Raw genomic sequence first — 1,106,562 nt, 5'->3', positions numbered from 1 at the left:
ACATCTGCCAATGTGGTATACTGCATCCACTGTACCCGGTGTGGCTTCCTCTACATTGGGGAAACCAAGCGGAAGCTTGGGGACCGCTTTACAGAACACCTCCGCTCGGTTCGCAATAAACAACTGCACCTCCCAGTCGCAAACCATTTCCACTCCCCCTCCCATTCTTTAGATGACATGTCCATCATGGGCCTCCTGCAGTGCCACAATGATGCCACCCGAAGGTTGCAGGAACAGCAACTCTTATTCCGCTTGGGAACCCTGCAGCCCAATGGTATCAATGTGGACATCACCAGCTTCAAAATCTCCCCTTCCCCCACCACATCCCAAAACCAGCCCAGTTCGTCCCCTCCCCCCACTGCACCATACAACCAGCCCAGCTCTTGCCCTCCACCCACTGCATCCCAAAACCAGTCCAACCAGTCTCTGCCTCCCTAACCTGTTCTTCTTCTCACCCATCCCTTCCTCCCACCCCAAGCCGCACCTCCATCTCCTACCTACTAACCTCATCTCACCTCCTTGACCTGTCCGTCTTCCCTGGACTGACCTATCTCCTCCCTACCTCCCCACCTATACTCTCGTCTTCACTTATCTTGTTTTCTCTCCATCTTCGGTCCGCCTCTCCCTCTCTCCCTATTTATTCCAGTTCCCTCCCCCCATCCCCCTCTCTAATGAAGGGTCTAGGCCCGAAACGTCAGCTGTTGTGCTCCTGAGATGCTGCTGGCCTGCTGTGTTCATCCAGCCTCACATTTTATTATCTATTAATTATTGTCATTCCTAGTTGCCCTTGAGAAGGTTGAGCTGCTTCTTGAATGCTGCAGTCCATGTGCTGTAGCTAGACCCACTGGTGCTAGGAAGGGAATACCAGGAATTTGACCTAGTGACACTGAAGGAACAATACATTTCACAGTCAGGATAGTGAGTGCCTCAGAGGGGAAATTGCAGATGGTGGTGTCCACATGTGTCTGATGCCTTTATCCTTGTAGATGGTAGTGGTCACCTGTTTGGAAGGTGCTTCCTTCGAAGCCTTGGTGAAATTTTGCAGTGCATCTATAGATGGTATACCCTCTGCTCTAAGCATGAGCAGTGGATGGAATGAATGTTTGTGGAGATGGTGTAGTCAAACGGGCTATTTTGTCCTGGTCTGGGTCAAACTACTTCAGTGTTGTTGGAGCTGCACCCATCCAGCCAAGTATGGAATATTCCATCACAGTCCTGACTTGTGCCTTGTAGATGGTGGACAGGGTTTGAGGAGTCAGCAGGTGAGTTATTGACCACAGTATTCCCAGCCTCTGACCTAGTCTTTTCATTGCAGTATTTATATGGTTAGTCCATTCCAGTTTCTGGTCAATGGTAATCCCAAGATGTTGATAGCAGGGGATGCAGTGATGTTAATATCCCATTTAATTTCAAGGGAGGCTGGTTAGATTCTTTACTGCCAGAGAGGTCATTTCCTGGCATTTGTGTGGCCTGAAGGTTATTTGCCACTTGTCAGTCCAAGACTAAATATTTCACAAAGAGGATCCCCCTCGTTCTCACACACCACCCTACCAACCTCTGGATACAACGCATCATCCTCCGACACTTCCGCCAGTTACAATCCGACCCCACCACCCAAGACATTTTTCCATCCCCACCCCTGTCTGCTTTCCGGAGAGACCACTCTCTCCGTGACTCCCTTGTTCGCTCCACACTGCCCTCCAATCCCACCACACCCGGCACCTTCCCCTGCAACCGCAGGAAATGCTACACTTGCCCCCACACCTCCTCCCTCACCCCTATCCCAGGCCCCAAGATGACATTCCACATTAAGCAGAGGTTCACCTGCACATCTGCCAATGTGGTATACTGCATCCACTGTACCCGGTGTGCCTTCCTCTACATTGGGGAAACCAAGCGGAGGCTTGAAGACCGCTTTGCAGAATACCTCCGCTCAGTTCGCAACAAACAACTGCACCTCCCAGTCGCAAACCATTTCCACTCCCCCTCCCATTCTTTAGATGACATGTCCATCATGGGCCTCCTGCAGTGCCACAATGATGCCACCCGAAGGTTGCAGGAACAGCAACTCATATTCCGCCTGGGAACCCTGCAGCCTAATGGTATCAATGTGGACTTCACCAGTTTAAAAATCTCCCCTTCCCCAACTGCATCCCTAAACCAGCCCAGTTTGTCCCCTCCCCCCACTGCACCACACAACCAGCCCAGCTCTTCCCCCCCCACCCACTGCATCCCAAAACCAGTCCAACCTGTCTCTGCCTCCCTAACCGGTTCTTCCTCTCACCCATCCCTTCCTCCCACCCCAAGCCGCACCCCCATCTACCTACTAACCTCATCCCACCTCCTTGACCTGTCCGTCTTCCCTGGACTGACCTATCCCCTCCCTACGTCCCCACCTATACTCTCTCCACCTATCTTCTTTACTCTCCATCTTCGGTCCGCCTCCCCCTCTCTCCCTATTTATTCCAGTTCCCTCTCCCCATCCCCCTCTCTGATGAAGGGTCTAGGCCCGAAACGTCAGCTTTTGTGCTCCTGAGATGCTGCTTGGCCTGCTGTGTTCATCCAGCCTCACATTTTATTATTTCACAGATCTTGTTGCATTTGGGCATGGATTGATTCAGTATCTGAGGAGCTGTGAATGGGACTGAATCTTGTGCAATCATACCCATGTCTGACCTTTATATTATAAGGAAGGTCATTGAAGAAGCAGATGAAGATGGTTGGGCCTGGTTTGAGTGAACCTACACCAAATGGTCCCCAGAGGTACAAGAAGGCAGCCCAGCCCCACCTTCTGAAGGGTAACTATCGACGGGCTGCATGCTGGCCCAGACAGTAATGTTAACATATGGTGAGTAATTTAAAGAAAACCATATACATGATTGGGGATGTCTTGCAGACCTGTGCCATTTTTGGTGAGATCTGTCCCCAGGGAATTATAGTTGCTGGTGCACTGCCGTCATGTAGTAATCAGGCTAAATTCTATAAGCTAAGCGACTTAAATTCGTCCTGAGGAAAACAGAGTTTTGACAGGTTTTGTGACCGAAATCAATGACATATTTAATGAGTGTAATGCTGAGACACTTGGTAAGATCTGTCTTCATTGCATCTGCCGCTTAATGTGTAATTTATAAGTTATAATTGACTGCAAATATCCTGTTAATTTATGTTTAACTTATTCTAGGTTTTAAAGTGTAGAAGGTTACCTCAGGTAGTATTTGATATTTACTGTTTAACTCTTGTAAAGTAAACATTCTCTTACTGTAAACTCTGGAATCTTGTGGCTTTATTATTTCAGAAATTAACTGATTTTTTTTAAAGAAACCAATTGTGCAACCTGTAATTGAAAACCTGGTTGTTGACCAGAACAAGATGATTACACACTCAAAACCAGAAATTGATGGTAAAACTCAACAGGTCAGGCAGTATCTGCAGAGAGAAAGCCAACTTTTCCAAGATACTTCCAGTTTTGAAGAAGTGCAATCGGACCCAAAACAATAACTCTGCCTTCTCTCCACAGATGTTGACGGACCTGCTGAGTTCTCCCAGCAATTTCTGGTTTTGTTTCTGATTTCCAGCATCTGCAGCTCTTTAGATTTTTGTAAGATGATTCCACTTGCTTACTGGAGAAAATGCTGCAACCTTGACCTAACACATGATGACATTTCAGGGAGCATGTTTTCCAGAGAGATTGTTCTTTTTTTCCCCTTTGGAGAATAGAAAGTAGTTTAGAGTGGATCTGAGAAAAAAATATTTTCTGCCATAGGGTAGTGGAAATGTCGAATATGCTACCTAAGTAACAGGGATGCCTTGGTGGCTCAGTGGTTAGCCCCTGCTGCCTTACAGCACCAGGGACCCGGGTTTGATTCCACCCTCGGGTGACTGTGTGGGTTTGCTCCAGTTTCCTCCCACAGTCCAAAGATGTGCAGGCTAGGTGAATTGGCCATGTTAAATTGTCTGTAGTGTTCAGGGATGTGTAGGTTAGGTGGGTTTATAGGGGATTGGGTCTGGGTGGGGATGCACTGAGCGGCGGTGTGGACTTGTTGGGCCGAAGGACCTGTTTCCACACAGTAGGGATTCTATCTATGATGCCACACAAATGCCAGGCTATGACTATGACCAACAAGAGACAGTCTAACCACTGCCCTTTGACATTCAACAGTGTTGCCGTCACTGAATCTCCCACTATCAACATCTTGGGGATTACCATTGACCAGAAACTCAACTAGATTCACCGCATTAACAGAGTGGCTACAAGAGCTAGTCAGAAGCTAGGAATACTGTAGTGAGTAACTCTCCTTCTGACTCCCCAGAGCCTGTCTACCAGCTACAAGGTACAAGTCAGGAGTGTGATGGAACACTCCCCACTTGCCTGAATGGGTGCAGCCCCAACAACACTCAAGAAGCTTGACACCATCCAGGACAAAGCAGCCTGTTTGATTGGCACCACATCTATAAGCATCCACTCCCTCCACCACCGACACTCAGTAGCAGCAGTGTGTACTATCTACAAGATGCACCGCAGAAATTCGCCAAAGATCCTCAGACAGCACCTTCCAAACCCATGAACACTTCCATCTAGAAGGACAAGGACAGCAGATACATGGGAACACCACCATCTTCAAGTTCCCCTCCAAGCGATTAACCTTCCTGAATTGGAAATATATCGTCATTTCTTCACTGTTTTTGGGTCAACATCCTGGAATTCCCTCTCTAATGCACTATGAGTCAACTTTCAACAGGGGGGCCTGCAGCAATTCAAGAAAGCAGGTCAGCACCACCTTCTCAAGGGCAACTAGGGATGAGCAATAAATGCTGGCCAACCAGTGACACCCACATCCCACAAATGAATCGGAAAAAAAGGTCGTGGTAGCAGGTACAAGGTGTAAGATTAATATGCATAAGCATTGGCTATTGTCCAAGCACAAGTAAATGGGATTAGTGTTTAGTATTTGTTGACAGACATGGACACGATGGGTCCAAAGGCCTGTTTCTATGCTGAGTGACTCTAAGATTAACTGTCATTACTTACTGATTTCTTTTTTGGAACTTGATTCATGCTGCAGAGGTAGCTGCGTGTCACTGTTTCATAGCAGAAAGGTCATTGCTGAAACTCATTTTTGTCTTGTCTGATGAAAATAGCTTTGGAAATTTCATGCATGGGGGAAAGCTTTGTGAAATTTTAGTCAAATTGTATGGGCTGCTATTAATTCCTTTTGGGCCCAAAATGCTCCCTGTTAAATTGCTGATGCACTATCCAGACCCTCTGATGCCTTCAGCCTTTATTTGTCCACCTGGTTCACTGCTACATTTTTTTGATACGCTGCCAATGTTCACACACACTTGAGAGATTTCAAAGACCAGCTTGTTTCTCTGAATTCTAAGAAATTACAATTCTTCTATTCATATAGGTCAGAAGTAGAAGGTACATTCCACTGACTGAATTTGCTCAGTACTGCTTGGTTTTGTGTGTAAGGCAGGAACATTATTGAGGAATTTCATGGGATTGTGGATATATAGAAACTAATTCCATAAGTGGCCAGTTACGCTCAATGCTATTTAGAACTTCAGTGGAGTATTTGCATAGTTATTTTTCTATACTTGTTCATGGCAGGTGGGTATCACTAGCCAAGCTGGGATATATTGTCAGTATCTAATTGCTCAGATGGCAGCCAAGAGTCAACAGCATTGCTCAGGTTTGGAATCACATGTACACCAGACCAGGTAAGGATTAGCAGATTTCCTTCACTAAAGGACATTAGTGAAGCAGATGGGGTTGTCTTGATGACAGTCGACAATGTTTACATGGTTGCTATTAGGATATATTTTTAATCCCAGATTTTCGTTGAATTCATATTTCACCATCTGCCGTAGTGGGATTTGAACCCACATCCCTGGAACATTAGCCTTGAGTTCTGGATTTCTAGCCCAATGACATTACCACAGCTCCTAAGCGAGTTGCAAACAAGGAGCCGGAATGTCATCTTCTGACAGGTGAACAGAGGTCCTCAGTCAAAACTTTAGGCCTTCTCTCTCAGCATGACAGAGATTGGATAACAGTTTGAGAGGAGTTCACATCGCATTGCCATTTTAAGTCATTGTGTGGATATTTCATGTGTGTGGGTGGGTTCAGAATCCAATATTGGCCGAATTAACATTCAAAACAGACCAGCCAATGATGTAATCAGTGCTGCAACTGTTTTGTAACCAGGAAAATCAAGAGCACTACACTGAATAAAAGATACCAGCAAAATCTGATTGCACATCTAAGGGCAGCTGCCAGAGATCCAAGGTGAATTTTCAGATTCTATATTTTCATCAATATGGATCAGAATAAATAGAAATCCAGGACTGAATTAATCCTTGGGTCACCTTCCAAATGTGTGGCTACGTTTGGGTTTCTATCCCTACCCCAAGAATCACTGGCACCTTTACTGTTCCAATGACAACTCTTTAGGAGTTCAAATGTCCCAGTGGGAGGAGAGAGTAAGACAGTTATAAACATGACAGACACTAGAGTGCTTACTTTAGCAGGAAGGCAGGATACCAGCCCTTCTATATATCCTTACGCTATGAGTTGCCTTCTCTGCGGGCAGATACAGGGGGCAGCCTTTGGCTACTGAAGGTATTAGTTCAAGTCAAGAAATTTCCCAACTCACCCGACTTGCTCTGGGGAAAGTAAATGATCTTTGTTTTAGGGAGGTGAGCTCAAGGTAGATTCAGTCCCGCCAATGTCAGAAGCAGAATGCTGGTGGCTACTGGTGGTTAATTGCTGATACAGGTTAGAAGACCCATCTTACTTCTCCATAACTTTGTCTCAGTTCCTTAGAAAATTATAGATCCTTAGCACGTGTACACCCATGCTTCCCTTCCCCCAACCAGACCACCCATGGCCACTCATATCATTCATGCCCCCAGCCATCCCATAGTTCTCTTATTTTCTCAAAGCAACTCAATCACTCCATCACCCCCAAGGTCCCTCATTATCCATGCCAACTCATGCCCCTTTGATTTTCCCAGAATGCACTACTTACATAAACAATAAGCGATAACAATGGAAAATGTGACATTGCTGAAAGAAAAAGTAAACATCAATCGCAAATCATGCTTTTAAAAAGCAAAAAACTGTCTTGCCTAAATCACATGTAGGTGTCAATCAGATAGGTCATTAAACAATCAATAATAGAAACATTAAATACTTCACACCTCTTAATTTTATCCAAACGAATATTGAGCCATTGACAGAAGAGATCACAGAAAAACTTACATATAATGGCCTCTTAAAGATGTCAATCAAGCAAGGTCAGTAATTCACGTCAACTCTCAAAGCCAATCACCTACCTGAGTAATACTTCTATTGTTCTAGGCTTCATAGAAAAACCTGATCAGGTAAATATATACTTAGCCATGATTCAGAAGTGTGGAATGTCTGAATGCTCTGTTATTAATACTTTGTATGTCTGATTGCTGTTCCTTCAGCCTTATAAAAGTGCAAGCCTCTTTTTTTGAAAGATTTGTGTAAGACTATATTTATTGTCTCGGCAATTCTATACTTGTTATTGTTATCTCGCTCAATGTTTACCTGAGTCAGGTAGGTCAGTTGGCTGTTTGGCTGGTTTGAAACAGCATCAAAACACAGGTTCAATTCTTAGGCCAACTGAGGTCACCATCAATGTCCTTTTTAAGCCTCACTTCTTGCCTGTTATGTGGTGACTCTCACGTTAAACCACCACCAGTCATCTCTATTGAGAGAGTGGGACTATGGTGACTTTACCATTTCACTACACACTGGATGAATAGCCAGGGAAGTAGTTAGTGGAATTCGTGTTGGCGTAGACAGTGTGAATAGTAATGCTCAAGGGGTAGATGGGGTCATGGGTCGGCTTGTGTAGAATGATGGGGGAATAGGGGCAAAAAAAAAGACTTTTTGAACATACTTTTCACAAAGTTCCCATATCCACTCTGTAACTCATGACAATGAGGGGCCGAGAACCACAGTCATCAAGAAACAGGCCCAAGTCCATGGTACTGCCAGAGGAGAAGCTAAGAGATGTCAAACACTTTGTGAGAATTGAGAATATAGAATGCAGGCTCACTTCCCACATCATTATCCCATAAAGAGTGCCAGCACTGGGAATGAGGGCAGCAATACTAAATCCCAGCTAATTGCTGCCCACCATTTTTAAAGAGCGCAATGCAACAAAAATCTGGGCGGAAATCTCTGACACTGATTTTAAAGGGTGAGCGAGAGAGCTGGGAACGACAGATACAAATGCCAACATGGGTGGTGCACATGGTGGGTTTGGGGATGAGGTTGGTAAGTGACTCCTGTAAAACAGATGCTCCTGAAGGTGCATTTGGACATCTCACTGAATATGTTACCTTTCTACCAGGCTAACAGGAGGGGGTAAGAATCCAGCAGCGAAAGCAGAAGACCAAGCCATTTTGGGATGGTCATTGAGAGGAAGGTTCGCAAAGGGATCAGCCAAAGGAAAAAAATAGTCATACTTGGAAATGAACATCCTAGATCTCAATTTTGAAGGTGTTTGGGCCCAGTTTCTGCCCTTTGCAAGATTTACTGTCTTTTCCATCTCAGCAGGCACTAGGGAGGCCTAAGGATTGATTACAGAGCATGGATAAAACTCTCAGAAACAAAAAAAATACAGTTGTGAAGAGGCTCTTCAGCCCATCAAATCTGTACTGCCAAAAATATACTACTACCTACACGAGTCGCCCTTTCCCACATGAGGCCTACTCCTGTTCCTCTCGGCTCCTGAAGAGTTCTGATGGCACTTGGATCCGGCCAAGTGTGTCCGAGTTATCTCGGGCATGGTTCTGCTGCTAAACTGCAGATATCCCTTTGATTTTAAGTGAATGTGAAAACATAATACAAATGATGACATTGGGCTATGACTTTGATTTAAAAAAAAGAAGTGTGCACTTGGCTATAGATGGAACCTCAATTCATATGAAAATTGGCAAAGGTAAAATGGTGCAGGAAAAGAGTGACTTCAGGCTGGTAAATGGACTCAGCTTAATTTTACTCCCTCCCACGCACTGAACTCAAATTTCACAGGGCGGAAACTCAGGAACTAAACTAGCATCTCGTGACTCCATTTGGCATTAACCAAAAGAAGCATAGGAAAATTTCTTATTCAGCATCGCTTTTATCAGTTTAAAAAAAATGTAAGGTAATTTATCAATATATTCCATGAATGAACCTTAGGGGTTATTTATAAAAAGAACTTTGTGTCTCGAATTTTAGCTTAAGGGTAAATTAAATCTGTTCTGCTAAGACAGGAACATATGAAGCCATTTTTCAAAACCAGGTGTTCTGGGTTACACATAATCATCTTGTCATCATTTTTCCATTTTCTTGTAATATTCCTTGGCTTGTACAATGCACTGTCTGTGCAAGGTAAACGTGATCTGTAATTTTATAAATGATTTTACAGAATGTAATTTTTTTAATGTTCTTTTCTTCTTGGCATGTATTCTGATGCAAAAATGTAATATGGTTCAAATAAAATAAACCAAGTTTTGTATTCTTTAGCAAAGGATAGTTCAAACACTCAAAACAATGAACCTGTGGATTGTTTCAGACTCTAATTTCCAAATTCCAAATTCCATATTTTGTTTGATCTGTTGGCCAGTAAAAGTACATTCACTGGAAATGCTATACAACATTTGGACTAGTGATAGCTGTTTTCAGGAGAATAATATTGAAGAAAAGATACTGAGCCACTCTTTGTTAAATGAGAATTTGTTTGTGGCAAAGTGGACTGCATATTGAGAAGAGTCTCAATTTTCTTCCTAAGTAATTAAGCATCTTAAGACAAACGTGCATCTTCAATAAAATGTTCATGTATCTGTTCTTTCTTCCTTTGTGCAATATTAACACTTCTATAAAAATTAAATCACTGACGTCGGGGTCAATTGGACAGCGTTTTTTTTCTGCTTTTATGCCAATGGGTAAGACCAACTTTTTTGTGTGTGTTATATAACAATATAACAGGGCTGTGTAAAGATGCCTGCATTGTTGCATCATTGTCATTATCCTGTTTTTTGAGGGAATTTATTTAATTGTCCTCCAACTACACACACAATACATCTGGATTGTTAAATTATTCCCATTTTGAAGTAAGTTACAGAGTCATAGAGATGTCTAGCACAGAAATAGACGCTTTGGTCCAACTCATCAATGCTGAATAGATATCCTAAATGAATCTAGTCCTATTTGCCAGCATTTGGCACATATCCCTCTTAGCCCTTCCTGTTGATATACCCATCTGGATGCCTTTTAAACGTTGTAATTGTACCAGGCTCTACCACTTCCCCTGGCAGCTCATTCCACACATGCACCACCCTTTCCATTGAAAAGGTTGTCCCTTAAGGTCCCTTTTTAAATCTTTCCCATCTCATCTTAAACCTATGCCCACTAGTTTTGGACTCCCCACCCTGATTAAAAGACCTTGGCTATTCACCCTATCCATGCCCCTCATGATTTTATAGGCTTCTATAAGGTCACCCTTCAGCCTCTGATGCTCCAGGGAACATAGACTCAGCCTATTCAGCCTCTCCCTATAGCTCAAAACCCTCCAGCCCTGGCAACATGCTTGTAAATCTTTTCTGAACCCTACTGCAGGGAGACCAAAATTGAATGCAGTATTCTAAAAGTAGCCTAGCCAATGTGCTGTACAGCTGCAACATGACCTTCCAACTCTTATTTATTTTATTATTTTTGCTTTAATTGCTACTCTTAACTGTAGTAATTCAGCCAATTGAGTTACATTTGTTGTCCTCTTTGTCATTTTCAATTTTCTGCGATTGGTATTTTCAAGGTGTTAGGACACACCGTTAGAGCAAGTAGGACTTGAACCCAGGTTCAGAGGTGGGAAGAGCACCAGTTCACTGAAAGAGCCCTCACTATGTTGCCCTGCTGGCAACAGCATCAGTGAATGCATCTGGGCGTTGATAACCGAACTCTATGGTACACTTTGTTATAATTCACAATGACATTAAGCCCCACAGCTCTCATGTTAGCATCCTCAAAGGGCTGCTCTTTACTCGGACAGGTTATTTCAATGTTATTTACTTACTTAAACGATCTGCCTTTTCAACTGAGCGGTAGCTAAACAACAATTACATTTATCCAGCAACTTTAAAGCAGAGAAGATTCCTAAAATTCTTCACAGAAGCATAATTACACAGCAATAGACATAAACCATGAAGGGAGATATTGGGCTGGTAAAAGTTTGCTCAAAGAGGTGGATTCCAGGAGTATTTAAATATTTGATGGTGTTGGCTACTTGTATAGGAATAATTATCTTTTGATGACATATACTATTTAGATGATTTTACTGAGTTGGGGTCCATTGATTGTGCCTGCATGTAATGGTTCAATACACTTGCAACCAACACTCCTCCCCATATTATACTGAGAATTCCCATGGATTTACTGTGTTGATGCCACATCTAGAATGATATGAACCCGTTTAGAGTCACAGAGTCACACAGCACAGACCCTTGCGTCCAACTTGTCCAGGCCGACCAGACATGCCAATCTGACCTAATCCCATTTACCAGCATTCGGCCTATATCCATCTAAACCCTTCCTATTTATATACCCATCCAGATGCCTTTAAATGTAATTGTACCAGCCTCCAGCACATTCTCTGGCAGCTTGTTCCATACATGCACCACACTCAGTGAGAAAAAGGTACCCCTCAGGTCCACTTTAAATCTTTCTCCTCTCATCTTAAACCTATGCCTTCAGGTTTTGGACTCCCATACCCTCAGCCTCTGATGCTCCAAGGAAAATAGCCCCAGTCTGTTCTGCTACTCCCTATAGGTCAAACACTCGAGTCCTGGCAACATCCTTGGAAATCTTTTCTGCACCCTCTCAACATCTTTCCTGTAGAAGGACAACCAGAATCATATACATTTACAACTTCCTCAGAATACAAAAGTTGTCTGTCTAACTGTAATTTACTATTGCAGAAGTCTGCATTTATTTGCATTAAGAATAGTCAGTTGTTGGAGTGGCTTGGAGGAGAACTTGCAGATGGTGGTGTTCCCATGTATCTGCTGCCCTTGTCTAACCACATTAATGGGTTGTCAACCTTTTCAGAATCAAGGCTTACTTCAATGACACAAAGAATTCCATCGTGAGCCCACGTTTTTTCAGCTGAATTGATTACTCATGAATGTCATATTTATTTTTCTTTACCATGGTTATGACCATACAGAAGTTTGCATCATAGTGCATACAACAAGCTACAGAAGAATCGGAAGCTTTCATGTTTCAAATCCGCTGGGAAAAAATACGGTGTCTCTGACAGTGAGCACATTTTCCAAATCTGCTCAACTCAACTATCTCTAAGTTTTTATGATCAGAGCAAAATGCAGAGTTGAGTAGATTGCAATTTACCAGATTAATGGGAAACCTGGGCCTGTTGTATTGCATGGAGTCTTTTGATCCAGGGACAGATTGATGAGTGGATCACCCACAAATCCTGCTCCACTGACATGCCCTCGCTCCTACTGTTTTTCATGTCACCCAGATTGAAAATGCTTGCTTGTGGAGATATGGTGTCACAAATGGCAGGAGTACAGCAACAGCATGGTCAGAGGTTGTTGGGTTTTCGTGTTCCGCAGTCAGCCAAAACACGGACACCTCTCAAGATTTTAGTTTCATTGTGCAGTCCATCCAGCAATTAGCACTGAAAGGCTGTTGAAAGGAGACTTTGGACATGAGGGCAGAATCCTAACTCACTGGCCCAGGCTGCAGCTCAGAGCTACTCTTGTGGTCCCTAACGTTGCACCTTCCTGCATGCTCACTGTGCCCTTGCCTTGCCCTGCCACGCTGGGTCAATTAGCGTAGTCACAGAACCAGGCAGTTCACTTTGCTGCCCAGCAGGTCTCAGTCAATGGGAGTGCATTATCTTGCTGTACAGCAGTGTGCTCTGTCAATCTTACAGCAGCACCATGTGCCAGCAACTTTACACAGCAAACACACAAGGCATGAGCAGCAAGGAAGCAGCCAGGTCTCAAAGTCTTATGGGAGGAGTCCTCACTGAATGTCATGAAGGCACTTCTCAGTCGGGGGTCAAAATACACGAAGTCAAGGGAAGCCTCCAATATTGCTCAAGGTGATTGGTCATGGTGAGGCGTCCAGTCGGGAGTGTTCTCAGTCAAGGTGCCCACCCCTCTGTAGTCTAGACAATGGTAATCGTCTGTCCTGTGTCTCCATAGTGGCCAGTGCCAGAGTTAAGCTTAATACAGTAGGGAGATGTATAAGCACCAATCAGGGGTCCGGGCACTTCCCTGCTTTCTAGTTAGGTCAATTGGTTGTGGGGTGGGGGGGGTGCAGTTTAGGGAATGGAGGTGGGCCACAGTCAGTCAATTAGATTCATCCACAAATGAAAGGGTTTGGGGAGGTGCACTTGGACAAGGAGGACATTGCCATGGGAAGGAGACACTGGAACCTACTCATTGGGATTAGGGGAGGCAGAGGCATGGCCTTCCTAAAAGTGAGCAACTGTATTTGTAAAGTGGTGGGGAAATGGGTTACAGTAAACCATGTACAGGAATGGGATTTGTCCAAGGTCAGGAGCACTCTGTTTTCAAGGAAGGACAGGGTATGACCACACCTGGCACAGTCACCAGGGATTGGAGGCTAAGGGGTGGGTTTGGAGGGTGGGCAGCTGGAAGCTTGTGTAACCGGTTTGGGTGGGGATCTGGTGAGTTGTGATAAGAGTTTGTAGGAAGGGCTATCATGGAGAGAATCTGTGTTCTCCAGACCCTCACCAACATGTAAAGAGTGCTCAGTCAAAGAGACATAGAGATCTACAGCCCAGAAAAAGGCCCTTTGACCCACTGCATCCGTACCAGTCAAAAACAAGCCCCTAGCTATTCTAAGATAATAAAATGCGAGGCTGGATGAACACAGCAGGCCAAGCAGCATCTCAGGAGCACAAAAGCTGACGTTTCGGGCCTAGACCCTTCATCAGAGAGGGGGATGGGGGGAGGGAACTGGAATAAATAGGGAGAGAGGGGGAGGCGGACCGAAGATGGAGAGTAAAGAAGATAGGTGGAGAGAGTGTAGGTGGGGAGGTAGGGAGGGGATAGGTCAGTCCAGGGAAGACGGACAGGTCAAGGAGGTGGGATGAGGTTAGTAGGTAGCGGGGGGTGCGGCTTGGGGTGGGAGGAAGGGATGGGTGAGAGGAAGAACTGGTTAGGGAGGCAGAGACAGGTTGGACTGGTTTTGGGATGTAGTGGGTGGGGGGGAAGAGCTGGGCTGGTTGTGTGGTGCAGTGGGGGGAGGGGATGAACTGGGCTGGTTTAGGGATGCAGTAGGGGAAGGGGAGATTTTGAAACTGGTGAAGTCCACATTGATACCATATGGCTGCAGGGTTCCCAGGCAGAATATGAGTTGCTCTTCCTGCAACCTTCGGGTGGCATCATTGTGGCAGTGCAGGAGGCCCATGATGGACATGTCATCAAGAGAATGGGAGGGGGAGTGGAAATGGTTTGCGACTGGGAGGTGCAGTTGTTTGTTGCGAACTGAGCGGAGGTGTTCTGCAAAGCGGTCCCCAAGCCTCCGCTTGGTTTCCCCAATGTAGAGGAAGCCGCACCGGGTACAGTGGATGCAGTATACCACATTGGCAGATGTGCAGGTGAACCTCTGCTTGATGTGGAATGTCATCTTGGGGCCTGGGATGGGGGTGAGGGAGGAGGTGTGGGGACAAGTGTAGCATTTCCTGCGGTTGCAGGGGAAGGTGCCGGGTGTGGTGGGGTTGGAGGGCAGTGTGGAGCGAACAAGGGAGTCACGGAGAGAGTGGTCTCTCCGGAAAGCAGACAGGGGAGGGGATGGAAAAATGTCTTGGGTGGTGGGGTCGGATTGTAAATGGCGGAAGTGTCGGAGGATAATACATTGTATCCGGAGGTTGGTAGGGTGGTGTGTGAGAACGAGGGGGATCCTCTTGGGGCGGTTGTGGCGGGGGCGGGGTGTGAGGGATGTGTCGCGGGAAATGCGGGAGACGTCCGTGACACCACCCACGCCCTCCACCTCCTCCAGGACTTCCAATTCCCTGGCCCCCAACACCTCATATTCACCATGGACGTCCAGTCCCTGTACACCTGCATTCCGCATGGAGATGGCCTCAAGGCCCTCCGCTTCTTCCTGTCCCGCAGGCCCGACCAGTCCCCCTCCACCGACACTCTCATCCGCCTAGCTGAACTCGTCCTCACACTCAACAACTTCTCTTTTGACTCCTCCCACTTCCTACAGACTAAGGGGGTGGCCATGGGCACCCGCATGGGCCCCAGCTATGCCTGCCTCTTTGTAGGTTACGTGGAACAGTCCCTCTTCCGCACCTACACAGGCCCCAAACCCCACCTCTTCCTCCGGTACATTGATGACTGTATCGGCGCCGCCTCTTGCTCCCCAGAGGAGCTCGAACAGTTCATCCACTTCACCAACACCTTCCACCCCAACCTTCAGTTCACCTTGGCCATCTCCAGCACATCCCTCACCTTCCTGGACCTCTCAGTCTCCATCTCAGGCAACCAGCTTGTAACTGATGTCCATTTCAAGCCCACCGACTCCCACAGCTACCTAGAATACACCTCCTCCCACCCACCCTCCTGCAAAAATTCCATCCCCTATTCCCAATTCCTCCGCCTCCGCCGCATCTGCTCCCACGATAAGACATTCCACTCCCGCACATCCCAGATGTCCAAGTTCTTTAAGGACCGCAACTTTCCCGCCACGGTGATCGAGAACGCCCTTGACCGCGTCTCCCGCATTTCCCGCGACACATCCCTCACACCCTGCCCCCGCCACAACCGCCCCAAGAGGATCCCCCTCGTTCTCACACACCACCCTACCAACCTCCGGATACAACGTATTATCCTCCGACACTTCCGCCATTTACAATCCGACCCCACCACCCAAGACATTTTTCCATCCCCTCCCCTGTCTGCTTTCCGGAGAGACCACTCTCTCCGTGACTCCCTTGTTCGCTCCACACTGCCCTCCAACCCCACCACACCCGGCACCTTCCCCTGCAACCGCAGGAAATGCTACACTTGTCCCCACACCTCCTCCCTCACCCCCATCCCAGGCCCCAAGATGACATTCCACATCAAGCAGAGGTTCACCTGCACATCTGCCAATGTGGTATACTGCATCCACTGTACCCGGTGCGGCTTTCTCTACATTGGGGAAACCAAGCGGAGGCTTGGGGACCGCTTTGCAGAACACCTCCGCTCAGTTCGCAACAAACAACTGCACCTCCCAGTCGCAAACCATTTCCACTCCCCCTCCCATTCTCTTGATGACATGTCCATCATGGGCCTCCTGCACTGCCACAATGATGCCACCCGAAGGTTGCAGGAAGAGCAACTCATATTCTGCCTGGGAACCCTGCAGCCATATGGTATCAATGTGGACTTCACCAGTTTCAAAATCTCCCCTTCCCCTACTGCATCCCTAAACCAGCCCAGTTCATCCCCTCCCCCCACTGCACCACACAACCAGCCCAGCTCTTCCCCCCCCACCCACTACATCCCAAAACCAGTCCAACCTGTCTCTGCCTCCCTAACCGGTTCTTCCTCTCACCCATCCCTTCCTCCCACCCCAAGCCGCACCCCCCGCTACCTACTACCTCATCCCACCTCCTTGACCTGTCCGTCTTCCTTGGACTGACCTATCCCCTCCCTACCTCCCCACCTACACTCTCTCCACCTATCTTCTTTACTCTCCATCTTCGGTCCGCCTCCCCCTCCCTCCCTATTTATTCCAGTTCCCTCCCCCCATCCCCCTCTCTGATGAAGAGTCTAGGCCCGAAACGTCAGCTTTTGTGCTCCTGAGATGCTGCTTTGCCTGCTGTGTTCATCCAGCCTCGCATTTTATTATCTTGGAATCTCCAGCATCTGCAGTTCCCATTATCCCTAGCTATTCTAATCCCATTTTCCAGTACTTGGCCCAGTACGGTGTATTCCATGAATTCATAAGTGCACACCCAAATATTTTTTCAATGTTCAATACCACTCTTATAGGCAGTGAGTTCCTCAATCTCCTCTAAACCTCTTGTTCCTCACCTTAAATCTATGGCCCCTGCTCAATGATCCCTCCAACAAGGGAAGAATGTTTCTTCCAGTCTACCCTATCTAGGTCCCTTCTAATATTATCTCAGTCACGTTCCCTCTCAATCTCCTCTAAGGAAAACCACCTCAGGCTGTCCAATTTTTCTCATAACTAGAACTCTCCAGCCCACACAACTACCTTCCATCATGCTAGAATTCGAAAGTACGCAATAGGAAATGGCAGTGGCCACTTCGGGAGTGGGCAGGGCAAGTGTCTCGACCTGTAGGGGAGGGGCCTGCAGGACCCACCAATCTGAGGCCCTTTGGAGGGCAAAAGAATTACACTCAGACCCTGACCCTGTACAGGACACAGACCTGCAGGGTCCCTAATTCCTGGCAATCCCAACGCACTGGTCCCCTGTGTACTCTACATCTCCCTGCCCTATACAACACTGACCACTTCATTGAGCGCCAACACTTTGGGCAGTGAAGGGATGTTGCAGGATAAGAGGAAATGGTGTCAGCAATACCCATTGCCCTATGTATGCCTCAATCCTCTTGTTTCCACTTTCTGTAGCAGCTTCTCAACACTGATACTGATCCACAGTATACCCTGTATCAACATGAAACTAGACATAATGCTGCAACAGTCACGTTCAGGGCTACAAAGACAGGCTAATAAAGAGATGTAGTGCCAAAACAATTCAATTTATACAAAAGTGAGATCTTGTCACTTTAATCGTGCTCACAATAGGTTTTCTTCTTTCTCTCACTCCCACTATGTCTCTTTGCAATACTTAGTCCCACAGCTGGGTGGAAGGAGCAGACCGTTCTGCTCAGCCACAGCCTGAGAGATTTAATCAGCCAATCTCAGGAGCATTTGTGCCCCCAAGAGACAAGCAGACCTGCCTCAGCTTCAATTTCCAAGGGTTGAAGTTGGAGAACCCAGCCACCTCTGCACTGTCCTGAGAGGAGACATCTGATGTTCCTCGTCCAGCTGGGTCCCTCCAGGCACTGCCCTGTCTCCTTGTGAGGAAGGAGCACCTGGAGTGGGCACCAGGCTCCCCATCCCCTGGTCACAGTGCCTCCGGTCCTGAGGACCAATGTCTAGAACAATGGAGTGTGGGTGTGTGTTCCTCTCCAGCAGCCCCTGAGAGTGCTGTGTCTGGCTCTCCATGGCACTGCCAACCTGTCCATGGAGGCAGCATTACTCACTGTGTTGCTGCAGCCTCTGGGCAACGGGGACCATTGTGCCCCACATCCCTGCCTGCTGCATCTGCCTGCGCATGTGGACAAAGTCCCTGATTACCCACACCACAGGGCCCTCTCATGCCTGGGGCAGAGCAGGAGCCTGGTCTCTGGCACACATCCGAGTGCCACTGGCCTGTGTCGATTCTCCCTCTGCCAGCTGTGAAGCTGTCACAGTGAGGTGCCCACCAGATTGGATAGTCACACCCTCCATTCCCAATGTTCCCACTGAGGTGTCGGTATCTGAGCTGGTAGGGGCTGCAGGAGGCAGTCTTGCCGGTGCTTCCTCTGAGAACTCAGTACTTTGACCCTCAGAGGTCAATGAGGTGGCTCTGCCGAAGTGTTGGACATCTTTATAGTACATGCAAGACAAAAGAGAATGAAGCAGTGAATATGGTTAGAAGTGATGTGCAATGAACGACACAGCTGTGGGGTTAATGTGACAGATACAGTAGAATGAAGAGTGTACTTGGTTATCAGTGGAACATGGATATCTTAGCGTCACTGCAGGAGCAGCTAGAGTAGGGTCCAAAGAGTATAATTTTGAGCGTATTCAGGTCCTTTCCATCCTATGGTGGACTATCTTCTCCTGCAATGAGAGAAAGGGAAGGATTGAATGAGATGGAAGTCTCACACAACGATTGAGTGGGTGTAGGTGGTGAGGTGTTCTGATGGAGTGGAGTAGGCAGCACAAAGACCACGAAGTAGTTATGGTGGGGTGGGGGGGGGGTGGCGGTGGTTTGGGATGGCTGAGGATGAGTGAGGGAAGATGTTACAGGTGATATTGTGATCAGCAGAGCATAAGCTTTAGTAGGAAATGGGTGCATCAGCAGAGGCAGAGTGAATTGAGGTAGCAGAGAGGAGGAGGTAATTGAGCTCCTTGAGGCACTGCTTTCTTGGATGGAGTCAATTGTATGGAGTCAGCTCTGAGTTATGTAAGAATCTCAGACCAAACTGCCAGGGTCTGCTTCCAATGGTTCTCCGCTGGTGCGCTGGGAAGAACAATTCCAGTCTCCTGTGAGAGAATCACAGTGCCATCTTTGCACTGAGTGCATCATGGAACAGGACAGCTTCAGATGACATTGTTTGTCCAGGTGCACAGCAGTCTTTTAAAGAATTGCCCTAGATGCCAGTGATACTGATGTTTTGGTGGATATGCAGTTAGTACTGCTCTTCCAGGAATGGTGTGTCTTAAGATAGAGCTAGAATCAGATATGGGACACGTCATAATGTCAGTGTGGGTCAGTAATGAGTCAAGTTTGATAATATATTGTGATAAATCTCACCAGGTCTCATGATGAGATACTCTACAAAAATAAACACAATGCAACTTACACTTACAGAAAAAAAATAAAGTTCACGACTTTCTAAATTTTGTTGCCAGCTTCTAGATGTTAATAAAGTATTATTACAAATTTACCATAACTGACAGCATAGGCACTTTGCAAACAGAACTGCTACCCTCTGCAAACATTTAATGTCAAGGATGTGGTTTAGTGTCACATTAATATTACAGTTTTGTGCCAATATTTTCCCCATTTATATTAGACTTTTTTCCGCTTTTAATCAAACTGTTCAGATGTGTTGTAACACACATGTGGAGTAGGAAGAACTGGACTCCAGGTCCCATGGCTCAGAGGCAGGGACGTTATCACTGCACCGCAGGAGCACTACATTCACCAATGTAGGTTTGTGAAGGTAATTACACCTCCCTGTCATTGGTGGTGTTGCGGTGGGATGTTCCAGCTCTTTAGCCCATCCTACAGGGAAGTGCCAATGTTTATCCTTGACTATTATAATGCAACAGAATAGCAACAGGTTTGACAGAAAGGACTTTTCTAGGAAGACTGAGACGACAGGTAGATAACGGTTGCATTTATAGGTAGAAGAAGATAAGACATCAAGGAAAAAGATAAAACAGATTGTTGGTGACTGAATAAACAGCCTAGGGATCATGATTAATCAGACTCAGTTTCCAAGACTAAACAAATATTTGAAGGGGAGGAAGGCACAGGCCTATGGAAAAAGTGTGGGCAGTGTTTTTCTTTTGTGATCAAAGAGCTGACAGAGATAGCATGGGAAAATAAACATTTTACTGTGCAGTAAAAGCACAGGGTTCATTGGGATAATGTTAGTGCTGCTCTGACAAGGGAATGATGCTGCGTGACAACTTGCTATCTCACACTGTCAAGGGTAGCATTGTGGAGACAAACATTTATTTGTCGTCTAAAAGAGTTTTGAGAAACTGTTATCACTGCCTTGTGACCACATTGTACAAAGTCAAGGTGGTGTGACTGGTGAGAGTGCACGAGGAATAATAGTGATATAGAACTCACATATCTGTGACATCATTTCATCGGTGCTATAGCGACGTGGACTTATCAACCAGCAGGAGAGGAAAAATTCGCTTATACAGAGCGACCATCTCACCAGGGTGCTCAGGTGATCTCACAACCTAGCATAAAAATTTACAGTTATTGGTTATATGACCACTTTGTCGAATTATGATGTACTTACTGTTTTTACTTTGGGAGCTATGGAATATTCCAGGGTCAATTCGCTTTCAGTTTTATGACAGCTTCTGTCAGCAGGTAACACTCAGTTCTGGGTCAGATACTTGTGGATTCAAACGCCATCAGGATGAAGCTAAGGTGAAACTTTGGTGCCATACTGAGGGAATGCTGTACAGTTGGAGGTTCCATTCTTCAGACAGCATGGTTAATGGCGGTCTCATACACTGAAACAATGACTGAAAAGTCCCACGACATTCAGTGAAGAAGGGCAGATGAGGTCTGCTGATCGCCTGGCTCATATTATTCCCTTGATTGATAATGGCAAAAACAATGGTTATTTTGGCCCTATTTGAGTCATCTTGCTCAATATAAACTGGGCTTCTGCATTGTCTAAATAACTTCAAAAATAATTGGGGAAAGATGTAGTAGCACTATCACAAGATGAGTATTTGAGGCTCTCAGGCCAAAATTCTCGCAACAAAAACAATGTGGTTTCTCCTTCATTGGGGAAACAAAACATAGGCTGGGTGACCGCTTTGCAGAATATCTACATTCAGCTTGCGAAAAAGGCCCCGAGTTTCCAGTTGCCCGCCACTTTAACAGACCACCCTGTTCTCTGACCAACATCTCTGTCTCTGGCTTGCTGCAATGTTCCAGTGAAGCTCAATGCAAGCTGGAAGAACAACACCTCATTTTCCGCTTGAGAACCCTACAGCCCTCCACACTCAATATTGAGTTCAATAATTTTAGGGCTTAATCTCTCTCATGCCCTAGCCCCCCACCCCACACACCAGGCCTTGTTATCACAAAGCCTGCCATTACACACTACCTATTGTTAGTCACCAACAGTCCTCTTTAACAACTATTCATCCTCCTAGCCAGATCGTTATCAACTCCCTTGTCTGTCCAACTGCTCTTCTCTCTCTGTGGGCTCTATCCTATCATTTACTCCCTACTCCATTCCCTTCCCTATTTTCTGCATATAAACCAACATTTGCCCAGCTACCATTAGTTCTGAGGAAGGGTCATTGAACTCGAAACGTTAACTTTGATTTTTGTTTTCTTCACAGATGCTGCCAGACCTGCTTTTCCAGTAACTTCAGTTTTTGTTCCTGGCTTACAGCATCTGCAGTTCTTTCAGATTTTACAAAGTTCTAGCAATGTATGTTCAAATCCTACAACAGCAACTGGTGGAATTTAGAAGCCTGTCTCAGGAATGGTGACATGATACTATCGTTGATTGCTATAAAAACTTTTCTAGTTACCTCCTGTTCTTTAGGGGAGGATCTGGTCTGCCCTACATGTGACTCCAGACACAGTGTAATGTGGTTGATTTTTGACTGCCTTCCGAAATGGCCTGTCAAGCTACTCATTTCAAAAGTGATTAGAGACGGGCATCAAATGCTTGGCCTTGCCACTACCATCATATACCATTAAAACAAAGCTTAAAAAGACAATCAGCTGTGAAACAGTTTTGAAATATGGTCAGAATGTTCTGTCTTAGAAGCTGATCTGGATGCATGCCCATGTTTTGCACAATGCCATGTTTGAACCACTCCATTCAGGTTGTTGCAATGAAACAGTATACATCAAAGTCACAAATGACACCCTGTGTCACAGTGACCGTGGTGAATGATCCTCCTGCTCCTTCTCAACCTGCCAACTGTCTTTGACTGGACTGAACTCACCATCCTAGTGGAAATGCTATTGGTTTGTTCACAGCCTTAGTTTTATACTTAACCCTGAACTTATTCCACCCTGTCAGCCAATGCTTCCTCTTCCACCTCAAAGCAAAGGCCTGTTTGCCTGGCTTTAGCTGATCTGCTGCTGAAACCCTGAACCATCTCTGTAAATAGTGGATCAGTGCCACAGGGATCAATGCTCAGTCAGTTATTTACCTTATCAATTCACAACTTGGGTGAGGAAAATTAAGGTGTTATTACCAGTTTGTGGATGACACAAAGTCGGTGGAAAGGCAAGTGGTGAAGATGACAAGAGTGTGCAGAGCTAAGTGGACAGGTTAGATGCTGGTACAGTTAACAATATTTAAAAGACATTTGGATAAGTACAAGAATAAGAAAGGTTTAGAGGGATATGGGCAGGCAGGTGGGACTAGTTTAGTTTTGAAATATGGTCAGCGTGCATTAGTTGGATTGAAGGGTCTGTTTCCAGGCTATATGACTGAACGACTCTATGTCCTTTGGGTATTAGACACTATTCCAGTGTATTCCTGGCTGGTGTCCCACCTTCTATCCTCTGTACACTTGAGCTCATGTACTCTGCTGCTTACATTTTAATCCACATCAGATCCAAATCACCCACTACTCCTGATCTGGCTGACGTTGTTGTATTGTCAGTCCAGAACTACTCTTGTTTCCAAATCAACCTAATCTATATATCAATTTGATCCTTTCCTATTTCTGAACCCTGCTGTAGCCCTCCAAAATCAGCAATTATGGCCTCTATACAGTCCTGATTTGAATCACACCACACCTGTCTTTTTTTTAAGTTCACTTTTTTTTGGGTGAGTCGTCCAGGATTTTGACCCACAAACATTGATGTGATGATGATAAATTTTTAAGTCAGGTCTATGTGTCTATGCTGATGTGGGTGGTCCCTCCAGTTTATCTTTATTCAACTTTGTTGCAACTTTTGATACCTGAATGACTATTTCAGACATCCCCATTGTGGTACGGAGTCAAATGTGAGCCAGGCCAGGTAAGGACAGCAGACTGCCTTCTCTCGAGGACATTATTGAACCACACTGTCTTTTGCGGTTGAAACCCTATGAAATAACTCCACAGGGGTGAGTATCCCTCTCCAAGTCACCCTTTATTTACACATGAATAGTCTTTGACTCTAGTGCTTCCTCATACAGGCTACAGTACCAGAGTGTCACTACCTCTGACACTCAACCTATTTATGTCAGGCAGGGCACCCTGATTGGACCAGATTAACAGCTCCAAACAGGAAACACATATATTCCAAGATGTTCAGCTGGCTGACCTGTTAGTAATCACTACAGCCAACTTGACATGCATATGAATTAGGAGGAGGCCATTCAGCCCTTCAAATTCTGCTCAGCTATTCTTACCATCATGCCTGATCTGACTGTAATTTCAAATCCACATTCCCATCTATTTCTGAAAAGCTTTCACCTGCTTTGCTTACCAAGAATCTACCTCTGCCTTAAAAAAAATCAAGAACTCTGCTTCTTTTACAGCAAGAGGGTTCCAAAGGCCTCACCACCTTCTGGAATTCTGTGCCCAACCTCAATGCTTCCCCATATCACTTTCCATCCTGGTGATCTTCTATTTGTTATAGACCAGACCAAACTGCCTCTAAAATATTCAGAAGATAGCGCAAATCCTAACTTTTTCTTACTTTAAAGTAAAATGTAAGGTGTTGCGTTCCTGATGCAATTTGATTGGTCAAACTACTCGACCTTAATCAAAACACACTTTATTCATACACTCTAGTTAAAATACAAGAAAATAATGAATAAAGAAAATTGACTTAACTGTAACTCTATTGGGAAATTTCACGGAATAATAGATTGTTTAACTATGAAACAGTAACTCTTCTGATATAGTAATATCCCATAAACACACCCAGCAGCCAAGAAGGAAAAACATCAAGAGAAAGGGACGGCACGGTGGCTCAGTGGTTATCAGTGCAGCCTCACAGCGCAAGGGACCTGGATTCAATTCCAACATCGGGTAACTGTCTGTGTGGAGTTTGCACATTCTCCCTGTGTCTGCGTGGGTTTTTGCCAGGTGCCCCAGTTTCCTCCCACAGTCCAAAGATGTGCAGGCTAGGTGGATCAGTGGCACTAAATTGCATGTAGTGTTCAGGGGTGCGTGGGTTATAGGGGTATGGGTCTGGGTGGCATGCTCCAAGGGGCAGTGTGGTGTTGTTGGGCCGAAGGGCCTGTTCCCACACTGTAGGGAAGCTAATCTAATCTAATCTGAACTCTCAGAGAGGATATAGCAGCTTCCAACCCTGCTGAGATCCCAGCAACAACTGCTACTGCTGTAACTGAAAAAAAATCCTGGTTCTGGAGGAGTCTGACCGCATCCATTCAGACTGCTCCTATTGTTCCAAATTTTAAAAAAGGCCTCACAAACTATTTACACTCGTGGCTCTGGTAGACTGCTCTATACCTCTGCTTGACAACCTCTCTTCAAAAAAAAACCCAGGACAAAATACACTTCTTAAAGCCACAGTACTATCACATATTTTAATACGATTTCATAACATTCCTGTAAAGGGCCTTCGGGTGACTTTACTTCCATCACAGGGTCTATGTAAATGAAGTTGCTTTTTGTTGCTGTGAGAGTCGGTGCACAACTGGACTGTCTTTACACTAGCACTCCATCAAAACCACATTATGAATGCATTGCCCCTAATGCTGAATATTCATTTTTTTATTCATTCATGGGATGAGGGCGTTGCTTGCTAGGCCATCCTGATTTACTGCCCATCCCTAATTGCCCAGAGGGCAGTTAAGAGTCAACCACATTACTGTGGGTTCTGGAGTCACATGTAGGCCAGACCAGGTAAGGATGGCAGTTTCCTTCATGCATTTTTCCTGACAATTTATTCATGGTCATCATTAAACTCTTAATTCCAGACATTTATTGAATTCAAATTCCACTATCTGCCATAAAGGATTTGAACCTAGGTTCACTGAACATTAAATAAAAACCGAAAGAACTGAGGAAGGGTCACTGGGCCTAAAACGTTAGCTCTGATTTTCTCTTCGCAGATGCTGCAGACCTGCTGAGCTTTTCCAGCAACTGCTGTTTCAGTCCCCAGAACATTAGCTGTTTGGATTAACAGTGCAGTGACAATATCACTAGGCCATCAGCTCCCATCAGGGCTGGCGAGAAACCCCGGGATTACACAATAGCAACGTTAAACTGAGAAAATACAGCAAAAACCTCCTGCAGCTCTGCATTCACTCTGATCAGGTACACAGAACGGGCACTGTGCAGCTATCACTGCGCGTCAAAAGGGGTGGGTTCAACTGGTGGATTATCCTGACCTAGTTTTTATGATGACTGGGCCTTTGTGCAGTCTTCATTATTGAATATCTATGGCACAATTACAATCCTCTAATTTGAAATATTTCTCCATAAAGATATATATATATAAATAAGTGTGAATTTACCATTTGAGTTCTGTGATTGGTTTCCTGATGCCTGTTACTTTGCCTCAGCAGTGAATTATTAACTAGTGTTAATCAGCTTGGAATCGGGCTGTAAGTATGCGAGAGAGCTGTGGAAGAGTTGTGGGAACAGTTTTGCTGGAAGGTGGAATGAGCGTGTTTTGCTGCGAGCGGGAGATAGTAACAGGAAAGGTTGCATTTTTGTTTTGTTTCCATTTCAGTGCTCATCATCCGATTGGAAACTGGCCTGGCGGTCCCCTGATGTTACTAGGCATTGGATGAAAAGCTGCAGTGAACTGATTATAAACCAGTTTCCCCAGGTCAGGTAAAGTTAACTGTTGCTTGTTTTCTTTTTGGAAAAGTAACTTTTTAAGAACGAATCTCGCAATTACAATGTTCAATCATGTGAACTTTTTCACGTTTTAATTGGAATTTTCGCCAGAATGAGTCAGTGTGTTTTCACTTGTTTGATGGTTTCATTACTAGGTGTAGGATGTAGCCATTTCCGGTTTTACTTGGGAAAGAAAAATGTATTTTTCGTTGGATTCATTCATATTTTTGAAACATAGAACATAGAACATTACAGCACAGTACAGGCCCTTCGGCCCTCGATGTTGTGCCGACCTGTCATACCGATCTGAAGCCCATCTAACCTACACTGTTCCATGTACGTCCATATGCTTATCCAATGACGCCTTAAACGTACCTAAAGTTGGCGAATCTACTACCGTTGCAGGCAAAGCGTTCCATTCCCTTACTACTCTCTGAGTAAAGAAACTACCTCTGACATCTGTCCTGTATCTTTCACCCCCCAATTTAAAGCTATGCCCCCTCGTGCTTGCTGTCACCATCCTAGGAAAAAGGCTCTCCCTATCCACCCTATCTAACCCTCTGATTATTTTATATGTCTCAATTAAGTCACCTCTCAACCTTCTTCTCTCTAATGAAAACAGCCTCAAGTCCCTCAGCAGCCTTTCCTCGTAAGACCTTCCCTCCATATCAGGCAACATCCTCGTAAATCTCCTCTGCACCCTTTCCAAAGCTTCCACATCCTTCTTATAATGCTGTGACCAGAACTGTACACAATACTCCAAGTGCGGCCGCACCAGAGTTTTGTACAGCTTCACCATAACCTCTTGGTTCTGGAACTCGATCCCTCTATTAATAAAACCTAACGCACCACAAGCCTTCTTAACAGCCCTGTCAACCTGGATGTATTGAGAAAAACAAGCCCTGTTATATTGTTCAACCGCGTTACGAACTTGAGTTATTAGTCATGTCAGTGTCGTTAACTTATTAATTATTGCACTGGTGTACAATGAATGGAGTGTTTAACCATTTAATGTGGTCAGGTCATTCTTTTCCCAACAATTTGGGCCTGTTGGATCATCTATTAACTCTGATTTAACTTTTATAGTGTGTTTTGTAAATTGTTTAACAGGGTGAGTTGGATTGTACCTACTCAGTACAATCGGTTATTTTTTTCATTTAAAAAAAATCAAATGTGTTTAGTGGTGCAAATATGGAATTTTGACAAATCTAGATGAATTTCATAGCCACCCGGTCACTGTACGGAAGCCTGTGGTGAGGATTTCATAGATCCAGCAAGCTGTTCCATAAACTCAATCCATATCTAGAATGAGCACTGACCTTGAATGTAAATCTTAATATTCCTATATGGAGTCTCAGTATGAGTAGGGCTGAATGATGTACCACACAGAAATAAAGCTACATGTGGAATATTGAGAAGGAGAAATCAGACTCTAATATTCTAATTTAGCCAGTTTTTATTAGGCCAAGATAAATAACTTTACTTAAAAATAATTTTGGGCATTGCTGACAAGGCATTTATTGCTTGTCTTGAGAAGTGAGTTGACATACTTTGTGAACAAACCTACGAGTTTGGAGCAGGAGGTTACATAGTTCCTTGAACCTGCTCTGCTATTTAGTTACATAATGTTGGGTCGGAGTAAGTTCAATAACCCAAAGCTAGGTATTGGACACTCTAATCTTATTATGAAATACGCATATTTATAAGAACCGTCTCATGGTAGTTTTGCTCTGTGTAACTTTCTCTCAGACTATCCAGTCATATGAGTGTATGCCACTGTCTTGTAGACGAGCACAATTAACCCTTTATGGGGACCTCTATTATGCTACCAATTCCTGTTCTTGTCAAGTGCTGCCCTGATATCAAGGGTCATTTGATATTGAACACATCTTTGGAGCAAGGCTAGTAATGAGGCCAAGAGCCAAGTGACCCTGGTAGAAGCTGCACCAAACATTGTGAGCAAGTTATTGATGAATTAGGTTCTGACTGATAACACCATTGACAGCACCTTCCATTACTTTGTGGATGTAAAAAGTGTTGAATCTAACATTGACCTTTCTAGATATTAATCCACACTTCCAGATAAGTCATCCACTGAACCGTGTTAATTCGAAGGGTCTAGGCCCGAAACGTCAGCTTTTGTGCTCCTGAGATGCTGCTTGGCCTGCTGTGTTCATCCAGCCTCACATTTTATTATCTTGGAATTCTCCAGCATCTGCAGTTTCCATTATCTCTGATACTATAATTTCCTTCAGATGGATTTATAGGATAAAGTCTACAGATCAAGAAGGATTGCTGCATGGGCAACATGGTGGCATGCTGGTTAGCACTGCTACCTCGCAATGCCAAGGACTGGGTTTAATTTCAACCATGGGTGACTGGGTAAGTTTGCATGTTCTCACCACGTCTTTGGGGGTTTTTGCAGATGCTGTAGTTTTCTCCTGCAATCTGAAGATGTGCGGGTTGGGTGGATTAGCCATGGTAAATGTGGGGCTCTTTGGAGATTTGAAGCAGACTCAATGGGCCAAATGGCCTCTACCTGCAGTGTAGGGATTCTATGATCTCGGGAACCGTGGTGGATTGTCCACCTCAAACTAGGGACATCATAATTTTATATCTCCTAAACTATGCACGAGCAGGGCCAGGATCAAGGCCCAGTAGTTAATTCATCATAATTCGTAGCACTACGGAACTCCAGCAGCAATGTGGGACAGAGTAAGAAAGTGGAATTGATGTAAAAGATCAACAGTAATCTGATTTAATTGAATGACTGAGTTGTGTTAAAGGTTTGGTTGACTGACTGCTAATATAAGAAATAGGCCATTGAGCCTTTCAAGTCTGTTCTGCCATTCAATGAGATCATGACTGGTCTGATAATCCACCACTCCACTTCCTGCCTTTCACCAACCCTTGATTCCTTACTCATTAAAAATCTGTCTACTTCAGCCTTGCATATACTTCACAACATAGCCTCTAAAGCCCTATGCTAAAGAATTCTACAGATTCACTACTCTCTAAAAGAAGAAATTCCTCTTCAACTCTGTCTTAAATGGGCAACCCCTTACTTTGAGATTGTCCTCGTGGCCTAGACTGTCCCACAGGGGGTCACAAACCAACAATGTTTCTAGTGAGTTGAGAAGATTTGTAGGTCAGGTTGAGGTTCTGGATGTGAGTTTACTCGCTGAGCTGGAAGGTTAGTTTTCAGATGTTTCGTCACCTTTTTTTATTTGAAAAAATATACTTTATTCATAGAATGTACAAAAAATAAAACATTTATACACCTACCCAGTCATGCAAGCCACTCCAGGTTACCCGGGGGTACGTACACCAAAAAAAGGAAAAAACAAAACAAAGAAAAAAAAACAAGGCAAAGAAAATACCCCGGCAGTCGTCTCCCCTCACAGTCCCCGTTGGCCCCCTGACCAGTTGGGGAAGGCGCCAGCTGGGCCCTGTTACCAGATAGGGCCCTTGTTTCTATTCTGGACGAGGAGTTTCATACCGTGGTCTTTCCCCACCGCGCCTTGGCGGCGGCGGCTGCCCCAAGCTTTAACGCGTCCCTCAGCACGTAGTCCTGGACCTTGGAGTGCACCAGTCTGCAACATTTGATCAGGGTCAGTTCTTTCAACGGGCAGAGCAAAGAGCATCTTTCACCGCATTGATGGTCCTCCAGGCACAGTTGATGTTGGTCTCGGTGTGTGTCCCGGGAAACAGCCCGTAGAGCACGGAGTCCCGTGTCACGGAGCTGCTCGGGACGAACCTTGACAAATACCACTGCATCCCCCTCCAGACCTCGTGCACATAGGCACGTTCCAGAAGGAGATGATAGATGGTCTCATCCCCCCCGCAGCTGCCTTGAGGAAGGTCAGGACATCAACTGCTGGCACATGCCAGTTGTACATGTGTACAGTGACCATACGGCTCCTCTGCACCAGCATCACAAACAGCGGGACAGCGGTCAATACAGAGAGAGGGCCCACACCTCCTTTCTCCTTGAAAACCTCCTGGAAGCGCTCACAAAGCTTGGAACTCCTGAAGGTTACATCGTAAAAAACCTCCTCCAGGGAAATCCTGCAGGCAGTAAATGTCTGCAGCAGTGAACCCACAACAGTCCAACAGGACCCTCTTCATGAAGGTGCGGTCCACAGGTGCACCTTCATCTACCTTCTTCACGGAAACGCGGATGGTGTTCCGGACCCCCTGACCCAGGGCACAAGCACTCGCAGCAGCCATCGTTGCAGGTTGGTTGCTCCCCTGAACCAGCGTTAGGCCGAAGCCAGCATTAAGATCCACCGGTTGCAAGGGTGCACAGCCAACCCGACGTCTTCCTTCCACCTCCAACACAGTCATGTTCTCCTCCTCTCTGTCCACAAAAGAATGGGTCTTTATTTTGTTCCGGATGTAAGCTGGTTCACTGAGCTGGAAGTTTCGTTCCCAGATGTTTTGTCACCATTCTAGGTAACATCATCAGTGAGCCTCCGACAAAGCGCTGGTGTTATGTCCCGCTTTCTATTTATCTGTTTAGGTTTCCTTGGGTTGGTGATGTCATTTCCTGTTCTTTCTCTCAGAGGATGGTAGATAGGCTCCAAATCAATGTCATTTACAAAATACCTTGCAAGAACTGTGACAAACACTACATTGGACAAACAGGCAGAAAACTAGCCACCAGGATACACAAACATCAACTAGCCACAAAACGACATGACCCACTGTCACTCGTATCCTTACATACAGATGAGGAAGGACACCACTTTGATTGGGACAACACATCCATCCTAGGACAAGCCAAACAGAGACACGCACGAGAATTCCTAGAAGCATGGCATTCCAACCGGAACTCCATCAACAAACACATAGGCTCCAAATCAATCTGAAAACGAACTTCCAGCTCAGTGAGCAAACTCACATCCAAAACAATGTTTCCACATCTACTCTGTCACATCCTCAAAGAATCTTGTATGTTTCAATTAAGTTGCCCCTCACTTCTAACCTCCTATGAGTACAAGCCCAACCTATTCAATCTCCTCATAAGAAAACGCTTCTATATCCAGGACCAACCTTGGTGAACTTTCTCTGGACTGTCTCCAATGCCAGTATATCTTTCTATGGATAGGGGACAGAAATTGTTCCCAGTATTCTAGGTGTGGTTTGATTTTTGTGCCATGTGTTGTTTTAGTGAGACTTCTGTTTGTATTCTCTTTCATTTGAAGTAATGGTCAGTATTCCAATTGCTTTCCCTGTTACCTGCTGATCTAAGATGTTGGCTGAAATAACTCCACATAGGCCGGTATCCCATCATCAAGTCACCCTTTATTTATGCTTGAACAGAACTTGACAGTAGTGATCCAGTTCCCTCAGAGCCATCTCTGAGTGAGCAGAACATCTGATACTCCTGTTTATATGTGTCAGCAGGGCTCCCTGATTGGACCAGGTTAACAGCCCTAGTCGGGCAACTCGTTGAGAGATCCACCTTGCTGACCTCATCACAATCACTGCATTGGCTTTTTGTGACTTTATGCATAGGAACGTTCAAATCACTCTGTGCTGCAATTTTCTGCAATCTTTACTCGTTTAAATAATCACCTCCTCTATTCTCCCTGCTATATTTCCCCACATTATATTCCATCTGCCAAGTTTTTACTCACTCACTTAACCTGTCTGTATCCCTCTGCTGACTCTTTTGTGTCATCCTGACCACATGCCTTTCGATTTATTTTTGTAATCCACAAACCTAGCTACAGTACATTCACTTCATTCATCCAAGACATTAATATATATTCTTGAGTAATTGTGAGCCCAGCACTGATCTGTATGACACTTCGTTAGGCATTCATATACAATACTTGCAATTGCATCCAGTCATATACCCGTGCATACATCCATAATGATGCACACATTCATTTAACACATAAGCTGTATTTAAAAATTACTTGCATTTTAACAAACTATTTTAACATAAAATCATTTAATCTCTGAACTGGATGTTAGATATATTTTTATTGTTTGTATGTGTGTTGGTGGTTAGTTTCAAGTATTATATTCTGAGATAATTTGATTATCTCCGTTGATCATTTGTGGGAAAATGTTGATCATTTATACAGTTACAGAGGAATAAAGATAACAATTACATACTGCAACTAAAAACAATTTTATTTAAACAATTAAATAAAAGAATAATGTAATAATTGTTTTGGGTCTGACCAGATAGTGTGCCATATGAAGTTGTGTGCATCTGCAATTATATTTTTCCTGCAAATTATCAAAGTTTATTTAAGAAAAGATATTTTGCCAAAGGGAAGAGTGTTAAATTGATGCCATTTAACAATCCGTATTTGTCAGTGTGACTCAAAGAATGGATTCTGATGTTGATGATATTGTTGTACTGGTTGTAAAGGCATACTCTAGATTAAATATTTGCACCCACATTACAGGCAATTTTTATATAACTAGACTTTATATAGCGCGATTGTACAATATAGACCACTGCCATATTTCATTGCTTTATGTGTAATATCAGGTTTCTTGAGCTAGGCAAAAGTCTTTTGCACCTTTCTGTTAATGTCTCAGGTCCACACTAATCAATCAAGTTTAAGGAATGACATTTAGTCAGCACAGAATTCCATTATCAGTACATTTATCAAACATAGAAGTAGTTGTATGGTGAAAGTGATGAAGCTGTTCTTGGCGCAGAGAAAGTAAAGGAGGTGGTTTAAAATGGTATTCAAAACCAGTGGCAGAAAAGGGATTTAAGAGAATTGGCAAAGGAACTAGAGATAACACGCAACTGTTTCCAAGTCTGGCTTATGTTACCTTAAGCAGATAGTAGAAGCTGATTCAATAATAATTTTCTGAAGGGAATTCGATTAATAGTTGAAGGAAAGAAACATTTGGGGAGCGATGGAATCAAAGCAGGAAATAACCTGTTTCTGTGCTGTATCATTCTGTGATTCAGTAAGATAGGTGGGTCCTGCTTCGAAGCAGAAACAAAGCATACAGCGAGAGTGCGCTTTGCTGAGCACCGCTTTCACTGGTGCCATGATTCTGTTTTGCAGGAAAGAAAGAATGAAAGGTTTGTATTTTGGCAGCTTTCACAACCTTGGAATGTTCCAATGTGCTTTTATTTGAAGTGTAGTCACTGTAAAAAATATAGTAAATTTACATACAACAAAATCTCTCAAACAATGTGTCCTGCATATCTCACCCAAGTTTCTGCTGTGAGCTCCGAATCAGAGATATTTGTGGAGGCTCCTGACATCAGAACTCGGACATTGTCTGCATGCTGTTTAACTAATGTTGGAAGAAGGAAGAGTAATGGCCTGGTAAGAATGCCCCTGCTGTCCTTTGAAATAATGCCTTGACATACAGGAACCAATTCCAATATAAGAAGTTCTTTGAGCACTTTTTGCTGCTGCAGGTAAAGCTTTTGTTGGGAAGTTTTATGATTAGAAATGTCAGCATTTTGAAAATGGTGTACAGTAATACATTATTAGTCTGTAGCAGATATTTAAATAATTCATAAATGTAATTCCTTCTATCTCCATTTGCAGCCAGCTATTATATTCATGAAAGTTTGGCACAGTAGCTAGCCCTTCTGTCTCTGAGCCAGGAGACTCTCTGGATTCAAGACCTGCACCAGAGCTTGGTGGTGATTGGAGATTAGAATCAGGCTTGGTTTCTGGGGGTGTGGTTAGGTTGTGTGATTGCAGTGTCTGCTATGGTGCTCAGTCGATTATTTTAGATAATCAGTGACACACTAATTATTAACCAGTGTACTATTTCCTTGGTAAGGATACAGTTGAGTCCTTTTTGTCTGGCTTAAATCACAGCTTTGAGCTCAGTATCAAAGAGATTTTCGGTGGGTCCCAGGCAACAGATATAAGCCTATTGGAAATTTAAACTTCCTGGACAATTACAATGTACATCACTGTATCATGAATTCCACAGTGTCCTGATGTCTATCTCCCAACTGAAGTTCCAACTTTGACCATACAAGCAGCGGAAGATTTAGAACAAAGCCTCAAAGTTTTTCTGGTAGAATAGTAGGGCTGTCCCTTATCCAGGCCCCAAATTCTTCTCTGTTTTTGTATTTTATTATTTATTTTGACAAGCAATTGGTTGCAAGGAAAGTTGGAATAGCTCTGACTCTAATGGTGTCTAGAGACTCTTTGATGGGAAGGAGAAGTTATTGTAATCTCGGAAATGAGGAGCTCAAGCCCTGAAGCACTGTTGGAACTGAGGGAGCCCTTTGGCAGATATGGAGCTGTGTGATTAATGCCGGAGCTGTACTGGGTATCAAAAGGTGAGACACTGTTCACATTTCCAGCTGGAAGGTAGTACTCAAACAAGTGAAATATTAAGTCAAGTTTTACATTTGTGGCATTGATTGTACTTCACTTTTAGATTTGCTTAAGGAAAAATAGATTTATTGTCACTTTGCTATCCAAGACATTACTTGGGAGAAAAAAGATTGTTTTCACCAGCACAGAAAAAAAAGCCACAGTATCCAAGGATCAATCAGTAACAATATCGAAGAGGTGATGAGATCGCAACACCATAATTGTTATTAGATTATCCTTTGTTCTGTCACCATGTACAGTAAAGATTTTCTGAATACGTTTCTTTCAAAGATGTTGTTCCATTTTTTAAATTCAAAATATTGTATTCCAGATAATTCAATATTTCCTTGATCAAGAAGCCAAAGAAAATCAGGACTAGCCAGTAAAGACTGTGACGTTGTAACAGATTAGCCACACTGCTGATTGAGGGAGTGGAGGAAGATCAGGGTGGGGGTGTTGGAGATATGGGCTAGCATGCATCCAGAAACAGGAGCTCCCTCACAGAGAAGAAAAGTGGCCCCTCACTCCAGCCATGAATTAGAGACAGACGCATGTTGCAGTGTCCTTAACAGCTTTAGCCACAAGAACATCCAACAACAGCCCTGCTCACCAGCACAACTGTATCAACACGTTTGGGAAAAACACTGAGACCACAAATAACTGACCCATCTCATCTGACTCAATGCCCAGGACCAAAAAGTGTACTAATGTTGGTAAAGGATGATAAACTTTGATATATTAGTGCCCACCATAAGCTGGTAGCTGTTGCTGTTTTGGAGGGATATGGGTCATGAGCATGCAGGTGGGATTAGTTTATTTTGGGGGTCATGATTGGCATGGACTGTTTGGACCGAAGGGTCTGTTTCCGTGCTGTATGACTCTATCACTTTATTTTGAGGTTTGTTATTAAGCTATGTAGTGAACAGTCGGACTTTGTTATTCACTTGTGGGACGTGGGGATTGCTGGCTGGATCAACATGTATTGCCCATACCCAGTTGCCTTTGAGAAGGTAGTGGTGAGCTACTTTCTTGAACTGCAATGCCATTAGGAAGGGAGTTCCAGGATTTTTACCCAGTGACGGTAAAGGAACAGTAATGCATTTCTGAATCGGGGTGGTGAGCAGTTTGAAGGGGAGTTTGTAGGTGGTGGTGTTCCCATTTATCTGCTGCCTCTTTAGATAGTAGTAGTCATGGGTTTGGAAGGTGCTGTCTAAGGAGTCTTAGTCAGTTTCTGCAGTACATCTTTCAGATGGTCCACGCTGCCACTACTGAGGAGAGATGGATTATGGTAGATGTGGTACCAATCAAGCGATTTCAAGCTGGTTCATTTTGGTTTAATTTTCAGAATTCTCTGTGCATTTGTCTTCCCTATTATCATATCATGTTGTATCTTGAGAACCCCATGCAATTGCCCAAGTGAGTCTTAACAGTAAATGATAGCAAATTCATGAAGGTAACACAGCTGAGCTCAAACATATTCAAACATGCCAAGACTGAGTTGGGGGTTACTGCATTGAGTTCAGTAGAATGCAGAGTTGCCAGCTATTGCATATTCACCCTGGATGAGATCAAGTAGCTCTTGCCATCTTCTTCCTTGTTGGTTTGGCAAATTATCCATGATTTATCCACAATATATTTTCACACAAAGGTGAAGTAAGTGAAGCTGAAGATGTGCAATTCATTCCACAATCCACAAAATTGCTTGTTTTATGTTGCTTTATCTCAACCCATTCCCATTAAAATGCTGCCACACAATCTGCCTTTGTGCTCATTGACACTTTCTGATATCGTACAGATTACTATTCTCTCTTCTTGAGTGACCATCAGCACTGTTTCTGGAATCTCCTAATGATGTAATTCTGATGTTTCCTATATATATATAATCTGTATGTAGCTCCTCAGTCATGTTTTGGAAAAATCACTTCAATTTACGTATGTATACTAAAGACACCTAGCTCTGTCTCATAATCACCACTTTCAATCCTGGTATGCTGTCTTTATGATATCCAGTCATGAGTGAGCTGAAATAAGGAGTGACAATGGCCTGGTGGTATTATTGCTAGACTGTTAATCCGTAGACCCAGTAATGCTCAGGGCCCCTGAGTTCAAACCCTGCCATGACAGATGGTAGAATTTAAATTCAATAAAAAAAAGACCTGCAATTAAAAATCTAATGTTGATTGTTGGAAAAGGGAAGAAAACAGCCATCCTTACCTGGTCTGGCCTGTATGTGACTCCATACCTGTAGCAATGTGGTAGATGCTCCCCTCTGGGCAATGCCCTGGGAATAGGCAATAAGTGCTAGCCTAGCCAGCTGCCCACACCCTGTGAATGAATTTTTTAAAAATCAGTTAATCATTGACAAAGCCAAAACCATTCTCTTTAGCCTACATGCTGCCATAATTAAACCAGAATGATCAGAGTTGGCCCTGAACTGAGTATCCAACTCTAAGCCATCTCCATCACCAACACTCTACTTTCAAGACATCACCCACTCTGTTTCTGCCTGTCTCTAGCTACTGAAACTTTCTTCCACATTTTTAAAAATTTTTTTGGCTGTCTTGTTCCATCGTCATCCTGGTCTGCCTCTTGTTTATGCCGCATCAACATAAACTCATCCTAATCTCTCCTGCTCATATCCTAACCAGCTCCAACTCTCATTCACCTTCAACATCAATAACAACATCAAAAACAAAGTTGCTGGAAAAGCTCAGCAGGTCCGGCAGCATCTGTGGAGGAGAAAACAGAGTTAACGCTTCGGGTCCAGTGACCCTTCCTCAGAACTTCTCGTTCAACTTTCCCCATATCACTCCCATCCATCCGCTCTTTGATTTAAAATTTCTCATCATCATAACCCCTGGTCTTCTATGGCTTCATCCCTCCCAATCTTCGTAACCGCTTCTGCTTTTAACTTTTTTGAGATCTCTGTGCACTTGCAGTTTTAGCCTCTCATGCATCCCCAACTTCCTTCACCCCCATTGTTTACAGCCGTTTCTTCGGCTGACTAAAGTCTAACTCTGAAATTCTCACCTGAATCTTTCCATCTCTCTCCACATCTCTTACATCGTTTAAGCAGGCCCTTATAATGTATCACTTCGACCAAGGTTTGCCTATCTACCTTTATGTCTATCTTCGGTACATTAGCAAATTTTTCATCTCTGTGAAGTCTTGGGTCATTTTACAGCTGGAAGGAAGAGCTATCTATGTGTAAGTGATTGCCAATGTTATATTTTTATTGAATAGACTGTGCCTATACAGGCCTGGCTTTATATACACAAAACAAGTAATTTATGTTTTCACCCCCTTTTAAGGTGGATACCTCATTAATGACTTCAGTGTCTCCATTTGGAATAGATGGAAGTATTGTGAATTGGACAAAATGCTTTTGACGCTCAGTTACCATGAAGGCTGATAACTTACAGGCAACAGAGTGTCAGTTGAACAATGTATGTTACAATTCGCCAAATGCCAGCTGGTCTGTCAACCTGCTGTCAGAGAATGTACAGAAGCCACAATATGTGGTAGAGGGTTCAGGCAGCGATGGACATCTGCCGTCATCAGTGACCGTGACCAGCAGTATTTCTAGGTTAGTTCCTATAGTCACTAAATACGCTCAGACCGTGCAAGTGGGAAATGCCTACCAATTTATAGAATGCCTGCAGTGTGGAAGCAGGCCATTTGGCCCATCAAGTCCACACCAACTTTCTGAACAGCATGCCACCCAGACCCAGCCCCCTACCTATTGCTAATCTATTTAACCTACACATCCCTCGACACTATGGACAATTAATATGGCCTGGCCAATCCACTGATCCTGCGCATCTTTGGATTGTGGGAGGAAACCCACGCAGACATGAGGAGAATGTGCAGACTCCACACAGACAGTCACCTGAGGGTGGAGTTGAGCCTGGGTCCCTAGCGCTGTGAGGGAACAGTGCTAACCACTGAGCCACCATTTCACCTCCAGGATTTTTTTAAACATGATATTTTGTTCCACTGGTGTGTACTGGGTGAGGAGAAGTCAGACAACTGGGAAATCCCAAGATTCTAGCATGTTTTGCACCCCATGTTAAGGCAGACCAAGTCCCCCAATGCCATTCTTTTTTGTCTACAAAATACTAAGATCTGTATTATTATAATGGAAGAGCATACAAATGAAAGAATTATGATTTAACACTTTATTGAAGTTCAGAAAGGTGAGGTAGTGAGGAAGGGAGGGGCTGGTATTAAAAATACGTTAGTGACTAAAAACAGAAAATGCTAGAGAAATTCAGCAATTCTGGCAGCCCTTACACAAAAGGAAACAGCTTCTTCGAGTTAAGTCAAACTTTCCGAGAAGTCATAATTACACAAAATCTTAACTCTGTTTCTCTCTCCACAGATGCTGCACAAATTGCTGAGTCCCTCCGGCACTTTATTTTTGTTTCAGATTTCTAGCACTGGCAGTATTTTGCTTTTATCTTAAAGATATATTACCACTTCACTCCCAACAAGATAAAGGAAGTACAATTATAGGCGTGTCCACAGCAAGATCACAGGTGGTATGGTAAGGGGCCCAGATATATCACCGTGACAGCTTGTACCAGCCACTGTTCCAATGGGTGCATTCCTTGGCAAGTTCATTTTGCCAAAATGTATTTAAATATATGAACAAAAACATTTTGACATGGACATTACAGCATTTGCAATAAAATTGAGAAAACTGATGCCCTAGGAACTTGGGTTCAAATCCTACCACTGTAGTTGGGGGAATTTAGATTTTGGGTGGCACGATGGTTAACATTGCTGCTTCACAGCACCAGGGACCCAGGTTTGATCCCACCCTCAGGTGACGTGCTGACCCCACATGGACATTCTCCCTGTGTCTACGTGGGTTTTGTCTGGGTGCTCCAGTTTCCTTCCACAGTCCCAAGATATGCATGTTAGGTAGATTGGCCATGCTGAATTGCCTCATAGTGTTGAGAGATGTGCAGGCTAGATAGATTGGCTGTGGGAAGTGCAGGGTTATGGGAATAGGGTAGGTGGGAAGCTCTCCGGAGGGGTGGTATGGACTCAATGAGCCAAATGGCCTGCTTCCATAATGTAAGATTCAGGATGTTCCAAGGCAAGATCTCCCACTCAGCTTATTGTAAAAAGCTTAAAATTTACAAAATGGATTCCATATCAGGCACACAGCCCAAGGGCAGTACATTTCAAATTGCAATTAAGAGAGTGCGATAGGTGTAAAGTTCTCCAAAGAACATATTTCACTCTAAGGTGCCTCAATACCTTTTTAATGCTCATGATTAACAACGTGCAGGTGTTAAGTTTCCTGTGGTGTACGAGGTCTGAAAGGTCATGGAGTTCTACTGCATCGAAAATGTTCTTCAGCCCAGATATATCACCGTGACAGCTTGTACCAGCCACTGTTCCAACGGGTGCATTCCTTGGCAAGTTCGTGTCCGTACTGATCATCAAGCACCTATCCACTCTAATCCCATTTCCCAGTACCCTGTATGCTATAGTATTTCAAGTGTTCAACTAAATGTTTTTAAACATTATGACAGTTTCTGCCTCTTACCACCCTTTTGAGGCAGTCACTTCCATATACCCACTTCCTTCTGGGTGAGCAAAAATCTGCTAAATCCTGTCTAAACCTCCTGAACTTTACCTTAAATCTAAGCCCTCTGGTAATGCCCCCTCATACGTGTACACTTCAATCAGCTCTTCCGCCCCCCCCACAGCCTCTAAGGAAAACAACCCTAACCTTCATAGTTGAATCATTCCAGCCTAGGCAATACCCTGGTGAATTTCCGTTGTACCATTTTCTATTGCAATTCCTACAGTGTAGTGATCAGGATTACACACAGTGCTCCAGTTGTGGCCTAACTAATACTATATACAGCTCCAAATTAAGCTCCTGGCTCTTGTATATGATACCTTGATTAATAAAAGCAAGTATCCCTCATGTCGTCTTAGCCTACCCTTCAAGGAGCTATGTACATACATACCAAGGCCCCACTGATCTTGCCCTCCTAGGGGCACTATCATTTATCATGTAGTCCCTTACCTTGTTAGACCTGCCTGAATGCATCACTTCACGCTTTTCCAGATTAAACTCCTGGGCGTATCCGGGAAATTGATTCCACAGCAATTCACCTGTTTGGAGATCTGTGGCATCTGCTGCAAAAGGACTGCAGCCAAACTGCAGACAGGATACCATAAACCCTTAGGCTTCCAAGTGGGGAGAGATGGACTGGTTCCCTTTTGATTATCGACTTAACCCATTACAGTGAGTTTATTAATTGTTAAATGTGAGAAGAATCAGTAACATTAAACACATACACAAATTAGAAATAATTCTGGTCACCACATTACAGAAGGGATGTGGAAGTGTTTGGAGGGAAATTGGCCATGGGACTGGATTAACTTAGGATATCTCAGCATAGACAAGTTGGACCAAAGGGTCCGTTTCTGTGCTGCATAACTCCATAATCCTAAGGGAGTGATGTGAGCAATGTTCACTCACCTCTGTCCAAGGATGCTTCATTCTTGACTCAGAGTTGCCCTGTAAGGGTTGGGGAAGAGTTTTCCCCTTGTGTACCACTTCGCCTCCTATAAAACTTAGAGGGGAGGTTTCTGAATTTTCTGTAGGAAGGGAGGTTCAGGAGTCTTTTGACTCATTTTGTGTCCTTAAAACTTCTCTGAAGTGAATTGTAGGGCAGGACATATAACCTTGTAAAGAGTCTGCCTCTGGGGTTACAGCATGTCTGGCTAACGCCATCTCAACAAGATGCCAAGAAAATAAAATAATCAAGAGGGCGATCAACCTGTTACATTAAAGCAAGGTCTGATTGTTTCAATCACATGAACCTCAGCGGGGAGAGAGGGGAACTAGCTGCTCACACACATGCTTTGTGTCCCAAGTTAATCTTGGGGCTTGTGTACTTGAAAAATAAGTTAGTGACACTTTTTTGCAATACTAGAGTGAGTAATACTGGCTTCTACTGTTTATTCACCTGTTTTAAATTAATAGAAACCACTTGTGGATCAGAGCCATTCGCTCTGCAAGGAAAGTATTTTCAGTAAACATTGTGAAGGGAGGCAAGTGTTGGATGGTCATATTCCAGCAGCTAGAGTAGGGAGTTGACGTCCTCATTCCAGTTGCTTGGATTTATTTATATTTGATTAAAACAAGGTTTACTTGGGAGCAGAAGTGGTGTGAGGCCTGTCATGGAGATTGGTTGGTGACTCTGAACATTAGTGAGATAACATTCATAACCTCGGTGTAACCTCAATGTTCTGTGCTACATTGACTGATCCTCTCAGGGGCAACAGTTTTGAAGAAATAAAATGTGGATCTGTTCCTGATTGCTGTCAAATGATACTATGTGATGTTGGCTGAGAAAGGGAGAAGTTTCAGCAAAGTAAGCCCATGTTCCGATGATCTATCAACATTCATCTACAACCGCTCACTTTCTTAAAATGTATTCATGGGAGGTGGGCATCACTGACAAGGCCTGTGCTTGTTGCTTCTTCTTCTTAGCCCTTCAATTGTGACCTGAATTCTATTTCTATGCTTACCCAACTATGTTCACAGATAATGACATTGGATCCAGCATGAGCAGTCAATGCAAAAAGCCATTGAGCTTGCTATGCTAGGTGTTTAGTTTAAAGATCCCATGAAACTGGATAATCCCTACTCCCAGGTATTTTGCAAAACTATTTGGAGTCAGTGAATTCCCGAACAGAGTAGGAGGCTATTCGGCATTGTTTACGTATCAGCGTTTTGAAAAATCTAACAGTCATACAGCATGGAAACAGACCCTTTGGTCCAACTTGCCCATGCTGACGAGATATTCTGAATAAATCTAGTCTATTTGTCAGTATTTGGCCCATATCCCGCTAAACCCTTCTTATTCATATACCCATCCAGATGCCTTTTAAATGTTGTAACTGTACCAGGCTCCACCACTTCATCTAGCAACTTACTCCATACACACAGCACCCTCTCTCTGTGGAAAAAGTTGCCCCTTAGGTCCCTTTTAAAATCTTCTCCCTCTCACCTTGAACCTGTGCCCTCTAGTTTTGGACTCCCCTACCCTAGCGAAAAGACTTTGGCTAGTCACCCTTTCCATGCCCCTCATAATTTTATAAACCTCTATAAGGTCACCTCTCAACCTCCAACATGCCAGAGAAAATAGCCCCAGCCTATTCAGCTTACTACCTGCTCCCCCACCCCCATAGCTCAAACCCTCCAACCCTGGCAACATCCTTGTAAACCATTTCTGAACCTTTTCATGTTTTAGAACATCTCTCCTAAAGCAGGGACACAGTCAGTTGGTCTCACTACCCTACTTGATTTTTTTTTTGCAGAGTTTTTTCTCTCCCTTTTGAGTACATGTCCAGTGCCATTTTGAAAGTTATATTGAATCTACTTCTGTTTCCCTTGCAGAAAGTCCATTCCAGATTACATCTTACTGATTTTTTTTTGAAAAAGGCTCTTCATTTCCGCAATGGAAACAGTTTCATCCTCCCTGCGAGAACAAACTCCTATAACTTTAAAGCTCTTATTAAATCTTCCCCTGGCCTTCTCTGCTGAAATGAGAGTTATCCAGGTTTCCTGTCCCTTTGTAACTGTGGCTCCTTATTTGCCCAATTGACTAGTTGTCTTGCAAATATTTCATGAGCAAAACAACAGCGCCTCAATGGAGTCTACACAGTACTGAAAATGTCACCTAGAAGGGGGATGAAATGTTTGCACCAAAACCAGTCAGCTCAGCAAACCAGCCATAACCTGTGCAACAGATCTTCACTAAAGCATTGAGGTTCCTTATTCCTGATACTGATCCAGCGAACCTCCGCTGGATAGCCTTAACATTCTTCCCGACGTATGCTGTCCTGAATTGGGTGCACTTGAAGCCTAACCAATGATTTATAAAGAGATTTAAAGTTAATGTTTTGGAACAATTTGAAATAAATAAAAATTTGAGGCGATATAAATGTACTCTTTGAATGGGTGGGGCAGAAATTGGCCTTGGACAGTAAGCATAGAACAGGCACCACCACAGTGACAGCCAGTTTTGCACAATGACCAATTGCCATATAAGTGGGAGTGGTATAAAACTGGCTGGGAATGACTTCAGTCTTGAAGATTGCTGAGTGGTTAGAGGAAGATATTTGTCTTCGCTAATGAAAAGATCAGTGACGAGCAATACTTTGAAATTAATGTACCGTTCATATGTGTCCTCCATTCTGAAGTAGATCAGAAATGTTGACAGATATCATTTATAATAGTTACTGTTTCTTTTCTCCTTCTGTGTTCTTATTCAGTTCTTCAGTTGACTTCAATTTTACAGTTGAATTGTTTTGAATGAAGTATCACAGTTGTCTTTTTTCCCCTTTCGCTTTACACAGTGATATTCCAATCTGCAGAATTTGCCACGAACCCAGTGATAAAGAGAGCCTTCTCTCGCCGTGCGAGTGTGCTGGGACTCTGGGGACAGTTCATCGCAGTTGTCTCGAGCAATGGCTTGCAGCTTCCTGTTCCAATCACTGTGAAGTATGTCACTTTGAATTTGCTTTGGAGAGAATGCCGAGACCACTGACGGAGGTAAATATTACACTGTTGTAATGTTTTCTTAATGCAAAATAGAAGGAAGGCTGTGAAATGTAAGACTGCTGGCTCAGCCAGCTCATTAACATTTTAGGCTACATAACTTGGTGGCATGTGACTCCCCGAACCTTAAAGGTGTTTGTTAAAGTTGTCTGAGGTTTACTAATTGTTATGTGGAATTTAAACAGAATTCCTATGCTGTGGAGTACACAAGAGTACTTGGGGAGGTGATGGCCCAGAGGTATTATCACCAAACTATTAAGCCAGAAACTGGGAACACCAGTTTGAATCCTGCCATAGCAGATGGTGGAAGTCTGGAATTAGGAGTCTATTGGTAACCATGAAACCATTGTCAATTGTCAAGAAAACATCCATCTGGTTCACGAATGCCCTTCAGGGAAGGAAACTGCCATCCTACCTGGTCTGGCCTACATGTCACTCCAGGACCACAGCAATGTGGTTGACGCTTAACTGCCCTCTGGGCAATTAGGGATGGGCAGTAAATGCTGACTCAGCCAGTGACACCCAAATCCCATGAATGAATGAGAAAAAAATAAGACATTTTAAAGGGATTGGAAAGTCTGGACATTGCGTACAATGACTTGGCCTCAGCTCTTTTAAACAGTTACAGGGGGATGGTGATCTTCAGAATACTTATGACTTACTATGCATTCAAGGAGACTTAATATAAGCAGAGATAATGGGAACTGTAGATGCTGGAGAATCCAAGATAATAAAGTGTGAAGCTGGACGAACACAGCAGGGCGAGCAGCATCTTAGGAACACAAAAGCTGATGTTTTGGGCGTAGACCTGCCGATAAAGGGTCTAGGCCCAAAATGTCAGCTTTTGTGCTCCTGAGATGCTGCTTGGCCTGCTGTGTTCATCCAGCTTCACACTTTGTTATCTTGACTTAACAGAAGCAGTAAGTTTAATAGATAGCAGCTAGGAAAATTAAACAGGGAAACAATATGATACTTAAAATAAGTTTTCAGTAAATTCAGTTTGTAAAAGATTGACTTTTTTTATTCCATTGCGATATTATCACAATATGTCAGTGAATTTTTAAAGTTTAAATTTAACACTGTCGTCTTCAGAATGACGAAACGATAGGAACACATTGAACAATGGAAATTGGTATTTTCAGTCAGTTTATTCAGAGATGTCACTACACACCTCTGATTCAGGTGGGATTTGAATCTGGATCTCCTGATGCAGAGGTGGGATCACTATTAGTACTACATAGGAGCCCTCAACATGGGAAACATAATTATGTACATATGGAAAGTAGAGGAGGGAATGGAAAATTTGAATACTGGAAGCAAAGTGAAGTTGAAAGGAAGCATCAGCAGCTAAACCTAAATTGAAACCTGAAACAGTGTCTAAACCTATGAAATATAAATGATTAGCTTAGGCCCATTGAAGACCCCAGGCAAAATCATTATGCACAGGCAGTAGGCATGGCGAACGTCCTTTGCAACTGTCTTCATCTTCGTGAAAGAGCAGCGAGACGTTATGGACAGGATAATACTTACTGAAAAAGATTAGCATTGCTGAAAGTTAGTAAATCATTGGGTCCAGATGGAATACATCCTAGTCTGCTGAAAGCCGAGGCAATTCTATCCTGATTGGATACAGCCTAGGACTGGACAGGTGCTAATGTTTGACGAGCAAACAGAAAAAAAGGAGCAGGCTAAGCCAGGAAAATAGTGGCCAGCCAGTCCCTATTGCTGGTGGGGAATTATGGGAATCATTAGGGACAGTATAATCTTATTTGGAAAGGCTTGGGCTAACCAAACAGTCTGTGATTCCTTCAAGGAGTATGTAACAAGATGTTGGGGTCTTGCATAAATGTCTTTAAATATTTAGTTTCAAATTTATTTATTTATTTGTCCCATGTGCTATGAATAGGAATACATAAGTACAGTGAAAAGTACACAAAGTCGCCATTCGCTGGCGCCCACTCGGTTACAAAACCAAGAATTGAAAGATTTTAACAGAGCCAAAAGGTAAGGAAGAGAAAAAGGAAAGTCCATATCTCAGAGTCCCGAGTCCCATCCCCAGAAAGGTGCAGGCACCGCTCCAATGAATAGGACACTGGCCCCTCCTCACACCGGCTCCTCCTGTCACGGCCCACCGCTGCCCCCTCACCGGCCCCTCCTCTCACGGCCCACCGCTGCCCCCTCACCGGCCCCTCCTCTCACGGCCCACTGCTGCCCCCACACCGGCCCCTCCTCTCACTGCCCACCACTGCCCCCTCACCGGCCCCTCCTCTCACGGCCCACCGATGCCCACTCACCAACCCCTCCTCTCACCGGCCCTTCCTCTCACGGCCCACCGCTGCCCCCTCACCAGCCCCTCCTCTCACAGCCCACCGCTGCCCACTCACCGACCCCTCCTCCGACTGCCCACTGCTGCCCCCACACCGGCCCCTCCTCTCACGGCCACCGCTGCCCCCTCACCGGCCCCTCCTCTCACTACCCACCGCTGCCCCCTCACCGGCCCCTCCTCTCACCTCTCACCACTGCCCCCACACATGCCTGGCTCTCACCCCAACCTCACCGGCCCTGCTCTCACGGTACGCTGCCCTCTTATGGGCCCACTCTCACTGCCCATTGCCATCTCTCTAACCCACCCTGCCCCCTCACTGGCCCTGCTATCACTGCCCTTCTCCCCCTCACTGACCCCAATCTCACCGCCCAGCGCTGCCCCGTCACCAGCCCCTCCTGTCACTGCCCACCGTTGCCCCGCCTCTCACCGGCCTCCTTCTCACCACCCACCGCTGCTCTCTCACCGGCCCCTCCTCTCACTGTCCTCTCCTCTCACCGCCCACCACTGCCCCCTCACCGGCCCCTCCTCCCTCTGGTCCCTCCTCTCACCGGCCACTGCTGCCCCCTCACCGGCCCCTCCTCTCACGGCCCACCGCAGCCCCCTCACCAGCCCCTCATCTCACTGGCCCCTTCCCTCACGGCCCACCACTGCCCCCTCACCGGCCCCTCCTCTCACCGCCCACTGCTGCCCCCTCACCGGCCCCTCCTCTCACCTCTCACCACTGCCCCCACACATGCCTGGCTCTCACCCCAACCTCACCGGCCCTGCCCTCACGGTACGCTGCCCTCTTATGGGCCCACTCTCACTGCCCATTGCCATCTCTCTAACCCACCCTGCCCCCTCACTGGCCCTGCTATCACTGCCCTTCTCCCCCTCACCGACCCCACTCTCACCGCCCAGCGCTGCCCCGTCACCGGCCCCTCCTGTCACTGCCCACCGCTGCCCCGCCTCTCACCGGCCTCCTTCTCACCACCCACCGCTGCTCTCTCACCGGCCCCTCCTCTCACCACCCACCGCTGCTCCTCTCACTGTCCCCTCCTCTCACGGCCCACCGCTGCCCCCTCACCGGCCCCTCCTCTCACGGCCCACCGCTGCCCCCACACCGGCCCCTCCTCTCACGGCCCACCGCTGCCCCCTCACCGGCCCCTCCTCTCACGGCCCACCGCTGCCCCCTCACCGGCCCCTCCTCTCACGGCCCACCGCTGCCCCCACACCGGCCCCTCCTCTCACTGCCCACCGCTGCCCCCTCACCAGCCCCTCCTCTCACGGCCCACCGCTGCCCACTCACTGACCTCTCCTCTCACTGCCCACTGCTGCCCCCACACCGGCCCCTCCTCTCATGGCCACCGCTGCCCCCACACCGGCTCCTCCTCTCACGGCCCACCGCTGCCCACTCACCGGCCCCTCCTCTCACCGCCCACCGCTGCCCACTCACCGGCCCCTCCTCTCACGGCCACCGCTGCCCCCACACCGGCCCCTCCTCTCACAGCCCGCTGCTGCCCCCTCACCAGCCCCTCCTCTCACCGCCCACTGCTGCCCCCACACCGGTCCCTCCTCTCACAGCCCACTGCTGCCCCCTCACCAGCCCCTCCTCTCACCGCCCACCGCTGCCCCCTCACCAGCCCCTCCTCTCACCGCCCACTGCTGCCCCCACACCGGTCCCTACTCTCACCGCCCACTGCTGCCCCCACACCGGTCCCTCCTCTCACCGCCCACTGCTGCCCCCTCACCGGCCCCTCCTCTCACCGCCCACCGCTGCCCCCTCACCGGCCCCTCCTCTCACCTCTCACCACTGCCCCCACACATGCCTGGCTCTCACCCCAACCTCACCGGCCCTGCCCTCACGGTACGCTGCCCTCTTATGGGCCCACTCTCACTGCCCATTGCCATCTCTCTAACCCACCCTGCCCCCTCACTGGCCCTGCTATCACTGCCCTTCTCCCCCTCACCGACCCCACTCTCACCGCCCAGTGCTGCCCCGTCACCGGCCCCTCCTGTCACTGCCCACCGCTGCCCCGCCTCTCACCGGCCTCCTTCTCACCACCCACCGCTGCTCTCTCACCGGCCCCTCCTCTCACCACCCACCGCTGCTCCTCTCACTGTCCCCTCCTCTCACGGCCCACCGCTGCCCCCTCACCGGCCCCTCCTCTCACGGCCCACCGCTGCCCCCACACCGGCCCCTCCTCTCACTGCCCACTGCTGCCCCCTCACCGGCCCCTCCTCTCACGGCCCACCGCTGCCCCCTCACCGGCCCCTCCTCTCACGGCCCACCGCTGCCCCCACACCGGCCCCTCCTCTCACGGCCCACCGCTGCCCCCTCACCAGCCCCTCCTCTCACGGCCCACCGCTGCCCACTCACCGACCTCTCCTCTCACTGCCCACTGCTGCCCCCACACCGGCCCCTCCTCTCACGGCCACCGCTGCCCCCACACCGGCTCCTCCTCTCACTCCCCACCGCTGCCCACTCACCGGCCCCTCCTCTCACCGCCCACTGCTGCCCCCACACCGGCCCCTCCTCTCACGGCCACCGCTGCCCCCACACCGGCCCCTCCTCTCACAGCCCACTGCTGCCCCCTCACCAGCCCCTCCTCTCACCGCCCACTGCTGCCCCCACACCAGCCCCTCCTCTCACCGCCCACTGCTGCCCCCACACCGGCCCCTCCTCTCACAGCCCACTGCTGCCCCCTCACCAGCCCCTCCTCTCACCGCCCACTGCTGCCCCCTCACCAGCCCCTCCTCTCACCGCCCACTGCTGCCCCCTCACCAGCCCCTCCTCTCACCGCCCACTGCTTCCCCCACACCGGTCCCTCCTCTCACCGCCCACTGCTGCCCCCACACCGGTCCCTCCTCTCACCGCCCACTGCTGCCCCCTCACCGGCCCCTCCTCTCACCGCCCACCGCTGCCCCCTCACCGGCCCCTCCTCTCACCTCTCACCACTGCCCCCACACATGCCTGGCTCTCACCCCAACCTCACCGGCCCTGCCCTCACGGTACGCTGCCCTCTTATGGGCCCACTCTCACTGCCCATTGCCATCTCTCTAACCCACCCTGCCCCCTCCCTGGCCCTGCTATCACTGCCCTTCTCCCCCTCACCGACCCCACTCTCACCGCCCAGCGCTGCCCCGTCACCGGCCCCCTCTGTCACTGCCCACCGCTGCCCCGCCTCTCACAGGCCGCCTTCTCACCACCCACCGCTGCTCTCTCACCGGCCCCTCCTCTCACTGTCCCCTCCTCTCACCGCCCATCGCTGCCGCCTCACCGGCCCCTCCTCTCACCGTCCCTTCCTCTCACCGCCCACCTCTGCCCACTCACCGACCCCTCCTCTCACTGCCCACTGCTGCCCACTCACCGGTCCCTCCTCTCACCGCCCACTGCTGCCCCCTCACCGGCCCCTCCTCTCACCGCCCACTGCTGCCCCCTCACCAGCCCCTCCTCTCACCTCTCACCACTGCCCCCACACGTGCCTGGCTCTCACCCCAACCTCACAGGCCCTGCTCTCACGGTACGCTGCCCTCTCATGGGCCCACTCTCACTGCCCATTGCCACCTCTCTAACCCACCCTGCCCCCTCACTGGCCCTGCTATCACTGCCCTTCTCCCCCTCACCGACCCCACTCTCACCGCCCAGCGCTGCCCCGTCACCGGCCCCTCCTGTCACTGCCCACCGCTGCCCCACTTCTCACCGGCCTCCTTCTCACCACCCACCGCTGCTCTCTCACCAGCCTCTCCTCTCACTGTCCCCTCCTCTCACCACCCACCGCTGCTCTCTCACCGGCCCCTCCTCTCACCGCCCACTGCTGCCCCCTCACCGGCCCTTCCTCTCACGGCCCACTGCTGCCCCCTCACCGGCCCTTCCTCTCACGGCCCACTGCTGCCCCCTCACCCGCCCCTCCTCTCACCGGCCCTTCCTCTCACCGCCCACCGCTGCCCCCTCACCTGCCCCTCCTCTCACCGCCCACCGCTGCCGCCTCACCGGCCCCTCCTCTCACCGCCCACCGCTGCCCCCTCACTTTCCCCCCACTGGCCCCTCCTCTCACCACTCACCACTGTCAGCTCACATGCCTGGCTCTCACCCCAACCTCACCGGCCCTGCTCTCACGGTACGCTGCACCCTCATGGGGCCACTCTCAGTGCCCATTGCCCCCTCTCTAACCCACCCTGCCCCCTCACTGGCCCTGCTATCACTGCCCCCTTCCCCCTCACCGACCCCACTCTCACTGCCCACCGCTGCCCCCTCACCGGCCCCTCCTGTCACCGCCTACCGCTGGCCCCGCTCTCACCGGCCTCCCTCTCACCCGCCCACCCTGCCCCCTCACTGGCCCTGCTATCACTTCCCCCTTCCCCCTCACCGACCTCACTCTCACCGCCTACCGCTGCCCCCTCACCGGCCCCACTTGTCCCCGCTCTCACCAGCCTCCCTCTCACTGCCCGCTCACATACCCAGCTCTCACCGCCCACCGCTGCCCCCTCACCGGCCCCTCCTCTCACCGCCCACCGCTGCCCCCTCACCGGTCCCTCCTCTCACCGCCCACCGCTGCCCCCTCACCGGTCCCTCCTCTCACCGCCCATGCTGCCTCCTCACATGCCCGGCTCTCACCACTCCCCCCCTCCCCCACCACCGGCCCCGCTCTCAGTGCCCATTGCCCACCTCACCAGCCCCGCTCTCAGCGCCTGCCGCCCTCCTCACTGGCCCATGGTCAATCCACTGTCACTGCAGGGCACGGCCTGTGTGGTCAGCTCCCGCCACATGGTTCCAGGCCGTGGCCCACCTCCTTAGGTAGGTAGTTTAAATGGGTTGGGGTGGGTGGGGGATAGAATTTCTGCAGAGAGGAGAGAGATAAGGAGAAAAAGAAAGAAAAATGAAAGGGAACTGGTGAGCAGAGTAGAACGCTGAAGAGAGTGACTTACCCTGTCACTATCTTATCATTTAAAAGACATTTACATCGGGGCAATATATTCACAGATATTTCAGGAAGACATTTCTTAAAAGGCCTGACATTAGGAAAATATTAAGCAATCCCAGTTTCACAGTCATTGGGAGCAGCTGTCCTGAACATTGAGAACCTTGCAGGTTTATGACTGAAAATAGGGTGTGAGATTAAGCATGGCTGCGATTTCAAAGATTCGGAACAAGCCAAATGTGGTACATGGTTTCTCTATATAGTGCAGGTTTCTGTGATTTTTACATTTTAGAACATAGAACATAGAACATTACAGCACAGTACAGGCCCTTCGGCCCTTGATGTTGTGCCGACCTGTCATACCGATCTCAAGCCCATCTAACCTACACTATTCCATGTACGTCCATATGCTTATCCAATGACAACTTAAATGTACCTAAAGTTGGCGAATCTACTACTGTTGCAGGCAAAGCATTCCATTCCCTTACTACTCTCTGAGTAAAGAAACTACCTCTGACATCTGTCCTATATCTTTCACCCCTCAATTTAAAGCTATGCCCCTCATGCTTGCCGTCACCATCCTGGGAAAAAGGCTCTCCCTATCCACCCTATCTAACCCTCTGATTATTTTATATGTTTCAATTAAGTCACCTCTCAACCTTCTCTCTAATGAAAACAGCCTCAAGTCCCTTAGCCTTTCCTCGTAAGACCTTCCCTCCATACCAGGCAACATCCTAGTAAATCTCCTCTGCACCCTTTCCAAAGCTTCCACATCCTTCTTATAATGCGGTGACCAGAACTGTACGCAATACTCCAAGTGCGGCCGCACCAGAGTTTTGTACAGCTTCACCATAACCTCTTGGTTCTGGAACTCGATCCCTCTATTAATAAAGGCTAAAACACTGTATGCCTTCTTAACAGCCCTGTCAACCTGGGTGGCAACTTTCAAGGATCTGTGTACATGGACACCGAGATCTCTCTGCTCATCTACACTATTAAGAATCTTACCTTTAGCCCTGTACTTTGCCTTCTGGTTACTCCTACCAAAGTGCATCACCTCACACTTGTCTGCATTAAACTCCATTTGCCACCTCTCAGCCCAGCTCTGCAGCTTATCTATGTCTCTCTGCAACCTACAGCATCCTTCGTCACTATCCACAACTCCACCGACCTTAGTGTCGTCTGCAAATTTACTAACCCATCCTTCTACGCCCTCATCCAGGTCATTTATAAAAATGACAAACAGCAGTGGACCCAACACCGACCCTTGTGGTACACCACTAGTAACTGGTCTCCAGGATGAATATTTCCCATCAACTACCACCATCTGTCTTCTTTCAGCAAGCCAATTTCCGATCCAAACTGCTATATCTCCGACAATTCCATTCCTCCGCATTTTGTATAATAGCCTATTGTGGCGAACCTTATCGAACGCCTTGCTGAAATCCATATACACCACATCAGCCGGTTTACTCTCATCTACCTGTTTGGTCACCTTCTCAAAGAACTCAATAAGGTTTGTGAGGCACGACCTTCCCTTCACAAAACCGTGCTGACTATCTCTAATCAATTTATTCTTTTCTAGATGATTCTAAATCCTATCCCTTATAACCTTTTCCAACACTTTACCAACAACTGAGGTAAGGCTCACTGGTCTATAATTACCAGGGTTGTCTCTACTCCCCTTCTTGAACAGGGGAACCACATTTGCTATCCTCCAGTCATCTGGCACTATTCCTGTAGACAATGACGAGTTAAAGATCAGTGCCAAAGGCTCGGCAATCTCCTCCCTGGCTTCCCAGAGGATCCTAGGATAAATCCCATCCGGCCCAGGGGACTTATCTGTCTTCACCGTCTGTGGGATTTCTAATACCTCTTCCTTGTGAACCTCAGTCCCACCTAGTCTAGTAGCCTGTATCTCTCTCCTCTTATGCTGCCAGACCTGCTGACTTTCTCTGCCATGTTGTAAAATTATTTCATATCTGTCAGCGCATTATATCCTACCTCAGTCTCACAACTGGGGAAGGGGCAGGGACAGATCAACAGGTATTAGAACTCACCATAACGGGAGGCGTAGTCTGCTCGTGGAATCAGGATGATTCGATCATAAACCTTAAAGAGCGGTTTCAGTTCGGCATCAAATGGGCGGCTTGATGTTCCCACCAACAAAACACGGTCCTCAGCTTTTATCTGTTTCAGCAACTTTGGCAAATTCTTCTTCAAGCGTTTTGGCTCCAACTGTCACAGAGCAGCCACGTTAGTGACAGGTCACACGGGCAGGAACCTGACAGTCCAATCCTCATCACCACTGCACAGCAAGCAAGCACTGTAACGGGACTGTAATCACCACTGCACAGCAACCTGGCACTGTAATGGGACTGTAATCACCACTGCACAGCAACCTGGCACTGTAATGGGACTGTAATCACCACCTGTCTACAACCTAGCACTGTAATGGGACTGTAATCACAACCTCACAGCAACCTGGTACTGTAATGGGACTGTAATCACCACCTGTCTACAACCTGGCACTGTAATGGGACTGTAATCACCACTGCACAGCAACCTGGCACTGTAATGGGACTGTAATCACCACCTGTCTACAACCTAGCACTGTAATGGGACTGTAATCACAACCTCACAGCAACCTGGTACTGTAATGGGACTGTAATCACCACCTGTCTACAATCTAGCACTGTAATGGGACTGTAATCACAACCTCACAGCAACCTGGTACTGTAATGGGACTGTAATCACCACCTGTCTACAATCTAGCACTGTAATGGGACTGTAATCACCACTGCACAGCAACCTGGCACTGTAATGGGACTTTAATCACCACTGCACAGCAACCTGGCACTGTATTGGGACTGTAATCACAACCTCACAGCAACCTAGCACTGTATTGGGACTGTAATCACAACCTCACAGCAACCTAGCACTGTAATGGGACTGTAATCACCACCGCACAGCAATCTAGCACTGTAATGGGACTGTAATCACTACCTCTCTACAACCTGGCACTGTAATGGGACTGTAATAACCACCTCTCTACAACCTGGCACTGTAATGGGACTGTAATCACTACCTCTCTACAACTTGGCACTGTAATGGTACTGTAATAACCACCTCTCTACAACCTGGCACTGTAATGGGACTGTAATCACTACCTCTCTACAACCTGGCACAGTAATGGAACTGTAATCACTACCTCTCTACAACCTGGCACTGTAAAGAGATTGCAATAACCACCTCACTACAACCTGGCACTGTAATGTGACTGTAATAACCACCTCACTACAACCTGGCACTGTAATGTGACTGTAATAACCACCTCACTACAAGCTGGCACGGTAATCAGATTGTAATAACCACCTATCTGCAACCTGGCACTGCAAAAAAACTGAAATAACCACCTTACTACAACCTGGCACTGTAATGGGACTTTACCACCTCCCTACAAGCTGGCACTGTAATAGGACTGTAATAATCACCTCTCTACAACTGAAGTCAGATTGTAATAATCACCTCTCTGCAACCTGGCACAGTAACGTTGAAATCACTTCGACGTGGCACAGTAATGGGACTGTAATTGGGACTGTAATAACCACCTTGTAGCGATGAAGCAGTGGGGTGAGAGATGTGAGGATGGTTATCGTTGTGATGGGGACAGGAGGGGGACAGAGTGTGACGAGTGAGGGAATGGGAATAGGTTGAATGGTGGGGAGATGGCAGATGAGGTAGAGTGAGTGGCAGAGGATTTGGGAGGAAGACTGAGTTGTGTTGGGTGAGGTTGGGGTGAGGGGTGATAGTTGTAGCGTTTCAGTGGTGTTTGATGGGTGAGGACTGGGTGAGGGGTACTGGGTTGGGGGTGGGGTTTCAGGGGGTGTGCACTGACCGCTCTCTCCTCTTTCGGCACTTTCTTCATGAAAGTTTTCTCAGCATCATCGATCCACAAGATTTTGTTAATGAATAGTTTTGTGTTCAGGCTGTATCCATTCACTCCTCACAGGCCTCAATTGAAATATGTAACTTAAGATGATAAGCGTCAGTGAATGATCTTCAACGAGTGATAAAAAGAGTCTGGTTTTATTCCAATATTGGTGCTCCTACTGAAATTCTCTCAGCAAATGGCTTGTATTTGAATCTAAGGTGGCCACTTCTGCATAGGGGATGGGTGAGATTTGCCTTTTTGAACTGATTTCTGGTTTAGCAGCTCTGAGACACTGTCTTCCGTGATCCATCATTGAATATCTGTTTCATATTTCTGATTTTAAAAAATAGTTACAAAGGGCAGGAGTTTTCAAACAATATAATTGGTTTATCTAGTTCTACAAATGATTGACCTTGAAAAAGCAATTTTGAAAATATAATTTTTTTTATTGGAGAATGAATTCATAATTATATCTTTTCAATTGATGTAATCATTCAATTTTTGAATCTCTGTAAAAATAGAAGTGAGACATTTGACTCTAGGCTCTTTATTTTAAATCAAATTCTGAAAGCCCAGATCTTATGAGTCAGCTATCAGTGTTTGTGCTCATAAATCTGCTTTTTGTAGACTAGCAGAAAACAATTGTCTCCGTTGCAAATAAAACTGTTGAAGTCAATACTAACTTCTATAAATAACAATCACTTTGCCAATGTTTCCAGCCTGTCATGTATATATCTGCTATGTTTCAGGCTTCATATATTTACAGATGCAAAGTCTCTATCGCATCCTGCAAATGCCTGTGTTCATCTAATTTTGAACAAATAGATATTTGTTCCATGCACAAGAGGTAGCCCAACTGCAACGACTGAAGGCTATTTCCGCCGATAAAGCTAGGGTTCTTTACTCTTGCCTCTGTGGCCACTTACATCAGTTGTGCTTTCTTCATCTTCATCATATCTCTACAGTATGGTAACAGCCCTTCGGCCCAACAAGTCTGCACCAACCCCTAGATCATCCCACCCAGACCCATCCCCCTATAACCCACTTAATCTACGCATCCCCGAACAGTACAGGCAATTTAGCGTGGCCAATCCACCTAGCCTGCACATCTCTGGACTGTGGGAGGAAACCGGAGCACCCGGAGGAAACCCACACAGACACGGGGAGAATGTGCAAACTCTACACAAAAAGGGTAGATAGCCAATCTGTAGCAGCAGCACATTGCATGTTTTGCATATTAAAATTATTTTAATCTCACGAAATAATTTACCGTTTGCAATAATGTGAGTAGTGGCGTAGGAGGGCATTATGTTCTGGTACGTTATGTTTTGCAACATTTCTGGTAACATGCTGGCAGTTGAGAACTTATTACTGATCAGAACATTGCACAGAACTTTTCTCACAGTGTCGTACACACACTGGCGGCCTGAACAAAGTGCAGCTCTTTCTATGGATCTGTTTGTTGACACCAATTGTGTTTGTGCATGCAATATTAAGTATCTTTTCATAATTAAGATGTGCTTTGCTTAACAGTTTATTTCTGTGACCCAATGTACTAGAGTCATACAATATGGAAAGAGACCCTTCAGTCCAACTAGTCCATGCGAACCATAATCCCAAACTAAACTAGTCCCACCTGCCTGCACTTAACCCATATCCCTCCAAACATTTCTTATTCATGTACCTACCTAAATGGCGTTTTAAATGTTATAACTGTACCCACACCTACCACTTCCTTGGGAAGTTTATTCCACACATGACCCACTCTGTATCAAACAAAAAAAAATTCCCTCATGCCTTTTTTAAATCTCCTCTCACCTTAAAAAAATATGCCCCCTAGACTTGAAATCCCCCAGCCTGCAGAGAGGACTCCTGCCACTCACCTTATCTCTACTCATTATTTTATAAACCTCTATAAGATCACCTCTCAACCTCCTCTGCTCCAGTGGAAAAAGTCCCAGCATCTCCTTTCAACCGAAACCTTCTATTCCTGGCAACATCCCAGTAAATCTCTTTTGAACCATCTCCAGCTTAATAACATCCTTCCTACAGCAAGATATCGAAACTGGACACGATATTCCAGAAGAGGCCTTACTGTTTTGCTTTAATTGATTTTTGGAAATATTTGTTGCTATTTTTGAGAAAGATCACAGCAATTGAGTATTCTCCTTGGTGTCAGCAAATATTGCCTACTTTTTAACCTATATGCACATTTATTTTTTCTCCCCTCCCCCCAGTGGCTGAAGGATCCTGCCCTGCAACAAAAGCGGAGGATGCTGTGTGGAGACATTATCTGTTTTCTTTTCATTACTCCTTTGGCCAGTTTGTCAGGCTGGCTGTGTGTTCAAGGAACTGTTGACCATTTCTACTTCAGTAGTAGTGTAGAAGCAGTTGGACTTCTTATCCTTTCAGCTGTTCTAATTACAATCTACCTACTTTGGACTACGGTGAGTATCCTTTGTAAACGCATGTACCGTATGAAATTTGTAGAGGTGCTTTTATGCAAACAGTACATTGAACCTAGCACGTAATGTTTCAATGCCACTTCCGGAAGATTTTTGAGAAATGGGCAAACACTGAATTTGCCAAGTAGAAGTCAACAGGACACAGCTCATGTTTACAAAAATCTAACTCCATTCAAATTCCAAAGTTGATTTCAAACCTAATGTACCTTGCTTATTTTTGGCTCCAGGCTTCTTTTCGTTATCACTTTCGACTGCTTAAAGATTGGAGACGGACCAACCAGAATGTGAAGCTGCTCATTCCAAAATCACAAGTATTATTTGGTAACAAAGCCAATCTTCTGGCTCAAAATTCAAGCATAATCGTTTCTAAAGAGACTATTGTCTAACTTTTGAAAAGAATTGCCTTGAATGCTGAGATGTACTATGCTGGCAGGAGGGACCAATCTTCCGAATTGTTGTAGAAACCAAGAAGGATGTATTATTTAGTAATGTGAAGATGGGTGAGAAATGTAAGCAGTTTACTGTGATTTTTCAATGAACAAGGCTAGTTCCCAATCAGCTTGTGGTATTTGTACTGGGGACTGTTTACTATTCCCTTTCTAATGGCAGGAAAGGCAAAGATGAATGTTTTGAATTGGTGGAAAACCCAGAGTTCTTTTTCCCTTTTGTGTGAATCCCTGTTTTGCAGATAGACATGTAATTCTTTGACGTTTGAGAGTTCTCATGTTAATTGATCGAAGAGCTTGTGCATTTTTTTTGGGAGTGGGGGTTGGGGAAAGAATGTACTTTTCTCCTTGAGAAAACAAAAATGACTAGGATGTAGCTGACCCTCATTCACATGTGGAGCTGCTAAACCCTGTGGCATTGTGTCTTCTCAAAAGATTTTGCTGCAACTGTCACCTTCCCTGGCGCAAGCATCACGTTGGTGGTGACAGTGAGTGGTCAGCAAACACATTGCTCCATTTAGACCCCTGCTGCCCATCCAGAACCACCTTCAAAGCATTTAAACAATTCATTACTGTTCCAGTGTGACATAATGAACAAAAAAAATTGCTTATAGGTCCAATATGACGTGTGTATTTTTTCTCTCCTTCGAAATGAAAACTTTGCTTGTCTGAATGAACCACAAGCCCAGGGAAATAGAAATTTCAAAATGACATTTATGAATTACCCAAGGATTTGTTAACCACATTAATCTTTCATTTTAATCCTGGTTTCAACTTCATCTTGGGTTCCACTGGCTGTTGCTCTGTAAGTGATTGATTTGTTAATTTGTAAAATGCTAAAGTGATTCATATTGCTCAATTTTGCACCTTCTTTAGCCAGGTTCTGGACAGTGAACGTTGTCAGGAACATGACCACTTTAGCCACAGTAACTTTGCAATCACTCATGGTGACAAAGGAACACCAAATAGGCAGTAAATAATTTGCATTGTGTTGCCATTAAAATAAATATTGACATTCAAAGTGGTTTAAGACTAAAAATGGTTTAAGACTAAAAATAGCTTGAAAGTGGATTGCTTTTTGTATATGTGAATGATAAATTGAAAATAAATGTCAAAATAGTCATGGAAAAGAATGAGGAGCAATTTTTGGTAAGTTACTTAATGTAAGTGAGATGTGAACCTGTTCCAGCTGGATGAATCAAAGACTGGCAGGCAATGTTAGCTGCCTTAACCGAGGACGTAGTTCAAGTGCAGCCATAGCAGCAATGAATTCCCGGGGAGCTGGCCAAGCACGCCGTGTCGGAGGGTACAGAGGCGGTGATCAAGTACACCAGCTCCAAGTGAAACACCACGTTGTGCTGAAAAAAAATAGCAGCAATGAATTGTACAGCACAGACACAGACCCTTTGGTCCAAATTACCCACGTCAATTACATATCCTAAATAAATCTAGTCCCATTTGCCAATATTTGACCCATATCTCTCTCAACCCTTCCTATTCATATACCCATCCAGATGCCTTTTAAATGATGTGATTGTACCAGCCTTTACTAATTCACCGCCCCCACCCCTGCACGCCCCCGCACGCGCGCCCCCCCCCCCCCCCCCCCCACCCCCCACCGAGCATGAAGATTGCCTCCTGGGTCCTGTTTGAATCGTTCTCCTGTCACCTTAAACCTAAGCCCTCTCATTTTGGACTCCCTTACCCTGGGAAAAAGACCTTAACTATTCACCTAATCCATTCAGGTCATGGTTTTATAAATCCCTATCAGGGCACCCTTCACCGTCTCACGCTCCAGGGAAAATAACCCTAGCCTATTCAGCCTCTCCCTATAGCTCAAACACTCCATGCCTGGTAACATCCTCATAAATCTTTTCTGTACTCTTTCAAGTTTCACAACATCCTTCCTATAGCAGGGAGACCAGAATTGAATGCAGTATCCCAAAAGTGGCCTAACCAATTTCCAGTATAGTCCCACAAGACCTCCCATCTCCTACACTCAATTCACTGACCAATAAAGACAAGCATAACAAACACCATCCTGTCTACTTGCAATTCCAGTTTCAAGCAACAATGAACCTAAACTCTAAGGTACTTTTCCATGAGGGGGGAAATGGTAATGCAACCAAAGCCAGAGATAGCAGCCACTCTCCCCTCCCCCATATGTACTTTTAAACACTGGAGGTAGATAGCTTGTTTGATCATCAGCCATAAAAACTTAGAAGAAATTGAGACAGTAGACATTTAAAGTTTCACAAGTTTATTGTGGCAGTGTTTCTCTAATACATTGTGAGCAGGACATTGCCAATCCATTCCCACATTTGATGCAGAGGCTTTGCTTTGGAAGACTCCTGGTATTCATGTGTAAGTCTCAAACCTGCACTTGGCAGCTGTCTAATGCGATGGTCAGGAGTTGGTCAGAGAGCTAAGCTTCCTTGGGTCCAGATATCACCTTGACAATAAATGGTCAACTGCATGCAAATGTTAAAACTGCAAAAAGGATAAATATGAAAAGTGCGCAAATATTTAAGGTAAATTGAGAAAACTGTAAATCAACCTTCAACTTAACACATGTAGTTAGACAGAAAATGAGCCCCCTGAAAAAGAACCCGCTCCTACAGTGTTGCACCTGATACTACAATAGGATAAACCTGATCCCACTTTGTACGTAGAAAGTATTAGCTGTAGATTTTTCTTAAAATATCAAGGATAGCACAGTATTCAGCTACGTGTACAGACGTTTTTGTTTTCTAGAATTGCAATCATATGTGCCCTATGGGAGCTGTATCTCATGTTGCAACCTATGGATCGTTATGTATTTGCACTAATGTTTAGTTATCATTTAACTACAGCTCCAAACAGAATAATGGAAACTTGACAAGTACCTACAAAGATACTAATCTACTATGAAGCCCAGAATTTAACTGTAACCCTGTACATGAGCTAATGGTGGGGTTTGAATTTCTTGATTAGTCTGAGCTTGGTACACCATTTTAAGGATCAGAGGGGTGTTAAAATCGGTTTTGCCGAGACCATGCATGAAGGAAAAAGCCTGCCTCCTCAGACTAAGTGTATTATAGGGGCATTAAAGTCACCATAGTCTTACCAGACAATAAGGGTGCTCTCTCATTATGTGATGGTAGTATAAGGGTCACCACGCCTCAAGCAAAGGAAGGGGTTGAGGAGGACAGTCCTTCATGGAAATTGAATCCACACTGTTGGCATCACTCTTTGCACTGCAAATCAGCCATCCAATCAACTGAGCTAAAGCAATTTCCAACTGGGACAGTGATAACCCACCAACCCATTGACCTACACTCTTGCCACTGAAGACAACTTTATTACCTCAGTGCACTTTGATGTAATAAGAGATTGGCAAGATATTCATGGTAGAGCAACAGATCCTCTTATGGTTGTTTGTACTAATGAAAATAAGTAAAATGAAACACCACAGTATAACCATAAAAAGGTATTTATTTATAGAAGTGAATTTTAACCTTCCAAGTTAATATTGGTTCATAAATAATTTGAATACTCTGTAAAATCCTCATTTATCTAATGCTCATAGATAAAGAATATAGAAATAAGATATTTGAATCACAAATCTGTTTAAACAGTACTACAACTGGATTTGTGCAACTTCTCCCCCCTCCTGGAGGATGAGAGGGGGAGGGTGATAGACAAGATAAAGAATGGAGTTAAAGAAACAGTAAAATTGAGGGTTTGTAGGTAGTAAGTAACAAGTAGACAAGCAAATAAGTTTAACAGCTGGGTGAAATTAAGTATCTAATTCCGGGAGAATATTCAGAGATCTAAAAATTTTGTCAGGAATTAAGGAACAAAGAAATGCAACATTTAAACACAATGGTGACAGATTTGAAATTGTGTGTGGGAAGGGTGAGGGTGAAAGTTAGAGAAGGACACTGCTCAAATAAAACAGACCCAAATCACTCCTAAAATGAAGCACATTTAAAAAGATCATTTCAAATTTTATGTCAGTCGTCACAATTTGCAGCAATGAACATTTCATGATATTTATGCATCATTTTTGTTCAAACAACTGTCTGAATGAACCACACAAGTGAAAAAAACTTCTCGATTATTACAACTCAGCAGCAATTTGATGAAAACATACAATGAGACTGTAATAGGTCCTCATCACAGGCAGCATCTCTCTGAAGGGACAGTTATTTGGAAGAATCCATTTCCCATGTATTGAAAATGGAAACAATAATAGTTTATATTAAACAGATAGCAGTTAGAGTTAAAGTTAAAAAGTGAGAGTTGGCTCCATTCCAAGTCTGAATGTAATTGTTTTGATGTTAGATTACATTACATGTGAAGCAAAATGTTTATTTTTCAGTCAGCAGTATCCAAAAAGGACTGCTGTTGCCCCCCCTCGAATAAATGAATACTTAGTAGATTTCTCAAACTGAAAACATAATTGTTTAAGCAGATTTTTACATAACATTTTGCAGATGGTAAATAACAATTAATACAACTGCACTTACCAAATGTTCTTACCACGTACCGAGACAATGTTTTATTATCTGTACAGTACTTGGTTAACAGAAACATTTCAATGCTGAGATTACTTCACTCAATGGAGGTGCTCCCATTAAGCAATCACTTTTTAAAAATCAAATATTCCTCTGAAACGGACACACTGTGTCACAGTGTACAAAAAAAACTAATCAGAAATAATCTGAAGGATTCAGTTGTGACCAATGGAGGTTTTCACTGTTACATTATACTGCAACTTGGATCTTCATTCTCAGCATGGCCCTGCAAAACAAGAGACACCATACACTTATGAAATGGATTAAACAAAAAGGTTACGACCACCTGAAATATTTCTGTTCATAACAGATGATACTGACTGTGTCCCTATTACATGCTATGAAACACCAGATTTAATTTCTGCATGGAGTTAGCTATCAGAGCAGGAATTACAGGATCAATTAGCCTGTAGATCAGTGAAGGAAGGAGGCAGGTGGAAAAAAAACCAAACCAAAGTTTCAGGCTTCGGTGACACTCATTAGAAAGCATTCAACTTATATTTCTGATTTGATGAAAGGTACGCAGGAGCCGAACAGCGGAGATTAGAGAATGTCATCACATTGAGCAGGATCAAACATAAAAGGGTGAATTCACTAACTCAAAAACAGGATCCAGCTCTATGCAAGAATGACCAAATATAAATACAGTTCTAGGAATCAGTTCTCCATTCGTAATGCTTTCATCAAAATTTAAAAAGCATCAGTGCAATTCCTAATTTGTACACTATTTAAAAGGCATCTAATGGGTAGATGAATAGTAAGGATTTGGAGGGATACGGGTCAAATGCTGGCAAACAAGATGAGATTAATTTATGATGTCTGGTCAGCATGGATGAGTTGGACCGAAGGGTCTATTTCCATGCTGTAGGATTATGAAAGACTCTGAATACAGGTATCTGTACTTTGTCTTTTCTGTGTAATTAATAACTTTGACATTATAAATATGTTGTACGTTTACATGCCCATTGTTTACAAAGAAATGCTGCTTGGTGATCCAACTTACAATCAGGAGGGTGAATCTGAGGGCGGTTGAGAGTCATCACAGTGGTATTCCAGGAGACACTGCCAGCCACATGACTGTACAGCAGGTCACAGAGAACCTGGTGTCAAGGTGTGGTTACATCCGAAACACTACATTGGTGTCTCCCACCCTCCCTTGTCCTCTGACCAAAAGAAAAAGATGGTAAGGAGTACAAATGGTAAGGTAAAGGTGTACGAGGGAGCAGCCATTAAGAGAGTGCGCCAGTGTCAGAGTGGAAGTACTGAGGCCTTTGCTTGAGCGGTTTCAGTGTGAGGTTGAGCATAGGTACAGATAAGAGCAGGCAACAGCTCTTTAACACTCTGATGAAGGGTCTAGGCCCGAAACGTCAGCTTTTGTGCTCCTGAGATGCTGCTTGGCCTGCTGTGTTCATCCAGCCTCACATTTTATTAGCTCTTTAACACTGCTTTCTTTCTGAATAGACTGAAGGCAGTGGGAATGACATGGCAGTGGCATGCTCCTGTAGCAGGATATGGGAGATCAGGGAGACTTCCAGTATAACTGTGTGGCTACACCTGTGAGAAGAGCACCAAGCTGCAGCCCCTGACAGACAGTGTTAGGGAACTGAAGTTGGAGCTGGATGCACTCAGGATCATCCGGGGTGCACAGAACATCATTGATAAGATTTATGGTGCAGTGGTTGCTCCTAAAATGCAGACTGCAGGTAGCTGGCTGACTACCAGAAGATTGGGGTGAGGGGGTTGGGTAGTGCACAGATCCCCTGTGACCATTCCCCTCAGTAACAGGTATGCCGCTTTGGATACTGTTGGGGCACTGGGGTGGGGGTGGGGGGGGGGGGGAAGCAGAAGAAATGACATTTCAGGAGCTTGCAGTGGCACCCGAGGCTCAGAGAAAAGGTGCGGTCAGACAAAGCAATGACAGCCGTAACAGAAACACGCTGACAGCTCAGTGTCCCAGGATACAGAACCTACAGATGTAAGTGAGGAGGGGGCTTTGCTCTTTTGATAAGAGAGGACAAAGCAACTGCTTAGAGAATATTCCTAAGGGGTCATCAAATGAGGCCATATTGTTAGAACTCAAAAACAAGCAGGGGATGGTCACTCTGTTGGAACTGTATTATTATAGTCTAACTAGCCAGCAGGTACTAGAGGAGCAGAAATGTAGAGAAACTGCAGATACCTGTAGGAATTATAGAGTAGTATTGCTTGGAGATTTTAATTTACCCTGTATTGACTGGGCCACCCAGAGTGCAAAAGGCTCAGACAGGGTGAAATTTGTCAAATGTGTCCAAGAAACTTGCCTAGAGCAATATGTAGAGGACCCAACATGGGAGGGTGCAACTCTGGACCTCCTCTTAGGAAACGAGGTCAGGCCAGTGACTGAAGTAAGTGTCAGTGGGAGAGCACTTTGGGTCCAGTGACCACAACTCTCAGTTTTATCATAGCTATGGAAAAAGGGTTGGATAGGTCCACAGGTTAAGGTGCTAAATTAAAAGGGAGCAATTTTGGGGCCATTAGGCAGGATCTAGCAGAGTCGATTGGATGAGTCTGTTTCAAGAAACAGGAAAGACTGGCAAATGGGAATCTTTTAGAAGTGTGATGTTAAGATTCCAGGCACTGTATGTCCAAATTAGGGTGAAGGGAAAAGTTGTCAGGTTTAGGGATCCCTAGTTAACGAGGGATATTGAGGCAGTGGTCACGATAAACAAGAAAGCATACATTGGGTTCAAGCCATCACACTTGAGTGAGTCCCGAGATGACTATAAAAAGTGTAGGAGCACATTCCAGGGGGGAAAATCAGAAGAGCAAAATGAGAGAGAGAGAGAGAAATAGATCTGACAGGTAAGGTTAAAGATAATCCCAAGAGTTTCTGGAGCTATATTAAGAGTAAAAGCATGGTTAGGGAGAGAATACATCCCCTTAAAGATCAGCATGGCTACTGAGGATAGAATCATGGATGCTAAGGGAATAAAGGAAACAAGTGGTGCTGTTTTCTACTGCATACATATCACCAGAGAAGTGGTGTTTGGAGCCTTAAATCCCCTGGGCCTGATCAAGTCCATCCTTGGGCATTATGGGAGGCTAGGGAAGAAGTTGCAGAGGCCCTTGTGGAGATTTTTGCTTCATCTTTAGCCACTGCTGAAGTTCGAGAAGACTGGAGGGTGGCTCATGTTATTCCACTGTTTAAGAAAGGTAGTAAAGACAAGTCAAGGAACTATGGGCCAGTGAGCCTGATATCAATGATAGGCAAGTTACTGGAGAGGATGCTGAGGGACAGAATCACCTAACATTTGGATACTCAAGGTCTGATTAGGAGGAGTCAAAATAAATTTGGGTGTGGGAAATGATGTCTGGCAAATCTTTTAGAGTTTTTCAAATAGATAGAGGAGGGTAGAGCAGTGGATGTTGTCTATATAGACTTTAATAAGGCCTTCGACAAAGTACTGCATGTCAGGCTAGCCATGAAGGTTAGATTGCATAGGAAGCAGGGACAGCTCACTAATTGGATTCAAAATTGTCTCAAATGGTAGGAAGCAGAGAATGATGGTTGAAGGTTATTTTTTGGACTGAAGGCCTGTGACTAGTGGTGTGCCATAGGGGTCGGTGCTGGGACCTTTGTTATTTGTTATTGACATAGAAGTGATCTGGATGTGAATGTACAAGGCATGATTAGTATGGTTGGGGATCATACAAAATTAGGGGGTATCATTGACGGCAAAGAAGGTTATCAAAAATTACAGAGGGATCTTGATCAGCTGGGGAAGTGGGCCGAAGATTAGCAAATGCAATTCAATACAGATAAGTGTGAGGTGTTGCAATTCGGAAAGTCAAACCAAGGTAGGACTTATACAGGAAATGGTAAGGTCAATGTGGAACAGAGGGAGCTAAGAGTAAAAGTACATAGTTCATTGTAAGCAGCATCACAGGTGGACAGGGTGGTGAGGAAGGCATTTAGCATGCTGGCCTACATCGGTCAAGGCATTGAGTATAGGAGATGGGACATTATGTTACAGTTGTATAAGTCATTGGAGTATTGTGTACAGTTTTGGTTGCCCTATCATAGGAAAGACATAGTTAAACTGGAAAACATGCAAAGATGATTTACAAGGATGTTGCCAGGACTGGTAGGCCCGTGTTATAGGGAGAGGTTGGCCAGGACTGGACTTTATTCCTCGGAACATAAGAAAATGAGGGGTGACCTAATTGAGGTGTGTAAAGTCGTGAGGGGCATAAATAGGATGAATGCATGCAGTCTTTTTTCCAGGAATGAGAAATTGAAAACCAGGGTCAAAGGTTTAGGGCGAGAGGGGAAAGGTTTAAGAAGGACCTGAGTGGCAACTTCTTCACACAGAGTGTGGTGCATATCTGGAAAGGGCTGCCAGAGAAAGTGGTTGAAGAAGGTACAATAACAACATTTAAAAAACACCTGGATGGGTACATGGATGGGAAAGGTTGAGAGGGATACAGACCAAATGTGGGTAATTGGAACTAGCTGAGTGGGCAGCATGGACCAGTTTGGGCTGAAGGGCCTGTTTCCATGCTGTATTACTCTATGACTCTCTGTTATAAACAAAAAGCAGGAAACTGTCAGATTTAAAAAGAAATAATTGGGGGTTGTGAAAAATAATAACAAAAAGCACAAAACCCAGAATACCACTGACAGATTAGAAACAGGAACTGATCTGTTTCTGGGATTTAAGACCATAATTTGTCTGCGATCTTATCAAATCCAACTGATTGATAATGCACATTGGCATTTTTATGCAGAATTTACGTATGATAAAAATACCTTATTTGTTAGACCATAAGAAATACTTCTATTCCAGAATAGATAAACACCTAAAACTGCCACACAAGTTATGTTTCAAAGGTTATATCCAAATGTTTTCTAATACAAGTTCAGATGTTCTGTGGCCTAGCAAATATGGCGACAATATAAATCAAAATAGATCTAATTCTTGTTGTATGCCATTTGTGGTCGACAACTTCTGACATTCCTCTTCACAAGGTAAGCTTTACAAACAAAAACACAAGCTATTAACAGTCACTATTTTAATGAGCAAAGTACACATTGTCTCAGTAACACTTGCACATTCCCTCTGAATTTTATTGACCATGTTAATTTAAGAAACTGAATACATTTTCATCTTCCACGCCACATTTGCAAAATAAGGTTTTTAAAAGCTTGGTAGAGACCGTAAGTTTTATTTAAGAAGATCCAAAATCCAGTTTTTACTGAAACAATAAAACCAGAAAGCTTCCATGAATTAAAACAAAAGTATCTTTTTTGAAAATACAAAAGTCAAACAAAGCTGATTCTGAACACAATCTTACCCAGCTGCCTGTAATCTAAAACGCAAAGTCCACACATTAGAACTGTATTCACAGGCAAAGTGTGGTCAGCATTAAACTATAAATTACACATTATACAGCAGGTACAACTAAGACATCTCACTATGTGGTCCACTCAGCATATCTTACATAGTCCATTAAAAAGTCTGTCTTCCTGATTAATAATTTCAGCTCTAGTTCTTGCAGGATCTGCCCTGCTTACAGCTGTACACAACCAGAGTTCAACAGGTATAGTGTTTGCTGAAAACAGCACATGTTGGCAGATTGTTTTCAATTCTGATTAGAATCATATGATCACTGCAGTGTGGAAGCATGACATTTGGGCAGTCAAGTCCACACTGCCCCTCCAAAGAACAGCCCACCCTGATCCATCCCCCTACATTATCCCTACAAACCCTGAATTTCCCATTGCTAATGCACCTAGCCTGCACACCCATACACACTACTGGCAATTTAGCATGGCTAATCCACATAACTTGCGCATCTTTGAGTTGTGGAAGGAAACTGGAGCACCGAGAGGAAACCCACACAGACACAGGGAGAATGTGTAAATTCCACACGGGCAGTTGCCCGAGGCTGGAATTGAACCTGGTTCCCTGTCTGGATAGCACAGACTCACCAGTGTTGTTTTTTTATAAAAAGAACAGAAACAACAGAATCTTTGTCTATTCTCAGCTTCTGAATCCTCACATCTCCCATCGCAATACTAGAATCATCATCCTCTGCATCTTTTTATACCTTTCAATTAGCTTCAACCTCTCCAGACATTTTGGTTTCTAACCTCATTATCAGTCCTTCCAGTTTCTTTCCCTAATTTTACATTTTTTGGTTAGGGTCTGTCTCAAAGCAGTGGGACCACGATTCCACTACACAGTAGCCAATAAACCTTCAAGATAAACTAACTCAATCAGCATCCCAACAGCTGGCAGTACCTTCTGAGTTTTCGTATGGAATCGCAACGTTAATTCTGTACCCCTCTCCACAGGTGCTGACAAACCCCCAAGCTTCTCCAGAACTTTGCTTCTAATCATGCATTCAAAATATTGATTTTAAACCCCTGCTTCATGCTGTTGAAACGGAATCAACAAAAATGTTAGCAAATTTTAGGGAGGACAGAATGCAGTAAATCAGTGACAACATGGAAAATAATATTTGATCAAGAGATAGTAGAAACTGCAGACGCTGGAGAATCTGAGATAACAAGGTGTAGAGCTGGATGAACACAGCAGGCCAAGCAGCATCAAAGGAGCAGGAAAGCTAACATTGCGGGCCTAGACCATTCTTCAGAAAAAGCATTTGATCAAACTTGTTATTGACATGACTGCAACATAATCAACATCTGACTTCACTCGAACTAATGCTCACAATTGTTGAGATTCACTTTAAAGTATAGCTTGGTCTTGAACTTCTCAATTCACAACACATAAGCAGTATTCACAAATTCATAGTGAGAGATAACAAAGTGTGGAGCTGGAGTAACACAGCAGGCCAGCCAGCAGAGGAACAAGAAAGCTGACATTTTGGGTTGGGACATTTCTGAAGAAGGGTCCTGGCCCAAAACATCAGCTTTCCTGTTCCTCTGATACTGCCTGGCCTGCTATGTTCCTCCAGCTCCACACTTTTGTCCCGGACTTCAGCATCTGCAGTTCTTGCTATCTTCACAGTGGGAGAGTTTTTTTTATTAAAAGAAATGACAATCCTAGTTGCAAAGCAGAACACAGGATAACACCAAGAACAAAAGGGGAAAGTCAGTTTTTATTCACATCTATATTTTCAACATATTTGCATAGCCCAAAGTGCATTTGATACTTTGATCATGTGTAATACCAACAACTGTGATAATTAATCCAGGCCCAGCAGTGTTTCAGAAAGAGCAATGAGAATTGACCAGGGAAATCTCCCATCACTTTCAAACAGTGGCTGCAAAAGATCACTTCACACCAAGTGGACAGAACCTCTCATGTTTCATCTGAAAGAAAACACTTGGACCGACAACCAGTTGCCTTAGATGCAAAATGAGCCAAGGCTCAAAGGAAATGAGCTTAGACTGATCTAGACAGGACTGTGCAGCAAAAAGTGAGGAATTCAAAATCTTATTAATTCATTTATAGGAGATAGGAATCACTGGCAAGTCCAATGTGTATTGCCCTGGAGAAGTGGTGTTGAACTGCTGCAGGTCATGGGATACAAGAATGTCCATGGGGCATCAAACATCCTAGACCTTTGACGCGGCAACAATAAAAGCAACAGCAATATACATGCAAGTCAGGATACTATGGAACATTGTGGAGAACATTAAGGCAGTGATATTCTCAGGCATCTGCCGCTCCTATTCTTATCAATGGAAGAGTTTGGAAAGATAAAATCTTGCGATGCATCTTGTGGATGGTACACACTGCTGCCACTGTGCACTGGTAGAGTGACTGAATGTGCAGTATTGTGGCTGGCCCAGTTTGTTTTCCTGGCAGTGCTGACTGATCGTTAGCATCTCCTTTGTCTGCCCAACTGCCTTTCTCTCTCTTTGGGCTCTGTCCTATTGTTTACACTCGACACCACCCACCTCCCTATTTTGTGCATATAAACTGACGTTTTCCTAGCCACCATCAGCTCTGAGGAAGGGTCACTGGACCCGAAACGTTAACTCGGTTTTCTCCTCCACAGATGCTGCCAGACCTGCTGAGCTTTTCCAGCAACTTTGTTTGGCACAAAAAGTCAGTCAGTCATCATTTAACTCCATGTATCAGTTTACCTTTCAGCAGTAAAATGAACTTATTTCCCCCACGGATGGGAAGATCTTCCATACACACCACTCTGATGAGCTGAAAGACAAATGGGATTGGAATCCAGTTCCTTGAACATCCAGCAAAGTTGTACAGAGTGAATAAAGCTGGATGCCAGGGATCCTTTGCCAAGACCATTAGAATTAGAATGGAAAAGGAGGGCACAAAAGAGAAAGGTAGCAAAGACAGGCCTTTTGCTCTTAGCCAGAGCAAAGAAATGAAATGGGTTAAAAATAATTATAGCAAATTAAAACTGATTTCTTAATAAAAGTCTCCACCTAAATCATAGTCTAAACACAAAATGTGACACGATCATCTAAATAGGATGTTTATACAACTGGGTGAATAGGACCTCATACAACACAAAGTCATTTGTTATTGGTTAACTTTAATTATAATGTAACCGTATCTCCTCTGTCCTGCTTGTGATACTTCCACCAGTAATTGCTCTATAGCAGAATTGCCAGTAATAATTTAAAATGTTTGCATATATTAGGTCACCTTCCTTATTTTAAAAAACACAGCTGGCACGATTCACAATTCACTTACCTTCCAACTTAAAAAGGTGAGAACGTCAATTCTGAGCCAAGGTTGCGTAGCAACAAGAATACTAAAGGGTGAAACAGACATCACAACATTCCCCAAAATCCCACTCCTGCTTTCCATATCAGTTGTTCACCTTTCACTTCAACAGAATTATGAACTTCATTTAAAATTGGACACAGCTTGCACTCACCTCTTAACAATCCAAAGCCACCAGTACTGATGGCAGAAATGCAACCAATTGCTTCATCAAAAGTAGATTCAATACTGAATCCATGTTTGTAACTGAGCTGGCTGTCTAATTCCTAGCTGTGTTAACACTTCTGAATTGGGTTGGAAAAGTGGTTTCAGTACACCATAGGAACAGTGTTCTGCCAGAGCTTGTGCTCCTCATCAGTATCCAGTGAACTCTGCTACTCTGTGCCCATGGTCCTATGCCAGCTGGAGGACAGAATTGGGAGTCAACCACAATTTGTCCCCCATGAACGAACAAAGAATCTCCATTGATGGGACACGCACAACTTTAGCAAGTGGATATGGTGAATGACCAATCAATGTAGCTCAGTTTAACAACAGACAATGCCAGAAATAAGTTCAGAATCATGAATCAAGTTAGATTTCTCAATATTCAGTTAACCACATTGATACAGCCTTAGTGGAATTTCCATTCAATTGCCTCATGTCTGATTACAATCCGAAGATTAAACTGGGGGGTGGCAAGAAAAGGCTAGATTACGCAGCAAGATACAATGTTAAGGTCAGCATCAGTGAGAGCAGACAGATAGCAAGCCATGAACTTGAGATGGTTGGCATCTTGTCAGCTGGTGAAACACCTCTGCTGCCTCTTCCAGGATGTATCCACTGAATGGAATCATATTGAGAAGTTAGTGAGGTCACTAGTGGGCCTTGCACTTGGGACCAAGACCTTGGTGGAGGATGTCTTACCTGGCAAGACTTACTGAACAATCAGATGCCAACAGCTCTTGCACAGGTCCATGCCACTGAAGAGGCCGTATCTGCTGCTGGAAGCAGAGCACCCAGGTTCAAGGAGGAACAGACTTTGTATGTTTTGTTGGGGTATGCAGATGTCACTGAGACAGACTGACGGGGTCAGATGCAAGGGCAGGAAAGTAGCAATCAGCAGAACCTCCCCAACCCCACATTCTGTCCTTTAGTCAGCTACTTAGTACTTTGATCAAGGAAGACAATCCATCTTCGCCTGCTCCATTTTCTATTAGGGCTAATGGGATCAAAGGGATCAAAGAACTGGGAACGGGGTACGGAGTTGTATGATCAGCTATGATCATATTGAACGATGGAGTAGGCTCAAAGGCTAAATGGCCTACATCTGCTTCTATTTTCTACGTTTTGATGTCTGCACATTTTGCTGTGCTCAATACAAAGGCCATTCAAAGTCAGAATAATCCCAATGGCATTGGGCTGGAGCCCCAAAAATGGTCCTTTATTGGTCACTTAAAAACTATTAGGGGAAGGATGAGTCAGTCAACCATAGACCTCCCCATCTGGAACTTTATTCTGAGTGAGGGGAAAAGGCAGCTGGATTTGTTCATCTTTTACTTAAACAAAATTGTGAACTTCAATTTAAATTGGACATAGCTTGCATTAAACTCTCAAAGATGATCTTCCAAAACCATCAGTACAGATGGCAAAAATGCAACCATTTGTTTTATCAAAGTAGATTAAATAAACTAAATTAAGTGGCCCTCCCACTTCCAAATCCTGCAACCTCTTGAGGTGTAAGACATTCTGCTTGGATATTAACAATTCCAGAAATGTTAGTGAAACTCTTGATGATCTTTGAGCAACAAGATCTAATAACAGAGGAAACAGTGAAAACTATCTGGCCTTTTCAACTGTATATATTCAGAAGGGGTGTTGTAATTGTTTTTTTTTTGCATGACTTAAAAGAGTCACAATTTTGCAGGACAGGAATGGTCCATTTGGCCAATGAAGCCTCTGCTAACTCCTTAACAGAGCTACACAATAGTCCACCTGTCCTGTGTTTTCTCCATAACCCCGAAAATGTTATTCTCTCCTAACTGACTGGTGATGGGAGGAGAGCAGCAGCAGTATAGGTGTCCTGTAATAGTACAGTCAGTTCTGATAGAACATGATAGTTCCACTCTCATGCAATGCTGGATTATAAGAAAGTTGTGCAATAGTCACACTATTTAAACTAACGTGGCCAGAATCACACTATAGCCAATACAGGTAAGGAAAGTTTGCATTCTACAAATAGCAGTCTAAATTTTTCAATTGTGTTAAGGCCAATTTGTGTTGAAGAAACACGCATTATATCAGAATTGACTGTATGTCTTAACACTAGACTCTTAAGTATGTAATGATATATTTGAATTGGATAATCACGTGTGTTAGTTTGAATAGGATTAGATAATATATTCTCGTACTGTCATGGATATGCAGCATTGAAACAGTCCAACTCCTCCATGTGGATCAGATAATCTGAATAAATCTAGTCCCATTTGCCAGCATTTAGCCCATATCCCTCTAAACCCTTCTTATTCACATACCCATCCAGATGCCTTTTAAATGTTGTAATTGTACCAGCCTCCACCACTTCCTCTGGTAGATCATTCCATACACACACCACCCTTTGTGTGGAAACATTGCCCCCAATGTCCCTTTTAAATCTTTCCTCTCTCACCTTAGACCTACAGCCTACAGCTTTGGACTCAGCCACCCAGAGGAAAAGACCAGTCTATTTACCCTATCCATGCCCCTCATGATTTTATAAACCTCTATAAGATGACCCCTAAGTCTCTGAAACTCCAGAGAAAATAACTCCAGCCTACTCAGCCTTTCCCTACAGCTCAAGCCCTCCAACCCTGGCAACATCCTTGTAAATCTTTTCTGAACACTTTCAAGCTTCACAGCATCCTTCCTATAGCAGGGAGGCCAGAATTGCACACAGTGTTGCAAAAGTGGCCTAACCAATGCCCTGTACCGCTGCACCATGACCTCCCAACTCCTACACTCAATGTGCTGACCAATAAAAGACCCTACTCTGTCTACCTCCAAATCAACTTTCAAGCAACTATGAACCTGCACTCCAAGGTCTTTGTCCAGCAGCACTCCCAGGACCTTACCATTAAGATGCTCAAGTCCTGTCCTGATTTGCCTTTCCAAAATGCAGCACCTCACATTTATCAAAATTAAACTCCATCTGCCATTCCTCAGCCTATTGGCCCATCTGATCAAGGCCCCTTTGTACTCCAGAGCTGACCTTCTTCCACTACACTTTCAATTTTGGCATCATCTACAAACTTACTAACCATACTTCTTATGTTCACATCCAGAACCATTTCTATAAATGACAAAAAGCTGTGGACCCAGCATCGATCCTTGTGGCACACCACTGGTCACAGGCCTCCAGTCTAAGAGTGTATCAGCTTAAATGTCATTGAACAATATAGTTATTTATAAACAGCTTGCAGCGTGAATTATCGAATCAGGGCTGGATAGTGACAGAAGCGAGTTAAGTGTGTAAAAGTTTTGTTTGGAAATTATTCTCTGCGAGAATAGTCAATTGGAAGCTTGTTACCTGTAAAATTGGCATTAAAATCTTTGTTTTCATTAAAAAAAATTTGAACTGTACAACATGTTTTTTGACATGTACACCTCCCATGCATGCATGAATAAACATTTAAAGAAAGAGATCAGAGTCTTGCCTGGTTTACAGACGAAATACAAGAAACACTTCCTTTCAAAATATGTACTCGTTTCCATTTGTAGAAGTGGTTTCCACTACTTCTTCAAATGATGCATTCCAGATCATCATTACTCACTCCACAAAATAGTTCCCCCATCTCTGACTCTTTTGCCAATTATCTTAAATCTGTGTCCGCAGGTTGCTGGCCCTTTGTAAATTAGCAATGATTTCTCAATTGTCTCCATGGTTTTGAAGATCTTTATTAAATTTTGCCCCAGCTGTCTCAAAAGGATAGCAATCATATCTTCTCTGATTGCTACACATAACCAAAGTTCCTATCCCATATATCATTTAGGGAAATTCCCTCTGCAGCCTCTCAAAAGTATCAGTATCTTCCTGAAAACACAGTGCATTTTCTTCAGCTACCCGATACATGATAGCCAATTTTATGGTTTTATAATAGGAAGTCTTCCAGATAGCATTCTTATTGGTCATAAAATGTTATTGTCCAACTGAAGCACTAATCCAAACAAGACCTTTTAATTATACATGATTTGCACATTATTATGACATATACTAGTGGGGTCAAATAGAGCTGTTCTGTATTCTTACTTGTTTACATTACCAGATTTGTTTTCTATTACAAATGTAAAATCATCAGCATGCTTTAAGAGCTGCAGTTTGCACACCCAATGAAAAGTAGCATTTTTTTTTTGAACATTCATACCGTTGGGCTATATTCAATTCGCCTGCTGTCCTGACTGGCATCTTCGTAGTCCTCATCTCTAGATTTACTTTCCGATATTCCCGGTATTTGCACAACCGTCCGTGAAGCCATCTCCTGTGAAATTAGAATGGTTAGCTGGTGAAAAGGTTACACAGAACAGAGAACAGGCTAAAGAGGGCCTCCCTTAAGATGCTATTATGCAAGATTATGACATCTTTTAAATTATCCGAAAGGAATTCCTGCCTGTTTTATATCTAAAACGGGGCTCAAGGCTTAACCAAGCCCATAAATGGGTTTCAGCTCCTCCATGACTCTAGCCACGTTAGACTTCTAATATGATTTTGCTTTTCAATTTAAATGCTTTCCTTGAGCTATTCACTCTCACTCTACAATTTCCCCCTCCCCAGACATCAAATTATGTGAAAAGATTACTAAAAGGCACAAGTTTCAAACATTTCCTTCTTATATTAGAAATTTCACAAAGAATTTTACAATGATCCAATGTCACAGTGAATTATATAGGTCTCTAAATCTCTCCATTCAATTACATATTTATCTCAAGTGAATAATCTCTGCCTACAAGTTTGATCAAGCTTTCAGCGCAAGGTTTTGTTTGATTTATTCACACAAAGTGCTTGGAGCATGATACTGCTAAATGAAAAATACATTCCTGTGAAAGCATTTATAAAACTCAGGAAAATAGCACACTGACTGAAGCAAATTATCAGAGAAGTACAAATTTAAGTCAATAACCAAATAGGTGACATAATGGAAATATTTCTGTTTCAGTACAAACTGTCTTATATATTATATTGAGTCAGATCCACTAGACACACGGGGTTTATAGTAATTGAGAATTTGATTAGGAATGTCGTTGAAATTTGAAATAGCAAAATTAAAATACAAGTATTACTCAGTTATATCTTTTTATGAATTCGCAATTGGTAATTTTAAAATAAATTTGAAAAATTATTTTGCACTATTTCACCAATCAGGAAAATTAGAAAAATACACCATGACTATATTTTTAATTATACTTCCTTGACTCAAAAGCACCACAACTGATGTCAATTCAGCAAAACCTACAAGCATTTTCATTTCTTAATGTTCGCCACATTCTCAAAAAGGATTTTTACACATCATTTAAAAAAATACACTTCTTTTGCGAAATGCCACGAGTACTTCTACTGGCTGGCTACAGCAAATTAGACTGGGCAGGAAATGAATACTCTGTTTGCTTAACATCACAGATTAGTAAGGCTAACTGTCAAAATTAGGTAATAAACTATTTGAGCCTGAATTAGTATTCATTAACAGTGCATTCATCTCTATGTATTTTGGACACATATCTTTGTGTTTGTGTCGTACTTATAAAAAAGAATTAGCACACACCTCTCCATTAGCATTGAGGAGAACTACCCGTATATCATCCCCTGTTCCCCAGGATTTCTGGTCCCTCCATACCAGGTCAACTGAAGGACACTGGGCAACATCAGAACTTGCAGTCCATATCTAACACAAAAAGGAAGGCAATAGAAAAATTAAATACTTCAGGACTCACTAAAAAATTTGCACCAGTACATTGTTGCAACTAACGTAAAATTAATTCTGGCAAAATTCACTGGATTCCCTACAGAGGAGTAAGAGTAGTCAACACTCACTGTACTTTTAGATGAACTTCCTACAAAAAAATTATAATAATACATCAGAAAAAGTATCCACTTACAGCAGGTGGCTTAAAAGTACATTAAGTTAACAGAGATGAATATTCAGATCAGTTTGACAAGTTAAAGTACCCTGGGTAAAAAGCTATTGACAATGTTCCCACCACTCTCCTTCAGCAGCTTGTCTGATTTGGCATGCTACTCAGAGTCAGAGATCTGCAGCACAGGGAAGAAAAAAGGTCTTTGGCCCATCACGTCCATGTTGATCAAAAACAACCACCTAAGAATTCTAATCCCATTTTTCAACACATATCCTCGTATGCCTAAGCATCTCAAGTGGCCATCTAAATACATCTTAAATATTACGAAGGTTTCTGCCTCTGCCACCCTTTCAGGCTGAAAGATCCAGGTGCCCACTCTCCAGGTCAAAATGTTTTTCCATGCATCCCCTCTAAACCTTCTGGCCTTTACCTTAAATATGTGCCCCCTAGTCACTGATCCCTCCATCAAGGAGAAAAGTTTGACACCCTCATCCCATGAATGAATAAAAAAAGTTATACATCTCAATCATGTCCACTCTCAACTTACTCTGCTCTAGGGAAAACCACCCCAGCCTGCCCAATCTCTCTTCATTGCAAATGTTCTCCAGCACAGGCAACATCCTGGTAAATCTCCACTGTTCCTTCTCCAGTAGGATCACTTCCCTCCCCTAATGTGGTTCCAGAAGGGCATGCAATACATCAGCTGTGGCCTAACTAATGTTACAATTTCCAGCATAATCTCCCTGCTCTTAAACTCTGCCTTGACTAATAAGGGCAATTATACCATAGACCTTCTTAGCCACTTTATCCACTTGCCCTGATGCCTTAAGGGACGGTGCAAACCAAGGTCCCTCTGATTACTAATGCTTCCCAGGGTCCTACCATTATTCATGCATTCCTTTGCCTTGTTCATCCTGCCAAAGTACATCACTATTTACCACTGACCAGTCCATCTATATCCTCCTGTAATCTTTGATTTGATTTAGCTACTGTCACATATTGTCTTGTTATAAAATACAATTTGAAAAAGTGTTTTACAGATCATCTTAAAACACAGAAGAATAAAGCAAAACAGAACACACAGGCAGAAAAATGAAGAAATAAAGAAAGCGTCCAATTTTACATTCCTTCTTGTTATGGCTATCTTCTATTTACAGCCCCATCAATTTTTGTATCACCTGCAAACTTACTGATCAACTCTCCTACAGTGAAGCCTAAATCACTTATATAAACAAGAAACAGCAAGGGCCCCAATACTCACTTCTATGGAACACTACTGGGCACAGCCCTCCACCATCACCCTCTGCTCCTGCCACTTAGCCAACTGTAGATCCAACTGGCCATATGTCCTTGGATCCCACGGGCTCTTAGCTTTGCTCTCAGTCTCCCATGTGGGACCTCATCAAAAGCCTTGCTGAAGTCCAAGTAGGCTGTATCAAAAACACTGCCCTCCTCTACACACCCGGTCACCTCTTCAAAAAAAAAATCAAATTAAATTGGTTAGGCATGGCCTCCCCTTAACAAAAACCATGCAGACTGTTCATGATGAATCCCTGCCTCTCCAACCACAAATTAATTCTGTCCCTGAGAATCACTTCCAATAGTTTCCCCACCATCGAGGAAAAGCCGACCAGCCTACAGTTTCCTGGATTATCCGTTCTCGCAGCACCATACTGTCCGTCCTCCAGTCCTCTGGCACCTCTCCTGTGGTCAGAAAGGAATCGAAAACTATTACCTGCACACCTGCCTCACTTAATAGCCTGGGATACATTTGAGATTTATTTGGAGACATATCAATAATTAAGCCTGCCAGTCCACTCAGAACCTCCTCTACGCTAATTTGTATCACAGGTTTTCTCTACTTTTTCCACAAGTTATAATTTTAATTTAGGATTTTACTTTAGATTACCTGCTAGTCCTTTCATAATCCCTTTCAGCTCTCATAAGCTCGGTTTTAAATTTCCTCTTACACATTCAATAATTCTGCTCGGGTTTCTGCTGTATCATAGCACAGCTTACTAAGTGCACCCATATCTGGGAGTAACCGGCTTATGCAGAAACTTTGTCAGAATAAAAGTCCTTCAAGCACCTGCCATCCTAGTCCCTGTATCTGCAACATGACGTAGCTAGGAAAAATATCAAGTGCTTGTAGAATCGTCGACCAAAATAAATCAACCCATCACAAGCATGTAGGTAGCATGTCATAATCCCTTTAAATAGCAACAGAGGAGCTTCCATTCTGCTGCTGAATGTGTGTTGAGATGAATGAAGTTATGGGGACAGCACAGAACTCCAAAACAATCATCCATTTGACGAAAAGGAATCAGCATACTTCAGATACTATAGACTTTCTCTTTATAAGGGCTTGACAAACATTCACTGTACAATCCTTCGTGACTGCAATGGGCATGTAGGGGCACCATTTTGAGTCTCAAAGATCCACAATTCAGCCGAAATATGTGCGATAACATGCCCAATTTCTCTGAGTTTGACAATTACCCTTTTGGAAAGGATGGCAGGTTTTGATCAAATGCCCACACATTTCAACCCAGTTTCCAGATGCTACAAACACTTTTGTTCACATTGAATGCTTACTGAAGGAAAAAAAAACACCTGGAAGCAGATAGATGGAAATGCTTACAAGATTAACTCAGCCAAGTTCAGATGGTGGTTGGAAGCACAGGCAATTTAGATCAGTTATCCTGATACCTAAATTAATAAGAACACTCTGAGCAGAGTTCCCATGCAAACAAGTAATTGTTCTCATGTTTCCATGAAGTATGTTGTAATAAAGCTTAAAAAAAATTGAGGACATTATTTAGCACTATGCAATGGAAGATGGGAAATTAGCCACAAATACAAGTAATACAATTATACCAAAATGCTGTGTACGAAAGACATTTTCTAGTGGCAGTAACCTTCTCTGATCTGGATATTTTATATGGAAAGTACTGAAGGCTCTAGGTAAATACTCACAGTTACAGCTTGCTTAGGTTTAAGTGTAAAATGTGCAGGAAATCTGTACGTAAGTTGGGTCATATCCTGAAACTGTCTCCTTATTGCCCATCCACTTAATGGCTGATCCTATAAAGAATGTTGACAAATATTTCACACTTGAAAAACTGAGAATACAAAGCAACAACTTGTTCAAAACTGACTTTTCACAGGATATTTTCTGAAATGTATGTTTCATTAAAAATAGTCATTTTGTCCATTTTTCATAGAATAGCATCACAGAATCCTTACAATGTGGAAGCAGGCCATTTGGCCCATTGAGTCCGCACCAACCCTCCAAACAGCACCGCACCCACACCCACCCTGTCCCAGTAACCCTGCATTCCACATGGCCAATCCACCCAACCTACACATCTTTGGACTGTGGGAGTCTAAGTGTCTGAGGAGAGATTGACTATCCCTGTATTCTATTGAGTTGAGAAGAATGAGACGGATCTCACAGAAACTTATAATATTAAGAAGGGATAGACAGGGTAGATGTAGATGAGTAATTTCTCTTGGCTGTGGGATCTAGAACTAGAGTACAGTCTTTGAATAAAAGGGAAGCCTTTTAAGGGAGCTATAATTAGTAGGAAATACTTCTAGAGTGTGGAAGGAGGCTCAAAAGGGCTGTATCGATTATTCCAGCTCCAAGGTTCCTAATTAGCAAATCAACAATTGCACTTTGCTGCTGGAAGATAAAGGCAACAAACTCAAGATGGATCTTTACCTCATCAGAAATATTCTTTAATTTGACAAATTTTCCTTCGTTATCAATTTCTTCTAAGATAATTTTCCCTATGGAGAACACATGTTCACGTGTTTCATAACTGCAGCTGGCAACCTCTGCTTCGGACAATTTGCGCTTCGTTCCTCGGAATGTTGGGACACTGCTCGAGGTGCGGACCACATTACGTGAAGCCGGAGTAGGAGTCAAATCGAGTCTGTAACATTGGACAATACTTCAGAGGTTAAGAAGCATTTCTTGCGCAGATGCTTCCCAAATTCACTCTCTATAGGTTTCACATTGCCACTGGAAATTTACTGACAAAACCTCACTAAACGTGAAGTCACATTACAGCATGAAGAACCTTCCTTGCTGCTTTTTTTTAAAAAATTCTTTCATCGGACATTGGTGTCACTGGCAAGGCCAGTGAGAGTTGCTTAGCCCTAATTGCACTTCAAATGAACGGCTTCCCAGGCAGTTAAGAGTCAACCCTGTTGCCACAGATCTGAAGTCATATGTAAGACCAGCTGACATAAGGGCAGCACAGTTAGAAAACCAGACGGGTCTTTATGAAAATTGAGGTTAATCTTAAGGCAGCATTGTGGAGATCTTTTGTTCCAGACTTTATTAATAGAGGTTGAATTCCATCATCTGCGGTGGAATGATATTTTCAATGCAAGGAATGATCAATATATGGAATGATTCAGCAAAAGTAGCTGTTGAATGAAGTTCCATCATCTGCAGCGATGGGAACTGACATCATGTCTTTCTAATACTATTTAAGCCTCTGGATTCCTAGTTCAGTGGCATTATTTAATACCAGAAGAATTATTACATTTTCTAGTTTCTATTTCAAATAATTTTGGTACAGGCCATGGATATTTGTTTATGTTAGCTCCTGTTGGAACTGTATCTCCAATCCTACTTTCTGCCAATGCTTTAATCATTGTCACATTTTCCTTACTTCTATTTAAATGTGAATTTAGTCAACTTCATGCAACAGCTATATTTTCCGAATAATTTTGTATTTTGATTATTCTGCGCATTGGAAACTATCACACTGCTGCACCAATTAATTCAAAACTGATTGTCGAACTACTGATTAGTGCTATCGCATACTTGTTGAATGTTTGCTATTCTTTAGCTGACAGCAGCATTTCTACACTGTAGAGATACAGCAGTCAATTAAATCAGGAGAAAGGTACTTCGTGCTTCCGTTATGTCATAAAGGTTGCCCCTAGCTTTGACATTCTGCCTCTTCTTTTCTAAGAGAAAGGCTTCGGATTTCATGACAGTTCAGTTCTTTTGATTTATATAAACAAAGGAAAGAAAATGGAACAGCAGCATGACCCAAGAGCCTGAGTTAGAGGCATTATGGTCACTTTGATGATCCAATGTGATTCCATTTTCTTAGTCATTCTAAACTGTCATTCATTCAAATAATCCCACACAAGTCCAGAGGAACTACAGCTAAAATTTGAGATTTGGAAAATTATGGGATGGGATGGGTAGAAATTTCAGTCACTTAAATACAGGAAACAGACGCCACGGTTTGTGGCCACATTTCAAAATCTGTTCCCTTGCACTCATCTCACTGCACCCCCTGGTGAATGTCCAGGGTCAACCTGTTTACAACCTTATCATTATATGCAACTCCACTGAGGTTCCTACCATATTTACAGCATCTCAAACACTGCAAAACTATCCAACTTTGACCTTACCTCAGCTTCTCTGCTATGGAAATCTTCAACATGCCTTTGTTACCGCTCGACTCAAACATTCTCACCCACCTGGGTCTATCCTCTGCAAACTTGGGATCATTCAAACTCCGCTCCACAATTCCTAACTTGCACTAATTTTCAACGCCATGTCTCCAGTGTTCTTCTATCTATACTGACTCTCAGTTAAGAAAATGGCTTGATTCTAAAAGTCTTATCCACATTTCCAAATTTAGCTACAGTCTCTGATCTCTTTCAGACTAATACAGCAACCACATGCTGCCAACCGAATCCTATCTCTTACCGACATGGTTACACTCTGCCAATTTTGGCCTCTTCATATTCCATAATGAATGCCATAACTGTTGTCAACCTGGTGAACCCTTTCTGGGCTGCATTCAAAGCCAGTATATTTTTCCTTAGATGAGGGGCTCAAACTGGTCCCAGCATTCTAGCTGTTGCCCTCGCATAATTTTAAGCAAAAGATCCCTACTTTTATTAACTCCCTGCTGAAATTAGTCAGAAGGCAAGGTCTGAGGGTGACAAAGAGTCTCCAAAGGGGTATAGAAAGATTAAGTAGGCAAAAATTTGGCAGATTGAATATAATGTAGGAAAATATGAAGTTATGCAGTCTGGCAGAAAGAATAGAGGAGCTGATTATTATTTAAATAGAGAAACATTGCAGAAAGCTATTGAACAGAAGGATGTAGGAGTACATATCCAAGAATCACAAAAAGCTAGCATCCAAGTTCAGTCAGTAATAGGGAAAGCTAACAGAATGCTGGCCTTTATTTCAAAGGCAATGGAGTAAACGAGTAGGATGATTTGCTATAAAGATACAAAGCAATACTCAGATCATAGATGTGAACAGTTTTGGGTCACTTATCTCCAGAAAGATATACTTGCATTGGAGACAGTCCAGAGAGGGTTCATTTAGCTGATAGAAGGTATGGAAGGGTTATCATAGGAGCAGAGATTTAATGGGTTGGATATGTACTCATTGAAATATAGCAGAATGAGATGTGACCTTATTGAAACATACAAGATTCTTAGGGGAAAAGGCAAGGAAGTGGAGCTGCTGAAGTCTGCTTCACCATTCAATAAGGCTGCTGTTGATCTGATAACACCAACTCCACTTTCTATCTTTTCCCCACAACTCTTGATCCCCTTACAGATTAGAAATCTGTCTATCACAACCTTGCATATACTGTGCCTCAACAGCCCTCTGCGGTAAAGAATTCCACAGACTCACAACCAGAGAGAAGAAATTCCTCATCTCCGTCTGAAAATGAGAGACCCCCTTACTCTGCAATTACGACCTTTGGGTCTGGACTCTCCCAAATGGAGAAACACTTCCGCATTTACTCTAATTTCCACTAAGAATCTTGTATGTTTCAATAAGGTCACTTCTCATTCTTCTATGAGCACTTACCCAACCCATTCAATCTTTCTTCCCATGACAGTCCCTCCACACCTAGTATCAGCTCAATGAACCTTCTCTGGACTGTCACCAATGCCAGTACATCTTTCGTTAGATAAGTGGCCCAAAGCTGTTCACAGCATTCCATGTGATCTGACCTGTGCTTTGTATCTTTATAGCAAAACCACAGATTTGCATATAGATAAGAAAGCGATACAAAAGATGGAAAAATAGGCGCATCATGTAACATAACATAGGAGTGTACTTTGTAAGGAATTAGAGCAATGTAGGTTCACACAAGGCCAATAAAGACCATTGAAACTCACACAATGCTCAACAGAAACAACAAAATAAGTAGAATCTCCAACAGAAGCATTGTTTCGGATAGATTTCTAAGCAATGAAATATTGCTGATGGTGTTGATGTCAGTGCATAGAAGTCAACCTTCAGTTCATCAACAAGTCCTTCTGAAAAGAAAGGTGTGGAGTGTTGACATGTATGCTAAGGATAGGAGCACACTGCAGATGTGAGTGGTCATCGTTTTGAAATGGCACTGGTTTCTGATGCAAAAAAGAAGTGTGTAGGTCTTCAACTCCAATGCATCTTGTCAACACACCCCCACGTCACATACTTGATTTCTGTGCCCTGTTAGAAAAAGTACCAGGGTTAGAAGATGAGGTACGTCATGGCCAAAATGGGGAGGGGCTGATTTAAATGCCAAGTAATGAAAAAACAATTTTTTGGGGCCATAAAGAAAGAGCCAGTAAACAAAGCACTTATACAAGGAGCTCACCTTTGCTCCTCTCCCTCTAGCATCGTCCTATAAGCATTTATTTCCATGTCCAAAGCCAATTTCACACCCAATAGCTCTTCATACTCCTCCAACTGGACCAGCATTTTCTCACGAATTTCAGCAACTTCTTGGTCCTTGTCTACCAGCCGTTGCTGGCTAACTGCCTTTTCATGGTCTACTGTTGTTTCCAAATCCTGAACTTTAGCTTTCAGGGTAGAAATCTGAGAAAAATCAAAGAATTAAAAAAAAGGGGAGGCAAGATAAAAGACAACTTAAAAAAAGGTCTGCAAGAACAAAGCTCCTCTTAAACCTAACTATCCATTCTGTGGACAAGAATTGAGTTCCCGAACACCCCAAAAAAAACCTTGCTAGAAAATAACTTCGAAGAGTAATTATCAAAAGAAATGCAACCAATTAAGCAAAGTCTTTTTGCAAACCAAGCCTGGAATACCCTTTCAGAATGTCGAATCATAGAATCCCTAAAGTGAGGAGGCAGACCATTCAGCCCATCAAGTTCACACTAACCCTCCAGCGAGTATTCCACCCAGACCGACTCCTCTCCCACCCGATCCCTGAGACCTGCTAACCTACACAATCTCCAGGTATTATGAGCTATTTAGCATGGCCAAAACCACCTAACCTTATTGGTGTAGGAGAAAGGTCCAATTAAACCATTCAAAAGGGGAAATAGGGCTACTACATGAAGAGAAAGAATGGTCAAGGTAGTGGTGAAAAGCTGTAAAAATTGCACTGAGTTAGTTGCTCATTTGGAGAGCCAGTGTTGAAATGATGGGCTAAATGGTTTCCTTCTGTGTTGGACTAGTTCTCCAATTCTGTGAAGAACTCAGAGAAGCAAAGGTCAATCATTCAAATTAGGCCCTATCCAGCCCTCTTTCTTTTAAAACAAGCATTAAAACTTGGTCACATAACAATCTTGAGTAAAAGCATTTAGTTTTGGGCAGTAACTATGCCTTTTGTGGACAAAAATGAGACTATGAAAGAATCCTACGTATCTTCTGAAATCTTTAAAGAAGAAACTCTAACATAAACCATCTTTGTATCAATTTATTACAGAAACAATTTAAAATTGAACCTGTTTTATCAACCCCTTTTGCATCCACAACTGGAAATCCATAGATCATTCAAAGAATCCCTACAGCGTGGAAACAGGCCCTTAGGCCCAACACATCCACATCAACCTCAGAGCATGCCACCCAGACCCATTTTCCCAAAGCCCACCTAATCTACACAACCCTGAACACTACGGTAATTTAGCATGGCCGATCCACCTAGCCTGCACATCTTTGGACTGTGGGAGGAAACCGGAGCACCCGGACAAAACCCATGCAGACACGGGGAGAATGTGAAAACTCCACACAGACAGTCACTCGAAGGTGGAATTGAACCTGGGTCTCTGACGCTGTTAGGCACAAGTGCTAACCAGCGAGCCACCATGCCACCCCAAATAGAATGCCATTTCATTTTCCCACTAGCAACAAATGAAAGGCGAATTAACAGAGAAAATGAACAGATAGATAAGTCCAATAGTAGTGGCAGGAAAACCATTTTAAAAAATTCAGGAACAGAATTAATCTCCACTTCAAGGATTATTCAAGGACAGTCAACCTGGCTTTGTCAGCGTGAGGTCATGTCATACAAAGCAGATTGAATATTTCATAATGTGTGTAATATGTGCGTAAATGAGGGTAGTGCAGTTGATATAATCTGCACAAACTTCAGTAAGGCTTTTATAAAGGTCTTGCATTGCAGACTGGTTAGGAAACTAAGAGCCTATGGGATCCAGAGAAATTTAGCAAACAAGATCTCTGTGATCTTTATAAATGACTTGGATGAGGAAGTGGAAGGGTGGGTTAGTAAGTTTGCCTATGGCACGAAGGTTGGTAGAGTTGTGGACAGCGTGGAGGGCTGCTGTATGTTGCAGTGGGACAATGATAGGATGCAGAGCTGAGTAAAGAAGTGGCAGATGGAATTCAACCCAGAAAAGTGTGAAGTGATTCATTTTGGAAGGTTGAATTTTAATGCAGAATACAGGGTGGAGGAACAGAGGGATCTTGGGGCAGACGTCCATAGATCCCTCAAAGTTGCTACCAAGTTGATAGGGTTGTTAAGAGGATGTATGGTGTGTTGGCTTTCATTGGCAGGGGAATTGAGTCTAAGAGCCGTGAGGTTATGCTGCAGCTCTATAAAACCCTGGTTAGGCCACACTTGGAATATTGCGTTCAATTCTGGTCACCTCATTAGAGGAAAGATGGAGAAGCTTTAGAGAGAGTGCACGGCTTTGTGAGGGGTAGGTCATGCCTTACAAACCTTATCGAGTTTTTTGAGGATGTGACTAGAAAGGTTGATGAGGGTCGAGCTGTGGATGTGGTGTATATGGACTTCAGTAAGGCATTTGATAAGGTTCCCCATGGTAGGCTCATTCAGAAGGTCAGGAGGAATGGGATACAGGGGAACCTAGCTGCTTGGATACAGAATTGGCTGGCCAACAGAAGACAGCGAGTGGTAGTAGAAGGGAAATATTCTGCCTGGAAGTCAGTGGTGAGTGGAGTTCCACAGGGCTCTGTCCTTGGGCCTCTACTGTTTGTAATTTTTATTAATGACTTGGATGAGGGAATTGAAGGATGGGTCAGCAAGTTTGCAGACGACACAAAGGTCGGAGGTGTCGTTGACAGTATAGAGGGCTGTTGTAGGCTGCAGCGGGACATTGACAGGATGCAGAGATGGGCTGAGAGGTGGCAGATGGAGTTCAACCTGGATAAATGCGAGGTGATGCATTTTGGAAGGTCGAATTTGAAAGCTGAGTACAGGATTAAGGATAGGATTCTTGGCAGCGTGGAGGAACAGAGGGATCTTGGTGTGCAGATACATAGATCCCTTAAAATGGCCACCCAAGTGGACAGGGTTGTTAAGAAAGCATATGGTGTTTTGGCTTTCATTAACAGGGGGATTGAGTTTAAGAGTCGTGAGATCTTGTTGCAGCTCTATAAAACTTTGGTTAGACCGCACTTGGAATACTGCGTCCAGTTCTGGGCGCCCTATTATAGGAAAGATGTGGATGCTTTGGAGAGGGTTCAGAGGAGGTTTACCAGGATGCTGCCTGGACTGGAGGGCTTATCTTATGAAGAGAGGTTGTCTGAGCTCGGTCTCTTTTCATTGGAGAAAAGGAGGAGGAGAGGGGACCTAATTGAGGTATACAAGATAATGAGAGGCATAGATAGATTGATAGCCAGAGACTATTTCCCAGGGCAGAAATGGCTAGCACGAGGGGTCATAGTTTTAAGCTGGTTGGAGGAAAGTATAGAGGGGATGTCAGAGGCAGGTTCTTTACGCAGAGAGTTGTGAGAGCATGGAATGCGTTGCCAGCAGCAGTTGTGGAAGCAAGGTCATTGGGGTCATTTAAGAGACTGCTGGACATGTACATGGTCACAGAAATTTGAGGGTGCATACATGAGGATCAATGGTCGGCACAACATTGTGGGCTGAAGGGCCTGTTCTGTGCTGTACTGTTCTATGTTCTATGTTCTATGTTCTATGTTCTATGTTCTATGAGATGTTCTATGTCCAGGATGCTGCCTGGACTGGAGGGCAGGTCTTATAAGGAAAGGCTGAGGGAGCTAGGGCTTTTTTCATTGGAGTGAAGAAGGATGAGAGGTGGCCTGATAAAGGTGTACAAGATGGTGAGTGGCATAGATGCAGTGGATACCCAGATACTTTTTCCCAGGGCAGAAATGACTATTACGAGGGGGGATAATTTTAAGGTGATTGGAGGAAGGTACCGGGGGATGTCAGAGGTAGGTTCTTCACACAGAGACTGATGGGTGTGTGGAACGTGCTGCCAGCAGTGGTAGTGGAGTCAGATACTTTAGGGACTTTTAAGAAACTCTTGGATAGGCACATGGATGATAGTAAAATGTAGGGTATGCAGGGTAGGTTGATCTTAGTAGGATAATAGGTCGGCACAACATCGTGGGCCGAAAGACCTGAACTGTTCTATGTTCTATGTACGAAGATCCAAAACTGGCTTAGTGGCAGGAAGCAGGGGGTAATGGTTGAAGGGGTTTTTTGTCAATGTATGTCTGTCCCTGGTGGTGGACTGCAGGGCTCACAGAATCACTACAGCGTGGAAGCAGGCCATTTGGTCCATCGTGTCCACTTCGACTCCCCAAAGAGCATTCCCACCCAGATCCAAACATCTAGCTATCCCTGTAACCAATATTAACCATGGCCAATCCACCTAGCCTGCACATGGTTGGACTGTCAGAGGAAACCAGAGCACCTGGCGCAGACATGGAGAGTATGTGCAAACTCCACACAGACAGCTGCCCAAGGCTGGAATCGAACCCGGGTCCCTAGCACTGTGAGGCAGCAATGCTAACTACTGAGCCACCATGCCACTCAGTGCTGGGTCCTTGCTGTTTGTACTGTACGTTAAAAAAATTGAACATGGGGGATACAATCAGTTATCACAGATGTCAAAATTTTATGGTGTGATAAACACCGGGTAGGAAAGCTGGCATAGATGAGCTGCACAATGGCAAATGGAATTTAATCCTGAAAAGGTATGAGCTGATGAGGAGGATAACAAGGCAGGGGAGTACATTCTGAATGGTCAGACCCTCGGAAATAAGGGGAGCAGAGGTGTGCATGCCCATAGATCCTAGAAGGCTATAGGACTGGTAGATAAGGTGGTTAAGGTGGCACATGGAATACTTGCCTTTATTACTCAAGGCCTCAAATACAAGAGTAAGGAGGTCACGATAGATTGTACATAATGTTAGTTAGACCATAGCTGGAGTATAGCACATAGTTCCATTCACCTCACGATAGAAAGGAAGGGAGTGATTGCACGAGAGAGGGTGAGGAGGAGATTCACCACAATGTGGTCTGGGCTAGAACAATTCTGCCTTGAAGACAAGCTATATAGGCTGGGTTGTTCTGCTTGGAGCAGTGAAAGCTGAGGGGTGAAGTACTGACTGAAATGCACCAAGTTATGAGGGGCATAAATAGGAAGAGGTTTTCCCCATAGTAGATAGCCAAAGGGCACAGTTTTAAAGGTGAGGTACCGGAGGTTTAGAGGGGATTTGAAGAAAAGGATGGTGGCTATCTGGAACCCATTGCATGAGAAGTTGGTAGAGGCAGATATCTCAAGATTTGCAAGGATGAACACTTGAAACTCCACAGTTAACAAGACTGTGGGCCAAGTGCTGGAAAATGGAATTAATACAGATTGATGCTTGATGACGGTCATCAACAAGAAGGGCCAAATGGTCTCCTCCCAGGCTGTAATATTTCAATGAATATCCATGACACTATGGCATGATCTAAACCAGTCTTAAAACCCAGACTTACTATTCCTGTGCTGCGGAAGAAATACTTCAGCTACCTTCACAATGCTTGATGACAACCTCAATGTATGCCCTTTGGAGTCAGCCCCCTGCTCAGGGTCAGCCTGCCTCACTATGTCAGACACTGGGCCAAGCTGTTGTCTGTCTATCAGCTCTGCAAAGCACTAATAGATCAATAAACATGGACCAGTTCTAAGTCAAAAGCTCAAGTTCAGTTAAAAGTCACTTAACAGATTAGTGGCCAAATGAAACAACGGATTAAAGCAAATGTTTCAATTTTTTTTCCTGACAGCCTGCTTTGAACTTTCTCATGGACCACTGGACAGTTGTGACCCTCAGATGAAAACCCCTGGACTACATCATTTAACTTTGATGGTTCACGTCGCTAAAATAACAGAAACATCATAACACCCATGATTATATGCATGGAGAATTACAGTATTGGTTTATAATAACTACAAGGGTTGAGAATTTAATGGTACAGATTTAAGATAGTTACCACACTGACTCAAGTGCAGAGTAAAGAAACACAATTCAAGCAAACATTTATGAACCAGAAAGCAATACCTTGAAGGGTGGCAGAAGGAACTTCAATATTAATTGTTAGAAAGAAACTGAATATAGATCTTGCTTAAATAAAAAAAAGAGAAATTTTGCAGGATTGTGGAGAAGACCGGGGATGTTAAACCAACAGGACAGCAATTCTGAAAAACAGACAGAGCACAAATGATTTCTTTCCATTCCATACGATTCTATAGCTGTAACTTTCCAGCAAAAATTTCTCCATCCTGCAGAAGGATTAAAAGTCTGCTTACTTGATAGCTTTGAAAAAGATAACCTATGGAATAAAGTGAGGTTTTACCTGACTGCAGTACTGATGAAGCTGAGATGTTAGATCGTCCGTCCTCATTTTTGCTGCTGCCAATTCTTCCTTTGCAGCATTAGCAAATTCTCTGCTTTTTGCAGCAGCCAGCTGGGCACTCTCGAGCTGTAACACATGAGATGCAGACAGAGGAGGAAATCATGGTACTGAAAACAACAGGCATCTATTACAACTAACTGTTATCTACAGGCATTACATTCTGCGAGCACCTAAGAGTCGTTAAGAGTCAACTATTGTAGGTCTGGAATCACTTATAACCCAGAAAACTCAATGATGGCCTATTTCATTTCCCAAGTGACTGTGAACCAGATGTGCATTTATGGCAATTGACAATGAATAGATATTACTGGAATTATTTTCCTCAGAAATATAGGGAAATCCTCTATTTTTACTGTACCAACACAAGAAAACCACAAAGTATGATCATACATGGCAACAGCATTGTAACTACTACAAATTTCTAAGCCATTTACACAAGGAAAATAGATAATCACAAGAAAGGCATGGCATGGAAATAATATTGTCAGGAAAAGTTCAAGTTCAGAATTGGTCAAATAGAATGCATCTTGGAGAAACTAATTCATTAGACACAGTATTGCTTCCAAAGTAGATACCAAATCTCAAGCTATATAAACAAATAATATTTTGCATACAGCTGGGTGCATAGCTGATGATGTTCCAGTTTACTAAAGTGCAAAAGAAGCAACCGACACATTTGATGAAGAACTGAAAGATTTTGATGATTGCTTTAACCTTGGAACAAATAAAAAGCCTGAATCTAATAGAGAAGTTCAGCATCTAGTGGAGTTTGTAGATGATTAATCATAGAATCCCTACAGTGTGGAAACAGGTCCTTCAACCCAACAAGTCCACACTGACCCTCGGAGCATCCCACCCAGACCCATCCCCCTATAACCCACCTAACGTACACATCCCTGAAAACTATGTGGGCAATTTAACTCGGCTGATCCACCTAGCCTGCACATTTTTGGACTATAGGATGAAACCGGAGCACCCGGAGGAAACCCACGCAGACACGGGGAGAATATGCAAACTCCACACAGACAGCTGCTCGAGGCTGGAATCAAACCCGGGTCCCTGGCACTGTGTGGCAGCAGAGCTAAACACTGAGCCACCATGTCATCACATTGTGAAAAGGTAATTACTGAGATCTAAAGTCAGGTGATGTATCCTTGTCAGGTTTATTAGACTAAAGATTTTTTTTCTACTACCATACAGGTGAACAAGATGATTAAATGTATCACAGGCGATCAGAAGCACATGTTAAAACCACTAAAGATACATGTGAGAAACTGCTATAATTGGTATGACAAATGACAGACACTAAAAGGTCAATATTAAGACTGTAGAGAAAGGAAACCTCAAGATCCAGCTGTGCCCAGCTACTACAAAAAGAATAGCTCATCCTTAAAACAACAGGTCACTCAGAATAATAGTTCTGCAGAAGGGTTACTGGACTCAAAAAATTAACTGCACCTTTATCTTCAATGGTGCTGCCAGATCTGCTGAGTTTCTCCAGTACGTTGATTTTGTTTCAGTCACTGAGAGAAACTGTGACAAAGTAGGACAGACACAAGCAGAAGTTGAATAAACTACTTTTCATGTGAATAGTTTATGAGCTGGAACAGGCTATAAATAGGAGGTAAGCCAAAGGTCTTCAGAAAGGAAAATAAGCAGTGAAATCTTTGTAGCAAGATGACATTTATGGTAATGAGCTTTTCACTCAGCTGAGGTTTGATACAGGAGTGTGCATTTTAATCAGATAGTGTACCGGGGTTGAAAACACACTGTGGCCAACAGCCAATATTCCATCGAAGCTGAGTGCTGCTCGGACATTTCATGCATATTTCCAAAAGTTGTTGCTCCACACGGACTACAGAGGTCGGTGCAGAAGAAAACAAAACTACATGAACGTCGCCCTCAGCTATATATTCCAGGAAATATAGCACTTGGATTAAAGAGAAGCCACACGCAATCTGCAGATAGTGGAGAGCCCATATGTGCTTCACATTGGAGAATTCACACTCCTCAGCATGAATGTGTGTTTTAACCTGAATTAAATCTTAAATTTGGCTCCTTCTGCCGTTTGAAGTCAAGAAACAAACAGAGTCATGGACCAATAGTCAAAAGAACATTCAGTTAGTGGATGCCAGTCATGAAACTAACAGTAAAAGATCTGATTAGTCTCCCTGGACTTGTGATGGAAGCCAAGCAGAAGACAGAATTCACCAAGATTAGCAGCATTGACAGAAGAAATTTATTTATATCGTTGGCAGGATGGAAACATGTGACTAAAGTGGATCGGCAGAAATGTTTATCACTGCCGTCAACACCAAAGGGTGTTCAGACTGCTCTATTCAGCAGGTTTGGCAGATAAACAGAAGCAGGCAGCATACCTGAATGAGTTAACTGACACAATCAAAACAATTATGTACCTCAAAGTGCAACGCTGCTTAGTGATCAGTGCTGTCAAATGGTGACAAGTTCAAGCAGAATATTTGATCTCTAACTTCCAGGAAGAGCCAGTGATAGAGACTATGCCAAGAAATAAATAAAAAATCTGCAAATAACAAGCCAAAGACACAAAAATGTTAATCGCACCAGTAATGCAAACAGGGAGAGCAAATTCAACCTTACCAACACAGTGAAGTAAAGAATCTACACATTTCACAGATTTACTGAGAATAAAAATCTGCTCACGGACTGAAGACTTGGTGTGTCGTACATCCATCAGGTGAGTCGATCTACTTCCATAGTCAAGAAGAAAACTGCATCCTTTAGAGATCCAGGATGCAATCAAAAACTCAAAATTGTCTGGTCCAGAGATTCAAGATAATGCAAACAAAAATGCTAGCTCCATGAAAGAGGTTCATGAGATAAAGCTTCTCCAGTTTAAAAGGAACTTCCGGACCGCTCATCGTCAAGAACAGAATCAAAACCAACAAAAATTAACTTAAAGATCCACCAGAATTCCAGGTCTGATGAGAACCCATCTTGGGAGGATCATGAAACCACATACCACCAGAATTTTGAAGCAAGAGAATTAGAGTCTCAGAAATGTACAGCACAGAAATAGGCCCTTTGGTCCAACATGTTCCATGCTGAACAGATATCCTAAATTAATCTAGTTCCATTTGCCAGCATTTGGCTCATACCCCTCTAAACCCTTCCTGCTCATGTACCCATTCAGATGCCTTTTAAATGTTGTAATTGTACCAGCCTCCACCACTTCCTCTGGCAGCTCATTCCATACACATACCATCCTCTATGTAGAAAAAGATGCCTGTGCGGTCTGTTCTATATCTTTCCCCTCTCAACTTAACCCTATGCCCTCTCGTTTTAGACTTCCCTACTCAGGGGAAGAGACTTGGGACTGACTGTGAACTTATAAAAATTAAAAAATATGCAAATGTATAAACAATAATGGAAAAATAAGCTTAGGAGCAAATGTATTAGAGTGTGATGGTCTTAATGGATTAATACTGAGGAGGAGTGCCTGAAGCACGATGTCAGATGGACTTGACAGAAGATCAGCTTTAGAACTTGAAGGAGTTCTTTTATCATTCATTAAAGGGATGGGGGTATTGCTGGCCAGGCAGCATTTATTGCCAAACCTAATTGCCTTCAGAGTCATCCACATTCCTGTGGGTCTGGAGTCACGTGTAGGCCACACCAGGTAGGGATGGCAGTTTCCTTCCCTAAAGGATATTAGTGAACCAGATGGGTTTTTTGCCCTACAGTTGACATTGGATTCACGGGTCATCGTTAGATTCTTAATTCCAGATACTTTTGTCGAATTCAAATTTCACCACCTGCCTTGGCAGGATTCTAACCTAGGTTCCTGGAATATTATCAGAGTCTCTAAATTAACAGTCCAGTGACAATATTACCAGGCCACCAGCCTCCCCTCACAAAACCTACTAACTGAGTCTTCTTCATAGACATCCCTATAGAGACTGTTACTGGTACCTAACAACTATCATGCAATAAACAACAGCCTCTCCTCATTAGACTACCATTTGATTTTCCTCTACCACACTAGACCAGGTCCTGAAGAGCACTAGTTGGAAAGAGGATGGTGATCAGATAGCTCAAACTATATGAAGCCTCACCATGCTGGAGCATATGACAACCATAAACATCATGATTACTCTGCTTCCAAATGAAACAGCAATGTTAACGAATTTGAGATAACACGGTGTGAAGCTGGATGAACACAGCAGGCCAAGCAGCATCAGAGGAAAGTCTGACGTTATGGGTCAAGACCCTTCTTCAAAAAATGTTCTTTTTCTGAAGAAGGGTCTCAACGCGAAACGTCAAACAACATGTTATCTCAGATCCTCCAGCATTAGCAGTTCCTACGTTCTCATGTTAAAGAATTCCATAGAATTACTACCCTCAGAGAAAGAAATCCTCATCTCCATTCTAAACTGAATAACCCCTGACTTAGCTGAAGCCTGGATTCTCCCACAAAGTAAAACATTTTCCCAACTCTATCCTGGCAGATTCCCTGAGAAACTTGTGTTTCAATAAATTCACCACTCGTTTTTCTAAACTCCAATGAGTACAAGCCCAACCTACTCAATCTCTCTATATAAGAAAATCCCTCCAAATCTGGGATCAAACTAGTGAACCTTCTCTGGACTGCCTCCGGTGCCAGCTCCTGAGATGACAGGGCCAAAACTTCTCTAAGCATTCTGACTAATGCCTTGTTAGAGACAGAGTTATACAGCATGTAAACAGACCATTCAGCCAGACTTGCCCATCCCGACCAGCTTTCCGAAACTGAACTAGTCCAATTTTCTGTGTTTGGCCCATATTCCTCTAAATCTAGTTTTGGCAAGACTCCCCTCTTTTCTCTACTCCATTCCCTTTGAAATATAAAAGTCAAGATTCTAGTTGCCTTCCCAATTACCTGTTGAATTTATATACTACCATATCATCCATGCATGACGATCCTCAAATCCTATTATGCTGTAGCTTTGTGTTTGTTCCGTATTCAGCTGCTCTATTTTTCTTGCCAAAGTTCATAACTTCACTTTTTCCCCACATCATACACCACCCGCCAGGTTTTAGTCCACTTACTCAACCTGTCTATATTCTTCTGCAGCCTTATGTCATCCTCACTTATGTTTTATTTACATATAATTTGAAATATACATACACATATTTGTAAATAGTTATTCTCCCAGCACTGGTCCAAGAGGCATTTCACTAGTTACAGGCTGCCATCCTGAAAATGCCTCCTTTTACCACAACTGTCCTCTATTAGGTAGAATACACAGTTTTCTAATCCTTTGGGACTTTTTCTGAATCTAAAGGCTCTTGAAAGTGTATTCACTGGAAGTAAACTATCTCTGTAGCAATTTCCTTTAAATATCGTAAGGATGCATCACATTAAGTCCAGGACTTTCAAAGAAGTGATAACCTATTAGTTTCCCTAACACACTTTCTCTAGTGATAGTGTTTCTTTCCTCTCACCCTCTGCCCCTTTAGACCTCAACTATTAGTATTTCTGGAATTTTATTAATGCCCTTTACTATGAAGTCTGATGCAAAGTACTTATTCATCCCCACTGCCGTTTCCGGGTGGCCCATTTTTTAATTTCTCCAATCTAGTTCATGAGAGGGTCTATGCTCATTTTGGCCGCTGTGTTCCTTTTTAAACAGCTAAACAACATCTTACTCTAATTTCATAGAACTTGCTAGTTTACTCTTTCTATTTTCTCCGTGTTTATTTTTTGTTCAACTTTGTTGCCTCTCAAGACTTTCCCCATCCTCTTGTTTACAGCCTTTTTTTGGCACAGTCTCAAAAATAAAAGAAAACATACAATCCTCAACATGCTCAATTAGCCATTGTCGGACATTAGAAAAAGGGGAATTGAGACGAAAGAGGGAAATCAATAGCAATGGTTGTGGAATCCAGGATCAAGGGACATCACCTAAAAATCAGAGCCTTGATTAATGTTGGTAAATAATTCTGCGAAACTTGAGAAAATAAAATAAAAATTGCTGAAATGTAGTATTTCCAATAAATAGGCTTTGTGGATATTCTAAACCACTTCAAGCAAAGAAAATAATTGATACTCTGTACAAAATAAATTCATTTCTAGATAAATGATTAAGGAAAATACATATTCGGAAGAGCGCAATAACATTCACTGCAGGGCATTTTGTCATGGTGTTCCCCTGATTAGGTGTCATAATTTTGTTGTGGATAGCAGGTTAATTCTAAATTACACGGTGCTTCCAGAACTTCAGTGACCAATCAGATGTCACCTCAAGGAAATTCCAAGCAATTTAATCCCGATGAAATTTACCATTTAATTGTGGCATAAATTTATAGGCACTTTGCAAACTAATTGAGGAATTTATTTTATTAAAAGACTGATATTGTCTCCTGCACCGGAGAGTTTGATTATTCACCGGATTTTATCCCAAACTTGTTCCATAGTAATGGTGTAGGTGCATCTACAGCTATTACACAGCAGAATGTCTTGGATCTGGATCGGACATTAGATAATCACTGGCTTGCCACGGTGCTCACTGCAGCACATTCAAACTTTTGATTACATTTTGGTTCAATTGACCACTGGCAAACAGTAAACTCCACAGTCGAACGTACAGCACTTGGCAGCACAGCAGAGAATTCCATGGCACTGATTTAAAATGAAACTTGTAAGAGACGCCTGAGGAGGGGGCGAAGAGAGAGAGACTTGTGGAACTGTCACATACAATGTAAAAAGTCAGGATAACGCAGAACCATGAGTCTCGATCACACAACACTCAACGAGACATATACAAAGCCTATAACGATCATAAACATAGCAGATGGCTGCTTGATCAGTGCTAGTCATTTCATCACATGGGTGAACCTTGTATCTGTTGCAATGGAGAAGAGATTGATTGAAACCAAATAGGCAGTCATTTAAAAGCATTCACCTTTAATTTGCCTCAGTAGGGTAGGGACAAGTAATCAATATCATGACATTACACATTTTGATATTCTCCCAGGCTCTCCACTGCTTAGTACTCCTGTTAAGAGCATCATTTCCCTCAGTTTATTTCACAACATGAACTGCTGGCTCTCCTCTCTCTCAAAACATCTCTTAGCTGAATGACGTTTCCACAAATGTATCACCAAGAAGGGACCCACTGCATCTAAATTACAAAATTCATTATATGAAACAGATACAATGTAAAGTGTGTGTTTTAATGCTGCTTTCAGGACAACAGGTACTGAATTGCAGATCTAAGAGACATGGATGAGCCTGTAAAGTCTGCCTATCCTTAGCTGGAGTTGGGAAAGTTTTTTGGGGGTTGGCGCAGAAGGGAGGCACAAGGAGTAGGTGGCAACTAAAAGGGTGAGCTCATTTATTCTTGACCGTTGCATCCATTCAGCTGGATGCCCACCCACAGGGTTGCCCTCGGTGTTTACTCACGGATAGTCCCTAAGGTCTATTCAACGATCTGAGAACACCTAATCTAGATGCACAATAGCACATTACGGGATGATAAACCAGGGGACTGCTGACCACATTTTTCCCTCATCGGGGTTGCAGTTCTGATACTAATTTGGAACCAGTTACCAGATTATAAATGATTGTAAAAGTTCTTAATTTACAATTAATTAGTGTATGTAATGGTTTTAGCAATTCTTGTCTCATTTCAATGATCTCCTGTTTGCTCTTGCCACTCAAGTAGATTCTGCAAGGTGATATAATTTTTATTTTGTTCTGTTTCATTGCAGAATCAGACTGAAACATGACCTCTCTTCTCCAACTGGCCAGTCCCTCTCAGCTGACCCCCAAAAAAACTCATCCTTTTTAACGACCTGTCACCACACAGTGCCAAGACTCCCGAGAGGTCATAACAGGAGCGGGAAGTGGTTATTTGGTGCCTCAAGCCAGTCACCTGTTGATCTCATGGTTGATCAAATGCTGGTTAAATCACTTTCTTTGTGCTCCCCATAACCCTCTACAAATTGGTCAATCAGGCTAAATCAATAATCCTACCCCCAGTGGAGTTTTCATTCTCAGACAGCAAAGGCTCATGACTCGCCCCATCACTGTCGCAAATGGGAGAGCCCTAAATTTAAACAGAACTGCCTACTTCTCATCCTCCAAGCACCCGTTCTAACAAGCTCCCTCCAGCCCACAGCACCATGGCTAAAATCAGCAACTCAGTTATCACCAACATATTCCCAAATACAATTATGGTTATTTGAGAAATGCTGGCATATTCCAGGAATGAAAATTGTATCAACTTTTGCTTCATCATACAATGTTCTCATTTTCTTCATATTTCTTTAAGTAATAACATCATAGGAATAGAATATGATTAATATTTTAACAGAATATTCCGTAGAACTTTTTGGACAGGAAATGTTACCTTGGCATGAAAGTTTTCTTCCAGTTGTCCCTTGTATTGTTTGATCTGTTGATATTGATCGGCCCTTAGCTGCTGAAGTACCTCAGCTAGTTTGCTCTCATACTCCTGTTGACTACCAGTCTCAATTTCTCGGAGTCTGGTTTCATGCTGTCTCTTAGTTTCCGTGATTTCCTAAGTGAATAAGAATTAACTCAGTAAAAATAAAACAAAAAAATACGAGACAAACGGTTCACTCAATTTATCATAAATATTTCCAAATACACATGACATTAAATAGAGAACTGTGCAAGAAACTGCCCAGCCAAATGGGCAATCTTCTGCTCTCCATCAAGTTTGGATCAGTCTTAACAATTTCCAGAATTTTCTACACTAAATGGAGCATGTTGGCACTGGATATTGGATCACCAATGCCAGGAACCATGGGATAGGAGATGCCAACTGCATTGCCCATTGTACTGAATTGTCACATTGAAAAAGAAAGGAAAATTAGCTGCAGCCTGGGTGAATCATTGTAGTCACAAATCGACCATTTTGGTGGCTGGTCTGGTAGGTCGGTGGAGGGGAAAGAAATTCACAGAACGTGTATTAAAAAAGAAAGTTTGTATTGTAAAAGCGTCTGTTATTGTCAGAGAAGTGAACAAAATAAAACCTATTTAAAAAAATCTCGACAATGGCTCCCTTAAAATTCAAATTTCACTCTTCCAACATTTACGACTGAAAGGAGATGAAATTTCTTCACCCAGCGCGTGGATAAGCTAGCAGGATCCTTCACCACAGAAAGCAGTCGTGACCAAAACATTGTGATCAGAGATAACGGGAACTGCAGATGCTGGAGAATCCAAGATAACAAAGTGTGGAGCTGGATGAACACAGCAGGCCAAGCAGCATCTCAGGAGCACAATAGCCAACGTTTCAGGCCTAGACCCCTCATCAGAGAGGGGGATGGGGAGAGCGTTCTGAAATAAGTAGGGAGAGAGGGGGGAGGCGGACTGAAGATGGAGAGAGGAGAAGATAGGTGGAGAGGAGAGTATAGGTGGGGAGGTAGGGAGGGGACAGGTCAGTCCGGGGAGGACGGACAGGTCAAGGAGGCGGGATGAGGTTAGTCGGCAGGAAATGGGGGTGCGGCTTGAGGTGGGAGGAGGGGATAGGTGAGAGGAAGAACAGGTTAGGGAGGCGGGGACGAGCTGGGCCGGTTTTATCGTGCAGTGGCGGGAGGGGATGAGCTGGGCTGGTTGTGTGATGCAGTGGGGGGAGGGGACGAACTGGGCTGGTTTTGGGATGCGGTGGGGAAAGGGGAGATTTTGAAGCTAGTGAAGTCCACATTGATACCATTGGGCTGCAGGGTTCCCAAGCGGAATACGAGTTGCTGTTCCTGCAACCTTCGGGTGGCATCATTGTGGCACTGCAGGAGGCCCAGGATGGACATGTCGTCTAACGAATGGGAGGGTTAGGGTTAGGGTTAGGGGAGTTGGATTTGGTGGTGGGCAACTGTTAATTGAGGTGTGTGTGCGCATGTGTTTGGGGGTTGGGGTGGGTAGGAGCCCTGCTGTTCACATGCCTCTTCCTGATGAAGTTTGTGGTGGGAACGGAGTTCCTAAGAGCCTCATCCACTACTGCTGGTATTCACACAGAACGAGGGGAGATCAAAAATAAATCTGGCAGGGCTTCTTTCGGGTGCAAGGACTGGCATGCAATGGCACTCGTGACCTGATCGATGGACCCAACATTGGGAAGACTGGGGCCCCTCACAGCATCATTCACTCTTTGTTTGGTGACATTTGTGGTCCTGGACCGGAGGCAGATGCATTAACAATGAAGCGTTGATGCCGTCAGCGGATGACAACTCTTAGTAGATACAGCTTTCACCGCCAGGGTCCCAAACTCAGAGTTGGGGCACCACTACCGTGTTAAGAGCCCAATTGGCAGGGGCCTTCTCATGAAGGTGTTATACTGGGCTCAAACCCCCATCACTTACACCAAATCCTCACAACCTCTGCCTTGTCAAAATAATTTCATAGTAATAAAGGGCTCAATCAGCTACCTCTCGGTCTGTTCAACCGTTTATGTGCAGAACTCCATTTGCTCGTTGTTTTCCCTCGCTGTTCCATCCTGAGACTGTCGCCCTGTATGCAGCAATTTACTCCATTGCCATCTTGACACCATTGGCTTTTCTTTTGTTTAAAAGATATTTTGTTATCGCTTACAGCAGCGACTTCAGTCCCAGGAACACATTATGTTTACTTTGCAGGTTTAGGACTGAAGCTTATGGGTTTTTGGCGAAGTGCCAAAGTATTCTGGAATGATTTCTGCCACATTGCCAATTGTGTTTTCTTGTTGTACCTCACCCATTTCTCCACATCAAGTGGCATTTCAGCCCTCATGGCAAGAATCACATCCGATTCCTCATTCCCATCTTATCTGCTGCTCAGACCAGCACCCCTTGCAGTTTCGCCAACTTCCTCAGCACACCGCACAGTTACAGGAGTGCTGCCATCTGCAAGCTGTGCTGCTCAGCTGTGGAAGGTGGGAGGAGAGATGGAGGAGAAAGGGAGGCTGGAACCTCACTTCTCCCACAGGGACCTGGAGAGTTCCCATGCACGGGGCAACAGAGAGGAGTCCTCTTCCTGAAGGAGGTTGCGATGCCAGCCTGGTCAGAGACGACCACCTCGGCAGTGACATCTCCAGGGGTCACAATGACTGAGCACCAGTGCAGGAAGAAGGTCAACGATCTTCTCCATTCCACCAGGGTTCACGCAACTTTCCGCTAACTCTGCCAGCGAATGCACTTTTCAGCAACATTTCCGCTCTGAATGAACATCCCCCTCCCCAACAGCCTGTTGCGTGAAACACTTGCCCCCACTTGTTCTCATCATCTCCCCTATACCAGTAACCCAGACATGCCCCTCCTCCCTCCTTCAGAATCCCTCAAATACTTTTCTTCAACATACACTCCAACACCCATGCCACCCATGCCACCCATTTCTACCCTACACCTTGTATCCCTTTATGACCATATCAGGGAAGGCATCCTGTGACAGGGCACAGTGACGTTGGAGGTCACTCGCTCTGAGAAAAGGGCAGTCACCCTCGCAGGAGAAGACAGGGCTGCTTCTGCGGGGCTGTGCAGACATTGATGTCCCAAGTTAATGGAACCAGAATTAGCTTTATTGTGATGTACTCAAGCGGGTATGGTGAAAAGTTTACAAGTTGCCACTTACGGTGCCATCTTAAGTACAAAGGTAGCTACTAGGTACAGATTCTTCAGAAATAAAAATAAAAAGCACAGATCTTCAAGAGTACAAAATCATAGTAAGAAGTTAGGAAAAATAATAAAGAAATTACGAGCTCAGTTTAACGGTCCTTCCACAATCGAAGAATAAAAGAATTGTACCAAAAAAAAGAAAAATTATTCCATTTCACAGCTCTGGCCTTGAGGACCCGACCCAAGAAGTGCTCCAGGCTGCTAACTCTTAGCGCCTGCTCAGCTTCTTGCAGGATATGACCCTATGGTATCGGCCATGAGGTACACTGTCCAGAAGCACAGGACAGAGTAGCAGAACCTACATCAATGTGGCCAACCCCTTGATGCACCGCCTCTCATTATTAAGACTCTGCAGCCAATCCTGCGACCATCTGTCTGCCGCTATAGATGAGCTGGCAGATGCTCTGTAGAGACAGGCTCTGTAGTTTCACCAGCCATAGGAAAGTCACCAACACCTGCAGTTGACCGTCCACAAGCACTGGTGCTGAGGACCGAAGACAGTGTGACGGGGGGACAGGAAGCCTGGAGGCAAGGCTAGGTGCCCTCTCCCGACTGCACCCCTTTCCCTTTCACATGGAGGCAGATCAGTGCCAAAAGGCAACCAGCTGAAGTGCCACTCACAGGCCCCTCAATAATCTGCATCCACGGGATTGTGGAGATGTCAGGCTCTCCGCCTCTATCCTGCCTGCCCACCTCTGAGTGTAGCCAGCTCCACCTGAGGAGGGTTAGCTTGCCACTGGCACTGTCTGGGCACAAATAGCCCTCGGACTGCCTCAGGGCCAACAGGCTCCATTATGGAGCAGGATCTCGCCATCCCATCAACAGAGCAGGACACGAAGGAAAGGAGAACATTCTTATCAGCACGTGGGTGCAACATCTGAAAGACATGTAAATGGAGTCATTTTGAAGGCTCTGATTCGAAAACGATGTAATGTCAATTATTAGTACATTTCAGAAGCTGTTGAGTTTCACTGGTATTGTGGTTGTGTATCAGTTTTACCCGCAGACAATGAAATTGGAGCAATGGTTGGGGATTTACGATGTGCATCAAGTACATCATTTAGGAGCTGGAGTAGCAGTGTGCGTCCATGACATCGGCCCACTTCCTCAGAAGAAGTCTGAGAGAGGGTCATTAGACCCAAAACTTTAACTCTGAATTTATCATTACCTACTGTTCGGCTGGCTTTGTGAGCTGGGTACATACATGAGTGGGAATTCACTGCTACTGAAGAAGGTTTGGGGGTGGGGGAATTCAGTGGAGACCGTCAAAGTTTCAGGATGGCCAGGGGAGTAGGGATCCTGTATGCCAGTTTTGCCAGAAGTGTGTTTCAGAGGGCAGAGCTGCTCCCATGTGAATGCCCAGTGACTGGGTACAGACATAGTCCCCTCTCTCACACGTTATCCCACTTACCCTGCCAGCAGCCAGAACCATTGCTGCCATTCTCCTCCATGAGCTATCCGTTTGCTTCATGGTTGGAATGCCAGCAAGTGGGCCTCTGCCAGTGGTTTTCAGCCTCCGTCAAAAGGCTGCTGGGATCCCTGCAATCAGCTTCTCCACTTAAAGGGCCCACCTCAGTAACAGCCACAGGGATTCACACTTCCCCAGGTCATCCCCAACCTGTGTGCAGGTGCTGACAACCATTTACCCCCGTGATCCCCTCCTCCTCCCACAGGCCCCTGAAATTGTGCAAATGGGAAATAACAGGATGGCCATTACCCACCTGATGTTTCAGTGTTAGTCCAGACCTGCCCTTACCTCTGCCTAGGGCCACACGTGGGCTTGACAAACAGTGCTGGGAAACAGCGCCAATTGTAAGGGCCAGATATGGAATCCCATAGACACAGGGTGCCTGTGTGTCAAGACAGTAAGGGAGCAGCCCTGGTAACCAACCTGATCCATGCCGCAGAATAGGTTCTAGCTTCTGTGCCACTAACCATATCCCATGCAACCATATACTACTGAAAGCTGGTGTGCCCTCCTGGACCAATTTGCCCTCGCAGGACACAGCACCAGTGTAATAGAGGATGCCAAGATGCTAGTGGTGATTTCCTGAAAGTAGAGTACTAATGCCTGTGGTGGAAGGACACAAGGGGCTGGTGCTGGTGGATCAGGCCCTGCTCAGCACTTTGTCTGTTGGGAAGATGGGCACCTTCCGAGGCAAGTTGAGCCTGCTCCAACTTCCTTGTCGCATTCCCCAACCGGCTAGTTTGTACAGAGAGTTTGGCAAAGTCACAACTCATGGTGAGTCGGGCTGTTTCTAAGATACCTAACAAGCAACAATGATCATCGATTGGGAACTGGCTGCTACCTAGCAAGAGTCTTGCTGCGCCACTGAAGAAAAGTGAACAAAATGAGGCAAGATGGTCTCAAAGTCACTGAACATCTCATCTAACTGTAGCATTCATCTCACCGTAGCTCATGTCATTTGGACCTGGTAAGAGTCTGCCCTCTATCTTCTCATGCCTATTTATTTCTTTGAGGTTACTAAGCTCCCACCCTTCCTCTACCAATCCTTATCACTGTGTCCTTTTCTTGGTTTAATTTCCTTTATATGGCTTTATTATTTCTGCTGAATTATCTTCGATATCACACATGACCTCCAGTCCAAGGCACCCTTCACTGACACTGCAGTTTGATTCTGACTTGATATGAATATCTTTTCCACTTTATGCATTGCATGGGCTAACAAGAATCAATTAATCCAACTAGCAAATAGAGGCACTGGAAGCCTCCTCAGGAAAGGGGCTTCACTAGATGTTTTGAACAGCCGACTGTTGGCGACTGAGAAACGGATGTCGGCCACAAAATAATAAAAAACGAAATCAAGTTTACTTTCCCATATGTCCCAGAGGGGAAAGAAAAAGTAGTTAAAAAATACTTGGAAATGAACATACTGGACATTATTTTAAGGGATACAGATGAGTCAGACTGTTACTCGCATTGTTTATAAGTTTTACTGGTGTTTCCTCAGACCGGCCACAGTCTCAGAGTCAGCGACGTTGACCTGCACAAAATAACCATGTGGCACTGGAAAAGGTTCTTTCTGTTGAAAAAAAAAGCTTAATGTTCACTTTTGTGCTTGTTTCATATGTCTAATATAAAATGGACAAGGAAGGCTGGCCATCATACTTCAATAGCATAAAGAGGAAGGAGGAGATTCTAATCAACAGAGCTACTCTGGAATTTAGCTCCATATCAAGATCTTTAAACACAGATCGTGCCACTGATCAATGCAAGCTCATTCTGTCAAGGGACGGAACAGGGTCAAGATTAGGATGCATACCTTCTCATAGAGGCTTTTCTGGAAATCCAGCTCTTCCTGCAATGTCTGTGCTCTGTTTGCCAAGTCACATCTTTGTAACATTTCATCTTGGAGTTGTGCTTTAGCGTCACTGGCAACTGAATTAATCTGAAAAGGAAATGCAGCGGAAAACACCGTTATTTTGTTTTTGAGGAGAGTCAGGGTGAAAGTTGCTGGCAATGCTGTGCTTACGTTTGTGAGCTGAGCTTTGACTTCGGTGAGCTCACTCTCCAAGGTCTTCTTCTCACTCAATGTTGTCGCCAGCTGAGCCTCTTTGGAATTCAGGGAAGTTTCCAAATCGCTCAACCGGGCCAAAGCAAATTTCAACTCAGATTCCTTTTTTGCATTTCTGAAGGAATATAAAAATTATTTACTGTTCAATTGATTTGCATTTCAATTAATGTCTGCTTAGACTGGAGTTGATTTGCCTCATTACTTCTAAACTTCGACATATTTACATCATGAATGACTTTCTGCTTTTAGTTGGATTTATACCATGCGAAAACAGGGCCAAGGCAAATAAAGAAGAAAAGTTCCCACCTTTTAAAAAAATAGTGAAACAAAGGAGCAGGAATAGGCCATTAGGACAATCAAACCTCCTGCACTGTTATAAATGATTATCCAATTCAGTACATTGTTCCTATATTCATCCTTTATCTGCAGTAGATTTGATCAATAGATTAAGGTTGCTTTTGTTATGACTATTTCGAAAACAAAAGTGAAGTATTTGTGAGAAACATCTATGTCTATACTGACTGGTAATTAGAAGAATAGGAGGTGGGGACCATATGGAAACCTGTAAAACTCTAGCTGGACTAGACAGAGTAAGTGCAGGATGGAGGTTCCTGATGCTGGAACAGTACAGTGGCTCAATGGTTAGCACTGCTGCCTCACAGTGCCAGGGACCCGGGTTCAAGCCCACCCTCAGGTGACTGCCTGTGTGGAGTTTGCAAATTCTCCCTGTGTCTGTGTCGGTTTCCTCTGGGTGCTCCAGTTTCCTCCCACAGCCCAAAGAGGTGCAGGCTAGGTGGATTGGCCATGCTAAATTGCCTGTAGTGTTCAGGGATCTGTAGCTTAGGTGGAGGTCACAGGGTTGTGGATCTGGGTGGGATGCTCCAGGGGTCGTTGTGGACTTGATGAGCCGAAGGGCCTGTTTCTGCACTGTAGGGATTCTATGATCTTATACCCTTTGATTCCCTTAGTCCCAAGAACTATGTCTAACTCCTTCACTAAAACATTCAACGTTCCAGCCTCAACTGCTCTCTACAGCAGCAAATTCCACAGGCTTACCACTCTCTAGGTGAAGACATTTCTTCTTTTCTCAGTCCTAAGACTGTGACCCCTGGCTCTGGACTCTCCAGGCATCAGGAGCCTCCATTCTGGGCTTATTCTGTCTCGTCCAGTTAGAGTTTTACAGGTTTCCATACGATTCCCACCTCCCATCCTTCTACCTTCAGTCAATATAGTCCTAGATATATCTCACAAATACTTTGTACAAAATCGGAGACAAACCAAATGACTGGAATAACGTGACAGGTGTAAAATTTGCATGCTGGGGGCCTAACCAAAGTAATAAGTAATCCAAAACTGTGCAAACTAATTAAGGTAGAAAGATCATAATTTATCAAGGTGATGGTGTTCAAACAGGACAGTTAGGAAGATTTCACAGAAAGAAAACAGTGGAGTGGGGTCATATGTAGTGTCACATGTACACAAGATCATGGTTGAGGCCATCTTCATGATGTCCTCAGAAGATGTCTATCAGTTTCTTGCAGGCTGCCTTGATCAGTATGTATAGTTTTGGATTACTTATTATTTTGGTTAGACCCTTGGTATGTGACTTATACCTATAATATTATTCCTGTCATTTGTTTCGTCTCCTGTACGAACTTATTTTTAAATTTTTGTAATTATCTCTCTGCCTCATTTAATCAGATTATAGGCAATCCCTTCGCTTGTTATTCAGCTGTTGACACTTTACTCACCACTGTCTGACACTCTTAGTCACCTGCAGAGACTTATTATTTGACTCTCCACTCACACCATTTGTACGATCTTTTGATCTGTCTGCCTATAAGTTGTGTCCGTGTGACCTCCCCTCTCACTTCATCTGGCGAAGGGGCTGGGCTTCAAAAGCTTGTGATTTCAAATAAATTTGCTGGAACAAAACCTGGTGTTGTGTGACTGCTGACTTTTAACATATCACTGCCATCATACCCTATGAAAAACACAAATAAATGTAATATAAAGTCATGCAAAATATTTAAAAAGTGAAGTAATTCACAATGACACACCTATAAATGGTATTTTATGTGCAAACAGGTTAAAAAACAAAATAGCAGCTAGGCCAGTAGTAGGGATAGTCGGAACTGCAAATGCCAGAGAATCTGAGATAACAAGGTGCCGATCTGGATGAACACAGCAGACCAAGCAGCATCAGAGAAGCAGGAAGGGTGACATTTCGGGCCTAGACCCTTCTTCAGAAATGGGGGAGGGGAAGGGGGTTCTGAAATAAATAGGGAGGGGAGGGGAGGCAGATAGACGATGGATAGAGGAGAAGATCTCCTGGAAATTGTGGTGGGTGTTAACCAACTAGAGACAGGAGGACATGGTTGGATTGCTTGGGGATCTGGGCCATGCAGGTCACAGAACTGTCATAGCACAGAAGAAGGTCATTTAGCCTCAATATCTGAACAGGTTCTATTACCAAATGCCAGTCGCCTGCCTTCTCCCTTACATCCCTGCACATCACTCCTACCCAAATAATCATCCAATGTCCAACTGATTGTCTCAGTTGAACCAGCCTCCACCATATTTTCAGGTACTGCTTCCCAGACCCTAACTACTTGCAGTGTGAAAAAAAACTCCTCTCACATCACCTTTGCTTTGTGGGCACACAGTTAAAATCTATGCCCTCTCATTCCTTCCTTTTACAAGTGAGAATAGCTTCTTTCCACCTACTCTATCAAATCCATTCGATCTTGAAAACCTCTATCAAATTTCCCCTCAGCCTTCTTCTCTCCATGGACAGCAGTCCCAACTTCCTCAATCCGTCTTCATCAACAGAGGGCTCTCATTCCTGGAACCTGCACCCTCTCCAATGCATTCACATCTCTCCTGTAATGTGGCGCCTTCAACTGTACACAATACTCTGGCTAAAATCTAACAAATACCTTGTGCTAGTTCAACATCAACTCTAATTCTTGTACTCTATTATTAAAGCAGAGGACACTGCATGTTTTCTTAACTGCCATCTTGCCTTCAAATATCTTTGCACTTACATACCCATGTCCCTCTGCTCCTACACTCCCTTTAGAATTGTAACCCCTATTTTGTATTGTCTTTCAAAGTTCTTCTGACCAAAGAGCATCACTTCACATTCCTTTACATTGATCCCCATCCATTCGAACAACTTGTCAGTGTCCTTTTGGAATTCCACACCATAGTCCTTACAGGTTGTCATTTATAATGGATTGCATTATGCATTCACAATAGTTGCAGTCATGGGGTGACAAAATCCCATTGATGACTTGAAATGGCATGCTGGGATTTGCAAGTGTAATAATCATAAACACCTATAAATAGCTTAATATCATTATGGCTATGTGCAATTGCTGTAAATTCCCCAATGTCATAAATTGCTATATACTTCAAACTGCCTATGGAGATTTGTCACACAGGTGTTGTAGATTGGGTGATATTTAGAGGTGTCATTTTCACCTGCCCACGTCACCATCTTTGGGGAGGTCCCTGCATTAAGTGTCAGTAAGGCACTTGCCTAAACAGCAATCTGCTGCCGAGAGCTGTCGGACAATCAGCGGGGCAGCTCTAAGACCTTTCAGTCACTGTCTGTTCAGTGAGACCCATGCACCCCAACCCAGACGGCAACAAGAAACCAATGCAGGGTTAGCTTTGAGTTTTCAGCACGACAAGTGCTAAACCCTGGACAAATATTTGCAATGGCAGGATGAAGCTTTCAAGTTCTTCAATCAAACATTGGTCATAGAATCCCTACAGCATGGAAGCAGGCCAGTCAGCCCGACTAGTCCACACCAACTCTCGAAAGGGCATCTCAACAAAGCCATCCTCCTACCCTATCCCTGTAACCCTGCCTTTCCCCAAGGCTAACCCACCTAGCCTGCACATTCCTGGACACTACGGATGATTTAGCATGGCTAATCCACTTAACATGCACATCTTCCGATGGTGGGAGGAAACCAGAGCACCCAGAGGAAAGCCACGCATGCCCAAATCTGGACTCAAACCTGGATCCCTGGTGCTATGAGGCAGCAGTACGAACTCCTGAGCCCCTGTGCCGCGCAAAAGTCTCAATTTACAGGGAGACAGGAAACCCATGCATGAATTTTTCTGCTCAAAAACTAAGGCAGAAGCAGGAAGGCAACAGGGTCCACATGTCACCCTCCCACCTGGTCAAATGCCACCACAAATTCTCTTCAGTATTCCACCCACTGCCTCAAAAAAAAAGGTCCTTCAGCAACACCAGAGATAGCATAATATAAGTACAATGTGACATGTATACTCTATTAAGAAGCAGGGAGGAGGTTTTTAAAAAAAAGTCAGCTGGGGAGCTACACTTGGGTTTAACTCACTGTTTGCAGAATTGGTAAATATAAATGATTGATGAATGAGATAAACCCAGAAAATTAAATATGAAAATGACAGGGTGACCAGAAAATGCAGTGGTTAGATCATCAGCTTAAGCAATGCAGAAAATAACTAATCAACTCTGATGTCACAACTTGGTCATGAGAGAAATGTACAGTCACAATGTCGATTGGAGTATTATTTGTCATTAGAGGTCTAGTCTTCTGAAGTCTGCGGCCAACTGAACATTAGGCAGTGACTAAAGGCTTTTGCTGCACTGTAAACATTGATAATGTATTAAAGTAGTTGTGCTTTTTTTGTGTTGTACCATTATTTAAGAGACTGAAATTATGGAACTAGTTGTACTCCATTAGCACATTGGCATGACACTCCAGTCTACAGAAATTGTAGACAGAATAATGAAGAAATACAAAAATGTATAAGTTAATTGTTTCATTTGAATTCTGGTTAGGATGGCTTTATCAAACCATTGGGCATTTGAGTACATTCTACTTGTTGAAGCTTTTTGGTAAACTTCCTTGGGAATGGTTGCGCTTCTACTGGGAATGACGTAAGTTCAAGATTGAAACAATTACATGGTTTTAAGTCCACAAAAGTTCATCCGGGTGAGAAACTGATCACCCAAAATTGCTCACAGCTCGGGAGACAGACCTACAACAGTCAAAATGCTGAATGCAGCAATAAACCAAGTACAACTCAAGTTTGGAAGACGTGAGCTATTGTTGCACTCCCTTGTGTTCACGAGCAGTGGTATGAAAATTTCATGAGCTAAGAAAACACTTTAGTTAAAACCCAAGTGACATTAATGGAATCCCTAAAAAAGAAATCAGTGCTAGCTGTGGCTCAATGATAGTATTTGTACCCAAGTTAGATAACTGTTTATTCAAGCCACAATCCAGGAATATGAGCACATGGGACAACCTGAGGTCACGAAATGTACTATTCAAACAGAAAGTCTTATTTTCCTATAAGCATACAGAATGCCAACTTTAACCCTATGAGACAGCCAATTTAGTTAGGTTAGAACAATACCTGTATTCTACTCACTTACATGGGAGTATTTCAACTTTTCCCAACTAATATCTCTTACAAGTTCTCTACCACTTTTTCCTTTATATTCCTTACGGTGTATGGAATCAAGGATTTTAGTTGTCTACGTCTGCAACCTCAATTTTTATATATCAAGGCAAATAGTTACATTAGGTTACTCTGCATTCAACAGAATTTGCTACCAAATCAGTCCCTTCTTGAAATATGGCTACATCCATCTACATTATCTTCAGGGTCTGCCATCCCTATTATTTGAGATCAGTATCAGTATTATTTTCCCTCAACCTGTGTCCAAATTGATTGTATACCCGTAATACATCTAGCAAATATATCTGAAAACATGGATGATTAAATTACAGATCCCTTTCTTGCAGAATAAGCTGACTATTCGTGTAATAAAATGTAAGTATTACAGATGTTGAAGAACTTAGAATCACAAAGTATTGGAAGAGCTGAGAGGATGCAGCAGAGTCAGCGGAGAGAAAGACACAGGGCTGAATCTTACCAGAAATTGGCCAAAGTTTTGGCAGGGGCCATGGAGAGCTCCTTTCTGCGAGCACTTGCGAGTTTTCTTACACTATTGTCCCAAAATCATTAAGTATGCCCCATGCCCCTATAGTGCCTTAATACATTCTCCCAATTGCCATTGGCAGAAGCTCTGTCCACAGCTGGGTCCTCTTGGGACTCCTGGCATCAATGCCATCTTTGGCAGTTGGTTTTACTTGCCTTGGACATGTTGGATGGAGGGCATTTGGCTCCCTTGAGTTGCTGAGGTCTCATTGAATGGGGCTGTATGTGAGATTTTTACTCATGGAGCATGCCCTGAGATGTTAGTTACTGATGGAAGTCCGGAGGGTGCAAGCCACGTACTGGAGTCACCAGCTCGGATTTGAATGTTAGGAACTGTCACCATCTAGTTTCTGTCAAGCAGGTGGGAGAACAGAAAACTGCAATGAGGCAAGATACAAACATACCTCTCACGACTCAGTCTAAAGAATCTTGGCTCGCCATTCAACTCTTGGTTGGAAACTGGGCCATTATGATCTCAAAAGCAGGAAGCTCTCCATTGCTAATTCTCCCAAATTTCTCTCAATCTTCATTCCACATCTGGGGAAAGGGTCCCCCAAACCCACCCCACCAACTCCATCCAACACTTCCTGCCCTGCTCCACTGAATTCAGATTCCACCATTCAAACATATTCTCCCAAAGGTAACTGTACAGATCAGAGAAATTTGTTAGCTTTGCACAACTGCCTAGGTACAAAAATCCAAGCCCTGTAGTTTTCAAAGTTAGTGTATACATCAGAAGGGGCTTCCATCAAATTAACTTTAAAATGGAAATTATGTTCATTAAAAATGATATTTAATAAAATGGACTTAAAGATGCAAATTGGAATAACAATAAAATGGAATAGAAATACACATTTTTGACTATAGGATCTTTTCAAAAATATTTAGAACCAAACATCAAAATGGATAGTATACCAAGAAAGTTAAGCAAGAAAGCAATAAGGAAAACCCAGAACTTGTCACACAGCCACTTCATGACTCAATGTTCAGACCTGTTAATTCACCAGTGGTTGAGGCAATTCTAGTTTCCCCACTCTAAATGTATCCAGCTAGCTAATTACACTCCTAACAGAGCCTACCAGTCAGGTGGTTGTGACCCAGGCAATGGCAGAGGAGACTGATGTTTTTTTTCAAAATTAACAACTAGACCCTACAAGTACTGAATGCAGCCATTTGTTCAGAAAATAATAGTCTCCCAAATGGGAGGGCCTGTAGACATCCTATGTGGCATGAAATAATTAACTTTTGGCCCTTTCCCATCTTCTCTAAGTGCTACAGAAACAAAGGTTACAGGCAATATCCATAATCTCTGCAAGGAATGCATTAGACCATCTTGAAGGGAGCAATGGAGAGGCTGACTTTAAAAGAGGAATTTAGTAGACCCATTCAAACTGACTATTATTTTGTCAGGCCATTGTGATGACAGGAGGCAAAGAATTTTCAATTAAAAAAGTGGTTCAAATATCTTTTATCATAGCTCATTTTTAGCTATAACAAACATTAATAACTCCAAATTGATATTAGATACATTAATTCAAATATCATGTTATTTTGACTGAATAAAAATTGGACAAAGCATTTTTTCACTTTGTTCTTTTGTGGTATTTGCGTGTCGCTGGCCAGAATTTATTGCCTATCCCTAGTTGCCCTTGAGAAGGTGGTGCTGAGCTGCCTTTTTGAACTGCTGCAGCCCACCTGCTGAGAGTAGACCCACAATGCCCTTAGGGAGCAAATGTGTCATCTACCATAATCCAAATATGAACCTACAGACTTGTTGATCTCAGCACAAACAATGAGTGGAAACTCACAGAAGCCTGTTTAACATGGAGGTAAATAGCTTCAAGATCTCACTTCTTCAAAACAAAAATCTGCCATACAGATAGTAAGGAAACAGTCCAAACTAAAATATAAAATTCTTGACTAGTTGGCATTTTCTACAAACCATGTTTATACGAACTCTTACATGTGATCCTATTGACATACAGCGTTCATTTTCTGCATTTCAATTGGCTCAAGTAACCCTAGATAATTCTTCTGAAATTTAGAAAGTAAACTAAACAAAGCACATACAATTCAATAGTTTTTGTTGTTGCTTTGGACCATTAGTTCAGCTACAGATGAACTGTATGAGGTGTTAAGGCTACAAGTTCTTTCTCAGTAGTTATGAGTTTTGAGATTTTCTTTGAGAAGATTTATGGCTCAGGTTGTGCATGATGTTGTAGACTTTCTCACTTAGCCGGTATGTTTGGTTGCAGACGTTTCATCACTCTGCTCGGTAACATCGTCAGTGCACCTTCAGTGAAGCGGTCTTCTGTCCCACTTGTTATTTCTCAATAACAATTTTCTGGGGTGTTTGGCATTACTTACAGTTGAGTTTTTCAGTGGTTTGTATACTGGGTCCAGTTTGATGTGTTTGTTGATGGAGTTCCGGTTAGAATGCCAGGCCTCCAGGAATTCCCAGACATGTTTCTGTTCGGCTTGTGCTATTATGGCTGCGTTGTCCCAGTCGAATTAGAGTCCTTCTTTGTCCATGTATATTGAGAAGAGTGAGAATTGGTCATGTCTCTTGGCAGCTAATTATTGTTCATGTATCCTTATTGTCAGCTTACTTCCAGTTTGGTCGATGTAATGTTTCTCATAGTCCTTGCATGGTATTTTGTATATTACGTTTGTTTTAGTGGTTGTGGGTATGGGGTCCTTTACGCTCGTCATTAGTTGTCGCAGGGTGGTTGTTGGTTTGTGGGCCACTCTGATACCCAGGGGTCTGAGTAGTCTGATACATCTCTGATGTACAGTAGGATGTCTAGTGTATCTGGCCGTGTTGTGTCTTCTCGTTGTGGTCTGTCATGGAGGTAATGGCAGATTGTGCTTTTTCAATATCCATTTCTTTTAAAAATTCTGCGTAAGTGCTCCTGTTCTGCTTTGCACAGTTCCGGGTTGCTGCAGTGTGTTGTGGCTCATTTGAATAATGTTCTGATGTAGCTCTGGTTACGGGGGTTTGCAGGAGTAGTTAAGTATCTGGTCCATATGTGTGATCTTCCTGTATATGCTAGTCTGAAGTTGCCGATTGTTCTTATGTTCTACCATTATGTCTAGGAAGGGTAGTCGGTTATTGTTCTCTTCTTTTTGAGACCTTACTGCTGATCCCATTTCCATGGTTTTTGAAAAAAAATTAACCTACTTTTCTAATCAACCTGTTTGTAGAGGACGCCGCACATCTCTGGAGAGGGTGAATTTGAACCTGGGCCTCCCATTCCAAGGGTAGGGACACTACCACTTTGCCACAACAGCACCCCCAGATCCACTTCTACTGATGGCAGCAACAACTAGTCGCGTTCACCAGATAAATTGATAATTTGTATCAAATCCGTACCATTTATAATCAGAACCCAGTAGTTAAAGACAAAAGACCAGTAATCCCAAGGCCCCAGCTAATCCAATGACAACATGCTAGCTGGTGGAATTTAAATGCAATTAATAAATCTGAAATTGAAGGCTTGCTCAATAATGGTGACCATGGCAAATATCAATCGTGACAGAGATAGTAGGAACTGCTGATGCTGGAGAATCTGAGATAACACGGTGTGAAGCTGGATGAACACATTTCCGAAGAAGGGTCTTGACCCGAAACGTCAAACTTTCCTGCTCCTCTGACGCTGCTTGGCCTGCGATGTTCATCCAGCTTCACACTGTGTTATCATCAATCGTAAACTACTTATCCAGACTTTTAGGGAAGAAGTTCTGCCATTCATACCCAGTCTTACCCACATGTGACTAGAAACCAATAGCAATGTGGTTGACTTTTAAGTGTCCTCTGAAGTGACCTTAGCAAGTTATTCAAGTTGCAAAAGCAGTGATGGAACTTTTTTGAATTTTCTGTTTACTTATTAGATTATGTACAAATTTAATCTAGATCCATAAATTATGTATATTTTTGCAATAAAGGGAGATGGGCAACAATATATGGCCTTGTCAGTGACACCCATATCCTAGAATAAAGTTATAATTCTAATTTTATAATTTTATAGAGACTATATTGTTTACAAACTATAAAAGCACCGGTGAAAAGAATTCTTGTCTGTAAGGCAACAGACCGTGGAAACTGAGCCACAAATCAACAGTGGGGGTGTGTGAGGTTTGGTGGGTGACTGACTGGATAAGTGGTCGGGGTGGGGGGGGATGTCAGTGCGAAGACTGGTGGGAAATGGGTCACGGTGACTGAGGTTTGACAGGTTTCAGGTTAGTGACTGAGGGGGAGACAACAACAGGGGGAGGAGTGACATGGAAGGGATTGGGGAGGTGGAGGAGATGACGGGGAAGGGGTTAGAATGACGGCGGAATATTGGTCAATGGGGAGGGGGATGTGGAGAGGTTGGGGGGGAAGCGGAGACGCTGGTGGGGGCGGGGGAAGCGGAGACGCTGAAGTGTCGGGTGTTGGGAGATGCTGGCAGGGGGGGAAGCGGAGACGCTGGCGCATTGGGTGTTGGGGAGATGCTGGCGGCGGGGGGTGAACGGGGAGGTGGCGCGTCGGTGTTAGGGAGACGCTGGCAGGGAGGGCGGGGTGGTGTGGCGCGCCGAGGAGGGGGGAACGGGGTGGTGTGGCGCACCGAGGAGGGGGGAACGGGAGATGGTGTGCTGGGGAGAATGGGGAGGTGGAGCATCAGTGGGGGAACTGGGAGGCGGTGTGTCGGGGGGGATGGGAGATTTTGGTTGGGGAGTTCGGGGGGTGCGAAGTAGGGATGTCGGGTGCTCTCAGGGGGGAAATGGGGAGGCAGTGCGCTCGGGGGGAGGGAATGGGGAGGCGGTGCGCTCTGGGGGGGGGAATGGGTAGGCGGTGCGCTCTGGGGGGGGGAATGGGGAGGCGGTGCGCTCTGGGGGGGGAACGGGGAGGAAGTGCGCTCTGGGGGGGGGGAACGGGGAGGCGGTGCGCTCTGGGGGGGGGGAACGGGGAGGCGGTGCGCTCTGGGGGGGGGGAGCGGGGAGGCGGTGCGCTCGGGGGGGGAAACGGGGAGGAAGTGCGCTCGGGGGGGAATGGGGAGGCGGTGCGCTCTGGGGGGGGGGAATGGGGAGGCGGTGCGTTCAGGGGAGGAAATGGGGAGGCGGTGTGTTGGGAAGATTTTGCTGGGGGGGGAGGATGGTGAGATTTTGCTGGGGGGGAAGATGGGGAGATTTTGCTGGGGGGGAATGGGGAGGTGGTGTGTTGGGGAGATTTTGGTGGGGGGTGGATAGGGAGGTGGTGTGTTGGGGAGATTTTGCTGGGGGGGAGATTTTGCTGGGGGGGAATGGGGAGGTGGTGTGTTGGGGAGATTTTGCTGGGGGGTGGATGGGGAGGTGGTGTGTTGGGGAGATTTTGCTGGGGGGGGAATGGGGAGGTGGTGTGTTGGGGAGATTTTGCTGGGGGGAGATTTTGCTGGGGGGGGAATGGGGAGATGGTGTGTTGGGGAGATTTTGGTGGGGGGTGAATGGGGAGGTGGTGTGTTGGGGAGATTTTGCTGGGGGGGGAAATGGGGAGGTGGTGTGGTGGGGAGATTTTGGTGGGGGGGGAATGGGGAGGTGGTGTGTTGGGGAGATTTTGGTGGGGGGGGAAATGGGGAGGTGGTGTGTTGGGGAGATTTTGCTGAGGGGAGAATGGGGAGGTGGTGTGTTGGGGAGATTTTGCTGGGGGGTGGATGGGGAGGTGGTGTGTTAGGGAGATTTTGCTGGGGGGAGATTTTGCTGGGGCGGGAATGGGGAGGTGGTGTGTTGGGGAGATTTTGGTGGGGGGGGGAAATGGGGAGGTGGTGTGTTGGGGAGATTTTGCTGGGGGGTGGATGGGGAGGTGGTGTGTTAGGGAGATTTTGCTGGGGCGGGAATGGGGAGGTGGTGTGTTGGGGAGATTTTGCTGGGGCGGGAATGGGGAGGTGGTGTGTTGGGGAGATTTTGGTGGGGGGGGGAAATGGGGAGGTGGTGTGTTGGGGAGATTTTGCTGGGGGGGGAATGGGGAGGTGGTGTGGTGGGTGTTGTTAGTGATGGGTGGAGGTGCCCTGTCGGCCTCACCTCTCCTGCAAGCGGCGGTGCTCCTCAGAGAGCCGGGTCAGCTGCAGCTGTAGCCGAGCCTTGTCGTTCGCCGTGCGGTCCAGCAGTTGCCGGGCTCCGCTCAGCTCAGCCTGGTACAGGGAGCGGCTGGTGCGGTAACCGGAGCTGTGTGCCTCCTGCTGCTCGCTCAGCCTGGCCAGCAGCGCCTGGTTTTCGCCCTCCAGGCAGCGGATCCGCTCGATGTAGGCGGCCAACCGGTCATTGAGCTGCCGCAGCTCCTCCTTCTCCTGCAGCCGGCTCAGGCGCAGCGGGCTCGGCTTAACCAGGGGGCTCGATCCCTTAGCGGATCCCGGCCGCCGCTGCTGCTGGCTGGAGGCTCTCAGAGCCATTCCCTTTCCCCAGAGGTCGCCAGTCAGCTGTACCACCCCCAAAACAAACCTCACTCAAACATCCTTAACTCTAGCTAAGAATAAAATCATAGCACTGCCGTCAAAAGCCATCATTGCACTGATCTCTCACCAGGACCAGTTTTCTTCCTTAGACTAAAGGAGAAGGGAGTGAGAGGTCAGTGGGTAGGTTATATATTTTGTCACATGGCTTTATTTAAAAAGGTCTTTATTTAGCCTGGGGCTTTTTTTTCCCAGACCGTTTAGTAAACGTTGTAAAGTTTCGATTCATAAGGTTTTTGCCAGCGGTTTAAAGCTTTCGGGCCGGGGCTGCCTATTTCTGGTGGCAGAGGAGGAAAATTCCGAATCATCCCAGTCACGTTCGGCACTCTCCCGGATCAAACAGTTTTACCAAGTTCAGCCGATCGTGGGCTCCTTCAGAAGGGCGCAACTGAGTTAGACTGTTATGAAAATTCAACCACAAATTTTCCTAACCCGGAGATGTTACGAAACACCTCAGAAATGGGTGGGATTTCAACCTAGGCCTGTTTGCTCAGAAATAGAGCACCACCGCCGCAGCCCACACAACGGAATAATATCCTTTCTGTCAGTTGCAGTTCCTCTGCTGCCCACAACTTTTAGAGGACTTTAAATAGACAGATACTCCGTCTATCTTGCTGCGCGGAAGTTTAGGCAAAACACTTGGTTGCAGTCAGAAAAAAAACTTTTGTTTTGCTCTTAAGGTTGTAAATGTGCTTCTAAATCTTAAATAAGATGCAATTATCACTTGATTAGGATCTGTTCTCCATATTAATCCCGCTGCACTTCTTTCAAATAGTGACCTGCGATTTTTCACATCACCTGAGCTGGAAGGTAGGGCCTCAGTTAACATCTGCAGCTGGACGACAACTTGTTGACAATGTGAGAGTTATTCAACGCTGGTGGTGCAGTGGCAGAGTCCCTATCTCTGAGCCAGGAGACCTGTGTTCAAGTTCCATCTGTTCCAGAGGTGTATGATAGCATCTCTTAACATACTGGTTAGAAGACAGGATTCTTTGGGGCAATGTATCAGAAATAATGGGAACTGCTGATGCTGGAGAATCTGAGAGAACAAAGTGTGGGGCTGGATGAACACAGCAGGCCAAGCAGCATCTCAGGGGCACAAAAGCTGACGTTTCGGGCCGAGCTTGGGACAATGTCAGCCTTGTTTTTGTGGATGAACACTTGAAATATTATTCGTGGCAATGGGCTAAATGCTGAAAAGCGGGATTACGATGGATAGGTGGTGCATACTAAACGGCATGATTATGACGACTGAAAACACTGCAGTAAGACTTGAACCCACCTTCCCACTTATGCAAGTGTGCTAGCACAATCAAAAACGAAATGCTGTGGATGTAAGAAATCTGCAATAAAAGCAGAAAATGGTCAAGTATCTCTTGAGAGAGAAACAAAGTTAATGTTTCTAGTCGACTATGACTCTTTATTGAAATGCTGTGCTAGCAAGTCAGCCACAGCACAGTTCCAAGCAAATGATTTTCTTCAGTTATTGAATGTGACTGATGATGCACGTGTACTTCTGAGGTGGAAAGCTGAAACTTTTTGTACAAATGTTAAATGTCGAATGCAAATCCAGAGTGAAAGCTTAAACTTGCTGAAGTGAAGCTGGAAGTCTCTTCTTCAAGGAGTCTCATTCTGCTTCTTTTCAGTGTTACCTCAGGCTCGGACACCGATTTCCGGCTTCGTTTACACTCTAATTGCAGGGTTGGTGCAAAATGTATTTGCTTAACGTTGTAGTCTAAACAGACTTTCAGCTTCAGCTCCCAATGTTCTTACCTATCAAAAATCACAGCATTTGAAGTTTTCACTTATGTCAGTATTCACATCCTAATGATTAATGACCAACTGCTCAGGTATTTTCAGTTATTAACTTCCCACTAGTGCAAGGCCTTTCCTGTCGGTTTGCATATATGTGTATTAAACTTTGGCACCTTCAATGTCGTGTTATTGAGTTTGATGGGCTGAATGGCTTTACATTAATCAATGCTGATGTATCTTTTATAAGACACCAACCTGACTAAGCTGTGAAACCAATATATCAGGCATCAGAGATAAATCCAACAGCAATGCTGTATCTGAAGGTGTAGGGAGGTGAAGGAATTGCTTAGAGATAATGGGAACTGCAGATGCTGGAGATTCCAAAATAATAAAATGTGAGGCTGGATGAACACAGCAGGCCAAGCAGCATCTCAGGAGCACAAAAGCTGACGTTTCGGGCCTAGACCCTTCATCAGAGAGGGGGATGGGGGGAGGGAACTGGAATAAATAGGGAGAGAGGGGGAGGCGGACCGAAGATGGAGAGTAAAGAAGATAGGTGGAGAGAGTGTAGGTGGGGAGGTAGGGAGGGGATAGGTCAGTCCAGGGAAGACGGACAGGTCAAGGAGGTGGGATGAGGTTAGTAGGTAGCGGGGGGTGCGGCTTGGGGTGGGAGGAAGGGATGGGTGAGAGGAAGAACCGGTTAGGGAGGCAGAGACAGGTTGGACTGGTTTTGGGATGCAGTGGGTGGGGGGGAAGAGCTGGGCTGGTTGTGTGGTGCAGTGGGGGGAGGGGATGAACTGGGCTGGTTTAGGGATGCAGTAGGGGAAGGGGAGATTTTGAAACTGGTGAAGTCCACATTGATACCATATGTTCCTGCAACCTTCGGGTGGCATCATTGTGGCAGTGCAGGAGGCCCATGATGGACATGTCATCAAGAGAATGGGAGGGGGAGTGGAAATGGTTTGCGACTGGGAGGTGCAGTTGTTTGTTGCGAACTGAGCGGAGGTGTTCTGCAAAGCGGTCCCCAAGCCTCCGCTTGGTTTCCCCAATGTAGAGGAAGCCGCACCGGGTACAGTGGATGCAGTTGTTGCGAACTGAGCGGAGGTGTTCTGCAAAGCGGTCCCCAAGCCTCCGCTTGGTTTCCCCAATGTAGAGGAAGCCGCACCGGGTACAGTGGATGCAGTTGTTGCGAACTGAGCGGACTTTGCAGAACACCTCCGCTCAGTTCGCAACAAACAACTGCACCTCCCAGTCGCAAACCATTTCCACTCCCCCTCCCATTCTCTTGATGACATGTCCATCATGGGCCTCCTGCACTGCCACAATGATGCCACCCGAAGGTTGCAGGAACAGCAACTCATATTCCGCCTGGGAACCCTGCAGCCATATGGTATCAATGTGGACTTCACCAGTTTCAAAATCTCCCCTTCCCCTACTGCATCCCTAAACCAGCCCAGTTCATCCCCTCCCCCCACTGCACCACACAACCAGCCCAGCTCTTCCCCCCGACACACTGCATCCCAAAACCAGTCCAACCTGTCTCTGCCTCCCTAACCGGTTCTTCCTCTCACCCATCCCTTCCTCCCACCCCAAGCCGCACCCCCTGCTACCTACTAACCTCATCCCACCTCCTTGACCTGTCCGTCTTCCCTGGACTGACCTATCCCCTCCCTACCTCCCCACCTACACTCTCTCCACCTATCTTCTTTACTCTCCATCTTCGGTCCGCCTCCCCCTCTCTCCCTATTTATTCCAGTTCCCTCCCCCCATCCCCCTCTCTGATGAAGGGTCTAGGCCCGAAACGTCAGCTTTTGTGCTCCTGAGATGCTGCCTGGCCTGCTGTGTTCATCCAGCCTCACATTTTATTATCTTACGAAGGAATTGCTTAACTCAGTTTGCTTTATAACTCAAGTGTGGTGCACAATCAAACTGATAGCGTGGGTTTAATCCCATGTTAGTTCATGAAAGGCTACACCTTCATCTTACCTCATTGCTGGTGAAGTGGCCACCCTTGAACTATACACAACTGGTCGTCTGGCTCTTATCATTGCTACACTCCTTTTCTTTTATCACTCATGGGATGTGGATGTTGTTGGCTGGACCTGCACTTATTACTCATCTTCAGCTGTGGATGTGGTGGTGACAAGTCGCCCTCTTGAACCACTACAGTTCATGTGCTGTAGGTGGACCAACAAAGCTGTTTGGAAGGGTGTTGCAAGATTTTGACCAAATGACACTGAATGATTGGCAATATATTTCTAAGGATGGTGTGCAGCTTGTCAATGGTAATACCAGGATGTTGACTGGGGGATTTAGTTGATGGTAACTATCATCGAATGTCAAGAGCTAATGGTTAGATTCTCTCATGTTGGAAATGGTTACTGCCTAGCACTTGTGAGCAAGAATGCACCTATCAGCCTGAGCCTGAAAATTTTCCAGCTCACATTGTATTTGGACACAGTCTGTTTCAGTATCTGCGGAGTTGTGAACGATGCTGAACACTGCACAATCATCAGCAAATACCACTATTTCTGATCTTATGATGGAGGGAAGGCCATTGATGAAACATCTGAAGTCGGTTGTGTCTAGAACACTACCCCAAGAAACTCTGCAGAGAGATCCTGGAGCTGAGATGACTGACCTCTGTTATGGACCAGACCAGACCCTCTCAAATATTTTAAGAAAGATAGCCTAGGACCTAACATTTTGTTATCATATTTTCTTTTTCTTATTTTAAAGGGAAATGTAATATGCTATGTTCCAGATGCAATTTGACTGGTCAATGTACTCAGTGTTAAGCAAAACACTATAGTTAAAATATAATAAAAGAAAGATGATCTTAAATAACAACTCTATTGGAAAGATTTAATTGAATAATAGATACAGTAACTATTACTAATGAACTATTCCAATATAGTAACATCCCACAGATACACCCCTTGGGCAAAAAGGCAAATTCAGAAATCAAATTTTCTCACATGCAATGTCTGCACTATGAAGGGAAATGCCAGCTTCGAGCTATAATCGAGATAGGGGAAAAGATAGCTTCTACTTCTTAAAACTCCAGCAGCTTCTGCTGAACCTAAAAGCCAAAGAAAAAAGATCTAGAAATCCTGGTCTGTGAGACCTGTGATGGCCACATCCATCCAGACTATTCTATAGTTCCAACTTTTTAAAAAAGCCCACAGCTTCACAAGCTGTTACGTTATCTCAGACAGTTTGCATTTCTTGTTCAATCTATCCCTTACAAGAAACCAGAACAAAATACACTTCTTAAAGCCACAGCATTATCACACCTCCAAAATGACACCCATCTTCCAACCAGTGGAGAGTTTACCCCCGATTCCCATTGACTGTAGTTTAGCTAGCGCTTCTTGATACTGCACTTGGTGAAATACAGTCTTTTTCCCTCTTGTTGGTTCCCTCATAACCTACCACTGACCTAGACTAGCAGCTATGTCCTTTAGAAATTGACCAGGTCGATGAGGAGTGGTGCTGCTGAGCATTGAAAACCACACTCAGAGTATGTTCTATGTCTTAGAATCTTCTGTGCTTCCTCCAAGTGGTGTTCAACAAGCAAGTCCTTTCCCAGAACACTAGATGACCCATTGCAGGTGCCCATCTTCTGAATTTCTTTTCATAGGTGGATGGAAGGGAAAATCTGGAACTCTATTCCATGTAGAATCTGTTTATGTTAAGTATATTGAGCATGCTATAACTGAGATTGATTGTTTTTTATTAAACAAAGTTATTCAAAGATCTGATAATAAGGGCAGTAATTAGGGTTAAGCATCACTAAAAGGAGTCAGAGTTAATATTTTCTCTTGTGCCCATCAGCATTAGAATACAAGAAACAGACTTGAATAAAGGGATACTGATTCCACTAAATAGTATGAGAAAATGATAAAATGTGAGGCTGGATGAACACAGCAGGCCAAGCAGCATCTCAGGAGCACAAAAGCTGACGTTTCGGGCCTGGACCCTTCATCAGAGAGGGGGATGGGGGGAGGGAACTGGAATAAATAGGGAGAGAGGGGGAGGCGGACCGAAGATGGAGAGTAAAGAAGATAGGTGGAGAGGGTGTAGGTGGGGAGGTAGGGAGGGGATAGGTCAGTCCAGGGAAGACGGACAGGTCAAGGAGGTGGGATGAGGTTAGTAGGTAGCTGGGGGTGCGGCTTGGGGTGGGAGGAAGGGATGGGTGAGAGGAAGAACCGGTTAGGGAGGCAGAGACAGGTTGGACTGGTTTTGGGATGCAGTGGGTGGGGGGGAAGAGCTGGGCTGGTTGTGTGGTGCAGTGGGGGGAGGGGATGAACTGGGCTGGTTTAGGGATGCAGTGGGGGAAGGGGAGATTTTGAAACTGGTGAAGTCCACATTGATACCATATGGCTGCAGGGTTCCCAGGCGGAATATGAGTTGCTGTTCCTGCAACCTTCGGGTGGCATCATTGTGGCAGTGCAGGAGGCCCATGATGGACATGTCATCAAGAGAATGGGAGGGGGAGTGGAAATGGTTTGCGACTGGGAGGTGCAGTTGTTTGTTGCGAACTGAGCGGAGGTGTTCTGCAAAGCGGTCCCCAAGCCTCCGCTTGGTTTCCCCAATGTAGAGAAAGCCGCACCGGGTACAGTGGATGCAGTATATCACATTGGCAGATGTGCAGGTGAACCTCTGCTTAATGTGGAATGTCATCTTGGGGCCTGGGATGGGGGTGAGGGAGGAGGTGTGGGGACAAGTGTAGCATTTCCTGCGGTTGCAGGGGAAGGTGCCGGGTGTGGTGGGGTTGGAGGGCAGTGTGGAGCGAACAAGGGAGTCACGGAAAGAGTGGTCTCTCCGGAAAGCAGACAGGGGTGGGGATGGAAAAATGTCTTGGGTGGTGGGGTCGGATTGTAAATGGCGGAAGTGTCGGAGGATAATGCGTTGTATCCGGAGGTTGGTAGGGTGGTGTGTGAGAACGAGGGGGATCCTCTTGGGGCGGTTGTGGCGGGGGCGGGGTGTGAGGGATGTGTCGCGGGAAATGCGGGAGACGCGGTCAAGGGCGTTCTCAATCACCGTGGGGGGGAAGTTGCGGTCCTTAAAGAACTGTTCTCACACACCACCCTACCAACCTCCGGATACAACGCATTATCCTCCGACACTTCCGCCATTTACAATCCGACCCCACCACCCAAGACATTTTTCCATCCCCACCCCTGTCTGCTTTCCGGAGAGACCACTCTCTCCGTGACTCCCTTGTTCGCTCCACACTGCCCTCCAACCCCACCACACCCGGCACCTTCCCCTGCAACCGCAGGAAATGCTACACTTGTCCCCACACCTCCTCCCTCACCCCCATCCCAGGCCCCAAGATGACATTCCACATTAAGCAGAGGTTCACCTGCACATCTGCCAATGTGATATACTGCATCCACTGTACCCGGTGCGGCTTTCTCTACATTGGGGAAACCAAGCGGAGGCTTGGGGACCGCTTTGCAGAACACCTCCGCTCAGTTCGCAACAAACAACTGCACCTCCCAGTCGCAAACCATTTCCACTCCCCCTCCCATTCTCTTGATGACATGTCCATCATGGGCCTCCTGCACTGCCACAATGATGCCACCCGAAGGTTGCAGGAACAGCAACTCATATTCCGCCTGGGAACCCTGCAGCCATATGGTATCAATGTGGACTTCACCAGTTTCAAAATCTCCCCTTCCCCCACTGCATCCCTAAACCAGCCCAGTTCATCCCCTCCCCCCACTGCACCACACAACCAGCCCAGCTCTTCCCCCCCACCCACTGCATCCCAAAACCAGTCCAACCTGTCTCTGCCTCCCTAACCGGTTCTTCCTCTCACCCATCCCTTCCTCCCACCCCAAGCCGCACCCCCAGCTACCTACTAACCTCATCCCACCTCCTTGACCTGTCCGTCTTCCCTGGACTGACCTATCCCCTCCCTACCTCCCCACCTACACCCTCTCCACCTATCTTCTTTACTCTCCATCTTCGGTCCGCCTCCCCCTCTCTCCCTATTTATTCCAGTTCCCTCCCCCCATCCCCCTCTCTGATGAAGGGTCCAGGCCCGAAACGTCAGCTTTTGTGCTCCTGAGATGCTGCTTGGCCTGCTGTGTTCATCCAGCCTCACATTTTATTATCTTGGAATCTCCAGCATCTGCAGTTCCCATTATCTCTGAGAAAATGACACTGATTGGTTGAGCACCAGGGGCATAGAAATGCAGCAGGAACAAATCATTGTCAATTTTGAGTCTCAGACGAAGCAGGTAGACCGGTCAGGGCGTCATCAGAGAAATTCAGCAGTGGTTGTCAGTCTCCATGACCCCTCCGTTTCTCGTGAGAAAGGCACAAATGCGTACAAATTGTTTTTGCCTTTCAGTCCTGAGCATGCATACATGTAGCCAGTACCATAGTCAACCACACTTCAAGACTGATGGGTTTTCAGCGTAAGTTGGGTGGCACACTAATCCTGCTAAACAGCCTGTACTTGCCTCAGAAGAGTACATCCACCATTAGCTGTTATTCTGCTTTTGGAAATCACGTGATAAATAACCTGGATTGTGCTAAACTGCTTTACTGTTGTTGGAGCTGAACTCATTCAAGGAAGTGTAGAATATTCCATCACCCTCCAGACTCATGTCTCAGATGATGGGCAGGTTTTGTGGAGACAGGAGCTGGGTTACTTGCAGGGGAATTTCTAGCCTCTGAACTGCTCTTGAAACCACAGTATTGTATGACTGGTGCAGTTCAGTTTCTGGTGATTGCTAATTCACAGGAAGTTGACAGTGGGGTACACAGTAAAGGTAATATCATTGAATATAAAGGGACAATGATTAAATTCTCTCTTATTGGAGATGGATTTGCCTGACACTTATGTGACATGTATATTACTTGCTAGTTACGAGTTATCAAACTCATACTTGTCTAGGCTACACACTGACAAGACCCACTTCAGCATCTAAGGAATCACCAGTGATGTGGAACATTGTGCACCTCTACCTAAACTGTGCATTTAATTTGCAAGGAGCAGGTGGAGGTGTTACTTCTCCTTTGGTTAATCTTTGAATGTGGGCTACATGTACTTGCTCTTTGTCTCTAACCTCTGCAACCAGACCTGGATGGGGTCAGGCTCAAGTGTTGTACTAATATAGAGTCCCAACATTCCTTTGCCATTCTTGAGCGTGGCCGTCATCAAAAGATGATTGGGTGTAGCAACAGGGGTTATGATTTGTGAGAGATGAAGAGTGAAGGTTTTCAAGAGAATAAATACGTTTGAAAATGATTAGAACATTTAATTATGGTCAAGCAAGTACAGCTGTATTTTTGAATCTTACTCCAGATGTAATCCCTTTAGCTAAATATTCCAAGCTGTCAACATTTGTGGCCTGTCCATTTAAAGATGATGGGACACATATTTTTCTTTCCTTAATTCTCAGTCTGGAGGCTGGGGTGGTTAACTCACATCCTCACAGCTGATTGACAGAATGAAATGTAAGCAAACACAATAAAGTTTACTTAACTGTAACTCAGTAATTAAACGGAATTTGACATGCAAAAAAAAAATTTCCAGGTGGGTTTATTTTGAGAAGAACTTGCTTAATACTCTAGAATCATGCATCTTTAAATGTGTAGCAAGAACAAGTATTCAGACAGCTGAACCTTTGCAACACCAGGAAATTAATTGCTTAGCCGTTCTTTAAGTGTCACCAGTTCAAAATCCTGGAACTCCCTCCCTAATGGATCTGTTGGTCCACCTACAGAACATTGTACTGCAGTGGTTCAAAAAGACAGCTCACCACCATCTTCTCAAGGGCAAATAGGAATGGGCAATAAATGCCGACTCAATCAGCAGTGTCCAGACCCCATGAATGAATAAAAACAAAATTCTAAATGTTCCTTTACAGAATGGAATCTCTGTCCCCAGTTGATGCAGGGATGAAAGAGCTCAACTGGAATGGATTAAATACCATGTGGACCATTTTCCACATGCTGGGATCTGCTGTAGAAAGATGAAGTTCCTCTTCACTTCCGCTATACTAGCTTAATCTGAGGAAAGTCTTGTTTGAAGACTGGGATCTCAAACATGAGACGAGGATGGTTGTTTACTGTGCTGCAAAGTGCTCTGCACCCTTCTATACTTTGGAGACTGGGATGTATATCAGGCTACCATAAAATCATTGGAGAAGTATAACCAATGCAACCTTTTCAAGATTCACCACATCTGTTGTCAAGAAAGGTCAGCCAGCTGAAGTGTTCTGTCACAGGCCAACTTACCCAGCCATTTAAACCAGTTGGATTTAACTTGATTTGATTATTGTCACATGTACTGCAATACAATGATGAGTATTTTTTTTACATGCTATCCAGGCAAATCATACTATACTTAAGTACATGAGGGTAATAGAACAGAATGCAAAATATAATGTTACAGCTACAGAGAAGGTGCAGAGAAAGTTAGTTCCACTAACTGGACATTCGGTGTGCCTGATATCAGACTCCCTCCAGAGCACTATTGGAACTCAAGAGCTGGAGATGACTGCCAGGAGGACAATGAAACTACTTTGGAAATTGGTTAAACATCTCTGCTGATGTTAAATGGCCCGTCCTTCTTTTCGGAATTGCTGCCTTGAGACTGAGAAGAAATGGAAAAGGTTCATAAAGGAAGACAATGAACACATCAAGAGACTTCATCAGAAACGAACAGTGAGGTCTAGGGGTCAAACTTCTGAACAAATCACCTGCTGGTTCTTTAAGCAGCACTTGTGTAGAAAAACACCCCTTTTGATTTTTGTTTGAAATATCTTGCTTGTAGAACACCCAAAAATGCAATATCTAAAAATCTTTACATATTTTAATTCTTCTATGAGAACTGACATGAAAATTTTTCAAGACCTTGCTGACAGATGTTTAGGAGTAAATTCAGAGATTGCTGGTTAATTTCAGAATATGCTCAAAAATGGACAGAAAGCCAATGAGACTGATTGGATAATAAGTCCAAAGATGTGCAGGCTAGGTGAACTGGCCATGGTAAATTACCCATAGTACCCAGGGATATGCAGGCTGAGCGGATTAACCAGGGAAATGCAGGGTTAAATGGAAAGGGTGGGGGATGTGTCTGACTGGGATACTCTTCGGAAGGTCAGTATGGACTCGATGGGCCAAATGTCCTGCTTCCACGCTGTAGGGTTCTATGATTCTATAATGGCAGGGGAACTACTTTATTGAAAGAAAAGAGAAGTCCTCAACCAGGATAGAGTTCGTTGTGTTCTCTGGGAGCCCCTAAAGTGCTTCACAACTGGAAATGAGTGAGCGGAGCAATTGCTGTTGGTTAAGTGTGAGTGTTGGCTAAATCATTACACCTGAACAAACAAGTTGCCCCTGCATTAAATTCTCAAGCAGAAAACAATGCAGTCTATTTTATTTTAAGTTGCAGGTAGGCAGGTACCAAACCTGATTGATGTTGAAGACCAGGCCTCAATTAAATATGACTGGCAAGCTGCAAGCTCCAATTGCACTGATTTTAGTCAGACCACCACTTTGGGAACACAGCAAATCCATTTCTTAATGCCAGCTTGCATGTCTCATGGAGATGAGGGTGGGGTGTATCTGTGAAGCAGCAGGCACAATATTCATGTCATGTGACCTGAATTTTCTCATTCTGTAGTGAAAGAATGTGCAGAACAAAGGCACCAAGACCAAGAAGAAGTTCCTATGTCTCCTCAAACGGCAAAGAAGAGCCATAACAAACAAGTCAGCATGAATGGGAGGATGGCTGAGCAAGTCAGAGCCAGTAACATTACTCCTATGGGATCTGGCTGCAGTGTCACAAAACAATTGCATTTCTTATGAGGATTGGGAATGTAAGACTCCCCTTTATATTTATCTTACTTCAAAGCTGACCCAGCATAACAGCACTTCTCCCATTAGCAGTACCATTGCTGCTTCTTCCGTTACAAAGCCCCTTTGCCAATTGCATAACACTTCACTATACATCCTGCTGCTCACAATTACTCCTTCAATGTCTGCTACTACCCTCAAAACTGCCAAATGATATTCTGAGATAATGGGAACTGCAGATGCTGGAAAATTCCAAGATAATAAAATGTGAGGCTGGATGAACACAGCAGGCCAAGCAGCATCTCAGGAGCACAAAAGCTGACGTTTCGGGCCTAGACCCTTCATCAGAGAGGGGGATGGGGAGAGGGAACTGGAATAAATAGGGAGAGAGGGGGAGGCGGACCGAAGATGGAGAGGAAAGAAGATAGGTGGAGAGAGTATAGGTGGGGAGGTAGGGAGGGGATAGGTCAGTCCAGGGAAGACGGACAGTTCAAGGAGGTGGGATGAGGTTAGTAGGTAGCTGGGGGTGCGGCTTGGGGTGGGAGGAAGGGATGGGTGAGAGGAAGAACCAGTTAGGGAGGCAGAGACAGGTTGGACTGGTTTTGGGATACAGTGGGTGGGGGGGAAGAGCTGGGCTGGTTGTGTGGTGCAGTGGGGGGAGGGGACGAACTGGGCTGGTTTAGGGATGCAGTAGGGGAAGGGGAGATTTTGAAACTGGTGAAGTCCACATTGATACCATATGGCTGCAGGGTTCCCAGGCGGAATATGAGTTGCTGTTCCTGCAACCTTCGGGTGGCATCATTGTGGCAGTGCAGGAGGCCCAGGATGGACATGTCATCTAGAGAATGGGAGGGCGAGTGGAAATGGTTTGCGACTGGGAGGTGCAGTTGTTTGTTGCGAACTGAGCGGAGGTGTTCTGCAAAGCGGTCCCCAAGCCTCCGCTTGGTTTCCCCAATGTAGAGGAAGCCGCATCGGGTACAGTGGATGCCGTATACCACATTGGCAGATGTGCAGGTGAACCTCTGCTTAATGTGGAATGGGGACCGCTTTGCAGAACACCTCCGCTCAGTTCGCAACAAACAACTGCACCTCCCAGTCGCAAACCATTTCCACTCCCCCTCCCATTCCCTAGATGACATGTCCATCATGGGCCTCCTGCACTGCCACAATGATGCCACCCGAAGGTTGCAGGAACAGCAACTCATATTCCGCCTGGGAACCCTGCAGCCATATGGTATCAATGTGGACTTCACCAGTTTCAAAATCTCCCCTTCCCCTACTGCATCCCTAAACCAGCCCAGTTCGTCCCCTCCCCCCACTGCAGCACACAACCAGCCCAGCTCTTCCCCCCCCACCCACTGCATCCCAAAACCAGTCCAACCTGTCTCTGCCTCCCTAACCGGTTCTTCCTCTCACCCATCCCTTCCTCCCACCCCAAGCCGCACCCCCAGCTACCTACTAACGTCATCCCACCTCCTTGACCTGTCCGTCTTCCTTGGAATGACCTATCCCCTCCCTACCTCCCCACCCATACTCTCTCCACGTATCTTCTTTACTCTCCATCTTCGGTCCGCCTCCCCCTCTCTCCCTATTTATTCCAGTTCCCTCTCCCCATCCCCCTCTCTGATGAAGGGTCTAGGCCCGAAACGTCAGCTTTTGTGCTCCTGAGATTCTGCTTGGCCTGCTGTGTTCATCCAGCCTCACATTTTATTAAATGATATTCTGATTTTATTTTGTCTGCATTTTGATTAATTCTCACAAGTCTGTTAAATTCTTTGACACTTCACATTGTATCACACTTCCTTCTATTCCACAATTTAACTCTGTCACACAGACTTGCTGCTACTTGTGTGCGAACACTCAATCCAAAGCTACCTTGCACTTCTTCATAACATTTTCAGGGCCTACAATCAAACCCACCCCAACTCTCTTCACAGAAAGGAATCAGGATTTGTGACAGCAATGTTTATATACTTATTTCCTTCTAACCATAACTTTATTTTATCACTTTATGTTCCAATTTGGAGCTCCCTCCTTGTAATGTTTAGTGTTGATGGCTATCATGAATCCAGACAACAAGCAAATATTGATCATTTCTTTCCACAGATATTACTTCACCTGCTGTGTATTTGTGTGTTTTCAGTTCAGATCTGAGCATCTGTTGTGTTTTACTTTTGTATCTGTGTTTAATTCACTGCCAACTCTCTTCTGGGAATGTCTATTTTGAAGAAGTCCTGCCCTTCTCTCTGACAGGATTTCTCTCTCTTATTTTGTTCACCTTCATTACTCTCCATGCCGATTCTGCTGTTTGATCAGCGACCGTTTCGCATTGTCTCCAATCACAGGCCCTCCCTTTTTTGTTCCTTCCCACTCCCCAGTGTAAGTGTCAGATCTTTTATAGCAAAGGTGCCCATTCCAATATCAAGGAGGGACTCGTAATGTAAATATTTATAATGGTCCAGGTCATCTGGTCTCTGGATCATCTGAGATCAATCCTGATGACCCAAGGTACCAATGAAACTCCAAGGAGGCCCTGACATGTTGACCTCTGAGGGATTTGTGCAGGGAGTTTGACCTTCTAATGGACAAGACCTCTTCTTCTTGGGGTTCTCCTAAGAAGTCACTAACTCTGAGCCAGACTAAGAGACTAAACAGGACCACTATGTTTTACCTAGGTAGTTATCTAGAAAGATTTAGTCAGAAAATTCCTCCTATAATTCCTGAGTAACAGTCCCACTTACTAAAACTGAGTCTCCCAATTCCTCCCTCCAACCTATAGGGCCTGAACACACAAATATCCCATCTGATCCTCTCTAGTAACCCCTGACCCAACACAAACACCCCACCAAACACCCAACCACTCCCCCCACCATCAGATTACTGACCTAAACAAACCTAACTACCCCTCCCTTGCAAATACCTTCCTCACCAACCTGACTAAATCTGAACCTGCTGCCCTCCTGCTACCTCCTGTCTAAATGACCTACCTGGCATTTCCTCACCGATCACCCTGTCCACTTCCCAGTCTACTTGTTCATTCATCTAACCACTCATGAAATTCACACTAAGACATTTAAATTGGCCTAACAGCAACTGGTGCTGTAAATCAAAAGGAGTTTCCAGATTCCCTTGATGGTATGCCACTGCACAGGCACACCTTGATAGGCATTGCATGTTGTGTTTCTGAACAACTTGGTTCCATCCAGAATGAAGCAGCTTGGGGGTGGGGAGACACAAAATTTCAAGGGGATCAGCAATATGACAATCATAGTCACACTGCAGAAAATGGGGCCAATGAATTTTCAATGTACATCCACCAAAGCAAGTTCACTATTGAATGGACGCTTCCAGTATATGTGTCTCATTTCTTACTGGTAATTCCAGCACATCTCCTATTGAAAGCAGTTGTGGACTTTATGCCCTGTCTGCCAGCAGAAATACATCCAAATGCTGTTTCTCCTTTTGCACCATTGCTTTCCATGTTCTTTATATTGGTGTTTGTGGTCTTCCATCTTTGGTTTTGTTGCTGAACAGAATGACACATTGCTGAAGCTGTACACACTCATCAGTACAAATACAAGAAAGCAACATTTCAATGATCATTTCTGTTACCAGTGAAAGGATGCTGATTGGTTTGTATTTGACCTGATGAGTGCAAAACAAAAACTTTGGAACGATGTCTGTCTTTTTAAAAATAATCACATTTTGCACCATATCAAATGACTGCTCAATTTTATTACTCTATCTACATATTGATGTAGTTACTCTATTTCTTGATCCTTCTGATTCTATTGCTTCCCTTTGTTCCAGGGCTGTTATTTTCCTTTCTTACTGTTTGTGTCTGTCACACCTTCCCTCAGCTTGACTAATCCAACTTTTGTCACACTAGCTGACTACCAATGTCAGAGCCACAATTTCTAATCAAGTACACTTCTTGCAGATTAGTTCCTTGTGTTATATCTTGCAATCAATGATCACAGTGTCATAGCATGTAACCTGAGGTTATAAAGATCCCATATTCCATCTACCTCAATCACTTGAAGCATTACATGGTACTGGAAGCATATTGTCCAGTTTATCAGTGGCTGACTCCAGACTCTCAACAATATGGTTGATTCTTAAATAGCTCAGTAAGCCACTCAGCTTTAGCAAACCACAACAAAGTTAGAAAGAGAATTGAAACTGGGTGGGTTTCCCAGCTTGGACCTAGGCACCAGAAACAATAATGGTACCGATAGCCTTGTTGACCCCAAACACTCCATCATACTAACATCTGGGAACTTGTGCCAAATTAAGAGAGTTGTCCTCTAGACAATGGTCAGCAGTAGCCTGACATAGTTGTACTCACGGAAATGGGCCTTACAGATACCACTATCACTGCTCTAGAGTATGTCCTGTCCCACACACAGACACACCAGACGTTATGGCATTCTGGTGCTCATTCAAAAGGAGGTTGTCCTTGGAATCCTCAGTGTTGTAGTTTCATGGCATCAAATCAAACATGGGCAAGAAAAATCATGCTAATTAGTACCTAATAATTTTCCTTAGCTGGTGAACCAATACTCCTCCATGATTGCTATTGAAAAAAAGTAATTAGAGTGACAAGGTGCAAAATCTACCTGGGGTGGAGACTTCAATGTCCGTTACCAAGCATGGCTTAGTAACACCAATATTGACCAAGAGGGCTAAGTCCTTAAGCACAGTGCTGTTAACTGGGTTTGCAGCAGGTAGCTATAGAACCAATGTAGGAAAATATTTTTAAGTTCATCTTTAACAGTTTATTCTTCACAGATGCATCCATGTAGAACAGTATTAGTAAAAGTGGCCACTATAGGGTACTTGTGGGGACAAAGTCCCATCTTCACAGTGATCCCACAACCAATCGATCAGATTTAAGCTTTGTAATCCTGCCAGATCCACTCACGATGTGAGGAAGAGCTAGATGTTAATAAGAAGGAATGTGTAGGTCAACAGTGCTGTGTGTGCTGTTCTCATTCCTGGTGCTGATGCCAGCACCGGGACACCTGCCCAGTTTCAATCCTTCTTTTCAGAACTTGCAGTGGTTTGAACGAACTCACTAGAGAAGGTGGCTCCACGATTATTGTAAGGCTGAATGATGGATGTACTCAGAAGATCAGTGCAAAAGGTAAAGGTGGAAGCATTTACAATAGTCTTCAGCCAGAAGTGCCAAGTGGACAATTAACTTCAGCCTCCTCCTGAGGTACCCAGGAATACAGATGCATTTTCTAAAAATATTTTTGAATCAACCTGTTCCAAGATGTTATGGTGCAGTTGGGACTTGAACCCAAGCCTCCTGGCTCAGCAATAGGGGCACTACCACTGCACCACAGGACCATCATAGCTGTTTCACAGCCAATTTGATTAATTCCACCTTATATTAAGAAATAGTTAAATGCATTAAATACTGCAAATGTTGTGGACACTGACAACATTCTGGCAAAGTATTAATAACTTTTCCTGCAAAACTTACCTTGCCTCAACCAAACTGATTCAATTATCGGTACAATATTGGCATCTACATGAAAATATTTGTCCTGTCCACAAAAAAAATGTACAAATCCAACATGGCCAATTAATGCCCCATCAATATACTCTCAATCCTCTGCAAAGAGATAAGGGGAAATAAACAGCTCGCTGATTCTCAGTTTGGGTCCTACCAGAGCCATAGAGTCCCTAATCTCATTATAGCCTTGGTCCAAACATGGCCAAAATAACCTAACTCCAGAATAATGAGTAATTGCCCTTGATACCAAGGTAGCACTTGGCTAATTACAGCCTCAAGGAGCCTTGGCAAAACTGGACTGAGCCAGAACTTGGGCAAAATCTCCACTGGTTGGTGTCATACTGAGCATGAAGGGAGATGTCTGTAGTTGCTGGAGATCAACTGCCTCAGTTCCCGGGCATCTCTGCAGGGTAGTGTCCTAGACCTATGTGACAATACTGTGGCTTTAAGTGGTATATTTTGACTTTTTTTTATAAAGAAGGGTTGAGGTGAGAGGTGGCAATTGGTCTGCTTCAAAGGCTATAAAATAAACAGCTGTGAGGCCTTGGTTGTTTTTAAGTGTGAACAATAGATGCAGACTGAAGGGGTGCTGTTAGGCTCCCACAGAAGCAGGATTTTTAATTTTAGTTTTACAGTAGCAGTTGCTGGAGCCTTGAAGCTGGGCTTGGAAGATGCATGACTTTCCTCCCTGCTACTCTCTGTCTCAGAGTTTTCTCTTGATTTTTTTTTCCTCCTGGACTAGAGAATTGCCTTTGAGACAATCCATTTTACGTAATTTTCCTTTTTGCTAAGGGTGTGTTTTTGGTGTGTTACTATATTGTAACAGTTACTGTTTAGTAGTTAAACAATCTATTATTTTGTGAAGTTATTCCAATTTCTTTTTATTTGTACTTTAAATATGGTGTATGAATAAAGTGTGTTATGCTTCAAATCTGGTAGTTTGACCAATGGGATTGCATCAGGTATGCAAAGCCTTTCTTGTAAAATAAGAAAAAATTAGGGTCTAGACTATCTTCGGCATATGTTTTGAGGGGGTTTGGTCTGGTCCATTACATTTATTATGTGAAGCTGCTTCAGCCACTTCAAGCCTCACCCCATCCTGACTTGGAACTTTGTTTATTATTTCAAGGAATGTGATCGTCACTGAAGAGATCAGCATTTATTGTCCATCCCTAATTGCCCTACGGAATATATTAGTGAACTGCCTTTCAAACCACTGCAATCCATTTGGTACAGAGACACCTACAATGCCTTTTGAGGGGGAGTTTCAAAATTTTGACCGAGAATGGTGTTTGGCTTGATAAGGAGATAGCAGATGGTATTCCCATGTATGTGCTGCCCTTGTCCTTCTAGATTGTAGAGCTCATGTGTTTGGAAGGTGCTGTCTAAGGAGCCTTGGTGAATTTCTGCAGTGCATCATGCCAGTGGTAAAAGTGAACAAGTAAAGTTGCCATAGTGCTGCTATCCCGTTGGTGAGAGGTGAGTGGCGGTGGTTTAACCTGAGAGTGATCATGCCTCATGTGAGGGTAGAGTTTGGGAAGGAGAGTCCTTTGTGATAAATCTCAGCCAGTGTGTTAATTAAACCTATGTTATTGGCATCACTCGCCATCTGTTCAGCCAACTGAGCTAACCAACATCCCAACTGTGTGAATGGTACACACTGCTGATACTGAGTGATGTCGTGGAGCAAGCAAATGTTGGTGGAAGTGGTGCCAATCACGTGGGCTTCTTCGTCCTGAACAATTTCAAGTTTTTCGAGTGCTGTTGAAGCAGTGTCACTGTTGTTTCACCATTCCTGGGTGAAAATCCTGGCACTGTCTTCCTAACAGCATGGTGGCTATCATGACCACTTGCACTTCAGGAAGACAGCTCACCTGCATCTCCCCAAAGGGCAATAAATTCTGGCCTCACCCGCAACCCGCAAATGAATAAATAAAGGAAAATATTTTATGCACCTTTAGGACAAAAGGTTGGCAAAGTAAGCTGGTTTTTATATGGCATTTTAAACGAGAAAATTCTCTCCAGCTCTCTGCTTTTGTTCTGGGTGGCTTCACTGGTTCAAGTTTTTTAGAATCAGTGTACAGCTCACTAGGTGTTTAACTGAACTGAAGCTTCAGACTTGTCAAATCACCACCAAATGAAGATGATGCAGGAGCCAAAGATAGTCTTTACTGTCTGCTTTTATCAGGATCAATGGAACCATTGGGAACATTTACAGATTTTCTTCCAAATTGCTGGAATGAATCAGAATTAGGGGTTGAAATCAAACTTACAAAGATTCCCCTGATGATTAAATATGTTCTGCTCAGGTTAAAATGTTTTCTGAAAATGGAGATAACCTGCAAAACCTTTTCAGGGCATATTAAATAGCACATTGCATGAAAAAGACAAACAAACTTTCCTTTGTTCTTTAATTGTTTTATTTCATCTCATTAAAATACCACACTGTATTACCACATGAGGACAAAACCATTGGCTCAATCACTCAGTTTGGGTGCTTATTTCCTCATGCACAATAATCCTTATCTCAAATGCTTGCCATTTGAAATAACTCCACTGAGTTGCACACTCCCATTATCCTTCTCCTCCTGCTCAAGTCATCTACACAGCCTTTGGCACAGTTAACTGTGCTGTTCTCTCTTATCTTCCCTCCATTGTCCAGTTGAGTCAGATTGCCTAGGCTCAGATCCAGACTTATCTATGTGATCATTGCCAAAGAATATCATATCATAGCTTCTGCTCCAGTGATGGTATTGAGACTAATGAAACTATTGATGCTAATTTGATTGTAAAATGTAAAACTGAGATAGATACATTTTTATTAGGCAAGGGTATCAAAGGATATGGGTTCAAAGTAAGCATGGGAGTTAGGTCACTGATCAGCCTTGATCTTATTGAATGGCAGAGCATGCTTCACAGGCTGACTGGCCTACTCCTGTTCCTATGTTCCAAATTGTCATTGAAAATTATCTGGTTCATTGATGTCCCTTAGGTAAGGAAATCTATTGGCCTACATATGACTCCACACCAACAGTACAATGGTTGATTCTTAACTGCCCTCTATAATGGTGTGCGAAACTATTCAGTTCAAGGGGAATTACGTATAGGCAATAAATGCTGGACTTGCTAGGGATATCCACATCCCGTGAAAGAACTTCTAAAAAATATTTTCAGCACTTTTTTTTTCTGACACAGCTGCATTCCTCCAACTCTGGCCTTTTGAATAGTCCCCATTTCATTCACACCACCTTTGGTAGCCAGGCCTCCAACCATCTAGGTCCTGAAGTATGGAATTCCCCCCACCCCCCAAACTTTGTCCTGCAAAATCCTGTGAAAAACAACATAACAATAACTTTCATCAAGATGGTGTAAAACATTCAAAAGCAATTGACAGGAATGAAATCAATCAAACATTAGTAACGAGACTGAAATAACTCCACAGAGGCCAGTATCCAATCACCAGATCACCCTTTATTTACACATGGAGAATCCTTGACACCGATCCAGCTCCCTCAGAGCCAGCTCTCAGAGTGAGCAGAACCTCTGATACTCCTGTTTCTATCTGTCAGCCAGGGCTCCCTGATTGGACCAGGTTAATAGTCCCAATTAGGGAACTCACGTTCAATGTGGTCTACCTGGCTAATGTTGTTAAATCACTACAGAGACAAAGGACACAGTTGATCAGAAATAGCAGTAAAAATTATGGTTGAGTTAATGGTGCATATTTAAAGCGCAAATTTGACAGAAACTACAGTCAAGTGGAGGTGTGGAATTAAACGTGAAAATGCATAAGTCATTTCATTTTCTTCAACTCTACAGAAATAATATCTTTCCATCTGGCTTCCTATTTAAAAGTATTGAGTGACAGGCACCTCTTGGAGTTGGATGTAGCCATATACTAAGTTTGCCACAGAACGTTAGGATGTATCCATTTCAGTCTAAGCCTCCCCTTTTTTAGTTATGTTACAAATCTAAATTACTATTAAACAACTGTACCGAACATTTAATTTTACAAGTCTGGGACCGCATGATTCATATGATTCTAATTGTTATTGCAGATGTTGAAAAGGATCATTCATCTTTTCTACTATTTTTTTGTGGGCAATTTTCTCTCTCCTGACTTAACCTATTCCTGTATCTTTATTTTTCTCTCTGTGCATGACATGACATTCAATTCACTATTGTAAACTTACACTTGTCCAAACTGCGCACTGCTGATTTCTCAGTTTATCTCACTCATTAGGGAGATGTAGCTGTCTGTCCTGTTCATACAATCCCAAAACACCCTTTGAGGGGACCAGGTTCTTTGGATCATGGATTTGCAGCAAATTCTAGTGCAAATGTTCTTGAAATTAAGTGAGATATTTGTAAATCAAGCAACCACCAAGCATATCTATTCCCTGCTTCAATCTGGGCTGGCTCATTAGGATAAAAATTTGATCAAATAAATAGGTTTTAGGGAGAAGCATCTCAAAGGAGGAGAGAGAGGTGGACTCACCTCTTCAACCAAATTTTCCATCACCATCTTTATATTTCTTTAGTGAGCTTATGTCAATTTTATCTGATTGCATTCCTGTAAAAATACATGGAAAATCATGTCATTTAAATTATGATAAATAAATGAAGGATATTGTTGTTCATCCACTTTCCCTCAGACATTTCTGTCATCTGTTCATAGATGCATCATTTGATTCCATTATCTGCACTGAAACTGCTCCTTTTTACAGCTGCTTGCAATTCCTTTCCATTGGAACCAAAAAACACTCAAGTTTTAAAAGTGAAATTAAAAATGATTAAAGTTGGCACATTGATCCAACTCTTTGTCCGAAATGTTCAGTTCGTTGGCTTCAGCTCCTTGTTTCTATAACAGAGACGGGCAGTAGGTGGTTGCCTTCACGCCTAGCAACACTGTAAAGGAGCTACAGAAACAATAGTTTACATTTTAATGTGGTAATTTACAACTTGTCCATTAGAAGTTATCATTTCAGATAATTCATAGAAATTGTGCATTGCTTATAAACCTTAAAAATGTCATGAAATTTATTGACAACTCCCTAAAGAGGAACAACACAAGCAATTTGTAGCTAATCAATAACATTTCTCCTATCTGTTTAACTAAGTGTGAAGTAAATAGAACGAAATTAATAGTCAGAAAAATGGGAACACTAAGAATCAAATGCCCTGACCTGTATATTCAGTCCTTCCTTTTGTGCGCTTGTTAAACCACAATCTCACCAGTACCAGGACTATGACATACATGGTAAGTATTGGCAGCTTATTTTCTTATTAGCTGGACCACCTGGAATAACTTGCTTTTGAGTCATTGCGTGCTAATGGATTACAGCTGAGTATAGTACAATGTGGAAAATGTAGACTGGAGTTAATTGCATTCTAAGTAATGTTACCGCTAGAGGAATCATTCTGCAATGAACACTAACTTTGTTAACATTACTGCAGGCATAATGATTCCAGCCTTTGTGTTTAAAATGGTATAGAATTGCTTAGCATAACATCATTTAAAATAACACAAGTAGCCTTCAAAATGCTTTAAAGTAACTAGGATGTATTTTCACTTGCAAAACTTTCAATTAGCCTGTCCCTTACTTAAAATTAATTACTTAAATTTAACGGAGTAAATCCCCCCACCAATAGAAACAAAATTAACTGTGAACATCGCTAAAATTCTAATCAGTGATATAAAGAACAGCTGTAACAGGGCACAAAAGATCAGTTTCAAAAACAAACCATTGATAGAAATAACAATGCTTTCAAAATAGATTAAAGTTACTTTTAATCTCCTGAGATGTTTTGTTTTCCAGTTCAGTAAATCTGGAAAATCTCTGTCCTTGACCACTTGGTGGGTGGAATTTTTCCAGGCCTGCTGTATTTGTATATTGGTGAATTTATGTGTATCTTGTTAATATTTTCCTGTGCTTGTAAGCCACCCAGGTCAATGAAAAGTATAATTTGTAGCATGTGGTGAACAGTAGAAACATTTGCAACTAGGCTAGGGTTGGATTTTGAGAAAGATGCAAAAATAACTTTTAAAATGTGCAGAATAATAGATGTATAAATAACTGTTTTCACAAAAACTTAAAGTTGCTCAGCCTTTCTGAGAGTAAGGATTTGGCTAATTTGCTCTCACACTCCCCTCTCTGTCAGAAGACTGTGGATTCAAGCCCTATCCAGAGCTTGAATTCAAAATCTGAAGTGGTATCTTAGTGCAGTCAGAAGGATGGTTTGTACTGATTCTTGATTGGGAAGTTAAACCAAGATCTTGCCACTCTATTCAGAGTGATCAGGGTGCTCTGCATCAGATGTGAGCATGCAGATGCAGCAAGTAATTATGAAAGTAAATGGAATTTTGGCCTTTGTTTTAAGGAGTTTGGCTTTGAAAACAGGAAAGTCTTGTTACAACTATACAGGATGTTGCTGAAGAATATCTACAGTTTTGGTCCACATGTTTAAAAGGATGCATTGGAATTAGAAGTTGTTCCAAAGCGATTCATCAGGCTGACTCCAAGGGTGAAGGCCTTGACTCGTCAAGAACAAAAACAGAAGTTGCTGGTAATGTTCAGCAGGACTGAGCTTTTCCAGCAACTGAGAATGGCTAAACAGGCTAACGGCCTTTATTCGAAAGAGTTCAGAAGAGTGAGGAGTGATTGTATTGAAACATGTAAGATTCTGAGGGAGATTAGCAGGATAGACGTTAAGAAGATGTTTCCAAGAGTGAGAGAATATTGAACTAGGAGACACAGTTAATGAATAACTACACACACAGTATCCCAATGTTAGCGCTGTTGCCCCTCAGCACAAGACACCAAGGTTCAATTCAACCCTTGAGTGACTGTCTGTATGGTGTTTGCACATCCTCCCTGTGTCTGCGTGAGTTTCCTCTCAGTCCAAAGATATGCAGATTAGGTGGATTGGCCATGCTAAATTGTCCATGGTTTCCAGGGTTGTGCAGGCTAGATGGATTAGCCAAGGGAAATGCAGGGTTACAGAGATCGGATAGGATGGAGGTAGGTCTGGATAGGATGCTCTTTGGAGGGTCGATGTGGACTTAATGAGCCAAATAGCCTGTTTCCACACTGTAGATATTCTATTCTAAGATTCTATAAATAAAAGGACATTCATTTGGAACCAAGACTTTAAAAAAATTCTTCTCTTAGAAGTGTAGTGAATGTCTGGAATTCCCTACTCCAGAGAAATCTGGAGGATAGATCACCGCAAGTATTTAAGGATGAGGTAGATAGATTTTTTTTGGAATATCATGCTAGGATGCACTGGCATGAAAGAAGAGTTTCAGCCTTGGGCAGATCATGGGCGATCTTGTTGATTGGTGGGACTGCCTTCAAAAACTGAATGGCCTACTCCGATTCCTTACTTTCTTAGGCTCTTAGTCATGAATATATAAAATGCCCCATGGCAACATTCAAAGAGACTATAAAGTTTTTCCACTCTCCCTACAAATATTTATTCCTCAATTAAAATCACAATAATAAAAGATATGATCATTTCATATCAGTGTTGTTTGTGGGGCCTCATCTCTCTCACGAACAGCACTGTGGGTGTATCTACAGTTCAGGTGGTCCATAGCTATTCAAGATAGCAGCTCACCAGCACCTACTCAAATGTATTTGGGGATGGGCAAGAAATGTCTGTTTCCCATGAATGAATAAAACAAATAAGGCTGCTACATTTCCCTTCATCAGCCCATTCCCAACAACCCAAAAGTGATTTCTTGGGCTGTATTAGGTGGAGCCTGCTGGAGTGAGTGGGATGGAAGGCAGGCATGGAGAATTAGGTAGAAGACTGTGGGTCAGACTCCCAGTGGTGGGAAAACTGTAAACAATAAAATCAGCAGAAAAGTAACAAAACAGAAAATTCACCTGTTGGCAGTGCAAGGCTGACCGACGTGTTTCATTCGTTGCTTATGTATTTTCAAATACAATTTGAATGATTGAATTGGCCTCCCATGTTTGGTGAGACTCAGATGTGTCCCTGGCACCTTCAGTAACCTGTCCAGTGCAAACTCATATCTGGATTTCCTTGACTTATTATTCGAGTCCTTCCCGATGGCAGAGTCACATGCATGGGGTGGACCCAGAAGATATCTTCGTGGGGAAAAGAAACCTGCTGAGTTTCTGCTCTGAGGAACAGACAAGCTCCAGGCAAGAAATTGTGAACCTGGACTCACTTGGTCCCAAATGTAAAATGACAGCACACAACTGTGCTGCAGGGGCATTTAAACCAGCATCATTGGTCTGACACCACAAGGGCCAGGGAGTAGTTTCTTCTGCCATCACACCAGGTCAATCAGTGGTAATGAGACAGCAGGAACTGCAGATGCTGGAGAATCTGAGATAACTAGGTGTAGAGCTGGATGAACACAGCAGGCCAAGCAGCATCAGAGGAGCAGGAAGGCTGATGTCTCTGGCCTAGACCCTCCTTCAGAAAAAGTCTTCATTTCAGAAGAAGGGTTTAGGCCCAATGCGTCAGCCTTCCTGCTCCTCTGATGCTGCTTGGCCTGCTGTGTTCATCCAGCTCTGCACCTTGTTATTTCAGTCAGTGGCAATAACAGGTTAGGCTGAGGTCTGAGGTGTCACATCGCAGCCCTTCCCCACTCAAGGATGAAGGAGCTTGGGACAGGTAATAAAAAAAACTGAGCAAGCCTATTTCCAGCTATCACCCAGGACTCAGCTGCCTTTTAAATTAGGTGTGTGTTTAACAGATTGCTATCCAATGTTAAGTTAGACGGTAAAATGTTTTCAGAAATTTAGAAAAATGTAAATTTATAGTTCAGTGCAAACACCAGTTTCCACCATTCCTTTCTGGATCCTCTCCCCATCCAGAAACCAACTCCCCACTCGGGAAGAAGCCACAAAGTTGAATGAGCATTGCCACACTCTTTATCAACTCTGGAGCTGTTCAGGTTGACCCTTAAAGGGACCTGCATTTCAAACACTAACAGTGCTCGCTCCAGCATGGCCATCACATAAATGTGGGCTTCCTGATAATCAAAATGGTTCGAGCCATGTGATCTAACAATAAGCCACATAGATGAACTTGCCGCTATGTAAGTGTGTCCAGCCCACCACGACAAACCCACTCCAGATCCCCAACAACATCTGGACCTGCCAACGGACCCTGCAACATTAAAACTAAATGAAACCCTTTGAGTTTCACAACCTGTAAATCATGCAATCCCTGTGTGAATGCAACTTCTTCTTTAGGGTAATTATTTTAAAATGCATGAGCTCTTATTTTGTGTTAAGTGTGGCAAATACTTTATTCTCAATAACAGGGCAAAGAAAACCTCAAAATAGGAAATACCAGAGCATCAGTCAGGACCTTTAAAATGATTCAGAATGTCTTCACGGAATAGTTTAAAATACGTTTTGCACCGCAAATTATGAATTCTGTTTGGAAGAATGCAATAAAAGTGAGTAGGAATGCTTGGCTAAAAGTCACACATTCCAGTTCTTAGAAAATAAGCCAGACTGAAACAATAAATGTTTGGAAATGTACTCAGGAAATTAGGTACTGCACACCATATGTGAGTGAAAGAGAGTGAAGAATTGCTGGGGGAAAGCCCAGAAAATAAAAACTGGCTGTACACTATCCCGTACAAATCCTCCTTTATCCTTTGTGGGTGATTCATCTGATTTGTCAGTGTTATTTTTAATGAGGACTGTCAACTCTTACTTATTTTTGTATTTTTTTATAGAGTGCATGATTGAACTGAATGGAAACTTATTTTAATTCTAGTAAATATATTTGTGCACTCAAAACTGAATATCTTTTCACATCCTCTCTGATGAAGGGTCTAGGTCCGAAACGTCAGCTTTTGTGCTCCTGAGATGCTGCTTGGCCTGCTGTGTTCATCCAGCCTCACATTTTATTATCTTGGAATTCTCCAGCATCTGCAGTTCCCATTATCTCTCATCTTTTCACATCCGTCCAGGTTCAATGCAATGTAAGAAAAAGCCTGTTTTTATTAAACAGCATCATTGATACTGAAATCATGAACTGGTCACAATTGGTTTGAAGGTAAAGTTGCCGGCAAGTATCTTTAATCTGACCGATAATATCAAAGGGAACATTACATACTGGCCAACGAACCCTTTGCTTGCTACTTTTGCCATGTGAATAAAAGGGAACATTGGCGTCAGGAAGTTTTGTGCTGCAGAGTGTCATGTCCCAACCTTTAGGTCAGAAATTCCAGGTTGAGTTCCCATCTCAGGATTTGGCGATCATAGAAGGCTTTTGGTCATTAACTTGTGGAATGCAGGCAGCATTTCAAGCATAATGCAACCAAAGAAGCTGATTATCAATGTCTAAATTCTGCTTCACCTCAGGAAGGTAGGAAAAATGGGAGAGTTTCCTGGTCAGCAGGAACCATGTGGTAGCTGCAGAACAACAGCCTTAACTGGTTAAAATACTCAACTCGCAGCTTCTTACCACAGGTAGGTATCATCCTCATTCCAACAGTCAATCACAGAACTGCGAGGGATTTTAAATGTGCACAGCAAGGTTCATTTTAACACTTCTGTCAAAACCCTCTTTGCTACAGCTTCTCCTGTTGTTGTAGCACACAATCAATATGTTAGTTTTTGTAGCATGTTCAGTCTTCTGCTAAATTCTCAGTTGACGGCTTCCTGATGCAGGATCCACAAGTTTAATGATCAGCGTGTATTAGGAGTATGTCAAGGCCAATTAAAATAATTCTGTCTACAGGATACAGAGATCACTGCATTCTTTAGCTGCATAGTTGAGCAGTTTATCCTTGGAATATCTGATTGCTGGTGGATTATCATAAAGAAGAATCAATGGGGGAAGTAGGAGAGGGAACACAGGAGCCAAAAGGCTTTAGGATATCGACTACTTTGCGAAAGCAAATATATATGGCTTGACAGAATAACATCACTTCAGTAGACGCTGTTTCAACTGGGAAATGGTTGTCCTGTCAGATCAATTTGCATTATTGCAATCTGAAACAGGTTAAACATCCTAAGGCACTGCATAGGAAGGAAATTGTTGCCAAATAATCAGAAGGATAAGTTTGAACAGAGGTTAGAAAGGGGTATTTTTACTTAAAGGAAAAGTAGGTAGGCAGAGGCTTAGGGAGAACATTCATCAGATTCAACTTGCAACAACTACAAGCTCTGCCACTGAATTTGGAGCTGGAGTTATGTTCTGACTTCTGTTAAATCCCCCTTCGCTACGGCCTCTCCTGTTGTTGTAGCACACAATCAATATGTTAGTTTTTGTAGCATGTCAGTCTTTTGCTAAATTCTCAGTTGACGGCTTCCTGATGCAGGATCCACAAGTTTAATGATCAGCGTTGTCTCACTGAAACAGTGTCTACTAAGTGATGTTATTCTGTTATAAGAAGAGTTATAAGTTATAAGGAGAGGCTGAATAGGCTGGTACTTTCTTCACTAGAGCAGAGGTGTCCTTATAGACTTTATAAAATCATAAGGGGTATAGATAAGGCGCATGGCAGGTGTCGTTGCCCTAGGGTGGGGATTTCAAGGGTAGGGGGCATTTATTTAAAGTGAGAGGAGAAAGATTTGTAAAAGACATGAGGGGCAATTTTTTTTTTACACAGTGTGGTTTGTGGATGGAATGAACTTCCAGAGGAAGAGGTGGATGTGGGTGCAATATATAAAAGGCATTTGGATAAGTACATGAACAAGAAATGTTTGAAGGAATATGGGACAAGTGCAGGCAGGTGGGACTAGTTTAGTTTGAGATTACAGATGGCTTGGACCAAGGGGTCTGTTTCCATACTGTATGACTCTGTGTTGAGCCACAAAGTAGTCAACATTCTTAGGCCATTGGCTCCTGTACTCTTCTCTCCTATGTTTCCCATTGATCCTCATTTATGATAATTCATTGGCTGTTCTTAAGATTAAATGGATCAGCTATGCAGCCAAGGAATGCAGGGATCTCTATATCATGTGCATAGAATTTATTTTATTTGGGCTGTCATAACCATAATACATGCTGGATGGTAAACTCACAGATTCTGTGTCAGGAAGTCAACATTGAGATTTTACCTTAAAACCAAACATGTTATAAGAAACTTATATGTTGATGTGTGTGTTGCTAAAACTGTAGAATCATAGAATTACTACAGTGCTGAAAGAGTTCTTTTGGTCCAAGGAGTTTTCACTGACTGCTGAAGAACATCCCACCCATACCCATTCCATCCCCATAACCCCACGTTTACTACGCCCAATTTACCTTGCCTGGACACTAAGGCAATTTCGCATGGGAAATCCACCTAATCTGCACAACTTTGGACTATGGAAGGAAGCAGGAGCACGCAGAGGAAGCCCACACAGTTATGAGGAGAATGTGCAAACTCCAGACAGCCACCCAAGGCAGGAATTGAACCCAGATCCCTCGTCCAGTGAGATAGCAGTGCTAACCACTGGAGTTGGGGTTGAGATGTAGGAACAATGTTAAAGCACAGGAATAGACCATTTGGCACACCAAGCCAGCAATGACACATGACAGCCTTTGTAAACTACAAATGAAGGAGGATACTGTCATTGTTATATGGTATGACAAGGTTATGGGAGAACATAAAACCAAAGGTCCCGAATTTAATCCACTGGGTAGAAGAAAGCCGGTCCAGTTTGGTGTTAATGATGGTGATGAGGAATGTGACTTATTACGGGGAGAGAATGTGTGTCCTAGATTTTGGGTTTGGCTGTGAGGCCAATGAAGAGGATGTTGATGAAGTTGAGTAAGGAGGTAATAAAAGCAGAGAGCTAAGAGTCATTGAGTAATTGGTAAGCTGAGGTAAAGGTATAGACAAATGATGTAGCTAGACGTAAATGATTTTCATGATGGTTGGAGGCCACAGATCAATCCCATTAAAGCCTTTAAGCTTGATGTCACCGTATCTGCTCAGTTAGTTGTAGCATCAGAACTATAACAAAAGCAGGATTTTTGTTTGTTGCTGTATCAACAATTCAAAGGAATTGACTAGAAGTAAACATACACTGAGTTTTTCCAGGAGACACAAGCATGTATCTACTTGGGCACCAAGTCTAAGTTATCTGAACTGAAAAGATTTTATTTAATAGATTCAAGAATGTGGTGTAGCCATTATAAAATTATGCAAGTGTCAATTTTCCTGGGAGTACACAGTACACCAATATTGTTAGCAATCAGTCTTTCCATAATAGTTTGAGGATGAGGTACAGTGACAGAATTAAGTTTTGGGAAACCGGATGTACAATCAAAAACTTACCTGATTATCTGACTTTGTCATGTTCCATAACCCAGTAAAACATCACAAGAATGAAACAAATGACTTCCTGGTCGCTGCGCTGATATTAGTATTCAAAACCATTCTTCGCACAGTTAGACCAATTGCGGGGAACTTTAGGAGTGTCTTTGGGATGCCATAGAGTGCTGTGTTCTCGGCAATATATTATTTTTCTTCAACAGATTCTTACGATCAAAGATGACTTGTTTCCATGCCTCCTTGCAATGATAGCTAAGTCCAATATGCAATCTGCAGACTCTGTCACACTTCCATCAGGTAGTGCTTGAAGGGTTGAATAGATGGAAGGTTTGTCTCTGTGATGTACAACTTTGCTTCTGCATGAAGATCAACATTGGTATGTTAGGCCCCTTCGTGAATGCTTGGAGAATATTCCTAATGTGTTTCCAGTGTCCTCTGGGAATCTCTCTTATTACTTTCAAGTTTCAAGTAAAGCAGTTGCTTTGGGAAACTAGTCAGCCACACAAACAACATGTCCAACACAGCAAAGCTGGTTTCGAGTGATTAGCATCTCAATTCTGGGCATGTTAGCTTGGGAAAAGATGTTGCTATTAGACTGCCTTTCTTGTCACTGGTAGTGCTTTCAGATGCCTCAGGTTTTCCACATTATCATGTTATAATAGGAAAATATTTCAACTTGGAAGATGCTAACAACGTTCCTCAAAGCTTGATACAGTAGTAGGGAAAAGTTATTGCAAGTGAGCCAACAGTAATATGAGTTATTTTCCATATTCATTCATGGGATGAGGGCATCACTGCCTGGGTCAGCATTTATTGCCCATCCCTGATTACCCAAAGGGCAGTTAAGAGTCAATCACATTGCTGTGGGTCTGGAATCACATCAGCCAGGTAAGGATGACAGTTTCCTTCCCGAAAGGACATTAGTGAACCACATGGGCTTTTTTTTGACTTTGAGAATGGCGTTGGACTGCAGTAAGGGAGGCTGAGGTGCAAAGCTTTAATTACCAAATCTTGAGCTAAATATGAAACTAGTAGTTTTGACTAATTGACCAATACATTCCCTGTACAAATTAGCTGTTGTGTGGGACAGATTTATATGCACTCAATCTGAGTAGTGATTACTAAGATCAGGGAATAAATGCTCCTCAAACATTTGGCTTCTGCCTATAGTGTTTATTTTGGGTTTCCATCAGGCTCTGATTGAAGCTATTACGAAGATGATTAGATCTCTAATAAATCACCTATTGGACATACATGCATTTTTTAACCTTCTAGAAAGAACACTTTCCAAAGCCAAGGCCGCTAGCTACAGCAGCAGAAATATTGTATTTGCAAAGAAGACAAGCTTGCTGGTTGGAAATGTTAAGTCTGCAAAATTTCAAAGAAAGGTCACATGACCCAGTTTGCAGGTGAGAACTAAGATATTGGAATTTGAACATAGGCAGTCAGAGAAACAATTTGCCTGGATAAACTCTTTCTATCTCTCTCACTTTCACTCTCTTTCCGTCACGCCCAAAATCCTTCTTACCAAATTGTGTGAGTTGTAAACCCAACAGAAAAACTCATCACCACAAGTGGAGGGTTTCTAAAAGAGAATTTTGAATCTATGCCACTGTCTCCAGTAAAAAAATTAAGCCAGGCATAACTGATCCAAAAGGACACCCCAGTGCCATTAGCTTGTGTGCAGAGTGACTTTGACTGCAGAAGAGCATTTGGACAAGTTGCGGATTTTTTTTTCTGAATTTACATGTTACTTTGCCAATGTGCTTTTTAGATAACACTCTGCAGGACTTTTATACTTTTCCCAGACTTGAGGATTATGGGTGTGTGTATGTGTGTGTTATCCTTCAGTAAGTATATATATTTGTCATTAAAACTTGTTTTTTAAGAAGCACTACACCTTTGCTTGACAAAGTTTGTTTGCAATATATTTGATTTTTATTTCTTACTTGAAGAACCCAGCTGCTTTATTTCTGCTACTGAGTTATAAAGTTGAAAGTATCACCTCCCTTTTTAAATTCAAACATTGTTGTGACTAGTGGGATGTGGAAAGGAATCCATTCACTTCCCCCTATCTTAGTTGTAACAAGATCCTTTAGCTTTACAGCACAGCAAGACACCAGATAACTCTCTGAGCCTAAGCTTGACTTTGGGTGATGTGCTAATCAATTTGCGCATTCACTATACATCTCAGTTTCAGTTGGAGAGATATGTAATGAATGGCTGAATTGATTTATTTATTAATTTTACACTTGAAGGGAAATTCATCACTATTGTGAATTACCTCTGAGAAACCCACCAATCCTATTGAACCACTCCTAAGATTGACTGTAATGTTTTTGTATGGCTACAGGTTCTGGAAAACTGCCTTCTGAGATGAAATTTGCCCATGTCTCCTTATCTGTGGATGCAGAGAGATTGTAGCTGATCTGGCTGAATATCCTTAATGGATATGATAGTGAATGTGAAACACTGTAACAGTACTATTGTATTTGTGTCATTGCTAAGAGATAAATCTTAATGATGACTAATGATCTCACCCTGGAGTATATCACTCCAGAATGTGAAGATGCTTTGATATTCAGAGTAAGGTAGGGACAGCCCTCATTCAATCACAGCTGCATAATACAGAACTTTGCATTCTCCATACATGTTATCACACCCGTTCAATTGGAGCAACTGACTAATGTAAATCTTAACATACAAACAGCAACTCGTGAGACATGTGGAGCAAGGCTTATAAATGTACAGATCTCTCAATAGTGCTGGCTTGCATTCTCATAATCAAGACACTTGTCTTTCCTCAGAGATAGTAGGAACTGCCAATGCTGGAGAATCTGAGATAACAAGGTGTGGAGGTGGATGAACACAGCAGGCCAAGCAGCATCAGAGGAGCAGGAAAGCTGATGTTTCAGGCCTAGACCCTTCTTCAGTCTTTCCCCAGTCATGTTTTGTCTCTCAGTCTGCATTTCTTCTTCAAAGCAGCAGGCTATGATATTTTGTGGTATGTGCTTATGTGAGCAGGAGATGCAGACTGCAGCATGCTGCAAGGAGTTCATGGCTGGAACTAACAACTGCACTGAGGCCTTTCTGCAAAAAGCAAAAGTATGATGCAATTTGAAGCAACAGATTTGGAATATACCCGCTACTCAGATGCTCATGAGCAAGAGTTTGATTTTCACAATTGCAAAATCTTAGTTTGATGTTACACACCCTGACTTTGCAGACAAAACCTGCTTCTGCCACGCCTCAAATCCCAAAACTTGGCAAAAGTCTCATGTTTGCTTCCACTGTTGCTCCTGGTCTTGCCAATTGAAGACTATAAACTCTTGCAAATAACAAAAGTATGCAGCGAACAAAGGTGCTTTGTACAGTGGCAATGTAACTATCCACATAATGTCACCATGACACCATACGCAGTTCCAGATAATTAACTTCTGAAAGTTAAGAAAGCTCAGAAATTTGTTGGTTGCAAAGACTCTACTGTCTAACCATTCAACTTCTGCAACCTTAGAATTGTTTTTGAATGCGTAAATGCATTGTTGTGTAATAAAACATATTTACCTCTGTTGTTACTTAAATTCTAATTAACTTGAAGTTAATTTTCTTTCTCTGTAAGTAATTTAACCACATTTGTTAAATCAGATGATCCCCTTTCATTTCCAAGTCTAAGACTGTTCATTAAATCATATAACAGGAATGGTTTTCTTTGGCAATTATCCTCCACATCAAACATTCTCTCTAATCCATTATTACATTCTAGGGTAAGCACACTGTGCACATTGTCCCCATTATCATGGTTGACATTCAATGCCTGGGGGAGTGCAGCATTGCCAGAAGCACTGACTTTCAGATGAAACATTGATTTAAAGCCCAACTTGCCTCCCAGTTGAACCGAGCAAGCTCTATGGAACTGTTGTGAAGGAAAGTTGAGGAGTTCATTTTCATGTCCCGGGCTCAAGCCTATCTTTTAAAGCCAGATTAGTTGCTTGTTACAAAGGTGATCACACACCTACTGCCATAAATGTGGCACGGGAAAAGCGTAGCTGTATTTACTTTCACAAAAGAGAACCACCTATAAGATCCACCTGTGGCACAGAACTGTCTATGTTAGCAGGATCAAGGGATTGGGCTTAAACCAAGCTCTATTTTTTGAACAAGGGTGTCACACGTGCAATTCCTCAGTCCTCAGGTACCACTCTTACGTCAAAGCAAAACTGGAAAATTATGGTCAGTTCTTCCACAATTCCACTTTCTCTCCTCTCAACATCCTGGGATGCATCTGTTTCGGCCCTTCTACTTTATCAACTGTAAATACAGACTGTCTGTCCAAAGGTTCCTCTTTAATTTTATACTCTTCATGCAGCCTATTTCAAACCTCGTACGACATCTTGTTCCTTGGTAAAGTCAGATGCAACAAATTCAATTAATACCTCAGTCATGCCACCTGACTTCACGTGAGAATTCATTTTGTTTTGATCCCTAACTGTATTTCCTACCACTGCACTGGAGCAAGAAGTGCCACACTGGAACAGGAAGTGCCACACTGGAACTGGAAGTGCCACACTGGAACTGGAAGTTGGTATTGGTGGTGCCACCTTTGTGTACCTGTGGACATTGTTGCTACAATGTCCTCCCATCCATTTTCTCCTTCTGGATTGCTATCCATCACTACCCCCTCGCTGTTCTTCTCACTGCCTCACTTCATTCAAGAAGCATGGCAGTGAGTGAATTTTCAAGAGGGTCAACGAGCAAAGCAATGAGAAGAATGTGATTGGGGCAGCAAGTGAAGCAGAATGGTGCATAGATTACGCCCAGCTTCGACAGGCCAGTCAGTTTAGTCACCTGAAGCTTTACTAATAAGGACACACTGTATAAAAACAAGGAGGCTATATTAAGGACACCAAAGGGGTAGCAAATGAATTGGTAAGAGGTTGGTAATTCGATAGGAATTGATAGACATCCAAACCAATATTGTTTGAAACAGGCAGCTATTTGCAGTTTGACATTGTGTATCCCCTGTGGTTACAGTGGCAATAAACGCAGCTAATGATCCCCACTCCTCCTCTTCTCACCCTATCACTGTTTGCATGTCTTTAGATGAATCAGGTCCACATGTTTACTGTTTCATAGCATTGTCATGAAGAGTAGTAGTTTTCTCATTCTGGAACTTGAAGGCAATAATAGTCATGACAGTGACAAGGGGGAGGGAGCACCCATTGTCTTATAGCCCATGATGGTGTTCGGAAAGAGACAATGTTTCATAGAGGGGTCAAAGTCCAGCTGCTGAAGCAAGTAAACATAGCACATTAGTTAATTACCATTTCCAATATAAAAGGATTGAGGCTTCAAAATAAAGCCACCTACTGCTTCCAAAGTCCCTCACTACTAAGTTACCAGACAGAAGCTTACGTTTTCCTTCCATTATCAAGCTCCTCATGAACTCCCAATTCTATACAATCTAGTCACAGTTATTTAGACAGCATTCATTAGAAAGTGCTCCAAGAAATCCAGATTCTCCATCTACAATTATTTAATGCTACAATCCCTGTACTTGTTTCAACTGTTAGTCAACAATTGCTTTGCAATGCTGACTAAGGTGGGGTTGAGTGGTGAATGGCTGAGTTAAACTTCAATGAGGTGAGATAATTTATTAAGAGTGATATTTAAATGCACATTAACAGCCTTAATATGACCAAATATAACAATGAACACCTTTTTGAAGGACGATGAGTTTTGTTTCAAATCCTGGATAACAATATAAGTTGTAAAACTTGAAAACCTTCATAGCTCGAATCGACAGACTCAGCACAATAAAGAAATACATAGGACACATTGTTAAACTCATGGTGGGATAAATCTTGATTAGCCTGAAGATAATGAGAAGATGAAAGGGTCATCTACCAAGCATGGTAACTGTATAAACATATGTGATAAAACGATTAAGATGATGAATGACAAGCAAACTGCAAAAACATTGTAATGAAATGCAAGAATTAAGACTGTAAAATTGTATCAGAAAGAGATCTTGAAGGACTTATACCAGCCGTTTAGCCCAGCGTATGTTTGTAAAATAATATCTGTTATTGCTGACTCTAACACTTATGCGGCAGTTGAAACTGTGCAGGCTTGGGGGGCCGAAGAGCCTGTTCCTGTGCAGGTAATTTTCTTTGTTCTTTGTTCTTAACACTTTGAAAACCTAAAGACTGAGGGTGTCTCAACGTTTAAGGCAATTGCTGTTCCAGAGGGTCCAGGTTCAGGCAGCTTTTCCCTAGAAATGGCAAAGAATGCTGGACAGATATCCACAAAACTTTTCCTGTGGACTCAACCGCAGACAAAACAGACTTAAGAATCTTATGAAACAATCACAAAGGATCAATAAGTAATTCAAGGATTCCAGAGCTGTACACTGGTGAAGACTCAAAGTTTCAAGTGATGAAGAGAAAATGGGAGGAAGATCATCAAAACGAATTCCTGCATAATTTACTATTCTATGATTGTTCAAAATTAATATTTGAAGTTATTTTATCGTATTAAAAGATGGTTGGAAACAGCCATTTTGAGGAAGAGAACCATTTGAATAGAATGAAAGACATGTCTTGAAACATAAGTGGCTTCTCAACAGGGAAGATAGAGGAAAGAATCAAAGACAAAAAGGAAAGGCTAGAAGGAGCTGCTGTACAGTAGTGCGTGACTAAACAATACAGCTTGCAGTGCTGTAAAAGTGAGGTTAAGGAACCTCCACTCATTTCCATGATCTGTTCTGTTGATTTGAGGCAACCTCCAATGGAAGCAGCCACCCATGGCTCAACCTGAAGCCATTGAGCTGCTGGACCCAACTTCACATTTCAACCCTTTTATTTTAGCACTTCAGAGAGAAGTAAATTTCAACAAAAGATTAAAGCATGAGGCTGCACTGTCCTTCACTTTTAAAGTAGAACTATAATTAAAAGGAAAACGTATCCAAGTTTGTCCAAATTTATCAGTCATGGATCACTTTGAGGAAATGCCTGGTGTATGGTCAGAACCCTTTATTGATTCCTAAAACATTCCCAATCATCAGATTGACAGTCTCTGCAGCATTATAAGCCTCTTCTTTAATCTCATGTTTTCCTTAAACTCCATAATAAGGCAGAGATGTAACCTTCTTGCTCACATTTTGCTTTTGAATGCAACATCTTTTTGTTGGACGTTGTTGCATCTCATTGGGGTAATGCACTTGAAATGAAGTCTCACTATTCATAGAATCTCTACAGTGTGGAAACAGGCCATTTGGCCCATCAAGTCCACACTGACCCTTCGGAGAGCATTCCACTCAGACTCACCGCATCTCTGTAACCCTGCATATCCCATGGCTAACCTAACTAGCCTACACATCCCTGGGTACTACAGGACAATTTGACATGGCCAATCCACGAAACCTGCACACCTTTGGACTGTGAAACTGGAGCACCTGGAGGAAACCCACACAGACACATCGAGAATGTGCAAACTCTGCACAGTCATCCAATTTCCCTAGTGCTGGGAGGCAGCAGTGCTAATCACTGAGCCACCATGCCAGTCCTGGAGTCATCACAAAAGTTAAAGAATTTTAAAAAGCATACGGAATTCCAAACTTTCCCTGTCTTTAGACCCAAGTTGGCAGAAAGCACGGACCAGCTTTCTGTACTTAACAAGAATTACTACTTATTACAAATAAGTACATTCAAAATTGTTCATCTGTCGTTAGAACCATGGACACGTATACATTTGTAGCTTGCTTCTGAGCTCTCCCTGTATGAATAAACACAGCAAAGTTGTGTGCGGAAAGAAAAGATGGTTCAGTGATCCCTGTTCACAGGGTTTGCTAGGAAGATTAGATTAGATTAGATCACCTACAGTGTCGTAACAGGCCCTAGGGCCCAGCAAGTCCAAGATTCTCTTAGTGATTAGAATACTTCAACATTAAAACGCATTATCAGGTCATTTTCTTCATTGTTGTTGGACAAACCATATTGTGCACCTGTCTGCTCTGTTGGCTGACACTGTATCAATGGCTACGTTCCAAAAGGACATCATTGGCCAAAAAGGATTTTGATACATCCTGGGGGAGTGAAAGGTATTATAGAAATTCATGTTCTTTCTTTCAAAACATCCTCAACAAAGGTCAGGAGTCAACACATAAGTAAAGTGAGGTTGCACAAAATAACATAAAGTTGGAATATATACAGGGCATAGAGTGGGCAAAATAAAACAGAATGACAAACAAAGAGTAAAGAAAAGTTTAATATGAAAGTGGAAGGATGCTGACACCACAAATAGAACAACCTGTGCAGAGAGCAAATCATAATATTAAGTTAACAGAAATGAAAAATTAGGAGATATTGATGGGTGGCTGCATTAATGTTGAGTTTTTTGCATTATCATCTAAAATCAAAATGATCCCTATTGGAGGGTACATGCCAAGACAGAGTCTGGAAAAGGGATGGAGCATTACTTTGAACCCAAAGAATCCTCAAGGTATTGTATATATAATGCCACATCACTCCTGAAACTGTTCCTTGATCCACTGAAGACAAAACGATGGGAGATTTTCCAGTCTAACACAGACTACTTGGATAATCCCAACCCCTGAGATTGCTTCGGATTCCAAATTTATTTGCCATTATGGTGCTCAGTTTTTTCTTTGTCTTTCCCTTAGTGCCTGATGCCTTATTCCCAATCCCAGCTGAACTCAGCATTCATAGATGATCATCATAAAATCTCTACAGTGTGGAAACAGGCTCTTCAGTCCAACAAGTCCGCACTGGGCCTCACAGCATCACACCCAGACCCATCCCCCTAATCTACGCCTCCTTGAACACTACGGGCAGTTTAGCATGGCCAATCCACATAACCTGCACATCTTTGGACTGTGGGAGGAAACCAGAGCACCCAGAGAAAACCCACGCAGACACGGGGAGAATGTGCAAACTCCGCACAGACAGTCGCCTGAGGCTGGAATCGAACCCAAGTGCCTGGCGTTGTGAGGCAACAGTGCTAACTACTGAACCACCGTGCCATCCCAGTGAGACTTTCCAAGGCTCGTCAGTCTCTTCACCAGGAACAAGGCTACACCTAGATTTGAACTCGTCCACAGGGTTCATAAACCAGCACGCTCACCATTACATCATTGTATTGTCTCACTGACTCTTGTTTTTCCAGTCACTTTTACTTTTTCTTTCTGCATTAGACACAAGTCAAGGGATTTCTCAGCTAAACTCTTAGCTCCCAGCCATCACCTCCCTTCCCCCATCCAATGCCTCAAATCATTATAGCAATTGATGCTCACCAACATACAGAGAGTGCAGCTGTTGAATTCTCTACAATTATCCGTACAGCTGGTAAACACCATTCCCTGTTGACAAGCAGGAACCTACAAGTAGAGAAACTTTAATGATTCTTTCTCAGTTTTATTAATAATAATCTGCCGTCTTAATCCAGGTTCAATAATTAACCCTAATGCACTGATTGAGAGGAGCTGCCATTTTTCTGCATTCAGCTCTGAATTGATGTCAAGAACATATTTTCAGAATTTGTACAATGTGTTTGTCCAGGTTCTTGGTTTGCAGTAACTGTGAAAAAAGGTATACATTTTACCTTTCTGCTTAAATTTGTAAATTGCATTTCCTTTTGAACAGTTTCCAGTATGTAACTGAACAAAGGGTGATTGCAATCTGTGCTGGAACAGTCTGAGTTTCTCTCTAGATAACTCAAACCTCTCATCAAAACCGTTCCAGTAAATTACCTCTGCACCCTCTCCAAACAGTGATACTGTGCAGATACTCCAGGAGACCACATCTGGAACACAATGTGTAATTCTGATCTGCATATTTAAAAAGGACATGCTTGCAAAGGAGCCAGTACAGAAAAGGTTCACTAGACCAGTCCCTGAGATTTTAGAGTATTGTGCTTTGCTGAGAGGGTGAATGAATTGTTCTTTTGAAGTTGAAAGGAATGAGAGGTGATCTCATCAAATTACACAAACTTCTGCAGGACGCTGAAAGATGGCTTCCATTGGTCAGGGAAACTAAAGTATGGGGGAGGTCTGGAATAAAGGACAATTACTTGGGGCCGGAGTGGAACAGTTTCATTCAGAAGGTTGTCAATCTTTGGAATTCTTTACCTCGGAAGGTTGTGGACAGTCTGTCATTGAATATATTTAAGATTTCGCTGAACTTACTTTTGGCCTTGCAAGGAATTAAGAGATATTTGGAGCAAGAAAGTTGAATTGAAGCCCAAGGTCAGCTGTAATTGGTCTGAATAGTGGAGCAGGCTCAATTGGCTGAGTGGCATACTCCTGTTTTTAATTCTCGTTTCCTTGTGATCCCCTGTTTAGTGTCATACACAATTGTATTTTAATTGGAGATAGCAGGAACTGCAGATGCTGGAGAATCTGAGATAACAAGCTGTAGAACTGGATGAACACAGCAGGCCAAGCAGCATCAGAGGAGCAGGAAAGTTGTAGGCCAGAAACGTCAGCCTTCCTGCTCCTCTGATGCTGCTTGGCCTGCTGTGTTCATCCAGTTCTACACCTTATATCTAGTATTTTAATTGATCCCTGATTAGTACTTTACTAAAGTTCTTTTAGAATGCCATGCTTTTGTACTTTAATGCCTTATGTAAAAGTCATGGTTTATGTATGCTTTTTATCAGTCACATCACTTGCCACCTTCAAAGATTTGTTCTTGTGACCCTCAGTCTTTTAAGTTCCAGGAACCCTTTTAAAATTCTACGATTCAGTTTATCTCCAATTCGTTTCCAAAATGCCTCACTTGACACATTTTGTTAATTCTTTCATCCAGACCTGAATGTAATGCTGCCCTGCCAAGGTTTTGAAGGTGAACAGGCACATAAAGTCCAGCAGGTGGCCTTCAGACCCTGGTCTTTCTGAAATTTTCTATAGTCTGGGGATGACCCACATTCCTTTGGGCCTAACAAGGCCCTTGAGTGGCAAATTCATCCCACCATGGTCGCTATTTTACCCAAAGCAAAGGGAAGCCCATGTCTCATGCAAAGCAGGTACCTGTAGCTGTACCAGGCAGTGGGTGGAGGGAGTGTGCAGCCTCCTTTGGGTCAGAGATAATCCTTTCCTCTTTGTCTCCACTTTTACACACAGGCTTAGCCTTGTGAACATGGATGCTCATAACCCTCACTCTGCTTTACTGAGGCTCTGCCCATTTCCAGACTTACCCAGGCTTGTGTGTGTGTGTGGTGGGAGTGCTTGTACTACCAGCAGAATCTACCACCTCTGCTGGCACTGGGGGTTCCAAGCAACCAACAGCTCTCTGATGTAGGACTTCTTCCTGACACAGGACTGGTTAACTCTGCTCAATTGCTGGATCATGGACACATTCCACATTGTAAGCAAGAGAGAGGGGACCACAATGCCCTGTGAACTCTAGCCTGGGCTGTGAGTGCATCTCAATGATCAGCAAGTGATGAAGTGTGTCATGGACAACTTTTATAAAATCACAGTCAACACAGAAACAGATCCTTAGGTTCAAACAATCCATGCCGAACATAATCCCAAATTAAACTAGTTCTACCTGCCTGCTCCAGGCCCACATCCCTCCAAAACTTTCCAATTCATGTATTTACTCAAGTGCCTTTTAAACATTGTAACTCTGTCCACATCCACCACTTCCTCATTAAGTTCATTGATGTTCTATCTGGTTTCTACCAGGACTATTTGGTTGCTAACATCATGAAAGTCTTGATCTAAACATTATCAGATAAACTTAGCTCCAGAGGTGAGACGGTCCAATTTCAAGGCTTGGAAAATGTCACAATGCCTCAGAGAGAAGTGTTAGAGTGGGGGGTCATGTAGATGAGGAGCATACTGTTGTTATAATTGCTTTGGAGTTGTCTAACAGCCATCGCTGCTTTGGAGCTCACAACTCCAACATTTTGCTTAGGGTCCCCACCCCTGGTTGGGAGGAAGATGTGAGATAGCCCCTTTAACCGAATAAAAACCCATCGAGGTGCTTGTCAGGAGAGTTGCAAAACAAAATCTATCACAGAGTCATGTATGAAGGTTTCAGGGTAGATAATCAATGTTTGGTACATGAGATAGATTTTAAGAAAATCTACAAGGAAGAAAGGGACATAAAGAGAGAGTAGAGTCTTATGGAGGGAATGCTAGAGCTTAGGAAGCAGGTAGCTGAAAGCATGATCACCAATAATGGAGCGATAAATACTAGGAATATTCAGGGAGCCACAATTAGAGGAAATGTACCGGTAACGATATCAGAAGGTCATGGGGTTGGAAGAGATTACAGAGATAAGGAGACCATGGTTTGGAAACAAGGAATAAAATTTAAATTAATAGGTCTGGCTTAATGTGAGTCACTTCAGGTCAGCAAACAGAGCCAGGGTAGGTAACTGGAATTTGGTACACATAAAGACAATGAGAATTTTTAATGATTTCGGGGTTATGGTGAATAAATGCAGGAGGTTTATTCTCTTGCAAAGTTATGACAGCAGTTTTTCCATTTCCTTTTAACTTCAAGATGATATAGAGCATGACAGGTGAGATATGTAACTTTCTGTGACTTTAGAAGCATGACTTTAACTGCACAGGTTTTAAGCAGTGCTGCCTCATTTAAGGGAAAGCTGTGACATAAATCTTGAGTTAGTCAGTAATGTGGGTGATAACAGACAAAAAGTACCATCTTTTCCAGGTTACTTTACATAACACCAGCTATTACTTCTCGTGAAAGCAATAAATTAAACTTTTTAATTCAACTGCTCTCACATCCTGTCTAATATCCAATATGGTGGAGGAGCAGGACACTTCAGGCAGAGCTCATCCGCACTGTTCTTTTTCTTTATTTTTATCTTTTGTGTTTTGTTTTTCTCTCTTTCTTTCTTCTCAGCAATGCCCTGAACTTCCGGCCTCAGTGCAGACCTGGTTCTTCTTGGCCCAGCGTGGTAGTCTCCCGGTCGAGTGTGGCGATTTCTTGGCCCGGAGTGGTGGTGACTTAGCCCAGTATGGCGGTCTCTCAGGCCGGCGTAGTGAATTTTCAGCGGCCCATGGTGGACTTTTGGCCCGGTGTGGCCTCAGCATGGTCTTCTGGCCTTGAGGGGATTCCAGAGTGGCCTCTTGGCCTGGAGAGCCTCAAGGTAAAGCCTAGTGCAATCTGGAGTCGAGGCTCGGTGCAGACTGGAAGCTAGGTGCCAGCTTGGACTGGGTTGGGAGGACTGTTATTCAGAAATTTTTACTTCTTTATTTTCTAATTTATTCCTGTGATCTGTCATGCTTTTATTTAAAGACCATGGAACATAGACCAGTACAGCACAAGAACGAGCCCATTGACCCATGATGTTGCGCTGAAAATGATGCCAAATGAAACTAATCCCTTCTGCCTGCCATTAGTCCATATCCTTCCATTCCCCGCAAAGTGAAATGATCCTATTTTTCTGCATCCACCACCAGCCCTGGAAGTGCATTCCAAACTTCTACCATTCTCTGTAAAAAATCTGCTTCTCACAACTCCTTTGAAATTTCGTCCTAACCTGAAATGCATGTCCTCTAGTATTAGACATTTCAGCTCTGGGAAAAAGATTCTGACCGTCAACCCTATCTATGCATCTCACAATTTTATAGACTTGTATCAAGTCTCCCCTCAGCCTGCGCTGCTCCAGAGAAAACAACTCGAGATTGTCTCGTCTCTCCTTATTGCTCATACGCTTTAATCCAGGCAGCATCCTGGTAAACCTTTTCTGCACCCTCTCCAAAGACTCCACATCCTTCCTGCAAAGTGGCAACCAGAACTGAATGCAATTCTTTAAATGTGGCCGAACCAAAGTCTTATAAAGCTGCAACATGATATCCTGACTCTACTACTCAATTCCCTGACTAATAAAGACAAGCATTCCATTCACCTTCTTTACCAGCCTATCTATTTGTGTGGCTGCTTTCAGGGAGCTATGGACTTGAATCCCAAGATCCTTCAGTACATCAATGCTGTTCAGGGTCCTGCCATTTACTGTATATTTTTCCTTAGTACTTGATCTCCCAAAGCGCAGCACCTCACACTTACATGGATTAAACTCCACTTGCCATTTCTCCGCCCATATCTGGCAGTGAACTATATCCCGCTGTATCCTTTGACAACCTTCTACATTTTCCATAACTTCACCGCTCTTTGTATCATCTGCAAACTTATTAACCCACCCATCTGCATTTTTGTCTTAGTTATTCGTATATATCTCAAACAACAGAGGTCTCAATGTGGACCTCTGCGGAATACCACCAGTCAGAGACCTCCAGCCTGAAAAACATACTTCCACCATACCCTTCCTTCTATGGTCAAGCCATTTCAGAATCCACATAGCCAAGTCATAGTGGATCCAATGCACCCTAATCTTCTGAATGAGCCTATCATGATGGAGCTTGTTGAAAGCCATACTAACATCCACGTAGATAGCATCCACTGCTCTACCCTCATCAATAATCTTTGTCAATTAGATTAGTAAGACATGGCCTGCCCTGCACAAAGCCATGTTAACTGTCCCTAATTAGGCCATGCTTTTCCAAATGTGCATAAATCCTATCGCTGAGAATGATTTTCAATAGCTTCCCAACCACCGATGTGAGACTCACCGGTCTGTAGCTTCCTGGATTATCCCTATTTCCCTTCTTGAACAGAGAAACAACATTAGCAACTCACCAGTCTTCTGGGGCCTCTGCAGTGGCTAATGAGACCTTAGTCAAGGCCCCAGCAATCTCCTCTCTTGCCTCTCTCAATAACCTGTAGTAGATACCATTGGGCCCCGAGGACTATCCACCTTAATACTCTTCAAGAGATCCAACACCACTTCTTTCTTGATCTCAAAATGCCCTAGCATATTAGCATGCTCCACACAAGGTTCACTATCCTCCGTATCCTTCTCTTGGGTGAATATTGATGCAGAACACTCATTTAGGATCTAACCCGCATTCTCTGGCTCCAAGCACAAGTTTCTTCCTTTATTTTTGACTGGCCCTACCTTCTCCCTAGTTATCCTCTTATTTTTAATGTATCTATAGAATGCCTTGGGATTGTCTTTAACTCTACTTACCAAGGTCATTTCATGGCCCCTTCTTGCTCTCCTAATTCCCTTCTTGAGTTCTTTCCTGCTTTCCTTATAGTCCTCATTGGCCCTGTTTGATTTTAGCTTCCTAAACCTTACATATGCTTCTTTTTCCCTTTTGACTAAATTCACATCCTTCTTCATTATCCAAGGGTCCCTGACCTTGTCATCCTTACCTTCCTCCTTATTGGAACATGCCGGTCCTGAACTCTATCCAGCAAGTCCTTAAACAGTTCCCAGATATCAAATGTGGACCTGCCTGATAACAACTCCTCCGAATGAAGACTCCCTAATACTGACATAACTTGCCCTCCCTCAGTTTAGGACCTTCCCGCAAGGTCCTGACTTATTCTTGTACATAGCCATCTTCAAACTTAAAATGGTGTGATCACTATTACCAAAATGCTCTTCTACTTTTCAAACTTTTTTTTCCTAAGAACTTGTACTGAAGAATTTGTACCTAGATATCTTCTGCCTAAGATGGTGTGCGGTAAGCGGCAACTTGTAAACTTTATACTGTACTCAATGGAGTACATGTGACAATAAAGCAAAATCATTCAATTCAATTCAAATAATGTCTACTTTCAGTTTCTTCGAGAAAAAATGGTATTTACTTTGCTGGTTTCCTGCAACATTAATCTATCGGCGCTGATAACAACAAAAAAACAGATAATAAAATACTTTGATCTTCCCCTTTCCACTCCTTGTTATGACCCCAGCTGATGTTATGACTGGACAAGTCAAATCCCTTGCTGAAAACTGATAGACTTTTTTTTTGTTTCATTGAGGTGGTCACTCACTGAAATTAAAACACTGTTCTTACGATTAAACAATAATTCATTACGCAAAATAAATTACTATAAAATAGGATAAGCAAAACTATTTACATACAATACATAATTAAAAATTTAGGATTACACAATGAACTACAGTCTCATTAATCTCAAAAACCTATCTTGACAGCACCCATGCCTGAGAGAATTCCCCTTCCATTTCAGATTTGTAAGACCTACTTTAACTGTAGCTTCTGTGCCTCATCTTGAGAATTTGATAGCCTGTTCCTGAAGCTTTCATACAACTGAGCTTCAAATAGCAACTTTTAACCAAACGTTTCTGGCCTCGAATTTTTATACTAAACTCCTTGCACTACGGTAAACTCTTTCTTATCAGTCTTAAACTACTTCAGTTTCTCAAGACCAACTGTTTTACACATCCACTTTAATTAAGACTTCTGCTAAACAGAAACCCAAAAACTTTGGTCCCTACTATGAGTATTTCCCTTAAAACCAAAACAAAACTGCTCCAGAATCATCTATCATAAAGCTTAGTCCACAATACTGTTTACTTTGTCTGCTCATGAACTCCTCAATGTTCAACAACTTTATTACACCCCAAGAAATTTCTGAAATGTTGTTTTAAACATCAGAACTATTTACAAGTTAATCAGATACACAGAAAACCTACATGTGAAAAGTTTAAAATTCAAAAATTGAAAATTAATATTAAAAATTATATAAATTACACACCACACATCATAATGTCTCCAAAAGCAACTTTGCAACAAAAAAGAAAATATTCTCAGTCAGGTTCATCAAGTTCAAGTGAATTTGCTAGCAGAATTATTTAGAAGCTTCACTATAGCAAATGACCCCATTTTCTCATCCCTAAAAGTACGGCCTGGATACTCCAATAGCTGAATTGTCATTGGAGCAAGGTATATTGGTGTTGTTCATCAGGACCAAGCAAAATCGCAGACACAGGAGATTGTGTAGGAATTGCCTGGGAAATCGAGGGTTCTGATTGGCATTTCCCTGTAATTTAAAACTTGCGAAAGTCTTCATCAAAAGCAGAGAGTTTGGAAGTTATGCAGGAAATGTAAGACCATTAAAAAGCTAGTCACCTCCACCCTATCCCAACACATCTGTCAACCTTCTCCACTGGGCCCAATGTCCTTCTGACACTCCCTGCTGGCCTCAATATACTCCTTAATCCAACTTCTCCAACACCCATTAGATCAGTCAACAATCCCATCCCCACCCAGCTATAAAACTACTGCCATCCTCCCTTCCCTATACCAACACCCTTCCTCACTCCAGACTGATACCCACTCCCATCACCTCAGTTGGGAGGTGGTGGCTAAGTGGTAATATCACTAGGTGAGTAATCCAGAACACCAGGCTCTGGGAACATGAAATCAAATCCCACTGCAAAGGCTATGGGCCCTGACAACATTCCAGCAATAGCACTGAAGGCTTGTGCTTCAGAACTTGTTGCTGTCCTAGCCAAGTTTTTCCAGTACAGATACAACAGTGACATCTGCCCAGCAATGTGGAAAACTGTTCAGCTATGTCCTGTACAGAAAAAGCAGGATAAATCCAACCTAGACAATTACCTTCCCCGTGCTATCAAGCAGCACGTCGTCAGCAATAACATGCTCAGTGATGCTCAGTCTGGGTTCTGCCAGGGCCACTTGGCTCCTGACCTCATGATAGTCTTGGGTCAAACATGGACAAAAGAGCTGAATTCCAGAGCTGAGGTGAGAGTGACAGCCTCTGATATCAAGGTTGCATTCAAGTGAGTTTGATATCAAGGAGCCCTAGCAATTTTGGATTCAATGTGTATCAGGGGCAAACTCTCCACTGGTAAGTGTCATACCTGGCACACAGGAAGGTGGTCGTGGTTGCTGGACATTAGTCATCTCAGCTCCAGGACATCTCTGCAGGAGATCCTCAGGGGGACTTCCATCACCCCAACCACCTTCAGCTGCTTCAATGACCTTCCCTCCATCATAAGGTCAGAAGTGAGGATGTTCGCCGATGATTGTACAATGTTCAGCACCATTCATGACTCCTCAGATACTGAAGCAGTCCATGTTCAAATGCAACAAGATCTCGACAATATCCAGGCTTGGGCTGACAAGTAGCAAGTGACATTTATGCCTCTCAAATGCCAGGCTCTGACCTTCACCAATAACAGGCAATTTAACCACCACCTCTTGATTTTCAAAGGTGTTACCACGTCGGCCTCCACTATCAACATCTTGGGGGTTACCATTGATGAGAAACTCACCTGGATTTGCCACATAAACACAGGTGCTACACGAACGGAAGTTAGGATTACTGTGGCAAGTAACTTACCTCCTCAGTCCCCACTGCCTGTCCACCACCTACAAGGCACGAGTCAGGAGTGTGATGGAGAACTTTTCAGTTGCCTTGACGGGTGCAGCTCCAACCACACTCGGGAAACTTGACAATCCAAGGCAAAGCAACCCACTTAAATGGCATTACATTCACAAGCATCCACTCTCCTCACCACTGATGTTCAGTAGCAGCAGTGTCCACTATCTGCAAATGTAGAAATTCACTTAAAAGATCCTCAAACAAAACTATGAACATTTCCATTTTGAAGGAGAAGGGCAGCATATACGTAAGAAAACCACCCAAACCTGCAAGTTCTGCTCTGAGCTACTAACCATCCCAACTTAGAAATATATCTCAGTTCCGTCACTGTAGTGGAGTCGAAATCCTGGAACTCCTTCCCTAACGGCTTTACGGGTCAACCTACAGCATGTGGGCTGCAGCGGTTCAAGAAGAAAGCTCACCACCTTCACAAGGGCAACTAGGGACGAGCAGTAAATGCTGACCAGTCAGTGACACCCACATTCCACAAATAAATCAAAAAAATTTGCTACCACAATTTAAGGAAAACCTCCCAGAAAAATCGGGTGGGAGATATTTTATAGCCATTCCTGACAAAGGGTGTAATCCATCAAAGTTAGTTTTGCAGGAGATTTGGCCTGAACGCTTATGGATCTATCTGCTAGATAAATATTATCAACCTTTTCTCATAGTGCTCCCATTGAAATGGAGGAGACAGCAGAGATAATACTGATAGAGATCTATAGTGCTTCTTACTGCATTGTTGATACATAATCCAGGTCTCACTGTAATTATAATAACTATCTACAGAAGGATGCTTGTTGTTTTTGAACACTCACTGCCATTGTTTATAGTTGAGCTGTGACAATACGAGAAATGATGGTACCTTTAAGACTGAATCAGATTGTTCTCCTAAAATAATAGAGAGCAGCTAATGCCCAATGAAGCATATATTTAAGGGATGGTTTTCCCAGTAAAAGGGAGCTGGCCAGGAAGAGGAGAGGGCAGAATGGAATTTGTTCTGAACTATGAAATGTGAATAAGTCGTGGTAGAAGACAGACTGATGCCTGCTTCCTACTTTTGTAAATGAATGACTAACAATATAACAATGGATGTCCGATTAGAAAGGTTGCTGCCAAGGTTAGTCTTCTGAATGGACCTCTCAAATTTTAAAATATTGTTGATCTCGCCCTTTGCGCACCTTCTCTGCAGCCATAACCTTATATTCCTTGCTCTGTTCTATTATCCTAATGCACTTTGTATGGTATGATCTGCCTGTACTGCATGCAAAACAAAACTTTTCACTGTACCTAGGTACATGTGGCAATAATAATTCAAACCAAATCAACAAGGGGCAGGGTAGGCTATTTTGCCTTCTAAGCCTCCTCAACCATTCAATAAGATCATGGATGAACTGTCTGGTCTCAACTCCACCTTCTTGTGCCCTATAACCTTTGACTTCTTCATCTATCAAAAACCTATACTACACAGTCTTGAATAAATTAATGACCCAGCCTGCTATGTTTTCCAGGGAAGACACTTCAACACTCTACCAACTCACTGAAAGGAAAAGAAATCTCCTCATGTCTGTCTGAAAAGTGAGACCTTTTAACTGCTCCCCAGTGGGAAGTACTCAACATATTACGGTGTCTGTCCTGCTACAAATATCTCAGGTGAAATATTTGGCTGATCAAATGTGATAAATAAATTTTGCTTTGGCAACATTAAAGAACAGGTTGAGTTCCTTGCATGCAAAACCAAAGAGATCAAATGTGATTTTCAAATCTTGTGCAGAGTAAGCAATAACACTGCAGTTGTTCACAAGCTGTAGATCACATATGCCATTTTAGTTTTGGCACAGAAGCAACTGAGGTTAAACAAATTTTCCAAATTGGCAGCATTTAGTACTGACACCAGAGGGTAGTTTATCTTTGACAAGGTGAATCACCAGTTTCAGGAAGATTATCAAAAGGATGGAAGTTAAAACAGCCTTATTTGACTCTGGTCTAAATTTTAAAAGTATTTGTCACATAACCTATTCAAGACTGTCATAGTTATATTAACAAGAAACAATTGCAGGATTGAGTTGACGTTTCTTGGACAAGCAAATCTTTAGGGCACACTTTACAATGAAATGTTTAAGCCAAGCTGATGGCTGCAGTGAAGAATTCCTGCTGTTATGCCTTCTTGGCTACTTCTGTCAACAAAATACCATCTTTGTTAGTTCATACGAAAGGTCTAAAGCTACAATATGCCTCTGGGAGGATTAACAAGCACAGGAAGTAGGTGATTCAGGAGAATCCAGTCAGGGGTTTACTTGTTAGGAACAAGAGGGAATTAATTTCCAAAACATAATTGGTCTTTTCTTGAAGACAGTTCAATGGCCTGATTGCTGAATTGTGGAGACAAGCTTTTGCCTTCCACATCTACAGGGCATGTGAATAGAGTCTTGTTGTGGGCAAAAACCCACCACCTTTGGAGACCTCAGTTGGAACAGCATCAGGCCATTAGGCTTTGCTGTATTGTATGTCTTCTCTTGCTTTTTACAGACCATCCATCCATGGTGGTTCACACATGGATACGAAGAAAGGACCGTACTGAGAGAGGACCAGGCACCACTGTAGATTCACATTTGAGGAATTGTTGAAAATATTTTTCCAAGTGCTGTCACCTTCCACAAACTACCCCACACATCCCTCTTCACTTGTCACCATGAGTGGGCCGACCAGAAGCAAGGAGCTCCTCTCTGCATCACTCAAGGGATCATTAGCGCATACAAACCTCTTCACTATGACAGTAAGGGTGGCACGGTGGCTCAGTGGTTAGCACTGCTGCTTGACAGTGCTGGAGACCCTGCTTCAATTCACCCCTTCGGTGACTGTCTGTGTGGAGTTTGCACATTCTCCCTGTGTCTTTGTGGGTTTCCTCTGGGTGCTCTGGTTTCCTCCCACAGTCCAAAGCTGTGCAGGCTAAGTAGATTTGTGGTGCTAAATTGCTCATAGTGTCCTTGGATATGGAGGCTAGGTGGATTAGCCATTGGAAATACAGAGATAGGAGTGTGTCTGGGTAGGATATTCTTCTGAGGGCCTCTGTGTACTCAATGAGCTGAATGGCCTGCTTCCACACTGCAGGGATTCTATGACAAAGTGGCAAATCTATCACTGAATATTTCAATATCTGCAATACTTTCCTCTCATGCCCCTGTTTAATTCAATGCTGCTTCTCTTCCAGGAAAGCCCATCTCCAAAAAGTTCTGCTCCAAACGTACTGAAATATTAATTCTGTTCCACCCTCCTCATGTGCTGTCCAAGCTGCTGAGTATTTCAATCATATTTTGTTGTCATTCAAGTATCAATCACTCTTTCTGTAAATAAATATTTCCTGATGTCTATCTCATTGTTAAATTTATTTGTTCTTGGGACAGGGGTAACCTGTACAAAACATCATTGATTGTCAATTCCTAATATTTAAGGCCATTCAGTGCCAATCATATGGCACGAGTCTGGAATCTCATATAAATCAGATTAGATCATGTCCCCTTTCCTAGTGGACTTTAAAAACTATGAACGAAAACAATGCTGGAAAAGCTCAGCAGGTCTGGTAGCATCTGTGAAGGAAAAAACAGAGTTAACATTTCAGGTCCGGTGACCCTTCCTCAGAACGTATATGTGTGTATAACCCGAAATGTTAACTGTTTTTTCCTTCACAGATGCTGCCAGACCTGCTGAGCTTTTCCAGCAACTTTATTTTTGCTCCTGATTTACAGCATCTGCTGTACTTGCTGTTTTTATTTGACATTACAAACTAGTTATGTATCTATAACAATGCAGCAGCTTTTTATATTAATTTCTTCTTTATCTAGATCATAAAATAACAGATATGCTGTTTTCATTTTTAGGACTGTTCATGGTGATATTTGAACTTGACACATCCAGGTTGCAAGACTTTAGGTTGTATAAAATAAACACAGCTTATCCTTCTTAGAACTAAAATTGCAAATATTTCTAGCCTGGAGAGGGGTATATGAGCATTTATGACTACCAATTTATTCCTGTAAGATGAATACAAGTTTCAGAACTCAAGTAGTGGCTGGAATCGCTGTGATGTATATGTAACGCTGAGAACTATGCAAATAGCATGTATCACACATGTATCATGACGCAGGATAGCAGCATGGAGGCAGAGAAGGAACAGGTGACACCAGTCTACCAGGTGAGCAATGCAGAGCCCCCATGTCTGTCTTATTTTGAACACTGCTTATGGCAATAGTTCCCTAGAGGAATGTAGCAGGTGCACAACAAGTTTTTTTTAGTAAGGTAAATCATGATTGACAGACTTATTGGAGTTTTTTGTGACAATTACCTGTAATATTGATAAAAGAGTAACAATGCATGTGGAATATTGGGATTTTCAGAAGGCTTTTTATTAGACACACACTGGAGGTTCAAAAATAAAATTAGAGCGCATGGGATGGGGGAAATATACTAATACAAAATTGCTAAACAAACAGAGAGCAGATGACAGAATGTACTCATAGAGTGCAACAAGGATCAACATCTATTGACAACCTATACAATTTATCTGAATGTGAGAATAATCATAATATTTCAACATTTTCTGATCGCAACACACTTATTGGGAATGTAAATTGTGAGGACAATACAATTGAAGAAGAACTTAGATGAGCTAAGTGAATGGGCTAGAACAGAGCAGATGGAATAGAATGTGATTATTTCCGATGTTATTTACTTCAGTAGAAAAAAATGTAATGCAAAGTCCAGGAGCAGATGGTGACAGTGAGGGTGGGTGCTATGCTGGGAAACTCAAGCAGTTGCAGTGGGACCTCCACCAGCAGGTGGCAACAGTGAGAGAAAACAGATTGAGCAGCTGAATGGGTAAAAATAATGTTTTAGAGGGAAGGATAACTGATGGGAAGGAGTAGCCAGACAAATGATTCATTGACACAACATAAATCACAGATTTCATTTTATGTAAATAGTTTTTTTAAATTTCACTTTAATTTCCCTTCATTTTTATAAAAGTCTGATGTTAGTAGAATAAACAATCCCTGCTTCATGATCTTTAGACCGACTGTTCAAATTTCATACCATATTTCTGGCATAGCTGGCTAGATTGCACAGCACAAGCATCAGGTACTGCCAGACAAGGATGGAAAGCGCCTGTCTGATATGGAGGGAATGGTGGGGAGTTGAAATGTCTATGATAGAAGCTGACACTGCTCCAAGGTTATTGACCGTCTCAGGAACTGGCGAGGGAAACAGACCTTTAGGGCAAACTCAGGCAAACGTTCATCATGTGCATTCCCTTGATGCTACAAAAAAAAGGAAGCAGTTCTCCTGGTCAGGTATTTTACTTGCTGATAAGTAGGAAGCAGGAAGACAAGAAATCTCTGGTGATTAAAAACTGGATTTAGGACACACAGCTGGTTTTAGCATTCCAAGGTGAACAGGCACTGTTTGAAAATCTGTACAAGAATTCCGATTAGGAGATACAGCAATACAGATATTTAAAACAAGTTCACAATGGTTCTATGAGGTATTGATGAATGGTTTTGGGGACAGCAGTAACTTGTCATAGCTTCAGCATTGGTTCTATGATTGCAAGCCAAAGAGGACAAGACTGTCTGCATATCCCTTGAATTGGAGAAATTGTTTAATTGCATTGTCTTCCTGAATCCCTCTTTTAAACTATGGAGTTGAAAGACCACCTGGAAGAAATATTGAGGGATGGGAGCATCCAGGTGGAGTTGAGGAGACTTAGTATTAATAAAGCTCAGAGATAACAAAGATAACAAAATGTGGAGCTGGATGAACACAGCAGGCCAAGCAGCATCCCAGGAGCACAAAAGCAGACATTTCGGGCCTAGACCCTTCATCAGAGAGGGGGATGGGGAGAGGGTTCTGGAATAAATAGGGAGAGAGGGGGATGCAGATCGAAGATGGATGGAGGAGAAGTTAGGTGGAGAGGACAGTAAAGGTGGGGCAGTACGGAGGGGATAGGTCAGTCCGGGGAGGACGGACAGATCAAGGAGGCGGGATGAGGTTAGTAGGTCGGAAATGGAGGTGCGGCTTGAGGTGGGAGGAGGTGATAGGTGAGAGGAAGAATAGGTTAGGGAGGCGGGGATGAGCTGGGCTGGTTTTGGGATGCGGTGGGGTGGGGGGGGGTGCAGATTTTGAAGCTGGTGAAGTCCACATTGATACCATTGGGCTGCAGGGTTCACAAGCGGAATATGAGTTGCTGTTCCTGCAACCTTCGGGTGGCATCATTATGGCACTGCAGGAGGCCCAGGATGGACATGTCGTCTTAAGAATGGGAGGAGTTAAAGTGGTTCACGACTGGGAGTTGCATTTGTTTATTGCGAACCCCCACTGCATCCCAAAACCAGCCCAGCTCGTTCCTGCCTGCCTAATCTGTTCTTCCTCTCACCTAACCCCTCCTCCCACCTCAAGCCACACCTCCACCCCCTACCTACTAACCTCATCCTGCCCCCTTGACCTGTCTGTCCTCCCTGGACTGACCTATCCCCTCCCTACCTCCCCCCCTATACTCTCCTCTTCACCTATCTTCTCCTCTATCCATTTTCGGTCCGCATCCCCCTCTCTACCTATTTATTTCAGAATCCTCTCCCCATCCCCCTTTTCTGATGAAGGGTCTAAGCCCAAATCATTAGCTTTTATGCTCCTAAGATGCTGCTGGGCCTGCTGTGTTCATCTAGCTCCACACTTTGTTATCTTGGATTCTCCAGCATCTGCCGTTCCCATTATCATTGATAAAGCTTCGTTGTCTTTCTTTGAAACGTGGTATGACATCATCCAGATCATGGGGAAAGATTGGACTCCGACAACCAAGGAAGAAGCTAACATCCTCGGGGTGGGCTGAGAGGGGATTGATTGTCAGCGTGGATAGGAATGTAGAACGCAGGCTGAGGAGGTAGGCAGAACAAACTGTGCCATATGAAGTGCAGATCCAGGGCTCACTGTTCAACAACTGACCCAGCCCAAGGGGTGCTCCAAAGAAGTGTTGGGATTGCAACTGGGCTGGGAACTTCCAATGAGACTGTTCTCAACAATCACAGCCATCACTGCTGTCACATGCAGAGACCCCATCCAGTGCATCTAATCGGGCCTCCCATTGAGACCCTGGCAGGAAGCCAATGGAGTTCCTTCAGGAAGAGGCTCAGTCTGAGGTAAAGCAATAGGGGCTTACACTAAAGTGAGTTGTGAATTTTGATAAGGATGAAGCATCTTGTCTAATTTACACAGGAATGGAGATGATAACGATTACTGGTTTTCTCGTGACAATCTTACTGAAGATTGTGAACTGATTCATGTCTCTTCTCTCATCCAGGTCACAGGATTAAGATATCCTCCTCTGGTGGCTACTTCATGATCTCCCACTTACCATTGTCTTTGGTTTCTGATAGTTCATGACCCCAACAGAAGTAATGAAGTTGATAATGCCTGTGGTATTGGCTCTGAATGTGTTAAGAGATACCTAAGCATCCTTGGAAAGCATATATGGTGATGATTATGATCAACAGATTATGAGGCCAGCAGACGAGGCACAGAAGTCTTTGACTTTGCTTCATGCACTCAAGGAATATGAGATTGTAAGGGACCCCAGAGCTGTTTGAGTAGAAGGGAATTGGGTTGCTCTCTTACCCAACCATACCATCTCTGTTCTTGAAAGCTCATGCCAGCCATCTGCAACTAGACAACACCAGGCTTTGCTAGTGCATCAAGAGTCACGTGTAGCATGGCTCCCACTTGGTGTAAATCTAAGAGCCATCTTCTTATGTAGGAGAAAAGGAGATCATCAATTTCAGTGACAAATTTCAGCCTCCAGCCAAGAATGCTGACTGTAGGTGTCCTTAAAGCATCCACTAAAGTGGGCAGTGGACCAACTGGAGGAGACATCTTGAACATCATTTCAAAGATGGACATTGGCAAGTTGGGGGAGATCCAGAGGATGAAGTTTGTTTTGACTTTTATGCAATTTTCTGGAGAAATCATTATGACCTCGTGAGCCACAGCCCTGTGACTAAAGGCCAGTTCCCTGATGGATTCACAATGATGAGAAGCACAACTTTGGGAGCAGGATCCTACAGGAGCTTTTCAAGGTCTACGACATTGCCACAATTTGCACCACCTCCTTGCTCTCATCATCCAGAGGGTATTGGAAAGTGTGAATGAATCAACCTTATTCTTCATCACCGTGCTTCATGTGTATAAATGAAAGTGACGTGTGTACCAGTTCTGAGGAAGGGTCACGGGACTAGGAACATTAATTCTGATTTCTCTCCCCAGATGCTGAGCTTTTATGACAATTTCTGTTTTTGTTTCTGAGTACCTTCTAAAGCTGGTTTATGCTTGGAATAGCACCGTATGCTTATCCATAGGCTCTTCTCTTACACTGCCCCTTCTTTAGAAGAGAACAGGTCCTTGCTGTGGACCATTTCCTTGGGCCTACTACACATTCTGATGGGATTGGCCAGATCAATGAGTGGAGACTGGAGCATCACATGAGGCGAAGTCAGCTATTCAAGGTGATGTCCAAGTGAGTAGTGCTAAGAAAAATATTGACCAATTGCAAGGAGGACTGAACTGACCTTCTAATCAGCGAAAGGGTATTCTTCTGAAATCAGTGTATTGCGGGTTGGATGTAACACAGGAAGTGTGGGACTCTGAACCTCACAGCATCTGCACACTGTTGCTCCACTTACATTGTAGAAGCAATAGCTAGAGAGGAGACTTAGAAATGGTTCACAAAGCTAAGTTGTTTGAGGCCAAAGGTAGATGTTGTGGAGGCAAGCAGCTCACTCAGTGGAACTGTATGACTCAGTGCATGCTGGGCTTGAATGAAGTAGAGTTGGATAGGGATGTGGAATCCTGGAGTGAGTTGTGTGTTGGGAATCCACAGAGTGGGTCCAGTGTTGCGAGGCCTGCTCCCATCATCGAAAATGGACCTGGAGGGACCTGCTGGGAGACACAGCCTGAAGTCACAAGCGCCGTCCATCGTCCAGCCCCTGGTGACCAGACCAACCTAGAACTCAGTGTGAATAATCCTGCACAGAGCCTAGATCCCTTGACAGGTACCATTCCAGATAAGAGGCTAAGAAAGACTTCTTGAGCCAATGTTCCTAATCATTCCAACCTCACCATTTGCCCAGATCAGTAAGGCCAGAAAAGAATATTGCCACTGATATGGACCTAAACATTCTAGCCGTCATGGTACAACTGAGCCTGTTAAATCGTGCAACTGTGTAGCAAACTGTCGCTGTGTGCCTTATGTCATTGCTGGGATGGCAAGCTTCAAACACAGAGTGTACAATGAAGTCTCCAGTAGGAGGCAATAGTGAGGGAGGGCAGCGAGAGCATTTGAATAGTCCTTCTCTGAAAAACAAATTTGGAGGAAGGAGTGCAGAAGGAGCAGAAAGACAAAGGATTGTTTGACCCAATGTAAATCCCAGCTTTATGATGTTCTCTTTCCTTCAAATGTTGATGTGATTGCAGAATTCAGCGCTGCCACAGCCTAGGTAAAGGAGAAATGACCTCCAATTCTTGAAGTAGGCTTTTAAAACCTGTGTATTTGATTTAGTGAGTCATTGGAAAGTACAGAGAACTGTTGACCGACTGAAATGAAGACCGGGTAGTAATTCAGATTTGAACTTTCTTTGGAGGAGGTAAAGGTGCCAAAATGTGAGGATCGCAGATAGAACATAGAACACTACAGCACAGTACAGGCCCTTCGGCCCTCGATGTGGCACCAACCTGTGAAACCTAACTGAAGCCCATCTAACCTACACTATTCCATTATTATCCATATGTTTATCCAATGACCATTTAAATGCCCTTAAAGTTGGTGAGTCTACTACTGTTGCAGGCAGGGCATTCCACACCCTTACTACTCTCTGAGTAAAGAACCTACCTCTGACATCTGTCATATATATATCAACCCTCAATTTAAAGCTATGTCCCCTCATGCTAGCCATCTCCATCCAAGGAAAAAGGCTCTCACTGTCCACCCTATCTAATCCTCTGATCATCTTGTATGTCTCTATTATGTCACCTCTTAACCTTTTTCTCTCTAATGAAAACAGCCTGAAGTCCCTCAGCCTCTCCTTAGAAAACCTTCCCTCCACACCAGGCAACATCCTGGTAAATCTCCTCTGCATCCTTTCCAGTGCTTCCACATCCTTCCTATAATGCGGCGACCAGAACTGTACACAATGCTCCAAGTGCGGCCGCACCAGAGTTTTGTACAGTTGCAACATGACCTCATGGCTCCGAAACTCAATCCCTCTACCAATAAAACCTAACAAACCGTATGCCTTTTTAACAACCCTGTCAACCTGGGTGGCAACTTTCAGGGATCTATATACATGGACACCGAGATCTCTCTGCTCATCCACACTGGTGTAGCCAGTTTCATCTTACTGGGGTCTCTGTTGAGAGAAAGCACCAACTTTGTAGCAGTCCAGTTTTTATTGTGCTTTGATGGACTAGATAAAATGTGAGATGAGATTGTGTCAACTTTTTGCCTCTAAGGCAACATTTTAACCTGGAATTTCAGTGCTCATCAAAGCAGCCTGCCCTGCCTGTGTTAATTTCAAAACCTCAAGCTCTGTAGCACACTGGAGATTTTCATTCACATTTTTTCCTCTTTTTGTGTATATGTTTCTTTCTCACTTTTTCAATTTCTGCCTTCATCTCTCCTGCGCTCTATGGATGTGTTTAACCTGCAGTGAGAAGCACTCACTGTGCAAGGGAATACATGGCCTCACCAAAACTCACAAATGTCTTACAGTGATTGCCAGGATGGATGTAGGTAGGACGTTTCATCCTGGCTGGTGACTCTAGGACCAAGGGCAACCTCAGAATAAACAAAGGCCTTAATCAGATGGGCCAATGGGCTGTGCAGTTTATTCAGATGAATGTGAGGTGCTGCATTTTGGAAAGGCAAATCAGGGCAGGATTTATATACTAAACTGTAAGGTCCTGTGAAATATTGATGAACAAAGAAACCCTGGAGTTCAAGTTCATAGTTCCTTGAAAGTAGAGTCCCAGATAGACAAGATATTGAAGAAGGCATTTGATATGCTTGCCTTTATTCGGCAGTGCATAGAGTATTAGAGTTGGCAGGTCAGGTTGCGACTATGCAGGACATTGGTTAGGCCACTTTTTGAATACTGCAAACAATGCTGGTCTCCCTCCTACAGGAAGGATGTTGTGAAACTTGAAAGGGTTCAGAAAAGATTTACAAGGATGTTGCCAGGGTTGGAGGGTTTGAGTTATTGGGGGGGGGGGGGTGTTATTGCATAGGCTGGGGTTACTTTCCCTCAAGCATTGGAGGCTGAGGGGTGACCTGATTGAAGTTCATAAAACCATGAGGGGCACAAATAGGGTAAGCAGCCAAGGTGTTTCCCTGGGGTGGGGGAGTCTAAAACCATAGGGCATTGGTTGAAGGTGAGAGGTGAAAGATTTAAAAGCGACCTAAGGGGCAAATTTTTCACGCAGAGGATGGTGCATGTATGGAATAAGCTGCCAAAGGAAGTGGTGGAGGCTGATACAATTACAACGTTTAAAAAGCATTTGGATGGGTATATGAATAGGAGGGGTTTAGAGGGATATGGGCCAAATGCTGGCAAATGAGACTAGATATATTTAGGATATCTGGTCAGCATGGATGAGTTGGTCGGAAGGATCTCTTTCCATGCTGTATGTCTTTATGACCCTATGACTGAGGTGAGGAGGAATTTTTGGATATCTCTACTCCAGGGGATTGTAGAAGTTCAATAACTGAGCCCAGATTAGAGATAAAAATTGAGGGATTTCTGGATAGTAATGATCAGCATTCCTTCTATTCTGTTTTTCTTTTGCACAGACCTCCAATATCCTTGTGCCATAGTGATTTCCTGAACTGGAAGTTGATGCCATGATCTGTGCCAGCATGCCAACTGATGTGTGTGGAACTTTGGAGGGCATGCAAGACTTGGAGAGAATTTTGGGAATGGCACCAAAGAATATGGAGATCATGTGGGGAAACATCATCTGTCATGATTTAATTGAATGGCAGAGTAGACTCAACGGCCTACTCCTGCTCCTATGTCCCAGTGTTCTTCCATAGCTGAACGTTATGACCAACCTCACACTGATGCTAACGGTGAGCGGCCTGGGAACTGCCCAACTGCCCCTTGATGAAGGAGAGTTTGATGATTTGAAGCAGCTGGAGGCCGTGATGAGGAGTCTCAAGAGCATCTGCTCACCTGATTTATGGACACAAAATATAATCAGGAAAATGGAATATATAATCCAAGAAAAGGAGGGAGATTACTATGAATGAGGGCCAAATTTTAAACAGGGAACAAAGGAAGACTGGTAGCAGTATAAAACTATATCTAGTTAATAGAAGGCCCTTAAATATGATGCATTATCATGCCATGATAATTAGCTTGGACTACTAAATATTGCAATTGTAGCAGGAGTAGATGACCTTGTTGTTTGAGTTCTAGTTAAACACAGCAATGTGATGATGTCAGAGTCCATCTGCAGTTCATACTGAGTGAGCCCGTACCAAGTGAGGTGATGACACGTCACACCATCCGCATTCAGACCCTTAGCTAGATAAGGGTTATTTATAGTGATTGTACTTGACCCGTTGCTTTCCTTCATGTGTGTTTGTGGTGAACACAAACCCTATTCCTCACCCGATTCTCGACTTAGTACCACCCAGCATCCTCTGAGACCTTAGTTCCTCCATCATAAATCTGAGCATGGCACCCTTCCAGTTAACACCAGCTGGACCAAAAGGCCTTTAAACAGCAGGTCAACCCCATCCTTGGGGGTCGTTTTAGAACGAGAGGTCACTGTTTAACAATAAGCAGTAGCCCATTTAAGATGGAGGCGAGGAGACTTCTTCTCTGTCACATGGGCAGTGAGTCTTTGGAACTTTCCTGCTCAAAAAGTGGTGGTAGCAAAGTTTTTGAATATATTTAGGGCAGAGTTGGACAGATTTTTGGCAGGCAAAAGGAGATGAAAAGTTATGAGAGCTAGTCAGGATTGTGGAATAATCAGATTGACCATGGTCTTATCAAATGGTGGAGGGCGCTTGAGGGCCCAGACAGTCTGTTCCTAAATCATATGTTTCCATGTACATTCAATCAGGTGCCTTGCTAGACAGGAACAAGTTTGCATTTTTATTGCTTCTTCATACCTTCAGCATTTCCAATAACATTTCACAACCACTGAATTGTTTTTCAAAGTATCAGCACAGCTGTCCAAGTAGAGGAAAAGCATCAGAGAATGGCCATTGGGCACAGCACAAATTAAGCAGGCAAGAAGGAACAATAGAATCAGAACGTAGCACATCATATTTCCATCATCATCCAAATCAAATGTTTCACAATTTCAGCTTTCCATTTGAACAAATATGTTCCAGAACCAAGGGATGAAGATGATGTGCTAGCTTGAACTTGAATTCAATTTTGTTTTTAAAAGTGGACTGCGGTAAATTTCATCCATAAATATTGAGCACAGCTTCATTTCATTTATATGTACACCATGTTCTTGGACTTTTTAAATTGAATCTTACAACCTTGTAAAGAACCAGAAGGTTAATAATAACTTAGCCGTGTCCTTGTTAGCACGGGGGCTTGCTTTCAGCTCCTCTGAAGTCAAAACGTTATTGGTTTTTGTGGGTCAGAGGATTTACATTTGTTTATACTTTGTGGCTGCCCACATATTTGGCTTCTGATTACACATTCCTATATTAAGGTTTCAATAGAACTGGCCTGTGTTTTTTTTATGAGGACTGATGTTTAGTGTGGGTGTGCACACAAGATTGCAATCACATTCTCTTGTCGTCTCTGCTTAAATTGCTCTGATCTGTGCAGTATTTCATGAAATTATCTTGCTGCAAATTATCCACAACTTAAAATTTTAAAATATAGTAAAGTAAAACAAATAATACACACTGGTAAGTGATGTTTAAATTTAAATTTAAATATTGCATAACGATTTGCCTCAATTTTAGAATTCACAGATTCTTCGATGGCTTTGTTTTCCCTAACCTCTGTAAAACTTCTCTACTTCTACAACTTGCAGAACTCTATGTTCCTGTAATTGTGATTCTGGTCTCTCATGCATCCTACATTTGCTTTTGCCCACCCTTAGAAGCCTGGTATTCCCCTACCTCAGCTCCAAGCTCTGAAGTTCTCTCCCTAAATCTCTCCACCACTTCATCCATCCTGCCTCCCTTTTGAGATGCAAAACCTATTCAATGGCAGCGACGGCAAGACGCTGAACAGCACTGATGTACAGAAGAATCTTGGGGTTCAAGTCCATAGCTCTCCGAAAATACTTACATAGGTAGACAGGGTGGTAAAAGGCGTATGGCATGCTTGCATTTTATTGGTCAGGGCATTGAGTACAACAGTCAGGATGTTATGTTGCAATTTTATAAGACTCTGGTGAGGCTGCACTTAGAAAATTGCATTCAATTCTGGTTACCACATGACAGGAAGGATGTGAAGGCTTTGGAGAGGGTGCAGGATGCTGCTGGATTAGAGGATGTGACCAATAAGGAGAGAATAGAAAAGCTCAGGTTGTTTTCTCTGGAGCAGCAGAGACTGAGGGAACACTTGATAGAAGTCTGAAAAATTATGTGATGCATAGTTAGGGTTGACAGAATCTTTTTCCCAGAGTTGAAATGTCTCATACTTGGGGGCGTGCATTTAATGTGAGAGGGGGTAAGTTCAAAGGAGATGTGAGGGGCAAGTTTTTTTTTACACAGTCAGTGGTAGGTGTCTGGAATGCACTGCCAGGGCTGGTGGTGGAGGCAGATACAATAGGGGCATTTAAGGGGCTTTTAGATAAGCACATGAATATGTAAGGAATGGAGGGATATGGACCAAGGGCACATAGAAGGGATTAGTGTCATTTGGTGGCATGTTTGGCACACACTTTGGGCCAAAGGGCCTGTCCCTGTGTTGTACTGTTCTTTGTTCTATTACTTTGAGCAAGCTTTATAGATTTGACTGGGCACTGGTTCTGTCTGTTAAATCTCTTATGAATTGCCTTAGGATTTTTTAAATGTTAAATTTGCTTTAAAATGCATGTTATCATTGCTGAAGATGTTTTCCTTAATCCCATGCTGAGAAAGATGTGTTTATATGAGGTATTGCATTTTGGTAATACAAACAAGGGGAGGACGTATGACTTCATAGTAGGGCCCAGTTAGTCTGTAGAACAGAGACCTATGGGTTAAGGCACATAATTCTTTGAAACTTGCATCACATGTAGACAGGGTGGTTAAGAAGGTGTTTAGCACGCTTGCCTTCTTGCTTAGCCCTTTGAAGGAGTTGGGATGGCTTGTTGAGGTGGTGAGGTCTCCTCTGGAGTAAACTGGTTTCCCTGTTATAGGAAGGATATTATTAAACTGGAGAGGGTTCAGAAAAGATTTACCAGGATGTCATCATGAATGTTGGGTCTGAGATATAAAAACAGGCTGGAAAGGCAGAGACTTTTTCACTCGAGCATAGGAGATTGAGGGGTGGCCTTACAGTGCTTTATAAAATCATGACAGCATAGATAAGGTGAATGACATTTCTCTATGGTGATGGAGTTCAAAATTTGAGGGCATAATTTCAAAATGAGAGCGGTGTGTGTGTGGAATGAGCTTCCAGAGGAAGTGGTGGATGCAGGTACAGTTATGACATTTAAAAGACATCTGGACTGGTACATGAATAAGAAAGGTTTGGAGAGATACAGGCCAAGTGCAGGCAGGTGGGACTGGTTGAGTTTGGGAACCTGGTCAGCGTGGACTGGTTGGCCCAAAGGGTCTGTTTCCATGCTCTGTGACTCTATGATGCGTTGTAAATGTGCAATCATTGTTAACAGTAACACTTCAAAATGGGTTTTATTGAGATTTTGGACAAACTGAGTTTGTCTTTTGATTTTGTGTGCAAATGCCAGTCATCAGCTTTGTACCAGTTTGGGCAGAGTAGTCCATTCCTACTTCCAATCAACTTATGCACTACAATGGAAGCAGCTCAGGAAAAAGAAATGTGTGAATCATTACAATAACTATGCTTGGGCTTTATAAAATATTTCTCCAGCCAAATTTGGCAAACTGAACAACAGCAACACAAAGATAATAAAATGTGAGGCTGGATGAACACAGCAGGCCCAGCAGCATCTCAGGAGCACAAAAGCTGACGTTTCGGGTCTAGACTCTTCATCAGAAGCTCTGATGAAGGGTCTAGGCCTGAAACGTCAGCTTTTGTGCTCCTGAGATGCTGCTGGGCCTGCTGTGTTCATCCAGCCTCACATTTCATTATCTTGGATTCTCCAGCATCTGCAGTTCCCATTATCACTGATACAACAGCAACACAAAGCCTTCTGTATTTAAATAGCTACTGTTAAAAGGACCTATGCACAATTGATCTATAAATTTTCAGTTATTTCAGATTTAGGCTAAGTCAAGAAGGGATAAACCACCGATCAAAGTTTATTGTACAAAATGAATTTTGTCTGTAGAATGCCAATGTCACGTGTACAGGCTTTCTCTGTGCAGTTTGAGATAACAATGCAGATGTCAAAAGAAAGTAATCTTTCCATCACCCACAGCCAGTTGCTATACTAATTTCAAGTTTATCCTAAAGTTCACAGAGAATTTTGTGGCAATCAGTCTTTTGACCTACACAACTATTATGAAATATCACTGTTCTTCACTGTTCCTCGCACTTATTCTAAATATCAACTTTCTCCAATGTTGTCTTATTTGATTATTTTTCCATTTTCCAAATGAAACACATCAGTTTAAATATCTTGCCATTGTGCAGCAGTTTATTTCAAAGCAAATGACGTATTATGTTGAGCACTAATTGGATTAACTGTTGAAGTAAGGGGCTAATATAAAGATGTTTATCAGCATGTTACATTAAAATTTACATAAGAGTTAAACATACAGGTTCAGTTACTTGTAGCATTGATAGCTAAAAAAGCTTTTCTGTGAAGTTTAAATTAGGCAATAATTCTGCACTTGTTTTTCATGAAACTGGTCGTTAAAACATTTAAAACATACACTTCCCAGCAATTAGAAGAGACAAATAAAAGTTTTTATGTGTAGGGTTGCTAATTGCAAGAAACACTACATGCATTCAGTTTCCCTGAATTTACTAAACTTATTCTTGCAAGATTTTTGAAATGCACTTTGGCAATATGGTATCCACAGCAAATAAATAAATCATGATGGTGAGATAGTAGAAACATAAAATGATGAACTGGATGTTTTGTGCCCAAAACCCTACAATAAAATGTAATAAATTTGGTACCTTTTAAACAACAGTCTAAATTTAATGAGTGTAAATGACAAAAATGCCTTCGTTGGAAACTTCTTGATAGTGATACTTACAGCTACTCTGAGATCTGTAGTGGTTTTGATAATTGCAATGATCCTACAATTGCCTAAATAATCAATTGTAATGACTAAAATGTGTTCATAAAAGCAAAGGCGTACTGGTTTCAAATGCAACCGATATAATTGTTTTTGTTCTCGAGACCTCAAAAATATGATTTCTTCCATGGTTTCAAAATTGTGAAGAAATATTCTGTCTTACTTATAGATAGAAAGAACTGCAGATGCTGGAGTCAGGAGGATAACACCGTGTGGAGCTGGAGGAACACAGCAGGCCAGGCAACATCAGAGGAGCAGGAAAGTTGACGTTTTGGGTCGGGACTCGTCTTCAGAAATGGGGAGGGGGAAAGGACTGGGAAATAGAGAGAGGAGGGGTGGGGCTGGGGAAGGTAGGTGCGATGGTGACAGGTGAGTACAGGTAGAGAGTGGTAGGGATTGGTCAGTGAGGAGCAGATAGGTGGGCGAGAAGATAGACAGGCTGGTGTTATTGTGACACGGGAGGAGGCCCAGGATGGACATGTCATTCAGGCAGTAGGAGGGAGAGTTAAAACGATTGGCAACTGGAAGGTGGTGTTGTTTGTCGCGTACAGAGCACAGATGCTCTACAAAACAGTCTCCTGGTCTACGTTTGGTCTGACCCATGTTGAGAAGGCCACATCAGGAGCAGCAGACATAGTAGACAACTTGGTCACCACCCACAAACTGGAGGAGCAACATTTCATATTCCACCTCAGGAGCCTACAGCCTGATGGCCAAACATGGAATTCATCAGTTTTAAAATCTTCCCACCGCTTGCATTATTCCATGTTCAACCCTCCCTCCATCCCTGCCTCCTTGACCTGACACAATCTGTCCATCTTCTCTCCCACTTATCCACCCCACCTAATCCAATGTCCAATTCCCACCACTTCCTACCTGCACTCACTTATCACCAGCCCACCTACCTTCCCCAGCCCCACCCTTCCTCTCTATTTATTTCTAAGCTCCCTTCCCCCTCCCCATTTCTGAAGAAGGGTCCCAACCTGAAACATCAACATTCTGGCTCCCCTGATACTGCCTGGCCTGTTGTGTTCATCCAACTCCACGCTGTGTTATCTTCCCTCTTATTTATGGTGGATTTATTGTTTTACTGATCTGGTTATGTAGGATTAAGCTGGAGATCTCAATGCTGTCGAATCACCAAGGACTGACATTTAAACATATTCTTGAGACCAGTGTCTTATCACCAAGTCACCCCTTATTTACACATGGAGAGTCCTTGACACTGATTGAGCTCCATCAGAGCCTGCTGTCAGCGTGAACAAATGTTTGATATTTTTGTTTTCATCTGTCAGTCAGGGTTCTCTAATCGGACCAGATTATCAGCCCCAGTCAAGGAACCTATTTACTATGGAGTCCACCTGGCTGACCTTGTTACATTCATGACCATAACAGAAGGTCGTTTGTTATCGTCTCTGAAACTGATCAACTATTGTCCAAATTCAACATCAAAGCACCTCAAACATTTACCTCTGGTCCAAGTGTGATCATAAGACTGTCTGTTCCCCTCCTGCCGAAACTTAAAACTTTTTTTTAATTGACTAAAACATGAGAGAGAATAAATCTGTTTACAAGCAATCCATCTTTTTGCTTATGGCTCTCAGTCACTTTTTGTAACTCTTCTGGATGGTTATCAGTCTAGATATTGTGATTCCGTAATCAGATTCAAAACCACAACTCCCTGAACACATGTCTGTTAATGCACTCAGCATTTGACAACATCAACTGGTCTTTGGGCTCCTTGTGTTGGGCATCAAACTGATGCAAGCTAAGGCAGCCTGCACTGCAACAGAAAAATGTCTACCTGCAGAACCACTTTTACAGCATACAACCTTGAATCTTTGGCTTGATATATGGCAGTCTTCGTAAACTCCATTATCTTCTCACACATCTGTTCCCATGGCCTGCTGCTACTGGAGATCGTTTTGACAGTTGTCCATAAATTCCATTTCCTTTCTAAGCATTTCCCCACTTCCTTTGGGCTTTGCCAGCCACTTCTTTGGAAATGTCATCAACAAGCTTAAGAGACTGCATTCCTTTCTATCCCCTTTCAGAACTTTGAAGGCTGCCAACTCACAATGTACAATACTCCTTCAACAAGCTCCCAAAATGAGTCATGATCCATGCTTGAATTCATGTTGACCATAAAGAGAAAGGTCAACTCTGGTGCAATTCAGTGGAATTGGCAAGTTCAATATCATGGAAGGGCAAAGCTTGCAGTTTATCTGACCCACAATCTCAAAGGACCAGAATGGTGTTCCTGCTGATTAAAACAATACCCCTGAAAGTCCATGGGATTAAAACTCCCATACTTGCATGCCAAGATAATGCTAGCCATGTGCTTGGGCACTGGCCCTTTTGATGTCTGCGAGGTCAGTGGAGGGTGTCTGATCTACGTGGGGATGGTGAATGCAGATTCTGTTATTGACATCAAGCAGCTGGAAGCCCCTGGTTCCTCCCCAATACTGGAAGCATCTGTTTTGCCCTGTCTTTCCCTCGATAGGGACAGGTTTTATAGCCTTTTGCATCCTGTAAGGAGCCAGCCATTATCTTTTTCAGTCAATTTAATAATAACCAGATAGACTTCCACGTTTGAGAGTGAATGAAGTAACTCTGTCGAATCTTCTAAGTTGGAATTTCAGAACGTTGGCAGAACAATTAAAGTCTGCAGTGTCTGGCTGCATCTGTGGACAACCCAGTAGTGAAGAAGAGTCATCTGCTGAGTTTCTCCACAACTTTCTATTTTTATTTCAGATCTCCACCTGTGGTACTTTGCTTATTAAATGTAATTGTATGCAGTATGCTCATTTTGCCTCCCAAATGCCTTAATAGTAATTCATCCAATCAATAAATATACAAGGATCAACCTAGCTCAGCAAAGTATGAAATTACATCAAGCGACACGAAGCTCTGAATCAACTGACAAGGACATTACTAAATCTTGATCTGCTAATTTATAAAGTCAGCATAGTCCTATTGGAATGTAGGCTCATTAGAGATAGAAAACTGGTGGTGATTTAACCTAAGGATCACCAGACCTCAGGTGAAGGGAGAGACTAAGAAGGACAGTCCTTCATGGTAACCTCAACCAATGTGTGAATTGAACCCATGCTGTTGGCATCACTCTGCATTGCAAACCAGCCATCCAGCCAACTGAACTAAGTGACCCCCAAACTGACTTAGATTCAAACATATTAACTAAATTATTGACTTTTTTCTATATAATCAGTTTCTAAATCAAATAAAATGTAAACTATAAATAATATTTTTAAATATGTCTGCATTATGAAATACATTCGCATTAACTTGTTGGATATTTCCAGCTATTTTTGTGTTTGACACATTTTAATTTTACAAGCATTGAGATTTGCAGATTTCTATGACAGAGAACAAAATGTGCAGCTGAGATATACCACAGAGGTTTTCAGTAATTTACTCTTGATCTGCCCAAAATATCATTTTTCTGAGGCTGCTTAGCTGCATGGTACAAGTTGTTTAGAATATCAATAGGTATTGGTGGGATGGGAATCTCCTTATTGGTAAAGCTTACATTCTCTGGCAAATCTTTCTTGCCAACAGCAACACTGCACTGATTAATGTAAAAAAATGTTTTTATAAGGTAGTGGATATGAAAGAGTTAATCTGGGCCGAAGCTCTGTTTACTCAGATATATCATATAGCCACTGGTTTGAACATCGGGAAGTCTTAGGGGGTCTTAGGCAGGCCTGGGTAGTTGTAGTTGGAGACAGTCACATCTCCTATTCCACATTTTACTTTCAGTACAATATAACATATATGTAGTTACTAGTATGAGGGCTCTTCCGGTAGTGTACCTCTGAGCCAGGAGGCCCAGGTTCGACACTCATCTGTTCCAGAGGTGTGTAGTAATGTCTCTGAACAGGTCATTTCGAGAATGTCTATATTTCCTAGCATACAATAAATTTTGGGTATTGCTGAAAAAGTTATATTCTGTCAAATTTTTCATAAGGACAATTCACAAGGGGAAGTAAACTATTGTATGAGAGGACAGTGCTGACTAGTTGGCAGTTCCCTTCTACAGTCAAAAGTTTAATTCTCATTTATTGTGAATTGATGAGTGAAAGATGTAAAATTCTCACAAAATGTGTCTCCTTCCACAATATTCAAGTTCAATTGCACCAAATGAATGAAAAATATCATTTTATCCAAGTGCACTTCTGCCGATACTTATATGTGATTCATCCATCCCCAAACTACTAAAATCCTCTAGGCTGACGTAAGAACAAGGACTGATGCCATCTCTCCACCAAAGATACTATAACAACAGTCGAATTGAACAGATATTTTGCCAGGAAATTTACCTGGAATTAACCACAGCTCAGGGCTGTAAGCAAACCCTTACCTGGTTATCTTCATTTCCCTAAGTGAAAACCCATTCCAAAGCTGTCTGGCAGCTCATTGGGTGTGCATTAGCAAGTAGAGTTTTCGAAATAAAAAAAAAGCCTCAATTTTTCACTCCCCTTTTTAAAGGCGGGAAACTGGGTTGCTGAAACTTACTTCGTGGTTTGCCACCAGCTTTGATGCTCATCTATGGCATTGTTGTCACTCAGACAATTTGGAAAGCATCACTGCATGTTTTGAATTCTCCAGTTATGCAGAGTCAAAGCACAGAAACGTATGGATTTGTATTGGCACGGTACTGTTACATTGGCATTGACGTATGGAACTACACTGTGTGTGCCATGATAGCTCAGTGGTTGGCACTGATGCCTCACAGCATCAGGAATGTAGATTCAATGCCAAACTTGAGTGACTGTCTGTGTGAAGTTCACGTTTTCCTTGTGTCTGCATAGGTTTCCTCCAGATGCTCTCTAAAGTGGATTTGCCATGCTTTAATTGCCCGTAGTGTGCAGGGATGGGTAAAGTAAGTGGATTAGCCATGGGAAATGCAAGGTTACAGGGATGGGGTGGGTCTGGGTTGGATGCTCTTTGGGGGTGTGGGGAAATGGGGTCAGTGTGGACTCAAGGGGCTGAATGGTCTGCTTCCGCACTAGAGGAATTTTTACGAATAGAACAGTATAGAAGGAGAGATCAGATATCATCATGGCATCTTGTTTAATTGATTTCAGAAGAAGACAGTTTTGAAACTCCAGCTGACCCAAAATATCCAGGGTGTGAACCTGCCACACTTCACCAGTCTGATCTAGACTTAACACTTGACATAGTCGAATCTTACTGCTCTTTGAGATGGCTTGGGATGTATTTGGTTGTATAAACTTACCCAAAAAGAAGGAACAATCCCAACTTTCAAGGCTAATTGGGGATAAACAATAAACAACATCTTTTCCACATCCTGAAAACAAATTAAAAATGTTGGGCCAAATTTTCTACAAGTGAGGCAAAAGGTGTGTGTTATTCTTGAACAGATGATGCAACAACTTCAGGCAAGGGGCAGATACTCAGTTACATGTGAATAGCCAGGTGTTGCTACCTGAGATACACCACCCTACATTTTCCATCTTACAATAGCATACTGTTCATCATTAACACACATTGCATTTTGTGAAGTTGCTGTGCGCACATAGAGATATAAAATAAAGACACCAAAAATATTTCAGCTAATAATTACGAGCGTAGCTAATAGTCTGATAAATGTTAATATCTACAAATAAAGTTATTAGCACTGCAAATGATATGTTAAATACAGTCTTATTTTTTCAAGTTTGGAGTTGTTCTCGGCATTTTATTTCACTTTCCCTTTTTTCTTCGCAATATAAAATTTCTTGCTTATACTTTTAATCCTTTTTCTGTAACTTGAGTTGACTTGAATCCACTACCTTTAATTCACACACCTTTTCAGTTCTCCCGCTTCCCAATGCTTAGTTAAGGAGAAACCTTGACATTTGCCCATTTACATCATTGTCCTGTTGTGGCTCACACTTTCATTGTGGAATAAAAATTAAGCAGAAAGGGGAAGAAACAAACTAATAGAGAATCTAATTGAAACCCTGTAAGAACAAACCTGGCCTAATATATCTTGCATTTTATTTATGAATAATACAAAATGCAATGTTATTGGTCAGTAGTAAATAGCTATTCACTTATGACCATGTTCCTAAGAATCCTCCAGTGAGTAAGGTAGTTTATTGCAGGGTTACGCACATATTCAACATCAATTTTTCATTTGTTCTTAATAATATGTTGTTATTTAATAACTGAATTTAAAGATAGAGCTTTACCAATGCTTGACTTCAATCTGTGATCATCCCATTCATTGTGAAAACTGTGTTCAACATTAAATGTCACCAGTAGAAACAATGGAAACGAGATTCTAAAAGAGAAACTGTTACTGTAGTAGCAAATCTGCAAATCCCACTTTGTGATCACTTTTGAGGGAAAGGAAAGATAGAAGCCCGTAGCAAGTTTGGTGAAAGGAGAAAAAAGTACCATAACATTCCGAGTGATCTTTGAAAGAAGTAGGATGTTTGCTGGTGATTTCACAATGTCCAGCAGCATTTGCGATTCCTCAGAATCTAAAGTAGTCCACATCCAGATGCAACAAGACCTGGACAACATACAAGCTTAGGCTGACAAGTGGCAAGTACATTTGCACCACACAAGTGCTAGGCAATGACGAACTTCAACAATCAAATCTATTCATCGACCCTCATCACGATTATTGGTGAATTTCCCACTATCAACATCCTTGTGGTTACATAGAAAATAGGAGCAGGAGTAGCTATTCATCTCTTTGACTCTGTCCTACCATTTGTTATGATCATGGCTGATCATCCAACTCAATGTCATGTTTCTGCTTTTATCACAGATTCTTTAGCCTCAAGTGGTAATTACAATTCCTTCTTGAAATCATAAAATGTTTTGCCTTGAGTGCTTTCTGTGGTAACAAATTCCACAGGCTCTTCGCTCTCTGGGTGAATAAATTTCTTCTCATCTCAACCCTAAATAGTTTACCCCATATCCTTAGACTGCAACCAGTTTGTTCTGGACTCCCCTCCTATCAGGAGCATCCTGCCAGTATCTACCCTGTCCGGTCCTGTTAGACCAGAAACTGAACTGGACTTGCCATATAAGTACTGGAGTTATAACAGTGGGCCAGAGACAAGGAGTGCTGTAGAGAGTAACTCATTTTCTGACCCCTTGAAGACTATCTACCATTTAGAAGGCAGAAGTAGGGAGATGAAGGAATACCACTCCCAACTGACCGGATGAGTGCAACCCCAACAGCATTCAAGAAGCCACAAACATTCAGTCTTTCAACCACCATTGCCTAATAGCAACAGTGTACACCATTTATAAAAAGCACTGAGGAAATTCACCAAGGCTCCTTAGGCAGCACTTTAACATCTAACATCTCAAAGGATAAGGACAACAGATACATAGGAACATCACAACTTTCATATTACCCTCCAAGCTACTCACCATCTTGACGTGAAATATATTGCATTCCTTCATTCTCACTGGGTCAAAATCCTGGAACTCCCTTACATCAAATATACTGCAACTGTTCAGGAAGGCAACTCAGCACTACTTTCTCAAGGGCAACTGGGAATGGGAAATAAATGCTGGCCTAGCCAGGAAACCCCCCCATCCCATTAATGAATAAAATGTATTTACTTCACACCTACTCTAAGCCAATGGGCAAAGCCAACAATACTGAGAAATACCATATGTGTAGGCAAGAACTCATGTAAGAAGTTAAAAATGAATAGTAGCATTGGCTACATCTCTTCTGAGGCATTAACTTGCATATCTCCTACTGTAATCACTCCACCATCGGTGGCTATGTTTTCAGCTTCCTGAAACACAAAGCTCAGGAATTTCCTCCCTAAATCTCCTCCTTTCTTTCCTTTAAGAAGTTCATTAAACGTTACATCTTTCCTAAGATTCTGCATCCAAGTACCTTTGTACCTAAGATTGTGCTGTAAGTGGCAACTTGTAAACTTTGCACTGTACTCATGTGAATACATGTGACAATAAAACTAATTCAATTCATCTTTCACCAAGCCTTTGTCCATCATCCTGATACTTAGTGTTCAGGTTTTCTTGGATAACCCTCCTTTAAAGGTACTGCATTAGATCCAACTTGCCATTGTTGCAGCTCAACGAGCTTGGGTAGAATAATTACTGGACTCGGTACATTCAGAGGCTGTCATTTATCACAGTGAAGTGAACCAGCTTCAAATATCTTGCTGCCAATGTGATCTGTATTCATTAACATGATAGTGACCTTCACTGAAGTTCTATACACATCTGGAAATATCCTGGAGGTGGATGAGTGGCCCCAGCAGTCAGGCATTGGTCTCTTGTGCACTGTGAGCTGTGGGATTGTCCCCTATCAGGTCAGACCCACCTTCCATGAAAAAGTATGTGTACTATTAAACATAGGACCAACCTCCAGATACAACACAATCCCCCTTGTTCTCACATACCAGCCCACCAACCTCCGGATACAATGCATCATCCTCCGACACTTCTGCCATCTACAATCCAACCCCACCGCCCAATCCATTTTTCCATCCCCACCCTTGTCTGCCTTCTGGAGAGACCACTCTCTCCGTGACTCCCTTGTCCGCTCCACACTGCCGTCCAACCCCACCACACCCGGCACCTTCCCCTGCAACTGCAGGAAGTGCTACACTTGCCCCCACACCTCCTCCCTCACCCCCATCCCAGGCCCTAAGATGACCTTCCACATTAAGCAGATGTTCACCTGCACATCTGCCAATGTGGTATACTGTATCCATTGTACCCGGTGTGGCTTCCTCTACATTGGGGAAACCAAGCAGAGGCTTGGGGACCGCTTTGCAGAACACCTCTGCTCGGTTCGCAATAAACAACTGCACCTCCCAGTCGCAAACCATTTTAACTCCCCCTCCCATTCCTCAGACGACATGCCCATCATGGGCCTCCTGCAGTGCCACAATGATGCCACCCGAAGGTTGCAAGAACAGCAACTCATATTCCGCTTGGGAACCCTGCAGCCCAGTGGCATCAACGTGGACTTCACAAGCTTCAAAATCTCCCCTTCCCCCACTGCATCGCAAAACCACCCCAGTTCTTCCCCTCCCCCCACTGCATCACAAAACCAGCCCAGCCTGTCTCCGCTTCCCTAACCTGTTCTTCCTCTCACCCATCCCTTCCTCCCACCTCAAGCCGCACCTCCATTTCCTACCTACCACCTCATCCCGCCTCCTTCACCTGTCCGTCTTCCCTGGACTGACCTATCCCCTGCCTACCTCCTCACCTATACTCTCCTCTCCATCTATCTTCTTTTCTCTCCATCTTCGATCCGCCTCCCCCTCTCTCCCTATTTATTCCAGAACCCTCTCCCTGATGAAGGGTCTAGGCCCAAAACGTCAGCGTTTGTGCTCATCCAGCTCCACACTGTTATACTGGACGGAGCTTGCTGCTTCTCTCCTGCAGGATTTAATCAGCAGGGGGCGCGCACGGGTTTGGGAACAACTTCTGACAACAGATGTGAGGAGAAAAGAGTGGATTAAAATAAAGAGCCTAGAGCCGAGTATTGTAGACAATCTTGATCCCGTGTGAAGGTAAAGGCGCTTTTAATGAACGTCAATGATGACATGAAAAATTGTGCCAGAGAGCCCACTGGTAGTGTTTACACTGTTTGCAGTAACTGGTGGAAATAGGAACACTTCTCTCACTCTCCCCAGCTTTTTATTTGTCGTGGAGATCTTACTTTAAACAAAGTTGTCGGATGTTTTCTCTATTTTAACCAGCCGATTAATTATAAAGCCCCGCCAAACACTTTTCAGAACCCCCTTTGCTACATTTTGCCACTTTTTTTGGCCAAGGTTTCTATTCTCTGATACCGCCGGACAAAGTTTATTTCGTTCCCCCAGTTCAGACCCCTGCACTGGGAAAATAATTTGCATCATTCAGTAATTCCTGCCTGTTAAAGAAGAGGATAACATTTATATATGTAATTACGGAGAAATAACGCTAGCCTTTGTTTGAAAAGATTTGCATTCACAACTTCGCGTGACAGGGGTGGCTAAAGTAGATTAGTTGAAGTCTATTAACCCTTTAGGTGTTGATTTTTGTCGAAAACTGCATTACGGGCACCGTTAACTTCAATACCTCACCAAGTTACAATGTTGTCAGTTGCAGTTCCCTTTGAACAAGTTCATCGTTACCCATAGTATTGGCCGCCATTGTCAGGCAGAAATTACGTTAGCAAACATTCCACACAATTACATGTTTTTCTCATTGTGTTGTTTTAGCGTGATATTGCATCCAGAATAGTTCTGCCATGCTAATCAATCTCTACTTCACGATTTGAGCATTCCAGGGTAATAGCTGGCGTCAAATGATTTGATCGATGTAGTTTGGCAATCACATCAGATTATAGAATTGATTGCATACTTAACCACCGTGTATTTGTATCATAGACCTCTGTCCAAGATCTTACATCTATGTAAACGCAATGGGTACATTTTTAGTTGACATGCAATTTTATATTTATTACTTATTGGCAGATTAGCAACTGAACTATTGAAGAAAAAAGCGCAGCAATTATTAATATATATTAGGGTATCTGTTTGATTTCGCCGATGCAGCTTACAAATATAGGGCTATGTTTACGCGTTCTATTAATTGAAATACTTAAAGTTATAAATACCGACAGATCACAGAAACAGAGAATCTTGCAGTTAAGGTATTTGTGCTATCTTGCCTCTGCTAGCTCTTGACAGAGCTTTTCAACTTAATACCACACCAGCATTTTCCCCATAACCCTATAATTTAGTTCTCTTCAAATATATTTTCAAGTACATCCTGTAGAACCACCTAGAAGGTCAAGGGCAGCATATGTGTGAGAACACTGCCATTTGCAATTTCCCCTCCAAGCCACTCACCATCTTAGATATTGCTGTTCTGTCACTGTCGCTGAATCATTTTCCCTGGAACTCTCTCCCTATACTACATGGTCTACAGCAGTTCAACAAGGCACCTCCCCATACCACCTTCTCAAGGGCAATTAGCATTGGGCAATAAATGCTGGTCTGTGAAAAGAGAAATTCAAAGAAAATCCTTTTAAAAGTTATTACAAGAAAAAGTTTAGAAGAGAAAAGCTTAATGGAATCTGTTTCCATTAACTTTTCAGTAGTGTGTTCCAGGCTTTAGCTCTGTGTGAATAAATTTATTTGCATTTTCCTTCCAGCTCTTGCCAATTAATTTAAAATTTATTAGCTCCAGTTACCTTACTTGCCAGAATAAATGATTTCTCACTCCATGCCTGTAAAATCCTTTCATAATTTTAAATACCACTGTTAGGTCTCTCTTAACCATATCTGTTCTCAGAAGACAAGCCTGCACTTCTCCAATATCTCTTCATGTCGTTGAGCTCCATCATTCTTGATATCATGATTGTAAATCTCATCTGTACCTTCAATGGAATTCATTCTGAAGTGTGGCACCCATAACTGTGTATAATACTAAGATCTAATCAGAGATTTTGTGAAGGTTTATTATAAACTTCATCCATTTTGTCTTCTCTGCACCACACAAAGCCAGATATCTCAAATGTTTTTATAATAGGCTCATCAACTTGGCTATCACATTCAAATATTTATGAGTGTGAATCCTTTGTTCTCGCACCCCACTCAAAGTAAAATCATTGACATGATTAAAACTGAAAGAACTTCTGATGATGTACATCAGAAATTGAAACAGAAGTTGCTGGAAAAGCTCAGCAGGTCTGGCAGCATCTGTAGAGAAAAATCTAAGTTAACATATTGGGTTGAGTGACCCTTCCTCACACCTCTAATTTACGTGATCCTGGTTTTCTATTCTAGATTCATCCAACAGCGAAGCAGTGTTACTTTGCAATTTATGTGGCAAACAAAATGTAAATATACAATACAACCTTTCCAGAAACACCAGTTGTTCTGAAAATCTTTTGAGCAGATCCGTTGAGTCATCACTTCAGGGTTCGGGAGATACATTGCTGTTTGGATGCTGCCACAAATTTCAAAGCCATCATCTTGTTGACTGTGCAGCACATGAAAATAGTGTGAGGTTACAAAGCCACTTGACTTCTCTTTTTATGCTGTTAGATGGTGTCCTTCATTGTCTCTCCATATTTCTGTATGTCTCTGTCAATTTGCCCTCTTCATACCCTTACACCCCAACACTTTCTTTTGCATTTGTGTTTTGAAGCAGATCCCAGAATTGTCAGTGAATAGTTTGGAGTAAATGATAATCATGAACTTAATAAAGGTTCTTCAATGAAAACATTTGTATGAGGTGAGTATCTCAAATTTCATGATAACAAGAAGCAGCATTAAAATATTGGAAGAACCAGTCTTTGGAGTAGTAAAGCAATTTTCAATTCTACCTCAAAATAATTTATTTCTGTTTTATGTTTTGGGTAAGGTATATATACGGTGTTTTTCTTGTACACACGCTTGTAGTTCGATATGCTAATCAAGATTGAATAATACAGAAAATTCGGAAATCCAAAAATGACATCCCTGCAAGTTTCTGAATGGGAAGGTGGAGCAGTAAACAAATTGAATGAATTTATTGATTACATGTAGGAATTTTGGCTGCTTTTTGAGCCTATCAAAAGGTTGTGTGGAAAATAGAGATGATGGTTTAAATTGGTTTCATTGCAGAATTGGAAGCAGGTTGCCTGCAGACCATTTCAATAAAACAATGAACCAAAAAGATATGAAAATAACTTGTGCTGAAAAAGTGAATTAAAAACAAAGAGTATTTGGTACATGCCAACAGGCCATCACATCCCCTCCCTAAATAAGGCCAAACATTGTTGACCTCCAGGCAGAAGTGTAACCAAAGAATTATTTTTCTCTTGGCTCTATCCAGATGATGGATCCACATTTCGTTCTCAGAATCCCATGTTATATACAAAGCAGGAAGGATAGTTAAAAGCTGAAATTGCTTTTCAAAATAAAATCAATGTTCAAAATAAATAATTAGTGTGAATTGCTTGCACCTTGTAGTTTTGCAAGACACTCAATAGACTGAAGCATGTCTTCTGTTCTTTGATTCTATAGTTGTGCATAGTAACTAATGTTTTTAGTTGTTTTGTAGTTGAGAACTTGAGTTTTGCTGAAAGGACATTCTCATGCAGTACAACTTGTTGTTCACTTTGAGGCTTGGTATTCTTGTGGTACTGTACAGATGATTGCAAGACACAATGCTTGGACAGTATGTCACATTTTCATGAATATTACTGTGGAGAAACGTCCTCCAGTACCCTACCTTCAGTAATATATTTTAGCTTGCAAATTATTTCAGCAAGGAATACACAATATATGGAAATTGATACGACAGTGTGTAATTAAATTAATGGAGCAATGCATGGAATCATGTCGCAGATGAGCACAGGCTGAAAATAATGGTAGCATAATGTGATAGGTTAGTCAAATCACGTGATACATGAGCATTATGTTAAAGACAATGGTGGCATGATGTGATAGGTTAAGTGTAGGGTAGAAGACCATTGTGGCAGAAGATGATTAGTTTAGAAAGACAATACAAGCTAATGTGATTGTTTATGCTAATGACACCAGATAAGCATGGCAACTAGAAAAGCGCAAAAGTAGCGAGGCCCAAAGAGTCGGGGGTAGTCGGGAAACCATTTTTCTGATTGTCACAGCTTTTGTTTGCAAATAAAAGTTTAACTCATTGAGGAACTCTCCACGTCTCCTGTGCTTTAAACAGAATTGGGAAGGACCTGTCCACCACAAATGCTAGGAATACACAATGCTAACATGTGGGGAGGCAATGGCCTAGTGCTATTATTGCTGAACTGTTAATCCAGAGACCCAGGTAATGTATTGGGGACCTGGGTTTGAATCCCACTATGGCAGATAGTGGAATTTAAATTCAACAAATATCTGGAATTAGGAGTCTAATGATGACTATGAATCCATTGCCAAATGTCAGGAAAAACCCATCTAGTTCACCAGTGTCCTTTAGGAAAAGAAACTGCCATCCTTACCTCATTGGGTCTACATGCGATTTCAGACCCACAGCAATGTTGTTGACTCTTAACTGCCCCCCAGGGCAGTTAGGGATTGGCAATAAATACTGGTCTAGCCAGTGATGCTCTCATCCTGTGAATGAGTAAAATAAATTATCGTGGTTCAACTTGTACATTGTGTTTTTTTTTGCATAAAATGACTCAAGAAACCTAACTCCAGTTTTAACGGTGATTGCGATGTCAACTGATACTTCACATGAAGTTGCTTTACCTTTTCCGTAGGTCGTTTAGAGTTTTGAAGGAGTTAATCATGCAGCTTTTATAAAGTGTCAAGATATAATTTAAATTTCTCTCTGATACTATTGCTTTTTTAATATTGGTTGGTCAATTAAAAAAAGAACTTAGGCACCCCTAAAGAGACTGAACAAGTATGCACTTTGACCTGGATTAGCATGGCTGAAATCTCAGACAAGGCAGTTTGTTGAGCTCAGGGATAGTGACAAGAGGTCCTAAGATTAAGAGACAGTCAATTCACACTGTTCGTAGGTATCTATATTGCAATGTGAGCATTGGGAGTCACTGGATAAGTCAGTTTTTTTTTGCCCCCCCCCCCTCCAATTGTACTTTAGAAGGTGGTGGGGAACTATCTTCTGAACCACTGAAGTCCTTCTGGTGTTGGTACATCCACAGTGTTGTTAGTGAGGCAGATCCAGGATTTTGACTCAGCAATAGTGATGGAATGGCAGGTCTGGATGATGTGTCTTCAAGGAAATTTTGTGAGTGGTGATGTTCCCATGTATTTGATACCTTGGTCCTTTTACGTTTTTGAGTGCTGACAAAAGGGCTTTGCAGAGGTGTGTTTTGTAGATGGTGCACACTTCTGCGTTGTGGTGATTGGAATGAATGTTAAAAGTGTTACCTGGGGTGCTAACCAAGTGGGCTGCTTTGTCCAGGATGATGCCAACCTTTTTGAGTGTTGGAGTTGCATTCATCCAGGAAGTAAGGTGTATTCCATCACACTCCTGACTTGAGCCTTGTAGATGATGGACATGTGTTAGGGAGGCAAGAGGTGATATACTCACTGCAGAATTTCTAGTTCCTGACAGGCTCTCATAGTCACAGTACGTATATGACAGGTTCAGTTCAGTTTCTGGCCAATGGTAACTCCCAGAATGTTAGTACTGGAATTACAAGGGGTAATAGTTTTACTCTTCCTCACTGTAAATGGTAATTGCCTGGCATTTGTGTGGCATTAATGTTGCTTGTCCCTTATCAGCTCAAGACTAAATGTTGTCTCGGACTTTCTGCTTGTGGATATAGAATGTTTCAGTATCTTAGAATTCATGAATGTTACTGAGCATTGTCAGACGATTGCACAATGTGCCCACTTCTGAGCTCATAGAACATAGAACATAGAACAGTACAGCACAGAACAGGCCCTTCAGCCCACAATGTTGTGCCGACCATTGATCCTCATGTATGCACCCTCAAATTTCTGTGACCATATACATGTCCAGCAGTCTCTTAAATGACCCCAATGACCTTGCTTCCACAACTGCTGCTGGCAACGCATTCCATGCTCTCACAACTCTCTGCGTAAAGATCATGATGGAGGGGAGGTCCATGATCAAAGAACTGAAGGTAATTTGGCTTAGGTCACTACCTTGAGGAATTCCATCAATGATGCCTTGTGCCATTCTGAGATGATTGACATCCATGAACCACAACCGTCTTTATTTGTGTGAGTTGAACTCCAGCTAGTGGAGAGCTTTCCTGATGATTCCCATCAACCCCAATTTTGCTTTTAGATTTAGATTAGATTTAAGTTTTATTGTCACATGTACTCAACTAGGGTTACAAGACTACTGTGAAAGTGAGCACAGATTCCCCTTACTTGGGCTCCTTGATGCCATTATCAGTCAAATGCAGCCAAGTGCAGACATGCTCCTGAGATGATGCTTGGCCTGCTGTGTTCATCCAGCTCCACACTTAGTTATCTTGACTTACCCTGTTGTGTTCGGCTGTTTTGTCTATGTTGGGACCAAGGATGTATTTATGTCAGCAGCTGAATGTCCCTGGCAGAACTTAAACAGAATGTCGGTGAGCAGATTATTGTTGGCCAAGTGTCAATTGATATCACCATTAATAACACCTTCCAATTTGCTGATGATTGACTGATGGGGCAGTAATTGGCTGAGTTGGATTTGTTCTGCTTTTTTGTGAACAAAATAAAGCACAAGTAATTTTCAACCTTGACAGTTAGATGCCAATGTTGTAGTTGTACTGAAGAGCTTGCTTGGGGTGCAGCTGGTTTTGGAGCACGCATGTTCAGTGGTTATTGTCAGCATTTTGTCAGTCCTCATTGCCGCTGTAGTATATGCTGCCTTCAGCCATTTCATTATATCACAGAGTGAATCAAATTTTTTGAAGACTAGCATCTGTTTTGTTGGGCATGTCAGAAGGGGACTGAGATGAATCATCTAATCAGCACTTCTGGCTGAAGATGGCTTCAGTTTTACTTTTGCACTGATGTGCTGTTGCCTCCATTTTTACATACGAGTATATTTATGGGACCTCCTTCTCGAGTGAGTTGTTTAATTGTCCGCGATCATTCATTACTTAATGTGGGAGAACTGCAAAGCTTAGATCCGATCCCTTGGTTATGGGATTACTTAGCTCTGTTTTATCACTTATGGCTTACGCTGCTTGGCATGAGTTATTCTATCACTTGATTTATAGCTTTACCAGGTTGGCACCTCATTTTTAGGTATGCCTGGTGCTGCTCCTGGCACGTCCCCTTGCAGTTTCGTTGAATGAAAGTTGGTCCTGTGGCTTGATGGTAATGTTAGTGCATTGCAGAGCTGAGGTTACAGACTGCAGTTGGATACAGTTCTGTTTTTGGGGTGGCCCACAACACCTCACGCCAGTCCTGAGTTGGTTGACTGTTCAAAATCAGCATGATGGTAATAGAGCTGCACAGCACAATGGAAGCTATTCTCAGTGTGAAATGAGACTCTGTATCCACAAGAACAGTGAGTTCTGTGTAAGGTGATGCTTTCTGCTGAAAGATTATCAATGTGAAACGTTCACTCTATTTCCCTCTCCACAGAACCCGCCTAACCTACTGACTATTTCCAGCATTTTCTGGTTTTATTATAAGGTGATGATGCCCCACAGTTTGGCTGTTGTAGTTGAGTAACAGATGGAAAGGAAATAGCTTGGTTACCACAATTCCTGGCAAACTCTTGGGCAGAGTGTTTTTGCAGTTGGGTCTGAATTATCCCAAGGGGAGATTAGGGCAAATAAATCTCAAAAAATATATATTTTTGTATTTATTAAGTTCACTGGGATGCAGTCCCTAGGGGATGAGTTATTTGGGTCAGATCCTTGAGGTGTTTCCTAGCAACAAAACAATAGCTGGGTAAGACTCAGGTTGGTTTTACAGTCAATGAAATTTGAATTGGCGTTTTGTTTGTTTTTGAAGACTCCAGGTCGTTTGCGCATCTGGTTGAAGCCTGTAATCTGAGGTTTTTTTTCTTTTGGAGGCTGTTCCAGAGTGGAATACATGAGCTGGGGGTGGGGGTGAAGTTGGAAGAGGAGCTCCACGTTTCTGCAGTAACTTCGAGAAGCAGAAAGTGAACGTGACTTTCCAGGACAGCAGCTACCCATTCTTCCGTGGTGTCAACTCGAGTAGGGAAGGCGGGGGAGGGTGCAGCGACTCTGGTGGGTGGGTGGGTGTGAGCGGGGGCGCGCCGCAGCGTGTGCGCGGGCTCGCTCGCCGCTCAGGGGCGCGCTTTGGCTGAGGGAATGGAACAGTGTGACAAGTGAGGGTGCATTGGGAACGATTTGAATTGCACTGAACCCAGTGCTTCAGATCAGTCTGCAGCCTAAGGGAACTCGCGAGTTGACTGGCTGCGCTCGGGAGCCCACACTTTCAATGTCTTAGTGGGAAAACGTCCGCACACTCCAGTGCAAGGTAAGAGTTAGTGATTTATTAGACATTCCTCCGCCCCCCCAAAACCAACCCAATTTCTTTTTCTCTTCTTTTTCTGGTGTCACATTTTGAATTGAATTGACGCACATACGGCGGACGATTGACATGAGATTTATTGCCAGAGCCCAGTTTTGTAAGTTTGAGGCAGCTTTAAATGAAAAATAAACCGGACAGTTTGAGGGCGCTGATGGTTTGCGAGGAGTTTTACAAACCTCTCAGAATTGTTCAGCGACGGACACCTTCTGAGAGCGAGAGGGAGCGCTCGTGACTTTTTTTTATTCACATCTGTCATTTTATTTATGTATAGCCGCTCTTGTGCGCTCCACCAATCTCGATGTATGACTGAATTTGTTTTCACATTTTGATTTGCAACTTTAGTCGGGATATGAAGTAGAAGTGAGAGCAACAGGGACGTCTGTGCTTTGCTGAATTGTTCTTTTTTTATATAAACAAAATTAATCGCAGGCTGAAGATAATTGTAAGTGGAAGTTCTGGATATGAGGATTACCGGGCACATACCCATATGTACACTTCTGTGGGTGTTTCTCCCAGTGCAGGTAGGAATTCTCTGCTTATTCCCCCCCCCCCCCACCTCCTTTCCCCATTTGTTATGGGGTACTGTGACTGTTTTATTTTCGCGTGCAATGACTGCTTTTACTGTTAAAACGACATCTGTAAGCGTCCGACTTATCAGGGTTTCTTCTGTAGTCACTGCAAAACTATAGTCACAGTTTTGATACGATTATTCACCAACTGTACTAAGGCTTCAGAGTTGATTGTAGAGAAATTGCTGTTGGCTTATAGACTTCCAAAGCAAAGTTCATTTTGAAATAATTTGCACTGATGCTAACCAGTTATAATCTCCCAGTTTAGATATAGAGAAATTAGAACTTGATTGATATTTGGTTATCCTCGAATCAGAATTGCAGCATTTGGCAGCCTCAATCCAATTATTGGGAAAGGTACATTTCAGAAAGTGACAGATATCATAGATGTTCAGTTTAAGACATGCTGCTGAGGCTTATGTTGCCTTTAATGTACAGGTGAACCGAATGATCTTGGTCGGCTGTTTCTTTAACTGTGTATTATAGTATTACATTCTATTTTGATAAATTTTAAATGTGATAATCTCTGCAGACAGCAGTACCATTTCTTTGATCATAAAGTGTTCCAGGTCCTCTACCTGTTAATGGTTTGAGCTGACAGAAGCAGTTATATTGCTGGCTATGCCTTTTATTTTGCTTGTATGCAATAGAGCGTTTCATGTGTATTTCAATTGATGTGCAGGGTTTCAGTCTCAGCTGTTGTTTTTTTGAAAAAAGAAAGAGCCCATATTTGTTTAGAAGTTTGGGTTGTCCTGCGGTCATCAAAAGGAACTTCAGAATAAAAGGGTCATTGACTGTGAGGTGTATGACTTTCAATGTTAAGGTTTTCATGTCACATCTGAAAGAGAGCGCCTCCAATACAATGCGATCTCTCCGAGCACAGTCCTGGAGTGCCAGCCTAGGTTACATGTTTAAGTCTGTGGATTAAGGATTGACCCCAGGACTTCCTGACTTAAAGCATGACTGCTATCACTGACTCAAAGCTGACACCTTTTTTTAAATTGAGGAATGAATATTTAATCTGCACTTCATCAATGTGAAAATGTATAGCCAGCTTGGCACTTTACAAATATTGGTCTGGTGTCATTTAGTGTTGCAATATATAGGGCGAATAGCCAAGGCCTTTTTCCTAAGGTAGGGGAGTCCAAAACTAGAGGGCATAAGTTTATAAGGGTGAGAGGGGAAATATATAAAAGGAACCTAAGGAGCAAATTATTTTCATACAGAGGCTGGTGCGTACACAGAATGAGCTGCCAGAGGAGGTGGTGGAGGCAGGTACAATTACAACATCTGAAAGCCTTCTGGATGGGTATATGAGTAGGAAACTTGGTTGGTTCCGATGCTGTACATCTGTGACTCCATAACTGATGTGAAAGCTTATGTGGGTGCAAATAAGTTTGCAGTGTTTCCTAAACTTGTATAATTGATCAGTGACTGTGGAATTGAATGCTTAACACACGTGTGTTTCCAAGCCCTCAGGACGATATTGCTGAAACTGTCCTGTTTCTTTACTTGAATAATAGCAAAGTACCGCAGATGCTTATGATCTTAATCAAAAATAGGACAGAGAAACTCCAAGGTTTGGCAGCTTCTGTGGAGAGGGAAACAGAGTTAATGTTTTGAAGTCCATGCGAAGTTCAGAAAAAGGGTCTTCTGTCTCCACAGACACTCAGCCCTTTCTGTTCATTCAGATTGCCAGTTTGTCACTTCTTGCACAGGGACCGAAATAATTCCATGATTCTTCACCAGTGAGAGGATCTGCATTCTCAGTGGATACAGGATGCATTGTAAGTCTGGTTCTCTGTGTTAACTTCAAATGTTAACTGCTCGCTCTTTTGTAAAGTATCAAAAAATGCTAAATAGGAATAAATAGCCAGAAGTTGAGCAAGTAATCCCTTAATTTACGGCTTTAGAGTTGTAAACAAATAAAATTATCCAGTCAAATTAACATTCTGTAAAGAGTCCATACAAGCAAATGGCAAAATGTTTATTGGCTTCTTGAGAACAGAATGTTTGAGGCAAATAACAGAGACAATTTTCAGGGGAGATTCAATAACCATTTGAGGGAGATCTGATTAGACGTTGCTGAGAAGGTTTGATGAAAATGGGTGGGAAGAAGCCAATGGAGCAAAACCATTGGTTTATATAACTGAAATGCAATGGTTGGCACACATTTTACATGTATTACAATCATCAATAACATTCTTCTTTTGACATTTAGAACTCCTGAGATTTTTTTTGATGTAGGCCAGTGATGCTGCCTAGAATTGAGAGCCTCAGTTTGAAATTTTCCCCAGCTTTTAGGGTCTCTGGGATTTCCAGTCCCGCTAAAGTTTCAGTATACCTTTCTGCTGTGGAATGATCCAAGTGGCAACTGAGTTGAAAGGACTAGTGCATTATATGTTCTCATGACAAATGTGTATGTTTTAGAGCGATTCACCTGTCTTTTGAATAATGTTATCAAGGAATATATTGTAATAACAACACAGAATATTCATAATAACTTAGTTACATGTGTTATGGTTGTAGCTCTCTTGACGCTTTCAAAACAGTAAGGGTTCTAGTCACTCCTCAGGGCTTGAACACAAACATCAAGGTTGACAATAATGCTGGTGGAGGTCTGCTTTCAATGCTGGTTCTGCTCTCTTTCAAGTTAAACCAACAGCCCATCTGCTTTTCAGGTGGCCATGAGATGCATGACACCATTTCGAATAAAAACAGAGGAGTTCCAACTAGAATCATAGAGTCATAGACTCAAACAGCACGGAAACAGACCCTTCAGTCCAACTCATTCCACATGACCACATTCCCAAATAAACTAGTCCTACTTGCCTACACTTGGCCCATATTCCTCTAAACCTTTCCTATCCATGTAATTATCCAAATGTCTTTTAAATGTTGTAACTATACTTAATCTTTCTCGTGATGTTAATTCAAGAATAAATATTATCTCATTATCATATTGCTGTATGTGAAAACTTGCTGTGCATAAGCATTTGTGGTGTATCCAACACTGCAACAGCAACTACAGGTCCCTGTTGGTTTTAAAACAGTGACCTTGAAATCTTGAAGCTATTTAACTGAGGATTTTTAAAAAGCATTTTAAGACATTTAAACTATGAGATTAAATATCTGGCTATGTGTATTATTTGGATGCAGTTATTTCGATGATACAAAGCTGAATGGGAGGGTGAGATGTGCAGAGGATGCAGAGATGCTTCAGTATGATTTAAGCAAGCTGAGTGGGCAAATGCTTGGCAGGTGCAGAATAATGTGAGTGAATGTGGGATTATTCACTTTGATAGCAAAAACATGAAGGCACATTATTGATAATGGGAACTGCAGATGCTGGAGAATCCAAGATATCAAATTCTGGAGCTGGATGAACACAGCAGGCCAAGCAGCATCTGAGGAGCACAAAAGCTGACGTTTCGGGCCTAGACCCTGTGACAAAGGGTCTAGGCCCCGAAACATCAGCTTTTGAGCTCCTGAGATGCTGCTTGGCCTGCTGTGTTCATCCAGCTCCAGAATTTGTTATCAAGGCAGATTATTATCTGGTTGTAAATTTAGGGGAAGGGAATGTGAAATGAGACCTGGGTGTTGCTGGAGGTAAGCTTTCAGGTGCAGCAAAGGGTGTGTTAGCCTTCATTATGAGATGATATGAGTACAGGAGGAGAGATGTTTTGCTGTAATTATCAAGGGCATTGGTGGGACCACAACTGGAGTATTATGTGCAGTTTTTGTCTCCTTCTCTGAAGAACATTGTTCTTGCTGTAGAGGGAGTGTAGCAAAGGCTTAGCAGACTGATTCCTGGGATGACAGGACTGACATATTAAATGTTGCATTGGTTAGGATTATATTCGCTGGAGTTCAGAAGAATGAGGGGTGATCTCATAGATACCTAGAAAATTCGAACAGAACTAGGCAGTGTAGAAGCAGGAAGGATATTCCCGATGGCTGTGAAGCCCAGAACTTTTGGGGTCACAGTCCAAGGATATGGAATAACTATTTAGGACTGAGGTGAGATATTGCTTCTCCCAAAGAGTGGTCAGCTGCTACTACAGAACGCAGTCGAGGCCAAAATGTTGTATGAATTTCTTCTGGAGTTGGATATACACTTGGGGCTTATGGGGAAAAGTGGGATTAGACTGTTGAGTTGGATAGTCAGCCGTGGCCATAACAAATGTTTTGGTAGGTTTGAATGGATGGAATAGCCTATTCCTGTTTTTGTTTTCTCAGGTTCTTTTGGGCACAAAATAGAACCTGAGATTTTTGGTATGGGACCAGAGCAGCCTATTTGATCTGTTCCCCTGTGATCACATATTGAGGTTTGAGTCAGTGATTTGGTTAATGGCAGCATGGCGGCATAGTGGATAGCACTGATGGCTCACAGTGCCAGGGACCTGGTTTCAGTTCCACCCTTGGGTGACTGTGTGGAGTTTACGTATTCTCCCTGTGTCTGTGTGGGTTTCCTCCCACAGTCCAAAGATGCGCGGGTTAGGTGGATTGGCCATGCTAAATTACCCATAGTGACCAGGGATGTGTAGGTTAGATGGGTTAGCCATGGGCAGTGTGGGGTTACAGGAATAGGGTGGGGGGTTGCGTCTAGTTGGGATGCTGTTTCGAGGGTTGGTGTGAAATCAATGGGCCATATGGCGGCATCTACACTGGAGGGGTTCTGTGATTTTTCAGGCTCGGAACCTGAATGATTGGTGATTGAGCCACCGCTCACTGCAAGTTCAAAAGTAGGTCAGAGCATCTTGGACAATGTAAACCAATGACTGCCTCATTGATTGCTATAAATCCGCAATGTGAAAGTCGTGGAAAGTAAACAGGAAAAATACCTTTAATTGTTTAAGTAGGTGCCATGATTAAGCTGCATTTGAAGTTGTGGCAAACATGCCATGCACGTGAGACCGGCTGCTTTTAAGGAGGCTTCATTCAGAAGATCTGACGGTAATGAAGCTAAATAAACAGGTATATATGATGTGACGGCTGCAGCACCTGAGTGACACCTTTTGAATTCATGCAGCTCTGTCGCATCATTAATCTTGGTAATTATTCCCAGTTAGTTTTCTGATGTCATCACATCCTGTTTCAATAAGAATACCTTCAAAAATTATGATAATTTACAGCTGTTTTGAAGCATTGCTATATTACTGTAAATGATTATTCTTGAAGTTACCTTTTCTTAATTTACAAGACTTTGTTATTTTTGGTGAAATGTGATTTGAACTTTAAATGGGAATAGTGCATTAACTTCCATGCAGTGCAGTAGCAGTCACTAGACTTGTTAAATTTATCATATATGGTTTATCTTAAATATTGCTTTGAGGAGAAACCTTTGTTGAAGCAAGACCCTGTTGGGTTATTGGCTTGGTGCTTGTAAATTCCAAGTCACAGCAGGAACCCATCGAAATTAATGTGTGTTGGACCTCATGTGCATCACTTAAAACTACAGACTTCAGCGGTTCTTTTGTTCAATGTTAAAAATTTGTTCTTTATTGAAGTGGCATTGAGATGAAATTTAAGTTGTAACATAGATTTTCAATTTCTTTCCAACTGTTTGTCATGTTTAAAATGTGCATGCCTGAGGCAGATGTAATAGTGTCAGAGGAATTTTGTATTGGCACAATGTCAGTACCATTTTCAACTCCTCAGATACTGTACGAGTCCGTACTCAAATACAGAAAAACCGGGATAATGTTCAGGTTTGAAGTTAAAAGTGGCAACCAACATTTGTGTTGAACAAGTGACAGGCAATGACCATGTCAACAAAAGGGAATCTATGACATTCAATGGCATTTACATTGCTGATTTCCCCCACTACCAACATCCGGGGGGTTACCATTGAACAGAAACTAAATTGGACCAGCTACGCTGTAGCTACAAGAGCAGGTCTGAGGCAAATAACTCTCCTTCTGACTCCCCAAAACATGTCCACCCTTTTTAAGGCACAAATCAGAAATAGAATAATATGCACTTTCTTGGAAGAGTGCAGTTCTAACAACACTCAAAAAGTTCAATACCATCTAGGGCAAAGCAGCCCTGGATTGCAGCCCATCCATTGCCTTTAAATGTTCTCTCCCTCCACCACCACACAGTGGCAGCAGTGTGCATCACCTACAAGATGCACCATAGCAACTCAAGGCTACGTCAACAGCACCTTCCAGCCCTGTGACCTGTACCAGCCAAAATTCAACAGCAGCTGAGGAATGGGAACATGGTCACCTGTTAGTTCCTCTCTAAGTAGCACACCATCCTGACTTGGAACCATATCATCGATCTTTCCTGTGTTGCTGGATTAAAGTCCTGGAATGCTGCTCCTGATTAAGGATAACTTCTTTTTTTAAAATTTACTGTGTATTTTACAGTTAGAAAAATGGTAAAATAGAGTGATAGTAGGAACTGCAGATGCTGGAGAATCTGACTGCTCCTGTGATGCTGCTTGGCCTGCTGTGTTCATCCAGCTCTACACCTTGTTATCTATGCAGAATGCAGTGAAATGGTTTTCCACTGTTGCCACAATCCAACACCATTTTGAATAGATTTAAGAATAAGGATAAATATTAAACATATAGCTTAAAGGAGTCCATCAGTCCTGAGCCAGCCCATCATCAACAATGCCTACTCCACCATCCGTCCTCCATTGTCTTGCTACCATCTACACTGGACCCAATCAACGTTGAAATTACCACTCTTCAAACACCATCTTTTGCCGCTGAGTTGATTCTCATTACCCCTGCCTGTGCTGGACCCATCAACGTCAGAACATTGTCCCTCACCACTGAGCCCATTTCCTTGATGTCACTGTGATGCTCTTATGCTGCTGTTTTGCTGCCATCAGCGCTGGACTCAGCCAATGACAAAGTTGCCGATCGTTCTATTGCTGGACTGATGTTGTCTCCACTGATGTAGCAGCTGTTGATTCCGATGTCAGATCCTGTGCTCGCCTGTAATAAGTAAGTAGCGGCTCACTCACTGCCAGGAGGTCCACGCCAGGCTCACTCGAGCCTGAGCTGGGATTCCTCACGGATGATGTCCAAGCTCTGGGTAAGAGGTAAGTAAAGGAGATGAGGAGATAAAAATGAAAAGCAATTGGAATGGATGAGCCCCATCCCAGAAGCCCTAATGTCATGCCATCTTGATGACATCATGACATCTTCCTGACAGCATTGTAAGTAATTCTACATACATCTTGTGGACTGCAGTGGTTCAAGAAGCTAGCTCATTATCCTAAGGGCAATTAGGGATGGGCAATAAATACTGGCCCACCCAATGCTGTGCCCATCGCATGAAAGAATAAAACCAATCTGTTATGATTCTGACATCACAATGATAGTGAACTTATTCCTATTTCAAGACTCTGTTCTGATGGAATATATGCATCCTTACCAAAGTTCAACAGCAGGCTAGAAAAGATAACAATGAAAGAGGAATGTGGCACTAAATATTTGTCTAGTTATTGTTTATGCTCAGTATCAATGCAGAATCAGTTCTTCAAAAATGAAAGGCAACATTAGTGCCTATAAAAGATGTAACTTAAAACTCGATTATACTTGCAGTGCTAACTAGCCTATTTTTCTGCAGTATGTTGATGTCCCAATATGCAGTTTAATTCTAAACAATGAGTTGTCTATTTGTATTATGACCTTTTTGCTGCACTGCTTTAGGAATACAGACCCTTATTTTACCCTGTCCCAAATGATATTGACACCACAAGGACCGTTAAGAACAATTTACCATTCAAACTGTTTAGGGAGGGAATACTGCATTATGTTAAAAAATGTTCTGCAAACAATAGATATTTATTTTAAAAAATCTACAAATGCTGGAGACCTGAAACAAATAGGTAGAAGTCACTGTAAAAACTCAGCAGGTCTGACAGCATCTATGGAGTGAAAACAAGAGTCAGTGTTTCAAGCCAACTGTTATGAATAGTCATTGGTCTCGGTGTTAATTCTTGTTTTCTCTCCACACATGCTGCCAGACCTGAGTTTCTCCAGCAATTTAAAAGAGATGTTTATGTTGCCCATCAAGGCAAGTAGTAAGTTACTTCAAAGCTTAGCTTAAGAGGAGTTAATTGAGGTCACTTTTGGGTTTAAATCTTCATTCAGTGGTTGTGTGGTATTACACTGTAATCACATCTTGAAAAGAGTTGAGTTTGAATGGTAATTTGGAGGAACAGTGAGGCAATGGACATTGTCAAACATTCAGGAAATTGGTTGGGGCAAGGTATGGTGGTAGGAAAATTGGCAAGACATTCATACTGTAACTTAAAAATTAATGGGCATGTGCTTGGGTGAGATGAAGTGTGACGGACCATCCCTTGGCCTTGAGGGGAGAAACATTGGTTGTAAGTGGAATGGGTGAAGTATGATGAAGATATAGAAAGATCAGTGTCAAGCCTGAAAGGCAGGTGAATTTTGTATATTTGTCACCAATTATTTTTCTGTGACAATGAAGAAGGCTTAAATGGAAAATAGAAGACTCTTGACTCATTGCGGCCAGAATTGTTCACTCCCACCGAAGATGCTAGATTGTTGGCAGGCAAGCATGAGCGTAAATTTCGGCATAATTCAGAATTTCTAGTGTCTAGTCATCCACTTCCACCACAACAGTGCATGTGGCAAAGAAGACATTGGAAAAATAGACACCTCTCTGTGGGCTAGTTGAGGCCTTCAAATAGTCAATGTGTGACTATTGGCCTGGCTGCAAATATTCCCATGTTGAGAGGAGGATGGTGCCAAGTGGGGAACTTGCAGGGTTCATTACTTTGGCAGGCAAGGTGGCAAACACTTTCATTTATGTCCAACGTAGACATTGAAGTTTCTTCCCTTGCCATTACCCCTTCCTGGATTCTCTCTCTCCCCCTCCCCCAACCACCACCACCACCGCCCCTGCTGTCAGCACCTAGTAACCAAAATGTTCCCGCACCTACCTCCTGATCCAACCTTGGGGACAGGCAGCAGTCCCTCTCATAGAGGCAGTGAGGTGCCAGACATTAAATTTGTTGCCTGCTCTCGGAGGCATTTGTCTCCTGGAGGGTGGGATGCTAGCGTGAGGGCAAGTGGGTGGTTGTTGGCTGAAAACCCACTCGGCAGTTAACATAGTACAGAGAAATAATGAGTGTAGGCTACTTACTGGAGCAGGGGCTGAGTCACTCCAATTGTTAGATATGCTTGAGGAAGAGGGAGAGATCCCAAAACTGTACAAAATTCAGCCCCTTAAATCCCACTCTTCCAGTGAGGCTCATAGTTTACTGAAAACCCTGTTCTCCAAAGGCTACTCCCTTTTGAGAGATGTAAGATGCATGACATTTGTATGTTTCTTTAGAATCATTAAGAGATGGATTCATGGTCCAGAATCCGTCTCGGACTGAAATGAGAGACTGTTTGTGTCAGTACGTGATTCCTGTTTAATTTGTGGTGTTATGCATATCTCTTTACTCTCACTGACTTGCAAGGAAGTTCGTGTTGTAAAAAGTAAGTTGTCAGCACAGACAAACAGGTTTATTAGCCAAACGGAATAATAGATGTGTTGAGTCACAGACATAGCTGCAGTTAAAGTGTAAAGTTACAGGAACGCACTCTGCATGGTCTACAAAAGAAAGGAGCGTAAGATGCATATTCGAACATATAAATACACAGATTTGGAGCAGGAGTCGACCATTCAGCCCCTTGAGCCTGCTCAGCCAGTCAATAAGATTTTCAAGGTACTCGAACCTGTCCTGGAGCAGCCATATTAGTGTGTAAAGGGTTTATTTATTTATTTCCCAAAGCAGCAAGTTGTTGTCAAGAACTTTTAATTTACTACACTAAAGCAAAATGCCCCAGCTCTACAAATGTTATTTAATTAATTAGTTTATTAAGTCTGTAAAATGTTTAAGTTCATTCGAGTTTTCTTGGTAGGTATCTTTACTGTTGTTAACCCCTGTGGTTGCTTCGGAACAGTCATCATTACGGGCTGTATTTTGTCCCTCTGTGGCGCATGAATGTTGTCAGCTGTTGATTACACTTCTGCCTGTTTCCACATTTGCTGTGATACTTGGAAGGTGGGGCTTGGTTTAAATGAAACAGCAAGAGAGTGCAGCACCCTCTACTGGAGATCCAGGAGCTCCCCGAACAGGACAAGCATCAAGGCACTTCCTTAAGCATTCCAATTTTAAAAAAAAGTTAATGAGTAGCACAGAGTCTGAATCAGGAAATATTGATTTAGAATATTTAACTGCGTGTCACACCTGTCACAGACACAAAATAACAAGCAGGAATGATGTCAGGATTGAGAGTCATGGACATAGAGATGTACAGCATGGAAACAGACCCTTTGGTCCAACTTGCCTATGTCAGCCAGATATCCTAAATTAATTTACCAGCATCTGGCTCGTATCCTTCAACTTTTCCCAATGAAATTATTGAAAAGAAACTTTATCATCCTAATCTGTGGCAGTTCCTCAGTATGGAGGATGAATTGCTGTCTCTCCAATGCAATAGGTTTTGAAATAGCTGATAAATTCGTTGTGCAACATAGCAAAACTGCCACATTCGAGGCAGTCATTCTTGATGGGGGTGAGTTACTGGGAGGAATGTGCGCTCGCTCTGATACCTCTGTCACCTCTTCGTTCTCCCTATGGAGTCATTTGATATGTTGGCTGTCTTCTTGAATAAAACTTCTCCACTTAGCCAATGATAAGCCTGACATGCCATGAGATAGTGGGGTACGTTTGACCTTTTCAGCGACGTTTTGAGGAGATCACTAAAAGTACTTAAAAGCATTTTGGGAGTCTCCTGCTGTGATTGGGTACCGAATAGAACGGTTGCTTTGGGTATTCAGAGTCATATGTAAACAACCTGCCCTGCCCAATGGATGTGCATTTGTTGTATGTGTGCGATACAGAGCCCACATCACACCATGCAATAGGTTTACAGTCACCAATCTCTTACTGGGGGGATCTGCAGGACTTGTATGGTTTAATATATTGAGGAAACTCTCCTATCAGGCTAACTGGAGGCGGCTCTTGTATTGAGCAAGGGATTTCATGGCATTTTAGCAACATTTTAGCAACTAATTACAGGCTAGAGCAATATGATACACATTGTTACAGACACTTTGAGGTGGGACACTTTGAATGGGAAACCTCTCAAACTTTTTTTTAAAAAATTACTTGGATGAGCACTTGAACTCTTGTAAACATCCAAGGCTATGGGCCTAGTGCAGGCAAATGAGACTGGTGTACATAAGTCTGTTTATGATCGTACAGTCTTGATGGCCCAAAGGGCCTCTTCTGTATTGTGTGATTCTGAGAGGATTTGGATTATTAGTGTTAGTCCAGTGAGATACTAAGCTCTTCCGTGCACAAGTCCGGTATTAAATTATCATATTGTGTGGTACTTAAGGCATGCCTTAGCATTGATTAATTCATATCCTTTCACCTTTTGTCTATGAATGCTGGCTTGTGATGATGCTGCTGTTGGACTGCCTTTGATGCTACTGCATTTGGAGGACCTTGGAAAGGCAAAGCTGACAGTATTACTCCAGTGCTTTGTGGAGTCTTGTCCAAGCCTCCAAGGCATGTGGTGCGTGGGGGAATCACTAGTGCCCAGTAAATTGGGATCTTTGTCTCAAGATTGCGATCCCACTTCCTATGTACTACTTTTTACAGTTGGCTAAATGTTGAACTAGTGCATTTGCAGCTGATGATGGCTTTTATCTATGCCTGGCTTCAAGGGGAAGCTTGCAGGATATCAGAGTCTACATTTTGCTAGATGTTTCCATTGATGTTAAGCAATGGAGGGAAGATCTTTTTCTCTTGGACCTGTTTGGAAGAGGCCTCAGTTTTTTGTTTGGTTTTTACTGTTTGCTTATGAGAAAGCTTGGCATCTGACTGATCGCGCACACAAGTGTCATCAGCACACTGAAATTCCACGAATGAGGGTGAAGTGATTTGGTTTTGAAATGTACTGTAGGTTGGAAAGTTTCCCATCTGTTCTGAAGTGTATCTCTATGCCTGTGGGTAATTGTTGCAACAAAGTAAATGGAAGACTGTTGTGTCCATCAGCAGCCGCCTTCCACTTTTTAAAAAAATCTTTTTAGACCGGAAGGATTGTCTCCCCTTTATAAAAGTTTATATTTCATTGTCTGTGGGATTGTTTGGAGTAATTAAGACAAATGTTAGTAAAAATATACTTGCATTGGAATGGACAAGCTCTACCAGTTTCCAACAGGTTTTGTGTGTGTTAGTAAATATATTTCATAAGTTTTAAAGAAAACTTCGTATTATCATAAGTATTTCACAGTCATGCTTCTTTGATGATTCTTGTATAGCCTCTGGAAGATTGGAACAAATCCAACAGCAGCTTCCTGATTCCTGTATATAATTGCACATTTGCAATCACTGGAAATTGCTAATCAATTTACACTGTTGCGTTTTGAACATTGTTAGCCTCACCATGATTTTGACAGCTAAATTTAACCCATATAGGGAACATCAATGTCAACTGTATTTCTTATGTACTGCTGATTATACCTTGCATGATTCTTGGACTCAAAACCTTATCATATTCCTCACTTGAGACTTGTAAGTGTTTAAATGTAAGGTAAAATAAGCAATCATTGAGATGGTACAGGAATTTTCAAAATACAAGACTTGGAAGGGGAAATAAAATTTATTAGATGAATGCATGTTGATCCGCCATAGTGAATCAGTGACTACTTTATTGTTTGAGGGTACTGTTGTATAGGGAAGGGCAAGATATTTTTGGCCTGTGAAATCATTTGTGAAGAAGTTCAAGAGAGATTCTTAGAGGCAAGGAAGTAAGTACATCTCACCAGCTAAAATTCCACAAAGTAAAATGAAGTGAGAATATGTTATAAAAATTCCTGTTAGAAAAAGTGCCTGTGACTATGGAAATGTGGTGTTTTTGATATTCAATGCAGACAGTTGGTATCAGTAAAAGTCATGTAGTATTGATGTAAGCAAAGTTGTTTAGAGTGGCCAAATCAAAAATATTGATTAGTGGTCTCTATCAGTGTCCATTCTTTGGAAGTTGACTGTATTTTGAATCAGACTTTTTTGGTTTAAGTATTCCAAAGAAGACAGCCCTGTTGCGCAGCAGGGAGTTAGTTGTTCAGAATTGAAGTTTGTTTAATGCAAGTGCATAACATAAAATCAGGGATGCATCATCTGACAAAGTAGCTAATCTGTGCATGAAAAGGGACACTGACACAAGCCCCTATCCAAAAAAATACCATAATGTTTTTTCATTTGCCGTTATTAAACTTCAGAGGGATACCAAATTTTTAAGGGTGAAAGTCTATTTAATTAAGTTCCTGCACGCGAACTGTTCGTTATGGACAAAGTCCTCCAGACATGCAGAGCTCAGTTGCCAGTAGTTTGAATAGAATTGGTTCATATAAGGAAAATACAATGTGATTATTCTATAATAACAGTAATAGATAAATACCTGAAAATTTAGGATTTTTGGCACTTCAAAAGGAATTTCATGAATGCTGAAATTGAGTAGGAAAATTAAGTCAGGGTTACGGCCCTAGTTAATCCTTAATTTATATTGTGACTCCCGTTGGACTTGTAAATGTCATATCAATGTCACCTGCTGCTTTACATTCATAAGGCAATGTTTAAAGCTCAAGGCTGGACAGAAATAGCAGTAAGAGGTTGAAGTAAGTGTGCAAAAAAAATCAGTCACCATGTGTTTGTCGTGCTTTGTTGTTTCTTTCCGTGAATCACTGTTTGTTCATGATAATGATATATAAATTAGGAAAAGTGTATTTTTCCTGCCACCTCTGACATGGTTGCACTATGCACACTTTTTTTTCGCTGTCTGGGATTGACCTAATAGTGTTAGTATATGTAGGGAGAAACTACATGTGCAGAGGAACACGTAAAGAATTAGTCTTTCGTCCTTAAAACTTAAATTTGCAGTCCATTTTCCAGCTTCTGTGCCCTTTCTTATGGTTCTAAGTGTACTCTTTACAAACTTGTTCCCACTTATTTTGTTATTTATTGTTCATTAGCAATTTATTTAATTTACTAATACAATGAAAAGCTGATTAACTTCAATAATTATGCAGAGCCGATAAAATGTGAGAAACAGAGGTCTTGTAAAGATTGTTACAGGATCCCTCTAAATGTGTCACAAGTTGCAAGTTATTGATGTATTTGTGTAACTGTTTTGAAACCTTTTGTAGAGGCAGGGAAAGTGCTGGTGAAGGTGATAGAAAAGAGTGTCAGAAGGTAAATCAAACGTTAAAGTTGGTTGAGCTCTGAGATTGAGGAAATTGTGTGGCTTTGCTTTTTACCTTATTCCATCCTGTTGTTCTGTGTTTAAATGTTCACGATTGGCTCTCTGAATCAAATCAAGATGTATATGTTCTCATTTCTAGTTTTCAGTGAGCAGGAGACTTTCAAAGTTTGCAGATCATTCAAACTTTGTGGAGTTGTAAGTAGAAGAGGACCATGTAGAACTTCAAAAAGATAAGTTGATGGAGTGGGCAGGAGGTGGCAGGTAAGCTCAATGCAAAGAAGTGTAAGATGACGTGATTTAATACAAAGAACATCAAGAGGCAGAATGAAATAGATGGTACTGTTCTGAAGGGTGTGCAGGAGCAGAGGCCTGGGTACATATATGTTGGCAGGACATGAATCATTGAATCCCTACAGTATGGAAGCAGACCATTCAGCCCATCAAGTCTACACTGACCCTCTGAAGAGCATCCCATCCAGACCCACCCACCTACCCTGTCCCTGTAACCTTGCATCTCCTAAGGCCAATCCACATAACCTGCACATTTTTGGAATATCGGAGGGAACTAGATCTCCCAGAGGAAACCCACACACACATGGGGAGAATGTACAAACTCCAACAGTCACCCGAGGGTGGAATTGAACCCGGGACCCTGGCACTGAGGTAGCAGTACTACCCACTGAGCCACTGTGCTGCCCCAAGAAGAATGATCATACCTTACTCTACACCCTTATTCGTGAAGCTGAGAGCACAAGACCAGGGAAGTTTTGTTGAAACTGTACAAGAGACCGATTAGACCTTATCTGGTGCATGGCACATTAAGAAAGATGTGACAACATTGGACAGACTGCAGAAGTTATTTACAGAGATATCCAAGGATGAGAAACTGCAGTTATGTGGAAAGATTGGAGAAGTTAAGACTTTTTTTTTCCTTGAAGAAGAGAAGGCTGAAGGGTCATTTGAGAGAGGTTTTCAAAATTGAGGCTCTGGCTAGAATAGCTAGGGAGAAAATGTTCCCTCTTATATAAAAAAAAACGAGCCAGAGGAACAGTTTGGAAGTGTTTACAAAAGAAGCAAGTGCAAGGTGGGAAAACATTTTCATACTGCGAGTGATCCGGGTTTGGAATGCAATTCTCTGAAAAGTGGTGGAGGCAGGTTCAACTGACTCATTCAAAGGGGCTTTGCATGAATATATAAATAGAAACAACATCCTGGAAAAAGGCTGCATGTTGGCACAAAATCAAAATGCTTCAAGAGAAAGTGCAGACACAACGGGCTGAACGGTGGTCTCCTACACTGTAACAATTATGTGATTGTATAATTTCTGGTCTGTTTCCTTGTGTAATGTACCATCAAGTCATTGCAAATAGACAAATGGTCTACAAATATAATTTGACAAATCAGTTATGCACAAAACCTCCAAACCTTCAGTCTAGTGGCTTTTAAGATGAAACAATTTTGCTTTTGTGCAAAGCCAAGTTGTACCTTGAATGCTTGCCCTGCTGAAATGAGCATGCATTGTCTATAATGAAACAGCTACAGGAATCATACAATGATTGCAGTACAGCAGGAGGTAGTGCGGCCCATTTATGTCTACGTTGGCTATCTATAAGAACAGCTCACCTAGTGCCACTCCCTGTCCTTTGTTTCATAGTCTTACAGATATCCGCTTATTGGATAATTGCCTAACTTCCTTTTTGAAGCTTTGGTTGAATGTATCTCCACCACATTGTCAGGCAGAACATTCCAGATTCTAAACTATGTTTTTTTTTAAAAAACGGCCTGTCACCATTAGAGATAGGCGTGGAGCTGGATGAACACAGCAGGCCAAGCAGCATCAGAGGAGCAAGAAGGCTGATGTTTCGGGCCTAGACCCTTCTTCATTAGTTCTTTGCAAAATACTTCAAATTGGTGTCCTCTGTTTCTCCGCCCACCTCTCAATGGGGCTGTTTCTCCCTAGATATATTATCTTTGTATGGACCTCTCGTGATTTTTAAACATCTCTAACAAATCTCCTTTCAAATTTCTCAAAGGAGAACAGCCATACTTCACCGTCTATTGACTATTGAATCCCTCAAGCCATTTTCTGATACCTTCATAGTCTTCCTGAAGTATTGTGCCCTGAATTGGATACAAAACTCCATTGAGGTTAAATCAGTGTTTTTGCTTTTACTTCCATCTGTATTCTATGCCTCTGTTTATAAAATGCAGGACTCTGAATGCTTTATTAATCATTTTCTCAACCTGCCTGCCACCTTTTAATGATTTGTACTCCTATACCCCCAGGTCTGTCTTTACTTCTATGTTAGCTCTTCACATTCTGCCTTACAAAATGAATCCTTTCACATTGCCCTGTATTAAATTTCACTTGCTCATTAGCCCACCAGTTCAACCAACCGGAGTTGTCTTGAAATTTATCACTGTCCTCTTTTATTGTTAACAATACCTCAGTTTTGTGACATCGACAAGTTTTCAAATTGTGCTCCTTATGCCAAAGCTTAGGTTTTTAATGTGGATCAGTCCCAAATTCGACTCCTGGGAAACCTTGTTATGTGTAGACTTGTATGCAGACCTGATATTCGTTGGAGCAGTTTAGTGAATCATGCTTCATGGCGTGCAACTGGGAAATGCCAGTCTGGTCTTTCTGGTTTCTTAAGGTAGGCCATTTAGCTTGTGATATGGAGCATAGAAGTCCCTTCCTGTAGGTATGCTGTCTCAGTAACTTAGAGGGTGGATCCTGTCATATCACACTAACCCCAGACAGAAGATGGAAACACTGCACCATTTCATTCTTTGTAAACAGAGTATGTTTCTTTCCTCGACATTAATGTTACCTTCCCTTGGTTCCTGGCAGACATTTCTATTCCCAGTGTAACCTTTGGAAAAAAACTGAAAAATTAGTTCAGCGAACTTGGAAATATCTTTTTCCCCCATATGTGTCCACTTACCTTTAATTGACTGCATTTTTTAACAATGTTGCCTGGAGCTCTGAAAGGGCTGATCGGTTATATAATTTACTGCCCCTCCCTTTGGAGAGCTGTTAGCACCACAACCAGTCTGAGACCTTGACTTGCCTGGTTAAGGCCAACTTGGGGAAATCTCATGAGTTAGGCCCTGTACCATGTTGGCAAACTCACTAGTTCAAAATCGGGACTGAAAAATTCCCTCGATTGAAATATGACACAAATTTGGAAGTATTCATAAATTTTGGGATTGGCAGTGAAATTTTGTTCATTTGCATAAATCTTAAGTCATTTGGGATATATTGAAGGAATACTTGAATTTGCGGGCAGCAGTAGTAATACGGATAGCTACAGACGCCTATACGAAAGTGTACTTTGTGCTGTAAAGATTTTAGAATGAGTGTACAACTAAATTAAGTAACAATGGGAACTAATGCCGAACATTTTTAGCATATTCCTTGGAGTATCTAGTAATTTAGTTCTGTTTTTAAATGTTTCCGGAATGCAAGCAAATACAAGGAAGCTTTTGAAGCCAGATATTGCACCATAGTTGCTTCATGACAGGTCAACGATCCAACTCCATCTCTATTTTAACTTGGGACCGCAACCTGTAGTCTTCATGTTCCAGACCTGAACATCCATTTCCCCACTTGCTTGGTGCTGTAGGAATCGTATCCCCACTAGCCTTGATCTCTGCTTCTTGAGGACGGATGCACTTTTTACACAGGTCAAGGTGCAATCTCTTAAAACATATGTAGAAAGATCATTCAAGTGTTTTGTATATTAAGTGGGAAGAGAAACTATAGTTACCAAGCAGAAGAGAAAATGGAGATGGTCCTAGTCAGAGGTTGGAAGGCAGAGTTAACGCATTTCCCTGATTCTCTTGAAGTAGGAAATAATAGGGAAGACGTTTTTGACAGAGCTTGAGACTGAATAAAAAGCCACCACTTTCTGAGCTTAAGAAATGAAGTGTCAGAGAGTTTCTTGGAATTCAAGGAATGTTTTAAATCCATTCATGGGTTGTGGGTGTTGCTGGCTGCCTAGTTGCTGCCTGAAAAATAATGGTGAGATGTGTTGAACTGCTCCAGTCCATTAGCTTCAGGTAAGCCCACAATGCCATTAGAGTGAGAGTTCCAGGATTTTGACTCAGTGACCGTGAAGTCATGATATGTTTAAGTCCAGATGGTGAGTAGTTTGGAGGGGAGCTTGAAGTAGGTGTGTTCCTATGTATCTGCTGTCCTTGTCCTTCCACAAGGTAATTATTGTGGGTTTGGATGGTGCTATCTGAGGATCTTTTGGTGAATTCCTACAGTGCATCTTGTAGGCGGTGCACACTGCTGCTATTGAGCATCAATGGTGGAGGGAAAGAATGCTTGTGGATGTGGTACCCATCAAGTGGGCCGCTTTGTCCTAGATGCTGTTGAGCTGTTTGGGTGTTATTGGAGCTGCAACTATCCAGGTAAATGGGGAGTATTCCATCACACTTTGCTGAATTGTGCCTGACAGTTTTGAATGTGTTGCAAATCTCAAGTAAAAGTGGTAAGATCGGATTGATTTGGAGATAGCAAGAACTGCCGATGCTGGAGTCAGTCGATGTAGCGCGGTGCTGGAGGAACACAGCAGGTCCGGCAATATCTGAAGAGCAGGAGAGTCGATGTTTCGAGCCTTCATCCTTCATCAGGACTGGAGAGGGGGAAGGGAGCTCCGCACCAACCCCACCACAATGGGTACCTTTGACTGCAACCACAGGAAGTGCCTCACGTGCCCCTACACCTCACCTTCATCTCCATCTGAGGCCCAAGACAAACTTTCCATATTCAACCGGGGTTCACCTGTACATCCTGCAACCTGGTCAGCTGTCGCTCCTGCTCCTGATGTCACCTGCTCTACGTCGGTGAGATCAAGCAGAGACTCAGTGACAGACACCTGTGCTCTGTAATCAGCAACACCTTCCAGTCGACATCCATTTTAACTCCTCTGCCCACCCCACTCCCTCGATGGCATGTCCGCCCTGGGTTTCCTCCAGTGTGACAGTGATGCCACACGCATCCTGGAGGAACAGCATCTCAAATTCCGCCCTGGGAGCTTACAGCCTGGTGGCTTAAACATAGATTTCACCAGTTTCAAAATCACCCCACCTCCGGCCTCATCCCATGTCCAACTATCCCACCCATTCCTGCCTCCTGGACCAGACACTACCCGACCTATCTGGCACATCCTTCCCACTGACCAATCCCTATACCCCCTACCTGTGTCCACCCATTGCAATCCCACCTATCTTCCATCCATCCTCCCTCTATTTCCCAGCTCCCTTCCCCTTTCCCAGCCCTGATGAAGGGTCTAGACCTGAAACATTGACTCTGCTGTTCCTCTAAGGCTGCCTGACCTGCTGTTTTCCTCCAGCTTCACACTGTACTGAGATTGAACTGATTAGTGTTTGAGCCTCTAATGAGCGTGTGGCTTTGGTGATGATGGAAAGGAATCATTTTTGAGGTGTGAAAACTTGCTGTTAATGCAGCAGGAAGTTCTTCACTTCCTGATCGCCTGAGATGATTAGATGAGGAGGTTGATTAAAATCATGTTTCAGTTACGAACTGGATAGAGTGGTTAAGGGCAGAGCAGCTAACTTCTGAGGTTCCTGTGCTTTTGGTACCCTGAAGCGATGAGTAACCTTTCCAGAAGTACTCATGTCAGTGTGCATGCTTGATGAAGGCTACTTCTCTGCTTGAATGTTCCTGCATGTTGGGTTAAATATGTGGAACATCTTAATCATCTCTCCCTAGTCAACAAAATCATCTTCATCCTTCAGCCCGATCAGAGATCTGGTGGCTGTGAAGTTTTGCCAACATTTTTTGCGTGATGTTCCTGTGTGGAGGCAGGTCTAGGACATGTTAGCACCCTTACTGACTGACTTCAGGAGTTGTTCTCATGACTCTTGAAGCTAGAGGGATGCAAGGATGGAACGCTTCCCTGGAAAGAAAAAGACAAAGCTGCCGAATGAGACAAACTTGTCGTGTATACTCCAGAGTGAGAGACTCCAGTGCAAACCTCTGCATTCATTTCCAGATACCACTGGCTTCTCCCTGGGTCTGTAGATTCAAACATGGTTGTGATTCTGGTCCCTCTGTAGGGCATGGAGACCCCTGTTCAGTTGCCCCCCTTGCCTGGCTGCTGAGAGGCTGCTCCAATGAATAGTAGTCTCTGTACACAGCTGGCTGTTTGTGGGGGCAGGGATAGAAATTCCAACAAAGTTCCCCTGAATTGGCTGCCCACCTCTGGGCACCAGTTACCAGCTCAACTGTGGGAAGGTTGCTCGGCTGTAGAAGCTGCTCAGAGCAACTCCCTCCTATTTCCCCAATTCTCCCCTTCTCTCTCCTGCATCTCGCCCCTTCTGGGACCTGGAAAATCCAGGCTGATGAACCTAGATTGTTCTCTCATCTAGCCACACTTCAAATATTTTGGTTGCTTTGACTTTTCTCTTTGGTAGGAAGTTCGCTGTTGTGTTATCTATTTCGCTTACCCCTGTGGTAGATTGTTCAGAAGTTTTCAATTCCAATGAATGACCAATAAGAACCATGCTTCTACATGATTCTGAAATCTTGTCTTGCTGGTCTTTGAGCACTGCCTTAAGTTAGGCTTTTAAAACTTAGCACTACCTGTCTTTAGAGCAATGGGTGACCCAGAATATTATGTTAATGCTGTAATGATGTTAAAAAGTGTTACAAGCATTGAAATAAGGCTGGTATCCTGTCATCAAGTCACCCTTCATTTACGTGTGCGCAGGACATGTGCTCTGACCAGCCAGTTCGAAGCCAGCCCCTAAAGTGAGGAGACTCTCTGAATCTGTATATCTGGTCAGCAGGGGCTGCCTGATTTGCCTAGTCGATGAGATCCGCCTGGCTCTCATTCCAATCATTATAGGCATGAATTAAATTTTGAAAGCACTTTATTGGCTGTAAAGCACTTTAGGATAATCCTGAGGTTGTGAAAGGTGCTATGTTAATATCAATATAAAGCTTAGGAACAGGAGTAGGCCATTTGGCCCTTTCAGCTGCAACATGATCTTGCCTAAACAATGCTAACTCTTTCTGTTTCAAGTTGTTCTTGCTTTGATAAAAAAAATCGACAAAGACTGAACGTTAATCTGGAAGTAACCGTAACAAAGAGACCTCCTTTTTTTGTATTTCGCAGAAGTGAGCATTGTTGTGTGTAGTAAATCCCTTGTAAGGAACCAATTCCAGCTGGTACCTCCTGCTGGCTGCACCTGTGTCTCACTGCCTTGGCTCACCCACACTGTGTGTTAACTCAACAAATACAAACCATGATCCAATAATTCATAAATCTGATAGGTTAACACTGCTTGTCTTTGGTGTACATTACTGTTGGATTAGCACACAAGTATTTTCCCTGTTTGTATGACATTTTTACTGTCCTCTGCTTTAATGAAGGTGTGATAATTGTTCATTTGAAAGACATTAATTTTGTGACCAGAATGGCTACAGAATAAATGTTTCCAGATCGTTTAGAGGCTATTGTCTGCAAATGTATGCCAGTGGCAATATTTGGATCTCGGTGAGCTATCATCTAATTGCAAAATATGAGTGAACCAAAATTTTCTTACAATTATTACACAAAGTTGCTATTGAAAAAGTCAGTCGCAGAAAAAATTGCATAATGCAGGACTTCGAAAAATGTGTTGATAAATGGCTTTGGAATATTAGCCATTGGCATCATAGCTGTGTTTGTGCATATACTAAGACACAGTAACCTATCAATTCAATCTCAGCTTCAGTGTCAGTAACAGCATTTTATTTTTGCTTGTCATTGTTTGGCATAACTGCAGAACACAAATGCTTTTTGCAGTTTTTTTTTGTCAGTAATTATTTTGGTTTTGTTGGCAATGACCTTATTTACCTCATGTCCTTGAATCAAATTAGTGTAAGTTGAAGTCTCATCAAATATTAAGATTCGATCATGTAGTATATAGAGGCTGTCAGTAATAGAAATATTTTGGAAGGATATATGTAGCCAATGAGGAATGGAATTGTATCAAGGTAAAAATCTGAAAAGGCTACGTTCCATCACTGATGTATTTGTTACTATGAACAATGTGAACAGTTTATTTGCCCTTTTATTAAAAGTTCTCACTCTGGACAGGCTATTTTTTATAAACGATTTAACCATTTTTAGTACGTAAAAACAGAAGTTCACTGTCTAAGAACTATGTTCCTGTATCTGCACACATTTTATGGGGCATGCTGTTAGTCAAAGCTTGAACAAGCTTGGTGTCTTAAAGTTGACTGGAAAAGATATTATTTTTTTACAGCTGAGTTGCATCAGATGGAGCGGGAAGGCAGCATCAACTTATTGACAGCTTATTTTTCACATGTGAAAAAAAGTATTCCCATGGTAAGGAAAAGTCAGTAGGCACTGTACTTGCACTGTATTTAAAGACACGTAAAATCAGAAATGAATCGTGAAGTATGCCTACTTCATATTATTGTGAGCCAGTGATGAAGCCTCAGTCGAACCATGGGACAGTCCCTGGAGTGTGAATGTGATGCGCATGTGTGTTTGTGTGCGCCTTTGTGTCTGCCTGTATGACTGCACTCACTACTATTATTTGAAGAGGGAATGTAAAAGTGTACTAACATGTTTTAACAGCTGCTAGTGTTCTTTTTTTTAAAACTAGTTACTGAAAGTACTTGAAGTGCTTTTGTGCTTCAAGCGATTACGGTAGAACGTTTGTGTTTAGATATAAAATATTTTCATGTGGTTCTGTTCTGCCCAACACACAATATTGATTTGAATATATTTCTTAAAGTTTGAGACTATTATGGAAATGAATGCATTTAGTGATATTATGTTTATAGAATGTAAAAGCAGGTTCTCTGAATTATATATCAAAACTTATTTAAGTTGCATGGTATGTTGTGCTAGAAAACTTTTCCTGAGAGTAACAGGAATATCTGATGCTGTGCCAAAAGCTACAGGCCACGTTTAAAATTTCAGTTTAAAGGTGCAAACCAGCATAATGTATCAAATACAGCCTCGAACAGGAAGCTGATACATTTTAACAGCATAATGGGAAGAAAAATCTAATTTTCTGTTCTTTTATAAGTACAGAAATCCTGTTTAATTAGATTCATGTTGCAAGTAGGCTTGGAGTGTTAGACATCTCTGAGGACAAATCTGGAATGTTGGAACTTTAAATTGCATCGTTTTGCTGAGGTGGCATTAGAAACAAGCACTCTTGCTTTTCCTGAGCTACAGATAATGTTGGCGTTACCTGTTCAAATCCCGCAAATCTATCTTGTAAATCAAAATAAAGTAGCAGCACAGTAGTTAGCACTGTGCTAGGGACCCGGGTTCGATCCCATCCTTGGGCGACTGTGTGGAGTTTGCACATTCTCTCTGTCTGAGTGGGTTTCCTCCAGTGCTCCGGTTTCCTCCCACAGTCCAAAGGTGTGCAGCTTAGGTGAACCAGCCTTTCTGGACCTCTCCATCTCCATGAACTGACTCACCACTGTCCATTTCAAACCTGTGACTTCCACAATTTTCTCGACTACGCCTCCTCTCACCCAACCTTCTGCAAAAATTCTATCCCATACTCTCAATGCCTCTGCCACATCTGCTTCCAGGATGAGGTGTTCTGCTCTAGGACTTGCCAGATATCCTCCTACTTTAGGGACTGTTGTTTCCCCTCCTCTGTGTAATTAAGGATGTCCTTGACCGCAATTCCCCTATTTGTTGCACTTCTGACCTGAGACCCTCTGCCCCTAACAACAATAGGGACAGAGTCCCCATAGACCTAAAATACCACCCCACCAGCATCTGAATACAAGGCATCATCCTCTGACATTTCCACCACCTACAATCAGACCCCACCACTAAAATGATATTTCCTTCCTCAACCCTGTCCATTTTCCACAAGGACCATTCACTCTGCAATTCCCTTGTCAGCTCCACTCTCCCACCAGCCCCTTCACCACACCCAGTACCTTTCCTTGCAACTGCAGGAGATGCTACACCTGCCCTTACACCTCCCACTCACTTCCGTTCAAGGCTCCAAACAATCCTTCCAAATCTGGCAGAGATTCACCTGCATTTCACCTAACCTCATCTATTGTTTCTGTTACTCCCGATGTGGTCTCCTATATTTTGGGGAGACCAAACACAGGCTTGGGAGCTAGTTTCTTGAGCACCTGCATTCTGCATGCACCAGCAGCCTGCCCTTCTGCTTGCCATCCACTTTAATTCCTCTCCAACTCCCCTGGTGACATGTCCATCCATGTACAGCCTCCTCTACTGTCAGATGAGATCAAACATGAACTGAGAAACAACACCTGATATTTCACCTTGGGAGCATACAGCCTAATGGCCCGAATGTTGACTTCACCAGCTTCAAAATCTCTCCACCCCCAGCCTCCCTATCTCCTGACTCACCTATCTGCTTCACCTTTCCCACGGACCAACCACAGTAACCACCTACTCGCACCCACCTATCTCCATTTACATTTACCCCTCCATCCCACCTCCTGCCTCTTTATTTCTGTGCTCCCCTCACCCTCTCCAGCCCTGAAGAAGGGTTTCATCCCAAAACATTGACTTCCCTGTTCCTTAGATGCTGTTTGACCTGCTGTGCTTTTTCAACTCCACATTTGTTGACTGTGCCTATAATGTACAAAGTACAGGTCAGGGGTGTGATGGAATACTCCCCACTTGCCTGGATGAGTGCAACTCCAACAAGACCCCAGAAACTTGACATCATCCGGGACAAAGCAACCTGCTTGATTGGGGCCACATCCACAATCATTCACTTCCTCTGCTACCGATGCTCAGTAGCTGCAATAGATACACTGTGCAACTTCACTATGGCTCCTCAGACTGCACTTTCTTAAACCCATGGACACATCCATCTGGAAGGCTAGGTACATGGGAACACCACCAACTGCAAGTTCCCCTTCAAGCCACTCACTGTTCTGGCCTGGAAATCTATCACCATTCCTTCATTGTCAAAATCCTTGAATTCCCTTCCTAATATCATAGTGGGCATCTACACCAAAATAACTGCAGCGGCTCAAGAGGCAGCCCACTGCCACTTTCTTGAGCACAACTAGGCTATAAACATTGAGGGTAATAAGTGCTGACCCAGTCAGTAACACCCATATCCCAAGATCTAATAACAAAAAAATAGATTTGTGTTTCCCTCGTGCAGCCATAAATCAGAGCCTGGTATTTCTGTCATTAAAATGTGCAGCGCTGTTTAAGCATTAATGTATAATTAATAATGCTTCTTTGAAGGGTTAAAGATGAAGATATATGAGTACCTCGATTTGTTTTCTTGACAAGTTTGCGAAGACCCCAAACTCAGTGTGACACTGAACCACATGATACAAAGATAGTGGAACTATAAAGTACGTTACCTGGAAATTGTGGCAGCAGTGAAGATCAAGAAACATATCTGAGGTCATTTGGAGAAGAGAATAATTCAGTTTTTAAAAGAAAATTGCCAGTGCACCTTTAAGATGAAACAATAGTCTGAAAAGCTAAATAAAAACCGAAAGAACTGTGGATGCTGTAAATTAGAAAAGTCAGTTCTGAGGAAGGGTCATTGCTTCCGAAACATTTAACTGTTTTCTCCTTCACAGATACTGCCAGGCCTGCTGAGCTTTTCCAGCAGCATTTGGTTTTTTGAGCCTGGAAAACTTCTAGGCTGAGCAGCAACTGTGAAGAAGACATATTGGAAAAGAAACTTCTCCAGGGAAATGGCCAGAACACAGCCTGGGAATAAAGCCTTTTACAAGCAGAATAAGGTGAAATAAGCCTTTAAAACAGTGAGAGCAGTAAATGCCCTCTAGCAAATGAAGGGCAATATCCAAATTGAGTACCCAAGAACCTGGGCCACTTACTGTACATGCAAAGCAAATTTGATCCCTTGTGGGAAGGGATTTTTTTCTTTTGCCCAAAAAGCTATCTAGCTAGCGAGGCAAATTTAAGACTTCTAACAGTGAGTTGAACGTTTGAGTCCTTTACCTAATGGCAAACTTAACAACAGCACGTTATCATAATTCCTCAGTTAACACTGACCTAAAGATAATGAGCAACTTGTATGTTGCAGTGAGCTGGCTTTGCTGTACAATTTCATCAGTAATATAATGTATCAATATACTGTTGGATATACGATAATTATGTATATTTCGACTTTTTCAAAATAGAGACGACTTCAATATTATAGGGCTCTTGCACTTCAATAGCAAAAATTTGATCCAGTTTAGCTTTTTAACAGATTCTTGATACTTAATATCTCTATTTTGTCTTTAATCTCTCAAAGATTACTTGTTAATATGCTGGTTAAAATATTATGCACATTCCCAAAAGTAAATCAGATTGGTCTGTTGTAATATCATTTTAACAATTAACCAGCATGTAGAAAATGTCATTGTATAGTGTAGCTTGCAGCATGTAGAGAGGGAGCTATAGCTGTGGTGTCCTGTTTTTAAAAATAAAAATTGCTTTACCTTTTGATAATGAGTTCATGTGCTGAACAATCCTGTAATTTTATTCTCAAATGAACAGAACCTGCATTTAGTTTGTCCTGGCTTAGGTTGGCAAATTTGTATTATGCCAACGTCGAAGCACAACAGTGATAATTTAACTAATTGAGATATTGTTGGCTTAGTCTGCCACTTATACTTTGGTTGAACTTCTAAAACCACATGGTTTTGTCTCAATAATTCAGATCTCAAACCCAATTAAACATTGCTACAGCCTTATCTATTTAACGTATGCATTGTTGCAGGTCTAAGCATTAGTCTTCGAATGAGATGAAGTATTTTCAGCCCATCTTCAACTCATTGAAAATATTTTGCTGAAATGTTCTGCAATGTGGACTACTAGCTCATCTGTTGTTTTAAAAAATATATTTAAAGGATTTTTCTAGTATAATGTTACATTTTTTATCCTGAATAATTTGATTTAAGTAAAATGAAATGATTTTACATGTTTGCAATGAACAAAATGTTTATCATTAGTATGAATCAGTTATTCACTTCCTCTTTCAAAAAGATATTAAATATTTACATCTTTTTATTAAAAGATTCTGGAGGAGCTCCAGTAAAATCTCCCTACAGTTGATCCGTATTAAATGTAAAGCTTTACTATCCAAATGGCAAAAACGTTTTATAGCAAAAATCATGCCATCTATATGTGGTAATTTGAAATGAGTAATTTCCTGGTACAATGGACGATCAGCCCTATTTTATGCAGCTTTATCTGGAGTGGAAATTGTTTTACAGATTTACGCGCAAATAGCTTTTCAAATCATGGTATTGATTTAATGCAGTTCAAATTGATGCTAATTTAAAGGAGGGGCCTCATGGGATTTTATCACTTAGATATTTCTAGGACCAAAGCTTTCATACAGCTGTAGAGAAAAGGCAGCCAACATGCTTCACTTACTCTGGAATCCAAGCACAAGATGTTAATAACCCCTAGACATACATTATGCAGCAAGACTTGGAAAAGAAGTAAATGTCTTTTGCATTGAAAAGAAGGAAGTTTGTTCCGGTCATCACAGATGAGGAATGCTTAAAACTTATTGTTCAGAAGAATATGGAAAATATCAAGGGAATTGCCATCAGTATATTTATTGTAGATCTCTGTTGCAGGCCCCAGATAAAACGCATGATCTATGCTTCCCGTACAGGTGTGATATTCATTGATTAGTGAGATTGGTTGCTATCCCTTACAAGTGCAACATTTGTTGGGTCAATTCTTTGATTAATCAGCTTTTTTTCTAAAGCAAAACTTTCAACATTTGTATCACCTTTCCACTGTTTTCATCATTCTCTGGTCCAGTGTTCCAAAATCTCCAGGATTTTGGCTATGCATTTAAGAGTTTCTGCCAACTTTGGAGTGAAAAAAAATCTCAAACCCAAACTGCCGAGCTTACTCTGGGAATTCTGATTAGAGAATTGATTGCTCATGGAAAGGTGGAGTATTCAAAGAAATGCACAGCTATTGCAACTGAACACTTGCAAATTCTGAAGATTAATTTCTTCAAATTTGAAGTTAGCCGGTCAAATGACATTCAGGATGAAACAGACATGGAATTTATTTTTGCTCAATTTTGTCTTTTTGAGTAGTTATGTAAAATGAATTAATGAAATGTATATTCACTTCAAAATTCAAGGGAATGATAACACAAATTAACTTTTCAATGACTAGAGGTTATCTTAAAGGTTCAGTTCGCTATTATTGCCAGTGCAAACTAAGAAAAACACATGTTGATTTAGATTTTGTTGAGAGAGCCTTTTGTCCCCAAGATCCAGGTTGCGTTATTCCATTTTTCACTTGTGCTGATGATGAGCCTGGATTAAAGGATTAGCCATTTTAGTGGATGTATATCTCAAGATCAGTTCCATCAGTACCTTCACATGACTTATTTGTTGAAATGGTTCACAATTGCTTTATGCATCTTTGATTTTCTTAGCTTTAAATTTTGATCCTGGTTTAACTTTTAGCTTCTTGTAATGTCGTAATTTGAGACACAGGAATATAAGTAATTGGAGATAACAAAGTGTGGAGCTGGATGAACACAGCAGGCCAAGCCGCATCTTAGGAGCACAAAAGCTGAGGTTTCGGGCCTAGACCCTTCATCAGAAAAAGGGCCCGAAACATCCGCTTTTGTGCTCCGAAGATGTGGCTTGGCCTGCTGTGTTCATCCAGCTCCACACTTTGTTATGTCGGATTCTCCAGTATCTGCAGTTTCCATTATCTCTGAATATAAGTTTTTGATTGCATTCGATTTAGAATAGAATCCTTACAGTGTGGAAACAGGTCCTTCGGCCCAACCAGTCCACACTGACCCATGGTGCATCCCACCTTTACTGGGAGTTGCAAATTAATTCTTCACACCCATGTTGGACATCACACTGGGTGTCCATTCTTTTTGCTTCTTGACAAAGGAAGGCAGATTTTAAGGGTCAGTGGAAGAGGGTGTTTTTACATATGAGGAACACTGCCTGCTTTTGCCCATCTATCTACCCACTTCTGTATATTGACTCGGATTTACAGAATGGCTTCTTTGTCGGTAAGGATGTTCTCCTTGGCCATCTGTCATGTGTTTTGAAAAGCTACGACACAAGTTCAACAGTGACGTTGCATTACTAGCAACATTCTGATTAAAAGATTGGTCGGATGTGATGGCACAGTGATAATATCACTGACCCCCACCCCCCCTGCACTCCTGAAGCTGACTTATATACTCTCAGATATGGATACTGAAACCTACGATAATGATGGAAGAGACTCTGATGTTTTTCCATTGTATGGCTGACAGTATCTGTGGGAGGAAAGCAGAGTCAACGTTTCCAGTCCATCTTTCTTCAGAATTGTGTAGCTAAGTAAAGGTGTATTTAGACTGAAGACCCATGGGGAGGTTGGGGTTGGGTGTTGGAACGAAGCGAATGATAGATGGAGATGGAGTCCAGAGAGAACAGCAATTGGACAGTCACGGGAATGGATAATGGTGAATCCGAGAGAAAGAAAAGCTGTAAATGGGACAATCAGTGGCTAACAAAAGCTTGGCTGTGCTAAAAGCAGCCTGTATGATAACGAGGCATGGGGGGTTGGGGGGTGTGTTTGGGGGTTGGGGGTTGGGAGTTGGGAGTAAGGTAAGAAGAAGGCGCTCGAGCCTTAAAATGACTAACTCAGTACTCAGCCCTGAAGGCCGCAGGCCCTCCAAGTGGAAAATGAGATACGGTTCTTCCAACTTGCACTGAGCTTCACTGAGATGATGTCTGAGACTGTTGCACAAGGGCGAACAGTCTCTACTCGTCTACCGTGCCAGGCTCCATAATAATCTTGTATTTTCACTAAGTTCTCTTCTCATTCTGTGCGTACATGCCAAATGCGCTGTCACTGCCCTCATAAGAAAATTGCCCTACGTCCAGTCACCTAACAAACGTTCTCTAGCCTGTCTTCAATGTCAGTGTATCTTTCCCTAGATAAGGGAACTAAAACCATTCATTGTAATTTAATTAGTGCCTTATAGTTTTAGCAAAACCTCCTCCCCATTTTTATACTGCAGTCCCTTTTGAAATAAAGATGTGCATATATGTGCCTTCCTTATTATCTGCTGAACTTACATCTAACTTGTGTATAATTCATGCATGAGGGCTATCAAGTCCCTTTCTGCTGCAGCTTTCTGCATTTTTTCCCTCCATTTTAGGTAATATCTGGCTGTTCTGTACTTTGTATCAAAATGCAAACCCTCTCATTTTCCTGTGTCCTGTTCCATCCATCAACTGTCACTTAGCCAATCTCAGATTCTGTGTGGGTTTCCTCCAAGTTCCCTCGTTTCCTCCCACAGTCTAAAGGTGTGCAGGTTAGGTGAGCTGGTCGTGCTAAATTACCTCTAGTGACTAGGGATATGCTGGCTAGGTGGATTAGCCATGGAAAATGCAGGGTTACAGGTGTATTGTCAGGTGGGTAAGTCTGGATGGGATGCTATGTTGTTGGTTGGAATGGACTATTTCCACACTGTAGGAATTCTAGGATAATCATTAAAGCAGTTTGGTTCTGCACAGTAAGAACATGAAGGAACAAACGTACATTGGAAACAAAAACAGTAATTGTTGGAAAAGCTCAGCAGGTCTGGTAGCATTGGTGAAGAGAAATCAGAGTATCATTCCTGGTCTTATGACCCTTCCTCAGAACTGATGGTAGCTAATAAAATGTCAGTTTTTATGCAGAAGATAGTGTTGGGGGGGGGGGGGGGGTAAATGATAGATGGGGTTAGAGCCCAAAGAGAGAAAAAAACAGTTGAACAGTGAAAAGATAACAATCTGGCTAGGAGGGTGAATAACTGTTAATTGAGACTGTTGGCAAACAATGGGTTGTGTATGTAGTAACAGACTATGTGATCACAAGGCATGGTGTGTGGGGCTGGGGCCTTGGACACAAGAGAGTTCAAGTCCTAAAATTATTGAACTTGCTATTGAGTACTGAAGGATGTAGAGTCCCCAAGTGGAAAATGAGATGTTGTTCTTCATTCCAGTACCTAGGAAAGCACACGCAATGTGCCTTAATGACTACTGTCCAGTGGTTCTGACCTCCATTATCATGAAGTGCTTCAAAAGGCTGGTCATGGCTGGCATCAACTCCTGTACCCCAGCCTGCCTCAGGCTCCTGCAGTGTGCCTACCGACACAACAGGTCCACAGTTGATGCCATTTCCCTAGCTCTGCACTAATCCTTGGAATCTGGACAACGAGGACACCTACGTCAGACTCTTGCTCATTGGCTACAGCCCCACCCTCTACACCATAACTCCCTCCACACTGATCTCAAAACTCGGAGACCATGTTCTCGGCTCTGCCCTCTGCAAATGGATCCCCAGCTTTCTGACCCACAGACCACAATCGGTGAAGATAGACGACTCTACCTCATCCATGATAACACTCAACACTGGAGCTCCCCAAGATGTGATCCCAAACCCCTACACCCTGTACACCCACGACTGTGTTACCAGATTCCGAATGAATGCCGTCTATGCACTTGCTGGTGACACCACTGTGGTGGGATTGATATCTAACAACAAATAGTCAGAATTCAGGAAGGGGATAGAGGCCTTGGTGATGTGGTGCAGTGAGAACAAATCAACTCTCCCTCTGAGATTGAGAGGGTGGAGAGCATCAAGTTCCTAGGAGTGATGATAACCAACAGCCTGTCCTGGATTTCCAACGTAGATGTGATGGTAAAGAAGGCACAACAACTCCTCTTCTTCCTCAGGCAGCTCAAGAAATTTGGCGTGACCATAGGGCCCCTCACCAACTTTTACAGATGCATCATTGAAAGCGTACTGTCCAGATGCACAGTGGCTTGGTACGGCAGCTGCTCTGCCCAGGACATAAACTACAGAAGGTGGTGTGCACAGCCCAGACCATCATGGAAGCCAGCCTTCCATCCATGGACTCTGCTTACATAGCTTGTTGCCACAGAAAAGCTTCCAACATCATCAAGGACCCATCGCACCCCTGTAATGCTCTCCTACAATCTCTTCCATTAGGCAGAAGATGCAGAAGCTTAAACAGACACCAGCAGGTTCAGGAACAGTTACTTCCCAGCCGTTATTAGACTGATGAATGGACTGTCTAACTTCAAATAATGCTGCTCTTGCCTAGCACACACCCTGTGTGACGTAACCGGTATGCCTCTGTTTAAGTTTTTCTTTTCATCCTATGATCTGCATGCTCTTGCTTTACTTTAATCTGCCTGTACTGCTCATAAACAAAGTTTTCCTCTGTATTTAGGTACACGTGTCAATAAATAAATCAAATCAGCTTACGCTGGCCTTCGCTGAATACTGCAGCAAGCCTGGGATCGAGATATTGGCCAGGGAACAAGATCGTATGTTGAAGTGGCAGGCAACTGGATGCTCTGGAATATTTTTGTGGGTACAATGTAGGTGTTGCTTGAAGTGGTCACCCACCCTGAGCTTCCAATTGCCTGCCACTTCAACACACACCCTATACGTGGGTTTCCTCCGGGTGCTCCGGTTTCCTCCCACAGTCCAAAGATGTGGAGGGTAGGTGGATTGGCCATGTTAAATTGCCTGTAGTATTCAGGAATGTGTAGCTTAGGTGGGTTGTAGATGAATGGGTCTGGGTGGGATGCTTTGTGGGTCAGTGTGGATTTCTTGGGCTGAAGAGCCTGTTTCCACACTGTAGGGGCTGTATGGTTTATTCTCTGGCCAATATCTTTGTCTCAGGCTTCCTGCAGTGCTCCACTGAAGCTCCACATAAGCCGGAAGAACAACACCTCATTTTCTGCTTGGGGATCCCGCAGCCTTCAGGACTCAATATTGAGTTCAAATAACTTCACGGCTTGACCTCTCCTGTGTCCCCGCCTCCGCACACCAGGCCCTGTGGTCTGCTATTACACGTGACCCATTGCCAGCCATTAGCAGTCTCCATTAACAATGATTCACCTTCCTAGCCAGATCGTTATTCATTCCTTTGTCTGTCGAACTGTTTTTTTCTCTTTCTTTGGGCTCATTTACCCCCCAACTCTCTTTTCTACACAAAAACTGATATTTTCCTACTACCATCAGTTTTGAAGAAGGGTCACCGGACCTGAAGTGTTAACTCTGATTTCTCTTCACAGATGCTGCCAGATCTGCTGAGCTTTTCCAGCAATTTCTGTTTTTGATCATGATTTACAGCATCTGCAGTTCTTGGTTATTAAACAAACATTGGAGTTTGACTCTATATGACAAAGAAACCAAGGGCATTTCTTGTACAAGATCATATTGACGTATATTTGAGGCACTGGGAGGGTCCAATAACTGAATGGACCCCCATTTACCTTCAGCGGGAAGACCTCAGACAGTGGTCTTTTCTGCACTGTGCCTTGGTGGCAGCTGCCCCAAGCTTTAGTGTGTCCCTTGGCACTGAATCCTGGGCGTTGGAATGTGCCAGTCTGCAGCACTTGGTCGAGGCCGGCTCCTTGCTCTGGAAGATCACCAAATTTCAGGCAAACCAAAGTGTGCCGTTCGGTGAGTTGATTGTCCTCCAGGCACAGTCGATGTTTGTTTGTCTTGGTGTGTGTCCCAGGCAACTGACCATAGAGCACACTGTCCTGTGACATGGAGGTGCTCTGGCTGAACTTTGAAAAAAACATTGCATTTTTTTTCCAGACTTCCTTTTGCAAAGGCACATGCCAGCAGGAGATATGTGACAGTTTCTAACCACCCACCCCCACCTCCTGCCGCTTCAAGGGGAACATGCAGTGACGCAGAGAGCTTTCATTGTGCCTTGTTTGTGTCTCCTTGGGATGCCTGGACTGTCTGATTATGTGCCTTCCCTTCTACCTGTGAACCAGTTTCTCCCTCTGCTACATTTTTTGGCTAGGGTGGGACAGGGTGGTGGATGGGAACTCTGGTCCCAATTAAACCGGTAGCAAGGAGAATGTTTTAATTGTTTCTAAACAATTAGTTTTCACTATGTCTTCCCCACTTGGTCCGTTAGGTTCTGCCAGTGGTTGCAAATGATTTATTTTCCTTTTGCAGTGCCACTGGGTAACTAGTAGGCTTCATTTGTGAATATTCCCCTGAATGGAAAGGGCTGAAAGAAAAGAAAGACCTAGGAAGGGGTAGCCAACTACATTGAAGATGCTCTGCCTAGCTAACGGTACTTGCATTTACAAAGTCAATGATTGATTGATTTGATTTGTTGTCCCATTTATCTAAGTACAGTATAAAGCTTTGTTTGCAAGCAGCACAAGCAGGTCTTAGCAAACATAGATGTGCAGATCATACGGTGGGGGATAAAAAGCTTGGACAGAGTAAGGCATACAGATTACACCACAGAGGACATGAACTAGGGAAGACCAACATCATTTGAAGTTAGAGTCGATTCATCAGACAGTCTGGAAGAAGCCGTTCTCGAACCTGCAGGTGTGTGTGTTCAGTTTTACCAAGAGGTTGCACGAGAGCATTAACGGGATGGGAGGGGGTCTTTGATAACGTTGGCTGCCTTTCCACAGCAACGAGACATGTAAGTGGAGTCTGTGGATGGGAGGTTCACTTCCGTAATGGTCTGGGCTGTGCACACAATCTTCAGGTAGTTTGAGAAAGTCTTAATTTTAAAAATAAAGGGAGAATCTTTTATTTTTAATAAGGAATTAAGTGGTTAATGTGGTAATTTAACATCGTACTTAGCTAGAGTTAACTTTTTCCTTGGGCAATTGAAATGCTTTTCAGATTTGAGGCTCAGATGTGTTTTATTATTGCTATCTCTGGCAGAGCACCTTAATTCTGTTTGAGTCCTATAATTCCATCCACAGAATCAAAGTCTGTGCAAAGCAGAAACAGACCATTTGGGTCAAAAGATCTGTGCTTTTGTCCACTAAATACTTGAGTGTAATTTTATTATTCTTTTTCTGCCAACTGGGGACATTGCTTTAGATGACTTGTTATGATAGAGGTAGGTATGGGCTATTGAGTTTTAATGTCCATCGTGTGATTGTTTTACCTGGGATTTCATGGACTAAAATGTTTCAGAAATGAAACACGGTAATGCAGAGGATAGACGCCACTGTTGTGAACAAACTGTACATGCACTGATCCACTTGCAATGTGCCAGTTATTGTTTTTAAGGGATCAAAAGTATAGGGACACTAATGGAACTGCCAATCTTAGATGCTCATTTTTTTTAAAAAGTGGTTTTTCCTCCCCTTCCTTTCTTACGTAACTCTCAGCAATATAAGTCAAGCCGTTCTGTTGTAGTTAGAACAAGCTCATAATTGCTGTGAGCAAATTGCAGATTGGTTTCAAAAGCATCAAGTTTCTAGGTCAATGCCTGGATCTGCCCTGATTCATTCCTTTTCAATACATTTTAGCAGCTAGATGCAACTGAGTGGCTTGTAAGTCCATTTTAGAGGGCTGTGGGTCTGTAGTCACCTGTAGGCCAAAGGCTGATATCCTTCCCAAAGCATATCCAGATGGACTTTTACCACAATCAATGATAATTTCATGGCAATCATTTGACTTTTCAATTCAGAGTTGTTGAAATTCAAATGCAGTTATATGCCCTGATGAGATTAAACTCAAAGTCTCAGACCATTACTTTTATTTCTGGATTAGCAATCCAGCAATAGAATGACTGTGCCATTACTGCCCCCAATGTTGCTGATTAGGCCAATCTAATAGCACTTGGAGCATTGAGAATCCTAATGTGTAAATTGACCAGATATGCTGGTCTTGAAGGACAGTAGTGGAGAACCTATTAGCAGGTTTCTCCACCAGTATATTAAAGCAACATGTGCTACTGTATTTCAGAAATGAACTTGAGTGCCAGATGGAAGGCTTTAAGATGCGTGAAGTAATTCTTACAAGACATTGCAGATTCAAGTATATCGTCTGAGTTGGAAATATGCAAGAACTAGGCAGTTAGTACCTATTCCATCAAAATTATGTTTCTCATGTCCATGCATAAATGTTAGGGAAAGCTGGCTCAGAGGGGGTCCCAAGGAAACATCATCTATTTAGGCACATCTAGTCTCATTGAAGCTGAACTCAACTGTCAGAGTTGCAAAGTTCCCAAGTTCACAAATTCAGATGCAGAACATCACTTATGTATTTAGATTGCAAATATGAATGATTTCGTAGAATGGCACATCATTGAATAAACCACCAATGTTGACTGAACATATAAGCGGTATTTGGTTGCATATGGCCCTTGTGAGGTGAAGGAATCTTCCATTGAATATGTGGAAAATTCACTCCAAACAGATTGTGGCAACTTATTGAACCAATTGGCCAATTTTATGTTGTCGAGAATCAGTAATTGATGAGATGGGACATCAGTTTTGTGTCTTGAGCAGCCAAAACATTGGTGGGCACAGTGAAGCGTGAGGACGAATCCCATCATGCACACTACCGGGCAGATCATCGTTCTTATGCAACCCTATCAAATATTTTGGCGTGGAGAGAGATAGTAAGAACTGCCGATACTGGCGACTCTGAGATAACTAGGTGTAGAGCTGGATGAACACAGCAGGCCGAGCAGTAAAGCTGATGTTATTGGCCTGGACCCTTCTTCAGAAAGTATTTTGGTGTGGTGTTGTTGAGCAGGGCAGTGGGGTCTTGCTAGACAATGGGTCCAATGGATGTGAATTTGGATCTGTGCAAATGTTAGCCTTCATGTTGCCAATGTTGTCTTGTTTGTGAAAGTAACTGTTCACGTCCATTTGTCAGGCTTACAGATACGAATGCCTGGGTTGGCCTTGAAGCCTCTCAATGCCACCAGACAGGTGCGCTGTATGTAAACCTCTGATACGTCATAGGGTATGACATGATGTGTGCACACTGGATCAGCACAGCAGCCATGCAGGAACTCGGAATTTTCATCAGTCTCCATGTTTCAATGTTATAGTTGAGAATGCATGAAATCAGACTTTTTATCTCAAATGATTGATATAGGAAAAGATATCAAGACATGAAAATTGAAACCATGTGCAAGTTTAAATACCTTGCCTTTGAAGTGTGCATGATCTGATTGGGTACATATTTGCTAGTGTCATTATTGCACTACCAAAGTACTTTCTGAAATGAGTTTAAAGTGTTTCTGGTGTGGTTATCTGTTGAGGCAGCAGACAGCATTTTCCTGTTGCTGTTTTCGAGCTATTGTTGGCCCAGGTGCAGTTTGCAGTCTTGCCCATTCAACCCCATGTTCAGTGAGACCTCATTCTTTCTGACTGGTCATTGAACAGATGCTGCAAAGTCTGACTCAGCTTGAGAGTCATGCTACACCACTTGGTCTTGACTGTAGTTTGGCTTTGTTCCCTGCTTCAGAGGATAATGTGTTTTTATTACTCAAGCCAAGTGGTGTGCAATAACTGGGCAGCCAGTTTACCTGACATGTGTTTCTTTTAAAATCGAAGAAAGCTCAATGACTTTGTAAGCTGACAGACCTGTTTTGATTTTCAGGCAACACCAGCTCATACATGATATTTTCAAGCAAATTGAACATCAGCAAAAGTTGTATCTTCACCATAAGTTCACATTTTGCATGGACAGTCAGCACTAACAGCGCATCTTTGTTTGTAAGTCAGACCTCCCCAGTTGCAAGTGTACAAAATGATTTGGTGGGATGGTAAACATTGAGGAGGATAGCCATCGATTATAGGAAGATATAGTTAGGCTTGTTAGATGGGCTGATCAGTGGCACATGGAATTCAATCTGGATTAGTGAGGATATCTAGTCGGCATGGATGAGCTGGATTGAAGGTTCGATATCTGTGCTGTACATCTCTGACTGTAAGTGTGTGGTCATGCTCAAAGAGGCAAGTGAATACACAATGAAAGGTAGGGCTTTGGGAAACACTGAGGATCAAACAAACTTAAATGTGCATGTCCGCCAGTCCTTGAAGGTAGTGGGACAGGTAGATAGTTGTTATGAAGGCACATGGATACTTGCCTTTGTTTGAGGCCTAGAGTTTAAGAACAGTGAAGTTACGCTGAAACCGTATAAAACGTTGTTTAGTAGAATTGTGTGCAGTTCCGGGATTGCCTTCTCAGAGGGAAGTGATCACTCTAGGAAGAGTGCGGAGGAGATTTACCAGGATGTTGCCTGGGCTGAAGAGTTACAGTTATAAAAAGAGATTAGATAGTTTGGGATTGATTTCCTTGGAGCAGAGAAGATTGGCGGGGGGGGGGGGGGGACATGATTAAGATATATAAAAATCATAAGGGCTGTAGACAGGATGGAACTTTCCCCCTTTCTGGAGCGCAGCCTTTTCAGTGACTGGGGGCATAGATTTTAAATAATGGGTAGAAGTTTGTGAGGAAAAATTACTCCACTCAGGATGGTGGGAATCCAGAATCCACTGGCTATAAAGAGTGATAGCGGCAGAAACCCTCATGACATTGAAAAAGTATTTAATTGCACAATTGTGATGCCAAGGCATACAAGGCTGCAGACCAAAGTGCTAGAAAATGAAATTAGAATGCTTAAGTGCTTGGTTTTGATATCATAAAATCAATGGGCTGAAGGGCCTTTTACTGTCCTTGTAGACATCCAAGATTCTATAATTGCAGAAGTCGACCATTCAGCCCATTTCTGAAGAAATGTCCCAGTCCAAAACGTCAAGCTTTCCTGCTTGGCCTGCTGTGTTCATCCAGCTTCAAACCATGTTATTCAGCCCATTTAAGCCTGTCTCACCATTTAATAAGATTGTGGCTGATTTGTTTATGTTCTGAATTTCAAATGCCAGTCTACTCCGCATGACCCTTGACTCACCTGCCCAGCACAAATCTTTCCACCTACACCTTTTAAAATGTTCTCTGTTTCAGTAATACTCGGCTTTTTAAAATGTTTTTCCTACCAGAGTGAACAACTTCACTTTTTCTAACATGATACCCATCTGTCAATTTTTTGCCCACTCTCAATCTATTAATATCCGTCTATAGCTTCTTTGTGCCTTCTTCTTAACTAGCTTTCCTGTATATTTGTAGTCACCTTTGAATTTAATTACTGTGCCTTTGCTCCCCTTATCTAAGTTATGGATGTAAGTTGTAAAATGTTGGGACTCTAGTATAGACTCCTGTGGGACCCTATTCATCACATCCTGCTAATCAGGCAAAGTTCTAGTCATGTATAAATGTTTTCTGCCAACCATACAGAAAAATCTGCCATGCACACACATTACCCCCTACACCATGAGTTTTATTTTCTACAATATCTTTTGATGTGATATCTCATCAAATTAATTTTGAAAATCTAAGTACACTCCCCATTTACTCTGAAGCACATGTTACTCCATCAAAGTACTCCCAAAAATTAGTCAAACATGATTTCCCTTTGACAAAACCATGTTGACTCTTATGGATTAACTTGGGTTTTTCTAAGTGCATGGCTATAATTTCTTTGATAACAAAGTGTGAAGCTGGATGAACACAGCAGGCCAAACAGCATCTCAGGAGCACAAAAGCTGACGTTTCAGGCCTAGACCCTCCTTCAGAGAGGGGGATGGGGAGAGGGTTCTGAAATAAATAGGGAGAGAGGGGGAGGTGGACCGAAGATGGATAGAGGAGAGGAGAGTATAGGTGGGGAGGTAGGGAGGGGATAGGTCAGTCCATGGAGGATGGACAGGTCAAGGAGGCGGGATGAGGAAGGAGGACCAGGGTGGGGATGGAAAAATGTCTTGGGTGGTGGAGTCGGATTGTAGATGGCGGAAGTGTCAGAGGATGATGCGTTGTATCCGGAGGTTGGTGGGGTGATATGTGAGGACAAGGGGGAATATGCTGGTTCATCTTAACCAGCTCAGTTTTTCAAGTCCACACAGTTGCACTTATTTAAGTTTAAAATATCAGGCTTAGACTCGATGATCTCTCTTTTTTTCAAATTTAATTAAAAAATTGTGCCTTGTAGTTGGTGGACAGGCTTTGAGGGGTCAAGAGATGAGTTACTCAACGCAATATTCCCAGCTTCTGGCCTACTGTTGTAGCCACCGTTTATGTGGTGACTCCAGTTGAGTTTCTGGCCAATGGTAACACGATTGAATATCAAGGGGTGGTGGTTAGATTGTCTCTTACTGGTGATGGTCACAGCCTGGCATTTGTGTGGTGTGAATGTTACTTGCCACTTGTCAGCCCAAGCCTGGATGTTGTCCAGATGTTGTTGTATGTGAACACGGACTGCTTCAGTATCCAAGGAGTCACAAGTGGTGCTGAACATTGTGCAATCATCGGCAAACATCCCCACTTCTGACCTTACGATAGAAAGAAGGTCATTGATGAAGCAGCTGAAGACTGTTGGGTCTAGAACAGTACCCTGAGGAACTCCTGCAGAGATGTCCTGGAGCTGAGATGATTGACTTCCCACAACCATGACCATCTTCCTATGTTTCAGGTATGTCTCCAATTACTGGAACGTTTGCCCCCTCACCCATTAATCCCAGTTTTGCTAGGGTTCCTTGATGCCACACTGGGTCGAATGCTACCTTGATATCAAGGGCTGTCACTCTCGCCTCACCTCTGGAATTTAGCCGTTTTGTCCATGTTTGAACCAAGGCTGTAGTGAGGTCAAGGTCTGAGTGGCCCTGGCAGAACTCAAACTGGGCGTCACTGCAGCTTATAGCTGAGCAGGTGCTGCTTGATAGCGCTGTTACTGACACCTTCCATTACTTACTGATGAGCGAGAGGAGACTGATGGGGTGGTAATTGGCTGGGTTGAATTTGTCCTGCTTTTTATATGCAGGACATACTTGGGCAGTTTTCCACATTGTTGGGTAGATACCAGTGTTGTAACTGTACTGGAAGAGCTTGGCTAAGGGAGCGGCAAGTTTTGGAGCACAAGTTTTCAGTACTATTGCCTGAATGTTGTCGGGCCTGGTAGCCTTTGCAGTATCCGGTGTCTCCAACTGTTTCTTGATATCATGTGGAGTGAATCGAATTGGCTGGAGACCACTGGAGAAGGCTGAAATGGATCATCCACTCAGCACTTCTGGCTGAAGATTGCTCGGAATGCTTCAGCCTTATCTTTTTCACTATGTACTAGGCTCTTCCACCATTGAGGATGGGGATATTTGTGAAGCCGCCGCCGCCTCCTCCTCCAGTGAGTCGTTTAATGGTCCACCACCATTCACGACTGGATGTGGCAGGATTGCAGAGCATAGATCTGATCCATTGGTTGTGGGATCGCTTAGCTATGTCATCACCTGCAGCTTTCGCTGTTTGGCATGCAAGTAGCCCTGTTTGGTGACTTCAGCAGGTTGATACCTCATCTTATACAATTAATGTTAGAGCTTTGAGAAGTGTTTTAGAACAGTTTCACATTCAGGATAAATTCTGCATTATTGCCACCATCAAGGCTTCTTGGGAGTGTTTTTCAGTATGGAGGAGTTCTGATTTAAGAGACAAGGGAGAACACTACGTGGTAATCAGCAGTGGTCTCCTTGACCATATTTGACCTGTTGCTATGAGACGTCATTGGATCCTATTAATGTTATGGACTTCTTTCTGAAACTCCTTTCTGACCTTATACCATGGTGCCCAATTGTCCGCAGACCTGCCCACCAATGGGTCAGGACGTATCCAGGGATAGGTGATGGTGGTGTCTGGAACATTGTGAGGTATGAGTATGTGTGTAGACTTAGTCACACTGTTGACTAATCTGTGAGAAAGGTCTCCATGTTTGACACTAGTGTTGAGATGCTGCGTGAACTTTGCAGGGTCGATCAGGCTGAGTTTTGCTGTTGGTTCTGGTGCAGGTTGGTCCTTTGAGTTTCATTCCTTTTTCAATTTCATGCTCTTTTAAACAGTTAGAATTGGATGGCTCGCTCTTGCCATTTGAAAGTACATTTAAGAATCAACCACATAGCTGTGCATCTGGACTCAGCACTGGTGATCTAAAAATTAGTTAAGAACAAATGTACTTAAATATAAAAATTAAAATGGTAAATTCATAAATTTTAACAAATGTCTTTACTAATAATACAATAGATATATATTTTCTAATTTCCATATTTTAGTTAAATTCAACTGTGCAATGGTAGCATATTGGGTTTTCAGTTGGAAGATAAAGATTTGCTCTCCACCAAACTATTCCTAAGTTGACTTTTAAAGGTTCGGTCTTTGTTTTGCACAGTGCACTCAAAGTGCTTAGTTAGAAACTTACTGTCACTTGTATTTGTGTATTAATCGCCACAAAAACAGTGCCATTTAATTACATAAATTATATGAACAAAAGACGACAAAGTTAAGAAAAATTTCATTTTTTTGTTCATTCCACAGTCTGTGGTTTCACGAGCCGGCTATTTTAATTTTTATATTTGAGAGAAAACTTCGAGGTATGTTTAGATCCCTAGCACTTAACTCCATACACTGTCTATGCAGAACCACTTTCCTAGTTCCAGCTATGCTTTTGGTACTGTGTAGGGTGTGTAAAATATAAATATACTTTCTTTTACAGTTTGAATTTTGACTACTGGCATGTAGGTTTTGGTCAGTGTATAAGGGGGCTTAATGATGAACTTGTCACTATTTCTTGAACCCTCAAATTGTTAAACAAGTGAGAGAGAGATGGAGTCATTGGAGTAATTGGGAGAGTTTTAAGAGTGGACAGAATTAACTTTGAGAAACAGTAGCTTCCTTTCGGTTCAGGTTTTTTTTATTATTGTAAAGCCTTCAACAAGGTTCCAAATGGCAGAAAAATTAGTAAAGTTAGGTCATTTGGGATTCAGGGTGAGCTTGCCAATTAGATATATAATTGGCTTAATGGCATGAGATAGAGTAATGGTGGAGGGTTGCTTTGCAGACTGGAAGCCTGTGACCAGTGGTGTTCCACTGATCAGTTCTAGGTCCTCTTTTGTTTGCCATTTATATAAATGGTTCAGATGAGAATATGGAAGGCATCATTAGTAAGTTTGCGGATGACACCAAAATTGGTGACGTAGATAGTGAAGAAGGTTTTCTCAGATAATAAAGGGACCTTGATCAAATAGGCAATGGGCTAAAAAATGGCAGATGGAGTTCAATCGGGGAAAACTGAGGCATTGCATTTTGGTACAACAAACATGGGTTGCACACACATAGACAGGTGGTTAAAAGGTGTTTTGGCACGCTTGCTATCATTGTTCAGTGCATTTGAGTATAGCAGTTGGGAGGTCATGTTGAGGTTGTACAGGACATTGGTGAGTCCTCTTCTGGAAAATGCTGCCCAGTTATGGGGAGGATATTATTAAGATGGAGAGGGTTCAGAAGAGATTTACCAGGGTGTTGACAGGTATGAAATGTGTGAGTTAGAGAAAGGCTGGATAGGCTGGGACTTATTTCACTGGAGTATAGGAGGTTGCAAGGCGACTTGATAGAAGTTTATAAAATAATGAGGCATATAGCCAGGGTTAATGGTAGCTGCTTTTTTTCCCTAGCCCGGGAGATTTCAAAACTACGGGGCACATTTTTAAGGTGAGAGGAGAGAGATTTTAAAACAAGACGAGGGGCAAATTTTTTATACAGAGGGGGTTTGCGTGTGGAATGAACTTGCTGAGGAAGAGGTGGAAGTGGATACAATTATAATGTTTAAAAGACATTTGGATAGGTACATGAATAGGAAAGGCTTGGAGATATGGGCTAGGAACAGGTAGGTGGGACTAGTTTAGTTTGGGATTATGTTCAGCAGGCACTGGTTGGGCTGGAGAGTCTGTTTCCGTGCTGTATGACTCTATGTTGGAGTGGAATGAGCGCGTTGGAAAGCTCAGCAGCTCTGGTGGTATCTGTGGAAGGAAAGCTTAATTAATGTGTTGAGTTTAGTAACACTCCTTCAGAATAATGGACTTGAAATGTAATGTTAGCTCTGCTTTTTCTGAAAGTTGCTGCCATACCTGCTAAGTTTCTCCAACAATTTCTGTTTCTGTTTATGACCTTTAGCATCTGCAGTTCTTAATTTTATTATAGCTTGGGATTTTTTTTCTTGGTTTGCCAATGCCTTGTTTGAAGTTAGATATCTAAAACAGATTCTTCTAGAGAAATGAGTTAGTTCAAATATAAAATAGATTACCTGAGGTAAGGATTTTAGTTTGAAAGTTTCCAGACTAAAAATGTTTAGTTCACACTTGGAAGTAGTTATTTAAATCTGAGAAAGATGCAGCTCAGTTTTTTTGTCTCGTGATAAAAAGGTAACCAATCTCTCAAGACCAGAAATTGAAAGAAACAATGAATTTAAACCTGTGGATGTGACAGAGCAGGGAATTCTTTCCACTGTTTGAGTACCGTAATACTGTTGTATTGGGGCAGATAAGATTGCATTTGTATTTTTGATGAACTTCAAAATCTTTCCTATTGCATTCTATGTAAATAGTTTGCTTTATTCTACTTTATCTACTCTTTTGCATGATAAACATTTGATCTTTTGTTCCAGCCAAATTTGCAGTATTGTGTGCTTGTGTTTCAGTAAAGGACTACTTTTGTTTAATAAAAAACAAATCAAATTCTGATCTGTCAAGCTAGACTTCAGTCTGGCATCTGACTTGTTCGGTAATAACATCAGCTGGGATCACAGAGAGTACCTTCTTGGACCCCAGTCTTCCCACTGCAACTTTCTTTCCTGTCCTGAGCTGATGCCTTGAACCCTGGCACTGAGCAGGTAACACACCTGGCCTCTTGCTCTTTCCTGCAGAGACCGTTGTCAGTCTCCCTCACTTTCCCTTCAACTACAAGTTTCACATTCCTTGCCCACTTGAATGGCATCCTGTATCAAAATAGTCAGTCTGCACAATCACATTTTAAAGCCTTACTCTAGTCCAAACAGGCTGAGAGAACTTGAAATCTATTGGACAACTGCAGGTGTTGGCATTCCTGTCCTCTGGGACCCCCTGCCTCCCTCAGTCACAGTCAACTCACCAATCAGTGACCAATCACAATATCCTATCTTAAGGGCTGTGTCTCCTTCCTGGTACAAAGGATTCAGGTGACATTCCCATCCCTAACTCATCGCAGTACCTTTAGTTAGCTTCCAACTTGTGAACTTTGAGTTCGACCTGTTAGTTCTAGATTACAATGATATCCAAGACCTTCCATAAACTACAGCCTTGACACATCATCTGAATTATTAATGCTATGGTTTGCTTATATTTTCTTTTGCATATTTGGTTGATTTTTAACACCTATTTGCAGGTTTTTTTAGCAATCAAATTGTTTAGGTAGCCTTTAACACCTCTGTACAGCGGGTTGCACTTGAACCAGAGTGTCCATCTCAGAGGCAGGAACACAAGTGCTGAGTCACAAGTGCCCTTACTGCAAAATTGTAAATGGGCAGTCCCTGGGTGGTGAATGGGTTCTGGTCTGGAGTCTGTTTGCAATTAGTTTATATGCAAGCTGGAACACAATGCAAGACAATATAAACTAGCTGTTCTGAAGTACAGGAAACATTTATACATTGGATCTTTAAAATTACAGTGCTGTGTGGGATCATGTTCATGTTCATGTATTGGACATCCGTAGATCATGAGCCCATGTAATATTAACATTTAATAATAGAATTCAGTACCCACAAACAGAAACTCACGAAACAGTAATATTTCTGAAATAGGGCAGGATTCCAATTCCAATCGTGGAATCATAGAATTTCCACAGTGTGGAACAGGCTGTTCAACCCTTTGAGTCTACACCCACCCACCCCATTCCTACCCCAAGTAACCCTACATTTCCCATGGCTAACCCACCTAGCCTGCGCATATCACAGTCCACTCCATTGAATCCAGCCCCAAATCTGACTGCCTGTCTTGGGGGTCTTTTCCTCATGTGCTTATTTCAGGGATGCCAACTAGCTGCCACAGGGTCCTTTTCTTGCCTGCCCTTAATGTGTCCCTGACAGCCTGTCTGTTTTCAGGGTCTTGACCATGCCCTGCTCCTCTAGATGATACTGGCTGCCTGTTTTAGGAACCTTATGTTAAATGTTCCTTTCCATCATTGCCGCAAGGGTTTGAAGTGACATGTCATCATTTGCAATTCTCGCGTCAGATGTTGTTCTTCTTCGAGGAATTGGTTGGTAAGCAAAGCACAGGAAGTAATATCTGGAAGCACTGTTGGTTGAGGGAGGAGTTGGGACTGGGACTTTGTTTTGTATCTGCAGGCGATAAAGGAGTGGTTCTGTGGAGGGGTTTCTGAGTCAAGTACTGTTGTGACTTTGAGAGGGGATATGGTTGGTGTCTGTGTGAACTTGGAGAGGAGAGAGAAAAGTTAAAAGTGGAATTTTAAATTGGTGAGGAACGGGGAGGGAAGATGGGCTGTTGTGTATTGGAGGGGAGGAGAAATAAAATAAAGACTAACCTGACACAACCACTAGATATTAGCAACTAATTCAGTATCTGTTTAATGTGTTGTCACTATTCTCGTGTGGGAAATATTGGAATTAATTTGTGCACAGCAAGTTCCCACAAACTGCAAATGCGGTAATATCCAGATCACCTGTGTTTGTGATATTGATTTGAAGGATTAATGCTGGTCAGGACACTGGGGAATGATTCTAGTATTCGTAGTCCTGTTGGATGTGTGAATTCATTGCATCCATCTGAGAGGGCCACTGGGGTCCCAGAGTCATGTCTTATTCAAAAGAGGGATGTCTGCCAGTGTGGCCCTCCCTCAGTATTGTATTGGAATGCTGGCCTTGACTTTTAGACCTGGTTCCAAGTGGAGGTTGAACCCAAGACCTTGTGTCTCAAGTGCCAACGCTGCCAAGTGAATCACGACTGAGTGAAAGGGTCTCGTGCAAACTTGGTATGATGGGATAACAGAGTGTCATTCTGCCAAGGGGTAAGAGCAGAAAGGGAGGCAATATTTCATTGAATTGGGAAGGAGTTGATAAATCAAGCATAGGGACGTAAGAGCAGAAGCAGGCTATTTGATCCCTTGAGCCTGCTCCACCATTCACTATGATCATGGCTGCTCATTGAGCTCAATACCCTAATCCCGCCCTTCCCCATATCCCTTGATTTCTTTTGCCATGAGCTACATCTGCCTCTGCCTTGAAAGCAGAATGCTTTGGCCTCACCCACTTTCAGTGGGTGAAAGCAATACACTCATCATGCCCTAGGTGAAGAAATTTCTCCTTCTCTCAGTCCTGAATGGTTTATCTGCATCTTTAAACTATGATCCTTGGTCTCGGACTCCCCCATGATTAGAAGCATCCTCTCTGCATCTACCCTGTTTATTCCTGTTAGAATTTTATCGGCTTCTCTGAGATTACCCCTTATTCCTCTAAACTCCAGTGAATACAATCCCAATTATTCAATCTCTCCTCATCAATTCTGCCAAGAATTCCCAAGAATCAATTTGGAAAGCCTTCACTGCACTGCATCTATAACATGAGCATCCTTTGACAGATAAGGAGACCGGTACTGCACACACTATTCTTTATGTGGTCTCACTAATGCCCAGCATGATTGCAGCTCGAATCCTCTCACTATGAAGGCCAGCATAGTTTGCTGCCTTTATTGCCTGCTGCACCGGTGACTTTGAGTGGCTAATAGACAAGGACATTATCACTCCCAATTTGTAGCCGTTCAAATAAGCCTTCATATTTTTGCTACCAAAGTGGATAAGCTTACATTTATTCACATTATAAGTTATCTGCCATGCATTTGCCCAGTCACTCAGCATGTCCAAATCATCTCTGTATCCTCCTCACAGCTCACCCTTCCATTCAGCTTTGCGTTATCTGCGAAGTGTATCTATTGTTCGAACAGCCAAATGTTTAAAACAATTCCTGCACAGCTTTCTAATATCAATTAAGCCATGATTTGATTTCACTGCAAGAAAAAGTATAATATTTCCCACCGTTCCAATATGTAAATGATAGGATTCTGATTATCACTGAGCTAGAATAAACTTGTGTTGTCACTGTCAGTGTATCTGCTGTGTTAAAATTGAACGCGAATGATTTCTGTTTCCAGTGAGTTTTATCAGGCTGGCCTGATTGGTGTTAAGCTTAAGGCTAAAAAGGTTTTGTAGACCTTAATGCAAAACTTACAATGCAAACAACAGATATGAAAGAAAGTGCCTCATCAATAATTTGTATTTATACTTTGCGAAGGCACTTCAACATGTTTCATGCAAAATTGCCATCAGGAAATCAATATCAATTCTGACAAAACATTTCTAGGTTATGATTCCAAGCCAGAAATTGAAGAACAAATCGAAAATGAGTCTGTTCCAGCAGTACATTTCTGTGTCTGCTTAAGATGTTTAATCAATACCTTCTCCCTGTTTATACTTCATATTAAAACTTCAGTGGACCTAACATTTAGCAAAAATAATCTCTGAATGCTTTTATCCTCCCATTATGATAATCTCGAGATCCTTGTTGATGTCCTGTTCATACTTGTTCCGTGGCATAGCTGTTAAGGTGAAATTTCATGTCCATTCATGACCTTTTGTATGGCATGTGACTGTAAAAGTTATGTTCAAAAATTTTCAGAATTGATAGTTTCTTTCCATTGCTACAGATGTACCTGCTTATTTAAGTCAAAGTCCAGGTGTGCAAGTGGTGTCATGAATTTCTGCCATTGTGATTCCATTGGGGCATGTTCACAAGAAATGTGTTTTTTTTTAACAGATTGAGGGTTAGGTTGTGTATTAATATTCTGCAGTCAGTGAATGGAAAATCATGTGTAATGCAGTCTGGATTTCCAGTATGTGCTGCAGGCAGATAACTTTCTGATTGGCCGTATACAGTCAAAAGATTACTCCTCTGAAATAGAATTTTCAAAGGGTGAGAATGTTTCTGTTCCTTCCAATGAATATAGTAGATTTCCACCAAGTTTTCCAACCTACTATAACCGTCCTACGTAAACTAAGTCTCATGATGAGTTGCTGAGCCAAATGTTTCTTTAAAATGATTTTCCAGATGTTCAGCTTTGGAGGTCAGAAAATAGTTTGTTTAATGGCATGGCTTTCCATGGCATACAATGCCAAAGGTGTAGAAGTGGTTGAACAGGGCATTAAGCAATAGGGGAGTCTCCATCTCCCCATTCCAACTCCACTCTCAATTTCCCAACTCATTGCAGATTAAGGAGTGGTTATTGTAAAGAAATTGCTGCTTTTTTTTGTCCTCTGAATAATAAATCTTATTCTGCTTTGGATAATGTAAAAGGCTTTGACATTCCCATTTATTATAATCCAGCCAGGGCCTAATCAGAATTCTGCTCTGTGGATTCTGAGGGTAGAGATTTGAATGCAGCCTTCAACTAAGTCTCTTTTGAGTCTATCCTAAACATTGCAAAATAATGTTATGTTAAAATATGATATTTGGCCAGAAGGATTTTCATGATTATATTATACTGATGTAGATTTTGTAGAGGGCAAGGAATTTGAGGGAAACTTAAATTTAAGACTCTGAAAATTTACCAGTTAACAATCAAATTGAAAAATATTCTTTGGAATTGCAACTCTTTTTAGAACAGGTTGATTTAAATGCCAGGATGATGAGATATTCACTTAGGTTATTGGGAAGCATACTCATTGGGTCTTTTATTGAACTGAGGTGAAACATGGGACAGAACTTTAGCACTGCTGAGACCAATGAAAACCTTTAACACAGTAGGGTTTCTGTGCATCAGATTTGCCTCATTGGCATATTTAATGGCTGTTGTAGGTTGTTCTTTCTGTGATTTTGTTTTTTGTCAATGTCTTTGTTTATTTGAACATGATCAAGATGTGGCAACAGTTTGTAGTCTCTTACTGAGACTTACATAGTCTGTCAGATTGGTACTTTTAGAGGAATAACTGCTGATTTTTCAAGGTAAGATTGTGAATGGGTGTTTTGCCAAAGATTTCCACATTACCGTTGATATCAGTGGCTTGTTGGTTATGCAAATAGTGAATATTGGGTGACTGCATGGTCAGGGTTTGCATTTGGGAGTGGCTAAGTCTCAAGTTGAATTGAATTGGCAAGAAGGGGCCTGGGGACATGGATAAGACTTCATGACTCCTCTGAGGGACCATGGATCATGGAGAAGTTGATGCCACAAAACTTTCAGCAAACATGGGGTGCTTATCCTCGAAGTGGAGCTGGCTAAGGTGAAAGTGGAACTTTATACTCTTACACCAACCAGCAAAAACTGGACTGGTGAGGGGTATCTAGAATTGAGTTCCACCTGTCCTATTTAAAAAGATCCAGACTCGTTCCAGCTCTCTGAACATTTTCTCAGAATGCACTCAACCAAAATCCTCCCTAATTTTAAGGATCCTGCGGTCAGTCCCACTTCGCATCTTGATGGCCCAAGCTGGGGGAATTCATAATGCAGGTAGATAGGTTGTGCATCAACCTGCAGAATCGTCCAAAACAGATTGGGAGAGATTCCTGGTCAGCCACTTGGTGAAAATAATGTTGGAGTCTTGACTGTCAGTCTGCATTGTACCATACTCGAACATATGTATACAAATGCTTGTTGCTACTGTTCGTAAGTGAATTGAAACACATGATGAGCGCACATTCGGACACCCATCAGCCTTCACCTTTTGAGGTAGAGACCCTCAGGCTGCCTAACCAACCTGGATAGGTCTAACCACATAGTTCTGGCACCATCCTTCATGAGGAATATGTTTATATAATTTAAAATCTAGATGTCTGTGTGAGTCTGCTAATAAATCATCTCCCATTTTAACTACTGTGCTAAAGCTCCCAGCAGATCAGGCATGCTACATGTGAACCAAGTGTTACAATTGATTTATAAATTTAGATTAAAGAGAAAGGGAGTCAGCAGTCGTGTTACCAAGTAAGACCATACAGAGTACTTGACATGTTCAGCTTCCTAATGACTGGAAGGCAATGTAAAGATAACCTGTCCCAATAGTAGTTTGAGGCAGATTAATCTCAGCCTTAAAGTGCAGTGCCATGACCTTAAGGAATTGAGAAGTGGTGGTGGAAAGTGACTAAGACAGTATCTCCCAGGTAGTAGGATACTTTCGTAGGATCTTGCTGGTCTTTGCGAAAATATGTAGTCGCTGTCCTTGTTGTTCAGTTCAAATACCTGATTCTGCAGTCAGGGCCTGGGACCAAATTGCATCACCTAGGACCCAGTGACCTTGGCCTGGGGCTTTGGGTGACCGTTTGTGCTTGGGTTGGAGGGGGAGGGTTCTTGGACAAGGAGCAGAGCACCAGGGACTGTGTTGTGTCTCCCTGTCTCAGCCTGAAGTTATTGAAACGACTGTGATGCTTATGTGAAAACTCAAATATTCACTTGATTATTTATTTTTGAAGTTGGATGGTTTGTTAGTTGTTTCACCTTTTTAAAACTTTTCCATTATGTTCATGCTGCAAACATGCCCAGTGCATCATGATGTCTCTGTTTTGTCCACGTCTGTCTCCTTTTTTAAATTGCTTGCTATGTGTAACCATCATTTTGATGAAAGAATGAGACCAAATTACAAAAATATTAGCAGTGGGAGCAGATGTCAGGAGAAGTAAAATGACCTCATTTCCAGTGAATTAGCTACCAGGATGGCAAAGATTTGATTGGATCTTATCTGAGTTTCAATGCTGTCTTACCACCCAATGGATTTGACTGTTGACCAGAAAACATGAAGCATTCCATCTTATTGAGGCATGTTCAACATTTAGTGCAGGTTCCTTTCGCCTTTAAGGGTGCCTCTGAGACTGTTAACCCTCAAAACATTAGACTTCAATGCCTCAAAGCAGGCATTGCTGTAAACAAAAAAAATTGAAATTGGCAGAAATGAGGCCTTAAATAAACAGAGTGCTAGAGGGCCGACAGCAACTGGGATGGGACGGAGTGGGGTTAGTGGGTAGTGGCAGTAGTAGTAGTGGAGAGGAGGGGTGGTAGTGGGGAAGGGGGTTGAGAGAGAGATGACAATTGAGTCCGCTATAACTCTCTGTTCAGAACTAGTAAATAATACCTTCCCTGCAAAGCCACCCATCAGAAAGGAGCTTTCTATTTTACAAGTAGTTGGTAATTCTAGTTAATTTGTTATTTAAAAATGCACAATGTGTGCAAACAGTAGAAAACTAAGCATTTTCCCAAAGGTACTAATGTCAACGTGGGAAATGGCACAACCCAACAAGGCAAATCACGCGAATAAAAGAATGAACTTGTTTTGAGCCCATGTCTTAGTTTATCAGCCAGCTGAAAATTTACTCATGCAAGTAATATAAACCCAGCAAACTCCAGTAATTATAACCAAGTGCAACTGTTTAACCATATAGTTTTATGTATGATGATCTGGGAAACATTTTTATTGCTGTGGTTTCTTGATGTCAGCAGTGTAGGACTCGATTTGGAATATGTAATTGGAACTTGGCCTGTTGCTTTTATTGCCCATTAACTTTTCCTCTGATGATTTGGTCTCTCCTGATTGGCGGTTATCAATACCAGTTGCAGCAAGTGCCTACCATCTGTTTGGCGTCACAAATTGTTCTGAAGTTAGAATCATCCGTTTCTGGCTGCTGTCAGTGCTTCCATTTGTGTCTGATTCAATTCAACAGCCAATCTGATCTCCCTTAGTCCTTTGCAATTTGGCACACTGCAAGCAACTGCATCTCATCCAGTGTCAATGGGAGTCAAAGCACTTCCCAACTGCCAGTTTTCCCGACCTTCTGGCTGTATTGTCCTCTATTAAACATTTCGACTTTGACATTTTCCTGTGACCAGTGCTGTGCCTTGAGGGTCGAATGCTGGGCCCTTTACTGTTTGTAATCTATGTCGATGATTTGGATGAGAATTTACGAGGCATGATTAGTAAGTTTGCAGATGCCACTAAAATAGGCAGTATCATGGATGGTGAGGAAGGTTAACAGAGATTGCAGAAGATCTTGGGTTGCTGGAAAAGTGGCCTGAGAAATGACAAATGGAGTTTAATAGAGATAAGTATGAGGCATTGCACTTTGGAAAGTCAAACCAAGGTAGGAGTCTTATGGTGAATGGTAGGGCCTTAGGGAGTCAAATGGAGCAAGGGGACGTTGGAGTTCAGGTGCACAGTTCTCTGAAAGTTGAGTCTCAGGTCGACAGGACAGTGGAGAAGGCTTTTGGTGCACTGGCCTTCATCATTCAGGGCATTGAATATAGAAGTTGGGAAGCTGTATTATAGTTGTACAGGACGTTGGTAAGGCTGCACTTGGAGTATTTGTGTTCTGTTTTGGTCACCTTGTTATAGGAAGGATGTTATTAAACTGGAAACATTGCACAAGGAATTTACAAGGATTTTACCAGGAATGAGGTTTAGGGAGAGGCTGGACAAGCTAGGATATTTTTCTTTCGAGCATAGAAGACCGAGATGGCATTTTATAGAATTGTATAAGATCATGAGCTACCAGTGGAAGTGGTTGAGGTAGGTACATTTAACAGCATTTAAAGATGTTCGGATGAATACATGGATAGGAAGGGTTTAGAAAGATATAGGCCAAGTGCAGTGAAATGGGGTTAGTGTGGATGGGCATTTTGATCAACACGGACCAGTTTGAGCCTGACAGCCTGTCTCTGTGCTGTGGAACTCAATAACTGTATGACTTCTGACAGAACCAGCAATTATACAAAATGCTCGGAACACAGTGGGCCCTGCCTACATGGGCTAAGTGCTTCCTTATTTGCCTGATGACTGTGTTCCCCTCAGATGCTGTTAGCGAACTACCTTGTTCAGCTGCTTTGTGGTATTGAGTGCCTCCTGTAGGCTGGCATGCTTACTTTTTCGGTTCAAGTGCTTCCTGCTCATTCATTCTGCCTCCTCCTTTCCAGTCATGCTGTTCATTCCACTCCCTAGTTTACATGTTCCTTGTTGAAACTATTAATCTGAGAGTTTACTGGCCTCTCTGCAAGAGGAAGTATCGGATGATGAATAGCAGTTGGGAGAGGTGAAGGGGACTGAGGAGGGGAGGCATAAAAGAGAACAAAAATGTGGGTGTGCAAGCAAGGCAAGTAAAGAAGGAGCTGTGCCAATCACAAGTCCTTTCTGGGCTCCAGTTATTAATCCCACCATGCTTCCAGCTCCCAGTCCTCCCACACATTGTCTCCAATGGTTACTTTGTGATACAAATCTCTCTCCAGTTGGAAACTTGTTGGATGTTTGATCCAGGAATTTTTATTTCTCAGAAGAGTTGTGATTGTTTGCTATATCCCATCTAGTGTCTCTTAAGGTTCACTTTCTTTCTCCTTTTTTGGTAGTTGCTCAATGTTGCTTACTTTGGTTTCTATTTCAAACAATGTGCATTACAATCTACCTTCCCTCAACAAACAACATGACTCCTTCTCCCCCAACCTTGATCAATGCCTCCCACCCCACTGCTGTTCCAAACTCTTACAGTTCTGGCCTCGTGTATTGCTAAAATTTTTTTATATACTGTGTCATTAGTGTCATGCCTTCAGTGGTAAGGAATATGTATGTATGTTAGACATTCATTTGCATATCCCTAGAGTATTGTCATGACTTCAGGCGCAAGATATAGGCATTATTGGCAAGGCCAGAATTTATTGCCCATCACTACTGTCCCTTGAACGATGTGGCTTGCTGTGATCATTTCAGAGGGAAGTTAAGAGTCAACCACGTTGTGAGACTGGAGTTGAAGATAAACCAGCAGAGTGAACCAGACAAGCTTTAATGACATTGAGTGATAGCTTTATGGTGCCTTTCACTGACACAAGCTTTCAATTCTAATGTTTTGGGAATTAAATTTAAATTGGATCAGTTGACTCCAGATCCCAGAGCATTATCCAGGACCTCTGGATGACGTGATCAGTGACATTACCACATGAATTTGTTAGCGCTTATCTCCAAATTTAATGGATTAGTTGGCTTTTTAGTAGTTGGTTAACGTGGGCTATTGCTAATTCTAAAAACTGATCAGAGAGAGAGACCTGATGAAAATGTCATGTTTATTTCTCAGGTCTGAGGAAAGATCACTTGACCTGAAAAGTTGATTCTGATTTCTCTTCACAGATGCTGCCAGATCTGCTGAGCTTTTCCAGAAATTCTGTTTTTGTTTCATTTCGTGTTTATTCAACATGATTACCTTTTTTGAGGTACAGCTGTCTAGCATTTTCCAGATTCTCCGATGTAAATGTGGTGAGGCTTCAAGAATGGACAGTGCGAAAGGTTGAGTATTGGCCTAATTTGTACTTTCTTTGACCAGTATTTGAAAGACCGTTTTGTACTATTTCAGTTTGGAGGCAACAGAACATCGACGTCTGGTCTTAAAAATTAGAACGAGGTTATTCAGGAGTGATGTTAGAGTATGCTTTGTTCATGCAAAGCAAACCTGGAATGCTCTCCCTAGTAAAGTGGTTGGTGATGGAGATCTATTGAAATTATCAATACTTTGATAGACTTTTTGCAATAAGGGTACTGTAAGAGACCACCTGTCTTTTGGAACTATAATCTTAAGTGGAAATTGAATTCTGGTAAATAAAATACCCAGCGACTTTTGCAACTTAAAATGAATAATGTGCTGCTATATTGTTGATCTGTGAGACACAAAGTTGCTTTCTGAAGCTGTAATCAGGATATTTTGACACTGAACAGCACCAAGATCTTTTGAGTTCAGGAAATTCAGCCTGACAACAGCCCTTTGGTTGAACTAGAGTGTAAAAATTCTAACTGCCAAGAATAGCAAAGGAGAAGATAAATTCAGAGCCTGTAGACAGAAAGTACTCAGCTCTGTCTCTCTGCTTCTATATGAGGAAATAACTGAAAGGGCAAGAAAACTTAATTCAGGAAAAGACCCAAGTCTGCCTTAAATCAAAGGATAACCATCACCTTATCAACAACAGTATCTCACTATCACAAAAATCAAAAGCACTATGAAAGAATATCTTTCTACTCCTAACCATAGTAGGTGCGTTTTATAACATGTGCGTGTGTGTGTTTCTCCTCTTGAAGTTGTATGCTGAAGCAAAGGGTTAACTTCTGTTTCTGATGAAACCTGGTGTGAATTTTATTCTCAGTAGCAGTCAGGCAGGCAAATTGACCATTTTGGCAATATTGGGGTTGTTTTACATAGAGATTTTGTAATGTCCTGAGGGACAACGAGGCACGATGTTGGTGCACTGTGTCAGTTAAATTGTGATAGTATTATGAGAGATACTTTAAAAAAGAATAAATTAAAGAGGGTAGATGGTAGAAGGTAGTTAGATCAGCCACAATCTATTTGACTGGTCGAGCATGCTCTGGGAAAAATGCCTATTCCTGTATAAACCATTTGATGTCAGAGTAATTTTGAATCTGTTTCCAACCCATATTTTAGATGCTCAATTTCTTGAGAGTAGCATTGTGATGTATTAAACTTGGCGTTTTGAATGGCGAACAGTTGGTTTTACACTTACTGCAGCTATCTTATTCCATTAAAGCGATAAATACTCTAATTGTGAAACAGTAACCATTATTTCTGACTCGAAGATATAGCTGAAACATTAAGCTAGGTTTTTGCTTGAGTGATGCTCAGACAATTTTATCTTCAGGTAGCTGCAGTGAGGTTCATGTGATATAGTTGTAGACTGGTTTTGCAAATTGCTCCATTTATGTTTGGACTATCAATGGAAGAGTAAAACCATCCGGATGTAAAATTGGATCCTGACCTGATCCAGTCAATTTCCGGCAGATGGGTTAAGTTAAAATTGCATTTGCTTTTTACTTTATTGTTTTCAGGTTCTGTCATGAGTGGAGCCATATCAAATGCAGGAACAGAACCCTTCCCACTTGCAGTATATGGATATCATTACCATTCTTTGCAAAGTCTGATCCCAGATTGTTCTATAAGGCATTGGTTCTGAAAGAGTTAATGCTGACTACTGCATTAATCTCTGCCCAGCATGATAATATCATGCAGATTTGGGTGAGGGAGGGGCGGAATAGCTTAGAGTCCTGTAGAAGGAAGAACTATATCCTAGGTTTCTTCATAATTTAAGTAACAATGTCAAATTACTTAATGTAATATGTCTCTGATTGCTAAGACACCTTAATGATTGTTTCTCTACCACTCAAAGCTAAATAGGTCATTAGACCAGACAATAAAGGAAATGGGGAAAAAAAATGAACCTAAACATAAGCTGGTAGCTTGTTTGGCATAATGGCACACAGGATAGAAGAATTAACTCATCAGCTATAGACATGGGCATTTGGTCTTTCAGGAAGTATATTCTTCCATTCAAATACAATTGTTGTCATGTCAACCAGAAAGAAGTTGCATTTCCGTAGTGCCTTTTACAACCTCAACATTCTGAAGCACAACTCACAATCAATGAGTAACTTTTTAAAAAATTATACTGGAGGAAGCATAACACTTGGAGAGGTAATTCTGTGCACAAACATCATTGTGATAATAACCAGCCAATCTGTTTATTTTTCAGTGATTTTGGTAGGAGCACGAAGGGGAGCAGCCCTGCTCTGTTTCTGTGTGGTGCAATAGGATCTTGTATATCGATTTGAGAGGGCAGACGGACTCTATTTAACATTTCATGCAAATGGTGGCTCCTCTGACAGCGTGGTACTTCATCAGTACTGCACTGAAGTATCAACCTAGATTGTCTGTTTGAGTGGGGATTGAAATCCTTGTCTTTTCACCTCCAAGTTGCAAATGCCACCACTGAGCCAAGGTTGACATTTCCAAGTGTAAGCTCATCAAGTATTCAGAAATGAAAACTGGAAACAGTCATTTCAGAACAATCATATTTAATTATTTCTCAAATTATAGTCACATGTTCTGTTTGCTATTTGTGAGCTCCTTGTAGATTTTAACTACTTGTTGGTACCATGTACCTTGAGAATAATTTTGCAGAGGAAATCATGCTAATAATGATGGATGATATTCGGTGAAATGGATTGAAGTGACTGGAAAATTGGAGTTATTAGAATAAAATCACTTTAAGAGTCTTTGTTGATATTTAGTTTCTGCAATAGAGGAGAAGAAAAATGTTATACCATTCATTCATTCATTTTTTTTCCCCAGGGGAATGGGGAACAATCACAGACTGTCTACTTCCTCCCTGAATTTGCACTTTCTCCACAAGGGAGTTTTCTGGAAGACACAACAGGAGAGCAGGTCTTGACTTACCGCTACGATGATCAGGTCAGTGCAAAGTTTCCTAAAATGAAACCATTTTTTTGAACAGCGCGCAAATTGACAGAAGCCAGATGATCTAAAATCAGACATGCTATGACACATTCCTCAAAGGATTTAGCCAATCATAGATATGTGAGTGGTTTTGCACAATTTGAATGTATACTTGAATTCATGTTCATCTAAAGTTCCCTATTTCAGAAAGAAGTACTTTGTCACTGTCTAACTGATTTAGTGATAAGAAATATCATCGTTACAAAATAAGTGTTGTGTATTAAATGGTTTTTGAGAAATAGCTCACAAATGGTATTCAACAGAATCTGAGGCCTTTCTTGATTCATGTGATTTCTTCAATATATCTCTCAATCCATTTTCCCTCCCAGATTATGTCTATTTGCCGCCTTATCCTATTATTAATCTTTGGCATCATCTCTGATCATTAGTTTTATAAACAATTTGCTTTTTGTGTTATTAAATAAAGAACTTAGCTAACCTCCCTTACAGTTTATTCATTCAAAATGTGTCTTTGACTAGAGTGAGAAATGTGACGGAGGTCAAATTGTCGGTCACATTGGGTCACATGCTGACTTTATTTTCAATCATTTATTGTCCATTCCTACATTCTGTTGGCTGTATTGCTTCTGTAAAGGCCATGAGTGAATCAGATGGGTTTTAACTATAATACATTAACACCATAAGATTTGGAATTTTCTGCTGTGGCAATTTAGTGGGAGGAGCATTAAATTGGGTAATTATTGCCAACATAGGGCCTTTTTACTCATTGCCCTAATTGCCCAGATGACAGTCAAGAGAGAATCCTATTGCTATGGGTCACATGTAGGCCAGACTAGGTAAGGGCAGTAGTTACCCTCTCTAAAGGGCATCAGTTTTCTGACAATCGGTAATGGTTTCACGACCATCATTTAGATTCTTATTTCCAGACTTTGGGTCTCGAAGAGACATGACCAGTACTCCCTCATCTCAATCCACGTGGACAAGGAGAACCACCACTTCGACTGGGACAACACCATGATCCTGAGTCAGGCTAAGCGGAGAGAAGCACGAGAATTCCTAGAAACATGGCACTCCACGAAGCAGGCTATTAATAAACACATTAAACTTGACCCCATATACATTCCACTACAAAGGAAAACTGGAAGTGAGGCAATTCATCTCAACGGACCCCAGAGTTTAAAAGCCAGGCAGGAAAACACACCAACGCTTCATTTGAGGCTGCACTAAGGATGTTATCAAGTGTGGTAACAAAATGTCTGCGAAACAAGAAACCAGCTCGGCGAGCCGAGCAACAAATCTGCTCCAAAACTTTATCATCTCATTGTGCCTGGCAGTCACCCAGCAGAGATCAGAGAAAAAAGTGGGGGCACAGGCTTGCCATGTAGGTAGCCTGGATAACAAACCTCATCAGAATTGTTTGTGGATTTCAAATCCGGATACCCCTGAGGACATTGACCCTATTGTTTTGCTTCTAACGTGGCAGGCCCTCCCAAAAAGGTTCAGCATCGGGCAATGCCAGCCATCATCGGGAGTGAACAAAGTGTAGAGCTGGATGATCACAGCAGGCCGAGCAGGAACGTTGATGTTTCGGGCCCAGACCCTCCTTCAGAAATAGGGATGGGTGTGGGAGGTGGATAGAAGATGGACAGAGGAGAAGATAGGTGGAGAGGAGACAGGCTGGTCAAAGAGGCAGGGATGGAGCCAATAAAGGTGAGTGTAGGTGGGGAGTTTGGGAGGGGATAGTCAGCCCAGGGAGGATGGACAGGTCAAGGGGACAGGATGAGGTTAGTAGGTAAGTGATGGGGGTGGGGCTTGAGTGGGGAGGACGGGATAGGTGGGAGGAAGACAGGTTAGGGAAGCAGATACCAGCTGGCCTGGTTTTGGGATGCGGTAGGGGAGGGGAAATTTTAAAGCTTGTGAAGTCCACATTGATATCATTGGGCTGCAGGATTCCCAAGCAGAATATTGAGTTGCAGTTCCTGCAACCTTTGGGTGGCATCATTGTGGCACTGCAGGAGGCCCAGGATGGACATGTCATCTGCGGAATGGGAGGGGGAGTTGAAATGGTTCACGAATGTTTGGCAGGGGACCGTTGTTGCCTACATTTAAATTATGCCCAAGATTTTTAATTCCAGATTTAAATTTTCTGGCTGCCATGCTGGGAAATGAACTTCTGATCCAGATTGTTCATGTAGAACATTGAAACTCTAGTAATTTCCCCAGTATGTTTTTTTTTCAAAAGTGACCCAATTGTAACTTCCTTTTATTTACCTCAACATTGATTTCCAATACCTAGAATTTTGTCTGTTGCTTGCCGATTCCCAAGAGACGTAATACCCTCCTTCTGTTGCTTGAACAATCTTGAATATAATTTTCTCCATACTGGCTTAAACAATACCTTTTTCTTATGAGATAGTGGTCTTAGACATTTCTGAAGAAGGGTCTAGGCCCAAAACATCAAGCTTTCCTGCTCCTCTGATGCTGCTTGGTCTGCTGTGTTCGTCCAGCTCTACACCTTGGTATCCCTTTTTGTATACAAATTTATTCCTCTGCCACTGTCTCCATGTTTGACCATGACAAGGGAACCAACTGGAAGAAAAAATTGACGTCTTTTTTTTTACTAGATTGCTCAACTTTTTCCGAAGAGTGATACTTGTACTCTCAAGACAATCTGCTCTCCTTCCCCAGTCTGGCCTATGTATGACTCCAGACCGTAACAACATAGTTCACTGAAATGCTTACCAGGCCATTAGGAATTGATGGTAAATGATGATCTATTAGTGGTGACCAAGTCCCATGAATAAATTTTTAAAATAAGCACATCTTCAGTGACATTGCTTACTGACAAATCACTAAAAAATTGTGCTAACATTGTTGAGATAATATTACGTCTCTATCTAGTTCCATCTTCTTTTAAGTTACGGTCCAGTTTCCGTTGGCACAGACATTTTTATATGACATTGCTGATGATAAATCCAGCTCCAGGATTGCTAACCATCTTGGATTTTCCTGGAATTAAAAGCATTAGCAATGCAGAAGAATGTTCTTATTTCACCCTGGTTAGACTCTGGAACATAAGCAGTCCTGCTGGGTATAATGGACATCATGTTGACTGACAATGACAACAATTCTTCTGGTTGACATGACAATTGTCAACATGCTGGACAACCACCTACTGAATTAAGAGATTGGGATAGTGGTAGATGGCAGAGTGAATTATGAAACCCCATAGAATCCACCCTAACCACTGTTGACATCCATAACTTAGCCTTATTGAGATCTTTACCTATATTTATGGAAGAATTTCTTATAAATACTTGCCTCAGGATTAATGTTTTATTTGTGGTAATGTCATGTTTTTATTGGTGCTTTTACTCAGAACCTGAGTAGTGTTCATAATGGTGACTGATTTTTAATTTTGATAGATAATTCATTGAAATGAAGAAAACAGACGTAAAAGACCTTAATGAAATATTGACTAAAATTTTTATTAATTTGCACATTGGACAATATCGATTGTCAACAGATTTTATTTAAAATTTTCAATAAATAAAACTTTGCTGAAGAATTCATTCTGTTATCACCCACGTGAAATCTAGTAATTGAATCTCCCAACAGTAAATGGTTATCTTTGTACTCAATTTGTTAAACATGTAAAGGGCTAACAATTGAACAAATTAAGAGTTTAAGCCTTGAGTACATTCTTATTAATTGAAAAGACTTAGACTCCAGAAACTTATCTGAAAGTGAAGCAATGCACCTTGCTTCTCTGAAATCCAATGAATGTTTAAATAATGGTGCAAAACTCAGTTTGGAATCCTTTCTCAACTAGTATCTTCAGACATTTATGTAGAGCTAGATGCGAGTGTCAGACTGTGATGTAGTGACTGGAGACTACTAGTAGTTTTCAGGACAGTATGCTGAACATAAATTTGAATGCTGTTCAGTGTCTACATTCTAATAGTTTTGGCACTGGAAAGATTTGCATTGGGCAGTCTAGTACCATATGCACATGGCATGTTGAAAAATTACACTGAAAATATTGAAGTTGGCTTAGTTTAAGCCTGGGCCATAAATATTTGATTTTGTTGAAATACTGTTTCATAGCAAATGTTGTAGCTAAGAGGAGGAAAATTTCTTCTCTGAACTTTGATTTTGATGACAGAAATACTGAATTATTATTTGTTTTAGAAGTAAAATGATGGGTCGAGTAATGTCTGTCAATATTGATTATTTTATCATTCAGTAACAAACCTACTTAAAGGAGTTGTCACTCCAATATTTTGCCTTTGTCTCACCTACAATTGAATATTTCACGTGGTTATTTTATCTTCAGCACAGTCACTATTTCCATCATTGCATAGGAGTTGCCTTGTAGACACTATCAAAATTCTCTTTTCTCCTATCCTTACTTTCCATGCTTGAGCCATTGACTTCTGGTGAGAGGTCCTTGCTTATGGGGAAAGTACTGCCGTAATTTGTTGCTACCCTCTGGAGGATGGCTGACCAGGAAACACACAGATAGCGAGAACTGCAGATGCTGGAGTCAGAGATAAGTTGGAGCTGGATGAACACAGCAGGCCAGGCAGGATTAGAGGAACAGGAAAGTTGACATTTTGGGTTGGAACCCTTCTTCTGAAATGGGGACAGGGAAGGGAGCTCAGAAATAAAGAAGAGAGAGGAGGGGTGGGGGCTGGGGAAGGGAGGTAGGATGGTGATAGGTGGGGAGTGGTCTGGATTGGTCATTGGTCTGGGAGAGAAGATGGACAGGTTGTATCAGGTCAAGGAGGCGAGATGAGAGGGATGATTGGTCATGGGATGAGGCTGGTGATGAGATTTTAAAGCTGGGGAATTCCATGTTTAGGACATTGGGCTGTAGGCTCCCAAGACAGAATAGAGGTGCTGCTCCTCCAGTTTGCAGGTGGCATCATTCTGATACTGGAGGAGGCCCAGGATGGACATCCCACCCAGGGAGTGGGAGGGGGAGTTAAAATGGGTCGTGACCGGAATGTGTTGTCATTTGTTGCTTATACAGTACAGGTGCTCTTCGAAACATTCTGAGTCTCAGGGATCTCACCGATGTACCAGTTACACTGCTACAATTGATTTGCATACTGGGATATTATCCTGTGATAATAAAATGTGAGGCTGGATGAACATAGCAGGCCCAGCAGCATCTCAGGAGCACAAAAGCTGACGTTTCGGGCCTTGACCCTCTCTGATGAAGGGTCTAGGCCCGAAACGTCAGCTTTTGTGCTCCTGAGATGCTGCTTGGCCTGCTGTGTTCATCCAGCCTCACATTTTATTATCTTTGATTCTCCAGCATCTGCAGTTCCCATTATCTCTGATACTATTATCCTGTGATTCCTGCTTGAAAGGTAGGAGTTGGTACGATTGATCAAACTTCAATATTCTGTCACCAATTTTTACGTGACATGTTTTATTGAGAGAGGGTGCAAAAGTACTGAATCCGGAGATAATAGGAATGAAATGTCAAGTTTAATGCTTATAACTGGATTAAGCTATTTTTACATTCATCAGTTGAATCTGTGGTTTAGAGAGCTGAAAACAGCCCGCATGTGTTGGCCTGATGTGAGCTGGCTTTCTAAAAACAAAAATGTAGAACAATATTGCAACAATATGACTTTCATGTAATAATTGAGGAATCAATCCTCAGTTGCATATGATGATATCTGGATGGGCTTGGCTTCACTATTTATAGGACCCCAGCAAACAGAATGACAGCTGTGCACTCCCAACACCGTGCACAATATGGGTATATGCTTTTGATTTGCCTCTTAATCCATGATGTTATAAGGGGGATTATCTGCAAACTCAGAATTGTAGGACCTGTGACCTTCCTCCGAAATCTGGTCCATTAGTGCTTGTTTGACACTGCTAGTTTAGAAGGCACTAAAACGCCAAGTCACATGTCTGCTGTTACTTTAGAAATGCAACAGGAAAAGCCGTGGAAAAAATGCACAAATTGTGATCTTGAAATCAAACATTTGTTTTGAAAGTACCAATAGTAAAATGAGCAGAAAGAGACAACACAGTGGCTCAGGTTAGCGCTGCTGCCTCACAGCGCCAGGGGCCAGGTTTGATTCCACCCTCAGGTGACCGTCTGTGTGGTGTTGGTACGTTTTCTCCACATCTGCATAGGTTTCCTCCCACAGTCCAAAGATGTGGAGGTTAAGTGAATTGACCATGCCAAATTGTTCATAATGTCCAGGGATGTGCAGGTTAGGTGGATTAGCCATGGTAAATGAAGGGCTACAGGGCTAGGGTGGGCCTGGTCAGATGCTGTTTGGAGGCTTGGTGTGGACTTGATGGGCCAAATGGCCGCCTTCCACATTGTAGGGATTCAATGACTCTACTCTGTGAAGAAATTTTAACAATTTACTATTTTTCATTGCTGTTCCCTCTTCGTGTGGAGCTGCACATGGATTGCGGAAACCTACCGTGGTTTTCAAATGAAGCATAATTGCAGACGTAAATCAAGTTGTCACTTTGGAAATCTTATATTTAAACCTTTATTTTTACATAATAATTTGAAATTTTGACATGTGGTTAAATGTACATTTCAGCAATTTTGGAGCAAGTATTTCTTCAGATACAAAAATTTCTTTGCAGTACAAGTTGACATCCTGAGAGATTCCAAGCTGAAGCAACCCAGAACTCATCGGTGAGAAGGTAGGACCCCAGGGTTTCTAGTTTATGTTGGAAGTTTCTATTATGCGTATGGATATAGAAATTTAGAATTGTAAAAGGAGAAATTATTTAAGATCTCAATATCATGTCAGGCCAAATATTATTAGAGGTTGGTCTTTGCTGCTTTGCTTTAAAAGGGCTGTCATTGACAGTAGCAATACCAGCAGCAAGATGATGTTGATTTTTCAGGACTGCTACCAGGTTAAAATATTGCAATTTGTCATAGAATCTCTACAGTGTAAATAGAAGCTATTCAGCCCATCACGTCAGCACTGACACTCAGAAGAGCATCCTACGTCTCCTACCTTCCCTGTAACCCTGCATTTACCATGGCTAGTCCACCTATCCTGCATAACATGAGGCAATTTAGCACAGCCATTCCTCCTAACCAGCGCCTGGAATGGGACTGTAGCAGCAGAGAAGAAAAATTTAGACTTTCTCTAAATTTATCTTTTTTTTAAAAATTTTTTTTAAGTTAATGATAATGCCACTGATTCATCATGATGGGATATACTTCTCGAAGTATTTTACGTTGATTAATTACATGTGACAATAAATGGACCGTGGAAGGAAACTGGAGCACCCGGCGGGGGGGAACCCAATGGGGAAAACATGCAAACTCCGTACAGACAGTCTCTCACATGGCTGGAATCAAATCTGGGACCCTGGCGATGTGTATCAACAGTGCCAATCACTGTGCCACCCTAAATTCCTTTTTTAAAAAAAAGTACATTTTGTGCTCTTGAGAATCCCTGAGACAGGGTTAATCATCTTGGATTAGAGCTGTCCAGAGGCTAGATATACCTGTATCAAATCCCTTTTGTTTTACCGGGGTCATTAACCTAATTAACTTAAAAGCATATTTAGCAATTAGAGGAGGGGGAAAATTGAAAACAAGTGCATTGATGTTAGTACAGGTACTTTGCCAAGAGTTAGTTCTAAAATTGTGAATGGTTTGTTGTTTGTTTTCTTCTCTCGGTTTTGGCAGAACAGTTCAGGCAGTTCATCTCCAATTGCTTCCGGAAGTGGTGTGGGCCTCTTGCTGCACCATTTGAGCAATTTGTTTGGCCGCTGTAGTGGGAACATAAACTATCTTGTTGGATTGGAATCAAGTCTGCTCCCCAATGGGAGCATGGTGGGATGAGTAAATTTGCAAGATAGTTTTATGTGCTCATGAATCTGTTGTGTGCTACATATAGATTTCTTTAAATAGAAAGTGGATCATTGACTAACTGGCTGTTGTGAAAATGGAGACATGTGTGGGCAGCAGATGAAATTCAAGGATTTCTGAAATACTCTTCTCCAATGTGGGCAAAGATTTTACAAGTCTTTTCTACATTACACTAGAGCAAATGATTCCAACCAAATCCCTGAATTTTCATTGTGCTTTTGATTAGTTAGTTTCATTTCTTTTGGTTGTGGGGCTTTACTGTTGCAAACGTTTTACACATCAGGAATAAAAACAGAGCTGGAGAACAGTTTCAAACTTTTAAACCTTTTAGTGCATACTTTCAAACTGTGACTGTGCAATAAAATTGATTGCACATAGTGGGATTTGTGATATAGAGTCCACCAGCAGTGGTGGTATTCAAGTTTTTTTTGTTTCAGAAGAAGAGCCAAATTGTGCCAAAATAAATGATGAAAACTGGTTAGAAATATCTAAAGTAATAAATAATCCTGCTGGGATACATGCTCAATATACTGCCACTTTGATAAATGTGCCTTAGATCTCATCTATCAGCTAACAGATCAATAACAAATAAAACCTTTACCAAGAATAACATGATTCTAGCTGTGCAGCAAAAAAAATCATGAAACGTTCTGGAGGAGTTGGTGAAGGGAATCTTTAGTTGACATAGTTATTTGGTTTGAGGGAAACAAATCTCTATGCTTATGGACTGCAATTCCTTGCCATCTTATGTTACAGTTAGCTTCTGTGAGAACTGTTCCTTATCTGATGTTGTCAAAGATACTTTTCTGTAAGTGGATAGATTAAGAGTGATTAATTGTTTATGAAGCCACTGCCACCCATTTCTTAAAGAATCCTGTGGAGTGGTATGAACACCCAATGAATAAATTTACTTAACAATTCAGCCCTATCATACATTAGATTTAGTGGTCACCTGTATTCAAATACAGGGGCACAGTGAGAAGTGTACAGTGTCACATATACAGTGCCTTCTTAGGTACAAAAAAAACTTAGGTACAAAGTAGTTAGAGAGAAACAACATTTAAAGGTACATTAGTTCAAATACAAAATGCAAAGTACTGTTTGTTAGTTGTGCATTGTAAAGACTGGAACTGCTGCTGCTTTTAATGTATTTTTGATTAAGGGCTGAAGTGAGAAAAGGAGTGTTATGGAAGCTAAAGTTTGTGAAAAGGATAGCTGCAATTTTTAAAAGTAGTTTACTGATGCTCATTGTAAGTGGTGTTTGCATTGCTGTTCGCTGAAGCAGCGGGGGAGGTTTGGTTGTAGATGAGGTGCAACAAGGGAATGTGCTCAGTGTGAAATTCAGCTGGCAACAAGTTACTGATTGACAAATGGTCACCATTCCACAGAACAATGGCAAGCAGAAAGCCTTTATCAACGACAATGGCAGTTGAACAGCTTGTGGGTTTGAATATTTAGTTAGATACCATTGGTCTCCTGGAATGGAAGGGACTGTCCTGTCTGCCATAAAAGAAAAGCTAAGCCTGGAGAAAGCCAGTTTGTTTTCCTTCATAAAGCAGATTACTGCAGATGCTAGACATCTGAAATTAAAAGTGAAAACAAAAGTGAAATTGACAGAGAAACTCAATGGACCTGGCAGCATCTGCACAGAAAAAATGTGTTTCATTTTTCATGTAGAATGACCCTTGTTCAGTTGTTGAGTTAACTCTGCCATCTCTCCACAGGTACTGCCAGACCTGCTGAATTGCTCTAGCAGTTTTGGTTTTTATTTCCCTTCATTGTTGTCATAAGCTGTGGCTTTTAACCACTACATTTGAAACTTTCTAAGTGTGAACCCATCAGTCTTTGCCTTCTGCAAGCAAGTGGAGGTGCCTGGAGAAGAAAGACTGAGCGTTAGCAAGTCCTGAGAGCAAAAAGGATTGTCTGAGTGAACCTTGTGGGCAAGTACCATTGAATTGTCTTCTTAGCTTTTCCCTCTGCCTTTGACGCCCTTTTTGTGTGTTTGTCGATACATGTATAGGCAGGGGGATTTTTATAGGGTGCTTAGAGTTTTACGGTTCATAATTCATGACCTGTAGCTGGAATCTGTTCATTCATAATAAATGGTAATTCTGATTAAGCACAGAAATGTGGCCTGTGCCTTCTGTCACCTGGGGTCAAAAAGATTTTTAAAAAGCTGTACTTTTATAAAACTTACAATTTTTTTGCAACTCCAGGAATAGCAGGGGTTTGATTTGCCAGTGTGCAACCTCACGAGACATTATAAAAATAAAGCATCTAGTTTTAACAGGAAAGATCGATTGAATGCATATGCCTGTCTTTGTTAGAAGCCAATGTCTTTGGTCCAGATATAAAATATCAGAATGTGTAACCCTACTGAAAGCATGCATGTTAAAGGAAAAATATTCTTATTTAAAAAAAGATTGTTAACAGAGAGTTGATTGTATAAACAATGTATTCGTGATCCAACTTTTTTTTGTCACTTGAGAAAAGGAATTAAGTTCAAAAATAAATTACAAAGCCACTTAATAACTAAATTAAGTTTTAATTTTAATTAATTAACTCTTACTTTGTAATTATTACAGTAATAAAATTAATTACAAAGGTCCATAGTGTATGCAGATATTTGTAATTAAGCTATGCAGTCAGCTTTTCTGAAACTTTTTTGCCTGAAGAAATTTAAAGCACTTAAAACTTCACCTTTTACAGGATGGGAGGTTACTAACCGACAACGTTTTGTAAGTTTTTTTGACGTTTGAGTAGGATTCATTAAAAAAAATTGTTTTTTTAAATTTTAATTTATTTTTAAAATCAAGATCCTAAAAGTGTTCAGCCACTGCAGCAACAGTAACTGAAAGTACCACAGGCTCGGTCAATGGTCGTTCATGTCCAAATGAAACAATTCAAATTTATGAGGAACAGCACATGTTGATGATATGCAGTGTATCTGAAATGTTATAGCGAATACATGCCATCATGACAATAGCATTACATCTACAATGTAATGCAAAATAAATCCAATATCAGCCCATCTTGCTGCTGTGAGTGAATCAGTAAGTGGTCAGACTGCTGGGAGAGTGATGCTTTGGTGGCTACAGAATAAAAGCACATCATGCTTTGCAGTTTTCATTCCGCTTTTCTTATATTATGCGGTACTTCATTTGTTTGTATACCAATTTTGAATCTTAACGCATTAAGGATATAGGGGAGGTTTGCAGTGACTGAATGACAATGGATGGTTTCATACTGTTTACCTTTAGTTGTTGATGCCTGAATGACTAATTAATTATTTTGTGTGATAATTTAAGCTACCATTTAGAATTGGATAAGTAAAAACAGCACATGGGACTGAGAAAACATGAGAAATAGCTACAGGAGTAGATCATTCAGCGCTTGGAACCTGCTGTAACATTCATAGAGATCATGGCTGATCTTCGACTTCGTTATCATTTATCTTGCATTACACTCATATCACTTGGTTTCTAATATCTAGAAATCAACTGATCTCAGTCTTGAACCTTCTCAAATCCTGAGCTCCCAGCACCCTCCTGAGCCAGAGAATTCCAAAGATTTGTCACTCTGGGTAAAGAAGTGCATCTTTGTCTCAGTTCTGTATGACCTACTTCCTCTTCGCATTCTGATCTTATATCCCTGACCCTGGAATCTCCCAGCGAGGGGACGCATCCTTGCATCTGTCCTGTCGAACCCTGTAAGAGTTTTGTGTTTTAAATGAAATCACCCTCATTCTTCTAATCTGAAGAGAATGTAGATGCAGCCTATTTAATTCTTTCTTGTAGGACGTTCCCTCCATTCCAGAAATTTAGTTTGGTGAACCTTGTTGTGCTGCCTTTATGACAAATATGTGTTTCTGTCGGTGACTGGTTCAAAACTGCACAAAATAATCTAGGTAGGGTCTGACTAAGGCTCTATATAATTACAGGAAGGTATCTTTACTTCAATACTCAACTCTGTTATTAAAGACCAACAGAACAAAGTGTGGAGCTGGATGAACACAGCAGGCCGAGCACAAAAGCTGATGCTTTGGGCCTAGACCCTTCATCAGTAGACCCTTTTTTCTGATGAAGGGTCTAGGCCCGAAACATCAGCTTTTGTACTTCTGAGAGGCTGCTTGGCCTGCTGAGTTCATCCAGCTCCACACTTTGTTTTGTTGGATTCTCCAGCATCTGCAGTTCCCATTGTCTCTCAAAGACCCACATGCCAGTTTACCTTCGCAATCGCTTGCTGCACCTGCGGGCTAACTTTCAGTGATCTGTGAACAAGCACACCAGATTCCTCTGAAGTTCAACACTTGCTTGGCTTAGAAATATGAATCATTTCTGACTCTCCTATCAATATGGATAAACTCCTTTTCCTCCACATTGTACTCTATTTTTTTGCCCACTTGCTCAGCATCTCCAAATCTCCTTGATGCACCCTTATATCCCCCTCCTATCTCTCATTTCCACCTAGTTTTGCGTCAATTGCAAATTTGGAAATATTACACTTAATGCTCACATCTAGCTTGAATTACTCCCTATTGCCTACTGAACTGAAAATAATATATTTTCCCTACTCCCTCTCTTCTGACCATTGACCAGTTCTCAATCTGTGCCAGTGTATTCCCCAGGCTTCAGATGTTCGAATTTTGTTTTCTAACTTCCTGTGCAGGACCTTATTAAAAGCTTTCTGAATATCTAAATGTATCAGAACTTTCAGTTCTGTCTTAGCTTTTCTGCTCATTATGCCTTCAAAATAATCTAATTGGCTTGTCAAACATGACTTTTCTTGCAAAAATCCATATTTGCTCTGCCCAGTCATAGCATTATCTGCTAGGTATGTTGTTATCACGTCTTTTATTTTAGATTACCCCATTTGTCTTGCAACTTGTGAGACTAACATATCTGAAATTCCCAATTTCTCGCCCCCTCCTAAAACTGTGGAGTCATGTTTGCCAACTTCCAATTTCCAGGAACCATTCTTGGGTCTGTAGGATTTTGAAGATTACACTGAATGCATCTTCTAACTCTCCAGCCATGTCTTACAACAAGTCAAGAGAATTTATCTACTTTGGGTCCCATTAATTTCTTTTTTCTGATCTTTTTTAACTAATATAAATATCTTACACTTATTCGTTCCACAAATCTTTTGATTTTCCATTCTTTCTAGGAGGATCTTAGTATTTTCTTCTTTGCCAATGGTTACAAGAATTTGTTGAGCTTCTCAATGCATCCTTACTCTGATGATCAACTATTCTGACTTCTCTAACTATTATCCAATGACATTTGTTTTTGCTAATCTATTCCTTTTACAGTCTGTTCTTATGCTTTTTATTCCCATATTTATACTTTCCCTTTCTTAAATGTTTTGGTGTTCCTTTGCAGAATTCTAAAACACTGCCAATCCTTAGAGTCATGGGATGAATTGATCTTGATTTAATTCATGGACCTGTCACCTTAACACTATGATTTGCATGTTACATTGTTGTAGTAGTTTCCTTTTAAGATGATTGCTGATGGAGGAGTCATGTGATCTGTGTCCAATTAGGAATGGAGTTGGGAATCTGGGGGAGGCATGTGGGGCTTTGCCTAAGAGTTGAGTTGGGGCACAAAGCACGTAAAGACTGTGTAGTCTACTCAGTGAGTAAGTGTTATTTGTTGCATTAAATCATTGTGTTTTATATGTTAACTGACAGAGCCAAGCTTTGAAGGTGGAGTAGTAATCTGTTGTCACTTGCGTTTTTACAAAAAAAACACTGAAAAGTTTTATAAGTTGCCATACCACATTGCCTAAATTAATGACAGAAGTCATAAATAAGAAGGGGGAAAATAAAGCAAAACTTCATCACAGTTCAATTAAAGGCTCCTGGCGTCGGGATAGCCTGGAAAACCAGGCCTAAACCACCATGCCATGCCAATGTGCCAGGATTACACTTTCACATCAAGCCTTTAAAGAAGATCCCCACACCAGGCTATGACCGCCACACTGCTAGACTGCCATCCTGGGCTGTTAGAAGTCATCTCTCGCTGGGCTGAAAGACGCCTTCTGCTTAAGTTGTTAAAAGAAGGTGAGGTGCAATAATAATGGAAACTTTTTTTTCAAAAAAAGCATAGAAAGAAAGAAAACTGAATTGTATGGAATTAACCAGCTCCAGGCTCCTGGGCTAAGGACCCTGCATATTACACTACTACTCCACTACCACCTTGAAAAGTTATTATAGCTGTCAAAACTGAGTTCCTGGGTGATGTGGGATTTTTTTAGAATACTTGTTTACTTTATTGCCACCTTAGAATTCTGAGCTCTGGTGAGCAAAGGTCTGTTAACAATCTCCTTGTGAACCTTTGTTCCACTGGCAGAATGCACAAATGCCTTCATTTCTGAACAAGGTTTGAGTTGTCACTAGGTATTTTCTAATCCGTCAGTTCAGGGATGGTATTACAAATCTCTGGAGCATGTAGGATTCAAACCCAGGTTTCCTGGCTCAGCGGTAGGGTCACTGAAACTGCACAGAAGGGCCACACAGTGAGTTTTTACTATCAAACTCAAGATGGGTGGGATGTGCTTTGGTGTGAACTTGATGGGCTGAGTGGCCCACTTCCACAGTGTAAAGATTCTTTGATAGAATGTTATTAGCTCAGGTGCACAATCCATTAAGTCTGTGGATGCCTGCTCTGAGTCAACAACTCTCCCCCAACTTGGTGTTAGCTGTAAATGTAGCTACGTGGCATTGATGTTGCAACGTTCAGTTGTTTAAGTGCACAAGATACATGAAGGGTCCTGCACAGGCCATCTAGATGCCTGATTCAATGCTTTCCTCAATGTTATGCCCTTGCAGCTGCCCATATGACAATGCTTCTCTTTTTAGTCAAGTTCAATTCCCCCGATTCGCTCATTGAGTCTTTCCTGGCATTTGGAAGTCAAGGTAACATGTTAAACTAATTATTTGAGTAGACTAATGATACTGATGTATACAATGACCAGGCTGATATTAAAATTGTGGAATATAAAAGCCAAATTTGGATGTGCAGCATCTGCCTTATTAAACTTTTCGGTGTACACTTTGCATGTTGATTTTAGAACTCTTGGTATTTCAGGGCAGCATCCCTCCACCCCACCCTGAGTTATTTGTATAATTTCTTACTTAATGTCATTATCAACTGAATAGTGAACGAAGAATCAACAATCAAAGAATGTTTTACACCAAAATTATTCTTCAGTGAACTTCAATATTTAAACTCCTCGTTTGCTGTTATCTGGCTTTCTGTATTTAGACTTCAGGTATGATGGACACGTTTACTCTGGCACCCTTGAAAACACTTTAATTTGCATATTTGGTGGGAGCTGTTCTGTGTCAGCAGTCAGGAGAGGATGCACTCACTGCAAGATTCCCACCTCTGACTTGTTCTTGTAACCACAGAATCAAATAGTTGGGCCAGTTCACCTTCTGGTTAATGTTACATATCTGGATGTTGATACTGGGGAATTTAGTGATGGTTCAATTCTTACTGAAGATAGTCACTGCCTGGCATTCTTATGGTGTAAACATTTCTTGTCACTTGCACGTCCAGGTCTTGCTGCCTGCAGGTACTGAGTAATTCATTCAGAGATCGCAAGAACTGCGGATGCCGGAGTCAGAGATAAAACAGTACGGAGCTGGAAGAACACAGCAGGCCAGGCTGCATCAGAGGAGCAGGGAAGATGACAATTCTGAAGAAGAGTCCCAACCCAAAATGTCAACTTTCCTGCTCCTCTGATTTTGCCTGGCCTGCAGTGTTCTTCTAGCTCTCTGCGGTGTTATTCCTGAGTAATTCGTTGTCTGAAGAGTTGTAAATGGGATGGAACATTCAGAACTCCTCAGCAAACATCTCCGCTTCTGATTTTAAGATGAAAGGATATTAATTGAAGCTGCTGAAGTTGGTTGTCCTGAGGAATTTCTTCAGTGATTCCCGTGGCTGAGATTGATTTCCAACAACCACACTACCTTCCTTCACATAGGTTTTATTGCAAGCAGTGTTCTTTTTTCCTTTCCCCTCATTTCTGCTGACTTCAGTTTTTCTAGGACACCTTGATGCCACATGTCGTAAGAACAGTCACACTCCCCTCGCCTTCAGAATTCAAATTTTTTGCACTTGTTTGCTGTTGGTCATCATCAGTGGTGGAGGTCCCTCTGGCTCATGGATAACGTTTGTCAGGCTCGGCATGTCTTCAGATAACTGAGGAGATCAGTTTTTGATCCATATGTTTTTCCACTGTGGGAAGACGATGCATGAGGAACTAGATTTTATAGCCATAGATTGCTTTGTCCTTCCTCTGTTGCTGGAGATAATAGGAACTGCAGATGCTGGAGAATCTGTGATAACAAGGTGTGGAGCTCCCGGGATAACAAGGTGTTCATGCAGCTCCAGACTTTGTTATCTCCTTCCTCTGTTGCTGTTGAGTCACTGAGCTTCAAAGTGACTTGTGCCTTGATCGACAAGGAGGTGCCAGGCTAGAAATAAGGATGTAATAAGACCTGGAGCTGAGTCGCCTCAGCAGAACTCCAACTGAACATTGAGCGAGTTATTGCTGTGTAATTGCAGTGTCAAAGATCATTTCCATCAGTTTGCTGATGTTTTGAGTGGTCGTTTGAGTGGGCTTTGCTGAACTAGATTTCACCTAATTTTTTTATCCATATCCCACAAACAGATAAGGGTGCCATTGATTGGGCCAGCATTCATTGCCCAGCCCTACAGCTCTTTAGGTATTGGTGACAAACAGTCTTTCTAATCCAGTCCATGTCCTGTGTTTAGACCCACAATGCTATTAGGGAGGGAGTTCCAGAATTTTGATCCAATGGCACTGAAGGAACAGGTCATGATAAAGAGTGGCTTGGAGAGGAACTTGTAAGTGGTAGTGTTCTGCTGGATTTGTCTTTCTAGTTGGAATTGGCCACTAGTGTGAAAGGTGCTGTGTAAGGAACCTTGGTAAATTTCCGCAGTGCATCTTGTTGATGGTGACACTGGTGCTCCTGAGCACTAGCCCTCGAGGGGGTGGGGGGAGAGAGCGTTTGAGAGAGTTTGTGGATGTAGTGCCAGCTAAGTATACTGCCTTATCCTGGATGATGTCAAGCTTCTTGAGTGTTGCTGAAGCTGCATCAATCTAGGCAGGTGGGGAATATTCCATCACATTTCTGACTTGTGCCTTTTGGATGGTGGACAGGCTTAGGGAGTTAGGAGGTGAGTTACTTACTGCAGGATTCCTAGTCACTAACCTGTTCTTGTTAAATTAATGTGGCTGATCCAGTTCAGTTTCTTGTCAATGGTAACCCCAGGATGTGTGGGCTTCGGTGATAGTAATGCCCTTGATTGTTAAGGGGTGATGGTTAGATTCTTTTTTGTTTGTGATGGACATTGCCTCGCATCTGTGTTGCAAATGTTACTTACCACTTGTCAGCCCAAGCCTGGGTGTTTTCTAGGTCTTGCTGCATTTGGGTTTGGGCTACTTCAGTCAAATGTGACCTTGATGTCTAGGACAGTCACTCTCACCTCGCATCATCTCTGAGATCAAGAACAGAGTGACCCAGAATAACCCAACACTGTCCATGAGCAGGTTATTGCTAAGCAAGAGTTGCTTGCTAGAACTGTTAATGATATCTTCCAGAGATAATAGGAACTGCAGTTGCTGGAGAATCTGAGATAACAAAGTGTAGAGCTGGATGAACACAGCAGGCCAAGCAGCATCAGAGGAGCAGGAAGGCTGACATTTCAGGCCCAGTTTTTCTGCAGAAGGGTCTGGGCCCAAAACATCAGCCTTCCTGCTCCTCTGATCCTGCTTGGCCTGCTATGTTCATCCAGCTCTACACCTTATTATCCATGATATCTTCCTTCACTTTACTGATGATTGAGAGGCGGCTGATGGAGTAGTTGAGTTATAATGGGAACTGCAGATGCTGGAGAATCCAAGATAATAAAGTGTGAAGATGGAGTAGTTGAATTTGCCCTGCTTTTTGTGTCTGGGACATGCCTCTGCAATTTGCCACATGGGATAATAGTCAGCTGCATTGGGACAGCTTCCCTGGGGGTGCAGCAAGTTCTGGAGCACAAGGCTTCAGCATTGTTGTCAGGGCCCATAGCCCTTGTTGGTCTGCACACCTTTCTTGACACTACATGGAGTGAGTTGAATTGACTGAAGACCAGCATCTGTTCTGCTGGAGACCAAGGAGGGGGCTGAGAAAGATCATCCACTTCTGCCTCAGGATGGTTGCAAATGCTTTGTTATCCTTTCATGAGTGGGAACAGTTCCTATTTACTGAATTAGATGTATGATATGGTATCCTACGTATTTCTGCACCCGTGCTCCACTACCCCACAACACCGCGTGCCCCCTCCCCCCAACCCCAGTTGCCTGCTCACTATTGTCTTGGGCAATGAAACAAAATGGGAAATTCTTCTCTTCCCCCATTTTGATTCTGTTCAGAATGTATTTTTTTTTAAAAACGTGTGTTTTGTACCAAACTTGTACAATTCCCATTTGTTATCAGCGTCACAGGAATCAACCTGCTTCCAGAAAGAAGAAAAATGCCTTTGATTTGAGTGGAACATGGATTGTGTAAGGCAACTTCATTTGCGTTATAAAGAATCTTTCAAATTCATTTCAGAACAGCTAAAAGTGTAACTACTTAAATTTGAATTTGAGAATAGATCCAAAAGGCACCAGCAAATTAAGCATAAAAGGAAATTTCATGGTTGTATGCATATGTATTGACGCACACAGTTCATCAGAAAATACATGCAGAAGTCGACACTGAACATTTTATTGTAACTGAAAAGAACGCAAATCTTGCATGTTGCTTGCGTGGTGTGACAGACAGTATGCCATTGTTAAAGGCTACAGTGGTGACATTGATTAGTTTCTGTTAGAAATAGAAAGTGGCAAGTGCTGAAAGAGTTGAAATATTTACTGTACAGCCCTGTGGACATGATGTCAAGTCCATGGGTGATTTTACATTTCCTGCTTGAGCTTTCAGGGTTGTCAGAATATACATTAAATCTTCACCCATAAATCTGTTTAGCTCATTGATGCAGATTCTTGAGATATTTTGCATTGATTGCTACTTGTTTGGAAGAAGAGAAAGCAGTGTTTGAATTGTTGTTTGTCCTACTGTTTTCTAAGCAATTTTTATTTTTGCAAAATTTTTAGGCAAATTATAACCCAAATGAATTTTATTAAAATGCAACAGAAGTGAAATGTTAATACCATTGCTTTGGAACAGAGCTTCACTCAGCGAAAATGCAAGCCTGTTTGTTTTTCCAAATTTACAGTGTTTGGCTGCTAGGGCATTTTGAATCAAAATCGAGGTGTGAAGATATGAGAATCCTGCAGTTATCTGGAATGAGCTGAGGTGATTGATCAGCGTTAGGGTCTATGCCTGTAGGTGTCATTCTGTATTGGTATACAGTAAATATATTAGATTGGGCAATGGAAGATAAAACTTCATAACTCCATGCTGTAGATTATATATAAAATTGTATCAAGTGAATCTGGCATCTATAAGCATTTCTTTGGTATAATAATACCAATGATAATTATCCTTTTGAATTCAGTGGGCAAAACTATTGTAGTAAAACACATTTGAATTTCATAATTAGTAAGGTGAAGTGGTTTAGGTTATCTTACTACATTTCAGGACATGTGTAGATGCACGTCATTATTTATGAAACCTTAATGCGTGAGCATCCTCACCCTCCTACTTTTACGCAAATGTATTCTCAGTATATTATGAATGACTTGATGTATCCACTAAAATAACGTGGAATGGATTTCAGATTGCATTAAGCATTTCTAAACTAATATTTCCGCATTGATTCACTGCTTTTATTTTAAAGATGTTCTGATTTTGTGAAAGGTGTTTATTGATTTCAACTTAAGAATTTGAACGGTGTCTTTGTTGCTGGTTACTTTGTTCTTCCTGGTAGCATGAGCAAAGCATACAAGTCCTGGGTGGCTTTGAGAGGAGAATTTCGAAAGATTGACCCCCTTTAGTCTTGATGTGCACACAAGATGAAGAAATGTAAATCGAATTCAGGGGCAGTAGAAGGCCATTAAGTTCCACCAGTCATTTACACAATTCAATCAGCTAACAGCTGTTGGTTAACCAAAATAAAGGTTATGGACTAAACAAGAATTTGTGTGTCTCAGTCTTGAAAGCCTTACTTGACTTAATATCAAAAATCTTTTGCCAGAGCAAAGGTGTTGGCAAGAGTTTACACTGCGTTCGTCCTTTGTTGAAGATGACCAAGACAACATTTAGAGTTTGAGTTATGTTTCAGGTGCATGTTCATGGATGAATGATCAGTCCAATTGCAGCACATAAAGATCTGATGCATGTTGAATGCACTTGTATTGCTGTATTATTGCAGAAGTGTGTTTAGCTATGGAGTTGCAAATTGCTCATTTTCCGTTGACCAGCGAGAGGTTGTTCTCTTAGGAGGTAGCACACTTGCTCATGAGACTGCACCATATTGATAATCCTGTGTGAACTGCTCCAGTGTCTGAGGGACAGTGTTGAAAATCTTCAAGAGCTTCATGGTGTCAGCTTTTCTGACATATCCTGCCCATCTTTTCTGAGCCGTTTTCAGCAGTGTTTGGTATTTGGTTTTTCTGGCAGAGAGAACTCAGTACTGGGGACCTTGAGTTGTCATCTGATCTTGAATAGTCTCTGCAAGCAAGTCATATGAAACTGATGTAGATCTGGATAAAACTAGCTGTCTGTATGTAACAAGCATGCATTAGACTTCAAAGGATGTCTGCTCTGTGTATCTTCACTTCTATTCAGAGATTAAGTACTTTTACACTCCCAGACACCTTGCTACAGCTCACCGAAGGCAACACTGCCTGAAAGCTGAAAGTTAAAACTGCAGATGCTGGAAATCTGAAATAAAATCCAAGTCCTGAAGAAGCTTAGCAGACCTGGGTGTTTCTGTGGAGAGAGAAACCAAGTAATCTTTCAAGACCAGTATAACAACTGAAAGGAGCTGGAAAATGGTGTTGTCTTGTGTTGTCGACAAAGGATAAAGAAGCAGATTGTGAGGGTGTCCAGAGCAAAAGTCAAAGACAGCAAGGATGGTGTAAGGGAGTGCTAGAGATGTCCACACAATGAGCTGAGATGTCAGATGAAGCTAGGTTATAATTCAACAGGCTTATTTGAAATCACAGCTTTTGGATTGTTGCTCCTTCATCAGATGAAGTGCATAATGAGCAGTGATTAGAATAGATAATATTGTTGACAAGGTGGACTTGGTGGGTCACGAGTTCCGTTCCTGTTCTGTAATCAATTTCTGTGCTTTAGTTCTGAATTTTCATTGAGCATAATCATGGACTTGTGTGCAGCAATCAACGTGGTCAAGCATGTTTGGTTGTATCTGGTGTGTGAGTACAACAATACAGATGTACTTAAGTCTCTGAATTATTTCATTAGTAAAACTCTTTAAAGATTTGTGCTGTTGTGCCATGTATCTGAATGAAGTCGAAGTTATTTCCTGTTGACCTGGCTTATTTGCTTAGGTTATAGATGATTGTGCTCAATGTCAACCCCAGTTTTCAAGGTGTTTGTGCTAGTGACCATTGTGAAACATTTCGAGATTAATGAGGTCCAAAGCTGGGATGTAGAACTAAACTAAGGCAGTGTGAATACACAAGTTGTACTTTTTACTAACGCTGCAGAATTTCAGAAGATCAGCTATATTTGAAAAATGTATTGGCTTTTTAAACTGTTTTCGATACTGTTTAGAAAAGATATTTAAAAGACAGCAAGGACAATGCTAAAGGCTTGCAATACTTTGTCTTTTATTCAACATGTTACTGTTTGCTTCTTTGATAACTGAATTGTACCAAACAGCGAGGTTATTGTTTTGGTGTGTATAATGTTGTATACGGCTCTGTTGAAATCAATGGTTCAGTTCAACTCATGCTTGTTCTTCAATTTCAGCAGCATTATTGTGGTCTTGATTATTCTATTACAAGAAATCTTTGTCTGGCATCAGCCATGCAATTCTTTGCAACAGCTGTAAGTTGGGGTTTAATTATTTGTTGTGCAGTTGATCTAATTGAAAGCCTTTTAAGACCATAATTTTGGCAGGTTTGCTTGATCGTATCTCTTGATTCCACCCATGCTTTGAGATATGTTACCCTTTCTATATCCATTCCTGAAGCATCTCAGGACTCTTGTGGGTTTTGTACAAAGGTAAGCTGCTGGTGGTGGGTCAGATATTTACCCTTCTGCCTGAATGAAGAATAGGGATACCCTAAGCAGAATTTTTATCATTTGCATTAATCAACTGTATACCTAAAACATGGCATAGCAATATTTTTTGGAGAAAGCTGTAGGATATTTCACTGGAAAAAGCTTGCTTGGCAGATGTGTTCGTTAGTGTATTGAAGGAAAATCATTCATTTCTTTAGACTTGGATTCCATGATTGCAAAATCTAATGGATCAAATACAGCTCATTGGTGATTCATGTCCTAAGAACTGGGGTCATAATTTAGGGATAGGGAGTAGGCCATTGAGGTCTCAGATGTGGAGAAATTTGTTTACCCAGAGAGCAGTGAGCCTGTGTGATTCTTTGCCACAGAAAGCGTTTGAGGCTAAATCGTTGAATGTTTTCAAGATGTAGTTAGATCTCTTCAGAGCCACAAGGATCAAAGGGTACGGTGTGAAAACGGGAGCGATATACTGAGTTGGATGTTCATATTGAATGGTAGAACAGGCTCAAAAGGCCAAATAACCACCTCTTCCTATTTTTCTAGGTAACATGCTCAGTCCTGCTGAAGAGCAGCTAAATGAATCTTGCTGGCTTACTGGGAGCTGAGTTTTACCTGGATGGGGTGGGGGCGAAAAGTGTATTTCTCACTGCCCATTCTGGGCCATCCAGAAGAAATGCTGTTGAAAAACCTTTTAAAAAGTGCCCCTCACACAACCTCAGTGGAAGACCTGCCGTCAAAGAGATTAGCTGGCAGCTCCTGCAATCCTAGTAGCAGCAGAAGGCAGTAGTGGGCACTGCTGGGACTGCAAGGACATCCAGATCCCTCTGTATATCCACACTTCCCAATGTACCACCATTTAAATAATACTTGTCCTGTCTGTTTTTCACACCAAAGTGTATGACTTCACTTTTAACCGTGTTGCACCTGCCATGTGTTTGTTCATTCGCTCATCTTGACTAAATCTCCTTGAAGCGTCCTTGCATCCTCCTCAAAATCCCACCTAGATCAGTGTCATCACCAAGCTTGGAAATGTTGCATTTCATTACCTCATCCAGGTCATGTATATTATGAATAGCTGGGGCCCAAACACAGATCTTTGTGGTGCCCAGTTGGTCATGGCCTGCCACTTCAACAAAGACCCACTTATTCCTGCTTTCTTTCATATTTGTCAACTAGTTCTCAACCCATGCCAATAGTGTACCCCTTATTCCATCTACTTTAATTTTACCCACTGACCTCTTATGAGTGACCTTATTGAAAGCCATCTGAAAATCCAAATGTACTACATCCATTGGTATGGCCTTTATCTATTTTACTAGTTATATCCTCATAAACCCATGCTGACTTTGTATAATCCCCATTAAATATTTCTATATGTTCCGTTATCATTTATCTTTATATTAGACTCCAGCATTTTCCCCACGACTCTTATTAGGCTAACTGGTTTGTAATTCACATTTGTTCTCTCACCCCCCCCCCCACCCCGACCCTCCCATTGTAAATAGTGGAGTTATATTGCCGACTTCCGATCTGTAGGAACTGCTCCAAAGTTTATAGAACTTTGGAAGATGACCACTGATGGGTCCAATTTTCAAGGCTACTTCTTTCTGTACTCTGGGCTGTAGGTTATGAGGCCTTAGTGACTGGTTAATATTTTCAAATCTGCCTGTTCAGAGACTTCACAACGCACCACTAGAGCAAGTGGGACTCAATTCCAGGTGTTGTATTGCAGATAAATGAAATAAAGAACTACAGATGCTGGAAATCTGAAGCCAAAACAGAAATTGATGAAGGAACTCAGCAGGCCTGGCAGCATCTATGGAAAGAAAGCAGTTGACATTTCAGGTCCAGTGACCCTTTATCACGACAGTCCTGGCTCAGAGTTAGCAACGTTGCCACTGCACTACAAGAGGCCTCCTTGTGCTTTGTCAACCTTTTAACCCCATTAATTTCCCCAGTATCATTTTCCTGCTAACTGATTTCCTTTAATTCCACCTCCACACATGACCCTTGATTCCCTAAGGGCCTTAACAAGCCTAATGCAGGCAGGCTACTGGATGCCTGACCCACCATCTGTATCATGGGGTGGAGATGAGATGGGCTACCCATTTGTCAGATTTTATGTGTGTACCATGGAAAGAAGCCTGGCGAGAGTGAGGTGTAGAATCCAGACCTGTGAACGTGAAAGGGCTGTTGTTATGCTTGAAATGATATTTGCATGGCCTCACCATTCCAGAGGTCTCTTGCTGTGATGAGGGTTTCTGTATTTAAGTGGCTGTCGACCTACAGAACCTTACTGTGAAATTGCAGAGCAGCAACCCAAAAAAGAGAACAATCCACATCTGTAATTGATTTATTTAACAGCATGTGCCTATTATGGTTACAGATCCTGCTGAGGGACTTAGGGAATTGAATCAAATCAAGGAGTATTTCTTAAATTTATAGTTCGTGCTCTCTTTGAAAATTAATTCATCAATTAATTTTCACCCATTTCAGCCAGATTCAGGTTTTGCATCTTTAGTGGGGTGGGTAGCTCATTGTTTAAAGAAGTAGATGAAAAGCAAATATTCATTGTGGAAAAATAAATGTTCTTGGACAAACTCAGGTTTTGTGATCCTTATATGTTGTCAAAAGAACACTATGATTACTTCACTGTATTTGTCTTCCCCTGGTGGAATGGAATGATGCCCAGCTTCTGTTGCTTCCATCACATAACTGTGCCAGACTCCCATTGAGAGCAAAACCCTCCATCTCATTTGAATGAAGCTGCTTATTTTGAGGTAGGGTGATGTTCGACTGGATGCATCTGAGAGTTGATTCGGCATAGTCATGACAGCTGTATTATTCCGATTCAGTGCTAGTATTTAATTATTCATTTCCTGTGAATGACTAGTACCTTATTGCTGCTCCATAATGTACTTGGTTTGCTTCACTGCCTGGTGATCAACGCTAGAATAAAAATGGTACCTGTGCTGGTCCAAACTGGATCTTCCAGATACTGAATTATGGTCTGAATTCCAGGTGATGTGAAATGCACTTAAACTGTGAATTGATAATGGATTTGTTTGCTCCCATCCAAATGGACTTCATAAAATGATAAATACATGTACCTGCTGTTCACTGTGCTTTTGAGTGCTAATTAACTTAAAAAGATAGTTAATGCATTGAGTGCAAAGGCTCTGAACTTTTCTCTGTTTTGCTTTGCAGTATAGAAATTATGGGATTCTTCACAGTAGACTGTTGTGGGGAACATTGGTCAACAATAATGCCAGTTATATTGAAATTTTAGTCATGAAAACTGTAGGTTGCTGTTCTGGCTACTCCTTCCAGGGAGAAGGCACAGCAGTAGAACTGATTAGATCCAGTGGTATTTCTCGAGTTTATACTTCTGTCTTCCCAAGAAGAAAGAGCAGGGGAAGGGTGTTTGGCTTGTCAATCCTGCTTTGCCATTCAAGGCATTCATGGCTGATTTTGAGCTTCAGCCCCATTTTACTGCCTGCTGCTGGTATCATTTGATTCTGAGTAACCAAACATTTATCTATCCCAATCTGAAAGGCTGGGGACTTGGCAGTCCTCTGTAAAACAGAATGCCAAAGATTCCACATCCTTTAGATGAAGAAAATTCTCCTCATCGCAGCCGGTGTTTGGTGTTTTGTCCTGAGGTGTTGCTCCCACAGTTCGGATTCCCTGACAATTGGAAACAATCATTGAGCATCTCACCTTAAATTCCCTACAGAATCTTGTGATTTCAAATGAGATTTCCACTCATTCTTCTGACCTTCAGAGATCAAAGACAATGTGCTATTTTAGAGTAGGGCAGGAAATGTCTGTGGTGTCCCAGCCAATATTTATCCCAGATGAGCTTTGCAAAAAAGAATTGCTATCTGGTTATGATTATGTTGTGGAGTTTGCTGTGTGTGAATCTGCTGTCACATTTCTTAATTTACAGCAGTTGGTTTTGAATAGTGCTGTATTAATTCTTACCTTTCTCTATGTCCAGCCTTTGTGTCTTTATCGAAGATTTAGTGATGCTGTTAGCTGTGCGAAGATGTGAGTGAAAACCCAAATGTGCAGAACAACAAGGACATCCATCTTAGCTCAGCCCTTTAACTGAGTGCAGATACCCAATTTTATTCCCCCTAAAGTGTACTCTTTGGTTGAATTGGGGTATTTCAGGAGTGGGACTGAGGTCTTTTGGAATTTCTTGATTTCCATTAACAATAAGAGAAATGGAAAGAAGCCATTAAGAAACCTAGAGATAATAGGAACTGCAGATACTGGAAGATCTGAGATAACAAAGTGTAGAGCTAGATGAACATAGCAGGCCAGGCAGCATACAAGGAGCACAAAAGCTGACGTTTTAGGCCTAGACTCTTTTTTGCTCCTAAGATGCTGCTTGGACTGCCGTGTTAAGCCAACTCTACACTTGGGTTTCTCAATGAGAGATAACAGTCTTGCTGTTGATAAAAAGAACAAGATTCTGGAGTACAATTCATAATTCTTAGATAATAGACACTTACAATGGCTGACAGATTATTTTTGAAAGTGTAGTTTTTTTTCCCATCTTGATGAATTGGAGTGCACCATGCTGGACACCATGAATCAGTCCGGAGTGCATGAAAGATGTGTCGCACAGCTGAAAACAGGGATTGTGGTGCAGGATATTTGACAGATGTAACCAGTCATTTATATGCCTATGTCATAATGTCGAGGTTAATATTACTGCTTCTAAACGTGAGTGCAATTCCCACTTACTATTTATTCATTTTTAACTAATCAGAAAGGTCAGCTATGTATAAAGGGAGACAAATGAAAGAGGTGGTGAAGTGAAGAATTTTGAAATTTTAGAAGTTAGTATTTTATGTGCGATTGATGAAGTGGCTATGTAGAAAATTGTTTCCATATGGGATGAATCCAATGCAAGACAGCATGAATAGAAGGTAGATGTTAAGAGATTAATTAAAGTAATTTTGGAGCACTTTCTTGATGAGACATTGGTGAGTTTGCAATATTTATTGCCCCATAGAGTGGTTGAAGTGCAGTTAATATGATCCATTTAAGAAGGTAAGCTTGATGCATGCATGATGGAGAAAGGAAGACAGTGGAAAGCAGGCAAAGTAGGCAGAATTAATTATTATGGGAAGAAGTTTGTGTAGAGTAGAAATCTGGACAAGGATGAATTTGACCACGTAGCTGAAGACTGATTTGAAGTATATGTGTGAACTGTGTTGCGTAGTAATTGGTTTGACTGCATGAATTAAACAGTAGCCAGAAGGCTACATAAGACTGAGTAAATATCCCCTTTCTTAGGAGGAAAAAAAAGGAGCAGGGAAAGAGCTAGTTTGATGCATTTTAAAAAAAAATGAAGTTCTGTGCAGGGATAGTTTGGATTGGTGCATGAAAATGTTTTAACATTATCAGTTCTATCCTATTAACACTCATCCAGTTATGGAACTGGCTACGGCTTTTGCCAAGGATAATCAAGACAAGACCAACAACCCTTTTCATATGCACATGAACTGCATGTGTGGGATAGTCTCATGTACAGTCAGTTTTATGTTTGTACTGGTGATTTCTGCAATGAATTTATATTTTACCCATTAACGTGTTATTAGTGAGTAACTGTATCTATCTGCCTTTGTATTTCACATATGTTTGAGTTGCTGTATCTGATTGCTCATAAGTCTTGTGCATCTTTGTATTGAGTATATAATCTCATTACGTTTCCCAAAATACAGTAGCTCTGCTTTTCAATGTTAAATTATATCTGCTGTTTGCTTATTAGCCTGCCATAAGTCTCTTAACGGTTATCTTTGCAGTTCCACAAGATCATTCACAGTCTAGGTGCATGGTAAGTGAATTTTTATTTGTAGATCAATGATTAGCTTGGATAACTGTACAAAGAACAGAGCTAGACCATTGGTACAAAATGAATCTTCACAACAGAGCTCATGACCACCTCTATTTTCTGTCAGCCAAATAATGTTCTAACAGCTTATGTCTAAATCTTTCCAGCAAACCTCCCACGGAATATAGTCACTGAAAATCAATTTAAATTACACAGACTACGTTATCTTTATCTATTCTATAAGTCACCTCTTCAAAATAGGCCTCCATTGTACTTGAAGGTTCAAAAATTAAAAAAGTGAAAGATTACCTTTTTGTAAAAGAAGTAGAGTCAACAGGGGGTTGATCACTGCCGTTAATACACGACCAGCAGAATTGTTCTTTGTTTTTTAAAAAAAAGGAACTAAATTGTTAGGATTATGACATTGTTGCTCATGGCTGTCAGTGCATAGTTGCAGAAACTTAATACCTTGCATTCCAGGAATATTGAATATCTTTTAGTGCTTTCATGTCTTTTAAACTTGTAGTGAGTCGTCTGTTCTATCTTTGCGTTGAGCTCCACCAGTTCACTTTCTCTCCCTTGTCAAATTGTTCACTTTCAATTGTTGACTTTGTCTTCACCTCTTTTTCATTTGGTGTGGAATGCTTTCCACCTCTGGAGATGGTCAGGACCATAAATTTCCTCAGAGTGATGATGCCTAACAATCTGTCCTGATCCACTCACGTTGATGCTATGTTCCAGGAAGCACAACAACACCTCTACTTCCACAGGAGGCGAAGGAAATTTGACATGTCTGTAAAGACTGTTAAGCAATTTTTATAGATGGACCATAGAAAGCATTCTGTCCAGATGCATCACGGCTTGGTATGGCCACTGCTCTGCCCAGGACTGTAAGAAACTAGAGAGTTGTGAACGCGGCCCAGTCCATCACACAAAACAGCCTTCCATCCATTGACTCTGTTCATACTTCTCGCTGCCTCAGAAAGGCAGCCAATAAATCAAAGACCTCTCCTATTCCAGTTATTATCTTTTCCAAGCTCTTCCATCAGGCAGAAGATAGAAAAGCTTATACGTATGTACCAACAGATTCAAGAACAGCTTCTTCCCTACTGTTACTAGACTTCTGAATGGACCCCTCAAATTTTAATTTAATGTTGGCTTCACTCCTTGTGCACCTTCTTTGCAGCCTGTAACATTGTATTCTTTGCTCTGACCTATTTCCCAAGTACACTTTGTTTGGTTTGATCTGCCTGTACTGCATGCAAAGCTAATAAATCAAATCAAATCATATTGTCTACTGGCAAGCAGCAACTTTGATATACTTGGTTCGAATCTTGTTAGAATAGTCTGAATCATCAGTCCAATAGTGCGAGTGTAAGAAAGATCAGACTGTGAGAAAATGAGAGAGATTTCACACCAAAAAGGGGAATTCCTCACTGAACGTACTGGAAATTCAAATAGGAGAAATTCAGCAGTTCATTATTTTCAAACATTTAATACATGAAGCAAGCATAATTGAAGTATAATGTGTTAAACATATCCCCCCTAGAAAAGCTGATTATTATGTCATCATGTTGGGAAAAGTCACATTGTGCTTCCCACTTCAAGGTCATGTGAAACCCTAGGGCTTTAATTAGTTAGTTTTACCTCATTAGTAAGCCTGTTTGAGTTCTTCTGATATTGGTTTCTAATCTGACTGCAGCATCTCTAAACTGGAGTTTCATTATTAAATGAGATCATTGATGCAGTAGAAAAACGTACTTGTATATCATGTGTTCAGACTCTTTGGCAGTGACACAAAGCAAAGTGAATGATATTTTGACCTTTTTCACCCTTGGAATGAAAACGTGCCCACTTTCATCATTGTTAAATTTGGTGCTAATACGTGTTGGGTTACTTTTGTATATTATAGTTCTGAAAGGAGTCTGTTAGTACAGTATTTCTCTTTACTGAGATTATTTGACCTTTTATAGTTTAAATTGCTTTTCATAGTTTCTTTACATTTCGAGCTTGATTTACAAACTCAGGATGAAACCATTTTTCCGATGCTGCAGGAATTTGATAGCCACACTAATTCCTTGTCTAAATCTTGTTCTGAGGGTGTGTATCACTTTGTTTATATTGGATAGTTATGGATTGGAATCAGCACAATGAAAGCTCTTCAGAATTTATTGCAAAATGTCTCTGGCATGTAGTGTTGTACTCGATGCACATGTCGCTAATGCTGTGAGACCTTATTGTTGGCTAGAAATGAAGAGAAACACAGCGAGTGTTTTACTTTGAGTCCGTACACTTGGTCACATGGGCAAGTGTACAGCATACAGTTTGAATTGGTAATTATTGTTACTTTTAGTGTTACACTTGTCTTGTTTGAATGTAATGCTTTTCAGTATTTTCTTGCTAGTTGAGCTGATTATATGAGAATAGTTAGTAAACTTATTAATAAGCACTTTCTGATGACATGGTACTATATGGAATTGTAGAATCCCTACAGTGTAGAGGCAGGCCATTTTGCCCATTGAGTCCACATTACCCCAACCAAATCCCTCTGCCTGCCGTATCCCCGTAACTCTACATTTCCCATGGCTAACCCACCTAGCCGGCACGACCCTGGACACTTCAGGACAACGTAGCATGGCTAACCTACTTAACCTGCACGTCTTTTGGACTGTGGGAGGAAACCAGAGCAGCTGAAGGAAACCCATGCAGGCACGAGGAGAATGTGCAAACTCCACATGCAGTTGCCCGAGGCTAGAATCGAACCCAGATCCCTGGTGCTATGAGGCAGCAGTGCTAACCACTGAGACCCCGTGCTGGACACAACATAATTGTGGGTTTCATGCCTGTACCCACCTGTTCTCCCTCACACCCACCTTCAGTCTGTTGCCACCTCTCCTCCCAGTCCTCCATCTCTTGCCACCCCATCTTTCTCCACCATCCCTCCCAACCTCCTCTTGCTCCTTGATACGTTCACCCGGAATGTTAGAATAATATTGGAAAGGTTACATTATCTACATTTACTGTCATAAACTGGCAAATTTGTCAGTGCAGACTTGAAATTGACATTTGAGCAAAGTATTCAGATTTGCAAGTCTGATGCACCATTAATCTTTTTAGTTCACGTGCTGTGATTCAACAAACTCAGCAGACCCTGGCTGTGTCAATACTTGCTCTGCCATCTTTCATCCTTTCTTGTTTGGTCAGTGATCACATCCACCATTGTACCTGTGAATCTGCGGTCCTAATTTAAGTCACTATGCCTGCTGCTTTGTAATCGAAGAACAGATATAAAATGACCTTCCTTTTAAGGTGGTAGCTGTTTGGCTGAGTGACCTGCTTCTGTTCTCCTGACTGAGAGTGTGAATTGTGGGGAGGATGCAGAGATGCTTCACTGTGACTTTTGACAAGCTGAGTGAGCGGACAAATACATGGCAGATGAAGTGTAATGTAGATAACTGTGCTATTGGTAGAAGAAACAGGGCAGTAGCGTATTATTTGAATAGAAATAGATTGGAAAATGGGGAGGTTTAACAAGATCTGAGTTCTTGTACGCCTCTCATTGAAAGTAAGCATGTGTGTGCAGTGAGCAGTGAAGAAGGTAAATGGTACTTTGGCCTTCATAACAGGAGGATTTGACTACAAGAGCAGGGATGTCTTGCTATAATTGTACAAGGCCTTGGTGAGACCACACCTGGAGCATTATGTGCAGTTTTGGTCTCCTTATTGGTGGAAAGATGTTCTGGCATTGGAGATACTGCACTGAAGGTTTACCAGACTGAATCCTGGAATGGGATTACCTTGACTGGAGAAATTTGTAAAATTGTAACAGACAGGGTAAATGCAGGATAGATTATTCTGATGCCTTGGGTGTCCAGCATCAGGATTTACAGTTTAAGGACACAGAATAAACCATCTAAGTAATTAAGATGAGGTGGTCGGGCACAAGTTCCCATCGCTGCACCAACGCCACTGAGGCATAGTCAAAGAGCTGCACAGGATGGAAACAGACTCTTCAGTCCATGCTGACCAGATATCCTCGATAAATCTGGTCCCTTTTGTCAGCATTTGGCTCATATCCCTCGCAACCTTTCCTAACCACGTACCCAGATGCTTTTAAGTGTGGTGCTTGTGCTAGCCTCCATCACTTCCTCTCGCAGCTCATTCCATACATGCACCACCCTTTGTGTGAAAACATTACCCTTCAGAACACTTTTAAATCTTTCCCCTCTCACCTTAAATCTATGCTGTCTAGTTTTGGACTCCCCCCACACCAGGGAAAAGATCATGTCTATTTACCCTATCTGTGCCCTTCATGATTTTATAAACCTCTATAAGGTCACCCCTCAGCCTCTGATGCTTCAGGGAAAATAACCCCAGCCTATTCAGCCTCTCCCTGTAGCTCAAACCTGCCAACATCCTTGTAAGTCTTTTCTGAACCCTTTCAAGCTTCACAACATCCTTCTAATAGCAGGGAGACCAGAATTGAATGCAGTATTCCAAAAGTGGCCTAACCAATGTCAATTCCTAATTACACCTGAGAAGATGATGGCGAACTGCCTTCTTTCATTGTTGCAGTCCCTGGGATGTAGAGTCATCATTTTGACTCAAAAACAGTGAAAGAAGAGAGATATTGTTCTGAATTCTGGATACTGTAAAACTTATTGGGGAACTTGGAGGGGATCATGAACTTGTGCATCTTCTGCAGTTGTCCTTCAAGGTGGTAGTGGTTGTGGGTTTGGAAGATGCTACCAAAGGACCCTTGGTAAGTTCGTGCAGTGCGTTTGGTAGATGCTGCCACTATATGCCAATTGTTAATGGGATCCGAATCAATTATATGAAAGAAAAACACCTCCCACATTTAATCGGAAAGCTGCACTGGTCTACTAGGACCTGCTGATGCTGGAGATTCTGAGATAACGAGATTTTTTCTGAAGAAGGGTCCAGACCCAAAACGTCAGCTTTCCTGCTCTTCTGATGCAGATTGGCCTGCTGTGTGTTCATACTGATCTACACCTTCTTATCTCTTTATAAGGGACTTGAATTTTATCTTGTAATGACTTTAAATGTTCTCGCTCTCTCAAATCAGTGAAAATAACTAGCCGTGTTCACCTGTTGACCCCTTTAGCAGTCATTGAGTTCAAATGAAGTCCCAAAGTTGAACTCAGATCATGGGAGCTGCAGATGCTGGAGAATCCGAGATAACAAGGTGTGGAGCTGGATGAACACAGCAGGCCAAGCAATATCTTAGGAAAACAAAAGCTGACGTTTCAGACCTAGACCCTTCATCAGAAAAGGGGGATGGGGAGAGGATCTTGAAATAAATAGGGAGAGAGAAAGAGGCAGACCAAAGATGGATAGAGGAGAAGAGAGATGGACACGACAGTATACGTGGGGAGGTAGGGAGGTGATAGATCAGTCCAGGGAGGACTGACAGGTCAAGGGGGTGGGATGAGGTTAGTAGGTAGGAAATGGAGGTGCGACTTGAGGTGGGAGGAGGGTATAGGTGAGGGGAGAATAGGTTAGGGAGGCGGGGACGAGTTGGGCTGGTTTTGGGATGCAGTGCGGGGAGGGGAGATTTTGAAGCTTTTGAAATCCACATTGATACCATTGGGCTGCAGGGTTTCCAAGCGGAATATGAGTTGCTGTTCCTGCATCAGTACGGCACTGCAGGAGGCCCAGATGGACATGTTGTCTAAGGAATGGGAGGGGGAGTTAGAATAGTTTGCGACTGGGAGGTGCAGTTGTTTATTGAAAACCAAGCGTAGGTGTTCTCCAAAGTGATCCCCAAGCCTCCGCTTGGTTTCCCCAATGTAGAGGAAGCCACAACGGGCAGAACACCTACGCTCGGTTCGCAATAAACAACACCTCCCAGTCGCGAACCGTTTTAACTCCCCCTCCCATTCCACAGATGACATGTCCATCTTGGGCCTCCTGCATTGCCATAATGATGCCACCCGAAGGTTGCAGGAACAGCAACTTATATTATGCTTGGGAACCCTGCAGCCCAATGGTATCAATGTGGACTTCACAAGCTTCAAAATCTCCCTTCCTCCCACTGCATCCCAAAACCAGCCCAGCTTGTCTCCGCCTCCTAACCTGTTCTTCCTCTCACCTATCCCCTCCTCCCACCTCAAGCTGCACCTCCATTTCCGACCTACTAACCTCATCCCGCTCCCTTGACCTGTCTGTCCTCCCTGGACTGACCTAACCCCTCCCTACCTCCCCACCTATACTCTCCTCTCCATCTATCTTCTCCTCTATCCATCTTTGGTCTGCCTCCTCCTCTCTCCCTATTTATTTCAGAATCCTCTCCTCATCCCCCTTTTCTGATGAAGGGTCTTGGCCCAAAACATCAGCTTTTGTGCTCTTAAGATGCTGCTTGGCCTGCTGGGATAACAAAGTGTGGAGCTGGATGAACACAAAGTTGAGCACCAGGTTTTAAATGGATGAGGATATCTAAATATTTGTATGTGACATATGAAGAGATGGAATGATCTCTGTGATTGATCTGTTCTCACCACATTTCATCATCTTAATGTTTTCATTTAGAATGCAACAGAACAGAAATCTGATAAAACTGTTACAGCAAGTCTTCGAGTAAAATTCTAAAAGTGGGTAGAATAACAAGAAAACCAAACAAATAGTAGCTCACAGGGAATCTGCTTAAGATATTGGAACATGATTGAAAGTTTTCATTGGCTTCGTAAGTCACAATTATATAGGAGTTCAAGGGAACTTTGTAAACTTGTTAAAGCTTTGAAATTCTGTTTCTGCTTATAATTGTCATTCTGTTGATTTTCATGTACAAGTCAATCTTATGAAAGCTTTCAAACTTGAAAAATGTTTACATGTACATAGCATGCTGCCACTTATGAATTTCCTATTTGAATCCTTTGTTCATGATTCTGATTGTGTCCTCATACAATACATGCTCTGTGTATTTCAAGATGTGTTTGAATATAGTGATCTACTTTAATTGACTACAGTTCATAAGAATCTGATGAAATCCATTTCTTTGCATGTCCAATTGTATCAGGCAAGACAGCAGTCCCTCTGTAATGTAACATTTATGGCACACTTAATCTAAGCGTTACTGGGTAAAAATATTCAATTCTACCCAGCTGTAGCGGCTGGAATTATTGCAATGTTTCCAAAGGTCACAGAACATTTCTGGAGTGACTGAGAAACAAAATTCCAAGGAATACTGTGTTCAGTTCTGGTCTGCCTGCTGAAGGCAACATGTTAATCTTTTCTGTACCCTTTCAGATTTTAGAAGAATGTTGCTGGTGTTTGAGGGTTTGAGCGATAGAGAGAGGCTGAATGGGCTGGGGCTATTTTTCCTAGTTGCTGGAGCCTGAGGAATGAGTCTGTAGAGGTTTGTAAAATCATGAGGGGCATGAAAAGGGTGAATAGCCAAAGTTATTTCCCAGGGTAGGGGAGTCCAAAACTAGATGGTACAGGTTTAAACTGAGGGTGGGGGGAGATTTAAAAGAGATCGAAGGGGCAATCTTTTTCGTGCAGAAGGTGGTGCATTTATGGAATCAATGACGAGAGGAAGTGGTGGAGGATGGTGCAATTGCAACATTTAAAAAGCATCTGGATGGGTATTAAAGGGATATCGGCCAAATGCTGGCAAAAGCGATTAATTAATTTAGGATGTCTGGTCAACACTGATGAGTTGGACTGAAGTATCTATTTCTGTGCTGTATAACTCTATGACTCTGACACAGATAATTAGAGGAATCTCTGTTAAGTGGAGCTGCTGTTAGTTGTACTGCTGGGAGGAGTCGAGAGCAACGTTTCCATGCTGTTTGAACTAACTCGGAAGAGTTCTGGGAATGAGGAGGCAAACCCGCTGTTTGCCTGGAGAGGATGGTGGCAGCAACTTTAATCTTGAGAAGCACTTTGTGCAATGTAGTGAGTTGGCATGTCTGTTTAAACGTGTTTGTGTTGAACTGTTTCAGCACAGGGCAGTGTTTAGAATCCTTGTTAGATCCCTCTGCAGGACTGACAGTGGCCACTGCTGCCTGATTTGTCAAAGGCTGTCAAGGGTTGGAGGGGGCGGGGAGAGAAGGAGTGCAAGCGAGTGGGTGAGAACCATATCTTCACGTCTTTCACCAGCCTGTTTTGTCCAGCAGAAATGTCTGCCAACCCTAAAGGCAGTTGCCAGACTGCTGATTAGAACTTTACCAAATTGCAGAATTGTTATAGTGCAGAATAATGCCACCCAGCCCATTTTGCCTGTGCTAGTTCTGTCATCAACTGCCAATCTCTTGCCTTATACCTGTGTCACTGCACACCATTTCTATCCAAATAACTATCCAGTTCCCTCTTGAATGCCTTAATTGAAGCTGTCTCCAATACATTTTCAGGTTGTGCATTCCATACCCTAACTACCTACCGTGTGATTTGCATCGCATCATCCTTTGTTTGCACCTTACTTCAAATCTGTGCCCTCTTGTTCTTCTTTTTCTTTTAGGAGCAGGAACAGCTTCTCCCTGTCTACCCTATCCAACCGATTCATGACTTTTGGAAACCTCAACCAAATGTCTTCTCAGCATCCTTCAGAAAACGGTCCGAACTTCTTCAACCTGTTCTCCTAGTGAAGTTTTCTGTTCCTGGTACCGTCCTTTGTAAATTGCTTATGTATTCCCTCCAATGCATTCAAATCTTTGCTATAATGTGGTGCCCACAACTGTACATAATACTCCCACATGAGGTCTAACAAGTATCTTGTACAGCATTGAGTGTCCAATGGGGCTTGTGCCTTGGACACAGTTGGGTTGCCACTAGGTCTGCAACTTGTGGCTGGCCCAATGCAGAACCACTCTACCCTGCGGAAAGTTTATCTCAGAATATTGATGTAAGGATTGAAATCTTAATTAAAAATGCTAAGCAGAATGCAAGGGCCAGTAGTATAAGTATAGACAACATGGTATTCTGGATGAATAGCAGAGGACAGAGATGGTGGAGGATTTTCCCTGATTTCTTTTCAGCTTGCATCCGAGAAATTGGTTTTCACACTTTCCTGTGAAATTACTTGACTGATAGGTGAGCCAGATGCTGGTTTGTGTGTTATTTATCTATGTTCATAATGAGAAATTTTAAAAAATCAAAAGCATGTTTAAACAGACTGCAAATTTATTCAATAGGAAAGAATAGATTTTGGTAAGGTTGTTAATCACAAAATTTGTGCTGGTCTAATGGGCAGCATGACTGTGGTTTCAGTGAAATGAGTAGGAATATAAAGGACATTTAGAGCCCAAGTTATCGTCAGATGCTGTTGTATGTGTCATTAGAATATTTACAACGTACTGATGTGCTGCAGAACCAATCACCACCTGCTAATGTTTAGGGCAGATTGCTGCCTCCAATTCTCCTTCCTGGCCTGGGCCTAAATGCCTGTTTGAATCATGGAGAGGAGACTCTCTTGTTTTAATAGAGTGTACGTTATTTGTATGATAGCAGTTGTACAAGTTACCTGGTCTTGGTCACAGTTAGATATAACCATCAGGAGAAATCTGATGACACGTCTGTCTCCCTCAGGATCTAGACATAGATTCTCTTTCCCGCATCCAAGACTAAATGATATCAACAGTTTGAATGGGTTGCTGTCTCCAGTATTAACCCATTCAGAACCATGGCCTTATACAACATGTGTTGCACCAGTTTTGTACCCTCCCTAAATTTATTCTCTTTGACTCAGTGGACAACAATAATGGACAGACAGTAAAGCTGGCATTCAAAATGATTGAATGTTAGATTAGAATCACCTCTCTGTTCCTGTTGCATGACGAAAACCACAGGATTTACATCAGCTTTATACATTACTGAACAGACATTTCTTGACAATAATTCAGAGGTGAGTCAGTGATTTATAACATTACCATAAATATATCCATCTCTACTGAAGTGTACAAAGAGATAGTCTAATATTTACTGTTCTGTGGTTTATTTTTGTCTGTCTATTCAGGTGTAAGGTATTAGGTAATCCTGTGTTCGCCGCTAATGACAGTGGAAATTATATAGCCCACGGTATTTTGATACTGCGCTTCTGCTGCAGAGCCTTGAAAGATGTTATGGTGTCTGATTTTCTATCAGTAATTTTAATGAACCAGAGCACCATAATCATTCTCTAATTTCTGCTCCCTGTGAGTGCATGGAAAATGGAATAATAGGATTTGGAAAGGGAAGGGGCACTTGAGATTAGAACGGCTGCTTGTGTTGAGGCTAAATATCAAGATGAACCATTTGGGTCAAACTATTTGTTTTCGTTTTGTAATTTCTGTCTCGTTTTTTACATTGCAGTGCTTAGAGGATTAGCAAAGCTCTCATCTGAACCCTGTTCCAAGCATTCAGACCCAGGATTGGATGATGAGGGATTCCTGATTGCATCCCTTTGCTGAAGACCAAAAGTGAATGGGGAGAGGTTAATGGGATCTTGATGAGAATATTTAAGAGGATCTCACAGTGATGGTGGAAGGTTCATTTTGTCATGAATGGTGACCATCCGAAATCCAAGGGGTGGATAGCAATTATTCTTGGGGTTCCTTTTGGTGGAGGTTCATGGAGGTGATAGGGGATTAAACACATTTGAATGAGGGACCCCTCTGGAAGGGCTGAGAAAACCTGCCCAAGTTTGTTCGTATTCTGCTTGCGTGGTGATACTTACGCCTGCCAGTGGTGGTGGGAGCAGCACTTAAGTGTTAATTGTCTGCTTAATGGCTTAAATTGGAGTGGAGGGAGGTTGGGTGTGGTTATGCTGTTGATTTGGCCTTCTGGTCACAACTTGAATAGAGGTGGAAGTGGGAAGTTAGTGGAGTCCCAGCACCTGAATCCTTGCCATCACCAAAACCTGTCACAGGGCTGAACATAACATTACACTGTTTGTACATGTGTATTTGTGCACCCCCCTCACTCCCCCCAGGGGACAGTAGAAAGGTGTTACATTTCTGTAACACCTTTGAATTCTGATGTAAACATGTCTACTGGTTTCGGTATCTCCATCTCCAGCCTGTGCCCCAAATGACTGAGCATTCTGCCTTGCTTTACAACCCATTCTACATAATATTAACATTTAAAATGAATCTGAACAAACACATTTTCAGTGTTAAGATTTTTTAAAAAATGGTCATGTTATTGAGTAGAAACAACAATCATTGCAGGAAATGACAAACATTTGAACCATGGCGTAACAGGGTATTGATACTTAAAAAAAGTTTTTCTCAAGTGTTAAAAAAGTTGTATTCACTCTACTTGAAGTATGCATGTGAAATTGATTGTTAGTGCAGGGCTTTAATGTGCCCTGACATCTGTTTTTAAATGCTTTCATCAATTTTGGACATGTGCCTCCCCATCACTGTAAAGTGGCTGGGAGATCTGCCTCTGGGCCAGCAACAACGTTAGTTAATGCAACATCTGGCATCTGAAATGCAGTTGGATCTGTTCTTAGTCTTAATAACAATTCAGTGTTTGAGCCTGAAGCACAGTAACGGCATCTGTAAAATGACAGTTTGCTTTGTGAGAGGGTTCTATCTAGAAGGACAGTTGTGTTCTTGGCTTGCCTGCTCTTGTCAGGGGAATCTGCTCGTGATGTTTAGATCCTGTGATTTGATGATACCGCGGGCACTTGTGGAATCATATTCTCTGTTTCATTTTATTGAACAAACCTCCAGGACTTACTTTCACCTTGGGGAGATTCTTTTCACTGGAGCAGAAAGGGAGCTATTATGTATGGAAACTAGGACAAATAGCTTTATACCTGATCCAGGCTTTAATAGGCACCAAATGGATTCTCCACGTTGCTCCTCAGAGTTGTACGCCACACACCTGCAGCTGGTGAAGGAACTGAACCGTATGTTCAAGCAAAGTAGTCCTGGGCAGTATCTACTCATACACACCACACAGAATGATATCATGTCTGACAGTGCATGTGAATAAACTGTTTCATTCGCACATACATTGTCTCTGGGGTTCAGTGGAACTTTTGTACTGGGGATGCTTGGGCTCCTCATGAAGTATTCTGAAGTGTGTTGTGTGTTTTGTGCAGCAGTGAATCTCGTGGTAGGAGGATTTTCAATAAGGTAGATAATTTTTGTTATAGCTGTTGTTGCAAAAAACATATTGGGAATTGGCACACGTGTTGTGAACGGTTTTACATCGACTGATTTCAGTGCGCATTGCTACACGTTTGCATAATAGTATAAATAAATAATACTGGGCCCAGTGTGTTATTTCATATGTTTACATAAATGAGTTTTAAGAAATGTGCCCATACTTCTTGCAACTGATGTGGTGATGTATAAATGGATTCCTGTGAAAATTCTTTCCATCCAGTTGGTGATTTGCGGATTCATTTCAAGGCATGAACAGAAAATATGTCGCAAAGCATATTACAGCTGATGAAATACTTGTCAAGGTATAGTCACTGTTGCAATGTATGGAAAAACAGGAGCTAGTTTGTGAATAGCAAATTTTGACAAACAGAAATTCAAAGATGATGCGATATAGCAGAAGTTCTGTTTTAGAATCTAATCAAATGACTGCAGGGGAAAAATGAATCTTTTTCTGCATGTTGACTTTTTCCTCAGTAGTTGGGTATTTTTGATGCATTTTTTCACATTTTATATTTCCTTGAAATTGTTTCAATATAAACCTGCCGGGCAACTTATCTTTGAGTGTACGAGTAACTTCATTCACATTTTAATTTTAGATTCTGATTTTAGATTATAAATGTGAACATGACGCTAATGTTTTGATTCATGGCAATCATTCTAAGCTTGAGACACTTCAGTCTGAATGTTAGTGTCATGTGGTTTCCCACTGATGTCATCAAAACTTCATTGCTTCAGTTAAGTAGCTGTTTGTCTTATGACAGGAGTAATGATTTTTTTCTTATAAATGATCCTAAAGATGGACTGGGGAACAAAATTTCAAAATTTTCCTTCATGCACTGTTTACTTATGTGATGTAAGGTCTTAGATTTACACATACAAATTCAATCATTTTTAAGATTTTGAACTAGTGATATGTGGGTTTTGGTCTATATGAGGGTGATTGACTTGTCAGCATTTTCTTGTCCCATGAGATATAAAAAGCAGTATAAGAAAGGGAATCCCTTGGTTGATAAGTGAGATTTGTGTGCATTGGGAGAGTTTTGAGTACAGAGTGTGAACATTTGAGGAGTACCAGCTTGGAGATAGCAAGAACTGCACATACTGGCGTCAGAGACAGCAATGTGGAGCTGGAGGAATGCAGCAGGCCAAGCAGCATCAGAGCAGTAGAAAAGTTGACATTTCAGGCCGGGACCCTCCTGTTTAGATGGATCAGGAAATTATTTTTGCTAAATCTCATAGCTGGGAAAGGATTTTTTGGCAGTCGCAGATGTTCTTGTTCAATTTTAATGTACGAAACAGATTTTTCTAGAGAACAGAGTTAATTTAGAACTGTTAGGAAATAGGTTACCTCAGTGTAAGGAGTTTAATTTGGAAGCTAGGGACAAGTTTTTGTTAAGAAACCCAAAGGGATTATTCAAAATCGGCAAAGTTTAAACACAGTTCTATGTCTAAGCAAGGAAGGGACTGACAAACTCTCAAGACTAGGAGTTCAAATAAAACAAGTTAAACTTGAAAGCGTGATAGAAAAGAGAATGCATTCTATTTGAGTACTGTAAACTAATGGTGTTGTGAAAGATGGGATTGTATTTTTACTCAGCCCAGGGTTTTGGAGTAGATCTGTAGCTCGGGTTGTGGATGTTGTGGTTAGTTGGCTTGCCGAGCCGGGTCTTTGTTGTACCGCAGACGTTTCATTACCCTGCTGGGTAACATCAGTGCAGGCTCCAATGAGGCGCCATTGTGTTTTCCTGCCTGGTTTTTTTAAATTCTGGAGTCCGTTGAGCTGGATTGCCTCACTTCCGATTTTCCTTTGCAATGGAGTGTGACTGGGGTCGAACTCTGTGTTTGTTGATGGCATACTTTTGTAGAGTACCAGGCTCCTAGGAATTTCTGTGCCCGCCCTTGCTTAGCTTATCTCAGGACGTTGTTGTCCCAGTTGAATTGGTGGTTCTCCTTGTCCATGTGGATAGAGATGAGTGAGTATTGGTCACGTCTTTTTGTAGCCAGTTAGTGTTTGTGTATCCTGTTGTTAGTTTCCTTCCTGTTTGTATGATGCAGTGTTTCTCACAGTCTCTGCGGAGAATCCTATAGATGACATTGGTCCTCTCCATAGCAGGGAGTGGGTCTTTGGTTCGGGTGAGTAGCTGTCGTTTCTGTGCCACTCTGATGCCCTGTGGTCATAGGAGCCTTGTGGTTAGTTCTGATATGTTCCTGATATAGGGCGGCGTGATGAGTGTCAGTGCGTGAAATATCTTCCTGATGTTGTTTGTGTAGGCATCTTCTGACCCAGTTTTTTTGGATGTCCGTTATCTTTGAAAACCTGGAAGAGGTATTCTTCTGTAGTATGTTGTTGCCCGTTTTAAATTGTGTTCGCATGCAGCTTTGTTTGTGTGCTGGGATGGTTACTGTTGGAAGTTCAGTACCCGAGTGTGTGGCTTTTCAGTGTACTTAGATTTGCAATTCCCCATTTGACTTCTGCTCTACCATGACGTCCAGGAATGGGAGTTGTTTGTTCTTCTCCTCTCCAGTGAATTTTATTCCAGTGATGGTGTTTATTAGTTTGTGTGACTCCTCTAGTTTGGTCCCTTTAATGATGAACAAATCAATGGGACACCCATGGGATCACCTATCTCCGGACTTATAACCGAGGCAGTGATGCAAAGACTGGAAAGGACTGCCCTTCTGCTAATCCAACCCAAATCTATGGATACTACGCTAGGTGGACGACACCTTTGTCATCATTAAACAGACCAAATTAGAAGAGATGCACAAAGGTTCCCAACACTCCACACCATGTCAAGAAATGTTTGAAGATACTGGATACTACCAAGACCACAGGTCCTGACAAAATTCCAGTAATAGTTCTGAAGACTTGTGCTCCAGAATTTTCTGTACTCCTAACAGTGCTGTTCCAGTACAGTGGTATCTACCCAACAATGTGGAAAATTGCCCACGTATGTTGTGTACACAAAAAGCAGGACAATTCCGAACAGGCCAGTTATCATGTCATCAGTGTACTCTTGATTGTCCATGAAGTGATGGAAGGAATCATCAACAGTGCTATCAAGCCACACCATCTCAGTAATCAACTGCTTACTGAAGCCCAGTTTAATTCTGCCCAAGGCTACTTATCTCCTGACCTCACCATGGTCTGCTTTAGTTCAGACATGGACAAAAGAGCTGAATTTCAGAGGCAAAGTTGGAGTAACTGCTCTCGACGGCAAGGTTGCATTTAACTGAATGCAGCATCAAGGGCCCTAGCAAAATTGGAATCAATGTGAATCAGGGCAAAACTCCCTGCAGTTGGAGTCACATCTGGCACATAGGGAGATGGTTGTGGTTGTTGGAGGTCAGTCATCTCCGCTCCAGGACGTCTTTGCAGGAGTTCCTCAGAGGGATTTCCATCACCCCAACCACCTTCAACTGCTTCATCAATGACCACCTGTCCATCATATGGTTAGATGTGAAACATTCACCAATGATTGCACAATGTTCAGCACTCTTCACTACTCCTCTGTTACTGAAACATGCATGCACAAATGTTGCAAGATCTGGACAATTTCCAGCCTTGGCCTGAAAAGTTGCAAAAACGTACATGCCACACAAATACCAGGCAATGACCACTTTCAACAAAAGAGAATCTAACCACCATTCCTTGGCATTTAATGGAATTAACTTCAATCAATTTCCCATTATCAATAGCCTGGACGTTATCACTGAGAAACTTAACTGGACTAACCATATAAATACTTGGCTACAAGAGCATGACAGAGGCTAGGAATCATGCTGTGTGTAACTCACCACCTGACTCCCTAAAACCTGTCCTCCATTACAAGCCAGAAGCCTGTTAGTATACTCCCAACTTGCCTGGATGGGTGTAGCTCCAATAATGCTAAAGAAGCTTGACACTATCCAGAACAAAGCAGCGTGCTTGATTGCCACCACATCCACATGCTTCAATTTCCTCTATCACTGACCCTCAATAGCAACAGTGTGTACTGCCTACGGATGTACAGCTGAAATTCACTAAGACTCTTTAGACAACACATTCCAAACCCGTGACCACTTCCACCTGGAAGGACAAGAGCAACAGAGGTATATGTATGTTTTTTCTTTATTCCTTAACTGGATGAGGGGCATCACTGGCCAGGCAGCACTTATTGCTCAGAGGCCAGTTCAGAGTCAACCACATTGCTTTGGGTTGGGGTCACATGTAGGCCAGCCCAGGTAAGGATGGCAGTTTCCTTCCCTAAATGACACTAGTGAACCAGATGAGTTTTTCTGACAATCGACAATGGTTTCATGATCATCATTGGATTCTTAATTCCAGGTATTTTATTGAATTCAAATTCCACCATCTGTCATGGCAAGCTTCAAACCCAAGACCCCAGAATGTTATCTGGGTCTCTGGATTAATAGTCTAGTGATAATACCACCAGACCATTGCCTCCCCCTATAATTGGAACATCAACTGCAATTTCCCCTCCAAGCCATCCTGACTTGGAAATATATCGTTGTTAGTTCGGTTTCACTGTGTCAAAATTGTGGAACTCCCTCCCTAATGGCATTGTGGTCTCCCAACATTACGTGGACTGCAGTGGTCCAAGAAGACCGCTTGTCACCACCTTCGCTAGGCTTCTAGGGATGGACAGTAAATGCTGGACCAGTGTACAATTCTCACATCTGAAGAATGATTTTTGGGTTTTTTAAATGACATCTTGCTCCTGAAATTCATCATAAGTGTCTTATTTCAGTTCAGTTTTAACTTACATTTCCATCGTCATCCACAGTGGGTTAGTTCTGAATGCCATGCTTTGCACCTGAGTGCTCTCTTCTCCAAATACCACTGTTGCTGCATCATTCCTTTATCCTGCAATCATTTTATCCAATTTTCTTTATAACACCTCTTAAATCACTGGCATTAGCTCTTCTCCTGTCTAGTTGTTTTTTTTAAACTGCAATACCTTTTGGTCTCTGTCCAAATTACTCTGAATGAAATTGTGTTGTGATCAGAGTCAGCCAGGCTGTGTTTTCTACAGTGTCACACTTCATTTCCCAGAACCAAATGCAGCACTGCTTTGTTCGTTGTTAGCCTGGAAACCTACTGATCTCGAGTTTCTGTACACATCAGAAATCTCTCTCCAATCCTCACCAATTTTTTGGCCACAACCCTCTCCCAAAACTCAGTCGATAGTTTGGTTACACTTTCCTTCAAATAAATGAATGGAATAAAGTTCCTGTATCAACTCTAACTATCATTCCCATAATGCAAAATAAGAAACCATGCCATTGTTGCTATTCAGGATGGAAATTCACTTGCAAGTTAACTTCACCTAAAACAACAACATTGTATGTACAGAAGCTAAAGGAGTAATCTAAGTTTAGATTTTTAAGATGATGACAGAATTTGATAGGATAAATAGAACCTAATTCCAATGGTATGCAGTTCTGAACAAGAGCTCATGATCTTAAAAATAGATTTTTGAACTCAAGAATAATTTGAGGCAACATTTTGCATGTAATCTTTGTGGACATTTTAAGCAAAACGTTATTGGATTATAGGTCTGTTAACATGTTCAAAATGGATTTCGATGTGGGCACTGGGTGAGATGAAGCAGAACGGAAGTACAGCTGACATAAAATAACAAAGCGTGAAGGTGGATGAACATAGCAGGCCAAGCAGCATCTTAAGAGCACAAAAGCTGACGTTTCGGGCCTAGACCCTTCTTCAGAGGGTCTAGCTAACCTTTTGGTCAGACATGATAAAACTGAATGATAGAATAGACCGAAGGAGCTGAATGGCTGACTGACACATTTACACATAACTGGCCACTGACTTTCAGTTCTCAGCATTTGAAGGTCACATTGCCATTTTGTAAACCAGAATTAGAGGGTTAATTAAAGTTCCTCGGGTTTGAATTATAGGGAGGGGCAGAAGAGGCTGGGACATTTTTCTCTGGATATGAAGTTGGGGGGCGCTGGGGAGGTGACCTTATAGATGTTTGTAAAATCATGAGGGACATGGATAGGGTCAGTAGCCATGGTTTCTTTTTCAGGGTAGAGGAATCCAAAACTAGAGGGCATTGGTTTAATGTGAGAGAGGAAAGATTAAAAAAGAATCTGCGGGTGGTGTGTGTACAAAATGAGTTGCCAGAGGATGTGGTGAAGGCGGGTGCAATTACAGCATTTAAAAGGCATCTATCTGGATGTGTACGTGAATAGGAAGGGTTTAGAGAGAGAATGCGGGCCAAATGCTGGAAAATGGGATGAGGACAGAATGGATTTTCTGATATGACATGGTTGAGTTGGACTGAAGGGTCTGCTTCCGTGCTGTGTGATTCGATGACTGTTTGAATCTGCTCCTCCAGATCAGAGAAAACAAGGAATCTCGGTGTCAAGGATTGCTGTGCTGACTTGCCAACTGCTGACAAGATTGCAATTTTTTCTGTTATTCTGAACATATCCATTCTGGTTAAAATGTCTTGTATGCGAATGCTGAACATACCAATTTAGGAATGACAGTCTGCGTTTCCCAATTGTAATTTGTTCATGTACAAAATTCTTTAAATTCAAAAATCACTTAACTACTTGTTCAGAAAAGGCAGTTATCTTTAAACTGCTGACTTCAGTCTCAAACGTAATTCATTAAATTCTTGTATACCTCATCTATGCTATTCACGGTGCTTCAGTATTCTTTTATAGCAGTGAAATAATGTTTCCTTTCTTTTCCATGAACTCTTACTTCTGTATTTGACTTTTCTAGATGCACCGCTTCAGGGAGCAGTGTGTCTGTTAAGTAAATAAAATGTGAGGCTGGATGAACACAGCAGGCCAAGCAGCATCTCAGGAGCACAAAAGCTGACGTTTCGGGCCTAGAGAGCTCTGATGAAGGGTCTAGGCCCGAAACGTCAGCTTTTGTGCTCCTGAGATGCTGCTTGGCCTGCTGTGTTCATCCAGCCTCACATTTTATTATCTTGGAATTCTCCAGCATCTGCAGTTCCCATTATCTCTGTCTGTTAAGTAACATTGCTGCTTGATTTCTCGTGTTCATCCATTTGTAGTTGAGACAAGTATTGCCTCCTCTCCTGTGCTCTTTAGATAATATTGCAATATCTCTCTTGCACATACCTGACCAGCTGACTTGATTGTTATTCAAATCATGAGGCGTATGGAATGGGTTAATGGTAGTTGTCTTTCCCAAGGATGGGGGATTTCAAGATTAGGAGGCATGTTTTTAAGGTGAGAGGAGAGAAATTTAAAGAAGTGAGGGGCAAATTTTTTTACACAGAGGGTGGTTTGTGTGTATAATGAACTTCCTGAGGAAGTGGTGGGACTGAGTGCAACTACAACATTTAAAAGACTCAGATAAGTACATGAATAGGAAAGGCTTGGAGGAATGTGGGCCAGGAGCAGGCAGGTGGGGCCAGTTTAGTTTGGGATTATAGTTGGCATGGACTGGTTAGATTGAAGGCTCTGTTTCCATGCTGCATGACCCAATAATGCCATTTCAAGAGACTAGTACAGAAAGGATACTATCAATGGTAAAATTTTGAAAAGATTATTGATGAATACAGAATTTGGGGTTAGTATACATAAATCCTTAAATGTTGCAGGGCATGTTGATGAGGTGATTTGAAAAAGACATGTGGGTTTCTTGCGTTTGTAAGCAGAAGCATAGAATATAAAAGCAAAAGGGTGACGTTCAAACTTTATAAATGACAGGGTAGGCTTCAGCTGGAGTATTTTGGACAAATCTGGGAAGCACACTTCAGTAAAGATGTAAAGACCTCAGGAAGCGTCCAGATGAGATTTACCAGAATGTTAGGGATGAAGGTGTTTGGTTATGAGAACATGTTGGAAAAGTTAGAATTGTTTTCTTTGGAACAGAGGCTGCCCAGCAGGGTATTTAAAGATGATGAGAGAAAAAAAATTACTACATACAGTGCCTACATAGACTTGATGGGCCAAAATCATCCTCCTTGTGCTGCAATTATCACTGTCATCCTAACGACCAGAACACTCCTGTCAAGGTATTTTCAAAAGTGCAGAGATGAGGAATTTTTGTCAGCATATGGAACACTTTGCCTGACAAGGTGTGGAAATGGATACCATATCTAATTTTAAACAGTCTTGTAGGTTCTAAGGATAAGAAACTTACAGGAACTATTGATGAAATGGATAGAAGGAGTTGGGGGGGAGGGTGTGAGAGAGATAAAAAGAGAGAGGGCACAGGCTGAGGGTCACGGCAGGCAGACAGTGAGCAATGACGGACAAGAAGAGGGAGAGCAAGCTGGTGTGCGGAGAGAAGAGGACACGAGAGCATCCGCGAGACTGAGTGAAAATGGGCATGTGCAAGAAATGATTGCGCCGGGGAAAGCAAGGAGAATGAAAGATGGGAAATGTGGATAGAAACAGATTGTGCTGTTTTTTTTTCCCAAACCTCACCACCTCCCAAATGCCTTCTCCCCATATCCTCTGCACATCTCTTTCTTCCTCCATCTCTTTCTCTCTCCCTCTCTCCCTATTTCTTTTGCTCTTGTTCTTTCTGCCTGTTGCACTCTCCCTGAATCCTTCACCTGCTCTCCCTGTCACGTGTCACTGGCATTTTGAGGTATTTGTTATAGAGTCATACAGGATGGAAACAGACCCTCCCATCCAACTAGTCCACGCTGACCATATTCCTAAACTAACCTAGTCCCACTTGCCTGCATTTGGCCCATATTCCTCCAAACCTTTCTTCTTCATGCACTTATTCAAGCGTCTTTTAAACATTTTAACTGTACATGCATCCACCACTTCCTCTGGCAGTTCATTCCGCACAAAAATCACTTGTGTAAAATAAAAATGCCCCACGTGTCCTTTTTACATCTTTCTCCTCTCAGCTTAAAAATATCCCCCTTAGTTTTAAACACCCCCACCCCTGGGGAAAAGACCCTTGTCATTCACCCTAGCTATCTCCTTCACGATTTTATAAACCTCCACAAAAGTATGAGATTAGCAACATTAAAAGACAAGTTAAAGTTTGTTTCCTTTATATTGAAATCCCTTACAAAATACTTTGATACATAAAACCATGATTTTTTTTTTCTGGGGAAAATTAGATTGCTTCGGAATTCAGAGATAAAGGAAAGGAAGTGGGGCGGTGGGGAGAGGAAGCTGTTTGATCTCTGAGCTGTTTTCATTGCTATTGCCAATTTTGTGTTGGAAATCTCCAACCTTCGCACTTCTGGAAATGTAGCAGAAATAAAACCTTGCAGATTCAGCTGAGAAATTGTGCAAATGAGATACATTTGAGTCATGTGATTGCGCTGCCGCTATGTTGATGGTGTGTGCCAAAACTTCATGAGTTCAAACTTGAGTTTGAAGAGAGATTGCTACTTTCACTTAATAGCAAATGACTTGGCAAAAATCCAATTTATAATTCAGTTCAATTAGGCAATTGTGATTTTAAGAAATCCTGAAGCCTTATTTTATACCCGAGACCAATGGTTTAGAAGCTTTGGAAAAGGCAGTTGAAATTTTAGAAAAACTATTTTGGATGACTTCCTTTGTTGCCTTGAATTAATAATTGAGAAATGTGTCTACGATGAAGTCATGATTTAATAAATTCATACATCTCCCACCCAATGGGAAATCAGTGGTATAAATTACCACAAAATAGGAGAAAGATATAGTTTATTTTTAAACTGTTTTATGGGATGTGACTATTGCTGGCTAGAAAAGCATTTTTGCTGATCTCCTAATTGCACTTGAACTGAGTGGTTTGCTAGGGCCGCTACAGAGGGCAGATAAGAGTGAACCTCATTGCTGTAGGTCTGCAATTAGAGTTTTTACTGCAATCAATGATCTTTTGTTATGGTTATGGTCACGATTACTGAACAACGTTTTAATTCCAGGTTTTCAAGTTGAAATTGAACTGGTGGGATTTGTACCTAATTTGCATTCACTGGCCCATTGACATTTCCACTGTTCCCCCATCTTCCCCTTAACTTCTTTAACCATTAGAAAATGTGACATTCAGGTGTCCGATGCTGAGAGCAAAACTTAGAAATTTGGAAATTAGGAGTAACAGTAGGCCACTTGGCCCTTCGATCCAGCTGTAGCATTCAATATGAGCATGATTGATCCTCTAACTGAAAGCCATATTCCCACTTTCTCGTAGTATCCCTCAATGCCTTTAATATTGAAAAAAAAGTTACCAGTCTTATTCTTGTCTTTTTTAGTGACCTGGTTTCCACAACCTGTGGTTGAAAATTCCAGAGGTTCATTACCCTTTCAGTGATGAAATATTTCCTCATCTCAATCATAAATTTCTATTGAGTATACTGAAACCTCTCGTTCTACGCTTCCCACCAGAGAAAGATCCTTCGAAACTGCACTGAAGTGTCACCTGAGGCTGTAGATTCTGAATTGAAGACCTGAAACCATAACTTTTGCAATTTTAGTTTAATGTCTGCAAGTAGACCACGTTCACAGTGTGCACCAGGTTTTGTTGAAAAGGTTATTTATGGATAAATGATCTTGAAAATTCAGACTGAACAGATGTGCAGTTAAGTAAATGTATTGTTTCAGAATATCCAAAAGCTGCACAACTCCCCCGTTCAGTTTTGTGAAAATGCCATCATGCCCTTTGACCAGTTTTTTTTTAAGCGGGTTGCTGCATGTGCATGTTAGTGTCCATTAAATTCATCACAGTAAGGTAAATCTTGGCATTTAAACAATGTTATATGTGTTAGGGATTGCCAATCAACCCCTCTGACACTGAAAATTAACTAATGCAAATGTAAAGCATTGCTCCCTCATGCTTGAATCATTGTGTGACCATTAAATTTCTAGGTTGGAATTTTTAATGCAGTAGGTCTCCTGACACCCCCCCCCCAGTTGCCAAGTTGGAGGTGAGTCTGTCTCCATTTGGCCAGGTCAGTTTGCAGACTTCATAAGCATTGCTACTAATTGGCTCAGAATATTATCCCTCCACCTTTTTGCTAGGACTGCCAGCTAGTCAAACAGCTAGTAGGTCTCCAATTTCAGGAATGCTTCCCAGATGCAGTGTCATTATGGGGCATACAGGCTGTCTCCACTGTAGAGGATTCCTTTTCCTGAGTATGCAGGTCGGCCTGGTGGGCAGATCCCGAATAGGTCAGGAGCCTGCTTGATGGAGTACAGTTTGGGGGTTGTGCACTGGTGTCAGGGTGGAGGGGCCCATTGGGCATATGGAGCCTAAACAGGCAGCTCCTCACCCTGCAAAATACTGTCCACGTTTCATTCAATGGCCTTACCGTTTCCTGTGGATGCCTTCTACTCCTGGTTAAATACAGGTAGAGTTGGAAGAAGGCCTTAAGTGCTCAAATATTGAAATTAATTAAGTGGATGCTTTAAGACCTCAATTGGTTGGAGTTTGGGTGGGCCGTCATAGATCATAGAATCCCTACAGTGTGGAAACAGGCCCCTCAGACCAACCAGCCCACACCAACCCTTGGAGCATCTCACCCAGACCCATCTCCTTGTAAATCACCTCATCTACACACCCCTGAACAGTATGGGCAATTTAGCATGGCCAATCCATCCTAGCCTGCACATCTTTTGATTTTGGGAGGAAACCGGAGCACCCGAGGATACCCACACAGATGCAGGGAGAATGTGCAAAGTCCACACAGATGGTCGCCCAAGGGCAGAATCAAACTTGGGTCCCTGGCACTGTGAGGTTCCAGTGCTAACCACTGAGCCACCCTCATGTAACTCCTGCCCCCACTGGTAAAATTCCTGTGAAGGTGGGTGTGTGATTCACATGCTGTGGCACCAGGTTCTCTTGCAAAGATGGGTCTTAAAATTTCATGCATTAAAAACATCTTTTCCTCCTCTAAAACTCTGTTCTCATTTTTTTTGTCCAATCATTTTTCTCTTCTCTTTATTTCTGTTGCTCTGAATTCACCTTCTTTACTTAGCTTTAGCCACCTTTCTGAGTCCTTACTGTGGTTATTTTCCAAGCTTAGTATATAAATCTGATAGTTTAAGCTTTGCCAACCCTCACTGAGGAGTCAAATACTGTGCTCTGGACCTCAACCCCCAACCTCTCCCTTCAGACACCAGGAGAAGGAGTGATGGAGAGCAAGTTGGAATCTAGCCTCCTGCCCCTTCAATGTGCTTGACGAAACCACGAACCTGCACCCCCTGACATCTACAACGATTCCCCATGCCACGAGTCATGCCCCCATCTGCTATCAGTAGCTCCTCATGTCCACACCAATGCATGCAGCTGAGCCTGTTCACTCAGTAAGCATTTTGTACAGAATCAATGAACCCAGTCAACAACTGTCTCAAAGATCTACTGCAATATCCTAAAAGTGTCAATTAACCAGACCTTTTTAATTGTCAAGAACTGAAACCATAACCAGCTGCCATCACCTTTAGAAGCAGACGTTTACATCGTCAGCATTTTGTGGTGTTTCAAAATGGTCAGTTCGTCATCTGAAATCAAATGGTGATCAAGTCTTAATTGTGGACTAAGGTGCTGAAATAACATTGTGTGGAACCATTAGTAATGTCCTCGGCCCAGCCATCTTTGGATGATTCATCAATGATGTTGCCTTCAGGTTAAGGCCAGTGCTGTTGATCATCAACATTCATAGCTTCTCAGATACTCAAGCCATCCTTGTCCACATGCAACAAGATCTGGCCAACATTCATACTTCTTACTTATAACTTATCAGCCTATTTGCGCTGCAGAGGTGCCAGTCAATGACCATCCAAAACGAAAGAGAATCCAATCAATTCTCTTGATATTCAGTATCATTAAATTCCACCACTATGAGCATTTTGGAGGCCAGTGGGGGTGGAGGGGCCTTATCATGGACCATAAACTGAACTGGACTAGCCATGTCAAGAACATAGCCAGCGAGATCCCATTCCCTGAAGGAATTTTTTTAAACACATTACTATGCTAAATGTAGCACTATTAGTGTTGGTTTATGTAATCATAATTACTAAAATTTGTCACTATTACGTAGTATTTTTAATGTTTTGTATTATTGTACTCCTGTTAGTTTCTCCTCCAGCCTTGTCTCCTCTCAGTTGCTATTCTGTTTGCTGATAGCCCACAGAATTTCATGGATTCCTAGTTTTAATTTGCTAGATCTGTTTGATGCCCGCCCTATTTAACATGGTGTTGGCGTTGTAAGATACACTGGAGGGTTATCTCAATTGACATGGGGTTTCATGTCCTGAGGGACTGCAGTGGTGACTCAGCTGAAAGTGTAATGGTCAGATGCATTTGCAGTAGGTAGATTGGTGAGGATTAAGTTGAAAAGATCTTTTACCTCACTTTTTACCTTGGAGGCCTCCAAGATGATCATTTGGCCCAGGCCCCCCACAGCAGAGCAGAATGAAACGGATTCACGTTTCTTCCTTTAGAACGTGCGCAGGGAGAGCTCTGTGATTAGCAGCCTGCAGGATGAAGATGGCTCAGTAATGTCATCTCAATCTGACACACTGAGGATCAGCAAATCCTTTTATCCCAGACTATATGACATGAGGTCCACGTACAGCACGGCCTCCCAGTTGTTCCTTTCCTCTGTCACAGAGTCGTAGACGACAGTGCGTGGGAGAGGCCAGGCCAGCCGTGATGTCTGGATGAGCTGACCAAGGCCCTCAAATCCTTAGAAAAGAATAAAACTCCCAGAAGCTACTGCCTACAGACCAAGTTATATTCAGCTCTGTGGGATATGATTGTGGGACTTGCTGGAGGTATATGACAGTATGCTACTGGTGGGTAGCAGATGTGAATCCATGAGGAGAAATACCATCAATCTCATCTACAAGCGAAAGGGGGCGAGGGAGGAAATTAGAAACTGGTGACCAATCTCCCTGCTGAATGCTGATTACAAAATCCTGTCTCGGGTCATGGCCAACTGGGTCAGGTCTGCTCTGGGTTCAGTGCATCACCCTGAGCTATCTGTGCTGTACCAGGCAGGACGGTCTCTGAGAGGCTTGTTCCCCTCAGAAATACGATCACCTACAGGATGGGATTGGACACCTGTCGCCTCAGCCTGGACCAGGAGAAGGCCTTTGACAGGATTTTGCACATCTACATGTGGGACATGCTCTCCAAAATGGGCTTTTGGGAGGGAAGCCACAATTAGATCTGACTGCTCTACGCCAACATCGTTAGTGCAGTCTCAATCAGAAAGCTTCCTGATCAAATCTAGAGTCAGGCAGGGCTGCCCTCTCTCTCCTGCCTGGTTTGTGTGTTGTATAGAGTCTTTTGCTAAATTCAGGAAGGATATGAGCCTGGGAGGTGTGACTGTTCCAGGCAGGAGGGGGCCTGCAAGTCAAAGCCTCCCTGTACATGGATGAAGTCACCATTTTCTGTCAGTGTGCAGACTCATTAGCATCTACGCCAGTTAAAACCAGCCTTGAGAGCTAAGGTAAATCGAGGCAAGAACAAGGAACTAGGCTGATTGATCCTTTATCCCCTTTGCAGTCAGGGCAGATTAGCTAAAGGTGCTGGGAACATGGCTCGGAGGGACTGGACATGTGCAAGATCTCAGGAGTGCATTGCTGGCAGTGAGAAGGCCACTAGTTGTGAGATCCTTGACTCTTTGTGCCACTGAATGCTGCCCTCGAATCAGCTGTAGGTGGGGTAGAGACTGTTAGACATCTCCAGTTGGAACGTGCCTTTGCAAAGGATGTCTGGAGATGGATGAAATCGTTTTTGTCAAGTTTTGACCCGAGCAGTTCCGTGATGCGGGACTTTGTGCCGTATGGCCTGTTCCCTGGAAAGCACACCAAGACAAACATTGACCATGTCTAGAGGACCATCAACTCGGCAAAAGATGCTCTTTGCCCGAAACTTATTGGGCTGCCAGAACAATGAATTGACCCAGACCGAATGTTGCAGACTGGCACATTCCAAGGTCCAAGACACTGTGTTGAGGGACACTCTAAAGCTTGTGGCAGTTGCTGTCAAGGTGAAGTGAGGAAAGACTACTTTCTAAAAAGTCTTTAAAAAGTTCAGTGGAGGTTCGTTTAGATATTGGACCCTTGTGGTGCCTCAAATGTTTATAAATATAGTCTTGTCTAAGAAAGTGTTGCCTTGGGTTTGTTTGTTTCTCCATATGTAAAAACTGTATAGCATCAAACTGCTCTAGTGACTATGTATGTATATAAGGATTTTTATGAATAAAGTCTATTTTTGAAATAAAACAGATCTTTGAAAGGCTGTTGTGCTGTGAGAAGCAGTGCCATTTTGGAGTTGTTCTGCATAGTTCCTCATTGTTGCCTGGACTTGGCACTCTGCTTTGCAGATGGACACCTGGAGGGCCTGGTGAGTCAGATGGTGCAGAACAGGGAGGTCCTCTTCACCTAGGATCAGCACAAGATACCATATTGTCAGACCCTGCCAGCTTAGTTTGAGGTTCCCATTAGAGTCAAAGCAGTCTTGCCTGCCTTGAGAAATGCCCCGCAGTGCCACAAGAAGAGCAGTGACTTCCATTCAGCCAGGATAAGGGCCATAGTATTATACATAGCATCGCTCACACACCCATGCACTCTCCCTCATCCCAGTTTTTCCACCCCCCCCAATTCGGCATGTCCATGGTCCTGCCTACATGCTCCCTAGGGACACTTAACAGCTTCCCTTTCACCAACACTAACAGCTGTGGCACTCACGTTCATCTCTGTCATTTCATGAGAAAACTGTCCACAACAGAACAGAAGGAGCTAAGGTAGGAGGTGGGCTGCCTGGCATTTGCCTCCTCGCCCTTTGAGCTGATGTGCCTGAACTGACCAGCTTGAGTGACTGGCAGACATTTCCCCCAGCCTTTGGACTGATACTGGAAGCTGTTCTTGACTTATTGAATCTGGACCTCCCGATGACTGAAAACTGTCTCCCTTGTTGGGTGGCATGGTGGCTCAATATTTGGCACTGCTGCCTCTCAGTGCTTGGGACTCTGGTTCATTTCCATCCTAGGATGACAGTCTGTGCGGAGTTTGCACATTCTCTGCGCGTTTGCATGGGTTACCTCTGGGTGTTCCGGTTTCCTCCCACAGTCCAAAGATGTGCAGGATAGGTGGATTGGCCATGCTAAATTGCCCATAGTGTCCAGGTTAGGATGATTAGACACGAGAGGTGCAGGATTACAGGGATAGGATAGGAGGGGTAGGACTGGGTGGAGATGTTCTTTGGAGGGTCACTATGGACTTGATAGGCCAAATGGCCTGCTTCTATACTATACCGATTGTGTGATTCTATGGCTGAAGACTGCTGATAACAATGGCGAGCAACCTGACTTTGTGCTGGTGCTAAATGGCAAGATAAGGGATTCAGCCTGGTAGCTCTAGTAGAAGGGTGCAAAGCACAAAAAGGCAGGCCAAGCAGGGATCCTGTGAGCTTTCAGTAGACACAAAATGAGTGAGTGCTAGAAATAATGAGGAAAGCTGTGAGATGCAGCCTGGTCTAGCCTGCGAGCTGGGTACCTGTCCTGGACACAATATTCATGCAGTAATATTGCAATGCTGTTTGCTGATGCACTTACAGCGCTGAAGTGTCCAGGTCAGGGCAGGAATTGTCAATGTCTACTTTCCTCACAGCAGGTGTTAGAATGTAAGATGCATATTAATGGGATGAGGCTTCCAGGTTGAGGATTCTAACAAGCAGTAATCCCAGTTACTTAGCATCTTGCCGCTCACTCTATATGTATCTTGTCTTGACACCTTGAACTCTGCTTGAAGAGACAACGAGTTGTTCTCAAAGTCACGAGATGCCTTGCCTAACTTGTTATTTGATTCTTATTGTAGCCCTTGTTATTACAAAGTCCTATTAGACTCCCCACTTATTTGTATTATGCCTCCTGACTAATGCCCATGCTGGGAAATTGTTGTAATAGGGGCGGTATGGGATCATGGGAATGATTTGGATTCATGCAGAAGGTAAGAAATCATGAGAGATGGGCTTAGGGTACTCAAAAGGGTATGAGGTGGCATGACAGTAGAGGCAGGGAGGAGTTCTTTCACAGCTTCTTTCCAAACAATAAATGTGTTTAAAATACTAATGACACAATTGTAGTAGAATTGTAAATTGAACTTCTGAGACATTGTGGTAATTTTAGAACAATTATTTTGAGAGATGAAGCAAAAAATGTTGGAGGTGCTTCAGTCCATGGTAAGATTGTTTGTTTGTATTTGACTAACTCTTTCATGCACAGCAGAGCTGCCAGGTATTGACTGAGCTACTTTATAGCTTTTATAAGGTAATCTTGAAAACTTATTCAATGTTCTCCCAACCCAATTTGAGCCTAAGAATGCCAAAAAACATTTTAGTAACAATTATATTTAAATTGTAAGCCAAATAGCAAGTAAAACTCATGATACTTTTGATATCCAGGGCATTTCTGAAAATGGCTGTGTAATTCCCATAAATATTTTTAATCAAATTGTTTAGGCTCTTGAAGTGAGCCTGCAGTGATTATTATGCTGCAGTAATGAATTGAAATACAAAGTTATGGAAAGTATATTTTTTAACTGCTGAAAGAAGGATTAGTTCAGGAACATTAGTGTCTGTGTTTTCCAGCCCTTTGGCAATATTTGAGGTGGCCCAGGGATTGTGTAATTTGTCCTTTTAATAAGGATCTGGCTACATGCTGCCACTATTAATGTGGCTGATCTCAAGAGAGACTTATTTGTTAACACTTGTAAGAATTCTCCTGATGGTTAAATAACTTCAATTTAAATTTTGATAAGTTAGTTTTTTTGTATCTGTATTGATTTAGCACTTCAGCACTTTTAACTTAGTGAATTTATATTAGGGTTAAGTATTGGTTGTGTATTACTTGTAAAAAGAAACCTCAAGTAATTGTGGATATTGAAATAAAATGATTATATAAACACTTTATAAAATATCCATTAAATGTAGGAAACAGTGAACATCTCAGAAATAATACGAATAAGCAGCAAAGTTTTTATTTGTCAAATTCTTCATTGTCCAGTGATTAATCAGAAGGGAAAATTTATTGTGTCAATGATTATCAGGAGGCAGTGGTTAAGAAGTTGACAGTTGTCAGGGAGATATGGCCCTTAGCTTCTGCATTTGGTGTTTCATAAACCTCTTGTAACAGCTGCATACCCATCTTAAAGAACTTGCAGCTGAGAATTTTCCCGAAATCACTGTGGAAAACCAACTGTTAAAGCTTATTGAATATTTTAAAAAGAAGCGTTAACGGTCCTGAACTGATGACCTTTTGCCAGCACTATTTTACTGCAGTTCTGTCTGCTCTCATAAACCATTGTATACAGCAAACTGGACACTGTGCTGTTTCTGTAGGATGTGTGTGACCTGCCATTTAATGTATAATTAAGCAATGGTACTTCTATCCTGTTAAAGATACAAAGTGTAATTTCATATTTCTAAATGTAGGCTCCAGTAGCTTGGCATGACATTGTTTGCTCAGAGAAATTTGTGGATTTAAAAAGTGCTCAGATGTTTAAATGACCATTCAGTCTTTGACTGAATGTTTGAAATATGACTTACACTTTTCCATGAGAATAATAGATGGTACAGACTCGATGGGTAGAGGAGCTTCCTCTGTATTGTACAATTCCGTCATAATTTATTGTCACTGATGGATTAACTTACATATTACAGATCTGACAGAGGGTCTGCACTTGTTGTGTGGTAGCTACTGCATGTGTTTCATGGTATGTTGCTGATCCGAGTAAAACTTTTTTGCTCTGAAAAAGGGTCACTAGACCAAAAATGTTAACTTTGTTTTCTCTCCTTAGATGCTGCAAGATCTACTGAGTTTTCTCCAGCAATTTTTTGTTTTTAGCTTTAAAACTTTTATGTATTGTTTTACTTTAGAGTAGCAGTAGAGTTGGTTTCAGCCCTGGGACCTGTTGAGTTTTCCTTGAGACCCGCAGCTGCACTAGTGATAAATTACATTTATGGATGACTAAATAAGTGATAAACGTGGCAGTAACTTACCCCATTTATCATTGAAACCCAATCTTTAACTTTTTTAAAAAGTTCCTGGAAGGCTTGTGAGACATGGTGGCAACTTCATGATAGCTTTGCCTGATGCTCTAGTTATTGATCAGACAATATGAAGCTTAATCTGTCAGAGATGGCCTCCTTTTGCTTATGGATATTGCAGAATTATTCCATACATTTTAAGTCTATAGGTGGCTTTACAGTATTTCAGTGCGGCTATCTTGGGGAAATTGTGTTCTTTCAAACAGCTGCACTGCATAGTGTACATGATTGCAGTATCCTTACAGCATTATAAACCTATTAGAATGTGGAATTTGAATTTCTGTAAACAGGGAATGGGAGGTGATTGTCACGGTAAGAGAAGGGAGGAGAAGCGAAGGACTATGGGAGGGCTGGACAGAGAAAGGAGTGGCCTCAAGGGATGCCTTTGTATTGCCATCACTTGTCTCCAAATTCAATAAAGCAGCAAATCTCTACATGTATGACTTTAAAAATCCATTATTTATGGTTTCAGCAAGTAATGACCAGTAAAATCCCTCTGGTCCCCAATGGTTTAGTGACCTTTCCAAAGAATTACTGAGCTAGGTCAACCAAGATGGTTTTTGGTTCAGACCTGGCAAAGCACCCTGGGGCAAATAACATCTGTGGACTGTAATTGAAATAGTATTCATTGTTTTCAGGAGAGAAGAGTACAAGTGAAAATAATTGCCAGTTTCCTGTTTGCCATAAATAACATTGCCATGCATTGCTTAGTTCCAAAAACGATAAATGCTGAGGAAGCAGAGTGCGTTCTTCAGTAATAAAATGATAAATTATATCATTAAACTGTTTGATAAATTGATAAACTGTTGTTTAATAAGTAGATTATCCAGGAAACATATGTGTTCCTTCCGCTGTGTTTTTCCTAATGGCAAAATGAACTCAATTTAGAAATAGGACCCAGCAATAAATATTCAGTACATTTCCATGAGAAGTAGATTTACCCTTCCTTCCTTTTATTTCCCTTGCCTCTGTTTCACAGGGCAGGAAGTTATACACTGCTACTATTTGGCATCGACAGGGGATGGGGCAGTTGAACGTAGGGTGCATCGATACTGTTACTAAAAGTCTCAAATTAACTTTGTTCGCATGGCATGGTTGCAATTGAGTGTGTTGGCCCGAGGAGAATATGAGTTCGCACCTACCTGAAGTATAGCCGGGGAGAGCACGCGCCTGAAGTTCTACGCAGATTTGCAAAATGAGGAGGAACCTTGTTAATTTTGTAAATGATACTTCGTGCACTGTGAAACCCATTTTCTTCTCTAGGGCCTGTAGTTATGCTCCAGCTAAACTCAGATGGGTATCTGACTTCTGAATTATTCTGCAGCTTTAACGTTGGTACAGAGTATCAGTATGTTCTTTATTAAATGTGTTTGTACTTTTAAAAATGGTCATTTGTAACAAGAAGTTCTATTATTTCACAGCAGACCAGACTTGAGCCAAGAATTTATTTGAAGCTTCTGTTTTACTCTGTTAACATTTTAGACATCTCCAGAATGCGTACTTGTAACTTCCGTTAATGGCTTCTTGGGATTTTGCTGTCGATATTTTGAAGTTAATTGCTCAATGGGCCTCAAATTAGAAATGTACCTGTTTTATATTTGAGAGGTCAGATATTTCTGAGTCCTCCATTATGGATAACATATCCTCTGACTAATTAAAACTGAATAAGAGGGTTGAGCATAATGACCTTGTGGTTCCAAAATATCGCCACATCTTGGATAAGCTTTCGGCAAAACATCCATAATTAAAAACTGAAGCCATTGGCACTCTGCCTCTTCCTTGGCAACGCATTTATATTCCCCATCCTGATTCTTTCCTGTGAGATCCTAAAACAACCAAAGGCCATTGCACCGAGTGTCCAAGATAAGTTGCCAACTATTTAGTACTCATGTTGTTGTACCCGAATGTTTTGAAAACTCAATTAATTTGCTGGAATTCTGCTACTAAGTGAATAGATGAGATTTGTTTGCCCTATTTTGTATTTCATATCCGAGATAACTTATATATTTTCAACAGTATACATTTAGTCATCCTAAAAAAAAACAAAAGAACTGCGGATGCTGTAAATCCGGATCAAAAACAGAAGCTGCTGGAGAAGCCCAGCAGGTCTGGCAGCATCTGTGAAGGAGAAAACAGAGCTAATGTTTCGGGTCCAGTGACCCTTCCTCAGAACACGGAGTCATCTACTCGGTATATCATGTTAGATACCTTTTACCTTAAAAGTGCAGGTTAATTTCTATAACCCAATTTTCTCTTTGAAATGGCTGTTGAGGATCTTCTCGAAGCATCCCTGAAGAAGTCAAACGTGCTCCTCAATCATTGGAAATCCTGACTTCTTACTGGTTAAAAACCGAGAAACTACTTTCCAGAAGGCGCTCGGCATATTGAGAGACTTCATTGGCAAGCACAAAGCCTAAGCCTTGGAGAAAGCAGACAAAGCTCGCAGCAATTCACCAGCCTGACTGTATGAGCACCACCTGGCCTGTATATGATCATCCTATTAGCCATCTCAGAACTATTGAACCAGGAATCCAGTCATTTTCAATCCTGAAGAACTGTTTAAAGAGGAGGAAGGAGGAGGAGGTTAGCGATGGCTTCCCCAGTAATTTGAATGCTCCAATTCTGGGATTTTCTCTTGCTTTCACTGAATTGAGTTGGGAAATTGTAGTGAGACGCCTTGGCTAAGGAGAAAGTTTGGGCCTTGCAAATGGTCTGCAGCTTTTCAAGGAGGCTCAGATCACCTACAAAGGGCAGTTAGTGATGAGCAACAAATGCTGGCTTCACATCCTGTGTGAGAATATAAACAATATGTTACTCATTAGAACATAAATATAACTAAGTGAGTTCATTCAGTACTATTGCTCCTCAAACATAGTTTGAAAGTGTTTTAAATATTGCCATGAAACAGATTTATATGCTGATTGAGATATTTATTTCCATTACAACATCAACATTTGGTGGACTAAATGTAATAACTTATTGCATTCTGAAGAATAACAAGTAACAGACATCCCTTGGTCAGGATGTCTGAAGCTCCTTCATTAAATTCCATTTTATTGATCCTGCAAAACTACCAATCCAAGAATATCCAGGGAGTTTCGCCAAGTGAGTGAGTCACTTCAGTTTAGTCATGTTCCATAATTCTCTGCACAGTCAATGAATTTGAAGAAGCCTTTAATTTCTGATGCAAGTCCCTGTGATAATTATGATCATTATCTCTATTCAAGTGCAGTCAAACCTATTCTGCATCATATTGGCATTGAAAATGCAATATGACTTATTCAAATGCTCTTGATGATATGATCCACTTAAAGAATTGCTGTCTGTTCTGTTTCTCTTGAAAGAATGAAAGTGGAAGATGCCTTAATACACTGCAATACCCAATTATCTTAACACCTAATAGGACTTATCAAGTCACTAGCAAAAAAAAACGTCAAAACTCTTTAAATCATTTCTGGGTCTGGAAATTCTTACCCTAGGTTTCAGGAATAGTGTTGGAATTGAGTTATTTCCTTGGCAAAATTTTAGGCTACAGTTTAATGGAATTTGTATTGTTTGTTTAAAGCAAACAGCTGCATGAAATTTGAATAATAAAATAATCTACAGCAGTCAAATATAAACAGTTTTAAATTCAAGAGCAGCCAGTAAATCGAAACATAGTTTCAGAAATGACTTCTTTTGTTACCTGAATCTGCATTTGAATGAATTAAGAGCAGTGCTTCCCAGACGAGTTCCCACTGTGATTTTGAGGCTTGAAAGGTTTTTGCAACTTGCTCAGTGAGACCTGTGTGTGGAGAGGTGGGGTATGGAAGGCTGTGAAAGTCGGACCGTGTTAACAGTGGAAGTGTAGCTGTTGGCACTGAGTTTTATGCAACAGCTATTGCTGCCATGGAGCTGAGCACACCACTTGGTATCCTGATCCCTACCTTAGGGGACCACCTCTCTGAGGTTGCATTGCCAGTCTGAGTGGGCAGTTCATGAATGAAAACCCAAAGCAGTACCATTTAATACTTCCTCCCTAAAGAATATAGAATTGAACTTCAGTTTTCTTTGTTCATCCTTCAATTTTGACTTGACACGCAATTTGTCTTTTCTAATTTACATTTTTGGCTCGTTTGGACTAAGTAGCATGTTGGAGGGGTAAAACTAGTTTGCAGTTTGTCCATCCTGCCTCACCATTGCATGCAGTTGGATCAGATACAATAGGAACAAGAATTCCTTCACAAACCTATTAAATTTCTGGGAGGGTCCAAGACCATAATTACCTAACATAGGCAGTTGAATATTTGTAAGGTTTGTTAAGAAGCAGAAGATTACATACGATACATTAGTTAATTAAAGGAAAGACAAGGAAGGGAGTGTTACTCCTGTCAATTGAAGATGATTCACTGATACCAGTGAGAACAAACAGGCAGTTGGTATGGAGTCAATCTCATTAAAGTTGTGGAGGCAACTGTATGTAGGTGAGGTCTACAGGAACTCTTCTTAAGGTCTTCCTTTAATTTCTTTTGGTCCATTCTAATTCCCTAATGAGGACTGCCGTCCGATCCTGAGCACTTGTTCTCCTCTGTTTCTAGGGTCTGGTTGTTCACAACTGTGGTAATTTCCCATTTGAGTCTTTCTTGCTAGTGGAAATGAGATGATTACTCAAAACACCAGGATACTGTTCCCCACTTGCCCATCTTCTGAAGGTTCATTTTCATTGTTTATCGGGACAGCATTTTAATTTCCTAAACAGCACATCGATAATATGATGCAAGTAGTTCTTTGATATTAGCTTAGGGAATGCATTAGCCTTGGTGTGTATCATCACCTTCCTTTTCTCTTTTTTAACTGAAGTTATTCTTATTTCAGGCATGGGGAAAAATGATTACTATAACTGCAATTGAAAGAAATCTTATGCAATGCAAGAATATTGGAAAATTCAAATTTAAAGGGACGGCAGTTTCCCTTACACTTCTGAAGGGTACTCCATCAATTGTTTGACGTTTTACTGATGCATTAATATGGAATATGCAAAAACCTCAATATGTGCGGACTATCTATAAACCACAACACTACATCACTCAGCACTTTGTTGTGTTCTTCTCCATGAAACTCAATCTCATCTCCTTTACCCAGCACTGCGGAACTAACCTAATCACACATCTTGGAATAACCACCCCACTACACAACAAACACACAAACACACTCTTCAAGTTACCCACTGTGAAAGTTGTAGTGTGGTCGTAGCCTTTGAAGTTTTTTGGGATATTGTGAGGTTGTGAAAGGCTCTATATAAATGTGAGTTTTCCGTTCTACCTTGCTCACTGAAGGAGTAATGGGACTAAGTGAAGTTTGTGTTGGTGTGTAGTGAGTAGTTTGAATTTTTGCAGTGAGTGCAGTGGTGTTGATTGTTGTAAACTGTCTGACTGGGGTGTGGAGGTTAGGGAGGGAAATGAGGGCGTGTGGCATGAGTGACAAAAGAACATTCATTGAATGTGAGGAAACAACATTTAATCACCTCCTTCATGTCTTTAGGTCACTTGCTCTCCCGTGAAAATTCTTTTCAGTGTTTTAAGAAGGTTCATAGGAGCTTTAAAAGCCCAGAAAATAATAATTTTCTCTGCTTTATAACTTTGTTCATCTTTGGTTGATTGCATGCGTGAACAAGGTTTACAGCTCACCAAATAAATTGGGAGCGGTTTAGTAACCTTTGAAAAGTGGTTGTTATTGACAATTTATAACATTCTTCAAAAAAAAAATGAAGCCCCGATAGATCCCTTCAACAAAAAGACATTTCAATCTGCAATATCAATTTGTAATCGGGTATAATTGTCATTAACATATTCTGATCCTGTGAATGAGTAAAACAGTATTTGGGCCTAATTCCAGTTCTGTGCAAGTGAGTGGTTTTTGAGTCTGCTAAAGCCTCTAGGCTGGATTTTGTCAACTGCCTGCCATTCCTGATGTTACAACTGGAACTGTGCACCACTTCTGCTTTCTCTCTCTTTGCATTGTCCCTCAAGGGATTAAAACTAAAATTTTAAGTGTCAGCGGAATGCATACAAATAGATTCCATTTAGTGGTTAGGGAATCTTCTTCTTGGTAAAACCTGCCACTGGCTGAGAATGCTGACAGGTGGCCTAATGAAGAGCCTCCAGGTCAAACAGAGGCTCCACATCACTGCCACAACCTTCCTGCCGGATTCTATTGCCATTAATGTAAAAGTTAACAGCACAAAGTTGGCATGGTTGTTTTAGATTTCACTTACAATTATTTGACATTCCATTGATTTCTTTTTCTTTTATATTTTTATCATTATTGTCAGTTGTTGAGTGGCTCAGTCAGAGAATGTCCTGGCATTTCTCATGCTTGGTACGTGGTGGAGTTACAGAAATTTCCTTTGACCCCTCCACAACAATGTGTTTTTGAGTTCACTTTTTTTCTTGAATATTCATATTAATATCCATGGTTGTACTTACCACTCTGAGAGAGGTTTGAACTTGCAGGCTTAACTTACGTAACCTTCTATGCATTTTAACGGACATTGTTAGAGAAGTAATTATTATATTGTGGGTGAACTCAAAACCAAGTAAGGACTTCCTTGGGTGGCAATCTGAGATGGACACATGTGTTGACAGGATGCAACTACTCTTTCAGCCTCTCATTTTATTCACTTACATACAGGATACCAGGCCTTTGACCAATACCAGCTTCTGTCCTCCCTAGGTTCCTCCTTCCAATGTTCCATGTCCTTGACTGCAGCCCACAAACTCCCTCACCGTTAACTCTGTTTAGGCTGTCCTGAGCTGACTGCCATTCTCCAGCTCCCCACCCAATACCATAGAGTTCAATAAGGAAAACGGTGATCTTTAGACCAGGCAGCACTGAGATGACAGATACACACTGTGTTGAATTGGTCATGAGCTGGATGTCGTGTGAATCTTGTGTGCCACTGACTTTATTCTGACTTTCTTGAAACCTGTTTCATGTTAATGAGTATGCATGGAATGCACATATATCAGTAATATGAACTGGCATGGGCCAATCTAATTTTTGGTCTGAAGATGACTTTATCACTGCATGCTGGTGACCGTTGAGAAATCAAAATTTTGCATCCTGACTAATTAATTGATCCTGCAACTACATTTCCTGCTCTTGTGAGGCTTCATAAAATTCCTTTGTGTCTAAGACCTTGATGCTTGAATTTGCTTGAAGCTCTGTTGAATTCTGATGTTGTCTTACATCTTGGTGCTGTTCTAGACCCCTCCTTACATATTGTCTGCCACAGAAGTGTTTACCTCTTTGTGCTCCTAAACCTGTTTGATATTTTTCATTGTTGCATTATAATCCACCATTTTAGTTGGTTCAGTGAAAAGTTGTGCCTGTTTGCGAAAGTTCCATTGTGTTCTGTCCAGTTGAACCACCACCTAATTCTGCTAGCTTTTTATATTCCCCAGTTCACTTGCCCAGGCTTTGTTTTCCTCCAGTGGTACTTATTCAGACCCCTCCATAAAGCTGTAAAGAGCTAGCCCAATCTTCAACTCTCTCAGATACCACTGTCCCAGTTCCTTCTTTCTCCAGGATTCTGACATTTAATCTATAACCCTGAGATGACCACATCATGAGGTCATCTGTCCACTCTAAACTCACCTTGTCATTATCAACTCCAGAAGTGAGGATTTTTGCCGATTGCAGAGTGTTCAGTACAATTCATGACTCCTCAGATCACAGTTTGTGACTTCATAGAAAAAGACCTGAACAACATTCTGGCTCGGGCTGTTATTTAGCATGTATTATTTGTGGCACACAAGTGCCAGGCATTGACTACTCATTGACATCTCCTGTTGGCATTACTATCATGGCAAACATACTTCCTGGGGATCGCCATTGACTAGCCCTTTAATTGAGCCAGGATACTAAAGGAATAGGTCAAGGACTGTGTTTTCTATGGAAGGTGATGAGTTTTTTGACTCCCCATAGTCTGTCTGCCATCTACAAAGTACACATCAGGAGTGTGGTAGAATATGTCACACTTGTCTGGGTGGGTGCAACTTCAGAAAAAAAAGCTTGATGACGTCCAGGACACAGCACCTTGCTTGATTGAGACCCTAACCACATTTTTAATTGCTCGTTCCCTCCTTCAGTGACACTCAAGAGTCACAGCAGTATGAACCATCTACAAGATGTGCTGCAACTCACTGGGGATTCCTTGATAGCACATCCTAAGTATGGAACTCTGACTACCTAGAAGGGCAAGGGCAGCAGATGGCTAGGAGTAACGACACCAGTAAGTTGCCCTCCAAGCCACATACTGTGCCGACTTGGAACGTCATTGCTGGGTTAGAATTCCCTATCTTTCAGAGCTGTGGGAATGTCTTCCCACATAGACTGCAGCAGTTCAAGAAAGTGACTGACCACCACCTTCAGTTGCCCCAGTCTGCAGTGCCTGCATTCCCTGGAATGAGTTACGTAGACAAATTATGACTAATTCATCCATATCTGTGCCTCCCAAACCCATTGATCCTCTGCCTGGACTCTAAGTAACTCAATACATACAGGCCATGAAACCCCACACCTCTGCTTCAATTCTTCCCCATTTTGCAGCTACTACAGTTCCTAAGTACGTCTTCAAATTCTAATTAAATGGTGGTTATGAGCAACACAATAAGAATTAGAGTGGCCTTAAAGGACAGAATTCATTCTTAGCTGAACAATGTTTGCATGAGTAGGACCTGTAGAGACAACAATTAATATCGCTACCCAGTATTCTAGATTTCACAAATAGGAGCATAAAGTACAACAATAGAGGTTTCTGCTGAAGCTATGAAGGTCAATTGTTAGAGCTCAGCTAGAATTTTGTATGTAGTTCAGGGAATCACATTTTAGGAAGGATGTGAACACTTTGGGTGAAAGGGGAAAAGGTTTACAAGAATTGTTCTAGATCAGCAAACCTTCAGTGATGAAGAAATATTGGAGATGAGAAGGCTGAGAGGAGATCTCATTGAAGTTCTCAGTATCATGAGCGGTCTGGACTAAGTGGTTCAGGAGAAACCGTTCCTGTTATTAAAATGTTTGAGAACCGGAGGGACACAGTTTTCATCTTTTGCAGAAGATGCAAATACAAGATGAGAAGAAAAGAAAATCTCTCTGACTAGTTTGGGTCTAGAATGAAAACAAAATTACTGGAAAAGCTCAGCAGGTCTGGCAGCATCTGTGAAGGAGAGAACAGAGTTAAAGTTTTAGTCCTGGTGACCCTTCCTCAGAACAGTTCTGAGGAAGGGTCACCAGACCGAAATGTTAGCTCTGTTTTCTCCTTCACAGATGCTGCCAGACCTGCTGAGCTTTTCCAGCAACTTTGTTTTTGTTCCTGATTTATAACGTCCGCAGTTCTTTTGATTTTTATTGTATTCTAAACCACTGCCTGGAAATCTGATGGCAGGTTCAGTTGAGGCAATCAAGATGGCTTTGGATAGAAGAAATGTGCAGACTTACAGGGAATAGGCAAGAGTCTGGTACTGAGTCAATGTTCTTGGAGTCATGATGACCCCAATGACTTCCTGTACCATAAGAATTCTGTGATTTGTTATAAAGTGCAAAGCTTTTAATTTCTAAAATAATACATTTTCTGATTGACTTTGGGCAATGATGCGAGGTATGCATTTTTGCCCCTAGATTTAGATCTATCACAGTCCAAATGTCATGCTTTACATGTAACACTTCAATCTGTAAGTGGTCTGATACAATCTATATTTTCTTAAAGGCCAATCCCGTTGATTTTTTTGATCTTTGGGCAAAGCTAGGAATTTATTAGCATCTACTTGCCTGTGGAGAAGGAAACCCTTTCAATGACCATAGGATGTTGCTTCATTGAAAATATTTGTCATTGCTTTGAATATTGAGTTAAATGGTCCATGTGCTGTTTAAAGGGGCACTGCTGAAGATCACCTGTAGAATAATGGAGCTGATCTTCTGAAGAAGGGTCCTGACCTGAAATGTTAACTTGCCTGCTCCTCTGATGCTGCCTGGCCAGCTGTGTTCCTCCAGATCCACTGTGTTGTCTCTGACTCCAGCATCTGCTATTCTTATTATGTATGACTATGCCTGTAGGATAATGCACTGTTTACATCAGGGCTGCTTTTCTTATGAAGCAAAGTATTCTCTAATTTACCGTAGACAATGCTTTTAATTAAATGGCAATAAAACATACCTGATTCTCTCAAGAATGAAAGAACTTTGCAAAACCTGTACTGTGACATTTGAATATGTTTCCAGCTCCAAGGCTATGCCTTGTGCTTTGATGTTGGCAGTGTGGAGTTTCACATGGTGTGATGCGTTAGAAACCTGGCTGCAGATGTCACTATCAAAGCAATTGTCAGAATCTTTGAAAGTGTGGAGCAGCAAATGCTATAATTTGAGTTTCTGACATTTACGTGGCAAGTTTAAACATCTGATAGCCAGCTTTTCCCTATCCATATTGTTGCATTTCTCCCTAAGAGAATGTAATCAGATGCTCAGAATCACAGGGGTGGTTTGTGCAAACCACTGGGTTAGTATACAGCAGAGGTCGTGGGGAGGGTGTGTAATGTCAGCGTGGGAGGTGATGGGGCGGGAGGGGGGGGGAAGTGTGTATTGTGGATTGGGAGGGTGAATGTTATGGAGGAGAGATGAAGGAGGTTGATGGCTCCATTTAAAAGCAAAAAATGAACTGAAGACAGACCCTTAAGTGTTGTGTTTTTGGTTCACCATGAGTAAGTGAATGTGTTGCTGGATTCAAGGTAGTGAATGGCTTGAAAATGTAAAATGTCTACTTAAATGGTGTGTGGGTGTTTACATCATAGTCATCACTGGGCTGCACCATAGACCAGAACACCTGGGCCGGTATTTTGCTGGGTTCAAAGATTTGAGTTCTGTCAGTGTTGAGATGCAATCATAATTTGGTCGTGGTAATTGTTGATGAGTCAGTCGAGATCATCGCAGTCAACATTTTCAGCTGTACTTACAGACTAGTGTAGTTGCATCTGATGATGTTGCTATGTGATGTTTTAGCAAGGTTTGTTAAAATACCTGAGCAGAAATCCTGGTTGATTTACTCATGGGTGAAAAATCATGAGCTATATGGAATGATTCTCCAATCTAGAGGCAGCTTGCAACCCTGAGAGAAAAATCTACAGTTTGTCACATATTTCAGACAGACAGTTTGTTGAATCTAGAGGGCAGGAGTGATTAAATGACATCTGGGGTGATAGGTGAAGGTAAATGCTTGAAGTGATACATGCAGAAAGCGTGTCTAGACAAGCTTAACTGGCAACAATCAACTTGTCGTTGCCCAGTGAATGGGGACGGTGGTTATATTTTTGTGCTGAACGTAATGCTTGGGGACTATTTACCTGTTGCTGTAAAGCTATCAATTTTCTTTATTTTCTTCATCTGCTCTCTTGTCTTTCCTTTGTCCTTGCTTGCACTACCTTGCCTGACCAGTTCTTTTCCTCTCTCAACCATGATCTAGTTCTCCTTCTCTCCCTTCATTCTTTGCTTCTTCTCTTTCTTTCTCACCTTTACAACGCACAACCATTCTATTGGAACAGGTCTATTTCAAGCCTCACTGATAATGAAATAAACGTGTCTGCTTTGGAAAGAATACAGATTTGTTAGTCAAGAGAGTGTGACATTTTATTGCTGAACAAGGTGTTCAATCCATGGACCAAAGTACAGTACAAGCACATTTTGGGCATGATCTTCAGAGATTGCTTCCAAAAGTCGTACAATGATGTAACTTGTTTTTTTTTGGATACAATCTACTGAGATTCTAGCTGTTTATGATATACCTGGTGTCAACCCATTTGAAGCTTTTTAACATGGTATGTCTTCCAAAGACTTTGTCAAAACAACCAAAACAAAACCGGTTTAACGTACGATGAACGGCTAAGGATCCTGGGATTGTACTCGTTAGAGTTTAGAAGGTTGAGGGGAGATCTAATGGAAACTTACATGGTAATGTATGGCTTAGAAAGGATGGACGCTGGGAAGTTGTTTCCGTTATGTGGGGAGACCAGGACCTATGGGCACAGCCTTAGAATTAGAGGGGTAAATTCAAAAAGGAATTGAGGAGACATTTCTTCAGCCAGAGAGAGGTGGGCCTGTGGAACTCATTGCCGCGGAGCGCAGTGGAGGCCGGGATGTTAAATGCCTTCAAGGTAGAGATTGATAAATTCTTGATCTCACAAGGAAGTAAGGGCTACGGGGAGGGTGCCGGGAAGTGGAGTTGAAATGCCCATCAGCCACGATTAAATGGTGGAGTGGCTTCGATGGGCCGAATGGCCTTATTCCGCTCCTATATCTTATGGTCTTATGTTCTAAAATCATTTGGAAAGGTATCATTTAAAATTTGAACCCACATCTTTTTTTGAAGTAGGTTTTCAGAGGTTCATTTGACATTGAGGAAAGAAAATGTGTTTTCCAAAGTACATTGTGATATAGGAATGCGATTAAATTCCTTTTTTTATATTAGAGCATTGGGTGATATTTTTGGACCAGGTTTGAAACAGCGATGTAGACAGCAGAAATCTGATATAAGCAGCAAATTTGCTAAATCTAGGTATTTCATATTGGGGAAAAACATGTTTAGAGCATCAGCTTCACCAGTATTCATATTTAGAATCTGATGCCTTATAGAATGAGACCATTTTCAGCATTAGCACTCTGAATGCTCTGTGTAACATACAGAGATAAGTCTGCTCTACACCATTTTCTACTGAGTATATTCAATGGCTGGAATATTTCAAATAGTGCCGTGAGCCATGTCAAAATTCTCTGTACGTAGCCTAATTATGCCAAATGTTGACTTATGTGCTTTACCAGGCAGTGTTCCCTTCAAGTGCTGTTCACTGTTCTGAGACTGGATCCCCCAGTTGGTACTTTCTTATTTGGCAAAGTCCCCACTGCCGTTACCACCTTATAATGTCACTTTTGATCTCAGATTCCTAGGCTGAATCACTGACCCCGCAACTTGCTGGCATTAGCCAAGATCTCTGACAATGTAGGGCCTTCCCATTCTGACCCTGCTGTTTCACTGTGGGGTCCTAACATCCAGAAAATTATTGAGTTGAACATTTCCTTTTTCAACAAAATGCTTATGACTACCAGCAAAAGGTTACTAAATTAGCAGGTTTGCTGATTGCACTGTTTGAAGAAAAGTGACTCTTTTAGGGAGTTTTAATCAGTGCAATTTTGCTAGTAAAAGAAGAAAAGCAGGAGGAGCAGTTATGGTGTAGCACTCGTGCCCCTACCCCTCAGCTAGGAGTCCCAGGTTCCAGTCCTGCTTGCTCCAGGAATACATTGTAACATCTATGAACAGGTTAATTTGAAAATAACAGCAGCAAAGCAGGCAGCTACATTGATCTTCCACAAGTCCAAGAATTTTCCATAGAATAGAACCCATAGAATCCTAACATTTGGCTCAACAAATCCTCACCAACTCTCTGAAGAGCAGCCCGCTCACACCATCCCCTTACCCTATTCCTATAACCCTACATCTCCCATGGCTAATCCACCTAACCTACACACCTGAACACTACAGGTAATTTAGCATGCCACTCTTTCTAACCTGCGCATCTTTGGACTGTGGGAGAAGACCAGATCACCAGGCAGAAACCTGTGCGGACATGAGGAGAATGCACAAACTCCGCACAGTCACACAAAGTTGGAATCTAACCTGGGTGCCTGGCGCAGTGAGGCAGCAGTGCTAACCATTAAACTGCCATGCCATCTCTTTCTTCCAGCCATGTGCAAAACTTTATTTGCTGGCTACTGGTCCAATATATTTTTCAGGCTAGGCACTCAAAAGTGCACACTGAGGCTCTTTGCTCAGTTGCTTGCTCCTTTACCTCCAGTCTGCTGTTTAGTTCTCCGGGTCTCTCTCAATGTTGAGTCATAGCCCGGCACTGGCAGAAAAAAGACAAGCATTAGCCATGTTGTTCTTGACCACGAACATGTATACACAGTCCCATTAGTTGTGTTCTTTGTCACCATATGCACTTGTGTTTATAGCAGTCATGCAGAAAGTCATCAATAGACTGTGGCTACGCAGGGTTGGTGAATTACTGAATGGAATTGGAGAATAATCCTTTCAAAACCTGTTGCATTGAGGACCTGCTGGGAGATCGATGCCGAATCTAGTGGATTCTCGGCTACTCTAGGAGGGTTGGTAGCTAGCTTTTGGTGCAGCAGAATTCCACAAACAGTGCTGAGATAAAGCATCAAATAATCTGTTTGAATGGCTTTGATTTAGGGATAACTATTGCCTACAACTCCAGGAGAATTGCTTTACATAGCTTTTGAGCAGAAATTTCATCAAAAAGGAAAAACCTTCGACTGTGTAAGATTTCATCAGCACTTCACTGAAATATTGCCATGAATGTTGACCTTTGAGTGGAATTGAAACTGATGTGAGAATGCTGTGATTGGGCCATATCTGGCACTAGACAGATGAGTAAAGACTGATAAAGCATTCTTTACTGTGGGAAGTTGGTGCACATTTTATAACTCATGATAAGGAAAACTGTTTATATGTAATGTGCAGTTCCTCAAATTATGACAAGAGAACATAAAATAAAAATCGTGAATGATTAGATATTATAGCAGTTGTTTGCTTTATAATATCAAGATGGTCTTCCCACAATGCACGCATTTCCTGAAAGGATCTAGGTTAGAGAACCTCCAGTATGTGTCATTTCTGTTAAGTCGATTAACTTTAGGAGTACAATGGTGAGTGCAGGAGAGTATGATGATTCTGGAAGATAAATTATCTACTTAATGGAATTGACAACAACATAAGAGCTTAATAAATTAAGATGTTTTTAAAATGAACATTAATTGGCTCCTTGAAGGTTCAATCCACGAAGGACGTGAACGTTTTTTGATCAATTGACCTGTGTCAGCTTAGCTAATCTCGTGGAAAGCATAAGCAGTTAAACTTGTAAGTCTGCGTGTCAGGTTGATGGAAATTCGGTCAGGATTTGATAATCCTAGTCATCAACCAAACAAATATTACCTGTTCGACATGCTCGTTATAACATATGAAATTCTTTAAACCATTCCACTGTTTCATTACGAATATTAAGGTGTGCCGACATGATTATGCTTTTACATATTTAGGAGTGATAGTAAAGTTTTTTTTTTAGGGATATGGAATAATTGATACCCTGCATGTCTTTGTCACATGAACCAGATAGTGATGGACATTTTGTAAAGAGCAAATTGCAAATTAAAAGTTGGGACAATTATATAGTTAGTATACTCGAGTAAGGTACAAATGGAAATTTTGCATAAATAAGTTATTGTGTCAAGGGTGTGGACCCTGACAACATTTCAGCAATAGGCCTGATGACCTGTGCTCCAGACCTTAGAGTACTTGAGCCAAGCTTTTCCATTACAGTTACAACACTAGCATCTACTCAGAAATGTGGAAATTCCCAGGTATCTCCTGTACACACAAAGCAGGACAAATCTAACCTGGCCAATAACTGCCCCGTCAGCCTACTCTTGATCTCCAGTAAAGCCCTGGAAGGGGTTATCAACAGTGCTATTGAAGATTATAATGAAAAACCTGCTCATAGACACTCAGTTTTGGTTCCACCAGGGCCACTCAGCTCCTGACCTCATTATAGCCTTAGTTCAAATATGGCCAAAAAGCTGAATTCCTTGGGTAAGGTGAGAGTGAATGCTCTTGCCATCAAGGCTATAATTGACTGAAGGAGATCTGAAGGAGACAGATATAGAGTCCATGTAAATTAGGAACATAACTTTCTGCTGTTTGGAGTCACACCTGTCACGAGGAAATATGGTTGTGTTTGTTGGAGGTTAGTCAACTTGGCTTCAGGATGACTTTGCAGGAGCTCCTCAGGGTAGTGTCTTAGGCCCAGCCATCTTTAGCTGCTTCTTCTCTAATCCTTCCATTATAAAGTCAGAGATTTGGTGATGATTGCACAATTTTCAGCACCATTTGCATGTCTTCAGATTCTAAAGCAGGCCACATGTGTAATATCCAGGTTCGGGCTGACATGACGCAAGTAACATTCGTGCGACACAAATGTCAGGCAATGACGAGCTGCGACCAATGCTCCTTGGTATTCAGTGCATTTGGGATTACTATTGACGAGAACCTCAATTGAACTTGCCATGTTAATACAATCTCTACAAGAGCAGGTGGGAGGCTAGGAATCCTGCAGCGAGTAACTCACTTCTTGACTCTTCAGAACCTGTCCATCATCTGCAAGGCATGGACCAGGAGTGTGATGGAATGCTTCCCACTTGCTTGGGGCGTACAGTTCCAATGACACTGAAGAAATGTGATGTGGTCGCGGACAAGGCAGCTGTTTAACTGGCATCACATCCACAAACGTTTCCTCCACCATGGATGATCAGTAGTAACAGTGTGTACCATCTAGCTTACACACTGCAAAAATTCAGTAAGGCGCCTTAGACAGTGCCTTCCAACCACTAACACCTCAGAAGAACAAAAAAATCAGATACAGGAACATTACGACCTGTAAGCTCCTGTCAAAACCATTCCCTATCCTGACTTGGAAATATATTGTTGTTCCTTCAGCTTTGCTGGGTGAAATCCTGTTGCTCCATCCCCACTGCCATTGTGCACGTACCAATAGCAAATGGATTACAGTACCCAAGAAGGCGTCTCATCACCATCTTCCTGAGGACATCGGTCACCAGTCACCGAGTCTACGTTTGGTCTCACTGATGTAGAAGCGGCCACATCAGGAACAACAGACATGGTAGACCAGGTTGGAGGATGTATGGGTGAATCTTTGTCTGATGTGGAAAGTTTGTCTAGGGCCTGGGATGGAGGTGAGAGGGGAGTTGTCGGGGCAGGTGTAGTACTTCCTGCGGTTGCAGGGAAAGATGGTGGGGCTAATGTGGAGTGGCTGAGGGAGTTGTGGAGCAAGCGGTCCCTATGAAAGGCAGATAAGGGTGGGGAGGGAAAATATCACTTTGGTGGAGTAAGATTGTAGGTGGTGGAAATGGCGGAGGATGATGCACCGGATGCAGAGGTCGGTGGGATGGTATGTGGGGACCGGGGGAACTCTGTCTTTATTTTTATTGGGATTTTGAGGACAGAAGTATGGGAAATGCAGGTGATGCAGTTGAAGGAATTTTCAATCACTGAAGGGGGCAAGTTGCAACCCTCGAAGTAGGAGGATATCTGGGATATCCGGGAGTGGAATGCTCCATCTTGGGAGCAGATGTGGTGAAGGAATTGGGAGTAAGGGATCATTTACTTTGTAGGAGGGTGGGTAAAAGGTGGTGTAGTCACGGTAACTGTATGAGTTGGTGGATTTGAAATAGATGATGGTGTAGAGACAGGTTATCAGATATGGAGACAGAGGTCCAGGAAGGGGAGGGAGGTATTGAAGTTAGTGATGCTGAGCCGTCTCCAGTGCCACAATGATGTCACATGCAAACTGGAGGAACAACACATCATATTCCGCCTTGGGGCCTACAGACCAATGGCCCGAACATTGAACTCACTAGTTTTAAAATCGTCCCAGCCCCGGCCTCGTCCCATGTCCAACACCCCACCTCATTCCTGCCTCCTTGACCTGAGACTATCCATCCAACTCCTTCCCTAGCTTTCCCCCCCTCCCACCCATCCAACTGACCAATCCCTACTACCCCTACCTGCATCTGCTTATCGCCATCCCACCTACTTTCCCCCAGCCCCACCCTTTTTTCTATTTATTTCCCAGCTCCCTTCGCCCTCCCAAGTCCTGATGAAGGGTCAAGGCCTGAAACGTTGACTCTCCTGCTCCTGTGTTGCTCCAGCTCTATGCTGTATCCACTCTGACTCCAGCAGCTGCATTCTTGCTATCTCCAATTCACAGTGATCTATCCGAGTTCCTGGTCTAGAAATGTCTCAATTCCTAACAGCACACCCTTCTCAACTTTATACCTAACTGTGTCCTCCTCACACACGACCTTCTGAAGTCTCCATGCTGTCTTGATTTTGCCCTCTTCTGTAACAGCAATTGTCAGCAAGTTGACATTGACCATACTTCCAACTCAATCCATCACGAGTTCTGAGTTTTCATCTGCAAACCTTTCAGCTTTACTACCCTCTCTTTTCTGAAGATGCAGCTTGAAAGCTGCTTCCACATGTCCTGGTATGCTCTTTTGTGGATTGACTGATGTATAAAGCAGCTGAGCGTGTAATACTGCATCAAGTCACCATTATCATATAAAGTGTATGATGTAAATATATTTTTGAGATCATTTATTTTAACCTTACGTTTTGAATGTAGGATTAGTATCGTATGAGTTTTCTGTGTGTCCAAAGTTAATGATGAACTTGTAAGAGTTTCTGTGGCCATGATTTTTTAACAACTGTTTGTGAGAGATTCTTTGGCAGCATTAATGCATTTTTGTTTACTTTGGGATAGCTTTACAACCTAACAAGGGTTAACCATTGTGTTTTAAGGTCTGTTAGGAATGCCTAGACTGATTTGTTTCAAGTTGAGGTTAAGCTCCCATAACTCAGCGAGCTGCTTCTTTTCAGCTTTACTTTTGATCAGCTCTATAAAGTCTCTGGATGAACATGGTTGTATTGAGCAGTGTTCCCGATAAGTGGAGAATAGGCTAAAGCCATATTATGTTAGAGTAAAGAGTTGGTGTCAGTGGCGGTCCTAAACCAGAAGTTTTGCACGAAAAGTTTGAAGGGACTACTTGAAGCTGAGTACATCGAAAATCAAATGTATGATAGTTCTTAAAAGGAGCCATTAGCATTTTGACTTACTGTTACCTTAGGCTTATCGACGTGTTTGGAAAAGACTTTTCTGCTGGTGTGAGTACTGTACAAGGGTTCTTCTGGGATTTCTTTTTTGGAATTTGTAAAGGAGTATTTTGGCATTAGCGGCATGATCCTTTTGCTCTCCATTCAGAAATCTTTGAATCTTTGTTACAAGTAAATAATTCGGTTTATTTTGTTTTACTTTCATTATTTTTGGCTCATAAAATTCAGTTTTATTGCTAAACCAAAATCTACATTATGTGCTTATATTCCGGTGACAGGCCAGCCCTTCAAAACCAAAACCAAACAAAATATGATCTATCAAGCTGCTTTTCAGTCTGGGATCTAAATTGTACAGTGATTACATTAGGTGTGTTCACAATGTTAGACAGTTGCAAGTTGTTCAGCTGCATTGTTTGCTAATCTGATCACTGATGGGTAGCCCAGTTGGTGTATGCAGGAATTGAGATGCAAAGTTTGAAATGCTTTGAGTCCCTGCCACATATAATTGACCTATCTTACTAGGTTAAACAGTTCCTGCAGCAAATATCTTTGATGTTAAATATAAATGCACTCTGTGACAAGATCCCTATTTTTAACTTGAGTCCCACTGTGTGCTCACCTTACCCACCGAATACAATGATTAACAGCCAGTCATCTGCCCTCTCAGGAAATCATTTCATCAAGTTGAACCTCTTAAATTATGGTTGCTGCAAGAATATTGTGAAAATGCACAAAGAAAAGCAAAGCTTTCATATTTATGAAGACAAACATCTCACAAGTGAATCCAAAAAGTTCCATTCAACTTTACCTGACCACAGCTGAGGATCCCTTGAGTCTTACTGGAAATATGAGAGAAATCAGGAAGTGAGGGCGAGATCATGCCAAGTTGGAGTTATAAAATTCTGATGACTGTAGGAAAGACAAAAAGAGGTATAAGGAATTGCATACTTCAAAAATCTTGGCAAAAATAAACTTGGAGTCAAACTGTGTGACATAGGGAGCAGGAAGTCTGTGAAGTACTGGGGATTGTATATATTTTTCTTTAAAAAGTAATCTGGACACATACATCTTCAATACCATGTGGGGAATAAACTGTCAGGATCAGAGTTTCACTAGAGTGCAAAGGATTGCCTGACCGGATCAGTTTCAAAGCTGGTCACAAGGTCAAATGGAATGAAGCAACTGAGGAGCATTTTTTTTGTGTGATGCAAACAGAGATTAGAGCTGGTGGCGCATGGTATGTGATAAAGGTCAGCTTTGTTTGAACAGGGACAGTAATTGCCTGTCAGAAAAGAAGCAGGGCAGAACGGAAGATTCACGCGGGTTGCATGATGACTTTGGCAAAGGGCCAGAAGGAGTACATGGTGGATTTTCAAGGGCTTTTTCTTTGCTCCTGCTAATTCTTTCCATCATTATTCATACTAGCTACTGAAATTTTGTTTTGAGAAATGCAGCATACAAAGAAACAGGGCAGCAGTGATGAGTGTTTGAGCTCTGAATGTTCTGTTGACTTTTGATGGAATGTTTGTGTTAATGGAAATGGAGTGGTAAGCTGTCCGACTATTTAGTTCATCTCAACCCCATTGTCCTTGCATTGTGTCCTATCAGTTGCCCTGTCAGGGAGCTGTGAGCCAACCTAGCAACCTGTTTCTGTAATAACAGAATTTGTAACGATCTGGCGAAAATCATGGAAAAAATGGTCCAGCCGATTTTTTTTTTCCATTGTTCATTCCTGGGAAGTGGACATTGCTGGCTAGGCAAGCATTTATTGCTTAATTCCATAATTGCTCAGAGGGCAATCAAGAGTCAACCATGTTGCTGTGGGAATGGAGCCACATGTAGGCTAAACCAGGTAAAATAGCAGTTTGATTTGATTTGATTTTCTGTTGTCACATATACCTAGATATAGTGAAAAGTGCAATACCATACAAAGATCGTAGGGGGGTTATACAGAGTTATGGCTGCAAAGGAGGTTGCAAATTTGAAATTTGAGAGGTCCATTCAGCAGTCTAATAAGAATCTGTTCTTGCAACTGTTAGTACAATTGTTTGAGTTTTGGACTTCCTGCCTGACTGAAGAGGTGAAAAGAGATGGAGCGAGAGGGGTCTTTGATGTTGGCTGCCTTTCCGAGGCAGTGAGAAGTGTGGATGGAGTCAGTAGATGGAAGGTTGGTTTGTGCTGACCTGGGCTCTGTTCACATCTTTTTGTAGTTTCTTATGGTCCTGGGTGGAGCAGTTGCCATTACCAAACTGTGATGCATCCAAATAAAATATTTTCTATAATGCTTCTTTAAAAGTTAGTGAGAGTCCTTCTGGATATGCCAAATTTCCTTTGCCTCCTGATGAAGAGGAGGCATTGTTGTGCTTTCTTGACCATTGCAGCAACATTGGTAGTCCAGGACAGATTGATGATCGCCACTTCTGGGAACTTGATGCTGTTGACCATATCCACCCAGCTTCATTGGTGTGGATCCCTGTCGGACATTAGTGGGCCAGGTCTGTTTTTTTTTTCTCTCTGGCAATTGACAATAATTGCATGGTCACAATTAGACTGTTATTTCAAAGTTTTTATTGAATTCAAATTCCATCATCTGATACAGTAGGATTCAAACCCGGATCCCAGTGACATTACCTGGGTCTCTGGATTAATAGTCCAACCGTAATGCCATTAGGTGCTTCAAGTGATAGTGAAAGCATAAGGAGGAAAATAAATTGATAGAGATAATATGAAGATTTGTTTACTGGTTCGAGACAGATTGTGAAGTTGAGTTGAGTGTGTTGTGCATGAATAACAAATTGAACCATCTCTTTAGATATATCCATTCCTGTTATTACCTTGCAGCCTGTACATGACAATTCATGTTTTTTCACCCCTTAATACCTCTGCTTCATACCAGACAGGTTACCATGATGATGTGCCATCCGCTGAAAAACTGAGCTGTAAACTGTCTACGTCAATGACATCATTCCAGAGATATTACCGTAGCTTGATGTTTTCATGTTATTGGCTGCATCAATGGCCTGCCTGTAGTTATCTCTGTGCCAAGATCTCCTCTTTCCCAACACCAGCTTGTATCTGGCATCACATCAAGGAAATCACTAAGCATCTAGCAACAGTGATGTCAGTGAGCAGTGTAATCATTTTGAAGTAATCTCACTCAAAGCAAGCCACAGGAAGTGGGGAAAAGAAATGAATCATCACTAGTTTGAATTTTACTCTTTGAAAATAAGTAATGATTGGCTTTAGATAGCAGCTAAAATAAAGCTGAAGAGACTAACTTCTCAATCTCTTGTGGATAGAACGGGGCCAATGGACTGGAAAGAAATTATTGCAGTGGCATCATGATGATTTCCCTGTAGATATTTAACACACATTTCAATGATGCTGGGCGGCCCATTTAGCTGTCGGGCATTAATGGCCAAAAAGCTCCTTCCCATTACCTCAGGGATTTTTCCAGGTGGCAAGGGTCCAGAACATCTAATCACAGCTGGTGGTCTAGAGAGCAGACTGTGCTGTCTGGCTACAGAGAGTTGTGCCTTCTGTTACGTTCCTTTTCCAAGATTTTCTGAAGCCCTGTGTTTCTTTGGCTTGCCAACCCTGCCCACACCTCTACCACCACCACTACCTCTTCCTTGCAGGGATCTGCCAGCACTGACCCCAGTGAGACTCTGGATTCACCTTGATCCTGATTGCTCCACTCCAGGGGATTCACTGCAGTCCCATTTGTGGCCACTATTCCTGGTGGCGCTGTTGAGGCAAAAGAACTGTTTACTTTTGGTAAGTGTACAATTTTCGGAGGAAAGATTTGCTTTCTGAAGAGGGTAGATGTCCTGCATTCATCAGTCCAAGGTTTGATGGTCATTGGTCATCGTGTTTGTGTAAAAGTAGGTCATCAAGAGCAAGTGGAATCACCCCTCTACCTGAGTGAAATGGGAGCTGGAAGAACCCAGCTCCAGCAGAAAACTAATCCCAAACTGTCACAGAAAATTTAAAAATATTTAGATTTCGCAAACAGAGAGACTGCATGTTCAATGAATGTAAAATTAATTTTTTGTGGGGCTGGTGAGGTTCTGGAGCTCAAATTATAATGTTGGGAATCCTGGAGCACCTTGTTCAACGTGGTGCAACTTTCTTAAGGGTTGTAACGCTGAAGTTTCCATTTATTTATTTTGTTGTTTCATGGGATATGGATGTCCTGACAGGGCCAGCATTTGCTGCCCATCCCTGATTGCCCTTGAACTGACTGTCCTTGCCAGGTGATTTGAGAGTTTTGTTAACTAGTCAATTTGAGTCACACATCAGCCAGAACAGGAAAGAGAATGTCTGATTTCCTTGTTGTAAAGAACATCAGTGAGTTGGATGGTTTTTTTTAAACAACAGTCAGTGTCTGCTTTGTAGCACTATTAGTTGGCTTTTAGTCCAAATTAAATGAATTAATGAATTGAATAATATTCTGAGAGTCCTTAGGGCCTCTGGAATACTAGTCTAGTAATCTGATCATTACACAGTCATCTGTTTTCTGTATGGCATGGAAACATGGATGCTACCTTCAGATGCATGAGAAATACCAGTAATGAGAGGATTCTGTGCATCAGCTGGGAGGTCGGGCACACCACCATCCGCATCCTTGTAGCAGCCAATACTATCATCAGAACAATGATTATCTAAAACCAATTCTGCTGGGCCAGCCATTTGCTTCGGATGCCCGAGTATCAACTGCTAAAGTCGGTTGTCTTCATCCAGCTCAGGAAAGGCACTCGAACAAGAGGAGGACAAAGGAACCATTTCTTTAAGGCTATCTTTAAAAAAAAATGCATGTAGGTGTTAACCTGTGAGACACCCTCATTCAGAAGAAACTGACTTGGAAGAAGCTTTAGTCTGAAGTGGCATAATTCTTTGAGAACACCTGTATGCAACAGGAAGTACATCAAAGGAACCAGAGGAATGAATGCCAATGATCCGAGGCCAAGGATCAATTCCGTCTCCTCAAACACCTGCCAAATGTATAGTTGGCGATGCGGCTGTAGGACTGGGCTCGTGGTCGCAGAAGAACTGAGAGCCCATCGCCACTGACATTGCATTTCCTAGGTGGAAAATCATACTCATTAGTAAGTGATTGTTGATAATGATAACACCTTCAACTCGCCAGAAGTGAAATGCAAGTAGAAGCAATTTGCTTTTTTTCTTCATTCACTCATGGGATGTCAATGTTGCTGGCTGGTGTCTCTCATTTCCCCTGAGAAGGTGGTAGTGAGCTGGTTTCTTGAACCACTGCAGCTCATGTGCTTTCCACAAAGCGGTCAGGGTGCGAATTGCAGCATTTAACTCAATGCCACTATAAAAGAATGGCAATATGTTTCCAAGTCGGATGGTGAGTGACTTGCAGAGGCTGATGTTCCCATGAATCTACTGATTTTTGTGGTCGTGCGTTTGGAAGGTGTTGCACAATAGGAGATTCCAACAGCACACTGTCCATATTAAAGTGGGATCACTGACAGCAACTTGTATTTTTTTATATATGTTGTTGTGCGTGTATCCAAACTCCTGAAGTTGGTGCCAATTTCAGCGGAGAAAAAAATCCGAACAGTTTCAACTTCATTAATATTGAAAATTCAGACTTGAGGTCAGTGATTGCACTGTTCTGAGCAAAAGTCATCAACTTAAGAAATTTTACTCAGTTTCCCGCTCCACAGATGCTACATGACTTGGAACTTGAGTAGCATTTTCTGTTTTACCTTACTAAACCTTTGTGTCCTATGGCGCAATGTTGATTGGTGAGCCAGTAGCACGTGCAAAATTTAGGAATGGAGTTGCTTCAAACGTTTTTGGCAGGATGATTTCTCAAGGACAGCAAGATTCTTTTGGCAATAGTCCAGAATCGACCATCTGTTGATAATTCCTTTTTCACCTCTCTGCCACATACTATTGACAAAATTAAACATTTATCTTCAGTTCACAGAAACTCACTAACTTGCGGCTATAACCTCTCTGCAATGATTCTTTCCATATTGCCTAGGGTATCAAAGCACTTTGCTTTGAAGGCCCCTGTTGATATCAGTTTGGCTCAGACTTTGTATTGTCTTTGAATCAGAAGGTTCTCAATTAAGTTTCCACTTCAAGATTTCAGCACATGATCGAGGTTAGAATTCAGTGAAGGACTAGGAGGTATATATTCCTACAGGAATCTTAAATTGAGGCACTTTCTGTAATTGAAATGCACCATTTGAAGCAAAAGAAATGTGATGCAAATTTCTCCTTGCTTCTCGATCAACATTTGCTTGTGGGATTCTCTACGACTGAAAACGTTTGAGGCCAAAACTTCAAATGCCTGCCTCCTTCCTGAATACATTCTTCTTGAAGCTAGAAGGATCAAAGGGTCTGGGATGAATGAGGCAAGAGTGAGCTGAGTTGGAGGATCCACTACAATCATATTGAATGATGGAACAGGTTTGAAGGGCGGAATGGCCTACTCCTGATCCTGGTTCCTATGTTTGCCCATCAACCAGTGCCATCAGTTTAAATGAATTATTGCTTCGGTGACTTGATAGTGTGCTGACGTGGTAAGTAGCATTGTGGAAACTTTTACATCTACCTGTGCAAGCAGATACAGTCTCAACTTAATGTATCATTGAAATGACAGCCCTTCTGCAAATGTCACATTCTTTTAATGCTGCATTGAAGTCCTAGCATAGGTTATTTACTCTTATGTTGGTGTGGGACTTGAACCCATGAGCTTCAGACTCAAAGGGAAGTGTGTTACCGTGGAGCCAGGGTTGATACAGTGATCCTGAGCTGTGTAGCCAAATTGGCTGCACATGCGTCTCTAGAGCTGAGGAGACTGTGCCAAGAATTAAACAGACTCAGTTGTACGAGGCTGGGAGTGGTTCATGAACTTTTGCAAAATGTAAACAGCAATTGGCACTGAAAGATCCTTTACATTCCTGAGTTTGAGAGTTTGCTGATTCCATTGACATTGAAAGAACTGGTACAATGCACTTATGACCCATTGACACAGAATTCCAGGTAAAATAATAACCAAAAGCACCCAGCTCCTCCAGGAAGGATAACCATTGGTACAGTAATGGAGAGTATTTTCAAATCAGTAGTTCCAAGTCACGAGGTTGCAACCATCATGAGATAGCATCAAACTATAGCACTTCAAAGATAGTCAAAACAAATTAAAAATAAATCCCTAATAGACATCAGTACTTTTTTGAATTATCATCCAAGAAAGTATCTCCGTGGGATAATAAAATGTGAGGCTGGATGAACACAGCAGGCCAAGCAGCATCTCAGGAGCACAAAAGCTGACGTTTCGGGCCCAGACCCTTCATCAGAGAGAAGGGTCTAGGCCCGAAACGTCAGCTTTTGTGCTCCTGAGATGCTGCTTGGCCTGCTGTGTTCATCCAGCCTCACATTTTATTATCTTGGAATTCTCCAGCATCTGCAGTTCCCATTATCTCCGTGGGATGCTGGTTATGACCTGGCTAAGATTTTCTAATACGTTGTTCTTATTGTAGGTTCCACCTTCCAAACCATTGCATAGACATTCTGCATTTGAGAATACAAAGCTATGCGTGAAGGCTTTGTCAGGGAAACCATCAAGCCTGTTAGTAAACTGATTTGGCTCCATGGAGAAAACTGTCTGAGAAATTATGGTCTCTGTTCAAGTTATTCCCACTTCAGGGGATGGCAGAATAGATCCTCAAAGCCTGTTTCCTACCTTCAGAATGTTGCAGTTACCCACTGGGAATTAGAGATCTCTGGAGGGTAAGAACTTAGATGAAGAATCCTTTCGTAAGTGAGGAAACCAAAAAAGTACATAGTTCTAAACATTTTGTTCAAAGCATAGGGACGAACGTGGCTGTTTACTCGGAGAAAGTGAGTTTTTTCATTTGAGCCACTTGTCCTTTTGGTAGTTTTGTGATTGTGTTGGGCTGAAAACTGGAGGATTTTTGCTAGTTATTATAAAAGGTGATAAATATCTATCTCAGGGTAGTATGTGATGTAGCGGATTATTCTGAGCCATAACTGCTTTGAGATCTAGGATTAGGGCAATATTTGCATTATATTAGAATAAGTCAGTCAAATAAAGTGAAAAAAGGCACCAGTTACTTAAATATCTAACGTTTTATTCCAGAAGTTATGTTTCAACCTCTTAAATTGGCCAGGTTTTAGATTTGCAGTGACACAACTAACTGTGCAGTTCTTAATGGATCTCCAGAAATACACTGACATTTTTTAATCTTTGAAATGTTAAGAAATTCTTGCCATTTCTTGGTTTTTCTTAAGATTGCCTGAGGAATTACCTTATTGTACCAGAGTCAATACAGTGTGGAGCTGGAGGAACACAACAGGTCAGGCAGCATCAAAGGAACAGGAGAGTCCCAACCTGAAACGTTGACTTCCCTGCTCCTCTGATGCTGCCTGACTTGCTGTGTTCCTCCAGCTCCAGGCTGTAAGACTCTGACTCCAGCATCTGCAGTTCTTGCTATCTCATTGTAGAATATCTGCTGAGTTGTGTAAACTAGGCATGCAGTTTTCTCAAGGCTTTTTTCATTAATGGATATATGTCTCTTTGGATGACTTATGTAGGGGTGTGCAATTTGCCTCCATTCTGGTTGATCAGTCAGCTGGTAATTAAAAGTTTACATCCATTGCTTTGTAAATGAGGCCACAGTATATCGACTGGGTAAAGTAAGACAATAAGCTATAGTCTGTGGATGACTGGAGGCACCTCCCTCCGTTAGAAGGAGACATTTGCTCATATTCTTGAAGGGCAGCACTGCACACTTCATGCCTCCATGTGTATTGCTCATTCGCTCAGAAGACGTTGGCATTGCAAGTTAAGCTAGCATTTATTGATCTCCCTTTAATTACCCTCGATAATGTGGTAGTGAGCTGCCTTTTTGAAGTGCAGCAGTCTGCATGGTGTCAGCACAGCTACAGTGCTATAGGGAGGGCGTTACAGCAGTTTGACCCAGCCTGAAGGAATGGCCATATATTTCCAAGTGAAGATGGTGAGTTGCTTGGAGTGAAACTTGGAGGTGGTGGCATTTCCGTGCATCTGCTACCCCTTGTTCTAGCTGATCAATGTTGTAGATTTGGAAGGTGCTTTCAAAGGAGCTTTCATGACAATGCAGTGTATCTTGCAAATGGTACACTCTGTTACCACTATGCCTTGGTAGTGGAAAAGGTAAATGTTGAAAATGGTCAGCGTCTCCTTCAACCAGGATGCTTTGTCCTGGATGTGTCAAGTTTCTTGCGTGTTAAAGGAACTGTACTCATCCAAGCAAGTGGGGAGTACTCATTGTTCCTTCTGTCTTACAGCTGGTGACTAGGATTTGGTGAGTCAGGAGGTGAGTTTCTTGTGGAAAAATCTGTGATTTGCTGTTGTGATACTGCACATCATTTCATTAAGAGCTCCTGAGAGAAAATTGATCTGTATTAATTGCACCTCAGGAACAATAAGTGAAGGATTAAATAGCAAGGACTGGAGGGTAGTTGATTATGTCGGCATTACGCATCAGAGAACACATTGCTGTATCTGTGCATCAAGAAAGATTTTTTTTTTCTTTTATCTAATGATTTCATTCTAGTAGTTGCTGAGATGAAACCATTAGCAGACATCCAGGCCAGTGATTGAACTCCTGAAAGAGGGTATATCAACTTAAATTTTAAAACAGTTTTGTGTGCCATTCCAAAGGGGAGTTTGATTGGCAGCCAGTTGTTAAGATTAAAGATGCATTGCCTAAAAGTGCAGTGGAAACCAATTCGGTATGTCCCCTTCAAAGGGAATTGAATCACACAAGTGCTACAGTGCAGAAGGATGCCATTCTTCCCATCATATCTGTATCAGTTCTGGAACAGAGCGGGATGGCCACCATGCCTGGAGTGGAGCATGGACAGTTGCCGGACTGGGGACTAGTGTGAGCGGTTACGGACTTGTGGTCTGACCAGTCTTGTGTGTGCAGGCTCCCTCATTGACCTATTGCAATGTAATATTTTTCTGTAATCTGTTTATCTGACTGTAATACTTAGCCTTTTAACTTTATTTCTTATTTTTCTAACTTGTGCTATGCATTGCTATAAGGCAATGTAACTTTTGCTTCTTTTTCTCTATTTTGTATCTAAGATTTGTACCTGAAATGGTACGGTGAGAGGCGACATTGTAAACTTTTGACTGTACTTCTGTACTTGAGTACACATGACAACAAATCTAATTATAATTCTTCAAATGAGCATTGTTGTCTACTGCCAATTTCTTCTCTTTCTTTTTTCCCCATGCATAATCTATCCAAATATTTCTAACCAAACAATCATCCGGTACCCTCTGCCTCAGTTGAACCTGCCTTCACCGGACTTTCAGTCATTGTACTCATACCTTAACTATGTGCTGTTCCTCACCTGTATTTGCTTTCCTTTGCAAATCACTTTAAATGTAACAAGAATGAAAGGGCATAGATGTAATGAGTAGTTTCTCCCTTTTGCTGTATCCACCTGGCATATGATTTTGAAAACCTCCATCAAATCCCTTCTCCGCCTACTTCTTTCCAAGGAGAGCAGTTCCAACTTCTCCGACTTATCCTCATAACTGAAGTTTCTCATCCCTGGGATCATTTTCATAAACCCTTTCTGCACTGCCTCCAGTGCATTTAGATCCTTCCTATTGTATGGCACCCACAACTGTACACAATATTCTGGCTGAGATGGATGCTGGATAAGGAAACATAGGGTTAGGAGGAAGAGTAAGGAAAGAGATTAATTCTTGTTTCAAAGAGCTAGTGCAGTTGTAATGGGCACTCTTTGTTGTAAGATTTAATGATATACTGCATATACAATGGCGTAGCTATCCTTAATTGTTAAAGTGACATGGTACAGGTTATGAAAATGATGGTACAATGAAAATGACTCTATCTGTTTTCAAATGTTAAGCTTCAAGGCTTTTTATTTTAACAACTTCCTCATTGGAATTAACATTCACCCTGCACTGCAATTGGAAATTAAACAGCAACAAGAACTGAGCCAAGTGAAATGCAGGCTGTATGAGAAGTCCCATTATTAGACAATGTGAAAATGTACCATCTCCCAACCAGGCAGAACCACCCAAGGATGGTGAAAGAGATGTACATAAGGAGATCAAGGCTTTTCATTATAAATGTGATTAAGTTGTCACCTGCTTCAGAGATGCATTAACAAAATACATCATCTATCTGACATTGCCAATGCCCATCAGTTGGTGTACATTAGACTCCATCCAGCTTAGACAGGGAACATACGTGGTATTGACCACATTTTCCTCTGTATGTATGAACATGAGAGTTAGGAGCAGAAGTAGGCTATTTGGCCATTGTCTGTCATTCAAAAGAATAATGATGTGATCAATTCACTTACCACACACCAAAAAAATCCTTTTGTCCTTGTCCACCTCAACCAATCTGAGGAAGAAAGTTCTGAAGAGACAAAAATTCTCCTTTGTATGGATATGTTACCATGTAGGATCAAAGAACTTGGTTGTGATCAGTGGCACCAGAATGAAATGGTAGAGGTCTGATTTTCTTTTACTCCATGAAGCAATTGATTACATATGTATTGTTAATCAGAGATGTGCGCAGTGCTGTTTCTTGACTGAATCAATAATGATTTTCTTCTCTCATCTCATTAATCTGTTCTAAATTGTTGGTATTGTGGCCACTAGTAGTGCTGTTATTCAGGCCAGTCACTTGTATCTCCTGAAAACTGGCAACATGCTAAATTTGAAAGTGCTGCGCTTACATTTAAGAGGTACAAAGGTGGAGGGATACCTAATGGGAGGGCTTGGCTACTCTTACCGAGACTTAAACACCTATTAGATCATTGTTGAACAAGTCTGTATTCCGGGGGCAGTGTAGCTTCTTCTCCTTCTAGATCCATTATTACACATGATGTAAGTTTGTTTAAAAACTTGAATGGTCAGAGAGACAGTTACAGGAGCAATACTTACAACGCTTAATAAATTGCTTTCATCTGCTGTCTGATGAATTGTGTTTGCAGAGCCAAGAGACATTGCTTTGCAAGATCAAAAACAAGATGCTAAAGCCATAGTGGAGTGCAGTGATAAAAGCGATGCAGGAGTTAGCTATGAATCGTAAGGATCAAATGCACTGAATATTGATTCAAGGTGTCTTTCAGTGAATGCCAGAACTGCACTGCTTCTTAATGTCATTACCTACATCCATAAAATAACTTTCCATAATCCAACTTCTTGTGACATTTTCCAACACAGTTCTTCAAATATTTCCACCTTTCAGAGAAGTGCCGATTCCCTGTTTAGCTCCTGATATCCCGAACAAGGCTGAGCCACACATTGTTGAAGATCCTACAGTAGATTCCTGAACATAAACTGTTTCAGATATCATTGCAATTGGCAATGAAGTGAACATTTCTGTATAAATATTGGCACTAAATTCCTCCATTTTCCTTTCTAATCTACTCAGTTACAATTTTTTTCTCTTTATATTGTGAGATATGGCTGTCATGGGCAAGGCGAGTATTTATTCCCCCTCCCAAAAAAGCCCTTAAATAGAAAGGTTTGCTCAGCCATTTCAGAAAACAGTTAAAGGCTACCCACATCTAGAGTCCCATCTAGTCCAGACCGAGTGAAGATGGCAGCGTTCCCTTCCTAAAGGAGTTAAATATCCAGGGGGACCAGACTATTCGGAAGGACAGACAGGGAGGTGGGTGTAGCTCTGATATTCAAGGACGACATCAGGACAGTGCTGAGGGATGATATAGGTTCTGTGGAGAAGGAGGTTGAATCCATTTAGGTGGAAATTAGAATTTCTAAGAGGAAAATGTCACTGATAGGCATAGTCTGTAGGCCAAATAATAACATCACATTGGGGTGGGCAATAAACAAAGAAATAATTGAAGCCTGTAAAAGTGGTACGGCAGTTATCATGGATTTAGTCTACATGTAGATTGGCCAAACTAGCTCGGTCAGGGTAGCCATGAGGAGGAGTATCTGTGATTTTTTTCTTGAACAGTATGTAATGGAACCGATGAGGGAGCAAGCTCTCCTAGATCTGGTCCTGTATAATGAGACAGGAATAATTAATGACCTCATAGTTAGGGATCCTCTTGGGAGGAGTGATCACAAAATGGTTGAATTTAGAATTCAGATACAGAGTGTGACGATAAAATCCAATACCAGTGTCCTGGGCTTGAACAAGGGGGACTACAATAGATGAGGGAGGACTTGGCTAAAGTCGACTGGAAACAAAGATTTTATGGTAGGGCAGTTGACGAGCAGTGGAGGACTTTCAAAGCAATTTTTCAAAGTGCTCAGTAAAAGTATATTCCAGTGAAAATGAAGGACTGTATGAAAAGGGCTAAGCTGCCATGGGTGTCTAAGGAAAAAAGAGAGGCTATCAAATTGAAAGAGAAGGCATACAAAGTGGCCAAAAACAGAATGAAACTAGAAGATTGGAAAAACTTTACAAGTCAACAGAAACCTACAAAAAGAGCTATAAAGAAAAGTAAGATAGAACATGAGAAAAAAACTAGCACAGAATATAAAGACAGATAGCAAAAGTTTCTATAAATATATAAAATGAAAAAGAGTGGCTAAAATACACGTTGGCCCTTCAGAGAATGAGGAGGGGAATGGGATATGATAGAATGGCCGAGGTATTGAACAGGTATTTTGAATCAGTCTTCACAGTGGAGGACGCTAATAACATGTCAGTAATTGACAAAGAGACAAAGGTAGATGAGGACCTGGAAACAATCATCATTACGGAAGGAGCGGTGTTGGGCAGGGTAATGGAGCTAAGGGTTGATAAGTCTCCTGGCCCTGATGGAATGCATCCCAGAGTACTAAAAGAGATGGTGGGAGAAGTAGCAGGTGCACTGGTGGTAATTTTCCATAATTGGCTGGATTTAGGGGCAGTCCCAGCAGATTGGAAAACAGCAAATGTGATGACACTCTTTAAAAAGGGAGGTAGACAAAAGATGGGAAATTATAGACCGGTTAGCTTAACCTCTATAGTGGGGAAGATGCTTGAAGCTATTATCAAGGAAGAAATAGCAAGGCATCTCGATAGAAATTGTCCTGTTGGGCAAGCGCAGCATGGGCTCATGAAGGGCAGGTCATGCTTGACAAATATTTTGGAATTCTATGAAGACATGATGAGCAAGGTGGACAATGGGGTCCCAGTGGATGTGGTGTACCTAGATTTCCAAAAGGCCTTCAACAAGGTGCTGCACAAGAGGCTGCTGTGTAAGATAAGGATGCATGGTGTTAGGGGTAAGGTATTAGCATTGGTAGAGGATTGGTTGACTCACAGGAAGCAAAGAGTGGGGATGAATGATTGTTATTCTGACTGGCAATCAGCAACTAGTGCTGTGCCTCAGTGATCAGTGTTGGGACCACAATTATTAACAATTTATATAGATGACGTGGAGTTGGGGACCACATGTAGGGTGTCAAAGTTTTCAGATGACACTAAGATGAGTGGCACAGCAAAGTGTGCAGAGGACTGTGAAACTTTGCAGAGAAATGTAGATACATTGAGTGAGTGGGCAAAGGTCTGGCAGATGGAGTACAATGTAAATAAATGTGAAGTCATACATTTTTGATAGGAGTAATAGCAAAAAAGATTATTACTTGAATGGTAAAAAGTTGCAGCATGCTGCTGTGCGAGGGACCTGGGTGTCCTTGTGCGTGAGTCACAGAAGGTTGGTCTGCAGGTACAACAAGTAATTAGGAAGGCAAATGGAATTTTGTCCTTCATTGCAAAAGGGATTGAGTTTAAAAGCAGAGAGGTTATGTTGCAGCTGTACAAGGTGCTGGTGAGGCCATATCAGTAATACTGTGTGCAGCTTTGGTGTCCTTACTTGAGGAAGGATGTACTGGCACTGGAGGGGGTGCAAAGGAGGTTGACTGGGCTGATTCCGGAGTTGAGGGGGTTGCCTTATGAGAAGAGACTGAGTAGATAGGGATTATATCCACTGGAATTCAGAAGAATAAGGAGGATCTGATAGAAACATATAGAATTATGAAGGGAATAGATAAAATAGAAGTAGAGAGGATGTTCCCACTAGCAGGTGAAGCTAGGACAAGAGGGCATAGCCTCAAGATTAGAGGGAGCAGATTTAGGACTGAATTGAGAAGGAACTTCTTCACCCAGAGGTTTGTTAATCTATGGAATTCCTTGCCCAGTGAAGTATTGACACTACTTCAGTAAACGTTTTTAAAGCTAAGGTACATATTTTGTGAACAATAAAGGAATTAAGGGATATGGTGAGAGCACGGGTAAGTGGATCTGAGTCCATGCAAAGGTCAGCCATGATCTTATTGAATGGTAGAGCAGGCTTGAAGGGCCGGACGGTATCCTCTTGCTCCTAGTTCTTATGTTCTTTTGTTCTAAAGGACATTAGTGAACGGTTTGGGTTCATAATAGTTTTACGGTAGCCATTAATGAGACAAAGTTTTAATTCAAGATTTTACTAACAGTTGAAATTCCATTTGCTGCTATGGCTGGGTTTGTCCTCATGTCACCAGACCCTTAGCCTGGCCCTGTGGATTATTAGTACAGTGAGATTACTATGATATGACCATCTCCCCCAGATGCCCAGACTGAGAGAGGCTACACAGGTGAATGTGTTTAGAAGGTATACTCTGTTCTAAATGTGCCAGAATAGACTAAATCCTTCAGTACTGTAATGAATTATAGAATTCTTGCAAGTCAGAGGGAGGACATTTGACCCAGAAGGTTGCTGGGTATGAAAGGTTTAAGTTATAAAGAAAGGCTGGATAGGCTGAGAATTTTTTCACTCGAGTGTAGGAGGTTGAGAGGTGACTTTATAGAAGTTTATAAAATAATGAGGGGTCCAGATAGAGTTTATGGTAATTGTCATTTCTCTAGGGTGGGGGCGGTGGTGTTTCAAGACTAGACGGCATAATTTTAAGGTCAGAGGAGAGACATTTAAAAAGCCATGAGGGACAATTTTTTATTTACACAGAGGGTTGTTCATGTGTGGGAAGAACTTCCTGATGAATGTGGATGTGGGTACAATTACAACCTTTAAAAGACATTCAGATAAGTACACAAATAGAAAAGGTTTGGAGAGATGTCAGCCAGGAGCAGGCAGGTGGACGAGTTTAGTTTGGGATTTTGTTCAGCATGGAATGGTTGGACTGAAGTGTCTGTTTCTGTGTTGTATGAAGCTGAGTCTAAGTCAAACCAAATCTCAGAATAAGCATTATGACTTTCTACCACTCACTTGCCTATCCCCCTTAACTGTGCACGTTCTTCCTCTTCAGATTATTGTTTAATTACCTTCCTTTTGTCTCATTTGGAATGGCCTTCATTAAATTCTTCGGCAGTATCTTTCATACTGCAAGAAACTATTCAGTTTTCTTTCTTGGGCTTGTATACTGAAATGGAAGTTGACTTGCTTTGTAATTAAAGACCAGGAAAGTTTTACAATATGAAAATCAAGTGCTGTGCATTTTCCAGTTGTGTAATGCAATGTTGCTTTTCAAAGCAATGAGAATGAGAATTTGAGATGGAGTGGTGTGGAGAGTCTTTTTGAATTAAGTAATTTTTTTTTCTGATGACAAACTTCTGGTTGAGCTGAATAGCGTAAAAAGTAATAAATGCCAAGGCAGCAGAGAGAGAAACATCTGGAGCCTGCAAACGGAAAGCATCCAGATCCCCCTCTCTCCCTCTTAGTGGAGGGAAACTGAATAAAAATAAGAAAGCTTAAGTCAAAGTGTTCCAAAATGAGAAGCCATGGGGCCACCAAAACAACAGTTGAATTGAAGAACAAGCATGATCCTTAAGATAGCAGAGTAACATCTGTGCTAAAATTCTTAAGACTGAGAGACTATTTAACTCTTGAAATATGGACTTTGGAATTTTGTTTTCTCTGTTTCTTTTTCCACATAGTTTTGCTGTCAAACTGTGTCTTTTGACTGTCATAATTGTGAATAAGAGTAGGTGTTTCCATGGGATTCTTGAAGGGTGAAGTTTAAATTACATTTGTGTAAATTAGAAACCCTTTTCTTTTCTCTATCTTATCTGAAACTTAAATGTGCTACAATGAATAGTTATTTTCGGTTAATGATAAAACCTTGTGTGAACTGATTTTGTCTTGAATAGCAATCAGTAAGATAAGTTAAGCATGTTATTGGTCTAATTGGGTGTTTATACATTTTGAGATGGCTTGGAAAAGCGAGACATGATTATCAGCACGGTTTTCCCAGTTAAGTTGTACCAAACCTGAAACAGTTTTATCTGCATGTCGCATTTGCTTCTTCTATCAATGACTTTAAATCAGTGCCGTCCTGTTCATGACCCTTCCATATGCATCATCAGTTCCTCCCAGTCCTTTCTGTCTAGATGTGATTTTGAGTACAACAGTCAAATCTCTTCTCAATTTCCTTTTCTCCCAGGCAAACAGTTCTAACTTCCCCCAGTCTGTTGTCATAACTGAAGTACTTCATCCGTTGCACTCATTTTCCAAACCTTTTGACATTGCTCCTGATTTGTCATGTCCAGAACTGATGCAGTATCCCAGCTCAAGCAAAACCAGTGTTTGTATACAATTTGAGCATGACTTCACCACGATTCTGAAAGCCCAAAATGCCATCTGCTTTATTAGCCACTCTCTCAACTTGTCATTCATTTTTTTTTCTTTTTATTCATTCATGGGAAGACGGCATTGCTGACCAGGCAGCATTTATTGCCCATCCCTAATTGCTCAGAGGGATGTTAAGAGTCAACCACATTGTTGCAGGTCTGGAGTCACACATAGTCCAGACCAAGTAAGGATGACAGTTTCGTTCCTTAAGGGGCATCAGTGAACCAGATGGGGTTTTCTGACAATTGACAGTGGATTCACCGTCTTTAGATTCTTAATTCCAGATATTTATTGAATTCAAATTCCACCATCTGCTGTGGTGGGTTTCGAACCCACATCCCCAGAATGTTATCCGGGTCTTTGGATTAACAGCCCAGTGATAATACCAATAGGCCTTTGCCTCCCCTCATTACCACCTACATGTCCTAGCGTTTCTGCTCTTGTACCGCTTTTGAGTTTTTCCCCTTTCTTTTATAATTATCTTTCTGCATTCTTCTGACTAAAATTCACATTTCATGTAGAGGAGAATGAGCTTCAACAACCAAGCCCATTTATTCCTTTCACATGTCCAATGTGACTTAATCCTGGACACTTAAATCAGCTCCTCTAATATGTGCATATGACTTTTTGGCTGAAGTTGTGAGTCAGCTGGATCACTTCCTAGTGAGCTTGGGTTGGTTGGCTGTAACTGTTCATCCTTTCATGAAAAAAATACACACACACAGCAAAACTTAATCTTCACTAAAACTTTGCCCTCCCACCGTCATTTTTAGATTTACTGCCATTGCGGTATATTCTGTGTGAAGTTACTGTTGCGTGTGTGTCAACAATTGGATAAAAACATACATCCATTCTAGAAATTAAAATTTCCAATGTGGAATTCCCCAGTACAGAAGGACTTTAATGGAATAACGATCCTGCAATTTTTATCTGCCATTCCAGTACATGAGCTTCTGTCTTTGTCATCGGGTGATGTTGGTAATCATGCTGTTCCAAACATTTTAAACGTAGAAACAGCCGATGACCTCATTGGATTTTGTTTATGACTGGTTTTCAATGTACACTCAGCAGTGAGGTTTTGTCAAAGGTGGTGCCAATCTCACTCATACTGTTGTCTTGATGGACATTGTTTGTATTGACCACATATGAACAGAGTGAAAAGAACGACTTTCCCATTGCCTTCCTTGCATGTGCATGAAGGGAACAGAGACTCTGTTTCCAGAGAGCCCTCTGCCTGTCAACCAGCCAGATGTTGTCATCTGAGGTCGTAGTTCTTTTCCCTTCACCATTGTAGAATCGATTGGATCTAGCATCATCTCAGAATGATGCAGCATGGGAGGAGTACTTTGATTGAACTGTCTGATCATTCCCACTCACTGCTCTGTCTTCCAAAGCTTTGAGTGTTTTTGTTCCCTTCACACACTCACTTTAGAATGTTGCTGTTGAATCAGCTTCCAGCAGAAAGAAATGGGTTTCTTTGGGTGGTCTTTATTGATCTTCTCCAAGGTGACTTTGATGATTGAAAGGCATTTAATAAGATGGAAGGTTGCAAGAATTCCTACCAACTTCCTGTTTCTCCTCTATTAAACGCAGAGAATATACATCTCCAGCTGAGTTCCAACCAGTGCTTTATAAAAAATTTACTGTAACACCCTTGCTTTTTGCTGTATTCATCAACTGATAAAGCCAAAGATTCCATATGTTTTTAACAGCCTTCTCATACTGAGCTGCCTCCCAGGAGGATTTCCATTTGAGAACTCGCAGTTCGCTCCAAGCCTCATTTAAAATCATACCATTTACTTTGCATTGACATTCTGCATTGTTTCCTACTAAATATATTTCACAATTCTATTTCTAATCAGAATCTATATCATGTCTGCTCGCAACACTATTTGCAAACTTTGACATTATACCTTGTGTACCCAAGGCAAAGTTATTAGTACAGACCAGAAGAAACAATGGCCCTCAAACTGATCCTAGGAAGCATCACAATATGCTTTGCTTTGTTCCAAGAAACAATTGTTCTCTGCTTTATGTTACTTAGCCATGCTGCCACTTCCTTTATAATCCCAGGGGTTTACTTGCTGTAAAGAGACCATACAGCAACCTACTGCTGCCTCTTTTCTACTGACTGTAAAGAATTTGCTGAAAGGGCCTCCTTTTTACTTGGGTACTCGGGGAAGTGTTTGTCTTGGAGAGCAGAATTCTTGAACTCTGCTTCCTTAATGTCTTTCCAACTCCTGCAGGTGCAGTGGGAGACAGATTCACACTTTCTGCTGTTACATCCCCCGTGTGCTACATCAGGGGAGCAGTCTACTGTATGCATGCTTCCAGGATACCTCCAAAGCCTGCTCTGTGATTCAACTTTTCTAACCCTGGTGTGCTACGTTTCACAGTAGTCAGTTTAACAGCTGACCTTCCTTCCACATTGCTATTTCAGCTCCTTAAATACCCCCTAATTGTGGTTCAAAACTGAAAAGGAAATTATTGAGTGTCCCCCTTCATTGACTGGCTCACTGTTTGGATGTTGAAGTATACGTTTTTGGTTTCCACTTTTTCAAAATTACTGTCCGATAACTAGCAAAAGAAATCTTAGTTTAATCCACCAACTGTGTTATCTATTTTAAAAATAAGATGTGCATTAATGCTGTGCCTTTCACGAACGTGGTATGTCCCAAAACACTTTACCCTTCAAAAATTACTTCAGCTGCAATGATTGTTGCACTATGGGAAACATGACAGCCAATTTGTGCACAGCAAGCTCCCATAAACAGTAGGCTGTTTTAATGGCGTTGGTTGAGTGACGAATGTTGATTGTGGTATCTGGAAGAACTTCCCTGCTCTTCTACAAAATACAAAGGGTATCCTTGAAGAGCAGTTGGCACTTTATTGTTTACAAAGAACATTAATCACTGTTTCCTCCATAACACTGAATTGGCTAGGAATTCCTACTTCTTCCCATGCAGTCATTTAGCATGGAAACAGAACCTTCGGCCTGACCATAATCCCAAACTAAATTAGTCCCACCTGCCTGTGCTTGGCCCAAACACTTTTTGTTCGTGTACTTATCTGAATGTCTTAAATGTCATAACTGTACCCACATCCTCCACTTCCTCTGGAAGATCATTCCACACAGACTGCTGTCTGTAAAAAAAAATGCCCCTCGCGCCTTTTTAAAATCTCTCTCCTCCACATTAAAAACATGCCCCCGTCTTGAAATCCTCCCACCCTAGGGAAAAGACACCTGCCATTTACCTAATCTGTACCCCTTGTGATTTTATAAACTTCTATAACATCACCCTGAACCTCCTATGATCCAGTGAAGAGAAAAAAACTCCAAGCCTATCCACACTACCCTTGTTACTCAAACACAAACTGCTTGGGGGCCCTACAGCCCTCCGGGCTCAATATTGAGTTCAATAATTTTAGGGCCTAAACTCTCCCATGTCCCAGTCTCCCACCCCACACACCAGGCCTTGTTACTACATAGCCTGCCATTACACACCCCCTGTTGTTAGTCACCAGCAATCCCCATTAACAACTACTCACCCTCCCAGCCTGATCATTAGCAACTCTTTGTCTGTCCAACTGCTTTCCTCTCTCTTTGGGCTCTATCCTATCGTTTACTCCCTTCTCCACCCACCTCCCTATTTTCTGCATATAAACTGATGTTTTCCCAGCCACCATCAGGTCTGAGGAGGGGTCACCGGACCCAAGACATTAACTCTGTTTTCTCCTCCACAAATGCTGCCAGACCTGCAGAGCTGTTCAAAAACTTTGTTTTTGTTCCTGATTTCTTATTACTCAAACCCTGCATTCCTGGCAATATCCTGGTAAATCTCTCTGAATCCTCTCCAACTTAATAATATCCTTCCCAAAACAGGGTGACTAGAACTGGTCTCAGTACTCCAGCATAGGCCTCACCAAAATGTTGTACAACCTCAATGTGATTCCCATCTCCTATTCTCAATGTTCTGAGCATTGATGGAATTGAAAAGCAGAAGAAAGCAAGGGTTTGCTGTCAAGATGTAGCCATTGCATCATAGCAATAGTGAAAACTAGTTTGTAAAATAAAAGTTCTTTTGTAGTTCTTGGAGAAGAAAAAAGGCTTTGGTTACATCTGTCAGCTGTACAGATATGCTGGCTCTTGATGTCATTTGCTTACTTTTGTTTTCCTGGCTTAAGACAGTAAATTCAACCATCCAAATTTATTGAGCAGACGATAACCAACAGTTAGGACAGAGAACAGAGAAGAGCGAAGCATGAAAAGATGAACAATCCACAATGCCATTTATCAATGATTGTAAAAACAGCTGCTCTGATTTCCTGGTATGTTTTTCTGAGCAGATGGCTCAGGTAAGTGACTTGTGGCTGAGAACTTGTAGGTGGAGGTTTGTCCCTGATTTATGAGCTTCGTCCAATGTTGCTGGTGCACTAATTCTGGTTAAGGAAAATGTTTTGTGGTGCTCCAATGTCTTCAAGTCAAATCACTTGTGAAAAGTAGAACGAAACCAGGGAAATTAAAAACAAAACAGGTTTTTCCTTTTTGAATAAAACAATTTTGTATTTTGGAAGAAAATTGAGATTATTATAAAACTTGCACATCAGTTAGGTTTACAGGCAACATCATGGATGTAACTTGGTCTACACTGAACTTGCATCTGAGATTTTTTTTTAAATAAGTGAAGCCCTTGTGACTCTGTAGCAGTGTTCATGATCAGAGAGCATCCCAAAATCTCTTCACAGCCAAAGTACTCATGAAGGTATCATCACGGTTATAATTTTAGGAAATAATTTCTCATGTTAAAAGCAAAGTGCTGGAAATACTCAGCAAGTCTGGCAGCATGTGGGTAAAGACATGGAGAGGGTTACTGCTTCACAGGAAGTATGACTTCTTCTGAAGACTTGTACTTTTCTCGGAGCATTAACTCAGTTTTTCTCTCCCACAGATGTTGCCAGACTTGAATATTTCAACTGTTTCGGTTTTTGTTTCAGATTTTTAGCATCCAGTACATTTTGCATGTGTTTTTCATGATTTAGACTGAATGTTGTTTTTTTTTGGAATGCTGCTGTTGAATCTCTAACCTCTTCCCTCCTGACAAGACAAATGGGACCTATACACATTGGCTGGAAAGTTGAAATGTTTTAGTTGGGGACACTTACCCTATATATAAATTATTCTGAAAAAGCTTGAAGCCAGAGATTTTGGAGGGTTACAACTCATTTGAGGTTATTAGTTAGCTATAAAAATTAGTACATTAAAAATCTATTGTAACTTCCCGCACTGCCCCCTCCATAACCCTTGATTCCATTATCCCCTTCCCAACCTGATTCCCACTGTCCTGACCTTGCCCCAGCATACTGGAAACTTAACTCCTCAATCTGCCCTAAGCACTCATTCACTTGCTTTCAACTTTCCCCTCATCAGCCTGGCACCGAAACACCCTCTTCATCTACCTGGCACCCTAACCCCTCTCACCAACCCTGTACTCTCATGCCTGCCCTCACCCATTGGCAGTTTACTGCCCCTTGTTTGCCTGCTATCCTAACAGTTTACCCAGTTGGCACTCTGCCCATATGCCATCAAAATTATCCTGGCACAGATTCAGCTCATGATGCTGCACCAGTTCTAGTGCCAGTAGAACCTTACCTTACAAACGGTTCTTGATAATTGTTAAAGTGATTGCTGAACATTTAATCTATAGAGCACAACACACCCACTGTGAAAATAAGAAGAGACTCGAAGTTTCTTTGCTGTTGCTCTGTACTGCTGTGAGCATTCTTGGATTGGTCTGTTGGTTTGTAACAGGATGCTCCAGTCCAAGAAACTTGAGGGCAGAACTGATCAATTTTTTTCATTGTTCGTAAAGGCCAGAAGTAAGGTTTCTGGCCCTGACCAGAAAATCTGGGCCTCATCTGAAGGACAGCAGCAGGTTGCAATGATTCTGTTTGAAGCCTATGGCGCAAAACTGTATGGATGCGGCCTATCTCATCTAAGAAACTTTTGAGCTAAATGCTGCGAATATGAAACTGAATTTGCAATATGAATGGCCCTGTCAAGGAAATATTTGAGGGAAACATTATGATATTAGAGTGGAATCGTGACATGGAGCTGGAGCCAGATTATCCTCCTTCATTACTGGCATGGATCTCTGGCCAAGCAAATAATGCCATGGTGCTTTCTTTCCTTAAGTTATCTCATCTGAAACTGGACTTAAAGGATCTACACTGTTGCCATGATGATTCCCAGTTTCTTTATTTTTGCTTGATTGACTGAACTTTCAGGAATATTTTGCTCTGTTGTGCTGCGCAATGATGGAAAAAATATGCGGCATTGATGTTGTTTAATATTAAGCTGCTTTAGATCAGACGTAGCTAATGTAAATGAGAAATCGAATACTGAGTGCAACTCTTCTGTAGGAAAACATATATCCCTTCCTTTTGACACTGATATTATTGGCGTTGACATCAAGTTGCATGTTGTGTATATAACCCATCTGGAGAAAGTTTATATTTTCATTGTCCTTTCACATTTCTTTCCCATTTTCCCTTCAAAATAAAAACAGTAAAATAGAGAGAAAGAAGCCAAATGCAACCGAACCGATTAATCTTGCTACCTTGCAATTTCGGAAGTCCATTTGATAATAAAAGACAACATGCATCCAACTTTGAAATTCTATTACTTTCACAAATTCCCATTGTCTACTCTACATTTAATGTGAATGTTAGGAACTGCTAGATTAAATTGTCCAACAAATGTTTTGATCAGAATGCATCAAGCATTTAGTGGTATTCTTGTTACTTCTGATGCGACAAAATAGATGTTTTGTTCAATGTTTGTTCTGGGATTGATTTACTTACGTTTGTCGTTATGCTGAGGGAAATAAATCCAGCTTCATTCAGAGAAATTCAGACCAAGCTTAGCATGATACAATATTGTGGTGGTTTGTTGGTCACATGGCAGTTCACCTGTGGGAGCCACTAGTGCTGCTAACTTCCAATATAAATACACTTATGAGAAACATCTCAAATTTTTTGAATCTAACATATATAGTTATTTTATTTTTTGTGGGGGTGGGGAGGCTGTGGCCTAGTGCTGTTCTTGCTAGACTGTTTATCCAGAGACCTGGGTAATGTTCTGGGAACCCCAGTTCAAATGACAGGTGGTGGAATTTGAATTCAGTAAAAATCTGCAATTAAGAATCTAATGATGACCATGAAACTATTGCCACTTGTTGGGAGAAAAAAAGAATTGGCTCGCTAATTCTTTTAAGGAAAGAAACTGCCATCCTTACCTGGTCTGGGCTACATATGTCCCCAGACCCACAGAAACTGACTCTTAATAGTTCTCTGGGCAATTAGGATTTGGGGGGAGGTGTGGGCAGTGAATGCTGGCCCAGCCAGAGGCACTTAGGCCCTGTTTATTAAAAGAAAATGTTGTTTGATTCTGGTTAATATTTTCTTGGGTTTTATTTGTCTGTCTGCTCACATTAGAGCAAAAAAGAATGAAACTGGATAGACCATTTTGACTTTGCCTAAGGTACTGGAAACTACGGTAGCAAACATAGAAACGGAAAGAAGTGCGGATGTTGTAAATCAGAAACAAAAACCGAAGTTACCGGAAAAGCTCAGCAGGTCTGGCAGAATCCATGCACAGAAATCAGAGTTAACCTTTCGGGTCAGCTCTGAGGAAGGGTCACTGAACCTTCCGATTTTTCTTCACTGGCAGGCCACCTGAGCTTGTCCATTAATTTCTGTCTTTGAACAGCAAATGCATCCCTGTCGACCCTGCCAAGTCCTCCTTAATATCTGGGGGCTCATGCCAAAATTGGGGCAACATTCTCTCAGACAGGTCAAGCAACAGCCTGACAGTCATACTCATGGAGTCATATCTCTGGCACAACACCCCAGAAAAACCTTCATCCCTGGGTAGGTCCTGTCCCAGTAGCAAGACAAAACTAGCAGAGGTGGCCCTGGCACAGTAGCGTACATTTGGGACACAGTTAGCCTATGAGTCTTCAACATTGAGTCTGACTGTGGACCCCATGAAGTCTGAGGTCATAAGGCCAAATATTGGCAAATAAGCTTCCTGCTGTTTACCATGTATCACCACCCTCACTGTCCTCCAGCTGAATGAATCAGAATTCCACCATGTTGAGCGTGGCAAGGACACTGAATATACTGTGTTGTGTTTATGTATGTTCAATGTTCACCACTAAGAGTGGTTTAGTAGCAGGACCACCGTCATCCTTGTAGAGATGAAGTCCTGCCTTCACATTGGGAATACCCTCCATCGTGTTGTGTGGCACTACCTGTCGGTATCCGTGAGATGCTGTGGGTCATCAGCTGGCTAGTTGTGCTATAAAGCACACTGCTTTCTCAAATAACAAGGTGTGGAGCTCGATGGACACAGCAGACCGAGCAGGAAAGCTGATGTTTCAGGCCTAGACCCTTCATCGGAAAGCCTGATACGTCAGCTTTCTTGCTGCTTGGCCTGCTGTGTTAATCCAGCCCCACACCTTGTTATCTCTGATTCCCCAGCATCTGCAGTTCCTACTGTGTCTGCTATCGCAAATATCAGGGCAATTAGTATGACACTGATGGCAAGACAGATCAAATCAGAGTTGCTAACGTTGCCTAAGCAACAGGGTGAAATTAAAACATAATGACGCTCAGAATTGCGCAGTTGTTCCTAGCTAGATATTACAAATATCCAATCTCTTTAAGTTTATAACGTAACCCAAAATTAACAATTGTTTATTGATAGTGCCATTTTAGCAGCACATGGATGAATTACAAGGCAATCTAATAAACTTCCACACTCCGAACCCGATCCCATTTGATCACTGAACTCTACACTCTCTCTGACCAACAGACAGACAGTGTTAAGGGACAAATCTTAAAAAAAAATCTAAGTTGCCAGTTGACAAACCATTGGCTGGGACTCAATTGAACAGATACAGAAAAGGCCTAGTAGTGTTATGGGAGTACCAGCACCCAAAATGGAATGCAGAGATTCAAGAAAGCACCCTCTGAAGGTCAATTAAGGCAACAAATGTTGGTCAAGCAAGTGATGCCTGTGTGCTGTCAAAGAATCATGTTTTAAAATGTTCAACCGGAAGTCTTATTGGTTACAATCTGAACGGGAAAAATTGAACTGCTTTGTTTGGGAGTCGCTGATGGTCCCATTACTGTGTTATGCCAAGAAAGAGATGAGGCTGCAGAAAAATTGTGGCACTAAAAAGTTTGAAAATAGCCATCAATGGGGAGTTGAAAATAATCACTTTACCATAAACTATAATTCAATTCTGTTAGTTAGTGGTTGATACAGAAACTGTTGAATTGAGGATTAGATTGGATGTGGAGAAGGGAAAGGATGAAGTGATGGGAGGAGAATGAGTAGTGTGATGAAGACTGCTGACTGTTTGGATAACTGGGTTTATTTTTGCGTTGTGGCATGGTGGGCTGGATTTCATAGCGAGGCATGTCGGGAGTGGATGTAGCCTGCAGGGAGGTCCTGGGAAGAAAGTTCAGAAATCATGGAGCCAGGTAAGTGTGAGGTTTTGGGGAAGGGAATGATTGGGCAGCCTAGGTGAAGGGACAAAGAGATTGGAGTTCAGGTTTTGGAGGCCAGACAAGGAAGATAAATACATCTTTGGGAGTGAAGAAGGGGAAATGCCATGCATACCTCATTCCTTTCCGTCTTTTTATAAGCTGAGCTGCCTGTCCACTCTCTTTTCAACTGAATTATGGCACAGGTAGCAGAAATTTTCAGCCATTATTTGGCTTGCTGAACAGCTCAACACAAGTTCAGTTGATGCTATTTATTTATATATGCTGGACCATCTGGCAATTCCGACATCTCCTCCCTGCTACATCATGGCCGACAGCTGAGGGGTTGGATGTGCAGGTGGAAGGCTTGTGGCGCTTTCACCTTCATGTACTCTTTCCTCCCAACGGCCTCAACTGGAAACACATCCGGTCGGGCAGAGGATTCTGGGTGGATGTTATATCCAGCTCTGCCTTTAATTACATGTATCTCTGTGTATAGGCACACATTCAAGAATTCTCACTGTTAGAGAGGATCTTTGCACGGTAAGAAATCATTGGAAATAAATGAAAGTATGTCCAAGATTTCCATTGTAGCCCTCCATTTCTTTTCAACAGCCTTGGCGGGTGAAATTTCGCATGATGTATGAATCTGTAAAATTGCCACTTCTATATTGACAGTGAAACTCGCATGAAAGCAGTGACTACCTGAAGAGAAAAAGGTAAACACAGGGCTACTATAACTTAGTGAGATGCTCTTCCTGGGAGCTGATGTGGACATGATGCGCCAAATAGCCTCTTTCTGGACAGTCATGGGTAAAGAGATTTCCAATGTAACTGTCATCACATGCATTTTGGTCTGTAAATGAATTCACTCTCGTCCAACTACAGCCGCACGCTTATCACACAGGACCCAATTCCACAGCTTGAATGTAGAAACGTATCTTGAGATGCTGGCCAAAAGCCTTGGCTTTTTACATTGTGCATTGTTCAGGTTAACAGAAGGCAACATTTCCACAAGGACTGGGTTTCCATGGCTTCAGATAGAGCTGCGCTTTCAGATTATATACTTCTGCAATCCATTCACTCCCAGATTTCACCAATTCTTTTTCTTCAGCAGGAACCGCTTCTGTCCCTCATTGAGTACATAATCTTTAAGTGAACCTATCTAAGGAGGTTGCCAACACAACCATTATGTGAGCTTTTCAACTCACCAGAATTGGTTCTTCTAAGCAGGAGCAGCTTTTAGATACAGTTTCAAAAGATCTGAACTTCTCAGGAACATTTACTGGTTTCCTGGTGATTGTCCATCCTTACATATGAATTTCAGCTGGCCATCCATTCCCTTCATGACCCCAAGTTCAATGGCAACATCCATCTCTATACCTGTGTTCACTTCCCCAAGGTACCAACATCTTAAGCTACTCTTCAAGTAATCACCTGTGATCACTAGGCAGCATCTGATTGTCCACAGTAGTAATCTTACAGACGTGGACATCGATTGGAATCATACCTTCCAAAAAGAAAAGCCAATAAACCTTGCAAATGAGATATAATAGAATCATACAGCACAGAAACATTCCCCCACCCCAGGTCTAACTGGCCTGTGCCGACCATAATCCCAAGCTAAACTAGTCTCACCTGCCTGCGCTTGGCCCGTATCCCTCCAGGCTTTTCTTATTCGTCTACTTATCATTTACTTAATGGTCCGACTTAACTTGTACTGGGCCTCCACTTTGAAAATTAAGACCAGTACATCTATTTCTGAATATTGCTGTTTGTTTCTCTGCCACTTGGAGCTGTTAGAAATTTCACTATGAACCTCACATGTTTTATCTTAATAAAATGATTTTTCATGAAATGGAACATGAGGGACTAAACAATTGTTTTTGAACACAGGCAACAAAGAATTTTGCTGGAAGTGTGATCTTGTAATATTGTAATTTCAATTTGCAACATGTAGGTGCTGCCAACAGTATATATTGGGAGGATTCCAGCATATGTTACCATTCTCTGAGATGTTGGACCTTGTACAGTGTGTGTGAGGAACCAAACTCCAATGCAGATAGTTCCTTTTCCATCTGAGAATTAGCATATCACAACATCAGAACATTGTTTGAAAACAAAATGATGCATTGCGTTTTTGGCACTAAAAATGTCATCTTTAAAAAATAGCATTCATGATGCCAATACTATGAATTTCAATTTCCTATCCTAATTTTTGTTCACAGAAAAATAGTGGAGCTTCTTTCTTAGTTATTAAACCATGATGGCAATGTCTTGTGTATCAGTATGCCTCGAAGCAGCTGCACTACAGGAAGTACTTAGAATCATCTTTTAAACCAAAAAGTAATGTGAATATATTAACATCCTAGAAAGTAAATACCAATTGTTGCGCTTCATTAGATAGTGGCTATATTAGATCGTTGGCTTTGATAGTAAAAGAAAATTGGCAATGAGGAGGTTTTTTTAACTGATGTATGTTGTACATGTTGAGCACAAGAACTTCTGAGGCAATAAATGAGATTATTGTCTGCCTATTGTAAGTAATGTTATCTGAAACCACACATCTTGTTGTATGCAATCTGGAGTCTGCTTTCTGCCACTGGCTATAAATACAGGCAAATGGTATACAGATGTCTAGCCTTAGTGCTGCAAACAGATTAATAGCCTTGATGTAATTGCTTGGTTTCAGCTTATGAGATTACTAATTTATTCAGCTCTCCTATCTCTGATGAATGTTGAATAATTGAATATTATGGGTTTGCAGAAAAGACCGCTCAGGTGAAAAGGAGGTAGAGAAATTTCTGCTTTCTATAACCTTGAAATTTACTAGGCAAGAATACTTGATTGTGGAAGTACACATAGCGTTCGGACTATTTTTTATTTTAAAAAAAGCTGTTCAGTTGGGAATGAAGATGATTTTGCCCGACAGGACCTTACCTTACAAGTTGGTGGTTAAAGGCACTGGGAATGCCTTTGGTGTAAGCATAGTAATTGGTTTTCTTTAGTATACCAGTGTTGTAGCTAGCCAGCACAGCTTTTTAAGCTCTTTTCCACACCTGAGGTTCTACACACAGTCTAGATTTAGTATCAACTTTCAGAAGTAGGGAAACCACAGTTCATCTTTATCAGACAGTACTGAAAAGTGAATAGTAATGTGTTACTGTAAAGTGGCTCCTGAATCTTCATGGAGTGAGATTCACAATCCTGAAAAAGGCAGCCAGCTGTGGTGCATTCTCATTCTTAATGATGTTAGGACCATTCGAAGGTGTTATGCAAAGAAATGGATGCAGTCTGACCAAGGCTTTGTATGATTTGGCACACAACTTAATTCATTTTGTATTCAAGTCTCCAGGATTGCTTAGTCTCCCTTGAGGTATTGCATCAACTGTAATTAAACATGAGAACATCTCATGCACAATTTCTCCAGGTCCTCAGCAACACCATCTCGTTTCAAAGAATTGACATTGATAATTCTAGTCATCTTAGACCTTTTCATGAGTCTTGTTCAGAACTATTGGAGTTCTCTGTCTGATGCCAATATGCTTTTTAAAAAAAAAGGTTTGTCTGGTTCTGTGTGACCTTCGCAACATCATACACTTATTTTCAAAGTTTAGAATGTTCCTTTCACTCAACCTTGCAATTATTTGGCAATTATCCATAGCCTGGTATCATGTTCTGAGGAGGAAGCTAATGTCCAATGAAAAGTGAACTATGATAAAATATTAGGACATGGTGAGACGTTGTGTCAAATTGCTGTGGTCCATATTTTGATAGTACTCCCGGTTAATTTTTAACATGGTGACCATGGAGAAACAGTTAGGACATTGGCTGACTTGGAAGTGATAATGAGGTATTTTATTCTCATTGTGCTTTTCCTCCCTCTGGCTGCTTGAGATCACAGATTTGGGAGGTGCTATTCCAAGTTTTGTTTACTCGCTGTCAAAATAGAGGTTTAAGAAAATTAATAAAAGTACTTTCTGGGATATATTTCTGAACATTTTTTGAAAATTCTATCTACTAAGTGGAAAAAGAACTCAGTTTATGAAGCGTTTATAGCTAGTCCCACATCTGTGGGGCCTGATGTTTTCTTTGTATACGCGCACTTTTACTTTGAAACTACAAATTCATGTGATGCTGCTTTAAGATATTAAGTATTGTATAACTTTTATAATATATTTTAGTGAAATGTGATGAACTTCCTTTCCAAAAGCAAGAAATATTGGCTTCTTGCTCATCTGCACAGAATGATGATTAAACATGCTACTTTTTTAAGGCAAAACGTTTGATTTAAAGACATTGGCTTGAGACCTATTTGGCTTTTTACGAGTGGGATCTGCATCAAGCTAGCAATTATGGATTTTACATTAAAGGGATGATTATTAATGAAGTCAGTGGATTTTCCATCATTTATTCTGAAAGCTTTTGTTTTTGTTTCCAATATCTGCAAATTGTAATGTGCCACATCATGAATATGTTCAGATAATAAGATTTTTAAAAAAAATTAAGTGCCCATGCTTTCGTTTCATGATGAGTAATCAGAGTGAACTTGCTGTAAATTTTCAGTTGTATGGAACAAGAATTGGTGCAAAATTATGTGAACAACACAGTGTTTCTGAAGCTACAAAGAACAACATTTATACACTTTCCACTACTGCAAACTCACCATCATACTTATTCCCAATAGTAATCGAAAAAGCCCAAGAGATGTGGATGGCATCTGACTTTGAGAATTAAAATATTGAAAGCAGCATATTAAACGTGCTTTAAAAGGGATTCTTTTTGAACTGACGAGTGTACAAGTACTTGCAGTTTAGATCTGATAAAGGTGGATACTGTGGGGTACTTGCAATTCCATTGTAATGATTTCTCCTTGTCCAAGTGGCTTAAGTTCATTACTAACACTATTGGCTCAGTCAAAGTTAATGCCATTTACTAAATACTATAATGTCTTGAAAAATCTGAAAATCAATTAGTGTCAACTTATCCAATGATGATGCCCCCCCCCCCCCCCCCCCCGATTAAGAATTGTACCGACTTACGTTAGCTAGTTATTCATGTATATTGATCTTAAAATATTTCAGTGGCTTAATCTGGATTGACACAATTGCTAACTAACTTGTTTGACATGTTCGCTAGAGAAATGAGGGCTGGAATTTATGTAGCACCTTTTATAACCCCAGGACACCCTAAACCACTTGACAACCAATGAAGCACTTCCAAAGTGCTGCACTGCTAGGAAGGTTTATGCACAAGAAATAAACTGCTTATGTGACACCGAGAGGTAAATATTGGCCAAGAGGCTAGAAAGAATGTCCTTGTTCTTTCTCGATAAAGTGCCAGAAGATCTTTTTACACTGTCGAGAGGGCACACGGGCCATTGAGCAACTTTTGGCAGCTTTCAGTGGTGTTTCAGCAGACGGTCAGCCTAGATTTGCTGCTCATGTCTCTGCAGTGGGATTGAACCAACAACCTTCTAATTCAGGTGCAGGAGTGCTATAAATGAGCCATGGCTGAACTGGCTTTCAAATATTTCAGTAAGTAGCTCTATTTGTACACTACAGGCTGTATAGCTGAGTAAAAATAGCAGGGTAATGTTCCTGTCAATCAGTGTACTGCTGAACATGTAACACTGAAAGACCTGTTGAAGCAGAATTTCATTTGCACGTGCCAATGAAAATAACAGTCTCCTCTTGAATGACAGACCTGTCATTTTGAGAGCGTTGATTTTAGTTTGTGTCATTCATCAGTATAATTAAGAAGTAGACAAAAACCTACGATGCATGGAAGAAGGTTGGACTTCAGTTAATGCTCCAGACTAAATTATATAGGAAAGGCAGTTCCTTGTTAAATTAACTCTTAGGTTACTCATGACTCAGGGAATTTTTCTGTCTCCCTGGACTACACTGCTTTTGCGACCTTACTTTTCTTGTACTGTAACTGACCCCGACCAATACAATTCGAAGTGATTGTTACTGTATTATTAGTTACTTTTACAAATGTAATAAGCCCTTTTTTTTCTTGTGATTGTTTTACCATAATGAAAACCTATTTTGTTGTGAATAATATCTTTAGATTATGTCATGTTAGCTCTTCCACCTTTCCTTTGTAACAGCTCGGTCATGTCTACACCAACTTTAAAACAAAAACATCTCCTGAATTTTTTTTTCTCCAACGTCACAATAAGCTACCCCAAATTTAAACTTAGCTGTATTTTTTCAAATTATGTTTTAGACTCCTCAGCTATATCGTCTGAAACCACAGGCTCAGCTTCAGTATCTCTGCTGATAATCAGAATTAGCTCTTTACTAACACTCTTGATCTTTGTCATGGCACTATCTAACTACCAGTTTTGTCGTATTTGAAGCAAAGCTTCCCCTGAACACCATGAGAATGAAAGCCGGTATTTCTTTTGCCGGAAACACTACATTTTGGACTGTGATGCCAATCACTCCCTACTCTCTTGCTCAGACTGAACCCAACAGTGTTGATCATTGCTTTCTTGCTGCCAGCTTATCTTCTGACCCTATGATCTATCCTATCAAGAACGCCATCCGCTGCCAATTAGCACATGCCTCCAGTTCTCATTTTGTAAATTCTCATTCATGTTTTCAGGTTCAACTCCATTCCCATAACAGCCACGGACTGCAGCGAACCAAATGGTACTCCCCCGAACTCTCCCGCCCACATCCTGTTCTGTTTTCGGAGCAATTCGATTTGTAAAGGCAATGTACTTATTTCTAGTCCTTGTTCATAAGGCATTGAAGCATTTCTTTACAGTATGAGAGGAATGCATGAGTGGTCAGCATGTGGAGCCATGTAATATCAGTGAAGTTGTGGCTTGCTCTTCTAACTTTACCTGGCCATAGAACCTCAGAAAAGTTATACAATCAAAAGAGGCCATTCAGTCAATTGAATTTGCACTGGCAATAGCACATATCCTGCAGTTGTTCAAGAAGGTAGTTCAGCACCACTTTCTCAAAGGCAATTAGGGATGGGCAACAAATGTTTGCCCAGCTGATGATGCACACTTTCAATGAACAGGTATGAAATAAGATTGCAAAGACAAGGCACACATTAGGCATAGATTTGCAAAACCTGAATTATGAGACCGTGCCATTCAGTCAACAATTGGGGAATCACATAACGCCGTGATCAAGTATAACCCCATTTAAATACTAACATCCGACTGTACAATTGGTGTGAATGATTGTTACATTTTGTCTGAAGCTGTGCTCATGAACTGAGCTTCACTTGCGTGCAGTAAGGAAAGAGAATACCTTTGAGTCTTAGGAAACTAACAGGCCCATTAAAACAATGACATGATTTTTTAGTTTTTTTTCCAAACCTTTGCATCATTGACTTCTATTTTGGCATTTCCTCTGTTCTGCTTTTTATCTTTTTATGTAAAGATATGCATTGGGAATTGGTTTTGGAGATTTAGAACATATCTCACGATGGAGATGAGGGCATCTAATGCTGAGACTGTAAGTTTAATGCAGTGATCCTTGAGACATTTTGCCTACATCCAAGGTTCTGTAAGCTGGACAAAGGCAGAGGAGTGCTGTCTGAGTTACTCAAAACCCAGGAATCGTTTTGTGCAGTAAACTTTATGCAGCTGTGATTGGGAACAGGTTGCCTTTTAGAAGCTAAGACCACAACACACAAATTTCATCTGATGAAGCAGTAACTACACTTTCATTGACTATAAATCACATTGGGATGTCGTAGGTTTCCCTCTAGCATGAAAGCCTCAGGAAAATAATGCACTCTCTAAGGTACCTCGTCAGATTACTTTCACAAAGCCAGTTTACAGCAGACATCTATGATGTGATTTTTGCCTCCAACAGGATATGTAACCTGATGCAGTAATGCTGATTAAATCTTGTGTAACATAATAAACTGTGTGTGGATATTGTGATATTGAAGAATCCAACAAATGTTTATTATAGATAACAAAGTGTGGAGCTGGATGAACACAGCAGGCCAAGCAGCATCTTAGGAGCACAAAAGCTGACGTTTCGGGCCTAGACCCTTCATCAAAAAAGGGGAGGGGGAGAGGGTTCTGAAATAAATCGGGAGACAGATCGAAGATGGATAGAGGAGAAGATAGGTGGAGAGGAAACAGACAAGTTAAAAGAGGTGGGGATGGAGCCTGTAGAGGTGAGTATAGGTGGGGAGGTAGGGAGGGGATAGGTCAGTCCAGGGAGGACAGACAGTTCAAGGGGGTGGGATGAGGTTAGTAGGTAGGAAATGGAGGTGCGGCTTGAGGTGGGAGGAGGGGATAGGTGAGAGGAGGAACAGGTCAGGGAGGCGGGGATGAGGTGGGCTTTATCAAACAGATGTTCACCTGCACATCTGCCAATGTGGTATATGCATCTGCTGTACCCGTTGTGGCTTCCTCCACATTGGGGTAACCAAGCAGAGTCTTGGGAACCACTTTGTAGAACAATAAACAACTGCACCTCCCAGTCGCGAACCATTTCAACTCCCCCTCGCATTCCTTAGACGACATGTCCATCCTGGGCCTCCTGCAGTGCCACAGCGATGCCACCCGAAGGTTGCAGGAACAGCAACTCATTTTCTGCTGGGGAACCCTGCAGCCCAATGGTGTCAATGTGGATTTCACAGGCTTCAAAATCTTCTCTTCCCCCCCCACTGCATTTCAAAACCAGCCCAGCTCGTCCCCGTCTCCCTAACCTGTTCTTCCTCTCACCTATCCCCTTCTCCCACTTCAAGCCGCACCTCCATTTCCTACCTGCTAACCTCATCCCGCCCCCTTGACCTGTCTGTCATCCCTGGACTGACCTATCCCCTCCCTACCTCCCCACCTCTAGTCACCTCTACAGGCTCCATCCCCGCCCCTTTTAACTTGTCTGTCTCCTCTCCACCTATCTTCTCCTCTACCCATCATCGATCCGCCTCCCCCTCACTCCCTATTTATTTCAGTACTCTCTCCCCATCCCCCTTTTCTGATGAAGGGTCTCGGCCTGAAACATCAGCTTTTGTGCTCAGCTCCACACTTTATCATCTCCGGATTCTCCAGCATCTGCAGCTCCCATTATCTCTGGCAAAGAACTACAGATGCTGGAAGCCTGAAACAAAAACAGAGATCGCTGGAGAAACCCAGGTCTGGCAGCATCTGTGGGTAGAAAGCAGAGTTAACATTAAAAGAGAAATTGTTTTTGTTTCAGACATTTATTACAGTTAGTGATCGTATGCAGGCATTACATTGACAGGTACCCAAGTGTTTGGGCTAATATTAACAGATTAGTTACAATAGAAGTGCATGCTTCTTGTCGTATGTAATGATTCAAGTGACCCTGCCGTAAACTAGAGTATGAGACCTTTATACCCTCAGTTCATGAGCACAAGGTACAGGTTGTGTTTTAAAATTATACTGATGTACTCACTTAGACATAACGCAAAATCATGTATCAGGAGATGGCACCCACAGCATTCTTAAGGAAGACTCATTACCTATTTAAAAGCAGCATCAAGCAAAACTGTTATTCACTGGCTCATGTAGAGATCACAGGTGATATCCCTTGTGGGCATCAGCGCTCTTCTTATCAATTCCGTCACCTTTTTGAATAAAAGAGTTCTCATTTAATAAACACACGAATGATATTTGACTGCAGACCTCTCATTGTGCAGATATGCAGCTGTTACTCAAGAAGGTGCCAAGAAATGCCTATTATCTGTCACTTCACAATACATGATTTGAAGTGCTGCGTCACCTCAGAAATATGTTCTCTTCAATGGTAACTGAATAAAATGCTGTGGGTACTTGTTACTGTCCCTTGGCTACTGCCTCTACGTCTGGCCTAACATGTTAGAAATAATGTGTGAAGCAGATAGTAGCTGTCTGTAATGTGAAAATGTACCCACTTAGGCAAGGAGGTATTTATAAACTTCATTAACCTAATGTGATAGCCATGTTTAAAACAAAAATACAAAAGGATGCAGCCAACTATGTATTTAAATTTCCATTTCTGTCAAATATTGGAATCAAAATTATCATTGATTTTCTGTAGAGCAGTAATTTAGCTACTAATTAACATGGATTCTGAATGGTAAGATCTTATTTGACAAAGTTTCTGTATCATTTGCACGTCAACTGGGCTCACTCGGTAACTTTCTTGCCTCAAATCCAGGGCTCAAACAGAAAAGTTAAGATTGACTGCCCAGGGCATGACTGGGGGTGTACTGGCCTTTGAATATGCTACATTTTAGATATGGTGTTTCACCAAGGTCCTATTTGTCTTCTCAGGGGGATGGCAGGTTTTGGGAGCTGTACCCATCCCGGCAAATAGACAATAGGTGCTGGAGTGGGCCATTCCCTTTGAGCCAGCACCACCATTCATTATGATCATGGCTGATCATCCACAATCAGTATCCTGTTCCTGCCTCATCCCCATAACCTTTGATTCCACTATCTTTAAGAGCTCTATCCATCTCTTTCTTGAAAGTATCCGGAGAGTTGGCCTCCACTGCCTTCTGGGGCAGAGCATTCCATATATCCACCTCACTCTGGGTGAAGAGGTTTTTCCTCAACTCTGTTCTAAATGGCCTACCCCTTATTTTTAAACCGTGTCCTCTGGTTCTGGACTCACCCATCAGCGGAAACATGCTTCATGTGTGTTCAATCCCTTAATAATATTATACGTCTCAATCGGATCCCCTCTCATCCTTCTAAACTCAAGCGTATACAAGCCCAGTCGCTCCAATCTTTCAACATATGATAGTCCTGCCATTCCGGGAATTGACCTTGTGAACCTGTGCTGCACTCCCTCAATAGCAAGAATGTCCTTCCTCAAGTTTGGAGACCAAAACTGCACACAGTACTCCAGGTGCGGTCTCACCAGGGCCCTGTACAGCTGCAGAAGGACCTTTTTGCTCGTGTACTCAATTCCTCTTGTTATGAAGGCCAGCATGCTATTAGCTTTCTTCACTGCCTGCAGAACCTGCATGCTTGCTTCCATTGGCTGATGTATAAGAACACCTAGATCTCGTTATACTTCCCGATGGGGAAGTATTCCAGCACACTTCTGACTTGTATCTTGCAGTTGGTGGAAAGACTTTGGGGTATCAGGAGATGAGGTACTGTTCCTGCCCTGTGACCTGCTGTTGTGGTCACTGTATTTATGTGGTGAAGCCACTTGGGTTTCTGGTCATTTGTAACTGCTGGATGTTGATAGTAGAGGATTCAGTGCTGGTAACACCATTGAATATCAAGGAGCAGTAGTTAGATTGCCTCTTGTTGGAGAGATTAATTGCCTGGCATGCATGTTACTTACCACTTTTTAGCCCAAGCCTGAATGTTTTCCAGATTTTGTTGCATTTGAATGTGGGCTGCCGCAGTATCTGAGAAAACATAAAAGGTACTGAACATTGTGCAAACTTCAGCGATCATCCCACTTCTGACCTTATTATGGAGAGAAGGTCATTGATGAAGCAGCTGAAGATGGTTTGGTCTAAGACAATACCCTAAGGAACTCCTGCAGAGATGTCCTGTGGAACTGAGATGACTGACCTCCAACAATCATGTTCATTTTCCTATGTGCCAAGTATGACTCTAGCAGAAAGTTTGCCCCTGATACCCATTAATTCCAGTTTTGCTGCGATTTCCTGATCCACACTCAGCCAAATGCAACCTTGATGTCAAGGACTGTCACGCTCACCTCACCTCTGGAATTCATCTCTTTTGTTCAGGACATACCTGGGCAATTGTCCACATTGACAAGTTGTTATTGTACTAGAACAACCTGGCTAGGTGAATGACAAGTTCTGGAGCACAATTCTTCAGTACTTTTGCTGGAATGTTGTCTGGGGCCATAACATTTACAGTGTCCTGTGCCTCCAAATGTTTCTTGATATCACATAAAGTGAAACAAATTGTCTGAAGACTAGTATCTGTTAAGCTGGAGCCCTCTGAAGGAGACCAAGATGGAGGACTGACCTCAGTTGCTCCTCAGCCTCTGATGCACTGTTAAATGCAATCCAAGTTTGCAGATCTTCACCTAATAGCTATGACATTCCAATCTAGGCAGCATCCTGGTAAACTTCTTCTGCATCCTTTCCAAAGCCTCCACATCCATCCCATATTGTGGTGACCCAGTACTGCTCACAGTGCTCAAAATGTGGCCTAACGAAAGTTTTGTACAGCTGTAACATGACTTACCCACTGTTATACTCACTGCCCTAACTGATGAAGGCAAGAATGTCGCACACCACCTTTACCACCTAATCCAGTTGTGTTGCCACTTTCCGAGAGCTCAGCATTCCTAATGGTCCTGCTATTTATTGTTTACTGTCCTCTTGCGTTTGTCTTCCCAAAATGCATCAACCCATACTTGACAGATTAAGCTCTGTCTGCCTTTTCTTTGCCTAACTTTCCAGCTAATCTGCCTCCTTTGACAACCTTGTTTGCTATCCGCAACTCCACCAATGTTTGTGTCATCTGCAAACTTATTAATCAGACCTCCTACATTTGTATCCAAATAATTTTTATACACACACATGCATGTTCACACATGTGTGCGCGCGTACACACGGACACACAGGTGCGCACAGACACGCATATATGTTATATATTACCAACACATAGTTCCAGCATTGCCACTGGGTCACAGTGACATGTCAACTATTATACTCAGTGCCCTGACCAATGAAGGCAAGCATACTGTATACCACCTTTACCACCTTATCCACTTGTGTTGCCACTTTTTCCAGTCGGACACCTATAATCAAGCCAATTTTGTATCCAACTTAGCAACTCATAATGGATCCCTTGTGACTTAATCTTCTGGATCAGCCCAATGCTATAGTAAAGTCTGTGTTGACAACATTCACTGCCCTAATGTCATTGATCATCTTTGTGAGTTCCTCAAAAAACTCAGTCACATTTGTGAGACAAGACTGTGCCACCTCACGCTTGCACACGCAGCCATGCAGCCTATCCCTAATAAATCCATTTGTTTCCGGATGCAAGTAACTATCTCCTCCAGTACTTTCTTTAAAGCTGATGTAAGGTTTACTGGCCTGTAATTTCCTTGATTACACCTGTTGCCCTTCTTAAACAAAGGAGCAATTTTTGCTATTGTGCAGTCTTCTGGGACCTTGCCTTTCAGGCTATGATCTTTTTGGTGGTGATGTGTTGTCTTTGGGCAGCTGACCCAGGGCACTGTCTCATACGGGGAATCTCGCAGGGTTGTTGAAGCAGATAACAGTGAATCTCTTTAGCTAATTAGATTGAAGAGTCCACACTTTTAACATCAGGCCAGGACTTGGCCTTTTGTGTTGAGTCTGTGATGTGGAAGAGAGTAAAATGAAGATCAGTGTTGCATTTTCAGGGAAAGTGATCTGAGGCCTGCAGCCCAAGTAAGAGAGTGAAAAGTGCTCTCAATATTGACAGTTGCACGAAAATGGGCCATCTGCAACTGGGCCATCTTTATGAGGGGAGAGCCTCACCACATGACAGCCTGCATTTCGGATAGACCCTCAGTGAGCTTTTGTGCTGTACTTCCTCCATTACACTCTCATGTAGGGTACAAAACCTTTCTGCAGACTTAAAGCCAGGAAGGATAAATTTGATTCAAATCAGTGAATAAAAATAAAAGCAAGCAAAGGACACATGGCAATAAGAGAAATTGGTAAAAGACAAAAAGCCAAAAGAAAATGGTGTTTTGCTAATATTCTGCAGGTATGAAACATGATATCTTCTCCAGAATTATTCCCCAATTCATTCCATAATAACAGGAAGCACAGTTAGCCTTGCAGTTGTTTTCAGACCGTTAAATTTAAATAATGCGTAGTTAACTGACTAAATACATGCTGCGAATAAACAGAGGGACGACTGTGGGCTAATCAATTGTGAGTAAAGTATGTAGAACATAGAACATAGAACAGTACAGCACAGAACAGGCCCTTCAGCCCACAATGTTGTGCCGACCATTGATCCTCATGTATACAACCTCAAATTTCTGTGACCATATGCATGTCCAGCAGTCTCTTAAATGACCCCAATGACCTTGCTTCCACAACTGCTGCTGGCAACGCATTCCATGCTCTCACAACTCTCTGTGTAAAGAACCCGCCTCTGACATCCCCTCTATACTTTCCTCCAACCAGCTTAAAACTATGACCCCTCGTGCTAGCCATGTATATAGGTAATTGTTTAGATAATGTATGGAAAGATCCCAACCCCATTACCTTTGTACCAGATTTACTATGACTTTGAATGATGTACCTTTTTTTTACGTCATATGTGCAAAGGAGAATAATTGAGTCAGCACTGAATTCCTTCATTTCTGTGCCAAAGCTGTACCTGAAAACAAATATCAGTGATTTTTGGCTTCTGACGGTCATGCCTGGCAGGGAAGGTGTCTGTCAGTTGCAAAGCAAAGAGACGATGAAGTTCAAGACATTCCAAGTGGATAATACTGAGGTTTACTGGGCAGCACAGACAATTGTTAAGGTTTAGCATCAAGTGTTTTAGTCTAAAAGCAAAACTAGTCTGGAGTCAAATCAATCACATTTACCATGCATTTGCTGCAGATAGCAATGTCTTTTAATCATCAAGGTTGGCTATCCGTTTCTCCCAGTCTGTCCTTGCTTGCTTCCTTTTGGCCACATTCCTCCCACCATTTATAATCAACTCTGCTTGAGAACTTAAATAAATAAATTGATTGCATAAATATACTTAATGATAACGGTTTTGTATTTGCATAGCTTCTTTTTAATGTATTAGAAAAATGTCCCAAGGCATTTTATTGAAGCATAATGCAAAAAACAATTCTAAATTTAACTAGTACACATATTTGAATTATTCAGCAATCTGAAAAATTGAGACTACTTTTAGAGAGAGCAGTGGAAACCAGCTGTATTTTGAAAGTACATCAGGCTTAAGGCAATACTCAAGTGTGCTGTAAACCTGCTATGCCCTGTGCTCATGAGCAAAGAATGCTGTGGTAAAGAACTTACAAGGGCAGTGTTTTACTCTGTTTACTTCAGCAACAAGAAAATAGATGTGTGTAAATGGAGAACTAATTGTACATGCTCAGGGTAAGAGAGTCATTTGAGATCTTTGGGGTTGGGGTACGGGAATGATTTCAGTCCCAGTGTTGATCATTATTAGCCAAGGCCTTCGGCAGGACCAGTGAATTTGGGATGCTGATGACAGATAAACTACGACCTTGAAGGACACAGATGTTTACACCTTCTTTGGGAAGCGGTCTTGCATTTCCTTTAAACTCAGAAGGCAGCAGGAATCCACCTCATGCGTTCACGTATTTAGTCATATTACTTGGTGCTTATTGACATTCAAAATGAGAGGCTGTCGTAAACAATTGAAGAGAAAAGCACAGGGCGTGAGACATGGAGAAATGGGCTGAGAGTCTGCCTCTGGGCCTCAACGTTGAGAACTGATCATGTCTAATGATGTGTTTACAAAAGCTCATTTAATTTATTGAATACAAATAATGAAACCTTTCAAGAATTATTCAGTAAAACAATAAAAAAGATATTTATCTGACTCCAGATCACATTTAGAGACTTTGATCTTAAGATAGCCAAATATTTCAAAATAACACCTTGTGGTGATAGAAGTAACTACTAAAAAATTATTTTTTGGCCCAGTCTTTTTTAGATTGGTAGTTGGCAGGTCCACTCCTCAAAGTGCAATGTTAAGGGAGGAAGATAGTCTGGGGTTAATCTTTTAGCATCTGGAAATAATGGAGCTGCAATGCTCTGCATCAACAGAGAGGCTTTGACTGAGGTACAGTCTTAACAAAGATGAAAGAAAGGCCAAAATGGCTGAATTTACAGGGTGTTGTGCAGACTTGCTCTTTACTGTTACAAAATGATGAAAAAGGTCATTGTTGGTTTAGATTCCACAGGTGGCCTCAGAAGCACAGCCCCTGAATGGGCAAGGCAATGAATTGTTATCTTCTTATGCCCCAGTAGTTGGTCTAGTTGAACCTGTTCCCCATTGTTACACTATTAGCAGCTCTGTTTGACAGACACATGGTGGAATCGGTTACCTGATATATAAAGGATGGCCTGGCTCTGCCATGGGCAATCTCAACAGCCTTGTGTTCAAATCATATACTGCAGTTTTCCATAATTTGACATTGTTTCTAGATATCAGACCGTTTAATGATTCTGTTACCAGCCATCACTTGTTGACTAAAACTTTGTTCCCATCATGCAACATTGAAATGATGCATGGATGTCTGCTGTTCAAGTTGGGTCTCATTTGTCGTATCTTGTACTCTTAGGGACTAGACCAACATGTAAAAGTTTTATGCCCTGGCCTAATAATAGTTGTCTTCCAAAGTTAAAGAACTGTAATTACTTGTAAACAGTGCATCTTTGTCTTCAATAAACCTATGCACTGTAGACAGTGGACCTTGCAAAGCTTGGCACACTGACTGTTGTTATAATCTGTAATTTTGTAATCTTCATTGCTAAGAATGTGCGGCTGTGGTTTTAGTTGCTTTCTAAACTTCAGCCTGAAAAAGATGGTCTTTTTTAAATCCATCTTTTTCTGAAGAAACTTCATTCCATCTGAATGTTTTGGAAGAGACCTTAGCGTTCTGTTCTCTTTGTATTGGACTGCATTCCTTATATTGATGTTTTCATGCATTGAGATATATACATGAGAAGCACAGATAGCGAAGATAGGACTGACTTCTCTCACTAGATAATGGTTTCAAAGCTGTCATACTGGGTCTGAGGGTATTAGTAAATAAAACTAGCCCCAAGAAGTTGTAATGCCTGTCCTCTTATGTAGCCATCTTGCTCATCTGTTGTGCAGCTGCTAAGGAATTTTAACAGGAATTCCTGCTTACAGCACTTTGCTTGCTGTAAGCAATGCAAGTTATTTTCTAAAATTGTGAGCATTGTCTTTAGAAGTTAAAGCAAAATGCGTTTGTGTAACACTGATTACATTTTGCTTATCTCTCATGGTTTTCCACCACTTACCTGTGAACACCTATGAAACACCTAGGCTCCCATACACTGTGGGTAATATTTCTGTTGTATTTTTGATATTTTTGTTCCAACCTTTTTGTGTTAATCCATCCAGCTAAATGAACCAATTCTTGTCATCTGCATTTCTGGTTCACTACTACTACCCCAATGCCCCAATATCATTTGTCACTTACAGACCATCACTTTAATTTTCTGTTCTGATGCCAAGGTAACTTGTTTGTATTCCTGCTGACAGGCTATTCCTTCCAACAGTGATTTCCTGTGTAAGATCATGGGCCAAATTCTTGTGATCGCGAAATTCCAAGCACTGGCTTTGTGGATCTAGCGCAACCAGATTTCTCCTGTGACAGACCATTATGCTGTCAATTCTCACCAAGTAGATGCAATAGTTTTCAAGCCGTAAAACGGGATCGTAGGACGAAATAGCTTGGGAAGCATTGACCTGTCTCTGAGCACCTTTTGTTAATCTTCTCCTGAGTCATCAGCTCAATCACTTTGCCTGGCAACTATCTGTTGGTGATTCAGGCTCTTCATGACCTTGGTGCTGTGTTTGACCCAGAGATGTGTGAATGTTGAGACTGTCTATTTACATCTCTGTAACAACGCACAATTCCGGCATTATCTCAGCTCATTTGCTCTTGAAGTAATCATCCGTGCCTTTGTCATCTGTAAGTTGCTTTGTGACACACGTCTGGCCTGTCTCCTACATCCCACCTTCTTTAAACTTGAGATAAACCAAAGCCGTTTCATTGAACCCATTAAAGATCTCATCTTTGTTTTCAAATCACCCGTGGTCTCATCGTTTTTTATCTCTTGCAATCTCCTCCAGCTCTATAAACCTCTAAGATATCCGTACTGCTTCAGCAGTCCACAGTTAAGCATTCTCAATTTCAATCACTTCCCCCATTGGAAGTCATGCTTCTCTGAACCTCTTTATCTCCTTTCTCTTATTCTCCTTCGTTAAGGTGCTCTTTCAAAACTACTACTTTTGACCATGATCTGCCCCAAGGTCCCCTTGAGTAGAGCAGTGCGAAGTGTGTTGAAATGTTGTACAATATTAATGACCGAATGCAAAGACACGTAGTTGTTCTAAATGGGTCTATGTTTGTTAAAATGGAAGTGATAACTGGGGAATTTGACTACGGCACTTGAAATTGTGAAGTATTAGTACAGAGGAGATAAAAATAAATTGTTTCCAGTGGTTGAGGTGTTTTTAAAAAAAAAGGAAATGGATATGAGAGATTTAGTATAGTGGGTGGGAGAAACCCTTCTTGGATAGGAAATTGTCAAATGCTCTACTTAAGTTATACTTAAAATTAATACCATATGAATATTAACTTTGCATTGCAAGGCTGATTGAAAGTATAGGGGATAAAAATTACTTGATAAAAGGCAGGATGAATTGGTCTAGGACCAGCTCTGACATGGCAGATAACCACCCAAATGAATTGATTGGCGCCACCCGATTGTTTGCATGTTGCAATTACTTTACCATCTTATGTCATTTCTCTTTGGCATTTGCAAATTTCTTTAATTATACTAACTGCACTTCATTAAAAGGCACTATATAAATGTAAGTAAGCAATTCTTTGCCAACATTTCTGTATATTCAAATGATTTTTTTTTTCAAATTGATCCTTAATAACATTAACTCTCCTTTGGCCTCTGCTTCTTGTCTTAGCCTTGGGAGTTTATATATATATTTCTGTGTTTTTTTGAAGAAAATTGTTCCACATGACTTGACAGGTCATCCAGGATTAAATTTCTGGGTACTATTTGTTGCTTCTGTCATCTATTTGAAAGGCTTCTGACATATAGGAAGTGTCTGCTGTTTTCCTATCGTGTGGTTGATGGGTTATGTACTTGGGGAAAAAATATGTTTTTCATGGTCACTCAGCCACCTTAAAAAGAATGTGTGGTGTACTGCAGACAGTTTGGACTGATGGCCATTATTTCTAAGCATTCATTTTATAAATTAGTTGTGTTTTTTTTTGCTGTTTAATAATCAGGAGCACACCTCTCCCTTGCTCATTGCCAACCATGCCTTCACTAGTTTAAAATTAGATGTTTCCATTAAATGCTTTAAAAAGAAATCTGAATTTCTTCTGTTTCAAGAGAGAGAATAATCCTAGGTACTTGTGTATCCTCTGTAGTTTAATGCAAAGTAGAAAACTTTGACAAAAAGAACTGCTCTAATCATTGGGTAATTTAAAATGATTTCCTCGTCATTTATCTTTTTGCATCAGTTTTTCTTCTCTCACAGATTTGTGGAAAGATACTGCAAATGAGGGTGGAGTTTATTCTGCTGTTTCCAGCATATGTTCTGGTGTATCAGGGACCAGGACCTGGATCAGATCTGCTTGTCATCAAATGCCACTAAATAACTGGTGAACATTGAGTACTTGTTTGCTTCCAGTCTATTTTTGAAAGTTCCAAATTACTGTGAACCACAGACACACCCCATTTTCATGCATTTAAAAAAATGTTTCAGAGATAATAATAGATAAATAAACCAAATAGCTATTATACTATTGCATATGTCAGTACACTTCCTCATGTGCTTTACCATATCACTAACTGTTTCAACAAGCTTAGAGTATTAGAAGAAGATTAGGCATAACTGTGGTGTTTGATGTCGTTCCAGTCAGTTTGTGATGGGAATTTATAAACAGCTTTGATGTCTCAGCCAAAATATGGAAGACCAAATTGTGCACTTGGGTTGCTTTAATATAAAAACCTAGCTGATCATAATTCAATCTGTTTATCAAAAATATTTTGCATCATTTTATGAGGTAATCCAAGCTATTTAAAATTAAACTGGAAATATTTTAGCTGTGCCATAATTTGCACTAAATTTACATGAAAAACCGCTGTAGTGTTTCCACTTGCTTGTGAATGATTTGTTGCTGTTGTTTAAATGTGGAAGGCAAATTAGGTTGGATATTCAATGTTTTTCTCTTATGAAGTATTGACTCTTCCATCGTGTATTCAGTCAAATTGCACAAACATCAATATGTTTAGATGGTGTGTGAAATAACACCACAAAGGCTGGTATCCTGTCACCATTTATTTACACGTGGAAAGTCCTTGACATTATCTAGCTTGCTCAGAGCCAGCTCTCTCCGTCAGTAGAACCTCTGATGCTTCGGTTTATATCTGTCAGCCAGGGCTGTCCGATTGGACCAGATTAACAGCACCAATCAGAGAACTCCTATTCTGTGAGGTCCACCTGGCTGATCTCATTACAAATACTAAACCCTCCCCCTCAGAGTCCGAGGACATTGGGCTGTTCTTTTTCTTTTTGTAGCTCCTCCTGGGGCGTTTTAGCACCAGATCAGGTTCTCTGATATGGGCAGCATGTACTACACTGCCTGCTTGCCTATTGTGCCCGGAGTATCTCAGAAGAAATTAATTCTCCTCTTCAGGTAGCAACTATGTTGAGGTGGCGGCATTCGCATCTTAGATTCTGAGGGATCTTCAATGCTTGACAGAGAGGGAGAAGCCACACCTTTTGCAAGTCTTTCTAACTGTTCCAAGGAGCCACACTATTTGCGAGGTTGCAGCTTTCGTATGGTTCTTGGTCAGAACCATCACACCTACCCAAACCATATATGTTGCAGGACCAGACCTCGTGTCAATCCTGCCTGTAACCCATGCAGGGCCATTCCCGTGGTCCCAACACCAGCTTTTTTATCATCATCTCTGTGTTTGACGAATGATCTCTATGCACATCCAGCCACTTTGAATGGGTTCCCACAGTGACTAAGAACATGGGACGCATGAAAGGACATGTATAGTCGATGTGTAACCGACTTCAGTTTACTCAGCCATTCCCATGAATGTGGGGATGCTACTGGCAGTAATTTTTGTTCTTGTTGGCACTTTGGGTGCTACCCCACCACTGAAGCTGGGCCATCAGACATAACTTATTGTCAACATCTACGTTTTAAAACCCCAGGATGATGCTATTGGAATGCAGCCAGTATGGTGGCGACCTATGCTCGGGACAACCACTCTTGCACCCCATAACAATACGCTGTCCTGTATGGTAATGTGGTCTCTCCGGATCCAAAACATTTAATATTTGGTTTTCCCCATCACCACCAGCTGTTTGTTTTGTCAGGACCATATCTTTCTGCATCCGCTATGACTGGAGGTTTTTCACCGTTTTGAGGGTTTTCAATTGACATGATCTGATGGGAGGCACCTTGGATTTGATTCGTAACCGAAGCAATCGGACCAGGAGCAGGCCAGTCAGTTCATAGTCTGCACGGCCATTCAAATAGTTCACATCTGACTGCTCGTCTCAAGGTCATGTTCCTGCATTAGTCCTGTCGGAGGAGCAGCTCCCAGAGACAGGGGGACAAAAGAACTCTGAGCATCTTGGATAAAGATGAGGAAAATGAAAATGGGAACTCAGAGTGAAACAAACTATTTGCATCGCTGCTAGGGGTGTCCTAATGTTATGAAGACTCCTTAGAGTGAAACATAAAATAAACTACTGCTGCCACCGCAACAGCTACCTCTCCCTTTAACCTTCATCCATCCATTGCATATTTTCCTGAGACCTATTACTATTCATCATAAAACATGTGAAACTGCCACTTGCAGTAATGGGTAAGCTATAAACTGGGTGATGGCCAACCTATCTCAGTCCTTTTTAAAAGGCAGTTTTGCAACCAGACATTTTCCAAAAACCTTTGTTGAAATCCTGGGTGAATTGAAATTACTTCAACTTGTGCGTGTTGCTGCTTTTCACTGGTTCAGCCCATGTGGTTTCAGAAGCATAAAGTCATGCTGATTAGGCCCTTGATGCAACAGCTGAGATGCTCTCGGCTTTGGAGCACTGGGTTTTGGTGTCTTGGAGCCTTGTGGGAGCCTAAGCCAAGACAGCTACTCTCTTTCTTACGCAGAGGCACAAATGGAATCTGTCAGGAATTGGCCATTGGGCTGGTGGTGTGACAGATGAGAAGTGGGAATACTTTGAGGCGAGTTTCACTTGTGTGTTTCCCTTCCATGCTGCTGGGCTCATACCACATCACCAACTATCACTCCGCTGTGAACTGATTTGATCAAAGGCGTGGACAGTGTCTACCGTCCTGTTTAAGGTGGCAGATGTGTTGGGGTTTAATGTGTGTATGATCAGGGCACGAGCCTCAATGGAAGAGAACACGGACAGATGTTTTTGCCCATAGCAGTGATTTAGTCAAACACCTCCAACCTTGGTGATTACATAGAGCTTTCCTGTTTATCTCTTCACGGGTTATGAAAGCTTGTGATAAGGCTGGCCTTCCTTGTTACCTTTGAACTGATCGGTCTGGCTCGATCATCTGAGCAAATGTCTTGCTTCAAGAGTCCCAGTCATGTTACTGTCACACTTGTACCAAGTTACAAATGTTGACCGCTAACCAACATTCTACTCCCAGTGGTTATCTGTCCTAAAAGCTTGTATTAATCCTAGGCCACTCTGGGGAGGCCTTGTCCCTGACCTTTTCCACAGAGCTGGCCTCACAACAATGAGAATGGAGCTGAGAAACAGCTGGTCAGATGGTGGGGGAATACTGCACCATCAGTTTAGTTTCCACCCATTCCTCAAGGTTCTGGCTGGTCTCTCTTATTCCGCAAGTGACTGAGGCTGTTACGTTCTCTTTTGCTCCACTTCATGGAAGATGAAGGCAATGGGGCCTAAAAAATCAGATGAGCATAGGTTTCTGTTTGAAGTAGGAATAGGAAATTCTATGCAGGGTGAAATAGTACCAGATATCGAGGTTGTTTCAAACATTCTTGAAAAAGAATTTAAGGAGAAAGAATTTAGACTGGAAGGGCAATAATGACTGTAGATTCCATAGCCAGGAAGTCCAAAAGACTTTAAACGTGACTCCAGTAATACCTCCCTGGTTCCAGAATTGAGGATGTCATCAAGCGGCCACAGGACATCCTTCTGGAGGTGAGGGATCAGCCAGAAGTCACCAGTCTGCATTGGTACTAATGAATCTTTATTGCTGCTGTTAGTAGGCACTTTGCAATTGAATGATGTGGATAGGAAGAGAGACGAGGTCCTAAAAGAAGATTTCAGACTGTTAGGAGGAAAATTAAGGAGCAGGATTTGGGGAGAAGTAACTGAACATGAGTTTTGGATTCAGAGCAAAAATAGATATGTTTGCTCAGGGTGTGATTCTGGTTGTCAGCAAAGAGATTTCAAAGCTATTTAACCAGAGCTTCCAACGCAAACTCAGCTCTACTCTAAAATAACCACTGCAGTTGGCAGATGTTGCTGCAGTAGCTTTTATGCAAAGTAATAGTTTTAACCTGACTGGATTTTGAGCCTTTTTCACTGCAGTCATGGGGCTGCCATTGCAGGCAATCAGCCACTGGTTCTTTGAAACTACAATTGCTAATTGTTAACTCACTGGCAGTTTTGATATTCATTTCAGGAGTAAAAAAAAATCTCCAGCTTATTTGTGGCTTTGATTTGGGTTATTCCTAGCAGTGGAGAATTTCATCTTTTGCCAAGTTTGAGTGGTGTACTTTCATTGACCTTCACCACATTAATTTCACAGTGGTTTTACCTCAGTAATACCATTCACAAAATTATGTATCCTGTTTATGAGCATTTCTGATGAGGAATATATACACGTGTCAGGAATTTTTCACTCATTTTGTTTTTTGCACTTTTAGGGCAACTGTGACATTTACAAGGATGTAATGTTAACCGAGATGTTATTTTTCCACACAACTAGTCTTTCATTCCAGTCGCTGACTCAAAACTCCTCTGTTAAGTATTATTTGCATTGCTGGGTGATACACCAATTAATTTGCACATACTAATATTTATTCATTTTCAAAATGTTGAGGGTGACTCCGAATTAAGCTGTTAAAGAACCAATTCTAGTTAAATTTATGGGGAATGAGATGTCATATTCAATAAATGAGGAAATAAGAAGCGAGAAAGGAGGTTGCTAAGCCACTGGCAAAGATCTTTGCTTCCTCACTCTCCACGGGGGTCATACCGGAAGATTGGAGGGAAGCAAATGTTGTTCCTCTTTTCAAGAAAGGGAATCGGGAAATCCCTGGAAATTACAGACCAGTCAGTCTTACGTCTGTGGTCAGCAAGGTTTTGGAAAGAATTCTGAGGGATAGGATTTATGACTATTTGGAAAAGCATAGCGTGAATAATGGGAGTCAGCATGGCTTTGTGAGGGGCAGGTCACAAATCTTAGAGTTCTTTGAGGAGGTCACGAGACAGGTTGACGAGGGTCGAGCAGTGGATATGGTGTACATGGACGTTAGCAAGGCATTTGATAAGGTTCCCCACGGCAGGCTCATTCATAAAGTCAGGAGGTATGGGATACAGGGTGATTTGGCTGTCTGGATTCAGAATTGGTTGGCTGACAGGAGGCAGAGAGTGGTTGTAGAGGGTAAGTATTCTGCCTGGAAGTCACTGCTGAGTGGTGTCCCGCAGGGTTCTGTTCTTGGGCCTCTGCTGTTTATAGTTTTTGTAAATGACTTGGATGAGGAGGTTGAGGGGAAGGTTAGTATGTTTGCTGATGACACAAAGGTTGGAGGTGCCTTGATAGTATCGAGGGCTATTGCAGGCTTCAGCAAGACATTGACAGTATGCAGAGCTGGGCTGAGAAATGGCAGATGGAGTTCAACCTGGATAAATGCGAGGTGATGCATTTTGGAAGGTTGAACTTAAATGCTGAATATAGGATTAAAGGCAGGATTCTCGGCAGTGTGGAGGAACAGCGGGATCTTGGTGTTCAAGTGCATAGCTCCCTCAAAGTTGCCACCCAGGTGGATAAGGTTGTTAAGAAAGCATATGGTGTTTTGGCTTTCATTAACAGGGGGATCGAGTTTAAGAGCCGCGAGGTTATGCTGCAGCTCTACATAACCCTGGTGAGATCACACTTGGAATATTGTGTCCAGTTCTGGTCGCCCTATTATAGGAAAGATGTGGAGGCTTTGGAGAGGGTGCAAAGGAGGTTTACCAGGATGCTGCCTGGACTGGAGGGCTTGCTTACGAGGAGAGGTTGACTGAGCTTGGACTTTTCTCTCTGGAGAGAAGGAGGAAGAGAGGTGACCTGATCGAGGTGTACAAGGTAATGAGAGGCATGGATAGAGTCGATAGCCAGAGACTTTTCCCCAGGGCAGGCTTGACTGCCACGAGGGGTCATAGTTTTAAGGTGTTAGGAGGAAGGTTTAGAGGAGACGTCAGGGGGAGCTTCTTCACCCAGAGAGTTGAGCGCATGGAATAGTTTACCAGTGGTGGTCGTGGAAGCGGAGTCATTAGTGACATTTAAGCGACTGCTGGACATACACATGACATACACAGAATTGAGGGGAATGTAGGTTAGGTTATTTTATTTTTGGATTAGGATTATTCCACGGCACAAGTTCATGGGCCGATGGCCCTGTACTGTGCTGTACTTTTCTATGTTCTAAAAGCTTGATCTGGGTGGGAATCTAATATAAAAGAAAGCAAGCTTTTAGAAAAAGGTTAACAAGGCAAAATATGAAATGCAGTTGAAACCCATAACAAAAAATTCAGATGGTGAGATGATTGTGTAGTGTTGAGGTTGATTGGCTGGTCAAGCTGGTTTGTTGTTCTGCAGATGTTTCGTTACCTCCTCAGTGCAGCCTCTGATGAAACATCAGTGTGTTTTCCCGCCTGGTTTATAAACTCTGGAGTCCGTTGAGCTGAACTATGCCAAGAGGAAGAAGAATACCTCTTCCAGGTTTTCAAGGATAATGGATATCCAAAAAACTGGGCCAGAAGATGCCTACACAACAATGTCAGGAAGATACTACAAGCCCCGACGCACTCATCTCACTACCCTACATCAGGAGCACATCGGAACTAACCACAAGACTCCTACAACTGTTGTGCATCAGACTGGCACACAAGCCCAAATCAACCTTCACACAACTGCTGTCTTTAACTAAAGACCCACTCCCTACCATGGACAAGATCAGTGTCATCGGTAAGATTCCCTGCAGAGACTGTGAGAAACACTACATTTGACAAACAGGAAGGAAACTAACAACAAGAGTACATGAACACCAACTGGCTATAAAAAGACATGACCAATACTCACCCATCTCAATCCACACGGACAAGGAGGACCACCACTTTGACTGAGACTATACCAAAATCCTGGGACGAGGTAAGCAGAGACAGGCACGGAAATTCCTGGAAGCCTGGCACTTCCGCGAAGAAAGCCATTAATAAACGCAAAAAATTCGACCCCTATACGCTCCACTACGAAGGAAAACCGGAAGTGAGGCAATCCAGCTTAACAGACTGCAGAGTTTAAAAACCAGGCAGCAAACACGTTGGCACTTCATCGGAGGCTGCACTGAAGGTGGTACCCAGCAGGGTAATGAAATGTTAGCGCAACTACAAACCAGTTCGGCGAGCCAACCAACCTCAATACCCCCAACCCGAGCTACAAATCTACTCCAAAACCTTAATGATGGTGTAGTGTTAATGCCTCTGGACCAGTAATCCAGATCCCCGTGCTGAGGGCGTGAGTTTGACTCCGACCATAAAAGTCTGGAATTAAAAGCTAGCTCGTTGTCTTAGATGCCCAACTGATTCACTAATATTCTTCAGAGAAGTAAATCTATGATCCTAGTCTGGCCTATGTGTGAAACCGCACATCACCAGGTTATAATCCAACAGGTTTATTTGAAATCACAAGCTTTTCAGAGCGCTGCTCCTTCATCAGGTGTACAATGTCTACAGCAGTGTGGTTAACTTTTAACTGCTCTCTGAAATAGGATAACAATCCATTGAGTTCAAGGGTAATTAGGAATGAGTAATAATAAATGCTGGCCCAGTCAGTGATACCCACCTCTCATAAATTAATTTTAAAAATTAGCGTGTTCTGTATTTGGCCAAATTAATAAGAAAGAAGTAGTATCAGAGATAAAGGGAACTGCAGATGCTGGAGAATTCCAAGATAATAAAATGTGAGGCTGGATGAACACAGCAGGCCAAGCAGCATCTCAGGAGCACAAAAGCTGACGTTTCGGGCCTAGACCCTTCATCAGAGAGGGTGATGAAGGGTCTAGGCCCGAAACGTCAGCTTTTGTGCTCCTGAGATGCTGCTTGGCCTGCTGTGTTCATCCAGCCTCTCATTTTATTATCTCTTAATAAGAAAGAAGGTGAGCTAAGGTCTGGGAGTGCTGATACATATGATCTAAACTGGGCACAGCACAGATCTGCAGGATGGATTAAGAGAGTTTCATCAGAGGTAAACACGTCCTCCAAATCCATCTTGGTGAGCCTCAACAAAACAGAGTGGGCATGAACTGTCTGATTCCTTCCACCAGCACTGTCACTCCTGGAGTAATGTAGGAATGCACTGTGGACCAGCACAGTCAATTATATTTAGCCAGTAGGATGACTGTACGTCTTGAAATAAGTGCATGCCTGGAGTACTCTTGTTATTAGCTGATGCCCTTGCAATGTCAATTGACACACACCTTTTTCAGATGGACAATATAGTTTATTTAAAGCAGATTTTCTGAGGCAGATATTTGCCAATGAGTTTAACAACCAGGCAGGAAACACGTTGGCAGATTTTCTGAGGCAGATATCGTACGGGACCATGTAAACGTTCAACCAAAGCAATTTGTTGAAGTGCTGTCGTTGAATGCAGATGGGAGCTCTCTTGTGTGCATAGTCATGTGCTCTCTTGCTCATCTGACAGTAGCTAGAGGTGTTCTTCTTAAACCTGGGAAAGGTTGTACAGCATCTCAACAACGAATGTGTATGACACTCTTCATGATTGTGAAATATCAGATCTACCCAAGCAGAGAATATTTTTTGGCTGAGGCCTCCAATCACCTGCTCTGTCAAGGCTTAGGTGAAATCTGGTTGCAATACAGTTCAGTTACCAATGTATCCTTCCTGAGAAAGGTTGTGAGACAGATGTCCTGGAGGTGGTCTTAAAGCAACCACCCATTCACTTGCTGTGCAAGAGTTAGAGGTGGGGTTTGAGGACAGGCATCAAATACAAATGTGGTCACAGCCCTACTCGATGCACAACTCATTGCTATGTTCCTGTAATACATTTTTGAAGTGGATTCGTGGAAGCTAGATGAAGGAGTCTGTAGGGTCGACATAAATACAGTTAGTGATACCCTGCACTTGGAGGGATTCCTGAGTTCAGTATTTAACCCCATTACAAAAGCCATGGACAAAATATTGTAAATGTTTGGTTTAGCAAATTTGATGCCTGACTCCTGATTAAAACTAATACGAACTGCAGACTGCCACTGATCACTTGGAAGTGAAATAACTACGTGAAGACTGGTATCCCATCACACATGGAAAGTCCTTAACCCTGATACAGCTTCCTCGGAGCCAGCTCTTTGAGTGTGAGGATGTCTGACACTCCTGTTCTTCTTACTATTTATTTAACCTGTTTTCCTAAACAACCTGTTCAGAGATGTTATTACATACCTCTGGAACAGGTGGGACTTGAACCAGGGTCCCTCTTGTTCAAGGGTAGGGACACTATACTGGACCACAAGTGGGCTCAACAGTCCTGTTCTTATCTGTCATCCAGGGTTCCCTGATTGGACCAGATTAACAGCTCCAAGCATGGAACTCATATTTTATGACGTGCATCTGGCTGACTTTGTTACAATCGCTACAGAAGGAGCTAAAGGCAAGAAAGTTCTTGTCACCTTGATTGCAACAGGCAGTTCTGCCATAGATGTGGCCATTGGTGTCAGATATGAGGTGACCTAACTCTGTTACATTCTCCCATTGAGAAGCTGCTCAGAACAAAGTGGCTATCTTATTAAAAGTCTGTGCACTTTTCTGGGTAGGTGAGGATTCCTATCAACGTGACTTCTTCTGTTTAGTATGAAAGTGAAGTAGGTTGGATTTGTATTACACCTTTACATTCTTCACCCCACATAAAGCACTTCACATTGAGTGTAAACAGTATTTCAATGCTGGAAATGTTGCAGCAAGTCTGTGTGCAGGAACAGTTCTGTTTGTGTCTCCTGAATTGGCTAAATAGGCATTGCAGAAAAAACCATGAAAGTTGTGTTTGCAAAAGCTTCTTAATCAATCAGATATTGTATGGCCACTGTCAGCATTCTAATATACTTTAAAACGTTAAAAGACCTGGAATATATTAGCAGCATTCACAGGAAAATGTTTTTCCACAGAATGTCCCAGTCAGTGATTTCTGCATCTTGTATGCAGTGTACACTTTACTTCAGGATGTAAGATTCTTTTTTCTAAGAATTTCTGGAGAAGTGAATGTTGGCTTTGCAGTGGACGAATAAGGTGTACAGTTAGAATTGTGCAGAAGAGTAGGCATGCGAATGTCAAGATATTAATGGACACAAATTGTCTCCCTATGTTTTCTGGTATTTTGATTGAGGGTAGACAATGAGCCATTGAATGCTGTTTGCAATGGTCGCATTACGATGTATACCACCCAAGGTTTGTGATTGGTTTACCCCTAGTGTTAGCAATGCAGATAGAGATGCAAATAAGGCTTGTCATGTCTACTTCATCATTTGGCCTTTGCTTGCCTCCAGTGAGAATTCTCATCATAAAGATCACATTCTGTCAGAAAGCTGGAGCAGGGAATTGCTGCACCAATTTCCGCCTCACTTTACCTTCACTTTGACAGATCAATGGGGCAAAAAATTGCAGGAGAAAACCCTTGAATGTGTAGCACTTAATTTTTACAGAAAATGTGTGGAAAAGTTTTCAAGTTGCCAGGATCCTTGACTAATGAGAAATGGGCTTCTGCAACTCTGAACCCATACTACTTAGGAATCTGAAGCAAATGCGGGTAGTGGAGAAGTCTGGCAGCATCTGTCAAGAGAGAGGCAGAGAGAAACAATTAATGTTTGGAGCCCAGTATGAATCTTTACTGTTTGTTTCAGATTTCCAGCATTCGTAGTATTTTGCTTTTTATTCTTAGTAAGCAATGGCTGAAGTGGGTACTTTATCTGTGATAATGGGAACTGCAGATGCTAGAGAATCCAAGACAATAAAATGCGAGGCTGGATGAACACAGCAGGCCCAACAGCATCTCAGGTTTTGTGCTCCTGAGATGCTGCTGGGCCTGCTGTGTTCATCCAGCCTCACATTTTATTGTCTTGGGTACTTCATCTGATTGCTGCCACAGCTCAATGCTAGCGTTATTAACAAACACATGAGTTTATGGAATTCGGTGTCATATGATGCTTTGTCCGATCACAAATTAAATCTTTGACATATTAAATTGTCTGTAGCAGAGAACAAGAATTAGAAAGGTGATGTAAGAACTTTGTACTGGTATGGACGTTGGATCAACACCCTGAAACTCCCCTAACTGCTAACTGTGAGTGACCTTGCATTCGAAGGACTGCATCTGTTCAAGTAGGCAGGTCACTACAAACTTACTGAGAGCATTCAAGCATGGGCAATAAATGCTCGGTTAGCCAGTGACACCAATCTCATCACTGAGCAAAAACAAGATACTGCAACCTTTCACATCAGATACGCGTTTATCCATGATTGCCTGGTAGTGAATAACATATTCAAAGCTAGAGGACGTAGGTTTAATGTGAGAGGGGAAAGGTTTAAACGGGACCTGGGAGCACTTTTGTTTTAACAGGGTGGTGGAAGAAGCGGTGGATGCTGTGCAATTGCAACATTGAAAAGGCATCTGGATGGCTATGTGAACAGGAAGGTTAGAGAGAGATATGGGCCAAAAGCTGGCAAATGGGACTAGATTTATTTAGGATATCTGGTCGGCATGGATAAGTTGGACCGAAGGGCCTGTTTCTATGTTGTACATCTGTATCACTCTGTCACAGATAACCATAGCAATCTCTTAGATTAGTTAGTCTATACAATGCTTCTTTGTTATGTGCAGGATGAAATAGATTTGTTTCCTGCCTCTCTCTCTCTCCGGCTTGAAGAGTAACCACTAATCGGGATTGGAGGAAAACTGTGCTGCTGTTTTTTCTTGTGTGGGCTGCTAAATAATGTCAGTGTCAAACATCTGTTGCTCTGACATGATTCCACAGCAATGCAACTGAAGAAAAATCCAGTCTATTTCCTTTTCAGTAACAAAAATAAGTTTAACATAGTCAGTGTCTGTTATCTGCTCATGGGAAATGCAGAAAAAGTTTCTAATTTAAACTTCTGCCAGTATGATGAAAACACTGATTTCCTTCAGAGCAGTGTTTAACAAGTGAAGAAATTGTTATTCAGCAATATGGCAGTGTTTTACATTGATTGAACTTGTATACATGGTTTTCTTGATCAATTTATTTCTTTCTGTTCCTTACCTACAAGTTGTAGCTTTAAAGTCGAAATTCCTTGATTAAAAAGACTGTGTTTATATTTAAAGATAAAGAACATTTCACATTTGCTGTCAACCCTTTTAACTTCAGGATCAAACCGTAGAAATTATATCTCAGAAGGTCACTTAGCCCTTTGCTGAGGTTACTTTATTTAGTGTTGAAAATAATAATCCCATCCCTTGCCCTTTCCCATATGATTTATATTCCTTCATTTCAGATTTCTGTCTTCTTTCTCGATGTTTTACATTTGATCTTTGTAATTCCTTGTAAAACCATAAGATGTCAGTTCAGAAGCTTTAGTGAGTTGTGAGTTCTACCATTCAGTGAGGTTGTGGCTAATCTGATAATCCCCAACTCCACTTGCCTGCCTTTTCCCTATCACCTCTAAATCCCTTACTAATAAAATCTGTCTATCTCCCCTTTGAATTTTCTGAATGACTCAGCCTCAACAACCATCTGATGTAAACAATCTCAGATTTATCATCCTCTGAGAGAAGAAATTACTCCTCATCTCAATTTTAAATGGGTGACCACTTCTTTGAGATTGTGCTCTCTTGCCCTAAACTCACCCACAAGGGAAAACAGCCTCTCCAAATCTACTCTGTTAGCCCCTTGTATATTTCAATAACGTCACCTCTCATTCTTCCATGGAAATTCATCCACGTTTGGGATCAACCTTGTGAAGTTTCTTTGGACTGCTTCCAGTGCCTTCCTTTGGATAAGGAGTCCAAGCTGTGCCACATGTTGTCTGAATAGTGGCTTTTTTGGTTTTGGGAAGACATCCCTATTTTTATAGTCCATTCACTTTTGTACTGGAGTCCAACTTTCTACTTATCGTATTACCTGCTCAAGTTTGATGTTTACATGTTATGATTGATGGATGAATCCATGTGTCATCTCATTCCTCTATGTAGCTTTCTTCCATCTTTCTCCATTCTGAATTTAATAATTACCTTCATTCAAAGTTTGTTTTTTTGAACCTTGCATTTTGTTCTTCTGGATAGTGACAATCCTCAGTCTGTTCCTCATTTATCAACCAATGGTATCCTTACACTGCTCATGTTTCTTAAAACTGTGAATTGACTTTTAGAATCTCATGGGTTTTCACTCTAACCTTCTTCTGTTCGAGAGAATAAGTCCCATTTTTGAAAAGCTCATCATAGTTGCATCGTTAACCCTGTGAAATTTAGCTGAATCTCTACTGCACTGTTTCACAGCTTTAATATCTTTTCAAATAATGTGACTTTTTCAATGGCATGCTTTGCTATGCCACTGAATTTCTATTACAACCTAAGTTTAGATTGTGTGTTCAGTGTTCCTGTGCATAGGGCCTAAATATTGATTCCTTAATTTTTTTTTCTATTCAAGAGTTCATGTATCCATGAGATCCTTAACCTTTGTTTCTTCACACTCTTGCTTTAGATTTTACTTATTCAAGTTAGATTTCCCTTCTCCAAATGTCAGCATTCACAATTCTCTGAGCTGCATTCTGTGTTAACTTGTCACCGTTAAATCTCTATCGATCTCCTGAATACCATCTTAGTTCATCATGCTCCCTAATTTGATTGCCTCAACATCCTTAAATCTGTGCACCTACTTCCTGATTTTTGTTATAAATCCTTGTAACAATGTGGCATGCTACAAAAAGCTTCTCAGGCTCCATGCATTTTCACAACCTTCCCCGTGTACCCACCATGTGAGTTCCTTAAAAATGCCATTGTTACTTTAGCATGACTCTGCACTTCGAAATCACTTACAGCAAGGTGTAGAGCTTGATGAATACAGCAGACCAAGCAGCATCAGAGGAGAGGAAGACTGAAGAAGGGTCTAGGCCCAAAACGTCAGCCTTCCTGCTCCTCTGATGCTGCATGGCTTGCTGTGTTCATCCAGCTCTACACCTTGTAATGTCAGATTCTCCAGCATCTACAGTTCCTACTATCTCTGAAACACTTAGAAGTCACTGCTGCCTTTCCCATTTCGCTTACTCTGTCCCAAATACTACTTATGCACTTTAGAAGTTTATTTTCAAGGCAAACTATTGGTGTTGATAAATTAGTCCTGTATAGCACCCAGACCTTTTCATTCCTCCTTTAACTAGCCAAATAAACCCAGCACTGGGAGATCAGATAGCTGGATGAGAAGAGGCCATTTATTAAGCGCTAGTCTCTGGATAATCCTGCAGTATGCAGAAACTGCAAAGGTAAGGATTGAATCTGTGTACTCTGGTCACTTCCTCAGCAACTTGCCTGATGCATCTGTGCACTGGTTATTGACCTTGCTGATCTCTTTGCTACAGGAGACAGAATTTGAAATAAATGGCATTCTCATTTAAAGACTTGATTGAGTTTCTGAAAATCATAACAAAAAGTGAAACAATTTTAAATGGAACATTGATTTCTACACAAATTAATGTTAAACCTTGAGTTAGGGTTAGAAAATTATACCTATATCCTCTAAGTTGTCGTACAATACTTTGTGGACTTTAAATGGCTAAATTCCTACATTGGTAAATGAAATGACTCTGAAATTTAGTAAATAAAAGAAAAATGTAAAACTCTGCTGTAACAGAACCATTCTTTTTACTGCCTTCTTGTCAAAGTGAACTCAATAAAGTTAATTGCACTTTTTCTTTCATTCTGTTCCTCCTTGAAATAACAAGAGTCTTCAATACACTTTCCATGACCAGAATTTTAATTTTACTGATGATGAATCTTAGTGTCAAAAACATTGGTGAAATGTTTCCTGAAAATAGGCACGTTGTCAGCGAGAATAAGCCAAAAAAAAAACACAGCCCTGAGTTGTCACAAAAACAAGATTGAAGTCCACATTTGACCTCAAAAACCAATATCTCATGCCAACTACTTGTTTCATGTGCATGATCTAAGTGCAAAGTGCATCACGTTAAAGATCATGGAATCACAGTAGGGCAAATTTTAGCATGAGTTGCACACATTTTCATGTTAAAATAAGATTCCCTCTTCTTTGCTCGCCTGAAGGTCATTCCATTGTGGTGCCACTAGTTTAGTATAATACATTGCTTATATACCTTTTTCCACACAGATTCATGTTCACATTATAAATTAAGTACAAATTTATTTCTTCTGAAATAAAATTGAATGTGCAATATTAAAGCAAAACTATAACTTATTTGTGGGTAATGATCTGACTGAAGAGTCAGGTATGCTTTCTTTTCATTGAAAATTGAATCCTTTTGCTATAAATGTGCCAAAATTCCCCAAATGATTTATGTACTCAGAAGCAGATAAGCGCTTTTCAGTCTACTGGAGCACTGTTAGATTTTAAAAAGAACTGAAGTGTACTTGCATTAATGTGTCTCTTTTCACAACCTTATGACATCGCAATGTGTTTTACAGCCAGTGGCATAGTTCTTTTTGAAGTGTAATCACTGTTGTCTTGAAAGTAATATGGTAGCCAACTGAGACACAGTGAGGTCTTACACTTGGCAATGTGAGAGTGACCAGATGATTTGTTTTAATGACATTGATTGGGGGATAACAGGATAGTCGGTAAAATTCCCTCATTGTTCTTTCGAGTGTCTCCAACCAATGAGTGAATGGAGTCTCAGTTTTAATGCTTCCAACAAAAGACCCCCCCTCTAAAAATGTATTGGAGTGTCAGCCTAGATTCTGTGTTCGGGTTTCAGGACTGAGTCTTGAATTTGTAGTTTTCCGATCCTAAGGTGAGTGAATGATTACTGAGCTCCCAGTTGACAGCATGAAATTATACATACTTGATGTGGAATATTTGTATTTTCACTGCGGATATAATTTGTCTGAAAATCCATCATGGTTAAGTCTATATACCATTTCCCCATAACCAACCAATGAACAAAGTATGCATTCACTAAGTATTTAGACTTAACTCGTTACTCCCTGACTGGTGCTGAAGCTGTATTTTACTGCTGCCTCGAGGCTTAAGATGCCAGCTTCTGCAGTAAAAAATGGTCAAAAAGTGAATGACAATTGGAATGAGTGTTGTCTTAGCATTTCTAAACAAAAGCACACAAAAACAAATTTCTGATCGAATATAACAGTGAGGCAGGTTTATATACTAATACATACATTCCATTATTTGAACATGGCCCCTACCTCAGCTCAGCCGCTTTTGAAATCCACATTCACGCTGTTGTTCCTGCTAGACTTGACAATTCCAACACACCTTGGCGTTCTCTAGGCTGTAAACTTGTGGCCATGTTTTGCTCAGCACACCATGTCTTGTATTGTCTCAGATCTGATTCCTGTGTTGATTGTGTGCACACTGAACTACATTGGCTCCCAGTCAAGTAGTGTTTTGTTTATTAAAATTCTCATCCCTATAATCAAAACCTTCCATGGACTTTACCCTCTCTGTCTTTATAACGTTCTTCAAACCAGCTAGTCACTCATATATAGTCTTCAGGATCAGGAGACCATTGCAGGTGTTACTCCGAGGCCTAAGTACAAGGGGTGGCACCGTGGCTCAGTGGTTAGCACTGCAGCCTCACAGTGTCAGGGACCCGAGTTCGATTCCACCCTTCGGTGACTGTCTTTGTGGAGTTTGCACACTCTCCTCGTGTCTGCGTGGGTTTGCTCCGGGTGCTCCGGTTTCCTCCCACAGTCCAAAGATGTGCAGGCTAGGTGGATTGGCCATGCTAAATTGCCCATAGTTGTCAGGGGTGTGTGGGTTATAGGGGGATGGGTCTGGGTGGGATGCTCCAAGGGTCATATGGACTTGTTGGGCCGAAGGGCCTGTTTCTACACTATAGGGATTCTATACGTGAAAAATCTTCAGTTGCATCATCATAGCTAGTCTGTCCAACACAAGATCAGAAATAGGGAAAACATCAGGGCATATCCCTTCAGAGACTGAAGCAGTGTGTCCTGATATTCGACAAGACCTGGACAGTGTGAGCTAATAAGTGGTGAGTAACATTATGTCCCACAAATGCCTGGCAACAAGTGAGAATCTCACCATCCTTTGATATTCAACAAATTTGTCATTGTTCAATCCAGCATCAACAAAATCCTCGGGGATTACTATGGACCAGAAACTGAACTGAATCATCAATATAAGTATTGTGATTATGAGAATTCTTGGAATTCTGTGGTGAGTGACTCGATTTTCTCACTCTCTACAGAAGCTTTCCACCATCTACAAGGCACGAGTCAGAAGTGTGGTATAATAATCTTCATTTGCCTGTGGAGTCACAGTAGACAGGATAGTGAAGAAAGCGTTTTGTATGCTTACCTTTATTAGTCAGTGCATTGAGTATAGGAGTTGAGAGGTCATGTTGTGGCTGTGCAGAACATTGGTTTGGCCACAGTTGGAATACTGCATGCAATTCTGCTTTCCCTGCTATAGGAAGGATTGTGTAAAACTTGAAAGGGTTCAGAAAAGATTTAGAAGGATGTTGCCAGGGTTGGAGGGTTTCAGCTATATGGAGAGGCTGAATAGACTCAGCCTATTTTTGCTGGAACTTCAGAGGCTGAGGGATGACCTTTGTAAGGTTTATAAAATCATGAGGGGTACAGATAGGATACCTAAACAAGGTCTTTTCCCAGGGGTGGGGAAGCCCATAGCTAGAGGGTATTGGCTTAAGGTGAGAGGGAAAAAATTTAAAAGGTACCTAAGGGCAACATTTTCATGCAGATAGTAATGTGTGTATGGGATGAGCTGCCAGAGGAAGTGTTGGAGGCTGGTACAATTACACCATTTAAAAGACATCTTGATGGGTACATGAATAGGAAGGGTTTAGAGGGTCATGGGTTAAATGCTGGCAAATGGATCTATATTAATTTCGGATATCTAGTCGGTATGGACGAGTTGTATCGAAGGATGTGTTTCCATGCTGGATATCTCTTTAAGTCTATGAATGCAGTTCAGACAGCACCATATAGTGCAAAGAAACCTCCTTGATTGGCACCAGACCCACCACCTTCAATGTGCGCTGTCTTCATCACTGATGTGCAGTGGTAACAATATATATAAATTTTAACTATACATAAAAAGCAGTGCAACAAGAGCTTATTGATAAAAGTGCAGCCTCTAGAGAACAAAGTCAGCAGATGCATGTGAGCAGCACCACTTGCAAATCACTGACCATCCTCATTTGTTAAATTTGCTTTTCATAACTGATGCTGACTCAAAATCCTGGAACTCCCCAAACTTTCAAGCCACCTGGAACTGCTGTGGATATATCTGCATCAGACAGACAACTTACTGAAGAAGCTGCCTCCCCAACACCTTCTCAAGGGCACTTAGAAATGGGCAGTAGATGCGGGCCATGCCTACAATCCACAAAATGAAAACTAGAATTTTTTAAAAAAATCAGAGCAGTACATTCCAGCTTCTCGCCATGGTTGTAACAATCACCATCTGAAAGAATGTCTTACAGTTAGCTTTCTGACATGTGTTTTCCTTCTGTTTCTGTCAGCAACACTCAAAAATAATTACCAAACCTGCCACATAAATGGAACAAGTTAGCAGCCCACATCCTGGCCCCAGTATGTTTGTTGCCACTACAGGAAAGGCAGTAGTTTGGAGAGAGTACATCACAACACGAAAGTGAACAGGGGTGTGGGGATGTGATTTGGAAAATAGTAGTAAATAGGACTTGAACAGCCAAGCACTTGTTCACTTGCTGGTTATGAGGGAAAATGATTTTGCCTTTTGCCCTTTTAAGCTACCAATTTGATGCAAGGTGGATTTGCCCCTGCTTTTTCGGGTAGCTTGTAGTAAACCCAGGACTGTGGTGACCAGCTTTGACTGTGCTGTCTCTGGGGAGGATGTAGTTCACAGGCTAGGTTCTTTTTTTTCCCCCCTTTATTCATTCACAAGATGAGGGCATCGCTGCTAGGCAGCATCCTATCTCTAAACGCCCAGAGGGCAGTTCAGAGTCAAATATATTGCTGTGGGTCTGGAGTCACATGTAGGCCAGACCAGGTAAGGTTGGCAGATTTCCTTCCCTAAAGGAGTGAACCAGATGGGTTTTTCCAACAATCGACAATGGATTCATGGTCATAATCAGATTCTTAATTCCAGATATTTTATTGAGTTCAAATTCCACCATCTGCCATGGCAGGATTTGAGCTCAGGCCCCCGGGGTCTCAGGATTAACAGACCAGCAACGATTCCACTAGGCCATCACCTCCCTGTGGATGACACAACCTTTTCTTTGCCATACTGGTGAACTGGTGAAAAGAAGCTTACAACAGCAGCTCCCTCAGGCTTGCCCAGGTATTAGGTATCTCGGTGGGTTTGCACAGTCCCTTTTACTTCCTTCTTCATGAATAAAACTTAACTGCCACATTCTAATTCTAGCCAGTAAAATGTTTGTGGTCAAAATCTCGTAGCTCCAGCGCTCAGGCTAAACAAAATCTCCTACTTGTCTAATCTCCTGAATTTCAGGAATTAAAAATTTATCTGTTCAAAGTTCAGCTTGGTGGTCAGGCTGAGAAAACAACACGTTTGCCATAAGAAAATCAGAGATAGTGAACTTTATGTTCACTACAATTTCTGACACGTAGCAAAGTGAAACTTTTGCATAGAACATGGAAGACTGGAACATTAAGTGGTTTGAGATTTCAGTGAGAATCTGGGATCAAATACTAATTATCCAGCTTTCACTCATTCTGTGCAGGGTGTGGCGTCACTGTTACCTGCACTGAGAAACTGCACAGTATCAATCATAGAATAGACAATTATTGCGACAAAGTCCGAATCTCTAACTTCTTTGCTGGCCACATTTTGTTCGAGCTGAATGAGGACAGAGTTTACAGCTAAATCGTTAAACTCACTGTATATCTGGGCATTGCAGCAGTTTGTTATCTCAGCTGCCTTACAGATTTAAGCTGAGAGTCTTCTCTAAATAAGCATTGGGAAGACCTTGTCTTGTGGACAAGCTTCATTTCATGGACAGGCAGGCACTGCAAAAATATCTTGATTGAAGTATCTCTCAAATGTGCTATCAAATGATTTGTAAAGAACACAGATCAGCTCTCAAACACATGTTTGAATTATTTTTCTCAGCTCACCCCTTGAAGTGGGTCTTGCACCCATGAGGTTTTGCTCACAAAGAGAGAGTGCTAAGATTGTGAAAGTTCTCTGTAAATTCCCAATTTCCCTGCAACTCTGGAGCTGTCATAATGAGTTACTGTCTCTAAGAATGACATTGTATTAATTGATGTGGCTGCTTCAGTGAATGTTATACAGTACCATCAAGCCATTCTTTGTAAAGTGCTCCAAATAAATGGTCACTCTCTGAAGCATGTTCATTTGCTTCTGCTTTGTACAAAAGAGTGACAGGATCAGCAGTGCAGAAATAGATCATTTGGTTCAACTGGTCCTTAATTGTTCTATTCCATTCTGCAGGCCATCAACATAACCAGCATTGTAGCTTTTGTAGTAGAGGAAAAGATCTGATTTATGAGTGGAAAAACACTAAAAGAGAAGCACAGTAAAACTTGGAAAAGAATATACTGGTCATAGTGGAGCTTCATGTTAAGGTATACAAGATCAGTCTGTGTCATTCACCAATTTTATTGTTTTTTCCTGTTAATTTTCCACTGAAGTACTGACGCTTTTTGTGCCTGGCTTTCTGTCTGTAAAGTGTGGAAAATCATGGGCATTATATCTGTGTTTTTCTTTCAGAAAAACATTCTCTCGAGATGAATGGTGTTGGTCCTTCACATTGGTCATTGCAGTCGATTTAGAGTGAGAAATTAATAGTGATAAGATAGTGAATCATAGATGCCATCAACATATGAACAGACACTCCAAATAATAGCACAGTGCAACTTGCTAGACATTGCTGCGATGGAAAGACTGTCAAGGAGAAGTAAGAGGCCCTAAATGCTGGAATAACTCTGGGCAAACTCTTGTGAGATGCAGAGGTGTTTCCTTGTGATAAATGCAAAACTGATGGATCCAACTGATAACAAAGCGTGGAGCTGGATGAACACAGCAGGCCACGCAGCATCTTAGGAGCACAAAAGCTTGGCCTGCTGTGTTCATCCAGCTCCACGCTTTGTTATCTCAGATTCTCCAGCATCTGCAGTTCCCATTATCCCTGGATCCAACTGATAGCCCATTTTAACACACTGTGCTTCGTATGTGGTGTCTTCATTAGGTTTCCATGCTGTTCAGAAAAGTTTTTTGTTTTAAATATCATGAGTAGTTTTGATTTAAGTAAGTAATATTTTGGTAAATTTTTCCAATGCTTAGTTTAATTAAAATTGTGATTGATATTGAGAATGTTTTAAGACTAGTTTTATGTTGTTACATTTCCATTGGGAGAGTCTCATACTCAGGAGAAAGCAGGTACAATTTAATGCCTTTCCCTAAGGTGGCTTTTGTGGTGAGGGAACATGTAATCAGGTGGGAGGAAGGAGAAGTCCACCATGTTCTCCTATATCTGTCTGAAATGTGTCCAGGGTTCAGCACTGGTCACATCTAACCTTGCTGCCCCACTACTTGAAATTAATTATCACTTGAGGGCCCCCTCTCACTTCCACAGGTATTCCTTTGGCGAGACTGTAAAGGAAAGCCCTGTCAGGTTTGCTTATGGGCTCCATGGCGTTGGAGTTTCCTCAATATCAAACACTCTCCTCTAAGAGGATCCCCCTCGTTCTCACACACCACCCTACCAACCTCCGGATACAACGCATCATCCTCCGACACTTCCGCCATTTACAATCCGACCCCACCACCCAAGACATTTTTCCATCCCCACCCCTGTCTGCTTTCCGGAGAGACCACTCTCTCCGTGACTCCCTTGTTCGCTCCACACTGCCCTCCAACCCCACCACACCCGGCACCTTCCCCTGCAACCACAGGAAATGCTACACTTGCCCCCACACCTCCTCCCTCACCCCTATCCCAGGCCCCAAGATGACATTCCACATTAAGCAGAGGTTCACCTGCACATCTGCCAATGTGGTATACTGCATCCACTGTACCCGGTGTGCCTTCCTCTACATTGGGGAAACCAAGCGGAGGCTTGGGGACCGCTTTGCAGAACACCTCCGCTCAGTTCGCAACAAACAACTGCACCTCCCAGTCGCAAACCATTTCCACTCCCCCTCCCATTCTCTTGATGACATGTCCATCATGGGCCTCCTGCACTGCCACAATGATGCCACCCGAAGGTTGCAGGAACAGCAACTCATATTCCGCCTGGGAACCCTGCAGCCATATGGTATCAATGTGGACATCACCAGTTTCAAAATCTCCCCTTCCCCTACTGCATCCCTAAACCAGCCCAGTTCGTCCCCTCCCCCCACTGCACCACACAACCAGCCCAGCTCTTCCCCCCCCCCCCCCCCCACCCAATGCATCCCAAAACCAGTCCAACCTGTCTCTGCCTCCCTAACCGGTTCTTCCTCTCACCCATCCCTTCCTCCCACCCCAAGCCGCACCCCCAGCTACCTACTAACCTCATCCCACCTCCTTGACCTGTCCGTCTTCCCTGGACTGACCTATCCCCTCCCTACCTCCCCACCTACACCCTCTCCACCTATCTTCTTTACTCTCCATCTTCGGTCCGCCTCCCCCTCTCTCCCTATTTATTCCAGTTCCCTCCCCCCATCCCCCTCTCTGATGAAGGGTCTAGGCCCGAAACGTCAGCTTTTGTGCTCCTGAGATGCTGCTTGGCCTGCTGTGTTCATCCAGCCTCACATTTTATTATCTTGGAATCTCCAGCATCTGCAGTTCCCATCATCTCTCATCTAAGATATTTGCCAGTGTTGTTTTTCACTCTGTGCTGACGGTTTAAGACTCGATTCACTCGGAAGGCAAGGGTATCAGATGACAGATTTTTTTAAGGCCTTCAAGTTGGATATTTAAAAACATTTGTGAAACTTGCAAAGGACAGTTTGTCACTCTCAAAACAAAGGTTGTAATCTTTTCCAGATTTTATCTCAATGAGTCATTGAGGCACAAGTAATATCCAAGATTGGTACTTCCTAGTCATGAAATTTCCATTCTCCTTGACCCTTCTCTTACTCTTTTGACTTGGATGATATTCTGTGGTGTCACCTTTGATCATTCACCTAGGTTTATTGGCAAGAAGTCATGTTTACTTAGGTACACAAAAAGATGCTTAATGTTCCAGACACTACTATAGTAGAAAGCAGTTTTGGAGCTAATTAACTTTGTGACAAAATTGTAATAGGTTAATAAGTCATTGAAAGCAGTTGTTAGGGAAAGGTGAGATAACAAGGTGTAGAGCTGGATGAACACAGCAGGCCAAGCAGCATCACAGGAGCAGGAAAGCTGACGTTTTGGGCCTAGACCCTTCAGATTTTCTGAGCCCTTAAGAATCCTAGATATTATGCCAGACACAGTAATGATTTTGCTTCTATTATGGTCATGCCTAACTAAGACAAGTTCCTCTTCTGAAAAGTCTCAACAGGGATTTATTCTCTGCCACTAGTAATTAGAAAGTCCTTCAACACAGTATAGACCAAGGAGAATTTGTGGCAGCAAACTACCTCAAAGACCCTTCTTCTGTGCCCGTTGCTTGGTGCCAATTCTTGGAATCTAGGAAATTCTGTACCGTCACTACTATGTGGTTTGAATTCTGTGTAGACACAACTGACCTACCCCAAAAGGAGAAAATTCCAAAAGGACCATAAGAAAGTATAACTATGAAGAAAAGTGAACTTATGACATGGGGGGCATTGCCATTTTAAGAGGAGACACATAGCCAGCCGCTGAAACATGAAACATGAAACAGAGAGGGACTTTAGCAGGAAGGGAGCACCCCAGGGTAAAAACAGCACAGCAAGAACCTGGTGTAAGAGATAAGGGAGAAGAATATGTGCTAGAAAAAAAGAGAAAAACCAGCTATACTTGGGGGGATGGGGGTAGAAACAACAAGATCATGGTGGAAAAGGCTCTGAAAATAGCAAGAGAAGGCTCCTGGAATAAAGTAAGATCTCTCCAATAGAAAAGGAGATAACTTTACAAAAGAGGTGTAAATGCCAGGAAAGCGATTGTAAAAGAGAGCTGTCACAATGAGCATTCCTCCCACCGAATTTAGGCTTCATGAAGGGTAGCTGCAAGTGTCATTGTGGGGTCCAGAAAGTAATTTACACTAGCATTGCAGAACCCGGAAAGCCTTGTGAATTACTTCAGCTGGGAAAGAGTCAATTCGGGGAAATCTATTAAGAGTCTTGCAGAACAAGAAAATTCAAGAGGAATTAAAAATTTAAAGTAACAGGGACCCAAAAATTAAAGTAAGCTGCAGCCAGAGAAAAGTATTTGAAAATACATGCAGAAGAAGGTGTGTACTGCTCAAAAGGAAAATATCTCTATTGATTAGGAAGAAGTGGGAGAACTGTGTTGACTGTAGAGCATTGGAAAACCATGAGCAGTCCAGGTATCCATCACCTTGAGAATTAAGAAAGGCAGGAAAATCTATCATAAAGGAACAGAATTTTGAAACCAACAGAGAATGCTGGTGAAGCTGTATTTGAGATGAGAGGGAAAAGATTTAAAAAGGACCTGAGGAGTAAGCTCTTCACACAGAGGATTGTGTGTGTATAGAGTGAGCTGCCAAAGGAAGTGGTGGAGGCAGATGAAGTTACAACATCTAAAAGACATCTGGATGGGTACATAGTAAAGAAGGGTTGAGAGGGACATGGGCAAAATGCTGGCAAATGGGGCAGATTGGGATGTCTGCTCAGTGCAGGTGAGTTATACCGAAGAGTATATTGCTATGCGACAGTAAGTCTGGCAGCATCTGTGGAAAGAGAAACGGAATTAATGTTTCAAATCCAGTATAACTCCTCTTCAAAGCAGAATTTTCAAAGTTGGAGATCAACCCAGAAGAGCCCGTAATAGAGTTTAAAGTTCAGTTGAAGACCGACTCCTGTTCCTAATACATATGTTCAATTCCCTGTTTTTTAATAACAAATGTCAGAGACAGAGAGTTTGAATGCACAATAATCTTGCACTCCTAAGAGGGTCTGAAAGGTGCTATTTACATGTCAAGCAGTTACCAAGCATCCAAAGACTTTGAAGCTGATCCACAAATTGAGGGAGATGGACTGCTTAGAATGCTATTTGAACTACTCAATACTCACAGACGCAGGACGTGGTCAATGAGAATAAATTACTTGATCTAAGCATTCAGAAAATTGTGAAAATGAAACTACCTCATCCAATTAGAAAAACCTTGGCTAGTCCTAAATCCAGTACGCTGCAAGGAAGAGACCTCTTGTTTCAACAGAGCTGCTGTTTTTGCTGGTAGACACTTACAAGTTTAAACCTCCCCCAGATGATATGGCATGTCACAGTTAGAAATGTAAGCCTCTTTGAGGGTCAACTATCAGCTCCATTGTTGATTGAGAGTGGGTGCTAGTCGTTTTACTTCGACTGTATCCTATGAAAAAAAATTAAGTACATCACATGGAATTCAGATCATACCTCCCAACGTGATATGAAAGCTTTGTAGGAGTGTAACAATTTAAACCGGCCTTGAACCTGCTGCTTTCAGAATTTGTGACTTTTTTCTGCAGTTCATGTTTGGATCCCTCTCGTTAGGTTTCTGGATCTGTCGAAGTGCTAAAAGACCCTGCTCAAACTCTCAAATGAAATCCCTTGTGACTGTGACTATGGTAAGCTATCACTTTGAGTGCTAGCTTAGATTGGTACAAATACTTGCCCTTTTTTTAAGGACTTTTGGTCTGTTTACAAAGTTGTGAGTGATTACCAATCAAAATGTGACACCATGCAACAAAGCTGTAAAGGAGTAACAAGTTGCATGAATATTCCACCTTTATCATAAACCACCTGAGGTGCTATCCTCAAATATATCTGAACTGAGTTTGACAATGAGCCATGGGTAGAGTAACATAGAGGTTTGAGGAGGAAATTCCATTAACCTGAGGCCTTTGGCAGCCGAAACCACAAATTTGGAAACGAGAGTGCTGCCACTGAGCTGTGGCTAAAACTTTTCTTCTGAAAATCTGGCAAAGTGATTTGGTTGGCTTTTATAATACTTGCTGGTACATGAAATATATATTTTAAAACACATTAAGGAAGTTGATTACTTTCTGCTGGCAAAAGCAATTTTTTTGTTGTTAAATTGTAACAGTTGCCAATATATATTAGTGCATTTTCTAACTGTCCTATTTATTACCAGATGAGTGGTGATTTCAAAAGCTGCATCCAACGGCTGCCTTTGTCGAAGTGTAATGTTTTTCTATTTTATTTGCTGTTGCTATTTTGTTCCTTTTCAAAATTAAACTGATCAGGCCACAGGTTGGAAGTATCGGGGGAGGGATTTTGTTGGATGGGGTTGTAGCAAGAGGAGTAAAGGGGGAACTGGCAACAAGGATGGTGGAGTAGCTCTCACCTTGCAGCCTCCTACCCAATGTCAAGCTCATTGATCACGTTCTGATACCTTTCAATGAAGGATTCTTCTCTCCTCTTCTCACCACCACCACCACCAAACCTGGGGGATGAAAAACTGATCACACAATTTTACTTGATATGCATTTTGATAAACCCGCGTTTTGTGTGGGTTAATTCCAGTGGTGGTGGAATGTGGTGTTTCGGTGATAATTGCTTCAGTTGGTGGAGCAGGGAAGTCTAACATTGGCTTTCCAGGCCCTGCCAATTCTGACAGATGTATCTAATTAAATGCTTTTCTCGCCTGTAAACTTGCCGCAAAAGAGAACAGAAGATTCTGCCTGACATTGTTTTTATTTGTTCATGGTATGCAGAGATTGCTAGCTAGGCCGGAATTTTATGCCCACCCCGATTGTCCTTGAAAAGGTGGTGAGAAGCAACTTTCTTGAAGAATTGTTGTCCATATGCTGTAGGTACGCCCACATTGCTGATATTTTAATAGAAGTTTGATAGTGTGGCTTGCCAAGTCACTTTGTAGTTTAGAGCCAACCACTAGGCAGTTGGCCTCAAGTCGTCATATGCATGTCAGGTCAGGTAGGGATACATTATTTCCTTGCTGAAACATTTATTTCCCTAATATATTTTGAATTTAATTACTGCAGTGATTTTAAAAACAGCTAATTTGCAGTTGCATACAGATACTTGCAGAACAGTCATACCAAAGATAAAAGTATCAGATGGTATCTGCTACAGACTGAAAGCATCAACCTCCCAGTGATTCCAGTTTTAGGTGGAAATCACACAACTTGCAGTGCTAGGCTCAGAGATGGTGGTAATATTAGCAAATAAATGTCATTTTGTATATATGTTATTCCCTTACCAAATATTCTAATAGTGGAGGGATTAAAATAAACAGATTAACTTGATCGCTGTAACAGCAGAATGTCTGAGGTGTGTGTTAACGTTTGTCATGAAATTATGTACTGGCATTTCTATTCAGCTAACTTCTTCCCAAGACTAAGAATTAATCTCTGTGTATGAATAAGTTGAACAATGACTTTGAGGTAAGCCTTACTTTTGACACTTACCTGGTTTCACTTTGGCTCCAGTATTGAATTGGGAGAACACACTCTCAATCCAGCATTGTGGTTGGTGGAGCCTCTCCTACTGTTTGTGGAATGGACAGATCTGCTAGATAAAGCCCTGGTGAAATGTCTAGCATTCAGATACAATTCCATCATATTCCCTTCAGAACTGCCATGGTTGGTAATAAATGAAGTGCTATGTCAAAACGCAAGCTGGGGTGAACAGTGAATTTTAAAGTCAGGCCAGTTTTTTAAAAAAATGTAACTTTTCAAACTTACAAGATAATGTGTGGCTTAGAAGGGGTGGACGCTAGGAAGTTGTTTCCATTAGGCGGGGAGACTAGGACCCGTGGGCACAGCCTTAAAATTAGAGGGGGTAAATTTAAAACTGAAATGAGACGACATTTCTTCAGCCAGAGAGTGGTGGGTGTGTGGAATTCATTGCCACGGAGTGCAATGGAGGCCGGGATGTTGGATGCCTTCAAGGCAGAGATGGACAAATTCTTGATCTCAGAAGGAATCAAGGGCTACGGGGAGAGTGCAGGGAAGTGGTGTTGAAACGCCCATCAGCCATGATTTAAATGGCGGAGTGGACTTGATGGGCCGAATGGCCTTGCTTCCACTCCTATGTCTTATGGTCTTATTAATGGTTGTGTGTGGTGACATTTTGTGTTATTGTAAAGAAAAGAACTGCAGATGCTGGAAACCATGAAACAAAAACAGAAATTGCTGGAGAAACTCACCAGCTGTTGAGAGAAAGCAGAGTTCATCTTTTGAGTCCATTGACCCTCCTTCATTTCCTTCCTGACCTTCTGAGTTTCTCCGCCAGTTTCTGGTTTTGTGTTATTGTATTGTTCAGTGTCATCCGTATATAGAGAGGTGAGGAATAATCAAACTTGTAAAATAATACTTAGGTTGAGCTTGGGTTTGTTCTGCTTCTTTGTTGAAAAGAGTTTGTAATGAGTTTCAGGGTTACAACTTTCATACTTTGAACAAAAGTATCTTTATATACAATTTTAGATATTGTAAGTAGCAGCTGCAGTGGACGTGCAATTGTAACATACCCAACTAGGGTGAAGTAACTGGAGGTACTTTTCCAGTCAGAGCATTGTCCAGCCTGTTCCCTGTCTTACACTGGTCTCATTCCAGTTTTCAGAAGCACAGCCCTGCTTTACTGTGGGCTCCATGGCCAACTAACATTTACTTGCTGCCTTTTCAATAAACCTTTCACTTGTTTTCCTGGATGTCACTGTTAACCAGAACCAGTCATTGCCACCTAATCTTCCAACCATTTACTTTGGCTCTCAAGAGCTTTTTATTTGAATGGTTTCACTGAGTTATGTTAGGCAACTGTTTGGTAAGTGACTGAAGTATGTGTCGTTAATTTTGGGAATCTTGCATATGGTTTAATGTTCATATTGTTTACCTTCACAGTCCTCCTAAGGTTTATGAAGAGAACATCAACTGTTTTCTTTGACCCACAGAATTAGTTCTCCGAACCAATTTATGTTGGCAATACATTAATTGGACACATTCCTCTAAGTGGGTTGCACTATGAATAATCGAACCCAGGTGTGTTGTGTGCTTTTTTAAAACCTGATGCAGTAATAGGGATCTGTTGTTTTCTGCAAGTGCTGAGGCACATACTCATGTCTAGATGTTTCTGACTGCAAGAATACACAGTACCAACTTTTCCTTGAAACACAATGCAAGTTGGCCCCCATATATACTATGTATGTGAGAATACAGGAGAAAACTGTCCTGTAGGAATAGACCATAAGGCCCGAAGAATGAGCGCTAAGCTATTTGGTTGCATCAAATTACTAAAGACAAGTGAAATGAGAACAGGCCTTGCACATATATACAGATACCTTTTGAAGTTGGCATGAGAAGCTGATAAAATTATTGAAGAATAAATGGGATCTTTAGTTTTCTAAACATACGATATGCAAAAGCAACTACATCATGTTAAGCCTGAATGTGACGGCATCACCTGAATTATTATCCTTCTAATTGGCAGAGGTTATGTGTTTTGAAAATGCCAATGATGAAGCCTTAATGAGTTGCTGCAATGCATCCTGTAGATGGTATATACGGGCAGCTACTATGCATAGATGCTGGGGGTTTGAATGGCACCCTGTCCACAATCTTTGAACAGTCATTCCATGAAGTTGTTATTCTCAGCTCCTTCAATTTATGTTCAAAGTGGGGACATAAAGATCCTTCAGTTGAGAAAAGATAGAAAGTGATATCAGCAAGTATTTTCCTTGCCCATGTTGAACATGATTCATTGAACCTTCATAGCTCCCAAAGCAGCTACTTCGCAAATGTATCCCATTGTGCTGCTGTTTCTACAGGGTTTGTCCTGTTGGTGAGGTCGGACATTTTCTCCAATGTTAATGGAAAAGTTTGGTGCATTGGCTTTCAGGCTGTTCGATGTGTTGATTTAACTTGTGTGACTGTTGCCAGGCTATTATTTGACACGTCAGTAGGTCAGCTTTCCCAGTTTTAACACGAGTCTCCAAATGTCACTGAAGTGGAATTCGCAGGATTTGCTGGGTAATCTGTGCCATTTTTTGTACACAATGATTGAAGTGATGCCGTCACATTCAGGCTTAGCATGATGTGTTTGTTTTTGCATATTGCATGTTTAGAAAACCAAAGATCCCATTTATTTCTTCAATAATGTTATCAGCTTCTCATGCCACCTTCAAAGCTATCTGTGCATATGTGCAAGGTCTATTCTCTTTTCATTTTTCATTAGCAGTTTGATACAACAAAGTGGCTTGGTAGCACATGTTAGAGGGCAGTTAATAGTCAACCACAGTGCTTTAGTTCCAGTTCGCATGTTGACCAGATCCTGTATGTTTGGCTGATTTCCTTCCCTAAAGGACATTAGTGAACGAACATTCTCGTAGTTCCATGTTTACCATTACAAAGGCTAACTCTTTACTCCAGTTTTATGTAAACCAACTGCTGACATAGGTTGTGAACTCTCATTGGTCAGGGCTTTTGGATTACGTGTCCTGCAAAAGTTACTGCTGTGCTACCTTATCCACTCCCCTATCCATTACTTCAACCCTACAATGTTTCCCCGAAAGTATTTAATGTTCTCTTTGAATCTGCTTTATCCATCCTTTCAGCAGTACAGAGGAATGTTGCATGGAGACAGGCCCTTTGGCCCAACTGGTATGTATCAATCAGATTTCCAAATCTGAACTGTACTTGTCCAAATGACTTAAAAATGTAGATAGGAAAGGTTTAGAGTAATATGGGCTGAATGCAGGCAAATAGGTGGCACGGTGGCTCATTGAGCACTGCTGCCTCATAACGCTAGGGACCCGAGTTCGATGCCAGCCTTGGGCGACTGTGGAGAGTTTTCACATTCTCCCCATATCTGCGTGAGTTTCTGCGAGGTGCTCAGGTTTCCCCCCCACAGTCCAAAGATGTGCACGTTGGGTGGATTGGCACCTATAGTCTTCAGGAATGTGTAGGTTAGGCGCATTAGCCGTGCAGTATGCAGGAGTACGGGGATCAAGTAGTTAGATGCTCTTCAGAGAGTTTGTGTGGACTTATTGGGTTGAATGGCCTGTTTCCACATTCTGCGAATTCTATTTTATAAAATAGACATAGTTTAGTTTGGGAAACCTGGTCAGCATGGAAGAGTTGGACCAAAGGGTCTCTTTCTGTGCTGTGCGACTCTAGGATTATGAAATGTCGTCATTGTACCTGCCTCCATCACTTCCTCTGGAAGCTCATTCCATATACACAACCCCTCCATGTGAAAAACTTGTCTCTTAGGTTATTTTTAGACCTTTCCCCTCTCACCTTCAAACTATGACCTTTAAATTTGGACTCCACTTCCTGGGGAAAAGACTTTGGCCATTCAACTTAGCTACATCCCTCATGATTTTAGAAATCTCCCCTCAGCCTCTGACATACTGGTGGAAAAGGTAAATTGAAGATCACAGATTGCAACAACTGTAGATGCTGGAGCCAGAGATAACAAGATGTGGAGCTAGAGAAACACAGCAGGCCAGGCAACATCAGAGGAGCAGGAAAGTTTATGTTTCAGCTTGGAAACCTTCATCAGAAAAAGATCAAATTGTGTTGTGGATAGTTTTCCTCCTGTAACCTGTAGTACTTGCGCTAATCACGTTAAACCAGTGTCCTCTGCCATTTGGGAGTTGCTTTTCTTTATTTCTATTCGAACACTTCATGATTTTGAAGATTCTTTATAAAATTGAATTTTAACCTTCTCCATGGATCTAATATCCTGTATGATTGGCTTCATTCTCCTGTACAACTTCACAAGGGCCTTGATACCCTGTCCAAGGTGTGAGGCTCATTAGTGAATTGAATTGAATCATTTATTGTCTTGTGTATTCAATGTAAAATTACAGTGAAAGGTGTGTACATTCACTGTATATACATGGGACCATTGACATTAACCTAGAATAAGATATTGGTTAAAAACTTTGAGGGTCCAACTTTCCTTTCCATTGCTGCAGTCCCACTCTGAGTTTTGAAGTCCTTGCCATGCCACTGCCAGTGTCCTGCATTTGGCCTCACTAGTTTGCTCTCCCTGCTGCTGCTCTACTGCTCTGCTGTCACAGGCCCACTCTTGATCTGCCACCATCGCTCTGGCCCACACTCAATCTGTCGTCGCTGCAGGTCACAACCCACACATTCAGCTCCTACCACGTGGCTCCCACTCATCACCTGGCTCCTTCCCAACTCCTTAGGTAGTTTGTTAAAATGATTAAGGTGTTTAGAATTATTACAGAAGAAAGAGGAGGAGGGAGATTTTTAAAAAATGAAGGACAAAGAAAGGAAGAGAAAGAGAACTGGTGAGCAGTGTGAAGCTCCGAATGGAGCAATTTATCCATCGCCATCTTGTCAGAACATTTCATAAAAGTTAGCATCGATCTCTCTGTTAAAAAGGCCAAAGTTTCATAGGCTGTTCTAGCAACCTCCTAAATTTGGCTTGCTAAAGATTTGTTTATAAACACCCCCAGTCTCTCTCTCCCTGCCATCCCTTTAAAATCCTACTTGTATCACGTTTCTCGTTAACTATTTCCATTCTGAGGTAAACTACTTCAGCTCAGCTAGCTCCCCAACATAATCGAATCCTAGATCCCTGGTACCATCTTGGTAAATCTCCTCTACAACCTCTTTAAGGCTTTGACATTGTTCCTAAATTGCGCTGTTATCAATTGGCCACATCACTCCAGCTGAGGCTTAAATAATAGTTTGTCAAGGCTTACCCTGATGTCATTGCTTTGCATTCGTAAAACCAAGGATCCCATCTCTACTTAACATTACCAGCTTTTCCTATGACCTTGAAATATTTCTGTACACATACGCTAGGTCTGTTCCTGAACCCCTTAAATATTGCACTCTCGCTCAAAGAATCCATATTCTGTTTCAGCATACCTGAGATTGGGTGGAAAGCTTTGAATTAGGTGGTTACTTGAGCATGAGTCACTTGCTGAGGCAACAGTTGACAGGAATTAGGAGAAAAATACCTACAATATTTCACACTGGGTTTTGTTTTCTCCTTCATTAAGTGGTCATTAAGAATAACTGGGATGAGGAAATCTAAAATTCACTGATCCTGTTGTTCAGTACTACAGAGTGTCAGTCACGATGAATGTGCTCGTGTAAAGCATGTCCAAATTTGGAATGATGAGGTGTGTTCTTATGTCCAAGAGCAGAAATTTATAATATGCCCTTCAAAGGTGTTAAATACAGAATGCTATTGGAATTTGAATGAATTGAGTTCTGTATGGAGTACTTTGTAAAGTAGTAGCAGGCTGCCATTACAATAAAAGTAGGTCAAGGCTTTATTTTGTAAGAAAATGCTTAAATAAATTGCTGCTTTTGTGATTGAAGCTCTGAACAGCTACAGTTATGTTGAACGGAAGACTCATATGATCTTTGTGGTGTTTGATTTGGTCTATCGGATTTCCAAATGTTGTTGTCTTAGAAGTAATTCTTGTCATTGGATACTTTGTTCTTTTTAAAAAACGGTACATAATGTTCTTTTCAGCCATTTCCTTGTCTGCTTTTCTTTCATCCTTTGTGTTATCTTGCAATAAAAGTGATTTAAAGAAATACTGCAGGAGGTAGGTACACACAGTTCATCCTTAGAAGCAACTAAAAGGGTTTTAATTAGAGAGGCAAGTTCCTCATTGGGTTGGTGTGATCTCTGCTCAGTGACCCTTTCGCTTCATTCGTTATTTTTCATGAGGAATGGTCTTACTGAAGACTCTAATTTCTTTCAAATACAAATAAACTGGTAGATTTCAATCAATGTGAGTCTGTGCAATGTGTGACTTTATTTCTGTTTGATGGATGGCTGACTATTTTTAGACAAAATAACGGGATGGATTCTGTAGTAATAATGAGGACAAATTTGTCAGTGTTCGCCATCATTACTAGCCTGCAATTGACACCATCTTCTGGAGTAAAAACAGGAAACAAAAACTGGGAAAAGCTCTTGGGGCTGGACGTCATCTCCATAAGAGAGGGAAACTACGTTAACAGGCAAAAAACTTGTGCTACTCCCAGGGACAGGAAGCAAGGTGGGCAAGGGCACTTCATTGCAAAAGTCAGTATCTTAGTGGCATGGGATAAACATTTGCAATTAAGTACTTATACCTTCAAAGATAGGCCCAGCTTCCTGCTGGCACATTTTGGGAAGCTGCTTTGAATATTATGCAGTCAGTCAAAGGTCACCTCACCAGAACTAAGTTCCTCTCAATGGTTAAATTCTCTGATATGTCCTGCCTTCACATTCCATCCCTTTGTTACTACCCGCAAAATCAGCATCAGAATAAAACAGGCCTGTTTAGTGTAGTGCTTGGTGGATCTGTTAGCAACAGCAGGACTGAAATAGTTATCGAATGTCCGAGGCAGAAACGTTACACAAGATAAAACTCACCTGCCAAATAAAAGGGAGAAGACCACACTAGAGGTACCCAAATACCTAAACAGGTTAAAAGGTCTCCTCCCTCCCCACCATCCACGGCCCCAGACATACCTTCCAAGTGAAGCACCAATTTACCTGCACTTCATTCAATCTAGTCAACTATATTCGCCGTTCACAATGTGGTCTCCAGCACACTGGGAGGCAGAATGCAGACCAGTTTACTGCTTTATCTATCTGCAAAAATGATCCCAATCTTCCAGTTGCCTGCAACTTCCAACACACGACTGTATTCCTATGGCAACATTTCTGTCACAGGCCTACGGCAGTGTTCCAGTGAGCCTCAGCACAAACTCAAAGAACAACATCTCATTTTTCACTTGAGGACCCTGCAGTCCCTGGGACTCAAAATTGAGTTCAATAACTTCAGAGTCTGATTCCACCCTTCCATGTATTTTTACCCCACCCACACCTGGTTCTGTTATGACATGGGTTGCATTCAGCACAATCACCCATTCTCACGTATTCCTAGGTCTATTATATGGGTTACTTTTAGTGCAGCTCCCTCATTCTCTCCTACTCTTAACTCTTCCTAATACCTTATTCAGCTTTTCTGCCTGGGCCAGCTATCTGTAATCTCCTTGTTCACCTAGACCTTTTGTATCACCCATTCTCTGGGCTCCGTCTCCAAATATCCATTCAGTATTTTGGAATGGATAACAATACTTCTGGTCGAGTGACATCTACATTTCATGATCCGAGGAAAAACCTTTGAAATATGTTGCTGTGTCTCTGAACCCCAGTTGCGTGAAATATGTCCTGTCTCCCTTTTGCGGTAAAAACAGCGGGAGCCAGGTTCCAGGTCAAGACTTCAGGGAAAAGGCTTCCAGTGCTATTTTTTTTGCTAAAGTGAAAAATGTTGCTTTTCTGTGTCAAAATTCAGGCCTTAGTCTTAGGTTTGTTCTGAGGAAACTGGTACCAACTCCTCAAATCCTTTTAACACATCTCATATATATTTATGTTAACCAACCCCTTATCTGTGGTGGTCCCTTGTTATTTGCTTACTAATTAAGTACAAAGAGAAGACAAACTCAAAAGAAATGGAGAGCTTTCTATTTTTGAGCTCACTATTCATTACATGGTGCCAGTACCAATGGAAAGAGCTGTAAACTGAATATCAACATTTATAATTGGCTTAGTTAATGCAAAGAGTGTGGTCTGTCTGATCGGAGCAGAATTGGACAGTTCAATAGCTGATGATGGCTTGTTAAGATTTGATACCAGGCAGTACTGTACTCAATCAGGAAAAATAAATAGTGGATTTGAGGTTCAGGTCGATCACGGGCAAGGGAGAACTGAGAAGCATCTTGGAAATCAGACTATGACTTGAAATTCCTGTGAAGTTACTTGAGAGCTGTTATGATGTTGAAGATCCTGTGTATTTGGAAGTTGTTGCTGTTTGTAGCAACGTGTTGAGCACCAGTTGTCTGCTCTGTTGATCTGGATGAAAGTGCCTACACTTCAAAGAGCACTTGAATTGGCAATGAAGCATTTTGGAATGTCCTGAGAGACCAGATAAGGCAATTTTGAAAATACAAATTCTTCCTGTCTGGCTAAGTGCGTTCCAGTAGCTGAGAGGCTGAACGATTAGGAAAGCTGCTGGTGTAAGTAACATAAGGTTTTGACATACAACCAGAAAACTGCTTACATATGGTATATTTTTACAGATATGTGGTGAACAATTAGAAGTTTGAAATGGCTTGCCTTAAAACTGTTACTGAGTGGGAGTATTGTAGCATAACTTCAGAGGATTTTTATACAAACATAACTGCATTTGTATAGTACCACCCAAGACCTTGTGCCATCTTCAAATAATTTGCAGCTGATTAAAATTTTAAGTGATAAATACTGTTTAAATGGAGACACCTTGTGCAAAACTGGTGTCAAAAGCTTTGTACAAATGCGAGTTATTTCTTTAAATTGTGACTGATACTGTAAATGCAAACTTTTATTCTGAGCTGTTTAAATTATTTTCCTCGACCAAATGGTATGAATCGATAAGCTTTTAAGTAGACTGGTTTTTGATATTACATGATGCAATTGTGAAGGAACTTTGGCAAGGATTAGAGGAAGAATCCAACTTTGATGTTTTCAGTTTTCTTTTGGAATCATGTTAAATTACGAAAACTAGTTTTATCAATAAAAGAATATTCTATCATGTGCCAGGTGGAAATTCACCTCTGTAAATCAAAAAGTTGAGGTTTTGAAGGGCCAGATATCAAAAGTTCCACCACCTAAAAGATTGAAAGTAGTATCCCATAGTCACTCATATTTTGCTGACATTTGATTAATAGCGCACTCCAGTAAGCAGATCTCTTTTCATGTTATTTCTCATGGATTTTTTTTCTGTTGATGACATATCAACTTTCTCGATGGAGTGTGTTATTATTTTGATGGCTGTTTTGCAGGCTGCTGTTGTCTCACAGCACCTAACGCAAGTAACAGCATGTCACATGTGCATGATTGATGGACCGTTTTGACAGATTGCTTAGGTATTGAAGTCTTACCACTGAAGTTGGTTGATAGGATCACAGGGGCATGTACTTCTGGCTTGGTTGCTAGTGGAGATCATGATTGGCAATCTTAGTACTATTGTGCTGGGGAGGAGAGATGTGCAGTGTAATTGTGATTACCTTGCTCTTAGCGTGTCCGAGCTGGTTTTAATTTCTACGTCATATAGCCAACATATAGCTTTTGCATTGGTCTTTGGATATTTAAAAAAAATTGCTGCCCTATTTACTGCTTTCTTTCAAAACAAAACTTTGTAAAATTAGAAATAACCATGTCAGTCAGGTGGATAGCAAATATTGCAGCTATGTAACCTCATAATGTCCCTGAATGTAATGCAATTCCTAAAATATTCTTAAAGTTACAAATCATATTCTTGACATGAGAAATGTCAGCTTATGAGTAATGTATCATTTGCATTTTATCCTGAGTGCCTTTAGGAATTTAAATGGTTGCTGTTTTCCTTTCTTGATGGTACCTCTCAGCGTTTTTTGAGGATTGATATTTTATGGAACCCATAACAGTTTCCCCATTTTTGATTGATTGAACAAGTGAATACCACAATCCTCATGTCAAATGTAGCAGTCGCATGTGGCATCTAAACATCTCATTTGCAGCTCCCCATTTAATGATGTTAAGTGTTTAGTTGTCATGGTGCATGAACATTTCGAGATCAGTCCTTCTACTCCTGACAGGTTGTCTTACGACTGCATTTTGAAATAGAAATGAGCAGTACTTTAGATAACCTACTCTTAATGCACATCATGTGCACTTCATCCCAGCTGATTAGCTGAAGGATAACTTTCTAGGTTCTTGTCATGCAGTGGTAGTGCCCCTGTCTCTGAGCTGAGAGATCCAGGTTCAAGTCCCACTAACTGCAGAGGTATGTAATAACAAGTCTGAATACGTTGATTAGAAACTATTGGAGGGAAGACTTTCTGGGGTCTTGTTTTTTTTATTTATTCATAGGATGAGGTCATTGCTAGCTAGGCCGACATCTCGAATTGCCCAGAGGCCAGTTCAGAGTCAATCACATTGCTGCGGGTCTGGAGTCACATGTAGACCAGAGTGGGTAAGGTTGACAAGTTTTTTCCCTAAAGCGCGTTAATGAGTCAGCTATGTTTTCCTGACAGAGAGCAATGGACTCATGGTCGTCATTAGACTCTTAATTCCAGGTATGTATTGCATTTAAATTCCACCAATCTACTGTGGCGGGATTCGAGCCAGGGTCTCTGGAATTACGGGCTAGTGATCATTCCATTAGGCCATAGCTTCCCCTTGGAGTGGTAGTGCCCTTATATCTGAGCTGAGACCCATGTTTAGGTCCGAGCTGCTCCAAAGGAGTGTATTAACATATTTGCACAGACTGATTAGGAAAACATGAAGGAAGACTTCTTACTACTTCATATACCATTGCATTTATTAATCTTATCGTATATGCTGCACCTCCTTTTATAAACTTGATATCTTAGTGAATTGAAACATTTTAAAGTTGCATGTGTTCAAACAATACAATGCCATTGAACTTTCTGCAGCGATTTAGCAATAAGCAAATCCATGGTCAAACAATATCTCCCTGGGTTTTCACAGACAAGCTAAATGTCGTACATAATCTTCCTCAAATTCCAGATAAGTATCTTTTTCTCAGTAGGTCTGCTCGTGCTTTTATTTAGTTTTTTGATTTGATTTTATCTTGTGGATGCAAATTGTTTTTATTCTCGGTTTATTTTTAAGGAGAAGGTTTTTGGGTAAAATCAAGTTTGCTGACTTGGGTCTAGGCCCAAAGCTCTGGCATTCTCTTTCTAAATCTGTGGCATTGTCTCCCTAAATCTCTACAAATTTCTATGTTTCTACTTAAACACTGCTTAAAACCTACATCCTTGACCAAGCTTTTGGTCACTTCTCCTAAAATCACTTTGTGGTTCAGTATTAAATGTTGTTTGATAGTGCTTCTATGAAGTACCTGCTTTCTGTCGCTGAAAGTTGTCCAACAGCTCAGGTGCTGGACAGTCATTATAAACAAAGTGATTGGCGGTAATTTTCAAATTGGTTGTTTTGGCTCCATATTGATGGAGCAGAGCATTTGCCAACTGTAAAAACTGTAGTCAGAGATTCTGTCGAAGGGACGTGACCTATCCCGCTAGGTAGCTGTCCCTGGGGAGAAAAACCTCAGTTAGTCTGCTCCACCCTATGTATGGTGCAGTGATTGCATTGTATTAAAGCTGGTGATAACAAAGAGCTGTAAGCTTGGTGGAGGAATAGATTTTATCAAAGCAAATGCAAAGACTATGTATCTATTTTCTGTCGTTTGCCATATAAAGGGCAGTTACTGAGTCTACAGATATGAGCTGTTGTTTGAAAGTATGAACAAGAGAATGCATGACAAAGGGGGAATTTACTGCAGAAGAGTCTTCATCAGAGAGGCAACCAGACTTCACACATTAGCTTGCTCTCTCTCCGTGAATGCTGCCTGACCCACTGATTTGCAGCACTTTTTGTTTTCAGTACTAATATGTGGACCTAACTTCCTCAAAATATATTATAGTTTCCATAAGCATATAATATGAGCAGGGTATGTAATGAAAACATGTGGTAGCTATCTTTATTATTAATTCGCTCTTGAAACTTCTTACAGAAAAATATTTGCTTCAAGTAATATTCAGAAGATCAGATTTGAAACTTGCAGTAATTTTGCATAGTAATAATAATTGTAAAGCATCTTCTACATGTCATGTTTGGCCATGTCTTCATTTGAGTCTGGACTAAGCAATATCTTAAGGTGACTGTCTTTTTTTTATAGTGAGTATCTGACAATGGGACTCTTTATTTCTAATACTTATAATTGGAAGGGGTTCACAATATCAGGGAGTGGTTAACGCCAAGCAGTTGATGGCTGTTCTGTATAGAGTAGTTAATGTTAGGACTTTGTACATTTATCGTTGACAGATACAATACCAAATTTTGTTTAACTGAGGAAGTAGTGGAACATATTACTTTCAACTGTGTGTAAATTGTTGAGAATTATTTGTTTTCAATACTGACTGAGAAGTAACCCACTGGGATTCTTTTCACCTAATTGTATAGATAGGAAAAAGTTGTATAATGTATTTTGGCAGCACTTGTGTGTGTTGAGTAACCAGAGAGGTCACATGGCTGAAGGAATCATATTAATATTTTAATACTAACTCAAGGTAAACAAGATTGATTCTCCCTACACTGCTTTTGGAGGTCCCGTGATTCATTATCCTCTGGTAACATTAGTGGTGCTTTTGATAGATTGTAAAGATTCCTAGATTTGGAGAAGGGTGATTAGTCTGTTACCAAACCAAATGCTGTAAGGTAAATGAGAACAAGGGTACTGGCCATCAGAATAGCTTTATTTCTGTATTGCCAAAGGATTGATTAAATTATTGAAGTCCTGAAAAAAATGATAATAAATCAAATATAAAAAATTGCACTCTGGTTTTGGTTTAGTATAAGGGAGAGAACCAAAATGAGAATATGATATTTTTAAACTTGATTTATTATCTCCACATGTACTGAGATATAGTGAAAAGTATTGTTGTACATGCTATCCAGACAAATCATACCTTACATATGCTCATCAGGGTAATAAAACAGAGCGCAGAATATCCTATTACAGCTACAGAGAAGGCGCAGAGAAAAATCCACACTAATAAACGAGAGGTCAGTTCACAAGTCTGATAACAGCGGGGAAGAAGCTGTTCTTGAATCTGTTGGTACGTTTTCAAAACACCGGATGGAAGAGCGTAGAAGAGAGTACCATTGGGGTGTGAGTGGTCTTTGATTATGTTTGCTGCTTTCCCAAGGCAGTGGGCATATAGACAGAGTCCATGGAGGAAAGGTTATTTTTCATTATAGACTGGGCTGCATTCAAACTCTGTATAAATTCTTGCTGTCTTCGGCAGAGCAATTGCCATGATAAGCTGTAATGAGAGTGATATATATACAGTTCAGAGTTTTTAAATGATATAACTACTCAGAGGAGCTTAAATGCATTTAATGGCAAGAGCTATTTTAAGCACTGAAAAGTTCAATTCTTTGAAGGGAGTTGCCTGGTTTACATGGAACGAAAAGTTTTTTTTTAATATCAGCAACTGTAAAGAATATAAATTCCAGATCAATACTGACTGTATTGGACATTTTTGTGCAAAATGCAATCCTCAAGAATCTGACAACTGTAAATGAAAGCTGTGGAAGGGCCACAGGACCCAAAACATTAACTCTATTTCGCTCCACAGATGCTGCCAGACCTGCTGAGTCTTTCCAGAAATTCCCGTTTTTTGTAAATGAAAGCTTGCTTGATGTTACACAGCTTCCCATTGTTAACACATTGCATCAAATTACAACAGTCCTTCTGGATGCACTCCTCTCTTCCCCCCCACTTCCCTGATATTGAGGAAACTTTGGAGAGTGCCCAGATGCACAGCCTCCAACAAATCAAAGGAGGATTTGGTACAGCAGCTGGAAAACAATGTCCAGCATCCACTTCCTTCAGCATTCTGCTGGTAGCAAGTATTTAATTTAAATGAAACATTATGGTGTTGTATCCATGGTTCTGTTGTTTGGTGATTTGAAAGGTGGAATGATTAATCAAGTGATAATAGCAAACCATGCACAATTTTTTATATTTTTAATGAAGTATTTCAGATGTATGGGACAAAATGGAACTACAAACAAAGCATGTTACTGTGAGGAATGGAAGCGGTTTCCCTTCATCGTTTGCTGGGACTTTGAAGGCATACATACATACTACATCAGCAAATGAAACTTAATTGTTCTGGAGTTTCCACCTGGTTTTCGTGACTCTTTTTGGCTATTTCCCCCAGTTATAGGTATAACTGACTCCAAAGGATTGCAGAATTTTAGTCTCAAATTGCTTTTTGCACAAGTCATATTTCCACAATCTTTCGCACTGGTTCTTCTCAAACTTTTTTCTTGCTTAAAATGTTGTGAGCCCTTGGTGAGTGATGGAGGAGGGGGTCAGAAGTCAGATTAGAGTATGGGGATAGGGGCAGTGTCCATTGCTGCTTTGGAGCACATGACCCTAAAACTCTAGCACATGACCCCACCTCAAGAAGCTGTGTTACAGATAATGTGCCAGCAGATCACATCCTCGGTCCCAAAGAAACTGGTCATAACCCAATGATGGATTAATCACATTTGAGAGTTTTTGCTAACTGCATCAATTTACAGACCTTCAAGCTTCAACAATGAAGCTGGATCTATTTGGCATAAGAATACTGTATTCAATTCAAATTGTTTTGTACATTTTATTTAGAAGTCAAGCAATAAGAACCTTGGACTGCAACATTTTTCTTGGTGACCTGACCTAGTTTAGCATTACTTGTTAATTTCAAAACTTTGCTTTGTTCATAAAAAGTGTCTTTATTTACACATCACAAACGCAGTTAGGTTCTGTACAGTGAATATAATGAGAGGGGTTGCGTTTTTATGGTACCTCCTTGTACCTTTGGGAAAACTGAAAGGGTTTTACAACCAATATATTTATTCTAAAGGGCAGTTGCTTGTTTTTATTTTTAATCACACTTCGTGTAGTGTCCAATTTGTAAACACCTTAACTTCACAAAATGAGTGCATCTGTGAATGATGAGTGGGATTAGTTGATTGATTTGAAAAAACCATATAGGACACCAGGAATTCCTGCATTTCAAAGTGTTGCTAAAGGACCTGTCCATTTTCATAGAATCATAAAATACTTAGTGACAGAAAGAGGCCATTCAAGCTATTGTGCTTGTGAGAGCTTTCCACAATCACAACTCACCTAGTATCACTTGCCCATCTTTTCCCAACAGTACTGTGACATTTTCCTCTTAAAACAATCAATCAATTTCTTTGGAAAGTCTTAATCAAATGTTCCTCCATTGCGCTGTCTGAGCATTGAAGATGCTAATTACTTATTCATTGTAAATCACCTTAAATCTGTAACCACTGGTTTTCAATTCTCCCACCAATGGAAGCAGACTCTCCCTCATAATTTTGAACACATCGTTCAAATTTCTTCTTAATTTCTCTTCTCCTGGAAGAACAGTCCTGCTTCTCCAACTATTCATGTAATGCAAGTTCAATAACTATGCAATCATTCTCCAGAATCTTTTCTGCATCCTGTTTAAAGCCTTCACAAGTTTCCTGAATGCAGTGACCAAAATTGGACACAGTGTTGCAGTTGGAGATGTATCAATATTTTACTTTGATCAGTGCTTGAAGCTTAAGCATGTTACTTCTGTCTGCATTGCAAATGAGTGAAGAAATAATTACAGATGAAAAGAATGAAAGGGGTGGCATGGTGGCTCAGTAGCTAGCACTGCTGCTTCACAGCGCCAGGGACTTGATTTCAATTCCACCCTTGGGCAACTGTCTCTGTGGAGTTTGCACATTCTCCCCGTGTCTGCATGGGTTTCTTTCCACAGTCCAGATATGTTCAGGTTAAGTGGATTGGCTGTGCTAAATTGCCCAGTGTGTCCAGGGATGGGTTAGTCATGGGAAAGGCAGGGTTACCATGATGGGGGAGATCATCTTCGCAGGGTCACTTTGGATTCTATGGGCCAAGTGGCCAGCTTCCACACTGTAGGAATTCTGTGATTCTCTGCCTGCTTCATATAATCACCCTTTAACGTTAGAGTGTCCAGTAGTCAAGGATCACGTACACTGACCTATCAAACGGACACGGACTCCACCCACTGTGTGCAATGATCCAGTAATTTCTTGTTGCATTCTGCATCCAGAGAATGCAGGAGAGCAGAAAATGCAGTTCATAGTGGACATAGTTAGCACTGGACTCTGAATAGTCAGCAGCCATTTGCTCAGATCATTCACGTACACTTTTCCTTCTAACCTTGCACTATGCCAACATTTCCACCTGAGCATAGATAATGCACTTTTAGTGATGGCCACCCTACTCCTTTATGGTCCTCCCTGTGGAGACCTCTGAGGGTCTCTGGCACTAAGCACCATTCCCCTAATCTCCTCTACCTTATGGAAAGGCTATGATCGAGGTGAAATTTTGAATTTCAGTTGAAGAGGCAGCAAGTGAAGGTGTCCTTCTGGATTTGGAAGCTCACAAACTTCAACACAGGACTAATGATCTATACTTGACTATTGTAGCTGGAAGCTCTTGACTGTTTGATTTTCAAAGGAGAAATTATTTTACTTGGGGGGGTGTGAATCTTTGGAATTCTCTACCAGAGAGGGCTGTCGACTCTCACTGTATGGTATGTTTAAGGTCGAGGTTGATAGATTTCTGATTACCAGTGGTGTACAGGGTTATGGGGACGGGGTGAGTAAAAGGCATTGATGTATATAATCAGCTGTGATCATGTTGAATGGCTGAATGGCCTCCTGCAGTTCCTCTGTTCCAAGCATTAATTTTGCCCCCAGAGTTAAAGATTTTACAAGACATATTGTTGCAGAAAAGGAGGTTTGAAAGAATGAAATATACAGCCCTAAAACTTCAACTACCACCACCCGCTCAAACCTTTTTAAAAAAAGAGAATTAGTTTTCTGAGCATTGAAGATAATGAATAGTCCCTAACAAGAGAACACAGGGAACTTAATTTCAGGCTTTTGGCGATATAACCAAACAATCAGCAAGGGAAAGGGTATATGATTCCTAATTTTCGCTTTCTCCAACATAAAAGCATATGGCAGGGCTAATTTATTTTACTTATTCATTGCATAGTGCAAATTGTAAGTAGGTGCAATTTTTTAACCTGCTGCAGCGCTGGAGGCTGCGTATGGAATATATTATACAAATGGAGGGATTAGTATGTCATTAAAGAGGCAGTAAAATATGTAGTAATTTGCAACTTGAATTCAGCCAGGACTGTTGGCTTTGAAAGCTTGGAACAATGGAGCACAGAAGGCAGTATGGACCGCAATAATATCTTCGTTAAGTGAGATCTCTTGGATCTTAGAACTGTTACATATTCAGGAGAACCAAAGTAAACCATTACAGATTGAGTTGAGCCCCCATTAGAAATGTCACATTTGCCTCCCATCAAAAGTCTATGCATATCGTTTATCACCACATTTGCAACTATAGCCGCTTCATTTTAGTGCTTATTTACCCTCTGTTTTAGCCTCTACATCATTTCATCAGTACAGTCTGCACGCTGGTCCTGATTGTCATGCTGCCAATGAAAAGTGGTGTCTCTCGAGACCTTTTGATGGTGTGCAGGTGCAGTGGCTTGCTGTGAAACACAACCAGTAGAATTGAGAGCTTTTAAAATTAAATACTCAAGACTTATAGCTGTTTATAAAACCAAACGATTTTGTGCAAATCAAACTGTCAACACCCAAACGTAAATGCAAATTTTGAAATGAAGGGAAGGGAAAGCTGTGGTCAATTTTAATTTTTAGACTGCAATCAGTGATTGCCAAACGTCTTTCTTCAAAGTCAAATTACATGGCAAGAGTTTGAGAGACTATGCTTGTGACTCTAACAGGAACGGCAAAAGCCTGAGGCAAAACTTCTTTCAACCATTAATAGTGGAAAGGATGTGTATTTTTGTTCTGTGACTTCAGATGGATTTAGAAGTTATCCCATACACTTGATTTAAATCTGACTGCTATCTTACCATTCATTTCTGGTGCAGAAACTATTCTGCAGTGTAACCTAGTGTGTGTTTTCCAATATCACCACATTTCAGGGAGTTAAACGAAGACTGAGTTCATAGTCTTTCCCATCCTCAACATGCATTTTCCGTAATGTCCAATGGAGCCCTTTGCTGGCCAGCACTATAAATCTTTCACTTGGTGAGCTAAAATCTCAGTGTGTCAGTGACAGAACAGAATGGCAGTTTTATTGGCAAAGTTCATGGCTAACTTCTATTTATCTTGCTCCATGTGATGTTTTCTCTCTAGAGGCAATAAACAAAGCTGTGTTGTGAGGGAATATTTCTTCCTCAGGAGTTGTCAATGCTGCCTCATAAATATAACAGCAAAGCGGTCCCAGCAGACTGCTCTTTAGTATAAATAGGATATACATTGTAATTTACTGAAAAGCTTTGTTCTCCTGAAAAGGTGGCTTTGGGCTTTTGGCTTTTGAAATATTTGAAGGCTTAAGTGAGTCAGTCTGCAACAGAATTTATCATTTGGGAGAACCATTTTGTAGGTTAAAGACGAAACAATGGATTTTTTGCTGACTCTATGGGCCATTTTAAATAATAGGTGGGACCTGGATACAGTGATTCAACCCCTTTTGACGAGTCGAGAAAAAGGGAAGTGGTGTGATCCAAACAAGAGGAAAACTTGGACCCAGTATTGTCAGAAAGGACTGGGCCCTTAATCCGATTGTAGAAAATTCATAGAGCTGCTATGAATCATCTTAAGGAAGAGTAAGGTCTATTTAATTGTCATGATTTGAAATGTGTTTAAATAATTTCATGGTAAGTAGCTGGGCAGCATTCATTGCACGTCCCAGTTCACCCTTGAGAAGATGGTGATGAACTGCCTTCCTGAATTGCTGTAGTCCATTCACGGTAGGTACACTCACAATGTTAATGAGGACGGAGCTGCAGGATTTTGCCTCAAAGACCCTGAAGGAACAGCAATTATATTTCCAAGTTGGGATGGTGAGTGGCTTGGATGGGAACTTGCAGCTGGTGGTATTGCCACTGGCCTGCTATCCATCCTTCAAGAAAGAGGTGCTTATGGGTTTGGAAGGTGCTGCCACATTAACCTCAGTGAATTTCTGCACTTCATCTTGTACATAGTACACACACTGCTGCTACTGAGCATTAATAGCGGAGTGAGTGCATGTTTGTGGATGTGGTGACAATCAAGCGTGCTGCTTTGTCATAGAACTGTACAGCATGGAAACAGACCTTTCCATCTCCTCTGTGCCAACCACATATCCGAAATAAATCTAGTCCTATATCCCTCTAAATCCTTCCTATTCATATACCCATCTAGATGCCTTTTAAATGTTGTAATTGTACCAGCCTCCACCACTTCCTCTGGCAGCTCGTTCCATACATGTACCACCCTCTGTGTGAAATAGTCCTGGATGGTATCAACTAATTGAGTGTTGTTGGAGTTACATCTATCCAGGCAAGTGGGGAGTATTCCAGCTCAATCCTGACTTGTGCCATGTAGATGGCGGACAAGCTTTTGGAAGCCAGGAGATGAGCTAATCAATGCAATATTCCTGGCCTCTGACTTGCTGTTGTGGTTACTGTATTTTAATGGTGAACCTAGTTGAGCTTCTGGTTTATAGGACCCCGGGATGCTGATAGTGAGGGATTCAGCATGCTAATACCGTAGCCTGACAATGGGCTGATAGCTAGAATCTGTCTTGCTGGAAATGGTCATTGCCTGTGTAAAGATGCTGTTGCTTTAAGAAGTTATTTTTGCCCCTTTTTTTCACAGAGAGACATTGGCAGATGGGTTGGAGCAGTCTATGAGAAGATAAACAATTTATGAAGCCTTGGGTGTTTTATTTAAAGCTGGAACAATAGAAGCAGCCTGAATGTGTGTGCTCAAGCTTCTATCTCCACAAATTGGGATTTTAGGTTTAGCTGCAACAGTTGTTACTGGGGGTCTCAGCAAGGTTGGAAGGCAATGAATCTCTCCCGGCTGCTACTCTCTCTCTCTCTCTCTCCCCGAGTTTTCTGTTAATGTTCTTTCCTCTGGAGCTGCTGGTGTGACACGTGGGACAGTTCTGTTTTCTGAACTTGCCTTTTGCCACATGTGTTAATGGAATATTACTGCACTTAGTGTTTAGTAGTATAATTATCTCTTATTTTATGTTTTCTAAAAGAGTTACATTATTCCAAGTTCTTTTCTCTTTCATTGTATCGGGTCTAGTTTATTATATTTTGAGGGATTCTGGTTGGGTCCGTAATACCTGGAACTTGTGTATCATGAATGTTACTTGCCACTTGTCAACCCAAGCTTGGATATTGAGCAGGTCTTGTTGTATTTGGACAGGGACTGCTTCTGTATCTGAGGAGTTGTAAACCATACTAGATGTTGCATCATCATCAGTGAACATGTCTACTTCTGGTTTCATGACCGAGAGAAGGTCAGTGATGAAGCATCTATAGATGGTTGGACCTAGGATACTACCCTGAGGAACTCCTGTAGAGATACCCTGGAATAATTTAACTAAGAAAATTCATGCTGCAGGAGTCTACTTGTTAGAAATTATGGTAGTGGGTTACATTGATTGATAGGCCAGCTGGTAAACCATCTGTTCATGCAATATTTGTTGCCATTTTCCTGAATGAATATTACCATGTCATGGAGAAAGCTATGTTGAGTTTCTAAAACTACTATTTTGTTGGCAAGGGTTTCGGAGCTCACAATTTGAGCGAACTTAGTGTTTGTTAAAGATGTAATGATTGATAATATGGTGGTTGAATTGAGGTTTAATTTTTGAGATTTCAAAGTTTTCAATTAATTTTGTGGATGTACATTTCGAGAAAAATTCTCTTTTCAATTTTTTGATGGTTATTTTATTTCACCAGCAAATGCCTTGGGAAATTGTCCAGTTTTGAAACTCTGAGTTGGCATTGCATTAGTACTCTGCCAAGCAAGCTACTGAAAAATGCTTCATTTGTTCATTCTCAAATCTAGCTTCATTGTATTTCCGTAGTAAATACTTCATAGTTAACCTTTTAACTACCCATACATGAACTTATTGTTTGAGCATTAATAAAGTAGGAGATGTAAATTTGTTTAAGCTGACTTGGTTATCTGTTTCAATGTGGCTGGTTTTACTGTAGTCCACGTGCATTCTGTAAACATGCCTCATTCTGTGCTCAGGTAATCACAACTGCCACTGATGGTCTGTATATATTTGTCCCTTATTAAACAAAAAACATTTTAACTTTATGAAAGTATTGGATATTAATATCAGGTGTTGGAAGTTGAATATCGATAGCTGATGTTTACCGTCATCATGGCTGGATGCCTAGTTTATGATGCAGAGTGATTCCAACAGCGTTGGTTCACTTCCTGAGACATGGTGACCCTTGGGTTAAACCATTACCAGTCATCTCCCTCTACTGAAACAGCAGCCCTATGGTCCAATAGGACTATGGTGATACTTACCTCTTATTGCTAATACTGAGAACTTCCAATTGAAGTACAGTATGCAAAACATATTTCTTTTGTAGATACAATAAATTAATCAAATTATTGGATATTATAAGTTTGTCCTGTGTGGATACATTGTAATGGATAATGTTAATTTTACTTTGATTCCCAGCATTATAAAGTAGAAATGTATGCACATTTCATGATTGACAATATGCAAAGACCAAGTTTTAATGACAAAAAAAGCCACAAGCTCTGACATTGAGCATTTTTCTTGGCTTTGAAGAAGGTGACAGCTATTTTAACAACTCGTTCGTGGTGATTTGGCTTTTGTAGCAAGTGTTGAATAACTGGCAGGCACATTCATTGCATTTACATTAGACACTGCAATTTACCATCACCTAACTCAAACAAGACGTGTATCACATTATAGAGGATCTGGCAGTTCTATGTACAGTGCATCTCTTTAAACAATCAGTTCAAAGAATTATTCATAAGCAGCACAGACTCTGATTTGGGAAGTATCAGTTATAGTAGTGACTTTGCCATTGAAATGACTGAAGAACCCAGACTAAAGAGAAGAAAATATAGATCGGATTAAGAAAGAAAACGAGAGAACGAGTCCAATGCTTTGCACAACGGGACAATTTTGAATCAAAACTCGAACATGCTGGAGAAACTCAGCAGTTTGGGAGCATCTGTGGATGAATGTTGTTTAAATACAGAAGTCTGGATGTATGCAGGAAACCAGTTAACCAAAATTGCAAGTAAAACTCACTTGAGAGTTAATGCCAATGATGTATCAATTTTTCATTGTACTCTTACAAATGAAGAGATTGAGATCATTTACATTTTTTAAAAAACTAACACTAACTAGCAGGCTAATTACAATTAGATTTCACATTATTCAATGCTGTCCTTAAAAAAAAAAGCCAGCCTTTTGGTGTCTTTATGAAAATTCGAAACATTGGTTATGTTGAGCCCAGAAGTGTCACTGGTGACTAATGTGGGGCACAAAGATCGATAATTGTGAACTTTACCTTCTGGAATTCAGCAATTTTGAGTAAGACCATATGCAATGGATCGAGTTATGCCTCACTGAGAAGGCGTTTGAGTGGAAAATTTATTGCACTGACATATAAGGGAATGTTTGAGTGCTCGCCCGTGAAGAGTTACCTGGCTTGCTGCAAGTGTGGAACAGAATATGGCAGGCAGCATGCCAGCAGCTTTTCAAACCAGGCCCTTGTGAGCCAAGTACCTTGTCGTAGATAAAGATGTGGAGGACCTATTCTTAAATCAAAACACAAAATTAATGATACTGTGAGTGTTGTATTGTAGCTGCCTGATATTCCACTGGAGGGATTCCTCTTCTCTTGTTGAGTATGATAGTGAGCTTATTCAGTGTTACTTAATACTCTGGTTTTTTTTTTAGACATCAAGAATCACACGTTCAGATGAAGATAAAGATTCTGGCTGGGATGCATGGGGATCTTGGAGCGACTGTTCAAGAACTTGTGGTGGGGGAGCCTCCTACTCTTTGAGGCGATGCTTAAATGGAAGGTGAGTTTTTAAAGTTAGTTTATATAACACCTTATCATGTATCTTAGAAATATTTTTTAATGTTTCACAAGCTTTGATTTACTTTGAAAGCAGCATATGTTCTAGAGCAAGTCGGCATCCATTTGATGCACAGCAACATTCCATAATTAGCATGTTGTTGAATAGCCAGTTAATCTTAAGAGTTCATTGAAGCAAGAATCTTAGCCAGTTTAAAGACTTATCTGTTGTTCTTGAGAAAGAATGGTTATAACACTTATTTTCACATAACTTTATCACCACCTTGATTCCATTGCCGAAAACTGCAAGAGGGCTATTTTCCCAGGAGTGCCCGAGGCTGAGGGGTAACATTTATAGAAGTATATAAAATCATGATGGGCATGGATAGGGTGAATAGTCAAGGTCGTTTCTCCAGCATAGGGGAGTCCCAAACTAGAGGGCGCAGGTTTATGGTGAGAGTGGAAATATTTAAAAGTGACTTTTTCACGCAGAGGGTAGAGTGTGTGTGTGTGTGTGTAGACTGAGCTGCCAGAGAAAGTGGTGGAGGCTGGTAGCCTCTGGTCAGTGTTGATGAATTGGACTGAAGTCCCTATTTCTATGCTGTATATCTCTGTAACTATAACTATATGACTCTAACTGTAGAACAGAGTTACTTCTAAATATTTTTGTTGGCATTCCTGCCATTTTTGGTGTGGCATTGCAAGAAAGTTGTTCTTGGGTACCTACATTGCACGGGAAATAGTTTGTGCATCTACCTAATGTACTTAAATTGATGTAGCTCAGATTTTGGACTGGTTTGGAGTGCCACCATTGGGCAAGGGAAAATAGAATGCAGTGTGCAAAGAATTTAATCTTATTACAATTGGGAAATGCCCATCAGTATCAGGTCATTGAGACATTTTTTCCTAGGCAGTGGTCACAATGCATTCCTTTTAAGACAAATCTGTCCTGGCTTCCTTGAGTCTCAAGAAAACTGCAGGGATGGTCTTTTGGAGATCAAGGTTATTGGCTTTTCTGTTGGTTGCTGACACGACAGCAGCATGAAGTGTCGCAGATTATGATGCAATGAGAGATTAAAGGAACTTCAGATGCTGGAGAATCTGTGATAACAAGGTATAGAGCTGGATGAACACAGGCCAGGCAGCATCTTAGGAGCAGGAAAGTTGAAGTTTTTCTAGGCCCGAAATCTCAGCTTTCCTGCTTCTAAGATGCTGCCTGGCCTGCTGTGTTCGTCCAGCTCCACACCTTGCTATCCCATGATGCAATGAGCTCCATGTAGTTACTGAGATCCTGAATGGACATTTCGTCAGTGTCTACAATGCCGTTGCTGGGGCTTGAACAAATTTGGGGCCTGGAGGAATGGATGACCAACGATCACCAACTTTTTGTTCATCTATCTGATGCAGTGCAAGAAAGGCGTTATTTGTAAAGGATACAATGGACAGAAGGATAATCAACTATTTAAACCTGAAGGTGATTTTGAAGTCAGGAATCCTGATGTCCCAGGCACTCATTGAAGAGACATTTAATAGAATGAAATGGGCAATTATGTTCAGGGACCATTCTGGGCTCATGTATCCATGAAACTCCAACTAATGACACGCCCATCCATTTCTGGGCTACTGCCTCCTTTAACAATGTCAGAAAACTTTGGCAAGCTACTACATTACAACAATTTGTTCATGTCCGTTATATGATGTGTGGTGCTGCTGCTGCTGTCTTCCCTGAACTCCTCTGACCCGATAATTCTTGGCTTTGTGTAAATGTGTTGTGTCCCCAACACCAGTAAGGACATAAATTCAAAGGCCAAATGTCAGTGTTAACTTATACATGAGTAACATTTTGAGACAGTAGGGATATTGAAAACCACTCACTCCTATCACTTTGCTGTCAACTTAGAGACCTTAATCAAAAATAAAACCACAAGCTGCAAAAAGAATTTTTTAGTATTTTAGTACCCAGCTTTTAGTACTATTGGACAGCTCAGATCCCAAAATGAAGCCTGACTTAATAGATAATTGTTTTCTTTTGTTTAGTTATTTAATATGGTAGTTAGTTGTTGAAACATGTTCACACAAGGCTGAAGATTTTCTTTATCAAGAGAACCAAAGTTTGTTACATAAAAGAAGAGAGAAAATTAGTGGAACTACTAAACATAGCATTATTTTCAAACACAAACAAACAAAGTTCCAACCTGTTTCTTGAAACAATCTGTTAAACAGACTCAAAACCTGAGAAATTCTACCACCTATCTCAATTGTTGAGAGTTTCTACTTTGCTGACTCCTTTATGAACTGTGGAGACAATTGAATGAGTTTTCTTTTCCAAGTCTGCCAACATGCACTAGGAGCCTAAACTTAGTAAGTTCTCATGATCTGCAAGTTTCTAACCAAATTCTCTTGGTTTGGAAGTTTGAAGAACACCATCTAAAAGGAAAAAACAAAACAAAGAAGAAAAAAAAAAGCAAAGAAAATATCACGGCAGTCGTCTCCCCGCACAGTCCCCGTTGGCCCCCTGACAAGTTGGGGAAGGCGCCAGCTCGGCCCAGTTACCAGATAGGGCCCTTTTTCTATTCTGGATGAGGGGTTTCATAACCGTGGTCTTTCCCCACTGCGCCTTGGCGGCGGCTGCCCCAAGCTTTAGCGCGTCCCTCAGCACGTAGTTCTGGACCTTGGAGTGCGCCAGTCTGCAGCGCTCTGCCGGGGTCAGTTCTTTCAGCTGGCAGGCCAAAGAGCGTCTTTCACTGCATTGATAGTCCTCCAGGCGCAGTTGATGTTGGTCTCTGTGTGTGTCCCAGGAAACAGCCCGTAGAGCACGGAGTCCCGCATCATGGAGCTGCTCGGGACGAACCTGGACAGATACCACTGCATCCCCCTCCAGACCTCCTGCGCATAGGCACGCTCCAGAAGATGGTGATCGACAGTCTCTCTCTCTTTCTGTTCTCTTCTCCACCACCACCCCGAGGCAGCTGCCTCGAAGGCAGTTTGTGGTGGCACAGAGATTCCGGGCATGCACAAAGGATCTCACTGGCAGACCCCCTCTCACCGCCAGCCAAGCAATGTCCTTGTGCTTGTTTGAAAGTTCTGGTGATGAGGCATTCTGCCAAACGACTTTGGCAGTCTGCGTGGGGAACCACACGACGGGAACCACCCTCTCCTTTTCCCGAAGGGTCTCGAGGATACTACGTGCTGACCACTGCCTGATGGCCTTGTGGTCAAAGGTGTTTCCTTTCAAAAATTTCTCCACGAAGGACAGGTGGTACGGGACGGTCCAACTACTCTGAGCATTCCGCGGCAACGAGGCCAGGCCCATCCTTCGCAACACCGGGGACGGGTAGAACCTCAGTAAGTAGTGACACTTGGTGTTTGCGTACTGAGGATCTATGCACAGCTTGATGTAGCCACACACAAAGGTAGCCATCAGGGCGAGGGTGGCGTTCGGTACGCCCTTTCCCCCATTCCCCAGGTCTTTGTACATGGTGTCCCTGTGTACCCGGTCCATCCCTGACCCCCAAATGAAGTGGAAGGTGGCCCGGGTGACCGCAGCGGCGCAGGTCCAGGGAATAGGCCAGGCCTGCACCACATACAACAGTACCGAAAGCCCCTCGCACGTGACAACCAGGTTCTTACCCGTGATGGAGGGGGACCAGAGTGTCCACCTGCCTAGCTTTTGCTTCAGTTTGGTGATACGCTCCTCCCAAGTCTTAGTGCATGCCCCAGCTCCACCGAACCAAACACCCAGCACCTTCAGGTAGTCTGTCCTGACGGTGAAGGGAATGAAGGAGCAGTCGTCCCAGTTCCCGAAGAACATGACCTCGCTCTTACCCCTATTGACTTTGGCACGCGAGGCCAGTTCACACTGGCCGCAGATGTCCAACAGCCTACTCACCGACCGACGATCGGTGCAGAAGACGGCGACATTGTCCATGTACAGGGAGGTCTTGACCCGAAGGCCTCCGCTGCCTGGGATAGTCACGCCCTTCAGGCTCACGTCCTTCCTGATGGATGTGGCGAAGGGCTCCACACAGCACACGAACAAGGCAGGAGAGAGCGGGCAGCCCTGCCTGACTCCAGATCTGACGGGAAAACTGTCCAATTCCCACCCGTTGATAGAGAGTGCGCTAACAATGTTGGTGAAGAGCAGCCGGATCCAATTGCGGATGCCCTCCCTGAACCCCACTTTGGAGAGGACGTCCATCATGTAAGCATGAGAGACCCTGTCGAAGGCCTTCTCCCGGTCCAGGCTGACGAGGCAGGTGTCCACCCGCCTGCCCTGCACGTAGGCGATCGTATCCCTGATGAGCGAGGCTCTCCGCGATCTTCCTGCCCGGCACAGCACAGGTTTGGTCAGGGTGAATCACTGACTCCAGGACACACCTGACCCGGTTGGCTATGACCTTGCCCAGGATTTTGTAGTCCACGTTCAATAGTGAAATGGGACGCCAATTCTTAATTTCTTCCCTCTCCCCCTTCCTCTTGTAAATGAGGATGATGATGCCCTTCTTCATGGACTTGCACATTTTCTCTGCCCGAAGCGCACTATCGTACACCTCCAGCAGGCCCTGGCCGACTAGGTCCCACAGAGAGGAATACAGCTCGACCGGTAAGCCGTCGCTCCTGGGAGTCTTATTCCTCTCCAAGGACTTAAAGGCTCTGGTCAGCTCATCCAGGGATATCGGCCTGTCCAGCCACTCCCTCGTGCCGTCGTCTAAGACCTCCGTGATAGACAACAGGAATGACTCGGAGGCCGTGCTGTCCTTGGCCTTCACGTCATACAGTCCGGCATAGAAGGATCTGCTGATCCTCAAAATGTCGGGCCGAGACGACTTCACCGAGCCGTTGTCATCCTTCAGCCGGCTAAGCACAGAACTCTCTTTTTGCGCCTTCTGAAGGAAGAAATGCGAACACGTCTCGTCCTGCTCCACAGAGCGGACCCTGGACCGGAAGATTATCCTGGAGGCCTCCGCGGCGAAGAGCGAGGCTTGCTGGCCCCTCAACTCGCTGAGGTCCTCCGTGACATCGACCCCCATCATCTGCAGAAGGAACAGGTTCTGCACCCGTATCTGGAGTCGCGACAGCTTTCCCCGCCTCTCTCTCGCCTTCCGAACACCCTTGAGAACAAAGAACCTCTTGATGTTCTCCTTCACGGTCTCCCACCAGTCGCCCTGCAGATGGTGGCTTTGCATTCGGCTGCCACATGACCTGACTTACCACAGGCATGGCAGACTTTAGGTTGCCCTGCGTAGGTCAAGTAGCCCTTGCTCCTGCCAATCGCGAAGCTGGACGGTGGATGTACGATGTTCCCGTCCGAGCCCATCCTCAGCGTCACCCTGACCTGCCTCTTACTGGTCCAGATCCCGAAGGGGTCCATGATGTCAGTTAGGTCCCCTGCCACGTTCACGTACCTTCCGAGGAAGGTCAGGACATCAACTGCTGGCAAATGCAGATTGTACATGTGTTCAGTGACCATACGGCTCCTCTGCACCGGCATCGCAAACAGCGGGACAGCGGTCAATACAGAGAGGGGGCCCTCACCTCCTTTCTCCTTCAAAACCTCCAGGAAGCGCTCGCAAAGCTTGGCACTCCTGAATGTTACATCGTAAAAACCTCCTCTGGGGAAATCCTGCAGGCAGTAAATGTCCGCAGCAGTGAACCCACAACAGTCCAACAGAACCCTCTTCACGAAGAAGGTGCGGTCCACAGGTGCACCTTCATCCACCTTCTTCACAGAAACACCGATGGTGTTCCGGACCCCCTGACCCAGGGCACGAGCACTTGCCGCAGCCATCGTTGCAGGTTGGCTGCTCCCCTGAACCAGCATAGGCCGAAGCCAGCATTAAGATCCACTGGTTGCAAGGGTGCACAGCCAACCCGACGTCTTCCTTTCACCTCCAACACAGTCATGCTCTCCTCCTCTCGGTCCAGAAAAGAGTGGGTCTTTATTTTGTCCCGGATGTAAGCTAGTTCACTGAGCTGGAAGGTTCGTTCCCAGATAATCAATCACCATTCTAGGTAACATGAACAGTGAGGCTCCAGTGAAGCGCTGGTGTTTTGTGCCACTTTGTATTTATCTGTTTCGGTTTCCTTGGGTTGGTGATGTCATTTCCTGCATCGGTGATGTCATTTCCTGTTCTTTTTCTCAGGATGGTAGATTGGCTCCAAATAAATGTGTTTGTTGATGGAATTCCAGTTTGGAGTTTGGCCAAACAGAGACACGCACGAGAATTCCTAGAAGCATGGCATTCCAACCGGAACTCCAGCAACAAACACATTTATTTGGAGCCAATCTCCCATCCTCTGTGAAAAAGAACAGGAAATGATATCACCAATGCAGGAAATGACATTACCAACCCAAGGAAACCGAAACAGATAAATAGAAAGCGGGACGTAACACTCGTGCTTCACCGGAGGCTCACTGTTGATGTTACCTAGAATGGTGACTGATTATCTGGGAACGAACCTTCCCGCTCAGTGAACCAGCTTACATCTGGAACAAAATAAAGACCCACTCTTTTGTGGACCGAGAGGAGGAGAGCATGACTGTGTTGGAGGTGGAAAGAAGACGTCGGGTTGGCTGTGCACACTTGCAACCGGTGGATCTTAATTCTGGCTTCGGCCTAACGCTGGTTCAGGGGAGCAGCCAACCTGCAACAATGGCTGCGGCCAGTGCTTGTGCCCTGGGTCAGGGGGTCCGGAACACCGTCCGCGTTTCCGTGAAGGTGCACCTGTGGACCGCACCTTCTTCGTGAAGAGGGTCCTGTTGGACTGTTGTGGGTTCACTGCTGTGGACATTTACTGCCTGCAGGATTTCCCCGGAGGAGGTTTTTACGACGTGACCTTAAGGAGTGCCAAGCTTTGCAAGCGCTTCCTGGAGGTTTTCAAGGAGAAAGGAGGTGAGGGCCCCCTCTCTGTATTGACCGCTGTCCCGCTGTTTGTGATGCCAGCGCAGAGGAGCCGTATGGTGACTGTACACATGTACAACCCGCATGTGCCAGCAGTTGATGTCCTGACCTTCCTTGGAAGGTACGTGAAGGCGGAAGGGGACCTAACCGACATGGACCCCTTCGGGATCTGGACCAGTAGGAGGCAGGTCAGGGTGACCCTGAGGACGGGCTTGGATGGAAAAATCTTACACCCACTGTCCAGCTTCGCGATCGGCGGGAACAAGGGCTACCTGACCTATGCAGGGCAACCTAAAGTCTGCCATGCCTGTGGTAGGTCAGGTCATGTGGCGGCCGACTGCAAAGCCACCATCTGCAGGAACTGCAGGGAGGAGGGACACCTTGTAAAGGATTGCCCAAAAGAAAAAAAACTGCAGCCTTTGCGGGGAAGCGGGCCACCTCTATAGGGCATGCCCACAGCGGGGGGACCACCTATGCCCAGGTCGCCGGCAGGGGCAATGCGGGGCAAGGCCCCCCCCCCACCCCCAGAGGAGAGGAAGGCACCAGGGGCCTGCAAGGACCCCCCTAATGTGCAGGAGAGCCAAGTCGTGCAGGAGGGCCCAGCCCCACAGGATGGACCCGAGGCCAGCAAAGCGCCCCTGCAGGTTCCGCTCCCCCACAACAACCTGGAGTCGATGGAGGAGGCGACAGGTGACCCAGGGGAGTGGACGATGGTCCGGAAAGCGAGGAGGAAGGCGCGCTGGCGGGCCTAGGCACTGCAACCATCAGGCGGGAAGAGGCAGCTACAGGGGGTCTATAAGAGCTCCTCGGATGAGGGAGATTTGGAGGAGGCCTGCCCAAAGCAGAAGCTAAAGATCTCAAGGGAGAACGCAAGCAGCACCCCGCTTCCAGGTGATGGGAGGCGCCCTGAGCCTCCCTCCGACACCCAGCCACGTGCCGCTGGGGCCCTGGAGGGGCCCCCCCGGAACTTACAGGTGGGAAGGAGGAAACAGCGTGTCCCCAGCCTGACACAGAGCCAGGCTCTCCTGCCTCTGTACCCCCGACGGGGGGAAGCCACCCGGAAGGCAGCACGGACGGTTTCCTGAACCCGGAGAGCGTCCAGCAGTTACCCCGGGCAATGGGCATGGAGGGGTTGGACCTTGGACTTGGGGAGGGTACTGCGGTCACTGCCCACAATGGGGGTACGAGTTGCGAGCATTAATGTGCGCAGCGACAAGTCCTCCGCAAGATGTGTGTCCACGTTGGCCTACTTGACCACCATCAAGGCGGACCTCCTGTTTCTGCAGGAGTGCGGGATACCACACCTCAGCAGGTACGGGAAATGGTCCGTTGCCTGGACCTGTGGGCCTTTGATCTGGTCGGGGGGTATCGACTGTTGCTCCGAGGGCCTGGTTATTCTGCTGCGGGCGTGCAACTTCACTATCTCTCAAGTTCAGGAGGTGGTGGGGGGCCGCCTCCTAGTGGCTGATGTCACCTACAGGAACGCTCCCCTGCGGCTGATCAACGTGTACGCCCCAGCGGTTGGCCGTCCTGCAGCGGTTTCATCGATGCAAATGGAAGATCCGGCGTTGGGACAGCGGGTGGGGGGAGTCAACTGGATGTCACGTCCAGATTCCTGATGGGCACGGTGAAGTACGCCAAGCTGCTTGACGTCTTCAGCACCCCTGCAGACGGAGCGCAGCGGAGATACACCTGGTCGCGGCCAGACGGGTCTATCCGCTCAACGATAGACTTCCTGTTTGTGTCACGGGCATTCTCGGTCAGGTCCACCGGCGTCGAGCTGGTGTTCTTCTCTGACCACTGCCTCCTGCTAGCCGACTGTCACTTACAGGACGACCAGCCGGCCGGCAAGGGGACGTGGAAGCTCAACACGACTCTGTTGACCCCAGAGAACGTCGAGGAGCTTAAGAGGGAGTACGCTGGTTGGAGAACTGTGAAACTCTTCTTTGAGTCTCCGGGTGACTCTTGGGAGACCGTGAAGGAGAACATCAAGAGGTTCTTTGTCCTCAAGGGTGTTCAGAAGGCGAGAGAGAGGCGGGGAAAGCTGTTGCGACTCCAGAAAAGGGTGCAGAACCTGCTCCTTCTGCAGTTGATGGGGGTCGATGTCACGGAGGACCACCGCAAGGTGAGGGGCCAGCAAGCCTCGCTCTTCGCCGCGAAGGCCTCCAGGATAATCTTCCGGTCCAGGGTCCGCTCCATGGAGCAGGACGAGACGTGCTCATGTTTCTTCTTTCAGAAGGTGCAGAAAGAGAGCTCTCTGCTTAGCCTGCTGAAGGAGGACAACGGCTTGGTGACGTTGTCTTGGCCCAACATTTCGAGGATCAGCAGATCCTTCTATGCCAGACTGTACGACGTGAAGGCCAAGGACAGCACGGCCTCTGAATCGTTCCTGTCGTCTATCACGGAGGTCTTAGACGACGGCACGAGGTAGTGGCTGGACCGGAAAATATCCCTGGACGAGCTGACCAGAGCCTTCAAGTCCTTGGAGAGGAATAAGACTCCCGGGAGCGACGGCTTACCGGTCGAGCTGTATTCCGCTCTGTGGGACCTGGTCGGCCAAGACCTGCTGGAGGTGTACGATAGTGCGCTTCAGGCAGGGGATATGTGCAAGCCCATGAAGAAGGGCATCATCATCCTCATTTACAAGAGGAAGGGGGAGAGGGAAGAAATTAAGAATTGGCGTCCCATTTCACGATTGAACGTGGACTACAAAATCCTGGCTAAGGTCATAGCCAACCGGGTCAGGTGTGTCCTGGAGTCAGTGATTCACCCTGACCAAACCTGTGCTGTGCCGGGCAGGAAGATTGCTGAGACCCTCGCGCTCATCAGGGATTCGATCGCCTATGTACAGGACAGGCGGGTGGACACCTGCCTCGTCAGCCTGGACCGGGAGAAGGCCTTCGACAAGGGGTCTCTCATGCTTACATGATGGACGTCCTCTCCAAAGTCGGGTTCGGGGAGGGCATCCGCAATTGGATACGGCTGCTCTACACAAACATCGTTCGCGCAGTCTCGATCAACGGGTGGGAATCGGACAGTTTTCCCGTCAGATCTGGAGTCAGGCAGGGCTGCCAGCTCTCTCCTGCCTTGTTCGTGTGCTGTGTGGAGCCCTTCGCCACATCCATCAGGAAGGACGTGAGCCTGAAGGGCGTGACTATCCCAGGCAGCGGAGGCCTTCAGGTCAAGACCTCCCTGTACATAGACAATGTCGCCGTCTTCTGCACCGATCGTCGGTCGGTGAGTAGGCTTTTGGACATCTGTGGCCAGTGTGAACTGGCCTCGGGTGCCAAAGTCAATAGGGGTAAGAGCGAGGTCATGTTCTTCGGGAGCTGGGACGACCGCTCCTTCATCCCCTTCACCGTCAGGGCAGACTACCTGAAGGTGCTGGGTGTTTGGTTCGGTGGAGCTGGGGCGTGCACTCAGAGTTGGGAGGAGCGTATCACCAAAACTGAAGCAGAAGCTGGGCAGGTGGCCGTTCCGGTCCCCCTCTATCGCGGGTAAGAACCTGGTTGTCCCGTCGTGTGGTTTTCCACGCAGACTGCCAGAGTCATTTGGCAGAATGCCTCATCGCCAGAACTTTCAAACAAGCTGAAGGACGTTGCTTGGCTGGCGGTGAGAGGGGCTCTGCCAGTGAGATCCTTTATGCATGCCCGGAATCTCTGCGCCACCGCACACTGCCCTCGAGGTGGCTGCGGTGGGGAGGAGACTGTTGATCACCTCCTTCTGGAGTGTGCTTATGCGCAGGAGGTCTGGAGGGAGATGCAGTGGTATTTGTCGAGGTTCGTCCCGAGCAGCTCCGTGACGCGGGACTCCGTGCTCTATGGGCTGCTTCCTGGGACGCACACAGAGACCAACATCAACTGCGCCTGGAGGACCATCAATGCGGTGAAAGACGCTCTTTGGTCTGCCAGCTGAAAGAACTGACCCCGACCAAGTGTTGCAGACTGGCGCACTCCAAGGTCCAGGACTACGTGCTGAGGGACACGCTAAAGCTTGGGGCAGCCGCCGCCAAGGCGCGGTGGGGAAAGACAACATTATGAAACCCCTCGTCCAGAATAAAAGAAAGGGCCCTATCTGGTAACTGGGCCCAGTTGGCGCCTTCCCCAACTGGTCAGGGGGCCAACGTGGACTGTGTGGGGAGACGACTGCTGGGGTATTTTCTTTGCTTTTTTCTTCTTTTTTTTTCCTTTAGTTGGTGTACGTACCCCCTGGGTAACCCGGAGTGGCTTGCATGACTGGGTAGGTGTATAAATATGTTTTATTTTTTGTACATCTTCTGAATAAAGTATATTTTTTCAAATAAAAACAAAGGTGACAAAACATCTGAAAACTAACCTTCCAGCTCAGCGAGCAAACTCACATCCAGAACCTCAACCTTAGCTCCAAATCTTCTCAAAACTTGCTATTCTAGGATTCTACAGCTCAGCCCCCTGGAATGCTTAGTTGGAGGCCATATGATTCCTCCCTTGGTTCATGTCATTTCTGATCATCAAATCAATTTCAGTTTCTTTCTCCTGCTCCACTTTTAGGACTTAGAGAAAGAGACATCCAGTAGTTGGGCAATACTAATTAGATGTCAGGAGTCACTGCCATATCACTGTTTTGTAATTTGAATTCAGCAGCAGCATCATTGATATGGAGGGATCTGAATGTGATCCAGATGAAATGACATTTTTGCTTTCCGTGGTCCTCTCGGCCAGAAACTCTAAACTTCCATCAGTCATATTTTCAACCACCTTCATCCATCCATCCTTTACTGTAAGCACGGATGGCTGCTCCTTTAGAAATTGCTGTTTTGGGGAGGGCTTTACTCTATTGCCATTGGCTTAGTCTTTGTTCCATCAGACATATGTGATAACTCAACTCTTTTCATGGCCTGTTGTCTTCAGGAACACTGCTTTCTCTTGAACCTTGTTCACTCTTTGGCTGCTATTCAAATCGTATCCATGTTTCCAATAAAGGCCAATCTATATCCATAATTTTGCCAATGTTTGATTATAAACCACTGAATAATATTACTGGGAGGTACTGCGCAGCCTTGAATTTTTCATCACATTATGAAATTGTTTCACCTATAAACCATATCATCGTGAGCTGGTTTTGAAATCTGCAGTCCCTAATTTTCTGTTTCAAGTAGATTCCTCAGAAATTGAGAATCCAGTCTGGAGATCTTCATTGAAGTATTTTGTAATTTAGTCTTCAACTACAACCTTATTTTAGACTTAACCTTGTTCACAAATTTATTGTTTTGCATCTAGAACATCAAACAATATAAGAACAGGATCAGGCTCTTCAACTCACTGTGTCTATGCCAAACATGATGCCATTCTATACTAATCGCATCTGACTACACATCATTCATATCCGTCCTTTCACTGCCTGTTCATATCTGTCTAAATGTCTCTTAAAATTTGCTAACATAATTGTTTTTACAACGTCCCTTGACAACTCATTCCAGGAACCATCTGCCTAAAATGTGAAAGGATACCTTCCAGCCTCCACTGTTCTTCCACGAGACCTTGCCTTTTCTTGCTGCTGCACAGTTCTTTGACTGTCTTGTAATAGCAATGCTATTAAGTTTGAATTGTACTCTATCCTCCATTCCGGTTTGATCCCATATTCCCATATTATAGAGTCACAGACTCATGGAGTCATACAGCACAGCAACAAACCCTTTGGTCGAATTTGTCCATGTTGTCCAAGTTTCCCAAACTAAACCAGCCTCATTTGCCTTCATTTGGCCCATATCCCTTTAAACCTTATCTGTCATGTACCTGTCCACATGTCTTTTAAATGTTGTCGATCTCTCTATCACTTCCCTCTGGCAGTTCATTCCACAAATGAACCACCCTCTGTGGAAAAAATTACACCTTAAATACTTTTTGATTCTAAACCCTTTCACCTTAAAAATATGCCATCTAGTTTTGAACTCCCCAACTCCAGGAAAAGGTCCTTTCCCTGATCATTGTATCTCTACCCCTTATGATTTTTTTCTTATGTAAACCTCTGTAAGGTTAAGCCTCAACCTCCTATGCTCCAATGAAAAAAATCCCAGCCTCTCCTTATAACTCAAATCCTCCAGTCCCAGTAACATATTGTAAACCTTTGCTGCACCGTCTCCAATTTAATCATACCCTTCCTATCGGAGGGTGATCGTAACTGTACACATTATTTCAGAAGTGGCCTCACTAATGTCCTGTAAAACAGCAAAATGACGTCCCACCTTCTGTATTCAGTGGTCTGAGCAATGAAAGCAACCATGCCAAATGCCTTCTTTACTATTCTATCTACCTGTCACCTGTGAACTATGTACCTGAACTCCTAGGTCTGTCTGCTGTACAACACTCCCCAGAGCTCTACCATTATCTGTAAGTCCCTTTTTAATCTTATACAATCTTCCTCACTGTCATCTATACCATCAATTTTGTTATCTTCTGAAAACTTACTAATCATGTTTCCTGTATTCACATTAAAATCATTCATAAACAACAGTGAAATGAGTACTAACCTTTGTGGCACGCCGTTGACCCTAGGCTTCCCATCTGAAAGACAATCCTGCACCACCGCACTCTTCCTCCTACTGTCAAACCAATTTTGTCTACAGTTGGCAAGCTCTCCATGTGATATGACTTTATAAGAGGGTGGGACTGGTAGGAACACAGTGGTGGAATAACCTAGACGTCACGTGTGCAGATATGGGGAGCTGTATAGCTGCTTTCCACGGTATGCTGTTATGTGATTCCATCGATGTGATTTGTGTCAGACCAACATTTGACTTCAGTGAGCAATAAGCAGGAGTTTGGATTTTTTGCCAAAATATCGGGGCCAGTTTTTGCGTAAGATTGAATCTTTGCACTGGGTTCCTGTGGGACCTGAAAAGATTCTTTAGGCTATCTTTAGCTACTGTGGCTGGCTGAGTCTGCCTAATTTCTGGCAAATTAATTGTCACTTTCTCAGATGTAGAACAACCAAATCAGACCATAACATGTGAGAACAGAAATGGACTATTCAGCTCATCGAGTCTGTTCTGCCATACAATGAGATCTGATAATCCTCAACTCCACTTTCTTGCTTTTTCCCCATAACACTTGATTCCTTATTGATTTTATATCTCAGAAGGAGGCCTCTCAGCCCTTTGCCAATATTAATTTATTCAATACAGTACAAAGGATAGATGAGTTGAATATTATTTAATTATTCTCATTATTTATTATTCTCATCCCATTCCTTGCACTTCCTACCTCTTCAGATTCAAATTTTTTTCTTAACGATGTTTATTTTCTTGGCTTTAATTCCTTGCAAGACCATAAGAAGTCGGAACAGAAATAGATCATTGGTCCATTGGAAACTGAGAGTTCTCAACTTCACTTTCCTGCCTTTACCCCATAACCCTTGATTCTGTTACTGATGAAAAGTTTCCACCTTAAATATTCTCAATGGTCCTCTGCGGTAAAGAATTTCATAGATTCTCTACTGTCTCAGAGAAGGAATTTCTCCTCACATCTGTCTTAAATGGGCAACCCCTTTGTCTGAAATAATGCCCTGTGGTCCTAGATTCTCTCTCAAGGGCAGACAGCCTTTTTGAATCCACCCTGTCAAACTCGCTAAGGATTTTGTATGTTTCAATAAGGTTGCTCATCTCAGTTGCCTAAACTCCAATGATTACAGGTCCAACCTACGTAACCTCTCCATATTGGGATCAACCTGGTGAGCCTTGTCTGGACTGTCTCCAGTGCCGGTATATGTTTCCTTAGATAAGCGAACTAAGATCATTCACAGTATTCAATGTAAGGTCTAACTAGTGCTTTCTATAGTTTGAACAAAACTTCCCTACTTTTATCCTTGGTTCCTTTTGAAATAAAGGCCAATATTCCATTTAACAAAGTGTGGAGCTGGATGAACACAGCAGGCCAAGCAGCATCTCGGGAGCACAAATGCTGACGTTTCGGGCCTAGATCCTTCATCACCCTCTCTGATGAAGGGCCTAGGCCCGAAACGTCAGCTTTTGTGCTCCTGAGATGCTGCTTGGCCTGCTGTGTTCATCCAGCTCCACACTTTGTTATCTTGGATTCTCCAGCATCTGCAGTTCCCATTATCACCAATATTCCATTTGCCTTCTTTCTCACCAGCTGAACTTATAAACTGGCTTTTTTGGATTCATGAATGAGAACCCTCAAATCCCTCTCTGCAACGGAAACCTGCAGCACATTCTCCATTTAAATAAGATTCAACTCATCTATTCTTCTTGCCAAAGTGCATAACCTTCACATTTTCCCTCAATATGCTGCATCTGTTCCATTTGTGTCTACACATGTAACCTGTCTGAACCTCATTAATAAGGTGACAAACGACAACACCCCCCAAACCACTTCAACTCCCCCTCCCACTCCTTGGACGATATGTCCATCATGAGCCTCCTTGAGTGCCACAACGATACCACCCATAAACTGATCTATTCTGCTTGTTACCTCCAAGAATTCTAATGCATTTTTATGCATGATTCCTATCTACCATCAATTCTGAAGAAGGGTCACTGGACTTGAAATGTTAACTCTGGCTTCTCTTCACAGATACTGCCAGACCTGCTGAGCATTTCCAGTATTTTCTGCTTTTGTTTCAGGCACGATTATCATGAAGCGGTGTTGACTCTGGTTAATTATGTTATGCATTTTAGGTGGTCTGCTAATATATACATTCATAATACACACTGACATTTTCCCAAGCACAGATGTTAGACTAACTAGTTCAGTTAAATTCAACATTGCAATGAGATTTGACAGTATTCTGTGGCTTCTCTTGTCGCAACCCTCACTGTACATTCCTTCAACTTATCTATTGATCTGAATGATCCTGAAGTGTGTGTGTTGTTGCTGGAAGGTTCTGCTCAAAGCCTACCTCTGTCGTGCTGAAGGCAGACAATAACTCCTTTCTTTAGAGATAGTAGGAACTGCCGCTGCTGGAGAAATCTCATGTCTTCTAGTTTCAAGCACATCCTTTCATTGAGGGTCATAAATCTGTGGAACTACCCTTCCAAAGGACAATAGAGCTTGCAGCAGATATAGATAGATTCATGACTCACAAGGTCCAAGGGTACCTGGTGGGGTAAGCTGGAAAGGCCACAATGAGATCAGCAATAACCTTACTGAATAGGGGAGCAGACTCATGGGGCCTATTCTTGTGCCTTGTTCATCTGGAAACATTACTGGAATTCTCTTGTGCAGTGGTGGCATCCCTGCCTCTGGGCTAGAAGGCCTGGGTTCAAGTCTCGTGCTTCAGAAGTGTGTCCTACTACATCTGAACAAGTTGATTATGAATATCTATGAAAACGTTATTGAAGAAAGCATTAATTCATTACTGTTTGCTTATTGAAAATTAAATGGCCAGCTTAGTGCATTGAATAACAACGAATGAGAAACAATTTCACTTATTTTGCCGCGTTACCATTATTTAAGAAAAGTATTTTCTAATCAGCCTATTCGGACATTTGGTAACACATCCCCAAGGCTGTTGAGACTTGATCCTAGACTTTCTGGCTCAGAGTTAGGAACAGAACCACTCTACCACCAAACCCTTTGCTGTTTTTCTGTTGTAGGTGAATGATAACTGGGGAGTCGTCATATCGCTTCCTTATTGACCTCTACTTAACCTGAGGGATAATAATCATTATATGATGTGACAAAGTAAGCCTACAAAATAATGCATTGCTCATTAAAGGAGATTCTGCACAAGAGCATCAAGTTGATTGATTATGGCCTGGGAAGATTTAATCCTATAAAAGGCTACATCTTTACAGAGTCCAGTAAAGCTGTAGCTTTAACTGTGCAAATGTTTCTAGTTTATTTGTTTAGATAAGGTCATGAACTGAGACTGTTCAGTGGTTTACTCAGAAGGGGAAAGAATGATTGGTTACACCAGGCTACAAATCACGATGTTTAATCATCAGCCAAGGCAAGAAAAGCCAAAATCTGAGTACATTGCTAGATCTCCCTGAGTTCTACCCATCTGCTCTGTGTTCTGTTGTTTCGTTTCAGAATAGAAAAAAAATTACAAAACCAGACTGCTCAAATGCATTTTCGGTGTTGGGTTCTGATTTTCTTTGTTTTACATTCCAATTTGTGCATTATCAATTGTCAAATTGTCCCAGTGATGGCTGCTCTTGCTCTCACTGCCACCTGAAACTCAAGGAAAAGCAAAAAAAGCCATTGACATGTCCCTGGCCTCTACTCCAACTTCAGTACCGTCTGTTGACCCCTTTCAACTCATTGATTGGGCAGTCCTGATATCATGATTATTTCTACCTAGTTGCACATTTGTCAGATGACAAATTGCATCGTATAAAATGAATCTGGATCATGAAATTCTAGTCGTAAGTATTTTATATAGGTGTCGAAAGATACAATTTAAATAATTGAGGAAGTAGGCTGAAATAGTTTCTAGATAAATACAAATGAATCTTCCCAATACTCTGAAAACAACAGTCAATGGTTACTAAAATGTGAGGCTGGATGAACACAGCAGGCCAAGCAGCATCTCAGGAGCACAAAAGCTGACGTTTCGGGCCTAGACCCTTCTTCAGAGAGGGGAAGGGGAGAGAGTTCTGAAATAAATAGGAGGGGCGGGGGGGGAGGCAGACCGAAGATGGATAGAGGAGAAGATAGGAGGACAGGAGAGTATGGGTAGGGAGGTAGGGAGAGGATAGGTCAGTCCAGGGAGGACGGACAGATAAAGGAGGTGGGATGATGTTAGTAGGTAGGAAATGGAGGTGCGGCTTGAGGTGGGAGGAGGGGATGGGTGAGAGGAAGAACAGGTTAGGGAGGTGGGGACAAGCTGGGCTGGTTTTGGGATGCAGTGGGGGGAGGGGGCGAGCTGGGCTGGTTTTGGGATGCAGTGGGGGAAGGGGAGATTTTGAAGCTTGTGAAGTCCACATTTATACCATTGGGCTGCAGGGTTCCCAAGCGGAATATGAGTTGCTGTTCCTTCAACCTTTGGGTGGCATCACTGTGGCACTGCAGGAGGCCCATGATGGACATGTCGTCTAAGGAATGGGAGGGGGAGTTAAAATGGTTCGTGACTGGGAGGTGCAGTTGTTTATTGCGAACCGAGCGGAGGTGTTCTGCAAAGTGGTCCCCAAGCCTCTGCTTGGTTTCCCCAATGTAGAGGAAGCCACACCGGGTACAATGGATACAGTATACCACATTGGCAGATGCGCAGGTGAACCTCTGCTTAATATGGAAAGTCATCTTGGGGCCTGGGATGGGGGTGAGGGAGGAGGTGTGGGGGCAAGTGTAGCACTTCCTGCGGTTGCAGGGGAAAGTGCCGGGTGTGGTAGGGTTGGAGGGGAGTGTGATTTTCACCTATTGATTCAAGCTCAGTCAGACATTTTAGTAAGTGATAATCTATATTGCTTACTATCATATACAGTGTTACAATCAATGTTTTTCTATAACATTTTTATGCTGCGGTGTGGATGCCCAAGTTTTGTGTGTGGCAGAGGCATCGGGGAGCAGGAGCCATTCCTCATGCAGCCTTTAGGCATGGAACTTACCTGCGGCTGTATGGCCACACCGCTTAGAGAGAATGTTGATTGTCAGAGGCTATGGAGCATAAGTTTTCAAGGAATCTTAACACTCTACCACTGAGGTCCAAGTGGCATCACTGCCCACCTCCAGAGGTCTACCTACATAATCTTCAAACCCTATGACAACAATTATTTTGTTGTCGAGAATATTGCAAGAGTATGAAAGGCAGAATATAAGTGAAAGTCTTTATTTCCTTGTTTCATAAGTTAAATGTGAATTGCTCCAAAGGTGAAACAATGGTACTCTTTACAGCCTTTTCCCTGATGTTTTGTACTGTAGGAGCACAGCCAAAAGTCTAATCCTGATAGAATCAACAATGACCGAAAACTTTAGGACTGTATATGTTATAATCAGTTTTTGGAATTTAATATTTTGCTTGCAATAAACACTGAACAAGATATTTGTACTGCCTGACTTGCCAAGTAGTATAATCAAATTGTGAACTCAGTACCACTTCTAAATGGCAAGCTTTAATTTCAACACTTATCTCTTCCAGCCTTCAGCTTTCAAAGAATGTAATGTAGGGATTGTGAGTGTACAGCATTTCTCCATTTCATAAAGGAAAAAAAAATTGCAAAAGTTGTTAACCCCAGAATTCTGGTAGAAAGTAGTGTGATATAAAGATAAGGGAGAGGAAGAAATCAGTCCAGTCGAAGTCAATGATTTTCTTTAACATACTTGGATTTTGCAAAGTAAGGAAGTAACCTAATAATTAGAGCAGTTATAAGATTTGCCTTCAGTTAACATCAACACCAGATAAATATGTTCTTGATCCATGCACATGTTCCATTGTTCGCATTTTATACAAACCTTTGATCCAGACCTAGCATTTAAGCCTATTAAGTTAATGCATTTTATTATGCTCAGAATACAAATGCTATTAACTTGCTACCAGACGCTACAGGACATCTGTTCAACTTCCCAGTTATTCTGTTGGTAGAGAGGAATATTAAAGATGATGTTAATGTGAGATACTTAGATCCATTAGCCCCCATGTAACTGTGCATGTATGAATATTTGATCATCATGGGTTTCTCTCTTCCCTTTCCCAATGTGACTCCCAGTCTTTGCTCGACTTCCACCAATAAACTGGCTATGATATTAAATCAGAATAGAATAAAATTGCAATCTATTGTCTCTTGTTTTTATGAACATACAATGAGATGCGTATAATTTTCCACACTTTGACACCATTTTAATAACAGAAATTATAGACAGAAAACATTGAGACAAAATTAGGACAAAGTTCAACTTTTGTTCCCATTATGGCTCCTGGGTTTATGGGGTGGCTACAGGAAGGTACTGCCAAAGCCATCCCTGAGGCTACCACGATGTGGAGATGCCGGTGTTGGATTGGGGTGGACAAGGTCAGAAGTCACACGACACCGGGTTATAGTCCAACAGGTTTATGTGAGACCACCAGCTTTTGGAGCATAGCCCATTCGATAGGTGAAGTGAGTCAGATGAAGGGTCTATGGCCTGAAAGCTTGCATTTTCAAGTAAACCTGTTGGACTATGACCTGGTGTCGTGTGATCTCCAAGGCCACCAAAACAAGGATTTCCTGACTGGACCCACCACTCTGCCCGCTGCCGAAGCTGATGCCAAAGCCACCATTGCCTTTCTCCGCTTCAGCTGCATAAAAGAAGAATTGCTGAGCTTTGATACAAAGGGGAAATGAAGAAACAAAACGAAGAAAAGCAAAGAGGAGAGCGAGTGGCCTGATGAGCGGGACTGTACGGTCACAGAGCCTGAACATTTCTTTTCTTGCTGCTGCAATCAGATTTTCTTTTTGCTAAGTTGTCCAATTGTAGATATGTTCTAATTAACCTGTTCAGGGGTGTAATCACACCACATACATGTTTGGAGCAAGTAGGACATGAACCTGGGTTTCATAGCTCCGGTAGGGGCACTACTGCATCACAAGAGTCCTGGCTGATTGTATTCTGAGAGTGGAGTATGACTCTTCAGGCTATGATTTGGAATTAACAACTCTTGATTATAGCTGTTTATTCTTCTAATCAACTTGTTCAGAGTATTTATTACATACATAGAACAGGTGGGACTTGAACATGGACCTTCTGGCCCAGTGTTATCAACACTACCATTGTACCAAAATAAACCAAATGATATTGTGTGAAGTGATTTTGCTTAAGCAATAAAGTCACTTTTTTTGATCACTTATTGGTTGAATGATTCAATGGAATGTGATATAGAGCCCAAATATTTATGTAACAACATTGTGCTTGCATCAATGGCTTAATGATCTGAAGATATGGTTCAAATCACAACAAGGCAGCTGGGGAATTATAAATTAGATTAATGATGCTGCTTGACCTGCTGTGTTCACCTGGCTCTACGCCTTGTTACCCCTCAATTAAGCAGTCCTGGAATTAAAATGCTGTTATGAGTAATGGTGATCATGAAACTTCCAGATCATTGTGAAAACCCCTGAGCCTCAAAATGGTCCTGTTGTGATTGTAATGAGGTCAGCCAGGTTAACCTCATAGAATGAGTTTCCTGATTGGACCAGGTTAACAGCCCCAATCTGGGAGCCCTGACTTGACAGATAAGCACAGGAGTGTTGGAGGTTCTGCTCACTCTTAGAGCTGGCTCCGAGGAAGCAGACCAGTGTTCCGGACACTTTACATGTAAATAAGGGGTGACTTGGTGATGGGATACTGGCCTCTGTGTCGTGATATTTCAGGCCTGTTTTGGGAAGACAGTCTGTCACCCTCATCCTGTGTAGTTTCCATGTGATTTCAAACCTTTTAATAATTTGGTTGCCTCTTTAACTTCCCTTCGAAATGATATATCCAGCCATTTGTCTGTGCTTCACCAGAACCCACTCAAAGGCAGTTTCAGATGAGCAATAAATGTCTGCTTTGCTATTGGTACCACATTTGGTAAATATTGGGTTCCTTATAAATCTTGATTTATCTAAAACTTTTCATGTGAAACCTGTCATGCGCTGATTATTTAACAGCAGCAGATTCAGAACTATGTCTCAGAGCCTTGTTGATGGAGTTCAAGTTGTATTTGTGAGAATTTGCTGCTAGTTTGGAGGGCATTGATACCTGCCTATTTGGAAAGGTGATCTTATAAGCTTGCTCACTTTTTTCCAGTGGTGGAACAGTGCACAATAATAAGAGGTTACTGAGAAGAAAATCTTAGAAATTTGAGCTAACATAGACCATAACTTAGTAATCTTTATGCACCTCAAAGTCATTCAAATTGTTTATGTATCAAAGTTGTATCATGACTTTTCCCCACTCTTTTTCATATTCTTCAAATTACTCTTCGATACGCAGATATAGCTGGCAAAGATGCTTCATTAGAGATGGAGCAGGTCTTTCAGCCCACAATGTTATGCCAAGCATGATGCAAAATGAAATGAATTCCTTCTGCCTGCCCATGGCCCATACACCTCCAGTCCTTATTAATTCATGTGATTATCTAAGAGCTCCTTAAACACCCCTATGGTATCTGCCTCTACATTTACTCCTGGTAGAGGGCATTCCAGGAACCTACCACGCTCTGAGAAAAACACTTGCCCTGAAATCTCCTTTTAACTTTTCCCCTCCTACATTAAATCCATGTCCCCGAGAAAAGATGTCGACCCTATCTATGCCTGTATTAATGTTATAAATTTCTATCAAGTCTCCCCTCAGCCATTGTTGCTCCAGAGAAACTGACCCTAGTTTGTCCAGCATTTCCTCCTTGCTCATAACCTCTAGTCTAGGCAGCATCTTTCTAAACCTCTTCTGCACCCACTTCAAAGCCTCCACGTCCTTCCTGTAATGTGCCAACCAGAATACTCTTTAAATGCCGCCTAACCAAAGGTTTATAAAGCTGCAACATGACATCCTGGCTCTTATACTCGGTGTATGAGTTATTTTATTGCACGTCCTGATTTTCATTGTTCCATCATCGACAAACGTGCCTTCAGCTTGCCAGGCCCCAAGGTCAGCACTTACCTTCTTAAACCTCACTGTTTCTGCATGTTGTTTTCCTTGAAGCCACTTTTTAAAACCTACCTTCTTGAACTGTTCTAATATCTCCCTTTTTGGCTCCTTATTGAGTTCAATCCAGTGACAATTCTGTGAAGCTCTTGTGATATTCAGGCTTAATGAATTTTACAGCTGATCCTGGAAAAACATGATCAGGCCATTCATTGTTGGCATGTTACTAGTTTTCCCAAATGATTAATGTGAGGGCAATAGATGTTCCTGCAGACAGCAAAGGAGTCAGCCATCAGAAACTGCTCCTATTCTACACCCATACAGCATACTCTGTTCTTTCTAAGAATGGCTAGTATCTGTTTGCAGAAGTGGTTTGCCCATAAAGATCATAGCTTCCAATGGGAAAGTAGTCATTGTAGCAACAAAGATTGGATTTACAGCAGCTGAAATGGAATTGTCTGGAAATTTGAAATTATTGAGTGTCCATTAGCTGACACCTCAAGTTCTCTGAAAGATTTCCCAAACCTGAGTTAGAATCGAGAGATAATAGGAACTGCAGATGTTGGAGAATCTGAGACAACAAAGTGTGGAGCTGGATGAACACCAGTCCAAGCAGCACAAAAGCTGATGTTTCGGGCCTAGACCCTTCATCAGAAAAGGGGGATGGGGTGAGGGTTCTGAAATAAATAGGGAGGGGGGGAGGTGGATCGAAGATGGATGGAGGAGAAGATAGATGGAGAGGAGACAGACAAGTTAAAGGGGCGGGGATGGAGCCTGGAGATGTGAGTGTAGGTGGGGAGGTAGAGAGGGGATAGGTCAGTCCGGGGAGGGTGGACAGGTCAAGGGGGCGGGATGAGGTTAGTAGGCAGGAAATGGAGGTGCGGCTTGGGGTGGGAGGCGAGGATAAGTGAGAGGAAGAACAGGTTAGAGAGATGGGGACAAGCTGGGCTGGTTTTGGGATGCAGTGGGGGAGGGGAGATTTCAAAGCTTGTGAAATCCACATTGATACCATTGGGCTGCAGGGTTCCCAAGCGGAATATGAGTTGCTGTTCCTACATCGTTGTGGCACTGCAGGAGGCTCAGGATGGACATGTTGGAGGAATGGGAGGGTTTACCCATTGTCTCTGCCTGCTCCTGCCCCACTGAAATAATTTCCACCTATCAGGACTCCATTTTCTCCCCCTTGATCCGGGAACTCCCTACCTATGTCCGTGACACCATCCGTGCCCTCCACCTCCTCCAGAACATCCAATTCCCTGGTCCCCAACACTTCATTTTCATCATGGACGTCCAGTCCCTATACAACTGCATCCCCCATGCAGATGGCCTAAAGGCCCTCCGCTTCTTCCTGTCTTGCACGCCCGACCAGTCCCCCTCCACCGACACCCTCAGACACCTAGCCGAACTCATCCTCACCCTCAACATCTTGTCTTTCGATTCCTCCCACTCCCTACAGACAAAGGGGGTGGCCATGGGTACTTGCATGGGCCCCAGCTATGCCTGCCTCTTTGTAGGTTACATGGAACTATCCCTCTTTCGTACCTACACTGGCCCTAATCCCCATTACTTCCTCCGTTACATTGATGACTGTATCGGCGCCGCCTTGTGTTCCTAAGAGGAGCTCGAACAATTCATCGACTTCACCAACATCTTCCACCCCAACCTCAGGTTCATCTGGACCATCTCCAACACATCCCTCACCTTCCTGGACCTCTCTGTCTCCATCCCAGGCAATCACCTAGAAACCGATATCCATTTCAAGCCCACCGACTCCCACAGCTACCTAGAATACTCCTCTTCCCACTCACCTTCCTGCAAAAATTCCATCCCCTATTCCCAATTCCTTCGTCTCCGCCATATCTGTTCCTAGGATGAGGCATTCTACTTCCGTACATCTCAGATGTCCTCATTCTTCAAGGACAGCGACTCCACCCTCCGCCCTCCCACTGCAGTGGTCGAGAATGCCCTCGACCGTATCTCCTGCGTTTCCCACAACTCATTGCTCCCACTCCATCCCCACAATAACTGCCAAAAGAGAATCCCCCTTGTCCTCACATACCACCCCGCCAACCTCCAGGTCTAATGCGTCATCCTCCGACACTTCCGCCATCTGCAAACCGACCCCACCACCGAGACATTTTTCCCTCCCCACCCTTATCTGCTTTCCAGAGGGACCACTCTCTCCATGACTCCCTTGTCTGCTTCACACTCATCTTCAGCCCCACTACACCTGGCATTTTTCCCTGCAATCGCAGGAAGTGCTACACCTCCCACACCACCTCCCTCACCCCTATCCCAGGCCCCAAGAAGACTTTCCACATCAAGCAGATGTTCACCTGCACGTGTGCCAATGTGGTATACTGCATCTACTATACCCGTTGTGGCCCCCTCTACATCGGGGAAACCAAGCAGAGGCTTGGGGGCCGCTTTGCAGAACATCGCTCAGTTTTTGCAATAAACAACTGCACCTCCCAGTCGCAAACTATTTCAACTCACCCTCCCATTCTACAGATGACACGTCCGTTCTTGGCCTCCTGCAGTGCCACAACGATGCTACCCGTAGGTTGCAGGAACAGCAACTCATATTCTGCTTGGAAACCCTGCAGCCTAATGGTATCAATGTAGATTTCAAAAGCTTCAAAATCTCCCCTTCCCCCACTGCATCCCAAAACCAGCCCAGCTCGTCCCCGCCTCCCTAACCTGATCTTCCTCTCAACTATACCCTCCTCCCACCTCAAGCCGCACCTCCATTTCCTACCTACTAACCTCATCCCGCCTCCTTGATCTTTCCAACCTTCCTGGACTGACCTATCCTCTCCCTACCGCCCCACCTCTACTGGCTCCGTCCCCACATCTTTGACCTGTCCGTCTCCTCTCTACCTATCTTCTCCTCTATCCATCTTTGATCCGCCTCCCTATCTCTCCCTATTTATTCCAGTTCCCTCTCCCCATCCCCCTCTCCAATGAAGGGCCTAGGCCCGAAATGTCAGCTTTTGTGCTCCTAAGATGTCGCTTGGCCTGCTATGTTCATCCAGCTCCACACTTTGTTATCTTAGAATCGAGAGTTCTGACTGACTTAACTCAATAGTAACACACGAAGTGTTCGAGGTTTTAAGAACTGCTCAAACTATTAAATTGACTTCCCCTCCCTGAGTCACTACTGACCTTTTCCCCCATTTGAAACCCAGTGAAGACCTGACCCCACTTCCCCCCCCCCCCCCGCCCAACCCAGCCTACCAACAGTTCTTTGCTATACTTAACCTGACACTATTTCTCCTCTTCCCCAACCTCCAGTCCTCTCCACTCACTTCTGACATCCCATGGACCTATCACCCTGACCTGACCTTGCCTTAATCTCAATTCCCCGACCTGCCTAAAGCTTTGTCACTGATATGCTCATCCCATTTCTTTTTAAAAAAAGCTGTACCAAGGAGCTTTAAAAGTGAGGCTTCGAACAGAGCACAGGATGATGCAGAGCACACGAGAGAAATGGAAATAATTGAAGAAGTAACTGAGAAAACCAATCCAGGATGGCCAGCTCATATTCCATGAATGCAATGAAGCCCATTGAAGGGAGAGGGGAAGGAGAACCTGGTGTCTGTGTGACCGCAAAGTTTGTGACCTTCGTCACCCAGTCTTTTGGCTATCTCAGCAAGCTCATTCATTTCCTGTGTGTCATGCGAAGTTTCACCATCCGTTGACCTTCATTGAAAGATATTTCATGTATTTGCCATTTTCATGCAAGGTACTTATCAGGTCCCAAAATGCACAAGAGTCAAAGCAATTGATATCATTTACTTCCTCTTATACAGCCATATAGAAAGAGCCAAACCTCCCCACCAGTACTGTGGGCATATCTGACTACACCACGTGAACTACAATGTTTCATGAAGGTACTTGAGGGTAATTAGAGATGGGCAGCAAATTCTAACATTTCCATGAACCGAAAGAATAATAATGTGAAAAGTGAGGTGCGGAAGACAGGAGCTGGTGATGTAAGGCAAAATACAGAAAATTGAAGCAGTGGCTGAGAAATCCAAATGAGGGAGAACTTTATATTTTTGTTTGCTGCAGAATTCATGGAGCCAATCTCACAGGTGGCCTTGGAAAGGATCTTGCTAATCAGCCTAAGGCATTTCTTGAAGCTCTGACAGACCTTAGAAGATGTTGTAAATATAATCAATGTCAGAATAAGTGGTGCAGGACAGATTTATAAACCTGCTGGCCACTGTGGAGTGCACCCAGACATGTCGGACTGGATGTCCTGGAGGCAGAATTACGGAACCCGAAAGCAGCTCCTGTTATGGAGCGATGAACTCATCAAGCCCTTGGCTGCCGTCCAGTTTCTTCTTGGGCAGGAGACAGACTGCTGGGGTACTGCTACTCTGGATAGCGAGGTAGTGAGAGGTCAAACTGGATTATATTCAATATACACAAACAGGTTTTTATATACAGCAATGCATTTTACAGATCAGCCAATAGCCTCAGTTTCAGCCTGCTAGTTTACATAATTACTTTTAATCATTTAGACATGACCCACCTCAGTGGAAGATGAGACTTTAACACAGGCCTCTGGCCCAGAGTTGGGACACCACCGTTATTCCTATATGAGCACAGATGAGTTCTCCAATTAATATCCACTATTTGTATACTGTTAAAGACATAATTGATACACGTTGAACATGGATCACCATGAGACAATGTTGATTGCAAGTTTGAGATTTTTGCCAACAGATATCCAGTAGCCCAGTCCAGTGCAATAAGCTGGATGTGCTACAGGACAACTGAACATGTGGGTTATATTTTGGTGGTGACAAGCGTGAAATGTCTGTCTGTGCCCCACCTGCCCAACCCAGCTGAATCCTGTCCAAGACCTGAAAGAATTGGAGGTTGTGAGGAAGATGAGGCAGTTCAGCATAACTTTCAAACAGACTGTCAGCAGCTGTCTGGTCATTTAAAGACTGAGCAACAGGAAGCACAAGGCGCATGCATCTTTGTTGAACAATAGGCTGTTTAACACGCATGGTCCTTCAAGTGGTGAATCACTTTGATGGCAATATGAGATGGGATTACAGAGGGCAGATGTCATCAATAACTTGCTAAATGTCAGCATGGTGTATGCAAGCATTAGTTGAGTCTGTACAATTCATTGCTTTGGAAATATGTAGAAGGAACAAAGTTTGAATGTAACTTTAACATTGATGCTGAGGCAAGGTCCAATACTCACCTGTAAAAGTTTAGCAGCTTTACTGGGTCTGAAATGTGCAACCCATTCTCCCCTTTCTCCATCGGGAAATGTCACAAAATTACAGCCACTGCCCCAGATCGAACATGGTCACTGACCAGGCGTTGCCAGGCTTTGAATATAATGGGCCTGACCAAGAGTAATCTCAACAGGAAGCAGAAGGTTCTGTTTTGGTCAGGGATGCAACATAGAAAAACAATCATCTGATCTCAAAGATTGAACTATTAAATTTATTATATGTCCCCTTTAAATTGTGGGTTACACTGGAAGAAAAGTATCCTGTCCAAAACTGTTAAATTGTTTGTCAGAGCAAAGACTGCCCACTTTCATGGAATTTACATGGACTCATGTTAATATTAAATATAGAGAATATTTGGGTGTATGTCTTTTTAACACAGATTTCATGAGACATTATGGTAGAAGACTGTACACGTTGAAAGGTTTTATAGCTTGATTGATCTGTCTTTCATGGACGCGCACATTCGACTGTCCTGATACATGTGTACTGCAAAATTACAAGTTTCCAGCGATGTGCACAAGATGACAAACCAGTGCCCGTATGGTGCAATTTTCTGCTGTTTCTGTTGTAAACCTGGAGGAAAAAGGGCATTTAATTTGGCAGGTTGGGGCCATGCCTGAAACTATTCCTGTCTTCAATGGAATCAAGTTCTGGATCTGAAGACCTGTGGGTTGACCCTCCCAACTTGCTGCCCTGCCACCAACTGAGGCTGTCTTAAGGTGCCAATTAATGGCCACTTTAGGACCTATCTCACCACCGCTAGGATTGTTCCAGTTGTAGGTGGACCTGTTGCCATGTGGTATGCCTAACGGGTAAACCAATGTAACCAGCTTGCCACCACCTCCATTTTGATCAGAGGGACGTGGGGATGACCTCTGTAACATATACCCAGCAAACCAGGAGATAGTGGTATAACACTAATGAGCTAGGTATCCAGGATGCCTGGCGAATGAGTTGGGGGAGATCGTTCCCATCATGGCAGGTGAAATTAAATTCAATAATGAAAACAAAGTCTGGAATTACAAAGCTAGCATCATGATTGTTGTTTTTAAATAAAAACCCATCCGGTTTACTAATGTCCAGTGGGGAGGTGATGGCTTAGTAGTATTATTGCTGGACTATTAATCCAAAGACCCAGGTTTGAATCCCAGGACAGCAGATGGTGGAATTTAAATTCAATAAATATCTGGAATTAACAATCTAATGATGACCATGAATCCATTGTCAGTTGTTGTAAAAACCTTCCTGGTTCACTGATGTCCCTTAGGGAGGGAAACTGCCATCCTTACCTGGTTTGGCCAACATACGTCTCCAGATCCACAGCAATGTGGTTGACTCTTAACTGCCTTCTGGCCAATTAGAAATGGTCAAGAAATGCTGCCTGGCCAGTGATGCCCTCATCCCATGAATGAATGAAGAAGAAAAAAATAAATCTGCCACCCTTGCCTGGTCTGGCCTACATGTGACTGCAGCCCCCCAGCAACATGATTAACTTTTGACTGACTTGACTCTGGGAAATTAGCGAAGGGCAACAAATGTTGCCAGTAGTTGCCAGCCAGTAAGGCCCAGATTCCATGAAGAAATTTTAAAGAACGTTACGCTCCCAGCCACAATACTTGCCTGTGGTCTGCATTGCTCTGAAGTCTAGGGACTCCAGTGTGTGTTTTTCCTGCAGCAGCTATTCCTCCCCATGTGGCATACTTGAGCACAGAAGTTGCTGACTATCTCAGGTAGTGAGACCCGTGCCCCTGGGGACAGGGGAAGGCCAGTTAGTGAACTTGCCATTGTCTGGCTTCTGGGCCAAGAGACCTTCCTGAAGAGAGGCAGTGTGAGTCTGTCTCTGGTTCTTTAAGCAGCAGGCAAAACCCCTGACGTTTCAACCAGACTTTGTGCCGTATGTGAGAAATAGGCAGGACAGATTCGCATTCCACGCACATTTACGGTGCCCCATCCACCATGTTCTTGTAGCGATAGTTCATCCCTTGGCATCTCCCTCAATGAAATAAGCTGCATTCCTTTTTGTTTAATTTAAAGCTTGTTATTAGGTAAGAAATTGCCCCTGTGTTTACCTTGGTTTACACTTGCAGCTGTAAGCTTGCAGTGCATTATTGTACTTGAGATGTTGCCATTAATGGCTGGCTCCACAGCTCCTCGTTTTGTAAAACTGGGAATGTGCTTAGGTAATTTCATGTTTAAAAACTGCTTGCAAAATGAATAATAAGAACAGTAGTTTCTTGTGCAACAGACTGACAGGAAAAAAAACTGATTATTCACTATAATGTTGGACAGAGTTGGATTTTTTTCAAAGTAAAGTTCATTTGGAAAGGCCTAATTGCAATGGATACACAAGATAAAATGGAAACTAATCTATTCTGTTGCATGTCCCTTAATGGCGGTTAACTATGCATAATAGATTTATTCAAAAACAGTCAACAGAGACGAGAATTTTATTTGGCCAGTGAACATTTGATCATGATAGTTGTAGGAAATGTTTGGGGAAAAAAATGTTTTATAAGCTTAGCCTTTCAGGATTGACTGTGTTTGTTCACGCTCAGTGGGATTTTAGTCAATGACTGGTTTCATTATATATAAACCCTGGCAGGTATTTTCTACTAATGTTTTGACAGGTGAAGCAAAATTTAGCCTGATTCAGAACCAGAGCGAAAGCCCTTGTCAAGAATGATTTCATTTGCTGCACCAGGCTTACGTTCTTGGCTGAAGACCCAAATTTATTAGTAGTGAAGAGCATTAAAAATTATCAGGGATTAGAGGACTTTAACCATGGAGCCTTCCTTTGTTGAGTCATGCGCATATGTTAAAACCAGTTTATAATGGAAGCTTTTGTGAAGTGTTTGACACATGTTTGTTTAATGCTTTGAAAGACTGTTCTCTTTGTCATTTTTTTATTTCCTGTCTCTCAGGCGCTGTGAAGGGCGGAACATTAGGTACAAAACCTGCAGCAATGTGGTAAGTGCTGAATAAAATGCAACTGATTAGTAATTATTATGAGTTGCTGCATTCTTTTGTGCTGTTGTGGATGAGAAATTACACTAAGTGAGCATGTTTCGCTTTATGTGCGTTTCATTCGGCTGATGTTAGCATTTAGGAATAAAACATCTTTCCAATTTCAAACTGAACTATTTGCTGATGGTTCGGATGTTTAGGCATGATAAAATTGGAATTATTGAAATAATTTGAAAACCATTTCCAAAATACCAGATCTCTGCTATATTTGCCTGCTCACATCTAGCATTCGTTTCTGGTATTTGCAGTAACCAACAGCATATTTTGAGCTGAGTGTGTACAAATGGATAAAAGTGATACCATATGCTCTGTTTTCCCTTATTTCCATCTCGGTTTTATTTGTGTTGTGTAAAATGTGCATCCGTACTATGTCGACACACAACCTGCTTCAATCACAATAAGGTCACAAATGTTTATACCTATTAAATTGTGTTTCCAAATCTTCGAGGCAGCCAGGGCAGATTTCTGAACAAGTTGAGTCAGCTTTAACTGGCTGGTGTACCAGATGTGACATATAGGAGGACATTCTTACACAGTCAGAAAGACTGATGAGGAAATGCTAGAAATAACTGGAGAAGAAATTAATGCATAACATCTGAGGGAAAAGATGCAAGACTTTGCTCACGTCATTAGAGTAGACAGACACCGTTATCAGAGGGAAGATCAATGGGAAATGTCGGAGAGGGAAATTGAATAGAAAATGAATGACAGATAGTGTGGGCGGGATCCAGTTGACCTGTGTGGAATGTGTGAGGGCAGATCAGGACAGCTAGAGGTGGAGACTATGACAATCAACAATCTGCAAAGGAGATAATATCACTTAACAAATGTAGCAGTGTGGGAGAGGACTGATAAATGAACCATAATTTTAGAAGTGCTTCGTTTCTGCAATCGATATACAACTTTAAACTACCTAAGGTGTTGGACGATCAAGGCAAGATGACATGATTTTAATATATTATTAATCAGGAATAACTCCTAGCCTGTTAAAAAGTCAGAAGTCACAAGATACCAGGTTATAGTCTCTTCATCAGCAGCGGTCCGAAAACCTGTGATTTCCAATAAACCTGCTGGATCATAATCTGGTGTTGTGAGAGTTCTCATTTTGTTTACCCCAATCCAATACTGGTACCTCCACATTATCCTGGCATGTAAGATGCAGGGAAGTACAGCTGCAAAGAGGAAGGAGCTGAGATTAAAATGTGACAGCTAGAAAGCAGTTTCCCTTTGTACTCTTTTGTCTCTCTACTCTGAATAAATTTTACTTGTTTGCGGCTTGTCTAACTGACTGCCAGAGCTAAAGCCTGCTTTAGCTTGTTGCAGTAGGTGCATGGAAAGCCATGATATCATCAGCATCATTAACCAATGAATTGTATGTAATGCAACTTATGCTTTGCAAATATTTAAAGATTCATGGAGTCACAAGCTGTAAATGCATGTGGCCCTGTGTACCCTTGTACAGCATTTGTTGACAAAAAATAAATCCGCTCTTTCAATGTGCAGCCTATTTGTACTGAGATACACGCACAGTGCCGCTTTCCTGGGTGGGAGTACTGCAGTACATATTTCTTACGGCAGTCTCCAATTTCAGCATGTTTTGATTCAGAAACCCAGTTCTCAGGATGACCTCTGGGAGTGATCATCATTGTATTCTGCAGCCGCGATGACATTTATGTGGGTTCTCAGGATATCAACTTATCACCACCATAACAAAGCCCATTTAACTTGTGCTTAGAACAATAATTCAACACACTATTGGTGCTCCGAAGAAATGCTTTGTCTTGAATCAATCTGTAATTAAAGTCAAGCATTTTTGTCAGTTGTACTATTCACAGAATTCTTTCTTGCTGAGCAGAAAGGTGTTATGATAATAGTAATGCAGAACTTCAATTATCCCCGCAAAGGACTAGAAGGGTGAAAACACGTTTCCGAAATATATACAGGAGAATGTTATTAATCAGTGCCCTAATAAGGACATAAGCAGCAGGATCTGGTTCTGGGAGCAAAATAGAACAGATGGGTTATTTTTCAGCAGGAGAATTTGGGGAGTGCTTTCAATATCATTAGTTTTAGAGCAGTCATGGAAAAAGTCGATTAACAGTTTAAAGATGAAGTTACTCAACTGGTGGAGTGAGTTGAAGAGAGCTCTAGCCCATATGGATTAGAAATGAAGATTATCAGTACATTGGCAGCATTTTCTTTGTAAAGACAGAATAATGTTACAGTAAATGAGCAGGTAATTTAAATATAAGATTGATTGAATTTTGATAAAGAGCAGATATCAGAAATGTTGACTATATTTAACAAAAATGACCAAGGTGCAGAAGTAGACTATTCGGCCCCTTGAGCTTGCTCTACTATTCAATATGACCATGGCTGATCATCACACGTTTCAAATTCCACGCGCCCATCTACTCCCAATAACTTTTGGATCCCCTGCCTAATAAGTATCGATCTACTACCCTAAAAATATTCAATGGCCTTGCCACCTGGTCCACCACATATCAAAATTCAGCGATCCAACCTTCACTGCCTTCAGTAGCAGGGAGTTCTGAAGTCTGTCAGCTCACTGAGAGAAAAATATTCTCCTCCTCTCTGTTCGAAAAGGGTGGTCCCTAATTTTAAAGCAGTGCCCCTAGTTCTGGACTCACCTGTTGTCAGCACCATTCAGGATCTTTTAAATTTCCATCAAAATGCCTTTCACTATTCTAAACTCCAGTGATAATAGGTCCAGTCATTCCACCCTGTTCTTCTAAACCAAATAATTCATTTCAGGTTTCAATCTGATAATCTCTTTTGAACCATCTCTTGACACCTTTACATCCTTACTGAAATAAGGAGACCAAAACACTGCATGGTATTTGAGATGTGGTCTCACTAATGACTAATATAATGGAAGCAGAAATTCCTTGCTCCTATGTTAAATTCCTGTAGTAATAAAATATGACATTCTATTGGCTTTCTTAATCGTTTGTTGTACCTTCATTTGTGACTTGTGCAGTGGAACACCTAGATCTCTCTACACCTTGGAATTCTGCAGTGATACCTTTTAGGTGATACTCTGTAATTTTCTTTTATTCTTAAAGCCAAAGTGAACACTTTCAGCTTTCTCCACATCATACAATAACTGCCAGATTTTGCCTACTCACTCAACCTATGTATCTCTGTTTGTAACCTCCTCATGTCTGCTTCAGAACATATTTTTGTACCTATCTTTGTATTAGCTTCAAATTTAGCAACTGTTAGTCAACAAGAATAGCAAAAATATATCATAGTTGCTGGGGGAAATGAGTTGAAATTGCCATAATTTTTCAATACTTTTAAAATATGTTTTACATTACTGTGTTTACAAACACTACATTGGACAAACTGGCAGAAAGCTAGCCACCAGAATACATGAACGTCAACTAGCCACAAAACGACATGACCCACTATCACTCGTATCCTTACATACAGATGAGGAAGGACACCACTTTGATTGGGACAACACATCCATCCTAGGACAAGCCAAACAGAGACACACACAAGAATTCCTAGAAGCATGGCATTCCAACCGGAACTCCATCAACAAACACATTGATTTGGAGCCAATCTACCATCCCCTGAGAAAAAGAACAGGAAATGACATCACCAACGCAGGAAATGACATCACCAGCCCAAGGAAACCTAACCAGATAAATAGAAAGCGGGACATAACACCAGCACTTCGTCGGAGGCTCACTGATGATGTTACCTAGAATGGTAACGAAACGTCTGAAAACTAGCCTTCCAGCTCAGCGAGCAAACTCACATCCAGAACCTCAACCTGAGCTACAAATCTTCTCAAAACTTGCTAGTCTAAACCTTTGATCATAACCCTTTACTCCCTTCTGCTTTACATGTTCACCTTTAACAGCATACTTAGCATTTGCTTAGTCACTCCCTGTCAGAATTAATTAAATGTACTCATCATTCTTTGGGTAAAAAGTTTTCTCCTTAGTTCTGTTTTGAATCCGTTCAACCACTTGTTCCGTGCCTCCACATTCACCGATTTTATGGGGCACCTTATCAGAGACCTTTAAACATCCAGATCAACTATGCCCATTGACTTTGCATCATTGTCACTTTGATAGCTTCTCAAAACAAAACCTTGGAGAAAGTGAAAAGGAGTTTTACTAAAATGGTACAATGGATGAAGGATTTCTGTCAGGTAGAGCTATGAGAGAGGGATAATTTTAGCATGTTTGCTGAAAAGTGACTACTCTCCCATCATTCAAAGCATTTGACTGCACTTAGGTCCAGTTAATTGAAATAACAGTTGGGAAGAAATGGATAAGTTCTACTGAAGATCTTTAACATGGAAAAAAATTTATTGATTTGTAATTTGAGCCTTGACCTGAGAGAATGTACATTCAATCTATTAACCAAAGGTGAGAAAATCACATGATAATACATGGTAAATATTCTAGAAAGGAAGTTCATCGTTTTTACCTCCACATGCTTTTATAAAAGTTTATTTACCAATTTCCGCATTGCAGTCATACATCTCCTCCAAACCCAACATCCACAGTTTTCAGCCTGCTTATTTAAGGATCTCAACTCCAAAACCTCAGATCTCAACTGAATCCGTAATAAGTTGAAACAGTTAAGATATAAGCTTCCCTTCCCTTTACATAAAAATGGTGTACACACGTTCAAACAAAATTTCAAAATAAATTACATCAAATATCATCTCCATACATGGTGCAGTAAATTAACTTGGGATGTCCCCCAGTTCCATGATGTTTGTTTCACAAAAAGGAACACACATGAAATCAGACATGTTCATCGTTCCATTTGATTTTGGAGATTTCTTCACTGCCCAGAATCTGTTTCAAGCTAACAAGGTCAATCGTAATTTTTTCTCCGTCACTTCTCATAGTTTGTGTGTGTGTGTGTGTGTGTGTGTGTGTGTGTGTGTGTGTGTGTGTGTGTGTGTGTGTGTGTGTGTGTGTGTGATCCAGCATTCCTGCAGTCCGTTCCTCAGAACCTTCAACACAAAACACGTGAGCATTTGAGAAACACTGTGTCTCATTTACTACTTTCAGTTGCTCAAAGTTCCAGACTTTATAATTAATTCTAAGTAATCATGAACTAATCAGCCATTTGGTAAGTCCTGCCATATCATCACAAGATATTGCCTTGCCAGTTCTTTTCTATTTGTCATGGCCCTATCTTTTCTAATACACTTCCTGAATTAAATTCTGTCTCCAATTGTCTCTCACACTGTCCCAGTGCTTTCCAAATTTGTCTGAGACACCAGCCTCTGAAGGCATGTTTTACTGCATATCAAACTTCCAGCAAAAATGTAATCTTTTATAGTGCCATCTAGAACAGGAGGACTACCAGACAGCACCAAAGGCAGTTTGGAATTTCTCGTGTTGCCTAAATTGGGATTATATCTTCTTCTACGCAACATGATTTTTTTCACAGTTTCTGTCCCTGAAGAGTTTTACCTGCAGCATTTGTGTTCACGTTTTCACACTTTTTTGAATTTGCCACTGGGACGTTCTCCTGCCATATCAATCAGAACCTGTGCTGGTGTCCCAATCTGTCACATATCTATTTCTCCATATTTTGGTTATAATAAATCTTTTGTTCTTATTAAATATTATCTGATCACCAGGTCTATAAAATGTAAAAGGATATCATTTTTGTCATCTTGTTAAAATGACAGGTCAATGAAAGTGTTCCAATAAGATACGCTTGTGTCCTCAATTACTATCTCGGATTTCACATTTCTCATTAATCCTGTCTGTTTGAGTCTCGTATTTCTCATCAATCACACTTGCGTCTTTAACCATGACCTCGATCCTTAATCTTTAACAAATAGAGTGTGCAAATTGTCAATATAACGTTTAAGTCTTTGTGGCCCTGTGGTAGTTTTCCTGCTCCTGGGCTAGAAGGTTTGAGTTTGTATTCCACCTCTTGTGAAGATTTATCGTAGCATGTCTGAGCAGTTTTCTTCAAAACTTATTTTTAAAACTTTTTAAAGGGTAATTTGCTTTTTTTTCCATATTTAAACTGTTTCTTAGCATCCAGCTTTCACCTTTAGGAAACCATTCATATTTGTAATATCCATTAAGGCTATGTGAAGGTTTGAACTGGTGGCATTTTATAAACACTGGTGAGCCAATTATTTAGAGAAATATACTTTGCAAGCAAACACCTCCTAACCTATTAACCACCGTTTCAGTTTTTGTATATTTGTTGGAATACAAGTGAATCTCTGTTTAATGCCCCTGTAAAATGGGATGTGGGTATCTCTGCCTGGGCTAACAATTATTTCCCATTCATAACTGCCATTGAGAAGGTGGTGGTGAGTTGGCTTCTTGAACCATTGCCCTCTGTCTGATCTTGATAGACGCACAATACCATTGAAGTGGATGTTCCAGGATTTGTACCCAGAGACAGTGAGGGAGTGGCAAAGTATTTCACCAGTCTGGATGGTGAATAAGCTAGGAGAGGTGAATTTTATACACCCTACAAAATATCTAACAAATTTGTCAAACATGAGTTTTCTTTCATAAAATCACATTTGATTTTGTCTGATCCTAGTACAATTTTCAAGTTTATAATAATAGATTCCAGCATTTTCCTGACAGGCTAACTGGCCTGTTGCCCCCTGCTTTCTCAGTTCCTCCTTTTCTGAACAGCAACATTAAGTGTACTATCTTCCAATCAGCTGGAACCATTCTAAAGCTGAAACCATTCTAAAGTTGAGTGCTGACAATATTGGATGCAGTGATTGTCTGAAATACACATAGAATATAGGAGCAGAAGTACACTCTGATATTGAATATGATCATGCCTGGTCATCGAACTGAGTCCTCTGTTCCCACGTTCTCCTCAGACATTCTGATTCTCCTAGCCTGAAGAACGATATCTAACTCCTCCTTGAAAACATCAAATGTTTTGGCTTCACCCATTTTCTGTGGCAGAGGAATCCACAAGCTCACCAGTCTCTCTGAGTGAAGAAATTTTTTTCCCCATTTCAGTCCTGAAGGGCCTACCCTGCATTCCTAGATTGTGACCTGTGGTTCTGGAATGCGCTTTATCGTCTGTTTTGTATCTTCTTCCTCTGACATGTGGAACAGTAACTAATAGTGGAGTAATTTAAACTATGGATGGTGAAGAGGCTTAAATTAGAGTGCTATATCTTGGAATATTTTGTAACTGGAGGAAGTTAGTGATAGGGAGGGGTGGGACCATGGAGGGATTTGAAATTAATTTGAGAATTGTAAAGCGAGGGTATCCCTTAAGTAGAACTCAGTATGGTTGAGACAGTACAGGAATTAATGGTGTAAGTAAGGCCATGAGCTATGGAATTTTGGATTTTGTAAAATTAATAGGAGGTAGGATGGGGAGACTGGGTATGCATTGAATTGTCAAGTATGGAGGTAGCTCAGAAATGGATGAGGGCCTCAGCAGTAGGTGAGCTGAGGCAGGAGTGGAGTCAGGTAATGTTCCACAGGTAAAAATAGGTGGCCTTTGATATGTCATAGATATGGTGTTGGAAACTTACCTTGGATCAACAGCAATATCAATTAGCAAGACGTTTGCCTCAGCATCGGGCAATTGCTGGGGAAAGGCATGGAAAGGTCATCTAGGTTTTTGACAGTTAATGTTGGTAGAGTAGGGGGAGGAAAGGCTGTAGGTTAGCATCATGAACCCAAAGGGTGCTAGACAAGGGAGAGCTAAGTTGTCTTGTTCTTCTCTCATTTCTACTATCCTAGGCATCTCATAGCACACCTGTACTGGATTTGTTGATCAGTTATAGTTGGTCACAGCCTGCTATTCTAACCTTTCCCCTGGCCCCTACCTTCTCTGTCTCTCCCTGCTCTCCAAAACGCAAATCAAATAATTGATTTTTCTCCTTATTAAAATAGTGTAAGGGGTCATCAGCTGTCTGTTGATGTGTATATGATGCCTACTCAAGGTCACGAGTTTGTCTTGTGGGCCTTCATGCCACTGAATAGGTTAATTCTTCATCTGCAGATATTTGGGCGCATGGGACAGGATGTCCCACACAGTAATGTGATCATGATAGCAGAATTTACTTCTGTTGTTTTCCTTTTCTGCCCTGCCTTATCTTTGAGGCACTTGGACCCTAAGTGTGGAGATGGACAAATTACCGTAATTTTGAACAATGGCTAGTAAGCTCCTCGCAGTCATTAACATAGCACTGCTCTACCTCAGGGAGAGCTTTGGGGTGTCTTTGTGGTATTTCCTTTCTCCTCAAAAAGGAATTCTCGCTGTTAGAGGTGTCTTTTATTCTCACAAGTAAACAAATGTGGCAAGTTAACATTTGTTCCCTTAGTGCAGTTTAAAATACAGTCTGTAGGGATGTCATGTTTGCATTTAATCGGCAATTTTAGCCACTTGTTCACTGCCAGTGAAAAGGCTAATTTGTGGTACAGGTTTACAAGGGAGCCATTAAAAATGTACAGCAATAATCCACTCCAATTCCATTAAACTATTTTTTTTCTGTAAGATAGTTTGGAATAAAGATGCTGGATAATTTTGGACAGGGCTGGGGGACACATGTAGCCTGCTGAGGAGAAAAAGGATGACTTTGGAATACTGGTTCCTGAAGCTGTCTGTGGCAGAAGAGTCATGTGTGCGTTCGTGACAGAGTAGTTGTTACAGTTAATTCCCATAGAAATCATAGAATCCCTGTAGTGTGGAAACGGGCCATTCAGCCCAACAAGCTCACACTGCCCCTCGGAAGAACATTCCATCCTGACTCATTCCCTTACCCCTGCATTTCCCCATGGCTAAGCCACCTAACCTAAATACCCCTGGACACAATGGGCAATTTAGCACTTACTCTGCACGTCTTTCAGCTATGGGAGGAAACCCATGCAGACACAGGGAGAATGTGCAAACTCCACATAGTTAGTTGCCTGAGGCTGGAATTGAACCTGGGTCCCTAGTGCTGTGAGGGACTAGGGACCCAGGTTCAATTCCAGCCTCAGTGGTTAGCATTGCAGTGCTAACCACTGAGCCACTGTGCCGTCTCAATGGTTAGAACAACTTCATCATAGTACATTACCCAACTGTCAGGATGGTAGAGGGTGAATCAGGTGGATCAAGTTTGACTTTTGCCCTGGAATTTCATTGAACTTCTTTGCAGATGAACAGTAGAGACACGGAGGACACACTATCTATGGGCATTGGTTTAAACATTTGAAATGCTTCGAGTATGATTGAGTATACAATTGATTGTCAGGGGTGAATTTGATTGGTACATTATTTTTGTTAATTTTCTCCGACATTATTGCCTAATCTAATAATGATATTAAAACTTTCTTCCTGGACGCAGTTGTTCTGTGCAGCGTGGTTAAATTTATTCTTGACTCGAAAGGCAGCTACTCTTGAATTTTTTGATACGTTGTGCCAAACAGGATCGGTCTGAGGTGTGGCATTTTTAGAATTGTCATCTTACTGAAACTCTTGTTCTAAGCAGCAGTGTAGTTACTCATGAATAGCGACAGTAGCAACTGCAGATGCTGGAGAATCTGAGGCAACAAGGCGTAGAGCTGGATGAACACAGCAGGCCAAGCAACATCAGAGGAGCAGGAAAGCTGACATTTTGGAAGGGTCTAGGGCTGAAACATCAGCTTTCCTGCTCCTCTGGTGCTGCCCGGCCTGCTGTGTTCATCCAGCTTCACACCTTGTTATCTTAGTTACTCGTGAAGCCTGGTTCTTTAATAACTGCTCAGTATCCGTAATACTGCAGCTGCGCAGTATTCACCATCGCTGAGCAGGCATACTCCTAATCAGAGGCATTTATTACACTTCAGACGTGTCTCAGCATGGAAACTAGAGCTGGTTTAGAGCTCGCAAGGTCGAGAATTGTGATGTGTGCTTTGAATGCTTCACATCTAATCAGAGAATCTGTTTTCCAAAATTTGACTACTTTGCAGATTAGTCAGGGGAAAAGTATTGACTTTCAAAAACAGAATTTCAATAGATTGCTAATTAATTACTTTATAAGGCCATTAGATGTAGAAGCAGAAGTACGCCACTTGGCCCATCAAGTCTGTTATGTCATTCATTGACATCATGGCTCAATTTATAATCCTCAGCTCAATTTTCTTGCCTTTTTCCTCTACCCTTTGATTCCGTTACTGATTAAAAAATCTGTTTGTCTCAAACTTAAATATACATAATAATCCAGAGACAGTAGTGATTGCTGGTGCTGGAGTCTGAGATGGCAAGGTGTGGAGCTGGATGAGCCCAGCAGGCCATGCACTGTCAGAGGAGCAGGAAAGCTGACGTTTCAGGCCTAGACCCTTCTTCAGAAGTCAGTTTTCTTGCTCCTCTGATGCTGCCTGACCTACTGTGTTCATCCAGCTCCACACCTTGTTCCTTAACAACTCTTCCTTGATAGCATTCTAATGTAAAGATTTCCGCAGATTTATTATCCTTTGAGAGAAAAAAAATACTCCTCCTCATCTCTACCTTAACTGAGTGACCCCTTGCTCTGAGATTATGCTTCGGATCCCAGACCATTTGACAAGAAGAAGCAACCTCACAGCATCTACCCCACTAACCCTGCTGAGAATCATATCTGTTTTGCTAAGGTATGCTCTTATTGTTTTAAACTCCAATAACATTTTACTATATTTTTAACTCTAATTTTCATGGGACTTGATATGTTTTATTAATATTACTTATGAGTAAATGATAAATAAGCTAAAAATGCATACTTATTGCTGAAGATAAGACATTTTATCAAAGATTTTTATTTTGCACTCATCAGGGCAATTGATTTGTTAGAACAAAGAAAGACCAAAGATTAGTATAACATAGGAAAAACGCTCAAAAACAGAAATTGTTGGAAAAGCTCAGCAGGTCTGGCAGCATCTGTGAAGAGAGCTCAAAATTAACGTTTCGGGTCCAATGACCCTTCATCAGGAACAGGCTGTTTGCCTCACCAGGCCTCTGCTGATATATGAACATATGCGGACAAGTGGGACTGGTTTACTTAGGGAAACTTGTTTGGTGTGGATATGTTGGACTGAAGAATCTGTTTCCATGCTGTATGACTGTATGATAACACCCTTCTAAACTAAATATCTTTAGGAAAAAAAGTACAAAGGACTGATGAATGTAAGATGAAAATCTTGCTCGGGTTCTGTCTTACCAAATGGCTATTAATATGAAAAGCGTTTCAATGTTTGTCATTCTTCAGGTGTTACTGAAAGCTGCCACGAGGTTTGTAGATATGCTTGCCGAGCCACTGAGAAACAGAACTGGAAGTAATGCCAATCCCCCCAGCAAACCAAGGCATGTAAATAACAAGGGGGACGGAACACTAACACTTTACCAGAGGCACACTGACCATGTTACCGAGCAGGGAACGAAACGTCTGCAACCAAACACACCGGCTCAGCGAGCAAGTCTACAACCTCATCCACAACCCGAGCTACAAATTTTCTCAAAAACTTAGAAGTTGCCATATTGCACATACAGTGTTTTCTTTTTGTGGTGTTTGAAGGATGTGTAAAGGTGTTACCTCTAGTACAGACTTCAACAACTGCACGGTCCATTCTGCGGCACCAACTAATTCCCTGTTCATAACTGCACACAGTTGCCTTCAAATTTCTCATGTTGGGTGAGAAAGTAGAGGAGCTTGTTTCATTGCATTGGTCTCTGTAGTGATCTGTGCAAATTCCATTCACCATTTTAATTTACATTGATAAAGGACTGGTGGATTTTTATTCACATTGGAAACAGATGGCTCAGCCTAAGAGATCTGGACTATATGTTTATTTGCTCCACAAACCTTCTTTAACCCAGAATCTAAAGATGTCCTGCTTTAAAAGTTTTCTTGTCATCTAACCAGGTTGAAACTGAAACAGTATATATCAGCATTTTGACTGATTAATGATCAGATTGGTTGGCTTAACAAGTAGTTGCACAGTCAAAATGTAAGCAGCATGGAGTTACTAATGTGCTGCTGCTAAAGTTAGTTTAGCAAATCTCTTTGTGCTGTTTGCATAATTACTAAGTTACATATTTCCTTTTGACAAGATCGGGTCCCTTGCCTGTCAACTGGAATTTACTTTGACCATGAAACAAAGGTAGACTGGAGTGCATCATAAGGTAGAAGTATAACAAGATGTTTGAATAACCCCGTCGATATAAAGATTTGAATTCAAGTAGTTTATCAATGTCTTGTGAATTCAGAGATGTAGTCTGCCCTAGAAATGAACTCCAGCCTGCCTTTTCTCTTTGCTTGTTATAATGTATACGCAGTTGGAGTTCATGGTGGCTGTGTTATTCTATTTCTGGCAAGTTTTGTTTAATTGCAAGCAGAGTGTGTCACATTAACACTGATGGATGGCAGTCCCATTGTTAGATCACATGGCCAATTGCTCTTCAGATCAAACCAACGTGATTGTCAACGAGCCTTATCCACCAAAACGTACACCAGAAAGCAGAGAGGAACTGGCCAGTATATTGCAAAGTTTTCCTTCCATGCTTGCTGTATAAATTATGCAAGCTGAGGTGCCCAAGAAGGAGTGTAGAGTCAGAATGTTGCCCCATTGGATTTTCATTTCTCTGCATCCTGTAGAGCATAGCATACAATTTACCTGTTCAATAAAGGACAACATGGAGCTTTGGTTTGTATTCAACACAGTAATTAAGTTAGTAGCTGCTCCAACAGAGGGATGAAGAAGTATTCTATTCAACCTGTTCAAATGTATTGTGACACAACTCCAGGGCAGGTGAGACTTGGACTTGGAATCTCTGGCCAAGACAGAGAGCCACTATTTCTGCGCTCGAGGATTTTTTCTAATCAGTCTAATCCAGATATGTGCAGTTAGGTGAATTGGCCATGCAGCACTGCCGATTGTGTCTAGGGATGTGTAAGTTGAATGGATTAGCCATGGGAGAGTGAGGAGGTGGGTCTGGGCGGGATGTTCTTTGTGGGGTTGGTGTGGGCTTGTTGGGCTGAATGGCCTGTTTCCACACTCTGGGGATTCTGTAAACAGATCTATAATCTGTTCACAGATGTTATTACACGTGTGGAGGACATGTTCAAAGATGTGCAGGTTAGGTAGATTGGGTCATGCTAAATTGCCTATAGTATCTGGGGCTGTGTAGGTTAGGTGTAATAGCCAGAGGAAATGCAGGATTACAGGGATTGGTTAGGTGTGTGTGTCTAGATGGGATGTTCTTTGGACGGCCAGTGTGGACTCAATGAGTAAAATGGTCAACTTCTAAACCGTTGGGTTTCAATAATTCCTACATAGGACATGAATTAATGCCTCCTGATTCAGAGGTAAAGTCGCCACATTACATCATAAGACACCACCCACTATTACAGATGTACTGGGGATGTTTATAAAGTTAACCTGAACCTTGAGATGTGCGACTGCCTGGACAAAGTGCCTTTTAATCTCCAATTGTGTAAAATTTAAGGTGTTAACTAATAATTTTATCAACGGCAAATGGCAGTAACTGCATTACCACTCAACTTACTGTGTGATTCGTACATTTTCATTTGCTGTTTACCTTTTGTATAGTGTTTTTGTTGAAGTGAATATTTCCTCACTATAGGGGCAGATTCTCATTGAGGCCTCGAGGGGTGTCTCCTCACTCTGGAGAGAGAACTCGGGGGCTGAGCAGTCTGTCTAAGGGACATGTGCCAATCAGGCAATGGCATGGCGAGCAAATGACTATATCCTGGAATCAAAATCCCAGGGTTGAAATGCTGACCTCCCAGGAGCTGCCAGCCAACCCAAAGGCAGGTAGCTCTTCTGCACTACCATAGGGTGAGGCCATTACTGCTGACAGAAGGACAGACACCAGAAATCCAGCGTCATGAAATATTCCAAGCTAGAACTAAATAATATGGGGTTGAGGTTGTGGTTTGGAATTAGCGAGTGGGGCAGTGTTGGGGGCTCAGACGTTTGGCAGCAAGGGAGGTGAGATATGTCTTGTCAGGCCGCCTCGCTTTTCAATGTCCCTCAACCATGCATTGATTATGTCCACAGAGTTCCCTCAATCTGAGGTAATAAGCTGACAACGTCATTCACAGTGTGCTTACTGAGTGGCAGCAGTGCAATGGTTCATCTCAGCGAGAGTAGAATGAGGTCCTTAAATTGTCAGTAATTGCCAACTGACACTTTTAAATGTGCATTGTTCAACTGTGGGCCTTCCTGCCCAAAATTTCCATAATACATAGAGTAGAATTGGGCCATTCAGCCCATCGAGTCTGAAGTGATTGTAACCGGGTTAACCAGGTGGACCTTCTAGAAAATGAGTTCCTGATTGGAACTGTTAATCTGGTCCAATCAGGGAGCTCAGGCTAACGGATATAAACAGGTGTGTCAGAGATTCCGTTCCTTCGGGCTGCTGACTCTTAGGAGGCTGTGCCAGAATCCAGGCCGTACCACATGTAAATAAGGGGTGACTTGGTGATGGGATACCGGCCTCTCTGAAGTTATTTCAGAGTCTGTTCTGTTGTTCAGTGAGGTCATGGCTGATCTGGTAATCCTGAACTTCACATTCCTGCCTTTTCCCCATAACCCTAACTTTATTCTGGCAGAGATGGAAGGATCGTGGCATTCGTATCCACCGCTGTCCCACACTGGTAAATGCCCTCCCTGCCTCCAAGTCACTTTCGAATGAGGGTACAGGGTTCCTGCTTGGGTCTTGGACCTCAGTTAAATTCTGACATTCTGTTCTTCCTGAAACACAGCTGTTAAAGAGCATGGAACTGCAGGACATGGAAACAGATCCTTTGCCCAACTCGTCCAGGCCAACCAGATATCCTAAGTTAATCTAGTCCCATCTGCCAACATTTGGCCTAGATCCCTCTAAACTCTCCCTATTCATATACCCATCCCGTTCCTTTTAAATGTGGTAATTGTAACAGCCTGCACCACTTCCTTTGGCAGTTCATTCCATGCATTTACCACCCTCTGCATGAAAACGTTGCCCTGCAGGTCCCTTTTAAATCTTTCCCCTCTCACCTTAAACCGAAGTCCTCTAGTCCTGGACCCCCCTACCCTGGGGAAAAGACCTTGTCTATTCACCCTTTCTATGACCCTCACGATTTTATTATGTCACCCCTCAGCCCCTGACACTCTTGGGAAAATAGCCCCAGATTAGTTAGCCTCTCACTATAACACAAACACTCCAATCCTGGCAACATCTGTGTAAATCTTCATAGTACAGCCGCAACAAGACCTCCCAACTCCTGTATTCAATGCACTGACCAATAAAGACAAGCACACCAAACTCCGCCTTCACTATCCTGTCTACCTGTAACTCGACCTTCAAGGAACTATGAACTTGCACTCTTTGTTCAAGAACACCCTACAGGACCTTACTATTGAGTATATTAGCCTTGCCCTGATTTGCCTTTCCGAGATGTAACGCCTCTCATTTATCTGAATTAAACCCCATCTGATCAAGGTCCCATCGTACTTCTTTGCTGTCCACCACACTACCAAGTTTGGTGTCATCTGCAAACTTACAAACCATAACACCAATGTTCTAACCCAAATTATTTCTATAAATGACAAAAAAGAGTGGACCCATCACTGATCCTTTTGGAACACTGCTTGTTACAGCCCTCCAGTCTGAAAAGCAACCTTCCACCACCACCCTATGTCTCCTGTTTTCAAGCCAGTTCTGCATTCAAATGGCTAGTTTTCCCTCTATTCCACATGATCTAACTTTGCTGAACAGTCTACCAAGCGGAACCTCATCGAGCGCCTTCCTGAAGGCTACATAGATCATGTCCACTGCTCTGCCTTCATCCATCCTCTTTGTTACTTCTTCCGAAAACTCAATTAAGTTAGTGAGACATGATTTCCCATGCACAAAGCCATACTGACTATGTCACATCAGTCCTTGCCTTTTCAATTACATGAAAATCCAGTCTGTCAGGATCCCCTCCAGCACCCTGCCAACCACTGACATCAGGCTTACTGGTCTGTAGTTCCCGGGCTCTTCCTTACCCTTTTCTTGAATAGTGGCATCGTATTAGCCAGCATCCAGTCTTCTGGCACCTTGCCTGCGGCTAATGATGACACAAATATCTCAGCAAGGGGCCAGTAATCCCTTCCCTAACTTCCCATCGTGTTCTAGGATACACCTGATCAGGTCCCAGGGATTTATCCACCTTAAACCATCTCCATGGCCTGTCCTGAGCCTGACATATCACGTGACCCAAAAACCAAAATGACAGAGTAAGGGTTGAAAGGCGAAAGGATAGAAGGAGGAAGATCAGAAATGAAAACAGAACAACTCAAAATCTTCAGTGCTTTGCATATGTTCTTTAATCTGCTTAATCCACCTCTCCTCATTCTAGCAAATGTGTTTCCATCTGGGATAAATTTGACCTTGAAGCCTATGCAAGTTACTTCTAAAAGTTAGACAAATGGAAGTCAATGTTGACTACTTCTCCTCTAGATGCTGCCTGGCTTGCTGTGTTTTTCCAGCCCCCTATTTGTCTACCTTGGATTCCAGCATCTGTAGTTTTTCTAGGCCCAACCATCATCAGCTGCTTCATCAATGATCTTCCCTCCATCATAAGGTCAGAAGTGGAAATGTTCAGAACTAGTTATGAATCCTCAGATACTGAAGCAATCCATGTCTGTATGCAGTAAGACATGGACAACATGGGCTGATAGATGGCAAGTAACATTTGTGCCAAACAAATGCCAGGCTATGAACATCTCCAATAAGATACCATTAAACACTTGAAATTCAATGGTGTTACTATCACTGAATCCCCCACTATCAAAATCCTGGGAGTTACTAATGACCAGCAACTCAAATTGACTAGCCTCATAAATGCAATGGTCACAAGAGCATGCCAGAGGCTAGGAATACTGTGGCAAGTAGCTCAACTCTTGACACTTCAAATTCACCATCTACAAGGCACAAGTCAGAAGGGTAATGGAATATTCCCCACTTGTTGGAGCTGCGCCCACCCAGACAAGACTGAGGTAAAAAGGCTTGGGATAAAAAACTGGGATAAAACAGTTGGCTTGATTGGCACCACATCCACAAGCATCCACTCTCTCCACCACTGATGCTCACGAAAGCATTGTATGCATTCTACAAGATACACTGCAGAAATTCACCAAAGATCCTTAGATAGCATCTTCCAAAGAGACAGACTCTTCCATCTAGATGGACAAGGGCAGCAGATACATGGGAATACCCACTATCTGCAACTTCCCATCCAAGCCAGTTACCATTTCCTCTTACACATCCTGACTTTAAAATATATCATTGTTCCTGTACAGTCGCTGTGGTAAAATGCTGGCACACCCTTCCTAAGGACATTGTCTACCTACATTACATGGAGTGCAGCAGTTCAAGAAGGCAACTCACTATACCTTTTCAAGAGTGACTCGACAAATGCTGCCCAGCCACCAACTCTCACCAGTTTTTTTTATATAAATTACATCATTAGATTAACCTTTTATACCATATCTTCCCCGAGTCTCTGACATTTTTTACATCTCCTTATCTGACACCTGATTTGAGAAAGTATGTCTGAGAATCATAGAATCCCTAATTTGTAGAATCAGGCCATCCAGCCCATTGAGTCCACAGCAACCCTCTGAAGAGCAGCCCACCCAGACCCTCTCTCTGCCCTATCTCTGTAACCCTGCATTTCCTATGGCTAGTCCATCTAGCCTTCACATACTCAATCGAGATCCCAGCATTAAGGAGTCATACAACTTATTTTCTACGTTTGCTTTTTATCCTGTCTTCAGGGTTCCTGTGCAATAAGCTTATGCACAGAACATTTCAGATCAAAGATGAAATAGCCTTTCCATGGGTGAATGTCAAGTTTCACCCAATTCCCTGTAAGGAACCATCCTACACATCAACTTATTGAGTTTCCTGCGATTGAGATCTACCCATTGGGCAGGAAATGAAGGAGAGAAACACAAAGGGGTGTTCTCTCTCCTTTGAAGGATTTGGGAGGTGATGGTACTCCAACATCAGCGGAACACCTCCACCTGTCAAAATACATTGTATAAACTAAGGGCAGCATGGTGGCTCAATGGTTAGCACTGCAGCCTCACAGTGCCAGGGACCCAGGTTTGATTCCAGCCTCGGGTGACTGTCTGTGTGGAGTTTGCACATTCTTCCTGTGTCTGCGTGGGTTTCCTCTCACAGTCCAAAGATGTGCAGGCTAGGTGGATCGGCCATGCCAAATGCCTGTAGTGGTCAGGTGTGTGTGGGCTATAGGGGGATAGGTCTGGGTGGGATGCTTCAAGGGGTGGTGTGGACTTGTTGGGCCAAAGGGCCTGTTTCCACACTGTCGAGAATCTAATCTAACGACAAAAACAAAGATGACACGGTGTGAAGCTGGATGAACACAGCAGGGCAAGCAGCATCAGAGGAGCAGGGATGTTTGACGTTCCGGGTCGAGACCCTTCTTTAGAAATGGGGGAGGGGAAGGGGATTCTGAAATAAATAGGGAGACAGGTGGAGGCGGAAAGAAGATGGATAAAGGAGAAGATAGAGTGAGAGGAGACAGACAGATCAAAGAGGCAGGGTTAAAGGGCGAGGTATAGGGGCAGGTGTGCCACTTGCTTTGGTTGCAGGGAAAAGTGGTGGGGCTGGAAGGGAGTGTGGAGCAGACAAGGGAGTCATGGAAAGAGTGGTCCCTCCGGAAAGCACATAAGGGTAGGGAGGGGAAAAATGTCTTTGGTGGTGGGGTCAGATTGCAGATGATGGAAATGTCAGAGGATGATGCGTTGGATTTGGAAGTTGGTGGGGTAGTATGTGAGGATTAGGAGGATTCTGCTTTAGTTGTTATTGTGGATAGGGGTGAGGGATGAGTTGCGGGAAATGCAGGAGACATGGTCGAGGGCATTTTCCATCACTGTGGAGGGGAAGTTGCGATTCTTGAAAAAAGAGGACATCTGGGTTGTTCGGGAGTGAAATGCCTCATCTCAGGAGCAGATGTGGCGGAGGCAAAGGAATTGGGAATAGGGGATGGCCTTTTTACAGGAAGGTGGGTGAGAGGAGGAATATTCTAGGTAGTTGTGGAGTTGATAGGATGGATATCAGTTAAAATGGATATCAGTTTCCAGGTGGATGCCAGAGAAGGAGAGAGAGAGGTCAGGAAGGAGAGAGAGGTGTCAGAGATGATCCAGGTAAACTAAGGTTGGGGTGGAAGGTGTTAGTGAAGTGGATGAACAGTTCGAGCTCCTCATGGGAACACGAGGCACCGCCATAACAGTTGTCAATATAATGGAGTAAGAGATCGGGGATAGGGCCACTGTAGCTTTGCAAGAGGGATTGTTCCATGTACCCTACAAAGAGGCAGGCGTAGCTTGGACCCATGCAGGTACCCATGGCCACCCCCTTTGTCTGTAGGAAGTGGGGGGAATTAAAGGCGAAGTTGTTGAGGGGAGGACGAGTTTGGATAAGCGGATGAGGGTGTCTGTGGAGGGGGACTGGTTGGCTGTATAAAACAAACCCTGCCCCTCGGAGTTCAAACTGATTATGACACAGAATAGAAGGTCCCAAAATGGATTAGATTCAAAATGCAGTCGTTATTATTATGTGAGGAAGTCAGGCTGCCAAAAAGAGAATGAAATGATAAGTTAATCTGTTTGTAGTTTAGAGAAAAATATTGGCCAGTTCATTCTACTCTTAAGTGAATAATGATTTGCATGGATTTATATCCAACTAAGTAGGCTATTGGGGTTTGAATTTACTATTGATTTGAGAACATCTCAGAGTGGAACATTCAATTCAATGTCGTAGGCTCAAATCTCTATGAACTTAGAACCATAGAATCTGTATAGTGTAGAAGCAGGCCATTCAGCCCATTAAGTTCATGCAGACCCTCCAAAGATCATCCCACCCAGACCCGCCCCCTTACTTCTATCCCTGTAACCCTGTATTTCCAATGGCAAATCTACCTAGCCTGCACACCTTTGGACTGTGTGAGGAAATTGGAGCACTGGAGAAAACGCATGCAGACATGGGGAGAATGTGCAAACTCCTCACAGACAATAGCCTGAGGGCGGAATCAAATGTGGGCCCCTGTCTGTGAGGCGGCAGTGTTAACCAGTGAGCCACCATGCTTTCTTGCTTGTGAGGAGGGTCAGCTGTGGTTTAATTTATTGTATACTCCCCTTTGGGCCAGTGGGTTCAAGTTCTACTCTAGAGACATCAGCGTGTATGCAAATTGATTTATCAATGCAGTCCTGCACTGTCAGGTCATTTCTTAAAGAAACGCTGTTAAATTCAAACCCTGAGCGTTTCCATTTTATGTTGATGTGAAAAAGAACTCCATGACAATATTTGAAAAAAGATAGGATTCTTCTGAGAACAGTCTTCCTTGATCAAATTTATTTTGTGGTCATTACCTGAGTTCTGTTGATGAGAGCTTGCTGTGCAGTTTTGCAGGCACCTTTTGCTAAATTACAAGAGTGACTGCCCATCACATGTGACTATAGAGTCCTATCCCGAAGTCATGCAAGTTAATTGTAAGTTCTCTCATTCTGCTAACCAGTTGACCAAAATTGGATGATTCCTTATTAACAGAAACTCTTGTGAGCAGTGTCCAAAGTGTGGCCATAAGATGATTCCTTTCCTTGAGGAACATCAGTGCAGGGAATCTTTAATTTACCTCATGTATAAGATGTCACCAGATAACTGACTTGCTCACAGTCCATGTAGCATGGATGAACTTTAAACTTCTGAGACATTACCTCATTTTTCCAGTTTGTAGGGTAGAATCAACATCTTTGTAGTGTCTGTGCCTTATACTATCATGTGTGATAAACCTGAGGTGAAAAATTAGCCTTGGCTAATTGGTTAAATGTATGGTAATGACTTAAATTGGAGTTATGAGAAGGTCCGCAGGATTGCAAAACCTAGATTACAGATGAACTCTGATTCTTAGCAGTTCTGATTTCAACAAGATTAAGAGTATGAAACAAAAACAGAAATTGCTAGAGAAACTCAATAGGTCTGACAGCATCTATGGAGAGAAAGCAGTATTAACGTTTCCATCCAGTAATCTGTGTGCGTGTGTGTATTTATTATTGAAGAAGGGAGTGGGTGGGAAAAGGAGCAAGCAGGTTGGTGGAAATGGAGTGCAGAGACAGAGAACGATGCTGCTAAGAGTAGGTTTTTTTCCCCAGTTGGGAAGAGTGTCCAAGCATTCAAAAGGAGAAGACTGCTTAGAAAGGCATTTGGGTGTTAATTTTGATTCGAGAGTGGTACTTAGTGGGGGTGGAGGTGTCCTTCCTTGTTGGCTGGAAGATTGACAAAATCTCCATGTTGGCTTTTCCAAGGAAGGTTTCACCAATACAAGGGCTACTTGAGTACTTAACTGGAGAACATTGGAGCTTCTCCAGGGTGAACGGCCTATGTGTCCTGCTAGAAACCACAGGCTGGCAGCTGTATTGAAAGGCACCATAACCAAAAAAGTGTGACTGCTATCACAACAGCACCCACCTAACGTCTAGTATTGTTATTGCACCCCAGGCCAGGGGTTCATAGTATAGTGAGAATGAGGGTAATCATCAGTAAGGACAGGGAAGGGTGGCTGTTGACAGGATCCCCTTTCTGTTGTCTCTTAAATGAGGACTACCTTGATGTTCCGTCCCTACTTACCCTGGAAACCTAGAAACCTGGATTAATATATCAGTATGAAGCTTTTCGGTGGATAGATGTTCACATAATGGCCTCATTCAGTGGGCAGGACATCCTCAAACTTTCTTCCTGCAGACTGAATCAGGGTTGAAACATTGGCAGTCACTGCTGTCCTGCATGATTAAATATCCCCCTACTGTCAGGAGGCTGGGCATTTTATTCTGCCTGAAATATCAGTGATTTACATGTAATCATTCCGCAACTTAGAAAAAAAATGCAAGTGTCAGTACTTCACCGTTGAAATCAAGCAAAGTATGCATATATCCAGACTTTGTCTCTTGTAGATAAATAGTGGTCAGCATAATGAAGTATTCCACAGAAAATGACTTGGTTGAAAATAATCTGATTCTTATTAAGTTTTGAATACTCATGCAAGAGTAAACTGTAACAGAAAATATTGTGCAGTGATTTATTGACTCATCAAATAATTACAGGACATCTCCCTTAAGTTCACTATGTGCTACTTTCAATTAGATAATTACTCTGTGTGAGCATTTAACATTAATCTTCTGATATTATTAGTGCCAATTTTATCTGCATTCTTGTTGTATGATGTCTCGGTTGGAAGTTGTGCACTATCTTGGGCTTCTTAGTTTGTGGGTTGGATTTCCTTCTTGCGCACACAGTACATTAAATAGTGGTTAAACATTTAACATTTGCCAATTGTTCTTTTTCCAAACCAAGAATTTACAACTTGTATGCTTGCTTAAAATTGGCATTCGTATGTATTTTCCAGATTCGTATGTATTGTCCATTCTCAAAAAGAATCATTCAGTTGACTGTGTAACCAGATGACCACTTAAACAATATAGAGCATACACAAGTACCCAATCCATATGTAGTGCATACAAGGCATTTCTAATAGAAATGGGTGGAATGCACAGACATCTCTCTCATCTACAGCTTTGCAAACTCTTCGCATTGGGCCATAGGATTGTACAGTAGTGTTATACAACAATGCTTGCTATTGTTTTATTCTCCAATAAGTCAAGTGGTCAGGCTGCCACTTGTAAAGTGAAAAATGCTTGATGTTTTTATAACAGAACACATTAACTCAGAAGTAGTGGAAAAATAACTGGAAGAAGGGAGCTGATTCCAAGAGATGATACTTGATTATTCTTTTCAAAATTACGTGTTAGTCATAAAATTTGTAAACTGAAGGATCACATGAATGTTGAAAATTTTATCTCTGAGAATAGCTGGAGAGAGGAGCATACCCCAGGAAGCTGTGGCATACCCACAGCTAGCTCTGACAGAAGTAAATAGCTTTAAGATTAATGTGTGTCACAAGAGAATTCTTGGGGGAAGTAAGAAGTGAACTAAGTCCGTAACAGATAATCGTAGATTCACGCATTACCTTTTAGACTTGTTTTTAGTTTGTTCTGTGTACAGTAAAGCTTCTGTTTTTTTTTATAAAATTGAAATTTGTGGCTTGATTTTGTGGTTCAAACAAATTGTTGGGAGGTATATTTAAATCTTAGCAACCCTAACCAGTTTGTAACAATGGTCTCTGGATCCAATTTGGCTCATTATTCACTGAATTATTTCTTTCACAGATGGAGTCTGTGAATGACCTCCACGAGAGTGCATTGCAAGGCATTCAGATTATCTGTTTCAGTTGTATCGTAGCTTTCATGTGTTGGTTTCCATTTTATTCAGAATCTGCAACAATTGTTCTGAGACCGTCTGAAGAGTTTTGTCACCAGATTATAAAGACCACATTAATCTGTTTCTGACATTTGATTTGTACACATGAAAGAGAGGAATTTATTAGTTGAGAAAATTCAAGTTTTTGGTGGCCATTGTCAAATCCAGTGTTGTCTCCTTCTGATTTTACAGGGGTGGACAAAAAAGAGAAAATGTGGCTTGTATGATACTTGTCATGACTAGAATTCATCGCAGAGCACTTTACAGCTAATGAAGTACTTTTGTGATGTTAACGTCATTTTGCTGCAAAATCGATGGTTGCCACTTCATGCACAGCAAGATCCCACAACCAGCCGTGGTGGTGATGGCCAGATAAGGGTGACAAAGTAGCCATCTGCTAGACTGATGCCTTGAGGCTTTGGATTGAAATTCCAACAGAGCAGCTGAATAAAGACAGAAAGAACTGTGGACTTTGTCAATAAGAAACAAAAACAGGACTTGCTTGAAAAGCTCAGCAGATCTGGCAGCATCTATGGAGAGAAATATGAGTTAATGTTTTGGAATGTTATCTCTGATTTATCTCCATAGTTGCTTCCAGACCTGCTGAGCTTTTTCAGCAGTTTCTGCTTTTAGTTGATTCTGAATTCAGTTATAGTATAGCAGCAAACTCTCATTGATTACTGCAAGCACACATCTACTCTTGATGGAAGGAATTTGAACGTCTTCACCTGGTCTGCTGTACATGTGTCTCCAGACCAACATTATTGTAGGTCTTAACCGACCTCTACAATGGCTTAGTGAGCCACCCAGTCCCAAGGGCAATTGGGAAAGCATGGCAAATGCTGGCCTTGCCGGTAATGCCCCCATCCTATGAAAAAATAACGAAAATTAAATGATCTCCTGATGATATTTGAAGAATAACTATTGATTAGCCTATCAGGGAGGATTTGCCTGTGTTTTACTTTTTGGAATAATGCCGTGACAGCTTGTACATGCTCCTGAGGGATTCAGCATTTCATCCACATGAAGAAAACCAAAATGTTCTACAGTCCCATACTGCTGCGTTTTAGTGTCAGCTGAGATTTTGCAGAGTCCATTTATTAGAATTCACTCTCAACACTGTTACACAGAGGTGATTGGGTGCAGTCATTGATAGATGACACCTGGTAGAGCCATAGACAGCAACATGTATAGATGCATTATCTTCATGTAATTTTTGTAATGTTCAAATAAGTTAAGTGTCTTCAGGCTGTGTGTGATGGGATTGTATGTAGGATACACAAAATCCTTTGTATCGGTGAAATCACAAATTCTCCTTCCCATACCAAAAAAAAAGTAATAACAAAAATCAACATCCATGGGGAAAAATCGCAATTCCGTGATTTGTAACGAGTTCTGCACTCGCTAATTTGATCATTCACATGGGTTCTCAGGAACAAACCCTTGTGAATATGGAGGAATTGGTATATTTAAGTTGGGAAATCAGCCAGCACAGTTTATAGGCAGCAGCTCTTTTGGTTTGTTTCTGGAGCACATCCATCGCAATCATCCTGCTTGTGTACCTGTAACCAATACACAGTATGAGCAGAATGCACTATGGTTTGATGACGAAATCTTCTGACTTGCATTTTACAGTTTTGGCCGTTTCACTTAATATTCTTTTGATGTTTACTGAGCAGTGGTTGGGCACATTGGAGACGAAATTGGAAAGGCCCTGAAAGCAGGCATTTAACTCAAGTTTGTTTCTTCTGATGCTGTCAGTTGGTTGCCATGATAGCTGCACATGGCAGGCTGCTGAACAGGCTTTTAAGTGACTAGATGCTTCATGGTTGGGCCCTGAGCTCATGTTAAAGTACAACCAGTTAATGCTGGTCAGCTCCTCTTAAAAGTCAAGTAGATTCTGGCTGGAGCGAGTGCTGCAAGTGACTGGGAAGGCATTCTGAGCATGAACACCTGCGATAAATGATTGAATAGGGTATGTGTCATGCTTCTCCTTACTCGCTCACTTTCAACCTTACTGAAATCCTCTCAGCCATCCCCTATTTTCCACATGTCAAGAATATAGGCCATTTCAGCCCTTTGTGCCTGCTGCATCCTTGAATATGATCACGCTAATCAAATACTTTTATCCATCCCACCTCCATAACCCTTCATGTGATTGAAAATCGAAAATTCATCGACTTCTAGAATCATACAATATGGAAATAGACCCTTTGGACCAAGCAGTCCATGCTGACCATGTTCCCAAACTGAACTAGTCCCATCTGCCTATGTTTGGCTCATATCCCTCCAAATATTTTTGATTCATGAACTAATACAGATGTCTTTTAACCATACCACCATCCACCACTTTCTCTGGCAGTTCGTTGCACGTAAGAGCCACGCTCTGAGTAAGAAATGTTATCCATCATGTCATTTCTGAATCTCTCTCATCTCATTTTAAAAATATGCCCCTAGTTTTGACTTTAAATGCTTTAAAGACTGACCTTCATCAGCCGTCAGCTGTAGAGAATTTCAAAGATGTACCACACTGAGTTTTTAAAAGAAAAATTATCCTCCTCTCAGTCCACAGTAACATCCCCCTCATTTTTAAGTTATGTCTGCTGGTTCTGGACTTTGCAACATCTTACCCCATCTACCCTGTCTACCCCTTCAAATATTTCGTAAGCTATATTGCCAGCTATTTGGCGATATGGCCGACACCAAAGCCAGTTACGCCATACCACACCTTCAGACAGGTTCCACACCCTTACCATACACAGTGGTATGTTACTGGAGACAGTATAACCAACCAAATAGGGGATGTGCCTGATTACCTCCGAGGTGGAGGCAATGCCATCTGTGATTGGGAGAACCATGACTGAAGTTAGTGCCTGTGATGGAACTGAGACCATTGAAGTTGGCTGCTTCTAATATCTTGTTCTTCTTCCCATACCCTTTTATCCAAAATCTCCTCAGATCAATAAAATGTAGCTGGCTTAAATCTGAAAGACTTGCTTCTCTCTCCAGCTCTTTAACCCACCCCTTCAATCCATCTATCTTCTCTGAACCTGTCCTTATTTCTTACTCCTATTCGATGGCAATGAGTTGTCACCTGGCCAGGTAGAGGTTCAGGAGCAGAGGTTGAAAAGCAAGAAGATAGCGATGAAAAAAAATAGTATCCCTTGGTGTCATACTCTCTTCTAGAAGATCAGACGCTGATTGTTGCCTTTACTTCAGAGGGGCCTCCACACGGTAGGCAATGTGTACCTCTAGCCTATTGCCTGCAATGCTAATATAGATGTTTGTTTGCCTATTGCTGAACTTGCTTTTAAAGAAAAAGTATTTTTTGGCTGGAGCAAATGTTGGAAATGGCTCAGGAAAGCATTCTGAACAGAAACAACAATGAGTAATGTTGGACTGGGACAGAGAGACCTCGGGTGTTTATCAGGGAGCTTGGAGGAGTAAGGCACCAATCTAATGTAGGACTTTGAAGTCCACCCTCTTCAATGTGAAACTGTTGGCAACAATGTGAAAACTCTTGTAGACCCGTTTATGATCCAATGCCAATGTCTCCGCATTCATTGCAACACAACCAGAAGGTGCTTAGCATCTGTGTTCCACAGTGGAAGCTGAGCTTGTTGCTTCATAACTGCAGGTACTACTGTTCAAACAGGCTTGTGAGGTCTCTCGGCGGTCCAGAAATATGTCCTCCTATAATTCTACATCTTTCAAAAACAGTAGTATCTGCCAATGCTGCATTTTTGCACTGTGCATAACGAAAGTTTCTGCCTGACGTATTTAGTTTATTTAAACACCATTAAATCATAGTTTTTCTGGTCTACCTCAACCTAGAGCTAATTTGCAATATGGGCATTGGCCCATCAGCTAGGTTTCTCAATATTACATTAAGCATTTATACTGTAACCTCCTGTAAAGTCAGTTCAGGGCCAATATTTTGTTTATTTTCACATGAAGTAAAAACACACACTAATGTACAGTGCCTAAAAACTTTGATATTTCTCAACTTCATATTTTGTTTCATCTCTACTTAAGGATTGTCCCCCTGAAGCAGGTGACTTCAGACATCAGCAGTGCTCTGCGCACAATGACGTGAAGTACCAAGGACAGTATTATGACTGGATTCCCCTCTACAATGACCATGAAGCTCCATGTGCATTGAAATGTCGGGCCCGAGGAACGTCTTTGATTGTGGAGTTATCACCAAAAGTTCTGGACGGTACCCGATGTAACACTGAATCTTTGAACATGTGCATCAGTGGAATTTGCCAGGTAACATTTTACTTACCATTGTGTAATTCTCTGTGGTGTATCTGTGCTTACACAGTAGATTTTTATTAGGGTCAGCCAAGAATTAGAGAAAGTGTGCATTAAAAATAAACTATTTGTTCCTCGTAAATGCAGGAATGATATGTGTTTCCTAAGCCTTTGCCCATTTTTCTGGCAAAAAATATGCTCTTGAATCTTGCAACTCTTATCCAAACAGCTTGACAATGCATAACAGGGAGAGCTTGAAGAAAAGGGGGATCATGCTTAGATAATGCTGGAGGAACTCAGCAGATGTGACAGAGTCTGCGGAGAGACTGTTCAGAACATTAATTCTGTTTCTGACTTCACAGACGCTGCCAGACCTGCTGAGTTCCTCCATCATTTTTTTCTGTTATTTGTTTGGGATTTCCAGCATCTTCAATATTTTGATATTGAGAATAAGTGTCAGTTGCTTTGAAGGGCATAACGACAAGAATGTTGCTGAAAAAAAGAGAGATGTCAAAGATCACATCTATTACACTCATTGGGACAGTCGCAAGAATACCAAAATCTGAACAAAAGAATTTATACTGCATGAGACACAGGATGTGGATTTGTTGTCGAGATATTGCCATTGAAAAGCACACCAGGCAATGATTACTCTGAAAGCCTCTGAAGGAAAAGAAAGTCTTTGTATGGGCAGAGTATTGCTGTGAGGAATGCACCAGGAAACAGTGCTTCTGAAGCTTTAGAGATAATGGGAACTGCAGATGCTGGAGATTCCAAGATAATAAAATGTGAGGCTGGATGAACACAGCAGGCCAAGCAGCATCCCAGGAGCACAAAAGCTGACGTTTCGGGCCTAGACCCTTCATCAGACTCTGATGAAGGGTCTAGGCCCGAAACGTCAGCTTTTGTGCTCCTGGGATGCTGCTTGGCCTGCTGTGTTCATCCAGCCTCACATTTTATTATCTTCTGAAGCTTTACTTTTGTTTATTCATGGGATGTGGGAGTCATTGGCTAGGATTCATCCCCAAGGGCAGTTCAGAGTTGGCCACACTGCTGAGAGTCTGGGATCACATGTAGGCCAGACCAGGTAAGGTTGGCAGTTCCCTTCCCTAAAGGGCATTAGTGAACCAAAAGCATTTTCCCAACAATCAACAAAAATTCCAGCTTTTTATTGAATTCAAATTTTACCACTTTACTGCAGTGGCATTTGAATCCGGATCTACAGAACATTATCTGATTCTCCTGATTAACAGTCCAGCAATAATATTGCTAGATCCATTGCCTCCTCCCCCTTTTGTTTCGTTGAAAAGCACAAGTATTGGACAAATTTCCCCTGTCTGCAGAGAGCTAGGCTCTCCAAATGGAAATCTCTGGCAAACATAAATGAGCCCTTGATAATAAAATGTGAGGCTGGATGAACACAGCAGGCCAAGCTGTGTTCATCCAGCCTCACATTTTATTATCTTGGAATCTCCAGCATCTGCAGTTCCCATTATCTCTGATACTATAAATGAGCCCTTACTGTTTTGTTGAGTGTAAGACTAAAAGAAACTTTGTCAGAGTGAATTTTTTCTCAATTAAGCTTAAGTTCTGTGATACCAAACCATTAAAATTTTAGTGACAGAACTTTTCTTCAACTTATGACACGTGACCATTTGTAATAATGTTCTAAACTGTAACAGAGTAAGTGCCTGTTCTTTCGTGTTATTTTTCTTGCATTTCATCAAAACAAATGGGATATCTTGGCAATTTGCTTCTAGGTCAAAAATCCTACTTGATTATAAGCAGATAAGTAGTAGGAACGGGGGCCAGCCATTTGCTCTTTTCAAGCTTGCTATATCATTTAATAAGATCATTGATGATCTCTTACTTCAAATCCACCATCCTGAATTATCCCCATATCCTTGACTTACATTGAGTGTGGTAGTCTGTATCTAGAATTAACTTAAATGACTGAGCATCTATAGTTTTCTGGCATGGAGAATTCAGAAATGTTCACAATTGATTGAAGAATTTTCTCCTTAACTCTATTCTAACTGGTAACCCTTTGTTCTGAGAAAATAACTCCCAGTTCTATTTTCCCCAAGAGCTAGAATTATCTTTCCATCTACTCTTTCGAGCCCTTTCAGAATTATACATGTTTCAGTGAGATTATATCTCAACCTTATAAATTCTCTGGAATGCAGTCTTTGCTTTATCAAGTTCTGCTTATGACCCCTCATTCTAGTCAACAATGCTTTGTTGCATTTTATCCAGAGTGAGAAGACCAAAGCTGTACACAGGACTCCATGTATAAATATATAAAAATCCAGAGTACTTAATCTTGATTGTTCCCTTAATCTCTGTACAGTGATTGATCTCTCTTCAGTGCCTCTTTGTTTCTATGTGACTAATTTCAGAAAAATAACCCAAGGAAAATTGTGGATGTAATTCTGTTTTTTTTTCATGAATAAAGCCAAACTAGATGATCAAAGCCCATTGTATAAGACCTACACTAGCACGAGTCAGGAAGTGATGATTATTTGAGGTCATGTTTTGGTTTTGAAGCCAAAAGATTGTAGGTTAAGGAAGGATTGCTAATCTTGTTTAGAAGCATGGAGAGGTGCTCAGAGCCTACTTGGAAAGGAAGCAGTACTTAAGCCTTGGGTTTTATAAAAAGCAAACAGTTACTGAGGGTGAAAAAATGGTTGGCTCAAAAGGGGAAACCACAGGTCAGTAAACATTGAGGCCAAGAATATTGAAAAATGAAGGATTAAGGGTGGAGTCATCAGAGGTAAGAAGCTGCACCTCCAGATTAGACTCATGAAAAATATGAAGAAAGTAAGCAAATTTTCCATTTGCACACTCTGGCATGAAGCCTAGTGGGAATGCAAATCAGGAAATTGTGCATATGCAGCCCACACTTTTCTTTCCAATAATTTTAAATGGATGTAAAATCATGGGTTGTCTACACAATTTACTGCTGCAGGCTCCCAGTGGACAATGCTCTGTGCCAGGATTTTGCAGGTGGAAAATTGACCCTTGCGTCTTTGTAGAATATAGAAAAACAAAGTTTTCTTTGCTTAATTGAAGGACATGGAAGAGCTGTAGAAATTCAGCTGCTGTCCAGAAAGAGATTTGAAGATCTTCTTTAGGGCACACAATCTTATCGAGCACACAACTATAGAATGCACATCATTACAAGAGTGAGTGAAGTTAAAAATTGAGTGGAGGCCACCATTAATTTGAAGAAATGGAGTGGAACAGAGAATAAAGCTTAGCCTGGAGCAAAACCTTGAGTTACTCAAATAAGATTGAGTGGACGAGCCAAGAATTGTTGCACAGGTGGAGTAATCTAAGAACCAAACAGCCACGAACATAACTTTGTTAGGATGCCATGCAAAAATAATTCATTCTGTACTGCCTGACATCGGAGCTTTCTTACATGTCCAAGCCAACACACAGCCAATGCCAATAATCTGGTTTAACAGTGGACAATGCTTTCTCCAAAATAAGCTTTTCTTAAGAATAGTCTTCCATGATGTATCAGGCTTGCTACATGTGACAGTTCTTATGAGAAAGGCTTGGGCCTCCTGTTTACCACCATAAGGCAAGTAAAGTAATCACTAGGCCCTTTGCCTGTCCTGTGCACAGTTTTTATAGACACACAAATATGGAAAACAGGCGTGTGAATAGACTGGCCATTCAAACCTGCGCTGTAATTGGGATGATGAAGGCTGATCATCCAACTCAGTACCTTGTTTCTGTCTTTGTCCCATATGCTTTTATCCCTTTAGCGTCAAGAATTATAGTGATCTCATTCTTCAGGGCATTCAATGTTTTGGCCTCAACTACTTTCTGTTGCAAACAATTCCACGGACTCACCACTCCGAATTTGGAATTTTCTCCTCTTCGCAGTCTTAAATGCCTACCCTATAACCCAAAGCTGTTATTTTCTCCTGATAGAGTTGTAGAGGTTTTTATGAGAGCCCCTGCCCCTGCACTGCCTTTATTCTTCTGAACTCCAGTCACTATCATCCCAACTGATCTGGTCATTCCTTATTTGTCACTCCTGCCCATCCCAGGAATCAGTTTGGTAAACTTTCACTACACTCCCTCCAATGCCAGAGCATCCTCCCTTAGCTGTGGAGACTGAAGTCACACACAGTATTTCAGATGTGGTCTCACCAAGGCCCTGTAAAATAGCAGCAAGACATTCCTGCCTCTTTCACTGTGGGAAGGCCAACAAACCATATACTGCCTTTCCTGCTTTGCCTATGTGCTTACTTTCAGTGGGTGATTAATAAGGGTACCCAGATCTTGTGGTATCTCCCTCTTTCCTAATCAGTCACCATTCAGATATTAATCTACAGTCTGTTTCTGCTACCAAAGGGGTTAACCTCACATTTATCTACATTATACATAAGTTATAAACGTTGATCATGATACATCGTATGCAAAATATTAAAACACAATAAAAACATGATGGCAACAAAAGTAGATTAAAAGATGAAGAGGCAATCTTGGTGAAGGTTAGTGATAAGGAAACTAGCCTGTCCACCATGTCTGTGCCAGCACTTTGAGAGGACTCTCCAATCGATTCCACTTGCACGTTATTTCCTCTGACGTCCTGAAAATTTTTCTTTTTCTACTATTTATCAAATTGTCTTTTGAATGTCATTTTTGAATCTGCTTTGATTACCCTTCAAGGAAGAACATTCCAAATCATAATGGGGAGAAAAGGCATTGCCTGGATTCCCTCCAGGTTCCTGTACTGTCTTAAAAAGCACAGTTTGGGTGATACTTTAGTCTCAAGGTAATTAAAATATTGTTTTATGCCAAGCCATTTCCATTTTGGATTCTGCTTTACAGGAAGAGTTTTTATTTAAAATAAAAACAACAGTTCCAGTATTCAGTCCATTTAACATTATAAAGCCAAAACACTGTGTTCTACATGAATCTCTTTTTAAGCCTATGTAGAGCTGTAGTTTGATAGAGAGAGTCTGGTATGAATCTTAATCATCAATTTTTTTAAAAAATCTACCTTAATTGGTGAAGCTATGGATAATAAAACAAGGATTGACAATTCACTGGCAACAGGACAGTCATTTTTCCCATGGTATTTAATGTTTTGTTCTGAATTCTGGCAGTCAGTTTACACTTACGGTTTTCACTCAACAATGCTGTTCCACTGTGTAATATTTAGTTTCGTTTAAGTGTGCATTTGTTCCTCTTGGTATGTAAATGACCTTATTCAGCTGTATCTGAAGGGACACAAGCTTAGTCTTTTGTTCAACACTGCCACTGACCCAATAATTCACTAACTGACAACTGGCAATTGAATTATAAACAGTGATGTGTTTCTGCGATTGTTACTTCATTTGGATGGTGGAGCACATATATGTGTGGGAGCTATTGGATAGGAATACCTGGTTCTTAACCAATTTTAGATCTCCCTCATTCCCAGGAATTTTATGTTTTCACCATTGACATTATCCCGATGTTTTTATTGTTCTGAGCAGAAAACAGGAGACAAATAGCATCGTTCCGAGCAATATCATCACCTATTGCTCTTGAAGAGTGAAATATCTGTCGCAAAATGTTTCATGGAGTGAAGAAATCAGAATGCATTTGATTTGAGGAAGAAAGTACATTCTTTCAAAATCCATTTTAAGTCGGTATGCCCCAGAAACCTAATTTATATACATGCATTTTCATTAATTTCTTACTGTACGTTTTATAGTTTTAAATTGTGACTGCTAAGGTGTATGAAGCTTAAAAGCAGGTAGATGACGCTGGAGCTGTATAAATCATTGGTTAGGTCGCAGCTGGAGTATTGGGTGCAGTTCTGGAATCCTCATTGTAGGAGGGATGTGATTATATTGTTCAGAGTGCAGAGAAGAATTAGTAGGGTTTTGACTGGACTGGAGAGTTCTGGTTATGAAAGCGAGTTTGGACAGACTGGGATTTTTTTTCTTGGAGAAGAGTAGATTGTGGGGGGACGTGATTGAGATGTATAAAATTATGAGGGGCATAGATAGGGTAGATGGGAAGACCAAGAGGCATGGAGTTAAGGAACGGTCCAGGAGATATGAAGGGCGTGTGAGGAAACAAAAATCATCCAGAGGGTGGTGAAAATCTGGAACACTCTGCCTGTAAGAGAGGTAGAGGCAGAAACCTTCATAATATTTGAGAAGTATTTAGATGTGCAGTTATGATTCCAAGGCACAAACACTATTAGTCAAGCACTGGAAAAAGGGATTAGAATTGTTCAGTGATAGTTTTTGACCAGTGCAGATTCAATGGGCCAAAGGGCCTTTTGTTTATGCTATAGACCTCTATGACTCTATAACTCCACATACAAACCAATAGACAAATGAAGAGTTGCTTGAAATTTCTAGAGCAAAGTGATTCCAATAGTTTGGCCATTTGGTCAGAACTAAAAGCGACAGAGATCTCATCCAGAGGATAAAGTTGAGGGCAGCAGAAAGAGGGATCAACTTTGGTATAATTGAATGATGGCTGCAGATGATTTAAATTTATGTGCCAAGGATGGTGCAAGGCAGAAGAGTGTAAAATATGGCAGCAGATCTTCAGGTAGCTAACCAACTACATAGATGTTATTTGTAACGGTGCAGTCATGGCACCTGATGGGAGGCCTTACGGCTACATTTAGGTCTGAAATTTCCTAATGTATCCAGCATCTGTTGTGAAATCTTTGACTGCCACCCGAGACTCGCATTCAGTGCTGAACTTAATCAGCTCTGCCTGTCTGCCACTGCTTTGATCATGTCTCTGGTTTGTCTGACTGCCTGCCTGCCTGACATCACTTCTAGCAACCCAAAATTTTCATCAGCTGATCATTGATACCAAAGCACTTTATCTGGCTACCAAAGAAATATAGACAGGTGTTATCCATCTCCAACTTCAAGCCAAGGCAGATCTGACACTTGAAGGAATTTGATGACTGCTGGATTCTCCATAACAGCTTTATCGACCCCTCATGATCACTTACCTCTCCGCTCCTAACCCAGCCCTACTGACTTCCAATACTCCCAGTCCCTCACCAGCCTATCGTTCCAGTGAAGATTGCCTCAAACATACCTCTTCCTGCAGCCACTTCCCCACCTGATTGGGAGTCATATCTGACAGTATTTGAGTCTGGACAATATTTGTGTGTGTAGGCTGTCTTCAACTGTAAGTTCTGTAGGGGCGAACCAGCTTAAAATTGCACCTACAAATTAATTTTATTTCTGAAGTCTTGTATCTTCTGGGTTCTCCTTCAATGGAACATTTTGTGTGAGATATTTCATGTTCTAGACAGGGAACCTAATGCTGATATGGAATTAAAAAGAAACCCTGATGTGTCACTTCAGGAAACTCTCAGTCTTCTCCCCATCACACTGTTTGTCGCCTGGCTCATTTTCTCTAAAATTCTCATGGCCTCTCAACTGTGGAAATCTGAAGTCTGCAAGCTTTTGAGTGAAAACAAATAGGCATTATTAAATGTAACTAGTTACAAGGCATGTTTAGGAAGAAGTGGAACTGAAACCATACAGGCTCAGACTCCGTTCCATGCACTGTATTACTTTTGCATGAGCTCAGCAGCTACATGTGGAGCAAAGAGGTAATTAACTATTTAGTCTCTACCAATCCCACCTTTTCCACATTGCCAGATGAGTCTTCAGTGGTTATGTGTCCTTCTGAATGGCCAGGGTGAGCTTGTCTGTTTGATTGGCAGCTTCTTAAACATATCAGAAGTTCACTCCCTCCATTGCTGTTTTCTGGCGGCTCCAGTATAGCCAACTTACAGTCTGCACCACAGCAATTTGCCTAATACTGTTTCATCAACATCCCAAAGCCACAAATACCATCACCGTTCACCTTCCCGCGGTTTTATTCGAGCACCACCATCATTGGGTTCTCCTCGAACTCTCACACCATGTAGATTTGGGAAGATATCACCGATCTTTCAGTCTAGTGGTAAAATATCCTGGAACTCTCCACTTAACAGCATTTAAAGAACACTTTCACCACATGAACTGTACCCATTAAGGAAGAAGACTTATAGCTTCTCAATAGCAATTGGGGCTGGCCCACTGTCCCAGAATGAATCTAATAAAAATGCAATAATTTACAGAATGATCTTGGATATATCTCCTTGTTTCACAAATCTAGTTAGTTTTTATTTCTCAGTAAAGGAAAGCTGTCGTATTTATATTATAAGTATTTTAGGACATGGGTTCAAATCCCTCCATGAGACATTTTGAAATTTGAATATAAAACTCGAATAAAGAGCTGGTCTGATGGTAATCTTACAATGACCATTGAGACCATGAAGGTCCACCAGGTTCACTAATGTCCTTTAGGGAGAGAAATCTGCGATCCTTGCCTACATGTGAACCAAGACCCTCAACAATGTGGTTGAAACTTAACTGCCTTCTGGGAAATTAGAGGTGGACAATAAATGTTGGCCTGGCCAGTATTGCCCACATCCCATGAATGCATTTCTTTTAAAACAAAATGTTACAGGTCCTAAGTGCCCACCTGGGAGTGCAATTTTCTATTTTTTCTCTCTCTCTCTCTATAAATCTGCACATCTGGGAAAATGAGGTGAAACACCAGGGGGCTGGAGAGGCTCAATACAATTATTGCCAAAGCAATCCCTGAGTTTCTTGGAAAATATTTATTGGAGACTGGAAAATTAAAAGGAGTGCTGTCCAAATGTTTTGATGTATATGATCTTGGATTCTAAATATGTAATCTGGAATTATGGAAGTTAAGAGGAAGTCATGTTATTTTGCAATGTTGTTGACCACCTATCTATCAAATGCCCCAAATGATCAAAGGATGGACCAGAATTTCTGGGGCAAATTTCACATTCCTACAGTATCTCAAAACGCTTCACAGCCAATGAAACACTTTTGAAGTGTAGTCATTGTCATAATGTAGGATGTTCTGGTCATCAATTTGCATACTGCAAGGTCCTACAAATAGTTACAAATCTTAGTGTTCCTGTTAGAAAAATAGCAACATCAATAATGATGATCCCGTGTTCTTCAATTTAAAAAGTTGCCATCCAGTTTTCATTTATCATCAATCTTCATTGGCTTGTTTTCTTTGCTGTTTTCATCACAATAAAAATGTGAAACATGGAGCACACTGAGATCCTTCACTCCTGCTCTGACATTCAGTATAACAATGGCAAAGTCTCTACCTTAATTGCACATGGGAACCTGCTTTACATAAGCTTACATTCCCAGGAGACTGAATATCTATGTCACCCTTGAATATCCTCAACAATGCAGTATCATCTGTGGCAGAGAACTCCAGAGATTCATAGCATCTGATTGAATTGGTTCCTCATACTGGGCTGAAATCATTGGCAATTTACCAAAGCTCCTTCAACACCTTCAGAACTACAATCTGTACCATGTAGAAGGAAAAGGGACAGCCCATGCATGGGAGCACCATTTTATCTGCAATTTCCCAATAAGCCACACAATCCAGTCTTGAAACATTCTTTGCCGTTCCTTCGCTGATGCACGACAAGGTTAGGAGAGCTGGCAGCCCTTCTCTTCTTTTTTTCCAAGGGCACTCCACTGTGGAACAAGATCCCCCCGGATTACCGTTGATATTTTCCTAATCAACCTGTGCTATTACTTACTTCTGGAGTAAGTGAGACTGGAACACAGGCCTCCTGGCTCAGAGGCAGGGACATTATCTGAAGCTGCCCCTCTTTTATTTTTAAGTTAATCGTGATCAGTTGCAACACATTTCATTTCCAATTAAGCACACGACCATCACACTTCAATTAAACTTAGCCAGATCAAAAATGCCAATTTCCCAATCTTCTTGTGTGAGATAGAGGGCCTTTATATTGGCAAAAAAACACCAATTACAAAGTAGGTGGGGAAGCAGGGGTTTAGATAAGAAGGGAAAAAGCAGTTTTCGTTTGTAATTTTCTTTTATTAGTTCTTAAGGTGTGACAGTGAAATCCAAGTCTCAACTAGTTTGCCTTTGTTCTGTTTGCTCAAGAGTGTCAGAGCTTACAGATGCCCTTGATTTCTCAGTCAACAAAGGTCTTTCCAAGTTTCTTTGCACCAGCCCAGGATTTCTGAAAGGAGCTTTCCTGTGTTTAGCTTGTGTTACTTTTCCCCACTTGTTGTGAAGTAAGCTTTTGAAATATGGTTTTATTTTTGTATATTCCAAATCTAATGTGCCGCTACCTTTCCCAGTCTGAACACACTGCATGTAACTTTTTACCTCTTAGTATATGGATTTATCAATAAAATGTGAGTGAAATGAGAGGTGCAGATTTCTTAAAGCCTCACTGTATTTAAACACTTCTTAATTAACATTGGTCATTCCAAGGTACCTTCTCTTTCGTATTCTCTGTGTGGGTTGCCTGGACTTGTCAGGTGATTATGACGGCCATCTTAGGTCAGCAACATCCTGTATTTTTTTAGAAAAAAATACTTTTAGTCCATGAAAGTTGTGGATAATAACACCAATTGATGAAACGTAAATCTTGATAGTCCATCTATCTTCACCATGATCTGAACAGTTAATACTGGGTGCAAATCCTGGAACACTGTTCCCACAAGGACGTGCAATTCGAGAAGATGGCTCACCACCACCTTCATAGGGATGGATAATGAATGCCTGGCCTAGGCATCGCTGCCCACACCCTGTGAGTGAATATAAAAGGCTCCTTATCTCGAGTCAGTGTCCTTACATTCTAGTTTCCTTGTTAGGGAAGACAGTTTCTCAGAGTCTACCCTGTCAACCATGTCAAAATCATACTTATCAAGTAGATCATCTATCAAGGTGAAACTTTGATACAGTTCTGAATGGTCAAAGAGATGGTCAAACTAATTTTTATTTTTCCAAGGGTTGTTCTTGAGTGTGATCTTTTGGTTTTTGCAGAGTACCTTTAATCAACAAGCAACAATGGATTCATGGTCATCATTCGATTCTTAATTCCAGATATTTTATTGAATTCAAATTCCACCATCTGTTATGGTGGGATTTGAGCCCGTGTCTCCAGAACGTTATCTGGGTCTCTGGATTAACAATCCAGTGATAATACCATGAGACCATTGCCTCCCTTTAATTCTTTCACAGGATGGAGGTAACACTGGCCAAGGTCAGCACTTGCCAGCAATGCTAATTGGCCTTGAACTCAATGATTTGCTCAGCAGTTTCAGAGAGTAGCTAAGGGCCAACTCCATTGTGTCCGGGTAACATGTCGGTCAGACCAAGTAAAGACAAGATTCCCTTTTCTAAAGGACATGAATAAATTAGTGGGGTTTATATGACAGTCGGTGATAGTTTCATGGCACCGCTATTTAGAACCCCTATTTCAGTTCCAAGTATTTAAGCATTGAACAGCATTAACCTGGGACTTTGAATTACAAATCAAATGGCATTAACACTCTGCCAATGTATCCCCAAACTCCACAACATTAATAACAAGAAAATTGGACACAGTTTAAAACGAGAATTGCATGGGAGTTACATTAAAATAATCCCCTTGAAGCCTCAACCAATGTGGAAAAAGAAACCCTTTGCTACTGAGAAAGCAGGTATTTTAGTTCTGAGAAAGTAGAAAATGGACAGATGTTCAGAAGAAGCAGCCTTAAGTTTTAATAATCCATTTCCAGGAGTTCTTGAAATGAACTGGTGATGTTGGGTTAAGTGGAAAAGTGTTATGGTACCCAAAGACTGCCTCATCTCTTTGATGTGGAGCAGCTGGCGTTGGACTGGGGTGGATGAAATCAGAAGTCACATGACATCAGGTTATGGTCCAACAGGTTTATTTGAAATTGCAGAATTTTACAGCACTGCTCCTTTGTCAGGTGAAGTCTGAGGAGCAGCTCTCCAAAAGCTATGGATTTAAAAAAAAACTGTTGGACTACAACCTGGTGTCAAGTGACTTCAGACTTTGACAATTATTTTGAGAGACAGGATGTATTAAGCTTGTGTTGTGAAAGAGGATTTTCTCAGATATTGACATAGACTTTGTGAATCTTGAAATATTTTTTGTTTGGTTGTTATGTAGTCCGTGTGTTAAACAGAGTCCGGTTTTTTTGATCTTTCAGACACATCTGACATTTTTTCCGTGGCTTGTAAGCATTCAAGACCTACAGTGAGACCAGACAGAAAGTTCATAATTAAATAGATACCCACCTCCAGTTATGGTTTTTCAAACCAGCAGTTATTGTGACTCACTCTCTGTTAAGATGATTTGCTTGTGAATTATTCCCAGACTTGCTTAACATTTCTGGCATATCATTGATTAGACAGCATTTAACACAGGTTGGCTTGTCTCCATTTATTCTCCTCCAGCAGTAAGGGGATAGCCAATGTTCTAACAACATATACTCTATTATATATTAACATTAGTTCTAGTAGCATTCTTGAGAGCAAAGAGAGATGAGGTTTTCCACTTTAGTAGAATTGGGACTTGTTCCCAACTTTCTAGATTCAAGTTCACTTGCCTCTTTGGAAAGCCCCTGGGTCTCTGCCAAAGAGCCCACTATAATAAAGTGAATCATGCAGGCCTGAAAGGCATGTTATAGTATATTAATAACCATGCTGATGACTGATAATGAAAGATGCAGTAAGTTGTTTCAACTTTTAAACCCATCTAACATGGTCAGGTGTCAACCTAAGTCTACTGTGGCAGTTGTTGCCATAGGATAAATTGCAGGAAATAGATCAAATGTTCCTGTCATCTTCTTACAATATCTCTTTATTTTAATGGCAAAGTCCATTGGGTTGGCATCACATGCAAAAGATGGCTCTTCTGAAAACGTTGCTGTCTACTAGTACTGCACTGGTGTTGCTCATTTTCAATGTCACATGTCACTTATGTAAGATGGGGATAACAGGAAGTAATGTATCTTGATTCAAAAGTCATAGACATGAGTCTGCATCCCAACAGACAGCAACAGAGCATTCCTATACAATTGAAGGAATTATTGATATGGTTTAAAATCACGAGCAAAATAAATTCTTAGGTGCCATTTTGGTCACATTGAGTGTGATTCTACTCAAAGAAAATAGAGTTACGGGACTTCAAGTGCCCTAAAATAATATTTACTTCGCAACTCCGTGTAAGTTAATGCTTACATTTAAAGCTCAGTTCAGATTTGTGTTTCAGGTTTCCTCAGTTGCCGTTGTCCTTCAGAACATCCAGAATTTGGAAATTGTAGAGTGTATTATTCTAGGAAGCTGATGCTTGATGCCAAAATCAGCACCAGGGTTGCCAAAGGCTGCAGCTGTCGTGGCAAAGTTGAGAAGTTGAGAGCAGACTAAAAGCAAGGAAGTACAGAGCTCCGTGTGTACCAGGCTTGTGATCTGAGCACCCTTCTCTACAGTAGCAAACTTAATTATACAAGCCAAGAAAAGCAGCCACACAGCTGCCACCTCTGCTACCTCAGATGAATATTGAACATTACCTGGGATCGAATATGGAAGCCCCACCAATTAGCAGGAATCCACAGCGTATTTACACCCTTGAGTTGGCAGTCATTCTGTTGGCTGAGTCACTTGAGCCATGTGATGATGATCACTGCATCCTCAAACACATGCTGTATGGGGAGTTTACTCTCGGCAGTTGGTGAACAAGTCAACAATGGCTGTGATTCAAGATATTTGCAAACAAGAGCTCATGTTCTATTTTTTTGGAGTTTTTTGAAGATGTAACTATAGCAGTTTAGATGAGGGACAGCCAGTGAATGTTTTGTATTTGGATTTTCAGAAGGCTTTTGATAAGAAACCTCGTAAGAGGTCAGTGAATAAAACTAAAGCATGTTGGATGAAGCTTAATGTATTGGCATGAAGTGAGAATTGGTTGACAGGATTAGAGTTGCTACTGGGGAAGCCTACACTGCTGACTAGAGTGTGGGGCAACGAACAGGCAGGAAAAGGTGTGGAAAGAGCAGAGGACAAAAGCAATGAGCAGATGGTGGAAAAGAGATCTATCTCAAAGGGATAAACATCAGTATAAGAATAATACTATACATACATACCAGCTGCAGAAAGCTCATCCATTCCTGAATCAGCTTCATTCACTTTATGCGTAATCCATTGTCTCCCGAGACAGACAGATGCCAATCCATTTATTGTGGGAATGCTCAATCAAATTCCTACCTTCATTATTTTAACAGCAAAGTTGCTCAATTTATTTTGGATATACTTAACAATAACACAGTAATTGGGAACACTCCTCAACTGACTAAAGTTGCAATTTAGTAGGCTTAATGTTTTGATTATTAAGTTATAAAATGAATCATTAACGGGCACAAGGAATTTAACTGGTTGTGATGTGTCGATTATCCTTCTATTTTTTTCTTTAAAAAGGGAAAGAAATATATTAGACACTTGGCCAGCCTCAGCTGGAATATTGGATCCTGTTTAGAGCACTGCCCTTTTTAGAAAGGAAACTGAGAGCTACCAATTCTCTCTTGAGAGCTGAGGGCAGGTAACTCCGGTGGATGGCAGTTAGCTCTGGGGTTTTGTCCAACTGCACCTTCTTTTGTACCCTTGTGACATATTCATATTTCTTACAATAGGATTAATACTAGGTTGTCAGAAGCATGTTATTTAAATTTAATAGATTTTTGGTACCTAAGTGTGACTGGTTCAAATTGATTGGCTAAATTCAAAACTTGTTATCTTGGTAAAAGTTGCTGCTTGGCCTGCTAATAGTACAGCCTTTCAATACAAATGGTTCAATTCAGGTGCTCTCTGTGTTCTTGCAAACTTTCAAGCTGCTGCTCACAGGCATCCATTTAAGATTTTTAAACACGAAAAAGCAACTGATCTTTTAAAGTGACCACGCGATGCCTCACCACCCCCCCCCCCCCAGCATTTTACAAACACCAAATTCTAACTTCCTGTCTCGCAGTCCACAAGTACTCTATCCAACTTCGCAACAGTCTTAAAACCACAGCATCATCACAAGTTTCTGCATGTTATTGTTATTCTAGTTTTTTAGAAATTTAAATAAATGTTCCTTCTCAAAACATAGAGTCAATTTTAAAACTATTCTGTTTGGATTAGTAATAGTTTCAGTATTCAGTATTTATGCAAAATACAAGTCAGGACAGGTGCCCTTTTGTACAGAGAGTGTCCGTAATTCACAGACCACTGATATATCCTTTCATCTGCCAAAATTCTGTGGACTCTGGATCAGTCCCTATTGGAGGTTGACAAATATAACTCCACTGTTTTAAAAGGGATAGAGAGAAAAAAGACAGAGAATTATTGATCGCTTAACCTAACATGCTGGGAAAATACTTGCATCCAATATAAAATATGTGGAATCAGAACATTTAAATAAATAATTCTTTATTTAATAGGATTAGATAAAGCCAGAATGGGTCCCTATAAGGCAACCATGTTTAACAAATCTACTGGAGTTTTTTGAAGATGTAACTATAGCAGTTTAGATGAGGGACAGCCAGTGAATGTTTTGTATTTGGATTTTCAGAAGGCTTTTGATAAGAAACCTCGTAAGAGGTCAGTGAATAAAACTAAAGCATGTTGGATGAAGCTTAATGTATTGGCATGAAGTGAGAATTGGTTGACAGGCAGCAAAAATCAGGAACAAATGGATATTTCTTTCAAGTGACAGACTAAGGGGTACCACAAGGATCAGGATTTGTGTCCAGCAATCCACAGTGTGTGTTATAGATGACCTGAAAGAGGAAACCAAGTGCAACATTTCCAAGTTTGGCGGATGAGATTAAGAATTATGAGAAGAATGGAAGGAGGTTTCATGATGATTTTGGTAAGTTGATTGTGTGGCCAAATGCATAGCAAATGCCATGCATAAGGCTAAATGTGAAGTTATATGCTTCAGTGTGAAAAACAGAAAGAAAGAGGATTATTTACGTGGTAATATATTGGGAGAAGTGGATGTGCAAAAGGATTGGGTTGTCCTTTGACATCAGCCAATGATAGTAGATAAGCTGGAGTAGCAAGTGCTATATTGGCATTCTTTACAGGAAGATTTGAGTTCAGAAGTGGAAATGTTTTAGTGCAGTTCTACAAGATCCTTGTGAAACCACACCTGGAGTATTGCATGCAGTGTTGGTCTTCCTACTTAAGTTTCTCCTGACTTGCTGTAAAGGGAGTGCAACAGAGGCTCGACAGGCTAATATCAGAGATCTCAGGACTGTCCTTTGAGGAGATATTGGGCCTGTGTTCACTCATGTTTAGAAGGATGAGAGAAGAGTGACTGAAACATGTAAAATTCTAACAGGGTTAGAGAGACTAGATGCAGGGGGAATCTTTTCCCTGGTTAAGTCATCTAGAACCAGGTGTCACAATCTCAGATAGGGTGTAGACTATTTAGGACAGAGTTGAGGAAACACAGGAGTGAATCTGAAATTCTCCACCATGGAATGCTGTGGAAGCCAAGTCACTGAATATGTGCAAGAAAAAGATTTTTTTTTAAAGATTTTGGAGGGTATTAGGAGAATTAGCTATGATCATATTGAATGGTGGAACAGCACGATGAGCCAAATGGCCGCCTTTTGCCCTTAATTTGTTTGAATGATAAATAGGGATAATGGACTGCATCATACACTGGTCAAAAGTGAGGAAGTAATGCTTCAGTTGCAGATTGCCTTGATCAGACTCTATTGGGAGTTTTTCTTTTGGATGTAAATCTCCAGAAGGATACATTGACTGTCCTTGATAGAGTCACCTCACCAAACAGATTTGCAAAAATTAGACCAGGACTTAAAGGGTTTCATAAACTTAGCTTTTATCCTCATTACTTTGTAAGATTGAGGGGTGATCTCATCGAATTGTGTCAGATGATAAGTAGATGGACACAGAACAACTATTTCCCGTGGTTGGAGAAATAAGAAAGTACAATTTAAAAATTACAGCAACATCATTTTATTGTGAAGTCAGCTAAGATAATGGAAAACTGAAACAGTCTCCCACAAAGAGCTCTGGATACTGTTTTGACTGAATTGTTCATGTTTGAAATCAATAATTTTTTTGTTGGCTAAGGATATGGAGTAAAGTTGAATCACTGAAGCTCAGGTACACATTTGCTATGATCCAAATGGTTGGTGAAACTGGCTTGAGGGGCTGAATCAGCACCAACAAAATAATTGTACGAGTTTTCCAGTGACATTTATCCACCAAGAATCTGCTTACAGATGCCCAATTTGGGTTCTGTCAGGATTACTCAACTAAATACCTTATCACCACTTTAAACCAGACACGACACAAAAACAGGATGCCAGAAAAGAAATGAGAACAGGAGGCACATAATGGCCAGGACACAGGATCTCCGCTCTTTGTACTGCTGATGGATGTTTTGCATCTATCTGACAGGGCACGTGTGTCCTAATGGCTGGCACGGTGGCTCAGTGGTTAGCACTGCTGCCTCACAGCATCAGAGACCCGGGTTCACTTCCAGCCTTCGGCAACTATCCGTGTGGAGTTTGTACATTCTCCCCACATCTGCGTGGGTGTCACCCCACAGTCCGATGTGCGGGTTAGGTGGATTGGCGATGCTAAATTGCTTATAGTGTGTAGGTTAGATGGATTAGCCATGGGAGATACAGAGATAGATGGGGTGTCTTGATGGGATGCTCTTCAGAGAGTTGGTGTGGACTTGTTGGGCCAAATGATCTGTTTCCACACTGTAGGGAATCTATGATTCTGTGATAACTCTGCAGTATACTTTGCTCACCAACAGCATACTTGACAGTACTGTGTACCGTCTGCAAGATGCACTGGTCAAGGATCCTTCCGAGCCCGCATCCTCGATCGTAGAAGGTTAAGGAAAGCTGCTGCAAGGGAACACCATGACTTGCAGTCTCTCCCTTAAGCCACCCTCCATGCTAACTTGGATTTACCGCCCTGCTCCTTCGTTGTTACTGGGTCAAAATCCTAGAACTCCCTACCTAACAGCACTATGGGTGCCTGGATGCTCAAAGACTGCAGTAACTCAAGGCAACTATTCTCAAATACCTTGAGCACCAGCAATAAACACACGCCTAGATGATTAAGCCCATGTCCCATAACTGAAGAATAAACATAGAAACACAGAAAATAAGAGCAGGAGTAGGCCATTTTCCCCAACTGTTCCCATTTTCTCCCCAGACCCTATTATCCTTTTAACCCTAAGGACTATGCATAACTCCTTGCTGAAAACATTCAGTATTTTGGTCTCAACCATTATCTGTAGCAGAGTCATAGAGATGTGAAGAGAAATCCACATGCTCACCGCTGTCTGGGTGAAGAGGAAATTTTGAGGAGAAATTTCTTCAAAGGAAAAGCACATGACTGAAGTACTAGAGATAGCAGGAACTGCCGATGCTGGAGAATCTGAGATAACACAGTGTGAAGCTGGATGAACAGAGCAGGCCAAGCAGCATCAGAGGAGTAGGAAAGCTTGACGTTTTGGGTCGGGACCCTTCTTCAGACCCTTCTTTCTGACTGAAGTACTAGACTGAATTGTCAGTGAGTCTGGCATATATGTTGAACCCTCTGGTGTAGGCGTGAACTGATGGAAAACGTACAAAACTGATGTCAGTGAGGTTCAAAGGAAGATCCCTCTAGCTATTGCAGTTACGCTGTATGAAGAAGGAAGTTGGAGGTGGTTGTGTTTGTCAGAGTTTAATCATTGCAGCCTTAACCATCACTGCAGGAGTTCCTTAACAAAAGAGCCTTAATCTGTTCTTTCTTAGCTTTCCAATAATAAACCTCTATCATCAGTGAAAGAGTGGAACTATCTGTTTGTGAAGCCAATGTTCATTTCTGTTTGCAATTGTTTTGTTAATAAATTTTCTATGCCAACCTACCGTGATAATGGACAAATTTGATCTAGGTTGAGGGCACGTAGAATAATACCTACACTATATGAGTAGGCATTGGCTTCTATCATTGATAAAGCAACATTATCTTTTCAGTCTGCAACAGGACTAACATTATTGAGTGCTGCACCATGAATGTGTTGGGTACCACCTCACTGATTTTGTATCAATGCCACAGTTGCAAGAATAGGGCAGAGACTGAGTAAATTGTGATTAGCCCTTCATTTCTATGCACACAATACCAGGAAAGAGTTTTCCTTCCTTTCTTGTTGCACAGATTGTGAGCTTTGCTGGGAAGTCGGCCATTTGCTGCCGTCCCTGATTACCCTTGAAACTGAGTGCCATGCTCAGCCTTTTCAGAGGGCAGTTAAGAGTCAACTGTATTGCTGTGGGTCTGGAGTCACAAGTAAGGATGGCAGATGTCCTTCCATAAAGCACATTAGTGAACGAGATGGCTTTTTCAACAATCAGTGATAGTTGTCCTGTTCACCATCACTGAAGCTAGCCCTGTACTATAGAATTTATCAGTTAATTTAAATTCTAGCATCTGCCAGAAAATTTGCCGGAGGTTAACACTCCATCACCACCACCCATGTGTTTCTTTGCCTGCTCAGTTGCCTGGCTGAATACTGCCACAGCAATACAAGTGGACTTCTGCCACAGCAATACAAGTGGACTTCTTCACCAAACATGTTTTGTTGATCTGTTTCATTGACACTCTTGTTAATATCCATTCTTCCCTCACAATAACTATAGCACATATAATCTGTGACATATACAAACACAGGATATAATGCTGCAGTTCACTAAGTATCATGCAATATTTGTCTCCTATTGTTGCTATTCAGCAAATAAAGTACAAATATTGCCTCACTTGCCTCCATCTTTCTCATTGACCTGTCAGTCAAAGCTTTCAGTATTCTAGTCTTGAGTGAACCACCTCTGCAGTGAACTCTGTATTCATTTCAAGAATGCAGAGCAGTCACGCCTTCTAAGTTTAAAGGTGCAGACACCTAACTTGAGTTTCTGATGGTCTGCCTGCCTAAAAGCATATTTCCTCTAATTTATATGAGAGTTGCTACAAGAGTTGCCATAGTGCTTAATTGTAAACATGATTATTGTATTCAAACTGAGTTGTAAAGATCATTTGGGTGTCTCTAAATTAGCTGAAGGGATATGAGCAACTACAAAATCTCACAATCGAAACGTAAGGCTTTTACATGAAAATTGCACTTTTTCGAGAAAGGATAAACTTCAATGAACGTTTTTTTAAAAAAATCCAGCGGTAAGAATGGAAGATGGAACTTGAGTAAGTACCTCGGTCTTTTAGCAACCTGCAGTCAAAATATGATCAGAATATTCCTTTACCTTGAAATTTAATTTGTTTGATTTATTTATTTAAATATTCAGCAGCATTACATAGAAGTTACATTTTGATGTTGTCCAGTTTTTTATGCATTTTGATCCATGAACCTAGCAGTAATATTGAACATTTACTGTTCTTTGTTCTGCCTATACTGTTCTGTCTTGCATTCTGTCCATGTCAGACTGATGGGTGATCCGCACAGATTATTTGCAGCCTGGAAAATGTTGTTGCATGCGTGAGAGAGGCTCAATAAAGGGACATAAAGTAAGGGAGAGAGAGAGAGAAAACTTCATTTTTTTTTGGAAAAACATAAGATAGCTTTAGTTTAATTCCACAGCTGTTCTTCAAGAGAAGGAAAACCTGATTATGAAATACTGTCAAATGCCACAATCCAGTCCTTGACACAAAAGTCATGGGACAAAAGTAGTTTCAGATCCAAGAAGCATTATAAATAGTGTGGCATTAAGAAACCAAGCAAAACTGCAATCAGTGGCTATCGGGACAAAACCCTTTGCTGGTTGCAGTCGTATCTGGCACAAGGGAAAATGGTTGTGGTTATTGGAGGTCTGTGATCTCAGCTCCAGGACATCTCTGCAGGAGTTTCTTAGAGTAGTGTCCATAGGCCGACCACCTTCAGCTGCTTCATCAATGGCCTTCCCTCATTTTAAGATCAGAGGTGGGTATGTTCGCTGTTTTCAAATTGTTCAGTACCATTCATGATTCCTCAGATACTGAAACATTCCATGTGCAAATGCAACAAATCTGGACAATGTCCAGACCTGGGCTGACAAAGAGCAAATAACATTCGCACCACACAAATGCCAATCCATGACCATTTCCAATAAAACATGCCACCAGCCCTTGACATTTCAATGGTGTTGCCATCACTGAATCTCCCACTATCAATATCCCAAGGGTTACCACTGACAGAAGCTTAACTAGATTCACCACATGATGAACTTAGTGGGTGTGTGTAGTCAGAAGCTAGGAATATTGCAGCGAGTAACTCACCTCCTGACTCCCCAAAGCCTGTCCACCTTCTACAAGGCACAAGTCATGAGTGTGATGGAATGCTCACCATTTGCCTAGATGGGTGCAGTTCCAATAACACTCGAGAAACTCGGCACCATCCAGGGCAAAGCAGCCGTTTGATTGTCACTGTATGCACAAGCATCCACTCCCTTCACCACCGAAGCTCAGTAGCAGCTGTGTGTGCCATCTACAAGGTACACAGCAGAAATTCACCAAAGCTCCTTTGACAGCATCTTTGAAACCTGCAACCACTTCTATCTAGAAGGACAAGGGCTGTAAATAAGTAGGAACACGTCCACCTGCAAGTTCCTGTCCAAGCCACTAACCAACTTGACAGACTTGAAAATGTATCACCGCTCCTTTAGTGTTGCTGGGCCAAAATCCTGGAATTCCCTCCAGAAGGGCATTGTGGGTCAACTGACAACACATGGACTGTAGCAGTTTAAGAAGGCAGCTCACTTTCTCAAAGACAACTAATGATGGGCAACAAATGCTGGCCAACCAGCAAAGCCCACTTCCAAGAGTAGATTATAAAGAATAGCAGATGGTGCAACTTAGGATCATTCTGTGAAGACCATGCTCACTAACAGTAAGACAATGACTTTCAGTGCTAACCTTATGGTCTGTGCTGTACAGGATGAAAAAAAAGGACATAAAATGCTGCTAACTTAACATCAGTTCCAGATTCCTGTCTTGCTTCCCACTGGTTAATATAGTTACAGACTGATTTTTAAATTGTATTTTCATGCCATCAGCAGTTATTATTTTCCTCCAGGGTTGTGGCAAGCCACAGTTTTGTAAAACTGGTAAGCATATTGCTGAAGAGGTACTATAATGGTAATAGTATGCTGGTGGGCTTGTTAAGGTGAAATAATATTACTCAAAACACATCACTGAGGGGAAAAAAGGGTTCGTCCAATCCAGAATAAAAAGCAAAATAGTAAGCAGTAATTGTTTTGCTATATGAATGCACACAGTAATAAACTGAGATCTCTTAAGGGTGGGTCAACACTTCTGGGACAGTTATGTCATTGCAGTCTGGTAATCACTGTAGGAGTTCCTCAATGAGGGAACCTTGTTTCACTCATTCTCAATGATCATATATTTATTGCTCTGTATAATAATTTGCACCATGCGTTTTTCTTTCAAACATAAATTTTAGTGGGTTTATTTACAATCATGGCTTCACAAAGAGGCTGAAGACCATTTAATTACCTTCAAAGGCATTCAGTGTGGAGGCAAAAATGCAACAAATATGTGTACAATGATGTGCCACCAACAGTAAATAAATGAATGGTTGAATTATTGAATGGGAAGCTAGGGAAAATTCTTTCAGTAATGATACAGGGTTTTTGTACATTCAGTTTGACAGGAAGACAGAGTTGGCTTAACATTTCATGCACAACATGGCACCTTTGACAATGCTGCTCCAGTTTGTTACTTTTCTGTGGGTTTCCTGTTGGACCACTGTTGCATTAATTCAGTACAGTAGTGTTTAAATGATGCACGTGTTAGTAAGTGACAGTTAACTTTTGGAATCTCTTTTTTTCAAGCTGTTTACATGAGGAATGAGGTCTCTGTCAAAACACTGAGCTGTAACAGCATGCTCTTGTTGGAATCTTTGCACTTTTGTTAGTCTTAGCAGCAATGTTAACTGTGTTTTTATAGCTTGTAAATTACTCTAACAGTGTTGCTATACTTATCACTTAACACCTAAAGCTGGAAATTGCAGTAAGTGATGTTATGGTATGTGTATCCAATATGTTTATATTAAATTCTTGCCCCCTCTGTATTGAGAAATGAAAATGAATTAGAGCCTCCATCAAAGGAATTTCATACAGACACCCTTGGTCTTCAGATGTGATGTTTCCGAGAGTAATTTTAGGGTTTATACATGACATTTAGTATTTTACTGAATTGTGCAAGGCTTGAAAGCTCTATGTTATTTTTAAAATGTTGATAGTTCAGAAAGAAGAGACTTATACTTACAAGATACTATCAGATCCTTAGTATTTATCAGTCTGTTTCATTTGCGTCAGGTGAATTATTTCGTGAAATGAAATTGTTCTGTCCACAAGTGCTGCAGACAATTTATGCTGTGCAAAGCCAGAGACTAATAACCAGCTCATCTGTTTTTGGTTGAGGGAGGAATGCAGACAAGAGTACTGGGGAAGCTCCCTGCCAGTTTGAATAGAGCCGTGGGATCTTCCACATCCACCTAAATAAGCAGATGGGGGCCTCGAACTAATCGCTCATCAGACAAATGGCTCCAAGTAATGGCACCTCTGGCAATGCAGCGCTCCCTCAGTACTGCACTGGAATTTCAGTCCGGTTTATGAGCTCAGGTCTGGAGGTGGACTGAAATCCACACTTATCAAAATTGACTCATTAATGGTTTGCACTTGAGCTCGCCAAAGACCACCCCTTAAATATGAGTAACCTCAGACAAGATGAAGACACACTCGAAGTGCCGTGCAGCACAACAATTTATTTCACATACTTGATAGAGATTTTTTGACTTTTCTTTTGTAATGCTATGCAATTCTCCAGAAATCAAACCATAGTTCAGGCATTCCAAACAAATTAGGAGTCAGATAAAGTGAACTGCGCTGTGACAGAATGAGGCCAGCTTCGAAATGTAAAGGGTAACATAAAAATAAACAGAATTTCTGAAACCTGAGCTTGTGTACTGTCAGCTTCAGCCTTCTCTTGACTGTGATGTTGTTGTTGGCAGGTGGTGGGCTGTGATCGGCAACTTGGGAGTAAAGCCAAGGAAGACAACTGTGGAGTTTGTGCAGGCACTGGTTCAACATGCAGACTTGTACGAGGACAGTCCAAATCACACGTGTCTCCTGAAAAATGTGCGTCTCCTATTTTATATTGTTTAACATTTTTAAGTCACCTGTGTTTGAGCAGAACATTTATTCTGTAACATTGGTTAGCATGAGATTTATTTTAAAGAGGAAAATTATTTTTGGTGCACTTTCAGCTTGTGTGCTGTTCAGTATTTCTCTTAAACTCCTCCAAAAGCCTAGTCAGTAAGGGTGCTAACAGGGGACACATTAAGCAATACAAATTGGAAGGTCCTAATGTTGGTTTTCTGTATGTGTTAACATCTCCCTGGGAATGATTAGGGTGGTGTGAAGTGATTAGAGAGTAGATTACATTGGCCTTAACGTCCTGGTTGCCTTCCTATTCATCAGTTCCTTCTAAAAGATATTGTGTGCCTCTAGGATTAAAAGAAGGACAAATAGAATTGACGTGCATCATCTCCAAAGAAACAAAAAAGACTTGAGGTTCCTTTGTCATTCAACTGATCACCAAGAGAAGTCACTCCCTGCAGGAAAAGAGGAAGGGAAACAGTGGATCAATGTTTGTTAGCTCCTTCTACATTTTTGAGATAATACACGTACTGTTTTGGAAATGTGCGCAGTGAAATGGCCAAACAGTGGAACCAAATTTCCACGACATTCCTCCTGGAGTTATGGCTGGAATCCAGTGCAACTGCTCTAAAAAAGCCAGGGACTTGGAAATGTTGTGTCCCAATCTTAGGAAATTGTTGTCAGCTGTGTAGGGAGTGAGGTATCTGCCACTCCTACAGCACTCTTCAGGCTGGAGGGATTCCATACTCTGGGAGCAACTGCTTTTATCCTTAAAGGCACTCCTGTTTGTTTGTTTGGATGCAGGTATGGGAAGTGAGAGACCATGGGACTACCTCTGATGACTTTTCAAGCCAAAATATTTTGGAGCATTTTTATGTTTGGAACTAAATTGAATGGATATCAAACAGCCTTTTTAAGAGTTCTTAGCCTGCACTTGGAATATACATGTGCATAGCCTATTTGATATTTAATCACATAATAAAAACAAAGATAAAGAGAACAATTTTCTGAGGATATACCTTTTTTGTCTTCTATAAACTTTAGAAAGTGTATTTAGCTGAAGACAATTATCTTTGAAGATAATCACCTTTGTTTGGCTCACAGTTAGCAAAGTCCTCATTACTTAACCCTGTGAAAGGTTTTGATTTCACGGGCGCAGGGAAAGAGACAGTCAACAGTAAGTTGTATGATTAGTTTCATTTTCCATTGTAAATCAATTTCTCCACAAAAGTTATTTCAAATTTTAAAGCTGAAACACTGAGAAAAGCAGGAATGTAGCAAAGGGCAGGTAAGAGATTGAAGAGGGTCAACGGAGGAGAGATTGCCTCTGACCTCTGGCTACCCACCCTGAATTGTAGTAAGTAGGAATCGGAGGGTTGGAGGGGAGCGGAGAATGGATTATTTAAACTTGAGGTAAGTGGTGGAAGAATGAGATAAAGAAAAGATACAGTGATTGAAGAGATAATTAAATATTTTAATGATTCATGGGATGTGTTTGTCATTGGAAAGGATAACATTAATTTTTCAGCCCGAAAGGCCTTTATAACCCTATATTCTCCTTAATGGTATTGACAGGTGACTTAATAGAGGTGTATAAAATAATCAGAGGCATAAATAGAGTGGACAGCCAGTGACTTTTTCCTAGGGTGGAGCTAGCTATTACAAGGGGGCATAGTTTTAAAGTGAGTGGAGGTAGATATAGGGTAGACGTCAGAGGGTAGGTTCTTTAATTCAGTGAGTGGTTGGGGTGTGGAATGCATTGCCAGAGAGGGTAGTGGAGCCGACCTTATTAGGGGCATTTGAGCAGCGATTAGTTAGCCGTATGGATGATAGTAGAGGTGGAGGTTAGATAGACCTTAGGTTTAAGGTAACAGTTTGGCACAACATCATGGGCCAAAGGGCCTGCACTGTTCTATGTTCTGTGAGCCTCCTGAGTATTATTGGAATTGCACTCACCCAGGTGAGTTGAGAATATTCCACTAGCTTTGTGGGTGATGGAAAAGATTTCAAAAGTTGGGAATTGAATTAATAAGTGAGAACGTCCTCTGTTGAGCTATTCTTGTGGCCATTGTATGTATGTTTCTGGTGCAGCTATGTTCGTGGTTGATCGTGATGCTGATGGACTGTCCTCGCCAATGGCTGCGTTTTGCACCTTCTACAAGATGTCCTGCAGCAACTTGCCAAAGCTCCTTTGATAGCACATCCTGAAGCTTTGAGCTTGACTATTGGCAAGCACATGAAAACACCATCACCTTCAAGCTCCCCGTCAGGTCACACACCATCCTGGTTTGGAAATGCATTGTCATTCTTCCACCGTTGCTGGATCGTAATGCTGGAAGTCCCCTTCTTAACAACACTGTCGTTGTCCCACTATCTCACAGATGGCAGTGGTTCAAGAAGTAGGCAAATTAGTGATGGACAATAAATGCCAACCTTGAAGGCAATGCCCCTGTCCTGTGAGGGTAAAATATCCCTTTTGAGGTAAATGGACAGAGAAGCAGAAGAGGACATGGAGGAAACAAAAAGAATTAGGAGGAAAGAATCAGACGGGAAGAGAAAGAAGAAGAAAGAGCAACACAAAACCATCTGAGCTGAGTAAGAGCCAGTATACCTCCCAACTATCAATGGTCAGCGCGAGGGATATTGCTTTAAATATATTACAAACCGGTCTGTATTGTTCACCACACTGACTTGCTACAAACTGTAGTGTAATATTGACTCAAATGTAATGTTTGTAAAGTAAACAAATTACAACTCAAACAATTGGCAGAGTAACAAGAAACAATGGAAAGCAGTGCAGTTAGCGCAAGGGAAACTCAAAGCCCTTACTGCTTTATCCAGTGAGCCAACTAAACATAAGCTTTAAAACTCTAACAAATTTATCCATAAAATTTGCCAATTTCTTTGTTAGAAATGCAGTTCTTAAATAATAGGTCTAAGGCCTTGCATGTATCATTACAATTGCAGACATCCAGACACACTTGTCCAGTCCCTCCTGTTCAGCATCAGACTTTTGTCAGTTTCAAATCCTGAACTAATGCTTTGGTAATGATCAGACTGAGAACTGAACATGAAATCTTTTGGTCACAATACCTTATTATTGTCTCATGTACACCTCATGTTGGCTTTTATTGTTTTCTGAATAACCTTAAATTGGTGACACATGGTTCACCAATTTTCTCCTACTCTGCTCCATCCAGACCCCTGAAATTTTTCACACCTCCGTTAATGTTTTCGAAAGAGACAAGCTCCAGTTTCTGAAATCTATCCAAATTCCTGAAACCCGTCATCCCTGAAAAGATTTGTTTCAAATTATTTCTACAGCTTCTCTGAAGTCTTCACATTATTCCTAAAATGCTGCACCCAGAACTAAATACACTACTGTAGCTGGGGCCAAACTGGGGTTTTACAAAGGTATCTCATCACCTCCTTGCTTTTGTGTTCTGTATCTCAGTGTTTCATTCCAGAATAAAGGGTTACACATTTAAGACAGAAATAAGGAGGAAATTGATTTCTCAGAGGGCTGTTGAGGGTGTGTCGTTAAGTATATTCAAGGCTAAGACCGAGTTTTAATTTTTAAGGGAATTGAGGGTTGTGAGGAAAAGGCAGGAAAGTGGAATTGAGGATTATCAGCACAGCCATGATCTCATTGTAAGTTGGAGCAGACTCAATGGATTAAATACTCTGTTCTGTTCCTATGTTTTATGGACTAATCCCGTATACTTTGCGAACTACTTTCTAAACCTTGTGATCAGAGATAATGGGAAGCGCAGATGCTGGAGAATCCAAGATAACAAAGTGTGAAGCTGGATGAACACAGCAGGCCAAGCAGCATCTTAGGAGCACAAAAGCTGATGTTTCCGGCCTAGACCCTTCATCAGAAAAGGGGGATGGGGACAGGGTTCTGAAATAAATAGGGAGAGAGGGGGAGGGGGACCGAGGATGGATAGAGGAGAAGATAGGTGGAGAGGAGACTATAGGTGGGGAGGTAGGGAGGGGATAGGTCAGTCCAGGGAGGACGGACAGGTCAAGGAGGTGGGATGAGGTTAGTAGGGAGGAAATGGAGGTGCAGCTTGAGGTGGGAGGCGGGGATAGGTGAGAGGAAGAGCAGGTTAGGGAGGCGGGGATGAGCTGGGCTGGTTTTGGGATGCAGTGGGGGGAGGGGACGAGCTGGGCTGGTTTTGGGATGCAGTGGGGGAAGGGAAGATTTTGAAGCTTGTGAAGTCCACATTGATACCATTGGGCTACAGGGTTCCCAAGCGGAATATGAGTTGCTGTTCCTGCAACCTTTGGGTGGCATCACTGTGGCACTGCAGGAGGCCCATGATGGACATGTCGTCTAAGGAATGGGAGGGGGAGTTAAAATGGTTCGTGACTGGGAAGTGCAGTTGTTTATTGCGAACCGAGTGGAGGTGTTCTGCAAAGCGGTCCCCAAGCCTCTGCTTGGTTTCCCCAATGTAGAGGAAGCCACACCAGGTACAATGGATACAGTATACCACATTGGCAGATGTGCAGGTGAACTTCTGCTTAATATGGAAAGTCATCTTGGGGCCTGGGATGAGGGTGAGGGAGGAGGTGTGGGGGCAAGTGTAGCACTTCCTGTGGTTGCAGGGGAAGGTGCCGGGTGTGGTAGGGTTGGAGGGGAGTGTGGAGCGAACAAGGGAGTCACGGAGAGAGTGGTCTCTCTGGAAGGCAGACAAGGGTGGGGTTGGAAAAGTGTCTTGGGTGGTGGGGTCGGATTGTAGATGGCGGAAGTGTCGGAGGATAAGGCGTTGTATCCGGAGGTTGGTGGGGTGGTGTGTGAGAACGAGGGGGATCCTTTTTGGGCGGTTGTGGCGAGGGCAGGGTGTGAGGGATGTGTTGCGGGGAATGCGGGAGACCCAGTCAAGGGCGTTCTCGACAACCTTCCCTGCCACTGCCACTTTGGGTGATTTGAGTACCCTGCCCTAGGTACTTCTGATCCTGCACTCTCTTTGTATCCTTTATTTAACATTCTCTTGCTGATTCTTCCACCCTTCCCACTTCTCTGCATTAAGTTTCATTTATAGCATGTCCAACTATTCCACTATCCAGTGGTTTCTTGAAGTTTAGAGCTGTCTTCCCCAAGATTATTCTGATTTTTGTATAATTTCCAAATTTTGGAAGTGTGCATTACTCTCCAAGTCCAAGCCTTTAATATAAATCAAGAAAAGCTGTGGTCCTGATCCTGACTCTGAGGATCTCCACTTTAAACCCTCCTCCAATCTGAAAAAAAACAGCATTTGCTTATAATTTTGTTTCATGTCACTCAACCAACTAAATATCCATACTGCCACTTTTTTTTTTGACATACCATTTGCTTTAGTTTTTCTGGAAAGCCTGTTATATGGCACTTCATCAAAATCTTTAGATATATGTATACATGACATCAATTATATTACTCTCATCAAATCTCTCTGGTGCCTCATGAAGAAGGCTTAATCATATTAGTTAAACATTATTCACTGTTAACAAATCAATGCTCGCTCTCCTTAATTAATCTACATTTGTTCAAGTGCTTGTTAGTTTTGTCCTGAATGATTGTTTATGCATGTTCTCCTTGCCAAATTTAACTGACAAGTTAACAAGTTTTGCATGGCCTGTAGTAGCTGGGTTGATGCTTTAAACCCTTTTTTGAACAAGAGTGTAATACAGCAAACTTCGTTCTAACCGGTACCTTAATCAAACAATGCTCTTCATAAACTGGCAAAAAGTAGATACAGCGAACATTTTATTAATTGGCACCTACGGGACCAGAAGTGTAACCAGTTGATCAAATATTCTGGCTGATCAAGAAATCCTCATAATCAATGTACAAACACACACTAAGTAATAGAAACGTAATGCAGGGGATATACGCATCAACTTTGTCTTAAATTAAACTTACTGGCAGTGAGCCTTCTCACTCGCAGTGTCAACTGACTATTCAGATGTTGTGGAGATCACAATAAAACAGTAAACTTTGTGGTATTTATGGTATATAATTTTTTTGCCAGTTTATTGAGAATGCTGGTTAAAGCAATGTTTGCTGTACCTCAAATACGGTGATCTACCGCAATCTCCAAGTATTTATGCCATAAATAAAGTGTAACAGTGACATGTATACCCCAATAATTACATTTCTGTTACTTATTGCATGATTTTGCATTGATTTTAAGAAGTGTGTTGATGTTTTTAAACAGGATTTTTGAAGGATGTTGATATCTCAAAACTTCGTTTAGTCAGTGTTTACTGCGGTTATGTGGACTTATTGATTATCTGGAACATTTGGTCAGCCGGCATACTCCTGGGCCCATAAGAGCTGGGAATTAAAACTCTTGGCTATATTTGCATTCTCCTGCCTATTGGCACCATCTCCTTATGTACGGAGGATTGGAAGATTGTGGTCAATGCCAATGCAATTTCCACGCTTGCTTCCCTTCATGTCCTCAGATTTCTTTCATCCTGTCACGACGTTTTAATAAACTTTCCATAGCTGCAGCCTTTCTAATTACCTCCTTTATCAATTTTTAGTCCATCATCTTCCTCTTTCACTGTGATCTTGGAAGCATGTCTTTCTTGATAAAGGCAGATGCAAAGATTTGCTTGATTTAATCCAACAAGCACTGATGTTCTGAGTAAAGGTCACCAGACCCGAAACATTAACTCTGTTTTTTCCTTCACAGATGCTGCCTGACCTGCTGAGTTTTTCCAGCAATTTTGTTTTTGAGCACTGACATTGTTTGTTTTATATATCTCATTTGAGGATAAGTAACTCTGCTGTACATGAATTTAAACAGGATATGCTGAAGAAACTCAGCAGACCTGGCAGCATTTGTGAAGTGACAAAGTGAGTTAATATTTTGAGTCCAGTGCGACTGTACTTTGGAACTGTTCTGTCGAGGTTATCCATTGTCCCGTTGAAGTTTTGCCTTCTAATTTTTGGTTCCATTTTATATGCACCCAGTTGAAATTGATGTCCATCCAATTCATTGTTATTATATAGGATTGCTTTTCCTTTCCCACAGCTGACATAAACCTTACGATACAATGATCACTATTTCCTCAGTTTTCACCTAATGACAGTTAACCCGCACTGTTCCCCAGAACCAGATCTGGCATTGTCTATTTTCTAACTGGACTGAAAGCATACTCATTTAAAAAAAACTCTCCTGAATGTACTCCAAAAACATTTCTCATATCCTTTGTTGCGATCTCGGTCTATGTTCTGAAAATTACCACCAAGTAGTTTGCAGTTTTTGTACCTCTCTATATTTCAGGGTGGCAAACTCTATAGCAAAACAATGCTGAAGGAGTAGTTTGAAGAAGGGTAACATTAGTGCTGCCAAGACATGAGACGTGCAGACAGGAGAGAAACAGTCTGCTTTGTTGACTCCCTTCAGAGCATCCCTTCCCCTGTTCCTGCCCATTCCGGCCTCTTAGAGTCTGTGTGCTCCCCTCCATAACCCTTCCCTCTGCCTCAAGCCTGTCAAACATCTTCCTTGGCTTGGTTGGACCCAACCCCCATGCCAAAGATTCAGGCCAGAGACAAACTGCTAAACTCAACTTTGAATTTAGGGATAACAAAGTGTGTGAAGCTGGATGAACACAGCAGGCCAAGCAGCATCTTAGGAGCACAAAAGCTGACGTTTTGGGCCTCGACCCTTCATCAGAGAGGGGGATGGGAAGAGGATTCTGAAATAAATAGGGAGACAGGGGGAGGCGGACCGAAGATGGATAGAGGAGAAGATAGGTGGAGAGGAGAGTATAGGTAGGGAGAGGATAGGTCAGTCTGGGGAGGACGGACAGGTCAAGGAGGCGGGAAGAGGTTACTCGGTAGGAAATGGAGGTGCAGCTTGAGGTGGGAGGAGGGGGATAGGTGAGAGGAAGAGGAAGCACTGCAGGAGGCCCGTGATGGACACGTCGTCTAAAGAATGGGAGGGGGAGCTAAAATGGTTCGCCACTGGGAGGTGCAGTTGTTTATTGCAAACCGAGTGGAGGTGTTCTGCAAAGTGGTCCCCAAGACTTCGCTTGGTTTCCCCAATGTGGAGGAAGCCACAACGGGTACAGTGGATGCAGCATACCACATTGGCAGTTATGCAGGTGATAACTGTATCGGCACCACCTCTTCCTCCCAAGAGGAGCTTTAACAGTGCATCCACTTCACCAACACCTTACACCCCAACCTCAAGTTCACCTGGGCCATCCCCAACACATCCCTCACCTTCCTGGACCCCTCTCTCCATCTCATTCAACCAACTAGAAACTGATGTCCATTTCAAGCCCACCGACTCCCACAGCTACCTGGAATACACCTCCTCCCACCCACCCTCCTGCAAAAATTCCATCCCCTATTCCCAATTCCTTTGCCTCCGCCGCATCTGCTCCCAGGATGAGGCATTCCACTCCCGCACATCCCAGATGTCCATGTTCTTCAAGCAACGCAACTTACGTCCCCGCAGTGGTCAAGAACGCCCTTGACCGTGTCTCCCACATTCCCCGCAACACATCCCTCATACGCCACCCCCGTAATAACCGCCCAAAGAGAATCCCCCTCATCCTCACATACTACCCCACCAACTTCTGGATACAATGCATCATCCTCCAACACTTCCGCTATCTACAATCCGACCCCACCACCCAAGACATTTTTCCATCCCCACCCTCGTCTGCCTTCTGGAGAGACCACTCTCTCCATGACTCCCTTGTTCGCTCCACACTCCCCTCCAACCCTACCACACCCGGAACTTACCCCTGCAACCGCAGGAAGTGCTACACTTGCCCCCACACCTCCTCCCTCACCCCCATCCCAGGCCCCAAGATGACTTTCCATATTAAGCAGAGGTTCACCTGCACATCTGCCAATGTGGTATACTGTATCCATTGTACCCGGCGTGGCTTCCTCTACATTGGGGAAACCAAGCAGAGGCTTGGGGACCGCTTTGCAGAACACCTCCACTCGGTTCGCAATAAACAACTGCACCTCCCAGTCACGAACCATTTTAACTCCCCTTCCCATTCCTTAGACGACATGTCCATCATGGGCCTCCTGCAGTGCCACAGTGATGCCACCCAAAGGTTGCAGGAACAGCAACTCATATTCCGCTTGGGAACCCTGCAGCCCAATGGTATAAATGTGGTCTTCGCAAGCTTCAAAATCTCCCCTTCCCCCACTGCATCCCAAATCCAGCCCAGCTCGCCCCCTCCCCCCACTACATCCCAAAACCAGCCCAGCTTGTCCCCACCTCCCTAACCTGTTCTTCCTCTCACCCATCCCCTCCTCCCACCTCAAGCCGCACCTCCATTTCCTACCTACTAACATCATCCCACCTCCTTTATCTGTCCGTCCTCCCTGGACTGACCTATCCTCTCCCTACCTCCCTACCTATACTCTCCTGTCCTCCTATCTTCTCCTCTATCCATCTTCGGTCTGCCTCCCCCCCCCCCCTCCTATTTATTTCAGAACTCTCTCCCCTTCCCCTCTCTGATGAAGGGTCTAGGCTCGAAACGTCAGCTTTTGTGCTCCTGAGATGCTGTTTGGCCTGCTGTGTTCATCTAGCTTCACGCTTCGTTATCTTGGATTCTCCAGCATCTGCAGTTCCCATTATCTCTTAGCTTTGAATTTAGGGATTTGCTCCATGTTGGGTCTGAGTGCTGCTGTCATCACTGAGCAGATTTCTGGAGCACTCCACATACCTCTGCCGCCACACCCTCCCATCCTAAGTGGCACTGTGGCCACTGCCACCCTAGACCATTTCCAGGAAGATTCGGTCTGGAACCCTCTTCCCCACCCCCAAATTGTCTTATGTGGGCAATTATCACCACCTGTCAAAACATGAGCCCCTAGGAGATTGTTGCCAGCCACTGCTGCAGTGCTGCTCCCTTGTGCCTATGTCTGCTCATTGTTTTCTACACCAACCACTGGATTGCACATGCTGAAGCAGCACAGTGAACATGGGCATACACCAAACATGATCAGCATGAAAATTCCAGAATAAGTACCAACCTAGAAAGCTGGCCCCCAGGACATAGGATAAGACAAATTCCAGGAAAATCTCAGGAAATCCATAACAGTTGGTCACTTTGGTGTAACTTATTTGCATATCTATTTCTTTATATCTTTCCCCCTGACTAGTTACAATACATCCATTACTGTATGATTGATTAAGCTCCAAGCAAACAGATTCTTATCCTTGATTTCTCTAGGCCATCCTCTTTTTCAACACCACAATACAATCTTTAATTAGTGTTGCCACCTCTTCTCCTTTCTTTCCTACCTTGTCTAACACCTTGTGTCCAGGAATATTTTGTATCCAGTCACTTGTTTTTTTCCTTTGTGATGCATTGCTGTCCTTACCACTATGCTGTATGTCCATTTGTTTATTTGTAACCTTCAGCTCACCAGTCTCATCTGAGTCGCTACTGGCATTGACATACATGCAATATAAACGTAACTTGTGCATTGGTTCACCACTTACTCTTCTGACCCCACCTAAAACCTTATAATTTCCATGTCTTAGTTCTGATCTCCCTTCTGAAATCAGTTCAAAGCCTCTACAAAAGCATACCTCACGCAAAGACCTTTATTCTGCACAATGGAGTGCAACCCATCTTCCCTGAACAGCTCCGTCACCCCTATATTTGATCTGAAAAGCCTAGGTATCTGAAACCACTGTCTCCCATTTCTCTTTCATTAGATCCTGTTTCTGTGTTCTCTGGTGCATGGCTCAGAAACACACTAAAATCTGCGAAGTCACTACAAGATTTGGTTGTTTGAAGTAGTCCTTAATGATTGTATGAAACAAATTTGCCCTTTCTCATAATCTCATTCAAAAGTTATTACATGCAATTTTAATTGACCTGTTCAGATCTGTTGCAACGCACCTCCAGAGCAGTAGGATTTGAACCTTCTGATCTAGTGGTAGAGACATTACCACTGCAGCTCAAGAACCTGCCTAAAGTTAATGTGATGTTATTTGTTTTCGGCAAAACATGTATTGAGCTTGACATATGTTACCTGTTACCTCAGCTTTTCTGTTGAATGTCCAGAGATTAATATGGCCAATAAATTTGATTTTCTTTGTCATATCTTCGATTGAACCACTGCAATGGGTTTCACTTATGGTATGGGGGTAAAAGCAGCTTTTCACAGAAATTGCTGTGCAAGTTTGTATTTTAAATTGTTGAACTATTTAAACCGGACAGATCCCAGATTTGATTCCTGTTCTGAATGTCATTCAAGCTGGCAGCAAAATGGTACAGTGTGCTATTTCTTTCCAGTTTTGTGGGGAACAGCAGAGGAAATGTCAAAAAACTCAAGGTGTTTACTTCTGAGCTCTCAGCAGGACTTGCTGGTACCAGTGCATGTGTGAGAATATGAGACACATGTTGCATTTGCCTGGAATCCAGCAACACATCAGTGCCTTCAGAAGGAAACTATAATAAATTTAGAAGTAGAAAATGTCAAAATAACATCGATGCACGAGTGACCACGTTGGAAGTCTTGAATTTTATTCTAAAAAAAAATGTGTTTTTTTTTCCTAGCATTATTTAGGACCTGTTTGGACCATTCCTTCCCTTGTTCAGACCCTTTCCTGCGCCCTTTGGGCCTTCTTGAGCCCCTGTCCTCCCCTCCACTTAGCACGTTGTGCTGAAATGAATCTTTAAATATTCAAAAGCTGCTTACAGCCTCTGCCAAAATGAGGGAGAAGAATTATTTCAAGTTAATAAGAAAGTGTTTGTATCTGTTATTCTCCAGCCAAATGTGATGTCACTGGAGCTGTTTATACACTTTTTTAAAAAAGCCTAAAAACAAAGACAGTAACTGTTGGCTGCCAGGGCAACACAATGTTCCAATCAATTTGATTGTGTAGCTGGACAGATAAGCCATGCATTGTGGAACTAAGATGAAAGTCATCAAGGGCATACAAGACATGAGACCGTTTTCAGTCTTGAAAAACATCAACATTTTTCATTCATGAGATCACTAAAAATACTCCGTATGCCACATCAGGCTGAAATTTAGCCTAAAGCAATACTGCTGTAACACTGCAATATATTTTCTGACTTCTGGATCTGTCCAGATGATTAACAAGAGCTGCTTGTTAAATACTACCTGGTGTTTGTGATAATTCAGGCATTTCATTTTATCCACAGATTGTCTAATATAGTTGCAATTAAATTGCAAAGTCCGTTTCTGCCCATTTATCATAGTCATGTCAATCCTTTGTGCTCTCTGTATGAGGTGGCAAGTTGTACAATTGTGATACGACATGCTATTTAAACAGTAATGAGAAAGCAATCGACAGTAAGAAACCATTGGTTTCAAAAATGCCAATGCAAGAATGATTTTCAAGCTGTTTGAAATTTACAGTGCAATTTTGTTATACGTTTGCATTAATTGGCTCAGTGACAAGTGTTATATTACTTTAGCAAACAGTAAAGATGAATATATTGTGTGTTATGTTTAAGTGACATTTATAAAATGATTTATAACCTGTGTATCTGAATGTACATTGAAATTTGATTCACTTCTAATACATTTTAATTATACAAAAAATTGATTTTGAAACATCTTAACATATTTAGAGTGGATTTTTGGATATGTAAACCCCTGAAGTTTTAAAAATTGCTTTCAAGATGTAAGGTAAACACAACTTCATTGCCACAGAACTGTGCCATGCATTTCCATCCTCCTGGTATGGAACTTGGCACTGTCTCAGCCTTACTAAGTGTTCCGATGAGTGAAAACAGCAATGGCAACCTCAGCACTTAATGTCAAAGGTAACAACTAACAGGAGACATAAGAATTTGACAACTTTTTTTCATGTGCAAAATTGTAGAAAACAAAACTAGATTTGATTTTTTTTGCCCAGAATCCAACATTTAAGCAAATAAAGTGCAGTTACCTGACCCAGTTGCAGAATTTTGGATTTCATCACAATCACATAATATAGTTGCCACATGTTATGTTCCAAAACAAAATAGACAAAATTGTTTTCATGAAAATGTTACCATCCCATCCTGGCAAGTAAATCAAACAATGATACTTCCTAAAAAGCAGAAATTAAAATTGAGCTGGAAAACATTCGAACTTTGAACAGTGCTGAATCTAGTTGTTAAAGTGTGGAGATCATATGCATGATGTCATCTTACTTTGAGGCTTACTTTGTTATCTGTTAAATGTAAGGCAAAATAATCACTGCTAATGAGTACTGGAGTTGTAATTCATGCAGTAACTGTTGGAATCAGTAGGCATGTAAGGCATACAGCGAAGCCACAGACAGGTTCTGGCTAGATTGATCCCTCGAGCATGGGCAGGAGCCAGGATCTGTCTCAGTGTCACATAGCGTGCAGTCAAAACTTCTTGACACTTTTGACAGCTCGTGACTGAAATGAAGTGTCACGTGAATAGCCAGGGCTCAAAGAGGTTGGATGTGATGGTTTAATAAATGTTAACTGCTAGTCAGTATGTATCAGATGCTCAATTGATTGCCATTTCCATAACTTTCCAGTGGAAGACACAGTGATTGCAGTTCCATATGGGAGTCGCCACGTGAAAATAACAGTGAAAGGACCTGCTCACCTTTGTAAGTTCAATTTTAAAATGCTTTCCATTTACCGTTTTAAGGTAAAGAAATATAAACAAAATCTTAGCATTCGTTAATAAATACTGTATGAAGGGAAAAAAATCAGATCTGCATGTTGCATCTTCTTAAACCTGAAGAAATGCTGACTTTTATGCTATCACTCAATTTTTGAATTAAAAATGCCCTTAATTGCTTTCACTAAATTGGGTAATTGTATCTTTTTAAATAACAGGAACCATGTGAATATTTAGACAAAGGAGCATCATCAAATCTAACCGTGTTTTATGAACTCTTCAGTAATTAATCGAAATATGTTAATCCCTGGATGCCTGTAGTGACAATTAAGACTTCAGTTTTATTTTAGTCATGTCATTGTCATACTGTTAAGTTTTCTTCAAAACTTATAGAATTCATCCGCTTCATACTTGCATAATATTATGCTCAAGAAGGTAAAAAAATCAATTTTCCATCAAAGCGATTGTTGTCTCCTTAAAGCCATGCATTCCCAATAATTGCAATTTCTGTTTAAATAAATTCAGGATGGAAATATCTTTATAAAATGATTTAGATTTAATTTGGTCGATAATTCAACTTTTCTGTTCTGAATTTTCAATTTTCGGGCCACTGTCCTGTATAAACTTCTCCCCATTCTTTCAAGCTCACAGCATGAGCTATTCAGAAAGCAACTGCCGGAAGCTGTCACCAAGATCTGGCAACATTTATTCTGGCTTGTTGAAGATAAGCGCTAAGTTGTGTCAGAACATATTTCTCTGTCAACGCAACTCTCCTGGTCAGCCCAAAAAACAGGCAGAAAGTGTTGGAATCCATTCAGTAGTTTGGGCAGGAATTATATAAAAGAAACAAAGTCACTGTTTCAGGCTGAAGACTTTTATGTTGGATTTCCAGTGTACACAGCAAACTTTTATTTCAGGCAAAGTAAATAGGAACTTGCAGATTGGAGGAGCGGTAACATGCATCCTCACATTTCCCTGAGCAAACTTGGTAGCAGGGAGTTCAAATTGTTGAACAGATTCATCACCGAGATTGATTGTTGTGTTTGAAATTTCAATGTAGCGTTTGAAATGAAACTTGGAAGAAATATTTGTTGTTTTTCAGACATGTATTCCTCAAACTTAGTAATACAGAGTTTGAAAATTGAAAATAGGATGTATTAGAGAGTCAGAGTCACGCAATACAGAAACAGACCCTTTGGTCCAACCAGTCCATGCTGAACATAATCCCAAACTAAACTAGTCCTTCCTGCCTGCTCCTGGCCTATCTCCCTCTACATCTTGCCTATTCACGTATTATCCAAATGTCTTGTAGATGTTGTAATTGTACCCACATCCACAACTTCATCCACAAGTTCATTCCACATGTGAACCACCCTCTGCATTTAAAAAAAGTTGCCCCTCATGTCTTTTTTAAATCTCTCTTCTCTCACATTAAAAATATGCCCCGAGTTTTGAAATCCCCCCTTCCTAAGGAAAAGACAACTGCCTTAATCCTATCAATACTCTCATTACTTTATAAACTTCTTTAAGGTTGCCTGTCAACCTCCTACGCTCCAGTGAAAAAGGCCCAGCTTCTCAGCCTTTCTTTATAATTCTAACATTCCATACCCGACAACATCTTGGTAAGTCTCTTCTGAGGTCTCTCCAGATTAATGATATACTTCCTATAGCTAGGCAACCAGAACTGGGTACACTATTCTAGAAGAGGCCTCACCAATGTCCTGTACAACCTCAACATGACTTTTCATCTCCTGTACTCAAAGTACTGAGCAAATAAGGCAGTGTTGTTAAGCTTTTCTTATAGTATTCATCAGGACAAATACAAGAATGTCAAATTTCTGATGATCATAATTTATGCTTCAGGACCACAGGATGCTGCTTGGTTGACAAGTCAATTGTGATTGGCCAAGGTGTTGCCCTAGATTTTACAAAAAGCTCCCCACCCTTCTTGCCAATGTAAAAAAGCATGGAATGCTTAAGCACATTCCTTACATTTACATAGGACAGACCCTCTATACAAATGTATACCACTTATTATAAGTGCAGTTGAGCCACATTATAAGCTTGACTGATCTCTCTTTTTTAATACTATTCAAGCATCTTGTTATAAATTCAGTAAGATGCCTAGAGAATGCATCTCCTACTTTATATGTCAGTCTAAAAAGTTTTCAGGTGATTTTTAATAAAGAGCCAGAGAAAGAAGAGGATGGCATGAAAAAGTATCTGTTACAATTCAGCCTCTAGGGTAGCACAGCAACTGTAGTTAGCACTGCTGCCTCACAGTGCCATGGACCTGGTTTCAATTCCAGCCTCGGGCAACTGCCTATGTGAAGTCTGCACTTCTTCCCCGTGTCTGTGTGGGTTTCCTCCCACAGTTCAAAGATGCGCACGTCAGGTGGATTAGCCATGCTAAATTGCCGATAGTACCCAGAGATATGAAGACTAGGTGGATTTGTCATGGGAGATGCAGGACTACGGGCATAGGGCGGGGGAGCGGTGAGTCTGGTGGGATGCCCTTCAGAGAGTTGGTACGGACTTATTGGGCCAAACAGCCTGTATCCACACTGTAGGAATTCCAGGACTCTATGATTCTCTGACTCCATTTTTGTTTGGTTGAGGTTCATCTTGTATTACTGGCATTTATTGCGTGCAGTTCTGGTCGCTCCATTACAGGAAGGATGTGGAAACATTGGAAAAGGTGCAGAGAAGATTTACCAGGATGTTGCCTGGTCTGGAGCGCAGGCCCTATGAAGAAAGGCTGAGGGACTTGGGTCTGTTCTCATTGGAGAGAAGGACGCTAAGAGGGGATCTAATAGAGACATACAAGATGATCAGAGGATTAGATAGGGTGGACAGTGAGAGTCTTCTTCTGAGAATGATGACTTCAGCTTGTACAAGGGGGCATAGCTACAAATTGAGGGGTGATAGATTTAAGACAGATGTCAGAGGCAGGTTCTTTACTCAGAGAGTGGTAAGGGTGTGGAACGCCCTGCCTGCCAATGTAGTTAACTCAGCCACATTAGGGGCATTTAAACAGACCTTAGATAAGCATATGGATGATGAAGGGATAGTGTAGGGGGAGGGGCTTAAATTAGTTCACAGGTCAAGCCTATTCTGCGCTGTATTGTTCTATGTTCTATAACTTTCATTGTGTAATTTTTGCCAGTTGTAGCAGATGTAATGTGGCAATTATTACTACTTCCCAAAAGAAGTAACAAGACCAAAAAACACCTAGGTGGTATGTTTTGCCATGTCAATATAAGCTTGTGAATATACACTTTTTCTTAAGCAGCCATAGCAATGGATTACAATGCAAGACCACATTCTAAATAGGCATGGGGCGATTAATCTCAGATGATGCTAATCTTGAATTAATGTCACGTACCACTTGTAGTAATCATTTGTTACAATCTTGGTACCGGATTCTGCTAACCACCATTGGAGGGACTTCCATCTCACTTATCCAAGGTCTTTCTGAATTGTAATCTGCTAATTAACTCAGATGACTACGAGCAGTGGGAAGTAAGTGAAACTGGATCTGAATGAGTCAGAAGTCTTTTCTTTCTCCTGTTGAATGTATTGCAGATATCGTCGTACTGTGAATGATTCCTTAAAGTGTTTTTTACTATTCACATGGGAATTCCATAATTTTCCCTGACCCTTAGTCATATGCCCTACTTGAAAGGATCAGTTAAACCAAAGAAAGCAGCTTGCAACAACCGATATGATTAAAAAAGGATCGACCACAATCCAGACAGAAATTTTTCTTTGGTTTCATTACATTGTTACAAATTGCACATTGAGAATACTTAGTGTAGGTTGCTACACTAAACTACTGGAAGGTACCTAGTGGAAGCCATTGCTTAAGTTGCGTGTGAAAAGGGAATGGATGTGTCAAACTTCAGCAAAAGAACAAATTGCTGTTATTTTAACCTGGTCGTGGAGTATGTTTCAAAGGAGGATGATATTGCTTTTTCCTGATGGTTCTGCCCTTAGGTATAATGAAAATTCCATATTTTTCCTTTGCAAATAATACAAATGTGGAAAATATAAAGCCATTCTGAATATTTGTGATTATAGAATAATGAATGAAAATATCTTGAATCCCTGATCAGTTACAGAGTTCAACTTGGAACAAGGATTGGCAAACATGCAAGGAAATGGAGGATTCAATCCCAGGGCATTATTCAGAGCTTCCTAGTCTTGTAAGGGTTCAAACCTCTGTTTATCCTTGACTCTGTCAAGGGGAAAATGAGTGGAGCTGGAGTTGTTTTCCAGGCATTCTGAGTCTTAGGCTGGACTGGGACCTGCACTATCAGTGGATGTTGGTAGGCTGATTAGTGTGCAGTGTACCAGTCTTCTTCCAGGCCTGAAGGGGATGTCTGGCGTTAGGTACCCTTGGGGCTAGTAAGGAAAGGTGGAAATTTCTGGGTCACTTGACTAGATTTGCACAAACAAAGACAAATTGCTGGAAAATCTCAGCAGGTCTAGCAGCATCTGTGGAGAGAAGTCAGAGTTTATGTTTTGGGTTGAATGAGCGAAACATTAACTCTAATTTTTCTCCACAGATGCGGCCAGACCTGTTGAGCTGTTCTAGCAATTTTGTTTCTCCTCATGCATTGAACTTCATTGCCGGCAATCGGTTCACAACCCAGGGCAATGACAGCAGGTAGCCATTTAGCAATAAATAGTTATCTTCACTAGTGAGATGACATTAACAACCTATAACCTTTTGTTTTGTCACATTGCAAACATTTGAGGATATCACTGTCAGGTAAGTCCTAATTTCACTATTAACAAGTACATTCAAAGGGCACATTCAGGAATTGCTGTTCCCATGCGTATATTGTGTAGATTGGAAAAGAATAGCATTTTTTTTTATTTATCTTGGCATGTACATTTAGCAGAAAAACTGTGCCGAGTTTCTATTCTATTACATCAAGTATTCTTGAATGGGATTGCAGGATTGGGCACGAATTATCATTTCCAAGTTTGAGCAAAGTTGTTGTTATAGTCATGGAGTCGTACAGCACAGAAACAGACCCTTTGGTTCAACACATCCATGCTGGCCAGATGTCCTTAATTAATCTAGCCTCATTTGCCAGTCCCATATCCCTTCTAATCCCTTCGTATTGATATACCCATCCAGATGACTTTCAAATGTTGTAATTGTACCAGCCTCCACCACTTGCTCTGGCAGCTCATTCCATGCACACACCACCCTCCGCGTGAGGTCTGTTTATATCTTTTCCGTCTCACTTTAAACCTTTGTCCTCGAGTTTTGGGCTCTTCAATCCTGAGAAAAAAGACCTTGGCTATTCACTGTATCCGTTCGCCTCATGATTTTTTGAACCTCTTCGGCCTTCGCTCTTGGGGAAATTAGCCCCAGCATTTTCAGCCTCTCCCTATAAATCAAACCCTTCAACTCCGGAAACATCCTTGTAAATCTTTTTTGCACCCTTTTGCTTGTAACAACATCCTTCCTACGGTAGAAATGAACACCATATTCCAAAAGTGGCCTAACCAATGGCCTGTACAGCTGCAACATGACCTCCCAACTCCTGTACTCAATGCACTGATCAATAAAGGCAAATGTATCAAATGCCTTCTTCACTTTCCTGTTTACCTGTGGACTCCATTGTTTATTTAAAAAACACTTTCTCATCATTATGTTGCAAAAAACTGCAGCTAATTAAGTAGCTTTGAAGTTTTTGTTAATGTGTCATGTGGAAAATGTGGTAGTCAATTTGTGCAAAACTGGGCCCTGCGAACTGCAACGTGGTAATCATGAAATAAACTGTTTTAGAGTTGGTGGGAGGAATGCTTCATCCAGGGCAATGGGAATAAACCTTTTGCTGTCCTTTGAATGAGTGCAAAGGTTTTGTTTACGCTCATCTGGAAGTTTCACCAGCTCCTTAATTTAACCTCTCACCTGAAGGGAGGCATTTCCAACAGTGCAGCACACTCTTAATAATGTTCTTGAGTGTTACCCCAGATTATGTGCATAATCCTCTAGTGTGGAGCTGAACTCACCACCTTCTCATTCAGATGCAAGTGTTCTACAATTGAAGCAATTATTAACCTGAATGACAATTCATTATTGTACAGGCATCTATGATATTTTTATTGTACTGAAATGTCATTGTTGTTAAATAACTTGTATATTTTGATTTAGTCTAAACATTGTTTTAGCTGGAAAATTTATGAGTCATATGAAACATTTTGAAAGGAAAGGCTGGCAAGACGTTTAGCATGTTGGAGCACTTCAATGTAAAATGAGGAAATATTGGATACAGTACTGCCGTGCTCTCAGTCTGAACTGTTCACTCTTCTCCCATCTCAATTCCTAATTTTTCACAAGGTCTGTTTTTGATTTCTAACCTGCTGATTGACCTCAATATAATTTAGAGTAAATATATTTTTTCTTAACTATATATGGTATTAAATTTGAGGATAATTTTGTGGGCATAACCTTGTGTGTATGTTGTGTTAAATATCTTGTGGAATTCCAAATTCAGACGTCAAAGTTCTAAGCTAATGAGCAGCACAAGAGATTAGCAAATATGAACTTTATCTAGATACACTGAGCAATAATTTGGATACTAACTAATTATTGATCAGGCTGTTGAGCTCAGTGGTTAACTGCTGATTAACCAGTTTGTTAGGTATTTCAGCTAACTTCTGGTTAACTTGTTAAGTAGGTAAGCAAGCTGATAAAGGACTGAACGCATTTCAACTATCGGAAAATACAGATGGCACCAAGAGAAGTAGAAGGAAAATACATGAACAATTCAAGTCATTATTTGAATCATTTATTAAGTTCCAAGCTATTGTGATGGAGAAATCTCTATGCTTGACCAAGGTACAAGTTTTGAGCTCATCATCAATTCTCCAGTCTCTTTCCAATTATATGTTCAGATACTGCTGACATTTCTAATATAGATTCACATTAATTTTTGTGCTTAATTCCATATGATGTTGGGACAGCTGCAAGGTTAGGGCAAAAGTATTCACTGATGCAATCTCTTGTTAAATCTCATGATGATCTCAGTAGATAGGACCTTATCAAAGCTTCACTTTGTGACTGCTGTTTTTCTATATCTGATACTGATTAAAATAGAAAATCACCATTGTGGAACTCTCGTGGCTACTTAGAATGCTTTCTGTATTGGTTGAATGGAAAGGTATTTTGTTTATCCAATCCAACAGCCTTTCTTTTGCTAGTTATTCAGTGGATAAAAATATAGAGAAATCTCCTTCTTATACCCATTGTGCATCAGTGAAATGGTACCACTGCTTCCTCCTTGTGCACAACTAATCGTCTTTATAGAATGGTTACTTTTTAAAATGTCTCCTTTTTAATTCAAAGTTAAGTGGAATAGTTTGGAGTGGAAGATCTGACTTCTTATTAATTTTGCCCAGTGTAAAGCCATTTGAACTCAAATTAAATCTACCCAGAGATAACCCATCTGACCTGCTTATTATAGAAACAGAAGCTCAAATCTAAATATATTAAAATCAGCTGTCAGTTTTAACGCCTGGGTGCAAAGAATGACCTTGCTGCGCACAGGCTCTGACTCAGATCAGATGCAGCAATTTAGGGCAGTAGAAGCACAACAAATACTGCCATGGCAGACAGAAGAAAATAACTTTGCAGGTTACCCACCAAGCTAGGTACAGGTGAAGATAGATTCTTTGTTTAAAAAAAACACTAGGATTGTGGAGAGCTGAAGTCCAAACAACAGCTAGACAGTGCCTTACCACTGAAAGTTCATTTGATTATGCTCAGAAAGAGAAACAATGGCCTAGTAGTGTTAACATTACACTAATATAGAGTCATAGAGCCCTACAGCATGGGAACAGAGCCTTCTGCCCAACTGATTCATGCCGACCAGGTATCCTAAATTAATCCAGTACCATTTGCCAGTGTTTGGCCAATTTCCCTGTAAACCCTTCCAATTCATTTACTTATCCAGATGTCATTTAAATGTTGTAATTGTACCAGCCTCCTCCACTTTGTCCAGCATCTCATTCCATCCACGCATCGACCTCTGTGTGAAAACGTAGTCCCTCAGGTCCCTTTTAAATTGCTTCCCTCTCAATTTAAACCTATGCCCTCTAGTTTTAGACTACTATACCATGGGGAAAAGTCTTTGGCTATTCACTGTCTCCATGGTCCTTATGATTTTATAATTCTCAAAAAGGTCACCCCTCAACCTCCTACGCTCCGGTGAAATAATCCCCTGGCTATCTAGCTTCTCCCCATAACTTAAACCCTCTATTCACGGCATCATCCTGGTAAATCTTTTCTGAACCCCCTCCAGTTTAATCACATCCTTCCTGTGGTAGTGTGACCAGAACTGGACACAGTACTCCAGAAGAGGCCTCACCAAAGTCCTGTAAAACCTCAACATAACAACCCAACCCTATACTCAAAGTTTTGAGCAATGAAGGAAAGTGTGCTAAGTGATTTCTTAACCATCTTGTCTACCCGTGATGCAAATTTCAAAGAATTATGTACCTAAATTCCCACTTTTAATTGTATAAGTCCCACCTTGTCTTGTTCCAATACCTCACATTTATCCAAATTAAATTCCATCTGCCAGTCTTCAGCCCATTAGCCCAATTGATCAAGATCTCTTTGTAATCTTCAGTAACTTTCTTCACTGTCCAGTATACCATGAATCCTGGTGTCATCTGCAAACTTACTACTTACGCCTTCTATATTCTCATCTAAATTATTTATATAGGTAACAAATAAAAGTGGACCCAGCACTGATCCCTGTGGAGCACTCCTGGTCACAAGCCTCCAGTCTTAGAAATAATCTTCCACAGACACCTTGTGTCTCTGGCCATTAAGCCAATTTGGCATTCATCTTGCTTTCAGTATTATTCAATGGATCTGTTTTGGAGAATTTCAGCAGAGGTAGAGACAATATTTTGCTGTCTTGTAGTGAAGGATGGAGACGGATTGAAGCCTTAAGTGGTGTGACAGAAGTCCCCGAGGGTTGTTGGGTTCTGGAGAGAGATCAAAGCTAAGAACCTAGTTTTCAAGACTTGCTCAGCTGGGAACAGATGCCAAACCTTGGCACCCATCATTGAGAGCTACCTCGGCATCTTACCAGAGAAAATCCACATCAAATTTTGGCTGTAGCAGAGAGAAATATTTCCACTCACTGCCATTTGTAGCTCACTAGTGGCACTGTGTGGCTCCTTTTAAGACTGACGCAGAGCTGAACATTTGACATATTTGGGGTGTGTATTGTGGGTATGGACTATTTGTTCCCTATAGCATTCCCTAATTGTTGTGCAGCTGAATGTGCACCTCAGCATCTTGTAGGTGTCATTTGGCATAGAAGCTGTCAACTGCAAATTGAGCACAAGTGATACAGGTAATTGTCATAATATCTGTCACAGAGAGACCCTACTTTTGTAGAGATTTAAATAGCTCTCAGATGAGTACATGGTTTAGATACCAATGTCTTACTGACCTGAACAGGATGACAACTCCCTTTTCCATGTCTTAACAACAAGTCATCATGATGCTGGTCTCTGTTGACTGTCTAAGATAATAGGGTTCTGGTTCAAGAGAATGGTGTCAGCAAAATGGGAATGTAAGTGGGAATTCTAATCAAAGCAACTGATTTTCCACCTCTTTGACCCATCTACTGCCTTTAGCCCGGACCTCGTTTGCCGCCTAGTTTCCTAATGGTTAAGTCTGCCTGTGCACCTTTCCAGTTGGTGCAGTTTTTGGTCTCTGAAATGTGGAGGACGTAGGCCAAAACTCAGTGTGGGACCAAGCATTCTGCCTTTACCTGTGATGATGTTGCGTGGGATGCGCTGAAAATCAGCAGCAAGAATGGACTTCATCTTCCACAGGATTGAAGTCGTTCTCCTGCTACTCATTGTCCTCATCCTCATCTTCCAGGACCACCTGATCTGGAGGTGACTGACAGTCATCTTTATCTTCCTCCACTTGTAATCCTCACCACATAATATTGTGTACAGCATTGTCATTTCTGGTTATCCTCATGGTGAGCACTGACGGATGATGCCTTGATATTAGGCTAATAATCAGTCATTTGTCTGAGGTTAATTATCTCTGTGGGCTAGTTTATTTCAAACAATTAATCACATTGTAAGTTATGAAGCAGGCATTATGGCATCCAGCTGATTCCTATGACTGATGCTTGCAGATTACCTGCCAGACATAGTGATAATATTGTTTGTATGTATCATGTGGAACCCTTTAGAGATGATTTTGCTGAAAGGCAAAGTACACACAAAACAAAGGGAGCCTGAATATCTTTTTGACGTACCTAAAACATATTTTCAGAATTTCAGATGTCTATTTTGGAGACAATATACCTCATCTTCTAACAGCTGGTCCTTAACTCTGCTTGTTGGAACTAAAAGATCTGGAACGTTGGCTTGCTGCAGTAGGAAAACTCCGAGAATCTGGCTCACATCTGCATGAATCTTTTCTTGTGGTTGCACACCAGCTGTGCACTGATAAAATAATATCCTTTGTGGTTGATTAAAACCTCCTGATTACATTAATGGTGCTCACATTGCCATATGTGTATAATCAATGGCACCCTGTAACTGCTGTGAGTGGAAATCCAGTCAAAGCAGTGAATGTGAGCGCTCACTAATTCTGTTTTTTGTCGATGCATGCACATGGTAAGAACTCCCAGTGCTGGGAAATAATCCTGCATGGTCACCTGACCTTTGTATGTATGTTTAGCAGACTGAGCGATTCTCAATATGTCTTTGGTAGCACACTGGAAGGAACCAGAAGCACAAATATTGAAAGGAAAAGAGAACTTCTCACAGCCACTTAAAATGAAGAGCTGCTAGATCCAGCAGGGAGCAGGTAGGAATTGCAGATGTCAGCGACCATCTGAAATGACAACTTCAGCCTGCAGCCTGCTCTGCTTCTGTTTCAGTTATGTCAGCATCACAAACTAATCACTCCATAGTCAGCCAGCATTTGTATGAGCAACACTAGCTACACCAGGCTTGATCTACTCAGATGGTGAGCCTGAAAATGAATACTTTTAAATGGAATTAAGCTGGAGATGGACCATGAAGACTCCAAGTGATGGGATTATGACTGTTTCTTTTTGTGATGCCTTCCAATGAGGGGTTGACCCTGGAAGGAAAGATACTCGACAGGGATGTGTCTTGGGAACACATGACCGTTTGTAGTTTTTTGGATGATTATCGTTTATTTTATTATTTAACCTGTTCTTCTAATCAACCTTTTCAGAAATATTATTACATGCCTCTGGAGCAAACGGGACTTGAATCCAGATCTGCTGGCCCAGGAATTGGGACTGCGCCACATGCAACCCCACTTAATCTTCAAGTTGTAAAGACTGTTTTTAGTTTTCGGCAGCTTCTGAATTCCATTTTCCAGTTAATAATCCAAATGAAAAGAATGAGGTCCCTTATGTTGTTTCCTTCCGTTGCTGTGTCAAGTTCCGTTCCATACCTTTGATCCAGGTTATGACACTGCAGTGTGTCATATCCCCATTGTGATTCATACAGAATCATGTAGCATGTATGTGGATGACTTCGAGCTTTCCTCTTTGCCTTACCTTATAAGGATCTCACACCCAACCTGTGTGTTCCAAAAATGAACAAGCAAATGTTTGCAAAGCTACAACTTGGATATTTTTTGTAGCAATACCAAGAATTCCGCCTCAGAAATCCAAGAATGCAGTTTCCTTTGGTAGTTATCTGCTGAATGTGAAACCTCCCTTGAACTTTCATTTTAAGATGAATGCCCACATTTGCTTGTATGTTGACCAGTTGGACAATTTGTAGATTAGATTCCATGTAGATTAGATTCCCTACAGTGTGGAAACAGGCCCTCGGCCCAACAAGTCCGCACCGCACTTTGAAGCATCCCATCCAGGCCCATCCCCCTATAACCCTGAACACTATGGGCAATTTAGCATGTCCAGTCCACCTAGCCTGCACATCTTTGGACTGTGGGAGGAAACCGGAGCACCCGGAGGAAACCCACGCAGAACGGGGAGAATGTGCAAACTCCACACAGATAGTCGCCTGAGGCGAGAATCGAACCCGGGTCCTCGGCGCTGTGAGGCTGCAGTGCTAACCACTGCGCCACCGTGCCGCCCAATTTGATGTCTAAATTTAAAGCTATCTGTTGGTGGCTGCTTTTTTTTTTGATAATGGCCAGGACATGGCATTTGTTTGGCATTGAATGCCAAAAAATACCTATTGTCCAGCCACTTCTGGTATTCTAGAGGTCATCTTTCTGTGATATGACCTTTAGTTTTCTCTGATGATTAACTACATGGTCAATGCAAATGGTTACTCCTGTTTTTAAACGTGGTAGAAAAGTTGTTGATATTTATTAAGTTCTTAGCGCAAATCACTGAGATGATCAGGAGACAATATCTCTAGGAGAGGATGATATCCTATCATGTATCACTCTGTTCCTTACCTTGATGAAAAAGTATTGGATCAAATTTAATAATGGCCCTGAGTTCCAGCATAGTAAAGATTTTGGACTTGAGATTTTCATGAGGAACTGTTTTGAAATCTCATATTACCGCGTAAAAAATTTTTCATCGTTCACAGCTAAGGGTGAAGTGATCCACAACCTTCAAAAACTGCATTTTGACCGAAAACAATACTGACCACCTATCAGGAGACAAAAACAGAAATTGCTGGAAAAGCCCAGCAGATCTGGCAGCATCTATGGAGAGAAATCAGAATTAATGTTTTGGGTCCTTCTGAGGAAGGGTCACTGGACCCAAAACATTAATTCTAATTTGTCTCCATAGATGCTGCCAGACCTGCTGAGCTTTTCCAGCAGTTTTTGACTTGCAGCATTTGTATGTTTATTTTTTTCAGTTTTTAACTATCTGGAGACTGTGATCTTCAAAGTGCTTCATAATGTGAGAATGACAATATATTCAAGCAATTTGTGAATGAGGCCAGTGAGACGTATCAAACTGTGGTTTTTTTTACTGTCTTTCATCATTTTGTTTAATACATCATCCAACTGTGCTTGGAGGGTAGGGTATCCTTCATCTGGGCCTGAAACTTTATTTGGATTTATTTCATGCAATGATTACAAAAGAGCAGCTTTATTTATGATGAGGTATTTTTCCAAAAGACCAGAAAAGCAGTGTCCATCTGTATAGTATGTTACATTGGCAGTGCCTCCTGTGACCACAGCCCCTCTCTTGCCAGTTCTTCCTATGCAGCACATTGTCACTAGTGCGGCTTATAGTTATCTTCCTCTTTGTAATGTACCATCAGAAACATATAATGCACATCTCACCCAGCTTTTTTTTCTTGGAATGCCTTCAGAATGTTCCAAAAATATGTAGTAGTGATGTGAACACTGTGTTAAATATTGCCAGAGAGAACTGACAAAGCATCTGAAGAAATGAACATCCATTAAGTTCAGGCTGTCCAAAATTGATAGATTCCCAAGAAGTACAACTGCAACTCATTTCCTATAAAACTAGTCAGTTTCTGGAACCCCAAGAAAGTGGTGCAAAAGGGTTTAAGTCTGAAGAAAACACAAAGGGCAACTTGTTCGCTGTTAGGATGGCGTGTGTGTGGAATGAGTTGCCAGAGGAGGTGGTGGAAGTGGGTTCAAATACAACATGTAAAAGGCATCTGGGTGGCTACATGAATTGGAAGGGTTTAGAGGATTAAGGGCTACTTGCTGGCAAATGGGACCAGATCAATTTAAGACATCTGGTCAGCATGGATGAGTTGGACCAAAGGGTCTGTTTCAGTGCTACACATCTCTATCACTCCAAAAGTTAATTGCTGTGAAACGACTCTACTTTGCATTTAGTTAGCATCCTGGTAATGGTTTGTGTCCCTGCCACTGGACCAAAGGGTCCCAACTTGTGTTTCACCTGCCCCAGAAGAGTATCAATACATGCCTGCACAGGTTGATTAACAATAATTATTGGCCCTGGTTCGGTTGGTAACATTTACAAGTCACAGGGTTCTGATTTAACCCCTTCCCAGCTCTCAAGCAGGAAGAACTTGGCTGAGTCTCCAGCGTAGTACTGAAGGTGTTGGAAATGCTGCCTTACAGAAGAGACATTAAACCGAGTCCTTAGCTCGCTGTTTGGGCAGACGTAGAATATCCCAAGAGTATGCTTTTTGAAGATGAGACGAGTTATCCCTTGTCAATATTTATGCCTTAGTTAACATCACAAAATTGGATTATCTGATATTTGCATATTGCAGATGGTAGGATATAAACAGAAAATGCTGGAAAAACCTAGCGAATAGCTAATCATCGAATAGCTTTACATTGGAGGGCTTTGATACGTGCTAATTGGTTGCTGCATTTCCTACAGTACAGCAGTGACCACATTTCAAAGGTACTGCTTTGCCTAAGAAGTCCTTTGAGAAATATAAATGCAAATCTTTCTTTAAGTTATGTCTCATTATCCAGCCGTCAGTCCTAAGTATCTTGTTGAGTTCATAGAACATGTCTGTAGCAAGCAGCCAAACGTGTTTCAGTGAAAGCCCGGAATTAGCACATTACAGCTAGAACTTTCTCACCTAATTTTCTCAGCTCTTGATCTGAAACTACTGATTCTTGCTGATTAAAATATCTCCTTCCCCAACAATGTAGGAAGTAAGGATCAGATGCACCAAATGGATGAGAAGCTATGCTCCTTGCCTGATTCTTTTTTTCCTTAAGTGGGTGCTCCTAGGCAAAGTGTTCCTGCGTAGAATGAAAACAATGCACCATCTCTTGCACCCTGTTCACTGCCTTGATCTGTGGAATGAATGTAAATTATTGTTCCGTAGTAGAAATGCAATCTAGCTGTTTATACTGTGCAAGATAATCACTGGCATAAAACCCACCTGAGTTGCCGTGGCTTGATTTTAAACCTTTATACCGATGCTGCAGCTACACTTCAACATTCTGATTGAAACCAAGAAATCTGTCTCAATTCTTGATGCACTCATTTGTCAATCTCTGGAACTCCATGGCAAAGAGCGTTGTTGTTCAAGTTCCCTTTTATGGTCATAAGCTGAAATCCAGAGTGGATCAAAAATCACTGAAATTTGTATTTGTCTATTGAGTGGAATTTCTTAAATATTCTGTGCCATTAGCAAATAAACATGATCTTTTTCCTTTTTACTGCATGCTATGGCTATAAGGTTGGCTGAAATGTAACTTTTCCTTTAATACAATGATCCAGAAAACTGGACAGTGCCTCAGACACGTAGTAATAACTTCTCATAAATACAATTAATTGAAGCACTAATTGAAAGTTTTATGTTGAATCCAAAACTTGTTGCTATTTTCATTAGTTTGAATGAGTATAAGTTGGCAATTCTCATTTTTAAGTTCGCTGCATGCCCAATATGTTTATTCTGAGTATCTTTAGATGAAGAAAGCATTTGAAAGTATTGTTTTAGTTTAATATTTGGTACTGTTTCAGTAATATATGAACCAGACCATGTCAAAGTAGCTTACTATGACTATCCAAGTTGACAAGTGACCATCTTCCCTGGACTGACCTATCCCCTCCCTACCTCCCCACCTATACTCTCCTCTCCACCTATCTTCTTTTCTCTCCATCTTCGGTCCGCCTCCCCCTCTCTCCCTATTTATTCCAGAACCCTCACCCCATCCCCCTCTCTGAAGAAGGGTCTAGGCCCAAAACGTCAGCTTTTGTGCTCCTGAGATGCTGCTGGGCCTGCTGTGTTCATCCAGCCTCACATTTTATTATCTTGGATTCTCCAGCATCTGCAGTTCCCATTATCACTGATACAGCAATAAACTACTGACTGTTTGTCAGTGGACAAGTAATGCTGAAGCTGGTATCCAGAGCTGTGAATCTAACACCTGTGGGCCACCCTAATAAATATTAAGTTTTAAGCTTGACACACAAATAGTTTTAAAATCTGTAGTTAGACACCTTGAACAAAGTTACAAATGTGAAGACATTTAAAGCACAACTAGTTTCAGAAAAATGGAATTTAATTCAGACAATGACAAATGTAACCCGATGAGTAAATCTCTCAATAACCTTAACTGAGTGCTATGTACAAGCTGGCATTTGTCATTGTTAGCTGGTTGAGTCTCCACATTCATGCAAAGTACAGGAATACAAGGGCCATTGCTGTAAATAGTTTCACAGCCAGAGTTCCTTTAAAAAGTACAGGCCTGCATGATAGTTGAAAGGCAAGCAGGTGGTTGTAACTGTTTGGAAACATTTCAAACATAATGTTAGTGTAGTAATTGAAATTCTTTTGTTCTTATTTACCTATACTAGAGACAGTAATTGTATAGAATGCATTTAGTGCAAGAGCCTTGCTTTCACAGACTTCCTGTCCTATCTCTCCCTAACTCTGAGTTGTCTGTTTTTCTAATTATCCACATATGAGCATCCAAATTTTTAATTGTTCCATCATTGAGGAAGTGTCCTCAATTGCCTTGGTCCCAATCTCTGAAATTGCTTCACTACAGCTTTTTAAACTCACTTTTCCTCCTTTAAGACCCTCCTTTAAAGCATTTATCCTTCATGATGATTTTGGTCATCTGACCTAAGGTTTCCTTATGGAAGTTGACATCGTATTTTGTTCTATGATACTCCCATGAAGCACCTTGAATGTTTTATTGCATTAAAGACACAATAAAACTCTAAGTCATTGTTTTGAGGAGTAGGGTAGTATGCACATTTTTTTAAAAATTCAAACTCACATAACATCTTTAGTAACCTCCAAAAAGCTCCAATGCACTTCAAAGCTAATGAAGTAATTTTGAAATGTACTCACTAAAGTATAGTATATATATTTAAACTTGTAGGTGTAATGTTATGTTGTTGATGTGTAGTCTGCGTTTGGAGGGGACTTTCTGATGTTTACCATGGTTCTGCAGCTGAAGTTACTCCTTTTCCCATTAAAGTTTTTTATGTGATTGATTTATTGGCAGCAAAAGACTTTTAGATTTAGTGTTACTTATCCACTGTATTACAAAGCTTGTTTAACATGCGAGGAGGTTTGCTTTTCTTGTGGCCACTATAATACTTATGGTGGTATCTTTGGAAAACAAAACATTTTCTTCAGTTTATTTTACAAGATTAGTGTGTACTAATTCAAAGTGTCCACCATCCTGTTGGAAGATTTTTTAAAAAATTATTATTCATTCATGTGACGTGAGTAATGCCTGCTAAGCCAAAATTTATTGCTTATTCCTTGTGAAGGCTATAGTGAGCAGCCTTTTTGAACTGTTGCAGTTCATTTGGCATGGCATAGGTAGATCCATATGCTTTTAGGGAGGGAGCTCCAGGAATTTAACTCAGCTACACTGAAGGAACTGTGACATATTTCCAAGTCAGGATGGTGAGTAGCTTAGCAGAGAACTTGCAGGTCGTGATGTTGGTATGTATTTACTGCCCTTGTCTTTCTAGATTGTGGTGATTGTGGATTTCAAAGATGCTGTCTGAGAAACTTTAGAGAGTGGGATTTTTCAAGCTGATACTTCGCTAATTGGTCAATCACTATGACTAACTTTTATCATAATTTCATATGAGGCTTTTAAGAGGTGTGAGATTCCAAAGTTGAACAGACTCTGATTTACCTAAGTGTTGATAACATAACATAACATAACGACCTAATTAATTTTTAAATCCATTTTTTGTTGCTTTTCCCAATGAAAATGAAAATCAGTCTTCAGCTCCAGCGTGCACTATTGGTTGTGATTAGTTGTAGTAATTCCTTAGTCCTAGGCTTTAATAACACGTCAATGATGGTGATTACCAAGTGACCAAAAAATCATTAGGGTCATTTATGCTGTCTTTTGTATCATGGTAACATTGTCATCACATGATTAGACATAACATTGACCTCACAACTGGGGATACAGTTCCATTGCCCTCCGCTCAAGCATAACGCCTGTGTAACATGGATCCAATTCTAACATAGTGGTAGACTTTTAAAGCACTTCTTTGGCTGTAAAGATCTTTGGGATTTCTTAAGTTTGTGAAAGACACTAGGTAAAGGCAATTTTTTTTCCCCCTTTACTGTGCTGAGGAAATCTATATTACAGTAGCCTTTATCAAACCTGCAATACCTGAAGATTTCAGCAGGTAAGCAGTGAGTATACTGCCAGATATGCACAACAGATGGCTTATGTGGGATGGTACAGCATTTTCAGTGCACGTTTTAGGATTGTAAAGCATTTGATTGAAAAATTGCCCAGATTTCCTTTTAAAAAAAGTTATCTTTCTCAGTGACCATATGGATACAGGACTGGCACAAAGGTAGAAGGCAGAGAGTGGTGGTGGAGTGTTACTTTTCAGACTGGAGGCCTATGACTCGTGATGTGCTGCAAGGATCAGTTCTGGATCCACTGCTTTTCGTCATTTTACATAAAGGATTTGAATATGAAAATAGGAGGCATGGTCAGTAAGTTTGCAGATGACACCAAAATTGGAGGCGTAGTGGACAGTGAAGAAGGTTACCTCAGAGTACAATGGGATTTTGTTCAGATGGCCAATGCCCTGAGGAATTGGAGATAGATTTTAATTTAGACAAATGTGAGGTACTGCATTTCGGAAAGGCAAATTAGGGCAGGATTTATACACTGATTGGAAAGGTCCTGGGAGTGCTGCTGAACAGAGAGGCCTTGGAGTGCAGGTTCATAGTTCCTTGAAAGTGGAGATGCGGGTAAATAGGATGGCGAATAAGGTATTTTGGTACACATGCCTTTATTGATCAGTACATTGAGTATAAGAGTTGGGAGGTCATGTTGTGGCTGTACAAGTTAGGCCTCTTCTGGCATACTGTGCTCACTTCTGGTCTCTCTGCTATAGGAAAAGATTTTGTGAAACTAGAAAAGGTTCAGGAAAGATTTGCATGGATATTGCCAGGGTTGGAGGGTTTGAGCCATTCAAGGAGGCTGAATAGACTGGGGTTATTTTCCCTGGAGTGTCAGAGGCTGAGGGGTGATCTTATCAAGATTTATAAAATAAAGAGAGGCATGGATAGACTGAATAAACAAAGTCCTTTTCCCAGCTTGAGGGAGCCCAAAACTAGAGGGCGTAGGTTTAAGCTGAGAGGAGAAAGATATAAAAGGGACCGAAAGGGTATTTTTTTTCACACAGAGGGTGGTGCATGTATGGAATGAGCTGCCAGAGGAAGTGGTGGAGGCTGGTACAATTACAACATTTTAAAGGCATCTGGATGGGTACATGAATAGGAAAGGTTTAGAGGGATATGGGCCAAATGCTGGCAAACGGGCCCAGTTTCATTTGGGATATTTAGATAACAAGCTCGACTGAAGGGTCTATCTCCATGCTGTACATCTCTATGACTCTCCGACTCTTAGAATCCACTTGTGAAAAGCATAAAACTGTTGTATTTATGCATTACTGTTCACAACCTCAGAGTGTTATAAAGCCCCTCAGAGCCAATGAAGTACTTCTGAACATTAGTCATACTTGTACGAAACACAGCTGCCAATTGTTACTCTGAAAGTGCACAAACATCATTGAAACAGATGACCCAATGATTTGTTTTTGTAGTATTCTTTACTCAGAGAGTGGTAAGGGCGTGGAACGCCCTGCCTGCCAATGTAGTTAACTCAGCCACATTCGGGGCATTTGAACAGTCCTTGGATAAGCATATGGATAATGATGGGATTGTGTAGGGGGAGGGGCTCAGATTTGTTCACAGGTTGGCGCAACATCGAGGGGCCAAAGAGCCTGTTCTGCGCTGTATTGTTCTATGTTCTATGTATTCATTGGGAGCTAAATAATAATCTGGTCACACTCAAAAGTTTCCCTACTCATCTTTGAGTAATGCCAAGGGACGTTTACACCTTATTGTGGAGCACACAGTTAAACCTCTACTAGTATTTGTGATTTGAGCTCTGAGTAAATCAAATCTTTAATTATATATTTTTACCTGTTTATTGAGTGTCAGTTCGTCCAATAGCTGGATGTTGATTTGCAATGTAGAATGATGCCAACAACATGGCTTCAAAATTCAGTCTAGCTGAGGTCACCAGGTGTAGGACTCTTCTTTTCGACCTCTTCCTTCCCGAGTCGTGGTGACCCTTGGAATAAATCACTACGAGTAGTCTCTCCCAGACAGCCCCAAATCATTTGGTAAGACAGTGGCAGCTTTGTCTTTATTTGTTCATGGGATGTTAGAATCACTGACTCTTATTCATTGCCACTGAGAAGATGGAGGTGAGTCACCTTTTTGCACTGCTGCAGTCCTTGGGATGTTGGGGTGTCCCATGTTACAGAGAGGGTTCCGGGATTTTGATCCACCTGCTTTGAAGGAATGGTGGTATAGTTTGACGTGAACATGGTGTATGGCTTGGAAGAGAAGTTTGCAAATGATTGTGTTCCCAAGTATTTGCTGTCCTTGTCCTTCTAGGTTATAGAGGTCAGGGGTTTGGAATGTGCTGTTGAAGGCCCCTTGCTGAAGTGCATCTTGGTACTGACTGCTGTTGTTAAAGGTTAGCAGTGGAAGGAATGAATACCTTAGGTGCAGGATGGGAAATATCTCCACACCTTCAACATTGTATGCTTTCCATTGTTTCGATATAGGAATAAAACGCAAATTCTTTCATACTAGAAATGAGCATTGCCACTGCTTTTACATTAATGCATTTACATTTTAATTTTCTCAAAGAAGACAGTTCTGTGTTATGTTGTGAGCTTAAATTATATCAGTGTTTTCTGTGTTCAGTTCAAGCATTGTGTTCTCATTGGGAAATGCAGTTGGTGTCCTTTTAAGCATGATAGAACTTGAAAAGAAATGACTGATGAATATTGAAGTTAAAGAATAGACCTGTACCCAAGACCAATTTGGAGCTGATGGCCACCCAAACTAAAGGCTGGACACAGAATTATTTCTCATTTTATTTGCAAGCCAGAATTTCCCATGGCATCCTGCAAAGCTGTGTCAAGGGTAGAGGATGTACTTTAGTCCAAAAGCATCTAGGATCAGTTCCATTCTCTCACTCCATAAAAAGACTGTAAACTTATATACATACAGCTGCTGGATCATGAAATTGCAAATGAGCTGAACAAAATGTATTTTTAAAGCTTTTCTGAGAGTAATTTTCCCCGTCACTGCTTAAAACTGAGCAAGCAGATCACGGACCATATTGGCTAAAATAATGTGAGTGTATCGTTTCCATTACAAATCAATGAAAATGAAAGTCAGGCAGTTTGTTTAGTGGATTATGTGGTCCAATTGGTGAGATGACGACTGCAGAATTGAAGATGAAAGTTCGCCTTTAATTATGTCACATTGCAACGATGAACAAGCTTCAATATTACAGTCATAAAGCATTTTGAATACCAACAGGATCCACACAGTTGTAAAAGAAACTTATTTTTTGCGAAACTAAAATGTTTTAAGTCATAATTTTCTGGATCAGAGCCAACTGCCCATTTTGAGGATCAGAACCATGTCCAAGAAAGTAGACTTTACTGGCTGCAAAACATCTCCAAAACTTCCTTTTCCAAGCTTTTATAGCCTGAGGAGAGTCAGGCTCACATGGTCATGTCTGTGATGAGCTAATTCAGTCTTTGCCTTGGCAAATTATCTCCGTGCTATCCTAGGTTCTGCCAGTTTGCAAACACAAGATAGCTCATCAGGCCCATTAGGAAAGTTAAGTAAACAAGACCACATTACAGATGTTCCAATGGAACAAATCCCTGTGTCCGTCGGCAGATTTACCTGTGGAATACAGCTCGTCATAAATGACATATGTTTCCACAGTGTCTCTTCAGTTTCCTTCAGACTTACTTCCTTTAAGTGCTGGATTGAATAGAAATGTTATAGATTTGCTTCTTTGTGATTTGATTAATGACTGATAATCCAAGCTGTAACTGTTACACTGTTAAAGTCACTCTACATGACAAATGATGCATTGTGGCTGCCCATGCACATGGTAGTTTGTAAATTGTTTGATTAAATTACTGCAGTTATAAATTAAGAATCTTAGCCGGGGAGGGAGACATTAGAGAAAAGGAATATGATGACTCAAACAAAATTTCAATTTTTTTTCTTTCTTTCATTTCTTTCTTTGCAAGCAAGCAGCCTAATTTCAGTTAGCAAAGGCTCTGTATCAAATGATGAACATCTAGGCAGCAAATGATTATGACTTGTACATCATATGTACAAGAAGTGTTACGAGTCACTTGAACTCAGACTGTACATTCTGGAGTGGCCTCAGGAGAGGCCAAAGCCACTGCGGGCTATCTAGGAATCTGAGAGTTTCCTGTTGCCCCACTGCCATAGAAGGCAAGGGAATGAAGAGAATAGGTGATCACCAAACGGGACAGGAGAGGGATTTTTGTAATGCAGAGGCCTCTCTCTTAATTCATGCTGATCAGTTTACAATTTGGAATACGAGAGAGGGTGACATATCTTTGGAAAAATACAAAGAAACTCAATGTCCTGCAGCTGCAGGAGATATTACCATGTATGAGTGACAAAATTCAGAAGTCATAGGGGATATAATAGTTGAAGCATAGGCTGGTATAGCTGTATCATGACCATATGTCAGAACCTCTAAGTCTTGTAAATATTTATGACTTGTATTTCCAAAATGTGTCTTTGAAATTGGGCTGATACAGCCAAAAATGGCTACAAATGTAAATTAAGTTGCTGTCCTGGAACACACACACACACCCATGGAATATCACACCTACAGGTATCAAGGGAAATTTAAACAACAGTCTTTCAAAGGGGTGAAGAAGCAAGTCAAATCATACTGTAAGAGATAATGAATGACTGATGATTCCCTATTCAATACGAAGCTATTTCTTACAAAAATACATCTCAAACTGAGGACATATTTTGTGTTTTGATGTCAGAAGAGTACACCAGGCCAGGGTTAAAAAGCCAGTTTCAACTCTATTAGAGTGTGCTACTGGCTTGTGCTCCTATGTATCAGCCTGGATTTGAATGTTACTAGGCTGTGAAGGCCACGTTCAAAGAACTAATTATCGTTATGTTGCAGGAAGACTGTTTCTCATTGAGTGCTAGACGTCAGCTAGCTAACCAACAGCCAAAAGGGAAACGGAATGACAAAAGGGCTGTCTTGCATCCTGAGTATTGGTGTTCAATATTGGTTGAAAAGAATCAAACTACAAGATCTCGACCAAAGTGCAGTATAACACTTTGAAAAGTCAGTTTCACAATGTCAGCAGTAATGGTAACCTCCATAAGACCATAAACCATAGGAGTGGAAGTAAGGCCATTCGGCCCACCAAGTCCACTCCGCCATTTAATCATGGCTGATGGGCATTTCACCTCCACATCCCTGCACCCCCCTGTGGCCCTTGCACTGCAATGGCAACAACATTCAATGACCTGCTGTTTGACAATTCAGAAACTGACATGCGTATCCTTATTTTAACTTTTTGGGTTCACCTCTTAATTCTAATTTGTGTGTATATGTGCTGCATTACTAATTCTTCTCATGCTTAGTAATTGTACTGTAAGGTGTATAGATTATCTATATATGAATACCATTTATATTAGAGTTTGGATTTGAGCTAGTGACATGTGGGCTTTAATCTGAGAATCTGAAGGGTTTAATGAGTAATATGTAAGTGACTTCTTTAAGTTCTTGGATGCTAATAGGAATTTGTTTACTTTGGTAGAGGTTTTATGAGTGAACGAAACAAGCAGTTGTGAATTTAGGCCTTCACTTTAGAAGGTTCTGGGAATTGACTTTTTCTCCCTATGATTAGAGGAAATATTCAGATTGTAAAAGGCTTCTCTGTTTCATTTTGTCAGGCTGGCAGATGTCTTAGCTGAAGCTGGATTGCAAAACAGTTCTTGAGAAAGAGAGAGACTTTTGAACTGTTAATAAATAGGTTACCTTAATATAAGGAAAGGTGTCTTCTTAATACCCTGAAGGTGTGACTTGAAGCTGAGAAAACCTGAGCTCATTTATGTGAAGGCTTTAAGAAGATGCTGTCAAATTCTCAGATGGAGACTTGAAGTCACAGTTAAATTTCAGTCTGGGATCTGACGATATTCAGTGATAATATCAGGTGAGATCATAACATTATTAAGAAACTCACTCTTTGTTAGCCCAATTGAATTTCATTCTTTGAAAATATAAGTTTGTTTGGATCTCGGAGAAAGATATCCACAATGGAATGGATCTGTGTCTCAATTAACTTAATTGTAACCAACTGAGTGTGTGTAAGACTGAAGCAAAGGAGCTAGTGCATCCTTTTCATGATTTGAGGGATTCTGTGTGGAACCTGTAAGAAATTTTCTGCCTCTCTCAAGATCTGGGCTTAACAACTGCAAATATGACTCCTGAATATTATATTGCCTCTCTTGTTGATGATAGCAAACATCGATCTTCAAACCCCAGGAGAGGACAGCAGTGTTAAATCTCATGGATCTATAATAGTTGGTGTTGACCAGGCCATTGGTTTGCTTTAAAAATAAGGTTCAGCTGTGTGGAATACTTTTGGCAGAACTCTGCCATATGCACACAGAGGGTCTCCAGGGTTGGGGTGCTCCACTGCCCGTTGTATAACCTTGCACAAGGGAAGGGGAGGCCTTGCTGACCAGATCTAAAGGAGCCAAATTTTTCTTCTGAAGAGGGCAGTGGAGAGGTCTGTCAGAGCTGACACCAGCGTGCAAACCAATGAAATTGAAGGAGTTATCTTGCAGTACAGGTGCATGATGCTAAGGCTGAAAGTAATAATATATTAATGTGCCATATTTGGAATTCATCTTGGGAAAGCTTAATATTCTGTGCATTGTTAGAGCAATGCTTGAGAATGTGTCATTTTATATCATGATCTGAGATCATGTAACAGTCCTTGTTTCACAACGCAGATAAAACTTGCGAGCAAGAAAATAAAGTGTCCATTCTTGGAATTGACCTATTGAGTTTTAAAGTGGATGGCCGTATATTGAAGCCCTATATTGAGACTTTTCACTTTCTACACTTAAAAGAAAGCCATTTACTGAAGTTACTTGTGTGTCAAAACCCCTACTGAATGCGTTGATAAATCTGGAGGATTTTGTAATGCATATATGCTGGTAAATGGAACCACAATCCAGCATAGGTGGAGCATTTGGTCAGGCCAGAGTCATCTGTAGCCCACATAGCACCCCAGTAATTGTGGATGTGCCAGAAAGTAGGGAATAACAGCTAACTTGGTAAATACATACATCATGAAACCAAATAATGACCAAGTCATGATGTGGACTTCCACTGAAACTCAATAAACATCTACCTCACTAGTGGCTAGCCAGTAGAAGAGCACAAGGAAGGAGCATGAGCTGAACTGCATTATGTGAAGCGTACATTCCATATTCAAACCTTCTGTACTTAACGCTCCCTTGGACCTCTGTGCTCCAAGAAGATAACTCACATCTTCTCAAGGACATGTAAGGATGGGCAGTAAATGAAGGCCTGAGGAAGCATCTTGGGAATGAATATAAAAGAAAATTGCTCTCACTATATGGTGGATTATAACCGTAGCCTGTATTTAAGTGGATCTCAGGTTAAATGTGGCCCTCGAATGATCCCACTCAACTTTTGTTTGAGAAAGAAATAGATCTGATGGACTGATCTGCCTATCCCCAAACAAAAGAAGCTATCTATGAGTACGACCAACCTCTACAGGGCCTTTTCAAATATTTCAGCCAAATACCAGAATCTCCTGTAACATTAGGGTCTGTGAATAAATCCACAGTGATGGGTCCCTCCCCATTTAAACTGGTACAGACTTGTCTTTTGTGGTGCTGATTTCTGAACACTGTGAGATGATATAGGTTTGAAACTTGAAGTTTATTTTAAAAACTAAGCATCCATGGCCATGGTGACATTGTAGAAAAATATCAATTGCAATGTTAATGTTCCTTGAGAGATGAAGAAATAATCTAATTTCTGGTAGAGAATGCAGCTTTTAAATTCAAAATTATTGTTTAATTTTTTTAAAAGTAGAATGCTGATCAATAATTTAAAGTAACATTTACCATAGTCTTCTTGGGAATGCAGCTGGGTGAATCAGATGAGGCTGTTCATTTAGAGAGCAAGTTAATTCGCTGAGCTTCAGTTGTTGCCCCTTTACCATGAGAGATACTACAATGAATTCGGGGAATCTAAAAATGCAAAACATGACTTCAATATTTATATTATTTTATAGGGTTGTGTAACTAATTTCTCATATACAAAGTGACATCTTAATTATAAGGGATAGTAAGAACCGAGATCTCAGATTCTCCTGAATAAGAAGGTGTAGAGCTGGATGAGCACAGCAGGCCAAACAAAACCTTTCTGAAGAAGGGTCCAGGCCTGAAACATCAGCCTTCCTGCTCTTCTGCTGCTGCTTGGCCTGCTCTGTTCATCCAGCTCGACACCTCATTATCTCAATTATAATATCATTTTCAGCCACTCTTATGCTACAAATAGGCCAACATCACTTTTAGTTCATGGGTAGATCCAGGCCTCTCCAGTTGCTAACTGTATGAAGGTTAATTTTCAAGAAAGGCTTGACCATTATCATGTCTAAGGAAGCCAAATTATGATAGTCAAGTTTCTTTAGTTATGTAGCTGTGAATTAAGATTATAATGTAGTTGTTGGGTTGGGTTAACATTTTCAACCTTAACAATCTGTTATTCTGGCTGGATTCTTTTACATGAATTTGTCCGCAATGAGGCCAATCACAGGCTGTTGATAGTTGCCATGTTTCTTTGAGTCTTAACTTGTATGCACTCCGTGTCAGTGTTAGCAGAACTACTTTGAGCAATTTTATTTGTTTCTGGTCTGCTACTTACTGTTAGATGTTAGGTGACTCTGTATTGGAATGTTTTGCTTTCACATTTAATAGTTATTATTCTCACTTGCTATCTATCGATATGTACCTGAATTATAGGTTTTATGTTCTATCATGTATGGGGAGATTTGAATTGTATACGTTTCGTATTGGGTGTAACATGAGTGGGAGCAATAATGTTTTCATATGATTGGTGTGTCAGCTCGAACTCAGTTGGTTTGCTCTCTTGCATCAGAGTTCGAGTCCAACTCCAGAACTTGAGAAGAAGAATAAAGTTCGACGCTGTGATTTTATATTGAGGTGGTACTGCACTGTTGGAGGCATGTTGCCTTTGTTTACCCAACTAGTTGTAAACAATTTAGTTGCACTTATTTGAAGCAGAGTAGAGGAGTTTTCCATTATGTCTTCACGAATAGTTGTCACTCAATTAACACCATTAAAACTGATTAGCTGGTCGATATTATTATTGAGTTTGTGGGATCTTTCTGTACAGAGATTGGCTACCATATTTATAATGTTAAAATGGTGATTTGTTGGTGTGTCCTATAATCATGAAAGGTTCTGTATAACTAAACGCGATTAATTTAGAGTATGATACCATTGTATGTGTAATTTAGATTTAGGAATGAACTATAGTCCAAGGTTTCCGAAAGAAACTCTGAATAAAACATTGAGGATGGTTGTAGCACTGAAAAGATAAATCACACCAGTGGCTGATATGCTCAATACTCAATTTAATTTTTTTATTATGTGGGAAACCTCCATTTGCGGTTGGTATATTTAAATTTGTGACTGTTAGTTAATTGAAAACAGATTAGACTGAGCTTTTACACACAATGATACTTACAGAGCTATCAATTTTAAAATATTATTGGTGCTTAAAAAAGCTGGCAGAAGAAGTACGCTGATGACAAACTGAAAATAGATACAGAAGGACATTTTTAAAGCAATACTCCCACAATATTGCTGAAAATATGTCAGATATTGTGTTCCTGCAAAAGAATTGATGCTACAATGTGTAAGTAAAAGAAAGGTGTGCATTCCACTGAAAGCAACAAAACGATGTGTCCAGTCTCACGTTTGATATCCCAAGGGGCTTCGGAAGAATATTGCCTGAAACTGAACCACAAAAAGATTTTAAAGCTTGGTCTCAGAGATGCAAGTTTAAAGGAGTACTTAAATGTAGAAAATATGGATGGAGAGATTTAAGGAGAAAGTTCCAGAGCGCAAGGGTTTAGACAGATGAGGAGAGGAGATGGCTTGCTGGTATTCTCGCTAGACGATTAATTTGGAGATACGTGCAATGTTCTGGGAACTGGGATTCAAACCCCACCATGACAGATGTTGTAATTTAAATTCAATAATAGTTTGGAATTAAGAGTCTAATGATGATCGTGAACCCATTATCAATTATCAGGAAAAAGCCATCTGGTTCACTACTGTCCTTAAGGGACGGAAACTGCCATCCTTACCTGGTATGGCCTACACATGACTCCAGGCCCACAGCAAAGTGGTTAACTTTTAACTGCCCTCTGGGCAATTAGGAATAGGCAATGAATGCTGCCCTAACCAGTCATGCCCACATCCTCCGAACGAATAAAAAGAGAGGAATACTTGGCCCTCAATGGTGAAGCAAAGAAAATTGAGTTATCAGCAGGATTTGAGGAGTTTTGAGATTGTGGCTGGCAACAGAGAGTAATGGCTGGCAACAGAGAGTAATTGCTAGCATCATGACATTAATAGATGATAGTTGTTTTGGATAAACAGACAGATCAGGGCGAGTTTGATATTGCACTTGCATATTGGTTTGTTTGAGAGGATTCGTAAATGCTATAGTATAATCATCTGGTTTCTGTAACTCCCTTACGTTGGCCATGTTCATACAACTTAATCTGGCAAATGTGGGCAGAAAAATATGTGGAAGCAATCTTTTCAATAACATGTTTGTATCTGTAAATATGGTGAGGGTTTTATAATGCATCCAGGCTGATGTAACGCTGCCAGATTTTACAGCAAATTTTTATGCTGCTTTGGGACTTGTATCATGGTGGGGGGGAGGGGGCGGAGGAAAATGAAAAGCACTAAATTTATAGTTCATTCCATGAGTCCTGTGTAATTGGAACCGGTATGTATCTATTGTTATATTGCTTATACCTCAGCATCTAAAGGAATATGTTTCTGTAGAGAATTGTTGTTGAAATTGCAATTTCAATAATTATTTTTGTTTGATCGAATTCAATTAGATCCGAATCGACAGAATCCAAAATAAAGCCTCAATTAAATCATGTTCTGATCAGTCTTAATTCTTGCACATAATTGCTCCTTTTTAATCTGCCCCAAAGGCATGTTAGATAGACTGTGATGTTATTATTGTAACTTTCCTTAAGTTATCGTTGCAGTTTTGATTTCCTGTATTCAGATTCAAGTTCTGTTTTGATTGATTTTGTTTTTTTTAAACTTAAAGCCCTTTTCACCCAGTGTGGTGTCTATTACTTCTTTGTCCTCTTTTCATTATCTTTTACCTCATCAGTCTTCCCTTTGTCCAAATCTGTGTACCTTTCAGAGGTTGGTGTTTTTGTATCAGTGTAGTGTATTCTTTCCTTGGTCGGTGAGAAGAGCTAAACATGGTAGTTCACATGAACTGTTTGTTCTACCACTGGCAAACAAGCTGTGACCAGAAGATAAAAACATATTGAATAGACCAGGTTTTGCAAGATGAAGTTGAAATGACCTGCAGTCTGCTTAAAAAGTGACTCGGCTTTTACTTCCTAAATGCTGTGTTTGCATTAAGTCTTCCCAGTTGGTTTATAACGGTGGTATTTGCAGTTTTGTATGTGCAGGTGAGACTCCCGGGACCCACACAAAAGCTTTGCTCAGGCTCACTAGTACAAGTTCCTTCCGAGCAGCGTAGGTTTAATTATTGAGCTATACTGTTCTGTTGGGAAGATATAAATGAGGTGCGCTTTCACTCAAGTACGTTGCTACAGGCACTGCAGTGAAAATCTGCACACTTCCTTTCATATCTAGCAATGTTATTTGAAATATAGCAACCAATTTGAAATATATTAAGTATAGGGAAATGCTAGCTCCATTCAAGGACAAAGGGAATTTATACATGGAGCCAGAGGAAGAGGATGAGGTTCTTAATGAATATTTTGCATCGTAATTCACCAGGGAAAAACGTAGAACATTACAGCACAATACAGATCCTTCGGCCCTCCGTGTAGGCATTGATGATAAAACAGTGAGGATCTGGAGGAACACAGCAGGCCAGGCAGCGTCAGAGGAGCAGGAAAGCTGACGTTTTGGGTCTCAAGAAAGGTCTTGACCCAAAACGTAAGCTTTCCTGCTCTTCTGATGCTGCCCAACCTGCTGTGTTCCTCCAGCTCTTCACTGTGTTATCTCAGACTCTAGCATCAGCAGTTATTAATATCTCTGAAGGCATTGCTGATGTTAGTTTCAGAAAACGAGATGTTGATACTCAGAAACATATTGGTATTAAGGAAGAGGAGGTGTTGAGTCTCAAGAAAAAAATTAAGATAGATAAGTCTACAGGCCTGATGGGATCTATCCCAGGATACTGAAGGAGGCCAGGGAGGAGATTGCTAAGGCCTTGATAGAGATCTTTGTAAACACTTTAGCCAAACGTGAGGTCCAAGAAGACTGAAGAACAGCAAGTTTTTTCTTTATTCAAGAAGGGTAACAGGAATTATCCAGGAAATTATTGGCAGTGTGACAATAATAGGGAAATTATCAGAGAAAATTCTTAAGGATAAGATTTACTTGCATTTGGCAAAGAGTGGACTTATTATGGATAGTCAGTATGGCTTTATGTGTCATGTCTCACAAACTTGATTGAGTTTTTTGTGAAAGTGACCAAGGTGAGTAATGAGGGTAAGATGTTGTCTACATGGGCTTTAATAAAATTTTTTCACAATGTCCCACATGGTGCACTGGTCCAGAAGGTCATATTATATGGAGTCCACGGTGAGTTGGCAAGTTGCATTCAGAATTAGTTTGGTTGTTGACAGACGTTAGTTGTGAAACGAAGTTTTCCTGATGAGAGGTCTGTGACCAGTAGTGGGCCCAGTGGTGCCCTGCAATGATCAGTACTGAGACCTCTGTTGTTTTAATAGATACACAAATGATTTGGGTGAAAACGTAGGTGAATTGATCAGTAGGTTTGCAGGTGACACGAAAGTTGTTGGAGTTCTGGATATTGAAGAAACATATCAAAGCATACAGCAGGATGTGGATCAGTTGGAAAGTTGGCCAAAGAAAGAGCAAGTGGATTTTAATCCAAACAAGTGTGAGGCGATATGTTTTGGGAAGTCAGATGCAAGAAGAAAGTAACTGACAATGGGTTGTGTGTAATAGCAGACCATGTGATAAGGCCTGGTGTGTGGGGATGGGGGAAAGCATGGGGAAGGTGCTTGAGCACGTTAGTCACTAATAGTCCCCATTGGCAGATATTCATTCTCCTTGGTTGACCATTATCCAATTCTTTTTCTGCCCATCTTTCTCTTTGGGCTGTACCAGTTCCAGTGATAGGGACACGATCACTGTGTCACAAGAGGGCCCCTAAATATGGAACATTTCATGAGTTTGCATGTCTTCCTTGCGTAGAGGTTGTACTAATCTTCTATGTATTAGCCGATAATTTTTGACTAATGAGAGAGTCATTGTACGGGGTCTTCACTTAGGTCTTTGAAATTTCACATTGTTACAATTTCTGTTTCTCACTTGTTATTTGATAGATTTGTCAGTTGGGAGAATCCAAATCCTACCCCCCCCGCAAGTTACCTAGAAAGTAAGGCTGTCAACAGAAACCTTGATTTTGGGTTTGAGAGTTATGATTTTAACAGACCTGTTACCAGTCTTTTGAATCTAGGGCCTTGTATAATCCAAAATTTCTTAAACTGTTCTGGCAAATAAAGTTAAACATTTTCGGTCAGATGATAATCAAGTTCTTATTTTCTATTTTGTGCCTGAACAGATCTGAGCACCAACTATATCTTGGCACCTGGACAAGCACAGGGCACAGTAGCAGCAATGAAGGTTTCTGAATAAATTCAGACTTGCATTTTAAAAGTGGTGTCCTGCCTGAAACAGACAGCTGTTCCAGCTGCTATTCACAAGATAATGAAATGTGAGGCTGGATGAACACAGCAGGCCAAGCAGCATCTCAGGAGCACAAAAGCTGACGTTTCGGGCCTAGACCCTTCATCAGAGAGCTCTCTGATGAAGGGTCTAGGCCCGAAACGTCAGCTTTTGTGCTCCTGAGATGCTGCTTGGCCTGCTGTGTTCATCCAGCCTCACGTTTCATTATCTTGGAATTCTCCAGCATCTACAGTTCCCATTATCTCTGATGCTATTCACAAGACCTGGTTTAGTGTGACAGCAACTTGAGTAATGGTAAAAAAATGATGACGAGAACCTGACATTTTTCTGAGCTCGTTATCGCCTCATCTGCACAGTGCCGTAACAGTAAAAATCAGCCCGTCACTTCAATGCAATGGCCACTTGAGTGATGAGTTGAATGCAAAACCTTCAAGAGCGGTTATCAACAAAATTCTTGAAATGGTTGAAAATGCAAAAGCATTTTACTTTAAACAAAAGAAGGGAAATGTTTTTGATCACTTGATTTTAGACCTGTACCTGCTTGTTGACCAAAATAAAATGAGATCTCCTGTTCAAAGCATTACCCATTGGCATGATGGGGAATGCTGACAACTGACTCGATAATATTAAGTAATAATATAACAATTTTAATATTGCAGAACCTAAAGGAAACATTTACAATGTATTTTCTATTGTGTGCAATGGGTATATTTTTAAAAAGTTGAATTCTATTATATCATAATTAGGTGTTGCGGGATAATGACTCAATGGTTAGCACTGCTGCCCCTCAGCATGAGGGAGGTGGATTATCCATGCAAGTGATGTGCCATTAACCATGGTATAAATGCGGGGATAGGGTAGAGAGCCGGGTCTGGGTCTTGTTTGGAGGGTCACTGCAAACTCGATGGGTTAAATGGCCTCTTTCCGCATTGTAGGGATTCTAAGGTTCGCGAATTTTCATTTGCCATTTGTGACTGTGTCTGAAGCTGCTAATGCCTGAAATTCTGGAATACCTTCCCTCCTCCCAAACCTTTCTATGTCTTTTGCCATTGAAAATGATTATTAAAACCTACGCTTGATGAAGGGGCAATGCTCAAAAGCTTGTGTTTTCAAATAAACCTGTTGGTCTAAAATCTAGTGTTGTCTGACTTCTGACATTAAAACCTATATCGCTGACCAAGCGCTTTGGCCAACCACTGTAACAACTCCTTATGTCAGAATATGTTTCAATGCTCTGGTGGGCCAACCTGAATTTTTTTTTAAATGTTGAGGATGCTGCAACAAGCAAGTTATTGCTGTTCTTAATGGGGAAAGAATTGGATTTTGAAATCCAGTCATTGTTTTTCCAAATATAATTCATGGATTTTATCACTTGCCTCAGGAAATCATAAAGTTTTCTGTGCAAATCTTGTGTTTTCTAAATAGAGAAAATGGCATTGAAATGGTTTTGCCATTGCCTCATGTAATGTGATTCTGTTCTGTAAAACTAATTCAGATCTAAAGTAAACTGGGTGAAAATTTTAATTTGAGCTTTCCGTATCTGAAACACATAGGATCAAATTGGTCATCCATTTTATGTTGTATGGGATGGAGCGAACAAGTGCAGGGGATGGTGGGTCCAAATTGATCCCCAGCTTTTCAGCTGGGTTAACATTAAACACAGCTCTATAAAACTTTGGTTAGACTGCACTTGGAATACTGCGTCCAGTTCTGGTCGCCCTATTATAGGAAAGATGTGGATGCTTTGGAGAGGGTTCAGAGGAGGTTTACCAGGATGCTGCCTGAACTGGAGGGCTTATCTTATGAAGAGAGGTTGACTGAGCTCAGTCTCTTTTCATTGGGAAAAGGAGGAGGAGAGGGGACCTAATTGAGGTATACAAGATAATGAAAGGCAAAGATAGAGTTGATAGCCAGAGACTATTTCCCAGGGCAGAAATGGCTAGCACGAGGGGTCATAGTTTTAAGCTGGTTGGAGGAAAGTATAGAGGGGATGTCAGAGGCGGGTCCTTTACACAGAGAGTTGTGCGAGCTGGAATGCGTTGCCAGCAGCAGTTGTGGAAGCAAGGTCATTGGGGTCATTTAAGAGACTGCTGGACATGCATATGGTCACAGAAATTTGAGGGTGCATACATGAGGATCAATGGTCGGCACAACATTGTGGGCTGAAGGGCCTGTTCTGTGCTGTACTGTTCTATGTTCTATGAGGCTGCAGAGTTTATGTAACTGCAGATTAGAAGTTGATTGTGCTAAAGACAAAGGAACAGCAATTTGTCTAGTTACAGTCTTAAAACAACCAGAAAGGCAGAAGTTTCAATCTATTCCCCATTATGAATCACTTTACAGAGATTAAAACCCACGGGATTTCCTCCTCGATTTCAAATAGTGGCCACCTAACCAATAGCAATGCAGTAGAATAAAAAGTAAATCAGGAGAAAATGAGAGAGTGTAACATAAAAGTTATTAATCATGGGTAACTTTAATCTTCATGTAGAATGACAAAAAGAAATTGCCAAATGTGGTCAAGGGGAAGAAATTATAGCTAGTGCTTGATAGTTTTCTAGAACCATATGTTGTGGATCCAACCAGGGATCAGACTATTTTGGATTTCATAACATAGAATGAGGTAGGTTTAATAAATCTCAGAATTAAGCAGTCCAGTAAGAACAGTGATCATGCCAAGATAGAATTTAGCATTGAGTTTGAGAATGAGAAATTTGGGTCAGAAACAACTGTATTAAACTTAAATAAGGGTACTTGCATAGGGATATGCAAAGGTGTGGCTGGAATGGACTGGGAAAAGATTTCAACAGAAAAGCCAATTAAGGAACAATGGCAGACATTTTTTAGAAAATAGTTCTTAACTCAAGCCAAGATATGGCCAAGTGAAGGAGAAGGATTCCGAGAAGTGAATTAAATGACCATGGTTAACTGGTGAAGTTAAAGATAGCATCAGACTGAAAGGAGAAAAAAACACATTTGGCAAATATTGATGGTAACCCAACAAAAGATTACCCAAGAAAGGGAGAAAATAAACTGAGGGCAAAATAATGAATAATATCAAGAGCAACAGCAAGAGCTTATTTTTTAAAAAAATCAGAAAGAACAAAGATGCTAAAGTAAACATCAGTCCCTTAAAGAATGTGACTGGACAAATAATAAAAGGGTAACAGGAAATGACAGAGGAGTTGAGTAAATACTTTATATCAGTCTTCACACTCATGGACATTAACAGCTTTCTAAAAATACAAAGTGATCAAAGAGGAATTCGTAAAGGGAAGAGGAAATAAAAACAATATCTATCATTAAAGAAGGAAACAATTGGGATAAAGACTGATTCACTCCCTGGGTTGCATCCTAGGATTTTAAATGAACTAGCTGCAGAATACCGGATATACCAGTATTAATCCACCAATAATCCTTAGATTCTGGAAAAATCCCAGACCTTGGAAACTGCAAATGTAACACCCTCATTCAAAAATGGGAGGTTACAAAATATGGATAATGATATGACAGATAGATAAGCATCGATCATTGGGAAATGTTAGAAGCAATTGTAAAGGATGTAATAGTAGAGCATTTAGAAATACCTAATATCATCAAGCAGAGTCAGCATGGCTTCATGACGGGAAAATCACACCTTACAAATCTGTTAAAATTCTTTGAGAAGGTTACAAGTGGTATCAATAAAGGGAAACAAGAAGATGTAATATATTTCGTCTGCCAATATGCGTTCAACAAGGTACCACATTAGACTACTCAATAAGATAGGGGTCCATGGTTTTAGAGGCAGTATATTAGCGTGGATGTAGGATTGTTTAACTATTAAAAAGATGGAGTATTGGGATAATGGAGAAATTTTCAGGATGGCACCCTTTGGAGTGCCACAGGGATCTGTGTTGAGGCCACATTTATTTATAATATATATTAATAATATGGATGAGAGAAGTGAATGTATTATCACCAAGTTTGTGGATGACAAAACAAAAATGCGGTAAGGCAAAAAGTGAGAGAGATGCACAGCTTATAGGAAGATATAGACACGTTAAGTGACTGGGTTAATATGTGGCAGATGGAATTCACTGTGGGAAAATGTGAAGGTATATACTTGGGCAGAAAGAAGAATCAAATATTATTTCAAAAAGGAAAGACTCTAGAAGGGCGCAGCACATTGTGGTTTGGGGGGCCTTCATGTATGAATCTTAAAAAAAAATTCCACATTCAGTGGGTAATAGGGAAGTCAAATGTCCTGCTGACTTTTATTTCAAAGGGAATGAAGTATAAAAGTAGAGAGGCCTGGTTAAAACTAATGAAGGCAGTCCACATTTGGAATACTGTGCACAATTTTGTATTTCAAGAAATATGTACTGGCATTGGAGACAGTCCAGCGAGTGTTTACTGAGATGATTCTGTGTATGGGGATATGGTTGAAGTAATTTTTCCTCAGTGCTTACAGTGCAAGTAGTCAAATATAGAGAGGATATAAACCTCAGATATTCACTAGATATCGTAAGGCTTACAAAGGACAAAGAAAATTACAGCACAGGAACAGGCCCTTCGGCTGTCCAAGCCTGCACCGATCGAGATCCTCTGTCTAAACCTGTCATCTGTTTTCTAAGGGTCTGTATCCCTTTGCTCCCTGCTCATCCATGTACCTGTCCAGATACATCCTAAAAGACACTATCGTGTCTAAATCTACCACCTCCACTGGCAACGTGTTCCAGGCATCCACCACTCTCTGTGTGAAGAACTTTCCACGCATATCTCCCATAAACTTTCCTCCTCTCACTTTGAACTCATGACCCCTAGTAATTGAGTGATCTACTCTAGGAAAAAGCTTCTTGCTATCCACCTTGTCTATACCCCCTCATGATTTTGTAGGCCTCAATCAGGTCCCCCCTCAATCTCTGTCTTTCTAATGAAAATAATCCTAATCTACTCAACCTCCCTTCATAACTAGCACTCTCCATACCAGGCAACATCCTGGTGAAACTCCTCAGCACCCTCTCCAAAGCATCTACATCCTTTTGGTAATGTGGCGACCAGAACTGTATGCAGTACTCTAAATGTGGCCAAACCAAAGTCTTATACAACTGCAACATGACCTGCCAACTCTTGTACTCAATACCCCGTCTGATGAAGGAAAGCATGCCGTATACCTTCTTGACCACTCAATTGGAACAATAGACCTGAACACCCAGATCTCTCTGTACATCAATTTTCCCCAGGACTGTTCCATTTACTGTATAGTTTGCTCTTGAATTAGATCTTCCAAAATGCATCACCTCGCATTTGCCTGGATTGAACTTCATCTGCCATTTATCTGCTCAACTCTCCAGCCTATCTATATTCTGCTGTAATCTCTGACAGTCCCCTTCACTATCTGCTACTCCACCAATCTCAGTGTCATCTTCAAACTTACTAATCAGACAACCTATACCTTCCTCCAGATCATTTACAGATATCACAATCAACAGTGGTCTCAGCACAGATCCCTGTGGAACACCACCGGTCACAGGTCTCCAATTTGAGAAACCCCCTTCCACTACGACTCTCTGTCTCCCGTTGCCTAGCCAGTTTTTTTATCCATCTAGCTAGCACACCCTGGACCCCATGCGACTTCACTTTCTCCATCAGCCTGCATGTTTTCATTTGATTCCTACTATTACTACAAAATGCAGTGCGTTAACTAGCCCTTTGATTTACTCGCACCACCTGGTCTTCCTATGTGCTCGACCACATGAATTTTACTTTGCATGGCCGTAGCATATGAACCTCGAAAGATATTAAAGTATCTATATCCAAAGCCTACACTCAAATTAGCCCTACGTTCTTTATTTCTGAATGAGTTTTCCATTAATTTGCAAGTAGTATGTTACATTCGCATTCTTAATGTTTGAGCATCAAAACTACAAATCATATGCTGTGTCCTTTCACAAAATTAACCAAAATGGAAGAGTGACACAGAGAATTGCACAAAGCAACAATGTGTTTGAACAGAGATAGTTAGAACTGTCGATGCTGGAGTCAGAGAGACCACAGTGTGGAGCTGGAGGAACACAGCAGGCCAGGCAGCATCAGAGAAGCAGGAAAGTTGACGTTTCGAGTCAGGACCCTTCTTCAGAAATGGGGGAGGGGGAAGGGAGCTGAGAAATAAGTAGAAAGAGGAGGAGTGGGGCTCGGGAACGTAGGTGGGATGGTGATAGGTGAGTGCTGGTAGGCAGCGGTGGGGATTGATCAGTGAGGTGGGAGGAGTAGATAGGTGGGAGAGAAGATGGACAGGTTGTTCTGGTGAAGGAAGCAGGGATGAGAGGGAGGGTTGGTCATGGAATAAGGCTGGGGTAGAGAGATTTTGAAATTGGTAAAGTCCACATTGAGACGTTGAGTTGAACAAGTACTTTCCTCTTGTGAACTAATGATATTTGTTTTAATTGTGTGTAAGTATTGAATGTTCAAAAGTCACAAGCTGGGAAATCAAGCTGCACCAGTCAGCATGAGTGTGAAAATGATATGATTAATTACTGGTTTGATTAATTTGCCTGACTTGGCTTGACTTGCATCTAGGATAAAATAAGTACATAATACAAGTTTATTAATTCTGAATAAGCAAACTTTCCTTTTACAGGTGACATCTTTAATTATGAATTACTCATATGCAAGCTTTAACAATACTATCTTCAAAATCAAAACATGTGCACGTTCATTCTCGAATAGGACATGAGTCAGAATTCTGCAAAAATACCGCGTAGAGAAATGTGGGCAAAAAGGAACTATGTCTGTGTATCCCTGGTCAACACGACAAGGGTTAGTGAGGTGTCTTTCTCGTTGCTTGTTTTGGTTTTTGTCAGTAGTACCATGTTATTGTTGGCTGGTGATCCTCAATTTGATAACTGGACAGTGGGCCTAGATTTTATTTTAATTTCAGAGTTATTCTTTTCAAGAGTCTTTTAGTACTGGTTTTCTACTGTACTCGGGTCTGAGTCCCACTGCTGTCTTCTCTGATCTGTGACATGCTGCTACTTAGAAGCAATTGAAAAGTTGCTGGCAGTTTATTTTTCAATTTCAGGGCACTTGGTGCCAAATAGTCTCTCAAAAGTATCAAACCCACCTCCTCTAAAAGTTACACATCCTATATTACCAAGGAAGGAACACAAAACAGTTCTACTTTTGGAATGAGTTCTAAAAGTTCATTGTTGTGATTCAGTTCAACAGTCCAAACTCACTTTTATAATTTCTATTTCAAATCAGGAGCCTATATTTTATGCAAAGAATGAAGAAAATGATAGCTGCAGTTGGTATTCCAACATTCTACAAACACTGTACTTGATCTTTTGTGAATTTTGATTGATGCAAGATCTGTCAGCATTTCTCCCGGAGCACATGTAAAAATGTTGCTTTTAGTGAGTTTATTGCATAAAATAATTTGTTTAAATGTTAATGAAAAAATGTCAGTCTGTTTGAAAGGTGTATAACCACATGAATCAAATTTATTTCAGATATAGAATCAAAAACGCTACAAGGCCATAAAGGAGACCACAAGCTAAATGTTTCAGGAATAACAGTCATTGAGAATACAACCATTGAGTTTCAGAAAAACTCTGATAAAGAAGTTCTGAAGATACACGGCCCACTCGGTGCAGACTTTATTATCAAGGTAATTTTGTAAGCTTTGATCATTTTTCAAACTTGTATGTATGATGATTAACTGTGCAACTGCTATCTTCAAAGGTATGCTGGCAATACCAATCTAAAGAATACTGAGATCATAAAGAGTATACAGCAAGATTTAGCTGGAATGGGTCATTTGTGGCCTATTTTGTGCAGTTGTTGGAGGAGATAAACAAGGCAGACTTTGAAGGTTATATACTGTTGATAAATTTATTTGCGTTTTCAGGAGGCGTTGGTAGAATCCTCTGACTGTGAGTCAACGAAAACTAAAGTTTATGATGTTAATGGAAAATTAATTAGCTGGATTCAAAACTGGGTTGGCAAAAGAAAAGAGAATATGTGGAATTTGATCGCAGCCTTGTTGGAACAACAGGGATTAGGTGTTGAAGGGGGTGGGACAGTTCATCCCAGACACCCCCTTGTGGAAACCTTTCTAAATGTTCTGGGGGAAAAAGCTGCTGGTAATAATCAGAATACTGATGAGATACTGTATGACCGAGCATCAAAAATAAATAAGATAGCATTCTGAAATATTAATAACAATTAAGTTAGGATTGAGAGAAGAACCTTAGAACAATATTGATGTAATCTAATGTACATAGGAAAAGAAAACAACAACTTTTCACACAGTGTGGAGGTGGAGAAGGAAGTGGTGTTGTGTGCAGCCTTGCTTAATTGTAGCAATGTTCCCTGTAACCTGGGTGGTCACAAACATTTTAGCCTTGACGATGGTTCAAAGTTGGGTGTACCGCAGTGGTGTTCCATTGTCTGATGAGAGTTTTAAGATTTTTTAAATTTAGTTGTGGGATGTGTGTGTCACTGGCTGTTTCAACATTCATTGCCTGCCCCTAGTCTCCCTTGAAAAGATGGAGGTGAGCTGCCTTCTTGAACCACTGCAGTCCTACATACCAATATTTCGAAAGTATCAAGCACCTTAGGATGTTGCAAGGCATAAAATATTCTTTCTCTGTCTGCCTTATGATTATTAATCACTTACCAAAAGCTTGATTATTATCATAAAAGAGAATCAAGAAAATTTATTGCCTTCATACTGAGTAAACATAAGACTATATTTGGAATTTTATGAGCGGGTTTTGATATCTGACCTTCAGAGAGATAATGATGAAGAGTTCAGAATAGAATGACAGATGTGAGACCAGGATTTGTGCCGAAGCCTAAAGCAAAGAGTCAAAGCAAGTTGAAATTACTTACATTCAAAGAGAGAAAATTGAAGAAAATTTTAATTTATCTTTGGCATGCATAACAAATGATCTGGGCAAAAACAGGATCCTTTTTCTTTTCAATGTAAACTCAGATTAACAAACTTGAGGTAAAATTTTGGGAAGCCGGAAACGGTTGTTTATTTCACAGTTAATGTATGGATCAACCCTGCCCCAAAGGATTCTGTGTTCCTGTTACAAGATATACTTTAACATACATGTTATTGTCTGGAGCTAAGGATAGTGACGGTAGAGACTGCAATTTTGTTCCATCTCATGGCTGATGGGGAATCTCTCACACTGTTTGTTCCTGCTTGTTGGTTCGTTTTGCGCAAATTTACAAGGTAGTGCTGAACTTGGTTGACTGCATTATAAATGCATTGTCCTTGTATCCAGTCCAGGAGTGGGACTTGATCCTAGAACTTCAGCTTCCGAAGCGCTGCCACTGTGCCTCAGATCTCCAGACATATAGGATGGAGTTAGATACTCCACAGAACAATAGCTGTCCACTACTGACTGCATTGTGTCAGATGAGAACAAATGATCGAAAATGAATAATGTCCTTGGAGACCAGTGAACAGAAATCAAATTGTGAAATATAAGAAAGAACAGGTGGACCTTATGATCGTTTGCTATAGAATTGTACAGCACCAAAACAAACCTTTCGGTCCAACAAGGCCATGCCAACTTGATGTCCTAAATTATTCCACTCCCATTTGCCAGCATTTGGCCCATTAGCCTGTTACCGCTTCCTATTCATGTATCCATTTAGATCCCCTTTTAAATGTTGTATTGTATCTGCCTTCACTACTTCCTCTGCAGTTCATTCCGTACACACACCACCATCTGCATGAAAAAGTTATCCCTTAGGTCCCTTTTAAATTTCTCCCCTCTCATCTTAAATGTGTGCCCTCTAGTTTTGGACTTCCCTAGCCTGGGGAAAAGACCTTGGTTATTCACCCTATCCGTGTCCCTCATGATCCTTTAAGCCTCAAAAGGTCACCCTTCAACCTCCAAAACTCTAGGGAAAACAGCCCCAGTCTATTCACCTTCTCCCTATAGCTCAAACCTCCAACCTCTGCAATGTCCTTGCAATTTCTTTTCTGCATTTTTCAAGTTTGACAACAGCCTTCCTATAATAGTGAGACCAAAATTGCATGCAGTATTTCAAAAGTGGTCTAATCAATGTCCTGTACAACTGCAGCATGACCTCCTGACTCCTGTACTCTATGCGCTGACCAATAAAGATGTGTATCAAACACCACCTTCAGCACCATTTGGAGATCCGGAAGTACTTATAAAATAGATTAGGTTTGTCTCCTTCATGACTTCAGAATACCCCAGAATGCTTTACAGCAACGAAGTACTTGTGAAATCTAATTACTGTTGAAAGTAGTGAGCATGCTAGAAGCACTTCAACTGAGCAGAAGAGATAAGTTGTGCCTGTTCTGTGGAAGAATGAGTTGGATGGGCAGTGCACTCAATGCTTGTTTCAGAACTTATATTTGAATTTCAACAACAGATGGTTAGTAAAAATGATATAGATAAAATACCTATCAGTGACATTGTTTGAGCTTTAACATGCCCATATTAAATATTTCTATCCTTTACTTTAGAAGATAAACTTGTCCTTTTGGGTGACTGTTCCATTGAGGTGATGTTATGTTGGCAAACTGCTACACTGCATTAGACAGGAAATCAGAGTGCATGGCAATTAGTGAAATAGTGTTTAGAGACACTTGCACTTTGGTATCTGATCCCATTTTATATTTGCTATTAGATAAAGAGCAGATGAATACAGCAGAGAGGACAGTAAAGAGGACAGAACCTTGAAGCACATAGGTGATGAATCTGGTATAGAGGCAAGAAAACTGCAGGCTGAAAGAACACAAGAGACCAGACAGCATTTTGAGGAAAAGAGCAGTCAACGTTTCAGGAATTACCCTCCTTCAGTCCTGAAGAAGGGTAATACCCGAAACGTTGACTGCTCCTTTCCTCCAGATGAATCTGATATGTATGGAGTTTGCTCTGCTGTTTGGGTTATGATCATTAAGATTGTGACTATAACAGAGCACTGTCTTAGTTGTAGATCAAGGAAACACACAAGTCAATTGCGATAATGGGAACTGCAGATGCTGTAGAATCCAAGGTAACAAAGTGTGGAGCTGGATGAACACAGCAGGCCAAGCAGCATCTCAGGAGCACAAAAGCTGACGTTTTGGGCCTAGACCCTTCATCAGGGAGGATGATCAGCTCTCTGATGAAGGGTCTAGGCCTGAAACGTCAGCTTTTGTGCTCCTGAGATGCTGCTTGGCCTGCTGTGTTCATCCAGCTTCACACTTTGTTATCACAGAAGTCAGATGTATTGAAAGACACAGTGGTCTAGAGGAGCAAATATCCTACAGTCACAGTCAAACAATTAAGTCAAAATACTTGAACGGTAACAAAGACAGATCAGACATTATTCCTTAGAAGCTCCCTTCCTAACACCGCTGCGAGCTTACCTACATGGCATAGACTGCAGCAGTACAAGAAGGTGACTCACTAGCCCTTCTCTAGGGTACTTAGGAAAAGGACAAATCTAGCCAGCAAACCCAACATCCTATGTAAGAAATTTTTAACATGTTACTGAATTCCCCATTGCCACAATTCTGAAAAACAATCAAATTCCTTCTTGATGGTACTTCAGCAGGGACTATCAATGAGAAGTATCATTCTTTAGTACTTGTGAACAGCAGTAGCGGAGTCTTGGGAATGATGATTGGGGTGAATGGAGGTGAGATTCTCTTTCAGGGGAAAGAAAAGAAAAGGTAAGTTCTGAAACAGAAAATACTGTTTGGTACATGCAAAGCCCATACTTTGGATGCCTATTTCTCCTTGTCAGTCAGCCAACAAAGTTCAAAACAGCTCACGCTCTTGAATAAATGTTACATAAAGTAATGGTTGGCGACGTTTATGTGAAGGCTCAATTGCAGTCTCAGGGTTCCTGTGTCTGGACAAACCAGTCATGTTTGGCTTCCACTATTCAATGTGATTAGAGATGCTTCACGGTGTTACAACCATGTTACACACTTTGCCAACTTTCTGATGAAGTAATATTGTTATGATCCCAGCTGATGATAACACTGGGCAAGCCTGTTCCCAGAATGAGACCTGGCTTGATAGACCAGAAGCTTTATTTTGCTTTTTGTCTACAATGAAGGTCAGTTACTGAACATATTCAGAGGAGCTGTCAAACATAAAGTTTTATACCATATAAGAACCATTTTACATGGTCTTGTTAGAAACAAAGATTCAACCCCTCAACAACAACCTTACAAAACTCAGTGACGAATGATCCTACCTCCAAATTAAACTTCCTGTTTCAGTTGGCATCACTGTAACATTTTTTCCTGGCAGGTTTCTGCATCCACCCCATGTTACTTCATTTATTTATTGTATATTCCTAAAACCCTCAAGCAAACTGCTAACACAGTTTCACCTGGGATCCCTACAACCCAATGGTCTCAATGTGGACTCTACAAGCTTCAAAATCTCCCCACCCCAACCTCATTCCAACACCACCACAGCACCCCCCCCCCGCACCGCCCCTGCCCCTTTGACCTGTCTGTCTTTTCTCCCACCTACCTATTCTCCCACCTCACTGACCAACACCCAGCCCCACTTTCTACCTACATGCACCTTTACTGAATTCATCCCTGCCTCCTTGACCTGTCTGTCTTCTCTCCACCCATCTGCTCCTCTATCCACCTTCTGTCGCAACCTCCCCCTCTCTATATTTATTTCGGAGCCCCCTTCCCCTCCCCCATTTCTGAAGAAGGGTCCAGAACCAAAACATCAGCTTTTCTGCTCCTCTGATGCTGCCTGGCTTGCTGTGTTCAACCAGATCCATACCTTGTTATCTCTGACTCTAGCATCAGCAGTTCCTACCATCTCTCACTCATTTTTAACATGGCTTCCTTAAGCACGGCTGTCTGTTTCCAGAGCTTTTCTGTTGCTGACTTTTAAGCCACGTGACTTTGTCTCAGCCCAGACAGTTTTAATGATTATCAAGCCAACTATACATCTGTTGGGACCAATCTGTTCTCTCTAACTTAAAAACTGCATAAAAAGAGAAAATCAACTGCCTTTTTTCCCCGACATGTTTCGATCTTACCGGAATCTTATCATGAAGGAAAGGCAGTTTGTTCCCCTTCTACACTTTTTATTTCTATGATATACTGAACTGTTCACATCTAGCATTTAATAAACACATTAGAATGCATATAAGCGAGCAAATTTCCAGACACCCTTCTACCACTCTCAGAACTCAAAATGAAAATAACAGTTTTGCCAGAATCTTTGCACAGGCCTCAGTGTTGTGGTTTATAGCTGAATGTTTGACAGAATCAGATGACAAGTGTGATGAGACCTCTCTCTACATCAAGACAATCTCACTCCGCCTTTTATGCTTTTAACACATAGTGTGGTGAGATTCTTGCTAGGCACTGGCAAGATACCAGTGCTGATCATTATTTCTTGTTAAATGCTTTGTTAATGTGACAAATTGCCTCAATAGCGTTGACACTTCCATCTATTCAACTCACTGAGCCAACTACAGTCTGAAATATCTCAGCAAGGAGCCCAGAATGTGTATTGGCGGAGTCAGCTTGTTGTTTGGTCTGAGAAGCCTTCATGTTGGACACTGGGCAAAAATATCATGGGGTATGAACCATGGGCATCAGCTAAATGCATGCCCCTTCCATGGTCATTGGCATCTGGAACTCATCACAATCTTCCTCGCACCAGCTCTATGCACTTAGCAGTGTGCTTTGGAAACACAGATTTGCAATGCAAACCGCACACCAGTGCATTAATAGTCTGCATCGGGGACACTTTGTGAACAGGGACAGACACTGAGCTCACAAACTGGTTGAGGCTGTTTCTTAATGATGCTTTCTTGCTCTCTTGGGGCTCACTTACTTAGTGCTTAGCTGCATGCTGACAGCATCCCTGCCTTGTGCCAATTAGCATAGTCACACTGCTAGTGACTTGCACTGCTGCTCAGTGTTGAGGGGGGTGAGGCAAAGCGTATCTTGCTGTACAGTAGTTTGCTCTGTCAGTCTCATACCTTCTCTAGGTGCCAGCAGCAGACTCAGAAAATACACTGACAATAGGAGCTTCTTTAAATATATAAAAAGAGGAGGGAGATCAAAGTGAACATGAGCTCTGTAAAAATTAAGTCTGGGAGGTAGTAATGGGAAACAATGAAATGCTAGAGGAGTGAAACAAGATGTTTTACATCGGTCTTTACAGATACTTTGATACTTTGAACATCCCTTTGATACTACAGAATATGTGGGAGGAATTAAATATATCACATCAAAGAAATGGTATTAGACAAATTAATGAGGCTAAAGGCAGATAACTCCACTGGCTATGATGGCTTGCATCCTTAGATCCTAAAAGAAGCAGCTACAGAGATAATGGATGCGTTGGTTGTAATTTCCCAAAAATCACTGGATTCTGGAGAATTACCATTGGATTGGAAACCTGTTAATATGACACTCCTGTTCGAAAAGTGAGTATCTATCAGCTGATTAACCTAACATCAGATGTTGGAAAAATGTTGACATCAACTGTTAAGGAAATTGCAGCACATTTGGAAAATCATAATCTGATCAACCAGAGTCAGCTTGGCTTCATGAAGGGAAGTTATGTCTGCCAAATTTGTGAGGGCTTTTGAGGAAGCCTGAACCAGAATGGATGAAGGGAACCAATCCATGTGTTGTATTTGTATTCCCAGAAGGTGTTTGACAAGGTACCTCATAAAATGTTAAGTCATAAAATAAGAGCCCACAGTGTTGGAGGTAGAATGTTGGCATGGAGGCAGAATTGGATAATGAGCAGAAAACAGTGAATGCGAACAAAGGGTTCTTTTTCAGCTCAGTGATCCACGACCAGTGGGGTTCCGCAGGGATCAGTGCTGCAACTGCAACTGTTTACAGTATAAGGGCTTGGAGGAGTGTCAAGGACCAGTGAGCATAGTCTCAGAGTAAAGGGACACCATTTTAAGACCGAGGTGAGGAGGAAGTTCATTTCTCAGAGGGCTGTGGAACTCCTTGCCTCAGCAAGATGTGTATTTAAGGTGTGTATATTCATGGCTGAGAGATTCTTGATCAGCAGTAGAAAGAAAGGTTACAGGGAAAGGGTAGGAAAATAGATGTAAGGAAAGTAGGATAAACCATGATCCTATTGAACAATGGAGCAAACTGTAGGCGCTGAATGCCTACCCCTGTTCTTATTTTTATCGTCTTGGTAAGCAGGTAGCCATGTCTTTAACTGTTAGGGGTTTAGTTCTCACTGAAGTCAGTGGAGACACCTGTAAGTCAGGGGCAGACTGAGCACCTTTTCAGGAGATGAACTACGGCCAGGGAGCCTGTGTCTCTGCAATCCGGAGTATGGGTCACAGTCAGAAAATTCACTAAGCCTCGAATTGAGAAACCGTTCAAAAAACTTGACGCAATCCCACAGTCTCACATACATAATATTGAAACACTAGCCACACTTAAAGTCATGCATTGTGCTTCCAGTATACATCTCATGGGTTCAAGCAACAATAATGTATTTCGAATCTTCATCACAGTAGAGAATAAGGCTTGTAAATTTCTCACTGCTTGCATTTTGGTATTTTACACTGGAAAGGGTATAACTCATGTAACAGAATCCAACTTCCATTGAAAAAGAGTAGCAAGACTTGTTTGTTTATAAAATCATGTGCCAGTCATGCAATCTCCTTGAATTTGGTAGGCAGAATGTTGGACGGTGGCTTATTTAACATTAGCTCTCTAAAAATGAAATTTGGTCTACAAATTGCCTCCCAGCAATTTAAGCTAAATATTTTCAGGCGTGCATGCAGGAACTGATGCCTCAATTCTTTTGGGAATCTGCAAGTTGAATGAATCTTGGCTGAGGAGGAAAGTGGTCCCTAGGAATTGTTGGAACAAAAGTCAAGTATGATGCAATTGTAAAGATTTACTAAGAAGTTATCAATGCCATAAATGCATGTTAAAAAATTGGATCGTAACTAGTAAATATTATTTAGTACGTACTTTAGCAGAACTAAGCAAGAGCTAAACCCACTGTAAGGGAATGAAATGTTTGAGTTAATCTCCAAGTGAATTTTTTAAAAAAATAATGTATTTGTGACCATGATACGCTCAGAAGATCCTTGCCATTTCTTGTAAAAACATTCAAATATTTTAATTCATCTTCCTAAATACTGTTGTAGAATGAAGGAGTGGAAGCAAATTAACTGTTTCACTCTGTTATGATATTTTGACAATATGAACTTTCAATGTTTAGTTTTCATTATTGGTATCTTCACAATGACTTGACGAGAAATTGTCTTGTAGCTTATTCCTAACAATGTGCTCAGTGGAAATAGGGGCAGACATTTAACGGGATGTTTCAAAATGCAGTAAATAGCTACATTCCAAAGAGAAAGGACAAATCCAGGGGGAGGATCTACCATCCATCATTAACTGAACATGTTAGTTAGTACCAAACTTAAAGAGAAAGGAGATAATTATACAATGGTGAGTGAGCAGGTTAGAAGATTGAACAGCACATAAAAGGCAACAAAGATTAATAAGGAGAAGAAAAGCATAAAGCATAAGAGAAAGCAATATGAAAACAAATGGTAAAAGTTCCTGCAGATAACGTTTAAAAAAAGTTTAGGGAGTGTTGATCTGAGAGAATGAGTTGAGGGAATTGGTAATGGAAAATGAGGTCATGAATTGAACAGATACTTCAAATCAGTCTGCATTGTAAATGATACAAGTGACATCCCAGCAATAGCTTATATTCTCCTCAGCAAATTATTGTAGCTTTGTGCTGATAAGTCCTCCAATCCTGATGGACTCTGTCTTAAGGACCCAAAGGCTTATGAAATAGTTAAGAACAGGGGAACAAGAGTAGACCATCAGCTCATTTAGCCTGCTTCTCCAATTAAAATGATAATAGCGGATCAAACTCTTCAATGTAATACTCTCGCATCATCTCCATAACTCTACTCCATTCGTAACCAGAAAACAATCAATATCTATGTTAAACGTACTCAAAGATTAAGCCCTCGCTGTCCTCTTGGGTAGAGAATTCTAAAGATTCATCAGCCTCAAGAGGACACATTTGCCATATGTTTTCACTAAATGACATTTGGCCTTATTTTTAAACTGTGCCCCCTGGTTCTCAACTCCCCAGTATGGGGAAACATCTTTTCTACATTTACTCTGTGTATCCCTTTAAATATTTGCAGTTTCAAATGCTTCCCCTTCTCATTCTTTGAAATTTTGAAGAATACAGTCAGTTATGCTATAATGTGATAGTTGTGTTTCTGTGCAACATTGCTTTACAGAAAATCATGCTATAGAAATAATGGGACCTATGGGAAAAGTGGTGTTGAGGCAGGCCACCAAAAATAACTCTCAAAAATCCCTCAAAAGCCTAACACACAGGATAGCACAATTTGAATAAATATTTAACTCATATTTAATAATGAAATAAAAGTAAATTTAACACTTTACCTTGAAAAAAATGTCAAGATGACTTGATGGGGGAGGAGGGTTTACGGTACCTCTCACAGAAAACGCTTCATGACAAAGTCTGCAAAATGTTCGCATGATACCAGCATGGAGACACTTTTGGCACTAACATTGTACGTATTCACGACAAAACCCATGAAACGATCATGTGGTGTTGACACGTACTCCTCCATGCATCAATGGAATCGCTTTATAACCAACACAAGTTCGTGTTTTAGAAATGGTATTCCCCTATTTGTCAGTCATGTTACAGCCAATTCGCATTGATGGAATACGTGCTGTAGCAGAACTGGCTGTATAGGCTCAGTTTTGCAATCTCTCTTCATAAGACAGTCCTGCCATTTTTGGACCAAACCTGATGAACATTTGTTGTACTTCCTCTTAGGCAGTAATATCCTTCCTGAGGGAGGAGACTAAAATTGCACACAGTACTCCAGGTGCAACCTAACCAAGCTTCGATACAATTGAAAGAAGTCTTCAGTATTCATGTATTGAAATCCTTCTGCAACAAAGGATAATATTCTTGATATTTTGCTGCACCTCCATGTTAGCCTTCAGTAACTTTGAGAAGACAACCTAGGTTCCTTTGTACATCTATACTTTTCAACATCTTTGCATTTAAGAAATTCTCTGCACATCTAGTCCTCTGATCAAAGCTGGTAGCCTCATATTTTTCCATATTACGTTGAATCTGTCTTGTCCTTGCACACTCACTAAGTCTGTCCAAATTCATTTAGTGCTGCTTTACATCATCTTCAGAACACACATCCATTTAGCATTGAATCATTTGCAAATTTGGAAACATTACATTTGGTCTCCACATCCAAATCATTGCTGTTGTGATAGCCCCTACAGAGCCCACAAGAAATCACTAACTAATTTCCAGGTGGAATTCTTTGATATGAGTTCCCTTGGTAACAAGCAACAGCCTAGCCAGGTGAATGTATGACCTGAGCCCTTTATAAAGCAGATCCAAGAGCTGTTGTGGTTTAGTGCTAACTTCCCTACCTTTGAACGAGGTAAGCCCGTGTTCAAATCCCACTTTCTCCAGATGTGTCATAAAATCTCTGAACAGATTGATTAAAACTATAAAAGCTATAAAGCAGACCTAAAGGGCTCTTTAGTTCCCTACCACTGAGCCAGCCGACCTGAGTTCAAGTCCCCTCTGCTCAAGTAGTGTGTAATAACATATCTGAGCAAGTTGATTAGAAAATTTTTTTAAAAATTAGACCCAATTCCTGATCTTCGGGCATCTGGTGTGGATGTGTGTGAGTGAATCTCAGGACTACCTCCTAGTCTGTCTCTGGGCCTGGCCAAACTGACTATAAATGGCCTCCATCAATACTCTTGAGGCCTTTAGAGTTGGCTACAGGGATGATTTTACTGGTGATGGACAGTCATTAAAAAAGACACAGAAAAAAGTCTCCATTATTTTGGTAGTGGGAAGGCCACTTAGATGTGTGTAATTGTACTTCAGAGTATAAAAAATGGTGAGCAAGAAAATACAGCAGACCCAGTGAGAGGGCTGTTGTGCAGTGCTAGTTCAAGTCCCACCTGCTCCAGAGTTGTGTTGTGACAACACTGAACAGGTTTATTGGAAAAGAATGTATAGCAAACCCATGGGCATCTGTTGCAGAGGGGTATGGGTAGACTGGAGGATCTCATTGTGCATCTGCTCCTGGGCCTGGTCAGGTTGGCTGTAAGCTATGGAGGAGGTCAAATCTGCCAACTGTCTACCCTCTTCCACAGTTACATTCATGCCCGGGTGTCATTGGTCCATCATTGTTGCCGATGCCCATCATTACTTTCGACAGTGCTTTACAGAGCTTTATTCTCCCTCCAATTGAGTTTGGATTAGTCCCTTTCTGCTCCCTCACTTTTGATAGTGTGTATTGCCCATAATGGGTTTTGCTTATAAATATCTATTTGGCTACACAATTGATTACTGTTGGTGGTTCATGATTAAAAATAAAATATTTCACAGTGCTTTGGTGGTGAAGGGAAAAAACAGTTGTATGTGTTTACATGTCGGAATAGGAACAAAGCAGACCCAGGGGTGGGTCTACAGCACTGTAAGTTGCTATTTATGCCATGAGTAGTGACTGTGTTTTGATGGTCAACAATAAGTGATTGTTCCTTTACAGTTATGTCTCCTAAGTTATTTCAAGTATATGCTGTGAATTAGCCCAAGTACTGATCTTTGTGGTAGCCCACTCATCACAGTCTGTTGACATAAGAATGAGTTACTTATTTCTACTTTGCTTTCTGCCTGTTAGCCAATCCTGAATCAATTCCAATACGTTACCTCCTATCCCTTGTGCATTAATTTTTTTTGAAACAACCTAATGAGACAGACATTATCGAAGACTTCTGAAAATCCAAGCTAAGTATACTACATTCATTGACTCTCCTTAGTCAATTTTTACTTGTAACTTCATCAAAAATCTCCAAGTTCATCAAACACAATTTCTCTTTTAAAATATTTATTATCCGAGTGTCCATTTATCACATCCTATATAATGGATTCTAGTACTTTCCCTGTTACTGATGCAAGACTAACAGGTCTGTCATTCCCTGTTTTCTTCTTCAATGCTGGGTTGACATTTGCAAACTTCCAATCTGGAATCATTCCAGAATCTGTCGAATTTCAAAAGATGGTCATCAATACATCTCTTATCTCTTACCACCTTTTTCAACACTCTGGAATTCAGCATATCACGTCCTGGGGACTTATTAACTTTCATCCCCATTAATTTCTTCAGCACAACCTTCTTATCAGTGCCAATTTCCTTCAACTCTTCATTCTCCCTAAACACTTCAGTATATAATTTTAGGAAATTTCTTGTATCATCTTCAGTGAAAACAGACACAAATTAATTATTTAGTTTCTCTGCTATTTCTAAAGTCCCAATTATAAATTTTCCTGTCTCTTCTGTTAATGTACCCACATTCTGCCTAGTCAAGTGTTTGTTCATTATGTTCTGCAGAAGGTTTTACAGTCCATTTTTATGTGATTTTCTTTATTGTATTCATGTTATATTCTCCCTTTCCTTATCAGTTTCTTGATCCTTTTTCGTTGCATTCTAAAAATTGTCTCAATCCTCAGATTTACAATGATCTGTCACAACTTTATAAGCTTTTCTTTTAATCCTATACAATATCATAACTTACTTGGTAGCCACTGTTGAGTAGCCTCTTTTGAGCCTTTGCACCTTGAAGTAATGTATAGATGATATAAGCCATGTGATAGTACTTTAAAAGACTGTCCTATTCAGTCATGCCTTTTAATGTAATTTCCCAATGTACCCCAAACAATTTCTGCTTCATGTCTGTATAATTTTCCTTATTCAACTTTATCATGCTTGCTTCAGGTTGAACTACTTTTGTTTTCAAACCTCATTCCTAAAGGTTCTTTTAAGACAAGATTGTTAATTAGCCCTTTTTCATTTCATAATATTAGATGTAAATTAGCATGTCCTTTAGTCATCTTCTCAACATAATGCTCTAGAAACTTGTCTTCCACATCTTTGGAGCTCAATTAGTTTACCCAGTCTACATGCAGATTGAAGTCACCCATGATTACTCTGTTGCCCATGCTACATGCTTTTCTCATCTCCTGATTTCTACCATGCCCCACACTGCCACTAAAATTTGGTGGCATATAAATAAGTCCAACTGATATCTGCTGTTGCTTCCTGTTCCTTCCCTCTGTCTAACAGATTCTACATATTGTTCTTCTGAACTGAGAACCTCCATTTCTAATATACTGATCCAATCCCTTGTTATCAGTACAACTCTGTTTCCTCCTTGTCTGTCCTTCCTAAATGCTGAATATCCCTTGAATATTCAATTTCCAATCCTGGTCACCATGTAGCTATGTTTCTGTGATGGCAGTCACGTCATACCCATGTATCTCAGTTGTAACTTGTTGCAAATGCTGCACACATTCAGATAGAGCCCCCTTGATCTTGTCTTTTTGACATCATTCTGCTTTTGAAGCATTTTTGATGCTGGGCTTCGTTTCTCTTGTCATGTGGTCTCCTAGTATCTTTTCAGCTTCTTCTGACCAACTTTCCTCCCTTTCATCCCAGTTCAACATCACCAGCGAATCTCCATGTTAGGATATCAGCTGCAGTCCTGTTAAAATGAACCCATCTGGCTTGTACATGTCCCATTTGCCCCAGAACTGGCCCCAACGCCTCAGAAATCTAATGAACATCCTCCCTACTCGAGTCACATATGCAATTGATCAACCTTTCTGGTCTTATATACACTTGTTCAAAGCTCTGGGAGTAATCCTGAGATTACTGATCCCAAGATCCTGCTTTTTAATTTCCTTCCTAACTCCCTGAAATCTGTCCTCAATTCCTCATCCCACTTAGTGGCGCAGTTCAGTGGTTAGCTCTGCTGCCTCATAGCACTAGAGACGTGGGTTCAATTCCACCCTCAAGTGACTTGCTATGTGCAGTTTGCACATTCTCCCCCTGTCTGTGCGGGTATCCTGTCAGTCCAGAGCTGTGCAGGTTAGGTGGATTGGCTATGCTAAATTGCCATAGTGTCCAGGAATGTGCATGCTGGGTAGATTAGCTATTGGAAATGCAGTGGTATGGGGATTGGGTGGGGAGGTGGGCCTGAGTTGGATGCTCTTCAGAAGGTCGGTGTAGACTTGAGGGGCCAAATGGCCTGCTTCCATGCTGTAGGCATTCTATGATTCTTCTTACCCATTGTTATTAGTGCCACTAGGGACCATGAGACATCTTTGCTGACCAATTTGGGGACGCTCAGTGGTTAGCACTGCTGCCTCACAGTGCCAGGGACCCAGGTTCAATTCCACCCTCGGGCACCTGTCTGTGTGGAGTTTGCACATTCTTTCCGTGTCTGTATGGGGTTACTCCGGTTTCCTTCCACAATCCAAGATGTGCAAGTTAGATGGATTGGCCATGCTAAATTTACCATAGTGTTCAGGGATGTGTAGATTATGGGATGGGTCTGGGTGGGATGCTCTGAGCGTCGGTGTGGATTTGATGGGCCTAAGGGCCTGTTCCCATACTGTAGGGCTTCTATAATCTATGATTTTGGCCCTCGTACCAGAGAAGCAGCACACTATCTTGGAGTAATGTTTAATGCCACTGAAACCTGTATGAACCCCTGATTATAGAATCCACTATAATTATTGTTCTTCCATTCTTCTTCCCACCACCTTCTCTTCCTGTATAGTGAATACCTTGGTGCCACAGACTTGGCTCTGGCTGTGCTCCTGTGAGGAGCCATCACTAATTTCTGTTATTAAATGCTGATTGGCAAGCACAGTAGAATGTGGAGACTCCTGCACCCTCTGCCTTTATTTTATACACTGCCTGGTAGTTACTCGTTCACTATCTGGCTGCATGTTTCTAACCTAAGCTGTGACTATTTCACTGTGTGCTCTATCCATGTAGTTCTCTGCCTTGCAGATGCACAAGAATAACTCCAGCTATAGTTCAAGTTCCAAATCCGTGAGCTTAAGCTTGTGCAGCCAGCGGCACTTGCTGCTGATGCTTGTCTGTTGTCATGTTATGTCTGACTTCACACGTTTCACAGGGTGCACTCTCCATTTGGCCCAGCTGACTTCCCATCCTGTAACTCAAAAAAAGTTTTTGTTTTAACACTTCGTGTAAGTATGAACTTACTAGTAACTTAACTGTCCCTTGCTCATTCACGTGCTAGTGACTAAATGAGCCCCCTCGTGATTTTTTCTTCCACTCCCACCATTCCTTGAAGGGTTGGTTCTAAATTTCTTAAATTCTCAGAGAGCTCCATGAGACAAAGTGAGAAACTACAGGCCAATTAGCTTACCGTCTGTAATAGAGAACACACCAAAAGTTATTATTGAAGATGTTATAGCAAGGCACTTGGAAAAGTCTAATATAATCGAGCATAATTAACATGCTTTTGTGAAAGGGAAGTATCTCATCCATTGAAATTCTTCCAGGAAGTGACATGTGCAATGGATAAAGGAGATCCGGTAGATATAAGGTACTTGGGTTTCTAGAAGTTATTTGGTAAGAAACCACTCCCAAGGTTATTACAGAAAGTGAAGGTACATGTTACAGGGAGCAAAATATTGATATGGGAAAATGATTGGCTAGAAACAGGAAGTAGCGAGTATAGACTTAGATTGAGCTTTTTTCTAGTTGACAAGATAAAATGAGTATATGTTGCAGAGATCCGTATAGGGTCTTCAACTTTTTATAAATTGTGTCATTGACTTGGATGAAGGGATAATATTTTAGTTGCTGAATTTGCCAATGCCACAAAGGTAGGGAGAAAGTATATTATGAAATGGATATACAGAGACTACAAAGGGATTTGAAGTTTCAGTGACTGGGCAAAGATGTGGCAAATGGAGTATGATGTGGAAAGTGAATCACTGTCCACTTGATTGCAAAAATAAAAATGAAACCTTTTAACGGTGAGAGATTGCAGAGTATGAAATGCAGAGGAATCTGAGTATCCTCATTAATGATTTTCCAAAGATAGATATGCAGGTAAATAATTAGGAAAGCTAGTATAATGTTATAGTTTATGGCAAGGTGAATTGAATATAAAAGTATGGTATTATGCTTCAGTTATAAAGGGTACTGTTAAGACCACATATAGAGTACTATGCACAATATTGGTCTCCTTTTTAAGTAATGATGTAAATCTGTTGGAAACAGTTCAGAAGCTTTGCTAGACTAATTTGTAGAGTGGATGGATGTCTTATGACAAAAGGTTTGGTGGACTATCCTTATGTCTACTGGAGTTTAGAAGGCTGGTTTGCATAATGGACTGGGCTGCATTCACAACTGTCTGGACGATCTGTATCAGAGATATTTGGGACTGGGCTGATGAGTAAGGCAAGTGAGAGGGCAGTGGCAAAGTGTGGGAATCTCAGATTTAACTAGGATATACACAAGAGCCCATGCTGGGCAGGATTTGGGCACTGGACTGTAGTAGGAGAAAGTAGAAAGCAGTTTGGAACTTAATGTACTATTTTAATGTTGATTGATCACTTTAAATAGGCATGTGTAAAATACCAATGCGTTCTGTGAAGATAATGTGGTCAAACTCAGTTTGAAATTATTAACATATGATAGGTTGCCGTGAGGTTTGGTAACATTGAACAAGCTGGAAAATGAGCTTTCTGACTATCTTTAAACTATATCAGGATATATTCTTCTCTAAATACCAGTGACAGGTGGATTTTCACAGTCTCTTAGTTTCTGAACACAGAACTCTGACCGTGCCATGTTTTTGAGCCATCGACAAACAGTGTGGCAGTGTAGAAGACCGGCATGTTTCAAATATGTTAAGTCAAATGATAATTTAAACTGAAATGAACTCTCAAATCCCAGATGCTGATCGTTTCATTTGGCAACTTCAACAAGCATAATACTTGCATAAGAATGATGACTGCATGCTCTGGACCCCTTTCAAACTTTCCTGTAATTCTGTTCTCAATGTACCTGAATAGTTGACCTCAGAACAGCTAAGACTTGGCTGTATACTTGGCTGGAAAATTGTTGCACCCAAAGGCAAAACTTGATTGAATTTTTCAAATCCGTTAATGTGCCCACATTGGAAAAAACAAATTGGTCTCGATATTCCTCTCCCAGCCTGGCCCAGATTCAGGAAAGACTCGGCATGCCTGAAGTATGCTCAAACAATTGTCTGAGAGTGTCTAAATTTGGTGGGTTAGGTCATGTTCATGGTTTGGTCACACCCTCAGAGCAGACCCCTTTCCAAGTAGGGCCTAGAGGCTTCATCCTGGGAGCTGCAGATTGTATAGGACAGTAACATCAAGACCAGCTATTGCCCTATTGTTTCTGATTGGAGAGAAGGAGGTTGTGATGAAATAAAAGTTTGACCTATCCCCTTGGGCCTCCTTCACTTGTCTGCCTTTGGCCATCCTATCTGATAATTAACATCACTTCCTCAAAACAGGTTCAATTTGCTTGCAGGCAAAAGAAACTTTAACGCCTGCCTCAGCTACAGATGCCTCTGTCAGGAGCCCCACTAGGTATGCAAGCCCAGGCCTCCATTTTGATGAAGGCTGGAAAATCCAGTTTTGTCTGCCATAAGGGAAGGGGTTGATATTCAATCAGGGGTATAAACTGGAAATGGAAGCACATGGTCTGCTGGAGACATGTCAAAACAAGTTTCAATCCTCAAGCCAGTGAAAATCTGAGAGGGAGATAGCATCCAATCGGGAATGGCTGGTGGATTCCTGATTCTGGAGAGCCAGTGGGAAGTCCTGCAGCATTCAGTGATCAAAGGTCCCAATGGGCAAAGCTTGGAGCTGCCAATCTGAGCATAGTGGCTGCCAGGGAAAAGGCCAGGAAAATTCAGTTTTCTTTTTTCTCAACACCACAGTGGCTGTGATTCTGATCAAGCCACAGATGCATCCCAATAGCTGTCATGGGTCTGGGATGGAAGGTGTGGGAACTCTCCCTTGAGCTTTCATTCCTCTTTATGCTCTGACCCCAACACTCCTTGAGTTGGTTGCCTACCCTCAGTGTCAACTAAAAAGTCTCAGGAGCAGAGCCTTCATTAACAAGTAGAAGCCAATTACTGCAGATACTGAATCTGTACTGATCACAGCGGGCCAGGTAGCATTCATGGAGAGAAAGCAAACCAACATTTCAAGTCATAAGAGTATGACTTCTTCAGAGTAGTCATAAGTAGGTGGCCAGCCTTCAGACTGTGTTGGAGAGACATTCCATCCCTAAACCACGCTCATTGAAAGTGGCATGTGTTTGGGATCATGATTGTGGCAGTGAATTGGCAAGGCCAGAAGCACAAAATTGCCCATCCATACATTTTAAAAAACCATCCCAAGGAGTCATCGCTCCATTTTTATTTTTCCTCCTCAGCAGCCAAAAACTGAATATGCCGCAGCTGGTAGAGAGAATAATATTTGGAACACAAGTTAAGTTGCACTGAAGTAGTTATTTGCTGTGATCTGCTTCACATCTTGGAGAGAACTGACACCGGATTCTTCTGATGATTATCATTGTCACTCATTCTTTCCAATAAACATGCTTTACTAGTTTTGACTCAATTGGCCAGTGAATGAAATCCTTCAAAGGGACTTGCGTACTGCTTTGCACTGAGTAAACTGAAAGGATCCATTGACTAATCACGGATGTATGTACTACCAACACATTCCCAGTAAAGGAGGTCTAGCTTAGTGGGCAAGAACTACAATAACAACTACTATTTACACAGCACTGTTCATGTAGCATAGCATCACAAGGCACTTTTCAAAGGCATAGTGGATAAATAATTGGGAGGACCTGTTTTCAACTAGTACAAGACACATGTACGAGTAACAGTATTGGACTGCCTACTGGAATTTGGTTAAGCAACAGCAATAAATGATTGAATTTTATGGCACAGGAAAAGGCCTTTCAGCCTATTAAACCTTTACCACCTCTCTTAAAAGCTACTGGGTTCTATTCCCCAGTTGGTCTCCCTTATTTTTTAAATGTTTATCCTTTTAAAAATCAATTCAGCTTACTTCCAGAGCAACATTTTTAGAAAGCAGCCCCAGGCCTTGTTTTTTAGGACTTGGCCGGCTCATTCAGTGATGGCAAGATTCACTCACTCTTGGTGAGGATGTTATATCCTCCACCCAGAGTGTACACTCTGTCTGTGCTGCCCTCTGCACTGTATAATATGGAGGAATGCAGTTGATCATCTGAGGGAGGGAGTGAAAGGCTATAATCAGCAGAGCATCCATGCCCTTGCAACCTTTGTGTATTTCAGTGAACAAAGATTTTTATAACAAAAAGAGAGATTGCTGAAGAAACTCAGCAGGTCTGGCAGCATCTTTGCAGAGAGAACAGAGTCAGCATATCAAGCCTCGTGATCCTTCTTCAGGACTAGATTCAGGATTCTGCAACAATTTCTGTCTTTGTTTCAAATTTTCAGTATCAGCAGTTTGTTGTTTCATTTTAAGGTTACTTGTAAATTGGTTCCTTTATACACAAATGTGTGTTGTATTAAATAACTTCATACTGTACGTATATTTTACTTCGGATATTTTAAACCCCCTTTCTCCTTTTGATTTCCATACTTGTGAAGTCACAAGCTAAATGGTTAACACACAGCCGTCTTCAAGAGTATTAAATGTTAGTTAATGGAAACTGTAACATTTTTTATTAGCAGTGCAGTAACATGTATTGCAGTCTGCTTGGAATGTAATTCTGTTATTAATTTTATAAAGACTATGGCCCATATTTAGTAATGGTTTGCAGTGTGCCAGAACCTGAGCAATATTTTAAACCATATACATGGCTCTGTCAGCACACCTCATCATTGCACTGCATCAGCACATAATTTACACCAGCACAAAACCTGCTGAATTAGCATTTAGTTATTAGTGAATATTCTGTCCTCTACCTCCATAAGCAGCATATGCACCAGGAATCATGGGAGGAATTGGCTGAAAGCACACAATATGGGTCAGCTTCCATGCTTGAGCTTGTAGCTGGTTTATGTTCAGAACCTTAACATACAACAGAGAGAGATTGAAGGCACTGTGATTGCAACAGACAATGTAGTTACGCCTTCGACATGGAAATCAGCCAAGCGAGTGAGAATTTCAGTGCCACGTATGTAAAACCAAACACAAACGTGAAGGGTCAATTTGTGCCAACTCAAATGGCCAACATTCACAATTATATAATAGAATAAATAAAAGCCCTGTGCGTCAAATTATGTTGTTTACTTCTTTATCATCAGTTTCAAAAAATCTGCAGCAAGACCTGGGGTAAAGGATGATGATAGACTGCATTTGAAGAATTGAGTATGAAAACATTGGACAAGATTATTCAGCCACCTTTGTTTAAATGGAATATAGTTTTTCAAATTCTGCATTAATTTTTCTGTGCTACTCATTAGATGAATTGTGGAATTAGTGCTTTTCTACAAGTTGAAGAGACATAATGTTGGGTTTGGGCAGGATCAGTGGAAAATAATGTCGGCTGAGGAGATCTCTATAAAGGAGAGCGTATTGATACTGTGAGCCAAATCTCCTTTAAAGCTGGCATGATGATATAGTTGTCCAAATAAGAATGGGAATAACAAAGTTCTTGTTTGTGAGTGAAGGGACATTCTGGAGGAAAATATAGAGAGCATCTGTAATGAGTGCGTTGAATGGGAAATGAAATGTGTTGTTGGAATCGGCCCCTTTTGGGTGATTTGAGAGGGAAGCTTGATGAGAGAGGGGGATAGGGCAGGTTGCTGCTCAGAAAGTGATAACAACGTGTCTTGATGGGGCTTTTGTAGAATTCCAAATGAGGGACAGGATAGGGACACTATCTATAGGTTTTAGTATGTGTGGGGTTTGTGTACAGGAGCACACATAGCAGCTTGGTATCAGTGATGATTCCCAGGTCTCTGTGAAAGACAGTGGGTTTGTGTTACCCTATTTGGGTTGGTGAAAGTTTATGAAATTATTACGTTTGCAACTCTAACCTGCTCAAATTTTAACAGGGTTTGAATGTGAGAATTCTCCGAAAAATGGTAAGCGACAATGGAAGAGTTTTGAATTACTTAATTGTTCCCTAATACAAAGGAAGCATTTAACTGCAAAGCTTCACTTACATTACTGATCATAATCACAAGTTTTAGTGTTGTGCTTCAGGATGTTGTCAGCATTTTGCCAGATTGCTAAAGAAATAAGTTTATGCTGAAAAATCTCTTCTGGCCTCAGCATGTTCACTGGAACATCCTGCCACAATGTTCCCAACCTTTTAATAATTTTCTTTAAAAAGTTTTGATTCAAGATTCATCCACCTCTCCCAACTGTCCTACAGTTTCTTTTATTCTCTTTGAAGTTCAAAAGGATACTTTTGTATATTAGTAGGTACCGCATGAGTAGAAAATTGTTACTGTCTCAATTTCTTCTGAGTATTTTTGCCTGACTCTTACTGACCTCAATAACTAGCTTTCAAAGAATAAATCATCGTGGCTTAGTTTTAAGACATCTACCAAAAGCACTCCTTGATACACAATCTGGAATAACCAGATATACTTCAAAGTCTTTTATGGCCCTGTGCTATTCAGTGTTCATTCCGTATCTTCTGCATTTGCACATATAATTATGTTCATTAGTGTCATGTGGCAGGTCCTTTGGCCCATCAAGTTTGCACCAACCCATCTACACAAATCCTACAATCCAGTACTTGGTCCATAGCCATAAACGTTACGATATTTTAAATGCTCATCGGTGTAATTTTTTTCAAGTTTAAGAGGTTTCCTGTATCAACTATCCTGCCTGGCAGTGTATTCCAAATGTCTACCATCCTCTGGGTGGGGGAAAAAAAATCCTCAAATCCCCTATAACCTCCTACCCATTGCCTTTAAAATTTTGCCCCCCCATCCATGCCCCTCATAATCTCACATACCTCAATCAGGCCTCCATCAGCCTTCTCTGTTCTAAAGAAAACAACTTGAGCTTATTCAAGATAATAAAATGTGAGGCTGGATGAACACAGCAGGCCCAGCAGCATCTCAGGAGCACAAAAGCTGACGTTTCGGGCCTAGACCCTTCATCAGAGAGGGGGATGGGGTGAGGGTTCTGGAATAAATAGGGAGAGAGGGAGAGGCGGACCGAAGATGGAGAGAAAAGAAGATAGGTGGAGAGGAGAGTCAAGGCCCCCCATCTTCTTTTCTCTCCATCTTCGGTCCGCCTCCCCCTCTCTCCCTATTTATTCCAGAACCCTCACCCCATCCCCCTCTCTGATGAAGTGTCTAGGCCCCAAACGTCAGCTTTTGTGCTCCTGAGATGCTGGGCCTGCTGTGTTCATCCAGTTTCACACTTTGTTATCTGAGATTCTCCAGCATCTGCAGTTCCCATTATCACTGATACAACTTGAGCTTATTCAGCCTCTCTTCATAGCTAAAATGCTGCATCTCAGACAATATCTTCTATACCCTCTGCAGTACAATCATATCCTTCTTGTAGTATGGCAGCCAGACTGCCCACAGTACCCAGCTGTGATCTAACAAAAATTTTGTACAACTTAAACATAATGCCCCTGCTGTCATAATCTGTACCACGGCTGATAAAGGCACGTGACCTGTATGGCACCTGAACCACTCTATTAACCTGACCTGCCACCTTCAGGAATCTGTGGACAAGCATTCCTAGATTTCTTTGTTCATCTGAGCTTTCTAGTGTCCTGCCATTCATTGAGCACTCCCTTATCTTGTAACTTCTTCCAAAGTATATCACCTCACATTTATCAGGATTAAATTCCATCCATCACTGATCGTCCCATCTGACCAATCCGACTATACCTCCCAGTAACCTAAGACCTTCTTCCTCACTATTAACCATCCGGCCAATCTTTGTGTCGTCTGCAGACTTGCTTATTGTTTCCCCACCATCCACATTCTCATCTATATTGTCTATCACTTTGCATCATTTAAGCTTCTTTTGTTAATCGGTGATGATGGGAAATTGCACGTTGCTGTAGTGTTAGAGGAACATGGGCTGCTCTGTCATTATTGAGCAAGAGAGAGACAGACAACTGGCAGTGAGTTTAAACTGAGCCAAGTCTCAGGCGTGGAGTGAGGTTGAGAAGGTGAGGCCTTCATGGAAATCTCAGCTAGTACGAGAACTGTACTTATACTGTTAGCACCACTGCATCAAAAACCAGCCAAATGAGCTGCTACCGCTAGAGCAATCTATACCAGTTACAAGTCCAATTGAATCTATCTCTTGGATGTCAAGAACTTTTTTCCCATCAATAAATGGAATCTCCAGACTCAATACCGTGAACTTCAGTTTTCGTCCTCTGCCTCACGTGAACTTTTGTTTGCTCTTTTAAAGTTCCAAATTGGCTTCCAAAGAATTAATTACGTTTCAGGTTCAGTTTGTTTTAGTGGCTTGGAAGCTATAGGCTGAGATTCAGAATTTGCTCCAAATTAGGGAATGGAAAATGTGCAATCATGCAGGCTTGAATGAATATTCATCTTCAAATTCTGAGTTGTGGATAAATACCCCACGTATAGGTTATTTGGATAACTTTTGAACAGGAATTCTGATAGCATTTTGCTGCTGGTTGTTACGATAGAAATGGTGTGAAGCGATATAGGGTGAAGGCGGGAAATTGACACTAGCTAACAGAACCAGTACAGGCATGATGGGCTGAATTGCCTCTTTCTTCACTTTAACAATTCTGTGATTTTGTGCTTGTACAATAAACAATTTGACAAAAATAAATCATGTACTTGATTCTCCATAGGACATGGTTAATGAGATTGTATGGATAGCTCCATATGTGGATATGGAGAGGCAGTGGTGTGGTTTTCCGAATGATCTCCTGCCATATTTATGGAGTCTGTAGCACTCTTGTTGCAAACTGCAATGTTGCACCACCCACATCATTCTCCAAAAGACTGGAATTGAATGCTGTATTCTCAAAGTGGCCTCACCAAACTCCTGTACAGCCACAGCATGACTTCCCAACTCCTATGCTAAATGCACTGCACTGACCGATGAAGGCAAATTTACCAAATGACTTCTTCACCACCCTGTCTACCTGCGACTCCATTTTCAAGAAACTATGTACCTGCCCCCCTAGATCTTTTTGTTCGGCAACACTCCCCATGGTCCTTACCATTAAGTGTATAAGTCCTGCCCTGTTTTGCCTTACCAAACTGCAACACCTCAAATTTATCTAAATTAAACTCCATCTACCAGTCCTCAGCCCAGTCTCCCATCTGATCAACGCCCCTTTGTACTCTGAAGTAACCTTCTTTTTGCTGTCTACTACACCACCAGTTTTGGCATCTTCTGCAAGCTTACTAACCGTACCTACTATATTCATATCAAATCAGTTATAAAAACAATGAAAAGCAGTGGACCCAGCACTGATACTTATGGCACGCTGGTGGTCACAGGCCTCCAGTCTGAAAAACAACCGTCCACCACCCCTCTCTCTCTCTCTCTCTCTCTCTCTCTCTTACTTTCAAGCCAATTTTGTGTCTACTTGGCCAGGTCCCCTGGATTCTATATGATCTAACCTTGCTAACTATTCTACCATGTGGAAACTTGTTGAATGCCTTGCTGAAGTCTACTGCGCTGCCTTCATTGATCCTGTTTGTCACCTCTTCAAAAAAGTTAGCGAGACTCAGTTTTTGTTAAAAGGAAGGATTTTGACCGGATGAAATCTAGTTATTTGAAGTAGGAAAACATTCAACTTAGCACTGAGCTAATAAGTCAAATAGTTTCTTGTACAGGTCGTACAGAATTGTGTATCATCCAGCTTCAGAGAATCATCTGTTAAAACTGGATTCATCCTTTCACTCTGAGGCTGTGCCCTTGAGTCCTAGTTTCTGCTACCAGTGGAACTAGCTTCTCCACATCCACTCTTTCCAGGGTGCTCAGTAGTCTGTAAGTTTGAATGAGATCACCCCCTCTCCACCTTATCCTTTTAAACTCCATCGAGTACAGATTGGGTCCACAAATAGTGCAGTTAGTCTGGTACAGTCCTACAAAGGCTTGCCAGGGGAGGTGGTGGAGGCTGGTACAATTACAACATTTAAAAGGCATTTGGATTAGCATATGAATAAGAAGGGTTTAGAGGGATTTGTCACTGGCAAAAGGGACTAGATTAATTTAGAATATCTGGTCAGCATGGATGAATTGGACTGAAAGGTCTGTTTCTGTGCTGTACAGCTCCAAGACAGTCAGGGCCTTTCAGTCTTCTACTTGTTGAAATGGATAATATTGCCAGTTTCTCCCACCTCTTAAAGTTATGCATCTCGTCAGATTCAAATTAATTCAGCAAGCACCATCATTAGTCACGTACTAAAAACAAAGAACCTGATCCAGAATTCAGCCATAAAACCATCGTTACAAATATCCTGTGCTTACCTTTGGGAACATAACACCAGTAGGAAATTGCATTAACAGCAATGCTGGGACAGTTCTGCTTGAATAAACTCTCGTGAACTTTCATTCCTGTTTTTAAATTGGCATCTAAACTTACAACTTTAAATTTTCTCTTCTGACAATATCAGGCGATATTTTACAGGATATAAATAAGTGATGTTCAAAGTGGTATTAAATAGAATTTAGCATATACATCTGCAGTGATGTAAACATACATGAAGAAAAACTTGAACTGAACTCTGGATTGAAGTAGGTATATGGCAGAGAGAAGTAGTATGTTCAAGGTGAAGGGAGGGCCCATTATGAAACTCGTAATGGTGAGGGAACAGAAGGAAATTGATTTAAAACTAAATGTCGCAACTATCTGCAGGATGAATGGAAAATTATTCATTTCTCATATCAATTACTTAAGTATGACTTAAATTTAAAAGTACAATGAGAAATGAACTGTCAGAAAAAGCTGTTGTAAAATTTCTGTATTGTTTGGGCTTATGAGTCATTGTGTTATGTAATGAAACAGCACAAGAAACAAGAGCAGCAGAAGGCTCTTTGGCCCCTTGAGCCTGACTTACACATCAACAAGCTCATGGTTAATATGATGAAGGCCTCAACTCCACTTTTCTGCTTGGTGTCATAACCCTGGACTACTTTGTACTCCAATGATCTGACTAACTCAGTTTTGAATATATTGAATGGACCAGCCTTTAATATCCTCTGGGCAGGAGAATTGCTGCGATTAATTAGTGAGACAGTAGCAATCACCAAGACTGCTTGCCTAACATTCTCGGGACAAATTCAATCCCACCTTGGCATGTGGCGAACTGAATTCAGTTAAAGATCTGAATTCTAAAAGCTGGCCTAATGAGGACCAGAGATAATGGTAACTGCAGATGCTGGAGAATCTGAGATAACAAAGTGTGGAGCGGGATAAATACAGCAGGCCAAGCAGCATCTTAGGAGCTCAAAAGCTGACGTTTTGGGCCTAGACCCTTCATCAGAAAAGGGGGAGGGGGAGAGGATTCTGAAATAAATAGGGTGAGGGGGGAGGCGGATCGAAGATGGATAGAGGAGAAGATAGGTGGAATGGAGACAGATAAGTTAAAGGGGTGGGGATGGAGCCTGTTAGAGGTGAGTGTAAGTGGGGAGGTAGGGAGGGGATAGGTCAGTCTGGGGGTGGGGGGGGGGGGCGTGCGCGGACAGGTCAAGGGGACGGGATGAAGTTCGTAGGTAGGAAATGGAGGTGCGGCTTGAGGTGGGAGGAGGGGATAGGTGAGAGGAAAGAACAGGTTAGGGAGGTGGGGACGAACTGGGCTGGTTTTGGGATGCAGTGGGGAGGGGAGATTTTGAAGCTTGTGAAATCCACATTGATAGGATTGGGCTGCAGGGTTCCCAAGCAGAATATGAGTTGCTGTTCCTGCAACCTTTGGGCGGCATTGTTGTGGCACTGCAGGAGGCCCAGGATGGAGATGTCGTCTAAGGAATGCGAGGGGGAGTTGAAATGGTTCGCGACTGGGAGGTGCAGTTGTTTCTTCCCCTTGTCTGCCTTCCGGAAGGACCACACGCTCCGCGACTCCCTTGTCTGCTGTACGCTCCCCTCCAACCCCGCCACACCCAGCACTTTTGCCCTGCAATCGCAGGAAGTGCTCCACTTGCCCCCATACCTCCTCCCTCACCCTCATCCCAAGCCCCAAGAAGACTTTTCACATCAAACAGACGTTCAGCTGTGGTATACTGCATCCGCTGTACCCGTTGTGGCCTCTTCTACATTGGGGAAACCAAGCGGAGGCTTGGGGACCGCTTTGCAGAACACCTCCGCTCGGTTCGCAATAAACAACTGCACCTCCTAGTCGCGAACCATTTCAACTCCCCCTCCCATACCTTAGATGAAATGTCCACCCTGGGGCTCTTGCAGTGTCACAACGATGCCACCCAAAAGTTGCAGGAACATGCATGAGGACACTCAGACCCTCTGTACCATATCATGTTGCGGACATAATGGGAACTGCAGATGCTGGAGAATCCAAGATAATAAAATGTGAGGCTGGATGAACACAGCAGGCCAAGCAGCATCTCAGGAGCACAAAAGCTGACGTTTCGGGCCTGGACCCTTCATCAGAGAGGGGGATGGGGTGAGGGTTCTGGAATAAATAGGGAGAGAGGGGGAGGTGGACCGAAGATGGAGAGAAAAGAAGATAGGTGGAGAGGAGAGTATAGGTGGGGAGGTAGGGAGGGGATAGGTCAGTCCAGGGAAGACGGACAGGCCAAGGAGGTGGGATGAGGTTAGTAGGTAGATGGGGGTGCGGCTTGGGATGGGAGGAAGGGATGGGTGAGAGGAAGAACAGGTTAGGGAGGCAGAGACAGGTTGGACTGGTTTTGGGATGCAGTGGGTGGAGGGGAAGAGCTGGGCTGGTTGTGTGGTGCAGTGGGGGAAGGGGACGAACTGGGCTGGTTTAGGGATGCGGTGGGGGAAGGGGAGATTTTGAAACTGGTGAAGTCCACATTGATACCATATGGCTGCAGGGTTCCCAGGCGGAATATGAGTTGCTGTTCCTGCAACCTTCGGGTGGCATCATTGTGGCACTGCAGGAGGCCCATGATGGACATGTCATTTAAAGAATGGGAGGGGGAGTGGAAATGGTTTGCGACTGGGAGGTGCAGTTGTTTGCTGCGGACTGAGCGGAGGTGTTCCGCAAAGCGGTCCCCAAGCCTCCGCTTGGTTTCCCCAATGTAGAGGTAGCCACACCACGTACAGTGGATGCAGTATACCACATTGGCAGATGTGTAGGTGAACCTCTGCTTAAGGTGGAATGTCATCTTGGGGCCTGGGATAGGGGTGATGGAGGAGGTGTGGGGGCAAGTGTAGCATTTCCTGTGGTTGCAGGGGAAGGTGCCGGGTGTGGTGGGGTTGGAGGGCAGTGTGGAGCGCAACTTTCCCCCCACAGTGATCGAGAATGCCCTTGACCGCGTCTCCCGCATTTCCCACAACACACCCCTCACACCCCGCCCCCGCCACAACCGCCAAAAGAGGATTGCCCTCGTTCTCACACACCAGCCCACCAACCTCTGGATACAATGCATCATCCTCCGACACTTCCACCATCTACAATCCGACCCCACCACCCAAGACATTTTTCCATCCCCACCCCTGTCTGCTTTCCGGAGAGACCACTCTCTCCGTGACTCCCTTGTTCGCTCCACACTGCCCTCCAACCCTACCACACCCGGCACCTTCCCCTGCAACCACAGGAAATGCTACACTTGCCCCCACACCTCCTCCAGCACCCCTATCCCAGGCCCCAAGATGACATTCCACCTTAAGCAGAGGTTCCCCTGCACATCTGCCAATGTGGTATACTGCATCCACTGTACGTGGTGTGGCTTCCTCTACATTGGGGAAACCAAGCGGAGGCTTGGGGACCGCTTTGCGGAACACCTCCGCTCAGTCCGCAGCAAACAACTGCACCTCCCAGTCGCAAACCATTTCCACTCCCCCTCCCATTCTTTAAATGACATGTCCTTCATGGGCCTCCTGCAGTGCCACAATGATGCCACCCGAAGGTTGCAGGAACAGCAACTCATATTCCGCCTGGGAACCCTGCAGCCCAATGGTATCAATGTGGACTTCACCAGTTTCAAAATCTCCCCTTCCCCCACTGCATCCCTAAACCAGCCCAGTTCGTCCCCTCCCCCCACTGCACCATACAACCAGACCAGCTCTTCCCCTCCACCCACTGCATCCCAAAACCAGTCCAACCTGTCTCTGCCTCCCTAACCTGTTCTTCCTCTCACCCATCCATTCCTCCCACCCCAAGCCACACCCCCATCTACCTACTAATCTCATCCCACCTCCTTGACCTGTCCGTCTTCCCTGGACTGACCTATCCCCTCCCTACCTCCCCACCTATACTCTCCTCTCCACCTATCTTCTTTTCTCTCCATCTTCGGTCCGCCTCCTCCTCTCTCCCTATTTATTCCAGAACCCTCACCCCATCCCCCTCTCTGATGAAGGGTCTAGGCCCGAAACGTCAGCTTTTGTGCTCCTGAGATGCTGCTTGGCCTGCTGTGTTCATCCAGCCTCACATTTTATTATCCCATATCATGTTGCCATCTCTTCACCTAAATAAAACTCTGTTTTTCGGTTCTTCCTAATAAAGTGGACAACCTCACATTTCTTGCATTATGCTTCATCTTCCAACATTTTGACAACTCATTTCACCCATTTATGTTCCTTTGCAGATTTTTTGTATTGTCCTCACAGCTTGTATTCCCTACCTATCTTTGTATCACACCAAGTTTGGCGGAAATGTAGTTGGTCTGTTCAGCCAAGTCATTAATGTTAAATTGTCCCTCTTTGCAGACCCAATCTGCATTTAAAACTTGAGGTTGCTCACAGGGTCATCATCTGGAAATAGCTGCTGCTCCCTTAATATTGTTCATTTATAAGACCAAAAGAAAAGGAGGAGAGTTAGGCCATTCAGCCCATCAAGTCTGCTCTGCCATTCAATAATGGCTGATACGTTCCTCAACCCCATTCTTCTACCTTCCCCCTCTAATCCCTGAATCCCCCTTACTAATCAAAGACTTATCTATCTCTTCCTTAAAGAAACTCAATGAATTATTGCCGCAGAGGACTGTGGAAGTTGACTTCTACAGATACACCACCCTCTGGTTGAAGAAATTCCTCCTCATCTCCGTTCTAAAGGATCATCCTTTCACTCTGAGGCTGTGCCCTCGAGTTCTAGTTTCTGCTACCAGTGGAACTAGCTTCTCCACATCCACTCTTTCCGGGGTACTCAACAGTCTGTAAGTTTGAATGAGATCACCCCCCCCCCCCCACCTTATCCTTTTAAACTCCATTGAGTACAGAACTAGAGTTCTGATGCACTTCATATATTGGCAAGTCCTTTATTCCTTGGATCATTCTTGTGAAGCTCCTCTGGAACCCCTCCAAGACCAGGTCATCCTTCCGTGATTATGGGGTCCAAAACTTCTTACAATATACCAAATGTGGTCTGACCAGAGAACTAAGTGTGGGGCTGGATGAACACAGCAGGCCAAGCAGCATCTTAGAAGCACAGAAGCTGGTGTTTCAGGCTTAGATGTCAGCTTTTGTGCTCCTAAGATGCTGCTTGGCCTGCTGTGTTCATCCAGCCCCACACTTTGTTGTCTTGGATTCTCCAGCATCTGCAGTTCTCATTATCTCTGTGGTCTGACCAGAGCCTTGTACAGCCTCAGAAGTGCATCTCTGCTCCTGTATTCTAGCCCTCTTAAAATAAATTGCATTTGCCTTCCTAACTGAACCTTCGCGTGAACCTTGACCGGCCCATTAAACCATATTCCCCCTTACACACGCGGTTGATGCATCCATTGGTGAGGGTAGGAGAACATCTTCCCAAATGGGCTGGCCTTTGTGGCTGGGCGGTGTCCCGCGTGAGTTGTACTTCCTGAGCCCACAGGGAAGCCACCAGGTTTTATTGCCATCCTAACTGATGTTACACAGAGAAACAACGTTCCCCCTGCCCCAGTGTTTCAGAGCCCGCACCCGAGAACGATGTAAAGTACCGACCGTGGCGATTTTAGTCACAGATTTGACCACATCCATGCTGTGCTCATGTGGGCCATTGTACCATGCCTTAAAGGCACTGAAGTCAGTAGAGGAGACATCAATTACCCTCTGTATATTTTGGAAATCGCACAGTCACATGAAATTGGGCAGGCTTGCTTTGATTCTGTTGCTGTTCATCGCGAACACATTAGTCAACTTTTCCATACATTTTTGGACCACAAACTGGCTAACTGTACTGACGTTCCATGCTCTAACTTGGAAGGAGCTGGGGGCAAGAAAATGTAGGGCCACAGTCACATGGCCATTAGCTATTGGCAGCTATATCTAAAGTTGGCTACAGGTCTGCTTGGTGTGAATGACATGGTTCTGTAATTACATCCTTGCTGAACATTACCCTCCAGTGAATCCAGTCCTTCAGCCTATAACTACAACAGGTTATCATACTGTCTGCTGCAAAAGTCTGGTGACTTTTACACTCTTTGCAGACTTTTCCCTCTTCTTCTTCATCAACTGCAGCCTATAACAATATGTGTAAAAAAAAATAGAAGCTGTAGATCCCTAAGTGTCAAAAACTGAAAATATTCGAGACACTCAGCAGGCCAGGCAGTGTCTGTGAAGGGAAACAAAGTTATTATTTGGATTCAAACTTTACCCACTCAGTAATCCTACCATTTTCTGTTTTTCTTCTGGATATCCATCAGTTGTCAGCATTTTCCTCTTGTTCCTGAACCATAATATGGAGAATCATAGAATCCCAGCAGGCAGGCAGAGGCCATTCACCCCACTGCCTGCAGACTGTGGCCGTCATGTTCCCCGGTTTTCACACCAAAGAGCAGTGGCAGAAGTAACGTCTTAGATGCCGGAAGGTTACAAATCTCTGATTCCCCTCTGATTCTGCTTGCTCGTTTCACCGATAACTTCTGCTTCATACTTCAGACCAACTGCAGATTTTAGTGATGGTGAACGTGAGAATATAAAAGACGACAGTATATTGTTGAACTAAGGAGGAAAGCTGATGATTCACTGGGTTGGAATTTCCTGTGTTATTCCTGTCTGAAGTAAGACAGGTTAAAGGAGAAAAGTTTTGGCAGTCTGGTTTTCTAGATGTGGCCTGTATTTCCCACCCCAGAGGGGCATCCAACCCACTGTAAAAATATGGCAGTGGGAGCAGGAGCCTGTCATGCCACCTCATTTTCCTGCTTTGAAACATGTGTGTGCTCTGACCACGGAGAGGGGCGGCAGTGGAACAATAACTGATGTTGCATTTATGAAGAGAGTGTCCATTAGTTGACACTATTTCCTTCTAAAAGAGCCCAGACACTGCGAAGCCTCTTCCAGGGATGCCTAATCTGAAGAAGTTACCCTGCTCCCTGCAGATCCTTGGTCATGTTTGGTTTCATTTGAGTCCGAGACCTAACACTGCCAATCCTTTCCTGAATCTTCAAGGACCTTCCCTCCACCTAAGGTGGTTTTGCCTCTTTCTGGCACTTTCTTTATGGCAACAGTGAACTCCCTCTCTTTGATCGGGAAACCACCGTGCATAGCTAATGACCCCAAGTGTGGGAACATGTAAAGGGGTCACGGCAAGGAGGTGGGGGAACACTGGGGAAAAGGCTTATTGTGAATTTACTCATTTAATTTCTGCAAATCAAACTCCTTGGTTGATGGTATGTGGCAAAGCAAACTTTCTTAAATATCTGCTGCCTCATGGAAGAAAATGATAAAGCAAGTAATGTTATAAGGCATCATTTTCAAAATTCCCATTTACAATATTTGGCAATACGTTTGCTAAGTATAGGTAGGTGCGCTTTGTTCGTGGAATGTGGATGTTGTTGATTAAGCCAGTATTTATTGCCTCTTCTTTCCTTTATTCATTAACGGGATGAGGGTATTGCTGGCCAGGCAGCATTTATTGCCCATCCCTAATTGCCCAGAGGGCAGGTCATCCACATTGCTGTGTGTCTGGAGTCACATGTCAGCCAGACCAGGTAAGGATGACAGTTTCCTTCCCTAAAGGACTTTAGTGAATCAGATGGGTTTTTCCAACAATTCGCAATGGGTTAATGGTCATCATTAGATTCTTAATTCCAGATATTTTGTTGAATTCAGATTCCACCATCTGCCATGGCAGGATTCGAACCCAGGTCCCCAGAACCGTTATCTGTGTCTCTGGATTAACAGCCCAGCAAGTAATACCACTTGGCCATCGCCTACCCCAGCCTATCCTTGCCTATCCTTCATTCCCTTTGAAAAGCTGATGGTGAGCTGCGTTCATAGAATCATAGAATATTTACTGTGTGGAAGGAGGCCATTCAGCCCATCAGTTCCACACCAACCCTCCAAACAGCATCTTACCCAGACCCACTTCCGTACCCTAAATGGAAACCGAAAGAACTGCAGATGTTGTAAATGCACCTAACCTGCACATCTAGGGACTTTGGGAGGAAACCCTTGCAGGCACAGGGAAATGTGCAAACTCCACACAGACAGCCACCCAAGGATAGAATTGAACCTGGTTCCCTGGTGCTGCAAGGCAGCAGAGCTACCCACTGAGTCATCGTAACTTCTTGAGCCACTGCAGTCTTTGGGTTGTAGGGACATCCATATTGCCTCCATATTGTGGAGGGAGTTCCAGAAAGCAGACTCAGCTACAGTGAAGGAATGGCGATATACTTCTAATCCGGAATGTTATGAGACTTGGGGGGAAATGTGCAGGTGGTGATGCTCCCATGGATCTGCAGACTTCATCCTTTTAGGTGGTAATTCAGGGCTTTGGAAGCAGGGGTTTCAGGAGCCTTGGTAAGCTGATGCTGTAGATGGTACACTGCTGCCACTGTTCAGCAGTGGTGGTGGAGGCAGTAAATGTTTGAGATGCTAGATGGAGTACCAGTCTAGAGGGTACTCTCTCCTGGCTGATGTTAGGGTTGGAGTGCTGTGAGGACTGCACCCCTCTAGGGCGTATGGAGAGCTTTTCACCCTACCCCTAGCCACAGTCTTGTCGAAGGTGAATGAATTTTGAGGAGCTAAGTTTCTCATTGCAGTAACTTATACCTTAAACCATTCCCTCGCAGAAAATATACAGGAAGGATAGTTAAGCGTACATTCAAAATGCAAACGAGAGAATACTGGAAATACTCTCTGAGAATGGTCTAGGCCTGAAACATTAGCTTTTGTGCTCCTGAGATGCTGCTTGGCCTGCTGTGTTCATCCAGGTCCACACTTTGTTATACTGGAAATACTGAGCAGGTTGGGCAGCATCTGTGGAGACAGCAATGCTGTTAACGCTTAAGGTTGACGTCTTCTGATCAGAACTGAATTTAAGATCTCTGTGTTGAAGAAAATATTTACAGAATGGTAGCTGAATTAGTTGCCAAGGGTTTAATTTCTACTTTGATTGTAACCCACAATTGCAGGAGTGCAGTGTGCTCAAATTTATATCATTTTACAGAGACTTTTGTTCGGCCGAACTCTCTACTCAAACTCAGCTGGTGATTGCTACAACCGAAACTTGCCAAGGGGAAACAAAATTGAGCAGCTAAACTTTAAAATAAATTGATTTAAAGTTATAACCTGATGCCTCGTTGAACTGAGAATTGGCTTATCACAAAATATAACTATTTTTAATCAGAGTTGTCCAAGGCTTTTGAGTAAATTGGCTCCGAATTGAGAGTTAAAAACCATTGGAATTACGTGTGTGCATTCTAATCAATTTAAAATATTGTAAGAGCAAAACATGTATATCGGTTTCCCTGCACCTAAAACAACAAGCTTAATTTTAAATGGTCTTTGAGGAACCTCCCATCCAAAATCATTCAGTCTGGGGACAATGCCAATTTTGTGGATGGGCCCCCAGACTGAATGATCTTTAAACTAGCAAAAAATTGAGGGAACTTGATTTGGCCATTGTTTTGTATTTGAACTCTTTTGCATTTTGATGGATCATTTTTAGAATCATAGAATTTTACAGCACAGAATGAGGCTCTTCAGCCCATTCTGCTTATGCCAGTCATCAAGCAACTGTCTATATTAGTCTCATTTTCCAGTACTCACTCCATAGTATTACATTCTGTGATGATGATCTTAAATAGGTCTTAAATGTGGTGATGGTTCCTTCCCTTAGCATCCTTTCAGGCCATGAACTGCAGAATTTTTCCATAAATCCTCTCTCAGCCTCTTGCCCTTTTCCTTATATCCATGCCCACTGATTATTGATTGCTCTGCTAAGAGGAAAGCTTCCTTCCTGTCTACATTGTCTATGCCCCTCATAATTTGGTACTGAAAATTTGGTGAAACGTGTGTGCTTAGAAAAAGCAGTGCATACCTCGTAGAACTCTGAGCTAGTAGCTTTATACACTGACTTTCTCGTCTCAGAATTCCAAATCACTGACCTTGATGGATCATTTTACAGCATCCTTTGCCAGTCTAAGGAGCTTGATCAGTATCTGATGTGCTTTGAGTGAGTGAATGTAATTAATCAACATTTCCTTCTTTCTTTAATTTTGTTATAGACCAGATATGTTTCTTCAAAGGACAGTGTAGTCCAGTTTATGTTCTATCAACCAATCAGCCACCAGTGGAGAGAGACCGATTTCTATCCATGCACTGCAACCTGTGGAGGAGGTAACAAATCATTTCAGACATCTTGTGTATTTCATTATTTTTTTAAAAATTGAATCTACCCTGGAGGCTGTAATGCCCAAAACAAGCTAACTTGTAAAACATTTCTTATTTATTTGCATGGAATTTTAGTGTTGCTGGCTGGCCAGCATTTACTGCCCATCCCTAGTTACCCTTGTTTCTCCAGTTATTGGCTTTCCTCTCATGAAAGCTGACCCCTTAGTGCTTGGCCCTGTCACTGACGAAACAGTCTGTATTGACAGTAAATTGTAGCTGGCAAATTGACCATGGTAACAGCAAGAGAGCAAGTTGGGTGGCAACTTTAACTTAACCAGGCATTTGGGAAATTACCAGGCTTGGATGTGATACTAGGTTTTACTCTCTGTCGAACTCCAGGAAGTTAAGTCAAAATTATTTCAGCTGTAGCCATGCACAGTCCCGTCCACACTTGACAGAGACTCTCGCTCACTTCCAGCAACATGGGTAATGATCAAAAATGGAGAATCTGCCCTATTTACTCTATCCTAACTAAAGTATGCTGATGTGATATTTGGTAATGTGCCATTTGCTGAGTTCAGTAACTCAGGGCAACCATTCAATTGAATCTAGAAGTTTTCTGATGAATCTGGGACTATTTTTGCCCTTTACGACTCAGTTTCTTAAGCCATCTGTGCCAAAGAAGGGGTGTGGTGAAGGGCTCCCTTAGGAGAATGACTATTTTGAAATGTATCACAAACTTTGGTTAACATTTAGCAACCATATTGAGTATATTGTTTATTATATTGTTTTTAAATCCATCTCTTTTTAGGTTATCAACTTAGCTCTGCAGAGTGTGTGGACATACGCTCAGGCCGTGTGGTTCCTGAGCATTCCTGCAATTACTATCCAGAAAATAAAAAGCCCAAGCCCAAACTGCAGGAGTGCAATATGGATGATTGTCCGTCCAGGTGAGTTTATGTCCAAGGGCAGAAAGAGTGAGAATTTATTGACTGCAGAGATTTGTTCGTGGTAAGCAGCTTGAAGTCAGAGCTCAGAATCTGTATAATGTTGATTTTGCACCCCAGCTCACAGCTAGTAAAACTCGTCAGTGTTGGATCCTCATGATTTCTGTTCTGTACTGACTTTTATGGCCTGCCAGGAATGAAATTATTTCTCTAATTGCTAGAGACAGTTTAAAATGCGAGAGGTTAGAATGGAGGCTATGGAACAAGTAGGAGAGATGCTGAGTAAGTACATTTAGAACTCCGAGATAAACTACAGGAACATGAGATGTAAAATAAATCAAAATTCTACAGATGTAAGCTGGCTTTTATAATGGCACCATTTTAGTTCAGAGTCCAGGAGACTGGCGCCTAGTTTATAAACTACTAAATCAGACTCCTTTAAAAACGTCTCACCACAAAATAAAACACTACATGAGTCTACCATTAGTATGAGAGGCTTAGTCATGTAAATGCAAATAAATGCCCCACTGGCACACTTTTCTCCATCTTAAACAGAGCCAACCTTAAAATTGGCACAGTCCTAGTTACCAAATTGAAAAGTTCCATTTCCACTGTGGCCAAATTATCTCTTCCCACCTTCTTGACTAGCACCACAAATATCAAAAAGACCAGTCAGACAAAATCATAGCTTCAAGACAACAATAGAAAAGCATTAAAAGCTCTCAGTCCTATTTATGAGGGTCTGTAATGTCAGAACATTGTCATGCTGTCTGTGCACATACCAGTAAGAAGGATGTGGGCTAGGCTGGTTGACCAGGCCGGAGTATTAATCCCTGTTGCTGCATCAAACAAGGGAGGTTAACTCACTGCGATTGTGCTAAGGTGAGGTAGAATAGTCCTTGGATGTTCCTGTTATATTCAAGAAAGCAACAAGGTAAAGATTATTTACAGAGCTACAGATTATGAGCAACTACCTCCAAATCTAACAACTGTGGTTTTAGTCTGTCCACAAAGTAATTCCATCCAACTGTTTGGACATTTAAAGACAGACCTCTGTCACAGGTAACCTGGACCTTCTGGCCCAAAAGTAGAGACACTATCACTGTATCAGAAACATTGGTGGCACAGTGGTAATGTCTGTGGACTAGTCATCCAGAATTCCAACCTAATATTCTGGTGACATGGATTCAAATCTCAACATGGCCATGTAGCATTAAATTCTATTACATGTTGATTTGCAGCCAAATGTGCCAGCTGTAACATTTTCTGCCATGCCAAGTGACTAACTAATAGGTACTCCGAGGAATTCCTGTCCCAGAACTATTTCAGTACCAAATCTGTCTAAAGGATAACCTTATAGTGCAGCATGGGTAAAGCTGTGTAACTTAGACAGCAGCTTCCTAATTTCCACGTTTAACTGTGCAAACTACAAAGACTGTTATCCAGAGTAGTACAATCACACTGAGCACTGTTAATCTCACCATTGTTCTCAAAGCAAAATAGTGCTGTTGAGTGTTTTTCTGGCTTCAAATACTTTGCATTATTAGGTGGCACCGCCAGCATAGAGTTATAGCACAAATTGAAGATAATGGGACAACATTTATTTCCAGACCATAGATGTTATGAAGCACAGAGCAAGTTTTAAAGGTATCAACAAGGTAATCCTGTCCAGAAGACATGAAGAGACATCATAAGTTATTTCAAAAGCTATATTTCCTTGTTTAGATTCTAGAATGAACGTTGCTAAAGTAAAACAAGGCTAATACTAATCATATGATGCAAATTGACCACAATTTCTGGATGGATTCCAGTCAGCAGTTACCAGGACAGAACTTGGACATCATCCAACTGGCATATCACATTCTATCATTGTGTTGAACTGGCTGCCCACAGACATGGAAAGACCAGCAGACGAGATGTCTCCCCAGCCACCTCAAAAGAAAGAAGAGCTAATGAAAATCAATATACCGGAGTGGCACAAAGGACTCACAAAAGGGGGCGGCACGGTGCCTCAGTGGTTAGCACTGCAGCCTCACAGCCCCAGGGACCCGGGTTCGATTCCAGCCTCGAGCAGCTGTCTGTGTGGAGTTTGCACATTCTCCCAGTGTCTGCGTGGGTTTCCTCTGGGTGCTCCGGTTTCCTCCCACAATCCAAAGATATGCAGGTTCGGTGGATTGGCCATGCTAAATTGCCCGTAGTATTCAGGGTGTGCGGGTTATGGGGGAATGGGTCTGGGTGGGATGCTTCAAATGGCAGTGTAGACTTGTTCGGCCAAAGGGCCTGTTTCCACACTGTAGGGAATCTAACTGATTTTGTTAACAATGAACAGTGGTCCCAACCAGGGAAGCAGAAAGCAATAGCTACATAGAAACAATGGCGGTAGATTGGTGGTGGAGTCGGACTTCAGTTCCACCTACTTTCCTTTGCATTTCTGTATTTTTTTTCTCTTGCGTCTTGTTGAAGCGCTTGTCTCAGTAATTGCATTAGTGGCGAGTGAGCCCAGTGTGGGCTTGAGTGGGACCAGCGCTGACTCGTAGCAGTAACGTTGGAGACAGGTTTGAGTTCCCGGAAGCTTCTGCATAGATGAGGTGGCCCAGTTCCAACTCACGGTTGCTGCGGGGAAGGTGAGTTTTGGTTCCTGGCAGCGTCCAAGTTCAGCAGAGTTTGGCCCCAGTACAGGACCTGACATTGGCAGCGACTACATCAATGAGGTGGGCCCGAAGTAGACTCGTGGCAGTAGTGGAGTCAGGCTTTGGGCACTATTGTGTCTGCGTTAATGAGGTCCAGCAAGGATTCATAGTAGTGAGCATTTCGCTGGAGGCCAGATGGTGCAAAGAGTGTGACTTGCGTTCCAACGGAGGCATGGCGAAGCGGACTCATGCCTCAGTACCAGGCCTATGGTAGAACACTTAATGAGAAGGACAATAAAGTACAACACTTTCTTATTTCTTCATTTTTCTGACTTTATATTCTTTGTTTCGGTTTATTTTTCTGTATTTTAAGATGGCGCTGTATTTCTCACTGTATTTTCGAACAAAATGCACATGACAATAAATAAATCAAATCAACTGTCTCCATTAATTTGAAGCTGATTCATCCAGGAGACCTATACCATGAATACAGCACCTGGTATCTGAAATGCAACATTTAATTAAACATTTTCGGAACTGTTGCTTCAATCTGGCAAGGATTTAGTTACTGTTAACATGAATCTGCTTAGATTCCTAGGCTCACCAGCATCGCAGCCAGGTTCCAGACTGAGCTAAGCCTTTAGATGATGTTGTGTTCACCGAGCTGGGAGCTTTGATAGTGATGTTTTGTCCCCGTCCTCGATGACATCCTCAGCGCTTGTCTTGTGAACAGCACTTCACAGGAGGCTCCACAGCACCAAAGATGTCACCTAGTAAGGAGACAAAATACCTGCTATCAAACCTCCCAGCTCGGCAAACACCATGCCATCTACAACCAGCACCCGAGCTGCAAATCTTCGCTCAATTCCTGAGCTAAGTCAGCTTCAAGTCTCAAACTCTATGAAGCTTGGTTTCTCAAAGAACCTTTTTTTTTTCTGAAAAAGTAGACTAACCTCGCATTGCTGTGTCTTCGACCATGACAAATAGAAATTCTGCCTTCAGTCAACAATTCCCACCTGCAGGCACATTCCAATGGGGAAAAAAAATCCACTGAATATTGACTGTCTGAACCTGGACAAAAATCACATAAATTAGTGTCTACAGCTTTGATTTTTAAATAATTCTGAATTATAGTATCTTTCCTCCTTTTGATCTCCTCTTTGTCTGCTTCTCTGTATGTACTGCAGCAACAATCTTCCAGAATTGGACGCATGAAAGAACTGTATTTCTTTTTTAATCCCAGAAAGTTTTCTGGTTATTTTTATACTGGATTTCACAACCTAAGGGTCTGGGGGCAATACACAGCCTATTACAAAAGGGAAAGGAGTAATGAAAGAAAATCCTTCTACTTAAAGAGAGTTGTAGAGAAAAGTAATATAATTCAGTTCACCTCTTCCTCTTGTCTATGACAAGGTAAAACCAGATAATTACCTTCTTCACAGAAATAGGACCAACAGTTGGACTAAGTTGACAGACAGTGTGGTGGAAGTGAAATTCCTGCAATCACATATGAAGCAATGGGATGGTTTAATGGGGGTGACCGCCAGGATTTTTCAGGATGGATTAATTAAAACCAAAACAACCGTACACAATATAATTACCATATCAATTGATAATTATGTAACATATAATACAAGTGCATCTCAGTGTCCGATATTAAAATGCTGCAAACATTTGTCTCTGTGTATCAGTGTGGCTTGTTCTACTTTTACGATATAACTTGCGGAGCTGCAGCGCAATTTGATCCTGCCAGGTGCAGCGTACATTGCAGGTGCTATATGCCAAGTCTTTTTTTGTTTATGACTTACGCAGTTTTATTGTTACAACTTTTAAAGTATATGCAATGATATTAGGATCACTATTTATTTTAACAATACTAATGCTGTCTCTCCTGCAGTGATGGCTTCAAGCAACTTGCAATTTATGATCATTTTCAGCCACTTCCTCGGTATGTACAACTTCTATTCGTGCACTAAGTTAATGTAAATATTGAATTACAATCTACTAAGCACCGTAAATTCTTATCAGAATTCTAAACTATTTAATTCTAAATTATCATCAGGACATATTTTGAAGATATGTGTTCTGTTTCTGAATTTATTGGCACATTTATTCAATACAATTCATTTTTTAAAAAGTTCATTGGAATTGGGTAATATTGGCTGGGTCAACATTTATTCTCCATCCCTAATTGCCCAGAGGGTAGTTAAGAGTCAGTCACATTCCTATAGGTCTGGGGTCATGTGTGGAACAAAGCAGGTAAGAATGTGAGATGTCTTTTCCGAAAGGGACATTTGTGACCCAGGTGGGCCTTTACAACAGTTAGCCGTGGTTTCTTAGTCACCATTAGACTTTTATTTCAGTTCAGCACATCTGATGTAGTGAGATTTGATCCAAGGTCCCCATTGAAACTAAAATAAAGTAAAACAATAAAATAAAACCAAGAACTGTAGATGTTGCTGTGATTGCCGTGCTGGGAGGCTTGATAGCAGATGTTCTGTCCCCTTACTCGGTGACATCCTCGGTGCTATGGAGCCTCCTGTGAAGCGCTGTTGTCTTGTGCCGCTGTGATTTTATATGGTCTGGTTTTTGCTGCTTCCAGTAGATGCTGGTTCTGGTTGTGCATTGTCCCACAACTAAACGACACAACCAGATGTCCTTGGTTTCAATATACACAGATGAGAAAAACCACACTTTCAAATGGGACAACACAGCTATCATAGGACAAGCCAAACAGACACAGCAAGGGAATTCTTGGAGGCTTGGCATTCATCCACGGACTTCATCAACAAAACCGGTGAATTAGACCCAATATACCGACCATTACAATGCACAGCTGAAACCGGCACCTACCGGAAGCAGCAAAAACCGAACCATATAAATTCGAACTGGCACAAGACAACAGTGCTTTACAGGAGGCTCCACAGCACTGAGGATGTCACCGAGTAAGGGGACAAAATGTCTGCTATCAAACCTCCCAGCTCCACAAACACTAACATCTACAACCAGCACCTGAGCTACAAACCTTCGCTCAAACCCTGAAAATCAAGAACTGTGGATGCTGGAAATCTGAAACAAAAACAGAAATTGATGGCAAAACTCAGCAGGACTTGGCATCATCTGTGGGGAGTTAACGTTTCAAGTCTTTGTTGGAACTGTTCGTAGTCAGGAAAAAGTGGTACAGTTAGGGCTCATGGGAACTGCAGATGCTGCAGAATCCAAGATAACAAAGTTTGGGGCTGGATGAACACAGCAGGCCAAGCAGCATCTCAGGAGCACAAAAGCTGACGTTTCAGGCCTAGACCCTTCTTCAGAAAAGGGGGATGGGGAGAGGATTCTGAAATAAATAGGGAGAGAGGGGGAGGTGGACTGAAGATGGATGGAGGAGAAGATAGGTGGAGAGGAGAGTATAAGTGGGGAGGTAGGGAGGGCATAAGTCCGGGCACCTACTTTTGGGTTTAAGGATAATTGGAGATGGGGGATGGCTGCTGAAAACACCAAATCCCTGCCCCCTTGCCATTGAACTGCCAACCCCCAATTTTCTGCAGCTCTATTCCATGATCTCCACCAAAAAAACCCTACTGGTACAGCCCTTTGGGGCTGTGCAAACTCAGCATCCTATGATGCTCTCCAGCCCCCGTTGGCTGGCAGCTTCAAGTAGAATGAGGCTTCAGCAGTGTGGCACTGATAGACCAAGCAGCTTTTTGCCAGACAGCATTTAAGTACATGACTGGTGCTTGATCCTGTGGGATTTCCCATTGGTGATCAACCTCTCCTTGACTGTGTGCAGCAGAAACTTATTTGAACATATAAGCTGGGAGCTTTGGCAATCTTCGGAGATGGAGCAGCTTCAAGAAATGTTCTAGCCCTGGAATGTTTGTGGTTATTACGCCAATGACACTAATTCCTTGACATTAATTCCTGAAGGATTCGAACAATTAATTAGGAATGTTTGCTGAATGGTGTGCTAGGCAGTTGGCTGTATAGTAGGTGTTGTGGTTTATATTCATTTGATTGAAGTCTAGTTTCATTAGCTAAAATATTGAGCAGAAAATTGTGGATTTGGAAGTGCGGTGTTTGTGTTCTACATTTTCATAGTTTGGCAATATTCTTAGTTGTATCATAAGGATTGAATTGCTTTAAGGATTGATGTGAGATTTTACCCTCCAATTATTTCCAATTGCATACAAGTGAAGAAATTGTTTTTTCCAGATTTGGTCTGTCATTGCATGACCTATAATCAGACCATATGTTTCTCTGAGTGAATGCTTAGATAGTGCTCTGATCAGCAATACTAAAAGCTTAATTAACATCACTGTTTGTAAAGAAGATTCTGTGCAATTTGGTGATCAAACCCAGAAATTCCAATTTAGGCCATCTAATGTTAAGATAGAAATCTTGGCTCACATAAGATGGCAGCCAAAAAATCCAGTTGGGAGTTCAGAAGAAACTTCCGTACACAAAAAGAGCTGAGAATGTCACACTCAATACCAGAGAGAGTGTGGTTCATGTGAATGGGATAGATGCTTTTAAAGGGAAACTGAATAAGCTTATATGGCGGAGGCAATTAGTGGTAAAAGTTGGAAGATTTATATGAGGACAGATGGAAGAGGCTTGGATGGAGCATAAACAGCGGCATGGACTGGTTGGGCTAAATAGCTTATTTCTGGGCCTTATTTCCAATACACACACACAATTTGTGAATGTGTCAGTGGATAGCACTGCTGCCTCACAGAGCCAGGGACTCGTGTTTGATTCCACCCTTGGGCAACAGTTTGTGTAGAGTTTGCACATTCTCTCCAAGTCTGCATGGTTTATCACCAGGTGCTCCGGTTTCCTCCCACTGTCCAAGATGTGCAGTGTAGGTGAATTGGCCATGCTAAAATTGCCCATAGTATCCAGGGATGTTTAGGTTAGTAGGTTAGCCATGGGAAATGCAGGAGTAGGGGAATGGGTCTGGGTGGGATGCTCTTCAGAGGGGCTGTGTGGACTTGTTGGGCTGAATGGCCTGTTTCCACACTGTAGGAATTCTGTGATGTCTGTGTGCTTAATGTCCAGCTTTCCTAGATATCATGGCATTGACAAGTACAGCAAAGAACAAAGAAAACTACAGCACAGAAACAGGCCCTTCGGCCCTCCAAGCCTGTGTCAACCCAGATCCTCTATCTAAACCTTTCGCCCATTTTCCAAGGAGCTGTATCCCTCTGCTCCCTGCCCATTCATGTCTCTGTCTAGATACATCTTAAATGACGCTATCGTGCGCGCCTCTACCACCTCCACTGGCAAAGTGTTCCAGGGACCCACCACCCTCTGCGCAAAGAACTCTCCATGCCTATCTCCCTTAAACTTCTCCCCTCTCACCTAGAAATCATGACCCCTAGTATTTGAGTCTCCCTCTCTGGGAAAAAGCTTCTTGCTATCCACCCTGTCTATACCTCTCATGATTTTGTAGACCTCAATCAGGTCCCCCCTCAACCTCTATCTTTCTAATGTAAATAATCCTAATCTACTCAACCTCTGTTCATAGCTAGTGCCTTCCATACCAAGCAACATTCTGGTGAACCTCCTCTGCACCCTCTCCAAAGCATCCACATCCTTCTGTTAATGTGGCAACCAGAACTGTATGCAGTATTCCAAATGTGGCCAAATCAAAGTCCTATACAACTGTGACGTGACCTGCCAACTCTTGCACTCAATACCCCGTCCGATGAATGAAAGCATGCCGAATGCCTTCTTGACCAGTCTATCGACCTGTGTTGCTACTTTCAGGGAACAATGGACCTGAACACCCAGATCTCTCTGTTCATCAATTTTCCGCAGGACTTTTCCGTTTACCGTATAGTTCGCTCTTGAATTGGATCTTCCAAAATATGCCACCTTGCATTTGCCTGGATTGAACTCTATCTGCCATTTCTCCACCCAACTCTCCAGTCTGTGTCAGGGAAGGTGAAGGCAAAGACCCTACAAAGCAGATTATTCAAGGTGCTGTTGAGAGTCAAATATTTGAGAAAAGTGGTTCAGCTAAATGACAGAAACGCATGGTCTTCAGGCTAAATTGAACATCAATGCACTAGCCATTAACCAATTAAATTTGGAATTGAGAAGCTCCTGTAACAGATCACTGCGATTAATTTGTTTTCTGAATTCTTCAACAATTGTACCAAACTATTCCTCCACTAACTTGAAATAATATGTTGGAATAATTAGTCGATTGTTTACAAATGAATGCCAGAAAATGGGCCATCACCAGGTTTACTGGATCTCAGTATTTGGTATATGTTTGGCTGTATTTCCTGCAGTACAATAGTGATTACATTTCAAAAGCACCTTACTGGCTGTAACAGATTTTGGGATGTCCTAAGGTTGTGAAAGCTGTTATTTAAATGCAAGATATTCATTACTTTTCCTTCTCATATATGGCAGCCAAAGACTGCATTCATCTTGTTGTGATGTAGAATTGGCAATTGCTATTCAAGGTATGGCAGGATAACTTTGAAATGTAACTTTGCTATATTTATTTTCCTGGCAACATTGTGGGTGTCCCTGCATCGTAAAGTGCAGTAATTCAAGAAGATGGCCCACCATCACCTTCACTCAGGCAATGAGCCCAGTCCACTCCAAAGAGTTGTGAACACGACCCAGTCCATCATGTAAACCAGCCTTTTATCCATTAACTCCATCTATACTTCCTGCTGCCTCAGGAAGGCAACTAACAGGATCAAAGATCCTTCCCATCCCATTATACTCACTTCTATCCTCTGACGTCGGGTGCAAGATATAAAAGTTTGGATACACATATGAATAGATTCAACAACAGCTTCTTCCATGCTGTTATCAGACTTCTGAACGTACTTCTAAACTTTTAAATTTAATGTTGATTTTGGTCTCTGTACATCTTCTTCATGGCCATAACATTACATTCTTTGCTCTGTTCTATTACCCTAATGTACTTTATATGATGTGATCTGCCCGTACTGTGTGCAAGACAAAACTTTATACTGTACCTAGATACATATGACAATAATAAAGCAAATCAAATGAGGGATATACAATCAGTACTACACTAGCCGGTGATGCTCATCAATTAATGAAGAAGAAAAGAGTCAATTTAATACTGTTTTTGTTTGTACTACTTTCTGTTTAGAATTTCATTAGTGGTCTGAACTAACATGGCAGTTTGCTTTCTGACTGCTTTACCACTGACTAAGCACTGACAGGCTTGTTGCAAAAGTGGCGAGCAGGAAATCAGGTTCAAATCCTTTCAATTGCTGCTAATGGTTTTCTTTTTCATTTGTTTCTCAGTTGTTTGACTTTCTGAGAACATTCTTCATTCCGCTGGCTTCACTGCTGCAGTTATTGTACAAATTTACCAATATCGAATTTAATTATTTGCATTTATTTCCATTAAATGTTTTGTTGTGGTCTATCTTGAGTACGTGTAAAGTGAATAAGATTGCTAATGAGCTGCTCCAGGGCTCAGATGGCTTTCAGTCCTTCTTGCTTTTCATTTGCTGCAGCTGGTAAAGACATTTTGTACATTCCCTGTTTTCATCAGTGGAGTTTCTGATGTTAGCCCCATGGGATTTATTTGACAAATGTTTTGAGATCAATTAACATGAAAACAAATGATAACTTACAGTCATTAATGTTTAACATTCCTCAATTTTATTTATGTTAAAATTGGATTTCTATAGTTCTATAGGATGCAAGGATCTGAAAGGGTTAATAATGAGGAGTGCCTTAAGCACTGCCCACTATGCTGGTCTCACACACAGGCCTGGGATAGGGGCATTATATCACAGCACAATAACCAGGATTTGGGGCTCTAAGTGGCCCACTGTTCTTGGACTGTGGTCATGCCCCTGTGCTCAGGTTGAGAGTTGGGGGCCCAGGCCAAGAGAAGCATGATTTCTGACGCTGCCCCTGGTTGTACAGACTTGGTGGGAAAACAGCTTAGCATCTCAAGAGGTTTAAGAGCTACCATCTGGGTCCTCCTCATAGCCTCTGTACAATGCTTGTCATATCAATATAAATTGTAATTAGTTGCTAAATTGGAATCAGCAACATTCAAGTGTTTTCCTGTACCCATGCCAGACAGGTCATGTAGGTCCCTATCCTAAAAGGGGATGGTAGCAGCAAATATAGTGAGCAATTATGTGGAAGGCCTCATTCAGTACAGTGGTCTGTACTAAGAATTGTCCATGAGGCGCTGTAGAGGCATATGGGCTAACTGCTGGCAAAGGGGACTCGGTTTGGGATATCTGGTCAGCACGGACAAGTTGGGCAAAAAGGACTATTTCTGTGCTGTATGTTTCTGTGACTTTTGCTTATTTGCTAGTTCAACTATTTCTTCACTTATTAATGTGAAAACCACTGCTGCCTGATTTTTGACTAAAATTTTGCAAGTAAAGGAAATTGATAATTAGATGCAATAAAAAGAAATTCATTCATGAATGACTGCATTTCACCCAGGGAAAATTTATCAGACAGTCATAGAAATTTATAGCAAGGCAGGAGGCCACTCAGGCCAGCATGTCTGTGCCAGCCAACAAGTAACCATCCAGTTCAATAAAACATTCCTGCTGTTGGTACATAGTTCAGTATGCTATAGTGTAGTAAAATATATATCCACGTATATTTTACATGTTATTCGGGGCTTTTTTTTTGTCTCTACCATCCTTTAAGACAGCGAGTTCCAGAACTAAGTAATTCTTAGGGTGTAAGAATTTCTTCTGGAATCCTGTCTAAACCTTGTAGCATTTATCTTAAATTTATACCCATTGCATAAGTGGACCTTTCAAGCAATAGCAACAAAGCATTCCTATCTACTCTCTCTAGAACTCTCATCATTTTGTACAATTCAGTTAGGTCTCCCCCTGGACTCAACTGCAGAACTGGGTTTCAAGATCTTGGCTCAAAAGAAGTCAGACTGGATTTGCAGTTCTCAGTCTTCAGATCCTGCTAAACCTGCTGCATTTCTCCAGCACTTTCTGTTCTTCACTGATTGAAAGCCCCTGTTATGTGCTCAACCACAATATTATCTATTCACCTCAACAGAAGAAATCATTTTCTTAATTTTCATTTGCATTATTTGCTGTGTTTCCCTGAAACTAATGCCAAGGGTGTTTCAGTACTCCTCCAATCCTGTTCAAAATAGATCAATGTAACTGAGACCAAAATATATTAAAACAAATATTTGCATTTCTATAAACAATTGTCTTTCAAATAAAATGTCTACTCAAATGATTGAAATATCTACATTCATTTGTGTTTAATTTTATCATTCATTGCATTCTTTGGATTTTTGTCTTTTAAAATTGCACACGTACTTATCTGGCATTTTAATTGGTGCTGGTTAGGTAACAAGTCCAAATTGTAATAAAATATGTGACGATGGGAATCAATCTCCTAGTTTGTGCGAGTAAATGTAGTTAAGCAAGTGAACCCATGTACAAAGGAAATAATTGTACAATGTCGTTTAAACATTTTTGCAAGTTAATGGGCCCCAATGCACTGAACTCAAAGTAGGAATGAATTAGTAACGTGAAACAAGCCTATTTAATAAAGAGCATTGTCTGGAAATTACCTTGTGCAATTTTATAATGCTGATTGCATAATTATTTGAATCACATTTTTTCCTCAACCATTAAAATTGAGGTGTTAAACTGCTTATTTTGTGGAGAAGAATTTGCTTCAGATTTGTGCAGATATTTATAGTTTTCATTACTTGTGTGGTCCCTGTTCATTTGTAAACAAGGTATGCTCTAATCCTGCTCAGGAAGGGAAAGGAAAGCATGCATTTATGACCTAGGGGCATTCCTAAATGCTTTACCGCTAATGAAGTACTTACTTGAAGTGTACACATTGTTTATAATGTAGAAAACATAGCAACCAATTTGTGCATAGTGAGGCCTGTAAACAGCAGTATAATTATCAACCAGATAATCGATCTTGGTCAGGAAGTTTCTGCAGCCAGAACATACAGCAGAATTATAGTCTACAATTTTACGTGAAATAATAACAGCTTTTGTTTACAAGAAGTTTTTGGCTTTAAATTCTCTACTTGAAGAAGGTTATTTGTTAACAGGCAAAGCCAGGCAGTAAACAGGACAAGACAATCTGGAACATGGATTCTATAAGCTGTGGACACATCAGTATCACTAAGATTGGCTTACAGAAGGATATGATTATGTTAGTTTTCCCTGACTGTAAAGTTATGTTTCCAGATGTTCCTTGGCATCCCAAATAGTGTCCAAACAGAAAATTAACCAGAAACATTCCCCACAGTGGCAGACACATTCAAATGGCAGCAGTCCTGTAGCTGAAACTCAGACCATATGGCTGTGAACGCAACTGATCTGCTATCTATTTATCCTGCTACTTTACCCAATATTCACCCTCATAATCAAATGATCTTTGCTGGCTTTATTTTGTGTTTCACGAGTAGATATCATTTGAAACTAAATAGTTGTATTTCATGGTAGTTGCACCTTGTTTTATAGTTCTGCATCAAGCATTTGATCTGATGGTGATTGGAAGGGATCTGCATGCAAATAATGAAACAAAACTTTGGATCTCAGGTCAACTCTGTCTCCCTCCCCACAGATGCCACTAACCAGAATCTTTTTACACCTATTTACAACTTTCATAGATTATATCTCAAATGTCGAGCATTTTCTGTGCTCTGCTTTTATGTTAGAGATTGTTATAGACATAGGATTATGCCCATTGTTCCTCTCCAGTATTCAATATGATCATGGCAGTTCCTTCCTTTTATGCCATATTCCGGCTTTCTTCCTATGCCCTGTGATGCCTTTAAAATAAAAAAAACATATATTCATTGACTTGAAATCCACAGTTTCACTACGCTTTGAATGAAGAGGTTTGCCTTCATCTGAAATCTCATTGGTTGACACCATATCCTGTGGGTCAGTTCCCTGGTTCTAGACTCCCCAGCCAGGGAAAACATCCTGTCTGCATCAAGTTTGTCTGACCCTGTTAGAGCTCTATACTTTTCCACCATATCCCCTCTTGTCCTTCTAAATTTTGGTGAATACAGGTCCAGTTGAACCAATCTCTTAGGATAGTCCTTCCTTCCCTGGTATCAGCCTAGTGAACCTCCCTCTATGGAAAGCACAGATGAGGAAACCAACACTAAATACAGTACTCAAGGTGTGGTCTCTACAAGGCCCTGTACCATTATAGCAACACATTGCAACTTCTGATCTCCAACCCTGTTGTAACGAAGGTCAGTATACCACATGGTTTTCCTAATAGCTTATGCACCTGCCTGCCTACTTTCATTGATTGATGTACATGGACATCCATGATTTTCTTTTCTTTATTCGTTCATGGAATGAGGGTGTCACTGGCTAGGCAGCATTTATTGCCCATCCCTAATTGCCTAAAGGGCAGTAAAGAGTCAACCATATTGCTATGTCGTCACATGTAGGCCGGACCAGGTAAGGATGGCAGTTTCCTTCCCTAAAAGGCATTATTGAACGTGATATTTTTCCTGTCAATCAACAATAGATTCCTGGTTATCATTAGATTCATAATTCCAGGTATTTGTGGAATTCAATTCCACCATCTGTCATGGCAGGATTCGAACCCGGGCCTCCAGAATGTTATGTGGGTCTCTGAATTAACAGTCCAGTGATAGTACTCCTGGGCCATCCCATCTTCATAATGATCCAGTTAAAGACAGATAACATTTTAAAAGAGAGAAATCCCCTCAATGCCATAAGGAAAGAAACTAATGGGTGTGGGTTCAATTTTTAATTTATTTTACTGTAGCAAACAACCTAAATCAGTATAGATCAAATGTCAATTAACAGGCTACTTGATTATATCAAGTTAAACAAGGTGCGGATTGGCTAGCAAACACAACTGAAACACAGCTTATGCTGTACGCCACACTTCTGGCAGATAGTTAACTTGAAAGGGCCAATCCCAGAGTCTCTCACAGCTCTCCATTAAAAGTTCACCTCTATCCACCTTGCTAGGTTAACTTTCCAAGACAACAAAATGTGAGGCTGGATGAACACAGCAGGCCAAGCAGCATCTCAGGAGCTGTGGCCTGCTGTGTTCATCCAGCCTCACATTTTGTTGTCTTGGAATCTCCAGCATCTGCAGTTCCCATTATCTCTGATACTAGGTTAACTTTCCAGTGTCTTTCAGCAGTAGTTCCATTAAGTTTGATTTTTCCAGACCTGATTGTCACCTGTAAGGACTCTCACCAGTTTCCAGTTCTGTAAGTCTTTTGAGCAGCTGCATCTAATCTGTTTCTTTTCTTTTGAACAGAAACTGAAGACCTAAAAGCATTGGCCTTTAACTTAAACCGTTTTCCATGCCTTTCCACAACAGTGGGTTTTGTCCTCTTTGTCACCTACATCTTTGCAGCAATCTTTCTTCCATTTCATGAGTTTTTGTGAAAAATTGATAAAACTACTTAATGCATTTCAGTTTAAGTTTCTTTCCCCATGGCAACATAGATATTTCTCCATGTGGAGTTTTTGTTTATTAATTTACAGGATGAGTGCATCATTGGCCAAGTGTCGGCATTTATTGCTCATCCCTAATTGCCCAGAGGGTAGTTAAGAGTCAACCCCACGTTGTTTTGGGTCTGGAGTCACATGTAGGCCAGGCCAGGTAAGGATGACACTTTCCTTCCCGAAAGGACATTAGTGAGCCAAATGGTTTTTTTTCAATTCACAGTCTTCATTAGACTCTTATTTCCAGATTTTTATTGAATTCAAATTCCACCATCTGCTATGGTGGGATTTGAACCCATGTGCCCAGAAGATTGCCTGGGGTTTCTGGATTAACAATCCAGTGATAATACCACAAAGCCATTGCCTCACCTCAAATTCCTGCTGTTTGCCAGGAATTTGCTATCCACTTTTCCTGAGCAATCACTTTTCCTTTACTATCCTACAATTAGCATCAGACTTGTCATATGGTGCTGATCAGTCAGAAAACTGCCTTCTTACCTGGATACATTGAAAAAGGTCCAATTTTTAATGCAAGGTCCTGAAGAGCACTCTCAGCACTGGAATCCATTCAGAGGCCTGTAAAGAGGTTCATTGTAGAAGATACACCCCTTTTTACAGCACTAGTTTTTGTTTAAATGTCTATCATGAATGTTAGTGAATCAATGAATGTGTAAACTGGGAAGGTAAGTGGGCAAAATTGCAGGATTGACAGGAGTCATCAACTGTGTAGTTTCACAGGGATTACATTAAGATTTTTCTGTGCAACATTTCCTCGAAACATTCAGGAAAGGGCATCAGAAATGTCCCATGTCACAGAATCTAATTCCAAGTCTCAGCCTTTTAAGGAAGATCCGGAGAAGGAGCTGAATTTCCCATCAGAAGTTCAAATTTTCAGGGAAAATCCCATGAGTGTTGGAACTTCTGTAATGTCCAGATATGCAGCCAGGCTGCAATGATCTAGAGAATACGAGATTTGGGCTCTTCCCCTTGTAAAATTTGTTCACCAATTATTGACAAGATGCATTGTGATTCAACCACTTGGCAGTTGTGTTGCACTCGTTAGGGTAGCCCACTGGAAATCTTGCTATTTCCAGAGTCATCACATGGGTTAAAAAAACAGAAGTGTTCCAATTCCCTGTCATCTCGACCCAGGTTGACAAAGCAAGAGGCAGGTTTCTATACTTATTATTTTTTATTTTAAGTAATTAGTCTGTAGCTACTGATGAACACTTTTGAACAATTGCTATGTAATGCTACAATCAAAACTCTAATCCCGTCATAAAGTCTTCTTTTTATACATATATACACACACACACATATATATACACACACACACACACACACACACACACACACACACACACACACACACACACACACACACACACACACACACACACACTGACTATGATCTGAATGAAGACTGGGTCAGCAGTTCAGTGGCTGTTTGTTCATACAATCTGTTGAGATCATTCTTATGATTCTTGGGCTGTTCAGAACGCTACTTTTCAGTTGTCCTTCTCCAATACTTCCACTGGTGTGCAAGAGACATGAGATATCTGGTTCACTTATTAAAGGTCTCTGACTTATTAATGAAAAGTCACAGGTTCTATTGATGGCTAAATGAAAGATAAATGGAATTTCTTCAGGCTCACAGTGGCTTACTACAGAGAACAGAGAATGTGAGCTCCTAAACTGATCATATCTGAAGGTTTCTCTGTATCTTGCTCACGACCCCAAACTATTCTAGTACCTGAGAATGAATCACATAATTGTTGGTAGGCAGAAGACCTTTGGTTTGTGTGCTAGTGAGCAATTAGCAATGACAATCTGCTGTTTGTTGACAACCAAAGCCCCATCTGTACACCATTTGACTCCAGTTCATCTGCAACCACAGCTGTAATTCACAGCTGTGCTAACAGTTTTTGTAGTATCAAATTGCTTGCTCTCAAACCAATGTAATTCTTGTAGTCCTTAGTTCTTTTCTCATTTCAGTCCACTACAGAAATGAAATGGATTTACATTTTTTCAATTTTGCTTTTAGCACATTGGCTCTTATATTCAGCAAGGTTACAACAACTACACTTCAAATGTAATTCATTGTTTGCAGTTTGGGTTGTCCCGAAGCATGAAGAGTCACTACGTAAGCGGGGGTGAAGGTGCTTCCCAATAAAGATGCAACAAAATAAGTATTGTTTTATAGCATTTTGAAATAAACTAGGTTGAGGTTTATCTCCATGAATAGTTCTGTTAGGATCATTTTAACTTGCATTGATCATTGCTTGTGGAATGTTCATCACTTTGCAGTTCAGTCATCTTTTTTAAGGTGAGGTGGTCAATCCTGTAAAAGTTTGTGTATTTGTGAAAGAAGCAAGAGGTAGAAAGGTAGAATTTCACTGGACAGGCTGAGAGACAGGGAATGGCTGCTCGAGATAAGAAATAGATGTCAGTGTCATAGTCATTGGGCAAAATGCTTTTTAGAAACAGGATCTTTGAAGGAGCTTTGAAGAAACAAAGCGACTTTTTATCTTTGATTGGCCTGCTGTGTTCACCCAGCTCTACACCTTGTTATCTCAGATTTTCCAGCATCTGCAGTTCCTACTACCTTTGAAACAATCTTTGGCGGCTTTGCCAGTATTTTCACTAAGACACTCATATATTTAAGGAACAGTAAATATTTCATGCCTTGCATTACTTACATGATGTGGACCCTGAGACAATCTGCTTTAGAAATATAATTGTTGAGCCACTGCATTCAGATTCTCCCCAGTCTACAGTGATGGTCGGAAAATGAGCTCCACGTTTCCACCCCCGATGAGCAACACCAGGAAAGATCTTTTAATGTGTGCAGATTTATTCCAATGATTTATCTCACTGTGTTTTATTCTGACAGTTGGGAAAGCAACCCTTGGACTGCATGTTCAGTGTTCTGTGGAGGTGGAATACAGACTCGAAGTGTACCATGTGTCGAAGAGAACATGTATGGGGAAATTATTCCAGTGGAGGAGTGGAAGTGCATGTATGCATTTAAACCAGCAGTGATCCAGAACTGCAACCTTTTCGACTGCCCGAAGTGGATTGCCATGGAATGGTCACCAGTGAGACATACTTTCTCTTTTCTTAAAAAAACAATCTTTTCTCCCTATAGTTTTGTTGGTTCGTTGGTTACCCTGTATAGTTAAGCCAGTTAACAGCTCAGCTGCACATTCATGTGTTTGTCACTGATATCTCACTTGGTTTTCTGCTGATCGTACAGCTCTCCGATAGTGAAATACTTTGACTGATGAAAACTAATACTATCATTTTCATAGAATATTTTGATAACTTTAAGAAATGGACAACTAATAAAGTTCACTGTTGATATAAATATTATGAAATATAGGATGTGGAAACTTGTTTCACTGTTGATTATTATATGTTTAATAAGCTAGTATTATACTGACTTCCTGGAGTGAAAATGAAGATGTATAAGATTACTATTAATTGGGTCATTTTAATAGCTAATAAATGCTCTTTTTGAACAGAAAATAGATAAGAATCTCTGTTTACTCACAGTGCACTGTCACGTGTGGACGAGGCCTGCGGTACAGGGTTGTGCTGTGTATAGACTACAGAGGGCAACACACCGGCGGATGTAGCTCACAGCTCAAACCTCACATAAAGGAGGAGTGCTCAGTGCCAATTCCATGTTATAAAACAAAAGGTGATTTTGCAACAATGTACCTTCATTTCTGCCTGTGTGCCAACCTTGTTCCTTCATCTGCTAAATGAGATGAATAATCTTCTATTGTTGGGAGTCATGAAGCAGAGCAGACTTCCGCACAATTAAATTCTAAAGGTCCAATAAGGCATTTAATAGTTTTGTTTATTAAGACATTTGGAATTTGGAGTTTGCTTTAATCATCTATGTTCAGCATTATCCATGCCGTGATTTCTGAAACATGCTGCACCTTTTATAGTCTGTCTGCTTCTCCTCCTGTTGCTGTTTTCAGTGCCTCAGCTCCCGGCTCATTCATGAGTTGCTGTCAGAGATATTATCCACATGGTGTCCCTATGCAACATGATCTCCACATATAGTGTTAGCTTCCATCACACATCTTTATCATCATACTTTCCCTGTCCTGTGCAGCCACTGACTTGTCGGTTCATGCTAACTCAGCATTGGCAAGATGGGAATCATACTGTTCCATTCTGGTCACAGTTTGATTTCTGACAAAGTTATTTTTCTTGTTCATTCACGTGATGGGGACATCGCTGGCTAAGCCTACATTTATTGCCCATTTCTAATTGCCTGGGGGCAGTTAAGAGTCAACTACATTGCAGTGGATCTGGAGTCACTTGCAGGCCAAACCAGGCAAAATTCCATGGCCCCCCAATAGCAGCAGGGAGATTGTAGAAAGCATAGGTCGACAGATTTTGGAAAAGTGTGGACGCAGTAGGGTTGTTGTAATGGGTGACTTTAACTTTCCTAATATTGATTGGAACCTCCTTCGAGCAGAAGATTTGAATGGAGCTGTTTTTGTAAGGTGTGTTCAGGAGGGTTTCCTAACGCAGTACGTTGACAGGCCGACGAGGGGAGAGGCCATTCTAGACTTGGTGCTCGGAAACGAGCCGGGGCAGGTATCAGATCTTGTGGTGGGAGAGCATTTTGGTGATAGTGACCATAACACTCTCTCATTCTACATAGCTATGGAGAAGGAGAGGATTAGGCAGAATGGGAGGATATTTAATTGGGGAAGAGGAAACTATGATGCGATTAGACACGAGTTAGGAAGCATGGACTGGGAGCAGTTGTTCCATGGTAAGGGAACTATAGACATGTGGAGATGGTTTAAGGAACAGTTGTTGGGAGTGATGAGTAAATATGTCCCTCTGAGACAGGCAAGACGGGGTAAGATAAAGGAACCTTGGATGACGAGAGCGGTGGAGCTTCTAGTGCAAAGTAAGAAGGTAGCTTACATAAGGTGGAGGAAGCTAGGGTCAAGTTCAGCTAGAGAGGATTACATGCAGGCAAGGAAGGAGCTCAAAAATGGTCTGAGGAGAGCCAGGAGGGGGCACGAGAAAGGCTTGGCAGAAGGAATCCGGGAAAACACAAAGGCATTTTACACTTACGTGAGGAATAAGAGAATGGTCAAAGAAAGAGTAGGGCCGATCAGGGATAGCATAGGGAACTTGTGTGTGGAGCCTGAGGAGGTAGGGGAAGCCCTAAATGAGTTTTTTGCTTCTGTCTTTACGAAAGAAACGACCTGTGTAGTGAATGAAACCTTTGAAGAGCAGGTGTGCATGCTGGAATGGATAGAGATAGAGGAAGCTGATGTACTGAAAATTTTGTCAAACATTAAGATTGACAAGTCGCCAGGCCCGGATCAGATTTGTCCTCGGCTGCTTTGGGAAGCGAGAAATGCAATTGCTTCGCCACTTGCGAAGATCTTTGCATCCTCGCTCTCCACTGGAGTCGTACCTGAGGACTGGAGAGAGGCAAATGTAATTCCTCTCTTCAAGAAAGGAAATAGGGAAATCCCCGGCAATTATAGACCGGTAAGTCTCACGTCTGTCGTCTGCAAGGTGTTAGAAAGGATTCTGAGGGATAAGATTTATGACCATCTGGAAGAGCATGGCTTGATCAAATACAGTCAACACGGCTTTGTGAGGGGTAGGTCATGCCTTACAAACCTTATCGAGTTTTTTGAGGATGTGACTAGTAAGGTTGATGAGGGTCAAGCTGTGGATGTGGTGTATATGGACTTCAGTAAGGCATTTGATAAGGTTCCCCATGGAAGGCTCATTCAGAAGGTCAGGAGGAATGGGATACAGGGGAACTTAGCTGCTTGGATACAGAATTGGCTGGCCAACAGAAGACAGCGAGTGGTAGTAGAAGGAAAATATTCTGCCTGGAAGTCAGTGGTGAGTGGGGTTCCACAGGGCTCTGTCCTTGGGCCTCTACTGTTTGTAATTTTTATTAATGACTTGGACGAGGGAATTGAAGGATGGGTCAGCAAGTTTGCAGACGACACAAAGGTCGGAGGTGTCGTTGACAGTGTAGAGGGCTGTTGTAGGCTGCAGCGGGACATTGACAGGATGCAGAGATGGGCTGAGAGGTGGCAGATGGAGTTCAACCTGGATAAATGCGAGGTGATGCATTTTGGAAGGTCGAATTTGAAAGCTGAGTACAGGATTAAGGATAGGATTCTTGGCAGCGTGGAGGAACAGAGGGATCTTGGTGTGCAGATACATAGATCCCTTAAAATGGCCACCCAAGTGGACAGGGTTGTTAAGAAAGCATATGGTGTTTTGGCTTTCATTAACAGGGGGATTGAGTTTAAGAGTCGTGAGATCTTGTTGCAGCTCTATAAAACTTTGGTTAGACCGCACTTGGAATACTGCGTCCAGTTCTGGGCGCCCTATTATAGGAAAGATGTGGATGCTTTGGAGAGGGTTCAGAGGAGGTTTACCAGGATGCTGCCTGGACTGGAGGGCTTATCTTATGAAGAGAGGTTGACTGAGCTCGGTCTCTTTTCATTGGAGAAAAGGAGGAGGAGAGGGGACCTAATTGAGGTATACAAGATAATGAGAGGCATAGATAGAGTCGATAGCCAGAGACTATTTCCCAGGGCAGAAATGGCTAGCACGAGGGGTCATAGTTTTAAGCTGGTTGGTGGAAAGTATAGAGGGGATGTCAGAGGCAGGTTCTTTACGCAGAGAGTTGTGAGAGCATGGAATGCGTTGCCAGCAGCAGTTGTGGAAGCAAGGTCATTGGGGTCATTTAAGAGACTGCTGGACATGCATATGGTCACAGAAATTTGAGGGTGCATCCATGAGGATCAATGGTCGGCACAACATTGTGGGCTGAAGGGCCTGTTCTGTGCTGTACTGTTCTATGTTCTATGTTCTATTTCCTTCCCTGAACGGCATTAGTGGACCAGCTGGGTTTTTCCACCAATTGACAATGGATTTATGGTCATCATGAGACTCTTAATTCCAGATTTTTATAGAATTTAAATTCCACCATCTGTCCCAATGGGATTTGAATCTGGATTCAGAACATTACGTGGATCTCTGGATTAAGAGTCTAGCAATAATATCAGTAGGCCATTGTTTCCCCTGTCATCAGCATCAAACAGTTTCTATTGTTTCAATCTTCAGAGAAGCTGCCAAATTTGGTGGGTATTTTCAGAATTTTCTAAATTGGCATAATGAGACATTGTACTAACTATCTCATGGTAATCTCCTTAAAGCATCAGCTTATTTAATCAGAATTTTCCTACTGTTCAGAAGTCCATGCTGATTCTCTTCGATCAACCGTTAACTCTCCAAGTGTTTTACATCTCTCTCTTAACGGTAGATTCCAGTAGCTTTCCTACAACTCATATTAATCCATCTGTCTTGCAGGCAGAACAGTTTATAAAAAGGCCACCATGCATAGGTAACATGCTGCTGTCAACCTCGATGATCAGACAGCGGAATTGGTGCCTCTTCAATGTGTGCAGGTCACGCCAATCAGTCACATCGACTGTAGCTGCGGCACTCCATCAGAACTCAGTAGTCAGCACAGTAAAGAAGAGAATACGGAGAGAGATTAGTCTGGGGCTTTTAGAAGCCGAGGGATCGAGAAGCCTAGGGAGGGGATGGGGAGTGGAGCAAGGGCATTATGTTTTAGAGGCTAGATGGAGAGGCACCAATTGGTGGATGGGGTGACAGTTAACTCCTTTTGGGGAAAGATTGCCCCAGTGCCCACAGAACACCCTCCAAATACTTCATTCCCACCTTTTTGACAGATTTTCTTTTGAAAAAAAAACAGTCCCGGTCTCTGCTATGTGCCCACATGATGTGGGCAGCGTAATATCCAGTTACAAAGCTCAATTGCCTTTTAATGATCTTCTAGATAGTGGGTAGGTCATTTCAGATTCAGCAGCCACCCATCTGTCATGGTTGGGCATGGGTCTGAGAAACCCCCCACTGAAATCATCGCTATCAGTGCAGGAAGGTGGTGGGGTGGAGGAATAATCCAACCACTGGTTTCTTCCTTCCTTATTAAGTGATAAAATGATGTGCGCAGTTCCTTAATAAGCAAGGCAGAATCCTTATTCTACACTGAAGGCAGCAATTTAATAAGTTGTATTATGGATTAGTATGAAAACTGTGCTGTGCACTTGCCAGGTCTCTGGTGTTATTTGTGTGGCTTACTAAATATGCCACTGGCATCTTACTGAGCTGCTTTTAAGATGATCTGAATGGGCTACAATGAATAGAGAGCCCAGAGGACAGCTCAGAAAAATAGGAGACTCAAATGGGGTGAGAAATAAGTCTCAGGGTTACTTGTTCTGCTGACAATATATTTGCCAAGGGAATAGTACCTCGTCGTTCTAGGAAATAGATCCGTGGATTATATATCTGTTTAGTTTAAATGCTGTACAATATTTTGAGGATTTCAGTTCAGAAGCTAATATGATGAACTCAGCAGGAAAGAATTCTTAATTGAATAGTACAATGTAATTATTGTTTTGAATGTGTCTGGGGACCCGTGGGTTTGATATATGTATGGTATTTCCAGAAAAACTTCCTGTGGAAGCTAAAGTACCTTGGATTAAGCAAGCACAGGAACTGCAGGAACCAAGAGCTGCATCTGAGGAGCCAACGTGAGTTCATGGGTTTTAATTTTCACATTATGATTAATGCAGTGTTTATTTAATAGTGAGCCACCTCGTGCAGTACATTTTAGTAGTCTGCAGTTTGTCCGGTTAGATTCTCATCTTTGAGGATTGAGCATTAAATTGGGTTTTCTGATGAGCTTCGGGCCCTGAAATTGGTACCAAGTGCTTATTGGCAATTACCAAATAGTGTGGTTCCCGGCAACATGCCTAAGGCTGCAGTCTGTCTGGCAGTGCTCTCCTAATTAACCCTTTCCCCAAACTTGCTACCCAATGGAGGGTGCCAGGTTGGAACCTGATGCTGTTGACCCAGTTGGAAAGCCACCAACACTGAAGCCTCAGTAACACAATTAGGAGAGCCTGGTGTTGCTGAGAAAGGTTTGTGAAGATTTACGTTAATGATTGTTGCCAACTTATGTTTTGGTGATGGGTGTTAAATATGCTTGTTGCGAATTTACATGGACCTGAGTTTCACTTTTTGTAGATGTTTTGATGCTTCCTGGTTCAGACTCATTGCTGGTTCTGTAACCAGGTTGACACAATTGATAGTCTTGCTCCCATGAGTGCAGATGGTCTTCCTGGATACTCTTCTTTCTTGACAGTTGGCTGAGATGAAAAAAAAGGCCTGTTAAAAAAGTGAATGCCAGATGCAAGGGTGACAATTTGTTCTGCCTTAGCAAAGAAATAGCTCAATAGCTGAGCAGCTGAAACCAAGTACAATGACAAACTTTTTGACAACCTTTAATCCCCCTCAATGTCAAAGCATGCCTTTGAACATTTGGTTGCACTTTGTTCCCAGTATAGTTGTCTCTTGGCTCAGGCACAGCATAAGCACTTCCAAATTTCACTTACAGGCCTCTCATGCTTGTACACCTCAATCACAGTGCAAACTTCTGCTGATACACTGTCCCTTCCATGTAGCCAGCAGTGATCCAAAAAGAAAATCTTGGCCTGTTGCTTTTAATTTTTTTAAGTATGGGAATGTTTTCTAAAAGTCTGCTAACAACAGCATTATAGGCAGTTGGCACCGAACTGTGCATCGGTTTGTGACTCCCAAGGGAAGTAACGTCTGTACTGTAGAAATGACGAGCAGTTCAGTAGCATAGCCATTCCATCATCTAGAGATCTTATAGTGAATGGGCTTAATGCGCCAGCAAACCTTCAACATATATCAAAGTAAGTTAAATATTAAGAACAGTCATTGATGGATTTAAGCAAAGCCATAGTGAATAAGAGTGAGTGATGCTAATAAGACCTGAGCTTAGAAGTGAAAAGAATACATTACTGAGAATTTTAGTGGGCTGTTTAAAAGGCAGCAGAGCTAATCCAGATCCATTTGTCTCAATTTTGAAGATTTACGTTGTGGAACACTGATGCTTTACTGTCAGAATTTGAGTTTTATAATCCTCATCTTAGTCGTAGTGAATCACCTTAACAAAAATTCCTTAATTGAGCAATTGAATGCGATTAGAAAAAATAACTTTTCCTTCATAAAGAAGGATTTGGAGACTCATAAAGTGTTGGGGATTCAGCCTATTGTGCTGGATGGTTCCTTTTGAAGAGTTAAGTTTTGCTTTGAAGAACAGCAACTTAATTCAAAGGTTTCAATAATTTAAGAGGAAAAATGTAGTGATGCATACTATCAATGAAAGTGGGGCCGGTACAGAGAAAAGAGTACATGATTAAAAGGTGGCCCAATCTAATACAAAGCTAAAATAGCACAAAACAAAGCAAAAAAAAAACCTCCTCTCTCTTTAGCCAGTATATTAAAGAACCATTAATGAATCGTACCAAGTTTGAACTGGAAAGTGTGCATTAAAATGATGAATTCAGTGATGAATTAAAAAGGTATTATGAAAGATTGGATTAACAGGGCATGATGAAAGAAAGAAAGGCAAGTTTCTTAAATTAAGGTTAAATCTCTAACAATGACCAAGAACTGAAGGAATGCGATCCCACAATTCTAAAAATTTATTCACAGTGCCCAAGAGCTTGTTTCACATTAATAGGATTTATCATGCCATTAAAGAAGCACTTAGACAGAAATGGACAAGCTGTAATTTTCTGTTTGAGTTTAGTCCTGATCAATGGCATTAGTACAGGGGCCTGACACCATTCAATACAATTGATGGGGCAACCACAGAAGTCCTCTCACCTCTGTCTGAGACCCAAGTCAAACTTTTCCTATCTGACAGGAGTTCACCTGTACATCCTCCAACCTGATCTACTGTATCCGTTGCTCCCGATGTGGCCTCCCCTATATCGGTGAGACCAAACATAGACTTGGTGACTGATATGCAGAGCACCTGAGCTCTGTACACTATAACCAACAACACCTTCCAGTTGCCAACCATTTTAACACCCCCTCCCTCCCCCAGTGACATGTCTATCCTGGGCTTCCTCCAGTGCCACAATGATGCCACACACAAAATGTAGGAACAACACCTCATATTTCGCCTCGGGAGTCCAATGGCCGAAACATGAAAATTACCAGTTTTAAAATCTTCCCACCCCCTGGCCTCATTCCATGTCCAACCCTCCCCCTCATCCCTGCCTCCTTGATCTGACACTATTTGTCCATCTGTTTCTCCTATTCATCCCACTGATCAGTCCCCACTACCCCTACCTGCACCCACCTATTGCCATCCCACCTGCCTTGCCCCAGCCCCATCCCTCCTCCCTCTATTTATTTCCCAGCTCCCTTCCCCTCCCCAGACCTGATGAAGGGTCTAGGCCCAAAACGTAGACTGTCCTGCTTCTCTGATGTTGCCTGACCAGCTGTGCTCCTCCAGATGTGTTTATCCTGATCCTAATTTCACATGAATATTTCTCAACTGACCTTTGATTAAGACTGACTACCATAGACAATAAACTGACGGAGAACATCAGAAATTCTGGCATTATCATGCTCAAGATGAATCAGCTACAGGCTTTGGGAACACATAAAGAGTGCAAAAGGGCAACTGAAGTGTTACTGCCAGCAAAAAAAGTCAGTAACATTGCTGGCATCAGAGTATCACTCATCCAAATGTTGTGCACTTTGGTAACTCCTTGTAGCATATGACAGTCACATATCTGGACTATAAAGTCCAATATTGCACTCCAGATAATATTGATTGTTATTTTCTTGTTCCTTCACAGATTTATTGCTGAGCCGTGGTCACAGTGCAGTACTTCATGTGGAGCCGGTAAACAAGTACGAATAGTTAAATGCCGCGTCCTGCTTACATTCTCCCAAACGGTGGAGGAGCTTCCCGATGAGGAATGTGAAGGAGATAAGCCACCCACTGAGCAAACCTGTTTCTCTGCTCCATGTGACAGTGCTACTGCAATATATGAAATGGAGGTTGCTTCCTATGGTCAGAATGACAATAAGATGGATGAACAATTCGACTGGGAATATGAAGGTTTCACCTCATGTTCGGCTTCCTGTTTAAGAGGTATTTTTTTGTATGGAACTTTGAATATTATGTAGTTGACTTCCTTAACTCACTTGGGTCCTGGATCTACGCAGATGAGTCTGCTACACGTTTGTTGCTACTTTCCATTACTCAGCAGGACCATTGACACAAGTTAATGTCAACAAGTTATTTGATCACGTGAAATGTTGCAATATAAGCTGAATTTCATACCTGTCTACTTCTAGCAATGGTAACAAGGTATTCAATAGGAACAAGAGCCCCAGCACATTTCCTTTCATAGAATCATAGAATGATTACAATGAAGGAGTATATTCAGTCCATTGTAACTGTGCTGATTTCTGAAAGGACATTTCACTAGTGCCATTCCCCTGCCTTTCCACCTAGAGCCCTGCATTTTTATTTTCCTTTTCACGTAATGATTAAGGTCCCTTAAGAAAGCTTTGATTCAACCTACCTCTACCATACTGTCAATGCACTACAGATTTTACCCGCATTAAAAAGGTTCTTCCTCACATCGCTATTGCTTCTTTTACAAATTGCCTTAAAGCTGTGTCCTCCCCTGCTCGATCCATCCATCAGGATCCATTTCTTGCCATGTGAATACTTAATGGGCCGAATGGCGTAACAGTCCTGTGATTAGTACACTGTCCAGATCCCTCATGATTTTAAGCAGCTCAACCAAAAATCCCCTCAGCATCTTCAGGAGTAGTCATAGGTTTTCCCATTTATCTTCATAACGGAAGTTTCTCATCCCTGGAACCATTCTCATGATTCTTTTCTGCACTCTATCAAATGTCTTCACCTCCTTCCTAAAGCTTGTTGGCCACAATTGGAAACAGTATTCCAGGTGAGGTCAGCTCTTATTTTTGTACAGGTTTTGCATAACTCCTTTGCTTTTGTACTGTCTAAAACCCCTTGCCCCACCTTCAATGATTTATGCATTTCTACACCCAGATTCCTCTGGTCCTGCAATCCCTTAGGAATTCAAACCTTTGTTTTATGTTATCTCTTTCCCCTTTCCTACCAAAATGAACTACTTCACACTTCTCTGCATTCAAATTTATCTTCCTGTTCCATCAATGTGTCTGTGTTGTTTTTATCTCTTCCTGAATCCTCCACCTATAGTTCACTATATTTCCATCATCAGTTTTGTATCATTAGCAAATTTTGAAATTGTGCACTCTGTCCTCTATTGAGACGTAGAGATGTTCTGAGTAAACATTGGAACAGTAGAAGCAGACTGAATGGGTGGGGTCAAGCTCCCACAGAGCCAGGATTTTTACATTTTAATTTCAGTAGTAGTCGCTGGGGCCTTGAAGCTCAATGTGGAAGCTGTCTTGCCTCTCTTGTTTACAACTAAAAGATGGGGGTTCTCTTCTTGCTGCAAGAATCGCATGTGAGACAATCTGTTTTACTGCATTTGCCTTTGTCAAGGGTGTGTTTATGAGATGTTACGATATTGGAACAATTACTGTTTAGTATTTGAAAAATCTACTGTTCTGTTAAGTTTTCCAATAGAGTTAACTAATTCCAGTTTCTTTCTTTGTAGTCTTTTAACTATAATGTATGAAAAAAGTGTGTTTTGTTCCAAACCTGGTAGTTTGACCAATTGAATTGCATCTGGAACATGACTCGTGACACTTACCTCTAAAATTAGAAAAAGTTAGGGTCTAGACTATCTTCTTTATAAACTTTGATGAGATTTGGTCTAGTCCATAACAATATACTCAAGTAGTCATGTTTCCTTACCTGTCTATTTAAAGTTTCTGTTGTCAAGTACTATGAACATTGGCTCCACATCTAGTTTGTTAGTGACAGAAATAAAAGTTCACAATTTCATGATGAATTAACCAAAATTAAAACACAGCGCAAGATGAAATGTAAAAATTTTTTCAGTACATGATCTCAAAACATCTTGCAGATATTTTTTAAAAATTCTGTCATGGGACAAAGGCGTCACTGGCTGGGCTAGCATTTTATTGCCTGTCCCTAGTTGCCCTGGAGAAGGTGGTGGCAAGCTGCCATAAATATCAAAGTAACGGGTAGTTACACATCGTCTATGTTTCTGATGATGTATGTTATCTGTAGAGGCTACAGTCTGGAAGATATTTTATTTCCCAGTGATGAAGGGGTTAACAGAACATTTCTTATTGTTTTTGGACATTCCTATGCTCTGATCTTACTGTTCTCTGGAGCTGGGCTGGAAATTGAGCTGGATTTTAAGTAGCCCGAGACAGCGGGAACCATTGAGACAGGCCCAGTTAATCACAGGAAGGAGCTGATGCAAGAACCCCTGCCTCTGCCAGAGAAATATCAATTAACTCTATTAATGAGCCTACTTCCAAATACCGTAGCACGGATGCCAGACATTAACTGTTTCCCCACTCCGCTGACGTTGCCAGAGCTGCTGAGTTTCTCTAGCATTTTCTGCTTTTATTTCATATCTACAGCATCTGCAGTATTTTGCTTCCATGTAAGTTGGACTGTTGAGCCTTCAGTAACTGTTTACTGAACAATGCTGCTAAATAATTAAATATGGGTAAAGAATGCAATGTTGCTGAGGGAAAAGGCCCCACTGACATGATAGAACAGGAACACTTTGATACCTCCCAGGATATTCTGTATTCCTTTGTGATAGCAATCAGCAAACATCCAGGGATGGTGTGAAAGTGAGAATGTGGGTCAGTGTTTGAGGCTGGGTGGGTGAGTGAAGTGTGGGAGAGGGAAGGAAGGAGGGAGAAAGGGAGTGAGAGGTGAAAGGGTGGGTGAATGTACATGATTGAATGACTGAATGTATGTGTTTGGGCCAATGAGTGCAAATGGATCCAGGAAGGTTGGTGAGTTGTGTATGGGAGTGGCTGGACTGGTAATGTGTTCGAGTTTCCCTCAAACACACCCACACTTACCCCTCCTCCGCCCCCAACAGCCTACACCTAAGACAAGCTGGAACAGGAAGGAAACTGAGGCTGAAAGGCCACCAACTTCCAAACACCACTGTCATAAAAATTTTGCCAAGGTAAGCTTAGAGTGAACACTACCAGAGGTGAGCCTAGGTTTAGCTAAACACAGTGCCTAAACTTGACCCTGTCCTTTGCACAGTGGTTCACTGGTTAGCACTGTTGCCTCTCAGCACCAGAGACTCCGTTTCATTTCCAGCTCTGAGCAACTGTGTGGAATTTGCATATTGTCCCCGTGTCTGCATGGGTTTCCTCCAGGTGTTCTGGTTTCCTCCCACAGTCCAAAGATGTGCAGTCTAGGTTGATTGGCCATGCTAAGTTATCCAAAGTGTCCAGGCATGTGTAACCTAGGTGGATTATCCATGGGAATGCAGGGTTATAGGGTTACAGTGGAGGGGGTGGGTCTGGGTGGGATACTGTTCAGGTGTGATCTCAATGGGCTGAATGGCCTGCTTCCACACTGTAAAGTTCCAATGATTCTATGAACTTCATTGGCAATTGGAATTTGGGATCTAGTCTTTTTGTCTGTCGAACTTGGTGCCTTAAACAGAAATGGAATCAAGAAGGTTTTAGTTGTTAGCTCTGCTGCTTGACATATTTTTATGGTCATTTTTATTGATTAATCACTAATCAATTTATTGCCTGGTAATTACTTTCCTTAAATTCATGTTTCCTGCTGTGGTAAACTTCATCTTTCCCTTTGCTCACTGGCTGCCATTAATAAGGGAATAATTGAAATGTTCCCCAATCAGCTGTCGAAAAGCTATTAGCTGTGTGAATAAAGCATCCTCTGGCTGCACCTTGATCCCATCATATCTTGTTGAGCAGTCCTGGAGAAAGTTAATTCATATTGGAGATCATTTTTCTGATTTTGAAAAGTAGGGAGCAATTCATAGTTTTTTACCGAACTTGCAGCCACGAGCTTCTGTAATTGAAACACGCATACAAAGGTGCTTTTTTTTTTGCACTGTTTATTACAGAATCGATTGCGGCAGTTGTGTTTTGTATATTGAGTGCATCCTGAAAGTTTTTACTGAACACTGTAAGTGACTCACGAGCCTATTTTTTTTGGTGTTGCCTTTCGGTGAATAAATTAGAGTAGGGTATGCACAGTAGCCAGATTACTTTTGATAATTCTGTGTTTATTTTTACTCTCAGGGAAACAGGAAACAATAGTTGTGTGTCGAAACAAACAAACACAGGAAAACGTGGATGACAGTTTGTGTGACAATTTCAAACGTCCTCCGCACATGGTCCGAGCTTGTGGCACTGAGCCTTGTCCTCCCAGGTATGTTTCACTTATGGGCCACAATCTTCAGAGACATTTTGCACTTTTAATTTACAGCATGAGTTGAAACCCACAATGAGGAGTGTATTCAATTAAATGAGATGAGCCTGGAGTGTTGTGAAGGGAGATGTGTAAAAACCTATTAATGTCTTTCATTCCTGTGTTGGGCTATTGTTTTAAGGAGGAACACCATGTTTTGTAAAGCTCCTCCTCGATTGCATTGACATCAGATGAATTGTAATCCAAAGCTCATGATCTGGGTTCTTTCCCTGTGCAGCCCATTCAGGCACATTAGAGTGTAAGATTGCCCTCCTGACAGACACATTGCCAACCGCAGTCAAGTTTCGAATGTCAAGCTTATCTGCATAGTTTTACTGGTTTGGAGTTTTGTCATCACGGAGATGAATGCGTGAAGTAGTGGTTTTCAGGATGTGGCCAGATTGGGGAAGTGGGGTGGTAGGAAGGCTGTGAGGGAGGCAAGTAAATGCTGTTGCACGTGAGCTCAGAATCCTGCAATTGGAGTAGCTTAAAGACTGGGCAGCAGAACATCTGAAAAGTATCGACTAATTTGACGTGCATCATCTCTTTAACTTCAGTTTGACAGCCCCCTTGACCTGACAATGATGGTATTGTTTGGATCCAGCATCCTTGTGCTGATAATGACTGGTAGTGTCGCATTTGACATCTGGTCAGACTGTTATCAATGTTTAATTTGAACATACCAGTTTGTATTTGGACAAACGCTACATTGTGCTAAACAAAAACGGACAGTAATTCAGCCTTTCCACCTAATTCTGCACTTGTGTGTGGGAATGTGTGTGCGTAGAATGATTTCAGCTCAGAGGGAAGCAATTCAGCCAATTGGGTCCACACTGGCTCTCTGCAAAAGACCCTTCAGAAAGAGAGGCAAATGCAGTCAACCCTATTCCAAACATTAACCTGAAGTCTAAAACTGTTTCATAGTGATCTAGTCATACTTCATATTTAAGACATTCAAGGATATTGGGTGGTACAATGAAATATAGGGCAAATTCAGCCATGCAGGATTTCTCTGTATTACTAGCCCATTAAAATAGTGACTGGGCTACATGCGTATAAAAACAAAGCTTTAAGTGAAAATATATAAATCTATCTTTTAAGTTCAGGATTCAACAATTACTTAAGTCATCAGCTATTCATGTTTGGGTGTTGCAGACCAAACTATCAAAATGTCTGTCAAAGTTTGGGTAGACCGTTCGAGCTGCAGATTGCCCAAGATGTTCGCTAATGTGCTACAGTGTGATTTAAGACACTGACTAATGGCTCCCAACCCTGTCAGTTCCCGAAATGGTGGATCTACCCCATTCCTGGAGAAGCCCCTGTGAACGCGCAGCCATTTCCCTGAGGGAGCACTTTGTTCTCCTATATGATACTCTTGTACCTCCCAGTGACTAGTCCATTATATGGCAAGATTATAAAGGGCCTGAGAACAGATTTCTTGCTTACCCTGTCATTGAGGACATGGTGCAGTTGAATTAAGTAAACAGAGGAAATTGAAAGTTGGTTTCCTTTAGAACTCATTTCTGTAAAGTTAGAAGACACCCTTGGGACCGCATAAGCTTTCAAATAACCAGAAATGTAGCTGTGGTATGAGCTGCAGAATAGTATTATTACTAATTTTTATGATTGTTTATTTTTTCTACTGATTTGCCTTGGAATGCAAACCTATTTGAAATATCCTTGAAATTGTGGTTACAGTTTACAGTTGTCCTAAAGGGAATTCACCACCTCCTTTGTGTTAATTAGAAAGAAATCTGTACAGCAACTTATCACACTGGTACATCTCAAAGCATTTCACTTTCAGGAGTAACTGTTGAATTATATGAGTAAACAGGGAGGTCTTACCAAAAGTAACTGATAATGAGCTTCTCTTTAACTCACCTTGACACTAATTCCCTGACGAACTCGGGTAGAATTGTACAGGGAAAGACATAAATGTAAAAAGCCACGTTTTGCTGGAACTTGCACTAATCAAGATGATTTGCATGAATACAAATTCAAGGAGAAAACCAACATTGAGATTGCATGACCTTTCAGGAATCTCTAGTGTCAGAAAAGGTCCCAGAAGACTGGAAAATGGCTAATGAAACACCCCTGCTTAAGAAAGGAGGGAGGCAGAAGACGGCAAATTATAGGCCAGTTAGCCTAACCTTGGTTGTTAGTAAGATTTTAGAGTCTTTTTCAAAGAATGAGAGTGCAGAGTACTTGGAAGTCCTTGGTAAAATAGGGCTTAGTCAGCAGAGTGTTGTTAAAGGAGGTCATACCTGACAAATCTGTTTGAATTCTTCTGAGGAGAAAATTAGCAATATAGATAAAGGCGAGCTAGTGGACATGGTCTGTTGGGATTTCCAGAAGGCCTCTGACAGGGTGCCAAGCACAAGGCTGTTAAATAAGATGAAAGTCTGTGGTGTTAGGGGCATTATACTGGGATGGATAGTGGATTGGCTGACTGGCAGAAGGCAGAGAATTGGGATTCAGGAGTTGTTTTCAGGACAGCATCTGGTGCCTAGTAGAGTTCCGCAAGTGTCACCGTCAAGGACCAGAACTATTCACATTACAGATTAACAACCTAAAGGAACTGAGGGCATTGTTGCTAGATGACACAAAGATAGGTGGTGTTGGGGAGGCAGGAAGGCTGCAAAAGGATTTGAAAGACTGTGAGAGTGGACAAAGAAGTGGCAGTTTGAGCACAATGTAAGTAAGTTTAATGTTATGCACTTCGGCAGGAAGAATAGAGGTTTAGACTGTTTTCAAAATGGGGAAAGGCTTTGTAAATCAGAAGCGCAAAGGGACTCAGGAGTCCAATTTCAGGATTCTGTTAAGGTTTAAATGCAGGTTCAGTTGGCAGTTAGCAAACCAAATGCAATGTTAGCATTCATTTTGAGAGGGCCAGAATACAAGAGCAGAGATATTGCTGCTGAGGCTGTATAAAGCTCTGGTCAGACTACATTTGGAATATTCTGAGCAGTTTTGTGCCTTGTATTTAAGAAAGGTTGTGCTGGCCTTGAAGGGATTCCAAAGGAAGGATGGAAGAAAGATCCTGGGAATGAAAGGCTTGTTATTTGAGGAACGGTTGAGGACTCCGGTTCACTACTTAATGTTGTCTAGAAGAACGAGTTGGGGGGGGTGGTGAGCATCTTATTGAAACTTACAGAAAACTGGGAGGCCTGAGAGTGGATGTGGAAAAGGAATAGGAGAGACTGAAACCTGAGGGCACCGCCTGTCTGTGAAGGGTCAACCCTTTAGAGCTGAGTTGAGTAATTTCTTCATCCAGAGGGTGGTTGCTGCAGAGGGCTCTGGAGGCCAAGTCATTGAGTGTCTTTAAAACAGAGATAGATAGGTTTTTGACTGTTAAGTGGGTTAAATGTTATGGAGAGAAGACAAGAGAATGAAGTTGAGAAACATAGCAGCCATTATTGAATGGTGGAGAAGACCTGATGGACTGGATAGACTAATTCAATTCTTGTATGGCATGGTCTTATGGAGAAAAGAATATTGACTGGTTGACAAATGGACTCTGATGGCCAGGTGTACTGCCATTTCCCCTTGAAATAGAATCTGATTCAAAATGTGAACTTTCTCAGCAAAACCTGCTGAGTATTTCCAGTACTTTCTACTTTTATTTCCAGATCTCCTGCGTCTGTAGCATTTTATATATTTTTAGAACATTGAATAATCCCGGTCAGGGGTACAGGAGAGTCCAAATGTTACTGAAGTGGTCTTGATGCTGAATTTATGGTGTCAGTCATGTGTACTAAAACATACAACATTACAGTACCAATTTGAGATAGTAAGAACTGCAGATGCTGGAGTCAGAGATAACACAATGTGGAGCTGGAGGAACACAGGTCAGGCAGCATCAGAAGAGCAGGAAAGCTGACGTTTCGGGCCAGGACCCTTCACCAGGACTGCAAGAACGTTCAGCATGATCTTGGGGAACGTATCACAGTGCCCGGTGTGACTTTGTCACCAATTTAGACATTTACTAGGGGAAAAGAAAAGCTTGCGGCTGAATGTGCAGCACACCATTTCAGCTCCAAGAATTCTCAGCAGGAATTCTCGGTGTCGTGTTCCAAGCTCAACCTTTTCCAGCTGCCTGATCAATGCCCTTCCCTCCACCATAAGGTCAGAAGTGGGGATATTCGCTGATGTTTACACAATGTTCAGCGCCATTCACAATTCGTCAGATACCGAAGCAGGCTGTCTTCAGTACAACACCTGGAGAACATTCAGGCTTGGTCTGATAAGTGGCAAGTAATATTCAAATTGCACAAGCGCAATGACCATATATAACAAGTGAGAACACAAGTATCTGCACTTGACATTCACTCATAGTACCATTACTGAATCCCTCAGTATCAGTATCTGGAGTTTTTGGTTTGATGAGCTGATGAGGATGGGTGTTGCTGCTGATTACTGTTGACTGGAAACTGAACTGGGAGAAACTATAAAAATAGATGTTACAAGAGTAGGTCAGAGGCTGGGAATTCTGCAGTGAATAATTCATTTCTGGACTCCCTCCAAAGCCTGTCCACTATCTGCAAAGCGTAATCAGGAGCATGATGGAATATGATCCACTTGCCTGGATGGATTCCGCTCCAGTAACACTACAGAATCTGACACCATCCAGGGCAAAATGGCTCACTTAATAGGCATTATCTCCACCACCTTTCACTCTTTTCATCCCTTGACTACAGATACACAATGACAGCATTGTGTACAATTGTCAGGATGTACTGAAGTAACTCATGAAGCATCCTCTAACAGCACCTTCTAAACCCACAAGCTCTACCACCAAGGATAAGGGCAGCAGATACATGGGAACTCCAACTGCAAGTTGTCCTCCAAGCCACTCGTCATCCTGACTTGGAAGTATATCACAGTTCCTTCAATGTCGCTGGGTTAAAAACCTGAAACTCCTTTCCTAATGGCTCATAACTTCAGCATGACACTGTTGTAGAGGTTCAAGAAGTTGGTTCATTAGCATGATCACAACAGTATTTGGGGTTGGGCATAGACTGGCCTCGTCAGAGATGTCCTGATTCTGTGATTGAAAAATTAAATAAAGATCAAAAGAACATGTACAGTACAGACAGTCCTGAGAAAGGGTCACTAGACCCAAAATGTTAACTCTGATTTCCCTTCACTGATCCTACCAGACCTGCTGAGCTTTTCCAACAACTTCTGTTTTTGTACAGACATTGATACATCTTGTATGAGTTGGCAGCTGGTGAAAGGAGTATGTCTGTGGATGAGATTCTTCACCATATTGCGGACTGAATTTTTCCTGTTTCTGACTTTCCCAAGCTTCTGCCATCTTTGGGATACAGAAAGCCATCAGGAGCTGATATCAAAATTCTCCATCTCTGTCAGTGCAGGGATAGAGAATAAATGCTGGTTTAGCCAACAATGCTCATATTCCATGAATCAATTTCTTTTAAAAATCCAGGATGGTCCTAATGTGCCACCTCTCTTTCCTAAAGAGATTAATTCTGGCTCAGATGTTTAATGGTGCAGTGTTTTTCAACTGGTGTGCCTCGGCAAGGTACCAAGTGTGACGCACAGTTTTTAGGCTGCAGCGACACTTTCCCTGAACATTGAGACTGTGTCCGCGTTTCTGATTTCCTTCAGAGTCCTGGTATCTGTTATTGAAGGCAGTATCTGCCGACACCAGCTGCCCCTTTTCAACTCCACATGCATAAGCTTCCATAGCCGTGCATGCATAGACTTCAGATATAATGCACACTGACAGACCTCTGTTTCCTACTAACCCAGCAAATTGCAATTGACTCAACTTTGTGTTTTGCCCTGATCCCTTGTTCACGAATAGTTGAAGATAGTTGAGTTGAGCTGAGTTTCAAAATATGCCTGTGCTGGCCATCAAAATTGGGGTTTTATTTTCCTGGTGGACTTGAAACATTGATGCTTTTGACCCTTTACCTTCTTGTATACATTATGTATGCAATCCTATGTAGTATGGCTGTTACCATAGTGAATACCAGTAAATGTGATGTTGATGAGCAATTAATTCAGCTGTAAAAAGTGGATATGCCATGGAACTGTTTGTCTCTTTGAAGTGTGCCTCGATACTGAAAATGTTGCGAACCGCTGTGACAGAGGAATGCAATATAATCGAATATCAGTAAGTACTACAATCAGTTTCTCAGTGCAAATTTTAAGGAGTTTAATATTTTCCATCTTTAGAGCCAAAAATGCAGTCATCTGCTTGGCAATTTCACTTGATGTAGCCGTGATAGCCATTTAATCAGACTGTCACTCCAAAGCAAAAATGACAGTCTTCATTCCAATGATCTGTTTCAATGAAAACTGTCAGCATGGTTTCTTGGAATAGGCAGCTGTCCTTACTTCTGCTTGAGAAGGTACAGTGTTCTGGTCCATTTTGCCGCTGCTTGCAAATAAACAGATGGTTCTGAGAGAATGTTCTGAAGACAAAAGTGTTGATGCAGCCCTGTCCCTTACACCTCTACAGTTGCACATTATGATGCCAGTTTAGTGCACTTTTAGGAAGCACGAGATCCCTTCACTGATCCAGGAGCACCAGCTGTGCCCTTCAAATGATCTTAGGTCTGTTGTGGGCTTTGAATTGAACTTTAACCCCAACAATTTAGAGAGTTGTAAGGCTTGACCTTTGGCCTATTTCACCAAAAAGAGGTATTACTCAGAACATCTTTTCACCTCTTCATCAGTGCAAATTTTAGCAGCTCCGTCATTTGATGTATAAATTAGTGCAGCTTTCTGTGACCTATACTATCTGCGCACGTGTTGCTGTGTTTGCTGATCTCTCTTGTTATTCAGATAAATGTCCCTTATGGCCAATACAGGGAAAAAAAACAGTGAAGGAAATATGGTTTTTAGATCATGAACACAGATGGAATGAAATGTCGATTTGTCATCATCTTCATTGGTAGGACAGAAAACTTAAACTGAAGCATTAAAGAGGCTCATCACCTCTAATTACTGTTAGCAACATAAACAATGCTTTAACTCTCATTTGTGGTGTAAAATCAGAATAGCACAGATGCTGGAGGACTGGACGTATGTACGTACAAATAAGGAACAAGAATTTACCACTCAGCCCTTGAAACATTCTCTGGCATTCAACAAGATTACAGCCAAATGTTATCCTCTTGTGCAATATATTGCCAAAGTAAATTAGCTGGTACATAAATGTGCACATTGTGAACAGAAACAGAAGTTGCTGGAAAAGCTCAGCAGGTCTGGCAGCATTTGTGAAGGGAAAAACAGAGTCAACGTTTTAGTCCCGGTGACCCTTCCTCAGAACTGGAACAAAAATAGTTCTGAGGAAGGGTCACCAGACTCGAAACATTAACTCTGTTTTTTTTCCTTCACAGATGCTGCCAAACCTGCTGAGCTTTTCCAGCAACTTCTGTTTCTGTTCCTGATTAACAGCATCCGCAGTTCTTTCGGTTTTTACTCATTGTGAATGATTTTTCAACAACTGTCTTTAGTTTAAATCATATGACCTTCTCAGTAATCAAGATCTTTAGTAATTCTTCTACAGAAACCAATTTGCACTGGAATTTCTTGCTAAATGGGGAGAAAAATCCAGACCTTTCACATTAGGATCTAGGATGTCACCACTCAGGAGAACATCATCATTAAGTTGACGAATATAGGGCTGTCTTTAGCCATCTCATTTCCACTACTGGCCAAGAATGTCTGTGCCATTATGATGGAAAATTAACATTTTATTCGAGAGAAAAGGAATACTCATCTGATGATTATCTTGAGGGAATAGCACAGAAAAATTATCAACAGTTAAATAAACTCCACCAAAACCCACCAGCTACTGGAAACAGGCTGACTACATTTTTTAAAAATACAGAGAGTTCCAAAGGTCTGAATTCTTTGTGCCTGCTAAGCTAATTCACAATCTTTCTTTATTATGTTATTGACAGCCAACATATATAATTTACATTAGCTCAGTATGTAATTGAAAACATCATTCCATATTGGTCTCGTTAACACAGCGCCAATGTCTGCTGCTGACAGTTTATCTGGAGTCCATACATTCAACCAGAAACTATGTGTGATAAGTAAAATTCTGAATTTATGGAAAGCCATTACTTTTAGAACTTATTCAACTACATTACAGCAGAACTACAGATGCTGGAGAATCCGAGATAACAAAGTGTGGAGCTGGATGAATACAGCAGGCCAAGGAACATCATAGGAGCACAAAAGCTGACGTTTCGGGCCTAAACCCTTCATCAGAAAAAGGGGGATGGGGAGAGGGCTCTGAAATAAATAGGGAGAGAGGGGGAGGTGGATCGAAGATGGATAGAGGAGAAGATAGGTGGAGAGGAGACAGAAAAGCTTATAGAGGCGGGGATGGAGCCAGTAGAGGTGAGTTGTAGGTGGGGAGGTAGGGAGGGGATAGGTCCGGGGAGGACGGACAGTCAAGGGGGTGGGATGAGGTTAGTAGGTAGGAAATGGGGGTACGGCTTGAGGTGGGAGGAGGGGATAGAAGGAAGAACAGGTGAGGGAGACTGGTTTTGGGATGCACTGGTGGAGGGGAGATTTTGAAGCTTGTGAAATCCACATTGATACCATTGGGCTGCAGGGCTCCCCCTCCATTGAGATCCTCATCTGCCTAGCCGAACTCGTCCTCACCCTCAACAACTTCTCTTTTGATTCTTCCCACTTCCTACAGACCAAGGGGGTGGCCATGGGTACCTGAACTATCTCCAACACCTCCCTCACCTTCCTGGACCCCTCTGTCTCCATCTCAGGCAACCACCTAGAAACCGATATCCATTTCAAGCTCACCAACGCCCACAGCTACTAGAATACACCTCCTCCCACCCACCTTCCTGCAAATATGCCATCCCTATTCCCGTCGACAGAGCCTCCACATTCCACTGGTAGAAAATTTAAAAAGGTCAAAAGTATAATCGCTGAGCTTTAAGGTAAGAAACACGACAACCAAATTGTGCAGAGCAAGATCCCACAAGGCACAGTGCAGTTACCTATTAGCAATGTTGATTGAGGGTTATATATTCAGAGTGGTGATCACTTATAAAATGTAACCTTTCTACTGCTGCATGCAAACTGACTCTGTGGCATTGTGATAGCGGGGAACTGACACAGAGGAAACTGGAAGTTAAAGCTTTTAAAGCACACTTCGTTTTAAACTGAACTGGAACCTGGAGCTTGCAAGATTTGTCTAGTCTTGCAGTCTAGAGCAGAGAGCTTGAAGCTCCTTCCATGATTGAAGTTTTGGAATCTGCAGTGTAAAGTAGCTGTGAATATCTTGGTTGAGTGTTGGTAACTTCGATTGTGTTTCACTTTGTCATTAACCTCAATATCATGTTATAATGTTGTTGACTGGTACCTTAGTCGTCAATCTCAACAATAATTCATTGCATTGTTAAAAATCAATGTTTGCACTTAAATGTGAATTAATCATTGGCGGAATCACTATAGCACGACTGTTAGATAGTCACAAATGACTACCGTGATTAAAGGAGGCATCAGTCCAAGATCTCCTTGTGTGTAGGACAACAAATTTAAAGCAAACAACTCACCAACCTTAATAACCTCAAGAATTACCACTGAGCTTGGCAATGAAACAGTGTGAGCTCACACAGTACTATTGAGTTACGTCTAAAGGGTAATCCGTCTCTGGAAAGTGGAAAAATGAGGCAAATTATAATGTGGCTTTTATAATACCAATTTGTAGATTTGGAGCTATTTGGACTAAATTACATGCTTTTTGCGTGAAAGCAACTTTTGACTTTTGAAGAGTGAATAACGTAAAGGGCCTGTTTTCCTCTTTTGCTGATGAGCAAGAGATGACCTCACTGAAGTTCAAAGTATTCTCACAAGAATGACAGGATGGATATCAGTAGGATGTTCCCACTGGCTGCTGAGTCTGCAACCACGCAACATAATCTAGAGTAATGCGTAGGCCATTTAAGATTGAGATGAGAATGAAATTTCTTCACTCATAGCCTGGTGAATCTGTGGAAATCGCTACTCCAGAGGACTGTGGAAGCTCAGTCATTGACCCAACTAGATTTCTAGAGACTACTATGCTGGTCAATGGAGCTAATGATGGAAATGGGCTGAATGAACCACTCTTACTCCTCTGTTCCTAAACGGCTGCTTCTGATATTCAGATCCTTCTTGGCATCCAGTTCATCATTGCTTGGTGTTTTTTTTTCTGTGTCACCACTATCTGCCCAATTACCAAATGTACCTCCTGCTTGATGCACCCTTCCACATTTCCAAAGGACCCAAGAAAGTACAAAGGACAGAGGGATACATGTCCACAAGGCAACAGGGCAGGTAAGTAATGTGGTTAAGGCAACTTATAAGACCTTTACTTTTATTTCTCGAGGCATTGAATACAGGAGTTGGGAGGTTAGTACTGACCTACACAGGCCATTGTCAAAGCCACAGGTGGAGTACTGTGTATAGTTCTGATCAGCATACTACAGGAAAATTGTAATTGCACTGGAGAGGAGATTGACTGGGGCTTTACCTATGATGGAGTGATTCGGTTGTGAAGCAAGACTAGGTAGAATGGGATTGCTTTCCTTAGAACAGATAAGATTGTGGGAAGAGCTGATTGAGTTGCACAAAATTATGAAGTGCGTAGATAGAGTAGATGGAAAGAAATCTTTCCCCATTGTAAAGGATCAATAACCAGGAGCACAGCTTTAAGATATCGGGCAGAAAGTTTGTATGGGACTTGGAGAAGATGTTTTGCACTCTGAGGATGGTGGGTATCAAATCCATTGCCAGAAAGGGTGGTAGCTGCAGGAACCATCACAACACTTAAGAAGTATTTAGATCATTACTTGACATGCCTAAGCATATAACGCTGTGAGCTAAGTGCTGGACAATGAGACTAGAATAAACAGGTCCCAATGACTGGCTAGGAGGCAGTGGGCTGAAGGGCTTCATCATCTGACTCTTCGGCATCTCTGTTTGGAGACAGCCTGCTTATTAATTCTGAATGGATCAAAGCACTCTAATATATGTTCATATGGAGTTTACCTCCCTCTGACTGACTTCATGTCTTATTCTTTTACCTTTTCTTCTCTCTTCCTTCACCCAGTCATAGACTCTTAGAGTCACACAGCATGGAGACAGACACTTTGGTCTAACCAGTCAATGCCAACCATAATCCCAAACTAAATTAGTCGCAACTGCCCACATCCCTCCAAACAGTTCCTATTCCAGGACTTACCAAATGTCTTCTAAAATGTCTTCTGTACTCGCATCCACCACTACTACTGGAAGTGATAATGGGAACTGCAGATGCTGGAGAATCCAAGATAATAAAGTGTGAGGCTGGATGAACACAGCAGGCCCAGCAGCATCTCAGGAGCACAAAAGCTGACGTTTCGGGCCTAGACCCTTCATCAGAGAGGGGGATGGGGTGAGGGTTCTGGAATAAATAGGGAGAGAGGGGGAGGCAGACCGAAGATGGAGCGGAAAGAAGATAGGTGAGGTGGAGAGGTAGGGAGGGGATAGGTCAGTCCAGGGAGGACGGACAGTTCAAGGAGGTGGACTGAGGTTAGTAGGTAGGAGATGGAGGTGCGGCTTGGGGTGGGAGGAAGGGATGGGTGAGAGGAAGAACAGGTTAGGGAGGCAGAGACAGGCTGGACTGGTTTTGGGATGCAGTGGGTGGAGGGGATTCATTCCACACATGAGCTACTCCGTGGCACGGTGGCTCAGTGGTTAGCCCTGCTGTCTCACAACGCCAGGGACCCGGATTCGATTCCAGCCTCGGTCACCAGCCTGTGCGGAGTTTGCACATTCTCCCTGTGTCTGTGTGGATTTCCTCCGGGTGCTCCGGCTTCCTCCCACAGTCCAAAGATGTGCAGGCTAGGTGGATTGACCATGCTAAATTGCCTGTAGTGTTCAGATGTGTGTGGGTTATGGGGGAATGGGTCTGGGTTGGGATGCTCCAAAGGGCGTTGTGGACTTGTTGGGCTGAGGGGCCTGTTTCCACACTGTAAGGAATCTTTACTCTCCGTGTAAAACAAATTGCCCCTCATGTCCTTTTTAAATCTTTCTCCTCTCACCTTAAAAGTATGCTCCCTTTTCTTGAAATCCTCCTCCCTAGGGAAAAGACACCTGTCATTCACTTTGGGGTTGGGGTTGGGGTTCCATGTCCCTCATTTTAAAATTCACTCCGTCTTTTTCACGCTGCCACCTCCATTTGTTCCTATGTTATGGTATTTCCGGGTATTCCACAAATTGATTTCCTAGCAACTTTAATTTGTTGTGCTCTGCTCAACTCGTGCAGTCGTCATTCTCTGATTTTCTGTTGGATACCTCAACCAGGTGATCCTTTTTCCCCCTAATGCAATAAGGCAGTTTACTTCTTGTGATGGAAGTAATTTTAACTTCCCTGAGTGGTCCTCATAATTTTTTTTGGGCACATACGGATGTGTGAATTTCTATAATAAGTAAAGGTTGTGTTTACACAGACTTACTGCATTAAAGTGTCTGAGTGCTGCACACAAGGAATTGTTTCGAGGCTCCCATTACTGCTGGGTAGCCAAACACAGCAGCTATGTCCCACAAACACCTCTGGAAATGAATTAGTCCATTTTATTTGTGGTACTGGTTGAAGGAGAATGTTGGCCAGGTACCAGTGAACTCTTGACTTTTCTTGTGAAAAATTCCATGGCAACTTTAATCTTCCTGTAAATCAGCAGAACAAACAGATGAGGGGCATAATTTTCCCATTTTTCACTGTGGCTGGGAGCTTGCCGTGTCTGAAATACAAATCTATGTTGGAAATTTGGCTAACCAGAAAATGGTTACTTTCCTCAAATATCATATTTCACCTTGTGAATGGGTACATGTTAATTGAGCACTGAGGATAAAAATGAAGGCAAACAAGTGGAAGATAACAAAGTGTGGAGCTGGATGAACACAGCAGGCCAAGCAGCATCTCAGGAGCACAAAAGCTGACGTTTTGGGCCTAGACCCACACTTTGTTATCTTGGATTCTCTAGCATCTGCAGTTCCCATTATCACATGCAAACAAATGGAAATGCACTTTGGAAAAATAAAATTTCTTGCAGTGCTCTCGCACTTTTCTCATCCACCGTCCAGCCATTTTCTACTTGTAGCCACCTATGAGGTGGGAAGCAGAGCAGTTGATTTGCGCACGAGATCCTACAAGTAGCAGTGTGATAATTATCAATACACCAGCCCATCATTTTTTAAAAAATGACGTTGGTCAAGGGATACATATTGACTAGGATAATGGTCACGTTGAAATTTTAATGTAAAAAGTATTAAAGAAAAGTAACAAAAGAGATATTTCCTGCCCCCACGAACCCACCCTTAAAAAATTCCTGGGTCCCACTAGCTTTATATGTTGTTTATTTTTATATATTTGATTGTCTTTGATAAAGTGTGGATTTTGGTTTATTGATTTGTAGCTAACTCTGCAAATAATACTTTCCAGAGTTTCATTTCCTTTCCTGAAACTTTGATCAGGGTACAGTAGCTTGATAATAAATTGATATTGTAATGTTGTGACTCCAAAAAAATTCTTTTGAACAACAAAGTAGAAACAGATGATAGTTATAAGTTAGGTAATGGATGATGTGAGAATTGATATGAAGAAAACAGAATCTAGTAGCACTTTTGCAGCAATACCCATTGCAGCCGAATTTCAGCAAGAATATTTGTAATCACTGTCGGTTTCAATTTCCTCTTGGCAGTCTTTGCTACAAGTAATGTCATAGCTATGTAACAGCCTGTCCTTCTGTAGAATTTGCATGGCACTGCATACCCACAAAGTCAGATAGACCTCTCTGCTACCACTGCACATGGAGGTGAAGCGAGTTCATGTTGAACATGCTGGTTTGCGTGCTAATAAAGTGGGTTGTTTTGCCCTGGATAGTGTCATGTTTAGAAGATATGACTTTTGTCTCTTCTGACTTCAGCAGAATTTGGTCAATTCAGTTATCCGTTCCAACTTTCTCATCATTAATGGAATGAATTATCAGTCCACATGTTTATTGTAAACAGAAAATCTTCCTCAGTCATGTGACATCTCAGTCAGATCTTTGTTCCGACAAAGATCAGAAGTGGGGATGTTCATTCACGATTGCACATTATTCTGCAGTAATTGATCAAGGGTCCTTCCAAACCTAAGGCCTGTACCACCTGGAAGCCGAGGGCAATAAGTAACAACGCCATTTTCAAGATACCCTCCAAGCCACGTGCCACATGGATGTGAAATTATTAGTTTGAGTTTTATTTATTGTTGTCACATGTACTGAGATGCAGTGAAAAGTGGTGTTTTGCATGCTATACAGGCATGTGTACCAAACCAAATGCATCAGGATAGCAGATCAAATTGCACGAAATAACATTACAGCCACAGGGAAGGTGCAGAGAGAGATCAGCATTAACAACTTTAAGAGGTTTGTTTGTCAGTCTGCGAACAGTGAGGAAGAAGCTGTTTTTCAATCTGTTTGTATGTCTATTCATGCACAATGGAAGACAGTGTCACTAGGGTGGGAGGGGTCTTTGATTATGTTCGTTGTTTTTCTGAGGCAGTGGAAAGTATAGATGGAGTCGATGGATGAAAGGCTGGTTGTTTGATGGACTGGGCTGTGTTCACAACTCTCTGTAGTTTTTAGATTAGGTTCCCTACAGTGTGGAAACAAGCCCTTTGGCCCAACAAGTCCACAGCACCCTTTGGAACATCCCACCCAAACCCATCCCCCTATAACCCACACACCCCTGAACACTATAGGCATTTTAGCATGGCCAATCCACCTAGCCCGCATATCTTTGGACTGTGGGAGAAAACCGGAGTACCCGGAGGAAACCCACACAGACACGGGGAGAATGTGCAAACTCTGCACAGACAGTTGCCGGAGGCTGGAATCGAACCCGGGTCCCTGGCCCTGTGAGGCTGCAGTGCTAACCACAGATCCACCGTGCCACCCATTAATAGTTTCTTATAGTCTTAGGAAGAGTAGTCACCAAACCACACTCTGATGTACCCATTTCTATGGTGCGGTTGTAAAAATTAGTAAGAGTCTTACTCTTAAGCCTTATAATAGGTAGCGTTATTATCCAGATCTTTCAGTACGGGTATAGGGCCAGGGAGATGGCGTCTGCCCAAGACCTTTTGCAACTTATAAGTGAATTGGAAAGGATCAAGTCAGTCTCCATTACTGCACCCCTCCTCCTGTGATCATTTGTCATCTTCCCAGGTGTGGAACTTGTGTTGCAAAATGGTTGCTTCATCACTGACACCCCTGCATTGGTGAGCCTAGGTGGTGAATGTCAAGGACTTCTCAACCATGGAAGGGTTCCAGGTGAGCACCGTCAGTGTACTTTGCAACAGGTTCAGTTAATGTAATATAAATGTGGAAAACCTTGACTGATCCAGTTTTCCAGCCTTAGTTCAGGGATATTAAGGTAAATTTTAATACCAAAGTCTCACCTTTTTCAAGTATACAATATAGGACTCTGAGATAATAAAATGTGAGGCTGGATGAACACAGCAGGCCCAGCAGCATCTCAGGAGCACAAAAGCTGACGTTTCGGGCCTAGACCCTTCATCAGAGAGGGGGATGGGGTGAGGGTTCTGGAATAAATAGGGAGAGAGGGGGAGGCGGACCGAAGATTGAGAGAAAAGATAGGTGGGGAGGTAGGGAGGGGATAGGTCAGTCCAGGGAAGACGGACAGGTCAAGGAGGTGGGATGAGGTTAGTAGGTAGGAGATGGAGGTCCGGCTTGGGGTGGGAGGAAGGGATGGGTGAGAGGAAGAACAGGTTAGGGAGGCAGAGACAGATTGGACTGGTTTTGGGATGCAGTGGGTGGAGGGGAAGAGCTGGGCTGGTTGTGTGGTGCAGTGGGGGGAAGGGACGAACTGGGCTGGTTTTGGGATGCGGTGGGGGAAGGGGAGATTTTGAAGCTGGTGAAGTCCACATTGATACCATTGGGCTGCAGGGTTCCCAAGCGGGATATGAGTTGCTGTTCCTGCAACCTTCGGGTGGCATCATTGTGGCACTGCAGGAGGCCCATGATGGACATGTCGTCTAAAGAATGGGAGGGGGAGTGGAAATGGTTTGCGACTGGGAGGTGCAGTTGTTTAACTAACCTCATCCCACCTCCTTGACCTGTCCGTCTTCCCTGGACTGACCTATCCCCTCCCTACCTCCCCACCTACACTCTCCTCTCCACCTATCTTATTTTCTCTCCATCTTCGGTCCGCCTCCCCCTCTCTCCTTATTTATTCCAGAACCCTCACCTCATCCCCCTCTCTGATTGGTCTTGGCCTGAAACGTCAGCCTTTGTGCTTCTGAGATGCTGCTGGGCCTGCTGTGTTCATCCAGCCTCACATTTTATTATCTTGGATTCTCCAGCATCTGCAGTTCCCATTATCACTGATACAATATAGGACTCTGTTCTGGATCAGTTAATGCCATTTCATTTACCGCTGAACAATCAGAGAGGTTTTAAAACACTTCGATTATTTTTCAAGATTTTTGTTTTCAAATGTTTCCTGGAATTCTTGCATCTTTGGGAGAAGTTTCACACTCAGCAAATGATTGAATTGAGTGTCTTCATGTGCCGCATATCTTGTTGACAGTTGTAAAGGCCAATCCATGGGAGGACATTCTGTCACAAATGTGTGAAAGTGTCACGTGGGTTGTTTGTTTCAGTATTGGCATATATTGCCTTGCCACTGGTCAATATGGTGCTGAACACCAACTCACAGGACATTTGCATTTTCTTCTGTCATTGATGATCATTCTTGAGAGTCACTAACTAATGTCCGTAGTTGATTAATAACATCTTCAAGATATATCATAGCTGTCTTCTGTCTGATATCATTCTTGTCAATCCTTTTTGGACCTTGCCAATTGATTTCTATATCTGTTTGGTATTATCAAGACAAGAACAGCATACAGGACTCCAAATGTGACCGAACCAAGATTCCAGATAAGTTTAATATCTGTGGGATTCAATTTGGTTCTGCTAGAAATGAATTTGTAGTGTTCTGTTTGTACATTTTATTGCTTTGTTAAACTGCATTACTACTTCTGATGATTTGTGAGTCTGAACTGTTTCATTCCTCAATATCATTTCTAACTATTACTGTTTGTTCCCAGATTTTTCTTGGGACTGCGGGGGTGGGGGGGGGGGGGTGAATAATCAAAGATTGCTAAGGTTATTGGCAAAAGGATTAGAGTGGAGTTGACAATTTTTTTCATCCAGGAGGTTGTGAGGATCAGGAATGTATCACTTATAGAAGTAGGAAACGCAGACACTTGTCTTTGCAGTTATATTTCTACTTGGGTACAGTGATGTTTTCTGAACAGTCAGGCTGTAGACTAGAAGTTGGTAAGTGAGATTTGGATGGACAGCTCTTCTTTGGCTAACAAAGTTCTGATGGGTCAAATGATCTCTTTCAATGCTGTAAATTTTTGTCATTCTGTTCTACGACAAGCAACATAGAAGACTCACCTTTGAGGAGGAAGTCAGCTGTTGGGATATTTCCTAATCACAATCCTGCCTCCTACACGAAGCGATCTGCATGGATGACAGGATGAGTTGGAGCCGGCTCCTCCTGTCTCCTGAAGCAGGCCCAAGGTGAAAACGGGTGAAGGCAGATGCTGAGGTGAGCAGGTTGAAAGACTGGCACATTGGATCAGATCTGTTGATGTTGAGAGTCCCACTAAACTCTCTACGGACATGCACACACATATATGCATGCAGATACACATACATACAAGCGGATATCACATGCACGCACATGAACACACACACATATGCACATGAATGCATGAAGCAGATGACTATTCTCCAACAAATCTGACCTTTTATGGGGTGGAGATGGATGGAGAGGCAATGGAGGTGTCAGGTGGACCATCCATCCTTGGGTATATTAAGGCGTTAAATTGGTCAATTAGCCCCATCCCACTGCTACTTCACCTGTAGTAAGGACTATCCATTCCAAGAAGACAACCTGGCATCATTAACTATATCAGGCAAGGGTGGGTATAACCGTTTTGGGCACCTTTGCCCATCAGAAGCCACACCCAACCCCCAACCCTGAGTTAATATTTCAATTTTGTCTTCCTGCATTGCATCTTGATACTTGCCCCACCTGCTCATCTTGACTTGTCAGCTTGACTGCTGGTATACCTTGGAATTATCTGAAATTTTCTGTACTCTTCATCAGGATTGGCGGTCATCCCAGCCAAATGGTTGGAAACTTTCTAAGACTGGAATTGATGTCAAGGTAGTGGTAGAAGTATTATCTTAAGGTGATTAATACTGCTTCCATTATTAAAGGAATGAAGGGTAGCCATCAACATGCTGGGGAGGCTTACAGACTAATGTTCTATCCAGATGGATTCAGACCATGACGCCCCATGAAATCCAGTGCCATAATCTCTGAACTCACAAAACTGTCTATATTAAATTCACAGTTCACTTGCGAGCTGAATCAAAAGTTCCTGCTGAGATGAATCCATTAGTGAGTTTGGAATTCAGGGAAGCATTCAAAGCGAGATTCTATTCTATATTCTACAGAGCTGAATACATAAAAAGTTTTGATGAAATTTAAAGAGTTCATCTTTGCCCAAGCATTGAGATAATGCCTGAAAGTCAATGAAAGATTTAAACTAAAGGTTCAACTGTCTCGTCAAATCAGAATTTCAATCTTAATAGATATATGCTAATACATCTGCAGACTTTCACTTCCACAATGTTGGTCAATTTAACGGTCGCTTACCTTTAGTGAACAAAGCCCTCTCATCAGTTACTCTATAAGAAACATATGCAACTTACCAAACAGCATTTCTTTATGACATATGAAGTTGCAAAGACATTTTGAACTTGCGAATCAAATAGTTCCTGACTCCACATAAGAGATCCCCATACTTGACAACACCTGAAATGATGTGAACTGTGTTGTCATCAAAAACCAGTAATCTCACCCGCTCCAACTTAAAACATGAAGCTGGCATCATTGTCACATTATCCATACCCTTATTCCATACTACTAAAAATTGTGGATGACAGGAATAAGGTTAGGTAGAGATAATGGGAACTGCAGATGCTGGAGAATCCAAGATAACAAAGTGTGAAACAGGATGAACACAGCAGGCCAAGCAGCATCTCGGGAGCATAAAAGCTGACGTTTCGGGCCTTGACCCTTCATCAGAAAAGGGGGATGGGGAGAGCGTTCTGGAACAAATAGGGAGAGAGGGGGAGGCGGACCGAAGATGGAGAGAAAAGAAGATAGGTGGAGAGGTGGGGAGGGGATAGGTCAGTCCAGTGAAGACGGACAGGTCAAGGAGATGGGATGAGGTTAGCAGGTAGGAAATGGAGGTGTGGCTTGAGGTGGGAGGAAGGGATGGGTGAGAGGAAGAACAGGTTAGGGAGGCAGAGACAGGCTGGGCTGGTTTTGGGATGCAGTGGGGGGAGGGGATGAGCTGGGCTGGTTGTGTGATGCAGTTGGGGGAGGGGACGAACTGGGCTGGTTTTGGGATGCGGTGGGGCAAGGGGAGATTTTGAAGCTGGTGAAGTCCACATTGATACCATTGGGCTGCAGGGTTCCCAAGCGGAATATGAGTTGCTGTTCCTGCAACCTTTGGGTGGCATCATTGTGGCGCTGCAGGAGGTCCATGATGGACATGTCGTCTAAAGAATGGGAGGGCGAGTTAAAATGGTTTGCGACTGGGAGGTGCAGTTGTTTATTGCGAACCAAGCGGAGGTGTTCTGCAAAGTGGTCCCCAGGCCTCCGCTTGGTTTCCCCTATGTAGAGGAAGCCACACCGGGTACAATGGATACAGTATACCACATTGGCAGATGTGCAGGTGAACCTCTGATTAATATGGAAAGTCATCTTGGGGCCTGGGATGGGGGTGAGGGAGGAGGTGTGTGGGCAAGTGTGTGTAGAACTTCCTGCGGTTGCAGGGGAAGGTGCCGGGTGTGGTGGGGTTGGAGGGCAATGTGGAGCGAACAAGGGAGTCATGGAGAGAGTGGTCACTCCAGAAGGCAGACAAGGGTGGGGATGGAAAAATGTCTTGGGTGGTGGGGTCGGATTATAGATGGCGGAAGTGTCAGAGGATGATGCATTGTATCTGCATTGTATTGGTGCGGTGGTGTATGAGAACAAGGGGGATCCTCTTTGGGCGGTTGTGGCGGGGGCGGGGTGTGAGGGATGTGTTGCGGGAAATGCAGGAGATGCGGTCAAGGGCGTTCTCGACCACTGTGGGGGGAAAGTTGCGGTCCTTGAAGAATTTGAACATCTGGGATGTGCGGGAGTGGAATGCCTCATCCTGGGAGCAGATACGGCGGAGGCGGAGGAATTGGGAATAGGGGATGGAATTTTTGCAGGAGGTTGGATGGGAGGAGGTATATTCTAGGTAGCTGTGGGAGTCAGTGGGCTTGAAATGGACATCAGTTTCCAGCTGGGTGCCTGAGATGGAGACTGAGAGGTCCAGGAAGGTGAGGGATGTGTTGGAGATGGCCTAGGTATATTTGAGGTTGGGGTCGAAGGTGTTGGTGAAGTGGATGAACTGTTCGAGCTCCTCTGGGGAGCAAGAGGCGGTACCGATACAGTCATCAATGTAGCGGAGGAAGAGGTGGGGTTTGAGGCCTGTGTAGGTGTGGAAGAGGGACTGTTCCACGTAACCTGCAAAGAGGCAGGCATAGCTTGGGCCCATGCGGATCCCCACGGCCACCCCCTTTGTCTGTAGGAACTGGGAGGAATTGAAAGAGAAGTTGTTGAGGGTAAGGACAAGTTCAGCTAGGCAGATGAGGGTGTCGGTGAGGGGTACTGGTCAGGCCTGCAGTACAGGAAGAAGCGGAGGACCTTGAGGCCATCTGCATGAGGAATACAGGTGTATAGGGACTGGACGTCATGGTGAAAATGCGGTGTTGGGGGCCAGGGAATTGGAAGTTCTGGAGGAGGTGGAGGGCGTGGGTGGTGTCACGGATGTAGGTAGGAAGTTCCTGGACCAAAGGGGAGAAAATGGAGTCCAGAAGGCGGAGATGAGTTCGGTGGGGCAGGAACAGGCTGAGACAATGGCTCGACCAGGGCAGGCAGGTTGATGGATTTTGTGAAGGAGATAGAAACGGGCCATGCGGGGTTGAGGAACAATAAGCTTGGAGGCTGTGGGTGGGAGGTCCCCTGAGGTGATGAGGTCATGGATGGTGTTGGAGATGATGGTTTGGCGCTCGGAGGGTGGCGTCATGATCAAGGGGGTGGGAGGAGGATGTGTCGGAGAGTTGGCGTTTGGCCTCGGCGATGTGGAGATCAGTGCGCCATACTACCACTGCGCCTCCCCTGTCTGCGCGTTTGGTGAGGTTGAGATTGAAGCGAAGGGAGTGGAGGGCTGCCTGTTCTGCTGGGGGGAGGTTGGAATGGGTGAGAGAACTCACCTCCAGAACTTCCAATTCCCTGGCCCCCAACACCTCATTTTCACCATGGATGTCCAGTCCCTATACACCTGTATTCCTCATGCAGATGGCCTCAAGGCCCTCCGCTTCTTCCTGTCCCGCAGGCCCGACCAGCCCCCCTCCACAGATGCCCTCATCCGCCTAGCTGAACTTGTCCTCACCCTCAACAATTTCTCTTTTGACTCCTCCCACTTCCTACAGACAAAGGGGGTAGCCATGGGCACCCACATGGGCCCAAGCTATGCCTGCCTCTTTGCAGGTTACGTGGAACAGTCCCTCTTCCACACCTACACAGGCCCCAAACCCCACTTCTTCCTCCGCTACATTGATGACTGTATCGGCGCCGCCTCTTGCTCCCCAGAGGAGCTCGAACAGTTCATCCACTTCACCAACACGTTTGACCCCAACCTCAAGTTCACCTGGGCCATCTCCAACACATCCCTCACCTTCCTGGACCTCTCAGTCTCCATCTTAGGCAACCAGCTAGAAACTGATGTCCATTTCAAACCCACCGACTCCCACAGCTACCTAGAATACACCTCCTCGCACCCACTCTCCTGCAAAAATTCCATCCCCTATTCCCAATTCCTCCGCCTCCGCCGTATCTGCTCCCACGATGAGGCATTCCACTCCCACACATCCCAGATGTCCAAGTTCTTCAAGGACCGCAACTTTCCCCCCGCAGTGGTCGAGAACACCCTTGACCGCGTCTCCCGCATTTCCCGCAACACATCCCTCACACCCCGCATCCGCCACAACCGCCCAAAGAGGAACCCCCTTGTTCCCACACACCACCGCACCAACCTCCGGATATGTCGCATCATCCTCCGACACTTCCGCCATCTACAATCCGACCCCACCACCCAAGACATTTTTCCATCCCCACCCTTGTCTGCCTTCCGGAGAGACCACTCTCCCTGTGACTCACTTGTTCGCTCCACATTGCCCTCCAACCCCACCACACCCGGCACCTTCCCCTGCAACCGCAGGAAGTTCTACACACACTTGCCCACACACCACCTCCCTCACTCCAATCCCAGGACCCAAGATGACTTTCCATATGAATCAGAGGTTCACCTGCACATCTGCCAATGTGGTATACTGTATCCATTGTACCTGGTGTGGCTTCCTCTACATAGGGGAAACCAAGCGGAGGCCTGGGGACCGCTTTGCAGAACACCTCCGCTCGTTTCGCGATAAACAACTGCACTTCCCAGTCGTGAACCATTTTAACTCGCCCTCCCATTCTTTAGACGACATGTCCTTAATGGGCCTCCTGCAGTGCAACAATGATGCCACCCAAAGGTTGCAGGAACAGCAACTCATATTCCGCTTGGGAACCCTGCAGCCCAATGGTATCAATGTGGACTTCACCAGATTCAAAATCTCCGCTTCCCCCAACGCATCCCAAAACCAGCCCAGCTCATCCCCTCCACCCACTGCATCCCAAAACCTGCCCAGCCTGTCTCTGCCTCCCTAACCTGTTCTTCCTCTCACCCATCCCTTCCTCCCCCCTCAAGCCGCACCCTCATTTCCTATCTACTAACCTCATCCCACCTCCTTGACCTGTCCGTCTTCCCTGGACTGACCTGTCCCCTCCCTACCTCCCCACCTATACTCTCCTCTCCACCTATCTTCTTTTCTCTCCATCTTTGGTCTGCCTCCCCCTCTCTCCCTATTTGTTCCAGAACCCTCACCCCATCCCCCTCTCTAATGAAGGGTCTCGGCCCGAAAGGTCAGCTTTTGTGCTCCTGAGATGCTGCTGGGCCTGCGTGTGTTCATCCAGCTTCACACTTTATTATCTTAAAAGGTTAGGTAGAAGCCACTTTGAGGATCACTAACATTTTTCCTGTCGTCCACAATTTTTAGTACCGTCCCGATATGAAAACATTCTTTTTGATGATAAATAAAAGTATGCCCGTAAGGAATTCTGAAAATACTTTGACAGTTTTATCATTTGTTTTGTAGCTGACTAGTAATTCTGTGGATGTCAGAAATGTAAAATAAATCATGAGTCAATGAACTCAGAAGGTTGACACTGTTATTCTCCCCACAGATGCTGCCAGGCCTGCTGAGTTTCTCCTGCATTTTCTGTTTCTCGTGGTGGAAATTCTGGACTCCTTGTTTTGATACATGTTTACTATTTCCATGCACCTTTATCTATGCGCTTTCTCTATTATCAATCTTGTCAATTGTGTAGTATCGCTAGCTCAAATATGATATTCATAAAACATTACAAATCTGATCCCTGAAAGTAATTCAATCGTTTAATACTGACGTTTATATCTCATCAATGTATCGTTCTTTATTTTAAGAAATTCAAGTTGGACATTTAAACTGGGAGAGTATTGTAGCAATAGTTCCGGATATATGTAAGGCTCTGCCATTGTTGTTTTCTATCCTGTGTTTCATAAACTACAGTGAAGAAGTTTACAGTAGAATTCCCCACATTTTGTTTCTGTTACGCAGTATTTTGTTAGCCCCCTCTACTGCTCCTGTCCTCTTTTTTTCTCTGCTGCTTAATGTCATGTACACTGCGAGTATCTTCGCTCACAAAAAATTGAATGCATTATTGATTTTGAGTCTTCCTACTTAGCTTGTTCAATATTTTCCTTAATTTCCCTGTCTGTCTGTATCTGTCCCAATTTTGCTACTTCTCTTTGAGTTGTTCAGCACAGGAACAGACTCTTCAGTCCAACCAGTCCATGCTGACCATTATCCCAAACTAAACTAATCCCACCTGCTTGCACTTGGACCATATCTCTCCACACATTTCTTATTCATGCACTTATTCAAATCTCTTTTCAATGTTGTACTTACCAAGGTGTTGCATCCACCACTTCCTCTGGAAGTTCTTTCCACATATGAACAACTATGTGTTTAAAAAAGAAACTTGCCCATCATATGTTTTTTAAATCTATTTCCCCTCAACTTAAAAATATGCTCCCTAGTTTTGAAATCCCTGACCCTAGGGAAAAGACACCTGTAATTCACTTTATCTAATATCTCAGATGCTTACAAAGAAAAGTAGGCGATACTGTGGCTGTTAGCTTGCCTCGAGACATTAACCAAGGATCTTGACAGCGAAGACATAATTGCTGCTCAGCTTTCCAGGCAGAAATCCCACAGGTTTTGCATTCCACCCAATTCCAGTGTCCTGTGACTTCTGTTGAGAGTCAAGTCGTGCAGATTGCAAACCACTGTGGCTTCCAATCATAGCAGTTTCCCACTGGCTAAAATTGCTCCCCAGTGTCAGAAGGTTGTTTGTTTTAATTTGGAGTTATAGGATCATATTGAACACAAGTCAAACATAGGAATAATACAATTCAGAAGTATTTATAGCACGTACTGAATCTACATAAAACCATTTCACAAAATTCCTCAGGGGTTATGAAATTAAAGTCATTACATAATTATATTGAGTTTAAACATAATCTTCCATAAAAGATACAATTGATAATTGTTATTGTCACTGTTTGTGTTTTCAATCTGCTAATTTTTTTTTGAGTTATGTGTAAAGACTAAAGTCTGGTAAATGTTACTTCATAAAAGAGTAAGAAAGCAGAGAATTTTGTAATACACCCTCATTTTCTGCCAATTCCCATATTATTGCTTTGACTTTCCATTATCCACTTCTGCAGTAGGGCATAATGATACTATTAATACTGTCACTACTTCGCTCATTTCTCAGCCATTCATACAGAGAGTAATAAAATTGTGTCTTAAATGTACTCAGTGCTTGAATAGCATTTAAGATAAGGGCTTGAATAAATGCCAACCACTAACCTGCATTGACAGCCAGTGTCTTAGAGATTTGTTCAGTATTCACCAATACAAATCAGTGCAAGTAATATCTCTGTGTAGTACCCACCCCACTTTACGTCATACTTTGACTGAATGAAGTCATTCGTTCTCTCCTATACACAGATCCCGCAGATGAGCATCAAAGTCTTTATTGTAGTTACCAGACAGCAAACAATTAGATGTAAAACATCACTGCACTTGAAGATATAGGTCTGTATGGAAACATTGCAAAGACATTATTGTGTAATTACTATAAATGTGTGTTGGAGTATTGAAGTTATGCCAGAGCAATGGTAGTTTAATATGAAGCTATTGAGCAGTTTGGGGAACAATAAATTCACTTGACTCCTTGGCGTAAACACAAAGAGCTGGATTTCAGGCCCTGGTCTGGGATTCATTTAATAATTTAACACATAGTTACAACCATGTAATGCATATCAAGTTCCCAGTTAGCCAAATAAAACCTTGTTTCTGGAGTGCAAGTGAACGACTGGTGGTGGTGAGTTTTAGATTGTGCTCATCACTTTACTATATTAGTGAGAGCTTCAACTTATTATATGCATATGTCAAGATGGAAACCGCTCTTTCCAAACTATTCCTGCGATTTTTCTAAATTTGTAATAGAATAATATTGGTTAATTCTTTCCATTATTATTTGTGGAATACCTGTGGTTCGAGCTGACAGTTGAAGAGCTGATCTGTGGATAACAAAACAAGTTTAGTGCTTTCTCCATCTTATGTAACATTTTTCACCATTCTGGCCTCTAGTACCTACAATAAAGGAAGATTGAAAGATTCTGACTATTATTGCAACTATTTTCACCCCTATTACCCTCAAGAGCCTAAAACCTGTCTAAAAGGACTAAGTGATCAGACGACAGTGAGTGCTGCCAACGATCAAGTGTTTCCTCTTTATATTCAGTGCATCCAATTTCTTTTCTACTCTTCCATTATGGCACTGACAATTCTGCCTAGAGTCATCGAGTTATATAGCATGGAAACTGACCCTTTGGTCCAACCAGTCCATGCCAAACATAATCACAAACCCTTGACTGAAGACAATTGCAATGTACTCATTTATTGCCTAAGTTGTGCCCTCAGCCTTAACACAATGACTTCCCTTTTTCCTCCCTAAATGACCCACCATTCTGTTATACCGCCTTGCCTCACTAGCCTTTCAAACCTTGATAAATATATGATTTCTTTATTCCATTTAACTGGACTGTAACTGTTGCAATTACATTGTTCAAGGACGAGAGAAAACAATGAGATATTGTTTATGTCCAATTTCAATAAAATGTTTTTCAAGAGGTATGTTAGAAAAATTCAAAAATTATGATGCAAACCAAAGCACAACAGTGTTGCCAGGACATTGGGAGACAGACAGGAAATTAAATGTTAGGGTAAACTGGTTTTGTTCAGCTTGAAGAAGGGCTAGAGTCGGTGCACCCTGGAATTTGATACCTCATGGACTTTTGTGCTTGGAGGATTTGAATATTGGGAAATCTTGGGAATTGTCTGGGAACACAAAATAGAAAGACTGGCAAGCATGTAGCATTAAAAAAGATTTCAGGAGAATCCAGCTGATGAGAATGATAGGCATACAGGTACAATTTAATGTGCCATGAGTTATAAGAATTGAGAGCTATAGTGAGGAATTACTGTAATAATGCAGAAGAAACTAAATGATGTGGATAAATTCCAATTTGCAGATCTGAATTGCATGCCTTGGAAAGCTAGGTACATGCAGTCACAAAAATGGATATGTATAACTAAATAATTATTTCCATTCCCAACATGAAGAAAAGGGAGGCATCTTCTGAAAATGACTGACAACAGTAACGATACCTCACAAGTTACTTCATTGATTGTGAAGTTCTTGAGATGCATTATCATGAAGAACATTGTATAAACACAAAGCTTCCCTTTTAACCAAATAAATTGCATTGCAAAATATAGAGAGTTTGGGCCCTAATAGTTGTTGTACTTTGTTGTACCATGACTTTGAATCCTGCTGTGGCCATTGTGAAGTTAATTGAATAAACCAGCAAGTGATAGTGAAAGATGCCTATTTTTAATAATTAAGTATCTGAAACCATTGATATCCTTCACAAATAAAGAACCTACAACCACTAATGACTAACCCTAACTCCGCTCCGTTCTGTTTGTGACTCCAGTTCCACACTGTGCTCTGGAGTTTTGGGGGTAATTTGAATTGAACACTCACAGTGAGCCGCTGACGTGGTGACATCAGTTGCCCAGACTATTCTCCTGAAACTAATTCAAGGTAGTGAGATGTGAGAGATTGCCAGTGTTGACAAGTATCTGAGAACAGCTAATACAATTTTCCTAATGATTTGGCACATACCATTCTGGTTGTGTTTTCTTTATGTGCTTGGTATATTTTTTATTTTAATGTATCTCTCATTTATGAATAAACACCTGCTTATCAATTTATTGCTATGATTGGAACTGCCTTGCTGAATCTCTCCTTTCTCCTTACCTCACTGTAGTAGTTTACTGGTTTGTTCTATATTTATTTTTGATTACCCTGAGAGCAGTGCAGAGATTACTTAAAGTTCGAAGTGTACGCTTAATGTATAATGCTATTGAATAATCTCTGCAGTCATAAAATATCTTCCCTAATGATTAAAGCTCAATCCTCCATGTCATTTTTACAGCCTTGTTTAGTTTTCTCTAAGTCCACACCCAGGCTTAACCACTCAAGCACAGCATAGATCGTTTACCAAATTCAGGCAACCCAAAAGAGGAACGAAGACTTTCCCTACCTCCCTGCCACCTGTTCCAGGTTTCTTAAAAATTTTTTGATTTTTTTTAAACCATTTAACTAATTGCTCCCAGATTCTTGTTTCAGCCAAATGTGACAGTACAAGTCATTGGTACCCAGGGATTGCGATGTGAAGGATAAGGAAATGTAGCCCATCAAACCAACTTCACGTGAAAGAGGATATCTTGTGGCATTCCTTAAAATGACTTGGAATGCACCATTGTACAGTCTAAGGGATCTTCAAAAGTGTGGTTTCATCCAATGTTTCAAAATGATGATTTTCTGCCTTTCTCAATCTAAGGAGGAAACAAGCCTCTCACTGACAGAGAATACCTGCCTTTGTTGAGTACACTCTACTTAACAGTTTAATCAAAGCCAAATTTTACATCTTTTCAGTGAACTGAGACCTTCATGATGATATAGGTAGCTACAGAGAGAGCTGGATACCTTAATTCGAGAAGAAATGAGCATGAGGCTATTACAAAGCTGACTCAAGCTGCCTTCACCACTCATTTACAGAGAAGTACCCTGATATTTGCTAGACATTTTCTTAACTCTCTCTCTGAAAATATGTAGGCATTCAGATTTTGATTTGATTTGGTTTGATTTATTACTGTCACAAGCAACGAGGGTACGGTGAAAAATTTTGTTTTGCATGCAGTACAGGCAGATCAGACCATATAAAATATATCTTAATAATAGAACAGAATGAAGAGTACAATGTTACAGCTGCAAAGAAGGCACACAAAGAGCGAGATCAATATTAAAGTTAAAATTTGAGAGGTCCATTCAAAAGTGTAGTAACAACGGGGAAGAAGCTGTTCTTGAATCTGTTGAAACGTGTGTATAAGCTTTTGTATTTTCTGCCTGATGGTAACAGTCGGAAGAGATTATAATTGGAGTGCAAGACGTTTTTATGTTATGTTGGCTGCCTTTCCAAGACAGTGAGATGTATAGATGGAGTCAGTGGATGGAAGGCTGGTTTGCGTGATGGACTGGGCTGTGTTCACATCTCTGTAGTACTTAAGGTCCTGGGCAGAGTAGTTACCATACCATGTAATAATGCATCTGGATTTATTGTTTTATTGGGAGTTGTGATTACTATCTTCTCATTTGACAGAATGATGCGTTCTGAAGAAGAGTATATCGAACTCTCTAATTCTGCTTATCCCTGTCCGGAACTGCTGCTATAGCTAAGGGTCTCCAGTACTTTCTGCTTTTATATTAATGGCAATGGTGGCCCTAGGAAAAGTCATGTTTTTAATATCAATATCATGCTATAGCTCTATATTTCACAGGCCTTGAGAGGTGAAAACTGCTACAATAAGGATTCTTTTTCTTATCTGTTCCTGTTCTGTTAGTGGTATCTTTGCTTACTATTCAAGCTTAAGTTGCTGTTTTCTTATGTCCTCAATAATTTTTCAACGTAAATCCACCTGATTTTCTCCTATTATGTTCCTTGTTCCTTGTTTACCTCTGGGAATTTTATCTAAATTGGATTTTAAGATGTCTCTGAGTCATTGGTACGATTTAAGAGACCATTATAAAGGATGAGATTATGGAATACTTGGAAATGCATGACTAAATAGGGTTGAATCAGCATGACTTTGTCAAGGGAGGTCATGTCTGACAAATCTGCTAAAAATTCTTTGAGGAGATAATGAGTAAGTTAGACAAAGGAGAGCCAGTGGATGAGATTCATTTGGATTTCCAGAAGACCTTTGACAAGGAGGCTGCTAAATACAATAAGAGCCCATGGTAATAGAGGCAAGTTACTGGCACGGATAAAAGATTAGCTGGCTGAGATTGGGAATAAAAGGGTCTTTTTCAGGATGGCAGCCAGTGACTGGTAGAGTTCCACCGAAGCCAGGGTGGGACCACAACTATTCACGCCATACATTAACAATCTAAATGAAGGAACTAAGGCCATTGTTTGCTAAGTTTGCAAATTACACAAGGATATGTGGAAGATAGATAATGTTGAGGAACTGGGGAGGCAAAGGACTGGGACAGACTAGGAGAGTGGGCAAAGAAGTGGCAGATGGAATGCAGTGTAGGGAAGTGTGAGGTATATGCACTTTGGTAGGAAGAATAGAGGCATAGAAAATTTTCTAAAAGGGGAAAAGCTTTGGAAATCTGTCACACAAAGGAACTTAGGAGCCTGAGGCCAGGATTCTCTCAAGGTTAACATGCGGGTTCAGTTTGCAATTAGGACGGCTAGTGCAATTTTAGCATTCATTTGAGGGGGCTGGAATACAACGCACTGCTGAGGCTGTATAAGGCTCTGCTCAGTTCCCATTTAAAATGTTGAGTGCAATTTTGGGCCCCATATTTAAAGAAGGATATGCTGGCCTTGGAGGGGTCCAGAGGAGGTTTCCAAGAATGGTCCTAGAAATGAAGAGCTTGTGATATGAGGAGAGATTGAGGACTCTGGGTTTGTACTGAGTAACGGTTAGAAGGATGAGGCAGGGGGATCTGTTTGAAACTTAGAGAATACCAAGAGGCCTGGATAGAATGAACATGGAGAAGTGGTTTCCACTGAGAGGAGAGACTAGGACCTGAGGGCACAGCCTCAGTGAAACAATGACCCTTTAGAACTGATATGAGGAGGAGTTTTTTTCAGCTGGAGGGTGGTAACTGTATTGCTGCATAAGGCTGTGAAGGTCAATTCATTGACTGTATGTAAGACAGAGACAGAGAGGTTCTTGATAAGCAAAGGGATCAAGGAGTATAGGGAAAAGGAAGGAGAATGGGGTTGGGAAACACATCAGCCATGATTAAATGGCAGAACAGTTTTGGTGGACTAAATGGCCTAATTCTGCTCCTACATCTTATGGTGTTATGGACCAGAAATGGAGTCAAATGGGCACAGATGTGGGATGCTCTTCGGAGGAATGATGTGGACTTGATGGGCTGAATGACCTGCTTCCACATTATTAGAGAGTCTATCATTCTGTATCCATGGATGTTCAGCACCTTACCCTCCGAGCAACGCTCCATCAGGATTTAGAACCATATTGCTGTTGCATCACTGTCACTGGGTTAAAATTGTGGAGCTCCCTCCTTCATGGTGTTGCGAATGCAGCCACAGCGCACAGACTGCAGAAATGCTCTACGGCATTATCCAGCATTTTCTAAGAGCAGATTGGCAATAAATGGTGTCTTCACCAACAATGCCCATGGCCCATAAATGGATTGAAAAAATCTCAGCATTGAGTTCAACCTGATTGCAATGAAAGAATTGCAGTCCTATAGCACCTTTCATGATCTCAGAATGTCTCAAAGTGCTATTTAATCAATCAAGTGCTTTCAAAGTGCAGACCTTGTTGTAATGTGGGACCAGAAGAATTAAAGTATCCATTTAAAATGGTTCGATTAATTTGTTCTGTAAGTGAAATTAATCATTTTTTGTAGTTTGAATTAAATCAGTAAACCTGGCCACATTAATCTTGACTGATAATCAGTTACTGATAAACATTTGTGGAGTTCACTAGAGCTTGAGTTTTTCAAATACCAAGATTCAAAATTCATGTACCCCAACACATAGTTTATCACAATTCAAATCTCAGGGTCGTTTCATTAAGTAAAATTTGTTCTCGTTATGAAGTCATTTCTTTTTACAGTAATTGGTAGCCTCAGAACACAGAGTTCCCTTTGGTTGATCTATAAATGATGAAAGTTTTTATTGTCGAAAGCTTCTGAAAGGCCAGTTAAATGAGCAACATCAATCTGATGCATTTCCATTTTACTCGCAAGACATAATGACCTTTCAATAACCCAAGAGCTCCTCAGCTGCTCATTGTCGCATTAAATGTCCATCTTGTGCGATCTAAAAATTCATCTTTACCTCTAAGGTCTGCATTTATCTAATGTTTATGAAAGGTGCATGTGTTTTTTCCAGTATCAACAAGTAACTTTTGGGCTGTATTCCAAACTCTCTACCCCACTGAGGCAAGGGTCAGCAGTCCCAAACTCTCATTTGGGATTGGGGGGCAGTGGAGAGTGGGGTGAGGGTAGTAGGCAGTAATGGTACCACTCATCTGCAAAATGCAGTCCATTGGTTTTGACTCATCTTCTCCAAGAATATCGTCTGTTTTGATCAATACGAAAAGGTTGACTATGACAGTGTGTCCAGTAGAAATTCTCCAACCCATTTAGAGTCTTGAGTAATGTTTCTCTGAACTTTCTCTGTGCTCTCCCAGAAAGTGAAGATTGCCATTCTCAGACTGGTTTCCAGAGATAAAACGAATTGGGAGCAATCAAACTCAGCAATATTTATTACCAATCACTGGGGGACTCAATTACTAGGGGTCATGAGTTCAAAGTGAGAGGAGGAAAGTTTAAGGGAGATATGCGTGGAAAGTTCTTTACACAGAGGGTGGTGGGCACCTGGAACGCATTGCCAGCAGAGGTGGTAGACGCAGACACGTTAGCGTCTTTTAAGATATATTTGGACAGGTATATGGATGGGCAGGGAGCAAGTAGACACAGACTGTTAGCAAATAGATGACAGGTTAGACAGAGGATCTTGATCAGTGCAGGCTTGGAGGGCCAAAGGGCCTGTTCCTGTGCTGTAGGTTTCGTTGTTTCTTTGTTACACTTTTACAGAATGTGGGAGTCACTGACTAGGCCAACATTTATTGCTAATCCCTAACTGCTCCAGGGTTGTTGAGAGTTGCAATGCACTGCCCAGCGAAGATGGTGCAAAAAGATTCTTTGGTCACTTCCAAAGAAGAATCAGACCACGTGCTATTTACAGTATCCTTAGCTGAATGTTAAACTTGGCATTAATTGGCTGCTTTCAATGATCGGATCAAGTGAATGTTTCTGATACATTTCAGGCTTCTGAATTTCACAGAGCAAATCCAGGCCCAGGATGTGAATTTTGTGGCCAACACAACGGTGAGGTGAAGCTTAAATCTGAAGCTCACTGCTGACCACAAAATCTGGATCCGGGAGTATTCGTAGGTTCAGTTACATGAATGTAAAGTTTGGCTGTATTGAAAAGGTGTGATGGGCTCATGGTGACCGCTTCCTGTTGTTATTGATGTACGTCAACTTGGAGGGTAACAAAAGTTATCTATCTTAGTATTGTCTAAAAACGACACTCATTTTTATACAAGTGCTGCTGTTGCTCTTACTTCAATACAATTGCACCAGAGACTTTTGAACAAAATGCCCTGAAGGTATGTGCAAGGTCACCCCTCATGGTTGTGTCTCACGCTGACTAATCATTTTGAATCATATAAGCAAGTTTAATTGTTTGAATTGTGAGTGCAAAATGCAGCTGGCAAGACAGGAGTTAGGTTGCGGGCTACAATCTGCCTGCCAAACAGTTCTGTTACCTGGCAGCTATTTCAGTAATGTAGAGAGGCAGCAGGTGAGAGCAAGGACATTCTCTGCACGGTACAAACAATTCTGATACAAATGATTAGATACTGCAGATGTGGGAAATTTGAAATCAGAACAGAAAATGCTGGAAGCATTCAGCAGGTTGGGCAGCATTTTCTGTTTTTAATAAAGAGACTTGATTAAAGGCTGGAGAGGGAGAAGTTGGAATCAGATATAACAGTATTACAATTGAGTAAAGATAACTACAAAGACATGAGGGAGGACCTGGTCAGAGTTGATTGGTAGGGGAGCATAGCAGGGAAGACAGTGAAGCAGTTTCTGGGGGTAATTCAGGAGACACATCACAAATTCATTCCAAGGAAGAAGAAAACGCACTAAGGGAAGGATGAAGCAACTATGCTGACAAGGCAAGTCGAGGACAGCAGAAAAGCAAAAGGCAAAGCATGCAATGTGTTGAAAACTAGTGGGAAGCTAGAGGATTGAGAAGCTTTTAAAAACCATCAGAGGATAACTAAAAAAGCAATAAGAGGTAAGAAGTACAAGAGTAAGCCAGGTAGTAATATAAGTGATGATTGCAGGAGTTTTTTCAGATATCCAAAAGATGAGAGAGACAAGACTGCATATTGGTCCACTGGAAAATGAGGTTAGAGAAGTTGAAATGGTGAATAGAGAAATGGCAGAGGTACTGAATAGGCCCTTTGCATCAGTTTTCACAAGGGAAGACACCAGCATACAGAACTTCAAGAGATTCAGGGGCTTGAGATGAGTGTAGTGACCATCACTAAGGTGAAGGTGGTGGGGAAGCTGAAAGGTGTGAGGGTTGATAAATCACCCAGACATGCTGGACAACATCCCAGAGTCCTGAAAGAGATAACTGAAGAGATTGTAGAGGTATTGGTGGTGATCTTTCAGGATTCACTGGAGTCAGGGAGAATCCCAGAGGACTGGAAAAATGGCCAGTGTAACATTCCGGTTTAAGAAGGGAGGGAGTCAGGCCAGTTAGCCTGACCTCAGTCATTGGTAAGATTTAGAGTCCATTATAAAAAATGAAATTGTGGAATACTTGGATGTGCATGATAAAATAGGGCTAAGTCAGCACAGCTTCCTCAAGGAGAGGTCCTGTCTGACAAACCTATATGAATTCTCTGGGGACATAACAAGCACATTAGGCAAAGGGAGCCAGTGGATGTGACCTATGTGGGTTTCCAGAAGGCTTTTGACAGTGTGCTGCATAGGAGGCTGCAAAATAAGATCAGAGCCTGTCGTGTTAAGGGCAAGGCGGTGGCAGAGATAGAGGATTATCTGACTAACAGAAGGCAGAGAGTGGGAGTAAAGGGCTCTTTTCTTTAGGATGACAGTCAGTGACAGATGGAATTATGCAGGGGTCTGTGTCAGGACCATAACTACTCACATGATACATTAACAATCTGGATGAAGGCACTAAGGGAATCGTTGCTAAGTTTGCAGATGACACCAAGATGCGTGGAGGAAGCAGGGAGGCTACAGATGTATTTGGACAGACTAGGAGAGTGAGCAAAGAAATGGCAGATGGAATCCAATGTGGGAAAGTATGAGGTTATGCACTTTGGTAGTAAGAATAGAGGCGTAGATTATTTTCAAACGGGAAAAAGCTTCAGAAATCTGAAGCTTATAGCGATTTGGGAGTTTTAGCTCAGGATTCCATCAAAGTTAACGTGAGGTTTCAGTGGTAGTCAGCAAGACAAATGCAGTCCTTCTATGCATTTCAACATGGCTTGAATACAACAGTGATGATGTACTGCTGAGGCTATATAAGGCTTTGGTCAGTCTGCATTTTGATTATTGTGAGCAGTTTTGAGCCCCATATCTAAGGAAGGAAGTGCTGGCATTAGAGGGGGTCCAGAGGAGGTTTACAAGAATTATCATAGGAATAAGGGGCTTGTCAGACAAGGAGTGGTTGAAGACTGTATGTCTGTACTGTATGAAGTTTAGAAGGATGAGTGGGGGATCTGATTGAAACTTACAGAATGTCTCAGGGCCTGGACAGAGTGGACATACAGATGATGTTTCCATTAATGGGAAAGACTAGGGCTGAAGGACACACCCTCAGAGTGAACAGACAACTCTTTAGAACTGAGATGAGGAGGAATTTCTTCAGCCAGATTGTGGTGACTGTATGTAACTCACTACCACAGAAGGCTTTGGAGGCCAAGCCATTGAGTGTATTGAAGATAGAGATGGATAGATTCTTGATTGGTAAGGTGATCGGGGGAATGGGCTGGAGAAAAGGATTGAGATCAGCTCTGATCGAATGGCAGTGCAGATTGATGGGCCAAATGGCCTAATTCTGCTTGTATATCTTATGGTCTTAAAAGTTATTACATGCACAGAAGATTCAACAATGTCTGTGCATTTTCTAAAACTGGTTTCACAACAGAACTATTATAATCAAACCAATGTGATGCTCAAGCTGTGCAAGGTTGTCCACTCTAGCACGTTTAACACTTAGTACATGTTGTCCACTCTGTTTGTGATATATCTTTTGGATAGAGCTAAAAGTTTCGACTTTCTGCTGGTGTTTGTATTCTGTGCCAAGTTTACCACATGCACTGCCTGATTAGTGTGTGAGAGCTGGAACATTGCTGTTACCTTTTGAACTTTGTTGACATGTTTAGTTCATTAGGAAAATTCATCACAGGAACTATATGCTGTTCTGCATGTGTTTAACAATATTGCTTCAAGAATACTTTATAGTTTTTTTATGAAGTTCGAATGACGGGATGTCTGGCTCTCAGTGTATGCTCCCATCTTTGTAATATTGAGGATCCACTTTCTTCAATAGCAGGTGGAAAATATAATCTCAGCTTTTGTTCCACAACTGGTTATATACTCCTGCAGTTAGAGACATATCTGACTTGGAACACTTCTCCCATTACAAGTGGGAACATATAATTTTTGAAGCCAATATCTTTGCTTGTTTTGTCAAGCAATTTCACTTCTGATTCAGAGCATTATGCATTCACAGTTTTGAACACAAAACCTAGTTTGATACTTGATGCAGTACTGAGAGAATGCTGCATGGTTAGAGCTGTCTTTCAGATGAGGCATTAAATATTTGAGGTGCGGCCCACTGTCCTAAGATACATGTGTGGGAACTCATGACACTATTTGAAGAGAAACAATGATGTTCCTGGTGTGCTCGCAACTAATTATTTCTGAGCAAACACTTAGAAACCTAGGAAGTGGTTACCTGCTCATTATCACTGTGTTGTATGTAAGAGCTTGTGGTGTAACATTGCGTAACACAGTAGATTGTGTGCACAGCCCAGACCATCAGGGAAGCCAACCTTCCATCCGTGGACTCTACTTACATAGCTCACAGCTGCGGAAAGGCAGCCAACATCACAAAGATCGATCGCATCCTGGTAATGACCTCCTACAACCACTTCTGTCAGGTAGAAGATACAGAAGCCTGACTGCGCACACGAGCAGGTTCAGGAACAGCTTCTTTCTGACCATTATCAGACAGTTGAATGGACTCTCGCTTCAAAGAATGTAACCTGTATACATCAAAGCCTTTGCTTGCAGCCATCTGCTTGTACCACTCGTTAACAATGCTTTTCACTGTATTTTGGTACACATGACGATAAAATCAATCAATCAACCAATATTTCCTAAAATATTGCTGACTGCCCTTCAACAAATACATGACTATCTGTATTTGTGACATCCTTTAGTTGGAGAGGTTCCATACAAATGCAGGTGTTTTGATTTAAGAAATAACGTAAGGAAATCAGGTGATTCAAAGGGCAATCAAACAGAGCTAAAATAATGTCAAAGGGAGGTGATTATATTTTTCTGTTGCCTGATTTTGAATCCTCACATTGCTAGGATCGCTGAACCATGTTTTCACTTGATAAAATTAATTTTACAGCAACACTCCAGTTCCCACATTTTCTTCAACCATCTTAAAATCCAACCACAAACTATTCCTGCAGCAATGTTGTTGAACACTCATGTCAGACCAGAACATAACACCTGTAATTAATTCTCCTAATTAATTAAACAATGTTGAATTAGAGCATAGACCACAGACCAGGCAGGTCTGTACCTGCTCTTTCTGCCCATATCCTCCTCCGCAGACATCAGGTGATTCCACCATTTTGTTTTTTAAGAACCTCAATTAAAAACTCCAATCTAGGCACTTGTTACGGTCACCGTAATCTCCAGTTTGTAACCAACATCGTGCAAAGTGTCCAACCTGCTACATTTGTAGAGCCACATCAGGGAACAATATGAAGAATAAAACCAGAAATTGAAAAAATCAAAGGTGAGAGAAGCAAAATCAGTGCAAGAAATAAACAAACATGGCCCTACACTCTACTTCCAAAATAAAGAACATCAAAGCAAAACACAGAAAATCATGGCACTGCAGTGCAAATTCTTACTCTGGTATTTTAAGGAACAAAAATCTAGAAAGAAAACACAACAATGGACTGACGATCCATTGATATTCCGTCAGAACTTCAGTCATCTAAAGAAAACACTAATCTTTCCTTCTGGATTAACAGATAACTGACAAAGAACTGCAAATAGTTGAAATTCTTCTGCTTTTTGCTCTGAAGGGATATGAGGAACAAAATAGCCTGTGATTTGTGACGGTGACTTCAAAGGTCCTGATAGTATTTTCCAAATTTTAAAAGTTTAACACAAAGTTTGAGATACTCTTAGAATGCATACGCATGTCACACCAACAACTGCAGAGTCCTAGAGCAGCACAGGGGACACCACGTGAGCAGTGTGTCCTGGAGCAGTGCGAGCCATTAACCAGTGCAGCATGTGGGAATCCCAAGTTCCGAGGCACATCCCATTAAAGCATGACTTAGCTTGTTGCTACCGTGTGCCAGCGAGGAGCAGACTGGAGGCTGTTGTGGTGCGGGTCAGTTATTGGACCTGGGCCTGGCACCATGTGCTGAGCTGCTGCTGTTTGGTACACTTACCGACTATAATGTAAATATACACCTTTCAATCCTCTTGTAAAGCAGCATTATAATTTTTTACTCTGTAGTTGTACCGAAGATAGCATCATTAAAAGGCAGCCATTATCAACATTTTTCACTGTTCTTCTGTACTGGAATACAAGTGACATTAAAGGATATTCTGTTCAATCAACCAAATCATAGGCAGGTCTCAATGCAAAGTATGGAATGTGATTTCACTGAAACAAACTTAGCTGAAAGTTTATGGGGCTTGTCATTGCTTCTATGCCTATCAAATCATTCTGAAAGGACAAACCTAAGAAGTATACCATTGACGTTCTGCACGAAGAAGGACCCAGGTTTGAAACAACAGTATCTTGCAGCTACTTTACTCTAGAACAACAGTTGAGTCCACAAAAACGTATACTCTCCTCACTGCTTATGTCAGCCTTCCGCAAGGACTGTTTCCTGTGAAACACTGTAACCCACTTCTCCTTCACTCCCAACACTCCCCCCTACCCTTTGACATCTTCCAGTGCAACCACAGAAGTAGTAACACCTGCCCATTTACCTCCCCCCTCTTCAGTATCCAAGGGCCAAATACACATTCCAGGTGAAGCAGCACTTTACCTGCACTTCTCTCAATCTAGTCTCCTGCATTTGTTGCTCACAATGTGGTTTCCTCTACATTGGGAAATGAAGTGTAGACTAGGTAACTGCTTCGCAGGACATCTATGTTCTGTCAGCCAAAAAGACTTTGAGCTTCTAGTTACCTGCCACTTCAACACACCACCATATTCCCTGATGAACATCTCTGTCGCAGGCTTACTGTTGTGCTCCAGCAAAGCTCTGCACAAGCATGTGAAGAAGAGCAGATGAAGGGGCCCTTTGGCCCACAATGTTGCACCAAATATGACAACAAATTAAACTATTCCTTTCTGCCTGCCCTTGGTCCATGTCCCTCCATTCCTTGAATATTCTTGAGCTTATCTAAAAATTGATTAAACACCCTTATTGTATCTGTCTCCACCACCACCCTTGGTAGTGCATTGCAGACCCCTACCATATTCTGTATTAAAAAACTTGTTCCTCACATCTCCTTTTCATTTTCCCTCTCTCACTTTAAATGTATGCCCCCTAGTATTAGACAATTCAACTCTGGGGAAAAATATTCTGACCATCAGCCCTATCTATACATTTCATAATTTTATAGACTTGTATCAAATCTTACGTCAGCCTTCGCTGCTCCAGAGAAAACAACCCCAGTTTTTCTGTAGTTCATACCCTCTAATCCAGGCAACATCCATGTATGCCTCTTATACATCCTCTTCAAAGCCTCCACATCCTTCCTGTAATGTGGTGACCAGAACTGAACTCAGTACTGTAAGCATGGCCTAGCCGAAGTCTTGTAAAGGTGCAACATGATATCCTTATTCTTGTACTCAATTCTGCAATCAATAACGGCAAACATGCCATGTCTTCTTTACCACCCTATCCGCTTGTGTAGCCACTTATGCAGACCTATGGAATTGAACCCCAAGATCCCGCTGTACATCGATGGTGTTCAGGGTCCTGCCATTAACTGTATACGTTTCCTTAACATTTGATCTCCCAAAGTGCAGCACCTCAACTTAGTTGGATTAAACTCCATTTGCCATTCCCCGCCCATATCTGCAACTGAACCATATCCCACTGTATCCTATGATGACCTTCTACATTATCTACAACTACTGAGCATTGTATTGTCTGCCAACTTACTAACTCACCTGTCTACATTTTCATCTAAGTCATTTATATATATCTCAAACAGCAGAGGTCCCAGCCCAGATCCCTGCAGAACACCACTAGTCACAGACCTCCAGGCAGAAGCCATACTTCCACCACTACCCTCTGCCTACTCTGGTCAAGCCAGTTTTCAATCCACATGGCCAAGCCACTGTGGATCTTTTGCATCTTAATCTTCTGGATGAGCCTACCATTAAGGACCTTGTTGAAAGCTGTACTGAAATTCATGTAGACACCATTCACTGCTCTACCCCCACCAATAACCTTTGAATTTTTCAAGGAGGTGACAATCAAGTTAGTAAGACATGACCTGCCCTACACAAAGCCATGGTGACTGTCCCTAACTAGACCGTACTTTTCCAAATACGTGTAAGTCTTATCCTATGAATTCTCTCCAATAGCTTCCCAATCACTGACATGAAACTCTCCAGTGTCTAATGAGGATACAAAGATCTTGTTTAAGGTCAGAATAATCTCCTCTCTTGCCTCTAAAAAACATGGATTGAAACCATCAGGTCCTGAGGACTTATTCACCTTAATGCTACCACTTCTTTCTTGATCTCACAATCCCCTAGCATATTGACATGCTTCACACTAATCTCACTATCATCCATAACCTTCTCCTGCATGAATACAAACACAAAGTACTCATTTAGGATTTTGTCTACATTCTCTGCCTCAAAGCACAAGTGTCCTCCTATATCTTTGAGTGGTCCTGCCTTCTCCCTAGTTATCCTTTTATTTTTATTGTGTATATATAGAACCCTTTAACCCTACTTGCCAAGATCATTTCACGGCCCTGTCTTGCTCTCTTAATACCCTACATGAGTTATCTCCTGAGGAAACAAGAACTGTAGATGCTGGAGTCAGAGACAACGCAGTGTGGAGCTGGAAGAACACATCAGGCCAGGCAGCATCAGAGGAACAGAAAAGTTGACATTTCGTGTCAGGACCCTTCTTCAGAAAATTTGTCCTGACCCGAAACGTCAACTTTCCTGTTCCTCTGATTCTGTCTGGCCTGCAGTGTTGCTGAAGCTCCATACTGTGTTGTCTCTGACTTCTCTCCTGCTTTCTTTATATTTCTCAAGGGCCCTGTCTGATTTAGCTTCTTAAACCTAGCAAATGCTTACTTTTTCTTTTTGACTAAATTCACATCCTCCTTCATTATCCAAGGCTGTCTTACCTTGCCATTTTTGTCCTTCCTCCTTACTGGAACATGCTGGTCCTGAATTCTCCCCCAACAGGTCTTTAAACAACTTCCACACATCAAATATGGACCAAAAACAGCTCCTCCCAATTAACATTCCCTAGCCCTTGCCTCATTTTGACGTAATTTTCCCTCCCCCAGTTTAGTGTCTTTCTGCAAGGTCCTGACTTATCCTTATTCATGGCTATCTTAAAACTTGCTGTGGAGGTGCCAGTGTTGGACTCGGGTGGACAAAATCAGACGTCACACAACGCCAGGTTATAGCCTAACAGGTTTATTTGAAATTACAAGCTTTCTGAGCACTGCTCCTTTATCAGGTGAACACTGGACCTTGTATTGGCTAATGAGCCTCGCCAGGTGAGTGACCTTTCAGTGGGACCACATTTTGGAAACTGTGATCACAATTCTTGAAGTTTTAAAATCAGAAGTCACACACCACCAGGATATAGCCTGACAGGTTTATCATAAATCACAAGCTTTCGGAGTGCTACTCATCTATCAGATGAATACTTCAGTGCATGATAACATTTTGGTCACCAACAATTTCACACAATTCCCTTTTGTGTGTCAAATACAAGACACCACAAGGGTCACAATTTTTGACACATTGGCCATAATATTCAGCATTCCTTGTGTCCCTCAACAAACTGTGTCCGACGATGGTCTGCTGTGCACTAATATACGATTCCAAAACATGCTAGAAATTGAATGTTTAACATACTACCTTGTCTCCTGTTTTTTCAATAGGCTTGCAGGACACACTATGTGTGCTGTTAAAAGCATGGCCAGTAAATGCCAAGATCTTCAGATAGCTGTGTTAGGTCTACATGCTGCTGTTCAAGGTAATGGTTTAGCCCCATTGCCAATTCTTATCAAGACAGATCCACACAGTTCTTCCCTCCCATGCTGTCAATAACCACATGCACAGTATGCATTCATTCCATTGAATCTGCTGTGCCATTCAATGAGATCATTGTTGATCTGATAAATCTCAACTCCACTTTCTTGCCTTTTCCCTTCACCCACTGAATAAAAACCTCTTCATTTCAGCCTTGAACATACTTAATGATCCAGTCTCGGCTGTCCTCTGTAGTAAAGAATTTCACAGATTCGTTACTCTCTGACCATTTAGGGTGTATATTGTGTGAGTTAATGTATGCTTGAAAACACAATGAGCATCAATTTTAATTTAGAAATTTTTGGATGAAGTATAAACATAATATAATTAAAATGCTTGATGATAATGATCCTGAGAGGTTAGTACTCTCAAAGCTAATGTTTTCTGATGTGAAGTAATTTGAGCCACCAGATATTTAGGAATTGTTAATGTTAGATGATTAAGCAAGATTTGAGTTTTGTAATGCTCTGATATGTATTTCTTCATGTTTTGGCATCATTTAGTTAATCTATCTCGTCGGGGGTGGGGGGTCGCATTTTACAAAATTGAACAATTGGGAATAATTTAATGAACAGCACAGAAGTCAAGATATCACCCCTTTCCCATATTGTCTTCAAACGCTGCTTCGTTCCTCCTCAGCACAGCTGCACACAGTTTGGAACAGCTTGCAGGAAATTCTTTTCATAAATAAATTAGACAAATTGTTTGTTTTTTAAAAAGAATTGAGATGCTCTTCAATGACCACATTTGAGGTCAGACTTGACCTTTATTTGTTTTCTCCCCATCAGTGAATTGGAGCTGAGGCCTCTGGTTTGTAGTGCTTATAGTTCGATGGCCAGCAACACCACCCAGATTTTCATTTCATTCAGGGCTGTTGCTAATTAGAGCTTCCATCATCAATTGTCGGTAATTTAGTAAAATAAATCAGAGTAAATGGAAACTGCATTAACCAAGTTCATGTGTTGCTATCATGTTCCAAATGAAGCCAGGAATAATGACCCTCCAAAATTTTTCCACCTCCTTAATGTGCAATTTTCTTCATGTCATCAGCTGGGCCACAAGATCCTGGAGACAATGCAGTGCCACTTGTGGAGTCGGCATACAGACAAGAGAGGTTTACTGTAAACGTATGGTGGCACATTCTATTGAGGATTCCATCAAAGTTGCTGATGAGGAGTGTTCTGATCCGAAACCTCCTGAGTTACAGGCCTGCAACCAGTTTGACTGCCCTCCTTCATGGTACACAGGTGAATGGCAACAGGTGTGTGAAATTCCGTCAGACTGCCCAAACAAAGCTCATTTTCAGGGTCAATCAAAATATTTGTTTTTCCACAGGCTTTGGCAGATTTGTGGACAGTGTTTTATGCAGTAAGCATACAAAGTAAAGAGGTTGCTGAACTAAAATTGTTCCCACTCTTGATAGGGTCAGTTGGGGGCCAGACTGCATCAAGTGCTCTGCTGGTTTCCCACCCTACACCCTGTTGAAAGTAATGGAGAGTAATATTGGGCACAAGTTCAAACAGCAGTCCATCCGATTCTGAGGAAGCACCCGCAAGTGAGCTAGGCCACAATTACCCCAAAAGCTGAGGTGCCAGAAAGGGCCCATTTACAAAAGATTATTTGTAGTTAGATCAAGTTGATTCAGGCTGAATGCGGGATCTTTGGAGCTAGCAATCAACTCTGCTGTAACCAAGTACATTTGCCAGGCACTATATCAAGTTGCAAATGCAAAGGGTTTTCTTCTGGGAAGAAATGGTTAGGGATTTGATTCAGACTGTTTACACCAGTCTGATTCAAATTACACTGGTTCACAGTCAGCATCAGGGGGTGATAGCTACTCCAAACTAATCTTGGAGTAAATAAGTCCACTGCCTTTACACTGTAAGTACTGACGTGAAGCAGCTGCAGATTTAAAGTGAACATAAATTTAAAATGGAATTGGAGAAAAAGAAAAGCTGATTGTAAGATAGCATTTCAGAAAGGAATTACCCTGAAAGACAATGCAAGTGGAACTTCTGAAGTGATCCTGTGAGAATATTGTGAATATTATGATATGAAATGAAGCCAGGAAAAAGATGTTTGAAGCAATCAGAAGGCTTTGTGCTCGATACAACATAAGCTGCTCTAGAGTTAAATAAGTTACGTAAGATGCATTACTGGGTGTTGACAAGTTTGCCAGAACCTTTTGTGTGAGGTTGACTGAATAGTGTAGCAGACCATGTCATGAAATATTTAGTCTGCTTAAATACTGTTTGCCAGTCTGGAAGAATAGTTCTCTTCAATGTCATAGTTAATGGTTGGGAGGGAAAATTTCAGTTTTGTGAGTACGAATAGGAGCTGTTAAATTAATTAGTGCATGTTTGTTTAATTTATTGATCTCCAGGTGTGACCTTAAAGATTCCTAATATAAAAGCATAGCAAGCAGATTCAAAAATGTTAATGCATCCCTTCTGACTTGATCATGTTCTCTTGTGAAATCTTTTGTTGCAGTGTTCACAAACATGTGGAAGAGGGGTGCAATCTCGCAAAGTCACATGCAAACAGCTTTTGACTGATGGTAGTTTCCTTACTGTTGCCCATGAGCTATGCCTTGACCACAAGCCACAGGTGCAGCAGCCTTGTGTGAACACTGATTGTCCACCACACCTGGCAGTAGGGAAATGGTCCAAGGTAAATAACATTGAACTAACTCCACAAAGATATAGCCTGATTATTGCGTCGGTGTGTACACATGCCTTTTGTTTGGCATGTGATTTATGTGTGAGCTCACACCTCATGCTCAGTTCAGCATATTTATGTTTTGCAGAATATTCCTAGCTAACAATGAATGAATTGCCACAGAACATGCTCAGGTTCTATTTATCCTCTGTGTGACTTACTGTTTATTAATCTTAATAATTCATTGCTGTAAACCTGGATTGTGGAAAAAATGCATTCTGTTATCTATTGAATCTACGTCGAGTAACTTCTTTAGCACACAGTTAGTCTGACACTACAAACAAACCAAAATCTTGGAGAGTATTTATTGAGGCTACACAGAAGAGGCATTCAAAGAGGTAAGGTTTGAGGCCTTTGAAAATAGAATGTGATGTAGTCAATTTTTTTCCTTTTTGGGGAAAGTTGCAGAGTAGGACCATGATGTTTTGAAGGCTGTCTCCCCATTAGAGATACAGCAGAGAAGCTAAAGTAGGGTAAACATAGTCCCTGAGGCTGAAGAAAATTACTTATTAAAGTGGAATGAGCCCACAGAAGGATTGATTTCAGTGCCTTGATGGAAGGGAAATCATTGACATTTGGTTAAAGGGGAGCAGGTAAAGATGGGAGGCAGAAACTTAAGCAGGCAGCGCAGGGTTGGGAAAGTTGATATGCTGAAATCTATGCGGAAGACTGTGGAGACTTTATCCTGAATGGCAATTTAGGCTTGCTTGAGTGTTTTCATGTGTGATGAAGGTAAAAAATGAGCAATGTTATGGAGGTGGAAGTAGATAGCTTTGTAGTGGAAGGATTAATCAGTTCAAAGTGAAATGCCAAAATGAAAATCTGTCCAATTGGATGTAGTCTGAGTAAATATCCAGGAAAAGACGTCTTTAATCCACAGAATAGAGAAATATCTAGCTCATCCATGATGTACCATCAGACAATCAAACCAGTAGCTTTGGCATGACTATGGAGATAAGGATGATAGAACACAGGTTGAACTGGCATCATTAAGCGACAGGTAGAATTTGGCTCAACACTAACTGCTGATGTTGGCAAGAGGTAACATGAGAATAAGAAAGTTTCCATATCACACAGATTCAACCTGAAAATTTAGAACCAATAAACCCTAGCAATCATGCCCTCAAACTCTGAACCTAGTACCGTAGGTTGACAGATCAACAACTTCTGCTATTCACAACATTTAATGAAAATGAGGATGTTGGTTTTACAGATAGTGTGGATTGTCTTCATGGCAGCTTTTTAATTTTCACAAGATGTGGACCAGCATTTATAGTCTATTTAAAGTATTTGCAAAAGTCTGTGACTTGGGCTGTGGATGAGGTTGTTGACTTGCTTGTCACGCTGGCTTGTTTTTTGTTCAAATGTTTTGTTACCATGCTAAGTGACATCATCAGTGGAGCCCCTAATGAAGCAATGTTATTTGTAATATCTGTACATTCAGACAACAAACTCATTAATATCTGCACATTCAGATGACGAAGGCCGTCAGCTTAACTGGGACAAAGTAACCATAATAGTCCAAGCCAAACATGGACGTGCATGGGAATTCCTAGAGGCATGGTTCTCTACCCATACTTCAATCAACAAATGTATAGAATTGGACCCCATATATAAACCCATATAGATCAGAACTGGAAATAACAGTACCCACCGTAACGGACTGGACAGTATAAATTCCAAGCGGAGTAGAATAGCATTGCTTCACCAGAGACTCCACTGATGATGTCACTTAGCATGATGATGAAACATCTGAACAAAAACAAGCCAGCTTGGCGAGCAAGTCAACAACCTCATTGATAGGCCATGCCAAGCTGCCCAGGGAACAGCTAAGAGTCAGCCATAGATCTGAAGTCACATGTAGGCCAGATCAGGTAAGGGTGGCAGATTTCCTTTCCTAAAGGACATTATTGAACTAGATAGGTTTTTACAACAGATGATGGCAATTACGAGCTCATTATTAGGATAGTCATTTTTATAAATTCCAAAATTTTATTAACTTCAAATCTCACCATCTGCCATGGTGGGATTCAAGCCCATCTCTCCAGAACATTTGTTTGGTATTCTGAGACATTTGCCCAATGACATTACCGCAATGCTACTGCCTCCCACTAACTGAGGAGTAGTGAGTGAAAGAAGGAGTCTCTTAGTAAAGTCAAGCATACATGCCCTGAGACAGTCAGGATTCAGGGCAAGAGAAGGATGAGGGTACATGCAATAGTCGAATGGTTAAAGCACAGAAGGAGGTCACTCAGCCCTTGCATCCACTGAATGGAGTGAGAAATATTGAAGAGATGGACCTTTTGAGTGAGGACTAGAAATAGGTTGCAATGTTTGGCCATGGCTGGGGTAAGAGCAAGGCTGATGTGAATTGAACTGAGGGAGACTGTGAAAGCAGTGCAAAGAAACCCATCATTCAGATGCACCAATGTATGGTGCTTCTCTCACATGTTCAACAATTGAAGTTAATGATGAAGAACATATCTGTTTCAGTTGAACTGACCTTTTGTATGTTAATTGAAGCCTGCTTAGTTGTATGCAGTTTATGTAGTCCATCTGACATTGCTGGCAGTAGAAATCTAGATGAATGATAGTTCAGTAGAAAGAGTTTTTATATCATCATTTGATTCTAGTGCTCTGTAAGCTGTGGTGAAGGAATCCAGAGCAGAGAATGGGTCTGTCGTAAGCTGTCAACAACTGGCCAGCTAATAGCAGTGGACCATGCTTTATGCAATGACCTCTCCAAACCACCAGTGATCCAGATCTGCAAAATGCCAAATTGTAAAGGTAAGTGACTTACTTTAATACTTGACACCTAGAGTGATCAATGCCTAAATAAACAACCAACACAAACCATAGATGAAATGTACAACAAATAAACAAGCCGTGGAAATAACCAATACAGCATCTGTTGTGTTCTGCCCGTTGTAAGGTCCTGGCCTTTTCTGACCATAACAATGTTGTTTTTCTAAGGAGTAAAACTTCTAAAGCTTGATATATTCCAAGATATATTCACAGTTTCCCCCATTTGTTCATTATAAGAATCATATGCAGATGTTAAAACACGTACATTTATGAAAATGTTCTTTTCATTAAGTAAAACAGCTTTGTGTTGCTTGACAATTATTTTCCTGGAAGATTACCAGCTTTCATGTGCCAAGCTCCAACTCTTGAAGCAGGTCCAGTAGATTTTAAGAGCTATTGCTTACATTATATAGAAAAAAACACATGAATAACTTCATATGTGTAGATTCTAGACATACATATTTGATACTTTCCAACTTTTTCATGTAACTTGTGCTTATCAAGATGACATTTATCATTCTCAGAAATACAATTTCTCTCCTTTTTTCACCTAACGCAGTGCGTAGTTGAGTCAAGTTTAACAAAACCTTAGAGTACATTAGAAATTAAGCTGAATTAAATATTCTAATAGTCCGAAGGTGTCTTTTTGATATGCTGTTATTATACCAATTTTAGCCTGCGGTTATTGTTTGAAGAAACAAAATAAAATACCCTTCACACTTATGCATTTTTACCTGACTCCAAAGCAAAATTAGAGATAATTTTATGTCTTTTATTTCTTAGTCGCTTGGACACAGCTAAGCTCCAAAGAAATTGATGCGCTTTTATGCTAAATTCACTCAAACTCTCCTGCCATCTCACAGAATCAAGGCTTTTATGTTCAGTCCGATATCCAACTTTCATTTTCTTTGAGTGTCCGTCCCAAGAAGGATGGATGAATTTTCCGTTTAACCCAGCCTCCCTGATTACATTTCTTCCCATTTCTTTTTTCCATTTTTGTGGTTGGGAGTATGGTCAGGTAATATGCTTCCCACTGTCCACAGCCTATGTGGTTGCCATTTGTCTTTTTTTTTAATTTCAGGTTTTTAATGGATTTAAAGTTCACCATCTGGTGGTATTTGAATTAATCGCCTCTTGAATATTAGCTTCAGGATTACTAGTCCAGTAACATTACCCTTATACCACCACCACCCCTAAATATTAGCAGATGCTATTTCCTGTTTTGCAAAATTTGGTAATGTTCATTCGTGTATTTTCTAGAGCTTAAAAAGAATGCAAAAACAAAGATGCCACAAAAGCAAGCTATCCGTAACCCTGAAATTCTCAGTGTGCATCGAGTCTACATTCAAACCAGACAAGAAAAGCGGATTCACTTTACTGTAGGTGGTCGGGCCTATTTGCTTCCAAAAACCTCGATTGTGATTAGGTGCCCTGTAAGACGATTCCAGAAATCATTGATCAGATGGGAAAAAGATGGACACCATCTACAAAATGCAAAAAAGATTGGAATCACAAAATCGGGATCACTAAAAATTCATAACCTTGAAGCAAGCAATATTGGTGTGTACAGTTGTATTGCGGGTCCAACTCGAGACACATTTGTCCTCAAATTGATTGGCAACGATAATAAATTAGTTGAACCACCCTCTTCCACTAAAGCAAAGATGAGGCAAACTATTGGTCCAGAGAAGATGAGTCACAATGAATCTAACAGACTGGAAGATAAATGGACTCAAGTGAGCAAGATGTGGCAAAGTTGGAGTAAAAAAAATGAATTTTATGTGGATGGTAGCCAAACAGAAGATAATATTTTCCTGCGTGTACTTGGACATCATCTGAATTCTAGAGGAAAGGCTAATTTTGCAGATTTGTATAATTCACAAGAGCTTTATGATAAACATCTCGAAAGTTCCATTTTCCAGGGAGCCTACAGCATGGATACTGCACAGTTTGAAGAGATCTTGCGAAATATAAGTCTGTGGATTGAATCTGGTGAACTACCTGAAGATTTTGCATCACAGCTCATGTACCAATTAGCAGCTGAGGTGTCCAGACCACAGGCAACTCTGGAGAAATGGAAGGCACCTCTTGATGATAATGCAACAAATTCAAAATTTTTACATAAAGCTCCTAACACATCAAAAACATCCATCAACAAAGATACCCAACAACAGAGGGAGAAACAGAAGCCCCCTATTATTGTGAGAAAGAAGCAGGCTCCTGTGCTGCCTCAGAGAAATGTCACTATAGCAATTGGGACAATAGCATATCTGGCAGAAAATATTTCCAGTGTGACACTGGTTTGTGAAGCAGTCGGAGTCCCTGAGCCAGAGGTCACTTGGACGAAGGATGGCATACCAGTGAAATTTAATAAAAGGTATGGCAAGTGAATATATATCAAAATCTTTAAGAAATAAACTTCTGTTTTTTTTATTGTGCAACTTGTTCATTGGTCACTTTGTACTCCAACTATTTTTTTTATGTTGTAGAGATTTTTTCTGGCAGGTGAGAATATGCTTTTATTAATTTTATGGAAATTATGATCTCTGCAATCACATGATCGGTTAAAGGACAGCTTATGATATAAATGTTGAGTCACACTGTTAAGTAATTTATTTTATGAACTTCAATTATAACATTTCAGTTCCCCATCTATAAGCTTCCTGAATGTATAATAATGAATGTTGAATTCACCAACTAAAAATCTATTTTGCCATCTTCAACTCACATAAAACTTGTATCAGGATCTGTTTTTAGATTAAGCATCTTGTTGTCTCTTTGTGTGTATTTGCAAAGCCATTGTTATAGCACATTTTGTGAGGTTGTTCACAGAAAATTTGGAAAGGCTTAAAGATTGAATTTTTGTAACATTTCTCTCAAGTAGCAGATAGTTTTTGACAACAAGATGCAGGTGTCCCTGATCATCATTAGTTGTACATTTGAAGGCAATCAACTGTTGATCATTTTCTAGATTTGTGGATTGCTTTTTTCCAATTGATGTTAATAAATTGTTAGCACTGGCTGAGCTTGAGCAGAGGATATTACAGTTTGAACTTCGGATGTGAGGTGGAACATTGGAGAGGATTGAGAGTGCCAAAAGATATTAAAGTCTAGTCCGGCCAGGATCAGCTGGTTTTCTCAGAGAAACATTTTACATCTTGTACATATTGCCAAGTGTCATTAGAAAACCTGCTGCATACAAGTTCATTGTAAGGTTTAATCCTCAGCTGACTGCCAATATAAGACTTCTGCAATCGATTATCTTCCTTTGGACATGATTCTGCTGTTTGAGAAATTTCAGTGGGTACATCAGAGCAGCTAAAAAACTTTCTGGAATCCTCAAACTTTCCTCATGTTTCATGATTTGTATTAATATGAAGAGATGTTTTGTCGCTAATTTAAGCATTTTTACCCCGTGATCTCTCCACTCTGCTCTGTGGCCTGTACCCCAATCGTTGTGGTACAGGAAACAGGAAGTGCAGCCCATGCAGGGAGGGGAAGGTAAACTTACTTCATTCTGCTAAATGGGAATGCTGGGAATCCCTCTCAGCCTGTGAGACATGCTTCAGGTGAATCATGCTGGGACCCATGTCTTGAATAACTAGGGCTATAGAGAAGTCTTTAAAATAACTAAAGGTAGGAATATTTGGGAGAAGGCTTCCAAAGCAAGAAGATATGGCAGTACTGAGGGCCAGCTATCTGGATAACGATACCCAGGACAGGACTGGAAGGAACAGGGTGTCCGAACTTAGAAAAACATCAGTAAATAGAGTTAAAGGGGAGAGAAATGTAAAAAGACAAAATTAATGGCTTTTTATTTGATGTGTTCAGTATTTGAAACAATATAAATGAATTAACGGTGCAAATGATGTTAATTAGTATGATTTTATGGCTGTTATGGAGACATGGTTCCGAGGAGATCAGAGCTGAGAGCTAAATTCTCAGAAGTATGTGAAAAGAAAGGGTGGGGAGCTAGCTTTGTTAGTGTGAGATAGGGAACTATCTTGCATTGGAAGATGTAGAACCCATGTGGGTGGAGGTAAGAAGATACTGATAGCAGTAGTTTGAAGGCCCCTAACAGTAACTTTACTGTAGGTTAGAGAATAAATCAACAGATAATAGGGGCAAGTAAAAAACGCCAATACGTTGGCTCATTGGGACTCGGTTATTAGCACTGCTGCCTCACAGCACCAGCGACCCGGGTTCAATTCCACCCTCGGGCAAATGTCTGTGTGGAGTTTGCACGTTCTCCCGTTGTCTACATTGATTTCCTCCGATTTCCTCCCGTAGTCTGAAGATAGATGTGCAGATCAGGTGGATTGGCCGTGCTAAATTGCTCATAGTGAGCAGAGATATGTAGTTTAAGTGGATTAGCCATGGGAAATGCAGGGTTACAGGGATGAGGTGAGGGCTGGTTCTGGGCGAGATGCACTTCAGAGAGCCAGTGTGGACCTAATTTGCCGAATGGCCTGTTTCCACGCCGTAGGGATTCTATGTTTCTATTATTTATCATAGGTGACTTTAATCTTTATGTAGATTGGGATGTCAAATTAGCAGAGGAAGCCATGAAGAAGAATCAATAGAACACATTTGGAAAAATGTCCCTCAACAATGTGTCATGGAGGAAACTAGTAATCAGACGATTTTGGTTCGGGTGGTGGTGTAATGAAGTAGGTTTAATAAATGATTTCAGAATAAAATAACCTGTGGGAAATAGTGACCATACAATGGTAGAAAGTAGCATTCAGTTTGAAAGGGAGAAACCTAGGATGAAAACAACTGTGCTACACTTAAATAAGGGTAATTACAAAGGAATGAGCTATCTGAAGTGGACTAGAAAGGAGATTAGCACAAAAGATGGTTCAGGAACAGTGATAGATGTATAAGAAAATAGTTTGTAGCTCAAACCAAAGATATTTGGGAACGAAGGATTCTAGGAAGGGACTAAACTAACATTGTTTAACTAGCGAAGTTAAGGATGTCATCAAATTGAGAGAAAATGTAATGAATCGTGTAATGTGGGCAAAGATTAATGGTAACACAGAGGATTCGCGGTTTTGAAATGCAGCAAAAGATGATCAAAAAATAATGAAGGGAGAAGATAAACTTGGAGGCCAAATTTGAAGATATAACAAGAAAACAGAAACAGCTGCTTTAGATATATATTAAAAGGAAGAGCTACGCAAAGGTTATCATAAGCCCATTGGTTAACGAGACTGGGAAAATAGTAATGGGGACCACAATATTGCATGAAGTGTTCGATAAATACTTTGCATCAATCTTCACACTAGAAGACTCTTCTGGCATTCCGCAAATGCTAAATAATCAAAAGACAAAAGGAGGAGAGGAAATAAGTAGAATAGCTATCACGAGAGAAAAGTGGAAGGATAATTAGGGATAAATACCAATGAGTCTCTTGGGCCTGATGGGATTCATCCTCAAACATGACAGGAAGTAGAAATGCAGGTCATCAATGCATAGTTAGTAATCTTCCAAGAATCCTTAGATTCTGGAAAAATCCAAAAGGATGGGAAAACTTCCATCGTAGCACATTTATGTGAAAAAGAAGAGACAGAAAAAACAGATAATTATTAGCCAGTTAGCTTAAATTGAGGCTCTGATGGAGGGTCGAGGCCCGAAACGTCAGCTTTTGCGCTCCTGAGATGCTGCATAGCCAGCTGTGTTCATCCAGCTTCACACTTTGTTAGCTTAAATTGAGTTCATTACAAAGAATTTAAAAGCAGAGTATTTATAAATACATAACATGATCAAGCAAAATCAGTAAGGCTTAGCGAAGGGGAACTTATGCCTGACAAATCTATTAAAACTCTTTGAGGAAGGAAAAGGATTAATAAAGGTCAATTATGAATGTCATATATTTGGATTTCAGAAGATGTTTATTGGACCACACTTTCAGATACTTAACAAAATGAGAGGCCATGGTTTTGGCCATAGTATATGAGCATGGATAGACAATTGGCAAACTAATAGAAGACACAGAGTTGGTATGATTGGGTGACGGTGTGGTGTGTAATTTCAGGATGATAACCTACCACTAATGAAGTGCCTGAGGGATCAGTTCTATGACCACAATTATTTTAGCTACGTATTAATAACTTGAAGGAGGAATGAAGTGTTTTGAGAGGTTAGTCATGGTTCACATTAACTTTGTCCTGCTAAATTGCTATGCTCCTTTGCGATTTACCTACCAGTGCAACAGGTCCCGGTAGACGTCATCTCCCTGGCCCTACAATCATTCCTGGAACATAAGGATAACAAGGATACGTGTGCCAGTCTCCTACTTGTTGACTCCAACTCTGCCCTCAACACCACAATTCCAAGCAAATTCATCTCTAAAGTCCAAGACCTAGACCTCAGCTCCCTGCTCTGTAACTGGATCCTTGACTTCCTGACTCGTAGACTGCAGTCAATAACAGTAGACAACAACACCTCCTTCACCATAATCCTCAACACTGGTGCCTCACAAGGCTGCATATTCAGCTCCCTACTTTATTCCTTATACACTCATGACTATGTGGCCAAATTCTGGCCTAACTCCATTTGCAAGTTTGCTGACAAACACCGATATTGGAAGTCAGACCTCAAAGAACAGCAAGACAGAATACAGGAAAGAGATTGGGTGTTCAGCAGCATGGTGTAAAGACAACAATCTATCCGTTGACATCAACAAAATGAAGGAGCTAGTCATTTGCTTCTGGAAGAGTAGGGGAGGGCACTCCCCTGTCTGCGTCATTGGTACGGAGGTGGGGATGGATGAGAGCATCAAGTTCCTGGGAGTGATGATCGCCAACAAACTGTCCGGGTCCACCCATGTTGACGCGACAATCAAGAAAGCACAACAACGTTCCTACTTCTTTAGGATGCTACGAAAATTCAGCATGTCCACAAGCACTCTTACCAATTTTTATAGACGCGCCGTAGGATGCATCCTATATGGATGCATCACAGCGTGGTTTGGCAACTGCTGTGCCCAAGATTGCAAAAATTTACCCATGATGTTTAGGGACGTGCCGGCTAGGTGGGTTAGAGATTGGGTAGGAGGCCAGTTCTGGGTGGGATGCTCTTGCAGGGGTCTTGTGGACTCTAAGTCAAATGGCTTGCTTCCACACCATAGGGATTCTATGAAATTACAGAGAGCTGCGAATGTAGCCCTGTCCATCATGAAAGCCAACCTCTCTTTCATTGACTCCATCAGTAATTCCCTCTACCTCAGGAAAGCAAAGACCCACCCACCCCAGTTGTATTCTCTTCCGCCCTCTTCCATTGGCCAAAGTTTAAAAACACAGACCAACAGATTCAAAAACTGCTTCTTCCCCACTGTTCTCAGACTTTTGAACAGATCTCTCAAATGTTAATGTTGAGCTCTCTTTCTGCACCTTCTCTGCGGATGTATTATGCACCATATTCTGCAGACTGTTCCGCTACCCTGATGCACTTTGTATGGTACGGTATGATCTGCTTGTGTAGCACACAAAACAACACTTTTCACTGTATCTCTGTATATGTGACAACAATAAATCAAACTTGTGTGCAAATGACACAAGAATAGGAGGTTAGCTAAATGGTGAAGATGGTACAGTTTGCAGAGGAATATAGACAAGAGAAGTATGTGGCAGATGGGCTATAATGTAGATCAATGGGAGGTAAAGAATTCCTTGGCAGAATAGAGGAGCCGACTTTCATTTAAATGGAGAAAGATGCAGAAAGCAGCAGCGCAGCAAGATTTGGGGGTATTTGTATATAAATCACAGAAAGCTAGCATCCGAATTCAACATGTAACAGGGAAGGCAAATGGAATGCTGGCATTTATTTCAAGGAAATGGAGTAGATGATGTTGAGACCTTTGTAAAAGTATAGAAAGCAAGAATTAGACTACATCTTGGATATTCAAATGTTTCTTCTTTCAAGTTGTACTTCATCTGGATCAGGCCGCTTAAATCATTTTTCCGATATTACCTCTTTTGTTTGTTTACAAAACTAGTAATGGGGTTATTTTGAAATCTGTTATGAAATTAGCAATTTATTCACAAGTAAATTTGCAAATATTCAAGCAACAATAGACCAAGTTAAAATATACACTAAAGAGTAATTGCAATGAGATTCTACAACATTGTTTATTTACATTCTTACGTAGCCTGAGTTACTTCAGTTAGTACATTCATTTCCAAGGATACTGCCCAGAATTATTCTTGACAGTGAGTTGATGCTGTATGGCATTTCTCATAAGCAGCAGTGCACCTTTAGTGAGGTTTGGGATATGTGCCACATTTTCCTCACAGCAGTTTAGCTATAGCAATAATATAGCCCAATTTGTGCAATGTGGATCCATGTTTTGAAGTTGTAATGCCATTCTCACAATGAATATAACAAGCAGCACCTGGAACCCACTTATATGCATTAGAATGTGGAAATCCAAATATTTCGCAGAGTGGATCTCTGCTTCTTTCCACAGGGTTAGAAGTTGGAAGTCCTGTAGTCGGAAATCTAGATATCATACGAATTTCCTTTTCTTAGATAATGGTCTTGTTGTAAAATCCATTGAAAAATACTACATCTTGCTGAATAAGGCACAACTGGGATTTTAATTTCAAAATCCATGCTGCTAAATAATTGGATTTTACAGGATGACATGATCCCCACCCATCAACTAAATGGATAGTGGGAAGCCAGCACAGATCTCATCATTACTTTAAACAGTCTCTTTGGCCTTGAAAAATGTTTTGTTTTAATTTGTGAAATGTCACATTTCAGCATAATGATTTCAGTTGTCAAGAATGCTAGATAGAAAAAGATCTCCGGAGGCAAATGGAGATACAGCCACTGAAAGACATCCCCATCCCAACACCCATACCTCCAACCTTTGGGACTCTGGACTGAGTGAAATTGTTGAGCTTAATTCATCCAGACCTTGGCCACGTTCGTGAGGAATTGGGATCAGAAACAATAAAGTTGGGTTTCACCCTCTCCCAGGTGGCTTTGTGGATAAGCTTGTGAGGAGGAGGGAAAGCATAGGCTTGTTTCTGAGTACGTAAAACTCTTTCACACACTCTTTTAAACACATTGACCTCGACCCCATATACATTCCACTACAAAGGAAACCCGGAAATGAGGCAATCCATCGCAACAGACCCCAGAGTTTAAAAACCAGACGGGAAAACACACCAAAGCTTCATCAGAGGCTGCACTGAGGATGTTACCAAGCATGGTAACGAAATGTCTGCAGAACAACAAACCAGCTCAGCGAGCCAGCCAACCAACCTCAACACCCACAACCCAAGCTACAAATCTACTCCAAAACCTTACACACTCCCTCATTGCCTCCCACATGGTCCATTCTAGTACCTTGCTGTCTCTCTCACACACATGCACACAGACTCTCACATTCTCTCTCTCTCTCCCTCTTGCACACTCTCTCTCTCCCTCCTCCCACGCTGTATCTCTCCCCCTACCCCCGCAAGCTCTCCCTCTGCCTCTCGCATGCTGTCTCTCCCCATCTCGCACTCTGTCTCTCGCAGTCTCTCCCACGTGCACTCACTGTCTCTCCACCACTGATCCCAAACACACACTTCCTTTTTTTCTCTCGTCAAGATGAGTCAGCCTAACGTGTCATTTGCAACGAAAACAGTATTTGGAGGGGAAATGCAAAGTACCACTGATGTTGTTAATTTATAAGTTTTACTAGCTTTTCCTATTTGCCTGCCCTGTCCCACCCTTCCCCTCTCTCACAGATGGATGTGCACTAGTGTAAATTTTGAGTTGCAGTGGATGTATTTTGAAGGTGCTGAGTGAACAGTGCATCGTGAGAGTTGTGGCTCAGGAGGCCCACTCCAACATCTCGAATGAAATCAGACAGAGAGTCAGCACCTGTTCACAAAGGATTCCCCTGATACTAGCCTCATCCCTGGGATTGAGCTTGGGCCTGCAGAACCACCCAGCAAGCATTCAGTCCCTTGCAGCAGCCTGTTGTGAGCTAGGCTGCACAGCCTGGGCCTTTCATAGGAAGTGGGCCATTTGGCCCATCGAGTCTACGCTGACCCTTGGAAGATCATCCCACCCCATTCCCGTTACGCCACATTTACTGTGGCTGATCATCGAGCCTGCAAATCTTTGGCCTGTGGAAGGAAACCGCAGCACCCAGCAGAAACCCATGGAGACATTGGGATAATGTGCACAATCCATAAAGATGGTCACCCAAGGCTGAAATCAAACAAATCTTCTCAAAACTCGCTAGCTGAAATCAAACCCGGATCACGGGAGATGTGAGGTGACATTTTTACTTCTAGGTTCATTTAGTTTTCCTGTTAATTAGCCTGGTATTCTGACTGGTAGAGATCAAAGGAATGCTTAAATCTCTTATTGGCAAGAAGGTTCAAAGGTATATATGCATTGAGATAATGGGAGCAGCGTTTATTATAATAGTGGGCACTGAAATTCTCTTAAGTCCCAAAAAAGTACGAAAATGTCACGTTGGTGGCAGTAATAGCTCAGTAATTAGTCCTGCTGCCTCACAGCACTGGGGTCCCAAACTGCCGGTGGAAATTGTGGATGCAGATGCAATTGCAGTATTTAAAAGACATTTGGATAAATACATGAATGAGAAAGGTTTGAAAGGATATGGCCCAAGTGCAGGCAAATTTACTTTGGGAACATGATCAGCATGGACTCGTTGGCCTGAACGAACCGTTTCCGTGCTGTATAACTGTAGAAAAAGAAAGCCTCACTGAAAGAGGCAGTTTGAAAATTGCAAGTTACCAAGATGGAAAGGAATTCAAGAAATCCTCAAAAGCTCAGACTTGCCTTGGGTTAATTTTGGGATGTCTGTGTAAAGAATATTGTGAGATATACTGTGAAGTGTGTTTTCCTTCAGTTGGGCTAAAATGAAAATGGGCCTTATTGCAACCTGTCTGAAGTATACATTGTCTACAAAAATTGTGTTTAGCTAACACTGATGCTTGGGCAAATCATAATTGTTCATCTTATCATTCAATTGATGATAGATGCAGAGCCTTTAATATAAATCGATGTATTATTTAAACAAGCTTTGCATTTTGAGCATTTTAAAGATAATTATTTACATTTAGAAGTGCCGTTAGTGTTCACTTTTTAGACATGTGCAATGTCTAACTCATGCTCCTAGATCTGACAATTAGTCATTTTTTTTACAGCAAACATCTTAAAACTTGAAATATTGATATGTAATTGTTTCTACTACTAACGGATGTTCAAATTTCTTCTTTAAAAGTCCTTGATCTCTACAGGAATCATAACATTTCTAGCTTTGTATGCTGACACGCACAGATGATTATTGGTTCATGGAATGTTGGAAATAGGAGCAGGAGTAGGCATGACCCTAACAGTAAGTTATTTCAGAAATTTGCTTCATCCCATGGTCTGGAATAGTTGCAAATGCTGGTGCTTGCTAAGTGGAAGCTCACTGAGCTAAACAGTGCATGTTCTTATTCTATTGTTGCACAAATCTAGCAAGGCACTATACCTTTAAGACAGCTAGATGATCATGTGACTTATGACACTCAAGTACAAAAGTTCTACAACTTGGGGTAGTCAGTATGATTAGTCAGTACAGTTCAGTGAAGTCTATCTATAAGTTAGGGAGCTAATCAGCTGTATCTATAAAGTAGTAGTAGTCTAAGCGAGCATTGCATGTAGACTCTATATGTAAGTTTGAAATGCACATGGTTAATGTTGGTAATAAACTTCAAGACATCTGTCTCCACAAGAAACTAGCCTCAGTGATGCATGTCGCATGGTCATCGCACTGCATCATGGTGGCAACAAGTGAACACTACAGTCTGGTGACAGTAAGTGGCTAGAAAAGGGCGGAAGATTTCAGTTATGGCAGTTTGGAAACATTCTTTTTCTTACAGTCATCCGTCACTTATCCGAATTCAGGTCAAAGTTATATCTACAATTGAGACTGAAGGCTACAACTTAACTGAAGCAAGAAATATTAGTGACCACCCTTACCCTCTTTTAAACACAAGGCCATAGTTGACCTGATATTTTTATGGCAGTTTTAAAAGTGCTGAAGACTGTGTCAATCTAAGAAAGCAATCCTACAGTAAAGTACAAAATAAAGAACTGACGAAGAAAATGTTTTTATTTTTAAATAAGGCTTAGCTGTTCATAGTATCGATTGATCCCACCATATTGTTTCTTCAGGAAAGGCATGAAAACATGACATCACTTTGATACTTCCTTAGTGTGAACATCACCTAAAAGCACTGCTCTGTGATTTATTTTCAAACAAATAAACACAGCAATAAGGAGGAGATTAAAAAAAAACAACATAAAGTTAAATAATCATTATTCTACAATGCAGGTCATTATAAACATAATTCCAACCTTTAAAGAGCACAGGGTAGTACAGAAAGGATGGAAAACAAATATCTAACCCTGGATTGGCACTCTATAGATACTCTTCCAGAATTCCAATTATTTAAAGAAAGAATGAACCTTCTCTTTGCTCACAGTCTCTACGTCTACAAGTAGAGTCAGGCAATCAAATGCCTTGTGCTTTGGGAAACAAAGGATTGTAATTAATAAAATCTTCAGGCATTTCAAGTGAAGATCACAAAGTTCCAGACATAATTTTCCAAATTTTTTGAAGATCAATTTCTGGATTTACAGGCTTGAGTTCATGTGATGCTACCAACAGTCATGTGAAATGATCCCAGGTTACAATTTCCAGAGCTCTTAACCAACTGCTAAACTCTACCAAAAACAAAGATAGTCAGATACATGTTATGTTACTAGAAAGAAAGGACTAAATGGTATAAAAGCATGATCAGCAATAATGCAGTAAGTTAGCCCAAATTAAACCAGTGCAAAGTATCAGAATTTAAAAAGTTTGTGTGTATACCTGAGTTCATGGAATAATATTGCATTGTTGTGTCTGTGCCAATCCTATTGTTTTGCCACAAACAATGTCAAATCAGGCAATGAAATAAACATCATATCTAAATTATACATGACCAACCATCATACATGCAAAATGTTGACCTAAATACCCATACCAGGCAACAATCATACATTTATAACATCAAGCATACATCCATCCGCAATGACACTCAGCTTACTGCGGCTTGAAGCTATACAGCCAAGTTACTGTATCTCTACAAGGACAAGATCTGGTCATTTTATACATTTGCCAAAACATTATCTTGATCTATAAAGATAATATGCACCCTTGCAGATGTTTATCAGAACAGATTTCCTATTCTTGAAATGGAACAGGGAGGATGTATTGTTGCACAGATCTTAGCAAGGCACTATACTTTTAAAACAGCTTAATGACATCACAGCATCTGGCTCTCTGGTATAAAGGGACTACCTTCTCACTGTCAGCAGTCGATGTAGTTCCATGTCAGCCATTTATCAGTTAGACAGCAAGTTAAAAGTGAGCATAGTGCTCAGTCTGTATTAATGTTAATAAACTCCAAGGCATCCATCCCCACAAGAACCCAATCTTTGTGTTACATGTAACATGGGCTAACAGATAACAAACACATTTCACCAAAGATGATATTTGATCAGCTGTGTTATCTTACTTTGGGAATTTCATAGGGTAGATTCAGAGAAATTGTTCCCTCGAGAATAAGGAGATATTTTCATAATTTAGATGGAAGCCAATCACGTTGCGAAGCATTATTTTACATGGAAGGTCATGGAAATCTGGGATTCTCTGTGAATATCAGTGCATGTTTGGACAACTGGAGCTAATGAGACTACGATCAGTAGATTTTGGGCATGTAGTTTCTCCAACCTAGCACCCTTACGTCATCCAGCATGAAAGCTCCAGTTGCTTCTAACCCTTCTTTGAGATTTATAGACATTTATTGCTGTTGCTGCTAGTATGATTTTTAGGTGTTGCTTGGCAGACAATCCTATCTTATAAGTTATCAGTTTGTGGTGGATTAATGTGGAGGATTATAGTGTTATTATAGAAAGCAAAGGAACCTTGCAAATATATGCTTACATATGCGAGTGTGTGCTGCACCCATTTTTCAAAGGTTCCTCACCATCCTATAGTCTCAGAAGATTGTCCCTGATGAGCATTGTTTAGGAAGTGGTTAGTGTTCAAAAGTGTATCAAATGCAAACTGTACTGAAAGTAATGTAAAGTACATAGGACCCTCCTGGATTTCACTCATTTCCATTCAGAGCCCGGGTTGAGGAACTGGACAGCCTTCTCAGATGAAGTGTACAGCTTTAATGTACTGGCATACCCTCTAGTGGCCATTGTTGATCAGTCCATCGTTCTGTTCCACCTTCGGCCATTGCAAATTTAAATAATTTATTTCAATGCATTTCCTACCCTTTTCAACCTGGAAGATTGTTTCTGTCTCTTTGCTGAAGAAAGTTTATTTCCTGTTAATGCCCTCTTGTGTTTCATAAAAACCATTAAATACTGGCTCCTTAGTGCCCAGTTTTCAAACCACTGAATTCAGTTTTACATCATAATTACTACTGCTTCACACATGCATGTTTCTGGTGTTAGATGCAGTGCCACCATTCTGCTGAGAACATTAGTGCAAATTCATCTAATATCCATCAAAAGCTTTCTACATTGGCAGGTCAAGATATGCAAGTATCAGAACATCCAGCAACAGATCTTACCCCAAACCCCAACCATCGGCAGTGTTAAAAAGAACATCCCTTCAGGATCTAATACGTTTCAATAAGACCACCTCTCATTCTTCCAAATTTCCCAATCTTTCCTCATGAGAAAAACCTATCAACCCAGATGTTAATCGAGTGAACTCCTTTAAGTTAGTGGCTCACTGAATCTACTGGCTGCTGTTGTGTTTGTGGAAATATTTGATGGTTACTTGATGTTGCTGTCATCTACAGTAACGTGGAGGTGCTGAAGTAGAAGGTCTAACAAAAGATGGTGCTGTGTTGGATTTAATTCTGGAGAGTGAAGCCAGGCAGGTGTTAGACGTGTCATTGGGGTGAGTGTTTTGGTGATAGCGATCACAACACAAGTTTTTTTGTGGAGAAGGTAAAAGATCATCTGTTAAGGAAAAAGGTTTTTGACTGGGGGGAAGGCAGATTCTATTAAAATAAGGCAGGGTCTGACCAGAGTACACTGGCAACAGCTACTTCTGGGAAGTTGAAGCAGAATAGTGGGAGGCATCCTGAAATGTACTACAGGCCCATCATATTTTTTATGGTGAAATGTGGGAACAACAAGCCCAGAGAACCCTGGATGCCTAGGAATATTCAGAAAAAGAGAAGCTTTTGGCAGAGTTGAAGGGAGGAAATTAACAGAGACTCTAGTGGAGCATAGAAAGTAAGGGGTTTACTTAAGGTAGTAATTGGGAGAGCAATGGACATGAGAGACATTGGGTAAAGTTAGGGGGATCCCAAGCTATTCTATAGGTATATTAAGGGGAAGGGAATAAGAGGAAAGAGTAGGGTCCATTATGGACCAAGAGGATGACCTGTGCATGGACCTGAATAGCAGCAGTCTGGAGACCACTAGAAATGGGCCAGTCACAGCAAGCTGCAACTGACAACACTGTAGGAAAAGGAACATTCATTGGAGAGAATGCACAAACAGATTTACAGGAATGAGCCTGTTCAATTATTCAAAAAGATTGGAAAAGTTTAGACTTGGAGAAGAGAAGGCTGAAAGGAGACCTGATAGGAGTTTTCAAAATCATGGAGGGTCTGAACGTAGTGGATAGGGAGAAACTAATCTCACTAGTAATTGGATTGAGAACCAGACAGCACAGTTGGAAAATGGTTTGCGAAAGAAGGAAGTGCCTGGTGAGGAAAAAACTGTTTTAATACACCGAATACTTAGGGTATGGGGTGCACTGCCTAGTAATGAGGTGTAGTGAGGTTCAGTTTTGGCATTCCAGAGGGCCATGAACAATTATTTAAATAGATACATGCCGGGTTATGAGGAAAAGGCAGGAATATAGTGCTAAATTAAGATGCTCAGACAGTTGGTACTGTCGTGATAATCCAGATGACTTCTTACTCCAATGTGACAGTTCTGTGAATTCACTAACCTTGACTACCTGTTTGAGGTCATTTCATTTTTGCAGTGTTGCTTCCAGATCCTTGGGAGGAGACTGCAGGCATTGATTGCCATGATTACCTGCTCCCGTTGCCTTTTGAAAGTTTTTCCAATGATTACTTGACCACCTTTTGAATGATGACCTCCCTTCTCCTCTCCAATTCCTGCACCAGTGCAGTGTTGAAAGATCTTTGTGCCTGCTGACTTCTGTTTTGTGTATTCCTGTCTGTTTGGGCCAGAATGCAGTTACAGAATGACTCACAGCACTGGCATCAACCAGAATGTCTCTTGTTTGTTAAATAACTCATGCCAGCTTCCCGGGACTGCACACCCTTGGTTCAGGTATGTTGTCTTCTAGCAGCATGCTTAAAACAGGCTGTGCACAATGATTAAGTAAATGGTCAGCATTCTGAAGCGTGTGTGCTACCTACAGCTGAAGGAATGGACATGAGGTAATGTTGCTTAGCAAATCTGTCCATTATCAGGGACTGCCTAATTCTAATTCTGCACCCATGATCCTTACAGATTGACACAATCTATGATCATCTTTAATGTATTTCTCTCCATTACCGGTGCTTTTTTTAAAATATTAATTAATGAGGTGTGGCCATTGCCTATCCCAGGTTACCAGTAAGAGGCATTATCAGCCATGGTGCCTGATTGCTGTGTAACTTGAGTGCAGTTATAACTTTTTACTGTTAATAATAATGGGAAAAAAATACAGAAATAAATACAACAAGCCCTTTTGCTAGGTGAGAAACTTTGAACCGTTGTTGAATTTCACCAATAATGTGTTTGCACTATGTTCTGAATGATTAGCATGGTAACAGGATGAGGGCATCACTGGCTAGGCCAGCATTTATTACCCATTCCTAATTGCCCAGAGGGTAGCTAAGAGTGAACCACATTGCTGTGGGTCTGAAGTCACATGTAGGCCATACCAGAAGTTCTCTTCCTCAAAGAGCACTAGTGAACCAGGTGGGTTTTTCCAACAATTGGAAATGTTTCAACATTCTTTATTCATTTATGGGATATGGATGCCATAGGCTGGGCAAACATTTATTGCCTGTCAGTAATTATCCTGGAACTGAATAGATTGCTTGGCCAATTAACAGTCACCCACATAGTTGACTTTGAAATCATATTTCAACATCTGCCATTGTGGGATTCAAACCCTTGTCTCCCAAATATTAGCCTGGAGTTCTGGATTACTAGTCCAGTGGCACTACACCACCATTTCTGCATTTGGGTGCTGAATTTAACTTGGAATTAATTCCTACATCCAAATTGCAGACAAAGTCACCTCCACATTACTGAACACTCCTCTCTCTGTCAACATCAGTGCAGCCTGTGTTCCAGAGATGGTTTTATATAAGACCATCCTGTAAAGGACTCTCTGATCATGAAGTCGTAGATGCGTACAACACAGCCCAAATTGTTCATGCTGACCACGTTTGCTAAACTGAACTACTCCCATTTGCCTGCATTTAGCCCTTGGCCCTCTAAACTCATCCTATCTGTGTACCTTTCCAAAAGCCTTTTTAAATGTTGTAATTGTAATTGTAACTGCCTCTACCACTCCCTCTAGCAGCTTGTTCAATGTACGTACCACCCTCTGTGTGGAAAAAGTTGGCCCTCAAGTCCCTTTTAAATCTTGCCCCTCTCACCTGAAACCTATGCCGTCTAGTTTCGGACTACCCATAGCCTGGGGAAAAGACCTTGGCTGTTTGCCTTATGTATGCCCCTGATGACTTTAAAAACCTCCAGAAGGTCACCCCTCAGCCCTCCATGCTCCATGGGGAAAAAAGTCCCAGCCTATCCAGCCCCTCCTTATAACTCAAACCCTCTAGTCTCAGTGACATTCTTTTTTGCACCCAGTGCAGTTTAATAACGTCCTTTTCAATGAGAATTGTAGGCAGTGCTGCAAATCTGGCCTTACCAATGTCTTGTACAGGTGTATCATGACATCCCAACTCCTCTACTCAATGCCGTGACTGATGAAGTGGAGGTGCCGGTTTTGGACCAGGGTGGACAGTCAGAAGTCACACAATACTCGGTTACAGTCCAACAGATTTAGTTGAAATCACAAGCTTTCGGAGTGCTGCTCCTTCACCAGGTGAAGTGAACCCACCTTCATCACCCTTCCTACCTGTGCCGCCACTTTGAAGGAACTATGTACCTGCGTGCCTAGGTGTCTCTGTTTGACAAAACTCCCCAGGGCCCTATCATTATCTGTCTAAATTCTGGCAGGGTGCTACCTATTTACTGCTTAAACTCTAGCATGTGAGATAGATTGAATGTACGTATAATTTGTCCGGTGGCAACACGCACTTAACGTTAGAATTGGATTTATTGCCATGTGTACTTAGGTGCAGAAGTACAGTAGTTCAGTGAAAAGTTTGCAATGTCACTACATATAGCACCACCTTAGGTATAAAGAATTTAGGCACAAATCTTAGATACAAAATAGAGAGCCTCTGCTGGTTCTTATGCACTGTGACTAGATTTCATAGTAAAATAATGCCAAATAAAAAATAATTGACCAGCTCTTCTTTGCTGGTGTTCATGCTGCATTAGAATCTCCTCCCGTTCTACTTCATTAAATACTATCAATGTAACATCCTCTCTTCAATTTGATTTCATTGATGTTCCCATTGACTACATTTTGCCGTCCACCTCAACTATTCTATGAAGTATTTTGATCCATATTCTAATCCCTGAGTAAACACATTTATCCTGAGTACCTGATTGGATTTATTAGTGACTATCTATCTTCATTTGAAGGACATTTGGCCTTCTCTGAAAGCAAACATGTTCCCAGCCTGTTGACTCTTTCTGAATAGTTACAGCCTCCTAGTTAATAGTTACAACCTCATAGTGCTGAGATCAACATTGAAAATCTTTATTGCCTTTGGTAAATTCCTCTTGTAAAGCAGCCAGAACTGTACTCATTACTCGAAGCCTGGATTAACGAAAGTCGCACACATATTTTGCTTGATCAGCACACATTTAGATTTTTAAATTCAGACCACCTTGAAATCTCCTGAGAACTTTATTTGAGGAATGATGAAGTTTGATAAAGCATTCCTCTGGTAAGTGGTCTGATCTGCATGCAGTACTGAAACCCAGCTTCTAACGTTACACAGTCACAGTTCCTTTATCAGTGTTTACAGATCATAATTCTAGCTGTTATCTCTGTTTGTTTTGCTACACTACTTCCCAGATGTTTTGAGTGGGAAAAGTGTTAGGCTTTTTGCTTTGTTTGTTCTAAATGATCACTCATTCGTTGCCTATAGTCTGGTTACTTTGTCTTCATCAAACTTTTTTTTTCCAAACCAAATGGTAGTTGGCTGTTTAAACATGTCGCACAATTGAGACAAGAAGGAATCTGGTGTCTCTTCACTGTGAGATTGTTTAACCAAACTGGAATAGAGAAATGAGGAGTGAGAAAATTATTTCATAAAATAAAGTTATCTGTAAACACTCAGATCTCACATAGAAAATCTGCAATGTCTGTTTATGATGTATACAACTGTGAAGAAATTAACCTGGAAATCATAATTAAAATCCATCAATATAAGCACAAATTTTTATGAAAGCCTTTGAAATAAGTTGTTGGGGATTAAAACCATGTGCCTCATGTGATGAGTGTTCCTGACTTTGGGAATGAGACCAGCAGCCTTGTCTGGTAGGTATATTGTAGATCTAATGTCCAGTTTCCTCACTTCAATCCATAGCTATCTCCCAGCTCTTGTTCTTCAGTCTGTTTCCAGTGTAGTTCCAACACACCTGAAGAATGCGGGTTAAAGTTTTATATCAAAATGAAAGGGAAAAGGCCTGTGTTTTCAGTCATGAAAAACCAAGGCCAATGCTGAAAATTTACGCTCTGGTTACCAACAACTGGTTACTTATAATTGCGGTAGATTGTTGCCCCAATCCTCCTTTCAACTCTGAGATCCGCAAGAAGTGGTTACATAACAAACTATAGTTCTCTGCATGACTGCAGTTCTGTTAGAGTGCCATGGCGATAATCCTATCTCTAAGCGTGGAGGCCTTGGTTTATGTCCCACCTGCTCTAGAAGTGTGTAATAACATTGCAACATTCCAAAATGCCTATCGTATGACAGCAATAGGTACAGTTAACATTAACTAGTAAGACATCGTTACAACAGTCAAGAGGCCAGTATATCTCTTCTGTCTCCATCAGGACCCAGTGCAAGACTAACAGTTTCTTCACTTGAAGATTGTGTGACATCATCAGCTGGATGGACCCAATGTAACTTCAACACTGTCTCTTTCAGAAACATTACCTTACACAATAAGTACTTACATCTGTCATTTTGCCACATTTGGTAGCATTCTCCCCAACAGAATCAAACACATAGGATTAGATTTTTAACCTTGATGGGGGCACAAGCATGAATGTGGACATACAGAACAGTTTGTACTACCACCTGACTTGCTAGTTTGCTGGTGCTTCCTCAGGCTGTTTTCCTGAGATGTGATGAGGGTGTAGATGGCACAGCTGAATGTCTGCATCTGACTGGTAGTAAATGAAGCATCATTAAAGTTCTATATTTATTGAGGTCTATTGCCAGAAGCCGACTAAAGTTTTCACAGCCATTATGTCATTTCAATAAGCTGTCTTGCTCTTCACATTTCTGTCCTCAGCCTGCTGGAATGTTCCAATCAAATTTAACATAAGTTAATGTTTCACCCAGATGCTTTACAGCTTTGAGTTCTCAACATTGAATTCCATAACTTCAGAAACTGACTACACATCTGTTATCCATTTTCCTTCCCTCCCATCACCCCCACCTTCACCACCCCAATAGACTCTTACTAGAGAGAGCATATTTTGTCCCTTTCACACCTTAATTCACACCCATTTTATGTTTCTTTTCCTCTTTGTACACCATTAATCACTCCTGTGTCTTTTGCACTAGATGTCCCACTATCTGTCCCCTTGTTCCTCCTCCACCTCTGACACAAATATTAAAACAAACAAGTTCCAACACCTTTCAGTTCTGAAAGAGACTCATACTGGACTTGAAATGTTAACTGGAGGAGTCGTATGTTGACTCCATTCCCCTCTCCACCAATACCACCATAGATCATAGAATCCCTACAGTGTGGAAACAGGCCCTTTGTCCCAACAAGTCCACACCGACCCTCAGAGCATCCCACCCAATACCATTCCCCCCATAACCCACCTAATCTACACAACCCTGAACACTGAGCAATTTAGCATGACCAATTCACCTAGCCTGCACTTCTTTGGGCTGTGGGAGGAAACCGGAGCACCTGGAGGAAACCCACACAGTCACAGGGAGAACGTGCAAACTCCACACAGACAGTCACCCAAAGGTGGAATTGAACCCAGGTTCCTGGCACTGTGAGGCAGCAGTGTGAGCCACTTTATGACAACAGTGCTAATCACTGAGCCACCGCACAGCCTGCTGAGCTTCTGCAGCATTCTCTGTGTTTGGCCAAACTTAGCAGGTCTGGCAGCATCTGTGGGGAGAAAGCAGAGTTAATGTTTTGAGTCCAGTAACGACTTCAGAATAGGTGGAGAGAGAACTCAAAGTGACAAAAAATAATGCTGCCTGACCTGCTGGGCTTTTACCAGTAATTTCTGTTTTTGATTCAAGTCTCCAGCATCCACATTTACTTGTTTTATTTTCAATTCTCCTCTTCCTTGGCTTAGTATCAACAATCCCTTTGTCTGCGTACCCTCTTTTCTCTCATTCTCTGGCCTCCCTCTCCACCTATCTACTGACTTGCTGTCCCATCATCAGCATTAATAGCACCCTTTCCTTACTGTTGTTAGTTCTGAAGAAGAATCGCTGAACTTGAAACATTACCTTTGTTTTTTCTTCACAGATGCTACTAGACCTGCTGAGTTTCTTCTGCAAATTCTGTTTACACTTCTTGCCTAACTTTCTGCACTTCAATAATTTCACAACTGTTTGATTTTTGCTACACTATTCCTGCACTAGGCACTGTTCCAAGTGTAGTACAGTAGTAGAATAGAATAGGCGTTAATTGTCACTTGTATTTTTTCACAAAAAGATTACAGTGAAAAGTATCGAAGTCACCATACCAAGGTGCCTGTAGTAATAACAGAAGGATATGGGCCAAGTTCAGGGAAATAGAGTTAGCCTGGTTTTGGTTGGCAAAGACCAGTTGGGCTGAAGGGCCTGTCTCCATGCTGGAGGGCTCTTTGATTCTATGATCAGTTTGGTGTGTTGCGTTCCCTTTTACTGCTGCCCAGTAAAGCCCTGTACTCTTGAACCTAAATGTTGTTTGTTGTCTCTTTGATTGGAGGATTACAGTACTGGAATTTTAATTAACCTAATCAACTCTAGTGGCCATGACAATTATTTTAGTGCATTACACCACATCAGACGTTTTATTATTTAAAAACACATTTAATGGGGTTCCACAACTTGCCCATTTAAAGTAAAATACATAGCATGTGAATCATCGATTCTCGATAATTACAGTCCATGTGTATATATCTGAATTGTAGACAGGATTAAAGGAGGTATAGTTTATGAACATGAATTTGTATGAACTATGACTTCAAAACATTTTTTTGGAAACATTTTTTATATGCTTATTTTTCTTGTTCTTTTTGTGTCCTCCATAATGCATTTGAATCACAGTTCCAAGTGATACAACAGACAAGGTCAATGAGGGAGCTGCATTCAATGGCTGTTTTACGTAAAACAGCAAACCTCAGCCCACACACCAGTGACTTATACACTATCCTGCGAATTATTCACTAAATATTTGGGTCTCTGTGCAAATGTTGGCCTGTCCTCAGACTGGGAAAAAGGGATTAAAACAATTGGAATGGGCATTAGAGATATTTGGATGCATTGGAGTGTAGATTCTAACTGTTGAGATGCTGTAACGAAGACACATTGGCTTCCATGGGTGTTAGACTCTGTAGCAGACAAAGGCAGAGGTTTTAATCCTCAGAACTGGATAGGTTTTGTTTGGATAGGAGGCCAGTGTTAGAAATCAGGATCCCAACCTCAGCCCACTTGGAACCTACCCAACTGCGGTTTTTTGTTCCAAATTTTATTTTCTAGTCAACCTGTTCAGAGAAGTTCTTAGCTATTCTGGAGCAGATGGGTCTTGAACCTGGACCTCCTGGATTAGAGGTAGTGTCACTGGGACCACACCACGTGTGCTGCCACAACTGCAGTGTTTAATGGTGAGACAGGATTGTTGGAGTGGGCTGTCAGCACTTTGGCACAATGCACTTTGGCAATTTGTAATAGTGAGGCTGTGCATGTCATTTTTATGGAACGTTTAAAGTTATGGATGGTTAGTTTTCCTGAACATTGTGAAAACTACCAACTCCAAAAGGCAAAGAGCTGTTTGAATTCACAAGTTAGGCAGATGTTTTTCGTCTCACCTGCTTTATTCCATATCGTTTGTGTCTCTCCTGACTTCCCTCCTGTCCACCACCGAACCTCAAATTCACACCCACCCCTCCCCCCAATCTACCCGCCCACTCCTCCCCCATCCTTACATCAACCTCGGAGACCTCTGAGCTTTACAATTTGACCCATCTCTTCATGGTCTTTCCCCTCTGAACCACTACGTGTACAGAAGCCTGTCAACCCTCAATTGGCCTCCTGAGTTGTAAGTAATACTGTCCTTCCAAAGGTTTCCATGAAATCTTTCATGTTTTTACAATGATGTTCAGTTACCATTGCATTTTATTTATAGACCAAGTTACAGCATTGTGTCCTGTGTTCATAAGAGAAGGAAGATTTAATCACTTTTTAAAATCAGTTCATTCTCCCTTTAACTTCTACACTGGCAGGAACCAATTGCTCCCTCAGGTAAGGCATTTCCAGAATGCTTTTCACACCAGAAAACATTGCTGTTTCTAAATTCTCCTCCAAATAGCCCAGCAGCCTGACTTGGAAATAGCTCACTGTTCTTTCATCATCAGATCAATATCCTAAAATTCCCCAACACAACAGTGGGAACGCAATCACATTAAAGATGGAGGGAATATTGTAGCAAACCCAGCAATAGCCCTGTCTGTGTTGATAAAGATAAGGAAGAATATATTGTTAAATCCTTAAAGGAGGAACAAAACTGTGCAAAAGACAATCATTAATCTAGTTTGTTTTTTTATCTGCCTTATGTAATGACACACCCGTTTTTTTTAAATATCAAGAAAGGCTTCCAGAAAAGTGACTGGGGATAAGTTGAGTCTAGTGTTGCGTTTGTAAAACAGAGCCAGAGCAGCGAGGAGCATATGCTGTTGGTGAAGTCACCCCATTTTCTGCTGTGATGATCTCAGAAAGAACAAAATGTCTGCAGAGACCAAAAAGACTTACTTCTGCCAGCCCCTTCATCAGAGAGGGGGATGGGGAGAGGGAACTGGAATAAATAGGGAGAGAGGGGGAGGCGGACCGAAGATGGAGAGTAAAGAAGATAGGTGGAGAGAGTATAGGTGGGGAGGTAGGGAGGGGATAGGTCAGTCCAGGGAAGACGGACAGGTCAAGGAGGTGGGATGAGGTTAGTAGGTAGCTGGGGGTGCGGCTTGGGGTGGGAGGAAGGGATGGGTGAGAGGAAGAGCCGGTTAGGGAGGCAGAGACAGGTTGGACTGGTTTTGGGATGCACTGGGTGGGGGGGAAGAGCTGGGCTGGTTGTGTGGTGCAGTGGGGGGAGGGGACGAACTAGGCTGGTTTAGGGATGTAGTAGGGGAAGGGGAGATTTTGAAACTGGTGAAGTCCACATTGATACCATATGGCTGCAGGGTTCCCAGGCGGAATATGAGTTGCTGTTCCTGCAACCTTCAGGTGGCATCATTGTGGCAGTGCAGGAGGCCCATGATGGACATGTCATCTAGAGACTGGGAGGGGGAGTGGAAATGGTTTGCAACTGGGAGGTGCAGTTGTTTGTTGCGAACTGAGCGGAGGTGTTCTGCAAAGCGGTCCCCAAGCATCCGCTTGGTTTCCCCAATGTAGAGGAAGCCGCACCGGGTACAGTGGATGCAGTATACCACATTGGCAGATGTGCAGGTGAACCTCTGCTTAATGTGGAATGTCATCTTGGGGCCTGGGATAGGGGTGAGGGAGGTTGTGTGGGGACAAGTGTAGCATTTCCTGCGGTTGCAGGGGAAGGTGCCGGGTGTGGTGGGGTTGGAGGGCAGTGTGGAGCGAACAAGGGAGTCACGGAGAGAGTGGTCTCTCCGGAAAGCAGACAGGGGAGGGGATGGAAAAATGCCTTGGGTGGTGGGGTCGGATTGTAAATGGCGGAAGTGTCGGAGGATGATGCGTTGTCAGCTTTTGTGCTCCTGAGAAAAGCCCGAAACGTCAGCTTTTGTGCTCCTGAGATGCTGCTGGGCCTGCTGTGTTCATCCAGCCTCACATTTTATTATCTTGGAATTCTCCAGCATCTGCAGTTCCCATTATCTCTGATACTTCTGCCAGCCCAGCTGTTTTAGTTTTCAGCCTTGCTTCACCCCAACAAGGTTTGGAGCAGTTTCTTAGAAGACATATTCACAACCATGGCTCTATTGTACCAATATAAAATGGGCCTCATAAATTTATAAAATGAGCTTGTTTCTGAGATCTATTTAATGGGAGGCAATGGTTTAGTGGTATTATCGCTGGATTGTTAATCCAGAGATCCACGTGAAGTTCTGGGGACCCAGGTTCATGCCCTCACCACTATGAGTTCTCGCCAGAAATTGCCAATAAAAATGTCACCGGGTACCGGACCGACGCAAACTCCAGCATCACCATGAGCCAGCTTCAGGCCCACCTTGCTGATGCAGATGCCACTGGGTCCAAACTTGCCGCCGCTGCCTCCATGAATCTGCGCTGGATGCGGACGCTGCTGGGAAAACCCAAACTCATCTCTGTCATAGCAGCCATCAATCAGCGCGAGGACCACTTGGTTGATGCAGAATCTACTGGGAGGCCCTGGCACTGCCGCACGTCAGTGCTGGGCTCACTCACCAGTGCCATCGCCACAACCAAGCTCTTCAACAAGAGGTAAGTAAAATCAAAGAGAATGAAAGGGGAAGAAGATAAACTGATAAAAGAAAGAAAAATGAAGTAAAATCTAAAAGAAAAGTGGACACAGCAGATGAGTCCAGGGCTCAGAAACCCCACTACATGCCACCTGAGGAGGAACACAATGTCCTCAATGGAGGAATGGGGGTGGGGATAGGGAAGATTGTTTGCTAGAATGGCCATTAAACTAGAATTACAGAGAGATGGGAACCTGAGCAGGAAGAAACCAGGATAGAAACAAAAGATGGAGAGATAAGTAAAAATGGAATTTAGAAAAATCAACGGCAAAAAACAAATGAGACCATAGTGCTAACATGATAAACAAGATTAAAAAGGCAAGTCTGATGCACTGACCATTCACAATAAAGTAAATAAATTATCAATGCAAAATGTTATGAATCCATATGGTTTCAGAGATATGCCTGTAGGTTAACCGAGGATGGGAACCAAATATTCAGGAGTATTCAATATTCAGGAAAAACAGGGAGAAAAGTGAAGGAGGTAGAGTAGCTTATTTAGAAAAGGTGTAACTAAATTCAGTAGTCAGGAATGATATTGGTGTGGAAAATCACAATGTGAGAGTGGAGGTGAAAAACACCATGTGGCAGAAAATGATGATGGGGCTGACTATGGGCCCACTAAAAGTCGTGGAAATGTAAGGGAAGGCATTAAACAAGAAATTGGTGTTGCATGCAATAAAGTGTACAGCTGTAATCATGGGTGATTTTAATTTACATATAAATTGGACAGATCAAACCAGCAAAGCATTTGTGGAGGATCAGTCAGGATCATATTGAATGGCAGCGCGGGCTCCAAGGGCCTTCTCCTGTTCCTAATTTCTATGTTTGAGTTCAACAAGTGCCAAACACATTGAGTTTATCAAATTAGTTCCAAGACTAGGCAGTCGGATGATGAGACACAAGTGGTTTTTAAAATTTATTTTAGCGCTCACCAAGAATATTCTTTGATCATAATTATATTCTGTGTAATAAGCATAACTGTTGAAAGTGCTTTTTTTCTTTAATACATTTAGAGGAAACAGGGGTGGTTGGCTTGAAACCCATATACTTGTCACATGTTAGCTGCAGTATCTTCTGTCCTCATTCTATATGTTTAAATTGGAGGAGTAAAGCACAGATTAATGCATGGGGTAGCTGTACTGTATGACTAGTTTATGGTTTTTCAGCAATAACCTGGGGTACAGAATCTAAACAAAGTGCTGTCTTTAATTTGAAGTTCAATCTGATGCCACCCATGGGAATTGTTTGAATAAGCTTGTGCAGGCTCAGCAAGATGACAATCTATAAATCATATTCTGAGAAACCTATTGTAACTTTTTCAATATCGTTGAAAAGTGTGCCACTGAGTCACAATCTTCCACTTTTTTCGATGTACTGTGGATCTTATTTCAATTTTAAACCTCTCCTTGACTAATCTTATTACACTTATTTGGTTTCTGTTTCTCACTAGCAGTCCTGCTGTTCGGTAAGTACTGTTGGTAATTTTATTTGATTCCCAAGTTGCAGCCCTCAGTTATAAGTTCAGTCATGTGTGGCAGCATTCTGTTCAGGGTTACATAAACCAGACTTTCACAAGGCTCATATATCGCATCAATAGATGTTAATAAATAGGATTTTATTAATATGACTTCATAGCAGTTGGCTGCACAGTGAATTGAGATCTGCGTTGATGTCCTTCACAGTAGGATGATTTCATCAATATACTCCCTTAAGAATAGAAAAAAAGAAGAACTTTCATTTCCAATTGTGTGTTTCACAACCACTGGACATTTCATGCTGCCATACAGCTAATTAAATACTTTTTAAGGTATCGTCAGTGTTATAGGAAAAATGACAGGCAATTTGTGCACAGCAAGTCTCACCATGTGTTGATGAAAATCTGTGTTTTTGTGAGGTTGTTTGAGAAATAATTATTGATCAGGCCATTGGGTATAACTTCCCTGCTCTTTTTTTTCCAAATAATGCAGTTTGATTGTTTGCATATGTCTACAGAGGACAGACTGGATCTCAGTACACGATCTCATCCCAAAGAAAATATGTAATTGTTTAGGTGATTGAGGAATGATCTCATTTAGATAAAAGAATTTGGAAGGAAAGTATAGAGAACTTGATTTGAGAGGGGGAGACCCAAACAAAATAATGTTCCCTTAAAATTAGAACTGCATTGTTCAGGAGTGATGTCAGCAAGTATTTGTTGACACAAAGAATGGTGAAAACACAAAAGTTTCTTCCAACGACAAAATGCCATGGACGCTGGGGTTCAGCTGAAAGTTTGGATGATAGGCTCTTGTTAAGCAAGAGAAGGAAGGGATTCAGAACCAAGCCAGATAAGTGGAGTTAAGATACATATTGTTTAGTGGTGGAACAGGCTTGAGGGGTTGAATGGCTTAATGAAGGTTGCGATGTTTCCGTAGGGCAGGCTATGTAATGCAATTCCAAGTAAGCCTACGTGTTATTTTTGGAGATAAAGATATGAATGAGGATTTAACATGAGGAGTGAATCCACAATTCAGCATTCCTAGAGTGCTTAGCTTTGTGGGGAGGCGATGACCCAGTGTTATTATCGCTGGACTATTAATCCAGAGACCCAATTAATATTCTTGAGACTCCGGTTTGAACCCCACCACAGCAAATGGTAGAATTTGAATTTAATAAAAATGAAATCTGTAATTAAGAGTTTAGTAATGACCATAAAATCTTTGTTAATTGTTAGAAAAACCCATCTGATTCACTAATGTATTTTAGGAAATGAAACTGCTATCCTCACCTGAGATAATGGGAACTGCAGATGCTGGAGATTCCAAGATAATAAAATGTGAGGCTGGATGAACACAGCAGGCCAAGCAGCATCTCAGGAGCACAAAAGCTGACGTTTCGGGCCTAGACCCTTCATCAGAGAGGGGGATGGGGGGAGGGAACTGGAATAAATAGGGAAAGAGGGGGAGGCGGACCGAAGATGGAGAGAAAACAAGATAGGTGGAGAGGAGAGTATAGGTGGAGAGGTAGGGAGGGGATAGGTCAGTCCAGGGAAGACGGACAGGTCAAGGAGGTGGGATGAGGTTAGTTAAACAACTGCACCTCCCAGTCGCAAACCATTTCCACTCCCCCTCCCATTCTTTAGAAGACATGTCCATCATGGGCCTCCTGCAGTGCCACAATGATGCCACCCGAAGGTTGCAGGAACAGCAACTCATATCCCGCTTGGGAACCCTGCAGCCCAATGGTATCAATGTGGACTTCACCAGCTTCAAAATCTCCCCTTCCCCCACCGCATCCCAAAACCAGCCCAGTTCGTCCCTTCCCCCCACTGCACCACACAACCAGCCCAGCTCTTCCCCCCCCACCCAGTGCATCCCAAAACCAGTCCAACCTGTCTCTGCCTCCCTAACCGGTTCTTCCTCTCACCCATCCCTTCCTCCCACCCCAAGCCGCACCCCCAGCTACCTACTAACCTCATCCCACCTCCTTGACCTGTCCGTCTTCCCTGGACTGACCTATCCCCTCCCTACCTCCCCACCTACACCCTCTCCACCTATCTTCTTTACTCTCCATCTTCGGTCCGCCTCCCCCTCTCTCCCTATTTATTCCAGTTCCCTCCCCCCATCCCCCTCTCTGATGAAGGATCTAGGCCCGAAACGTCAGCTTTTGTGCTCCTGAGATGCTGCTTGGCCTGCTGTGTTCATCCAGCCTCACATTTTATTATCCTCACCTGATCTGGCTTATATGTGACTCCAGGCCATAGCACTGTGATTTCCCTCAGAGCAGTTAGGGATGAGCGATAGATGCAACAGAGCGATAGAGCCAGTGATGCCCTCATCCCAATAATAGATAAAGAAATAAAAACTCCCATTACATTCTGTGTTGTGTATATGCACACGCACACACAGACACATGCACACACGCACAGACACACGTGCACACAAACGCACACACAGACGCAGACAGACACACACGCACGCATGCACACAGACACACACATAAGCACGTACACGCACATCCATACTCAGACACACGTGCGCACACACACATACTCTTTCACACACACACTCTGTCTCACACACATACACAGATACTCACACACACGATCACTCATTCACATGCAGAGTCACTCACGGACTCACTCTCTTTCTCTCTCACATGCACTCTCTCTCACACTCTCGCATACAAGTGCACGCATACACAGACACGCGTGCACGCACAGACACATACTTACACACACATGGACATGCATACTCACTCACTCGCGTTCACTGTCTCTGACACTCACATGCACACACACACTCACGTGCAGACGCACACGAGCAGACACACTGACACACTCACTCAATCACACTCACTGTCTCAGACACACTCACATACACATGCGCATACAGACACACGCGCAGACACACACACACGCACATGCATGTACACACACACATGCACCCATATGCATGCACAGATGCATGCATGCAAGCACACAAACACACTGACACACACACACACACTCTCTCACATTCTCTCTCACACACATGCACTCTCACACTGTCTCACACACAGACAAATACACTCTCTCTCTCACACGCACATACAAACACACTCACAGGCAGACACACACATGCGTGTGCATACCTGCGCATGCACACACACTCACTCAGACATGCGCGCGCACAGACACACAGACATGGACGCACATGTGCGCACACACACTCTCTCACCCTCTCCCACCCTCTCTCTCACGTGCACACATATGCAGGCACACAGACACACGCGCAGGCACACACACACACACGTGCGCACACGCCCACATGTGCACAGACACACACACTTGGGCACCACTGGCTTCCCACAGAGCAGTTCAATGTAAACCACATTACTATGGGTCTGGAGACACATATATGCCTGGCCTTTTAAGAACAGCAGATTCCCTACCCTCAAGGACATCAGTGAGCCATGTAGGTTTTTTTCAACAATGGGCAGTCACCATTAGAGAGAGATTTTTTAACCCAGTATTTTTTATTGATTTGAAATGTCATCTCTACTATGGCGAGGTTCAAACCAATGTGCTGAGAACATTAGCCTGGGGTTCTGGATTCCTATCCCAGTGACATCCCCTGTACTCTGTTTCCCCACAATAATCCTTTGCTTTCGGTGGTGAAGCTCCATTTTTGGCCAGCTGGAGCCTTCAACATTGACATGTGACTCATTCTGCACCCTGAGGTAGGACCTTGTCCCAAGTTCAATATTTTTTAATTCACATCGTTAGAAAAAAATCCTTCCTTAGAAGAGACTAGTACACTTCCAAGATGCTTTCCTCAGCTTGTTATGAAGTTGCCTAAAATCAACTTTACCTTACAACTTTTTCTTTAGAAGAGTCCCGACCTGAAACATAAAGCTTTTCTGCTCCTCTGTTGATCATTGTTGCCTCCAGAGTTGATTAGGCTAATTGAAATACAACCACCATAATACTATGAATAAAGTAACCACAAAATCATCTTGGTGCATGAGTACAGGGCCGTGACTGGGGGTTTCCAGACAGGAGAGAGATATGCCACATTGATGGCCATGAGCATTAGACCAATGAAAATCTAACTTTGATTTAAAACAAATTTTCTTTGTGTCAGTTTCGTAGTACTACATTGGCTATTACAGTACTGTGTTCAGCCAAGTGCAGGAATGGTTTAGGGGAGCAAAAATTGAACAATTTTGAAAAATTGAATTGCCGGATGTTGGCAAAGGAGTGCATCATTTGTTTTACACAATCGCGGGCTCTTTCCAAACAACATTTGATAAAAATAGACCATAATTGAAATCTTCTTCCATGTGGCCATGGAGAAGGATGAAGAAGTTGAAGGAATATTTGTGATAACAACCTGGGACTGTACAGCACTGCAGCTGCTGCAGAGCAACCTGAGATTCCTGTTACATTTATAGATCATTTGGCAATCTGTACCTTACTGTGGCATCATGAGGGCTGCTTTCAGTGGAGAATCACAGATCACTGATCCCAGTAAATTCTGAGCCCACTAAGTGATCCCTGACACTTGTTTGATAAATGGTGCTTATAGCTCTCATTCAATGTAAAAATCAATCCCTCAACTTTGATCCAGTGGAACAATGAGCCAACTCATTGTAAATATCTGAAAGGTCTCAGGTGAACTAATGGTCTCAACCTGTGTTTCGTGACCGTGATGAGTTATGGCAAATAGCTAGATCCTTTTGACATTTGGCATGTGCATACACAAGCTTTGTCTGAGAAAGCTACAACAGTACAACAAGATATCAATTAAAGAAATGTGATCTGTCTAAGTCAATCTCCATCCACCTCTTGAACTCTTACTTGGTATCAATTGAGATTATTATCTGTCATTTAACTGAACCTGTTTATGAGGAGTAACAAGTCATGGAAATTGGTATGATGATTTAATAATTTCGTTAAGCATCTTATATCCTCTATTGCATTCTTATTTTTGCTTCTACAACTTCTCAATCATTACTATTGACATTTTTTCCCCAGTAACAGTTAATTTGATATCCTTTCCCAAGCGATTCCATGTCCAGCAATCAGCACTGAAATGGAATATGGATTAGACCAGCCTTTCCAAATTCTCCGATAGTTCATTTCCTTCTCTATATATTGCAAATGTTATTAATACCTCCCTTATTGTAAGAAAACAGAATATTCCAAAGAAATGTGCATGAAGTGAATTGCATTTAAAGGGGCGGCATGGTGGTCCAGTGGTTAGCACTGTGGCCTCACAGTGGAACGCCCCCATAGCCCTCCTCCCACTCCCCCACCCACCCAGGTTAGATTGCAGCTTCGGGCAACTATGTGGAGTCTGCATGGGCTTCCTCTGGATGCTCCAGTTTCCTTCCACAGTCCATATTTGTGCAGTTTAGGTGGTTTGACCATGCTAAATTGCCCAGAGTGATCAGGGATGTGCAGATTAGGTGGATTTGCCATGGGAAATGCAGAAGTACAGAGATAGGGTATGGGGGTAGGTCTGGGTGAGATGGTCTTCAGAGGGTTGGTGTGAACCCAATAGGATGAATGGCCTGCTTCCATGCTGTAGGGATTCTTTTGTCACAAAGATAGTGTTGAGGATGTGGGGAGGCTGCAGAAGGACGTGGACAGACTAAGAGAGTGGGCAAAGTTGTGGCAGCTGGAATACAATGTGGTAAAGTGTGAATTTATGCACTTTGAGGAAGAACAGAGGAATAGACTATTTTCTAAATGGAAAAGGCTTCAGAAATCTGCAAGATAAATGGACTTGGGAGTCCAAGTTCAGGAATGTCTCATATTTAACATGTAGATTCAGTCGGCGGCAAGCAAGGCAAATGTAATGTTAGCATTGATAGAAATATGCTGCTGAGGCTGTAAAAGCTTCTGATCAGACTGCATTTGGAATATTGTGAGCAGGTTTGGGCCCCCTACCTAAGAAAGGCCATGCTAGTCTTGGAGGGTGTCCAGAGGATGTTTACAAGAATGATCCTGGGAATTACAGATTTGTGAAATGAGGAGCAGTTGAGGATTGTGCGTCTTGATGGAGTTTAGAAGGATGAGGGAAGATCTGATTAAAACTTACAGAATACTGAGAGGCCTGGATAGAGTGGATGCGGAGAAGATGTTTCCACTAGTAGGAGAGACTAGGACCCGGGGCCACAGCCTCAGATTGCAGGGATAACCCTTTAGAACTGAGATGAGGTGAAACTCATTGCTGCCGAAGGCTGTGGAGTGACTTCCAGACAAAGACTGATCGGTTCTTGAGAAGTAAGGGTTCAAGGCTTGCAGGAAAAAGGCAGTAGAATGGGACTGAGAAATATATCAGACAGAGTGAATGGCAGAGGAAAGTTGATGGGCCAAAAGGCCTAATTTTGCTCCTGTATCTTATTTGTGGTATGTAGAGAGACGTTTCGATCAACGTATACAGGAACAAAGGAAATAAGAGCAAGAGTAAGTTATTCAGCCCCTCTAATCTGCTTGCCATTGAACTGGATCATGTTTCTGCACCATCCTCCTTCATTTTGATGCATTGATGCACAGACATCAATTGCTCTAAAATACATCTTTTTAAACAAATAATCATTTTTGATAGAAAGCCTGTGCAATCCAGGCCAAAGATGCATGCTTGGCTACCGGCTCTATATTTTGACCTCCATCAGGAAATTCTTCTAAGTAATGAGGGTAAGGATATCCCTTCCCAATTTTTCCTTTCATTGCACCCATGACAAGACTGCAAAATGTATACCTTACTGAGAGTCTGATTACCAGATAGTGACTGTACTTCAGACGTACCTCATTTGAGTGTAGAGGACTTAAGGCATGAAGCCGTGACTGAAGTCATGAAAGGAACTATATCGTTGTAAATACAATTTAGATTATTCTAGTGTGAATTTGAGTTTGCTACAGCGTACATTAGCTACTGTACATGACTGAAACGATAACTGCTCTCAGTTTGATAGAAATAGTTTAGAGACATGTCTTGTTTTAAGTATGTTGAATATTAAGCATATTGATGGAAACAATACACAGGGGTAATAAAGCTATTAAATTGCCAATTACAGTTAAGGAAGCATAACATGATTTTAGAATTATTATACAATTAAGCTTTATAGTTGTCTGTGGAGTGTAGACTTATTACATAAAAATATCAGATTGTAATGCACTCTTTTGGGAATTGATTTTCAGTGATGTATTTCATATCTTGCCACAGAAGTCATTTAACAGTCACGGCATTGTTTATATTGTGGGTCATTTTAGTTTATTTGTTGGAAATATCCTACATGGATGGATAAGGATTCTACAGAAACTTGTGTTTGAAGAATCAGGGAATTGGTGCTACAGTACTTTCCTCAGCCTCCATTCTTTTAAACTTGGATCATCACTGGCAAAGAGGGGTTAGATTCAGGTAGTGCATTCGTGAGAATATTTGGAAGAAAACATTATAAAGCAGATTATTAGTAAACTGTATGAAATGCAGAGAGTATTGCAGCTGATATTATCGCTTTCTGTAATTTTTCATTTTTGCATTTTTCATTTTGTGGGGATAGTTGTGTAGTGACATGTAATCCAGACAGGGCCCAAGCTATTGGTCTATAAACGCGGGCTTGGATCCTACCATGGCAATTGATATAAATTTAATTGACATAAAAGATATGAAATTAAACATCAGTCTAATGGGTGCCACCAGACTGTTGCTAAGTATCTTAAAAAAAACCTAAAACAAAGAACAGCGGATGCTAGAAGTCTGAAACAGAAACAGAAATTGCCAGAGAAATTCAGCAAGCCTGGCAGCATCTGTGAAGAGGAAGAAGAGTCAATGTTTCGGGATCTTTTTTCAGAACTGATGGTAGCAAGGATGGTGTGGAATTTATGCTGAAGCCAGGGGATATTCGGAGAGAGGGTTTGTGGGGTGCTTGTAAAGAGCTAATTGAGGCAGAGCCCAGAAAGAGAAAAAAAAAACAGTTAGACAGACCAAGGGATAGATAATGGTAAACTGGACAGAAAGAAATGCTGATAATGGAGACCATAAATAGGTAAAAATGGGTTGGCTGTGGTGGAAGCAGCCCCATGTGATATCACAGCCCAGGATTAGGATATGTAAAGGACTTGGAAGATGGTATTCAGGTTCTAAAATTATTGAACTCTATTTTGAGACCCAACGGCTGTAGGGTCCCCAAGCAGAAAATGAGATGCTGTTCTTCAATCTTGTGCTGTGGGCTCACTGGAACAATACAGCAGACCTGAGACAGGAATGTTGACATGTGAACATGGGATATTGTGTTGAAATAGTGGGTAACTGCAAGCTCAGGGTCAGTTTTGTGGACAGAATGTTGGTGTGATGCAAAGCAGTCACCCAATCTGCTCTCCATCTCCCTAATGTAGACAAGACCACATTGCGAGCAGTGAGCACAGTAGATTAAGTTGAATGAAGAGCTGGTAAATTGCTCTTCTATCTAGAAGGTGTGACTGGAGCCTTGAATCACGAGGTGGGAAAAGGTAAAGCAGAAGATGTTACACCTTCTGCGATTGTATGGGAAGCTGATGGGCGGTGTGTTGAGAGTGGAAAAAGCATGGACTAGGGAGTCCTGGAGGGAGCGGCCCTTGCAGAAAGTTGACAAGGAAGGGGAATATGTTTATGGTTGTGGCATCCCACTGGAGGCGATGGAAATGGTAGTTTATGATCTGTACGTTGGTGGGGTGCTAAGTGAGGACCAAGCGGACCCAATCATTGTGGGAGGGAAGAGAAGGGGTGAGGGCCGAGGTGCAGAAAATGGGGCAGACATGGCAAGAAGAGTCAGAGATGGACCAAGTGAAGATGAAAGCAGCATTCAAATTGGAAGCAAAATTCATTAATTTTTTCAACTCAAGACAAGAGAGGGACGCATGACCGACGATGTCATTAATGTGTAGGAGAAAGAGTTGTGGAAGGGAACAGACTAGGGTCTATCTGGTTCACTGATGTCCTTTGTGGAAGGGTATTTGCCATCCTCATTTAGCCTGCATGTGTTCCTAACCTGTAACGATGTCGCTGACTCTTAACTACTGTCAAGGCCAATTAGAAATTGGCAACAAGTGCTTGCCTTGCCACCAGTGCCCACTTTCCATGAGTGAATAAAAATGTTCACTGCTTCTCACTAAAACACTTCGGGACTTGGATGCCATGTGGACTCAACTGTTAACTGATCTTGGCAGCTGTTAAGCATTTAATATTTTATTATTTCTTCTTCACATCCTGAATGAGATGCTTCAAGATGAATCAGTTAGTAACCATTTACATTTTACTAAATGCTCAGGAACCAACTGGTCATTTTTACCATTTCTATAACTAGGCAACATAGCTCAGCAAAACAATGCCCAAAAGGATTAGTTCTGTTGCTCGGTTACTTTTCTACAAATCACTTCTTTCTGATCAGTGCAATGGGGAGTACAAATTGTATCAGCCGAAACCAGAACAGCATTTTGGTTCAGATAGAATGAAACTCTTCAGCAATCTAAGGGCCCAAATTCTCAAGTGAGATTTAATATATCCCGGAAAAAGGAGATTCCTATTTCTGGTTTTATTTGCCTTCATCCCTCAGTTTTCTAAAGCCAGGAGGCCTAATGGATCTTTTTGAAAGCCTAAACCACTTATATCTAATAGAAACTGTAAGTAGCCTATTTTATGATTCTATCATGCAGAATTTTGTTTGATCTTTCCATGTAATGTGAGAATAGCTCGTTTGACCAATATTTGTTGAGAATGTAGTAATGAATACCTCCTTAAATGCTGGAGCCCTTGGAGTGTAGGGACATAAGATTTCCTTAGGGAGGGAATTACAGGAGTTTGCCCCAGTGACACAGAAGGAATAATGATGAATTTCCAAATCAGGAGAATGAGTGGCTTGGAAGGGAATTTGCAGGTGGTGGTGTTGCCAATGCAACGTTTCCTCTAAGCAGCAGTGTAGTGCAACCACTAGGAGGTTCTTCAAAGGTGCCAATGCACAGCTTCTACTTTTGGAACACACTGACACTCATAGGCCTCAGAAATCCGTACAATGGCCGGAAAAATTACAGCAAATGTTGTAGCCATGCATCTGCTGCCATTGTGCTTCTAGGTGATAGAGGTCACAATTCAGGAAGTAACTGTCAGAAACCTTAGTGAATTGTTATATAGTAAGCATGCTGCCATTGGCTGTCCTACTGTTGAAAGACAATGCTTAAATTGGTGGATTGAGTTCCAATCAAATGGGCTGTTTTATTCTGGATGGTGTCAAGTTTCTTGTCTGCCGTTGGAGCTGTACACAAGTTAGAAAAGTCTAACTTGTGGCTTACAGATAGTGGACAGGCTTGGGGGAGAAGTCTGGGAGTGAGTTATTTATAGAGTCCCACAGCATGGAAACAAACCCATTGGTCCAACTCATCCATGCCAACCAGACATCCCAATCTGAATTAGTATCATTTACCTAAACCCTTCCTATTCATATATCTTTTAAATTTTGTAACTGTACTCATCTTGACTGCCTACTTGCTGCAGGATTCCCAGCGCCTGATGTACCCACAGTATTTATATGGCTGGTCCAGTTCAGTTTATGCTCAGCTGTAACCCCAGGATGTTGATAGTGGGGAATTGATATCGGAATGTTGATAGCTATAAAAATTGCATTGAGGTGCAAGGGAAGATTGCTGGATGTTTTTTTGTTCAAAATGGACATTGCCTGGCTTTGTGTGGTGCAAGTTCTCGTGTTAATAGCAATTAATAAACCTGTGACAGTGTTTATGTTAACAGTTCAATGAATCAGTTCGATTTGCAGTACTTTCACAAGTCGCAAGGAAGCAAAATGTAAAACTCTGGACAGTTGGCTTTACTCTTACTCATCCACACTGTTCAAGTATTACTGCTCCTCCAAACTGGAGCCAAATACTTAGCTGACAGTTTGGCATTTCACCAAACTATGCGATACCGCTACTTAAGGTAGAGCATTTTGAATCCTACTTATATTGCACATTTCTCATTAATATGCTGCAAAATTTGGCCCTTGTTGCAGTTTCTGCAGTGTCCAGTGAAATGTCTGATGTTTTGTGTGTTAAGTTATATGTTGTTCAGTTGAGCAGATGGCATAGCATCACAGCGGTTAGCACTGCTGCCTCACAGCACCGGGGACTCAGGTTTGATTCCACCCTCAGGCATCTGTGTGGAGCTGGCACATTCATTCTCTCTGTGGCTATATGGGTTCCTCAGGTTGCTCCGGTTTCCTTCCATCATCCAGAGGTATGCAGGTTAAGTGAATTCACCATGGTAGAAATAACCTCAAGTGTCCAGGGATGAGTAAGCAAGGGACATTAGCCTTGGTTTTGAAAAAAGACCCACGCAGGATTACATAGATGGGGTGGGGAATGGAATGGTTGGTACAGACTTGATGGGCTAAACGCTCAGTTTCTGTACTGTAGGGACCCTATGATTTTGCGTTACAAAAATGTTAACTCTCTACTTCTATCAAAATGCCTGCACTTATTTTCGTTCACTCTGTGTCCTGATTTGACAGATGTGTTATTCTTGTATTCCTAAACCTAGCTGTGGCTATATTATGCAAATATTAATCAGTGTTATGGTTATTTTTCTGAATCTTGAGTCTATTCCAACATATAGGTGCCAAACTCAACAATGTGGATTTTTTTTGGCTTTAATGAAGTTTCAGAACAGCATCAAGAGAGCAGCTTTATATTTCCTTCTTAACAATAACCAGTGTGTTTATTGTGTGAGAAAATCAAATTAAACACCATGGTTGTTGGTTCCCTTGAAATTTCTTTTTGTCACAAAAATTGCCTGGCGTGTGACTGGAGCCTGGCTGTGCCTGAAGAAGAAGGTTGGGTTTCTTTTACGTTGTGTTTGCAAAGCTAATGCATGTTATTTTAAGTAGTTCTATCTCTCTTTACACTCAAACAAAGAAAACAAAAAAAGTTCAATCCAGAAATAGAAACAGAAAGTGAATCAAAGAAATGTATGAATAAATGAGTTGTATCGTGATTGAACAGTCTCTGAAACCAAGTATCTCACCTCTCTTGGTAATGAAAATTTCATTAATCAGTGATGAATTTTATTTGTGGTTTGGTTTTCTTCTCTCAACTGCTGCTTTATGTCAAAACTAATCTGTCAGGATTACTAATTCCCTAACATTTATTGATCCTTCACTGATTTACACTCTCTCTCCCTCTCTCTCTCCCCCCTCCCCCCCCCGCCGCATTTCCCTGTTTTGCAACTCCCACTTTTTCCATGCTTTGCAAGTGCTGTAGATTAAAATTACTTTCTTTCTTTCTTTTTTTGGCTTAATTCTATTTTCTGAGGCTTCTGCCACAACCTGTTCTTCTCCCGTCTTATTCTGATTTTATTTTCTTCGTGTGTTTCTTCTCTATTGGTCTCTGTCCTAAACAACTCTGTCTAATCTGAGCAAGTGCTAGCAGCATCTGGAGGCCAGTCCCTCATCCTTAAAGACATATCACATTCAGATGCCTCCACAAAGGAAAATTCACTCAAGTTTTCTTTTCTAGTTCATACCTTAAATATAAATAAAATCTATTATTTATGTAGATTGACTGTGACCTAGCATAGCTCCAGATTTGTTTTGTTTTTATAGATCTGTTCGCAGCTTTTAATCATACAGCAACATCATGAAAATATTCAGCTACTACTTTGAAAAAGTTTTAAAATAGTCATATGTCTAAACCCTCAAGCAGTACAGCGAAGGGCAACAGGGCTGAAAACTAACACCAGTAAACTCAATTATTAGAAAAAGTTTTGTTTTAATTAATTCTCTGGACGGTGGCATAACTGGCCAGGCCAGCATATGTTACCGATCCTGAATTGCCCAGAGGGCAGTTCAGTGTCTGTCACATTGTTATGGGTCTGCAGTCACATTTAGGCCAGACTACGTAAGGACAGCAGTTTCCTTCCCTGAGGAACATGAATGAACCATGAATAGGTTTAAAATCTTAAACCCCATTTACGTTCAAGTCTTCAGGCTTGAATGAACAAGAGAAATCATGAGGAATATGTGATGCTAAATGAAATGCAAAACCCTGTGCAGTTTTTCAAGTTAGACTGCAACTGAACCACAAGAGCAACAGAAATAACAATGATGAAAACTAATGCTGAATACATTTGGCCAAGTAGTTCGACTCAGTGACTGGACAATTCTGTTGACAGACTCATGAGCTGTTCTGAGTGATGGCGAAGATGGAGCAATTGTAAGTTTCTGCAGAAAGGTGTGTGAGATGTGTAACATTCTGTGGGACGAGGAGATTACTTGATTGTTTGCCTGATTTATGTGTCTGTTATGATAAACTTTGTGGGATGGAGAGATTTCTTTGGAAGGATATGCCAAATAACTTGAATGGTCTGCTTCATCTGGATTTACATTTATGATCTTGCAGGATATTACTGCTTGATTCTGCAAGACTTCAGATCAAGAATGTCACAAGCCAGGATGCTGGCCTTTACAGATGTACAGTAAGCAGTGAGCTTGGAACAGATACTGAAACCTCATTGCTATTGTATTCAGGTAGGTAGAAATTAAATATTGTGTGAATTGAAATTCATCCTAAATACAAATGTTACAGGATTAGAAAATTCCATACTCTGTTTCTGAACAATCAAAACAAAACTTGCATATGCTAATTGTACAGTGCCTTTGTCAGACTTTGTTTGAAAATGGAAAAAAGGGTTGAATTTTACACTGTAGGATGGGACTCCAATGTGAAAGTCAGTGACAAGCCTGCCTACATTTGGCTGGTCTACAACGGTCGCTAATCTCATTTCATCTGGTGATCGTCCCTCGCCACTGCCTTCAAGCTCATTGTCCTGCATCACCGCACAGCCCATATCCACATCCTTCCCAAAGTCCACAAACAGGACTGCCCAGGTAGACCCATTGTTTCTGCCCCACAGGACTCATCTCTTCCTCCTCAACTCAATTATGTTTTCTCTCCTGTTCAGTCCCTGTCCACTTAGATCAGCAGTTCTTCTGCTGCTTTACATAAGTTTTGGAATTTCCAGTTTGTAGGCTCCAGCTGCCTCGTCTTTATCATGGACGTGCAATGCCTTTATTTGTCCACCTCCCACCAGGATGGTCTCACAGCTGTCCACTTCTTCCTGGGATAAAACCCTGAACCATCCCCACCTATCACGTCCCTCCTCTACCTGGCCAAGTTCATCTCACTTTGAACAACTTCTCCTTTAACTCATCCCACTTTCTTCATGTGTGACCACGGGTACCCACATGGGCCCCAGTTATGCCTGTCTCTTTGTGGGGTACGTGGAACGTTCCTTGTTCCAGTCCTACTCTGGCCCCCACCCTCAATTCTTTTTCCAGTATACCGATGATACCATCAGTGCCGCCTCTCTCTCTCAGCTGGAATTAGAGACGTTTATCTATTTCACTTCCAATTTCTACCTCGCTCTCACCTTCACCTGGTCCATCTATGAATCCTCCCTTCCCTTCCTTGACATCCCTGTTTCTGGATATAGACTGGCCTCCAATATCCTCCACAAACCCAATCACTCCCACAGTTACCTCATGCATACATCCTCGCACCATGTTTCCTAAAAAGACTGCATTCTGTCAGTTTAACCCTCTCCATAGCTTCTGTCCAATGATGCCAACATCTATAAGGGAGCTTCCAAAATGTTCACCTTCTTCCTCAACTGAGGATTCCTCACCACCTGATCTGTGTCCCCTGGTCCACTCCTCCACTCGCAATACCTCCCACAGCCACATGGCAGCTTCCCACGCAAATGCAGAAGTTGTAACACCTGCCCACTTCCTCTCTCCTCACCATCCAAGGTCCCAGACACACCTTTCAGGTGAAGCAGCAATTTACCTGCATTTCACCCAAACTAGTCTACTGTATATGCTGCTCACAACGTGGTCTATTCTACACTGGGGAGAGAAAGTACAGATGGGGTAACTGCTCTGCAGAACGCCTATGTTCTGCTTGCAAAAACTGCCTCTGAGCTTCCTGTTGCCTGCCACTTCAACACACCACCGTGTTCCCTGGTTAACATCTCTGGCTCAGATTTATTGTATTGCTCCAGCAAAGTTCAATGCAAGCTAGAAAAACAGCTCCTCATTTTCTACTTGGGAACTCGACTGCCTTCAGGACCCAGTATCCAGCAATCTCTGTTTTGGTTTCTGATCTCCAGCACCAGTAGTCTTTCATTTCTTTTTCTCACTAGGATTAGGCAGGTTGGTCTGGTGAGAGATTATGGCAGTCTGGATTGACAAAATGGGGGGTTGGGCTTTAAGGTGATTCAGGGGAAAGGGCAAACATGTGGCTGATGCAGTACAATGTGGCTAAATGTGACACAAAGTTAAACACTTTGGTCTGGGACTTCTGGTCACAGGGCACTGAACCCAAAGATGTGTCACTGCCTTAGCCTAGCCACGAGGCTCACCAGGTTTTACTGGACAGTCTAAGCACTTGGCACTGACCTTATGTGACAAGAAGGTAACTCTCAGCTGTTTGTGGGAAGACACTTTTAGTGCAAAGGTTAGCACAATTTGATATCCCTCCCATCAGTTCCCCACCTCCAAAGAAAGCATAAAATTCTTACAGATACAAAGAAAGCCTGAATCAGAGGAGGCTAACATAAGCCTGAATATGTTAATAGAATTCGGGTAAGTCAAGACCAAGAAGGAAGTTCTAGATGAAGATAATCATAGAATCCCTACAGAGGAAACAGGTGATTTGGCACATTAAGTCCACACCCAACCTTGAAGAGCATCCCTCCCAGACTTGCCCCATCCCTGTAACCTTGCATTTCCCATGGCTAATCCACCTTGCTTGCCCATCCCTCAATACTATTGGTGATTTAGCCTGGCCAATCCATACACCCAGCACATCTTTGGACTGTGGGAAGAAACTGGAGCACCCTGGAGGACACTCACACAGACACGGAGAGAATGTACAAACTCCACACAGTCGAATGAGGCTGAAATTGAACCTGGGTCCCTGGTGTTGTGAGGCATCACTTCTAACCACTGAGCCACTGTGCCACCCAAAAGATTTGAAATTGATGTATGGGCAGGCAGGAAGTCAGTAAAGATTACCAAGGACAAACTAAACATCAGTAGCTTCCAAGGCACTTGTATAACAACAAACGGACAGCATTCAATTATTTTTGGAATTGTGTATTCTTGTAGGCATTCCTTCGTTAAGTGTCCAGACACACCAAGACTTATAGCGAGTTTTGAGAAGATTTGTAGCTCAGGTTGAGGTTCTGGATGTGAGTTTGCTCGCTGAGCTGGAAAGTTCGTTTTCAGATGTTTCGTCACCATTCTAAGTAACATCATCAGTGAGCCTCCGACAAAGCGCTGGTGTTATGTCCCGCTTTCTATTTATCTGGTTAGATTTCCTTGGGTTGGTGATGTCATTTCCTGCATTGGTGATGTCATTTCTGGTTCTATTTCTCAGGGGATGGTAGATTGGCTCCAAATCAATGTGTTTGTTGATGGAGTTCCGGTTGGAATGCCATGCTTCTAGGAATTCTCGTGCGTGTCTCTGTTTGGCTTGTCTTAGGATGGATGTGTTGTCCCAATCAAAGTGGTGTCCTTCCTCATCTGTATGTAAGGATACGAGTGACAGTGGGTCATGTCGTTTTGTGGCTAGTTGATGTTCATGTATCTTGGTGGCTAGTTTTCTGCCTGTTTGTCCAATGTAGTGTTTGTCACAGTTCTTGCAAGGTATTTTGTAGATGACGTTCGTTTTGTTTGTTGTCTGTATAAGGTCTTTTAAATTCATTAGCTGCTGTTTTCGTGTGATGGTGGGTTTGTGGGCTACCCTGATGCCAAGGGGTCCGAATAGTCTGGCAGTCATTTTGGAAATGTCTTTGATGTAGGGGAGAGTGGTTATGGTTTCTGAGCCCGTTTTGTCTGTTTGTTTGGGTTTGTTGCTGAGGAATCGGCGGACTGTGTTCATATGGTACCCGTTCTTTTTGAATACGCTGTATAGGTGATTTTCTTCTGCTCTTCGTAGACACCACCAACCTCATCAGCAAGGACAACATCATCAAGCTAGTGGACCTATGCCTCACCACCCACTTCACTTTCAATAACAAAACCTACAGACAAACCAATGGTACACCCATGGGATCTCCGATATCAGGGTTCTTAGCAGAGGCAGTAATGCAGAGACTCGAACAAACAGCTCTGCCAATCATCCAACCCAAACTTTGGGTCCGCTATGTGGATGACACCTTTGTCATCACTAAACAAAACAAATTAGAGGAAAGCTTCAAGACCATCAATAATACCCTTTACTGGCATAACATTCACAAAAGAGGAGGAAAACAACAACAAACTGCCATTCCTAGATGTCACAGTAGAGCGAACAGCCAATGGGGAACTTCAAACCAGCGTCTACAGGAAAACAACACATACGGACCAAATACTGAACTACAGGAGCAACCATCCCAACACCCACAAACAAAGCTGCATTAGAACATTATTTCAACGAGCCACCACACACTGCAGCACAGAGGAACTACACAGAGCAGAAGAAAATCACCTATACAGCGTATTCAAAAAGAATGGATACCCTACGAACACAGTCCGCCGATTCCTCAGCAACAAACCCAAACAAACAGACAAAACGGGCTCAGAAACCATAACCACTCTCCCCTAAATCAAAGACATTTCCGAAATGACTGCCAGACTACTCGGGCCTCTTGGCATCAGGGTAGCCCACCAACACACTAAAACAGCAGCTAATGAACTTAAAAGACCCTATACAGACAACAAATAAAATGAACGTCATCTACAAAATACCTTGCAAGAACTGTGACAAACACTACATTGGACAAACTGGCAGAAAGCTAGCCACCAGGATACATGAACATCAACTGCCACAAAACGACATGACCCACTATCACTCGTATCCTTACATACAGATGAGGAAGGACACCACTTTGATTGGGACAACACATCCATCCTAGGACAAGCCAAACAGAGACACGCACGAGAATTCCTAGAAGCATGGCATTCCAACCGGAACTCCATCAACAAACACATTGATTTGGAGCCAATCTACCATCCCCTGAGAAAAAGATCCAGAAATGACATCACCAACACAGGAAATGACATCACCAACACAAGGAAACCTAACCAGATAAATAGTAAGCGGGGCATAACACCAGCGCTTCGTCGGAGGCTCACTGATGATGTTACCTAGAATGGTGACGAAAAGTCTGAAAACGAACCTTCCAGCTCAGCGAGCAAACTCACATCCAACACCAAGACTTATCCTTGGTTCATTCTAGTTACAGTAAAGACGAGGGTGCAAACATTTAATACAGGGAAATGAGACTCTTTGCTGGACAGAATGCAGTTCATAAAATTTAGGATGCAGCATTCCATCAAGTGGAACATTGGAATAATCAAGCAACAAAGAAGTGTTCCAATAAGAGTGGGAATGTTGTTGAGGATGAAATGAGCTGTCTTGCTGATGGAAAGAATGCATACAGTTATATTTGCAATGGCCTATATAAACAACTGTACGTAATCTTGGCTTAAAGTTTGAGCATGGTTTTTGATAGCAGTCATGGCATAAAACTCTTCTCCCACTGTGAATTACTAACTGCAATAAATTGTAATCTTATGTCATTTATGACGATGGATAATAGGGCCAGGAATCTTGCCAACTGACGCAATCTAATTTATTGTCTACAGGAGGACTCAACAAAATTCATTAGCATCTAGAGCTTTTCCCACAATCGTGATGGAAAAGAAGTCCATAATATAAATCCTGATATGCCTATGTTCATATTAGGAGCAGAAATAGGCCATATGGCCCTTTGAACCTGTTCCACCATACAGTAAAATCTTAGTCTCAATGTCACAAATCCTGGTTCTCTACTGTCTTCACCACCGCCCCCCCCCCACCTCGCCGGCAACCTTGTGCTTCATGGATTATCAAGCGATCAATGCAGATATGACATACACGGTTATGAAACAGGCAGTGAGACAGACAAAGACAGGCTTCAACCTGCGAGTGTTCCATTTGGATGAGGAGAGGGGTCTTGGTGCTTGACATACTACACACGAGGGGAAAGGATTTGTGTTTGACCTGGTTTCCTTCAATTCCTCCCATTCACTGCCCCCTTGGTTCTCTAACATTTCCGAGGGATTATTTATGCCCTCTTTTGGGAAGACAAAACCAAAGTGTATTTTCAATGCGTCTGTTATATCTTTGTTCCACATTGTGATTTCCTTAGTTTCTGACTGTAAGGGACCCATATTTTGCTCTTCACATATTTGTGGAAGCTTTTACAGTCATTTTCACACTCCCTGTAATTTTACTGTCATATTGTATTTCCTCCCTTACGATCAAGCATTTTGTCTTCTTTTGCAGAATTCTAATCTGCTTCCTATCCTCCGCTTTTTCCTGCGATTTTGTATGTCTTGTCTTTGGGTCTAATACTATCCTTAATTTCTTTTGTAAGCCCTGGTTGAGCCACCTTTGTCCAGGCAGGAATGAATAAATTTTGTAAATCATGCACATATTCTTTATATATTGACCACTGCTTAGCCACCATCAACCCTGTTCGTAAGGTGGCCCAATCCATCCTTACCAATTCATACTTCACAGACTCGTAGTTCCCTTAACTTAAACTCAAGACCACAGTTTCAGATTCAACTACTTCACACTCCACCTTAAAGAAGAATTCCATCATGTTATGGTCATTTTTCTCCAAGAGCCAACAAGTTTGTAAATTAATTCTTTATCATTGCACATTATGCGGCCTGTTCTCTGGTTTATTCTTCAAACTATTGTCAATAAAGCAATCATGTACGCACTCCAGGAAATCCTCCTGAACAATATAAGTTAAGGTCAACCATGAGTACAGTTGTACTCTTATTTGTTATTTAATGCATTTCCTTCCATCCCCACTCCTGTTTGGTAGACAAATGACAATCCCTAACAATGTTATCTGCCCCTTGATGTCTCCTATCTCCATCCTTAGAGATGACTGGAGTCATGATTTTTTAGGATTTTCTCATTTACTAACAATGCTACCCCTCCTCTTTTCTGTGTCGTTCCTAAACAATGAATACTCCTGGATGTTCTAACCCATCCTTGGTCACCTTGCAACTACGCCTCCGTAATTGCAACCATATCACAACCATTTATGTGTATTGATGCTGCTAATTTGGCTACCTTATTCTGAGAACTCCATGCATTAAAACACAATTGACTTTTTAACCTTGTTTACTGTCTCCGCTCTATTTTGCACAGTGGCTTCATTTGTTTTTCTCCAGTTTTTTGTGCTTTCCACTTTTGCCTCTTGCCTTTTTGTATCATGATTCTCCCATCCTCTACTTCCCTGCTGAAGTTCCCATTCCCCTGTCAATCTAGTTGAAACCTTCCATAACAGGACAAACAAACAGCACTGCACCTGGTTAAGAACCCGAAACAGGGAACTCATATTCTATTATATTCGCCTGGCTGACCTCATTCCAATCACTGCACCTTTAAAGAATAATAATTATGCTGAGGACCATACTTCACTCTAAACTGTCCTACTGCAATGCAAAATCCTTGCTTTAAGTCCTGGCTATATATCCCTTACATTATTTTTATTAACTTATTTTCTTCCCAACTTTCTCAGTTTAAAGTACAGCTGTTTGTTTAAAAACAAACACCTTTTTAATTTATAACAATTTGTGGAACATCCTTAACAGCTGTCTCTTACCAATTGATGAACTTCATTTTCTTGTGAACTCTTCAATTTACACTCAGTTTTGAACTCAGCGCCTGCTGCTCCCTCACAGGTCCCACTGCCTCTCTGACTCCCAGAGTAAGATTTAATACCAATCCACTACTTTCTCTGAACTTGCAAAATCATGCTGCTGTTGGATTCAGTGCAGGTAGGCACTTCAGTCGCACCTATTTTAACTGGTCACCTCGCCCATTGGAGACTTTATTTCACTGGTCACCTCGCCCACTGGAGACTTTATTTCACTGGTCACCTCGCCCACTGGAGACTTTATTTCACTGGTCACCTTGCCCATTGGAGACTTTATTTCACTGGTCACCTCAACCACTGGAGACCTTATTTCACTGGTCACTTAACCCACTGGAGACTTCATTTCAGTGGTCACCATGCTCACTGGTCACCTTATTTCACTGGTCACCTCGCCGACTGGGGACCCTATTTCACTGGTCACCTCGCCCACGGGAGACCTTATTTCACTGGTCACCTCGCCCACTGGAGACTTTATTTCACTGGTCTCCTCGCCCACCGGAGACTTTATTTCACTGGTCTCCTCGCCCACCGGAGACTTTATTTCACTGGTCACCTCGCCCACTGGAGACTTCTTTCAGTGGTCACCTTGCCCACTGGAGACCTTATTTCACTGGTCACTGTGCTCACTGGAGACTTTATGTCAGTGGTCACTGTGCTCACTGGAGACCTTATTTCACTGGTCACCTCGCCCATGTGAGACTTTATTTCACTGGTCACCTCGCCCGCTGGAGACTTTATTTCATTGGTGACCTCGCTCACTGGTGACCTTATTTCACTGGTCACCTCGCCCATGTGAGACTTTATTCTACTGGTCACCTCGCCCACTGGTGACCATATTTCACTGGTCACCATGCTCACTTGTGACCTTATTTAACTGGTGACCTCGCCCACGGGAGACTTTATTTCACTGGTCACCTCGCCCACTGGAGACTTTATTTCACTGGTCACCTCGCCCACTGGGGACCTTATTTCACTGGTGACCTCGCTCACTGGTGACCTTATTTCACTGGTCACCTCGCCCACTGGAGACTTTATTTCACTGGTCACCTCGCCCGCTGGAGACTTTATTTCACTGGTCACCTCACCCACTGGAGACTTTATTTCACTGGTCACCTCGCCCACTGGAGACTTTATTTCACTGGTCACCTCGCCCGCTGGAGACTTTATTTCATTGGTGACCTCGCTCACTGGTGACCTTATTTCACTGGTGACCTCGCTCACTGGAGACTTTATTCTACTGGTCACCTCGCCCACTGGTGACCTTATTTCACTGGTCACCTCGCCCACTGGACACTTTATTTCACTGGTCACCTCGCCCACTGGAGACTTTATTTCACTGGGCACCTTGCTCACTGGTGACCTTATTTCACTGGTGACCTCGCTCACTGGAGACTTTATTCTACTGGTCACCTCGCCCACTGGTGACCTTATTTCACTGGTCACCTCGCCCATGTGAGACTTTATTTCACTGGTACCTCGCTGACTGGAGACTTTATTCTACTGGTGACCTCGCCCACTGGAGACTTTATTCTGCTGGTCACCTCGCGCACTGGAGACTTTATTCTACTGGTCACCTCGCGCACTGGTGACCTTATTTCACTGGTCACCATACTCACTTGTGACCTTATTTAACTGGTGACCTCGCCCCCTGGAAACTTTATTTCACTGGTCTCCTTGCTCACTGGTGACCTTATTTCACTGGTCACCTGCCCACGGGAGACCCTATTTCACTGGTCACCTCACTCATGGGAGACTTTATTCTACTGGTCCCCTCGCTCACGGGAGACTTTATTTCACTGGTCACCTTGCTCACTGGAGACCTTATTTCACTGGTCACCTCACCCATGGGAGACTTTATTTCACTGGTCACCTCACCCACTGGAAACTTTATTTCACTGGTCACCTTGCTCACTGGAGACCTTATTTCACTGGTCACCTCACCCATGGGAGACTTTATTTCACTGGTCACCTCACCCACTGGAGACCTTATTTCACTGCTCACTGTGCTCACTGGAGACCCTATTTCACTGGTCACCTCGCCCACTGGTGAGCTGATTTCACCGGTCACTTTGCCCACTGGAGTCCTTATTCTTCTGGTGACCTCGCCCACTGGAGACTTTATTTCTGTCAGTAAATGTTACGTAGGCATCTCTTCCTCCCTGTGCCCCTAATGCATACTTTGTCCCAAACTTCCTTCACTCACTGTGTCTCAGTCTCCCTCTGACAAAATCACCGCCACTCTGACTATTTAGCTTATTCCCGTCCGTATGTCAATTTGCACATGATTTAATTTCAAATTTCCCAAGTCAAGTGTGTCAAAAATATTGCAAGCTGGGCTGAAATAAAAGAAAATGCTGCAAACACTCAGAAGACCAGGCAGCAAAGTGAAACAATTGATATTTTGTTTCCTTTATAATTTTTACATCTTTCCACAAATTCTGCCTGACCTGCTGAACTTTTCCGCTCCTCCAATATGGGTAGGATGTGCAAATTCACCAACTCTTTCTTTAAAAGAGCCGATTGGAATAAGGAAAGTTTGGAATACGAAAAAAGAATTATAAGTTCTATTCAGCCTGTTGCGTTAGTATTTGCAGACTCCCCTGTGTGTTCCTTCTGTTCAGTCAATGTCAGAGCAAGGAGCTAGCATATTGATTAGCTGATTTATTTTATTTGATTTAAGCTTTATTGTCATGTGTACTGAAGTACAGAAGCATAGGCGTACAGTGAAAAGTGTACAATGTCGCCACGTTTAGCCATCTTAGTTAAGAAAGTACCTCGATGCAAAGCTTAGAGGCACATGGTAACACAGAGAAACAAAGTTAAAAGTAAAGCATTACCATTGTTCTTGGTAAAAGTAGAAAATAAATAAATACAGTTAAAAGTTAACATTGTCGTCCTTCTCAGTATTAAGTGGAAAAGTTAAGGAATAAAGTTAAAAGTTCAACATTTTGGAATACTTAGTTCCATTGTGACAGCAAGAAAGTCACCAGTACCTCCTGGTGACTCAGCCTGTGATATATGTTCATCTTTCTCCAAGCACCGATAGCCTGCTGTGTGTGGCAAAGTATCCGTGTTCCACCAGAGAATGTATCAAACTGGCTCACTAACTAAATCATAGAATTGTTACTGGGCAGAAAGTGGTTATTCAGTCTGTGGTTTCTCTACTCACTGGCCAAATGAGTCTCATTCTGCTGCCTTCTCCCCTTTTTCAAACCATCTAATTCCATTTCGGTGCCTAAACTGAAACCGCCTGCACCACATTATCAGAGACTGTATGCCAGACTCTAACTACTCGATGTCATTTTACCACCTATCGTTTTTGTATCTTTTACCCATTACTTTAAATCAATGCTTTCATGTTCTCAATTCTTTGGAGTGGGAATATTTTCTTCCTCCTTACTTCATGGAATCATAGAATCCATACAGCGTGGAAACAGGCCATTCAGCCCATCAGGTCTACAACAACCTTCCAAAGACCATCCCGTTCAGACCTACCCCTCCTACCCTGTCGCTGTAACCCTGTATTTCCCATGGCTAACACACGTAATCTGCACATCCGTGGACACTACAGGCAATTTAGCATGGCCAGTCCACCTAACCTGTGCATCTTTGGACTATAGGAGGAAACCAGAGTACCGGAGGAAACCCACCTAGACAGTTGCAAACTACACATAGACAGCCACCTGAGGATAGAATTGAATCTGGGCCCCTGGGGTTGTGAAGCAGCACTGCTAACCACTGAGCCACTGTGATGCCCAGAGCAATTTACTTTGTCTAGAGCAATTTTTCACAAGGTTGATTTGACTCTTAATGGTGTCCTAAACTAGCTGACTGTATTAATAAGTGCCTGGGCAGTTTTACCATGTTAAAGACACTATATAAATACATCCTGAACGTAATGCAGGAATGGACATCTAGAAGTGGCATCCTCTTTGTGTAATCCTAAATGTTCATAAATAGGTTCATTTTTCTCCAAAGGGCCACCTGTAACTGCAGAGTGGGACCATTTAAAGTATTCCTGGCTCCAGCGAAGATTTGCTTTCCCTGTCCTGCTTCTTTTAGTTAAGTCAGCATAGATAACTGTGAACTTGCCACATTCCAACTGGGATTGCATATCGGTTGGCGGACCAGCAGGGAGATTCCATCAGTTCCACAGAGGAGGCCCTTCAGCCATTTTATTGGTGGCTCCCTGCAACTGAGGAACTGATAGGAACAAATCCTGGCTGCTGTGAGTTTCTGCCCAGTCATAGGCTGGCACATCCTGATGCCGACCACACCAACGAGAGCAGCATTTGCTGGCACCCCTATACCTGCCTGTGGCACAGACTCAGGGAATCATGGAGCATTTCCAGACCACAGGAGAGCAAGAGGTGGAAGGGGGTGATGGGGGAAACAAGCAAGGAGAAGAAGGATGCCTTTCAGCAGCCTCCTCCCTCCCTGAAGCCAAGTCCCTCAATTGTTTCTGGAAAGGGGAAGTATTCCAAGGTTGCTCAAGAGACACATGCATCTCCCTAAGAGGCCACTAAATGGTAGTAGGCTCAGATTAAATGGATATCATTAAAGTTTCTGATTGATATGCTGCTGCCAATGGCCAGAATCCCAGATCATTCCTTCCACTCTGGGTTTCCAACTGCAGGGAGATTGGTAAGGAGCCTCTCAACTAATTAAAGGGCCTGACTTCTGTGGATACCAATGCAGTGGGTTGCATTAAATCCAGCCATATATTTAAGTTAAGGAATATTCACAGTCTTTATGTATTATAATGCTTCAGCTTTGTCATTTTCACGAGTTTATGTTTGTTTGATGTGTTACCAGAAGCCCCAGTTATTGGATTCTCAAGCAAAAATGTCACAAATCTTACAACATGGCATTTAACCGCAATTGTCGGAAGTGCTTTATTTGTCAGACTTGGGGCAACGATTACCATTACTTGTCCCGTCGTTGGTGAGTAAAACAGATAGAATTCTTTGCAGCCATTGCATTATATGCTTGGTTTTGAAAACCTTTTATAGCTCACAAGAGAAACCATTAAACCTTGTGCCACCTCTCTGAAGAAGCTAACTCATTCTTCACCATTCCAGTGTTATTTTTTTAAAAAATTCTCAAGTATTAAAGCACTTAACTCTGAGCAACAATTATGAATGTCATTTCCCCAGGGCACTCTCTCCCTGACAATCCCCTGAGGAAGATAAATTCTGTCTTTTACAAGTTGTTTGATTTTTAACATGTTCCCTTTAATTATTGATTCACCAATCAATGGAAATTGTTTTGTTTCATTTTGTTCCACCTGTGCTACCTGAAATGAATTTGTGTGTGTCCTGGCAAGACCATGTACCAGTCATGAAGGTTAGCCCATGTGCAGGGATGCCCAGCACATTTGCCGCCTTGAGTCAGTGATAACCCCATTGGCTCCATGGTGAGCTAGTTGTCCACATGAGACCCATGTCTGTCACATAAGGATGACACATCTCTACAAACAAGCAAGAGCTCACGTTGACCAGGGTTTGAGTCAATGGATGGGAAATCCTCACTGCTGACCAGTGTACTTGGAAGCAAGTGGTCAGAAAGGGCATGGAAAATGATAAGGTCAAAATAAATAACTAGATAGTGGGAAGGAGAAGGGGAACAACACCAGTCAACTTCAGCCAATGTTATTCACACACACCAGCTAAGGAAGCCACTCATGAATCAACCTCTACAGCCACAATAGATGATGTTCAATCTCATAGTGACGTACACCCCTGGACAGTCTGTCATCTCCAGGATTGACAGATAACTATTAATTTCCCTTTCTAAATGTCCTTATGATTATGAAGTACTTTAAATCAAATCTATGATTAACCCAGATTACATACTGACTACATTTCAAAAGTACTCCTTTGTGACAAATAAAGTTGTGAAAAACATTATATAATTTCAAGACTTCTGATGTTTTACATGTTTGATTAGCATTAGTGTGCCTATGATTATCATGAAGACATTGACTGCTAATATCACCACAAGAAATAATATGGTTATGGTTTAGTACTTTAAATAATATTTCAAGGCCCTGGGGGAAAGAGAGTTGAATTTATGCCATAATCCATTCTATTAGTGTGATTTATGAATGATAATGCCAAATTTGATGCATATGTTTATAAGTATGAATCTAATGTGAAGTAAAACAAACAACACTGGTAAGCCAGGCTGTAAGTGTGGAGAAAGAAACAAAGTTAATGAGTGGCGTTTAAATTTTGCGACAGAGTCTCATCCAGCAGATAGAACCCAGTGTCGTCTCTGATGGGGAAAGCTCATCGTCAGGCTGTTTGCTGACCAGTGTAGGGGCAGAAATCCCACCCCATAATACCCCTTCCATTCACCCAAAAAATGCTATGGAGCAGACCGAGGCTAGCAGCTGTTCATTACAGATAGCGCCACTGGGAGTGGTGGCTGTTGTTGGTAATGCACCTCCAGAAGCCCAAGCTCAACAAGGCATCTCAGAGTATAGCTGAATAAGGATGAGAAGAGGGTCAGATGGAGGGGGTGACAGGAGTAGAGGGTGTTCAAAGGTAAGTGCAGGGATGTGGCTTTTTTTGTGCCCTTCCTTTCCACTTCCTAATGGCAAGTCCCTCCATCGAGCACTTTGAACAGGCTGGTTACCACCCCCTAACTCTAATCATGATTCCACCCTTGCTGCTTGCCTTCCTCATCTGCCTACAGATTGAAATGCTGGTGGAGGTGACATATTAGATTAGATTCCCTCCAGTGTGGAAACAGGCCCTTCGGCCCAACAAGTCCACACCACCCATGGAAGCATCCCACCCAAACCTATTCCCCCTATAATCCACCCACCCCTGAACACTACGGGCAACTTAGCACGGCCAATCCACCTAGCCTGCACATCTTTGGACTGTGAGATGAAATCGGAGCACCCGGGGGAAACCCACGCAGACACTGGGAGAATGTGCAAACTCCACACAGACAGTCGCCCGAGGCTGGAATCAAACCCGGGTCCCTGGCGCTGTGAGGCTGCAGTGCTAACCACTGAGCCACCGTGCCACCCTTGGGTTGCCCTCTGAAGCCCTATAGTCAGTGGCTAAGCAGCCTTCCAACCCTGGACTTAATCAGGCGGAGGTGTGAAGATGGTTGGATCCTCATCCTACTCTCTCACCTAAATCAGTGTGTCCACTTCCTCCAAACCCACCTACAGAGGGTTAAGGACTGGTACTAAACTCCACCCAGTGTTTCAGATCTATGAACTTCACATGGCCATACTGAGATTATCTAGAAGGTTAATGATGTATTCCTTTTCCGACAGGTATGCCTGAACCAAAGGTTACATGGCGAATGAGAGGAGGCTTGTTGGTTGGTAATTCTGTTGTCCTTCAGAATGGTTCTTTGATGCTGAAGAATGTAACACTTGCAAATCATGGAACCTATGATTGTATCGCCATAAATGAAATTGGACAAAGCACTGCATCCACGCTTCTTAAACTTGCTGGTAGGTCCTGTATGCCATCATTTATCACAGGATGGTGTGGCTTACCAAGGGAAGTTTTTATTAGGTAACAGTTATCAATGAGTGTCCGTTACCACTGGGCCAAAGGGAAAGGGACGTTATCCCTATGCTGGCTTTGCATGCTTCTTAGTAGCCAGCGTGTAGTGATGGTCTCAGAGACCAGTAACCTTTACAAAGAGGTCTGAATGCCACAAACACCACTGACTCAAAGGATCACCCACAAAGATTTCATGTTTTCAGACTGTTACTGAAAAGATACTGAAATCAACATTGGCTAAACATTACCTAATAAGTAATGAAAACAAAAACATATTTATTTTGAGGGAGAGGTGGTGGCATTGTAGCATTTTCACTGAGCCAGAAATTCAAAAATCCAAAGTAATGCTTTGTTACTTGAAATCCCACTCTCTGTTCACTAATGGGCTAAATGTCACTCCAGACCCAGAAAATAAATGCCTTCTGAAATGGCCTAGCAAGCTGAGAATAATTAGGCGTGGGCAAAAACTGCTTGCCTTCTCAGCGATGCATGTATTCCATGTAAAATTAAAAGAAAATCTCCAGCAAAACCAACCCTCTTAGCCTCCTAATACAACCGAAAATCCCTTTCTGCATTTATATATTATACCACGCTCTCCACAGAATTTTAAATTTTGATTTCATATCACCTTCGTTCTGCCCAGAAATAAGCCACTTTTGTTTCCATTATTTTGTTTTTTCATGGGATGTACTTTTCACTGGCTATGCCAACATTTATTTCCTACCTATAATTGACCTTGAGAAGCTGCTGCGAAGCTGTTTCTTGAACTACTACAGTCTAAATGGTGTCAGTACTCCCACAGTGCTGCTAGTAAGAGATGTTGATCCAGCAACTGTGGAGGAAGGACGATCTGGTTTCCAAGGACAGTGTGAGACTTGGAGGTGAGCTTGCAGATGGTGGTGTTCCCATTCATTTGCTGCCCTTGTCCTTCTCGATGGTAAAGTCTGTGGGATTAGAATGTCCTGTCATGAGTTTTGGTGCGTTGTTGCAGTGTATCTTGTAGATCGTAAGCGTTATAACTACTGCACATTAGTGGTAAAATGAGTGCATGTTGAAGATGATGGTTTGATTGCCAATCCGGTGAGTTGCTTTGATCTGGATGGTATTGAACTTTTTGAGCATTGTTGGAGCTGCACTCATCTAGGCAAGTGGGGAATATTGCATTTCAAAGCTGGCTTGAACATTGTTAGTGGTGGGTAGATTTTACTGAACCCCAGGGTGTGAGCTGAAAATAGAATTCCCAGCCTCAGCTGCTTGTGTGACAGTAGTATTTATATGGCTAAGCCAGTCCAGTTTCTGCTCGATGGTAATGTGCATCATGTTAATTGTGGTGGGTACAGTGAAGATATTTCCCTTGATTTTCTAGTGGAGCTGGTTAGATTTTATTTTGTTTGAAATGGTTATTAAAACGTGTAACTTAGAACCTAGAACTGTACTGCACAGGAACTGGCCCCTCAGCCCATGATGTCCTGCTGAACATGACACCAAATGAAACTAATCCCTTCTCCCTGTCATTTGTCCATATCATTCTATTCCTTGCATACTCATGTGCTTATCTAAAAGTCCCTTTAAATGCCCCTATTGTATCTGTATCCACCACCACCCCTGGCAGTGCATTCCAGACTCCTATCATTCTCTGAGTAAAAAAAAAATTGCTCCTCATGACTGTTTTGAACTTATTACCCTCTTGCCTTAAACACATGCCTCCTAGTACTCGTTATTTCAACTCTGGGAAAAAGAATCTGATCGTCAACCCTATCTATGCTTCTCATAATTCTGTGGATTTCTACCAAGTCTCTCTTCATCCTGCACTGCTCAATAGAAAGCAACCCAAGTTTTTCTAGCCTTTCCTCATAGTCATTCCTTCTAATGCAGACAACATTCTGGTAAACCTCTTCTGAACCCTCTCCAAAGCCTCTACATCCTTCCTATAATCTAGCAACCAGAATTGAATGCAAAACTCTAAATGTGGCCTAAGAAAAATCTTATAAAAGTACAACATGACGTCCTGACTCTTGTACTCAATTCCCTAACCGATAAAGGCAAGCATGCCGTACACCTCCTTTACCATCCCATCAACTTGCATGGTTACTTTCAGGGATCTATGGACTTGAAGCCAAGATCCTTCTGTACATCAATGCTTTCAGAGTCCAACCATTAACTATATATGTTTCACATAGATTAAACTCCATCTCCCATTTCTCCACCCATATCTGTAACTGATCTGTATCCCACTGTATCATTTGACAACCTTCTATGCTATTCACAACTGCACTGATCTATGCATTGTCTACAAATTTACTAACCCACCCATCTACATTTTCATCCAAGTCATTGATAAGTGTCACAAACAGCAGAGGTCCCAGCACTGATCAGTGCGGAACACCACCAGTCACAGACCTCTAGTTTGAAAATCACCCTTCCACCAATACTCTCTTATCTTCTATGGCCAAGCCAATTCTGAATCCATGCAGCAAGTCACCATGGATCCTATGCATTTTGATCTTCTAGATGAGCCTACCATGATGCATCATGTCAAAAGCCTTACTAAAGCCCATGTAAACAACATCCACAGCTCTACCTTGCCTGGCACTTGTGTACTTTGAATGTTACTTACCAATTCTCAGCCCAAGCCTGAATGTTGACAAGATTTTTTTAAACACTGGAACAGTTTGCTTCAGCATCTGAGAAGTCACAAAATCTGCTGAACACGGTACAATCATCAGCAAAAGTTTCCACATCTGACTTTATGGTGGAGGGATGGCCATTGATGAAGTAGCTGAATTCATTTGGACCAAGGACACAACCCTGAGGAACTCCTTTGATACCCTGAGACCATGATGACTGAACCCCAGGCAACCGCAATCATCTTTTTTTGTAACCTGGTTGCTATGGGAATTATGAGCCAAAGGCAACTCCTATTCAGAGTCAATTGCCAGCTTTCATACCTGGACTTAGTGAAAAGGTGGCTGACTTTATCTGTTATTCGATCCACAGGCTCTCAGATTTACTGGCCCTGATTTCCTGGACAGAGGGAGTATCTTAGAGGAAGAAACAGGAAAATGTTCTCTGTTAGCTACCATGCAGAATGTTCAAGGGAGCTTATTCTCAGGTTAAAGAGCTAGGATCATTAGGGAAGAAAGTACTCTGGAAGAGTGACTGCAGCATGCCTGGAGGAAGGAGTCACCAGAGTAGGCTTTGTTACTGGAAGCTGGTTCATGGATTTTCAGAGAACTGACTGTAGTTCCTTTTGATGGACACTGGCCGTCATGCCTCATCGAAATGCAGAGGAGCAACCCTGCTGGAAATTACGAATAATTTCAAACCATTCCTGTAAAGACTCTCTTCTGAGTAATGTTATGGGTGTCTCTACACCCTGAGGATTGCAGCAAGTTGAGAAGGTAGTTGACCTTCGCCTTCTGTTGTGCATTCGGCAAAAGAAACTGGTGCAGTCAACGGCACTACATCCCTTGAACAAATAAATAATAAAACTATCGGTCTATTGTCAGGCAGAACTTGTGGTAGATCACATACTCCATTTTACCTTGAAGTAAAAGAATGCAGTTTAACACGCAATCACCTTAGACAACCATAACCAGTTATAAAATGTAATTTGCAGAGATTTGTGGCTTGGCTGGGAATCAAAGCAGTATCATGCTCATTTATCCACAGACTGTATGCAGAACAAATTGGAAACATGGAAAACAACTTGAATTTTTAAAAAAAGTAGGAGATCATCTGATCCTCAAAAAAAATCACTAAATTCATAACGTGACATCTGTAACTGCATATTATTAGACCAGATTCATATGATATTGTTTCTATCCCCTGTTGTGTAGGTCTGGATTCTCATTGAACTGAGAAGACATTCTTGCACCCCAAGGGCTGCAGTGGTTCAAGAAGGTAGTTCACCACCATCTTCTCTAGGGCAATTAGTGATGAGTGTTTCCAGGTCAGTCTGATGGTTCTGCCAGTTGCATATTCAGACCTGGGGTATCATCAACAAGATAGCCTCTGCCCTCCAACTACCCTCGTCTCAGACTGATGGGTCTGTGAGATCTATGGTAGTAGTAGCATGGGCGAGGCTTTCTTGCAGGAGATTGGAAAAGAAAAGTGCATCTTTTCCTTATAGCAGCTACATAAGGCCCTAATGTAAGAAGGGATTGCTGCTGTAGGCCTTTTGCAAGGGTGCAGATCCAAGCCAAGGTAATGACTTGATCCAGCAAACAATGTTTGTCTAGAAACTGGACAAATACAGTGTATTTTCTACAACAAGGGAAATCGGCCTTAAGATTTAAGGAAAAGAGTCATATTTGATTTCGTGCATCGAATCTGTTTTTCTCTGCACAGATGCTGCCTGATCTGCTGAGTTTCTCCAGCATTTTCTGCTTCTATTTAAAATTTTCAGCATCTGTAGTTTATGCTTCGCTCGGTATTTGTTGCAGTTCAACTGCAGACAATGAAATAAGTGCCATGTTAGATCAAATGATTCTGAAATGGCCTTTCTTTGTATTGAATATCTTGTCAGAGAGTGTTGTACAATTATACCTCATGTAATTAACGAAGAGCAGAATGGCAAAACCAAAGTGGTAGGAGCCTGGATGCTGACATTGGGTACTTAACCGCACTTCTCAATTTGCTGGTATCACTTTGTTCGTTGTCAGCTTTCAGCTGCCTTAGTAAATTAATTAGTTTGCATAAGTAGTTTGTTCCATCTAAGTTAGTAAGAAAGATACCTGGAACAGTCTGATTTTGTTTTTGCTGACGTACACCCTTCTAGTAGCCAGTCAGGGAACTGTTGTCGAGAATAAACAATGCCTTTACAATCCTATACAAGGAGGGTAAATTGTTATGAAATAAGAGTGAGAGTTGCAAATGAAATTTGGCAAAAATTGCAGAGCTCTGAACAGGTTCTTCATGTTTTCATTTAGAGCCAAGAACAGCGCTTCCATTTGTAGCAAACCGTCAAACCAAAGAAAGGAAACGTGTCTTAATGGCATCACAGACTGGCTCTCCAATTACAGTTAAACAAGGAGATGTATTCCGTATTGGTGAGTTTATGATGTATTCTGTATGGGAGAGTTTATGATGTATTCCGTATAGGTGAATTTATGATGTATTCTGTGTGGGAGAGTTTATGATGTATTCCGTATAGGTGAATTTATGATGTATTCTGTATGGGAGAGTTTATGATATATTCCGTATGGGAGAGTTTATGATGTATTTCGTATAAGAGTGTTTATGATATATTCTGTATGGGAGAGTTCATGATATATTCCATATAGGTGAGTTTATGAAGTATTCTGTATGGGGGAGTTTATGATATATTCTGTATGGGAGAGTTTATGATATATTCTGTATGGGAGAGTTTATGGTGTATTCCGTATTTATAGGTCAGTTTATGATGTATTCTGTATGGGAGAGTTTATGATGTGTTCCGTATAGGAGAGTTTATGATATATTCTGTATGGGTGAGTTTATGATGTATTCCATATAGGAGCGTTTATGATATATTCCTTATGTATAGGTGAATTTGTTTTTTTACTCTCTGTGTCTGAAATCTGTATATCAGTAACATTTGGCTACAATTAAACTCCTTTCAATGACTAGAAATATTAGATTTGCCATAATACTCTGTGGGAATAACTAATTTGACCTATTAATTAGGTCTAATTTGATCTACTAACTAGAGTCACAGAGACCAAACAGCGTGGAGGCAGACCCATCTGCCCAAACTGATCCATGCCATCCAAAATGTCCATTCACGCTAACCCCATTTCCCTGATCTTGGCCCATATCCTTCTAAACCTTTCCTCTCCATGTATTTGTCCAAATGCCTTTAAATTTTGTTAATGTACCTGCCTCAACCACTTCTGCTGGCAACTCATTCCATTTGTGTTCCACCTTGTGTGTAAAAAAGGTGCCCCTCAGGTTCCCGTTTATTCTTTCCCCTCTTACCTTAAACTGATACACTTTAGTCCTTGATTCCCCAACCCTGGAAATTATCAGTGCATTCACCCCATCCGAGCATTTCATAATCTTATACACTTCTGTAAGATGCCTCCTCGGCCTCCTACATGCTAAAGAAAGAAGTCCTAGCTTATCCAACCTTTCCCTAAAGCTCAGTCTTGGGTCCTGGCAACATCCTTGTAAATTTCTTCTGCATTCTTTTCAGTTTAATAACACCGTTCCTATAGTGAGGTGACCAAAGTGCAGTCTCACCAGTGTCCTGTACAACAGCAACATAACTTCCCAACTTCTGTTATCAGTTCCCTGACTGTTGAAGGCCAGAATGCCAAAAGCCGCCTTCACTGCCCTGTCCACCTGTGACTCCACTTTCAGAGAACAGTGCACCTGAACTCCAAGGTCCCTCTATTCCACTCCTTAAGGTGCTACCATTCACCATAGAACTCCTACCTTGGTTTGACTTTCAAAAATGCAACACCTCACACTTATCTCTGTTAAACTCCGTTTGCCAGTTCTCAAGCCAGCTAATCAAAATCCTGCTGCAATTTCTGATAACCTTTCTCACTTTCCATGATACTGCCTATTTTATTGTCATCTGCAAACTTACTAATTATGCCTTGTACTTTCTCTTCCAAATCATTGATATAAATAACAATCAGCAATGGGCCCAGACCAACTGCTGAGGCACGTTACTAGTCACAGGCTTCCAGTCCAACAAACATCCTTCCACTATTAATCTCTGCTTCCTACCCTCAGGCCAATTGTGTATCCAATTGCCAGCCCTCCCTGGATTCCATGTGATCTAATCTTCCAGAGCTCCCTACCAGATGGAACCTTATCAAAGGCCTGACTGAAATCCATATGGACAATGTCTACTGCCCTGCCCTCGTACACCTTCCTGGTCACTTCATCAAAGAACTCTAACAAATTTGTGAGGCACGATCCCCCTGCCATTGAGCCTTGCTGCCTACTCCTGATCAAATCCTGTCTTTCCAAATGCATGTATATCTTATAGCTCGGAATCTTCTCAAGTAACTTACCTACCACAAATGTTAAGCTTACTAATGAATAGTTCACAGGATTTTCTTTGCAGCCCTTCTTTAATAAGGGCACAACATTCAACACTGTCCAGTCTTCCAGGACCTCACTCATGGTTAACGATGTTATTATACTGGTCTGTTTTTAAAATGCCCACTTCTTTAGGCTTTATAGTTCTCTGGAAATAAATGGCTGGAAAAATTTCACAATTTGTAACACTGGGGCCAATTCTGATACAGATTACTTTTGAACAGCTAAGCATCACTTAATATTGAGGCAGAATGAAAATTAGCTCAACTGTAAGTGTAAAGTTATATCAAAGTAGCATTTGACTGAGTATGTCATTAGGAATCACTCACAAAAATTGAAAACTTCGTATTGATTAAAGTTATTCCTGGCACAGAGCTCGATGCTTTAGGTTATTGGAGACCTGTCATTTTGGCCCTGGGATATCTCTGCAGGAGTTCCTCAGGGTAGTGTCCATTCTTAACTATACATCTTCCTTTATTGCTTGTAATTCACAATCTCATGACCTTAACTTTCATGTTACAGGTATTGCTTCAGTATTTAAATAGTATTAGAGATTTATATGTCATAGTTTGAGGAGTCTTTGTACATTTTTAGGGCACTGTTATAGTCTGCGTCCTGATAAATACCATAACAGTGCAGTTAGATGCAGTAAATATGCTTTTGGTCTAAAACTAGTCCACCATATATGTTTCCTAGGATGTCCAGTGCCTGCTAAACACAAAATGACCATCAACTGGTATTTCAGGAATCAGTCCATTCACACAGTCCCAGGACTCAAGTATAAAATATTGGCTAGGGGACGTGTCCTTGAAGTGAACACGGCCTTTGAGAAGTTGGCAGGGCAGTACAAATGCCTGGCTTCCGATCATACTCAGTTGCTTTCTGCTTCGGTGAATGTGAGCTTCTTAGGTAAGCTAAGAATGTGTTTACTTTTTGTTAAATCATTAATTATTCATCAACTAAAGTAGCATTTGTGTTAGAAAAGTGAAACTTTATGAATTATGACAATGAAGTCTAAGAAGACATTAGAACCTGATGTATCGATTGTTCTAGTGTTTGTTAATGATGTTATGTGTAACATAATATAGTTATGCTGCAATGTTATCTTTCTTACCAATTATCTACCAATCACAATCTGTCTACTTTTTGTAAGCCAGTCTTCGTCTTTTTTTGTACATTTCCTATTCAGTATGAGTCCTACAGATGTTACCCCAAATTTTCAGCTATGTCCAATAGGTTGCCGATCAGTCTACTTCCTAATATCTCAATCCTGCCTGCTGTCTGGCACTCATGCATACACTATTTACTTGGTGGGATTCTCAGGTGGAAGTGGAAACAAGCTGATACGGAGGCAGGCAAATGAAAAGGTCTGCCTCCATTTACTGGGAAATCAGCACAGTTCGGCATACGAATGCCCTGTGCCTTGGTCCTCACTAATTATCCCATCCCCACCCACTTACCATCTCCTTCATGTATTCCCATACTGCAACCGTATTCCCAGTTTCTCTAATACATTCCTTATTCACTCTGTATCCACTACAGGCTGAATGTGTTGATAATAATATTGGAAAGTTTTTGTGATGCATAAACAACCACCCAAAAACATTTTCAAAAGCATAGTTCTCTAAACTTCATCAAACTGTTGTGTAAAATGGTTCATAGTTTTCTTGACAGTTCATTTTACAACCGCTGAGTTGAATCCACTAAGAGTTTAAAGCTCAGCAAAGCATTCACAGTAATATTTCATTGCACGTCTCTGTCAAACAGAGATAAATACATCAAGGGAATTGAAATAAGGGAACGGATGAACATCAGTTGTAATGATTCAAAGATTAAACTACTGATCAAGGAAAAACTAAGATCAGAGGAAAGCCAAGACATAAAAATTTGAATATCAGTACTGTTAAATGTAAAGGAAAATCCATAAAATAAAGTATTCTAATTCATCAGATCAGCTCTGCAGTAGAACATAGGACAGTATACCACAGGAACTGGCCCTTCAGCCCACAATGTTCTGCTGAACATGATGCCCCTCAGGGAATCTCTTTTTCCCATTGCAACTCTCTTGTCTCCTTTATCCATCTTCGGTCCGCCTCCCCCGCTCTCCCTATTTATTTCAGAACCCTCTCCCCATCCCCCTTTTCTGATGAAGGGTCTAGGCCCGAAACATCAGCTTTTGTGCTCCTGAGATGCTGCTGGGCCTGCTGTGTTCATCCAGCTTCACACTTTGTTATCTTGGATTCTCCAGCATCTGCAGTCCACATTTTCTCTGACCAAATTAAACTGAGCCTTTCTGCCTGCCCGTGGTCCACATCTCTCCATTCCTTGTTTATTCACGTGCTTATTGAAAAGTGTCTTAAATGTTCCTATCACATCTGCCTCCACCACTACCCCTAGTAGTGCATTCCAGGTACCTACCACTCTCTGTGTAACACTCTTGTCCCTCACCTCTCCTTTGAACTTTCCCCCCTTACCTTAAGTACATGGCATCAAGTATCAGAAATTTCAATGCTAGTCATTCTATGGTTACTTACAAATACCCTCTGATTGATCACTCCATTTAACTTTATCATACGCTGTTACATTCGAACAGGCGAAGTCACCAACACCCTGTCAACATCTCTTTTATTAAGCTCCTGAATCCAGACTAGGCTTTCCTCATGGCTCTTCTGAGACACTGTAAATCACAGCTTAACTGAAGATGGACCCAATTGTGTGGAAATAGTAAGCTGTCTGTTTGCCCAGTCCCACAATGAAATAGGCATGCCCATGATGGCTGCATGTGGTTTTGTTATCCAAACTCCTATCCTGTTTGTATAAAAACCCATACGTTGGGAATGAATGTAAGAATCCGGATATCAGGTCATGCCTGTTATTTGTCAATCCCGCTCACCTCGATCCCATACCTCTGGAGGCATGACAATCCAGCCTCCGTGTGAGGTATGCTCCTGGCAGGTATGTTCCTGGTGGGAGAGACATCAAATTTTTTTTATTCATTTCGGTGATGTGGTCATCACTGGCTGGCCAGCATTTATTGCTTGTCCCTAGTTACCCATTTGAGACGGTTGTGGTGAGTTGCCTTCTTGAACCATTGCAGCCTACATATGTTGGGTGGTGATCCCACCATTTTCCTGTTATGCCTGCTGAGCTGATTCCATAATGTGTTAGGATAAAGATTTCACTTTAACTGAAAGTATAATCAGACATGGTTGACTTGGGTTTCAAAAAGGGCTGTTGTGTTCACTAGGCTCATTGACTTCACTGAAGAGGTAACAGAGAGTTAAACAACAACAATGAGGTGGCCATACTATTTTTAAATAATTAATGGTAAATTTGGCTTGAAACAAGGCTGAAGTGGGCATGCTGCTTTCTGCAGTACTTGCATTGCACTTTTCATAACTGAAATAACTGCACAGAGGCCGGTGTCCCATCACCATGTCACCCTTTATGTATATGTGGACAGTACTTGGCTCTGACCAGCCAGCTCGGAGCCAGTCCCTAGAATGAGCATACTCTCTTTGTCAGCCAGGGCTCCCTGATTGGCCTAGGTTAACAACCCCAATATAGGATCACATAATCAATGAGATCTACCTGGCCCTCATTCCAATCACTACAGTAACTTTATTAAATGCTATGTTCATAGATCAACATCAAATGTGAAAGGAAAGAACAATGTATTCTGCAGGCACATAAATAAAAGAAAAATCAGGATAAGGAAAGGATTACTAAGGGATACACATAATATAATCACTGCTAATAACAAAGACATGGCAAAACTATTAAATCATTAGTTTACCTCAGTGTTTGCCTGTGTGTCTAACATAATGAGTACAATGTTGGATGAAATGATTAAAGAAAAGAATATGTTAAAGGAAGTTAAGGAAGAGAAAACAGAGGCACTTAAACTGAACATATAATCAGAAATGGCTGTCATGTTCACTAGGCTCATTGACTTCACTGAAGATGTAACAGAGAGTTAAACAACAACAATGAAGTGGCCAAGATAATAAAATGTGAGGCTGGATGAACACAGCAGGCCAAGCAGCATCTCAGGAGCACAAAAGCTGACGTTTCGGGCCTGGACCCTTCATCAGAGAGGGGGATGGGGGGAGGGAACTGGAATAAATAGGGAGAGAGGGGGAGGCGGACCGAAGATGGAGAGTAAAGAAGATAGGTGGAGAGGGTGTAGGTGGGGAGGTAGGGAGGGGATAGGTCAGTCCAGGGAAGACGGACAGGTCAAGGAGGTGGGATGAGGTTAGTAGGTAGCTGGGGGTGCGATAGCTGCATCCCAAAACCAGTCCAACCTGTCTCTGCCTCCCTAACCGGTTCTTCCTCTCACCCATCCCTTCCTCCCACCCCAAGCCCTCTTCCAACAATGAAGTGGCCATACTACTTTTAAATTTCCAAAAGGCCCTTGACAAAGTTGCACATAGTAAACTCAGTATTGATGTCAGAATGTGTAGAGTAGGCAAACAAGTAACAGAATAGAATTTCTGAAGGGGGGTCCCTGTATCTGAAGCATTAACTCTGCTTTCCCTCCACGGTGCTGCCAGACCTACTGAAGTTTTCCAGCATTTTCTGTTTTCATTACAGAATGGTAGGTAAACTGGCTACAGAAAGGAAAATGGTGAGTTAAAGGCGTATCGTCATGCAGCTGTGTGTGGGAAGTGGTGTTCCACAAGAATCTGTGCTGGGACCACTGTGGTTTGCAATTTACATAAACATTGTGGGCTTTGAAATTGGAAGTACTAATTTAAAGCTGTGTAAAGTACATCAAATTGGAGTTCAGTTTATACAGAGGAAGACTGTGATTAAAATACAGGAAGGCATTGATCAAGCTATGAACTGAGTGTGTAATTGGCATATCGATTTCAATATAAACTGAGGCTTTTATTGTGATGTGGCATATTGTGTGAAGAACAAGGAGACCACATCTTCCTTGAAAAATATGGACCGAATTATACAGGAATCCGTGATGAAATCAGAGCATCACTTATACACTTAATGCTAAGGTCCTGGGAAGTGATGCTGAACAAAGAGACCTTGGAGTGTAAGTTCGTAGTTTCTTGAAAGTGGAGTCACAGATAGACAGGATAGAAGGCATTTGGTATGCTTGCTTTTATTAGTCAGTGCATTGCACAGAGGAGTTGGGATGTCATGTTGTGGCTGTACAGGGCATTGGTTAGGCCACTTTTGGAACTCTGCATTCTTTTCTGGTCTCCCTACTTTAGGAAAGATGTTGTTACACTTGAAAGGATGCAAAAAAGATTTACAAGGACAGGGTTGGAGGGTTTGAGCTATACGGAAACACTGAATAGACTGGGGCTATTTTCCCTGGAGCATTGGAGGCTGAGGGGTGACCTTAAAGACATTCATAAAATCATGAGTGGAACAGAGTGGGTGAATAGCCAAGGTCTTTTTCCCAGGGTAGGGGAGTCTAAAATTTAAGGGCATTGGTTTAAGGTAAGAGGGCAATGATTTAAAAGGGGCCTAAGTGGTGCATGTATGGAATGAGCTACCAGAAGAGTGCCGGATGCTGGTCCAATTACCGCATTTAAAAGGCTTTCGCATGGATGCATGGGTTTTAGAGGGATATTGGCCAAATACTGGCAAATGGATTTAGGTTAATTTAGGATATTGTGTCGACATAGGCTAGTTGGACCGAAGCACCTGTTTCTATGTTGTGCATCTCTATGACTCTATGATCCCCAAGAAAATAGTTTGGGTTCATTTTGGAGGAATTTGAGAAGCAGGGAACTTTTGTTAAACTTCTGAGACATCTTGCTTCGATTATACCTGGATGGAGCACTGTGCACAATTCTGTTATTCATTTTATAAAACAGAAGCCTTGAAGGTATATTAGAATGATAGAAGAAATGAAGGGTTATATCCATCAAGAAAACTGAACAGGTGAGGGCTATTTCCTCAGACAATGAAGGATCAAGGCCTCAACGATGATGAAAAGATTTGAGTGGGTTAATGCAGAGAAGACATTCCCACTTGTGAGGAACACCAGATACTGATATCACATAATAATCTCAGATAAACTACTGGCTAATAAATCCAAAAGAAGATTCAAGGGAAATTCACAAGTGCTAAGGATTTGAAACTCACTACCACATTGTAGTAAATAGCATGGATACGTTTAGGAGCAGGCTAGCTCAACATACGAGGAAGAGAAATGATAAGAAGGATATGCTGATAGAGTGAGATGAAGTAGGATCGATGCAGCATGAACTGACATTGTTTTGTTAAGCCAAACAATCTGTTTCTATTAAATAAATACTATGAATTTCTATGTAAATCAGAGCATAGCCCCAAAAGAATGTTTCCGTTTATGTGGAGCCATGTATATTTTCAGGAAATACTTCTTCATTTCAAGCCAATTTATTTACTTTTGGAATATTGCCAATGCTGTTACGAAGATAGTTGTAGGAGTTAATGTTCTGAAGATGGACTCAAAGCATTAATTATTTTCTCTCCAGAGATCGGAAATTGGCTTGCTGAAAGAAGACAGAGGGTGGTAGTTGATGGGAAATGTTCATCCTGGAGACCAGTTACTAGTGGTGTACCGCGAGGGTCGGTGTTGGGTCCACTGCTGTTTGTCATTTTTATCAATGACCTGGATGAGGGCGTAGAAGAATGGGTTAGTAAATTTGCAGATGACGCTAAGGTCGGTGGAGTTGTGGATAGTGACGAAAGATGCTGTAGGTTGCAGAGAGACATCGATAAGCTGCAGAGCTGGGCTGAGAGGTGGCAAATGGAGTTTAATGCAGACAAGTGTGAGGTGATGCACTTTGGTATGAGTAACCAGAAGGCAAAGTACAGGGCTAATGGTAAGATTCTTAGTGTAGATGAGCAGAGAGATCTCGGTGTCCATGTAGACAGATCCTTGAAAGTTGCCACCCAGGTTGACAGGGCTGTTAAGAAGGCATACAGTGTTTTAGCTTTTATTAATAGAGGGATCGAGTTCCGGAACCAAGAGGTTATGGTGAAGCTGTACAAAACTCTGGTGCGGCCGCACTTGGAGTATTGTGTACAGTTCTGGTCACCGCATTATAAGAAGGATGTGAAAGCTTTGGAAAGGGTGCAGAGGAGATTTACTAGGATGTTGCCTGGTATGGAGGGAAGGTCTTATGAGGAAAGGCTGAGGGACTTGAGGCTGTTTTCATTAGAGAGAAGAAGGTTGAGAGGTGACTTAATTGAAACATATAAAATAATCAGAGGGTTAGATAGGGTGGATAGGGAGAGCCTTTTTCCTAGGATGGTGACAGCGAGCATGAGGGGGCCTAGCTTTAAATTGTGGGGTGAAAGATATAGGACAGATATCAGAGGTCGTTTCTTTACTCAGAGAGTAGTAAGGGAATGGAACGCTTTGCCTGCAATGGTAGTATATTCGCCAACTTTAGGTACATTTAAGTCGTCATTGGATAAGCATATGGACGTATATGTAATAGTGTAGGTTAGATGGGCTTGAGATCGGTATGACAGGTTGGCACAACATCGAGGGCTGAAGGGCCTGTACTGTGCTGTAATGTTCTATGTTCCATGCTGCCACTCTCTAGCAATTTCTGTTTCTGTTTGTTTCAGAACTCCAGCATCTGCAGTTCTTTGTTTTTTATTTTTGTTGTGGGGGAGATGTTTTGAGCCAAAGTTGCCAGCAAGCTAAATTAGATGTGAAACAAGTCTGTTAAGTAAGACAGACCCCAATAAAAAGGACCAAAGGGGGAAACAATGGAATTAGGAGAAGGTGATGCTTACTCCTGTTGAAGTCATTATTTTTGGGACTGAACCTTTGCAGCTCTTTTTCTGCTTGTGTTTTTATGACCTGTCGACTACTTCAGTGACATTCAGTTATTCTAGTAACCACATACAATTTTTACAGCTGTAAGTGGCTAAATTTTACCATATTTTTATGATGATTTGGTGCCACAAGGACTTTTAGCAGAAATAAATCAACATCGCACCTAATTGCCACAGTGGAGGCCTTTGAGTATAGAAGTTGGGACGGCATGTTGAGGTTGTGCAGGACATTGGTGAGGCCTCTCCTGGAGTACTGAGTGCAGTTCTGGTATCCCTGCTGTAGGAAGGATATTATTAAAGAAGAGATTTACTAAAATGTTGCTGGGAATGGAAAGTTTGAGTTAGGCTGGATAAACTGGGACATTTTTTCACTGGAGCATAGGAGGTTGAGGAGTGACCTTATCGAGATTTATAAATTCATGAGGGCCACATTTAAGGTGAATAGCAAGATCTTTCTTCCCAGGGTGAGCAGGTTCAAACCTAAGGCCCATATTTTTAAGGTGAGAGGATAAACATTTAAAAAGGACATAAGGGGCGACTTTTTTTTACAGAGAATCATTCATATATGGAATGAACTGCCAGAGGAAGTGGTAAATGCAGATGCAGTTACAACATTTAAAAGACATTTGGATAAGTAAATGATTAAGAAAGGTTTGGAGAGATACGAGCCAAATGCAGGCAAGTGGGGCCAGTTTGGTTGGTGTGGACTAATTGGACTGAAAGACCTGTTTCCATGCTGTAGAGATTCTCTGACTCTGTAAATTGAATATTCTTTCATAAAACATGACCAAGTTACAGTTTATGATATGAGGGTTGCCTCAAGTATTGATATTCTTTGCCATAAATTCCAAGCAATTCAGCCCTGCTTGATCTGATTTGCTTTGTTTGTCATTTCACTTTGTTTGTGATTGAGAAAAGCTGGTCTTGGTAAATTTGCATCAGTGATACATTAAACCCAAAATGGAAAGCTAATATCAGTTAGTATCTGCAGATTGAGGCATTAACAAGGAGAGAGACTTAAATTACATGTGCTCCAGGTGATTCCTACACAGCAGAGAGAGAAATTGCCTTTATGTACAAGCTTTAACGCTGCCATACTTCCTGCTTTTTACATTTACAACGTGATACAAGGACCAACATTCTGTCCTTACTGCCTGAATGGTTTGCATTGTGGCACAAAGGGAAAATTTAGCTGTGAGGATTTCACACCAGTAACAAAGCTCAACTTAATTTCTTTTTGTTGAGCTTAGTAGATTCAACTGGGAACAAATGATTTTTTTTTCCCTTTCGTCCCATGCTGTGCCTAGAAGAGCCATAATGACCAGGTAGCAAAGATGGATAAATACACTTCATGAAGTCTTTTGGATAGAAGTGTGAAAATCACTTGTGATATGTCAGGCTGCACTGACAGTAAAATCCCCTCTCATCACTTACATTTTCTTCGAGATCACACAATCTTGATTTTTTGTCCCTTTTTAGTTAATCAGATTAAGGATGTTTTTGATATTTGAGGGTTGCCAGGCCAGATGTCATGTCTGTCACATGTAGTGTAAACTCCTTTGACTCCACTCTAAAGGTATATGTTTCTCCCCAGTCTCAGGGGAACTCGGTAGCAATGTGAATGGGTTCAAGTTACATCATGGGGAAATGATACTGGGGAATGAAGTTTTCTGTAGCGATTTTGCTGTTATTCGCAGTCCAGTTACACTGCAGGATGGTGAATGTCAGGATCATTTAGTGTCACTAGCTCTTACACCTGCTATCTGAGGAAGATGTACATTTAGACCATTACTCAGGCTAACTTACAGTTGGACAAGCTGATGCTATTTAATAAACCCAACCAAGGAAGGGCACTTCCACCCAACTACCTTACAGGCACAATCCACAGCTTTGCAAAAGTTAAGATACTATTGTGATTAATGTGAACACAACTGAGAACTTCTTCTGAGTCATAAACTATGAAAAATCACTGAAGATAGGTTTTGCTTATGAATTTTTATTAAATTTTACCAAAATAAAGTTTATCTCCAATTGAACCTTTCCTCTGTTTTACATCATAAAACTTATGTTTATGTTTCTACATTATCAACAATATTTTTTTTTGTGTTTTTAACTTTGAACCTTTGAGCTAATGTGTTATGCTTCCAAAAGGCTGAAAGAAAATGTCTAAAAGAATTATAATATATGTCTGTCGCAGCATTCTAATTCTCTTGAGTTATTGTTGGCTTTTTTTCTGAATCAGATTTCATGTGGGTGCCTGGCAACTGGGATGCCTGCACAGCAACCTGTGGCAATACAGGAGTCCAACAAAGGAAACTGCGCTGCCTGAATACAAATGGAATTGAGATGAATGAGTCAGCATGTTATGAGCTTCCCAAACCTCCCTCACTTACTGAACCATGCAACACTCAGGATTGTCCAGCGAGGTAAGACAGAAAGAGTACCACTTTTGTTCCTTTGGTGATAGGCCTTCTGATTAGTTTCGTGCAATTAACTTAGCTAGGCTCATTCTCAGTGAGTGGTAGGGAATACGTTGATGAATACGTTGTGTTAATATGTAACATCAAGATGCTAATATGAGATACACACACGATAGCGCATAGTGGTGGATTTTGTTCTTCTCTAACGAGTAAAACTAACTTATGTGAAGGAGGGAGAACTCCAATTGAAGAATAGGGTTGAGACGGGTTTTGTAAAGAATCCAAATGTCTGATTTTTAGTCATTCGTGGATTTTGTTTGCAAACACTGAGGAAATTGCAAAACATATTGAAATTTTCAAGACTGATAGCTTAAGGGTATCCAGGCAGGTAAATGCAGTGAGTTGCAGGGGTTCAAACCAATTTCTGTCCTCAAGTCTTGCTGTCCTGATCACTGAAGGCTCATAGGAAACTGCACTGTCTTCATTGTGTGATCCTCAAAGAAGTCAAGTAGGTTTGTTTGCATGGATCTTTCCTTCTGCATGAGGTTTTTTGCTTGTTAGTGTTTTATATACTTACTTTGCTGACATAGCTGCCTTTTTCTATATTTTTCTGTTCCTGATGTTTGGCTGATGAGCCTGTACATTTCTCAGGGTGACGTCTTGACCAATCGGCATCAACCTCACTGGTTTACAGTTTAAACAGAGCATGGTAGATTAACTGTCAATCATTATTAACTGTTGAATTCTCTAGGACAATGTATCTACCAATCAGAGTTCATTTGCCACCCAAACAACATTTTCCTTTTGTATGATATTTTGGTGAAAATGTTAGTTTTCCCCTGAAATTGGTGTTCTTGTGAATTGTCCAGAGCATGCTGAAAGGATTTGGCACAATGTGTCTTTTTTTCAGCAATACTCAAGATCTGTTCTTCGTCAGATCAGGTTGACCATCTGCATGAAACCTGTTTGTTTCCATGTTGTGGAATCTTGCCATGTTGTAAATTCCTTCTTGCTGTGGGTTATTGCTCAACAAATTATCATCCTGTTTTCTATTGGAATTCTCAAATATTCCATCTGTTTGGTTTTATTGACTAGTTTGAATCCCTTTTCACTTATCAAAAACCATTGCCACACTGATTTTTAAATCTTCCAGTATTATATTAAGTGGTATAAATAAGCTAAAAATATGGACTAAGTCAGGAACAGAACGTGAAGCCAGCATTATCATCAGCAACAGTGATAACTCATTTCCATAGCACTATTAACACATTGACATATTCCCAGGATTTTTTTGGACTTGAGAAATGACTTGCCAGAATTGGAGAAATGCTGACAATCTCAGACCCTAAGACAATAAGATATAGGAACAGAATTAGCCTATTTGGTCCATTGCGTCTGCTGTGCCATTCGTTCATGGCTGATATGTTTCTCAACCCCATTCACCTGTCTTTTCCAGGAACCCTTGACCCCTTTCCTCACCAAGAACCTAGCCATGTCTGTATTAAATGTATTCAATAACTTGGCCTCCGTAGCCGCCTGCAGAAATGGGTTCCACAGATTACTGCCCTCTTGCTGAAGAAATTCTTCCTCATCACAGTTCTAAAGGGCCTCCACTTCACACTGAGGCTCTACCCTTGGGTTCTAGTCGCTCCCACTAGTAGAAACATCTTCTTCCTATCCACTCTATCCAGGCCTCTCATTATTCTGTAAGTTTCAATCAAATCCTTCGAAACTCTATGAAGTACAGACTCAGAGTTCTCAACTGCTCCTCATAGGACAAGCCCTTCATCCCCAGGATCCATTCCTGTAAACCACCTCTAAACACCTTCCAATGCCAGCTCAATCTTCCGTAGATATGGGGCTCAAAACTGCGCTCAATATTCCAAATGCAGTCTGACCAATACCTGATACAGCCTCAGCAGTACATACCTGCTGTTGTATTCTCGCCCTCTCAAAATGAATGCTAAAATTGCATTTGCGTTCCTAACTGCCGACTGAACCAGCATGTTAACCTTAAGAAAATCCTGAAGGACTCCTAAATTTCTTTAGAATTCAGATTTCCAAAGCCTTTCCCCATTTAGAAAATAGTCTATCCTTCTATTCTTCCTGCCAATGTACACTGTCTCACATTTTCCCCAATGGTATTTCGTCTGTTACTTGTTTCCCCACTCTCCTATTCTACAAAGTCCTTCAGCAACCTCCCTGCCTTCTTAACACTACCTGTCACTTCACTTATCTGTGTGTGATCTACAAAATTGGCAATAATGCCCTCAGTTCCTACATCAATAATAATATTCCTACATCATTAATATATAAAGTGAGTAGTTATGGCCCAAAACAGGCACCTGAAGAACTTCACTTGTCACCAGTTACCATCCTGAAAAAGGACACTTTATCCTCACTCTCTGCCTTCTGCCAATACTCTATCCATGCCAGTAGCTTGCACCTAACACCATGGGTTATCTTACTTGGCAGCCTCCAGTGTAGTACCTTGTTAAAGAGACTTCATTAAGGGAGGGACAGGATTGGCAACTTAACGTTCCAAGACGCAGATGTTTCAGGCAGGATAGAGGGGGGTATAATAGGGGTGGGGGAGTTGTATTACTTGTTAAGGAGAATATCACTGCTGTACAGTGGAAGGACACCACGGATGGCTCATATGGCAAGGCAATATGGGAATGTGGGTAGAGCTCAGGAACAGGACGGGTGCAATCACAATGTTTGGAGTTTACTTGCGGCCTCCCAATAGCCAGCAGGAGATAGAAGAACAGATACGTAGGCAGATTTTGGTAAGATGTAAAAGTAACAGGGTTGTTGTCGTGGGTGATTTTAACTTCCCATATATTGACTGGGACTCACTTCGCGCTTGGGGCATGGATGGGCAGAACTTATAAGAAGAATTTAGGGGCCATAGTGGACCTAGCCCTGAGGAATGAACTAGGCCAGGTGATCGACATCTCAGTAGGGGAGCAGGTAGGGAACAATGATCACAATTCAGTAAGCTTTAAGGTACTGATGGATAAAGGTAGATGTCGTTGTCAGGAGAAGATGGTAAATTGGCAGATTGTTGAGGGCAAATCAACATCTGGTATGTGGGAGGCTTTCAAGTTTAAGTTGCTCGGAACTCAGGGCCAACATGTTCCTGTAAACGTGAAGGATAAGTATGGCAAATTTAGGGAACCTTGGATAAAGAGAAATGTTATGAGCCGAATCAAAAAGAAAAAGGAAGCATTTATCAAGTTGATGAGGCTGGGAAAACATGAAGCAAGGGTGGAATATAAGGAAAGTCGAAAGAAACTTAAGCAAGGAGCCAGAATGGCTAAAAGGAGTCATGAAAAGTAATTGGCCAACAGGATTAAGGAAAGTCCCATGGCTTTTTTTAAATGCATATATAATAAAGAACAAGAGGGTAGCCAGGCAGAGGGTTAGGCCACTCAAGGACAGGGAAAGGAATTTGTGTGGAGCCAAAGGAAATGGGTGAGGTATTAAATGTGTACTTTGCGTCAGTATACTGTAGAGAAGGACTTGCTGGATGATGAGTCTGGGAAAGGGTGTGTAGATAGTTTGGGTCATGTTGAGATCGAAAGGTAGGAGTTTTTGGGGGTCTTGAAAAACTTAATGTAGACATCACTGGGCCTGATGGGATATACCCCAGAATACTGAGAGAGGCAAAGGAGGAAATTGCTGGGACCTTGTGGGGAATCTTTGTATCCTCACTGGCTACAGGGGAAGTCCCAGAGGATTGGATATTAGCCAGTGCTGTTCCTTTGTCTCAGAAGGTGGCAAGAATAATCCAGCTAATTACAGGCCAGTGAGCCTGTAGTGGTAGGGAAATTATTGGAGGTGATTCTTCGTGACAGGATTTACTCCCACTTAGAAATAAGTGGGCATATTAGTGAGAGACAACGTGGTTTTGTGAAGGGGAGGTTGTGTCTCACGAACTTGTTTGAGTTTCTTGAGGAAGTGACAAAAATGATCGATGAGGGTAGGGCAGTGGATATTGATTACATGGACTTCAGTAAGACCTTTGACAAAGTCCCTCATGGCAGGCTGATACAGAAGGTAAAGTCACATGGAGTTAGAGGTGAGCTTGCAAGATTGATTTTAAAAACTGGTTCAGCCATAGAAGACAGAGGGTAGTAGTGGAAGGGTGTGTTTCTGAATGGAGGGCTGTAACTAGTGGCATTCCTCAGGGATCAGTGTTGGGATCTTTGCTATTTGTAATATATATAAATGATTTGTAGGAAAATATAACAGGTCTGATTAGTAAGTTTGCCAATTGACGCAAAGGTTGGTAGAATTGCGGATAGCGATGAGGACTGTCAAAGGATACAGCAAGATGTAGATCGGTTGGTGACTTGTGCAGAGAGATGGCAGATGGATTTTAATCTAGAAAAATGTGAGGTAATGCATTTTGGAAGGTTTAATCCAGATTAAAAATATACAGTAAATGACAGAGCCCTTAAGAGCACTGATGGGCAGAGGGATCTGGGTACACAGGTCACTGAAAGTGGCAATGCCGATGAAGAAGGTAGTCAACAAGGCACACAGCATGCTTGCCTTCATTGGCCGGAACATTATGTTTAAAAATTGGCAGGTAATGTTGCAGCTTTATAGAACTTTAGTTCGGCCGCATTTGGAATATTGTGTTCAATTCTGGTCGCCACAGCACCAGAAGGGTGTGGTGGCTTTGGAGAGGGTACATAAAAAATTTACCAGGATGCTGCCTGGTATGGAGGGCATTAGCTATGAGGAGAGATTGGAGAAACTTGGGTTGCTCTCACTGGAACAACGGAAGTTGAGGGCAACCTGATAGAGGTCTACAAGATTACGAATGACATGGACAGAGTGAATAGTCAGAAGCTTTTTTCCCAGGGTGGAAGAGTCAGTTACCAGGGGCCATAGGTTTAAGGTGTGAGGCAAGTTTTTTCACAAAGAGAGTGGTGGGTGCCTGGAACTCGCTGCCGTGGGAGGTAGTGGAAAAGGGTGTTGTGACAAATACATGAATAGGATGGGAATAGAGGGATACAGTCCCCGGAAGGATAGGGGCTTTCAGTTGTGATGGGCAGCATGTCCTTGTAGGCTTGGAGCCAAAGGGCCTGTCCCTGTGCTGTAATTGTCTTTGTTCTGAAAATCTATACACATCACATTCACTGGGTCTCCTTTGTCTAATTTCCCCCATTTAGAGCAGAGATGAATACATATTTTTCTGAGAAATTATTTCCTGAAAAGGCAGTGAAAGCAGAGTCTTTTCAGTATTTGTTAAGGCAAAATAATTGTGGAACAGGCTCAAAAGCCAAATAAATGAGCCCTGTTCCTTGTTTGTATTTTTCTATATATTCCGGACTTATACCCTGTAGCAGGTGAACAGGCATTGCCATAGAAAGGTGAGCTACTTGCTGCAAACCCCTAACCTTCTCTTGCAGCCATTGTGTTTTCATACAGCTGGCCCAGTTCATTCTTTTGTTCAGTGGTAATCCCCGGGATGTTAATAGTGGCAATTCACTGATGGTAATGCATTGAATGGAGAAACCCTAACCCTAATTCTGTCACATAGGAGATGGTCATTGCCTCCCTCTGTGTGGCATGATGTCCAGGACACAGGCCTCAGTATCTGAAAAGTCATGAATGGTGCTAAGGATTTTACAATCATCGGTGAAGTTTCCCACTTTCGACCCTTATGATGGACTGAAGGTCATTGATGAAGCAGCTGGTGATTGATGCAGTGCAGACTAGCCTGAGGAACTCCTGCAGTGATATCCTGGGACTGAGATGATTGACATCCAGCAATCACAACCGTCAACATTCTGCTGGATATGACTCCAAGCGATAGAGAGTTTTTTCCTGATACCCATTCACTTCAGATCTTTTCAAACTTCTTGATGCCACATTCAATCAAATTCAGGCAAGTGGCTTAATGTAAAGGGTAGTCACTCTCACCTCACCTGCACAGTTTGGCTCCTTTCTCCATGTATGGATGGACAGTGCTGTGAGGCCAGAAACCAAGTTACCCTGACAGAGTCCAAATTGAGCATCAGTGAGCAGGGTGATGGCATGTAAACACTGCATGGATAGCACTGTTGACAACAACTTCCATCACTTTGCTGATGATCAAGAGGTCGTTATTGACCAAGTTGTATTTGTGCTTTTATTAATGGACAAGACATACTGGAGTAATTTTCCACATTGCCAGTGTTGTAGATGTAATGGAATAACTTGGATGGGGGTGCAGCTAGTTCTAGAGCACAAGTCTTCAGTTCAGTTGCTGATATGTTGTCAAGTCTTCAAGGTTTTGTGGTATCTAATGACAACAGTTACTTCCGGATGACGCATGGGGTCAAAATATTTTAAATGGGTCAACGCCTAAGCTAACATAGTGGGTAGAATTTGATCCACACTTGCTGAGGTTGAAACAGACACTTGTTAGTGCTCTTTCCCGGCCTAGTTAAAACCTGTAACATTAGGTACTGAACAGGTGACTTCAGTAACGTTTGTGGAATACTTAACCAGTCAGCTGGTTGTCATCTTGAGTGGCTCCTGCTTTTATTTCGACAAAATGCACATGTTATTCATCTGGCTATTACCACTGTTCGGAATCTCATTGAGTGTCCTGTTCTCCCACCTGTGACCCTTGCGCTACCTCCCTGACTGCCCTAGATCCTGCTGTGCTCCTGTGCTCAGGAGTTTCCTTAGCTAAGAAAGATCCTTACAGCTGCCAGTCAGAATTTTTGAAACTTTCCTGTGGGAATTCTCGCCGAGAAGAATCACAGACCGCAAGTTTTGAAGTGTGACCAATTGACCAGTATTTAAATTTATGATTGACAAACCATTTCTCATCCAGACAGTTTAAAGTCAGATAACTATTCCCAAACATGCCTTTATGGCTCTTTCTTAAAGAAAATAAATATTGTTTGAAACAGAAATGAAATTACTGGAGAAAAGCAGCAGGTCTCGTAGCATCAGTGGGTAGAAAGCAAAGCTAATGTTATGAGTCCGATGACTCTTCATCAGAACTGTTAGTGGCCAAAGAAAACTGGTATTTATGCTGAAGATGATTTGTGGGGGAGACAGAATGGAAGAAGGAAGAGGTGAGTGGATACATGGAGATGGAGCTCAGTGGGAGAGAGTGGGAAACAGGGGTGTTATGGATATCAAGCTGAATAAGTGAAAATAAGGGCTAAGTGTGAGAAAATGGGTTAGCTGTGCTGAATTCAGCCCATGTAATGTGATAATGGACCCATGGGAACCTGTGACTCTGCTAAAAGAAATCCATGTCATAACAGGACCGTGTGTGGAGTGGATAAAAAGCAGGGAAGGAAGGACTCAAACTCTGAAGTTGTTGAACTCTGCAGGGTCCCCAAGCAGGAAATGAGATGTCCTTTGAGCTTGTGCTGTGGCTCGTTGGAGCACTGTAGCAGACCTGAGACAGAAATGTTGGTGTGGGAACGCAGTGGTATATTGGAGTGGCAGGCAACTGCAAGCTCAGGGTCATTTTTGAAACAGAACATAGATGTTCTGCAAAGCAGTCGCCCAGTCTGTATCTTTTCTCCCCAGTGTAGAGGACACAATATTGTGAACAGTGAATACAGGAGACTAGATTGAATGACTTGCAGGTAAATCATTGCTTCAACTGGAGGGTGCATCTGTGATCTTGGATGGTGAGAAGGGAGGAGGTAAATGGCAAGGTGTTATGCTTTCTGCGATTGCACGGGAAGGTGCCGTAGGAAGGGATGTTCACGGGATGTGAATTTGCTCGCTGAGCTGGAAGGTTAGTTTTCAGACATTTCGTCACCATTCTAGGTAACATCATCAGTGAGCCTCTGACGAAGCGCTGGTGTTATGTTCCGCTTTCTATTTATCTGGTTAGGTTTCCTTGGGTTGGTGATGTCATTTCCCGTTCTTTTTCTCAAGGGATGGTAGATTGGCTCCAAATCAATGTGTTTGTTGATGGAGTTCCAGTTGGAATGCCATGCTTCTAGGAATTCTCGTGCATGTCTCTGTTTGGCCTGTCCTAGGATGGATGTGTTGTCCCAATCAAAGTGGTGTCCTTCCTTATCTGTATGTAAGGATACGACTGATAGTGGGTCATGTCGTTTTGTGGCTAGTTGATGTTCATGTATCCTGGTGGCTAGCTTTCTGCCAGTTTGTCCAATGTAGTGTTTGTCACAGTTCTGGGGATGTCACAGGGATGTTCACATTGGAGGTGCAGTGGACCAAGGTGTCCTGGAGAAAATGATTCCTGCGGAATGCTAACTAGAGAGGGGAGGGATGTCTGGGTGTGGCATCCCGCTGGAGGTGACCAAAATGGTGACTTAAAATCCTTTGGATGCAGAGGTGGGTGGTGTGGTGAGTGAGGACCAGAGGGAGCATACCTTTATGAGATGGAAGGAAAGAGGTGAGGGCAGAAGTACAGGAGATGGGTCTGACATGGCTAAGAACACTGTCAACCATGGTGTCAACGATTTCTTGGTTGGGGAAAAAGGTGAACATTCCTGAGGCACCTCCCACTCCCTTCAGAAGATGGTATTGTCAGAACAGATGTGATGAAGAATCTGGGAGAATGGGATGAAGTCTTTACTGGAAACAGGATGTATAGTCAAGGTAAATGTGGTCATTGGATTTGTAGTGTATATCGGTGGCCAGCCTATCCCACAAAATGGAATGCAAGGTAGGGAAGGGAAGAGCGGAGTCAGAGATGGACCAGGTAAAAGTGAGAGGCGGTAAAGTTCCTTTTATGATGGTGTGAACCAAGCAACATTAAAGGATTCAATATAGATCAGCTGCAAGTTTGTCAAGGTTTTGTGCATACTGTTAGCTGTCAAAAGAGGTATGTGCTTTAAATGAAATTTACTGTATGAGATGACTACCATTTTGCAAGTTGGCTGTTCACTTCCAGCAGCCAGAGCAATGGAAAGTAATGAAGTGTGATTGAATTGTTAGCTGTCACATAAAGAAGAGAACAACAATACAAGATAGGACCTTCACCTCAGGTTATTAAAAATGACTCTATTAGGTTTAAGCCTGATGGATACAAAAGACTGGATGATGCAGTTTCCTCTGAAACTGCAAGTATCAATGTATATCAACAAGCAGGAACTATATCAATGAAAAAGCTTGCAAAAGGACTACAATGATTGGGTGTGAATCTGATACTTTATTAAATTTTCCCAAAGTTTAAAATATAAAATTTTCCTATTCATCAATTTAATTTTTTTCTTAAAGGGCACAAAATCTTAGAATTTTTCTCTCACTAGGAGTACTTTCACCTCCACCGGTGTTTGCAGTGGTTGAAGAAAATAGCTCACTGTCACCTTGTCAAGGACATATCAACATGGGCAACAAATGCCTTGTCAGTGATACCTAAGTCCTGATAGTGAATTTGAAGAAATAGACCTGCCTGATCATCAAGTGAATACCAGGTTTTCTGGTTCTACCTTCTGTTTGCTGTTAACCACATGATTCATTATTTATACCCAATTTATTTTTCCACACAGCTTCATTTATGCAGCCTGGATAAGAATCCAATCCAGTTTGTGGCCTTGGGGGGGGGAAAATTGATGGAGTGGCTCACCACTCAATCTGTCTTTTTGAAGAAAGATCATGATAATCTGTTTCTCTCTTCAGATATTGTCTGATCTGTTGAGTATTTTCAGCATTTAGCATTTTATTTACATAACTTTGAGCCTGATAGCTCATGAACAATAGCAAGTCACCTTAGCTCCTTCAACAATGCCTTCTAATGCCCCATCTCTACCCTGTGAAAGATCAAGGGAACAGAAAGTTGGAAATACCATCACCTGCAAGTTTCCTTGACATCAAAGTAAGATGCTATTTCTTCACAGTCTCTGGATCACAATCCTGGAAGTACCTTCCAGACTGATGAGGATATATTAAGCAAACCTAAGTTTCTAAACAAGACCTCACAACTAACATGCATTGTCTGAGCTAAAATGTCACCTCTCCTTTACACTAATAAAATCTTTAGTTCTTTCAGGGCAGTGACTTGAAAGAAGTTTGGGGATTTACATATACATAGTAAGCAAATAAAACATTTTAACTGATTAAAGATTTAACAACATCTTAGTTTTGTTTTAATACATCCTCACTAGTGGTGTGACCCTTTATAAATTTTGTGTCCAATATCACTTCTCTCACTAACACCTTAAGAAGGAACAAAGCTTCAAAAGTTTCTGTTTTCAAATAAACCTGTTGGACTATAGCCAGGTCTTGTGTCATTTCTGATTTCTGTAAGATCCCCTATTTTCAGAGCTACCTCTTTCCATACTCGTTCTGGCTGATATGTAGTTGGGATAAAAACAAGGTTTTTTTTTCCAATATTTTAATTACAATATTTTAAATCTGTTTTACATTAGATATCTTGGACAAAAACAGATATTTCTGGAGAAGCTGCTGTTTTTATTCTTGATTTACAGTTCTTTCAGTTTTTATTTGGTTTGTATTTGGAACTTGCCTCCTTGCATTACCTGTGGTTGAGGGTGGGATCCACCTTTGGGATCTCAGTTTTGATTTCTTATTCGACTGTACTTGAGGATTGTCAAGCATAAGTTCAGTCTTGGTGCAATATGATTTCAAAATTGGACTTGCACAGCCGGTGAATACCTGTCACCTCTGATGTCTTCACTTTGTGAAGCACTGTGTGGTGTGGAAATCATTATTTCGACTATATGTACCTTTAAACTACAAGAGAAGGTAGTCACAAATGTTTATTCTGCTTGGTTCTTGGGATGGAGAATCCACATAAAAATGGTTTTCTGCTGTCATAAATTCTTATGCCAAACACTTGCTTCTAATTTTACTCATGTGTAATTCTTCTGAACTTCACTTGCAGTGCTAATTTAATATGTTGAATTGTCAGCATGCCTTGAATGCCCCTTGAGATTCTATTGCACAATGTGTTCTTTCATGCTTGCCTTGTGCAATAATCTGAACTCCAGCTGTAATGAGCTATTGGTTCCAACCCAAGTTCAAACTTCCAGCGCAACCTCCAAATTTGCTGTGACTCTAATGTGAACACCATGATATAGGTGCTTTTTAGGATGTGAGTGAAATTAAATTGGAAGTGAAACTCAGAAAAAATCATGTCATCGTCTTGACAACCTGCTGGTTTTACTGCAATGCAGCGTAATTTCAGGCCATCTGCTTTCTTTAACGTAGAAAGCGCCGTGGTTGTGGTTTTTTTAAATTGTAATATTTAATTTGTCAATTAAACGCAGTGAAGATTCTCTAGTAGCAGTGCATGTCTGTAATGCAAGTGGACTCAATCACAAGAATTACAACACTCAGAGCTTTAATTGCCTATCTTCTGCTAGGTGATTGCTGGAACGGTGCAGTTTTTGGGGTACCTTTTTTTTTTAAGTATAACTGCAAACCTTCTCAGGGCATTTGTGCTGTGTGAGACCAACACTTGATCTATTGGATTTCTGATGAGAAGATCCATGCAAATATAGGCAGCCAGAGATCATTGAAAACCAGGAAGCATTTTTATTTTACATTCACAGGATGTGTGTGTCGCAGCTGAGCGAGCATTTATTGCCCATCCCTAATTGCCCAGAGGGCAGTTTAGAGTCAACCACATTGCAGTGGGTCTGGAATCACATGTAGGCCAGACCAGGTAAGAAAGGCAGCTTTTTCCCTAAAAGGCATTTGTGAACCAGATGGATTTTTCCAACAATTGACAATGGATTCGTGGTCATCATTAGATTCTTAATTCCAGATTATTTTAATTGAATTCAACTTCTACCATCTACCATGGGAGGACTTGAATCCTGGCCCAGAACGTTTCCTGGTTCTCTGGATTAATAGTCCAGCGATAATACCACTAGGCGTTTGCCTCCCACTATTTTTGGCACATTGAGCCTAAAATGTGCAGAAAAAAAGTCCAGAAGAAAGCTACAGAGGAAGGTTGAAACTCAGTAATGGACATCTGGATAGTGTAGGAGGCAAAAAGGAAACTGAGCTAAAGAATATCTTAGAGATTTTGCAGGATCTCACTGTGTGTAAATTAGTTGCCCATATACATACAATAGAATATTTCCAATTGCTCCATTGATTGCAAAACAAGTTGGGAAATCCTATAGGATATTTCATGAATGGCAATCATTTCCTCCTTTCAATGTTTATTGTGTTTTTATTTTTTATGCATTTACGTTTATTTGAAAGAGCTAAACTTGAAAGGCAAATTGTCCAAGGTATATTCTCAGCCTCCATTTGACTACCAGCAGTGAGGGCCAACCATATACAATAGATACCTTGGACAAAAGGTATTTCTGGAGACACTCAGCAGGTCTGGCAGCATCTGTGGAGGGAAAGCAGATTTAACATTTCAAGGCCATGACCCTCCCTACAGAACTGAAGATCTTGGAATTTACCATGTATTGTATGTTTCTGTAACCAGGCAATCAGCACGATTCACAGCTCCTCAGATATTGAAGACATTCACGTTCCTCTCCAACAAGATGGGCATGACATCAGGCTCGGTCTGACAAGTGTCGAATAGCCTTCAAGCCACATATGTGCCAAAGAATGACCATCTGTAACAAGAGAATTCAACTATCTTTCCCATCTACAGGGACTGATGCAGCAAATACACAGGGCACGACCACCTGCAATTTCCCTCCAAGCCAGTCGCCATTTATTGTCTTTACTGACAGCATTGTGGGTGTCCCTAAAGGAATCAACTTCAGCAGTTGAAGAGGGCAGCTCACTGCCACTTTCCTAAGGATAATTAGAAATGGGCAATAAATGTTGGCCAAACCAGTAACTCTCAAATTTAAAAAATAATTGAGAAAGATAAACAACACTTTGCACTTATATTGCAACTCAAAGATGAAAAATTGCCCCAAAATGCTTCAGAATCAAAACAAAAAGAAATTCAAGCTGTCATTTCTACTTTGCGCTGTCATCCTAATAAACATGTCATTGTTTGAGACTTTGTCAAATACAGACCAAAAACGTTATATTTATTGTTAGAGTTGAATCTTATTCGGTTAAAGTTTGGCGCAGAATGCTGGGTTTATGAAAGTTGTGTGTTAGCCAAAAATAATGTGTTGATAAATGGGAAACATCAGGCAATCAAAACACTGAGAAACATATTGCCAAACTATTCCCAATATGAAAAGGCTCTATTGTCAGTTCATCAAAGATACAAAGTCAAAGATCAATTCCAAACTGCAGGATTATTAGATAGACTCCACGGAGTGGTGGAAGATTGTAAAAATATGTTTCCAACATAAGGACCTGATAGAACTCTCCCTCATTCTGCGAAGGTAGTGTCCCATGCCTCATTTTTGTGGACATTGCCAAAGCAAATCTGTCACCCAAAATTGAAGATCCAGTACCAAATGTTCCATTAGACCCCAGTAACTCCATCGGCCAAGTAAAGAATTGTGCTCATGAAAGTTCAACGTGTTGAAAACCTGGATCCCAGAAAAATTGCTAACCCCAAAGGCACAGGTTGTTGGTCTCTCCAAACACTCTTTGTGTAACCAGCTGCTCTCTTGCTCATCTATTTCAATTAATGCTGTCAAATCATTTCCCAAATCAGTAAAAAGCTACAAACCTCATGTGCAACTGTAAGAGGGGTCAAGGTCAGACTCTGATAACTACATCCCAGAATCTCTTCTGCCAATTATGTCAAAACTCTTGAAAAGTATAGAGAGCAAGAAGCTGTTAAATTATCTCGGTCTCAACAAGTTATTGTTTGCTTGCCAAGTTGGCAGAGAAGCAAATCAGCAATTCACATTTCTCAATTTCATTGTCCAACACCAAGGCTATTTAATAGCCTGGGTTAAAATGAGAACAGCTCCTCTAGGCATTGGAAGTTGTCCTGATACCTTTAAGAGATACCTGTTCTGCAAAACTGATGTCCTTTTACTCCCAGGTAACAAAGGCTGCAAACATTGTTGCAATGAAGTTTTTATTGACAAAATTTCTCAACTTCTAGTGCACTGACCCATCTCTAATAAAACTATTTCACCTGTTTCAGTCTTTAAACATGGACCCAGCCAGAAATCCAATGGTTTTCTCAGTGTCAGGCTGTAAACCCCAACATTCATTGATTTTTCAATAAATATTTTATCCTAAATATTGGATTTTCCACACAACAGTACTTTCTGTATGAACTGCTAATCTGGCTGTTGCATTGACCGGGGCCAGAACCACGTAGAATATAACAAATAAATATCCATCAATATATCTGTGCATTGCATTAGTGAAGATGGTTGGCCCCATTTTGCTTTTCATGATCATCAGGAACAAAATAAGTTTCATTATGCAATTTCTGCATTGGTTAATTTCCAATTTGAAAAATGAATTAATGCCAAACACAATACTGCAGATTCTGGAAATCTTGTAACAGTAAATGTTGGAGAAACTGCGCAGATCATGCAGGATCTGTGGAGAGAAAAACAGTTAATCTGTGAGGTTGATGACCTCTGATTAAAATTGATAAATGAGTTGTTAAATATTAGTTGTTAAAATATATGAATGCATTTACCTTTTACACACTGACATCATGAATGATATTTTCAAGCCTTATTTGATATGTCTAATGAAATGGAAAGATATGCAGATAATTCAAAGTAGCATCGTATTGACAGAAATAATGACAATGATAAAAGTGAAGAGAGATTCGCATTCGTACAGGGGTTTTGCAACCTTATGATAACCCAAAATATTTTACAGCCAATGAAATACTTTTGCAATACTGTAATTTATGAAGCTAATTTGCATGTATACCCAAATGGATGAATGTGATCGTGCCAGATAATCTGTTTTGGGTGTTGAGTGAGGGATAACTGTTGTTGGCCTAGATACTGGCAAATTCTTCTATTCTACTTCCAAATAATGGCCCAGAACTTTTTAGGCCCATCTGAGGAAGCTGGTGAGAATTTAATCTGGATCATATCAGTTGGTAAAATTCTCACCTCAGGAGTAAAAAGGTTGTGAGTTCAAAGCCCACTCCAGGACATGAGCACAAAATTCTAGACAACACTGCAGTGAGGAAATGCCACACTGTTAGCGGTAATGCCTCTTAAATGAGGTATCAAGTTGAGACTTTGCCAGGGGGATGTAAAATATATGATGCTGTTTTGTAGAGCAGCAGAGAAGTTGTCCCTGGTGCCCTAACTAATACTTGTCCCTTTTACTCCATGCCCCACGCACCTCCATATTTTCTGCATATGAACTGACGTTTTCCCAGCCACCATCAGTTCTGAGGAAGGGTCACTGAACCCGAAATGTTAACTCTGTTTTCTCCTCAACAGATGCTCTCGGACCTGCTGAGCTTTTCCAGCAACTTTGTTTTTGTTCCTGATTTACAGCATCAGCAGTTCTTTTGGTTTTTATTTAATACTTGTCCCTTAATCAGCATCATAAAAACAGATTATTGGGTCATTATCACATTGCTGTTTGTGGGAGTTTGCTGTTTACAAATTGGCTCCTATATTTCCTAGATTACTACAGTGGCTACACTTCAGTAGCATTTCGTTGGCTGTATGGAACTTTGTAACCTTCCAAGGCCATGAAGTACGTTATATAAATGCAAGTCCTACTCTCAGTGGTTCTCATGGCTGTCTCACAGCGCCAGGAATCCAAGTTTGATTCTAGCCTTGGGCAACTGTCTGTGTAAAGTTTGCACATTCTCCCCATGTCAGGTGGGTTTCCACTAGGTGCTCTGGTTTCCTCCCATTGTCCAAAGATATGCAAGTTAGGTGGATTGGCAATGCTAAATTGCCCGTAGTGTTCAGGAATGCGCAGGTTGGTTAATCACAGGAAATGCAGGATTACAGGGATAGGGTAGGTGGATGGGTCCGGGTGGGGTGCTGTTTGGCGGGTCAGTGCGGACTCATTGGGTCAAATAGCCTGTTTCCACACTGTAAGGATTCTATCATCTTTACCAAAGACCTCACTGCCAAGCAGAGCTTTCCCTCAGTACTGCGTTGGAATATCAGCCTACATTTTAGCACCTCAAGTTCCTGGCATAAGGCTTGAACTCTCAACCTCTTGATCCAAAGGCAAGTGTGTTACCACTGAGCCACAGCTGTGAGGTCAATGAAGAACTTAAGCAACAAAGAACAGTTAAGAAGTCTATATTTCACTTGAAACTAAATGGAATATTCTATTACTTACATTGTTTGATCCTTTACAATTATGGGTGTAGAGTGGTAGGGAGCAGGGTACATGGCATTGGCTGATTAAACAAAGGGACTTAATGGAAGGACTATCAAGTGCAAGTTGAAATTGTCGCAACGTTACGCATTTGTTTAACAAAATTAATCACTAGCATTGTTGCTGCCATTTAACATAAGCGTAATGAAATTAGCAATATTGGTTCATTCGAGATAATTGAATTATAATTAAGTCAACGTACTTGCTATAACATTTTTGATGATGAGCATATTGGAGATTGGGTGTCACGATAAAAAGCAGAGCCATGGTACAGTCCAATCATCTCATGAAAATGAGCAACACAATCCATAGACAAAAAATGTTGTATCCATCAGCATATTACTTAATGTCCACATGCTGCATTCAGCCTTCAAGCTGTCACCAGGACAATTTTGTGCAGGAGGTTCTGAAGTTGCAGGTAATGAAAATATGGGATTTTGATTTAATGACTCAGAAGAATATGATCTTGTCACTGTAGTTGGTATTGTAATTTGAGTGAGCACTATCCCTAGCTCTATCTTCAGCATTTATTTTGCATTCCCAACTGCCATTTTTGATAACAAGTTAACCACTTTGTAAACACAATGAATACTTACAGCTTCAACAAAAATAGTCTCGTGAATGTTAACTTTATTAAGCATGTTAGCAAAATTGACTCTGCCTTATTTAGCCTTTTTTTGTCATCACTAAGAAATGATTTTGCATTAACTCAAATCATTTCATAATATTAAAAACTGCCTTTTTATTAAGCCAATTTGTGTATCTCTAGGTGGGTTGTGATGCCATTGTCAGAGTGTTCTGTCTCCTGCGGGAAAGGAATTCGCCAGCGCAGAGTGACATGTGAGCAGCTAACAGCCACTGGAACAGTAAGAACATTACCTCCTGTGTATTGTGGAGACAACAGAGAACAGCCTGCTGAAGTAGAGGATTGCTTATTACAGCCTTGCGCAAGGTGGAACAGTCCATCGTGGGGACAGGTAATGCTACATATCTCTGCTAAGAATTATTTGGTTCTTTTTGATATGAATGATGATCATGATGAAGAATGAAAGAGTTTGAAATTTTGCTGAGGCCATATTATGAGCATGCTTGTGAAAGCTCTTGTGTGGAATTCCTACTGACCCCTCTTGTACAAAACTCTCCTAAGAATTTTACTCTAATGACTTTCTTTTCAGCGAAAAAATAGCAGAACTACAAGCCACAGGAATTTTATAAAATATAGTTTTAATGATATTGTTGATACGGTGTTAGATTAAGTGCCATCCCGGTCTTTATTTTGGTGAAAACTGTGATGTGAGTTTCTAAATACAGCAATTGGCTTGTCAATGATGTTAATGTATAAACCCTAATCTGTTTATATTCATAATCCATGATTTAATAGTTACAAAAAAAATTGTCAAAGGGGGAGCTTTTCTCCAGTTCATGATCTTCTGATGGCATCATATGACACCAGCCATTTAATCTTGTTGCTGTGCAGTATGTCATTCATGCAGTTAGTATGTTGTGCAACTGCCCTGCAGTTGACATTTGATTAGCAAAGTGTAAATCAGTAGCCATTAAGTTATTGGTAATCGACAAAATTCTGCATTAGAACACTTGATACTGGTTACTTCGCTTAACACCTTACTGCATTTAATTCCCTGATGTCATGGGAAAATAGGTGAGTCTGCCAAATGTTACATATTGCATTTTTCTGGAGGTTTAAGCCAAGTACAGCGAACATCTTATTAAAAAAAAGTTTACCTGCACAAATAACATTTAAGCAGTATCTTTGCTCTTTTTTTAAGCAACTATTCTGTTGGGTCTCAGACATTCAGTTGCTGTAAGATATGTATTCTCATGGCATTGCATTCAACTGAGGTTTGCAAAGATATTTCACCTTTAAGGTAACCCAAAGGTTTAAAGGCCTTGCTGTAAATTCAATGGAATGAATAACAAATACACAACGAGGAGAGCAAGCAAGAAAAAAGTGAATGGATCTCTGGAAAATGTAAAGTGAGTGATTCCAATTATGACAGACTGTGAAAAAGACACTATGAAGTCCATACCTATTTTAGTTCAATGATGAAGGAGGGGACCCTCCACATTTTTTGTGGTCATCTTTTTTGATTGAAGCACCTTTAGACAGTTTATTGGATCAAAGGTTCCATAATGGTCGAGATTGTTGTTAGCCACTGAAATAACCTAGGCCCCTGTTGTATGATGACTGAATAAATGAGTAAGCATGAGCACAACAATGTTATAGGTTTTAGCTTGGTATTGCTAAGCTACAGTCCACAAACTCTGTGGATCAGTATATTTATTGCCGCTAATAAAGTTATTAATATATCTCATTATTCTGTCAAAACCCACATTCTTTCAGCACATAACATCTTCAGTACCCCCAGCAATAAACACTTGTTTTGTTTCACAGTGCTCTGGTCGCTGTGTGGGTCACAATGTTGCAGTACAGCACCGTCAAATTGTATGTCAGTATACGAATGGAACTTCAGCCACAGAAATCACCTGTGACCAAATCAAAAGGTACTAAGCAACTGATTGAAAATAGTTTCTTTGTTGACATTTGTGACCCTACCATTTACGTGGCAAAGTTATTGAAAACTATTTATGAATGGTGATGATTTCCCTAATTTTAAATCATTTGAAGTATTTGAAATAGTAACGGGAGGTTTGTTTAAAGTGAGCTTTGCGATATCACTGATGGGTTCACCTGGAGAAAATTATTTTCATTTCTACGTTGAAGTCAGACAAGTTGAGTGAGAGGGCAAATGCATAGTAGTATAATGTGGACAAATGTGACATTAACCACTTCGATAGCCAAAACAGGAAGGCACCTTATTGTCTGGCTGGCGATACATTGGGAAAGAGACAGTGCAACAAGAATTGGTTGTCCTTGTACATCCACCACTGAAAGTAAGCATGCAGGTTCACAGAGCAAATGGTATGTTGACCTCTGTAGTGAGAGGATTCAAGTACAAGAGGAGGGATGTCTTGCTGGAGTTGTACATGGCCTGGGCGAGACTACACCTGGGGTATTGGTCTGCTCTCGTCTTAGTTTTCAAATCCATGCAGGGCCTAGCCCCCTCTCTATCTCTTTAACTCCCATCAGCCTCTCTATCCTGCAAGGTACCTATGCCCATCTAATCTGGTCTTTAGAGCATCCCCGACTTTAATTGTCCCACCACTGGTAGCCATGCCTTTAGTTTTGTTAGCTCCAAACTCTGGATCCTCTGTAATTCTGGGTTAAGGATGCAAATCCAAGAGAAGGATATTATTAAATTGGAGAAGGTTCAGTAAAGGTTTACCAGAATGTTACCGGGACTGGAAGGTTTGAGTTGTAAGGAGAGGCTGGATAGGCTGGGACTTTCATTACTGGAGCGTATGAGGTTCAGAGGTGACCATATTGGGGTTTATAAAATCATGAGAGGCATAGATAAGGTGAATAGCAAAGGTCTTTTCTCTAGGGTGGAGGGAGTTCAAAATTAGGGGGCATATTTTTAAGTTAAGAGGAAGAAGATTTAAAAGGGACCTAAAAAGTGGAAACTTTTTCACACAAGGTGTTTCATATCTGGAATGAACTGCTAGAAGAAGTGGTGGATGTCAGTACAATCATAACATTTAAAAGACTGTTGGATATGTCCATGAAAAGAAAAGGTTTAGAGGGATATGGACCAAATGCTAGCAAGCGGGACTAGGTTAGTTTGGAAAATTTGGTCAGCATGGACAAGATGGACCGAAGAGTCTGTTTCTGTGCTGTATGACTGTATGCCTCTATATTGTTAGAAATTGTTGTTTGCCCCGTATATAGCTAGGGCCCTTATTTTATGGTAACTGCATAAAATCTTCGGTATGTAGATTTTTGATGGGCTTTCATCTGAGAATTGCTTTGGCTGATTGATTAGGCTTTATGACAAACAAGTAGCTGTAATGATTTCTTTTATCAAATGGAATTCCTGGGAGATCAAGTTTCCTTGGGAATTTTGCTGATGTTGCATTCCATATCTCAGTTATCTTTTCCTACACAAACAGCAAACAAACAGCGGCATTGACGTTATCTCTCAAAATCTTCACATCCTGCAGACAGTTCCACTCACCTTCTCAAAGGCTCCCAGTCCAATCCTGCACCAATCATTAGTAACAATGTGTTGCTATCCACAGGCCAGCGTCTGCCAGAAGATGTAAATCAAGTAAATGTAACGTGGAGTGGAGAACAGGACCATGGAGACAGTGTGCAGCAACATGTGGAATTGGTTTCCAGTCTCGCCGTGTCGCTTGTATTCACAAGAGAAATAATGAGACTGTAGCTGATCAGTATTGTGGATGGAAGAAGCGACCAACCACATGGCAACGTTGCAATCTAACATCTTGTGACAGTGAGTACACTTCTACCTGCTTAACAACAAAATAAAAACTATTTCATGCAGTAAAATTTAACTTCAAACATTGGGCAGGAAGACCTCAATTTTAAACCAGCAGCTCTTCATCTATTGAATAGAATGGGGTACAAATTTGTTGGGATCACATTCTAAGTTTCTTGGGTGATAAAATTGTGGAAAATGAGAAAGCAAATCATGTTTCTCCTCTTCACTGCGGTAATATTTAGCTTTGGGTACGTTGCTTTCAGCTTCAGAAGGAGGATGTATGGATACAACACGCTACTGTGCACTTGTCAAACGTCTGAGGCTGTGCCATCTGAACACCTACAAGCAGAGATGCTGCGAATCCTGCAGAATGCTTTAAAAGATGTAAGCCACCCTCCAATGGATTATAATCAATCTATCATGGACTGTGAAGCAATTTATACAGAACTTCGTGTTGGAGAATTGACTGCAGTTGAACATGATGCTAGTTGAAGTAGAAGGATATTTTTAATATTGTTGTAAATCTGCTTGTATATACAGAAATTCACAAAAGGTTTCCTTGATATTTGTTATATTAGTCAAATTTGTACTGGCTGATTCTTAAAGCAAGAGCTACTCAACAGTTCTGCTTTTCAATCTAATATGGATTTGTTGTGCTTTACTGTCTGTGTTTTTCTCCCAAGCTATGAGCTATCTGTTCATGTTACATCATTGAAGTTGATATGGGAATTATTTTCTTCCACTTGGAGCCAGAACTTTCTCTGAATATCTCAGTGTATTGAAGTTTTGCATCTTTACAGTGCAAGTCAGGGAAAGCTTTCACATCAAGTGAGTTACTAATCAGTGTTAATCCCTTTTAATTACTGTAACCTATTTCTGACTCAAGTCAGACATTAGTTTTTTATTTGCAGTTCAGGTACTTAGAGGGAAATACATCGTTTAGGCTTTTAACTTGTAGATGCTAGGATCAGTAGGGAATTTGTCTGTTTGAACATTAGAGGAAATTGAGAAAACTGTCTTCCCAGCAGGAATTCTCCATTTGTTGGAAATACAGTTAAAACCCAGTTAGAGAATTGACTTACAATGTTAGAGGTTTATCCATCCTTTGCCCCTTTAAGAGTGCATTTTCCTCACAATGAAAGCGTTGAATTTACAGAATCATTGTAAAGAAATATCACAATCAGCTACCGATATTGCATGCTTGGAGGCTGATCTCACTGAGTGTCCCTGTTTGACTGCAGTATTCTATTCTCAATGCAGACCTGGTTACCTGGATGGTATCTCCAGCTGCGGTAACTAAGTCATATTACGGTACTTCTTCTAGTTTTATGCGTTCGTGTCTCAAGATGCTCCTTTGATGGAAAAGTAGGAAAAGGCCATTAATAAAATATTTAATGATGGCTAGTTGTAACATGTAATTAGTAACACGAGTTCATTTTATATTGCACTCCATATATAGAAGAAAATATTCAAAAAATGCAAAAACCTCTCTGCCTCTGGAGAGTCTCGACCACTTTCAGATATACTGCTAATGGTTGACCTTTTGCTGTTAACTTAATATTGCTGTAGAGACTTGAGGCCTCCGCTTTGCACAGATATGTAATACATATAATTCCCAGGGCTAAAACAGGTTAGAATCAGTGTGTGGGAATTTTTTTTATGGCAGTTCATTATAAAAAGCACATGCAGAAAATGATTCTCGTCACTAGCAGGGCAAGCTGTACACTGTATTTCTGACAGTTCCGCAATAGAATATTTATGATGAGTATATACATATGAAAAGTTACAATACAGTGATTCATTCATTCTAAGCTCCAACTAGTAACTACAAAATGCAGTATTCTGAAGAAGCGACTAAAATAATTGAATTCATTGTACTCAGACACTTCAGATTCTCTACGTTTTAGAGATAAAATTCAGGAATCACCTGAAAAAGCAACTGAAATTTCTTATTAACTCATTGTAAATTACCATTTTAAATATATGGAATTTCTCTTACACACCTTGACCATTTGTCCTTCAAATATTGCTAAAAATAGTTTTTTGTCAACAGCATGAGTGATGAACTCTCAAAAAAGCTCAAATAACAGTGTTTTATTGCGTTCGGTTGGCTCATCAAGCTGATTCATTGTTCCACAGGCGTTTCATTACCCTACTGGGTAACCTTATGAGTGCAGCCTTCGATGAGGCGCTGTTGTGTTTTCCCGCCTGTTATTTAAACTTTGGTGTCAGTTGAGCTCGATGACCTCACTTCCGGTTTTCCTTCGCAATGGAATGCGTATGGGGTCTAGCTCTATATGTTTATTGATGGTTTTTTTAGTGGAGTACCAGGCTTCTAGAAATTCCCATGCTTACCTCTGCTTTGCCTGCCCTCGTATCCTGGTGTTGTCCCGAATTGGTGGTTTTCCTTATCCATGTGGATGGAGATGAGTGAGCATTGGTCATGTATTTTTTGTTGCCAGTTGCTGTTTGTGTACCCTTGTGGTTAATTTCCTTCCTGTCTGTCTGATATAATGTTTGTCACAGTCTCTGCAGGGAATCTTGTATATGACATTGGACCTGTCCACAGTGGGTAGTGGGTCTTTGGTTCAGATGAGCAGTTGCCACACGGTTGATGTGGGTTTGTGTGCTACTGTGATGCCCAGTGGTCATAGGAGTCTTGTGGTCAGTTGAAATGTGTTCCTTATGTAAGGTAGCGTGATGTGTGTGCCAGGGCGTGAAGTATCTTCCTGGTGTCGTTTGTGTGATAGGCATCTTCTGACCCAGTTTTTGGTATCCGTTGTTTTTGAATGGATACGAATTGTCCTTGAAACTACACCAAAAGAAGAAGAGTACCTCTTTCAGGTATTCAAAGACAATGGATACCTGAAAAACTGGGTCAGAAGATACCTATTACACGAACAACACCAGGAAGATACCACACGCCCCGACACACTTGCCACGCTACCTTACATCAGGAACACATCTGAACTGACCACATGACTCCCACGACCACTGGGCATCAGAGTAGCTCACATACCCACATCACCCTACACCAACTGCTCAGCCAAACCAAAGACCCACTACCTACTATGGCCAGGACCAATGTCATTTACAAGATTCCTTGCAGAGACAGCGACAAACATTACATTGAACAAACAGGAAGGAAATTAACAACAAGAGTACACGAACATCAACTGGCAACAAAAAGACACGACCAATTCTCACTCATCTCCATCCACATGAATAAGGAGAACCACCAGTTCGATTGGGACAACATCAGGATCCTGGGACAAGCAAAGCAGCGATAAGCACAGGAATTCCTAGAAGCGTGGTACTCTACTAAGAAAGCCATCAATAAACTCATAGAGCTAGATCCCATATACACTTAATTGTGAAGGGAAACCGGAAGTGAGGTAATCGAGCTCTACAGCCTCCAGAGTTTAAATATCAGGCGGGAAAACACAACAGCGCTTCACCAGAGGCTGCACTGCTGATGTTACCCAGCAAGGTAATGAAAAGTCTGTGGAACAGTGAACCAACTCAGCGAGTCAAGCAACCACAACATTCACCACCTGAGCTACCAATCTACTCCAAAACCTTAGTGTTATTTGCAATACCATTAGCACAGCCTCTAACTTTTTCACTTTCCATATCCCAATTTTCAGGTATTTTCATCTCTTGTTGTCAAAAGCTTTCTTATTCCAAGACAATTCCCAAAAGTGAAATGAAGGTCCCACATGATTTTGTGATGAATTCATAAAATTGTAACTCCATTTCCATCTCTATAGATGCGTCAGACTGACTGAGTTTCTTCAGCATTCTGTTTTTATTTCAGATTTCCAGCATCCACAATATTTTGCTTTTCTTTTAAAATGTTTTGGTACTGTTTAGTCTTTCATTTTAATTTTTGAAGTTTCACCCCTCATCGGTCACCCTGCCGCCGCCAACCAGCAATGCTCAGATACTTACGGAGAGCACTAGAGAAACCCAGCAGGTCTGACAGCATGTCTGAAGAGAGAAATAAAGATAATATTTTGAGCCATTATGAGCTTCAGAACAAGTTCCAAAGAAGAAACATTCTCTGGACTCAAAACATTAAATCTGTTTCCACAAATGCTGCCAAACCTGCTCAGTTTCTCCATTTTCTGTTTTTATTTCAGTTTTCCAAAATCCACAGCATTTTGTTTTTATTTAAATGTGCAGATACTTGCTGTCTAAAGAAACGGATTCCTATTTCCTCTGATCTCTTTAGCACATATTGGTGCACCGATGCTTTGTCACTGTGCGCAATACAGAGATGAAATACTGAAGTATGTTAGTTTCATTAATTATATACCACAACTATATGCTTGTTAATTTAAGTCCTAAGTACTGTTTCATGTACAGCTCGTGCAGCTGTTGGGACTTTATTAAAATGCATGCTCTGGCTACAATAAAGATGACAGAATATTTATTTTTGTCCTCCATTGAGTCAAGTGTGGAATGGAAAAATTTAAGTAATGTAGCAGAGAAAAATGTTGCTAAATTCATGTTTCCTAATGTAATTATTCAATCTTGAAGACCTCTGTGTAGGTTTTAATATCATAGAGCATTCGCTATCATGAATGCTGCAAAACCGTGATATTAGGAAGGAATTTCTGAGTCTTGCAAAATTTGAAGCATCAGCCCATATCTGGATTTTCCAATTTATAAAGCAGTAAGTAACACTACATTCTAGAATAGTTTCATACAATTTGCAATTTTGTCACTAATTACTAAAATAATGTAAAATCTGGATAAGTGTGGAGGAAATATATTAAAAGGGATTTACATTAATATGTACTGAATGCACGGTTACAAGGTAATCACACAGGGTATTAATTTAGACATTTATGATAAATTAGAATGTCAGTACTAAAAGATTCCTCCAACAGCCTGACAAAAAAAAAGTATGTGTTCAGCAATAACATATCTTTATGTTGATCTTAACAGTATTATAGGTGGTGGAAAACATTTATTGTCTGTTCACATACAGTTCTGCATTGATGAGTGCTCCAACTATGTTCCTGTATACAGCTGTTTTAAGTTGGTCTTTTCCATAAATATGATACTAGGTACCTGGGGGAATATCCTCTAATTTTACATTTTCTGATCATTAATGGGTCTTCACCTTTTGCAAAAGGTTGTGCGTAAATTAAGGAAGAATAATTGTAACATATTTACTTGTACATATTTATTTCCTGTCAAGTGCAATACTAAATGCTGTATATTGTGTGTCATAAAGAATATTTTTTTTGGGACTTTTATTTTTTAACTACCAAGCTTTGGTTTTGAATTGCTTTTCACTTTCTATTTATACTTAAAATGCTTATAGCTTCATCAAGCACTTGCCAACTTTGTCTAAGTTACTTCCTTCTTCTTCAGACATAGAAATGCATGTTGCATATCCCATGATCAGGTTTTATGTCTGTTTACTTACAGTTGTGCTATAATGTAGGGGTGTCCAAACTATATAGGAAAACAGGCCTGCAAAGACTAGATGAGTCAGTCCTATTTGCACTTAAGTTTCTTATTTGTAGGTTTATTTGGTTAGAATTCTGTGGTCCTTGGGGATTTGAAAATGGTTAGATCGCGAAATGGAACCATTCTGAATCAGAATACCACTATCTGACAGTCTGCGCTCTTGAGACATCTGCAAATAACCTGGTTCTGTTCATTGATTCCTGGTGCTGCACACCTCACATTTAAATTGTTCTTCCTTGTGCTAAGAACCTTCCTTTATCCGTCCTGTTTTTGCTACACGTCTATAAATCACCTTTCCACTTCAAAGGCACTATATCGATGCAAGCTGTCTGGTTATTTTATGTGCAAACATACAAAGTAGGAGCCAAAATTGACCATCTGGTCCACTGAGCCTGCTCCATCGCTCAGTACAATCATGTCTGATCTGATTGCATTTCAATTTCCACATTCCCATCTACCCCAATAACTTCTTTTTTTGTGTAACAAGTATCTGTACACCTCTGCCTTAAAATGTCACTCCACTTCCGCTGCCTTCAGCTGCAGTGAGTTTCAACTTCACATGAACCTCTTAAAGAAAAAGGATTGTCCCTTATATGTGTCATAAAATGGCAGCGTCTAATTTTAAACCAGTGCCTCCTAGTGGACTCACATTTGTGGCTTCAAATCTCCACTGTGTAAATGGTGGGATGTTTGGACACCCCTGCTAATAACATGGAGCAACTTTGGAGGTTTGTGTCTGAATTATCCAACATTGCACAACCCCTTACAATTAGTTGTAATGCCAGAGATAATATCCATATATTTGTTAAACTTGCCTCAGCTTAAAGAATTACAGTAAACCCACATTGTATTGCAAATATATAATCATGAAAACAATATTTGTGCTGAGTATGTAATCCAAATTTGTTGTGTGATGATTTTTTTACTGCAGTTTAATAAAATTGAACTTTTAACCACAAGTATCTATTTCTGCTGAATTTTGAAAACATTATTCTCAACGATGAATTTTTATTCCATCAGACAAGGTACACATTGTTCACACATCTTTTAATGCATGGTATTACCTCATAAATTGTTTTTAGCTTTCTGGAGAATTCTTTTTGGTAGATCTTATCAGTAGATTGGTGCATTTGTCATTGGTAAGCCATGCCTCAACCAACTTCATAAACGTTCCCACTTCCAGACACTTTTTAATCAACCTGTTCAGCGATGTTATTATGCAACTCTGGAGGAGATGGGACTTGAGCCTAGGCTTCCTGGCTTACAGTTTCCTGGCTTACACTATCACTGCCCAACAAGAACCCTGTGTTGTCACTTTCACTTTCACTTTGGTGTAAATGAGTTACACATGACTCTTATTGGTTATCAAAATGATCACTGTGTACACTATTCAGGAAATAACTAGCTGCTCAATTAATTGTCATTATTGCATCATGACTATTCTAGCAGCTATTACTTCAGATAAGAGAGGCTCCACATTTCCTTGTAACATGAGAGAAAAGTCTGCTCCCAAATGGGGAAGTTGGGATTTTCCTTCATTATTCACTACAGCACCAAGAAATACCCAAAGTAATGTTGCTACTGCACAGTGGGAAAGTTTACATTTTGTTTTCCTTCAAATGGCCTTGTGGGGAAAACTAGGAAGTAACATTTTAGGGCTATCTTCTGCTTTTTGAGACTGAAAGCTGTCTGAGATTTTCTAGCGATCAAATCCATACTTCTAGGACATTGAATCTGAGAATAGTGATATGGGCAATTTACAATAAAGATTTCATTGAATGCTTCCAGTTCTCTCTGGCCTTTTCCCCACATGACACAGAGTCATCAAAATGTTGGTTTATTTCCCTTGACCGTCTCTACTCATATGAATGTCACTTTGTTTTGGATCTGATGGGTGATTTTAACACCTGAAGCCCATTCTGTCACTTGTCCTCTCCATCTAATCCCTGGGTGGGGTTGGTAGTAGTCTGCGCTGGGCTTTTCAATGGTGAAGAATTTCAGGAAAGGGAGCTCGATCTGAGAGGATCAATAAGGCAATTTGAAAGCTTCCAGTTGTTAATTATAAAAAAAATTGGAAATATGAGTAAGAAACAGCAGTTTGTCAGTCATGAATCATTACAAAACGTCTGTTTGAATTTAGATGAAATGGAACATGAACATAGTGGGTGACTGATGGCAAGAGATTTTGATGCCACTTCCAAGAACACATTCCATCAGAGCTGATAATGCTCGATATTTTTCTTTCGTGGGATGTGCCAACATTTTTTGCACATTTTCTAGAGTTTCATGTAGGCAAGACAAGGTAGAGATAACAAATTTCCTAACCTAAGGGACATTTGTGAACCCAGTTGGATTTTAACAGCATCTTTATGAGTGATTCTACTATAAATCAATTAATAATTCTGCAGTACAAAATTCTACCAATTACCTTGGTGGTATTTAAATCCATGTTCTCAAAGCATTCCCCCGCAGCCTCTGGTCCAGTAACATTTTTGCCATACCACTATCAACCTAACCAAGGCCAGCTGATAGATTGAGAAGTTTAAGGCAATGTAATTTGCTGCAACTTAAGGTCAGAAAAGAAGTGGTTTTTGATTCGGCTCCCAACAGACAATAAATTATAGCCATCTTAATACAATAAAACATCCCAGTGTGCTTACATGAAAGACAAGATACGACACCAAAAAACCACAAGGAGATAAATGTTTAGCCAAAGGGCTAAGTTTTAGAGACTGACTTAGAGGAGGAAAGAGAAGCAGAGGGGTTTCAGGAGGGAACTCCAGAGCTTTAGGACCTAGGAAGCTGAAAACACAGCCACTAATTGTGGAGCAATTTAATATCAGACTTGCTCCAGAGCCCTGAATTTGATGAGAGATGGGGCTATGGGCTGGAGGAGACATAAAAGTAAAGCAAAAATCAATTCATTTTCAAATGATATTTGAAAACTCCATTGTAGTACTTCAAGGTAAGATTATAAAACATGGAAGTATTTTTATTCGTCAAAAACATTTGGGAGCTTAAAATATACAGATCCTGCTATGTAGGCCTACACGAATACTATAAGAGGCCTGAGAATTTGGGTGGAATCCGGTGAATATCATGTCTTGGCCTGGCCTCCTCCCACGCTTCAAGCCAGGGGTTGACCTTTCAGCTGATCCATGGACACTGCTTCTCTCAAGGTGCTGAATTTTGTGTATTTTGGTGGGTTGAAGAAAGCAGAATGAAAGGTTTGCTTAACATTGAAGCTAGGAGCAGAATCAGGTCTGCTCCGCCATGCTCAAATATAAACATGGCTTACCCTCCATTTCAATGCTATTTTTCCCCACTTACAACATGGCCTATCCACATATCTTTGCGCTTCAGGAGGAGCATTCAGCAGAAACCCACTCAGACATGGGAAGAAAATGGAAACTCCACACAAGCAGTTATTCAAGGCTGAAATTGAACCCAGGTCCCTGGCCATGTGAAACAGCCGTGCTTAACCACTGGGCTACCATACTGCCTCTTTCACGCAAAGCTTCATGGTGCCTTTAAAACCCTAAAAGAAATCTCAAATATATTCAGTGACTGACCGCCACAGCCTCGTGGAGTGGAGAATTCTATAGGCCCACTACCGTTTGAATGAAGAAATTTTTTCATGATCTCATTCGCAAATGGCCTACCCCCATTCTGAGGTTGTGTCCCCAATTCTAAAGTCCCCAAACAGGAAAAACATCCTGCCTGCATCTAGTCTGTCCAGCCCTGTTAGAATTTTGAGTTCAATCGGTTACCAGACCAAGACAAACAAAGCTCTACTCTGTTGCCTCAAAGTCAAGGTATATTCTCTCTTTGGTAAGACCACACCTTCAGTTTTGGTCTCTCTACCTAAGTTCTGTACAATTGCAGTGAGACATCCCGACTTCTGAACTCCAACCTGCTTGCAATCTCAGCCTTATACCTTTCTAATTGCTTGCTGCATCTGCCTGTCTACTTTCGTTGACTGGTGTACAGGGCACCTGATACTCTTAAGTATGATTTGCCTCATATAAAGCTGCGCTGGCTTTGTCCAATACCGTTAATGCTTTACAAACATTATACTATTACATCTTGTATAATAGACTAAGAATTTCCTTTGCTACTGAGGTTAAGCTATCTGGTCTGCAATTCTCTTCTTTCTCTCTCTCCCTTTTTTAAATATGGGGAAACATTTGTCACCTTCCAATTTGCAGGAAATGGTCCGGAGTCCATAGAATTTTGGAAAATGAACACCAGCGCATCCAATAGACCCAGAGCCACAGCCTGTATTACTTTGGGACGTAGATTACCAGGCCTTAGCGATTTGTCATCCTGTAAATTTGGTCTGGCAGATGAGCAACAACTTTTAGACAAGAAATAAAGCCCGTGGGTATCCCATGGGAGAATTTCCGTGATGAATGATCATCACCAAGGCTTGTTCACTTGATTTCCTGCCACGTTGGATAGTTTTACAAGACATGTCTTTTAAAAACCAACCTTCAGGCTGCGCCACATTAGACTCATATCCCCCAAAACTTGGGGCACAGTTCCCTTGGCGCTGATTCTGTAGGTTTTAGTTCCCATGACATTAAGTTTATGGGGTGCACTTTCCTTGGCACTGTCCCTGTGGGGCACATTTCCCTTGAAACTGTCTCTGTTGGGCACATTTCCCTTGGCACTGTCCCTGTGGGGCACATTTCCCTTGGCACTGTCCCTGTGGGGCACAGTTTCCTTGACACTCTCTGTAGGGCACAGTTTCTTTGGCACTCTCTCTGTAGGGCACAGTTTCCTTGGCACTTTCTCTGTTGGGCACAGCTCCCTTGGCACTGTCTCCGTAGGGCACAGTTCCCTTGGCACTGTCTCTGGGCAAAGTTCCCTTGGCACTGACTCTGTGGGGCACAGTTCCCTTGGCACTGTCTCTGGGCACAGTTCCCTTGGCACTATCTCTGTGGGGCACATTTCCCTTGGCACTGTCTCTGTGGGGCACATTTCCCTTGGCACTGTCCCTGTGGGGTACATTTCCCTTGGCACTGTCCCTGTGGAGCACAGTTCCCTTGGCACTGTCTCTGTGGGGTACATTTCCCTTGGCACTGTCTCTGTGGGGCACAGTTCCCTTGGCACTGTCTCTGTGGGGTACATTTCCCTTGGCACTGTCTCTGTGGGGCACAGTTCCCTTGGCACTGTAGGGCACAGTTTCCTTGGCACTGTCTCTGTGGGGCACAGTTCCCTTGGCACTGTCTCTGTGGGGCACAGTTCCCTTGGCACTGTCTGTAGGGCACAGTTTCCTTGGCACTGTCTCTGTTGGGCACAGTTCCCATGGCACAGTCTCTGTAGGGCACAGTTTCCTTGGCACTGTCTCTGTTGGGCACAGTTCCCATGGCACAGTCTCTGTAGGGCACAGTTTCCTTGGCACTGTCTCTGTGGGGCACAGTTCCCTTGGCACTGTCTCTGGGCACAGTTCCCTTGGCACTGTCTCTGTGGGGTACATTTCCCTTGGCACTGTCTCTGTGGGGCACAGTTCCCTTGGCACTGTCTGTAGGGCACAGTTTCCTTGGCACTGTCTCTGTGGGGCACAGTTCCCTTGGCACTGTCTCTGTAGGGCACAGCTCCCTTGGCACAGTCTCTGTAGGGCACAGTTTCCTTGGCACAGTCTCTGTTGGGCACAGTTCTCTTGGCACTATCTCTGTGGGGCACACTTCCTTTGGCACTCTCTGGGCACAGTTCCCTTGGCACTGTCTCTGGGCACAGTTCCCTTGGCACCATCTCTTTGGGGCACATTTCCCTTGGCACTGTCTCTGTGGGGCACAGTTCCCTTGGCACTGTCTCTGTAGGGCACAGTTCCCTTGTCACTGTCTTTGTGGGGCACATTTCCCTTGGCACTGGGGCACAATTCCCTTGGCACTGTCTCTGTAGGGCACAGTTCCCTTGGCACTGTCTCTGTTGGGCACACTTCCCTTGGCACTGTCTCTGGGCACAGTTCCCTTGGCACTGTCTTTACAGGGTGCACTTTCCCTGGCACTGCTTTTGGGGTAAAGCTCCCATGGCACTATCTCTGTGGGGCACAGTTCCCATGGCACTGATACCCAGCGCTGTACGTTTCCCCTGATACTGTCACTGGGAAATGCTTTCATGGACACCACCCATTCTAAGTATCTGATCTTTAGGAGAGAGTCTGGACAATGTCACAGTGATTTAATGTCATGTGATGGAGCCTCAAGGACCTAGTCTAACCAGCTTTGACAATTGTATGTTTCTAATTGAGATGAATCTGTTTCTCTGTCAGAATTGATGAATACTTCTCAGCATAATTAATAAACCCTGCCATTTTCCTTTTCTTCGCCTTCTCATTTGTATTGGTGCTGATAAACAATGAGTTCTATTCCCAGCCTTTGCTCATTACTGATTGTCGTGAGTTGGAGAGACCTGAGCAGTCCCACACGCTGCCCAACAGCCCCCTCTGGTGTTAAAGCTGGAATCCAGCATCTCTCATGCAGATCCGTGTCCCATGTCAGAATCATTTGTCCCCTTTTGGCTCTGCCTGTTCTTTTGTTGGGTTATCAAAGTAATCCCATTCCCATGCCGCCTATTTTATTTTCAATTCCTTAAAATATTTATCCAATTATTTCTGATTGTTACCATTGGATCTGCTTCCAGCAACCTCCCAGTGCGTTCCAAAGCATGACAACTGACTGTGTAAAGAATCATTTCAAGTGCAGCTTTCCGGTTCCTTTGGCAATGACCTTAAATCTGTATTGTCTGATTACTGGTCCCTCTGTCACTACAGTTTCTCCTTATGAACTCTATCAAAACACTTCATGAATTTGAGCATCTCAACCAAAATCTTAACTTTGTTGTAAGAATGAACGATCACGTTGAGATACAAATCAGTGGGACTCCCATAAGTCATGTTGATCTTAGTGCTCAACTTTTATTTGTAATATCATACACACTGTCAGGTCAGCAATGGTACATCTGGCATTTGACCAAATGTCAGTGAACATACTGAAAAGTCTTTGAAGAGCTTGATGATCACCTGATCATTGCTGGACAATGACATTGGTCAAGGGAATGCTCTCATTTGTTTACTGAGATGCCAAGGTGTGGAGCTGGATGAGCACAGCAGGCCAAGCAGCATCAGAGGAGCAGGAAGGCTGATGGTTCGGGCCTAGACGCTTCTTCAGAAAATGCAGCCTTTACATGGCGCTAGTTCACCCGTGTATTAAATATTTGTTCTCCGGACTACAAAACCAAATATCTTGGATAAGCATATGGACGTACATGGAATAGTATAGGTTAGATGGGCTTGAGATCGGTATGACAGGTCGGCACAACATTGAGGGCTGAAGGGCCTGTACTGTGCTGTTATGTTCTATGTTCTATGTTCTATTATTTTAATGATTCCACAAGTTGTTTGGCTGTGACATGTGAAATTAATGAAGGTCACAAGCCAGAAAGTCTATTTGATTTTTGTCAGCAACTGTACTCCATAACAGCCTAATTCCTGTCCTGTCTATCTGCCTGCATTGGCATGTTCTTCTATTCCTGTTGCCTTCTGAATTTATATAACTTCTCTTCAACACATCTACATTATTCACCTCAATGGCACTCTGCGATAATGTACTTCTTATATGGACCAGATCAACCCCCACAAAATATATTCAGGAAATAGTCTAGACCTTAACTTTTACTTATTTTAAAGGTAAGTGTAAGCCTTTGTGTTCTGGATGCAATTTGATAAGTCAAACTATCAGGCTTGAAACAAACACACCTTTTTCATACATTATAATTAAAATACAGACAAAATAAAAATAAAGGAAAATTATTGGTTTAACTGTAACTCTGTTGTAATGCTTAACAAAATAATATGTGTTAACTACTACTAACAGTTCAAAATATTTTAAATCCCATAAACACACCCTTGACAAAGACAAAGTCAGTAAAATAGATTGTCTTACAAACAGATCTAGCAGCAGGAAGAGAACCCTAACTTTAAGCTGTAACAGAGGGAGAAATATGAGTTTCCACATCTAGCATCAAGACCCCAGCAACTGTTTCTGAATGCTGAAAATAAAAAGAAATCTTTGTTCTGTGGGAAATTGACACCACCCATTCAGGCTACTTCTATTGTTTCAACTTTAAAACAAAACTCAAGGTCTCACAAGCTGTTTATTGACTTTGGACCAGACTGCCTGGTGCCTCTGTCTCAACTTCTCTTCCTAAAAAAATCAGGACAAAATTCATTGTCACAGTATGCTTAATGTTCTCTGTATGAAAAATTCCCTATTGGCTTTGTTAGTGTGCTAGTTTTCCATATCTTCACATTCTTGCCTGCTCTCTTTCAAAATGATGTGAAGTGCTGGAGGGATTGTGCAGGTAAAGTGTTAACTTGTTTTGAGCCACATGAACACTTCTTCCTGACCTTGAGAGGTATTTCCTCTTCAGGCTTAGTGTGCTATCAATTCAACCCCAACAAAAGGAATGGAGCCATATTTCTAAGGCACAATGGAAGAGGATTTGAAAGTGATGCTGCTCACTTTCCACATTCATATTTGACACATATGGAAGCATTTTAATTCAATTTTTGAAAATTGTTCTTATTATAGGTCTTGGTATGAATCTGGTGGTAATTCAATTGTGGTCAAACTCAGTGCAAGTGTAATAAAACATGAACCTCTCACAATACGTGAACATTGAATTAGTTATTTTTTCAATTTTTTTCAATCACATGCCAATTGCACTCTCATTTTCTAATACTGTTGGCTTACAATGGCATGGTTTCATCAACAATAGCAGAGACTACTCTGGCTGTTCTTACTTAGTGATTGGGTAAGCGCCCTTCCTCTATGCAAATAAAATGCTTGGCAGTTGGTTGATCTCCTATTTCTGAAATTGTACTGCTCTGAATGCAATTAATGTCCGTCATATTCTCCTCTGGAGAGATATCCCTTTAATAACTCAATGTATACATGAGCCAAGTAAATGGACAGTATCACATGATAACAAGCCACAAGCTGTCTGCACTGTCGTACTCTAGGTATAGACTGTAGCTAGAAATTAACTCTATTATGTGTCTTAATTCACTTGTAGATAAACCCACTAGCATTAAGTAAACAGAATCCATGTACCTCATTTATGTTACTTTCAAGGTAACACAATACTGCAGTGTGATCAGTGATAATGGGAACTGCAGATGCTGGAGAATCCGAGATAACAAAGTGTGAAGCTGGATGAACACGGCAGGCCAAGCAGCATCTTAGGAACACAGAACTTTTCAGCACAAAAGCTTTTCTGATGATGGATCTAGGCCTGAAATGCCAGCTTTTGTGCTCCTACGATGCAGCTTGGCCTGCTGTGTTCATCTAGCTCCACACTTGGTTATCTCACAATATTACAGTGTACATGGTTTGCCTACAGCCCAACATATGGTCAACGGGCATGAAGAAACAACATTTTGTGAAATATACTGATTTGATTGTCACATTAGAAGAAGGAGTGGATCTCTCAGAACAGCTGGAGCTTTGGATATGACAGCACTTTTTGAAGGTCCCTTCCTCCTGATCGCTGCTGCATCTCTTCCAGTTGCTCTCCTTCCCTATGAATCTGCCACCCCACTTGTTAGCCTGGCACTTAACTGAGGGCCAGCAATTAAATGGCCTTTAATTCTAACTTGCTTTACTGCTGAGTGACCTGGGATGCCCAGCAAATGCCCTCAGATCACTGGTCTCCTGTAAAAGAAACACTGCAAGAATGACATTAACTTGTTAGCCCATGTACCATGGTTAAAAACATTACTTTGGAATAATGGCAAGATTCTTTTGAAAGTAAAGCATCAGATCAGACATTCTCTTCATTATTGTGTGTAGGAGTTTCGATAGAGTCCCTAGAAGTTTCGAAATAAATAGTATTTGTACAGAATTTTTGTACACATTCCAAAAAGCTTCAAAACCAACCACTGCCTCCATTGTTAACTGATAATGATGAACATCAATGTATACATTGCACACGGACAGCAATAAATTGGATCAAATGCATAGTAGTATTATAACTAAATTTTTACTATTAATTCAATAATATAGAAAAGTAAATATGGAATTCTTAAACATAGTTACATGCATATTTGTTATATTTTTATTAGAGTTTTTCAATTTTGACTTTCCTTGTTTTCATGGAGACAATAACCAAAAGTTGAATAACAAATTATCAAAAAGAAAAATGCTAATCATGCTCATATCAGATACCTAAATGAAACAATGGGGCTATGATTTATTAAATATACAGACTGCAACTTGTGGTAGCTATTGATGATAATGCCTTGCATGTACACAAAGACTTTGATCATTCACAGGTTAAGGCTTTGCTTTCATATTTAAAGTTATTCAATTCCAATTTTTTTATTGCAAGTATTTCCTAGAGACATTTCATTCTAATTATATTTTAGTTTTTGTTAAGTTCAAATCATTAATTCTCTTTTCATGGTCCTACATTATTTTCTAATTTTACACAACTCATTTTATAGTTTTAAGCAAGTTAGCAATTAATAGTTGTGGCTAAATATCAGTTTGCAAAGTGTAATTTTTGTATGATTTAGTGTGAACAAAATGGACAGATTGAGCAATCTTCACAATGGTGGTGAGTTTGTGCTGAACTCATCCGATATTTCCCTGCTCAGCTCTTTAGATAGAAGTTTAGCCACTTAAAATGAGTATAAGGTAACCAAGACTGATAAGGTATGGAGAGTTAAATATATCTTGTTGATGTGGAATAAGATACCTGAGTTGCTTCATTAATAACAGGGTCACATTCATTGCCTTGACTAAAAAAAACTGATCAAAAATGCAACACAAATTGCATCTATATTGAACTTTAGTACAATAGAACACCCCAAGACACTTAATAGTTGCATTACCAATTAATACATTTTTAGCACCAAATCACAGAAGGAACTATCAAGATTGCTGGCCAAGAGTTTGGACAAAGGGGTAACTTTTAAGACCACTCACAGAATCAGTAATGTTTAGGGAGGGTATTCCATTTAGAAACACAGACACCAGTGGGTGAAGTGAGTAAAATTGGGAGGCCAGAATTGGAAAATCACTTGAACCTCGGAGATCTGTGGCATTGGAGGAGATTACAGAGATAGGGAAGAGTAAGGCCATAGATGGTTTTGAAAGCAAATGTGGAACTATTCAAATTGAGATATTGTTTAACTAGGAACTAACGTAGGTTAGCAAGAACAGGGCTTTCAGGTGAATACAACTTAATTAAGCCTGTACGTGCGCTCAGAGTTTTGGATGACCTCAAATTTACGGTGATTAGAACACAGAAGGCAAGCCAGCCAAGCTTTGAAATCATCAGGTTTCATATCATAAAGGTACAAAACTGCATTTCGACAGCAGATCAGCTGAGGCAGGGCAGAACCTGGCAATGTCATGTGGATGAAAGTATTTGTTTTTTGTGGTGGCATGTGTATGTCATCAGAAGCCTATCTTGGGACAAATGTGACACCAAGGTTGCAAATGGTGCAGCTCATCCTCAGCAATTTGTCAGGGAGAGGAGTGGAAGTGATGGTTCATGAAAGCGGTTTGTGGCAGCTTCCCAGTATCCAGTTGGAGGGAGTGCCTGCTCACCCAGTATAGGGTGTCAAATGAAAGTAATCTGACAATTCTGACACAGTGGTGGAGTCTGAAGAAGTGCTGCTGAGCCACATGTTGTCGGTGCATGTGAAAAGTAGCCCTGTGTTTTCTAATTATGTCACAGAGGGACAACATATACATTAGGAATTAAAATTAATCAGAGATAGATTCATATAGGCACAAAACATAATTGAAAATGACTTTTAAAAAATTATTTGAAACTGCAGCAAAAGCTATTATCCGGCACCTACAGAACCAGGAGTGTGCTGATTGATCAAACTTTCAAATAATCAAGAAGTCCACATAATCAATGTAAAAACATACACTAAGTAATAGAAACATAATATACAGGGTATACACATCACTGTTATACTTTATTTACAGTATAACTCACTTAAATAATAATGCAATTTTTCCTTAAATAAAACTTAACAGCAGAGAGCCTTCTCACTCACACCCTCAACTGACTACTTGGACGTCATGGTAGATTGCAGTATTTGAGGGGAAATTAACTCAAAATTGAATCAACTGTTGGTAAGTCGTGTGGCAATTCAGTCGAACAACAAGTATATTTACATTGAGGTAAATAAATTAAGAAACAATAATAACTGGACTGAATAAAATGATAAACTCTGTGGTATATAGATTTTCCCAGTTTATAAGGGTGCCAAGTTCATAAGAATCTTCATAGAATCCCTACAGTGTGGAAGGAGGCCATTTGGACCATTGAGTCCACCCCAACTCCAAAGAGCATCCCATCCAGATCTCTAACCTGACGTTTCCCATGGCTAATCTGTCTAACCTGCACATCATGGGCAATTTAGCACAGCCAATCCACCTAGCCTACATATTTTGGGATTGTGGGAGGAAACCAAAGCACTCAGAGGGATACCACACAGACACAGGGAGAACGTACAAACTGTACACAGATAGCCATCCCAGGCTGGAACTGAAACTGGGTTCAGTTTGTGAGGCAGTACTGCTAACCACTGAGCTAACATGCTGCCCCAAGATGCTGTTTAACATAAAGCTGTATTTGCTTGTAATATTGGAGTAAACAAGTCACTTTAAAGAAAATTTAAATTCCAAAGATTTTAATATATAGCTATTGGTGTCAGTGCCCAAAAATTACAACTTAAATTCTGGAGTGTCCTTGAACAGATGCAAACCAGTTAGCAGACATACAGAAGGTGATCAGTTCACTAAGAGATACAGCCAGTTTTGTGGGCAGGGTCTGTTTCTTGCAATAATTTTCTTCAACTGGAGCAAGAGATCGTGGAAATTCAAATTGTGCAGAAAGTGATTTACGCTTAAAATTTTGCAGGTTTGAATTACTGGTTTTCCAATTTTGGGTAAATTGCACCAAAAAGAAATCAGTCAAGTCGAAGACCAGGCCTTCACAGTTTAAAAGCCTCAAGGGACAGTTTATTTCCGACAGGAATGAGACTCCACAGTTTCAAACATAACCTTTCTGAGCTGGAGCTGTTGAATAACATTTCAAACAGGAGCATGCTCTATGGATCATTAAGCACAAATGCTAATTTTCTGCTGTGTTTAATTCATTTCACTGAATAATGCTGTAATTGCTTGAAACTTATAGGGAGGCTGAAGATGTATTGTTTTTGCAAGGCTAACTTCACAACTCATCTAGCAACTTCTTGCAATTTGAAACTCACAACTTATCTCTTTCTTGTCATAAATTATTGGATATTTAAACACTTCCTAATGATAGGGTGCATTTTAATCTGATTGTTTACCCAGCAAGTTCTAAGCCAATATTTTCCATATTCCCTACAGCAGGAACCTGACCCCATAACTCATTTGTGCCATTTCTGGGATCTCTCTCACTTTATATTGTGTAAACAGGACTGAAAACAGGTTCTCTGAAAACCTGCAATGGTCAATATCCTCTCTACAAGCTCTCTCCATTTATCATCATATCCTGCTTTTGGGGCTTAGCCAGTCTACAATCCGGTTCTTTTATCAGTGATGCAATGCATTTAAAAATCACAGTGTAGATCATCATGAAAGGCTTCTGAAAATCCATGAAGATTACATCTGTTAAGTATTCCTCATCCTGTAAATAATTCAAGCATAATTGTCATGTGTAGCTTACGGCTTCTGAAAGGATTCTGTCTTTTCCATATGATCTCAACAGTCTTTGATATCACTTCATAAGTTATTTTCCAGAAATTTCTCAGGTTCAGATGTTATACTAACTGGTCAATTTGACAATTTGCAAAGACTTCTGTATTAAAGATGTGAGTTTGTGATTATAGTGCGAGGCTGTATTCACATGAACTGGAGGTTAAAGAGTTTTGGTTCTTACTCAACAGCCTTATCTCCAAGCTGTAATCATGACTTTCTTGCTGAGAAGCTAATTTCGCAGAATCACCATTTTCTGACAATGTACGAGATCAACATTTGTTAAGAAATAACCAGAAACGCAGCATCTCATGTTGCCTGTAAGGATGGAATCCAGTTGACAAAATAATGTTAGCAAATTATTTGATCTGAAGATTAGTAAAATTATTGACTCTTTGAAAGATGAGAATGATTTTATTTGTATGATTTTAACTTGTACGTTTGTAAATTGTTCAAGTATCAACATCTTGTACCATTAACAAAATTTTTGCTAGACTAAAATTGTACAAAGGAATTAAAAAGGTGTGATTTAATTTGTCCAATTTGAAAAGCAAGTTATCTATTTTTTTGTCGGGGAATTGTGTTTAATATTTTAAATGATTTTGGAAAGTCCTTTCTTACTCAGTCTTCACATTTGCTGAAATGAGTTAATAGCCAGATCATGTGAGCAGTATCATAAACTATCAGTGTAGAACAACTCAAGGAAAAGTTTCAAGGACTTTGTTGTATTGCAAGTTGAGCATTATGTAGTAAATTACGTTACAACTTGTATCATTTATTTTTGCTTCTGTGTAATCATTTTGTTTCTGTAAATAAATCTGCCCAATTATTTTTACCGTGCCTATAATGGCTATGGTATGCATTATAACAAAAGTAAGAGAAAATTCCTGATGATGTGGCATATGTTAATAATACACAATGCTAACAAGTTACAAAGTGTAGAAGGAGATCAAAATTCAAATTCACCAAAACAAACAGATGGGAGTTTTATTTAATTCTTCAACAACACAACAACAGGAACTGGAGATAAAGAACCTACTAGGGAGCAATGACAAATATTCCTTTATTAAAAAATAAAGTTCCTATAAATTGACCTCAGAATGTGACGGATCTGTTAGATTTATCCAACAAAAACACTCATTTGCGACACCATGTAAAAGATACAAAAATGAACTGAAGTTACAGAAATGAACTGAAATTTAATCATATCCCACTATAATAATCTAAATGGAAATGACTTAAAAGATTAACTAGGCTTTACTTGGAGAGGGAAATGAGCATGAATTAGGAATTCACTTTCACTTCTGATCTTGTGAACAGTTGTTCCCTTTCTGGGACACCAAGCGCATAAAATTGGTGTTTCTATTCTTGTATCTTAACAGTCCTTGTGACACATCCGTATCTTTTTGTCATAGTTATTACCTACCTTCTGAAATACTGTTTTCTTACTTCAACTACCTTGTTTGCTTTAACTACCTTGACCTTTTTTAATTTTCCTGTGGGACGTGGGTGTCACGGGCTGGTCAGTATTTTTTGCCTGACCCTAATTGCTCAGAGTGCAATTTTAAGAGTCAACCACATTGGGTCTGGAGTCATATATAAGCCAGACCAGATAAGGATGTCGGTTTTCTTCCCTAAAGCATGTTAGCGAGCTAGGTGGGTTTTTCTGACAGTCGACAATGACTTCATGGTCATCATTAGGTTCTTAGTTCCAAACATTTTCTTAATTGAATTTAAATTCCACCAGTGTTTGAAAGAGTGGCTGCAGATGACAAGTAACCTGACACCCATTGCAAACATCATATAAACGATTTGAATGAGAAGGAATTGGAATTTAAAAATAGAAATTGCTAGAAAAGCTCAGCAGGTCTGACAGCATCTGTGAAGAGAAATCAGAGTTAACATTTAGAGTTGAGTGACCCTTTCTCAGAACTCAGAATTTCTATTTTGGTCTGTGATTTACAGCATCTGCAGTTCTTTTGGCTTTTATTAGGAATTGGAGTTTGATCCCATAGTCGGTTCTGTTATAACGCGTGTTTCTTCAACACATGTTATTCTTCAAGAATCACAGAATGCTATTTGTAGAACATGAACTTTCCCTGCCTCTATTGGGTATAATGTGATTCTGTCCCCAACACTTTAAATTTCTTATAACGCAAGATCACACAAGAACAGAACTATCACATTATATCAGAACCAGCTGTAGAGGATTTTGAGTCAAATGGGTATGCAGATACAACTTCGCTCGCAACAAAAAGTTGATTGGCCTACGGACTCATGACTAGTTCTGATCAGAAGGCCTTTTGCTTGTTGCCAACTACTGCTTGGCCCTGAAGGAACTTCAAAGCTGAGAGCAAGGAACATGTTACAGAGAGAGAGAGAAAGAGAGAGAGAAAGAGAGAGAGAGAGAGAGAGAGAGAGAGAGAAAGAAGTGTTCAGTCCTTTTCAAGCTCAGGAGTAATATTGTCTTTATAAGCCTGAATAAAATAGTTGTTGTTAGCTGTGACTTTTTTCTGAGGGGTCAGAGACTTTTTATTAGGAAAATAGCTGACTTGTATCTCTCACAAATTCGTGGAAGCATCCAGAGAAAGATGACTGAAGCAAATTCATAAAGTTCATCTCTACCATCAGAAACTACCCTAAATCTACATTAGTATAAAACAAAGAACTATAGATGTTGGATATCTGAAACAAAAACAGAAAATTGAGAGAGAAACGCAACATGTCTAGCAGTGCCTGCGAGGAGAAAGCAGAGTTAATGTTTCAAATCCAATGACGTAATTTTATTCTTCAGCAACCCCATCTCAATGCATTTCAGGCATGACATCATGCGGAATTGTTTTTCCGTCACCTCTATCTCCATGCCCATTTCTTTGGACAGGAGTCCTCTACCCATCCCCTAGACACCTTCACCCATCTCTATCACTCTCCCTTTACCTGGAAATCTCTCTCTGGCCTTTTACCTTTTTCATTAATAACTGTTGACTTGACATCAATTGCCTTAACTTCTCTGCCCCCTCACCCATTTGAACTCCTTCTGAAGTGACAGCACTTCATTCCCTCAGATCCAACCTCTGACTTTCTCATGACTGCTGACAAGAATGGAGTTGTCTGGCATACTGACTTCTACATTTTGGAGACTGAGAGTCAGCTCTCAGATACCTCCTCCCAACTCCCCCTGGACCATAATCATCAAGCATCAGGCCACTGTGGCCACAACTGCCATTAACCTCATCTCATCTGGGGATCTCCCCCTACAGCCTCCCAGCTCATAGTCTCCCAGCCCAGTATAGCTCATGTTTACTTTCTCCCCAAAATCCACAAACAGGACAGCCTGGGCAGACCCATTGTACCAGCCAGTTCCTGTCCCACAAAACTTATTTCTTCCCAACTCAACTCTGAACAACTTCTCCTTTAACTCTTCTTGCTTTCTTCAAGTTAAAGGAGTAGCCATGTGTACCTACATGGCCTCAGTTATGCCGGCCCCTTTGTGGGGTACATTAATCATTCTTTGTCCTATTCAGGCCCCTCCCCACAACTCTTTCTCTGTTATATCAATGACCTCATTGGTGCTGCTTCCCTCTCTCATTCAGATTTGGAAAGGTTTATCTATTTCACTTCCACTTTCCACCTTATTCTCACCTTCACCTGGCCTATCTCTGATTCCTCCTGTCCCTTCCTCGACATCTGTGTTTCCATTTCTGGGGATAGGCTGGCCACCAATTTCCTTTACAAACCAACCTGACTTCCTTGGCTACTTAAACTATCCATCTTCACCCCCTGCTTCCTGTAAAGACTCCATCCCAGTTTCTCTGTCTCTGTCATATCTGCTCCGATTGCTCCACCTTCCACAGGAAAGCCTTGGAAAATTCCACCTTTTCTGTCAACTGCAAATTCCCCATTACAGTGGGTGACAGGGCCCTTAGCCATCTCTGACCATCTCTCGCACGTCTGCCCTTACCCCTTCCCTTCCTTCCCACACATCAATATGGCCCCTTTGGTCCTCACTTACAGCCCCACCAGCAAATGCATATAAAGGCTCATAAGCCAACATTTCTGTCACCTCCAGCAGAACGTCAAGAGCAAACACATATTCCCCTCCCCTCTTTTGTCAGTATTCCACAGGGGCCATTGCCTCCGGGACAACCTGAACCACTCTTCCTCCACTCCCAACACCTCGCAAAAACCCCACGGACTTTTTTCATGCAATTACAGAAGGTGTTACACCTGCCCATTTACCTCATCCCTTCTCACGCTCCAAGGACCCAGTCACACCTTACAAGTTCAGTCAATTTAGTCTACTGTATTTCCTGTTCATAATGTGGTCTCCTCTATAGCGGGGAGATGAAATACAGACCAGGTGACCGTTTTGCAGAACTCCTGTGTTCTGTCTGCAAAATTGACCTCCTGCTTCCAGTTGCCTGCCACTTCAACACACCGCTGTGTCCTGACACTTACATTTCTATCACAGGCCTGCTGCAGTCTTCCAGTGATCCTTATCACAAGCTCAAAGGACAACATCTCATTTTCCACTTGGAGACTCTGCAGCCTCTATGCCTCAATATTGAGCTCAACAATTTTAGAACCTGATAATGTCCTTCTGCATTGGGTTTTGCCAGCAATTTCTGTTTTATGTTCTGAATCTACACTAATCCCATTGTCTTGAATGTTATGACATTTCAAGTGCTCATTCAAGTACTTTTTAAAAGGTTGTGAGGCATCCCACCTTGACTACCCTGCCAGGCAATGCATTCCAGATCCCCACTACCCGCTGAGTAAATAGAAGTTTCCTCAATTCCTCTCAAAATCTCCTGGTTTTCACCTTAAAATTATGGCCTTTGTCGTTGACCCTTCAACTAAGGGGAACAGCTGCTTTCTATCCACTTTGTCATGCTCTTCATAATTGTATACACTTCAATCATATCTCAGTCAGCTTTCTCTGCTCTAAAGAAAATGATCTGAGCTTATCCAAACTCTCTTCATAGTTAAATTGCTACTTTCCAGGCAACATCTTGTTCAAACACCACTGCATCTCCTCCAGAGCAATAACATGTTTCCTATAGTGTGGTGACCAGAACTGCACACAGTACTCCAACAGTAGCATAGCCGAAGTTCCAACATAACCACTCTGCTCTGATAACCTATGCCTTAACTGATAAAGGCTAGTGTCCCATTTGCCTTCTTAAGTTTCCTATTTACCAGTCCTCCTACCTCCTGAGATCTGTGGACAAACACCCTAAGATCCTTTTATCCTCTTGAGCTTCCTAGTATCCTGCCATTCATTGAGCAGTCCTTTGTCTTGTTATCTTTTCCAAAGTGATCTGCCAATGATCTGACATCTGACCAATTTTTTTATACCCTCCTGTAACCAAGATCTTCTTCCTCACTGTCAACCGCCTAGCCACTCTTTGTGTCATTCAAAAACTTAGCACCCCATGCCATATTTTCAATAGTGTTTATATCTACATCAAGAGCGATAACAGATTCAACACTAATCCCTTCAATCACACAAATAGCCTTCTACCACCACACTCTGTCTCCTGCCACAAAGCCAACTTTGGACTCAACTTGCCAAGTTACCCTGGATTCCATGTGATTTTACCACCTTCATCAGTCTCCTATGTGTGGCCTTGTGAAAGGCCTTGCTGACATCCAAATCAACTACACTATCCTTATCTCTACACCTGGTCACCTCCTCAAAACATTCAATGAAATTTGTTAGGCATGAACTCCCTCTGACAAACCATGCTGACTAGCCCTATTCAAGCCTTACCTCTCCAACTGGAGATAAACTTTTTTCCTTCAGGATTTTCTCCAACTGTTTCCCTACAACTGATGTGCCACGCACTGGTCTATAACTCCTTGGTTAACTACCCTTCTTGAAAAGTGGAACCACATGAGCTCTTCTTCAGACCTCTGGCACCTCCTCTGGCCACAACGTTTATCACTTGTCCAATCAAACAATGCTTTATCTTAATTTTAATATATTTAGAACAAAAAGCAGAAGCTCATTTTTAAAACAATATGGTGGCTCAGTGGTTAGCACTGCTGCCTCACAGTGCCAGGGACTTGAGTTTGATGCCAGCCTGAGGATGTGGTGTCAGTTGTGTTAGCTGTGAGAAATGCAGGGTTACAAAGATAGGGCAGGGGTGTGGGTCTGAGGGGGATGCTCTTCGGAGGATTGGTGTAGACCCAATGGGCCAAATGGCCTGCCTCCTACTGTAAGGTTTCTCTGATTCTATAATGTAGATGCATTTTTTGAAGTACTAATTTTCTTTTATTTCTCTGGTTTGCTCACAGCGACGATTGTTTCATTCTGGGAGGCTCCAGAGCTATTCTGGAAGGTTCACAACTCTATGTCCAAACAGTAAGCTTACAACTTCATTAGCGTTAGATCAAAGTACAGCTGCATATCTTTGTGTAGTACTACCACACAGATTTCACAGTGCTAAGATGAATAAAGTGTAAAGATATGTAACATTTTACCGCCAGCACTGTACAACTTCAGTCTTTGTTAAACTTTGCTAAACTATTGTGACTGACTGAGTTTAAAAAAACATTCTTTGAAGAAAGATTGATTAGGTAATTTTGCACGATCCCAAAATCCTTTCCTTTCTGGTCTTAGCAATTTCAAATCCATTGAAGAAACTTAATTGCTTCCAAGTTTTCCAATGTTATTGTTACAATATTGTTTCCATATTGTATGATGTAAAGGCATCATCATTCCATTTCAAACCATGCCATGACAGTTGAAAATTCGAACTGAGATTATTAAAAAATCTGGAAATTGAAAAATGTTTCACTATCAGTGGAATTAATCACATAGGTGTCAAATTGTCATTTTAAAAAAGATTTGGAAAAAATATCTGTTTATCTTCTCAGCATGGTTGATTTGTAAATTTCATCAGATGATGCCTATCACGACACTCTTTGTATCAAAGCTATTAGGAAAGATGTTCGGCACCATCAATAATATTAGCATTGCTACCAACATCTAAATGTCTGTATTTGCTGAAAGTTTATGGGCTTTTATTTTTACAAAGTAAATGTTGAAAGTAGAAGTTATCCTTTGTATCCCAGGAGTTTTGATCAAACACATAGGATGAAACTGTTTTCACAAGCAGAAGGCTCAATAACCAGGCATAGATTGAAGGCAGAGATAATGGGAACTGTAGATGCTGGAGAATCCAAGATAACAAAGTGTGGTGCTGGATGAACACAGCAGGCCAAGCAGCATCTTAGGAGCACAAAAGCTGATGTTTCAGGCCTAGACCCTTCATCAGAAAAAAGGGTCTATTGATGAAGGGTCTAGGCCCAAAGCATCAGCTTTTGTGCTCCTAAGATGCTGCTTGGCCTGCTGTGTTCATCCAGCACCACACTTTGTAATCAAAGATTGAAGGCAGTTGACAGAAAAAAACTTCATTTTCATGCAGTGACTTGTTTGTACCTATGTGCTGCCTGAATGTTTGGTGGAAGCAGATCCTACAGTGTGCAAAGGGAATTGGATACACCATGAAAGGGATATATTTGCAGGCTTATATGAAAAAAAAACAGGTTTAATGTTGCTTGAATAATACACACCATTATTAATGACAAATCAACCAGCAACTTCAGGGAATATACAGATCCATTGTGACTTGTTGATTCCCATAATTTGTAGGTCAATTAACCCTGCTCCATTATTAGTTTCCTCAGGAGTGATTATTAATAAACTAACTGCATTTGTAACAATGCTATAATTGTATTTGAAATAGCAAGCAACATTTTCAGCCCAGAAAACTGTAGCGCCTCATTAATAAATAGTTTGAAATAGCTAAAGTATTAATTTTTATACATTATATTTTTCTTTCCCTTATTTCTCTCTCTCCCTCTCCAATCTTTCTCTCCTTTTCTGTTTCACTTGCTATCTATTTCTCTTTCTGTAATACCATGTTCTGTCGGTCTCTCCTCAACCCTTAAACCTCATTGGTCTCGTAGAGGTTAACAGCTTTACTTCCAACCAGATGCAAGGCATAATATTTAAGCCAGAGGGTGCAGGAAAAATATCTAAACCTGCATATTGTGAGACGGCTGTTTCAGATCGATCTGGCTCCTCACAGATTGGGAAAGGAAATCTTTAAGGAGGCTAATAAGGATTGCAGGTTGAGTCAGTAGTAGGAAGGCAAATGCAACTTTGGCATTTGTTTTGAGACAACTTGAATATAGAAGCAGGAATGTACTTCTGAGACTCTAGAAGGCTCTGGTGAGGCTACATTTGAAGTATTGTGCACAGTTTTGGGCCCCATATCTCAGAAAAGGTGTACTGGCCCTGGAACAGGTTCAGAGGAAGTTCTCGAGAATGGTCTCAAGAATGAAAAGCTTAACATCTGAGAAATGTTTGAGGTCTATATTCAGTGGAGTTTAGAAGGATAAGGGGGAATCTAGTTGAAACTTACAGAATATTGAAAGGTCTAGACAGTTTAGCTGTTGGGGAGATGTTTCCATTGGTAGGAGAGACTAGGACCCAAGGGCACAGCCTTAGGGTAAAAGGAAGACCCTTTAGAATGGAGATGAGGATAAACCTAATCAGCCAGAGAGTGGGTGAATCGATGGAATTCACTGCCTCAGAAGGCTGTGGTCATTGAGTACGTTTAAGACGGAGATAGATAGGTTCTTGATTGTCAAGGGGATCAAGGGTTACAGGGAGAAAGTGGGAAAATCAGGTTGAGAAACTTATCAGCCATGATTGAATGGCAGAGCAGACTCAATGGGCTGAATGGCCTAACTTCTGCTCCTATGTCTATGGACTTATGGTATTATGTATGATGATCTTATAACCAGTGTGTGTGGAGTTACTAATTACTATAAAGTTTCCTTTGATTAAGTACAGTTATTTGGAAGATAAGCTTGGTGGAATTCCTACTTTAATCAATTAGTGGGGACAACTTAATGGTTTCTAGTTCCAGATATGTACACTGTTGATGAGCAGGTTTAGGCACAATTATATAACTAATTGTATTTTGTTAAGTATTGATATGGAGCATAATGACCCTGTATAGGACAATTACACTTTCTGCTTTGTCTATAATGTTCCAATTGCTTTTGTTCTCGTGAAAAACAGATTAGTTTTTCCAGGGAAGGAAGGTTAGCTATATTTCTGTTCAAGCTCTTTGTAACACTAGCACATATGAATTAATATATACTCTATTCTGGTTATCTCTAAATATAGTTTAGGTTCATGTTATTTATAGTTTTTTGACTTGTTTTGAATGGGCTGAATAGGATCGATAAACATTTTGGCATTGTCTACACTCCATCACTTTTCCATTTGACTTCTAGCACAGAACAAACTCTACTCACTCGTTGTGGTTTATTGTTTTGCAGGTTATCGACTAAGGGAATGTTGACTATTGGAGGAGAAGCTAAAAACACGTCCTAAACTGCCCAACTGAAGGTGTACCTGGAAAGAAGTTTTTCACTAACTCAGCAACATCCTTCCTGAGGAATGTATAGGTGTTGAGAGGATAGATAATAATAATATCACTGATGACTTCAGATGCATGTAAAATAGCCAAATTACAGTCTGACATTATGTCCAACATATTTGTGTAAAAATTAACACCTATTGAAACAAAGTACGGAAAATACCAACAGTACTTTAATGAACACAAAAATCCTAACCAATTTTCAAGATGATACAGAACCTTATTGTCATTTACTAACATATTTTTATGTCAGGGCATTTTTAAGTGCAAATACATACATAAAATTTTGAATATTATTCTGCCTAGAAAATTATGTGGATTACAAGACTAAAAAGATGGATCATTTATAATCCTTTCCAATAATTATCTGAAAGAGTGAAAATAATTTTTCACTGTGAATAATGCAGAAAGGCACAGTTATTTCATTTGACATTAAGCAGACTAAGAATTCATGGCAATTCAAAAGGGTGTGTTGTGATAAGTGTGCAATGTCTGACGCATTAAGTAAATGATTACGGAATAGAGCATTCTGGGATATAATATGTTCAGATTATATTTTTCATTATGATTTCTGTTCTAAGAAAGGAGCCTTCATTTGCTCTTTGTAAAGTTACAAATTACCTAATTCATCTAGGTAAAAAAAATGCAATTTTCAGAATTCTAAAAGAAGTGCTCGATTGTTTTGGCTTTGAATGGACAGTAGAATGATATATACTCAAAGATGGACATTGTACAAAATCAGCCACGTCTGGAGACACCTTGATGCTATTTTATGTGCCCTAATAATCCTACTTTCCCAGTAAATATTTGAAGTGAATGTTGTTTATGATGTTTTTAAGTGTAAATTTCTTTCATCGATAAGGATGATAAATGTAATAATTGGCCAAACTGTTAACATAATGAATTGAGATTAGAGGGAGACAAAACTCAATGTCACTGTTTTTTCAAAGTAACACAAAGGCATTGCAATTTGTATTACACAATGAATAAAATGTTTGGTACTATTATAGGAAAACAACATAATTTAAGATCAGAAGTTACATCTGAAGATGTTAGGATGCTACAGCTACTTCCTTTGGAAGATGCATTTCATTTGATACTGCCAGCTTTTCCTCTGATGGAGTCATCTTGTGGAAGAATTTATGACCACGTGCATCAGTGCTTTCATAGACATAGCCTGGTGGAGTTGGATAGCTGGCAGGACAGATTTCTAGCCTCTTTGGTGTATATTCAGTACGATACAAGGTTCCAGCATCAAATGGTATTGAACTCTGTAGAGGAGTGTCTGATGGTTTGAAGCTATGAGTTGGTTTAATTGGATGAGGAACATAATTAGATTTAAAGGTTGTTAATCCATCAAACTTTGCATTTGGTATTCCTATTTCTTCAACTCTTTTGATTATCTCTGGTTTTTTGACATCCCATGTTTTGAAGTCATCTTTCATTGTGGTACTCCCTTGGAAGGGAGCATGGACCCTTCTTGTTAACGCAGGTTTGAATGGAGTTGGTGGCTTGACTTTATACCCAACATAATCAAGGTGGGAAGTACTATTCAAATCCATTGGACCTTCTGGTTGCACATAGTCTGGATGTTTGTGGACATATGGCAAGGTGATGGGCCATGCTTGAAAACGATCACGGAATTCTGAGTTGCCATCAAAAGGTGCATCTGATCCTATCTTGCCAGGATCAGGTTTGAAGCTTTTGGTCGGATCTCCATGCAGTCCCCTGAAATCACGGCGATGAGTAGTGATGCTGTCAAAAGGTATGTCACTTGGTTTGTATTCATCTGGTGGTCTAACATATCGCTCCCCCAGCGGATGAGGAACATAAGCGATTTTGTGATTTGTTAGGCCATCAAAGGGAACATCAGATACCCTAGGTGCGTCAGGTGGTTTGAAACTCTCCCTTAGTACATTTCCTTTGGGACCAAAATCATCTTGAAATGTGGATGGATTTCCAAACCGTGATGTAGGTGGGCAGTAAGGTTCCATAGGTTTAGGTTTTCTTTTGGGAATGTCCCATAGTCGGTAATCATCTTTTTTGAAAAAAAAACTGGTATATTAGCTAATGGCTTCTTAAGTATATTGCAGAATTCTTTTAAGCTATAGGAAATGGAATGTATTATTACTGTAACTCTGAGAAAAATTAAAATAGTTCACACATCCCAATATCTTTGTTCCAGTGTTGAAGGAAACTGGAGGGGCAGAAATGGCTTTAACTGATCACAATGCTTAACTTTACATTATCACAGGGTGTGGTCTGAATGTAAAAGATATATAAAATATGGCAAAAAGAGACAGTATGTTGCACAGTGTGTGTAACATAATTCAAAGGTAAAGTCAGAATGATGTTCATCTCAAAGCTGTTTTGCTTTTGGTGAGTGAATTTGCCACTATTACTTCATACCTAGCACTCACAGTAATGAGTTGGATGCTTTAAAAGGGCAATTTCCAAAGACATGTCAAACTCAAAGATTTAAAATTTCAAAAGACTGTGAATAAGGTTTATTCAATTCTCTTTTGGAAATTCTGAAAATAATTATTATATGAACTTGTTCTTGGGATATGATTATCAAAACTCTTCTCCCAGTCCATCCTGCGTGCCTGGTTTTGTCCATGGCTGGATAGCTGGATAAATCACTTCAGTGGACATTAACAGTCACAATCACATAGTAAGAGGTTGAGTTGTCAATAGGTCAAAACGGATTCAGAAAGTGAGAAACCTTTCTGGAAACCAACGGGTGGGGGTGTTTGTGTCAACTCGACAGCTTTATGATAAATTTTTGATGCAAGCCCACAAGTTACCGGATTTAATGAATTTACTTTCACATAGTGATATTTGAAGTCACCATTTCTAAGTTGCTGGCCAGTAATTGTAACTATTATGTTGTCATACTCATTTGTATAAGACTGCCCTATTACTTACTGCTGTTATGGGGTGCAGGCACTATGAATGCAATTACACAAAATATTTTCAATAATTTTATAGTTCACCTTTATATGTCGGTACAGTGTCTATTCTTCCTCCTTTCCCAGGTTTTGATTGTGGAGGACGTATACTTTTAGCAGGCTTAATCTTGTGAGGGCTGAAGTCTACCTTATAGGTTGTATGGTGATCCATCTCACCAGATTTTGGTCTGTAATCATGTTGCGTTGGTTGTGGTCGCTGTGTGATTTCATGAGGTATATAATCTGTTCTGCAGAAAGGGAAAGAAGAATCAAATAGTCACGCTAAAATAGTGCCTTATTGCATTAACCTTTTAATTATTTTTTCAGCAAAAGAATCAAAATGCTTGACATTTTTGAAAGTGCAGGGGAGGTCTGCCTGTAGGGCAAAGAAAGCCATTTTTTTATGGCCATGCATGACAGAATCTAGCAACACTTGTATCTGCTACACAGAGGATGTAGTAGGAAGTTCAGTAAAAATGTAAGGGCATAACCATGACCTATTTATTATCTTATATTAAATATCAGTACAACTAATTGTGATATTTGCATGAGAGCAAGTTATCCTTGCTTGAAGCTTTGTAATAACACAAAGAAATACTACTAAAGCATTTAAAATGAAAAAAAAGGTATACAAATGATTTTATGCATGACAGCCAGCAAATATAATGCACAAATTCACATTGAAGAATATTTCCTCATTTAAAGGTAACTATGAAAATTGCTTTGTTTCCAGGAATGAATAACACTTGCCATTCCAAATTAAGTAAGGTCCTTCCAACTGAATCCCTGTTCCCTAAATTCAATGACCTCCCTCCTGTAGAAATCAGGTCATGGATTCTGCATTTATGACTAGTTTCACACTTGCCCAGCAGTTAATCAGTGATTCAACCATCATTTTAATGAAAAGAGGCTTTTCAGTCTAACAGAAAGAAAAGAAGATGTCTGAAAGAAATCCATGCTGGGGCATTATTGTTTACAAGATATGTAAATGGTTTGTCTGGTCATCAACAGGAGGATGCACTGACATGTTTCTTTTAAATTATTTTTAAACATTCAGTCTCCTCTCTAGTGTCACCCAGCTACAACAAATCTCAGATTGCAATATAAAAACCAAAGAATGGAAGTGAACTAGGCTGACACTGGCATCAACCGGTCTGGAGAGGGAGGCCAAGGTGGCAGCAGACGGAATGCAAATAAAGTGGCTCCAGCTACGTCTGTGAGAGAGATAGAGGTCGAATGGAAAGCAAAAGAGTTAGAGAGACACTGAGAAAGAGAGAGGTCATTGGGTTGAGGAGACAGCTGAAGGCAAGAGAGGAGACGGGTATGACATATGAACATGTGAACAAGTAGCAGGAGTAGGCCATTCAGCCCCTTGAACTTGTTCTGCCATTTACTAAGCTCTTGGCTGATCTGACTGTAACCTTAAATGCACATTCCCACAACTTTTTACAACCTTTCACCCCTTTGCTTACTAACAATCTGTCCACCCTTACCTTAAAAATACTTCAAAATTCAGCCAACATCACTCACTTTAAGTCTCAAAGATTAGTTTGTTTATTAATCTGTATGATTTACTCTTCCTTTAAAAAACACAGTTCTCCTGGCTCTGGCTTTCAAGTTTACATCTACTTCTGGAACAACAAGAACCAAGCAAAAATAATGGTTAAATTCAATTCCATTTCTTCTTTTATATTGGTTAAATAAATTACTCAGTCAGTAAAGTTTAAAGTAGAGAGATCTAGGCAGAAAATAATGTCCTAGATTATCACTCAAAAGGCAGCAGCTTAACAGTTTCTACAGTCACCATACACATCTTGCAAACTGTCCCCGAATGGTAGGATCTCCTTTCCTGATAGGGGTGAAATTGAACTGATCACCCAAGACATAGACTGGACCTGACAACAGAATGCCAAGGCAGGTTGGTTAAAAGGCCCACCTCAGTTTTCAGGAGCCTCATCTTTATGCTCATCCTTTAGGTACTTAATTCTTCACAACGTCTACCCAATCCCCATACTCAATCCATATCAACCAATGCCAACTCATGTCCCCACTGAACCATGATAGTCTTTGATAACCATCATGTCAGCTCATGCTGCTCCATCCACTACCAATGGCTGCTCATATCTTCCATGACAACTCAGTGCCTCAAACTCACCCCATGGCCCCTTATATCTCAAATTTAACTTAATGCCCATTCGTGTTAACCCACCAACATTTTGCCTTTACCCACTCCATATCAACTCATTCTTTAAGGTGAAAGAAAATCCATTCTAATATCTGTTAAAGCCATTATTTGCTCCTATTCTTGAAAGTTCATTGAAAACTTTATAATTTTCCCCTAAGAATTTAATTGTTTTTATTCTTAAACCCGTGTCAAAACGGCTAACCCATTCATAATCTCTGAACTATCTATTAAACATTGACAAAAGAGCTGAAGTAGGTGCAAGTGTCATCAAGGCTGTATTTGAGCATCAAGGAGCCCTCACAAAACTGGAATCTATGGTAATCAGGGAGAGCCTTTCTGTTGGTTGGAGTCATACCTGACGTATGGTTGACGGAGGTCAGTCACCTCAGCTCCAGGACAAGAGTGCCTCAGGGTAGTGTCCTAGGCCTAACCATCTCCAGCTGCTTCATTAATAACAGACACACCATCATAAGGTCAGAAGTGGGGATGTTTGCTGATAATTGCACAACGTTCAGCACCATTTGTGACTAATCAGAAAGTAAAATAGCCCATGTATAAATGCTACAAGACCTGGACAATATCCAGGTTTAGACTGCCAAGTGGTATTTAACATTCAAGCATACAAGTGTCAGGCAATAATCACTTCCAAGAGAAAAATGTAACTATTGCCGTTTGACATTCTGTAGCATTGCCATTGCTGAATGCCCCACTATCAACATCCTGGTCATTATCATTAATCAGAAACTGAATTGGACAGTCATTTCAGTACTGTGGCTGTGAGAGCAAGTCAGAGGCTAGGAATCCTGTAAGTAATCCACCTTCTGACAACATCTACAAGATACAAATTAGGAGTGTGATGGAAGCCTCTAGTTGCTTGGTTAAGTGCGGCTGCATCAACACTCAACAATCTTGACACAATCCAGACCAAGCAGCTGTTCGATTGGCACCAAATCCACAATATTCACACACTTCACAATCTCGCTCAGCAGCTGCAGTGTGTGCTATCTACAAGACGCACTGTAGAAATTCACCAAGACTCCTTAGAAAGCACCTTCCAAACCAGTACCATCTAGAAAGACAAAGGCAGCATACACATGAGAACACTACAACTTGCAAGTTCTCCTTGAAGCCACTCACCATCCTGACTTGGAAATATATCACTGTTCCTTTACTGTGGCTGGGTCAAATCTTTGAATTCCCTCCCTAACAACGTTGTGGGTCCACCTATAGCAATGGAGCGGTCAAGAAGGTAGCTCACCATGACCTTCTCAAGGGCGGATAGGGATGGATAACAAATACTGGTACTGCCAACGATGATCATATCCTGTGAATTAATTTGAAAAAGGACAATTTGGATACACAAATCAGATGATTCAAATGAGTAGAGAAAATATATTCTTTCATAAAATTAGTTAAGGCAAATTGGACTAATTTAGATTGCGATTCCTGGTCAGCATGGATGAGTTAGATCAAAGGGTCTGTTTCAATGTTGTATGACTCTTTGACTTATTACTCTAGTTGTAGAAACACTACTGCTGTAATGCTTAAGTTATAATTTTAATAAAGGTAGGAAGGATAAAGAACCATTTTGAACCATCCTGGGTTTTTCCAGCAATTTCTGGTTTTGCTTCTGATTTCCAGCATCTGCAGTTCTTGAATTTTTTTTTGTTTGCTGCTTTTAGATGCTTCTCAACATTATAATACACAAAACAAATATTATCATAAAGGGAAAGCATTGGGGATAATAATCCTTAACCAGATATTCTAAAAAAAATTATATTGAGTTAAATTGCATTTAAGCTACATCCAGATATTTTCTTTCTGAATGGATATGTTAACAGTAGATGAATGAATTGATATCTGAATTGATTTGGTGTTGAGGACAATTGATGAGAATGATTTGGGAGCATACAAAGTGGGCTCCTGTGCTGTTTAGTACATCAGGCTGACGTGGTAGCTGGAGAAAATTACTGCAGATGCTGGAATCTACTGAAAACAAAAAATGCTGGATTTCACAATGGGTCAGCATCCATGGAGAGCAAGCTAAAGTTTCATCAGAGCACCTGAGCCTGATGTGGCACTTGGTTGAGCAGTCTCTGTATAAAAAAAAACAGCTGTTTAGTTCTAGTTATCTGAAACTGCATCTCAGTGTGGACATCTTCTGAAAGGATTTTATGAATTAGTGGGTTTGTAATGTGAAATATCCTCAAGTGAGAGCTTTATCTGATTGTTAGAAGTTGTTTTCATTATTTCTGTTTCAAATCCATAGCTTTTAGAGATTTGATCTTTAGAGATACTAGAAGGGAAGTTATGCACTATACATTGAGGCTTCATCGGGAATATGATGGCATGCAGTGGCCAATCTTGTTCTTCTTCAAGCTGTGGATAAGTTCACTGCTCATTCATCTGGTTTATTTCCAGCAGTGTTTGATGACAAAATTGTGAGGCTCTTCAAAACCATGGTAGATTAATATTGTTGAAGAAATCCTGGTGTGTTCTCTTGATCTGGAAATGTTGCTGCAAAATGTCGAGTATGGCTGATGGTCATCCCAGGAGCTCTATGCACCTTGCTGTGCCTTTGTTCTACTATTATTGTTAGCTGACATGAGAAAAGGTGATGAATATGTCAACACATCCTTCAAAGCCGTCATTGTTTTCTGCCCAGGTCCAAAGGATTTTATCAAGATTATGGCAATAAGACTGCTGCTTGAAAGACAGGTATTGACCAGTATGTTCCTATGTTAGCAGTCATCAGCCATCATATGACTGAACAAGGAATTGAAGACTTTTAATGCATACATGAGATGTTATTATGCACAGTAACTTCAAGGTTGCATACCAAGTATACTCTGACAGAAATGGGTCATTCCCTGGAATTCCACCTGTTGTGGCCACAGTGTGATAAGTAGCTAGATGCACTAAAGACCAATATGCAGTGCAATAAGCCTTTACACCATTGAATCCTTAAATGTAGTAGGACACATCATTGAAGTGAATTAGAATGCAGTTTACTATTACAGCACAGAGGTAACATATGGTCCATTTCAACATGCAGCTGATATATCAAGTACAATGGAATGTAGAGACACATGGCAAGGCAGACTCAATTTGTTTTAGATGTGCTAAACTCTGATTACAGGGCTCTGCTGATTGCAGTCAAATAATCCATGATGTTTTTGTAGGCACTTCTCTGCCTTTAATCAACAGAACAAATTTCATGCTACACGGACATGTTGATGGCATGTGACCAAAGCCGCGTGTGTATAGAGGTAATGCCCCTTTCCTGTGAAATGCTCAGGAGAATAATTTTCTTTGCAGTAAAGCATTCCATGGTTTTCAAGTTGAAAGCAGTATGCAAAGTTGGTTTGCGCAAGATATGGAATACCTGCTGCAAAGATAGCAGATGAAATTGATGAGGATTGGAAATGTTGACTACTCAGTTGAGTTTGAAATTAATGATTAAAATTCATATTTCCTTCTTTGTTCTCACTCTGTAAAAATAGAGGCGAGAAAATCTATCACCTTTATGAAATTGCAGATCAGGAACTGAAATAAATTAAGTATATTTTGTTATTTGTGTTGGACCGGGCAGTTGGCTTTAGCAAGGGTTTGAGATTCTGGATGTTACACTTTCAAAGGATATTTTCATATTTTGAATGTGATTAACAGCATGGTCTTCAAAGAATTCAAATATGAGGAATAGTTCAGACCTAAGTAGTTCACACCTAAGTGAAGATTCATTGGCTGGAATTAATGTCTTCCCTCAGGTGTCCGGTGGTCTGGAAGGGTTATTTAATTAGAAATGGGAATCTCACCTGCCTCTACGGCAATTAAAAGTCTCCTCCCACCAATGATGTTTGAATACAAAATTGTGAAGCTCTTCAAAACCACGGTAAATTAATATTGTTGAAGATATCCTGATTTGTTCTCTTGATCCGAAAATGTTGCTGAAAAATGTCGAGTATGGTTGATGGTCATCCCAGGAGCTCTATGCGCCTTGCTATGCCTTTGTTCCACTATTATTCTTAGCTGACATGAGAAAAGGTGATGAATGTGTCAACACATCCTTCAACACATCATTGCTTTCTGCCCAGGTCCAAAGGATTCTATCAAGATTATGGCAATAAGACTGCTGCTGAAAAGACAGGTATTGACCAGTATGTTCCTCTGTGCGGGAAACCTACCGAGTTAATCCTGTTAAGATTGGCTGTAGATGTCGAGGTTGGGTTGCTCATCAAGGGATCTAGCATCATGAAGAGAGGTTGCCCACTGGCAGCCTTTGCTGTTGAACCCAAACCCCTCCCCACATACTCCCACCCTCCCACCCACTTTCAAGACTGCATTTTGCAACCTGATCCCACCATCACTCAATTGTAGCCAGGATTCCTCACTGATCTTGGGTCTCTGGTGGCAGCATTGTTGGCAGCAGACACCACTCCCTCTGAAGGCTTGGCTGCCAACCTTTGATTGCAGCTGTGTTGCGTGGGCTTTCTTTCATCCCTCCATGTATCTTGTGCACCCTCCCTGACCCCATGTATGTCAATGCCTTCTTGCCACCTCCATGCCAGTCATATCCACATGTCCCCTCATATTCACGATGGTCATCCCTTTATTTCTCTTTATCCTCCATGCACTTTCATCTTCCCATCTGTCAACTCCAAAACTCTTCATGTTTCCCATGACCCTGCTAAATCTCCATTTTCCTGTCTAACTGTCCATGCAGCTTCATATTCCACATGCTACCTCTAAAGCCCTTTACAGTATGTATAGTTCCTACATGCCATTGTATTCCCAATGTGACCTCTTTGTGTTGTCAATAATAGTGATACTTTTCTAGTATCACTAAAGGTCAAATCTCTAAAAGCTATGGATTTGAAATAGAAATGATGAAAACAATCAGCTAAATCTCTCACTTATGAGTATTCCATAAAACCCTTTCAAAAATTTTTAATGCTTTCCTGTTCTTAAATTTACTTTCCCATGATTATTCTTACAAAAACATCTATCTCCCTTGCTACATCAAAGACAAATGGCTCTTAAATAACCTCCTTGTATTGTCAATCAAAAAGTGAACATAGCCCCTACTAATGGTTCTGTATCCTTTGAGACTCAGCCAATAATTCAGAAGGGGTTCAAATATAATAACAGACTTTAGGAAATTTAAAGACTGGAGTCTACTGAAATTGTAAAAACAGGTGGCTAATGACATCTTTCTGAGCTGCACCAGATTGCTTGTCAATCAATGTACTCCTGAAGGGCCTGAAAGATGTGATTTTTTTTTTCAATTTTAAAAGGTTGGGGATTTAAAATCATGATTCTTAAACAGACCCCTTTGCAACATTTATATCTTCTCTATAAAACTGTTGTTCCCACATTGTGGATTAAGGCAGTTGGAACATCAAAATCGGGTGTATTTTTGATCAGTAGTCAAAGCAAATGGCCTCACCGATATTGCGTTTTATTCCTGCATTATTCAATCCACCCTCTTCTCCCTGCCAAAAAAAATGGAATCTGACAAAAATAGAGGCAGAACTACTATACCTCAGTCCCATCTGCCACTTCTAAAAATCTGAGTCATCCCAGTTCAGGTCTCTGACCTATCATCGGATCAGTATATAGTTCCTATTATTATTGCATTGTGGTTTCAGTTCACAAACGCTATATAAGGAAAATACTGCTGAGACACTTGCATCTCTTTTTGCTTTTATGGATAATTTTACATATAATTAATGAATCTGTCCAATAACTTTACTAGTGTTTTTTTTAATGTGGCATTTTCTGCTGCTTGAGGGAATTGACCAATCAAGTAGTATTTTCTAAAAAGACTAAATAAAATCATCTGGTACATAAACAAATAAACAACATTCAGAAATAGAGTAGCTTCTGCCTTTTTTGGTAATTACAAAGACCAATCCTCCATGCATGCTACCACTAATCTGAAAAGCCTGTTTTCAAAGGACTGCCAGTGTTAGTGAGTCACCATCTGATTACGCCTGCCTCTCTGTAACTAGTGGATTTCTGAAGATGGCCACTCTCTGTGAATAGAGGTGGGCAAGTTACTCATTTCCAGTGGTCACAATCGTGTTTCTCAGTCAAAGCTAACCTTAAGTCCATCTTGGACTTTGGCTCACACCACCCAACAGCAGTGGCAGAACTGCTGACAGATACTTCCCCTGTGGTGATGGTCCCTCTACTGGTGCTCTCTCTGCAAGGGTATGATCGCATCTGCATGCCCAAGTTGCTTTGCATTTGCCTGTTCGCACTCCTGAAGCATTCATCTTTTCCTAGTTGATTTGAATGAGACACACCCTTCCCATGCCTTTATATTTGGCCCTTTTTCACCCATGATCTGCATGTCATTGAACACGTGTTCTTTGCACAATGGCCACCAGAAAAAAAATAACTGTTCTAAGCTTCCTTACTGAGTACCGAATTTCACTGTCAGCACTGAATAACCACATACACCACTCAAGCTGTATAAATTGATGGTGAGAGAGATATAATAATTACCAAAGCAATTATTACCTTTGGAAAATTGGAAAGATGAGTAAGCCTGCATCCCAAACTGGGCATTTCTTCCCAATCTGCTCTACACGTGCAAAATGTGAAATATACACCAGTATCAGGCCAACAAAATCAACCAATTTTACCTGAATTGCCTTTGGAAACATCAAATGACCAGATGGCAAACAACATACCAGACATTGAGGTGGTCACCAGAGTTGGCATCCTAACCACCCACACAAGACTAATACAATCATAACTGAGATAAAAACAGTAAATGCTGGAGAAGCCCATCAAATTTGCAAGCATCTGTAGAGAGAGAAATAGAGTTAACATTTTGAGTCCGGTATGACTCTTTTTTGGAAATGATAGGTGTTAGAAACCAACGTTTGTCTCTATATTTTGAGAAAGGGGGAGGAGGACCAAATGGAACAGCTTATGAGGGTACCCAGAGCCTGAAGGCAGTGAGTGCTAATGGTAGTGGAGGGGAGATATAAATGCAGATTAAAAACTTAAAGAACTGCACATGCTATACATCAGAAACAAAAAACAGAAGTTTCTGGAAAAGCTCAGCAGACCTGGCAACATTATGAAGAGAAAATTAGACGTAATGTTTCAGGTCCGGTGATCCTTCCTCAGAAGGGTCACTGGGCCTGAAATGTTAACTCTAATTTTCTCTTCACCGATGCTGCCAGACCTGCTTAGCTTTTCCAGCAATTTCTGTTTTTGTAAATGCAGGATAGTTGTTAAAAGTAGGTGTTAACAGCAGAGAATAAAGTCAACTCTACTGAGAGCAAACCCATTGAAACAAGGTACAGGGTGTGGAGAACAAAGTGTAATCAAAATGGAGGACAATAGTTCATAGCATGAATGACAAGGGCTATTGGCTTTATAGTACTGTGACTGGACTAATAATCCAGAGAACCACGCTAATGCTCTGGGTTCAAATCCTATCATGGCAGGTGGTAAAATTTTAATCAATTATTATCCAGAATTAAAAGTTAGCCTAATGTCAACCATGTAACCATTGTGAGTTTTGTAAAGATGGATTTGGTTACCTTCTTTTGGGAAGGAAATCTGTTGTCCTTATTCAGTCTGGCCTACATGTGACTCCAGACCTTCAGCAATGTGGTTGACTCTTTTTTAACTGCCCTCTGAATTGGTCCTGTCAAGCCACTCAATTCATGTAGCAGTTAGGGAATGAAGTTTGAAAAAAGCTTTTGAACTCAACTTTGAGCCCTTAAAATTGGCTGGCCAACAGAAGGCAGCGAGTGGTAGTAGAAGGAAAATATTCTGCCTGGAAGTCAGTGGTGAGTGGTTTTCCACAGGGCTCTGTCCTTGGGCCTCTACTGTTTGTAATTTTTATTAATGACTTGGATGAGGGGATTGAAGGATGGGTCAACAAGTTTGCAGATGACACAAAGGTTGGAGGTGTCGTTGACAGTATAGAAGGCTGTTGTAGGCTGCACCGGGACATTGACAGAATGCAGAGATGGGCTGAGAGGTGGCAGATGGAGTTCAACCTGGATAAATGCGAGGTGATGCATTTTGGAAGGTCGAATTTGAAAGCTGAGTACAGGATTAAGGATAGGATTCTTGGCAGTGTGGAGGAACAGAGGGATCTTGGTGTGCAGATACATGGATCCCTTAAAATGGCCACCCAAGTGGACAGGGTTGTTAAGAAAGCATATGGTGTTTTGGCTTTCATTAACAGGGGGATTGAGTTTAAGAGTCGTGAGATCTTGTTGCAGCTCTATAAAACTTTGGTTAGACCGCACTTGGAATACTGCGCCCAGTTCTGGTCGCCCTATTATAGGAAAGATGTGGATGCTTTGGAGAGGGTTCAGAGGAGGTTTACCAGGATGCTGCCTGGACTGGAGGGCTTATCTTATGAAGAGAGGTTGACTGAGCTCGGACTTTTTTCATTGGAGAAAAGGAGGAGGAGAGGGGACCTTATTGAGGTATACAAGATAATGAGAGGCATAGATAGAGTTGATAGGCAGAGACTATTTCCCAGGGCAGAAATGGCTAACACGAGTGGTCATAGTTTTAAGCTGGTTGGAGGAAAGTATAGAGGGGATGTCAGAGGCGGGTTCTTTACACAGAGAGTTGTGAGAGCATGGAATGCGTTGCCAGCAGCAGTTGTGGAAGCAAGGTCATTGGGGTCATTTAAGAGACTGCTGGACATGCATAAGGTAACAGAAATTTGAGGGTGCATACATGAGGATCAATGGTCGGCACAACATCGTGGGCTGAAGGACCTGTTCTGTGCTGTACTGTTCTATGTTCTATGTTCTAAAAGCTGTTGAGTGCCTAAGCAGAGAGTGAGGTACTGTTTTTCAGCTTGTGTTGGGCATCATTGAAACACTGCAGCAGGTCAGGACCAAATGTAAGGAGAGAACAAAATGGTATAATAAAATTGCAAGAAACTGGAAATTTGGGGGCATTCTTATGGACAGAGTGGAGGTGTTCTGCAAAGTGTTAACCCTGTCTAGATTTGGTCTTCCCTATGCATAGGAGACCACGTTATGAGCAGTGAATACAGTAGACTAAACTGGTGGAAGTACATGTAAATTTTGCTTCACTTGGAAGGTGAGTTTGGAAGTCTTGGATAGTGAGGAAGGAGGAGGTAAAAAGGCAAGTATAGCTCCTTCAGCAATTAAATGGGAAGGGGTAATTGTGGGGGTGGGGCAGGGATGTGAGGGGTGGTGGAGAGAAGGTGTGATGAAGAGTGAAGAGTATTTGGAGTGACACAGGAGTAGACCAGGACATTGCAGAGTGAATATTTCCAGTGGCATGTTGACATGGAAGGGAAATAGAGGGGGAAGCTGTGTTTGGCACTGACATCCTGTTGGAGATGGAAGAAGTGGCAGAGGATCCTTTCAATGCAGGAACAGATGGGGTGGAAAGTGAGGGCATGGGAAGCCTATCACTGTTCTGGGATAGAGGAGAAGGGTAAGGGAAGAAATGTGGAAATGGGTTCAACACAGCTCAGGGCCCTGACAAACTGCAGTGAAGAGGGAAAGAATCCTCTGTTGAGGAAAAGGAGGACATGTCAGAAGCACCCCTATGGGAATTGACAACATTGGAACAGATGCAACGGAAATAGGAGAACTGAGAGAATGGAATGGAACCTTTGTAGAAACCAGGATGTGACAAAGTATAGTCAGGGTAACTATGGGAATTGCTGGGTTTGTAATGGAACTCATTGGTCAGCCTATCCCCAGAAATGAGAACAAAGAAGGGAAGGGAAGAGTCAAAGATGTTCCAGAGGAACGTGAGAGAAGGATAGAAATTGAATGCTAAACTGATGATTTTTTCCTGTTCTGGAGGACAGCAGGAAGAGGCACTGATGATACCATTGTCAAATCAGAGGAAGAGATATATGAAGAGGTCCAAGTCACACTGAAACAAGTAATGTTCACCACACCGCAGAGATGGACGGACATTTGGACCCATGTGGGTCACATCTTGTACTTGAAGAAAGTGAGATGAGTTCAAGGAGAAATTATTCCACATGAGAATGAACTCAACCAGGTGAAAGAGAATGGTGGTTGGATGGAAACTGTTCAGGCCTCCTTTCAAAGAAGAAGTTATTGACATTATTGATGGAGACAGACAGATAGAAGAATTATACATATGTGGTGAAGAGGAGGTGGCTGAGGCCAGGAAATTGGAAATGGAAAAATAAAGCATCAGAAGAATTAATAATTTAAATGGGAAGAGACTGGATGAGGGAAGGAAAATTAGGATCAAGATAGGAATAAATAAGTTCAAGTGGAATGAAGGGGTTTAAACAATGGCTCTTCCAAAGCATTCCTGTTTGTGGGTTTTGGGAGGGGAGTAGAAGCAGGTTCTGCTGCATTGGAAGACTGTGAGACAGGAAGGTGTGGAAGGAAGATCTCCAAAGGAGATGGGGTCAATGACAGTTCTGGAAACTACAGCTTGATACTGTAGGGTGGAGTCATGGTTTAAGGGAAAGTGAGAAATCTAGGAGTTGACATTCAACCCCTGCAATGTAGATGCTAGTATACTGGTCAACAACACCACAACTCTTGTCAGCAAATTTGATAATAAAGTCAGGCTTAGGCCTGAGAGAACAGAGTGTAACAAATTAAGAGGGAGACAGGTTAGAGTGGGTAAGGACGGCACAGAAATTAAGGAGACTGATGTCACTGATGAAGAGATCAAAATTAGGTAAGATGCCAGAGGGAGGGCCCAAGTGGAGGGAAAGTATTGCAGGTGGATGAAAAGGTCAATAGAGTAGACAGAGAACTCTTGTCCTAAGAAGTGAGCACAGATGCCAAGGCATTGAAAAAACTTTCAATGACATTTTGTGGCTGATTATGCAATGAAGTGAGGGAATAAAGGCTAAAACAGAGCCATAGAGTCATAGGGTCATAAGGCACAAAAACAGTAAAAACTGTCCAACACAGTCATGTCAACCAGGTATCTTAAACTGAACTAATTCTATTTGCTTTTGTCTAGCCCAGATCCCTCTAAACCTTTCCCATTCATGTACCTGTCCAATTATATTTTACCAGTTGCAATTATACACATTTCTCTGGCAGTTCATTCCATACGCACACCACACCCGGGTCCCTTTAAATCATTCCCCTCTCACCTTAAACATATGACCACTACCTTTACTGATTACAGATTGCTCAGTATCAGACAGCAGATGGTCAGCAAGTATAGCAAATACATGATAAGATGTGGATTAGAAGAAAGTATTGATTCAGAGGGATTGGGCATGGATGAACGATACTGAATGATGTTGGTATCTGTGAGTTATTGGAGCTTGCAGTTTTTAACACCAGACAGGAAGAGAAAATGTTTCTTGTTAAGGTGTCAAATGAAATGAAGAATGACATGGAACTAGGGACCAGGGCAGCTTTGTGGTTACATGAGGCAGTTCTAATGAACAGCTTGAGACAACATGGGTTTGAAGTTTATCAGATCAGCTGAATAGCAGTGCCGAATTGATGGGCTGGAGCTTTAGCAGGAAGAATAGAGCAGCTGAATATTATTTAAATAGAGAAAGACTGCAGAAGGCTACGAAACAAAAGGAATTGGGAGTCCTCATCCGTGAATCCACAATAAGCTAGTATCTAAATGCCCCAGGTAATAGGGAAGGCAAATACAATGGAGGCTAACAAGAGATGGTTCACTAGGCTGATACCAAGTATGGAGGGGCATGAAAGGTTGAGTAGTTTGGGCTTGTACTCATTGGAATTTAAATGAATGAGAGGTGACTTTACTGCAACATACAAGATTATTAGGAGCCTTGAAAAGGTAAACACAGATATGTGTTTCTCCTCAGAGGAGAGTCTAGGACCAGAGGGCATAGTCTCAGAATAAGGAATTTCACTTTTAAGATCAAAGTGTGGAGGATTTTTTTTTCTCCCAAAGAGTAGTAAATCTGTGGAATTCTTTACAACCGTGGGCTGTAGATGTTGGGTTGTTGAGAGTATTCAATGCTGAAGCAGGCAGATCTTTAATCAGTAAGTGAATTAAAGGTTGTGTGGAAAGTGGAGTTGAGGATTATCAGATCAGCCATGATTTTATCAAATGACAGAGTAGTCTTGATGGGCTGAATGGCCTACTTCTACTTCTACATTTTGTGGTCTTATTGTATAATGGAAAGTGTGCATATGGCAGCTCATGGCACTGATTGTGGATCTCAGGATGTGGCAAGAACAACTGTCCAAAGAACAGTACATGGCTTGGAGATACCTGCAATCCTGGCTGGATTCAAAACATAAAGGATGGAACTTCGGTTGTAATCCGCATGGTTAAGTTGGAGCTGGAGACAGTCATCGAGGAAGGAGATGTTGGTGTGAAAAGAAGTTTTGGTAAACACTTTGTCAAACAGTAGGAGGGAAATAGAAAGCACTGAAGGAGAACCAAGCTGAAAGATTCAAATGGCAATCCCACTGGAGAGGACAGCAGAACTTCTTCAGTATGGGCACACCTGGAAGAAAAGTGGCAGTGAATGAAACACTCAAATAAAAGCAAAGTACTGTAAATTCTGGAAACTGCAATTATATGCGCAAAGTGCTAGGGAAACTCTTCAGGCCTGGCAGCATCTGTGGAAAGACAAACAGAATCAGAACTGAACTGGTTTGGTCTTGCAGCCAGAATGCTTGATACTCACTTACTAGGGAGAGCCTAAGCCAGTAGTACTTTCCTGATGACAAAGGAAGGGTTCTAAGACAATCTGAAGGCTTTACATAGAAGTTTCGATATCAGTTTCCTGTCCTGATAACACAGCATCTGGCACAACCAGTTAAAAACGACAGTGTAGCCTCCTTAGAAAGCACATATGGCAGACAGACAGGAGAAACAAGGGGAAACCCTGGTCACTGAATCACCCAAAATGTGATCCTCTGTAGTATCTTTACAGCAGAACCTTTTGAACCCAGATCAGCCTTAGCAGTCACCTATGTATGCACCAGAATCCTACCAAGCATCCCAGATGACAAATATGATCATCTTCTTCTTGAGGTGAATTCTATAGCTACTACGGAATGTTAGTAGATGCAATAAATATACAGGCTGTTTGACCCATTTCAGAGAATAGTGACATAATTCAGATGACAAATGCAACAGGTCCACAGACACTACAACGTAGTCCTGTCATTAATGGTGATCCATCAGGCTTCATCATAAGTTCAAATGACTTTTGATCTCCCTGTGCCCAACTGCAAACCACACGCCAAATTAACATGATCCCCATATCCTCTGGCCAGGTCATCTGTTTAGCTAATTTCTCAAACAACATGAGAAAGGCCTCTACATCTTTTTCATCAAATTTTGGTAATGTTTTGACAGATTTGTACGTATCTCCACTAGGTCTTTGGTTACGATGGGTTTGCTCATTATCAATCTCCTCCTCACTAAGCCTATCTTCTATCTTCATTTCCATTATTTTAAGTCAGCTTCCTGCCTAATTTACAATTTCTGAAGTTCAAAATGTCTTTCTTTCTCCCTTTCTTCTCTTTCTTTTTCTTTTCTTCTGCTCTGGCTCTCCTTTTCTTTTGCTCTGGCTCTCCTTTTCTTTATCAACTAACTCCCATTATCTAATTTTCAATTTAATTTTTTTCTAACTCTGCGGCACTTGCCTGTTTATCTGTATACCTAAATGCTTGGCTAAATCCCTTACAATTTCAGCTTTCCTCTTGTTCCTTGTTTACTCCAAATCTAACCTGTTTGCTAAGTCTAAAGGTACATACTTCCGCTGTCTTTCTAAAATGTTGGCAAATTTGGGAAGCATCCTCAAACCCCAGAACTTCTTCAGCAATTTTAAGATTTCCCCCATTTCCCCCACTTTTGATTTAACCAACAACAAGTAACTGAGATTTTCCACTTCTCACCTAAGTTTTATTTTAAAGATCTAGCACACTAATCCCCAAGTCTGTTTATGTCTGCTACCCCATATCTGTTCAAATCCATTCAGATGCAGTCAGATCCTGTACCCAAACCTGCCAGATCCCAGACTAGCTCCCAATCTGTTATGAAGGAGTGGTTAAATGAAAGAAATCCCTGACAGTTACTCGATAATCAACAAGTAACTATTTATTTATCTAACTCCAACAAATTCACAGAACTACTAACAAACTGAACAATTCCCCACCTAACTACTAACTATACACAAGTAAAATAGAATTCTACTGGTATGCTATTCCATTAGATACAATTCCCACATATAAACTGAACTAATTTTTAAAAATTAAAGATTAATCTCTCGAAATTACAGCCAGAATAAGTCTTCAGAAGTTTCTTTGCCTTCTCCGCCGTCCTCCCGTCAGGAATGCCTTCTTCCGTTGAATTCTTGTGTCAGGGAATATTAGCTAAGAGAGCTGTAGTACCTCCTTACTCTGAGAGCTGAGAGATTGCTGAAAGCCAGTGAGCTTCGAAATTTCCGTGAGAGCCAGCGCTTTTCTCTTTCTTTAGAGCTGATGGTGGTTGGGAGTTGTTCTCTTAACAGATGGTAGTTTGCTCTAACCTCAATTTTCAAATGCCATCTTCTTTTATACCCTTAATGACTTATTAATTTTTTGCAATAGGATTGGTCCGTAGTTGTCAAATAATCAGATTTAAATTTAATTAGGCTTTGGGACGTAAGGCCTGGTTTAAATTAATTGGCTAAGTTTAAAACCTGTTGCCTTGGTAAAAATGCTGCTTTGTCTGATAACAGTACAGCTTTTTGATACAATGTTTCAATTTCAAGAACTCTCTGGGCATCTGCTGATGGCTACAGACATTGTTTTTAATCTCTAAGCCTAAAAAAATCACATCTTTTATTGGGACCACACACTTAACCCCTTTCACCCCCACCACCATTCACCCCACCCCCATCATTTTGCAAACAAATTCTAACATCCTGCCTTTCAATTCACAAGTACTACACCAATTTAGCAACTTTGGGAAAGTCTCCAACTGAACCATGTTGGCTGGTGTTCTTGGGAGCTATTTAACTAGGGAGGTAGAGAAGTTTTAATTTAAAGAATAAAAGCAAGGTATCAAATTTGCTAAGATGTGATAAACCAAAGAGGAGAGACTAGCCAAACAAGAATGGTATTAATATGAGAAATGACAAGCAATCTATGAACGAAAAGATATATAGGGGGTATAAATCTAAGACTAAGTCTACAGATATCACTACAGGTTACAACAAAAAACAAAGGGATAAAACTAAGGATGGTATCTGAATGCATGTTGTGTTTGACAAAGAACAGATGGACTAAGATTTCAAATAGGGAAAAAAAAGTCTTATTGGGCAGCAATTACAAAGACATATATGCAAGATAACATGGAGTAGTACCTAAATAGTGAAGGGTGCCTGAACTTAGGAAGGATGGGAGGCTAGGAAAAAGGTGCAAGTATGGCTTTATTCATTAATTATGGAATTAAGACAATAGAGAGGATGTTTTAAATTGAGGAAACCAGGATATTTAAATTACTTGGTTACAGATAAGAAAGTGACAAGTGATAAAGGAACTTTTGGGAGTGATATTACCCCTAATGGTAACTAGGCAGCAGGGTGGAACATAAAGCAAGAAATAATGGAAGATTGCTAGAAAGACACAATGGTAATCATGGGGATTTCAATTTCTGTAGCCTGGAAAAGTCAGATGGGCAAAGATAGCCAGAAAAGGAGTTAAAGAATATTTTTGAGATGACTTCCTAAAACAGCATATTCTGGAATTAACAGGAGAGCAGGTTATACCAGGCTACCTGGTGCAATGGGATATGATTAATTTATGATCTCACAGTGGAGGCACGCGAGTGTAATAGTGACAAAATGATTCAATTTTACATTCAGTTTGAGGAAGAAATGGATCTGAGAGGACTTTAATAAACTTGAATGGGTCAATTTTGAGGACATGAAAGCTGTAGAACTACAAAGTGAATGGATAAATTAGATTGAAGCCTGTGTTAACAGAGATGCAGTGCTAGACATTGAAGGATATATTTCATAATGCACGGAATAGATACATTCCATCAAGCAAGAAAAATTCCAAGGGACAAATCTAGCATTGTGGTTAACTAGAAATATTAAAAGTAATGGTTAAATTTTTAAAAAGCATAGAATCATGCAAAGTCAGATGGAGGGTCAGAAGTTTGGATGAAAAATAAAAGCATCAAAGAATGACAGAAAAATAAATAAGGAAGGAAGGGAGAATACCTGAAACCTAGCCAGAATGATCAAAACATGAAGTATGAGTTTCTGTAAATATTTTTTTGAAAAGTTAACAGTTTTTGTCCAATTTAGAGCCCAGCAAAGGAAGATAAAGAAATCAATTAAGAAGAGACGTGAACATGAATACAGATCAGCGAGAATCATAAGAGTAGACTAGAAAAGCATCTTATGCTATGCAAAAGGGAAAAGATTAACTTGGATAAATATGGCTCATTGCAGGTGCAGACAGGACTATTTATTATTCTGGACAGGGAAAAATGGCTGAGAAATTAAAAGATTACAGAAAATCTCCCAAAAATCCAAGGTTGTTGCCATGCTGAAGTACTAAATGTAGTCAGTAAAGAGGTAGTGTTTGAAACGTTAACTGGATTGAAGTTTGATAAATAACCTGGACCAGATGATCTTCACCCCTGTGTATTGAAAGTGTTGGGTAAGAGATATAAGAGTATATTTCATAGTTCTATGGATCTGGAAAGGTTCTTGCAGACAAGAAGGTAGTAAATGTAATCCTGCTAATTAAGAAGGGAGGGTGAAGGAGAATAGCCTGACCTTAGAAGTATAGAGAGGTTGACATCTACTATAAAATAACGTGATAACTGAACAATAAGCAGCAACTGGCAAAATCTGATACAACCAACACGGGCTTATGAAATAGAAATCATTTTTGACAACTTGGGAGTTTTTCTAAGCATGTTGCTAATAGCGTAGATAAAGGGAAACCAGTGAATGTGATTTTCAGAAGGCTATTGATGAGTCCCCACACACGAGGGTATTAAATAATAGGATTGTATAGGATTGGGTGTAATTGGTTAAAAGACAGAAAGTATTAATAAGCTTTTAGAATGGCTGGCTTTTTCTTGTGGATAGCATATCACAAAGTGAGAGTGCTATATCTACAGCTGTTTACAATCCATTAACTGATTTGAATATTTGGTTTAATTGTAATATTTCCAAATTCATTGATGACATCAAAACTAGGTAGGAGTATAAGTTGTGAGGAGTATGCAAGAAAGCTTCAAGAGACTAATTGAGTGGGCTAGGACATGGCAAATGGAATGTCATGTGGATAGATATTAAATTAGTTACTCTGGTAGAGAAAAAAAAAACAACAGAATATTTCCTGAATAGTGAGAGCTTGGGAAGTGCAGGTTTTCAAAGGAATCTGGATGTCCTTGTTCACGAGCCGTTACAAGTTATTACACAGATGCATAAAGGAATTAGGAAGACAAGTGTTATGTTGTGCTGCATTACAAAGAGATTGAAATCCAGGAGAAAATATGGCTTTTTGCAAATGATTAGAAACATCGTCAGATCCTACTTAGTCTATTGTGGACAGTTTGGGGCTCCTTATCTAAGGGAGGATATCTTTGCCCTCGCAGAAGAGCTGTTAACATTCACCAGATTAATCCTTTGCATGATGGCATTGTCTTATGAGGAGGAATTGAGGAATGGAGGTTGACTGGAGGTTGGAAATTCTCAAGGATGACAGCCTAGCTCTCAATATCATTCTAATGCCCATTAAGCCTCAACCCTTACTCTAAAATTAAGAAATGCAATATATCATAAAACCTAAATTATGATGGTAAATGTAATGGCAATGCCCATTGATGAATCACTGCAGTTATAACACTGTCCACAGCACAATACAGCAGCAAATAACGGCATTCAAATTTGTCAGAATATTACCTGTTCCTGACTTCTCAGCAGACATGCTGCAGTCACCATCGACTGCCCTTGAGACAGTTTTTCATAGGGCTTCCAAAGCCCGCATTAAAATAGTGAGGAGAAACAAAGCTAAATTTCCAGAAGGGGTTAGAATGGTGACATTAGCCTCAGAGAAGAAGCATGTGAGGTCACAACCCAAAGCCATCCTGATGAATAAAAAGGCCATAAAAAGAAACCAGTGCAACATTCTGACAGCATTGCAAATTTCAAATAAACCCAAAAGATTATAAACTTTTTACATTCTCACCTCCATCACCAAATGAAAATCTGGCACCACATTAAATGATGTTCTTCCTTTGAGTCAACTGCAAAGCTGCAGAGTGCTATACACGTCCATCATAAACAACTTGTAATGAGGTTTTAAGAAATAAAGTGTGCCTCTTTTTCATTGATTAGCAATGTTTACCAATCCATTTTCAGTGGTGGACAAATGTTCAGAGCACCATTGAACTTGTTTGAGATTTATTTGCATTCTGGAGGCATTTAGCCTTCTTAAAATTAGTTTATACTGTCAGTACAATTAATTTATAAAATATTTTATAGATTTAAATGTGAAATAATTTAGCACAAATTATTTTGTACCCTTAAAAATTAAAATCTGTGAGAAGTCTTGCATCTAGATTAACAAAACCACAAAATGAATCCTCATTTTGAGTGGTCACTATTTTATAGATTATACTTTGATGTTAGTAAAAAAAAGCCATTCTATGGGGAATTTCTTGTCTATGTTTAAGAAATTGGCTTCATAAATTTATTTGCAAATTAATAATACAATGCCATGAGTAGAGCATGAAATACTGCAGTTATAGTACACATAAACAGTAGCAATATAATTTGTGCATTTAATCTGATCAAAGAAACAACTTTGTTGATCTATGGTTGAATGCCTCTCACTTCACCTCTCACTCTAAAGACACTTACCTAAATGTTGATGTTCCTTCCATTTTGTCACGTTTAGACAAAATTTCAGGTTTTGGTTTGTAGTTTTCCCTGGGCTTGATATCTCCATAGGAAGGGTATTTTTCATGATATTCAGTCAGCAGACAAGGCTGCAAAGTTTTGTCGTGGAATCCTGTTGGCATATGTGGGCAGTGATGCCGCCTGTTAAAAGAAAGGGAATAATGTTTACGTACTGATGCAGTTTTTGATATTTAAATCAGGGATGAGAATACAAATAACTATAAAACAATTAGCTTCAGTGTGCTTAGTGGTGTAGAATGAAGTCTAGAATTTATGTGTTTTGTTAGTGTTAATCAATTACTTAGAGGATTACCCTGTTTAAATTAGTGTGTTAGGCTTATATTCAGAGCAAAGAGAAATTAACAAAATATTAACAGCCAAAACCAATATTTTAACTATAAATTAAATGGCAAAGCAATGTCAGTGTGTAATCTTCCCATCTTGTACATGATAGTAATAAATATTGGGAATAAAGTGGAAATGGTAAAACAAATGACCAACTTTGGATTGGTTTCAATTATGCATAAATAGATACTTTTCTGTAAGATCTTCTTGTTAATATGATAATGCCCAGTAAATAAAGAGTTTGAGTCACATTTGCTTATGGATCCATATTTCTATTTTCTTATTTAATGGGATTTGTATGTTGCCAGGAAGTCCAAGATTTATTGCCCATCCTAAACTGCCTTTGAGTAAGTGGTGGTGAGCCACCTTCTTGAACTACACAAATCCACTTGATATAAATACACCTAGAGTGCTGTAAGGAAGGGAGTTGTGGGATATTGATCCAGTGACAGTGAAGAGTTTTAAAAATCTTTTCATTTTATTCTCTCTTGGCTGGGCCATCATTTATTGCTGGCCCCCAGTTGCCCTTGGTAAGTTGGTGGTGAGCTACCTTCTTGAACTGCTGCTTTCCATGTGCTGTTGGGGAGGGAATTCCAGTATTTCACCCAATGACACTGGAGGAACAGTCATATGTTTCCAAGACATGATGATGAGTGGCTTGGAGGGAAACTTGCATGTGGCGGTATCCCATGCTTGTGTGGCACAAATGTTGCTTGCCACTTCTCAATTCAAGCTTAAATATTGTCCAGGTCTTGTTACATATCAAAACAGGCTGCTTTAGAATCTAAGGAGTTGCAAATGACACCAAACATTGAGCAAACATGACAGAACATTCCTAGCTCCAATCATATCATGGAGGGAATGTCATTGATGAAGCAGTTGATGATAATTGGAAAATCTGTCTATCTCCTCCTTAAGTTTATTCTGTGTCCTGGTGTCCACTGCATTATGGAGTAGGGAATTTCACAGAGTCATGATGCTTTGATGGAAGTAATTCCTCCCATCTCTGCTACTCTTTAGCCTAAAATTATGAGCTCTCATTAAATTGACACACAAGGGGAAACAGCATTCTGTGTTCTCTGTGTCGATCCCCTTTAGCAGCTTCTATATTTCTGTTAGATCTCCTCTCATCCTTATAAACTCCAGTGAGTACAGCCCTAAGCTGCTCAATCTCTCCTCGTAAAACAAGCCTTTCATCTATGGAATTTATGTTCTTGGGTGACCATAGATGCTGTTTGAACAAAGATTAGGACATTGATCAAAAACTTGGTCAAAGAAGTAGGCTTTAGGAAGTGATATAAAAAGGAGAGAGCGATAAAGGCATTTAGGGAGGAAGTTCTAGAACTTAGATGTCAAAAAGCATAGCAGCCATTAGTGAAATGAAGGTAAATCGGAGATATGGCAAGGGCAAGAATTGTAAATATGTAACAAACTCAGCAGAAGATCTTATGGCATTGTTGTACATCACCAACTCTAGCCCAGAACCGTCTAGGGTCAAGTCCCGTTCCAAATCATTTCATGGAAGTTGGTGAGAGCAGGTCAGACAGCCTAAGAAGGAAATCTTAAACAATGACAGTATTTTGTCCATAATTGTTTGTATATATTAATTTGTGGAATGGCTGCACCCCTAGTTGACCTTGAGAAGGTGGTGGTGAGCTGCCTTCTTGAACTGCTGCAGTCCACCTGCTATGGCTTGACACATAAAATGCCATAAGGGAGAGAATTCCAGGATTTTGACCTAGCGACAGTGAAGAAATGGTGATATGTTTCCAAGTCAGGATGGTGAGTGATTAGGGTGAGGGTTAGAACATAGAACATAGAACAATACAGTGCAGAACAGGCCCTTTGGCCCTCGATGTTGCGCCGGCCTGTGAACTAATCTATGTCCATCCCCCTACACTATCCCATCATCATCCATATCCTTATCCAAGGACTGTTTAAATGCCCCTAATGTGGCTGAGTTCACTACATTGGCAGGCAGGGCGTTCCACGCCCTTAGGGTTAGCGTTAGGGTTAGCGTTAGGGTTAGGGTGAGAGTGACGGTGAGGGTGAGGGTGAGGAGGGTGAGGGTGAGGGTGAGGATGGTGAGGGTGAGGGTGAGGGCTAGGGTAAGGTGGCTTTGTGGAGAACTTGCACGTGGTGGTGTTCCTGTGTGTCTAACCTCAGTGGTGGGAAAGTTATTAGAAGGACTTTTAATGGACAGAATATAACTGCACCTGAAGAGACAAGGATAATCAAGGCTAGTCAGCGTGGACTTGTTAAGGGAATGTCACAGTTGATGAATTTGACTTTTTTTGGGTAGGTAACCAGGGATGTTGATAATGACATGGACATTAGGGAGGCTTTTGATAGGGGCCAACTGGTCAAGAAAATAAGAGCCCACCGGACCCAAGGCAAAATGGCACATTGGATCCAAAATGGCTGAGAGACGGGGGGCAGAGGATATTGGTGGAGGGATAGTTCTGTGATTGAAAGTCTGTTGAAAGGTTCCACAGAGGTCATGGCACTTATTACGACGTACGATAATGATTTGGACTTAGATGTGGGGATTATGATCAAAATGTTTGTGATTGATTCAAAATTTGGTAGGGTGGAAAATGGGAGAATTTTCATAAACCACAAAAGGATATCAATGGTGTGGTCAGGTGGGCAGAGCAGTGGCAGATGGGATTCAATCAGAAACATGCAAGATAATGCACTTGGGGAGGGTTAACAAGGCAAGGGATTACATTGTAAGTAGCAGTACTGATGATCAGAAGCATTTTGATATGTATTTCACAGATCCCTGAAAGCAGCAGGGTGGGTAGAGCTGGACGAACACAGCAGGCCAAGCAGCATCTTAGGAGCACAAAAGCTGATGATTCAGGCCTGGACCCTTCATCAGAAATGAAGTAGGCTGGGTAGATAACGTGGCTAAGAAGGAATATGGCGTACATAACTGTATTAGCAAAGGCATAGAATACAAGAGCAGAGATTATGCTCGAACTGTATAAAATGAGAGTTAGGACACAGCTGCATGTAGTTCTTGTTACCACATTATAGGAAGGATGTGGGGCCCTCTTGTGGTGTTCCCACCTCTGAACCAAGAGACCTCAGTTCAAGTCCCACCTGCTCCAGAGGTGTGTAATAACATCACTGAACAGGTTGATTAGGAACATAGTTACATGAAGGATATGATCGCACCAGACAGGGCACAGAGAAACTTTTCCAGGATGCTGGTGGGCCTGAGTTCTGAAAAAGAAGTTGGATAGGCTGGGCTTATTGTCCTACAAGCAGTGAAGGTTGATAGGAGAACTGTTAGAGGTGTGAAACAATATGCAGGGCATAGATAAGGTAACAGTTAGAAGCTGAGAGGAGAGTCAAGGAGAAATAGTTTCACCCAGAGGGTGACCTCACTGCCTGGAAGGGTGATTGAGTTAAAACCTCTCATAACATTTAAGCAGTTTTTAGATATTCACTGATAATACCATAGCCTTCAGGAGAATGGAATTAGGGTAGTGTGATCAGACCCTTGTTGATCAACAAGGACATGATGGGTCGAATGGCCTCCTTCTATGCTATAAATGTCTATGACTAAATGTTGCTTGTCACTTTTGAGCCAAAACTGGATTTTTTTGTCAAATTCTCGCTGAATATGAACTTAGATTGCTTCAGCATCAGAAGATTTGTGAGCTGTGTTGAACAGTACAATCATAGGGAACATTTCCACTAGAAGAAAGGTCATTGATAAAGTAGCTGAAGATTTTTGGGCCTAAGACACTACACTGAGGAACTCTTGCAACGATATCCTGGAGAGGAGATGATTGATCTCTGACAACTGCCACCATTTTCCTATGTGCCAGATATGATGCCAAACAGCAGAGATTTCCCTCTGAGACCCATTGACTCCATTCTTGCTAGAGTCCTTCATGTCCAAAACACTCTTGGACTGCTTTGATGTGAACTGTGGTTACTTGCCTCGAGTTCAAATATTTTGGCTACGTTAGGCTGAAGCCTGTAATAGGTTCAGGAGCTGAATGGTTCTATTCAAGTCCAAACTGAGCATCAGTGAGCAGACTAATTATTTCTGAGCGAGTGCATCTTGATGGCCAGTTTAGATGGCTTCCAAAATGTTTTACTAATGATCAAGAGTGGACTATTGTGGCAGTAATTGGTTGGGTTGGATTTGTTCTGCTTTATATGGCACAGTAAATACCCAGGCAATTTTCCACATTGCAAGCTAGATGTCAGTGTTGTACTGGGACATTCTGACGAGGACTGCAGTTAGTTCTATAGCATTCTTCAGTACTGTTACTGGAAATGTCGTCAGAGTACATAGCTTTTGCAGTATCCACTGAATTCAGCCATTTCTTCACATCATGTGGAGTGAATCAAATTGGTTGAAGGCTGTCATCTGTGATATTGAGGAGTTCAGGCAGAGTTCGAGATGGATTATTCCTTCAGCCCTTTAGGCAGAATGTGGGTGCAAATGCTTCCCTCCAGTTTTTTGCCCTGACATGTTTGACATGTTTGTTGCCCCCATCATTGAGGATGGCATAGTTGTGAAATCTCCTCCTCGTGTTAGTTGTTTAATTATCCACCACTGTTCACAACTGGGTGTAAAATGGACTGCAGAACTAGATCTGATGCAGTGGTATTGGATTGCTTTATACGTTGCATCACTCGCTGCTTCTACTGTTTGGTACACAACTATTCCTGTTTGGTGGCCTCACCATGTTGATTCCTCATTTTCAGGTATGCCGGGTAGTGCTACATATATACCGTCCTGCACTTTTCCACTTAATGCGTGGAAAGTTCTTTGCACTATGCGTGGAAAGTTCTTTACACAGAGGGTAGTGGGTGCCTGGAACATGTTGCCAGCGGAGGTGGTACACGCAGACACGTTAGCGTCTTTTAAGATATATTTGGACAGGTACATGGATGGGCAGGGAGCAAATGGACACAGACCGTTAGAAAATAGATGACAGGTTAGACAGAGGATCTTGATGGGCGCAGGCTTGGAGGGCCGAAGGGCCTGTTCCTGTGCTGTAGGTTTCTTTGTTCTTTTCATTGAATCAAGATTGATCCCCTGGCTTGACGATAACGGTAGAGTAGGGTTTATGTGGCCCATGAGGTTACAGATGTTTGAATACAATTTTGCTCCTGTTAATGGACGCCCAAGGTTAAGTTACTGGATCTGCCCATTTACCACAGTGATAGTGCTGCAAAACACAATAGAAGGTACCCTCAAACTGAAAATGGACTATGTCTCCACAAGGAACCGTATGGTGATCACTCTTCCCCAAAGAGTCAAGATCAGAAGCATCTGCAGCCAATAGATTGGACAGGAAGAGATCAAGAATATTTACCCTCTTGTTGATTTCCTCAACACCAACCACAGATGCAGCATAGAAATTGTATCCTTTCAGACTCAGTCAACTTAGTTGGCAGTGGTCCTGCTGAGCTACTGTTGGTGATAGACATTGAAGTCACCCACTAGAGTACAGTCTGTACCCTTGCCACCCTCAGCACTTCCTTCAAGTGGTGGTCAACATGGAGGAGTGTAGATTCATCAGTGACAAGCAGTGGCTTCTTTTACCATGCTTGACCATGACACTTACAAAGTCATGGCACTTTATGGGCTCTCTCAGGGAGACTCCATTCTGACTGTATTCCACTGTGCCACCTCTGATGAGTCTGTCTAACTGGCGAAGCAGGATATACCTGGGGCTGATGACATTGTCTATCAGTTACCATTCTTTGAATGTGACTACGTCGTGTTACTGCTTGATTAGTCTGTGGGGCAGATGTCCAATATTTGTCACAACCTCTCTAGCTGGGAGTGAGGAAGACTGTAAGGTTGACAAGGCTGGGTTTGCCATTGTCAATACAAGTGCTTACGTTGCTGTCAGATACTCTAACTTGTTACATTCCATTATTTTAGGCTTTCATAGCAGTTTGATGCAATTGAGTTGCACCATTTCACACAGTAGACTAGCTTTTAATCCCAGATTTATTAAGTAAATTCAAATTTCACCATTTGTGTGGTGGGATTCTAACCCATGTCCCCAGAGCATTAGCTCTGAATTACATGGTCCAGTGTAATACTACCATATCACTGCCTCCCCAGTGACACTTCAATACACAGTGAATAGAATGAGAGATATGAAAGGAGCTCAGGAAGAGAAACAAAATGTTTTGTGGAAGATAAAGTGTCTGGAGGACCTTAAATCAGGAGAATATAGGTGTAGAAAAGTTTACATTGCAATTATCAATTGTTAAACCTAAATTACTAGTTAATCAAGTTATATTTAGGTGACAATACTGGGAAAACATTCTAATCTGCTTATCTTTAAACAATAGCCCTATGCAGATCTGAGTATCAATTGCAGTTACAATTTTAAGATTATTTGAAACAGCCATTATAAAATGCAAATTGTTTATGATGACCCTTATTTTGTATCATATGATTGCTTTGCACTAACATACTGGAGCAATTTTAAATCAAGGCACAAAATGCTCAACGTCTGCTTATTGTTATTGTCGTAGGTTTGAGCCATCTTGAGGCCTGCAAAGCCCTTAGTTCAGAGGCCAAGTCCTGCTGCAGCTCAGTAAGAGATATAAGAGTAGGCTGGCTGCCACTCCGGGCTGTCTGTAGATTGCGCTAGAGATAAGTAGAGCCATCCACCAGGTACCTTACATACTCAAAGCATTGGGCCAGCTCTTGATTGTGGGCCCAGGAGTGATCCTGGACCTTCTGGACACGCAAAGGTATAAAGTTACAAGAAAGCTTTTTTTCATTGGTCTCAAGAAATCTATTTGTACAAGCCATTTGTCAGGCCTCTCAATGCCCAGTGCTAAATGGTCAGCATGTAACTCTACTACATGCTAAGGACTGCATGACTACATCAAAGGAGCCAAGGCAAGCCATCTGATGTCCTATCATAGCATTTTGAAGGGTTGTGAAAATGGAGCAGTAAATGACCAGATGCATTTTCAGGCTGCTACCACCCCAGGACTTCCAGGTGAGTAGCCTTATATTCAGTTCGATGCATTCTTCAAGCATTATGGTGTCTGACAGAGTGCCTAGCCTTTAAACAAAAGATCTAGTAATGTCTCAGAGAAACTGTCCTTCCATAAAAGATTCATACTGCAAGCATACTTATTTTGTAATCAAACTGAAAGCAGTTTATGTCTATCAAAAAGCAAACTCTTTGCAGCACTGAAAACATCTTCTTTGATATGCTTGCCTCAGCATGGACTTCTGGGATAGAGTTTGTCATTTCATTTAATCTACCAGAATTTTCATTTACTGATTTTGATTGGAAAGAATTCCTCCAATGCCTACAGCTTTTCAAGCTTCCTGAACATGGTGTGCAAGCGGTAGTAGGATGTTGTCCTTGAAGGTCCATTAATTGCAGTGAGCCAGAAAAGCTTCATGCCTCAGATCTAATCAGGCAGATGCAAGAAGGTGACATGGGCCCCAACCACACCTTTCTATCCTATTAAACACTCCCATACAACTAAACTCACTTCAGGGCGGCCACTAAGTTCAAACTATTAGTTATGTTACCATGTCCTCAAATGCCAACTGCCACCTGCAGAATATTTCCAGCATTTTTTTTGTTTTTATTACACTGTCATGAAACACCTTGATTTCTGATTGAACTCATAATATCACCCATTCTGATCATTGCTTTGCTGTAGTTTCACTGAGCCTATTTCTCCCTATTAATTGTATTACCTCATACCCTTCTTACTGCATTTAACAAAGCAGAGACATACAAAAGGAAACATAATTCTTTCAGTTTTGTACACATATGCAGTTATCTCTAAAATGTTAAGTTCTAAACCTGAACGTGATGGTAAATTATTCATCTAATATGCTGATGGTTAAGGCAGTAACACAAGAGTAAAATTAAATAGGTTGGTGATTGAAATCAGCATGCTGGATATAAATTGTACAATAATTAAAAGTTGTTTACATCTGTTTTGATTATAAAGGTAAAAGGAATAGTCATAGTCCCAGAGGACTATTAAACCTCTGCAGCTCTGATGAAAAATGATATGCTTTTCAATGATTATATTGAATAAGCACATGTAAATTCTGAGACTGGCTTTTAAACTTGTTATTAATCTAGCAATGGCGTATTAAAAATGAACATTTTTTTAAGACAATTAATAATGGAGATGAGAATTGAGATTGGTAGCCGGCACTTTGATGTTTGATTGTTAATGTTTAATCTTTCTCTGTGCAACCATATTTGTCAGATCAGATTTGCATTTCACAAATGTGCAAATGTTTGTTTAGTCCTGAGTTCGGAAAACAAAGCTCACACTTACTTTTCATTATTTGTGTGGCAGATCAATTTTAAAGGGATTTTACCCACTTTAGTGGCAATGCCTATAAATCATTGAGGACACATATTTGTGTACATATATTCATTTAAGCTGTTAATAATTCTTAAAATGTATCAAGCTTGTGAAAGAATGCAATTAGATGTTGAAGATCAATTTCACAATTTATACGCTCTGTACTAAATGATTTATTCTACAGAAATATTTCTATTTAAGATTAAAAATGAAGTTAGTGTCACACATCAAAACAGTATTTTTAAAATTTTGTTCATAATTGGATTTAGATGTTGCTGCCTATTCCAGCATTTATCATCCGTTCCTGATTGTGCTGAAGAAGGTGGTGTAGAGCTGCCACCTTGAACTGCTGCAGTGAAAGGAGCATCCACAATCGTGAAGGAATGAGTTCTGGGATTTGGGTCAATGGTAAGTGGATGCAGAAGTGGATTAACTGATTTGCTCTTGCAGAGAGCTGGTATGGCTACAAAAGGCTGAATGGATTTCTTCTATACTGAAACTATACTACAGTTCAATCATACCACATAGTTTCAAGGTAACAATCTATAGCAACCAAGATAATAAAGTGTGAGGCTGGATGAACACAGCAGGACAAGCAGCATCTCAGGAGCACAAAAGCTGATGTTTCAGGCCTAGACCCTTCAACAGAGCGGGGGATGGGGAGAGGGTTCTGGACTAAATAGGGAGAGAGGGGGAGGTGGACTGAAGATGGAGAGAAAAGAAGATAGGTGGAGAGGAGAGTATAGGTGGGGAGGTAGGGAGGGGATAGGTCAGTCCAGGGAAGACTGACAGGTCAAGGAGGTGGGATGAGGTTAGTAGGTAGGAAATGAAGGTGCGGCTTGAGGTGGGAGGAAGGGATGGGTGAGAGGAAGAACAGGTTGGGGAGGCAGAGACAGGCTGGGCTGGTTTTGGGATGCAGTGGGGGGAGGGGATGAGCTGGGCTGGTTGTGTGATGCAGTGGGGGGAGGGGACGTTCCCCACGCAGTGGTCGAAAACGCCCTTGACCGTGTCTCCCGTATTTCCCGCAACACTTCCTCACACCCCGCCCCCAGCACAACCGCCCAAAGAGGATCCCCCTCGTTCTCAAACACCACCCCACCAACCTCCGGATGCAACGTATCATCCTTCAACACTTCCGCCATCTACAATCCGACCCCAATACCCAAGACATTTTTCCATTCCCACCCTTGTCTGCCTTCTGGAGAGATCACTCTCTCCGTGACTCCCTTGTTCGCTCCACACTGCCCTCCAACCCCACCACACCCGGCACCTTCCCCTGCAACTGCAGGAAGTGCTACATTTGCCCCCACACCTCCTCCCTCACCCCCATCCAAGGCCCCAAGATGACTTTCCATATGAATCAGAGGTTCACCTGCACATCTGCCAATGTGGTATACTGCATCCATTGTACCTGGTGTGGCTTCCTCTACATAGGGGAAACCAAGCGGAGGCTTGGGGACCGCTTTGCAGAGCACCTTTGCTCGGTTCGCAATAAACAGCTGCACCTCCCAGTCGCGAACCATTTTAACTCCCCCTCCCATTCTTTAGATGGCATGTCCATCATGGGCCTCCTGCAGTGCCACAATGATGCCACCCAAAGGTTGCAGGAACAGCAACTCATATTCCGCTTGGGAACCCTGCGCCTAATGGTATCAATGTGGACTTCACCAGCTTCAAAATCTCCCCTTCCCCCACCGCATCACAAAACCAGCCCAGTTCGTCCCGTCCCACCACTGCATCACACAACCAGCCCAGCCTGTCTCTGCCTCCCTAACTTGTTCTTCCTCTCACCCATCCCTTCCTCCCACCTCAAGCCACACCTCCATTTCCTACCTACTAACCTCATCCCACCTCCTTGACCTGTCCGTTTTCCCTGGACTGACCTATCCCCTCCCTACCTCCCCACCTATACTCTCCTCTCCAATAATCTTCTTTTCTCTCCATCTTTGGGCCGCCTCCCCCTCTCTCCCTATTTATTCCAGAACCCTCTCCCCATCCCCCTCTCTGATGAAGGGTCTAGGCCCAAAACGTCAGCCTTTGTGCTCCTGAGATGCTGTTTGGCCTGCTGTGTTCATCCAGCTTCACACTTTATTATCTTGGATTCTCCAGCATCTGCAGTTCCAATTATCTCTGAATCTATAGCAACCAATCCTTTAATTTCAAAAATGCACAAAACCCCTCTAGGGCATGAAACATCATCAGTCACCCTTAGCTCGTAAATTATATTGTGTAATCCCAAACATGAAGTCACATATAAACCAGAGCAATCAGAGGGTGTTTTACAATCTTAATCAGTGCTTTTCTTGAAAAAAAAACTTGATTCATCAAGTAGTTATCTATTGCAGTTTTAGTAGTACAGTTGAAAATAATTTGGTTGAAACAAAAAACATTCTTAAGAATGTGTCTATATTTCAATGGTGAGTGTCCAAGTTTAACTGCTAAAAATGACTAAAAACTATGCAGAACCAAACATTATTTTCTTTCGTAGCAGTGTATAGTTATAAAACATATACTTTTTAGGTGTTTAGAAGGTATTGGTACCCTTCCAATAGAAAAAAGTTATTTTTGAATGGTCGCATTGAAGAACTGCGAAAAGCTATAAATAGTGCAAACACAGTGGTGCTTCGTTTAATCTGAAAGGGTTGCCAGTGTTATGAACAGGCTCAGTGTCCAGCATATTTCTGGACTAATACTAAAGATTGTGGAAACTCATTCTGGGCTGGGCTGCACTTGCAATTCCTCGACCTTTTCTGCTGTTTTGACTGATTTCAACCAGTGAAACTGCCCTATGTGTGTATTGTAAGTAAGTGTTTGAACAATAACAAAATAATAATCCCTGCTATAACAACATGTGGAGGTGGATGAACACAGCAGGCCACAGAGCATTGAAGGAGCAGGAAAGCTGGCGTTTTGGGCCTAGACCCTTCCTCAGGGCCTTGACCCGAAACGTCAGCTTTCCTGCTCCTTTGATGCTGCCTGGCCTGCTGTGTTCATCCACCTCTACACCTTGTTATCTCAGACTCCATCATCAGCAGTTCCTACTAACTCTGAGTGAATAATCCCTGCTGTTTAGAAGAGCAGCCACGTATTTCACATAAGTATTAACATTATTCACCATCTCCTCTCTAGTCCAGAATCCTTGGGACAAAATCATTTCTGAATTTTGAAATTTAATTAACTATAGAATGACATTGGACTGCCTAACTACAAACATCACAAAAATAAGTACTTTGCTGAAGTGTAAAACAGTAAGGAAACTTCAGAAATGACTTAATAATGGTTTTATAGCACAATAATACTATCCTTACCCCTGTACTGGGAGGCCCAGGTTCAAGTCCCACCTGCTCCAGAGATGTGTATTAACACCTCTGAACAGGTTGATTAGAAAATAGATTACGTACATAAAAAAAGGAAAAGAACCAAGAAATGGCCACACAGCCCCTCAAGCCTACTCCACCATTCAAGGATCAATCTTTATTAAGCTTCAACACCACTGTAATTACTGGGCTTCTTTACTCATCCAAATACTATATCACCCACATTTCCACTTCTAACGTACTGCACTAAAGTGATGCCATGAATTGCTTGGGTCTGCTTATAAACATCTGGATAATCTGAATATTAGATTTATGGTCTGCACAGTTTATAGCATGTCATTTATATAAATATAGATCAGTTAATTTTCAATAAAGCAGATTATTAAGCATTATCATTTCTGGATTTTTACTGTGGTGTCTCTGTTACAGTAACTGAGGGGGCATTACATACATGACTATACTCTCTCATCGTGATTTTAAACATGAAATGCACACTGAGGAGTTGAAATAACATTGCAATCCATGAAAGTACAAATTTAAGTGATTCATAAACATTCATCCAAAATGTGGGATTTAATGGTATTTGGTAAGATGATTCATCTTAAATTAAAGTTTAACCAGTTCCGACCATTTTAAAATATTACAGGGCTATCTACCACTAAAATAAATAGTTTGATGGAATATTATTTTGGTAATAGTGTGCTGCTGTAATTCAAACTGAAGTAACAGTATACAGTATCTGTCATGTTTCAGTGTTAACTACATTTCTGTTCCAGCCACTTAGCTGAGAAAAAAATCAACTTGGTGAAACACAGTGACAAAAACCAAATGGTAAGAATTTTATAAGTATATCAAAGACTGCTTCAATTTATTAATAATAATTTTAATGGAAGGAAAACTGCGTGGGTTATGTTTTGGATGTGTAAATCCCCCATCCCTGACATTTCTTTCTGCGCTCTGTCCAGGAGATATCTTTAATAACTTTGTGATATGACTAAAATTTACCGTGGTGGCTCAGTAGTTAACATTGCTGCCACATAGATCCAGAGACCTGGGTCCAATTCTACCCTCAGGCGACTGTCTGTGTGGAGTTTGCACATTCTCCCCGTGTCTATGTGGGTTTCCAAAGGGTGCTCCGGTTTTGTCCCATCGTCCAAAGATGTACAGGTTAAGTGGATTGGTCATGCTAAATTGCCCATAGTGTCCAAGGATGTGTGGGTTTGGTGGATTAGCCATTGGAACTGCAGGGATAGGGTAAGGGGGGGTTGGGGGGGTGAATCTAGGTCAGATACTCTTCAAAGAATTGGTGTGGACTTGTTGGGCTGAATGGCCTGTTTCTACACTATAGAGATTCTGTGATGATAACATCTTACTGCAAGTACGAAGCTTTAGAATAAAATATCCAAATCCTGCATAAATGGTAGCTATAAAACGATGAGATTATTGGGAGACATTTGGAGAGGCCAAATTTCACTTTTTTTTCCAATATTTCTACTATTGTTCAAACTGTATTAAAGTATTTGACTAAAAATTGGAATCATTATTGATGGCTGTTTCAAAAATGTTCATTAGGTCTGTTTGATATTACCAACTCTGAATAGACCCCTGATACTTATTTAAATAGCTCAATATTGAATTCGTTAATGTGTTTTACTTTTATTGCAAATTAAATAAATGGGATACCCAGGATGTATTTATTTTCATGCTTTGTTTTGTGCTCAATAATTTTTATTAGTATTCATTAGGAGTATGGTGAAACAAATCATTAAATGCTTCAGGGTTCTGTGCCTGATTTCAGTCAATATTGGGACACGATTATTTGGGCCTGTTCTGAAAAACTGCCTAACCTGCCTGTCTGCTGTTTTATCAATTGTTCATTACCTTAATGGCATCACATCTGTCCACTGTTAAAAATATATGTGAGGAAAATCAAATGAGTAAATTATACATATACTATACTGGTCCAAATATCAGGAGATGAATTAAGGGTAGTAATTCCATCTTAGAGTTCATATTACATTCATAAACCACCTAAGCATCTCAATCAAGCTTTACAATATTTGAATCTGACACTAGAATTACTGCCTTCCAACATCTGTTCTTCTATTTTAACTGTAAATGAATACAAACCAGAATTCCACAGTTAACACAAACTTTAAAAACTTTTGTATCAACTAAACTATAAAATAACTTTCTAAGCAGGGCGATTCAGGCTGAAGTAAAGACTTTCTTGTTTTCTAGAGTTTCACAGCATTTGAAATTGAACAACAGTTTGTTTCTCACTTCAATACAGCTAAGTTACTGAAACAAGATATCACACAGCTGTCAAGGTAAAATTATATGTTACCTTGTGATTGATATCAAAAGATATAGGGATTCACAGATATTATAATTGTAGTACCAGTTCCCTTAAACCTCATAAAATTTGTTCAAGCTGCAATCATTTTATTCAAGTATTACAGAAGGAAAGACAAATTTTTTGTTGAAGTTCTTCTTGCAGTCATCAAGACACTTTGCAAGAAATACTAAAGTAAAGGGAAAGCAACATTTATAATTTTTGAGAGAGGAGAGTGCTGATTGTTTGCCAAGTAGACTCTGATCAGTAACAGAGTTGCCACAGAGAGAATGCACAAATTAATGATGACTGACAGTGAACTGCACAGTCCTAAGATGGTTGTCAGCAAAATTCTTTGTACTTTTATGATTATTTCTTATAAAGTGCCTTGATTATTGCATGATGAAAAACCTCAACAAAATGTAGAGTTTTGTAGCAATGCTCAAGTTTTGTATTGCTAATGATCAATGACTAATAAGTTATTTGTTCTTATTCCTTCCCCAAAAACCTCTATTCTCTGCTATTTATGGTAACAAATAACTTGTTTTTATATAGTACCTTCACAGATTCAGGATGCTTCAAAACACTTCACAGTCAAATTAATACAAAACTATTATGGCATCAATGTTACAGTATTAATATTATTTTTTCATCTGTGGCCACAATATATTTTCTGTATTCAGTTAAGATTCGAGAACTGTAACTTGATCTAAATGAGCTTCTGCAGACCCTACTTCCATTTGACCTAATGGACAGATCTTCCAATTTAATTTAGGAACTGCTAGTCTGGCGAATTCCCAACTTTGTGATCCCAAACCTGTCACCTCCTCCCATTTCCACAAAATTTCCAGCTGTGAGGGGAGTGGGTGAGCAAGATTTGGGTCTGCCACCTCTCTGAGGCATAACAGAGTGACTACGGGCCAAGGTGGGCCTGGTTAGAAGAATGACTTCAGCTGTCTAGGACATTGGTCCAGCCCTTAAGTCTCACCGGCAGTTCTAAATGTTTCTGTGAATAAAATTGCCACATGGCTTCATTATGCATCAAGATATTCAGAGATAAGAATTTCACCACAGAGTCAAGACTGATATTACCATAACCACATCCCATAACTGCCAAAAGGCACACTAGTTTATTTTGTATCAGAATTATATTTATTGTCACATGTATTCAAATACAGGAATACATAAGTACAGCAAAAAGTGTACAAAGTCACCACACAGATAAGCTGCAGAGCTGGGCTGAGAAGTGGCAAATGGAGTTTAATGCGGACAAGTGTGAGGTGATGCACTTTGGTAGGAGTAACCGGAATGCAAAGTACTGGGCTAACGGTAAGATTCTTGGTAGTGTAGATGAGCAGAGAGATCTCGGTGTCCATGTATACAGATCCGTGAAAGTTGCCACCCAGGTTGACAGGGTTGTTAAGAAGGCATACAGTGTTTTAGCTTTTATTAATAGAGGGATTGAGTTTCGGAACCAAGAGGTTATGGTGAAGCTGTACAAAACTCTGATGCGGCTGCACTTGGAGTATTGTGTACAGTTCTGGTCACCGCGCTATAAGAAGGATGTGGAAGCTTTGGAAAGGGTGCAGAGGAGATTTACTAGGATGTTGCCTGTATGGAGAGAAGGTCTTATGAGGAATGGCTGAGGGACTTGAAGCTGTTTTCGTTAGAGAGAAGAAGGTTGAGAGGTGACTTAACTGAGACATATAAAATAATCAGAGGGTTAGATAGGGTGGATAGGAGAGCCTTTTTCCTAGGATGGTGACAGCGAGCACGAGGGGGCATAGCTTTAAATTGAGGGGTGAAAGATATAGGACAGATGTCAGAGGTAGTTTCTTTACTCAGAGAGTAGTAAGGGAATGGAACACTTTGCCTGCAACGGTAGTAGATTCGCCATTTAGTACATTTAAGTCATCATTGGACAAGTATATGGGCGTATATGGAATAGATTAGGTTAGATGGTCTTCAGATTGGTATGACAGGTCGGCACAACATCGAGGGCCGAAGGGCCTGTACTGTGCTCTAATGTTCTATGTTCTATATTCTATTTCCAACACCATCTTAGGTACAAATGTTTAGGTATAAATTAGACAAATGAAATAAGCATTATAATCCTTATAAAACCCATTTGAAGTAAAATACTGTAAACCACACATTACGACTATCCAAAGACCAACCAGCACTTTTAGCTTGTTGTAAAGATATACAGTGTTGAAACAAATTGTCGCAGTGATTCTGATTTTACACATGAACACAGCTTAAAATGAAGGACAAAATAAGCATTTACCAAAGGACAAACGAAACATTTACAAATTTGTGGTGCAATGGACAGCGAAGAAGGTTACCTCAGAGTACAATGGGTCCTTGATCAGACGGGTCGAGGAGTAGCAGATGGAGTTTAATCGAGATAAATGTGGGGTGCTACATTTTGGTAGAGCAAATCAGAGCAAAACGTATAGACTTAATGGTAAGGTCTTGGGGACCGTTTCCAAAGAAAGAGACCTTGGAGTGCAGGTTCATAGTTCCTTGAAAGTGGAGTTATGAGTAGACAGGGTAGTGAAGAAGGTATTTGGTCTGCTTGCCTTCTTGGTCCGTGCATTGAGTATAGGAGTTGGGAGGTCATGTTATTGCTGTGCAGGGCAGTGGTTAGGCCACTTTTGGAATACTGCATTTAATTCTGGTCTCCTTGCTATAGGACAGATGTTGCTAAACTTGAAAGTGTTCAGAAAAGATCTACAGGCTGCTGCCTGGATTGGAGTGTTTGAGTTATAGGTAGAGGCTGAATAAGCTGGGGCTATTTTCTCCGGAGTGTCAGAGGCTGAAGGTAACCTTATAGATGTTTACAAAATCATGAGGGGCACAGAGAGGATGAATAGCCAAGGTCTTTTTCCCTAGATAGGGGAGTTCAAAACTAGAGGCCATATTTTTAAAATGGTAGGAGAAAGATTTAAAAGGGACGTAAGGCACAACCTTTTTCATGCAGAGGGTGGTCCATGTCCATGAGGTGCCAGAGGAAGTGATGTAGGATGGTACAATTACAACATTTAAAAGGAACCTGGATGGGTATATGAATAGGAAGGGTTTAGAGGGATATGGGTAAAACACCAGCAAATAGGACTAAATCAGTTTAGGATATCTCATTGATGTGGCTGAGTTGGACCGAAGGATCTATTTCCCTGTTGAACATCTCTATGACTATGTATCATATACCTTATATATTATATCTGACATATCATAAGATATTAAAGGGGGATTGACAAAGTAGACAGAGAAAGGATGTTTCTTCATGTAGAGTAATCTGGAATGAGAGGTCATAGTTTTAGAATAAGGTGTAGCAGATTTAAAACAGAGGTGAAGGGAAATTACTTCTCTCAAAATGTTGTGAATCTGTGGAATTCACTCTCCCATGGCGTGGTAGATGCCGCGGCATTGAATAAATTTAAAGAGGTGATAGTTGATTTTTAATTAGTAAAAGGTTAAGGGGAGAGGGCAGGAAAATGGAATTAAGGCTTAGATGAGATCAGCTATGATTGTATTGAATGGTGGAACAGGCTTGAGTGTCTGAATTGTTTACTCCTTCCCCTAATTCATATGTTCTTATGCTCATTCTCAGCAATCTTAACACTGCATAATCTAAATGTACTCGTCAGTTTCCTGTGATATTGCTCTTGCATATTTATGCATATGGGCTGCCATGCCTGCTCTGATTTTGGCAAGTGCAACTCAGTGCATTGTAACTGGAATTATCTTACCCTGGCTCTAATGTTGTTGCAGCATAACACAGTTCCAACAACACACAATGAACAATGCTTTCAATTTTGTGCCAAATAAATGCTTTTGTCATTGGTTAAATTTTGAGAACAATCGAGACATTTCTTCTATAGTGTCTAATTACTTCATTTGTCACTATTTAAATTAATTCTTTTAAATGATTTGCTTGGGGCTAATGGAATAAATATGTGTTCCTATTGGCTTGAGTTTTGTTTTCAATGTAATTTACTTTAAATCAGACACACTAGCACCAAACTTAAATAAATATTCAAGGCTAATAACATTGTTCAAATTCATTGTGCTAGATATCTACTTCACACACAAAACTACCATGTTCCAGACTGAATTAACCATCATATTGAATTTCCACTAATTGTGCCTATTACAATCCTTCAAGGAGAGGATTTTAAAAAAATCCTTTATTTTCGGTTCAGGGCCACTAATAGGCAGGTTTTAGAGGGCCTCAAACTTCTTTTAACTCTTTTGATGAAACTGGTTATTGAATGCATAAAAACTCAGAAATGGTTTTGTGCCGGATTTTAGAAAATCATTTTCAGCTAATTGAAACAATCTAATTATAGGCCTTGGTCTAGACACTGATTATTTTCATAAACTCACTTTCCAGTTGTATTATTAAAACTGCACAAGGCTACCAGACTTCAATATATTATCAAATGCATTTAAATCAGAAATAATTCTCAGCAATTTTATTCCTACATGCTAAAATAAAAACAGAGTACTGGAGAAACTCAGCAGGTCTATCAGCATTTGTAGAAAGTGACAGAGAGGCACAATTAAGGTTTTCAGTCCAATGATTCCTTTTTGGAACTGGGTTTTTCAGTTCTTCGAAAATATGTTTCTAACCACGTGATGGTTCTATAGAGCTTGCGTCCTTCGTTTCCTCCCCTATAGCAGTGTAACCAAAACATCATGTGCCAAGCAGAGAGAAAAGATTTAACAGTTTAAAGCTTTTCTCCCTTAGCCATATCTTTGACATCTCTTCATAGGATGAGGTCACCAACTTGGAGTATGTTCATTCCAGCATTGCTAAGCCAGCAGAGACTACAGCAGATTGGCTCGAAACCTCCTGCACGGTGAACCAACCACTGGTCACAAGTTGCTATACTTCAATACGGACTTTGACACAAAAAACTGAAGCCAATTGCCAATGTTGTGATCTCTAAACTTGCCTGTCTAGAAGAGCTGAGGCAAAATTGAAACCCAACTACCTAAGGAGAGGGTCCGAGTAAAAGACATTAAAAAATCCTACATCTTCTTGGTTCTTTATCTTCATCTGCAACAAATGCCATAGAGACTGTTGTGCCAGAGTGGAGCTTTGTCAGCCATAATAGACCTGACTTAACATGTAGTCAACCCCCAAGGCACAAACTATTGTCTCACGAGACGGAAAGGTCTCAACATGAGTCCATTCCACAACTGAAATTCCTTCTTCACATTCTCCAACATCCTTCCCAAACTCCATTGTGTGCTAAAGACCTGTCTCAAAACCTATGTGTTTTTCTGAAGTATATTTTAAACTATTGACAGTCAATAGTGTGCCTACCCTTATAAAAGTTTTTATTTAAAGTGAAATGAGAAGCAGAAATTTAGGGAAGATTGGGAAAGTAAGTAAGAAAATATAGTCACAGTTAATGTGAAAATGTTATCATCAATAGAAGGGGCAGGATGCGCAAAATGTCACAGTCAGCAGATTGATGGGTGCAGTTGTCTATTAGTCACTGATAAGCTTAATAAGTGGTGTCTGATTTTGAGTTTATGTCAGATCACATAAACACACAACCTTTCAAAATACAAGCAGAAGTAGATCTTTTGGCCCCTTGGGGCATAATCTACCCTTCTATAAGATCATGATTTATCTGTTTGTGTTTTGAATTCCACATTCCCATCTACCTCTGATAACCTTCGATTGCTTTACCTAACAAATCTATCTATGTTTGCTTTACGAATATTCAATGACCCTGCTTCTACCAATGTTCTGAGATAGAGAGATCGAAAGTGGCACAACCCTTTGAGGAAAAAAAAGTCCTAGTATCTGTTTAAAAGGGCAACCCCTAATTTCAAAGCAATGTTCCCTAGTTCTGGACTGACACATAAGAGGAAACATCCTTATCACATCCGCTTTGTCAAGACAAATCAGGATCTTATGCATTTCAATGTGAATCACTCCTCACATTTCAAAACTACAGCGGAAACAAGTCATTTCTGTCCAATCCTTCCTCATGAGAAAACCTCCTCATTCCAGGTTTCAGTCTAACAAACTTCATCTGAACTGCCTCCAATGTGATTACATTCTTCCTCAAACAAAGAGACCTCAACTACATACAATGTTTAAGGTGTGCTCTCACTGATTCTCTTGTATACTTGAAACATAACATTCTTACTTTTATAGATAGTAGGAATTGCAGATGCTGGAGAATCTGAGATAACAAGGTATAGAGCTGGATGAGCACAGCAGGCAAAACAGCATCATAGGAGCAGGAAGGCTGATGTTTCAGGCCCAGACTCTTCTTCAGAAATGGGGGAGGGGAAGGGGGTTCTGAATAAATAGGGAGAGAGGGGGAGGCAGATTGAAGATGGATACAGGAGAAGATAGGCAGAGACAGACAAGTCAATAAGGCAGGGATGGAGCCAGTAAAGGTGAGTGTAGGTGGGGAGGTAGGGAGTAGATAGGTCAGTCCAGGGAGGACGGAGAGGACAAGGGGGCAGGATGAGGTTAGTAGGTAGGAGATGGGGGTGGGCCTTGAGATGGGACGAGGGAATAGGTGGGAGGAATGACAGGTTAGGGAGGCGGGGATGGACTGGGCTGGTTTTGAGATGTGGTAGAGGGAGGGGAGATTTTGAAGCTTGTGAAATCCATATTAATACCATCGGGCTACAGGGTTCCCAAGCGGAATATGAGTTGCTGTTCCTGCAACCTTCGGGTGGCATCATTGTGGCACTGCAGGAGGCCCAGGATGGACATGTCATTGATGGAATGGGAGGGGGAGTTGAAATGGTTCGCGACTGGGAGGTGCAGTTGTTTATTGCAAACCGAGCGTAGGTGTTCTGCAAAGTGGTCCCCAAGCCTCCGTTTGGTTTCCCCGATGTAGAGTAGGCCACAACGGGAACGGCAGGTGCAGTATACCATATTAGCAGATGTGCAGGTGAACATCTGCTTGATTTGGAAAGTGTTCTTGGGGCCTAGGATGGGGTGAGGGGGGAGGTGTAGGGGCAGGTGTAGCACTTCCTGCGGTTGCGGGGCAAGTGCTGGGTGTGGTGGGTTAAATGGGAGTGTGGAGTGGACAAGGGAGTTTAATTCCACTCAAAATAAAGGAGACCATGTCATCAGCCTTTCTGATTATGTGTTGTACCTACATGTCAACTTTTAGTGACTTTTAGAACACTAAAATCCCTCTGTACCTCAGATTTCAGCAGTCTTTCTTTAGTTAAGTGATACTCTGTCCAATTCAACAACTTCACATCTTCCCACGTTACATGTCTTCTGCCAGATTTTTGTCCACTCACTGAACCTATCTTTATTCATCTGCAAACTCTTTGACTTTTTCACAACATACTTTCCTACCTAAGATAACACGGTGTGAAGCTGGATGAACTCAGTAGGCCAAGCAACATCAGAGGAGCAGGAAAGTTTGACGTTTCGGGTGAAGACCCTTCTTTGTCATAACATTCTTACTTTTATAGATAGTAGGAACTGCAGATGCTGGAGAATCTCAGCTAACAAGGTGTAGAGCTGGATGAACACAGCAGGCCAAGCAGCATCATAGGAGCAGGAGAGCTGATGTTTCAGGCCTAGACCCTTCTTCAGAAATGGGGGAGGGGAAGGGGGTTCTGAAATAAATAGGGAGAGAAGGGAATGCGGATAGAAGATGGATAGAGGAGAAGATAGGTGGAGAGGAGACCAGACCAGTCAAAGAGGCGGGGATTGAGCCAATAAAGGTGAGTGCTACCTGACCTGCTGCGTTCATCCTGCTTCATACGGTTTTATCTCAGATTCTCCAGCATGGCCAGTTCCTACTATCCGTGTGACATACTTTCCTACCTATCTTGGTGCTGTCTGAGACCATGCAACATCATTGGTGTAAACTGTACAACGTTGAGGCCTCAGCACCATCCCCTGTGACAGTCCACTTAAAATGTCAATCAAAGACTAATTTATGCATAGTTTGTTTTCTGCCAACCAACCAATCTTTAGACCACAACAAAACCAAAGATGCTGGAAACGTTCAACAGGTCTGGCAGCATCTATGAAAGGAAAAAAAAAGTTAACGTTTCGGGTCCGGTGACCCATCCTCAGAACCTCCCCGAAACGTTAACTCTGTTTTTTCCTTCACAGATGCTGCCAGACCTGCTGGGCTTTTCCAGTAACTTTATTTTTGTTCCACAAAAATAGTTCTTTCGGTTTTTACCTAATCTTTAGTCGGTCTTAATATACACCATGAGCTTATACCCTGAGCTTTTTATTTTCGGCAATAGCCTTTGATGTAGCAACTTGTCAAAGTTGTGTCAGAATCATTTCAGCTTCAGAATATTGTATAAACTATTTCCTGCTCTTTGTGTTGTTCTCGCAAAGGGGACAGAAATTTAGATTCACTTGTAATGCTACAGAAAAACAAAAAAAAGACTTATTTCTGGAACACCCGGGGACATATTGTTTCCTGGTTAAAACGGTAGAACTTGTGGTCTTCATGAAGGACAAATGCATTGAGTAGCAGGACAATACATTCTGCATAGCTCTGTCTTTGTAAAGAGCTCATCTCGTCGTGTCAGAGGAGATGCACATTTTTATAACAAGATATAGCCTTGTACTCAAGATGGTGCAGAATTTTCAATTAATTCCAGGACAGTACACCAAGCGAAAGAATGTCAACTGTTACAAATGGTTAAATAGAAAATAATTATTATTGTGGAGGTAAGGAGCAAATATAATGCAATGCAGGTATCGACAGAAATTTACCTCTGCAGTTATTTCTTATCGTCAAAAGCAGTAAAAACAGTCTGGTCAAAACAATACCTCTCTAGCACATTACGTTTTCTTTTAACTTATAGATACAGACTGTTGTGCTAAGAGTACAGCCAGTGCTTCCACTAATTACGTTTGCAATATGTACACTAACTGCACTGCAATTTGATCGGGACGCATATTGGAAAAAAAATGAATCCCTACAGTGCAGAGAGATAAAAGGCCATCGAGTCTGCATCGCCACGCGGCTCCACCCCATCCCCACACGGGGTTTTTAACCCCGCAGCTAATCCACCTAACCTGCACATCTCCGGACACAACGGCTCAACTTGGTTTTTGGGTCGCTTCAACATTGTATGAATGTAGCCGTCATTTAAATTGATCATAACATGATTGTTATATAATTCGATGGGCTTAAAGGTGCAAAACAATTGTGATCCTAAACTAAGCTTCATCCAGGATGAAAATTATTACAGGTCAGCCAGGATCAATTTCAACGAAGTGTACAGGTCTAAATTTTATCTTGTTTTTCTGCCTCAAGCAGTATGCCTCCTCAATGTAATAGTTTTGAGGAGAAAGGATTAAATAGCTTACAGTAATAGATAGAATGCAACGCTAAGCTAATTAATACATGGCTCAACCCGAAAGTAGTAATTCATCTGACAGTGGATTCAAGTTCAGTTCCGAAAGCAAGTTTGCAATTGTAAAACACCTTTCCCGACCTCGGGGTGTACCAAAGGGTTTTCGAGCCATGACTTTGGACTTGTCAGGAATTGTTGTCGGCTAGGAAATGGGCAATCAATTTGCACGGAGTAAGCATCATTGAGACAACGGCCAAGGCTTTGGGGCTGTCGACCGAGAAAGTGAAGCTTTAGTCAGGGGACACCGGGGAGGGCTCGGTCCTTTCTGCTCTTCTGCAGTAGCGCAGTGGGATTTTTCATTTCTTCTTGGAGGATTTAAGATCCGATCGAAAAGACAGCACCCCTGACAGTGCAGCACTCTCTTAGAGTTGTGATGCCAATCTCGACAATGTACATGGAGCACTGCGTCTTGAACCAAATAAGCTCCTGATATGAAATAATCACTTGAAATGAAGACCTGTTAGTTTTTCAACTTACCCACAGTTACAAATCTCACAGATGCACTTTCGGGTCATCGTTGAGGTTGGTATTTAGCTATTTTGTTTTACACACACACACGCACACACATGTATATGTATAAATATATCTATATGAATATAATTTGTCTGCAGGTGATGGCTGTCAGCATGGCAGGTGAGAAGTGGTTGCGAAGCGGCCGGTGTCTGCGCTAAGCGCCACTGCCTCGATTGTGTCGGGGCCGTCTCCAGGGACGCCGCCGTCACCTGGCAACCGCTGCCCAGCAACCGCCGCGACCAGGCAACGGCGCAGCGTCGGCGCGACGTCAGAGGTCAGAGGGTACAGGCCCGAGCAGACAGCTTGGAGCCTGACTGTCATCGTGGTGCCGCGGCTCGATTTGATATTTGCGGGGAGACCTGTTCCGGTGAGCTCGGCCTTCTGTCAGCTTCACTCTCCTGGGTGTGGGAGGCATGGAGATGGGGTTGACGGTCAGCGCTCCACCCCCTTTCCCGACTCCACACCCATCCCCCCTCTCCCACTCTTTCTTCCCCAATGGGCCTGGGTTGAGGGTCAGTGTTCCGGCTCCCAGTCCGTCAGGCCATTCGCCTCACTCCCCGTGTTTGAAGGCCCAGCATATGTTCAGTGCGCATTCACTGCCCTGCTAATGGAGTAGAAGGCCAAGCAGTACTGGAGCCTGGAACACTTGCCATGAGGGCCGTCCATTGCCCCTGGTGCTGCGAGATCGGCCTGCTCTTACACCTTCATTGTTTTTGAGGCTGATATTTGTATAGTGCCAACTGCTTTTTTTATAATATGAATGTAGTCAACAATGGGCAACTTGTATGTCATTGAGGGATAGCTATGGATCATGGTTAACTCATCTAGTCTTCAAAATACTAAGGGCAATGCACTGTTATTCCAAAGACCTATAATAGTTTCGGAGTGAGCTGCATTTACAAAATTCCTCTATTAAGTATAATATTGTGTCACTTCAGTTAGGAAGCCACAATATCGCGGTAGCTAATGTAATCCTGTAGTTGCAAATTCATCCTCACTGATAACATTTTATTTGCTACTTGCTAATTTTCAGCAGCCTCTGATCTTTCAGCACTTTTATTTTAAAAGTTTTAAGCAATCTTAAGAGTAACATCTTGACTTAACCTGGATTGCTGTACTATCTTATGCATTTATAGTATTTAGCATTCTGAGTGTAAAATGTAACACATTAGAACATTTAGCTTGGATTGTTGGTGGAATGGTACAGTACTATTATTTTCTTCATATGTTGTTCCAGAATCAAATTCACTATGGGTCATACTAATTTGGAAAATATTGTTGATCTGCAAAAGAATACAGCCAACATTCGCAATATCTGTATTGTGGCTCATGTGGACCATGGTAAGGTTTCTCTTTTTTTTTTCTTAACTGGTTGGCTTGTGTTATTACCCTTCCAAAATTTGATTAAATATAAATATGTTTGAGGAGATGGCCCTGATTCCATGACATTATTTGTTTATATGTTGCCTTTTTTGTTCATTTATGGAATGTGGGCATCTCTGGCTGGTCCAGCATTTATTGCTCATCCCTAGTTGCCAGCTAAAAGTGGTAGTGTATCTACCCCGTATTCAAGCCCCTCCTACTCCAGAGATTAGGATTTATCTTTGACCAGAGTAATTTAAAAATAATTGAGGAAGTCAGGCTTTTGTGGCACAGTGATAGTGTCCTTACCTCCGAGCCAGGAGACCTGGTTTCAAGTCCTGCTCCAGAATTGTGTCATAATACATCCAACAGATTGACTAAAAGTATTTACCTTGAGGAACTATTGTTGAGTAGTCCTAGAGTTGACTTTTTTTCTGACAATGGGTCGCTGACCTCGAAATACGAACTCAGGTTTCTCTTTGGATGCTGCCAGACTTGCTGAGTTTCTCCAGCACTTTTGTTTCAGATTTCCAGCATCCACAGACATTTTTGCTTCACTTTAGCAGCCTTGATGTTAACAGCTGTCACTCTCACCTCACTTCTGGAATTCAACTCTTGTGTTCATGTTTGGTGTAAGGCTCTGGTGAGGTCTGGAGTTGAGTAGCTCTGGCAGAATCCAAACTGAGCATGATTGCAGATTGATAGCACAATTGGTGACGCCTTCAATCACTGTACTGATGATTGAGAGTAGATTGATAGATGCTGATTGTTTGGTTTGGATTTGTTCTGCTTTTTGTGAATGTGACATAGCTGGGCAATTTTCCACATTCACGTAGGTGCCAGTGTTGAAGCTGTTCTCAACGGTTTTGCTTCTGAGACTTGCTACTCCACGTTATAAAAATTACCAGACATCTTATTTAAAGTGAAACTTGTTGCTGATGCTAAGCAAAAATTCTGCAAAAACACGGGAGTAACTTTTTTTAAAAAAAAGCATCTCTGCACGTCAAGCTTAGTGCTCATCCTGTCTTGGTGATGAGATATTTGTAAGTTGTTGCCGTGCATGGGTTAGGCCATTACAGCGTGGAGAGTAGTTCATTGAAATTATTAACAAATAACCTAGTGTTAAGCTATGGTAGATCAAGTTATGTGTCTGGACCAAGTTCAGAGAAGGGTGGAGAAATTCAGCAGGTCTGGAGGTATCAGTGAAAAGAGGAACAGAGTTATGTTTTAAGTCAGAATGACTCCTCTTCAATGTGTCTGGACTGCAGTATGTTCCAGTTTGTAGACCACAAGACCATTCTCAGTAAACACGTTTCGAGTAGCTGCTTTTACCTTGAATCTCCCTGATTCAGAGCCAAAGATCTGGAATGCAAGTTGGAGACACTGATCTACGTTCCCTATATATCCAAGCATCAGGATAATTTGCCCAGTCTTTGGTCAATCTTGTGGGGAGATGGAAGTTCATAGTGAGGCTTGTGTGACCAATGGTGAGAGGTAAAGACTGAGAATGAGAATACAGATACAGAAATTGATCCTAATCAACAGGTACAATGTAGTTGCTACCTGTGAGGATAAGGAATAAAGACTGCTGGAAGGAGAACCAACATGCAGATCAGGACACCTTGCAGCCAGAAGTTGTCCAAAGCATGGAAGAGGGAAGCTTCATGTGATTATTGTAGGGGAAATGATAGCACCCTTTTTAAGCAATTCTGAGAGTCTGACGTGTTGCATGCCTGCTTAGTACCAGGGTGAGGGCTGTGTCAGGCTATTCATATGCTCCTGGGTCCATTATTGAGTCTGGCACCATTGGAATGGACTCCATCTGAATCAGGCTGGCACCAGGTTTCTAATGGAAGCAGAAATTGGGTGTACATGATGTCAGATAAATATTAATTTAACTTCTGAATATTAGCATTAAAGGATAGTTTAGGATCATAGAATCCCTACATTGTGGAAAGAGGCCTTTTGGCCCATCAAATCTGCACCAACCCTCTGAAGAACATCTTACCTAGACCTAGTTCCCTACCCTAACCCTGTAACCAATTGCTATCACTAATCCACCTAGTCTGCACATCTCTGGACACTACTGGGCAATTTAACATGGTCAATCTACCTGACCTGACCTGCCCATCTTTGGACTGTGGGAGAAACTGAGCACTCAGTGGAAACCCACACAGACATGGGACAAAGTGTAAACTTCGTACATACAGTCACCAAAGGCTAGAATCAAACCCGGGTTCCTGGCACTGAGGCTGTAGTGCTAACCACTGAGCTGCTGTGCTGGTGGGAGATTGTGTAAAAATTACTGCTTGGACCACTATGTTTAGACTGTAAAGAGAAAACTGAAAGAACTACAAACTCACCATGTTTGGTATGATATGTGGTTGTGAAAGCAGGTTAAAAGGACAACATAGACTTTTTTATAGTCTCAAGTACATACCTACAGTTAGATGTATTTCCAGTTTTGTAAGACCATGTTATGATTGGATAAGATAGTCATGTGTGTTTGTTTGACTATGATTGGGTAATTTCATCATGTGTACTAAACTGAAATTTGAACACTGATGGATAGAAATATGGGTGAGTAAATATGTAAATTTTAATTGGAAGTAGTCACGGATGTGAGTTTGCTCGCTGAGCTGGAAGGTTAGTTTTCAGCTGTTTCGTCACCATTCTAGGTAACATCATCAGTGAGCCTCCGGTGAAGCGCTGGTGTTATGTCCCGCTTTCTATTTATCTGTTTCGGTTTCCTTGGGTTGGTGATGTCATTTTCTGTTCTTTTTGTCAGAGGATGGTAGATTGATTTGGAGCCAATGTGTTTGTTGATGGAGTTCCGGTTGGATTGCCATGCTTCTAGGAATTCTCGTGTGTGTCTCTGTTTGGCTTGTCCTAGGATGGATGTGTTGTCCCAATCAAAGTGGTGTCCATCCTCATCTGTATGTAAGGATGTATGTCCTAGGACAAGCCAAACAGAGACACGCATGAGAATTCCTAGAAGCATGGCATTCCAACCGGAACTCCATCAACAAACACATTGATTTGGAGCCATTCTACCATCCTCTGAGAAAAAGAACATCAGCAATGCAGGAAATGACATTGCCAACCCAAGGAAACCTAAACAGATAAATAGAAAGCGGGACGTAACACCAGCGCTTCACTGGAGGCTCACTGATGATGTTACTGAGAATGGTGACAAAACGTCTGAAAACTAACCTTCCAGCTCAGCGAGCAAACTCACCTCCAGAAACTCAACCTGAGCTACAAATCTTCTCAAGTAGCCATCTGTAGAAATAGTTGATTAGAAGCTTAGCTGTTTAAAAGAAATGAATAAAACAGTTGTTTTTGCAGCAAAGATTTGAGCTGTTTGCCATTTTTGAATAACTGTTTCAACAAATTAACTGAGACTTGTCTTGTCTAAAGAGGGAATAAAAGGTTAAAATCATCCTTTTCGGCTGCAAAATGGCGAGGACTTTATATAGAGATCATAAGTAAAGATAGGGAAAATTAGAGTAAGGACTTGTAGCTTTAGTGAGTAAGGATGAAATCACTGCAATAATGAAGGGAGGACATGACATGAGATAAAGTAACAATGATAACTTTATGGGTGCAATTAAGAAATAGAATTTAAGACTGTATTGGAAGTTTTGTGCAGGGCCCAAGTTGTGATATGTGAAGTAAACCCCATAACTAAGATTTAAATAAGCATATAGTTTAGGCAGTGGTTTTGATGGGCAAGCTTGTATTCATATGGATTGGGTAGCAGGTGACCAAGCCAGAGAGTGAAAGCTCTTGATGGAGTTCTGCAACGATATGATCTAGGGAAAAAAGCACATGTCATATTGGCTCATTGCTCATTATTATCTCCAATGTAGTATGATCGTTTGGCCATAATATGATTGAATTCAGTGTTCTGCTTGAAAGGGAAATACACACTACAGTGACCATGTTTCTCGATTTAAGGGAAGACTGAATTCAATGTGATAAGACTGAAACTTTCCTCAATAAATTGGACAAGTCTGTTAATGGTTAAATTGACAGTCAGTGGAAGGTATTCAAAATTATTTAATATGATGTAAAACTGGTGAAAGTGATGGTAAATTATGGACTGGGTTGGGTAATTGACTGAGCAGCAGGAGTGTGAGTAAATGTTAGTGGACAGCTACTCTAATTAATGTGTGCCTAAATAGCAGAATCCTACAGAATTTTGTGTCCACAAACTAGGCATATTTATTAATGACTTGAATAATATGGTAGAAAACCATATATCCAAAATACCAATGGGGCACAGGTAGGAGGCATTATACACACTGTAAATTGAAGTATAAAATTACCAAGAAATGATTGGACAAAACATTGGCAAACTTATTTCAGTGTAAGGATAGACCTGGCTACTTTCTAAGTGGTGAAGAGATAGGTACCGTGGAAGTCCAAAGAAACCTTGGAGTCCAGGTACATACAATCACAGAATTGTTATGATGCAGAAAGGTTCATGGTGTCTATACCAGGTCTCTGAGTATTTTGACTTAGTGCCAGTCTCCTGCCTTTTGCCCATGATTCTGCATGTTTCTATTTAAGTAATAATTGAAGGCTTTTTGAATGCCTTAACTGAATCTGCCTCCACCACACTTCCAGGCAGTTCATTCAATATTCTAACTAACTGTGTTAAAAATATTTTATAACCCCACTTTTTTTTAATAAAACGCTTGATAGTCCATCCTCCTTTCCCCTAGTGCCCTGTATACTACCACTATCTCGATCTAAATTCAAGCAATTAATGTCCCTCCATTAATTAATCTATAATGATATAGTCCATTAAATTATCATGATCCAGTGCTGAAAATGATCAAAATGCCAAGGGGGCTGTGTGGCACAGTGTAGTGATTGTGTCTTTGAGCCAGGGGGCATTGGGTCAAGTCCTGCCTTCTCCAAAGGTGTGCCGTAACATTCCTGAATAGGTTGATCAGAAAATATCTGGAAAGCTACCCTTAACAGCTGTTGTGACTGATTGTTATGTCCTGCCTTTGGGCCAGGAGGCCTGATTTCAAGGCCAACCTGCTCCAGATCTGTGTCATAACATCTTCAAACGGGTTGATTAGAAAGTACAATTAAAACAACTGTCAGGCAATGCTTGTTAACAGTTTAGTCTACAATTTGTTCTTTTGGTAGCACTTGTCTTTGGGACAGAAGGTTGTGGATTCGACACACTTCAGGTGTTGGATTATTAAATGCCCTGTATGTTTTCTGTGAGGGAAGTTGTGGTGCCATGGAAGTGTACCTACCAGATCCAAGAATTCCACGTTCAAATCCAAACTGACCCAGAGGTGTGCAATGACATTTCTGTACAGGGTGATTTTTAAATTTCTGGAAAATAGCTGGAAAGCTGCTGTTAAGGGCTGTTGTGCCACAGTGATAGTGCCCTTACCTTTAGAGCTAGAATGCACACATTAGCGTCCCACTTGATTCAGTGGTGTATCACAGCATGGCTGAACAATGTCGAGGGGCTTTTGTGGTGTAATGGTAGTGTCCCTTCCTCTGAGCTGAAAGGCCCACATACTCTGAAAGTGTCTAACAACATCTGTGAGCAGGTAAACTAGAAAATATCATGAATGTTGCCCTTGTGGGCTCTTGTGGCACAGTAGTAGTGTCTTTACCTTTGGGTTAAGAGGCCCAAGTTCAGCTGTAGGTTTTAGTCTTTATTTTAGAGTCATGCATTCTTAATAATAATAGTTGAATTAAATATGCATTTTAGTGTTGAATATGTTTCTTAAAGAGGGAAGGTCACTTTTAGCTGTTTCTTTCCCTGTATGAACCTCCTGTGCTTTCTGGTTGTGGAAATGGTATTATTTCCTGATATTGCATGATGGGTAAATGAAAGTTGTCTTCCTCTCCTGCATCCCCATAGGAAATAATCTCTATGATGTCACCCATGAGCCACTGTTAGGATTGTAAATTGCTAGATTATACCACTGGTTTTCCACAGCCCCTTTGGGATGTAACTTCTCAAAAATGACTACATTCTACCTCCAAGAAAAAATCATCTTTCGTAACCCAAGAATCAACTCATTCTACTTCTGAAACCCTCAGCCATGCATTTGTTATCCTCAGACTTGACTATTTTACTGCTTCCAAAACTAATGTTCACCCTCCACAAACTGAAGCACATCCAAACTCTGCGACGCATATCCTAACCTGCACCAATTCCAGTTCACCCATGTGCTCCTGTGTTTGCTGATTTACATTAGCTGCCAGTTGCAGAACAACGTCATGTTTAAATCTATCTCAGGCCTGTTCCTCCAAGCCTGTGACCCCTTACAGCCTTCTGAGAACATGATCTCCTTCTGATTCTAATTTATTGTGTATCAGCAAATTCCTTTGCCCCACCATTGACAATGCCTTGAACTGCCTATGTTAAGCTCTAAAAGTAACTCTTTATCTTCTACTTTGTTGCTGTGCAGTGCCTTGCATCAAGTTAAAGGCATTATATAAATCAAACTTGATGTCATTTACGTAAGTGATTGATCATATCGTATATTTAGAAACAGTCATGCTTTCTTCTAAATTTTTAACAATTTTCTTCTCTTCTTGATATGAATTTAAGTTTTTGTACCTAATATGAATGTTTTTCGTATTTTTAGGAAAAACCACATTAGCTGATAGCCTTATTGCTAGCAATGGGATAATTTCTAATCGACTTGCAGGAAAGGTAAGCCATGACAAATTATGCCTATTATTTTGCTGAACCTTTGCAAGTTGCTGTAGTACATCTAGTTGTTCCCCTGCTTTCACCACCAGAGTATTTAAATGGCTTGCCCAGTTCAATTTATTGTCACTAATAATGGAGGATTCAGTGATGGTAATGCCACTGATATCAGAGGGAGATGGTCTGATTCTCTGTTATTGCAGAAGGTCTTTCCCTGGCACTTGTGTGATGCAAATGTTACTTGTCACTTATCAGCCCAAGCCTAAATGTCGTTCAGATCTTGCTGCATGACAGCAAGCACCCTGTCAGTAGTTACGTCGTTGTGAATAGTGCTGAACATTGTGCGATCATAAGTAAACATCTTTAACTCTGACCTTACAATGGGGGGAGATCTGTTTCTCATCCTCTGTGATGGGTATATGTCACTAACATGAAGCAATTTACAGAAATGTTATGGAATGACTGGATTTTCTAATCGTAATCAATTTCCTTTGTGCTAGGCATGACCCCAATCTATGGAGACCTTACTCCTTGATTTTCATTAACATAAATTTTGCTGGGGCTTCTTGGTGGCTTACTTGATTGGCAACAAAGCTGCGTTCAAAGGTATCGCTCTCACCTCACCTCTGTAGCTCAGCTCTGTTGGCCATATTTGGACCAAGGCTGTGATGAGGCCTGGATCTTGGTGGCCCTGCCAGAGCCCAAACTGAACAGGTTATTCCTTTTTGTGCTGCTTAATGGTACAGATGGTGACCCCTTCAATTACTTCGTTAATGATGGAGACTAGATTGACAAGGTAGTAATTTGATATGTTGGATTTGTCCTTTTTTTTGTGTGGGCAGGACATACCTCACCAGTCTTCCGCATGGTAGATGCCAGTGTTGATGCTGTACTGAAACAGGTTAGTTAGGCGTGCAGCTTGTTCTGCAACACCTGTCTTCAGAACTGTTGGATAGATGTTGTCAGGATACATCACCTTTTGCAGTATCCACTGACTTCAGCCACTTATTGTCTTCATGTGGAGCGACCCAAAGGAATGAAGACTGTCATTTGTGATCCTGAGTACCTCTGGGTGGGGAAGATGAGGATGGATCATTCTCTCAGGACTCCTGGCTCAGGATGATTACAAATGCTTGAGTTTTGCCTTTTGCATTGATGTCCTGGGCTTGTCCATCACTGGGAATGGGGATATTTGTGGAGATTCATCCCCAGAGGAATAGCCCAGACCTCTGACTTACTGGTCCAGTGGTATTACTACTATAGCAGTATTTGCCCATTCCCCCACGTTTATGTACGAGTGCCACTTTTGTGATGGCTGACCAGGTGAGGTAGAGTGAATTGGCTCCATTTTTTTCTTTCGACCAGTTGGTTACGATGAATGTTTAAGTTGTTTTTAGCACTTGACCATATCTTTTTCTAATTAAAATGTATTAACTAATTTTTACTATAGTTGTAAGGAGCCAACTGCAAGGTTTTCTTGAGTTACAAAAAGATTATGTTTATTATCTGCTATATTATGTATCAGACCAAATGCGGCACGGTGGCTCAGTGGTTAGCACTGCTGCCTCACAGCACCAGGAACCCAGGTTCAATTCCACCCTCAGGCAGCTGTCTGAGTGGAGTTTGCACATTCTCCCTATTTCTGTGTGGGTTTCCTCCAGGTGCTCCGGTTTCCTCCCAGGGTCCAAAGATGTGCAGGATAGGTGAATTGTCCATGCTAAATTTCCCCATAGTGTCCAGGGATGTTTTCGTTAGGTGGGTTAGACATGGAGGAATGTAGGCGTAAAGGAATGAGTCAGGGTGGGATGCTCTTCAGATGGGCAGTTGGGCTTGTTGGGCTGAATGGCCTGTTTCCACTCTATAGGGATTCTGTGAAGATATCCTGGACCCTAACTTTTTGTTATTTTCAAGGAAAGTGTATTTTCAGTGTTACAATCCAAATACTTCTGTGTTCTATAACAATTTGATTGGTCAAACTACTCAACTTCTTTAAGCAAAGCATACTTTGTATTTTATCTGTAGTGTAAAAATAGACAAAGACAAAAGAATTGGCTTAACTCTAACTCTATCAAGATGCTTAACAAAGTAGTACATGTATTAACTACTACTAATTAACTGTTCCAATATAGTAACATCCCATAAACACCCTTAGCAAAGGCAAATTCAGTAAAATAGATTATCTCACAGACAACTCTAGCAGTAGGAAGATAGCCTCAGCTTTTAGCTGTAACAGGGAGAGGAACAGGAGCTTCCACATTAGCTTCAAGACCCCAACAACTGCTCAAAAGTAAAATGAAAAATCCCGTTTTGTGTCCCCAATCATTCAGGCTGTTCCTTCTGTTGCAACATTTATTTAAAAAGATTCAAGGCCTCACAAGCTGTTTACTTCATAGGCTTGGAGCAGACTGTTCTCTCCTCTGTCTCAACCTTCATAAAACAAACCAGGGCAAAGTATTGTCACAGCTAACAAAAATAAAAATAATAAATGCAACATCAAAAATGCAACCTTTTTGCAGTCACCGTGCACACATATAAAGTTAAAAAAGGAGGTAGCATCCAGTACAATTTACGCAGATTGTTTTTGTTTGCAGCCCACTTTTGATTTTTTTTTAAGGGGCTCTTAAATTTAGTTTGCGCTTCAACCAAATGCTCCTGATCTATGGCACCCTGTGTGTGGTGCTCCCCAGCATGATGGAGACCTTAGAGTGCACTCTGCAGGTGCTGGTGTGCATCATTGACCCTGGAAATGTTACTTTAATTGAGTAAGTTTCTGTTTCATTATGTAAACTTCAAAAGGAAGATAAACTCTCTTTTGAATCACAGAATCCCTATAGAGTGGAAGCAGGCTGACTCTCTGAAGAGCACCCCACCTAGACCCACCCCTGCATTTCCCATGGCCAATCCACCTAACCTGCACATTTGATTGTGGGAAGAAACTGGAGCACCTGGAGGAAACCACACAGACACTGGGAAAATATGCAAACTCCACACAGACAGTTAGGCAAAGTTGGAATCAAATCCGGGTCTCTGGCACTGTGAAGCAACAGTACTAACCATCAGCCACTGTGCCACCCCTAAAGAAACAGCACTTGTTAATGAAAGTAATCTGGCAGCAGTGGGATTGAATAGTAAGATTTTAGCCTGGTGCTATGGTTGATTAACTGGCTTCTTGAGTCATCAGTAGAAATAAAAGAAATATTTATTTTTAACATTGATAATGGGAACTGCAGATGCTGGAATAAAATTTTATTCCAGTTCCCTGTCCCCATCCCCCTCTCTGATGAAGGGTCCAGGCCCGAAATGTCAGCTTTTGTGCTCCCGAGATGCTGCTTGGCCTGCTGTGTTCATCCAGCTCCACACTATGTTATCTTTATTTTTAACATTCTTGGTTTCCTGATGTTGCTTTGCATTTGGTGTTGTAACTGTACTTTCTTCTTGAGAGACGGAAGGAAAAAAAACCTTCTCTGGTTGATTCTACAATCAAAATCAATCTCTCCTCCTGCCGCAGAGAGAACTTCTGGAAATACTGGCTTCTTTGTATATTCCAACTGCTAAGTTCCTCATGTTTAGGTTTGATAATTGTAGATAATGGTTTATCTCCAACATGGAAAGATTCTAATGATAGTGCTGATCAGATAGGAGATGGTAAAAACTGCCAACGCTGGAGTCAGAGATAACACAGTCACAGAGACAAAATGTCAATTTTCCTGCTCCTCCAGTTCCACACTGTGTTATCTCTGATCAGATAGGAAATGGCCTTTTCCTGCCTACGAGGGTAGGACTGATTTTGATTTAATTGCCTTCAGTTGTAATGTTAATTACAATTTGAACTGTCCTTTGTGCAATCCACATTGGTTCTCTGAAACTTGGCCAACCTGTTTTGTCAGGTGATGCCTGTAGCCAGTTTAAGGGCATGCTTTTACACTTTTAGAAATGATTTCAGTCCTTGAAAGTCCCAGATATTAACTTAGACAATGGAATTCAAAACCCAATAGTTGGTATTTTGCATCATGCTTTTTTCTAGTAGTCAATACAGTGCATAATGAGCTTTTATTAAAGGTTTTGGATTGTACATATGATCATCACTTGAATCTCTCCTTCCAAGGGTACTATTGTGTAATACCCTGTGGACAAGTTATATATGTATTTCCTGAGGTCAGTTACAGGCTGATTATTTTTCTTGAAAGGTTTTGTGAATTTTCACCCGCTTCTCCCTCTCGTCATTCTCTCAATATAATTAAGTCATTTTATGGCCATAAAAAAGAGTAAGAGGTTGTGTTTTTTTTTCCCCTTTTTATGTATATTTTGTAATTTTTTTTAGTTGTAACTTGTTGGTGTTCCATTTAAAATGTGATATCAAGAGAGTGGTGGACATTCTCAAAGCATACAAATAAGTAGACTTTATCTGGCATTGTAAGCTAATGCAGCAGGTTCATAGAAAATACAGTGAGAATAAAGTGCTATTTTAAAATATTTTATTAAATGTAATAAATATTACATTAATACCTTCCCTGTATTTTTTTTGTAGTTGCGGTACATGGACAGCCGAGAAGATGAGCAACTCCGTGGAATCACGATGAAATCCAGTTCCATATCACTACATTTCACTGCAAGTAAGCGATTTCAAAAACCTAAACATCACAGAATCGCGGAGTGGATTTTGAGATGTTGTTTTCCCTTGTGGGAGAGCCACGGACCAGAGGGCATTATCTTAGCCTACGTGGTTACACATTTAAGATGCAGATGTGGAGGAATTTCTTTTATCAAGAGGGTAGTGAATCTGTGGGCCATAGAGGCTGGGCTCTTGAGTATATTCGAGGCTGAGATAAGACAGCTTGTTAATCAGTAAGGGAATCAAGGGTATGAAGGAAATGGCAGGAAAGTAGAGTTGAGGACTATCAGATGAGCCATGATTTAATTTATTGGTGGAGCAGACTTGATGGGCTGAATGGCTGCCTTCTGCTCCTATGTATCGTGGTGTTCACTTCTCTAATAGAAATAGAGCTTGTACCTAAAGTGTCTCCTCCTAATTATAAATCCAGGTATTTTTCTTTTGGACTAATCCTTGAAGTTAAGGTCCTTATGTGGTATCATTGGTAGTGTCCCCACCTCTGAGCTGAGATGCCAGGGTGAAGCCCTGCTTGCTGCAAAGGTGTATCATTACATTTCTGAACATGTTGATTGAATTTATTTTAATCCTTGGAAAATATGCTGAGGGGGAAAAAAAAATCAGTCGAGTTCACCTGTTTGTCGATACATCCACCACTAAGATAACTTGAAGTGGTTGAGACTGAAGAGAAACTCTGAAAAATTCTGATTCACTAGGGAGGAATGATCATATAAATCTTGTCAATTGTTCTGCTGTTGTAATGGATAATATTAACATGGACTTGAGGTAAAAAATAAGAATCTGAAACTGAAAACATTAAAAGTTTAAAGTTTATTTTAGTGGGTACTGATTTGTACCCTGAATTTGATTTGTAAAAACGGCCTTAAAATGTTACATGTTGACTTTTATTCATAGTTTTGATCACCAGATGTTGCTGCTTTCACAGATAATCAAGAATACCTCATTAACATGATAGATTCTCCTGGCCATGTGGATTTTTCCTCTGAAGTATCGACTGCTGTGCGTGTATGTGATGGTGCTGTTGTGGTGGTCGATGTTGTTGAAGGTGTTTGTCCTCAGGTAACCAAAAGGAACAAGTAATCTTTGTTCATTTGAGAATTCAAACTTAGAGTAAATACGCACAAAGCTGTTAGTGCCTTTGTTTCAGAGACATTTTTGATACAGTAGAGTGAAATATTTTACTCACCCAGATGTGTCTTTGCTATTCATAGGTACTCTTAATACTAATATTTTAGCAAATTTTGCCGTGAAATAAAGTAATTAGTATGCACCACTAAAGCATTTTAAGTTGCTGTACTGTGAATGTTGAATTAATTCTTCCCAAGTGGAAATCAGCAGGAGTGTGTTGCTGTTCTATTTTCAGACGCAAGCAGTGTTACGCCAGGCCTGGTTGGAAAATATTCGCCCAGTTTTAGTCATTAACAAAATAGATCGACTAATAATGGAGCTAAAATTGACTCCACTTGAAGCTTACATTCACTTACAGAAGATTCTAGAACAGGTAAGAGTAAAAGTATCTTCTAATATTTTGTTGAAAATCTGTTTGCACCACGTGTCTCCTTTGTTTTTTATCTTTCTTATAGTCTTAAGTGCACCAGGAGAGGCAATGCCCTTGTGGTATTGTCGTTAAAGTAGTAATCGAGGGACCCAGTTAATGTTCTAGGGATGTGGTCTCACATCCCACCACAGCAGATCAATAAAAGTCTGGAACTAAGTGTCCAGTGACTTGAAAGTCACGAAGCCAGTATCGATTGTCTGGTTCTTGAATTGACCCCAGACTCTCAGCAATGTGGTTGACTTCGATTTGCCCTGAGAATAGGCCTAACAAGCATTCAGTTGTATCAACTGCTAGAAAAGTGAAAATAAGGCATCGACTATGGCAAACACAATCTGTTAATCCTTCTTACTATCATCTGGGGGCTGATGCTAGTCAAGCAAGAGCCTGACATGGTCATACTCAAGGAATCACACCTTACGCACACATCCCACAACACCAAAACCATCCCTGGGTATGCCCTGTCCCACTAGTAGGACAGACCTAGCAAGGTAATGCCATAAGTGTATACATTTGGGTTTGAACGTTGTCCTCTACGTTGATCTCTGACATCATGATATCTTCTGACACCAGGTCAAACATGGACAAGGAACCCTGCTGATTGCCACATATTCCTCCTCTCAATTTATAATTAGTGTGTGTTGAACAGCATTTGGAGGAAGCACTGAAGCACTGTGAGGGCCAAGAGTACAGAATGTACTCTCGGACTTTAGTGACCAACCACCAAGAGTGGTTCAGCACTCAAGCTGGTTAGGAACAAATCTAAAGACCATTACTGCTAGACTGGATGTCCAGCAGATCGCGAGGAAACCAACAAAAGGGAAAAAAACATAAATGACCTCATTTTGTCAGATCTGCCTGCTGCAGATGCATTTCTCTGTCTGCCAGTATCAGTTAAAGTGATCACCACACAGACATTTTGGAGACAAAGTCTCATCTTCACATTGAGAATATCCTCCATCGTGCTGTGTAGCAGTATCACCAAACTAAATGGGACAGACTTCAAACAGATCTTGCAACTGAAGATTGGGCAATCCATGAGGCCCTGTGGGCCATCAAACGAATTGTACGTTGGCCATCAGTTGAATTGTACTCCAACCGCACCCTGTGATCTCAGCTTGGGATTACCATCGAACCGGTGAATCAACCCTGGTTCAATGATGAGTGCAGTAGGGCATGCCAGGAGCAGTGCTAGGCATTCCAGAAAATGATGTTTCAACCTGGTGAAGCAACAAAACAGGACTACTTGTGCCAAACAACATATATAGCAATTGATGGACAGAGCCAAGCAATTCCACAACCAGCAGATCAAATCAAAGCACTGTAGTCATGTCACATCCAGTCATGACTGGTAGTGGACAATTAAACAACACACTGGAGCAGGATAATCCACAAACATCCCCAATCTCATAATGGGGTAGCCCAGTGCATCAGTGCAAAAGATAAGGCTGAAATATTTGCAGTCTTCAGCTAGAAATGCTTATCCATCTTAGCCAAAGGTCCATTCCATGGTGGTATACAATCCAGGCTTGCACTGTGAATCCTCAACACTGACTCAAAACACCGGAAGTCTCATAGTATCAGGTTAAGGGTAGGCATGGAAACCTCTTCCTGGTGGTGTCATGGATAATTTTGTGAGAATGACTGTGTCAGGCTGTTTCTGGACAGGTCTTGGGGGTCTAGGCCCGAAACATCAGCTTTTGTGCTCCTGAGATACTGCTTGGCCTGCTGTGTTCATCCAGCCCCACACTTTGTTATCTTGGATTCTCCAGCAGCTGCAGTTCCCATTATCTCTGATCACAAGGATAGCAGATTTTCCATTCCGTAAGGACTTTATAGTAAACTAGATGGATTTTGATGGCATTGATAATGGTTTCATGGCCACCATTAGATTAACTCTTAATTCTAGATTTACTAAATGAATTCAAATTTCATCATCTAGATGATGCAATTCAAAGCTATGTTTCCAGACCATTATACCTCAGTATCTGGATTGTTAGTCCAGTGACAATACCACTAGCTCACCCCATCCTCCACATGGAGTGGATAGGCCTCTCGCTGTTGTAAAAGGAGGTGGGGCTCTTCAGTGGTTGTCATGATACAACAAAGATACTACTCACAACTTTTCCCTTAGCAATTTGAGTCATAGAGTTGTGCAGCCTACGGCCAGACCATTTGGCCCATCATGTCTGTGCTGGCCAGTAAGCACCAAACTATGCTAATTCCATTGACTTGGACTTGGTGTATAGCTTACAATGTCCTGGTATTTTAAGTGCACATCCAAATACTTCTTACATGTTGCAAGAATATCTCTTTCCACCACCCTACCAGGCAGCATGTTCCATATTTCTACCAGCCTCAGGAATCTCTTCTGCACCCTCTCCAGAGCAGTCAAGTTCCCTCGATAGTGTGGCAATCAGAACTGTATATTTGTTTTACCATTCCAACTTAATTTAAAATTATATTCCAGATTTATTCTTAACTTAAAAATTCTGCAAATGTTGCATGTGTGCCAGCCATGCCAAGAAAAGGAGTGCCAAGAAAATCAAAGCTCAGTACTGCTTGTCAGAGCCTGTGCCTAACTAATGCTCTATAAAGATGCAACAGGATTTCCTTGCCTTAAGAATTTCACAGACAGTCAGGCAGAATACGCGTGATTAATGTCACAAAGACACCTCAGATTTTTCTTTGACTGAACCATGATGATAAAACCGTACAAAGGCAGAAATCAATAAAATCAACAAAGTGTGGGATAACACTGGGGAATTCTAAATTCTGTTGCTTCAAGTAATGTGCTTTGAGTATTGTGACTCATTCTGAACAGGAGATTGTTGAGAAAAAGTGCAGCACAAAAGCACTGATTGGGTGTCAAAGGAATCAGCGATGAAATCTGGATGAACTTGGACTTTTCAACTGGAAGCATGTCTTTCAAGAGAAGCCTTCAACGATCATTTACTTGTATAGCGACTTTCTTATTCAAGTATGTGCTGGTGCGTTTCACAGCTAATTAATTCCTTCTGAATTTTGTTTATGGATCGTGTTACCACCAAATTGTACGTCGCCACCTCCCACAAACAGTGCTGTGTGGGCTTTGCTTTTAGTGGCATTTGTTAAGGAAATGTATGGGCTGGCACAAATGCTATGTTTGAAGAATTTTTAAGATAATTTAAAATTTTATTCCAGATTTATTCTTAAATTGGAATAGTGAGATAAGTAGGCACAGGTCCAAACTAATAAATGATAAATTTACTGCTCATGTCAGCAATTACTTTGTACAATAAATGATCACCATATGAAATAGACTTCCTGGAAGACCTGCAGAGACAAAATCCTGAAATCATTTGAGAAACAGTTGGATGCCTTCTTGGGAGAGTGTGGTTTTGGGGGTTTATGGAGGGATAAATTAATATGGGCTGAATGACCTCCCTTAACTGCAATAACTTGTGATCTTGTGAATTTATGTGAATGAAAATATATTTAAAATAATTCACATACGTTTGCATTTTACAGACAAGAACCAGAGCCACAACTTCAATTCAATAGTTACTGAAATAGTAATGAAAATAGCAACTGTCAGTTGGTAGTATTTATGGACTGAATCAAAATTTGTAGCTTAAAGGGGTACACTGGGAAAACAAAAGGGATGGAGAAGTGATTGAGAAATAGAGGAGAAGTAAGGTAAAAATTCAACTCAGAATGAAGGTAGTGAGAGTAGTACAGCAAAAATAAAGGTGGATATGCTGAATTTTTTTTAAAAGAAGCAGACATGGTGTACAAGGCTGAGGGTATAAAAGGGAATGTAACAGAGGAAGGAAGGCTTTTGATATCCATTGCAGGGAAAAGGTATAAATGGAAGCTGTAGTTGAATGTGCTAGTGACTTGATTATACTTCAAGTTCTTCTAATCATCAAATATCCTTGCACAAATTTCTCATTATTGGGACTCAGTCTTGGACTCAACCGTATCAGGAGCAGTGTGGAGTAAATGATTCTGCGGTATGCACTAATTAGTTTGAATACGGTGCTGAAAACGAAAGCCACCTGCTATATTAGGTATTTATTTCTCTGCTCATTTTAAGTGGTGAAAGGAGCATTAAGATATATTTCGACAGGTGGCCTACAGATGACAATAAAATTGGGATTGTGCAGTTTGCCTGACCACCTTTGACCCACACAGGATATGAACTTTAATGCAACCAAGTATGAATTAGTTGATTTTGTGCTGGTGTCCTGTTGGGTTATGGAACTGATTCAACACTGTGGTGGTGAATCTTCGTGCAAAGCAAACTTGGTTTGGCCAAGAAATGTGCCGATATTATCTCAAGCATCCAGAGGAGAGATTTGCTTGAAACATTATTTAGTCGGTAATTCATCGAATCATTCTTAACAGTCTGTGGCTTTACACAGAGATTAAATTGCTGAAATGTTCTAGGTAAAATGTAAAAGCTGTACCGTGTACTTGGTGTCATTTGACCACAGATTGACTTCATTTTATCTGAGTTACTCCTTGGAAAACATCATTGCATTCTTCACTTGGATCCTAAATTATATTTGAAGTTGCATGCTAGACTGGAATTTTATTCTAGATTTATGGTTGTCTGTAGATAGTCTACCATTAGTCTTCTTTTTAATCTTAAGGATTGGATTTGAATAACAACATTGACATCCTAAGGATGTACCATAGTTTTCAAAATTTTTTTTGTAATACAATTATTTTTGTCACTTAGGCTTTTATACTTAATTTAAATCCTTCCCCTAACTTCAGGTAACCACAGATGGTGGGTCCTCCCTTTTAGAATTATGTCTTTCTAATGGGTGTGCTCTTCTGACAATTCTGAAATATCCCCTTAAATGTCTGCCACTATGTTTCTGTTGATCTAAGTTTGAGCCTGTTAATCAGTTCACTTAAACACATTCAGCTTTCTTGCCCTTTTAGTTGCTCTTATTTAGGTTTAAAAAGCTAGTATTAGATTCAATCTTTTCCCTTCCAAACTGGATGCAAAATTCAATCATGTATGATCTTTGCTGTTGAGGGTGGCTTTGTTCTTAGGTCATTAACTAATCCTGTCACGTTACACAAGTCAAATAAATATATCCTGCTTTCTGCTTGTTTCCAACTTGTGATGTTTGAAGGCATTGTCTTGAAAGTATTCTTCCGCCAAGCTAATATTGCAATATGACTTTTCCAGTTCATATGTAGAGTAAAATCACCTATCATTGTTGTGATCTCCATCCCAACTAGTCATTATTTTTCTTGTACACTTCATCCCACATTATTGTTACTGTCAGCTTACTCCCATTAGTGGCTTCTTTTCTCTATTGCATCTCATCTCCACCCAAACTGATTCCGTATCCTGATCTGTGGAACCAAGTTCAACTATGACTATTTTTATCTTGGAATAATAAAGCTATCCCTCCACCTTTTGTAGTACTTCCTATTTTTCTTGAATGTCATATACTGTTTAGTACTTAGAACCCAGTTGTTATCAGCCTGAAACCATTCCTCCGTAGTGGATTAGATCATATTTATTTACTTCCCTGTGCATTATCAGTTACTTTGTTAGGCATGCTGCACTCATTCAGAAGCAGAATCTTTAACTGAGTCATTTTATTATCTTTGTAACATCTAGCGTTGATTTATGTATTTCTGCCATCTTTGAATCTCATTCGCCATTACTATTTCACACTCCCACCTTATCCCTCCTCTTTGATATATCTGATTGGGGTTGTAGACTTGCACGCTGAGCCACTGGGTTTGGTTGCAGGTGTTTTAACAGCTTGCTAGATAACATCATCAGTGTGCTTCCAGTGAAGCGTGGGTTTTCTGTCCCACTTGCCATATACAAGTAGCAAGAGGGACAAAACACCGAAGCTTCATCGGTTTTCCTGTAGTTGACGTTACTTCCAATTCTGTTTGTAAGTGGTTTCTTTATCAGGTCCAGTTCATTGTGTTTGTTGATGGAGTTCTGGTTGGAATGCCAAGCCTCCAAGAATTCCTTAGCATGTCTCTGTTTGGCTCGTGCTATTATAGATGTGTTGTTCTAGTCGAATTTGTGTCGTCCTTTGCCCGTGTGTGTTGAGATCAGTGAGAATTGGTCGTGACTGGTTGGTGTTCATGTATCCTTATTGTTGGTTTTCTTCCTGTTTGGCCGATGTAATATTTCTCTCAGTCCTTGTATGGTATTTTGTGTATTACGTTAGTGTTATTGGTTGTGGGCATGGGATCCTTTACGAACACCAACTAGCCACCAAGAGACATGACCAATTCTCACTGGCTTCAATATATACGGACAAAGAAGGACACAAATTCGACTGGGACACCACATCCATAATAGCACAAGCCAAACAGAGGCATGTCAGGGAATTTCTGGAGGCCTGACATTCCAAATAGAACTCCATCAACAAACACATTTGAACTGGACCTGATATACAAACCACTGAAAAACAGAACCAGAAGTAATGCTAATCACCCCAGCAAACCGCGGCATATAAATAAATAAGTCACATATAAAGACCAATGTTGTGGGAGTTCACAAAAGTTTCTAATATAAAACTGTGGATACTGAATATCTCAAACAACAATAGAAATTGTTGGAGAAACTGAGCTGACTTGGCTGCATCTGTGGAGAGAAAGCAGAGTTTAGTTTCAGGTCCAGTGACCCTTTAGAAGAGTTTGAGTTTGGAGCAACTTCTTTTGATCTGCAGCATTGTTAAGCTAAATGGAAGTGTAATGTGGATCAGAACCCAAAATAAAGGCTGCAAATCAAAGTTGTGAAGTAAAATGTTGAAATAGATGGACAAGGATGGATGTTTCCCCCTTAAGTTTGTTTCTTGTGAAAATATTCAGCACATTTGGTACTTTTTAATGAGCTAGTTGTTTGGCAGATTATGGATGAAACACATAATTTGGCAATTGGGTCACTTTCACTGATAAAAGCCCATATTAGTTTAATAGGAACATAGCTATTTTCATTATGGAGCAAGAGAAATGCTGGAAGAATGAGGACACCATGTTTGCTTATTTATTTAAACTGTCATCACTGTCGTTTACAGGGGACATGACAGACTGTTGTTAATTGATAGTACCTTTAATGTTTAGAATGATATTTTCTGTTTGCTTTTCCTGTATATTAAAATGGAAACTAATAATTAGTTAATGAATATTGCATTAAACTGATGTAAAAGTCCTCTACACTATTGGCTTAAAGCTTATACTGTTTGGCGCAAGGGTAGGCATGCAATGTTGTAGGTCAACAAGAAAATTCCAAGGCAGTCTTACGGCAGGGGAGAGCTTATATAGCGAGTGTCAAACATCATTTCCTCTCTGTGCCTGGAACAAGAGCAAAGAGGAGCGAAAACTGAACATGTCGTGAACCATGATAATATCTAAAACCAAAATGATAATGGTCGCTGTGACAGTTGCACTGTTGTCATCCATTACTTAATTTAGATTGATGTCTCTTGACAAGATTTTTTTGAATGTGTGAAAGTAATAACTTTGATATTGGTTTTATTTTAGCCTCTAATATGTGAACGTTTCAGGTAAATGCAGTGACTGGGAGTCTGTTTACTTCAAAAGTGTTGGAAGAGAGAGCAGAGATGGAAGAAACAGAAAAACCTAGTTCAGACACCAAGAGCAGTGAACATTTCTATGACTGGAGTGCCGGCCTGGAAGAAACAGATGATTCGCATCTCTACTTTGCCCCCGACCAGGGAAATGTGGTGTTTGGAAGTGCTATTGATGGTTGGGGCTTCAGGTATGGAAGTCTTTTAAAACTGTTTTTCTGGTTAAACATTGAGACCCTCTGTGGGGTAAAGAAAGGGTGCAAAATTTTGTGAGACTTTTGTCAGTGTCTGGCATAACTGCTGTGAGAGGTTGGGACCGTGGTGATACAGTGTTCGTCAATTAAACGCTATGTTTAGGATTGTTTTATTTTGGCAAAGTGCCTCTGTTCTTGTTCTTAATTTAAATAAGATTTTCTGTACTGTTAGGACTTTGCATGTTTGTGATTTTAGACCCACTTTTGTGGGAATGATTTATGGTTTTATTTGATTACAGTGACTGTGCTTCAGAAAATGTGTTCAATATCAAGTTCTTTGTGCTCCTGAGAATATGATACACCACGTAATAATTTTCTTTCCTTTTGCATTCAACAATTGAGATTCTGTGTACCCACTGACTTTACCTTCGACAAGTTAAGCTGGTATGAACATAACACTTGCTTCTCATCTAATATTTATTCTTTCATGGGAGGGGAAGTAAGCATCACTGGGAAGGGCAGCATTTGTTGCTCATCCATTCTTAGCCTTGAAACAAGTGACTTGTTCAGCCTTCTCAGAGGACAGTTAAGAGTCAACTGCTTCTCTGTGGATCTGAAGTCGCATTTTGGCCAGTCCAGATAAGGATGGCAGATTCCCTTCCCTTAGGGATGTTAGTAAATCTGAAGGGTAATTATGACAGTATTTAGTAGTTTTATGGGCGCCATTATTGGGACTAGTTTCTAGTTTCAGGTTTTTAAAATTAAATTTGAATTCCGTCATTTGCCATGCCGCTGTTTGAACCCACATTTCCATCCATGAAAAAATACCCAAAGGACTGTAGATGCTGGAAATCAGAAACAAAAACAAAAATTGCTGGAAAAGCTCAGCAAGTTTGGCAGCAACAGTGGAGAGAAAGCACAATTCTCGTTTTGGGTCCTGTGATCCTTCCTCAGAAGGGCTCTGATGAAGAGTTACTGGATGTGAAATGTTAACTCTGTTTCCTCTCCACAGATACTACCAGATCTGCGGAGCTGTTCCAGCAGTTTCTGATTTGGTCTCCATTAACAAACCAAATTGATTGCCATAAATTAAACAATGATAGTTGTTATGGTTGCTATTACTGAGATTAGTTTTAAATTACAGATTTTATTCATTGAATTCAAATTCTCCTACTTTCCAGGTGTGATTTGAATTTGTATCCCAGAACATTACCTTATGCCTATGGTGTACCACTGCAGTGGTGTTACATTGCCATCATCTCCCTCTTAAAAGAGCTTTGGAACTGGAGCTATGTTGGGAGGGAAGAAGTAAATAGCCATATTAAAATATATTTTTTTTCAGTGAGTCTGGAAATAGTTAAGCAAGGTCAAAATTTAAAACTTGTGCTTGAACCTGATGCATCGATTTTGTAAATTCAAGCATTGATCGTATGTTGTATACAGATTTGAATAATTCTGGAGCATCAATGTGCAGCTGTCTAGAATTAGTTGTAATGAAGCACTTGCAGCTGGCTTAATTAACTTTACCAATCAATTTTAATCTGTTAGGTCAATAGTTTGCTATGTTCCTTTGATTACACTAGTGTTTAAGTAATTATTTGGTACATGTATATTCAAAGGTTGATACAATCATAGGTTTCCAATCACAACAATAATCTGCCACTTCCCAAAAAGGAGAAAAGAAGGATCTAGCTATTACAGCATTCACTAGCTTTGAATTAAAGGAAAGGAAAGGAAAAGAACAAAGCATATTAGAAATAATAGACCTTGTTAGACAGCTGTGGCATTTGACTTGTATGAATCAGCGCAATGGTAGCATTTTCCAAGTCAGATGTTTGTAGCTTTAAACGCTATTTCAGTGCAGTACCAAAGAGCTGTTGCCTTTCTGATGAGATGTTAAATCAATAGTCTGACTGCTCACTCTGGTTTCATAGAATGATAGAATCCCTACAGTGCTCAAGCTGGCCATTCAGCCCATCAAGCCCACACTGACCCTTCAAAGAGCATCCCACCCTACCCTATCCCTGTAACCCTTTATTTCCTGTGGCTAATCCACCTAACCTGCACATTCTTGGATCCTATGGGCAATTTGGCATGACCAGTCCATCTAACCTGCACATCTTTGGGCTGTGGGAGAAAACCCATGTGGACATAGGATGAATGTGCAAACTCGATGCAGACAGCTGCCCGAGGCTAGTATTGAGCCCGGGTCCCTCGTGCTGTTTGGCAGCAGTGCACTGAGCCACTGTGCTGCCCAAAGTTTGATTAAGCAATGTCAGTATTCAAAGAAGTGGAGCAATGTTATTCCTGTAACCTGGGCAATATCCATACACTAGATTAGATCAGTCATCTGTGAAAAACACAATGATTTGGTCAGGTATCTTGCTCTTCGTGGGACTTCGCTGAATGCATGTTGTTTGCTTTGTTTTCTGTATTACAATAGTTATTTTGTAGTACTTTATTGGTTGTGAAGCAATTTGGGACATCCTGAAGTTGTGGAATAGGCCACATTAAACAAAATGTTGCTTTAAAAGAAAGGTAGGAGTGTGACATTTGTTGCATGCAGTACCAGACTAGTTGTTCGGCTCATATGTCAAAATTTGAGTTGCATTTTGTATGTCTTTGCTGCAATATCCCCAAATGTTTCCCCATTCATAGCCACCACGTTAGTCGAGCAAAGAGAAAACTAGTTTTTGTGATTGTTCCTAATAGTATTGATGTGTCACTGCGCTTAAACGAAGAATGCCTTGAAACTTTCACTTTCCTTCTCAGATGGAATGGGAGGTCTCGGGTGGTGGCTAGGGGATGTGACGTGTAAGCAATGACTTCTAAAAGAACAGGTAACGTCTGGAAACCTCTGAAATTGAGAAACAAATTAATTGTTTTCTAAATGACTTCCTCTAGTTTGGAATTAGTTCCAAAATAGTGAAACTGACATTTATGTCAAGATTAAGTTGTCATGTCAGACAAAAACAGTACTTAAAAGCTCTATATATTTTAAAAATGTAGCTGTGAGAATTTTGTTGGGAATCCTGTAAGTTTCATTTTACAGCTTAGAGCTTTGAAACTGAAACCAGCTGAAGTGGTGGTGTATGAGATAGAGGAGAAGACTATTTAAAGAAATTTTTATTTATTAATTTTTAAAATTCATTCATGGATGGTGGGCATCACTAGCTAAGCCAACATTAGTTGTCCATCTCTAATTGCTTTTGAGAACCTGGTGGGGAGCTGACTTTTTAGTTGATAAAGGCGCAGCACTTCGAAAGCATGTGATTTCAAATAAACCTGATGGACTACAACCTGGTGTCATGTGACTTCTGACCTCATTAAACCAGCGCAATCCATTTTGTGTCGGGAGCTTGGATGTTTTCTCTCCATGACATCGAAGGACTGACAACATATTTCCAAGTTGTGATGATGAGTGGTTCGGGATGGTGGTATTGCAAGGATATTTTGCCCTTATTTTTTGGAGTAGGGGTTTTTGATTTGGAAGATGCTGTCAGAGAAGGCTTGGTAAGTTGCTGCAGTGCATTTTGTAGATGGGATACTGTGCTGCCATTGTGTTGATGACAAAAGGACTGAACGTGGTAAGGGATGGATAGGGTACCCAATCAAACAAGGTCTATGTTGTGGATATGTTGATCTTGTTTTGCGCTCATCCAGACCATGGAGAATGACTCTGAGTGTGTTATAGAGACTAAAGGGTTTCACTTAATGGGAGAGTCTGAATAGGCTGAGATTTTTTTCCCTGGAGAGTAGGAGGTAAGGGGTGAAGATATAGAAGGGGTATAGGTAAGGTGAATAACCAAAGTCCCTTTCCCAGGGTAGGCGAGGCCAAAACTAGGCAGAATAGCTTTCAGGTGAGAGGGGGAAAGATTTAAAAGGGACCTGAGGGGCAACGTTTTCACACAGAGGCGTGGTCCAAAAGTGGAATAAGCTGCCAGAGGAAGTGATAGAGGGGAGTATGATTACAGCATTTAAAGCACATATGGATAGGAAGCGTTTAGAGGGACATGGGCCAAGTGCAGGCAAATGGGACTAGTGCTGTTCAGGAAATCTGATCAGGGTGGGATGAAGGGTCTGTTTCTGTGCTGTATGACACAGTGTCTTGTGGACATCATACATGCACTAGGGAGTCATGTAATGAGTTACTTCCTCTAGAATTCCCAGTCTGTGACCTGCTCTTGTACTCTCAGTATTTATGTGGCTGATTCAGTTCATTGCTAACTCCCAGAATGTTGATAGTGGGAGATTCGATGGTGATTATCTACTTGAATGTCAAGGAAGATTATTCGATTCTCTCTTTTTTGAGATGGCCATTGCCTGGCACGTGTGGTATGAATGTTACTGCCACTTGTCAGGATGTTGTCCGTGTGTTGTTACAGCTGCTTCTGTATCTGAGGAGTTACATATGATGCTGAATTTTGTGTAGCCATCAGCAAACATCACCATTTCTGTTGGAGATGGACTGCGTACAGATGAGAGAAGGATGGGTATTGGAAACAATTGATGAATTTTTCAAGTTCCAGGTAAAAGCAGGGAACTGCGTAAAGAATTAGGGCAGGGAGGTCTCAATGGAATCTTCCACATATTCTACAAAAAGTTGGACATACGTCAGACCCTAAATAAAAACTGAAAGAACTGTGGATGCTGTAAATTAGAAACATAAGCAGAAGTTACTGGAAAAGCTTAGCAGATCTGGCAGCATCTGTGAAGAGAAATCAGTTTCAGCTTTCAGGGTCACCGGACCTGAAATATTAACTCTGATTTCTCTTCACAGATGCTGCCAGACTTGTTGAGTTTTTCCAGCAACTTCTGTTTTTGTTTATAAGTAGGACCCTTGCAGGTTTGCATTGCAACATTTTTTTTATTTTGAAGCGTTTGAATGAATTAAAGGAGAAATTATTCAGAAAGCAAACTTGTTCAGCCAGAGGAGGGTGCTAGTGGATGGGAACTGTTAGAGGCTCTATTTGAGGATGGAACAGAGCCCTCAGAGCTGTAGATAGTGAAGAGGAAACATTCAAGGCAGAAAATTGCAAACTGTTGAAATTAATATGTTCAGTACACAGTTTAAAAATTTATATTAATGCATACCTGATCATATTCCTCAACCTCCTAACCTCTTTACGTTCATTAAGTTGCTTTGGCTTTTGTTTCGTAGGCAAATGTCACAGCTGCGTTCTGCATAGCCACAGGTGATCGTACTTGTAGGTATTTTTAATCAACCCATTCAGATGTGCTATGACACACTTCTGAAGGAGGTGGGATTTAAACTCACATATTGTGACTCAGGGGCAGGAACTGTATGCTGTATGTCTCTAAGACTGCATATAGCTGTAAGAGGTTTTTGGAATATGAATATGGAAAAATATAGCTATCAGTGTGCAGTACTGCATGTAGCCAGGAGATGGGGCAATAGTCTCATAGGTGGTTAAGCTTGTGTTCGGATGGCTGTGATGAAGGCAGCTGGCAGTAATTGTTCCTCCACTTCTGAATTCAGTATCTTTTAAATCATCTACTTTCTGGCATCGGAGTTCCTCCTTATGAATGAGATGTATGAACCCTGACTTGTTAACTAGCATTCTATCAGATGGACTTGAATAAAGTTTTCAGTTACCAAGAGCAGTTAAAAACTGATTTGGTTCGCCTAGAATGCTAAAAGGTTCAGTGTGTTGTTGCTACAGATGGAGCTCATCATCGGAGATGGAGAAGAGCTGTAATAGGCCACAAAGACTCAGACATAGTAGGAAAGCAAAAAGAAATTTAAGAATAAACGCACTGATAGCTTCAAGCTGGTGAGTTATTTTATGTTTTAGCTTATGAGTTGTAACTAACCTAGCCTTGGCTAATTAGCAGTGGAAATTTTTAGCGCTACTTTGAAGATAGGCATTTTTTTGCAAAATTTCAGCTTGCGGGTGACGTAGCTTGTGCTTTTTCATGTTTGAATTATTAAGCATTCATTTTTTAATAACAGCATTGATAGATTTATCACCTTTTACAAGTCAAATCCATGTGTCAACACATTTAATATGTATTGATTCTTTTGACTTGTTAAAGGTGGTTTACAATCGGTAGAAATCTATGTCTTCCTTGGTTGTACAGCTATACTATTGTTTTGCTTGTCTGATCATTGAATTCATATTTCAAACCGGCACAAACCATATGGAATGGGCATGTGATGCATAGCGTTCTACTGAAACCCGCCGATGCTCCAACGAGTTGCCCGTTATTTTGTCAAGAATCCATTTGGGAATAGAGAAACAGGAGGATAGAATACGGTCAAAATTGAGACGTGCTGTCAGAACACTAAGGTATATTTAATGACAAGGTGCAAGATACACATACTTTTTATTCTGTAATTGGTGAATCTCTTTGTGTAAATGTCATTGGCATGTTTCTGTGCTTTTGAAGGAGGTCTGAAAATCCATTTCTGTACTGTATCAAGTGCATTAAAATTTACGCATGACAATTGAGTCAGAACCATGTAAAACTAACCTCCTCACTAAACCTCTAAGCAGAGTTCATTCTACTAGCTCTCCTTTCTCCAAAAATATATTCAGAATTAAATATGCATTAAAGAAGTTTGTGTATAAGGCTGTTATCATTGTCCATTCATTTTTAGTTTCACATTTGTGATTCTTGAAGGGGTTTCACTTTGTTTTTGTTTTTGTTTATAGTGTTAGAAGAAATCTTGGTTGTTGTCTGTCCATATGCTTCTTGTAACTTTCGCTCACTGCCTTAATCCGTCTTTGATTGCAATGCATTGTCCATTTCCTAGTTTTCATGTGACGGTCTGGTACGTGTGTCGGTGTCACATTCGCCTTTTCATCATTTGTGACGATGTTTGAAATATGACTTCATGGTTTAGTAATATTGGTTCCAACTCTGCTGTAGGACCTGAGTACATAATTAAAGCTGTCACGTTAGCACAGGACAGAGGAGAGCAAAGTGACTAGAAATGATATCTTTGAGACATTAAGTGAGATTGCTGTCCATTTTTCAACATAAAAATGCCTTCATAGTCAAAGTTGCTGGGGTCTCGGATATTCATGAAGCAGTACAAACTAATTAGATTAACTGGTCGTTATCTGAGTTAATCATGAATCTTATTTATGCTCATTTGTCAAAATAACAGGAGCAACAGGAAACGTTTTGGGATATCCAAGTACATAATGTTGCAGGACAAATGCAGCTTCTTTATTCTAACGGGTTCAGATGAAATCAAGAGTAGTTGCTGTTTCTCTGTGATTGTCCATTATTTCCAAGTTAGTGGGTTTTAATTTGGACTGGCACTATTCTGAAACTTCATTCTGGGACAGTGTGGTCAACACCAAGTCTTGATGTTATGAATAATGTGCAAGCTGCTGTTGGTTTGCCAGTGGTAATGGATGGGAAAAATACTTTGGTAGTAAAAGTACCAACTCTTTGTTCAGTCTGAGTGTAGCATGACTTTCATGGACTGGAACTATTCTCAGTTGCGAAGTTACGAAGGAAGGCCCTCTTTTTTTTGGAGAGGTGTTGGAGAGTGGAGTGTCAGAAAACCATTATAAATACTGTGGATTTTCTGAATTTCAGGCAGCTGCTTTTTCTGGTCAGACTGAGGATCTCTCATCTTTTCTGATCTTCTTCATTATAATGTTGTATTTGACCTGGATGACATTGCCTATCTTCTTGATAAATCTTTCTCCATAATATCTTGAATTTGTCTTGCTTCTTTGCACTCAGCTATATAATTGCCCAACTGGTTCACCTATATGACAAAGTGTGAAGCTGGATGAACACAACAGGCCAAGCAGCATCTCAGGATGTGCGCCTGAGATGCTGCTTGGCCTGCTGTGTTCATCCAGCTTCACACTTTGTTATCTTGGATTCTCCAGCATTTGCAGTTCCCATTATCTCTGGTTCACCTATATGTTCTTTTATCATTGGCAGTACCTCCAATCTCCATTACTGAACTTGGCCTTCCAAACTCCTCTGAAAAGTGTTGTAGGTTTGGTTTCATGCCTGCAGAGTCTCCTAGTTCATATTGAAAGTTGTTATCAGGTGATCACTATCGAATAAGAGATCAGTTACTTTGACTCCACAGCTTGAGTCATTTACCAATATCAGTTCTTACCTGCTCTGGTGTACATGTGACTCACAAGAATGTGGTTAACTCTGAAGTGCCCTCTGGGGATGGTCAATAAATGCTGGCGTAGCCAGTGATACCCACATGCTGTGAATGAATTAAACAAAAAATTCTAGAACGCAGCTCTTCGTTTTAAGCTGTACAGCTTTCAAGTTTCGATTTTTATATTCTCTTTTAAAGTGATCTATTTCTAATCATGATCAAGTTTGCTTTGTTTATACTGCTTAGATTTGGCAGGTATCACTTTAGTAGGAGTACGTCTATCCCCGTTGAGTGAACCCTAATTCAGTATTTTAAAGGCTAGAACCAGTTTCTAAAATTTTACTACCTCATCTGTAGTTTATGTCTGACAGTGCCTCTGGGCAGTTAGGGATGGGCAATATTAGATTAGATTAGATTCCCTATAGTGTGGAAACAGGCCCTTCGGCCCAACAAGTTCAGACCGTCCCTTGGACCATCCCACCCAGACCCATCCCCCTATAACCTTCACACCCCTGAACACTATGGGCAATTTAGCATGGCTGATCCACCTAACTTGCACATCTTTGGACTGTGGGAGGAAACCGGAACACCCAGAAGAAATCCACGCAGACACGGATAGAATGTGCAAACTCCGCACAGACAGTTGCCCGAGGCTGGAATCAAACTCGGGTCCCTGGCGCCGTGAGGCTGCAGTGCTAACCACTGAGCCACCATGCTGCCCCAAATGAGATGTGCTGAGGCTCAGCGCTAACTGGATCAGGAAATACGTTGTATCCAGACTTGAACTGGGATTGAAGAGCTCAAAAACCAGCGTGCTCACCATTACACCATGGCAACCAGAGCAACTCAAACATCATAAACATATAGATGCTGCCTAGCCAGCGATGCCCTCATCCCATGAATGAATAAAGAAAAAAAGTATTAAACTTGAATGCACTGGAGTTAAATGTGTATTTCTACATTTTATATTTAAAATTTGAATAGGTCTAAAGGTTTGTCAGGATTGGCCAGGCTAAATTGCCCATGGTGTCCAGGGATGTGAGAGTTAGGAGGTTTTAGCTGTCAGAAATGCAGGGTTACAGAGATAGGGTAGGAGGGTGGGTTTGGGTGAGATGCTATTTGAAGGGTAGGTGCAGACTCAATGGGCTGAATGACCTGTTTCCACACTGTAGGGATTCTGATTTTAACCATCTTGAGATGAATTTATCAACTTACTTTGGACAAAGTTAAAGGAATTCAGAAGCGGAAACGCAATTTGTTTTGTACCTGAACCCAAATCCTCCCTCTCAACTTTTTACTACAAGCCGAACCCATCCATGGATGGTTTGGTTTATGTTGCACATTTCTTATAGGTATATCGCTTACTTTCCTGATCTCACTTTATTGTTTAACTTGAAGTAAAACACAGGCAAATAATGTATAGAACATTAAAAGCTGCATATTCAAGATGCAGTTGTGACTTATTCGTATATTATGCTGTGTTGAGATGTTGCATATGTTGAAGGGGCTGTTTTGTACATATATATGTGTGTGTGTACTTTAGCGAAGTTTATATTGGCTTTATCTTTAATGGGGCGAAATGGCAACTAATATTTATATGGTACATCTAATTAAATCAAATATCCCAAGATGTTTCACAGAAGTATTGTAAAGCTAACAAGATACGCAACAGCATCATTACGCCAGTCGACCAAAGGTCTGGTCAAAGAGAGTAAGTATTAATGAGAGTCCAAAAAGAAGAAAGTGGGGGGTGGGGCCTAGATTTGGAGACATTAAGAACAGTTTGAATATTCAATCATCTTTTCCTTTGAAACTTAAATTCCTGATGCATAACATTTGGTTTTGAACAGAAAACTGATGATAATGTTGAAGCCGGTACAGCACATGTTTTAGAAATGGGACAATTCCAGCTCAAGTCCCTAATCCAATTTGAATTAGGATGTCTGACAGCCAGGGAGGTTACACATAAAGCTGCATACAGCCCGGCTGTAGATAGTGAACAGGTTCCTTATTCTTGTGGTTGTTTTTGACGTTTATCTTGTAAGTCATGGTGTGCAGTTTTGGGCTCCTTACTTGAGGAAGGATGTACTGGCTCTGGAGGGGGTGCAGAGGAGGTTCACTAGGTTGATTCTGGAGTTGAGGGAGTTGGCATATGAGGGGAGACTGAGTAGATGGGGATTACATTCATTGGAATTCAGAAGATTGAGGGCGGTATCTTATAGAAACATAAAATTATGAAGGGAATAGATAAGTTAGAAGTAGAGAGGATGTTCCCACTGGCAGGTGAAGCTAGGACAAGAGGGCATAGCCTCAAGATTAGAGGGAGCAGATTTAGAACTGAATTGAGAAGGAACTTCTTCACCCAGAGGGTTGTTAATCTATGGAATTCCTTGCCCAGTGAAGTATTTGACACTACTTCAGTAAACGTTTTTAAAGCTAAGGTAGATTTTTTTTAGAACAATAAAGGAATTGAGGGATACGGTGAGAACGTGGGTAAGTGGATCTGAGTCCACGAAAAGATCAGCCATGATCTTATTGAATAGCGGGACAGGCTCGAAGGGCCAAATGGCCTACTCCTGCTCCTAGTTCTTATGGCATGTAATAACACTGGACGGAGCACTGCAGTTGAACTAAATCCCCATTCTGTGGCACATACATAAATACATGAGAGGTTATTTGGTAGTGATCAAGCAATGGTGTCAGCTTGTTTGCACAGGTTGCTTAGGAACATGGGAATAACAAGAGGCAACTTAAACGCCTGCGCTGGGTCTGCCATTCAATAAGATCCTGGCTGCTCTGTGACCTGATTCCATATGGCTTACACATGTATCCCTGATTTTAACTTAACAAATGCCATGTACAGAATATAAGTACAAACTTTTATCAACTTTTATGTGTTGTTGTAATTGTACTTCTGAAAGGTCTGTCTCTAACTTTTAGATTGCACCATCAGCCTGAGAGTATGAAGCCAATTGAAATACCTTCTCTCTTTACCTGATTGAGTCCCCTTATTATCTTGAAAACTTTGATAAAATCACTTCTCTGCTCCCTAAAATCCGACATATGCAACCTTAATTTGTAAAATTTCTGCTTGTAATTTAAGTCTGAAGTCTCTGTGCCAAGTCCTTATCTGCCTATTAATCTAACTGCCGATGAATTTTTTTTTCATTAATGGCAAAAATACACCACCCTGTATGGAAATAGGAAATGGTGAGACCAGTTTTCTCCTGTGCTCGAGTCTGTCTTTTCACCCACCTATCAAAGGCTTATGATGAACCTTTTCTCATTAAATGAGGGAGAGAATCAGGCTGCAGTTGCAGGAGTGAGGTGAATGACACCAGTCAGCAAGATTGGAAGTGAGGCTGCTAAGCAGAGAGGTGTCGCTGGTGAACAAGGCCAGTAAGGCTGGAGATGGAAGCCCAGTAGTGAACCCAGGGGCTGAGTTTGAGGAGCTGGGCTGAAGGGCTGATGAGGAGATGCAGTGTAGTTTTGGAAAGAAGCATAGTGGAGGTTTAAGCTTTTCAACAAAGGAATATAACCCTAACTAAGAACAGAAAATCTGAAGTAATGAGTTCCTTGCAAATTAATGTGGAAATTCTCGATTCAAGTTGCAGGAGCTCAGAACTTCTGTGTGGGGGATAAATATGTAATGGATACGAAAGCAATGAATATGTTCACTTATATAATTCTGTTTGTCTTTGTGTTCAAGAAAAACATGCAACTGTTTAGCTGTGACCTCACAAGTGCAACAAATGTGTGTTGAAGATGATGGCTTTTTGTGTATAGAAGTGTGAGTTACTTAAAAACAAATGCCTGTTGCCTTATTCCTATTTAAGTACAATGGTGTGTAGGAAATGTATCTTCTCATTTTTATATTGTGATTTGAAGTTTAGTGAAAGCAGCCTATATATTGATGAGAGATAACAAGGTGTAGAGCTGGATGCCAAGCAGCATCAGAGGAACAAGAAAGCTGACATTTTGGATTTGGTCCCTTCTTCAGAAATGGGGGAGGGGAAGGGGATTCTGAAATAAGTAGAGAGCGAGGGGAAGGCGGATGAAGATGGTTAAAGGAGCAGATAGGTGGCGAGGAGACGGACACATCAAGGAGGTGGGGATGGAGCCAGTAAAGGCGAATTTAGGTGGGGAGTTAGGATGGCGGTTGGTCAGTCCAGGGAAGATGGACAAGTCAAAGAAGCACGGTTGAGGCTGGTAGGTAGGAGGTGGGGGTGGGTGTTGAGGTGGGAGGAGCAGATAGGTGGGTGAAAAGACGGACAGATCAGGTTGGCGGGGATGAGCTGGGCTGGTTTTGGGATGAGATCAAGGGCGGGGAGACTTTGAAGCTTGTGAAGTCCACATTGATGCTGTTGGTCTGCAGGGTTTCCAAGCAAAATATGAGGTGCTGTTCCTGCAACCTTCAGGTGGCATCATTGTCCAACCTGGGCCTCCTCCAGTGCCACATGTCATCCAAGGAGTGGGAGGGGATTTTGAAGTGGTTCGCGACTGGGAGGTGCAGTCGTTTGTTGTGAACCGAGCGTAGATTCCACAAAATGGTCTCCAAGCCTCCACTTGGTTTCCCCGATGTAGAGGAGGCCATAACAGGAACAGCAGATACAGTATACCATATCAGCAGAAGTACAGGCGAACATCTGTTTAATGTGGAAGGTTTTCTTGGGCCCTGGGATGGGGGGTTAGGGAGGAGATGTAGGGGCAGGTGTAGCACTTCCTGCAGTTGCAGTGAAAAGTGCTGAGTGTGGTGGGGCTAGTATGGGGTGTGGAGCGGACAAGGGAGTCATGGAGAGAGCAGATAAGGTTGGGGAGGAAAAATTGCAGTTGTCGGAGGGTGATGCGTTGAATCTGGAGGTTGGTGGAATGGTTCGTGAGGATGTGGGGGATTCTGTTTTTGTTGTTATCATGGGGAGGGTGAGTGAGGAATGAATTGCGGGAAATATGAGAGATGAGTTTGACAGCATTTTCGCCCACTGTGTATTATTGATGAATTGTCTAATTATGCTTCAGTGAGAGTCCATATTCCCAATAAAGCAACCAAAGTGCGTTTGAATAAAGAGCACGAGTAGGCCATCCAACCTCTCAAACCTGCTTTGCATTTAGTAAGATTACATCTCATTTAATTGTAACTTCAAGTGCACTTTTCTATCTGCTCCTGATAGCCTTTCATCCCTTGTTTGCCAAGAGCCTATCCACTTTTACTTTAAAAAAAATGTAAGCATCTGGCTCCACTGCCTTTTCACGAAGAGAATTCCAAAGACACATGGTCTTCTGAGAGGAAAAAAAATCATCTACTTTCTGTTTTAAAGGGCCAACACCTAAGTTTTAAACAGTGGCTTCTAGTTCTAAATTCTGCAGTAAGAGGAAATGTTGTCTCCACATCGTTTTGTTGCGATTCCTCAGGGTCTTATATGCATTAATTAAAGGGTAAAGTTTCCATAGTCTTACCAGACCATAGGACTGTTCTCTCATTAGGGAGAGAGAAAAAGAGAGATGACAGGTAGTGGTTTAACCTGAGGGTCACCATGCTTCAGGTGAGGAGTGAGGTTGGGAACAAGAGTACTCCATAATAATTTAGCCATTGGGGATTTGAACCCATGCTGTTAGTATCACTCTGCACTGCAAACTAGTTGTCCAGCCAACTGAGCAAACTTTTCAATTGAGTCCTCTCTGATATCCACTGAAGCTCAGAAGAGTAAGCCAAACCCATTCAATCTTACCTCATAAGACAACCCACCCATTTCAGACATCAGCTTGGTAAAACAAACACTGAGAATGCTGGACAAACTCAGCAAATCTTGCGGCATCGGTGGAGACAGAAGTGTGCTTGAGGTTTTGAGTCAAGTATAACTTCATCAGAACTGAGAAACCTTCTTGCTGCTTTAACTCCCTTAAAGACTAATAGTTCTGGGCTTAATTCTGATTTGTACTCTCTATAATTAAACTTGCAAAAGATTTACTAGTTGGGTTAGTTTTAACCCAAATTCCCAGTTATTCACTGTCTCAGCTTTACTCCAGTGAAGTTTTCCTCTGTTCAACCACACACCTTACTCCAAGTTTTTCTGTTAAAAACTTAATATTAATGAACTTTATTGTCGAGGCTGAATCCTAACTTGGTATCAAAGAGAGAATGACATTTTTGTGATAGACATCAAGACTGATTTACCAGTGTGTATCAACAAGCTGAAAAATAAATGTTATTTTCTTTAGTAAAGGACTAGATACATGAACTACTTTCTGCCCATATTTCCAAATGGTCATTGTTTATAGAACCACATTCACGTTCTCAAAGAAAACGGCAAATTGTGCTTATCTTCCAACTGTGACTGTTTGAAGCAGTGTGAGGGTGTCCATGCACTGCTTCCATGGTCTGTTTTAGGACTTTGTTGGCGAAACAGGAGTTCTGCTTGATTGCAGTCTTTGCCATGTATGGTTGGTTGTTTTGATAAGCAACTGGAGGTTAAATTGGAAAAAAAAAAGTCATGTAAGTGAATTTCTGAAAGAGAAATTTTTGTATTAATTGAGATTACTGTGGTATCTTAAAATTCAGTTTGTGTTTGTCATAGAAACTCATGGGAAAAATTAAAAATAATTCAATCTTTCTGAGGGGTTTCCTTCCTTTGGAAGAATTGGTTTGTGAAATATGCATAGCCCTATTAAAGATGCCTTTGATCTGTTACTTTCAGACATCAATGTTGTCCCTCCCCACTAATGGTGGCAGACCCAAAATGTACTAAACGCTATTTTACAACTTGATTCTGCTAGAATATGAGATCGCCAGCAAACTGTTGTCAAATTCCATTGTTGTAATTTGCAAATTATTAGCAGAGCTACTTATCTAAGGGGTGGCTGAGACAATAATGTAAATTTTTAATATCACTGGGCTACTATTCAAGTCAATGGAGAGTGCAGGAGAACATGCCAGGATTAGCACCAGGCATACCTAAAAATGAGGGCAACCCGAAGAAGCTACAACACAGGATTCCTTTTCTTTCTTAGGAAAACACCCACGTGGCCACTTGAACGTCAACAAGCAAAGCCTGTCAAGGGCAATGCTGTCATCAAAAATTAGGTTGTGAGGGGAAGGTGCTAAGGATAGACAGACGGGACTAAATCAAACGAAGTTGGAGAAGGGACTCAAGACTCTTTGCATTCCAACAATATAAGCATCAGGTGGTAGACAGAGCTAAGTGATTCCACAACCAAGATCTGAAATCCTGCCAAGTCCAATCACGAATGTTGTAGGGCAATTAGACAACTCACTATTAGAGGAAACTTCACAAGTATCCCCATTCTCAATGATGGGAAGCTCAGAATATCAAAACAAAAGATAAGGCTGACACGTTTGCAACAAGCCTCACCCAGAAGTGCTGAATGGATATTCATCTCAGCCTCTGCCAGAGGTCTCCAATTTCACAGATGCCAGTCTTCAGTCAATTTGATTTACTTAGCACAGTATCAACAAATGGTTGAGGTCGCTGGATATTGCAAACCTATGGGTGCTGACATTATTCATGTATTTCAGAACTTGACACGTCGCTAACCAAGCTGTTCCAGTACAGCTGCAACACTGGCAGTCCACCAGCAATGTGGAAAATTGCCCAGGGAAGTCCTTTAAAGAAAAAGCAGGACAAATCTAATCTAGCCAATTAGTGTACTATTAGTTTACTGTTGATCACCAGTAAAGTAATGCGAATTGTCATCAGTCATGCTATCAAGCAGTGCTTGCTTAGCAATAACCTTACTTGCTTGTATTCAGTTCACATCTCGCCAGGTTCACTTTGCTTCTGACCTTATTAAACTGTTGGTTTGTACATGTATCACAGAGCTGAATTCCACAGGTGAGCTGAGTGTGATAGCCATGGAAACCAAGACTGCATTGACGGAGTGTAGCAACAAGGAGCCATAGCAAAACTGGAGTCAGTGAGATTAAAGGGAAAATTCTCTGGTTGGAATCGTGCTGAGCACAAAAGAACATGGTTGTGGTTGTTAGAGATCAGTCATCTATGGTCCATGATATCGCTTCAGGTGTTCTTGAGGCCTAATAATCTACAATTGCGTCATCAATGACCTTCCCTTCATGATAAGGTCACAAGTATAGATGTTCGCTGGTGATTGCACAGTGTTCAGCATCATTCATGACTCCTTCGCTACTGAAGCAGTCCAAACTGAAAGGCAGCAGAGGCATAACAATATCCAGGTTTTGGGTTGACACAGGACATTGGTGAGGCCTGTTCTGTAATATTGTGTCCAGTTATAGGAAAGATACTATTAAGCTGGAGAGGGTTCATAAGAGATTTGCCAGGATGTTGATGGTAAGGAAGGTTTGAGTTATAAGGAAAGACTGGATAGACTGAGATAACAAGGTGTAGAGCTGGATGAACACGGCAGGCCGGGCAGCATCAGAGGAGCAGGAAAGCTGACGTTTTGGGTCTGGACCCTTTTTCTAAAGAAGGGTCCAGACCCGAAACGTCAGCTTTCCTGCTCCTGTTATGCTGCTTGGCCTGCTGTGTTCATCCAGTTCTACACCTTGTTATCTCAGATTCTCCAGCGTTGACAGTTCCCACTTTCTCTGGATAGACTGAGACTTGTTTCACTGGAGCGTAGGAGGTTGAGAGGCGACTTGATAGAAGTTTATAAAATAATGAGAGGTATAGATAGAGTTAATGGCCTTTGTCCTTTGCCTAAATTGGGGGATTTCAAGACAAGGAGGTACATCTTTAAGGGGAGAGGAGAGAGATTTTAAAAAAAGACATGGTGCAATTTTTTTACAGTGTGGTTTATGTGGAATGAACTTCCTGAGGGAATGATGGATGAAGGTACAGCTGCCATGTTTAAAAGACATTTTGAAAATGAATAGGAAATGTTTGGAGGTATATGGGTTAGGAGCAGACAGATGAGACTAGTTTATTTTGGGATTATGTTTGGCATGGACAGTTTGAACGGAAGGGTCTGTTTCCTTGCATGATAACTCTAAGTGATATTTGTACCCAGCTATTACCATTTTGCAAAAAGAGAGAATCCAGTCATTGTTCCTTGACATTTAATGGCATTATTCTTGCAGAATCCCCTACTGTCAACATCATAGGGATTATAGTTGACCAGAAATGGAACTGGACTAGCCATATAAAGTGAGACTACAAGAGCAGGTCACAAGTTAGGAATACTGCAGTGAGTTACTCACCTCCTGATCCCTTAAAGCCTGTGGTTGTGTACAAGTCACAAGTCAGGAGCATGGTGGAATACTCATCGCTTGTCTGGGTGATTTTCACCATTTCAGGACAAAGCAGCCCACTTGATTGGTACCAAATCTACAAATATTCACTCCCTTTACTGCCAACACAAAGTAACAGCAGTTGTGCTATCTATAAGATGCACTGCAAAAATTCACCAAGGTTCTTTAGACAGTGCCTTTTCACAGCCACTACCATCTAGAAGGATAAGGGCAGTAGATGCATCACCACCACATGCAAGTTATTCTTCTCCAAGCCCCTCACCATCCTGACTTGGAGATGTGTGCAGTGTCTTCACTGTCACTCAGTCAAAATCCCCCTAACAGCATTGAGGGTCGACCTACATCGACTGCAGCAATTCAAGAAGACAGCTCACCATTACCGTTAACAAGGCAATTATGGGTGGTCAACAAGTCAAGACCCGCAAGCAAAAACCTGCGTCCTCTGAAAGAATAAAAAAAAGGCTATATTCTGAAGACCTGGGTTCAAATATCACTGCAGCATGTAACTGTGTATTCAATCTGTAGATTTGGAATTGAAAGCTAATCTCAATATGATAACTATTGTCAGTTATTGTAGAAGTCCATCTGGTTAACTCACCAACTTTAGGAAAGAGAAGGTGCCATCCTTCCCTGGTCTGGCCTGCATTACCGTGGGCCTGCAGTCACCTGCATTTGACTCTTAACTGCCCTCTGAAAAGGCTTAGAAAACTCATTCAAGGACAATTTCAGGATGAGTGACAAACTTAGGCCCAGCCAGTGATGCCCACATTCATGAAAGAAGGAAGAAAGAAATATAAATAAATGGCTTAGTTTCTTTAAGTTCCTTTTGTGATCTTTGAGGGCGGGGAAGATAAGGCTTGTTTTGTGCATAAAATAAGCAGTGGAAGTTACTTGGCAAAACTCCTCAGAGATAGTAAGAACTACAGATGTTGGAGTCAGAGATAACACAGTGTGGAGCTGGAGGAACACAGCAGGCCAGGCGGCATCAGAGAAGCAGGAAAGGAGCCCGAAACATCAACTTTCCTGCTCTTCTGATGCTTCCTGGCCAGTTGTCCTTCTCCAGCTCCACACTGTGTTATGTCTGGAGAGTGTCCTCATTGTCCAGCCAGATGTATCACTCTCTGCTTGGTGTTTGAGAGAGGCAAAGATTTCTCCCAGCATATTCCAGTAATCAAATAAAGTAATCACACACAATCGGAGAGTCTTCACAGTACTGTTAAATATTTCAGTCATCTGGGTAAACATTGTTTAAAAATTTTTTATGGTTTCATAATTTAGGTTGACTTTTTATTGTCTCTGATGAGATTCAGGCATGTCCAGAGATCTGGACTGAAGCAGCCATTTTTAAAATCATGGAAATGAGAATCGAGCATCTTTCTTGATCTGTTGTGGCCTCTCTCTCCTGTGTTTACATCACAATGGGTAGAACCCACAAAGTTTCACTTTTGCACCATAAACAATTAATGGATCCTTGGCTCTCCATTGATGCCTGCAACGCTTCTCCCATTGCAAAGGATCTGCTTGGTTATAAAGGTGGCACATTGCCAAAATCAGCTGGCTGGCTGGCTGCTAGTTCATGTTTTTGTTGCTGCTTAACTGCTTGGCTCAGATTTCCTGCTGATTGATGGGGAAACACCCGATGCTATGGAACATTTAAATCAGCTTTAACTGCAAGCATGACCACAGACAGATCGGCAACTGACCCACAAATTCTGTTGTTCAGCCTGAATATTGTCCCTGAGTGACTTGAAATAGTTCACTAACTAACTGTTGTTAATCATCTTATCTGTAGTGAAAGTTGTGCAGAACTGAAGTACAATGAATATGGAGACCCAGCTGTTTACTTGGTGCTCAGTATATTTAAGGATTATTAGTATTCTGTTATTGAGGGAAAGACATTAATGGTGCCGCAGATTTTTGAGAGGCACGGTGACCTCTTCTCTTCCAGTTCACTCATCTGTTTTGTAGCTCAGCTAAATCAAAGTGTGCTTCCCCATCGTATGGCTTTTTGAACTACTCATGCCAGTACATGCACAGAGACCAAGCCTGATATGGCAGAATCAGGCAGACATATTACACTGGGGTAGTGCTGTACTATTGGAGTTGCTGTCATTCAGATGAGATGTTAAACCAAGGCCTCACCTGTTCTCTTGGAGCCACCAAAGCTCCTTAGATGTTATTGCAAGAAGTGATGGAAATTCTTCATGGAGTACTGTGCGGTATTTATCTAACATTGAACTGTGAAGTCTAAGTCATTATAACGTTGCTTTTGTTGGACCTTGCTGTCTGTCAGTATGTTGTCACATTTTCTGCATTAAATGTGATTGTGACAGGTTCCCTAGTAATAAAATTTGTTTTCCTTTTACATTGACTTTCATCTGTAATATATTTGTAAGTCTTTTCATGACTTGCTTTTCCAAATTGCAGGTCCAGCTTGAACTCAGTTTGGGTATTAATCTGAGATAACAAGGTGTAGAGCTGGGTGAACACAGCAGGCCAGGCAGCATCAGAGGAGCAGGAAAGCTGACGTTTCTGGCCGAGACCCTTCTTCAGAAACAGGCCCAAAACGTCAGCCTTCCTGCTCCTCTGATGCTGCCTGGCCTGCTCTGTTCACCCAGCTGTACACCTTGTTATCTCAGATTCTCCAGCATCTGCAGTTCCGACTGTCATGGGTATTAATCTCGTAGCTTCCACATTGGGTCTTCAAAACATTGGGAGCACTGTCCTTATTGCTTCATTGGAGCTGTATGTAAACTCATAGAACAGCAACTCAGTTTGATTCTGAATTTCGTAATTTGAGATCATGTCCACTGCTAACTTTTTCAGGCTAGAAGCTGTTTGTTTCTGTTATGCCCATTTGCAAGTTTCAAACCATATTTTGGCCTTTCTTTTAAGTTATGCCTTTGCCATCTCATTTTGCCTCGCATCATCCATCCTTGTTATTTACTCTCTAGTGTGATCTGCCATATCATGATTTTCCCTTTTGACTTTTCCCTGCTTCTGTACTTTGAACCTGAAATGAAACTAATTTTATTTCCCTCTCTGCAGATGCTGCATGATTTATGGAGCATTTCTGGGATGGTTTTTTTTTCCTCTGATTTCTGTAATCAGCTGTGATTTTTTTGTACTTGTGTTATTTACAGGTCAGTTTTAAATTTCCTGGTCCAACAACATGTCTGATTTTAAAATTCTCATCTTTTATGTTTTCCGTGTTTTCACTTCTTGTTTCCAAAACCACCTTTTCCCCTTGCAGTACTCCATCTCCTGCATCTCTCATTTCCTCTATTCATGTCGATGCCTTCAGTTGTCATGAAGTTGAACTCTGACTTTTTTTCCCTAAATCTGTCACTCTTGATCTGATATAGTAGGAACTGCAGATGCTGGAGAACTTGAGATAACAAGGTGTAGAGCTGGATGAACACAGCAGGCCAAGCAGCATCAGAGGATCAGGAAAGCTGATGTTTTGGGCCTAGCCCCTTCTTCAGGTCTTTTGTGCTCATCCAGCTCTATACCTTGTTATCTATACTCTTGATCTGATTTTGACATTTTGACATTCCGTAAAACTTATAAAACTTATCTGTTTGATTTAGCTTCGCTCCCCTCCCTTCCAGTATCTTTTAAATAGTCAGTATCAAATTCTGGTGAAATTTCTTGGAACATTTTACACCATAATAGCTGCATAAATGAGGGCTATTACTGTCTAGGCCACTAGCATTCCAGAATTAACAAGAAAACCCAGTGGTCAATGGAAATTAGTGCCTCACATTTCACTCCCAACCTCCCCTCTCTGCCTTGCTCCAGTCTATGTTCTGGTTCACCCAAGGCCAGACTGCACTTCCCACCCATCTCAGCTCATGCTTCTTTGTCAAGCTCAATTTCTCTTTCACTTATGTCAGTTACAGTAATTCTGCAACAGCTGCACTCAGGCTGTGTTGTAAGTTAAATGAAAGTAAATTTGAGCACCCATCTGATCATGTCATCTATTCATCAAGGATGTCAGGTTAAGGTTTGTAGTGCAAGTCAGCTTGGCATTTTCATTATTTTTTTAGAACTGCATGACCTGAAATATGTAAGTCTTTCCTAATTTTGAACAAGATGAGAATTGCTTTCCTCACTCAGTGTGCTTGTTTCTGTGATGAAAACTGGAAAATGCTGATAAGTTGAATTAGTCAGAATTTCTCTTGGTTGTAATACTCGCTCTAGTTAAATACTCTGCTTACAGGTGAAGACCAGGTAAGTATGAGCAGATTCCCTGAACTAGATGGGCAGTCTGTATTTGAGTCACTGTTGGTAAGGATGGGAAAAATATTAATGTTGGAAGCAGGAATTATGTTTAGCATTTGCCCTGTAATTTTTTAGATCGCTTAGATTAAGCATCCTTTTGTTCTGCCTAAAACATGTGCCAAAGTTGCAACCTTAGAAGAGCTATTCCTGCTATGTTATTGTGACTTTTTTATTAAAGCTATTCTTATGGCCTTTTGTGCTATGTGTTTTCATCTAATCAGTCTCACCCTGTTTTGAACTAGCATCCTAGGTTTTAAAGGGCACTTTGGTGCCCATTGCTAAATGCCGGAATCAACAGTATTTCATTTCCTGCACCCTTGCATGCGTGTATTATGTGATGAATAGCCATGTTAGATGAGGAAATCTTTGTCTTTGGTTGCAGAATTGAACAGTTTGCCCAGATGTACAGCCAGAAAGTGGGTATTAGTGCACAAGTGTTGCTGAAAACTCTTTGGGGTGACTTTTATCTGAACACAAAGGCAAAGAAGATAATGAAAGGAGCACAGGTATGCTGATTATTTGCAGACATTTCCACTAAATGTGAACCTGCTTTTAAAACGACATAAGGCTTGTCCGAGACTAACAGTATTTGTTTTGCATGTCTACTTATCAGAAAGATACCAAGGCTGTATGAGCCCCTTAATGGCTCTTATTAAAATATTTCTAATATTTCTCCTGTACTGGTGATGATCCCAGGTTTGATTATGTATTACACTGCTCGCCATCTTTTGGTAACTTGGCCATGGCACATCTTGATTCCATGACCCCAATCTGCGTTGGAGCAATTAGATAACGTTCGTTTAGATCAATATCTAGTGATTCCTGCCACAAATTGGGTATCTGGATTTGGACGATATTAGCTTGGTTATGAAGCCGCTATGGTCATACAGCGTGTCAACATTCATAGTCAGAAGTCACATTTAAATACGGACTGTGTACTTCTGGATATCCTTGGATGATCTGTATACAGGAGGGGGAAGATTGGATGAGGTAAACAGGAAGAAGAATTTAGTGATAAACAGAGTGCAAGAATGTCATAGTAGCTTTGGAAATATTTAATGTTGTGCAACAATTTACCTGTAAAGATTTTCTTGCCAAAGGGAAAATTATTGGCAGTACACAGTTTTTAGCTGTTATGCAAATTTGATAATGTGCTCAGTTTAGTATAAATTGATGCTGTCAAAACTCATGACAGTAGCAATTTGGATACAACTTTTCACCTGCAACAGATTTGAGATTTAAGGTGATAGAGGGAATGTTAATTTTGTGTGGAATAGTTGAGCCCACGTTGACTGATTTAGTGAGAGCTTATTGGAAATTTGCAGCAGCCTTGCCAGAGATTTTTCAGCCGTTTCATGCCAATGGATACAAAATGGTGGCTAAAATTATGCAGCCCTTTATTTCTGATAAACTACCTGCTGCATTGAAATTCCTGTTGCTGAGAGCCCATGGGATCCAAGGACTTTGGGCAAATTGGATCCCTAGTTGGCTGAGAGACCAGAGGGTGATGGTTGAGAGGTGTTTTTCTAACTGGGAGCCTGTGTCCATTGGAGTCCAATGGGGTTAACGTTGGAACGTTTGATGTTTTAATTAATGATTTAGATTAGAATGTAGGACAATTGATCAATAAGTTCTCAGATGATGCAAAAATTGATTCGGTGGTAAATAGAGAGGAAGGTAGCTATTGATTACAAGATGATATAGATGAGCTAGTAAGATGGGTTAATCAGTAGCAAATGGAATTCAGTCTGGATAAATGTGAGGTGATACATTTGGGCAGAATAAACAAGGAAAGCAAATACATGATGGGCAGTAAGACCTGGAAAACACTGAGAATCAGTGTACACTAGCACCTTAAAGTATCAGGACTGATGGATAAAATATTTAGGAAAGCACACGCAGTGCCTCCCTTTATTAGCTGAGGCATAGAGTTTAAAAGCAGGAGGGTTCTGCTGGAAGTAGACTAAACATTGGTTAAAGCACAGCCAGACTATTGTGTGCAGTTCTGGAATCCATGTTACGAAGCGATGTGATAGCACTAGAGAGAGTGTAAAGGAGACTTGCCTGATGTTGCCTGGGCTGCAGAATTTCTTTTGTGAAGAGAAATTAGATGCACTGGCATTGCTTTCCTTGGAGCAGAAGAGATTAAGAGGGAACAGGATAGAGATGTACAAAACAATGAGGGACATGGAATAGAAGCCCTCCAGAGGAGATGAGGTCAGTGATTGTCCTGAAAACAGTGTCATAATGCTTGGTGTTGGTTTTATAGTCCAGAGAGAGATATGAGAAGTATCTGATAGTTGGTGCTCAGCCTTACCAAGGTAAGAGTTTGGTATATTAGACAATAATAAAAACACCACCATTGTCAGCAAGTTTGACAACAATATCAGAATTAGACTTGAGAAAGCAGTATGCAGCACCTTCAGAGAAGACAAGTTAGAGTAAGTGAGGGGGAGTAGAGAATTTAAATGGCTAATGTCATGCCAGTAGTTCTCAGTAGACATACGGGCAAGAGTCCGTAGGAGAAGAACTACTGAGGACAAGTGAAAAGGTCCACTACTATGTGGAGAGGCCCTGCCCAAAGAAGTGTGCATGGAGGCAAAGACAACAGAGAAAGAGTTCAATGTCATGCCATGCTCAAAATTTGTTAAGGTGGAGGCATAAGATGATAAAATGGAGTACTTTCCTGAAAACATTGGCTTCTGACCTTCCCCTTTCTGATGCTGAACAATGTGAATGCGCGCAAGAAATGGAATTGGAAGAACAAAAGAAAATAGAAAAAAGTGCTGGAGCACAGTTAATATCCAAGAGTTGTTGGAGCTGATGATCTTTAAGGCATGAAATGGCTAGAAAAGTTGTTTTTCATCAAAGTGTCAGATCAGATGAAGAATGAAACGAAACTCTGAATCAGAATACCTCTCTATATGTCTGCTCACCATTATGACTTAGACATATATTGTCAACACTTCAGTGTCACTGGTTCAGAAACCTGGAATGCCTTCCTTGATGGCATTGTGGGTCTACTTATTACCCACATCCCAGCTGCGAATTTAAAAATGTGATCAATCAAAAAAGTGGTTCAGTTCTAAACTTGGAAGCAGTAGTGTGTACTTTTTCCCAGAAATTCCAATAACACCCCTTTCTATGGGGCAGTTTTGAGTTGTGTGTGAGTACGAGAAAGTCATGATGCAGCTGACTCTGGGTATTACCTAGGAATTTGAAATTTCCCTCGGACAATTCCAAAGCACTAAAGCTTAATTAATAATTTGTAACATTTTCTGACCTCTAAGTCTGGGGCGGCACGGTGGCTCAGTGGTTAGCCCCGCAGCCTCACAGCACCAGGGACCTGGGTTCGATTCCAGCCTCGGGCAGCTGTCTGTGTGGAGTTTGCATATTCTCCCCGTGTCTGTGTGGGTTTCCTCCTGGTGGTCCGGTTTCCTCCCACAGTCCAAAGATGTGCAGGGTAGGTGGATTGGCCATGCTAAATTGCCTGTGGTGTTCAGGGGTGTGTGGGTTATAGGGGGATGGGTTTGGGTGGGATGCTCCGAAGGGCGGTGTGGACTTGTTGGGCCGAAGGGCCTGTTTCCATACTGTAGGGAATCTAATCTAATCTAATTTTAAAATTAACCCTAGCGTTCTATTTACATCCTAAACAATTGACTATTCATTGATGAAATATGCATGAAATTTCAAAAACAGATTATAAATTGCATGGTGGGTTAGGTCAAAATTGTGTTTATAAAAGATTGTACTGTTTTCTAGTGTGGAAACTTGTTCACAAGTACAGTTTTGAGAAAATGTTTCATCCTTCAGTAAAATGAGTGCAGCTCTCCAGTGTCCCAGAAAATGTTGAAGTGTATGAAGTTGAGAATTTCTGTGAACTATTTTCCTCTCCTGCCATAATTTTTGGCAGAATACTGGAACATCGAGTTTAAGAACAGCTGTTTTCAATGTGTTTTTATAGCTTCCCCTGGTCTTCCATGGCTGTAGATCCTTTGAATACTGTGAATGATTTGTCCCATTCTATGGTATTAAGATTTTCATTTTATTTGTAAAAGAATTAGTATGTCACCTTTTAAAGTTACTTTAATTTCTTTGTTGTTTAGTTTAATCTTTCAGTTAATTGAGATTATTTTCTCCTCCATTGCAGTCGAAAGGAAAAAAGCCCCTCTTTGTACAGTTAGTGTTGGAAAACATCTGGAGTCTGTATGAGTCTGTAGTTGTCAGAAGGTAAGAAATTTTACTGATTGCATTGTGTAGCTTTTATACACATATGAATGAGGGTGAATGTTATCTGTAAAGCCTCAAGCATATGATGTAGTCTGGGAACATTCCAAGTTGTAGGTTTTGATACTTGTTGCAGAGATTGATATTTCTTTCATTCCTAATTCTGTTAGGTTTAACAATGATTTGTTTTCTCCTTTAATATATTATTTTATAAACTAGTCACTGAGTGACTGGCCAAATTCTGTGCTTCATTTAAAAAAAAAGTCCTTTTTAATATTACAGCAGTTTATGTCTCTAATTTCAATGATTGAAATGCAAGATTGAGTCAAATTCAATCCTGTTTTGCTGAATATCATCAATAATATTACGTGAGATTTTTTTATTCCTGCATGTGTAATCAGGCGTTGTTAGTGAAGTTCAATAATGTTATATCCCAGCAACATACCAGTTCTTGACATCTATTTTAACAGCCATTACTGTGTACTACTTTTCTGTTTGTACACATTAATCTGTATCTGGGTTGCTTTTGCGTGCTGGTTCATTGTGTCCATTGCTGTCACGCTAGCTTTAGTGTCAATCATGCCATTCTCACTAACCATTTACACTTGGAATTTAAATACCACCCATTGAATTATTACTCGAGCAAAACCACAGTGCAGTTATGGTGTTAAAAACAAATTACTGCATTTATTTACCATCAGTGCTAGTTTAACCGAAATGAGCAAGCTGCTTCATAGGAACTGTCATTTTGGAAATTTTAAAAGTCAGTTTGGATATATGTTCAGAAGAAGTACCACTGCACTCAGAGAAATGTGTCAGGAGTGTTAGACGCGTGACTGCCAAGTTGTAGGCCCAAGATTAGCTGGAAGGAAATAGTGGCATGTATCTTGTGTAATATTCAAGATTTATATATGGCGCTAGTTCAGAGGAACATTCTTATAAAAGTATGACAAACCAAATAAAAGTTGTTCATATAGAAAAGGAAAAGGTTGAGTAGGATTCATGTTTCATTTAGGTTTAGTGGTGGTCTTAGAACATAGAACAGTACAGCGCAGAACAGGCCCTTCGGCCCTCGATGTTGCACCGACCTGTGAACTAATTTAAGCCCCTCCCCCTACACTATCCCATCATTATCCATATGCTTATTCAAGGACTGTTTAAATGCCTCTAATGTGGCTGAGTTAACTACATGGTATGACATTTTCCGAAAAGGTAAAGAAGACCAATGTATTCTGGCTATGATAGTTTCTGACTGTGATGAAGCTTTACATGGAACATGTTTAGTATATTAAAAATATTCTGAACTGTTGTATATGCTCATCAAGAATAATAGTCAAGTCCGACAGCAGAAATATTTATGGCTAATGCTCATAACAGTGAATTGTACTGCTTCAGCTATATAATGAAGACTGGAAGCCACTGTCTTAATAAAAACAAAAGCTTCTTTCTGTTAAAACCTTGTGCAGTTATCAACATTGTTTTTAGCCATGAGTTTCTGTAAATAGAGTTCTTAATAGTTCAGATACTCTTGTCTGTCTAGTTCTTTTGGCAGTAAGTGGGTTACAGAAGTTTGCAATGCACCTCAGCCAACTTCATTTAATGACTTGTTTTAATGGCCTGGATAATGTCTTAAAGCAGTGTGATGGTGCAAAATGGTTTAACTCCATGTGGTGGCTGTAGGATCTATGCATGTCAGTTCTTAATCGTGTTGGTGAGTTGTCAGGAAAATAGTGAAAAAGTCATTGTCAAGCTAAGTTGTTAGATACATGCTGTAGCATGACATGCATATGCCATATGAAATTACAGTGAAAATCTGGTGTTGAGTCATGCTCTTATCAGAGGTAACTGCTTGCGAATTATCCTGTTCCCTCCAATCCAACCCCACTAGCTCTGACCACTCTGAAATAGATTTATTCAAATGATTATATGAATTAAACACCTAAATCTTCCATGAGAATGAGTTGTAGTGAACTAATTAAAGACTCATTGCTGGATAGATGAGAGTTGAATGCTTTCTGGTTAGCCCTGAACTAGAGAACACTAATATTTTGTAATTGCTACAAAAAAGTTTCAATATTTACTCAAGAACAGTTTTTAGGTAGTTATTTATAGTCTAGTACCTAAAAGACTATGTTGAAAACTAGTATTGTGACTTGCCTGCATGTATTGCCAAGCAGCTATTTGTTCATGCAAAGTTAGCACTTTGGACAGACCAAGAGGTTGATACAGAATACCAAGTCAGTGGAAAAAAAAAAGTTATTGTCGCCAAGTAGTTATGTTCTGATTCAAGTAGCTTTGAATCATTCTCCAGACTATTCCACAGTAACCATGACTGCGTACATATAGAGGAGAATTTTGCAAACCCTTTAGATGATTCTCTATTTTGGTTTCAGTTTGGAAAAGGCTGTCAACTGCTGCACAGAAATATATTCTTGGATGTTTGCAGAGTTTTGCTTTTGGCCTAAGCAGTACCCTGTTTACACTGAGATAAAAGCAATGAACTGTATATACTGGAGATCTGAAAGAAAAACCGAGTTGTAGAAACACAGCTGATCTGGCAGCATCTGTGAAGAGAGGAAAGAGATTACAATGTGGTGAATCTGTCCTGGGGAGAATGAATGAATGATTTGATTGTCATCTGTATTTTACAGTAAGAATAACAGTAAAATACAGTGAAAAGTTTTTCCACTGTCGCCACAATTGGGTGCCATTTTGAATATTTTAAGAATAAGGAGAAAATGATATATCTTAAAGAGAGTTGGTCAGTCCTGAGTCAGCTCATCATCATCGACACCTGCACTGCCATCCCTCCTCCATCACCTAGCCGCCATCTACAATGGACCCAACCATCGTTGAAGTCGCCACTCTTAAGGCGCAATCTTTTGCCCCTGAGCTGATTCTCCTCACCCACCGCCTCACTGTCACTTGTGCTGGACCCACCAATGTCAGAGTTGCATTTTCACTGCTGGGCCTACCTCGTCGATATTAACAGATGCCTTTCCAACATTCCAGTGCTGGTGGCAGCATAGCAACTAAGCAATGATGAAATAGCCAATGCTCATGCACCGTCTTTCGCCACTGGGCCTGCCTCACCGATGTCACTTCAGCCAAAGGACCTCTGCTGATTTCGATGCCAGGTGCCATGCACATCCCGGAAAAGTAAGTGAGTTCCGTGCTGGGATTCCTCACTACCTCTGATGCCATCTGATATCAGGACAAGAGGTTAAGTAAAGGAAAAGAAAAGTAAGGCAAGTTGGAAGGGATTCTGAGGAACAGGCTTTACATTTATTTGGAAAAACAAAGACTGGTTAGGATAGTCAACATGGCTTTGTGTGTGTGAAATCATGCTTCATTAACTTGATTGAGTTTTTTGAAGAAGTAATAGAGGATTGATGAAGAGCAGTGGATGTGATCTATATGGACTTCAGTAAGGTGTCCAACAGGGTTCTGCATGGTAGACTGGTTAACAAAGTTTAGATCATGTGGAATACAGGGAGAACTAGCCATTTGGATACAGAACTGGCTCAAAAGTAGGTGACAGACGGCAATGGTGAATTGTTCTCTCGGACTGGAGGCCTGTGACCAGTGGTGTGCCGCAAGAATTGGTCCTGGGTCCACTAGTTTTTGTCATTTATACAAATTATTTGAATGTGAACATGGTAGATATGATTAGATGAGACCAAAATTTGTAGTAGACTGGACAATGAAGAAGGTCATCTCCAAGTACAGCGGGATGTTGATCAGATGGGCCAGTGGGTCAAGGAGTGGCAGATGGAGTGTAATTCAGATAAATGTGAGGTGCTGCATTTTGGAAAGGCAAATCAGGGCATGACTTTAGGGTCCTGGGGAGTTTTGATGAAGAAAGAGACCTTGGAGTGCAGGTTCATAATTCCTTGAAAGTTGAGTTGCAGGTAGGCAGGATAGTGAGGAAGGCTTTCAGTAATCCTGGCTTTATTGGTCTGTGCATTGCGTATAAGAGTTGGGAAGTCACGTTGCAACTGTACAGGAAATTGGTTAGGCCATTTTTGGAATGCTTCATTCACAGATGGTCACCCCCTGCTGTAGGAAAGGTGTTGTTAAGCTTGAAAGGATTCAGAAAAGATTTACGAGGAGGTTACCAGGGTTGGAGTGTTGGAGCAATAGAGAGAGGGTAAATAGGTCAGGGCTATTTTCCCTGGAGCGTTGGAGGCTGAGTGGTGACCTTAGAGAAGTTTGCAAAATCATTTGGAGCATGGATAAAGTGAATAGCCAAGATCTTCCCTAATGTAGAGGAGCCCAGAACTAGAGGGAGTAGGTTTAAAGTGACAGAGGAAAGATTGAAAAAGGACCTAAGGCAGAGGATGATGCGTGTATAGAATGAGCTGCCAGAGGAGGTGGTGAGGCTGGTACAATTACAACATTTAAAGGGCATCTGGATGGATGTATTAATAGGAAGGGTTTAGAGGGATATGGGCCAAATACTGGCAAATGGGACTAGATTAATGTAAGATATTTCGTCAGCATGAATGAGTTGAGTCAAGTGGCCTGTTTCCATGCTGGACAGCTCCCTGACTCTAGAAAAGAGAAAAAGAAAAGCGTTCAGGACATGTATGTATAGCATAGTGCTTTCTATTCTAGTTCATTTTAAAATGCTTATTTTATGTGGCCAAAACTGTCTTAAAAATTTCACCAGAAAGCCTGAGCTCAAATTTAAAGCCTGAACTTAAACCTGAATTTTGTTTGTACAATACCTGTTACTCTTAACTAGTGGGTTGACTTGCCAGCCTAGGTAGGTACAGTGTGAGCATGGTCCTGGTGTCATTAGCATATTTTAGCGAAGCTTAGATATGTCTGGCTATTTTAAAAAGTTCTTGTTGGATATGTATGAACAAGGAGCAAGAGTAGACCATTTGGCCCGTCAAACCTGATAAGTAATATCATCATTGATCTGATATTATCCTATTCTCCACATCCCTGCATGTCCCTGAAAGCCTTTTATCCTCTTTGTAATTCAGAATCCACCTACATCTGCCTTAAAATACTAAGAGATTCAGCATTCACTGCTTTTTGAGGAATGGAATTCCAAAGTCTTGCAAGCATCTGAGAGGAAAATAATGTTTCCTCATCTCTGTCTTAAGTGGCCAACCTGTTAAATTTTAAACTGTGTCCCTTAGCTCTAGATCCTCCTAAGAGAGGAAACAGCTATTCCAACATTCACCCGCTCAAGTCCCTTCATGATCTTAAGTTTCAGTTGTCTGAACACTACAGGCTTTGCCTTGCTAGTCTTCATAAGGCTGTCCAAGTATTGGTCTAGTAAGCCTCCTGCGAACTACTTCCACCTTACTGATGTTAGGCCTTTGTTCCTTTACTCTCCAATCCCCACATCACTCCTCCTTACTTTGTTACTCCCGTCCCCTTCACCGTTTTGTTAGGCCTTTTCTTCACCTTTGTAGGATTGCCAACTCTGGGCATATTTCTAGAAGTCCTATTACATGGACAGCTGTTTCTCTACGCCTAGGCCATTATTGTGTATTTTGCTAGCTCATAAGTGAAAAGTTCAGTCAAGCAAATTTTGATGCTGCTTCTTTTGGGTTGCTCACAGCATTGTCCAGGGCTAGATCTTGGAGGCTTCGGGACAACCACAGACAGTGGCAACCCCAACACCTCCTTTCCTCGCTGGTCCTGGAAACAAGCCAGTGAATCAAGTTCCACATTTCATCTCTCAGTTTTCCCAAACCTTAGACTCTGCCTCCACAGTGATAACAAATTACGAAATCTCCATATCCATGCTGACAAATTCTTCCAGCTCTACTCAATACCAGAAATATATCAAACTGGTGCATCAAGGTTGCCAGCATTGCTTAGAAAGGTATATTTCTCACTTCATGGCAGTTTCCTTCATAAGTAAAATTTTCTTGTGATATAGAACTGAAATCATGTCCTCCTGGATCTGTAGTTCAATTATTTAATTAAAATTCTATAATAATTGTTTAATGAATAATAATTGCTTTTGTGTTGCTGAGGAAAGCTAGATATTTTCCCAAACGGGAACGTTTGATAAGATTCAATGCTGACCTCGGAACTGGTGCTTGAAGACATCCCTGTGGGAAGGGACTGATGAAGTATTTAAGTGTGGAACTAATATTACAAATATAGCATGAAAAGTGGAGAGAAAAGAAATACCTTGCAATGCAACAAACTGAAAATGAGAGTTTTTTTTTAAATAGAGACCCGGATAACGTTACAAAGGATTGGAAAGTAGCGGATAAAGATTATTATTGATGGATATCTTTCAATGTTAGTGTGGTGTGTGAAATCTTTAACCTTAAAGTCATGCAGAATACTGCATGAGTCAGTTTGCTATGTTGTTTTGAGGAGAGAGCCCTCAAATTTAGAATGTATCAGCTCTGCAGTAAAGATCAATCCTGCATATCATGCTCCAGTCTACCCATGAGCAGTGCTGTGAGATATCTTTGGATTTAGAGTCAAGTGTGATGCTTTTTTGTTTGGCAGTGATATTGCAGTGCCAGTTAAAGTAATGATTAAATGAATATATTCCAGACAATACGTGCAGAAATTATTCCACAGCCTTTTTTGGCAGACAGACATTTACTAAGGACACCAATCAAATTTAAACGTACCTGAAGTTAGTTATTTTTTGAATTCTCCAGTGTTCATGACTGTGTATTGTACTCATTCATGCAATGATGTAGGACTGCTGGATACTAAAAGCAATAATAACCTGAATACAGCATTAAGCTAAACGTGAAATATGAAGCCCTTTTTTGCTGTCTTAAGTGAAAGTTGCCTCTGAACAGGCTTGCCTTTATGCATTCCTCATGATAATTTTTTAGTCTTGAATATGCCCTTCAAGGAATTAATGTCTTGTGCATGTGTGTAAACAAAAAAAAATCTTTTGTTCTGGTTTTTAGGGACAAAGAGAAGATTGATAAGATCGTAAGTTCGTTGGGTCTAACCATCCTACCTCGTGATTCACGCCATACAGATCCTAAAGTACACCTTAATGCCATTTGTACTCAATGGCTTCCTATCTCCCATGCTGTGTTGTGTATCCTTTAATTGTTTAACTTTTGGCAATTTTACTTTGTAACAGTGATGAATAATTGGCCAATTTTTGGCGATTGTGATTATAACTTTTGGTGAATTAATCTGTATAAATTGTTTAGAATGGTAAGTTAACCTAACAGAGTGACATTTCATAAATTTAGCATTTAAACTACAAAAATATTAAACTTAAGTTTTAAAAATCGAGAGAAGTGAATGTGTTATAGCCTGGTGTTCTCAACTGGGAATCATCTAAAATAATCAGTGAACGTGACGAATGTGATCTCTGCTCAATTCCCCAATACCTCTTTCTAACAATGTTTAAACTTGTACGCAAGGGACATGACCATTCGATTCATCCATCACTGCTCATGTGAGCTCAAGGGAGCCTTGTAGTTGCAACATGTGGCTACACTTCCTCGCCCAAGCCTTGCTCTGTGTGACCAGTGCCTGCAACAAGTTTCATCTTACCTAAGTAAAATGAAGGATAGGAGGTATGTTTAAACCCGTAATTAATATTTGTATGGAAAAATATTTGTGTTACAGGAGATAAGTGTTGTTTTTATGACATGAGAAAACAAACTCAACATTAAAAGATTGAGGAGATAGCAAGAACTACACATGCTGGAGTCATAGTCCTGATGAAGGGTCTAGGCCTGAAACGTCGACTCTCCTGCTCCTCTGATGTTCCCTGACCTGCTGTGTTCCTCCAGCTTCACACTATTGATTAAAAGGTTGGAAGTTGGTGGTATAGTCCATTGAAACTCCATTGAATTTATACTGCTGATTTGTTGCTTTGAGCTGTTAAGTTCAGGGATCTAGTGAATAGTTGCAGAATGATGTTGAGAGTCCAGCCATTAAGTTGCTTAATTTCTTAATCATCCTTTCGTGGGGTTTGGTGAAACAGTGGGAAGAGAAGCATATATCACTGCTAAAATACACAAGAGGCAGAGGAACCTGTGTCATATCAAAAAGTGCAGTTGTGTATTTGTTATCTTAATGGTTATATTTTTCTATAAATGGCATCCATTTTGGAGGATGTCAACACTTAAAGTCGTCTTTGCCAGCCCCTCTGGGGTCAACTGCAGATGGGGAGGGTGTGTTTCTGTGATAGCAGCGTAATTCATTTCTGGAGGAGGTAACTCCTGTAGGTAGAGCAGATGGTGTTTGCTGAGATGGGAGTATGGGTCACTCTGGATTCTGCGTGCTCTTTCTGCAGCTTGCACTTGGCCTCTATGTGCTCCACTAGGTGATGCTAGAGATGGTTGGAGACTTTACAGGTGCTGCTTCTCTAGTTTGTGCATTCAAAGGCAAGTGATACCCACATATCAGTAGGGATACTGCATTTATTTAGGGAAACTTTCTGGTGCCCTTGTGGTGTTCCCTCTGTACTTCTAGTGATCGCCTACCAACGTGAAGCTTGGAGTAGAACACTTGTTTACAGAGTCTTTTGTCAGGTAAATGGGCTTTTTGGCCTGCCCATCGTAATTGGTCATACGTGACCAGTGCCTTGATACCCTGGGGGTATTGGCCTGAGAGAAACCATCCAGGTCGGCACATTTATACTGCTGGTGGATTTGCAGGATTTTGCAAAGGCAGCACTGGTGATAACTTCAGGAATTTGAGGTTCCTGCTGTACATAGTCCACATTTCTGTGTGCGTACAGCGGGATGGGAACTATGGCTGCTTTGTAGATCATGAGCTTGGTGCTGGGTTTGAGGTCTTGGACTTTGAACTCTTTGTTCCTTAGGCTTCTGAAGCCTGCAATAGTACATTGGAAGGCAATGTTGAATTTCATCATTGTGGTCTGCTCACACCAGGATGGAGCCTCCAGGGTATGATCCAGGATCTCCAAGACCCCAAATGCAAGGCATTCCTGAACTGACAGTTCCTCCAAAACTCAGATGAGAGGAAAACGGGCCTGTCGGCATCTAAAGACCAAGGTGCACCAAGGAACTCATGACCTAAGGACGACTTAAAGTAACCATCATGATCATCCAGAGGCACAAACAATCTGGGATCTGAAACTTGTAGAATGTTGAGTTGTTGAACATAAGCTGTTGCTTTTGCTTCTCCACTTCACTGGTTTTATTCCAACGCACTGAGTATCCTGGGGTTTTTTTGCTTCTATTACTTAATTAGGAAAGAAATTGGGAGTACTCCATCCTATTTTGTAAATCAGAAATAAAATCAGTCTTGAGGCAATTGTACTGAATTTGATTATTATTCTTCAAGTTATTTGCATGCTGTGGTTTGGCAATGGATTGTCAATCCTTTCAGTTTTAGGACCTAACATTTATAGGTGTTTGTTACTTCTGATGCCCCCAAAGAATGTCTTCCATGGACAGTATAGCTGTAGCATGTACAGGTTATATCTGAGTTAATTGTTAAGACTTGGTTTATACCAACCCATACTTGATATGTAAGGAAACTCTAGCTGTTTTTGGACATTTTGTATTCTAATATAACATTGTGTTACTGTACCTTAGTGTGATTGGTACTGCTAGGTAGGATTGAGCTAGAGAGTAGGCATGATATGCTGTGTCCATTTTCAACTTTAGACTCTGAGAATGACTAGCTGTTAGCCTTTCTGTGCATGAGCACCCAGTGACGACACTGCAGCTGGGTTAGCTGGTATCAACCCAGAAGGGCGATATAGTTTATTCAATCATTGATTGGTCAGTAGCTCTTGTTATGGTCTATATTTTGTCTGTACTGTGTTGAACAGTGAAATTTGTTAAGCTTATAATGCAGCATAAGATATAGAAACAGTAGACCACACAACCTCTGAGACTACTCCCCCATTCAGTTCAGTCATAGCTGATCATTGGTTTTTACCTCTATTTTCCTGTCTATTGCCATATTCCTTGATTTCCCGAGACACAAAAAATCCACCTGTCTCAGTTTCTTGTATGTTTACAATGGAGCTTCATCAACTTTCTGGGCTAATAAATTCCAAAAAATTCAAAGTTGAGAATTTGCCCTATCTCAGCCCTAAATGACTGACCTGTTATCCTGAAATGGTGTCTCTATGTTCTAAATTCATAAGGAACCCTGTACGTTAAACAGTTTTAAAATTTTCATACTTCAAGACTACCTCGTAATCCTCTAAACTCCAACAAATATTGACCTAATATACTCAGCCTCTTGTCAGAGGACATGCCTCTCATCCCAGGCATTAACCTGTTGAGCTTTTGTTGCAGTTGCGTCTCCGGGGCATGGATAGAGTCGATAGCCAGAGACTTTTCCCCAGGGCAGGATTGACTGCCACGAGGCATAGTTTTAAGGTGTTAGGAGAAAGGTGTAGAGGAGATGTCAGAGGGAGGTTCTTCACCCACAGATTTGTGAGTGCATGGAATACTTTGCCAGTGGTAGTCGTGGAAGCAGAGCCATTAGTGACATTTAAGCGACTGCTGGACGTGCACATGGACAGCAGTGAATTGAGGGGAATGTAAATTAGGTTCGGTTATTTTTGGATTGGGATTATTCCACGGCACAACACCGTGGGCCGAAGGGCCTGTACTATGCAATACTTTTCTATGTTCTAAAACCGTGCGCAGTAATTTAAGGTATAATCTCACCAAAACCTGTAGAATTCTAGTAAGATTTCCTCATTCTTGTGCTGCAATTCCTCTGCATTATAGGCCAAGATGCTGGTCACCTTAATTACTAGCTTTGCCTGCATTGTTTTCCTTGTCCAAGTGTCCCAAGATCTCTCTGAACCACAGTATTTAAAATTTCCATGCCTTTCAAAAATACTTAGCTTTTCTATTCTTAACAAAGTGAATAGCTTCTCATTTCCCACATTACGTTCCAACTCCCAGCCCGTTTTCTGTACGTTTGCTTAATGTATCTACAGTATTCCTCCGTGTGTCCTCCTCTCAATTGGCATTTCACTGAGTTTTATATTGGCCTCAACCTGATCCATATTATTCTCTGAATTACAATAGATTGCAAATAGCTGAGGCCCGAGCACACATCTTGATGGTACTCCACCAGTCACAAGTCAGCTAACCTGAAAATGCCCCGATTCTCCTTACAGTATGCTTCCAGGCCATTAGCTGTTACTCTATCTGTGCCATTAATCATATCCTTATCCATGCTGTTAAATTACTTCCAAGTTGATTTCCTATCTTGCATACTAACTTACTGTGTGGCACCTAATTGAAAGCTTTGTAAAAATCTAAGTACACTGCATCAACTGGTTCTTCCTTATCAACCCTACCAGTTAACTTCTCAAAATCTTCTACATAATTTGTTGAACATTATTTCCCTTTTATAAAATTGCATTGATTTAACTGATCTTTCTAAGATTTTCTAAGTGCATTGTTAAGATTTCCTTAATAACAAGTTGTCATTTGGTAGTACAGAACTTGAATGTTGCTGAAAAAATTACACATTTTCTCATAAGCTTTTCATCTTGAGCTTATTGTTGTAATGAATGCAAAATGAAAAACTTCAATAAAATATGTCTTTTATCAACAGTACTAATAATAGATTAAAGCAATTTTCCAACAGCTGAGATCAGGTAACTCTAGCTGTAATTTTCTTTCTCCCTCTTTTATTATGGCAGAGTCCAGTATTTCTGGTTTAAATTAAATTAGTATACATTGAAAGAAGAAATGTAATGGATGACGTAGATAGATTTTCAAAAGGTGCTTTACTTGTCTTTCAGTAAGAGTCGGTGATCACGTTAATTGAATCATATTGAAGGGAATGTGACATTTGAAGCTGGTTAATGAAAAATGTGTGATTATTTTTGTATCTGGAGGACTGCCTGGTTGTGTACCCCAGGAGTCTTATTCAGATCATTTCTAGTCTCTGAATGTGATGAGCTGTGCAAAAATTTTGAATTGTGATTCAGCATAAAGATCTACAGATAACGCAAAAATGAGAAGCAAAGGCAAAATATTGAAGATATCTGGAAATCTAAAATGCATAAAATGTATTCCATGTTTTAAGAAAATCAAGAGGTTTGGGTAAATGTGATGAGTGACTTCAGGAAGACTTAGTTTTCGATGATGTTATCAGATTGGGGAGATTGCTGCCAGGTTAAATTTAATAGGAAGAACTATTTAATAAATGGTAAACTTCGCAAACAGTCAAGGGTTAAAGAGACTTGGGGAATGCAGGTAAACACTTTAGAAATGGAAGGTCATATTGATAAAGCTGAGGTTAAATAAAGGGAATCCCAGGTTTTCTATTTTAAAATATACATTTTTGTTATTGAATGACAACTTTAATTTCCTTGTTTATAGAAGGATGTAAGTGCAATGGAGGAAGTTCGGAGAAGGTTCGTTGAATTGATACCTGAATTAGTGTGTTGCCTTACAAGGAAAGGTTGTACAGACTGATCTTTAGAGACTGCCGTATTCAGTTGGAGATGTGGAGAAACATTTTCCTTGAGCATTGTGCAACTTTAGACCTCTCTGTCTCAGAAGGCGCTGGAGGCATTTAGTATTTTAGGCAGATGAATTCTTAGTTTGCAAGAGATTCAAAGATTTATAGACAGTAAATGGTAATGTGGAATTTGGAATGGATCATCTGTGATTCTGTTGAATGGTGGAGCAGGCTCGAGGGGATGAATGGCCTACTTCTGCTTCTAAGTCATATGTTTGTATAGATAGAGCTGTAGAATATGGAAACAAAGATATAATGTTAAAACCCTCTACAAATTGTTTGCTTTGTTACAGTTTAGCTGAGAAAGCTGTTATGCAACTCCTCCTATCTGCAAACCTATTGGGCGTCAAGAAAAATGAAAACTCAGTGAATAACATTTATCAGTCTGTTCACCTTATAATTGCCTAAATTTGCATAGTAAGAGGCATTGGAAAATATTGGAAGTAAATTCTGGAAAATATCAATAATCTTTTTCTGCTTGGAGTGCTGTCTTTGGCTATATTATCAATGCAGTCAAACATGTTTATTGTGTTTTTGTAATATTGTGCAAAATCTCAGAGCATCTCTGTGGCTTTTGTGGCATTAGCTGGGTAAACTAGCAAACTGGAGTCAATGCAAATTGGGGGAAAGTCTCTGCTGGTTGGAGTCAGACATGGCACAAAGAAATATGGCTATGGTTGTTGAAGGTCAGTCATCTCAGCTCCAGGATACTTCTATAAGAGATCCTCAGGGTAGTGTCGTAGTGCGAGCAATCTTCAGCTGCTTCATTAGTGACCTTCCCCTTTATCATAAGGTCAGAACTGGGAATGTCAATCATTGAATGTGCAATGTTCGGCACCATTTGCAACTCCTCTGATACTGAAGCAGTTCATGTCCAGTTGCAACAAGATCAGATCCTGACTGGGGCAGATATGTGGCAAGTAACATTCGCACCACTGAAATAACAGGCATTTATCATTTTCAACAAGAGACAATCTCACCATAATCCCTTGACATTCGATGGCATTACCATCCTAAACATCTTAGGGGTGACCATGGATGAGAAACTGAACTGGACTAGCCATATAAATAGTATCAGTGCTAATGGGAACTGCAGATGCTGGAGAATCCAAGATAACAAACTGTGGAGCTGGATGAACACAGCAGGCCAAGCAGCATCTCAGGAGCACAAAAGCTGATGTTTCGGGCCTCGACCCTTCATCAGAGAGATGAAGAGTCGAGGCCTGAAACATCAGCTTTTGTGCTCCTGAGATGCTGCTTGGCCTGCTGTGTTCATCCAGCTCCACACTTTGTTAACCATATAAATACATTGGCTACAAGAGCAAGTTAGAGGCTTTAAATCCAGGAGTATTTCACTAACCTCCTGACTCCCCAGAGCTTGTCCACTGAATATAACACACATCACGAGTGTGATGGAACACTCCCCATTTGCTTAAAAAAGAGTGCAGTTCCAATAACACTTAAGAAGCTTGGCGGCATCCAGGCTTAAGTAGCCCGCTTGATTGGCACCACAACCCTTCTGTTCATCGTCAATACTCATTAGCAGTGATGTGCACCATTAATAACATATACTGCAGAAATTTCCCACGACTTCTTAAACGATACCTTCCAAGCTCTCAATCACTTCTATCTAAAAGGTGAAGGACAGCAGATACATGAGACCACTACCACCTTCAAGTTCCCCTCCAAGCCACTCACCATCCTCTCTTGGAAATATTTTGCTGTTCTGTCAGTGTCATTAGATCAACACCTTGGAATTCTTTCCCTATTTGTGAGTCTACCTAAAGCACATGGCCTGCAGTGAGTCAAGAAGACAGCTCACTGCCACCTCTCAGGGGCAACTAGGGACAGACAAATTCTGCCCCAATCATCAATGCCGGTATCCCATGAGTGAATAAAAAGGAATCAGGTGAGCAGTCAGTGTTCATTGGGCTTTTCAGGGTCATAAGTATGATCTTGTTTTTCTCCCCTTCAGGCATTTTGTCTACCTGTGCCTTAAAAGCATTATGGCTTTCCCTTCTCAAGCAGAAGCAGCAGGTTTTTGTTGCTGCCCGTGTTGGAAATATGGTACAACAGTCCAGGTTCATCCATGTTAAAAATGTCTGTTTTTGCGTTTTCTTAAAGGCTTTGAGTGCGACCATTTTGGAGGCTTACCCATGATTTTGCACCTCAGCATGGCTTAACTGCTCCAGTTGGCTGGCACAGTGATATGATAAGTGTTTGCAAATTTTGGCTAGTTCAGATTTAGTGGTCTGGAACTTCAGCTTATCACAGGCATCCTTCTGTAGGGGATTTCATGTTCTGTTGGCCTGAATAGCTAATAACTTTGCTGTGACAGGAGTTTTGCATTTTCAGAATTTGATTCATTGCAATTTCACTGTAGCGTTCCAGGGCTTTCAGATTTTGCTGCAAGATGTGCCCAACAAATTTGTACGTATGAACAATGGAGATGGGTGTAGTAAAATAAATTACTGACTGTTGCAATAAAGTGACCTGTTAAAATAGAAATGAGCAAGGGCTGCCTGATTCTATTGTGTGAAAATTAGAAAATTCTGAGCAATTATTACGCCTTTCCAACAGAATGGGAGTTGTTAATATAGCACCGTTGCACCAGTCACACTGAATAAGTCGAATGATTAAGCATTGTCTGACAAACTACCAGTCATGCAGTCCAGCAATAAGGAACGGGTAAAGTGAACCATATGGTAAGGTGCTAAGCTCTCCAGACTGCTAGAAGTAATTGGGTATGTCTAATTTTGCGAGATTAGTTTTATTGGATATTGCCTAGTTTGAAATGTATGCTAACAAAAGCAAATTTAAAAAATGAAATTGCATGAGTTTGCTTCAAACATTTACATTGCTGTGAGAATTTGTTTCATGCTGTTACAAGGGGCATAATTTTAAGGTAATTGGAGGAAGGTACAGGGGAGATGTCAGAGGTAGGTTCTTCACACAGAGTGGTGGGTGTGTAGAATGTGCTGCTGGTAGTAGTAGTGGAGTCGGATACTTTAGAGACTTTCAAGCGACTCTTGGATAGGCATGCAGAGGATGGTAAAATGTAGGGTATGCGGGGTAGATTGATCTTTGTAGGATAATAGGTCGGCTCGACATTGTGGGCCGAAGGACCTCTCTGTTCTCTGTTCTATGTTCAATATTGTGTTTCTACTTCTGAAATATGGAGATAATCCAAGGATATAGTAGGAAACAATAACTTAAAAGATCTGTAAAATTACTGAGCAATTTGTATTTGTGCTAATTAAGTATGCTATAATAGTTACATAATTAATAGTGCATGTAACTATCGTGACCACTACCACCTAGAAGTTAAAGGGCATCAAATATTTGGAACAACACCAACACTCATAAATTCCCCACCAAGCCATGACCATCCTATTTTGGAAATATATTGCTGTTCCTTCAGTGTCGTGGGTCAAAATGCGGGAGCTCCCTTCTTTACAGCATTGTAGATCTACTTACAGCAAATGGATTCCAGCGGCTCAGTCGACTTCTCAAGGGCAACTAGCAATGGGCGATAAATTCTGATCTAATTAAGGGTGCCCACATCCCATGAATGAAAAATTGGTATCTTTTGAGATAACTCTAAATGCTGATTTGAATCTAACTTGTAAAATACCATTGAGAATGAGAGAGCTGTACAATGATCATCTGCCTTGCCAACTGAAAACAGTTAATATGTATTATGATTGATTGTGAAATGACAAGTAACTCACACAAATCCATTGACGCACTTTGGAATTCCTTGACAAAGCAGAACAGCAATGGTGTGCAACAAGCTCCCCAGCCCTTTGGATATTGCTGCAGAGCGGGTTGAAAAGCTCATGTGTGTTCGAAGCAGAAGATTTGATTCACTGCCTCCCCAAATCCAAGCCCTCAAACAAGGTAAATTGTCCTACCTACTTACAGAATTTTGGCACAGCTTGGTGAAGAAACAACTGCATTGTGTTAAATTGTTTTCCATGTATTTTCAAGCATTTGTTTGGTATGGTTCTTATTTTAAATTAATTTATATTTATTTCCAAATTAATCAGATAATAACTGAGTTAGTGTTGATTCTTATTTAGCTGTCCAAACAATTTGTGGTAATAATGGTTCCAAAAAAGTTGTGTTGCACCTGAAACGTTAACTCTGTTTCTTTCTCCACAGATACTGGCAGGCCTATTGAGTTTCTCCAGTAATTTCTGTTTGATTATAGTAAAAACTGCTTTTCTTGGGAATACCACTGTTTATAGTTGTCAAGTTTTCATTGCTGCCTTTGATCATTTCAATCAGTTTTAGAATATCATGGAACAGGGTGCAAATGTTTCTTCTCCTAATGAATCTTTCTGACAAAGTGATTTAGTGGCACAGTGAGACTTTGCTCGATTTTTCCAGGTAGCTATTCGGGCATTCAGCAAAATGCAAAACTGCGGTGCTTCTGCACAGACACAGATGTTACATATGTTGCATGTGTGCAGATGCAGTGACATTCAGAGTTTCGTGACCAGTTTAATCTAGCTGACATTGTGTTTGACTGATCAGAGTATTGTTTACACAATCTTCATGAGTTATAAACAGCCTAAGACCAGAAGAAACAGAAACAGGAATAAGTCATTTGACCAACTTGGTTACACTTTTCTACACTTGCCCATAATCCTGATTCCCTGCACATCCAAGGATCTGTTGATCTCTGTCTTTATCATGCTTAATGATGTCTACAGGTATCTGTGATGTCCTTTCGAGAAGGAAATCTTCTGTCATGACCTGCTTTGGCCTATGTGATTTCAGACCCATAGCGATGTGGGTGGCTGTTAATATCTTCTGCAGTGCCACAGCAAACCACACGTTTAAGTGCATTTAGGGACAGGCAACAAATAATTTCACATCTCATGAAACAAAAAGCAACTCCAGTTGACTTTGCTGAGTTACATGCATCTTGATGATGACAATGTTTATAAAGGATTGTAGAATGTTATGTGATATCAGATGCTAGACTTTGGGACAGACTTATTTGAAATAGAATCATCTAAAAATATTCTTGTTGCACTAGCACATGTATGATGTAGCTCATGTTGTCTGAGGATTTAATTTTGTGGACGCAGTATCATGAAGCATGTTCATATGGAGAGTTTCCATAAGACTGAATGTGGAGGCATTTTACATGTTCAACATTAATAATAAAGTGTGTGGCCATAGAAAGTGCAGAATATTTGTTATTTTTGTGTGATTATTCATAGATTTCATAGAATCCATACAGTGTGGAAACAGGCTCTTCAGCCCAACAAGTCCCCATCCCATCCAGTCTCATCTCCCTGTAACCCTCATAATCTACACACCCCTGAACACTACAGGCAATTTAGCATGGCCAATCCACCTAGCCTGCACATCTTTGGACTGTGGGAGGAAATCGGAGCACCCGGAGTGAACCCACACAGACACGGGGAGAATGTGCAAACTCCACAAACAGTCGCCTGAGGGTGGAATTGAACCTGGGTCCCTGGCAGTGTGACACAGCAGTGCCAACAACTGAGCCACCGTGCTGCTGTGAGGAGGCAGGAACTGCCAGGCAAGCGCTCTCTGAACTCATTTGTTGAATGGGAGTTGGAGTTTTAAGTTTGCCTGATTGTGGCTCCAATTGTTTCTAAATTAAGATCAATTATTGGCGGGGTATTGAAGAATATTGAAGATTTGCATTTAAGTAGTACCTTTTGAGATCAAAGGATAACAGGATTGAGGAACAGATTGGAAGACAGATTTTGGAAAGGTGCAGAAGTAATAGAGTTGTCATCCTGGGTGACTTCAACTTCCCTAATATAAACTGGAACCTCCAAAGGGCAAATAGTTCGGTTGGAGCAGATTTTATCAGTTGTGTCCAGGGAGAATTTCTGACTCAATATGTAGATAGGCAACTAGAAGGGAGGCCGTATTGGATTTTGTGCTTGGCAACAAACTGGGCTGGGCATCAGATCTCTTGAGTGGGAGAGCATTCCAGTGATAGTGATCACAACTTCCTGACCTTTACTATAGTCATGGAGAGGGATAGGAACCGACTGTATGGGAAAGTATTTAATTGGGGGAGGGCGAATTACAATACCATTAGGCAAGAACTGTGGAGCATAAATTGGGATCAGATGTTCTCAGGAAAATGCATGACAGAAATGTGGAGGTTGTTTAGGGAGCACTTGCTACAAGTACTGGATAGGTTTGTCCCACTGAGGCAAGGAAAGAATGGTCAGGTGATGACAGGACATTTGGAACACCTAGTCAAGAGGAAGAATGAAGCTTACTTAAGGTTGAGGAAACAAAGATCAGACAGGGCTGTAGAGGTCTACAAGCTAGCCAGGAAGGAACTGAAGAGTGGACTTAGTAGGGCTAGAGGGTGGTATGAGAAAACCTTGGCGGGTAGGATCAAGGAAAACCCCAAGGTGTTCTATGCTCATGGAAGAACAAGAAGTTAGCCAGAGTGAAGGTAGGACCAATCATGGATAGTGGAGGGATCTTGTGCGCAGAGTCAGAGAAGGTAGGGAGGTCCTTATTGAATACTTTGCTTCAGTATTCACCAGTGAGAGGGACCTTGACATTTGTGAGGACAGCATGAAAACAGGCAGATGTGCTCAAACAGTTTGATGTTAGGAAGGAGGATGTGCTAGAAATATTGAAAAACATGAGGATAAATAAGTCTCCTGGGACAGAGAGGCTATATCCAAGTTTACTACTGGAAGCAGGGAAAGAGATTGCTGTGCCTTTGGCGATGATCTTTGCGTCCTCACTGTCCACTGGAATAGTACCAGATGATTGGAGGGTGGAAATGTCATTCTCTTATTTAAGAAAGGGAATAGGGATAATCTTGGGAATTACAGACCGGTCAACTTAATTCTGTGGTGGGCAAATTATTGGAGAGGATTCCGAGAGATAGTATTTATGATTACTTGGAAAAGCACAGTTTGATTAGAAATAGTCAGCATGGCTTTGTGAGGAGCAGATCATGCCTCATAAGCATTATTGGGTTCTTTGAGGATTTGACAAATGACATTGATGAAGGCAGAGCAGTGGATGTGATGTATATGATTTTCAGTAAGGCATTTGATAAGGTTCCACAAGGTAGGCTCATTCAGAAAGTAAGAACGCATGGGATTCAGGGAAATTTGGCTGTCTGGATACAAAACTGGCTGTCCAATGGAAAGCAGAGTGTGGTAGTAGGTGGAAAGTATTCAGCCTGGAGCTCGATGACCAGTGGTGTTCTGCAGGGATCTGTTCTGGGACCTCTGCTGTTAGTGATCTTTATAAATGACATGGACGAGGAAGTAGAAGGGTGGGTTAGTAAGTTTGCCGATGACACGAAGGTTGGTGGAGCTATGGAAGCATGGAGGGCTGTTGAACGTTGCAATGGGACATTGACAGGATACAGAGCTGGCCAAAAAAGTGGCAGATGGAATTTAACCCAGAAAAGTGCGAAGTGATTCATTTTGGAAAGTTGAATTTTAATGCAGAATACAGGGTTAATGGCAGGATTCTCAACAGTGTGGACGAACAGAGGGATCTTGGGGTCCACGCCCATAAATCCCTCAAAGTTGCTACCCAAGTTGGTAGGGTTGTAAAGAAGGCATAAGATGTGTTGGCTTTCATTGGCAGGGGAATTGAGTTTAAGAGCCATGAGGTTAGAACTCTGGTTAGACCACATTTGGAGTATTGTTTAGTTCCAGTCACCTCATTGTAGGAAAGATGTGAAAGTTTTAGAGAAGGTGCAGAGGAGATTTACCAGGATGCTGCCTGGACTGGAGAGCAGGTCTTATGAAGAAAGGCTGATGGAGCTAGGCTTTTTTATTGAAGCAAAGAAGAATGAGAGGTGACTTGATAGAGGTGTACTAGTGTGCAAGATGGTGAGAGACAGATAGAGTGTATAGTCAGAGACTTTTTCCCAGGGAGGAAATGACTATTATAAGGGGGCATAATTTCAAGGTGATTGGAAGAAGGTATAGGGGAGATGTCAGTGGTAGGTTCTTTACACAGCGAGTGGTGGGCATGTGGAACGTGCTGCTGGCAGTGGTAGTGGAGTCAGGTACTTTAGAGACTTTTGAGCAACTCTTGGATAGGCACATGGAGGATAGTAAAATGTAGAGTATGCAGGGTAGGTTGATCTTAGTAGGATAATAGGTCGGCACTGTCGGGCCTGTATTGTGCTACATTTCTATGTTCTTAAAACATTTTATGGGCTATACTTTCAAGAATTAATTGTTTTAATGTAGGGAACATTAACCACCAGTTGGTGCACAGAAAACCCCTTTAACTAGCAACGTAATTATGACAAGTTAATCCATTTTTGCTTATTGATTGAGGGATAAATATTTTCCTACTCTTCTTCATACTAGTGTCAAGGGATTTTTGGCATCCGCCCGAGAGGGAAGTCAATGCTTTGGTTTCATGTTCATCTGAAAGACTGCACCTGCAGCCTTCCCTTCTCAGTATAGTCCATGGATTGAATTTTTAAAACCTGGCTTTGATGACTCTTTGTGGTAACTCCTGTGCAAAATTATACTTATGAACTGTGTATATGACACATCATAGCAACTAGCAGCATAGTAAGTCCAAGTTCAGGATTGAATTAGAATATTGTGGTCTTGATGAAGGGATTGTTGTATGTTCTGCAAATGTTCTACGCTCAAATTGCAATGATTTTGATAGATGGGAACAAGAAACATTTGGCTAGTAAAATGTATATTTTAAAGTAATATGATACACTTCTTGCATTAGCTTAGAGTTTTACAGCACTTGCATGCCAACAAGTAATAGTTTTGTGGTTCAGAACAAATTATATTAACTTGGCAACTGAAAAAGAAAATTAGAGGAAAACAGTTAGGAATTTCAGTGGCTGTGTTTTGAAAAGTATTTTGTGTCATCCCCTGATCTTGAGCACTCCTGCTGCCAAAACTTAGGAAAACCTTCATGTTGTGAGAGTTTTCTTCATGTGATAAATTATTCACATAGGTACAGCAAAAAAAAATTTCTCAAATGTTTTTCTCAATAAAAGATGTAAAAGCTCAATCTTAGGAATTTACCTGTACGAAGGGTAAACACTGACATGGACTGGTTGTGCTGAATATGTCATTTCTCTGTTTGACTAACAACTATACAATCGTCTCCATTATTCCTGATGGCTGCTGAAATGTAGGTAAACATAAGGCTTCATTTTATTGTATTGAAATGGTTGGCATGATGAATAGCAAATGGTAAGATGAGCTTTACTGCATCTGGTAGTGCAGCACAGATGTTAGTTGTTCTTGAATATTTCTTGGTGTTGGACACCGCAACGAATTGTCTTTGCCCTCATTTAGTTTAAGTGTGGAGTTCCATGCTGTCTTAATAATTTCTGTTAATGGAATGGTGTATTCAGGCAGTGAGAAGCCATGTGTCACGTTTATACTCAGTCCACCATCTCCTGAGGTGGCTGGTTTACCGTGAAATAGCTGTTAAGACCCATTGCCAATTCGGAGATCCATCTGTGACGACAGTGCAGATCCTTCACAGCTGCCAGTCATTCTGCCACAGGAACTGGTACTCCATGCAAGTGCTGAGCCCTGTTTGTTTTATGTTGAAATCTGCAACGTGTTCTTACGATAGGTCATCAATCAGACCATTTTTAAATCTGGTGAATGGCAGATACATTTGTTATTTAGAGTGGAAAGCCTTTGACATCAGTAATGGTAGAAATGACCACTTTTTCTGTTTCATTTAAGGTGCTTCTTTACAGTGGTTACGTATAATTAGCTGGAAAAATTATTTTAAAATTGAATCCACAATGAGGTGAAAGCATTTTGTGTGCATGCCTGATGGGTTTGGTGGCTGCAAGCACTCTTAGATAATTATATTTGTTGAGGTCACCTCAACATTGAGAACCAGTTTAAATGAAGATATACCGTTGAATCAAAACAGTTTACCTCCACACACAAGTAATTGAAATAAGTGTAAATTATTATGCATAATGTTGGATAATGAAGTTTCTGACATTTAACTCTGTTGTGGTGCAGAAATGTTATCACAATCTGACATTCTTCTTAGCAAAGATTCAGTGAGAGGTAGTGGAAATTGTAAGAGTTAACAAAATGTATTTTTTCCCCCGGAAGGCCATCTGAAGACACCGGATAGGTTAATGGACTGCAAAGGTTTATTCCTTGATTAAAAATTTGTGTGATTGTGTTCACTTCTCTAAGTAGTAGCTTAATTTCCATGATTTCCATTTATGTTAAAATTAGAACAGATACAAGTTGTCTGACATACCTTTGACCATTATACCGGCAGGAAGGAATATTTGGACTTGTGTAACATGTTATCATATCTCTGGGAAAGGTTAAAAAGAAATCCGCAAAAATTTGCTTACATTCAATCACTTTGCGTAAGTAAAGACCAGCTGCTGGTTTTCACCAGCAACTCTGCCAAAATAGCAGTTTTGAGTTGCTGTTTCAGGGAAGGATGAATGTAAGATGATGGTGGAGTAGGACCCGTCTGCTCTGTCCACTTTTCTTTTAGTTTCTTTTTGCTTCTTTTTATTTTTTCTCTCTTTTTTCTGTTCTCCTTTATTTTACTTAGCGCGGTGATGGCGAATGGGCCTTGCCGTGATGTCGAAAGTGAATTTGGGTTCCAGCCAACTTATGTATTGACAAGGCAGCCCTAGTGCTGACTCGTGGCTGCTGCAGATGTGAGTTTGAGTTCTTGGCTTTGGTAGCAGATTCATAGTGGAGGCAACGGAGGCAAGTTTGGGCCCAGTATGGGACCAGGCTGCATCAGGAGCTGCATTGGCGAGGTGGGCCCAAAGTGGACTCATGGCGGCGGCAGGGTCATGCTTAGGTTGTTTCGGTACCCGGCCTCATCAGTGGTGTGGGCATCGTTGGAGGCAAAATGGCAACGAAGAGTGATGACTTCTGTTCTGGTCGTGGTGCAGCAAAGAAGACTGGCCACTAGGCCCATGGCCCATGCCCATGACGGAGCACTTAACACACTTGTAGAGTTGAACACTTGCTTTATTTCTTCATTTTCTGCCTTGATATTCTATCTTTTAGTTTATATTTCTGTGTTTTAAGATGGCGTCGGAAAGTGGTGACACTATACCACACTTTCCGCTGTATTTTGTAATAAAATACATGTGACAATAAATAAATTGAATCAAAAAATGCATGCCTGTCAATCCCTACTGCCCTTCAAAAGTCTGATCTTTGCTGTTGTAGATGGGGCCCTTGCATTGAAATTGTGTGTTATTTTAAAATTATTACACTCAGGTGGGGAGCGCTGAGCCCCCCCCCCCCCCCCCCCCCCCAGTTAGTTTCAACCTTTGTTAGGTAAGAAAAATGTATAGCTATTATACTCCGTTATAAGAACATAAAAACTAGGAGCAGGAGTAAGCCTTCTGGCCCCTCGAGCCTGACCCGCCATTTAATAAGATCATGGCTGATCTTTGAGACTCAGCTCCACTTACCCGCCCACTCACCATAACGCTTAATTCCTTTACTGTTCAAAAATTTATCTAGCCTTGCCTTAAAAACATTCAGCGAGATAGCTTCAACTGCTTCCCTGGGAATTCCACAGATTCACAACCCTTTGGGTGAAGAAATTCCTTCTGACCTCAGTCTGCTTCCCTTTATTTTGAGGCAATGCCCTCTAGTCCTAGTTTCACCTGCTAGTGGAAACAACCTCACTGCCTCCACTTTATTTATTCCCTTCATAATCTTATACGTTTCTATAAGATCTCCCCTCATTTTTCTGAATTCTAATGAGATAATCCCAGTCTACTCAGTCTCTCCTCATAATCCAACCCTCTCAACTCTGGAATCAACCGAGTGAATCTCCTCTGTGCTCCTTCCAATGCTGATATATCTCTTCTCAAGTAATGAGGCCAAAACAGCACACAGGACTCCAGGTGTGGCCTCACCAGGGCCCTATACAGCTGCAGCAGAGCCACCCTGTTTTTATACTCCAACCCTGTAGCAATGACAGACAAAATTCCATTTGCCTTTTTAATCACCTGCTGCACCTGCAATCCCACCTTCAGCGATTTATGCACAAGGACACCCAAGCCCCTTTGCACAGCACCATGCTGCAATTTTTTACCATTTAGAACATAGCCCATTTTGCTGTTGTTCCTACTGAAATGAATGACTAGGTTACCTGCGTCAAAAATAAAGGATTGCCAATTGTGATGTTTTCTTGAGTGAAAGAGAGCTTTATTACCCATTGCCCTGAAAAATTAATAAGATGTGATGACAAACAGGCACGTGTATACTTAGCTTGCAAAGAAGCAGTTGTATATGTTGGCAGATGAAGGCAAAAGTGGTTACCAATCTTAGAGTTCCTTCAGTTGTGAGAATGAAAAGAGCAGAGTCCAACTGCTTAGCAGTTGACCTGTTTCTTCAGCAGTGGTGTAGTGAATGATTTTTCAAAGTTGTTTACTCACCAGCTGGTTTCTGCCATTGGTTCTGAAAACATAAGCGAGAGAAGAGCTTCTGCTATCCTTATTGCTGATGTTGCTCTATCTCTCTTAAAGACTGCTGTTGATGTAGCATTCTTTTGCAGATTTTGGTGCCTGTCTTTGTTTCATTTTAAGCTGGCTTGTTGGCAACATCTTATTTCTCAATTTGTGTAGTTCTCAGTGTGAGTAAAACAGGAGATGCCTCACTTAAGCTTCAATCTTAACCTCTTAATTACAAAATCAACTGCCTCAGAATTACCATTTTGTACTCCTGTTTATTACCTAGCCTTGTCAGGTGATAACTGCAACTATCTTTAAAAGTCTGTCGTGTCCATATAAAACAGAAAGATATTTTTAGTCCATGAAAGTCTCTGGTATTAAAGTCACATGATGAAAGTTGTGTATTGATGATTCATTTTCATTTCAATCAGAGCAAGTTTTAAAGTTAACTGCAGACTTGGGAACAGATTTGTGTTAAATATATGCAATGTCACGGACAGCTCCTCATAAATATTTACATCTCAAAATTCTTGGCATAACATCACTACTCAAGATTTTCTTCAGTTTTCCAATTTCATTAGATTGAGGCTACACAACCTTTGAATTTAATCACATTTTGCTGAGTATTCAATGTGTATTTAATCTTGAAAACATCTTATCAAGGTTTAAAGAAAACACAAAGTAAAATTACACAATAGTTGTGATATATTAAAACATTATTTTACTGGCCAGATCATTTATTTCAGAAATACTATGTATGTACTTTTAAAATCAAGGTCACAGGTACAGCTACTTTTATCTCCCAATGCAGACCCTTCTCCTAACTTCACTTTATGATCAAGTGTTCTTGATGCAGTCATGCAAAAAAGAAGTGCAAATTTCGGCGCTGTCCTTGGTTTGCACATTAAATCAAATGGATGAAATATCATACTGGAGACTCTGACCTCCACATCTGATTCATAGAAACCAGGAGCAGGAGAATGCCATTCAGACATTTGAGCCTGTGCCATCATTCAATATCATCATGGCTGATCCTTTATCTGAATACTATATTCCTGCTTTCTTCCCATACATCTTGAAGCCTTTAAATAGAGAATTCCACAGGTTCAGTTCCCTTTTGAGAGATTTCAACATATATGTATATTCAACATGTTAAATCAAGACTCCATCTGCCTCCACAAGTAGACGTGTAGTATGCCACTGTGCTTTTCAAACAAAAGAATGGGGTAGGTCAGTCAAGTCAGACTGATTTCTCAATTATCATCATTAAAATAGATGATCTAGCTATTATCTCATTGCCATTTCTAGGTATTTTTATGAAAATTAGATGGCACAATTCTAATGTTACAATAGTGATGACGTCTCCAAAGTATATGATCGGCTGAAAAGTACTTTACACACCATGAAGGGTTGGAAAGGTGCTACATAAATGTAAGTTTTTAAATTGTGAAATCTTGTTTTGCTGGGTATGCATGTACTTGTGATTAAAGCAATTGTTTTTGACACAGACATAAGGGGATTATTTTCCAGAGGAAATATCTTGCCTGCTGCAAGATCAGGTTGAAAGTTGTGGGAAGTAAAATACACTATTTTCAATTGCTTTTAATTAAATCATGCAAAGCATGCACAGACATTTGTGATGTGAATACCTGGGAAGTGCGGTTCCTGTCAGCAGTTGCAAGATGGAAAGTTCTGGCCTATCTCCTGTTATTTGGGATGGAGTTAAATGCTATCCCTAGTTTACACATTTAAACAAAAATTGTCGTTATAAGAATACAGCAAATGCTTCTGAACAGTTTTGACAGCAGACTAATTTTTTCAGTCGTATCATTCATTGCGCTGTGCAATAACATGCACTGTTGTTATGAGAGACTTGTATTAAATAAAGCATCACTTTCTTTTAAAATCAATAAATCACTAATTTCTATAATTCATTGCTTGTAAAGCACTTTTGGAGTTCTGAGATCGTGAAAGGTGATTTTTAAATGCAAGTCTCATTTTCAATCTCACTTTATTAGTCTACAACTTGGTGTTTGAGTACCATTTAAAGGGTTAACATGACCATTGCTTAAATGTTCCTGGCAGTTTTAAGTAGCCGTTGATTCCAGGAATGGTGGTGTCCCTTTCCTTGTAGTGTACATACAGCAGATCCTCCAGTGAAGTACCATCTGTGAACGCTACCAAGGAGCTTTTTAATCCCCTGGTAGAGGAGATTTGAGAACTTCTGCGGTTTTGCAGTGTGACTGAGAAAAACCTCCTTAGGGTAGTGAGGGAGAGGTGGACTTACCCTCAGCTCCGTTCTCCCTTCACTCTGAGCTGAACTCATGTGTCCTAGTCTTCTCTTCTAGTGAAAACATCATCTCCGCTTCCACTGTATCTAGGCTTCTCAGTATTGTGTACAATTCAAAAAGATCCCACTCATCCTTCGTAAACCTTATTGAGTACAGACCCAGAGTCCTCAACACAACCTCATATGACAAGTCCTTCATTCCCAGGATCATTCCCTGTAAACCATCTCTGGAACCTGTTCAATGCCAGCACATCCATCCTTCAGAACCGGGCCCAAAATTGCTCACGATATGCTATCTGACCATAGCCTCATAGAGCTTCAGCAGAACATTCACGCTGTTGTATTCTAGCCCTTTCAAAACAAATGCTAAAACTGCAGTTGCCTTCCCAACTGCCAACTGAACCTGCATGTTAACCTTGAGAGAAACCGGAACTCTCACTCCTCGGTCCCTTTTGTGTTACAGATTTCTGAAACGTTTGCCCATTTAGAAAATAGTCTACGCCTCTTCTTCCAACTAAAGTGCATAAACCTCACACTTTCCTTATTGCATTGCATCTGCCATTCCTTTGCCCATTTGCCTAGTCTGTCCAAGCCCTTTGCCTCCTGACTTCTGCAACATTATCTATCTCTCCATCTATCTTTGTGTCATCTGCAGACTTAGCAAGATTGCCCTCAGTTCCTTCATCCAGATCGTTAATGTATAATGTGAATAGCTGTGATCCCAACAGTGACCCTTACCGAACTCCATTAGTCACCGGCGGTTATTCCGAAAACTACCCCTTTATTCTTACTCTTTGCCAGTCCTGTAGCCAACCTTGAATCTTACACCATGGGCTTTTATCTTATTTAGCAGTTTCCTGTGCAGCACCTTACCAAAAACCTTCTAGACATAGACCACATCCACTGGCTTAAAAAAAACTCCAAAGAACTGTGGACGCTGGGAATAAGAAACAAAAACAGAAATTGCTGGGAAAAGTCAGCAGCTCTGGAAGCATCTGTGGAGAGAAAGCAGAGTTAACATTTCAGGTCAACTGACCCCTCATCAGAACTGATAGTAGCTAGGAAAATATATGCTCAAGGCAGGGTGGAAAGAGAGATCAGGAGGAAGCGATAAGTGGAGATGAAGTCCAGACAGAGAGAAAAATAAACAAAGGAATGTGTAAAAGTCAGCCTGGGGAGTTGACAAGGTTCTGTATGGTAGACTGGTTAGTGAAATTAGGTCACATGGGATCCAGGGTGAGCTTGCCAATTGAACACCAAATTGGCTTGACTGTAGGAGATAGAGGGTGGCAGTGGTGGAGGGTTGTTTTTAGGACCGGAGGCCTGTGGCCTGTAATGTTCTACAGGGATTGGTATTGGTTCCACTCTTGTTTGTCATTTATCCCAAAACGATTTGGATGAGACTTTAGGAGGCATGGTTGGTAAGCTTGCAGCTGACTCCAGAATTGATTGTCTTGTTGACAGTGAAGAAGGTTATGTAAGATTACAAAGGGATCTTGATCAGTTGGGCCAATGGGTTGAGGAGTGGCAGATGGAGTTTAATTTGGATAAATGTGAGGTATTGCATTTTGGTAAAACCAGCAAGGGCAGGCCTTATACTGCTAGTGGTAGGGTCTTGGGCTGAGTTGTCGAAAGACAGACCCAATGGCTAAGGTACGTAGTTCTTTGAAATTTGTGTCATAGGTAGACAAGGTGATTAACAAGGCATTTAGCAAACTTCCCTTCATTGTTGAGAGCGTTGAGAGTTTTGAGTTAAAAAGAAAGGCTAGGTAGGCTGGGACTTCTTCCCCTAAAGCATAGGAGTTTGAGAGGTGACCTTATAGAGGTTAATAAGATCACAAGGTAATAAGATCACAAGGGGCATAGATAAGGTGTATATCAAAGATGTATTCCTCAGGGTAGGGGAGTTAAAAACTAGGGGTTATATTTTTAAGGTGGGAGGAGAAAGATTTTAAAAAAGACATGAGAGACTTTTTTTCACACAGAGGATGGTTTATGTGTGGAATGAACGTCCAGAGGAAGTTGTAGATGCAGGCAGAATTACAACATTTAAAAGCCATTTGGACAGGTACTCATAAGACCATAAGACGTAGGAGTAGAAGTTAGGCCATTTGGCCCATCTAGCCCACTCCGCCATTTAAATCATGGCTGACGGGCATTTCAACACCACTTCCCTACACTCTCCCCGTAGCCGTTGATTCCTTGTGAGATCAAGAATTTGTCGATCTCTGCCTTGAAGGCATCCAACGTCCCGGCCTCCACTGCACTCCGTGGCAATGAATTCCACAAGCCCACCACTCTCTGGCTGAAGAAATGTTGTCTCATTTCCGTTTTACTTTACCCCCTCTAATTTTAAGGCAGTGCCCACGGGTCCTCGTCTCCCCGCCTAATGGAAACAACTTCCTAGCGTCCACCCCTTCTAAACCATACATTATCTTGTAAGTTTTCTATTAGATCTCCCCTCAACCTTCTAAACTGTAACGAGTACAATCCCAGAATCCTTAGCCATTCATCGTACGTTAAACCTACCATTCCAGGGATCATCCATGTGAATCTCCGCTGGACACGCTCCAGGGCTAGTATGTCCTTCCTGAGGTGTGGGGCCCAAAATTGGACACTGTATTCTAAATAGGGCCTAACTAGAGCTTTGTAAAGCCTCAGAAGCACATCGCTGCTTTTATATTCCAACCCTCTTGAGATAAACGACATTACATTCGCTTTCTTAATTACAGACTCTACCTGCAAGTTAAGCTTTAGAGAATCCTGGACCAACACTCCCAGATCCCTTTGTACTTCTGATTTGAGAATTTTCTCACCATTTAGAAAATAGTCCATGCCTGTATTCTTTTTTCCAAAGTGCAAAACCTCACATTTACTCACATTGAATTTCATCAGCCATTTCCTGGACCACTCTCCTAAACTGTCTAAATCTTTCTGCAGCTTCCCCACCTCCTCAGTACTCCCTGCCTGTCCACCTATCTTTGTATCATCTGCAAACTTCGCCAGAATGCCCCCAGTCCCTTCATCCAGATCATTAATATATAAGGTGAACAGCTGCGGCCCCAACACTGAACCCTGCGGGGCACCACTCGTCACCGGTTGCCATTCCGAGAAAGAGCCTTTTATCCCAACTTTCTGCCTTCTGTCAGACAGCCAATCCTCAATCGAAGCCAGTAGCTCACCTCGAACACCATGGGCCCTCACCTTGCTCAGCAGCCTCCTGTGAGGCACCGTATCAAAGGCCTTTTGGAAGTCTAGATAGATAACGTCTACTGGGTTTCCCTGGGTCTAACATACTTGTTACGTCTTCAAAGAATTCTAACAGGTTTGTCAGACATGACCTCCCCTTACTAAATCCATGCTGACTTGTTCTAATCTGATCCTGCACTTCCAGGAATTTAGAAATCTCATCCCTGACAATGGATTCTAGAATTTTACCAACTACCGAGGTTAGGTTAATCGGCTAATCATAGTAAAGGTTTAGAAGGGTATGTCCAAATGCAAGCAGTGAGACTAGCATAGTTTAGGAAACCTGGTTTGACATGAGTTGTTAGGATTATGCAGAGATATTGTAATATGACTTTGCCAGACTGAATGAATGGGGCAAATGCATGCCAGCCTGTTGAATTATCATCTGAGAGATGTTACTTGCGATGCTGTAGCATTCCCTCAATATTTCATTGCTGCATCCTCCTAGATTTTGAATTCAAGCCCCTTGAGTGGAACTGGATTCCACAACCTCTGACTTGGCAGTTGTTTGTTACTCATAGAGAAATGTCTGGCATCTTTAGGTTTGAGTTACAGTTTCTGATCCCTAATGCATTCTTTATTTACTGATTTACACCTGAGTTAAGTTAATGCAGATGAACTGATCAAATAAAATTGAAAGCAGCAGATTACTTCTCTGCCACGTTGAACGAGACTCAGAAAATGCTGCTGTTTCACTAATGCCAAAAGAAGAAAATCAAAATACTAAGGAACTCATAAAAATGGATTCCCATCGTTCAGTGGGATAGTTATATGGTCAACATGACCAGAATAAAGAAATGTGCTTAACTGGTGCCATCTGTTGGTTATTTGCCAAATTGCACACATGAGCAATTTTCATTCTTAATACTCAAGAGGGTAATACGATTCAACAGATATGACTTTCACAGCAAATTCTGATGATTGAATAATCAAAACATTAAATGTTGATGAGAAAAATAGTTCCTTGCTCTTGTTGTTATATATCAGTACACCAATGCTAAAGTTTGAATCAGCAATTGGTCGAACTTGCCCTGTCCATCTTTTTGAGGCCATTCAGTGTGTTGATCCTGTTCTGACACTTAATTGATGATGTTGCATCTTTGTCTTAACTTAGTTCACATTTGGTTCTTTAATCCCCTTATCAACTGTTCTTTGTTTTGAAATTTTCCATTCAGCTAGGCTTACAAACCTTTTGTGAGAGAACAGTCCCATGTTTCTAGCACACATTGTGTTCTTGCCAGTGACTTCCTGACAGCCTAATTTTGTTTTTGGCTCTGCCCCCTTGTTCTAGTCTCAGAGATGAAGTATGTCACATTAACTGCCCTCCCAATCCTTTAACCATCTTAAACACATTGATTTAGTCAGCCTGTAATCTCAGCAGAATACTTGCTTAGTCTATGCAACCTGTCCTTATAACTTGATCCTTTTGGCCTCCTGTTGATTCTTACTGCATATTGTCCAAGGTGACTGCATTCTTACCAAGTTGTGATGCTTAAAGCTGAGTACAATATGTTAAATAATGTCTAACAAGGCTTTAATGTAACGAACATACCATCTATCCCTTTGCCCTGTGCCTGCATCAGATAAAGGCCAACGTTCTCTTAGCATTTTTAATTATTTTCTTTTCAGGGAAACAGCGGTTGAAATTTTTATCTCTTCATTCATCAGGACAAACACAACAATGCCAATTTTGAAGGGAACAATAATTTATTTTGCATGAGAAAAGGCTGCTGACTGGTTGACAAGTCAACAGTGATTGGTTGATGATGGGAGAATGTTATTTTCTCCAGACTTCTTATTGTCTGTTCCATCCTGGCCCTGATCAAAGAATGTGTAGCATTGTGTCTAGACTTGGCCTTTTCAGAATATAATGTTATGGAGTCTTCAGCCATTGTTGCAAAGGGTAACGCTTCTCCTCTAGTAACCATCCCTGCGAGGTATCTGGCCTTTCTTGTACAGCAGAAACATGGGTTCTTCAACATATAGGCATCATGGCAGCTCCAGAGTAACAACTGCAATTGTTTAAGATCACTTGCACATTGATGGGATGGTACCCATTTTTGTTGACAAACTCAATTGCAACATGAAATGGTTCAGTCAGAACAATGCACGAACAGTCTATCATGCTCTTCACCCCAAGGCAATGGCAAGATTGACGAAACCGATTGCCCAGGCTGCAGCACCTATCTTGTAATGTGTGAGTGAGATGAAGTGGTGTGATCTAATTCAAATGGTATTTGGCACAGCCTTAATACTTTTTGTGGTTTGAAAACTGGGACATCTCACACGGGCCCCCAATGGCTCCTTGGAAGGAGCCAGTCGAATAAAACTTCAGTAGAGCTAATGCCTTGATGACCAAAGATATAGGATGATCACCCACTCCTTCCGGCCGAAGGTCCCATTCCAGCAGTTGATACAGTCTGTTACACAGTGTCCTAGGACACCCTCAGACTGTGGCAATACTGTGCCTCGCTCATTCGGAGAAAATGGCATATTGGATAATAGACTCTGAGTCTCCTGTGCTACCTCCAAATCCTGAGGTGATGTAACTTCTTCATGTGGAGACTTGTTTGGCATCCGCAGAAGATTGCTGCTACTCCTGAGCTTGCTGACGTATCTGTTCCTCTTCCATTTCTCTGCACCTTGTTGCATTGCAGCAACAGTGAGAATAATCCCGGCTGTGTTTGGATCCATCAATTACACTTGCAATTAACTTGTGTGGGAACATAAAAAGAACAGTTCCTTAGGAATGTGACACTCATTTGCATCACTCTCCAATGACAGCTTAGCATATTACTTCATGCAGTTGGACATAAGGTGGTCTGTCAAAGAAGGCCACGGGATGCCTCCACATGGAACTTTGACAACATACTGTATTGCGATGAATGCATCACCAGTCTTATGATAAGGAGATAGTAGCAGATTATAAACGATGCTTGAATACTGGACCTGCCTTCTCCAACCCCTAATCATCTGTGAAGAGCATCATTGTATTAAAGAGGGTGATGCATTATACAGTTCAGGTTGAGAGGGAATCAGTTCTGTGCGCTGGTTTAGTAGGTGGAATCTTGCAGTGTCTTTGTACTTTGTTTGATTATTGGATTCCCCTTAGTGCCTCAAACTGTAAATACAGTCTTGTACAAGTAAGAAATTCCTTTAACTCTATCCAACAAACAAACCAAACTCCAATTGTCTCTTACAAAAAACAAAGTTGCTGGAAAAGCTCAGTAGGTCTGGTAGCATCTGTGGAGGAGAAAAAAAAAGAGTTAACATTTCGGGTCCGGTTCTGAGGAAGGGTCACCAAACCCGAAACATTAACTCTTTTTTTTTCTCCTCCACAGATGCTGCCAGACCTGCTGAGCTTTTCCAGCAACTTTGTTTTTTGTTCCTGATTTACAGCATCAGCAGTTCTTTTTGGTTTCCAATTGTCTCTTACATGCTGCTCTACGGAACAGAACTGCTTTAGGGACTATGTATGTATACAGAAGATATTGTTATGAATGAAGTATATTTTTACAAAAAAACTTTAGTGCTTTATGGCCCAGAGGGGCCACTTTTAAGATGGTCTGGATTACTTCTATTCATAGAGATGACTGTCTTCAATCTGCACTGACTAATTGCATAGTCAAGATTGCATAACTCAGTAAGCTATTTAAATGAGCCTGTTCAGAGATGATTTTGCACACTCCTGGAGGAGGTGTGACTTGAATCTGGGATTTTACATTTTGAGGTAGGGGCACCACCACTGTACCACAAGAGCCACAGCTTGCATATCGCGCAATTTGGACAGCATGCATTTCATGTGCACGATGGTATGATTGCAAATGACTGATTTCCTTAATTGTGCAAATGCATGTTTAGTGCAGTTGCCCCTGAATGGCTTCTTGTCCCTCAGATATTGAGCCCATATTTTTAGGAATGAGAAGCTCCACCCACTCTGGACATGCTTACAGCTTTTTTCTACCTGTAGGTCACAATTAGGAATCGAGAGATCATGGAAGGCAATGAACGTTTTGTCTTTTTCTTATTCCTTCATGGGAATGTTGCTGATTAGGCCAGCATTTTTACCATTCCTAATTATCCAGAGGGTCGATAAAGGTCAACAACATGGCTGTGAGCCAGATGTCCCGTGGGCCACGCTAAATAAGGGAAACAAATTTACTTCTCTAAAGGAATGAGGTTTTAGTGACAATCAGCAATTACGTGGTTGTCAGTAGAATGACTTCTTGTTGCATATGTTTATTAAATTCAGAGTTTCCCAACTGCCATGATAGGATCTGTATCAATGTGTCCAGAACATTTGCCTAGAGTTTGGCTTACTAGTCAAATGATCTACATCTGTGGCACCTCTTGGAGAATCCCAGGCTCAGTCCAGTCATGAGACACCACCCCACTGTGTCTCTCCCCCTGCCACTGCCACACCACCACCACGACTAAACCTCCTTGTCTCTTTCTATCTGACACTGACCAGGACTGACTGTCTACCACCTATGCGTGGGTGCACAGCAACACAACAGAAGGCCATGATGCTGTGAGTATCCAGGTGGATGCAAAGTGAGTAAATGCTAAGAGAGTAAGCTCGCTACACTGAGATGCAGCCTGGTCCAGTTTGTGAGCCAAGTACTTGTCTCTCCGTGCAAAATGCCCTTGCACAGCACTGCATTAAAAGATGCCAGTATGTTCCAGAGTGTGACATTAAAGTGCTGAAGCCAACAGAAAGTTTATCAGAGTGTGCCATGATGATGTATTGAGGCCAGTACATTTGGATGCTGATATCTGTCTGTGGATATGGAATGCCTGTGATTGCTACCCATAGTTTTTGCCCTGAAATGTTGGTGCCTGGCGTCCAAGATGGAGTTCCGGATGAGGGAACAGCACAAGCTCTGTCCTCCCTTTAACTTTTGTGTTGGGCATTCTCTGCAGTTAGTCTCTGACTATTGGATGGTAGAACGGGAGACTGCATATTAGTTTGTGAGATTAAGTAACAATGAGTGATTGAGTGATAATCCCCATTAATGGATCTCTTGCTGTTCACTTGCAAGAATCTCTTCTCAATGTCCATCACTTGGTTGGAAAATGCAACGTTTTGGACTTAAGATTAAAAAGGGTCTCACTGGGCATATTGCCTAATTTTTCCAAATTCCTTGTAATAGCCCCCAACTTTCAGGGGTGGAAATATTCTGCCTGTGTGTCTATGCCCTTGGCGGAAAGAGATGTTTGACTCCAGTTTAAGAGTTTGTTTTTTTTCAGGAATGCAGCTTACCTCACTCCTAAATTTACTTTGCACTAGTGCAATTAGTGCTTTCCATTTTGATTGGAATTTAGATGTAATATGTAAGTGTTGAGAAATCTGTCTTTCTTGAAATAGTAAAAGCATTGATGGTTTTCTTAAAAAAAAGCTTTTACAAATTCCTCATTGTTCAACAGTTCAGTCCCTTGGGTTACATGTTGCTTGTGGATGGCATCCAGTAGGGGTAAATATTGGACTCTGGCTGAGAACCAGGTCAGGGTTCCCAAACCATTACTTAAAAATTGGTGTAATATAAGGAAAGGATCAGGCTGAGCTTACAGACAGTTCCTGCAGAGGCTCAAAAATGTATAATAGCCCTTTGACAAGTCCCTGGAGGCCTCGGTAGAACCATAACTCAGCAAAGTGTTACTGCCATCAGGAGAGCTAAGAACAGGAGAAAATTGGCAGGGAGAGGGGAATTTATTTCTAATTTTAAGATAAAATGTGTCATGTGTGACACCACTCTTCCTTTTCATTCCAGTTTCAGTTAAAAATGTGGGTGATGACCGCTTTTGTAACAAAGGAAAGCTGAATAAGAAATGCCGTTACTCCCCTCCATTGCCTGCCCACTGATTTTCACAATGAAGATTATGTAAAATGAAAGTTTCAGACTTTGCAGAAAGGAAGCTACATTGATGGAATAAAACCCACTCTCTGGCATCCTGTTTATGCCCATAAATGAATCCCACTGGTTCTGGTGGAATATTTTTGGCCCTGAGGAGATTAATTAGCTTGACAATTATTGAAACAAAGAGACACGTCTTAAATTTTCATAGCAAAGTTGCAGAAATTAAATTTATGTTAAAAAATGGTTGTGGTTTTGAAAATTAATATGGACATTTAAATTCATAACAGTAACTTACTAATACTGTGCTCTGTAATGAGACAATAAAAATGTTATCTCAAGTATAAATACTGCTTTACCAAGAAATTGGGAGAATATTTGGGATGGAATTGTTACCATGTGATTATCGGAGAATTTTGTAAGTAATTTCTCTTAAAACATAACACTTTTATTAAATTTCACATAGTTGGTTTTCACATAGATTTCGTATGTATCTTTAACTCATACTTTAACCCATCAGAATGTTGTTACATCTGATTACGTGGCAAGTTATATTTCCTCATCATCTCTGACTTCACGTAATGCATAAGCTACTATTATAAGCAAAGAAATTTACAGTTTTACTGAAGTTAAAATCTTCCCACAGCCTTACTGCTCCCTATCTGGGCAATCATCTCTCTATAATCAACTCAAACTCTTGCTCTTCCCTAAACATTCAGTTTTGTTAACTCTCATCCTTTGTGCGTTCCCCTTTCTGTCACCACACCATTGACGGCTGGATCTTCTGTCTGTTACTCTGTCTCTGTACTAGTTTTGGGACTATTTGACAAGTAAAATTAAAAGCACAGTTGGAGAATATTCCACAAGAAAGCATCATATTAATAAAGTTTCATGTCAGTGTTGTGGATATAGCTCTGTATGTTTAATAAATTGCATGTCCTGGATGGAAGTTAAGGGCAGCACAGGTTCAAAGGAGATACGTCAGCTAGTTTTGGTTTTTCAGGATGGATGTTCACAGCTCTCTGCAATTTCCTACAGTCCTTGACAGAGCAGTTGTCATACTAATCTGTGATGCATTCGGAAAGAGAGCTTTCTATGGTATATCTATAAAAATTGGTAAAACATACAGACAAGCATAATTTCCTTAGCCTTGTGAGGAAGTAGAGATGTTGTGTTTTCTTGACTGTCACATCAATGTGTGTGGACCAGGACAGATTGTTAGTGATCATCACTCCTAGAAACGTGACACACTGGACCATCTCCACATCAGCACCATTAATGCAGATAGGGGCATGTCCTCCTCCTTTCTTCATGAAATCAATGACCAGCTTTTTCGCTTTGCTGATGTTGAGGGAGAGATTGTTATCTTTACACCATACGATCAAGCACTCTACAGGAAAAAGATATTCTGCCTTGATGTTGTCTGAGACCCAGCCTACAATGGTGTTGACAACGAACTTGCAGATGGAGTTAGGACAAAATTGGTCCTATCAAAGTGTATAGTAGCGGGGTGTCGTAGTGGAGGTGTTGTGCCTGTACCCACTGATTGCGATCTGTGGTTCAGGAAGTCGAGGATCCAGTTACAGAGGGTGGAGCAGAGACCTAAATTTCAAAGTTTAGAGATTAGTTTGGCTGGAAGTGTTAAAGGCAGATCAAATTAGGAGACTGATATAGCTATCCTTATATTTCCAGATTTTCCAGGCATGAGTGTGGAACCAGTGAGATGAAACACATGTTCATTTGTGGTCTTTACTAGTACATTACAATTGCTTTTCCCAATTAAATTTACTTTTCTAAATTTCAAAACCTTAAGATGAGTTGAGATGAATCTTAAATGGATATCCTTGACCCTTTATTCTTCTTCAGCAGCTCAGTTTTTTTGCAGTGGTTTGATTCTTGTTCAACCCTCCTTTTCTTCCAAGTTTAGTATTTGGGTGAAAATTGTTCATCAGAGTGATTTGTTTCAACCCCTAATGATTTTATTTCCCAAAGCTTCAATGTTATAAAAAGGAATCTGTCAGAGGTCAAGGCAACTGCAAAAGCCAAGCCAGAATATCTTAGTGAAACCCTAAGTTTCGAACCGATATTGTGAAAATGATTGGTAGTTTTTGTGTTACTGCATAACCACCTCTGAACTGTGTTACTTCTTAGAAAAGTCCTGTGTGCATTTTCTTTTAGTCTAATTGTGCACTGGACGATGACCAAATTTGCATGGTGAGATTGTCTGTTTTTAATGAGTGAAGCAGTCTTGCTGAGTTCAGCAATTGACTGCTTCATGCTTGATTTTTAAAACAGGCTACGGTTCTTGATGTAATACAGACTTTTTGCTTTATCTCTATTTCACTTATTTGGACAACTGTGCTCTTGTGGATCGTGGATTAAGACAGCAATTAGATTGTACTACTTCCAGTGAGAAGCGATTTGCAAGATATTAAAATCTATTTTAAAACCATTGCTTTTTTATTGTATTATATGCAATTTAAAATAAATCAGCAGAAAATGTAACATAATATTTTTAAAGCAATTTTATGATAGTGACTTGTCAGAACTGTGATTTACATCCACAGTGGAGAAAATCACATCTCATTCTTGAAATTACAATCTTATGCCTTAGTGATAAGGGTGTGTTTCACGTGCATTTTCTTCCTCAGTGTTTGATTTAACAGCTTAATCAGTAGAATCCTTTAAATTTACTGAAGCAATAACACTAACATTCTTCTCTTTTATATGTTCAGCCTTCCTTGAATGCAAGAGTGATGAGACAGCCCCAGTGATTGTGTTTATTTGCAAGATGTTTGCTGTTGATTCCAAGACTTTGCCCCAAAATAAGTTAAGGTAAGCTAGAGACATTATTGTTGAAAGAAAGTTTTGTTTAGTTGTAAAAACACAATTTATGCCTGTGTTCTTTCACTTTGCAAAGCAGAATGCATTTGAATATTCCATAGCTTCGAGAAGGAACATGTCCACGTGTTGCATCATTCCATTAAACAAAACCTTGGGAGACACCCATTTCCTGGTGCATTTCCCATGGCAATGTCTTAATCAATCAGAGTCAGTTTATCAGATTCAACTTTAACACAGACTCTAGTAACTGTTCCCTGGTACATCATGCATGGCAACAATACTACCAAATCCCGTTTATCAACTAAACCTCTTGTCGTGCCATATAAATTGTTGTTGCCTTTGAGATTTGGTATACTTGTGATTCGATGCTGATGAGTGCAACATTAAAGCTTTGACAACATGGTTCATATTTCACTATTCAACTTGTGTGCTATCAGGTTACTATTAGAGATGTTAATGGTTTCTACAATTAATATTTCCATTTGCTTGTTTATTTCTCCACTAAATGATTTTTGGTAACTTTTCATGTGAAGATACGAAGCTGCTTCTTTCAATTTATGAATGAAATAGTGAAGGCCATTACAAAATGTCTTGTAAGATCTGTTGGCTGAAAATTTCTACTTCCCTGCCTAAACATAGATGAATTGGAGTTGGGGACTAAGTGTGGTGTGTCAAAATTTGCAGATGAACATAAGGTGAGTGGTAGAACAAAGTATGCAGAAGACATTGAAAGTCTGCAGAGGGATATAGATAGTCTGAGTGAGTGGGCAAAGATCTGGCAGATGGAGTGCAATGTTGATAAGTGTGGGGTCGTCCATTTTGGTAGGAATAACAGAAAAATGGACTATGTTTTAAATGGTAAAAAATTGCAGCACACTGCTGTGCGAAGGGATTTGGGTGTCCTTGTGCATGAATCGCTAAAAGTAGGACTGCAAGTGCAGCAGGTGATTAAAAAGGCAAATGGAATTTTGTCTGCCGTTGCTCCACCGATGGAGTTTAAAAACAGGGTGGCTATGCTGCAGCTGTATAGGGTCCTGGTGAGGCCACACCTGGAGTACTGTGTGCAATTTTAGTCTCCTTGCTTGAGAAGAGATATACTGGCACTGGAGGGGGTGCAGAGGAGATTCATTCGGTTGATTCAGAGTTGAGAGGATTGGATTGTGAGGAGAGATTGAGTAGACTGGGAATTATACTTATTGCAATTCAGAAGAATGAGGGGAGATCTTATAGAAACATATAAGATTATGAAGGGAATAGATTAAGTGGAGACAGGGACGTTGTTTCCGCTAGCAGGTGAAGCTAGGACTGGAGGGCATCGCCTCAAAATAAAGGGACTGAGGTCAGGAGGAATTTCTTCGCCCATCGGGTTGCGAATCTGTGGAATTCCCTTCCCACTGAAGCATTTGAAGCTACTTTGCTGAATGTTTCTAAGGCAAGGCTAGATAAATTTTTGAACAGTAAAGGAATTAAGGGTTATGGTGAGTGGGCGGCAAGTGGAGCTGAGTCTCAAAAAGATCAGCCATGATCTTATTAAATGGCGGGGCAGGCTTGAGGGCCCAGATGGCCTACTCCTCCTAGTTTTTATGTTCTTACCCATTTTTGGATAGATTTTAGGGAGATAAATGCAGAATGGTAATTGAGATTGTTGTCCGGTATCACTATTGTTTTTGGATGTCTTTTTGTTTTAGATCCCTCCACTCCGTGTTTGAATTCTTCAATCAGATTTCCACCCAGCCACAATACTGGGACCGTTCTTATTTAATAAACAAATGAAATCTGATGTGATTGCGGCAAAGACCCTCCTCAGCCAGTGTGCAACTTTTGACACAACTGATCCCGTTCCTCCTGCAATGTGTCTTCACTGTCATCTAGCTGGATGGAACTGCACTCCACTGGGTTCATTCTTATCTGCATAATTGTTGCCAGAGTATTAATTGTATGACTTCTCATTCCTGCACCAATACATCTGGTGTCCTCTGACAATCTATCCTAAACCCCCTTCTATTTCTCAACCGGATGCTGCTTCTCAGTAATATCATCTGAAACACAGCTTCAGCTTCACAAATTTGCTGAGGATGCTGACACAGATTTACCTTACCACTACATCTCTCAATTCCTGCATTGATCGTCAGACATCCGCTACTCGATTAGATTCCCTACAGTGTGGAAATAGGACCTTTGGCCCAACAAGTCCACACCGCCGTTTTGAAGCATCCCACCCAGACCCATTCCCATCACCCTATAACCCTCTCACTAGATGGGAAGAAATTTCCTCCTAACAAAATATGAGGAAGACAGAAGCCAGAGTGCTCACTCTCTGCCAGAAACTATCTTCTCTAGCCACTGAATTCATCCTTCTTCCTGGCATCTGCCTGAGGTTGAATCAAACTCTTGTAATACGTGGTTTGATGCCACACTGAGTTTAGATTCCTTATCTGGATGAGGAGAAAGCAAAGACAAGAATTGTCTTCAGGCTTAGACATCTAAGTAAAACTATATTGATATTCTATATTGATACTAAATACTCTATTATTGGTAGTAATAGATGTACCAGACTGATTTTTATTACATAGAGTCATTTAGCATGGAAGCAAACTCTTCAGTCCAACTTGTCCATGCCGACCAGGTTTCCCAAACTAAACTAGTCCCATTTACCTGCGCTTGGCTCACATCCCTCTAAGCCATTCCTATTTGTGTACCTGTCCAAATGTCTTTTAAATGTTATAACTGTACCTACTCTATCATTTCCTCAGGCAGTTCATTCCATATATACACCACCCTCTGTATGAAAAGGTTGCCCCTCAGGTCCTTTTTTATATGTTCCCCCTCTCACCTGAAACCTATGTCTTCTAGCTTTGAACTCCCTTACCTAAGGAAAAACACCTTTGCTATTCACCTTATCTATGCCCCTCATGCTTTTATAAACCTCTATAAGTTCACCCCGCAACCTCCTACACTCCAGTGAAAAAAAATCCAGCCTTTTCAACCTCTCCCTATAATTCAAATCTTCCAGGCCTGGCAATGTCTATGTAAATCTTTTCTACACTCTTTCCAACTTAATAACATCCTTTCTACAGCACGGCAACCAGAACTGTCTGCAGTAATGTTTAAAAAATATTTGGATAGGTACATGGATGGAAAGGGTTTGGAGGGATATGGACCAAATGTGGGCTATTGGAATTAGCTGAGTGGACACCATGGTCAGCATGGACCAGTTTAGGCTGAAGGGCATGTTTCCATGCCTTATTACTGCATGGCTCCTTGATTCTACTCCACGTGTGGCTTCATCAATGTCCCATTCAGATGCAACACAACACCCCAACTCCTATACTCAAGGACTAATCACACTTCTTGTTTTCACGTCTATGTGTTCCATATCCACAGATATTGGCATCCAAATGTACTAGCCTGAATACATCAGCATGGCAAACTCCGATACACTTCCTTTTGACTTCAGCACTTTAATGCCACACTCTGGAACATACTGGCATCTTTTAATGCAGTGCTGTGCAAGGGCATTTTGCGCGTAGAGACAAGTACTCGGCTCACAACTGGACCAGGCTGCATCTCAGTGTAGCAAGCTTACTCTCAGCACTCACTCACTTTGCATCCACCTGGATACTCACAGCATCATGGCCTTCTGTTGTGTTGCTTTGCACCCACGCATAGGTGGTAGACAGTCAGTCCTGGTCAGTGTCAGATAGAAAGAGACAAAGAGGTTGAGTATGCTGTCAAGACTCTTTCTTATTCTGGAGTGATCTAACTCTGTCCATTCTGTCCTATTTATACTCTGTTATATGCTATTCTTTCACATTACCCTTTGAAGAAGTACTTTGTGCTGTAGATAAAGGGTAACCAGGAGAAATATGTACTTAGATTTTCAAAAGGTGTTTGATAAGGTGCGACATCAATAACATTTGCAGAAAATAAAAGCTGATGATATAGGGGTAGCACATTGGCAGGGATAGAAGATTGGCTGGCAAACAGGAAGCAAAGATTAGGAACAAATGGATATTTTCCAGGTTGACAGGATACTTCAAGTGTTGTGCCACTGTTGAAGTTTCAATTCTTTACCATTTATATAAATGGCCTTGGATTAAGGGACCAAGAGTATGGTGATTAAATTTGTTGATATTAGAATCCATTTAGAGAGGGTTTACTAGACTATCATTTATAATAATCAGATTACATAATGAGGAAAGACCAGACAGGTTAGGCACGTATCCTCTGGAGGTTGGAAGCATTAGATGTAATTTAATTGAAACATATAAGATGCAGAGTTTGACCAGGTGAATACGGACAGGATAATTCTTCTTGTGGGAGAATCTAGAATTGGGGGCCATTGTTTAAACATAATGCTTGCCCATTTAAGATATAGATGAGGAAACTTTTTTTTCCTCCAAGTGTTGAGAGTCTTTGGAATACCCTTCCTCAAAAGACAATGGCTGCAGAATCTTTAAATATTTTGTAAGGCAGAGTTAAAGAGATAGATTCTTGATTACCAAGCAGATGAAAGAGTAGCAGGGATGTAGTGTTGAAGTTAAATCAGATCAAGCCATGATCTTATTGAATGGCCGAGGAGGCTGAAAGGGCCAAGTGAGCTCCTCTTATTCCTTGTTTATGTCATCGCAAAGTTGTTCCTGGAGCCCTTACACAACGCAAACAAGTCACAATCCTGGTGTCATGATGGCCCCAAGATATGTTTCTCATCACCCGCCCATGCCATTGTTAGGGCTACCTATTTTCACCTGTTATGTTGCCCAACTCCAGTCCTGCCTCAGCTGTCAGTTGAAACCTTCATCTGTCCCTTTGTTACTCTAAACCTGACTAATGCACTCCTTGGCAGTCTCCCACTTTGTAAAACCGTGATATCTAATTTGGAGCACCAGAGGCTGATGTAGTTCAGTTGAGGCATAATACTTTCGATGATTTGTATCACCCTCAACTCTTAGATTTTGTCAATTGCGATTCTCTTTGGAAAAGCTAGGATTCCATATACTTTTATACTTTTATCAGCTTCTCCTGCCATGTTCAAAGATTTGTGCACATGAATCCAATGATCTCCCTCTTCTTCCATACCTTTTAACATTGCATAATATTTCCACGCCTAATGCACCCAAAAAAAAATGCAACATGAATTGATGTTTAAGCAATTCTTTGGAAAAGGGGCAGGTCATTTAGTTAAGTTTAACTGCTCATTTTGGAATTTGTGCTGAGTATCCTGGTTACCATCTGAACATCAGACCATCTGGAAATTGTTTCTTATTGGCTCAAAGAAGCATTTTAATTTATGGTTCCAAGTGGAATGGTACCTCTGAGGTGATCTGTAGGTGCCCTTCCAAATTCTTCTGAAAATTACTTTCGTCAGACTTTTATATCTGCTCTAGCCAACAATGTCAGTATGTTGTTGTCCTCCATTTGGAGCACAATTTGTGGTAAATTAAATCACATTCCTCACTGCTGCATTCCAAAGGCAATTTTTACTGACATCATATTTGATAGCATTCATTAACCATTACATCTGAACTTTGCCACTGTATGTTTCATTTGACTGAGGCACAAAAAATGGTAAGCTCTGGGAACTTCCCTTTTCCTTAATTAAGACAGAATGACTCCTTAGTAAGATCATCTTCATTCTTTGAATGGAAACATTCTTTCGCCAGATTCAGGCCTTTCCTATGATGCAGTCTGTATAATTATGGGGCTTTGGGGGCCATGTCATACTACTAAGTTGCTACAATCAGGTCAAAATGAACTAACTTGCGGGTATGATATCTGCCTTTATAAGCATTGCTATGGGTGTAAATGTAATAGATTTACATGATCCTCAAGGGTTCCATAGAAATCAATCAGAAGAGAGATGGTATCATGATTTGAGGAGTGTGCGTTTACAAGGATTGAAGGTATTTGGCATGAGGATAATCATGTATTCCAGTCAGAAATGCTTTTAATCATAACTTCTAATAACATGTACTACATATTGAAGAATATATTTATTGTGTAAGTAAAATAGCTTTAAAATATATTGAATGAAAAGTCTTATTAATGAAAAATAGCATTAAATTAAACTATCAAGTCCTGTTTGAATGAATTTAAGACACACTAAATTTAAAGCTTGCAAGTAAAATTACAATCATGCTCCTGAATAGGATTGTTCATAGTTTTAGTAATTAAAGATGCTTAATCTTTTGTAGCAATATTTACTTGCAAATTGATTCTTTCCCCAAATTGAACAGCACTTCAGGAACAATGTTGTGTGTGTGGATTAGTGATTTTTGACTCTTGGATTTATTTCATCTTATTTTGTTGAAATTGAACTATGCTATCTTTCTTTATTTATTTTACATGTGATTAAATTTAAGCAGTAACAAAACATGCAATGACAAAACATGCAATGACTTTTTTTATAGAATCCCACAATGTGGAAACAGGGCCTTTAGCCCAACAAGTGCACACCAAACCTCAGACCATCCCACCTAGACCCGTCCCCCTATAACCCACCTCACCTACATAGCCCTGAACATTACTTTTAGATCTTGGATTTTCTAAATTCAGATGTGTATTAAAATTTTGATCTGAAATTTATAGATGCTGCTGTCAATATTAAACTAGTTGGAGAATTCGTCCTCTTTTTGCTAAGTTTTAAGTTTATTTTAATCCTTTTTTGATTCTTCTGTATTATTGAGTATGCCAGCTGAGATGTTTACCCAGTGTCAGTCTGTCATCTAAGAAGTCATCTTAGGAATCAGACTTCCAGCTCTCCATTGGTGCTCAAGATGCAACGTGTAGAAAATAGAAAGGAACAAACTAATTATCTTCTGTAGTTTCTCTGACCTTCATAAGTTGGTTGCTTCTGAACAGTAAGAGTTGGGTACCCACAAGTAACTGTTAATCTTTATCCAGCAACAGTAGCCTTTGAAGTTAATATCTGGATTTCCTATTTTTATTACTGCCTGCACATGCAGTATCTGGGCATTCTGGTAAAGAGATAGACCAGGTTAAAAGAACTTTGCTTTGCCTTTGGATCTCCAAAAGTGCTTCACTTGTTAATTAATTAGTTTTAAAGTAAGGCCACTATTGTTTAGGAGGGAGACTGCCAATATTGATCAACTGAAGCATGGCACAGTCCTAAAAATAATAAGATATATAACTAGTTAATTCATTTTATTGATATTATTAGAGAGACATATTGACCAGGATAATGAGAGACCACTCCATTATTCTTTACATATTGCTGTGGGGGTCTTTTGCATTCATCAGAACAGGCATATTCTCAGCCAAAAGGTGAATTTGCTGACTGACCAGCATTACATCAGCACTCAGTGCTGCATTGAAATTCTTGGGTAGGTAGAGGGCTATATCCCTGTGTTTGTGGAGGTTATTGTGGTCCCAAGGCTGGTCCCGTGTGGAAAGGAGAGGTCGTTCTGCGGAGGGAGTGAGTTTTTATTATGGTGAAAAGAAAGATCACCATGATTTTAGTGGGGTCTGGGTGAAACGAAGGTTGGGAATTGTGGAGATTGAGCAGGGCCTTCATTATGCTGTAAAAGTGAGCTACTGTAGCAAGGGAAGGTATGTTGGGGAAGGAGAGAGAAACTGGCTTGATTTTGACCCTAAGCAGAATATCATGGTGGGAGGGGTCTTAGTAAAATTTCAGGGGTTATTGTAAAAGGATAGGGTTTGGAATTTATTCTTGGTCTAGTGTTATTATGGTCAATTTGACTTGTCGATGCAGCTATGTAACCTCATTGTTCACCTGCTGCATTCAGCTCCGACTTAATGTCCTGCCGTGAGCTGTTTTTTCTGCAATTTTCAGTTGGACCTTGAATGTTAATGTTTGTCAATATTCTTGATGAAACCGAAAATGAGCTCTCTGCTAACCCAGTACTAACCTTTACTGTTAGATTGTGTGCTGTTTGGAAAAGATTCCAGACAATCTGTGTTTTGACCCAAATAATGTTTTAAAACTATGTCAACCCTGACAACAATGAATAACTAGTCATTTAGATCATACATGGCCTTGTGTAAATTTTCCATAATAATTTCTGCTAGCTAATAAAATCATTCAAGGCAAGATCTTTTTAATTATTTTTGCATGAGTTAGAATTCAATGCAAACAGAGATATCTGTGGTGTTTCCCATATTTCAGAGGAAAAAATTGCAAGCAATGTCCAGTGCGCAAAATGATTTTCAGACATTAGACTTTAAACTTTTCCAAACACACATTTGCATTCCTATTAATTTTTGCATGAAGTTTCTGTGTTTTCTCAGATAAAGAGAAGCTTGTTTTGGAACATGGTGAGTTGCCTGAATATAGGACATTGTTGTTTCAGATTGTATCCATCATCGCGAAAGTTAGACAATAGAAACCATAGTCAAAACAAATGGTGGTGAGCAACATACTTGGCAGTGCACAGCAGCAAGTTTGTAGGACTTGATTCAGTGCCAAGTGTCCTTAAGCATTTAGCAAGTAACCTATTGTAACTTTCTTCCAGTTAAGTGTGGATACATTTTGTTCAGAAATCCTTAGCTAAGCTAGCATCTGACTTTAATAATCATGCTGCAAAGTTTTGCATTAGCTGTGGCATTTTCAATACTCTATTCTTGAACTTCAATAATTTAATTCCTGTCACAACTTAAACAAAAATACTGCATTTTACATACAAACATTTGTTGTGAACATTTTGTATATTTTCATTGAATTTAAGGTACTTATTTCTTATTAAGGTAATTAGACAGCATCACTTATAGTAAACAATTCATCTGGTATTGACATCAATTTTGTCTGTTTTTTGAACTCCCATTAAGTGAATCTGCAATTTAGCATAATATTTTGCTAAAACATAGTTATGTGGATAAAGAAAAGCCTTGTTCCAATGTATAATTGCAAATGTTCCTTTTTCGTGTGCTTTTCTTTCCTTGTCCTTTATTGCTGTAATTTAATATCTAACATTTCTAGCTAGAAATGTGCTTCTACTTATCCTTGGATTTAGACTAAAGTAGAATATTACCAATTACTATAGGAGCCAAGTTACAGAATAAATTAACCTGAATATATATGTTAGGGTGCAGCAATGTCTCCTTTCTCATGTCATGCGCAACCGTTTCCACTGCACATTGATGTGAAAATGGCAGTGTAGCTTTATAGTCAGGTTCCAACTTGGTGTGGAATGCAGCAATATGAGATACCCTTGGGGATACTCCCAGACAGCTTGAACATAATGCCATGTGGAGTGTAAGCACCGTGTCTTGAGAATTTTGTTTGAAAAAAATTGACCCAACTGCATTGTAAGCTTAATCACGTTTGTCAAAATTGTTCTGCAGAAATAAGCATTCCAAACCCTCCCCTGTAAATATTAAAATATTGTTTTGAATTCAAACTTTGCCCATGTCTCAGCTTACATGTGGAGTGTCTTTCTCATATCCAAAGTCTGATTCATGGCTGGGAAATACAGAAGAGTTTGTCATAATTGAGGAGAGTCTTCAGCCTCATCTGAGCTTCTGTCTGTTCAGGTAGTGATATGCAATATCCCATAATAACACAAACAGTGCATTGGCACACGTACTCTACAATGCAGTGTTTAATGGATTGAATGCTCTATCTTTTTAATTTGCTGAATTAAATTGCCAGTTGCCAGGTTGAGTGGTAACTTGGTTTTTTGGAATTATACTTTATCAACTGATTAAATTTTAGTCAGAATAACTGATGCAAAAGGGAAAGATACTTGCTTTTCTGTTGTTCAACAAAACAGGAAAATGATTTTCCCAATTGCAAAACGTAATTCCTTCACAGTCCCCAAGAACATTCTAATGTATAGTATAGTGAAATACATTGAGAGCAGAGGATTTGTATTACACCATAGCGTAGAACTATGATACCATTTGGTATTGGAGTAGTGTGATTAATTAAAATGGGAGAAGCTGAAAGAAGCAAAGATGTAGACAACTGTGGTTCAGTTACACTTCCTCGAATACAGGATTCACAACAAATAGATGTAAAATAATCAGATATGTGTCATAAGCATAACTGTCCATTCATATATGTTTACCGATGGGTGAGAAAATTTGCAGTTCAATGTGGAATGCCATAAACTTGGGATAGCATCCATGTCTAATGTTCACCCTCAATTTGAATTACTCTTTCTTTACCACACCTGCTGTTATACACAACTCACTAGAACATATCCTCCACTTATTTCAATCCATATGTTTTGATCAACACTGCCCTTGGCTCAATAACAAGAATGTTGCCATTGCTGTTAATTGAGAAAATTTTCTTTGTTAAACAAAATTGAATCCATTTGTAGAGATAGAGAGCTGTGTTTAGTAATTGCCCCCATTTTAGAGAATTACTGTGTTTTCAGAATTTTGAGCACTATGAATACAATATAATTTGTAATAACCTTTTCATCCAAAATGAATGACATACATTGCTTATGGATTTGACTGCTCAAATCTTACAGTAATCTTACAGATGTAATTAAGTGACATTTTTGTCTGTCGCTCGGGTGTGTCTGAAATGGCATTGCAGTGAGAGTTTGATAGCATTATTTTAAAAATGAACTTCCCAAATTTTGCTAATGGAAACTTTTTGGATGTGAAGCCAACGATATTTAACAAAAGGATACAATTGTCACTTCAGTCAATCTCAATTTGGAAATGCTAATGCCCACATCCATTGCTGGTATAAACAAAGAAACTAATGATTAACTTCTTGTTGCAAGCACAATTTCTAGTAAGAGAACTGTTCTGAAGAAGGGTCACCGGGCTCAAAATATTGACTGTGATTTCTTTGCACAGATACTGCTAGACCTGCTGAGTTTCTCCAATTTCTGTTTCTGTTTCAGATTTCCAGTGTCCGCAGTTCTTTATTTTATCCTGCAACTACTGAAGTCATAGTACAGTATTTGAGTGTTGCGAAAAAGTGAGATTTTCGAAAAGCTTTTTCTTGTGCACCCATCACAGTTCACAAAAACACCAGTAAAGGTGAACACCAACATTTCTGCTGTATTCTGATACAGCACATATGTTGATTTTTCTATCTATTGGTATTTTTGCATATTGTTCTGATGAGATTGAGATGAAGAGCTTTTAAAAAGAGCCATTTTTTCAGCAATGCACAAATATCTAAATTAAACTTGTATAACTGTTCTCAGTAGAGCATGATTAAGTTCACAAGCAATGTTTGTATTTCAAATGTTAAACAACTAGGTTATTGCTGAACTCTTAGCAACCATAGTGCTCTAAATTTTATTTAGACTAAAACAGTGGAAAAATTACAAACCTGACTCTTTTTAAATGAATTTAATTCTGTTTGACAAAAAAAACTTTCCAATTAATCTGACTGGTATTATTTTTTGTTGTTGAGCCAATGGTAGATATTATGTATGCTATGGAGTTAAATACTACTCTTGTGTGCATTAGCATAAAATGTGAAACAAAAGCATTCATCCTTGTTGATTTGGAAGGATAACCCACCGAACATTGCAATTAAAATTGAAGTTTGTTTGCTTTCTTACAAAATTTTGTTCAGTTGTTGAAGGAAGGAGCACAATGTCACCTATTGCAGTATGATTTCATGAAAGAAATGCTTGATAAATGATCTGTTGCCAGGAGATTCCAATTTTTAATTCCAGCGTTTGTAGACTAAACCAAAATCACACAATAGAAATAGTGTCTCATCATTATTATTTAGTCTTGATACCAGTAATTCTACTGTTTGAGTGATTACAGTTTGCTAAATTATCTTTGCCACTCTTTCATGTTTTCATTAGCTGAATGATTATTTTATTTGTCATGCGAATTATTGATCCAACAGATCATGAAATTGTAGAAATTTGATGATTTTCTCTTGAATATTGTGAGGAACAGTACCCGCTCACAAACTCAGCCTGAGACAAAGCCTTGGAAACAAGAACAATTTTATTCTGTACGATCTTGCAAGAAAGGGTGTCTGCTATACAGGCTCACACTACAAAGCATGTTAAGCATTCTTATACAGTTTACAAGTTGCGGAATCACGCCTCCCTGCTCCCATTGGTCCTCTCTTATCCTATCGGGCCGCCCTTGTTTATTGCTTCCTTTTCTGCCGGCCTAAAACCCCATCTCCTTATTTATTCTTTCCTTACTTGGTTAGACTGGAAAGGAGAAGTTATGCAGGTGGTCAGGCTAACTGTTGCTTTTGCCGAACCTAATCTCTGGTTAATAATAAACTTCTGCTACAAAATCTTGTGACTATTTATGTAATGGTCTTCCTTTGCAAGACCTCACCATTCATCATTATCTGCAGAAACAACATTTCTAACCTCTCACAATTTGGCCTTATTTTCTTCTCATTTCCAGCACACTGCATTGGGAGTGTATCAAATATGTATACACTTGGAAGAGGGTATACAGTGCACTACTTGTTTGGAAAGATGTTGATTTTCTGTGGTATGTTCCTGACAGGGACTGTAGCACAGTAATACAAAATTTTATTCAAAATTATTTTGTATCTCCTTGAGTTTATAGTGCTATGTTTTGCCTGATTAGCTTCTTGAAACTGGGATATTAAAGGAGCTATGAAGTGAAAGCCGTACATGATTTGAAGGCATAATTTTATTGGTAAAGGCAACACTTGATAAGATTTCTCATGAGGGGGCGTGTTACAAAAATTTGAAGACTTGATATATTCAAACTGAGCTAGAATATTAGAGATAATGGGAACTGCAGATGCTGGAGATTCCAAGATAATAAAATGTGAGGCTGGATGAACACAGCAGGCCAAGCAGCATCTCAGGAGCACAAAAGCTGACGTTTCGGGCCTAGACCCGAGATGAGAAATTAAGGATTTGAATAAAAGAATTAGAAAATGGATGTCGCATTTTCACCCTGTGGATTGCACATGTGGGGCAAGTGTTGATTATTTGCAGTGGATAGAAGGACTGCAAAGTCTAAATTTGATGGCACACAAATAGAAAGCTACACAACTTCAGGATGACATAAATAGGTTGACTGAATGGAGAGCAGAGAAATACATAAATGCTTGGATGATGCTAGAAATGGAGAAATTAGACCTGAGAAATGGTTTAAAATATTCTACTTCGATTGGAGCAAAGATGACCAAGAGGAGACTTAATGGAGGTTTTTAAATGAAATCTGTTCTGTGATCATCGAGGCACTGAAAAGGCCAAGGAATCATTCATTTAACTGCAGATAAGGACAAATAGTTAAGCCAAATAACAGAAAATTGTTGGAGATTGGAATGCTTTCATATCAAGCAGCAGTTGAAGCAGAGACTATTACGTCTTTTACAAAGAACAAAGAAAGTTACAGCACAGGAACCGGCCATTTGGCCCTCCAAGCCTACGCTGATCTAGTGTTTACAGCGTGAATTGTTACGTTTTTAAAGAGTTGAATCAGAAGCAGATACTGGTTTACAGGGAAAGTGCAGGAAATACAATTCATTCTGTTGTGCCAAAGGCAAATATTACATAAATATGGTCGGTTTACTGGCTTTTTGTGCTCTGAACACCTTTGGTCCTGAGTTTAGTTTTTGATTCCTACCCCGATGAGTGAGGCGCTTGAAAATGAAAAGTAAAGACTGATTGATTGTTATTCCAGGTAAATAATACAATAATGTCAATATTTTATACAACCATGTTATTTTGGATAATATTGAACTAAACATGTAACAATGAACGTCATATTTCAAGATCAGTTTGTATAAGGCACAAATAGCAGAACAGAAATTGGATTTAATGTACTTAGCATCCTATTATTGAAATTTCCTTAGACCCTATTAATGGAGGATAAGATAAATGACAGACAGAAACTAGAATGAATTTGAGGCATTTATTGTTCAATAGTTGTTAAGGCCTTATCTGTTGCGCATTTAATGAGAAACAACACTTTGTTTTCTAAAAGTTGTTTGTTCCTTTATGGGAAAGTGCAATATGGTATTAAATGAAAAAATCTTAGCCTTGTTTGAAAAGAGTGACATCAAACACAAGGATAATTCTTTACTCAAAAATTGAGGCAGTTGATTTTATAAGTGATTCTGAAATAACCACTTGTAATGGCTCTTCACTTTAAAATAATTCTCCTCAGTAGCTTTATTTATGCTGTCTTGTTAAATGGCAATCTTAATAACCTATTAATTTGTACATGACAAGTGTTTATGCCTTCTAGTTTCTAATAACATGCAGCCAGTTTTAATTTTAAGATATCAAGCCTAAGATTTATTTGAGGTATAGAGCCAGCGTTGTATGAAAAGATGAAAGTATCTAACTCAATACAGATTAACATTTGAAGCGGTAATGCTAAGTTGATGACACACATCCTAAATGATAGCTGAAATAACTCCAGTCTTCTGTCAGAAAGTGATGTGGGTAGGGAAATGGTGATTATTTAGAGATCTCATGAAGAGACTACCATTACGATTAAGCGTGTTATCTTTGTTTCATGACCATTTGAATCTTTCTTGATCCAGAAGTAGTGTTTATCAGAGAAAGTTGACAGTAAGTCAGAAGTCAATTTTAAATTGCTAAGCTTTACTTGAAATCTTTAAAATTTAGTTTCACCAATTCTTGAAGAATATTTTGGTACCTGCAGTGGCAGAGAGAGAATCTCAGAATATTTTGTTTATAATTTCTACACTACTAGTAAAATGAGCTATGTGATAATGCTGTCAGTTCTGTCAATTCATTCAGCTGCTTGTTGTCTTCCTTAGATGCAAATTAGAATACCATACAATATGTGGACTTCAGAAATAGAGGACGGTACAAAGCAAACACTTTTTTGTAATAGCTTTCTCCAAATCACAAGCTATTGTATTTAAGAACAGTTTGTACGTAAAAAATAAAATCTAAAGCCATAAAGTATTAGGCTGAGTTTAGCCCCTCCCCCAAATTCTGGTACTGGAGATTAAGAAATTATTTTAATAACTACCTTGTTACATCAGGTGCTTTAGATTGTAGTTGGAAAATTAACTTTCAGTGATCTGTATGTCCACTAAATATCATCTCAACTGGAATGTTTTAGTGTGAATTCAGAAAATTACTGAATGTTAAGAAGTCTTGAATTTGAACCGTATATTTTTGGCTGTTTTTCAAAGTCTTGTTCATTACTAAATGTTTTAACATTTATTGTTACATTGCTGTTCAGAAAAATAAACTTGTCCAACCACATTATTCAGTCAATTTATCTGTTGCAGTGAAGTTCGTAGTAAGCAAAGCTTACAAGTTTGCAATTTATTTAGCATTGAGAGTGTAATAACTCTATAGCTGACCACAATGTCCCTATTGCCGCAATTAAGGAGACAGTCGCATTAAGCTATTGAATTGATGATCTAGAAATATGAATTCAATTTCTGTTCTGGCAGCTGGTGAATTTAAATGAAATGAATTGAATAAATATGGAATCTTGCGCCAGTAATGGCAACAGTGGAAATGTATGCTTGCCATGAAAACCTATCTGGTTCGTTAAAACGGCATAGGTTTAAGGTGAGAGGGGAATGATTTAAAAGGGACCTGAGGGGCAGTTCTTTCATGCAGAGGGTGGTGTATGCATGGGGGCTGTTAGAAGAGGTGCTGGAGATGGTTGCCATTACAACGTCTAAAAAGCATCTGGATAGTACATGAATAGGAAGGGATATGGGCCAAATGCTGGCAAATCAAACCAGATCAGTTTAGGATATCTGGTTGGCATAGAACAGTTGGACCGAAGGGTCTGTTTCCATACTGCATAACTCTCTGACTCCCTTTGCGTGACCACCAAGCTTCAGTGAATTTGTTTTGCCAGTAACTGTTCTGAACTGTACAGCTCAATGTGTAGAGAAGACTGATCTCGTTTAGGACACTAGGTGTACTATTTATCTTTGTACTCGAATTAGGAAGAGAGAAAAATAGGCTGAGATGTACTGATTGCTGTCCAGCTACTTTACTGGAAATATGCATGTTTATAATAAGATTTGGCGTACCACTGAGGGTAGCTATTACCCTGTGTGTGGGAAAATAACCTCCCAACATTGTGGACTGCAAGTTAACTATTCTTTAGCAAGGAGTTGATGCCTTTGGTACAAGAGGGAACCTGAGAATTTGGGAGGAAAAGTTAACCTATTGAATGTCAACCTGCATTTGAAGGCCCCTGGTTAAAATAAAATTAAATCTCCTGTAGGACACTTGCTTAATTATTAAACTGACGTGGGATGAATTGCCATTGAGTAAAACTCAGATTTTGAGAGTACCACTCTTAGAAATCAAACACTAAATATTCCCAAATGCTCAGTTTCAGACTAGCATTCCATTTTGTGAATATCATCCTGTGATAAAAATACATGTTTCATAAATTTAGATGTTTCTTCCAACTGAAGCTGTTGATCACAGTGTTTAGAGTTTGATCATATTTTTCAAATAAAGTTTTATATAGAGGAGTTTACATTTCACTGAAGTAGAGTCTGTTTTCAACAGGAAGGGGTTGGAGCAGTATTGCTGTTTAAATGTATGATTATTTAAAAAGAAAACCCTGTGAGTCCGAACTCGAGCTATATTGAGTCAGTGTTCAAAAATTGCTTAAGAAGTAAGGCTTTTAATCTAGCATTAAAAACATGAGGATAGATAAGTCCCCTGGGCCAGATGGGATATACCCAAGTTTACTACAGAAAGCAAGGAAAGAGATCGCTCCCTGTTGGCTATGATCTTTGTGTCCTCACTGTTCACTGGAGTAGTACCAGACGATTGGAAGGTGGCAAATGCCATTCCCTTGTTCAAGAAACGGAATAGGGATAATCCCAGGAATTACAGACTGATCAGTCTTACTTTCTGTGGTGAACAAATTTTTGGAGAGGATTCTGAGAGATAGTACTTATAATTTTTTGGAAAAGCAGAGTTTGATTAGAAAAAAGCATGGCTTTGTGAGGGGCAGGTCATGCCTCACAAGTCTTATTGAATTCTTTGAGGATGTGACAAAACACCTTGATGAAGGCAGAGCAGTGGATGTTGTGTATATGGATTTTAGCAAGGCATTTGATAGGCTTCCACTTGGAAGGCTCATTCAGAAAGTAATAAAGTATGGGATTCGGGGAAATTTGGCTGCCTGGATACAAAACTGGCTGTCCAATAGAAGACAGAGAGTGATAGTAAGTGGAAAGTATTCAGCCTGGAGCTCGGTCACCGGTGATGTTCTGCAGGGATCTGTTCTGGGACCTCTGCTCTTTGTGATCTTTATAAATGACTTGGATGAGGAAGTGAAAGGGTGGGTTAGTAAGTTTGCCGATGACACGAAGGTTGATGGAGTTGTGGACAGCGTGGAGGGCTGCTGTAGGCTGCAACAGAACATTGACAGGATGCAAGGCTAGCTAAAGAAGTAGCAAGTGGAATTCAACCCAGAAAAGTGCGAAGTGATTCATTTTGGAAGATCGAATCCGAATGCAGAATACAGGGTTAATGGCAGGATTCTCGGCAGTGTGGAGGAACAGAGGGATCTTGGGGTCCACGCCCATAGATCCCTCAAAGTTGCTACCTAAGTTGATTGGGTTGTAAAAAAGGCATATGGTGTGTTGGCTTTCATTGGCAGGGGAATTGAGTCTAAGAGCCATGAGGTTATGCTACAACTCTATAAAACCCAGGTTATACCACACTTGGAATATTGTGTTCAGTTCTGGTCGCCTCATTATAGGAAAGAAGTGGAAGCTTTAGAGAGGATGCAGAGGAGATTTACCAGGATGCTGCCTGGATTGGAGGGCAGGTCTTGTGAGGAAAGGTTGAGGGACCTAGGGCTTTTTTTGTTGGAGCGAAGAAAGATGAGAGGTGGCCTGATAAAGGTGTACAAAATGATGAGAGACGTAGATAGAGTGTACAGTCAGAGACTTTTTCCCAGGGCAGAAATGACTATTATGAGGGGGCATAATTTTAAGGTGATTGTAGGAATGTATAGGGGACATGTCGGAGGTAAGTTCTTTACACAGCGAGTGGTGGGCGTGTGGGATGTGCTGCTGGTAGTGGTAGTGGAGTCAGGTGCTTTAAAAACTTCTAAGTGACTCTTGGATAGTCACATGGAGGAAGTAAAATGTAGGGTGTGCAGGTTGATCTTAGTAGGATAATAGGTTGGCATAACATCGTGGGCCATAGGGCCTGTACTGAGCTGCACTGTTCTAAGTTCTATGTTCTATGTTCATCAAGAGTCTAGAGGGATATGGGTCAAATGCTGGCAGATGGGACAAGATTAATTTAAGATAACTGGTCGGTCTGGATGAGTTCAACGAGAGGGCCTGTTTCCGTGCTGTATGGCTCCTTGACTCTTATCTGCATAGACATTTTACCTATTTGAACTCCATGTTTGTTTCCTCTTTATCTGTAATTTTTGTATGTAAAGTGCCAATGTTCTTAGACATGAATATTTACTAATTTCTTTTGTGTGAAACTGTTTTTGAAGAAATTGTCTTTTGCATGTGTCTTACGGGGACAAGCAGGATAGATAAAAGGGAACCCGTCGATGTAGTGTACCTAGATTTGTAAAAGACATGTCAGGTGAGAGCCCATGATGTTGATCATAATATATTAGCATGAATACATGTTTGGCTAATTAATAGAGAAAGAGTTGGGATACAGTAACCAGTTTTCAGAATGGCAATCTGTAACTAGTGGGGTCAATGCTGTGTGTGTGTGTGTGTGTGTGTGTAATAAATATATATTATGTGTGACTTTGATGAGGGAAATGAACGCACTATGCCAAGTTTGCTGATGATGCAAAAATAGGTGGAAAGGCAAATGATGAGGATGACACATAGAATCTGCAGAGGGCTAAAGTGAGGCCTGAAAATTTTGGCTGCTGGAATATGATATGGAAAAACATAAGTTTGTGCACTTTGGGAAGAATAGACGAGTTGAATATTGTTTAAATGGAGAAAAACTGTTGTTGCATTCTATAGGGAGTCCTCGTGTATGAAACATTAAAAAGATATCATACAAATTCAGATCATAGGGAAGGCAACTGGAATGTAGATCTTTATTTCAAAGTGAGTGGAATATAAGAATCAGGGCATTTAGGTGAAACTGAACAAGGACTAGAAATAATCACAGCTGGAATACTGTGAACGATATTTTTATGTCTTTATTAAAGGATAAATATGCTGGCACTGGTGATGCTCGATTAAAGGTTCACTAGGTTGGTTCTCTTGTGAAGAGTGATTGAGTAGGTGCTCAAGCAAATTTAGAAGCATGAGAGGCTTCTTTATTGAAACATATAAGATACTTGGGGTTAAGGTTAGACAGAAGTTGAAAAGTTGTTTCCTGTTGTGGGAGAGGCTAAAACCAGAGAGCATAATGTTAGAGTAAGGTATCACCCATCTAAGACAAGAATGAGGAGGAATTTCTCTCAGAACAGTCAATCTGTAGTGTTCTTTACTGCAGCGGGCTGTTGAAGTTATTTCATTAAGTGCATTCGAAGCTGAGATAGATTTTTAATCAGGAAGGGAACTGAGAATGTGTAAAATTGGGAAAGTGGAATTGAGGATTATCAGATCATCCATGATCTCATTGATGGCAAAGCAGACTTAATGGGCTGAATGGCTTATTTCTGCTCTTCTGCTGATAGACTTTTAAGCAAACTAACAATGTTCTTTGCAAATTATGAAACATCATACCATTACCAGTCTAGAGAAAAGTAACATTTCTGTCTCAATACAAGTTTAGAAAAATTGCATTTGATCATAAACAAACTTTTTTGATAAAAAAATACATTCAATCTTTCATAAGAGTAAAACTATGTATGCCATCCTCCGCATACTTTGGCTTGGGGAATGTAGTTTAAGCCTCCACTCTGACCTGAACAATTGACTGAAATTTAGGTAGTAAAACTGAAAAAGCTGTACTGTTACAGATGCTATCTTATAGGTGAATTTGCTAAATCAAGACCTATCTTTTTGTTCAGGTGATCTATTTCATGTTTGCCTGGGTAACATTACTGTGTAAAAATTGGCTGTTACATTAACCTACAGAGTGATTTCATCGACGGTGAAGTGCTAGCTGATAGCAGATTGAATAGTTTTGATAAAGGAAAGGCATGCTACGTAAATGTGTTTGTCGTGCCTCAGTGGGGGAGTGTGTTTGAAATCAAGCTTCACTATTCCTGTAGTCATCACAAATGTTCAAAAATGGAGCGTATACAGAGCCCCCAGTCCTTTTGCCTGATAGATTCAGGCCATCAAAAAACATGGGCTGATTTTATATATTTAACTTGAGCTGATTTTTTTCACAAATAGATTCTAATCAGAGGTAAACAGTTATGAACTGTCAGCATATAACTCAATGAGTTAAAAATCTAACCCATCTCTAAACCCAACCCTCCACTCCCCACATGCATATAGAGGCAGACAAGAAAAATGGTGTTATGAGTGGTGCAGGAGAAAAGGACTGGGAAAGCAGTTCATGAGCCCAACCCTTAGGTTCAATGGAGTGTTCCTTCTCTTTCCCCAAGTCCTTCAGATTTGTGATCTTTCACAGCAGGCATAACAACTGTTTTGCAAATTATGTAGTCTCTGACTTATTGGTTAAAAGAAGCAGTTTGCAGTAATGTGCAAGAAAATAACTACTTTTCTTTACCTTTACCTACTTCACTCATGAGAGAGACATGCACATTCTGCAATTTTTCTTACTAATGTGTGCAGACCTTCGTGGTCTGTGCTTGTGGCAGCTGTTTCCAGAAGCCATGCATTGACTCTGTTTGACATGCAACAATGCTTCCCTTTGGCTATGTGACCATGAAGCTTAGAGGGGATGTCAATTGCCTGCCCTTCAAGAGTTCTGAGGGCTTCTAACTGATGTGTTCAAACCCACAAGCTGTTCAGCTGCCCAGGAACCAAACAGATAGTTGTGACCAGGCTAACAACCTTTGACATCCATAATTCCACACACCAATCGGGTACTTGTTGCTGGCTGAATCTCATTTCATATTCATATTTCTTCCTTAGCCCTTTGTTATAACCTGGTCCTTTTCCCAATTCACAGCATAATCAAATATGAAATAAAATAAAAAGATACAGTCGTAATATATTTTAAATCTGTTCTTTTTTGTCATGAAGACCCTTGAGTCAAGCAGAGATAGCTCAGCGGCGGGAGCAGGCCAGAAAAAGGCATGCAGAAAAGCTTATAAATCAGATGCAGATGTTGGAACAAAACCCACCTGAGAAGACTCTTGAGATCTCCCCAGGGAGTGCAAGTGTAAAAGGTAAAAACTCTCATTGTTGTCTTTGGTGTTAGCACAAAAGTGCAATCTCTTTTTCCTCTCAAAGTATACTGTTTCATTTTAGCAGTGGACCTTTACATGAAGTATTTTTTGCATCTCTCCTTTGATCTTGTGTAATAAGAATTTAGCAAAGCGGAAGAAAATCTGAGTTTTTAATCTATGGTTTAGGATTTCATAAGCAATATGATTAGTATCTGTAGTTTTTTTTACTAACTGTTTAGTAGATCTGACATATTGCTGACAAGAGGACTGAGGAAATACTGTTTCTTAAGCAAGTAGTCAATGCAATTATTATTTAGCAGTCTGTCACACACTTCCTCAAGTGCTATGACATGTTTTGTGAGCAGGTTTGTTTGATTTTATTTTCTTTCCTGGCTGGTATGGTGCTGCCAAAGCCCAGTCTTATGTATTTAGGGTGCTTTTTGGCAGTAGATTTATTTATCCAGTTCCACTTTAGGTGGCTAGCTGGTTCTGAGACCCATTAGTTGGTGTTGATTGATTAAGTGTTGGCAGCCTATCACCAAAAGTTGATCAGCTTTACTGATACCAGATTTGCCACTACATAATTACTTATGAATGACCTTGGAATTCACCCCCCACCCCCACCCCGTGATTAACCCCTCTTTTATCATTTGGCAGTTTGCACACTACTGGCAAAGCTGATTATACCCGTCCTCATTTGTTGACTATTTGAAGTGATTGCTCTTTGTCACAAGCATATTTAATTGTGTACATTATGTGATTGTAAGTTTCTTTCTGGTTGGAATGCATTATGGAAGCATTACAATAGCACTGTTGGATGGCTATTGAAGATACAACAGCTGTACTGGTGATGTGAGATGGAAACTGTAATTAGATGGTTGCCATTCAATTTAATAATAAATGATTATTAGAACATGTGCAGAGCCACTGTGGCATTAAATGTGACTACGCCCACCACTGCAGATCATCTATTTTCTTCAAGTGTTCTGTAAAAAGAATAACTAAAACTTTTTACTTCATAAATCATTTTTTTATTTATTCATTAAAGCATTTCTGGAATCTTATGCTTTTCTTGAACTTTGGAGGAATAAATTTGATTAATTGAAAAAACACCAAAGAAACGAATATATATTGCATTCGCCTATCATCTTGCTATGTTATGACTTAGTCAGGCTTTCAGCTTGTATTCAGAACATTTGTTTGATATAATCATAAGATAGAGATTTATTTGCTTTATTTTTCTTTCCACTTAAGACATGCATGCAGAGAGTCCGATGGAGCTGGCAGAGCTGGCTACTTGCAGGGAGGAAAGTCAACAGAAAGAGTGCTTCGTTGCATTTGCTAGAGTATATAGTGGAACAATTCGTAGAGGGCAGAAATTGTTTGTGCTAGGACCAAAGTACGACCCTTCTGAAGCTTTAACCAAGGTATGTATATATAAATTCCTTACTCTTGTTTCAAAATTAGTGGAAATTCTGTCTCAAAATTGTGGTACTAAGAGATACAATGGCTGTTTGTTGAAGAGAGCAATTTTAAATGTGGACATGGATTTATATAAGTGATTTACTATGTAATTTAACAAGCAATCTGTTCCTTTCTCAGCAATATATTGTTGAAAAGTTCTGATTTTCAGAACGGTTAATACTACAGACCTTTTGTTCCAGGAAGGAAACAAACCATAAGAAATGATTACCTCAATGAGGCATCTCACACAAGGTGTTGTGCTGGCAATGTCAAAACATCGTGGTTACCAAGCACTATTTCCTTGCGTAGTAAACAAATGAAGCTGGTTAGATTGATTTCATTTCAGTGATTCATATAAATTCAGGTTGCTCATACAGATAGTTAGGAAACTTGCTTATATAGCTTTTAGTGTTCAAATATGTGATTAGCATGGAATTTAACTTAGACTATTTACCATGTGCAGAGTGTTTGAAGAACACAAAAGATTTTTCATGTTACAACTAGGGTCTAGTATATGTAAATTTCTAAGTTGTTGATCTTTGTTAAATAATTAATAGAAATGTATCTTTTATTTAACAACTACTTTCAGATTATTCCATCAGGCATGCACATGATATGTAAAGGAAGCAAACTGAATGATTGAGGTAAAGTGACATGACTGAGAATGGGACCACTGGGCTGACTTGAACAAATCATTAAAATTATGTGCAGAGGAGATGATGCAAAAACTGTTTGTGCTGCTTTCTAAAAGAGAGAGGAAAGCTGGGGGAAAAAGGGAAAAAGAAAATAGTGGTAGCTGTTATGAAAATATATAACTTTATAGGAAGTTGTGGTAGTTTGCTGAGAAAATCCAATAAAATAATGTGGTACATTTCTGTTGCCATCACTTCCATGCTTCCTTTCTGAATCTAGATCACAATATTCTTGAATAGTGTTTACTTTATGTAACAGTCGCAGCAGAATTTCTGAGGATTTGTGATTTATAACGTTAAAATGAGAAAGCAGAATAGTTCATTCTGATGAGTACTGAATAAGGTTGTGTTTTGAAAATGACATTCAAAAGCTAGGAAACCTTTTGAATGGCAGGATGATCTGTTCTAATGAAATTGGTGAAATGCTTTTCGTGTATAACATGAACATTATCAGGGAAACATTTGGAGTCATACAGCATGGAAACAGACCCTTTGGTGTGACATCCATGCTGGCCAGGCATCCTGATCTGAATTAGTCCTATTTGCTTGCTTGTAAGCCATATCCCTCTAAACCTTTCCTAACTATATAACTGCAAATGTATTTTAAATGTTGTAAATATACCCACCTTTACCACTTTCTCTTGCAGCTCATTCCATACACGCACCACCCTCTTCCTCCTCTCACCTAAAACCTATGCCGTCTAGTTTTGGACTCCCGCACCCTTGGAAAAAGACCTTGGCTTGTCACCTTATCTGTGTTCCTCCTGATTTTGTAAACCTCAGTAAGGCCACCCTCAAACTCTGCTCCCGGGATAAAAGCCTCAGCCTATCCAACCTCTCCTTTATAAATCAAACCCTTTAGCCTTGGCAACATATTGTGATGTTTTTTTTCTATCCTCTATAGTTTAACAATATGTTTCCTATAGCAGGAGACCGGAATTGCACGCAGCATTGTATCTAGATTTAGAATTGTGGATGTGATTGAAAATAAATGTAAGGAATATTTGTAGCTGATATAAATGTTTAAAAAATAATGTTGAGGGTTTAAGAAGAAGTACAACTAATTGGTATGACTAGCATTGCAGAATCATGGCCATTACTTTAAACTCAAAATATATATTACACATGCTGTTTATTCGATATTGTCATCATTCCATTTGGCTTGGTCAGAATTCTGAAACTCCCTCCCATACAGCAAAATGTGGATAGGAAGGGTCCTTGGCTGTTGAAATGGTCAGATGGGTGCTGTTGGCAAATTTTCCATTGAGGAAACATATTGGTGGGAGATGCTGATATTTCAACCGTGGAAGTGTTGGCCAGAAATCCGGTCAGTTGAGAGTTAACTTTCTGATTGCCCTGAAACTTTAAAGCTGTCAGAAAGAAACTCTGGTGGAACAAAACCTGCTGCCACCCATTAATGCCAGGATTTTCAGGATCAACAGCACCAGCAACAGCTGGAAGGGGAGAAGTGGCAATGATAATACTGATAAAAATAAATAATAACAACGAATAGGAGCTCATGGTTCCTTTTTATGCACCAACTCAGAAAGGTGAGGTAGCTAGAAAGCTCCTTCAGAAAGTTAGAATGATTCTAATCACCAGTTTTCATAATCCCAGTGGTATAAAATGAACACTCAACAGCTAACTAAAAAGTCATTCTGCAAATAAAGTGGTTTTATAGTGATAATTGTTGACTGTTTTTAATGCAGTATATGACAGTCTACTAACAGATGGGCCATTAAATCTAGTCAGGATGGAAAACAACCACCAGGTGAACACAGGTTCTAGTATATTTATCAAAAGCGCACGTGACATCCAGTATGATGGTAACAAAAGCAAACTAACCCTGTGTCCATCATAACCTGTCAGCAGCTTTAGACATCTTGATCACATTGTCAATCCATCAACGTCTCTCAGTTGTCATCCAGCTGGGTGGGACTGCTCTCGCCTGCTTGTGCGCTTAACTCATCTGATCATTTCAAAGTGTCACTTGCAATGGCTTTAATGGCTTTACTTCCCACTCACACACCATTAGACTTGTGTCAAGGATCTGTTGTTGGATCACCCCTATTTCTTGTCTAAATGCTTCCCCTCGTCAACATTGTGTGAAAACACAATATCAGTTTTCATATATATGTTGATGACACCCAGAGCTACTTTACACTTCATTATGTCTAAATTGTCAGCTTGCTTGTATGACCCCAAGGACCAAATGAGGGAAAATTTTGTCTCAGCTAAATTTTGGGTAGACTGAAGGATTGCCTTTGGACTGTGTTCTAAGCTTTGTTCCGTAACTACAATCTCCATCCCTCTCCCTGGCTACTGTATGCGGCTGAACTAGCCAGATGGTAACCTTAATGTTAGATTTGGCTCTGTTATGAGCATTCAACAACAGTCACTCTGTGACTGAGACCATTTATTTCCACTTCTGTAAAATTGTCTGACTCCACCTCCTGCTTTAGATCATCTGCATCGTCTCAAATCCCTAACTATGCCTATGTTTTGTCTGAACTTGACTATTCTAACATACTGCTGTCTGTCCATTCACATTCTATGCTCCATAAGGTAATGGCCATTCAACAATCATTGTAAACACACCTAACTTGACCAAGTCCTCTTCACCGCATCACTCTTATGCTCACTGACTTATATTGGCTCCTGTTTATACAAGGTTTCAATTCCAGTCTCATTTATGAATCCCTCGATGCCTGATGTTTCCCTGTCACTGTAATCTCCTTCAACCTTCCAAAATATCTACACTCCTTTAATTATGGCTTCTTGAATGAATCAAACGCCCTTTATGATCAGAAGTTTTTTTTTGCTTAATATCACAATCGTACCTTAACGCCTCAAGTTCAAACAACCAGATACTGTAACCGCTCATGTCCAATAAGTGCTTCTCTCTTCTAAATGCATGTTTATTAATGTTTTAATGAGATAAGGCCTTGGCGATTAATGTCAAGCAGCTTGTTTACTGTACAGATTACATATGATTAAACATAGTTCGATATTTAACTTTTTCATTAACGCTTCCTGGCTGACAAGATTCCTGCACATTTCAGCAGCAGATACCTTAACTGGAGGCACCACGGAGGATTCTGAGCTGTCGTCCCTCTCCTCGCACATGGGGTTCTCAGGTGGCCAGTTAGGAGACAACCTACATCAAATTTGTTTATCAGGTTCCAGCTTGGCACCTTTTGAAATAACAAGGTCCTGACTCCCCTTGTGAAATTCAGCTCCTATGTATGAATGTAATTTATTTGCCTTGATTTGATAGGGGTAATAGTTTCCATTCAAGAGCATACAAGAGGTTTCAGTACCCTTTTGTTCAAGTTACTCCAGCCCCTTTGCTTCATTTAGAATACAAAAGGTTTTGTTTCAAAGCCATGTTGTAACTTGAAACAAAATCCCTCCTAGTTAAAATGAACAGGAAATCTGAAAAGTGGCCATCAATGTTGTGACATTGAGCTAAAAGGTAGCAAGAACTGTAGGTGCTGGAGTCAGAGTCAAGACAATGTGGAGCAGGAGGAACACAGTAGGCCAGACAGCATCAGAGGAGCAGGAAGGTTGACGTTTCGGGTGTTTTTAAGAAATGGATTTCTGAAGAAGGATCTCTGATCTGATACGTTAACTTTCCTGCTCCTCATAGCTGACTGGCTTGCTGTGTTTCTCCAGCTCCACACTGTATTGACATTGAGTTAAAGGTTTGCTGCTTGGTAGCATTCATGCCTGTCAGTAAGAATGTGGCTCTAGTGCCTCAGTCGAGATTTAAACACGTATTGAATTTCAGTGCAGCTCTCGGAAGCACTACATTAACAGAAATGAGACATTACACCGTGGCTTTATCTGCCATCTCAGGCATGTATGAAAAATTGTACAGTGCAATTTGAAGAAGCATTCATGTTCCATCCATTGCTGTTTGTAGGATCTTTCCGCACAAAATTGTGTTGTAAGTAAAGGTTTAATCTTCTAGAGTGCTTTTCACTTCCTCAGGACACTAAAGCGTTCATTGCAAATGTAGTGTGTTGTCCATTGTGATGTTGGATTATTCCCTACCTTTAACAGTGACTTCATTTCCATTTTGGGACATCCTGATATTATGAAAAATTAAGCTTAAATGTAAATTTCTTTCATTCCCGAACATGAGCAGAAATTTCCAGAGGGGGATGCTGGGATTCCTGCAAGATTAATACCAGCCCATCCATTATCTCTGTAGCTACTTTATTTAGTCTTTTATTTCAAAAATATACTCTATTCATAAAAATATCTTTTATGTACAGAGTGACTAGAGCAGTTAGCTTCTGTAGAGTCGTAGCATTATTGACAACAAACATTGGAGTTGACGCTCCAGACACTTTCAACAACTCAAAGACACTTCTTACTTGTACAACATGTTATTTACATATATTTAGCACTTGGAGGGTATGTTCAGTTTGGGTCTGTCAACTTAACAGACCCCCATTGAACTTGGTCAGTAAGACTTTTTAGATAGTGGTCTTTCCCCACTGCGCCGTGGCAGCAACTGCCCCAAGCTGTAGTGACTCCTTCAGCACAGAGTCTTGGACCTTGGAATGTGGCAGTCTGCAACACTCAGTCAGGATCAACTCCTTGATCTGGCAGACCAACAAGCTTCGGCAGACCAAACAGTGTCTTTTCCAAGTTGATGGTCCTTCAGGTCCTTTTGATGCTTATTTTGGTGTGCAGACTGTAGAGCACAGAATCATGTGTCACGGAGTTGCTCGGGACAATTGTCAACGAAAACCACGGCATCTTTCTCCAGGCTTCCCTTGCAAAGGCACAATCCAGCAGGAGAGGTGTGGCAGCCTCTACCATCCCCACCGCCCACTCCCATAGCCGCTTCAAGGATAGTGGCAGCGGTGCAGACCAACTGGCCATATGTGAGGGATTTCACGGGTAATGTCTTTCTCACCACCAGCTGTGTTTTGATGCTTGTTGGTGAGTTCTGGTGATGAGGTATTCTGCCAAATGACTTTGACAGTCTGCTCAGGGAACAACTTGACAGGATTGACCCTCTCCTTTTCCTGCAGGATCTTGAGGAAGCTATGTGCTGGCCATTTCCTGATAAACTTGCGGCCAAAGATGTTTTTCTTTGCAGGTATCTCCACAAAGGGCAGGTGATATGGAACAGTCCAACTACTTAAGAGTATTTCACGGCGCTGTGGAAAAGTAAAGCCAAGTAGAACCTCAGGACGTAGTAACGTTGGTGTTTGTGTAGGGGATCTATGCAAAGTTTGATGCAGCTGCACACTGAGGTGGATCTCAGGGTGAAGGAATGTTGGGCATGTTACTCCGTCCTCCTCATCTGGAGCTTTGTACATGGTGTCCCTGTCCATCTTTGACCTCCAAATGAAGTGGAAAATGACGTGGGTGGCTGCAACAGAGCAAGTTCCAGAAATAGGCCATGTACAACAACACTGAGAATACCTCTCACTCCTGATAACCAAGTTTTTATCTGTAATGGAGAGGGATGGTGTACTCCCAAAGGCCCAGTTTCTGCCTTGTTTAATATCATCAGATCTCATCCCATCAAGCCATCAGTTCAATGGATCCTCATTGGGTTCCCCACTACTTTTTCTAATGATGATTATTATATTTATTTCCTTTTCTCTTTTTGCCTCTTGATTATTTAATACCTGGAATCAGCTAGTGAGCTTTCTTAATGCTGCCTCCAGGGCCATATTTCATATGATATATGATAATACCAATATCTTTTCTTCGATAAGGGGCCCAAAACTGTTCACAGTATTCCAGCTGTAGTCTTATTAAATAGCCTAATATATGGTAATACCTTAAATGCCCTCTGAAAATCCAAATGTGTTATATCCACTGCTTCCTTGTATCTTTCCCGACTGTTACCTCTTGAAATAAATTTGCCAGTTATGATTTCCTCTTTGTGAAGCAATGCTGGCGCTATTTTATTTCCAAATACTCTGCCATCACAACCTCCAGAATAGACTCTAATACTTACCCAATAACGTATGTTAAGGTAATTGGCCTTTGGTTACATTTTTTTGTCTCTTTCATTTTAAATAAATATGTTACATTGACAGTTTTCCAATCCTACAAGACTTTACCAGATTCTAAGGATAGTGCATCTACTATTTCTGAGATCCTGCCTTTATTATCCTAGAATGCATCCCATCAGGTCCAGAGAACTTTTCGGTCTTTAGTACCATTAGTTCCTGTAGCATTTTATCTGTAGTAATAGTTATTGTATAAATTTCATCTTCTCCTTTTGCCTCATGATTGCTTAGTAATTTTGGAATGCAATTACAGCCCTAAATGCTGAAGACTGATGCAAAGTATTTATTCAACTCCTCTGCCATTTCTTGGTTCCTGACTATTTCCCTAGCTGCCTTCTCTCAGGTGCCTATATTCAGTTTGACTTTTTTCTTCCTCTTTATATATAAAGTCTTGATATATCTCACCAGTTTACTCTCAAAATTTATTTTCTTCCGCTTTATTTTCTCTTGGGTCGTCTTTTATTAGATCTTAAAGCTTTCCCAATCATCTGACTTAGCATCAATTTTTGCCACGTTGTTTGTTTTTCCTCCCAGTTTGAGACTGTCTTAACCTCCCTGGTTAACCATGGTTGGCTTTCTCCATTTCCTAGAATCCTGCTTTCTCACTGGGATATTTCTTTGTTGAACCCACCTGACTACTCTATAACCTGTGCCTCCACTTCTGGTGGGTCTGGCCTTTCAGTAAGACAAGCCATATCCAGGTAAGGTGATGTTCGTGTCTGGGCATCATGATACTCATAGCAACGTACCTTACAGACAGTGCCACCCTATTGCTTGACTAGTGTGTGGGACAACCTACCAAAGCCCTTTATAGCTATCAGTGAGTCTCCCTGTGGTAACTAGTATGTGCAGCAACTGTCTTGAACATAACAGTAACCGCATTTTAAAAAATCTGATGCCAGTTCTTGAGATGTCTGTAAATTTAAGGGCTCACTGCATTTTATTTGGTCTGTCATTTTATAGATGCTATGTTTTATATGCTATACTGAGGTGTTTGAATAGTCTATCAAGATTTCCAAGAAGATTTGTAGTTCGGTTTGTGGATGAGGTTGTCGACATGCTCGCTGAGCTGATGTGTTTGGTTGCAAATGTTTTGTCACCCTGCTAGGTAACATCGTCAGTGCGCCTCCAGTGAAGCATTGCTGTTCTGCCCTGCTTGTTGACGGAGTTCTGATGGAATTAGATCACGTGTACAAACCACTGAAAAATAGAACCGGCAATGGTACCAAACACCCCAGGAAACTGAGGCATATAACTAACAAGTGGGACGGAATGCCGATGCTTTGCCAGAGGCACACTGATGATATTATCCAGCAGAGTGATGAAATGTTTCAACCAAACCCATCGGCTCGGTGAGCATGTCTACAACCTCAGTCCGACAAGATTCTAGCTGATCTAATCATTGTGTTTCTTTTTGTTATTTAAACAATAAGTTATGCTACATAGAAGTTCAATTCTTTGTCCAAATGATTTGCTGAAAATTTAAGTCCGTTGTTTGGCAAATCATATTTGATTTGTAAAAGCATTTTGTACAGGTACATTATAAAATTGTGGTTTTGTGAAAGACTGAAAATCGTTCTTTTTTTGTGGAACACATACATTCTATCTGCAGAAACAACCATGAGCTTCCGGTTGCCTGCCTTTTCAAAATACCAGTGTTCCCTTGGGCTTGCTGCAAGTGCACCAGCAAAATTCACTGCAAGCTAGAACAACGTCTCATTTTCTCTTTCTCAATACTGAGCTCAGTAATCTGAGGACCCGAGCACCATTTTCCATGTCTGTGTGACTTTCTGTCAGGTGTTCCAGTTTCCTTTCGCAATCTGAAAATCTGTAGGTTAGTTGGATTGGCCATGCTAAAATGTCTGTAGTATCCAGAGATATGCAGGCTAGATGGATTAGCCATCGGAAATACAGGGGTTACAGGTAAAGGGTAGGAGGCTCGGTTGGCTGAGTTGCTCTTCAAAAGTTCAATTTGGATTCAACCACATGGCCCACATGGCCTACTTCCACACTGTAAGGAATGTATGATACCATGTCCTTCCCCCAACTCCTACACAGCAGGCCATTGTGTCACACAGGCTGCTGTTACCACAGCCAACCCATTTTCACAAACTAACAGCTTTTCTTTCTCCCTGGCTCACCACTCTTTATTTCTTTGGACAACTGCAGTTCTCTCTTTGGATTCCATCTCCAGCTATCATTTCCTCCATCACCCCTCCCCTCCACCCTAACCCACCACCCCCACCACCATTTTCAGCATGTATACCAACTTATTCCTAGCTTTTATGAGTTCTTAAGAAGGGTCACTGGACCTGAAACATTGATTTTGCTTTCTGTCCACAGATGCTGCCAGACTTGCTGAGTTTCTCCAGCTAGTTCTGTTTCTGTTTCAGATCTCCGGCCTGCACAGTTCTTTATTTTTCTGTAAGTAATTAGGTCTGTACGGCCATTGAGGTGTTATATGCCTGCGGCAGGCCAGGTGAAAATAAAACTGTGACAAGTTTTTTCTGGTAAACAGAAAAATTTCTTGAGAGATTAAATCTGCCCTTTCTTTAAAAAAGAGACGTATTACTGCACCATTATAATTAACAATGTGCTAACCAAATTGCTTTAAAATGTGCTGTTTCTGTGTTGCTGTCTTTACTGCTTTAATTACAAATAAAGGCAAGTATTCTTCAGTTTTGTTAATATTATTTTTGAAAGTTAGCTCTTACATTTATCTATACTCCTACTTCATTGGAAAAGAGTTTGTTTTTCTTATTGAGCCTAATGCTTTGAGAATTTTGAGTTGAGAGAGATGTCAGGAACAGCCAAACGAACACAGAGTAACCTAAGATAGTATGTGACATCAATAAAAGGGCAGTAATACTTCACAACAGGAAAAATAGTTGTGTTTGTAAAAATTGTGCCCTTTGAATAGTTATATGATTATGCACCTTTGACATTTCTCGTGACATTTTGGTAGCTTGTTATTTGACCCTGTGAATGTTTTTCTTTGACTTTCCCATTTACATTTCACCTCGTAGCAAATTTATTTTTAAAAAATCAGAAAGATTGACCTGAGTAAAGTTGATGGCCAAATAAAATGATAGATTACAAAGCTTGCCACACCACTACGGTAATAGTGATGAGTACATTGCATATTTACAGCTTGGAATAAACAAGTGTTCTCATTGGCTTTTGCCATTTGGTAACCCTTCTTCAGGGTCTACTTTAAACCTCAGACTTTGCAGATTGGTTTATTTCCTTCTATTAAAATGTCCATTCAAATCGGCAGTCTCCTGCTACATGTACAGGATCTGTCCTTCCTTTTTGCTTTGTAACCTCTCCCCCATTAAGATCCTCTCCCCTGTCTCCTAACATATTGAAGTTTTCCCTTAACAACAACACTGCATTCTTTTCTCCAGATGATCACTATTCGTATGACATGCTAATGTCGGTCCACATTTCCCCTTGAATAAACTCAATTCCAATATCTGACCTTCTCTGGAAGGTTCTTCAAAGCACCTGACTTCGCTTTCTAGCAAGTTGCAACCCCATCTATTCCGCTCGCCTCTCCTATCTGATGTTCCGCCAGTTGTTTAATGTAGCCATCTTGTTTTCTCTTAAGTTCATGTCAACTAACATAATCCCTTTGGACTGTGGGGAGCCACGATCTTAATGTGGATGATTGCTGTAATATGATGATTTTGGTTGAAACGCGCTTCATGGATAGTATTGCTTTGCCCTTACTAAAACCTTGCTGCTATTTCACAAAGTTATAGTTTTACATCTCCCCCTGCTGCTCTGAAATGTCTTTTTGTTTGAGCATTTCACTTTTTCCAATCCTTTAAACTCTCCTTTAAAAATTGCCCAAGTCATACCTCTGATTTTTGCCCAAATATCATAAATCCTTTTCAACCATTATACTGCGACTTCTTATCCTCAGTGACTTCTTATTCTTTCTCAGCTGCTGTTTCCTATAAACACACAAACACACCGGCTTGGTGAGCATGTCTACAACCTCATCCACAACCCGAGCTACCAGTCTTCTCAAAAATCTTGTCAGACTATTCAAACATCTCATTATAGCATATAAAACGTGGCATCCATAAAATGACAGACCAAATAAAAGGCAGTGAGCCCTTAAATTTATGGACATCTCAAACTGGCATCGGATTTCTAAAAATATGGTAACTCTTATTTTGAAGTCATTCCTCCCAAATTACCTCCCATTATATGAAATCTTCTTGTCAATTCCTCCCACGACCTCAACATCCATGTGGTTTTGACAATTGACAGGGCCATCTCTGCCCACTTCCCTTCATCCCTCACCACTTGCATCTTTCCAGACCCTCATCCAACCCCACTTCCATCTGTTTCCTCCGTTAGTTATTTAATTCTGCACTGTAAACATGCCAACTTACTTCATTAACATTGAATCAAAATCCTGAAACTCCCTATTAGCACTATTGATGCCCATAGACCTCAAGAACTGCGCAGACCAAGAAGGCAGCGCACCACCATCTTAAGGGCAATTAGGGATGGGAAATAAACACTAGCCTGACCAGTGGTGTCTACATACATTAACAACATTTTGAAAATTTTAATCTTCCAGTTATCAGGGAGATACGGATTTGCTCAATCATTCCTTTACTTCTTTTTTCATATCCTTGTTCCCAGAAAAACCTAGTCATTCCTTCGCCAACCAGGTATAGGCCTATTTTTTTGATCCCTTCAACCCAAAGAACAGGTTTGGTGCTTAACTAATTTCTGCATTATTTCTCAGCTCTAGTGGATGGCATCAAGTGCTATAGAACATAGAACATTACAGCACAGTACAGGCCCTTCGGCCCTCAATGTTGTACCGACTTGTCATACCAATCTGAAGCCCATCTAACCTACACTATTCCATGTACGTCCATGTGCTTGTCCAATGACGACTTAAATGTACCTAAAGTTGGCGAATATACTACCATTGCAGGCAAAGCGTTCCATTCCCTTACTACTCTCTGAGTAAAGAAACTACCTCTGACATCTGTCCTATATCTTTCACCCCTCAATTTAAAGCTATGCCCCCTCGTGCTCGCCGTCACCATCCTAGGAGAAAGGTTCTCCCTATCCACCCTATCTGACCCTCTGATTATCTTATATGTCTCAATTAAGTCACCTCTCAACCTTCTTCTCTCTAACAAAAACAGCCTCAAGTCCCTCAGCTTTTCCTCGTAAGACCTTCCCTCCATACCAGGCAACATCCTAGTAAATCTCCTCTGCACCCTTTCCAAAGCTTCCACATCCTTCTTATAATGCGGTGACCAGAACTGTACGCAATACTCCAAGTGCAGCCACACCAGAGTTTTGAACAAGCCTCAGTTTCCTCTGCCAAAGCCACCCAGGATCATCCTGGAGTAAATAAAAATTAACTTATGACTTTTTTCCTCTTACAGCCAATTATTTTCTTAAACTCAGCCTGCTGCCACTCCAGAATCAAGTCTGCTGCCTGTGTTGTGTTTGTAACCCCATCTAACCTTGCATTGCAAGCCAGGCTTCTCCTGGCTCTCCCATACATCCTAAATCTGTCTTTTTCCAACTTTTTTTCTGTCTCCTCCTTTTCCACTTCTGATCTCATTTTTCCCGGTGAGAGTCGCCCCCTGCTCCCCTGATCCATTGCTCACTAAAGCACTGGCCCCTGATCTTTCTTCCCTGCCTCACGTTGCTGGTTGACATTATGAATGGTACTCTACTGAAGTACTGCTTCCTTTCAAAACACCTGTCATCCCCTGCACCCCAAAATACTGACTTTTAATCCCACTGTCCTTACAAGCTACCATTCTATTTCCACATTGGAGAAACCCAACACATTTCAAAATCACTTGTCTGCCCTTGCCTTAGTGTTGTTAAGTCAGTAACCAGTCATGACTGATGACCTCTGTGAATATGGTGCATTATCTTTAACTGTCCTGCTTGACCTCAGTGAAAGTATATCTCAGAATCCTACTCCATACGTTTTGTGCATCCAATGCAGTGATTCTGCTTGCATTCAGTCACTCTTCTGCATCCAGTTGTATTAGAGTGTCGTCAGCAATGGATTTTCATATTGCTCCAGTGTCGTTGCTCCTTTTGTTATAGAAAATCTAATCTTGGTGGTACCTCTTCACCTGCACACTGTTTTTTGACATTGCTATCTCTAGAGATGGTGCTAGCTTCTATTTGTATCTGACCATACCGAACTCTAGTTCCACCACTTCTCTGTTGTCAGATTCCTTGTCTGATACAGCCTGTCTTGCTCTTGTGTAAGTTGCAGCTTCCTTCTTCCAACATTGAGAACAACGAACTTGCTGTCTTCAGCCCCTGCCAAAATTTACATGTCTTTACCATAGATTTAATCCTCTTGAAGGTCACTGCCACATGGTGCCATAAAGTCTGCAGACAGGTTCACACCTCAGCTGAATTTCCGACCCAATGTCCTTTCCGTTTGCAAAGCCTGCCTGGTTCACCTGCTATAACATACCTGTCTCTGCTCATTTGCTGTAAAACATTCATCGATGCTATTAGAATGTCAAACCTCAACTATTTCAATGATTGCAACTCTCATCTCCCCATAAACTGCAGCTCTTTCAAAATCCACGTTCTTGGGAATTCTTCTGGTACTCAAGAGGCTCAAATTGTTAGGGGCCCATGTCAATATAGCTGCAGCAAATCCAAATGTTTCCTAAAGCAATTGAAAAAGCACTTTTAGTAATTTAGCTTAATTACTGAAAACAGCCTTACAAATTCTTACTAAGCAGTAGCGTATCATGAAAATAGTGTCAGCAATACATGGTGTGATGGAATGTGTCTACTTGTGTATGTCCATATCACTGTGCCACTAAGGAAATGGAGATGTGCATTAAGTTCAACTGTTTACTAAAGCAGATGGGAAAACAATTTTAAAATCCTGAAAGCGTTTTGGTAATATTAACATTCCAGCAGATTTTGCCTCCCATGTTTCTGTGATCCTATTGTTGATTGCTGAATGTTGTTGGGTGGCATGCTGAAGAGGTTGGGATTGTACTGTAAAACTCAGAGCCATTGGCTTATTAACGCCATCTCAACCCCTTAATGTGTTATTTTCTTCTAATTCATTGCAGCTGTTTGAAGTTTGTGTAATATTCAGAAAGCTAGCCATAATGTTCAGATAGTCACTAATGGATGCTCAGACCTTTGAATTATAATCCGTTACTTGATCAACAGAAACATAGTATGACATGATTTCAAAACCGGTGATGTGAGAATTTTCTTGCTGTTTGATGCTGAGAAATGTATCTTGCACACATTTAATATAGAATCCCTGCGGTGTGGAAACAGGCCCTTTGGCCCAACAAGTCCACACCAAACCTCGGTGCATCCCACCCAGACCCATTCCCCCTATAACCCACCTAAGCTACACATCCTGAACACAAATGGCAATTCAGCATGGCCAATTCACCTAATCTACTCATCTTTGGACTGTGGGAGGAAACCCACACAGACACAGGGAGAATGTGCAAACTCCATACAGACAGACACTCAAGGCTGGAATCGAGCCTGGGTCCCTGGTTTTGTGAGGCAGCAGTGCTAACCACAGTGCCACCGTGCCGTCCTCAACATATTCCAATTGATTTTGTTATCCTTTATTGTTACCAATCAAAGGGTGGAAACCGTGATGTTGAGAGAAATAAATTTTGTATTTATTTGAATTAATATTTCCCTAGATGCCAGAAGGATGCTCACTGAATGATGACCTGTCAATCCCACACTTGGCTTGTTGTACAGTGGAGGACTTGTTCCTGCTCATGGGAAAGGAATTGGAGAATGTAGAAGAGGTACCTGTTGGCAATGTGCTAGGTAAGTTTTTGGTGTTGAGTTTCTGATCCGTTTATAGATCATGTTGCAAAGTTTACAAATGGAATGGGTCATAGCATTTTCTTTATAAAATACCACTTCAATCTTGAAAGACAATTTGGTATACATTAAAATTGTAAAACTCCCATGTTCAGAAAAGATAATATTTCAATTCTCCACTTTCTCATTTCATAATTCAGTTGATTATAGATAGGATACTTAGTGCAGCCCAAAAATATCCTTTGGCTGGGAATAGATTGTTCAGGGAAAAAATGACAAGAGACCAGAAGCAGAGAAATGGAGATATGTTGGGACACTGTTGTAGACTATGAAGAAATCGCAACATTGGTGAAGAATGGGGATAGTTAGAGATGATTTAAAGATGAGAATTATAACTTGCAGTTGGGTGCTAGTGCAGAACAGCAAGGATGGGTCAATTAGGTGTGTGGGATGTCATCTCAAAAAGCACTAGAGTGTTGGTTGAGCTGAAGTTGACAAGTATGGAAACCTAACCACCAAATAATTGGAGTAGTTGGCTCTGAAGGTGACTTAAGATATGATTGATGGGCGATGATAAAAATCCGAAAGGTACTGTACTTCTCCGCATCAGCAAGGCATGTAATATCTTCACTACATCAGTAACCTGATATATTGCTGTAGTAAATTTCCGCTAACAGTGATGATTGAATGACTTTTGCACCAAGCATATGTAGTTTTATCAGAAATCTTATCGCATGGGGGATTGACCAAACAATGTTCTTTGTTTACACTGAGAAAACAGTAAGGCAGGTGCAACTTAGTGAATCTTTAATTGGAACATTGTGTTGCATATTCTTCGACTTTGAGTAATGAATCTTACTTAAAATTGACTGGATTGTTTTTCCCTAAAGTTTGAGAGCTTCAGTTAGATGACATCTGTACTGAGATCAACCTTTTATAATCAAGTGATTTTATCAGTATATAGACAGCAGGTGCTCCTCCCTGTTTAATCATATTCACGTTAACTACATTTTGTGGGGGAAAAGAAATCACAAATTAACTTGATTCAGCTGTATAATTAAACAGCTCTTATTTTGTGCTGAAAAACATTTTGAATTAATGGCTAATTTAGATTAAGTGAAATGATGAGAAATAGCATGTCGTATTGTATTCTCACATCTTATGCAATTTATCTATGTTAAAATATAGACAAAGAAAGAGGAAATGAATGGTAATTACAGTGGTTATAGCATTGATCTTCAATCTCTGGATCTGAATTAAGTTTGCAGTGTTTGGCTAAAAGTCTCCCCTGTCCATTAGCTCTAAAAGATTGTATATGGAGTTATTTCGGTAGTCCATACTGTGTGACTAGTGAATTAGTCACCATAGCATCGTCTTTGATACAGCTTACAAAGAATCAAATAAATGCTAGTTTGCAGGGTCTTCAATCTATTCCAGAGAAGGCTCCCAACTTAATCACTTATGCTGAGTAAAATGATGGCCTTGACATCAATATCCCATATCCCATGAAAATATGGGAAAATGTCCTGAATAAATGTTAATAATCTTGAGGCTGAGGGGTGACTTTATAGGGTGTTATAAAATCATGAGGGGCAGGGACTGGGTGAATAGACAAGAGTTCAGAAAAGATTTACAAAGATGTTGCCAGGATTGGCATGGTTGAGCTAGGGAGAGGCTGAATAGGGTGGGGCTATTTTACCTGGAGAGAGTTTGAGGGGTGACCTTAAGGACATTTGTAAAATCATGAAGGGCATGAATAGAGTGAATAGCCAAGGCCCTTTCCCAGGGTAGGGGAGTCCAAAACTAGAGGATATAGGTTTCTGGTGAGAGGGGAGAAATTTAAAAGGGACAACTTTTTATAGCAGAGAAGGTGGAGCATGTATGGAATGAGCTGCCAGAGAAAGTGTTGAGGCTGGTACAATTTCAGCATCTAAAAGGCATCTGGATTGGAACATGAATACGAAGGACTTAAAGGAATATGCGCCAAATGCTGGAAAATGGGACTAAATTAATTTAGGGTATCCAGTCGGGATGGACAAGTTGGACCAAAGGGTCTGTTTCTGTGCTGTATGTATGCATCCAGAATGTTGGTAGGGAAGGGAGTTTCAGGATTTGTACCCAGTAACAGTGAAGGAATGCCGATTATATTTCCAAATTAAGATGCTGTGTGGCTTGGAGGGGAGCTTGCAGGTGGTGGAGATCCCATTGTATCTGCTGCCTGTGCCCTTCTAAATGATAGGTTCATTGAAAGTTGTAAATTACATGAATTGTTTCTTTAAATACTTGCTGTTGCTTCACAGCTGTCATATCATTTAATGTAATTTCCCTAATTTGATTCATAAAATTCACTCCTCAGACTTTAGCAACTGGCTTAATTTAAATTTAAAACCCCTAAGTTTGTATATTCAGCAAACTTTGTCAGTCCTTGTACCTATTTCCAAATCTCTTCAAAGCAGAAAAGAAACAAAATCTAAAACTTTCTATTTGGAGTCATAGAGTTATACAACATGGAAACAGACCCCTTGGTCCAACTTGTCCATGCTGACCAGATATCCTAAACAGATCTAGTTCCATTTGCCAGCATTTGGCCCATATTCCTCTAAACCCTTCCATTTCAAATATCCATCCAGATGCCTCTTAAATGTTGTGATTGTACCTACCTCCTTCATAGCAAGTTCCATACGTGCACTATCCTCTGCATGAAAAAGATGTCCTTCAGCTCCCTTTTAAATCTCTCCCCTCTCATGTTAAACCTGTGTCCTCTAGTTTTGGACTCTCCTACCCTTGGAAAGGGCCTTGGTTTTTCACCCAATCCATCCCCCTCATGAACATTGAACGTATTATTCCAAAAGAATAATCAACCTCACCAACGTACCGTACAGCCACAACATGATATCCCAACTCTTATACTCTATCCACTGACCAATAAAGGCAAGAGTGCCTGCCAAACACTGCCTTCACCACCCTGGCTACTTGCAAATCAACTTTCAAGGCATTATGCACCTGCATCTCCAGGTCTCTTTGTTCGACAACACTACCAAGCCCCCACCGTTAACTGTATAAGTCCTGTCCAGATTAGCCTTACCAAAATGCACCATCTCACGTTTATCTGTATTAAACCCCATCTGCCACTCCATGGCCCATCGGCCTAGCTGATCGTGCCCCGTTGTAGTCTGAGATAACCTTCCTCACTGTCTACGATACCTCCAATTTTGGTGTCATTTGCAGCCTTATTAACCATATATTCACATCCAAATCATTTATGTAACCGATGGAAAACTTTCTGATGATTCATGCTGATGCCCTAATTTCGCTCGTATTTCTGATAATTTAGACAATAAGTAATTGGCTTCTGATTTTTTCCCGCCTTTTCTTGAAGTCATAGTGAAACCTGAATCCTTAGAATCAGTAGGTCTTGAGCTTATCAATTTTATATGCAAGTTTGCATATGATTCCAGTTTCACTCTGAGTTCATAAAAGAGGAAATCTAGAATACTACAGAGATAATGGGAACTGCAGATGCTGGAGAATCCGAGATTACAAACTGTGGAGCTGGATGAATACAGCAGGCCAAGGAGCATTGCTGCTTGGCCTGCTGTGAACATCCAGCTCCACACTTTGTAATCTAGAATAGTACGTTCAGTAATGGTCTCCCTGATACAGGAAGGACGTTGTTAAACTTGAAAGGGTTCAGAAAAGATTTACAAAGATATTGCCGGGATTGAAATGTTTGAGCTCTAGGGAGTGGCTGAAAGGGTGGAGCTATTTTCCCTAGAGGGAGGTTGAGGGGTGACCTTAAGGACATTTATAAAATCATGAAGGGCATGAATAGAGTGAATAGCCAAGGCCCTTTCCCAGGGTAGGGGAGTACAAAACTAGAGGATATAGGCTTAAGGTGATAGAGAAAAATTTAAAAGGGACCGAAGGGGCATCTTTTTCATGCAGAGGGTGATGCATGTATGGAGCAGCTTCCAGAGGAAGTGGTGGAGGCAGATACAGTTGTGCCATTTAAAAGGCATCTGGATGCGTGCATGAATAGGAAGCACTGAGAGGGTCATTGGCCAAATGCTGGCAAATGGGACCAGATCAGTTTAGGATATCTGATTGGCATGGACAGGTTGGACCAAGGGGTCTGTTTCCGTGTTGTATAATTATTTGACTCCTGATAGAAATTTTTAGATTTTGATTTATTTTCTGTTTCTATGAGATTTGAAAATAGTACAAGGAGAGCAATGACGAAGTTTGCTGAATATACAAAATTAGGGGTTTAAAATTTAAGTAAAACCAGTTGCTAAGGTCTGAGGAGTAAATTTTCTGAGACAGATTAGGGAAATTATGATAAAAAAAATGACAGCTGTCAAGCAAAGGCAAACATTTAAATAAAAACAATTCATGTAATTTATGTATATCTCGCATATTATTCATGTATATTTTCAATAAATATACTATTTAGAAGGGCACAGGCAGCAGATACAATGGGATCTCCACCACCTGCAAGCTCCCCTCCAAGCCACTCACCATCTTCATTTGGAAATATATTTGCATTCTTTCACTGTTGCTGGGTACAAAAATTGAAACTCCCTTCCTAACAACATTCTGGATGTAGCCACAACCAATAGACTGCAGTGGTTTAAGAAGGCAGCTCAGTACCACCTTCCCAAAGTGGACTAGGGATGGGCAATAACTGCTGATCCAGCCAGCAAAGCCATCATCCCGTGAACAAATAAAATAAATTATATGTTTGCTGTTCATTAACTTTTTCTTGTATTTTTATCAGTATCTTCTGTATTAACTATACCCCGCTATTTGATGTTATTCGCAAATTCCGAAATGCTGCTCCTGATCTCAAAATCCTAGTCATTTCTTTAAATAGTGAGCAGAGTGGTGCAACAACCTTTGTCCCAGTCATCCCATCACCAATTCTTGTGGAACACCACTTCTCACCTTTTGTGAATTGTGGTCGCCACCTTTACCCCTTCTGCCTCCACTCTTGTAGTTAGCTTGCTTTTTATTCTGTTATGATCCACACCTTGTTTTCACAGGTTCTTTAAAAAGAAAGCATTTGATGCTCATGCTATGACTACAAAGTTCATAACCATATAGAAAAGGTGAAGAGTCATCTAAACTCGGAAAGTTAGCTTGCTCTCTCTCCTCGGATGCCGTCTGACTTGCTGTGTTCTCCAACATTTTTCTGTTTATATATAAAGAACACTATATTTATAGTTGCTATTCACTTGCCTGACTAAAGCATATAAATGATATATAACCTCAGTCTGTACCTTTTTAAGTCTTGTAAGGATCAGAGATCCTCCAACTCTCCATTTAGGGGACGCACAAGTCTACTTAACTCAAGGTCTGATAGATCCAGCTGTAAGCTAACCTCCTTCGGCACCTGTGCTATCCTCTTTTCCAGTCACCATTTCAGGCAAATACAGACCAAAGACAACCTTGGTTCTCTGGTCAGTTCTGATCCCATGTTTCTGCCACATTCCACTTCCACTATTGATGCTTCTTTCATCATATGCCTCTGTCACCTTCAGCCAACCATTGCAATGCTCTTTCCTGCCTCTACAACTCTCCAAAAACACCACTTTGCCCAGCACTCTGTTGTGTCCATCTTGTTCCTGTTCATCACCCAAATCATCACTGCCTTATTGGTGGGGAGATAGGTATTACAACCAGATTTGATTTTCACTTCAACTGATATGCATGAAGTAGAAATTAGAAATAGCACATGAATTGATTCCATTCCCACCTCTTACCCTCATGCTCTTGGTCTTGTGAGATGAGGTAACTTGGGTCATTCTGGAGGTTAAACTTGGGCTTTATTACTTTGTATGGATCAGTACCAAGGTATCCATGAAGTCACTGGGGAAATATCATGTTTAGCATGTGTATATATGGATACAGGGAAAGAAATATTAGCATGTATATTGAAATTTATGCTGGCAATGAGTTCTGTCTGTTCGTAATGTTTTTCTGTTGAGCGTAAGTATTATGCAATTTGAATTGATGATTTATTATGTTAACTGTGCATATATCAGGCACAAAATATGATAGTAGAATGAAATTTTTTGTGCTGAACCACTTATCTGCAGTTTCTGTTCAATGAATAATACAGCCATGATAAATATGGTTCTCATTTCCTGATTCTCTATTAAATTAGGATATAATGTATAGTGATGATTTTTGCAGATCTGTGAACAAGGAAGCAATCTAGTTGGTGAGATAGGGAATTGATAAGCATTTGTTAATTGAAATACCCATGCATCATAACCTATGAGTGAATTATCCAAGTAAATGAAAATTGGCATATGCTTGAAGATTGGGTTGGCACAGCCATATTTCAAAGGGGCAATAAATGAATTAATTATATTGACGCTAATAAAAATAAATCTTTAAGGCTGTTAAATATTGGGTCAAAAGTGAACCTATTTTAATTACTTAACAGCAACTAACTTTAAAAAATGTAGTTTAACTTATATATTTAGCTGTCATTCTGAGGAAACTAGTAGTTTAAATAAACTTTTGATTAGCAATTACTTTCTGTAATCTGAATGGATAAATGTTCTTGGCTCCCTGTAATTTATCTGCCATACCACCCATATTAATAAAATAAATTCAATATGTATGATAAATGTAGAATTTTATATAGATTAGTAATGCTGTTTCTCTTAATGCTTTGTGTTAGGTTTTTTATTCTCATACTTGAAGTCTATGCTGTTCTGTCTGGAATCAAAAAGCTAAGCTGCTTTGTTGTGACTAGATGCCACTAATGCATCCATTACACATTGAATAATTATCATGGGCTTTTACTGAGACATTGTCATTCAAACTCTTTCCAAACTTTGCAAATTTAGATTGATTCAGAGGTTAAAATGGCAATTAGTTTTTAACCTAGTTTGAAATATTTACATTTTAAGATAATTTAACTCGACTGAAGGAAATACTTCTACCAAACTGCTGTTGGCCAAGAGATCAGTTTTATGTACATAAATGCGCCCAGTACATGTCTGGTCACTTCATTATGAAATGTCTATCAATTTAAAATAGAATACAATAGAAAAGAATTATACTCATTATTGCTTTGGTCGTTAGGAAAGTTAGGCAAACTGTGTGTTTTTTAAAAATCCTTTTATGGGATGAAGACATCACTGGCTATGACCTGATTTATTATCTATCTCTAACCGTCCTTGAGAAGTTAGTAGTGAGGTGCCTTCTAGAATTACTGCAGTCCACTATGTGTAAGTAAACTCAGTGTTTAACATCTATTGTTGGGAAAATGTTGGCATCTATTGTAAAGAGTATAATAGCAGACATTTGGAATTCATTATATGATTGAGCAGAGTTATCATGGCTTCATGAAGGTGAAATCATGCCTGAAAAATTTACTAGAAGTCTTTGAAGAAGTAACAAGCAGGATCGATAAAGCGTAGCAGTGGATGTAATATATTTGGATTTTCTGAAAGCGTTTCATAAGGTACCACACATTAGGCTGCTTAATGAGATAAGAGCCCATGGGCTGGGGGTAGTATATTAGCGTACATAGAGGGGTTAGCTAATTAATAGAAGACAGAGAGTTGAGATATATTCACAGTTGCAACTTGTGACTAGTAGAGAGTCTCAGAGATCAGTGCTCTGGCCACAGTGATTTACAATATATACTAATGACTTGGATGAGGAAAGCGAACGCACTAGGGATAACAAGGTGTAGAGCTGGATGAACACAGCAGGCCAAGCAGCATCAGAGGAGCGGGAAAGCTGACGTTTCGGGCCCGAAACGTCAGCTTTCCTGCTCCTCTGATGCTGCTTGGCCTGCTGTGTTCATCCAGCTCTACACCTTGTTACCTCAGATTCTCCAGCATCTGCAGTTCCTACTATCTCTGAATGTACTAGAGCCAAGTTTTCGGATGACATAAAAATGCTTGTATAGGCTGATGGTGAGGATGATACAAAGAATCCACAGAGAGATATAGACAGGTTAAGCAAGTGGACAAAGAATTGGCAGATGGATTATAATGTGGGAAGTGTGAGGTTATACATTTTTGCATGAAGAATAGCTACATACTATTTAAATGGAGACAGGTACAAAATAGAGGAATTTGTGAATCTTTAATCATGAATCACAAAAAACTAGCACCCAAGTTTAGCGGGCAATAAGGGAGGCAAATGAAATATTGACTTATATTTCATTACATTTGAAATTAAAAAGTAGAGCAGTTTTGCTAAAACTATACGAGGCACTACTTTGGTCACAGCTGGAATACTGTGATGTTTTGGTTTTTCGTATGTACGGAAAGATAAATTGGTAACGGAGGCTGTCAAGAGAAGTTTACTCGGCTGATACCAAGCATGGAGGCACTTCTGAGAAAAGGGTGAGTAGTTTGGCCTGTGCTGGTTGGAATGTAGAAAAATGAGAGGTGATCTAATTAAAACTCTTGAGTTTTTTACAGAGCGGGACAGGTTAGATGTAGAAAGGTTGTTTTCCCTAGTGGGAGAATTTCTTCTAAGGATAGTGAATCTGTGGAATTCTTTACTGCAGAGGGTTGTTGAGGTTGGGTCATTAAGTATGTCAAAGCTGAGGTGAATTGATGTTTAGTCAGTAAGGAAATTGAAGGTGAGGATTGTCAGATCAGCTTTGATCTTTTCGATTGGTAGTGCAGGTTTGATGGGCCATATGGTCTACTTCTGCTTCTACATTTTATGGTGAATATGTTCCACATTCCATTAGAAACTGGTTGGACCAGATGTGAGAATTCTTTTCTTCTTTGAAATTTAGAAAATTTTAAGCAGCGAGTCTTAAAAAGCTATTTATTAAAATGTTTCAAAGTTCAAAGCACACAATTGAATTATGTTAGATCAGTTTGTGGGGTTCACATTAGCTCATTGTGTGAACAAGTAACCTGACAGGGAGACATTATGTTGTGCCTGACAAAGGGTCACTGAACCTAAAACGTTGTCTGTGCATTCTCTCCACAAACGCTGCCAAACCTGTTGAGTTTCACCAACAATTTTTGGCTTGTTTCAGATCTCATTCACAGTTATTTGCTTTATATTATTGACAGTTGTGTGGTGGGAGTGATGGGTTGCCAGGAATCAGTTAAGTATTTAGGCCTTCATGGTATAGAGCCGATCACCTGCTCTTTTTCTGCAAGCCACTTTTGTATGTTTGTGTCTTCAACAGTATTAATAAGCACAATATAAAATACTTTAATCTGTAATTATGCAAATTAATTTTGTTTGACAGTTTTGCTTGACAGCAAAGATACATTGTTATTGCAGATCTTTCAGTAGTTTGTTTACTGTCTTTGTCTCAACCACAACTCAGTTGATAGTACTTTCACCTGTGAGTCGCAAAGTTTCTGAGTCCACGTCCAAATTATAGACTTGAGCCCAATACACCAGTGCATTGTTGAGGGAGTATTGCATTGTTGAATTGCTCTCTTTCTGCTGAGACATTTTACTGAGGTCCCACTTGATCCTTGGGGTGTAAAAGATCACATGACATTATTTTAAAGAAGAAAGATGAATTATTCCCTGTGTCCTTGTCAATATTCATCCCTCAATTAACATCACAAAGAAAGATCTTCTGGTCCCTATCATATTATTGTTTACAGGAACTTGTTATTTATAAATTGGCTGCTATATTTCCTACATGCAACAGTGACCATACTTCAGAAGTACTTTGACTGTAAATGCTTTGATCCAATGGTCATTAAATGTGCCCTATAAATGCAAGACTGTCTTTTTTTGTTTGCTAAATTGTAGGTAATAAAATTCCTGAGTACATGCTAACACTGAAAACAATATTTTCATTTAGATGTATTTAGTGGTTTCAGTTTCCTAGTACAACTTTATTGACTTTTTAATGTTCCTCGTGAGCATTTTGTTAAATGTAAGCAAGCTGCATACCAAAATGTCTTATAATTAAATCTATGTATTTAAAGCTCAGTAAATGATTTTAATTTAACAACATAAAAATCATATGGTGGGCTATCTTGATAATTTGAATCACAAATTACAGATTTTATTCTACTTGAGTCAGTGATTGAATCATGGATTTCAAATTTGGAGGAAGTAATTGTGCCAATCATGCCAATACTGCTCTTCAACTAAACCATGTCTGATATTTTGTCTGATCTTGACTCGCTCTATCTTTTAATCATGGGCAAAGAAAGATTAGTTTTGTTTGAGCTTGTTTAAACATACAAGTTAATTATGGCATTACACTGTGGAACAGATGATATATATTCAGTACTTCTGATTTGTTGTTTTGTCATAATGTTTTGCTTTTCCATCAGTCGAATTGAACAAACTTGGTTCAGTTTTGTGGGATGGTGTCCTAGTTTAGTCACTAGGAGGTGCTGTAGTGTTATGCATAGACATTTTTCCTTCCTCATTTTAGTTCCACTACTTGATAATCCAACCAACTATAATTTCAAAACCACGGAGAAATCTGGGTACGTGTATCAGTGAAGACAAATTCCAATGTGAGTCTCCTGGTTCATGGCACCATTCATGAAAATGCAATGACATTTTCAGTGAAAACAGGTTACCCGGGAGACCTGCTGGTAGAGTGCATTCATCTTACTGCACGAAGATAGACCCAAGTTTGACTTGCAACCTCCTTTGATATGGTAATGTCTGTGTTAATGATTTTTTTTGTGAAAATTTTGTCGCCATGCTAAAAAAAGAAATTCTTATGAGTTTTTTTTAAACCCTCTTTTTACTTTTATTTCTTCTGGTAACTATCAGACAGCATAAACCAGCAGCAGCTACTCTACTGATTAGCCACTCGGTGGCTCTGAATTTCATAAACCATGGATTTAAGTCTTGGTCAGTTCTCTTAAAGACAGCTTAGATACAAATGACCAAACCAAATGTACAGCTGACAGATTATGAGGCACCATATGCTCAAGTACATTTGTTAAAGAAAGAAAAACATGAATATATATATTTCATTGACCTCAAAGTTTTGATCCTTTCCTGGTATAATTAACTAGTTTTTTAAATCAATGTCAAAATAACTTTTTTATGTTATTTATTTAATAATTTTTGATTAAGCAGCAATGCTCTAATTATGGATTCTGGATAACAATTGTCTTGCCTGTTCCCAACAAAATGTTCCTTGAGGTAGCCACTGAGGATTTGCAATAAATGATTCAGTTACAATCGAAGGCAAAATAATTATGTAAATGTATAAAAAAGAAGGATATTGATTTGAATTGTACCCTTCACTTAATAGGCAGTTAAGTACTTTTGATGCGTGGTCACTGTTGTATGGGAGTGCACAACTAATTTATGAAGCAGTAAGATGCCAAAAAGAATGTAAAAATAAACGACCATTAAATCTGACATAGAGGTATTGCTTAATGGATAGATATTGGTCACAACACAATAATTGGCAAAAATTATGTTGCTACTCGAATTATTAATCCCTGGAATCTTTTACATCCACTGGAGTGGATGGATAATACTGAGAGATCACACGATTCTCTCATGACTTCAGGATCTCAGCCCTTTCAATATTCTCTGAGCCATGACTGACATTTGAAGCATGAGAATTAAACTGAATGTAAAATGTTGCAATTGATTGGTGAAATTTCATATCTTGTAGAAATATAGTCTTTAAGGGGTAATGAGTTTTCTTTTGCAGTTACAGAACAATAAACCTTTGTTCTGTAGAATATAATGAATGAAAATTACACTTTTGCTTCCCTCAATCTTTCAGTCTTTATTTGTTTGCATTAAATGGTGCAAATTGACATTCAGGGTTTTCCTAAAATTGTAGCACTTTGCCAATGAAATGATATAAATCACAATTGCATTAAACTTTACAACATGTAAATAGCTTTGATATTTAAGTAAAGAGTTTATGAAGCTATTACAACTCATGACATGAAATATCATTAGACTGTGTTTGGAAATGCTTAGATACTTATTCACCTAGGATAAATGACCAGCACACTGACAAATGGATGAATTCCGGATTGCCTCCTTTTTAAAAATTAGAATGAGATGTTGAAGATGTTCATGATTTGAAATGAGGCGTAGAGTTAGGGCTAGGACACTACCTTACTTTGTACATGACTGTGATGTCCTTTAGCATTGACTTATTAAATATGGATGTGAATGGAAGAAAATCTAAATATTCTCTCAGACTCAGTAATGACACTTTAGCTGGTGACACTTTAGGACTGCATGAATATTAGACTTTGTAACTTCCAGGGAGAGGTTTACCAGAAGGTGCTGATCCTTCAGAGGTTAAATAGTTGCTCAGATCATCCTATACATGCTGTGTAAATCATACATGTAGGAATCGTGTTCCTCATGCCTGTTTCAATCCCCATAAGGGCATGTTATCCATGTTTTTGTCATGCTTTCTTTTGATTAGATTAAATTTCATGTTGGTAAATGTGACATATAAATGGTGTTTTATTTAGCTCTCATGTCCTGGTTCCATTAAATTCAATCACTGATGAGCATTTTAGAAATATACCGAGATCAGAATCCTTTAGGAAGCTTATTTTCATACATAGACTTTCTAGCACAGAAGTGTGCCATTTAGACTAATTGTTTATGGAAATGTTTATGAACCATGTAAACCTCCTCCCATCCCAATTCATCTAATTCTGTCATCATAAACTGCTCCTTTCTGTTTCATGTGCTCACTTAGCATTACTTGAAATGCATCTATTCCATATGCATTGAATACCACAACTTCTATTATCTAATCATTCTTTTAGTAAAGGCTTTCTCCTGATATCCATCTTGAATCTATTGGTCACTATCATTTATTTATAACCTTATGTTTTACAACCTCAAGCAAATAAAGTAGACACAATAAAAATGCTTCTGTGAGATCCATTCCAAATTTTAAAGGTCTTTGTTAGGTCACCTGTCAACCTAGCCTTTAGAGAAAGGAGGCCAATATTTCATGCATGGAAGTCTTTAGAGATAACTAGATTTGATCTGTACTTCCATCCTACAGGATATTAAGTTGTAATTAGTGCAGTACAACCTTTTTGTCCCCGTAAAAATAATTCAATCTTTGTGAAATATCAAATTTCTTCAATATATTTAATTCCATAGTTTTTTCTAAAGTTTATGATATTTCAGTCTCTACCATTTTCATTATTTCCATTTGTACTTCACATACGAAGTAGTTAAAATGTGCAGTGGTTATCAGCACCTTTTTAACCACCCAGTTTGATGTCCTTGAGAATTCCTCAATGTGATTAGCTGCTTATTCTGTTAGCTGTTACCCAAATGAAACTAACATCAAGAAAAGTGAAATCCTTTCTTCAAGATTTCTCAATACTTGTAGAAATATTCTAGATTATAGCAAACACAATCAATTTTCCACTGAGTACAAAGTCCAAGGCTAAGTAGTACAAGATTTTGGTGGTTTTAACTTGAGTTACAGGATGAATCCAATGGAAACTGACTTGTTTGTTCGCTTGTATTTGAAAATAACAGTTCATTTCTAATTCTGAAAATAAGGTATTCTAAGTTCAGAGAATCCAAGTCATACTTGACCCAAATATGAAACAACGCTTTTTGTTAAAGATAAGAATCAGTTAGAAAATTTTAGGGGTAATATAAAGTTGCTTGAAGCTCTTCAAAGCTGGGGAACCAAATCTGTTTGAGTTTTCAAGAAATGGTTTTAGACAACTAGGCTCCTGATATTTTTAAAATTATAACCAGTTTGTTTAGCTCCTAGGATTGAGTTTTATTGTGGTGTTTATTGTTTATACATAGCTAGACATATATAGTCAATTATCCAGTGTAAAATATGTTCATATGGCATTTTAAACATAAAGTAGTTGTAGTGTTCTACATGTTCCATAATTTGAAATGAAACTTCTTAGAAGAATAACATAAATCCAATGAAAGAATGGTGTAACATAAAATGAGAATTCTTGTATGTGCTGGGCTCTTTGACAGAGCTACCCAGTCATAAACGTGTGGCTGACAGCACCAGTATTTGTTGTGCATTCCTCATTTCTCTCGACAAGGTGGTAGCGAGCTTGAACTGCTGCAAAGTATTTAGGCGAGGCCATATTATCAACCACGTGTTGCATCATGCTCTTGTTTTAAATACCTCTAAACAAAGCTACTGGTGGCCTTACTTACGTATCTATATGGTATTAATTACTGAATTTCAGTACTTGAATTAAATTAGTGTTCACATTTATAAACCAATGTAGATATGCTACTATAATTATGGCCTCTCATAAATAGTGGCACCATTGCCCTCCAGTTTTTGTCTTCCTGCTCCTCCATCTGTATTGCAGAAAACCTCCCAAGATCTGATTAATCAGTCTAATCTGATCGGCCATTATCATATCTTATATTATCTTGTTTAGCAAAGAAACCTTTTAAAATTCAATTAATGGTTCTTATTAGGTAAGAAAAGCATAAAATATGCTCATTGTCTAATTTAAAATATATATATAAAATGGTGCTGAGCGCATCAAGTGGGCTGTTTCATTCAGTTCTTTAATTGAGGCAGATTTCCAGATCACAGCTCCACTTGCCCTTGTGAAAACTCTGATGTACAGTAATAAACATATGGAAAATTCAATTATGAAAAGTAATCATAAAACTTAACATGCAGCATATTTAATTTGCTACTCTCAGGATGGTATTTTTCTCTCACTCCTGAGCAACAAAGATTTGTCTTTTGAGATACATTTACAGCCAAAAATCTATAAGTTTCTGAGCCAAAATGTGGATACGTGACAAATGTTCCTCTTGAAATTTCCGGCATGATGCAGCTGAGGAAAACTGTGGTTTGCCAAAACCAGTCATGTCACATCATGTTCACATACAACCTTAGAAATGAGACCAAGGTGATAACAATGACTGAGAAATCTTGTGTAGGCTTTTAACTAATCAGCAAAGGGCAACATCTTTAAAATGATGAGCCTAAGTTAAAACCAGCCTCAGATCTTATCATGGGAGCATTTAAGTTTATTCAGTCTTGAAATAGTTTATAATTCCATTGTGAAGATGTTCGCTTGTAAAATATCATTAAGATAAATATCTTGCAGTAGAATTTGTTGGTATAAGTTCTATTCTTTTTAAAATTAAAAGGACGAGCTAATCTTTTACTAAAGCACAAGACTGCAAGAACTGCAAATCTGAAATAAAAGAAGAAAATGCTGTATCATCTGAGCAAAGGTGATCATCCTGAAGCATTAATGCAGTTTCTATCAATGGCCACAGCCTAATAAGAATATTTCCAATTTTATATTTTTTGATTTGGGATTTAATCATGCCACATACTCATGATATTCCTATTTGTAAGTCTTACTAAAGAGTGAGAGTCAGCATTGTTTATATATTGCTGTGACTGTAGTGCAAGAGTGGGGAGGTGTGACAATGTCCTTGATTAATCATCTTCCATATTAATTGAATCAAGTGGTTTAATTCAAGCTTTAAATTTAGGCTTATTGCCAGATGAAAGCTAGATTTAAGTTGATGCATTAAAAAAGTGTAAGGGAAACTATTCACTGGAAGCTGCTATGAAGGCCAGCAATTCCCTAATGATTAAAATATTGCATGACTGTTTATTACATAGCATGTTTAAACTATTCTATTGTAATAACCTGTCCAGGTTTGGTACTCATGGAATTGGAAATTAATATTTGAGGGATTGTTGATGATTAAACCAACAAATGAAAAACCACATAGCTCTGAAACACACAACTATGTGTGTTATGTAAACAGGTCCCACCAGCTAGAGACATGAATGAATTCACTCAAGCTCAGTTCTGATTCCAATGTGAAGTTGAAGTATTGGGAACTGGCACCATTAACACAGGTATTAGCACAGTATAAAAACAGGTTATTCAGTACATTTTTGTCACTATCATATTTTATTTAATGAATGCCTATGTAATCTTTAGCCAGATGTCAGAGAGCTGAGTTTATAGTGGCCTACTCTGAGGTTTTTCTTGCTCTCAACATGAAGTTGGGTTGTTTTTGGACCAACAAGCCATTCTCATACATGCAACAATTAAGCCAAAACTATTGGAAGATATTCCAGAAGTTCTTTGTCCCAAGGATCGTTGTAATCGTTTTGGAATTTCTGTTTAGAAGTTGATGTACCGACAGGAAAAAAAAAGCAGCTGAGAGTGTGGACTATTTAAAGGCTGACCAGAATAGTTTCCAAGTATCACTGCCCTATCTTTCCCTGTGAAAACCTAACACCTCCACAGTTGCACAATGTTTTCTTTGTCCAGACATTTGGTGGACTGATTTATCTCACTGTATTGACAATCTTGTTATGGCTATGACCTGTTTTTGATAATCTGTGCTGTTAATTCTTGGAACTTAGCCACTTTTGTTCAGAAGAAAAGTCAGTTACAAAACGTGAGAACTCTGATGTACCATAATATTTTTTGCATTTACTGGATCGATGTAAACATTCTGAAGGCTTATGTATTTTTTCTCCATTAATTTGAGTGCTGTCTGTTCCTGATAGTTCAAAAGCTTTTAATCCATAAAAAAACTGACCTGTCCTATAACTTGTTAAATGTTATGAATAATGTGGCATGCGGGAATTTTATGCTGAAAGAGAAAAAACTTAGTAATCAAATAATTTGAATTGAGTTAGGCAGACAGTAAACTAAGTAAGGAAATCAACAGAGAAGCAATTTTGTAAACCTATTTGAAATAGATTTTGATTAAACTGAAGCAAAGGAAACTTTGATGTTAGACTCAGATTAGAAAATATCTGCTGCTTGACAAACAGGACTTCATCATTGTGTCTTTTATCAACGTTTTTGTGGGATGCAATATACACACTTGCATGGCCATCATATCCTAAGGTGGGACTTGAAGCTGGATTTACTGGCCCAAAAACAGGAGCACTACCAATGAACCGCACGACCTCCTGCATCATTAACTACCAAACATCTGCTTCCAATTAATGTCAGTCGCTTGCATTTTTTATACATAATTATCAACTGGACACTGGAATATAGACAGTGATAAATGAGCGAGACTCTTTCGCTGGATTGTAGTTGAAGTAGAAGTAAAGAGACATGCTGCTGAAGTGTGATGTGCCAACCTGCATATGAAAATGAAATCTTCATCTTCTGAGTAATATCTAACTTCAGCAAGAGGGAAAGAGCCTTCACGGTGCAATGCCTCTCTTGTGAGGCAGGAAAGCCGCATCCAATGATTGCGGGCCAGAATCATGTCAATGCAGGCATGAGCTAATTGGTATATAAAATCTGGTATTTTTCTAACCTGAGGGAGCTCTCCACCTGAGAAAGCCCAAACTCCATTTTTTTTTAAAATCTCACTGATTTTGTTGGCTAGGATGTTCTCTGCCTGGACAATACATTCTTCTTAACAGTGACGGCCAGCCTTTCAAGGAATAAATTAGTCAGGATGGATAAAAGAAAACCCCACAAGTTCTAGAAATTTTAAAAGAATAGCAAGGAATGTTGGCAATCTAAGGTAAGCCCATCATCAATAGTATAGGCTTAACTTTTCAGAGGCTGTTGGACCTGATTTATATTTCCAAATGTTTCTTCTTTTACTTGGGGAAACAATCCAATTACATGCATTCATGTAATTTAAATTCCCGTGCCTTAATGCTTCTACTTTTTATTTGGCCTTGGCTTACTTCTCCTTTCTCTACATTATAAGATAACAGGGGACTCTTAGCATTCCACCACATTGATGATGCAACCAACAAAACGAAAAGTCTCTCGCACCAGTTGTGTAGCCAAATAAATATCAAGGCCAAGCAAGATTTACCTCCATTGAGATGGATTTTGTCTGAATTTACCAAAATCTTGCAACTATTTTAGTTAAAACCTCTTCAGTCACAAAAGATGTGATGAGCAAAGGATTGATCGGTACCGTCAAACATAGAAAATCACATGGCAAATTATTCACAGAAAAAAAAAATCTGTGCCAAGTTGGAGATTGAGAAAATCAACTGCAAATAATTGGGATCTCAAAGGCAGATGCCTGGTTCTGGAAGAATCGATTGCCTTGCTGAAGCTTTTGGCTATCTGCCTCAATATCACCTTATGTGACTTGGTGTCAAATTTTGCTTCATTCCCTTAAAAGCCGTCAGGACATTTTGTTATCTTAAAGGTGCCATATAAAAACAAGTTGTTGTTGAAATCTAAACTTAAATGATAGGTTTTGTTGGCTTAAGATCTGTTCACTCAATTTGCAAAAGTGTGAAAAGATTTGCAAAGAATGACAGGGGATGACGAATTTTGCAATGTTTTTGAAAAGAGTTGGTTACTTAAAAGACAAAATTAACTGGACTGTCATACTGATATTCTTGTGTTGTTTCTGTGTTTCCATGCGTAATTACTGCCCGGAATGATCACCTTTGATTACTGGGCAATGCTGTACCAGGAACTAATATAAGTCATCAAGTCTGGGGAAGCATTGGTTAAATGGGATTTTGCAATGAAGAGAGTTTTGGATGAGCTGAAGTTTACAAAGGGTAGAAGGTGGGAGGCCAACCATAATAGCCTTGAAATAGCCAAGACCAGTAGTTACAGTTAAATGGTCGAGGGCTTTAACATTAAAGGCTAAAGAAGGAATATAAATGGCTGATACGTGGAACCAAATTTTCAACACAGAATAACACCTTTTCTCATGGACTGCGCAGGTACAGCCTTCCTTTCATACGTTAGCCTCATTTGTCATGAGGTGGCGGTGGTGAGCCACCGTCTTGGACTATTATTCCCTCTGGTGTACATGCATTTGCAATGAGCTTAGGAAGGGGTTTTCAGAATTTTTGAATTGCAGTAGTGAAGAAACAACAATATAGTTAGAAATCAGGTAGGTATGTAAATCAGGTAGGTATGTTGTTTGGAGGGAAATTAGAGGTAGTGATGTTCCCACACAACTGCTCCCCTTTTTGCCTCTGTAGACGGAGAGATTTGGAAAGTGCTCTGAAAGGATATTTGGTGAATGGCTGCAGTTCTCGGATTATATGTTGTATAATGTCTACTTGCGGTAGAAGTGCCAAGCCAGCAGGCTGCTTTGACCACGGTGATATCAAAATTATTGAGCATGTTTGGAGCTGTATTCATCAGGGCAGAAGGAACATTTTCCATTTCAGCCATGACTTGGTGCCATAAAGGTGATGGATAGGCTTTGGGGAATTGGGGTGAATTACTTACCACAGATTTCTCAGCCTTTGACCTCTTCTTATAGATGTGGAATTTATAGAGCTGGTTGAGTTAAACTCATGATCAGTGATGTCTCCAGGATATTCATAATGGGGATTCAGTAATAATGCTGTTGACTATTAAGGAAAGAGGGTTAGTTTCCCTCTTGTTGGCACAAACAATACTTGCTGCTATTACTCCAAGCCTGAATGCTGCTTCTGGATGCTGATTTATTATTTCTGAAGTATTGCAAATGGTATGGAATATTGTGCAATCAGCAGCAAACATGCTCACCTCTGACATTAGGAAGGTCATTGATAAAGCAGCTGAAGATGGTTGGGCTGAAGACTGATGCTATGAGGAACTCCTCAGGATCAAGATATATTGAGGTATCTAACAATTGTGGCCAACTTGATTTGCACTAGGTATGACTCCTCCTAATGAGATTCATCCTGCCCCAGTTCCAATCAGTTTCAGTTTTGCCATGGCTTGTTAATGTCACGTTTGATCAAGTGCTATTTTGATAAGGGCAGTCTCTTAGTTCATATTGGTATCTCTGCTGGCCTGTTGTAAATCCCAGTGTGCTTAGTTTTTTTCTCATTTTGTACTTGCTTATTCGAAAATCACTAAATTTGTGCCATATTAATACTTCCATGAGCAGGAACAATTTCTTCCTGTCCATTCTGTCTACACACAAGCAAACTATTCTCCGAACTAAGCATGTTGTATGTCCCAAAGCTGACACTGAGGCACAGGCAAGACTTATCATTTCAGACAGGAGTCATTTGTTCCCTTTTGCTCTATATGCCTTATTAAGGCAAGTACAGGCAGAACAGTACTTGATGAGTGAAATTGCCCCTGCCTCCAAACCCTACCTTGTTCATGTGCACTTGGTACCTGCTCTGTTTTAAGACATCCCAGTAAAGGACTGCACCTTTCCAGGACAAGTACAATGTGAGTCAAATTAGGTAATCTTCCTGGTTTCCGGCACACCGAGGTAATGGTGAGTGCCAGTTAACTGAATCTGCCAGTTGCATGAGAAGTACCAGTGCAGCTGGGCAAACTCAATCTGTTGCTGCCACAAGATAAATGTGCGTTTTTAAAAATGGGCATCTGGGACCACTCATAAATACCCGTACACATGGCCACAATTGGTGATTCTCTTTCTCCATAAGGTTAGTCATGAACTAACTTTAAAAAAGCATTTGATCCATTATTCTGTTCCCATTACTAATACGAGTAAAGACCCCGTTATCAGTGTCCCAAGTATGTGGAACTCCCCTTTGGCTTCTCAGTTGCTAGTTGCATGAAAATTCCGAGTGCTTGGGCTCTGGATGATAGGGACTTTACATGAATGGAGAAGATATTGGTTTGTAATTAAAGTTGCCAATCATATATGGTACCAAAATTATGACTTAAAATGGTAGTGACTCGGGTTGGCATGGAATCAGTGGCTACGGTCGGAGTTTATGCTGGGCACTTTGGCTTCAATTTCACCCATGTTTAGTGGGAGGATTATGGGGTCCTCCAGACCTCGAAGTCAGACAAGTGGGCTGACAATGTGGTGAGAGTGAGATGGTGGAGCTGGGTGTGATCAGCATATATGTGGAATCTGACAGTATAGGTGGGATGTTCTTTGGACCGTTGATGCGGACTCGATGGGCCGAATGATGTCTTTCTGCACTTTAGAGATTCTATGATTATATGGTGTAAATACGGTATCTTCTCAAAGGTGAAAGCAGTAGCACTGAACAAAGAAAGAAATCTAATTTTTTTACCTAGATATGTGCTGCTCACAATCTGCTGTTATATGATCCACATATAGTTCTAAATCAACCATTCAAACATTTATCTGTCAATGCAGCATCTTTGATTTTTGGGGATAAATATGCTACTGTAAATAAATATAAGCTACCTGTAGCAAGAGAAACATACACAGTTTACTGATTGGTTGTAACTAGCTTTTGTTGCCAAGAGAAGAGAAATTACTGAAAACCACAATCGAGAGGGAGAAAACAGCTGTTAAACACATAGCGGAAAAAATGCAGTTAATACAATCTGTACAAAAGCCAACTGTGTTGGTGGTTTGAATAAATAGTTCTAAGCTTCTATCACCACTAATACAGAATAGTGCCTAGTATGAAAAATGGATTACATGCCCCCACATTACTTCTGGGTTTGTACAAATTTCATTCTTTGCATTTAGAAGACATCTATTAACCAGATCCTGAGCCATATGGCCTCAAAATGCCATTACAATAGTAATTAAGTGTCTCCTTGGCCACAGACTAGCTGCATGACAACCTTGACTGTTGAGTTCCTCCAGATGCCCTTATTGCATTTCATGTTGAAACCAAAAATGGATATTTTTGTCAACTTGAAACCACTGAAATCTCTTGCCCCCTTCAAAGCTGATCTTCAACTTATTTGCCTTATTTAGAGTACACCCTAACTAACTACAATTGCAATTCTTTAAATAGTATATAAAGCGTCTAGAGATTGAGTAATTTTATCTTTGTACACTCTGAAAATGCTAGTATTATGACATTCATCACCCAATTGCTTGCTGAGCCAGTTCAATGTTCCAATAACATGAAATGTCAACTGCATACCGGGAATTAATGCTGCAAATGCCCTGTACTGGGTAGGAATGACCAGTTCCCTTCAGTGAAAGGCTGCTAAGTTAATTGGACTTTGGAGCAATCAGACATTTGGCCATTCTTTTCGCCTAGCCACAAATAAGCTGATTCACAATCTGTTGTGTTAGAATTTGAACCGGGACCTTAGTCACTATATTACTGCACTCTTAATAGCCGTTTTGAAATATATGGTTTACTTACTCCCAGAAGTGCTTTAGTTAATAAATTAGATAAGGTTCATTCATACAACCTTGAGGTATGTGTTTGATGTAAGAGTCAAAAATAAGCTATTTTTGCAGTATGCTTTTCTTTGTTCTGTGTTTTAAGAAAGTATTTCAGACTATATTGAAAGTGTAAGGAAGAGATTGATCTAATTTATGATAATTCAGGTTAATAAAGTTAACAGAATTCTTGCTCATTTTATTTTGCCTCAACATGTGGTTATGAATTACTGTCATCCGGTAGAGGAAACAGTCAACAAAGAACACTAGGGCTAAATTTCTGATGGTCTGATGATACCTGGAAACAGCTGTGCAGTGCACACTGAATCAGTTATCCACAGTGGATGGTCATCGTTACAGTTTTATTATGTTGGAAATGGGGTTGCAGATCTGCTGCAAAAGCACCAATTTAGTTCATTAATGAGAGATGGATTGAATTAACGTGATCACTTTATAGTTTTCAATCAAGGAAAGGACCAATAAATGTGTCATCAGAGTCAAGCTCAGATTTAATGATTTCACATTTCGTCCATTTGAATAAAGTGTGTCAGTGTTAACTTGTAACATTCAGCAGTTGTGGGTCTAAATTCTGGTCCAGAGCTTTGAGCATGTGATCTGGGCTGACACTTAAACAGTTCATCAACTTGCCTAACACCTTTCATCCAAACCTCAAATTTACTTTCCTCTCCTTCCAGGACCTCTCCCTCTCTATCTCTGGTGACTGCCTTGAAACCGACATCTGTTCCAAGCCCACCGACTCCCACAGCTACCTAGACTACACCTCCTCTCACTCACCTTCCTGCAAGAATGTGATCCCCTTCTCCCAATTCCTGTGCCCCCACTGTATCTGCTCTTAATGTGGGGTGTTCCACTATCAGATGTCCCCCTATTTCAAGGACTATAACTCCACCAACTCCGGTGATGGAAAATGCCCTCAAAAGCATCTCTTGCGTTTACCGCACCTCTGCCCTCTCATTGCCTCCTGCCAACAAAAATAAAGACAGAATCCCCCCTTGTCCTCAGATATCATCCCACCAACCTCCGCTTCCAGTGTAACATTCTCTACCACTGCTGCCACCTACAATCCGACCCATAACCAAAGATTATATTTCCCTCCCCGACATTATCTGCCTTTTGTAGGGACCACTGTCTCTGCAACTCCCTCGTCTGCTCCACACACTCCACTAGCCCCACAACCCCAGAGCCACAGGAAATGCTACACCTGCCCCTACACCCTCCCCCCTCACCGCCTTTCAAGGCACCAAACAAACCTTCCACATCAAACAGGGGTTCACCTGCACATCAGTCAACTTGATCTACTGCATCCGCTGCTCCCGACGTAGCCTCCTGTACATCAGTGAGACCAAGCAGAGACTTGGAGACTATTTTGTGGAGTATCTGTGTTCTGATCATGACAAACCACAACACCTTCTAGTCGCGAATCATTTTAACTCTCCGTCCCACTCCGTGAGTGACATGTCCATCCTGGGCCTCCTCCAGTATCGCAATGACGCCACCTGCAAACTGGAGGAGCAGTTCTCCATATTCCGCCTCGGAAGCCTGCAATCCTGATGGCCTAAATGTGGAATTCAGCAGCTTTAAAATCTCCCCGGCCTATGCCATGCCCAACCCTCCCTCTCATCTCCGCCTCCTTGACCTGACACAACCTGTCCATCTTCTCTCCCAACTATCCACACCTCCCACCACTCCCTATTTGCACTCACCTATCCCAGCCCCACCCTCCCCTCTCTATTTCGAGCTCCCTTCCCCCTTCCCTATTTCTGAAGAAGAGCCTCGACCCAAAAAGGCAACTTTCTTGTACCTCTGATGCTGCCTGGCCTGCTGTGCGTTTCCAGCTCCACGTTGTGTTATCTCTGACTCCTGCATAGGCAATTCTTGCTATCTGTGCACTGTAAAGTGTTGTTTTGCAGATGAAATGTTGGACCGAACCCCCTCAGATTTAAAGGACACCATAATGTTATTAAAAGAAGAACAGGGAAGGTTTCTTGGCCAACATATACCCCTGAACCAACATAACTAGAGCAGATTATCTGCTAATTTGTTTCAATAATTTTTGCGACACCATGCTATATGCAAAATGTCTGCTGAGTTTCCTGAATCAAGATAATTACCATACTCAAAGTACTTAATTGGCTGTAAAGCAGTTTGAAATAAAAACAAATTGCTGGAAAAATCTGGCAGCATCTGATAAGAGAAATCAAAGTTAATGTTTTGGGTCCAGTGACCCTTCTTCAGAACAGAATTTGGAATGTCTTTCTTTGTGCGTGTGGGTTAAACAGGAGGTTCAGGAATATCTACTTGCCAATGGTTGGCAATGAGGAATTTCTGGAACTAAAGTGATGAAAATCTTATAAAGATCTGACTCATACCAGATGATGTGTTCTAATCCTTTGTTATATCCTGGCATCAATAAGAATAATAGCACAGACTGGAGGAACTTTACAATTGCTGGACGAAATTGATCATTAACTTTTGCTGAACCTTAATTCACACTCAGCACTGATTTGCATGACAAGAGCAGGCCTACTTTAGCTATTGTATCAGAGATAATGGGAACTGCAGATGCTGGAGAATCAAAGATAACAAAGTGCGGAGCTGGATGAACACAGCAGGCCAAGCAGCATCTCAGGAGCACAAAAGCTGACGTTTCGGGCCTAGACCCTACATCAGAGGATGACACCCTCTGATGAAGGGTCTAGGCCCGAAACGTCAGCTTTTGTGCTCCTGAGATGCTGCTTGGCCTGCTGTGTTCATCCAGCTCCACACCTTGTTATCTACTTTAGCTATTTATGGATCAAAGTACAACTGCAGAGCCAATAGTTGTGTCAATGGTTAGGGCTCTGCTCCCATGCTCAGAGAGTGAGACGGTGCTTTATTCAACTTTTTTTTTGAGGGAATATTAGTTACGACTATTAGTGTCTTGAACTGTTAGATATTTTCTTCCAAGATAGAAGCCATTGTCTTCTGTTGCTGAATTCTTCCCTAGCCAACAACTTCATCTCTTTCTCTGGCAGTTGTCGGAGACTGAGCCAGATAGATGCGTACTAGTTCACATCCTGATTGTGTTTGAGCTAAGCTTCCACGGACATATCCTCCTCTTCAGCAAGGTTGCCTACCTGTAGCTCTCATCCATCTTTGCTCTTCCTCAAGTCATCTACTGAAACCTTGGTTCGTGTTTTTTTGCCTTTAGATTCAACTATTTCAACGGTCACTCAGCATACTTCCTATCTTTCACATTCTATAAATTTGTGTGTATCTGAAAATCTTGACTATCCACTTATCAACTTGTGCCAAGTGCCCCTCGCCCATCAGCCTGCCAAACTACATTGGATCCCACATTGCCAGAACTTCACCGTCATTCTTATTTTCAGATTTTTGTTTGAGCACCTCATTTCTGTATCTCTGGTTATCTGTATTTTTTGAGACAACTGCACTATGTCAATTTAATCTTCTCTTTGCATTCCAATTTTCATTGTTCCATCATTGGTGGCCTGCTTTTAACTGTTTAAACTCCTAGCTCAGGAATTTCTGCCCTAAACCTCCCCACTACTCTGAATTCTGAAGAAGGGTCATATCAGACTCAAAACCTGAACTGCCAGACTTGCTGAGTTTCTCCAGCAGTTTTTTCTTCACTCGTTTAAGAAGTTCTTTACAGCCCACCCTTTGATCAAGCTTTTGGTCATTTACTATAAAGATCTTCTGCAGTTTGGAGTAGATTTTGTTTGGTAATGCTCATGTGAACCACCTTGAGACATTTCACTACATTAAAGCTGGTGTGTAAATGCAAATTATTATTGTTTCAATGTAAGGCTCACTGGAATTTCCAGAAGTCCAGACATGCTGACTTGAGCTTCTATGCCCTACCAATGATTTTGAACCACAAATCCCTAAGTGGAACATAGCACCATTCTCAGCATATTGGTATAATCATGATTGATAATCTGCTGCTGAGGATTTACACTCAGTCATCGTATTGATTGATAATACCTGCACTAGAACATAAAAAATGCCCATAAGGCGCACTTTTCCATAGACTTTCAGCATTCTGTAGAGCTTAGGCTTTATAGTCAAATTAGATAACTTAAGTTGCAATAACCTCCAGATCCAGATGCATTACAGCTGGGTGTGGCAACTGCTGTGCCCAAGACCACAAGAAATTACAGAGTTGTGAATGCAGCCCACTCCATCACGAAAACCAGCCTTTCTTCCATTGACTCTGTCTACACTTCCGGTTGCCTTGGGAAAGCAGCCAATATAATCAAAGTCCCTTCCCATCACAGTTATACTCTCTTCCATCATCTTCCTTATACTCTCTTCCATCCTATTCCATCAGGCAGGAGATGCAAAAGCTTAAGGAGATGTGCCAACAGCTTTAATACCAGCTTTTTCCCTGCTGTTATCAGATTTATGAATGGACCTCTCACATATTAGAGTTGATATTTCTCTGCACCTTCTCTGTAGCTGTAACACTATATTCTGCATTCTGTTCTATTACTCTGATGTGCTTATGTAATACACAATTTATCTGGTTAAACATGCAAAACAATACTTTTTACTGCATCTCAGTATATGTGATAATATTAAATCAAACCAATTCAAAATCAAAATGGGACCATCTGTTCTTTCTAGTCTGGCAGTTGGACACACCTTTATTCTGCCATTCTCACATTCCTATTACTTAATCTGCGCTTCCCGAACACTCATGCAAAAAAAAACTGCCCCCTTCCACACTTTATGTTAGCTCTGATGAAGAGTCATCCAGACTGGAAATGCTAACTCGCTGTCTTTCTACGATGCTGCCTGCCCCCTGTGATTTCCAGCATTTTCTGGTTTCAGTATAGATTCCAGTATCTGCAGTGATTTGCTCCCATTTATTCCCCGTTTCTGACCTTACGATTTCAGGAAGGGCATTGATGAACCACCTGAAGGTGATTGGGCCTAGGACAACACCCTGAGGAGATTTAGCAGTACCTGAAATGATTGACATCCAACAAACATAAGTACCTTCCTTTGTGCTAGCTGTAACTCCAGTCAGCAAAGAATTACTTCGCTGATTCCCTCTAACTCCAGTTTTGCTAAGGCCCCGTGATTCTGTAGTCCAGATTGATTTAATTTCATTTATTATTGTCACATATGATTAGATTCCCTACAGTGTGGAAACAGGACCTTTAGCCGAACAAGTCCACACCACCCCTTGGAGCATCCCACACAGACCCATCCCCCGTAACCCACACACCCCTGAACACTATGGGTAATTTAGCATGGCCAATCCACCTAGCCTGCACATCTTTGGACTGTGGGAGGAAACCGGAGCACCCAGAGGAAACCCAGACAGACACGGGGAGATTGTGCAAACTCCACACAGACAGTTGCCCGGGGCTGGAATTGAACCCGGGTCCCTGGCGCTGTGATGCTGCAGTGCTAACCACGAAGCCACCGTGCTGCCCTAATCATGAAGTAATGTGAAAAGTCTTGTTTTAGGTACAGTACAGCGGATCATAGGCTGATTGAACAGAATGAGGAGTACAAAGTTACGGCTGCAAAGGTGTACAAAAGGCAAGGTTAACATTAGGTTTGAAATTTGAGAGCTCCATTCAGAGGTCTAATTACAGCGGGGTAGAAGCTGTTCTTGAACTTGTTGGTATGCATGTTTAAGCTTTTGTATCTTATGCCTGATGGAAGAGGTTGGAAGAGATTACAACCGCGGGGTGGAAGGGGTCTTTGATGTTGGGTGCTTTTCCATGACAAGGAAAAGTATAGGTGGCAACACTGGATGGAAGGTTGGCTTACATGATGGTCTGGGCTGCGTACATAACTTTCTCTAGTTTCTTACTGTCCTGAGCAGAGCACTTGCCGTACCAGGCCGTGACATATCCAGATAGAATGTATTCACTGGTGCATCTATAAAAGTTGGTGAGGGTCCTTATGGACATGCCGAATTTCCTTAGCCATCTGACGACGAAGTAGTATAGATGTGCCTTCCTGCCCATTGTATCAATCTGGTCCAGGACAGATTGTTGGTGATCATCACCACGATTATGAAGTGCTTCAAGAGGCTAGTCATGGCCCACATCAACTCTACCCTTCCAGCCCGCCTTGATCCCTTGCAATTGCCTACAGACAGACACCATTTCCCTAGCCTTACACTCAACCCTAGAACATATGGATAATAAGGATACCTACATCAGGCTTCTGCTTATTGACTACAGCTTCGCCTTCATCTCTATACTCCCAACTAAATTAATCTCCAAACTCAAAGACCTACCCCTTTATTCCAGTCTCTGCAACTGGATCCTGTACTCCCGACCCACAGACCAGTGAAGGTAGGCAACAGCGCCACTTACACGACAATCCTCAACATTGGGGCCCCACAAGGATGCGTACTCAGCCCCCTGTACTAAAACTGTACTTTCTGTGCATCCATGGCTGTGGGTACTCAGTTAAGTATTGCCTTGATGTCAAGGGCATCTACTTTGACCTCCCTCTACTATTCAGCTCTTTTGTCCATATTTGGACAAGAGAGTATAGTGCAGTCAGGAGCTGAGTTGCATAAAAATGTTGGTAAATATGCTTTTCCTTTGTGAATGACAGTACTCTCAACAATTCTATCTGTTGCTTTGCTGATGATTAAAAATATTCTGATAAGGTGCTAATTGATTTGATTTAAATGGATTGGTTCTGCTTTCTGTAGGCAGGACATACTTGGACATTTTTACACTTTTTTGGACAGATGCTATTACCATAGCTGTACACTGGAACATCTTGGCTTGGGCCTCTGAAGAAGTATCAGGTTGGAAAAATTGGACTTGAAACATTATTGCTGTTTTGCACTCCACAGATAGTGCCAGACCTGCTGTGTTATTATTAATGTTCTGAGTCCAATATGACACTTCTTCAGAACTCAAGGGTACTGGAGAATGATGGAGTATTCATGCTGCAGACAAAAGGGGAGGAACATCAATGTGGTGAGGGTGCCCAGAACATGAGATAAAGGGAGTGCTAATGGCAGTAGTAGTGATTATAGATGTAGAGTAGTTGTTGATGGTAGATGTGAATAGTTTTTAAAAAATGATAGCTTTGCTGAGAGTAAACCTGTGTAAACAAGACACCGGTCGGGACGGGTAGGGTAATAAATATGGAAGACAGTGATCTGCTTTTACTTCAGATCTGCAATATTTTTGTGCACACCTGATGCTGCTTTTGACATGCCGCTGTGCACTCTTCACTGAACCAGGATTGATCTCCTAGCTTGGTAGTAATGATAGAGTGGGAAACGTGCTGAGCCATGACATTACAGGTTGTGATTCTATACAGTTCTGCTGCTCTTGATGTCCCACTGTGCTCATTAGTGACCGGTTTGGAGCCGCCACATCTGTTCAAAGCCTGTCCCATTTAGCTCATAGGTAGTGGGGCACAACAGGATGAAGGATGTCCGCAATATGTATAAAGATTTTGTCTCCACATTGACAGTCACTCCTGCTAATAGACACTTGTGTGACGTATAGATTGGTAATGAGTTCTCATTAGTTTTCTCTCTCGTTGGCTTCCTCATCACGTACTGAAGTCCCATTCTGGTACCTCTGTCCTTTTCGAGTTGGCCAACTCGTCAGTGGTATGACTGAACCACTCCTAGTCATGGGTATTGCAGTTGCCCTACCCAAAGTACATTATGGCCCCTTACCAGCCCCCAGTGTTTCCTAATAAACCAGGAGTTATTCCTTTGTAAATGCTGTTTGATAGCACTGTCAACAATCCCATCCATCACTTTGATCACTTGGCTGATCATTGCGAATAACCTTAATTGGGGTTAATTGGCCAGGTTAGATTTGTCTTGCTTTTTGTAGGCAGAATATATCTGGGCAGTTTCCCACATTGTTAGGCAGATGCTAGTGCTGTAGCTGCACTGGACCCACTTGGCAAGGGATGCAACTAGTTCTGGACTAAAGTCTCAGCTTTACTGAATGCAGTAGAATGTTTGTCTTAAATCGGGTGTGGTTGGCACATTGTTGTTCATGTATTCTGTGCTTGTTCACAGAATATTGTTTTCTTTGAAGCAAAGCTGGATGTGATAGGTGTTTAAATTTTATTTAAAATCCTCACTTTGTGAAAATCTAGTTTGTATTTTAAATCAGCTGTAAAGTCCCATTGCCTGAAAGGAGTATATGAACTGCTCATTTGCTGGTGAGTTAACTTGTTGGGTGCATTTCTTTTGTCTCTAGGAATATTTAACATGGCATAAGATTCAAATTCTTAGCTTCTCATGGTTGGTTCAGAAATAGTACGTCCATCATACTGATGCATGAACTGATTTGGTTGGTTCTTTGCTTAATTTTGTGTTTTGAACAGTTCTGTTGTTTGGTGTACATCAGTTATTGTCAACTTTAATAAACAATTTCTCTATTCCTTGCTAATAAAATTATTTTGACTATTACACTGGTGGTGTAATATAAAAGTGGCAATTGATGGAGTGGAGCTGCTTAATACAATGGAGATGTGTGAAATAAGCAACACCATTCCTTAACCTGAAATGAAAGTAAAAAAATTTGAACGGCGCTTGTGGTATCTATAGAAAGAGAAACAGAGTAAACAAGCTGTATTTTTGTACTCGGGTAGGAAAATGCAGTCTGTGCACTTTCCAGATTCCAAACTGCAAATATAACGGTGTGTAATTTTGCCCAGGGTTTTTGTTTTATGGTGCAGAGTCCCAGTCCACAGTCAAGTTTGTAATCCACGATGGAATGAGAGAAGATTGAGTATGGAGATAGACAGGTTAGAAGGCTAGCTTCCCAATACCAGCAGCCCAACTCTCAACATCAGGTTAGGCCCTCTGAACCTCAGTCCTCTTTCCCCAACTCACCTCCATGCAGTCTCCTCGCCCCTACACAATTGCCCATTCTGTGTCTATGCCCCCATGTACTCTCCATGACTACTCATTCAGAACAGTCCTTAGGAGCCAAATGATAGCAATAGGAATTATTTTAAATGGAGGTGTAAAAAAAAATTAGACTTGTAATAATTTAATAAACCACCCAAAAAAGGTTAATCCTTTAAGTAGCCATTAAGTTACATAAGCAAGCTCATCCTCTGAAACCAATCGGAGGCTGAGAATATTATTATAAGTTTGTAAAATTGTCATAACTCTCAATAGCTATGTTAACAGACTGTCCATTTTCTTGTAACTCAGTCAAGCATCGATAGTGCCACAGGTATCACATTATTGCAACTCTTAGAGCCTGGTATCGAAAGAGATAATGGGAACTGCAGATGCTGGAGATTCCAAGATAATAAAATGTGAGGCTGGATGAACACAGCAGGCCAAGCAGCATCTCAGGAGCACAAAAGCTGACGTTTCGGGCCTAGACCCTACCACACATCTCAGGATACTGCCCATTCGTTAAGAACGCTCGAATCAAACGCCATAATAAGATCGCTGACCAGTTGCAGAAACACGTCAGTAAGTACGGCTGGACATCGTACGTAGAGCCCAGACTATTCGATAAACACGGCTCACTATGGAAACCCGATCTCATATTTAAGAAAGACAAGAAGATCGCGGTCGTAGATGTCACAGTGCGGTACGAAAATGACAATAAAGCACTGGAAACAGCATGGCGAGAAAAAGTGGAAAAATATAAACACCTGAATGCCGAGATCACGAAACTGACAGGAGGCGAGGTGCCCAGCTATTTTGGCTTCGTGATGGGCGCACGAGGCAAGTGGTCGGATATGAATAACCGCCTCATGACATTCCTCGGCATCGAGAGATATGACACTTTCGCCCAAAAGACCTCGAGACTCACTCTGTCACTGACACTCGAACCTCTGCAACTCTCTCTGATGAAGGGTCTAGGCCCGAAACGTCAGCTTTTGTGCTCCTGAGATGCTGCTTGGCCTGCTGTGTTCATCCAGCCTCACATTTTATTATCGAAAGAGATGATGTCTTATGCAGTTTATTGTAGATTGTCTGTCAATAACTGGAAGGAAGCAGAGAAATAACCATGTTTCTTCTGTCTTTCAAGAATTATTAGAATGAGAACCCCTACAGTGTAGAAACAGGCCTTTTGGCTCAACAAGTCCGCACCAACCCTTGGTGCATCCCACCCAGACCCACCCCTCTTTTGCCCACCTAATCTACAGACCCCTGAATATTACGGGCAATTTAGCTTAGCCAGTCCACCTAACCTGCAAATCTTTGGAAGGAAACCGGAGTACCTGGAGGAGACCCACGTGGACATGGGGAGAATGTGCAGATTTCACACAGACAGTCACCCGTTAGTGGAATTGAACCAGGGTCCCTGGCGCTGTGAGGCTGTAGTGCTAGCCGCTGTGTCGCCCCTATTTTCTTTCCCTGTTAGAACAATCTGTAATAAAATTTGAGTGTTAAACATGACAAGCCAAGTTTACCATTTTCTGCATTTTGAATGCATCACAGCACTTTCCCCAATGGCATAATAATCTACTGAATATCAAAATTTAGACAAGAGTAGTCAATGTAATGGTTAACTTACCTTTGTAGGATAGATCCCACTACAATGCAGCATCTAATAGTGACATTTAATGGTGTGGAAGAATTTTATGCTTCCTTTCTTTTAGGATGTTCTTGGCACCTTGGCAAGCTTCTCCAAATGATTGCAAACTCTTCAAGGATGTGCATATTTTGGAGGCTCCAAAACTTGCAAATTGCAAAAGTATTGCACAGGAGGAAGTAAAGTTTTCTTGTGGTCCTCACAATTGAGACCCACAACTGAAAAGAGGTGCATGTGTTTTGCCTGCCAACCCAACAAGTAGTCACACAAAAATGACTGGGTAGGGAAAAAAAAATCTAAATTTCAGCATTTCATGGCCTGATAACTACCTCCACTGGGAGACAAAATCCACCTCAATGTTTCACAGCCTCAATCCATCTTGTGGTGTGGCACGATAGCTCAGCAGTTAGCACTGCTGCCTCACAGCACCAGGCACCTGAGTTCAATTCCAGCCTTGGACTTTGCACATTCTCTCCATGTCCTTATGGGTTTCTGCTGGGTGCTCCCACAGTCCAAAGATGTGCAGCTTAAGAGGATTGGCCATGCTATTATTGTCCTGTAGTTTGTGGTTAAGTGGATTAGGCATAGTAAATGTTGGAGGTGGGGGAGGGGGGGGTAGTTGGAGTTGGGTATAAGGGAAGGGGTTTGGTCTGGCTGGAATACTCTTTGGAGCGTCAGTGCAGACCCACTGGGCCGAATGGCGACTTCCTGCACTGTAGGGGCTCTGTGAGATTCTACTGTTTCTGGTTTGCCACTTTTTTGCTTTTGATTAATCCTAACTGTTGAAGCTTAATGATTGTCCACTTCGAGATGTGCAATTCAGGAATAATATGAAAACATCTTATTGAATTACTGAGTATAATTAGCTATGAATCACTGTGCGAAGCGAAAGATGAGCAATTTAGATTTGATTGAGTGCTTTAGATCTGTGTTTTTAATCTCAGTTACTCCTTAGTTTGGCCCTACGCTTTCATTGTCTCCAGTCTTCTCACTTCATGCTGCTTAAGCTATTCATACATTCTTTCGTATTTTCTTTCATTTGTTTCCCCCCTTGTCTCATATTAAGAGAATTGTGATTATTTAATAAAATTGCTGTTTCTTTTAAGCTGGATACAAGCCACCGCACATTTACTTCCCACTTATTTTGCCTTTCTCCAACACTGTTGTTCTGATTTGATTGCAGTTCTTAATCATCTTTCATTTCTGATAGTGGCCTAAGCTGTTCTCTCCTGAGATGGCTTTTGGGAAATTTTCCCTCCTGAAGACACAATTGTAGTTCTGTATTTTTCTTGTTGATTTCCCTAGTGTTATTGATTGAAAACGTTTTCGACGTATTTTACTTGGGAAACACATTTGCAGTCCGAAAGCAAAATTACAGTGTAATCTGCATTCAAAAATCCATGTAAAGGCCAGGTAATTAGATTAAAGACCTGAAACAATCATGTAATAACAAAAATAGACAAACAAATTCAGCTGGTAACAGGCAAATGTCAAACAGGAAAATGAGAAAAATCAATAACTCAGTATTTTGTTTAGTTGTTCCTCAGTTATGCCCAGAAAGGACAGGGATTAAATTAATTTTGTGATAATTAACATGCATTCATATGAAATTCTTCCATGCACTGTTTAATACATTTGTTTAACTGAATTAATGAATACATTATGAAATTACACTGAGGAATTTTATCTGAATATGATAATGTAAAATTTTACTGGAAATAATTTCATCCATTAAATGCTTGAAGGATTTTCTTAATTACAGTAGAATTAAATCTTTCTCTCTGGTGAAATCTTTCCATGAGGCACCTTCAATCTGCTGGGGAGTAAAAGCAGCAATGTAAAGATAAATAATTTAAAACAAATTAATTTTTACACTCTGGGAGCATTCAATTCCCAAGCATCAGAGAAGAGAAAATTGGACAGAGATCCATTGTGTCAAGCCTTTGTGCTAACTGCAATCCTATGACTTTTGAGGTTACCTGAAGTTGGTAAAGGTAGGAGTGCATTTGTAGTAGCTATATCTCCAATATACCTATTACAAGGAAACAGAAGAGGGTGCTGTTAGAGATAATGGGAACTGCAGATGCTGGAGAATCCAAGACAACAAAATGTGAGGCTGGATGAACACAGCAGGCCAAGCAGCATCTTGGGAGCACAAAAGCTGACGTTTCGGGCCTAGACCCTTCTTCAGAGAGGGGGATGGGGTGAGGGTTCTGGAATAAATAGGGAGAGAGGGGGAGGCGGACCGAAGATGGAGAGAAAAGAAGATAGGTGGAGAGAGTGCAGTTGTTTGTTGCGAACTGAGCTGAGGTGTTCTGCAAAGCGGTCCCCAAGCCTCCACTTGGTTTCCCCAATGTAGAGGAAGCCACACCGGGTACAGTGGACCCCACCACCCAAGACATTTTTCCATCCCCACCCCTGTCTGCTTTCCAGAGAGACCACTGTCTCCGTGACTCCCTTGTTCGCTCCACACTGCCCTCCAACCTCACCACACCCGGCACCTTCCCCTGCAATCGCAGGAAATGCTACACCTGTCCCCACACCTCCTCCCTCACCCCTATCCCAGGCCCCAAGATGACATTCCACATTAAGCAGAGGTTCACCTGCACATCTGCCAATGTGGTATACTGCATCCACTGTACCTGGTGTGGCTTCCTCTACATTGGGGAAACCAAGCGGAGGCTTGGGGACCGCTTTGCAGAACACCTCCGCTCAGTCCGCAACAAACAACTGCACCTCCCAGTCGCAAACCATTTCCACTCCCCCTCCCATTCTTTAGGTGACATGTCCATCATGGGCCTCCTGCAGTGCCACAATGATGCCACCCGAAGGTTGCAGGAACAGCAACTCATATTCCGCCTGGGAACCCTGCAGCCATATGGTATCAATGTGGACTTCACCAGTTTCAAAATCTCCCCTTCCCCTACTGCATCCCTAAACCAGCCCAGTTCATCCCCTCCCCCCACTGCACCACACAACCAGCCCAGCTCCTCCCCCCCACCCACTGCATCCCAAAACCAGTCCAACCTGTCTCTGCCTCCCTAACCGGTTCTTCCTCTCACCCATCCCTTCCTCCCACCCCAAGCCGCACCCCCATCTCCTACCTACTAACCTCATCCCACCTCCTTGACCTGTCCGTCTTCCCTGGACTGACCTATCCCCTCCCTACCTCCCCACCTACACTCTCTCCACCTATCATCTTTACTCTCCATCTTCGGTCCGCCTCCCCCTCTCTCCCTATTTATTCCAGAACCCTCTCCCCATCCCCCTCTCTGATGAAGGGTCTAGGCCCGAAACGTCAGCTTTTGTGCTCCTGAGATGCTGCTTGGCCTGCTGTGTTCATCCAGCCTCACACTTTGTTGTCTAGGGTGCTGTTAGAGTTTACCTCAACCTGTATTCAGTGATATCAGATGGCTGTGTTCGAGATCGACTACAGGGTTGGAACACGAATCCAGCTAATAATTCAGACAGCGTGAAAATGATATGTTGATTGTATTGTTAAGCCAATAATAATTGGGTGGAAAATATTGATTGATTATATATCTTAGTACATATAAACATAATACCTCATGCGTCATGCAGCTAGTGCACCTCCGGAGCCTCAAATTGTGCTTCCCGGTCCCATCTGTATTTCCACTGTCCAGGTGGCTCAAGCGTGCAGTGGACTCCCTGTTTAGATGGAATTTCACATTGGCCTTGTGTTTTGAAACATCCTTAAGAAAGTGCCCCCTACAGATTGAACCATCTTGTGGAAATTCTTCCCTTGCTATTCTGATTGACACAGAGGGCTTTGGTGTGAATGCTGCTACTGCAAGTTTGCCATTCTTCACCCTTGTCTAGCATCCAGACATGCTACGGCTTTCTATCCAGCTGTTTGGAGGTGGTGGTTCCCTATGAAAGGCTGTCTCCATGGTTGTCCTCTCCTTTACCACTGTGGATTTGGTGTGGCAGATGTTGGATGCAGGTGTCCATTGCAATTGGATATCAGGTTGGCTCTGTACTTTCAGACTGCCTGTACTTTCAGTGTCCTTGAGGAGTCTGTGTTCCATGTGAGCATGCACAAGGTTTTATAGAATCGACGCTGCAACCTCTCTTTCTTTTTTTGAGGAGACCATGTCTCAGATTCTGCTTGCACTTAACCCAATGACCCTGATCACTGGCCACCAGGTGCACAGGTTAGAAAATCATTTAATCTCTTGTCTGTACCTGGGCTTGGATAAGGTGGCCATTTAAAGGCCCAAGTAGCAGGTTACGAAGGGTGGTCATTAAATCTAGCTGAGTAACTTGCTTTTATGGATATACCTGCAGCTGACGTCCATGGGGAGGAGCACTGCAGACCCTAAAAGCATTGTGGGTCTGCCTACACCACGTACTCTGCAGCTGTTCATGAAGGCAAATAGAATTAAGGAGAATCCAAAGAGATTTTGTACGTGCATTAAGGGCAAAAGAGTAACTAGGGAGAGACTAGGGCTCCTTAAACATCAACGTGACTGTCTATGTGTGGAACCACAGGAAATGGGTGACATACCAAATGAATATTTTGCATCAGTAATTACTGTGGAGAAGGACTTGGTAGCTGTGGAACTTGGAGAAATAAATAGTGATGTCTTGAAAAGAGTTCATGTTACAGAAGAGGATGAACTGGAGGTCTTAAAACACATAAAAGTAGATAAATCCCTGGGACCTGATCAGATGCTTCCTAGAACTTTGTGCGAAGCTAGGAAAGAGGTTGCTGGGCCCCTTTGGTGGATATTTGCATCTATGAAAGCTATGGGTGAGGTGCCAGAAGATTGAAGGTTGGCTAATGTGGTACTGTTGGTTAAGAAAAGCTGTAGGAAAAATCCAGGGAAGTATAGACCTGTGATTCTTTACATCAATTGTGAGTAAGTTGTTGGAAGGGATCCTGTGGGGCAGGATTTACATGCATTTGGAAAGGCAAGGATTAATTAGGGATAGTCAGCATGCCTTTGCTTGTGGGAAATTGTGTTTCACTAACTTAATTGAGTTTTTGAAGTGGTGACAAAGCAAGTTGATGATGGCAGCTCAATGGACATTGTCTGCGTGGACTTCAAGGCATTCGTCAGGGTTCCATATGATAGACAGGTTAGTGAGGTTAGATCAGAGATCCAGGAATCCAGGGAGAGCTAGCCATTTGGATAGAAATAGAAGATATGAGAGAGATGGTTGGTGGTGGGGAGTTGGTTTTTAGATAGGAGGCTGTGACCAGTAGTGTGCCGCAAGGATTGGTGCTGGGTCCACTGTTTTTTGTCGTTTATATAAATGATTTAGATGAGAATATTGGAGCAATGGTTAGTAAGTTTGCAGGTGACGCCAAAATAGGTGGTGTATTGGACAGTGAAGAAAATTATTGCAGAGTACACAGGGACCTTGATCAGATGGGCTAATTGGGCTGAGGAGTGGCAGGTGGAGTATAATTTCAATAAATGTGAGGTGCTGCGTTTTGGAAAGGCAAATCAGGGCAGGGCTTATACACTTAATGGTAATTACCTGGGGAATGTTGCTGAACAAAGAGACCCAGGCATGCAGTCAGATCGTTCCTTGAAAGTGGACTCGCAGGTAGGTAAGGTTTGGCGCACTTGCCTTCATTGGTCAGTGCATTGAGTAAAACAGTTGGGCATCATGTTGCAGGTGTACAGGACATTGGTAAGGAACTTTTAGAATACTGCATATAATTCTGTTCACCCCTGAATAGGAAGGATGTTGTTAAACTTGAGAAGATGCAGAAAAGATGTACAAGGATGTTGCTGGGACTGAAGGGTTTGAGTTATGGGGAGAGGCTGAATTGACTTGGGCTTTTTACCCTGGAACATCGGAGGCTAAGGATGACCTTATTGAAGTTTGTAAAATCGTGAGGGGCTTGGATAGGGTGAATAGCCAAGATCTTTTTCCTAGGGTGAAAAAATCCAAAACTAGAAGATATAGGTTTCAGGTGAGAGGGGAAAGGTTTTGAAGAGACCTGAGGGGCAACATTTTCATGCAGAAGGTGGTGCGTGTGTGGAACAAATTGACAGGCAGTGGTGGAGGTTCACACAGTTGCAACTTGTAAAAGACATCTGGATGGGTATATGAGTAGGGATGGTTTAGAGGGATATGGGCTAAATGCTAGCAAATGGGACTAGGTCAGATTGGGATGTCTGGTCGGCGTGGACAAGTTGAATTGAAAAGTCTGTTTCTGTGCTGTATGACTCTGAAAACTGTAAAGCAGCTCATCACTTCTTTCTCAAAGTCAGCTTGGAATCGGCAATAAATGCTGGCCGAGCCACCAATGCACACATCCTGTAAGTGAATTGTATATAAAAAAACATAACGGTCACCGACAGTCTTGAGACTTTCCACAACCTCAGGGACTGGGGTGCAACATCAGCCCCAGGATTGACATTTGCATCTAATTTTCTAGTTTTCTTTGAAGATTTGATTTTTGTTACAATACTTCTTTAAGGGTCTGTCACTGGCTAACTTTGTTAATTTGCTTTTGTCGGTTTTCAAAATAATATAAAAATGGTCTGCTGGAACACTGGATGTTCATAGGTAGGAGGCAGAAATATGTAATGCTGGAATCTTTGAATAATCCTAATATCAAAGAAAAGATCTGTATCCAGTTTTGTACTTTACCATCTGGTTTGTATCCGTTTAACACAGAACTGAAGTATGAGCTCTGCTGTTGGCTGTGTTGTTTCTGAATTAACTAAGGTTCCCTCAGATGGATGTAAAAGATCCCAATCAAAGATTAGCAGGGGAGTTCAACAAACTCTGGACATGTTTTATAACTTAACCAACACTACTAAAACAGTTTGGTCATTAATCTCAAAACTTTTGAGACATTTTGCCGGTGCAGACTGGCTGCCAATTCTCTCTACCTTAGTTCACTGACTATATTTCATATGTAATTCATAAGCTGTGAAGAACTTTGAGACAGCATGAGTTTGTGCAAGGTGTTATATGAATGCAGTCTGTTTTTGTATTTTAGTATCCTCCTATTTTGTTCGCTTTAGTGGTGGATGAGAGCCCAAATGACCCTGGCAGTGCAACTTGCATCAGGATGTTCTGTGTTGGCAATATCTCCAGTTCTTCCCATTCACCACAAGTGCTGGAGAGAAGAACCAGGCAGCAGAAGACTTTAGAGAGTAGTACAAGAGCTGAGAAGGAAATGTAAATGAGAGGAGAGAGTTACCTGTCATAAATAGAAATCAATATAGAAAAACATTGGAAAATAATATTGGCCCACAATTTCCCATCAGAGATCAGACATACCCAGAACAATGTATGTTTAGACCCTCAGAACACCCAGGCTACTAACTAAGAGGATATTGCCTGTAGCGTTGAAACATCCAGTGGCGAGCTAGAGATGTTGGATAGGTATCCAAGAAATTTTAGAAAGATTAAAGCCGTTCTATCACCTGGGCAACTTCCCTGCTGTCCTTGTTCCTCAACTAGCACCAGTGTTCAAGATAATAAAATGTGAGGCTGGATGAACACAGCAGGCCAGGCAGCATCTCAGGAGCACAAAAGCTGACGTTTCGGGCCTAGACCCTTCATCTGATGCTCCAGCATCTGCAGTTCCCATTATCTCTAGCACCAGTGTTCTCCTTGTTATCTCCCACTCAAACTAAACCAATCCAACTACCTTTGATCTTGCTTGATCGTCGACCTCGACCCAACTAATCCTCCCCAATCCCAAACCCACCCTCCAGCCACCCCATCCCCTCTCACCCACTGATCTGTCACAGAACCTTCCTCACCCAACGCCTCATCACCCTGCGTCCCTCATGCGTTTGCCACAACTACTCCCTCACAGAAGCTTCATAGTTGATCTGATCCTGTCATACCCCTAATACACGTGCCTGTCCTAGTAGAAAAAATTGAATAGAGACCAGTTGGAAACTTTGACTTTGTTCCCCTTCCCCACCATTCTAACTAAAAGACACAAAATACTCTTCTCAAATGTTGTACTGTGTAAGACTAATTGGGGCTAATAAGCCCAAGATCTTCCTGGTCAATGTCTTAGAACTATACCAGATGGCACATTTAAGTTTTACCTTCCTATTTTTAGGAGCAACCTATGTATATATGTTTCATGTTAGCAGGTACAATAGATGATGATTGATAATAGTCCCCTTCTATTCAATGACTTGAGAAAACTTTATAAAAGAGTCAACCAGTGAATTGTTTCAAATCTGAGCGACTTGAGAATTGTCTGAAATTCAGTGAACATGCAGTTTCGTGGGGAAAAAATAGCTTGCAATGTTTCAGAAATGTTGATGTATTATGATAGTTAAATTATACAGGGATACCTTGGCTAAGCAGGAATGTTTCAAACAGTTTTGATCATTATCAATGGGTTCACCAGTTAACATAAAAGAGGTATTTGTGGCTGAACCTGTAATTTTGCTGTATTTGAGCAGTAAAATGTAATCGATTACTAGGTTTTAGTTCCAGTGTTATTATCCATGTCTTCCCTATAGCTAGCCAGAAACTTCGAGATTGAAATCTGTTTATGGGAAAAAAAATTACTGCCAATAAAATCATGTATTTTGCTGTTAGCGAATTACCTTGTATTCAGCAATTATGTACTTGAGTAAATGATTGCATTTGAGAGCATTCCCTGCAACCTGAAACTTATCAAGCTACATTCATTTTAATTAAGCAATTATATCTAAAACCTTTTAAGGTAATCAATATGGTCAATACAGATAAACTGTTTCCTTTGGTGGGAAATTCAGAATAAGACTTCATCTTAAAATTAGAGGTAGGCATGAAATCAGAAAGCTGTTTCTCAGGGAGTATTGGAAATTCGGAATTTAGTCCAACACAAGTTGCTGATGGCTTTGTTGAACTGAAGATGCAAAATGCACACAATGAATTCTCATTAGTAAAGTTAGTGATCTACTGGTGATTATCAATCAGTTACTGAATTATTCCAGTCAACGTGATGTTGTTATTAGCAATACCAGTTTAACATTGTAATACATGTTGAATGTAAATTAATTGAGATAATTCTAACCTTGTGAGATGAAATGGAAGATTTTTGTGCTGTTTTGAGCACCCAATTCTCCTCCAGTAAAGTCACTTTCCTCAGATTGGAGCACTTTTGTTGTCTTGGAAAAATGACGTGCACCAATCCTGTTCTTTTATACAATAGGTCCATGAGAGATTGCTAGATAATGATAATTGAAACGTTTGATTTTTTTGCCTCTTACTTTAATGTTAGTGTAACTGAGACCAAATGTTAGTTATACCATTGCTGACATCAGTTAATGCAACAAATATTGAAGATCAAACCAAGAGACCTTCTGCCTCAGCCATCAACTAATGGGTTATGTTCACTGTAAGCATTGCAGAACCTGGAAGGGAAAATATCCAAACATCAAAGAATGAAGCGTAGAAACTGATAGAAGGAGGAGCAATGAATGATCACCAGGATCTTAAAATAAGATTTTAAAATTTTAATGGAAGTTCCAGAGTTGCTTTTGAGTAAGAAAACTGGGACATTGAAGCTAAGTAGACATTTTAAAGTGGACTTTAATTAATGCCCACTTGGTTTTGTCTTAAGATTTGATTTTGCTTGAGAATACTTATGTCCCACAGGTTAAGGAATCATAACCAAATACATGTCTGGCAAAAGCATCTCAGGAGCACAAAAGCTGACGTTTCGGGCCTAGACCCTTCATCAGAGAGGGGGATGGGGGGAGGGAACTGGAATAAATAGGGAGAGAGGGGGAGGCGGACCGAAGATGGAGAGTAAAGAAGATAGGTGGAGAGGGTGTAGGTGGGGAGGTAGGGAGGGGATAGGTCAGTCCAGGGAAGACGGACAGGTCAAGGAGGTGGGATGAGGTTAGTAGGTAGCTGGGGGTGCGGCTTGGGGTGGGAGGAAGGGATGGGTGAGAGGAAGAACCGGTTAGGGAGGCAGAGACAGGTTGGACTGGTTTTGGGATGCAGTGGGTGGGGGGGAAGAGCTGGGCTGGTTGTGTGGTGCAGTGGGGGGAGGGGATGAACTGGGCTGGTTGAGGGATGCAGTGGGGGAAGGGGAGAGACATTTTTCCATCCCCACCCCTGTCTGCTTTCCGGAGAGACCACTCTCTCCGTGACTCCCTTGTTCGCTCCACACTGCCCTCCAACCCCACCACACCCGGCACCTTCCCCTGCAACCGCAGGAAATGCTACACTTGTCCCCACACCTCCTCCCTCACCCCCATCCCAGGCCCCAAGATGACATTCCACATTAAGCAGAGGTTCACCTGCACATCTGCCAATGTGGTATACTGCATCCACTGTACCCGGTGCGGCTTTCTCTGCATTGGGGAAACCAAGCGGAGGCTTGGGGACCGCTTTGCAGAACACCTCCGCTCAGTTCGCAACAAACAACTGCACCTCCCAGTCGCAAACCATTTCCACTCCCCCTCCCATTCTCTTGATGACATGTCCATCATGGGCCTCCTGCACTGCCACAATGATGCCACCCGAAGGTTGCAGGAACAGCAACTCATATTCCGCCTGGGAACCCTGCAGCCATATGGTATCAATGTGGACTTCACCAGTTTCAAAATCTCCCCTTCCCCCACTGCATCCCTCAACCAGCCCAGTTCATCCCCTCCCCCCACTGCACCACACAACCAGCCCAGCTCTTCCCCCCCACCCACTGCATCCCAAAACCAGTCCAACCTGTCTCTGCCTCCCTAACCGGTTCTTCCTCTCACCCATCCCTTCCTCCCACCCCAAGCCGCACCCCCAGCTACCTACTAACCTCATCCCACCTCCTTGACCTGTCCGTCTTCCCTGGACTGACCTATCCCCTCCCTACCTCCCCACCTACACCCTCTCCACCTATCTTCTTTACTCTCCATCTTCGGTCCGCCTCCCCCTCTCTCCCTATTTATTCCAGTTCCCTCCCCCCATCCCCCTCTCTGATGAAGGGTCTAGGCCCGAAACGTCAGCTTTTGTGCTCCTGAGATGCTGCTTGGCCTGCTGTGTTCATCCAGCCTCACATTTTATTATCTTGGAATCTCCAGCATCTGCAGTTCCCATTATCTCTCACATGTCTGGCAAAAGCTGCTGATGATATTGATTATGTCTTTTACTAAAAAGCTGCATGAATATTTCATGGGGAATGGAATTAAAATTTAGAGGAATAAGTATATATTGTGTTGATTGTGCGTTCCATGTGAAATAACTATCCCAGAGCTGCAGGGAGGTGGAGTAGAGGTATGGAACATAGGTGCAAGAAAGGGCTATTGAGCACCTCTAGTCACTTCCTCATGGCACTTAGATCATGGCTGATCTATACCTGAGCTCAATTTATCTACCGTTATATCAGATTCTTTGAGGACTTGCTTAACAAATATCCATTGATTAAATTCTTAAAGGAATATAATTGGCCTGGCAGCAACTTGTGTGGGACTAAATTCCGAATTTCCAATACTCACTGAGAAAAAGCTTTTTGATTTCATGCCTACCTCTAATTTTAAGATGAAGTCTTATTCTGAATTTCCCACCAAAGGAAACAGTTTATCTGTATTGACCATATTGATTACTTTAAAAATTTAAATATAATTGCTTAATTTTCTAATTTAAGGGAATATGAGCCAATTTATGCATTGTGCCCTCATAATATTAGTCTTTAAGCCATGTTGTCATTCAACTGAACTTGCACTGCTGCTTTCATGACCAGAATATCTTTTTTGATGTTCTGAGCCCATAACTGAGCACGATATCCTAAATGGGATCTGGCCAAGGCCCTTACCACTGATGGATCACTTCCTGATGTCAGAACACAGTGACGGAGCAGAGCAGAATAGGAGAGAAGTGAATGTTGCCAGATTATACTGAATTTTTTTTCTTAAGAGCCATGACTTTAAAAATTTTGGACTCTAAAGAGGAAGAAACGCTTTTAAAAACAGGGATTTACCAAGATAACTGTATAATATCACAGCAAGAAATTTGATACCTATTATGACATTTTCTTCTGGCAATGCTTTCCTGCAATGTACAGATAATCAGGACGTCTGGAATTGTTTAAAAGTGAAGCTGATTGGTTCTCAGTTAGCTGAGTAGGTTGGAACTCCAAACAACTTACATAGACAAAGACATAGGACAGTGTTGTTGTTTTTCCCCCACAGAAGCTGCCTGTTCTCTGCAGTAAAAGAAATCTCTGTTTTAAGATTGAAGAAAACCAGCTACCTTTCCTGCAGTGATTACAGTGAAATATGATTTTTGAATTGATAGATCAGAGCATTTTTCCATGTGAATTAGTTGCTCTGTATTTCCTACAAACTGGTGAAAGCTTCCAGAGAGAGGCAGCTGAACCCTAAGGCCTTGGCTACCTAAAGGTGGATCATCCCAACATCGGAAATGAGAAACATAAACCAGTGTAGTGACGTGATAATGGGAACTGCAGATGCTGGAGAATACAAGATAACAAAATGTGGAGTCGGATGAACACAGCAGGCCAAGCAGCATCTCTGATGAAGGGCCTAAGCCCGAAACGTCAGCTTTTGTGCTCCTGAGATGCTGCTTGGCCTGCTGTGTTCATCCAGCTCCACACTTTGTTACCAATGTAGTGACGTTCCCGTTTTTATATCTCTGCCAATAATCTTTTTTTCCTCACTGTCTGTGTGTAAGGGGGAGTTTATAAGGCGATTACAGTTGTACTGAATAGTCATAGATTCGTAGAGATATACAGTACGGAAACAAACCCTTATGTCCAACTCGCCCATGCTAATCAGATATCTTGTATAAATTTAGCCCCATTTGCCAGCATTTGGCCCATATCCCTCTAAACCCTTCCTATTCATATAACCATCCAGATGCCTTTTAAATGTTGTAACCATGCCAGTTTCCACCACTTCTTCTGGCAGTTCATTCCATACACACACCACCCAATGCATGAAACAGTTGCCCCTTAGGTCCCGTCTAAATCTTTTTCCTCTCAACTTATCCAATGCCCTCTGGTTTTGGATTCCACCTCCCTGGGGAAAAGACTTGGCCTTTTTACCATATCCATGCCCTTCATGATTGTGTAACCTCTCCAAGGTTACCCCTTAGCCTCTGACACTCCAGAGAAAATAGCCGCGGCCTATTCATCCTCCCCTTGCAGCTCAAACCCTCCAACCCTGGCAACATCCTTGCAAATTTTTTTTGAACCGTTTCTGGTTTCACAACATCCTTCCTATAGGAGGGAGACCAGAATTGCACACAGTACTCCGAACTTGCACTCCAAGGTCTCTTGGTCAGCAACACTCCCCAAGACCTTATCATTTAAGTGTATACGTCCTGCCCTGATTTGCCTCTCGAAAACGCAACATCTCATATATATCTAAATTCGACTCCATCTGCTTCTGCTTGATCCTTAGGCCCATCTGATCAAGGTCCTGTTGTACTCTGAGATGATCTTCTCCGCTGTCCACTACATCTCCAATTTTCCTGTCACCTGCAAATCTACTAACCATACTTCCTCTGTTCACATTCAAATCATTTATATAAATGATGAAAAACAGTGGACCCAGCACTGATCCTTGTGGCACACTGCTGGTCAACGGGCTCCAGACTGAAAAGCAACCCTCCAGCGCCTCCTCTGTCTTCTACCTCCGAGTCAGTTCTGTATCCAAATAGCTAGTTCTCCTCTTTGTTACTTCTTCAAAAAACTCAATCAAGTTAGTGAGAACCATTTCCCACGCACAAAGCCATAGTGTTACATGCCAGTGATTTATATCTGTTTACCTGTAACTATAGTCTAATTACTTAAAATAAATAATTTTTGTTTAGTACACGTCGGTCTATAAGTTAGTTAAATTGGAGTGCTGTATATACCTTGCTTTAAAAAAAAACCTTATAATTTGTTGCGACTCCAGGAGTAGCAGGGTTCACTTTAAGGCATGCAATCCAGTAGGTTTTAACAATTGCAATTTGAATAAAAGAAAAGCAGCCTCTGATTCATACGGCACCTTTTGCCTGGTACCCCAGTATCACAAAGTGCTTCACAGATGGCAGATAACCTAGTAGTGCAGTGACAGTTACAGAGGCAAATGTGGAATTTTCATTCCCAGTTTTTTTTCTCAGTAGGTTAAATGGACTGAGTGTAGACAAAATGTCAGTTCTGTTGTTGCTGGTTCCACTGCCTTTTTTCAGACTCGACAGATTGGATATCCTTTCTCTCATTCCACACCTGACTGTTGTTAAAATGGTGGCATATTTCAGCTTCTAATTAATACGTAAACATAATTTTACTTCCTTGCTGAAGCGGACATCACAGCTGATCTTTCCCAGGACACTGATGACCGTGGGAACAGTAAGGACGCCAGAGCCTATAGGTGAGAGGCTGGAAAAGCACAGGATCAGAAAGCATCTGAGGAGCAGGAAAGTCAATGTTTTGGGCTGAAATACTCCTTGGATGCTGTCTGAATTTATACACTTCTATAGCCTTACATCTGTTGACTCACACGAATGACCGTGTTGTTTTATGCATTTGTTCTCAGTGTGTTTTTTATAATATAGATAGTTTTCAATAGCAAGTCTCTGATTTGAGGACTATTAAAGGAGGATGTTTGCCTTTTTTCAGCAATAAATGTGTCCCAGTGATATTACAAACCAGTTGATTACTATTTGGAGAACTATTTTTTAAAAAATAATCTCCATGTATTTGGATACATTGAGGATCAAACTCTTCCAGCATACCAATGTGATTAGTGGTCTGGGCACAGAGATTTGCAGCACAGAAACAGACAAGGGAAAAGAGAAGTTTTGAAAAATAGATTTGAAAATACAATAATATTGAGCATGGGCCAGGTGAAGTACATATTAGCTGAATTCTAGAGTGTACATTTTTTAACTTGTACAGTTAAGTTACTTTAATTCATTTTCTAGTTTGAGCATACCAAATATTTTGCAATAAAACTGCTTATTATCTTTGAATAGCTGGAACATTGATATTTTAAACATTGCAAAATTGAAATCTGAAAACAAAAATATCAATTGCTTGTGGGGGTATGGAATTTCTTCCAGTATTTCAGTAATCTAAAGGTTAATGACATAAATGTAGAGACATGCTGCAGAGTGACTTCGAGCAATGCTTTTTCTTATCAGTAAATTGAGGATTATAATTGAAAAATGGCTGAAATCCCAGAGTGAGGCTGCAAGTTTTGGAGAATTTGCAGTCAATTTGATTTTGGACGCCATAGTTTTTCGCTGCATTCCAGTGCTGCATATTTAATTTTGTACTACCTTGATAGCCTGTCATTTGGATTGTGGTGATATGTTAATATTCATAAGTACTCGAGACCCCAAAGAGAGTTGACATTGAACAATTATGTGTCTTTATAGCCCAGAATTGTTGTCCCAGTTACAGGTTGAGCTGTTTATTCAGTCAGTTCATTTCACAGGGAATTATCTATTATGTTAACCTTTATCACACGAAGATTTGACTACAGGAGCAAAGAAGACTTGCTTCAGTTAAATGGAACATTGGTGAGCCTGTACCTTGCATTTTATGTCAGTTCTGGTCCCCATGCCTAAGCAAGAATATTGCCAGAGAGGCAGTGCAGTGAAGTTTCAGCAACTAGATTCCTAGGGTGGTCAGGCTGACCTCTGAGAAGAGGTTGACAAGACGGGGTCTCTGTTTTCTGGAGTTAAGTGGAATGAAAGGCGAACTATTAGAAACTTATAAAATTATTAAAGGAATAGACAAAATGGATACAGAAAGGATGTTTCCATTGGCTGTAGTGTTTAGAACCTGGGAATGCAGTCTCAAAATGAACGTCTGACCATTTAGGACTGAGATGAGGATGAACTTGGCCCATCAAAGTATGGTGAATGTTTGGATTTCTGTTCCCCATAAGGCTGTAGAAGCTCAATCATTAAGTAACTTAGAGATTCAGGTCGATAGATTTCTAGTTCCTAATAAAATCAAAGGATAAACTAATAAAGTGGGAATATGGCATTAAAGTAGATGATTGATTATGATCCAAAATAGCGATGCAGACCCAAGGGGCTGAATGGCCACAGGGATTGGTGCTGCGACCCCAGATATTCACAATATATGTTAATGATTTGGATGAGGCAACAAAATGTAACATCTCCAAGTTTGCAGATGATACCAAGTAGGGTGGGAAGGTGAACTGTGATGAGGATGCAGAGATCCTTCAACATGATCTAGACAGTTTGGGTGAGTGGGAAAATCAATGGGAAATGCAGTATAATTTGGATAAATGTGAGGTTATGACTGTACATTGGGAGACGGGATCGTGCGGCGGGGGACCTGGCCATCCTTGTGCACCATTCGCTGAAGATAAGCATACAGGTGCAGCAGGTGGTAAAGAAGGCAAATGGTTTGTTGGCCTTCATTGCGAGAGGTTTCGGGCGCAGGAACAGGGATGTGTTATTGTGGTTATACAGGACCTTGATGAGACCACACATTGGTCTCCCTTTTGGAGGAAGGATGCTTTTGTCCTTGAGGGAGTACAGAAAAGGTTTACTAGGGAAGGCAGGTCTATGTATGAGGAGAGATTAGCTTGTTTGGGATTGTTTTCGCTGGAGTTCAAACAAATGAAGAAGGATCTCATAGCGAAATTCTAGTAGGACTGGACAAGGAATAAGTTCCCGCTGGTTGGAGTGCCCAGAACAAGGGGCCACAGTGTGAAGACTCAGGGTAGATGATTTAGGATGGAGATGAGGAGACATTTCTTCACCCAAAGAGTGGTGAGCCTGAGAACTCATTACCACAAGAAATAGTTGATGCCAAAACATTGAATGTATTCAAGAGTTGACTAGATATAGCACCTGCAGCAAATGGAATCAAAGGTTATGTGGAGAAAGCAGGATTAGTCTATTGAGTTGAATGACCAGCCATGATTATGAAGAATGGCGGAGGAGGCTCAAAGGCCCGAATGGCCACCTCCTGCTCCTATCTTCTATGTCTGTATGGCCTGCTTCTACATTTCTGCTTTCCTGTGTTGATAAGTTTTACAAATTATTGCTTGGCCATTGAGCATCAGGCTTTGATGAACTGAAACTTTTACTCCTGAATTCCCAGGCCGATCCAATTTTAGAACATAGAATAGTATAACACAGTACAGGTCCTGTGGCCCACGATGTTGTGCCGACCTATTATCCTACTAAGATCAACCTACACCGTATACCCTACATTTTACTATCATCCATGTGCCTATCCAAGAGTCGCTTATAAGTCCCTAAAGTATCTGACTCCACTTCCACTGCTGGCAGCACGTTCCATATGCCCACCACTCTGTGTGAAGAACCTACCTCTGACATACCCCCTGTACCTTCCTCCAATCACCTTAAAATTATGCCCCCTCATAATAGTTATTTCCTCCCTGGGGAAAAGGTCTCTGACTATCCAATCTATCTATGTCTCTCACCATCTTGTACACCTCTGTCAAGTCACCTCTCATCCTTCTTCGCTCCAATGAAAAATGCCCTAGCTCCCTCAGCCTTTCCTTGTAAGACCTGCCCTCCAGTCCAGGTAGCATCCTGGTAAATGTCCTCTGCACTCTCTGTAAAACTTACACATCTTTCTTCTTATGAGGTGACCAGAACTGAACGCAATATTCCATGTGTGTCTAACTAGAGTTTTATCGAGCTGCTGCCTAACCTCACAGCTCTTTAACACAATTCCCCTGCCACTTAGAACCAATTTTCAATGTGGTAACTACTTTGGTTGCCGTTTTGAGGCTGTATTAGCCATAGTCTTTCTCCCCGTCTCTCTTTGCTGTTTGCATTTTTTGAGTTGCCTGCAGAAGTTTGGTCCTCTTCAACATTTTTCCACTCCACGCAGTGCTCTGGATTTTCCCCCCCAGGTGCTGTAAGGTTGTTCATAGCGGCATCTCAAGCTTTTTGGCATTTTGGGATTCTGCATACTATTCTTTCCTACAACGTGCATTCTTTCTGTTCGTACTTCAGGCTTCATCTGTCAGAATCTGCATACACACGCTTACTGTCTTCCATTTTCAAGTGCTGAATGTGTGTTGTGTTTCCTCCTTTCAGTCTCTTGATGTAGACTAGGTCCATTCTTTGTCTCTTAGCCAGCTTTTAGGCAGCAAGTAAGGCATATTTAGAAAAATATTCAGCACGTCTGCTCTCAACTACCCTCTCCCAGTGCTCCTTGGACCCTGATACAACTCACCACCATGACCTGACAGTGTGCCTGCTGCTGAACTTATCTTCCACTCTCCATCACTTACTTAAAACACTTGATAGCTTATATAGCCCCTTTCCACCTTGTGCCCTGACTCTGCTAGTAGGATAAGTTACAAAATAAACTGTGCTGAAGTTGTTGGTCTTACTGTAACTTGCACCAAATGCCCACCTAGCATCGTACTACACAGAACCCTAACCATCAGCCACCTATGCAATCCCAGCACCATACCCCCACCTCACACTTGCCTTATGCACCTATCCTTTCACAGGAGCTGTCAAAATGGTTGTATATGATCTAGATCTTTGGATTGCAGAATATGGCAACTGACTGCTGTGAAAAGGAAGGCTTTGCTTGCCTTCCCGATTGTTCTCCGCTAGGAGGGATCTGTCAGAATGGAAGTACGGTTCTGCATTCCTGAAGGAGATATGATCGGAGTCTCCTTTCACAAATACAGAGCTCCTTCATTTCGTAACAAGAAAGAATCGGAGTGGCAATTTGAGTGATACTGCAACTCTTCAGAAATTCTGTTTCTGTCCCACACCGCAGTCGGACCTGCTGAGTGTATCTGACATTTTTCTGCTTGCACCAAGCCCTCATGCTGCTTTTTTACAGCTGATTTCTTCCATGCCTAAAGGACCTGTTAATTCTTGCTATCTGAGTCATTCTGCCTTTCTATCAGTCTTATCTTGCACTCCTTGCCCTCAGTCCTCCATGTTTCTTTCCACACTGTATGCGACCTACACTCGAAAAATGTTTGCTGCTCTTCACCTGTCATCCTGTAGCTGTCGTTGAGAAGATGAGATACAGGCACCAGCTTTTTGAAGCATGCTGCATTGAGCTTGGGTTTGTTTCATCCAGTGTCTTACCCTGCCTCCCCAAATGTTTCCTAATCTTCCTTGACACGGTGCATGGGACTGCGTGTTGGGAATCTCCACTGAAACCTGGCCTGCAGCAGTTCCACTCTGGCTTTCCAAATCAGCCTTAGACACTCAACGATGGAAAAGCTTCACTATTTTATCTTTGCTTGCATCCCATCCTCCACCACCAACCCCCCCCCCCAAAAAATCTATCCTTTTTCGACATCTATACCCAGTGATATATAATCTCTTGATTTTAGAATTAAACATTCCTTTCACACACTGGTTAATCAAAGAGGTACTTGGGAAAAGAGCTAATATGATAGCTTGGCAGGGGGTGTAAGATTATGGGATAATTCAGCTGTTGTTAAGAAGCAAAGTGCGATCTTTTTAAATTATTAAAATATAAGTTTGTTACAGCACAAAGTTGAGTTCTGCAATTGGCGAGACACTGCTGCTTTTAAATTAAAAGTGTCAATTTTCTGCATCACTGCAAGAGTTCTGCTTTAAATCCTGTGGAGAAAGGGATGTACCTTGTGCCTATAGAAATATTGGCTAATCATTTATTATTGCACAGCCTTAACACCTAGTATTTAGCAACATTTGAAGAATGCAATACTGTTCAAAGTTTTTAAATCACTTTTAGAGAATCCATTTGCAGCTTTTTTTTTAAACTTTGTGTTACACCTCCAAAACCATAAAATTGTAAGCATTTACTTCTCATTCTTCTGATCTTCTGGAGTGAAACCACTTACTCAGGCTCCCTCTCTAAGAAGTTTACCTCTGCCAGCTGAAATTATTTCAGTGAATGCTTTGCAAATAAAGTTATATCACATTGACTGACTCAGATAAAACACTGTTTTGCACAAAACTTTTCTTATTTTATGCTTTTAATTTTATTTTCCAACCATAGGTATTGGAGGCCTAGAAGATTACGTCTTAAAATCTGCTACGTTGTCAACTTCACCTCTGTGTCCACCTTTCACACCTCTGAACTTTGAGGCCACGCCTATTGTACGGGTTGCTGTTGAACCCAAACATCCAAGTATGTTGGTGACATTATGTTTTATAACAAATACAGAGAGTTAGTTACTTTGCTTGCAGGATAATTTACAATATAATTTGTGTTGAAGTTGCTGGTTTTACTTGCACCAGATCCTTCTTCCTAGTTCTCATTGATTTGCATTGGGCTGTTGCTAGACCAAGAGCCAATTTTAAGAGTCTAATCTTTGTTTCTGAATCTCTTCAGGGCCTTACCTCTCACTGTTTCTATAACCTGCTCTTGCCTTACCATCATCCACAGTCTGATCAGCATTCCTTCATTTCTGGTCTGTTAGACCCAATATTCATCATTTGACCATTGGCAGCTTTGAATCATGCAAACCTTATGGTCCAGATAGAGGACATTCGACCTATTGAGTCTGTGGCAACCTTCCGAAAAGCATCCCACCCACACGCTCGCTCTTTCCTCGCATTTCTCATGGCTAACCCACCTAGCCTACACAGTCCTGGACACTTTGGGTGATTTAACATGGCTAAGCTACTTAATCTGTGCATCTTTGGGCTCTGGTAGGAAACAGGAGCACCCGGGAGACACAGGGAGAACATGCAAACTCCATGCAGACAGTCACCCAAGGCTGTAATCGGATCCAACTCCCTGGTGCTGTGAGGCAGTGCTGACCACTGAGCCACCATGCCGCCCAAATGCCTTTGCCTTTAGATACCTGGACCCCAGGCTTCAGCAATTTCTCTAACCTTTACTGCCTTTCTTTCCTCTTAAAACTTACCTCTGTCACAGAGCTTTTGGTAGCTTGTTCACGTATTTTCCAGTTTGACTTCCTGTCAAATTTTCTTAAAAACTTTTATTTGGGATACTTTTACTATATTAAAAGTGTTTTGCAACATTATATAAATGCAAGCAATTGTCTTTGTGCAACTACAGGTTTAGGCAAAGAAGGGAAAGAAGAGTCCTATTTTCCAAAAGTACAAGGACCAGATAATTTTAAGATTTTGAGCAAGAGATACAGGAGGGAACGAGAGGAAAAACCCTTTTCTGCAGACGTGACAAGAATCTGGAACTTACTACTTACAAGGGTGGTCAAGGAAGAATCAGTCATATATTTCACAAAGAAATTGAATAAACACCTGAAGCAAGTAAATTTGCAGATCTACAGGAATAGCCAGCAAATAGGTCTGACTGGTTTGCTGTACAGAGAGCCAGTGTTGACTTGATGGTCTTCCTTCTGCCTCATTACAATTCTGTGACTCTAATATATTAAAAGCACTTGTGTAAACATTTCAATGATACTTAGTTGCTCTTGCATTAGGTGACTGTCCTTGAACAAGTTTGCATGGATATCCTTTGGATATTCAGGGATGTAACAGAACTACTTGTAGCTCATCCAGCGGCCCCTCCTTGGCATAGGTTAATCTCATCAGGACGTCAGCAGTGGTAACCCGCTGAATGCCCGATCTGGCATAACCCTTAAGGAGGTGTTTGGCAGGTCTTGAGTGAAGGGGTTGGATACAGTGGTCTCAACAGTTGTCAAAGGGAAGAGGAAGCCTCATGAAAAAGGGTGGTTTGGGGGTGGCAGAAATAGGAATACATGAAAATGGAGTGGTGTGTCTGCTTTGGGAGAGGGGGATCTGTGGAGGCCTGCTCTCAGGCCCCCATCCTCCCTATGGTACCATCCGCAACCCCTGCCCGGTCCTCTGATGTTACCACCTTATCAAGTACTTTCAGCACAGCCTCCCCCCGCCCCCCCAAAAAAATCTTCCCATTGGTCATTTAATTTTCTCCCACCACTCCACCTTCAGAGTTGGACACCTTGCGGAGCGCTGACTTTTTCTCTATAGTTGTGACCTTTGTTATAAAGCTTAACATATTTCTTACATTTATTTTCAACTGCTTAAATCTCCTGTGGGAATTACTGTTCTATAGTTATATGTTTTTCAAGTAGCAGTTACTTACAGGAGCAAATATCTTGCCAGAGTGGGCATTATACTGGGAAAAACTTAGCATGTTGAGACTATATTCACTGCCATTACACAAGGCCATTATGACAGTACCTCATCCGATTATCATCCTAAATCCACTAGAAATCTATCAATAACTATTAAACGTGGCTGGTTCATCCCTCCCTAACAAAAAAAGAATTACAGTGCACCTCATTGTCACCTCAAATGAACTGTACACAAGTGAGAAGTCACGTATAGAACATCTGTGCTTTAGATCTAGATGGTACCTGTCACCCTCTGGCTGGCCATTGTAGAACTGTATCTTTTAACATTTAACAAATTTCCATTTAATCTGTATTAAAATAGTTCCTTTAAAGCAGGTAGTGATGTAGTTTAATTAACTGTGCAAATAGACATAAATGGTTATGATTTGGTTGTAATTACAGAGCAATGGCTGCAGGGTGCCCAAAGATGGGAACTGAACACCAAACTAGTAGTGGCATTGTGGTGGAGGATTTCCTAGACTGTGTACTTGATAGTTTTTCAGTCCAATACATTGACGAACTGACCAGAGAATCAGGCTATTTTCGAGTAATGTGCAACAACAAAGGATTAATAAACAATCTTGTTGTATGGGGTCCCTTTGAAAATAGCAACCATAATATGATTCGTAATGAAATCTTCATTAAGATAGACAGAAAGTAGCCAAACCTGAAGCTAAGACCCCGAACCTAAACAAAGTCACTATGGGTATATGATGCAGGAATTGATGGAGATGGATTGTGGAACTTTACTGAAACTGTGATGGTGCACAGCAGTGGCTGAAGTTTAAAGAACACGAGTATGGAAACTTAAAAGAAATTAGTGTGAAAAATAGTTTAAAGCTAGGAAAGAAAGACCAGAATCATTGAGATAAATAATTAAAAGGTGAAAAGCTTGGGAAAAAGAGAAGAGTATAAAATTGAGAAATGGCAGTTGTAGCAAATCACCGTGTTGGCTGTTATTTACATATGTGTTTGAGTCAGTCAGGAAACTGACAGAAGGAGGTCTGAATAGATGAGTGTAAGATGGTACAGCCTCTCTGAACTTTCTCTTTGTGACCTCCACAGGTAATGGAAATTTGTGGGCAAGATAGAGTTTTATTCCTTCGTTAATTCGTGAATACCTCACAATATAGTTACGCCTGCTGGTTTGACACCTCTGTACTTGAATTAAATAGCAGTCATGTCCAGTTAAGACGAAAATGTTTTACTGGTTCTCTTTTGGTGGACTAAATTTTCACCTTTATGATTACTGAATACGGGAAGATTTTCTGGCTCAGCACAGTCTCTTCAGGAGGAAGTGCTGACAACAATGGAATTGTGTGAGACTGTGCCCACCACCCCGGAAAGTATTTGAAGGCAGTTGCCAAGGCATTAAGTCAAAGGTCATGTCTTGGAGATGTAGGACCTCAGCCCTGTTATGATAAAACCAGCCCTCCAGTCCTCCTGCAATCAATTTCCTTGCCCTTTCAATGCCACCTCATTTCTTCCACCAAACCCCTTTATGCCTCTCACTCCCTAGTCCAAGCTATGCTCCTCAACCTCCAAGCTAATCTGTTGTACCCCTATGCCATCTCATATACTAAACAGATGTAGTGAACTTTATAGTCACAGTATGTGCTTTTTTTTGAATCTTTGAAACAAACCAGACATTCATTCTCAATTTTACACTTTAAATAAAATTTCCTTTCATTACAGAGCAATGAAAGTGTCAGTCTTTAAAATATCAATAACGGACACTTCCAGTACTGACTATTAGAGCCAAACCTGTCAATCAAGCAGTATTTCCCTTTGATGCATTGTGATAAAACTTTGATTTATTATCTGAGCCGTCAGCAAGAATATAAAAAAGACGCATTGGCCTAAACAGACCAACAGCACAGCAAATGGGCCTGTAATCTGAAGCAAGCCTCACCCTTGGTACTGGTAAAATGGGGGATTAGGAATCAAAGACTGATTTCCGTTTTCACAGCTCTACTGAGTCTCTTTAGCTCCATAAGAATATATCCTGATGTTCTTGGTGCTAAAATGATGCAAGAAATGACAGTCTTCACTGGAAGTCAAAGGGTAGACGAGGAATGAATGCAGCACACCTACGAATTTTGGAGGCTTTTCTGCCCCCTTTTCATTGCTGGTGCTGTTGTTTGGCTGCTTCCTGCTATGGGTTATCTCCTGTTCAGTTTTTCTCACTCTTTCCTCCAGAGTGCAGTATCTGTAAGAAATAGCAAACTGGAACAACAACAGTTTGAGCCCAGGCAAATACACTTTGGGAATAGACAATATTGGAACAGCGAGTAGAGCAAACAATCCATTGTTTGGGAGAGTTCATTCCAATAGGTTAACTACAGTAGTGGTCTCGCTCATGACCAACCTATTGAAACCCATTCCTGTAGACTGAGTGCTGCATGGTTTAGATGGTGCAGTAGTTTAATGGTTTTGCAGTTGGAATTAGTTGCAACTCATAGTTGACTAACCAGTGTGAGAGTAAATCCAACTGGATGGTTTGTAGTGCCTTTAAATCATGTACAATATAAGAATTACATATAAAGATTCCTTCACTTTCTAGGCCGACTGAGGGATGTAGTTGTTATCTGATTATAATAAGGAAAAATGCACAAAATTACTCTACTTGACCTGCTTTGCTTGCAATACTCAAATTAATGGCACTGTGCTGGTAGAGTGCGTAAAATTAAAATCAACAATGGGGAATTAGTATGTTTTTGGGTGGAATAATTTCTTGCCACTAATCTCCATATGAGGATTGTAGTTTCCCCGAAAGGTCATTTAACATGTATCTAAATGATTAGAATGAGTTAGTGATGTGTTGATTCAGTTAAGTGTTGTGTAAACCATATACCTTCTAAATGATCAGCTCTGGTTGTCATGGTGTAATAGTGAGAGTGCTGGTTTCTGAATCCTGTGATCCGAGTTCAAATCTTGGTGCAGCCTTCTTCCTGGTGAATGGAGTGATGAGCCTTGGAAAGTCTTGTTTTCGTCATTGCAAAACTAAGACTTGTAGTGGGCTTATTTTCAATTCTTTGAGAAAGAGGTAAAGGTGATAGATGAGGGAAGGGCTGTAGATGTCATATACATGGACTTCAGTGAGGCATTTGATAAGGCTCCCATGGTAGATTGATGGAGAAAGTGAAGTCGCGTGGGGTCCAGGGTGCACTAGCTAGATGGATAGAGAACTGGCTGGACAACAGGAGACAGATGGTTGTAGTGGAAGGGAGTTTCTCAAAATGGAGAACTGTGACCAGTAGTGTTCCACAGGGATCCGTGTTGGGACCACTGTTGCTTGTGATATACATAAATGATTTGGAGGAAAGTATAGATGGTCTGAATAGCAAGTTTGCAGATGACACTGAGATTGGTGGAGTAGGAGATAATGAAGGGACTGTCAGGAGAATGCACCAGAATATAGATAGATTGCAGAGTTGGGTGGTGAAATGGCAGATGGAGTTTGCAAATGCGAGATGATGCATTTTGGAAGATCCAATTCAAGAGCGAACTATACAATAATTGGAAAAGCCCTGGGGAAAATTGATGCCCAGAGAATTCTGAGTATACGGGTCCATTGTACCCTGAAGGTGGCAACACAGGTTGATAGAGTGGTCAAGAAGGCATTAGACATGCTTTCATTTATCAGACGGGCTGTTGAGTACAAGAGTTGGCAGGTCATTTTACAGTAGTATAGGACTTTGGTTCGACCACATTTGGAATATTGCGTACAGTTCTGGTTGCCACGTTACCAAAAGGATGTGAATGCTTTGGCGAGGGTGCAGAGGAGGTTCATAGGATGTCGACTGGTATGGAGGGCGCTAGCTATGAAGAGAAATTGAGTAGATTAGGATTATCTACATTAGAAAGACAGGGGTTGAGGGGGGAACCTGATTGAGGTCTACAAAATCATGAGAGGTATAGACAGGGTGGATAGCAAGAAGTTTTTTCCCCCACGGTGGGGGACTCAGTTACGAGCGGTCATGATTTCAAGGTGAGAGGGGAAAAGTTTAAGGGAGATATGCGTGGAAAGTTCTTTATGCAGAGGGTGGTGGGTGCCTGAACGCGTTGCCAGCGGAGGTGGTAGAGGTGGGCATGATAGTGCCATTTAAGATGTATCTAGACAGATGCATGGGCAGAGAGCAGAAGGATGCAGAGAGCAGAGGGATTCAGATCCTTGGAAAATAGGCAACAGGTTTAGATAGAGAATCTGGATCGGTGCCGGCTTGGAGGGCCGATGGGCCTGTTACCGTGCTATAATTTTCTTTGCACCTTTGTTTTAAATTTAGAGCCAACTTCCCATTTGGATTTGTTTCTTTTTGCTTGTACAGGTGAAATGCCACAGCTGGTGAAAGGGATGAAGCTGCTTAACCAGGCTGATCCGTGTGTGGAAGTGTTAGTCCAGGAGACAGGAGAGCACGTATTAATAACTGCTGGAGAGGTACACCTGCAGCGCTGCTTGGATGACCTCAGAGAAAGGTTAGAGTGAGCTGGGTATAACAGCCTACTGAGACCATGTTGTAGTGCCTGAAAATCGGATGGTTGCAAGTGTGACTCCACTGCATAAGAAATGAGGCAGAGACAAAATCTTGAACTGTACATCTGTTGGCCTGATTCATTAGTGGGGAATGATACTGTAATCTATTATTAAGGATATCTAGAAAACAATTGAGTTTTGGGGTGGAATCAACAGAGATTAATGAATGTGAAATTAGTTTGACAAACCATTTAGAGATTTTGAACATGTTAGTAACTTTGTTGATAGGGGAGAACCTTGCACACCTGTCTGATTTATTTGGATTTCAGAAGGCTTTAGGTAAAGTGCCACACAGTTTACAATATAAAACTAAAATGGAAAGAATTGGGAGCAACGTGCTAAAATGGATTGATTCATAGTTAGAAAGGATAGCGTAAGAATAAATGGATCTTTCTCAAGATGACAGGCTATTAAATTGTCGAGTACCACAAGGGTCAGTTTTGAGAAAGGGCCCCTCAACCCGAAATGTTAACTCTTAGTTTCTGCACAGATGCTGCCAGACCTGCTGAGCTTTTCCAGCAGCTTCTGTTTTTGTTTCTGATCTACAGCATCCTCAGTTCTTTCAGTTTTAACCACAACTGCTTGGTCACAGCCATTCACAATCTATATAAATTATTTGGATGTGGGGACCAATTTTCAGAATGACACAAATCTTGGTGGGGAATGTGACTCGTGAGGAGGATGCAAAGAAGCTTCAAGAGGTTTTAGATCGGCTGAATGACATGTGAAGTAAGAGCATGGTATATGGAATATAATGTGGGTAAGTGTAAGACTATCAAGTTTGGAAGGACAAATGAAGGTGCAGAGTATCTCTTATGTGTTGAGAAATTGGAAAGTGTCCTTGTTCATTAGTCACTGAAGGATAGTTATAAGGAAAGGCTGGATAGTCTGGGGCTTTTTTCATTGGATAAAAGGTTGAGCAGTGACCTTATAGAAATTTATAATATCACGAAGGGCATATATAAGGATACGGGAGTTCAAAACTAGAGGGCATAATTTTAAGGTGAGAGGAGAAAGATTTAAAAGGGCACTTAAAGGGCAACATTTTCACACAGAGGGTGGAGCATATATGGAGCAAACTGCTAGAGGAAGTGGTAAATGCAGGCATAGTTACAACATTTAAAAGACATTTAGTTGGGTATGTGAATAGGAAAGGTTCAGAGGGATTTGGGCCAAATGCAGAAAAATGGGACAAGTTAAGTTTGGGAAACTCGGGTCAGCATGGACGAGTTGGACCAAAGGTCTGTTGCCATGCTGTTTGACTCTATAATTCAAAACATAAGAGTAGAAATAGGCCATTCAGCCCATCAAGTCAGCTCCAGCATTCAAAAAGATTGTGGCTGATCTGATAATCCTCAACTCTACTTTACTTCTCTGTCTTTTGCCCATAACCTTTGATTCCCTGACTGATTAAAAATCTGTCTCAACCTTATATATACTTAATGAACCAATCTTGACAGCCCTCTGGGGTGAAGAATTCCACCAATTCACTACAGTGTGAAAGAACAGATTCCTCCTCATCTCTGTCAAAATTGGAAAGCCCTAACTGAGATTGTGCCCACAGGTCCTACACTCACCCATAAGGGGAGCAGCTTCTCCACATCTACCCTGTCAATTCACTTACCTCCCCAAGTTGTGAGCCTTGCACTGATTTTTATGTTGTAGGCTATGGGTTGCCATCCTGAAAATGTCTTCCTATCCCAACTTTGTCTTTTAGTAAGTCAGTGCTCTATGTATGCTAATATATTACCCCAAAAACCATTGCCTTATTAAGTTGCCTTAGGTGTGGTATCTTAACAAATGCTTTTTGGAAATCTGAGTATACTAAAACTATTGGCTGCCCTTTATCCTGCTTGTTGCATCCTCAAACGATGCAAATACATTTGTCCAGCATAATTTCTCCTTTGTGAAGCCATGATAGGTCTACTTGGTAGTATTATGTACTTCTAAATGTATTGCTATTACATCCTTCATAATAAACTCCAGCATTTTCCAAATGATAGATGTTAAGCTAATTGGCCTATTGTTAACTGTTTTTAACCCCTTCCTGTATTCAATTAAAGGTGTTACATTGGTAGTTTTCTAATCCTCTGGGTCTTTTCTAGAATCTAAGGATTTTTTTGGAAGATTACTAACAGTGCATCCTTTAATATTCTCTTAATGGCATCAGCTCCAGGGCACCTATCAGCCTTTAACTCCATTAGTTTTCCACGTACTTTTTTTCCTTACTACAATTATTGTATTTATTTCCTCTTCACCTTTTTGTCCTTTGATTATTTAGTATTTTTCGAATATTATGTCATGACTTATTTAAAGTATTTATTCAGTTTTTCTGCCTTTTCCTGGTTCCATATTATTATTTCGTCAGTTTCATTCTCTAAGGGAGCCTATGTTCACTTCAGCTTCTCTCTTTTATGTATTCAAGAAAGCTCTGATAGTCCATTTTCATATTATTTGCTAGTTTAGCCTCAAGGGTTATTTTCTCCTTTTTTTAAATTGTTTTAATGTTTTTTAAAACTTTCCCAATTCTGTCGCTCTGCACTAATCTTCTTAATAGTGTGCATCTTTTTCAATTGGATATGATTTTTAACTTACTTGGTTAAGCAAGGTTGGTCCGCTTCCTGGAATTCTTCTTCCTCACTGGGAAATGTCTTTGTTGCGAATCATTAACTAATTTCCTAAATATATGCAATTATCCAATTGCCTTTTCTGCTAAACTCCTTTCCCAGTCCACTTAAGCCAACTCTGCTCTCTTTTCTTTGCAGTTACCCTTATCTAAGTCAAGTACAGTTGTTTTTGACCCAGGTTTCTCACTCTCAAATTGAATGCTAAATTCTACCATGTTACCACTAAATAAAAACCAAAAGAACTATGGATAATGTAAATCAGAAACAAACAGAAGTTGCTGGAAAAGCTCAACAAGTCTGGCAGGTTGTGAGGAAGGATCTCCGGACCCAAAATATAAACGCTGATTTCTCTTCACAGATGTTGCCAGACCTGCTGAGCTTTTCCAGCAACTTCTGTTTTTGTTCATGTTACCATTGTTGCCTAAGGGGATCTTTTATTCTGAGCTCATTTATTAAACTAACCTTGTTACTCTTTACTAGATGCAAAATAACTTGATCCCTGTTTGATCCATATGAAGTAAAGTCATCTTACCAGCCCATAAGGGCTACTCACTCATGAGAAAGAGAAACGACTGGTGGTAGTTTAATCTGAGGGTCACCATACCTCAGACGAGGGGATAGGTTGAGAAGGAGTCTTTCATGGTAACTTCAACCAGTGCAGAAATTGAACCGGGATTGTTGGCGTCAATCTGAATTGCAAACCAACCATTCAGTCAACAGAGCTAGGTGAAGTACTTCAGTAGCTGTCATTTTTTTTGTGCTGTACATTTTGGACACCATATTTTCCATGTCTTTGTAGAGGTCTGTGCAATACACAGCTGATTCTGCTCTGAGTTTGTGTTTCTCTGTTTTCATATATCTTCTAGAGAAGTTCTTGTTGTTCTACATTGTTTTGGATGCGAATGTTCTCTGATACAGCAAACACAGTCTGTCGGTGCTATATTGGTCCATTTTTGAGGCTATCCCTGGATCACTTGCTGAAAAAGCATCAATTTTTGCTGGTCGCAGCCCTAATTTGACTTATTTTCAGGGTTGTTATACTCAGTAGGTGAATAATCTTCCTACCTCAACCTTTTTAGCTAATGTTTGTCCTGCTATAATAGAGGTGGTTATGTGCCAGCATGTTTCTCTTGGCTTGTATTTCGCAGCAAAATCCTAACTCGGTCATTAAGCATCTGACTATAAAGATCCAAATTCAATGGAATTTACACGTAATCAGTACCACAAGGTTAATGCACCCTTACAATCAGGATAGGGATGTACTGACTATAGTTGCACCTGGGGATAAGTATGTTTCGTTTCATTACTACTCTATTTTAATGTTTATTTCTTAGAATTAATTTAGCTGCATTTTAAAGACAAAGTATGCCCATTAAATCGATAGTGTTTAAAAAAAATTCTTTTAAGTTGCTGATATGCTATTTCTTCTAATTGGCTGTATTCAACAGGTTATTCACAAATCCTATTTCTCCCATTTCGCTTCTCTCCTGTAAAACCACCAAACAAAGATTTTGCTATTCACACTCAATCAAAAGAGATTGTCACCCTGACAGTTCCTCTGTCACCCCATTGTAATGTTGCAACAATCATACTTAAGCACACAGAAGAAAAGTGTAGACACCTCCCCCTTAAATCTTACTCAGAAACTTTTCTTCCTGCTTCTCTTAGAAAATGTTATGTTCATTCACCAGTATTCCCAGTGCTACAAAGTACAGGTTCCACCCATAGTCTTCTTTAATGGAGGAGCTCCAGGGAGCCAATAATGAGGACCGCATGTGTTGAAGTATGCCAGCTTTAATTTTATTTGAGATAACAAGGTGTAGAACTGGATGAACGCAGCAGGTCAAGCACATTTAATTGAGTTGTGCTGAAATTAAATTGTGCAATGTTTAGGACAGATCAGGTATATTTCCAAAGTACTGCAGGCATCAGACAGTTTGCTGTAGCTCTGGACGAAGATGGTTTGCAGCTTAATTAATGTTTTTATCCTCTTTAATCCTGCCACTACTGCTGTTCACAGCCTTTGTAACCGGACTTCCTTAAAAGGTATATGTGGATTACAAATACAGTGGATATAAACAAGAGGAAAGGTTATGTGCATAAGAATCAGTTCAAGATCACTCAAACAGTTAATCAAAAGTGAATTTACATAGCCTCATTGTATACAAAATGAAACCGCTATTGCTTGAAATTGTGCCATCCTGTGGGGTTTGTAACTTTCAGGAAAAGCCCACTACATGTTAACACAGAAGAAAGCTGTTTCAGAGATAGCAGGAACTGCAGATGCTGGAGAATCTGAGGTAACAAGGTGTAGAGCTGGATGAACGCAGCAAGCCGAGCAGGAGAGCTGACGCCTCTGGCCTAGACTTGCTGCTTGGCCTGCAGTGTTCATCCAGCTCTACACCTTGTTATCACAGAAGTAAGCTGTTTGGTTTTATCTATTATTAGTATGGATCAAAGATTGGGTAACTAGTAGAAAACAGAGTTGGGTTAAGAGAGAGTGATAATGGGAACTGCAGATGCTGGAGAATCCAAGATAATAAAATGTGATCAGAGATAATGGGAACTGCTCTCTGATGAAGGGTCTAGGCCCGAAACGTCAGCTTTTGTGCTCCTGAGATGCTGCTTGGCCTGCTGTGTTCAACTCCCCACCCACACCTTCTCCACCTATCTTCTTTACTCTCCATCTTCGGTCCGCCTCCCCCTCTCTCCCTATTTATTCCAGTTCCCTCCCCCCATCCCCCTCTCTGATGAAGGGTCTAGGCCCGAAACGTCAGCTTTTGTGCTCCTGAGATGCTGCTTGGCCTGCTGTGTTCATCCAGCCTCACATTTTATTATCTTATAATAAAATGTGAGGCTGGATGAACACAGCAGGCCCAGCAGCATCTCAGGAGCACAAAAGCTGACGTTTTGGGCCTAGACCCTCTGATGAAGGGTCTAGGCCCGAAACGTCAGCTTTTGTGCTCCTGAGATGCTGCTGGGCCTGCTGCGTTCATCCAGCCTCACATTTTATTATCTTGGGTTAAGAGAGACATTGGCAGGACGGAAACCTGTAATTAATGATTGGGATCACTAATATTTACCATAAATACCAATGTCTTGGATAAGAAAAATGAATGTGTTTCAACCAAATTTACTGATAACATAAAAATTGGTGGGAAGGCAAGTGATCAGGGTGACACAATGGGACCTCAGAAGAATAGAGACAGGTTATGGAAGAAAGGCAGGAAAGTAGAGTTGAGGATTATAACACCAACCATGATCTCAATTGAACGGTGGAGCAGATTTGGTAGCTCAAATGGCCTACTTCTGTTCCTGTGTCTTGCTATCTTAAAAAAAAAATCTGTTCCATGTAAATGTTATATTTACAATATGTCATGTCTCAAATTACATACCAAAATATTTTCTGAAAGCAGTCTGTTTAATTTCCTTCAGAATGTACCATACTTGCTGTTTCCACCTAGGACACAGCTTCATTATATCATCACTGTCTGAAATATTGGACTGGATATTATGTGGCCCTCAGGCTGTGTTTTAGGCCATGTGGTATGTGATTTAGGTCATGTGGCCTCCATGTTCACACCTGCTCTTGAGCACACCCCCCCATAATTCTACAATTGTACAGGTGCTGTTAATTGACCTTGTTAAAATCTCAGATAATAAGGTGTAGAGCTGGATGAACACAGCAGGCCAAGCAGCATGAAATGAAGAAAGGTCTAGGTCTGAAACATCAGCTTTCCTGCTCCTCTGATGCTGCTTGGCCTGCTGTGCTCATCCAGCTGTACACCTTGTTATCTCAGATTCTCCACCATCTGAGGTTCCTACTCTCTTGTTAAAATCTCAGTTGACCCCAGTATTACACCACGTGGATAGTCAGGCAAGAGTGCAAATCACAGTTTTTTTTTAGAAAAGTGCTTAAAACCATCAGAAGATTGGGGGGGGGGTGGTGCTGGATGGTGCTACCGTTGGCAATTCTCTCTTGCCTATCAAGGGAACTCCTAGAAACATACCACTTATCCTCATCCCTTGTCACCCACATAACTTTTAAATTTCCAACCCTTTCTCCCTTTCCCAATTTGTCAAAAAAACCCAGCTCAACCCAGATTTATCTGGATACAGGTTTCGGCCCGTGCTTAATGACCCTGCCTGCAGACCCAGCAGCACCCATGACTGAGCTTTAACATTGCTGTTTAATCTGATCATCAGATAGCTCCCATAATGCTTTATGGTTGGGGTTTGGCTTCTGATTGGCCTGTGGCTTAGTGCCAGCTTTTCATTGGCAGTGGGTGTGACAAGCCACCTGACCTAAAAAAAAGTTCACCCTTTGTTTTCTGCAAGTTTTTAATCTGTCCCATGCCTGTTCCAAGTGCACCTCGTGTCATCTGGTTCTTCTCCCTTGGAAGTAGTTAAATAGGTTATCATGGACATAATGTCTTATTTGCATTAAATTTGCCCTTAACCATTCTTTCTCAATATTCTCCACACCGTCAATTGTTTTGTTTGCTGTCTTCTGTAGTTTTTTAATAGCAGTAATATATTTTTTGCACTCCTAAATCAGAGTTATATGCAGAATTCTGAACGTGGTCACAACAATAACATATAAATTGGCAGGATTATCTCACTATTTTGGTTTAAACTGACCTTTTAAATACACCAGAACAGCTAATTTGCTTTACATGTTCCCTGCTGTGTTTTGTGATAGCTTCTGTTTATTGTTAATTAAGGCTACAAGATTATATTGAGTTTCTAGGCTCATCATTTTATTTTCATTCAAGCAATAATTCCTTACCCCAAGTTTATTTCTGTGTGAAGTACTTTGTAGTTATCTGCAATTAAATTTCACTCGAGAACTGTACAGACAAGTAACGAATATGTTTATGTTACTTTGTAAGTCACCTTGCTCATTTTCGTATTATACCATCTTCGTTCACTTCATGACTACCATTTTCTATAATACTTGTGTCTCCTAACAGCCAATGACCTACGATGTATTAAAGAAACTATTTCCCAAAAGATACCTCAGTTGGATATAATTGGTAACATACTCCCAGGATAATGACCACATGTCTCATTACATTATTTGAGGATGGGTATTCATACTTACAAGTCTTAACTCAACAGTAGTGGGGTTCTCAGCATTGATTGTCAGGTATTCACAATCATTAACATCCAATAATAACTGATTAACAATAATTAGTAATACTTCAACAAATGTTACAGACTTTAGTTGGAAAGTCAATGTACCTCAGAGTTCTGAATCTGTGTGCGTGGTGGGCCAGACCTTCAAAAGTATCCACTCCACCACCCAAAATTTATTCCCTTTTCCACTCTTGTAAATAGCAGTTTGTATATACAATTAAATCACCTAACAAATGGTTATCATTCAACATGTTTTTATTGTCCCAATCAGCAACACACACACCTGTAACTCCTCAGTTTGTTACACTTCTTGACTTCCAGTCACACCTTGACTTTTATCTTTCAGGGCTTGAGTGAATAAAGAAAGCTTCTCGACTTGTTCTAAGACTGCAATAACTTGTTACTAATTAAAGCTGTCTAGCTGGATTGTCTTTTAATTAGGTTTACTGTCTAAGCTAGCTATTATTTACCACTACCTCTGTTTAAAATAAAGCAAGCTTGTCTTATGATTACACTTTAATGCTTTTAGCAGCAACCCCTTAAACATTTAAATGCTCAAAGGTAATATTATTTCAATGTATAGATTAACTTATTCTTTCCAGTATTCATTGGTTTAAATTATGCCAGACCAATACTTAAAATTATTTGATGAGCATCATGTATCTAAAATAGGCTGAATTTAAGAGATCCACATTTCTCAACTTATATGTTTGGGAGTCAATAGCAGCCAAACCCTCCCAAGTGTCTACGACCAGTGACTAGTCAACTTAATGCTGTTAAGTGCTCATCAGTGACCAAGACGAGCTAGAATTTCTGTTTGTTCCATATAGAGCGTACACACTCTTCCCGAAAGGATTCACTGCAATTGCTGAGCTTAGACTGCTTCTGCACAAGTAGACAGTAGCCACAGATTAGGATGTCTCTTGGGTGTGCAAAACACCGGAGGGAACTGACCACTTAGTGTTGCCTAATCTTTTCCCACCATACGTTGACATTGCAGATTGTACAGCACAGCAGTGACAATTGTGCAAATTTTGATATTCGTGCCTAAGGATAGTCTGCTCACATACTAGAGAGAACTGGTTGCCAAGACTGCTTGTGGGAATCTTTCTATTGGCTATTGTTGTTTCTGGAGGAACATGAAGCATATCTGCACTGCTCCACATGCAGCAGAAGCATTGCTTCATGTATAGTAAATGGAGCACCTAAAAAGGTATTGCCACCAAAGCAACATAATAAAGTAAAAGGACCCTTAAATTCTCCATGGGGGTACTATAAATTGTTGGTGTATTATTTCTAGCCATTTAAACAATTGTAATAGGTAGGTTTATGAAGCCAATAAAATTTACAAAATTCTACTTAATGTGACACTGCTGGAGAACAGAAAGCAGCTGGAACTAAACTAAGCATATTTACCAAAATAACCGTGTACTGGAGATGATCATGAATAATGATTTGAGCTGTAGTTCAGAGTTTTAGCCTCAAGGGATTAGCTAATTGCTAGCCAGGTATCCAAGTATCATTTTAAATGGAAAGAAAATAACGTGAATGGAAAGTGAGAGGATGGTGAGGACTTGATTGACCATAAATAGAAACTCTCATTAGGTATGATTTTGGGATGTATTTAGAATGTCACGTGGAGAAGTGGTGATGTAATGTCACTGCTATATAAATCATTGATGCAAGCACATTTGGAATCTTGTACACAGTTCTAGTTGCCACAGCACTGGAAAAGATATTATAGCTATTGAAAGGCACAGCAGAGAGTAATCAGATTAAATGAAGAGGCTGAGGGATTGGGTTAAAAAGAATGATTAAGAAAGTTGGGCATGTTCTGACCAGAAATCAAAGGTGATGTGACTGATGTTCAAAAAAGTCTGAGTAAAATAAATCATGACAATCTGTTTCGCTGTCCATAGGTAAAAAAGCTAAAGGATGTGGTATGCACTTTCAGAGCCTAATTTCAAAACTGTAGTACATCATTTCAGTGAGTGAGTAGACCTATGGAACAATTCTTTAGGCAGCCAGTAGTGTAATTCTTCCAAATGATGGTTTGAATATTTTCAGAAAAGATATTGAGATACAATAATTTAGGATATGTCATTTGATAAGTGTGTGTACTTAGGAGTGGCAGATGATCTTGAATCTATAGCTTCCAAAGCTTTCCACTCTGCCAGTGTAATTACTTGTTCCTAAATTAATCAATGGAGATTAACTGCTCTTGTTAATCAACAACTCTTTCATCACACACAATTTCCAAGCAGATTGAGAGTCAGATGAACATCAGTCTTCTTCACATCTAATGTTTTTTATGTATTCTGGAGATGTTGATTAATTTCAGTATATAGTTCTTTGCAACGCTTTCAGTTCAAACATTCACAAATTTGCCTATTTTTACTGAAAGTCATGTTATTGTCTATGTCTGTAACTAAACAAGATGGATTAGCGGTTTGTGTCAGCTGAGATTGCAAATAATGCCAGAGATGCGGCCCTCACCCAACTTTCTTTCAGCTGTGGAAGTGAAGGATTTGGGAGCTGAGCCTCAGCTGGCATTGTCTGCACTGAAGTTGCCAGAAACTAAAGCTGTCCGGATGGAAGTGCACTTCTTATGAAGTGAGACGTTTTTAAAATGCTGAGAGTAGCTGCTGAAGTGCTGGAGAGCAGATTGCATTCCCACTCTTCCCCACATCAACTGGATCGCATTGCTTTGAGAAAAAAATCAGGTGATGTGCACGTGAGGCCAAATAACAGAGCCAAACATACTTTCAGCGTTGAAATTTGGAACTTCACTGTGGAAATCTGTGATTAGTGGCACTGGGTTTTGGATAGAACTCAAAGAATTTCAAGCATAACACATGGGCTGTGGTGGTAAGTACTGTTTCACTGATGCTTGTGGTGTTATGACACTACACTTCTATTAGGAACAAATAGAAATCTGTGTGGTTGTGTCACCTGCATTTGTTTAGCTCCTGCAGGGTAAGTTCCACAGGCCGTCTGAAAAATTGTAAGTGATGTATGAAATCCAGGTCTGTGTCCATTGTGACATTTCTCAGTGCACTCATTATTGGAATGTTTGGCCACCACTACTCATAGAATCATAGAATGATACAACATAGAAGCAGGCCATTTGGCCCATCATACTTGATAGAGCTACCTAAGTAATTCCACTTCCCTTCTCTTTCCCCACTGTCCTTTTTTTTTAAACCTTTAAACATTTATGCCATTCTCTGATTAAGGTTACTATTGATTCTGCTTCTACCACCATTTTCAGGCAATACACTCCAGATCACGATAACTTGGTGTCTCAATGAAAAGCTTCCTCATTTTGTTTCTGGTTCCTTTGCCAGTCGCCTTAAATCCATACCTTCCATTTAACCAATTCCTGTGTCACTGGTTCTGTTTATTTGGATCATCAAAATCATTTTTTTCCATTTTTTTTGACACACCTCTCCTAATTTTGTAGTAAGTTGAAAACTCTAGTATATTTGCAGGCATGAGTGCAGTGGTGGGCTAGAAAAGTCATCCTTGGTCCACCCAGCCTGACCAGCACAATTGATTTACCTTGTGTACTACAAAATACAGTCTCACTCCACCACTTGTGAACTCCCAGGTGCTCCGGAATGCCAGATAAAAATCCAGAACAATTTTTTGGAAATAATCCCTTCCTCCATCCCTGAAGTAATCAAAACTAGGTAGCAGGTAACCGAAGTCCAGAATTCTATGAAGTGCCTAATGTTTTTTTACGAGGTGATTTCCACTTGAACCAGAAACAAGTCCAGCTCCCACCTGTGGGAATTGAGCAAATCAGCATCTGTTGCACAAACCAGCAGCTGGTTCTATTCGTTTGCTATTCTTTGGAAACAAGCCACCTTATGCTATCTAACCTACATCTGGCCTTACACAAGCTAACCTAATTTGAGCAATTTCAACTCTGAGACAATCTATTACTTTTATCATCATATTAACCTTAAATCAAATGCCTCTAGATTAATGCTGCTGTAAAGTATTAAGCCTTAGCTGTATTGGACTATCTTAATTCCTGGATTAAAGTTTACTTATTAATCTACTAATGCTCCTCTGCCCTTTTTCCACATTGTGACTGGACATGGTATTCCAACTAAGGCCTGACCAAGATGTTTTGTAAGAACAAGACAGTATGTTTCCTTTTGTACTCAATTGCACTATAAGCGCACCCAACACCTATTCATTCTGGCTACCGCTTTGCCTGTTTAAATAAACGACTTTACAGATCCATGTGTTCAAACACCCATTTCACATTGTCTCTCCAAGTTCTTGAGTTTTTCTTTCAAGATTATATTGAACATTCATCCTGTCCAAATGTATATATGCCTGCAGTTTTTGAAATTAAACATTGCAAACTCAATCTCTCAACACATCCAGGCCTATTTAAAGCAGTCAAGCATTATTTACAGTCTTAACATACACATCGATCTTAATATTATCTGCAAATTTTAATATTGTGTCCCCCATACTTACATGCAGATCATTAACAAAATAGTAAGAAGCAACAAAGCTAACATAATTTCTGATGACTGCTTTCGAAGGAAAGTTCAATCCTTCTTTCACATTTTCTGTCCATGTCCTTGCAGTCAGTTCTCAATCCAGTTCAATTGCTACCACAAATTCCAGACTTCTTTTGGGTAGAAAGTCCTCTAGTGTGGCACTTTGCCAAAAGCAACTTTCAGTTGATTCAATTTTGCATTGTATAAGCATGTTTTTCTTTTTGCAGGTTTGCAAAGGTTGAGATCAGTTCATCAGCACCAATCGTTCCTTTTAGGGAGACTATCATTCGGCCACCAAAGGTAGACATGGTGAATGAAGACATAGGGACACAACAAAAGATTGCCGTCATTCACCAAAAGAAGGAAGACCAGAATAAATACCCTGAAGGTGTCATTGTGGATTCTGATGGTCTTGTCACCTTGAATACACCTAATAAACTGTCCAATCTCAGTGTGAGAGCCATGCCACTTCCTGAAACAGTGACACAGTTACTGGAAGAAAACAGTGATCTAATTCGTACAATAGAGCAATTCAATCTATCAGTAAAAGAAGGCAGAGGCACTCAGGAGATCAATCCAACAACACTTGAGGCCATCCAAAATTTCAAACAAAAGCTGGAGGAGAATTTTGTTGGCCGAAAATGGAGAAATGCTGTGAACCAAATTTCGTCATTTGGACCACGCCGTTGTGGCCCTAATATTTTACTAAATAGATTGGAAAGTTATAGACCATCAATGTGGCAGTGTCTTGATAAAACCAGGAAAGACTTGGGGACATACAAGGATTTTGACAACAGTATAATCAGTGGATTTCAACTGGCGACTCTGTCAGGTCCTGTGTGTGAAGAACCTCTTATGGGTGTTTGCTTCATTTTAGAGAAATGGGACATGAGTAAAGTGCAGCAGCTGGTTCAAATACACAGCCAACCTTTCACAGAGGGGCAAACAGCAAAGGTTGAGGAGTTCCAGCAGCAAGTAACGTCAAATGAAAATAGCCTTTCTGAATTAGAGACGAGATTGGAAAACCAAGCAAGACCAGGTGACCAGATTCAGGACAGTCGGACTCCAGCAGAGAGTGTGGCAGATGGCCATTGTAACTCTGAGGCTGTGCTTACAGATTGCTATGGCCCTTTCTCAGGCCAGCTCATTGCCACGATGAAAGAAGCTTGTCGTTTTGCATTCCAGGCACAACCTCAACGGCTCATGGCAGCGATGTACACATGTGAGATTATGGCAACTGCAGAAGTATTAGGTAAGGATTGTAAGAAACAGTTATCTCTGTTTTAAATCATGCACTTTGTGAGGAGAACTTGTCACCTGATTAAAATAGTATGTGCGTAACCTTGCTGAGATTTTGAGGTTTTAGCAGCATTGCTGCTATCTACTGTTTTGTTGTAAACCTGTAACTGTGGGCCTTGAACAAAACAGTGGGATCAACTGGTTTGCTGTACAGAAGGTTGATGTGGACATGATCGACTGAATGGCCTCCTGATGAGCCAGTATGCCTGTGGACTTTGTACTGCAAACTTTCTAACCTGAAAAGCAAAACATGCAACAACTATATAGATGTAGCTCCATTTAGGAAGCTAAACTGACACTTCAATTGATGGGTCACAGTGGATGTGAAATAATATAATTTGCTTTAAAATAATCTTTTATTGATTTAATAGGATTAGAAATACAAGCCATGCTCCCAACCGAAAATTTAGAAATTAAAATATTTCTAAATTTACACTCATCATACAACTGAGCTGTTCAATTTATGGCATTATTTTTCTTCTGACCCTGCCACAACCCATCTGTTAGTGAAAGCTTCACGTATATTTAGCTGCTGCTAGACCTGATTATTCCACTGCTCATTTGGCTTCCTTCCTTCCAGCATTACAATCCTCCAACTTCTTTCTGTTCTTCCAATTCTAGCTTCTCCAACCAGCTTTGTTCTGTTATTGGCAACCGTGCCTTCAATTACTGAAGATCTTCAATCCGGACTTCCCTTCCCAAACCTCTTCGGTTCTCCACCTCTCTTCCTTCTGTTTGATCAAGTATTTAGTCATCTGTCTTAATGTATCGTTGTTTTGCTCACTGTGATTATTGGTTGAATATGTTTTTTGATGCACGAAGCATCATTTTACTACGTTAAAGGTGCCACATAAATGCAAGATTTTAATATATATACGTGATTGTTTCATTCTAAATTTTTAATTGTGCTGACATCTGTTGTATTGTTTTGAATTATGATGTGGGCTAATAATCCAAACGTACAGTAATAAGATCTGTGGAATTACCATGTCATTTGTAGATTAGACCAGAATTTTCAAAGTAATGGATAACTTGAAAGTCAATAACACCTTCCATATAAACTTTAGAAATGAACAATGAAAAGGCAATGAGATAGTAGTTTACAAGCATGAGTGTTAACACTCTCTAAATAGAACCAGTTCCACTCACTTGTCCTTCTATATATCAGAGTTTGAATAACATGACAGGAGGTTTGATGGGTGAGAAAGAAAGGACAGAGTTGAAATCAGCCCTGCTGATCTCAGAACGTTAATTTGGCCACAGGTTAACGGTGCAAGTTAAAAGTAATTGAAGCTGGGCTCGAGGAAGTTTACTGAGTTAGCAAGGAGCAAAGTCATGCAGTTACATGAGGATGAGCACATTGATAGAACCATTTCTGCCTCACAGGATTTATATTTCCTGACTGTAAGTAGCATTTGTATTTGTCGTGTAGATTGAGAACCTTGTTCAAAAGTGTCTTAACCTGGAAAAATCACAACAAATATAACTAGGTCTCACGTACTTATTCTTTGTAATATTACACAAGTTTTTACAGGGCTGCTACTTACTGTACATTAAATCCTATTCAGCAGTTCGGGTAGTGTCTGTGAGAGAGCAAAATCAAATTCATATTTCAGGTCAATGACCTTTCTGGAAGGATGGAAAGTCATCAGCCTGAACAGTTAACTTTGTTCTACACTCTGACCTGTTGAGTGTTTCCAGAATGTTCTGTTGGTTCTGGATTTCAAGCATTCAAAGTATTTGGTTTTTATGTTCATGGATATATATGTGTTCTGATTTTTTAATATGCTTTCATAGGTCGGGTCTATGCAGTCTTATCGAAGCGCACAGGGCGGGTGTTGCAAGAGGAGATGAAAGAAGGGACAGAAATGTTCATCATTAAGGCCATTTTGCCAGTCGCCGAGAGCTTTGGCTTTGCTGATGAAATCCGGAAGCGGACAAGTGGCCTAGCCAGCCCACAGCTGGTGTTCAGTCACTGGGAGGTAAAACAAAACACAAATAATTCCATATGGTGTGGGTTCTTAATGCTCTGCAGAAGTTGGAGAGTTCTGGAAATGCAGATCTGACAGGAAAAAGTCACAGAATTGAAGAATGAGTCCTCATTAATATGATGTTTTAAAACTAAATGCATCAGTTTGCACTGTAGCAATTTTCATGATGTCAGGCAGTCCCAGACGTTCAGCAGCCAACACTCTTTTAGTTTTGCATTTTAACGTAGGATCTGTGACAACAAGTTTGCATGCAGTACAGAACCCATAAACAATAATGTTAACATCTAGTTTTAATAATAGTTGAGGGATAAGTATTGATTTTTATTCCATGAAGAACTCCACCGCTGCTCTTTAAATAGTGCCATGGAATTTTCTTTGTTAACCTGAAAAGATAGGTAATGATTTAAAGTCTCACCTGAAGGATGGAACTTCCAACAGTGCAGCACTCTGTCAGTGTGGAATGTTAACCTAGACTTTGTACTTCAGTCTAAGGAGAGGGATGTGAATCCTGAACTTTCTGACTCAGAAGCAGGAGTGCCACCAATGAGCCAATGTGCACTGGTGCATTAAACTGAAAATGTTGATGATGTCATTTAGGAAACTGTGCCATTAAAATGACAAATTGTTGCAAAAGTTGGGTGAGCAGCTTGGAGTTAATGATTTTATTTTGGTGTCTAGAATCATGCCCTTGAAGGCTATTTCTCATGTGAACGCCAGCAGTCAGTTTTAAGAGCTCTGTAAGAATACATTTTTCTATCAGAAATTGCCACAATGTTGCATAATGAACAGCTGAGACATAATTGAGAAGTTCCAACTTTTGGTCTTTTATGTTTGCTGCCACAATACCCAGGCTTGAGAATTAGAACATGCGGAATATAGATTTTCTCAGTGTATTGTTAGAAAACTTAAATCGATCCGTTGGTACTGAAACCCAGACATTCAGAAGTCAAATTCCACGATGGCAAGTTGTTAGTCTCTAGCAGAAACTCAATTGATTCTTTGCTTTTCTGAGGAAAATGTGCCTGCTGTCTCTGCATAAGTCCAGTCTCATATTTGCATCTTATTCGCTGAAGTAACCAGGCAAACTTTTTTTAATATGTCCAGAGAAGACATAACCCTCACCTTTGAGGACAAATAGACAAAGATAAATAAAAACAAAACGCGGAGATTTGCAGTCTCAGTACCTGATTTTCCATGCATTAATTTCAAACGGCCAAAATTCGGTATTGTGAGTGTCACTGCCTAATTAGAAAGCCAATCCATGAATACTTCTGAGCTTTGGAATTAACTTAAGCAGTATAGGGCAAAATCAGTGGAAGCTCTCTGGGCACATGGCAATGTCTAATACACTCGCATAAATTCTGGCAGAAAAACAGCAAGAGGCAGACGTTTGCAGTGCTAATAATAGTGATTTCATTTTTCTTTTAAATCAGCAGAGTATCTTGAAATTCATCATGTTTATTAATGGTTGATTTTTTAACACTAGCAGTGAGAAAAGATTTTTCCAAGTGAATCATTGAGTTAAACAGAAATTTATCAAAAGGTATTTATCACAGGCTCATTACAAGCAGCAGCCTCAGATTTTTTTCCACCCTACACTCTCATCAAACTGCCTGTTCAGTTGGCCCAATTGCAACTAATTTGCTGACGGTTTATCTCTTTAAATCCAAGATCATCTTGGAAAGGAAGGTTGTGTCCTGGCTTCTTTTCTCCATCAGAAACCATTATGCATCACTCTCCCTTGTTTCTTTCGCATTTACTTTAACAATAAACCGGATGAACTGCTGGCTGCACCTACCAAATCCTTGCCCTGCCCAACTGCTTGAGCTCTGAACTCCCATCTTTCTTTACTTTCTCCCGCAGCTCACTTCCTGTCAGCTCCAACCTCACCTTGTCCACAATGTTCATGTTGTGATCCCTTGGCCCTATTTCTCCTGGACTGCTGATCACCCAACTTCTTCTGATCCTCTTAGTAACTGATATTGTTAACGGTCCTCTCTGTGCGTGGTGACCCTTCTTTTAAATTTACCATCATCCACACTGTCTTCATAACCACCCTTTACTCTGCTGTTTTTGCCCATTTGAAGGGAATCTCAGAAGCTACCAAGAACTGTGGATCTCTAATGGTAGATTCCACGACTGCAAGGTTGCAGGGCCTATGAAGTAAGACCATAAGACCATAAGACATAGGAGTGGAAGTAAGGCCATTCGGCCCATCAAGTCCACTCCGCCATTTAAATCATGGCTGATGGGCATTTCAACACCACTTCCCTGCACTCTCCCCGTAGCCCTTGATTCCTTCTGAGATCAAGAATTTGTCGATCTCTGCCTTGAAGGCATCCAACGCCCCAGCCTCCACTGCACTCTGCGGCAATGAATTCCACAAGCCCACCACTCTCTGGCTGAAGAAATGTCATCTCATTTCCGTTTTAAATTTACCCCCTCTAATTTTAAGGCTGTGCCCACGGGTCCTAGTCTCCCCGCCTAACGGAAACAACTTCTGAGCGTCCACCCCTTCTAAACCATACATTATCATGTAAGTTTCAATTAGATCTCCCCTCAACCTTCTAAACTCTAATGAGTAGAATCCCAGGATCCTTAGCCATTCATCGTACGTTAAACCTACCATCCCAGGGATCATCCGTGTGAATCTCCGCTGGACACGCTCCAGGGCTAATATGTCCTTCCTGAGGTGTGGGGCCCAAAATTGGACACAGTATTCTAAATGGGGCCTAACTAGAGCCTTATAAAGCCTCAGAAGCACGTTGCTACTTTTATATTCCAACCCTCTTGAGATAAACGACGACATTACATTCGCTTTCTTAATTACGGACTCGACCTTCAAGTTAACTTGTAGAGAATCCTGGACCAACACTCCCAGATCCCTTTGCACTTCTGATTTGCGAATTTTCTCACCATTTAGAAAATAGTCCATGCCTGTATTCTTTTTTCCAAAATGCAAAACCTCACATTTACTCACATTGAATTTCATCAGTCATTTCCTGGACCACTCTCCTAAACTGTCGAAATCTTTCTGCAGCTTCCCCACCTCCTCAGTACTCTCTGCCTGTCCACCTATCTTTGTATCATCGGCAAACTTCGCCAGAATGCCCCCAGTCCCTTCATCCAAATCATTAATATATAAGGTGAACAGCTGCGGCCCCAACACTGAACCCTGCGGGACACCACTCGTCACCGGTTGCCATTCCAAAAAAGAGCCTTTTACCCCAACTCTCTGCCTGCTGTCAGACAGCCAATCCTCAATCGAAGCCAGTAGCTCACCTCGAACACCATGGGCCCTCACCTTGCTCAGCAGCCTCCCGTGAGGCACTGTATCAAAGGCCTTTTGGAAGTCTAGATCGATAACATCTACTGGGTTTCCCTGGTCTAACATACTTGTTACCTCTTCAAAGAATTCTAACAGGTTTGTCAGGCACGACCTCCCTTACTAAAACCATGCTGACTTGTTTTAATCTGACCCTGCACTTCCAGGAATTTAGAAATCTCATCCTTGACAATGGATTCTAGAATTTTATCAACTACCGAGTTTAGGCTAATCGGCCTATAATGTTCCATCTTTTGCCTTGATCCTTTCTTAAACAAGGGAGTTACAACAGCAATTTTCCAATCATCTGGGACTTTCCCTGACTCCGGTGACTTTTGAAAGATCACGACCAAAGCCTCCGTTATTTCCTCAGCCACCTCCCTCAGAACTCTAGGATGTAGCCCATCGGGGCCAGGAGATTTATCAATTTTTAGACCCTTTAGCTTTTCTAGCACTTTCTCTTTTGTAATGCCTACCGTACTCAACTCTGCCCCCTGACTCTCCCTAATTGTTGGCATACTACTCATGTCTTCCACTGTGAAGACTGACACAAAGTACTTATTAAGTTCTTCAGCTATTTCCTTATCTCCCATCACTAGCCTTCCAGCATCAATTTGGAGCAGCCCAATATCTACTTTTGCCTCTTGTTTGTTTCTTATGTCTTGAAAGAAGCTTTTACTATCATTTCTAATATTACTAGCTAGCCTACCTTCATATTTGATCCTCTCCTTCCTTATTGCTCTCTTGGTTATCCTCTGTCTGTTTTTGTAGCCTTCCCAATCTTCTGATTTCCCAGTGCTCTTTGCCACTTTATAGGCTGTCTCTTTTTCTTTGATATATTTCCTGACTTCCTTTGTCAGCCATGGCTGTCTAATCCCACCCCGGATAATCTTTCTTTTCTTTGGGATGAACCTCTGTACTGTGTCCTCAATTACACCCAGAAACTCCTGCCATTGTTATGTGGTAAAGTAAATCAGTTATCTTGCTTATAATCATAGAATCATTGAATCCCTACAGTGTAGAAGCAGACCATTCAGCCCATTGAGTCCACACTGACCTTAATAAGAGCATCCCATTCCCCTACCATATCTCTGTCACCCTGCATTTTCCCATGGCGAACCCACCTAGCTTGCGTGCCATTGGACACTACGGGCATTTTGCATGGTCAATCCACCCTAACCTGTACATCTTTGGACTGTGTGAAGAATCTGGAGTCCTGGAGGAAACCCACGCAGACACAGGGAGAATTTGCAAACTCCACGCAGTCGCCCGAGGGTAGAATCAAACCTGGGTTCCAGGTGCTAATGGGGCAGCAGTAGTAACTGTGCCAGTGTGTCATCCAGTCCTATTGGATTAATTATGTTGAAGGTCACCAGATGGGTGTTTAGAGATGCAGAATGGACACAATGTATTTGGACTGAAACAGAATTAAGTAAAGAAGTCCGTTCTCCTCCTTGACAAATGAGAATGAGAAAATTCTCTGAAATTTCAAATGTCTGCTGTAATTCAGCTATGTTCATCAGAAATTAGAAGAATTTAAATGTTAAATGGATATTCTCGAAATTACTGTTAAGAGCCTACTGAACTTTCTTGTTATAAATTTTTCAATTGTATTTCTTTTCGTTTTGGTTCATTTTCTTTACTTCAAAATCATACAACAGTTGAAGTCTGCAGCACCAGAGGCGGCCATTGGCTCATTCTCTTATTATCGGCTTTTTGCAAGAGGAATTCAGCACTAATCCTACTGCCCTACTCTGTCTGTAGCTGGGTTTTTTTTTTCATTTTTATACTTGCGATTCTGGGAATGCCTAATTACTTGAACTCTTAAAATGCCAGTGTTGATTCTTCTCATTGTGTCATGGCAATAGCAATGTTAGCTATAGGGATTTTTCGCAATTTTGACCCTGCACCATTCATACGTGGCCAAGTCAAGTTGATGCGTGATTTGGAAGACAATTTGAAAGAAGCAATGCTCTCGCAGTATTACTACTGTTATTCTTCATGATGGTTTGGATTCAGTAAAGAACAAACCATTGACCTTGAAACTTTGCCTTGGTTTGTACACTCAGACATGATGTAAGAATGCCGTGGATGTTGAGTTAAGAGGAATTGGCTCAATCTGCGATGCGCATAATTTTAAATCTTTTGTTGAGTGTTGCAAAGTGTCAACAGAAAAAAGTAGCCCATTCAGCCCAATAATCCATACCAGCATTTATGGTCCAAATGAACATCCTCACACCTCCCTTCATCTAAACAATCAACATACCTTAACCCCTCCCTCAAGGTTCATCTAGCCTCCCCTTAAGTACATTCACTTCAAACACTTTCTGTGGTTGCAAATTCACATTCTGGCTACAATGAGTAAAATAAAGTTTATCCCGCATTTTCCTGTTAATTTCGTAGCAGTTATCTTATAGTCTCCAGTCTGGATTCATTCAGAAATAGTAACAATTTCTGTTTGTCTAACCTTTCAAACCGTTCTGTTATCTTAAAAACTTTTAAAAAATCTTAAAAACACTGCTGTTTCTCTCCTTTTCTAGAGAAAAGATCCCTCAGCCATTTTGATCTTTTCTGATGGATATAAACTGTATAATTTTAGTAATTTCTTCACCTTTTCTACTGCCTCTGATCCTTAATTCAAAATATGAAGATTAGAACAGTTAACAGCACATCATTTCTATACAAGTTTAGCATTATTCTTCTGCTTTCTAATTCTATTCCACTAGAAAGGAACCTCAGTATTCTCTAGTTCACTGGAGTCAGTGCCACTAACTCAAATTCTCCTCTTAATCAGTATCATCTATTTTTTAAGAAGAAAACAAGGGATTGTAGAGCAGAGTCTTGTAGGAGTAAATCTAACAAGGACTAAATACTTCTCATGCACTGCACAACCAAGTATCTGTTTTTTAATGTTATTAGGAAACAAAGAACCAGCCATTGCTGCTGTAATTATTATACTTGACTAAATTGGAAACCTTATTTATTTTCAATAGATAGTGGAAAACAAAAAGTTCAGTACTGGCAAAATGAAAACCTGTAGCCCAGATTTTCTGTTGGACAGAGGGCTGATGATCCAGCACAATTGGGGTTGCAAGTGAGAATCCTGATGAGTCTCAATCAGCACACTTTGAAAGAACCGCACTGAAAAATTGAAGTTTCTGCTTGGCAATTACTCTACCCTTGGAACTTTGTGAAAGAATCCAGTTAAACTGGGGAATTCAGATCCTACCTCATCCACTCTGGATTCATACCATCCTTCATCCCTCCAGGAGCCAACCACCACCTCACCGCCTCCCTCTTCCCCTTACTCTTTTCCTCACCTGTTCTAGACTTGAACTGCCTGCCTCAACCCCCCTCCCCCTTGCCTTACCTCCAGATCTCATCATCTTCCCACTCCTTGGTCGGCACCTGATCTGCCTCCACTGCCAACCCAACACACCCTTCTCCACCAGCCACTGTGCCTAGTTTCTCCAACCCACTCCGACATATCCCATGCACTTAGTTGACCCATCAGCCACCCTGCGTCATGGCATCCAACCACTCTCTATCAGCAGGCTAACTTCTGACTTGTCTGTTCTATTTACCATTTGACAGCGCCTGACAAAGTAGCTGTTTGTTGTTCTGGACCTTAACACATCAGAATACAACAGCTAACTACTGAGGAAAGGGCTACGAGAGAACTGTCAGAGTAGAAGTGCGGCCACACATTTCTGAAGGAGCCCTGATTGTAATCTTCTGTCAGGAGTGCAGTGCTCTGTCCTTTCGTAAAAAGTAAGAGGCAGAGAGGCAATCTTGAGTGAGATTGTCACTTCTCAGAAAATCCAATCCCATATGTTGTAATTTGTGTTGTCTCTGCTTGCTCTGCAAGTTGTTTCAGAATCATGTATCAAACTGCAGTCAAATTATTCTGATTAGCTCAAAGGGCCATTTCACAGCTCAGTAAAAGGCAATTCAAACCAGTAGAAATTTTACTTGGGCTACTGAAGCGTCTTCTATGATCATTATGGTCCCTACAAGCTGTGAATTACAGTATATATGATCCCCTCAGATAATCAATAACTCTTCTCGCACAAAACAATTAGTTAAATTTGATTCAGAATGCAACTGATACTATACTTAATAACAAGCAAGACTTGGAACAAAATGAATAACATTAAAGAAAATAATTCATAATATGCAAAATGTTTTCTGAAATAAAATGTAGGTTTTAATATTTTAGCTCACGTGGCAATGGTTTTTAAACAACGTATTTTACTTTTTATTTATATCTTTGACAGAGAAAACTGGAACAGGAGAGAGGAGAATAATTGTTGTCTAATTAAAACTGTTAAATTTTTATAACTTCCCATCGCAGGTAATTCTAAGATGCCATTATTGTAGTGGTCATCTTTGAAGCATAAGGCTTTCATGACTGTATTTAGATATATTATTTATGGTAAGAATTGGAATCATGTCAGTAAAGCAATCTGTTAACACAACGCGCATTTCTAACTTTTTGATCTCCCAGAACCCAAAGCTCCTGTTAGAATAGATGACAGTGGCATATAAGGTTAGACCAGTCGTAATGATGAATATGACTGCCACCACCGCTTCTTTTCTACTGATTTGCCATTTAACTGGTTTCAACTGTGTGTTACCATCAAATTCCTCTCCTCAGCAGAGTCAAGCAAAGTTCAAACAAGGGAAGGAATTTGTGAAGTTTTTAAGTTCCTCCTTTTTATACCTCAAATTGAAGCTCCACAAGAGAAGTCCAGACAAGATTCTAACCTGTTTTTAGAGCTATGATCTCAAATAGACCCATGATCTAAAAAATGCTCAATGTATCAAATGTTCTCTGTGAATTCTGAGTGAAAATGACTCGTAAGACCTAGGTTCTCCTTTCTTAATTTACATATCCTCCTGATTCTTCAAGCTCCTTGTCCTCATTTGAGCACTTTTACATTTCCAGCATGACCTCTGCTTTCTAATCTGTATCCAAATCATTTTATTTCCTTTGCAGTTTTTGGTTGTTAGCAAAACTACAGGAAAGCCGAAAAGAAGTAGTAAATCTAAAACCTATTGCAGTTCAAGGACTTGGCAGCAGACTTTGGGGTTCATTTTGAACATACATTCTTTGTTTTGTTCCATTCCTCAATTCTTCTGCGAGCCCAATGTCTGTTAGTTATTCAATTTCCACATGACAGACTTGGACATTTCATCACACCACCTAATGTTGCACACTTTACCAAAGGTCTGATTGGGTTGCTACATTAGTCTTATTGTTTGATTGAGAATTCCACTCTTAGCCGAGGATTCTGACCTAGTGTTTCTTAACCTTATTTTCAACTTGAACAGTTGAAAATGATTGCGCAGAACTGCAGTTATAGCAGTCTTCTGAAATAACACTCACAGTCAATGTCTACCTCTTTCATTGTAGGATGCCATATGGATTCTGTAAGCCTTTCAAGGGAATAAATAAATGTGGCTAAAATGTGATGCAGAGTTACACCAGCAGTGTGAGATCAATCTCCAAACTGGCTCTGGTAGTTCGAGAAGACGTTTCATTGCCTGGCCCTCAACTTGCAGTTTGATGCCCCTTGTGTGACGTCTAACCATACTTCTCCCTATATTGGAGTAAGGTGCCTTTGCTGCTTTGTTGACCATGGCTATTTACTTTTTTTTTCAGAGGATTATTCCACTCATATTTTCTAATTCAACCTTTTTTTTAAGGTTCTGCAATAGACAACACCTACTTCTCAGCAGCAATCAGTGTCTCACGTGGAGAAGTTGACAAAAATATCCAGGAAACGTGTTTTGCTTTAAGAATATTGGGCCAATTGTTCTCTTTCACTAGTGTCTTAGAATGGTGCCTTTCAATGTGCTTAATAAAGCTTAAGCATTTTGAGGACAAAATCCTCCAGCTGGTCTGACTTGGCAATAGGCATAAAGTGAAATAAGTCAGTTATTAAGTTCCTCAGTACTTTGGAAGCTTGAACAGAACATTCTTCAAATTTGCTAGTGTATTAAGGCAATTTCTCCAACAGTACCGAAGCAATTAATGTGAAATCTATTGGAGCAAAATGATGAGACACCAGGTTATGGTTAGCTGAAATAAGAACTATTTAAGTGGCATATTCCAAAATGTCTCAATATCATGGAGAGCCCAGTGAGTAGTTCTAACCATATGATCGGCTTATATGTTATCTATAGTCGTGCATCGAATCTAAGTCAAATAATTCACAAAACTAAATTTCATGGTATCTCCGCATGCAGGTGGAAGCAAGTTTATTTCAAAGTTTCCTCTTGAATTTCAACCAAATGTAATGGTGGATACATTAACTTTTTTAATCCTGTGACCAACAAAAGAAAACTACTATTACAATGGTGTGGCTTCTCTTTCAACATCTGGCATTTGTTTGTAGACATCCCTTTGATGTAAAAAAAAACTTAGGTGAGAATATGATGGTTTGCCACTGATGCAGGAATAATTTGAAATGGTAAATTAAGAATAGCATACAGCATTAAAATATATTGACTGAACAGCACCTTATTTCACAGCATGTTGGCAGAACATTTCTTTTTAGGCTCAAACCTATGTTGTATTCCTGTCGGATTGGGTAGCTTGTTAACTTGTGACCAATAGAAACGTATCAACGTATCCCTTCTATTTATCTAAATTCTATCTAAAACTTCTATTTTTCTCACTTCTTGCCAGTGCAACATTAACTGTTTCCTCTTTGTGAAGTCAGGTGCAAAATGTTCAATCAGCTTATTAGTCATGCATTCTGTCTCCACAAAAAGATTTTTTTTGTTCCAAATTGGCACTACCATTTCTTTTATTGTTTATCTGCTTCCAGGCAATTGTTGTGTTTTCATGCGTAAACTTGTCTTACATTCTCTCTTTACCCTTCCTTTATTCATTTTCAGTTTCTCCCTACACTCTTTGTACTTTACAAGCTTACAATTATCATAAAGCTTTTTCAGTTTTAATTCAACTTCTATTTCCTTTATTACCCAGGGAGATCTAGTTTTGAATGTTCCACATTGCTTCTTATGGGAATATGTCTGACTAGTACTTATCTTGATGTTTAGTCTTTTCCCAACCAATCTTTGCTTCTAGTTGATCAGTTCTAGATTGTTTCCCGAATCACCGCAATTGGCTCTCTTAATTTTTCTTTGTTTGCTTTTTGGTTTTGTTCCTTCCTGTCGTTCCTTTAAACTTACTGATGATAAATGATTCATTGCTGCCCAGATGATCTCTCATTGAAACGCCCACCATCTGCTCTACTTCATCCCCACTACTTGATCCAGCACAGATTCCTTTCTCATTGGGCTAAAATATACTATTAAAGAAAGTTCTTCTGCATACGTGTTTAGAATTCTTCAACTTCCTTGGTTTGCACTCTGTTTCTCCCTCTGTCTGTAATCAATATAGATAATATATATATAGTCTGTATATAGACTCCTTTATCACTTCTGTTCTCCATACCTTGTGTCAACTCTGGTATCTTTTGCAGTGCTCAATAAACAAAAAAAAATCTAGTTTTCTGTTCCTTAATTTTGGCCAAGTAAATTCAGTATTTGAATCCTTTGGTATATTAACCTCTGGAGAATGTAAACTTATCCGTGACCAATATTTCCCCTGCCCTACTGTCTTTATCCCTTCCTTATCTCCCAAAACTAAGTACTGTTTTGTTTCCTTTCCTCTTCTTTTTAAAGCCAAATCCCTATCACAAATATTATATCATAACCCCGGGTACCCATTGCTCTTCATTTTTGATATTCCTCACATTAATACATGCATTCCAGTCAGCTTTTGTTCCCCCACACCCCCACCCCCACCTTTTATGTTTCAGCTGCACCTAATTATTCTTTATTCTTTTTCTTTTTTCCTGATTTTTCTACGCAATATGCCTCTCCACTCTCTTGTTGTGTCCTGGTTCCTGTCTTTCAGCCAAATTAATTTGAAACTTCCCCCACCATCCCCCATCCCTCCAGAATGAATTAATCTTCCTATGAGGATGCTGATTCCAGCCCTGTTCAGCTGCAACTTGTCTTTTAATATAGAAAACATTTCACAAGGCATGGAGAGGAATAACACTTATTGAGCGGTCTACTCATATACTTCTCTTCAATTTTATTGCAACTAGTTTATAGAAATGCAAACCATTCTGAAGAGACTGAACAGGGTGGATGCAGAAAGAATCAGTTCCCCAGGATGGGAATCTAAAACTAGGGGCAAGCCATGTAGGACTGAGAGGAGGAATTTCTTCAGTCACAGAAAAATGAACCTTTGGAATTCTCTACCCCCGAAGCCTGTGGGAGCTTAGCCATTGGGAATGGTTAAGGTAGAGATCTGTAGATATTAATGACATTAAAATGGATAAATGGATAGTGTGGAAATCTGGTGTTGACATAGATGACCATTCATGATCTAGAATAACAAAGTAGGCTGAATGGTCTACTCCTCACGGCTTTCTGTTTACGAACAATGATAGACAGGAAAAATAGGCCTTCAGTCTGTCCTGGGCAGTTATGATAAGTTAAGCATTATTACATACTGACTCCTCAAGCCTACTTAAATTAAGTCATTTCCTGTAAGAATTATGAACATAATAGATAAAAATCCAGAATGTGTATGTATGTTTTCTTAGAGTTATGTATTAATAGACACGAGATTCACCAGACAAATCTCTGATGAATGCAGTGATCACTGTTGGTTTGGGGTAGAAAAACAATTGAATCATAGAATCCCTACAGTGTGGAAACAGGCCCTTCAGCCCAAGTCCACACCAACCCTCAGAGCATCCTGCCCAAACCCATCTCTCTATAACCCACATAATCTACACATCTCTGAACACTATGGGCAATTTAACATCTATATGTTCATGTAGCATTGCAGCAAGGTAGTAAAAACAGCAGAAAGAGAGAGAAATTTCTCTAACACAGTTAATTTCCTTCCTTATCCCTATCCCATCTCCCTCTATGTATTGCTGATGCCTCACTCATACAATCCGGATATCCACTGCTGTCTGTTTGCTGCCTCTATTAATTTTCTCAAAGATGCAATTTCACTCCAGTGGGACTAATGTTATCCTATTTCTTCAGTTCCACCCAGATGCTTCCAGTATCTGGACCTTCAGACAGTAAATAACCTTAAGTCCTTGTCGTTGATTTTGGAACTTAACGATTCATATATCCAATTGGCCATTGAAAGCCAAGCCAGTCATAGTCATTTTATTGATCTCCCTTGATGTCTGAGTTGGTTTGCTTGGTAAATGACCTTGGTTATGTATGCTACAAGGATCTTTGCTTCCACCCGTTGTCTTCTGTAGAATAAACAGCATACAACCAGGCCATTTGGCCCAACTAGCCCATGCCAGGTTTTAGGCACTGTGGAAGCTTCCTCCCACCGCTTGAACCTGGTCCTGTCTGGTCTGGAAGTAGAGACTGTGCCACTGCACCGCAAGACCCCTGAGTTCCAGGTTCTAGATTTTTTTTTAAATCTACCTGTTTAGCAATGTTATTATGCATCTCTGGAGCAGGTGGGACTTGAACCCAGGTCTCTTGGCTTGGGGCAGGGACACTACCACTGCACCACAAGAGGGCACCAGTTGTGATTTTCTTTTTAAATTTAGCCTATTTCCATATCCTATGTATTGTTACATTGAATTCAAATTCTACCATCTGCCATCACCACGATTTAAAACCTAGGCCCCCAGAGCATTACTTAGGTCTCTAGATTTATAGTCTAGCAATAAAACTACAAAGGCCATTCTCCAGCAGTTAGTTCCACATTCTTAACTTTTTAAATATAACCTATTTTGCTAGTTGAACCTTTCAGGGGTGTTATTACACAGCTCTGGAGCAGGTGGGACTTGAACCCAGGCTTCTTGGTCCAGCGATAGGAACACTACCACTGCACCGCAAGAACCTCTCAAGTTCCAAATTTTAGCCATTCTGAGTAAAAAATTTACCACTGGATTTATTGGGGCGACTGAATCCTTAGTTTTGGTCTTGTCAAGGAGGGGAACCAGCTTCTGTACCGTCCCTTCAGTAATTTTGGAGAGCTTTATTGAGTCGTTCCTCAACCCTTTCTAGTGAATGGGAAGCTATTGGTGAATTGGTGAGGTGTGCAGAAAAAAGGCTGTTGAAATTCGGTTTGAAGTGGTGCATTTGGCAAGGGCAATAAATTGGGTGTACTGTGAACTTATTAGAACAGAACGATCCTGGAGATGTTCAAATCCCTGAAGTTATACAGACGGGTGACTAAGTTGGTGAAGAAGGCATACAGACACTTTCCTTTATTGTCCAAGGCATAGAATCCATGTGGATGGTGGTTATACTAGAATTAGTTAAACCACACAAGAAGAATTGTGTTCAGTTCTGCATTACAGGGTAGGATGTGATTCCACTAAAGGGTACAGAACAAATTTATGAAGATATTGCAGAGTATAGAATTTCAGCAATGAGAAATGATCAGAAAGGTATGAACTGGAAGATAGAATTAGATTGGAATGCACCATTTTGGCTGGTATACATACAATGAATCAAATGGCTGCCAACTCTGGTATTAATTTTCTGTAAACTCCTGTTTAAAGACAATATGGTCTTGGCTTTGTAAATTAAAGAGAACAACATAGGGTACGTTGTAAAAGTGAAGAAGTTATGCTTAATCGTAGATCACTGGTTAGGCCACAGCTGGTGCCTGTTATCCAATTAAACATCCATCCCCTTTCTGAGGAGGGTGTTAAACCTTAAAGTAGTGGGATGAAGATTTCTTAGACTAAGCAGGAAAACATTTTTTTTAAATTTTTTGTATTTGGAAGACTTTTCAGCTATACAGTGGAAAGGGACCCTAAGTTATATCATGTGCAGAAACTTTATAAGTCTGTATAAGATTGGAAGGTTTCTATGACTCCAGCTGCTTCCTGCATACATTTGTTTGTGCTTGGTGCATTGAATATGGAATATATGTCTCAGACCTCCATACCTGATTAGTTCAGCATCTCAGCATATTACGAGCCTCACAGAGTAGTGAGCTATTCTCTCTCCTTATCTTCTTCATTAAAAGTTTGATGATTGGACAGCACAAACAGCTTAGGTAGTATTGACAGCAAGGCAGATCGTGCATGGATCATGTCCATGTATGGTGGAGAATCCAATGTGAAGGTGAAAAATGTAGGATTTGTTTTTTTTTATTTTAATATAGGGAATACATTTTGTACATGTGAAAAAGAAAGGAGATCTCGGTTTCGAGGAACAGAAACTGAGCTCTCAATGCCAGCATCATAGGGTGTCCAGTCAGGTTTTTTTTATTCTTTCACAGGATGAGGGCGTCGCTGATCAGGCAGCATTTATTACCCAGATAAGGATAGCAGTCTCCTTCCCTATAGGACATTAGTGAACCAGATGGATTTTTCCTGACAATTCTCAATGGATTCATGGTTGTCATTAGATTCTTAATTCCAGATATTTATTGAATTCAACTTCCATCCTGTGCTATGGTGGGATTCAAACCTGGATCCCTAGATAGCCATCTGGGTCTCTGGATGAACAGTCGAGCAATAATATCACTAGGCCATTGCCTCCCCCTTGCCGAAATTGTAACAAAATTGGGTGCAATCCGTCCATTTTAACAATCAAAAGTGGTCTCTGTACTTTGCAGCAGTACATTTGCCTTATTTTGGTCATACAGCCACAAGTGCCACCTAGTAGTTAGCTGCAGAGTATGTTGAAATAGGCAAACGGTTATTAAGGATGCCGTAGGGCTGTCTGGGCATTTTAATTGTAATTTCTACATTCTCATGGTTTCGTTTAAATATATGAATCTGATAGCTGACTTAGTATCTCTCTAGGGCCATTTTTCTGTTGTGTGCTTTCACTTTGCTTAGTGGCCATCCAGAATGTTTCATTGCCCAACCAAAACCCTTACCTTATCTTTCTAGACCGGATTTCAAACCTGGGCCCTAGTCTTTCAGTTGATGCAATTTCATACATAGAAACTAGCATCATGCAACATGGAACTACAGACTAGTGAGCCTGACATCAGTGGTGGGTAAGTTGTTGAAGGGGATTCTGAGAGACAGGATCAACATGCATTTGGAAAGTCAAAGACTAATTTAGGGGTTGCTTTGTGCGTGGAAAATCATGTCTCACTAATCTGATCGAATTTTTTTGAAAAGGTGACCAAGAAGATAGATGAAGTCAGAGCAGGAGCCGTTGGCTACATGAACTTTAGCAATGCCTTCGACAAGGTTCCGCATGCTACACTGATTGGTATGGTTGGATTACGTGGGATCCAGAGTGCTAGCCAATTAAACACAAAAGTAGAGGGTTGTTCAGACTCAGACTGGAGGCTTGTGACCAGCAGTGTGCTGCAATGATCAGTGCTGGGTCCACTGTTGTTTGTCATTTATGTTAACGATTTGGATGAGAAGATAGAAGGCATGTTTAGTAAATTGTGGATGATGCCAAAATTGGTTGTATCATGGACTGTGAAGAATTTTACCTAAGAGTACAATGATATCTTAATCAACTGGGCCAGTAGACAGCAGAATGGCAGATGGAGTTTAACATAGGTACTGCATTTTGCTAAGACAAACCAGGGTGGGGCTACATAATTAATGATAGACCCTTGGGGTGTGTTGTCAAACGGACAGACTTAGAGATGCAGGTACATAATTCCTCAAAAGTGGCATCATAGGTAGACAGGATGGTGAAGAAGGCATTTGGCTTGCCTGCCTTCGTCAGTCAGATCAGTGAGTACAGGAATTGGGATGTCATGTTACGGTGAGACAAGACATTGGTAAGACCACGTTTGGAGTACTGTGTACAATTCTGATCGGCCTGCTTTAGGAGGAGTGTTATTAAACTGGAAAGGATGCAAAGAAGATTTACAAGGATGTTTGAGACTGGAGGGTTTGAGTTATAAGGAGAGACTGGATAGGCTGGTACTTTATTCCCTGGAGCATAAGAGGCTGAGAGGTGATCTTATAGAGGTTAAAATCCTGAGGGGCATAGATAAGGCGAATAGCCAAGATATTTTTGCCAGGGTAGGGCAGTCCAAAACTCGAGAACATTGGTTTAAGTTGAAAGGAAAATGATTTAAAAGGGGCCTAAGGCAGCAACTCTTTCAAACAGAGGGTGATGCGCATATGGAACAACATTCCAGAGGAAGTGGTCGAGGTGGGTACAGTTACAATATTTAGAAATCATTTGGGCGGGTACATGAATGGGAATGATTTAGAGGGATATGCGCCAAACACAGGCAAATGGGACTAGTTCAGTTTAGGAAACCTGGTCAGCATGGACAAGTTGGGCTGATAGGTCTGTTTCCATGATGTATGATTTGAAATCAGAGATGTTTAAAAAATAATTGCAGCCCACAGTTTAGTAGACATGGTAGTTAATTTTATTTGCAACTGTGAAACGTACCACTATGGTTTTGCCCTCTCCACTTGCTATATATATGAAAATTTAACTAGTTTGGGATATTTAATGGGTTTACCTTAATATGCAATAGAAACCCCATTTAATCTGTCACCTGTTCTGCTTTACGATATTTTGTACAAGTTTCTTTTTAAAAGCAACAAAACCATTCTAAACTCAGCAGACCAATGATGAGCATAGAGCTGTAATGTAGGATTGTATTAGCTTCAAACTTTGAAATGTGCTTTGCATTGACTGCATACCCATGCTGAACAAGAGTCGGATTTTTTCCAGATGTTCAGTTTTATTGATGTGAAGATTCAGAAGAGGCACATTTTCAAAACCATTTCAGATCTGGTTACATGCTTTGATTGTGGTGTCCAATAGCCTAAACCATTTCCTATTTTGTTACATTATTCTATTGTGGCATCGTACTGCCTAATAAATCTATAAGAGAATTTGTTTTTCTACCGTATTCTATGTCCTGGAAATATGTTTTCTTCCACAAATTGGTGAATCACTTCTATTGAAAATCAAAGAAAACCCACAACAATAATGTAAATTATCACAGAGCAACAGTGAGTACAATATTTCTGATGGATAACATATTTAATGTTTAATCTGAATGCTGCTAGCCCTTTTTTGTTGCATTGCCTTGTGACTTGTGCTTTCTGACTGCTCATTACCTATTGCAGGCATCATTACCTTAGCAAGTGCCTCCCTTACTCATAGCCAAGTTCACAATGCAACGATGACATGTAAACTTTCCAGACTGTCTTACTGCATCCTGTTTTCAACAGCCTCTGTGACTAACTATGGGAGGGGGTGACCATTGTAAGACCACAATAAGGCACGTTTACTGCCTTGAGGAGAGCTCCTATCCCTCTGCATGCAGTTTCTTATAGCTCTTGTACATTGTTCATGATCTTCAAAGAAAGTGATATACCTCCAGAATTGCAGAAACATTATTGGGATCTTTTGACAGGATCCCAGGGGCATTGTGTCTCAGTGCATTAAGAATGATTGGGTTTACTACAAAACAATTCTCTGGATCAACTTGCATTTTTTTTTCCTTCCTGAATGATTTCCGGAATAATCTCACACGGGTTTCCTAATGGAAAGAATGGTCAGAGCTTGTCAAACGGCAAGAAGATTGCCAGTAAATTGATTAAGATTGAAGCTATCCTCAGCACACTTGAAGATCCGTAAACATCAGCTGTGCTAACTGGGCCTAAACTTACTATATTTAGTTAACTGGATATGTGTCCCTATGGGAAGCGACTGTACGGTCTGCATTGGACAGACTACATATACAGACCTACACACCTTCTAGAAATAGTAAACAATTATTGTGTCTCCATAGAGATCCCAAAAGATATGGAGATAGTTAAGAAAGAAAAGAGGAGAGATTGTTGATCAACCAATCATCTTAAAAAGTGTAAAATCTTGGCCTGAATAGATTTCATCCTCACACAGTAAAAGATGCTCACAAAGAGCTAACAGAAGGCTATTATATGTGAATAAAAATGCACTAGAAAAGGGAATAATGGTGGACAGAAATTGTGATTTCTATATTCAAAAAGGCGTGTTCACCAAGTCCAAAGAAGTCTGATTTAACATCAACTGCAGGAAAGATAATGGAATCCTTAACCAAAGATGTAATAAGCTGAAAAGAAAGTTTAAAAAAGTAGTTAGCACAGATTTCAAAGAGGGAGGTAATGCTTGATATATCTTATTGCATTTTTTTTTGGAAAAGTACTAGAAAAAATAGACACAGGCAATGTACCAGATCTAATGTATTTGAATTTCCAAACAGCTTTCAATCGGATACCATAGAGTAGACTCAAGGCTAAAGTCGGAAAATGTTGAATCAGGGTGTCAGGAGCACAATGGTTAGCAAGCACTCAACAAATACTGAAGCAGACAGGCAGAAGTTGGGAAGACATTTCGGAAATTTGATACAGTTGAGTGGCTTGCTAAACTATTTCAGAAAATATTTAAGAGTTATCCACGATGCTGTCACAAACTCGAATCACATGTAGATCAGACCAAATAAAGGTGGTAGACTTTCTTCCCTGAAGGATGTTAGTAAACAAAATGGGTTTTTACAACAGTCAATAATAATTTCATGATCATCTTTAGATTAGCTTTTTAATTGCACACTTGTTTTGGATTTCGCCATCTGCCAGCCAATATAATAACCCCATAGCATTTGCCTGCATCTCTGCATTTCTAATCCAGTGATATTGCCTTTACACACCATGCCGCTTCAAACATTGCACTCCAAATACTGCACTGGTTTAAAAAGACAGCTCACTGGTACGCTAGGGATGGGGCAATAGCCAGCAAAGCCTAAATCCCACCAATGTCTACAAAATAATGGTGAGACAAAATGTTCCACAAGAATCATCTCTTGGTTTATTCCATTCGTGTTGTGGTGCCACATTACAGGGAAGATGTGAATGCACTGGTGAGCATGCAAAGGCAATTTACAAGATTGGTCTCAGTTATGAGGAACTTCAGCTATGAGGGTAGGTTGAAGAACAAAGAACAAAAGAACAAAGAAAATTACAGCACAGGAACAGGCCCTTCGGCCCTCAAAGCCTGCGCCGATCAAGATCCTCTGTCTAACCTGTCATCTATTTTCTTACGGTCTGTGTCCATTTCCTCCCTGCCCATCCATGTACCTGTCCAAACATATCTTAAAAGACGCTAATGTGTCTGCGTCTACCACCTCCGCTGGCAACGCGTTCCAGGCACCCACCACCCTCTTGTGTAAAGAAATTTCCACGCATATCTCCCTTAAACTTTCCTCCTCTCACTTTGAACTCATGACCCCTAGTAATTGAGTCCCCCACTCTGGGGGGAAAAAGCTTTTTGCTATCCACCCTGTCTATACTCTATACCCCTCATGATTTTGTAGACCTCAATCAGGTCACCCTCAATCTCCGTCTTTCTAATGAAAATAACCCTAATCTACTCAACCTCTCTTCATAGCTAGCACCCTCCATACCAGGCAACATCCTGGTGAACCTTCTCTGCACCCTCTCCAAAGTATCCACATCATTTTGGTAATGTGGCGACCAGAACTGTACACAGTACTCCAAACGTGGCCGAACCAAAGTCCTATACAACCGCAACATGTCCTGCAAACTCTTGTACTCAATACCCCGTCTAGTGAAGGAAAAGGCATGCCATATGCCTTCTTGACCACCCTATTGACCTGTGTTGTCACCTTCAGGGAACAATGGACCTGAACACCCGGATCTCTCTGTTCGTCAATTTTCCCTAGGACTTTACCATTTACTGTATAGTTCGCCCTTGAGTTTGATCGTCCAAAATGCATCACCTCGCATTTGCCCGGATTGAACTCCATCTGCCATTTATCTGCCCAACTCTCCAGTCTATCTATATTCTGCTGTAATCTCTGACAGTCCCCTTCACTATCAGCTACTCCACCAATCTTAGTGTCATCTGCAAACTTGCTGATCAGACCACGTACACCTTCCTCCAAATCATTTACAGATATCATAAACAACAGTGGTCCCAGCACAGATCCCTGTGGAACACCACTGGTTACAGGTCTCCAATTTGAGAAACTCCCTTCTACTAGTACTCTCTGTGTCCTGTTGCCTAGCCAGTTTTTTATCCATCTAGCTAGCATACCCTGGACCCCATGTGACTTCAGTTTCTCCATCAGCCTGCCATGGGGAACCTTATCAAAGAACTTGAGGCTGTTCACTCCAGAGAGGAGACAAAGAGAAGTTTTGGAAGAGATTTTCAAAATCTTGAGCAGCTGAACAGAATAGATGGGTTGAAACTGTATACTTGTAAAAGAAATTAGAGTGTGAGGGCAGAGATTTAAAATCATGTTCAAACACAGCAAGCAAAGGTAATGTGAGAACAGACCTTTCTAATGTAGTGAGTAGCTCGGGTGCGGCATGCACCCCCTCGAAATGTGGTTGAGGCAGTTTAGTTCGGGCATTTAAGACAGCAGTGGATGTATTTTTGGACAGCAACGATGTGTAGGGATATAGGGAAAAGGCAGGAGGTTGGTACTAGATAATAGAACCCATGCGCGCATGATGACCCAAACAATCACCGCCTCCACTGTAATAATTCTGTGATCCTGTAATTCTGAGACACATTTGAACAAACAATTTAGATCTAGAACAAGAAGTGCATTTATCATATTTAGCGTTTGACGTAAGTTGAGGATGGTGACGAAACAGGAAGTAAATTAGTACGTATGTCGAATAGTTTTGTAATTGGAAAAAAATGAACTTCCTGTCAAATGTTTAGCTAAATGAAGAATGAGAAGGTGGTGCAACTTGGAAAGTAAAGGTCTGATTTTAACTCTAAATCAATGAGGTAAGATCTGGCCCTTTAAAAATTCCGAAGAATATAAATTGCTTAATGTTAATTGGTGCCAGTGTTGCCTTTTATAAAAGATTCTGCATGACTTGCTTATGAAGATTGTACTGTATCAATTCATTCTTTATCTAGTAAAGCAACCCATTCTTTAAGTTTCAGAGATAGTAGGAACTACAGATGCTGGAGAATCTATGATACAAGGTGTAGAGCTGGATGAACACAGCAGGCCAAGCAGCATCAGAGGAGTAGGAAGGTTGATGTTTTAGGCCCAGATCCTTCTTCAGAAATGGGAGAGGGGGAGGGGGTGTTCACTTCCTGCGGTTGCAGGGAAAAGTGACAGGTGTGGTGGGATTGGAGGGGAGTGTGGAGCAGACAAAGAAGTCATGGAGAGAGTGGTCCCTCCGGAAAGCAGCTAATGGTGGGGCGGGAAAAAATGTCTTTGGTGGGGTCGGATTGCAGATGGCAGAAGTGTCGGAGGATGATGCGTTGGATCTGGAGATTGGTGGGATGGTACGTGAGGATGAGGGGGATTCTGTTTTGGTTGTTATTGTGGAGAATGGGTGTGAGGGATGAGTTGCAGGAAATGTGGGAAACACGGTTGAGGGCGTTCTTGACCACTGAGGGGATGAAGTTGCGGTCCTTGAAAAACAAGGACATCTGAGATGTACAGGAGTGGAATGCCTCATCCTGGGAGCAGATGTGGTAGAGGCGAAATAGTTGGGAATAGGGGATGGCATTTTTTTGCAGGAAGGTGGGTGGGAGGAGGGGTATCCTAGGTAGCTATGGGAGTCGGTAGGCTTGAAATGGATATCAGTTTCTAGGTGGGTGCCAGAGATGGAAACAGAGGTCCAGGAAGGAAAAAGAGATATTAGAGATGGTCCAGGTGAACTTAAAGTTGGAGTGGAAGGTGTTGGTGAATTGGATGAGCTGTTCAAGCTCCTCATGGGAGAATGAGGCGGCATCTTCCTCCCACCTATCACCTCCTCCCACCTCAAGTCACACCTCTATCTCCTACCTACTAACCTCATCCCACCCCCATGACCTGTCTGTACTCCCTGGGCAGACCTATCTCCTTCCTACCTCCCCACCTACACTCACCTTTACTGGCTCCATCCCCACCTCTTTGACCTGTCTGTCTCCTCTCCACCTATCTTCTCCTCTATCCATCTTCTATCCGCCTCCCCCCTCTCCCTATTTATTTCAGATCCACCTTTCCCTCCCCCATTTTTGAAGAAGAGCCTGGGCCCGAAACGTCAGCCTTCCTGCTCCTCTGATGCTGCTTGTCCTGCTGTGTTCATCCAGCCTTACACATTCTTTAAGTTTTTTTGCTTGGATAACTTAAGTTTTATGATGAAAAAGGAAATAGGAAGCAATGAAATTATTCAAACGTTTGGGTAACATTTGTTGAAGACCATCCTGAGTGTTACCTCTTTATAAGAATAATATTCACGCTAATCATTAGCGTATTTAGTCACTTTATAGTTCCTTCTTGACTTACTGAATGTTCCCCACATTTTATAGTCACCTGTCTTCTTACTGCTCAGCTGTCAAAGGACTTCAACATCTTTTTGTTTCATGTTTAATTTCTGGCTGCTTATAATTGTTTCTCATTTCTCACCAGTTGACTGGTTTGTCAGTTGCTGCCACCTTTGTGGAATGGATCAATATTTCCTTCACAATTAAAGCAACATTTGCAGATGTAATATCACTTATCTATAGCTTATGCTGCTCTAATTGTTCTCTGTACTGATTACAATAAATGAAGCAGGATGTTACGTAGCTGTGGCAAAGTAGGAAGGTCTCAACATATTTTCAAAGGGATTTTGTTTTTCATTACTTTTGTGATTTGGTAGTTATTTTTCCTTGGTTGTACAGTATCTTGTTCAACGTTTTTGTATCATTTGTGTTACCCTCTTATTTTTGGAGCTGAGCTGCTCTCAAATTTCAACAGTGCGATAAATGACACAGATCTGTTGTCTTAGTGCTGCTTGAGGGATAAATATCGACCAGTACCCTGGGGAACCTTCCCCTGTTTTTCTTTGAATAACACTGTAATGATCTTTTACATTCCCTTAAGCAGCTAGGTGGGGTCTTGAGTTAACCTCTTATCCATATAGAAGGAATAGAGAAACCTGTTTAGATCTTTTGGGATTGCCGTAGAACATAGAACAATACAATGCAGAACAGACCCTTTGGCCCTCAATGTTTCACCGACCTGTGAACTAATCTAAGCCCCTCCCCCTGCACTATACCATCATCATCCATTTGCTTATCCAAGGACTGTTTAAATGCCCCTAATGTGGCTGAGTTAACTACTTTGGCAGGCAGGGCGTTCCACACCCTTACCACTCTCTGAGTAAAGAACCTGCCTCTGATATCTGTCTTAAATCTATCCCCCCTCAATTTGTAGCTATGCCCCCTTGTACAAGCTGACATCTTCATCCTCGGAAAAAGACTCTCACTGTCTATCCTATCTAATCCTCTGATCATCTTGTATGTCTCTATTAAATCCCCTCTTAGCCATCTTCTCTTCAATGAGAACAGACCCACGCCCCTCAGCCTTTCTTCATAAGGCCTTTGCTCCAGACCAGGCAACATCCTGATAAATCTCCTCTGCACCTTTTCCAATGCTTCCACATCCTTCCTGTAATGGGGCAACCAGAACTGCACGCAATATTCCAAGTGAGGCCGCTCTAGCGTTTTGTACAGTTGCAGCATAACATCACGGCTCCGGAACTCAATTCCTCTACCAATAAAACCTAACTCACTGTAAGGCTTCTTAACAGCACTATCAACCTGGGTGGCAACTTTCAGGCATCTATGTACATGGACACCAAGATCCCTCTGCACATCCACACTACCAAGAATCTTTCCATTGACCCAGTGTTCTGCCTTCCTATTATTCTTCCCAAAGTGAATCACCTCACATTTATCCGCATTGAACTCCATTTGCCACCTTTCAGCCCAATTCTGCAGTTTATCCAAGTCTCCCTGCAATGTGTAACATTCTTCCACACTGTCCACCTCTCCACCGACTTTAGTGTCATCTGCAAACCTACTAATCCATTCACCTATGCCTGCGTCCAAGTCATTTATAAAAATGACAGACAGCAGTGGTCCCAAAACAGATCCTTGAGGCACACCACTAGTAACCGGACTCCAGGCTGAATATTTTCCATCAACTGTCACTCGTTGCCTTCTTACAGAAGGCCAGTTTCTAATCCAAACTGCTAAATCTCCCTCAATCCCGTGCCTCCCTATTTTCTCCAATAGCCTACCATATGGAACCTTATCAAAGGCTTTACTGAAGTCCATGTACACCACGTCAACTGCCTACCTTCATCCACATGCTTGGTCATGTTGCCATGAGTTGCACTGTTCCTGAAAGTCTCTAAACATTATAGAACAAGAGGTTACTGGGAGACTAAATATGATCTCTCATGATAAAGTGGGCTAACGGCATAAAACTGATTTCGTAAAAGCTTTTGAGCTTCAATTTAGGTTAATACATAAGGCTACTGCAGGAAATGGAGAAGAACTATTCGCTCAGGTCAAGATTTGCATATTCAATCAGAATAAACACTGGACAGAAACCATCCCAAGGAGCTGTACAGCCGACAGATGCTTCAATCTGTAGAGCTTCAGAAATGTACGACCCATTCAGAAATCACCACCTTGTGAAATAAAATGTCTATTTAAAGTTGCACGGTTGTTCAAACTGGTCACCATTTAAAGAAATTAAACAAAGTGCGGGCTGGAACTATTCTACTATCTAGTTATCACAAAACAGATAATTTATTCATTTGTTCTTTATAGGCTCAGTTGTTGATACACTGGAATGTTTCATAAAGCAATGAGAAAAGTTCCACACATTTCTCTGAATCTCAAGGTTCGGTCAACGATGCCAGGCTGGTTTCGGGTTAAGGTATCTGCTGGATGATCAGCAGGTTTCTTGAGGGGACCCAGAAGGCCGTAAAAGTTGCCTTACTTTAGACCAGGTGAAAATGTGGTTTGCCCCTACTTGATATGGTGAAGATTGACAAAGCCGCACATGTGAAACACATATGAATTAGCAGAAGTGTGGTTCTTTGCTCAATCTGGAGTTAGTCAGCAGGGCAAATGTGGCAAAGCCTGCTGGTTCAAGCAGCAGGTCCTTGGGCTTATGACCCACATGCAGGGTAAATTGTTGCTGCCCACCACATATTCAGAGGCAGCCCACCTAATACACACAGGCGATTATGATCCAACTGCCTTTCCAGCAGCAGCAACTGAGAGGAGATGAGGATGATGGGAAAGATACCAGGACCAGAGCAGGCTGTGGCTGGGATACAGAAAGCCAAAAGATGTTGGAGCAGAAGTAGGCCATTCAACCCATTGAGTCTGCTCTCCCGTTCAGCGAGATCATGGCTCATCTGATAATCCTCAACTGCACTCTGCTGATTTTCCCCATAACACTTGATTCCCTTATCGAAAAAATATCCTGTAGGTTTCAGCTTTGTATGTACTTAATGACCCAGTTTATCAGTAGGATTAGCCCCAGCTCAGTTTAGTACTGAATGTTTTTCAGGCACCATTACACACCAAAATTAGTCCTCTCTTCATCCATTTTATGCCTGTAAAACAGATGCAACAGGAATCAATTTCTTGTTCGATATTTATTTCATTTGGGTGTGTTGGTGGTTAGCCTTCAAATTTGGCTGATTTCAAATGCAAGGTACTTAGGTAAGGGCGCTGCTGTTTTAATGCAAGGTTCACTTGTAACATAAGAAAGGACACAATGCAGGGTTGCTAAAAGAGTTATTAAGGTACTGAAAGGTTAATACTATACATAAAGCATTGAGTGTCAACATGTTTTGTGCGCAAACCATTTCTCACCAGCAGAGAGAGAACTTCTGCCACTCTCAGCCCCTATTCGGGCTGTATTTTCAAGCATTCATTTGAATGCTCAATAAGCTCAAATACATATGTCTGACAGACAAGCCTTACTGTCAGCGCAGTTTTGGGGTACTGTCTGAGTAATTTATGTCATATCTGAGTGTAGCATATTTCTTTTACCAATTTTAACAATTATTTAATCTGTGTTTTCTCATGCACAACCCTTCATAAGTGGAAATAGTTTCTTTCTGTCTACCCAATCCAGATCACTCATGATTTTGAATATCTGTCACATCCACATTCTGCCTTCTACAGGGAAATCAGTCCTAATTTCTACAATCTGTCTTCATAACTTAAGTTTCTCATTCCTGGAACCGTTTTCATGTTTTTTTTAAAGGAATTGAATGGTCCCAGAACCATACATGTAAGTAACCTTTAGACAAATATTTTACCATTAAATTCACCTTTTAATCAAAACCTGTAATTCTTACCAAATGTATCCACATGTAATTGCAAACACACACCAATATGCTCCCACAAAAAATACATTTAAATTGTAATTAAACAAATATTTTACCAAGAAAATTTTTTTTTAATCAAATCCAACACTCTTTAGTAGATGAATGCCAAGCCTCTAAGAATTCCCTGGATGTCCTCTGTTTGGCTTGTGCCATGATAATAGCGTTGTCTCAGTTGAAGGTGTGTCTTTTCTTGTCTATGTGCATTGAAATCAAGGACATCTGGTTGTGCCTTTCAGTTGCTAGCTGTGTTTGTGGGTGCGGGTTGCTAGTTGTCTGCCTGTTTGTACCACGTAGTGTTTTGTGCAGTCTCCGCATGGTACCCTGCAGACGGCATTCATCCTGTCCGTGGTATCTATTGGGTCTTTAACTCTGATCAGTGCTGTCTTAGCGTGGCTGCCAGTTCGTGCGCTGTCATGATTCCTAGCGGTCTGAGTAGTCTGGCTGTCAATTCTGAGGTGTTTTTTCTTTGGGATGGTGGTTACCCACAGCTTCATCTACAGATGTCAAGCCAACAGACAACACAACCAGTCACACCAAAACCCGAAACAATAACCGCCACAGTTGCATCTGGATATCGACAGTAATATTTGTTAGTGTGTGCATATGTAATAAAATGATGGAAATTACAACAGGACACTCGGTGCGTAGAGAGAGAAAAACATTGAGTCATGGAGTTGTTAGCACGCAGCTTTCAGCCCACTGAATCTAATTTTCCCCACAGCTTTCCAGTAAACCTTTCTTTCCCTCCCCACCCCCCACTCTACCCTCTGCAGGTTTATCTCCAAAGCCTGCCCAGTTTCCTTTGATTATTGTGGTGCATACCGCCTTCATACATTTGGGACATATACCGGGCCTTTTATAATCTCTTTGCTCTTTAGAGATGCTTCCTAACCCATGAAGTATTGCATTTATTGTTGTGTATTTCCACCATTTTCTGTTTTACTTCAGATTTGCAGTATACTTTTGCATTTTGGAATTTTATTTGTGCATTTTGTGGAAGTATGTACTGAATCAATTTTCCTCTTAATGACGACTGCCAGCATAGCAATTTTTTACGGTTTCAGATTTACAAACACTCATTGCTCCCTAAAATTCAGTGCAATATCATTTGAGTAATTCTGATGAGATTGTGTTATATGCATGTCAATCTTGCTTGCCAGATATTTGTGATGAAATAGAGAACATTTTTCATAAAGCTTTTTTCAGCAGTCTTGGAAGTGTAAAAGCTGCTTGGAAGTTTAAAACATGGTGTAATGTTCATAAAAGGGTTTACATATATGTTTTTAAAAATCTGAAAAGTGGAACTCTGTAGGGCTACAGAGAGGTAGCTGCAGCCCTAATCTGCTGTAAAACTTTAACGTATGGTTTTCATCAAGTGGATGGATCTGAATATTTGACCATCTGTTTTGTTGTAAAGACTATCTATTTTTGCTTGGATAAATTCAGTGATGCTGCATTCAAAATGGAGCACAGGGCCACAGAATTGGAACAGAAGCATTGCAGCCATCTTCAGTTGTGACCTAGGACTGGAACACTGAAGTTACCCAAATTTATATTCATTATGCTGGTTCAATCCAAAAACAACCTGATTGCTGCAGATAACAAGGCGTCGAGCTGGCTGAACACAGCAGGCCAAACAGCGTCATAGGAGCAGGAAAGCTGACATTTTGGCCCTAGACCCTTCATTAGAAATAGGGAGGGGAAGGGGATTCTGAAGTAAATAAGGAAAGAGGGGGAGGCAGATGCATAGAGGAGAAGATAGGTGGAGAGGAGACAGACAGGTCAAAGAGGCGGGGATGGAGTCCTTCCGTGACTCGCTTGTCCACTCCACACTCCCCTCCAGCCCCACCACATTGGGCACTTTTCCATGCAACCGCAGGAAGTGCTATATCTGCCCCCACACCTCCTCCCTCACCCCCATCCCAGGCCCCAAGAAGACTCTCCACATCAAGCAGATGTTCACCCAGACATCTGCCAATGTGGTATACTGCATCCGCTGCACCTGAGTTGTGGCCTCCTCTACATCGGGGAAAGCAAGCGGAGGCTTGGGGACCACTTTGCAGAACACCTCTGCTTGGTTCACACTAAACAACTGCACCTCCCAGTCACAAACCATTTCAGCTCCCCCTTCCATTCCTCAGACGACATGTCCATCCTGGGCCTCCTGCAGTGCCACAACATGCCACCTGAAGGTTGCAGGAACAGCAACTCATATTCCGCTTGGGAACCCTGCAGCCCAATGGTGTCAATGTGGATTTCACAAGTTTCAAAATCTCCCTTCCCCCACTGCATCCCAAAACCAGCCCAGCTCGTCCCCACCTCCCTAATCTGTTCATCCCCTCACCTATCTCTTCCTCCCACCTCAAGCTGCACCCCCATTTCCTACCTACTAACCTCATCCCGTCCCCTTGACCTGTCTATCCTCCCTGGATTGACCTATCTCCTCCCTACCTCCCCACCTACACTCACCTCTACTGGCTCCATCCCCGCCTCAATGACCTGACTGTCTCCTCTCCACCTATCTTCTCCGCTATCCATCTTCTATCTGCCTTCCCCTTTCTCCCTATGTATTTCAGAAGCTCCTTCCCCAACCCCCATTTCTGATGAAGGGTCGAGGCCTGAAATGTTGGCTTTCCAGCTGCTAAGATGCTGTTTGGCCTGCTGTGTTCATCCAGCTCTACACCTTGTTATCTCGGATTCTCTAGCATCCGCAATTCCTATTATCTCTGATTGCTGCAGATGTAGCTTTGGAATCTTCCTGTTTTTGACTCAGTGGTATCTGGGAGTTAGCCACACTTGGTCCCTTCCTTTACTCCCTCTTTCTCTACTTGTCTTCTCTACAATAATTCATCTTCAGGTACAGTTCAAAGGGTACTGAGCGGCAATGCTAATGTAAGAACCATAAGTGGGGCCTGAATATAAACCTATGATTTGTCGGAAAGAAATTAAAAGTAAGAATTTACATTTGTACAGTACAGTTTATATAAAGCTGAGTACAGCTCAAAGTGATTTATTGCCAATAAATTACCTCTTTGTGTGCAATCACTGTAGTAATATTAAAAGAATCCAGCAGCTTTAGTGCTGTACACAGTTTGCATTGAAAACAGCAATATGGTAATAACCAAGTGATCAGAATTAGTGATGTTGTTGAAGAATAAATATTTATCAAACACCAACTGAACTTCTTTGCCATCCTCCAATAGTGTGGAATCTTTTGTCCACCTTAGTGGACCTCAGTATAATATTTCATCTGGAAGGCTGTGCACACTCGTTCTGTTCTCCTGCTGAATGTCATCCCAACTCAAATCTCTGCAGTGAATCAGTGACTTAATGATACGAGTGCTACCACTGAGTCAAGTATTGCATGTACTCAAACTGCAGTAGGGTGTGAAACTAGAATTTAGTTTGTGAACATGCCAAAGTATATTGAAAGAAAAAAGCAAGTAATTAAATTAAAATCTCAGGGGAATAGTTGTTGAAGGCATTGTTACCTAGAAATGTTGATATTTTGTTTGCCTCATAGAATCTAGAATGAAAATGAGGATCGAAGTTGAATCTTGTGAGGGGAGTTTGTTGAGTTTTATTGAAAAATACTCTTTTTGGTCATTTGGGAATTGATTACCATTTTCTGCACTTCCCTCCTTTTCCCCAGTATCAACAGAAAATCAATGACTGGTGGATAAAAGTTTTTAATTATTATTTTTTTCAATGGATTAACCCTAAGTGGAACATTTATACCTGGTCTTTTAACTATGGATTGGTGACATCAGATCTATAGGCATTAAATACAAGAGGACGTATTTCTTACTTTGCACATCCCCTGCCCATCTTCCTAGCTAATACTGAAATTTCCTTCCCCTCAGTTCATAGATTATCGATCATAGAATCCCTACAGTGTGGAAACAGGCCCTTTGGCCCAATAAGTCTACACCAACCCTCAGAGCAACCCACCCAGACCCATCCCCCTGTAACCCACCTAATCTGCACATCCCTGAATACTACAGGCAATTTAGCATGACCAATCTACCTCGCCTGCACATCTTTGGATTGTGGGAGGCAACCCACGCAGACACGGGGAAAGTTTGCAAACTCCACACATTCAGGCACCCGTGGGTGGAATTGATCCCAAGTCCCTGGCTCTGCAAGGCAGCAGTGCTAATCACTGAGCCACCGTGCCACCACTAACTAGCATTTTAAATCAACAAAACCAGATACTGTATGTCCTCCATCTTTGGTTAATGAACTAGGTCTTCCCTCACCCAGCTATTACTCACACTGTCCTTTTCTTCTACCCATAGTGCTGCATCAGTTCTTCCCTTCCTCCCTCCCTCTCTCTTCCCCTCCTCCTCCTCCCCAGCCCCACAATCTTACCTGTGTGCTTATCCAGACCTTTCCTATTACACTTCAGCAAAGTGATGAGTGGAAAGAGTACAAAAACAATTATGATGGAAGGAACAAAGGTGTCAGGATTGACCAAGGCATGCAGGAAATAAAATATAAGAATTTAAGAGGAGACTGAGTACAAGGACTTTGCATATGATGGGCTAAAGGAATGCCCGTAGTAATTGTGGAGTGAGCTAAGAGAACAGTGAGCTGAAAGCAGGAAAATCACTTAATCTGTGGGACTTTAATCCCCACACTCAGTGTCCACAATGATGGCAATTGAAGCATAGTGTTCTGAATGAGCAGAAGGAGAAAAAGCCTGTTTAATGACTGTGTTTTATCATCACTAGGTTAGCTGCTTCTATTCCCCCGACCCCCACGCCCACCCCCACCAGCGCTAGTTCAACATAGATCAAAACCTTGGATGTTTGTGGCTGCTGTCATGGTCTTAAGCAAGGTAATTGACCCTCTGAACCTTCAGGAGGGTTGAATATATTTTATAAAGAAAATTATTAAGATAACAATTTGTCCCAGAAAAGAAGCAATTACTTTTAGCTGTAACAGATTTATTTTGACAACACACAGATCAGCAGATTAGCTCAAGACAGTTGACATGACCTGGAGAGATTTCCTCTCCAGCAGCTTGCATTCCTCATGCAGCTATCGATGATGGCTATTGTTCCACGATAGCATCTTGTAGAAATGGAAGCGAACACTCTAGGACAGTAACGTATAAACGCTGTAACACCTTTGGAAGAAATTTTATAAGAAATTCCTTGTGCTGTTTCAGAAATAATTGCCAAAATAGTGAAGAATAGAATTTTGAAAGTCAGTTACGGAGCCACAGAGATCTACAGCACAAAGAAGGAACTTTAGCCCATTGAGTCTGCACCAATCAAATCCAACCACCAACCTGTTGTAATCCCATTTTGCAGCACTTTCCCAGGCTGTATATGCCTTGGCACTACAAGTGTACATCTAAATACTTCTGAAATGTTACAATGGTTTCTGCCTCTACCACCCTTAAAGGCAGTGAGTTCTAAATTCCCACCGCCCTTTGGGTGAAGAAGATTTTCCGCGCATATCTTCTAAACTGTTTATGCCTTACTTTTTAAATTTGTATTCCCTGGTCATTGATCTGTCCAACAAAGAGAGAGGTTTCTTCCCATCCTCCTTGTTGATGCCCCTTATAATTTATACATCCCAATCGTGTTCCCCATCAGTCTTCTCTGCTCAAACGAAAACAACACGAATCTATCTAGTTTCTCTTCATAACTAAATCTCACCAGCCTGAGTAACATCCTGGTAAAATTCCTCTGCACCCTCTCCAGTGCAATTATCCCTCCTAAAAAGTGGATTCCAGAGCTGCAAGCAATGCTGTTGCTGAGACCTTACCAGGTTTTTACACAGTTTCAGCATAGCCTCACTGAGCTTAATTTTTATGCCTCAGCTGATAAGTATCCCACGGCACAGTGGCTCAGCGGTTAGCACTGCAGCCTCACAGCGCCAGGGACCTGGGTTTGATTCCAGCCTCGGCGACTGTCTGTGTGGAGTTTGCGCATTCTCCCTGTGTCTGCGTGGGTTTCTTCTGGGTGTTTCGGTTTCCTCCCACAGTCCAAAGATGTGCAGGTTAGGTGGATTGGCCATGCTAAATTGCCCGTAATGTTCAGGGCTGTGTGGGTTATAGGGGGATGGGTCTGGGTGGGATGCTCCAAGTGGCGGTGTGGACTTGTTGGTCCAAAGGGCCTGTTTCCTCACTGTAGGGAATCTAATCTAGTCATATGTCTTCACCACTTGTCTACCTGTGCTGGTACCTAAAGGGACCAGTGTACACACACACCAATGTCTATCAGATCGTCTGTACTTCCCAGGAACCTGCTGTTCATTCTGTATTCCTTTGCTTTGTTTGTCCTGCCCAAGTACATTTACCCAGATTGAATTCCATTTGCCACTGATCAGCCTGTCTATTTCCTCCGATAATCTGTGGCCTTCGCCCTCACTACTTAACAACCCCATCAATTGTTTTTTAATCATCCATAAACTTGCTGAACAACCCTCCTACATTCAAGTCTAAATCATTTTTGTAAACTACAAACAGCAAGGGCTCCAACACTCTTCTCTGTGCGACCCCACTGCAACCAGGCTTACAGTCACAAAAACACCCCTCCACCATCACCCTCTGCTCCTGCCACTCGGCCAGTCGTGGATCCGGTTTGCCAAATGTCCTTGGATCCCATGGGCTATTACCTTGGCTATTAGTCTCCCATGTGGGACCTTATCAACATCCTTGCTAAAGTTCACATAGGTTACATCAAAAGCATTGCCCTCCTCTACGTACCTGGTCACCTCTACAAAAATTTCAATCAAATTAGTCATTCATGACTTCCCCTTAACAAAGCCCATCCAATTACAAATTAATTCTCTTTCTCAATATCGCTTACAATTGTTTTCCCACCACTGATGCTCGACTAACTGGCATGTGGTTTCCTCATTTACTGCCTGCTCTCTTCTTGAATACCACATTGGCTACCCTCCAGTCCTCTGATACCGCTCCTTTGGCCAGAGAGGAATTGAAAATTACTACCATCACACGTGCTGTTTCCTTCCTTGCCTCACTCAACAGCCTGGGATGCATTTCATCCAGCCCTGCATATTTATCTGCTTTTAAGCATGCCAAACCCCTTAGATCCTCCTGTCTGTTGATGCTAACCTCTTTAAGGATATCACAGTCCTTCTCCCTGATTTCTAAACCCACATCATACCCCTCCCTAGTGAACATCACAAAATATTCATTTACAACCCTCTGTCACCATGCACAAATGCATGTTGTAGTCCTTAATGGCATTACTGTAACATGAGTTGTCCTTTTACTCATAATGTACTCGTAAAATAATTTCAGGTTTTTGTTCATTTTGCCTACAGATTATTCTTTAATGCCCCTTTTTGCTGTCTTTATTTCCTTTTTAAAGTTTTCCCATTCCTGTAGGGCCTCAGTTACTGCCGTAAATCTCCCTTTTTCTGTTTATCCAATCCTGTATATTCATTATATCTAGGATTCACTGTTGCTTCCACCCTTTATCTTTATTGGAACATACTGGCCCCGGACTCTCCCTATTTTCTTCTTGAATGTGTCCCACTGTTCTGATATAAATATACCTAGAAGTATTCGCTCCCAGTTTACTCTGGTCATATAGTACCTGATTTTATTAAAACCAACCTTCCCTCAGCTTTAGAACATTGATTTCTGGCACATCCTTCTCCTTTTCCATGTCAAACTTGAATCTAACAAAGTTATGACTGCTGTCCTCTCCAACTGATACTTCAACCACTTGCCCAGCTTCAATACCTAAAGTTGAGGCCTTCTATGTACTGGCTTAAAAAGCTCACCTGGATGCATTTTGAGAATTCCAATCCCTCTAAACCTTTCCAACTATGACTATCCCTAGTTAATATTGCGGAATTGAACAATCTCGTACTATCACAACCCTATCACTTCTACAGTCTTTGAAATTTACCCATGTATCTGCTCCTCTATTTCTCTTAGACTGTTAGGGGACTTGTGGTACACTCTCAGCAATGCAATTGCTCCTTTTTGGCTATTAATTTCTACCCACTTAACTTCATTTGAGGAGCCTTCTAGGATATCATCCCTCCTTACTGCTATAATTGATCCCCCAATCAATATTGTGACACTCCCACCCCGACTTTTACTCCTTCCCTTCCTCTCCTGAAGATTCTTTATCCTGGAATATTGAGCAACCAATCCTGTCCTTCTCTCAGTGACAGTGTCAATGTTAGTGACAGCAATGACATCATTCTACCATGAGTTAATTTGTATTATCAGCTCGTCTGCCTTGTTCACCAGATTCCTTGCAATAAAACAAATGCCATCCAACCTTGCCAAACTTCCTTGTGCCTTAACTGGCCTGCAGTGTCCATGCTTTCCTGACTCACTTGCTGTTTCTTCTCATTTTGGCCATTCATCTTCCCCTGCTGAACGTTCTATCTGGATACCGTCCTTCACCAACCTCACCAAGTTAGCTTAACCCCTCCCAAACAGCACTAGCAAACCTTCACACAAAGATGCTGATCCAATTCCTATTCATTAATCTGCTTCTTAACTCCTGAAATTCTGCTTTAGGATATCATCCTTTTTTCTACCAATATGGTTTCTTTGGTACCAATATGGTTTCTTTGGTACCAATATAGTTTGTTTGGTGCCAATATGTACCACGATCTTTGTCTGTTTTCCCCCAACCCCCATTCCTTCACAATGCCTTCCAGCCATTCTCTAACATTCTTGACCCTGGCACTAGGAAGGCACCACACCATCCTGGAATCTCTCTTGCAGTTGCAGAAATGACCATCTGTTCCTCTTTATTTCAAACTACTGTCACCATAGCCCTGCCTTCTTCCTTCCTACTCTTGTTCAGCTGACCCACCCGAGGCCATGAAGTTTGATGTCACTGCTTTCCCATCCCCAACAGTATCTAAAATGGTATATCTGTTAAGAAGAAGGGTCCCCACAGGAGACTCGTGTGCTGCCTATCCTCTTCTACAGACCTGGTCGTCACCCTTGCCCTTTTAGCCTGTTCAGTTTTCACCTGTGGGCCTGATTGAACGTGCTATCCATGACATGCTCAGTATTGGTGATGATCCACACTGAATTCACCTACAGCTGCAGCTCTGAAATGCACTTAGCCAATGGCTGCAGCTGATACACTTCCTGCACACATGGTTACCAAGGCAACTGCAGTTTCCATGATTTCCTGTATATCACAGATGTGAGCTCTGCTGCCATGACTTTCTTGACGTCTTTTAGTTACATCCTTATTTTAAAAAAAAGTTATTCTTATGTTAGGATGCTATTAATTTAATTCCCTGACACTCTTTTATTATAAAAAGGTAAAGTCACCAGACCACAGGGCTGCTCTGTCATTAGAGAGACAGACGACTGATGGTCGTTCAATCTGAAGGTCACTTATGCCTGTTATTTCTCCTCTTCAGAAAAGATACGCTTTTTAATATCCTAAATCAGTCAATGCGCCATTTTCCTGTAATGTCACTGTTTGATTTGTTTTCTCATTCAGCAGAGCCCTGAAGCTGCTCTGTTAAGCTAGGACTCCCATCTTGAAGCCAACTGAAGCCAAAAAATATAGTCGTACAAATTATCACCCATCAAGAAGGGCATTACAAACTATGTACCAAAACAAAAGCACAACTGGCCTCTTTCCCTGTGTACTGAATTCCCACAGCGCTCCAAATTCCCAAAAAGCAACTCACCGGTCTGTCTTTCACTCATGGTGTTTTCTCTCCCAACTGCTCAGGCGAAGTTTAGTGATCACATGTTGATGTCCTGCAATGTCATTTTAAATTCTAATATTCATTTCCTTTAAAAAAAATCAACAGGGCACACAGTTTTTCACATTAGTTTCTTGCCAGATGTGGTGTTTTCTCACAATCTTAAATTAAAGCAACCCATAAAGCCTCTGCCAGTAGTGGATGCTAAGAAAAGATGTGACATTATATTTCATGTAATTCAATCTCTTGAATAATGGCTTTTCCTTGAAAAACTCACATCACACAAAATAGTTTTCTGAACATATGGACATCACTGGCTGGCTTCTTATTACAGTGTAAAGTGAGTTCTGCAATTTCCACTAAGGTCAGCATTAAAAAGAATGCATTTGAGGGCAGCTTGAGCTTTACCAAATTGCTAACCTTGCTGAGCTTCGTGTTCAGACACAGCAGCATAGTCATTCCCATTTGTTGTAGCTGTGAACCAAATATGTCCTTGAGGCAGATGGATTTGTAACAACTGAAATAAAAGGCAAAATGTTGAAAGTACACAGCAGATCTGATGAGAGAATCTGAAAAGTTACCCTGCCTATTTCTTTACATGCAGTGCTGTCATCTCCTGTCTTTGCTTTCGTTTGTAAAGTGATGAATAAGTGTTTTTATAAGTTTAGCTCACCCAAAAACCTTTCAGTAGTTACACTGCTATTGAAGTTTTTTAAAAAGTGTCATTTTACACATGCATATCTGTATATATAATATATGTATATATTGCATTCCAAGTGCTTAAGTAATGGCTGTGAGTTAGCTTATACATAAAATAGATACTGTGGAAATAATACATTAAAGCTGCTGAACTTTGTTAAAGTTAATAAGTACAGAAGTCTCAAACACTGGGCAGAGCAAAATGGATATTGTCCCAGAAATTCCAAAGTTCAGATAAGTCTCCACAGTTTCACATCTTGAGTCTCCTGTCCAGGAAATTCCAGGGTAGCACTAATCAAAAGATACAGGAGTTTTTCATTCAGCTTTGATCAGGCTGACAAATTAAGTTTTGGAATTTCTGGGCTGTAATGTTTGGAGTGCAATTACATTTGAAACATAGAATTCTCTAGCACAAAAGGAGGCTGTTCAGTCTATCTTGTTCTGGTGACTCTGTGCTAGCAATCCAAATCCAAATCACACTGGCCTACACTCTCCCATAACACTGTATCTACTTAAAATCTTGATCTAAAGTTGCCTTAAGATGTGATGCTCCCCAGTCCCATGAAAAGCCCTCCAAAAGGTTTAGGGAGTACGATTTTTTCAAATCCTTCAATTCACTTGAGAATAATGGCAGAATACTTTCACAACAACACATTTTATTTCCATCATGCCTATATTATCCTAAATTATTCCAAGTGTGTCACAGAATAAAACATGGCACCAAGCCACATATGATGATATTAGGTCAGATGACTAAAAGCTTTGTCAAAGAGGTACGTCATACAAAGTGTCTCAAAGTAAGAAAGAGAAGTAAAGAGGCGGGGAGGAGGGAGCGCAGAAGGATATTCCAAGAGTTGAGGCTAAGAAACTGATGGCAGAACCATCAATGGGGGACTGATTAAAATTGGGCTGGTTAAGAGGCTGGGATTAGAAGAATAAAGACATGTGAAGCTAGTGGGCTGAACGGAAGTGGTGGCTAAGATGGGAGAACATGGAAGAGTTTCAATTTTAAAAATCAAAGTATCTCTTGTCTGGGATCCAGTGTAAGTCAGTGATTTGGAGATAGATGACTGGGACGTGGAGTGAATTGAGTCATGGATGGTTGAATTCTGGAGGACTTTGCGTTTATTGAAGAGTAGTCAGGAGTGGATTGGAGCACTCGGGTGTGGAGATAGCAAGGACATAGATCCAAACCAGAAACTCCACTGCAGTATTTCAAAGATGCATGGTTACAAGGATTCATCAAGGAGCTACAAAATGTTCCCCTTTGCAATAAATCAGTCACTGTTGAGTCCTATGCTGAGGACTTAGTTAAAAAGTTCGTCAGAAAGTTGAATTTTAAATCTCATCTGGAAGATATGTAAAGCCAAGGACTTGTCCTGTCTGAAAAGTTACAAACGTGAGCATGTTGATTGTAAACACATCAAGCATCCTGCCTGCATTGAATTTTAATGCACCAAAACTGACCATTCAGCCCTAGAGGTCTGGTTTATATGCTCCACACTGGGCTGATGAATGCAGCTATTAAATGTTTCACGTCCACAGTGTGGGGCAGGTGACATACATCTCTAGGTAAACATATACCCACTACCCAGAGCTCTTGTGACACCGTGTTAGAGTCCCTGCCTCTGATCTCAGCGGTCCAAGTAAAAGACCCCACCTGCTGCCGAGGTGTGTAAAAACATCTCTGAGCAGGTTGATTTGAAAATAAAAAATACCCTGTACCCAAAACCTAGAGAGACAGGTGTACGTAGCTCTTGAGTAGAAGAATTAGGTCATAGCTAACCTGATGCACAATGTCTCCAACACCTTCTTTTGGTGTGCCTTTCAGGACTGTGGCTAATGCTGTCATTATGTCTTTGTTCAAATTAGAGAAATGCTAGAAGGAATTGAGAGATAATATCTTAGGCAAACGTCTGATCACAAAACCACAATATAATCTTTACGCTTCAGTATATCCAGGTAATAACCATTCACATTAAACTACTTTTGAACATTGCATGACACAGCACATTTTAAATGAGTGCCCTCTTGAATGGAGTATCAGTGACCTGCAAGGCTACCCACTGCCTCATCAATCTCGTCTTCATTGTTCAGTTTTGCAAATCACCTCTTCAGCATTCAGGGAAAATAGTGGCCGTGCTAGTGGTGGTCCTGACCTTATTCCTAATCTCTTGGTGACAGGCTTCTTGTTAATGACTTTCCAAACCAGATGACAGGTTCTTTCCTTATTCATTTTATTTAATGCTCCTTTGTAATTTTGTGATAGTTAAATGGCTGTTCTCAGCCTAGTAATCCAGATACATGGACTAAATTAATGCACATCTCTTGATTCCAGTTTGTAAATAAATGCGGGAATAAGAAGTTGCTACAAGTGACAATAAAGTTGTCAGATTGTTGCAAGGATCCAAATGTTTCACTCATGCTTTTTTAAGGAACTAAAATTCACAACCTTGTCTGATCTTGTTTATGTCTGTCCTCCTGCATTGATATGACTGGCTGCTGACTCTTACCTGAAGTGACCAGGCAAGCAGCAAACTGCTACTGAAGGGCAATAAATGCCTTGCCAACAATGCCACATCCAGTGGTAATAAAACTGACTGGGCATTTGTGACTACAACCTGAAGTCTAATTTGATTGTTGATAGGCTGCTAAATCATCACTTTCAATGATAAGATGCAACTGCAGTTGGTTCTTGGCATGTTGCCTACTGTAACAAATCTCAAACTCGAAATCCGAACTTACAAACCATTTAAGTTGAGTTTGTTTTGCCTTTATAATGAGCATAAAAACTAAAATTGAATACGGTATGATTTAGCACAACAATTGTATACTATTTGTTACATTCTGTAGTAAATCAGATAATATTTAAAAAATAAAGTGTCTAATTATTTGAATCCAGCAACATAAACAGTGTACCAAAGTAAGAATTTGGGGCTTAAAATGTTGTCATCGAACGGTTGGAAGTAAACAAATTTGACTTGATTGAATGAGACTGTACAAAGACTCTGATGAAGGGTCTGGGCCCGAAATGTCAGCTTTTGTGTTCCTGAGATGCTGCTTGGCCTGCTGTGTTCATCCAGCTTCACACTTTATTATCCTGTACAAAGACTATGCCAAGTTTAACTTGTTGGTTCAGGGTATTCAAAATGGAGCCTTCAGGAAGTTTAGAGTCATTGAGTTTGTCATTCCTGTGTGATCTTTTTGCAGTTAGCAAATCTTATGGCAACTTAGAGTTGGTAGAAGTTGTTTGCAGAGCAGGACAAGGAGTTGGAAGGTGCAAAGCTGAGGAGTCGCTATGTCCCTTTTAGCAAGATGCAATAATTGCAACATTATACATTCACAAAAACAGCTTTCATTATCAACGTCAAAATTGAAATTTCTAATCAAAAGATTTGACACAGAAGTGTGATTATGCAACTACAGGTAGTTCTATAATGTGATAGTTGCGTTCTTGTGTGACCTCGCTCCAGAGAAAATCATCATAGCAAGTTGGGTTATAGTGAGATCGCTGTAGAAAATCACTATACCGGTAGAGCAGGAAGTTTGTGTTATCCAAATAGTATCCACTATTCATCAACCATGTTACAGCCAATTTGCAGTAATGAAACATGCGTTATAGCTGAACTACCTGCACAGATGTAAGAGATCTGTTCAGTTAAATTTTAAATCAAAATGTCGAAAGACATTATTTTGTCAAAGACAATGAAATGGGTAGTGGGTGCAGTAATTTGTGCATTACTTTAAGCACGCCATAATATTTTACCTATCGGTGCAACTGAAGCACCATGTGAGGTATATGACTGAGGGTTTAGCTAGAAACAATGAAATAAAATTAATAAAATTCAAAAATTTAAGACATCGAGTCATACAACATGGAAACTGACCCTTCAGTTCAACCAGCCTTTTCTGACCATAATTCCAAACCTGCTTGTGCTTGGACCATGTTCCTCACCACAACACCACCCCTGTCCCCCAACCCCGGTACATTTCTTATTCGTGTACTTCTAAACGTAATAACTATTAAAATAAAATCTAGAAGTAAGCTTGCAATTTCAGGAGCTGAGGGGCCGACTGATTGAAATAAACCTCAATCATGCATGTATTTCACCTGGGCCGTCTTATCATAAAGGGTATTTGTTTGCGTTTGTTCAATAAATCCATGTGAGGATTCAGGACCAAGTCTTACTAAAGCAGTACATCGAGTTAGATGCGTGCCATGTCGTAGGACTTGGCCACATAAGCTAGGGGGTCGAAAGTTTGACTCCTGGACTATGGTTAGCTTGCTGTCTTCAACCAAAGCAGCAGATGGAATGCCACTGACTGTCAATAATTTGTGCCAAATCAACTAGGTTCTTACTACAGTACTGGTCACTTGCCATTGACCTGCACTGAAAATTGTGCGTTTTATGGACCTTGACTAAGCACAAGGGTTGTTGGAGTGTAAAGGCACCCATATCTGCTCTACTAACCAATACTTTAACCCTGTGCTCTCATGAAGAATGGATAACATGAGCAATATGCTGAGGATTGCGGGTGTCCAGATCCACCACCTTCAGGAGAGGATAAATGAAGAGAGACCAAAACAACAGCTGAACCATCGCATGGAAATAATTCATCTTGGAGAGCAGAGACCTTGACTGGCAGGATAAATGCTTTTTTTTTCAGTCTTGCTATGCTTTCACAATTCAGTATTGCTAAGCAGAAGCAGATGTACAGTAACACATGCCCCTCCGGCATTGCCCTGAGTTCTCTGAGCAGAAAAGGGTTTTGTTTTACAGTGAATCTTGCCTTTGGTTTCACTGCCATCTGTGTTCTCTAAATTAGGCATCTCACTAACTTACATTCCCGACCAGGTGTAAGGGCTTGCCTGTGCTGGTACAGTAATTATGATTTTTGACTGCTGCGTGAGTGTTGGGTCATGCTGTTAGCAGCATAAATCCAAAGTGGCATTCCAGTCCAGTGGCTTGAAGGCTAAAGTTAATATAAGAAAAGTAATCTTGTCATAATTGTCTCCTGCAAAAGTGGTTTTATATTCTACAGAAGTCATTGAGATTTCCTGTTAGTGTGGTTAACTTTTTTCTTAGTTGTTGAAGGGATACTTGTATCAAAGGATTTAGTGAACAAAGCAGCTTATGTTTAACTTTGCAAAGCTCATTTAATGCACTTTTTCTTTTTACCCTCAAATTATGAAAATGAAAAATCTGAGAAATGTTGATATTCGAAGTAATTTCTGGTGTATATTTTGTAAGTTTGGCAACATGGTTAGAGACCAGCCCTGTAATTTACACTGGAAGTTACCAGCATAGATGGGTTATAGCTTTGAAGAGAAAACTGAGAAGTTCCAAATTTCTTATCACTGGGATTGAATGAGTTGAAGGATGATCTGATTATTAGAAATTCACAACAACAAAGCAAACCATTCAGCCTAATGTGACTCTGAGCCAGTATTTATGATCTACTCTAGGCTCCCCTCACCTTACTTCAGCTAACCTCTTAGCATATCCTGCTATTTCTTTCTTTCTTTCAACCATGCTGCTGTCTGAGTAAAGACATTTCTGTTGAATTGTTTATTGCTTTAATGACTATCTTACATGTCTGGCCTCGGTTTTGGATTTGCCCATGAAGGGAAACTGGTGGGTTATCTCCATTGGTCAGTCAGCCAGTTTAAGATGATGACAAGAAACAAAAACAGATTGTTGGAAAGTCTCAGCAGGTCTGGCAGCATCTGTGAAGAGAAATCAGAGCTAACTTTTCAGTTTGAGTGACCCTTGCTCAGAAAAGCTGAGTTTTTCCAGCAATTGTGTTAACAAGGTGTAGAGCTGGATGAACACAGCAGGCCAAGTAGCATCAGTGGAGCAGGAAGGCTGATGTTTCGCGTCTAGACCCTTCACTTCTGAAGAAGGGTCTAGGCTCGAAACGTAAGCCTTCCTGCTCCTCTGATGCTGCTTGGCCTGCTGTGTTCATCCAACTGTACACTTTATTATCTCAGATTCTCCAGCATCTGCAGTTCCTCCTCGCTGTTTTCCAGCAATTTCTGTTTTTGTTACAATAAATCACAACAGGCTGTTTTGACCCCCGTCTTTCTTTTCGTTTAAACAAACAGCACTGATGATATGAGAGAGTTTGAAGGAATTGAAAGTTACTGATTGTATGAATAGACAGAACCATAAATCCAACTCATGCTGAAAACCCCTAGGGTCAAAAGCAATATCTGATCATAATTTTGTCTCTCTCGTTCATAGACAGTTGATTCTCTGAATTTTCTTGTTGACATTGGGCTCTGTATTGAAATAACATTGTCGTAATTTATTCACTAAATAGAAGTGGTGTTTAGCAAAAGTAATCTCCAGCCCCCATCACACCCTCACGCCTGGGGATGTAACTCTCACTCACAGAGAAGTACTGAAGATTATTTTATCAGTTTAAAATAAATTGCGTTTATTTTAAAGATTTAATGTTCACCTTAAAAAATAAGATATTTCAGGCAACTGTGTTAATTTGTTTTCCTGTAGCATAGTTTCAATATTTGCATATCCTAGCTGGGGAGGAAGGGTGGTGGAGAAAATACGTTGTTCAGAGACTGCTGGATATTAAATTAATTTTTGTCTTTTGACATAAAGACAAACAATTATATAAAGAACAGAAGTTGCCACTGAAAGATGAGAGTATGAAACACAAGTTTCAAAGCAAGAGCCAGTGCAGACAGCGAGAGGCCAAGTGGCCTCCTCTAGTGCTATAGTAATTCCCTACTCGAAGACATGTCTAACCTTTTAAGAATTTTTCCTCACTTTTCAGTACACCACTGTAGATGGACAATCAGTCCCACTCAAAAACCTACAGGAAATTGCATATGTTTTGTTTACGTTAATTTAAATATCACAGCTTTGCTCTGGCATGACATTCCATGCAACTACGGGAGAATTCATTTCTGCACAAGTCAGTTGGGAATCTTGCAAACAGGCTTCACCCACTGATTTCCCAATTTTTGTTTGTATGTTTCACATTGAAAGGTTGGCTTCAAGAAAATATATCACGGAATATTTTAATCTTTATTGCACTTGGTGGTTCCAATTATTTGAGGCTTTGTACTTGACCTCAATCCATTGATTCACTAACAAAACTGCTGTCACTTTAACAATCCTGTCTGGTGCTGGAGACAGCTGCAGTTTCTCCATGCTGATCTTTCTCTTCTTACTCTATAGATGAGGAGCACTTTGTCATTCAGTCATGCTTGAGTTACCCAGTTCAGTTGCGAGACATGATCTTGACCGTAATTCCTGCCACTTCACAGCATAATGCCACAAACTTCATAATTTAAATTGTTTCTTCCTTTCACAGATAGGTGATAACAAAATAACAAAAATTACCAAGACACAATACCCCCCCCTTTGAATTATTTTTATCATTTAATGTGAATAGAGCTCGCAAAAGATTATTGCATTAATACACCAAGCAAAATTATTGCTTGATTCAATACAGGAGACTTTGCTTTCTCATTTTAACATCTAAAAATATTAGCAAACATTTGTTCAAATAAATAGGAAACGTACTCGAGGATGACCTGTAACCTTAAGTTCTTTCCTAAGCTCTGAGTGTGATCCAGGCATAAGAGCTAACCATCTCCAAATTTCTTTAATGTTTGTTTGTGTTCTGAAAATGGGAAGGTACCGAGGATGATAACAACCCACATTTACGTAGAACCTATAATAACATATCCGGTTTCTTCACAAGATTAATAAAACAAAGGTAGAACACTGAACCACTTGAGGACATACTGGGACAGATGCCCAAATATTTAGTAAAAGAGTTGGGTTTTGTGGGTCATCTGAAAGGGAAGAGTGAAAATTGCTGAAACAGTAAGGTGCAGAGGAGATATTCCAGAACTTAATACCTAAGTAACTGAAGGCATGGCCACTAAAAGTGGAGCAACTAAAATTGGGGTGCTCAAGAAGGCAGAGTTTCAGAAGCATAGATATCTCAGAGGTTGTGGACTGGAGGATGTTTCAAAAAGAGGTGTGAGGCATTTGAAAACAGGAATGTGAATTTGAAAATCAACGTATGGCTTAATCAGGAGTCAATGTTGATCAAAAAGCATGGGGGAAATAACTGAATGGACCTTGCTTCAAAGTAAGACAAGAGCAAGTTAAATATTACAAGGTGAAAAAATGACAACAGTTGGAAGATTAGAGACTGAAGTTTGTGAAGGGACGAAAGTCTTCCCTCGCTGCTGGTTGGAGTGAGTTTGGTACTTTGATCCAGTGGGCTACTGTCTTGGAGGGTTGGAGGTATGTCTGCTTCTCAAGAAGGGTTACGGAACTTGAAACATTAACTGTGCTCTCTTTCTACAGATGTTGCCTGGCCTGCTGAGTTTATCCATCAGTTTTTATTTCACGTCCTCAGTATCTGCAGTTCTTGGCTTTATTCTCATCTCATACGCTGATTCTACTTACAGTTGTGAACAAACATGTGAAGATTTTGTTCTTCTGGGTTTAGCTTTTAATTCCCTCTCCCCCACCCCAAGAATTTTTATAATAATGATGTTCAACTCCTTTGTAACTGTTGCTGTCTCTCTTGTAATGCAGGTGATTCCCAGCGACCCCTACTGGGTTCCTACAACAGAAGAAGAGTACTTGCATTTTGGAGAGAAGGCTGATACAGTAAACCAGGCAAACAAATACATGAACACTGTGCGCAAGCGGAAGGGGCTGTACGTGGAGGAAAAGATTGTTGAGCATGCTGAGAAGCAGAGAACCCTCAGCAAAAATAAATAACTGCTCAGAATATAAACTTTTCCAAGAGTGCTCATTTGTGTGTGAACAATGCACAGACAGTTAAAGATAAAATCAAAAACTTCCATATTGAAAGTTGGTAATATCCTTAAAATTGATTACTTTCAAACTCCAATCAGCTCTTCTCTAACAAAATACCAGCAGCCAAAGTTGCAGACTGACTAAAACACAATATTTATATGATAGGCTTTTTAATGAATGAAAACTATCACAGTTTCTTCAGACTGAAATGAATGTGAGAAATGAACTCAGGCATTTGTGAGGTACCTGTGAAGTCTGTAGATATTTGCAATGACGTTGATTTGCTCTTTTTTTGAATTATTTTCAATGAACTGAAGGAAGGGGCTCTCCTAATCCTGTCCAACTCAAGTTTGAGATTTTCACTTACAAAAGCACCCTGTGGCCCAGGCTCAGTGTAAATTCTAATTTTTATTCAAAACAGTAATTAATGTACATTTTGAATTAACGCTGTGGGAAGAAATAGAGAAAGTGGTTTTGCTGTACCATACTACGTTGAGTTTATATTGGAGGTGTCACACTGTGATGAGGTTGACATGCTATTGAGCACAAACAGTGTTGTTCTGATTGCTCCATTAGACTCAGTTGCTTACAAAAAGATTTTAACCCCGCTAAGGCTCTCTGGATGTTTTTGCCTGCTATCAATACTGCAGTCTCATAATATGTTACATTTTTATCTCTCTCTAATGTTATCATTGATTTTGGTCATGGTGAGTGAGGGAAAATGAAAAGTAACTCAAAAGAAATAAGTTATTATAAAACCTCCCTCCCCCCTCGGAAAAGCCCCATTTTTGGATGTATTTGGTTGAAATTTCAACTTGTTTCCTTGCATTTTCCTGCCTTTTCCAAAGCACATGCTGACAGAAGAAAACGAGGGTCCAAAATGGTTTTGACTTCACTTGTTCAGGATCACCTGGAAGCTATACAGTCCGTTGCTGATGGTGAGTGTTGTGCACAAAAACAATTTGAGTTATCCAAAATGAGTAATACAAATAATACAAGAAATTGGGAATATTAATTAAAAGCTCTCAAATTATTTGAATACAGATAGATGCTAATTGCCTCCATACAAACCAAATTACTGTAGATTCTGTAATCTGAAATGAAAACAAAATGCTGGAAACACTCAGCAAGTCTGGTAGCAGCTGTAGAGAAAGAAGCAGAGTTAATGTTTCAGGTCAATGACTTTTTATCAGAACAGGCCAGGAAAATTGGCGCCTTTTCTCTCTCCACAAATGCTGCCAGACATTTCAAACACATCCAGCAATATTTGCAATGATCTCATGCCTGCAATCATTGACAGCCATGTAACATTAGCTCTGATCGATTATTTGTGATGCTGAAAACGTTTCAGTTCCTGCTGCATTGTATCATCTAATTAAACATTGATCCTGTGAGCGATATGCTACTTAAGGTCCTATGTTAAGGCCATCATTTTGTACTTAGGAGCTTTTGCATTTCTCTCGATCAGTGATCTGGTAAAAAGCAACTAGCTTCACAATCTCTGTGCACTTTTCACTTACTGAATCGGGTTCATTTCCCCCTTGCCAATTGATGAGTCTGCAACGTGGGGAGGAGGATTACAAGTCATAGGAAACACTTCATTCATTAATTTTTAAATATTCAAAATGTGTTTGCATTAAAAGAACGAACTAGGCTGTGAATGCAGGAGTTAAACAGACAGGTGTTTAATTTTGTTTGTGAAATGCTGCATTAATAAAGTTTTATTTTATATCAGTCATGTGTATCAAAATATCTTTTAAACATCTTACATCTGTATATATTTCCTGTCTACAAGACATACTTCCTGTACTACATTTTTGTCTCAAAGGTTGTCAACTTCTTGCATTATAAATCCTATGTCTACATTTATAATGGAAATTGTATAAACACCAAGAATGACACCACTTGTCCTGGTATTCTAAATAATTGACAGCTTACAAAATTGAAGCACTTCCTACTGGAGATTTCTATCACAAGAAAACGTTTCTTAGCCTTTTTCTTTGGTTTATGACATTTCCTGGGTCTTCATTTCTTTTTCAAGCGCTTCTTAAGAATTCAAAATAGCATGAGTTTTATCTTTTCAGAGATCAGTTTGCCGTTATAACACAATGTATTCTAGGCATAGATTTCAGTGACTATGCTGATTATATCTA

The 1,106,562-nt window shown here is 41.4% G+C and overlaps 5 protein-coding genes and 1 non-coding gene across 19 annotated transcripts; 3 read left to right on the top strand and 3 right to left on the bottom strand.

Moving 5' to 3' along the window:
* Nucleotides 1–20,117: 20,117 nt before the first annotated feature.
* Nucleotides 20,118–59,486, top strand: zgc:158785 (uncharacterized protein LOC791214 homolog). 12 transcript variants are annotated; one of them, XM_048563041.1, is made up of 8 exons: nt 26,129–26,344; nt 28,606–28,732; nt 33,554–33,666; nt 34,506–34,646; nt 37,995–38,269; nt 44,080–44,275; nt 57,680–57,889; nt 58,135–59,486. In XM_048563041.1, exons 5-8 carry the CDS (start codon nt 38,085–38,087, stop codon nt 58,291–58,293), a joined length of 750 nt encoding a protein of 249 aa, XP_048418998.1. In that variant the 5' UTR covers nt 26,129–26,344; nt 28,606–28,732; nt 33,554–33,666; nt 34,506–34,646; nt 37,995–38,084; the 3' UTR covers nt 58,294–59,486. The 12 variants fall into 12 exon arrangements, with proteins under 12 accessions (XP_048419006.1, XP_048419007.1, XP_048418998.1 ...); XM_048563040.1 differs by lacking the exon at nt 34,506–34,646; XM_048563042.2 differs by lacking the exons at nt 33,554–33,666; nt 34,506–34,646 and having other exon boundaries at nt 26,129–26,339.
* A 2,323-nt stretch (nt 59,487–61,809) lies between these two features.
* LOC125467130 (lamin-L(III)-like) lies at nt 61,810–119,807 on the bottom strand. Its single transcript, XM_059639235.1, has 11 exons — nt 118,869–119,807; nt 106,779–106,935; nt 106,569–106,694; nt 100,023–100,193; nt 91,591–91,716; nt 85,363–85,583; nt 81,435–81,648; nt 80,687–80,794; nt 77,398–77,517; nt 76,006–76,119; nt 61,810–63,138 (listed from the first exon to the last, which is right to left on the bottom strand). Exons 1-11 carry the CDS (start codon nt 119,234–119,236, stop codon nt 63,097–63,099), a joined length of 1,767 nt encoding a protein of 588 aa, XP_059495218.1. The 5' UTR covers nt 119,237–119,807; the 3' UTR covers nt 61,810–63,096.
* An 83,375-nt stretch (nt 119,808–203,182) lies between these two features.
* Nucleotides 203,183–785,254, top strand: adamtsl3 (ADAMTS-like 3). Its single transcript, XM_048563174.2, has 31 exons — nt 203,183–203,345; nt 203,829–203,920; nt 262,150–262,269; nt 437,130–437,257; nt 467,880–467,925; nt 495,355–495,591; nt 519,542–519,668; nt 533,201–533,275; nt 572,724–572,881; nt 608,703–608,814; nt 609,620–609,758; nt 614,283–614,333; nt 627,773–627,977; nt 628,435–628,582; nt 633,431–633,515; nt 636,669–636,967; nt 641,065–641,194; nt 684,534–684,744; nt 685,974–686,153; nt 688,835–688,988; nt 690,267–691,383; nt 730,040–730,167; nt 742,224–742,352; nt 744,706–744,888; nt 749,875–749,994; nt 752,675–752,887; nt 762,024–762,207; nt 779,159–779,366; nt 780,803–780,912; nt 782,548–782,762; nt 783,014–785,254. The coding sequence occupies exons 2-31, from the start codon at nt 203,861–203,863 to the stop codon at nt 783,127–783,129; spliced, it is 5,388 nt and encodes a 1,795-aa protein (XP_048419131.1). The 5' UTR covers nt 203,183–203,345; nt 203,829–203,860; the 3' UTR covers nt 783,130–785,254.
* Nucleotides 564,691–564,793, bottom strand: LOC125467410 (U6 spliceosomal RNA). Its single transcript, XR_007250635.1, has one exon. It is a non-coding gene; the product is annotated as a U6 spliceosomal RNA (small nuclear RNA).
* Nucleotides 785,255–811,801: 26,547 nt separating the features above from the next.
* Nucleotides 811,802–859,896, bottom strand: saxo2 (stabilizer of axonemal microtubules 2). Its single transcript, XM_048563036.1, has 4 exons — nt 859,721–859,896; nt 835,463–835,642; nt 814,467–814,669; nt 811,802–813,508 (listed from the first exon to the last, which is right to left on the bottom strand). The coding sequence occupies exons 1-4, from the start codon at nt 859,756–859,758 to the stop codon at nt 812,523–812,525; spliced, it is 1,407 nt and encodes a 468-aa protein (XP_048418993.1). The 5' UTR covers nt 859,759–859,896; the 3' UTR covers nt 811,802–812,522.
* A 139-nt stretch (nt 859,897–860,035) lies between these two features.
* On the top strand, nt 860,036–1,106,143 carry efl1 (elongation factor like GTPase 1). 3 transcript variants are annotated; one of them, XM_048563066.2, is made up of 20 exons: nt 860,036–860,123; nt 860,994–861,097; nt 867,754–867,821; nt 872,347–872,431; nt 873,374–873,507; nt 873,812–873,949; nt 881,545–881,759; nt 903,780–903,903; nt 907,548–907,627; nt 914,536–914,672; nt 923,846–923,968; nt 946,652–946,751; nt 967,816–967,961; nt 969,216–969,388; nt 983,874–984,006; nt 1,036,507–1,036,638; nt 1,042,924–1,043,071; nt 1,055,646–1,056,670; nt 1,058,515–1,058,699; nt 1,104,182–1,106,143. In XM_048563066.2, exons 2-20 carry the CDS (start codon nt 861,007–861,009, stop codon nt 1,104,368–1,104,370), a joined length of 3,426 nt encoding a protein of 1,141 aa, XP_048419023.1. In that variant the 5' UTR covers nt 860,036–860,123; nt 860,994–861,006; the 3' UTR covers nt 1,104,371–1,106,143. The 3 variants fall into 3 exon arrangements, with proteins under 3 accessions (XP_048419023.1, XP_048419024.1, XP_048419025.1); XM_048563067.2 differs by lacking the exon at nt 1,036,507–1,036,638; XM_048563068.2 differs by lacking the exons at nt 860,036–860,123; nt 860,994–861,097; nt 867,754–867,821; ... (2 more) ...; nt 873,812–873,949; nt 881,545–881,759 and adding an exon at nt 887,455–887,557.
* The last annotated feature ends 419 nt before the right edge of the window (nt 1,106,144–1,106,562 follow it).

This window comes from Stegostoma tigrinum, chromosome 33 (genome assembly GCF_030684315.1).
Source record: "Stegostoma tigrinum isolate sSteTig4 chromosome 33, sSteTig4.hap1, whole genome shotgun sequence".
Lineage (NCBI taxonomy): Eukaryota > Metazoa > Chordata > Chondrichthyes > Orectolobiformes > Stegostomatidae > Stegostoma > Stegostoma tigrinum.
The sequence above is the reverse complement of the archived record's forward strand: the minus strand, read 5'-3'. Positions and strand labels throughout refer to the sequence as shown.

Coding starts and splice junctions, on each gene's coding strand:
- zgc:158785 (XM_048563043.1), top strand. CDS start 38,085: ATGAAGGCTGATAACTTACAGGCAACAGAGTGTCAGTTGAACAATGTA. Junction 44,276..57,679: donor TGCCGAGACCACTGACGGAG/GTAAATATTACA, acceptor CCCTCCCCCCAG/TGGCTGAAGGATCCTGCCCT. Junction 57,890..58,134: donor TCTACCTACTTTGGACTACG/GTGAGTATCCTT, acceptor TTTTGGCTCCAG/GCTTCTTTTCGTTATCACTT.
- LOC125467130 (XM_059639235.1), bottom strand. CDS start 119,236: ATGGCTCTGAGAGCCTCCAGCCAGCAGCAGCGGCGGCCGGGATCCGCT. Junction 106,936..118,868: donor CACCGCCGCTTGCAGGAGAG/GTGAGGCCGACA, acceptor ATATTCCTTCAG/AAATGCAAAAAAGGAATCTG. Junction 63,139..76,005: donor GAATTGAATATAGCCCAACG/GTATGAATGTTC, acceptor CTTGTTTTGCAG/GGCCATGCTGAGAATGAAGA.
- adamtsl3 (XM_048563174.2), top strand. CDS start 203,861: ATGAGGATTACCGGGCACATACCCATATGTACACTTCTGTGGGTGTTT. Junction 437,258..467,879: donor AGGCGATGCTTAAATGGAAG/GTGAGTTTTTAA, acceptor CCTGTCTCTCAG/GCGCTGTGAAGGGCGGAACA. Junction 627,978..628,434: donor TTGCCATGGAATGGTCACCA/GTGAGACATACT, acceptor GTTTACTCACAG/TGCACTGTCACGTGTGGACG.
- saxo2 (XM_048563036.1), bottom strand. CDS start 859,758: ATGACCCGAAAGTGCATCTGTGAGATTTGTAACTGTGG. Junction 835,643..859,720: donor TGTGAGATTTGTAACTGTGG/GTAAGTTGAAAA, acceptor TTCTTTTAACAG/GCGGCATCACTGCCCACATA. Junction 813,509..814,466: donor CACTGTACCGACATATAAAG/GTGAACTATAAA, acceptor TTTTCAAAAAAG/ATGATTACCGACTATGGGAC.
- efl1 (XM_048563066.2), top strand. CDS start 861,007: ATGGGTCATACTAATTTGGAAAATATTGTTGATCTGCAAAAGAATACA. Junction 872,432..873,373: donor ATCACTACATTTCACTGCAA/GTAAGCGATTTC, acceptor CTGCTTTCACAG/ATAATCAAGAATACCTCATT. Junction 1,036,639..1,042,923: donor TGTTGAACCCAAACATCCAA/GTATGTTGGTGA, acceptor TTGCTTGTACAG/GTGAAATGCCACAGCTGGTG.